The sequence below is a fragment of the Pezoporus flaviventris genome, unplaced genomic scaffold, assembly GCF_033815535.1.
Source record: "Pezoporus flaviventris isolate CSIRO_AGI_PZ_B2104156 unplaced genomic scaffold, CSIRO_AGI_Pfla_v1 ptg000023l, whole genome shotgun sequence".
NCBI lineage: Eukaryota > Metazoa > Chordata > Aves > Psittaciformes > Psittacidae > Pezoporus > Pezoporus flaviventris.
The window spans coordinates 1,652,998-2,635,009 of record NW_026892571.1 but is presented as its reverse complement, the minus strand read 5'-3'; the positions used below and the strand labels follow the sequence as shown (position 1 = coordinate 2,635,009).

Sequence of the window (982,012 nt, the reverse complement as noted above, 5' to 3'; positions counted from 1 at the left end):
TCTGCAGGTCCTGAAGGAGCTGGCAAATGAAGTTGCTAAGCCACTGTCCATCATATTTGAGAACTCATGGCAGTCAGGTGAAGTTCCCGATGACTGGAAAAAGGGAAATATAACCTCCATTTTCAAGAAGGGGAAAATGGATGACCCGGGGAATTACAGAGCAGTCACTCTCACCTCTGTGCCTGGCAACATCTTGGAGCAGATTCTCCTGGAAGGCATGCTAAGGCACATGAAAATCAACAAGGTGCTTGGTGACAGCCAGCATGGCTTCACTGAGGGGAAATCCTGCCTGACCAATTTGGTGGCCTTCTATGATGGGGCTACAGAACTGATGGACAGGGGTAGAGCAGTTGATGTCATCTACCTGGACCTGTGCAAAGCGTTCGACACTGTCCCACACGACATCCTTGTCTCTAAATTGGAGCGACATCAATTTGATGGATGGAGCACTGGGTGGATAAAGAACTGGCTGGATGGCCACACACAAAGAGTTGTGGTCAATGGCTCAATGTCCGGCTGGAGACCAGTAACGAGTGGTGTCCCTCAGGGATTTTTGTTGGGACCGATCTTGTTCAACATGTTCATCGGTGACATGGACAGTGGGATTGAGCGCGCCCTCAGCAAGTTTGCAATGACACCAAGCTGTGTGGTTCGGTTGATACCCTGGAGGGAAGGAATGCCATCCAGAGGGACCTCGACACGCTTGTGAGGTGGGCTGATGCCAAACTCATGGAGTTTAACCATGCCAAGTGCAAGGTCCTGCACCTGGGTGGGAGCAATCCCAGGCACAGCTACAGGTTGGGCAGAGAAGAGATTCAGAGCAGCCCAAGGAGAAGGACTTGGGGGTGTTGGTTGATGAGAAAATGAACATGAGCCGGCTTCAATGTGCGCTCGCAGCCCAGAAACCAACCGTGTCCTGGGCTGCATCAAAAGGAGCGTGGCCAGCAGGTCCAAGGAGGTGATCCTGCCCCTCTACTCTGCCCTTGTGAGACCTCACCTGGAGCATTGTGTGGCGTTCTGGTGTCCTCAACATAAAAAGGACATGGAACTGTTGGAACAAGTCCAGAGGAGGCCACGAGGATGATCAGGGACTGGAGCACCTCCTGTATGAAAACAGGCTGAGAAAGTTGGGGCTGTTCCACCTGGAGAAGAGAAGGCTGCGTGGAGACCTCATAGCAGCCTTCCAGTATCTGAAAGGGGGCCTATAGGGATGCTGGGGAGGGACTCTTCATTAGGGACTGTAGTGACAGGACAAGGGGTAACGGGTTAAAACTTAAACAGGGGAAGTTTAGATTGGATATAAGGAGGAAATTCTTTCCTGTTAGGGTGGTGAGGCACTGGAATGGGTTGCCCAGGGAGGTTGTGAATGCTCCATCCCTGGCAGTGTTCAAGGCCAGGCTGGACAAGGCCTTGGGTGATATGGTTTAGTGTGAGGTGTCCCTGCCCATGGCAGGGTATTTGGAACTTGATGATCTTAAGGTCCTTTCCAACCCTAACTGTTCTATGATTCTATGATTGCTGGAAAGGGAGAATTATCATTTCTGTAGTGAAAGGCTGGGTCAGGACGTTTCCTGCTGCTTTCAAGACAGCAGGAATTGGACAGCTGTCAGGCTGGATACTGAGTTTGTCTTGGGTGTCGGAGTTGCATGTATGTGTTTATGACCAGCACTGCCCAGGGATGGTATTTCATTTCCCCTGGAGTTAGGAGGTGTGCAGGAAACAGAGCCAGAGTGCAGGCACTGGAAAAAATGCCTGAGGACGAAGGTCCTGAAAACCTCCTGCAGGTCCGTTCATGCCAACCCCACCAGAGACGTCTGGCAGCACTGGATAGCTCATTTTACAGCGAACATTCCACACTGCAGAGCTGGGTGACGGGCAGGAAATGAAAGACTTTATTTTACAGTCACGGTGTATATTTATTTATGAACAGGCACAAGTTAACTTCCAGGTAGCAGCTGAATTCTGGTATCCTCTAACATGCATGTAAATGCTTGTTTAAAATTTCAATAGTGAACTACATTGCAGTGAAAAACCACAAAGCCACAGCAAAATTTCCTCTCCTTAAGAAAAACACACGGGTATTTCCACAGTTACATGCAGCTCACAGGAAGAGAGAGGTTCTGCAGCCTTGTTAATACATTCTTCCTTTAAAGGACAAGAAGTAATCCTTGAGAAGACTTCAGAGTAAGCTTTCCAAATACAGATGCTTCAGGAAGGAAAGGTGATAAACCAGAGATGGTATCCACATGAGAATTTTTGTGTAAGGTTCTGGATGAAAAGTAAAAAGAAATCCTTTTATGACTGGTTTCAGAATGACACCCAACAAAACACTGCTCCAGGCAGATGCAGAACCCCACAGTGGGGCAGCTGGGCTCCCTCATCCTGCACGAGGGGGACAGCATGGGGAGCAAAGCTCTGCTGGACCTCCTGAGCAGGGACTGAGGACAGGGCAAAGCAAGGGTCTCTTGGTATGGGGTGAAGGTGTTTGTGGTACGTGTTTTGGGGCAGGGGGGAACAGGCGATGAAGAGACAGCGGTTCCTGTTTCTGTGCAATGGGTTGGTGAATAAACCACCGGTTGAGGGTTTAGACTTCTGTTGAGTTGTGAAGGGTGGCTTCAACGGAGACTGCTGCTGAAGCACAGCTCCACACACTTCCAGGACAGAGCTGACGCCTAAATCCTGCTTCTGGACCACAGCTTGGGATGGATCAAACACCCCAGATCGCTGTGATTGATCTACAGTTACACTTTATCAGCCAGAAGGAAGGGTGGATGGATGGCTGCTCCATCACAAGCGGGCTCCCCCGGCTGCCCACAGAGCTCCACAACCCTCATAGCATAGCATTAAGTGCCAGCCTGTGATTGCACTGATGAGGAAACGCTTCCCGAGGACTGAGGTTAGCTGTGGAGTTACTAGAGTCCCGGCACCGGCAAATAAGAGGCTCCATTTCCTAAACTTGTGGTGCGCAGTGACGAGAGCAGCTCAGGGGAAACGGCGGACAACCTGCCGCTGCCGGCCCTGTCACTCACACCGCACCCTGTGGTGCCCGTACCCGCGCAGCCGCCCACGGGGCGAGCTCCGTGGCGGCACTGCCCGGGCACCGCGGGGCCGCCCAGCCCCGTCCCGGCCCTGGGTCCCCCTGCGGGCCCCGCTGCAGGCGCTGCCGGGCACTGACGGAGCAACGGCCCCGCGGCCGCCTCACGGCTGCCTCTGCCCGCCCGCGCGCAGCGGGGACGCGCCCCGATTGGCTGGCGGGGCCGTGGGGTGACGCGCGGGCGGGGCCGCCGCGTTGCACGCCGGGAGCTGTAGGCGGGGCGCGGCGGGCTCGGACTGCGGCTCCCGGCGGGCTTTGCGCCGCCCCGTGACGGGCTGGGGCTGGGGGTGGTGTCCGCGCTGCTGCGGCGCGGAGCGGGCGCCGCCGCGGCCCCATTGTGTGGCGCGGCCGCGGCTGCCCGGAGCCCGCCGCCATCTTGTGCCGTAGCGGTGAGCGCCGCGTCCGGGCCTCCGCCGGGGGCCCGAGCCGCCCTCCGCGCCCAGGCCCCGAACCGGGCCGCGCTCCCCCGGCTGCCGCCGTGCCCCGAGGCGGCGGGCAGGGCTCCTGGCGCGGCGCGGCGACCCCGGGGCTGATGCCCGGCACCTCGCCGCCAGGCCAGGCGTGAGGGCCGCCGCCGGTCCGCGGCGCCTCCCGGCCCTTTTGCCCTCCCAGGCCCTTGTCCCCTCCCCGGCCCTTTAGCCGATGCCGCCGCTGGACGAGCCCTTGCCCAGGCCGCGGGCGTAGCGGTGGGGGCTGCCCACGCCGCTCTTGAGGAGGCGGGCGCCCGCCGCCCCTCGGCCGCGGATCAGGAGAGCGAGGCCCGGCCCCGAGGAGCGGCCGCCGCTTCCCGCCCCATCAGGCGAGGGGCAGGACACCCACCCCCGAGCCCCTCCCGCCCCAGCCGGCCGGCGAACCGTGCCGCCGCCGCACCGCCATGAAGATCAAGGACGCCAAGAAGCCGTGTAAGGCCGCGGGCTGTGGCGGGGCGGGGGGCGGTGTGTGTGTGTGTGTGTGTGTGTGTGTGTGTGTGTGTGTGTGTGTGTGTGTGTGTGTGTGTTTGTAACCGGGTGCGGGGCCGGCTGGGCGGCTGGCTCCCGGCCGTGGGCTCGAAAGCTGTCGCCTAGGCGCTTCCCGCCCCTGTGCGTCCCTTTCTAGTGGGGCCTCGCAGCGGTTCGGCGCTGTTCAGCGCTGGCGTTGGAGGAACAGAAAGTCACACAACCTGTTCTGGGGATGGGTGCTGCCTTTGATGGAGAGGGCGCTTGGTCAGCTCCCTGAGCACCTGCACTGGCGGCTGGAGCTGCCGCAGGTTGTTCTAAGGGCTAGTGAAAACCAAATATTAGGAATAATTGTGAATAACCGGGTACGAGTTTTTCATTAAAATACCCTGAATTCGCCCGTTTAACAAGCACAACTGTAACCCTATTGCTTACTGTTTATGATTTTGGAATACCCTGTTTGTTTTGGCAGGCACACACGTGGTTCAGACTCAGGTGAATGCAAACAGAATGTCTAATACTACTGGTACGGTTCTGTGGGGAGGGAGAATTGGATTGAGTAAAGTTAGCCTACGTACAAACTGTTTTCCCAGTGTAACAGATACACAGCAGCGCAAGTCAACACAGCTGTCAAGCTTACTCAAGTGTAACTAGCAGAAAGGGATGCTCCACTGAGTTAGGCCATCTTTATTTTGTCATCATACTTAAAGGCTTATTTTCAGGGTGAGTTACCATATGGAAAAGATGGCTAGTCCGGAAGAGCTGGGCCTGCTGTTATTCTCAGTCATCTGACATGCCTGACTTATGAAGAGCATATTGAAAGTGTAGATATTAAATACATTGTTTGAGCAGCACAAGAACAAAATCCCCAAGTGTGTCTAAGACAGGAAGTATTAGTGTAGCTCTAGAACTAGCTATAAACATTTGTTTCTTGTGGTATGTTAAAGAAACCCTAAATGTGCAGCTTCTAGCATGCAATTAGCCATCGCCTCTTATTAGTGCAGGTGTGTGGAAATTCCCAAGTTGACTGTAATCATGATTATGAAGAGGACAGTTCAGACAGTTTTGTTTCTCTGGTATAACACTTAACGAATTATATCAAGACTCTGAAGTAATCAAGTGGCTATAAGACATTATAGTGTTTGGTAATTCAGAATGGTAAGAGTATGGCTGTTTCTACTGTACAACCTGCTCAAGTTCAGAAGAGGCTTTGCTGGGCCTTAGAGGCTGTTTTCTGGAGTGGTGGATTTAAATAGCAGTGCCAAATGCTATCAAGAAGTTTCATCTGCTTAAATATGCTAAATTTGTAGTTGTACTCTTCCAGTTCTTGAACTTGGACTTTGCTATTGGCTTAATGATGGGAATCGGAAACAACTTGAACTGCGGAAGCAGTGAGGGGAAGGTTACGGTGTCAAACTGTGGTGTTTATTCCATCTTGACTCTTCAACATATTTTGAAGCCAGTGGCATTTTTGAAGGTAAGAGCACTTAGTACCTTAGACAATAAACCTTAAAGCCATTCTGCAGATCACTGCTCCTGGTTAGTTACACTGAAGTGGGAGAGCAGCTCAATGTTTTAAGAGGAACAGATCCACAAGAGCACTAAAAAGTCTGTGGATGTTCAGGGCCTTTGGTGCCTGAGTACTGCTGTCAATTTGGTTTATGTGCTCAAGTTGATCTAAAAGCTGAGTTGGGCTTTCAATACCACTTCTAGACTGTTTAGATATAAATTATTTAGTTTAAGACAGTTGTAGATACTTTTCAGTAAAATTGCTGAGTGGATATACATTTCTTATGTGAAGCCAGTATTTAATTCTCTGTGCTGGAGCCACATTTGATGCAGGAGAAGAAGGGTTAATCATTATTTAACAGGCAGTCTTTAGTCTGTTGTAAGAGCCTGCAAAGTGGAGTTTAGAATATAGCTTTAGCCTACATGTACTTGTATCTGTGATGCGATTTCTCGTGAAAGAAAGCATGATTGCACTGACAAAGTATCTTGTCTGTCATGAGAGAGGTGAGGGTAAAATGGAGACACCTCCACATTCAGAACTTCTGCTGTGGATACACTGCCCAGGCATGCTTGTGTGCTCCTCCCTTCCAGTCTTCACCTGGCTGATGCTGTGCCTACTTTGTTGTTGTAAAAACTGTGAGAAATGCAGCTGAATTTACGGCACAGGGCAGCTGGGGTTGCCTGTCTGAAAGAGGCTGTTTAAATTCCCTTTGCAGGTGTACTTGGTACTTAGTGTAGCAGTGGAAGCTGTAGAGGTTGTGAAGTGTCCATCTTTAGAGGATCCTTGAAAAACTTCAGAGGCCTTCAGGTATAGGCTGGACAAATCTGTAGTTGATCTCATCTCGTGTTGGCAGTTTTCCTGCTGGTGTGACAGAAGTTGGACGAGATGACCTCCAGAGGACCCTTCCAGCCAGTATTTGTGTGATAGCTCTTCTGAGGAAACAGGGAAGAATGGCTGGCAATTTTAAGAGAAACTTCCAAAGGTTACTTGGGGGTGGAGATGATAAATGTGAGAGCAGAGTGCCTTGCAGAGCTGCTGCTGCGTGGGATCTGTCTAAAGGGAAGAACAGAGCCACTTATTCAGACAGCTCTTGGTACTGGTGGGGCAGGCAAGGCACTGCTAGGAGGAGAGTGCCAGCATGCTGTGCTCCTCTGGTGAGCCCTGCAGCTTGGCTCTGGAATGGACTGCTGAGGCACAGCAGGCACTTCTCATGTTTACTGTGCCGTGTATGTTACTCTTAGTCTGGTGCTTCTAATTGTTTATTAAAGATAATTTGAGAACTAATGCAGGCCTTTCCCCTGTGGCAAATGGAGATACCTTCGTGTGTGAAAGTGTGTAAGTAGAGATTTGCGAAATGCTGTAGCAGTATAGAGAAAAGATGAAAACCTAAAGTTTATTTTCTCTAATGCGGTTTTACAGACGTATGTAGTTTTAGTGGACACACTGGTCTCATGCAGTAAAATTGGTGAAAAATATATTTAGGTTGCTGGGGAATAGCTTTTAAATTGATATTCCTGTTCACAGGACTTGCTGCTAAGTCTTGTGGTATCCTGCCATTTTCTTATTAGTCCTTGAAAGCTGAGTATTAGCCCACAGCAGATGTTCCAGGCTCTCATTTCACTGCAATTGAAAAATGTATTTCTAATAACGAGTTAATCCTGGCAGGCACAGTGTTTGAATGTGTTAGTGTTAGAGTATGCCTCTAAGCATGCTGTATCTCACTAGAATCAAAACACCTCTCCCCGAAGAGCCTCCTGCTGAATGTCGACAAAATTATCAGAATGAGCAAGGAGGGAGAAGCTGGTTTGTCTTGTGTTAGCTTTCCATGGCATCCACTTGTAGATGTGATAAACCTAATGAAGAGCAGTTACAGTAATTGCCAGTTAACACCTGACCTCCCACTGGCAGATGTGGCCCTTCTGTGGCGTGATGAGAGGTGGCCGAGTGGGCAAGTGAAGAGTTTACAGAGCTTGATGGAGAAGTCCTCCTATGGGAGGACTGGGAGCATGTAATAGTGCATGTCAGGTAGAATTAACACCCAACTTTAATGTATCCAGCCCAAATCTATTTTGAGCAGGACTTGGGATATTTGAACCAAAAGCCTGTGACAAGACTAGTAAAGCAGAGACCCTCTCCAGTGAGCTGAGGGCTGAGGACACTTGATGTGCACCTTTGCTCTGTTGAGGCTCACAGGCACACATCCGTGTAATACGGGCGCAGCAAAGGCCACTTGCTACCTGACCACAGGGTGAACCCCACTTGATGAAGCAGTTCAACATCCTTTGATGTGTTTTTACGTGGACCATCACATATGGTAGCTGCCTTAGACTGCTCACTGATTTAGGTGCTAGTTTATCGTTAAGTTTTACCCTGCTGTGTGCAGATGTTTCAGGGAATTAGCGGAAGCGTAAGGGTATGTGCGTGTACATAGAAAAGAACTCATTTGGAGAAACGGCAAGGTACATGTAGTTCATGTTTATAAACACTGTGTAAGTTATACAGTGTTCAGTATAACTTTTTTATAGTTAACTTGTTTGGTTTGTCAGTAATCAGATAAGAATGGGATCAAGGTTGTTTTGCTATCAAAGGCTACGTACCAAGCTGAATTAGAAGATAAGTTTTGTACATCAGAACTGATAATAATACATACTTTCATACAGTGATGCTGTGCTGCAGAAGTGAACTTTTATTGTCATTTTATTATTATTTTCCTTTCTTGTATTTTAAGCCAATATAGAATCATGAACTGCAGCATGCTTTGACAGTTGTTCCCAAGCTGTGTTTGTACTTCAAGTGCAACAGTCTGGAGGCTTAATAATACATAAGTATTCTTACAAAGATGACACAGAACCTGGTAGCTGATTCTCTGCTGTTACTGACAGTTCTGAGATAATACTTTTATGTTGCAAAGCTCCCTGCTTGAATTAGCAATCAGTTACTCTTCTTCAAAGGTTAGCTCTTGATAATCTGATGCAGGGTTGACCCAGACTGTTATATTATCTTACAGTAAAAGGAGGTATTTTAAAGGTGTTTGTGGTTACATTCATAGGAAAGCGTCCACTAGAAACTGTTTCTCAGTCTTTAGAAGCTAAATACAAATTGTGTTAAATGGAAGAATCTTATGCTTGACTGAAAAAGGGAAGTAGTTAAGTCTGAGTGTGTACTTCAGGCAGCCTTGGATCCAAACGGGTGTACAAAGTCAAAATACTTGTATTTGGGCTGGGTGGAGAACTTCAAAGGTCCTCTGCTCTGCTGAAGCAGAACCCATAGGAAAGGAAACCACTTCAACGTTTGTGCTTGTATTGTCACAAGAAAGACTTTTTACTGTAATTATTTCCTTTTGGCATATAAAGACCTTGTATGATAAGATAAAAGTGACCTTAAGGTTGCTGCCAGAAACTACATATGCAAAGAACTTGAGAAGTGCATACGCAAGAGAAGAAGGCCTCCCTGTGTAGCTCTAACAAGTAATTTTAACAACAACCAAGAGCCATCAGCATGGGATTTCTTCCTAGGCAGAACTGCTACATGACCACAGCACGATGTGACAGTACTCTTCCCTGCAGAAAGCACTTTTCCATGTACAGAAAGCAGTTCTAGGGAATCCTCTTAAACATCCTTATTGTTTTACCTCTGAGCAGATTGCCTCTCAAAGCCGTCTTCAGGGCATGTACAGAACAATCCGTTGCTTTATAGCAAAGATTCCTGGTTAGACTGTGTCTAATTATGGACCACAGGGGCTGGTGGCAGAGCTGGGGAGTGATGGAAAAGCTGGATTTGGAATTAAGGAGGTTGGGTATTGTGATACTTGTTTTGCTTTCCTGTTGGAGACAGTTTGATGTGTGTGAAGTATCACATTAAACCATATGGATTTTGAATCCCCAGTTTATGTTCTACTTTACGTATTTGTCTCTTCTCAGTTATGTATCCTTAAAGAGAGCCTGGTGTGACTTCCTAAAAGCAGAAAGCATGTTTTTGCAGCAGTTTTACGTAGCCTATCCAAGGCAATTTGGTTTGTTGAGTAAAAAAACTCAATTCCTGCGTATCTTCTTTCAAATTGCAGCTGACCTCTGCGGAGAGGAGCTGATCTTCGGAAAGACAGGGCACTGCATTTGTTGTGTCAAGAGCAGTTAAATTCTCAGCAAGGAATACTTCTGAGCTGTGCATCACCTGTTGTAGTGTGTTATTCCTAGGAATAACAACAGTTATAAAGAGGGAGAGCTGAGAAAAGTCTTTTAATGACCAAATTCCTTTGGAGCTCTGGGAAAGGCCCAGTTTAATGAAGGTGGATTGACTCTCCTTATGAACTGAAGCTGTGGAATGGTGGTTACCGTTGCGCAAGTCCTCAGACCTGGTGTCTGCAGAGCTATAAGCTTGGGACAAAGGTTCTGCACTTGGTTTTGGTCTCATGCAGGCATGTTTCTTTAACTGGGACTGCCATAAGCATCAAGCTGAAGTCTGGGGATGTTTTTTTCCAAAAGGTTGTGCTGCTGTCATTCTGCTAAATCTCTCACTCGGTGAAGCATGACCCACAGATATAAGTGTAAAATACTTTTAGTAGAATTATTTAGGTATTCTCAGCCCAAGGTACACGCCATGCTATTTTTGTCTTCCTCCAAGGCAGCTTTCAAATACAAAATTGCCTCAGAATTAATTTTTTCATGGATTCGAGAGACTGTACCAGCTACAGATGCTGCAGATATCATGTGTAAAAGTGAAAACTCTTGTGCTTTGAACATGCCGTAAAAAGTAGCAACATCACCTTAAGCACACACCCCCTGTCACAGCACTTCACACTAGAACATGTCACCCAAGGCTCTGGCCAACCTGGTATTGAACATTGCCAGGGATGGAGCATTTACCACTTCTCTGGGCAACCTGTGCCAGTGCCTCACCACCCTCACAGTAAACCTTATCTCTTAACCTGAACTTCCTTTGATTTAGTTTGAACCTGTCACCCCGTCTCCTAATGCTACAGTCCCTGATGAAGAGTCTCTCTCCAGCATCTTTATAGCCCCCCTTCAGACACTGGAAGCTGCTCTGAGGTTTCCATACAGCATCTCTTCTCCAGGCTGAACAGCCCCAACTTTCTCAGCCTGCCTTTGTGTGGGAGGTGCTCCAGCCCCTGATCATCCTCGTGGCCTCCTCGGGAAGTGCACACAGAGTATTCCAAGTGGGGTCTCACCAGAGCAGAGTAGAACTGGATGATCTTAAGGTCCTTTCCAACCCTAACCATTCTATGATTCTATAAGCAGTGTGCTCATATATGTGTTGTAAAGCGATGCACCGGTTCCTTGGATGTATGGCATGACTTAAAGTGGGTGTGTCGTCTTCAGCCAAGCTGCTGGAGGGGAGGACTCGTAGGAGACTCGGGCGTGCTCTCAGTATATTTTCTGAGTAGTCCTCTGTCCTCAGTCTGTCAGGGGCCTTATTTTAACCCTGCAAATGAAATCACTTTCAGTAACTGGAAGAGGAGCTGATGTTTTCGCATGGGTTCCTGTTTTCTCCGTTCCCCCTTGCATCCAGATGGGGTGGATCCTGAGCCAAGATCCACCCAAAGGCTGCAGCAGTAGTAGGAGAGTTCACAAGTTTTCCATGTTGCGTCCACATACAATTACATTCTAGCTCTCTAGAATCAGTGTATTTCTAGTATTTAAAGTAAGTGGAGCATGGATACATCTTCTATCCCTGTAGTACCGAAATTGTAGCCACTGTTCAAGTGATTATGTACTTACCATCTCAATGTATGTGTATCCCCTTCTCTGTCTGGAAAACAAAGTGGTTTTATTTTTTCTGGCTGTATCTGTATACAAATCAGTCAGGAGTGGCTTATGTACACAGGAATCCTTATAGAATATCTTCCTCTGGGTTGCCTATATAAGGAGTAAGTCGGTAGTCTGTGTGCCCAGAACTCCTCCACTTTGCAAATGAAAGTTGAGCAATGTACTTACCAGCCAAGTCTTGACAGATTTTCAGTAGAAAAATGGGAAACTTCTTGGGGTTTGGCACAGAGGTGAAAACTGACCTATTTCTTCTGTTTCAAAATCCTTAAACTGCTGTTAAGAACATTCAGTTATCACAGCAAACTGGTATTGTACAGGATCCATTTTCAGCATAAAACATGTTCTCATTTGAGTAAAGGAATAAAGTTCCTTACAGTTCAACTGTTCTTGTTTTTTACTTTCAATACAAGATTTATAAACCTGAAGGTTTTCAGAGATGTGACTAATGCTACATTTGCAAACCCTTTTGGATCATTTCACATGGAATGCAGTGGATCGTCTGACAAGCAGGCATGATTTGCACCATGTCTTCTTTAAGCTCATCACTTCAACTTTGAGCTGCTTTTTCCTTCCTCCTTGTTGTGGAAGACCAGATCCTAGTTACTCAGTATGCCCACTAAGCAGGAAGAATCCCAAGTATTTTAGGTAATTCTTGCCTTGCTGTGTCCTAGTTAGATTCTGACTGACTCCTACAGACACTTTCTGTTCTGCTGGATGAATCAGCTTCTCTTCTTCTGTTTTGGTCTTGTGACATTGCTTATGACAAGGGGCTGAAACTTGGTGAGATGGCTTCATAAATTACCAGTTAGTTGTGGTTAGACAGTGAGATGACAGATGTTCTGATGGGCACAGTCCTGGTGCAGAGGAGTCGGTTTGCCGCTGTTAATTCATGTGTGACTTCATGCTTAGTCTGACACTATATAGAACCGTTTGCTTTAACTTTTGCACTCCTGTTGTAAATGAACACAGCCAGACTTGACTCAACATGTTAAAGCATTTTGGTAGGCCCTTCTTCTCAAGGATAGGTCCCACTGGTAATGTAAATCCAACAGTTACATCTTTTTCATGATGACTATGTTAATATCTTTTTGATTTTGTTCCTGAGCTTCATGCTTCTATAGTATATGAATTGCATATGAAAAAAATAAATTGGAATTCTGCAACCAAAAAAAAATAAATTGAAATTCTGCAACCAACCAAACCACCCAGCAAGTTATAGTAGCAATTAGGAAATAAAAACACAAGCTTCCCAGGTGGATGCTCAGGATCTTATTTAAACTCACAAATTCAGTTTTAAACCCTCTTTCTGGGAGCTGACAGTGGGGAAACTCTCAGATGAAAATGGTGTCTGAGTCTCTGTTTCACCATACATAATAAGAAGATTTATTGATACAGGCATATTCAGATCATGGTCCTAGATGACATAACCCATATAAACCCTGTTAAGAATTGCATTCATCCCACAAAACTGACAAAGTACTTGTGGCTTTGTGTTGGTTTGTAGTACAAAAATTCTGCCTTCCTATCCAAGCTACAAAAAAAGAAAATTGGACCCTAGATTCATTAATCCTGATTTTCTGTGTGCTACCAGCTGTGTGTAACCTGCTTTCTCTCCAGTATGCATTGCAAGTCTTTGTGCTAAACTGTGTCAAAACTTATTTGAGGAGTGAAGGTTATTGTAATCCTTTATTCTCTGTTTGTATGAAAGATATGGGGTACTTTGGGGAGCTTTTAGTTGGGCTTTCTGAGTACATGTGACAGCATTTCAGTGTTGCTCATTTTTCCGTTTTTACCTGCAGCCGTTGGGAATTTCAGTCATGTAGTGGAAATAGAACTAATTCTGTGTTCCTGTGGAGGTTTGTTGTTAATGTCTTTGTTGAAAAGTGTAGCATTGGTTTAGTCTTAAGTTAGGTGCTTTTGCTCTTTAGCAGAGCTAATCGACCCATTCTTGTATCTTCACAGCTTTCCCATGGTTTGGCATGGACATTGGGGGAACTTTGGTGAAACTTGCGTATTTTGAACCTATTGATATCACTGCAGAGGAGGAGCAGGAGGAAGTTGAAAGCTTGAAGAGCATCCGCAAATACCTGACTTCCAACGTAGCCTATGGATCCACCGGCATTCGAGATGTCCACCTTGAGCTGAAAGACTTAACGATTTTTGCTCGAAGAGGAAATTTGCACTTTATTAGATTCCCAACTCAAGATTTGCCTACTTTTATCCAAATGGGAAGAAATAAGAACTTTTCCACACTACACACGGTGCTGTGTGCCACCGGTGGTGGCGCTTACAAGTTTGAGGAAGACTTTCGCACAGTAGGTAGCCTGTCTTTCCTTTTCCTGAAGCTGCTGCTGAAAGCACTGCTGGGCATGGTTAAAATAAGCAGTATGCTGAAAAAATGGAATGCTCAAATATTATTAGTTACTCATTTGTTTTCCAGTCTGAAGTATGATAATCTAGAAATATGCTTTCTGACCATAATAAACACAAAGATCTGATGCTAACAGTCTATTAGAAACTTCCACGAATGCAGTGAAATGCAGGATCCTCTGGAAGTTAACTGGGATTTTTGATGGGAAATGGGCTTAGACTGGTGAGGTGCTTGGCTCACTGTGGATTTTCTTTCCTAAGCAGTCTTTGCTGATAGGTTTTCAGTGTTTGTGGGTGGGATTATCCTCATTAATTTAGACCAGTGCAGTTTTCAGAGGTCTGGGACAAAATGCCTGTCTCAAAGACAGTCTTTTTTCAGCTGCAGAGTGGTTTGGGGTTTTCCTGAGGTGATTTGACTTCTCTTGATGATCATAAGTGATCATTTGGTTAGATGCAGTTTCTAGGCGAAGATAGTTGTTACCAAGACTCTTACCACAGTATGCAGTGAGCCCATGCCCTGGTTTTAAAGTGGCTGCAGAAGTCTTGTGCTTTCAGAGACAAGACAAATCAGTAGCACAAAATGTTTGGTTTCAAAAAAATCTGCTGCTATTTCTGTTCCTGTACCAGTCTTGCATTGAGGTGGTACAACTGTTTGTAGGTAGGGTCACAATTTGTACAGAACTAATTCATTATAAGTCCCCACAGAAATATTTGATGTTCAGTTCCCTGATCTGCTCAGCTGTGAGGCTTCTCAGTCGTGTCATGGCAAGAAGGGCTGAAGCACCCTGGGGGATGAGGCGAGGACTGACAGTGCTGTGGCCTGGTACTGATGTCAGTCAGCAATGTGCAGTCCAGTCTGATTGTGCAATTCCTAATCTAGCAGCTGTGGGCTGCTCTCTAAATGTGAGCTCACCTGACTCACAGAGAGACTGGGTGCTTCCCCTTAGATTAGCTGCCTAATTGCACTCTTAACTGTTGGAACTCTGTGCTGCGGTAAGGGAGAAAGTGTGAGCGCTCTCTGAAAGCTCAAGAGTTCAGCTGGTTTAAGTATCATGTGAAATTACAGCCTTCCTGGAGTCCACATCACCTGTTAAGTTGTCTTTATGCTTTAGGAGAGATCAGCAGTTTAAATATCACATGCAAAACTGAGGGGGAACCACAATGAGCCTGAAGTCCCATAGAATTTCTGCCCTGTGGTTTTCTTACCATCTTGGAGTCTTAGTGAAGTTGTAAGAATATTTAGTATGATGCCATTGAGAGTTTTGTCCGCTGACATCTTAGAAATGACTGTTTGACATCTAAGGAAACCTTGAAAAGCTGTGCAGGTGTGTGAGTTTCATCATAAGATGACACTTGGTGGGGCTTCTCGGGTGTTTGGTGACTTATTTTTATTTAGATTGACGAAAAATGTGAATTTTTCAATGGCTTAGTGTCAGAGTATCTCAGAAGTTATCTCTGGACTTACCAAAGCAGATATTTATTCTGCCTGTCTGTTATTGATTGGAGTCTCAGATCTAGATTTATAGTCAGAGTCATTTGCTAACTGATATATTCAGAATTCACCTCTGCATTTTTTGTTGGCTTTATAGTGGGATTGAAGCTCCTGAGCAGCTTCTTAAAGTTAGGCAGTACAAGTACACTCACAAATCTGTAGCATGTTTAAGCAATGTTAGAACATGTTGACACTGTCTCTTTTCTCTTTTACCACAGATTGGAAACCTCCAGCTGCACAAACTGGACGAGCTTGACTGCCTTGTAAAAGGCTTATTGTATATAGATTCTGTCAGCTTCAATGGGCAGGCAGAGTGCTATTATTTTGAAAATGCCTCAGATCCTGAGAGATGCCAAAAGATGCCTTTTAACCTGGATGATCCATACCCATTGCTGGTTGTTAACATTGGTTCAGGAGTCAGTATTTTATCGGTCCATTCCAAAGACAACTATAAAAGAGTAACTGGAACAAGGTAACTTAATGACCTAAGTTGGAGTTGTTACTCTACAGAGCAATCAGCCTTCTGTTTTCAAAGTGGTTTCTGTCCCTGGCTCCCCACACCTATCCCTTCTCTGACTCTGTAGCATGGAAAAGTATTTATCTTCAGTTTACAGCTGCATTCAGTGAAGTCAGAAGCCCATTCCCATAGTTCTGTTATTGAAGAGATTTGGCAAGTATCTTGTCAGATGATGAGTGTTGGACATGCTCTGTAGTGAGAGCTTTACAGGTTTTCTCCCAGGTTTTGAGAATGTACCTGGTGAACCTGTCTTTCTCTTGCTTCATAAGAATAAATATGTCTACACGTGTTTTACAGTTAATGATCAAGGATCGGTCAGCGTCAAGATGTTGGTATTTAGGGAATTTATCTCTAATTAAGTCTTCCAGCATACAGATTGAGAGTTTAACTATTTGTTAGCTCTTATTGTATAGTTAGCTTCTTGTAACTAACTTACATGAATGTTATAGGATCATAGAATAGTTAGGGTTGGAAAGGACCTTAAGATCATCAAGTTCCAACCCCCCTGCCATGGGCAGGGACACCTCACACTAAACCATATCACCCAAGGCCTCGTCCAACCTAGTCTTGAACACTGCCAGGGATGGAGCATTCACAACCTCCCTGGGCAACCCATTCCAGTGCCTCAGCACCCTAACAGGAAAGAATTTCCTCCTTATATCCAATCTAAACTTCCCCTGTTTAAGTTTTAACCCATTACCCCTTGTCCTATCACTACAGTCCCTAATGAAGAGTCCCTCCCCAGCATCCCTATAGGCCCCCTTCAGATACTGGAAGGCTGCTATGAGGTCTCCATGCAGCCTTCTCTTCTCCAGGCTGATCAGCCCCAACTTCCTCAGCCTATCGTCATACGGGAATTGATTGAGAGCTGTTAGTGTGGTGAACCTTAAGCAAGAAAGCAGAAAGCTTGGTATGGAAGTTGGAGGGCTTTATCTGTTTTGTTAGCTGGATGGAAATAGTATTTCGTCTTTGATATGAGGAAGTAACTGTTGTTTTTTCTTCTCAGTCTAGGTGGAGGGACCTTTCTTGGTCTGTGCAGTTTGTTGACAGGCTGTGAAAGTTTTGAAGAAGCTCTGGAAATGGCCTCCAAAGGAGACAGCACACATGCTGACAAACTTGTTCGAGATATTTATGGAGGAGACTATGAAAGATTTGGCTTGCCAGGGTGGGCTGTAGCATCCAGGTAAGCAAGAGACTTTTTTGTTGCTTCTTTTGCTGGTCTATGGGAGGCTTCAAAACCAAGACTTTAACTGTTAATACAAAGAAAATTGCTTTCAGCAAACCTCTCCTGTAGTTAAGCTAAATGTAGTTATCCTAAATGTATGTATCCTCAGTTTTCCACAAGATTTAAAGCCACGTGCAACCTGCTAGGTAGGTACTGAAGAAAGTGTATGAAGAGTGGATGTCATATACAGCTTCACATGAGTGAGAATGTGAAGTGATCACATATACAGCTTCATGTGAGAGAGAGTGTGAGGTGATCACAGGAGTGGCAAGACCAGACTGCAGAGGTGCCGTGGTTTAACCCAGCAGGGAGCTAAACAGTACATAGCCCCTTGCTCACCCCACCATCAACAGCAGGATGGGGGGAGAGTTGGGAGGGACATGGGTTGAGGTTTACAGGGCAGAAACAGAAGGGAAAATAATAGTAATGGTAATGATGAAAGAATTAGAACATACAAACGAAGTGATGCGCAATGCACTTGTTGACTACTCAAGATTTTTTTCCATGGGGGAAGGTTATTGGTGATGTTACAGCTTCTCTACCCTCAAGAAATGTAAGAAGAATAAACTTTGGGAGTGAAACTAATATATGCATAAGAGAGTTCATTAAATTTTTGCTTTTATTCAGTAATAAGAGGTCTTAATTCCCAGTAACTTAATTCTCCCTCTCCAGCCAGCTGAATCCAGGCCTGTTGAGAGAGCATATGATAAGAGGTCTTAATATATGCAGACTTCACACTTCTAGTCAGTACATCTTAACTTGCTCTGTATATAGGTACTTGTTATTCTTGTTTACTTTTAAAGACTCTTAAGATCTTTAATGACTTTTTGAGTTTTAGAATAGTCTGAATTCTAGTTCTCTGAACTGACTTAGGTATGGCACAGAGTCCTTAGTGGTAAAATACCAGGCATAGCTATGGATTCTTGTCATTATTGCTATATGTAAGAAATGATCTACCGAGTATAGTAATGAAAATTCCTTTCTCATCCAGAACTCTTCATTTGTACAACCGAAATTGCAGTCTGTCAGCTGTTTTATTTTCTGTTTGAGGTTTGTTTTTCTATCAATAGATATTGGATAGATACTGTGAGGAAGCAAGCATGAGGAGTTGGTTTCACCAGTTAGACTTAGACATTGACTTAATTTACAGGAACTAGATTTGGAGAGTAGTCTTGCTTAAGAATAAGACTGCCTTTGCTGTAGATGGCTCTTCGTGGAAGCAAAACAATCTAAACAGACATATTTTGTCAGGGGTCGTTATTGTAATAAGATTAACTGTTTCCTGTGAAGGAATAAACACGCATGTTGTAGTGGCATTTGTCAGATTGCTATATTTAATACAGGCTTAAAAAAGGAGCTACTTAAGAACAAACATGAGGCTTAAGTTCTGATATAGCATAAAAATTATACTCTGAACAAAGGCACATGAATCACTTTGTGCTTAATAGAAATTTTTCCTGTTCTAGTTTTGGGAATATGATCTACAAAGAGAAGAGAGAGTCTGTCAGCAAAGAAGATCTTGCAAGAGCCATACTGGTCACCATCACCAATAACATTGGGTCTATTGCCCGGATGTGTGCAGTAAATGAGGTAAAGCCTGACAAGGAAATGATCTGTCTATAGGTCTATTATTTGGTTTCAGATTAAGTTCCTTCTAAAATAATGTATCAAAGAACAAGGAATTGGTTCAGAATATTTTGATTGTCTTTGGAGAAGTGGAACAAGGATATCTAGGGGAAGCTGATAAGGAGGCCTTCAGATGAGCTTTGTTGGGAAATGGAGCCCGCAGCCTGCACATAAATGAGGGAGCAGGGGAGCACAGGGTATTGTGATGAAAGGCCTTGAAGTCTCCTTGCAAAAGCAGGATGATTATGGGCCCAGCTTACGTCTTTGTACACTGACATACGCAGCATGGGATACAGGAGGACCTCTAAGTCCTGGTTCTTATGAGGGACTATCAGGACTTCTACTGGAAGGTAATATGGCAGATCACAAGCAAGCCATACTTCTAGGTGTGCTGGGGATGCTTTTCTGACAGTGCTAGGCACACTGACCAGGCAAGCATGGTGCTGGACCTGCTGTTTGTGAGTGAAGAACTGGTCAAGGGTTTCAGTTACAGCCTTAAAATAGTGAGAGTTTAAAGTCTTGGGAAAAGTAAAGAAGACGAGCAGCAGAATGGAGACTCTAGATGGACTTGAGTAGAACAGGATGCTAGTTCTGGGGGAATTTTGGAAGCAAGATGTTGTGGGAGGTTTTCCTAATGTCATAAATTGCCCAGAATATCTCACTGATCTTCCAGGGTAGCATCCTCATAGCAAAAAGTGGTATACAGACTGGCTAGGGAGTAGTACTACAGAAGAGAGGAGTGTGCTGGCAGTTGAACTGGACATGAATCAGCATGGTGAAGGCTGACCTTTTACTGAGGTGCAAGGACATAGCCAGCAGGTCAGAGGAGGTGATACTTTGGGCATGACCTCTTTCTTTAGGAATACTCCTCTTTCTTTAGGAATAGAAGATATGGGTGTCTGAGCACCAGGGGTTTCCTCATTTGTTATCAAGAAACTGGATAAAGTGAGGCGTAGTAACAGCTTTCTTAGAGGAGACTGAGAGTAGCTGTACCTAGAGCTTTGCTTAAAACCTATGGACATGATAGTCTTGGAAATACCAGCTTGTCACCTGCAGTGACCCTCCTGTTGCTTAGGAGCAGACAAACTAATATCTTTTTCTGGATATACCATATACCCGTTCTCCCTCAGTTCCCTTCTCTGTCTTTCTCTCATGTTGGTCTTGGAGTATAAAGTTAATTTTGTGGTTTTTAAGTTAATTTTGGCTTTTTGGTTTATGGCAAATTTGATAACAATAGTTAAAATGAGGATGAAGTTGAAAGTACATACTAATAATCTGAGTCTGAAGCAAATGTAAGCAATGTATATTTAAGGGTGGGGGTAAAGCAGTACAAATCAGAACTCAAAAACTGCACAAAGCAGCTTATTTCAAGTTTTTTGGTCTAATTCCAACTATGTCACATAACTGCAGGGATACATAAACTTGTAGCTTGAACTGATGTATAAAGATAAAAAGCAATGAATTATTTCGGGTTCCTCCTGTAGAGCAGAATTATGTTTGGGTGCCTTAACAGTGTGTTTGCTTTGTCTTCACTGTGGACTATTGAAGATGGGGAAATACAAGTGCATGTTAGTCATTTGACTGCAGGCCTGCTAGTTTTTGTAACTTGGATATGAGCATTCATCTAACATTACTAAGTGCTTATTGAAGCACTAATACAATTAAATGTTTTGGTTCTTGCTCTCATAGCATTCAACCACTGTTTAATGTTGTTTCCACTTAATGTTGGATTTCTTTCTGTCAATGGGGAAAATTAAAAGTTTTTCATGTTTTTACATTTCACTTGATTGCAATTCACAGCTCACTTCTAGTGTTTAAGTCTTGGTCTAATGTTATGCTGAGGTAGATTGAGGTCTGAAGATGAAAGAAACATCTGTTATGTCTTACTGTCTTCGGCTTCTTTACAGTGCTGCCTTGTTGCATAAGGATCAAGCAGCATTGTACAGGGCTATGAAGGCATTGAGTCTCCTCTACTAAATACAAGTGCTTTTCATTCAATTTTACTTTTAGCTAGGCTGTTTCTTTGGCTTGATTACTGCAAATGCTCACGTAATTTGAAACACAAATGCTACTTCTCTGTAAACTAGGTCCTTCAGTTCTTGAGGGTTCCATGGTTTTTCGTTTTCCCCAAGTAATGGTGTGTTGTAAAGTCTGGAACTTTAATTGTGGGTTGTTTGGGTTTTTTATTTCCTTGCTGGAGACAGCCTGTTCTTTTGTAGCTTAGTTTTTCAAAGCTGTGTTAAACAGTGAAAAGACTTAATCCTTTGCTGTTACTCTTTTCAGAAAATCAACAGAGTTGTGTTTGTTGGCAATTTCTTACGTGTGAATACTTTGTCAATGAAGCTTCTTGCATATGCACTGGATTACTGGTCAAAAGGGCAGCTGAAGGCCTTGTTCCTAGAACATGAGGTAAGCTTTGGTTCATATATCTCCATGTATTGTGTCACCCAAAATGCATGTATTGAGTAGCTCTCATGACTGTAATGTCCTGACACACCAAGTTCTCAGTAAACACTGAAAGTCAGAGGAGGTTGCTCACGCTGTGCTGGTTCTGTGGGGACAGCGTGCTCTGCTAGAGAAGTACTCAAGTTGCTTTGTGGTATCTTGGTTCACACTATATATCTTCAGAGAAGGACAAGAAAATGCTGAGGTCTGTGTCAAGGTTCAACAGTCTTTCTTTGGTTTTGGGTTTTTATTTTCACATTGGAGAGAGATCTAAAACACGGGCCTTTTGAAATACTTCCATTGTTCTAAACTGAGCTTGAGCAACATCCCAAAAGTCAAGACTGCTTTTAACAAGGACTGCTTTCATACTGTCACTGATACACCTTGAAGTTGTTGTGATTTTAGGTTCTGAGAATAACCTGCTTTTGGGCATGTTAGTCTAGATCTAGTATCCGTATATAATGCATCTAGATCAGTATGTAATGCTGAGAGACTTGGCCTGTTTTGGTGAAAATATAGGGAACCAGCATTAATTGCAGGTGCAACAGTTGGGAGACTTGTAGTTTCTTGGCAGTGGGGTGGCAGGTTTTGTCCTCAGTTTGATGGTTTGCAAATATAACAGCAGTACATCTATTCCCCTTCAGTGGATTCTCACAACTGTTTTCCTTTCCTGCTTATTCTGAGGCTGAACAGTAATCTGTCTTGGCACTAGTGGCTGCAGTAATAGCTGAATAGTGCCTTGGTAGTTCTACCCCTTCAGATTTGTTTTGGGTAAATTTTAAATTCCTGCATTTGGTCAAGTGTAGATTCCAGACACCTAGGTATTTCATAGTTACAGAGACAGGAAACATCCTGCTTCCCAAGAGGGGGAAAGTAATTCCACAGGAGAACACGGTTCTTTATATGCAGGTTAAGCATACACCCCAAAAATAGTGCTGCAGTGTGGATGTAATACTTTACAAAAGACTTGCAGTGAAAGAAACATTTGACTTCTACCTTAGGAATAGTGCTGCTCCTGGGTATTGAAGATCCTTTGGCAACCAGAATAGGCACCTTCTCTAGGAAAACCAAACCAAAGTTTGTTTCTGTGCTTTAGGAGTCACTCATACATGTCTTAGAAGTTCTGCAGTGTATGGGGAGGCTTGGGGTAAAATCTTCTGAAGTTAAGCTAGAAAGGAAGGGTAAAATGTTCCACAAAGGTCTGCAAAATTGTTACGAAAGATAGCTGTTAAAAGTGTGTGGTGGCTTCCTGTAGCATTGGTCCATTGGCTGCTCTGTTGTCACTGAAGTGTGATTAGTGCAGAATTTACTTTAACCTGAAACCTTCTTCTGTTTGTTTTGAACAGGGATACTTCGGAGCTGTGGGTGCTCTTCTTGGGCTGCCAAATTTCAGTTGAGATACCAGATGTCACTACACTGAACTATTTTCCACCTGAATGGCACGTGTTTATGGCAATGGGAACTAAATCTGGGGAGGGGGGAATTAACTAGCAGATTTTCTGTAACTGCTTTTACGAAGTGATTAGCTACTGAATATTGCTATTATGAGGAAGAGGGTTTCACTCTGTTGGGCATTGAAAAGTGAATTGTTTGAGGATATCGTTTATGTTCTTTGGTACATGTAGCCAGTATTGAACTTTTAATATGCAATACATACTCTGAAAGCAAGCTTCCAGAAGAAGGAATGCCAAACCTTAAAGTGCTCAGCATGAAAATGTTGCAAGTTTACTCCTGAGGCTTTAGGCCCAACAGTTCTGTATATATTTTCTTTAGTTATACTATATTATGAGCACAATTTTCCATATGTACTTGCAGACAAAAGCCTTTAAAAACAATAAGGTACCATCCACAGGATGAGGAAGACATAGACAACTGCTTCCCCCAGTAAGAATAGTTATTTTTATGTGTAATGGGAATAATGGTTTCATTTCAGTGGGAAGAATGGAAACACAAAAAATCAGCCAAAGCAGCAGATTAAGCAGTTGATGTTTTGAAGGTTTTGTGAAGGTACTCGCTTGCCCTCTTCATTTCTTTGAAGATACAGCTGGTGTTTTGGGAAGATGCCCTCTGTCTGTGGTGTGATTTAGTCAAGAGTTTAATGATTAATGATGGCAGGTTTTGGGGTTGAGTTCTGAGTTTGGTTTTCTGGTTTTGGTGGGGCTTTTATGAGGACATGACTTGTAAAATGCCTTCTGGTGGGGTTTTTGGGTGTCTCATCAATTCTGACATCATGCATCATTATTTGTAAAGGTACCACAAAGCCTGAGAGAACTGGAGAAACCCATATAAAATAGACTACGTATGGGACCTTCTCATCCTGATGCTTTGGCTCATTTCTGTGGAGGTTTGGGAAATTTCTGCCCCATCCTACTAATTTGAAAATATTGTTTCTCCTTAATTTTAATCTAACCAGATACTGAAAATGAAAGGGTGTTAGCTTGCTTTTGGAGTTGGAAGGTTGGTTTTGATGGTGGAGAACAACATCAGAGTTTGTATTGCAGCACCAAACGGACCAATATTTAGTGCACTTGCGGTATGGAGCCATTCATCAAATTGTGGCCTTGGGATAAAATCTGTTCTCTGGAACTGATCTTTGGGGTTTTCTCTATACTTTTCCAGTTGTGATTATTGTGATAAGTTTAGTCCTGGAGCCAGGGCATGAGATCTGACACTTATAAGGATATTCTACAGTCATTAACTACATGACTCTGTGGACTGAAGAGCTCCCCAGTTTTTATGGTACCATTTTAATGTTGAATGTTTCCTCTAGGTGCATGAGGAGCAGTCATACTAGAACACATTCTTACCTTGAGGTTTAAGGTATTTTTAAAGCTGATTGCTCCAGTATTCCACAGCATGGCTGTGTTGTATTCACAGACCATCTACTTAGTGTGCTAGAAATCTCTTGTGTGCTGTTTTCAGTCTTCTCTTCCTTTGCTTAAAATTCAAAGCCCCATAACTAACAAGTTTATTATTTTTAGTTCTTTTCTGTGGTGCTTTAAGAGTACAGTAACTTAGGGTAGCCAGCTCATGAAACCCAATGCCAGTTGCAGATGCAGTTCCATTCAATGTTGCTTTTCCTTGTACTCATTCTACCTTTCCATTGTGCTTGCTTTTATGTTTCATTTTAGACTTTTAAAAACCAAATCACACTCACAGTTAAACTGGTCTAAAGCTGAATCAGAGCACTTCAAACAAGAAGCTAATATGGTTCTTATAGACGGTCTCTACATCTGCCATATACTGATCCTTTTAAGTTCCGATTGACTTTGGAAAGTCACCTGTATTTGGTTAGAAAATGCTGTAAAAACTTCATTTCCTGGGTGTTTTGACAGCTGCCTGAACATTTTGCAAACCACTTGCGTATTTTTTTTTTGCTAAGTGAGATACTTTCAGACACTACAGCTTGATTAGAAACAGTTCCTTCAGCCCATACTTATCACTACTTCTTGTTTTGTGATGCTGAAAGAGCTGCTCTTGAAGCAGTAGTTGAGCTTACTTGCATATTTAACCCGAAGCACATGCAGAAGATGGTAACATAGTGACCATGGTTAATTTAAACCATTTGAAGTTGATGTGGCCTAAGATACATTTTTTAAGTGAATTGTACAGAGTTAACAGAACAAATTAATGGAGTAATCCTTAAATAGCTGTACCATACAGAAACTACTGTGAGAATCAGAAAGCATGCCCTACCTCTGTTACTTCCCTTGAGCTTCTAAAAAAATTGGCTTGCTTTTACTAGTTTCATCATCACAATGGTTACTTCATCACAAGAGCAACCAGAGAAGTTGTCAAATCCTACTGTGAAGCCCAGGGTCCTGTATTTAAGCCACATCTTTGGATTTAATTTTCTCCTGATGTAGAGCTTGTTACTAGTGTCTCTAAAGATTGACTGTACCACCAGTAGAAATGCTAGGCATCACAGAGAGTTGCAAGACAAGCCTTAAAGTCTTTTTGTCTAAATTTTCTTCTAATAGATTGAAAAGGTTTGTTTCTTTTATACAAATCACTCAAGGAACTGGCTTTTTCCTGATCTCTGTTTTTACTTTCACCCTTGCCATTTCTTTTCCTCAAAGCTAACTGGTTGGAGCAGCTTTAGAGTGAATTGACTGAATGCGACGGGCTATAGTAGTGACCAGTTGAGGTTTTCTCAGGGCTACTGTTGTCTTTTCAAGTGGAACCACTTCTCTGGAGGAAAGTTGTGTGGTATTTCTTCCCAAGTACAACGTAAGGCTCACTGTGAATGCGTAATCCTTTTCAGCTCCATCAGTCATGTGAGTGCCTTTTCTTTTTCTAATGCAATGCCAATTTTGCTGGTACTAGTACTTTATTCATGAGCTTTCCTAACCAGTGTTGCTCACCAGAGAAATGGCAGGTGTTTGTTGGCCCTGGATGTGATCTCTTCAATCCAGTGTAGCTAGAGATGCCGGAAAAGCAGCATCAGCTTTCTACTTCCAGTCCCTGGAGCCCTTATCTTGGGTAATGCTTTTGCATTCTTTGGTTTCCCCACTCCAATTTGGTCTGTGTAAGTATTACACACAGGTTTATTGTATCAGTTTCTCCCTAAAACTGATGCAGGCTTTTAGTCAGGTAAATACAGATTATTTCTGGCCAAAGAAGTTCCATTTTAGATGAAGCTATTCCAAGTTGGTATGATTGTTAATCACTTGCACCTTTCTAGATCTCCTTGGGGTAACTGCAATTTGAACAAGAAGAGAACTTCTGCAGTACATTTTGAATACTTAGCAAGCTGGAATTCAGCATATCCTCAGCATTCTTTATTGAAGCTAGCAGAGGTTTTAGTCTAAACACTTCTTCATTCTTTTCAGTAAAACCTCAATAGATTTTACAGTTTGGAGAGAAGCAGTGCTTGATAAACTTTCTTCATCTCAGAGTTTGGTCAAGATTTTCAAGGGATATTCAGATGTGACCTGCCTTTTGAAGACCTTTCCCCTCTCCCTAGCGTTCTGCAAGCAAGCCCCTGTGGGATTCTGCCAACACCTCCATTCATGGTTTGAGAGTTAGAGCATGGAAAGTGTATGAGACCATGCTGTCCCACTTAGTTGCAGCCTGTACATTAAGAACAGAAGTTCTCTTCTGGCTTCTCATAATGGGTTAAATATTTCTTCAGTAGTACTGTGAGATTCCTACTTGTATTTGCGTTGTTGATAGTATATATGCAAGGTGATTATATTGCCTTTAAGGGTTGTAATGCTGACTCTTTGTCTATCCAGTATAGGTCTTCAGGAAACGCCTACTTCCAGAGAAGTTGCAATAACTTCTCATTTCTAAATGTTGCAGAATAACAGTCCAATTTTAACATTTGGAACTAACAGAAGTGTCTTTTATCTAGAGCAAATCTGTGCTTCTTAAAGACTAGATGGTATCTTTGGCATTCAGTTACTAACTTAGGTTAATGCCTGAATTTGCAGTCAACCTATTTTGAAATGTCCCTTTTGCTATTCACATGCTGGAAACTAGATAGTTATAGTCCTGAGGAAACAGGTTAGCAGAGGTGAAGGTCAGTGCAGTTCTGTTGAGCTGGTTGAAGTTGACTTTTTATCCTCAGTCCATTTACACACACAAGACTAGCTCTTAGTGTTTTCCTAGCAACAGGACTGTCTACATCCTTTATTTGGATTGTGTAGGCTTAAAACCCACGTAATATGTAAAAGTGAACAAAAATCTGTGGGTCAGATGAGAAGTCTTTGGCCAAGACCTGTAGGTCACATTGCAGAGCTGCGAACACACTTGCCACATCCAGTTCCTGATTTGGTTGTATTAACTTTTCCATTTCCCATTAACACACAGTGAGGGGGGCAGACTTAACACTTGTTGTGGATGAAATGGGTGATTAAGTCCTCAGACATGACCATGGGAGATCGAAAATATGCTTTAGCACAGTATAGAGGGAGAATTCCCTGCTTACATTCTTTAAGTTTTACTAATATAGTCCAAAATACATCACCAGTATTCTGTCATCTGTGATAAGATTACTAATTCTGGAAGTCTGCAATTAATTTGCTTAGTTTTTACTTCACACATGTAAAGCATATTAAATATTCTTAAAACCCCACTTTCTGAAAACATCTCAAAAGATGCTGTAATGTATTTGTAATTATTAATGGGCTAATGGAATATGTTTGAGTAGTATAGGTTTGCATAACTGAGTGCCAAATCCTGCTCACTTCAGTTACTTGGGTAGATGATTCTCTTCAGTGGGGACCGTTTTAAAATGATGAGCAGGATTTGGCCTCGAGTTCTTATGCCTGGGGAACACAGTCGTGCTACTTTGCATATTCCTGCTGGTGCTAAATCTTCTGTTAAAAATAAAAATTCTAAATAGAATTTGTAAATAAAATATTTATGGCCTGGTCGTTTTGACAGACTGAAATTTTATCATTTGCAAATACTTTCTTGGCCTTATTTCAAGTTTCCCTTTTGTCTTTTTATTTAGACTATATGGACTGTGTTTGTTAGTGTGGCAAGTCATTGGGAAGGTTGGCTTCCCATGCTGCTTTCTGTAACGTTCCCCTTGTGCATTAGGATACAGATGACTTTTCATTGCCAGATTACAGTGTTACCCTTCATCTTGGTTTGGTTTGGTAGCTGGTTGGACAAGTAGTGTCAAGTAGAACATGACTGGCATTTGTTCCCTGCTAAAACTTCCAAGTAAATCAGTCATTACTGGGGGAGGTTGTTAAAAATGCAAAAATACACATTGAAGATGATGTTTAAAGCTAGATGTGTTCATTAGTCTTGCCTGTAAAGCTGGAATATGGTGTGTCAGTTGCTGATCTTTGCTATGAATTGCATTTCACCATTCTTCTAGCATCAATTTAAGAACATTGTAAATAGAAGCTTTGGGAGGAGTTATTTTAGATTCAGATTGTGCATTGCAAAAGAATTGAGCTAAAAGCCTAGTGAATTAGAAATTTGAGACGTGAAATTGCCACATCTAGAAGATGAAAATTAGTGTGTTGGTGTGATAAGATTTATAGGGCTTTGATAATCCTCACTTTTTTACATTCCTGAGTTTTGGCATTAAACAAAGGAGTATTTAATTTTCCATCTGCTGTCTTGTCATATTCAGGCCTTGTCATCACCAGCTGATATCTTCAAATACTTTAGTGAGTTAGCAAAACGAAATGGGTAAGTTTAGAAATTGGAAACCCTGGTAGGATAAAGTTCTCTGAAGAGCCATTTGCTTAAGTTGCCTTATTCTATTACATTGCACTCATGTTATGTCTCCGCTTTCTTGTTTACTGTTCAGACACTGAAGATGTGATGTACAAATACTGTGCTACAAATTTGTATTCATAAATTACTGCTCAATACCGTTGTGTCACCTGTTAATACAGCTCTTGTAAATGATCCCTTTCTGCCATCTCGAATACAGCTCTTGTAAATGGTTTAAATTATTTTTCTTTTCTAGATTCTCATTACTGAATGTACAGATCAGATCCCTTTAATAATGTCACTGAGGAATTTGATTGGGGCCCAAATATGGCCAATGCTGTAATTCATCCCATCAAAACTGTAAATAATTCTTTACTGCTTGTTTGCATGGATGAAGTTTGGATTTCCTTTACTTTGTGATAACCCAACTCCTCTGTGATGGGCCTACTTTTTACTGTTTCTTTTTCTGGGTTTATTACCATTTGTTCTGTGTGAATGTTGAAAAGTACTTTTGTCTTTTCCTAATAAATAATTTGAGATTCTTCATTGTTTGCCTACATTCCTGGGGTGCAGGGCAGGGATTTCTGAGTGTGGTTTTCCTTTAGCATGATAAATTTCTGTGATACTTGATACTGGGAGTTATCCTGTGTAGTGGTTTGAACCCAGTCAGGCAACTCGTTCACTCACTCCCCTCCTTTCTTTCCCTCCCCCCTACTCCCGGAGGGATGGAGAGGAGAATCAAAAGAATGCAAATCCCACGGGCTGAGATAAGAACAGTTTAGTAACTAAGGTATAACACAAATCACTACTGCTACCACCAATAATAATAATGATAAAGGAAATAACAAGGGAAGAGAATACAACACCTCAGCACCAGCCAACCAATAACTTGCCCTACCCCACCGGACCAAGCACCGATCAATACCTCCTCCAACCCCGCACTCCACCAGCCCTTCTGGGTAACTCTCCGTTACATCCTGGGCATGACGTGCTGTGGTATGGAATACCTCTTTGGTCAGTTTGGGTCAGGTGTCCTGTCTCTGCTTCCTCCCAGCTTCCCCTCCTCCCTGGCAGAGCATGAGGCTCACAAAGTCCTTGGCCAAACCAAAACATCGCTATCAGCTCTGTTCCCAGGCCAGAAGTCAAAACACAGCACTGCACCAGCTACCAAGAAGGAGAAAAATGACTGCTACTGCTGAACCCAGGACATCCTGTAACATCTTACACTAAGGAAACATAACCGGTATAGTTTTCATGCAGTTTTCTTCCTCTCCTTTAGTAAAAGCCTGTACTTCATAGTTCTTAAATTGAAGCCCTGTTTTAAAAAACATCTGATACCCCAAGAAACAAGAGCATTGCAGTCTTGAAGAAGAAAGCATGCCATAAGCTTTTGCCTTCAAGTTACCTGGAGAGAAGTGCCAGTTCGTGCACACAGGTGGCAGTGATGGTTTCCTGTTGAATAAAGTACTTCATGTATCAGCTACATGTTATAGCTAAGCTGCAAGTACTCTTGTACTTGTTGGAATTGTACTTTGCTTATGTCTTGGAAAAGCCAAATTACATATTCCTGAAGTAGTTCTGACTGGATACCTAACGGGCAGGAAGTTGTCAGGAGTGAAGTCTGTGCCACAGCAGCGTGCTGGCGGTGCCGCTTGTGACACGCCTGCTGTGTGGGAGGCTGTTCTTCAGGGTTCACTCTACAGGTACTTTAGCCATCCAAACTAGATATTTGCTTTAAACTGCCACAAATGAACCTCTGGAAGTTCCATTCTGTGCTGTGAAGAAGAGCTCTGCACTGCAGTGAAATACAAGCTCCTTTACCAGTTTATGGCGTGTAGCTGGTTTGCATTTCAGCTGGGGTCCTTGCTGCTTCCTGGTGCAGCCTGTGCGCAAGCTCAGGGTCAGGGTAAGCTGTGTGAGCTTCACCGAGTTCTGTTTTGTCTGTGGGTCTGATTTTTAAAAGGAGTTTTTATGAAGTGACTTTCTCTTACTGCTAAGACAATTGAGCCAGCTGTATTTGAAGTGATACTGGGCTCAGAAACGCAAACCTCCAATAATCCTTGTCACTTCCCTCTTCTTACAACTGTAGATTAAAATGAAGTTTGGCTTTTGTCCCCTTGCTCTAAAGGCATTTCTGTCCATCAAGAGGTGTTCAGTAAGTACATCTACCTTCTGCCATTGCGGGCTGCAGCACGAAGGAGCAGGAGTGGTCACCATGTGCACAGCACGTGTGAGGTGGTGGCCTGCCTGCCCAGTCTGGAGGAGCAGAGCGGGCACCACTGCTGGGGACTCAGGAGCTCCCTGCTCTGTGTCCTCACACAGGATGGGGGAGATCTTCTATGCAACCTGTAAATACGTAGTTGAGAGAGTTACTTGGCGTCGGTGGCTCCTCATAACCTTGCAGGGGCAAATTCCCTCCGGGAGCCTGCAGTAACCCTGCAGCTAGCCCAAGGTCCTGGTGTGGGGCTGGAAGCTGGATGCACAAAGGGAAGTGGTGAGAGGAGCTCTGTTACAGCAGGATCGTAAGCACTTACAGAAGAAGCAACATCAGCTTCCTGTAGGTAAGAATTCCCAAGGACACAACGAAGCTCTTTGGTTCCTGAAAGTGCCATCCCAGGGAAGGACATGCAACTTGCATGTGGAAAGGAAGTGTGTGCACTGAGGTGTTTGAGGTCTCAGGAACATGCTTGAGTTGAGGAACTTGGCAGATTCCTCTCTGTGTGCACACTTTATCCTTTAAATCCTTTAGATCCTGGCTAAGCAGTGTTGACTGAGAGAAGCCTTTGGCCAGGGCTTGTTGAAGCATCGTGCATTGTTTAGGTAATTATAAAAGAGATTTACATACCTTTTTTTTTTCCCCTAAAGCAGCTTACATATTAGGCAATGATGAGGGGAAGTGTTTAGCAGTTTTGCATAATGAAAGCTAGGAAAAGAGATCCAAAATGACAGTGTATTTCAAGCAGTTGATGAAATACATTCCATCAGCTGAGGGGGAAGAGTGTGAGGATTGTTAGCCAAACTCCAGACCCTGCAAGCCTTGAAAGGTAAAGGGCCTGCAGCCTGTGTGATATTGAAGCAGAGTAATCACATAAGAAATTACTTGTGAATTGAATCTTGAGTTGTTTCTGTGATGCTTGTCACAGCCCTCTCAGTTTGGTTGTGCAGGTGATTTTCCATCTATGCTCTTGTCTACCTATTCACCTTTTGTCACCGATTTGACATCATCTCACAGTTAACGTTGAGCCAAAGGCCTTGCTTAAAGTCAGGATATAACATCTGCTGCTCCTCCATTAGCTACAGAGCCAGTCATCACAGAGGTGCTGGGTCTATCAGGCAGGATTTGCCCTTGGTAAAGCCATGCTGCTCTGTGTGCCTGGACGTGTCTCCCAGTAAGACTTGCTCTGGGCACTGGGGTGAGGCTGGCCAGCCCATAGGGTCCCACATACACCTTCCTGAGGATGAGCGTGGCATTTGCCTTTCTCCTGTCATTGGGAACCTTCCTTGGTGGTCATGACCTGCCAGTGCTTGGCTCCGTCCTTGCCCTCAGACAGAACCTTGCCTGGTCCCATGGCATCAGATGTGCTCAGCCACCCCCAATGCTAGCTGTCAGCTCCAGAACTGATGTCATCTGCAGCATTTGGCTGGTTTCAGTTTAAAGTCCCTTACCCCGTGTCTGTTGCGATTACTTTATTACAGCTAAGCACTTCACTTGAATTCCCCAGCAAGGTCCTGCCAGAGGCCACATGTCCCTAGCAGCGAGCTCAGGACACCAGGAACCATTCTGTGTTCTCATGGTGGGTAGGTAGGCCTCTTCCCAGCACAATCCCCAGCAGTCCTGTCACCTGCCTGTCTGAAACTTTTCTTATCATAAAGAACATTTTGTTTCATCATCTCAGTGCTGGTACACTGGAAAAGTGTAACATCTTCTAGGGGAAGATGAGAGGCTTTGCTCAGTTCTATGTTTCATTTTCATGCAGCTACAGTTCACGTAAGGAACACCCTGCAAGGGATGAATCTGATTTAAAATCTTAACCAAGACCTACAGGTTTATGGCTGGTTATTAGCCAGGAGATGAGGCTGCAGGCTGTGAGCAATACAGTGTTCTGAGGGACTGTACTGAGGGTGTGGAAGGTTGTGAGTCTTTCACAGCCCAGATGTGTCCAGAAATGCAAATTCTCGAGCTGTCCCTGATGTCATCTGCTCCTGCGCTTTTTATATCCCAGGCTTTGCTGCTGTTTGCTGTCTGTGGAAAGTTACTGACATCACTGGGTGGTCAACAATGCCGCTTCCCAGGAAATGTGTAGGATGTACAAGGGTTTACGTCAGCCATTTAAAACTGGGAGGAAAAGGCATTACTGCTGGAGGAAGACTTTCAGGTCACCACTGGAGAGCTGCAAGCGGGGCGTGAGGAATGTGAATTGTTCTGGAGCCAGCTCTAGGCTGGGGCTAACACCACCGACCTCCTCATGGATGCTCTGTTGCTACTTTCTACCAAGACCATTGCTGTTACTCATTTGTCGGCTGGTTAAGCAGAGACTCTGGTAAAGGATTTGCCTTTCACAGGAAGGCACGTTGCTGAGCTAATGATGTGCACAAACACCGCATGTGCTCTGACTGGAAAGGACAAGGGAGGGAAAGCCACAACCCAAGGAAAAAAAATTAAGTCACAAGAATCACAGAATGGCTGGAGATGGGAGAGCCCTCTGGAGATCAGCCGGTTCAACCCCTGCCAGGGCAGGGCACACAGGAACGTGTCCAGATGGGTTTGGGATGTCTCCATAGAGGGAGACTCCACAACGCCCCTGGGCAGCCTGTGCCAGGGCTCTGCCACCCTCAGTGGAAAGAAGTTCTTGCTCATGTTGAGGCGAAACTGGTTGTGGTTTAGTTCATAGCCACTGCTCTTCCTGTTGGCACTGGGCACCAATGAAGAGAGTCTGGCACCATCCTCCTGGCACCTGCCTTTGAGATACTGATCCCATTGATGGGATCCCCTCTCAGTCTGCTCTTCTGCAGACTGAACAGGCCCAGCTCCCACAGTCCCTCCTCATGAGATGCTCCAGACCCTTGATCAGCCTCATGGCTTCCACTGCCCCTCTCCAGTAGGTCCTTGTCTCTCTTGTGCTGAGGAGCCCAGCACTGGACACAGTGCCCCGATGTGACCTCACCAGGGTCGAGTGGAGGGGGACAATCACCCCCCTTGACCTGCTGCCACACTGCTCCCCATGCAGCCCAGGTCACTTCTCCCTCCTGGCTCAAGGGCACACTGCCAGCTCATGGTCGACTTATCCACCAATAGTAGATGGTCACTAAGGCTCTGTACTTTCTAAGTTGGCATCAGGCTAATTGCAAGTGTTCAACATCCAATAAGCTGGTCTCTTTTCTGGCCATTAAATGTATTTATTTTAAATTTGCAATTGATTAATCTGTCAGTTTGGGATATTTAATGGCAGGCAGGTTTTAGGAGAGCCCCTGTTCACCATCCTCTGGAAACCGGTCTGCCTGACATGACCTGCCTGCCCTCCCAGATCCATTCTCTCATGAATGGCCAGAGGTCCTGCACTGGGCTGAGGCTTAGCATCAGTTTCTGATCTGCTGGGGAAGGTGATGAATTTCAGTAGCATGAGACCTTTTGCATATGAACTTATGCCTTCCTCAGTTCAGAAGCCTTCCAGCCTCTCTAGCCCTCATTTGCACAAGATGTGGAGCTGGCAGTGGAGGCTGTAGCTCTTTCAGCTCTTGTCAGTTAATCCATTACTAGCTCTGAGTTAACACCCCAGCTCTCTCTGGCATTTTATGGGTATTTATTTGCCAGCTCAAATTGAGACCTACACGAGACACTGAATGAAAACACTTCAGTCCTGCAGTTCTCATGTCCTTTGAGGATTGGGGTCTGATTCTGCTACCACAGGAAAACTGTCAACACGGAGAAGGATGGAGTGAAAGAGCCCTCAGTCAAATAGACATTAAATTCTGCTATGGGCCTGTTTCAAAACGCCAGCTCCTGCTTCCACCAGGAATTGCTGTAGGTTTTACAAGCGCCTTTCACACCAAATGCTGCCACTCTGTGCTCTGATGGAGTGAGAACGGGACCTCTGGGGTCTCATAAAAGGTGTGATTTCAAGTTCTCCACTTCCAGCTGCTCTTCCTCGTACTGGGCCCGTGCCCAGGGAAAGGGGCAGAGCGTTGCCAATGCAAACAGCTCCACTGCCAGACTCAGAGAGGAGCTGTGGGCAAGCACTGCACTATGTGGAAGGCTTCCTTAGCACACAGATACGGCTACAAAACACTCCAGAGCACGTTCCAGCCTGGGCAATTGCTGCAGTATTCATTTGGAGCTGTTTGGTGACAGTTTGCTAGCTGTGGCTGCCCTGCAGCTCTGCTTTCATTTCCTCTGCATCAACCAACAAACCCCAGATCAACCCTGATGCAGAAATAACAGCTCATTTCCCACCCATGGCTCGAGAGGCGCTGCCTCAGCGTGGTGACTTCACCTCCTGCAGCTGGATTCAGCTGATCAGGAGGGGTGGGAGTTCCCCCCCTCCTTGCCTGTAGCCCATGACAGTGACACTAGGTGCTTGCTCCATGTGTATCACATAATGTGACCCTTAGGGACATGGGTTAGTGGTGGCCTTGGCAGTGCTGGGAGAATGGTTGGACTGGGTGATCTTAAAGGTCTTTTCCAACCCAAGTGATCCTGTGATTCTATGTTTTCCTTTAACTTGTCCAGCTCTTGTGAAATCTGGAAGTGAAGTCTCTTCTGTTGAGTTTTCCCTGTGTTCTCAGTGTGTATTTCCCAGTTTTCCGGAATTGACAGCAGTTTGGATGCGGGGGAAAAGTTTCTGAATCTTCACTCCCAAAAAAGAATTTTTCTAATTTTTTGCTGTTAGAAATGGATCTTAACTCAGACTGTGATGTGCTGCTGCCATGGCAGTGGATGCAATGCAGCAGCATGTTCTCACATACATGAATGCAATCTCCTGACTTGCTTTGATATCAGCAGAGACTTGGGCATCTTTTCTGTACAGCAGGGACAATAAGCCCTGGATTCCAGGTGTGGCCTGGCAAGCGCTGAGTGGGACAATGACATCTTGATATCTGCTGGTGCTGCTCTTGTTGGTGTGATCCAGCATCCTGTTGGCTGCAGTTGCATGCTGTTCATTCACCTTGAGCCTTGGTTCCCCAGGATCCCAGGTCCCTTTCCACAGAGCTGCTCCCAGACAGCAGATCCAAGCCTGTGCTGCCCTCCTGGATTGTGTTTTCCCAGGTGCCAAGACCTTACGCTTGTCCTTGTTGAAGTGCATACAGTTCTTGTCAGCCCTTGACAGAGCCTGTCCAGGTCACCCTGCAGGGTGGCTCTCCATTCCAAAGTGCTCACTCACCCACTAAGGTTGGTTCCATTGGCAAACTTCATCAGGGTACACTTGATCCCATCACCCAGGTCACTTATGATGACATTGACCAGTGTTGGGCCCCATACTGATCCTTGAGGACCCCACTGGTGACCCCAGCTGAAGGAGCTGTTCACCACCACCACAGGGCGCAGCCGGTCAGCCAGCTCCCCCGCAATTGCACAGAGCCCTCAGGACCATAACGTGTCCATTTCTCCGTACTCTAGGGAACACAGCTTAGAACTAAGGCCACTTTCAAATGTAATTCCTAAGTTTTGTTGAGCTTTGTTTTAAGCAGCCTAGATGGTTCTCTGGGACACGTGCTCCATCTGGGAGAGGTCCCATGGGCAATGGGGCTTGGGCATCACTGGGATGTGCACCCACCACTGCTGGCCCCAGAGAACCTCTAGTCACAGGGAGAGCAGCAACAGTCACAGGCAGCACGTGGGCACTAATAATCCTGTTGAAGAGCAGCATCTGAAACCTGAAGTGACTTGAAATGTGTTTAACACCCCTAGAGCAGTCTGCTGCTGCTGCTGCTGCAGGACGTGTAAGCAAGCGTGGTGTGCAGAGCTGCTCATGGTCCTGCTGTCAGCATGCTCCATGCGACTGGAGTGCAAACCAGAGGGGCAGCTCTGGAGGACAGCATGAGCCTTTGCTCCTTGGAGGGTGAAACACTGGCACAGAGATCACTGTTCCTGAGCAGATGTGGTGCTGAAAGCGAAGCTGGGGTTTGTTCTTTGTTGACTCTCATGTTTGGGACGTGCAGTTTAACAGAAGAAACATGTTACGATGTGATTTGATGGCATAACAAGGCTTCTGGTCACTCCAGGAAGTATTAACACATTGCTTGTTTCTCATCACTTTGGTTTGCAGGATTTGGAACAGCTTTTTCCAAATCAGAGGGTGTCAACAAGATCCTAAAAGCAATGTCACACTTGAGAGCCTCCTGCCCAGCCACTGCAGCTCCTGCTGGCAGGAAGTGTTGCTGGAGCAAAGAAATCCCAGCTCTTTGAGAGACTGAACAGCTCTTTCAACAGCCCCCAAGCAAGGCGTGTTGAAACAGCACTTGTCACTTACATGTTTATTTGAAATGCAGCTCTAGTTTATAGCATCATTCATGATGTTATCCAAGCGCCTGTGTTCTCTGCAGAAACACCAGACTGCTGTCCTGCGCGCTCCTACTCCCACACATACAACAATATTGTTTTACTCCAAGGAGTATCCTTTTCAGGCTCTCAAAACGTGCTTGTTAGCTCTTCATTCTCTGTCTCCAGAGACATGGTGATCCTCTGGCGCTGTCAGTTTTTAACCTGGTACAGGCTTATAAATGTACCATTCTGAGGCTATGAAAACTAAAGCACACCACTGTCCTCTCAGCATTCCCTGGGAAACTGGGAGCATCTTATTTAAAAAATGCACCATAGAAATCCTTTCTCCAGCTCTGGAGCCTGCTTTCCCTGTTCCCTGGCTGCGGACAGCCCTGGGGTGGACGGCTGGAAAACGTGCCTTCCGTTTCCAAACGTTACTTTCCATTCCCTATGTTTTAAGCAGGGTGTTGGGCCGTGTTTGCCGGCCGCTTGCCACCCGTCCGCCTGCAGCGCTGCGGGTGTGTGTCCTGTGAGCTCCCCGTGACCGGTGTAGGTGCTCCTGGGAGCCTGCAGAGGCGGGTGCCTGCAGCGCTGCACCCTGCAGCCCGGCTGCGGCAGCGCACACAGCCCGCTGCTCCTCAGGCCCGTCAGCATCAGCTCAGAGCTTGTGACAGCATCGACAGTGACAGCCAAGCCGGGCTGCAGCCGAGCCCGGGGCGGGCTGAGCCGGTCCAGCCAGGGCTAAATAAACTCCCTTTGGTGCCCATGTGCTGTTCCTATCACATGGAAGTGAATTGCTTGTCCAGCAGTGCCAGTAGCAGTACTCGCAAGCCTGATGTGCTGTATGTGAACAGGTTGCAGGAGCAGAGGGCTTGCAGATGTGCAACCCTGGGCAATACGCACCACTCCTGTCCCCAGACCCAGCCCTTGGGAGGGTGATGGAGTGAAGCTGCTCAAACAAGTTTTTTGTAATGATTTAGGCTTAATAAAATCTTCCTTAAGCCTCTAAATGGTTTCAGCAAAACTTGGAGTTGGGCCTTCTAAGTCATCTCTCATCACCTCCAGCCCTGGTGCTGCTCTGGAGGCAGGCCTGTGTTCCCTCACTGTAACAGCACCCTGGCTGCAGCTAATTCCTTTCCTTCTAAGGCAGCACCTCCTGGGTTTTGCCTTCACGCACATCCAGTGGTTCTGGTTCACACCCAGTTAATGCCTGGTGGCAGCAGCAGAGGAAATGCCTCCAGCTGGTGCTTACGTTTCGGTGTTTGCATGAACGTGTTCCCACCAGCTGAGCAGCAGGATCCTGAGCTCAGTGCACCCTCACTGCTCGATGTTTTCATTGTTTAAGGCTCGAAGCAACTTGGAAATGCTTAAAATAGAGTGAAAATCCCTGTGCTGGCACAGGCTCCCAGGCGTGCTGGGAGGCTGCTGGGCTCCTGGTGGAGCAGTTTCATATGTTCCACAGAGCAGCTATGGTAGAGCAGAATTTTAACTACCCAAACCTGTATGACAGATTCTCATTTAAGATGAAATCCACGACTTAGGGGTGGCAGAATAACAAGTTGATTGAGAAGTAAGAACTGATGAGCACCATCGTGAGACTACCCTGGCTTCAATGGACTCTGTTACAGGAGTTCCATTGATTTCCACAATTTCCTACAAGGTGTTACATGCAATTTGGGTTGTATAAATTACAAATAACTAAGCCATTTCCAAGCCCTGTGTGTTGGGAATGTACTGTGTAACAAACAGCTCTGGGTGAAGGAAGGAGGGAGTGGGGGGAAGGCTTATGGGAAGCAGATGAGTGCTCTGTTGGCAGCTCAGCTGTGGGAGCAGCAGCTTGTCCAGGTGCAGAAACGAGCCTTTGTCTTTGCCAAACCTCTGACAGTTTGGCAAAGGCCTTGGCAGGTCTTTTCACACGGACGGGCTGAGCCCATGACTCATTTCAGCAGCTCTGGCCCTGGCCCTTCTCAGGACTCTGATTTTCCAGCCATGGAAGCTCCAGGCTATGTGCTCCCTGGGGTTAAGCTAATGCAGGTCTGCCCTTTTCCGACTGGGTAACATCTTGCCCATGCTGAGGTACCAGACCTGGGAGGGTTGTGGCTGCTGTGGTTGGTGACTTGGTTCTTGCTCATTGCTCCCTGAAGGTCTCTTGCCAACAGGGAATGCCTGTGTTTTCTTTAGGAGAAAAGGGATGTTAGACTATGTGTGGCCATTTGCCTGTTTCTGTCCTACCTGTAACTCTGACATTAGGTCCTATAGCTCTCCACAGGCTCTCTGCTGCTGCCCACCATGCCCTCTGCTACGGCATGCAGGTGACAGCTTGTGCTGGTTGTGTTTTTGGAAGTAATGAATCCAAAATAGGAGACACTGACCTGTGCAATCGGATGGGTGCAGCACCCCAGCCTTCTCCCACTGCTGGAGGGTGGCAAGTACCAGGGTCAGCAAAATCCAGTCTCACCAGTGACTGTAAGACAGCTGGTGCTGGGCTGAACGGGGCCATCCCAGTGTGCTCCTTGTTCCTGCCTTGCATAAGTAACCCTAAAACCTTGGCTGAACACTCCTCTTGAGGAAGAAAGAAGCCACCACCATGGCGCTGTTTGTAACAGAGGAATATGGCTGTGGGTGAGGGATACAGGCTGCTCTTATCACCAGAGTATTGGCAATTAATGTTAAGGATAACAGAGTTTGCTCTTTGCTTGGAGCGTGAATATTAACTAGGGATGTCTGATCTAGTTATTGCCTCCCTCTGCCAGGGAAGCCTCTCCCTTGGCATGGTCTGTTTTAGCTGTTGGACTGGAGATGGGAAGGAAATCTCTTATGCTGGCTGAGATGGCTGAATTTTGCATGTAAAGAAAAGCCCAGCATCCCTCTTACTCGAGACTTATCAGCACGCTTTGGAGGCAATGCTCAGCTCTGCCACTCGTTGCCTGCCCGCTGCAGACAGACATAGGACACTTCTTGGCTCGTCAAATGCTGTAAGGGCCCTTTGGCTATGGGAGAAGCCACTTGTCTTCAAACTGTGTGACTTCATTTAACTGTGAATAAATACCCCCCTGTGCTGGCGAGTAACGCTGTCTCCTCGGGCACCAGAATGAGGCAAGTTTAGCTGTTAAGTCATTAATTATCTTTTTTAACAGCATGCACATGCTCACACAGCCCTCAAGTACTTCTGAGAGTGGCAGCATCCAAACACATCGTCACCATCTGCAGCCAGCTCAGGCTAAAACATCACCCCATGGCCTCATTCGGGTGCAGATGAAATCCAGATGCACAAATACTTGAGTCCTCTACAAGGGAGGTGCTGAATGATGCATAAAACCAGTTGTATCTTGGCCTTTCATACTGTGGACAGGTTCAGGTTATTTTTGCAGCCACTCCAATGACTGGTTGTTGGGGTGGTTTTGTTCCTATCTGTTGTTTTATCATTGTGGATCATTTAAAAATGCTAATATTTCCCAAGCATGTCTGCTGAGTGAGGATGTTTGCTTCATCTCGAAATGGCTTGGTATCTAGGGAAGTGCTTTGGCCCTTGCAGGAGTCCCAAGGCAGAGATGTGAATGTGAGAAGCTTGGAGGAATGTGGAGTGAATTTGCTGCTTTTTCCTAGCCACAGCTTTATTTTTAGCATGCTTCATGCTCCAGGGTCACGTCTGGGAACCAACAGGAGGTTCTTTAGAGCAGCCTGATTCCTCTTTCGGGACTTTGGATTTCTGACAGGTTTTCTTCTTTCCAGCTGCGGTATCTCCATGAGGTTGTAGGTGACTGCCCCAGGCCCTTTAGGCACGGGGTTAGAAATGAAGCAAAGCGCAAGGAGCCTGTGCTTGACGCCAGGAGCACGGCAGCGCTGCTGGGCTTGCTTAGAGGCACCGAGCCGGAAGGTGGCTCTGCTCTCTGGGCAGGAGCACGGCTGTCCCCACGCAGGACGGTGTCAGCCCGGCACAGGAGACACGGAGCAGAGCACAGCCCTTGGTGCGGGCAGCGGAGGGGCCGCTCGTGGCACGTCAGTGATGCTCAGTGCTCCTCCCATGCCCTGTTCCGGACCGTTTAAAACTCACATCACTTTTCTCAGCAGCAGAAAGAAAACTCCACTGCCCTGGGATGAGGCTTGAAGCAGAGCTCTGCAGGTGGCACAAAAGGCATTTAACAGCTTTTTACTATTAAAAAGCTCTAAGTTGGGTTAGAGGCATTGTCGGCATAACTGCAGTGGGAGGTGACGTGAGATGTACTGAGCAAACCGAAATGGGCATCACTTTTTAACTTCTCTGTCTCTGTCCCACTGCCTGCAATGCTTTTCCCCCTTCTGAGCAACAGCTGTGTTAAGCTGCATGGCCTGGCAGCAGGAGCTCTGCTTTGCCCTCACAAGGCTCAGAGGGTCTCTGTGTCCCCCACAGCTCACAGGCACCAGGACTGAAACCAGCCTCTAGCAGGAGTTCCAGTAAGAGCGTGCCATCACTCTTCAGGTGGCTGCTGATGCTGCTTTTAAACCCGAACACCTTCACCATGTTAAATGTTACCTTTGTGAAAGGGTATCCTGAAGGCAGCCAGGGAGGTGTCTGCAAACCATCCTGTGCAGGGTGAGCTGCTGCTCCGAGCCTTTCCCTGGCAGGGAAGAGTGGGGAATGGAAGCTTGTGTGGCCCTGATACCCCTGCAATTATAGCTGGGATGCATTTGCCCAAACCCAAAGCATTTGTTGAAATGGGAGCATACACACAGTGCTTTTCTCTGCACCATGATTCCTACTCCAAGAAATACAAGCCAAAGGATCAGCTGTGAATGTAAATTTGTACCTAGTGCTTTACCTGTGGCTCAGAACTATCCTGTCCGCTCTGCAACTCTGGGGAGGGGATGCTTCATGCAATGTTTCACAGCTCAGAGCAGCCACTATGCCTCTCATCAGCTGTGTCTCCAGCCCTCACATTTCCTTCAGCCAGGGGACATTAATTAAGTTGTCTTAATCAGGATGCAGGCTCACAGCATCAATCCCCAACATAAGGAATCAGCTTTAAAGACTCTCAGGGTGCTCTCAGCCCTCCCTTGGCTGCAGTTCTGTGCTCAGTGAGGAGCATCCAGCTGTGGGGCTGCATGATTTATCAGCTGAGGTGTCAGTGAGGAGTGCGCTGGAGCAGCCTGGTAAATGCTGCCGTGTGCTGGGCTCACTTCAACAAACACCACTGCAAGTCATTCCAGGGAGATGTCAGACCCAAACCTGCTGCCAACATTGGAGGTGGTGGATGTGGGAAGCCTGTATGTGACACCAGCAGGCATTCACAACCATTTTCCATTCAAGTTATAGCCCCATTAATTTCTTTTCCAGGACTGATTTTCCAAAGAGCTGCATTGGTGCTGAGCTACGTGTCAGGTATATGGTTTTGTACATATGCAGCAGCTTCCTTTGCAAAGCTATTTCATTCTCATGTCCACAATGGGGAGGAAACCTAAATTTAATGATTGGATGTGTCTCTAATTCTTTTAGCTCTTGTAAGAACATCCTTCTGTGGGCCCTATTTCCAGGCATGTAAGTAAATGCATATGTAGTAGAGGATTCTTGTATGTCCCTGTTGCTGCATAGAGAGTGGATAGCACAGGAGAAAAGTGCTTTTGGAGCAGTATTTTTCTGAGGACAGTTCTCAGGTGACTGATTAATCTGTGTCCTGGAGACCTTTCCTGCTTGCATGCACAAAACCTTTGCTTAGGTTAATCACAGAATCCCAAACTGGGTTGTGTTGGAAGGGACCTTAAAGCTCATCCAGTTCCAACCCTGTCACAGGCAGGGACACCTTCCACTAGAGCAGCTTGCTTCAAGCTCGTGTCCAACCTGGCCTTGAGCACTGCCAGGGATGGGGCAGCCACAGCTTCTCTGGGCACCCTGTGCCAGGGCCTCAGCACCCTCACAGGGAAGAGCTTCTGCCTTATCTCTGACCTGAACTTCCCCTGTCTCAGTTTGAACCCGTTACCCCTTGTCCTATCACTACAGTCCCTAATGAAGAGCTCCTCTCCATCATCCCTATAGGCCCCCTCCAGATACTGGAAGGCTGCTATGAGGTCTCCACGCAGCCTTCTCTTCTCCAGGCTAAACAGCCCCAACTTTCTCAGCCTGTCTTCATACGGGAGGTGCTCCAGTCCCTGATCATCCTCCTGGCCCTCCCCTGGACTTGTTCCAACAGTTCCATGTCCTTTTTATGTTGAGGACACCAGAACTGCACACAATGCTCCAGGTGAGGTTTCACAAGAGCAGAGTAGAGGGGCAGGATCACCTCCTTTGACCTGCTGGTCACGCTCCTTTTGATGCAGCCCAGGATACGGTTGGTTTCTGGGCTGCAAGCGCACACTGAAGCCGGCTCATGTTCATTTTCTCATCAACCAACACCCCCAAGTCCTTCTCCTTGGGCTGCTCTGAATCTCTTCTCTGCCCAACCTGTAGCTGTGCCTGGGATTGCTCTGACCCAGGCTGGGGCAATAACCCACCACAGAGCAGAAACATCCTGCTGCACTTCTAGATCGGGCTGCTCTATTCAAAACAAATTACCATCAAAAATCGAAGCCCATGCCCTGCAGTGAGCGCACACCAGCGCAGGGGGTGGCAGGCTGTGACCCACCACACAGCGAGCAGGAGTTAGGAAGCTCGGAGAGGCGGGGAAAGCCGTTACACAGAGGGTTAGTGCTGCGCAACGGGAATGCGAAGGTGCCGCGCTTCCAGAGCCGCGGAGCCTCGCTCCTTATTTATGGCCCTGTGGAGCAGGGCCCGGCTGTGTTTACTGTGAGAGCTTCGCCTCGGGGCTGGGTGTGCTCCGGAGGCCGCTGCCCGGGGCGCTGCTTCCCCGCCTGCCCTGGGGTGTCCGTGAGCCACCTGCACACTAGCCCCGTGCAGCAGCGTCTCCAGGGCAGCCCAGGAGGCAGGAGCTGGGGCCCGGGTTCGCTGTGGCCCTGACGTGCTGCGGTCCCTGCAGGAGCCCGGCTCTGTGCGGGTGAGGATGGAGGCGATGGGGAAGCCCCGGCTGAGGCGGTGCCTCAGTGACCACCCCGGGGGCTCCGCCAGCAGGGCCTGGGATGGCTTCTGGAAGAGCGCGAGGGAAAAGCGCCTCACAGGTCAGTGCAGAGACAGGTCTGACCCCGCACGGGTGGGGATCGAGCTCTGAGCAAGGAATGGAAGTGCCTCTGCTTGTTTGTGTGCCTGGCTGAACGCTGGGTGTAGTGCCGGCGTGTCGTACCGGAGCACTCATCCTGCCTCTGTCGCTTGTGGGACCGAGCGGGTGTTTTGCACTGATGGCTTGCTATAGAGCTGTGAATATCCACATTTAGCTAGGATTTGATTTCCAGCTCTCAATAGTTCTGTTTTTCCTCTGGATGGAGTTTTGCAGACATTTTCAAATAGGAAGCTGTCGGCCCAGCAGTCTCTTCTTGAGGCACACGTGTAAGTTTTTAAGCTGTATGGACACAGGCAGTTGTGAGGACAAGCCCAGGAATAAGCCTAAGGGAGTAAACAAAGGAATATTCCCTTGGATGCCAGCTTGTAGCTAACGATACATAAAGAACTTGGGACAATATAGCAAAATACTCACGTTCTGAGAAACCAGCTGTTAGTGCACAGACTAACACGGTGCTGGCCTGTTGCCTGGGGAGGGAAGTGCGAGTGTTGCACGGCAGGATAAAATCACTGCTTATGAAATGCATGCTAAGTAAAACATCCTTCCAGAGCAGTGAGGTGGCTGGAAGGACCTTCGGGGCCTTTAAGCCTGGTATGTTGTGGTAAAAATACACATGCTGTGAGGAATACCAGGTGTGTGAAGACAAGGAGCTTCTTGACTGATTTGAGACCTGGCAGATTTTCGGAGTGAAGTTGATACAAAGTTTTGGGTAAACCCAAAGGAGCTAAACCTTCTGAGAGCATCTCTGAGTGTGCCAAGTATTGCTGTGTCCTGCTGACAGCCCTTGCAGGCAGCCTGGCTCTGGAAGGCAGTGCTGAGGTTGTTTTTAAGTTGAATTCCAAGGTTTTTAGTGGACAGGGGCTAAAAAAGCCCCAAAGCATTGCTCAGCTTTTGCCTGCACAGACAGCAGGAGGAGCCGATTTGAAGTAAGGCCAAGTAGGGAACTCCTGCTCTGGTTCATATTTTCTTCCTGCTGCTGTTTGTTGCTGTTATGCTCTTCTTGGGTGTTGCTGATGTTCACAAGGACTGTAGAGAGCAACGTGGGCAAAAATAAGAGAGCAGATAGTCTGTTGTAGCTTGACTAAAACACATAAAACATGAAATCCCCAATTTGACTCTTTCAAGTCTGGAAACACATGTGCGTCAGAGCAATGCGGGTTAAAGACTGATACCTAAAGGGGGTATGGAGGAGTAGGTGATTCTGAGCCTGGGGCTGGTGAGAAAGCAGAGCAAAGCTCTAGCCAGACTCATTCTGCTGGTGTCCACAACAAATATTACTGGCTCTGTAGCAGCCGTGAGGCTAAACCAAAGCCTGGGTCAAGCCAACCCTTAGCAGGGAGCTTAAGAAAGGTCAGCTTTTGAGTTCAGGTGTCAGCTTCCCAATAGTTCTGTGTATCTGCACAAAATCTGCTGCTGCTTCAATCATGCTATGAAGAGCACAGATCAAGAGCTAACTGTTGTCATCCTGGGGTTGCACCATTTCAGGCCTGCTGGAGCTGGCTGGATGCAGAGGCGGAGGGTGGGCTGCATGTGCAGGGGGAGCAGTGCCCGGCCCTGCTTGACTAGCACTGCCGGGTTTGGTGCCAAGCATCCCCCAGGATCACACGTGGTTCCGGCCCCGAGAGGCTTGGCTGGTGCATGTGCTTTGGAGCAAGGTTTCTGGTACTCTGCATAGTGAAATCTTATGGAAACAGCTACTTACAACTGCTGGACAAAAATATACACACAATGTTTTTTTTGGCTGGAACTGAGAACTTCTTGATCTTGACAAATGCAAATGCATGGCAAGACCCCTTAGAACTAGTTTGCTTCTCTGGCTAAATACACATTTTTACCCTCAAGTTTTCTTGGTTTTTAAGACAACCAAATAAACAACCTCACCAGAGTTCTCTATTTTACCTTAACAATGGCTTGTCTTTAAAAAGTTAAAATAACAAAACTAGATCAGTTCAGGATGGTGTCTGCAATCTGAGAACCTGACCCCACCTTAGGGTACTCCAGTTTTCCCATTTCATTTCCTAGCGTCAGCATCTCCAGTGTTTTCTTGGTGTTTCTCGATGTGTAATGGGTATCTATAAGAGCAAGCACGACTGAAAGCTCTTAAGAATGACTGCCCCAAAGCCCATTTCCTAAAGGTTTCTTTTCTTCTTCCTGATGCTGGGAAATCTGGGGCTGGTGTGGTTTGTACCACGTGGGATTTTGGGCAGCTCCTGCTCAGGGAATCAGCCCAAGCTGCAAGGGTCAGATTTGGGCCCCTCTTCATTTTTAGATGTTTGATGTGACCTTGAACGCACATGGTTTTTCAGGAAGCCTTCCTAGGATGTCAGACGTGCCCTGTCCCACCCATCACAGGTGTTCTCCCAGCTCTCAGGCTCTGTGTTACCAGGTACACATGTCAACAGAGCAGACCCTCAGGCAGCCGGTGCCAGCTGGGGGGTGCCGGGCTTGGGGCTGCACTGGGGCCCTGCACCACGTAGCACAGAGGTGAACACTGGGCTTGCAGTTGGGATGTTGTTCCCCTCTCAGGCACATGGTCCCTGTCCTCAGCACCCCAGACAGGCCAAGAGTAATAAATGTTCTAGGGGCTGAAAATGGCTTTCTAGATTGTTTTGAAAGAGCTCAGTTGCTGGGTAAAGCTCTTTCCACCCCTGGCTTACATTCATCTTGTAGAAACAGGAGATTTTGTAGCTATTTCCACCAGCAACCCACCTGTCTCTTGCCAGCAAGACTTCCCCATTCCAGCCCTGAGACAGTGATCAAAATAAGTCAAAGCTGCAACCACAAAACTGAGGGATTTCTTCCCCCCCCCCCCCCGAACCTACAGGCACTTACACTCTTTCTAAGCAGACCTTTCAGAGGTGCCAAGGGGCTTGACTGTTATTGCAAACATCCCTGTTCCACTTTCAAAATGAAGCAAGTTACACTTTGTCCTGAGGTTGTGTTTCAGTTTGCAAGTTTATTGATGCTACAAGGCATGATACACCCCTCCTGTAGGACGGAGCAAAGGGGCTGTCAGATTAACTGGGGACTTTCAGTGGAGGAATAGGACATTGGGAATTGTATCTCTATGTGAGATCTATGATTTGGAGGTCTCCAAGGTCCTCAAACTGATTTGAAAACCCTCACTTTAATTTGTAGGGGCTGGTCATGGCCATAGGAACACAAGGGTGTTTTAGCTGGACTGAATGGTGGCACCAAACCCACGGTTGTGGAGCCACCACCCCAGACTGGAACTGTGGTCCATTGGAAGTGGTTTCTCATGTGTAGATACAAGATGTGCTGTTCAGCAGGAATGCCGAGCATGAGTGTTACTGAGGAGCAGAAGGAATTCTGTCGGGTGGATGGTTTGTTTCTTCTGTAAAACAACAGCCAGAACTTACATTACAAGTCTCCCAGATGAGATGAATAACGCTCAGCATGCTCAGGAATCCTTTCGAAGTGCTCATTGTTCAAGCATTTGCTGTCTCTCAGTAAGGTTTGTGTTATCCCTCTGTTCTCAGTGTTGGAAAAGCACAAGCTCCCACTTCTGGTGCAGGAGCATATCACAAAGGTCAGACTTCAGGACCACAGATTATTGCAGTTCTGGGTTTCCCAGAAAAAAAAAAAAGTTTTAAATTAATAGCCCTGTTAATAATTGGAAAATATATTCCAGCCCAGCCTCCAGAGAAATGGCATTTCAAAGTATTTGTGCTTTAGGAAAGAGCACTTCCAAAACAGAAACTCTCAGTAGTTTCCTGTGAAAAGGTGCATCCTTCTGATTGAGCTCAGCCTACCCCTTCCCAGAGTGGCACAGCTGAGGTGGTACTTGGAAACCAGGCTATGGCTATCTTAAAACCCCACAGAGATCATCTCTCACTCCAACCTTTGGACTTCTGGCATTCTGGACCTCTGATTTTTAGGGTATTTAAATTATATTGAGCCTTTTACAAAGCTGTTCCCTCCTGCCATTTCACGTGCCCCATAATCATGGGCTTTGCCTTGAGGGCTGTGCTGATACATGTGCTGTTGTCGGTGATAGGGGTTAGAGTTGAGGCTTCTGTAGATACTAGATGTGGTCTGTTTGTTATTTGTCAGAGGAGGAAAAAGTATTTTTAATCTATTGTGTTTGCTAGCCTTACATTACAGAAAGATGGGTGAGAATTAGGCATGACAAACTCCTTGCTGTGTCAAAGTAATTCTTCAGCGTCTAATTGTATTGTTTTCTGCACAATAACAAAAGGCAGTATAAGTTATTGTGACTGAGTTCAATCATGCCTGAGATGATATTAGCTCTTCTACTTAATGGTATTAAAACCAAAGCTAACATCAAGAAAGCAACAGTATTCAGTAGAGCAAAAGCTGCATTTTCTTCTGTCTAATATTATTGCATCTGCTCTGCTCTAAAATCAATGTTGTGATAAGGCTTTCCAAAGGAGGAATTAGGCAGCTCCTCAGTGCTCGTGTGTTTCTGAGTCAATGCCGAGGAGAAGAAGAAAATAAAGCCCCACAAATGGCATCCGACCTGCTCCTGGCTGTTTCCTGGGCCGGCCCTTCCCAGCACTGCATCCCGCAGCACCCGCGGGCTTGGCGCTGAGGGCGCTACAGCAGCACGGCCATGGGGATCCTTCAGCAGGATGCCAAACACTGAGTGACAGCTCATCCAGAGCCGGGTCCGATCCCGGGCCCCTCCGGTGCACCTTGAGGTCTGGGCTGCGTTTGGAAAGGGAAGAAACCCGTGCAGTGAGCGGCACTTCAGCCGCTTGTTTCTATTTTGGGATACAATATAAACCACACCGAGAGCTTTGGAGGGGAGGCAGCCTTGGAGGGGGGGCTTTGAAAATCGATGGCTGCGCGGCAGTCCAAGTGCTGCAGAGCAGGAAGGGCTGGGCAGCAAAGCCGCAGCAGCGAGGCTGGCGCTGCCTGCTCGCCTTTTCCCGGGGTGGCAGAGAGTGCTCTGTGGTTTCCCAGGCGGCTCCCCTGGGATCGCGGGAGCAGAGGGACCAAGACGCCGTCTGCAGTGCTAGGAGAGGGGTCCAGGCGCTCCCCTGGCCTCTCCTCCCTGCTCTGTCCGCGTTCTTATCCAGGGCACCGGTTGCCTCGACAGCTGTTTTGCAGCGTTGTCGCAGGCACCCAGGGAGCCCGGAGGCCGGCGGAGCTGTGCTGATCCTCACAAAACAAAGCACGCCACGGCCTGTGCTGCATCCCTCTGTGCCTGGGGGGCACTGCAGGATGGAGCGAGGGCTGCCGCCAGCCCACACCTCCCTTTCCTCCAGTGGTGCCTGGCCCAGGTCCCCGGCCAGTGCAGCCAGAGATGCTTGTCCCTGGCCTCTGCTGCCCCGCACAGCTCCCCTGCAGCACTGAACTCACCAGCTCCTCCCCTGGGCTGGGACAGCTCCAGATGTGGGGAGATCCCCCATGGGCATCGCCAGGGTTGCTTCATCTTCAAGGGAGGTCACCGCAGGCTCTACATGCATCTTGTACCCTGATGCTGTCTCTGCCTGCCGTGTCTGCACACGGTGGATGAGCAGGCCTGGGTGGGAGCAGTGGGTTTTGCCATGCCAGCAGCAGTGCTCATTGTGGAGCCCAGTGTGGAGCCACTGGTGAGACCTGGCTGGGCTGGAGGTGCTCAGGGTGCTGCGGGAGGCAGCCGGCCATGCCCAGGGATGTACAAGGAAGTCCCCTGTTCACCCAGGTCACTGCCTCCTCTCCCAGCACGCTGTCCTGCTGAGGCTGCTCCTGGGCTCCCGCTGAGCAGGGCAGAGCTCTGCTGTGGGTGCTGAGCAAGGGGAGCAGTGTTCCCCCCAGGCTCAGCCTGCGCTGCCCCTCCACACCTTGGCACATCACCAACCACCCCGGCCTGCCCAGCTCCCCCTGCAAGAGCATTAAGACCAAACCCTCCAAATATTTTCGGGGGAGTACAGAGTGGTTTGGCTCTGTAGGGGTTGACATTTCCCCAGCTTTCTAGTTTTGCAGTCACCATCAGAGACTTGTGTTGGTTCAAGCCTTATAAGACATCCTTTCCTTGCCCATATATATTGGCCACCCATAGCCTGGCTCTGCTGGGCTTGTGTCTGAGCACACAGCTCGGCCGAGCCGTGCTTTGAGATGAAACATCTTGTGTTGACTCACTGTGACTTGGGTGACCTTTCAGAACAGACAGATGCACACGAGTCATGCTGGGCTGTGAGAAAGCAGCATGGACATGTTTTCCCTAAATATAAGGGACAGAGACATGGTTAGTGTTTTCCTACCCTGCACCAGATGCCAGAGCTCTAACACGGCTGCTTCCTGCTTGCCCTTGGCTCTGTAAAGAAGAACAAAGATGCTGACTGAGCTGAGCCTCCTCCTGGCTGCAGAGCACACCAGGTCTGGTGTGTACCTGCCTGGAAGCCTGGAGCACCCTTCATTCACCTTAAGGAGAGGTTTGGGCTCTGAACCAGGGGCAGCAGGGAAGCATGATGGACATCAGCCCCATCCCTTGTGACATGGGACTGAAGCGGCGTTTAGGAAAGGATCCGTAATATCGATCCCAAAACCTGCTGACTGGAACAAATCTCACCAGTTTGTAAGTGTTGGAAGGGCAAATAACATTGACTGCTGTTACTGCATAATCTTTAGGGCATTCATACTGAACCGGAGCCATCTACCTGGTGTCCTCTGGAATGATCTGCACAGAAAGGGGAAGAAGATGCCCTGCTCTGCTTATGACAGGATGGCTAAAACACTAATGTGACTTGTGCACACGAATTCCAGGTGACTTCAGCTTGGAGCTGAAGAAGGCTGGTCACTTTTCTGACAATTATTGCCACTGCTCCTGGGCTGCCATGCTTAGCACAAGCATCGCAGTTCAAGACAGACACTGGTGAGGCGGATAATGCTCTCACTGGAGGCCATGCAAAAGATCCATACACCAGGTCCCTGAAGTTTCTTCTGGCCTCATGGTCTTCAGCAGTGTTGGAGGGGAGCAGCAGGAGCCTGTGGAACCCCCACACTGCTGCTCCTGCAGAGCTGGGTCCCCAGTGAGGTGAGGCTCAGAAGGAGAAAAGCTCATTACAGGAAGGGCAAGATGGTGATGTTCTGGTGTTGGTTCTGGTTTGCTTTCCTTCTTTAACGTCAGCACCTATCCTGGAAAACCACCTCCACATTGCTGCCCACTGGCTTTCAGCTGCCCACTGACTGCCCACTGACTGCACCGCTTGTGCTGGCCTGAGCTCTGCTCCGGCTTTGTAAACAGGCTAAAAATACCATGGGACTGCTCCTCGGGGAGCTCAGCGGGGCCGGGAGGCAGCGAGGGCAGCAGTGTCACCCGGGGCACGGGGCCGCCCTCCAGCCCTGCAGCAGCGGCGCTGACTGAGCCCCGCCTGGGGTCCTGGGGATGCCTCTGCTCAGGGAGTGCAGATCCTGCAGGAGATGTGGCCCGGGGAGCCCTGGGGCTGTGTGCGCCTCGTGAAGAGCAATGACTGCATCACTGCCTGTGTTGGGTTCTCTGCATCACTGCCTGCATTGGGTTCTCTGCATCACTGCCTGCATTGGGTTCTTGGCATCACTGCCTGCATTGGGTTCTCTGCATCACTGCCTGCGTTGGGTTCTCTGCATCACTGCCTGCATTGGGTTCTCTGCATCACTGCATGCATTGGGTTCTCTGCATCACTGCACGCATTGGGTTCTCTGCATCACTGCCTGCGTTGGGTTCTCTGCATCACTACATGCACTGGGTTCTCTGCATCACTGCATGCATTGGGTTCAGGGTGCAGGTACCAATGTGCTGCAGAGTGCTGCCTGCCCCAGGCAGGGCCACCCTGGAACCCAGATGTGTTCTGGGCCCTTTTCTGAAGGGTGCCCTGTGTGGGGCTTATGTCTCCATTTCCTCTGATTTCTGGAGTCAGAAAACATTATTCTTTCAGACATCCTATTTCAGAAGCAAGCAAAAGCTAATTTCTGTTCTCATCACACTGGTGTGGCTTATATGTGGCTGTCCTAACCACTCCTGGTCAGGATAACTGGGACCTGAGTGTGGATGTCTCCCTCCACAAATGCTACAGGAGCATGTTCCAAGTAGGAGCCTCATGAGGAGTTGTTTCAGTTTGCTATATATGTCTGGCAGCCACAAGGACCCTGTTTTGGGATTTTCCTTCATTAGTGCTTAACCTTGTTACCTAGTGTGAGACTGTGGCACAGAGGTAACCAGTAGTGAGTGCCAGTGCCCTGTCAGGCATCTGCTGTGTGCAGTGAGCAGCTGGAAATGAAGGCTGGGAGCAGCTCTGGTCTCCTGGCAATGCTGCAGCGAGCTCTGCTGTGCACACTGTCTGGCTTCTCCATCTCACTGCAGTGGCAGGTTGGGATGTCCCCAAGGTGAGCAGTGGCAGCGGGAGCAGGGCCTGTGCAAGCTGCCTGTTGCTGGGCAGGTCAGCCTCAAACAAAGAGGGAACAGGTCCAAAACTGAACAAATGTGTGTGGTAGGCAATAAACACATTAATGTCCAAACATGCTACTGGCATCCTCTGGTCTCCACCTGCCAGAAAGCCCAAGGGAAGCCTAAACCAGCCAGCACCCGGGTGGGTTGTGTGTGTTTTTTGTAGCCCATCTTGTTGGGAGCCTGCTGCCTGTGTGCACCCATGCTCCCTGTAAGGACCATTCACTGTGGAGCAAGGTCAAACCGTGCTCAGCTGCCTCTGGTCGAGTCAGAATGAACGTGAGAGAGAGGTGGGTTTAAGGAAAATGTCCTTTGCTGGGTATGAGTTCCGATGCAAAAGCACAAGTTTTAGCAGGCTTTTCCCATTGCCTCTGGCAAAACTAGAGCTGTGCCAGGGGTGGTGTCCTCATTATAGTGCTGGGCAGCGTGCTCTGCACTGAGCTTGAGCATCTGGGCTGTGCTCCAGTTATCGAGGATTTCTCACTGTCAGAACCAGTGTTTTCAGCACCTCTGCGTGTACTCAGCTCCATCCTAATTCAAACTACGTGTACCCTGCATTTGTGTCCTGACAGATTCCTTGCTGGTGCCCATGCCACCCACACCTTTGGCACTGTCACACTCAATCCCTGTTGTGAACTCGGTTGTAGATGCTGATGTGAGACGGCAGCCGAAGGGCCTGCTGCTGAATACCAAGGGAAAGAGAAAGGAAACGGCATGTCAAAGCCCTGCCAAGATGTGCAGAGCGGCTGGAGGGAGCTGTGACCGAGCTGCTCTTTCCCAGGGAGGATTCTCCACCCCGTCCTGGGTGGGATCTCAGCGGTCCTGCTTAAAGCCGAGCAGATGGGCTTGGAGTTCAGTTGCCCCGGGCAGGACTGCTTGCAGGGACACGGGAATAGCTTCTGCCCAGGACAGTGACACGCTGCAGTTCACCCTCCCCATGGAAGGTAGGAGGAGGTTTATTGTTTTGCCTTGATTATTCTATTTCTTTAATTTTATTACCAGAAAATTGGGCATGAGCTGTTTTGGGAGAAGGAACAGCAAAAGGTGTGGCAGTTCCCACCTGAGATGTGCAGCTTGTGTTTGGGCTTGGTTAGGCAGAAACCAAGAAGGTTTACAGTGATTTTGTTTGGGATTTAGAGAAAAAAAATGTAGCTATTGGAAATGTTGAAGTCTGATGCTTTAGCATCTGTCACACGGGGGGCATTGAATCAGCAAAGCCTGATCTGTGAAGGAACGTGAGGGCTCTGTGCTCGGCACAGGTTTCTCCTCTAGATGGTAGCAGGTACCTATGACAGGCTCCAGTCGCCCCCGCTCTCCACAGCCACTGGGATTCGCTGGGAGGGGAAGGAGTCCTTTGGGAGTATATACACGGGTGCATGAAGACACGTCCATGTGCGCGGTGTGCTATGTGCCTCTCACACGTTATTAGCCATGAAATTCCACATCCTGGCCAAGAAACAGGGCTCGGTTTGTTCGATGAGGAATCCTGTGTCTCAGCACAAGTGACAGCGCAGAGCAGGCAAGGAGCAGGGGAGAGCACCGGGGGTTCCTCACAGGGCCACCAGGAAGCACCCTTAGTGCTCACCGCTGAAGCCTCGTCCCTGCCTGCGTGTATGGCCGGGCGGGGGGAAGCTGTCCCGCCTGGCACCGGTGGGCAGCGCAGGAGCTGGGAAGCAGCAGCGGTGCTGCTGGTGGGGAAAGCATGGGAAAGCCCTTGGGAAACCATCAGCAACGGAGAAGTGACCCTGAGCTCGGTGTCTCCCCCTGAGAGCCGATGGTAAAAGAGACGTGTTTGCAGCAGTGAGAGGGGACCCGTGGGGCAGGCACCTGTGCCAGCAGCAGTGGGGAGGCACGGGCAGCGGCTGGAGGGGGCAGTGGGTGCCGCTTCATGCTGTGCTCCCAGACCCTGCCTGTCCTCCCCAGAGCAGGAGGAGGGGTTGGGGTGCAGGTCGGGTGTGTTTGCTGTCTCAGCTCTCCTGCCTTGTGCTCAGGTACCTCCAGCAGGGCCAGAGCCCCCGTGCTGGCTCAATCCTGGCATTGCTCTGGCCACCAGCTGGGCCAACTTCAGCTGCCACCTTTGCCACAGGCTTGTTTTGTAACGCTGAAAGGATCCCACAGGAACCCTGACAGATTTGCAGGAGGGTATTAAGTGTCTGCACGTCAGACAGTGCCTTTCATTCCACTGCTCGTGTAAAACACTTTGTATTCTCAGGGCAGGAGGTGGAAGTGTTACAGTGAATTAGTGTCATGTCCCTTCCCAGCGATGCTCTCCTGACAGCCAGCCACAGGGCTGCTCATCCTCGCCTGCAGCGCTGCTCTCGTGTGGGCTTTGAGGACTGTTTGCCAGGACCACGACTGGGAACAACACTGCATTTCTTGTCCTTTGCCTCTCTATAAAATAAATCACGCCGAGCTTTCAGCCCTGTGTTTGCTGATGCTCTCTGGCCAAGTTCTGAGTCAATTTATTTCTCATTGCTTTGCGTCACCCTGGCAATGTGCCGAGCACAAGAGCTGAGAAGAAACACAATTAGCTTGCTGCATTTGAGGCCAGGGCTGAGCATCCATCCATTGCTACACACACGTCTTCCGGGCAGGCGAAAAGGGCTCTTTTAAGGTAGAATATGAGTTGTCTTTTAGAAATGAATTAACTGCTGATGTCAGAAGATGGGAATGTTTTTTTTTTTTTTGCCAGTTATTCACTCACTTGGGGTGTGTGGCAGTGGAGAAACCTGCTGGGGTGCTGAAAAGGCCCCGTGATGCCCCTTACCAGCTGTGAGTGGGGTATCCCCTGTCCCCAGCACTCACCCTGTGGTCAGAGAGCTGTGAAGAGATGAGAAGGCCATTCTGGAAGCATCTTTATGTGCATTGCTGCTCTTGATATAACGTGCCATTCAAGCTTTTGAGTCCACCGTTCAGGAGCACTTCCAGGGTCAGCATTACCCAGCACCGGCCAAAAACCTGGCCCTCGTGGTCAGGCAGGACAGGGCTGAGCGCACACACTGCCCACTCTACCGGCTCCTCCACTGCCTCTTCAAGCATGCTTGTGTAGGAAAGGAACTTCTCTGGTGAATAAGTTATATAAATAAGTAGCTGGTTTATGCATTGAAACAAAGCTTTCTGAAAGGCAAAGCACAAAGGAAAGGCCCTGCTGACAGCTTGGCAGGCTTTGGTTGTGATGCCTGATGTCTTCTGGCTGCTGGAGCCTCGGGACCACATGTGGGTCTCAGCTGTGTTCACGAAAGTACATAAACACCTGAAGTAGGATTGGTGCTGAGCACCATGGTTTCAGCCCTGCAGGGCTGTGCACTGCAGACCTCACTGCTGCTCCCATCACCTTCCAGAAGCAGGGCAGGATCAGTGTGTTTGTATGGGTGCAGACGGTGGTTCTGAGAAGAGCTCAGCCCTCGTGTGCTGAGCAGCAACTTCCCCAGTTCCTTCCAGCTCCCAGTTCTCACACAACAACGAGGATTCTCTTGAAATTTGACAGCTTTTCTCAGTTTTAATCCTCAGATTTGGTCATTGTTCCTTCCTTCTTTCCCAAAGCAGCACAGTAAGCGGATGATGTCCCTGATTCATGCTACCCCACCCTTGCATGATGGGCCTAGGCAAAGCCTATTGGTTTGATTTCTGTATTCAGGCTAAGATGGAATATGTCACTGATGACAATGCATGAAATCAAACAGTGTCCGAAAATAAGGGTGAAATATTAAATAAACCTTGCTATAGGATAGTAAGGAGGTGAATGTGCAATAGGGGTACACAGTGCCGGGTCTGCTGCTCCACCTCTCTGGTTACATGCAGGCTGTTCCCAGTGCTTTGGCTTCTGGAAGCGTTGGCAGAGCCACTGAGCTGGTCAAACACCAGCACTAGTTGCTGCTGCAGGATGTGGATGACAAATAGTGAATGGCCAGGCTCATATCCAACCCCATCTAACTCCTGTGCCTTGGCGCCACTGCAGCCGTGGCTCTGGAGCTGATGCCAGCAGATGCTGGCTACCTGGGGTGGGAGAAGGACAGGACCTTTTCCACCTAGAGCAGGGAAGAGCTGTCTGTTGAGGTGGATATACCGTCCCTTTCTGTGGACACTTTACTATGCCCCAGCACATCTTGGCCTAAGTAGAAATAGCCATTGTGCTCGCTGTTACACACGGATGGGTAATTCTGCATCCGAGGAGTGTGCGATACAGCAGACACGCCTGGGGCTGGCTGCCCCGGCACTTGTCAAACAAACAGCTTTCCCTGGGCTTCCCGGGTAACTTGCCACTAGATGTCACAGCGTGCTTGTGTTTGTGGAGGACCCGGGGTGCCGCTGACACTGGGGAGCCGCACCCAAGCCACCGCCAAAGTCCCTCTGTCGGACTGAAGCCCATAAATCGCATCTTGATGCCTGTTCTTTTCTTTTAGAGCGGTTTGGAAGCAGGTTTAGATTTCGTCTGTTATTCAGCAGAGAGGCCAACGAGGGGTCCATCTGCTGCCAGCCTGCAGGGTGATCCCCGTGGGACCCTCCCTGCAGGTATCCAGTGCCCTTCTCCCGCTGCAGGAGCACAACCTCTCCATTGCTTCAGCTCATCCCGCAGGAGTACACTGTGTGTGTTTGAAAAGCTCTTGCTCCAAGGGGAACGTGTCTTGCCATCGGTCCCACTCCCTCCAGCATGAGGCAAATGGGAGCCAGAGCTCGTGCAGCTGCCTGGTGCTGACCTCTGCCTAAACCATATCCAACAGCTATTTATAGGCACAGGAAACCATGCTGGACCTTGTGCTTCCTTTCTCATCCCAGCTGCATCTTTAATCAGCTCAGCAGTGCAGGGAACATTGATTTTGTGTGCTTTTTCAGTGAACTTTGTGCTGAGCAGGGGTAGAATGTGTACACAGTCAGGTTTGGGCAGGCTGGTGATGAGATAGGCAAGTCATCTTCTGAACTTCTCACGGCTTTATGAAGAAATGGGTATATTGTTAAAAGTCTAGAAGTAGATTCGAGTGTGCTGCATTTGCTGAATAAATAAGTAGTAAAATCATGGGATGGTTTGGGTTGGAAGGGACTGTAAAGATCATGTAGTTCCATCCAACTCTTTTCTTCTCCACATATCAAGAAACCAAAGCTGTTCCCATGCTGGCTCTACCTGCTATGTCAACATGTGAAGATGCTCTCATAAGGTGTAAGGGTTTTATGAAAGGGTCTAGGACTTAATGAAAACATTCCTAAAAAGCGTGTGGTTTTCAAAAGTTACCTAGGAAGAAAACTCCTTTTGAACCCTAACGCCCTTCAATCCATGGCAGATCCACTCTGGCAGTCACCACTGAAGCTGTGGACCCAGCGGGTCTCATCAGAGAGGGCTTTCTATGTTCCACGCTTCAACTGGTTTAGGCTAATAGTGACAGAAGATAGACAGCTGTTTAAAGAAGCTGGCAGGAGAAGTCACCAGGATTTTCCTTGAACTGCTTCCAAACTAGGACGTCAAACAAAGAAGAACTTGGAGAAACTGAAATGACACCTTGTGACCTGAATGTCAGGCATCGTGCTGCACGCACAGGGAGGAGATGTTCTCTGCCACAGAGAGGATGGATGGAGAACAGCTGCTGATCACTCACTACTGTTCATTTTCACCACATTATCATTTTGCTTCATCTGGGATTGTCCCCCCATCCATATCACCAGTCCAGAGTACATACAAATCTCCTTTAGCCACAGTTAGTGACTGTGCCTTAATACTAGGAGCCTCCCAAAATACTTACCGTGCTGCTTTCTCCTTAGAGAATGAGCCCTGAGCCACCCTAGGAACCTGCAGGAGCTACCACAGCCAAAGGTGCTTTGAGCAGAGCAGGTTGCTTCTCTGGAGAAGAAGGGCTTATTGGTTAGGGATCACCCTCTGGAGCTGGGAGGTTGGAGTCCAGTTCAGCTCTAGGGAATGGTGTATCTTCACCGCATCACTCCCCTGTTTTGGTGGGGGTGGAATGCTCAGGATATCGGCAGAGAAGAGAAAAGGTGAGATACATATAAACACCAAGAACAGCAGCAAAAGCTTTTCCGGCCTCAGTGTCCTAAGGCCTGGTTTTGGAGGCAGTCGTGCATCGTCTGTGGGCTGGTAGCAGTTCCTAAGGGATGGCTGGGGCTGTGTTCCCTTGCCCAGTCTGGTGAACACAGCATCTCTGCAGCAGGCAGGAGCAGCCCAGCACTGGCTCCACATGCCCACCCTGGTCCAGGGGATGGGCAGAGGTGGGAGCTGGGGATTGGCATCACCCTGGCTCCAGCTCCGAGCAGCCAGCGCCTGCAGGGACCATCAGCCCAAGCCTCAGCTAGTGCCAGAGTGCAGGCAGGAAGCCTTCTCCTGCCTGGAGATACAGGTGGCACGGGAGGGCGGTGTTGTCTCCCAGATTTCCTTCTGTAGGATGAGGCTGGGGCTTAGAACAGCAACAAAATCCCAACACTTAAAAAATTAACATAAATCTCATTTTCTGCAGGTATCACCAATCTCAGATTAATTCTGCAGTATGGCCATGCTGCTGCAAGGCTCTCACACTGCTGTGCTTAATATATACCAGTGCATGTATTAAATGTATTTCTGGATTCATTAGGGCTTCTCAAGGAGAATGCAGACAATGTGCAGGCTGGCAGGCGGCTGGCGCAGGGCTCTGAGGGAGGAACCTGTGGGCACGCAAACGTGCAGGGCCTCAGGATCCCTTCCACTTTCTTTTTTGTACTGTTCTGTCACCCTCGCATGTGTCAGTGTTTTATTTGCACCAGTGGAAGAGCCTGGAGCCAGGCGATTGAAACTCCCTGAGGAAAGCCCTGGGTACTCTGAGGGGGACATGGTCAGCAGGGCTCTGAGGAGCAACTTCCCTAAGGCTGTGTGAGTGCTCCTGGCAGAGAAGTGCATCAGCTTCTCCCCCTCCTGAACTCAAAACCTGGCTTTTGCCCACTTACCCTTCTGGATTCATACATTCAGGCTGGTTTCCCTGCGGCTGAGCACAGTGCCCCTGGAGCTGTGACCTGCTGGTGCCAGGAGAGTCTGCACTTACTAGTTTAGAAGGAAGCTGCCTCTTCAGTTTGCTTCTGGGCTCCACATTCCGAGCTGCTTCCTGCTCCTGAGGGGCAGAGCTTGTCCATCTCTGGGAAAGGGAAATTCATCCCTGGGGCCTTTACAGGAAGCAGATGGATGGCGGAAATGGGGGTGGATGGGTGGATGGTTCTGCTCCAGCGGCCATGCCTCTCCACATGAGAAGGCAGTGATGATGCCCCACAGCCAGCAAAGTCTCCATGTGGAAACCCCCAAACCCATCCTGTGCCCAGAGAAAGTGCACAGGAGAGGAGCTGCCCAGTATCTGCCTGACTCAAGTCTCTGGCCCAGCATCAGCCCGGTTGACTCAGTGGGCATTTTCCCTTTGGCTTCAGAGCTGTGGGATTGTTCCTGCATGACCTGCTGCCCAGAGCCCAGGATCTGCCTGTGCGGTCAGGCGCAGCAATGACCTAGAATGCGGGGAGCCTGCTGGGGGTGAATGGGAAAGACTTGGACTGAAATCCCAAGGCTGCTGAGCATCTCCAGAGCCTCCAGCAGAGCCCACGTGCAGCCCCAAGTGTGGCATCCCTGCGGTCACGGCAGCAGCTGGCACAGGCGGGATGTGCTGCTGCCAGGAGACAGGGCAGGCTATGTGCAGGAGGAGAGGTCGCGCCTCCTCCTGTTCAGATGCTTGCAAAAAATGCATGAGCATTTTAATGGAAAACTGACTGAGGGACCCATGTGACTGAGGACACAGGGAATACGGCACCAGCACAAACACGGTTCTGACAGCTGAGAGCTTTGTGGTCAGGTAGGGCTGGTAAGCATGCTGCTTGCCAGCAGCTCGTTCTGAAGCTCAGCAGCCAACAGGCACGTTCTCAGTGCCATACACAGGGACGTGCCTACTCCAAAGCTGTTGCCAGTGTTATGCCAGCAAAGATGTCAGAGCCAAGTCACTGGGTGTCTTTGATCTTGGGTTCTCCCAACATAGTGCCAATAGGCAATAAGCTGTGTCCTTCAAGTGGGGGAAGCAGCATTTCCAGCAGTGGATGCTGAAAACTATGACACTAAAATCAGGAGATTTTTTTGAGTATTAATAGTAGCAGACTGCCCAGTGCTGGGTTACCTATGCAGTGAAATTAGCTATTCATATCTAATGTCAGCCCTGCTCTTGACTCTTTCTCCCCTTTAGCGAATCACGGATGCTCCCCAAGCTGCTTTCTAGCCATATGTTAAGTTGATATAATGCTGCTTTTAAGTCTGTGCAATTACTCAATTACTTCTGCATCTGATTGTAAGTAATATGCCTTTAGGGCTTCCATTCAGTTTTGCCCATTGATTTGCTGTGTGACCTTGAGCACAACATCAAACATACTTTTAATATTCAAAGGAATTATGCTCATTTATGCTCATGCTCTCCCCAACTTCTCAAGCAGAGTCTGCTTGTTATTTACTGCAGAATGTAAAGACAGAAGGTAACCTCTTCTCAAACACAAAAGAGACACGGGAGCCTAATTCCATTCAAATTCACCTCCAGTGATTTTCAAAGGAGCTTGAAGAGCCTAAGAGATACTAGTGAAAATGTCACCCTAGCTGTACCTCCAGGGCCTGGCATTACAGACACCTGGATTACTGAGACAAGCTCCCTTTTCGATCCACCCTGATTGCTGCAGAGCTTGCAAAGCATTAAGCATGCACATACTTAATGTCTGCTAGTGCTGGAGGGGGAGGAAGCCTCAAAGTGAAAACCTTTGTGCATTTGAAAGTGTTCTTAAGAACTTAGATGGCTCAGCGAAGCCCAAGGCTGAGCAATAACAGCTTCCCCCAGCTCCTGGGGAGACATTCTGGAGGGGGCTCTCTTCCTTGCAGTCACCTGCATGTTCCGTGCACTGCAGAGAGGAGCTTCTGAATCAAGGCATGGTGTCTGTCTGAAGAGAGGTCTTCTGGAAGAATGAGTGGTCAAGGGAGAAGTGTGACTCGAGCTTGCCCTGTCACTAGGGTTAGCCCCTGACTGTGATGATCCATGGCTTTTAAAATCACAGAATGGCTTGGATAGGAAGGGACCTTAAAGCTCATCCAGTTCCAACCCCTGCCACGGGCAGGGACCCCTTCCACTAGAGCAGCTTGCTCCAAGCCCCTGTGTCCAACCTGGCCTTGAGCACTGCCAGGGATGGGGCAGCCACAGCTTCTCTGGGCACCCTGTGCCAGCGCCTCAGCACCCTCACAGGGAAGAGCTTCTGCCTAAGATCTAACCTGAGCTTCCTCTGTTTCAGTCTGAACCCATCACCCCTTGTCCTATCACTACAGTCCCTAATGAAAAGCCCCTCCCCAGCATCCCTATAGGCCCCCTTCAGATACTGGAAGCTGCTCTGAGGTCTCCACACAGCTTCTCTTCTCCAGGCTGAACAGCCCCAGCTTTCTCAGCCTGTCTCCACACAGGAGGTGCTCCAGCCCCTGATCATCCTCATGGCCTCCTCTGGACTTGCTCCAACAGTTCCATGTCCTTCTTATATTGAGGACACCAGAAGTGCCCACAGTGCTGCAGTGGGGTCTCACCAGGGCAGAGGGGCATGCTACACACTTCTGAGCATTTTCCCTTGTGCATGTTTGTGTAAGGAGAAACTGTTTTTTTCTTTAACTTCATTGGAAGATCACTGGGAATAACACGGGCAGGAAGCAAACCTGTTTTCTGAGTACCTGAAGAACTTGTACCTCAGTTTCTGTGTATGTTAACTGACAGTAAGCGAGGCTTGGGAAAGCATCCAGTCTGGGTTTGACCTGGGAACCATTCTGTGAATAAGCAAATGCAAACAACCTTTCCTAAACATGTTCTTTGCAAGCCCACCCTTAGAAGACACCTCTGTAACGGTGTCAGTCTGGACAGCACTGGCAGTTCTCTCCTTTGTACTCAGCAGTTACTCTTAGGGTACAAATAGCTTCCTGGGGCCAGGGGGCGAATTGCTGGGGAGCCACATAGCACATAGAGTGAGGACATCTGTAAATAGGAGCTGTGCCATGCAAGCTGGTTCTTTGAAAGTGCTGCATGCTCCTTGCCTGTGGAACAGCACTGGGATAGATGCGATGTGTAATTCCTACAGCTACTCCAGCTTCTACACAGCAAGCCCTCAAACCACTGAGTTATCCAATATCAGTGAAGGGCAGTGAAAGCCTTGAGTGGTTTAAATAAGTAAAGCTAGCAAACCTCAGCTGTCTTCTGATTATTTTCTTTGAATCTGCTTCCTTTTCATTGCTTTTTTTATCCTGAGACATAAATAATGTGAAATTCCAGATCACCCATGGGTCCGAAATGTAGCTGCAACAGGGACTTCTGCCAACTTTTACAAAAGGATTTTGCTAGCATGAAAGAAAAATAGCTCATGCATAATAAACACTCCTCCTGCCCCATGTTATCCTTCTGCATTTAAGGTCAAACATCTCTGAAAAGAGAAAAGATAAAGGAGATGCAGAGAGTCAGCTGAAACAACAAACCAAACCTCTGTGTGAAGAGCCTCCCATCAGGGTTTGGGGGTTTAAACTCTTTGCAGCTACCACTACATCTCCCTTGCCTGAATAATGCTGGGCAGTGCTTTCCTTTATACTGGTGTAAATCTAGCTCAAGCCTTGCCCCTGCCCACACTTTGTCCCTGGGTGCCCAGCAGGGCAGCCTGTGCTATCAAATTCATCACGTGTGTAAATCTATGCAGGACTTCTGCCCAGTTCTGTCAATTTGACTTCAGATGCCCTCAGAGCAGCTCCTCTGGACTCTAGCTGGTGCAATGCAGGCTGAATCTGGCTTAGTACATGCTGCTGTACCCTCCATGGAGGCTCCAGCCAAGAGCTGGTAATAAACTGATGGTTTTGAAATCCTTCCAGTTTTCTTTTTCTTAGTGATAAGATTTCTCTCTGTCCTGCCAGAGAAAATACCTGCAGGTTTCATTATCAGCTTCTGCTGCTGAACTGATTATGCATTTAGAATGGCTAAAGTAGGGCTTCTTCTTTATAGATAATGAGTAGAATACTTATCTCCTCCTTATATTAACTTCTTTCTCCAAGCCCATGCCCTCCTGATTCAAGGAAGACTGGTGAATATTTAAGATGTGGTGGGAGCATGCCGGAGATGAGGTATTCATATGGTGGCCAATTTCAAATTCTACTGGTGTTTAAGTGAAGATGCTAAAATGCACTTGAAAGCGGACTGGCGGCAGGAAAGAGCTTGTGGGCAGTCAGGGGCTGCTTGAGCTCCATGTGCTGGGTCAAAGCACAGCTACCTTCTTCCTGCCAGCCTGTGAGCTGCATGGCATGCACGACATGAGGTGGTCTTGGGGGATTCTGGTATTTTGGAACCCTCCAGGCTTTCCCCTAGGTGCAGTCAGAGAAAACATCAATTTTCAGGGATATTTCTGATCCAACACACTCTCTTTTGATCATTTTCTAGAGTCTGGGCAATCCTGACTACTTGTAAAGTTATCTCTTCAGCTTGTTTTGATACCAGAAGTTATAAGCAAAATAGTTCAGCCCCACTGACTCCTGTCTGCTGGCACCACCTGGACCTAGAAACCCCAGCTTACAAATAGTGGCTGCTCAAGTGTGCAGAGCACTGGGGGAGGCTGTACTCGTGTGAATGCCTACACGTGAGCTGTGGCACTCCCTAACACTGGTCTGCACATGGAGGCTTCTTTACCTTTCTGACTCTGCAAACTCCATTCTGTGGATTTTCCCCACCTGCCCCCTGGCAAGGGGCTCTGCTTTCACAGGGGAGCACGGCCCCCTTTGATGCTCACTGCTGTGTTGAGAAAAGGGCTGAATTCCTCTTGTTGCTTGAAATAAACCTGCAAACCCCTTGACCTTCCTGAGCTGGAGGGATGTGTTTACAGATTGCTTAATTCCATTGTCTTTCTGAGCATGTGAGAGAGATGGCACTGGGATGAAGGGAAAGGGAGCCAGAGAGCTTGTGACCAGCCCATTTCAGTATCAGAGGTAAGACACCTATGAATCCCATCCACTTTGCAATGTGCAGCCATTCCCATTAATTTTTGGAGGGTCAAGGAAAGGAATTATTTAATGGAGCCTATACAAAGGTCATAACTCAGCCGTATGCCAGAAAATAATCATCTGTTTTTCAGATGCGTTTCATTGTGTTTCATCTCTTTTTGCAACATCTTCCGGTGCTTGTAGACTTCTAGAAAAATACCAGGATATCATTCTGCGGCACCACTGCCACTGTTACACATCTTTACACTTCGATCCCTATCTCAAGTCTGGGTAGCCAGAAGAAACAAAGCTTGTCAGAGGATGAAAGAGGCAAAACACATGGGGGGTGAGATTACTATACCTAAATTAAAGTGTATAGCTTTCTTTAAAGGCCTTAGCAGATGGAAGAAACTCTACGGCAGAAACCATCTTCACTCTGAGGCTGTAGCACAGGCAGGTCCCGTGGGTATCATCACCAGGTACTTGTAATAATGTCACCATTTCCAGGACTCTTAGCATGAGCAGCATGGCAGGCGAGGAATTGCTAAGGGTAGCTGACTGAGGATAATGGATAGTAGGATGAAATTGAGAGGAAAAACTTAATTGGAATTAACTAGCTGAGAAAAGCCTCTTGATCTGTCAGTGAAATTGCTTCCCAAGAGCAATGGTGTAGTCCCAACCACGTGGGCATTTAAAGCCAGTCTAATGCCTGTGATTCCCTCAGTTAAGTGGAGTATCCCAATAATTGGAAGTGACACAAAGATTTATCTTCTTTGATTGACTCACTTTCAGAGAGGCTCATCTCTTTGTGGTGCTGCAGAGAGCTTTTGGGGCAGCTGTTTGCACTCAAACTGCCAGGAGCTGACAGTGTGTATCCATTGCAGCTCTTCAGATGTGTTCTTTGAAAAAACACCTAAATCACCAGAGTAGACAGTACTAATCAGTTTGCAGGAAAATGGAGCATCCTTACCTGGGGCAACCTGCTATCAATCTTGCCGTGCCAAAGCTCCGTTATCATACAGAAGTAGAGAGCCATTTAGGTGCATTACTGCCAAATGCCCAATCAGCCTGAAAAATTGGGCTGATTTTAGCCAAGACAATAAAAGGAAAACGTGTTTTGCCAAATGTATAAAAACAAATGGATGGTATTTCAGCAGAAGCTTCCATTTACGATAGAGTAGGATTAATCACAGCAAGATGATGGGAGTGGCATCCCACTGTGATAGCAGAAAAGCCAACGCGCAGCACCAAGCTGGCCCTGGAAGGTGTGTTTGTACTCACACTGCCCATTCACCTGCTGGGTGAGCGTGTACAACACCAGTATATCTCCTCTCTTGCTCTGCCTCCTCTGATTCAGCACACCTCTTCAGCACACCTTCCCCCTGTGTTTTGGTTCTTTCTAGACAGTGTAGATATGGCCTGGGAACTGGGGTGCCACTTTCGCTGTGGTGAAGCACAGCACTTGGGAAATCAGAATTTATGGCAATATTATCTCTCAAGATGATTAGGGCATGGGATTTATTAGATAGGCCTAAATGCTTCAGGTTGGAAGAAGGCAGGAATTCGCTGTTGTGAGCAAATACGAAGTCTGCTTGGCACGTTTGATGATTGCAGCACCCGGACAAGCTTCTGGTAGTATCTGGTGGTTGTTACTTCATGCTTGCACGGCTGCGGGAGGACTGACTCACAGCCTGGCTGCTGAGGCAGCCTCCCAGCAGCACAGCAGCCTGTGGGCACACATTTGTGTGGAGGAGACACCAGGGAGAGGAGCCAGAGCAGCGCTGCTGGCTCTCACCGGTTTCCTTTGTGCAAGCCTTCCCCCCTGGCTGTTTGCTCAGACGTGTCCGCTTGCAGCCCAAAGGAGCAGCTTCCCTCTGCTTCCAGCCTCTGCCCACCTGGAAAAACCTCGGAGGGCTCCTCTGACGCTTCAGGCTGGATGGAGACTTGCTCCTCCTTACAGCTCTAGGGTCACGAATGGGCAGCGTGCTCTCGCTCCGCACCGGCCCCTGCCTGCCTGCAGGCTGACACGGGAGGTGTGGGGTGCGCGGCCTTTCCTCTGCTCAGGATGGGTGTGTGTGAGCAGTCCGTGTTCTTGCCCGCTCTCCCTACTGCTGCTTGGCCCCGCATGGGGAGAAAAAGGAAGCGAGAGAGCAAAGCAGATGGGAAAATCGGAAGACTGCTCCCCAGGGACACAGCCACAGCCCGTGATGGGGCTTGGGCACCACGGGGGGGTTGCACACTTGGGAGGTGGGGCAATTTGGCACTGCCCAGCTCTATTTTGAAGCCATTCAAGGTTTCAAGGTCTTCAAGTGTGCAGAGACAGGTTTGCCTTTTGCATGATCAGTTGCACTGTTATGCCTCTGCTGTTCAGTGCCTAAATGAGACCTAGTTAGGGAAATGAATGTAAATGAGAGATGCTAATGTTTTGCCTGGAATGTTGTCAGGTATAGCACTCGAAGGAGAATATTCTGATTTACTTTTGAAGAGTAAATGGTTATAAAGGAGTTAGTTTGCATCTCACTGAAGCATTTGTTTTCAAACTGCTCTTTTTTCTGCTGTGAGAAGGTTAGGTTAAATATATCTATATAGAGACAGGTGGTTATATAGATACAGATGATGATATAGATGATATAGATAGATACAGATATAGATCTATATATAGATATATTCTATATTAATCTATATCTATATATATCTATATTCTAATCTATATCTATATTATATAGATATAGATAGATATAGGTATAGATGATATAAATATAGATATAGATACAGATATAGATATAGATATATAATAGACCCAGTGAGAAAATGCTGAAAATTTAAGGTTACCATTAAGGAGAGAGTTGATAGAAGATGGTTATTTAAAGATTTAGAAAGACAGCAAGCAATTTAGGCTTTGGGTGAGATCTGCAAAGCTAGAGCCAATAGGTACCCCAAGGAATTTTATTACACAGATGTATATTCCTTACAATACTCTCTTCTGTTAAGTTTTTTTTTTCATTCCTTCTACCATTTGTAAAGTCCTCTCCGTAGATCCTATGTTCTGTTTAGCCTGACTGTCTCTGTATATGGGCCCTTGGGTTACCAAGTAAATCCTTTTCTCATAATGAAACAGCCATTCAGCCCGGAATGTCCCAGTGAATCATGTGGACATGGGCTGGGCTAATGGAGAGCCCTTTAGCTGAGGGACATGGGCCAAATCCAGCCGGTGATGGCCACCAAAGCTGCCCAGGAAAGGCACCTGCTGTAGAAGGCTCTGCTCTGGCTCAGACACCCGCAGCGGAACCGCAAGCACCCCCTCTATCTGTGCTCCACTTGGCTGCTCTGCATTTTGCTCTGCCCCACCACTCCCAGGCTGCTTTCCCACAGCTCTTCTCCTTCTGAAGGTTCTGAAGAGTGCTGGCCTGGAGCTGCCAGCTCCTGTGACAAGCCACAGGTCCTGCTGCTCCCCATGATGGGCAAGGGTGCAAGTAAACAAACACTGTTGTAGAAGGATTCAGTCTTTACGAAACCCAGCTTTATGAAACCTACACTGCCTGGCTTTTAACAGCAGCAGCCCTGAGTTACATGGCTGGACAAGACACAGTGCAGAGATGAATTTCCTTTAATTTGTTCCACAGTAACTCACCATTTAATTTAACTGAGCCGTCCCTTGTTCTCCTGTGCTGGAATGATGGATTGTGAAATGCACTCCTTTAAATTAATCCAGACGCTTGATTTCTGTCAGCAGAGTAATCTCCCTCAGTGGTATGCTAAGTATGCTTTTAAAAGGTATGGTGAATATGAATGATATGCACTTGGTTGGTGATTTAAGTGTTTACACTTTCTAAACAGCACAGAAAAAACAAATATGGCTCAGTTGCATGTTTTTATAACCTCTCTGAAGTGATCACTCAAATAACATCAAAAGGACTCAAATGGATTTCTAAATTTGACGGCTCAAGTGAGGGCAACTCCCCTCTCATCAGAGAGCCATCAATCTGAAATGGGGCTGAGCAAAGCTCACAATATTTCTGATTGCAGGGCTTCCATAGATCATCCAGAAAGGTTTCTACTGGAGCCATTAATGGTAAAATATTTCATGTGGATGCCGTGGCTATTTGATGTTGCAAAGGATCAGTGCTCTTTTTTTTTTTTATCTCCCTATCTTTTTCTTTTGCTGTTTTTACTTCTTTAAGATGAAGTGGGCATTTCTGGAGAGGAGAATAAGAGGGAGTATGTGAGCACTTTGTATTTCTATGCTATCTCCTTTACAAGAGCTGCTAAAATTTATAGTGAAGTTGAGTAAGTGATACTGATGTAAACCAACCCATCATGTCCTACCAGCCCAGACACGCTCCCACTCTGTGTTATCAGGGGTAACAGCTATCTGACTGGCACAGTTAGACACTGCACAGCATTCCCTGTGTCCAGCTGGAACCTGACAGCAGTAGTTATTCTTAAATGTGGGAAGACAAGAGCAATCCTCCTGTTACTGAAATATGTGGCAATGCTTTTCAAGCAAAGGTAAATGTCCCTCAACTTTTAGCAACACAAGCTGTAGTACACACTTGCCTACCCAGTCATTCTTGGCAGGTTTACACCTACAGACAATGGCACATCTAACAGCTGACATTGACTGAAATCTGGGTTCCTGTGTTGTATGTAGGGGCAATGTGCTGGAAAGGGCACCTGGAGTCAGGCAGCCTGAAGCCTTTTATTTCACTGCCGGTGGCACAGGCAGAAGTGGTATTTTCTCTGCCAAACAGATTTAGATCATACTGAGAAATATGTAAAAGGCTTGTATTATCTGAAATAATAGGTCAAGATGTTTTGTGGAAAGTGAGGGCACAGATTACGAGGTGATTGCATGTGCTGACAGGATAATGTACTTTTTTCTTGACCCTTCTAAAGCCTTTACATATGGAATGCACATTTGACTTGTTATCTTGCCTAGGCAGGTAACATGTACTTTATACCTTCCAAATCTAACTCTACACCAGCCTGTGACATCTGACTCAGGAATCCCATGGACATTTGGCAAGCAGAGGAAATGGTGTGTGCATTTTCTACTATTCTGGCTTAGCCACCTTTATCTGCTCAAAAAAGAAAGTGAAGAGTTGAAGTCTGCTTCATACTTCTTGCCAGCCCTCTCTCAGGATAGCACAAACTGATGTGATCTGCCAATTCCATGTCCTGTAATAGCCAAGACATCTAAGGAAAAACTGTTTGGCTTAATAAGGCAGAAATTATGTGATGCCTCCATAGAAACAAGAACGTACGCACCCTCCCATCATGTGCATGCTGGCACCAAGCTTTACTTCAGTCCTAAGCAAGGACTGGGTACTGCTGACATCTGCAATGGGCTAAAGCAAATCAACGTCTTTTGATCTGAAGTGCGTTTATTAATGGGTTTAGTGGTTCAGGTTGTTTAGTGTCAGTATTTCTTTTTTTAATATCTTAACAGCAATCTTCAAATTCAACAAGCATAAAATGCTCTTAGGTTTTGAAAGTCTGTTATAGCAAAGCAGCTCAAGAACCAGCCCAAAGGCTTTAATGTCTTAAAGGCAAGCTTTACAGGCCTTGCTGTGTTCCCAAATCAGAAACTGATTATAAAACTGTTTTGCAGGAGTGCCTGGATGGTAGATGTCTTTTACGCCCATCACCTGGCAGTGGAGACCTTGTGGTCAACTAGAGGTGTTATGGAAGGTGCAGTCATGTATCTTAAATGTCTATTGAATGAAAATTCAAACCTAGCTGGGCTTTTGTCCTCACGCAGCTGTGTGACTGCACCATTGGCTCAGTTAGTCTGCAGACCCAGGCTTACAGCCTCTCTTGGAACAAGTGCTTGTTAGCCAGAATGGGTGCTAAGAGAGGCTGAAGGACCTAACAGAGATCACAGAACCAAAACTGGGTGTTGATGCCTTTGGTAGTGACTTTGGGTTGTTTGTTAGCTCCTAAACTGCAAATCACAACCAAACCATGGCTGAGGCTCGGTCTCTCAGACACTGTGAGTACCTGGCTTGTCTCACAAAGGACTTTTTGTTGGGCTCTGAGGTGCTTGCATGAGTTGGTGTGAGCCTCAGGCCACTCGGCGTGCTGCTACAGTGCTGTGGGCCAACCAGCTCGGGTACTCTTGACGTTTCTGGATGTCTTCTAAGCATGTAATGCTGATAGAAACGTTGTTTAAATATTTGTGAGTTATTTAAAAATAGTGCGTCAAATAAGCAGCCTTGTGACGCCCGACAGATATGTGGCTCAGCAAGTGCTTTGGTCGAGAAGGAAGAGGTCAGCATGAGTTATGTACACAACTTCAGCTCTGATGAGAGACATGCTGGACCCATAAAACGCAGAGCTGGATCCATAAACCACATAAAACTGGTGTCCCCCCCATACACAGGGGGCTGAGGTGAGGGGTTTCGGTGGTGCTGAGCAGCCAGAGTTGAAGGAATGCTCAATCCACAGCAGGTCCCATGGCAAAATGGACAGGGGGATTGAGTGCGCCCTCAGCAAGTTTGCCGATGACACCGAGCTGTGTGGTTCGGTTGATACCCTGGAGGGAAGGAATGCCATCCAGAGGAACCTGGACGCGCTGGTGAGGTGGGGCAGGAGGAGGCTGCCCAGGGCTCTGTGTGCACCAGTGCTTGGTAGCTGGGGAGCTCAGGCAGACAGGCAGAGACAGGCAAGCTGTGCTGGAGCTCCAGGCGCCTCTGCCCCTTCTGAGCTATTCAGGCTCTCTGAATATTCCCCTGCTTGGTGCCCATCTGCAGTTTTAGGCAACTAAATATCAGGAAGCTCAAGGGAATGAATTTGCAATCCACGATTCAAGCCTTTCAGCAGTTTCTCCTCAGTATTACATAGACCATTTTTTTGTCAGGCCGGGTGGGAGCTGGACAGAGGGGAAATGGCGTTCCTGTGATAGATGTAAAAACTGGACATTATTAATTATATTAAATACTTATTTGATGAACTTTAAGATAGCCATTAAGTGTTTAAACGTTGTTTTCCTCTGTGCAGTGCATTCTCTTCTTTCACTAAACAGGTATTTGTAGAGATTAAAATAAGCCACCAGGCATTGCTGAGTCCTGTCGTAGTCTATTAAGGAGGCTGAGCCTGCTGTAACGTTTGAATCTGGTTTAATGTTGCCTTTAAATCTATTTGACACAAATTCCAGACCTGTTGTAAAAATAAGGCCCATGATTAAAGCACCACTGTCGTTCTTTCCAAGGCTTTTTCACTTTCTAGAATTGCTGCAAAGGAAATGATTTTTAAAGCATTCACAATATTGACCTGTTTCTTGGCTCTTGTCACAATCCATATAATGGCTGCAATGGGAGATCCTCTGTAGTTACTTCTCTAGCTGGCACATTTTGCACATTTGGAAAATGGCTTTACAAGTGACTACTGCAATTTCACACTTTGCCTCACAGATTCTGACCTGAAATCCCCTTTCTTTTCTTCCTTTTTCCTATTTTTTAACTCATTGGTTGTTTTATTTTGGTTCTCTTTGATATTTTCTTCCCCTTTAAAGTGCCAAAGTGAGAAGCCAAAATGAGTCTCAGCTTCTCTGAGATCCAGACACAAGCTGTTCTGCTTTTCAGATGAAAATGCTACATCTACTTATGGAATTCATTGAGGCTATTTTTTGAAGTCTTTTGGATATTGTTTCTCTGAAATGGCAATTGCATTTTCAGGAGTTTTCTCTAGGCCTAACATTAATAATTGAAATGAAAAGTTTAGCCATATGTCATAGAAGAAAACCACAAACGCAGAAAAAAAATTGTGTTTTCTGGAAAGGTCTCAAAGATTTCAGTGAATTATCTGCTGATAAACTCGAGCTGGAAAAATAGAAATGACATCAGTTGTATCGGTCCATAATCTCTAATGATAGATTTGGCTCCAACACCACCCTTTTTTCCTTCTCTCTGGTTTACACATTCCTGGGAACATGTTGGTAAACACTCATCAAATATCTCTGGAAATAGTTTCAGCCTGTGGGGGGATGAAAAGCAATCAGAATCACTGTGATGTGAGTTGTTCATAGCAAACAGCAGTTTGTAGCTGTAGGCGAGATCTTTTGGTCCCCAGGTATTCATCTGAACAAGAAGATGGCCACAAATGCTTGCAAATAATAAAGCAAGGATGTGAACATGGCCAGGCTGTTGTCAAGAATTCAGGCAAGTAATTGTTAAGCCTGTTTAATCAGTGTTCTACCAAAACCTCATCACCTTTCAGATTTTACTATTCTAATTCGCAGTCTCATCAATACATTATCAAGATTTCCTAATTTTATACATTCTAGTGCTTCTTATTCATGTGAACTGTTGTACCTGGCTCTCCTGTAATAAAATACTACATGTTCCTCTGCATCACATTGTTCACATCGCTCACATTGATGGCAATACCACATTGATGGTAACAACAACAGACCACCAGTTCCTAAACACTGAAATTCAGATGCTTTCAATTCTGTGTCACTTATTTAGCTCAAAAGCAAAAATTTCTTGGAAAAACTCACAAGGAAACCTGTTCTCAGGAGATTTCCACCCAAGCAGATCTGACTGTGTGCATAGATAAGCTTGGGATAGTCTTTGATCTAATATGACACTTGCCTGTTGCTGCTTCCTGAGCTGTTAAGATATATTGTTCGAAATAGCAACTGTCTTTTCATGTATAAAACTGGTCTGTTAAAATCAGGAGATGCTGGCTTTGGGTGACTGGCAGAAAATTGACCTGTCCAGCTGCATTGATTGGTTTTTTGAACAGGCATCCACTGTATCTTTGAGCAATCATCTGTCCATCCACTTTCTTCAACAGCTGAGATATAATACAAGTAGGAAGAAAAATAAGCACAAGGTCCTCTTGTGCTTTTCTGGTTAAGGAAGAAGCAGCTGTTTTTGGGGAATGATGACTGAAAGAGGATCCAGTTCGGACAGATCATGTTTAACTTGGTCTTGGTTCACAGCAGTATCACAGCAATGTCTGAACGCCAGAAAGAAAGATTGCAGCTCCTGTGGCCGCTGGCTTCGGAAAAGAGCAGATCAGAATGGATACCATCTGAACAACTTCACACCTTCAGGCCTGGTCTGTGTGTCAGAGGGACACAGCAGTATGGAAGTGATTCTTGTTATTTTACACACCACCTTTTATTTCCCAAGCATGCAAGGGTCATTTCTAGAACAGGTCATCCATTTATGCTCAAGTGTCAGCCATTTTGGAGACATATTGGTAAGACAGAGTGGGCAGTCTGGTTTTATGCATTTAAATGGCTGGAAATATCCTGGTAACTTTGTTCTCTTTCTGTGCTGCTGAAGTGCTGTCTGCTGGACTCCAATTCATAACCAGCACAGACCTTTTCACAAGTAGTACCATTTTCATGATACTGAAACGCTGAGCAGTGATGCCAGGGAAGCACAGCAACACCCATCTCTGTTCAGAACTGGCATGCCAGGTATCTGGCAAACCTCTCACCACCACTTCCACTTCAGAGCCCTATTAGGCTGAGCTGCCAGAAGCAGATGCTGTATCCAAGGAGGGAGGTAGCAGTGAGCAAAGGGGTTGTGAAACAAGGCTTTGTGAATCAAAGCTAATTACAATCTCTTGGTTTCTTATGTGGGAAGAGCTGAAAGGAAATACTTTTCCATGCAATTCCAAGAGTATTATGTAGAGCATTTCTTGACATTCTGCCTCCTCCTTGCAATCGTCTGGCTCTCCCATTGTACGTGATGTCTTTGGCAATGGTCACCACTGCCCAAAGCAGGACACTGTGTTCACTGGTGCTGGAACAGGACCTGGCACACGTTGCCAAGGCCATGTTGTGCCTTGCTCTTTTGGATTTGTTTCTGAAACCCTTGTTGGGTTCCCTTCTAAGGAACATGTCATGGCTGCAGAAATTTACTCTGGAGAGCAGCAGATCCCAGCCAGATTGTTTTGCTGGGAAAAGCACTTGGTCATTCGTGACATAATGTTACTTTGAATAAAAAGCATGCAATAATGACAGTGAATCTGTAAAGGCCCAGGTGTGGTGCTGTGATTTTGCTCTGGGTACCCTGTTCTCTGCACTTGGCAGTTAAACTCTTCTGTGCACTGTTCCCATGCAGGAAGGTTTGACAAGGATATTACAGCCTCTGAAGGGGAGACTCCTCATGGAGCTCCATCCACCCACTACATTTCTCCCAAGCTTTTCCAAGTTAAATGTTCTTGGTGAATTATGAAACGAGATGTTATCTTCTTTGCTACTACATTCTCTCACGCGTATTTTAGGAACTTCACTTTAGGAGGATGGTGCCAGACTCTTTTCAGTGGTGCCCAGTGCCAGGACAAGGAGCAATGGCCGTGAACTAAAAACACAACCAGTTTCACCTCAACATAAGGAAAACTTCTTTCCATTGAGGGTGGCAGAGCCCTGGCACAGGCTGCCCATGGGGGCTGTGGTGTCTCCCTCTCTGGAGACACCCCAAACCCACCTGGGCACGCTCCTGTGTGCCCTGCTCTGGGTGACCTGCCCTGGCAGGGGTTGCACTGGGTGATCTCCAGAGGGCCCTTCCAACCCTGATGATTCTGTGAGTCTGTGATAATGTGATTCTGGAAGAATTCTTCAATTTGTTTAGTCTAAGCATAAAAATTCCCTGAGAAAATTCCTGGGATTTGTTGTGATAGCAGTGTTTTCCTCATTAAAAAATGCTTGACTTCTAACAACAAAAGACCGAAGCTGTGTTTCAGCTTGAAATTTGACCTGCTCTAATGAGATGCAGATCGCACAACTTTAATGGAAATGTGTGCATGGGGATTTAAAGGCGTGAAGATTAAACCAAGCCATTATCACGTGTTGGACAATGGCTGTTTTCCAGGATCAGCAATTCCACAATATTTCCTGTCATAACAACATAGAGTAGTTGTGGTTATTGTAACAGTAAGTAAACAGCCATATAAAAAGGACAACTTCTTCTAAGCAGTACAGGAACCACAAGGATGCTTTAGCTTTCCCTTAGAAAAAAAGGCGATGTGTTTTATTCTGTCTTACCTGTGGTATCTGGTATTAGAAGGGGAATTCTCTCTTGTCTTTATTCCCCTCTAGAAGAGGGAAGGAGGAAATTCCCTGCCATTATGGGTTGTCGTGACCTGATTGTTGAAGGCTGAGTTTGGAAAGGAAGACACAAAAGTGAGAATTCGTGATTACCTGACATTACCTGGATTTCAGGTCTGCGTTTCTTAGGTGAGCTTGGAAACATGAGAGCTTTGTCTGCAGGTTTCATTGGAAGGTCCCAATGAAAGCAGCCAAGCAAAGTTCATTGGGAGATGGAGTAAATACTATGAAAACTATTTAAAAGCTTTTATGATGTTTCAAGATTCTGATGATGAAGACTGTACAAGCCAGCTGTGAGTGGGTTTGAATGACTACAGGCCGGGCGAACCACGAGGACACGTTTCCTGTAATCCAGCAGCTTTTTGACTGATTTGAGACCACACCATTTTATCTTGATTTTCAGGGGAAAGATCTGCTGTTATATGGGGGGCTATGAATGTGCTTATTTTCTCATACTTCTGCTCTCACGCAGCTGCTTTCTGACAAGAGACCAGAACGACGACTAGATGCTGCTTCTGCGACACGATGGGTTAATGGTTTTTGTCTTCGCCTCAACATTACTTCAGTGTATCCAAGAATGTATTTTTAACAATATCGTTTTCCTCTTTTTAAGCAAGGTTAAGGGCTTTATTCAGCTTACTCTTGTCACAAGAGAAGAAAGATAGTCACGCAGCCCAGGTTTTCGCTCATACATCTTGCTCCCTGAAATACATATCCTGGCAGTTCTTCTCCTCCGCCTTGCGTCATAGGTGATAAAGCGCCAGTCTTTGTCCTTGGGAAAATACCTTTCAATGAATGGATTTCCTTGTCAGGAAGTTTTTGGTTTTGTTAGCCTGTGTTGGGTTGGGTTTTTTTCCCTTAATTTTTCTCATTATTTCCTATTTAAATACTTTTCTATTGGGTTTATTAATTTTCTTCTTTGTAAGTGGTGATTTTTTCCCAGTACCTTCAATATTAATCTATTTTAACTCTGTCTTAATGCATTGACTGTATTTTGTTCTGCATTTTTCCTCCCACTTGGTCTAACTCCTTAATTAATCATGCAGCTTTTCTCTGAACAACTTGTTTCCATAGAAATATCTTTCTTGATGCCTACTAGTATAGTCACAGCTGACGTAAGACTTCTTGATATAGAACTCAAGATCATCAGCCATGAAAATGGAAAACAGTTACTTTGGGATCTTACTAAGAGAAAGTCAGAAATGAAATTCCATTCAGTTTCGATTCCTAAAAAGTGTTTGTTGTGGGAGGCACTGAAAGGGAACCATAGGAAAAAGGAGTGAGGTGATCTCTGATAAATGTATTTACATGGCAAATATTCCAGTGACATCAGAATTCAAACATGCAAGAAGCTTGGCTTTAATGACCCTGCTTCTCGGCACAGCGCCTGTCTGAAATCACTGCAAGAACTTGGGGCTTTTGTACAGTTTTGGTTAAGTATGAGTAAGGGATTTGGGAGCATCAGGCTCATTTAGAAACATGATTTATTGTGTTCATGCAGTATTTCTTGAAGTTGTTTCAAAATGACCCGCTCTGGGATTGTCTTTCACCATATTTGAGCAAGGTGGAATGTGACTGGTTTGGAGACAGCGTGTACAGAGTCCCCATGTGTGCTGACCTACAGTAGGCTAATGGTTGGGTTCTTCACTCAGGTTAAGTCAGCTTGGAATTCAGCCTGGGTCTGGAGAGCCTTCAGCAAAGGTGAGTGGTTTCAGAAAAGAGGAAATCAAGCTCTAATGACCATTTGGGGAAAACATCCCATTTTTTCAGGCTTCATTCCCAAATAACAGGATAAGCTTTAGGGCTTTACTAATGTAAATGGGTGGTCCTTGACGGCTGAAGAGCTGGAAATGGGAAAGCCCAGGTGAGCATGAAATGGATTTTCTTGTCTTCTCTACTTCTGGCACAGGAGCCTCTTCAGCAGCCTCAGAGCTTGTGGCCCCACAGCTGGTGTGGAGGGTTTGAGATGCTGAGGAGATACCCAAATGCCTCTTCTGAAACTGAGACATCGTTATTCCAGACATCCTTGGGAAAACAGCAGTTCCTGCTTCAGATATAGATGCTGAGGATCAGATTCTGTAGGGTGTAACTTACTGTGTGTGGGCAGAACCTCCTCCAGTCAGAGACTGATGTGAGCATCCCCAGGTTTATTGTTGGTAAAGTATTGGGTGAGGAGAAGCTCCCCATGACCTGGCTTCAGTGTGCGTTTGAGCCCAGAACCCCCCCGTGTGCTGGGCTGCATCCCCAGAGCGTGAGCAGCAGCTCAGGGAGGGGATCCTGCCCCTCTGCTGTGCTTGGGGGAGACCCCCCTGCAGTCCTGATCCAGCTCTGGGGCAGCAGCACAAGAGGGACGTGGAGCTGCTGGAGTGAGTCCAGAGGAGGCCACGGAGATGCTGCGAGGGCTGGAGCAGCTCTGCTCTGGAGCCAGGCTGAGAGAGCTGGGCTGGGGCAGCCTGGAGAAGAGAAGGCTCCTGAAGGGGAGACCTGAGAGCAGCTCCAGTGCCTAAGGGGCTACAGGAAACCTGGAGAGGGGCTTGGGACAAGGGATGTAGGGACAGGCCAAGGGGAATGGCTTTAACCTGCCAGAGGGGAGACTGAGATGAGCTCTTAGGCAGAAGCTCTTCCCTGTGAGGGTGCTGAGGCGCTGGCACAGGGTGCCCAGAGAAGCTGTGGCTGCCCCATCCCTGGCAGTGTTCAAGGCCAGGTTGGACACAGGGGCTTGGAGCAAGCTGCTCTAGTGGAAGGGGTCCCTGCCCATGGCAGGGGTTGGAACTGGATGAGCTTTAAGGTCCCTTCCAACCCAAACCAGTCTGGGATTCTATGATTTTAGGGCTATGCATTGTCATCTCATGGCAAATACCCAAATGAACATGAGTGGAAAAGAGAAACTGCATGGTCTGGATGGAGCGTTTCTATCATATGAAGCAGTGTGCTGATGTTGTGCCCAGATTTAAATTATACATTCTGTCTCCCTAACCCAAGCACATAGCTGAGAATTTAATCAGTGCAGGGTGTGTACTTTTTATATTGCTTTGGGTGGGTCTGGCAAAAAGCATTTTCTTAGCTAATCACAGCTTGATGCCATATATCACACATATATCACGCATATATCACACCACCTTAATACCTTCTGTATTGTGTAGCCCAATGCGAGTATCAAATACATTTTATATTGTGCCATATGAATTATCAGTTTAGGAACCAACTGCATGAAAAATAGACCACAAGTCTGCAAATTTTGCATTTGGTTGTTATACAGAGAATAAATCTAATGATAATGAAACAGGAGGGTATAATGATCCTAAATGAGATGGGGTAAATGAAATTAACAGAAGAATTCATTACTTCTTCAATTCTGAAATCTTCATTTAGAAAGAAAAGAGCCATATCCAGAAGAATTCTTGTTTAAAATAGAATTAATGGATTTTATTTTTTCTTATCCATTGCTTTCAATCATCTCCTTCTTTTTTTCTACTGTGTTGTAAGCTCCGAAGTGTAAGAGCCTGAACAGCACAAGATGTCGTCCTACAGAAATTTAGAGCCTGGTCTGGTTACCTGGAGTGGTTCATAGAGTCTGAATTATCTTTGGGCCTGTCTAATTTAACACAGTATCCCACCCTTACGCCTGCCCTATAAAGAAGTAATGCCCAACAGCCCAGCAGAGACAAAGTTATTAATGACTTAAGTCAACTAATAAGACTTAACTTCCAGGGAAATAACTTTAAATGTATTAATAGTTCTGAAACGTTCTTCTGAGAGCAGCCTACAGGACACCCGGCACTGTGCTGAGCATCCTGCACAAGGGTTGTTCAGGCTGTGAAGCCTCATCATGTATTTTTGTTAGAAATCTACAGTTTTGTATTGCTCAGTCGAGTTAAAAATCAGAGCAGAAGTTTTTAAATAAACTTTATGTGACAAAACAGCAAATCTACATTGAGAGCTTGGGGCTGGGGTTTATATTAGTGTAGTCAGTGAACCAGTGTCATTACAGGCGGAAAATCACAGCAGTAGCGAACTCCAGCATATGTGAGGAAGTGGAGTCAGTTGCAAGGGTCCCAAAGCATCATGTTTTCAGCACACAGATACATTGCTCAAATGCATATGAATTTTTCAGACCACAAACTATATTTTGTCTAGACTAAGTCTATATAAGCAAAATGAAAGCTCTGGCTCTGTCTGGTCCATGAAAACCATTGCACCAAGAGACACAACTGCACTGCAGCCACTGTGCAGAATGGCTGGGGCTGGACCTCGAGTTTCCACATGGATCTAGCTCCTGCTCCATCCCCAGCTGAAGGTCTGTTGCCAAGTGCAGCATCATTTGGCTGGGTGCAATGTCAGGCTGAAATGTCAGTGTGCTGGGGGCTTGTGAGGAAGGAGAAAATGGGACAAAGGGTAATTTGGTAAAAAACATGAAAAATCCCTCAAAATGACATCGGTGAGATGGAGAAGAGAAGGCTCCTGAAGGGGAGATGTTAGAGCAGCTCCAGTGCCTAAAGAGGCTACAGGAAACCTGGAGAAGGGCTTGGGACAAGTCACAGAGTGGCTGTGGCTGCCCCATCCCTGGCAGTGCTCAAGGCCAGGTTGGACACAGGGGTTTGGAACAAGCTGCTCCTTCTGTGTGGAAGGGGTCCCTGCCCGTGGCAGGGCTTGGAGCTGGAGGAGCTTTGAGGTCGGTCCCAGCACAACCCGCTCCCTGCTCTGCGACCCCCGTGCCCGGTTCCGCTCCCGCACACGCAGCGCTGCCGCGGCGGGGCGGGGCCGGGGGGCGGGAGCGGGGCCGTCGGCGGGGCCGGGCGGTCGCACGGGCTCGGTGCGCTGCGGGCGGTGGATGCTGACCCCGGTGCGGATGCAGGTGGGTGCTGCAGGAACCTTCCTCCCGCTCAGTGCCTTCCGGGCTGCTCACCCTCCAGGTCAGGCTCCTCTCGTACCTGTTGCTTCTGCTCATAGCTGGGCGCGTTTCGGGAACGCTTTGTAGACCATAGAGTCGTTATTGGCATGTTGCAGAATTAAGGGAACCTTAGTGCCGCACGATGAAAGAGCACGGACAGGACTGGTTTGCTTTTTCTTACTTCTGTGCTGTAGTTTTGCTGACGCTGGCTCTGTTGTAGCAAGCAGTTACCCTTCCCTTACAGCTCCTCCCGGGAATCTTACATCAGCTATTTCTCAGTATTTCTCTACAAGGGTCCCGTAAAAAAATCCAGCCATCAGGAGCTTCTGCACCAGAGGAATGGTGCATCTGCTCCTGCTTCAAAGCCAGAAGGGCCAAAGCACAGGGAAACAGTATAGCTGGGATTAGACTGCAGGGACATAAATCCCCTCTCTATTGCCACCACTTTTACTTGGAATTTACAAGTATGGATTTGGAATTTAGAAAGGTACACTCTCATTTCTCCTGAAGTCAGTCTGAGTTAGATACCTAATTCCCTCAAGCCCTTTGAAATTCCTGCAGAGCAAACACTCCCTTCTCTATCTTACATAGAAGCAATTAAAAGATCAGCCAACACTGACAAGTGTGGTCTTTTTTTAGTGTGGTCTGCAAAGAAAATGCCTTTAAAATTGCCTAGATCCCAGTAACCAACATGAGAAGCTAATGGCAAGGACCTGGCTAAAGATCCTAGTGTCAGTTTGGCACTCCTGGTAATCAGCTTGGGAAGCTCATGCCAAGGTACTGGAATATATGGCAGTTCCCAGCTGTGATAACTGAAGAGCTGGCTCCGGTTCCAAAACACCAGTATGTTAGTAAAGGAAGAATGAAGGAACAAATATGTCAGCCTTTTCCTTTTCCAGATATTTGTATGCACTATCAGTACGGAGTCTGGATTATCCTGGCAAAGTTCCAAGCAATAATCCCCTTCTTAAGTGGGTTTCAAGTACAAGTAGACTTTGCTATTTTGCATTGCACAAGGGACAGTAGAAAAACATTATTTATGATCCATCTCAGCATTTGGAGAGTTTCAGTTTTACAAGCCCCTGTCTGCTTATCCTGGGCAGTGTAAACACCCTGCTTTGAAAGCATTGCGTGTGAACCTTCAGCAGTGAGTAGACAGCATGTTCAGACTCTCTCTTGAAGTAAAAGGAGGTAACAAGAAAAAACAGTTCTTGCAAAACCCATCACAGGAATAATGCAGTCCTGAACAACCACAGGAAATCATAGTTCTAGCGCAGTGAATACATCTTTCGCTGAGTGTGTATAGAATGAAATAACTTATTAGCAGCTGTAAGTCATAGGGCAGTAATACAAATGTTTACACACCCAGGAAGATACACAGACCAGAAAGATGCAATGGGAAAATCAACACTTTATCTTCAAATGGACCCTGAAAGAGCCTTGTTGCTTCCGCTGCCGCCAGCACAACCAGTACTGGCAGGATGTATCACTGCTGCGGGACCTGCCAGCTCACCAGCAGCAGGGGAATGCATGGCAGGGTCTGATGTGTGGCTGCCAAGCACACCCAGTGCTGTTGATCCAGCGCTGAGGAGGGGAGCGGGACAATGACTGGGGACTGGTGGTGATGGGAGGACACGGCAGCATCTCACTGTGCTCGCACTTGGTTGTGCTGTGCCAAATCCAGCAGGTTTCAAGGTGGGGCTTTGGTGTCTGCTTGTCTGTTGCTGTGGTGGGAGGGTTAGTGCCATGTGGAGAGGAAAAACAAGCCTTCCAGTGTAACGACAGAGATTGGGAAAGAACAAAACTCTTTGGCTATTCTGTTTCCTTCCAGATTGGTGTAATATGCAGTCAAAGTCACGAGGCAGTCCTGCCTTGCCTGTTCTCCTGCCTGTACTCGCATGGCACAGGGAGGAGAGGCTGGATGAGTGCCTCCCAGCAAGGCATGTTTCTGCTCCTTTCTGCATAGCAGCAAGTAGGGTCCTGGAGTAACTAATACAGAGGTGCTGCAAACAGCAAGAAAACCTCTCAAACTGCCCACTGGCACAGCATTGAAAGTTGTTCAGACTTAAACACAAATCCCTTTAATTAATGAAGACCTGATCGCCACGTGATTCTGACCTGTCCAAACTGGAAAACTGGTTTAGCTGAGGATAGAAATAAAAGTAATGCACCTACCACGTATTCAAAAAACAGTCTAAAAGACGATGATGGAGGAGAGCTCCAGTGAGATGTCTGTGAAAGACAAGACAGTGAGGCTCAGGTTTCCTACAGCTGAGCTGCCCTAAGGGCTGCCAGCAACCGTGTGTCCCCTGCATGTGCTCACCACGGCCGTTATCTTACCACTGGTGCCCACTGGGGCATGTGGCAGCTGGTTCAGAAAGCCAAAGCATCACATACCTGACCTTGCCAAGAAACATGAGCCATTTCCTGATCCATTGGCTGGCCAGGATTGCTTTAAACACGGCAAGTACAATCTGACGCTCTTCTTCAGTTGAAGCTCATTATTATCTTGTAAGACTGACTGGCCTGTTTCCTATTCAGCTTTTTGCTGGTTTCAGTTGCTGCCTCTCTTCCCTTGGTGTTAGCAAAGTGCTGCTCTTGTGAGGAGAACATCTCAGGGAGAATGCCTAAATCTCAGCACAGATGTCTTTTTATTATTGCAAGCATTGCTGGCAACATTGATGTTCATTCTGATAGGGATTTAATACACGCTGTAGCATCTGGTTCCTAAGTACCTGATGAATCTGGGTTTGCTCTCCAGTCTGCAAACAGGATAATGCGCACATGGGGAAACACTGTTTCTCAGGTCTTAAGTCCAAGTTGATGAAGGAGAGGAGGTGTCAGCCAAGCTGATGTGGATGTTGGGACTCTGGAGGAAAGGAGCCAGTGGGGCACGGAATGGCACCACCATGGAGGAAATGGGGCAGTGGCCCTGGAGGGCTCCTGGGGTCATTGGAACAATTGTCAAGGCTGTTTTCAGTGGGGCTGGACTGAGCCATCTTCAGCACAGAACCTGGGTAACCCACAGCCAGAAGATGGCACAGGCCATGTGTACTAATTCTCATGAACATCGGGTAGCCACCCATTGCCCATAGCACGGCTGGTGTGGCTAGGAAATACTGCTGCAGCCTCTAATCTGAGACAGAATGTTGAGCTCTGCAGAAAAATGATTTCTTTTGCATTTGCTTACTTGTGAAATCAGTTGAGGAGGAGGTGACCTGTTGAGGTTCCTCTGCTGTTTCAGTGGTGCAGATAGCGCCCAAGAGGTCTGTTAAAAAGTTGTTGTCCTCTTTCATGCCATGTAGCTCTCAGGCAGATACGCTGCAATTGCAATAGTATTTTGCGGTGCTGTTCTATACTGGCTTTCTGAAGGCTCTCCTAGTTCCAGTTGCTATTCAGGAAGACCTAACTTCTCTGCAACAAGCATCTGAGCAGCTATTCTAATATCAGCCTGAATCCCCCAGGCAGGTATGTTAGTGTTAGCCATTAATGCTACTTACAATTATTGCTCTTTTTTTACTGCTCTGACTTCTTATTTGCAGAGCTTTAGAAACCTGTGGGGTCCCTGGTGGAGAGCACTGCTGGGGTGCTTCATCTGTATCCTGCCAGTACTATCTAGTCATCTCATGCCATAAAAGCAGAGCAGTCTTGCACATCAGCTCTGAGTGCAGCCCTATGGAGATTGGTTATTTCCTTTCCAGCAATTACGTCCTATTTCTTTTTTATTTCCTCCTCTCATATTGATCATTCTCACAGTAATACGGGCTGGTCTGGGAATTCCCTTTCATCAGAGTAAAATTCCCAGCCAGCCATTACGTCTTCAGGATTTCAATTTCCAGTAGCACTGGGGAGAGGCAGCAGAGACCCTTTCAATTGTTATTTTAGCAGTGAAATAATCACAGCAAATCAAATGGCAAATAAAAGTAGACATGCCAAGAACTTATTAATGCTTCATGTGTTGTCTCCTAACGCAGCAGTGACACTGCAACATGGGACTGTGCAGAGCTCTGAGAAAAGGCCTGAGGATTTACATTAGCAAAGAAAATTCCCTCAGCTCCTGTGTCCTTGTCCTGTGGAAGAGGCCACCTCGAAGTATTGAATGTCACTGTGTGTTCATGGAAGTGTCATTACTGGCTGCAAAATACTTTCTAGCCTGTTCTTATTTACATCACTGTTCATGGCTTTGTTTGCTCTAAAACTAGAGCTGTACTTCTAATGTGTTGGGAATGGGGAAGCTTCAACCCCTGCTCAGTAGCTCTCCTGTCTGCACTCAGAAAAGCTGTGCATAGGCTCAAGCTGTCTAGTTCAGAGTGAGATGTGGAATAAGGACAGGTTTAGCTCCTCCATGGCTGAGCTGGTTGAGTCTACTGGGTTTTTCTAAGTGAAAATCACTTAGTCTTTGTGAAGCTTGTCGGTGTTAGGCTGGTCATCCATCCTCCTGGCTCTACAGATTCTTTTCCTTTCCTCTTTTGCTCTGCAAGTACAATGCTGGTGTTTTATCAGTCCCCTGTCTTGGCAGTCAGTAAATGCTGTGTTATGATTAAGATCACGATAAACTCTGGCACTAAGTATAGTAATAAATGTAGGCACAGTGTATATAGGCTATTGTGGAAGAAATTAGTTTCTGTACTGCTGTTTGGGAAAGAAAAAAAAAAGGAGTAAAGGAGTCATGCATCTGTTTTATGTAGAAACATTCTTATCATCCTGTGGTATCGCTTTATTCTCAGATGAAAAGCCATGGGTTTGTGCAGAAAAGCCTTTGTTACAGATGGCATTGTCCAAGTTAATCAAGTGATAATGGAAATAATTTCAAGTTTAGAAGTAGAATAATAAAACCATGGAAGATCTGTAAGTGTTTTGATGAGTTTCTTCAGTCTGTTGCACTGATAACTTACAACTGAGAAGCTGGAGCAAAGCAAGCAGTGATTTTGAATAGGTATGTCTGTGAAGTGAGTTGGAATCCAAATCTTTGGGTGTATATGTAAAGAAAATGTTTTTAAGAAGCAGGTATGTTCCTCCAGCCTAGCATGCTGCATTTTAAGGAGCTTTAAAAACATTTCTCTCTACTGATCATGCTTGATTTTAAGGTAGTTTTAAAATGTTTCTTTCAAATGAGACTTTGCCTTTGGGTGGTGTCTGTTGTAAGGTGTGCTGGAGCACAAAAAGTGTAGCATGGGAAACCTCTCGTCTTCAGTAGATCCAGCAGCTTCTAGCATTTGCAAAGGTTCGAGCCTGTACTCATGCTGAGTATGTTTATGTTTCTGAGGAATCTGGTGAGTGTTCTGTGATTCTGTGAAGTGATATTCTGCTCCTGCTCCTGTGGGAATGTTCCAGGATTGGCCATGGGGCTTTCTGAATTGTCACAAAACAAGCTGCTCATTCTTGACATCTGCTTGTGCTGAAGTGGCTGCCAAGTTGCTTTGGTAGTTGGCAAGGAAATAGACATTGATAGACCCTAGCAACAGGTACTCTTGAGAACTCTTATTCTGGGAATACTTACCCTGTGTCCAGTGCTATTAATGTTGTGGTAGCATTTTGAGTTTATTTATAGGATTTGTTTGTGTCTTATCACCATCTCTTCAAACTGGAATGCAGAATGGGCTCTGCTCTGCAGGAGCACAGACGTGCATCATACACCCTTCTCTCATGACTCATTTTGACATATAACAGGCACTTCCCTGTCCAAATCTCAGCGGTAGTTGATGTAGATCCATGTATGACATCTCAAGTATGTGCTCACATTTGCTCTCTATCCTGTGTTGGAATGACTACTCCAGAGCAATGGACATGTATGAGAACATCAGGCACAAGAATTTATTTCTTTTTAGTAATACACTAACAAAACTGTCATATTCGTCTGAGAATCCACCAAATAAAACTAACTTGCTTATATTGTGAAAGCACAACCCCTGTGAGCTCTGCAAATGAACAACTTTATGTTCTCATGGCAGAAATTGAAGCCAGAGAAGCCTGCGACTGGCTGAGAGCTGCCGGGTTCCCCCAGTATGCACAGCTGTTTGAAGGTAGGTATGAACCCAAAGACTTGTTGAGCAACTGGCACCGAGTTCAAGTGGTATTGTTTGCGTAAAGAATACTTCAGAACCTGACACTTTTGATGGAAGAACTGCCAAATGCTGTGGTATCTTCATGCAAACCTGCAGACAAACAGTAAACTGGAGCGTAGTCTCTCAGCAGTGACAGGTTAGCATGGAGTCAGTAGAATTCTGGAGAATTCTACTTTCCTGGTTATTGTTAGGCTATAACTCCATCAAATTTCTGCTATTGTGATTTTTAGAAGCTTCTAATTTTCTCAGGCTCTTTTCCTTTGAGTGCTGGGTGTTTTTGCCAACTCCTTGATTGCAGCCAAACCTCATCTCAGACTCTGTAGCCTTTGGTCTTGAGCAAGCTTGTTTTACTGGTGTTTTGACAGACAGTGTTGGAAAAATCGTCTTGCAATCCCAAGCTTTTAAAGCAGAACTCAGAAGCAGCCAACCATTCAAACAATGCCGTTTCAGCATGTTTTCATGTTATTAAAGCTACAAGGAGTGTTTATTACTTGTGGGGGAGATACGGGTTTGTCGAGAGCCTGTGTAATATTCAGGCAGCACTTGTGCTTATACCCTGAAACTGTTCTTCTTTAAAATGTGTTTATTGTTATAAACATTGAGTGCAACAAAAGCTAATCTACTTTTAAGAGCAATTTTATCAAAGAACAGCAGTTAGAGGACCAACAGTAACTCTGCCTGCTCTCCTTCCCTCCTCCCCCGTGCACTGCAAAATTAAAACCTGGAAGTCAAGTAATAGAGCCAAATTTGAAAGCTGTATCCTATGAAACATGGTGCATCATGGAAATTATTGCTGTCTGACTACAGCAGGTTTCATTTATGGAAGCTGTCAATCTTACAGATTGGAAATGTACATTGTCATGATTCTGAAAAATGGCTCCTCTGTTATCTTGCTGCTTATGCAGTGTCCTGACCTGACCAGGTAAAATAAGCTTAAAAAGTAACCCAAGAAAATATTGATGGATCTCCCTGGCTCCCTCATCTGCAAGGCTAAATCTCTCCAGCTGGTGTATTGATTAGCTTCAAGCACAGCATGGTTTGTCAGGCTCGCTACAGCTCAAAGGGCATGTGTCATGTGCTGCGTTGTACCTTGCCATCAGCAAAAGCTCATGTAAAATGCTCCTAGTTTTGTACTGTACTGGAAAGCAGAAGGTGCAGAGAACCTTCGCCAAAGCAAAGAAATACTTCTGTATTTCTTGACTATAGTACTTAGTCACTGGAAGCTCCTGGGACTGCAGCAAATGCTTGTCTAGCTGTAATTAAGAACAGCAAGCAGATACCTGCGGTTACTCTGCCACTTGTAAGGAGCTGATCCTCACTTGAACGACCTTTGTCTGGATATATAGTTGTAGAAATGGATTTATATGTATTTCACCTGTGATAGATATGTCACACAGTTCAAAGTCTGTGCAATTACAACTCGGATTTCAGCTTCACCTTCTTTGTTTACAGATATGCAGTTTCCTATTGATGTAAGAACTGTAAGGAAAGATCATGAATTTTTAGATGGAGATGCCATTGACTCACTATTCAGGTAAACAGTAATTACAAACCATCTTTAACACCTCCAGGCTCCATAGTTACTTGTCATTCATCTTTTCATGCCTTAGTTTTTGTCAGACTAACAAGGTCACCAATGCTGCAACTGAAGGAAATCCCTTAAGCACATACTTTAGTGCCACTGAAGTTGGTTGTTTTCAGAGTTGAAAGGTAAAGGAAGCACGTGTCTGCATGTCTGCTTCAGCCAAGGTCGTAGTGACATTATACAAAGTATTAAATCATTAAAGCTCATCATGTGGTTTTTAATTAACTAGTTAATTATGGTCCTCCAATTTTAAGATGGCAGAACTGGAACTGTGAACATCATGGGACTATACTGTGTTTGGCAAAATGTATGGACAACCTCTATCAGAATGTCAGTCTTTGACAGCGGGAATGGAGACTCTGCGGTAGAAGTTCACAGCATGTTTGGTGCAGGTCTGTTTTCAAGAAATGAAATGGTTTCAATTCAAAATGTCTCTCTTATATCCTAGGCGGCTTAACACACTGAACAAATGTGCATCACTGAAAGTGGAGATAAGCCGTCAGAGGAAACAGGTATGTTTGTATCATCCAGTTCACTTTCTCATTAAAAATGTGGTTAGCATTGTGTCAAAAACCTGGTTTAGAAGGTGTATGAAAGATTCGCAGTTTCTGAACTTTTCTTTCTGTTCTCATACATCCCACAAAGCATTTGCATTTTCTGCTGAAAAGCATAGTGATGGAGATTGAAATGGTGGTCATGGGTCATGGGTAACTTTGTAAGGGAGGTTAGGTGTGGGGTTTGAAGCAGTCTTTAAAAACAATTTGAAACATATTACTGTCTGATAGTTGCACCAAGGCCCCACCTCAGCATGTCTTTTATTGCTTTCCTAAGCAGTTTCACATCATATTTAAGGCCTGGAAGTGAAATTTCACTCTTACTGACTAAACAAATAAGAAATGAAAATGGAGAATCCAAATAGTGTCAGCCAATGTCAAATGTCCAGCCAAAAGGTGTGAGAAAGGTTTTAGCTGTGCTGGCTTTGCCCTCTCTTGCAAGTACTATAGCTAAAACAGTTAGAGCCACATCTTGGCTGGTTAATGCCAGGATTGGAAAGCCTCTTAGATCCCATGGGTTTTACTGCAGGACCAGCAAGAAAATAATGTCTTCTTTGGGAAAAATGTCCATTTTTGGGGAAAGTTTCATTCTGCCATCAGGGAAGAATGGGACAGGAGAGGGTCCGCAGAGGAGACACAGGTCATTCCCATCTCTCTAAAGTCACTTGGAATGGGGACAGCACATGGAGCACGTGGGGCAAGTGGCCAGTGGGGCTGAGGATGCGTCAGCTATCAATGCACCACTCCAGGAGGGCGTGCCAGCTATCAATGCTGCCACAGCCCCACAGCCAAAGGCTTCTTTACTCGAAAACTGGATGAGTTTTAGTCACAGAAGCATGAAAGAGTGTTCGATTTGTATGGCTTTAGGAAAGGTAATGTAAACCCAATACAATGATCTTTCAAAACCTTTGGATTTGACACAAAACAGGATTTGTCATCCTCAAATCAATCTTGTCATCTTTTCCTGGGGTGAATTTATCAGATTGGTCAGCATGCTTGGGAGTGATTTATCAGCATGTTTTTCGACTAACAGCACAAAGCTCAGGGCAGACCCTCAGTATCTGAATGGTGACATTTCCATATGCTGCTCTTGGGGTTTTGGAGGCAGGCAGAAAATGTAAATCCCTTTTTTGCTATGATTTTTTGGTAATTTAAAGTTTGCCAAACTTTGCCCTTGAACTCTACTTTCTTTTTTTCTTTTCCTTCTAAGAGTGACGACTCTGACGACGACGAACCTTGTGCAATAAGTAACAAATGGGCTTATGAGAGGTGCAGTCAAAGATGGTCTCGTATCGAGAGCACAGAAGGTTTTCCAGGAGAGGAAGGTGCTGGTGCACCAGTCCCAGGCAGTCCAATACCAAAGAGCACCAGCAATGAGGATGCAACCTTTCTGGGTCCTGGCGAGAAACATGATGTGTCCTCAGTTCACAGTGCTAGCAGTGGTGACAGTGACACTGTTAGCTGCCCAAAACCTTTTGAAGATGCGGAAACCAGCGCAAGTTCTTCAAGATGCTCCTCAGTTAAGGTGGCTTCACTGGACTCTAGTTTTAGTTGTTCCCTTCCCCCCAGTGAATTTTTAAGTACCACCAGTGAGGAGAAGCTTTTGGATAAGTCACCCTATAAAAAAAGGAAGAGCCTTCTAAAGAAAATGGAGAAGTTGCATTTAAGGAGCTGCAACTTAAGGAGTGGTCAGTCAAAGGCCAAACCTATGATAAGTGAACCTGTTCTTCTGGAAGGACTTAATGAAGAGAAGATGAAGATGCTGAACTGTGTAAATATTTCTGACCTCTCTGGCTTCCAAATAAAGAATAATCCTTCTTTTTCTCCCCACAGTTTCAATAGCAGCAATCAGTCTGAAAACAGCAGCACTGTGAGTGCTCCAAGTCCTGCTATAAACCCACACAGCCACTGTGAAGGAAGGGGGGTATATGCAGAGGACTTGGATTCCAGCAAACTCTTTCTGTGGAATGATCTATCTCAGCAAAACCTCAAAAATGACATGAAGTTGCAAATGAACCAGATGTTTCAAATACCACAAGGCCATAAACCTGGCACCTTCCCCATAGCACTTACAAGTAGCTCTCTGGCTCCAGCAGACAACTCTTCTGTCAACTGGAGAACTGGGAGTTTTCATGGGTGCAGAAGGAACCAGATCAGAAGCAGTTCCAAGGACTCCAAAGTCCCCAGGAGTCACCTTTCATGTGCAGATAACAGGATGAGCATATATGACAACATGCCTAACACAGAACTTGATAATTTGGAAGCAGCACAAGCTGGTGATGATGATGTATTTTCAGAACTGAACAGTGTTATAGAAGATGTCAATGGTCTCAAACAATTGGTTGCTCAGTGGACAGAGGAATTCTCAGATGATGGGGATTCAGATTTTGCCAGTGACTCGACCTCTTTGTTTCCATCCTCACCTAAAGGAATCTGCCATGAAACACACGGCTCAGAAGATAAGAGAGCAGGACTCCCCGCCACTGTGGGAGAGAGCTGCTGCGAACCGGACAAAGAGGCCAGTTCTGCAGGCCTGGCATACGTGGCAGAGTCTAGAAAGACCAGCAGGTCAGCCCTCCTTGGGTTTCCCTAGCAGACTGCCCCTTTGATTCTCTCCGCTCAAAATGTGATTGCTTTTCCAGAACAAAGTATTCCCAAGGAAGTCTGTTCTGCATAGCAGGGTCTGCAGTGCTGGTACCAGGGACCACCTGTACTGCAGGTACCAGGTCTGCAGGCACCCTGGTGTCTACATCTGCTCTGACCTCTGCTGAAAGGAGGGTGCTCATAATCTGTGTGAGCGCTTACCCATTTCAGTTCAGACTTTATGGCTGTCTTGCTGCATTTCTTATTGAAGCACTTTGTACCTCCCAGATGAAAAGCTGTTAAATGCACTCACCATAAAGTCTTTGGGAACTGCAGGTCATTTAGAGTTAGGTGCTTCACAGATGCAGGCAGAAAACTAACAGGGACAGTGGGAATAGTCCTAAGTTTAAACATTATTTATCCTGCAGGCATGGGAAGCAACACTGGTCTGTGGAAGAGCGTGTGAACCTGGGAATCCTTTCCCTGCAGACTGAGGACCAGTCAGCAGCCCAGCTAGCCCGGACACAAAAACTGGCTTTGCTGAAACTCACCACTTTGATGGACAGATACTCCCCTTCCAGTAAGCAAGGCTGGAACTGGTAAGTTGTCTAATACCTGTGTGGGAAAGAGAGGATTTGATGCAAGCAAGTGGATTTCCGTGTCTGCTTAGATTACATGTGCTCAACAGGAGAAACTTTATCCTGTTAAATCACTGGCAGTTCCAGGGTTGCTTCAATGGCTCCAGGGTTTCCTCTGCTATGGACTGCACTTTTGCTTCTCCCTGGTGGTCATGCTGTTACTGACTTTAAAGCACTTCACAGTTTCTCTCTAAACTTTGAGCCCTGTTTGCAGAGATCCCTCACAGAGATTGCAGGACCTGAGGTGAGAGTGGCCTGGGCTGAGTATCCATTTCCTCAGCATCAAGTCCTTGTTTGAACTAAAACAATGACAAAGTCATTCAGAGGACTTAGAAATACCACTTAGCATCTTGTGATAGGGATCTGGTACTTGAATATAGAAAGAAGTGAAGAAGCCTGCAGTTGTCCTAGAGGGGTGGAACGTATTTCACATGAGGATGCTTTATTAAAGCTGATTTCAGTTTTGAAGGAAGTCATTCCTGTAATGGCCCTTAATGATTTTCTCTTATGATGTGATGTGTACAGTTAAGTATGGAGCAGAAGTTGAGGTTGAAAACCTTTCCCATGCACATAACTGGAGTAGCAGGTATAACTGTGCTGGAAAGTTGATGAGTTGCTTGCACTGGTTGTTATTTTCAGGACTATACCAAGGTTCATCAAAAAAATAAAAGCCTCTGACTACAAGGACAAGAATGTGTTTGGGGTTCCTTTACTCCTGAACGTCCAGAGAACAAGCCACCCACTCCCTAATGGCATACTCCAAGCACTGGACTACCTAAGAAGCCACTTCCTTGACCAGGTATGAACCTGAGGCAGCCCAGAGCAGCTCTGTTCCATAAATGAATCCTGCTCCAGGAGCCATTCTCTGTTCCCAGCTTTTGTGAAGGACTTTCTTGCCTCCCAAGGCTCTGAACAGGCAAAAAGGTGTAGGCCTGAGCAGGCAGCCTGTGAGGAAATGCCGGTGCTGTTTCCTTCTGGGAATACCTTCAGTCCTGTATCGTTTTGTGTGCATGGCAATGGAAGTGTGTGCTGCAGATGCTGTTTCCATAGCAGAGCTGCAGGAATGGGAGTTTCTTTGCTCCAGCATCGGCATCATGTACGTTTTCTGTTGGATGAACACACACTGGTGCATCAGAAACACACAGTTCTCATGTGACAGTAGCCTGCTCAGGCATACAAATAGGTGCCAATAGCGAGGATTTTAAAAGAAGTCAAGAAGAGTAATTTTGATTTAAACAAAAAGGCAGCAGACATGACAACTGGTGTGTCTTTTACAGCTGGTTCTGTGGGCATCAGTCATTGTTTGCCATGTGCTGTTTCTAATGGGACAAAACTATTTCGGTGCTAGATCCCACTACCACAGGGTCTTACATATTGAAAGTGAAGGATCAATTGTTTGTCAGAGGTTTGATTCTTGATGCCTCCTCTCTTCATCTGAAATAGTTCCTTTCACCTGCAGGTTGGTCTGTTCCGAAAATCCGGTGTTAAATCCAGGATTCTGTCTTTAAGAGAAATGAATGAAACCAGCCCAAACAACGTGTGCTATGAAGGGCAGTCAGCATTTGATGTGGCAGATATGGTGAAGCAGTATTTCCGAGACCTTCCCGAGCCCATCTTCACTAGCAGACTCTGTGAATCCTTCCTCCACATCTACCAATGTAGGTAACAAAAGCTGGGGTTTTCCAATTCTTTCAATACCTTAATATTCAGCTGTACAAGGCTGCAGTCAGAGGAGGATTAGTGCCATGTCCCCTGTGGCATTGGAGACAAGTCAGGCAGGATGGTTCTGAGGGGAGTTCATTATGGCTCTGGGCTGAAGAGCTGCACATCTGCATCCTATGGGCCAGCTGTTTACTAACACTGTCTTTTCTGTGCTTTGAAGGATGAGTGTGACACCCTATGTCACAGCAGCCTCCTAAACTGTGCTTTAAAATGGCTGTTTCCTCATGCAAACTCAAGAAAGAACCTAGTCCCCTTATGCATGGTATGAAGTGTCTGCTTCTGCAAGGAGTCATGTTATATTGACAAAATTCCCTTATTAAGGTTGCTGTGAAACAGCCCTTTTCCCTGGACATGCCAGCACCTTTCTGCCCATGCTCCCACTGTTACTGTCCTTGAGATTCAGCCTGTCAAAGAAGGAAAAATGAAGCTGAAATCTGGCTTTGAGCATAAACAGGTTCAGCCTCCAGTACGTTGTCCTCAAGGAATTCACTTTCCAGAAGCAGCTGGGTTGGGGAAGGAAATTGCTCTGGGGGCTCATGATGATGTTGTTACAGCAAGTTTTGAGGAAAGCTTTTGAAAGCCCAAGTGTGAGCTTTCTGTGATCAATGTGAGTAAATGAGTTGCTGCTGTCCTGGGTATGATGTGTGTCCAGGAAGGCTGGGTTTGGGTTTCATTTTTTAACCTGTCAGGCTTTTAGAATTTTGTCTAAAAATGTTGTTTGTTTGAAACAAGTTTTCTTTTTGCATTCACAAATCCTTTTTGTAAAGGAGTCCTCAATTCCTCTGTCCAATGGATGTGGAACTGTTTAATTCCATTTATTATAACCTGGCCACTGTCCACCTCCTGTCTCTTGTTCTGGGCTAGAAACAGCAAGTGTCTGAATTCTGCTCTCCCATCTTCTGCCACATCTGGTTTTTGGAGATAAAAAATGTGCTGCTTTCACCAAGAAGAGTATTTTGTGTGTTCTATGCACATGCTTCTACTTGAAGGGAAAGAGAAGTGATCTTCTTCCCTTTGTAGTGGTGTAAGTTGGAGACACCCTCATGATAGGGGGATGCATGACAGGATGAGCCATTCCTGACCTTCTGCAGGAGCTATTTGGGCACACAGTCCCACTGTGGTTCAGTGTTAATTGAAATCTGTTGGCAAACATAGTTCTGTGAATTGAGTTATCTGAGAGCATCTGTTCTCTTCATGCCTGAAGCTGAAAGGAAAAGACAGTGGAGTACCTATACCCTCCAAAGTAACATTCCAGAGTCATATTTTATAGGGAGACAGGCTCTTATTTGGATAATAATCAGAGCCAGTTCAGGATAAATCCATTATTGTGGTGTTCAAGATAGATAAACTGCAAGTCACGCACCAGCATCACTGGGTATGAATGTGCACCTTGACAGGGAGCAGGTGAAAACTGTATTTGTGTGATGTGACAGTGGTAACAGCCTTTGCCTTGTCTGTGGTGCACTGTAGTGACAGTGAAATGGATGGACCTACTGTTCCAATGTCCTGCTTGGGGCTGTGTTGATGGATGCATCCTCTGCAAGTCATGTGTGATGTTCATCATTCTTTCCTGTCTTCAGACGTGCCAAAGGATCAGCAGTTCCAGGCTGTCCAGGCTGCAATCGTCCTTCTCCCAAAGGAAAACCGAGAAGCTTTGAAAATCCTCCTGTTCTTCCTGCGAGATGTGGTTGCTTTTGTGGAGGAAAACCAGATGACCCCAACCAACATTGCTGTCTGTCTTGCACCGTCTTTATTTCACCTCAACACCCTGAGGAGGGACAGTACCTCCTCCTCCACTAGGTATTAGCATCTTAATGCTTGTATTGCTGCTCTCTATAGTGTTCTTAGCTGGAACAATGCTGGCTTAAGGTCACTGTCTTCTTTGAAGAGGGAAATAGTGCATGTCTTGGTGTTTGTTTCAGCTATGTTCAGGGGCAGCAGGAGCTGACCGCAGTGCATGGGGTGATCCAGTGGCTGCTTGTCCCGTGTAGGGCAGAGTGGTAAGAAGTCACAGTGCTATGCTCCTGCCTGGTCTGTGTGTGAGCCAGCCTGCCTCCCTCCCCACTGGTGTGCTCTTCGCAGCTGCCCCAGGTCCAGCTGCCCAGGAATGCATCAGTCTCCAGCTTAAAGAGGGGAAATTGAGATGAGCTCTTAGGCAGAAGCTCTTCCCTGTGAGGGTGCTGAGGCGCTGGCACAGGGTGCCCAGAGAAGCTGTGGCTGCCCCATCCCTGGCAGTGTTCAAGGCCAGGTTGGACACAGGGGCTTGGAGCAAGCTGCTCTAGTGGAAGGTGTCCCTGCCCGTGGCAGGGGTTGGAACTGGATGGGCTTTAAGGTCCCTTCCAACCCGAACCATTCTGTGATTCTATGATTCTGTTTCCCACTGGCTGCATTGGACTAGTGCTGGCTGTTGGAAATGTGACTCCTATGCTGGCAGCCTAAGCTCAGGTGGAGCTTTAAGGCCCTGCAGGTATCTGGCAGGCTGCAGCAGCTGCTGGCACCAGTTCTGCTGGGTTATCACCAGGGGATCATTCCTGCCAAACCCAGCCACCAGGATGCTGTCAATTTATCTTAATAAGTAAAAGTCTCTGGGCTGCATCAGATCCAGTTTGTACGTGCAGGGAGAAAGGTGCCCTTGGGCCAAAGCAGATAAATAATCTCTGGAAGCATTCATGCCTTATCTGGTCTCCTGAGGCAGGGCTGTTTGCTCCGTGCTCCTGCGTACGGACATCTGTCAGGGTAGAGGACGGCTGCCTGGTGGATGGAACCTGTGCACCCATCGGAGCAGCAGTTCGTGGCCTTGCTGCGGGGAGCTGAAGATGAGGATGAGCTCTGAAGCAGACGCTGTCAGTTGTGCTGCTGGTGTCTTCCAGGCTGATGGCGTAGGCACTGGAGGGGGGAAGAAAACACTGGGGGCTTTTCTTGTGAGTGGCACAGAAGATGTGAAGCTGCCCAAGCACACCCAGAGCCCAGGGCTGAGCCAGCACACGGCCTGGAGCCAGTGTGGTGGAGCTTTGGTGGCAGCCCATCCTGCCAGGCTTGTGCTGTGTTTGAGCCCCTGGGAGCCACACTTTGAGGCTGTACCTCTCTGGCTTACATGACCATTGCTCTGAAATACTGGGACCAAAAAATAGAGTTTTCTCTTTGTTGTCACTGTTCAGAAGCCAGGATGCTTTGAAGCTTCAGCTTCTTTGTAACTGGGCATTAATGCCGCAGTGTAGGCTTCTGACTTCAAAGGGCAGGAGCTGACAGGTCTGACTTTGAGGAGCAGCGCTAAGGACTCTTATCTTCAACCCAATTTTCAAGCCATTTGGCAGGAATGCATGTAGATGAAAGTATCAGAAGCCAGGATTAATGATGTCATGTAGTGATTATGAATTACAAGAGGGGACTGTTTTTGAAACATGGTTGGTGCGGTTTGGGCTAAAAGATTTAGAAGGTTCTGTGTGGGCTTTGCAGGGTTATCCAAGGAGTTTGGTAGCACACACACATCAGTTTGGGGTCATTGCTGCCTTTGGCCACTTGTGTTGATGTGCTTGGGGAATAACAAGCCTTGACTTGTCTTTCTTGGGCACAGTGGTCAGTGCTGCCCCGGGCACTCCTGGCGTGCTGGAGGCAGTGCTGGCTGTGGACCTTGCGGTAGCGACAGAGCAGGCGCCCCTGCAGGGCAGAGCGGGTCCGTCAGTGCAGTGCTTTCACTGGGCGCTGGTTCCCCGCCTCAGGCAGAGCAGCGGAGCGGGCACCCTGCGCTGTGGGGCACAGCTGCCTGCTCACAGCCTGCCCTTACCGACCCTCTCCCCAGATCCAGCCAGAGGAAGTGCAGCCTGGGGAAGCCGGACCAGCGGGAGCTGAGTGAGAACCTGGCAGCGACGCAGGGCTTGGCGCACATGATCATGGAGTGCAACAGACTCTTCCAGGTACCACCCTGCTGCCGCCTGCTCCGAGCAGCGCGTTGGGGCAGAGCCCGGGGCCCGGCTGCTCCCCAGCGGGCCGGTGCCCGCAGCAGGGGGAAGCTCAGCCTCAGGGTGGGGTTTATGGATCAATCACAACTGTTCGCAGTCTGGGAGCGTTCCTCCGGCTTGGGGCCAAGGGAGGGCACCCGTGGGGCACCCGTGGGGCAGTGGCTGGTGCCGGGAGGGACGCCTCGGCTGGGGCTGACTTGACCGGCCCTTGCGGGACGGGTTGGAGTGGAGGTTTTGCTGCCGGGGCGGCGGCAGAGCAAGGGCCGTGCCCGAGCCTGGTCACCTGGTAACCTGCGGGCCTTGACCCACAGACTGACTTCCCGGCGTGACCTCGGCCTCTGCTGCTCTCCGCGGGCTCGCCTGGCGATCAGAGTGCCCTGACCCTGGCTGCTGTCACCGCCCCTCGCTCGCTGGCTCACCCCCTGGCTCCACCTTGGACCTCACCGCCATGATGCGTCTGATGATCTGGATTCTGGGCTGTCCCTGCCGGCCGCCTCTGCCCGGCTCAGGTCCTGCGGGACCAGCGGCTGCCCTGCCAGCCCTGTTATCACACTGACTCCTGGCTCCGTTCCCTCAGGGTGCCCCCAGCCCTTGGTGCACCCAACAGTCAGCTTGGACCTTCTGCGGCCCTGCAGCCCCGCGGCTGGGCAGGGGCTCCCCTGGGCTGACACTGCCCTGCCCCGGAGCCCCCAGCACTGACCCCTCAGCCAGCCCCGGCCTCTGTGTGACACTGACCCCCCCAGCCCAGCCTGGGGCTGCATCCCCCCCCCCCCCGGAATAGCCCCACAGGGACTCTGAGCCACCCTTGGACCTGCAGATCCTGCACCTCCTGCTACCACCGGGCCACTTCCCACAGGTGCCACGGTGAGCTGCGGGGCTGCCCTCTCCAAGGGGTGCCCCCTGCCCTGCCCTGCCCTGCCGAGGGTTCAGTGCTGACACTCGGGGCTGCTGTGCCCTTCTGCTGGTGACCATGAGGAGCAGCCCGTGCCTGGACCCCAGCCCAGGCCCTGGCACTGTCCCTGCCTGGGCCCGTGCCCACCGCTGGACCGCGCCTGGTGCCGGTACCACAGGGCCTGACCCTGCCCGGTCACCCCCGCCCGCTGCGGCGCCACAACCGGGACACCCGGGCGGCCCCGCTGCCGCTCCGTGCCCGCGCTGCCCATGCTCAGGTACTCGGGATGGGAGCGGGGAGGGCCGGGCGGTGGTGCGGGCCCGGGGCGGACCCCCCCTGGCTCGGGCTGTGGGTGCTGGCGCTGGGGTGTTGGTGGCCACGTCGAGCAGCCGTGAGGAGACCGTGTGTGCACAGCATGTGCGCTGGGTGCGCTGGGGGCTGCCACAGCTGAGCCCTCCCCAGCCACTGCCTATGGGACATCGGGTAAAAATACCCCTATCTTTTGTATCTGTGTGTATCTATACAGAAATCTGCACGCACACGTGCATATAGACACACTGATGCATGGCAGCAAGCACCTCAACCCAGAGCAACACCTACTCGGACAGGAGCAAAGCTGTTTCTGTGCTGCTTTACTTCGCACAGCAGCTGCCCCCACCCCTCAAAGCAAAGGAACGAGCCACGGCCCACTGCCTTGTAGCTGACGGTGTTTCCTCGAGGTTTCCCCTGCAAACGCAGCAGAGGTTTGCGAGCTCTGCAGGGATTCAGAACATCGCTGCTCTGGGGAACGGCGTTTCCCTCGTGTTTTCCAGCGGGAATGGAATTAATCGCTCTGCTCCTCCCCTGGTGAGCCTCCTGCCTGCTGCTGGCGGCGCTGCTGCCCTGAGGCGCGCAGGGAGCACCCCTCTTGTGCAGGCTGGTCCAGGCACCGTGCACAGCGCAGTGCTGTGGATGCAGGTGGTGCAGCCCACTGCCTGTGCTCCGGTGTTGTGGGAAGCGTGTGGTTTCATATCCCACACGTGTGTTCAAGTTCAGGTCTCAAGTGTGATGTCCCATCTGTCACAGGTACCCGACTTGCCTTGGTCAGCTCATGAGCACCTTCCATGAGACAAGCATTCAGGGCTGGCACTGCTGGGCTGGGATGAGGCTGCCTGGCTCCCAAGAGCTCTGTGCTCGGCTGAGGGATGCCAGAGATGACAGCAGAAACTGGGGACCTGCTCCCACTTGGCAATAAGGTAAAGAGGGTGGTGAGCACCATCAAAGCAAGGTTCCTCCAGCAGCATGGGTGACTGCACTGTGGTTAGAGGATTTCCTGGAGGTGCTCTTGGGCATTCTGAGTTCTCAGTCCTTAAACTGCAGCCTGAGGGAGAGGTGTGCTGTGTATGGGTCTGGGGGTTTGGTTCCTGCAGAGAATTGCTCTGGGCTGTGCCTGTGGCCACTCATCTGCCTCTGTACCTGCAGGTTCTGCTCCTGTGCTCTCCCTTCCTTACTCCCACCCCCTTCCCTTCTTGCCTTCTTACTTCCCCCGACTTTTATTCCCTCTTTTTAATCCTAAGGGAGTGCTGCTCCCCCAGAGCATCTTTCCTACCACAACCCCACCCCAAAAGACACAGACACTTCCAGTTGTTGAGTCCCTTTATTGTCACCCTACAGGAAACAGCTACATCCTCTGCACAGGCTTAATCCCCAGGATGTCGAATCCTTTGGCCATGACGGTGGCAGTGGCTTCGCATAGCAGCAGCCTCCACATGTTCACCTTCACGATCTGGCCTGCAAAACATCACCATGGGAGTTGGAACAGGACAACCAATGCTGCCTTCCCCAGGGGAACCCCCTCTGCCCACAGCCTGGCCCTGGCTGAGCGCCCTGCCGCCCTCCAAAGCCAGGAAGACTGACGAGCCCTGCATTTCCATGTGCCTGGCTGCTCACAGCTCTCTACTCCACCTGCTCACACAGGCCAGTGACCACACAAGCTGTGCCAGCCACCTTCAGTTCTCCCACATGAATAACACTGGTTCTGCATCAGCAAGCCCCATGGCCAGCACTCACCACTCTGCCTGTCCTTCTCAACACAATAGCAGTTGTCGTAGAACTCAGTGAAGGTGGTGGCCAGCTCATAAAGGTAGTCACAGAGCGTGTGCAATAACAAGTCCTCCAGGATCTTCTGCAGGATCTCGGGGAACCTCAGGATGCACTTGCCCAGTTTCCACTCCTTCTCATGGTCCAGAACAAGCACCTCTTCCCTGGCTGCCTTCCGCAGCATCTGCTCGTCAATGTTGGCCAGGCGGGCAATGGCCCTGCAATGACCCAAACCACAGTCTGCTTGTGAGGGTCCCACCTCTTCACTGCCCAGGGCCAGCACTGGCCACCCGCTGGCCTCCTCACTTGCCCAGTCCGGTTACCAGGCCAGAAGAGAGCAGTCAGCCCCGGAATGCACTGCAGAGGAACAGGGAGGGACATGCTCTGGGCACAAGTGTCAGGAAGGACAGCTGATGCTGCCACACAAACCAGAGCTCGGGGTGCCAGAAAGCCTGCATGGGGCATGGCAATAAACTGATGTGAGGAGGTGCTGGAACAGAGGCTCACCCCTTCCCAAACACCCAATACCTCTGATGGAATTACTGAAACTCCCACAGTTCCTCCCAGCCAGCTAAAGGCCTGGGACACACGGTGCACAGAGGAGCCCTGCTGCAGACAGCAGATGACACCATTCCCAATGACAAATAAAACCTTTCCTATGGTGCATACTGGTGTAGCTGGCTTCTCTTACTAACCACCCTTAGCAGCACTGATGCAATAATTCACCCCTTTCCCCACATCTCCCTTTGCAAGAGAATCAGAGATCAAATCCAAACAACTCTCAACATACCTGATGCGGGTGAAGGCGTACAGCAAGTAAGCAGCTGTGTTCCCCCGGTCGTCCAGCATCTTGTCAAAGGAGAACACGTAATCATTTAGTCTGTTGTGGGAGAGATCTGCATATTTAATACATCCAAAAGCGACTGACGTCTGGGCAGCTTTCAGCTCTTCTGCCGTGAGGACCTGTTGCAATTCCAGAACAGATAAGTCATGAGGAAGGAGGTTATGTTGGTACCACTAGCCACAACATTCAGCCCTAGCCACTTGGCATGGCTCTAGCCCTCACTTCCCCTGCAATCCAATGGCCCTGCAGCCCTGCCAGGTTAAGGCTGACTCCCTTTGCTTGTAAAGGCCCATCAGACCTCTGGCCCCATGATGAACTGTCTGCCACAAAGGTTTGGTGCTGATAAGGTGCTCCTGCTTCTTACAAACTGCATGTGCACATAAACACGCAGCCCTCCTACCTTTATAGAGGATTTTGGACACAAAACCCCTCTCTGGTGGAACCTTGCCCTGTCAGCAAGGCAAAGCGCTTTTGTGTTAGGCTCAAGTGAACCCTTGTGAGATTTTCAAGGTGGTTTTTAATGTGCTTCCTTGTGCTCCTTTTTAAAAAGGGATCTTTCACTTTCACCCTACACTGCACAGCAATAAGGAGCTGTGCTTCCCAATTCCAGACTCACACAGTGAGTAGACAGTGTGGTCCTTCTGTTCCATTCCATGTCCCACACTGTTCAGTTCTCTCCAGGCTACCAAGATGCAGGACAGAAATGTCATTAAAGACATTGCAAAGCAAAGGGCTTTCAGCAAACTTAGCCACAGCACCCAAGGGAAAGGGTGAAGCCAAAGTCCCCAGCAGATCCCTGGCCACCCACTACCACAACTCACTGCAGACAAGCAGGCCAAGGTTGCAACGTTCCATTCTGCCCCACCTCCTGCACCTTGGGGCAGTCACAGCTGTGGCCATAGCAACGTGGAGGCCTCACAGCACCAGCAAGGCCAGCTGTCTTGCCAGGCCCTCCTCTCCTGAGGGAGCTCTGCAGTACCAGAGGCCAGTGTGCTGCCTGCAGCTCAGATCTCCCCGCTGCCATGTGTTCAGGGATGCTCTTCTTTCCCTTGACAGCACCTTGCCTGACCTGCCTACCAAGTAATCACACTCAGCTCACATCCACAATGTGGAAACCATAAGTTAGTGAAAAAATCTGGGAAGTTCTCAGGAAAGATAAGCAATTTGTCACAAGTACCTTGTCCCGCTCCTTGTCCTTCAGCTTGTCCATAGCTCGTTTCAGCCCTTCCTCCAGCAGGTCTATAAGACGCACTGTATCCCCTGAACGAGTTTTGAACTTCTTCCTGAGAACACAGAGCCAAAATGACCACCTGCATAAGAGGCCAAACCACTTCCACACTCTGCCCAGGGTCAGCATGTGCCCAGGCAGATCACAATATGCATCAGAACTTCTTGCAGGCATTTCCACCTTAAATTTTGTAACAACCCTCCAAACCCAGCCCATCTGCAATGGCAGGTGACTGTCAGAGCACACTGCTTCAACCACCACCTTCAGAGACACTAGAACAGCTCTGGAGCACAAGGGCCTGCCTGCAGACGTGGACACAAGAGGTTCTTTTCCCAGCTTTTTTTCATCGACCATGAGGCAGGTAGCAAGGAATGGCCATCACGGCCATTACCACTGCTATCTCCCTGTATTCCTATCAGCTTCCTCTGCACTTCCACCAGCCATTCCCAGTGCGCCTCCACCAACAGCAGGCAGAAGAAGTCAGGCAACCTGACCACAGCACCAGTGACTAGGTGGCTCAAGGACCGTGACACAATGAAATGACATGGTTACAAATAACAGCATGGGATGCACTGCATGGGTTTTTTTTAGCATGCCACGTACATACTTGTCGTCAAACAAGAGCAAGTCTTCTGCATTCACTCACACAGCCTCTTCAGAGCACATACAGAGGAAGAAATCCACACTTACTTGTCCTCTCCCAGCACCACTCCGAACGCGGCATGTGCCACTCTGGTTACTTTAGGATCGTACCAGCCAATCATCTGCCCAGCTGCAAACACTGTCTGCAAATGCCCCGACTGCAAGGAACAAATGCCAACAACTGGTTCTCAACCCACTCCTCCAAGGACACTTTTCTTCTCAGCTTTCTCTCCTTCACAATGCTGTTTTCACAATGAGACTTGAAATGTTTCTAGCTCCACAGACAAATGCCACTTCAGAATGCTCAATGTTTCCAGGAGTTTTCCTGGCTTACAGAAGCAGTAACTGGCAAATTCCCATCACTGCTCATATATGGAGCTGACAACCCTGCATCTCTTCAGGTAAGGAGCAACCACAGTGTAAGCAACAGAAATCTCATTCCAGACTCATCTATTGAGATTTAGGCTTCACCCACTTCCAGTGGTAAACTGGGTCTCTCCCTAATCAACTGCTTCATGGGGCTATACATGGAGACCACCAAACTTGATTCACCATTATACCAGTGAGGACAAGAGTAAATATACACACTAAAACTCTACAGACTTCTGCCTACATGAGCGTTGCACCTGTCATGTAACACCCTTTCTGATGCTTTGTACCAGCAGTGACAGAGGGTGACGCACTCACCTGGCCACTATCAACAACATAGATAATGATATCAGCCTTCTCTTCACACAGCCTGTGCTTAAGAGCAGCTAAGTCAGATGTGTCATAGGTGTAACCTCCATCTGATTTCATGATCGTCAACGGGATAGGGAAACCTGGGACAAACACGATCTTCCGGCCATCATCAACCTGGACAAATCCTAGAAAAGCAATGGAAAATATCCTGTGTTGTATTGCAGAGGGAGCTTTGTGGGCCAGCACGTGCAGAAACACCCCTTCCTGGATGCTACCAGAGAGAAAAGGCCATGCACCCATACTATGAAATCATTAATGGCTCAAAATATGAATACACCTACATGGACTCCCTCACCAACCATGTCACAGCAAGAATTCAAGGCTATGCACATGGAAGTGGATCTGTACAGATCTGGCATTTACCAGAAGAGACCTAATTGGATTTGAGAACTCCTGTCCCTGGCACCCAGATCTACCTTTAACAAAACCAGCATCACAAAGTGTGGCACTGAAGGCAGTGATGCAGTTAAGGACTTAGCACAAACACTTCAGATGGCAAGACTCAAGAACTGCCAAATCCAGACAGGAACACATAAACCCAGACTTTTTATGCTCCATTTGGCTTCTGGCCAGTCCCAAAGTCAGCATAATCAAAACATACCACTGTCTTCTCAAAGATCTCTCCAAGTTCCCATTCAGTCACAACACCAACTGTGGGCAGTCTGCCATATATTGCTCCTTGACTATTTACTAAGGATACGATGAATTCCAGTAGTACCTCACACTATCACCTACAAATATCACAAACTGCTTCTGGTGTCAGCAAGAATGATTCAAGATTTCTGGAATGAAGCATGCAAGAATCACTTCTGCCAATGCTTCCCTGGGAGGAAAAGCCACAAAAGACCCACTGAGGAAATGTGGCTGTGAAAAAGAGCAAGGCTGGGGAACATGGAATTTCACAAACATCAGTTCTAAGCCTCACTGCACAGGACTGCGGTTACCTCAAGGTTACTTTGACTCTGAGACCAAAAGCCTCACCTTTATCTTCAAATTCTTTTACGATGTCTTTCATCATGTCGTGGTAGAACGATTCTCCTCTCTCTGTGAGCGTAATGTCCAAGCAGTTGTAGATTTTCTGGAACTCTTGAGGAGGGAAACAGAACAAAATGCTTCCATTAAATGCACACAGTAGGAATTAGTGGCATATGTTTAACAGGGGGCACAGCAAGTCCCCAAAGGCATTTTCCATCTCCCGGTCAAGCCATCAGACCAAGACTGAAGAGACAATGCTCCACAGACAGCCCAGTTCTTTGGTTGTGTTGGCTTTTATCTTTAAGCTTCTCCCAGCAGCATGGCAGTGATTTTCAAAGGAAAACCAGAGCATGGGCTCAGACACAGAGGTGAGGAAAGGCACAGTTCTGCTGCTGGGACATGCTCCTGAACGTGGCAGTCACCTTTCCGTGACACGTCGCAGATGAGCTCCCAGGCTTTGATGAAGTCGGGGGTTTTGCTCTGCAGCAGCACCACACATTGGTAGGCACGTTTCTTGAACTCCTCCTCTGTGTCAAACCGCCTCTTGGACTCCTACAGGGAAACACACCACATGAAAAGCACTGATCTCTTCCCTGATACAAGCTAACAGGCGTAACAGGCTCTCCAAGCACACTCATCTCAAAAGACAGAGGCAGCATGCTTACAAAGTCCTCTGATGGTGCCCCATACAGACAACTCAATGCCAGATACCACAATTCATCACCCAGTGACAGGTTATTGCACTAACCCATTAATAGTGATCACTTCTTTTGTTTCTCAAAAGCTATGCTGCAGTTTGTAAAGCCCCTCAATATGCTTTTCCAATGTTGATGTAAACTTCACACTTATTTGCTACAAGTACCTTGTAAAAAGCTTGGAGATCCCCAATGGGAGGAGAAACTGTTAAGTAATCCGGAAATTTGTCTTGGAGGTGAGCAATGAGCATTCCAAACTGGGTGCCCCAGTCTCCTAAATGGTTTAACCTTAAAGCAATTGAAAAGCACAGTGACTTTGCAAAAGTATGCTTTAAAACACATGCATTTCAGAAACATATATCCTAAAAGAAGAAACTGACATAACAGCACCAAAACCAGGCCAACACCCACAGTTTCACTGCATGAAGGTTCTTCCCATCTTCATTCCCAACCTACTACATTCCATCAGCTTAGTATTTTATCACATGAAAAGGATTATATGTGTGCTTATAAACAGACAGCACAGACCAAAGCCCTGGGATACTGTATACACTCACCCAAGCAAGCCCAGCACACCCCAAATGGACTCTCACCTCAAAACATCATAGCCAGCAAATTCAAACAGCCGGCACATGCTTTCTCCAATGATAGTGGACCGCAGGTGGCCAACGTGCATCTCCTTTGCAATGTTAGGGGATGAGAAATCCACGACCACCTTACACACAGCACCAGAGGACAAACAAAGAGCAGCAGTCATTACCACACTGTGTGTTTGACCTGGGCTTTGCTGGAGGAACGAGGCTGACCCTCACACCCATTGCCGCCAACAGCACACAGCAGCAGAGGAGGCCCTCGGGGGACATGAGAACAGTCTTCCAGCCTGGGGCTCTGCTGCACCCACCAGAATGAGCTTGGCACAACACTCCCCACCCCGGGAGCCCTGTCCCTTACCCACCAGAGATTGCACCAGGTAGGCACAGCCCACCCTACAGCCCCAGTCCCTAAATCACACCCCATTTGCTGCTGTAACAAGCAGCTGACATGGACATCTGCTCAACAAACCACCTCAGGGAGAACTGCAGAGCTACCCACAGCCCAGCACAGCTCATCCCTATGGGAGCAGGATGCCTGTGTGCTTACTGCTGTACCTTTCTCCTTTTGCCAATAGCCGGTGGCTGAACTCCATTCACCAATAAACTGCTCAGCTGCTTCGACACAAAATCCCTTCTCAAGTGGACATTGATAAAACCTGGAGAGGAGAAAAACAGCAATGAGTGCTACGGCTGCAGAAGTGCCTCAAAGCACTTTTTGTTTCCTCACATCAAGGACAAGAGCACGGGAACCTTGGTTTGACAAACCAAAATCAATTTTTAGCAACAGGGCAACAAAGCTGTCACTAGAGGACAAATTCTGCTCCCAGTTTCAAGAGTCTGTTTCACAGCACTACAGCCTGTCTTACAGGAGATAGATGCTGCAAGTTAACCCACTGACATCACTCCTTTCTGCACAGGGTCATTCAAATGTGAATTTAAGAACATTTTTAATGAGAAAATAACCTTGCCAAGGTTTGCAGAATGCAAAACCAGATCCTGCTTTGTCTCCTTTCTTTAACTTAATACCCTAAACCACACCATTTCACCTGGGATAATCCACACTTGTGGGACAACACTAACTTCAGCTTCACAAAGCTAAGGAATGAGCTTCTACCCAAGCACACGAAGGGCTGCGCCATGTGAATTCTGTGTTTATGCTGAAGCTCAGAGGAATGCAAGTCCTCGTATTTCTTCCTGGGTCACAGGGCAGATGCAGGAATTCATAACCTCCATGCTACTGCAGCATCTCAGTGCTAAGAGGCCAAGATCTCCGCCTCATGCCAGCAGCAGTGAGAAGGGCATGTGGATTTTTGCTGTGATTTCGTGATGCAGCCTGATACCCATCACCACCAACAAAGGAGAAAAGCTGGTCCCTTAAGGATCAGTGGAAAACTTACTAATTAAAGGGCTTAGCATGGCAACTGCCAATTCTAATACAGATGCAGTTTTGCTGCTCTACACAGGTCTGAGGGCTACAAAGCTCTCCAACACCGAAGCAGCTAATTCACCCTGTAACTGCAGTTTTCAATTGTGGAACAGTTAAACAAAGTTTCCCTGATCACCATCCAGTATAAAATTGCCCTATCAGCTTTAAAGCACAAAGTGTGTAACATGGAACTCCCTTACCAGGCCCAGCGATTTCAACCTTCTCAATGCATTCATTAGCAGGAATATGTTTTGTTATTTTCTCGGCGATTTCTCTTGGGCTGACCTTCTGTTCCTTGGTTTTGAGCAGGATCTGAAACACAACAAGAGCAGGTAAGATTCACTCCTCCGTAACGTTGTACAGAGGGAAACAGAAAGCACAGGTAGAGCAGCACTGAGAGATCCTCAGGATTGTTTAGCTTCCTAATGTATAGACATAAACATCTCCAGCAAATATGTCAGGTTAGATCAGTCCCTCTCTAGAGCAGAAGTGTAACCAGACCCACCATGTCCACTCCCTTCTGTTAAGGACAAATAAAGAGCAGTTCCTATGTCAGAAGAAAAGCTTCCAGGGTATTTTTGAAACATTGTTAAGAGGTTTGGCAAATTCCCATCTCTCTAAACTAGGAAAAGGGACAAACAAAGCTGGCATAGTCCTTCGCACTGCTTCAAAACCCTGTTCCTCAGTCTCACAGGTACCCTCAGCTCTGCCAGCATTCATATTCGAAGTTCTGAGCTGTGCCTGCAGTAGATGCCGAGTGTGGTTTCGGAGCAAGCTGCTAATTTATGATTAAAAGCAAGCAAAGCTTGCTTCTACCTTCAGCCCTACCTGAGACTGAATAATAAAGTGACTAAATAAACAAAATCCCACAAGCCAAGCAACCAAACCTAATTCTAACACTGACAAATTCTCTTCAAAAGGCATCAGAGAATCTGCTGGTAAAGGAGCTCTCCTTTTGTCTCCAGCTATTAATGGCCCACTTGGAGGAACTCAAAGAACATGATGCAAGTTCACATCCAATAATAGCATCAGAACAGTTTGGTTTGGAAGGGACCTTCTGAGATCATCTAGTCCAACTCCACAAGTTCTGTGTCCATTCCCAAGGTACTTTCTCACATAGCTTTACAATCTCACAGAAACATTCCTCAGGAGGGCCCTCTGAGACAGCCCAAACTGTTCCTGCGAATCACTGCATCACACTGCATGCACCCACCACAACTATTTGTTTCTGAGTACATGATTTTCCGTTCTTATTGTGATGTGTTTGAAAAGAATCTATCCCCTCATTCCCATCAAGGACAAACAGCATGTACCTCTCTGTCAATTCAGAACTGACTCACTACTGCTTGTATTTGCTAACTTGCAGTCTGTGCAAAATGTGACTTCTACTTCAGTTTCAGCTTCCTATTTAACCTGTCATACAGCTGATAATAACAGGATCCTTACAAGTTGAAAAAAGCTTTGGCAGGGGCAAGAAAAGAAAACCTCTGTTGCCTGTAATGCTACTCGAAGTGCAAACTACAGGAAAAAGAAATGTAAACCCAGATTATGGGCATGTTATACCAGATGACAGGCGTGTTATCTGAATCCCTCCAGAAACAGCCACCCTACTCCTATTACTGTAAGGAGCAAACACTGCTCCTGGCTCAACCCTCAGCATTCACACGCTAACGAGCTCCCAGTAAAACAATGTGCGCTTGTGAGGGCTGTTTCCACATGGGCGCACCAGAGGGAGAGGATGCTGCAGGGCACGTACCAAGCAGGGCAGGTCCTGCTCCTCTGGCAGTCGTGGTGAGTGGTGTTTCAGCTCTGTGCAGGGGACGCTGGGGGAGTGAGGCTATGGAAGACCTGCCCCACAGTCAAACCCTAAAACTCAGGCTGATGGGAAGTACAGAACCTGCTGCTCTCAGAGGGAAATGGCTGCACTGCGTCCCCTGGCTCTGCTGTGCTGACGCGCCCTAACTGTGCTGCATGCGTGAGTATCACCCAGCTCGTACACAGTGCTCTTCCACAGCAAGCCCAGCACTAGGAACTGTTACTCCTCAGCACAGCTGACAATATGGGACTTGACACCCTGGCCTGAAGGGGACCGTCCAGACGCCGAGTTATGCGAACAATGTGGACATGGGAAGCCAGGACTGCTCGAGAATCCCAACAGCCACTTAATTGGGGTAAAGCAGCGGTCAGAAAGCTGGCAAAGCTCTGCAAGGCCCCGTCAGTGCATTCACCCAGTACTGCCCTGGCTGCAGCCCAGGCCCAGCATGATGCTCATGAGACCAAGGGAAGATGGCACCTATTTGTGAGGGCTGGTTCCAGAAGCCTGCCGGCTAGCACGTATGGATGCTGCCGGGTGTCAGTCTCACTGAGGCAGAACAGACACAGTGGCTGCAGGGTGACAACCTGGGTAGAATTCCACGTGTGTCAGTTCCATGTCAAAGTTATCAGCCCAATAGACTGATAGTGGTGAACTGACTACAGAACACTTAAAAAAGTTTTTTCTAATTGCAAAATGAAAGACCTGCAATTACGAGAGTCTAAGCAGTCAATCAAAGGCACCAAAGCATTCAGTTGGTGTGTTTTAGCACCTACTTTCTCTACGACCTCCTGGTTTTACTTCAGCACAGTCCCAGCCCACTGAGGCAACTCCTGAAGTGTCTCTTATTCTGCTTGGGTCCGTTTTGGTCAAATACCTTCCAGAAAGCAGCAATGTCATAACATTCAAAGTAACCACTGATACAAACCAGGTTAAGAAAACCCACTCCTTCCCCTGCATGCACCTAAGAGATGTTCTGTAAATTGGAACCACCCTTACAGCTGCCTGAAAACTTCCAAGATCAGAACAATATCAAATCATAGAATGGTCTGGGTTGTAAAGGACCTTAAAGCTCATCCAGTTCCAACCTCCTGCCACGGGCAGGGACCCCTTCCACTAGAGCAGCTTGCTCCAAGCCCCTGTGTCCAACCTGGCCTTGAACACTGCCAGGGACGGGGCAGCCACAGCTTCTCTGGGCACCCTGTGCCAGCGCCTCAGCACCCTCACAGTAAAATCGTAACAAACACCCCCCACGTTTCCTGCTTTTTGCTCATTTAAAAGAAAATATAGATGCCACCAACCATAGATGTGAGGAAGATCACACAGCCTCCCCTCAGCAGATGCTCGGATAACAGCCAGTAAGATACAAACAAGAGCACAAAGTGTGCATGGAACAGTGCACTCAGGTCCACCTCAAAGAGCATTTGTCACAAAACTGAAAACGCTTCCAGGAATGCACCAAAAATCAGCCAAATTCAGCTCTAACCAGGGAATTAATAAGAGGTGTTTGAAATAAAGCAGTCAGAGGAGTATGCAGCACAGTGCCTGAGTAGCAGCCTATACCTGGCTGGACACTGTGAGGAGATGCTGCGCACACCACAGCCCCTGCACAGAACAATGACCCATGTCACCAGATCCAAGAGCAGAGCAGTTCAGGATGCAGCATGCAGGGACCTGAACCCTACCCAGGCACACAGCGTGCACCCAGGCCCCTCTCACTGACGTGTCAGTGGGCAGTAGAAACCTGCAGCACCCACACCAAGAGGAGATGTGTGCCCTGAAACGGGGTGGCGTTTGTAGCTCTCCTTTCCTGTGAGAAGGGGGTGTGTGCACACAACTCTGTGGATGTGGGGACACTGCACGTCCCCCACACTACACAAGAGCATTCTGAGATTTGTAGTGTTTGTAACATTTGTAACTGTCCAGACTTGGGATTTATTGTTTTCCTGATACCAGTTCCAAACTCAAATACAGCTCACTACTTGGTAGTTAACTGCACAGTTAGTAAATCAATGCAGCACTTCAGTCCCAGTTTGATTTAGATCCCACAAACTGAGCAGCTGTTCTGCGTGACACACATGTAACTCTCTTACTGTCTAACCAGAGGCTTAAAGAACTACTCTGTGAAGGCCAATGCTTCCCCTAAAATGCCATTAGATGCTCACTGAATTCTCAGCCCAGAGGTCTGCAGCAAGCTTGAAACAGGTCCACAACTGCAACTCTCCCTGTGTTACCACACAGCTTCCAAAAGAAGCATCCCAAGGTTTAGTTCTCTTTGTAAGACTGGTCAGATTTACCTGTGTGATGCCCATGGCGCTGTTACACTGGTAATCTCCAAATTTGGGCTGCTGACTTGGTGTCACCACTAGTGGAGGGTTTTCTAGCTCTGGGTAGGCAGCCTGAATAGCAGCTCCAAAGATCTCCTGAAGGCAGCTGTTGATATTAGTCATGCTTTTCTCTGGTTTACTTCTTTCCTCCTGAAGGCTCTGAAAAAACAAACCCCAGAAGGCTAAATTCACAACATCTGGCAGCTGTTACACACTTCTTTTTTCCCTGGCTGCCTGGCAAAGCGGCTCACAGATGTGGCTGACACCTCTAGGCACGGGAACAACGAATATGAAAAATGCCATGATTGAGGGGCTGCTGCTCCCATTGAGCCTCCCAGCACGAACACTTCCCTGAGTGCAGGGCTGCACCTTGCCAGTGATCTGGCAGAGATGTTGGCTGAGCTGCCCGTTCCATGACCAGCCAAGACGTGATACTGTGGCCTTATAAACCTACTGACATCTGTCATAAAGTAGGCTCCTGTTTAAGGAACAAGGAAATATCTGATGTGCCACCAACAATGAAGTGCTGGGATGCAGTGAGAGCACACTGGCACACAGCACTAGCTCTGACAACTGACAGCACTTATTTAGCTTGTCTTAACAAGAACCAGCCCTATGTGCTGCAGCATTCATTCTTCCTCCCTTACCTTCCGAAGGAAGTTCAAGCGATACTTGAGCTTCGCGTTCTCGTCCCGCAGCCCTTCCAAACTTGGGGACACTCCCAAGCACCCGGAGTTCTTCAGATGCTCGATCTCTGCAGTTAACAACCTGATCTCGTTCTCCTGAAAAGCAAATGGAATTGTCACACAGGCATCCCTGGAGGCGGGGGCACACCAAGGTGAGGAGCTGCAAGATCTCAGGCAGTTCTAGTTCTGTCTCACAAAGGTTAACAGCAAAAGCAAGAGCGGAGCAGTGACATGGGGAACTCATCCCCCAACCCTCAAATGTGAAAGCGCAAAGGTATCTTCTCCTTTTAACATCACATCATTCTGTGTCCCCCCAAATGATTCATTTTTTAAGTTGTTTCTATTTCTGTCAAACCCAGGGATTCAGAGACATTCCTTAAAACCTCAATGAGAACAATCTCACAGATATCAAGACAGATGCGCAAGACAGACAACAGGTTGTGCTAATAGAACATGTTCCCAAAACAAGCCCTTTCTCCAGCTTTTTGAATTTAATAAAGATGCTTCAAAAACTCCCTAAAGCCTCTTCAGGCAGTTTCATCATCTCACAGGCCACAGTTTCTCCTCCAGAGGGTGAAACCACAACCACTCATACAACCCCAGCAACCCAGACAAGAAGTGCAGCGTGCCACTGCAGAGGGGGATCACAGGGGAATCCATAGGGCCATTTCTGCAGCCTGCATTCACATCCACCTTGCTGCACAACCTTTCCTCCATGGCTTCTCCCTTAAAACTGACATCCGGCATTCAGCAGCAATCAGGAATTTCAGGTGGACCTCTATACCCAAATCACAGAGTAGTCTGCGTTGGAAGGGACTTTCAAAGCTCCTCTAGTTTAACCACCTGCAATGGGCAGTGACATCTTCAACTAGAGCAGGTTGCCCAGAACCACATCCAGCCTGGCGGTGAATGTCTCCAGGGACGGTGCATCCACCACCTCTCTGGGCAACCTGTGAGGCTCCTCATTGTAAAGAATCTTTCCTCACACCAGCCTGAATGTCCCTTTTAGTTTAAAACCACCACCCCTTGTCTTGTCGCACCCGGCCCTGCTAAAAAGCCTCTCCCCATCTTTCTTACAGGCCCTTTTTAAGAACAGGAAGGCCGCAGTAAGGTCTCCTCAGAGCCTTTTCTTCTCCAGGCTGAACAACCCCAACTCTCTCAGCATTCCCTCACAGCAGAGGTGCTCCATCCATCTGAAAATTTCCGTGGCCCTTCTCTGGACCCTCTTCAACAGGTCCATGTCTTTCCTGTACTTGACTCCAGAACTGGATGCAGGACTGCAGGTGCGGTCTCACCAGAGAAGAGCAGAGGGACAGAATCACCTCCCTTGACCTCCTGGCCACACTCCCCTGCATGCAGCCCATGACACCACAACAGGCCTCTGTTCTGCAAGTGCACATTGCCTGCTCACATCCAGTCTTCCACCCACCAGTACCCCCAAGTCCTTCTCCTCAGGGCGGCTCCGAACCCTTCCATCCCCCAGCTTGTGTTGATACCAGGGGTTGCCCCGACCCATGTGCAGGACCCTGCACTTGGCCCCACTGAACCTCAGGAGGTTCACATGGGCCCCTCTTGAACCTGCCCCAGTCCCTTTGGATGGCATCCCATAAACAAACTGCCCTGTGCTCCTTAGACCTCACAGCTGGGTCACTGGCAAATGCTTCAGCCAGCAGCCTCAGCCCAGTGGTGGGAACTGCTGTAAGGAGCAGTCATGCTCCCAGCCCCAGAGACACCAAGCACCTGAAACTTCATTGCTGGTGGCCACCTCTTGTCCTCCCCCATCACAGGCTTTGTGCCCATCAGCCACAAACCTGGCTCACCAACACAACGCTGGAGGCTGCTGAAGGTGCAGGTGACTCAGTGCTGCTGTGACGGGTGCAGGCAGCAGGGGCAGTGAGAAAGCCCCTCAGGCTCTCCTCCACCAGAACCCCACAGCAGGAAGCAGCTCAGGCTACTCCTGCAGGGAAATAGGTCACCAAACCTCACCAAAAAGGGCTCATTTGCTCTGGTGCTTGAAAACAATCAGAATATTTAATTAAGGAAAAAACTGGGCCATGAAATCTTGTCTTACATATCCCCCTGAGCAACAGCTCCCACAGACACCACTGTAACTGCAGATGCTCAAAACCCCTGAACTGAGCCAAATCATGTTAAGATTGGCTACTTATGAAGCAAGCTGAAAATCAGCACTTTTGAGGTCATTCTGCATTTGTGCTTCAGCTTCCAGCACACTTCTCTGCCAGCCTCTCTCCTGTACTACAGGAGAACAGGATGTCCTGCAGGTTCAGATGTGAACAAACAGGACTTTGGGGAATAAAACCTGTTATCAAAATCGCTGGTTTGGCATTTTGGCAGCTGAAAGCATTGAACAGCACAGCTGTAGCTCAAAACACCTCACTTCAAACAGCTTATTGCAGCCTTTCCCCTTGCAGCCTATTACTTCTTTTTTTGGAATCCAAAGCAGCCCTCCCCCAAATCATACTGTTGTTCTCTCACACGCACACAAACACTTTCTGACATATAACAAGCAGAAAACATGTATGTTTTTATGTTTTACTTTACTCACAGGCCTGACCATGCAGGATTTCAGGTGACTTGCAGACTAATTTGAAAGATTGTCAGACTGAACTTCAAGTTTCAAACAGCACAGAATGATTTCACTGCAACATTTTACAGGTTCCCTGTAGGTAGTATGTAGTCATCATTATTGCTCCAAACTGAGCTAAAGGAACATCAGAGCAGAGCCATGAGTAACTCATCCCTCCAGTCCTAGAATGTGCTTTAAGGAAAGCAGAAAGCTATCCCCTCCTCTTCAGGTCGCATTCATCTGTAGGATCTGTGTCCACCCATTATTACCTTCTCTCGAGCAAAGCCACCAGCTTCAGGACAGGTTAGCAAGACCTGGAGGAGAGTTTTGCATTGAGGACAAACACTTGCATTCTGCCTTTGAAATTAAAACCACAGAATCACAGAATCGTTTGGGTTGGAAAGGACCTTAAGATCAGTTCTAATCCCCTGCCACGGGTAGGGACATACCCAGTAAATGTGACCCAACCAGCTCACATTTATTCCTCCTCCCCCAGAACTATAACTACCGAGGTATTTCAGTACCATTGGCAAACTTTTCACGACAGCAACGTGATTTAATGTTCCTCCACAATCACAAACGCCTCTGGCCACACAAGTTCAGACTCGCAAGAGCTGAGATGACCAGCATCTTACTGGAGCTTCTTCCCACACTGTTAAGACTACAAGAGAGGATGAGGAAAGAGGTTTATTCACACGCACAGCCAGGACCCAGAACAAGGGTTCTCGGGAATCAGCATCCACTGGGGCAGACATCTACCCCAAACAGCTTTTCCACACAAATACAGGGTGACAATTGGTATCCTAGTCACTTGGATTTGGCCAGGAGGTACAAAGCTCTAAACCCATGCCACAGGTCAGTAAGTCTCATCTACTTGTCTCCCATGACTGCCCCAAAGCAGCAAACCCACACCTGCAGACAGGAGGCATTCAGACCAGCCACATGTCAAATGTGACCAGCCCAAGGTGTCACCTCAGACCGGCACATTGTTCTATCATGTTCTGTGCTCCTCTTCAGAAACTTTCAGTACTAGTCCTTATGTTACTTGAGGATGAACCGAAAACAAAATGCTTCCCTGTGGCAACCTCGCTGCCTACCCTGACACTGCTGCTGCCATTTCAGTCTCCCTTTTTGAGCTCATCAAATGCTAATACAGGTGATGAAATAAACTCTTAATTCCAAACCACAGCAGAAATGCCTGGACTCAGCACTGGCTACACTGAGCTGCAGAATGGATGGGGTTAAGATCAGCACAGAGCCAAAACAGGCAGTGAGGGCTGTGGTTCATGGGCCAGTCAGGAGGGTGCTAGGTCCCTGGAAGAGGCTCCCTAGGGAGGAGCCTGCCAGGAGTCGAGGAGGATCCAGACAATGCTCTCAGTCACGTGGTTTAGTGTTGGGCATTCCTGTGAGGAGCAGGGAGTTGGACTCAATGATCCTTACGGGTCCCTTCCAACTTGAGACATGATTCTATGATTGAGGAATGATTCCATGACCCCACACCCACAGCCATGAGCTAAGCTTACCTCAGAAAAGCTCTTTAAATGGTTGCATGCTACAAATACCTCTTCTGACAGCAGCTGTGGTACAGCTCATAACCCTCTAGAAAATCATCTGTGAACACCGGGTGTTATTAAAGGGATGCTCCAGATTCTACATTCTTCCTGAAGAACCACTACATTAAACTACAGATACCCCCTGTAACTCCTCTCTCACAGCACCACCAAGCGAGGAAAGGAGACAACACCAACACACCTCTGAGCCACAGCATGTGTAACAGAAAAGCTGCTGTTCAGGACAAAGTGTTACCCTGGGATTATTCTACCTGCACAGCCCCGGGCATGTCACAACTTGCCAGTAAAGGGTCATACCTGATGACCACCTCATGAGAAGCTGCAGGAACTACATGAGGCCATGCTGACATCTCCAAGGGCTCTTTGGTCAGCTGAGAACTAGAAATCTTCCCCTCACCTGTGAACACAAAAAAACTATAGCTTTTTCAATAGGACCAAAAGCATCCCTACGTTTTCCCTTAACATCAGAGTGTCTTCCAAAGACCCCACTGAATTAACACGAACCTTGCTTAGACTTCTGTCTCTGGACTTTAATGTGACAGAGCTTTTCTCCATCACATTAAAACAAAAACCAGAGAGGAACTGGCCTGAGAAAGCACGGCAAAGGGAGCAGAGCACCCCTCTTCCTTCCCTTCCAGCTCGCCTTCTGACCAGCTGTATCTCTGCTCCTTCTCTGCCACGCCTTTGCTGAGCCGGCTCAGTGCAGTAACTCAGCACATACACTGCTCCTTGCTGGGCTGTTCTCCCAGGGCACTCATGATTCCTGCCAGCCGGTTCACCATGGGCTCTTGCTGGAGCTGGCATAGGGAGGATGTGGCTGGGAGTGAGGTGAAAGGTAGATTCAGGCTCAGTAATTCCACGTGGCCTCTTTCAGCCTCCTGGAGTTACAGAGCTGAACACTCTCCTCTTCCTTGGAAATCTGTTTATGGACTAAAGAGCAGATCCCAGTGACAGCAAGGAGGGAACACCCAGGATGCTCTCCTCTCCCAGCAGCTACAGAGGGAAAATGTGAAAACAAAGGCAAAAAAAGAGTTGCAAAGATTCAACAGCCAGCTCTGAGTATTTCATGGCAGTGCTTATCCTATGACTGAATTGGGAATAGAAAATTTACTGGAAAGTGACTTTAGAACCCATGTGTACGGTAGACAAAGACCCACAAGGCAAACGTCCACTGAGTTACCTGCTCTTGGGGCAACACAAAAGTTCACCTGTAGGACTCCACGCTGTCCTGTACTCTTCTGTCAGTACCAGTCACTGACTGGGACAGACCTGGCAGTCTGATCTGGTTTTACACACAGCCACCGAAGAGACAGTGCTGTCAGCACCTTTCCTCCCAGCCCTGAGCACCTCACGGCTGCAACAGCCCGCCCGAGGAAGCCAGGCCCGCCCTCAGCACGGCCGCCTCCAGCGCAGCCCCTGGGCGCACCTCCCGGGTTGCTCCACAGGGCCCCGCACCCGGCGCTGCCGCTCCCGGGGCCGGGCACCCCCGAGGCCCGGCACGCACCGGCTCGGCTGGCGGCAGGGCCGCAGCGCAGCCCGCGTCTGACACTTGCCGATGCGGCCGGGGGACTCTTCCCACAGAGCTCCACGCGGGCCCCGCCCGGACCCGTCCCCAGCCCCAGCCCCATGGCCGCGAGGCTCCAATGCACCCAGCGCTCCCCTCCCCGGACATGAAGGCAGCAAAGAGCTCCCGCCCCTGCCGCTCGCTGCCCCCCGCCCGGCCCGCACCTGCCGCGCCAGCCGAGCTGCGCACTGCGACACGCGCGCCTCCATGCTCCCGCGCCCGGAACCGGACGTGGCGCGGCAGGAGCGGAAAGCGCTGAGCGCGCATGTGCACAGGGACAGGCTGCAACAGGAGGGCAGCGCCCCCGCCCGGCGGGGAGGACCCTGGCAGCGCGCCGCGACTGCCCCCAGCCCTGGCGGGAGCGGCGGGGCCCGGTGCCTGCCTGCGGCAGCTCCAGCAGCTCCGGCCTCCAGGAGCTGCGGCTGCCCCATCCCTGGCAGTGCTCGAGGCCAGGCTGGACACAGGGGCTCCAGTGGAGGGTGTCCCTGCCCGCGGCAGGGGGTGGAACTGGGTGAGCTTTAAGGCTCCTTCCAACCCAAACCGGGCCGATTCCATGATGTAGATTTGCACCTCATCACAGTCCTTCGGAAGGCAGGGACAGTCCCAGACGCCCCCATCAAACCAAACCCGGCTTTAGGGGTGACCAAGGAGTACTTTCCATCAGTGATTCACAGACCGGTTTGGGTTGGAAAGGCAGCTTGTGAGTTACAGCTCCAGCACCTCCAGTAACCCCTGCGTTTAGAGCAAAATGGGGAAGCGCAGGGGCACCCAAGTCACTCTGGAGCACATCCACCAGCTACCCCTCCAGGACGCCTGCTGGGAAGGGCGTGCAGAACAAGACCCACTAAAGCTGTGCACTTCCACCTAGTGACACCCCCCCAACAACGCAGGAGGCAGCTGCTGAGAAGATGCACATGAGACAAAACCAAGGTGTCCAGAAAGGTCACTTTATTGGAAAACCCGAGAATGGACATAAAACCTGCAGCCCTCCTCCCACAGCGTGGTTTCAATGGGCTCCCCACATCCCCCTCCAGACCCGTTACAGACCGGAGCTGCAGTACAAGCGGTAAAAGTGCAAGTATTCTCAACTTCACACCTACTTTTATGACCTGGCAGGAAACAAAAACGCTTCACAGCTCACAGAGAACTCGTTCACAGCACTGGGGAGTCCAAACCGGCTCCCTGCATTCCCCACAGGGTACAAAACACATCACTCAGCGGAGAGTCCGATGCAGGACATGATAGAAGGCAGGGGTGAGGTTCCTTCAAAGGTATTTATTGCAGTAAAACCTCTAAAAGGTAGAGCTGTACAAAAAGTCTAAACAGCATTATTTAACAGCACCTCACGCTGCGTTTGTTCTTATTTAAAATTCTATTTCCCAAAAATACATTCCTAAATATACAAACTATACAATCTTGTCACTTTAATGCTGGTTTCTGTGATGATAGAACTTTAACCTAAAACTCTTTAAAACATCCACACACTGACAAAAGCTCTAATATACAAACGCCTCAGTACCTTCATAATACCACATAAATAACTTCAAACCCCAAACAGCATGTGTCCAACTGTCCAGAAAGCAAATACTTCATGGTGATCACACATCATCGGCACAGAGCGTCGGGATGTTTATCCTCGGCCGGGTGAAAAAGGCCATCTTCTCTCTAAAGAGAATGATGGGTTGTTAATTCCACACAAGTCTTGCTAGAAACATCCATCATGCATTCCGATTCATCTCTCCAACTGTCGCCACGAGGAGCAGCAGCACATCCTCTCATGACCTACACCTCATATCAGACAGGAGGCATCCTTACAGCTAGACTCACCACGCTGCCAAAAAGCCATTTCAGAAAGGCTTTCGTTGGGTTTTTTGCTTTCAAGGTATGTTTCTTAAGGAAGCAATGGGCTGCTGCTGGATTAAACAAAGGATTTGTGAATTTAGTGCCAGATGGGGAGTGATTTGGAGCACTGCTGGTTGCTTTGTGATCATGTGCAGTGCTGCAGCTTATTTCCCTGACTCTTAGAGCTTATACTTTCATATAAAGATACACAAGTTTTTGTTTAAACAGGACACTTAAGCACTTCTGCAAGGACCAGCCTTCCTCATCAGCATCTTAATCACCCACAGGAAACCATGGTAACAGTCCCCTTTTCCTGCCCTTTCCCCATGACCTGGGATTACCTGAATGACTGCACCTCCAGAGGCTCTTTCCAACTCTGCCCTCGCAGCCTGTGCACATCCTTGGCAGCAGCCCTCATCATTTTATCAGCCTTCAGCTCACACTGGTGTTCTGCTTTCTCCACCTAAACAAACAGTGGGAGAGTTGTTTGTGTTTTCAAGCACAGCCTGGACCCAAGGACTGCAGCCTTCACCATCAAATGCTTGCTTGATGGAGCTCTAAGTGGAGGACACTTCATTTCCTGAGCATCCCAAGCCCCTTGTTTCTAAGACGCAGTGACTACAACCCAGAGGCAGTTACTACTCACTCGCTTTTCCACCAGCCTTAGCAGCAGTCGAAACCTCTCATCATCCTTCACCCACTGCGGCAACTCCTTTTCACCCTGGCTTTGAGCTCGTTCCAGCTGCTCCTTCAGCTCCCTCAGCACTGAGATCTCCTGCACCAGCCGATCGTGCCAGGTTTTTGAAGCCTGCAGGTCCAGCTCCAGGTCTAGCGAGGTGCGCATCAGGCGCTCTGAGCCCACGGACTTCACTGAAGGCTGGAAAAGAAGGGCTGCATGAACACAGGTATAAGAACTGTCCCAACCACCCCCCCGTGACAGGGCAAATGCATCATGAGATCCTACTTTCCAACACTTCTCTTGGCACAAAGCATCGCTATGGACCCTGCTTTCCAATCCATCTCAAGACAGCACAAACTCAAGCAAGTTTCATAGACAAGCATTTTGATTTTGGTGCTTCTACTAAATCTCTTCCTTGGCAGCTTTTCCAAATCAAACAAACCTTGCTTGCACACCTTGCTCCTGAGTTTAATGTCTCATTGCCAGATGAATCCACAATGCAACAGAAGAACCCTGTTTTTTTCCAGTAACATATTATGTTACCTTCTTTCTGCTAGCTTCAAACACAAGCTGCCCCAAGAAAACCATCTCCTTGCGAGCTCAGCATCAGCATCCCAGGGGAATTTCAGTGACTGCATTCCAATGGGCACAGGGGCTCACTGTGTGCCAGTCACTACAACAGGGTCACCTGAGCACCCCTGACATCGCTTTCCTCACCAACTCCTCATATTTATTGGAAGTACTTAAGAATCTCACAGCAGTAAACACAGCCAAACTGCTTGTGCTGCTTCTGCTCTGACAGGGTGGAAAATACTAGGAACCATCTTAAATGTATTGGTTTAAATGAGTTCCATCTCAAACATTCCTGCCTTATTGTGATATATAAAAGTAGCCTTGAGAGACTTGTCACACCCAAAGGCTGTGAATGAAAGCAGGTGGCAACTGATTCATGTTTGCAAATTCTTCTTTTCAAGCAGTTATCCATTGGTTGCAAGTGTATGTGCTGGAGCAAGGACAAGGTGCCGTTGTTGTTACCCGCTTCACTCGGACGCTTCGTCTCTCCAGTGCATTCCGAACGAAGGGTGGCTTTTTGGACAGTGTTGAACTGTCACTGTCACTGCGGTTCAGCTGCAAAGGAAAGGGAAGAGCCCATGAAAGAAGTACAAGCAGTGCATACACACATCATTGGCAAGAACAGGGGCTTCTCCGAGTGATTTTAAGCAGGGATACAAGCAGAACTAGGAAGTTTTGTGGAGAGCTGCTACCCTAATCTGCATTAACATGCAATCCATCTGACACAAACAGATCCTGCCCCAAGCCTTGAACTCCATCACTGTCTGAGAATAGGCTGCATGGGAAGAGAGACACTAGTTTAAGGAGTAATATGGGACTCTACCCCACTGCCCTTCTCCTGGGCAAGTAACTAGGCTGAGCAAAACAGCCCAGAAAAATAAGCTCTAAGTTACAAGTTACTCTTTTCTAGCACCTGTAAAACATGAGGCTATTTTATTAGAGATTTCTTTTTTTTTCTCTCCAATCACCTGTGTTTTAAGCTAGTGGTGCAAGAGGTAGGTTTACCTGTAAGCTATCCTCCTGAGTTTTCCAACTTGGTTGTCACATTACACTCATACAGCTGCAGCCTTTTGTGATTGTCTCTAGACCCTTAAAAAGAGCTCAACTGAAGCAGTGTTTAATTCTCATCTTCCTTCTCAAAGCTGGGGGAACAGGTGCGTGGGATCTGCATGTGCTGGGACACAGAACCACCCAAGCACTGGCCACCCCTGCAGATTAAATCCATTTTGTTTCTATGCAAGCACCTGCTTCTGCGTGGGAGAAAACTTGCACATCAAACCCAGCTCAGCTGCATTAGGAGCATGCCCACTGTGCACAGGTCATGCATGATAAACACAGTGCTTGCTTGTTTGCCAATTCAATTTACAAGATGAGTTATTTAGAGTTTAGGCTGACCCTCAATCCAGGAAATAATTGTGAACAAACACTTCAAAGCAGTGGCAGTGACATCCTGACCCAGCCCCCTTCAGACAAGGCACGCGCAAGAAAGCTTCCACAGTGTTTTTGCTGACATTACCAAGTCCTTACCTTTCCATTTCTCTGAAGCCTTCATGTTCACCTCATCTAAAGCCAGGTGGACTCAGTGAACCCAGTTCAAGTTAGCACAGAACAGTCTTAAAGCAGCAGGAAAGGGGTTGATATGCAGCTTATTCATAGAATCACAGAATCAACCAGGTTGGAAAAGACCTTTAGGATCATCCAGTCCAACCCTTACCCCAGCACTGCCAAGGCCACCACTAACCCATGGCACTGAGGGACTCGTCTACACGGTTTGGGAATACTTCCAGGGACAGTGACTCCTGAGCAGCCTTTTCCAATGCTTGATCAAATACCTCAGTATGTATTGATCATCACTGTCTTACAGCAGCCCTACCAGGTTAGTTTGGTCGTTTCACCATGCTGCATGTACCAGACACATATGTGCACATACACGCTTTATACATTTGTGCTTCATGCTATTAGTTCCAAGGAAAGGAATCATTCAGGAGGTGAGGACAGAGCAACTTCTGAAGTCAAAGGAGAAAAGAAGAAAGCAGTGTCAAGTCTCTGTCAAAAATCCAGCCTAAGTGAACACTGCTGACATACTTTCACTAGTGAAAAGCAGCATTCAGAACCCCACGAGTGCATTTTCCTTACCCGACACACATACTGACTTTGTGGTCCTGGTGAAAACGTTTTGGAGCGGATGATAGTGCTACCTCTGACAAACGGAGCTTGTGGTGGGTTTGCTGCTCTCTTGTCTTTGGGACGAACCACAGTACAAGCCTGTGCAAGGCTCTCTGTGTTTGTCTCTTTATCCACCTAAAAGACAGATAAAACAGTGTGAATGGCAGCTTATGGACCACACACACACAGAGCTGTCTGACAGCCACCTCTGAGGGATCTCCGCTGCTGGTCCCAGAGGCACCGTGTTCAGAACCAGATGTTCTTTAGCCCCTTCAAGCAGGTGTCCTGCCATACCACTCTTTGAACTCAGAGGCTGCTACGTTAAGTCTCTAAGGGCTCTGCATCCATCAATCGCTGTACAACACAGCTGACTGCAGTGAGCTTTGCCTGTTGATCCAGTACATCAGTGTGAGCTGGCAGCCTCACACAAAACAGAGGTATGGTTTTAAGGACCACTCCCTCTGGATCTTTGCTGCAGATGCACAACTACTGTATGTGCATGCAGAGAGCATGTGTACAGCACATGCTTGTTAGACTACAGCTACACATTAATGAAAACAGTTTTCATGAGCAGCCTCAAGGAAGGCATGAAACAGTGCTGCATTAATTGTTGGTCATGTAGAGCTGTTTAAAATAGTTCAGGTAGATAAACATGTAAACACCAGTGGTGAACCTCCAAATAACTGCTGTAGCCTTGTGCAGCTCAACATAACCCCATCAGCTGAGAAATAGGAAGCTTAACTCATGTTTCAGTTCAAAAGGCCCTTGACTCTACCTTCTCTGCTACCTCCATGTGCAGCTGGGAATTCAGACCCTCCTCTGTTTCCCACAGCGATTTTCCAGCACAGAATTCTTCCTCCTCCTCTGCTTCATCTTCACTGCTCTCGTCCTGCTCTTCCTGATCAGGAACCTCTTCGTCTTGCCTATTGAGAACAGATTTGTTACTGAACTGGCCTATTGTGGACAATGCTCTGATGCTGCAGCAGGAGTTTGCTCCTGCTAGCTGCTGGGCATGTCCCCAAGGCAGCCAGCTCTACCTGAGGTTACACAAACTCAGGCTTATAAGGGAATAATTAAACTGGAGAGAGGCTGCACCAGAAGGCAACCGCTACAGCTCAAAACACCATACTGATCTGGCTTCAAAAGAAGGAAGCCATCTAGTCCGAGCTTAATGCTGAGTGCATCTTAAGAGGAGCTCTCAGGATAACATTAATTTTAGTTTAAGAAGTGATGCTGGACAAAACTGAAGCATTGTTTTGACATCCTTTTCAGCTCCTCTGAATGCAGAACTGGCTTTTCTATCAAACCCACTGGGGTCAGGCTTGTTTTTAGTTCAAATGTTGGGCTTCATTAATAAAATTGGAATCTGAACCATGTAAACAACAGCCAAAATTAATATTCAAGCAAAGCCTTGCACCATACAGTGCAACTTTCATGGACCTCCATAGAACGTTGTACAAATAACAAAATTAGCATAGTGCTATTGACTATTCTCAACGTTTATCAGCTTTGCTCCCATTTCCCAAGCACAACCTCCAGAACAGAAGCAGCAGGATTTTTCATCAAGACAGAAAGAGATACAAGCAGCCTCCCACAGCTCTTTATCATCTGCTTTTCTATGCACATGAATGCTCAAATGTTCTGATCATCCTACAGCACTAAGATGGTGGGATGCTACCTACCAGCTCTCTCCACTAGTTAAAGTGCTTCTGCTTTCCTCCAGTTTCTTCTCCACAGCTTCCAGTTCAACAGCTGTCTGCTCCAGGAGTGCTGAGACAGAATCCTGAGGAGAGCAAGAGGCTTCTTGTGAAGATGTAACTCTCACAAACTGCAAAGGGCCCATCCTTCCTGGTCAGGACAGCCCCATCATATGCGCATGTGCAGCTGCAGGCTGAGTGTAGTGTGTGCCATGCATGTGCAAAGGGAGTGATGGATCTTGACCTGTTCAGCAAGTTCACTGCAGCGAGGTGAGCTGTCTAGTATGAAGAAAGGCAAGAGCTCACACATCACTTACAACGGACCACATCCCACAGCCCTCGGCTTTATGAGGAGCAGATTTGAGTATCTAGCCCAGGACAAGGGCATATCTGTAATCAACATGCTCATTATGTTGTTGCACATAATGACATTTTCAAGTTCTAAATATAAACACACCATCTTTCACTACTTGACTATTGTAACAGTTCTTCAGACACACAATCGCTGTCATTAGTACTGCCTGGAAGAGATCTGTTTGATTTAAGCAGTTGTTCTTACTGTTTTCTCAGTGCAGGGTACTTCAGAGTGGATGTTTCCTTGTTTACTCCTCCTGGCTTGCTTCTGCCCATACTTATAACTGAGGAGGTTGTACCAACGGGTCGATTTCTCTCCAGACCTACATATTTCAGCAAGGCTAATCTGTGCTCCACCCTAGGGACAGCAATACACCATTAGTGTGGCACACTCAAGTGAACGCCTACTACACCAGTAAGAATGAGAGTGCAACTCCAGGACTTGTCCACTTTGGCAAGTTTGACAAAAAGAAACATTGCCTCATTTATCCCTGTTTCAACAGCTTTGCTGATGCTTTCCGTTTCATTGTGTTTAACATTGCCTTGTTCTTCCAGTTCAAGTAGCAGGTGTTTCACTACCACTCCTACGTACAAAAAACAGAGGTACGAACAGTGCTGCTGCAGTCAGGATAAACTACAGCCAGAGCTCCAAATTAAACCAGAGAGGAACAGGAGATGAAGGCTCCCCTTCAAGAAATTTGCAGGGCTGTCAAAAATCACTGCCTCAGACAGAGATGCTTCAGCTTTGTATATTCCATTCCTCTTCATCTGCCCTGTCATTTTTCACTGCATTACATTTAGTACACATTCTGATCAATTCAGAAGCACAGTAAAATTGATTCATAGTTTATTTAATCCATGCCTGAGTGGACTCCACTGCTGCAGCCCAGTTCAGCAGACATGCTGAGCATGCCTCCTGCAAGCTGCTCTGCTCCCAGCTGGAGCACAGCTACAGCCATGCTGTCAAAAGACAAAAACCCCACGTGGAAAACAGTTGCTTTCCTCTACCAAAGGTGTTTTGCAAAGCAAGCGAAGGAAGAAATGCAGAAGCACCATAAAACATATACCTCTCCAGCCAAAGGAGAGGTTATGGAACATGTGCTGGACAGAGCATCAACTTTCCTGTAACTTAATGGCTATGTCCCAGCCTAACACATGCTGCTCATACAATACTCCAGGAATAGTTAATACTGAGCAACAACAAAAAGCTCTTCTAACTATAGTGGGCAGCTGCCTATGGCAATACTAGTACATGAAAAACTATATTCATGTAGACTTCAATAGTGCAGATTAACAGCAGGTTTGAAAAAATAAATCCTTTAGGGGTCTTTAATATTCTACAGTGGCTTCCAAGCTCCTGGCAGTCCATTCTCAACCACATTACAACAAATGTTTCCACCAAAAGGAAGAGAAATTCCACCAAAAGGAAGAGAAAGGTAGAGTTTCACATTAAATTGCAAAAGAAAGGAAACAGAGTAGTTTGACAAAGTCATCAGTAGGTCTGCATCAACATATTTCTCTAATAGATTGATTTTGTTTTCCTGATCAGAATTGTTATTGCAAAGAACATGATCTGGGAGAGATCAGATAGCTGAGGGTTATCAAGAACACTTGCACACTTCAGGGTTGAAAATGCTGTCTAATTAAAAAAGGAAACGCACAAAGGTATTAAAACAGAGACTAATACTAACCAAACATTCTTCAAGGTGAGACTTATCTACAGTGCAAACATCAACTCTTAAAGTCTTCTGGCGTAAAGCTGGGTAAGAGATAGAAACCCAGAATACTTCATTGTACACAAGATTGTCTGAAGCTTCCACCACTCTTGTGCGGAACAAGCAGCTTGTGCTCTCCGAGCAGGGCAGGACAGCCACGCGGATGTTCCTATTGAAGAAAGCATCGCAGTCAGCACTACTACCCAGGAACAGATCTGCAGCTCCCTGCACTGCACCAGCTCCATAGCTCTGCAAGTGAAATCCATCCTAAGCACAGGGGATATTATCATGCTGCCCTATTTCTTCTGGATATCAGTCAACTGAGCAAAAAAAGAACATCTTGGCACAACATCAGAGGCATGAAGTAGCAAGAGCTGCCATAGACTTCATCCTCCTGAAACTTGTAATCAAACATCATAGGTCTTTTCCAACCTAGTTGATTCTATGATTATGGGATTATGTTTAACACGGTCATTTATGCTGGTGCAACCTGTCACACTGCCAACATGCCCTTTTGTAGGTAGGAACAGCCACACCAAAATGAAGCAAATCTCTGTCAGCTTACTCAGCACACAGCTGAATCTAAAGAAGCCTTTTGCCTGGAAGGAGGCTGGTAGCAGCTGTCCATTGCACCTTGCAAGGATGTCCTATGGCAGAACTCCACTCAATGCAGTGCTCTGGGCACTGCTAATTCCAGGCAAGTCTTTCATCAACAGCTACTGATGTTTGAGGAAAAAAATGCATCTTGTTTCCTGTTTGCAAGTTTGTCAGTTTGTAAATGCTGCTCCACAGAACAGTGCAGAAGTATTTCAGAAAGGGTTATTTTGAAGAGTGTGGAAAAAAAAAATAAAACAAACCCAAAACCCAACATCTGTTTAATTTCCACTGAGATCTAATGCAAATACTTCAAAAGTGTGCTTATTTCACCCACTTACACTTTCTGATCTTGCTGGGACAGCAGTGCTGGGACATTACTCAGCTGGATGACCAGTATGGCAAATTGTTTATTTTTGTCATCATATCTGAATTAGAAAGAAACAAGAAAGCATTCTTTTTAGAGAAGTCAGCCTTGGACTCCATGAGTGGAAATTCCACTTGTTTCATTAACACAACCAACATTAACATTTACAAACAAGACAAAACTATAATGGGACCATGGCTTGCCTATAATTTCAAACAAAACCAGTTTCACATTCCATGACACTTTGCTACCAGAACATCCAGAACTTCAGAATCCAGGTGCAACGGATCTGACCTAACACACATTGCTTTTTCTAGGGTCTAGCTCAATTGCTGTAAGTAAAATCTTTTGAAAGGCCTTACAAAATGACTGCAGTATAAAAGACTTACAAGTAGCAATATGTGAAGTACAGCAGTGAGAATGTTAGGGGTAACCACTGGCTTGCTGTGTATGGCCATGACAAGAGAGTTTTGTGCTATTTATTTTTCCACCAGTCCTAAATAACCTCCACTAAACCATTTAAGGAAGATGCCTACTATGCTTGACCCACCGCTGAGGGACGCTGAGGGGTCAATGATTACAACTGCATTTACTGCCAGAGCTCCCACTTTTGGTTTGCATCCTCCAATCACACCATCACCAGCTCATTTCCACTGACATGAAAGAGGGTAACTGGGCCAAAGACCTCCTGGAGTCAAGTGTAATTCTCAGTTACACCTCACAGAGGACATCCGTTAGTTAATACTAATAGGACAGGATAAACAGGAGAAGCAAACAAAACAGAAAGCACTGTCTTTTAAATCCCATACGTAATTCTTTCCATGCGTATTGTTTACCTCATTGCAATCTGCACTTTAGCTGTCCCAACTGCTTCTGTATCATCACTGTCAAACACCATCACTTCTGACACACATGGTCTGAAAGAAAGCAAAGACAATTAAGGACTTGATTTCCCTCCTATTGAAGTGATAGCATTCAGGTGATACAAGATTTCTTCCCTTCCATTCAGGGCTTCAGTATATGGATTCTGCAAAATTAGCAGAAAAGAAAGCCCATTTGAGAAGTAAGTGCAGTCATCCTTACAGGTATGTGTTGTGGTGCTTATCAGCAGAAAGTCATATGCCTTCACTCTTCACTGCCAAAAAAAGCCACATAAAAGACTACAAAAATAAGGCTGTGAGGGATTTTAAAGGGTTCCCTTGACTGGATTTCATTAAAGACAGCTGACTGGCCAGCAACAGAAATAAGACTTAACAACTGCAATCCTGCCTGCACCATGACAGCAAAACTTCTCAAGTTTGATTAGATTTAAATCATTCCTTTGTTTCTTTAAGTAATCAATTTCCCTAAGCACATTACAAGTGACAGAGTACACTGACTGGTCCACCCTGAAACAACCACTTGCATCACTGCCCTCCCAGTGTAGCTCTCTTCCAAAGTTGAAAGTCCCCAAAACTACACTCATTGTCTACTTGGCTAAGAGGCTATGCTGAGCACATGAAAACAGAATTAGCATTCTGCCAAGTGTTTTCCATATTCCTTAGCACTCTCTTACGTTACATTACATTTCAGCTAGAGGACAAACCTATTGCTCATCCTACCCTCACCATTTATTATAGGCATCAAAATGATGCTGCAGTCATTATAAAGGTTGGTAAGTCAACAACCCAAACTACTAAGAACATCAGGTACACAAGTGTCTGTGTGGTTTTCTGTAACTGTCACATGATCCCTCCTCCCCTTCCCACAGAATTCCCTGTCCTGTTGAGGGGACACAGGACCCAACTGCCTGACTGTGCTTGGCTTGAGCCCATGAGGTCCGATTTGCACAAGTGTTGCACTTCTTGTCAAAGTAAATTGTGCTGTACACAAAAAATGGCTCAATTATCTAGAGAATTAATGAAGGTGATGAATGAATGAATGAATGGGAGGGAGGGAAATGAGTAATTTTGACCTCTACAGCTGTATTGTGCAACAAATGATCCAATGATTTATATAAATGCCAGTAAAACCAGTAGGAAAACCCATGTTAGATGCAGCCAAACCAGGTTATCAGTAAGATCAGTACCTTCCAGTGAATGTTTCGTCAAACCATCTCAGAGAGCAAGCAGTAAGGGAAGTGCAGAAACCCAGCAAGAGCAGGGACATCCAGCTCTGGCTATGAGCTATGCCCTTAGGGGAAAAGTCCTGCAGAAATCACATCCTGCATCCAAGTACTTGGGAACTGCATCCCGGCATGCACACACATGGCAGCTCAGGGTGCTTCTGCTCTCTTCCTTAAACATCCCCAAGTGCTCTCCCACTGAGGGCTGTCATTGACACCACAAGGGCTGACAGGAGGGGAACTTGACACTGCCTGATGGCTCTGCTACCCCACCAAGGCAGCACCTTCACCAACAGACCAGCTGTTCAACAGCTCTCTGTCAGCGTGCTTCCAACTACTTCTGCTACTGGAAGCATGGCTCATTTTGATAATCAAACTCAACCTGCTCATCTTTTTGTTCAGAATTATGAAGAAATGTGAGACTGAGACGTTTAGTCACCAAAAAGGATCATAACCAGCAGTACTCCAGCTGACTCCTGTGTGCAAAGCTGAGTATTTGGCTTCTTCCTAGAGAGAGGTCTGGTGTCTACCTTTGTACAGACGCCTCATACACCCCGCTATCTCCAGCAACAGATTCATCAGACACTGCAGCTGACACACACGCCACCTTCAGTGCCGTCCCTCCTGCTGCATTTATACCTATCAAAAAAGCACAGAGGAAAATCAAAAACATGTGTTAATGCAAATGAACAGTCTGCATCAGGAGCATCCTCAGCCTCCTCTTAAATCGCATCTTTTCTCCACCCAAGTTTTGTTCAGCAACATCATGTTTCTGAAGGCAGAGAGGGTACAGGGAGGGCAGGCTCTGCTCAACATCACATTAAGTTAGTGCTTCAGGAATGCACCCAACTGTCCTGGAGCACCAGCAGATCCTGGAAAACCAGAGGAACAGCCTATGTGGTGGAGGTGACAGCAGGGCTTCATTGCACAGTCAGTGCCCATTTAATACGTGGGTCCTGCAGGACTGCACCTGCAGGCTGAGGTTACACACTGGTGTGCTGAGTGCATTACAGCTGGCTACCTTGGGCACCCCCATGGGTGCAGGTCCTTGCAGGCAATGCCAGGAGGGCTTTCAAAGCATTGGAAAGAGATGGCTGGTGGAAGTGTTCAAGGCCAGGCTGGACAGGGCTTGGAGCAAGCTTCTCTAGTGGAAGGTGTCTCTGCCTGTGGCAGGGGGTTGGAACCGGGTAAGATTTAAGGTCCCTCCCAGCCCAAACCAGTCTGTGGTTCTATGTACCCATGCAAGACAGGCAAATGTGCAGAAAAAGCAGAACTTCTAAATTCCAGTGAAGTTGTAACTATGGACCTACTGCAAGTCACTCTTAATGAGCAGGTGGTAGGCCCTCTGGTCCCAGCTACCCAGAGAGCAGCACTGGGCAAATGCCACTGACCAAGCTCTGGCCAAGTATTGTTGACAGGGAGGGCTGTACCCTGTCTGGAGATTATGCCAAAGCTAGTTTCCAAGAGGGGGAAGAGCAGAAAACCATCTCTCACCTACCCCCAAACTCCAAAGGTTAGCCTATACAAGACAGAAGCTAGGTCCAGATAGGCCAGTAACTATATTTAATATGGAGAGAGATTCTAGAACTTAAAGTAGCAGCCACATGCAGGAACGCAGGGAAAAGGAGATAGAGAAACTAAACAAGCTGAAGCAAGGGTTTTGCACAAGTGTTAGCTCAGAGTTTTCTTGTGCTACAAAACCTTGGAAACTTCTGCACATTCTGTACCTTTCCACATGAACCATCCCACTTCTGCAGAAATGCTTCAGCCCAGGACACACCTCTCAGCTCTGTCAGAGCTCCAGGAGACCTGCTCCAAGGGTGAGGGAGCTGTGAATGTCGTCCCACTGGGAGCAGCTGTAGCCCCATAGCAGGAGTGCAGCAAAGCCACTTATAAACAGCTCTGGAAAAACACTGGTGCAAAACGTGTGCAAGTTCAACATGGGGTTAGGGAGTGATCCAAGGACTTGTTCTACAATCAACAGTAGAGGGTGCTACAGGTAACCCCAGTACATGGAGCGTACATGCACCATTTGGGCCCATTTATCCGTGTATTTTTTGACACCACCACAGAATGTTTGTTTTCATCTTGGTATTACCATAGATAGAAAGAAATTTCCAGCCCTTTTCTCCATGAATAAAAGTATCTGTAACACAACATATCACTCATTAACTGAAACAAATGGATCCATTTAATCCTGGCATTCCCAGTTCAATCCATGCTCCCTCCTGTTGTGTGCCTGGCCCCAGCGGTACTCTTGATGAGAGGCTGTGCTGGAGGTATGCGGGTAGGGTCAAGACTGTGCTTGTCTTTCCTCAATGCTGCTTTGTACCTCCTGTTCCATGGTTTTAATAGGAAAATGATTCCTTGCTCACTGGCTAGCTTCCTAGATGAATGTGTTTGAGTTCTACACACCACTCCCATAAATGCTGCTCCAGGAATCCCCTTTGCATGAGGCTTGTTCACTGGGAAGGACACTTCAGGTTCATCTCACCATGCTTAATCTCTTTTTCTGCCTCAGTTACCAATGGTGTCCAGTCATTCCCATCAGAGAGCCTTCATTTCTGACCACTCAAGCCCCTTTAGGTACAAACCCCCTGCAATGAAGTGGCTGGTATGTGCTTGTGCAGCGGAACGCTAAAGTGTAAACCTGAATGAAGATGAATGGTTCCCTGTGAAGGATTCATCATGCAGCCATCCTGTTCCTCACTGGTTTTGCAAAGGACTTGGAAGCCCTGCAAATCTTACCCACATACTGAACCTGTGTTTTCATGTGGCCGAGTAACACAAACCTTATTTCAGCCTCGGAGGTTCTGCAAAACTCCTAATCAAAAAGCAAATCCCTCAGATACATGCTACTCAGCTCTACTTACAGGAACATGTGAGCATGCTTTGCCCATGAGGCCAAGTGCTGAGCACCCCAGATCCAGTCAGTGTGTTTCAGGTGCTATACTGACCCTCCCAAAATGCCTGAGGAATAAAACCTCATCTCCTTATTGCCCTGAAATAAACTACTTATGGTGATTATTTTGTCTGCTGACTGGCTAACAGCAATAATCACTTAATCTGCTTAACACCTGAGCTTTTGCTTTGACAGCCTTGACAAAGCTCAGAGCTAAAAAGGTTAAAACTAATCAGTGGCCAGTTCTAATAAGAATAATTAGTGTTTCCTACTCAAATGCATAACACCTCTTCCTTGTAGGGAAATGGGAGCGCAAAGGGGAAGATCTGCACTTGTGTCATTTATTGTGTTTTAAACAGTGTCAGCCTTCTTCTTGCAGAAGGCAGTGATGACAGGGTGCTAGTTCCCTTGATTCACATGGGCTCATTTATAATCTTACGAAAACCAAGAACAAAACCCACCACTGGTTTCTACAACTACGGCTTGCAAGTTTGTATTGCCCTTTTAAGCTTTTCTTCACTGCAGTTCCAAATCCAGCCATTTCCTCATCTCCATGGGATTTAACCCACCTAGAGAGTCAAGGGCTCCACACAGGCCTCACCACAGTGCCCTGATTGCTGTCTCCTGCTTTCCATTCACTCCAGCCCAGCCATCCTTCTAAAAAGGGATGAGCCCTTCCCACCCCCAGCAAGCCATATGCATGCATGAGAACAGCCACTATCTCTGAATGTCTTATCATGCTCACGATCCAAACATGTTTTTGTTGCTAAGAGACCATCCCCCTCAAAGCAGCAGAAATTCAGGCACAGCCTTGACAAGTCTGCTCAGCTGAAGTTAATAAACCCATTGCCACTGATGTACTGGGAACCAGAGCAGGAGTTGTGCATGCTGAGGTGGTGGTGGAGGATTTCTATTATCATTTGTTAATTATTAAGCTAAGTGGCTTTCCCAGCCTTCCTCACAACTTGGCCAGAAAGTTTATGTCAGTGTGGCATTCTGTGCCTCCAAGACCCAAAACACTAGATGACCTTCCTAAAAGCTTAGTGCCAAACTACACCAGGAATCCCACCACAACCATTCATATTTGCACATGAAATCCCTGTGATTTCTGTAGACGTGCATATAAGTACACTAAAAACATACCTGGATGCAGTGTTCTGCAAGACTCATCAGACCATCAGCATTTTTCATGTACAAATTAAACCACCAACCCTTGCTCCCGGGAAGGATAGAACACTCAGTTGAATATACTTTTCAACACAAAGATATCAAGATGACAGACAGTTTTTGAAATACTCGCTTCTCAGTGCTTTATAAACTACATTAAAAATGAATGCATGCATGTGCATGCAAACAGTTTGTTAGCATACCTTGACCTAGATGTTTATCTCCTGCTCTAGGCTCTTCCAGTCTACAGTTGCCACTCCCAGTGTTTAGGGTGAGTTCTGAGAGATCTGTACTTATCTCTGCGTCATCAAAATCCATATGGCTTGAAAAGGCATCGCCAGCTAGGAACGGGTCTATCACCAGCGGAGAGCAAGGTGGAGATGGAGAAGAGAGAGAGGACCTTGGAGATAATGAAGACATGGATTTTGGAGTACCAGACAGTGACCTCAGGGCCTGTACACGGCTGGTGGTATCTGCTGCGTGAGTTTTTGCTACTTCGTTCTCATGAATAGTGGTGATGCAGCCTGATGGTCTGAATCCAGTGGCTCCTTCTAAGAGCAAGTCAAGCTTGCTTTGATATTCTGAGTCTAACTGCTCCAACTGCTCCAGGTGCTCGTAGTAGAGATCAGTGAAGCTGGCTGAGGTGGATGAATCCTGGCTGGAGGTGGCAAGAGATCCTCTGCTGGATGTGAGAGAGCCAGGGCTGCTGCTCGAGGAGAGGGAAAGCATGCTGGCGGAGAGACTGAGGGGAAGAGGTCAGAAAAGCAATCTCTGTATCTCTGATTCCTCAGGAAAACACTACAATGTCACCAAAAATCTAAGCCCATGTGGTACATTTCGCTTTGTTAGCTCAGGCCACACACATTAGTCCCCACAACAACCCCGAACCACAGTCTACCCAGCAGAAAAGCTGGGTCACTTTTCAATATAGTTCATGCACATTTTTTACTCACCACATCGACCTCATGAGAGGCCTTGTTTAGCCAAAACAACTCTAATGAAGAGTTTCAGATCAATTAAAATTAGTGCCAACATTCTCCTCCCACATCTGCCTGGAGAAAAAACCCAACAAACTCTGGTTCCCGTTAATCTCCAAAACAGACCACAAAACCCAGCAAGGCCCATGCAAGAAGATGAAGTTATTGCAACAAGCTGTCTGAACATAGGGAAATGTTCTTCCATTTGCCTCAGTCTTGGAGGCACAGCCAAGAGGCAGTATCACAGCTACCTAGAACTGGCCCTCAGAGATCACAGCAGCCAGTGGTTACCACGGAACTGGCAGGATTTACCTACGGGAAAGGCTGCTACATGGAATCCAGGGCCAGGAGAGTGAGAGAAATAGTTGGGACTGGGCAATTAGTCCACACAAGTGATTTATCCCTAGAGATCTTGGTTGAGAAAAGAACTGACAGCAAAGGTCATTTTCAGCAGGTGCTGAAGAGAAGTGTGCTCAGACGGGAAAGCCCAGACACCACAGCACACAGTCTGCTGCTCAACAAATCCTCTGGTACTCACTACAACATATGCCTTCCCTAGAAATCCCATGTAAACTAACACTCCTGCTCCAGACTTTAAATACCTGGCTCATTACTGACTGTTTAAAGGCCCTTAACCCTCACTTCAGATAGGCATTAGCTGTTGAAAAAATCTCTGCATACACCTAGGTGGCTTCAGCTGCCCTGCTGAAAACCAGAGGGTATGTTCAACCTAATAATCCCTTACTCATTATTTCTGGGGTAAAAACTGAAAGCTGCATTTGTATACATATGCCATTGGCCTTATGAGAAAAAGGCAAGTATGCAGAATTTAGTTTAATTTTGACACAAAATGTCTTCTGCTTTTGTATGACAGATGTGCACTGCATCATGTTTGTTCAAAAGTTTTGGTTGAAACATAACTGAAACGTGAAGGATGTGTTTGCATTTTGGCAGTATATATAGCTCTGGAAGGACTAATGAATTTACAGCTTTTCAGTGTGTTTCAGCATGAAAAAGGAGGGATTTTTAATTAATCCTTTCCCTATCAACAACTGGGCTCAACTTCATTTTGTGCATACCTTTGAATGCCAGACATTTTGCATTATGGGGTTAATAACAAATGCTTATTCTTGTACAGGAGCATGCCAAGAACATTGTGCGCATAGTCAGGAAGAAATTAGTTTAACATGCTTCTTGGTCACCTCAAAAGATCCCTAATCAGCTAGATGAAATAAAAACATGATGCATTTCCACTGCATAAGAGCATCACAGATAGCTATTCTCCATGGTGGCTTATTTACATGTCAGTCTTGCACTATGATTTCTTTCCAGTCTTTTCGGTGTCATCTTCACAAAATGAAACAGAATCCAAGTGGAGCAGAAGCTACAAACAGAGTAAATTCAGTACATGCTGACAGGAAAAACCTCAACCAAACAAAACCCCCACCAAACTCTCTTCCTAATCAAAAAGATAGAACCAGTTTTAGTTAATGCTGATTTGGCCTTACTGCCTGCAGTCATTCATTTGTCTGTAATGCATGTAATCCTATGCTCTTCCAAAACCACAGCCGGAACAACCAGACCACATTATGACTGCAGAAACATTTCTATATACCATATGAACCACAACAGATTCAGGAATCTCTCAATACACTGCCTACATTGCAAGCAACAGCACACTTGGAATTAATGTAGGGAAATATTATCGTGACATTCATACATGACATGTAGTTGCATTACTGAGATCCACTTCACTTACTGTGTGTCAAGATAACACACTTTATTAATGTAATACTTGAGTAATTCAAACATTAGTAATAAACATCTCAACTATCCTGAGTCACCTAACTGTTACATGTCCAAAACAGAAGCAAACTCCTCCTATTGTCAGAGGCACCACCACAAGGTTATTTACTCCATTCTAAAGCATTCATCTAAACTGAGTGGCGTATAACTCACTTCTCTTTCCACTGACTACACAGGGGCCTTGAGACACTACTGTTACTGAAAGGCCTTTCAGACCTCTGAGCTGGGAGATGAAAGCACAGAAAGGCAGCTACACCATGTGCAGATAAAGCACCTACAACTTCCGTAAAAGGTTACATACCTTTTCAGCTGGGTGTGCAACATGGCAACTAATCGCGTTGTGTCTTCCAGTTCTCGGACAAGCTGATTTCTTTTGCTGCTCAACTTCAACCTAAGAGAAGACAGAAGAAAGAGATGGGCTAAAGCAGCATTTACTACTTAAAATGAGGAGTAAAGCAAGATTCTATTTTTGCTATGAAATCTTACAAAAGTTAGTAAGAATACACAGTGTAATGCGGGACAGAACTTGGTCAGGATGTGTAGGCATTTACCAACTTCCAATATCCTCAAAATGTGGAACTCAATCCTGCAAACATTCTTAACACAGAAAATAATTACAGCTAGTACTATGTAAGTCAGTATTTCTAGGATCAGGCAGATTTTGTTTGCTCTACACTACTGCATTTTTATACTTCCTGTGCTAATAAAGGTGTAAATGCTTTCATTTGCTTTCAGTAAGGTCTATGGATGACTAAGATTTACATGACTTAATTTGTGTAAAGCCATAATGAGTCAGTTAATAACTATGGGCTTCAGCAACATCTCAGTTTTATTTCACACCTGAACTGGTTTGAGACACACACACACGCAGTTGGGTGTTCATATCCTAATTTAACAGGCCTCTGGTCAAGAAATCCTTCTTCAGAAAAGTACCATTCCTTTGGCACACTAAAAGAGAACCATACTCCTAAAATTCATCTTATGGAAAGGCCAGGAGCATTTGTTGAACCACAGGTACTTCAGGCTGGTAAAAGTCCTGCAGCTGAATCATCTGAGATGTCTACAATTTTCTACCACAATAAAACCATGTAAGAGTATGAAGAAAATTGGTGGCCTGGACACTGAGCATGTAAAAGAAATGAAAATACAAGGCCACAGAAAGAGTGAGTGCAACGTGCTACTCCATATATATTCAAAAGAATGCAGCTAGAAGTATTGCCATAGCCACCCACATTAATACACCCAGGTTGTAAAGCTCTAGTGTGCAATGCCTAATGCAGTATTCACCCTCCCTGTACATTCCCAAGAGATCTCCACTCGCAACACAAGTAAAATTAGGGAAGATAGCTGGCATTTTTTCCAGCTAGTTTAGATTCACAGGATACTCCATGCAGCTCCCACAGCCCTGTCAAATACCAGTTCCTACAGGAATCACATACAGAGATGCTCAGAACAAACAACACATTTTAGAAATGTACAATTCCATCTGTTGACATTTGCCTGTCTCCAGACTGCAGGAGCTGCTGCGAGGTGCTGCCTGCACACAGAAACATTAGAGTACACTGACATTACACTGGACTATTTTGAGCACTTCTTCCAAACTCTCAGAGGATCCATTTGTAGGAACCACCACCCTTCCCCACTTGGGGAGTAGAAGACTTGCGAGCAGTTCCTTCTGGGAGATGATTTCAGGTCCTTGTAAGTAGAAACTGTCTCCTGGAAAGCTGAGGACACGCTGCTGTCAGCATGTGTGCCCTCATACTGCTGTCATCATGCACCCAGAGGATATTTGCTGCTGCTTGCTCTCCATTACCCCTTGGCCAACAAGGCAAACACTGTCCTATGCCCTGTAGCCTACCTCTCAGTTAGAGCTTTGCTCTGCGTGTCTCTAGCAGCCTGAAGGTCTTCCTCCAGGCGCCTTCTCTCTGTTTCCAGCCTCTCCACCTCTCCTCGAGTCCATTTTCTGGGGCTGATAATCCGCATTTCTTTTAAGAGCTCCTCCTTCTCATTGATGAGTATGAGGCGGTCTCGCTCCGAGTCCAGCACGCCAGGCCAGGCCTCGCTGTCCAGCTTTGCCAACTGGATTTTCAAGTTTGCTATTCTGCAGCACAAAAACCAATCAGTTATTTATATATATGACTCTGTGTGTGTGTGTGTGCATATGTGTGAGAAGTGCCTGAGCTACTGCTCCAGACACACAAAGGTGCACCACAGCCAACCACATCTTCCACTGCTCCCGAAGAAGACTCTTAGCTCACAGACAACTAAAATTATCTGATCTTTGATCAGGCTTATGGAAAAGAACTGGATCCTCTCTGTGTATGCCTTGGACAGGCTGATAAAGATCAGTGGTTACTTAAAAGTTTAGAAACTATTTTTGTCTTTACAATAAGGAAGTTAATCATATGCATGCTGCTACTGGAAGAATCTAACTATTAGCACAACAGGAAGCATTCTGGGCACATTAAAAGAGCTATGCTACTTATGGTGCAGTGTGCACCTGAGGACATGAAGAGTGATCCTACCTAAATCCAGAGCTACTTACCTGCATGAAATTAAAGTCCATTTGTATTAGAGGTATCATTCCAGATTTCAGTTTCAAGGCAGCATCACTAATCCCTCAGCACCATACTGCATTATCTCAGGCAGGAATATGACTACTAAAAGCAACTGCAATACAGATCAAGAATTCAGCCAAAGCTTTGACTGGCAGCAGAGGAGAGCACAACTTTTGGCAGGTGAGGAGGCTGCTCACACCAACTATCCCAATGTCCCAAGTATCTGAACTGCTCAGTTAGCTCCACAAATGGTCAGCTTTGAAATGCAACACAGAGGGAAGCAAAAACCCAGCAGCAGGTCAGGATACAGAACCAAGGGCAGCAACATCAGTCTTCCCAAAGGAAGCTGTCTCCTTTGGACTCACTGACCTACAACTCTTCATGACCTGACAGGGCGATAGTGGTAGTCTGGTGAGAAAAAAACCACTACAGATAAAGTTGAATAAGAGCTACCAAGGACTTGCATTTCTGGAACTTGCACAATCCAAAATGATCGAGTGTGGAGCAGGGAATGGGGAGGGCAGAATGGGCTGGGTGGAGAAATTACAAAAGCTGAGAAGGCAAACAAGGAGAAGAAGTATCCTGCAGTATAAGACAAGGTACCTGCAAAAATAATTCACCTGACTGACTAAAGACAAGAGTGTCAAGGCATACACTCCCCCTCCCACCATTAGCTCAGGGTAATCTCTCACTCAGGCTTAGTAAATACATAAGAAATGGAAGTGAAATACTGTGTGTGTCCAATGAAATGCCAATATTCATCTCCCTTTGATAAGGGCTTTGGGATCTGATGGCAGAATTACTGGGCACAACAAATAGCTGCGGCTGCTAATCTGGATTCAACCCTTCCTAGAACCTGGTTTATGCTACAGAAGCACACAGGATGGTGCGTGCTTCCTGCACCAACCAGCGCACACGCAGACATAGAGCAAATTCAATGCCAACTAGCCAAATCCAAGTGTGGAGTAAGTAATAAGATGCAGATCTAGGCAGCAGCAGCTACACAACTGCTGAATGGCCTTGAAGAATAAAGCTTTGTTTTCCAAGCTCTGGAGGCCAAGAGGAACTCGAGCCCTGAGAGGGCCTGTGAAGGATTAGGCTCACACAGATCGACCTGCCTGCTCCGGCACAGCAGACAGACTAGAGATCACCTTTCTGAAGAGAAGCCTCACTTTCTGTAAACCCATTTCCCACAGCAAGTTGCTAACTCTAATTAAAGTTCCATACCTGATATTCAGCTCAACTATTTTTAGGTCTTCTGAGGAGCTGTTTTGTTTTTGAGTGCCTGATAAAGTGCAATACTGTGCTCCAACAAAGAACTAACAGTGGCATTAAGTCGTAATCCAAGAATTCCTCTGTGCATTTTGAAGGGATATGAGTTTAAGAGGATTGGTTGGCATTAATCTGATCACTTTTGGCATACATTTGCATGGATATGGCTTTTTCCACTGGAATTTGTTCTCTATGCATTTCTGAGTCTAACAGCTTTGTTAAAGTAACCTCAAGTTTTACGTTTGTAAATGATCATTCTTTTTCCCCTTCTCAGTTACAAGGAGGTTTATTCTTCTATTTTTTTCCAGTAAACCAGCATCATTACAGAAGAAGTGCTCTGCAGACTGCCTGGCATTTGGCTGAGAATTCCAGCCCTTCAGCATCACCGACCAAGTCTGAACTCCATTCCTGCCCAGCTACCCTGTGTCTGCACTGCAAAGAAACCAGCACCTCTGGACTCAGCTCATCCCATCTTTCTGAATGGCCACTTGCAGGACTGAACAAGATACAGAACAGGAGGTCCAAGTTTTATTTACCTGTTTTCCTTTTACCTAGAACAGGTACCTAGATGGTTTATTCATTGTCGTATCTTGTTTTTACTGGGGAAAGCTGGTACCTACAGCATAACATATAACATTTTTAGTCTCTAGAGCTTGTTCAGAGCACATGCAACTCCACAGAAGTGTACACTGAGATGTGTATCCACAAGCAGTAATCAGCAATCCTATATTAGATCAGCCTTCAGAAAAACATAAAATCCAAGTGGGAGGTATGGTCTAAAACTGACCAGTCAAATACCCACCGCTTGCAATGCTGATGAATGTGACATTAAAATAGTCCATTCTAGGAGACTATAAAGCCTAGTTTTAAACCCCTGCATTACCACCAGTCACACAAAACCCAAGCTGAAAGTTTAGCTGTTGAAGGAACTAAAACAGTGCTCAGAATGCAAGTGCTACACCACTGAGTTACTACTGTATGTCTGAAATTGTACAACATAGTTTAGTTGCATCTCTGATTACATTTATGCTGCAGTAGCTATCTCCGTGTTGCAGTGGAGCACTGGCATCTCTTTTGACGTGATACCCATTATCAGCTTCCAGTGCAATTAAGCAAAAGGTTTGCCACTGCTTTTGCCCTTTGTTCCCTTTTGCAGGTTTAACATTATGGGCTCTCGTTGTCTCACTGAGCTATGAAGGGAGAGGACTCAGTTGTGGGTAAGGGAACATGAAGAACTGTACGCTGGTAGCTCTGGTGTTAATGAAGTTCAGCAAGATATTCGCCTGCCTCTATCCTTTAGTCTGGCTCACAACAACGGTGCAAACAGTGTCTGCTACAGTCCACCTTTAAAATCATCAGCCCCTTACAGATCTCCTAATCTAGTTAATACGGGATCATCATAACACCACAGGAGCAGAAGGCTCCTCATAAGTCATTGTATCCATAGTACGTATGCTGCTTAAAACCAGTCAAGATATCTGTTTCTGCAGCTCCTATTAAAGATCATGCCAAAACAACAGTTCTCCAACAGCTTTTCATTTTAGCATCAAATATTCATCCCATTCAGACCCATGTTTCCTCATGCTAATGTTTTTTTTAAACTCTGAGAAATCTATAGATAATCTCAGATAGACACAAGGTATCATAAAATCCCAGACTGGTTTGGGTTGGAAAGGACCTTAAGATCATCCAGGTCCAACCCCCTGCCATGGGCAGGGACACCTCACACTAAATCATATCACCCAAGGCTCTGCCTAACCTGGCCCTGAACACTGCCAGGGATGGAGCATTTACCACTTCTCTGGGCACCCTCTGCCAGTTCCTCACCACCCTCACAGTAAAGAACTTCTTCCTTAATTCTAACCTGAACTTCCCCTGTTTCAGTTTGAACCCATCACCCCTTGTCCTATTGCTACAGTCCCTGATGAAGAGCCCCTCTTCAGCATCCTTGTAGCCCCCTTCAGATCCTGAAAGCTGCTCCGAGGTCTCCATGCAGCCTTCTCCAGGCTGAACAGCTCCAACTTTTTCAGCCTGTCTTCATCGAACCTTCTTTAAGTGCAAGACTGTGTTCTGTGCCCTTTGTAATTACTTCCAATGAATTACTTGCTGCCTTTGCAAAGTTCTGTCTCTTCCTAATGAGCATATTAATTATCTTCTCAGGTTTGCCATTATTCACTCATCCCTCCTTGAAAAAGATACACGCAAAGTAAGAGTGCTCCACTGCAATGTGGAGATGGAAAGTCAGTATGAATTAAATGGTAATCTTCAGCAAAGCTTAGAAGTAAAAAGCAATTTTAACACTGAAAAATTAGCCACTGCATCTGGAGGATTCATAATTGTAATGTTGTTTTAAGAAGTCACAGAACAATTTGAATGTCAAGGCATTCATGTCAAGGTTGGCAGACCTTGGAATGCCAAAATAGAAGTTTTGATAAAATTGCTCCATCTAAGAAGTAAGGAGTAAGTTCATGTCCAAAGCTGCTGGGCACAGTCAGCCTTTGACAACTGCCACAGATAGAGATCAGAGAAACGCAGCCTATTGACCATCACAATACACTAAAATGAGAACACTGTGAGTAACCCCAGCCTTAAAGCTCTTATCCCTAAGCAGAGACCAGAGAAAAATCCTTCTTTTCGCGCATATCCGAAGTACTCATTATACCATGCAAGTGAAGTTTTTTTACTCTGGAATTGCAAAGTCCCTTTAGAGGAGTTACAATTGAAGACACCACTACTACTGGGTACGTGGCTGGACAAGGACCAGGCCAGTCAAAGTCTAAATCATAATGCTGGGTAGGTTTTCTGTTGAACTGAATAGCTGTGTTAGCTATTAGCTATTAAAAAAGTAAGTCCCAGAAAACATTTGCTTAAATTGGCTTGTTAAGTAGAGATGACATTTTAAATCTGCTCTCCATCTCAGATAAGAGGGTAAGGGTAAAAAACTTACCTTCTTGCAGATAAGCTCTGCAATTGTAGCCACTGCTCATAGTCTGATATGTTAGGTGTTAACACAATATACATTTCTCCTTATCAGACTTAAAGCCATGCAAACATTCATTTCATTCTGAATAAAGCAGGGAGATGCCTTGCAGTACAGTCTCCTTATTAGGAATGGGGAAGCATTAGCAACTGGTAGCAAAACCACTTATGTCCCCACAGGTGTGGGCAGACTGAATTCTTCACGTATTAGTCATTCCTAAGTAATTTCTAGGATGGTTATCTATTTCTTGAATGGTAATACTGGCCTAGAAAGCCTACTGCCTCACTGGCTCCAAAGCTACACACACTATGTGTGTTTAGCAGTTAACACCGGGTTTCAAGCTGAGTGGCACCCTTTCTAGTGAAACATCTTCAGAATAAGCTGTGCGACAGCCAAAAATTACAACAGTCCAAAGAATTACCTTCTCTTTGCTTCTTCATACTGAAGGCGTAATCTCACTTTCTCAGCCAACTGGTTATTGCTGTTTGTAGTAAACTGAGACACAAAATACAAAATCAGCAACATAACCACTCCTCGTTGGATATTCCCTATTGAAATTGTTCATGTTACAAGTTACGCTTGCTCTTGTCACACTCATTTATTAGTTAAACCAAGCACAGAATAGGAAAATACTGCCTTTAAAATTTTCATGATTCCTTCAACTAATTAAAACCCCACAAGATTCAGAGACTCTTTTTAGACTTGTTTATCAGAAAAACAAAATCTACCACACAGAATCACAAGTTGGTTTGGGAGCGACCTTAAAAAGCTCATCCAATTCCAATCCCCTGCCATGGGCAGGGACATCTTCCACTAGAGCAGCTTGCTCAAAGCCCTGTCCAAGCTGGCCTTGGCCACATCTTGGGTTTCTATTCTCATGCCCATGTAAGAGCTTTGTAATCTTTCTTCTTAAATGCTGTTTGCAATCTTTAAGTGCTGTGTTGTATTTTGTTTTGGATGGCATCTTGCTTTGGTTGTAAAGTCTTACAGACATGGGACATCCATCCCATCATGCCCATATCTGCAGACCTGTAGTGCCATGTGTGGCCCTCACTGAAAGCGGCTGCAAACCTATAATTGAAGGTTCACAAGAGTGGCCTCTGTGACGAGCTGTGAGACATACCATGTACCCACAGTGCCGACTGAGTCCTTGCTGAGGCTGCCACCAACCTGACACTTATAATATTGTTGCACAAGTGGGACTGAAGGTTTATGAATATTAAACATGTTTGATGGCATTACAATATCTGCACATATGCCATCATTCCCACTTGTAACACACTAAAAGCCAAACACTCTTAAGGGAAGAGTCCACATTAGAGCTTAGCCCATATATAGCTGCTGGATGTTTCTAGTGCGGTAGTATACCACTGCTATAAAGGGTGAAGGGAATATTTGTGTTACAAGAACCTACACCTACATGCAAAATAAAACCTACTTCCCCTTTATTCCCACCTGTGCTATTCTAACAGACTGTGTGGGCAAACAGTAGGCTCCCTTTGGAGATACAATAACATTGCACACAAAAATGAAGGTCACACTGAAGTTCAAACTAGAAGAATTTCACAGATGCTTGTACAAAGGCAGTACTACATGTGGTCCAGAGGAATGCCTCCACATGCACTTGGCTTCCCATAAATTACTCACGCTTCCTGAAACGTCTGTCTGGGAGCTGACATCCAGGTACTGGCGGGGTGACAAAGGGCCGGAGCTTTCCATGGACATGCTGCTGCCCCACAGGTCTGGTTGGGATCCTCTGTCATTCACAAAGCTGTCTTTTAGCCTGGCTAAGCTCTAAAACCATAGAAAGTCATGAGGTGAGCTCACTTCTGCTTGAAGTACCTCAGCAGTCCCATAGCTTTAGCCTAACCTACACGATTAAGGTCTGACCACACTTACTGTGTGCACTCAGACTCTGCACGTGTGAGGTCAGCTGGACTCCATCTCCCACAGCAGCAAGTAGCCCACAGGCAGCAGCACACCATTGTGCTGGGCAGGCAGGCTCTGCTGGAGATGGCAGACCAAGTGGGCCACAGTGTTTTCAAGGCTTCTTCAGGTCTGCACTTTGACAGCAATACAGTTACTCTGGTTTATTCTAGACCTCGAGACAAACGCTCATCTCTAAGCAAGTGCTTACTACTGTTAGTTTTATTTTATACTTATTCTTTCCAGGATCTGGAGAACAAAAAGGCTGCAGTCCAACCACAATACAGAACTGATTTATGTTAATAAAAACCTCCATTACATATCCAAAATACTTCTCAGAAACTCAAGCTGATGGCAATGGTGACACAAAATACTATAAAGTCATTCTGTTTCAGTACCTGAATGAGATCTTGTTTTTCCTTCTCCCCTGATGTGATGGCCTTCTTGAGAGCTTTCATTTCACTTAAAATGGCTTGTGCCTCATCAAGTTTGTAGCCACCTTGAGTATCAGACATTTTCATGTCAATTCTGCATGGAAATGTTGAAAAAATATACAGTAAGCTGATACTTTCTAAAGTCCAGTTAATGTAATTATCCAAGATACATGCATCTTGACATTTGTTTTTAAGGAAAACACACTCCTAAGTATAACAAAGACAACAGAAAGAACAAGGAATCACATCATCACCACCTAAATTACTCCACTTGCAAGTACTTCAGAACTTTTGGCCGTATCATCTCTTTGCGTTCTTAGGGAGAACAAAGATATACACTACCCCCCCCCCCCCAACAGTATTCTTTTGGCAGGTTGCTGTTGGTTTCCTTGTTTCTAACCTAGAGAGGTTCAACTCAGCCATCGATGAGAATTACCTTGTTTTCAGTCAGGATTTCAAACCCAAGCCCAGGCCTCCCATGCACAGCTATATTTGCTTTCATAGCCTAAGTACAAGCTGCCACATCTTTCCCTTTTCTCAAGGGAGTCCTGCCCCAGCTGACATGTATAATAAATAAGGTATTAACCAGTGATATAATTTAAAACACAGCAGATGTCTCGTCATAAAAACGTTAAGTAAACACCTGAAACTTTTCCTCCTCTTCCCCTCCACCCCAAATTCTTCCTCAGTGCCTTAACCCAATGGTTCTTATAATAAAGATAATGGGCTGTACTGTCATCTGTATTGAGCAATGCTGAGTAAAATAGAATACCATTTAACTGATGAGATCCTGGTTCAAATTCTTTTTGTCATGAAGTCAGTTCTGATGCAGTCAATCACATAAAAGCATTTATTTGATGCCCCAGGGCTGTGTACTGCTTTCAGTTGCATATGCCTAAAGATATCAGCAGCAACATGTTTCAGCTGACTTTATTTAGACAGCTATTTATAAATGTAGAGGGGGATGCATTACAAGCCTGAGATGTTCTACACTGAAAATAAGATCTTGAGAACAAACTTACTTCTTCAGTGTTTGAAATCCATGCTCTTTGTACTGGAGCTCTTGCTTCATGTGAGCTACTTCTCTCTTGAGTTTATTAACCTGCAGCAACGTGTGACAGTTTTAGAATGGTATTTTATGAGAATTTAGGTGCAGCACTATACATTCAATTCAAACCTTATTCACTATAGACAGCATTCAAAGTTAACAGAAAGCCAGCTCATCTCAACAGCAGCTAACAGCCCTGACTGCATCCTCATCAGGACATTATACTGGGTAGGGCTTTATCCAGCACCCAGATATCACATCACTTAATACGGGGCTCAAGGGAATTTTCAACCTTATAAGCAGAACAGTTGGAAAAATTCAGGACAGAGGAATGAAACATGTTGATTTTACATGGAAACATTTAAACCCGTCTCAGGCATTAAAAACCATTCAGCATCAGGATGGGAGTTACACTGCAGTGATAGAAGCCATCCTCCAAGATGCATAACTAAAAGCCCCACTGCATGAGTAACACAGCAGGACGATAACACATATTTGTAAACCCACTGACCCTACAGCTTGCTGGTTTATATTCCTGCACGGAGGCCACACTGACCTACTTTACTTTGGTCCTTTCTTTTTCCCAAAGTGAGCTCTGCATGGGAGCACGCACTGCCACTGCTAACAGCCCGCACTGAGAAAGGACACACCAGCTGCCAGGCTCTGAAGAGAGCTCCCAGACTGCAGCACGGAGGAGCCAGCACAGCTCAGCACCCCACAGCGTGTCCTACACAGTGGGCGCTACAGCTTCTAAGGGAGTCCAACAGGAAAAAAGTGCTTCCAATTCCTAGAACGGCTATGTTTAAAGATTCTGATAGATTATCTCCCAGATTCAGAACTGCTGTATTAGCTCTTTTGACTGCTTTGGCATCTCCTTTTAGTATTTGCCAGGAGGTCTGGAAATAGCTGAAGCTACTTGTGGCAACCTGAGGTCCATTCATACCACTTACCCTGGATTTTGTAGTAGCAATCTCCGCTTTGAGGATCTCTGGGTCATACTTGGAACTTGACGATGAGCTGGAGATTACTAGAACAAATACAACACCCAGTTTAGCAGCTCTGCCTTCCACACATGAAGACCTTCCCCCACTGCTGCACACCCAGATCTCCACACATTGCTGGTGCAGGCCTTTAGGCATTTTCCAGGTCTCTTGGAAAGGCAGGGAAAGGCAATAGTGCACTGAAGTGCTCCACAAAAAGCGTATACTAAGGAGGCCAAAGCATGTCCTACATCTCCAAGGACTGGATTTGTTCCAGGTTAAGACACTTAACTCAGACTCCCAAACTTGTTCACACCGTTCAGTAGTGTGGCTTCCTGCATTTCCACAGGCACTGAACAGAACTGAAGGGATAGGCATAAAGATTTACTCTATTTTTACTTGTAGACTTTCTCACTGAGTAAACAACCCACTGAATGTTTAGAAACAGAGGAAAACACAGAATGAGAAGAAACTGAAAAATGCAACGCAAGCCTTTCACAACCTTGAGGACACAGCAATCATACAGCATGTCACACTGGATTAAATCTATGTCCCACTAAAAGCAGAATTTTCTTCTCAGCAGCAGTTAAAACCCTTCTGCTTCAGAAGTTACAGGAGCTCTCTGCTGTGCAGTGTACTCAAAGGCAGCTGTAGGCAAGAGAGGTATTTTGATCCTTGCATTCATCAGTTCATGCCCTGTAAACATGGAAAAGCATTTCTAGTTCTTTCTGGCTGCATTTTCAAGATAGATCACATCACACCAGTGTAACTCATGTTCACAGTGTTCTGAATGGGCTGGTCTGGAACACCAGCACTTGGGTAGTGTGCTCACAGGCAAAGACCAAAACTGTACTTCAGAGGTGATGGATGGGACCCTGCTCAAATAAGACTCCTTCAGCTGACAGAAAACTACTTAAGCATTTTCTAACTCGAGGCACAGGATTAGCCAGCAGAACTCGTGGAGTGGGGGGGAGATCAGCCCACTGATGTGGCTGGCAAGAACATAAGAATTCTTCAACACTAAGGATTATAAAAACAATTCTTACTGGCAATAAATCCTCCTGTGGGCATTTTGCAGCTCCTAACTAGGAACAAAAAGGAGGATATCTGTCCTACTATAAACCTTTCTGCACCAACTCTTGAAGCACCAGGTATTGTGTTTCCCGTGTGACAGAGAATAGGGAGTACAAAACAACGTTCCTCATAGGCAGAGAGGTAATCCACCCATGTTATTTTCTACATGGCCTAACATACAGACCCTTAGCTCCCCGAGACTGTCACTCAGCTATCTGCAGTGTTAAAATCCAAAAGGGCCTGGGAGCAATACCCAAGGATGAGCCTCTTCGCTTTGTTTCTATGCCCCAAACAAGAGATCATGGAATACCATGGAACCTCATTTTTCTGCACTGAACCAGTCCCACATTCTTTCACATTTGGGGAAGCCCATACTGAAAACCTGCATACTGCCTGCAGTGACTGAGCCAACTGCACTAGTGCTCTGTAGCAGTTCTCCTTTACCACACAGGTGCCAGGCAGCTATTGCTTTTGAGACAACCTGAGCAAAACATGGAGAGTGACACAGCCTAACACATCCCAGTGCTCCATCAGAGGACCAGCTTCAAGCATTTTCCTGTCCTAGTGGGTTCATGAGTGAGAAAGGCACTGGATAAGAGGTCAAAACTACTCACAGCTGGTCTGAGAGCCAAGTTTGTGCTCCCAAACATCATGCAGCTGCCGATATTCCTGCTGGGCCAATTCCAGCCTCTGCTGTTTCACTTGGTAGATCTCCTTCTGTGCAGCAATTGCTTCCTGGGCCAGGACAAGGTAGTCCTTCAGCATATGTTCCTGCTCCCGCCGCCACTGCACACGAGGGTCTTCTATCTGTGTAGTTTCTTAGAGAGAAAACAGAAAAAGGCAAGATCAGTGGAATGCTGCTTGGAGCTGCTCCACCAGCTATGGCAACATTTTAAATAGCCCCCATCCCCATCCCATAGCAAAATCAGTGGAATAAAGACATTTTCCCTTTTCTCCTAGGAGCTGACCGTTGCTCCACAATAAACACCACCAACTGAGTCACTGTACAGAACAGTTCCTGATGAAATCACCACACAACTCTCCAGCTCGGCTGCTGAAGCCACCCTGGTTCTGCCTCTTACACCACCCACACAGGCACATGCACACTCAGTTCTGAGATACTGACAGTGACTGTTAGACTCATTTTTATTGCAACTGCATTAGAACATGGCTAATAAAATACCTCTGCTATTCACTGATAAAAACACTTCAGAAAATACCACTGCCACATGGCTGCCTTATGCTGCACCTGACAGCATGAAAGCAGTTTCAATTCTGCCCAGCCTCTTTGGCTGCCAAGTGACTTGAATTACAAAGGGGAAAGAAACCCTTCTCGCTCAGATTCTGTAAGCAAGCAAAAATTATTTAAAACCTCATTAAATCAAAGAATGTATTCATGAAAGCCTCTCAAATGCCATTTCACACAGAGCAGCTCAGGAGGGGGGGGAGGAAACATTTCCCTCCCTGAAAGCAGGTACAACATGAAATCACCGTAAATGCAAGAGGTGGAGTTGAAGAAGAGTAGGTTTTGGTGACCCAGGCAATGCAGTCATGAATGGCCACATCACTTCATCTCTATCAGCCCAACACAACCAGTACACTGCTTTTCAGGTTCCTAATCATGAAAGAGGCATAAGGTCACAGCCATGTAGCCAGTCCTGATCCTAGTGAGACAAATTCAGTGCCAGTATTTGACTTGGGTTTGTGAAGAAGTGTTCAAAATATTTTCATTTCTCTTTCAAGGCTCTGTTCTTGCTTGGAAGAGGTTCCAATAGGCAGTGGACTAAGTGCTTTGCAGTGGCCAAATTCCCATGTTGAAGAAGGATGCCTGGTTAGTACGTACTGAATCATTAATAAAGAGGAGCCGCTTGAAACAATCCCCAGGAATCTAATCTGCATCTCTTCAGAGCCTCTTGAAATATTTAGTGAAAACTGCCACAGTGGAAGCAGCTCTTAAGCAACTCAAGCGTAAGACTAACACCACAACACACAGGAGGCAGGGAAGAGTTTGACAATAATCCTAGGAGCAGAGCTAGAAATAAAAGCTTTTACCCGAGGGATGGACACTCAACCACTTTCACAAGCTGCTCATGATAATGCTGATGAGAAAATTCACAGGATACTCCAACAATAACTTGCCTTAACAGTACCTCAAGATCCAGAAGAGCACATGGCATTACAAGTTACATAGGAAATCTTAGAGAAGCTGCAAAACCTTTTTAGGACACCAACAGTATAACTTGTAGAAGCATTTCAACAGGAAGTCCTGTACAGGTCCTGCAGAAACAGCATTTCAGCTGATGTAGTACTAAAGCTAAGCCTAGAACTGAAAAGCTGCCCCAAAATAACCTGAGTAAAATGCAGCTACATGTGCCAACTGCAGGTGCTGGTGTCTCCCCAGACAGCACCACGGTCTCTCTTAGATGGAGGAAATAGTCAGGAAGATAAAGCAGCATATCAATTGTAACAGCTTGAAAACCCAGGCTCCTGTCTCTGTTCTTGCCCCCAAATCCCATTCCCAGATAACCACTACCCAGTAAGTAGATACCTTCAGTCCACAGTGGAGCCAAAAGTCAACTGCAAGCCTCCCAGAGAGCTACCCCCATATTCCCAGGCACGCAGCTTCCCCAGGCCAGACTGCAGGAACTGGGGCAGTACACAAGACTCTTGAAGCCTAATTCAAGACACTGGATCATAAGTTTACCTGTACCTATGGCTTCTTCAAGCACAGACAGCTCCAGTTTCCCCTTCAGCTACCACCCATTCTTCCTATAATCATACAAGGATGGTGGAAGCTGCTGCAGGGAAATCCATCCATTATAACAATAAGGAGAAAGACTACAATCTACAATCCTGAATAGCTCCATTTGATGGTGAAGCACTGATGCTTTCCCCTAGCACACACACCACCTCAGGGAACAAACACTTGCCAGGTCATGGAGAGCATGGACAATGCACTTATAGGATTATGGAATCAACCAGGTTGGAAAAGACCTTTCAGATCACCAAGCCCAATCTTTATCCCAGCACTGCCAAGGCCACCACTAACCCATGGCACTAATGCACTGAAACCGCTTTGTTCCCAATTTTTCTAAGCATTCATCTCACCCTCTTAAGTAAGCACAGCACTAACTGTACCCCTTGCTTGCAGCTTTGACTTTCAAATGTGGATAACAACCTATGAAACTGTTGGCCAAGGGCTTTCCATATGCCCCAGCTCCTGCGAAATACAAAGGACATTCAGCAGTCAGGTGAAGGGACTACAGAAATGCAGCTCTTACATTAGTTGGTGTCTTGTGAATTTTTCATTTAATGTTAAGCTTGTCATAAAGAAACCTGGTTGCTCCATGGCTGAGGAATGCAGTCTTACCTTGCCTGCATCAGCATCATTCTCTGCGCAAATCGAATTCCAAAGCAGCTTCCCCAGACAGACATACTCAGGGCTATGCATTAATACTGCATTAGAAGTATTCTAGGTACTCTCTTCAATTTAATTGTATTTATTTTGCCTCAGAGAGGAGCAGAAGTGTTCTTCAGCTCATTTTTTTTAATGGCTCCTGGCTTTAGATTTAATTTGGGTCTGTCCTTGGGCTTGTTTCTGATAATTACTCTCAAATACTTCAAGTGTGCAGCAAGAACCAACCTGCCTCCATACCCTTCATACCCTCTGATGATGGCTCCTTCCTGCACAGGGCAGAGACCTTGCACCTGCAAGAGACCTTGGAGAGGAAGAAGGTTTTGGACGATTTCCAGAGGATACTTCAACATAAACCACAAGGATGAGCCTCTTGATTAACTGAAAGTAAGTGGCTGTGGTTTGCTTTATTGTGAGTTCTTGGATTAGAGCTGGCAGAAGAAAGAGTGTCATGATTTTGTTTCTCTTCTTTTTAACATCTGATTGAAATTCCAGGTCAAGCCTTGCAGCCTCTGGCCTCATGTAGAAGTGAAACATTTTGAGAGCAACTGCTATGAAGCAGGTACCAGCATGGTTTGGAACCTCCGCTGCACACTCCTGAAACTTGTGATGCTTTTGAGTGCTGTGGGCTCAGACCTGCCACCAGAGCTCTGCACAATCACCCTGCGGCCAACCCAAGCGGACAACTAAGATCCCGTCTGCTTTGTCCCACCTACATGCTGCAGTTTCTGCTAACACTCATGAGGCTGACAAGCATTTGTGTCCCTCAACAGGCTTCCTGTACCTGAACCTGTCCCCCAGGAGCACAGCTAGCCATCCTCACTTAGGTAAATGCCGCTGGAGTACACTGTGCCCCAGTTTTAGCTAGGATAGGCCACAGTGACAACAAGAACTTGGCATCCTCCAGTATGGATAGGAGAGGAAGACAAGTGAGAAGACAAAAACACATCTCAAATTGAAGAGAAAGTTCAGAGGAGACAAGAAAGAGACTCTTGGAAACATCCCTCATTTTACTTGAGCCAAGTTCTTCCTGTGCTCAGAGGTGACCCTGATGTTCACTTCAGAAGGTGGCTGAAGATTATTTCTTTGTGGGACAATGCCTGCTCCCAGAGCTCCTGCAGAGGCGTACATCTACAGCAACAGCCCATGTCACTGCTTGATAAACTTGAAAAGGGCACTCATCCAAGGGAAAAACCACCAAGCCCCAGAGAAGTTTCACTGAGAAGGGACAGGGAACAAACAACTTCCCCGAAGCACTGTACAGGTCAAACTGAACTGGCAGGAACCTCTTAATCCAACACTGCTGCTTAATACAGCAAAGCCCTTCGGAGTCACTGAAGGTGGCATGGCCCTGTCTGGGGGCTGCACTTACCCTGAGCACCCTGGTCAGCACCTCCTACATCCCACACCTGATACAGCAAACCCCCAACCAGCAGAGACAGGAAGAGAAGTCCAACCACATTTCTGACTCCTCTGGAGAGCCTGACCAGGCTCTTCTCAATTCCTGCCTGCACACAGCTATAAAAACATTAAATCATGGAGAAGGAGGAAAAAAGAACTCTTAACACAACTTCTAAACTCAGCTCTTACTCCTTTCCTAAGTGTGGTCAGCACAGGGATAACCCAAACCCAAGTGAGACTGAAAAGGCAGGAAGATTCAGTCTGTCTTTAAAAAGCAACCTCATATTTAACTCTCCAGAGTGCTCTGGAAGTAGAAGTGAAATGGACTCATGCTTTTACAGACCTAGAGGAGACCCCAGTTTGCATCTTACAATTTAGCACCTTCTCAAGCAGAGTCTGTCCAGTCCTCCCCTCTGCAGACCTCCTCCGTGGGATCCTGTAGGCTTGTCCATCCCTTCTTCCACACTACCCACTTCCAATAAGAGGTAAAACCAGCTTCCCCTGCCTCACAAAAATAATGAGGATAAAGCCACTCAAAGCTATGTAAATACTGTGACACTGGGGTGAAAAACTCTCAGTAAAAGTGTTTGTGTCACCTTCACATCTGGAGACATCTGATCTTTGCCCTGCAGGGAGCAGCTGGTGCTTTCTGAGAACAGGCTGCTTTCATTTTGCATTTGTAACACCCAAGGGAAGTTGCTAAACCCTAGAAGGTGCAGTCTTACAAGTAAAAATGGGTATTTTTGTGGGAAAGGGAAGGTGTGAAGATAGCTAAGGAAAAGCAGACTGCCACATTTGTATTTAAACAAAGATTTCTACCTCCTGAAAGCAACTGCTGGAGCTCTCAGCTAAGCACAAGAAGCAGATTAAACACAACCCCAACCAGAAAAACAATTTGGAGGCACTTTTGTCTTTTAAAGAGTTTTTCTCTTTGTCCAAGTTACAGGCACCCCCAATGAGCCTGGGCCTGGTTCTGCTGTGAACTTCTGGCTGCAGTTGGAGCTGTTCTGTAAAGAGAACCAAAGCCACTGACTCGTTCTGTTTGTTACTTTTTACAGGGGATCTGTTCTAGCACAACCCAGTAAGGAACTCCTAATCGTGTCTGGAACGACAGGTCCGATTTTGCATTTCCTTATAACTCAAATGAGTTTATAAAGCTTCACACTTCTGGTCTATCAAGCAATCTGACACAGTAAGCACATGCTTAGTTTGAGGACACAGAATAAAAATGCCACAAGCCTGAACATAACTCTTGCAGCCTGCACACCTCTCAAGTATCCGAGGCCTTCCCGAGTTTCCTCTCCAGTAAAGGCAGTGTGAACTGCAGCAAAGGGAGGTCATGCTGGCATTCAGTTTATCCCTGCCAGCAGAGGCAACACCAGACCTTTGCACTGTTTCAAACGGCCTGGTCACAAGGACAAATTCCAGGCTAAGAACAAACTCCAGCTCATTGCTCCCAAGTTGGACTCCCCAGCAGAGCCAAATCTTAGAGGTGTGTCCAGGGTATTAGCTTGAATGTGGCTCCTGATTTGAAGACTGCAAACCAAAAAGTCTCAAATTCCTGTGAGAGGGAAGTAACTTGTATGATGGGGAAGGACAGGATTTGATTTCACGAGTGCAGGTCTCATGTACCCTAAAACATGCTGTCAGCAATTCTGTGGCTTTGTGTTCAGTACATGTTAACACAGGCACACAACAATCACTCTGCAAAAACACAAGAACACATCACTTACTGGTGTTGTGGTCTATGTAATAAACTCCAACCTGAGGGTCATAAGCTTCTTCCCATCCTAATGGCAACTCATCACTAATGCAGTCTGCAAAGGTGAGGGGTTTAGTGTACCTGAAATGCAAAGTAATAGTGAGGATGAATAAAAGAACACTCCCACATGTCTATTCCAAACAACTGTCCAGAAAACAAGTACCTCAAGAGCTTCAGTATAGAAAACAAAGTTGAAAACTATTTGAAAGCTTTTGTTCTTCTCAAATACCCCACAAACTCTTCCCTTTCCTCATCTAAGTTGCAGCCAGACGAATTCATACTGACCGAGCTCCCGAGCTCTGCCCAGCTCAGTCGGAGCTCACTCCACAAAGGAACATAAGAACTTTGCCAGAAACAACCCCAGTCTCTCAAGTGAAAGAACCAGCCTGTTTGCAGGCAAGTCCTGTATCAAAAATATGTAGACAAGAAAGAGCAAGATGAGAAATGCAATTTGCATAGCATGAATAATTAAGACTGCACAATCAATAGCAACTGCTGAGGACTGTGGGACCACTTGTCATGCAACTCCACTCATTTGCATTGCAATATGTTCTGTTTCATTAATGACAAACCAGATTAGTTTCCCAGTATCCTAAAATGTGTAACCTGCTCTGTCCAAATGAGGAAGTATTTCCACAATACCGCTCTGATGAGCTTTGCTTTTGGAGACCACATCCAGCAGCAGTCTGAAGGCTTGTGTGGCTAAAAACACAGCTTACAGTACCCACTCCTTGAGTGACCCCATGGGCTGGAGTCACTGAAACCAGCCCCTTTCCTGCCCTTGAGTCTGAGCTACTAAGGTTCACACTGCACCAACAAAACTAACCATACCTATCACTGCATGAGGCACGAGCTTGCATGTATCTCATACCCAGCTGCCAAGAGCACAGGGTGCCACAGGCCCAGAGGTCCATCACACAACCTCATGCACTGCAGGTGGCACATCTGGGAGGAATGGAGCTTTGTGTTGGGCCTGTGAGTGAGCTGGCAGAGGACCCTTGGGGCAGAAAGCACAGGACACACTGAGAACACCAAAGCCCCTCTCTAGCAGTTACGCTGCACATAGTAAGAACAAGCAGGTCAAGCAGCAGCCGTGGAGCTGTACCAAACCATGCCATGTGCATGCAGTGTACCACAGCAACATAAGGTGGTTACAGAATAAGTTCCCAACCCACTGTAAGAGACTGAAGAGGCCTGCAGATAGTTTTTCATATTTCAAAATAATTCAGCAGGCCAGTTAGAGAACATTTTAATGAGTTCTGAGCACATCTACGCTTCATCTGGCTGCACTGAGCAACCAGCTGGTAGCCCCACAGTAACATCTTACACTCAGTGTAAAGGAGACTTTTAGGAAAAAGCCTCCATCTACAAGATGTTCAATGCAAGAAATCAACATTTAATGAGTAACATAATTCCCCCCAAAACATGACCTAGAGTCTGGTACATGGTGGGAACACTTCAGTAAAAGCTACGTAATGCACTAAGGTCCCCACCTGAAACACGGCTGCATTTCACTTTCAGCACATTGCCTTTGCCACCTGGAGCAGTGCTGGGATCACTGTTTCCTCAGAAGACTTCAATTTAAAGCTCTGCAGTGCTTCTCAAGAGCTTCACAGTGTAACTGTGACAGTTTACTGAGAAAGTTTCACTGACAGGTTTATTTTTACTGTTCTTAATCTACAGTGGACCAAAAGCATGTTTGTACAGAAAATAGAGATTACCTGAAAATAAACTAGAATCTCAATCCTTCTGATTGCTATCCTTATCCCATGGTTTTTCCCTGTGAATCAAGATGTTTCCTTAGCCTCAGTACCCACTATGTGCTGCTCTGAGTTTATTAAGAGTCAAAGATGCACAAGGGTAAAAATGCAGAGCAAGATCACGTACAAGCAACTCCCTGAAGGTAACAGATGAAAGTGCTGTTGCCAACGTGTTTTAACTCCAGCGCTAGAGTTAGTGCTTCCACCTCTGAAAGTGGCACCTGCTTTTATGTGATGTTGGTTTAGTGGTTCACATGGAAGCAGGGCAGGCAAAGAAGAGGGAAGAAAAAGCCAGGCAGGATCAGCATACTAGAGCAATGACACAAGCCAGCTGGAGACCTGCCAGGTACTAGGGCTCAGAAAGAGACAATTTCACCTTTAGATTCATGTTTTCAGCGTGTCTCCCAAGAAGCGCCCACCACGGAGCACATACCAGTGCTGTCCTCCCTGGCTGACTACAAACCATTTGTACAGAGCAGGAAGTGTTCATTAAAGGAGAAGCTGTCATTCAACTAGCAAGCAGAAAAGTCATTAGGTTTAGAATTAAGAGAGTAACTCCGTTTGTTACGGACAACACATGCTACACAGCTATTTCCCCAAATAGCTGCAGTTTCATAACCAAATTACTAACTCATCTCAACTCCTTTCCCTTGCTGTTATGGGGAAAAGGGGTACAAATTGAAGCAGCAATGCTACAATTAGAGATGAAAGATATGCAATATGTTTTGTAATCAGACTATGAATAAAGCATAAGGAAAAAAAAGGAGATTATTTCCTTGTTTTAAGATATTATTTTCGGGGTTGTTATGAAGACTGAAATAAACCTCTTTTCCAGAATGGGTCCAAAATCAAGCATCTCCCTAACCACACTCACAGGGTAGCCTGATACATTAAATGAACAAAAGGTGAAGTTTCTTTCTTATAGCTTGACATGATTCAGTTAGTGTATTATTTCTGCTTAAATCAGGACTGTGCCTGCATTTGGGAAGTTAGAACCTAGGGCCCATCTGCAGAACTGCTGCTTTTGAAACATCTCCTCTGCAATTCACAGAGATTCCTTGGAGAGAATTTCCCCAACTCGGTCAAACCCCTTACCATACAGCAGGTTCTCTCTGCAGCCAGGCTCAAACCAGCAATCTAGAACATGGACCCTTTCACCCACTGTGCTTATAACTAAGGAAGGAAACCTACAACTGGTTTATGCATCCCTTACTCTCCTCTGCTAGGGAAACCTCTGGATACTTCCATCCAGCTTTCAAAAGATGCGATCACCCCAAAGTTCAGACAATCCTGATACTGACTCTTGATGTCCATTCATGGAGAGGAAAGCAAGTGTGGCAACCAAGCCTGCAGGTGCAGCAGTTTTTATTCAACCCCCACTGGCTGAGTTGACACAAGACCTGCAGACACGAGTCAGCATCTTCCAGCCATGCTTGCTTTGTTCTAACACCCTCGAGAGCACCAGTTAGACCAGGACTACTGAGGCATTTCATCTGCTTCTAAGCTGGAGGCTAAACTTGATGTGGAGCTCCTACAAGAGAACACAGCCTGAGCTAAAGATGTCTGTAGATCACAGCTTAACTCTAGTCTTCTAGCTCACCAAAAAGTCACGCACATATTCATATCAACTCACCTGGATCTCATGTTCCTCCTACCTTTGACTGCCTTTCCTCCATTAGCCAAGTTTTACTCAGGATCATTTTTAGGAGCATTTAGTATTTTGAAAAAGACACCTCAACCCAGATTTACCCATTTCCATTACATTTTCCTAGTTTTCAACATGACCTTTTTGCATTTGATTTCATTCAAGAAATTCAAATCTATGTGAGCAAGTGAAATGGCTCATCAGGGCCCCTGGAAATCAGGTTCCCTCAGCAGCCACTACACACAGCAAGCCAAGAACCCCACCAAAGAAACTGAACCTAGTAACAGAGGTAAGAGATAACAGCATCACCATGATGGTCTTCAGGCATAGGAAAACCACTGCCCACTCACAGACCAGTGAATCTATGAGAAACTTCCAGCTTTGTGGAATGTTGTCCCCAATAGCTCAAGTATTTGTAGAGCAAATGACAAATCCTGCTCCCAGGGTAGGCAGTAGGGAGTTAGCTTCCTAATAAACTAGCTCTAGTTTACAAGTCACAACAGCTTTAAATAAAGGTTAATGTATTTCTTATTTTGATTGTCATCTTCAGCTTTTTCCACAGATAAAACTGGAAACCAGTGTTGTAACGTGGAAACTTCCTAATCTCAGATTCACAAAGCCTTTCTGTAGTCTCTAACTCCACTGTTGTCAAGCAAAACCCTCATTACACAGGAAACCAAAGGCAAACAATTCTTGTGTAAGAAGCTTCTGATTGACAGAAGGTTTGTTAAACACGGCTGCAGGGAGGCTCCTGATGGGAGCAGGAGATGGGGGATCTGCACCACTTACAAACCTGGAGTAAATACTACAAAGGTAACAGAAGTAAGTCCTCAACTTCTTAAACTAGGAAATGTTGGGTTTGTAATTACTGGATTTCAGTGCACATGGTGGCCTGCAGCAACCCAGCAAACCCAGTACACGCAGCTTTTCAGCTGGGCTCATGGTTGTGAGTACATATGTGCACGTACATACGTGTGTGCTTGTGTCACCAAGACGTAAAGCATTTGTTAACCAACAGTGGATCACCAAGTGTGCTCCAGCATACGTAAACCCACTTAATCCCCGTGTTTGCAGGGCTCCCCAAACCCAGAACACATAAAGCCAGTTAAACAAGAGAGCCTTATGTTAGTGAGTTCAGTGCAGATCACACAGCCTCAGTGTAGGTGAAACAGCAGCCCAGGGGATTTCCTGCAGCTCACTGCACTGATAGCAATGGCTCACTGTGGAAGGGACAAAGGGAGCACCTGCATCACCAGCACCTTCACATCAGCTCCTCCTACAGCTACAGCTTCAGCCACCAACCCCTAACAGCTTAACAGCTCTCTCCCCTTCCGCACACGCAGGTACACAGCGAGTGTTTCATGGGCACATGGGTTTCATGAGCAAGGAGTCAAGCAAGATAAAATTATAAGCTCTGGCAGATCCTTCCACTCATCTCTCTTACAAAACCAAACAGGCTTTAAAGCCAGCATTTTGTGGCAGACTGCTGGAGTCAGGTTTTATTTTCAATGGCTTCTACTCCAATTATTTATTTATTTTTACACAGAATTTCTGCATGTGAATAGGACTCATCACTGCTTATGACGTGCCAGAACAGAGGACAGGCTGAAAGCACCTCAGTTCCTGCTGTACACAGGATCCTCGTGGGTCTGAGGAACGTGCCCACGGGCAGAGCTGCTGGCTGCTGCAGGAGCTCCTCACGATGACATCCCAGCTTCTTTGTCTTCAATGAGGTCACCCCATCCTCAGCACTGTGATTATTTTTACACTTCAGCACAGAAACCCGTATCCCTTTGCAGACCAATTTTCCAGCACTACAGCAATCTCCTCCTCACAAAAGCTTTACAAATAGACTCCCACACGTTTATTACTCAACTTGGTGCTCCAGCCTCAAACACACCAGGGCTGTGCGTCACTATAGTAACTGTTTTCCCCAGGAACATCTCTCTCTGTGGGGAGGGCTGCCTCTGCAGGCTGGAAGTGTGGCAGCACAGAGCCCTGGTTATGAGCTGGCTGGCAGAGCCTTCCTCACCCATCCCCACACACCCGGGCACAAAGCATTGATCCCTCGGATTCTCACTCCAACTGCCAGGGAGGGATGAGGTGATGTGAAGAGCTCACCTGCAACAGCCAGTACCCTCAGCAGTGACACAACTGCACCAAAACCTCAGCAACTGTTATGGAGGAGACCTCCTCACCCAGGGGAGCAGAAAGGAGGTGTTCAGAGCAATCATGAGATCTATGAAGGGAAAAGTGCTTCCCAGATAACAAGGAGAAGCCTTTAAGAAGTGATCATAAATTTGAGAAGCTTCTTAACTATGCTCCAGGGAGTCTGATGAGAGATCAAATGTGAAAAGATTTTGGAAGCCAGACATTACTCCAAGACACACACAAAGGCACAGTCACCCTAAACTTCTATTACCTCAAGCAGATGCAATTCAATGACTGTCAGTGTGTGCAGCATTACAGCCTGGTCCTGGTCTTGCTGTGGTAAAGGATAACTAGGAACAGAATTACACCCATGATAGTAAAAATGGGGTCAAGTCTGAGAAAAAAAAGCTTGTTTGAAATTGTTACTGTAAACCAATTTGCTTGAACTACAACATAAACATTGCCAATAGCAATGCCCTTAAAAACCAACACATCATCTCAAGCAACTCAGGCTGCAGACCTCTTTCTTCTCGGTAGTGGTCTCCTTTGTTGCCATGGGTATTGAGCATCTTCTCAGCCCCCCAGAGATCCTTCGTCTCTTCATGGAACCTCCATGCACTGGGTCACCTCTTAGTTAAGTAAGCTCTGAGGATGGATGTTGGGCTTATCTTCCAAGCTACTGTCATTTTAAACAGTTTGATTATCATGGACTCAGTGATGTCCTCTACTGCTCTTTGCCCAGGACATGAGAATGAGCCCTACACCTCATCAGTGTAGCCTTGAGTTGGGTGTAACATGCCACTGTAGGCCCTTTGCATGAGCAGGTAACATCCAAATCCTGCCTTTTCTACAGAAATCAGTCACATGCTGTCCAAGTAGATTCTCCACAAAGCAGGTCAGGACACATAGGGGATGCCTGAAGTCAGACAGCAGCCTGCATTTCAAGCATTCCATATACAAATATGTATACCTTTAATAGTAATACATTTCTATTACTCAGATTCATGCAAGCATTGAGCTATATAATACCCAATTTACCACTCCACCAGCTACAAGAAGCACATTGAGCATGAATCAGTCTAACAGCTTGCTTGCTGTATCCACCTCTGCAAAGGCTTGCATGTTTACAAGCTTGGCTTTGCACAGTGACACTTTGCCCATGCATTTCTTTTCAGTACAGATCATTTACCCCTGGAAGCAAAGAACTACCAAGTTATTTGTGAGAAGACTATCAAAAACCACTTAGAGATTTGAGCTCATTCCCAGAGATTAACAAACTGGTTCTGCTAGCAGGAGAGAGGCAGGAGGTCACTCATACCTTCTGAATCACTCAAATGCAAAATTCCTGGGATAGTTCAAGGTTAAAGAGTCAGGAAATGGGAGCTGAGGTTTCTCACAACATTAACTTGCCTGCCAGCCTGTATATCCTGCATGCTTTCCTGACCTGATTAAGCAGAAAACATATAAAAGAGTAAGGTATAACTTGATGAGAATGGTGCAACACGACTAAACTAAAGGCATGCAAGGGTTGGAATTTAACCACACAAGTAATGTGAATGGCTTTAGTTTTCAGTAGTGGAGGTTGGGTTTTAAGCTTGCCTTCAGCTGTAGGATGAGAAGCAGCCTGGCCACCTCCACAGCCTCAATAGATTAATTAGGGCCAAGGCAGCTCTCTCCACTCAGAGGTTCAACTGCTCTTGAAGAAGGGGACTGATCACAGTGAGGGGTAAACTGTCTACCAAACATCCAGACAGAGTAGTCAGACTCGTTTCTTGACATATTTGGGAGATTATGAACTGGAAGGTTTGCCTCTGTGCTTACAGTCTGCTCTCCTATCCCTCTGAAAGGCTGCCTGCAGTGTGGGTGGCAGCAGTTTACATTGGCAAGATGCCTCAAGATAAAAGAGGCGGGTAGGACAGGCTCCCCCCCCAACATAGCTCCTATAGCAGGGAACCTGGAACTACTGTCAGGAAAAGATAAATATTTGAGATCTCAGCAATGAGGTGGGTATTGGACAATTGCTGTACCTCAGTGTTCAGGAACACATTATCCCAAGGATGGCAGCAGAGCAAGCACTGGGCTGACTTCGGGTGCTTGACCTCACAACCAGTCTCCAGCCAGCAATGAGTTGTCACTCACTTCATCTGTGGTGATTAAAACCTTTGACTCTTCCAGAAACAATGCATGTTGCTCTATTTCTTACTATCATGTGCCATCTCTACTGTCAAAAAGAGCAGTATGACAGGAAATACCTCCTGCAACACTACCAGCTCCTTGTACCCCTTATTTGAAGTGGGAAAACAGACAACTCTAGGATGGCATCACTAGAATAGGGTCCCTAGTCTACCCAGCGCAGAACCCAACATTGCTAGCATGGAAGCACATTTAGAAAGAGGCAAGGAAACCATAGGAGGCTGGGTTTAAAGGCATGCTGCTCCCTCGTTCACCTCCTACTAGCACTGGGCTAATTGCTAACTCCATGTGCAGCTTTAGTAGCACTGCCTGCCTGCTCTTTCTGCATTATAAACCTTCTTACTGAGTTATATTGCTATTTGATGCTCCTGATCCCAAACAGTAACATCAGCGGGCTCTTTGTTCTGCATCACTTACAGAACAGACTAGGCAAGCAGCAGGGCATCACAACAGCCTCTTCTGCTCTTTGCCCTAAGACAGATCAGCTACAGTCACTTAGCTGTTGTGCAATGCCTACATCACTTCTCAGAATCAGACTGATTTGGGTTGGGAAGGACCTTAAGACCATTCAGTTCCAACCCCCTGCCACTGGCAGGGACACCTCACACTAAACCATAGCACCCAAGGCTCTGCCCAATCTGGCCCTGAACTGTCAGGGATGGAGCATTTACCACTTTGGGCAACCTGTGCCAGTGCCTCACCACCCTCACAGTAAAGAACTTCTTCCTTATCTCCAACCTGACCTTCCCCTTTTTTAGTTTGAACCCATCACCCCTTGTCCTATCACTACAGTCCCTGATGAAGAGTCTCTCTCCAGCATCCTTGTAGGTTCCTTTCAGATACTGGAAAGCTGCTTCTTGAAGCTTTACTTCACTGCTCTGACCTTGCAGCAGCCTGGCAGCTGGGAAGTCCTGTCAGGCAGAGCAGAATGCAGCCACACACAGGAAGACACTAAGTCAAGTAAAGCCCAAAGATGTCTAAGCACAGCCACAGGAGGACATGGGTGCCTTCTGTACCATTCTAAACTCAGCGGTACCAGGTATGAACAGGACTATTTCTGGCTGGCTGTAACAATCAGACAAGATGCTTGGTTAAGGTGATCTTGGAGCAGTGAAGAACACAGAAGAACAGAAATCTTTCTAGTTGCAAAGCAGTCGGGAATTCAAGATACAGAACACTTCCTCAAGCATGAGCATTGCCCTGAACACTGTAATTCCTGCCATATCCTTCCAAAGGGGCAAACCACAATCATTTCAACAGACTCAGCCTTGCAGGTTGGCACTGAAAACAGCCAAAGAGGAGGAAGCCCAGGGTATACAGCACTCAGCTCATGGATGCAGCAACTGCAAAAGCACACAAGCAGCTGGAATTCACAGTATCAGATATACTGATATGATACAGATTTTTGCCTTCTCAGCTCCTAAGAAGTCGTACCATATCAAAACTAACAAGTGTCAGAACAGGAACAGAGATCCAGAACAACCTTGGGAGAGTAAAGCTTAAGGAGATTTAAAGTGTTAGAAGCAGAAGAGTATAAAGCTAATAGATTTAGTACCTTTATCATCCAGTGTAACAAAGCCTTGATTACTGGATTACTGAGAGGGTGGTGAGGTGCTGGCACAGGCTGCCCAAAGAAGTTGGGAATCCTCCATCCCTGGCAGTGTTCAAGGCCAGGATGGACAGAGCCGTGGGTGACATGATCTAGGGTGAGGTGTCCCTGCCTATGGCAGGGGGTTAGAACTGGATGATCTTAAGGTCCTTTCCAACCCAAGCCAGTCTGGGATTTTATGATTATGGAGTTAAGTAACAAATTACTCCAAACTGCATAGACAGACCCATAAAAAGCACAAAACACAGCTCAGAACTTCACACACTGCAAGGGAGTCAATACAAATCAACAACTATTGAAGACTGCTCACTCATTTGCGGGCAGCAACAATGAGATCTGCATCACCAAGTAAGTTTAATGGATTTACTCTTACAAACAGCACTTATTTTGAGTGATCCACTATCAATATATTTTGCCAACAGATTCAATTTGTGTTAACACAGTTCTAATGCCACTTGCTCTTTGCATCCCCTTCCCCATCTACCTCTCACACAGCTTGAAGCCCACTTGCAGGCCTTCTGCCAGCTCCCCAGTGGCACAAGCAGCTGAAGATCTGCATGCCCAGCACTTGGCTCAGAAAGAACAGAGCCCATCTGCAGAGAGAACAGGCCAGAGGCTCAGGGACCACAGCTCAGATCACACAGGGGAAGGACTATGGTGTTGGTACTGCCTGTTTTTTGTCTACTTTCCAGACTGGAACAGTGCCACTAAGGTGGAAAGCTGCCTTCAGGTTCAGGACAAACAAGCATTTCTTCATAGGCAAAGCCAAACATGATATCCTGAAACAGGGATACTGCTGGTAGCAGCCCCTTGCAATTCCCAGCTGCCAGGCTTGGGGATGGTGCACAGGGATTCTCTTCAGCTACAGCATGTGTGACAGACCAAAACAGCTGCCTGTTCCCTCCCAAAACACCAGCTCCTCCAGGGACACTGTGCTCCTGGGGGACCCTTTCCCTCTTCTTTGCACGGGATTTACACAACCACAGGAAAAATAACTTGAGTTTTCCTGAAGCATTCTAGATGGGTGAATGAGACTGAGAAAGGGGACAGGGCTCTGGAATGCAGCACAAGTTGCCTTGTCTCCTGACAGGAGCAGCAGTTTAGTCTTACTCAGAATTTAAAGAACTTGAAGCAAACCCCAAAGCAACGTGTCATTTTTCAGAATTCAAGGGAAAACTCCTTAGAAACAATTCATTCCCCAAGTCTGTTTACAACTCAAATGTTCCTGCAGGGAGTATTATCAGAGGATGTCTGTGAATACACGCTCATGGGTGCAATCGGCAGCACTTGCTCAAAGAGGATGCAAGGATGCTCAGCCATTAAGTACAAACAATGAACAACACTCTGGTCCCAAACTGTAACTGGCTGCCAGAAAGCAAGGTGGCATTTCTAAATGTGAGCATGTGTGAAAGCCATCTCTTACCATGGGGTAACTGACAGGTACTTTGCTGTAATGGCCTTGCAGAGACACTGCTGCCTGCTTTGGCCTGAAGCAGTTAACCAAGTTTCTAATTCAGTGTATCATGCTTTTAGTGTCCAACAGACCTCTACAGAGGTACCAAAAGCTTGTCACTGTAGTGATTCCTCAGTTCAAAATGCACATGTGGAAGCAAAGACTCAGCACATGTACTACTTCATCACTGCTGCTCACACTTCATGATCTAGGTATGTATCGCAGACACACCTTACATAGTCTTACTATTAGTATTTAGCTACTATTTAACTTCGGTGTATGAGAAGAGGGCACAGGAACCTCCTTCCAAAGCAACAATCTTCCTTTTTCCAATATGCTCTGCTAAAGGTCACTAAGAACACTTTAGATATGGCTGTGTTCCTACTTCTCCCACCCCAACTTCTCCCTCATATAACAGATGTCCAAAGCTCATTTGAGCCTTGAAAGATTACTGGCTGCTGACAGCAAAGTTAGCTGCTCTAAATCCCTTTAGAAGCAATAAAACATACTTTGAAATCTTTCACATAAAAGAACTATTCCAGACAAAAGAAATCAAGACTGCAACCTCTACAGAACAAACTAAAAATGAGAGTAGCCCCTGAAGATGAATGCTGGGTTTGGTGATGGCATCATAAGCTTACTGGCACCCATGTACAGGAAAGAGTTCCAGCTCAAAGTACTGACCACTCGCCACTGGCGTTACAGAGCTGATGGAACATACAAGACCTCCTACACCCGTGTGAAGTGCCTGAGATACTGGTCCTTGTGAGAAGACAACCAGCACTCTGCCAAGCCAAGCTGAGAGCAAGCTGGCGGTGCTGCAGGCAGCTCCCTGCCCAGAAACCCAGGTCACAAGCTCTGCACTGCAAAGATGCAGGCACATGAGCATTTAACAGCCCATACCCCTCAGTTTTCCTTGTAACTGCCTGAGGGTTATTGCTTCATTACCAGCGGTTTCAAGGTTTATAGTAACAGCCTGCCTAAAAAGTTACCTTCATGTCTCTGAAGAGACCCCAGCTTCAGTACCACCAGAGCAATTGATCCATTTGAAGCAGCACAGAAAGTGAATCACAATGAACACCCTGCATTTCAACCTGGCCTTACAAGCTGAAAAACTTCAAAGATAAAAACCCAAAGATGTCGTATTCATCTTGATCAAAACCAAGCAGCTGGGGTTACAGCACTGAGCTCAGGCTCACAAAGCAGCTGCTACAGCAAGTGCACCAGCTTTGGGAGCAGTGGTGTGCTCACAGCATCCCCTGCTGTGCCCGGGAGCAGGCCCTGGACACACAGCACCACCTCTGTAACCCATCTGGATTCAGCACATGACAGCCTATGAATTCTGACAACTCCACCACCCACAGGATCAAATGCTGCTTCCACAGAGCACAAGACTACCCACTGCATGTCCCAGGGAAGCCAGTTCAGCTCATTCAAGTGGGAGACAAGTCTTCACACTGCAGCTAATAGCCTGCCCCAGCCACAGGAGTGAGCAGAGGCCACACCATTCCACAGCACCTAAACCCAGACTTCCAAGACCATCAGCACACAGCCACATTCCCAGCACACCCCCAAGCCCCCCAGAACTGAGAAGGATCAGAAGTTGATCAGCGAGACAAGGCTTTTGCAAAAATGCTCTACGCTAGGAATTTAGAAAGGAATTATCTGAGAGAGACTGGAAACACCCAAATTACTCTAACAAAAGCAGCACAAAGAGTAAGTTCACAGAGCCATGGGGAAAGAGATAGGGTTTATTCTATCCTTGTCAAGACATAAAAACTATGTATTTAAGTGTCTGCTCCCAGAGTTGTAGGACAGTGTCAGCAACAGAAGTGCCCCAGTCACAGTCGAGCTCCAGTGATACTTGGATTTCTTCAGGAACACAGCATCTATCATCTCAAAGCACATTCATAGTCAGAGCAGTAAGTGTTGGTTTATTTTTTTCACTACAAGGGTTGCTTTATCTGTACCATGCGATGTGCTTCAGGATTAAATGCACTCAAAAAGCATTTTAAAAGAGGATCCGTTTCTAGGCAATGCAGTTTCTTAACCTGAATCAGCACAACTGCACAAGGACATGTGCTAGTGCTGGGGAGAGAGGGAGAATTGTGTCAGATCCACAGCACAGACATCAGCAACTGAGCCAGGCTAATGGCTTGTCACTCCCATTAAACCCATCATTCACACCTCCCATCCCACGCACCCTTTCCTTGCTCCTCTTCCAGTCAAGCAGCTCTGCTCTCCCAAATGCACCCTCCAGGCCCTCCCACAAGCTGCTTCCATTCAGGAACACACCAGAGGAGCAGGCAGGCTCTCCTGTGCATGAATTCACAGGAGACAGGCAGGACGCGGCAGGCAGCACAGTGCCAGCAACGGGGGAGTGTCAGGAACAGGAGCAGCACTAGGGGAAACCACAACGCCCTGGCTGGTTCTGTTGAGCTGTCTGGCTGCTCACCACGTTTCTGGGTACCAAACTGGTTGATGAGCTTCATCTGCCATGGAATCATAATTAAAACTGGTCCTCTCCAGTGGCGTGTGTTCTTCAGCTGCCAGACTCTGCCCTGCTGCTGCCTTCACGCTCATTACTGCTTATAACTGAACAACTTTAGAAGCTGGTCCCTTAGCTTTACACACCCCCTTAGACCACACCAGCCCTGCTGGGGAGCAGCAAACACCCTTCCACTGCCCGCTGCAGCCATCCCCTGCCGCCAGCACAAGGAGCTGTTTGTTGCTGCTGTCAGCCGGGCGGGCAGCGCTGCGCTGCGCAGGAATGTGCTCGCTGACTGCACCTTTTCATCTCGATAAGGATTTTCAAGGTCATGTTCTCTTCCCTGCCGGCTCCTCCCCGGCTCCAGTGCAATCCCAAGCACGCAGCCCTGGACCCTGCTGCGTGTTCCCACCCCACCGGCACAACCTGTCGCATTCCTCTGCACCAGCAATCCCTGCTGCTCGCAGGCAGCTCCCGGGGTCAGCAACACCTCTGCCAGGAGACAGCAGGCACAGCACTGCAGCAGCTTCGCCAGGAGCCCCGGCCGTGCCTGTGCTGCAGGGGCAGGGCAACCCTGCAGTGAGGCTCCAGGGTGAACGCTTCTGAATTAAATATTTCATAGGAAAACAGGCTGCAGCCTGGGCCAAAGCCCCGTCGCACTCACGTGCACACATGCTTCACATGGCTGGTGAGCCCAAGGCACAGCACGGAGGCTGCCTCTGGGGACAGCCCCTGCCGCCCTGGCCCCACACACCACAGCAGCAGCCACCAAAGCAGCCCAGCACCAGCAGCCGACGGGGAAGAGCTGGTGCCGGCCCAGGGCTCAGGGGGAAGGCAGAGATGATGGTGCTGAGCCTGAGAAGCCCCTCTCCTATTGCGGGCACAGGAGGGCAGCCCACATGGATACAAGAAGCTTTCTGGACCTGCAGACACTCCCCACACCACGCAAGATTTCTAGATAACTACCGAGGAATCATACATGCTGCCTGCTTACAAAGCCAGCTAATTATACAATCTGTTAAGCATGTATGTGCACACAACGGTGCTTTGAGTCATTAGAGGACGGGATTTATACTTCATTGCACGCATCTTGCTCTTTGTGAGTGCGTGCCTGGATACAGCCAAAATGAACACAAGTATCTGGAATGTCTGCAGCTCGCAGGCCAGCGCATCTGAATACAAAGCTGAGCCCTGGAGAGCCTGACTGGCTGCATGTGAGCCCCCACTGCACAGATACTCCCCCCACATCTAAATTCCCTATTCCCTCTTTTACCACTCCAAGCATCCAAAAGCAGAGCACAGCATAATATTTAAGCCATATTCTGTAAGAGTGATGTTAGCACGGAAAAAGCAGCAGTGCAGGTGAAGGGCTGTGAAGACAAAGAGCTCGGCAGCTCTGCCACAGTGTGGCTGTCCCAGGTCCAATGCCAGCAGCAGGGCCCTGGCACTCTGGCAGGACCTCAGCTCTATGGCAGCAGCCGCTCCTCACCACCAAGCCCCCCGCCAGATGGACATCCCTGTCCTTGTGCTGGCCAGGCAGATAATACCATGGCACATCACAGATGCTGTCTCTCCCCTTCAGCCACTTTGTCTTCATTTACTATTGCCCGACTTGCTCTCACTGATGCCAGGCAGTGCCACAGGAGCTTTGTGCAGCAAAGGGCTGCAGCACACAGTGGGGCAGATCCAGTGCCACAGGACTTTGTGCAGAGCACCAGGGGATGCCCAGCAGCATAGGGTTGCAGCACAGCAGGGCTCTCTCCACGCTGCAGCAGCAGCAAAGGCTCATGGCAAGTGGCACAGAACAAACCACAGGGCTGCCTGCACCTACCTGTGCGCAGCACCTCAGCTGGCTGCTCTCATCCCTGTACTCATCACCAAAGCATCTGGGTGCTGCTGATGTAAAACCAGAGAGCTATAGCTATGTTTTTCATGGATGTTTCTGATAATTGTTAAAAGAATTTCTTCTGCTGATGATTTCCCTTCAGCCTCCCAAATATGCAACCTTACCCGCAGGTGAGCTCTTACCCCCTTAATTCAGTTGGCTTCATAGCCATAGCATGCCCCATCCTATGGAAAGCCCTATCCTAAGGAATCATATACCTATACGGTACGCTATGCTTTCAAAGGGATGCACTTGATTTCCTATTCTTTACCTTCAATGCACTGCTATTTAGCCCAGTAATTTAACTTTAGTTCTAAAATAGAGAAGGATTTTAAGCATTTGTGCGTAAGTACAAGGTATTATTTAGGGGCTTCATAATGAATCAAGCCAAACCACCTCCATTTTCACACATTTCTCTTCCCTGCACGTCAGGGGAAGCAGCATAAGGCACCAATTCTAAGATCAGGATTGGCTTGGAAAACATGAGCTGGTCAAAATAAGCTCTTAAAACCTCATAGACCACAACAGACCTAGCAAGGTACAGCAGCAAATCATACCTTTATCCCATCTCAACCCCAGCACCTGCTTGTCTGGAGCAGGGTATCTGTGCTCCCTGTTTTCAACGCAGGGTGTGCAACCGTGAGAAGCAGATGGTGCAGATACCCTGATGCTGTCCTGGTACAGCAACCTCACAGCATCTGCAGGGGCTTTAAGGCACAAGACATTTAACTCCTGAGATGATCTTGTGGGGTATTAAATGCCCCTGTGTCACCTGGGCCACCAGCCTGAGCACACCTTGCCTTTCCCCGAGGAATAGGACAAGAGGCAACACTACTTCCCCAAAAGCCATGCTTAAGAGCCAAGCACCTCAGTTGCGTTCAGCTCTTTCATACACCCACCTTGCTCACATGAGGAAGTGCTTGCAAATTTGAGTACTGAAATCAGCACCACGGGATTTTCAAGGTAACACCTCCACAAGGAGGTGTCAGGATATGTCAAACTCCAGAGCAGGATGTCTTCCTGTACATGTGCGTTGTGCCCATCTCCAGTTAGCTTACAGGACCTTGCCTTGAAACTCGGAGAGCAAGCCTCTGAAACAAATTGCTTCAAAACCAGTCTTCTCTATACACAACCCAAACCCTATAATAGCTGGCTAACACTGTTAGAAAGGGTTTGCAGCCTTAAGAGCTGCCAAAGGATAAGCAGCAGCTGAATCAGTAAAATCTCATTTTAAGTCTTCCCCAGGAAAACGAGTATTTGTAGCAAGATCCCTGAGGTGATGCTAAAGCAGGCAAGAGGTGGGAAGTGCTGTGGAAACCAGAGCACTGCGGGTGCACACACCATGTGTGCTGCTCTCCAACCAAATGGTGCCAAGCACTCTGCAAGTCACCAGTTGCCTCCTCTAGTCTCACTGTAGCTTGTTTGTAACCCACTGAAGCTCACATGATACAACCATCACTGTTGCTCAAAGCATTACCTAAAGTATCTCAGCTATTCTTTTCCACCCCTCTTTTTCAAAGGTGTGTTTAATGCAGCTGACATTGTGCTTTACAGCACCATGCATGAGGTCTTAAGCAAGCCATCACAAGAGACTACAGGTTTGAAGTTTGCTGCTTAACTGAATACCACTTCACCAGCAGCACCTGACTGAACTGCCAGTCAGTTTCACTGTATTATCCATTTTCTTCATTTCTACCCAAACCCTGATCTATAGCATCAATGCAGACTTCTCAGCATGCACATTAACTTACTGCATCAGCTCAGCCAAATAAATCATTCACAGTTCAGCTTATCTGCAAAGCCCAACCTGAATTCTCTGGCAAAGAACATCCTCCTGTTGCCCTTGTCTCTAAGCTAACTTCCAGGCTGACCCAGAGAACCAACGTGCTATCAGGTTCCAAAATCGGTGATGAATCTGCAGAACTATTAAAACCACCAGACCTAACTGCCAGAAGCCTTCAAACACTTTCCATTCATAATGTCCTTTATCAATGTCCTTCTAATAACTGCCAAATCAATGGCATAAACAGATGGTTCTACTGTTCCAGACCAGAGAAGACAGAGGAGAGCAATACTGCAGAAACTGCAGTGCTTGGGATGAATGGAACATGACATTGAAATTCTAACAGCATTTCAGAGAAAGATGCTGAGTGCTTTGCTCTGCTCTGAGCAGCCACATGCTGAGCAAGGCCAACAGGCAGGGAAAACCATGCCTCCAGCTGTGCATGCAGAAGGTACAGAGAGGACACACAGAAAGAAGCACATACCTTTTTAGGTGTCACCTTCACAGCGTTGTAGCAGATGAAATTACAGCCCACAGCACTGAGAAAGCATCAGTCTGATATTTAAGCTGTCCGCTTTGAAAGGCACACTCCAAAGGAGAGGGCTGCCTCAGCACTTGCAGTGCCAGGCACAGCACCACTGCATCCACTGCTGCTCAGGTGCAAGCCAGGGCTTCCAGGGAAGCCTAGTTAGCAGGAAGGTCACTGCCATGCAACAGGTCCCTGCTGCAGTCCTTGGACGACTTCAACTTAACTGCAGCAGCAGGAAGTGTGCCAGGAAAGCAGGGAGCAGTTTTCTGTGTGCCAGCCAGTTCAGTGAGGAGAGAAATGTGCACCAGGGCTGAGAACACCCACCTCCATAGCAGGGAGGTCAGCTGCTTCTCAGCCTGCTGCAGCCCACCGCCACGACAGGGCAGGGTTAAATGGTGCACTTCAACCACAACCAAGCTCTAGGGCAAAGCCTTTTTCATCAGCAAATGTACCAGTGGTGGCAATACTGCAAGCAGTGTTTCACTGCGCTCTTTTGAGAGGGATCCAGAGGCAAATACTTCTGGTTAGTAAAATGCAGGGTGAAAAGAATGAAATTCACACCCCATCCAGCCTCCCCCGAGCAGTGCTCATTTAATAAGACAACTTTGTTAAGAAATTGATCTCTTATATTTTCCCGCATTAATATATAATACAAGATGTTGGCATAAAACCAGCTCATACAGCCTCGCAATAATCAGAAACATCAGGTCTCACACACCAGCCATTGCCCTGTCTGCATCTCAACCGCTTTATGGGGAAACTGTTACAGAATCACAGAAGAGTTAGGGTTAGAAGATCACCCAGTTCCAGCCCCCTGCCATGGGCAGGGGCATCTCACACTAAACCATGTCACCCAAGGCTCTGCCCAACCTGGCCTTGAACTTCCAGGGATGGAGCATTTACCACTTCTTTGAGCAACCTGTGCCAGTGCCTCACCACCCTCACAGAGAAGAACTTCTTCCTCATATCCAACCTGAACTTCCCGTTTCACTTTGAACCCATCACCCCTCATCCTAGCACTACAGTCCCTGATGAAGGGTGTCTCTCCAGCATCCTTGCAGGTTCCCTTCAGATACTGGAAGGCTGCTACAAGGGTGGTAGTGTCCATCATATAAAGCCAAGAAGTCACCCACTCAGGGGTCGGTTTAAGACACACTGGGTTTGTTTACCCCTATTTTGTCTTTTCTAAACCAATTCATATTCTTCAGGTACCCAGTACTGCTTCTCATCCCTTCCTGTTACTAGCCACAGCTCAGGCACACTGTGCTCTGACATGGCAGACAACAACAAACTCTCAGTGCTCATTGTAAAAGCAACTTTTCACAGTTACCTGGAAACATGATTTCAGATCGACTGAGCTCAGCTTTGTACAGCAGAGCCCCCAGGCACCAAAGGGACATCACCTTTGCTACATGCCCCCCCTGATCACCACATGAGACAGCAACAGGCAATGCAGAGCTCTGATCACAGAGGAGCACAACCTACCTGTGACCAAATGAGAACAACAAGGAAGCAGGACTGAAAGGGCAATTTGTTACAGCCACAAAAATGCATACCCAGTCCTTAGTGTATAGAGTGCACTGCCCTGTTCTCTTGTTCAGTTCAATCAAGCATCCCAGCAGTGGGCTGTTACAAAACAGGAGCAGGAAAACTAAATCAGACCACACAGCTTTCAAAGAAGGACTAACCTCAGTGGGGAAGAAAGAACACGAGAACTTTGCTGGCTTTCCCCATCCAGCACGGATGTAGTTTATATTCTTCCCTACACGGAACTGCTGTGCAAAGCAGGAATAGCTCATAAAGCTCAATTGCTCAAAAAGGAGCAATTCCAAAATGACCCATCAGGAACAACAGAAGAACGAAGAACGCAGTAACACTTTGTGATGGTCCAAATGAAAGAATAAACTACAGCTTTCTCAAAGAGAAATTCCCAGATAGGGAATTTACGCTGATGCAACTGAACATGCTTAGGCCTAGTTTTAAAAACTGAGCAGAACTTTAACCCCCCCAAAAAATGGTTCTTCAGTAACCGGCATAGCAATATAGCAACATCCAGCTCACAGAGGGCAGTGCTACCTGGCCACAGTCCACTGCACAGGCAGAGGCCTGTGAACCTGCTAATTCCAGCTGTGAAAGGATCCGAGGAAGTTGGGGGCAGGCATGGAGCATTTTAAGTTCCAACCTCATCTTAACACGGTGGCACTGGAGGCATACACTGAACTCAGTTGTCACCCTACTGCAGAGGCTCATTCAGTCACTGATCTAAGGGCATCACCTCACCGTGCCCAGAAACACTGCACTGCTACAGAGCACTCACCACACAGCCACCCAAGTGGCAGGAACAGTTCTTCTTATAGGAGTGTCCTCCCCATTGCTGTCATTAGAAGGTGTATACTTTGTCTGTAACACTTTAAAGCTTTCGAAAACCAAAAGCATCAGCAACAGTGCATTCACATTCATTTTTTACTGTTACATGAAGAGCTGAGGCTGCATCCTTTGAAGGCAATTCACTTCACTTGTACAAAGGCTACTTTCAGGCATCAGCACTCCAAGCTTTTCTTATCCATCTGCCTCCTTCCTTACCTACAGGATATGAAAGCTTAGACAAAGGTGTCTGACATTCAAATCAGTTGAAAAAAAAAACAAGCTTCCAAGCCTATTTGCTTCTTTTAGCATGGTAAGAGTTACAGTACTTCTTGCAAGTCTCCACATGTTTTGTTCAAGACTTACTGATCATCCTAATAAAATAATGCCCAAAGCACACCAAAAACCTATTAACAGACTGAAAATGAGAGTATCAGATCTATTACACCAGCCAGCCCTTCCTTTCCACTGGAGAAGCATTAGAGCCTTTGGACATCCCATTTCAACAAGAACGTTATTTAGTTGTAGTTTGGAGTAAAGTATTTAATCGCTAAAGGATTTGCAAATGACACATGAATATGCATGTACCACTTCTCTCCATGACATAAATCCTATTGTGTATTTATGAATGGATTGCTTTGCCTCCAGCTTCTACGTGTATATAAACACAGGTTTTAATCTGCAATTCCTTCCTCCCTCCCTCCTTTTTAAAGAGTTGCTTAAACAAATTTGCATTTTTGGAATCCATTATCCACAGTGTATTTCTAAACTCTAAAAACCTCTAAACCTCTTTCTCTCATCAGGCAAAAAGCTTACTTTATGAAAGGCTTTGCAGAGCCTGCAAGCACGGCCATAAGGGAACTCAGCAGCAGTGTTACACAGCTTGAGAGAGAGAAAGGAGAAGCAACAATCACTGGAAAAGAAGAATGCTCTGAGCATCAGAGCTGGGAACACAAAGGCAGGGAATGACAGGTCAACAGCCTGCCTTCAACTGCAAAAACCACCAGCTAAGTGGAAGTAAACCCTCCATAAGCACCTAGGAAGCAACAGAAACAGTAAGACTTACTATAAATTCCTTAATTGGTCCATTACTCCCTACAGCTTTCTTCAGGTATCCAGGCCAAGAACGAGGCAGCTGGAGCAAAGCATCATTTCAGCCCATCTTCAATACTTCCAGTAAGAGACGCTACTGTCATTCCAAGGTGTTGCACATACCTGCCTAGCTGTTCCCAGGAAGTCATTCAAACAATGATGCCTTTAAAGGTCATTGTTAAAATGATTTAGTTTGCAAATCTATTCTGTAATCAATGTGATTGCAAAGAACCACCACCATGCAGCACTCCATCAGAAGCAAGTGTCCCAAGCAGACTTCTTAGCAGAAGGATTATGGGTATGAGTTACCACTTGGTTTGTTACTCCATAGCAAACCCCTCAACCCCAGGGAGCTGCCTGCACCAGCTGCCTCCCTTTTCCAAGGACCCGGTGTCACTTGGCTCTGTTCAGAGCATGGGAGCAGCTGTCATGCCCCAGCTCCATCTTGCTGCCTTGTGGTTGAGAGCACAAGGGCTCTAGCAGCAGCCACGAGACACAACGGGACATGGCCTGACACAAGACCAACCCCTCCCACCCCCAAGTAGTCTCTGTGTCACAGGTCTAAACCAGGCTGTGAACTCAGCATGTTCATCTGCAGTCATGTCATCTTCCAGTAATCAAGGGATCTGTTCCTTATGGGAAGGAACAACCACCACAGCACTGGGCTCAAAACCCTTAGTGACCACACGTGAAGGGACCACCAGCCCATCGGACCTACTGAAGATGCAACACAACTTTCAGAACTGTATCCAGGAAGCAGACAGAAAATAAAACAGGAAGCACTATGGATATTAGCTAAAGACTGCTGCACACATGGAGAACGAAGATGAGAAAACTCAACACAGGACATTTGCTATAGGGAAAAGTGTGGCATTTACAAAGGCTTGGTGAAAACAAGCCTGAGTAGAGGACTTTGACAGTTCAGTTGCAAATTTGGCTCCTCAAACTGAGATTTTTATCCATGCAACTCTTTTGCAGGTGGCCAAGCCAGGTTCCTCTGCCCCACACCCCTCCCCTTGCCCCCATACATTCTTTTCCTTTAGAAGAAATCCTCAGAAGGAAGAGTAGTGCCCAAGGGGCAGAAAACCTCAGGCAAGCAAGTAACATGTGCTTTAAGTATTTACATTCAGGTTATGCCTCCCTTAGCATCAAGCACAGACCACAGCAGTGTTCAAAGCCAGGTTAGATGGCACTTGGAGCAACCTGGGCTAGTGGAAGGTGTCCCTGCCTGTGGCAGGGGGTTGGAACTGGATGACCTTTAAGGTCCCTTCCAACCCAAACCATTATATGGTTATATGATGGCAGATACCTTCTAAACTGAACTAGTAGTGAGCCAGCTGCATAAGAAACTAGCAATGCCATACAATAGTCTATGAAAAATGAACAGATGACATATGACAATGGAACTACCTTTATTCAGAACTACAGGCCATGTCAACTGAAAAGATACCACTGCTATTTGACAGCCTAGACTGAAGTTAAATCTGGAAGCTTCTACATTCAAATTGAAAAAGCAAACAAAGCAAAAGGTTAGAAGTGCCACATAAAGCCAGGGGCCATGGCAGCAGCCCTCACATTTCACCCTTCTGCACATACAGATTAAAATAAGACAGAATAATACCCACTGAGGCCTGTAAAGAAGCCTCTTCACCAGGCAAATCTGCCTATCTCTAGATTACTGGAAAGCTTACTTTTGAAGAATTAGCTGTTAAATAGCCCAAAGCCTCATGTGTGTGTGCAGGTAAGAACTGAGTAGTCAGTGACCCACCAAGGCAAAGACTGTTGAACTTTGATGCTTAGCTCTTGTGGCGTGAAATACTTACTAGTGACATAAGACAAACTGCAAGCCTGGCTTGCTGACAGTCTCTTTAGGTTAGCTGCATGTGGAGATAACCTCAAGGAACTCCAGAAAAACCCCATCAACTGGGTGAACTGACAACTGGACAGAGATCAGATGGTGAGAAATGTTCACTGAGGTACTCAACAGGGGAGTTTAGCTTCCTTGTTCTCTGCAGGATGAACACACACCACTAATCCAAGAAACGAGCATCACCACATACATGCTCCAACAAAACAGTCTGTTCAAAGTGCTGATTTGATTTCCCCATGCCAAAAACGGCAACACAAAAATGGTTTTCATATGAAGGATTTTTTTTTTAATTACTATTTTGTTAAAACAAATTCAATCTGAAAAGCTCATCTGGAATGCTATACACATAACAGGTCATCCTGATTTAGATAAGCCTTACCATTTTCCCTTAAAATACTTCCTTTTCATAGGAAGTTCTCCCTTGAGAAAAGTTTCTATCCCTGCTAGACAGGAATTAATTCAGAGCTGCAGCAGCAAATGAAGCTGCATCATTAGCATCACTCCACTAGTCACAGAGAACATCTAGAGGAATCCTAGGAAGAACACAGACGCTGCAGCAGAGACCTTTCGAAGAAGGGTACCAGAGTCCCTCTCTTCCCATCCAAACAGCAGGAAGCAGAGGGCTGAATCAAAGTCACATCAGATGGCTGAGGAGCCAGGGGCTGCTCAGCAGAAGCCTGTCTAAAGAGCACTGCCACAATCTGACAGTTAGAAACCAGAGCAGCATCACTACCTGAGCATGGACCTTCCCCTGTGTGCACAACTGTCACATCCGCATCAGTGATGTGAGATGCAGGGCACAGAGTGCCTCAGCAATCCTCATCAGCCCCTGTGCACCAGGCAGCACACACAGGCTGAGCATCTCAGGGCCAGCAGCATCAGGGCAAGCATTACCCAGGAGCACTGCTGCAATGCCCTGCCAGCACAGGACAGCCACTGCCCCACTCCCACCCCATTCCTGGGGTGCTGCCCCACTCGCAATGCCATACCACATCTTCTCCCCGGCATTTCAGCAGCTCCCAGCAAGGCTACCACATGAGTATGATAAACTCCACTTCCCAAAGGGAGTTACCATGAGCTTCTCAGCAGCCTGGATCAGGCTGACTGCCCCAGCACCACCCAAGACAGGCCACCAAGCCCAGATACTTCACAGGAAACAGACTGGATAATTTGCAGATCTGCATCACATGTGACAGTCAAATACTTTCCATTATCATCCCCACCCAAATTCCCTTTGAGATAATGTGAATAAGCAGCTCCAAAACGTAATCTTTCAAACAGTCCAACTATGAGAACTTCAGGCATCCAGGATGAAGCTGTCAGCAGGAGGACTCTTCCCATTCACTCCCAGGCCAGTGCCATGGTTGCCATGGTCTAACAGATTGCAAGGGCCAAGCTGCCCAGCCTCTGGCAGGACATGCCACAGGGCTCATGGCCTGGGTGGCCTGGGGGCTGCATGGCCAGGGACAGCCCGTTCAGTGGGGCACCAGCCTGTCTGCTGGCAGCTGCAGAGGTCAGCTGTCACATGAGATCACAACTTCTGCCTGGCAATAACAAAATCCCCTTCAAGTTACCCACCAGCACAGCATCACAGAGCAGTTTCTGAGGCTCCCTATGTCTTCATGGGCAGCTGTAAGGGTCCAGAAGATTGTTCTGGCCACTGCTGCGCCTCTGCAGGCCATCCTGTAGTAGGGCTGTGAGGGATGAAACACGAGAGTCCTCTCCTTGGCAGGGGGCTACCCTTGCTCTGAGTACAAGGCTATTAAGGCAGTTGCAAGCCACATAGGAGAAATTTACTAGTTGTTTCAGGGTCACAGTTCAAAACAGTTGTGTGGGGACAGTAACTTTCACTACCACCTTCCATCTCAGTTCTGCATGGATCAGATATGAATGGCTGCCTCTTGCAAATCAATGCTGTTTATTGCATGCTTTAAATCAATAAAGCTTTCCTCCACTGAGTAAATTCTTCTACAAGAGTGATTAGGCATTTGTGGAGAACTAAAGAGTTCCACTGAACAATACCATTAGTCCTGAAACATCAGCTTGACATCCCAGCCAGAAAGCACTTTGTCAGAACTAATTAATCCCCACAGCACCTCAGTAAGACTGAGAACGCAATTCATCTGCTTTCTAAATGTGGTGGGTACTTCTGTTGCAGAACATTGTGGCTGGGGTGGAAGCCATGAGTACCAGCACAAACAGAGCACAAGCCAAGGCAGCAGAACCCATCCAAAAGCATGAAGACTCAGAGAACACTGACAGCTGTAGGATTTGGCTTCTCTGCATCTTCCTGTTACACACCAAACCTCCTGTGACTACCCAGAGAGTCTTCCAGATGTCACTTGACTGGATGAGTGGCAGTGAAAAGCAGTTATTATTCTATTGGGAGCAGTTTTGTCTGCTGTTTGTTCAGCCAATTATAAATGCATGTAGCTTAAAAAGGAGGGGGGAACAGTAACCTTAGGCTCTGGGAACAAGAACTCTGGGGTTTTTTTGAGCAGTTGAAGCTAAGTCCTCATTACCATAAGGCAAGCACGTCACCTTACTGAACAGGTCTCAGGAATGGCAGTCAGCCAGCATAAGAAGTATTTCTCTCCAAGGAAGTGGTCAATCTACATAGCTCTCATACATGTGTGTGCATCAGCAGGGGTGTACACACCTCCGCCTGACTCTGCCTAGCTGCCGCCACTCTCCTTCATTCATTCAGCTAGCACTTGTCCTGCTGGTGGGGCACAAAGGCCAGCAGGTTCAGGCAGCAGCCCCTGCACAGAAGGAACATCAGCCAGGCTGTCCCAAGCCAGTTCTCCCCCTTAAAGAGATACTTGAAGTTCTCTCTAGTTTGACATAACCGAGCCCAGCACATTCCAGTGCTGGCAGGCCAGCAGGACCTACTGCAAGGCGAGCAGGAACATGCTGTGGGGTGGTGACACTCCTCAGCACTCCAAGAGTGGAAGCCTGGCCCTGGCAGCATGCAGCCACCTTCAGGAGCACAGAATGTGGATCACTCAGTTACTAATAGATTTCTCCAGTAACTGAGGTAAGAGGACAGTTTTTTTGCCAGTTTTTTGGACAAGTCTTCCGATGTCTTTCAGCAAGTTTTCTGGCACAAACTAGAGGACTTAAAATCAGATTCAGACATGGAAAAGCTTGTTGCAAACTCATCTTCCCATAACTGTGCTAGCTATGAGGACACCAGTGCAAATTGTACATTTAGGAAACGCCCTACCCTGCTGCTGGCCACACCTGGGCTCCAAGGGGGTGAAAATCCAGTCAGGAATCACAAGGCAAAGCTACACACCTCCAGCTCTGGAACACCTCAGCCGGGCTGGCACAGCCTGACCAGGTCCAGTGCCTGGGGGCAGCTTCCCAAGCGCACCCTCAGCAGCATTCCCGGGTTGCCATCAGAGCCAGTTCCATTCCCACACCTCCCGCTCAGCCTGGCTGTGCCCACACAGGATTCTGCACAACAGACACAGCCTTAGAACAAGACAGCAAAATAGCAGTTTTCATGCAGAGCAGCTCCTGGACCGTGCTCCCTGCACTGACACAGGATTTTACTGTGGCTGCAGCAGCAGCTCAAGGTACCCCATCAGCAACACCACTGGGCACCCACCCCAGGTCACCAACACAGCAGCCACCCCTCACCAGCCATACCCACATCTTCTGGGATTTACCAGCCAGTTTCCTGCCATTCCACTGGATGGAGATGAAGACAACTGCTTCTATATGAAAATACATGGCCTATATAGGGATGAAATCGCTGATGCCCTTGCCAAATGAATTTCCAGTCCATAGAAGTGTCACTGACTTCACAAGCCATCAGTTTTTGAGCCAAAATGAAAGGTCTGCTCTTCTGAGCAAGATGACCTTGCCAGAGCAGAAGATGGAGCTTAACCTACATACTTCTAAATAATATGACTTACTGAGATTTCTTCAAAAGCAATTCTGATCTTTTAAGACTCGGAATTCCCCAAGACACATTAAAAAGCTGCTGAGCTTTAAAGGGCTTCACAGGTTTTTTTTCATGTTCCATAGGGAAGCAAGATAAAATAGTGCTTTCAGGAGTTCTGAAAGCACTGCCAACGACCTCTGTCACTACACACATGTGTACCACACCTTTAGCATCCATGGCCTTGTTACAAAGCCACCCTCCACCGTTGTTGTTTCTAGCCACCCTCCCCAGCTGGAAGCCAGTTTACCCAAGGAAGGAAGCACACTGGCTCTGAAGCACACCTGCAGGCTCCAAAGACATCAATACACCCTACCACCAGCCTCAGGAGCAAAGGTACAGTCACAGAGGAGTGCCCAGAGAAGGGTAACAGAGCTGGACAAGAGGAAACGGCCTCAAGCTGCACCATGGGGAGGTTCAGATGGAGATGAGGAACAATACCTTCCCCAGAGGGTGCTCATGCATTGGAACAGGCTGCCCAGGGCAGGGCTGGAGTCACCATCCCTGCAACTGTTCACACACCGTGGAGACGAGGCCTCAGTGCTATGGGTTAGTGGTGGCCTTGGCACTGCTGGGGGACGGGTGGACGAGATGAGCTTAAAGGTCTTTTCCAACCTGGCTGATTCTGTGATTCTATGAAAACCCAATGATTTCTCATAACTGAAGAGGTCTGACCGATTTCAGCTCCAGTCACTTTTTTCCAGCTCCAGGGGCAACCTGTGTTAATGCATCTTGGAAGACTCTTGATATTACTAAATTAAATAAAATGCAAATGTCACCAGAATCTTACTCGCTGTCCTTGTCTCACTGTACATGAGCACTTAGATAAACCAGTTCATTTTCATTTACTGTGAAATAAAACTAACAACAGCTCAAGTCCTACACACGAAGAAATCCTGTCCAGAGATGGCACTGAGGTGACTGTAATGACTGAGTTTCTGTCATGCTTCTGTGCTCATTGAAGACGGTTCTCACCAGCTTCTGTGGGCACACACTGAACTGCCTGTGCTTTAGGAAATAGCTATTTTGGGGAATGTAAAGATGAGAAAGCAGTTCACACACATATGACAGCGTGTTTGGCTAGCTATCAGTAAGAAAAGGCAACAGCAGGCATCAAACTCACAGCCTTCAGCTGCATGACCTACACTGCTGCTGGTGATAAAAGAAAATCTAGGGAAGAGAAATGTTCCATCTCCGAGAACTCCCCTCTCTTCTCCTGCTTACTGATTTTCATCTTCAGAAAAGCACAGCTCCTTTTATTCCTGCAGCTTTTCATCACCCTCTCTTCTTCTAGCCCTTCTATTCTGGAGAACTCCCACACTGAAGTTAGCTATGTTTAGCTTTATTCCAGTGATGAGAGCTGTGCTGTAGGCAAATAATCCACGTAGTGGACAGTTACACAGGAAATTTTAGCCTGATGCTCACATTTCTAAATCTTGAACACAGGAAGCTTGGAGGCAAAGTGTATGGAGCAGAGTGGGGACAAACCTTCAGGATCAGAACACTGCAGAGGAGACTAAATACTCGGAGTATTTCACATCAAGTCCAGAAGGCAGACCCAGAGGGGCATGGCTACATTCTTATGCTCACTGTATGACATGCCAAGCTCTTCTCCATCAAGATTCTCAGGCTTGGCAAACCTGAACCTTCCTGAGTAAATAGATGGCTCTATTTTAAATGGACAATGTCTTCTACATGTGACAGTACATAAACTGGCACATAATGGCCCTGAACGTTGGCAAATCTCTTCCCTAATTCTCTTTACCAAAGCTCTACTTTGGAGGTTCACACTGGAAAAACCTCCATAAGCAGTAGGAAGGAATTTCAGGGAGCACCTGCAGAATCTGGGATTTTGTGTAAGAAACATCTCCTATCCTTTACACCAGGAACAGCATTCAAGAAATGAAGGGCATCAACTGAGGCACTTCTGCCTCCCAAACCTGAAAAGATCTGTTTCTGTTCAGTAGCTTCACCAAACTTGGAACAAGGAGTGCTCCTATTTCACTACCTTTCACCCCCAACGGGAGGCCAGTGAATGGGGTAAAATGAGAAGTTCAGTTAGCTCCATCTAAAATAACCTAGAAACAACTCCTTACGCCACCATGGCGGTAGGAAAAGAACAAGAACACAAACAGTGGAGAGTGGGACACGTTTCCAGGCGTCTCCAGACCTCCAGTGCAACCAGGAAGCTTCTGGGATGAAAGTCAAGGAGCAGTGAAAAAACCTATCCTCTTCCAGGATGGTTTGAAGGAGAGTAACGTAAAGAACCCAAGGAGAGTGCACCCACCAGAACCCACCTCTAACCCTCATGTCTGCTGAAAGCAGGAATCTCTTGTGGTGTACTCTGTTGTTTCAGTGTTGCTCATGCTGATGTTTAAGCAGTAGCAGCAGCTGGTGCTAACCTTTAGAGATACCTTCCTTACATCCTGTTTGGCCATCAGCACAGCAGTTATGGTGCAGTCACACCCTCCGTGCTAAGAAAGCCAATGGGACATCTCTGTGGCATGTTTTACCAGAAGGTATGTACTGGTGCATACCTCAAAGATCATGCTTGCTTTTAACACAAGGAATGACAAACTTCTTCCCCTAGCTCAGTAAGGTTTAATTTCTGATTACATTAACAAATCTACAAAGAAGTCAGCTACACCAGCTTTCTTTTACACAAAGCAAACCACAGCAGGGCTGTTTTGTTTTCCCATCTCACCACTAGAACTGCCTTACAGCTTTTTAACCTGAACTACTTTGCAAGGTAACACAATTCTTTTTTCTTACACCATCCCACAGGAACAGTAACAGTGAAGTCACAAAATTCTTCAAATGATTTAATTTTAGATGATTGTCCCAAATGCTTTAGTTCCACAGGTTTCCAGCACTGCCCTGAAGGCTACTATACCCTTAAGCATTACGAGGTAAAAGTGCTCTGACATGCAGCAGCTCCAGTCAAGGCTTCAGGCATGTGAACATCACTCAAGTCAGCTTTACAGGAAAGTGAGATGCCACCACATGGCAGTGACTTCCTACTGGCAAAGTCTAATGGCCCCTCTTACCGACAGCCCACCTGCAGGATTGGTATTGTGTGCTACATCAAGGCTGGAAATCCACCAGCCCAGCTTTTGATTCCACAGTCCAAGACCACCTCACTCCCTACATCCCTTTCCCTGCTGCAGTTTCCCCTGTATGTCTGCAGCCAGGCTTCCCAGCAGCCCATGAACCCAGCCTCAGCACAACCACAAACCTAACACCAACTGCTGTTGCAAGAACAACAGGCAAGCCCATGCCCTGAAGCTAGAGCGTATCCCAGCTCATGTTTATTTCCACTAAATTAACCTGGAATGAAAGATTTAGGGAAGGTTTAAAACCTGTGTGTCCTATCTTTAGCTACCAGTTGTTGTTCCCTGAATAAACTGATCAGGTATTACAAAGGTACAGTCCCACTGACAAGCAGCTGGGTTCAGAGCAAGCCCTAGCCCATACATCTTCCTCCACATCCCTCTTGCAGATTAACAGCCACATTTCCTAATATTTATTACTTTTCACAGAGTAAAAGACAGGATGTGTAAGCACAGCACACAGAAAGCACTGTAGCAAACACACAGACTAACCTCTCCACTGCAGCAGTTTTAACGCCGAGTTGTAAAACACAAGGCTTACAAGTATTTAAAACACACTGAAAGTTCAACAATCACTGTGCAAACCCAAGCTCACTACTGCAGGCAGCAGTCATTTCATGACTTAAGCTGATCAGAAGCTCCCCATTAGCTGGTTTTCTTAGACAGCAGGCATTAGGTGCAAGAGAAACTTCTTTCCTGTCTGTCAGAGCAGGGTTTCAACTCATACAAGCACACAGTCCCCCAGGTGATGGGCAAGTGCCGTATCACATCGTAGTGTGGGACCAACACTCACTTCAAAGCCTTGAGGAGTTTCAGGGGAATGTCCAACCCAGCTTGTTTTCTTGGTACCTCCACTGGAAGGTGACTCAGAAGCAAAGCTCTCAGGGCCACATGTGTTCAAGGTGTATTTCTATGTGTACAACAAACAGTACGGGTTTGAATGCTCTCCCTTACCCGTGATGAGTGGTAATGGTTCTGTGACAGCTCAGCACATGCGTAAATAAGGCACTATTGAGTAATTTCTGTCCTTTCTGAATCACGAACCAAGGACACACACGAGAATTTTTATAAACCAGTATTAGGCCTATTAGATTTGTCACTTGTCTTCATTCTCTGTAACAAAACCAAGATGCCAGGAAAGCATGCCTGATTTCAGCCTGTATTGACTTTCAGGAAGGTTACAAAACACACCTTGAAACAACTATTTTACCAGCCCTTCTCAATCACATTCCTGAAACAAACGCCCCAAAACGAGTTCCAAGCCCCTGGCCAGCAGCAGGTTACATTTGTGTACAGTACACACAAGGATTATTCCTGGAATGCAGAACCTCATTGACATTTGTAAAACTGGACAATCATTCACTTCCCTGCTTAACGAAAACACATCCAAGTAGAACTGCAGAGAAGCAAAGTACTGACACCCCGTGAAGCATAGAAGTCCCTTTGAGGGACTGCTGGAAGAAAGGAAACCAAACTCGGGAATCACAGTAGCTGCCCTGTACAAGGGGAACACTCACTGTCACATAGGCGAAGGTGTAAAATTCATCACCAATCAACTGCATATTCTGATAGCTGGAATTTCCAGCTCATCAAGACAGATTTTTGAGTTGCTGCGGCTGGGAACATCAACTAACAGAGACCTAAATGTGAAATTTAGAAACTTGTGATTTCAACAGTGATCCAGTAACTGAGCTTCCAGCATGCTCTAGCTATGGTACGCTAGCTTATCTTAACTGCCTGCAGCATAGAACCAGAGCATGCTAGTACAGAGTATGTCTGGAAAAGCGACCTGGATCTTGAACAGTAGACAGTTTTCTGTTTCTCTTACTCTTTAGACAGCAAAATAGTGAAAGAGCTCCTCGGAGCAAGGGGTAACTGCTGAGAAGCAGGAGGCAGGCAGGGGCGATCACAAACACACCCTGCAGCCCACGACCTCCGTATTCATCATGCTCACCGGCAGCTGCCTGCAGAGGTGGGCCACGATGCAGGCTACAACCCAGGACACCCCCTGACCGCGCCTTGTCAGTCCCTCCCCACCCAGCGCTACTCTCGTGGGGTGCCCCGGGAGGGCTCCCCACCCCGCACGGCTCCGGCAGCAGCACTGCCGCTGCCCGCAGCGTTACACTCGCGCTGCTGGCACCGCGCGGGGCAGAGCCGCAACGCGTGAGCAGAGCAGAGACGGGAGAGAAGGCGGGGAGCAGGTGAACAACAACCGGAAAACTCTCCGAGCTCCCTCCATCCCTCCCCGCCCGAGCAGCAGGCAGGTGCCCAGCGCGCTGCCAGGACCGCGGGTACCCACACAGCGCAGCCCTGCCCGCCGCTCCCGCGGAGCCAGGCTGGGGCCGAGGCACGGCAGCAGTAACTGGCCGGGCAACCTGGGAGCGAGGGAGGTTCGCGCTGAGCAGCCGCGGGCACCCTTCTGACCGGCCCCCGGCCCCGGGAGCGGGAGAGGAGGGCCCCAAACGTCCCCGCCCGCCGCCGCCCACCTGTCGCGGGGGTCCACCCAGCTGGTGGTGCGGCTGCCGTGGTCGATGTAGTACACTTTCCCGTCGTAGTCCCGCGCCTCCTCCCAGCCCTCGGGCAGCGGCAGCTCCTTCCGCGGCATCGTCCCCACCGCCGGCCGCGCTGCCCCATCCACCGCTCCGCTCCAGGGCGGAGGCCGGCCGCAGGGCAGGGCCGGGCCGGGCCTCACCTCCTGCGGGCAGCGAGGAACTGTGCGGGGCCCGCGCCGGCCCAGCCGCGCAGGGAGCCACCGCCGCCGGGCAGCCTCACATGCCGGGCCCGCGGCAGGGCGAGGCGAGGCGGGGCTGGGCTGAGGCGGGCCGGACTCAGTGGGGCCGAGCTGAGGCGTGGCCGGGCTGAGGAGGGGCCCGGTGCGCGCTGCCGCGGGTGAGCCCGGCCCGCCCGGCCCCTCACGCCTCCATTTCCTGCTGCCTCCGCGAGCCCCGCGCCGGCCCCGCCCCACACCGCCGGCTCCTGGAGGCTCCGCCCAACTGCTCGTGTCCGAGCGCGCCCCCTGGCGGCGGGGAGGGTGGTGCAGCTGCGGGCGTTCACAGGGCCTGGGTGACCCGCGGGTTCCGAGCGGCAGCTGCGGCCCCCGGTACAGGACATAACCCGGCGGCTCGGGGTGGTGCCTGCGCTGCACAGGGCCCTGGCCAGAGCGGGGGCTGCCCCTGGTACCTCAGCGCGGCTGTGGCGCAGCCGGGTGCCGTGCGGAAGGAGCTGTGAGGACGTGCCCACGCCGGCCTTCCGTCCCCGGCTTTCATAGTCACGGAATCAACCGGGTTGGAAAAGAGCCTCAGGCTCATCCAGTCCAACAGCACTGCCAAGGCCACCACTAACCCACGGCACTGAGGCCTCGTCTCCACGCTGTGTGAACACTTGCAGGGACGGTGACTGCAGCCCTGCCCTGGGCAGCCTGTTCCAATGCCTGAGCACCCTCTGGGGCAGGAATTGTTCCTCAGCTCCATCCAAACCTGCCCTGGTGCAGCTTGAGGCCGGTTCCTCTTGTCCCATCCCTTGTTCCTTGGGAGCAGAGCCCAGCCCCTCCTGGCTCCATCCTCCTGCCAGGCACTTGTAGGCAGCGATCAGGTCCCCCCTGAGCCTTCTCTTCTCCACACTGAACCCGCCAGGTCCCTCAGCCCTTCCCCATCACACTTGTGCTCCAGGCCCTGCACCAGCTCCATTGCCCTTCGCCAGCTTTGTTGCCCAGTAATTTAGCCTTGGTTTATTTCTGTCATGGAGGCGTGAACAGACTGCCTGTGAGGAGATGGCAGCACACAAGCTCCCGCCATGGCCGGGCCACGCGCTAACGCGGGCAATGAGGGGAGCTTTACGTGAGGTAGTGTTTCCCTGGGGAGCACCATCCAGCGTCAGGCACCGGCTGACCAGGGCGGGGGAACGGCAAGAAGCGCGGTAGAGCTCCAGCTATTGAAACAGCAGAATGGAGCGGGGATCCCTGCCAAGCACAGGGGGGGAAAGGGAAACTGGAGGATGGGAAGAGGGGAGCCCCGAAGGGCTGGAGAGGAAAAGTAAAAGCGAGAAAGACAATTAGAAATAACATCTCATTTTTTGTGCCAGATTTTGAGGGTAAGATAACTTCTTTCATGCTTTCTGACAACCTGCTGGGAGTCAGAACTGCTAAATCTCCAGAGGCCAAAGCAGAATGCAGTAGCAGTTGGCTGATGAAGTGGTTGAGCAGGGAAGAAAATGAAGACAAGTAAAACTGAAAGTGAGGCATTGGAAAGTAGCCCAATTTAACCCCATTTTATCTAAAGCCAGGCTTGGAGGGAGGCACTAAATGTGTTGCTTTTGTAACAGGACCACATGGAAGCATTTTGAATTAATAAAAAAGCAGGAATAAGGGAATAACTAGTGTATCTGCCACAGCTCTAAATGAAGCTTGGGTTTCTTTTGGAAGCAAAGGCCGGGAGCACTGGGAGCAGTGCCGCTCCAGCGAGCAGACACCAGCACCGCCGGGAGCCTGGGCCGGCGCCAGTGGTGTGCAATGGATTTCTGTGGGGCGCTGGGCTACTCCCTGCGGCCATCATTTTCTCCTTACTGCTTCTAATCTCGTGGATAATGGGGGTTCTCTCTTTGTAAAGCACTCAGCAAAGAACTGAAGACATTTAAAAGGGGGGTCTGTAAGAACAGAAAAAAATCAGCAACAACAAATAGTTTAAAATATTACAGGAGACCAAGTGAATTACGAAGGGGTAACAAACAAATGTGGGTTTTTTAGTGTTACTGTATTTGTGCTCCTATGTTTGAGCATAGAGATAGTTCCAAAAGGCATGTTTAATTGTAAGGCGCTTTTTCATGTTTTCAGAACGTGCATAGATTGTACAGAGAAAGGTTGTGAAGAAGCTGACCAAATACTTCCCTTTTCCAGGTGTCATCCACTGTGTTTAGGAACAAAAGTCATTGTGTAATATGTTTAAAGAGAATTGCTTATGAAATAAATACCTTGGAAAGTATTTACAGGTAGTTCTGACTCAGGTCAAAAGATCTTGGTTTTAAACTCCTCTTTGTTTTTAACTCGGTATAAAAAGCCGTCTTGTTGAACCATATGAATTTATGAATGTAATCAGGAATGTGCGTGTGGTAACTTACTCCCTTTTACCACTTAGACTCACAACAAAAGAATTCAGTGTTATCAGCGTCTGTTTGAACTGTAAAGCAATAAACAAACAGGTGATTGTTTTCTCATGAGCAAAGAAAGGGAAGGTTTGGTTCCAAGGTGAGCTCTTACCGCTGCAAAAAGCAAGAACAGAGCAGAGAGCAAAGTCTGTAGAAACCTCTTTTTTCTCTTTGCCTGGGGTCAACATCTCCAGCACAACCTCATGTGCTGCACATCTCAAAGCCCATCCAGCTCTGTGGAGCCCATGGCAGGCCAGGTGTTGCATTATCCGGGAACAAGAGCAGCCATTTTCTGCTGGTGATTTCTTTCAGAGAAGCTGCTTGCTTGCTTCTTGGGGTTTTTTCCTAATGCATTCAAAAGTCTTTATTTTTATAGCTAAACTATTCCTAACAGACTATTCTTAGTAGAATATTCTTAATAGCTCTATTCTTAATAGACTGTAAACAAAACCACAAATGTCAAAAGCTTCTAAAGCACAATATTGCTCTCCTACCCAATATCTTCAGGTGTTTAAACTGAAATGGGAGGACAAATGGGTTTAAATTCAATTGCCAGGGAACAATTACATTTACCTGAAATTCCACATTTTGGCTAAAACTTCCAGCACTGTTCAGCTTGAAGCAATCATATTGTTTCTGTGGTGGGTTACCTTATCTTTCTTTCCAGAAAGCCTCTTCCCTCCCTGCCCATCCCCAAACAGTATGTGCATGTTTTGTTCAGTTTCCAAAAGGCATTTTAGTTATTTAAGAAAGAGTCAAACCACGTGTAGAAAGATGGAACATTGCGGTTTGGAGGTAACCCAAAGCCTTCCTACTTCCCAAAGCTGTTTCCAGCCCAGCGGGAAGAGCAGAGGCACTCAGGCAGCAGGGAGGAGTGCACACAATGTGCTGTACTTTCTAGTCCCAACATGAAAGGTTCTTTCTGTGGACTTTAGCAAAGCCATTTCATTGTTTTCTTTCAAACTGCTCCTTAAAAGCCCCATTTCTGGAGGCTGGAGCCTTCTCTGGCAGGTATTGAGGTATTGGCAGGTATTGCCTGCATCTTGCCCAGTGTCCCACAGCTCCTGGCACCCCTTGTTCCAGCCGAAGCATCTGTGTCTTTGTCCTGCAGGCACCAGTGTTTGGTACAGTGCATGCTCACACACAGTGTCATGTAGGCAAGGGCAGATGTGAGGAGGGCTGAGAGTTTCAGGTTCGCCTAGCAAGGTCTCTGCTAAATAGCCTGGGTTTCACCCCTACCCCAGGAAATCTGCTGGCTGGATTTCTGCTGTGTTTTGGCCTCTCACAAGAGGGTTGTGCGAGGTCCCCGCCTAGTCTGTGAAAGAAGAGGCTATAGAATCATAGAATTGTTTAGGTTGGAAAAGCCCATTAAGATCATCAAGTCCAGCCATTAAGCCAGCCATGACAAGCCACTACCATGTCCCTAGTTAACTATGCCCCAACTGGGCACTGTTTGGAGCAATTTCACAATGGGACTTGCACCTTAGGAAATGTGCTGATCACTCTCACAAAGTGCATCCACACAAGCAGATGCTCTTCGGTCAGGTTTGCTATATGGGCGCATCTTTAGTGATCCAACATGCCTGCTTATCTCTTTCACTTTGTTGTGCAGAAAACAAAGCTCTGGGGTATTTTGTCCCTTTAGGCTACAGTTTAGGTTGTGCTTTCTGGCAGTTTTATTTTTCCTCCTGTTTCCCACCACACATTACTGAGGAGCAGAGCTGGAGCACCTGTCAAAGCCCAGGGGACTTCAGCAGTGCCCCAGAGTGTACTGGGAGAGCTACAATCGTCCTGCTGGGCTACAGACAAACACACATTTTAGTTTCTGTTATGTTTTCTGTTTATAGCTTCATACATTCTTAGGTGTCTAAGCAGGAAATAAGATGTTGAAGTAGTTGTTAGCAAATATTCTTGATCATACCTGAGGTCCTGTAGTGTAAAAAAACCTCTTGTATCTGACTCCCAAGCTCACTGTAGAAGCAGAAACATAAAATGTAGCACCAGGAGCCAGGAAAGCAGGCTCAGAAAGCTTCCTGGGTCCTAAGTGAGGAGGTCACAGTCCTGTTGGTGGCTGGCTTTGGTGGCAGCACCTTAACAAAGCGCTGGGAAGCTCCTGTCCCTACAGTTCTCACCCTTACTGACAGTTCTGGCCACTTAAACACAGGCGTGCATAGGCAATACTGCCACTTCCCCAGACAAACCACCCAGTCTCTGATCAATCCATTAGGATGTGCTTATTTTTGCTTTTATCCCATCATCCTGGGTTGCAGCATGACCCACCACCACCTGCACTTGCACAGTGAAGCAAACAACAAACTGACTGAAACCACCCAGGCTTCTGCATGGGCTGTGTCAAAGGCAGCAGAGAGTAGAAGAGAAAGCCATCGAGAAAGAAATGTTAAACTAAATACAATGAAAAGGGCAGCTGGGATATCAGTGTGGGGAGGTTGGAGACCTGCTGTTCATAAGCCAATCAAACTAAATAAAGGTTTCTGACAAAGGGGAAAGTTTAATTCATCCTTCTTTTATGAAAGCCTCAGGCAGTGGATGCTGGATTTCTAATGTTAAATTTCAAGCTGTCTTCGCCACGGTGCTTATCATGAGCAGCATTAGCAAACACAAGGCAGTTCTTTATGCTGCCCTAAGCACTGAAAACATTAAGAATCCCCCATATTGTTTTTATTAAGTAGTAAATATATGACTTGCTTTTCTAAGTACATAGGATAAAATTACGTATGTGAGGGAAAAGTCAAGAATATGGCATATGGCGGCTAAAACATGATTGAAAAGTCAGTGCAAGAGACCTGGGTTGGAAGAAGCTACCGTCTTGGGAAGCCTCACCCACTGCGAACCTCATGGGCATAGAAGAGGACATGCAGCAGCAAGTCTGTAGGACTATCCACATCCATCCCTTCTCAGCCGCTAGGCATGGACTACCTTGAGGGCACAGGAGGACGCAGGTCTGAAGCTTTCCCTGACCAGGTGCTCTTTGAACTACAACTGCATCAGCGAGCACTTGAACAACAACCTGCCAGGACTGAGAGATTTCCACCTCCCTCCCCCCCATCCATCCTTTGCTGTACAGTTTTGGGCTATTCTGTTCAGAAGCAGTGTGCTGTAAGCAGGAGCTGGCAGTGAGTGTGTGGCAGGGCCGTTGAGCAGGGCTGTTTGTGGAACAGCCCCCAGCCACTGCTGAACCAGGGTTTGCCAAGCCACAGGTCAATATTTGCACCAGGACCAATGTTCAGGCCATCCACTGCCACAGGTGAGGCTGACTCTAACATAGCAGCAGCAGTAACCCCAAAGGCAGGGAAGCCCTCCCTAGCTGAGCTCTGCCTCGGAAGAACAGGATGTGTCACAGGGCTCTGGTGACAGGGACAGTTTGTGACTCCGAGGGCTGTCAGGGCTGCCACGAGCATGTCACTTAGACACAGGTTTATTCTGTGCTGCCTTCACGATCCTTGGCACTTTGTACACCTGCACCGAAGATCTTTATCTTTCAGCAAACAAGCTGCAGTGAGGGAATAAATTCCTAACTATGACCTTTGGGTGCTTTGACGTTTTTTCCCCTACAAACAAAACAGGGGTTTGTTGTGGGCTTTTTTTTTTTTCCTGGCTTGTGTGTTTTTCCCCCAAACAACCCTTATCTCTTGTTTTATGAGACCCTTGTGTGCCTGCTGGAAGCACTGCACTGCAGTCTTCCCTTGACATTGCTGGAAGATCAGGCCCCTGCCGTCCCCAGCTGTGTGGACATCCCTTGCAACAAACACCAGGAGCCAGATGTGCGTTTTCTCCCCTGCAATAATTAGGAGCTGCTTAACCCAAATGGAGGAGCACCTGAGCACAGCTGGAGCTGCTCTCATGGTGTGAGCCCCTGTGACAGTGCCCTGGTGTTTGGCTGTCCCCACGGGGCATTGGCAGCTCTTGCCAGTGGTGCCTCCCAGGTGCCTGGTGCCCAATGCCATGGCACTGGTGCTGAGCGCTCAGCTGCGGCAGGGGCAGGCCTGTCCTCAGCAGCCAGCCTGGCCCTGCTGCTGTGAATGTGTAAAGGGCCAAACAGGCTCAGTTATGAAAAACTCAAGTTTTAACACTTTACACGCTGAGAAAGTTGGGGCTGTTCAGCCTGGAGAAGGGAAGCTGGGTGGAGACCTCAGAGCAGCTTCCAGTATCTGAAGGGCGCTACAAGGATGCTGAAGAGGGACTTTTTCATCAGGGACTGTAGCAACAGGACAAGGGGTGATGTGTTCAAACTGAAACGGGGGCAGTTCAGGTTAGATCCAAGGCAGATGTTCTTTCCTGTGAGGGTGCTGAGGCTCTGGCACAGGGTGCCCAGAGAAGTGGTAAATGCTCCATCCCTGGCAGTGTTCAAGGCCAGGTCAGACAGAGCCTTGGACAACACTGTCTAATGTGAGGCATCCCTGCCCATGGCGGTGTGTTGGAACTGGATCTTAAGTCCTTTCCAACCCAAACCGTTCTATGATTCCATCGACCTGTCATGGAGAGCACATAAGACAGCAAAATTTATTGGTTTGGTATCAACTGCTTTTCTTTGTCCCATTATTTGTTCAGAAGTTAGGAAGACCTTGTCCCGTAAGCAGCTTCTTCCTGATCACTTGCCAGCTCACCAGCTCCAGAGCCGCCCCAGCACTCCACCTTCCTGACCTAAAGTATGAACTTTCACATTCCTGCCAGCGTGGCTTGTGCCTCCCAAAGCCAGAGTCACTTCCAGCCCGTGCTGTGAGGCGACGAGACACAGCACAGCCAGAGCTCGTCCTTATCAAGTGTGACAAGGGCCTTTTGCTGCGGGAACAGCTTGCACGTGTGCAGGCTTGTAAAAGGATATGTGTCCATGTGCACTGATACCAGCAATCCTCTGGAGCTGTAAAAACACCGCAGTGCCATCAGCACGCCACATCAAACGAGGAGGCCGAGCCCCGCTGCGACCGGAGCTGCACAGGCACCACCATGGTGGCAGTGTGTGCCTGGCCCAGGGCAAGCAGAGTGGCATTGACTTTTGCTGACATGCATTATGTTACTAACCCTTTGGATGTGGTTTTTCCTTTGTAAAATGACACTGGATAGCAAAACCAGGGCACTGCGAGCGGATTTCTCCTGCCGCTGCCTCCCACCAGCGTTAATGGACAGTTTCAGTGGGGCAGCAGCTGGTGAAGGGCAGGTGCCGTGGTCTCTCCCAGCAGGAAGCAGGCTGGTGAGGATGCCAAGGCTGCTCTTGTGAGGTGGCTGCTCTCAGCACGGCAGCTGTGGGACGGGAGCCAGGACCTGGGCAGTCTGTTCTGCGGCACGTCTGCTGCTGCCAAGTGCCAGAGCAGCGCAGGGCCGTGCCCACCACGAGCTGCCACTGCTGTCTGTGGCACCGCAGGTCCCAAAGGGGACAATACAACTTGTACCAGTGAAGGGCAAAGTGCTGCAAAGGCAGAAACAAGTTCTCCGAGGCTTTCCCTTCCCACCTCTCATCTCACTTGCTCAGCAGCAGGCTGTTTCAGTCAGATACGATCTTGCATTGGGCACGCAGAGGCTGGTGAGGTGGTGCTGATATCACTGAGCAGCAGGGATTTGTCCCCTGTGCTACACAGGGAGAGTAGTGGAAGGGCTGCGGGGCAGCTGACAGCCCTGTAGAGTCAGAGCCCTGCTCCTGACCAGCACACAGCACCTCATGGCTGCAGCCCCAGAGAGAGAGACAGAGAAAAAACCCCACCAAGTTACTTTATTACATAAATCAGGGACAGTAAAGAAACAACTGTCCATTTAAGCAGCTTAGTTTCACTTGGAAAATACTTTACATGTGGCTTGGTCTCTAAGGACCACTCATTCTATGCTTTAGTAATCCGAATGCTGCTTTACAGATGCTGCTCATCCCCATCTGACTGGTAACGCAGCACTGAGCTTTACTGGTGGTATGGCTATCGATCCACCTCACCTCTCAAGGTCCCCCGCATCACTGAACTCCGCGTGAAGCCGGGTGAGCCTGTGAGCAGGGGGACAGCAGTGTGACAGGTACCTGTCACACCTCAGACCGGGAGCTGGCGGCTGAGCCGAGGTGGATGCAACAGCCAGAGATCTACCTGGCTGCTCCTGTCGGGAGCTGCTGGGGCTGGGGCAGGAGGGGAGGTGGACACGGTCAGTGGGGCTGGCGGGAGCACAAACTACAAACCTGGCACCTCCCCCGGCAAACAGCACACGGTTTAAACTGCGGTGGGTGTTGCAGTTCCATTAACTGTGTCCTGCTGCCAGGCAGTGCCCCTGTGCAGGGCTGGGAGAGAGTGGCTGTGCAGCCTAGCAGTGCCCAGCAGTGCCAAGTGGTGCCCAGTGGTGCCCAGTGGTGTCCAGCAGTGCCCAGCGGTGCCCAGAGGTGCCCAGTGGTGCCCAGTGGTGCCCAGTGATGCCCAGTGGTGCCCAGCAGTGTCCGGCAGTGCCCAGTGGTGCCCAGCAGTGCCCAGTGGTGCCCAGTGGTACCCAGTGGTGCCCAGTGATGCCCAGCAGTGCCCTGTAGTGCCAAGCAGTGTCCAGCAGTGCCCAGTGGTGCCCAGTGATGCCCAGCAGTGCTGTGTGGTGCCCAACAGTGTCTGGCAGTGTCCAGTGGTGCCCAGCAGTGTCTGGCAGTGCCCAGAGGTGCCCAGCAGTGCCCAGTGGTGCCCAGCAGTGCCCAGTGGTACCCAGTGGTGCCCAGTGATGACCAGCGGTGCCCAGTGTTGCCCAGTGATGCCCAGCAGTGTCCAGCAGTGCCCAGCAGTGCCCGGCGGTGCCCAGCAGTGCCCAGTGGTGCCCAGTGGTACCTAGTGGTGCCCAGTGATGCCCAGCAGTGCCCTGTAGTGCCAAGCAGTGTCTGGCAGTGCCCAGTGGTGCCCAGTGATGCCCAGCAGTGCCCTGTGGTGCCAAGCAGTGTCCGGCAGTGCCCAGTGGTGCCCAGTGATGCCCAGCAGTGCTGTGTGGTGCCCAACAGTGTCTGGCAGTGTCCAGGGGTGCCCAACAGTGTCTGACAGTGCCCAGCAGTGTCTGACAGTGCCCTGTGGTGCCCAGCAGTGCTGCTCAGCAGTGGGGCTGGGTGCAAGGGAGCAGAGCCTGTGTTTCTGTAAGGATCAGCACGTCAGTGCGAGCTCTCTGCCAGCTGTGGTGGGGGACTTGGTGACACAGAGGAGGCTGAGACACTCAATGCCTCCATGGCCTCTGGCTTTTCCTGGTATGATCTAGACTCAGCTTGCCCAGGGAGAAGCTCTGGAGCAAGGATGAGGTAAGGGAGCAACAAATGGGACATGGGCAAGTCCCTGGGACTTGCTGGGATGCACCCAGGAGCACTGAGGCAGCTGGGAGGATCATGGCAACCGGGGGAGGTTCTGGGCAGAGAAGCTGGCAAACCAGAGGATCTTGTGCCATCCAGCGGGACAGGCTGGAGAAAGGGACCAACAGGAACCAACATGAAGCATGGCAAAGGGAAACACAGGGTCCTGCCCCGCAGGAGGAACAACCCCAAGCACCAGAACAAGCTGGGGGCCACCCAGCTGGAAAGCAGCTTTCCAGGGAAGGACCTGGGGGATAACAGGGTGACCATGAGCCAGTCATTATAGCAAAGCAGGCCAGCAACAGCTTGTCTTGCATTAGGCAGAAGGTGACAGCATTGGAACAGGTTACCCAGAGAGGTTGTGGTCTCGCCCTTGGAGGTATTCACAAATCCATGTGGACCTGGTTCTGAGCCCCTGCTCTTCACAGCGGTGAGCATCACTGGACCCGTGACTGTGAAACCTAGAGAAAGGAGCTGGGCTCCCGCACCCGCCTCAGCCTCCACCATCCCCTTCATTTTACTAAGGGCCCTCTGCTGCGTCAGGTGTGGGAGCTCTCCTCCCAAGGGCTTTGTCATGGCCTTTTGATGGCTTCCTCCCTCCCCTTCTGGGCAGAGACCAGGCATTAAGGTGTGTATTCAGAAGTGTCACTGCAGTGCACAGAGGCAAACATGAATCTGGTTTGTAGCTCTAGGAGGAACCTTTGACAGATGAAAAACTCTGGTTTATCAGGAACCATAGGATCCCAGACTGGTTTGGGCTGGAAAGGACCTTAATATCATCCATTTCCAACCCCCTGCCATGGGCAGGGACACCTCACATCAGACCGTGTCGCTCAAGGCTTTGTCCAGCCTGGCCTTGGACACTGCCAGGGAGAAGAGCCTATTGAGTCCCTGACTATTGCTGATCACTGGCAATGGATTACTCATTTATAGCACTGAGTAGTGTTTCGGATGTTTTACTCTCATCTGCATGATGGCTTCATTCATGAAGTCTGGGGGGGAGAGGTATCTGAAACAGGCACAGGCGTGGGCTTTAGCAGCACAGGCAGCTGCTAAAGCAGAGCCAACACAATCCTGCTGGCAGATTTGCCTTTTATATGCAAGCACAAAATCAGACTCAAGCTGCCAGGAGCTGTTATCTACAGATGTAAAACTTCTGTAAATATCATTTCTCTGGTAGCAGTGCTGCTGAGGTGCTGTAACGCAGCACGGACAGCGTTACAGCATACTGCCTGCCACCCTCTGCACTCATGATGGCTTAACTGCCACTTCCATTGTAAATCCTGTTTGTTAAGGATTTATAAATTGGCTGCATTCACTCACTCCTCTCTGGAAGCTGGCACATGGCTCTCTCCCATGGTGCTTTTACCACATTTTACTTTACTACTTGGCTTTTTTTTTAACTCCTTGGCTCAGAATCATCACAGAAGGAGCCTGACTCTAATCCCAGAACCCTAAAATCCTCGATGGAGGCTAAGGTGTTACAGAAATATTGTAATGAATAAGGAAATAAGGGGAAGCCTGACCTGTTACATTAGATGTGTATCCCAAAGAGCTCCTGCAGGACTTCTGAAAGAGGAACACCCATCTCCTGATGCAGAAGGACTGGGAAGCCTGGGCCCTGCTGGTGGCATCTGCTGAGCTGCACACGGGTGGGTGCAAGGCACCTGCTGGGCACTGACTCTTGCCTTGGTGCAAACCCCACATTCCCAGTTCCACAGTGACCCTGGGGCTGTGGCTGCAGGGGTTGCCTGACCTGCAGCGTGCAGGGTGCTTGCAGCCACTCAAACAAAGCATGGGAGAGGTGGCAGGGTCGAGGCCCTGCCTTCCTGCCAGGCTGCTCTCTAGGCTGCTCACCTGGCTGGGTGCCTGATGTGGTACCTGAGCACACCCCACCGGTGCTCCCGCCTCGGGTTTCACTTGGTTTTGGTGGTGTCTGTGCCACATAGAGAGTTCTTGGTCAGCTGAGATTGAAATGACCAACTCAGCCCTCCAGTGTGATGGGTCCAGCTGTGAGGGTGCTGCAGCATGCAGAGATGACTGCTGTGTGACCCAGGACCGGCTGCCGGTCAAATACCACTTGCTCTTCCCAGTCACTCATGCTACTACATCACCTGTCAGATGTAGCTGTAGACACACAGCTCATGATTGTGATTCTAGATCTGCCCAGCACTGCTGCCTTGGGTTGGACAGAAGCAGAAAAGGCTTTACCAGCACAGGGCAGTTTGTGCTTCAACACTGGCAATAGTATTTGTCTTTCTAGAGCTCTTGGTCATGTTTAAGCATTGCATAAAACTGTGTTTGTTAGGGAGATGACAGACATACATGGCAAAGGGGGAGAATTTTTGGCCATGATGGACCTAAACAAGCATTTACAGTGTACAGTATATGAATAATGGTACCTACCAGCACCATCAGCCTCCTGTGACAGCTTCTGCCCAATGGAGCCATCTGCTACAGCCAGCAATCCTTCACTATTTTCCATGGTGTCCTGGTTTCAGCTGGAATAGAATTAACTTCCTTCCTAGTAGCTGGTGCAGTGCTGCACTTTTTGGATTTAGCCTGGGAACAGCGCTGATAACACCGATGTTTCAGTTGTTGCTCAGCAATGCTTACTCTAATCAAGGACTTTCCAGCCTCATGCTCTGCCAGGGAGGAGGGGCACGGGAAGCCGGGAGGAAGCAGAAACAGAACACCTGACCCAAACCAGCCAAACGGATATTCCATACCGCAGCATGTCATGCCCACTATATAAACTGGGGGAAGCCACCCTGAAGGGCAGATTGCTGCTCAGGTCGGGCTGGGTATCGGTCAGTGGGTGGTGAGCAATTGGCATCACTTGTGTTTATTGGGTTTTATTCCTCTCTCTCTTTTAGTTACCTCCCTTTTAATAACAGTCCTTATTATATTTTATTTCATTTACTAAGCCGTTCTCAACCCAAACCTGTGGGTTCAGAACAGCTTTTCTTTGGTTCTTCTCCCCATCCCACTGGGGCAAGGGGAGGGGTAAGCAAGTGGCTGTGTGGTGCTGTTGCTGGCTGGGGTTAGACAATGACACATGGGCTGACAGACTGTGAGGCTGTAGGTCTTCTTTGCTGAATAAGAGATCTGGCAAGTAAAATGTCTTTTGCAGCTGCCTCAGCCACTGCACTGTGGCAAGTGATGCCCTGTCTTAAACTCACATGAGCAGTTGGTGCCACTGAGGTGGAGAAGTGAGTTTGACTCCAGAGTGGCAGATTTTTGCAATGAGTATGATTGAAACTAAGTAATCCTTGTAAACCTTTTTGCTGCAGAATGCACCTGAAGAGGTTGGGGAGGAACTTTCCTTGTTGGCAGAAAAGCTCAAAGGCAGAGATACCCTGGTACCTCTTTATTACCCCACTTAGCTAGAGCCAGTGAGCCTGTTACACTACATCTGAGTAGTGGAGCCCCATTCCCACATTCAGAATTGCCCAGGGACATCTACTTTTAGCTCCTCTTTGGAGAAAATACTGCTGTAGAAAGTCTTGCCTTCTAGATAGAATCTGCATTTCCTGAGGTTAAGAGCCTTGTGCTTAATATTTGGCTGGTGTAGGACTTGTGAGGCCATCCCATCTTAGTTGTAAGGTAAGATCTCACCTTTGAACACATGCACAGTTAAAATAAAGGCCTCCTGAGTATAAGTCAGATCTCATCAAGTGGCTCTCATGCAAGACGAACAGAGGACAGTATCACAGGGTGACAAAAACTTCACCTTTTGGGTTTCCTAGGGCTGTAGCCTCAGAGCTGAATGTCGAACATGTTCCCATGTTTGATCATCGCCAAGTGCTTTCGAAGAGCTTGCAAGACTTGTCAGCAAAAGCTTCAACCTGACAGAAAAGTCAGCATGAAGCAGTTAATACAAGTTACTCAACAGCACTCAGTTCTGATGCAGTTTTCTTGAATTCCTGGGGAAGGCTGATACTTGTTTGCACAGGAAATTATTGACCAACAACCATGGGAGAGCTTAGGAGGAGGTGCTACGGTCATGTCCAGGACAGAGGAGGGATATCTAGCTTTTTCCTCTTACAGCAATGATGAGCCTGGGCTACATGAAGATCAGGGGCTTACAGGGTGATGTTACAGAGGCAGGATGCTGTTGGCACAGTCATTTCTGTCAGGAAACCTCTTAGGGGCTACATTACCCCAGGGGTGGGAGGTGAAAGCTAACAATGCCAAAGCCAGTGCCTGTGCACGTTTCAGACTGCGCATTCCCAGAGCCCAGTGTGTGTGTGTGTGTGTGTGAGTCTTTGCACTCCAGGTAGCAAAGGAAAGACAAATAAGGTCTAAATGCTTCCTTCCCCATGCGTGTTCCCATGAGAGTATTGTGGATCCATTGGTCTGGCCCAGCTTTAAGGGGAGCTTCTGTTGGTGCCTTTATCTGGGACACCCCAAGGCCACTCAGGAAGGCTGACAAGGCACTGCTGGGGACTGGTGTGGGCAAGGCAGTGCAAGGAGGCAAAGGCTGGTACCCCCGAGTGTCTCCTGGGCAGAACTGCCATCATGCGGCCAAAGTGCTGTGGAGTGCAGCCTTGAGAGGGAACACCAGTGGTGGCGAGGAGCAGGATGTGCAGTCACAGCCTACACTGACAAGCACGTCCCAGGCTTTGGGCTAAGTCAGGAAATGCAAGGTTCTAAATACCAAATCCCTTCAGTTACAGCAATCTAATAGGAAAAAAGGAAACACGCTCTAATGCTGATCCTGCATCTGGTTTTAGCTTCAAACAGGAGCCTGTTCCCAGGTTTGCGTCACTCTGCAGACACCTCAGCTGATGCTCAAGGGAGTTAGAAGGACAAACCCACACCTGTGGCTCAGGCACCATGCCTTCCCACAGCAAGGACAGCTTCTCAGGCCAGGTCCTTGCATGGCTGCTCTTGGCCTGTCCTGGTCACAGCACTGGTGGGGACACAGCCACAGCATCACTGTTAAAGGCACCTCTCTCCCATAAGCAGGATCCCAGTTCATGCCTCCTTTGTGTTGCTTTAGGTTAATCGCCTATTCCACATGGAAAAGTGTAGCAAGGAGGAGAGAGGAAGAGCTTTGAGAGGAGCAGGAGATACCGATTTGAGGGGAATTAGGAAAGGGAGGGTTGTAGAAAGGAAAAAGGAGAAAAGGATACTTCAAGAAAGAGAGGAAACTCGGATGGGCCCACAGGAGAGGAGGTAGGAAGAGGCTGACCATGGCCACATCAATACAGCTATCTCCCCCATTCATTAAGTGAAAAGCTCTTTAGTAAGGCCTCTAACGGTCAGCTGTTTTTTACAGACATGAGAGCATCTAGCTCTTTGTCATACTGACAAAGCACAGTAACTCTTCCAATCTCTTTGATGCACCACACAAGGCTTTCTACATCACTGGACATACTACAGTTACTTGCCCAAAGGACAGGCAGGGAGCTTTGCCCATGCAGATATACTGCTCATGCAAACATGACTGAACCACCCCCAAATGTGCTTAAGAACATCCCGATGATGCAAAGGAGCCACGCAGGGAGTGCCTCTCCTGCAAACCTGTTACATCTCCTCCCACAGTAATTCATATTAAAAAGGTACTTCTTTTAGTTTCACTGCATTTCCCTTTGAAGTTGCAGAATCTCTAATTCTGAAGAGTTTCAGTTTTAGGAGAATGGTAACAGAATAAAGGACACCAGGGACTGTGCAACAGGTTCTGGTTTCAACCCTCTCAACAGCGAGAAACACTTCATTCCAAAAAATGACCCAAGAAGCTTACCAGTACAGGCCAAGGGTAACCCAGAAAAGCTGTGGCAATGAAGTGTCTGCACCTCGGTATGTCGTGGTTTATGCCTCCATTAAAAAAAATCACAATACATCATTAAGAGTTTTCACTGGTAAAGAACAGCGTGATAGCATAATGGCACTTCAAGTCCATCAGCACAGAAAAACATCTGCAGTGATGGGCACAAAGGGCTTCATCTGAAAGTGTACCCGGAATCAGCCTTCAGAGGGTAAGTAAGTGAGCTCAGGGTTCCCCTGCCCTGCACATGGGTGCAAGGGTTCATCACAATGGAGATTAGATGCACTTTGTGAGTGCTGTAGGTGTTCCAGAACACAGCCACTGAACTGCTCTGCTTTAAAAGTGACCTGGAGTGAATTAATACCCACAATCAACTCGAGCATCTCTGTCTATACCATGAATAATTAAAAAACTCATTTGCAACCCCAAAAGCAAAATTGTTCTCAAAATTAAGTAGAGCTCCCTAGCTACATACTGAAATGAGATAAAAGCAGCAGGGCTCTAGTTGATGGATGGTTCCCTTTCAACATCACCAGGAGTGACTGTTTGCTTAGGAGAGGGTCTTTGAGCTTACCTCCAGTTTTTAATGAATGGCAGAAATAAGCAATCTCCCAAAGAAGACAGATTTCATGGAGACTTCCTGGCTCACAGCACTGCCTTCCACATTCCATTTAGTAGCATGTTGCTGCAGTTTCAGACTGTTTGGAGGACACTTTAGTGCAATTAAACTGATTCCAGGATTGAAACATGGCAGTTTGAGGGTTTCTGGTTGGGAGGTGCACGGGGGAACTTCAACAACAGGTACCAGTTTTCTGCTGTGTCCTAAGTGGAGGTTTGGGTGAGGTGTTGCTTACCCGGAGGTCAAAGGACCAGCCCTCTGCAGAATCCATGGTCCAACAGCACGTCATTGTGCCCCATGAGATGCTGTGTGCATTAGGTGGCAGCAAGACACTGACTTTTTCATTTTGAAAAGATTTCACAATGGAAGACAAGTAATTCACAGGAGTTTTAGAGACTTTATTTATGTATAAACAATTTAAACACTTTGCCATAAATTATCTTTGCCTGTCTCTAGTCTTTGCTTAGCAGCAAATTAAAATTAATATAAAAACTCAATGAACAATTCATACATGTATATTACAAAAAAGTTCTTGTACCAAAGTTCTTATTAGACTTTTTTTTTTCTCTTTTTTTTTTTTTTCTTTTCTGTGGTGACTGTAATGTGATTGTCTCAGTTTCTCGACCAAACAAACACACTAATAATTTTTAAATCTGAAACAGTGATTGTGCCTTCTGGCTGATGTATGTACAGGGTGATCTGACGTGGTGCCCATTTGCAATAGTGTTAACACAATGCCCACAGCTCTACTGGAACTGATACCAACAAACTACTGAATCTAAACAGACTACACCCTGTAACTGTGTTATACTGTCCACAATGGAAATCTTCAAAGACAAACAGAGTATGAAATTTATTTGTAGTGATTTATAGCCACCATTTTGAATGTAACTTTACACTCTGCCCTCTTTGAGTAAGTTAAGCTTCAGGCCAGACCAGGGGAGGGTCAGAGTGCAAGTGTGGTTTTGTTACTTTTAAATATATTTTGCTTTCCTATTTCCAGTGTGCTCTCACTTGCATTCTCATTGTCCTCCAGTTGCTACACACAAATCACCCCAAAGTCATGTTTTAAATGCACCTGTATTTTGCTTTAAATGAAAACCTCTTGGATATTTATCAAACAAGCAGTCTGAATCATCTGTGTTTCATCAGCTGGTTAGTGAAAGTGGCCCACTTGGATTTCTTAGTTTGCTCACATGTGAATGGAGTGAGGTAATACAATACGAGGCCTTCTTTTTGTTTTCCTTTAGACCCAGAACAAGTGGGTAATATTTCAGGGGTACTTTTTAATTTGTATGGTTAGAGTTTTCAGTCTGGCTTTAGTCCACTTCAGGATGTGGGTTTTAATCACTTGAACAGTGGCATTTAACTCAAAAAATATGAGCTTTTTGCCACTTACTATCCCAGAGTAGCTCAGCCTAGTGCCCCCATTTAGGTCTTCATCTCCTTAGGAGAGGAGATAACAGTTATGACTACTGATTCATCCAGCAAAGGATGACAGCAGATTAATTTGTTACCTCTTTCCCATTTCATTCTGTCTTAAAAACTGGATGTTGCTGCTACTGTCTGCTAGCTCTGGGTACTGCTCCACGGGCAGGACATAATATCCCTCGTAACCTTGCACCCTTCCCGTGTTCAGAAGCTGCTGCTTCTCTCCATCTGTCCATACGCGGCTGCCCTCGCGGCCGTCCCGTGCCTTCTGCTGCTCCTTGGCCCAGGCTGCTCCCAGCGCTCGCTGCCGAGCCTGGTCGAGCACTCGGGCCTTCTCGTCGTCCAGCGTGTCGGGGGTCAGTCCGTAGCGGATGTTGATGAGCAGGGTGCAGTACTGGAACTCGATGTTGGTAAACCTTCGAGTCCTCCCGCTGACGAGCAGGCTGGGCTGGGACACCGTGACGTTGACTCCGCTGTCCAGCACCTTCCTCCCGCTGGTCATGGCGAGGGTGACGAGGTCGCTGTCAGCCGAGCCGATCTTCACGAAGTAATGGGTGTCCTTCCCCTCGATGCTGTAGTGCATTTTCTCCAGGTAGTGAGCACTGTTCAGGACAGAGGCAATCTTCCTGCTGTCATCTGTGGCTATGCTGGAAACGCCAGTGGTTACACGGCCTTCCTTCACAGCAAACATGATTCCTTTCCCAATGATAGGCGTGGTTGTGGCAAACCAGCGACCTGCTTTTTCTCTAATATTGGCATGTAATCTCTTAGATATGACCTGGCCCTCAAGAGCCATGAAAGCCTGGTTGTGTCTTTCTGTCGTCTGCTGAACTCCTGTAATTAGCTGGGGAAAGCAAAAGAAGGCACAAAACCACCAAAGAAGATATAGATCTCAAAATACTCATTTCAGAGACCAACACTAACCTTTGCTTTGGCTTTTTAAAGGAGATCTATGCAGTGAGAAATTCTGTGCTATGGGAAGACCACCCTCCACTACCCGTATATCCTTCAGAATCAGAGAAGTACTCATTTGGCAAATTATTTTGCTATTAGCAATACCAGATTCAATATTTCTCATTAATCACTCTCTGCAGCACACATGTACCACAGATCTCAATTTTGGCAAATTACAGAATGTCCATTACAAGAAATAGTAAAATCCAAGACTAGAACAATTTTAATCTGAGCTGAAACCAAACAGACTCAATCTAGTAAAAGACAGCACAGCACTTCTGGGATTTCAACCAGCATAGATGACTAAAAGACTTTGGAATGCAAGCCTCTGAAACTAGGTAAAAGTTGGGCTCCAAAATAACAAAGCAGTTCCCAAAGAAGGGATTTAAACTCTCAAATGACTTAGAAGTCTGTAAAGTGGTATGCTTAGGTTTATACAATCCTTTCTGTTGTATTACCACAGATGTGAAGTAAAAACAAAGATTAAGTTCGGAGTTGGCCTAGTACTCTAAGTTTATTAACGGGTTGGGATTTATTATAAAGCTATACTTATTTATTATATACCATTTTCCATCCTTAACCTGACAAGTGTGAATGCTGTAACTGAATTTAACTGTAGTAATTAGAGTAGCAAACCAAAGCCTCTAACTAGGAAAAACATAGACAAAAAATGGTGAGAAATCCTGTTCCGGGGGAGAAGAAGAATCTTTCCTTAGCAAATACCAACCTAAGTTTATTGCAACACATGTTATTAGGATGGTTTTTCCAAAGGTACAACAGATGATGAATTGCCCTGACAAAGTCTCCCTTTGTCATTGCTAATCAAGTTAATCGAGTTACAACTTGTTAATCAAGGAAGAACTCAATAAAAGACAAACTAATGACACTGCAATTATGATAACAATGAAGGCTGGCAAGAAAGGCATATGTTCATTAGGATAAAATCTAGCTATACTCCCTTAGTTTTACCCAGAAATAAATACTTGGCCTTCTACTGTAACTACACGAGAGCCAGCACTTCTATTCATAGAAATAACTTCATATTTCTGCCTACCTGTCCGTTTTCACATGCTTGACTCTCAGACAACTCGTATGGTGGTGACACAAAGTACATTTTTGCTCTAGGGAAACCAGGAATAATGTTGCTAAGTTGAAATCCGAACATCACCAACCAGCTTTTGACATCTAGAAATCAAAAGGAAGCAGGCAAGTGAGAAATGAATGTGTGTAATAAAGGTAAGAAATCAAAAAATTTAAGAAACCCATCCTTGACCTCCTTGATTTCAAGCAGCTGTGGAACACATCATTTATATTACAGCACGGCACTTGATAGACCTGTAGTAATCCACCATGAGCAGGCACAGGAAATATTGCTTTACATGTTCCCTAAATAGTTCAACAGGGATATAGGACCTTGCTCATCCTTATTCCATTAGAGCACATGGATTATCCAAACATTTCACTGTATGCAATACTTGTTCCATCTCTGACACCTTCTGATGTGGCTCCTGTAACCTACAAACTCTATTGTTAAATGATGTTTTATTAGGTTAGTACTCCTAGAAACATCTGCAAAGTCCTTGGGGAAAATACATGGCTTGCCTTCTGCGTCCTACTTCTATTAGCTGTCACCGGGTCTCTGGAGGCTCCATTAAATGCAGTGAGGAGCTAGACTTGTAATTCAGAGGGCTAAATTTAGACACCATGAATATCCTCACCTTTCCTTCAGGCCCAGTATGGAAAAGCAGGAGCTGCTTGGGAGGGTCAGAGCTCAGCTCTGCAGTGAGCTTTCGGAATTTCCAGCTCTGGGTTCAATCAGTAAAACTCTGTCCTCATATCTTGTTGAAAAACCCAAGTCACTAAATAACAGTAACTCTCACTCACCACATGTTAAGAACTTATGATGTATTTTAGTCATCAAGGGACATTTTTAACAACAATGGAAAAGCCCATACCCTGGTTTACATTTGTTTCCTGCTTCTCTTTTCTACCAGCCACAGGGATGAGCAGCAAGTGTGGGAGCACAGGCACTTCTCATTTGATTTGGACCTATATTCATGACCATTTCTGTTTAAAAATCCCATCCTTTCCAGTGGCGTTCTCTCCTCACTGGCCTACAACAGCTCCTGATGGTGCTATTGCTGCTTGCGTGTGTGAGCCAAACCCCGTGTCTGAAGAGATGTGACTGTGAAGGGCACTCCTGCTGCAAGGGTCTCTGCATTTTCAGCACCCTAGGCACGGTACACAGCAGCTCCGCTTGCTGCCACAGGCACATGGGGTGCCAGCAGAGCACCCACCCTGCACACAGACCTTGGGGACACTCTCAGACACAGCACGGAGCCTGCTTGCTGTTGCAAAGCCTGTTTTCCCAACATATTACACCATAAAAAGTGCAGTACTCCCTGGCTGGGGACTCTTCCTTTCGTTAGCCATTCTGACACTAAAATTAGTAGTAAGATCCTCTGTTTCTGTAAAGACCTTTGTATATATCTCCCATCACACAGTGACTACCGTATTTTTCCTGTAGCTTTGGACAGCACAGGGTCACTGCTCCTTTTTAAGGCTGCAGTTTATTTTATGGTATAATGGTATCTCCTGAACAATTCACTTCAGCTGCCCTATTTCCACAAAAAAAGAGGAAGACCTATATGCAAATTAGTTACCGTTCTGCTTTGCAGCACTGCATTTGGTACAGGAATTCCTTTCCATCAAAACCTATGAATAAAGCAGTGTCAGGGGTTAACAGTAAGAATGGATTGGGGTGGGGAAGTAGCTCTTTTATTTTCTGTTTGGGTTGCTTTTTAAGCTATGACAACCCAGGACCACCATAATCCCTTCTTGTGCAAGAGAATCTCTTTAGTCCATACAGCAACAAATATTTTCATCACCAATGAAGTATTTTTACAGACTGCAAGGTGTGTGTGGACCAAATGCAATAGATCTTCCCAGACTTCATCCAGTGGGTGAATAAATTAAATGAATGAAATTTCAGAACATAGCAAAATATCGTAAGATGACACTGAAAAACTAAACCAGTGATTTAGATCTCATAATTTTCATCCACTGTTGGATGAAAATAGGACTTGAATTTAGGACAACAGAATTTGATCCCAAGGTCATTTTAGTCACTAGTATTTTCACACTATCAGATACAAGTTGCACTATCTCTAAATTGGAAAGTAGCTCCAATAGAACCTCTGGGATGTTACACACATGATTACGCCCCAATGTACCAATGAAACTTGCTGCGATTTTCTCTGAAGGAAATGCACTTTTCTTGAAATTCAAATTACTGCTAAAATTAAGATAGCTCCTTTTTATAAATGATACCACTGCTCTAATTACTGGATACTGCATATTCAGTGCTGAGAAAAGGTTTTCCTGAAGACACACTAATTACCTTTCTTTTTAGAAGTTGCCAGCAGCAGGCTTGAGCACTGTGTGATCTCACTAAGTGAAAAATTACTACTAATTAAGAAGAGGTTACAAGTTTTACCCAGTTCTAACATCTGCAATCAAAACTACTTTATTGTTTCTCTTCCTCAGCTCTACACATTCCATCACATTTCTTACACTTGCAAGGGGTAAGAATATTTCTAAAAATCAATATTTTGGCTTTAAAGATTGAAAACTGCTTGTGTATTAAAAGTTAAACGGGAAAAGAGGTTTAATTAAATCAGTTCTTGGCACTAATTCATAATGCGCCCATGGGCTCAGTCAGCAGTTCATTTTGAGAGTTAATTTATTTTTTTCCCCTCCATAAATTCCCTATGGCTTCTTATTTAGTGCCCTTCATTTGGGCAGGGGCAGCATCAAAGAATCAGGACTAGCCAGCCCTTATCATAGCACAAAAAGGAAAATGGCCCAACCTGGACAGGAAGATTCAGAAAATGGCTAAGAAGCCTGATTTCCTTCCCAGATCAACTTCCAAACCATAGTGTTGTTAATAAGGAATGTAACAAAGTCTCACCTGTTACATAGTTCTTCAGATCCAGTTCATTGCTTAGAGGGTTGTTACTCTTGAACATGTACAGATTGAAAGGAGCAGGTTCTTTACCAATGTTTTTCCACATGGTGTAATCAGGAGATGTCCAGCGTCCAGCCAGGACATCATAGTCCCTCTGGGTAAAATGGACAAGTTTGGTTAAAGGATCATACAGCCCCCCATGGAACCCAATAACCAGCTGGAAATCAGGATTAGAGTCATAGTAAATCTCCCCATATGCTGTGTACTGAAGCTGTTTGATCATGAGGCCATTGATGCTGAACACGGCTAATGGAGTGCCTGTGTTATCAGAGGCGACATAATATTCTTCCCCGCTGCTACTCTCCATTGCAAAGAGGTGGCCTTGCAGATCGTAGTATAAAGAGGTAATTTCTGAATTGGAATGATTGTAGACATGAGTGACCCTTGTTGGATTGTGAAGATCAGCATAAAAGTACTGTAGGTGGTGCCCCAGGTTAGTCTTACAGGAAGCCCTTCGGCCGAGTCCATCATAACGGTACTGAACACTCCACCCATTGGCTTTGTTGTAAGCTCTTGTCAAGAGTCCTTTGGAGTTGTACTCAAATACGTCTGAGCCTCGCTGACACAGGAATCCATCCTCATCAATTTTGTAGGGTATGTCACCTAAGCGTGTAATCCTGTCTCTCAGGTCATAGCGCAGAGGCATCAGTCTGACACTATTTCCAGGATTCAGTAGATGAAGGTTTCCATTCAGATCATAACTGTAACGCCAGGTTGGCCTGTCATTTACTGCTACACTTTGCAGTTGCCCATCTCCATCATAGTCATAGGTATACTTGGTGGTGTTGGCATATGGACCAAGTTTCAGTTCTCTCTTAGTTACCCTTCCCATGCTGTCATATTGGACAGTCATCCAGTACATAAGAGATCGGAACATTTCATACTGAACTTCCTTAATGCGCCCATGGGTATCAAAGTGCTTACTCAGTGTCATAACTGCTGTAGTAATAATTTGATTTATATCATAATAAATAACTCCAAACTTGCCAAAATGCTCTACTTTGCCAGAAATCTCATCGTAACGGTAAAGATCAACTGGAAGAGGCGTCTCGCTTATTATAGGCTTGATGCTTGCGATTCGAAAGCTATTATCGTGATAGGTATAATCAAACCTTGCATTGACCATACCCTCTTCAGAGAACCTGTAGATCTGTTTGTCAACGAGAGGACCAATTTTACGATAACGGATTGTACAAGAAAATCCTCCACTTTGCAGATTCACCATTTTTAGGACACCTGTAGTTTCATCATACCCAAAAGTAACTGCAGTGCTGTCATAAACAATTTCAGATAACTTGGATAGCTTTCCATACTTGTAGAAGACTTGTCGCCCAGTGCCTAAAAATGATGTTTTCAGAATCCTCCCATCATCACTGTAATCAAAAATCACTGATGCATTGCTTTCAGGAGGGTTATAAATGTTTCTAATGTAGCCAATGGAGGTGTGAGTTGACATGCTGTGCCGAGCAACGCTGGGCATGGTGACAGCATGAAGGCGGTCTGAAGAATCATACTCAAAGATGTACTGGCGTTGACTCTGAAGCAGTAGTACCATCGACTGTAGGGAGAAAATTAATACACAGTAACCAGCTTTCAGCATGTGACCTCTCAGGGCAGTAAAGGAAAGTTTACTGAGAAGGCACTAGTGTTAAATCAATCAAAAGAGAATGACATGCATCAGTTAGGGGCATAAAGCTGTGCAAGAATATTGTCAGATTGCTAGATGGCAGGATGTGCTACTTGGAAATCAACATGCTGACACTCCAGGAAAGTGCAGGTTAGAAATCTATTAGCTGCCCTCCCACTAGTAGGACCTTTTTGTTTTCATTTTTTCTGAGGGATGCAGAGGTGTTAGATAAATTACTTGATTTACTTTGCCACTAGCAGTTGTAATTCACAACTATTACTGTGAAATATGTGTGACAAAAAGCAGAGAATATTTGCTCTGGTTTGCTTAAAACAACAGGTTCAAAGAAGGGAATGAATACGCAATTTTGAAGTATTTAAGGCACTTATGATTGAAGTGTCTTAGTTGGGCTAAGTAAAAATGCTTTACCATATTTTCATTTAAAAAATAATTACAGATGAATTACCTGTTTCTACCTGAACCTTTTGTCAGGTTTAGTGATGTGTTTTTGGTCTTCATTAAGGGCAATTCAGTGTGTTCAGTTTATGCTATTATATGGCAGCCAGCTGCTTCCAGGAACATATCAAAAGACACAATCCATGAACAATGTATTTACCATTAAACATTAGTCAAATTAGTTGACTAATTGAAAAATATGGAATTTTGAGACCAGGTATAGAGGGATTCTTTACAGCTAGAACATGTCAAATTGTAGATAATCTGTGTGTGTGTGTGTGTGTGTGTGTGTGTATATTACATACAGGACTTAAAATGAAGCCGAGTAGCACTTTGTCTCTTTGTAGCTGCTGTCAGCAGGTCAAACAACATCACTTACTTTTTCTAGATAGGTGTAGCTCCAAACCTTCCCATCGGCAAACATGCGCGATACGATCCTGCCTTGCTTATCCAGGTCTGTTCTCTCGCTCATGGCTCCACGCTGCAGCCCAGCCAGGCGCCCATTGAAGAAGTAGGAGACATTGACAGCAGCCAGGCCGCTGCTGGGCAGCCAGAGGAACGGGCGCCCGAGCTGGTCATAGATGATCCGCAGGGTGAACTTCCGGTGATCATCATAGATTTTCTCTGTGCGTATGTTTCGGTCGTAGTCAATGGACAGCAAATTCCTTCCGTGCACCTATGGAGGGAACGGAGGCTGCGTTCAGTCAGCAGTGCCACTAGCCCCTATGGATGCAAATGGCATGCACACTAGAGACCTCAGTTTCCCCACAGTTTAGAGAAGTGTAGCATCTCTTCCTATTAACTGGCTTCTGCTTTCAAGTTCTTGGATATTCAAATATATAAGTTCAGGTGTTTCACTGGGATATTCTCCATCTCCCTGCAACATGGGAGCTGTCATCTTACAGCAAGGGGCTTCTCTTGTTGTCAAAACAGAGAGACATACTGCACACCTGGGTCCCAAAGTGCAGTGCTAGCACTCGGCAGAGAAACAACTTCTTTTACATAGAAGCAGCTTTTCTATTTCTGCCATCAGTGGATCTTAACCTCTTTCCCTACTATGACTCCAAGAACAGAAGAAATTATGATTTCATGTCTTCACTGAGGTTTAGCCATGTAGGCTCTGTAGCTGCAACACAGCTGCTTATGAATTCATTCATTTACTGTTTTCTTCATTTGCTTTCCGAATAGTCCATAGACCCCTCATCAATCCAGTCACTTGGGATGGGTTTCATTTCTTCTGATTAAAGATTCTGCTCATACAGGCTGGGAAAGATGGACTTAGTTTTGGGAAACAAACTAAATAATTAGGTTAAATGCTTTTTTTTCTTTTTCATTTTTTTTTCAGTTACAATTTTCAAATTGAAGTATAATACGAAGTGTTTTGGGCCCAGATTTTTTTGGGTTTGGTTTTTAATAGAGCAAAACAGAAACAAAGGAGCACAAGAATGCCAAATGGAGAGGCTGCTAGTGAGAGTGCTGTAAGAGGTACATAAATATATTCACTGCAGACTACGCCACAGAATTCAGGCTAATGCTGTAATCTGATAAAGTCTTTTTAAGTAATTTAATTGTAGATGCATCATTAATAAAGTAGAAGTCTTTAAATTAGATATAATTTGAGAGCAACGACTATTTAAAAAGTATTCATCAGTTTGTGGGAATTTGTTCTTTGCAGCAGCTTTGATTAGGCCACGTTTTCTCTTAGCCAGAATTAAACTGCACATCAAACAATATGTAAATTAACCCTGGGCCTTTCTCGAGGACATAAAAGTTATTCTGAGAGATTTTCCCTGCCAGGGGTGAACCCAATTCCCATCTCACCCAACTCTGCAGGAATTCACTTACACAGAAAGCAAATTTAAAAGGAATACAATTTTGTGTTTGTAAAGAAATAATTATTTCAAATTATTACTCATTATCCTAATTTTTCCCATTAATAAGACTTAGCTCTAACAGTTTATGTCTACTCCATGGGCAATTATTAGAAAAAGCTCTTTCCTGTAGGTTTTCCCAAAGGTTATCCCAGCAAAAATTTCTCCTGTAATTCAAAGAAAAGAGAGGGCATTTCTTATAAAACATCTTGGCCAAATAAACCTTATTCTGCTCTCCCACTGTAATGGAAACAAACCCAGGGAAGCCAAACTGAATAGCAGAACTTTCTCAACTGGTTACACTAGTTCTATAAGTGTAGGATTAATCCTGATGACAGAGCCATATGAAAACCCTTTCCTTCACAGAGCTCAAGGCCTTCCAAAAAGATTAGGAACTGAATTTTAGCTTTTATGTTTTTATTTGGTTTTGTTTTGTGATTTCTGGGGTTTCTTCCCTCCATTACAGTAACTGCAACTGTAATCTGTATGGAGGAAAGTCTGACTCCAGGTATCCTCCCTTTTCTCAACAACATTATAAAAGTTATTAATTTTTTTGCCATAGAAAACTGGAGTACTAGGTTTTTTTTTAATGGTTACCCAGACAAGAGCTATACACACAAACATCACTTGGAGAATAAAGCAGCACCTGCTTGAATAATTCAGCAACTTCATTTTAATTTGTTAGAATAGGTAAAACCAGAGAGTGTAATTGTAATGTCATATTAATTATATAGTAACCCAAATTGAATGAATAACTCCCATGACTGAAGATCACCTAACAAGTTCTGTTTCTTTTGTTCCACTACCTACGTGCACATCTGGTTTCTCCCTTGGCTGCTGCTGAACAAGTGGCCATAGGGATGAGCCCTTTGTGCCTTGGGTAAAGGTCTGGCAACAAAAATCACTTATGTGAAGCTGCACTGTAAGAAAAACTCTTCAGAAGGGAATCTTCAATACTTTATCTGAAACTACTGCAACACACTGGACGTGTGGTGCATAGGAGAGTAGTGGACAGTAAGAGAGAGAACTCAGAGGTGAAGGGCAGGTCTTCCTTTCCTGGCTTAATGAAGCCGGCCCAGCGTGTCTCAGAGGCCAACATGTACAGCTGGGATGTGCCTACAGCACGATGAGCACAGCTGGGGGCACAGGAGGCAGCTCTACCTGGAGAATCACAGAATCATTGACTAGTTTGGGTTGGAAGGGACCTTTAAAGGTCATCTAGTCCAACCCATGGCCCTGCAATGAGCAGAGACACCTTCCCCTAGACCAAGTTGCTTCAAGCCCCATCCAACCTGGCCTTGAACACTGCGAGGGATGGGGCAGCCACAGCTTCTCTGGGCACCCTGTGCCAGTGTTTCACCAACCTCATTGTAAAAAAAATTCTTCATTACATCTGGTCTATATCTCTTTTAATTTAAATCTCTTTTAGTTTAAAGCCATTACCCCTTGTCCTACTGCCCTACTAAAAAGTCTGACACCCTCTTACTTATAGATCCCCTTTAAGTATTGAAAGAAAGCGGTATTGGCTCTACCGAGAGGCGACTCCCATGTCAGAAAAATCCCTTTCAGCAATAGCTGATTCTGCACTGGGGATTCAAGATTTGGGTCCACACACTCCCTGCCTGGTCATTCCTGTGTTAGTCCTGCAGTGGCCCATCCTGTACCACTATATGCCACATCTGTCCCAGCTGCCACAGCCAACCCTGCTGCCACCTGCTCCCCCAGTGATCACACACACGTGCTCCATTTCATTCAATAAACAATTTACAAAGATGAATTAGAGTAAATGAGATGCAAATAAATTCTGTGCTTTCCCCCTCATTTTCAAATTTCATTTTCCGTCCACTCAACCTGTTATAATCTCATCGTGATTTTCATTTAAAAGAGCTAAATGGGTATGTGATTATTGTTGCAGGAACTAAACCCAGACAATTAAATGTTGAGGTGTTGCTAGATAAAGCAGTGTTTTGATTTGCATAAACATGATGCAAGAAACCCCATCTCCGGCAAGGTTTCAGCTCTAAGATGTGTTCAACTTCAGCTGATTACCACAGTTATTACATTTCTAGCATTGAGAGTTAGGATTACCACAATTTTGTTTTGAACACCTAGTCAAAATGCAGTGCTCATCTGGTTTCTACTTCTAATCAACTTCTGCAGGTCAACACATCACAATCAATTACATAGCCATGAAATTTAGTCATTAAGGATTAGCTGCTAATCTCATTCCTTTTTTGTCTAACCTTCCCCCCTCTCCCCAGTAGGTGCATTCTGAGCATTTACAAGAAAAGAAAAGTCTTGTTAATTCAACACTGGGAATTAGATGTTAAGCAACAGAAAAATACCAAAATGTAACATCTGATTCATAATAGTTTTTGTGAATTGCTACATAATTGTTTACAGAAATTGCATTTAGTACATCATCTTGAACACACAGAACTGTATCTCTGAAAAGAACCAGGGCTTGATTAGCACTGCACTTGTTCGCTGCCCAAGTATCTCAAAGCCCTACCAAAGCTGTCTATACTGAAGCAGCCAGTGAAAGTTTAGGTACTCAAGGGGTGAAAACCAGGCCAGCTAAGCACAGAATGGGATTAACCCAGCTGCAGCACATTTTTAATTTGGCAGGGGATGGATTACATGACCTGAGTGTCTTTCTCATCCTATGCTTATGACTTCATAATTATGGCAATTATTTTCCAATCATGCCATTTGGGAAGGGGAATAAACACAATATGCCTGTCTCAATGAATCTGCAGGCAGATTCTACACAAGCAGAATGTAACTGCTCATGCTGCAATTGTGCTTCCTGCCCAGGACTAGCTGTGGTGAGTGTGCTGTAGCAGTTTTACAAATGCTGAGTGGTTGGATTGGTTTTTTCCCCCACCTTCAGAAGCAGAGTGCCTTGCACCAATGTTCTGGATATCTTTACCAACCTCTTTTAGAATACTTTTAGTAATGAAGCTTCTACAGCTGATTGTAGCACACAGTCCCAAGCAGTTAACTGACCTCTCCAATACAGAAAATATTGCCATATTAAAAAAATCCTAGAGTTGTGGATTTTAAACAAGTAAAAATAGGAAAGATGTCCTTCAAAAAGAAAATTAATGTTCTGCCCACAGAGGAAAAGATCATTATTGTAATGACAGATTCTACTTACCCTGAGCTTTCTTCCAAACACAGTCACTTTGCCTTTAATCTGTTCCTTCCTCAGACGCCATTCAATTGAGTTTAAACCATTTTCCATTGGTAGAGAAATATTACATCGTCCTATGGTGGGAGTCACAGTCCCAGCCAGGACATGAGGTTCGCTGTGAAAGCTAATGCTCATGCCATTGGCATACATCACTCTCAAAGTACCATTATTACAGAGCTGGTAGCTGTTCCTCACTTGATCTACAGCAATAATGAAAAGAAAATAATTTAGCTACTCCAGTCATAAAGAAAACATATAGCTTAATTTGATTGGGTTTTTATTGCACTCCTGTTGATGTTAAATGAAGTCAGCCTGCAATTACCATTTACGTGGTACTATGGTGGAAATTACAGATGTTACTGATTCATGTAAAGAACAGTAGTGCAACAGTGAGCCTGCAGAGAGATACTGTGTTTATTTCATTAGGTTTTCCCTGTAGTTTTAATTGTGAATCAAAATGCACAGTGATATGCTTTCAACAACGTAATTTATTTCTAATATGAACAAAAACTCCCGAAAACTGAACTGGTGGATGAATAACAAACCATCAAACTCCAGGACAGAAAGGGGTAAAAGAAGAAGACTGCTGGACTCTAGGAGTGGGAAGAAGTAAGTGACTCTTGTTTTTCTTTCCCTCTGCTTAAAAATTGTCTCCAAGGAAGGACTTTTACAGTGTTTGACTTTAAATCCTCCAGGTGTGAGGCTCCAGCAATGCAAGCTGGGAGTCCCTTCCCTGCCTGCTGTCCTGCCACCCTACCAGCAGCACAACCGGCCTTTTGGCCCCATACTGCTCTGGCCATGCAGTTCTCCAGCTCTTTGACACAGCCAAGTCCATTCTCCGCCAGGACGGAGCGCTACGGTGTGCAACTGTCACCACAGCACCAACGTTTGTCTGACAGAAGGACAACATCTACATAATTAATCATCTGGTATAAGAGAAATAGTCTTTGTAACTAGGCATGTGACGGTATAATAGTCTATAACTGCTGACATTTATGTCAGGAGAAGACTACTGCTCGACGATGATACTCTCATTCCAGTGACATTATATCTTACTTAGAAACACCCATCACCCACCAAACTCCTCTCAGTCTTTGATAACTGACTGTTTTCACTTCATGGGAACCAATGCTGGGGCGGTGCTGGAAAGCGTTAAGCAAGCATTCACCACTTTGTTGCTGCTCTCTCCTGCCACACTTGGGCTGTAACACTGTTCTCAGAAGTGCTAACCATGGGTCAAGAGCATCCACCACCCTGATTGTTTTGAATTTTCTTTAATGGTAGTTTATAAATTTGGCAGGTTCCATGTCTAATAGTAGGAGGCCACCGGAGCCTGTCTCTCCACAAGGATCTCTCCCCAGGCAGCTGACACTCGGCAGTCACCGTGCATCTCTGTGGCACCAAAGTCAGAACCAATTTTGCAGTGAAATACAAAGAAATATCTGAGTGGGTAAAGTGATCCTAACCCAAGAGGCAATAGCAGGCCTGACACCAGCAGATAACAACCAGACATAGTTGACACAAAGCATGATTGTGAAATGTCTCTTACCTGTCCTGCAGACCTGCTATTTTAGGAATGAGCTTTAGGGGAGTTTTTCTTGCAAACTTGTTACATTTTTCCCCTGCTCATAACTGTCCTAATGACACAAATATTTTGCAAATTGCTTTCTCAAGTGGTGTGTGTGGTTAGGAGATGTGCTGAGAAGTGTGCTTTGGTACCTTGAACAACTGTATAGGAAGCCTCCACAGAGGAGAGATTTGTGATGACCGTGACATCGTCATCCCGATTAGAATTCTCAATGTCGATGGTAATAGACTTTTCCATCTCTCGATGAAGGCTAGTTACCACTCCAGTGGGACGTGTTACATTGGTCAGACGCCCTTCATGATCATAGCTAATAGAAAAGTTAGTGAGAGCAAAAAGCGTGAGGATATATGTTCATTTCAATACCCAATGTATTACTAATGCACCACATTTGTGCAAAAAACCCCAGAATGAAACAGGTTTTCAAGAACATCCTGGCCATACCTATTGCTCTGTTCTTGAAAGAGTCTAAAATGATTAAATAATAATTTTTAGTGATACTGATCTCAACTACACAAATGTCATAATTAAATTATTACGATATATAGAGCGATATTCAGCTCAAACAATTCTAATGAGTAAATTCATTTGAATTTTAATGGTAGCATTTCACTCTAAGGAAGTGGGCTTACGATGGATACTACAATATACAATTGCATTGACTGCATGTTTGCAATTGAATATTTAGTGGAAACTACTATGTGAGGTCTTAACTGACATATCAAGGAATAAACTTGTTAAAAGAGATTAAAAAGGACATCAGCTTGAGAACGTAAGGGTTTAATTTAGATCTTATCTGTGGTATTGAACAGCATTTTGGGGTCAGTATTTTGGCTCATAATGATGGATGATGAGACGTTAAAGCACAGGATAAGGTGGAGTTGCACAAAGGGCAGCAGTCAGCACTCAGAATATACCTGAGAAGATGAGTTAAGTGCTCCAGAGGCATAGAGATAAAAAAAAAAATACAAGAAAAAGGGCTCTCCATGAGATCATTGAGTTAAATTTATTTAGAGGTATAAAACCTGAGGAGGGGGAAAGAAAGAATGCTGCCTGAAATCGAATGGTATGTTTCTCCCTTTCCCTTAGAATGCTGTATTTGTGTGCTAAAGAAGCAATCCCTTGGATCTTAAGGGCAAGAAATAGGGACCTGAAACAAAATCAGTATTGCAGTCTGACACTCTGCTTGATGCAATCTCTACTTGTGCAAGAGTCTCTCACCCAGCTGCTACCAAAGTGCACATACTTCTGAGAAGCAGAAAGGCAAGAAAAAATGTCCTGTGTAGTTAAAGGGAAAAGTTTAGGTAGAGATTGAAACCAACTGGTCATCCTTGGAACGTAGAAATCCAGGGTGCGAGGAGCCTGGAAGAGAACTGGTAAATCCATTGCACTGCCTGAGAGTAACAGAAGAGAAGAGGAGCACATTTAGTACCATGGAGCTAGCTGAGTTCTTTGTACGTCGTGGTTAGCTGTAAAGATGAAGAAGAATCAGTGCTTTCAACATGACTTTACAATGACATCATTCAGAAACCTCAAAGTATCTCAAAATGAATACCCAAATTGGCTTCTCAGTTAATACCCATATCAAGTATGCCTTTCAAATCCATTGCAAATGGTTGCACCCATGCAACTGAATATTGAGGAGGAAGGAAAAAAATCACCTGTGGAGCAACAAGCCTTACCAGAACCCCTGGAAGTGTTAGGCAAAGAAGTAAATCAATAAAACAAAGCATCATGCAACCTAAAAGGGAACAATAATATATTGTGTTTAATTAAGCAGTTCAGGATCAAATAAAAGATTAAGCAGCATGACTTTTCTTAATAAAAGTCACAAGTTTATATCCACATATATGTATATATATGTATTTATATAGTTGGTATTATTTACCATATAGACAACATACTAGATAAGAGATAAAATGTTGAGAAAATCTAGGAAGGGCGTTTGGTTAAGTTTGTGTAAGAGTCTTTATCAAAAACTGCTGAAAGCACTTGTAAAATAAGGACTAGGGAAGAATTTGATCCAGTCTAGCAAGGAAAACCAAAAAGGACAAAAATTGGAGAGTTTCAAAAATGGGATATACCATAATAGTCTGTATATGGATACTTGGATATGCTTAGTGCTTAGCAGAGTGGTGAAGAGAATACTTAGATGTCAAATACTACAGAAGAGACAATGTTATTTAGGAAAAACTAGCAAAGGGCCGTGAGTGCTTCAGCGTGACTATGCAGAGCTTGGTGAACATCCACCAAAATGGAGGCTGAAATTCCCCATCAGCAAATATATTTTAGGCAATGCAAATGAGACCTTCATTTAAACTCCTCATTCACATTGCTGGGTTTTTAATTAACCCAGGAAAACTTCCTGGGGATTGCTGTGGGCTACTCACTGGAAATCTCTGTTCAAAGTGCAAGGGCAGTCTAGAAAGTAAATATGGATGAGGATGTGCAGAGCCTGAAACAGGAACATTGCAATATTCTGATGCTGCTTCCAGAAGTCAGTGGTTTGCCCCCACCATGGGGCATGTTCCCCAGGGCTGGGCATAATATTTGAATTCCACAATGGCAGAGATTAAAAGGTTTATAAGCAAGTGCTGGACCCGCTTAAACAAGTGCTCTCTAGGAAGGTCTGCAGACCACTTGGCTTAATAGCAGATATATTCACTACTTAAATGATATATTAAGCGATTTAGACATAATCCACTACTTAAAACTCTATATACACACTGCAATAACAATGTATAATGAAGGCTTTTTTACTTTATCCATGGCATCAATAAAATCCTGCTTAAAAAACATAAGTTTAAGGTAAAAACTTTAAAATGAATGAAACCAAAACCTTTTCTGTACCACAAAATTTAAAGTGACATATTACTGAGGCTTTCTTTTAATTTATGTATTTTGTGAGAGCAAGTGCTTAGTAGAACCCAACACCCAGACGTTTAACTGAATAATGAGAATAAAGCTATATGGGAATTTAATGGCTATAAACCATATATGATATGTATGCATTTCTTTATGACATGAACCTGGGTCTAATGAAGTAAACAAAAAAAAATTGCAATGGAAAATATACTAATGGACCTGGGGCTTCTGGTATCTTCTTCAGAAGCAGCCACTACATGTCAAAGTGTATGACACAGCATCAGGCTAGCTGAATCAGATCTGGTAAGGTGACCTTTATATTTTCAGATGAGGTGGGTTCTGGATACACTGAAATTCCTGAGCTTCAGTTAGAGGAAGGTTTCATCCTGAGTTTTTCTACTAATAAAATCACAAGGGGACAGATCCTTTCTTAAGCCCAGTATCTTCAAAGATCTCCCCCGTGCCCACCACTAACCTGCCAACACTTTGCTAACTGCAACCAAGTCTGCCCAAGCAGGCCAAGGTTTCCAGGACCATGGCTGCCAGGGCAGCTCTGGGTGACACCAGCCACTGGCACCCGGGCAGACACGGGAGCTGTTGGCTGATGGTGCCTGCAGCCCGGAGACAGTGCCTGGGAGCCCGGCGGCTCGGAGCCAGCTTCAGCAGCCGCTGTGTGCCAGGCCACCAGGCACGGCTACAGGTCAACCGCAAGACACGCTGAGCACTTATGCATCACCTCCTCACAGAGCTACAGATACCCGACCCGCACATCCCTCAGCAGGTTTGTGACAGTGCACCCAAGGCCAGTATTATGGCACCTCTGTATCTTAGGCAATTTTTACTGTTGGCAACCTTTGAGGTCTGGGATGTGTACAGCTGGACAGCTTGTAGGTGGGAGTAGCCAGGACAGTGCTTTATACAGTACTGCAGAAAGGAGTAACAGCAGTTTTGACTTAACATAGAGCAGGCCAAGGTGCGGATCACATGCATTTACATACATCCCTATTTTCTCTCCCTTATAAACCCCAAGCTGACTCAAGAAGAAAACTGCAGCACTCTCTTAGGATGTTCCCAAAACTAAGTGGAATACCACTGAGAATCACTTCAAATATATGTGCTTCATGCCCAAAATCAAGCTTAAATTACCCTATGTGAGCCTGCTGATAGCTGTTACATTATTTAACAGCCTTGCCTGTTCCTACTGCAGATGAACTGCGTGCATATACACATGCACTATATGTATAATACATGCATGAGTGTGTATGCACATATATAAAACCAGTTAGTGTATGCATTTCTCCACATATTCAATGCATACCTGGATATACTCCATGAATTCAATTATGTGAGCATTTTCAGGGTACAGCTTCAGATTAAAAAAAGAAAGAACCCAATAAGATAGCACAGCACTTCAGTGTCTGGTTGATATAAATACACCAAAGTACATTTTTCATAAGAACTTTCATTTATGTGGTATTTTAGTATTCAAAAAACATTTATTCTTTTCCAGTTCTTTGGCTGTATCTGGGGTATTGATTATCTCTGTATGAATGCATGAATGCAATGGCACAGAAAACTATTTTGTTGTCCTTATAAACTCTCAACTGGCCAAGTATTTCTTTCATCTTCTATTGATAGTAACTTATACCTACCAAAATAAATTGCATAGTGATGAACATAGAATTTTCCCCTTGGAGCTACTTTGATGAAAAAACAGAAACCAGAATTAAGTGGCTGTGGACTGTGACTATTTAGATTTTTTAATTTGATTTAAATAATTCTCATAATTTTATTAATAAACCCCTCAACTGTGGGGGTACATGACATATGACATATGACAGAATTACTCTAAGTCAGCTGCTTAGGATCAGCCTGAAGGACATGCCTCTGTTTTTCTGTAATGAGTATCTCCAGTGCATATAGCTAACTTCTTGTCCTTGCATAGGGTTTTCCATTCACATACAGAGATACATATCTACTTTTAACAGGTTCATGAATGGCATATTATGTCTTTTCTTCTTTTAATGCACAAAGGATTCTACTATCCTCTCATCTATGGGCTCTATGCTTATGAGAATATATGTACAAATCTGGCAGAAAGGAAGTTATTTCCACTGCCACATCAATGCCAGTCATCACCTAAGGCAGTACCTCAGGTGTATCCCTTAGACCCAAGTATGGTGCTTAACTTTCTCTGACCTAGGCAAGGGTCAAACATCTTTTCTTACTTGATCTTGGAAAAGAATCTAGTCAACATGTCAGCACTATAAACACATTAAATTATATTTTCAGCTGTACTTCAGTAAGACATCAAAGCACCCACCTTCTACACTTCCTTAGCGATCAGAGCACAATTCTTCTAATAAATCATGCTAGCTTAGTACTTCGTGTAATTCTCAGCCACCAGTTACACCAGTTTGGTAACTTGTAACCTTCTGATGGTGTTTTTTAATGTTTCATTGTTTTCAGATAGAGTTTGAAGATACACTGCCATTTCCTTTGCTACAATTAATTACTGGTATTTTGAGAAATAGCTAGTCTATGTGACTTCTGATCTGACACTTGGCCTAGCTACTGAAGAAAAAGCAACAACAAAAATCCCACCTAGAAGGGCATCAACATCTCATCAGCAATGATGTGAGATTTTTCCATGGTCCAGTACAGAGAGGTTTTTCCTGATCTTGCAATCAGCAGCTAAATCCTTTCTGTGTTCACATTTCTGGGTTATTTTTCTAATTGAGGTGTGGTAAAGAAATACTCTATACACAATATTAAGGAGAAAAACCCTCCACGTATCTACTCAGCGACGGAAAAATCAGTGCTTGAAATTCCAGGGCCGCATCAGGAGGGGACCACGAGAGGGCACTGCTTTCCTTTCTACGGGAACAAAACGCGCTGGACACAACACTGATGTACCGCGCTGATTTAGATACATTCTGAGGTTCTTTTTATTCCTGCATTACTTACGTTTCCTCTAAAAAAAGATGAATCCATTAGTAAACTAAACTACGTGTGCGTCAGTGCTGGTCTGTAGCCTTAAAAATGAGCTTCCAATTTAAAATTAAATATAAAGCCCTATTCATGCTTTCTACCCACTAATTTGAGCAATGGTATTTAGCAATGGTTAATTAACTATGGCATCGGACTCGATGTACTTAAAGATTATATATATATTTTCAATATATGGTTTTGTTTCTATTTTTAAAGTTGTTTTGATCAATACACGGCAATAGGACTAGTAAGAACAGGGTAACTATTAATAAATGTGACTGTTTTTTCTAGATTTTTAATATACTCTTGAACTTGATCTCTGATGAATTGCATTTAAAGAGGAAGTTCTGTTTTCTAATCCATATGGTCACCAACACCAGTGTGCTTCCAGGCTATCTACAAAGTTACACTGGGGTTCTGGCAGCTAGCTGGGGATCTAATCTCCGCGCTTGCCTCAAGAATGAACAATCACTGAAGTTAATCAACATTTTAACAACCACGAGTAATATATGAGTCTGAACAGCAGGTATCTAGCTTGAGCTCCAAAAGAACCTGCAGCATTAGGGTTCCTAGGAGCAGTAGGAGCTGTGGGTTGCTGGGGGCTGGTCTGAGTGCCAGTTATCTACAGCCTTGATAATGACTAAGAGCAGGGGCCCAGTCTCGTAAATCAAACATGGGTTTCTGAAGGTGGCACACAGTCCTTTGTGCTGGAAGTGGGTGAGAGTCCCCACAAGCCTCATACTGCAGGTCTGGTACCCACCCAAGGGACCTGACAAAAACTGATGAAATCAAGAAGCCACTTAATCATTTTCAGCATCAAACTAGATTGAGTCATCATGGCCTTATTCAGCATCAGTGAAAAGCCTACAACAGATTTCTGTAGGGTCAGTTCAGGGCCTACTCGCTACCATTTGAAAAATAAATGTACGCTTAATAGAGCCAAAAACATTCTTACTCATAAAATGTTGTCCATCCTGTTTCATCACTCTTCGTTGCTAAGAGACCACTGTTTCCGTTATATGTCATTAATCCGAGCTCCAGGGTCTGTGTTGAGACTAGCTTGAGTCCACCATTAGTGCCAACAGCCAGCGTGACAATCTGATTATCCGGCATCAGTAAATGGCGGGGCATCCCACTGGCATCCCGACGGACCTTCAGGGAGTTGCCATTGTTGTCCATCACCTCCGTGACATCGTTATCGCTGCTATAGGTGAAATTGTACAAGTACTCCCCGGTAACAAGGCTGAGAGTGTACTGGTGAATCCCATCAGCATTGAAGACATACAGCTCCTGTTCTCCTGGAGATGCAGCTTCATATTGGTTAAAAGAATTAAGAATGGGCCTGTTTTTACTGACAGCCCTAATGCGGATGTTTCCAAGATCAGCTATGTAGATGGTACCATCTGGGGCCACAGCTAAGGAAGATGGTGAATTTAAGATGGCATCAGTGGCATACCCATCATCCCCAGAATAGCAATTACAGTTGACATCATTTTTGCAATCACAGTCTGAAGCTGCCCCTGCAAGAAGGCATATTTCTCCATTGGTAGTTACCTGGCGTAGCCGATTAATTTTTTTTTCGTCTGTCTCACTGATGTAAAGAACTCCTGTGTGTGAGATGGCAATGGCACTGGCTGATTCAAGTGCAGAGTGAATAGCCAGTTTGCTAAGAGAGTAGTCTATACCAGGAACCTGGCAGTGCATGGGGCGTCCAGCAATAATGCTAACTTGATGATTTTCTGTGATCCGTAAAATAACATTGTTCTCTAAGACATAAAGTGAGTTGTCCATGGGATTGACAGCGAGATCAGTAGGCCACTCCAGCCGTACCTATGAGTTGCACAAATTATTACTGTAAAACTCATAACTGAAAAGTACACTTCTAGTGTTTAAAATTCCATGTGTAACAACAGCAAATTAGTGAGGGGTTTATCAGCGTAATCATGAAACCAAGTCATGAACGGCAACTATTTCAAACAATGCTTTTGTTTTTCAGCAATATTAAAGCTACGTGCAGTGGTAACTTTGGCTAATTGTGTTTCTGTGCAAAGAATGAATGCTACATTGTGGAAGCTCTACAATAATTACAGAAAAACAGGCAATTAAGACAATAACTCCCATTATCTCAACCTTATCTCACTACAGTTGCATAAATAACCTGTGTTAGCCACAGTAAAAGGATGGTTCACTCATTTCAGTAATGAATCAAAAATACTACCATCTTGTGCTGCATAATGTATTTCTTAAGTGGCCAGGCAGTCATCCAAAATAGATGCCCATCTCTTCTAAGGCAGAGAAGAAAATAAATGCACTAAGATACCTGGGAGACATCCATGCTGGAATCACAGCTGAGTGGTCGAACAGCAGTTAGGTCATTGGAGCCCAGCAGGGTTGATATAATTCCATTCTGATCCACTTTTCTAATCATAGTGGCATCAACAAAATACATGAGACCATATTTATCCACTGCAATTCCTGAAATATAAAAACCAGGCATCAGTGAGGCTCCTGGCTTCAAGGCAGGCTTCATCTTGTTGGCAGCTTTACAAAATGGTGACAGTTGTTTGCTTCCCCTGTTCTTTCCTCCTTTCCAACCTGAGCACAGGTCCTGGATCCCTCCAAGTACCTGTAGTTCTGGTGAATAAATGGCATCAAGCAGGTTGCTCCCTTGGGGCTTTAAAGAAAACCAAACCACAGGAATCCCCACAACATGTCAAAGAGCCAGTGGAATGTAACCTCTTCCTTCTAAATTCAAACTCTGTATGATGCACTGTGTGAACCCTATGAAAGCCAACAAACCCTCAGTTTTAATCTCAGAAATTTGAGGTGTTGCTTCTTCATCTGAAGGATCTGGGAATTTTTAGAAATCTTTTTAAATTTCTTTAAGATTTAGAAAAATGAAGAGGACACTACAGTCTTTCAGGATTGTTTTTTAATTCTTTGACCTGTTGCAGCAAGGAATATGGGAAGAATATCTGGTGTTTCCAGATGAAGACACAGGGGTTTCCAGCCTAGGAAAAAAGGAAAGGTTCAATGGCTGTCACACTGGGAGTCCTTAGAAAGGAAAGGCACAGAATGAAAGGTGCTCCCTTGGAGGAACAGAAGGATGCTGCTGCCTGTGGTAAGGAGGGCAAGCTTTTTCTCTCTTGCCTTTCCTGCTTTGATTTGGTGCGCTGCCTTGTCCGTTTTGTGGGCTGAAAATAAAATATTGATCTAAAAATTCTGTCTTCAAATGGTTGCAGTGCTCATCCTGTTGGGCAGTGAGAGCAGGTACAGCTTTATCTTCTCAACTTCTACATAGAGGCTTACCTTCAAACATGGAAACAGCTCTGTCCTGTTAATACGCTCTGTATGTATTAACTGAAACTATTACCTCTACAAAGAAATAGGACCTTTCATTCTTATTTGCTTTTACAATCATCTATTTTCAACCATTGAAATAAAACCCAAAGAAGTTTGTAGCACCTGGCAGTACACCTGATCAATTCATCCTTACAATGAACATGAAACAATGGGAAGAAAAAAATCCTAGCAACAAATCCCCAAATCTCTGTCATCTTGAAAACATTCTCTCAAAAATTAGAAACTGGAAAGGGCAAAAATCCTTTTATTTTTTCTCTGCCTCTGAAGAAAAAGGGAATGCACAGGCTAGAAACTCAGATGAAAAGCCGTAGCAGGCAGTTTTTCTCCCCAAAGACTATCTCAAGCAGTGATTTGTTCCCCAGTTTACATGCTTGCTTCTTGGAGTGAGCGGTACCCTGCTAATTTGTGTTCTGTTCTCCTTTCGCAGTGTTCACTGTTGGGGTAATAAAGTTTGCTTTAACTAAACAAAGCATGAACACTTGCCAATCCACTGTAATTAAAGCCCAGAATAAAAACTACTGAGCAAGGAGTGATTTAATTGCCAGATAATTATTTCCACACCCAGCCCAGCCTCACGCAGTCATTTTCTCCAGCTTCTTTTCCTACTTTACCTCGAGGGCTCATGAGGGTTGCGTCCACTGCCTTCCCTCCATCCCCACATCTGGCTTCGTCAAAGGGCAGGCATTGCTCTCCTGTCCCTGCCACCACTTCAGAGTTACCAGCTAGGTCTTTCATGCCAGAGAGGGACTTGACTCTGTATATCCGTCGACTGTTGGTGTCCGATACATACAGTGAGCCTGAAACAGGGTCCACGGCCAGATAGTATTTATGAGCAGGATTGTTGCTTTAGAGAAAAAGAAAGCATAGAACAGAAAGAGCTGAGCAGTCTAGAAACTTCACAGGCTTCAGAACTTGGATACTCATCAGGCACAGAGAGATCTGGAAAGAAAGTCTGACACCTTCACACCGAGGTGGGGTCTGAGGGATTACCATCTGCAGCTCTAATGTGATTAGAGCCTGGTCAGTGTTGCTAAAGAATTGCCGTTTCAAATCTCATTTATCCTCCTACACCAAACCTTGCACAGCAGAGCCCAATAAGCCAAAGCTGCACAGCAGACTTGCCTCTTGATCTCTTCTGTCCTTTTGGTCTGCTCCAGGTGAATTCTCTTTAGCTTACCTCTACCTGCTGCCCTCCTCCCAGCCACCTTGTTTAACTTCTCTTGAAAGCAGAAGTCATGGGAGCAAGATCATAAAATCAGCTTCTGAGTCACTTATATTATGCCACAAGATTTGTGAGGTCTTGTATAAATAGGAGGCAGAGGCATAACAAATTTATTCCTAAAGCAAATTTGTTCTCATTCATTCTTATCAAGAATCTCATTTACGGCAGATGAAGTTGATTATATAGCTCAAACCAGAGACCCCAAGTGTCTGACTTTAACTCCAAACCTTCTGTTATTGAAAAACTGGTCCTCAGTTTGTGATTAGAATGGGCGCTCATATGGAAACCTACTTCTCTTCTGAAATATATGGGGTTTTGACAGTTCGTCACGTTTTGGAACTACTTTAGCAAATCTTCTGCAAATTGAGAAATGTCAATCTTTGCCATATATGTACATTCACACACACACAACTGCAGTGCAGAAATATTTTCAGTCTTGCCTGGCTAGTTTAACTCAATTTAGTTGGATTTTAAGCATGATGTGAATTTTGCAGCCTTTGGAGCCTATGGATGAGTGTAAATAAGATCAATGGCGGTTTCAAAGCATAGAAGACAAATGAAGACAAGAAGAAAAAAAAAATGAAGGTTACTTACCAGTAACCAGAGATATTTGCCTCCAAATATCCACACTCCTAGCTTCATGTGGCAAAAGTGCCCATCTCCAAGAGTGAGGATACACAGAGGTAAGTTACGACGGACATAAGCCATTTCAAGGTCACACTGGCTGGAAATATCATAAGGCCACTTTTGGCAGATGGATTTATCAGCACCACAAAGAAAACTGCTTTCATGTGGTCATGACCAGATCAGGAGGAATGAGGAGGTCCAGCAATATCAGTTTCTACAGTTATTTTCCTCTATGCCAGTCTTTGGCATGGCATGATTTTAGGTCAGTAACAGCTGTAAAGCTGTAGGAAGGAGGAAGGAGTTTGGTTTGACCAGCATTCAGTTGGCAGAGGTAGTACCATCTGCTGAAGTCTAGGAGTGTAGAAATTAGAGATGAAAAAATACAACAAACAAAAAAATACTTGGCAGGTTCATTTCATGCATGGATCTCAAAGTACTTGAAAAAGATGGGTATTACACCCATTTTACAGAGGAGGAAACTGAGGCACAGAGAGGTTAAGTGGTGTAGACAAAGTTATGCAGGGAGACTAGTGACATGCTTGCGATTAGAGCACAATCTCTTTATTCCCCAAGTTCCTCTGCTTATCTTCAGCAGCAGACTGCACCTCTTCACTAGGCCCTTACTATATCCTTCTTCTCCCTCCCAAACAAAGCTCAGTCTTCTTTGTCACCTAACAAGATATTTCTTTCCACTCACAAGGTTTCTGCAGTCTCTCAAGTACCTGTGCCATTCAAACACCTGCACATTGGTCCTTGAACAGAAATTCTTCTTCAACATGCTCTCTCCTTACACTGAACAAACCCTGCTAGGACACTGGTGTTGTGCAGCACTTCACAAATGCACCCAAGCTCAGCTTGAGGCTTTGCAACAGCAGCAGATGAGCCAAGAAGGGACAGCTGTACCTGCAGGCTCTGGGCTCTGGCCCTGAGTGCCCTTTGCCTGGCCCTGCTGAAACACAGGCACCCACCCTGGCTGGGTGGGGAGTCCCGGGGCAGGTATGAACTAGGTGCAGACACCGCTGCCGGTCCCATAGGTGGGAGCTGTGCCAGCAGTGCCTGCAGGAGCCGCGCTGCTCCTGACATGAGCCACACTGGAAGCGTCTCTTCTCTTCAGACATGATTTTGCCAGCCTGTGCTGCCTTCCTGAGTGAGCATGCCCTGCTTCCCTGTGCCCACAGCTAGCCTCAGGCATGGCCCGCTACTACCAGGATGGGGTAAGGTGTAAGTCAGGGTAAAGAGCGATGGCAGAACACTGGGTTACGTCCCTCTCCTCTTTCAGTCATTGGTGTGTCTGTGGAGCTCACCCTGCCTTCTCCCCTGGAACCTCCCTCAGGGAGTCAGTCCAGACCAGGGAGCAACTCTCTGGAGCTGCAGATCTGCTGCATACCCCTTTGCTCTTTCCTGGGCTCGGTAAGGGAACAGATAGCGGCAGAATGCTTCATCCCTGGCTTGGGGCAACCTGGTCGAGTGGAAGGTGTCCCTGCCTGTGGCAGGGGGTTGGAACTGAATGATCTTAAGGTCCCTTCCAACACAAACCACTCTGGGATTCTATGACTCTCCACATAAAATATTTGAGGGACTTTAGCAGAAAACAACTGGCGGAAGGTGACGTGCACTCACCATGTCCCCAAAGAAACTGGGAGATTATTACCTCAAAGAGCAATACATTTTAAATGAGAAGTAAACATTTATCAAACCAGCATCTGAGCAACCACAGACCTCTGCCTCTCTTCTCTCCGTGCCACTGGAATCTTTTATTCAGATTACAGGAAGCCAATGAAGGTACCTGGTTTTAAAAGATTTCCCATAACCTTCAGTATTGCTCAGAGGTTTCTGCCAATAATGGCTCTGCCTCTTGCCCTCCACAGTGACTACAGCAGATACCACTGGGCAGCCTTGCTCTGTTCCGGGAGGGAGCCCAGTGCTTGACAGCATGTGGTACAGGCAGGATCAGCTTGTCCTCCCTTTTCTTCTCAAATGTGCATCAAATTCACAACCTAACGACAGCTTTTCTTTCAATCCAACCAAAAAGAGAAGTGCCCAGAGCAAATCCCTAAGCATCTAAAAAAAAAAAATAACTAAGCTGAGTTAGTGCAAACGAGGAGCCTCAGCATCACCAAAAACCATCAGCAAATTATGAATTAATTCATCCAGAGAGGAAAATTTAGTGAAAATGTATACTTGCTATACCAAAATATATTGTAAAGGGGAAATTATACTGTTTAATCTGGGCCATCCTTTGTATCTAATTGTGTCACAGAAATGGAAAATATGGTTTTAAAAGGGTGATGCACAGGACACTATGGAATACTTTCTTGTTCTTGCCTTTGATAGTCTCCAGGGTGAACATCCTCCCTGTCCCGGAAGATGAACAAGCGTTTCCTATGCTGCTGCCATCAGAAGCCCTAGTGCTCAGGTGAGACAATGAAAATCTCCTCTCCTAATGTCCAGGCAGGTTCTGCCTCCTTCCTGCATCTTACAGCAACTGCATCTAGTGGTTGCATACAACCAGCCCCACAGGTTGACTGACTGTTAAATGTATTTGATGAAAGAAAATAGAAACTAAATTATGAGAAAGGACAGAGGGTTCAGAAAATCATTAATGACCAGAAAATGAGTTTTTGACCTATCTGCAGTCATTAGTGCTTTTGTGAACCTTTCTGGCATTTGTAAAAATGCTCTGGTAGTTTGCCTCAACCATTTAGACCAATTACAGACAGCAGGGAGAAGTGCTTATAGAGAAGTTATCTTGGGGTTCATTATACTGGCATTCTACTAGAAATTTCTAATTACTGTCAGAACTTATTTGGTTGCTTTTTGACTGCATTTCATAATTGCTAACGCTTATCATATTCATAACACACAATTACCACATAAAAATGTTTCTATATATGGTACATGAAGAACATAACATTACACAAGAAGCACAACACAAAAAGCAAACACAATGAAGCAAACAAACCATATCAAATTATATGGGAAAGAGCTCGTGTCTTACCTATGTTTAAACTCTTTATTTCTTTATAGAAAGGGAACAGAAGAAAAAAGAACAAACAGTTAGCTGAAGAATAGATGGTAAAGCAAACATAGTATTTGTTTTATTTTACAAAAGGACACAGGAGAAGATATCTCTTTTCAGCACTAGCCTTTGCTTGGGTTACGGATGAAAAGCGACTGGGAGTGATAGAGTTGCAAGCTGGTTCTCTGCCCCCAACCTCCACCCCCCGTATATTTTACAGGACACTTTCTAGACCCCTGAAAGAGTTCCTCACATGGAAATATGAGTATCCTGTGGGCTAGGAGCTAGAAAAACTGGCAGTTTTCTGAATACAGAATGGGGGAGGGAGAAGCACTGGGCTCAGGATATCACCTGCCATCACCTGCCAGTTGGAGGCAACCTCTTTAATCAAAATAGTTTTCCAACAGGCTACTTCTAAACAAATTTCTGCTACAGAATATACTTTCCTCTCCTCCCAGTCCCTAGAATAATTGCTTAAAGCAAGTTTGGATGCTACTCGGTATCTATTTAAGCCTATCAAGCAAACCTGAGGGTAAAAAAAACCAACCCTTCTAAGTGAGCAGTAAGATACTGTACAATGGGCGATAAATAGCATTAAAGGATCTGTACCATCTAGACACGAAGTCAAAGGAAAAGTGTCTTTTACTTCCCGGAAGTAAATTAATACATTCCCCACACCACAGTGTTTCACTGTGTTTAAGTCATTTCCATTTAGGAACATCCAAGGAATGAAACAAAGAGGTGCATGAAAACTCCCGAGCTGCAGCACTCAATGCACAGCTCCAAACTTGCAATACCAGCGTGAAGCATGACATGCAACACTCCTGAGTCAAAATTCCTATTAGCTACTCAGAGCAGGCATCTTCATAAACGACAGTGCGAAGCAAATACGCACACTGGGATGTTCTGACTTACAAAGTTACTCAAGATTTATACTGGCTTATGTAAAACCAAAATTACACCCGTTGGGAAATCTAAATAGTGATGTATTTGGTACACCCGTTGGGAAATCTAAATAGTGATGTATTTGGTATTTAATACTTATGAACATATTATTTGCAACGTTATTCAAGCTACTTGATACTAGCTGAAGACTGGTCTCATTCTTACTTATTTAGCTCAAATTGTCAACCTCTTACGCATGTAACTTATATAGATTTTAAGTTTACTTCTGAATCATGACTGCTGCTATAGATGATGTTTGCTGGAAGGGACCTTAATTCCCTTTAGAGGATCAGGGGACAAAAGATACCACTGCAAATGCTAAAAATCTGTGTGTCAAGCTATTTGCAGCTGTCCAATAGCACTCAAAACGCAATGGCTTTATTGTTCATTACTAATAGCTGCAACAGAAGCTAAAGAAATTATGCTATGGAAAGCAGACCTTCCTAAAAGTAGAGAGAAAGTGGACAAAAGCGGATTAAGAAGTCCATCTTCTGTTTCTTTACAGATGTTCTGATTTTCCCTCACACATGCTGAAAAGCCCAAGTTCTTGAAAAGCCCAACAAACACTTTACTGTTTGTTGTAAACTTGGAGACAACATTTCCAAGTATCAGGTGGCCTGGGAAACTCTCTGGCTGATATTAGCAAGTGAGGTGCATGTAAAAGCCTTACATTAATTATCCAAATTTGAAACTGTTTCTCTTCACCTATAAAGCTGTGATCCTATTTACTGGAAAGCTAAAATGAACTGAACAAATTAGAAACAAAAAAAATCAGCATTATATACCTTATAATGCACAGCTACAGTGTACGTTGAAATAAATATTTATAACTGGTCGCACATCCATACCAGCTCCCTCCTGTGGTTTATACTGAGCTGCCAGCAGAAAGCACGCCATGATCTATGACTTTTTGGAGTTTCAAATCTAATGAGGCAGCCTGATGGTATATGAGGTAGGTGTCAGAGAGTGATTTCAGGGTAGAATTGGCCTGAATTGGAACTCTTTTGTTGTATAAAATCAGAATTCACAATAGTGACATCAACAGAATGACATGAATGGAAGAGAGGTGTAGAATAGAGCTAGGCCTCCTATTCTCTCACTGTCCAATCATTTTGCACTTTCTCCCACTAATTAAAAACTAAAAGTACAGTGGAAGAGAGGAACTGGTTATGGCCATATCATTAGAAAAAGGCTAATGACCTAAATTTACTCTATGGACTTTGCAGCTGTATCCAATTTACAAGAGAATTAACTGTATTGCCTGAGTGGGCTGCAGAAGTATCAGGAAACAGCCAGTATAAGCTATTTTTTTCTCATTTTTCTGCAAATACTCAATAGTGCTGTAACTATAAGGTCCAGTTACATGAGTTACAGTTTGAAGCAGTAGCTCTTGCCTCTCCTGTAAGAATGAAGAAAGGAGATGGAACAGAAATGGGTGAAGTGGTACACTCTATGCTCATGCCTTCCCTATTAAGTGACCAAATCTGAATGCTGGGGAGGGGGCGCAGGATGGGGGGACAGAGGTTCAATCTTAAAAGGAGTTCTGATGATGAAAGTGACTCTGTATGTCAATCTTAACTGCACTAGGCAATGTACAGAAATAGACTCACAAGCATGGGAAAGCAGTGGGAAAGTGGCTGTCAAAACCATTGACAAGAAAACCTTCCTGCTAACCTTGTAAATCTGTTTGAATTTGCTTATCTCTGTGGCTCAATACCTAAGGGCAGTCATTTCTGCAGTTTTCAAACAAAACTAAATGATGCATAGTACTGAGGGGAGATTGTTATCAAACGATCACCAACAAGAAAGAAGAACATGGTTTGTTCTTTTTGTACAAGCCTGTTTGTCCTTTCCTCTAACTTCTCTATAGTTATTGCTCTGATAAACTACAGACTTTGAACTATGCATTTCTGTGCCCCATTTCTCCACTGGAATTTAAATAGGTTGAAAGTGACAATGTTTTACAAAATTATAAAAAGTAATGGCAAAGGCTGGTTTGAGCACAGGCTACAGAAATGAAGCAATAAGGTTAACACCTTACCTCAGCTCCAATATACTAGTAACATTCCTGGATGGGAAGATACGCCGAATATAGTTAAAATCTCCAACAAAGAGACTTCCATCAATACCCACTGCCAGTGCTACAGGGGCCAAAAGCTTATTTCCTTCTGCTAGACCATTGCAGCTGGGACAGGATATGCTTCTTCGGCGCCCATTCCCCATAATGCTGGTTATCACAGCTGGCTGCTGAGTTAGAAACTGATTTTCTCCATTGCCTTTGTGCAATATACCTAATAACAAAGAGGAGAAGAAGTGGTTATTACTGTCATTCACTGCAGGGGACTTCAGGTAGTTCTGTTTTCAATAGCTGCTGTTAAGGACTGTACACTGAAATGACTGCAGCATTTGCTTCTTCAATGGTGCAAAAAGAGTGGAAGGGGTTTCTGATAGTAAAAATAAAGGTTTAATGAAGATGCTAAAACCCACACATGTACACAACCACAGCCCCAGACATAAACCCACAGTCCTTTGGTATTCATTATGAAAGAAAACACTGCCATACAATTCTCTGGCCTGTCACAATGGTTTAGATTGTTTTATTAACTGGGAAGTGAGAAGGCAAACAGTGGATGTGTTCCTTATTTGTGTCCCTGGATTCTCTCACTCCACTTTCCTTTGTTACATTCTGTCTGGAATTTCATGCCAACCTTACTGTTCCCTTTCCACTTCTCACTCTTTCACACTTTTTTCATGGCAAATGAGAAGTGAGAAATGGAGGCACGGAAGAAAATGAAAGCACAGCAAATGGAAAGAGAGGAGAAAGATGAAACTCCTGGAAGGGCTGCTAAGGATCAACAAGGGAAGCTAGTGGTAAGGATCTTTAGTAGGCTGGAAGAAGCGCTTAAAGATGGGTTTTCTTCTCAAAATATTAGTTCAAAAAGCAGTCCCCTGCTCCCAGAGGAGAGTGGATCCTCTGCAGTGACCATTTTCCATGCCATCAAAGACTGTAGAAACCTAACCAAAAAATTTTAGCCTCCGGTTCTCTTGGAAATCATAGCATCATAGCATAAACCAGGTTGGAAAAGACCTTTAAGATCATCAAGTCCAACCCAGGACTGCCAAGCCCACCACAAAACCATGTCACTGAGGGAATAAGATGCTTTAATGTTTTCTACATTAACCTGGCATTCTGAAATCACCGTTCTTTGGATTTCTTCTGTTGCGTGCCTCAAAGTCTCGTCAATTTAGTTGTGTGATGTGGGGTTGTAAGCAATTGTAACAAGTTTCACTCTCTGCAACTTCATTCTGAAGTTGTGCTGCCAGAGGCAGTTGTATGCAGTTGTATGATGCTAATGTAACTGGGACCCTGCTGGTGACAACAGTGAATATCATGTACTATCCAAATGATTATCATCTCTACAGCATCTGACTGCTGCACAACACCTGAAGTGTGTGCAAAATCTTGCCTATTCTGAATACTACTTTATGCCTATTCTGAATACTACTTTAGGTTACTTGAGTAACAATATCCTTTGCAATTGGTTAATGCTGGGATCAGCAGGAAGGCTGTAGAAAACACTTCACAGGATCAAATGAAATGCATGCTAAGCATTCAGCTCCCTAAGGTATTTCAAGTAAAATATGAAGACCAGGAACATTCAGCTTAGGATATGTAAAGACAAAGAAAAGGGAGGAAAAACCAAACAGGTGACAAAGGAGAAGGACAAATGAGACTCAGTATCTCATCACAGACTCGTACTCCCTGTAAGCCCCATCTCAGATTAGAGGGAAAAAGGTCAAATGGAACCAGAATGGGTATGGTTGTTATCAGAAAAACAGGGAAGGAAGACAGAAGGACATTACGAGGGAATACATGAACAATAGAATAGAGGATAAAGGACTTGCTGTGCAGAACAGTAAAACATTTGTTGAAAGTCTACAAAAACTTTCTGACAACTGAAACGTGTGCATGCTTTCCTGAGCCAAAGGTGGAACAAAACCACTGGAGAAATTGCTTTTTCAAGTGTAAATATAAAGCAAATAAAAAGGGTTCACAAAACTCCATACAGCACAGAAAACACGGAATTAACTAACTCACCACTCTTGACATTAAGTACATGATGTTTATCCAAAGACCATCCTCCTAAATTTGAAGGATCTAGTTCAAAGCCTTGCAGCAGTGCTGTCCTCTTCTCCCATAAAATGAGACTGGGGCAAGTCTCATATTCAAACCCCACAGAAACTGAAATAAAATAAAAACTAATATACTTGCTGAACAAACACTGAATTAAATGTCCAGAGCACATTCAAATCATTCAGCATTCCAGCTCCCCAGCCCCTCAAGATGGAGTGATTATATTCCTCTCTTTTATTCTACAATATTAAATTCAGATCTTTGACTAGACACAAATTTGAAACTTCATTCATATGTACTCTGCAGGGATCTGATCACTTCTCTTTGAATAGCTGGCGGTGAGAAGTGAGAGTTTGGTGAGAGTGAGAAATACGGGGTTTAAAATATCATAAAATTATTCTATCAGATCACAGATGAGATCAAAGTCTTCATTTGCCATGTGTTCACAGGATTTATTTAGTGCGTTCACCTTACAGACCATATACCAAGGAGCAGTGAAAAGTTTGGGTGCTTTTAAGCACATAGGCACTGCAAGCATTACTCAGGAAAGCAATATCCTATGCAACAATGTAAGAAAAGCTACAGCAAAGACGATTTTAGAAAATATAGAAAAGAAATCAGAGTTTGAAATCGGTTTTTCTTTTCACACTGGCACAGCTCTGATGCCTCTTTTTAGCACTGCTGTATCAAAAGGGTTCTGATATGAAAATGAAAACTTAAAATATGATGATCACTCTCCCTCCCCCCCCCACTAGAACCAAGTGAACTAAAGCCAGCTATAGAATTACAAGACTGAGCAGCACTAGAAAAGGACCGTTTTCATTTCAAATGTATTGCACCACAAGAGGCTATAATAACAGCATGCATAAAAACCCAAATGCACTGAAGAATGCCAGACAGCCCAGCAGGATGTTCATTTGTTAACTGAAAGAAAATAAACACGTAGTGATGGACTAGGTTTCACCTAAGTTCCTGTGGCCAGTTTTTCCCATGTCTGGCTTAAACCTTGTAAGTCAGCTACCGATCAGGAAACACAGGCATGTTGATGGAGTTTAGACCCTCTGAATGTGATCTTTAATGTGTAAAAGAAACATAATACAAAGATAGATTGTGTCAGGAAGACAAGAAATGTCTTTGCTGTATTTGCTTCCCCATAAGAAATCTCTGCAGTTTTCTTACTGAGAATTACAGGTCTTACTTGAAAAGTTTTGGAGCTTGTATATGCTGACTTACCTACAGCATCTGACAACCCATAAACCTTCTGACCATACGCGTCTGTTTTGTCCCAGATAAATGTATATGCCAAGTTGGGAGACGCCTGAAATGATTTTTGAAACAAATGCCCTTCTACTGCTACCATCAAATGAACTTTGATTAGATTCAGTGGCACAAGTGACTGAGTCATGGTGATCTTAAGTAAGGATTTGTATCCAGCAGTACGGGAACTCAGGTAGCTGAGCTTTATGCTAGAGCCAGGGATCTCAATTTCTTCATGAAGAACCTGAACAGGAAAGAGATCAAACATTTCACATTAGCGCTTTGTTATTTTTTTTAATAATGTCCCCTTGCCTATTCTTATGGACTTACAGCTTTCTGATATTGGGAATTGCTGTCCTCAACTGACATTTCTGGAGAAGTAACTCTTTGGTATCTGTGTACACTTTCTAAGAGCCCAGTGCTGGCACAAGCGCAAATAAGTACAAGTACTTTTACTGCAAGTTGTATTTAAGGGGAACATAAGAAATAGTCACAGGAAGCAGCAGCTTTCACTAACAGCATAAAGTAAAGACTAACTAAAGTAGTGAAACGATAGCATTGGTAGAGTTTTCCTTTGCCCTAAACAGCCTGTAGTTAGCACCACACACTTTACATAATTCTCTTGAAACACCTAAGCTGTCAACTGAAATACAGAGATGCACCTGATATATTGTTTGATAATGAGAAGGTGCATGGTAGTCAAAGATAAACGTGTCTGGGTGACATAAACTTAGGAAATCTCCTGCAGACCTCATTGGAAAACCCGGTATCTGTCAAAATGAAAGCAGCTCACAATTCCAGGGGAAAAATGGTGCCTCTGCAGCAAGTGCTCAGTTCAGTACTAGCACCTCACCACTGATTTCCACATTCTTTTCACTCACACTGTTCTTACCTGGGTTTCTGGTACAATGGGATTCCGGCCTGGAGCATCACTGAAGAAAGTTGAAAGTGGTGATGAAATGATGAGTGGGTCAGGACGGACAAAACCACTTAGATCACAGCTGGGAATGGAGTTCTCCTCTGTCTTCATGGCAAGCGTGTCCATGGCATAGAAGCTATTCCATGGCAACCATACTGTCCTTTCCTGACTCATAAATGGAGCCCGTTCAAAGTGCAAGGTTAGGGATGCTCCACCATTTGCCACCAAGTCAAACCTAGAAAAATGTGGGCTTTAGAAGTGACAAGACTGAGTAATTCCAGTAACAGATTTCCTGGCTAATGAAATAGGTATATCAGTATACCTACAGCAATAGGTTTATGTCCTGGCTTTGGCTGGGATAGAGTTTGTTTTATCCCTAGTGGCTGGTATAGTGCTGTGTTTTTGCTTTAGGACAAGTTGATCATAAGGGGATGTTTTAGTTGTTGCTGAGCACTGCTTACACTAAGAAGGACTCTTCAGCTTCTTGTAGTGACCTGCCAGCAAGGATGCCGAGGGCGCATGGAGGGGACACAGCTGGGACAGCTGACCCAAGGGATGTCCTGTGCCATAGGACATCCTGCTCAGCAGATAAACTGCAGGGAAGGCTTGGCCAGGCCACTGCCTGGGCATCGATCGGCGTGGGGTCGGCAGCTGCTTTGCACTTGCATCACTTGGGTTTTAGTTATCTCTTTTTATTTTGTTATTTTCCTTTCATTACAATTATTAGCACTATTATGTTACTGTTATTATTAGATTTTATTTCAATTATTAAACTGTTCTTATCTCAATCCATGAGTTTTCTTGCTTTTACCCTTCTGATTCTCTCCCCTGTCCCACCAGGGTGGCTGCATGGGGCTGAGCTGGTGGCTGGGCTTAAACCACAACCGCATTTTTTCAGTATTATGCTTCAAATGACCAGTAATGGCATGTGAACCTCTGGCCACTGAACAACTGAAATCCAGCCAAAACAAGCAATGATTTGAAGTTACCTGGACAACCCTTGTCCCTATGTATTATAAACTCTACATTAAATATATAAAAAATACCCAACAAACAAATCACCCCATTTATTACCACAAGTCACCTTTATTTATAGAATCAGCAGAGAAGCCAAGTTCATATGGCACTGGGCACTGAATTAGCCCTTTTCTAAGAGATGCTGTCCATTAAGTACAGAACGGGACATGTGGCATTAAGAGAATAGTAATGAAAAGCTTTGCTGTTTGTATTCTACAAATCAGGTAACAATTCCTGTGCCCAGGACAATTGATCTCAGTTTTCAGAGAGATGAGGTATTTACACCCACCCCTACATAACCAGAGCAGTAATATGTAGCTGCGCAGGCATTTTGAAATCTGGCCTGAGTAAAATACTTCCAGGTTGTTCTGACAACAGAAGTAGATATCAGTCGTTTCATGGCAACATGACAAATGACTCCATGATTTATATAACCTATTCAGATTTAAATACAGTTCAGTTCAGCATTTACTGTAGCATGAAACCACTGAAGTCAAGCACAGTATGCTTTTATTATAACAGAATAATATTCTGGGAAATATGGAAATTAAACACTCCCTATAGTTCATTTGACTCAATTATTTCAATTCAATTGTTTGCATGCAAGATGAAGATAAAATGGCAAATGTTTACAATGCACGTGTCACAGAGAAACTGGTTTAGTTACCATAGCCAGGAAACTAGATAAACCCCGACACTCTGATTTGTGTTTATCTGAATTTGTGTGCATTTCAAATCAGCTGATACAAGGGGGAAAAAGCACTTTTTTGCACAGCAGGAAATTGTCTAAATATATTCAATTAGAATCTTTTGATTACATTCTACCCTGAAGAAGCTCAAAAGATAGTGGATCTTCAAAAGGGAAGAGAGTCAGAAGGGAACTCTTAACAAAATATACTCTTCTATAATGATACTTTTTTTTCCCTAGCAGGGTTTGCCTGCCTTGCATTTTAAAATGCAGTATTTCTGGTCTCAGCTGGATATTACTGTAGTCCACAAATGTTTTCATGGATACAAAGCAATTTATTGGAAAGGAGTGTGCCTGCTAAGACGTCATTATCAGAAGTCAGCCCTTGCATATCTACTCGCAGTTAGCATTCAAAGTGCCATGTGAAAAATTACTTTTGTGTTTACTTAATAGTTCTTTGCCCTGGGAGGAATGCGATGCATGGTACCACATGGTTCCATTAGATCATACCATCTGTTAATCAGCAAAGACACTATCTGAAATAGAGACACAATGAAGCAAGCAAACTCACGTGCCATCCTGACGAGTGATGGTATAGCCATACTTTGGATACTTGACAAATGACACGTTGACCCCAACTAGAGGCGTTCCATCTGTAGTCACCACTTGGCCTCTTATGAGAGACACGAGACTGAAGAAGAAAGATAATTAAAGGTATTAAAGTTAGTTACGAAAGTTACGTGGCTTATAAACTGAGTAGTGGAACATTTGTGCCTCATTTACTCTAAATCCGAAGATTTTTAGAAGATACTGAAGATGTTGGCCCAGTGTCATCTATATACTTATATTTATACTGCTGACCTATGCAGTGAGGTCTGTGTATACAGAATGGGAGTTGGTGCCTTGTCTAACAAGGCTTTGTTTCACTGTCTAAGGAGGCTTTGCAGAGTAGAAAGCTGTCTCATATTCAGCAATGTCAGAACTGTGACCTTGAAGTCCCACTGAAACAATACTTGGGCACTTCTCAAAAACCTCCCTGGGTACAACAGAGTGTCTGTGGATGCCTCATACACTAGGCGAATACAGTGTAATGTCATACCTCTTTTATACAACCAGTTTTCCAAACCGAGGTTCATATTCCTTCATCTTAGGGTGTGACTGATGTTTGTACACTGCATTTGGTCCTGATCTGCAACCTTTACTTTTCAACTTTGTCAGCAGGTGAAAGGACTTTAAGGCCAGAGTTTTCTTAGCCAACAGGTTAAGCAGCTTTGCTTAACCTAATGGAGAAGAAGAGGGGTCATTCACATGTGAGCCACAGTCAGTCTGTTCTCTTTTGAGAGTACTCTGCTGCATCTAAGAACAGTGGGCAGAAATCGCTGCTGCCCACCTGGTTGCCTCCTCAGCCTCCGAGCACTGGAAACAGCAAGTCCCACTGCTCCCTGCTGCACTGCTCTCCTGCATGGCCAGTCTGTTCCTGCCCCTCTCCTCTCCCAGCTGGAGAGGAGTCTCCATGCCCCAGCTCATTTCCCTTCCACATTCCCTGTACCCTGGGAGAAGCAGATTGGTGAGTGGGGAAAGCTGCATGGTCAAAGGGAGATGGAAAAGACATCCTTGTAGATGTACGTCTCCTCTAGATGGTTTCCTTTTCTATATGGAAAACATGAAAAAAGGAGAAAGCAATCTGGGGAAACAGGGAGAGAGTTAAATCCTGCTGTAATCCATAATCTATAGGATCAAAAATGAGGCAGAAAAGCCCCATTTTTGAACAGACTGTGCTGGAGGGACTGGAGCTGCCCCTAAGTCTTTGCAGCTCCATGCACACCAACAGGCATAGCACCCTGACACCCAGCATCCTGATACCCAGCATCCTGACACCCAATCTGAGCTGCAGGACATGGGGATCAAACTGAGCTGCTTGCCTGAAACCTGGCACAATGCAGTTCAATTCCGGCATGGCTCTAAGCAGATGGCATCAGAGCACATCTATTTGCACTAGTTTAAACATGCCAAGTGCAAGGTCCTACACCTGGGTGGGAGCAATCCCAGGCACAGCTACAGGTTGGGCAGAGAAGAGATTCAGAGCAGCCCTGCAGAGAAGGACTTGGGGGTGTTGGTTGATGAGAAAATGAACATGAGCCGGCTTCAGTGTGCGCTTGCAGCCCAGAAACCAACCGTATCCTGGGCTGCATCAAAAGGAGCGTGACCAGCAGGTCCAAAGAGGTGATCCTGCCCCTCTACTCTGCTCTTGTGAGACCTCACCTGGAGCATTGTGTGCAGTTCTGGTGTCCTCAACATAAAAAGGACATGGAACTGTTGGAACAAGTCCAGGGGAGGGCCATGAGGATGATCAGGGACTGGAGCACCTCCTGTATGAAGACAGGCTGAGAAAGTTGGGGCTGTTCAGCCTGGAGAAGAGAAGGCTGCGTGGAGACCTCAGAGCAGCCTTCCAGTATCTGAAGGGGGCCTATAGGGATGCTGGGGAGGGACTCTTCATTAGGGACTGTAGTGATAGGACAAGGGGTAATGGATTAAAACTTAAACAGGGGAAGTTTAGATTGGATCTAAGGAGGAAATTCTTTACTGTAAGGGTAGTGAGGCACTGGAATGGGTTGCCCAGGGAGGTTGTGAATGCTCCATCCCTGGCAGTGTTCAAGGCCAGGTTGGACGAGGCCTTGGGTGACGTGGTTTAGTGTGAGGTGTCCCTGCCCATGTCAGGGGGTTGGAACTTAATGATCTTAAGGTCCTTTCCAACCCTAACTATTCTATGATTCTATGAATATCAGGGATTGTTTTCAGGTCTTTTCTATTAACTCTGAGATGTTCAAGGTACTTGATGTAAATTTCTAACTGTATTAACTGCCAATTCAACCACTACTTCCTTCCATTTTTATTCCAAACAAGGTATAATATGTTCTTCAATATTACATAAAAGAAATTAATGAAAATTAACCATTTCTGTTACTTTGGTTTCAGAACTTTCAATCATTACTTGACCCTTCAGGTCAAATTCTAATTGCAAAATCAACATTTCATAACAGAATATGGAATTTAATGGAAGCTGCCCAAGATGGCATTATTGTTCTTGCTGGAATTATTTTGTGTTACAAACATACAGAAATAGCTGTAGGAAGATAGTCACTCAAGCTTCTATAGGGGAACAGTACAGAAAGCAGATAAAGGAAGAAATCATCATATGGTAGAAGAAAACTAATAATGTTCATGACTTAATTTTTTCTACCTTCAGTTTTAATACTTCAGGAAATAATTTGAATAAGAACATTGTGGCTAATACTTTTCATTTCTAAAACACCAACATATGGGACACAATAGAGATGAAAATTTGTAGCTTAAATCTGGATTTATAAGAAGTACTATGTTGACTGATAGTCACAGAGAGGACAACTTTCATTTTGCAATCTTTCAAATATCTTTAAAATTGACAAAATAGGTGATTCTTGCAATCAACGCATTTTGTTATTTACTGCTTTAGCAGAGTAGGAAATAACTTTCTTTTTCTTATGCTAGTACTGGAAAAAATCATAACCACTATTTTGTCCCGGTTTGAATGAGAGGTTGAGCTAAGAAAAGAGAGAAGGCATTATCTGTCCTGTTAGCTATTCTTGAGACTGTGGCAGCTTCAATAAATGTGAAACTTGGAATCTAACCCTGTGGCACTTTTACAAAGTCAAAAATCTTAGTTTTAAAACCTTCAGTTTGACACTTTGTATTAGATTTGCCTAAAATTGGTACCAAAAATAACAGCTGAGCTGTAGATTTCTCAAAAGCACCTTCACGACTTAGAGGTTAAGGCCAATTTAAAAATGTCATTAATATGCCATTTGCAAAGATGTGTTAAAACACACGACACACTTCAGATGAATAAAACAGAACTAAAACTCCTGCCACCAGCAACCCTAGAAAAGATACTTAACATAAAGCTAAAATTTAGAATGAGATTTTTTCAAAGAGCCTCAGGATTGAAGTCCCCAGCACCCATTTAGTCTAGGGCTCTAATTCATACTGTTTAGAAGACTCCAACCTCTACCCATGCCTACACAGCTTGATTATTTCTAATACAGTTTCTAGTATTTCTTGGGTGGCATAAGAACATCCGCATGTCACGATACTCCTCTAGAAATCTGGAAGGATAATCACCTGCTTTTGTACAATACTTCAAGCTGTAGGAATGAAGCGCTGGATCATGTTAGCAACACAACTAAACATTCTAGATGATAGCGCAATACAGATACAGGGAATACTCATTTTCATTCTGGGTGGCTTAATGAGACAGCGGCTCAAGCACTCATTACATACAGTATGGCACAGGAAACTGCCTGCTCCTCTTAACTCCAGGAAATTTTGGTGATCATAACACATAGAGAGCAGCAGGCACCAACCAGCCTATGGACTGGATGTCTTTTATGCTGTAGCCTGGATTCCTTTTTGAACAATTGCTCAGCCCATGAATGAGTAAGCTTCACTCTCGCCTTGCTTTCTTTCTCATGTAACACTGCAAAATATTGCAGCAATTCCCTCATCTTATTTTTACAGAGCTGATGAGAAAAAAAAAAAAATCACAACAAATTAGATGAAACCAGAGCAATTTAACAATTTCCTATTATTTTGCCAAACTCCATGTGTGCATGGAGTATTTTATAGAATAGAATAAAGTCTATATTACATAAAGTAGGATCCAACAGGGATTTTCTGACAGAATATGGAAATCATTTGAACATACAATGGGGACCTGCCTGGTGCATCCAGAAATGTTATGATCCTCATTTTACAGACAAATATTTAGTGGCTTGCTCTGCCTCACCCAGTGAGCCTATAATGAAATCCTGACTGAAAAAAGAGTTTCCTGTAATGAAGTCCAATATTTTGGGCACTATCTCAAATGAAGTTATTTCTCCAGTTTTAACCTTGGCAATATGAACATAATTAACATATTCATCAACTTCTTAGCATCTTTCCATGGAGATATATTTAAATAATATTGACAAATAGTAACACCCCTTTTCTTGAAGCATACAATGGCATCAAACATCAATTAATGATGTGCTGGCTTTTACAATCATTATAAACATACAATTAATAATAAGAACAAACACAGGAAAAGAAAACAAAGAATAAAATGAAAACCTAGTGAGATGCATTGATGATGCAAGTAAAACAGATTTATATACGGAATACATAATCAAATCCCCCCTAAGTTAATGTATCTTTAGAATAATTTGAAATGTTATTCCATTATTGAAACTTGTGTTAAGGGCAGTAAATAAAATGCAATCTCTAATTGGAAACTAGTTTACATTTTCCCTTGTTCTAGATTGCAGGCTTCATAAAATATTAAACTCAGAAGCTCCTGCCTAGTGGAAGGAATCTTTTTCTAGGGGTTTCCAATATGTTAAAATGCTAATAAAACTCAGTGCTATAAAATAAAGGTCACACCACAAATTGCAAGACCGTGCCCTCAGTGGGAATGATGCGTCAGATGCAAACACATGAAGCATCTGAAAGCAACATCTCATGTTTAAATATGAATAAAGTGTCTGGGAGGAATTTTTCCAAACAATGCAACTGCACAGACACAGCATCATATTTTATAGCTGCTACCTGCTGTTGAAGGGATTTTCTCCTGGGATGATGTGAGTGCTGTCCTTCCCCACTAAAAGCTTGATCCGATCGTAGAATGACTTCACAGCTGGGGAACCTGAATGGCTCTGTTGTATGATGTCAAGGGGATCACGTGAACCACGGCACAGCAGGCTATTTTGACAAGTAGACTGGAGGCAGCAATCTGGGTCCAGGCAGTCAACCAAGCCATCTGAAAGGTAAGAGTCATCTGGAGTCAGCCAGCTGCACTGTGCTATCAAGTAATAGCATCTAATGGACATCTTAAGGAACTGGAAAAACCTTAATGCTTACACTCCATAACATCCCTATGCCATAAAACTGGTGATTGAACCAACGAGGATGAGGCTGTCCCAAGAACACTGGTTAAACACCATTACTGCGACAACTAATTCAAACCAGTGTTAGGTGAGAATTAATCCCAAAGAAATCTCTTAAGAGTTGAAACTGGGAAAAAAAGAATAGTGGCAGAAGTTCAGGAATTTTTTGGTTATTTTTTTATTTGTTTGGTTGTATTTGTTCTGTTTTTTTAAAGCTTTCCAACTGTTTGTTTTACAAAGGTTTTAGATTTCCTTACTGCACTTTAAGATTCTTGAGAATTATGTTGTTTAATTTCATTTGCTCAGTCTGGGGAGATAAGGGAAGGAGACAGGAGTGAGAGAGTAAGTTGTCATTACCCAAGTAAGATACAAACTACATTGTACCCATTTGGGCAATAGAGAAGTGCTGCTGGAACTCCCACCTCCCACAGATATCTGATTCAGAACTTGTTTGCATGCTTTAGTCAGGAAGGATCACTCACAGAGCTGGTGGGTTCAGTCATCACATTACATGTTAGGTTGTCCATCAAGAATATGTCTTAGGAAGTATTTTTAAGAAAAATTAGAATTTAAACGCCAGAAATTAAAATGGAATCCTCATCAGGGAGATTGATCTGTACACTGAGATAAATCACAACTGACTATTTTTAGCGCATACCGTAACCACTTCTAGCATCATACTTTCCACTGGCATTATCATTTAACTGAAATATGTTCTCTCAATGGAGCTCTACTGTAATTTAGAGATTAATAGCCATTTACTTTAAAATATTACCCTCTAACAATTCAGAAACATTTATTCATCTACTCTGGCAAGAATCAGGCATCCAATCTGCAATCTACTTAGGTCTGTAAACTTTCAGACTCCCCAGGACATATTAATCTGATTTTTGAGTACAAATACGGCCTGGGCACCTACTGAAGACCATGCACAAGAGAGAACATTCCAGCAGGTTAGCTGACAAAATTACTCCAGAGTACGATCATGATTCATGTATTCTAAAGCTTTTCAAATGCACAACAGACCAGCACTACCCTACACAGTGGTAACTGGAAAAACAACAGCAAAAGAAAAACCCAAACCTATAAAAAGGTTTCTTATTTTACAATCAGCCTGGTATTTCCAATGGCCCATGTGTGCCTGAAATGACTGTTTCTGATTTAAAACCAAAATTGCCAAGGTTTCCTGACAATGTTTCATTCAGCCCTCTAAGGAAATTTAAGTTAGACAAACTACCTTGTTGCAAGAGCTATACCTTGCTGTAAGGTCAGTCGCCGGCTCACATTAAAAGCTGCATTCATCTTGAAATCCTTTCCAGTGTGGTGGTAGGAATTTTCGTTCTTGCTACAGTCCTCTTCCCACCCGCTTTATATAATCATTCTAAGGGCACCATTAGCTTCAGATTATAACTCAAGGCAGTTTTCCTATTAAGCTCTGAGAACTTTTGCTCCGCATCCTGCTTTCTCTCTCAGTTTGTGACACCTCCACAGCCATGAACTTTAAGCTGACCACTGTTCAGTCTGCTCAGTTCTTTCATTCATATGACCACCAGTCAACAGAATCCTACCAACACATCAGAAATAACAGAAGCAAAACACAGCATATAAATTACTGCCTTTGATAAATTTACATTTACCTGTTCAAGCTGCACCATATTTTTGCTATACCTGTTATTAGAGGTGAGCATATGTTATGTCTGTAATGACCTCATCAGGCAGCAGATTATGGGATGCTGCAACTGAGCACTTCTGATGGCACCATGAACTTTCAATTGGCATATCAATCTCTCAGCGTCCTGTCAGTCATGCGAATCACATCTTGATGCTCGCAAGCCCCTTTGGATATAGTCTGACATTGCAATCTTCAGTAAATTACCCTGTCACTGCCAATCTCACCGTTATCTCACAAACAATCAAGCAGGCAATCAAACTGCTCTGAATTGCTAGTTCAGGACCTGGGAGGCTAGAAACATCTCCATTCAATACCAGGGAGAAACCTGTGTATGATTCCTTTCATGTAGGAAGGGTTTTATGCAGTATGTGCATTCAGACTTGCACACTTTCAGATGCTCACAAGAATATTTTGAAAAGACAGGAATATACCTTAACATAAATATGCACCATTCACTTGTTGGAAACATTATTACTTATATGGCTATTTTCTCCTGTACTAATTTATTCCCAGATGGCAGGATTCAGCGTTAGGATATTTTTACCTTATGCCAACCAGCTGATCCAGCTTGTTGCAACAACAGACCCGATGTATGGATCTGTTCAGCACAGGCAGCCACAACCTGGGCACTGCTGTTGAGTGTCACAGGCTTACACACTGCTACTCTATTTGCATTCAGAGTTGCACTGCTGCTATTACTTACTTCGTTGCTCCAAAAGCTCTGACTCTATGTATGAAAGAGTATTGATTGCTGTCAGAATGTATTTGTTTCTAGGTCATCTTTGCCTAATTTGCTATCCAGAGGCATTATCTCAGAATGGCTGAGGTTGGCAGGAACCTCTGGAGCTTTTGTGGTCCAACCATCCTGCTCAAGCCAGGCTATCAAAAGCTGACTGTTGAAAACTATGCTTGGACAGTTTTTGAATATCTCAAGGATGGAGACTCCACACCTCTCTGGGCACCCAGCTCCAGTGCTCAGTATTCCTAAGGATAAAGAAGCATTTCTCAGCATACACTTGTGCCAGGCATTGTTCCTCCCCAGGTGCAGGGCTTTACATTTCACGAGATTCCTAACAGCTCATTTCTGCAGCTGTATAGCACCATTACATATGAAGCAAATTCTTACAGAATCATTTAGTTGCATTAGAATCAGTTGATTAAAACCAGGGCTAGAAAAAAAAATCCCTACCTTCTGTAAGAGAAAACTGCATGGATTTTAATTAGAATTCAGTACTTTGTTTTTTAATACATACTTCAGAGCTTGTCATCTTCCAGATCTCCTCAGGTACACTGAATTATTTATCTGGCTAATTCAATGACAAAACCCTCACCATTAGCCTCACTGAGATATTGCTCCTTTACACAGCATACTCATCCGAGTTTTAAGTGGCCAGTTAGTAGCTTTCTAAACCTCTCTATACTAAAGGAAATAGACTGTAGGAGGAATTAAGGTGATGCTCAACCTCCTTCAACAATCTGAAACCAGAGGAAGTCCTGACTTGGCTTTAACTGAGAAGAAAAAACAGGAACTTTTGATCTGATTTCAACTCGCAGCACAGGATCAGCTCTCCGCTGCTGCTTGTGGTTTCCTGAATTCCCAAATCTTTTCAGGAACAAAGCAAGTGACATGGTATTCCTCTTGAAGACATCACTTCTGCTAGTGGGTGCATATATTTCCTCCTTTTCTGAGAACTGAACAAGCATTTTCGCAGACTTACTTTACAGCAAGAAGAAAATTTTCAACTATTATATTTAAGTAGAATAATGTACTCATGTATGCCGTATTTCACAAGGGCCTTAAACTGTGTTCGTCCTGAACATCATGACAATGCCTAAAAAACTCTGAGCAGAAACAGAGATGTATTTTTTGCTAATGTATTTAGAACCTCTCATCATCAGTTGTCTTTCACCACTGGATAGATTTCTTGTCACATTCAGGGGACTGGATTCCAGGATAGTCTGGGTTCGAAGGGACCTTAAAGAACACCTAGTTCCAGCCCCGCCTTGTTCCTAGAAGAAAGCTCCGGAGCCCCTGCTCAGCAGAGGGCATCCTTACACTTCACCAGCTTCAGGAGCAGGGGACTCGCAGAGTGTAATTCCTGGAAATTTTTCTTTTTCCAGTAAACATTTCAGACTGATGATTAAAATGGAGGGGGGGAAGAGCAGCTATTACAAACCCTGAGGGCAAAAGGCCCTTTGATCACTCTCAGGGCAAATTAGTTAATTTATCATGATCCAATTTTAATTATGTGTAGTATTAATATACCCAAGGTGAAAGAATTTGAGATGCTCTATCAGATTATCAAAAGAGTAGGCTTTCTCTGTGCCAACACAGAAAGATTTTAATAGAACTCTAGAGCTGCACGCAGAACTGTTTCCACAGACAGGCTATTCCACAGCCCAAGATATCTTATTACCAGGAAGTTTTACCTAATATTTAACCTGAATTTTCACTTTTGTAACCTGATCTAATAGTTCCTCAATGAGCCAGACTGGGAAGCCTCTCTGTGAACTGTCAGGATATCCAAATTATACCACTGGCTCTTAAAATGAGCTGTGAGCACAGCAGAGTATTTCTGGAACCATTAAACCTAAACCAAAGCTGCCTTTCAGGAAAGGCTGGATTGTAAATCCAGAACTGTGGTTAAATAGGATAAACCTGGCTTACGTGTAACCTGAGTGTGCCTCTGAATGCCCCCAAAACTCCCCAGTGAGGTTTTAAAGTACCCTGGCACATGACATTGGTAAGCAACAGCTTCATTTCCCTTGCCCACTCAGGATCCCTGTGCTGCCCTCAGCTCTGGCAGTTGGGAAACCCCTCATCCCTAAGAGCACCAGCTGGAAATGACTACTGCAGGTGTAGCCCCAGCTACACGCTCAGAGTGGTGGTACACAGCTTGTGAATACTAGCGGACAACTGATGTTGGACAGAGCCTTGGCGACATGATCCAGGGTGAGGCATCCATGCCCATGGCAGTGAGGTTGGAACTGGATGATCTTAAGGTCCTTTCCAACCCAAACCATTCCACAATTCTATGCTCCACATATGGCTTAGAGCAGAGCTGACCTGGAGGGCTCCACGACGAGAACAATCATGACAAAACTCTTTGTTCAGTTCTAGTGCACCCACAGACACTTACCCAGTGACAGGGGGCTTTTAAAACCATGGAATTTGCAGTCACTGAATTTCTTGCTTTCAGTTCTCCATGGGGTTATAAGAGTATGTTATTGTAGTAACATATCCCGGGAGGGACAGTGTAAGGATAAGCTGGCTAATGTGTGTAAAGGCGATTAGAGGCTGACATGAGTTTTAGCAAAATCACAGACAAGCACGCTCATTAGCTCTTGTCAAACTTACATAATGTCTAGTTTTGATACAGATTTTCTACTCAAGCCTACACGACTCACTCTGGCCCCCATCCACAATAGATTTCAAGTACTCATTACATTTAATGTTCTAAAACTGACTATTGTACAGGCTCTGGGAAGGTGTTTTCTGTGCCAAGAGTATTCTGGGTATTTATATTGAGAACTTCATAAAATCTTTTGTCTGTGCTGAATTAGAGACCCCTGCTGAGGCAATGCTTGTTGAGGCAAGCTAAATTACATGATTTGCCTTTGTGCTGTGAAATACTTGTATTATCTTAAATGTCACAAGCCTGATGCAGTATCAAGTCACAGGATTTGTAATTTTCTAAGAGCAATTTTTTTCTAAATGTTTATTGCAGAAAGACACTTCTCTTTTCTTTCTATTTTCTTTCTGTCTAATTTCAGAGATGAGTTTTCCAAGACAACTCAAATAAACAGCCTTTCAATCAGCCGAGTGCACTGTCCTGACGGTGAACTTCTCTAAAAATGTGTTTTTCTCCTGAATTGAAGGGAATTCATACTGGAGCAGAGAGCTGCTTTCCCTCATTCATTATCTTTAATGTATTGTGCCAAACAGAATTACTGCCAACTGTACTTCTTGGTGGGGTTACAGCTATATAGTAACAAACTACAGGGCAAAATTTCCTTTCGGAGATAGGCACAGCTCACTTTGGAAAGCCAAGTGGAAATAAATTAAAATGTGTTTTGAAAAGAATGTCCCACTTTGCATAACAAACAAGGAGTTCCTCATTCCATTTAGTTTAGCATTCTATACTGCCATGGGTAGCTTCTTTCTCTTCACCACCCAATTTTAGTCCAGATAATTACATTTTGAGGAGAAATGTGATCTGTGGCATGATATAAGCATTTTTCTTTTTCTTTTTACCCTGCCTGTACCTGTCCTCTCCATCCTGATCAAATCAGAAACAAACCCATTTAGCAAAACCTGGGTTAGTTTCTGTTCATCTTTCTCTGAGATTACCTAATTTTTACTGTCTGGCTAACAAAGATCATAAACATGAGTAATTCTAAATGGATACAAAAGGTGGGAGAAAGGAGAAAGAAGGAAAAGAAAAGCCTAGAAGGAGCAACCCCAGAGGGCAGTATGGGCTCCTGCCAGGGCTGCCTGGGAAGAGGACAGAGTTCTTAAGTAGCTGTCCCAAATTATCCCACTAAATTCAGAACAAAGGCCCCTCAAACATGAGCTCCTGGTATCATCTGCATTCAACATCTAGTGAAACTGTTCTTTAGAAAATAAGTATTTTTTTGCTATACATTCCATTGTCCATTTTACTTGGAGGCACTGGAAGGTCTAAAATGAAATCTAGTTAAAAATGCACAATTTATACAGGCTGTTATGAGATACCAGAAACCTTTTTCAATTTAGGAACAAGCAATTTATTATAAAATAGTTATTGTAAAAAGATGTGTATAAATATTGGTTTCCTTATGAATATATCAAAAGAAATGACTTAAAAAGCAATGTACCTTCTCCCATTCCTCACAATATCATTTCCAATCCCTTAATTTCCTAAAATAAATCCACAATGATTTAAATGGGTTATACATGTCTATTGGGGGGATTATACACTGTAATCACAATTACAGGTCTTAAAATAAAGCTATTTCTAATCCCTCCAAAAGATGCTTAATAACTATTAGATTACTGAGGGACTGATTAAGGAAAGGATTAGATTTAGAAGTGGCCACAGTGAGTAAATTGTGTAATACAAACGTGATTTGGAAAACAGAAACATTTTCCAAGTTCGAAAGATTTTAAAAGTGAGTCAGTGCCAGAACCCCCTTACTTTTCAGTTCAGCTTCCCCCTTAAAGATACATAAATAGACAACAGATGGATAAATAAGGGACTTTCAAGCTTTTTCAGCAAAGTACCCTACACACCATAGTTACCCTGAATAGGTTCATAATGAAGGCCCAGTTAAGCCCATCTCTAGATTTGACATAGGATGGCAAGGACAAATACAAGTGAATTTCCCAGTGCTACCTTGGATCATGCACAGTTCTACTTGAACAGCCCGAGGAGGAGAGAACAGCTTTGGACGCTCTTCTCTGGAAACCCATTTTATTTATCTGAGTAATGCACATTGACATCCCATTTAAAATGAAGATTTGTATGTCTCAGCAAGACAGGGACACATCTGCCTCTTCTAGGAATAAGCCAACTAAAGGGCATTAATCTAAAATGGAAGAAAAATATTAAGTATAATCTTTCATTTTTCTCCTTCTGAACTATGGTATAGAGTTCGCATTGTGGCAGATAATGAGACAAAACAGGACAAATGGGAATCCCTTTGGAGTCAGTGGCAATGCTCTTCTTGACATCCATGAAATGAAGACTTGGCCCAAGGCCTTTGAATCTGATTGTGAGATACAATTGCAGTAAGAATGGCTGAACAGTGAAAATGCTCCAAAATATGTTAAATCTGTTGCTGCATGGGGAAGAATGGAAGGCAGTAAATGATCCAAGTGACTTGCTGAGGCAACTTACTTTAACAACATGAATAGAGGGACAGAAAGAAAGGAAGTTCAGCTGTCCAGATAAGGATCTCATTTAGGCAAAACCTGTATTTTTAGATACCTTACTGCCTTTTGAAAGAACAGCTTGCATCTTCACTACTACTCCACTTAACATAACTTGCTTATGTTAGCAGAGCAATGCTGGTAATGGAGCAGCAGGCGTGTTCAACATTTTGCTGCAAATAAACTTGGTTGAGTTGCAAATGAAAGAGTGACTGGGAGGAGAGGAAATTTGTTTAACTTTCAATAATCTTGCACTTTATATAAAACTTTGGGTTCTGGTAACTAGCTGAATCTTTAACATTGGTTCCCATGGTACAGCTTCCAGCTTTGTCTAACGGGAAAACTTAATTTTATCTGCTCCTTTATATGCTCAGTCACAATTATACAAAGGTGCAGCTGGAAGCACAGAGTACATATTCCTTCCTTCCTACCTTCCTTCCTCCCTCCCCATTCCTGCACACTCCTGTGCTCTCCCCTGTGTTAGCACTGATAAATGTATAGGTCACAGGATGTGTCCCTGGCCAGATATGTAGTGAACCAGGCACGTAAAGACTAGCAAGGCAAAGGCAGAACTGCACTCTAAGATAGCAAGTATTAAGTAATTAATGTTATATCCAGTTTTGAGTTTTGATGTCACTCTTATGACTGATGATTTGCCAAACAGATGGGAATGACAAAGACTCTGTCCTTACAGCACATATTGGAAAGAACCCCATGCCATTTCAAAGAAATCAGAAATTCAAAATACAATAAAGCAAACTGAAACAGCAAAAATCACCAAGGCATGAGAGAGACAGCAGAGTTCTGCAGTGCCATGCAGCCTGTGCCACCTGAGCTGTGCACACAACATGGCGTGGCTGATATAAAGCATTTGTCTGTTCATGTTTTCAGGTACAGCTTACAAGTGTATGTAAAAGAGCAGCTGAGCACGTGCTGGACATCTCCTGATCTCCCCTGCAGAAAGACTACAGAAACTTAATGAGGATGAGGCTGTTGGAGAGTAGTAATGACCATTGGGTTGAACTCCTGAGCTAAGGGTCAGAAAACAAAGGATTCATTTCTGCCTTTATCATAAAATCCCCATGTGAAACGTGTGGGTCAAATGGACTTTTGAGGTTGTTTGGACCTTGGAACAGGCATAGACTACCAAACCATCTACACTCTGACATGGAACAATGAGCAGCAACCACTCCAGCCTCTGGAAAAACATGACTTCAACCTGCAAGCAACCTTCAACGACCCAAGTGTTCTCCCCTCAATCTTTCTAGCCTTCAGCTAGACCAAACAGTTTTCTTTGAGGTGCAATTAGGGCAAACCAGAAACCACGCACCTTCCACATTAATGCTGATTAATATTACACATCTGTTGTAGGCATATTTATTCTATGTATTCTTTGATTTTGACAGACTTTTAGAATTCTGCAATTTGAAATTGGGATGAAGAGCTGAATGCTCCCCCTGGTCATTTTTTCCCATTTGCCTGTTTCACAAGTGCAGAATATGGTCTTGGATAGGTAAACAAATGTCTTATACAAGTACTTCTGATAATGTTTCCCATATTCATTCTTTACTTTGATGAGAATCTGATGACATATCCATTTTCAAATTTTCCTCCATAATCTTCAAAGCCTGTCAAATCTGCAAACCTGAGCAGTTCAGCTTTTAGTTTCTTACACTGGATATTAACACAAGTTTAGTGGGTTTTGTTGTAGAGTTAAAAGGCAACTAATGTAATCTGGAAGTTAGATTCTGGTCTTAATTCAGTCACAGAGATAAAGCAAGTTCCAGTTTTCTGAAATTGAATCAGCTCTAGAACTTTTCAAGTATTTCTGTAGCACTGATCACATGTGAAACCTAGGAACTAATGGGAGTTACAGGTTAAGCTAGCGGGTGATACTCAGATGTGGTTATTATCATGCGATCAAACCCAAATATACCTGTTCCTCAGTTTGGGACTTATGAACAATTTCCACACCCTAAAATCTTCCATAGAATTAAAGCACTAACCTTAATGACAATTTTACTCTTGAAGCAGCCATTCAAATAAGCCAAATATTTCCTTGCAGTTTTAGGAAATACCACAGAACATACACCACGGAAAGCTTTGCAAAATGAGATATGCTACAGCTGTTTTTGACAGTAAGCAGAGCCTTACCTCATGTGACTGCTCAGCTCACCTCGCTCAGCCCTTCAAAGTCTGGCACATGAACATGACAGCAAGTACAGCCACATACACAGGCTGTGTACACGACAGCGTGACCCTGGCCTCCAGCACAGAGCAGGAAAAGCACTGCTAAATGTCCGGGCCAGCCAGCCACGATGCCTGTGCACACCAGCAGCTGCCTTGCCATTCACCTGCCCCCACAGCCACAGGAAAAGCTCTGTCCAGGGCCATGCTCTGCACCCAGGCTCAGTGGGTTGGGGTGGGACTGCACCTGCCTGTGAGCTCCTGACCTGTGCTGTGGGTCATCACATCCCTGCAGGTCACCATGTCCCTGCGGGTCACCACGTCCCTGTGGGTCACCATGACCCTGCAGGTCACCACGTCCCTGCGGGTCACCATGTCCCTGCACAAGGCCACAGCTCACTTGGTCTCATTTGTTTCAAAAGAAATGTAACAACCAGTTTCACCTGAACATGAGCAAGAACTTCATTCCGTTGAGGGTGGCAGAGCCCTCTCTGGAGACACCCCAAACCCACCTGGACACGTTCCTGTGTGCCCTGCTCTGGGTGCCCTGCCCTGGCAGGGGTTGCACTGGGTGATCTCCAGAGGGCCCTTCAGCCCCGGTGACGGTGTGAGCAGCATTTGACAGCAACAACAGCCCAGGTCCTTCTGAAAGGAAATGACTCGCGAGGGCAGCGGTGGAACGCGCCGCTGCGTGGGGACCGGGGCCGCAGGGCTGTGCTCACCTCCCTCGTTGTCCTTGCTGTCCGCGCAGGCCGTCTCCATCGCGACGTTGCAGCCGGGCCCCCTCCATCCAGGCTGGCAGACGCACTGCCAGCTGTTCTGGCCCAGCGTGCACCTCCCATTGCCGTTGCACAGGTCGGGGCACCCATCTGGTTGAAGAAATGGAGAAGGTGAGGACAAGGTCCCGGCGCACGCTGCCGCTCAGACCGGTCACAACATCACTGTGCACACAAAAGAGCTGGTTCTGTTGGCGGGACAAGCACTCGCCTGGCCCAGAGCCATAGAATACCTCAGAGCAATGGGGGTTTGACTCAAGCCAGAAGGCAGGAGCACTCCTGCCATCAGACCTAACGTGTACCCTGGGGACCCAGTAAAGGTTAAGACCTTGCGTTGGTAGAAATTACAGTCTGCTGACAGAAGATCACAGCCTCTTATTTTTCCCAATGTACGTGTGTGGATACACGTACGTGAGGGAGAACGTCTTCTTCAACAAGCCTGTCAATGTTCAGAGTGCCTTTTGTATTGTGCAGTGCAGAATTCTCCAGAGCTTCCCTAAACACAGTTTAAATAAATAGCTATAAAAGTATTTTTAGCAGCCATCTAAAAAGACCTACTTATTTTACACTAAGTGTACTCATGACAACATTCCATGCTTTCCAAAAGGCACGTTGAAGAGAGATCCCCCAAAAGATGCCTGTTCTGAATTGACTATGGATATCACATGACATTGTATAGCATGAGCTGAATTAAAATCAAAAATATTCATTAGCTAAGGTGCTTATATGTTCTACCAGAATGTCCATAGGTAACAGAATACTTTGACTGCTTTTTCCTGAAACTAAGTCTCTTACTGACTATTCACTATAAAAAAAAGGGTAAGAAAACCAATTTCCAGCCTTCATATCTACAATCAAATGCGTCAACACCCAATCCACACAAGCATGTCTGTTTGTCTGAGGTGATAGAAGGTTTATGACTCCTGCAGCAGACCTCTCATCACACCTTTTCATGTTGCCTTACTGACAATAGATGTTGGGTCCCAGTCATTCAAAGACTCCCTTGTTTGGGTCGGAAGTAGATAATCCTGCCATCTCTACCACCACCAGAGGACATGGAATAATAAATCTCACTGCTGATGGTTTTGGGCAGAAAATTAATCTCCAAACAGCTCAGACAGCTTCATGCTCTCTCATCTTCCCCTGCACCAGCAGTGATGAGTCACTGTTGGCATCAAGGTCTGCAGGGACCTGCTGCAGCCCTCTCAGGTCTCACTGACTGGCTGGGTTAGTCCTTTGCATTTGCCACCATAATCCCAAGGGGTGACTATTAAGTAAGCACTCCACTTCCCCAGGCATTTTAAGAGTACCAAAGAGCTAATGGGCACCCCACCAGAGTGTGGATACTCTTTGCAGCAGCTGTGAAGGAGGAAATATCCTGAAAGCAAATACATCTGTTTTGTTAGAGCAGCACCACTTCAGATGTGCATCACTGGAGAAAGACTAAGATGACAGTTGCCTTTGTGCCCCTTTGCCTCCGCAGGTGACCGGGAACAGGAGCAACTGTCAAACCAGCACAGCTTTCCTAGCAGTGCTACAGGTTGAGCAGCCTTCCAGAGATCACCAGATTGTCTCTGTGTTTCCTCAAACCTGTTCAGAAAGCCACAGCTCTGAGTTTGTGTCTTTCTGCTCCTCCCAGCTGCCTTTGCTGTAGCCAGGTGATGGAGGGAAGCTCCTCCTATCCCGTACTGGTTTTCACACTGCTTCAAGAGTTTGTGTGGGAGCAGTGAGCTGCCTTGTATCCCTGGTACTCACACGACTCTATCATACTATGTAAGGATCTGCTTTTACTTTTCCTCACTGCATTGTTACCTGAGACATTTATAGTGATTAAGGAGTCTACAGCCACATTAATTTTTGATATGATTAGGAAAGTTTCTCATATTCCTTAAAAAAAACCAAAAATAAACGAATGTTGGGCCTGATGAAGGTGCTGGGCTGAGACCTCTGAGACCCCAGCTGTCCCACAGAAAAGGCTCTTTATTCATAACAGCAACCAAAGTTCCTGTGCATGCTCCTACCCAGGTGCCGGATACTGCATCATTTCTAGCACTGGCAGAGCAGCTTCATCTCCACCAAAGCTCTGTGGAGTAAAACACCAGGCCTCTGCCAGACCATTCAGTATATTTTACGCAGAAAGCTATCAGCAGCTAAAAACAAGTCCTAGAAATTTTATTTCAGGGCTTTTGCACATAAAAAAAATACAGCCCCCTTTCACTTAACTGTAAGGTTACTTTGGCATTACATAGCTTAGCTATAAAAAAATTGCACTTATTTTGCAGCACAGGTAATATATTTTCAAGGCATTTTTTCCTCTCTTTCATTTGTCAGGTTGTTTGAATGACCAGAATAATAATGTTTGAGAGGAGGCATCATACTGTAGGACAAATTATTTGTTTTAAATGAAAACCAAAGAGTAACTGTGAATATACACACAGGATGAGGCACCGAGGAGAATTAAATCACTGAAGCAGTTTGCTTTGCATCATATGAGCAAGATGAAAACATGAACAGTGGGGAGCTAGCAGAAGCTCTGAAAGTTTTACGTGCAGCTGGGACATGACTTTGCGTTTAGTCTAAAGAGAGAAGCAAGCATCACTGGGTTAGACATGGTGTTGCTAGGTAACACTATGCTACCTTTATGGTGTCTGTTTAAACTCTGGCCTTCCAAAGACAGACTTGGTGCTTCAGTAACACAAATATCAGAAGGAAGGGTTAAAAACCAGCAGTTGACTATAATAAGATCCAAGTACTTTGACAATAATGTCTCCCTTAAAAGATCTGTTAACTGAATGCTGTATTAATTTTCAAAAGAGTTCTAAGTAATGGACAACTCTTTAGACATCTGGCATGGTTACGTGTGTTCCCATATATGCATGTGTGCATATATGCATTTCTGTTTATAACTTTGTTTCTTCAAGCAAATATTTACATAGTATTATAGTTTGTTAGACCAAAACTTGCTCTAACAGCCTGTTGACGTATTGGCAGCTCTGCTGACAACAGAGCTCCACTATGATCTATTAATAACAAGTTTTCTTCTAAAAAGAGTTTATATTTGGGCAGTGCACTGAATAGCACACTCGATTTAAATCTTTCTATATGTGCATGTGCGCAGTGATTAGTACTGATGAACATTCTGGTCACACACAGCACCTGCATGTGGCTAATGGGTCTTGATACCCTCCAGCAGGTTTTGACACTGGGCAAGGTCACAAAATGTCTAACTGAGGAGCCTCCAGAGCCTCAGGAAGTGCTTGGTTCTCCCAGCTGGACATACAATACAGTCTTTGCTGGACATGCACACTGTACGAAGCATATCCTAACACCAAGTGCTCTGTTCCAGCTTGCTTTCGTGCTGCACTCCCAGCTCACACAGAACACTGCATTGCCTCCTGGCTGTCTTATGAATTCACTCACAGAACAAGGCAGTTAGAGAGAAGGGCTATCAACATCTAACCTTAAGAAATAATCTGCCATAGTATGAAGCTCTCAGTCACGGCACAGAAAAGAGCCCTTCGTGCTAAGCAGACAGGTTGCTATTCCTGGTGTGTAGAGAAATTCTACTCATCTTTTCTATTATTGTATACTTAATGGAAAAATGTCAAAAAGCTAGGTAAAAAAAAAAAGAAGAAAGTGCTTGTTTAAAGTGCTAGATTGACACTACTGCAACCTGTGACTTGCCTGGGGGACTGCTAACTGAAGCTTTAATACAGGGATATACCTATTTACAAGTAAAACAGCACTTACATTTCTTCAGCTTATCCATTCCCATGCACATATGGTGACAGAGAGAGGAGCTTTGGTGATACATAGCACAAATACTTGATAACAACATGTGAAAGCTATGGCTTAAGGAAAAGTGTGGTAACTTTGCCATAAAATAGTTGAATTCCTTTGTCTAGGAATCAATTAGATTTCTGTCTCTTGACTGTGCCTATTACCAAGAGGAACAGGATCTACCAAGGATGGTAAGTAAATAATGTATTATCAGAAAAATAGGACACTACTTACCAAAGTACTATGAAAAATGAGAACATGTCAATAGGATGAGGAATATTTAGTCAACTACAACTCTATGTTTACAGTTACTACATTGATCCTTTTTCACATTCTTGGTATCAATGGAGAAAAAGGATCAAAAAGGATGGAGACCTTTGCTTAGACAAATTAGGAAAAGAAAGCTCCTGTATGGAAGCACTTAGATTTTGTTACTTGTTTGTAGCTCCACAATGCCACAGTCCATGAGAGGCCTAGAAGATGCTATAACAATACAAATTAAAGTGTTTCTCATAGCCACAACAGAAAAACAAATAGTGAATCTAGAAAACAACCGCCACAGGGATGCTCAGGGGTCTGGAGCATCTCCCTTATGAGGAGAGATTGTGGGAGCTGGGCCTGTTCAGTCCACAGAAGAGCAGACAGAGGGGATTCCATCAGTGCAGATCAGTGTCTCAGAGGCAGGTGCCAGGAGGATGGTGCCAGCCCCTTTTCAGTGGTGCTCAGTGCCAGGATGAGGAGCAATGGCCGTGAACTAAGCCACAACCAGTTTCACCTCAACATGAGCAAGAACTTCTTTACATTGCAGGTGGCAGAGCCCTGGCACAGGCTGCCCAGGGGTGTTGTGGAGTCTCCCTCCCTGGAGACATCCCAAACCCACCTGGACACGTTCCTGTGTGCCCTGCTCTGGGTGTCCTGTCCTGGCAGGGGTTGCACTGGGTGATCTCCAGAGGTCTGGATATATTTATGAGAGAATACTCATAGGTTTCATCTACAGTAAAATTATTCTGAGGCTAAATATGAGGTGATTGATTGATTCATTTTTTGACTCAGCAAATAAATTTCTAGAAGGTAGACAGTACCTCATAGACTCTATCCACTTTGGGGTAAATTTTACATGGAGTTTCTTTTCACTGTACCTTTTTAGTACCTTGTACTGAAAATTGTACCTTCAATTTCATTTTTACCTTTCATTCAATTTCAAATTTGAAAAATTCAAATGAAATTCAATTTTCAAGTTTGAATTTTTACCTTTCATTCAATTTCATTGTACCTTTTCATTGTTTCCTTTTCAGTACCTTTTCCATTGGTACTCAGAAGCTCCAGGTATATAAATACATGTGTACCCAGCTACTGAGGCATATATAGATTTTCCTTTGCATAAACTACTTTAAAACTCCAAAATAAACATTTCAAGTAAATCAAAATATAAAGACTGTCTGAATAATTTGTAGTTTCAGTCTAAACCTCAATAATCATCAGAACTTCCATGTATGCTGGGGCAAATCATTCCAGAAAATGAATGAAGGGAAAGGGCAGACAGGGAAGGAGAAATTAGAGAAATCTTCTTCTTTTTAATGCTTTCAATCTTTGAAGGAATAGGTAGCCTCTCTGTACAATTAAAGTAAAAAAGTTAATAGGAGATATGGAGGAAAGAAAAAGTAGAATCACTCTAGGTGATATGTTATAACCACTTAGAGAAATGGACAGTGTTTTTAGCCTTTACTCAGTTTGTACATGGAAACCCAGACATAAATCAAGAGGTTACACCTGCTGCATCCTTCTGATCCAAAGCTGCACCGTATGTGTAGTGCAGCTGTAGTCTGGAACACACTATCTCTTGTTTGTCTTTCCAGCTAACCTCATTTCACATGTCCGTACCGAAAGCCCACTGGCAGTCAGTGAAGTCTTTCCATTGACCTGAACTGATGCTGGACCAGGTGGTCCTATGAGTAAAGATACCCAGCAGTAGAGAGTATGTATGTTGTACAGCACAGAGTTTTCTTGCTCACAAGATACATGTGAGTTTCAAGGGCAACATTTAAATTACATTTAAATCACATTTAAATCCTATTCTCATTACAGCTGTTAACTACAGAACTGTAACAAATAAAAGTAGTCTGATGATGGTACCTACAGAATACAGAGAAATTACAGAAAAGCAGCAGTGACAATAGCCTGTTTAATTTGGATTTTAGAGGATAATCACTGTTTTCATATTTTCCATTCACTCCTTCAGTGAGTTGCTGGTATGCCTACAGCTATCTCGCAAATAATAAATGAGGTACATGGAACGAGGTACCTAGCAACACTGAAAATAAAATTATGCTTTTTATTTGCTATTGTTATTTTTTAATCCTTCAATTCCAAAGCCTGCAGGGCTTAGTTAACGCCAAAGAAAGGGTATACAAATAAAATGACGCACAGTGTTATGCTAGGCACACAGGAGCTATTTTCTACAGAGTAACGTTTTGACAAAAATAAACTCTAACCAAAACCATGTAACTAAACCTATGTTAATGCAAAATAGTATGGGTTGAGAGGTGAGGCCCCTTTGAGTGCGTCTGGACAGCTCTGCATGGCCAGAGAGCCACGCAGAAGCACTAGCTCAGGTCTTCAAAGCAGGAGAGTCACAGAAATTGAAAATGGTCAAGAGTGAACCAGACCTTTCAGTGCAGCACAAACCTGGTGTCACTGCTCAAGTACCACAGCGGCGCAGCTGGCGTTTCAGAGCGCACGCACACAGAGGGGAAGCTTTGTGGCACTGAAGCATTTCTCACCAAGATGCTGTGACTGGCTTCCTTGCTGCTGCTTTTTTTTACCTTTTTATATTCTAGAGAAAACATGTTTCAAAATTACCCAACACCCCCCATATTTCTTTAAGATAGATATCGAACAAAGGAATGTATGGAATAACTATTCACAGATGTGCTGGGAGAGAGGAATACATGCTGAGTTGAGAGAATGGGCCAGCTAGACTTTTATTTATTGAAGAGGCTGAAAAGATGGGGAAGCTGAGAACTGAAAACTCCTGAATCCCTCCACTCAAATACTTTCTGTGGAGGCAGACAACTACAAATGTTAAGTAAGGCTTCTTAAATTGCCTGGGATACGTATGTCATAACAGAATTTCTTTCTAAATTCTGTCTGCTACGTATCTATGCAATTTCTGTCTTTCACATGTAAAGGTAAGAACTCGGAGAACATCAGCTTTCCCAAAGAAATAGAAAAATGTGGGAACACCATGTGTGACTGTTCAGAAGAAGAGAAGTAAACCTCACACAAAGGGGATCTGCTGGTATTAAAAAGGGAGTCTCAAGAGAAGTCATCACTTGCATCTTTCCGAAGAACAAGAACTATAGAAAAAATACAGAAAAACACCCTCAAAACCCCTGAAACAGGGAGGAAAGCTCACATTGCAATATAGGTCACAAAAGTCTGAGACTGAATAAAGCCCCCACGGGTGTCAGAGCATCTCGCCTTGTTGACAAGGGATTGTTCCCAGCAGTACATTCCACTCTATCCAACTTCATTTTAAGTGACTTAAGCAGATGGGCTCCCATTACTTTCTTAGGGGGAGACACCCTTGAGGTTTCCCTCTTGTGCACAACCAATAGAATTCTCTAACTACCAGCAGCTTTTGGTGTTACACCCACCACCACCGCTCCCCCCACCTTCAAGCTGCCAGCAGCTGAGCAGGGAAGAGAGGGTGAGTTTGTGCTACCCTATCCTGAGACTTGAGGAAACCAAACAGATTAATAGTCAAAAAATCCATGACTGCTCAGAAGGTTGAGCATACACAAAAAGATTCAGCTGAGCCCAGTTGGGCTATTTATGTATATAAGAAAGACAGATTCAAGAAGGCTGTTCAGCCTGGAGAAGAGAAGCTGTGTGGAGACCTCAGAGCAGCTTCCAGTGTCTGAAGGCGGCTAAAAGGATGCTGGAGAGGGACTCTTCATTAGGGACTGCAGCGATAGTACAAGGGGTGGTGGGTTCAAACTGAAACAGGGGAAGCTCAGGTTAGTGATAAGGAAGGAGCTCTTCCCTGTGAGGGTGCTGAGGCCCTGGCACAGGGTGCCCAGAGAAGCTGTGGCTGCCCCATCCCTGGCAGTGTTCAAGGCCAGGTTGGACACAGGGGCTTGGAGCAAGCTGCTCTAGAGGAAGGTGTCCCTGCCCATGGCAGGGAGTTGGAACTGGATGATCTTAAGGTGCTTTCCAACCCAAACCAGTCTGGGATTCTACAATTCTATGAAGGAAGGAAGACTGCATTTATGGCAAGGTTTTTTTGATGGGGGTTGGAACTAGAAGTAGGGCTAAGACCTTCAAAGTCCCTTCCAACCCAAACCATTCTATGATTCTTTGAAGTTTAGTCATACGACTGGGAAGCTTCTGCAATGCTGAAAGACCAAGTGTTCTGCTGCAGCCAGGAGGCCAGATCTATTCCTGCAGATGTGGGACGTTCATGATATCTTGTCACCACACAACCCCACATCACTCACCAACTGCAGTGGGTGGCCAGGGGTAAGGGATGGTCTGAGCATGGTGTGCAGGCAGCATGCTGACTGCATACTGCTAACCTTAACATGGAAACACATCATATCCTTCACAGAAACCTACTCTGTGCACAATAGCTGAGTCAGTGATCAGGCAGTGAGTTTCAGATGTGTACCAGCATTAGCAAAGTAGTTACATAAAACACATGGACAGAAGACGTTGCTGCAGCCCAGCATAGCTATGCAGTTTCTTCTACAGGCTGAGCAGATTATTTGCTGAGATTCTGAGCACAAGCTAAAATTTGACCCTAGCAGCACATTCAAGTCACGCAGTGTATTTTCAAACAAGACTCTCATTCAACTCCTATTCATATGCCCAATAAAAAGGTACATAAAAGATGCAGTAAAATTTGTGTTTAAGATAGCTGGCTCTTTCAAATTAATCTTACTGTAACAAAATCCATTTAGAATATAATTCTGGGTAAAAATGCATTCATAAAACCAGTACCATAACCATAATCTTTTACTGTATTAATGTTTCTGATATCGGATACAGGGACTGGCACCATCCTTTGTAATATGTAATATCATTTCTGAGAAAGAAGCCTTCTCAAGTTGGATTTATCTCTAAAATAACATCTCTATAAATAGTTTCGTAGCAGGGTAATAATAAAGTGACCTATCAGACAGGATGTGCGAATTCAGTCAATCGAAGAGTAACAAGCAAAACATTGACCTCATATTTAAAATAATATACAACATAGATACAAAGTAACAACTCAAATTCCTACATTAATCACAGTGTTATGGCAGGCAGTTTTAGTCATTCATTCATAAAAATTAGGCTTCACACAGTTAATTGCTCCCCAACCTCCCTGCACACAATGCAATTTGCTTTATTGCCATTTGAAATGTGTGGCAGTCACAGCTTTTCAAAAACACACATCTGAAGGTTTCTGAATAAATGTCTTGGTAAAGTGCTGGTATACTTTTAGATACACTTGTTAACTAAAAAGATTCAAGAATCCCATATATACTGACACACAGAATTGTGTCACATTTCTATACTCCTTACCCACTCTACCCTCTCCATGTCATAGGGAGAGATAAACAGGAAAAAATACAAAAACCTCTTATGTTAAGTGATATCTGTACCTGGCAAAAGGATATTTGATATTGTGCTGTCAAATCCTAGACACTAGATTGATTTCAAATGCTCAGTTTCATTTGGCTAACAGAAATTTATAAAATTCAACATAAGGAACCCAATTTTTCCTTGTTTCAGATAGAAAACAACGCAACACCCTAGTTTGACTTTTATTAACAGCTAGGATGATTTATGAACTCAGAACCATACCCAGCTTACTGAAGTACCTGTAGTATTCTATTCTAACTTTGGAGGAAAGCATGAAGTCAGGTGATTTTAAAGCTATTTCTGGCTTCATGTTCCTTTATGTAGTTTTCATACAGAGCCGAGATACCAGAGGATGCTGCTACTCTATTCCGTGCTTCCAGAATGGCTGATGGAGATGGCATGGGGCCATGCTTATCCAAAGTTGAACACAATGTAATGATATTGTGAATGCAGTGTATAAAATGAGAAGTAAGCCCAACCCTTCACCTGCTCAGATCTGAACTCCTTAAATCCTTTTTTACATGCAGATGCCACAAAGGTAGGCCCAAATTCCATAGATTTACAATCTAAGACTGATATAAAAAGTACAAGATCAGGCTTGAAAAGGGCAGAATTGCTTGTTGCCACAAAGCCTTTGTCTGGCAGTATAGAGTATTCCCAGATCTCTTGTTGGACTGAAAACCCTCCAGTGAGGCAGATGTTCTTTTTCCCTATAAATGCCCTGATGGGTCAGCAGAGAAGACTACACTGTCACTGGCTAGCTTGTCTCCAGACACAAATGCCACCCAGTGCTTTTTTATTCTACTTTAAATTTTCAAGGAAAAACACAATCACTGGCTTTACTGCTCAGAAGGTATTTCTGAGCAACATTATTTGTTACAACAAAGTTTCAGTGCAGAGGCAGAGAAGGTCAACACCAAGTCAAGTCAAATCAGACATTTTCTGTTAAGTTCAGTGTATAGATACAGTAAATATAACTGCATTTATGTAGAGCTAAACCTACCCTGCCAACAAGGTATTTGTAATTAAGCGTTGTCTTCCACTGTGTTTGCACATTCACATCAACATCTAGGTCTCTCAATTAGATATGGAAACAATAAAGTTGTTTCTAGCATTCTGGAAATGATGGCCTAACACAGAATGATCATATGGGAACCCAGGTCTCCACAGGAGCATCACCCACACAGAAACAGGGATAACAACCCAACCGCTAACAGGTATGCCGTGCAGAACACAAAAGCTGACACTACAGACAAGGCCTTGGCATTAGCCTTGTCAAACACAAGGTATACTAAAAATCCTGCAAACTCATCTGTCTGAGAAAAACTGACACACTGTAATGTAAAATTAACTGTTAAATCTGAAGTGCCTAGACCTCTTGGGATCACGTCCTCCTTCACTGCCCAGACCGGTTTTTCATGCTTCTCACCTGAGGGCCAGGACACAAGCTGGTCCACACCGGCAAAATTCAGCCAAATTCAACAGAACTACATGGGTTTCAATCAGCTTCAAGGTTCATGGCACTTTGCTGTACCTGAGCCTTTCATATAATAGTTAAATTAACATTGTGGTTGTTCTTCAGAAAAGCATGGGTTTTCACTGGTTTCTATGCATTAAGCGACTACCACGCATGGTGAAAACCCCTGGATTACAAACTGCTGCTGGTAGTTTTACAGCCCTTCCTGCCTCTTATAAGGGTCATGGCTGACTAGCCCTTCTGTCTGAAAGGCAGTGAATAACTTGGGAACAGAATGCTCCTTTCAGGCAGGTGCCTGACCATTCCACAGAGAAGCAACCCTTGGATGTACCCATTCTAGCCAAATATCACTAACAACAAGTTTTTAATTTCCAAATGTTTTTATAAAGTCCTACTAAAACTAAACTAATATCCCAGATCTAAAGCAGTTTGGGATTCTGGGGGAAGACACACTCCTCACTTCAGTCACTGACTTCAGAATACCTTTATTCTCAAATCCTCCACACAGGGCATACAAGAGGAATTAATTCTTTCACCCTGTAAGTAAGAACTTACATATATATATATAAATAAAAATCACCTATTACCAACTTCTGCTCTAAATACAAACTGCATTTCTTTGACCATAACTCCTTTAATACATAAATACCTTTACAAAACAGAGTTAAGTCAACCAAAATGCCCTACTAAACTAAGCCAGCATTTACAGTGACCAAACTGCTTCCCTTACACCAGTACTACTTAACAGTTGTTTACACCAGCATTTATAATCCTGTCCACATTCAGGGCTGTGAGGAAATGGGATGTGTGCCCACACACATACATGCACAAGTAGGGCAGTGTAGTGAGAACAAGCAGATGTTACACACTACTCATGTTGCTCAATAAACTATAGAGGATACCTAGCTAGAGCACTGAGTGGTAAGTAACAGCCTACCCAAGGTGCAATACAGAGGACTGTAGGAAGTCTGCCCCAAAAACTATGGGCCCAAGTCTAATATCTGACCTCATAACTACCCCTGCTTTGAGGAAGAGGCTGCACTAGATGACCCCCTGACATCCCTTTCAAAGACAATTATCTGCAATCCCTTTAGTTTTAGAGCTGTATAATTCATACTCCTCAGGGCAGGGAATCCCAGTTTTCTCCTGTATCATCAAAATATAATTACTTGCTGTTCATCAGATATTAATGCCTGCACAGAATTTATAATTTAGCAATTACATTTCAGGTATGCAAATGCAGATCCTGTATAAATGTGCAGGTTATCCCTAGCAGAAGAATAAATATGAGCCTTAACTTTTAAGTTCTCATTTTCCTCCCTTACCGTGTAACAGATTAATACGTTCTATGAGCATCTATCCCTTAAATATGGTACAGAACTTTGGAATCCCTTCAGGATGAAAAGTACTATATAGACAGATGTATTTTGCAGCTGTTCTTTTAAAGTATTAATTATATGTATTCAAATAAATGGCTGCACACTGTAGGGTTTCAGACTACGGAGTCCAAACATTTCAGCGGTTCCAAAGGAAAATCAAAAGAAAGCACAGAAGAAAATCAAGAAGTTTTTAAGAAGCACTGTGGGGTAGTTTGGAATGAAAAAAGCCTTGATAACATACACTAAATGCTGCTTGAACCCCTTCTGGTTTGCAGGAATACTAAAACTTGTGACACTAAAACATGGTTAGAAGTGACAAAAAATAATGGACATTTGAACATTAGCATAAATATATCTCATATATATTAAAGCTAGAATTTATGGACTTTAAATAGGTACCAATGTAAAGGATGAAATACTGCCCACGACATAGCAGCAGTATTCTGCCACATAGGCAATGCATGTAAAAGAAATTAAAATACATAAACAATGCATTCTGAGCTCTGTATTTGCGTATGCTGGGGTGTTTGGCAGTTGTAGGATAGAAGATGAAAATTTCACTACATAAAATACATTTTATAAATAAGCCTTTAATTCTAAAGTGCTCTGCATCCATTCTGTGTCTCTTTTCAATATACATAAGCCTCGTGTATATCATGCAATTTTCCAACTTTGTATCTACCAGCTGCACAAATAACTAATAAAAGCTACAGAAATAATAAAGTTGTTTTCACAAATGAACTGTTTTCAACCCTGCATGCTCAGACAAAGCACAGGCAGCTCTCTTTTTGTTCCTTCTTTTTCTGCCTAAGTGCTGAAGGAACAAAACTCATAATCCTCCAAACACAGCCAGTTGCCTTGATATTTAAATTCTAAATAAATCTGGGGAACTGATTTTGATGTACTAGGGAGGTAACCTTCACCATTTCACCCCCGAGAAAGGCAAGAGGTTTTAACGTGCTCTTGGAAGAAATCTGAAAGAGGGAGGACTCTTTAAGCTCTGCTTGCTTTACATTAAAAATATTCACTATCATGCAAGTGACAGCTCTGCTCCTGGCCTCGCCTCACTACACATGGCCTTACTTCTCTGAAAGAAAGACTTCAGTTGTTCTGCTTATAGACAGAGTATTTCTTTTCCATTCCACTGAAGCCATCAGAAGGACCAACTAGGTTTTGACTTGGTTGCCTTGCATCTGTATTTGGCAGTTTAAGCCATGCTGAGACAGAAAGGATGTTATTACTTCGAGTGGGACTGTTTGCTGGGAGCACTTCCCTCGGGAAGAGAAATGTGATTCCTAAGTGAGTTGAAGATGTAGACAAGAAATCTGGAGATTGCTCCGCCTTGAGTGAGAGGATTCTATGATCCTTCACTGCCTGCTTCATGTAGGTGAAAAGGTGCACAACTATGGATTGTCATGATATTTGGCTTAGTTTAAAACACAACAGGCAAAAGCAGACTTAGCACTATTAGTAACAAACACCAGTCAAAAGGAATTTCCAACAACAAACTAAAACCAACCCAAAACCAGACACTACCCCCTCCCCCCCAGAACGAAAACAATCAAACACCACTTCCTGCCTTTAGCTTTTCTGTTCTCTATCAAGGTTATTAGTTGTCTTAGAAAAGTTCAAAGGAAAATTTGCAGAAGGTGAGAGCACTCTGCAGACCAGCATTCGCCTCAGTGCTCAAATGAAATGATAGCTTGGGTTACCATACTCTGCCCATTGCCCATAATTTCAATGGGGTATAGTATAATTTTTCATAGACATAGTTGAACTGTTTCAACATTCCAAAGAACATGCTAGAAACACACATTAATTAGTCTTTCCTTTAGACAGTAATGGTTTGAACAAGGCTGGGAAACCAAGCAGTATATAGCAGCCTTTTCCCACTGCATAGCAGTGTTTCACCACTTCAGAGAAGTACTGTCCTGACTCACACTGCAAGAGGAAATCCACAGCCCCAACTCGAGATTCCTTGCCTAGTTAACAAAGGGACACTTTGCAACCTCAGGTCTCTCACCTGAGGACTGATGCCATTTGACTCTACTAGGTTCAGGAGATCTCCACAGGTCTTAATCAAGCAAAATGAACTTTGGAGCAGCTTTAGGTTTCAGAGTAAATACATATGTGAGAATATGTTTAATCAGGCATAGCACATATCCAATTTGCTATAACAACTTCTGTAAGTGGTTAGGAAGTTTTTGCAGAAAATCCTTTTTAACTGGGTTTCACTCACTAGAAAAACTATCTGCAGTTTAATGCCATAGCCCTTCTCCTCACGGTACAACTCAGTAAACTTCAGACTCCTAAAGTGCATTTCCCAGCTTGCATACCTGATCCTCATTTTGAATGAAACAGCTTACTAATCTTAGTTATTTCTTCAGCTGGAATGAAGTTACCTGATTTAAGTCAGTAGCCGTAGCCCTGTGAAAGTTTGTATTTAATAAAACTGTAATTTTTTTGTCACAGGACAAAAACCAGAAGCAAGACTGAAAAGAGCAGACATCTTCATTTGCGGCCGTTACCTCACATTTGAATGACATCTCTCCTCACATTTTGTAACATCTTCATCTAAAGCAATAAAATGTGTAAGATAAAAGAAATAATTAAGATCCAGGGGCATATTCTGCAAATAACTTTTGAGAAAGCTCCCATTTGATATCGATTGGAACATCCACCTTAAGAAATCAGGTTCGTTATATACATCTTGCTGGAAATTGTTTTCAAATACAGTATTTGTCTCAGAAATGCTGACAAAAATCCTTAGTGTGGTAGGGGAAACTGTAACTATAAAGGCTGAATAAAGAGGCACAGTCTGAAATGGGAGGCAAATATGTTAAATTACCCCAATTCTGCTGAATAAATACTTCCCTTTTCAAAGTATCTCATATTTAAAACTTTCCATGCAGTAACACTTTTAAATTAGGTACTAGGGATATTAGGAATTTCATGCTAACTAGAAATACACATACTGGTCAAGGAAGAAAGACTCACTGAATTCTGTGTATGGGAGATGGAAAACTTAAAGGAAATAATTTGGTTTTAACAACATTTAATGTGAAATGAAAATATTTTAACAACATTTTATGTGAAATGAAAATATTAACAACTTCAGGAGAGACTTCAGTGTATCCATAGAGGTTGCTGAGTGATTTTTAATGTAATTAAGTATTTATTTAAAGTATTATGAACTACTGCTTTAAATTACAGGGTAGGGAGGGGCTGAGCAATTTTCATTCACTTTTTTCTTCGACCTATACGCAAACAAAATTGTTACAGAGCATATAAAAATAGATTCCAACGGGAAAGTATCAAACTGACAACATTTACAGGCCCCTCTGGATCTGAATTAAGGAAAGCTGCAACTGCAAGATAATGCTTAGGCTTCTATATAGATTTTTACATTTTGCCTTCAGCCTTCTAGTCAGACACCCAAGAGTAACACAGCTATATGTTTCTGAGGCGTCTGGTTCATAACCAGCTCTGTAGCGGAATAATGCAGAAGCAATGAGTGCAGAGCTATTTACATAAGCTTAACATTTTCTGTAGTGTAACACTGACCTAGTATCTCCTTCAAGAAACTACTGCCCTCTCAGCCTTCACACACAGAGTGACCTTGACTCTAATAACCTGTTCTCAAACATGGAAAGCTTCCTCCATTCTAAATCAATATTTCTGACTTATTTGGAGGGAAAAGAGGATTCAAATATTCCCAGGACACAATGAAGATATGTATGGACGGGCTTCATGATAAAGAATCAATTAATAACAATCCAAGGGAGACCGTAACAAAAGGCAATTTTACTCCTAGTTTCCAAAGAAGACAACAAAAAGATGGATTGGATCTAAAAATGTGTGTCACTGTACTTCCCTCCCCCCCCCCCCCCCAATCAACTGTCTATTAACAATGCTGCATGGTGAGCAATGCCAACCCTCATTTCATATTCCTAACAAACTCCTATGCAGTGATTTTCTGTCTTAAGCCTAAACCATCTTTTTTCTTTTTTTGCCTATTTGAAACCAGAAAAGGCACATTGCTATTACCTTTCCTGTACTGTAACAAATTAGCCTGGAAAAAAAATGTAAGGAGTAAAAGAAATCAGAATCTGTTAACATTTAACAAATTCATGTTGTGCTTCCACTTTCCAGCAGTAAATAATGATCCACGGCTTTCTGCTTTCAGTAATATTTTTGTTGTTCAAATGCAGGGGATTCTGCAATTTAAAACTTAGAGAATATAGGGAAGATACACCCAGCTTCTCTAAGTGCTTCATTCTAGGCACACTATCTTCCATTGTAAACCTGTATGTTATAATGCTAATTCCTCTACTAATTTCAGAGAGAGGTGATCTGTAACCCAGCACGTACACATTTTGCCCAGCTTTATTAACTGGAAAGCAAATAAGTCAGAAGAGTTTATGTTTAAAATGTACTGCAAAGTGGATGGCATTAGGAACCGAGTTCTACTGTGTGGTAATCCCAGTGGTTAAAACAAGAAGTCAATTCTCTCATCTGTACTAATGTGTCTCTGGTTTTAAGAGAATCAGCATCTTCTGGGACATTCAGGGGTTTGTGTTTGTGCACACTGGATTTACAAAAATATCTTCAGAGGTATTTGTGAGTAACTCATTCCAAGAGAAGCTCAGCAATCCCTTTTGATTCCAACAATTGGAAAATTACAGTGTTTGAAGCAGGAATACTTTTAAGATCAATAAATCGCAATGTTCTACCAGGTAAACATTCTATTCCTAAACTGATTGTTTTCCTGGTTTTTGTTTTTAATTTGTTCTTTTGGGTAATTGTCTTCTAAGTGTTGTTTCTAGCCTAAAATCATAACCTAGCAAGATTTTCACTATAAACTGATTTAGTTTTTAATTAAAAATAATGGCTTTTAATCATGACTACACTATTAGATTTTTTTCTTAGATAACAAGGCTATTATCACTACTATTTCCTTCACAACAGGGACTGCATCTTGATGCACTGTGGTTCCTAAGCTCAGTGTTTCAATGCTCTGAAAAACTGACTGTTTGAAGGCAAATTAAGGCATATTTGGCCTAGATGCATTATGAAACTTACTCATCTGTCACACTCATCAGTAACTTTACTCTTTGAACATCTACCTAAAAAATTCTCACCTGCAACTGTATAATTAACTGGAATGAATACAGAAGAGAATCATCTTTACTTTCTCTGGGTTTCTGTAAAAAATATATTAAGATGTTAAAAGTGTATATACTTTTTAATTATATGAAAGTTTCACTATCAGCTCATGTAGTTCAGTCTACCCTAATAATTCCAGAACATTTAGGAAGAAATACTTAAACCTTTCCTTGCAGCTGTTGTGTATGGTATCTTATTTTACAGCATTTTAAAAACAGGCCATAGTCTCTTGATGCCAAGTGGATCAACCTGCCCCGTGCTGGACTGTAAAAAACTGTGAATAGAAACTAAAACCACAATGGGATTAGGAAAAAGCAGTAAGCCCTGACATTGACTGGAAGTTTGACAAAATTATGGTTCCCCACTTACAGAGTGCAGGAAACACACAGCCTTTTAAAAGGCATTGTACAGCGGAGAAAATACAAATGAGTTGGGTAGGACTCAGGTGCCATTATGCAAACCATGTTTGAGAGAATGCAGAAACTCTTTTACACTTGAACATCTGGGACTCACTGCATGGCTCCCAATAACCAATGAGACAGCACAGGAAAAGGCAACGAATGCCAGATGTTAGATATCAGTTATGGGCCATAGAACAGCCTCATTACAGTAAGGCAGGAGTAAAAGTATCTTTGTAGTAGAATAGGAGGGAGCAGAGCTTTACATAAGCAGACAGACATGTCATCTCTGCCTAAATTTTCATTAGGGATGACGTTATGATCCATGTCGCACTGAAGTCTTTGTGAAGGCAAAAGTTGCTACTTTTCCAGGAAATCTGCTTAAGTGTTTACAAGAGGTACTCGCTTGTTGTGAAACATTCAAGCGTGTAACACCCAGTGCTAAGGGTCATCTCTCAGATTTTAAAATCTTCAAGGAATAGCTGGACCATGAATATCCTTTCTGCTCTACTCCTGTAACTGACTGAAGAGAAAACAAGGATAAATACACTACCTTAATTTCTCATGTCCCACTTTTCCTTTGGCTTTTAGTTCTATGACTGCGAACTGCTGGTAGACCCCAGTACTCCTTTGTCTCTGTCCCAGCATGGGTGTGACAGAATGAGATGGGCAATTATATGTCAATCAATCCTGTATCACTGAAAACACTACAGTAGTATGTGCTGGATACCGTAGAGATCTACACACCTAGTTACAATTTTCATGGCAGCTATAAATCAGGTAATAATGACTCAGGCATTACTCCAACTACCTGCACTTTCAACATCCAGAGATGAACACGGACCATGCCCTCACACCTGAATGCTTTCAAGAACATGTAAGTTTGTATTTAGCTCTTACATTGCAGTTACCTAAATAGTGTTTGTAATTTCTTTGGGCAAATGAGATGTATATGAGATATATAATCTACATTACATGATAAAAAAAAAAAGTTTGCTTCTTTTTATATATATAAATAAACTATATCTAAAATGGAACAGACTGAGGCTGCCTACAAGAATAATCTCCAGAAGCGAGATTATCCTAATAAGCATTTCCTAAGCAGGTCAGAATAGGGATGGAAAGAAAGAACAAGAGAAAAGAGCCGAATAACATATATTTCATAAAACCTTTGTTCAATGAGAATGGCTCAGAATACCTCATAGCTGGTACCTGAACATGGCCCTGTATTCCATTCTTAAGATCTTTTTCAAAATTGCCTGAGTAGGGCTTTTAGTGAAAGAAGGATGTATCAATATTCAACATCAGTGTATTTCATCCTCAGCGAGTAGCTGCTGCATAGAAGATAACTGACAGTTTAAAGAGAAAGCTTTCAACAGTTTCATTTTTTCCCCAAAGCCCCAAGTAGATCACACAGCAAAATCCTGCACTGACACTTCAGAGATGCTACTGACACTATTATTTCCTTTTTCTTTCTGGCATTAATATTTTTAATACAACATTAAACTAAGAAAATATTAAGTAGAGAATTTCAAAAGCATCAAGTATCTTAGGAAGACAAGCTTCTAACTTCTAATGCATCCTACTGTTAATTTGATACTAAATGACAGGAAGCTGAAAAGGTAAAGCCTTGCATCTGAATTGTTATTCCATAGAGTTTGCAGCAGTCAGACGAAACACATTTGGCTTTATTTGCATCTTCAAGCATGAAATATTACGTGAAACTGAAACTGAAGTTATAAGAATTATACCTTGAGAATGTATAAGCAAGAATGAAAGCAATTAAGGGAAAGATATCTTTAACAAGAACACTATCAGCAGGCCTCAAAAGGATGGGAAGACATTGTTCTCTTTTGTATTTGTTTCTGAGGAAGTCTAAATATTATCTATATGTATATACATATATATTTCTCAAGATCAGGCACTACCTTCTATCTCTATACAATCCATGTCGCTGACCTCTCACAAGCATTCCCATGTCTGCTGTTTTGTATCCAGCAACACCATGTAATTCACTCACTTGCTGAAGCTGTGCTTGACACCACAGGGTACAAAATAACACAGAAAACATTATCTGTGGAAGAAGAGAAGATTGCCTGATGCTGGGAATACTCCTATGAACAGCAAAATCAGCTTTGCCCTTTCAAAAGTTAGATCAGCTGCCTGATTGATTGCCTTCCCCCTCTTTCTGTGGTCTTTTAAGAGTTCAAGAATTGGCTGGAAAATCAATATAACTCATGGTGAAGCCCCTCCAAAAGGAGAAAGAAAAGAAATCTGATTTTAGTTTAGGAAACTATTCACCAGTATCTGCTGGGTGCATCTTTTAAGTACCAGACAAAATGCAGGAAGCCTTGCTGAAAAAATGCTCATTAAATTTTTGGGGCTAGAAAGGGAAGAAGTAAGGTCATGTTCTGCAAATATCCTATACAAAGAGAAAGAAAAAAGCCACTCAAGTGTTTTGACGCTGCACTGTGACATATTTCAATCATTTACAGGAAACCTTCAGCAATGAATGCAAACAGGAAAGTTCTTCCTCATGAATAAGCTTGCCTTTTAGCCAAAAAAAGATCCCCAGCTGCCCTGTGTAAATTCTGCAAAGGAATTCTGTTTCTGAATTCCCTGAAAGTCAAACCACTCTCACTCTACACAAATCTCTACCTAGAATATTTCCCTCCAAATATATATTGTTGGCTATCTTGCTCAGCTATGATAAAGTTAAGAGGATGCATATGGTAGTTTTGGATTCCTTAGTGCTACAGAAATTGTTCAGGAAGTGTACTTATCCTTTATAAACAAAATTAACGTGTGTTTTAGTTATTGGGATAGGAATTTACAAAGTTACAAATCCAAAACAAAAATCCAAACCAAGAGCTATTTACACTGTGTGTAATCTGGCAACTCTACAGATTCCATCTCCAAATGCAGAATTTTGGGGGTGAAATAAAAGATAACATGTTCACAAAACAACAAAGAACCCCAATAGCAAATGTAGCTGGAAAGGACCAAAAGCATCATCTTCCCAGGAAGAAATGCCTAATTGCTTCTTTATCAGAACCTGCATCTCTACTGAAGCACGGTGATGTTGGACTAGATGACCACTTGTCTAACTGACCAGTACATTTCCTTGGGTTTAGTTACACAATGTAATATGATACAACATACATGACCAAAGTGTCTCTTTGGTCATGTAAGGAAAACTTCAGGTAAGGAAAACCACCTGATGAGCCTCTTTCTGCTTGCATGAAGGAAATGTAAATTGCATGCAGAGAATGACAGAAATCGTTGAGAATCTCTCAGATTACTTTATGAGGCATCTGCTATTCTCCTGCTTTGGTGGAGACACACATGGGGGAAATCATCACATGAAAGCTGGACACCACATACCTGAAAAACTGCATCACAGATGTGCTTATCATGAAACCTGCTACCAGGTGCAAAGACAAGTGCATAACTGTACTGTTCAGGTGATGAACCTGAATCTGCAGGTACAGCCAATGTCTCTAACATTTTTGGACGTATCATATGTATTACCAACATATTCCTATATCATCAGCAATCAAAAGTGGTCATGACTCAAATATTCTATGCATTTTTCAAATGAAATGAAAAGATGTATTCCTCCCTCTCCAGAGAATGCAATCTAAATTTCTATCAGTGTCATTAGAGGGGTTTTTATGCCTTGATAGGTTATAAACTGTTACAGATTAATTTTAAGCTAGAAGTGCATCAGAGAAGTCTAATATATCCAGCTCCTTCTAAATTGCTCCTTGTCAGATCCGATGGCTTTCCTCTGTCTCCTCCCACACACTTTCCATCTCTCCTGAAAATTGCCTCATCTTTGAATCATTACTGTTGTAATTACAACAAGAAAAATCAGTAGTAGAAGAAAAAAATCTTTTACACAGAGAGCATTATCCTGGACAAAAATATCCTGCTGTATCCAAAGATAACACAATGGCGCATTATTAATGTTTCTATTGATTACTGACTTCATGCTAAGATGAAAATCTAAACCTTTGCACTTTGTATGTGGTATTCCTTCCAGCTGACAAAAAAAATAGAAACATGACCGAAAGCTGGAAAGGGCAAAGCCATCCCAAAACACTCGGGGAGGAGGGGGTGTGTGTGGATTTTAGTAAACATTTGGTTTAGTAAAACCAGAGGTGGAATAGCATCCCCCCAGTGTGCAGTTAGGCAAGTCTTGGTGCTTTGAAGGGTGAAAATCTGAGGTATTTATCTACTGGGTGTAATATTTGCTCTTTGGATGTTTCAGAATGGCTCGATATATACATTGACAACCCATTGTTCTGCAAATACAGAACACACAGATTAGTCTCCTTGTTTGGATAAATGTTTGATTTACTTCTAAGAAAGAGCAGTGTTAGATTCTTGAAGGGGATGACAGTACAAATCTTACCATAGGCCATTATAAAATAAAGTACTTGGAATGAATGCTTCCTCGTCACTTCAAAGCAGACTGGAAGCAAGCTCATACAGTTCAATGACTTTCTAGTCAGCACAGGAGGATGAATTACCTCTGCTGTTCCTGGCAGAGCTTTGTCTAATTTGTATTTAAAAGCTCCGTTGATGAGGATTCCACAACTTGCTGTTTTTCAGTTACCTTACAAGGTTTTTCCTAACACATAACCCAAATCTCCCATACCGAAACTTGAACTTCTTATAGCAGTCATCCTGGACAGGGTGTCCTCTCTGTTTTCCCACATGTTCTTATGTGTCTGAAAATTTTAGGTAATTTTCCAAAGGATCCTGGATCTTTAAAATCTTGCTTCTTTATTCAAGGCCCTGGGAACATAGAAGGTAAGGCATAGGGCTAACAGAGATTTCCAGATCCTTTTTTTACTAAGGAACATGTCCTACCATTTGACATTTTCAGCAGAGAGGCCAAGGACTCAGGGCAGGACAGAGAGTGGCAGATCCCCACCTCTGGAGTTAGATTCAAGAAAGCAGCAGCAAGGCCAAAGCAGTGTTGGGTTTATGGTTGGACTCAATGATCTTGAGGGCCTTTTCTGACCTAATCAATTCTAAGCAGAGTCTGCAGAGATGTACACATCACCCTGCCTGTGTTTTGCCCAGGAGGCAGATAGCTGCAGGCTCAGCTTCTATTGCTGTCAAGGCAGGGATAGCTCATTTGCTATTAAATAGCCTTGACTACAACCTTTTGCCACTTACTATCTGGAAGCAGGAATGCTTAACTGACATCTAATGTAGTATGTGAGCAGATAAGAGTAAAGCTTTGGGAATATGACAGATACCACCAAGAAAACCTCATGTATCTCCTTCAGGTGAAAGCTCACTTTATAAGATATGTTTGCAGACGTCCACATTTCACTCTTAAATATTTAGAATTAAACCCTTATTTCACTGGTCTCACAGCAAGATTTTTACCAGTGACTTAAGAGTTGTATTTCATGCTGCAGCAATATGAATAACAGAGGGTGTTAAACTTTTAAAATGGTATTTTTTGATGTTTCAAAAGATCTCTGTATATATCACACTTTTCTTAGTGTACTATCCTGACAGCATATATGGAGAAGATTCTCAACAATACTTTAAAAACAACAATTTGAAACATCTAAATATTATTTTCAGTGACAGTAACAGATCTGTTTTGTAACAGCTTTAACAACACTCAGATAATTCAAGCAAGAGCTAAATCCTCCATCATAAAATTCCAGCATGAAATCAGTTCAAGATTTAGCAAGTGCTATACCTTAGTCATTTGCTTTGTTATTAGTTTTCCAATATTTTTTTCCTTCTCTACATTACCCTCTATTATTTAGTTATAACTTCCTCCATAATTGCAATCAATGAATACTAATCACTTAATAAACATATCCTGACAGGTCTATTTTTGCACTGGGAAAAGATTCATTTTCTTTATCATCACTCCAGTAAGCAATCTTTCTTCTTTACCTGAAGTAGCAAAGTGAAATATAGTGCCTGGTGTAAAGTTCTGCTCTGCTGCATACAGCATCTGAGCAAGAGCAGACACCACTCCTTGCATTTTTCAATTATCTGGATAGAGATTTATCAAAATCTGTGCAACGTGGAATTTGCATTCTCTGATACTTATATGTAATTCTGTTGGTACACGTGGGTAAAACCTGCTTTGCCCAAACAGCTTGTGAACACTCAGCTAACAGTGGCATTCAGGGAGACTGTTCACAATATTTTTCTTAAAATGCAAGTATTGCAGAGAGAAACTGCATTTTTGTTACATGTTTTGAGCTTAGATACTCAACACTGACACACCAAAGAGTGTGCAATCTGTCATGTCTCTATACAAAGGCCTAATTTGATATGGAGTAAAATATCCTGAGTGAAGTTGGATACCTGCAGGTCACTATAATGATTTCTTTTCTACTGACTTAATATACCACATGAAACTGGTAAAGAAAGACAAAGAAAAGAGAAGTATTTTTGTTTGTATATAGAAACCTGTTTTTTTCCTCACAAATTAGATAATCTTGTTTTCAGTGGGCTTTGCCTGAAGCCACTGAAATCAAAGCAAGTTTTTCTACTGATTGCAGATTTGCATTTCTCATGTTATCTTTTTAGGTGGATACTCCTTAGTGAGTAATTCTGACATTAAATGGTCTGCCAACCTTTCAGCTGAAAGGAAAACCACTGAGGGAAATTTCTACATTAAAATGAGTTTCCATAAACTTTAAGTCCCCTTTAGCTCTTCACACTAAGATTTAAAACATCTTGAGCAATGCATCCTTGCTTCTGATTCACTGTAAGGACAAATTTTCCAGTGGTATCTCCTAGCATTTTTTGTACAAATACTGACCAAAATTACTTTTACCAGCCTTATCCTCCAAACTCTCTCTCTTTCAGCCCCACATAACAGAAACTGGTGGGATCAAACTGAGCTGTCCCTCTGAACTGAACTCCATTTCTGGCATCATGCTCTGTGCTTCTGTAAATGGCCTCACAATCAGGCCTCACGAGATGAGCGTATGGAAATTCCTACCAATTTTTCTGCAGACCCACATTCAGTTTCAAGGAAATCTTTCTAATACATACTAAACAAAAAAAGGCTATGCATATTTTAACCATTTTAGCAGTGTCGCCCTTCCTCTGAAAAGAAGAACTGATAATATGTAACAGTAATGGGGAAAATACTGCTTTCACAGCTCTAAAATTAGACTAAAAATCTCACTTGAGAGTTCACTAGTTGAGCTTGTAATTTTCAGCATTCTTTCAAGGTATCAGTACAAGAACACTTTTTGTGTGCACAGTAATGAAGACTTTAAATGTACTAATTACTTCTAAACATAGGCATATTACTAGGAGATGATAAATCAAAACAAATTTTGTGCAAAGCAGCAACTTTTAAAATAAGCAATTATTACACAACTTAATGCAAAGAAAAATTTATATTCTAGGCATTTTGTGAGGATCAGGGAAGCACTTAACATGAAAACAAAATGCCTGGATTAATCTAGCAGAGATATGTTGATATGATGAAAGTCAGAAAGCAATTGTGAAAAAACACTGCATCTCTGCTGGTCACAAAGTGTTCAGTCATAAAAGCTTTGATTTAAAGCATATTAGCAGAGTGTGGTGGAAGCATGCAGCACCACAGCATCAAAGGATACGCCCCCAAATGATGTACATTTTGGTTTTAATTCTTTCCAATAAAAGCATACTTTTAGTTTCCAACTCATGTGTATTAGAAATGGTTTGTATATCCAGGAAATCAGAGGGGAATGACAAACAAAGACAGTTTGAGGGATGCAGGAATCTCATCATACTTTTAAGCAAAGAAATAACAATTCACTTGTAATAGGACTGTCCCATTAAGGTCCCTGATTGCCATGAAAATCTCAATTGACCTATTCCTTTGTTAAACTTACCACTTTAAGATAGCTAAAACAATATGACCTTGTCTTTGGAGTTACTAGGGTTTTTTTAAGGTATACCTTAATCCTCCAAAAATTCCTTGGAGAAAAATACATTGCGTGAATCTCACATTGTCTCAGGAGCTGGATACTCTTGTTCCAGGTAATTTTGCTCAGACTTCTCAGAAGAAAAGTGATCACTCAGAATTTCCCATTTTTTATTACAGCATAGGGAAAATAACAATGCTCTCCTTTGTTGTCAGTAACTTTACAAAATCATCCAAATACACTACCTGACTGCTTGTAGAGACAAAATGAAGAACTCCATTTAGGAACAGTTAATTCCTCTTCAGAATAGATCTTCAAGCATGGTAATTGAGAGGATAGACCATTGTTGCTTTGTGTAAGTATAACCTTTTTGAACTTCCCAGGCTGACACATCACAGCTGAGCTGCAGCCGTGTTAGTCACGGCACTCTGCGTGAGGCCAGTGCTGTACTGAGCAGCACGCCATTAGGAAAGGGTACAGCAGCATGCTGCCCTACCGACAGGCCCTCTCATGCTGGGACTGTCTATATGCAAACACCATGCCCACTGCCACAGCACAGCACAGGAGAAGGCGAGGGAGCTATTTTTGTTACACCAGGAACACTTATTCCTCCCCAAGTTGACCCCTGCTCTGTGTGGTGATGGTGGTTATGTGTTTTAAATGTGATGTATAATAGCAGGAGAGCACTGATGCATCAGCCCAGGAAATTAAAAAAGATGCCATTCACACAAAGGAATGTTTAGTTAAGTTTGAAAATCTTGGCTCAGATGATACTGTGATGGACCATTTGTTACATCTTTACTTACTAACATTCATTTACTGTGGAATTTGTTCTTGGGTTTTTTTTCTCTGCAAATCAATTTGTTGCTGATTTTAAATGATTCCAAGAGCTTTCTTAATTTCACCCAACACATTTTGAGTCAAAGATGATATTTGAAAGCACTAGGGTCCTTAAAGGAACAGCCTATTACAATACACAACAGTAACTATGTCTCTACGATTTATGAAAAGAAAGCAATATGTGCCTGTTTCGGTGCCTGTCGTTTGCCTACCAATGGTGCAGTGTTCCCCATTCCAGCCCTCTCTGCATTCACATTTCCCATCTTTACAAGTTCCGTGCTCTGTACAACGGGGATGACACACACGCTGGTCACACGCCTCTCCTGTCCACCCTTCTTCACAGCGACATGCTCCACCAATGCATACCCCGTGGGTGCCACAGTCCACGGAGCACACTTCTGGGGGGAGAAAAGAATAAAGGTTACATGGCAATGGGGCAGAAGCAGCAACCTAGTCAAGAAGGAAAAAGAGAACAAGACAGGTATGCTTTTGCTGAAAACCATATGCTGTCAAAAGCTGACTGTTCACATTCTGATTGAAACTGGCATTTAACTTCTGCTTAAAACCAAACTGAATGGTACGAAAAAGTTGTTGCTGGACAGACTGCCGTAAAGCTACATCCCCCATTCAAATGCAAACCTCAAATTCCTCAACACCTGCAGCAGTGAAAAAGGGGAGAACACAGCTCTATTTTACCCAGACCTAGACCTCTGGTAATCTTGACACAGACGCTGATTTGCAAAGAATGAGAGTGAAACTCACCTAAAACTCACTCAGCAGAGAACAGTGACAATTCAGGGTCACCTGGACTCTAGGAGTGACTAGTAAGACACTTTCAAGAAGTGATTTTTGGAATCCTATTGCTAAGAGTCAGATACTCAGTGTCTCACTCCAAAAATTCTTCTACTGCTCTGCCAGCTGAAGTTGTAGAAAAGTAGAGGGGTCTTTTGCCTCATGCATCATCAAAGACATTGACAGTGAAACTCTCATTCATGAATTTTTCTGGCTCCTGATGCAGGAGCCGGAAAAAAACACATCTTGATATTCACTTCACTGGTGGGGTATTCTAAGTTATTAAACTTAAGAAATAACTGAAAAAGTGTGAAAACTGTAAATATTATTTTGAGATACTTGCTTATGCCCTACAGCTCTGTCTCAAGGTTCAGCTTATGATATAAATGGAAAATTCCCAGCAATTTTTTCCCCACAAATAGAACATTCGCTGTCTTGTCAAAACTGTTGGGTATTGGATTATTTTTTTTTCTCTTTAGCTCCTTCTGTCAGAATAATCAAGTTTTACAACTGTAGGTCTGGAGAGGATGAAATTTTTTAGCCTACACTTTTGTGCCTTTTAGAGTCTCTTGCTCTCATATTATTTTCTTAAATAATACATGTACAACTGGGAAGGGAGAAGTATCTCATAGTTGAAAAGAGATTTTTCTGCTTTGTGATGTTTTTCATCAATGAATAGCATTCTGATGCACAGTAAAGCACCCCCAAAAACATACTCAGTTGTAGTGTTATAATGTTATAAACATACTTATAAATTATGGAAGTTTTCTTTACATATAAATATGTAAAATATAAATTACAGAAGTTTTTTCTTTTACAGTTGGGTAAGAGAAGTGAAGCACTTAAGTAGCTTTTTCAGACCTAACGAGAGTCAGTATTAGAATGAAATACAAACTCCTAACCTGCATCCTGCTTGCCCCCCAGCTGGCAGCACCAAATCAAGAGTGTCACAAAAAATAGCATCTAAGATATATACACACTTCTTCCCAACACACTAAACATGACCAAACATGTTCCAAAGACTATGATCTAAATCATGTGCATTTCAAACTCACCACAAATTTTAACAAAATAGGAATATTATTGAAAGGCTGGAGAAGAGAAGGTTTTGGGGAGACCTTATAACAGTCTTACAATACCTAACGGGGGCTACAAGAAAACTGGAGAGGGATATTTTACACGGGCCTGTAGGGACAGAACAGGGGGAATGGCTTTAACCTGCCAGAGAGGAGATTGAGATGAGCTCTTAGGCAGAAGCTCTTCCCTGTGAGGGTGCTGAGGCGCTGGCACAGGGTGCCCAGAGAAGCTGTGGCTGCCCCATCCCTGGCAGTGTTCAAGGCCAGGTTGGACACAGGGGCTTGGAGCAAGCTGCTCTAGTGGAAGGGGTCCCTGCCCATGGCAGGGGTTGGAACTGGGTGAGCTTTAAGGTCCATTCCAATCCAAACCAGGCTGGGATTCTATGAAATCAGGAAAAAATATTGTTCTTACCAACGGAGCAGTCAGGACCCATCCAGTTGGGATCACAGCTACACAGACCTGTGTCAGACAGGTAGGAACCGTGCCCACTGCACTGGTCTGGACACTGGGCTCTGGGAAGCTCGCAATTTATTCCACCCCAGCCTGGGCTGCAGAGACATTCTCCATTCACGCAGACTCCATGGCTGGAGCACGTTGGATCTAAGCAATCAACTACAGAAAAAAACAAAACCAATGTAGGCAAAGGTCAGTTCACACAATATGATGCTTAGAAAACATGTAGATGAATGCTCTGAAAAGTTTATATCCCTGTCATAAATCAAGCAAATTGAGGTAGTTCTTCAAGTCATATTAACACCTGGTCTGAGAATGGGAAAGCACAAAATAGTTTGTGTTTTACATTGGCTCCAGATAAAACAGGGTGTGACTGAACAATGAGACCGTACTTCAGGATTGCTGTAGGGAAGAAGCACAAAGATTTAAAAATAACACTAATATATATATATATATATAATAAGAGTTCCATACATCAGCCTTCACCTGGGGACATTTCTTCTGAAATACACTGACGTTTCAATGACTCATGTACTGTAGCTGAATAACAAAATAAAAACCCCTAAGTGAAGAAATTGCACTTCTTAAAGGATTTGTTTTTGGAGTACCTTCATCAATACTGCTAGCACTACTACTGAAACGCTGGAGCACTGTGAGAATAACATCATGATGTTCACTTTCAGTAGCTAGAAGTCAAAATATCACTGCCTTTCACTTGCATTCAGACTCCTAAATTATTCAGGCACTTCTGCACCTTTGATTCGTGGTCCATTAGTAGCTCAGCTGTGAAACTCAGAGTCCTAGTTACTTCAACCCATATTTTAACCAGCAGCTAATTCCTCTTGAAGAAAAAAAGAAAAACACATATAGATATGGATTTCATCTTTTCTCAGTCCAGAAACAACAGACTAAGAAGGGAATAAATATAGTTATGCTGGAAAATCCTCGAATGAAGTTTCAGTTGCTCCTTTAATCCTGGTAAATAAAGGAATGTTATGAGTTCCACATAAACTTTATCAGTAATGTCATGGTTTTCCAATCTTTTATCTTATATAATAAATTTGTATAAGCATACTATGCTCTACCACAAATACCAACAGAGAGGCTTCAACCAACTGCCTTTTGCTGTGGAATTGAGGGCCAAGGTCAAATTCATGTCCTGAATAAAATGAATTCATCTCATGACTGGTACATATTAGCTCACAACAGAAGGACCAGGAATGATTGGCATGCTCTCTTGCAGCTCCAGGAAGATCTGAGTTTATAATGAAAATGATTTATCTCTCATCTTTTCCAAATTGATCCTTCTAAATTAAGGCAGAGACATTTTCACTCTACCTTATGTGAACAATGCTTGATCTTTCAAATCTCAACTTTTCTATAAACACAGTGTTGTCAAATTATTTTATGTAGTTGCAGAACATTTAAAGTAAGTATATAGATTAGATACACACAGAGGATTGAGGCAAGCACATTTACAGATACAATAACATGAGTTATCAGAATAGTTTTGACTTTAATTCAGACTACACTAGCACAGGAATAAATTACTATAAAATTTTTAGTAAGAGTATCATTTTAATGACCACACTGCCTATAGGATTTTGTTTGATTGGGTTCTTTTTAAGATTTAATGCTTAGTTAATTGGAAATGAAAACATTATAATGCAATTTCATATTTATAGGTAAACCAAGATTGTTTTGTTCTTCAGCCCAGATAACAACTGATAAATTCATAAACTGTTTTAGATTTTTTGGTTTATGATATTTTAAGGGAAAATGTAAAAGGTGAGATACGCATAGCATTGCATGTGGCAGGACAGCTAACTTTAGGAGATACTGATGAGTCCTAATGTACTCTCCATTTCAGAAATGTATTGTCTTCCCAAATGAAAGTACTAATAAAAGCTATGTGGAGAGTATGACAAATACCACCTTCTCCTATGTAAATTAACTGCCTTGCCCCTATCCTGAATTAGCTGTTCCTGCAAAAAAGATTTATTTCCAAAGCCTATCAATACCCCTAAGACCCCAATCTCCCTTGTTTTATAGAATAACATACTACCTAACTTTGTTCTTTGTTCTAGACAAATACGCTTTATGGCTGCTTTATTCTATCATATGGGTAAGTAATAGCTTTCAAAGTTTAAATTGAAGAGAGTTTTTACTTTGAACTCAAATCTTATTCTATTTTAATACATGCTCATAGAGCTATCATCTTGGGCCAGATCCTCAGCTGTTAAAATTAGCATAACGTGATTACCTGCAACAGAACTACACTGCCTTATGCTGCAGAAGTTCTGGCCCTGAGTCTTTAGAAGGGTTTATAATGGTATGTAATAAGGATTTATAAATGGAGCTTCTTTGGTGTTTAAACAAAGGAGAACACGCCTTAGCAAGTAAGTACATTAGACTTAGAACTCATAGCCCCTTGGCAGCTTGGATCATTAGAGCTCATTTAGCATTGGGCTCTCTGTAGGTTTGACAAAAATGGTACTGAAAGCAATTTATATCCCTAAGGACAAAAAAGGAGGTCAAGGAGTTTTCTGAACAATATGTATCATAAAGCCCCCAAAGAGCCATGAATTACACCTACAAAGTTAAATGTCATTGAAAAATGACTTGACCATGAAACTCAGAAGAGAACCACCCTTAACTTCACCTCATTTGGCAATTTCACTTGCCTTCCCCCAAAACAGATTGAATGAAACCTGATAAATACGCCACTTCATCTTGTTTGCAAATTTGTTAATAGAACAACAGTGTTTATGCTGCAAAAATTGTGCATCACAAATATTGACTGTGGTGCCATTTTCATTTCAGGTAAATTGTTTGAACGATATGACCATGATGAATATCAGAAATGAAAAGCTAACGGGAAGAAAAAACATGCTGACCCATTTGTTCTAATTCAATATCCTAGTAGGAAAATGGTGAATAAATCAACTTCTTCAATTCCTTTCGGAAGTTCAAAACAGTAGAGGAGATTTCATATATAATATATATAAATACAGCTATATTTATTTGTATCATTCTGCCATTAGAATGATAGAATTTTAATTTATGCAAAAACTTTTCATAAAGTCCTGGAACTAGAGAGACACCACTTAATGCTATACTTTTTTTCATGTAGCTCTGGAATTAATGTGAGAAATATGTACAGAAGAAATGGAATTTTAGAGTTGATACATGATGGATGTTTTTTGATTTATTTGTAAATTAATGTATTGATTTATGTATTGCCCAATGCTGTATGCAAAAGGTTACTTTAACCTTTCTTTTAATGCTATTGGCCCCTTCTAAGTTTGCAGTCAATCACTCCTGCCTTTGTCATCCTCTTATCTTTTTTTAAAAAACCTCATACTTTCAAGTACAGTGTTGATTAAATAATGTATACCTTTTCACCTCAGATAGCAATTCACCTCTTTCACTGCAAGAGCCTATTTCTCTTACAGGAGTGCTAGAGGATTCAAGATGTCTAGCCCAGATATACCACAGCCATTCTAAACAACTGAAAGCAGAGAGAACTAAAAGTTCCATGCAAGTAGCTGGGAATTAAAATCAAGATGAGGGAGGAATTGCTGACGAGGTAAAATGTACAGAATCAAATGAAAGAAAGACCATTTTAGGCTATCTGCCATAGTCTTTCTAATAATACAAGCATTGATATGACAACACAAAACATGATAAAGTTTATATAATTTAATTAGACTAAGCAAACAATTGCATTTAGTAACAGAAAGAGCTTTTAGGTTCCTTGGGCATAGAGAGTCTTTTCCAACTTAGATTTCAATGAGAATACTAGCTATAGCAAGGCATTTCAGATAATTTTTAGCTATTTCCTATAATCACACACTCAGGGTGAACTGAGAACTCTCAATTCTATCAGGCAAAAGGACATTACAGTATTTTCTGGATACAGCTATAAACGTAACCTATTAAAAACAACAGGAAAACTCTACTGACTTCAACTGAGTTTTGGATTAGGGCTTTAAGAGCCAGTGTTGTGAAGCTTTCCTGGAAGGAGATGACAAGAATGAACCGAAAAACCAGTTGCAGTGTTGGCAACTAGATCCACTAGTGAGGATCCCTGCTTTTTTTTTTTTCCTTTTAGAAAATCAAGTTCACTGAGACTAACGCAAGATCTTGTCCTGCAGTTGATGACTGCAGTCCACACCCAGAGAATACAATCCCTAGTGGTTTAGGTCCCTCTAGTTTTCTTCCCTTTGTTTTCTGATGGGAGAAACAGCTGTTTACTATAGGATAGGATGAAAATTGATACACACGGTGCACAGCTCTGCATCCCACTCAGAATACTCCAGAGAGACTCTTTAGTCCTAAAACAGTGCAGTCCTCAAGCTATCACTTCGAGCTATAAAGTCCTATCACTTTAGTCCTCAAGCTGCTCTGTCTTTTGGAGAATTAATAAGCTCTGGAATGTCATCATAAAGCAGCCTGAACTATTCCTGCTCTGAGGATGTTCCAAGGTATGCTGAACTGTCTATTTAACAATTGGCTGGGGAGTTAAATTCCCCTTTAAAACCATAGTAATATATTTTTAAAAGAAAAGCAATCCAATTTATGTTGCGCATTTTAACACAAACCACTGTGAATAAAAACAATATTGAGCTTAATCTACAACCACATTTGCATGGGTTATTTTGTTAAATTTGCTCATTCTACATACACAAGGAATTGGACACTTTCAGCATGAAGAGCTTTTCTGCATTTAAAGGACACATTGGTTTTGTGCACAATCTCCCTTTCTTTAATCCCATATGACTACAGCTAACAGGAGTAATTTGCCCTACACTAAGTCTAAGTAACATGAATACTTAAGTCTTTGAAATTTGTTTCATCAACTTCTGCATTAATAGTGACTGATACGTTTGTGTGGAGCTGCAGCTATACATTCTGTCTATCACTGCTATTTATTCCTCTGCATTTCACTTCTAGATTGTTCAATAAATATAATCCATAAGAAAAGATTTATCTTCACTCTTCAGCAAAGGGATTATTCAGGTTTACTTGTGGCAGACATTCTTAATACTGCAAAACAATGTATACAGAAGGCCAGAAGTGTTGTCTGAGCTTTGATCAGTAAAATTGTGAAGGACTTCAATTTTACCCTCTTATACAGTAATCTCCTACACTACTTTTACATTAAAATTTTTATTCTGTTCTTTGATTTTTTATACCCATTAAACAACTCCAAAGCCTACAAAACAAACTCAGAGCAAGGGAAGAAAATGCCCTACCTTCTTCACAGTTTTCTCCTTTATAGCCAACTGAACAGACACAGTTCCCATCGATGCAGGAACCATGACCTCCACATGAGGGATCAATACATTGGCTGATGGGTACATCACATTCTGGACCTTTCCAGCCACTGTAGCATAGGCAGGTGCCTTTAGAGTACTGACCATTGCCACTGCACAGAACTGGGCAAGCAGCTGGAAAGAAAGGAAAGAAAAACAGCATACAGGGTCATACATGTACTCACGTAAATGTACACTAGAAATCCACTATCAAATACTTATACAGATATTTAAATATATTCATTTATGGGGGGGGAGGGGGGGGGAATCTAGGCTAAGTTGTGGTAGTTCAGTTCTTCATTTCCCAAAGGAATTATTGATTAGTATTTAATAAAACACACATTGGGCATCCTGAGAATAAAATTACTATTCTTCATAGACTAGTGATGATGTTTGGGATAAATAATGAGAGAATGTGAACAGACTTAAGTCTGACATTACTCTGCGTTGTTCCACTAGATAACATCCAATTTTCACAGAAAGCAGAACACAAAGCATTCAGCCCCCAAAACATTTGATAATGTACCATCTTTCTCCTTCCATAACACTTTTTTAATGTAATGTTCCCAAAATTTTTTAGACCCTTTGACATGTTATTTTTCAGTGTAAGGGTCTTGAGCACAGGAATAACACAAGCGTTCATCTACAGCAAATGCACCTTGCCACTAATATCCCTGCTGAATCTTGTTTTCCCAAATCCCAGGGTGACTGCTTTTACCCTGTGTGTACTGGCAAAAAAGCACCATTAACCCTTATCACTCCCTCTTGTATTATTAAGGGGGCAAGACACATTCTGAGCAAATATTCATTTATGCAAATGAAGTAAAGACTATGAATACTAAAGGTAGTCACAGGTCTTGGTGCCAGGAATCATGTTGTAAATATGCAGAGTAATGGAACGAAACAAGTGGTTTATTAAAAGTCAGTTGCACGTAAATGTTACGCTAAGGCATATTCACACTCCCAAATGCCCATGTCTCCCACGTGAACAAGGCAACCTGTGAATTTATATGCCTGCCAAAGACTGAATGTGTGGTTATAAGTCAGAGAAATGAAAAAAAAACACAACAGAGGAATAACAGAAAATGGGAGCAATGAAGTGAATCTTTGAGAAAAGGTACGCTTTTGTGCTCTTCTCTCTGATGCAGTTTGATAAAGATAGTATTTCCCTGTATTTTCACCCTCCATAGTAATCAGAAACTAACACCAAGTTTTACAATGCCAAAAATACACTCAAAAGCTACTATCAATCATTGAAAGGTCCTAATGTCTTCTTGCTTCTATTATCCCTTTAACCTGAATGATCAAGAAGAACCCGAGTAATGGATTTCCTACAAGAAAATGTGTAATTGTCCAGTTATACAACTTCTCCACTTTTCAGTTCTGTAACTCTCATTAATCTTCGCTGTCCCACTGATCTGCTGCAAAAACACATTTCAGAATAGAGTTTTCCAAGATTTTTCTTATTTGAAATGGGAAAAAAAAGATCAGAAAAAAGTAAGCTCAGACTTGAAACCTGAATTAAAATTTAGAGTGCTGAGAATTATTTCGGTTAAGACTACAGGTTGATGGGATAGATGTCGCATGCATAACCTTTTTTGGCCTACTTTTTACAGTAGAATAATAACAAAATCAGTGTGCTAATATCTGGGGTTTAGTTGCTACCCTCATCTCTCTTAGGGACATATTATCCATCCTTTGGTAGGATGGATATAATATATAGTCCCCAATAGGACTTCATTCTTCTTCATTCCTGTCGTCCTCTCTTACTGTAAGCCTTGTTCAGTCTTTTTATTCCTCACTCAAAAAATGAATACAAACCTGAATAAAATATAATTTCCAACAGCAGTGTTGTGACTTCAGCTGTGACATATGTTCACAAGTGCTTTATTGAATTCAGCGAAAAATTTATGCTAAAGTTCTACCAGTTTGGCTTCTTGCAGCTGGTTCACGTCATCACCAAACACCCTTTCATGACATACAACATGATGAACTAGTAGCAGCTCAAATGCCATGTGACTAACTATTCCTTCTGTCTAAACGCATTACATCATGGAGACTATCCTGCACTGCTTTTCACTGCCTAGATATGTTGACTGCTGCTACTGTCGGTCATATAGTTGAGCCATAAAGGGATCAAACCTTCAAGTATGAAGACCTGGTGGCACAAACAATTCCTTTGTCCCTATTCTCCATTTCACTGCAATTAGAAGTCTTGCTTGGGCTGAAATTGATACATTTTCCCAAAGCACTGTAAGAAAGGTAATCACTTCAGTCCCACTCTCTTTACGTGCCATGGTGTAGACGACCTGGAGGTGAGTGATCGGAAGGCAGCTTCTCCTGGAGACCTGCAGCAGTCATGAGTGGCAAGTTTCTTGATGCCACCTTCCATGCCCTGACACACTGTAGAGACACTGTCCCTTTATCTGGGTCTCATCTCGATACAAAATTATCTCTCTCTAGAATAAGGCACCTCCCAGCTTCTGTATGTGGTGGTCAAGCTTGCAGTCCCTTTGTTCAAAGGGTCCCATGGAAGGAAGTAATGTTCTTAGATGCAAATTCTCTACATGCTTCCAAACCGTTGCAGAGACTCAATGTTATCCTTTTTAATGGTTGCTCAGTGTGGATTCTCCGAGTGCACCGGGACAAGCCAGCATATGACTTGCTTTTGCCTATAAACTTCCTCACCATACTGTCATAAAGCTGCATAGAAAGAGAAGGTCCCAAGAAAGCTAACTGAATCAGTAGACTGTAGACTGTTTCTTCAAACAACATTTGTTCAAGTAGCTATAAAGACAAAAAGCTAGAGTTCACTCACAAGCTGGATACAAATGAGAAATAGCTTTTTTTGCTTTGTTGCTTTACAGGTCAATATGGCACTCAACTCCTGAAAGAACCCCTGTTCTGCAAACCTCTCCTCTGGAGTTAAAACTCAGACAAAAGCAGTAACTCTATTTGAACATCACAGCCCCCTGAAAGAGGGACTGAGCAGAAATAAATCCATTATTAAAATAAATATAAAACCAAAAGCAAAAAAGCCCAAGCAACTTTGACACGACCAGCCTAGACCTAGCTAGATAATACAGTGCCAACCACCTGCTGTAAGATAGCTGCTCTCCTTGCCTTGCCCCTAAGTCTCATTAAGCAGTCAGCAATTGTGGTCCAGCTAACAGATATGTATGTTTGTTATCTGGAACTTGTCTATAGGATAGCCATTCTTAGCTCCCACTTTTGATCTGCATTTGCTGGGTTCAGTTTCTGGAACACCAGAGACTGGCACAGCAGAAGGATTTACTAGATGGTGCTGGCTCTTGGGCTAAACAGCTCCCACAGTAGTTTTTTTCAGTGTTCCTTTACTCTGCTACAGTGCTTTAGGAATTTAAGTAAAGCTGGAAGCCATGTTCATTCCTCTCTTCATGCTTCTCCCAGGTCAGAGGTCTTGCTATGGTTCATAAATCTGTTCAGTCCTTGTGAAGCTTGTATGTAGGTTGAACAGTAATCTGCTGCCTTCAGTAGTCTGCCACTGCAGTATGCATTGCCAATATATGACACCAGAACTGACTTTGGACAAATGAAAGAACCTGTCATTTAACCTCTGGGATGAAATGAACGCAGTAAATGTTAACACACTTGCAACCTAAAGCCACAAAGTTTAATCTACAATCCTCTACCGGGGTTATTCTACAAGCTACATAACAGCAATACCACTTTTAGAATAAGAAAAATGACAGAGGTTCTCAGTCAGATTTTGGTATTTCCAAGACTATCACTAGGACTGCAGAAGAAACATAGAAGCAAGAACGCAAGCAAGTGTAGCTTAAAAGAAGCTGGCAAGCTACTGCTGTAATAAATTGTTCTTCATTAATCTTTCTGCTATGGGTTTATAGGCTGTCTTCAGTGAGTAACAGAATCAAGCTGCTCTTCCATAGAAAACAGAGCAGCTCATCTAAAAGAGGTCTGCTATGCTTATTCATCAGACCTTATTGCTGCAGGGTGAGACACAAACCAGCCCACTCTAATTTTGTATCCAGGTGGTTTCAGTTAATGTGCAAACAACTGAGTCATCTGGGGTTCCTGACTGCTTATTTTCCCTGTGTTAAGCAGATGGCCCCTACTCCAGGACAGAACTGACTGTTAAAAGTCTGTAGAAGGAATGAAGAAAGATCGCTTGAAGTAATGGAACAATCAAGCTCCATCTCATTTCTGTGGGTAGAGAGGTTGCACAAAGACAACCGTGTATCACACACCAGCACTGCCAAAAAGTGGATAGATGTCTTCAGGAGTAGTTATGGCAACACTAAAGCAAGTTAAGAACAAGTGTGTATCTCCTGGGTGAAGTCTGAATAAGCAAAAACCCTAAATGTGGTTTTGGTGATGTGATTCTGCCCTTACTGATACTTGAACAAAACAGACAATGTTCTTAACACAGGTCTCAGCTGACCAGTGAATACTACAGACCTTTAAGACCTGTAGGCTGCACACATGTAGGAGCATGAATTAAGTGGGAAAGATCACCCAAACATCCCTCTAAAAGTTGTCTGTCTGTCTTTGGATAGTTATTTCAGAGTAACGTTAATATTCCCTGATGCATGAGAAAAGGTGATTTGATAACAGCCTGTTACACATGGACTAGGAGGGGAAATGGTAAGGGATAATGCCCAAATGGTCTGGCATCAAAAGCCACCATTTGCCCAGTGATGCTCGACACATAGGTATCCCAGCTGCAGTCTGTGTACACACTCCTTTCACCCACCCTTACGGTTTTCACACGTACATACTCACCAGAGGTGTTCTTCTAGAGCATGGCAAGAAACCAGTAAAGGATATCTGAGGAGTCAAACTCTTGGAGGCGGTTGCAGAACTTGGTTTAGTTACACAGCTGCTTGGTTGAGAGACCTTCCCCTGCTACTTGAAGTTCCAAACAGGATTTGAAGACAGACTTCAGGCTTGGTTCCTCTTGCTGTAGAGCAAACATTACCCTGGTGCAGAGAGAGTCCTGCACTACTAGGATCTAGGCTGTCGGTTCTCTACTGCAAACTTTTTTCAGTTCCTCTTCATAAAATAGACAAACTGGTATACTTCTCTTGAAAGTTATTTGAGTTTCTGGGCACAAAAATATGCAGATTTGAAAGGTTTCTGAACTTGCATCTGCAATGCCTGCCTGTCCTGGACCAGGTCACAATGCTTATATTGCTCTTATTTTGCAAGCAGCTCAATTTTACCTCCAAATGTAAATTTTCAAATGGGGCATAAGAAGGTTAGCTTCCTTTGTGCTATCTACAGGCTTATTCAGAGCCCACACAGACTGTCAGGAGTCACCCCATATCAAGGCAAAACTTTACAACATCTGTACCACAGAATATTGTGGTGAGATGCTCATGGCAGGTTGGTGAGGGGAGTCACTGAACTGAATGGACAAAATTGCTTCAAGCCTGCTGGGGTACTGTTTGAGTAAGGACCAGAATGGCTGTGTCCATAATGCTTGTAAACCCTCATCTTTCTTATAAACCAGATTCTTCTTACCGCAAGTTAGTGTGCATAAAAGATGACTTTGTCTGCCTATTCACAATGTAAACAGTAAAGAAAATTAGGACTGAGTGTTGAAGTGCAGGTTTAAGGCTCTACTAACAGAGCATTTAGACACCATCTAAAGTGGTCAAGCAGGTAATCCTGGTTGCCCTTTAAGTATTGTTAACTGTTCCATCAATCAATTTTAACAAGATCATTGGAAAAGTTAAAACCCATGGAAGAACATTCCCTGACTAAACACGTAATTAGACAAATTTGGGGAATCTACAAAGTCTACTATAACAAGAGACATCATCTACAGCAGGGAGTCCTAACATAAGTTATGTCTAGAATCAAAGACTTTACTGGAGAAGCATCAAAGATGGGTACAAGTTTTACTTTTCCTCACTATCTGCTGCATGCCACCACCAGGGCTGAAATCCTGGAATGGAACGGAATGGAATCTGGGTCTGAGCCATTACAGCTTTATTTCTGTAATATCACCTCTGTACAAACACAAATATTCAGAAAAAACAAAACCATTAAAACGTTCTGAAAAGACACTATTTATACTCCCATGTAAGATATGTTCAATGCTTGTGGATCTGTACAGAACTTTGTCAGATCTAAGAGAAACAAAGACAATTTTTATCTGTAGATGGTCCTGTTTAGGAGGAAGAAGTGAGTTTCGGTCTTGAAGCTTTTGCTTAAGAACACAGATTAAAAGGAATGTGCCTGGCAGCACACACACCTACACAACTGCATAAGTATCACTGTTCTGTATGTGAGGTCACATGCTTGTATGTCTAATTGGTCTATTGCAACTACTACGATCCAGTAGCAGAGAATATGCACTGATAATATCATGCATAGCACTTGTTGAGGTTTATACAAAGTTTCCTTGGAGTCACACAAAACCTTAGTTCTGCTTCCAAACACATGGACACATTTTGAGTCTTTTCATCAAGAATGATTTCCAAATTTTTTGAATCTGGTTTTGCCCAAACAATTCTTCCCTAACCTCATTATTGCAAGTCAGCCCTAGTGTGGGGGATGTCACCAAACAGACTAAATGTTTTTCAAGTCTTTAATACAACCATATTAACACTTAACAGTTGTGTCTCACAAATTCTCTGGACCTACAGATTGGGCAGTTTTGACAAACTCTCTGGAGAGAGTTGCACAAATTCCCAGTTATATTAAAAAAAAATGAAAACAACACTATCATCAAGTTGTTGTTTCACTGACACCACAAATTGTACTGAAGACAGATGTAGGTCAAACTTCTTACCAATGAACCTTAGTAGTTACCAGTGAACCTTCTGGGTGCAGTTCCTCTAGGGGATCATTAATTCAGACTCTGTAGTAGCCCACACTTGGACTTCCTTTTAGCAGAGATTAAGTTGCTACTGCTGAGAGATTATGCTTGATTTTGCCAGTATATAAAGATGATGGAATACTGTTTATGACAGTCTATCCTGAAACCAATAAATGCATTCCAGGTCAGCTCCAAACTGGAATAGAGACACAGGAATGATCCAAACCCAATGTCACCTACAATTGCCTTCTTCCAAATACCTAAAAAAATATAAGTAGGTTCACACTGTTCTGGCGTTTTTCTGTTTGGTCTTTATCTCGGTGATGCATATGTAATGTTTAGCCTACAAATAGTAATTTCTCTTTAATGGAGAAATTAGATGAAGATGTAAGCAAGTGAAGACATATTTTACTGATGCTAGTGCTGAATCCTACTATAGTAGTATACCAAAGCCCTGGCTGACTAGACTGCCTGCTCTTCAGAGACCACTAACTTTGGCCAGGCTGAAATCTCCTTATGAACAGAAGGATCTAGAACATCTGTTAGGTTGCTCTAAGAGCTTGTGCTCTTCCAAGTCACCTTGCAGAAGTTCACCCCGAAGCAGAAGAATGAACAGCTATGAGTAACTGTCACTGACATATGCTTTGTCACCCCATGAAACTGTTTACTTTGACTACGCAAATAATTTGACTTATTTACCAGTAGTGTTACTTTACTCTTGTAGGCATCAGGCCAGTATTTAGACATGTACAGCCTTTCACAGCAGTCACGCCCTGCAATCCTTCCTTCAGTAGCCCACACGTGCTCCTTACCAGGCTCCCTTGTCTAGCTCTGTCGAACTGCATATTAGTAAGCAAGAAAGAGATTCACAGAAGAATTTCCAGAAGGACAAAAAACCCATCAGGTGTGTCAAATCTCTGACATTCAGAAACCATTTGGGGAAAGCAGCACACGCTGACTTAAGCACTAAAGTATGGATGCTTTAATTAATCCAGGGTGAATTTAATTGCTTTAGTTAAGTGGAAATCGGGTTAAAAATGATGCAGAGCATGCTGGGGTGTGTTAAAAACATGACATATGAGTTGGATGAATCGATAAATTAAAAGCGCACAGATGTTTTAATTAAACCCAGGAAAGTTAACGAAGATCACTAGAGACTTTTAAGCCTATGATTAATTCAATTCATTTACAATACCTGTAGAGATATGGGGATGTCTCCATTTGGGGTGTTACTGAAGTTCTCAATCGATAAGTACTTAAGCAGTTCTCCAAAAATAACAGCAAGATTTCTCATAGAAGTGAGTGCACAGCATTAATTGCACACTGAATATTTACATTCTTCTGAAGAGTCAGCAAACTTTTGCTTTGGCCAAAATTTATCAAAAGGATCATAGTTTTTCTCATTGCCCCCAGTGTAACCTTATCTGTCAAAAAGACACTTGCTATTTCCTCCTCTACCATTCTGCAAAGGATCTATTTCTATTAGATAACTGCTTTGCTTATGGCTGTTACCAAAAAATCTATGTAAGAAATATGAATATGTCTTCCCACACAATCTATCTAGCAGCAATTTACAGAACCACAGCAAATTCTTAAAATGATCTCCTTGGGGTTGGTCACTTGTACAAGAAAATTTCGCTTCACAAATAGACCGTTATTTTCAATAACAATAATAATGCAGTCTGCAAGAATAGGGAAAATAAAAATTAAGCAAATGTCAAGACATATTAGAACTGATTTAGTGGTGGACTGAAAGGGCTGAAGCTCTATTATTGCCAGTGTGAAGATGAGTTCAGACAATCTAGCTAACCATCAACAACGATCTGAATATTGGTTCTCTAAACACATTGGAGTCCTCAGGGGAAGAGGAAGAAGCCACTGTACTGTCTTGCCGGAAGACCCACAGCTGAACATAAAGAAAGTGGTATAAACCAAACTACATTTTGGAGACAGAGAGGAAAGTGGACATCTGAGCTCAGCTAGACACTTGAAAAAACAGCTAGCAGTGCCAGGCTTCAAACATCTTGAGGACTTTTTCTTACTGGTACATTCAGGACTTGACACTCCATCAGCCCTTTTGCTCCCTCTCTACTATTATAGAAGGTCTGCAACTTTCACTACCTACATTAAAGGAAAGATTGTAGCTCTCCAAACAGTACACTAAGATAATTTGAAATATGGTAGTGTGATTTGCAGGCAATCTGGTTAGGGCCCTCCCTATTGACTACATTGTGAAAGAGCAGCACAGTTCAATTTCTTTTTCATGGGCATCAGTGCATTCAAGGAGATGGAAGTTACCTTGCACCAGTTCTGGTTCACCATAGGAGAATGTGACTGATCAGTTTGCCGTCTAACTTGCGCCTTTGAAAATGAAGACATAAAAAATCAAAAAAAGGGTGGGGGGAATTCTTTTCAACTCTGCATGATACATGGGACTGAAGGGAAATTGTGAAATCCCTGTTTTAGATATAAGCAGTAAGGTTGATACAATTACAAGAACATGCAGAGAAATAAATTTTACTTTCTACCAACAGATGGAAATAAACAGATGTTGAAATCCACTACTGTCATAGACGAGGCTATAGATCTTCATTTGTATGCCTTGATAACTTCATCACTAGAAAAACTGAGGAGAAAGGGAAAACTAGGCTATTTCACAGGTTTCAATAGCTGTCTTGGAGGAAAAAGCCAGTGAGGAATCAAAGAGCTGATGCTTCAAGCTCACAAAAATCAGCAGTAAGGACAAACACCAAATACCAGAATTATCCTTCCAAACATGTGTTGTGATTCACAACATAGAAGCATTAAAAGCATGAAGTTATTTATGCATCCAGAAAAAGAAATGAAAAAATGAAATATGTTTTTGGTAAGATTTTATACTATTCCCAGTGAATGGTATAAAAAAACTATTACTTCTCTGGTAATGGTTTAGTTCTGGCTAAATAACAATGCAGTAGATGTAGAACTGCACTCACAAGCTACAGTATTCAGGGTATTTAGAACTCAGACTACTTAGGTTTCATTTTAGTTACTACTATTTGCTGTATTAAATTTACCAGAAAAGATTTAAATTATAACATGATGAATTGCACAGTTCCACGTTGGCTGCAGATGTTTAAACATTTTTCTACATTTGAATTAGAAATATTTTTTGTTTGTATGAGAAGGCAGCTAACTGAATTTAATCTTACCCAAATAGGGTCTAAGTGTAGGAAAAGATCTAAATTACAGGTTCAAATCTAGATATAATGTAGATATGAAAAAAGTCATGCATGCGGAAATCTGAAGCAGTGATTCAAGGCTGTTTCTATTATTTAGGGATGGCAAATGTCTAAGGATCTCTAACAGCTGTATTTCTATTACGTGATTTACAATACTACTTAATCATAGCTGTTTCAATGAATCACCACAAGGACTCCAAGATGATCCCAAAACAACTGCAAAGACAATCTCTTAGAACTTAATGAAATAAAGAAATACCAGTACAAATCCATGGAGACAGTGCAAACTAAACACAAAATGTAGATTGCAACACAATTAAATGAGCTAACCAATTAAACACAAAAACAAATTACAAAGCACACATCACAGTGAGCACAATTCAGCTCAGCAGACTACAGTCAGAGCAGGGAGATTCTTAGCCACCAATGGAAGTATTATAAGATTGAAAGAAAGATTTTTGGCTTGCCAGAAACTAAGCAGCTCAATGGTTTGTGTCCTGCATGTATTTGCATGCATGTCCACCTCCTTGCTGCACTGGGAACCTTTTGAAATATGCTATTTATTGAAAACCTATTGAAACAGAAAACATTTGTGCAAATAGATGTGCTGTTGCTGCACATGTATAAGAAGGGAAGAAAGATAAAGTGAAATAACATAATAGAGCAGGCTTTGAAAGTAACTTGAGAGATTAAATGAATGCACCCAGCTTTTAATAAGTATGAAAATATTACTATAATTCGATTGAAGAAATATCTATTAATAAGATTTTACTGTGTTTTCACATGCTTTCCAACTTGGACATAAGCAACACAAACTTCCTTATTATACTAAGCCAATATATATTGGTTGCAACCTGTAGGCCTTGGCTACAGTTCTACCTGTGCCTCTGTCTTTGGTTTCTGACCAACAAATTTCTACAAGTTGGGTAATGAATGATCAGCTAAAGATGCACCAGGGTACACTGAAATCAGGGACTTCTTTTCACCTATCATGTTTTGACCAGCAGTAGCATTAGTAATTTTTTCTCAGCTATTTCCTTCCTCCATCATTACTGAATTCACAGAATCATAGAATAGTTAGAGTTGGAGAGGACCTTAAGATCATCCAGTTCCAACCCCCCTGCCATGGGCAGGAACACCTCACACTAAACCATCTCACCCAAGGCTCTGTCCAACCTGGCCTTGAACACTGCCAGGGATGGAGAATTCATAACTTTGTTGGGCAACCCATTCCAGTGCCTCAGCACCCCTACAGTAAAGAATTTCCTCCTTATATCCAATCTAAACTTCCCCTGTTTAAATTTTAACCCATTACCCCTTGTCCTACCACTACAGTCCCTAATGAAGAGTCCCTCCCCAGCATCCCTATAGGCCCCCTTCAGATACTGGAAGGCTGCTATGAGGTCTCCACGCAGCCTTCTCTTCTCCAGGCTGAACAGCCCCAACTTTCTCAGCCTGTCTTCATACAGGAGGTGCTCCAGTCCCTGATCATCCTCGTGGCCTCCTCTGGACTTGTTCCAACAGCTCCATGTCCTTTTTATGTTGAGGACACCAGAACTGCACACAATGCTCCAGGTGAGGTCTCACAAGAGCAGAGTAGAGGGGCAGGATCACCTCCTTCGACCTGCTGGTCACGCTCCTTTGGATGCAGCCCAGGATACGGTTGGTTTCTGGGCTGCGAGCGCACACTGAAGCCGGCTCATGTTCATTTTCTCATCAACCAACACCCCCAAGTCCTTCTCCTTGGGCTGCTCTGAATCTCTTCTCTGCCCAACCTGTAGCTGTGCCTGGGATTGCTCCCACCCAGGTGCAGGACCTTGCACTTGGCATGGTTAAACTCCATGAGGTTGGCATCAGCCCACCTCACAAGCGTGTCGAGGTCCCTCTGGATGGCATTCCTTCCCTCCAGGGTATCAACCGAACCACACAGCTCGGTGTCATCGGCAAACTTGCTGAGGGCGCACTCAATCCCACTGTCCATGTCAGTGACGAAGATGTTAAACAAGACCGGTCCCAACACTGATCCCTGAGGGACACCACTTGTTACTGGTCTCCAGACGGACTTTGAGCCATTGACCACAACTCTTTGTGTGCGGCCATCCAGCCAGTTCTTTATCCACCGAGTGGTCCATCCATCAAATTGATGTCGCTCCAATTTAGAGACAAGGATGTCATGTGGGACAGTGTCGAATGCTTTGCACAAGTCCAGGTAGATGCCATCAACTGCTCTACCCCTGTCCATCAGTTCCATACCCCCATCATAGAAGGCCACAAACTTGGGCAGGATTCCTTGGCATTCCCCATTTTTTTTCTTAATACTTCTAGCTTTTAGCTTTCTCCTACAGAAATAAGTCTACCTTCTCAGCAGAAACACTACCCTGAAAGCTCTTTGAGAAAAGGAGTCATACATAATGTTAAGTTCGTACACTGCAACGTGAATTTAGAAACACATGAAAGGGCAATGCAATCCAGTAGCACAAATGTGGCTGTGTGTTTGCTGGTGTTTTAATATAGAAAACTCATGAAGTTGCTGTGGTAGATACATCTAGTATATTTAACAACATATAATAAATATCTTTAAAAAATTCTAAAACATTTTTGCTGCCTTGTAAGGGCACAACTGTAACAAAGGAAAAGAGGGAAATGCTTCTAAACAACACGAGCAATCCCTACTTGCAGTGATTCAGGACAAGCTTTCTGTAGATAAATTCTTTATAACCCTGAATTCAATTCTGGAATCAACAGAAGCTATACAAGCATTAACAACAATGAGAAGATCATATTTAGCTTGCTGAAATCCGTATTTTTAAAGCCTGTTTTTTTCAAGTATTCACAATGTTAATAGTAGCTCCTTGGTCTTTATTTCAACTTTATAAATATTCCCTTACAAAGAATGCAGAGGATATGAAGCACCCGCGCAGCCAGGCTAGAGAGTGTTCTGAGTACTTTTATGCTACCAGCCTGTTACTAATAGCACGCACCTTGCTAACATCTGCTAAACACGTTTCATCTACAATGTACGTGTTTTTAAAGAGCAACGAAATGTTGGGTGCTGAACGACTTATTGTAACAGAAATTTAACAAGGTGTCTGCTGCAGAATTCTGGAGTCCAGACTCTTCAGTCCCCTGTTTTTATCTCTAATCTCCCACAGTTCATGGGATTGATGAGGAAAGCTGCAGACTAGAAATGATGGTTCCTGTATCCTGTTCCCTGTCGCACTCCTGACTGTGCGCTTGGAGACCCTTTTGGAGCCATCACCACTAACAATCAGAAAGAATTCAGCCTGTGACCCTCTCAGTTCTTGGCTCCTGTTTAAATTGCCAATTAGAGTGGTGGATTTTGTGTTGGCTTTACTTGTCTACCTGACACTGGATCAAAGCTATTATCTCATTTCATGCAGGCAAGCTAGCAGCTGATGGACAACAGTGACTGTCAATCATTGTCAAAACAGGTTACATGTCCATTTATTTATCCTGCAATTATTTTAGGCACACTTGATAGTGCAAAACCTTATTCAGAGTGTACTGCAGTTCCATAAAACTAAGCAAACTGAGGGCAGACAGGCAAACACTGCCCCGTACACAGAACTCAGTGGAAGGCAAGTGAGAACATGATCGGTTTGCCAGAAATGAGAAATGTCTGCTAATACAATATGAGGCTGGGAAAAGAAGAAGAAAATTTGTAACAATGGCATGTTGAGGTACTAAGTCTGAGAGGTGGGGACTGATGGAGAGGAACACTGCCAAAGACAGCCCTGTCTGTTCATGTAGCAAGATGACACTTCTACCCACTGTGAGAGAAGATTTGAGTGACAAGCCAGGGCTGTGCTGCTGCTGCAGCGCATCCATAAGTTGGCACACATACACACATAAACACACCAACCCCAAAACCAAACCCACCCAGAAAGACATACTAAGAGAGAAGCTGAACATGCTGAATTTTGTCAACTGCAAGGAAGTATGTAGCTATGTGTGGGTGACAAGTCATGAATGCAGCATTTCCAAAGAAAAGCACACTTTTAAAATCCTTTTTTGTTTTTGAGTACAGTGTGATGAGACATGCTATGATTATGAACACATGAAGTGCTTGCCGATGAAGTTGTTATTTCTCTTATTTCTGTTTTCCCCCTACCCCACTACTTCTCAGCCCTCCCCTGCATTCTTGCTCTGTCACAATGGTCAATACCATTATTCTACCTATCATTAAGGTTCAAAATCAGGATGTTATTTTTGACTCATCTGTTTCCTCACCTCACATTCAGGCTTTGACAAAGTCTTACAGACTTCTTCTTCATTGCATGTCACAATTATTACTCTAGCTTTCAGGAAATCAAACCTACATTAGATCAGCACCTTTTTCTCCAGCATTGATAAATTCAGCCTTCTTCAATTTTGTCTGTGTGCAACAGTGCTGCAAAAATCATGTTGTTAATCTGTTAATCCATCCATCAAATGGGGCTCTTCTTTCTCAGTCCTGTTTCAGGTCCTTTCCTCTTGTCACATGGAACATGAGCTTCATGCTGTAACTTCATTTACAGAACAGCTTTACCCCAGACTGCTCACTGCTAGAATTATGACTTCAGCCTCTCTGTGATTTACAATGATTTTGAAAGTCAAATTGGAAAAGTGCTTTTTAGAAGAGCACTTTTGTATGCTCTGTCTCCTCTGGAGGCCCCATTTGCCCTCCATCACCCACATGATGTTATCTATCTGCCCCATTATCCCTCTTCAAAACCGCCTTTAATCACAGTGTTCCCCAAAACTGACAACATTCACACTGCTAGTGTGCTTATGACACATTTTTTCCCTTTTATCTCTACAACTGTCAGCTGGCTCCCATTCATTCCCCTTCAGCTTGTATTGACATGGTAAATTCCTGGAGGTAGGCGCTGGCTTTACTTACTTGTTTTGCTTGTGAAGCACTAAGCACGACAGATTAGCTTTAACAAGTACTATTACTCATGACAATCTCTATAATACCATAAAGATGGCATTTTTCCTGTACTATTGTTCCTTTTGTCTGCCAAACCAATCTGCTTGGGGTACTTTAATCCAACATACTTCACTTGTCTCATCTATAATCAGTTATTGCACAAATTTGTAGTGAGTCACCTGAATAGTACAAGACACATTCACCAGTTTGACTGTGTCACAGAAGACCCTAAGTACTGCCTCACCACGGGTCCCATCGCTCCTGTCAGGCTACAAACATGTGCAGGACAGGCAAAGGAGAAAGGCTATTCAGTATCAGCTCTCACCTTTCCCTTCAAACACCAGTGAGCTTCAGTCTGCTTGCACTATTTTCAGTTCTTAAAATTTCCAGCCAAGTTATAAAGGCAAATATTGTCTTCCTTAGTAACAGACAGAGGAAATATTATCTCCTATACATTACCACCATATGTTGGACACCGTTCATTCACATGGACCATACACTCTACAGCAATGAACTGAATACTGAGTCATTTGGCAAGATGCACTCCAAAATTCATATTTTCCCCATTGGAATCACTCCCAGAACATCTTATGCCACTGGGAGCATTCTGGACATGGCACTAAGAGAATAGTTTCAAACAGAATATTCAATGGGCTAAAAACCATTATTTTATGCACCACTGCCCAAGCAATAAGGCTCTGAATAACCTCTGAGCAAGAAGAGTCCCAAACAACTGAAATTTGAATAACAACTGAGAAAAAGCAAGAGTTGCTACTTCTAGCAATTATACCTTACTTACCTAATAATTGTCAGCTTTTTACAGTTTTATGCAGAGATTAACAGCACACACATAACAAAGGAAATGGCAGTGGTAGGAACTCTTATTGTGCTGCGGGCAATCATCAGAAACAGCAAATCCATTAGAATAAATTCAAAAATATATAGACTACACTTTACAGCTTAGTAACTATGTCAAACTAAATAGATGTTGCAAAAGAAAGAAAAAGAAATTTGAAAAAACCTACCCTTCTTTTTATACTTATTAAAGTGGCGCCGTCCTTTGCCAGTAAGCCAAAAACAAACAGAATGAAAATAAAAGAATGAAAAACCCACACAAGGAGAACAGGAAAAGAAACTGCGAATAACATAAATCTGAATAATTAAGAGCTTTAAAAATCAGATTAAAAAGTCAACTGATCAAACATGGCACAAATTTCTGGTTTAAAAAACCCCAAAACCTTCAATCCATTTAGATTCAAATATTAAACATGTTTCTTATTACCTTGCATAATCAACAGAAAGTTATCTGTTAAATGGCAAGTTCGTGGCATCTGACTTGACTCAACTTTTTTCCTTCTGTTACAAATGAGATACCACCTCTTAACAGGCTCTGCTCATCATGTCAATGCAGAAATCCCATGTGATGGTGCATTGCTTCACCTTTTCCGATTAGCTAAATATTCTCATGATGCAAATCCCAGTATTTTAAAATGTGAAATTGAAGGAGGCTCTGAGCACATTTGCAAATCAGTGTCAGACAGTATCTTTGTTAAAGGAGTGGAAGAGTTGCATGCCTTTCAAATACATTATGAGATAGGATGAAATTGTAGCCAACTCTGAGTCACTTCTAGGAATCCAACTCATTGTAACACTGAACCCTACAGATGGGGAAAAGCAGGACATGACAAAGGATGCCTGCTTGCAGATTTACCACAGAACTTGGCAGCTGAAAGACCAAACTATTATTAGACATTAACAGTGGGAACGCTAAGAAGGACATCTTGATATACTTGGGTGGTTATGCCATAGAGGTTGCAGGAAAATAGAGATGAATATAAAAAAGGAACAACACACCAAAATAACATAATCATAGCTGCATGTCTGATTCTTTAGTCGATCCTTGGCCATAGCATCTCTTCTTATCAGTAACTCCTACAGATAATCGTGGACAGGAGGTTACTCATGGTGCAGTTCAATTTACAGCAAATCTTCCACTGGCTTTAACTGTACACTTTTTCTTTATCAGGATACATCTCCACCCACTGCATTATCTTTGGATTATCAGACTTTCTTTTTCTTTATGTGCCATGTTTTATCCACATGAGATTAAAATGTACGATTACCTCTGTGTGTGCACGATGGAATTCTTAATTAGGTTAAACTCCAAATGATTTCACAGGCAATCTTGCCTGAGCAAGGATGGAATAAATCTGTTGATATTGGCTACCTGAGAATAAGCTATTTCCACAGATAAGGGTGAGAAATAAACCCTCCCAGTATTCTGCAAGAGTGTTTGAGAGGGTGAAATTTCTTTCACTTCAATCAGGGTATGAAAACTTATTTCAGCCTGTGGATTGGTCCAAAAGTTCATCTCTAGTAATTTTCATGGTATTTTCCTGGAACTAATGGATCAGAAGTCAAATCTGAGCTGTCTTTTATAGATTTCCTTCATTTTTATCTTTTAGAACTACATGAATGGAGTGGAATAGCAGGGGGAGTACCTGCACACTGTATGCAATAAGCTTGCAGGGAACTTTTTGCAAGATTCATTGCTCCTGATGCCCTCAAGAGCAGCCCTGTAACAGGAGACTCACTGCTATAAAAGATCATGCTTCATACCTATCAAACCTGGGTTTCACCCTATGTGAAGCTCTTGTACTGCTGTGTTACTGCATGAATCAAGTTCTAAAAGCTGTCTGAGGAACTAGGGCACATTTTCTCCACATTAGTCTATTTAAGTCTTGCCTCAAATTATTTTATAGTGGAGAACTGAGACAGTGAAAGATGTGTTGTTAGGGAAATAATAATTAAAAAAAGTCAGATGGAAAGACTTGTGACAGCTTAAATATAACCGTAACATTATGGTAAATGTATATTAAACATGTGTCCATACATAGAGCATTCCGGAAAATATTTAATTCTCTCTCTCATTTTACTGTGTTTTGCTATGCAGCCAATTCCAGTTCTGATTTCTGTCTTCTGAAACTGCTCTCACATATAACCTGCATTCAAATAAGTAGAAAAATCTGTGGACATTAGAAGAGGCCTGACAGTTCTGTGAAATGGGTGAGGCATACAGCCCTGGCACCCAGCTCAGCAGTACCCTTCTGGGTATGTCTCATAGTGTAAGGATGTGTTCCTGTGCAAGCACGTAGCTGCACAAGAGTTCTGTCAACACAGCTTTTTCGTCAGTTTATGTAGCTTTTCAAGCTTCTTTGTTCTTTAGAAATACCATGATGTCTGACAAGAAAACAGTAAAAGAGTTGAAAGAAGCTTCCAAGACACCATTTCTGCTTTTGAGGAGAAAGAGACAACACAGAAAGGACAAGGCAGGAAGCAGAGGGAAAGTACTGAGGGGCAGGAGAAGCCTGGCAGATACAGTCTGACAAGTACCCTACAAAAAAGCTACTTATCTGACACAGCCTGAACAAGTACTTTCTAGCATTAACATAGAATACAGTGTTACATAGGGGTTCAGTACACAGTGCAGGGCTGATCCACACCTCAAAATGCAAATGGCTTGATTTAATGGCCATGGATGTGTGAAGGGTGGCAGTGAAGCACACAGTCACTGCATGCATACTTTCACAGGTTAACACCACAGAAATGCATATAGCTGTCACTGTGTATTTATAGCACACATTATCATACCATTTACTTTGTAATATACAAATATCTCGTCTATAGATTTGCCAAAGTGCTTTAATTTCTCAGGTAATCAAACAACATGCAAGCTAGTTGAAGCCTTCTTTAAAATGAGTAGGGCTAGTACTGAAATAACATCATTAGCTTTCCAAGGCCCTTGGGGTTTTTTCTTCTATTTATATATATACATATATATTGATACTGGGGCACCTTCAAGAGCCAAACATGGAGACACAAAATGGAAATTACTCCCTCCAGTACTACTATAACAGCTATTGAAGGAGTATTCTGTAGACACACATGGGTATGCTGGATGCCACCCTGCTACACCAGTGAAAGAGGTGGGGCACAACAAATTGTCCTCAGGATTGGGTCAGGAATCTAAGAAGAAATGAGCACATTGCTAAGACCCTTCGAGGCCTGTCAAAAACCTTTCAAAGAGCAGGCTTTCCAAACCCTTTGAACACTAACAACCCTATCCCTGTGGAAAATAATTATAAGCTTATGCTACTGATAGTATGCCTAAATCTTACACTAAGAAGGAAGTAAATTGTAAAATGTTCTGACTGCTCAGAAACAGCAGGGAATACAAGTAGTCATTGAATTTAGACAACATATGTGCTACTAGCTGTATAAACTAAAGAAGTCCTCCTTTATGAATCTTTTCCCTGTGACTGCTATCCCAAACTCTCAGAAAAACTTAGTAAATACATACAGCCAATCCATAGATGGCTTTTAGATTTCTGTTTAATCCTTTATAATTATGCGTCTCCTAGGTTTACTTGCTAAAATCTACAATCAACATTTAAGAAAAAGTCTATTTTAAGACTTTATCGGGTCCTACTTCTTTTCCTAAAAAATGTGATCTTCCTTTGGTCAAAGAGTAATTGTATATGCAAGAAAGACGCTATGTATTGGAAGTAAGGCTCAGCCAAGCCAGAAAATACATTACATGCTACCAATGAAGATAATCAAGTCTTCTGTTGCAGAACAGTTAAGGATTATCTGAAAGCATTGATAATTCATCCAGTTTAGCAGAAAATAAATCTTTTCTGCCATTTCTGTCTACTACCTTTGACACAAAAAGATCTGTAGCTGTGGAACCTCAGTGGCAATGTAGCAATACTACCACTGAATCATATTTAACTAAGAGATCTAAGGAAAAAAATGCATATTGATCTATTTGAATCTAGCTTGGACCCATGCTAACTAGCAGCCACTGAAGATCCATACATCACAGACACACACTGTGGTTATTTGTAAACACAGGGACAATGATACCTTTAGCACAATCTGCTCCATGAAATCCTGGAAAGCAGTGACAGACACCTGATACACACTCGCCATTCCCATGACAGTGACGTGGGCAGTCTTGCACTGAATCTGAAATACAAGCATCACAGGCACATTAGCTGGTTCCCATTTAGGCTACAGATTCTTCACTTGATTTTTCTTTAGTTTATTTTGTCTTCAATACTTAGGAGAAGAACTGTAACAATATTAACACCACAAAGTTCAGATGCGGCAGAAAGGTATTAAGTTTTATGGCAGCATGAGTAAGCGCAGAGGTCTAATGATACACTAGTCATATATGAAGTCGAAGTAGTCTAATAATGCTCAAGTCCTCTGTTCCAACAGGTAGACAAGATTGGCTCTTAAAACCTTTACAGCTATGTCTGAATTCATGTTATCTAGCAAACATAATGCTTCATCAGGAAAATCGACAATCTCCCTTTTGCAACTAGACTTGGAACTTGCGCAACCACTCTTCCATGTGAAACTGATTATCCCAAGGAGTATATCTCTTCCCTTCCTTCTACAGACATTTAAAGCCTCATTAATTAAGCTGACAGAAATATATACTGAACATGACAAACAGGAGCTCTTTTGCTCCAGAAAATATTCTTTATCCTTAAAAAAATGAATAAAAAAGGTGCAAGTTGCCATCCAACAGGATGAAGAAAAGGTCTGTAAAAACATCAGACAAGGTTTAACACCAGAGTTGAAGTGAGTGACTGAAGTGTTGATGACTTCAATAATCTGAGAAATCAGCATACCAGCTGTACCAAAATACTTCTTCTCCACAATTTCTGTTGTTATTTGGATAGTACACACACTACTTCACATCACAGAAACCTAGAAATAAAATTCCAATTTTCAAATTAATTTTTAAAATCCCTTTCATTTGAAAGCTGTTGGGTTTCAATGCAGCTTATTTTCAACACTGAATTATTGGAACAAAACTCTAACTAGAATGGTGTTATTCTTCACTCTTACTCCCTGTTGTTGTGGGACCTGTGGTCCCAAACTAAATGGCTCTGTCAGTTCCAGACACTAAACAAATGGCAGCTGCACAACACAGAAAATGAATTTTGGATTTGGAACTAACAGAACCACACAAAGTATTTTTCTGTCAAATTAAACTGAAAAGAGGAGAAAGATTCAAGCACAGTTTTAATTCTAGTTTCACAGTTGCAGGACACTAAGTAAAACCACTGCAAAGTAAATGTTCAGAGAAGTCATTTACTTGGCCACTTGAAACAATTTATGTAAACAATGGAAAAAAACCCTGAAATGTAATGCTCAAAGATATCAACTTGTCTCATCAAGACGCTTGTCTATAGATTATTTTCATTATTTTGCTTCATGGCACAGAAAAGCATTTTCTGTGTATTCAAAATAATGGTAAATTTAGTATTCCCTGGGTGTTAACACCATTTCTGTTATTCTTTCTCCTCTTCCACATCAGAGAAACTTGCAGGTGTCTCAGATCCTTTGATAATGAAATGTCTGATACTAGGTGTGCGCAGGAGAACCTCTGAACTGGATAAACCACTATACTTTTCTCTACATTTCAGCCCAATTACTATTATTGCACTATCAAGTAGTCTACCTGACTATTAGACCTTTGATGCTCTCAAAAGCTGTAGCCTAGGCCAGGCAACTCTTTTAAGGACAGCTTATCATATGTGAAGGTTTTCTAAGCACAATAGGTGTGTAACAGGATACAAGCACAAATGTTCTTGTTGGTTTTGAAGAAGCAGACAAAGTCTTGTATAGGCAAATATGCAGATATATATATATCCACATGCATAGCACCTACTAGCTCTTACATAACCAGATGTAAGCTATGGAAGAATGTTTTCACCTCAACTGAGGTTAACAGAAAAAATTAGATTCATGCTTAATGACAGAGTATTGGCTGTCCTCCAGTACCCTTTGGGTCTTAAGCCAACAAACTGAATTTTATACTAATGTAAAAGAAAAAAATATAAGCTTCGTATCGTTACTCAGGTAAGACTGCAAAAGACCTCCAACCTTTTCCCACCAAGCTTAAAAAACTCACTTGGACTCTTCCCCTAAACTAACAGGTATTACAATTTTAGACAATCTAGTGCCATTTAACACTTCACCAGCCAGGACAGAATAACACAGAGACTATGACAGAATTTTTATGCCACTGTGACAAGATATTCAGCAAAGTTCATTAAGTGCTTCAAAGTTCAATAAACCTTCTAAGAAACCTGGAAGAACTTAGACTTGGTTTGATTTTCAGCTAAATGTAACCCTACTTTTTTAACAAACTGCAGGTCATAGGCTAGATCATAGGCTAGATGTTCTTCTGCTCTTGATTCTACCATGTTGAGGATATGACCTACTATTTGGTAGGTAGTGAGTAGTAAGCTGTAAATCAGCATACAGCTAACTGACATTCTCAATTAATCTCTGCAAACAATAACCTCATTCGCAGGTGTCAGTTTGTTGTGCTTTCTACTATGATTAAACAGCTCTCCTGATAGATCCTCTTCCATAATAAAGAATACTCTTTATTCCAGATAAAGAAGCTTCTCCAGAGAAGCAAACAGGAAGTATAACATAGATAAAGGAGAAGAATATTAACTGGGGAATGCTTCAACTCAGACTGAACTTAGATGTGAGCCTTGCTTTCCACAACTTAAGATCTATGGGAATGCTAAAATCTTAAAAGAGAAATAAGCAAATTCAGATCAGCACCACACTGCAGACCTTTTGACATAGTATTGAGGAAAAAAACCCAAACAACCCCATAACATAAGGATAAACAGGACTAATACTGAAGACCACAACAAAGTATTACGGCTTTAATTAAGGCAAAGTATAAACAGAGAGGAACAATGTTCAGATTGTGGAGACACCTACCCAAAATAACTGTACTGAAAGAGACCACTTCTTTGTCCTTGCCATCATTGTAAAATGCCAGGTGCCACAAACCCACATCCAAGTATTGAACAAACACAGCCTCATTCTGAACAAGGGTCTGAATACTTCGACGTTCCCGTGGGGACTCCACCACACTCCATTTCTCTTTCCCATCCAAGCGTTCCATGAAATCGTACTGCAGCAGGAAAAAACAGGGGGGTGGGGGAAAGAAAAAGAACAAACAAACAAACCCCCAAACAAACAGACCTGTCAGCTCAACATCTCACACCATATTTCCTCTTCTACCTGGTCAGAAAGTGGTATTTCTAGAAGATACGTCAACACGAAACTAATATTTACTAGTCAACTTTGGCACACACAGAGATTCTGTGACTCTTGTCTTTCTTAAACAGTGCCATAGAGTCATGCATCTTTGCTCTGCATACGTGATCAAAATCTGTACAAATGGTATTTCTTGACAGGTTGGGTTTTGAAAAAGAAATGGAAATCAGTGATATGATCCATCAAATTTTAGGTTCCTACACAGCTTTCAACGCTGAAAACCTTCACCCTATGAGATACACATTTTTCTAAGCAATTGCTACAATAAATTCTTGCTGCAAGAGGAATAGAATTCTTGGATGTAGCTCCAGACATATAATTGCATGGAAGCCCCCAGAACGTCAAAACAAACAGCAACACCCCAAACAAGAAATGTGTTTGTCTAATGTTAGCACCTGATTAAAAGACACTGTACAAGCTTACATCACAGAGTAGGAGCTGCTTACCTGAGTTTGTATGTGGAACAAGTAGGATACAAAAACCAGAGGGAGCATGGAAAGGAATAACACAAATCAAGTGGCTGAAAGAATTGAACTTATATTAAGGAAAATTGAGAAGTTCTGGTTGGATGGCTTCCAAGTAAGGTAGAACATTACATTAATCTTTGGAAAAGGGATCAAGCAGAGTAAGTGATTATTTAGAACATAAGAGGAATGGCACCATTAATGGCATGAAACTAAAAAAAGAAAGAAAGAAATTTAAGATGAATGTCAGATAAGCGTCCCATCTATTAAGCTCAGTAAATAGCCTCCCAGCGGAGATGCCACCGCACCACACAATTAAACAGGACTGGAAGAAATATTGGTTAATCTACAACAGGCAATAACTGCATAACAAAGCAGCTGGACTAGCTGTCCTAATAGGCTTTTTGTCTGCTTTTGATGTCTGTGATCCTGAAGCCCTCAAGCTGATGCTAATGCTCGACTTACTAGCTCTCATAGTCCCTATCTAAGGGAAGCCCTTAAGGAAACAACAAAAACGATATATCTAATTTTTTGATAGTTGTATAACAAGTCCCCCATGAAAACACATCTTGTTTTAGACACATTTATCTATGTAGGAGTAGATAGAGAGAGATAGACATGTCTAAAGAAAGATGTATGTGTTCAATAAAATACAGTAATAGCATGTGCTTGCTTGCTTGCCAGTAGTTTCATTGCATTTCCCTCTAGCACATACAGTCTGTACTTGCGACAGCTATGGGAAAACATACACCTTCACTTGCTTTCAGTTGAAATAGAAAACTGTAATCTTGCATCCTAAACAGACTAAACATCCACAGAGGGCTGTTCCGTGCACTGCATTCTACTCATTAACAGTGAGTTCTAGTAAATAACATACAATATGCAATAAAATAGTGAAGATTCTCCCTTCTAGTAGAAGAGACAGGCAAATGAACTGATTTAACACTAAGTGCCATGCTACACATCTCTCCAAAACTGGGTATGAAAGCTGACCTTTCTACTTGAAAATCTGTAGCAGTTATATACGAGCAGTGTAGAGTCCTTGATACACTCAGCCTTACAACAAAGGGAAAAGTATGGAAGTACCGTTACCTTCCAGTTAAACATGTGGAACTGACACCAATATGCAACCACAAAGGAAATCCATGGCAGGGTAGAATTTGAGCCCAGGTCTACTAATATTGAAAGCTATTGTGAGAGCATTATCCACAATTTCCTTTGCCTTTAATTGTGGGAGAGAGTAGGAGAGGTGGAATAGAAACTGTCACTGAACTGTTAATATCAGATTGCCATCCACCTGAGCCCTTTCTTTTTCCCCCCAAAGGATTATTTCAGGAGAAGGTAAATCAGGTAAGTTAGTACATTTAAGCCAATGTAGACCAGAGATTTAGAGAATTCTGGCATGTCAGTCACTTTCAGAGTATCAGAGGTGCCAAACACACACACATCTATATCTCTTAAATCAATGACATCTGGAAATATTGCTAAAACCCATCGTCTAACAGTCAGAGGTTAAGGACAGACTCATCACCTCCTTGGGAAATGTTATTACTCGGGCAACATCTTGGGAAAAAGAAATCTTGCTCTTCGGAACAATTGTTCACAAAGGGTCAACTAAGGAAGTAGCAATAAAAGCTGACATTTCTCACTGGCAACATGCTGTTCGTCTCTGCTTGTGCTGGCAGGTTCCTCTGCCTCCCCTCTGTTTGATGCTGATTCTAACTCATATAGTAGAGAAAGCTCAGCAGTTGGCAAGATCGAAGGGGAAGAGTATTCAGGCTGAAACAGTTTGAAGTAGTTTTAGCTACAGAATCTCTTTTCACAATGATGGGGTGTGACCTAGTGAGAGCAGGTCCCTTGGCATGACCTCCCATAAGGCTACAATTTTAACTTTGGTAAAGTTATGACTGCTTTTGCCCCTCTTTAATTCAACTATGAAGAACTATTTCAAGCTCAGGCAAAGGCAAAATGACTAAACCTGAATAACTTTATGAACGGTAAAGTACTGGTGCAAACTGATACAGGACATAACAATACATTTTTATCCCTCTTTGGATTCCTCAGTGCTGAGGAAAAAGAAGGAAGAGAATGTATCTGCTGGTGGTTTCCTGGGTGTACAAATCTTAATGTGTCGGCAAGTACCAGGTACTCCAAAATCTGAATGCCCTGACTAAAGGGTCACCAAGATGGTGCTGTGAATTCATAACTGGGTAAGATTTCTTCACATGGTTCTCTAGATCATTAATTTTCTGATTTACCAGCTGCATGATTAACCTCAGACTATAATGTTGTGCTGAAGATATCACTCTTGCTTTAAAGCTACTTGTTGACAATTATGCATAGAAGAACTATCTGGGAAAAGAATGAAAGCACTTTCATGATCATTAGGAAGCAACTGTAGAGTTTTTAATCTAACACAACTGCTAAGGAAGAGACTACTAAGTCACATGAATTGGGGAATGGATCTGTCAAACCCAACTGAACCTCTGAAGTAATTCTGAACTTTCACTGACTTTTTTTCTTTTAATGATCCTTTATATTTCAGGGCTTCATGCCAAAAGTCACACAAAAATGCCAAAAGCTGCTCAGAAACAAAATGCACCAGAAATTCCAAATGACTACATCTTCAGAGATCAGTTTTGCAGTGGGGAATATTTACTATGATTAAAGCTCCATAGAAGCAGTGACTTGCCAGCCTGTATTTCTAATGAAATTTCAACTCACATTCTCAATAAGTTGGTTTATTTTTAATACACAGCATACCAAAACCCTACTGCATACCTTTATTTACAAACCTAAATCTCATACTAAGTTCTTTCTGGGCAATTTGTTTTTATCATTTCTCCATTTGGTGCTTTCTATCCTCCTAAGCATTTTATTCACAGGCTAATAAGGACTTTTTTTTCCGGTAATCATGGGGAGTCAGCAAAACAGCTTTGGAATTTTACATATACCAAAGTGACTACACTGCTCAATGCTATCCATATAGCACCCAAGCCCCGTCCAGCCTAGCTTTGAACACTGCCAGGGATGGGGCAGCCACAGCCCTTGGCAATCTATGCCAGTGCCTCACCACCGTCACAGGGAAGAGCCATTATCTCTAACCTGAACTTCCCCTGGTTTCAGTTTGGACCCATTACCCCTTGTCCTATCACTACAGTCCCTGATGAAGTTCACTCTCCAGCATCCTTGTAGCCTCCTTCAGATATCTTTGATTTTTCTTAGACTTGAAGCTATTATTTGCATGCCTCCACAAAATCTCCAACGGTGTTTGAAATTAGGAATTGAAAAGAAAGAATTTTTTAGTGCTCTTAATGGATGCATATTCAAATAGTGGGGGAGGAGGGAGGAAGAAAAAACATGTTTGGAGTTGTGGCTAGCATTTGTCTTTATGCCAAAGCCCTGTAAGACCTAAGTGGCCAAGAAAACATATGTCAGGGAAACTCGCTTGCAAAGTGCGTTAGAATTAGTTCTTCATAAAATCCAGTTGGTAATTATTCATTAAAATACACCCATGAAACATCTGATACCCACAGTGACAGCCAACCAATTTGTTTCAACATTTGAATATGACACCACTCAACCAGTCCAGTGCTGCTGCACAGCATTCAGTAATAACAGCTCAGCTGTCATAAGGTGGCCAGAGCACCTAAGTGTGTTTGAGCACTGGCTAAAAACAAGGTAACACTAAGGCTCTCTGGCTATTTAAGTTGTTTCAAATAAAGCCATTTCCTGCTATAAATGAAAACAATTTTCATTTTGACATTGAAAATTTATAAGTATACGACACTGCTGGAAATGAAAACCTTACCACTTCATGCACTACCTTCTCCAGACATTATAATGATGCTTCTATCTAAGGTTACCTTATTCCATGTGTCATTTTAAATGTTCTACCAATGTGTAGCATTATCATAATTGCTGTAATCTCTGTAAAGCCATTCATGTATTATTTGACATCTACAGTTCATTTTCTATACATTATCAAGTTTATTAATATGACTACCTTCTCCTTCTTTCCTATTGATCATTCAAGCCTGCAATGTGCGTTTTGTTATTTCTACGTATTACTAAACAAGTTGGAAGAATCTTGCTTGAAAGCAATGCATTCCTGTTTGTAGTCTGCTTGCCACTCAAAACTGCATTTTCACTTTTCCCCCCAGAGCTCCATTCCCTATGCACATGGCACACAAGACTGCTTCTAGACAAGTTTACAGCTACATCAGTTTGACTGACTAAACCAGGCATTTGGAATATTTGCTAAACAGTAATACTGAGAAGGTTAAATCTCAGCAGGGCTCTCAGACAGGAACTGCATCTTGTTGTCTCAGGTTAATCATGTACCTAATTTGCTGATTATTGACTTGCTCCCACAAAGGATTTTACTTGGCTTGACATATCAACACTGATCAGTGATGAACTGTCAAGTGTAGTTGTTCACTGCTTTACAGCTCATGTTCCTAACCTGCAGAAACAAGGATTTTAAATTTCAATTTTAAAATATCGTCTGGTGTCAACTTCAGACTATTTTCATTAATAGAAGCCCATTCTCCTCCTTTCTGTCAGACAAGGCTTCTTTTCACTAACTCAGGTCTGTAATAGGTTGCCTTTCTTTCTCTAAAATTATTTCTCTTGGTAGCAGCTTGGCTGAATTTTGATTGTTGGGCAAAAATGCTAAGCAATCTTCTGCTGTACCACCCTGTTGACAAGCAGTAAGACCCAGCATGAACATGGGAAAGTAATTCTGTAGATTATACTGGTGGATTTCATGAACTGCTTTTACGGAAAAGGGTTGGAATTGCTTCCTCTAAAGCCTAGAAAACAGGTTCTCTAAGGAGTTATCCAGCCCAGTAGGAAACACAGTTGATATTTCTCATTATTTAATAGAACAGAAAGGTCACAAAATTTATATCCAATCCACATAAGGTGGAGAGAAAGAAAGGAAACTTCACCTGTTCATAGTCTTCTGAGATGAGAACATCATAATGAAAACTAGAACAAATATATTTGATCACAGTGCAATAGAAATTAAAGTTCATCTTGAATTAAAAAAAAAAAGTTATACAACCAGTTAAATCCAACTGGATTTCTTGTGAAACATACAGGCAACCCTTCATCATGTCTTAGACAATTATAATTAACTTGTATTTATAGCTAAACTTGATGACTGCTTAGGGGCTTTGGTTGCCTTAAGTCATTTTCACGTCCTGATTTATACATTTATTTGCCTTCCTCAACTAAATTGCTGTTTTTTCCAAAGGTGGATTGATAGAGGAAGTGAGAACCAAAATTCAGAATTAAATGAGACATGGTCAATATATTATGTCATTCCTTCACTGAAACAGTTAAATACATAATTTTACTCTCAAAACAACATATTTGAAGCATTACATCCAAAATTAAAACATTTTTAGGGTTCCTACCCTGGAATATATTCTCAGAGGATAACTTCTGTGTTGCACGGATGTCTGGGAATGGCTGAAATTTAGTCAATAGCCCACTACAATTTCCACAGTGTATCTAGTCTTTGTATGGAACCTCAGGATGCTGTATGATAACCTCTAGCTATACAGAAATCTATCCACTTACCCTCCCTTCCTGGGGTTGTGGACTGCTGATCCTTATTTCTAAACAGGTAGATACATCAATTCAAGAACTCACATTTTTAAACAGCATATTAGAGGGGTCTGATGGAATTTGGATAGTCAAAGCTCCTTGTTCACAAATTCTTAGAGAGGTCATGAAGCCATGTAAACCTCTCCTTTTCTCCCAACTCTCTTTACAGATTTTGGTTTACAATTCAGATTATAGGCAAGAATAAATACCAAGGAACAAGCAGCAATGCAGAATAGTTCCTTAAATTTACCTCACATTGGGAAGCAGCTCCAAACATCAGTTAATGTGTGTTTTCCCCAAAAAATTAATTGGTTCACTGTTTGTACCATGAGTTTGTGCATTCACATGGACACAGGTCACTTAGGGCAATATGAACAGCCTTCCCCTATATGGCAACATGTTGCAATGCAATTATATTAAAGCCTCTGGGCTTTTAGCTTCAATCATGCATTTTAACCATCTAGGTAGCTGCAGTTTTCTGCAGCAGCAGCTCTTTGTAAATCAGGGCAAGTCATCTAGAAATGTTAAATGAGCCTTTCCCAAAAGGAATTGTGCAGTTCTACATTTGCTTTTTGGAAATTCCATACTCAATAAAGCATTTTAAGTTTAGGTAATAATTTCAGAATGAAGAACTGATTTTTACCAGCAAGGATATGCATGAAGGAAGGGATCCTTTTCAAAAGCTGGTTGCTATTTCTGCTTCCCTTGCACTCTAAAGAATGGAGGCTCTTTCTTTTTAGTATGTGTAACTGCAAATATCACAGTATCACAGTATCACAGTATGTTAGAGATTGGAAGGGACCTCGAAAGATCATCTAGTCCAATCCCCCTGCCGGAGCAGGAACACCTAGATAATGTTACACAGGAATGCGTCCAGGCGGGTTTTGAATGTCTCCAGGGAAGGAGACTCCACAACCTCCCTGGGCAGCCTGTTCCAGTGTTCCGTCACCCTCACTGAGAAGAAGTTTCTTCTCAAGTTTAAGTGGAACCTCTTGTGTTCCAGTTTGTACCCATTACCCCTTGTCCTATCATTGTTTGCCACTGAGTAGAGCCTGGCTCCGTCCTCGTGACACTCCCCCTTTATGTATTTATAGACACTGATAAGGTCACCCCTCAGTCTCCTCGTCTCCAAACTATAGAGACCCAGCTCCCTCAGTCTTTCCTCATAAGGGAGATGTTCCACTCCCTTAATCATCTTAGTTGCCCTGCGCTGGACTCTCTCCAGCAGCTCCCTGTCCTTCTTGAACTGAGGGGCCCAGAACTGGACACAATACTCCAGATGCGGTCTCACCAGGGCAGAGTAGAGGGGAAGGAGGACCTCTCTCGACCTACTAACCACCGCCCTTCTAATACACCCCAGGATGCCATTGGCCTTCTTAGCCACAAGGGCACAGTGTTGGCTCATGGTCATCCTGTTGTCCACTAGGACCCCCAGGTCCCTCTCCCCTACACTGCTCTCTAACAGGTCGTTCCCCAACCTATACTGGAACCTGGGGTTGTTCCTGCCCAGATGCAGGACTCTACACTTTCCCTTGTTATATTTCATCAAGTTACTCCCTGCCCAACTCTCCAGCCTATCCAGGTCTCGCTGGATGGCAGCACAGCCTTCTGGCGTATCAGCCACTCCTCCCAGCTTAGTGTCATCAGCAAACTTGCTGATAGTACACTCAATTCCCTCATCTAAATCATTGATGAATATATTAAATAATACCGGTCCCAGTACTGACCCTTGAGGCACTCCACTAGTTACAGGCCTCCAACTAGACTCAGCCCCATAGACTACAACTCTCTGGCTTCTCTCCTTCAGCCAGTTCGCAGTCCACCTCACTACCTGATCATCCAGTCCACACTTCCTCATTTTAGCCGCGAGGATGCTGTGGGAGACTGTGTCAAATGCTTTGCTGAGGTCAAGGTAGACCACATCCACCGCTCTGCCATCATCCATCCACCGTGTTATTTCCTCATAAAAGGCTAAGAGATTGGTCAAACATGATTTCCCCCTGGTGAAGCCATGTTGACTGCCCCTCATAACCTTCTTATCCTTGATATGCCTTAAGATGGTACCAAGGATAAGGTGTTCCATCACTTTCCCAGGGATGGAGGTGAGGCTGACCGGTCTATAGTTACCCGGGTCCTCCTTCTTGCCCTTTTTGAAGACTGGAGTGACATTTGCTTTCCTCCAGTCCTCAGGCACCTCTCCCGTTTCCCAAGACTTGGTAAAGATGATGGAGAGTGGTCTAGCAATGACTTCCGCCAGTTCCCTCAGCACCCGCGGGTGCATCCCATCTGGACCCATGGATTTATGGATGTCCAGATTGCTCAACTGGTCTCTAACCCATTCCTCATCGACTAAGGCAAACTGCTCCGTCGACCTGACTTCATCTAAGGTCTCAGGGGTACAGGGCTCTTCAGGACTGCCTGCAGCAGAGTAGACAGAGACAAAGAAGGCATTCAGTAACTCTGCCATCTCTTTATCTTCTGTCACCAGGGCACCCATCTCGTTCATCAGTGGGCCTACATTGCCTCTGGTGTTAGTTTTGTCTGCCATGTATTTAAAAAAGCTCTTTTTGCTGTCCTTGACCCTTCTTGCCAGGTTTAATTCTAAGGATGCCTTAGTCCTCCTAGCTGCCTTCCTACATCCTCTAGCAGCAGCCTTATATTCCTCCCAAGTGGCCAGCCCCTCCTTCCATGACCTGTAAACTCTCCTCTTCCACTTGAGCATACCCAGCAATTCCCTATTTAGCCACGCAGGTCTCTTGGCCCTCTTCCTTGACTTCCTACGTGTCGGGATGTTCCAATCTTGAGCACGGAAAAAGCAGTCCTTGAATGTCAACCAACTATCTTGGGCCCCTTTACCTTCAAGCAGCCCTGCCCATGGGATTTCCCCTAGCAATTGCTTGAAAAGGCCAAAGTTTGCCCTGCTAAAGTCCAGGGTTGCAATTCTACTTGGTATTCTACTAGTCCTGCCACACAAGATCCTGAACTCCACCATCTCGTGGTTGCTGCAACCAAGGCAGCCCTCAACCCTTACTGCTTCGACCAGATCCTCCTTGTTAGTGAGGATGAGATCCAGCAGCGCTCCTCTCCTGGTCGGCTCATCCACCATTTGCAGGAGGAAGTTATCATTCATACACTGGAGGAACCTCCTGGACTGTGGCTGGGTTGCCGAGTGGTCCTTCCAGCAAACATCAGGGAAGTTAAAATCCCCCACGACGACCACGGCCTGTGACTGTGAGGCCGCTCTCAGCTGCCTGTAGAAGGCCTCGTCAACTTCCTCACCCTGATCCGGTGGTCTGTAACAGACACCTACAACAGTATCCCCCCTGCCAGCCTGCCCCTTAATTCTCACCCACAGACTCTCAACTCGCTCATCATCTGTCCCTGGACAGAACTCGGTGCACTGTAGTTCCTCCCGCACATAAAGAGCAACCCCACCAATATATTATTTCTCATTACAGTTCTAATCTAAGTAAATGGGAAGCCTTACATTCACATTAAGGAGTCTTCAATATAATAACAGAATTTCTCTATGTAACAGAAAATACAGCTATATCTTCTCCCAGCAATTAAAACACCCACTGCACAACAAAAAAGGAAATGATAGTTCAGTTTGGTCTCACTAACTTTACAGCTATCTTTACCTACGGCTCTTAGACATGCACTACAGGGTCACCATAAAGATGCAGCGTTAACTGAGTTTTCATTTTGAGGCTGGTTAGAAATCAAGTTTTCCAGTGGCAAGACTTGCCCCATGTCTGAGTCAGATGTTAGACCTAAATACCATCCTTGAGGGGAATGCAGGAAAACTAGAGCTCTCAAACACACAAACACATGGCCACTGCATTATGTTGTCCAATATGGCTGGGCAGCATGATGCCAGTCTGTTGCATATCCCAGCAATGACATTCCAACAGCCTGTGGACATTAAAACTTCTAGGAAGACAGAAAATGATGTAAACACATCTAGCTGTGCATGCACTCCAACTATATGTAGTGCTTTGATACTGTGAGTCTCACCAACACTACTTATCATTTCTGACTGGTGTATAACTGGATAGGTTTATCCCAGTTGGTGCCAAGACTTTGTCACAGATTTAAAACCTTGAGTGACAAACTGTAAGTTATCTTAAAAACCTGGATGGCTAGAACATCATTTACTTCTTTTATCAATATACTGTTATGTAATAACCTAGAAATAATATCAGGGTGTTCAGTCAAATATCACAAAATAAGTAATTCCCAGGAAACCCTAAACTTGAGCTCCATAAGCTACAACACAAATCTAACACAAATGCTCTAAACTTTTGCATTTTGACATTTAAAGCCAACAAACACATTGACAAAGTACCTGGGCATGTGATGGTGGGAGTCCTCTTCTTATATAAACACCAAAAAGAGCATCCTTCCCTAAGGATATGTTGAACTTCAGGAACTGTGGCTGGGTGATATGGATCTGAGACCGCCAGAAAACCCCAGGGGGCACTTCCTGGGTGACCCTGCGGCCAACTTCTGTTTCTCCGCTATCTATGCTGCTATTCCTAGAGACCCATGGGCCTATAAAATGAAAGCAAATAAAAATCAAATGAGATAACTGCTTTTAATACAAGTATTTTTATTTTAGATGAACATCTGTGGCAATGCTACCTTTTAAATCAAACTGTAACTTTCCTTTCTTACTCTGAAGCAATCTCCCCACTGTTTCGATCTATATGTAAGAATTTGGCCCCTATATTTGAAAAAGACCTTTTTCTGTGGAGCATCTGCAGTCTTCTTCTCCATCCAACCCTTTAATTCTATGATTGCTCTTTACTGATCAAACACAGTAGCATTAGAGAATCAATAAAGCACATGCGAGTCTCCCTGAGCTCTTTTCAGTTGCACCATGTACGCAACCACGGTATAAAAAATTATCAGAAAGGTGAACTTTAGGGGTAACTTCAGTCTAAATGAACTGATTGCACATTTTTATTACCACTGTTTTATATAGTAAAGTAGTCTGATAAACTGCAGGCCATAGACAAGAGAGCTGACAGAAGAAATGCACAGAAAGGATTTAGAGGACAGTTTCTGTACTCTAATGTGCATCTCCCCTTCTTTAAAGAAAGTTAGTACAACTCAATGCATTGCCTTTTAAGTTCTCTCTGCCTGAAGCAGGGACAATCTACAAGTCTTTCTCCCTTGTGCTGTGGTTAGTTAAAATCCATCATTTGATGGTTCTTCAACATGCATTATTGAAGACAAGGTACAAGACCTTTCTGGTCGAGTGCTCTGGCTTCCAGCCCATGAAATAGTCAGCCTTTAAAACATGGTGCAAACCTCTTTTGTTCTCAGCTGAGCAGGATGGTTCTGAGGCTGCACGTATTTTAAACATGGAGTACATGAAGAGTTAGCAGTGCTTTCAAGCTGCAGGATGTAGCTACATTTGATTTGTGATCCATATTCCCAAACAACATGGTGAGAAATCATTTTTAGAACTATTACAACAGAAACTACAAAGATCAAAAACCCACAGAAAATACGTTAACAATCACAGAAATGTAGCAGTACCATCAATATCACTATTACTACACACAAGACAGTAGTGACACCTCTAATACAACCTGACAGTATTAGTGCAATCGCAATGTTTACTCCACGTTTTTTTTCATGGTGTAATGCTGTTTTCAATAAATGGCAAGTTACTTTTGAAATATATTCCAGCACTGCCTGAATGTAACAGGATAGCACAGAATGACATATAATTCCAGCAGGTAAGTACATAACAGCTTTTCTGTCTTGACTATCTTTAATTGAGAGAGCTGCAATAGCACAGTTTCAATTACAGATTCCAAATTATCTATGTTAGCAGCACGTACACTTGTACATAATGAAACAGATATTATGTTGGCACTGTTTTGAAATGGTAAAAGAATGCTCTGAATACCAGCTGCTATGCAGGTTTTGGCAACTTTTTTGTTTTTTCATTTTCTGTGTTAATGGGTCTATGATAAGATCTGTCCTGGGTTCAGCAGTAGCAGTCATTTTTCTCCTTCTTGGTAGCGGGTGCAGTGCTGTGTTTTGACTTTCGGCCTGGGAACAGAGCTGATAACACCGATGTTTTGGTTTGGCCAAGGACTTTGTGAGCCTCATGCTCTGCCAGGGAGGAGGGGAAGCCAGGAGGAAGCAGAGACAGGACACCTGACCCAAGCTAGCCAAAGACGTATTCCATACCACAGCACATCATGCCCAGGAGGTAACGGAGAGTTACCTGGAAGGGCAGACAGACTGCAGGGTTGGAGGAGGTATCGGCTGGTGCTTGGTCGGGCTGGGGGGGGGGCAAGTTATCAGTCGGCTGGTGTGAGGTGTTGTATTCTCTTCCCTTGTTGTTTCCTTTATCATTATTATTATTGGTGGTAGCAGCAGTGATCTGTGTTATACCTTAGTTACTAAACTGTTCTTATCTCAACCCGTGGGAGTTGCATTCTTTTCGATTCTCCTCTCTGTCCCTCCAGGAGCAGGGGGAGGGCAAGAAGGGGGGGAAGTGTGTGAACGAGCTGTCTGACTGGTTTTAAACCATGACAACATCCCAGCACTAACACAAACCAAAGACAAAAAGAAAGCAGAAGCTGCTGCAAGGACAGGCTGCAAAGAAAGGAAAACTGGCTGAAAATGTCAAGCAATGTGCCTTCAGAGCCACCCAAGATCACCGGCGTCAACCAGACTCAAACATGTAATGTTGCATAAAAACTGTATTTAATTTGTAATGGATTACAGCAACAGCAGCTATCTCAAAGTTCCTATCACAGTGAAGTGAGGCACCATCTTACCAGAATTTAAACTAGTCCTTACACACCTGTATAGGAAAACCAGGTACAGAGCACAAAACATCACCTGTTGAATGTCATACTGGAATCACTGGCAGAGCTGGGAAATCAGCGTAAAAGTGAAGACTCCTTCCTCTCCTTTGTGTGCAGTGTTACACTTCCTTCACTTCACAATTCCAAGTTATGGTAATAAATGATGATTTTTTTTTCAACATATTTAAGAAGTGTGCTGTTAATGATTTCTTTGAAAGTAGATTGTGCATACTTAAACAGCAGTATCCAACCTGAGAAGAGACTCCTTGACACATTCTAAAGAGCCCTGCTCTTCAGGATCACTATATCCATTGTCAAAGTGAAAGAGTCAAAGAAAAAGCTATTTCCAGGAAGTATCAGAGTGGGCATTATTATTGTGATAAAAGGAATACAGGTGGGAAGATTAACAGACATTGTCTCACGAAAATCTTGAAGTTGTTAGCTTAAAAACTGGTAAAAACTGCAGGTCAGAATTGAATTTGTATGTCTTTGGAAACACCCCCCCATAGATGATCTTTTTCTGCTCTGCAACAAAAATGACCTGGTTTTCTAGCTGTCCAACTGGGAGATTTCAGTGTCCCAGGAAAATCTACATAGGAAGAGAACTGTGACAGCTGTGGGCATTCAAAACAACAGAGGAGTTTAACAGGAAGTTAGATGAGTGGCTATCACAAGTGGTCAAGATCTACTTAACTTACAACAACGAATGGAACAGATAGATGCCCCCTGTGTTCCAGTCTGTATTTCTGTTGTATGGCATGCAGCTATAGGCAGCATGTGCCACGTCTGTGAGAAACAGCTGCTGCCTCACCTCTGACATACTGAAAGGGATCCTTCTGTTTGCTTCTAAGAATTTAATAGATGACATCCTGGTTTTATGGTTCCACATTACAAAGCTGAAATAACACAATTGAGAAATGCTTGAAGTTTTATATAAGTTCTATATTTGCAAGTTTAACCAACAACTTATCAAGTTTTAAGTCCATCAGAGCTCTAAAGATAATGCATTACTGAATCATACTCGCATAAATTCTTGCAGAGTTACTCTTATTGGTATAAACCAAAAAACTAGTGACAGCATCTTGGTTCTGCTCCTTGCTTTGACACAGCACCTGTGTTGATCATGATCTCGATGTTCTCAGATGACTACTTGTAAAAACAGAAATATTAACAATGATCTGAAGATGAGTAATGCAGAGCAGTCACATTAAAATACTACAGGAGGCATCTCAGCCCTGGCCGCTTCATGTTCCTTCCGTCCCAAGTTAGAAACCCAGAAATGAAATGCAAAGTACATATGACCACTAAATCCCTTTTCTTAATTAACAGGCTTAAGTTTATTTGTTTAAACTTGAAGAGCAGAACACGACCCTCACTTTATATTTGCAGTGCCTTTTTCTGCACCAACAGCTTCACTTTCAGAGTCTCTAGGGGAAGAGTTTGTAAGTAAACTTTTTTTATAGCTCCCTTCAGTCTTCATCTCCTCCTGCAGAGAACACATCTCCCCACCTGACTCACTCCCCACCAGCTGTTTTTAGAAGGTTTTCCATTTTGATGGACCACTGCAGATCACACTCAAACAACATCAACTGCGTGTAAGTGAAGGTACAGATGTGACAAAGTGACAAATCAAGAAGAAAGACTAACCCAAACAACTCATACTACTGTGAACAAATAAATCCCAACATCATTATCTCAGCTGTGGATGACTGTTTAAGGGTTTCGTCTGTTTACCTCATAACCCCATGGATACTTGATTTTTTTTCTGTCATTTCTCCTCTATAAACATCTACAACAGAGAGTTTTGAAAGCATACTTCTTCATTTTACCCAGGGGAGCCATTTCAATCTTTCAGTCAAACATATATTTATCACCTAAATAACACTTATTCATTTAAGCTGCTGTGTTATTTACCCAGTTGAATTACTGTTTTGGCATATACATTTGAAAAGACAGTTTTAGCACTCGAGTATATTTGCCTCTGAAGCTCTCAAATAGGCAACACATGACAACAGGGATGCAAACTCCCCCTGCTCAGCTGTCAGCAGACCTCATCTTGAAGCTGGAGGTCAGTTTCAAGGTGGCAGCTGATAGGACATGCCCGGTCAACCTTTAATTTAACTGATGTCAAGCAGTGTCAGCTATGGGGGTAGAACTGTATCTACACTCAGATATGCTCGAGTCTTTATTACAGGCTCCTCTCCTCTCCCATACTGGAGTTAAAATTTAAATGAAATCTGGCTACCAGCCATGTCAAGATCCAGACATCACACTGAGACAGCAATTAACTCCAGAGCTTTGCTGCATGCCTTTAGAAAAGTGATGACTACAAACAGTGCCTTGATAGCACTCTTCAAAAATGTCTAGCAGAATAACTATTCCATGGGATCCATAATGGACTACCAAGATTATCTAGACAATTTCAGATTACATACAAGAATAAATATCACCAATGTTGGTTAAAGAGAAATGGTTTTCACTTCTCTTCCTGTATATCTGCATTTCTTACAAATCACTGCCGTAGGCATAGCTTTCCTTATCTTTTTATCTAACTTATTTCATGTTGTCCTTTGTTATACAGCTAGGGATTTTCACAGATAACTCTGAATTCCAAAGAAATTTATGGTACAGCGGTGTAAAGGAAACCACTCAATATAAAAATACACTCCACTGACCTTTTGCCAAAAAAGAATGCATGGGAATTATTACGGTTTTCAATGACAGCTTGAATTTTTTCCTGAGACAAATTTGCTGCTTATGTGACCAGACATTTTTTATTGTTTCAGAAAGGCAAACAAAAAAAAAGCAGAAGATGTCTCTTCTATATAAATTTCTTCAGTAGAAAAATCGGTGCTATGCACTATTACCACACTGATCACTCCTATATGAACTTATGCTTCAGAATATCTATTGCTAATACCTAAGTGCCCTAGGACCCAAACGAAAACAGATTCTTCTTGAAATGTGTACAACAGATTGACTGTTGATGTAAAATAAATTCCCACAGCTACAGTAAAGTAAAAAGCCAGGAAATGAGAGTTTGTCTGGAGAAGCTGCTATGACACATCTTGAACTTCAGTTATGCTGAAGATGCTGAGGTACTAATGAGCTCTATTTGTGAAGTGAGGAGGAAGGAAGCTTCTGAATTTGTATGAGCTTCCCGGAGTCCAGTAAAACAGCTTTTGAAACAAAATCAAAACCTCAGGTTTTCTGGTCAGTGACCCTTATTTCTACTGTGGCAAAAGGAAAGAAATTCTGTAAAGACAGCGTCTGCTTAAGACCACTGCTGGGGCTCAGCTGCACTCAAACAGTCTGCCCCTGCAGGTGGAATTAAGAAACATGCTTTAATACCCTGAGACACTGACAAATTTAGGTACATTCTCACATTCATGTGGGCATGGCTTCATAAGATTCATTGTTTTCAGAATAAAGCAAATGATAGCTGAAATAAAATAAAGATCTGTTAATTCTCTGCGTTTCAAAAGAACTAATATATACTAGCATGCATTTCTACATGAACATAACAATCATCTCCGATGGGATATAATACACTTCATCACCTAACTTTAACCACAGCAACTCATACTATCACCAACACAATCACAAAAATAAGATTCCTCTTCTGTTCTGTTGAGCTTAGTCAAATACTTTGCTTTTGCCAAGACATCCCTAGAGCCTGGTCTATTTTCAGAAGACCACATCTGCAAGCCTTCATAGCGTCCATATAAATACTTCTGCTTGCTAATGTGTTAATTAAGATCTACATTACATTAGCCACATAACTACTTAATTAGATTAATCCACCTGGAAAATGATGGCATGTCTTGATTAAATTGAATGAAGGTAACAGAAGTGACATTTAAAATACATTGATTGTTATTACATTTTGATCATCTGTCTCAAAGTGTCTGGAAGGAAACAGTAGAAACCAAAAGACTCATGTTGCTCACATTGTTGATGAGGTACGAGTTTTTCATCTTTTTATCCTTTGTAACATGACAAAGAGTTCTCTCCAGTTGCTCCCAAATCCTTACACTTGTCTGATAACCAGGATTAGGTTTCAGCAAGAACACAGCTGGGGGTGGCACCAGTGTCTCAGGCAGTCAAATCAGGGCCTGTTCTATTTGCACCTGAACTCCAACTCATCAATACATAAAGGTGGCAAACCTTCCCATTTAATCATTTTGTTATTTCTTTAGCATTGCCTATCTGCTGCATTGCTAATGAAATAACTATTAGAAAATCATCACTTCTGTGTGCAAACCAAAAGGTGACCCTGAGCTGCAAGTATCTGGCAGAGGTCACAGAATCATTTGGAGAGAGCTGAAGACAAACTAGCCAGCTTCACAATGACAGCCCAGTTTAGCTTTCCATATCTATTCAAGGCAAATTTCCCCTCTCTCATCTCAAGCAAGTAAGATAACTAAGTAAGCTAAATTTAACAGCAAATATAACTTTCTTCGTTTCCTTATTGCTATTGTATTTACAATGCTGAATTTGATAACTGGAAACAAGCTTATTTTGTTAACTGGAAACAAGTATTTTTTTATGACACTTCAATACTTTACCATTTAATTAAGTCTGTCGTTTTGCAATGCACACGCTGTGGCAGACGCAGGGAAATGTCTCCTAAGCAGAGTGCGAACCTGGCTCAAGCTGGCTGGTCCAAAGAGACACAGACCCTGGCTTATGTGAGTATCAGAACACAAATTCAAATCTACCTTTTCCAATTAGTCGTTACATTCATGGTAACTGAAGTGATCTTTCAGGCCCGCAATAATTTTTGGTATCTTTTAAAATGTGGATTTCTAGGATCAGAAACCAAAATCTCTTACTGCTCTATAGACTCTTATTATAGCAAATAATCAAGAGAAAAAATAGTAAGTAAATTTTGAATTATTAGGAAATCTGTTAGATTTGTGAGCACACCAAGGACAATATGTCATAAAGAAAAAAACTACACCAAAGCATTCTTTACTTGCAAATGCAGCTGGAGTTAGTTTGAATATTTCTACATAAATGGTAGTTTATCCTGGGTGTCCTCTGAGATGATTAAAACTGACTTTTGTAGTATATGCTGTCAATTAGAAAGGAAACAGCAAATAAATAGTCACATATTTTATGGAAATGTGGTCTGCCTACTACATAACTTTAAATGTAAATACATTTTTGGCATAGATTAAAAGAATTTAGGTATAGAAAATTCCCATAAGGTCATCTAATTCACTTCCTTGTGAAGCAGCAGTTATTCCCAAACATGCCTTTTTTTTTCTAGTTCTTCCTATACCTTCTCCTAATTTAGATTTATTACACAAAAATTCTAACATTATGTCTGTAGCAGACAAATGGGCTTCACTCTCAAAGTTTTTTAAACGTCATATCTATCTATCTATCTATCTATCTATCTATCTATCTATCTATCTATCTATCTATCTATCTATCTATCTATCTATCTATCTAATGCCTGTAGCGATTCCACAATTCCATGGCAGTGGCAGCTTTTTGCTTTTATGTACTAGGAAGGGAAACTGCTTTGTCATTTGCACTAAGAAAGGAATTTTTCTTTAGTTCTGTCTCTTAATGTAAATCCCTAGCTCAGCACAACTTCCAGAGCATGGGGGACTTCACTTGCAGTTTTACAGCAGCACTGAGGATGTTTTTACCCACTGCACTTGCCTGCTCTTTTCAGACATCCCCAGTATTAGCGAGATGGAGTGTGTAATTACAAAAGCCCTGCGACTGTGTTATCTCAACAGTGAATTTTGTTTTCATTCAGATAGGAAAATGCAGTAATAAAGTAATTTACATTCCTCTTAAATTGCAGTTTTCTTATTTCATACTAGAATGTAGTCTCCTAATAAGGAACAAACAGATCAAATTGAAATATCTGCTTTCCCCCCAACCCCCCCTTTCAAACTGCTCTGCTTTAAAATACCTTGCTTGCTTGCTGAGTAGGCACAGCTTGTGTTTAAGTGGCCGTTCTCAGTCTAGGGGTTAAAGGTTTCTTTGGGAGACCCATGTTTTGAAAAGAATGGCTTCATCCTGAGTTGTGTCAATTATAGAAAGGTCATTCTGCACAGCCAGAGCCCTGAGCCCTGAAATGCTTGTTGTGTTAAAAGCTGTCAGAGGCTTTCCTAAAAACTGCTGGGATAGCAATATTAACTCGGACATAATAAAAGGAAAGGTGAGGTAGAAAAACTTTTCACCCTTCCCTGCTATGAGAATTTGTCTTTCAGATATTCCTTGAGTTCATCCAAACCTATCAGTCATATTATTCCACTGTGGAAGATTCCTTGCCTAAATATTATTCTCCCTCCTTCCCCCAGATTATCAACATTTCAGCAACCTTCTATAAAATGTCAGAAGAACAAGCACACTTTTCCAGCATGCTCATAGAAAAGCTGGCTACAGCAACCGCAGACAGAACTACCAGTTCTGTTTCCTTGTCTCCTCTACAGGAGGTTACCACTCCCCAAAACAGCCTGCATCTTGGCCTCTTCAAATGTGCAAAGCTCATTAGAGTGGGCCTGGGATGAGCTGCCAGGATTTGCACTGAAGTGCCCCAGGCAGATGAGCACATTCCAATTCAACAATCCTGCTGCCCTATATTTGCACAGAGATGGCAACAAAAAGCTGCAGGGGAGGGAATTTGGAAACGTGTTAAGCACTGCAGTTGTCTGCTAAGTGACCATAATTGCAGACCTGAGCTCTTCAGGTTCCTGCCTAAAACCATAGGGTCTCTCACCTGTGCTCGATCTGGAAGTTCGGCAGTGATATAAGCATTCTACCTTGTACTTGGGACTGGGCTGTTCGTCCAGTTTGACCTACAGTCAGACAGCGAGGAAAGCCAAGCCAAGGAACATCTGTCTGAAACGCTATGCGGTTTTGCCACCACTAGGATGCAGGATTGCATGAAAAGAGGGAAGCCAGAATTAGCCCCCCCCCCCCCCCCCCGGAAAATGTAAAGAAGCTGAGGTGCAGCGGCATCATTTATTAAAAACACAAGCAAACCCATAAAATGACTGGGCATACCAAAGAACAAGCCAGCTTCCTTCCCCAGCTCTGCTTTAACTGTTTTTTTTCCCAATACATCCAATGCAAGTATCCTGTGTCAGAATTTGTTTCTAATGTTTGCTACAGCAATCAGCAGTTGAACACCAGCCACAGGTCCTGAGAGCCAGACAATGCTCAGCTCTGCACAAAACTCTTCTGTTGACCAGTAGCAAGTGCTCTTGTTTCTTCTGTTCCAGTCACCCTGTCCCACCTTCACAGTGCACTAGGACCTGTGAGGTGCTTTGATTAATTAAAAAGTTCTGGTCTGTCTTATCATAATTTGTGTAATAACCAGGGAAAGCCTTATCGTGATGCAGGAAAGAAACCCCTGAACCTCACAAGTCACAAGCATTCAATTTAAATGATTAAAATCCTTCTCATGATATGCATTTTCTCTCTATGTTTAATACATGCTCTCTCAATTTAAGAAATCATTGATGTTTCTAGAGTTACCCCTCATTCTTCTCATTTCCCTGTCTCCGCCATCCTCCACAGGAACACAGTTTTTCTTTAGGAGAAAAAGAAACCATTTGTTGCCAACATTGCATACACTAAAGCAGATTATTCACTATGGGTGAAATTATTCTGTCCTTGATCCTTGATGCTTTCTGTTAGAATTACATCTGAGAACGAAGAAAAACCAGGAATTTGGTCCTGGCTGGAAGCAGTACAATGTACCCCTCCTACTGAGTCAAGCTTTTTCTCTGAGCTCTCTAAGCTATACCTGGAAAGAGGACATACAGCCAGTAAAACATATGGGTTTGGACTGATCACTTCATTGAAGTGTCTGAGGGAGCTCATCTGCATTAGTAGATGAGGATCTAGGAACTGAGTGATTTTCATAGAGTCCCAGACTAGTTTGTGTTGGGAGGGAGCTTAAAGCTCATCCAGCTCCCTTGCCATAGGTAGGGACCCCTTCCACTGGAGCAGCTTGCTCCAAGCCCCTGTGTCCAACCTGGCCTTGAACACTGCCAGGGATGGGGCAGCCACAGCTTCTCTGGGCACCCTGTGCCAGGGCCTCAGCACCCTCCCAGGGAAGAGCTTCTGCCTAAGAGCTCATCTCAGTCTCCCCTCTGGCAGGTTAAAGCCATTCCCCTTGGCCTGTCCCTATAGGCCCTTGTCCAAAGCCCCTCTCCGGGTTTCCTGAAGCCCCTTCAGGTACTGGAGCAGCTCTAAGGCCTCCCTGGAGCCCTCTCTTCGGCAGGCGGGACGATTTTGCGCACTAGCGCAGCGGGCGGGAGCAGGAACAGCCGTGCGCGGGGAGCGCTCCGGCCCCGAGCGCAGGGAGCACCAGCAGTGGCCGAAGCCGGCGCTGACCCCGCACCCGCGGGTGCCGCCCACTGCGGGGCCGGGCGCGGGAGCCGCAGCCTCACCTCTGCCTCCAGGTGGCGCCGCCGCCCCGTCCTCGGCGCCCGCGCGGCCGGGCCGCCGCCCGTTGCTGAGGGTGGGTCCGTCCGCCGGGCGCAGCCGCCAGTTGAGCCCCAGGAGGTGCATGGCTGCGGGGACAAACCGACAGTCAGTGCGAGAGCAGCGCAGAGCAGCGCGGCGGCGGGGGCTGCCCCCTGCACCGCTCCGGACCGCGCCGTCGGGCAGCAGCCCCGTAGGAGCGTGAAGGAGGCGACACCCCCCGCCCCACGCGAGCCCCGCTGGCTCGCACACATCTGCTTTCTGTTCACTTCAGTTCTCGATCTTTAAAACTGCTGAGACACAAAGGGACAGCGCGCACGGCCGCGTGTAAACTGAGCAGAGCGTTCTGCTCAGAGCACAGCATCCCGCACAACCGTCCCGGCTCACACGCTCCAGGGGGACGCGTTCCTGGAAACAAAGCACCACTGCAAATACCAGTTCGAGTTGAAATTACAGGCGATAATTTATACGTTGATTATAAAATTAGCTTTAGCCCGATGTATGCTAATGACATTGTAATGCAATTACTTTGTGTTTATTACAACTTATTTAAATCAACAGATTTAACAGCCTCTGTCTTCATTCTGCAGATTAAGCTTTCCCAACAAGCCCAGGCCTTTGCCAATCCTTTGACCTCACGGGTTGTTCTAACCCCGTGTATGCCCAGCCAGGAGGTTTCCCAGCTCACAGAGCTGGCTGGTGTAGCACTGTGCCATGGGCCCCAGGCACACCTAAGAGATGGAGCAGGAGAAAGGCCATGGCACCACTGCCACCAGCGCGTGAGTGATGGGTGCTGTGGTAGGGGCTAATTGAATAAGTCCTGTGCATAATGCATGAGACTCGACAGGTCTGAATCATTCAGCTAGAGGATTTATGCGCATCTTCACCCTGTATAAACAGAAGCTACCGGAATACATCTCCATACTTTCATCATATTATCCCTATGGCATCCTCTCAATCTAGAGGGATAGAAAAGCCTACCAAGCTGCTTTTATTGACTTTCTTTTTATGTCCCCCTGTTTACATAGCATGTATGTAAAACCACACACCACAGAGAAGAGCGTGCTCACTTTTATACTAAACTGGTGTTTGAGGGGATTCACTATCAAATGAGGGGCAGAAAATATAGGTGCTTATGGGCACCATTATAATTGTTCAACTCTGCAGCGTGAGGTCCATGTAAGATTAGCAGATACTTTACATCTAATTACAAGCAATTGTAGAAGAGCTGGTGTGGTCACAAAGGACCAGCAGAGCCACATAGCCCAAGTGTTCAGAGATTAAAGGGTTGGGATAGGTGAGGCAAAAGAGACTTCTCACAGGAACTAGCAAGCCCAGTGCTTGAAACAGATAATCTCTGAATACAGGGAATGCATTTAGACCTGACGGATTCCTATACATATTCCTAAAACCAGACAAAGCACCTCCCACCCCCAAAATCCATCTCTCCCAACTCCTGGGAATCTCTCAACACACAATCTATGCAGTGTAACCATCCTATTCTTGGCAAAAGCAGCCAAGAAGAAAGACAGCTTTCAGAACATCACCTTCCCCCAGATATACCTATGGACTAAGGAGATGTCTAAGAAGAACAACTAAAATCAGGAGACATCCCGTGGGGAGAGGGTAGTCACCAGACTTTGCATTCATGGTAAATTTACAAAATAATTTTTTTCATCACGAAAAAAGCCTGAAAATACAATAAAGCATGTAGTATTTTAAAAATGCCAAGGATGAACCTGAAAAGGATGTTTTGCTGAGAAACTAATCCAAATTTGTTTCTACGTTTAAGAATTACTGGAAAATAGACAAAATTTTATGTGGGATCAAATGTTTTCTTCAATTACCATCTTTTTGTTTTGCCAAATCAAACATTTTCAAAGGTTTTTCAGTCTCATCTCAACCAGCTACTTTTCAGGATGGCAACGAAACTGAAAAATAAAGCTCCAACAGCAAACAAGTCTGTAGCTCATACAGACCCTCCCCACTGTGTGAGCGAGCATCTAGAGGGGAAGGGCTGGGGACAGCAGGCAGCAGAGCAGCTCCTGGCCTGTTTGTGCTGCCCACAATTCCCATGCCATGTGCACAACCTGGGACTAGTTTGGCTGCACCACTCCCCTAAGCAAAGAGTGCATAAAGATGAAGTGGATTTTAGAGCCCCAAAGCGACAGCAAGTCACAGAGGGGAATTAGACTTCTGTGTTTTATAATCTCAGTGTTTCTATTCCAAGTTGCAATTCTTGTATATTTTACTGCAAGCTTAACCATAAATGTAGGTCACTTGCAGAGATGAAAGTCTCTGCTTCAAGTGTGAAACACTCCTTACAACAAAGAGATAAGGAACTCAGAACCAACAGTCTGTCCCAGAGAATTACAGTTGCTAACTGATAATTACCAGGTAAATTCAGACAAGGAATTATAAAAGATCTTATTAACATGGTATTAAGGAAAACTGTGATCCATCTGCTTCCAAGCACACCATGATTTCATTAATAACTCCACTGCTCTGTTTTTTAATCATAGATGCACATTAGGTAAGAGCAATTACAGCTCCTTCCTAACGGGGCACGTCTGCTGTATTCCCTTGCAGAGACAAAGATGACAATCTCCTGCACAGCTCACGTATCCATTACGTGATCTACAAACTTCCACTAAGACAGCTGAAGTCACAAACAGGAGGAACGTTCACCTTCTACTGAGAATACATCACGAAAAGTATGTCACAAGGGCCTGAGGGGAAAGCTCAGTGTTTGCATTGCACAGAGCAAGCCTGACTGGCAGCCGAGAGGGAGAACAAGGAGCTACCTACTCTCTCCTGCTTCAGAGAGCTATGAGATGGCAAATTTATATGATTAACCTTTTGTTCTGTTAATCAAACAAAAATGCCTCCAGCAAAGGAATAAGTAGGAGCCTGCTTAATTAGAAATACAGGGAACTACTCAGAAGTCGAGTGCCAATGTGTCAGAAGAGAAATTCTGGGCTAGTGAATTTGTGCCTGTTTCCTGTGTTTTCTATTGGTGGTATTAGTATTAGTATTACTATTGTTGTTGTTGTTATTTTAAACTACAACTAAATTATCTGTGTTGCTCTGGCTTTGCCTTCTTCCCCAGAGACACACTTTCACCAGCTATTACAGTACTGGCACGTTTTCTGCAAAGGATATTCACCAGACATCTGGGTTGGGATACTCAGCTTGATCCAAAGCTGATCATCAAGATGAGCACTCATTTTCCAAAACAACCCATTTACTTGAACACATTTCCTGTGCTCCTGTGCTTCATATTTGGTTACAAATTAACCTTCAGGGATAAACACACCCAAGAAGAGTTAAAACACAAAAAAAGCATCATTTTATCTGTTATATGTATGGGGCATTCATAAATTACACTTTACAGAGGGCTCACACATGTTTTGTAGGTATTATTTGGGTATGTTTGCTTTTTCCCCTTCAACATTTAAGCCTGTTTTTTAAGGTCTGTGATACTGGGCTTGTCAGAATTTATCTGCTTCATTTAACACTAACATCTAGTAACTCAGAATAGTGAATTGTGTATTTATATTCTCTAAAAATAAGACTACAGAAACAATAAACTTTCAAGTAAAGCCTTTGGGGTTAGGTAAAAAGTAATAATCAACCTCTCCCTCCCTCCCCAGCAATGCACACAGAGAGCGAAAACACCTGAACCTGCATACCCATGAAGAACAAAAGCAGAGAACTAGTTCAACACTCCAGGTGGTAGAACTGTCAAGGATCAATCTAAGACTTACATAAGATAGAGGTTGCTAGAGTGAATCACAAATTATTTTAAGAAATCCCAAAAGGCATACAAATCCACAGAAAAATGACTAAACTTACATGCAAAACTTTCTTGAATGTTCTCTAAGACTCAGTAGTGTCCCCACATTACTTTCTCATTCAGTCTTCTCTCATTCTAGCCATAAACCCAGTGCTCACTCCAGAGTTCAGTCTAATGGACACTGGTTTGCAAGCTCAGAAAGCTCTGTCTTCCCTTTGTGCTCTCCTGTCACTCAACCATGTGTTTTTAAAATGAGAGACCTCTAGTGTCTTCATGTGCTAGAGATCTCCCTGCTGTACAACTCAGTGCCTGCCAGTAAGCAGGGCAGAATCAGGTTTTGCACTTTGCCCTTTTATCTGTGGTATTCCTTCTTAAAGGAGAAATATGGAGATTAGCAAACTACCATTCTCCCCATTCCTATTGCATCTTCCCAGTTGAGGTCTGGAAGATACACACCACTTGCATGTTAGAAAGTTCGGTATTCCCTTAGCAATGCTAAAAGATGGGAAGATTATAAAAGTTGTCAGAATTCAAAATGTTTCCATATATTAATTTTCCAAGTTGTCATACTTAGTAAACCCTAAGTGATTGTCATCCAAAATGAACCGATCAAACTATCATATCACTTTGTTAGGATATATCAAGTCATATTACGTTTAACTGTAGCCTCTTTTCATTTTACACGTGAAAAGTGGTTAGCCTCTTTTCCTGTGTAAAAGAAATTGGTCCATTATATCATGAACAGTATTAACAAATAAACAGTAAAAGGACATTTGCTTTTTGTAGACTATTATAGTGTAGTGGAAACACTAGAAGTTTCCATCCACTCATGAGGTGAGCAATGATGTAACTCTTATTATTCCATATACTTAGTCTTGAACAACATCGGTATGAGTTCTAAATCAGGCCTAATGAATCATAGACATGATGAAACAGAAGGTACCTACCTAGCAGCATGTGATTTCAGAGTATATATATTCAAAGAACTATCTGCACATCTGTTTCTTGTTTCATATGAACTGTATATTATTTCAATGCATCACAATTATTTGTATGAAGCAAAAGTAGTGTTTTATACATCTAGGTGCATATAGATGGGTAATCCAGATTACTTGAAAAGAATAAATGTATCCCCCAAAATTAAAAAACATCATAAAACATTATTGCACGCTTACGTTGCATTAAAAGTTATTCAGCTGAGATTCATGGTTTTTTACTCATTACTACTTCTTGATCATGCAACAGAACTCCAGGAATACCAGAAATACTGATCATAATTATAATTCATAAAATAACCGTTACTTAAAAGACTAGAAACGTAGTAGTTTAATGCTCTACTGCTATTTCTCTGGAGAAATAAGTTCAACCCAAGTCACAAGTAAAATGAGTGCATTAGGCCTATTCCCTAGTGATTACTTGCCCCCATTACAAAATGAATGCACAATTCATGACAACTGACAACCTCTCCTCAAGAGATGCCTGAGACAGAAATAGTAGGGGTCTGAAAGTCAGAAAAGAGCAATGGAAGAACTGCAGGGGAAAAGCTTGCATCGTGCCTGAAAATACTACACTTGATTCTAACCAGTGCTTTAGGTCTCTGTCTGAGGAGCACAGATTACTAGGTAGCTATAACATGCAAAGTAAGAAGCATTCCCTAGATCCTCTTACATCTGAAGAGCTAACAAGACAGTTCACAAGCATACACACCCTGCATCAGAATTTGCTGAAGCAGGTCTCAGTTGAGATCCATATTTTGCTAACATGTTTTAGGATTAACAGAAGCTGAACACAGAAAGCTAGGCATTGTTGAAAAGGCAATTCTGCAAGCGTTATTTATGTATCAGGTACCTCAGCATTGTGAGCAACCAGGAAAAGTCCTCTCCCACAGAATTGGCAACAAATATGCCTGACAAAGTCAGATCTCAATAAATTGCGAATGGTTTACAGTGGCTGACACCATCCTCTGCTCGATAATTTAGTTGGCCAACCTTCAGCTGTGTTTGCAGCAGGAGGAATACAAGCACTGTCAGTATGCAGCTAGAATGGAATATATGACTCCTTGACAATGGCTGAGGACTTGTACAAGTACACTTGCATACTCTCATACCAGCAGAAAGGGACAGCGTCTCAAGGAAGTTCTAATCTGTGATTCTTCCAGTTTAACATATATTTAAGTACTTGGAAAATCATTACCAAAAATATGAGTCTTTGTTACTTAAAAGAAGCAGTCTTAAACACTGTGATCACATAGCAGCTTTCCTTGCTAAAGAAACAATGACATCTCTCCTAAAATTCAGGACTAACTGCCAGAACTTTCTATTGTTCCTTGAATACCTAATGTGACTGTGACAAAGATGCCAGAGTTCCCCTGAGGGTATCCAGGAGATCTCACAAAAAAAGTCATCACATTCCCAGGCCTCTTCCTAAAAGCAAAACAAAAGCCACACGGCTTGCTAGGTGAACAGCTGCCATTTTTGATATACTATCTACAGGGAAGTTTAAAGTACTATTTAAAAAAGAATCCAAACCTATTATATATATATATATAATAGGATTCCTTATGGAAAACAGGCTGCACAGGGTGGTGGCACAGCCTGCTGCTGATACTGCTATTTAAGGAAAGGGCTGACTGAGAACTATGTAAGGACGTAACACAACTGAGCAACTGGGCCATAAAATAGACAAAATTCAAACCCATTAAGATAAAATAACATACACTGGAGAGGAGTCATCTTAATTCCACATATAAAATAATGAGCTCTGAGCTGACTGTTATCAAACTAAAGGGAAATCTGGGGCTTAATGATGAAGTGCCCTAAAAGTTTTAAGTCAGTCAGACATTGAATCATTATGGGAAGAGAAAACAAAGCAAGGAATATTGCGGCACCTCCCCTCATCTCAGAAAAGACCTAGAAGAACCAAAGGTTGGAAGATCAGTAGAGAAGAGTACATGTAAGATTTGCCCGTTCTTACAAGACAACTGCTTTTGGATGCTGGAGGTAAATTAATGGATTATTTGATTTTTATCTGATGCAACACAGCTGCTCCTACACATATACAACACCCCTTGGTGTAGCTACTTCAAGCTCAGTGTTGCTTGGAGTATTTGATGCTTTTTTATGTACTGTACCACAGCATGCCCCTACTCATTCACCAGCCCAGACAACCCAAGGAACGCTTAGATCAACATATCGTGGGCAAACCATTGAATTTTTATGCCATAAAGCATTTCCTAGAAGCATTTCCTTTTAGGTACCTTAGGGCTTTAGTACATCCAAATGAGCTGAGAATACAGTATATAAAATAGCAATTGCTGACATGCCACAAAGTTTGTGCAGGTTTCTCAACCGAGTGTAATTATTCACTAGCACAATGGTAAATACTCTATTTAATTAATAGCAAAACAGAGTCAATTGCAATCAGAAGAGACAAAATATCTTGTTGGAGATCTCAGGGACACAGGAGGCAGGAATTTGACTTTTACATTTGATACCACAGATCAGGTAAAAAAAAATAAATCTCTGGAGTACAAGTACCCAGGGAATTTATGAACTTGTGTTGTAATATTAATGACTACGAATCCTACAGATGTCATGTAAAGCATTTGGATGAACTCCTGATCATACTGTCTCCTCTACTTGTGAGCATTCAACTGTTTGCAGGAAAGGTTAAAGTAGTATTTCAAAACCAGATCATTTGAACTACATTTAATACTACTGTTGTACAACACCTGCAAAAAGTACTGCTTATTGACTGGGATCACTGAAGCTCAACAACAAATAGATGCCTTACTTTCAAGGTCATTCACTCTCAGTAAATCATCTTAATAATCAGTAAGCTATTTGGTATGCACTATGTTTCCTTAATAAATTTATATGGGGGGACCTCCATTTAAAGCACTATCAACTACACAACTTGAAGACTTAACAGATCACGCTATTTTCATTAAAGCAATAGTTTTGCCTGTGTTACGGCTAGAGACCACAATAAAGAACCTTTTTTTTTTTTTTGTCTTATTTATCCTACCCATAACATTGAACTTCTCAGAGTGACTTTTTTCGTTTACAGCACTGAAAATCCAGAATTGCACTAACTACAATGGCACTGCTGCATATTTGTATAGCTTGTAACATGTTTTTTTCCATTTCTCCATTGAGTTAAGTTGATATTGTTATCCACATACAAGGTTCTTTATGTAACCCATCTATGAATTTATGCTTGTTAACTGTGCCTGAGCTTTGCAATAGTTTTACTTAAAATAACAACTCCTTGAAACTTTCCAAAGAGAATGACTACATGAGGAAAGCCATGAGGACTGATTTCCCAGTCAGCTTAAGAAGCAATGAATGTAATAAATGCCATGCTACCATTTCTGCCTCTTTACAGCTGCAGAGAGAATACAGCTCTGAGCTTCTCTAATCCAAGAGTGATCCTATGAACAGTCACAGTTAAACTTGAATTTCAGCACCTCGTATTCTTGGACATAAGCTGAGGGAGGCAGAGGCAGACCCTTTGCTCCTGTGCTCCGTGTAAGGGGAGTGCTTGGTGCCTCCTCGGCACAGCAGAAATGTCAGGCATGCTCCTTCCGCTCACCAGGGAGACATGGGAGATACTGTGCCTTTTTGAGAACACAATGGAAAGGAAAGTTGGCTTTGCACAATCTAAAACATAAGAAAGTAATCCTTAGGCATAATTTCACCCTCAGCATGTAAACTCTTTTAGACAATAAACTGTTTAGAACAGGGCTTTTGCTTTAAAGCATCCAGCCCAAGAAGCATTTTATAGAAATCCCATAAAGGATCTCTGAATAAGTGTATTGTTATCATCAGCAGCAAAACTTCTGCTGGGAATTATTAATTGCTTTCTTTTCAATAAATGTTATTAAAGATGAAAAGGAAGATGGAAGGAGGGCTATAAGATGGTTCATTGTCACTGCATTCATACGGAAGAAATAGGGGACCCAAAAAAAGCAGCATTTTTTTTTCTAAATTGGTCACCCCCCCTCCAAGTTGACTGATTTCTTTCCTCATGTGCGTCAGTAAACTGAATGGAATGAATTTTCAAAGCACAGCATGAAAGATATACCCACAAATCCTATTAGTAGTAATGTGATTTGTGTGCTTATCTGCCATGCAGTGCTTTGAAAGTTCATTCCTCTATGTTCAACTTCAGTCTTTCTACTTCCAAAAACACTTGAAAAGCTTACCCACACTTGCAGTTACTTTGGGAGTGGGGAAAATTGGAGGATGTGGAAAGCTGCCTCCCAGTTCCAAGGATAACAACAAGCAAGCAAAACTACAGCCTGCAGAACAAGAGTTGTACCTTATGTGGTTGTTACCTCCCCAGTCACCATTCTGAGACACAATGCCTGGTTTGCACTATTCAACTTTCTCACTTCAGTCCTCTTTACTGAAATGCTTTGATTTTATGCCACTTTGAGCAATCTTTTTGTCACAAGAAGGGTAACAACATTGCTTGCTACCTTCAGAACCTGGAATCTCCCTACAAAGACCTTAAAAGAGAGGCAGAGTACAGTGCACTATTCATTTATTCTTGTGACAGGCCTTAAATTGTACAGAGTGTAGAAAACTGGCAGAAGATTAATCAGTTCCTGAGACTATATAAAATGAACTCATGCTAATTTTAGGAGTCAAGACTGCAATCTTTTGGGGTTTTGCATCTGAACTAGGTGGTTGCAACTAATAAGAAAAGTGTTTATATTTTTATTTATCTATCTAAACCAGCATCTTTCAGCCTGGAAGATCCCAAATCAAATTTTACAATATCCACTTTCCCAGCCTTGCCAAAATACTGCCGCTTTTGAAATAGGCTTAGAATAGCAGAAAGGGATGCTCTTGCCTAAACAGAATGGAAAACCTCATTTTTCTGGAGCAACTGTGAGCATTTAATGTTAATGCAAAACAAATTCAATCTAATTTTAATTTCACACCTAAAAGACACCATTATCATGAACAAAGTACCCAGCTCATCTTTATTCTGTTTCCAAGAGGAGAAAGAACCTAGCTGAGACTTGGAACTGGTGTTTCAAGGAATATAGACGCAGATATACCCTCCAAAATCACTGATGCCTGAGCTTACAAGAATTACAATAACTGCTTTACTTTGTAACCCTAAAGGATATCATGTCAAACATTTATTTGACTATGTTCATCTTCTGAAACTGTAACTGCCCTAACTTGTACAAACATGCTGAACAAGATTTTCTTAATCTAACTGTTCCAAAGCATTCAGACCTTGACTCAACCTCTGGTTGCTAGCCATAGTGATAAGAAAATAGTTTTAACCTTTATTACTCCTTTATGTACACCAAATGCAGTGGAACTGCATGATTATGAATGCCCAAATATACCTCCACAGTGCAATGGAAGTCACAGAATCACAGAACGGTTTGGGTTAGAAAGGACCTTAAGATCATCTAGTTCCAACCCCCTGCCATGGGCAGGGAGGTCTCACACTAGACCATGCAATTTCTGATCACAGAATATTTTCTTCCCTTAGTAGAAATTCTACAGAATAGCTTAATTTAATCACCTGACTGGAAAACCTTGCATGAATGACAAAATTTAAGTTTTTACTCTCTACATAAAGTAATTATTGAAGTTAAAAGTTCGTAACAAAGAGGAAATAAATCTGAAGATGAAAAGCAAATATGATCTCACAAAGCTCCTCATTCATTTTCAACACTATGAGCTCTTTATACTGCTCTCACAATATGCTTCAGAAGGTAGATAGATAGAAACATAGCCTAAATTGTCTTGACATTGAGATACAGGCACAGATTTTATTTAGCATCTAGGCAGATTCAAACCTTATGTATGCCACATTATTTATGTGTTGTGAACTAGATGTCCTACTGATCCAGAAAAGAAAAACCTATGAAAATCAAATATACAGCTTTTATTTCATAAATATATTATACAGTCAGTTACAGCCTTGTACCTCAGATTCAGCATTTCCCACCTTATATGATTTCTATCCAGCATTTCCCATAATGGGTTAACCATAACTGGGATATATCCTATTTTTAATCTTGTACCTGCCTCATTCTTGCCAGGTTTCCAAGTCTGAAGTCTGCTTATTTTGCCTTCACAGGAAAAAAATCTTTTCCATTAAAGCAGAGACTGAAAGCTTGCCCTTCTGCATCCTTGCCTTCCCAGCTTCCTATCTAGAACTCTAGAGCAGGTAAGGAAGTGCAGGCTGCAATGAGGACAGGATTTCAGTGTGATCATGCCAATCTGGAAGTACAATAGGAAACAGAGAAATCAAGGACGTGTTTATATGGTGCTAGGATTTTAGTGTCTGATCACTGCTTTCTTTGGAAGTGACAGACTGCAGCAAGTTACATTTAACAGGAATTTCTGCCTGTGTATGTTCATTTGTTATTGTCGGTTGCATCACCAACACATCCTGTGATACAATTTCATGAGCGATTGTAGGAATGAAGAAAAGTTTGCATATGCTTTTTAAGTCCCAAGAAACATCATGACAGCACACCAGTTTACATAAACCCACTTTGAGCAGCCTGGGCTAGCAGAAGGTGTCCCTGCCTGTGGCAGGGAGTTGGAAGTGGGTGAACTTTAGGGTTCCTTCCAACCCAGACCACTCTGTGATTCTATGATTTCAAACACTCTGCATTATGCATGATGGAAGACAATTATATTTCATTTGGACACCTACATCCCACTTTATTTAAGGAAAATTATCATAACATACACTTAATTAAGTATTAATATTATTATTACTTTTTATCTATTATGTCTTTAATTGCCTTTTATAATGCAGGTTTTTTAGACTAGCTCCATTTGATCTCTTATTGATATAACAGAATTCACAGCAGAGCTAGTAGAATTCACTGTTACAGACAGAGCTGCTGTCCACAACAGAAAAGTGAAGCCTGCTTATTGTACAGAGCATCTGATAGCTGATCATTTTAATAAAGCCTTCCGTCTTGCATACAAAGTGGTGCAGAAGCCAATTCCACTGTCTGAGGTCAGCAATGCAGAATGCTCATCATCAGTCAGTTTAGAGCTGTTTAAAATCAAGGCCCATTGTAATCAAGGTCAAAATTGTCATGAACTTCAGGGGAGAGAGCTTTACTTCAGAACTCCTCTATTTATTTTAAGTATCTGAGGCCATGAATATCGTAAGAATGCTTGAAAAAATCGTATTTTCTACAAGCAACAGCAATGAGACCCATAAAAAAACTTTACCCTCCAAAGTCAGCAACATAAATTGCAGGGTGAATTGGACATGAGTGATAATGCATTAGCATATGCATCTCTGTATACAATTAATTAATGAATCATCGAATAAAATAGGAGCTAGATTACATATCCTCAAAACCCTTTGGCTTCAATTACACATAGTTTGTAAAGCATAATAGAATTATGTTAAATGGTAAGACAGTAAATTTTAATGTATGTGACCATATTACTTAATAACACCAGTAAAATAACCAGAAATTATCCTTGAAAGAGAAGACAACTTATACTACAAGGGGCAAAAGCAATATGTAGGAGCTACAGAACTACACATTAGGACCTTGTAGCTAACTCTCAAGTTCTGCTTCTTCATGTCTGTAACACCCAGTTGGCCAGCAACCAAAGCAGGATTATACACCTTTTTTTTCTTTGATGGATGAAACAGTAAATCCTATCTTTAAAAAGAACCCCAAACCCTAAACTAGATTGAAATCCCATCTAGCATTTCAGCTTCACTCTTCCCTCTGAAATTCATTTCCCTTTTTCTTTCCTTTCAAGAATTTGCTTCATCTTGGAAGCAGGTATCAAAGCTGCTCCTCCATAACTTAAAAGGAAAATGACTAGAAACTCCTCAGTGTCACTGTATCTGACAAGTTTCTGCAATGTATTTACCTCCTTCTTTCACAACGTTATTAACATTTAAGTATCCAGAAAGTGCTACAGCTGAGATTTTTTTCCATCCATTTCAATTTCAAAATGATGCATTTGATTTTATGGTCTAATAGAGAAAACCTGCTTCTGTCTCCTGGAAGTGGCTGTCCATACTAATTAGTGAGGAACACAATGCACACAACCTTTATTTTTCTAGGATCTGAACAGAAATCTCAATGAAGACTACCAAACCTATTCATAAATCTTTACAAATTTCACCTTTTAGGACAGGTTTAAAAAAAAAAAACAACAATCCTGTGATAACACCTACAGTTATTTCACCAATTTTTCCATTTAAATGGGATTTTGACAATTTAATGACTGCATTCTTTCAAAAATAACAATGGTATTATACGACTGTCATGTAAATGTAACTCAGGATTGCTATCAGTTCATAAAATTATTCCAGAAATCTGTTCACATGCCGTGTTTTTGCAGAGTTTACATAAACGGCAGCTCTCACTTTGTTGTTCAAAAGTATTTTAACATTTGCATTCAAGTCCTCAGAGGTAAATGTTCAGTTCAGATGCAGGATTAATAAAATTCCATCCCTATATAACAGTATGGCATTTTATGCAAAAGCAGTTCTCAAAGAGCCCAGTCCTTTGGGACGAACCAGGCTCCAGGGCACCGCGTTGTTAGCACTCAGGTTGCCAAAAGCACCATGAGAAAACCTGCTTTCACACTGGGCTTTCTAAAATATAATATCACCCAATGCAATAAGTAATGAAGCTGAAATGATTCCATATTGTTCTGAACAATATATCTGACTGCACACTACCAGTGAGGTCTGAGGAAGGAACGCGTTATATTCTGCTGTATATTTCTGAGTCGGACCTGTGAAGTTCTTTGAGCCTTTACTGAACCAATTCTGTATTTGAAATATTTTCAGGACTTATCTTTTCCATTTTAGCAAGCCAGACACAACATACTCCCTGCCTCCTGTCAGGGAATAATGGGAGGGACTGAGCATGCAGTGGCTAAGCACTCTCATTGAAAAAAACTGGGGATGCTGCAATAATTGTCCTGAGAGGCTAGAAAGGAAACAAGACTCTATGCTGACAGCTTAGCTCAGCATGAACTCTCATTTTTCACATGGAGCTAATTAAAAACTGAAATTAGTTAAATATGGAAATGACACTTGCAAGCACTTTAGCTGAGTTCTGGCAAAATCCCTCTAGAGTGCTGCGATGCTACCTGCTGCTTCAAAACTCCCCAACTGAATTTCACAGTTAAAAGGCTGAGCAAAGGGAAAGTTATTACAGAGATTTCCAATTCAAAATGTGTCTGTAAAATTCTAAATTAAATTTCATGGTAGCCCTTTCAGTAACTAGAGACATACTGTGCAGCGCAACGATACGGTGCTCAAATAACGTCCCTGCATGTATTCTCTGATTATCTCACCTTTAGGCACTGTGCTGGTGGTGCCAGCACTGTGAAGCCCATAAGGATACCAGCACTACAGTGCTACAAAGATAAGCTGTGTACTGCTACTGAAGTAGTCATTTGGAAAGCATGGACGCACAGCGCACGGCAGAATTATTCCGAAGCTTAACAGTAAAAACCTCAGAATATCAGACCCAATGACCAAAATATCTTATGCCTCCTGATTTACCATATATTTGTAAGTGCTGAATACATATGCAGAGAAGGGTCTATACTGCAATAAATTATATTGCCTATATATACCTATATCTCAGTGATTTACAGGCAAGATAATAATAAAAAGCACTTCTGCCTATTTAAATGGGCATAAAGAACCAAGGGACTGGATATGCATAAAATGTAAGGTGACTGACATCAGCTTTTTGACTAAAGCACCATGTGAATTCCATTTTGGTGCACATGACTTGCCTGGTATGCATAAAAGCAAGGGTATTTGCCCAAGGGCAAGTATGATTTCTGAATGCAATTTAACAAAACCCGCCCATGGAGCAGATCATTTTGGATCCATACCAAGGCATTCAGGATAGCCAATCACTTTCAAAACAACTGGAGCATTTTGATTTTATTGTTTTTCCTACATTCCATCCCTCTACCCTTGAGGCAATCTCCTCCCACTGGCCTGCTGCCACTATTGCATCAACAAATTTCTCTCTAGGAAAGCCAGCAAAAGATGCCACATAGCATGAAAGCCACTGTTACTCCCAAGTCTGCTGGCAGGGGGGACTGCTGCACCCAGCCTGCCAAAACCTCTTCCCTGGCAGCTATGTGTATAATCTGTATATCATACCCAGGCTTTGCTAGTCCAGGGCCTTGAAATATCTCAGCTTACCCAGCTGGAGGGGATATGCTGCAGCTGCACCATCAGACCCTCTTATTTTATTGAATTTTGAATTGCAGTTTCAAAGCAATTCAAATGAATTTGCCCAAGGCCTCAGATCAGTAAAACTACTGATACCACCTGCATCAGGCTTCCTAAATTTGAAGCATTTAAAAGCAGGTGACAGGATAGGAGCTTTCAATGTAAGGACTAACACTCATGAAAACCCTGCTAAACAAACTTGGTCATGCCCCTTTTTGGCAAGGAAGGAACTGTATGGCTTTCAGCCCAATTCTCACAATAGTACTGGTAATAACGGGAAATTCCATTTTAAATTATGTTTTAAATCATGTATATTTTTCCAGGTTAAAAAGGAGATATTTATTTGATCACTAAGTTCTATCTATTTTAAAGCATTTATACGAGTGGAGATAAAGAGCAGACTATGATGAACATGAACTCTTAACAGGAGGGTGTATTAAGAAATCCATGAACCAACATCCAGTGGGCTGAGGCTTCTTTCAAGTTTATGAAACTCCACTGAGATCATTGCAACATGGGTTGCCCTCAGGGAAGAAATCCAAAAGCCATCCATGACCATAACACCGTCCTCTTCAAGTAATATTATTAATAATTCCCATTGCTTAATCATATTCAATACCCTTAAACATCCAAGATGGTGTTGAAATATAAGTATATACAACATCATTTAAGTCCTGCAGGGACACAGAGGCTAATGGCAAGACTATAGTAAACAGGTAATACATTTTGACCAAGGTCCTTTGTTTAGAACTTTACTTTTACAAAACAGCAGAAGTGTGAATATCTAGAAAGGGCAGAACAATAATTAAAACAAAACAAACAAACAAAAACCCCTTGATGACCAGGATCATATGTAGTTACACTCAGCTGAGTCTCCTACAGATTCTGCACTGCTAACATAGCCCAGATCTGTAAGCGAGGAAACCACTCATGTTTCCCCACTCATAATGCCATCCAATTCTTCCAGCAACCAGAGGCAAAAGATTAAACTCCTTATCTAGCAACTGACCATGACCATGGTCCATCTAGAATGTGCTTGACTGACAGGTACAGGTTTAAAAACTACTGAGACACATACCTGCCTGGCTATGGCTGCCTATCTAACCAGGAGCCAGAGCCTCAGCCAGAGGTAGCAGAGCATGTCAGCCAAAGTCCTTTGCAAGAACAAGGTGGTTGTGGTCCCAGCCTGGCACCTTGCTCTTACTCACTTCATATTGAGCAGGGATTCAGTGAGCTAAATATTGGTTCCTCTTGTTTCACTGCCCTCACTGTGCCTGTATGTACAACCCTGTCCAGAGCAATGATGTAACTAGAAGGAGGTAACTAGTACCTACTTCTCTTGTCGGTGGGTTTTAACAGCACCCATATTAACTCTATGAGTAACTACCATATTTGGGGATCAGTATTGCTAAGGAGAGAAATTATTTATATCTTCTTCTCTTCCTCTTCTGTCATCCTACTTGAGTATACTCACAGGAAAATACCGCTTGGTGAGGGAGCTAGAGGCAGAAACAGGGAATCTGGGGAAGGGTACTGTCAGATACAATCAGGCAGCTTACTTGAATGGCAATCACAAGGCAACAACTTATGCCTTTTAAAAGATCCCTAAAGAATAAACTATAAGGAACTTGCTAGAAAGAACAACGTATATTCCAATCAACTCATGATTGTACTTCAGATCTGCAATGAACATTCTCTCTCCAAAGTGCTTTCTGCTATGCTCAGTACATGATGCACATCTGGGTAAGCACCACTGGGATAAAGCCTAAAGACATGCTTACAAGGGGACATCCACACAGAGAACTGCTTTTGTCCCTAATGATTCTGGGCAAGTATTTACTCAAGAAGAAAATGAATAGTGGCTTAAAGGTGAGAAATTAAGATTTTCATCTTCAGGCACTTAAAAATGTTTAATCATTCTCTTGGATTTTTCCTCCTCTTACACTCAGAAATATTCAATAAAGTTTAAAAACTTGAATCAAGGAAAAAACCTGAGCCTGCAGCCTCATTTCAGGGAGGAAGAAGAGAAGAAGGAGCAAAAGTGGGCTGACAGACAGAAATACATTATTCATTCTTTCCATAACCAACATAGCATAGCAGTGTGAGCCAGGGAATTGCACCCACCAAACACACACACTACAGCCATCTTTGCCCTTGTAGGAATCATTTCAGTGCTCAGAAGATGCAGCATGCACAACCCAGCAATGTCATCCCTGTGACATAAACCAGCCTCCATATGCAGACAGCAATGGAGCGAAGATTATTCCCAAAGCTGGGGCCAAGAAAGGGCTACTGGTTCCAGGAGACTGGCGAGCCAGGTACCTCCAGAGAGTATACAAGCTGTTTTTTTGAGCCATAGGCGAGAACAACACTCGTAAGATTGTTCAGCCTCACTCTGAACTGCTGCCTCATAGCGACTTTCTCTGTAAACAGAGCCTAAAATCATCCCATAAGAGGCAGAAGGAGTAACTTTCTGTCTTTGCCAGATACAGGCTTCTCAGTGGGAGCTACTCAGGTTTTGCTCTGTAAAGTGATTCTGGCATCCTAGATAGTCAATTGATGAATTCTTTAAATTGTAAAACTTTAGTCAAGGTCATTTGCAAATGCGAACCTTGAATTCTATTACGTTTTACCAGTGGATGACACAATTACAAGAACAAACCTGTTTTTATAACTCAACCATCTTTTCCCCTTGGTTATCAATTTTTAAATACAGGGCAAAAAAAAGTGTGCTTTTGAGAAAATTCTGAACACATAAACGTTTCAGATCAGTTCTACTACACAGAAGAAAATGTTTCTTTTAATAGTGTGATTTGATGTAATTTGCCTTATGATTTTTCTTAAGGTACAGCAAATGCTGAACAGAAAATGGCACATATTTCATTTCAAGATACAGAGCCAAATTCATCCCTGCATCTTTTTCATGCCCCGTTGGTCTAAGCCAATTATTTTCAATGTAGCTATATCACTGTGAAAAAGGAATAATGCAATCATGAATCAAGTCTATACTATTTTTCATGACAATTCCACTTCAGCAAGGCCTTAGATATAACCTAGTGAACCACAGATCACAGTAACATTTTATAAAATTTATTCAACAAAATGTATTAAACAAACTTACCTTTCTGTCTGTATCTTAGTAACTTAGCAACCCTTAAAATATCTGAACAAGCTTCCTAAATCTTACCTACAAATGCAGACTTTACTTTTGAGTATTCTCTGTGCCAGCATTGATGGCCATAATTGCAAGAATAAATTTTGCAGAATGGGGCTGTAACGCACACATTTTACCCGTATCTTCACAAAGTCCTTAAGGTACCTCTTAATTAATGGTATCATTTTCTAGGCTATTCAGTAGATCTGTCATGTAAATTCAATGGCAGGGGTATTAAGGCTTCATTACAGGAGATACCATAATAAAAGTATACCTAAATAGCTTAAGCGTTCCACAGCCACTTGTTGCATGTTTTATGGTTTCTACTGATTTCAGTCAGAGCACCCAAAGTGAGCTGGAGGAAAGAACCTGCCCTACAGTACTGCATCTTGGGCTCGAGCATCCTTCACAGCACCAGTCTGATGCTCCATGACCAACAGTGGCAAATGAAGTACCACAGGTGCGCTATACCTTAGTATGAGCCCACTGCCAGAGAGCCAAGAACAGGGCTAACTGAAGTTCAATTCTGCATGCAGAACAGGGAAATGAAACTTAATTCCTCATGGAAAAATGCAGTGGGACTGTATGAAAACTGCAGGAGCTGGTGAATACCAATTTTAGTCATATCTTTAAGTAGATGGCAATAAACCCTTATTATTTGCAAGGAAAACTCATTTACACTAAAGCAACCTGCAGTTTTCCCTTGCCAGAGCCAAGCAACAGCTTAACTCTGCACACAGAGGGTACAACCACTGTCAGCTTTGTGAAATGAGGGAGGATGCAGTGTCAACGGGACCATGTCTAAGTGATAATTAGACCCAAGTAAGAAATCTGGGGTTAAAACCTGTAATCTTAACTCAAGATTGCTCCCTCAGTACCTTTTCATCATCTTGTTCATGATTTAGAGTTTAAATTAAAGCTTCTAACCCTGAGCACTGTATTGCAGAAAGAAAAACACTTCAGGAAAGCCTGGGTCTTCAGTCAGCTACTGAAAGGGCCACATCCTCTCTGCTTGAGCTTCTGGGACTCCTTATCTGGTGCGGGGAAAACAGATGTTTTGTGAGCTGGGAAACACTTTCCTGTCTTTGCCAGCGCCAGGCTGCCACTGTGGATGTCACTGGTCACCCCTCGCTCCTCGCACCCCTCATGGCTTCCCGCCGCCCCGGGAGGCCCCCTGCAGCCTGCGGCCAGGCCAGGAAATGGCCCTCATGGCTGCTTCTGCTTGTGCCCTGCCAGCTCCCCCGCCACCGCCAGCCCGCTCTCGGCACTGCACAGGCTGCCCCGGCTGCCGCGAGCAGCGCCAAAGCTCTGTGTTCCTCGAGAGCAGCGGGAGATGCCGCTCCTGCCCCTTCAGCAACGCTGTAACCAAACCGCGTAGATGAATCACAGACACAGAATCAGCCGGCTTGGAAAGGAGCCTCAGGCGCATCCAGTCCAACCATTCGCCACCCCTAACCCACGGCACTGAGGCCTCGTCTCCACGCTGTGTGAACACTTGCAGGGACGGTGCCTGCAGCCCTGCCCTGGGCAGCCTGTTCCAATGCCTGAGCACCCTCTGGGGCAGGAATTGTTCCTCAGCTCCATCTAAACCTGCCCTGGTGCAGCTTGAGGCCGGTTCCTCTTGTCCCATCCCTTGTTCCTTGGGAGCAGAGCCCAGCCCCTCCTGGCTCCATCCTCCTGTCAGGCACTTGTAGGCAGTGATCAGGTCCCCCCTGAGCCTTCTCTTCTCCAGACTGAACCTGCACCAGCTCCATTGCCCTTCTCTGGCCCCACTCCAGCACCTCAATGTCTCTCTTGTAGTGAGGGCCCCAGAACTGAACACAGGATTCGAGGTGCAGCCTCACCATTGGCCGGTATAGGGGTTGATCACTGCCTTGGCCCTGCTGACAGCACCAGTGCTGATATATAAATGAGTGCAATTGACTCAGTAAATGTAAATATCGATACGCTGGACATGTAAGAAACTACTTCAGCAACATCCCCTTTAAATATCCTCCCGTGGGGTTTGTCAGCATTACTGTCAAGTGCTGTAACTAAAAAGTGAACAGTTCTCCAGCACCACAGCAGTATTACTCTGGTGTACCTAAGGCACTGGCATCCTTGAGACCGAGTTGGCACAAAGTGAGATAAAGCACAGTACTGCTGGGTTTCCTCCTCTTTTTTTCCAAAAAGACAAATATAAATTTATCATTACTAAAATGTTTTCTTGACACAAGCACTGCAAAGGACAACGGGCTGCGACAGGGACGCAAACCCGCCTGGCTGTGAACGCCTGCCCGGGAGCTGCCGGAGGGCGGCCGGGCGGGAGGCGTGATCCTGCCCCAGTGCCTGTGACTAACCCCAACGCAGGGCCAGGCTGCGCTGTCACCCCGCACTGACACCCTCCAGCTGCCAGCCACGGCGTGCTGCTTAGCTTAGTTTACCTTAACATTTCCTCGTGGGTGCCTGCACTATGAATTCGTGTAGGCTGATGATTTAGTGGTTGCCCGCTGATATCAGAGAGAGAAACATTTTTCCCTCAGTGTCTGCTTTGTAAATCAATCGCTAAATTATGTGCTACTTCATTCACAATTTTTTGGGCCTCTATCTGCCCTAAGCCACCTGCTGTGGCGATAACTGACAAAATATATGGAACCTGGGGAGAGGATGAGGAAAGACAGGAAGGAGGAGGGATGCAACTATCTTTGTACATGCGACCTCTTGGCAGAAATGCTCAGGCAGTGGCATACAAATGCTGTAGATTGAAGCTATTGAATTTTTCAGTAGCACAATACACTGCATAGCACTGCTCTTTAAGTGCTTGTATTCTGGTGCAACAGCAATCTTCAAAGCAGTAAAATAAGATGTACCCAGCTGTGTTTCAATTCATATACATCAAGAAGAAAACTTGTACTTTTCTATACTAATTTCACAGAGAAATCAAAGAACAAAAAGCTGAAAAAAATCTACAGAGTCAGACTTTAACAATCAAGAAAATAAATCTAGTTTTATTTACCTGTATCATGGAAACAAAAGCTATTTAAAGCACCTTTGCAACATGCCTCCTTATTAATCTGTATCAGGTTGTCTGGATGGAATCACAATCTTACTGTCAAGATCAAAATATTCACTGTCTCCTGCACAAACCAACAATTAAAATCTTTAAAAGCAGTTTGAGAATGTTGGCAGGCACAGCTATCCACATTACAAACAAACAGGTACTGTTAACATTCACATCTTACAGTTATCTTTCTTTTGCAAGGCTTTATTTTTCCTTGGAAATGAATGACTTTCCTTGGAATCAGACTCAAGATCCCTGCAGATTCTTAAATGAGAAAACATGTTACCACCCCTAACAGTAACACAAGCAAACCAGAACTACTACTATATGTAATAGCATTGAAAGGAGGCGTGTGTAGTATCAGCATTAGAAGATGGATGAGGAAACCAGAGATGGGAAAAGACAGATTACTGTGCGAGCAGAGTAATTTTGAAAGCTTCACTAGGGGGCTGGGATCTGCTCCCTCCAAAAGAAAAATCAGGCAGAAAACATAAATAGTAAACTGCTCTTTTTCCTGGTTCTATAAAGTTCTTCCGAGTTGTGTGGGAAAGAGAATGAAACTTGTCTTCTTCCCTTCAGAACAGAGCATTACTGTAAAATATTTAATTATTATTGTTACAGCTTCTGCCACATCAGATTGTACTTTAACTAATTTTATTTTTTAAGGTGAATGTCCTGCTAATAAAAGACCCTGGGACTCACAGTCCCAGAACCCAGTATTTGTCATTTATTCTCAGAATAGGACTAGCACTGAAAGATTCCCCAAGTGGTCAGCTTCACTCCTGCTCTGAAGAAATTGCTCCTTTATCATTGTCTATTCCAGAAGAATAATAGATGTCAGCTAAAATAATGGTAACACGTGATTTAACACTGTGTGTGGGCAGGGGGTATCCTACCCGACATCCCAGCAACAACCAGTGAATTCTCTTGATGTCACAGGAGGGGAAAGAAATGCAAAAATAGTGTCACTTCTCCCCACGGAGCAATGTTTCCCCAGCAAACAACCTGAAAAGCAGTACTTTGCCCCCCCAGGGCCAGTAATTTGGGGTCCTGAAATCAAAATGGGTAGATAAGGTTGTGCTGGGTGAGCAAGTCCTGCATTCTGAAAGATGAGAGGAAGATTTTAATTACCGTGGCAGCACCCATGGCTACAGCCCTCTCCCTGTATACCTGGGAAAATCAAACTAGCTGGGGCAAAAGCTGGTTAGGTGGAGCAGGACAGGGAGAAAAACATGGACACGCAGACCCCCAGCACTCAGCTGGCCCTGATACAAAGTTTTAACAGAATATCAGAACTCAAAAAGCATAGCGACATTCTTCACTAAAGTAACTTACAAAACGTCAGTAATTCACAAATAAAGGTGGCGAGACATTAGGTAGAACAAACTATTGTGCCTACTGTAAGGGAAAACAATGTTAAGCATTGCTCCAAATGTGATGTGAATGACTAGGATCCTTTGGAGTGTGAGGGCAGTGAATCTGGTGTTATCATTGAAGATCATATCACTCGATGAAGAAGTTCCTTCATTATCAACAGACACAAACATTCACACACAGATCTCTCCCCCAGAACTACCTGAAAATAGGTGTGAATTGTCAAACATACTTTACCACCTTGTGCTATGATTTCTTTCTGAAACCCAGTGATCTTCATTAGATCTAGTTATTACATTAGCTTTAAATACCAGGATATAGACCATGATACTATTCAAAACGGACTCTCAAAACCAGCAGACCTAAGCTCCATTTTTTTACAGTAATGTAAAATATATACATTACTGAAACTCAATTTAGTCATCTGGAATGTGGGAATAATAACATTTACTTTCCTCACAGTGAAGTGCTTATAAGCTAAATTAGCATTTACTATAATTCATCTCAATTCTAGAAAACAGTGAATCATAGTCTTATTTTTTAAAAATGAATAAGCAATTTCATTGAGCAGGGAATAAACTTTTGTCTTGGTGTTGGGTTTCTTTTTTGTTTTTCAATTCCTCCAACTATCATTATTTACCAGAAGCTTAATTTAGCCTATTTACAGAAAAATCAAGTCCTTTTTTTGGCTCCTCTGTGCTAGAATTAATCAGAAGCTGCATGATTCCATGTTTAATTTCAATCACAGCAGCTATTGTTTTACAAATAAATAATACTTACATGATTTTTATTACTCCTAAAGAAGACACTCACTTTTTCTTAAGGAAAATAAAAAGTAGAATAATGGCTTCTACAGTTTTGTTTAATTATGAGAATACCTCAGGATATGTGTTTTCCCTTAATAAAATCCAAGTGCATAATTAAATCTGCATTTTCTTGAAAGACATCAGCAATACCTGGCTTACCTGGAAGGTGTCCAGACTGGCAAGAATTAAAATGCTCATGAGAAAATAGAATTGGGGAAGGGGGTCAGTGGGAAAACAGGTTATGGGTCAATGCAATCTATCAAGTTCAACCACAGAGGCAAGTGCTACACAGTGGTACATGGAATTCCTTTTGTAGACCTGGGGTGTAGTTATTCAAGTTGAAAAAGCTGGTTGTCAATTTTATAGCTAGATTTGCTAAAAGGATAGCAGAATTTAGCCCCATCTGTTAGTCCTTGGCTAGGACACTGGTGCTATTTGTTTTCTTAGCATGGCATCCCAGTCCATTTCTCACTTGCAAGCTCATACAACAGATTGATGGTGCCAGAGAGACACTGTGAAGTGGTGCCTGCACCACTGCCAAGGGCAGGGAAGAGCGGATGGTCAAATCCAGATGATTTCACGTTAAGAGAGGATGAAGTGAAAGATCTGCACTGTCCTCCGCCCCACCCCTCCATGCTCACAGGGGACTGCATCTAACCTTCAGTCAGCAAAACTGAAAGAGAAAAAACTTTGCTTTGAGACGTTAGAGGTGCTTAAGAATACTTTCAGTTCAAGTTTTGCCCAGCCATGGGCTGGTTTTAAAGCCATACCGTCAAAATAAGAGTTACGGGGATTTTCCCCAGTTTCATAACTGGGACAGAATGCTTTGCCCTAAATAGCTTTTGCCTGAAGACTCTCTTCTAGTGCCCTCTTTCACAAAAACATACAGAGGGAATGGCAGTTTTCTGCAGACCCAGCTGATCTGTAAATCTGCTTGGAGACTGCAGATTTAGTGCGCAGTGAACCTTACGTATGCCATATTAAAGTTTATACAAAACATTGCACTGAAACAACGGGTAACCCTGTAGCACCGATGGGTCTACGTCACGTTGCTCACTATAAGAGAGTACAATTTTATACTTCATTATCAGTTACTACTGGTGGCAAATATGTGCTAGATTACTCCAAAATATTAAACATTTCAAGATGCTGTGAATTTCAGGGAAGAAAATAAAGGTGTTTTCAGTTACTAACTTAGCTATTTTTGTAAACTTCTCCCCTGCTGCAGAAAAGCCTGCTCCAACTCCGATTCATTTTCACATTCCTGACTTTACTTCCGTGGGCATTCCCAACAGACTTCAGAAAGGTACACATGGAGCAATTTCAAGAATGGGCCTAGGGTAAAATTCTGTCGAATACATAAAATAAGTAAACTAGAAAGTAGGGGAAATATTTTCATAATTTCTGTCAATTTATAGTAATATTAATAATTTTTAGCTCACCACAAAATATTATCTACATGTGGCTTAAGTTCATCTAGGAGCACAATAAAGAAAAAACAGGTGAAAGAAATGAGAGAAATATATATCTATAAATCAATTTAATTTGTAGGTATCTTTGCACATAAGCACAAACAATAAGCAGAGACATGTATAATATAATTCTGTCTACTACAAATTTGGCCTTTTCATATTCTGCAGCTCAAACTCTATTATAAGCTTGCCATTTCAATCCAGACCTTTGACTTCCAAGAAAAGGCTTTAGGGAAAAACTCTGTTTATATTTAGGCAAGGCTTTAAAAGGTAAAACCATCATAGAATAATATTATCTTTATCTTACCAGACTAGTCAGAGAGTTCAAACTGAAATGGCATTTTTTACAAGCAATAATGTCTCAATTTGTAAATGGCATGCAGGCCATGTATATTACTGCAAACCAGGGATAACAATTGCAGGATTTCCACTTTCTGAGTTGCCAAAGGGGATATTTTCATGACGGTGACACACATGGGTTTCCAAGTCCGCAGCTGGCACTGACAAGTGCCATGAGTTACTAAAGATTGAACACACGTTGCACAGTGTGCAAGCATGTTGATGGAAAATATATTTAATGTAAGATATCCAAGTAAAAGAGGACAGAAGAAGGAAGAAGCCCCACAGCCCTAGCCCCTTCTCCTCACTTCAAGTGAGGAGAAAACATCTAGGATTTTGTATTTTCCTTCAAACAAGGAAGGACATGATTGTGTTTACATTTCCAGCCAAGGAAAGCAAAGCTTCAGTTACCTTCAATACAATTGTATGACTTCATTTTTACCTCTGAGTACCCATGTGCTGACCCACTGTGACTGAGATGAGCTAAGCAGTGTTTAAAAGAATCAACTTACTTCCAAAGCCCTTCTCCTGCCCACTGATCAAATCAGTAGATCTTTCACCTGAAGATCTTCTTGGGCAACATTACTGAGCAAACTAAAAGACAGAAATACTGCCACCTACAAACCCCTGTATCTGACCCTTGGTATTTGAGGCCTGTTTTGCCTAGCGAGAAATACAAACGTCTTTTGTCTCTGAAACCACAAAGATGTGGGTTCAAACATTAAAACTGTGTGAGAAAACTTGCAAAGTTTGGCTAAAAGCAGCCCCACAGAAACTTACAGTTGATTTTCTGTGTTCAGTCATGTAACTGTGTATCAACCCTCTGAATACTGAACTTGGGAAACTGCTCTGTACAGCTATAAAAAAATAGATACGATTCCAGAGTCACGACTATACTAAAGGAAAAGCAAGGTACGCAGTATATGCAACCACTGCCTCTTTTGCAAACCGCTCTGGGATTGTCAGAGTGCTGTGGTTTAAACCCAGCATGAGACTGGAAAGTCCTTGATCAGGGTAAGCACCACTCAGCAACAATGAAAACATCCACGTGTTATCAGCATTATTCTCAGACTTAAGCCAAAGCAAGCACTGTGCCAGCTGCTAGGAAGAAAACTAACTCTATCCCAGCCGAAATCAGGACGCAAAGTATACAAGTTACAGCATGCAGCAGAAGCTGTTAATGGAAAGCATTTGAAACAAAATCTACTGGAAGTATGTAGAGGACAGCTGACAGCTGAAAAAAAACCCCATGTTAATCTATGTGTTAAAAGAACCAGAATTCTTAAATTCTCTGGGCCCTAAACTTTGGTTTGGACCTTCCTATTCAGAAAAGATCTGGGCTCAGGGTAAGGCTCCGTACGCTAAAGATAACAAATAGGATGGATTTTATGCGTTCAGCCCAAGGTCATGTGCTGCCCCTTCCCTGAGAAGTGACTGAGCAAACACTGGTCACAGGTACAGGACAAAGGCATCCTCCATGTGAAATGACCAAGTCCAAGGTCTTAGGCATAGAGCTGTCTGTCCTTGTCAGCGGAGGATTTGTAGCACAATCCCCAACCCACACTTCACTCTTCTCCTGGGTCTCTGGGCCCCTTGAAAAGGGCAGTGCCAGGAGAAGCCCAGGAGCTGTCTGGGTTGTTCTAGCAGGCTACACCTGCCCGCTGCCTGAACCCCTCAGCTATGCTGTACTGAGGGCTACTCATCAGCACACCACCATACTACTACAAGTAGCTACTAAAAGGTCTCCTACTCTAGACTTGGGTTGGAATGCAGGTTGGGATGTGAATAGCTTTGAAACCATTATCCAGGAATTCTGAAAGCATGAATTCCATACTAAGTACCTGTTCCTCAAATCATGGAAACCAGTCAAAAGTGTACATTTTAAAATGCACACACAGTCGAAGCAAAGCAAATTCCCACTCCTTCAGTTTACCGGTTGTGTATCTAGCATTCCAGGAGTTAAGCAGTGTTAAGCAAGTTTCATGGTCTTTAAAAGCCCTTTTCTATTCTACCAGTTTACAGCTTTCTACTGGTAAATATGGAGAAAAGATGAGTGATTTATGAACACTCACTTTAAAAAGTCAAACAACATATTAAAGCAATGCTTCATAGTACGGTGAAATAGAGTTAAGCAGACCATTTTCACAGTGATTTTTATAGAAAGAACATGCATAGATTTTTGACAGGAAAAAAAAATAAATCTAAAGATGAACAGAACCGCATGTATTAGATGTTGTTAAACATTTATTTGTCCTAAAGCAAAAGATAAAACTCGTTCCATCAGAGATCTATATAAAATCTAAACAGAGAGATGAAAATCACAGCTTTTCAACCTCAGTAATTTCCCCTTACAAATATTCTAAGATGAGATTGAGTGAAACCTTTCACCAAACTACATCCTGAAAACCAATACTACTTCCAGTCTCGCTGCTAATGTGAGAGTGGGTAATGCTGATCAAATGACAGAAAACCAATCAAGTAGCAAGACATATCTTGCTGTTTTCTTGAATGTCTATAAATTCACTGCTTTTAGTAGCAGTCACACACTTCCTTAGCTACAGGCCTAATTGGCGTCACTTGCCCGTGGCTGCTTAGGCAATTGCAATGACCCAGGTTGTGCAAGCAGATAACGAGTCCCTGAATTGACTAAGGAGTGTCAGAACGACAGAAGGAAAAATTGGCTAAGGGAGCCCATCAGCAGCTGTATGTGCACCCTCAGGTGGTGCTCAAGGAGAACCTATATTTTAATTTGGAGTCCATTTGCTGCAAAAAGATAGAAGTTTAAGGTCTGCCATGGAGTACAATATGGCAATCCAAGCAAAGGAAAGGAAAACAACTTTTCTGTATTTCTGAGAACAAATAGCTGTCTCTACCATCACATCATTGTTTTACTATTACCAGTTAATACAACAGCAGACAGAAAGTGCAGCTGCGGTCCACAGAATATTTGGCATTTCTGGCCCAAGCATAATCCCTCATGTAATGAAAAACTTATTTCTATTTCTGCATCCTCGCTACTCTTCATACTGAAGAGGCTTGCGTCTGTCTCCCATTTATTGAAGCTTATTCTTCATCTAGACAGCCAGGACTGGTTTGTATTAGAAATTAGGTTTTAAATCACTATTTTTCTATTATTTATTTTAGGATTTTCAGGAAGCCTCCAGAAGTGCAGAAAAATTATTCTTGTTGAAAAAGACCCTAATGCTCTTAATGAACCAAGCCCCAATGACCCATGTTAAAAAACTTTGATGTTTTTGAGGTTCAAAATAAACTCTGTCCATAAAGACAATAACATTATTTTAAGAGTTAAAATGACATTAAAATATTAATAAAGAAAGAAAAAGTTCAAAACATGCAAGAGCCATGCTCACATCCCTGAGCTTTTCTTAATGAGCAGGCTCCATTATGGGCCTCTCTCTTTTCTCATGCCGCTGGAGTTTTGCATTTCAGTGATTAATGGAGTTGCAGCTGTGGAATGGGATATATATGAAAAAGAAAGAAGGTGAAATAAACTTTTGCCTCAATAAATCTTATGGGCCTAAATTGCATCTGTTTTCTCTTTATGTTCTCTGCTGCCTTGTGGCCACTTTTAACATGATTCTCTATTTTTAGGTCCCAGCTCTGCACCACATTCTTATAAATGAGCACAGTTCTCTCCTTGGAAAAGACCTTAGATGTTACAGGCATACTAACCCAGTACTGCAAGCTAAATGGGACTATGATGCTGCATTGCCTTTCTCTGGAAAATGTTAGTGTGCCTGCTGCGAAATTGTTTAATTTCTGTTTCACTTTAAAGTATTCTGCATTTACCACAGACCAGCAAAGATGTTGTAAGTTCTTATCCATCCTTATATTACCTTGGGATGCTTGCTACATACTCCTGATATGTTTCCAACATCTATTAATTTCTCAGCATATCAAGCACTACTTTCCACTCTTTAAAAGACTTCTAATAACTGAGCACAGAAATCCTCTAGCAACAGAAAAAGTATCTCCTTTCTTCTGCAAAAGAAAACATTACCCTCACAACTCCAATTCAGTTAAGAGAGATTCCAGCTGTCAGGAGCAAAACCTGAGTTTGCTGCTAAACCACGCGCCTTGCATCCAACTAGCTTCCCTAGAATTACACTCTGGGGTTTCATGGTTCCCATAGTTAGGAGGTCCAGCTATAGCATCAAGTTCCTGATTTATAAGTTAAAGTTGTAAAGTTGTTCTTCTGACTACACAGAATTATTTCATTCACATTGGCAAACCTTTTAACAGTAGCAGGTTGGCTTTGTACTTCTTATTGGTACAACTGCACTAAAGTTGGTTTATGCAGCCAAATTAGGATACTGAGAACCAGCAGTTCATGCCCTGCTTCATGCTGAAGTAGACATGGATAGGGGCTTCCAATAATCTCCTGCCTTCGTCTTGTAATTCTTCAGTCTCTCAATACTACATCAGCTATACAGAGTCTTCTGCACCTTACAGAAAGCAGGCAGTGTCTTGCAGGATAAACCAGTAAATTGAAAGAAGATGCAAATACACAGAACATATACTGCAAGACTAGTGCAGTGCACTTGGATTTAAACAGAACGATGTTAACATACATGTACAAGCAGCGCGTTATTGATTGACTGACCTTTCAGAGAATCTTGTCTAATCCAGGTCAATACCTGCAAGACAAATCAAGTGCTGCAGAAAGAGAGTTTAAAAACTTCTCATCCAGCAAATGGGGAACCCAGTCCACCACACTGGCATTAGTATGTGAAGACTGCTTCTATTCTATGGCTTTCCTCAGAAAGTATTTAGTAAGAAAAATGTTGGAAGAAATCAGATGATCAACCAACCAGCAAATTAAAAAAAAAAAAAGTTTAAAATTAACTGCAGCAATATTATGCATTATGCATATTACCTTTTAAAAATTAAACATGACAGAAGGGGATAATTATGGATATCCCAGAGAAGAAAACAAACTAAACTCAGAGAATATTTAAGGTTTTAGGTAAGGTTCTGCAAGATCAACATAAGAGAACACAATTCCTTCCATTCAGGAACTGTATTAATACAAATGCTTGTCTTTTCTAGTAATTATTTAGTAATAGCCAAGGCAAAGACATTAATAGTGTCTAATAATCACACAGTGGGGCTCAACAGTGATTCTCTCATTATCAAATCTGCTCAAGATACAAGTCAAAACATGATTTTTCTAACCAAATACATTCTTCATTTTGGCATTGTAATTCAAGCTTCTGATGTCAGAAAAGATTATGAGAAAAGAAGTAGGACAGAATTTCCTGAATATTCATAAAATATATGTGCATCAGTCAAAAAGGGAGCCTCTCCTTCCTACGCCCCTCAATCTACTAAATAAAATAGGCTTTGGCTCACTTACACCCATCATGGTCAAATTCTGTTGTGGAAAACAAATATTCATGCTCAGTGAAAGGACTCCATGTCTTGGAGTATAGCACTCACCATTATTCAGGCAAAAATGCCTCAAATCATTAGAAATGGGAGTAATTCCTTGCAATGGTACAAACCAGGGATTGACGGCCTGGGGAGCAGCTCCACATGAAAAGAACTGCTCCTGTTATCCCAGTGGACAGAGCACTAAACATGAGCCAGCACCATGCCCTGGCAACAAAGGTGGACAGCAATATCCTAGGCTGCAGGAACAGAAGCATGGCCAGGAAACTGTGGGAGGTAAGTATCCCCATCAGCTCTGCACTCAGTAGTATGCTTCTAGGGATATCTGCATCCAGTTTCAGGCCTTTCAATACAAGAAAGACATCAATAATCTGGAGCAAATCCAGGGAACACCAACAGGATGGTTGGGGCTGGAACACATGCTGTGGTAGGAGAGGCTGAGGGAGCTGGGTTAATCTAGCCTGGGGAAGATTAGCTACTCTAGCCTGGGCACTTAAAAGTAGCCTGCTGGTACCTACAGGTCATCAAGAAGATAAATCCAGGCTCTTCACATTGGAACATGGCAAGAGGATGAGAAACGAAGGGTATACATTAAAGCAAGGTGGAGGCCGCATATAAGGATATCCTTCCCCATGCGGGCAGTCAAGCAGTGGAACAGGTTGCCCAGGAAGGTGATGCACTCTCTGTCCTTGGAGATCCTCAGGACCAGACTGGACTTCAGATATGACCCAGGTTTTAGCAGATGACTGGACTAGAGACCTCCAAAGGTCCTTTTCAACCTGAATTATTCTACAACCTTCTAAATATAAACCTGGAGCACAAAATTTGTCCCAGGCATTAGATAGGTTTTCACAGAAGATGCTATTTTTCCCAATTATAACTACAAGACTATCATAAAAAGAATTTACAAGGCACAACATAACATGAATATGGAGTGCTAGGTATTCAAACCCCCTGACCTTGGCAAGTTGAAGATTTTGTATCTGGGTAGCAACATAAGCAGGCAGCTCAAAGTATGATGCAGCAAGACTACAGAGAATCAAAGCCTGAATAAGCATAAACTGAAATGAACCTGAAAGCTGTTTCTTAAATAGTTTCTTAAATTACTTACAAGAGGTAATGTCACCACATTATACTATATGGCGAGTAGAGTTTTCTGTCATTTCACAGTGATGTGTCATTTCTCTTCCCACTGTTCAACTTCTTTTGCTCCGTAATTTCTGTCGTGTGTTACCCTGTCTTATTATTTTCACAACTGGAATTTAATTTCTATTGTTATCTTTTGTCTTCCTGCCAGTTCCTTGAACATTCTCTTGTCTCTTTGGTACACTTAAGTATTTTTTATTTGTGTTTCCTTTTTCATGGCTTTCATAAGTGTTGTAAAAACTATGTTATCCACCCTTATAAAAGCTATGTCGCACTTTTCAGTCTGATATTACCCCATTGAGCAATAGTCCTTTTCCAAAAGGCAAACATGCACTTCTACATTTAAATGAACAAAATGCACAAATGTGCTAAGTGCAAAACAACACAATGAGTTATTAAAGAAGCGGAGCAACAAATAATAGCAATAAACCAATAAATGATCACCTGGTGGTATCAATATAAATAGCTGCTAAAACAGCAATGTTTACCTAGGGATATTTTACACTAATACTGAGCACTGACTTTTCAGAGAGAATGATCACAGGTTTATTTGACAGGTATCTCTGACTTGGCAAAATATAATCTTCACTATTCCTTATGTTCACCCTTCCCCTGAAAACTGCTCTCCTCTCAGTCTGTGGGGTGGCTTATAATGCATGTCTCGCTAAAGCATCTCAAAACTTTTCCATCATTTTTCCCCCTTGACTTCCTGCAAGAGCTGTTTTACATCCAATTATCTCTGCTATCTCTTTGCCCTGACAAGACTTGATACCTATGATTCTGGGATTAAATCCTAGACTTCTAAACAAATTCAAAATACTCAGTATTTGCACTAAGAAAAGTGAGAATAGCCTCTGTTATGGAGCTATTACAAAATCCAGGCTATTTTCTAGTTTGTGGATGGTAGGGCAACGACAGTGCATGTGAAGCACAGCATGTGCTTTGCAACTCAGAAGGAGAAAAAGGAAAAAAACACATTTTCAGCTTAGCCAATGCTATCCTATCCTATCCTATCCTATCCTATCCTATCCTATCCTATCCTATCCTATCCTATCCTATCATCATATCATATCCTATCACATTGCTCATTTTTGTGATACTAACCTCTCCCACGCCACATGTTTTGAGCAGTACAGCATCAGCTAGGCAGTTCCATTACTTAAGTGCACAGTAATATATTTTAACAGCTTCTGGGGATCGCTACCAGCATTTGTCAAAAATGTTTTCTCAGACCCATCCTAGATTGTGTTGTGCAATATATATTAGAAACCAAGCAGAAACATGCCCCCGAAACCAGAACCCCAATATCACAGAAAAGAAAAAAACCTCTTGGCCTGCTGGTTCTTGCCAAGGTTTTGGAGTCCATTCATTCAAATCAGTAGCTAAGCAGGAAGGGTTTTCAATTTCAAGTGCTAAGCATGTGATAGCAGTTTGTGAGTTATGGAAACATTAGTCTCACTCTGGTTTCAAGTGCTGAGGTTCACTGAATGAAAATCCTCAACAAAGTCAAAGAGAATTGCACAGGGTGATAAGGCTGCTCCTTCACACTGAAAGGCACCTGCTTCCGTTATCTCAGATCTCTGCTAGGCAAAACAATAGGTACACTGGGTTGGTTTTTTTTTGGGGAACAAACTTGTAAATCAAGCTTTTATGATTGAGTCAGGAAAAGCACAAGCAAACTACACCCAAGTAATTTCACATGAAGGTCCTCCTTTGTGTTATTATGCATATACAGCAAATAGAGCATTTTGACTGTAGGAAAACTGTCTCCTTCACGTAATGAATCTCTCGCACTTTTGGACTGTGGAATAGGAAACTTGCTAGGCTAAAAAGCCACATCTAAACTTCCTGGAGCCGAGTGCCATGATTCCCAGCATTAGTGCCTACTTTTCTTATGGAATGGGGGCAGATGATTTTCCCTGAAAGGCTCAAAGCCTCTCTTCTCAGTGGTAGCATCAGACAAGCTTACTGAGCTACTGCTACTCTTTTCTGTCCCAGATTGACTGATACCAGTCAATAAGAATCACTGTACATGTGACATTTAGAATATGACAGGCATATTCTAAAATTTAATTATTGCTCCTTCACTGACACCTATTTTTAATGCAAATTTAAGAACAGACCCTTCTGTCATCAGCTAATCCTGCAAGATGCAGAGCTCCCTCAGTTTACATTGATTTCAAGTGAATCTGATAGCAGTGATTGGCAGCCAGATGACCTCTGTCTCTCAGAGGTTCCATCTTTGCATGATTTTCCCTTTTTCCAATCTCAGTTTCCAAAATGTCTAGCATTTTGATTTCAGTGAAGTCTGGACAAAACAAAGTCAGCGGTTTTCTGTCTCTACAAGTAAAAACAAAAAATGCAAGATAAGAAATCAGATGAAATTTTAAGTTGCCATTCGTCAAAAAAAAACTGGAGAAAGAGAAACAAAAATCAATTGGTACACCAGCTAGCCACTTGAGCACAGTGTTTTGATTAATCCTGATCTGTGGAATGAGGGTCAAAAAGACAACTGGACTTATGACTGGACTAAATTACAAATATGAATGAACAAGAAACTTAACACAAGCACCTACATTAGCAAATATCTGACTCATTTCTGGAAGAAAATAATTCAAGTTGATCTCAACACCAGAAGGACACAATTTTATGCAAATTGTGGCACCTACATATCTTTGATGCAGGGTGAAGACATGATTTATTTCCAAGTCTATTTCTTTCAGAAACCCCATCAATTTTGTTTTCTGTCACAGAAATGAATGAAAACTTTTGTGGCTACAAGCGGGATAGCCAAATGAACTAACAGTTATTTGCCTATACGTCTCGTGTTCTGTATGCAGCTATTTTTCAGGCTTTAATTTTAAATATATACAGGGAATAATAAGAAGAAAAGGATATTTTCATTTGCTTAATTAACTGCCAGACCCTTTGGCAATTCAGCCCTCTCTATAGCACAGAAGTGAATATATTATTTTAAGTTTATGATACATGTGCACTGAAGATGTAGTGCATCACATGTAGAAGCATGTGATTGTTGTAATTTCTGTAATTTTCCTTTTATTTTCCCTATATCTTCTTGCACATATGTCCTGGGTTCAGCAGTAGCAGTCATGTTTCTCCTCCTTGGTAGCTGGTGCAGTGCAGTGTTTTGACTTTCGGCTCGGGAACAGAGCTGATAGAGATGTTTTGGTTTGGCCAAGGACTTTGTGAGCCTCATGCTCTGCCAGGGAGGAGGGGAAGCCGGGAGGAAGCAGAGACAGGACACCTGACCCAAACTGACCAAAGAGGTATTCCATACCACAGCACATCATGCCCAGGATGTAACTGGGAGTTAGCCGGAAGGGCTGGGAGACTGCAGGGTTGGAGGAGGTATCGGTCGGAGCTTGGTCGGGCTTGGGGGGCGAGTTATCGGTCAGCTGGTGCTGAGGTGTTGTATTCTCTTCCCTTGTTATTTCCTTTATCATTATTATCATTGGTGGCAGCAGTAGTGATTTGTGTTATACCTTAGTTACTAAACTGTTCTTATCTCAACCCGTGGGAGTTGCATTCTTTTGATTCTCCTCTCCGTCCCTCCGAGAGCAGGGGGAGGGCAAGAAAGGGGGGGAAGTGAGCAAACGAATTACCTGACTGGGTTTAAACCACGACAACATAGTAGGAGTAGATAAAATCCATCAATACCCTAAAAGTTATCAGTCTGAGTCTCCAGATACTATCTTCAAGTGGGGCATCTTTAAACCTTACAGCTTTTAGTTTCCACAGGACATAACAGTTTGGTGGGGTTGGTTTGTTTGTTTTTCTCAAAGCAAGTCTAAATACTTCAAATTACCACGTTTTTAATATACTGACATGTTGCTGGTCTGATGTGCTTTGATGCTCAAAGTTAGATTGGCAGAAATCAGAGAGAGCAGCACAAGGGCTTACAGAAATGTGATATTCACGCTTGGAAGCAATTACTCTGTGAAAAGCACAAGGTGACTTTGCTTTTTCCTCTCCTTCCTTCTTTTATTTTTCATATTTTTTCCCCTCCAACTTTGGCATGAATCTAAAGAACGAAAAACTAATTTAACATGACAAATGCTTTCATCACTCCCCTAACCTCCGAAGTGAACGCTCTGACAAAGACAATATGTGTGCTATATGCTTTCCTTTCGACACTTTATAAATTACTTTCTTGTAACTGGGTTTTACCACCAGCCCAATATCTTCAGAATGTCCTAATTTGAATGGCTGGTTCTACATTCTTCATATGTCACCCCTGGATAATAGAAATAACTCCTGGCCTTTGTGAAATGACGTATGCCTCAAATGGGATTGTAGGACAATTTTATTTACACACTGCATGTTGGAGTTTACCAAAATGTACAACGCTACCAACTTATACTCTGCATTTCAGTTACATCTGCCTGCTGAAGAAACAGGGAGAAGTTATAAATCTGGCTTTAACTCATCAGACAACATTTTGTATACTGTGTAAGGAAAAAGTTAACTGAGATGATTTTTTTCCTGTACTCTGCTATTAAAACCAGTGTAACAGTCAGACATAGAAACATCTTAAAATGCTCTTTTTAGTGGAAATGATCCTCAGAGGAAGATTTAGGAGAATTTAGATACTGACTGGCCCATAAAGGAACAGTCTATTTAAAAACACAAACTTCAATAGTAGGAACCACCAATCCATATGTATCTTAAAAAAGAAACCCCAATGTTGTGTTTTAAAAAGACATATTGTCATTATTTTGACAAATGTTTCACTTCTTAAGATCTCAGTAGTATCTTTATTTAACATCACTAATGTACTGTGGCAAAAGATTCCAAAGGTTATTATGCACTTATTACTATGAAATTATTTTAATGCTTTAACCATACTGTCTTTTCATTTCACTGTTTTTATTTGCATGTTATCAGAAAGGCAATAGGAATGCCTGAACAATTTAAAAAATATGTATTCTTTTTTCTCTGTTATGATACTTTTTTGCTTGTCTCTTTATTTGATATTTTTTTCATGCCACCCATAATCTTCGGCATGTTCTCTGAAAGTCCCACATTTAAATGTGGACTATATTTTCAGTGACCTATCTGTATCAATTCCCCCATCTCTTTTATTATAAGAAAATACATTTAAAAATCCTGAAGTCTAAGAGAACTTCTAAGTATTCTTTCAATGTAATTTACCTCGTATTTGCCAGCACTGCTTTTTTCATTTAGTCCTGCAATAGTCTTGATTAGCATTGATGTGATCATCTTCACACAGACTAGATATATTGACAAGCCTAAGTAGCATAACAGAATTATTCACAGGATTAATTGCAGCTATTTTCTGGCTTTGATGTATACTCATTCTTTACTGTGTATGGAACGAAGCTTGTCAGGTAACTTCTCATTATTTAATCCTTGAGCCAACACTCTTGTTCTAAAACCTGCTTTCTTGTGTTTACTAACCAACTCTATTGCACTCATCATTCTTTAGTCAGCGAAGACAACTTCAAAAACTTCTGTCAAAATGGATCACTTATGTCATTACTTGAAACGATAGATCATTCATCAATTATTAAGAGTCAATGCATTATCTTACATTCCCTCTTGTCTTAGTATATGAAAGTGTATAAAACAGTAGACATGTTGCAAAGCTTTGCTTTAGATTACAGTAACCTAAATACCAAGGAAAAATATGTTTCATAATCCATCACTTCAAAGTTATGCACATGATTAAAAAACTCAACTTGCGGTATATCATTCCCCATGTGCATAATCACTCAAACAGAAAGCTGTTGTATGATAAGTGTCATGGTCAATAAATCATGTGCTTTCCAATCTTTTTATTTATATATCAAACTAAGCCTGCTATTCGTCTGTTAGCTCTGTAGTATCGAGTATAGCGGGATATAGGCCTGGCCTAAAGAGGCAACAGCAATAAAACAGCCAGTCAGCTCTCTCTTACTGCTGTATATATTAATTACATATGGAAGCTCATTAGTATGAAAAAGAGGTTTTCCTTAGAAAACAGTGTCTATGCTGTTGAGTGAGAATAGGGAGTAAATTCAGTACATCTTTATAGGTCTTTTGAGCACTAAATAAGAAATTAGATTCAGAGACGAGCTAAACCCCTCACAGAATAGGTCTGGAAAGTATCAAGCTACTGTAGCTCCAAAATACTCATTGAAGCTAGAGAGTTTGTGCAGCATCTCATTGTCAGCAACGTTTTGTCAAAGGTACTGTGAAAGGTATAAAATACACAGCTAGTAGACACTTAGATAAACCTCCAGAACAACAGACAAGGAGAGGGGTGCCTGGGGGAGTGGGTGCCAAAAAATAATTGCATTAAGAAACACAAAATAACAGAAACACATTAAAAAAAAATCTCAAAAGACCACAGAAAAAATGAAGACACGGTGCGGTCAGTGTTCATACACTGATCCTGGGAAATAAGCACAACATTTAGAGTTTCCTTTCTATATTTTTGCTGACAAAATACTAAAGAAGTGTGGAATACCAAAAATAACAGTGCATAGAACTGAACTACCTATTTAGATCTGACACCACCGGAATTTATTCACGAAGATACAGAGTGAGACTTATTAAATGCCAGGAGCTTCTGTTACTTACAGGGAGTCACCCACCAGCACAAAAATCACAATTTTTTCCAAATATTTTTTTTAACATATGGTAGTACAACAAAAAATCATTGTATCACCCACTGGTTGGGCCATCCATGAGAGATGTGTATACAACACCTGAAGTTAACACTGCACTGAGAATCCTGAATCGATTTCTTTCTTCCTTTGCTCTTATGACAGAGAACAAGAGGTGAATGTTTTATTTTACCTCAGTCGTCAGTATAAGGAATAATAATTTTCTTTGCTCATTACAAACACAAATCTGGGTGACACACTGACCATCCTAATACCTGCTGAATTTTCACTTGCTCACATAGCTGTGTGATTTGATAGGGAAAACACAGCCTTACCTATGAAATATGCCAGCAGGATGGCAAGCAGGACTGCAGCAGCAATTGCAGATAAAGCGGCACATTTCCAGCTACAATACTTGGAGGGTTTCTTCAGCTTGAACGCGTTCCTGGAGAATGTATTTCTAGGTAACAGTCTGGGAGGTGGAGTATAAACTGTTCCTGAGGTCAACGGGTAACCAGGGGAAGAACTACTGAACAGTGGAGTAGTTCCAGAAGATGTCTTGAACAAGAAATGCCTGAAAAACATAAAATGGTACATAGTGTTGTAGTTAAGAAAGAATACCTTCTATCCTGATTCCATCCCAGCTATGATAATGTGTTAAATTCAACTAAAAAGGATATTGTATGAAGAAATAAGGAGATGAAAATTCCCAGTCTTTTTCCTATCAGAGCTTAAGGACTGTCACTAAACCACAGTGTTAGGATATCTGCTTAATCCTTTCAGTACTTAGATGTAACTTGACCAGATAAAACACCAGCATGACTGATGAGGTGCCACTGAGTACCAGTTGAGATTGCACCTGTAATACATGTGAGCAGTCTAGTAACAAAGCTCATATTCAGAAAGGATGTGACTGTCAGTTCCTTTTGGTCAGTGTTCGATTAGGACAAAGCAGAAAAGAAAAAAAAGGACTTCAACTGCCCACACATTTATTAAGAAGAAAATAAAGTACAAAATACACTGCCTAACAAAACCTAAGAAAAGGAAATGCTGCCAACACATTCCGGACAGAGGAAATGGAAAACACAAGATAGAAGACTGGCTTCTCTAGGTTAACTTCTCCCAGTCAGGAAGAACTAACTACAGGTATGTTCCCAATACATGATAAAAAAGGGAGAAGCACAGAATAAAGGCAGTGGTTTTCAAGGCCACTTTTTTTCAGAGCAGAGAGCTCTGAAGATCCATTCCTTCTTAGCTCTGAAAAATAAATGCTTCTTGGAGCAAATGAGAATGAAGATCCTCAGTATTCTCCAAAACCAAACCCCAAGTCTTACTTCAAATGTAGAAAATGTTTAACAGTTTTATTCAGATCAGAATCATGTATGTCACTCTCAAATCACCTGTTAGGACTCCAAAACCAATTTCAATCAGTTTATTACAACAATGATTTGGATGTTTGAAACTGAAATGTGTTTCCTAAGTATGTTTTCCAACCCATCATCATACATGTGCATACTTCCAAGCACAGGATTTACTGCCTACTGATTATACAGAATAACGAAGATGATTTTAAAGGTCACTAAAGCATTTGTTTTGAAGTGAAACCCAGAGCATAATAAATTGCACAGAATTTGCATACAGGTAGAAGACAGTAAAAGGAAGGCTGGCTAAGTTTCTCAGTTGTATGATTGACTGGTCACATTTGAAGGCAGTCTCTAAAATATGGTCTTGTCTTTAATGCAGTTATTAATAAACTCTATTAATAACCATGATAAATCCCTTACTTTGACACTACCTTTGTTATTGTGTGTTTTTTTTAACCCCCAGATGACCTCGGACATCGCTTACAACAGTGATCAAGATTTAGTTTTTTCAGAAAGTATTTCAGTCGCTTAAGATATTGCTGGTCTTCACTGCCATAAGTGCGTATTTGTGCTTTGGAGACACTGTAGATACACAAGTACACAATCAGAAATGGCTTCCAAAGCCTCACTAGTTCAAGATTAATTCTGTATTTTGTTTTTGTTTTATAAATGCAGTTTTTGGAAAGCAAAGAAGCAGAATTAAAAGGGAATATTCAAGCTAGAAACATTCTGCCATTTTGTTTCTCAAATAAAGTTGCCCTTTCTTTTTTCCTTATCAGTGAGGCTCATTAGACATTAGAATTGATTCTTTTCCACACACTGTATACAATCTATGAGAAAACACAGTAAAGGCAAATGCTAAAAGGTTTCCCCCCCCGAATTACCTACCTAGCCTTTTAAACTAAAAAAGACCCTTTTGAGTTACAAGAAAAGAAGAAATACTGGCAGTCTGATTTCATGAACACTTAATTCTAACTCTTCACTTTGCAGCAGCTGAATTAAAATAATTGTTGGGAAAATGCTGCTATTGGGCTGGTTGGGTTATACTAGATCTAGTGATGCTTATGTTCCTTTTGTCTGGTTAAACCCTGATCAACTCTTGTTAGCAGAAGCAGTTTTAGTCCTTTCTACTTTGTCTGTGGCACTGGCAACACTATTCCACTTCTGTAATAGGAACTAGGGATTGAAGTGCCACGAAACATGAGGAACGAAAGAAGGAAGGACAGAAGGAAGAGAGATCTGGTAAGATAAAGTCAGGTAGGAAGGCCCAGAATCTGAATGAGATTCTGCATCTGCCTGAGCCCAGGACTGCCTTCTCCTCCTAAATCCTCATGGCATGAGCAGCCCTTTTGGGTTTGGACTCACGGGTCTACAACAGAAAGTTCTTACAGTTCTTTCCTTGTTCTAGCCCCAAAGCAGATCTCACATAATCAAATTGGAAATTGCAGTCCTTGGCACTGCCTTTATCTGCAAAGTCAAGGTTTTTAAACCCAGGAATTTTTTGTCCTCTTTAGCTGAGAAGGCAGATACAGTACCAACAGAATTTTTAATTTAAAGCATTGTTAAAGTAAACTCAGATACATAATGAAACTCTACTCCCATTAAAATTGAATTAATGAATATCTAGATATAGTTTAATAGAACATGTCAATCATATACTGTTTCATGTGAGAAGAAAAAAAGTAGAAGAAAAAATTAGTTCCACTGTGATCCACATTGAGATACGTAAAGAATATAAAGAAAACCACATACTTATCCATGCAAACATAATCTCTGTTATAGTGGTAAAACTGATCCAAACTTGATAGAAGCAAGAAAAGCCGAATTAAATGGATATGAGGAATGGTGTCACTCATAAAGCAAAACCAGAAAAAATATCATTGGATAAGCTCTGAATTTTGTCATACCTGCAACTCCTACCCATGTATTTTGAAAGCTGGAAGTTTCATGCCTCTATAAGATTTCTAGCAAAGTGATCATGAGAAGGTACTGCACCATCTTAAAGGGCAGAAAATCTACCTTCAGGAGCTTGAAAAAGACATTTCACTAAAAATATGTCCCGTATCCGCCAAGTCATTGTGGAAAACTGTTGCTGCGTTCAGAAGCTGGAGACCAGAGTAGCAGAAATAGCTTAAGTTACAGCAAAGCACACCAGAAAGACTTGAGAACATAATGGACGAAACACTTGGACCCCCAGAGTTTTAAGTATAGATTCAGCTACTAATAGAAATAAATTGACTTGTCTCAAGTCTATCCCTAAAACCAATGATCTATAGCTATATTTTCATGTAGGATTCGACATGCTCTGATACAACCAATTGTCTGTGGGCCCATGCTGCACAGAGAGAACATGAGCATTTATCAACATTAATTACAGTCTCACAGCAGTAACACTGGGAGGTACAGTACAATGACTGCTTATGAAAAGAAACGATCTTATTTGTACTCATTCACTTGATTTGAAATACATTCCATATTAGAATTAAAACCCCTGTATATTCTCTGTCTTACCTGTTCACCTATCAAACACTATTAAGAAAACCACATTTTCTACCTCACAATTAGCATTAACAATTTGATGTAGATTGGGACTAGATTTCTATTTTGAAAACATGGGAGTAAATTTGCTGATGTTTAGCCCAGTCTTCCCAGTTCCTGTGCATCATGAAGACATTCCTATGCTGGAAAATAACAAGAGATGACTGTCAGTATACAGTGATTCAGTAACGTATGCACCCATGAAAGGATGGAAGGAGCCTGCATGCTGCTCAGAGGGAAGAAGGGAACCTTGTAGCTTGCTCAGTGCTCTCCTCTGCTGCTCTGCAGCCTCCTGGGCAGTAAAACGCACCCCCTGGTTTTAGAGCAGCGCGTGTTGCTGATGCGCGGGACCACCGATGCCAGGAGAAAGGTGACATCTCTGAACGCTGGGCTTGCACGGGGACATTTGTCCACAGTGCTGGGGACTAATGATAAATGGAAAAAGCTTTATTTTGCTTTCTTCATTAAGTCAGAGCTCTCTACAGCATTTATTTTCCCACAGGTCAAAAGGAGCTCTGGTGTTCAGGGAATAGTGGTCTGACTGAGACTGTATTAACTTCCACATTCTTTCAGAGAACAATCTCTGTTTTTTATTCCTCCTTTCTGGCCAGATTGTCTTGGCAGCACACTGCAAGAATGAGTTGAGAAAAAAAATGGTTTTGCAGTGAAAAAATGTAATAGAAAGGAAGAACAAGATAACTTTCTAACATAAATTGCTTCTTTCCCTCCACATGCTATACTAAGCTTATTCTGCAAGAACAAAATACAGAAATCTGTAATGCTTAAATTGTCTTTCTTTTTTTCATATTTCTTTTCATAGGTTTTTAGTAGTAATGAATAAATAGAAATAAAATGGTAACAGCTTGATTTAATGGTTTTAGGCCTTATCTTCAAGCTGTGGTAAAATCACATCTGTATAATTTCACTGGACATTTACTCTTAGCAGAAAAAAACCCAATGAATTATAGAACTTATGTTCTATTCAAGCTGGTTTTCATTGGGAGAAAAAATAATCTTCTGTAGTCTTCTAACTCCCCTAAAAAGTAGCCATGAGTCATTTTATGTCAGCGATAGAATCAAAGTGGCTGCCAAATTCAGACAGTGAGGTTTTATGGCAGTTTTCTAACTTACATACAGAAAACACCCAAGATGGAAGAAAACTACAAGCTGTTCCTATGCCTTTTTTGCTGAAATGTCCTCTGAGTGTTAGACTGGTGCAAGGTTTGGTCACCTGTTTAAGGGCCTCTCAGTCTTACCCCAAATGAGATTTAACTGAATGTTTTTGTTCTCAGGTTCTCGCAGCAAAACACAGAGTTATCAGCCAGGCGTACACAGCTGAGGCTTCGCTGGTGTGATAAAATTGCACAGGTTTGACCCTCTCTAGCATCTACAGCACAGGGACCGGGGTATCCCCCACCTGCACTAAACTTAGCAATAAAGATTTAAAATGTGTAGTTAAAAGAAATTGTCTAATCTCATCAAATCTCCAGACTAAACTCAGTAAAATAGATTTTTCAGTGGAAATCCAAACTGTATAAATGAACCGGCCATTGTACACAAGGGTGTCTGTGCGCACCCTCACACCCAAATGCCTGTTGCAAACATAGCACAGCCCTCATCACAAGGTGCTATTTCAGTGCTTTTCAGCCTCCTGCAGACAATCCATTTGTAACTCACTGTGCATGGTGCAGGAACCAAGGACACTCTATTAGGCATGGAAACAGTAATTCATAATGAACCCATCAATACCAGTGGGACACTTCTATTGACTGTAATGTGACTCTGAACCTCGCAGCTGCCACCCAGCCTCCAGCGAAGGTCTAACACCAGTTCCTCAGCTCTCGAAAGGATCACGATTCCTTAAAGGCTGGGGTTTCCAAATCCCCAGGCAAAGTCTTCAGGAAAATGCAGGCTGTAAAGCAGAGTGCCATGGATAAGTACCACACCTGCTTGTCACCATCATCTCTGCACTCTTATAAAGGCACAGCTGGACACACAAAAGCACAGTAATTGAAAGCTGCCTGACAGGGTGGTAGGATGTTTTACAAAGAGGCAGGTGCCTGCCTTTGGGCACCCTGATCTGTTATATTATTAAACAAAAACAAATAGGCAATGTTCACAAAGCTGCAATTGAAAAGAGAGAATAGGTAAAACCCAGGTAAAACATGTATTGTCCTGCAGCTGCACTGTTGGCTCTGTTCTGGGTACCTTTTTATAGGAGAACCTGCTTTCATCTGGAATTTGTTAACTGAGATACTGTTGGATAAAGTTTTTATAACCTCTCTCACCCCTACTGTGAGCTCCATGCTGGAGCACTCTTGGCGGCGTTGCCAGCCTGGCTCTGGTACATCCCAATGGCACAGCCTTGGGATGTACCAGCTCAGAGAGCTGCTCAGCTGGGACAAAGAGCTGCAAGAGAGTCTGTGGAAAGATGAGGTGAAAAACATGGAGAGAGGAGGGATTGCTGAGATGGGGGTCATTAGTAGCGTAACAACTTGAAAGGGAGCACTCCCGCATGGAAAGGCATAAAATCTGTCAGGGGAGACCTGGGAAGGCAAGCAAGGATGCATTAGGTTGAATGGCTGGTGTCGGTGGAGCTCGTGGCACACAGCAGCCTGGAGACCCTGAGGAGCTACAGGGGCCACCCCTTACCTTACTGACTGATGACTGTGAGGCCAAAAAGATTCTGGGTGCCCTGCAAGAAGGTGGTGAGCACACTCACCCAGCCTGCCAGCTGGAATCCAGTGAGCTTTTGTGTGAGTTAGCCAGCAAAGAATTGCTTTGCCCTTTAAATTTATGTTAATCTTTCTTCACAGTTGTTTGCTCTCCAGGAATGGATCAATGAAACAGCTAGTTAATGCCTAGTGAAGAGTAACAGGAACAGCGACATACATAAACACAAAACAGCGGTTACTTTGCATATGTTCTTCCATTAAATGGGAGCAGGATCAAGAATGCAGATATCTCAAGATTTAGGCAGCCTGAGTCAGCTCAAATTATAGGACTTTTCCTTTTTTAAGTGGAAAACCTTCGTTTTTTTTCTAGTGTAAAGTTCTGAGTAGTAGTTGCATAGTGCAGTCAAAGGGATAAAATCCAATAATGCACCTCGTTTGTTATTCCGGTAATTATAAGAATGACAACAGTATTTTGCATTTCAATAGGCCTGTTCATTTTTAGCTTTCTACATCAGTTCATAGAATCATGGAATGGTTTGGGTTGGAAAGGACCTTAAAGCTCATCCAGTTCCAAACCCCTGTCATGGGCAGGGACATTTTCCACTAGACCAGGTTGCTCCAAGCCTTGTCTGACCTGTTGTTGAATAATGCCAGGACTGGAGCATTCACAACTTCCTTGGGCAGCTTCAGCTCCAGTGCCTCACTACTCTCACAGTAAAGAACTTCTTCCTTACATCTAAGCTAAATCTGTCCTCTCTAAGTTTGAGCCCATCACCTCTTGTCCTATCACTACAGTCCCTAATGAAGAGTCCCTCCCCAGCACCCCTGTAGGCTCCCTTCAGATACTGGAAGCTGCTATGAGGTCTCCACGCAGCCTTCTCTTCTCCAGGCTGAACAGCCCCAACTTTCTCAGCCTGTCTTCATACAGGAGGTGCTCCAGTCCCTGATCATCCTCGTGGCCTCCTCTGGACTTGTTCCAACAGTTCCATGTCCTTTTTATGTTGAGGACACCAGAACTGCACACAATGCTGCAGGTGAGGTCTCACGAGAGCAGAGTAGAGGGGCAGGATCACCTCCTTCGCCCTGCTGGTCACGCTCCTTTTGATGCAGCCCAGGATATGGTTGGTTTCTGGGCTGCGAGCGCACACTGAAGCCGGCTCATGTTCATTTTCTCATCAACCAACACCCCCAAGTCCTTCTCCACAGGGCTGCTCTGAATTCTTTGCCCAGCCTGTAGCTGTGCCTGGGATTGCCCTGACCCAGGTGTAAATTAATAAACATCATTTCAAACTGCTTCTGATTTAAAAGGCATTCATACATGTAAGCTCTTCACTGCCTCTTAATTCAACTACTCAATAACAAAAAAAGAAAAAAGCACTAACACCAATGGTATTTCAAGTCTATAAATAATAGGCTGTGAATAATAGAATAGAATAATAAACCCAAATATCTAAAATAATTTTGTTACAGTTTTGCTATGTCTACACGTAGACTTAAAGCCCAGGAACCTAAATCACAGCATTTGAGATATTTTTTTTTTAATATAAAGTAAAAACCCTAAATGTACCTGGTGTTCACTGTTGCGAGCTGCCTGTTCACTGCACAACCCAAAACTTAAAAACCCAAACCAACACGACTGTGAAACATGCAATTATCTGCAATCTGTGAGAACTTCTTTGAGCTTATCTGCATGTGAGTGGGAGTACACCTAGATCGATCTTCTGAACCGTTATTATGTATTCTGCTTTTGTAGTGTTTTCCTTCACCCTTTTTCTCTCCTATCACAGTTGACATTTGTTATGAAAACAATGCTCCAGTGGCCTGCTAAAAATGACCTTTCTACAACATTTTTGGAATTCCTCCAAGTACATGGCCCAAGTGTGCCTGAAGTCCTTGAGGATGCTTTTGACTGTGCTTTACTTGACTCTTCAAAATGCTTTTGATTTTTAGGTGCAGAATCTATCTGTTCAGAGCCCATTTATTTGGAAAGTCCACACACAACCTTCCAGCAACCTTCACATGTGGTAACAAAGAATGAAGGAGTCAGGTCTCATCCTAGCCCTCAGACTCAGAGGACTAAACTGCTGTAGCATATGTGTCTGTAGCTGAATAGTTTAGCTAAATGGCAAGAGAAAGCCAGATAAAACAAAGCAAAATTAGTGAGGAGTTATCTGGCTGTTCCAAGTACTTGTTTGTTATGCCAAATATATCCTAGAAATTTGCATTAACAAAAGGAAAAGAAATTTTGTTTCACTATTCTGCTCCAGAACATTTTGCATCATGTATAAAGAGATCAAAATATTGAGACATCACTGAAAATAGGCAGGCAGTTGAGGAGAAGGGCTGTAACTTGGAACTTCTGCACATTCAGAAGCTTCAAGTTTAGGTATTCGGTTCAGAAGGCCTGCAGTTGATGTGGACACCCAAGCAGGGAACAGCATCTGAATCCAGCTTTAACAACACATATTTAATTTCTTTCTTAAAAATAAAACAATAATACACACACAGAGCACTAACTGCCACTCTGTATTCTTGGCTTTTTTTTTGCCACGGCTGCTGCAGCCACAAAGATGCTGTGTGCAGATGTTACCCTGCTATGATGCCCCATAGGTTTGAGTTCATGCACTGCATTGGTTCAGACTGGCCTACAGCTCAGGCTGCTGCTCCATCCATTAATCTCTCATTTCTGCCATAGCTCCCTCTCCTCAGCTCACCCAAAGTGAGTGTGTTGGAATCAGACTGGCAAAGTAAGAAACACAGCTCGAACCCAGGAGCTGGCAAATATTGTGAAGAACATCATAGGAGGTCTTTCAGTGCTAATGTTCAGATTATTCAGTCATTAAACTGAACTTTGCTTGCATGACCCCAGATCTGGGCCATTGCCCTTACGCTACAGCCCACAAGATCTAAAGAACCTGATTTTGTAATCACAAGAGTGACCATCATCCATTCTCCTGAAATACAGGAAAAACATTTCTAGCTACAATCTTCCGTGAAGCTTAGCAACAGATCCTTGTGAGCAAGCTCAAAGAAATTATAGACATACATGCAATTACAAGTGAAAGATTTGAACTGAAAATATTTGAAAGTATGAGACTAATTATAACACTAAGGAAATAAGACTAATTTCTATTTAATTTTGTCTTTTTCTCCTGGATTAAGTATTATTAATTATAATAGTACCAGCTAAATTAATATCAATATAAAGTACTGGAACAGGCATTAATACATTAGGCAATCTCAGTCAAACATCCATCCACAAAAGCTCTTCTGTTATCCTCACTTATGACTCACGTGGTGTTCCTCAGGGGTTGGTACTGTTCACCACCTTTGTTGGTGACATGTACAGCGGGATCGAGCACCCTCAGCAAGTTTGCTGATGACACCGAGCTGTGTGGTGTGGTCAACACACTGGAGGGAAGGGATGGGATCCAGAGGGACCTGAGAGATGGCCAGTGCTAACCTCATGAAGTTCAACAAAGGTCCTGCACGTGGGTCAGTGCAATCCCAAGCACAAACGCAGACTGGGAGAGACTGGGTGGAGCAGCTCTGAGGAGAAGGACTTGGGGGTGCTGTTTGACAGAAAGCCAACCGTTTGCTGGACTGCATAAAAAGGAGTGTGAGCAGCAGGTGACTGCCCCTCTGCTCTTGTGAGACCCCGCCTGGAGTCCTGCGTCCACCTCTGGAGCCCTCAACACAAGAGGGACGTGGAGCTGTTGGAGTGAGCCCAGAGGAGGCCACGGAGATGCTGCGAGGGCTGGAGCAGCTCTGCTCTGGAGCCAGGCTGAGAGAGCTGGGCTGGGGCAGCCTGGACAAGAGAAGGCTCCTGAAGGGGAGACCTGAGAGCAGCTCCAGTGCCTGAAGGGGCTGCGGGAAACCTGGAGAGGGGCTTGGGACAAGGGATGTAGGGACAGGCCAAGGGGAATGGCTTTAACCTGCCAGAGGGGAGACTGAGATGAGCTCTTAGGCAGAAGCTCTTCCCTGTGAGGGTGCTGAGGCGCTGGCACAGGGTGCCCAGAGAAGCTGTGGCTGCCCCATCCCTGGCAGTGTTCAAGGGCAGGCTGGACACAGGGGCTTGGAGCAAGCTGCTCTAGTGGAAGGTGTCCCTGCCCATGGCAGGGGCTGGAACTGGATGAGCTTTAAGGTCCCTTCCAACCCAAACCAGTCTGTGATTCTGTTTTTGATTGGCACTTGCAGATGGCCCTCTGTGAGGTTCTCAAACCAGACAGGTTCCTTGCAAAGCCATACTTTTCTCCCTGTTCTCTCAAAGCATTTTAAGCTTTAAAGTAGACCACTGCCTCTCTAGCTGCCTGGAAGTAATAAGACCCAAACTGGGACATTCAAAGGTGGTATTTTCATCATACAACCATCTTTCAAACCAGTGATTAAAGCAATAAAGGAACACCTCTTAACTGGAAAAGATAGAAACCAGCACTTTGGAAAGGAGGAGGAGGAGATGGTTTGAAAGAGGCTACAAGAGGACAATAAAAGTTAAAGAGCATTGAACAGCAGCTCCGAGCTTAAAGGTAAAGCTGATAAGTACTGCAGAAATGAACCATAAAAATAGCACCATAAAAATGCTATGATGATGCATTACTGCATCCTTAGTTAAAGATATTTCAACTTTTCCATTATGGACCCTTATGTCAAAGAAAACAGAACGATTGCAAAGCCAGCCTGGGGGGCTGCTGCAGCCAGAAAGAAGCAGCAGACCAGGGAAGATACACTTTGTATTTGTTTGCCTTGAACCAGAAACAAGCACAGTAAAATCAACACACATCCCTCGCAGTGTCCAAGGCCAGGTTGGACAGGGCTTGGAGCAACGTGCTCTAGTGGAAGGTGTCCCTGCCCACGGCAGTGGTGTTAGACAAGATGATCTTTAAAGTTCCCTTTTAACACAAAGTATTCTCTGATTCTAAAAAAGCAGTTAGTGACTCTGTATTAATATTGTAACTCCACTAAAAGCCATAAGCTACTAAAATACAGCTAAGCATAACGAAGTAAAAAATACAGAACCACAAAGCATACAAGGATTCTTGAGTACATGAAAGAAGAGGGTTGCCTGAAGAGGGTACATGAAAGCATGTACAAGCAGTAAAAGCTTACTTGACATTACTATAAAGGTGATTAACTCTCCCACCAATATTGGAAAACAGGTGGAGAAAAGACATATCTGGAAAGAATGTGCTGTCTCCACACAGCCTGAATTTAGCCCCAAGTGCCTGAGGTAGCAAAGGAAAGAAAGGAAGAGAAAAATATTTGTACCAGAAAAAAATCCACCACCATGCAGACACATGTTGTATTACTCAATAATTCCAGTTTTCAGTGCTGCGCGATAAAGAGACGTCTGGAATTGTGATCTGGGTTTTGTAGAGCTGACGTGAACCATTCACACAGCTCAGGTTCTGTGTTTTGTTTCACCATCGGTAATGTGACCACTTGCACATCGCTTCCAGTCAAAAGCAGAATCGACTGGAGGTAACTGAAAGGTGAAAACTAAAAGTTGTGAAACTCTGTGCTGATAAAGATGGTGCTGTCAGTGCTGGCTTTGCCTCCTGAGCACTCGACTACCCGCATTAATAAGCTGACAACAAGAGAAAAAATGACAGAGTGAAGAGGCAGCATAGAAGGGATCAGTGTCCCACCACAAGGTAAAGCTATAAAGCAGAGGATAAACTAAAAAGTTAATAGTTACCAAAAAGATGTCTTTTTATTGTTTTTTTTTTTGCTGCTGGTATAAATGTAGGTGAAGGACCAGTTTTAAAGTGAAAGTGTCCAATGATTCTGCAGGTACCAACTTCAGCACAACTCACTGCAAACCAGAAAAAAAGAATCCATCACCGTCTGAGTTAATACTCTTGTGATGAAATTTGTCATCAGGTGCTGTCAGGTGTGTGGTTTCACAGAAGAAAAATCGATCCTGAAGCAACACTGGAATGGTCTTAGAACACAGAAATACTGTCAGGATGTTTTCTAATATCTTAATGCTTGCCTAGGACAAACCCAGCTATGGGAAAGCTCCAATTAGCTGCTGGGCATCTCCAAAACCCCCAGTATTCACAAAGTAACCTTTTGTCATCAACACCAAGATACCGATATTCCCAGAGGTTTTAGGATAACAAAAAAAAAAGAAAAGGAAAGGAACCAAAGTTAGTAACAGAATTGAAAGTCTTCACTGACAGGGGACAGACAAAATCAGGCAGTGAAGGAAAAACAGCCAGCAAAATGCCCACTTTTCAGGGTGCCATTACTATGCCAAAGAATCTCTTTTGTGAATATCTCAAGGAATTACCTCCCTATACAGTGTTCGATAAATTGTGACAATCCTAAGCCATCAGAAATAACATATTTCAGGTACTGTTGTACCCAAGAACAATTTCATATGAAAACAAATGGACAAGGAACTGCAGGGAGTCACTCTACACTAAAAGTAAAGATACGTTATAATCCTGGGCAGTGAACTGCACAGCAACAACTGGCCCAGGATGAACAGCACCAACAGTCTATCTTGCAGTTCTTAGCAATAAATACCAAATTCTGGATTCCCAAATTAAGCTCTAAAGAGGAGCAGGTGCTCTCACAGAAGCAGCAGTTCAGAGCCGAGCTTCACTCCTAATTTATTTTTTGGCCAAAGTTAGCTCCAAACTTCAATAAATGAGAATCCCTTTCCTGTCTTTTTTTGGACAGGCTTTGGATAACTTTCAGTTGCTTCTCAGGCCCCCACTTCTTCATGGCACCCTCGTTACCATTTTAGCAAAGTAGGGCAACGCGAATGAAGCCCCTGATGAGGTTTCCAAAGCAGCACAGGAACATAGACTGGGCACAGACTCCCTGCTCTAGTCAGCCTCATTTGCTCCCCATGGTGCTACAACCACTGATTAACCGCAGAGCAACAACAGCCTGGGTGTTGTAAGCTTCAATCCAACTCTACCAACTCCTCCCAGAGCTCCAAACCAGAAGGCAATCGTTAATCGAATTCGGGAAGGGAGTGGCCTGATGCTGTAGTTACACTACTGCACGGTGTTGTACCTACACCACACCTAACTGCTGAGTGTGACCCAGCACAGTGCTGTAACTACACCACACCTAACTGCTGTGTGTGACCCAGCACAGTGGTGTAACTACACCACACCTACCCTCTGAGTGTGATCCAGCACAGTGCTGGAACTACACCACACCTAACTGCTGAGTGTGACCCAGCACAGTGCTGTAACTACACCACACCTAGCTGCTGTGTGTGACCCAGCACAGTGGTGTAACTACACCACACCTAACTGCTGAGTGTGACCCAGCACAGTGCTGTAACTACACCACACCTAACTGCTGTGTGTGACCCAGCACAGTGGTGTAACTACACCACACCTACCCTCTGAGTGTGATCCAGCACAGTGCTGGAACTACACCACACCTACCCGCTGAGTGTGATCCAGCACAGTGCTGGAACTACACCACACCTAGCTGCTGAGTGTGACCCAGCACAGTGCTGTAACTACACCACACCTAGCTACTGAGTGTGACCCAGCACAGTGGTGTAACTACACCACACCTAGCTGCTGAGTGTGATCCAGCACAGTGCTGTAACGTCACCACACCTAGCTGCTGTGACCCAGCACAGTGGTGTAACCACACCACACCTAGCTACTGAGTGTGATCCAGCAAAGTGCTGTAACTACACCACACTGAGTGTGATCCAGCACAGTGGTGTAACTACACCACACCTAGCTTCTGAATGTGATCCAGCACAGTGCTGTAACTACACCACACCTAGCTGCTGAGTGTGATCCAGCACAGTGCTGTAACTACACCACACCTAGCTGCTGAGTGTGACCCAGGACAGTGCTGTAACTACACCACACCTAGCTGCTGAGTGTGATCCAGCACAGCGGTGTAACTACACCACACCTAGCTGCTGAGTGTGATCTAGCACAGCGGTGTAAATACACCACACCTAGCTGCTGAGTGTGATCCAGCACAGTGCTGTAACTACACCACACCTAGCTGCTGAGTGTGATCCAGCACAGTGCTGTAACTACACCACATCTAGCTGCTGAGTGTGATCCAGCACAGTGGTGTAACTACACCACACCTAGCTACTGAGTGTGATCCAGCACAGTGCTGTAACTACACCACACCTAGCTACTGAGTGTGATCCAGCAAAGTGCTGTAACTACACCATACTGAGTGTGATCCAGCACAGTGCTGTAACTACACCAAACCTAGCTACTGAGTGTGACCCAGCACATTGCTGTAACTACACCACAAAGAGCTACTGAGTGTGATCCAGCACAGTGCTGTAACTACACCTCACCTAGCTACTGAGTGTGACCCAGCACAGTGGTGTCACTACACCACACCTAACTGCTGAGTGTGACCCAGCACAGTGCTGTAACTAACCACACCTACCCTCTGAGTGTGATCCAGCACAGTGCAGTAACTACACCACACCTAGCTTCTGAATGTGATCCAGCACAGTGCTGCAACTACACCACACCTAGCTGCTGTGTGTGACCCAGCACAGTGCTGTAACTACACCACACCTAGCTGCTGAGTGTGATCCAGCACAGTGGTGTAACTACACCAAACCTACCCGCTGAGTGTGATCCAGCACAGCGGTGTAACTACACCACACCTACCTGCTGAGTGTGATCCAGCACAGTGCAGTAACTACACCACAAAGAGCTACTGAGTGTGATCCAGCACAGTGCTGTAACTACACCACACCTACCCTCTGAGTGTGATCCAGCACAGTGCTGTAACTACACCACACCTAACTGCTGAGTGTGATCCAGCACAGTGGTGTAACTACACCACACCTAGCTACTGAGTGTGATCCAGCACAGTGCTGTAACTACATCACACCTAGCTACTGAGTGTGAGCCAGCACAGTGCTGTAACTACACCACACCTACCCGCTGAGTGTGATCCAGCACAGCGGTGTAACTACACCACACCTAGCTGCTGAGTGTGATCCAGCACAGTGCTGTAACTACACCACACCTAGCTACTGAGTGTGATCCAGCACAGTGCTGTAACTACACCACACCTAGCTATTCTGAGTAAATATAACAGAAGCTGTGTGAATGAAGCAGCTGAAGCCCTGGTATGAGCCAGCATTCCAGGTAGTCCAGCTCCCGTACCTGTAGGTGTGCTCCTCTCTCTCTGGGCAAGCAGGAGCACCCTCCTCTCCCAGTCCCTTTTTTCAGCACCACAATGGCTTATTTTAAATTCTGGCAGACCAGCTCCAGTATTTAAAACGCAAGTTAAATGTGTTTGACATTCCATACCCAGCTGACAACAAACCAGAATATTTAGAACAGCAGCATGTCAGGCCTTTATTTATTTATTTCTCTGGCAGGCCTAAGTGCTGCACCTTTTCATTTATATGCAACTGTTTGCCCCATGGGCATCAAGCTGTTAACACGTACAGAAGAGATTAAAACGAGCTTGCATGGTGGATGAAATATAAATTAAAATTATAGTAATGCCAGTCCTGGATCCGGGATTGTTTCTCAAGGTCTCCCAAAATGCATAATTTCAAATGAGCCTCTGTTACTTCAGGAAACGCAAAAATGTGTATTTTTTCAGCAACACAGCCAAGATGAATTTTAAGTGGTCCCTGAGCCTGTGAGTAGAATATGCTGCGCTAACATGGTGAGTTGTGTAAGCAGGGATGGTGCAAATGAATAAAAGCCTTTAACATGGGACATGCACATGTTCACCTCCCCACATTCCAGTGCTAAGCAAACCCGAGGCCGGGGGTATTCTCCCGTCACCAACTCCCAGTGCTGTGCCCTCCAAACCCACTCCTGACACAAGCTGAGCGACCCCCATCTCCTGACGAGCCAAAGGGGATCTGTGTGCACTAGAGAGCGCGGAGCAGGGCGCGCACCCGTGGCCCACCTGGTCTCCAGCGGGACGTTGCTGTTGAGCACCCAGCTGTCCTGCAGCTGCACGGACTCGGGGGTGGTGGCCAGGTCGTTGGGTGCCGGCGCGGGCGCGTGGATCTGGTTCCGGCGGTTTGTGAGCGAGTTCCTGTTGAGGGAGTTGGCAGAGGAGTGGTGGTGGGACAGGGAATGGTTGTGAGGAGGAGGCAGCGGCGGCCTCAGCGTAGACTGGCTGTGGTGGTTTGAAGGGCCTGGAAGACAGGAGAAAAACACATCACCAATGTGCATCCATGTGCTGCTCTCCTTGACACTGTGAAAGGACCACTGCCTGGAAAAAAAGCCAAGCTCCACAAAGAGATAACTAAGCCTACGTTCCTTTTGGACCTGTAGACGTTAAAATACGGTTAAATCACAGCAGTGACTATTAGAGATCAGAGACACAAAAGTGTTGTGAGGCTGCACAGTTGGGATGTGCGGTCTCCGTATTTGTACAGAGGTGTAAATCTGCATTTAGATTTAGAAATACTTCTTTATAGATTCTTCCTGAGAAAGGATCCTCTGTTGAGGAGCAGGACAGCAGCCCAGCCTGGCCACTCTGTACATCCACCCAGAGGAATGTTTTCCTCCCTGTTTCTCTCAGGGTCTTTAAGGAGATGAACCTTAATGGATTAAACCCAGCTTTTGAAAATACGGTCTTTAGGCTCCTATAAAACTTACTCAGAGATCTCAATCTGCTTTCACTCGCTGCTGTTATACCAATCAGCATCAAACGAACATTATTTGTTCCAGTGAAAGAAGATTAAACTTCAAACATGAAAAGGGAGCAACAATGCAATGATGGTATCTTTCATGTTCTGTGTGATCAGGATTTGGCCTTTATTTTTCTATTTAGCAATGCCACAAACACACACCAAGATCTGAGAATTATGCTCCCCTTTCAGCCTCTTTGATTGAAAATAGCAGATGACTTTCAGTGATAAAGAAGGATAGGCACTTTTCTCATTCTTTGGGTTCTGACATATTTGGAGATAATGAAAATGATTTTTTGTAATCAATAAGGCGAGTGGATTAAAATAAAAAGCACATGAGAAGAAAACAGAAGAAGCAGGTGTTATTTGAGCATAGTCACTTTTCCAAACGTAAATGCAGAACAGTAAACAAGTTTAAGTGCAATTCCATGTTACAGCTACTTACTTCTAATAGATATAGCAAAAGAGATTACAGAAAACAAACTGTGTTATGAACCGCATGCTTTAGTCATTATATTGAGTTATAGTTTTCTAGTGAACAATAATCAGAAAAAGTTATATTAGCGAAATGATAATTATAATGATGTATGTTTGTTTTTAGAAACCGAAGCACATTCTGTACTTAATGAATCAAACAGTAAAAGAACACATCACAAGGGGAAACCATTTGCAGTGAGACTGATCTGTTTTGATATGAAACAACGAAGTTTCAGAAAAACTGCTGAACTGATTAATTAACTCTACATTGAGACCAATACTAAAAAAAAAATAAAATAAAAAAAGCCCAAAAATCCCCCCAATCCCCCCCAAACCATTCAAGGGGGAACTCAGAATCAGGCTGCACAGCCAGGAACTGAAATCAGTGCATCATTTCAGGCTTTTGAATGCTAAAGCTCTGATCAAAACACCCCCTGTAATCAGGGATATGTTTTAGACTCCCACAAGACAGAAGTGTCTTTTCTTTTGCGTAGGGAAAAGCACACGATACTGGGGCTCAAGCGCTGGTAGTCAGAGGGGCAAACTGGCACAGCACCCAGAGCCATGACAGTGACCTGGTCCCAGGCGCTCAGCCAGGCTCTACCAACACATGGAGTTGTGGCACACAGGGACATGGGTTAGTGGTGGACTTGGCAGTGGCAGGACTTGATCTTAAAGGTCTTTTCCAACCTAAACAACTCTATGATTCTGTGCAACACCTCTGGGACCAGTTCCTCACCTAACACTGCTCTGCTGACTGCCCACCTGGGGAAAAGCAGTGAGAACACACATTCCTAAGAGCAGCACAACTGATGAATAGAAAGGGAACAGAGATTTTTGGAGAGATCATTCATTTTCCTACACATACCTGTGGACCTGGGGAAGCACAAGCTGATGAAGAAGACAGGTTTACAAAGTCACCTTTTATGAACGCATCCTAATTTTAGGACTATCACACGTGCTCATCTCCTCAATATCCTTCACTTGGTTATTTCTTACTTAAGTTTGAAAGAGTCTGTTTAGCCCCAAAATCTTTATGTTTAAACCCCCCATTTGCACCTCCTAGAACAACCAAATGTCTGATCTACACTAGATCCTGTGCCATTTCCCAGCAGCATGTGGAGTAAGACACAGCAGGGAGAAAATGTGTTTGGACAATATCCACATGCATAGAAGCTTAAGTGGAATTACTCTCCCAGTCTGTGTTCCGACTTTAAATAAAGCATGTTTGGATTTCAATGAGTGGATATTTATGAGTGATAAAATACAAACTTGTGCCCTTGTATTAAAAATTACTTCAGAAGATTCATGAGCTTCATATTTTCTCAGCTTCCTTTGGATGCAGCTTTTCCTTTTGGAGGATAAATATGGGAAAGTCATACCCACATAAACAAAAAACTTTTCCTCCGAGAGACACAGTAGCACCAGCTAAATAAAGACTGAATCTTGCAACCACAAATCATAGAGGCTGTTCTTAAAAGTGAGCCAACTGCACATCAATAAGAATGAACAGAATTTCTGTAAGATTAAGGAAGCAAGAACTGCATTCAAGTTACCACAAATTAATTTAGTCTTCCTCAAGACTCAGTTCCCACACAGTAAATAAAAGGTACTGCGCAACATAAGCTGTGCAGAAGTAACTGAATATACACTACTGGAGCTGCAGAACCTCAGAGATCTGGCATAAGATGAATGTAGCACTTAATACAGAATAATAAACCAAACACCAATATCAACATTACATAGATGTATTCAGTTTATATTAAAACATATAAAAGCTTATATATATATATATAAAAGTACTAACTAGGGAGCATGCACACACACTCGTGTATATAGGAGAGAGATAAAAGCTTAATATGCTGCTTCTTCATAAACCTGTTTAAATGAATCAAAAGCAGAAGATGAACACTATTGAACTTGCCAGGGATATAAAATTGGATTCACATCGGAACATCTGAGCACTTCTTTATGAGCATCTTTGCCTAAATTAAAACTTCAACAGCACTACCTGCAAATCTGCTGAGCTCTGAAGTTCAGAAAAGTAAATCACTTGCCCCATAATGAAAGATCAGCAGCCTTAAGGACTCGCACAACGGATCTTAGGACACGACAAGCTCTGCGGTCTCTCACAAATTGCTTTATTATTTGGAAGCTTAAACACACTGTGTCTAGATGGAATACATCTGGCTTTTTACATCAGGAAAGAGATTTTATTTTTGAGGTAGCAGTTGCCAGTATTGGTTTGGGGAAAAATACTGAGGAAATTTTGCCTTTTCTCAATTATTACATGAAGTGCTGATTTCACCAGCGTACACTTAGGATTTAAGGCGAAGTCTCTTGAAATGCAATGGAAAACACAGGACTGGAAATCTGACATACTGGTCCTCTCCACATTTTGGCTTTTTTATTTTTTTATTTTGTAATTTCTGATTTAATTCACAAATAGACAAACACACCTAATTCTAATGAACTTTAGCACACATTCATTGTGCTGAGCACTTCTGAAAAATCAGGGCTTGATGACCAGATAATCAACACGCGATTCTTCAAGAGATCTTACTGCAGTCAAGAATATCAGCAATGCTCATTTCAAATTAGAAGCTGAGTGTGGATAAATTGTGTTCTAATTAAGTGATCTGAGAATACAAAGTCTGAGCTACATATCTTTGAAGCAATCATAAGCTATCCAGCCCTTAGGTGAGTTTAATCAAAACCAAAATGCTAAAAAAGAAAATAAAGTTGTTTTTTTTTCCCCGTTCATTCTTTTACTCAGTGAAACCATTAAAGAAGTCAGGCTGGAACAGAGTTAAAACGTCAATTAAAACAAGATGCAGAACAGCACTTGCCCCTTAGAAACAAAAAACCCACCAAACCCAACCAACCCTGAGCAAAACTGTCACTGGGATCTTCCCTTTTTCTGCACACACAGGGACAGTCAAAGATGCGCAGCCCAAAGTAAAATCCCGAGGCTACCGCCCTGCTGGGCACATCGCAAGGGTACCACGGGAAGCGCTGTGTGATGGGCAGCTGCCACACGTCCTCCGGGAGCCTGTGCTGCTGCATCACAACACGAGCCGGCAACTTCGGGGATGAGGGAAAGTGTGGGATGTCACGGTGTTACAGGTACAATGGCGATGGCTGTTTGCTCCCGAGCACACACTTCCAAACATCACTTCTCACCTATTTTTGCCATCCAAACGTTGTCTAAAACGCAATTCGAAACTCCAGATCCTCTTCAACATGGGGAAATTACTTTCCAAAGTTTTTCCAAGCCTTGGTACACTCAGTTAACACGTGCTAAATCCCAGCAACACAATGATCTGAGAACAACTTAATCTCCAACCTCAGAGATTAAATTCAAAGCAGAATCAGCTGCATCCCTAATCTAAGCAAAGCAGTTCTTTGTCAATACTACCTCAAAAAAGTAACTGTAGATTGTTATCTTAGTTGTGCTGAATTATCCTCTGTGCCATGATTAAGTGTTAAAAGACACAGAAACACCTCCTCATCAATCCTTTTCACCAAAGAACCAAAAGAAAAACAACAAACATACATTATTTTTCTGAAATGAGCAATGATGCAGCTATTTCCTTACACTTCTAAACAATACAAGTTCTGAATGCAAAAAGATAACAAAGCTGATGCACTGAAAGAAAAAAATAAGCAACTCCACAGAAAATGCTTGTTAGCCAGCATTAAAAACCCAGTTTTCAGTATTTCTAGCTCTTTATGCAAACAACTCGACCACAAGGAAACCACATCATCTGCTATCACGAGTAACAGGTTTTTCACAGAACCACAGGGCCACCTTCCAAGCTAAATTCATCTTCAAAGGCAGATCCCATTACTCAGTCAGGAAGAAAAGAAACCACTGAAACACCAGGAACACAATACAGTATCACAGGGAGCTGCTGTCTCCACAGCCAGCTTTCACCTGGGATTTCAGCCCTCACTGGACTTTGGCAGAGTGGGACCAGGGCTCCTTCCCGGCAATACAGACTTGGTTTAATGCTATGTCTGCTTTAGTTCTTTTGCTTGGTTGCTTTAATTCTCTACAGTATATTGTGCATGGCCACAGTTAAATGGAATCTAAATGTTGGGAAAATGTTTTCAGTGTATGCTGTAAAGAAGCAAGTTATCTCACTCCTAACCATGGATATCATTAACTCTCTCTTGTTGTTGTTGTAAAACCAAAACATTTGCCAGGTGTTCCTTCTTTTGTCTGCACGTTTTTACAGTGTTTGAGGCAAGAACAGGTTGAATGACTGGCTGTCATCCCAGACTGTACATTTCAAACTGAAAATTCAGGAAACGTGCGGTATAAAATTGTAAGTCACTTATCAGTCTCTACCAGTGCACTGCAGCCACCTCCTCAGCGCGGTGATAGAGTAGAAAATAAAATGTTGCTGTGGCAAAAAAAGAAGCAACAAAACCAAACAAAAAATACTCCATTACGTACCCACAATATCCAGATAATCACAGAGAAGGGGAAAGGTGGTTTAACGGATAAAGTCTAGGACTTTGTCATAGTTTCTGTATCCTGCTCTGACTGAGCCAACCTCTGAGCGATTGTGGACGAATCACTTGTTATCTATAAGCGTCTTTATCCGTATCCTTTGCAGGAGTGCTGAAGGTAAATTACCTTACCACTTACAAGGCAATCAGATACTAACGCAGTAGGAGCCAGTAAAGTGCTTTCTGTCTGCGGCTCCCAGCTGCGGGGCATGAGTTCATCGCACGGGAGGCAGAACCAGCAGCCACCAAATTAACTCTGCCTGCCCTGAGCTGCGGCTGCGTATGCAGACTGCGGTGGGCACTCCAGAGAGTTCCCAGAACCAGAGGTGGTGGGATGCTCTGCGCAGGCATCCAAGTGCATCTAAACAGAACTGCCCTGCTTGGAGCAGGATTAGCTGCTATTGTAAGCACAGAATCATAGAACAGACCTTCAAGCTCATCCAGTCCAACCTTTACCCCAGCACTGCCAAGGCCACCACTAACCCATGGCACTGAGGGCCTCAGCTACATGTCTTCTGAACGCTTCCAGGGACGGTGGCTCCAGCGCTGCCCTGGGCAGCCTGTTCCAATGCCTCAGCACCCTTTGGGGTAGAAACTGTTCCCAATATCAAGCCTAAACCTCTTCTGGTGCAGCTTGAGGCCATTTCCTCTTGTCCCATCCCCTGTTCCTTGGGAGCAGAGCCCAGCCCCTCCTGGCTCCATCCTCCTCTCAGGCAGTTGCAGGGAGCCATGAGGTCTCCCCTGAGCCTTCTCTTCTCCAGACTGAACCCCCCAGGTCCCTCAGCCCTTCCCCATCACACTTGTGCTCCAGGTCCCGCTCCAGCACCTCAGTGTCTCTCCTGTAGTGAGGGGCCCAGAACTGAAGACTTTGCTGAATGTAAAAAGTGGCAGACTTGGTCTTTGTGCTACATGAGGGGATTGGTTGTGAAAAAGTGGTGTGCATACTCATCAAGCAAAGGGAAAGAGGTAGGAGCCTTCACCAGGAGTCTAATCTGAGGGGTTACAGTCAGATAACCAATGTTCTCAAGTGAGGGTCACCTATAAAAAGGTTAAAGCCCACTGTCCTACAAAATAGTATTATCTGAGATACAATAGACTAATTATATTTGATTAAATGCATCACTTAAATATTCACTATCACACTGCATGAGGTGCACTAGCTGCAGAAAATAATGGCTAGTCAATGGCAACATGCAGCACTTTAATAATGCTTTATGTGGACTCAGTGTCCTATGGTACTTTATGTATGTATATACATGTGCATCTATTTTGTGGTAGGCATACTTCTGTTTTTACATATCATACAAATGAATCACAGAGAGGTTAAAGAAAAGAGTCTTCTTTCCAGCTGAAAAAGAGTCCACGTATTTCACATCTTTTTCAATCAACCTTTTCATTTAGTTTTCCAATAATGAAATAAATATAAAACATATTCCAGAGAGACTAGGGGTGTATTTATCTTCTTTAGCTTAAATATATGACTTTGCCTGAGAAGGCACTGATGTAAGAGGAACTATAAAGAAAAACATACAGATATATTTCTAAGCAATGAAGTTCATTATTACTGTCATCATTACCATAGAATAGCTTAGTGCAAAATGCTCAGTGTTACTCTATAGACTTGATTCTGCAGAATGGGAAGGAGTTGAACCCTGTCTAGACACTTACACAAATCCTCTCCAAAGCTTACAGTCTGATACACTGAGAAGCCCATCCAAGGGGAAGTGAAGACCTACGTTTTTCTGAACAATCTACACACTCGTGAACAGAAACATTTAGGCCAGCAGCGTTAAGCCTGGTGTGTTTCAGAGCTTTAAAACTGCTGTTTCCCTGGATGGTCCAAGAGGGAGCCTGAAAAATTTCACAGTGACATAAAAGTAATTGTAATGCAATTTCCAGTTCATTGTGATTCTGGAGTCAGGTGCAATAGAAAGTCATCTCCGAAGCTATTAGAGCAGTACTTTGGATTTTACATAACGCCATCAGCTAGCACACAGAGCTGTTTTCCAAGGGGACAAAGAAATGCCAGTCACAGGTGTTTTAATGCAATGCATTACCTTGATTATTTCAGAAACGTCACACAATGTATTACACATTGTCCAAAATGATATTTTTGTTAAACCTGACCTCATGAAAATCTTACACAAGAAAGAGTGCCTCAAAATACATTAATGAAAGTAACTCTGTCAGAGAGAAGATCCAAGAGGAGACTGAGATCTCGGCAATTCCTAGGTGAGCTTTTTAATAAATCAGCCTTCCAGGTACTGCAGCTGCTTTAAGAAAGGAAAGTTTATCGGCAGGGTCACAGTTTGGAATCTTCTGTTGTTCTAAGAGTCTGCAATGACAAGTTTCACCACTGAGAACTTGGCAGCTGAATTATTAATGAAACTAAATTTTCATTAATGAAAAAGTTTCATTAATGAACATGACTTTCAGAATCAAGTAGTTCCTCTGTTTCTCAGGCAGTATTTTCATCACTTCCCAGCAGCATTAACTTCTGCCAACTGCTGACTTTTTCTGTTATTCCATCTCATAGTGCTGCCTTGGGTTGATTCACCATAATGCATAATTCACACCAAACTAGAATGTTTTCAGTTCAACAGCACTATCAACAAAACCACACTAGTTTTCTTGTTTAAAGAAGAAGTTCCATCTTGCCGTCTGGGTTTTGGCTGTAGTGAAGCTACAACGCGTACTACAATGCTCTTCCATGGGTTTTTAGGGTTAGAAGTGTTTCAGCAATATTTCCAATATTACCCCTCCAGCCCAAAGAAAGCAAGAAAATTATAATGAAATACAGATTTTCCTTTAGGCTGAACCATCTGATAATCAAATGGTGGAAATAAACACTGATATATATATAAGAACTGTTAACATGAAGACTTACTGGCATACACCAGTAAATACAAGGTTCCTGGAGGAGCTTCCCGGGACAATTCAATTTCACAGCTCCTGGGAAGCCACTTATTTACTACCTGGACCATCTATTTCCCAACATGTAGAACAGGAAAATATCATTTGTGTAATGGAAAAAGTAAGAGGAATGTTGCACAATGCTATAGTAAAGAAAAGCAGATACAATGCAATGAATATGTTGCATCGAATCAGACTTTTCAACAGGTTATTTCTCTTTCTATAAGCAACCAAGATACAAATAAATACAAGACAGAAACAAGGAGTTGTCAGCCTCCAGGGTACTGCAAGCTGCGATACTACATCACTAGCATTTCTTCCGTAGGCAGAGGAATTTGGTTTGAATTCTTTATTGGTTGGTATTGAACAAAAAAGAAAGGCACAAATGATTCAAACAAGCAGAGTCCTGTCAAAGATGCCTGATTTTTCAAGGTTTATCATAAGTTAATTTCAGCTGCCACAAACTACAGGTTCTGTTATTCAGAAGATGAAACCATAGGTTAATGAGTAAAAATAGGGGGTATCATAAGGGGTGTATGAAAGCCCTCACACAGTCTACCACTTGGCAGTAAATGAGCCAACGTTAAGCCAGCAGTTCTATTAGAAGTTTTTAATTAGCTATTTTAGTGTGTGCAAAGAAAGGAAAACCAAACTAAAACCCAGCCTTAGCCCTGGAGTCACAGACAATAAACCAGAAAACTAATAAGGGACAATTTCAGCCATGGAAATGATCAGTCTTTGTCACTGGGTGCTGCAGCTGGGCTGAACGTCTCAAAATACGGTGTCTGATGTGCCCAGCTTCAGGGGCTGATCCAAGTCCCCATCACCCTCAGCACAGGTACCCAGCAAACTCCTGCCCTTAGCCCTCAGCATGGCAGAGCTGAGGGAAACCCAAACCCCAGTAGATGCCAGCAGGCACTGCCCAGGGATCAAAGGACTCTGAGCACAGAGCAGCAGCAGTGCCAAGGCCAGCCCAGAGTGCAGAATGTCAGTGCTGGTCTGGGAACCAGCTCCCCACGTGGACCCCACGCTGTGTCCCTGCTGCTGCCTGAGGGGCTGCTTTGGGCACAGCTCCATGCCAGCACCATAACAGCTTTCAGACTGCAGCTGGCTCTCAGTCAGCTTGGAGACCAGGAAAGTAACTGCCTAACAGCGCTGTGATGAGGTACCCACTGAGTTTATGCTGTCCAGCAATAGTACTGGATCAAATACTTAACTAGTGCTGCATTTACCAAAAACAGGTTTACTGCAAGCTGGAAAAATACTCCCTGGCAAAGAGGAGAGGAAGTAGCTCACCAAAAACCTTGATTGGCTGGAGAAGAGCAAGTGTTGTACTACCTAAATAGCATTACCAAGTTCCTGCAGAAACTTAATCCTCATCAAGATGTTAAACCTCAGTTCAGTTCTCTATTATGAGTCTGAAGAGGCTCTCAGAACAAGGCTATGGGTCTTTTTTAATTAAAATACACCTGTGTAATCACTTACAATCAGTGCGAAAGAAAACAGAGTCACTCTTCATCCCCCGGGACTGTGCTGCTCACTTATCCTCTGCCCAGTTTACCCAGCCTGCCCCGACACCATAATTACAATGCAACTATAAGCTTTGGGCTGCCACTTTAAATATGCACTGTTCTTACTTCTCCAGCATGGAGAAGACAATCGAATTTACAACCTGAAGAGACTGTGTAATCTTACTGGCAGACACCAAGCACTGAAGTGCTCCCACATTATCAGAGCAAACAGAAAACAGAGAACTGTAATGTTTTTTGTCAATGCTTCTTGTTCCTGGTGTCAAGGGTAGAGTCAGTAGCACAATCCTGCCCAATATCTATCTGGCATACAGTTTTGAATACACAATTTCGCCCCAGGTACTCAGATCAACATCATCTTTACCTGCCCTTCTTTGTCTCAAGGCCATGACTTTTATTTTTCTGAGAAGACCAGCAATGCAAAGAGATTCAAGTAAAGAGCCATATGAAATATGGTATTCATTAAGCAATGAGGGAACAGATTCTATTTTCTATTTAAGGTATAAAAGTAGCTATGATGGAATTATATAATGTCTGAGTCCACCAAAGTACTAAGTGGAGTTTAGCACCAGGAAAAGAGAGAAAACAGCTCTCAGGTGCAATTCTGCATTCAGAATAATGATAGTAGCAACATTAAAGATGAATTTAAAAATGGGAAAAGATGATGACCTCAATATGCTATTCATTAACGTCATAGGATAGTAGAAAGTAGTTAAATACCAAGATTGCAGTTTGGCTAAAACCTCTGGATAAACATAGGCCACCTTGCAAAAATTGCTAACAGCTTCTTCTAATGATGAGAAATAATCGAAACCTATGGCTGAAATCTCTGCTTTAAAATGTGTATGGATTACTGGAATCCCTTGGACAGGAAGGGTTCACGGCAGTTAAAGCCATAAAGTGATAGATAAATTTCAGAAACCCCACAGACCAAGGGGCAAAACTTTTTGACGCTGAAGCTGACTTGTGAAATCATGACAGAGAAGAAAAGGAGATAAGGAGGATGCTGAAGTCAGTCAAAGAGTTCTGCTTCTTTGAGACGCAGGGGCAAGGAAAAAGTCAGAAGGGAAAAAGCCTCTAAACAGATATCTCCTATGAACACTTAAAGTAGTCATCTACATAGAAAGGAAGCTTCTTGTATCTGTGCTACATGTATAAGTTATACGCAGATCAGCAGGTAATTTGGCACAATCAACAGATGAGAGTAGAAGGTCCTAGACCCCCCTCTTACACACTATATGCTGTTTGGATAGTGTAGGGTGGTAAATTTGGACTACATTTAGTTTGATACACTGGGACCAAGAGTCCTCACCATCCATGTGCTTTGAAGCAGTCTCATGCCCCGGTCACTGTTTCCACCTCTCATGTCCTCCCTCAGAGAGGGAGCGCATTTGCATCAATTTGGAAGGATGTTAAGAATTTAATAGATATTAAGTTGCAAGTTTGTATTTAAACAACCCAGTCAGATTAGTTTGGTTTGATACCACAACTATGGCACAGAATGACAGCACACAATCTTCCCATTTCTAAATAAATATGCAGGAAATACCTGTGCTAAGTCTTCACAGCTCTCTAGAGAGATGTGCTCAACACGTCAAGGCTTTTCTGAAAAGGCCTTTTATCAACTGCGTTTTCCAAGGAACGTTCAGAAGCAACGAAGCTTAAATTCTGAAGTCAAGAGGAGAGTTTGTTTCCCCCTAAACATCTCTAGCATTTTAAGTTAAAGTTATTTTAATTAGATTACTCCCAGTTATTTACAACTATCTGTAGTTTTAGGCAGTGGGATACTTATTATGTGTCCCTGCTTAACATGGAATGAACCAAAACCTTAAAAAATAAACCTTATCTAGCTAAATTGTTGCTGTGCCTTTCCATGCCAATAGCTGTTATTTTACAAAATAAAAAATAATAAAATAAAATAATTACATAAATGTGTTAATTTTTTAGTAATTTTCTTGCTACTGGTAAGTGTTAAACATATTAATTTACACTCAGTTTTCACCTCAGGCAACTCTGCTAATGGGGAGATTTATTCTGATAACAAAGAGAGGCTGCACCTTCAGAGGGGTGTCACAGGTGGGTACATGCATGTGAGACCTGCATCAGGAACAAGTATGATCATTTTATCAAACAGAGCTCTCAGAAATGACAGTTATCTGACACAGTCACAACGGCGTGTGGCTGCCCCAGTAGCAAAGATTTTGTTTTAAATGAGTGGTTTTTGAAAGAAATATTCACAAACACGGGAAGGTGGAAGAGATGTTAAACTGAACAGTAAACATGGTATAGGAAGAGATCATTAAAATCCAGTAACCTTGTACTCTGGGAACGTCAGTTATGAAGTTTTACCTGTCAAAACTGCTTGCACTCAATGTTACATACACTTGATCAATACCAACAACCACCACCTAATAATAATGACAAGACTTGGTGTTCTCTAAAATATCCACGTTGTGTTCTTTTTAAGGTGCTTCATAAACAAGGCCTCATGAGATAAGGATGTTACCAGTATTGAGTCGTGTGACCTAGTCCCTTGGTTTTACCCTGGTCCTTGTATTCATACAACAGGCCTTGCTCATCTGGCACATACATTTCTCCAGTCACAACAAATATAGCCACATGAAAACTAACTCCACTGGGTGCCAATACAGAAAGTAACCCATGTTTAAATTTAACTATTTTTTTTTCATGCAGAATATCTGAATAATGTGTTTCAGGAAGCAGAAACAAATGGGGCAACTTCTACATGGGATAAAGTTCTAGAAATGCTATGTTGTTCTGCATGACCTTTTAGCTAGCTGTTAAAAAACAAACCCCCAAAAACCTGAATGAAATGCCAACAGCTGATCATAGATTTTCCAAATGCTACATAAACCAAGTGCCACCCATTGCAGAGGATTGTGTTTTTAAGCTAATGTGTGATTAGTACATTTTGACAGAAACTAAAAAGCAAAAGCTACCCTCTCCAGGGCATGCAAGTCGATCACTGTTAAAGCTTAAAGACTGTTCCATGCATATTTTCTTCATCATAAAAAAGTAGTCTGGAATAAAACCCAAACTACACATCTGTGTAGGACGCTGACAGACATCTTGATATGGTTTCACGATTTCAATTTACTTGCATATTGTTTGATACAAGCTCAGGGAAATACAGCAAGCAGTGCCAGGAATGGAGGGAAAAAGAATGAATTCTCTGTTGCTGTATGTTCTTTTTTTTATTAACTGAGACTCCCCAAAACTCTAAATTTATGAAATACTCACGAAAAAGCATTAAATTATTCATCAGTGATAAGACAATTAAGAAGCAAAGTAAGGAGCAAGTGGAAGCTTGGTCCTGAGGGAGAACAGCTGGTCCTCTCATTTAGAGTATGTTTTGGCAGCAAAATACCCTCCAAACATAGGGAACCTGCTGCTAAAGAAGCCTCAGAGTCAAACTGAGGAGCAAGTGACAGATTCACGTGAGGAGTAAGGTGGGTATACTCCAGGTAGCACTGTGGCTGGTGCAAGCTGCATACCTCCTGCTTTTGGCAAAAAAGTGTCATGACTTTATTGCACTCGGGAGCCACAACAGATGTCAGCCACCTCAGCCACTGGGCAACTGCTCTGCCAAACTACAGTGAAATTAGCTCAGAACTCAAGGACAGATGCTATTCGTACCGAACAAGCCCTTAGCTGGGCATGGAACCTAGTGGTAAGGATGATATGCAGGTCACTGAACCAGCCTGCACCCCTACCTCAGATTCCTAGTGTATCAAATAGAAAAGCACACTGCAGCCCCTGAAGGGCATTGGGTTGGTAATACAGGAGAGTTCCACGAGCAGCCTGAGATCTTTTCAGGAGCAGGTACCGTGGATGTGCTGAAGAAGAGCACTGTCCATCTGCACAGTGGACAGCCACCCATGGTCAGGAAGGGAGATTTCCCCTTGGTGGCTGACATGGTGCAGGTGCTACTGGAAAGAAAAAGGAACTGTACAATGTTAGTGACACGGAAAGCCTTTCAGAGGTGGAAAAGAGAAGGAAAAGAGAAATCAACACTTTGGTGCAAGGCCTTTTATGAAGCAAAACAGCACATGCAAATACAGCACCACCCTCCTCTCACAGACTGATTGATAGTGCCAGAGCTCTGAGGGTGTCTGAAAGACCTATCATTAGTTACCATTGCTGCATTCCTTCTCTTCCCTCTCTTTCTGCTACCTACTTATCGTTAGGTTGTGGGGTTTTTCATACTTTCCTTTGTGTAGTTTTTATTTCTTTTCCTGTCCTGCCATCTCTGCAGCAGTTCGGATTTATCCCTTAGCTCATCATCTCTTACAGTCTATCCTCCACAGCAATCCATCTTAAACTCCTAGTAAAAAATACCCCAAACAACAAACCATCTCTCACTTGCAGCATCACACAAAGGAGTTATTATAATTCCATTGCTGAAATATGCAATTAATGACAAGTACGATTTGTGTTCTTCAAAGATAGTATCCTTAAGTCCACAGCAACAAAGCCCCTCTGTAGCATCTGCTGAAACATGAAATCCCCACTCACTGTCACACCTGGTTATATACAGCTGAATTTTTTTTTTCAAATAACATAAAAGTCCTTATTTTCTTTTTTGTGACATAGAAATGCAAAATCAGATGCTTCATCTTCACTTTGTACCATCTTACTTCCTAATTAAAGACTGCTAAGACTTTGCCTTCCTAAATGCCATCCTCTTCTTTCCCATATTTCACCATGTGTGTGGAGAATCTGTACAGCCCAAAGCAGAAAGACACAAAAGTGGTTTTTTTTCCTAATCAAATAATTGTGTTTAAAATTGTTATTTCAATTCTTGTATAAGACTCAAACATCTTGCATAACTGGCAGGAATTCTGACAACTCTGCAAAGCACCAAATTAGTCTGAGCCTGTTTCAAAACCTGATTCATCATATAAAATACAACAATTCCCATTCCAATCTTTCTGTACCCATTTGTTCACTTAGGTCAGCTGGCAAAATAAACATTTCAGCCTTTCTTACTGCTCCAGATATGTCATGCCAAAGCGGGTTTTGCATAAGAAGAAATGACATGCTACTATCTTTGTAACATTTTCAGAGCCTTAGTTATAAATACTTCAGATGATGCTTTAGACAGGGACTCAAGTGATGCAGATTTCAGCTCCTCACATGAACAGCAGGGAGAGTTTCAGATTCAGTTTGAAGCAGCCCTATACTAATTTACCCGAGATGGCCAACAAAAAAGGAAGCATAGAGCAGAATTTCTCAAATAATGGAATTTACACCTGTCACTAACAATTTATCAGGTACACACAGTTATCTGAGCATATGCAGGTACTGGCTGTTCAGGAATACATGGGACAACAACCCGGTTTACAAAAATGATCCTTGATATAGAAAACTAATCCCTAGCTGGTCAGGAACAAACAGTGAGCAGGTGAAGCACAGAAATCCTGCTGGAGAGCTATCAAGGATGGGACAAGGGAACTGCAGAGGCAGGAGGAATGAAGTACTGAACAGGGTAAACTCTGCTACACACTTTGGGCATATCTATAGAGCTAGATCATGTACAGCTAGATCACTTACTGCAGACATACCTACCCGTAATTACTTATAATACACACCCACCTTTTTGGATTAGCCCTACAAATGTGCAGTGGTTTGTGTAATGTACAGCTTTTCCCTTAGTCTTAGTTATATACTACCTTGTTTCCAAATTCAGAGGCATTACTGGGAAGTCCTAAGACATATGCTTCTTGAACCTCAGTACTATTTCAGAGGGATTTAAAAATAGGGAGCCAATAGCTATACAGCCATGGAACAGTAAATTGAAAAGATACTTTCATGGACTCACCATTATTCTTTCAAGCCTGGAGTTTTTGCAAAACTGAATTGTTTTTCTTTCTCAAGATGGAACAGCTTTTGCCAAAATCCCTTCTGCTAAGGACCAGAAAGCCCCAGTGATCTTAAGCCATGTTAAAGGAATTATTTTAATCCTGCCACTTAGACATACAGTTTGAAGGGCCAACCTCACTCAGAGCAAAGACTGATAAAGGAACTGTTTTAACCCCAATGCTTCAAGATAGCATCTTTGGAGTCAATCCTATTCAAAGCAAGCAATGACAAGACAAAATTGATACTACAGCCTTAAAAAAAAATATTTCCTAAGATAAAACAAACAGATCTGCCTCCTCTTTATGCGTTAACAATTAATATGGATGCTGCTTATAGACATCTGTAATGCTTTGGGCTGTATTTATGGTGTGATAACTGTGTCGTTTTGAGACACCGTGCACCAACATGATAGAAAGACATAGCCGAACTGTTTCACTCATGCTCCTACCTAAGGGACAACACTATTATCTTGTTACAAAATACTGCCCCCAGCAATGAAAAGTTTCATAAATCTTTTTCTACCACTGCTGTCAGCTTCTATTTTTGCCTGTGGCTGAATGTGATTCTAATCTGTTTTCACCGTACAAGAAAATAAAGTGATCTAGAATATAATGACTGGGGAACATTTTGGAGCCCTCCTGAGCTGCAGGATATTTCCAGCTGCTAGCATAGCTGATAACGGACTTAATAGAGCTAATGATTTCTAATACCACTAACACAAGACTATTTTCACAGTGGGTAAATAATGACTCTTTTGTTTTGGAAATAGTTAAGGACTCATGTAGATGTTTGATAAGTACATGATACAGTATAAATGCAGCAATATTTGGGTAACAAATGGTAGATTACACAATAGCTAGAAGATAATATACTTTTCTGTTTCCGTTTAAGATCTTAAAAGTTTATAACCCTGTTAACACCACTGTGACAGCAAGGAGATTTCACTGTAAACAGTTACAAGTAATGTTTTAATCTAAGCATAAAAAAAGCATCCATTTGTTTCAGTGCACTGCATCTTTGTTTTTATGTTGGCAATTAATATTACAAATCTTCACTAGAAATATAATAAAAACTAATTGGATAGTAAAAGAAATTTTCTTGAGGGCTGAATGCAAAATCTACATCGATGGGGCAAACTATGAATACCATGTAAGCCCTGCAGTTATTTTACTTCATCATGACTGTGAGTTTCTGATGAGGATTAACGACATTTACTTGGTTTCCTCCTTTGCTGATGTGTTGTAATCTGTACTCCCCATTCAAAGGCATGTGTTGCCACCAGGGAGAACACTCTGTGGGCTGGAAGATTCCTCCCAGTTCTTTGTTTGTATGGTAATTAACCAAACAAAAAGAAGTAATTCCTAGGCAAAGATGTATTCTCCTTCCCTCTTCTCTCCAGCAGTTATGTACCTATGTATGTTACACATATGAATCTTCTATTTTTCCTTAAAAGCCATTTGAACACTATTTCACATTAAGTTCACGGTAGTCCTAAGTCATTTGGGACTTGTGCTCACTGCAGTATTCTGTATACCTGGCGTTTCATGCTCCCCTCCCCTAGCCTTAACTCTTTCTCTTCCAGCATTCCCTGCCCTGTGCTTGCTTCTCTGCTTGGGTCCTCCAGCTTTTCTCTGGCCCTGTCAGTGCTGAGTGGGGACGGGGTCAGGCCTCATCACAGGGAATTGCAGGCAGCAGGCAGGAATGGCCCGAAAGGGGCCTCCCCATGTCACGATGGGGCCTGAGACCTCTGTGCTCTGTGAAGGGGGCACGGTGCAAGGGGCGGGCAGGAGCACTGGTTTGAAAGCAAAGCTTACTGAGAAACTGTGCAGTGCTGGAAGCGTGGCCGTTAGCACACAGCTTTACTGCTCTTTGGGTTTCTGAGCTCTATTCAATAACAAAGTGTGCTCCCCGACTAGGACCGTGTTTCAGCACGTTCCTGTGTCACCCAAAGTGGATCGTATCAAGCTGCTTACAACCCGAACTTCTCAATGAGAAGAAAGAAGCTGAAGTATAATTCTGATGTAAGAAACAAAGTGTGGTTTAAATAAAATAAATTAAGCTAGGCAGAGCTCCTAAAGTCAAAATTAAAGATTTATGGCATGAACAGAGGACAACAACTGGTGGAACACAAGAAAGCAATATCTACCCATTATAAACTTCATAGCTTTTAGGAAAGTATATGATAACCCCCATTGTGATTCATTTTCACATATCTTGAAATATTACAGGAAGCAAGCCAAAATAATTAAGTTTACCAAACTGTATTTCAAGGCACGGCTTCTTCAGTTAAACGAAATGCAAACTTAAGCAAAGAGCCTAATACAGCTGCTGGCGTCAAGCTGAGAATGCAATCTCTTCTCTTGTTTGTCACTGCCATTGTTTCATTATGAGAAGAAATTGTAGACTGGAACAATAGAAATGTTTCATGGTCTAAGAGTTAATCACAGATTTCATTTGTGCTGGTGATACAGCAGTTCTAAATGACAGGTCAAACATGCAAGGAACACCATGAGATTGTTCCACATCACAAATAAATCAGGTTAAATATTATGAAAAATAAATCTAGCAGGTTCCAAATCAGGTTTTGTATTAGAAGGCCAAAAAAGACAGGGTTTGTAAATTCATAGACTTGACAGACACCTGCAATCCAATGGTTATCATCATAAGGAAACAATGCCATGATCAAGTAATGCGACAGCTACATTCACTGACTTCAATGACTTGCTCAAATGTTACTTCTCCTTTAACATACAGATAGGGAAATAAAAAAGTCACTAGATGCACTTATTTATGTATTCTAAATGATAATGTTTTCAGAAAATATTAGATATTAATTTAATTCCTAAATACTAAGATTCAGAATTCAACAGTTTTTAGGTTTTTTTTTAAGTAGCACTCAATATAAGACAAAAATTTAAGATACGTTAACTACTAAGGTAGAGCCCACGACATAGCTGGCATACCACTGATGATGTGAGAAGCATGTCAAAGGGCCTACCCACTCTTAACACTGAGAATAGTGAGCAACTTTGAGAACAAGATGGCCAAGCTGGATTGGATAATTAAAATCAGCTATAATATCACAGGGCAGAGATATATTACATGCATCAGCATATAAAAAATGAAAATTTGGGAATTTTGGAGATCAAGGAGCTCTTCTGTATCAATACAGAAGTTGCAATGCCAACTAAAATTAGATTTAAGCACATACAGCAGGAATTTATGATAGGAATAGATGGTTGTGAAAGAAAAAGGTAATAATCAGAGAGTGAATTAAATATTTTCATTATTAGGAAAATGTTTACAGAATGGAAAATGTCTAGTAGAGAGCACTTAAAGATCTTGAAAACTGAGAAGATACACAAGGAGCAAATGTTGCTAGGTCTAGAATTTACTCTATTTTGTTAGAAAGAATTAAAATACAATATACTAGGCAGTCCTTCCAAAGGAAGCAAAGCTATGTAATAGGTGGTGGGATAGGAGATGCAATTCAGTGTTGACAAATTAATGTGATATTCTTCTATTAACTATTGATTATAAACTACCAACCCAAATTCAAAGAAGAAAAAGGAGTGGAGGGATGACTTTTTGTAAACAAACCAATGAAAATAACTGTAATATAGTAGATATTCCAGGATAACATTCTGAATGCATAACAACAGAAGAAAATAACAATGCAGCATATCTGCTAAGCTCTGACCTCAAGTGATTGCATGCTGCACCCTTATTACAGAAGTGAAAGACAATCACTGGCTGACTTAGGACGTACCTTGCATTAACATGCGCCAACGTGCTGAGGTAGGAAATACAGCATCATTCACTCAGACTGCTTGGAAGATGTTTTGTGTTATCCTACATCTATCCTGCTTCAGTCATGCATAGAAGTGTGAAAAAAGCAAAAAGATTCAAAACATCTATTTAACACAACTGTTCTCTGTAAACGTAGATTAGTATTTAGGGTGTGAGCCTCGCAGTGTCCTCTGCTGCAGACAGAGCTGGTCTTTGGCCCCCAGAGCGGAGGAAACTCACAACTACTGAGGACATTAATGCAGCCACTTGCTGGCACACAGGCTAAGGGTATCTAGGGGCAAGGCACCAAATGTGTTCCCAAAAATCTCCTAGAGCTCTCTGCATTTGCATCTGTGTCTGACTGAGCAAACTCACCACTCCTTCATTGAAAGTTTATTCTTTCTATGTGTATAATGTGGACTTAGGTAGGAAATGCTACAGATTCTGTTAAAGAACTAAGAACTGGAGGATTTGGCTTGCTGAAGTGCTATGTTGACTTGACTAATAAAGGAAAGAAACATACACAAAGGCTCAGGTAGCTAAAAGGTGGCTTATGGCTGACTCCCTGAATACTGCAGGAAGCCACAAATACAATCATCTGGCTTCAGACCTGACAATCAGTTACACTGCTGGTGCTTAGGACAGGCGTTCTTTTAGGAGTCATGACCCAACATTTCTGTTGTGAGATCAGCTACACTGCCAAAGCAGACACAGGAACGTATTTCTGTGCTGGCACAGAGCAACCAGTTATGTGGGAAACCCAAATACCAGGTTACAGTACCAGTTAGGTCTGAGCAAGCCCAACGTGCCCTGCAGGGCAGTCAGAGGCCAGGCTGGGGCACTCCAAGCTCTATAAGCAAAGACATCTGGTAGTTCTGTGTTCCTCCAGTTCACCCAAAGAGATCCCTAACTTGTCAAAGGGACACTAAGGTATCCCCAACTCCAAATGGAGGAGTCTGTGCCCATATTATAAACACATTGTATGGCTGGACATAAAGTGCATAAATGAAGTTAGATCTTCCAGTTCAATACAACTACTTTGCATTGTATATATTATTCTTTTGACTTGTTAGTCAAGCCACTTATTGCTATATGCTGCTCAAATGAACTGCAGCATCAACAGAGCAAAACAAAGCCAAAAACATTGCTTAGGCACAGCCTAAGTACTTATATTACTGTCATAAATGATACACAATAATACATTATCTTCAATTTTCTAACACTTCATAATTTTTCAGTGAAAGAGGCAATACTCTTCTGCTCTCATTTCTTGGCAATTCTTAAGACTGATATTAACCAGTTCACCCCCAACTGTAACACATTTGTTCTTCAGCTACTGTGAGTTTAAACATCTGATTTTCTAACTCCAAGTAAATAGAAGCCCAGTACAACTGCAAACAAAGCTCCTGGTCAAGGAGACGTAGCATCGTGAAAACAGAATAAGGCTTCTCTAGATCATTAATTAAAGAGCTGCAGTGCCACAGGCGTTTATTCACATTTGATAAGGCTGCAAGAAACAGGCCTGCTGTCTGCCTCGGTTTTTAGAGGGGATGTGGAGAAAAGAAAACAAGAATCTTGCGATTCATAAAAGCTAGAAATAGCTTATCGCTTATTAGTGGTCCCTGAATTATCTCTCTGGCACCATCACTGTCAGGCTTGCGCAGGCATACTGCTGGGCTGCTTTCACTCCCATCCCACAGAGCAGGAGACCTCTGAAACAGGAAAATCTATTTCGTTTTTATTTTTCTTTCTAAACATCATGTACTCTCCAAAACTGTATTTATTTTCCTGAGGTAAAAGCAACAATAACCATTACATGAGCAAAGAAAAAAGGGTAGGAAATAGAAGGGGGAAATGCTGTCACTGGCAAGGACACTGCTGGAGAAAACGCACAAAATCCATTCACTTTGATGTGTCACGAAGGTAGAGCTTTCAGACTTGAACAAGGCAGGTAAATGTTATCTTTGTTTGGCTTTATATATATATATATATATAAGTAGATACATATATATTGCTGCTATTACCATGTAACTCAATAAACAGTTTAAATGAACACTGCACTTCCTTATGACTTTTCTTGTATTTCTCCATCAATTTCTGACACAGATTTTCTCTCCTAAATATATCCATCAGCACTCTTTCCTACCAAGTTGGTGACTGTCAGCTGAGTTGGTGACAAATCAGTTGGTATTTATCCCAGGATGTACATGAATGCAAACAACCTTTTCCTTCCACACGATGTTTTTCCTTACAGTGCAGCATGCCACCATCATAGTTTGCAACAAATGGTGAACCCATGGTGCATGAAATTTACCCCAAGCAAAACAGAAGGGTCACTGAGGCACTTGAAGGCTGCGGAACAGGTCATAGGCATTGGTCTACAAACAGGAAAAAGGAGCAGGCAGGGGCCCTGGCTATTCTGCTTTGCTATCCCTGTCACCTCTGATTATTTTATTAGGTTCTCATTATCAGCCTTCATACCTAAATTGTCCTGTGGAGTATTGCAGAACCCTTTTCCACGCCTGCTCTCTGCAAGGCTATTCTGCTTGCTCTCATTATTCCTTCTTTCCAACAGAGAGATACTCATTACTCAGTATGTAAATCTGACTCATTTCAACCCTTTGCTTATAGTTCCAAACCTATCACTACACACAGATTATGCTAGTATTTCTTACCTACTAAACTATTTCAGATCAGAGCTTTTAACTGAACAGATTTAGGGAAGGAATTGAGTGAGTGCAAACTGTTAAACTGATTATTAGAAAGCAAAAAAATCCGCAGGAAGCAGAAGGGGTTCCTGAGGCCTCTGGGTATTCAAACGTTTCTTGCTTAGTTCTCGTTCATAACTCTAAGTTTTCAAGCTATTCATTTGAGAAAGTTAAAACAAAAACTAGTGTTTACAAAGCCAATCCCACCTGTAAAGCAGCATGTGCTCTACAGCACTCTGGACTTTACTCGGCTCTCTGCTAAGAATAACATCTTTAAACAACCATGTGCTTCCATTCTGTGAGTTCCTTTCTACTGCCACAGTATTTCTCTATGTAAATAGGATTTATCTATTCATAGGCATTGGCATACCATTACTTTTGTCAAAGCTGGTCTCGCACATACTGTTGTCTCTGCATTCTTATAAACGAACTGCAAAAGCAATTAAGATTCCCTGGCATTTCGGAGAGGGGAGGGGGCAGCCACCGCACTGTTGCTAACACAATCTCCGTAGGCGTACGCTAGTGCAAAATGACTGCATCTCTGTGTAGAGGGAGATAAGAGAAGTGACATAGATTAAAATAAATTGTTGATCCATACCAGAGAGGAGCTAGGCAAACAATAGCAGTAAAAGCATAAATGTCAATTTGGGATGATAAAGGATACAATCTAAATGTAATATGAGAGGCCTCCAGACAAAAGGCAGAAATAGAAATTACACATTACTGAAGTACCAGATGCAATAAACAAACAAATGTGTAAACACACACATGAATATGCATATGGAAAAATTCAGATCACAGGGTCGATTGCTCAAGAAACTGGATTTCAAAGTAAAATACGGAACAATTTCAAAAAGTTTGAATGCAGATTTGACAGAAAATCTTGTTTATACTCTTGGCACTTTTGTTTTAATTTTGAATAATCCACAAGTATCTCCACATGCCTTTCCCTAAATCCGGCATTTGCATATTCATGCCAGAACTGTCCACAAGACACTGCAACCCATGCCAGGAGATCTTTCCTTGCAAGAAGCTGGCTTTTTATCTGCTGAAAAGAGCTGTCAAAAGGTTTCTCTAATTGCTTTCAGAATTTCCTTGCCTCTTCCACTTAATGCTTTCTAATACACTCGAGCAGTTTGCCAGATGAATTAAGGCTTCAAAGCTCATTTAAATAATCTTATACCTATTCTAGCTTTGGCGAAGAAATCAGGTAGTTTCATCCAAACTATGAGCTAATAACTATCACACAGATCTGTTAAAAGACCTACCAAAAAATCACTTATCACAGCCATCCTTGGTAATAATATTGCTACTTTCTACCTGATACCATGGAATGATCCAAAACTTCATTTTGTCATGAGACCATAAGACCAGTAGGTTAAACTTAACCAGTAGGTTAAATTCAACTTACTACAAAAAAGTTCGCAAATACAAAAGAAATTATCAAAAGCTACACATTAGTAATCAATTTCTATAGCACTACAACAAAAAATTCCACAGTACCATGAAACTGGGAGAGATCTCATTTATGATTTTGACCTGTATTTGGGGCTGTCCAGACACACATCACCCTGTCAAGAACAATTTTTTGATGTGAACAAAACACAACACAAAGCCAAATTAACCAAATAATATGCATATATAGACATACATAGCTACCCACACACATTCACTTCGTGTAATTACACATGGTATCTAGAACAGAACTGGTGCTGTATCAAGTTCTGCATTTAAATAATCATCTCTCCCAGGTATGTGCAGCTAGTTCCGTGCTACAGACCACAGTGATAGCGGTGGGCACCTTGACAGCTCCTTCTTGACTCAACTCTTTCCTTAGTTTAACATTTCAAACTCTTACCTTCAAATACATAAAGGTGAGAAAAGGTGGGAAAGAATGAGAACAGGCAAACATTTTATTACTCCAAGCCTGAAATGCAGCTCCTCCTAAAATACTCTAAATACCAAGTGAAAAAACTGTAGAATAACGTATTATTCAGCACTAGTGCTGTTGCTTTTAAACCTTTCTGAATGCTCTCTAAAACTGGTGGAAGTTACTGTTTCAAAATTCTGCTATTAGGCAATAATATTGCCTATCATCTAACATACTGCAAACCAAATTCACTTCCAGTTATTAAGAATTAGCTGTGTTTACCTCATTATGAAAGACAGAATAGTGTTCTTCAAAGTGTTCTTTTAGAAGTGTGAGCTTCTGAATCTGCCTAATAGTGCAAGCTTTCCATTCACAACTGTTCCCTATTCTAAACTCCTTTTTTTGTTCACAACCAAACAGCATCTCTACTTTGTATTTTCAGTATTTTAGGTTTTGCTTGTATCCTAGAGATACATTAAAAGGAAATCTCAATATGCAACACAGCAGCATCCATTCATCCTTATTCCAAGCAAAAATGTGTATATATTGCAAACATGCTATTATTTTCTGCATTGTAATTTTCTAATATTGTTCTTATTCTTAAAGGGGTAAATAAATATTAATCTCTTCATCAGGGATTGTAGTGATACAACAAGGAGCAATAGGTTCAAGCTTAAAGAGGGGAGATTTAGGTTGAATATAAGAAAGAAATGTGAGGGTGCTGAGGCGCTGGCACAGGGTGCCCAGAGAAGCTGTGGCTTCCCTATCCCCAGCAGTGCTCAAGGCCAGGTTGGACACAGGGGCTTGGAGCAAGCTGCTCTAGTGGAAGGGGTCCCTGCCTGTGGCAGGGGGTTGGAACTGCATGAGCTTTAAGGTCCCTTCCAACACAAACCAGACTGGGATTCTGTGATTCTACGACTAATTTCAGTGTAGCTGCTCCTACACCATTTTTCTAAAGATTAATAAAATTGATGAAAGAATTTGAACAGAAAAAGAAATACGTAAAATTACACGCCCACAAGATTTCTGACAATTTTCCATCTGTACATACATCCCATGCACTACAAACTCCACCAATTATTAATCTTGTCCTGTATTGCCTACTCAAATATTCTGCTTTTCTGTCTTAGAACACCCCCAAACTGCCTGGTCATCATTCTACAAAAATCATACCAGCCTGCTCTTGTTCTGGAGAACACCAGGTGAAAGGCTTACACTTTTTCTGGAAGAGAGCAGGAATATTTTGCCTTTATCAACAGGCAAAGAAAACAGAGGAACACCTTGCTTGAACAGCTAGAACACCCTGTGCTCCAGAGCGGAGATGAGGCATGTGGAAGGGCAGTGACTGTACCAGGGAATTGCTTCTTGCCATCCCCGTGTCCGTGCACACAACAGCTTTAGTTTGCTTTGAAAATTCCACATTTTCAAAGACTGTCTGCAGCTGGACGCTTGCCTGGATCAAAAAAGGGCTTTCCTCTTCCCCCTGCAACTGGGGCTCCAGGCTACTATAAACCATAAGTTTATGACATACAGTACTACAGTACCACACCAGTACCACATTTTTCAATGTGCACGATGACAAATACTAACAAAATTATTAGGAACTGGTAGTAGTAGCCTCATACTCTGCACTGTCTTGACTTCCAGTGTCTGTGCTCACATGGAGTGGTGATGAAATCACCAGCAAATCATCTCTGCAGCAGTGGTGGCTTAGATAGGAAAGACTACAAGTGCCTAATATTTCGCTACCACCTGCTCAAAGAGCAGCACTCCTTTTTCTCCAGCCACCAATTGCAGCAGGTAGGGGCACCGGTATGTGTGGAATCCACAGACTCTGAGGGTCATGGACAGAGTGATGCTAGGGTAGAATAGGGTCATCTACCAGAGAGGTGACATTAGTGCATCCCATTTCCATCTTACACTGCAATCTCTGCCTTGAAGTCCTCTGTATTCAAGTTCTGCTACAGAAGAAGTCGGGAGGACCAGGGATTATGTGAAGGAGACTAAAAGTTAGAGAAGAGCATTTCCACTCACAATGAGCTGTTGTCCAAGAAGTCACGAGTAGTATCGAGACCTGGTGGTAATGCAAAACTTTACCTGATGTCAGTGCTGCGGAAGACACTGCTGCACGCTGTGCACCTCCCAAGCATTTCATGCTGGGCGGAGACAAAGGCTCCTACTGTGCAATGCAATACAGAGATGAGACAGACCTGCAGAAGAAGCAGCACAGACTGACCACTTCAACTAGACTGAACAGGGGCTGGGATTTGTCTCTGATTAACCAGAAAATAGGAAGCTTAGGACTGAGGGCTAGAAAATATTGAGGTGGGACAGGGAGCTCTCGGGGCGATGGAGGCAAGGCGCTGAGAGAAATAAGACAGAAAGACAGACCTAACAAAGACAGTGGAAAAAGAGAGACACATTTGAAGATCCCAGCAAAGTAAAGAGGGACTGAAAACTATTGAGAAAGGAGGGAAAAAACAAAGCAACAATGAATTCCCCACACAGAGCCAGACAAAGTGAAGAGTGGAAGTCAGTTCATAAGAAACACTAGAAGATGAGTAAGGAAAATGGGAATTAGAACTGGATAGCAAGCAGATTGCATACTGAATAAACAGGAAAGTTGGGAAAAGCTCAGCATGAGGATGGTGGGAAGAGAGCTCTGCTACAATGAGGGGGGCATGCTGGGGCTGGCCCCACAGCTGCTGGGGCTGAAGGGACCAGAGTAATGCTCCAGCTTTCTTTCTGTACACTGCATCGCAGTGTAAACCACTGGGTGAATTCAGATTGCATAGACAGCCTTATTTCTGACATCAGGCTTCTACATGTTTGACGTTGCAACTTTAAGATTTTTTAAGTGTGGTTTAATTGTTTTTGGCCGCTTGTGTTGTAAAACAGAGCACTACAGCTTCCGCTCGTGAGCAGGAGCTGTGGCTGCTACCATACACACAGCTATTAATTTACCTGAGGGTGATCCTTATTATTTTTCATGACAATAATATGAAATGAGCTATGTACACAGACTGATGGAAAACAGACTTTACAGTTTCTGTCAGCAGTGCTGTATTTCTTATAAGTTTGATTTTTTATTTGAAGTTTCCTGACCTCTTTTGTTAGCTAGTGAGTTGATCTCAATTTTACATTAACACTAAAGCAGAGCACATTAACTTGGAAACGATACCCAAAGCTTGAAGTGCTGCTGGATCATTTGCCCTTATTGAATGAAGGCAGATTTCTGCATTATATTACATATTGCTACTGGTGCCACAGTTTTAAATATTGTTCTTTTCATCACTCTTTGTCAATTATCCTACATTCAGAGGGTTTTTTAACGAAATAAATATTCCTGCATGGTGAATGCCAGAATTAGGAGAAAAGTCCTGAAAAGCCAGCTTATAAATGAAATTCTGATTTCAGTAAATTCATTCTTCTCAGATAGCTACATTTCCAGAATAAATTATCATCTCTAATATCATTACCTGAATATAACAAACCTGTATTGTAAAGGGTCTTGGCACTGAATGATGATAGGCATCAGAGGCTTAATGTTTAATTACTGAACAGAGTTTTCTGGAGAGTTAAGAGCTAATATCATTCACTTGGTGCTGCTGGCGATGTGGCAGAATATTGTGGCTGTTACGATCTGTCAAGGAGAAGTGATTCATAAACTTTGCTTGTGCTACTCAAACCACAGCTGGTGGGGATAAAAAATGGACAGCTATTTATGGCAGTAAACCCCATCAGGAAATATCTGACATTGAGCATACGTGAAGAGCAAGTAGAAAGTCTTAATGAGAAGAGGAACATACACTCCCTATACATGGTAGGGCACAGAAATCCCTGAATCACAAGTATTACTATGAGTAAACTAATTCTCATGCTAATTAATGAAGGTACCATCACTGCTCAGCAAAGAGAGCAAAGGAAGCTGGCCTTGGCACCTTATTTTAATACCCTCTCAATGTCAACTAGGCAGCAAAGGGACAAAAGAAGGGGGAGAGTGAAGAGGATTCCAATGTCTATTTTTTGGCTTACTACAGATAGTAGAGACACATCTGTAATTCCTCAGGGAACTGAAAACAAGGATATCCCCAGCGACCATATAAAGGTTTCGTGGGGAACAGCAGGTGTGTGTGACTGACTCAGATCTAATGTGATTTTTTCCCTTCCAGCTAGTTCTTTTGTTCCAAACCATTGAGCAAGCTGAAATATAGGGAGTTAAAATCCACAACCTGCCCCAACATATCAAGAATAAAATATACATCTGAGCATTTTGTTCACTTTGTCCAGAAATGCTACCAATAGAGAATGCAGGAAGGTGGCGACAATGCTGTGAGCATTCCTGTCAGCACTGCATCCATCAAGGTTATGCACCCACCAAAGCAATCTTCTTGCAAATACAAGCTCTTAGCACCACAATTGATAAAAGTTCACTTTCAAAGACGATTTCAAGGGAAAGAACACGCAAGTCGCATACCTAGATATGCTGAACAGCTGTAAGAACAAATGTTTGCCGTGGTGGTAATAAGGCCCAATTTCTATGCTAGATACAATCTATTTAAAATGATATCTACACATTTCAGTATTGACATGCTTCTTTGTATGCGTGAGTATCTGCATCCATGTTTAAGAGTCAAGAAAACCAGAAAGAAATCCTTTTTCATATAGGAGCCTAAATGGAGATTAATTTCTGAAAATCTAAAGCTTGATTTGGATATTGAATACATATTTAAATTTGCAGAGCTCTGTTCTCCACTCTCATCTGTTTCAATCTAGCTGATGAAATAATGTTTTATATAATAAATAACATGGGAATTAAGCCAAGGAGTTAACAGTAAGCATTAAATAATGAATCAATGCAAGTCTTGCAAAACACATAGCTTAAAGTTGTTTTCAGAAGAACAGATACATTAGATTTGATCTTAAAAAATGAATCAGAAGCCTAAGTTGCTTGGGAAAGGTGATCGCTCCCATTTGGTACCTGCTATCATCTACATGGATCAGCCATTTCTTTGGAGTTCCAGTGGTGATACATGGTGGGGATGGCAAGAGGAATCCACAGCCCATGGGCAAGCTCGTACTGTCAGACCACATCTGTACGCTCTATCAAAGTCAGAGGCAATGGAATAAGGAGTTCTTAGGTCACATGGAGGTGCATGGAAAAATACATAGCATGAGAGATCATGTATAACTCATTACATGTACTGTTATTTCATCTTGCTCTATTAAGTACCATTTACAGAACACCTAGGCTTTTAAGAAAATCATTAACAAAACCAAATGTTTCCTGCAGCTCTCCAAAGAACATTTGAAGGCATCTTAATCCTAGATTTAAGGAAGAGAAAGAAGAAAAAAATATTCTAATAAAAATCATAGTAAATGAATTTAACACATTTTGAAGGACAAACACTTTTGTCAGTGGTCATATGACTGAAAGCTTACATATTTTTCAAGTCCATTGACTTAAGGCATTTTTGCAATTGGACAAAAAATTACTGGCACAATGGTATATTCAGACACAAGCATGTATACACACAGTTGAAGTGTTCTATAATTCTACTAGTTCCTGAATAGTCTGGTTTGTTAAAATAGGCAATATTTAAATTCTAAATTAATATTAGAGAGTATTTCTCTGTCTATATGAGTCCCTATTTAATAATAGGATATTGACAATTAAGATTTATGGCATCTGTAAAGTACCTATTTTAGTAGTAAGAGTTGGATAATAATGTGTATTTTTATAAGACACTAATCTAAGACCAAAAAAGCCTTTGTACTTGAAATCTTTCCCAGTTGGCTACAGCAATCTCTTTAAGTCACTGTAAAGACTCTCTCCATTTACCAAACATGATACTCGGCTAATGTTGTACTGCACTTTGGCAGGAGATACACGCAGGTTGCACTTACAATACCAGGAAGCTGTACATCACTTTTATGAAAACGAGGCACTTCAGAAACATTAATGCATTTCAAGCAAAAGGTGTCAGTGTTCTGTAGAAGTGACCTCAGCCAGCCCTCTTCCTAGAGGGATGGGGATGTTCAGCTGCGGCTGCTCACAGCGGCTCACTTTGAGCCAAGACAGAGCTGACTTGTGCTGCCAAATGAAGGCAATATTTTGCCCGTAAGTCTCAGCACTGGTGAATAATCAAAAGAAAAGGCTCTCAAATGTAGGCATCATTACTGAGACACTGAGAAGCAGAGGCCTTTTGGAAAAACCTGGATCTGAGGCTTGCTGCTTGTCAGCACCTAGAAAGGCTTGTCAGCACCAGTGATTAACCTGAACGCATCTCCATGCTGCGCTCTCCCAGCTCCGGGTCAGGTAGGAGCAGGGGCGGAGCAGGAACTGTGCCAACCTGCCCTTTGAATCGGGTTTGTCTTTCTGCATGCTGAGGGGAATAGCATAAGGGTCATGTTAATAAAATGAACCGGGATAGATCCAACTAAATGAGGAAATAAAGCTATCCAGCCCTACACATTACAGCTCACATTCTTCATTTCAGACAATGTAAGCATTCAAATTTAAGTGTTAAAACTTAGTTTCTTTAAGCAAAATACTGAACAGTCTGTAATCTGTTCTCTTTATGTAAGTGTAATGGATGTGAGAACACAATATGATTCCTGCTATCATCTAACTTGATTTTCTGTGTGCTGGTCATGGGGCTGGAGTGTTGCATCACACATTCCCGCATCTTGCTTGGATCTTGCCCCCCTCAGTTCAATGGCTCTGAAGTGCTGCTTCCTAACTGGAAGTGTTCTTGTAAGATCTGATAACCTACGTAATATATATACACCAAACGGCTGTTCAGCAACATCTGCACAGGTTTCAAATGACTGTCACACTTCAAAACATAAGTGAAGAACTCATGAAAGGTTATATAAAGGGATTTCCATGTCCACAGTTTAACAGAACTTAAAAAACCCACCTCACTTTTGCAGAATAGAAATTCACTGAAAGTGGGGTTAGGCCGAATAAATGGATCAGTTTACCTTTTGAAAGAAAGAACAGGTTCCTGTTCTTCCTACTTGCTTTCAAATGGTTGACTTCCATAATGCACACTGTACATATGATTTGGATTTCCATACCTTAACATCCTTCCTCAGATTTAAACATTACCTCCTCAGATACAAGCTCTGCCCTGGGCTTGAATTAAATTAGAATTACTTTTGAGGCAGAAAACCAAGGAACTTTCTTAAAAGTTTCTTAAATTGTCCTAGCAGCAATGTTAGAGCTTTTGCTGCTGCCAGAGAGACACTGGATAGATTAAAAATCACAGGAATTAAACTGAAAACATGACATTTTCAGAAATTACATTTCCAAAAGTTAGCATAAGATGCCCTTCTTTTCCTGAGATGATTCCAGGGGAAAATGAGTTGCATTAGCTAATCCAAAATCTTATCTAATGCACAACAGCAATTCCTTCCAAAATAAATGTTACACATCTGCAATTACAGCGAACAGGGATGATAAAAAGTAGCCTCAGTGATTAATGGCAATTTAAGACCAAGCAATGTAAGTGATTTTTAAAACTATACCCTGTAATGATACTTGAACAATGCTATTCCTCTGTATACTTATGTTTGGATCTAGCCTATGCCAAAACACATTTCAGGAATTTTGAAGTACAGCAAAACCAGAAAAACATTAGTTTCTACCTGCAAAAATTACCCAAACCCACAGGAAGATCTCTTAGCTGTTTCTTACTGAAAAATTGATCTTCCAGAACATCAGCACTGCTTCTTGCAGCCCGGATCCTATCCCCAGCTCTGCAGGCACAGAAACATTTCCAGTATGCAAGTGGTGTGATGTACTGCTTTCCTTTCCTTCAAAGAAATGAATTCTAATCATGCGGGTGAGCTTCCACGCTCTGTGTGAAAGCCGGGATTTGCTCTCTAAAGCAGATAGATAGTACGTTTTCTCAGAGCATGGGGCTGGTGTGCAAGGAATGCTTTGTTTGAAGTGCTGCATTACAGCACCTTTGTGTGCCTTTGCAGAAACTCCTTGAAACGTGGTGCAATTTGAGCAGTGCAGCACGACTGACCCCTTCAAACCGACTGCCCAGCCAATGACTGCAAAACCCTCCCAACCAACCCACACCTCCATCTTACCCAGTGCTGTCTCCCAGGAAATGGTGACAGATTCTGCACGAAGCCTGGGACCTGTGCACATCAGAAATCCCTTCCTGCAGGGTTAGCAGGTGTGGGCTATGTCAAATAAATTTATTGCAGTCTGCACTAATAACGGAAATTATAGCAAACCTCGCTGAAAGTGCTCTGCATCCAGCTAATTTGAAGCTACCTTATGAGACAATAACAAGCTTCTAACAGTTTTTCCCTTTTTTAAAATACACTAATTATGCTTAATGTTCCCTGTCGCATTAGCTTTCATGGTAATTATATTTCAAAACTTTTGCAATTAGGGTACAGTTAATATTGTGGAATATTGCAATTATTTTTCATTGTGACACCTCTATTGAAAACTGGTGGCATAATGATCACATTGTTCAGCTAAATCAGAACTGTAGAAATATGGCAAATGAACCAATTATACATTATTATTTCTAATTACAGATAATGCCCTTTTCCTTGCTTTCGTCCAGAAGAATTTCTCAAATACCCAGACTCTTCCTAATTTAAAAAAAAACCGAAGTAACTGATTTCTCCACTTTCATTTTCTTTCATACAGATAGTAATGTGTATGCACAGCATGCACATTATATAACACATACGTGTATGGGGACATGAACGCATACAGAGATAACCTACAGTTGATACAAGTTCAGTCAATGCTAGCTATAAATGTAAATGCTACTATGTTGTACTCACTCTGTGTAAGGATTTTACTCAGATTGATCGTTGGAGGTAACTTCCAATGCTTTACAAATGCACCCTCCACACCTTTTATAATTCAGCCCTATATTCCCCCCCTAAAATTTCTAAGAACTAATTGTTACAAATTGAGGTTCACTCCTGGGTTTTGAAGAGGCTGCTTGCAACTAAGCCATTCTATCATGCGGTAAACCACAACGTTATTACACAGGAGTACACTCTGAGAAACACAGTGGAGGAGTCTGAAAGGAACTGCTAAAACAAAGCAGCCAGACAGGTAGGAGACATTCTAAGCATTTGCAATACTTTAGCAATTCAGAGAGTAATTACCATTTACCAACGTTTACATTATTCGTATGGAATTTTAATCAAAGCTCACCTAATTAAGTTTTCATTTAAACCACAGTGAACCAGTGATAAATAAATCAACTATCAAATCAGTGACTTCAAACAGAGAAGACCTTTACCAAAAACGCTGGCTTGCCAAACCCTACCATCTGTACGCTTCCCAGCTACCACACTAATGAATTTCAAGGTTATATTAGCAAATGTAAGATATAATTTCTAGCCAACATCAGATAACAGAAACAAAACATCCAGAAGATGTCACACAATTTCTGGCACAAAAATATCTGATACATGACTCCTTCCTCCCCTCAATAAGGAACAAAATAAGATTAAAGCAGAACTCCTCCAAAGATTATTTCAGGCAGAAATCTGAAAATTACAAATCTCAGCTTATTCAATAGCATTGAGTAATGTTTTTTAAGAGTAAAGCCTCATTTGGTAACCTAACAATGAGCATGTTTTCAAGATGAACTGTAACTATCTCCTCTGACCCTCTTGAAACTCTAAAAGCTGATTTAAGTGATTAAATGACAGCTGCAAGTCCTGAGAAATCTGACACAAAATATAATCCTTAAGAATGCCCCGAAGTCCTGCTATCGCTAATGTCTCACTCAGCACCCACGTTTCCATCATTTCTTGGCTTGTATTAATGGATTTGTGTGTGTGTGTGTGTGTGTGTGTATATTTAGTTTATGTGACTTTATTTTTTTGGACATAGTATTTTTCATCCAATTTTTGTTTCCATTAATTTAGACATTCAGTCTTCACCATCTGCTGAGCACTGACAAAATACAGGACAAGTAAACTGCACAGCAGAGCATTTTACTCCCCCTCTGGGTATCACCAGTGAATACCGTAGAGGTACAGGTATACCAAATGGGAAGGAAAGCATGTCTCACAGGGATTATGTGCATGTTCCATATGAAAATCACCTATAAACTACATAGGTCTCCAGGGTGGATATGGGCAATAACCAAACACATCTAGCAACATAAATACCTATTATATAATAACTACTGAAATATTAATAATAGCAAAATATTACAATAACCTTGAAATAGTTTATCAAAGGTGTTATAAATAGTGGCTAGTGGTTTAAAAACAGAGATTGAATTATTTTCCTCATGAAAAACAAGCAGTAAATATTCAAAATAAATAGCTTTCTTTTCCTAAGCTCATGCCCACATGTGAGATCATATTTGAGAATCAACTCATCTTCACACATACTCTTAAATGGCAAATTCAACAGTGAGATCATTTTAACACAGTAACCATTCTACAGGATGCGCTTCACATTTTTTGTTTTCTATGGAATAATTCTGTCCAACTCTTTCAAATTTTTCTGTGACATTGCTGGTCAAAGTCTTAAGGTAATGATCACCTTAAAAAGGGCTGTAAGCTTTTGAAGATCTATGGAATAAAGACAGTATTTCTGTGTACCTATTAATTGCTAACTCATTCCCTCCACATGTAGCATGTCTATTGGATCAGTTTTCTGAAGCAGGGAAACATGTAACCATAAGGTATTGATTACCCTGTTCTTCACAATGATCATTCTCTGCATTGCACAGTAATATTTGCTTTACTGACAGCTGTCACAGTATTCCATTAAGATCCCCAGGGGATACAAAATATACACTTCATTGTGTGACAGGCTGGGTAATGTAATGTTGGAACGCAGAGATGCCCTTCCAAAACGTGTGAGTAATTTTCACATGTGAAATTCCATTGCTCTCACAAAAGAAACTTGGATATTCCAAGTTTAATTAGGAATCCACTGCTATTTTAATTTGCTTCATTACACAATGTTCTTTTTTTTGTTTGTTTTAATCAGATGTGTGTTGTGTTCGCAAGTGGAAAAGCAGTTTTATTGCCTGAAATCTTTACTAGGCAGTTTTAATTCCATACAAATTCCTCATGAATTGGTTAGCCCAGTAATGCCTATGTGAGGCATAACAATTTTCTACAGTGACACAGCAGAGCTATATGTTGCTTTGAGCCACTGATATTTAAATCCTCATAAAGCGAGTAGCAATGGTATTTTTGGAGCTCTTCTAGTACTCAGAAAAAGCAACCTACCTTTATTATCATTGAAAGCAACAGCATTATATTTCTTTTACTTGTCTCATCTTTGTGAAATTAATTTTTTTTCCTGGTGATTTAATTTTTATCAATATTGAATCTCGAATGTCTCACGAAAAGGATTCAGCTGAGATAAATGGAATTGCAGGAACCTCAAGTTTGATTCTAAATTCAGAAACTTCTTCACACTACTGTCTCTATCTCTTGACTGAATATATAATGTTTGCAGTGGACCAGCCAATAAATCACTTCTATTTTAAGCTTGATTATCTACTCTTTCTTAAACCCTGTAAGTAAGATTTTAACACTTTCAGCTAAAGAACTGTGGCATAAATATTTCTGCAAAAATCCTAAGGTTTACATCCAGACAACATGAAAACTATCCATATTCTGATATGGATCACTTGTAAAGTAGAAGTGGGTTTAATATCCTTACTTCAAGTTGCTTAGCAGTGAAAATTCTGCTACAGAGCACTGTCTTTTGCTGGTTTACATTCTGTAGTTGTGAAATGGAGATCACCACAGGAAAAAGTGCCAAAAGTAGCATTAGGCATTGAGTTAGTGGCTCAAACAACATTTAAGAACAAATAAGAGCAGGAGAACGGTTTCGTTATCTGAATTTTGATGAATAGGGTACAAATAAGGAATCCTTAGAGAGCCTTTAACTATCATCCAATAATACAGATTAATACAAAGCAGCTAGGGGAGCAGTAAGAAAATACCTTGGGTTTAGTTTTATGAAGCCTGTTAAAGCAGGCAGATTTGTGTCACAGGTTGTTCTGGGTTTAAGCAGTTTGCTGTATGTCTGCTCCAAACATTCTCCATTGCTGTGATTTTACTCATGGGAATACTTAGCAGTGTTCACATATTGCTATTATACTATTAAATTAACCATGTCTCATGTCTTCAGTAGGTTTCAAAGTGCAACTTGAAGGTGGAGAAAGCAACAACTCTTACGAAAATACATCTGTACTTTCAGAACTTGGCAATTTCTGTAAGTACTTGGTGGCCTGGCAAGCTGAGAATCCCGCTCTCATGGTTGTGTTGCCTTGGAAGTACTAACTGCTTCCCATCTATGGCACTTGCCCTCTATTTGCTTGTCTAACAGTTGCTTGGATGGAAGACTAACAGGAGAGATACAGAGAGGTTCTGGTGTTGGGAAAAGCGGCGTTTAGAAAAACTGTACAATAGAAAACGCTCTTTTTTTCTCTTTATTTCCATTTTATTTTTCTGTTCTTTAATAACACTCTGCCTAAACCAAACTGAAATGATACATTTTCTCTACAGTCTTCTCAAACTTTTTAGCTGCTTTCTCGTAAAACCACCTGAGAGCACTTTCTGGGAATTAGGAATAATTAAACTGCAGAGTTTTTGCATAGAGTGAAACCTAATGGTAATAGTTCTGTAGATCCTTTTAATATAATTCAGCATGATAGAGCATTAATCCCTGAAAAGAACCAACGACAATGTACTTTTTTGTTAATCAAATGAACCTAATGAATTGGTTATTAAAAAAAAGCTCCAAATTAAGATTCCCAGAAAGACAATAAAGTATTTCATGTATATATTTAAGCAAATGAATAAAACCCACAACATAACCCCAAACCACATGCATCCTCCCCTCACCCTCAAAACCTAGCAAAGCCCAACCACCTAAAGGAATAAATGTCAGACCAGCTATCCAGAAACTGAATCTGGGCCTGCAAACCCCTTGGGAATTTGGAAATTTAAATTGAATCTGACTATCATACGAAGGAAATACTATTCTACAAACTGACTACTACTATCCTATGAAGAAACTACTGAGTGCAAAGGCTGCTTATCGAGCAGGATCCACCAGTACCAACTTTCTCAGAGAAATTTAAGCATTAAAAAGCTGCCATCATTTGAACCAAACTTGACTGAACAGTGTAACTTCTGTATTACCCAGAAAAGTCCACGACTGTTGGGGTTCTAGGTCTCAATGAGCAATGGCTGTAGCTTCCCAGAATAAAGCTGCCATGATAAAGAGCTGTAAAACTGTACCAGTAGCTTTATGACAACAGGATATTAATGGAAATTGCTCCAAAAAAAAGAAAACGAAACAAGACTTTCTAATGCATGTTTCTGGCATGGCCTCAGAGGAACTGAAGAATCTAGAATGTGGAATCAAGAACGTGGAATCTTTCCAACTGTCGACAATAAAAAAGAAAAGAAAAATTCAGAAGAACTGGTCTGTGGCTGGAAAACAAGGGAAGAAGTAAATTTGGTGGCCATCTACGTGCTTCTGATGACAGCTTCTAGTGGTCTGTATTATGCAATGTTTTTCTGTAGATGATTTGGCAGAAGTGGCTGTGCTACCTGTGCAGATGGACTGGGCTTTAGCTGCTGACAGAACACTTATGAAATTGTGGTTTCTAGCCAGTCTCTTGAGATGTTTCCTCAGATTAGTTTTATAAGTACAGTCCCTCACCAGCCATTCTGCATTACCAGAACCACCAATTCTCAGCCTTACACACATCAGTATCCATAATCTCATCATGCTTTGAAGTCAGTCTCAGATCAGAAGCTCAGCCTTGGAAATTCCTCCTTTCCTTCAGGCAGTCTGGTTTTCTCCGGGACCTCTTCTTCAGCTGCACAGGGCTCTCACAAGTATAACTGACCAGCTTTACCATGCCTTGATTTTAGAATAAATAGCTATTCTTTAACTGGTTTCTGCCTAGTGCCTGCTTCAGACCACAAAGAGATAAACTATTCATGAATATCTAATTAAATTATGCTACACTTTATCTGAAAAAGATAGAGGAGAAAGGGGAAGAGATTTGGAAAATGCAGAAACAATAATTATTTCATTTCTGAAATGCTGAACCATTTCAGCTGGAAGATTTTTAAGCAAATATTTCCATGTTTCATTTTAAGGATTTGGATCTTTTTTTTTTTTCTTTTGCCAACATTGAAAGAGAAAAGGTAGATAAGCAAAAAGGCTGAAACTTAGAATGGGAAAAACCTCCAACAAGCCACATTTTGCGTCAGAATGTAGTAGTCTAACCAAGTTTGCAAATGGAAGAAGTCCAAATTTCTTCTTTCATTCCACACAAGCCTTACCAACTACCTTTTCTTGGGGAGTTTGACTTCACGTTACTCCCTTTTGCTTTCATGGCAACGTTTCAGCTACACTGGAAATGAAGGTGCCAGGGGTTGATGAAACCTGTACTGAAGGGTCACTAAGGATTTATAGGTACTTTCAAACTATCCCAGTCCCAATCCTCATTCTCAGCGCTTGATGGAATTATTCAAAGCTATCATTTACCACTTGAGCTCTAACTCCCCAAACTCCCTTCTCTTGACTTCATAAATTATGTTTCAGAAACTTGGAGCTCACAAACTTACAAAGATTTTACACCTTTTCATGTTTGTTAGTCCCTAGAATTGACAGATTTGTGTCAAGTGAAACACTTATCCACCTGTTTGTGAGAACAAATATTAACAAAGATGCTCAAACACTGTTTCATTAGGCAGAACATTTCATGCTTCGTTACATAGCTAAGGAGCTAGCCTGGTGTCTGGTGTGCAAAATTCCTACTGATTCCAGTAGAAAAAGTGATTTGTAAACCCCAAAATAATTACCATGGCCTATATGTGACAGATTCAACCAATTCAGTGTGCAGTATTAAAGTCTGCATTTCTGAGATCTCCCCAAATCATGTGAAATTTGCAGTTGGGACTTCCCATTTTAATATATACTAACAACTGTCCCCCAGGTTTGGAGATTCAACACCAAGAAGGATCTTTCAAAATAGCAAGGTCATAAATCTTTTTCTTAGGGAGTCCTGAGACGTTACTGAACTTTTCTGTTATTACAAATGGAATTCCTAGGGCATTGCAGCTGACGGTAAGCCAGTGCCCCTCTGGCACGTTTTGAAAGATCTAGCAGGACAGTAAGAGTACCTGGCTTTTAGGGTTTTGGTATATACAGGCTTCTAAACCTACACATTGCTTTTTATCATTTATAAAAGGTCATTCTTATTTTCTAGAGATTTCTAGTTATTGCTCCTGAATTAACAGAGCACCAAGGACAAGGAGTCTGCTCCAAATAATACAACTTCCCCACTAAGTTATCATTTTGATGATAACTATTTCCTTTTGATTTACTAGGGTTTTGGTTTTGGTTGTTTGTTTTTTTTTTAGATCCAGATAAGTACCAGCTATCACTGCAATCATAAAGATACTGTTATGTTTCTGCTTCTATGTAAGCATTTATTTATTTATTTCACAAATCATTAGACCTGACCTGAATAAAAGGAGAGGAAAAGCTCAATTACTGAAAATCACACTGTAACAGGCCTATGATAGCCAACATAAATGCATTAAATTGAAAGGAACTATTGTAAAGGAGTGACATGTAAGGCAATACCTTGGTGGGGTGAGGCAGGGACTGAAGAGGAGCTGAATGACAAATAGCACCCTACGCAGATAGAAAAGGTCACTGCAATAAAAGCAACCTAGGGAACTGGCTGCAAGTGCAGCAGTGCTACAGACTGGAAGAAAACACAGAGTCCAAACAAACGGAACAGAGCAAGAGATGAAATTTCATTCAGGTGTGAATGCCACATATTGAGCTGCGGAAACATTTGGAGAGCTGACAAAAGGGAACAGGATTCCCTCTATGCCTTGATGCCAAGTTATCAGAAAAAGTAAGCATTTACTCAGGCCAGTAATTAACTTTTACAAACAGTCAAAGACCTCGCCTTTTCTGTGTAAGAATCTATCAGGAAAATAAATGACATGTATTTGTAATGTAATAAAAGGCAATAGTTTGTTTGATTAGCTTATATGAGAAAAAAATAACCCCTCATTTGGAGCTTTAGTATGTAGTTGTTATAAACAACATAGGAATTACAACCAACAAACTGGAACTGATCAGTTCAAGACTTGCAAACTCCTTTGGTTCCTGAATCTTTAGAGTCGCATAGTGTCAGCTATATACACAGGCAACATTAGGACAGACGTGATGAAAGTAAAATGCACCGCCCCAGACAGAAGCTGAAATAGAATCATAGAATCATAGAATAGTTAGGGTTGGAAAGGACCTTAAGATCATCAAGTTCCAAGCCCCCTGCCATAGGCAGGGACACCTCACACTAAGTCATGTCACCCAAGGCTTCGTCCAACCTGGCCTTGAACACTGCCAGGGATGGAGCAGTCACAACTTCCCTGGGCAACCCATTCCAGTGCCTCATACTTCCATTACATTTCCACTGCAACTGTGGCTGTACAAGGTTGATAAAGTTGAAATTGTAAGAAAAACAAAGTCCTGGTCTACAAAAGCACGCATCAGCAAAACCCAGCAAAAGATGCAGTGATGCAAGCAAAGGAGTCATTTTTACAATATGGTTTAATGCACTTGAGGAGCTGGATTAGGAAGTAACAGGACAGCGTATTTTGCTTGGATGAGCTGTACTTTCAGCGGATGCTATATGTGCAAACCCTTTTAGTGTACATACTCCCAGAGGGCAACAGGGCTGCTTCAGGTACACAGAAAGAGAAAAATATTCGGAGTAAAATGACAGAGTTCAGATTTCTTTCTGTTTAGAAGGGATATGAAAGACATGCATGGGAGAACTGTCAGGCAAAGAGTCATGAGACCATGAGAATAATTAATAACCACTGAGTTATAACCACAATAGTTTCTCCAGCGATGCGGTGAGCTCCCCATGTCCTGTAGCTTTTAGGATATGACTGAACATCTTCTAAAGGAAAAAAATAATCTTGACTTCTATTTATTGAATCGTGCTTTGAATGAAGATAAACTCAGTTTCTAGAGATGTTAATGTGATTAACAGATGACATATTTACAGATTTGGCTGATAAGATGCTAATATTTGTAAGCATATTAGAAATAGGTATTCTATAACTGTAAATCTAGTCAAGTAATTCTGTAACTAGGAATAATAATTAAGCATTAGATAAATGCATGATTTATCATTTAAATACAGCAGAAATGTTTGGCTTTGTTTTGTCAAAATCAGGAAATCCGTAAGACGAAATATACTGACTCAGACGAAAGGTGTCTGCTCACCTTCGAGTGCTTGTAACAGCACTCACTTGGATTTATAGGGAGAAAGAAAGAAGTTCTGACACTTTTTGTTACTACAAACCCACAGAACTTCCTGTGTTTAAATACTGCAAATAATTCTGAAAAAAAATATATCCTACATTTTAGGTTCCCAATTTTTTATGGCTCACGTATGCTTGACTCTTCACTTTGAATCAGCTACCAATTCCTGTTGAAATCCCAAATCCCAGTTAAAAACAGGAAATGTTTCCTAACTGTTGCTTTTCCATATAAACAGCAGCTGAATCTCCTACAGAATTTGTTAGGATTATGTCATTGCCAATGAAAACAGAGATTAAAAACTGTACCAAAAGACAAAACTATTAGAAAGCCTGAGAAATTCTTTCCACACTTTCAGCACGACCTGAAGCAGCGAGCATTAGCAAGAACAGGTTTAGAGCTTTTCTGCTTATAATCATTACATCCCCAGCACCTTCCAGTTTTCCAGCAAGGTACCAAGTCTGGACACCCATTTCTTGACACAACATCTAATAGGGCAATAGCATCCAATCTTTAAGTCTCCAAAGTATGACATTTGTTAGTGATCTACAACTAGCTGCTAGGAGACAAAGTAAGGATTGGGAATAAGAAATAGCAGGGCCTGATTGGCTGTAGTAACTAAGCGGTTTCCCAACCATTATGGTAGATATCAGAACGCAGCAGAGTAACAGCTGGAGATACAGACCTATGGAAAGTTAATACTGCAGCTACTTTGCTGAGCTGCTGTTATTGCTACAGAAGCTTCCAGTTCAGTATATTTCCAAGCCTTAAACTAAAATGATGTAAAAGCAGCTAAGAAAAAACTCTCCAGCTCTCAAAACCATGCTGAGCTTAAGAAAAATACAGAAATAACTGAACTTGAATCTGTTCTCAATTTTATAGCTTTTTGTAATGCATTACCATTCTTGTTACCAAGGAACCTTCTGTTTGAGATTTGTTTGTCTGTTACAATTATGAATTCATGAATTAATAAATACAACATTTCTGCAATATCTTAATATCTAGAATCATGTCTTCTGGCTGAAATTCAGACATCTGTTGGCATCATCAACATAAGCTACAGAGACTAACAGCAATATATCAAATAATACCAGTAATAGTTGCAGCAACATGGAGCTAATGCTTTGAAAAAGTACACCCTTCAGTTTCAGTGGGAAAACATAGCTTGTGCTGTTCCCTCCATTTCTAATTCCAGTCCAAAGCTCTAAAATTAGACCTAGTGCTCAAGAGATACAACAGAATTAGAATGTGACTGGCCATTAAGGATTCAGAGAATTTAAGTATTAAAAACAAATTGGGGAAAAAATACTCTATTTAAAGACCTTGCTGCTAAATACATGCACTGTTTAAAACAGTATGTTTAGAGAGAGACTATTGCTTAAAACCTCAAAGTCTTGATACCATAAGCACTAAAACCCTGTGGGTTTTAGTTTCTATCCAGTCTTATCTACTGTAACAGAGGAATCTTTATCAGCCATTGTCACCTGCTGAAGAGAAGTCTTGCAGAAATATAGGGTGGTTTATGCTCTTCAGCTACATTAAGCATTAAGGATAGAAGCCTTCAAACTAGTTTTGCTTTCTTCTGCTTCTGGGTCAGTGCATAATAGCCATGGGTGCCAAGGTAGGAAAAAAAAAAGCCTACAGCACTGAGATACTCAGTAAGAACAACAGCGATGGTCCCAGAAACAAACATACCTAATCTACTCTTAATTTGGAAATAGAAATCCAAAAAACCAATCTGCAACTCTCTTTTGCATTGTTGCAAAATGTCATGGGAAAAAAGAAGCTTCTGCTATTTCCCTCTGAACATATTGAACAGAAAACACTGTTCCTCAACATAACTGTATACAAAGGGCTGCCTTTCAGAGGCAGATATTAGAAGATTAATAGATATTAGAAAGTATATAAAATAATTTAGAAAAACCAACCCCGGAACCTTAACTGATTTCAACTGTTGCTGAGCCAAGCGCAACTTAGCAAAGTCTGAAATGAAATATTCTGAAAGAGGTTTCAGAAAGAGAGGCTGCTGAAATCCTAACAAATGCATACAGCAGTCAGGACCAAAAGCGAAGGCGGAGAACACCAAAACTTTTCCTTCTGTTACTGTTCCTCCCTACATGACCTCAGAAGTCATGGACAGGGACCACAATAAACAAACACCAAAGTAAAACAACAGCCCTTCTCCCACCGGAAATGTAATGCGGACAAGGAGAGGAAGATTTCAATTCCAATTAAACAGTTTAGAACCAGGACTTCCAAGAGAAAAAAAAAAAATCAAAATCAAAGAAACAACAAACCCAAACCCCAAATTTCTGCAAAATTCAAAATACATATTGATCAACCATCCTATGCTAATTTTCTGTGCGAGTGGGGGGGCAAGACTTCTACTACCTGCAATGAAGCATATGAGCAAGACAAGTTTGATGGCACCATACTGACTGGATTGAGAACGAATGCCCATGGACTTGGAATCACCATGGGAAAGCGTTCCCTTCACTGCCAGTAAGTGCTCGGGAAAAAAATCAAAGCAAGCCCTGTCTTCTAAGCAGTGTCCAAACTACCCTGTGGGCAAATACTGTTACACTGAAGCAGAGCTTTGGATTATTGTCTCTGAGCCAAAAAGACATGTTAACACTGAAAAACTAGGCATGATCCCCCTTCCAGTTAAACTCCAGTAACTTCTTGGGCATCATGACAATATCTAACCTGCAGTTTAGAATTTTCCCAAAATATAAATACTCCAAAGATCATTCTGCATCTACTTTTTAAGTTTTTAGAATGGTTGAAGGTGAGGAATGCATCCAGTTACGGTTCTATTATATCGCAAACTATTGTGCAAGTAGATTTATCCTAGGTGTTCTACTCAGGTTGGAAAACAGTTTTTCTGTTAAGATTCCAAAATCTGGTTTAATAGGAATAAATCTTATATAAAAAAGTAAAGGCAAAGGTGCTGGCAACGACACTCCTTATCTTTTTTTCCCCTATGTAAGACTGAAAAACAGCCCATTGTATTATGACCGAAACCATTAAAATGGCATTCCAACAAGATGAGTCACCTTATATTGCCAGGAAGAAAACACAGGAAGAAGAAACAAACCTATTCCTCCTTCTAGCTGTAAGAAACCATCCTAGAAAATGGTGTGACAGGAACTGACCTTTTAGAAGGGAAAAATATAATCCACTAGCTTCTCATGGATGAAAGTCTCATTTCCTTCTATAATATTTGTGTTTTTCAAAACACTATCAGCAGGTGCACCAGATTTCAAAAACCTCTTGTCCTTCATCACATATAATTGTGCTGCATATTATATTAAGAAATACAAGCAGAGGAATGTAAGTGATGTGAGTTCAATTAAAACCAGCATAATATCTGTTGCATAGAAAATGATTCTGCAACTGAAATCAGGTTCTAATGAGAGAAAAAAAGGAATACATTTTCACGTATTTTTAATTACACAGACTTTCCTCAAACATGATTTTTGATAATATATTCCATTAGGTTAACATCATATTTAAAGAAAGTGCATTTTCTGATTTCATTTTAAGTCTGATTTTGAGCAATTATTGTGTCATTGTTCTGCAGTAGAAAGGTTGAATTCATTTACTGTGTGGTTATGCTAGTTATGATTGATGTCGCTTCTCCAAATGATAAACCAATCACCCCAATGATGTAATGTCATTTTAAGAGTGCTATAATCACATTTCTCTCAAAGTGGAAGCTCTGATGAGTTCTAACAAAGATTTATTGTAGATTAAAGGCCTTCATAATATCAACAATAGATTGCTCATTTGATGGAAGATTTGATTAGGTAATTTTTTTAGGCAAATGAGTTTTCCAGATATACCAAGAATGGCTCTTGTGAAGGGCACAGGGCAGTACATGTGGATGGATGACTATCACCTCATATCCAAGAAGACTCATCTTCAAGCTGTTGTGGAGCTATCCTATAATTGTTGAGGTTGAAGCAAGCTTAAGTGTACAATCAGACAAATAAGAGGACACTTATATAATGTAATCAGTATGAGACTTCTGCAAATATTTAACCCTCAGCATCTACTTTGGAGACTGTGATAGATTCGTTTAGAGAATCTAGAATCTTAAATCTAAGTATCTTCAAATCTTCCTTTTCAACCCAAGACCAAGCGCAAAATATTTAAATGTATTTACTGTCTCCCAGATGCCTGGATCTACGGTGCTAAGTTTCCACATGAATGAACCACATAAAAAGGTTAGTTTTTCCAAGTCAAGGTATATGGCACTATCTGTGGTGTTTTCTTATAAGCTCTCGAAAGGAAACATTAGAGAACTACATGAGAACACGTGAGAACTACAGAAAAGAATGACATCATTAGAAACCACTTATTACTTTCCACAGGATATATTAAGTCTAGAAGAACCTGTGCTATAGAACACTCTCAGTGGTGAGCAAGCAATTAAGCATGTGCCTACGGTCAAAAAATAAGAACCCAAACCAAAAACAACAACAAAAATCCCCTGACACCCCACGGCTGTTTCTTACAGCCTGAAAAGTCACTTATTATGACTGTTCATTAATGAAGAAAATGAGACATTTGGGGGAGAAAAATGCTAAAACATAGAATGAACAAATCAGCCATTCATATACAAATCAAAGCATATCTGAGCCTATCGAAAAGATTCATTGGATCAAGTCCACTGCAACAGGTCCAAAACAGAAAGCTTTTGAGGCTATAAAGAAACAATGACTATTTTTAAAATGAAACCTAAAGAGCTCTTCCATCAGATTTGCAGTATTGTTTTACTGTGACTTGCTTTATTTGGCTTCATGAGAAAAGCAATGCTGGTTCACCCAGCCTCCAATGGCAGCTATTAACACCAAGTACCAAGTATTCAAGTATCCTCCAAGTCTCCTTTTTAGTCCATATTCCTTGACCTTGATTTTTTTCTACTTCATAACCCTTATTGCATCTCTCCCCCATTCACTTTTCGCTTTCCCCTTTAAACCCTTATACACTGTTTGATCCACCACATCTTCTATGCAATGTTATTTCTTTTGTTCTTTATTCCTTTCTTGTCAGCATTCACCTGTTCTGAGCTCTGAGATGAAGCATGCACATCCCCAGAAACTCACTCCTGATTAGCAGTAGCCCATCACCATTACCAGTAGTGAACCAGAGTTGCTTTTTCTGTGAATATCACTTTACATTTCTCTGCCCTGAATTTCCTCTGCCACTTTATTGCCCTGTTACTTGGTCTCAAAAGGTCCTCTTGTAATTCTTTATAGTCTGATCTCATCCTTACCATACTGCCATCAGGTACTTTTCTTACCCCACCATCTTCTCCAAGTATCTTCATGTCCCATGAAAAGTCATTGGGGAGCTCCAGCTTCTACTCACTGTCTTTCAAACTGCTTATTGTGAAGGGGTCTTTCCTCTTTCCCTTTTTTCCCTTAAAGGTGTTGAGCAGCAGATTTTGTTGAGACCCATTTGAAAATACAGACCCTTTATTAACTAGATCACCCCCATTCAGGAATGGCTGACTCCTTCAAAGAACTCTTAAATGGCTAAGCTTTACAGAAGCTATACTGTCTCATCAAAGAGAGATCACATTCACTTCCCTCCCCCCACGCAATGGTTTCTACTGAGTTGCTTATTACAGATTTTGAGGTCTGCTACTCCCAAGATCCCCCTGAACCTCTTAAAAAAAAAACCCTCAAAACTGGAATCGTATTTTCCACCTTCTACGCTGTAGTAGCAAAGAAGCATGCTCAATCCCTGAATTATTATTTCTTTGTGTAATTATATTTTAACACACCTGAATGGCTGATCAGGTTAAAGGCTAATTCAGGATGGAAGGAACCCCAGGAGGTCCCTACTCCAGCCACCTGCCAAGCCAAGGGCAGCTCTGAGGTCAGATCAACTAGCTCAGGATTTTAACCAATCTGCTCATGAAAGCCTCTGAGGACAGAGCCTGCAGAGGCTCTCTGAGCAACCCGTTCCAACCCAATCCTTAGGGAAAAGGTTTTACCTTATATCCACTCTGAATCTTATGTTTCAACTTCTGCTCATTGTCTCACCCTCCCACCACGAGCGCATTTAAAGGGCACTATATGAGTGTACTGTATGCACCCACAGAGGCCAAAAGTTCCACACCACATAGTACCTCCAGAACTGTGACCTTGAGCAGATCAGGAAGTGCATATAAAATATAAACTTACAGTGTTTAGTTAAATAGACAGGAGCTGCACAACAGACATCTATGTTAAAAAAACCCAAACAACAAAAAAGGCAAAACCAGAAGGAGCTATAATGGCCTTCCTTTGTTTTGCCTGTATTTCTAAAAAGGGATTGCATCTTCATTCCTTGATTTTTGGCTGTCAAAAAGAAAAGTCAGCATCTGTTAATACTAACAAAAAAAAAAAGGAATAAAGAAAACCCTGAAAACTGCAGATGACTGAAAGCAGAGCTGCAAATGTTTTAAAATAGTGGCCTGAAAGACAAGAAGTAATTTGCAGAAAAATAGCAGTATTTTAGTTAAATGTGACATTGGGAGTACAAAATCAGACAGATTCTCAAACAAGAACAGACACAGAATGGCAGAAGCAGCACACATTTTTAGATATAGAACCTCATCACCTACAAGAGCCTATGCAGAACAAAGAACCATTCTGTGTAAACCTCACTTTTAGAAGACGCATCAAGGAGCTGGAAACTTACTTTGAAAAATAAATCCCTCTGATGAGACAAGAATACAGTAATATTTTTTATGCTGCTTGTAACACTCCGAAAACTAAGAAGCTCTCTTCAGTAAAATGAAGGAAAAACATAAATGATGTATGGTGTTTCCAAAAAATGTTCACTGCAATAAAACTGTAAGTTTTTGTTTGCCCTTTTCCATAGATGTTCTCAATTTTGTGCTGATGCAAGAACACATTTGCAATAAGGCATAAAACTGGCACAAACATGTCACAGACAAACTCCATATGTTTGCAATTTTCTTACCACTGCTGGAGGCCTGCTGTGGCCCTGAACACGCTCTTAGCAGATATGAATTAGGAGAGAACTCCTCATCAGGATTGGTGTCCATGATTTGATGGGACGTATTGCTGTCTAGCAATGGCATCTGGCAGCTAACTGGTGGAGGATTATGAGAACTGGGCAGCTGAGCAGATGGGAGAAGGCTAGACGAGGATGTAGGTGGAATGGGACGACCTGGGAAAGAGGACACAGGGATCAAAGATCAGCAATGAATGCAATGAAAAAAACCCCAAACAGCCAAGTAATTGCACTGTAACTGTCCATCGTTACACACGATTACTGCTGTGCAGAGCCACATCATCTCTTCACTGGTACAAACTTGTCCCTTTGTATCATATTCAAGGCATTGTGAGCAGCTTGGCTGCGAACTCATTCCAAAAATCTCTCCATAGCATCGGCTTGCAACCCATCAGGTGAGCAGATGCTGATGAACTGAGAGCAGCTGCAGACCACTGGATCGGGAGCACCTCTTCTGCACGGGTGCCAACACACAGAGCACCCAAATGCCCAAAGGCCCCACGCTGCATCCTCAGGTGCTGCAAAATGCAAGGGCATCAGCTACAGATTTTACCAGAAGAATTTTCACAGAAATAGGGTGGGTTTTTTTGGCTAAATCAGACCAATGGGAAAGGTGACTATAATGTGCTGATTCCTGGAATTACAGCACATGTCTGTAATCGTCTCTTAAAATAATGGTGCTGTTCTGGTTTCTTTTTTTTTTTAGTTTTTACCAGGGAAATTGCTCCAGTACAGGAATCGATCAGAGGCATGTAACAAGAACCATATGAAGGCTATCTCCAAGATAAGGATCCTCTGTACTATTGTAGATCTTTCCAAAACCCACTGACGGATGTGATAGGAAGCATAGCGGACAGCAGGACTGAAAGGGAATTATCCCATTTGAAGAAACGGGCTAAGCTGGAATATGGACTGGAAATTCTGAAGTGTTTTACTGTCATTTCTTTCTGCACTGGTGCTGTAGGGGCAGAATTTCTTGCCTCACCCACCAGACAGTTTAATTTCAGCTCTGAAACCCAGTCCTTAATGTGTACAACATACCTCAGCCCACTGTAACAACACGTTTGTGGTCAAATAAGCAAGTGGCATCCAGTCAGCAACAAAAATGTTCATACTTATTTATTCTTTACTTTTGTGGACTTCCCTCTAATGACTTTATATTAATTATAACTTTGTACCAATCTATTCCATCAAATGCACACAGATCAATACAGGTTTTGAGGGTTTTTTTGCACTGCCTATTAGAATATGACTGATTATAGAGATGAGAGGAAGAAGAGAAACATGAATTCTGATCTCTGCAAGTTTATCTAGTGCACTGGAGAAATTGTTCATGAATAATTTATACACAGGAAAATATGACCTCTGTGATACTGCTGAAGTCTGTGAGGCAGAGAGATCTGCTGCATGCTAGCGACTGATGTTAAAATGCAGCAAAACTACATAAAATGGTGCAACCTTATTTCCATCAGTCTTAAAGAAACAGTAGCAGAGCAAATACACACTGGCTTCCTCACTAGTTACATTTTCTTTTTGGGAAAGGCGAATGATTTTTTTTTAACAGGAATTTTATATGAATTGCACTAAGGTTTATACCATCAGTATGAGGCACACATCAAATTCCAAAGGACAGAAAAAAGTAAAGGAAAATTAAATAAAAAGTTCCATTCATCACACAGAAATTATACCTGGGAGCAGCACTCAACCAAAGAAGCCCAGAGAAATTAAAAACCCAGCTCCTTTCTCTGCATGGTACTAGCAAATAGCATGAACTACTTTTTTACCTTCAAAAAGTTTGAAACAAAATAAATACCTGGAGATAGACAAGGGACTATTCTGCTTATTTTATCATCATGTTTTTAGCACTGCATAGATAGATAATGTGGCATTTTAACCTCAGCTGGTAACTAAGCACCAAGCAGCCACTCACTCACTCACCCCAACAGGATGAGGGAAAGAACTGGAAAAGTGAGAAAACTTGTGGGTTGAGATAAAGACAGTTCAATAGGGAAAGCAAAACCCACACACACAAGCAAGGCAAAACAAGGAATTCACTCCTCGCTTCCCATGTTCAGCCAAAACCCCAGCCAAAACCAGCACAGATGCTAAGACTAAATGACCAAGTTACCACATAACAAAAATGGGCTTAAGCTACTTTACGGTAGTCCTCATCTACTGTCTTTTATGGTAGAGAAAATTCAATATAGATTGAATATTTCACTGTGGACTTGCGTTTACGAGGAAATAATTCTAATATTGACGATAGGAATAATTACTGTTATGATTCATGATTATGCTATTGTTACAAAATACTACAGTAAATATCCTAAATATTAAAGGAAAGTGATTGAGCAAACCCCGTTACTAATTATTCTTCTGCAATGTGTTAGAAACAAGGAAAGAGGCTGAGGTTTGAGACAACTCACACAGGAATACGACACTGCGACTATTGCATGCATTTAATTTTCAGATATTCTGGTTCTGCTTCAACATTATGAAGCTAAAAGAAGAAGATTTATAATTCACAATCTGCATTTGCTGTATCATATGGAAATATATTACTGTATCATAAAAATGTTGGACGTGAGGTTATGAGATGAAGGGAGAAAGATTTTTTCTTCTGTGCAATGTACCTATGGTATTTCAGGGAAACTTAGGAACAATTTTGCAGAATACTTCAAGAGAAATGAAAAAAGCCAAGAATTCTTTTGCCAGGAAGGCTAATCACATTGATACCTTCATGAAACAATACAGCCCAAATCCCTGAAGACAAGGTAAAACATCTAATTGCTATAGGTCTGTTCGTAGCTTAGAGGAAACAGAAGGTAACAAGTTGTTAAAACATTGCATTCTTTTGGTGGGAAGTTGGCTCCTGAGGAAGATGTGTCCATAAGCACATGTTAATCAACAACTGTAGATGTCTGCGAGTCACAAACCCTATTGCTGATCTGTCCTGTGCTTGGATTTCCTAATAACCTGCTAAATCTGATTAAAACTTTTCTTGCGGTTGGGGAACTCCTGATCTTTCTGTCAAGATGATTTTTGACACCTTGTAAACATTAAACTCCCACGACAGCCTTTTCCTGTACTGTAGCGGGGCTCCAGACAGAGCTGCTCTCTGTACGGCTTTCCACCCCAGCCCCTGAAACACATGGAATGGCTGAAGACAAGCAACCTTTTGTAAAACCTGTTGGGGAGCCAGCTGAAAAATTACCAGCGAGGAACAGAGAGAGACACTTTAGCTCTGTTGCCTTAGGAAATGAATCCAAAGGGTAACTATCCGCAGTACCACAGTCAAGAGAATGGCTGTGAAAGTACCAAAGAGAATTGAATGGACTGCAGTTAGGCTATAAAAAGCATGATAAATGCAATTTATTTGTTACTATATACTCTTAAATTAGAAATAATGGGTTCAATTTGTAGTGTTGAATACTAATATCTTGGTCACACAAATTCAATGTGCCATTTAAAATAACAGACTAAGCTTTCCAGGTTTCAGAAACCTGAGCTTCCTGCCAGACCCTTTAATGTATATGTAGATACTTTAACAGTCGTCGTATTGTGACACCTCCCATCTCTTGAAATGATTCTAAATTTCCATCACTTCACAATGGGACTTGCAATCCCTGCAGTATTATAGAACATACTGTCAATTCTACTACACTGCTGGTTTTGAAAGTTAAATCCATAATGCAAATAGGAGTATATACAATTTTTGTCTGCTTTTCTTCAAACATGACTTTTGTCTAGCTGTGCATTGACAGAAACCCTGTGTAGTGGTATTTATTTCCACTGACAGCAACAATGTAAATGTGTAATATACCCACAGAAATTTAACCACATACACATGCTATAAAGGAAAACCAAAGTCTTCAAGCTGATATATTACAATTCAGTAGTAAAAGTTAATACTAGTTCTTCCTTCCAGTATCTGTTCATAGGCATGTTCATACTGCATATGCTCATGCATGGCAATAAATTGTACAGATACTGAATAAAATACTTGTAGGGCAGTCTAGAACAACAAAAGCTTTTCCTTTTCTTCCTGCCTCCTTCATGGCTTTCTCCTGACATATAATTTATCTTACTACTTAGAGTGAAGGAAGAAACTTGGTAACTCTCCTTCAGGAGGGCATTCTGATCCGAGATAGCTTTGGGCAACCATGCCACACAGCATCTCAGTCTGCAAGGGTCTTTCTTATGATCTTATCACTTATATTCCATTTCCCCCCTAAGATTTTGTAGCAGACAGCATCGACTTACTAGTTCAGCTTGTATTTTTTTTTGTTTTTACCAAAGTCACATCTTTTTTCATCAGCCCAGGAGCCTTTATGAAACCATTCCTCAATTACTGCTACACTCCCAAGTCCCTAAGGCTTAAAATCTGCTGTAGAATTGACATTTAAAAATCAAGCCAGGCTTGTAGCTGGTAATGATGCCACAGCTCTGCCACCATCTTCAGGAGGACACCCACAAAAGCTGAGGATGCAGATCATACATCGGTGTGAGAAATTCCTATAATCTCCTTGTTAAGGGCAGCTTCATAACCAGGCAGAGGTACAACAAGGAACAAGCTTACCAGCGGAGCCTGCCATGTGTGGTCATGGAATAACGTGGCAATGGGGTGACAGAGAAGAAGGTGTCAAGCCCAGACACTTGTGAAACAGCTAAGAAGAGCTCTGTTCACCTTAATCACAATAACACATTTGGAAAGAGATGCTCCAGTTGCTGTTAGCCTGAAAGACCCCAACTCATCACAGGAAAAAAAAAAAAGCAATAAAAAAAGGACTGTCTGCAATCACTGCTAGCATTAATATACATAAATAAGAGACACAATCAAAGAAGAGAAGCAAGCTGCTTATCAGTTCCTGAAGGATTCTTGAGACACACCTTCCATACCCTTTCCCTTCCTGTTCCTGCAAAGGACCTATGGAGTTCTGTGGGTGAATAAAGCCCCTGTGCGTGTGAAACCCTGGCCTCTATACTCCACCATGGTGCACGACAGGAAGCAGGGAACAAACGTGACAAAACCACCCGGAATTTAAGAGTTTTGATGTATGAGCAGTCCCTGTGTAAATATGCATTACAAAACTGTATCTTGAAGAGCTGCTAAGTAACCTTTCAGCTAAGTGTAATATAGTATAGTATTGCTACCTAGCAACAACACATAAGAAATATAATTGTATATGTTTATATGAATATTCATATATTTCAATATATTTGCCCACACACATTTAAACAGATATACAAAATATCCAAAAAAGAACATTATTTTAAGCATTCTGAAGGACCAATCCAGACACCTCAAATAGCCATTTTGCCATTAACTTTGGTAGGGGGAAGATCACAACATGTATGTCGCCAGCCCACCCTCCTAAGTTAACCATTTCTATGTAAAAACTTCCATCATTAGAAAACACCTGAAACCTAGAGGTTGTAAATACAGATTCCAAAGCTTATTGTACCTGCAATGGAATTCTCCAGGTTTTTTGCAGCAGGAGAATCTCACTTCTAAGGTTAGCACGTGTAGCGATTATTTGTGTAGATTGTTCAACCCCACACATCTTCAGTATGTCTCACTGAGTTCATCTACCAAACCAGCATATCTTCATTGATAAATTGCAGTTATGAAGGCATCTTCCTATGTGTAGAGGCTTTTATAAGCAAATCAAGTTTCAAGAGCTTTAAACAGCTGGTAATCTTCATAATCAAGAGGATAGAACTATTTTGTACTTCTCTAAGTTAGGACACCTACTATTCATATAGAAAATCAACATAAATAATCTCATAGCAGCCTTCCAATATCTGAAGGGGGCTTACAAGGATGCCAGAGAGGACAAGGGGTGATGGGTTCAAACTGAAACAGGGGAAGCTCAGGTTAGATCTAAGGCAGAAGCTCTTCCCTGTGAGGGTGCTGAGGCGCTGGCACAGGGTGCCCAGAGAAGCTGTGGCTGCCCCATCCCTGGCAGTGTTCAAGGCCAGGTTGGACACAGGGGCTTGGAGTAAGCTGCTCTAGTGGAAGGTGTCCCTGCCCATGGCAGGGGTTGGAACTGGATGAGCTTAAGGTCCTTTCCAACCCAAACCATTCTATGACCTGGAATACCTACAGTTAGCCACATGTATCGCTATCAGTAAAATCACTTATGCCTGTTCTATAGCTTTGGTCAAGAGGACCAGGAGTCAAACAAGATAAACACAAGCCAAAACCTCAGTGTGCAATCCCCAACACATCAGACTGCAGAAAGAAGGGAAACTTTAAAATAACTTTTTCTTGGTGTGTTGTTTTTTTTTAATAGCTGTTTGGAAGCTGGAGTAGCATTCAAGGATTAGTGCAGGAAGCTGGGACGTAAAAAGTGAAAGGAGATGAGATGTAACTGATGCCATCAGGACAGAAACTGTAAAGCACTTAATTGGCGATTAAGATTTTGACATTTACTGATTGAAACTGATACTCATGTTACACCAATACAAAGTATAGAACCGTGTAGAAAGGAGTCCCATAAAATTATGTTAGTGACTTAAACGATGGGCATCACCATTAACAGCAGTTGCTGTGTTGCTCATATTACTAAAATTACAGAAGGAAAGCTAAGTAATGGCACTGGGTGGACATTAACTAGAGATGATAAAAGAGAAGGATCAGATATCCTCCTCCTCTGCTCCCTGACTTCAGGAAACAGCTGGAAAGCTAAATGGAATCAGTACAGGAAGACAGGCGGGACCCTGCTGTCAGGGGTAGTGCACACTGCCCTCCTCCCACAGCACACAACACATTCTCACCACATTTCCAAGTCAGCCCAGCTGAAGCACCTACACTGTCAGCAATGTGAAGTTCACTTAAGGAGTGAGAAGTGTTGGTAAATGTGTCAGGAAACAACTAATAACGTAAGATGCATGTTTTTGCAGTGCAAAGCACTACAAATTAACTAGGCAGCTGATGAAGGTGAAACTTTACTGAGGTATAGCACATTCAGCAGGCTCTCCTATTCCTCCCCAGAATAATTGCTTTCTATCAGAAAAAACCCTGCTTTCAATCAAATATGTGTGCAAAGCACATTTTGCCAATGGGCTGGGTACTCCCAAGCAGCCATATTTAATAAATAGGTATTGTCATAACTAGAAAAAGGAATATAAATATTTTGTACCTGATGAAATTACTGCCGTTAACTGACAACAGGAAAAATCACCCATTTCCCACAGAGTAACAGCATCTATTATTTATGTAGCTAAAATGGCATTTGTACATCAGCACACTGGAGGCCAGCATGGAGCCCAGGCAAAGCTTCTCCCAGGGGAGAAAGTCCTTTCCCCACTGCTAAGCAGCCTGTACTGCCAGCCCCCAGGAGAGAGACAAGACACACCAACAGTCACCTCATCCAGCAAGCAGCAGTGCTAGCCTCTCTGTAAAGAGGACTCTGTTAACCCTGTATTTATCAGGCTGTATTTCAAGTTGAAAATACTAACCAAAAGCCAAAAATGATGCTTGTTAAGAAGAGGGAATGAAATCTAACAATTGGTGATCATTTTCTTCAGCACCAAGTTGTTTTATGTTGCTTAAACTGTTTTTTCTCTAAGGCAAAAAAGCTTCAAAACAGCAAAAAAGAAAGGTAGGAATCAGGATTTGGATGACAGAGTTACCATAGAAGAAAGGTACTTCCAGGGTTTCTGAAGTTCCTACCTCTCTGAAAACAACAAATAAACAAAACCAGCCAAGCTAAGAAAAAGGTTTTCACAAAGTCAAAGGAGAAAATAAAGTCTTCCTAAAAGCATGGGGCTGATATTCCTGCACAGACCTGTTTATTGATGTCTTTTGGGTATCTCTCTTCATCAAAACAGATAGTAAGGGCAACTAAGGATGAAGTTGATGCCATCCTATCATACCAGGAAAAGACAGAAGCTGGCTTTGAAACAATGAAAAGAGAATGCCAAAAAAGATGTAGATACAGTAAGTCATCCCTGTGATTTACATAACAATGAACCAGCAAAGAGGAGTCAGTACTATGGTTTGTATCCTTCCCGTTTAACAAAATGAACAACATCTGACATGGCCTGCTAAGTTTTCTCAAACTTTTTGTTATGCATAAAAAGCACAAATGAGAGCATGAACCCAGTGCAGGTAACAATAATAATATCAATAATAACAATAACAACTACGGTATAGGCAAGAATATGCCCCAAAAGGCAATTTCTATCAATGTACAAAGATTGTATCTTTGGTCAGTAGCTCCTCAGAAACCAGAGCCCAGCAGGGCACACAGAGAGCCGAGTTATGCTGTTTCCACTGACACCCTGTGTATCCTGCTCTCAGTAAGAGACAGTGGAGATGCTTGGGCAGGCGATAGCTATGCCTGCAACTATGTCTTTGCGGACTGCAGGGATGACAGGTTGGCTACTGCCTGCTGTGCTCCTGGCTGCTGTGTTCCTTCAGAAGACTTCACTGGAGCCCCTGAAGCCCTGAGGCCTTTCTTCATTTATTTTTGGAGGGTGTTTTCATTTCAAGGTCGCTGAAACATTGAAAGGCTGATGTCGGAGTCCCCCAGAGCAGCAGCATTGCTGAGGCACAGCTCCATCACATCAGCGGCACATGAACTCCCACAGCATTTAGGGTGAGGGAAAGCATTTTTGTTGGCAAGATCTCCAAAGACAATACTGAAGACAAACTTGGCGCAAGCAACATCCATTCCCTCCCTTCTCAAGCAGGCAATGGAACTACCTCTTCTCTTAAACACATCCAGGTTTCTGTGAAACGTCAAAATGCAAAATCATCTCTAAGGGGACCAAATCCCTCAGGAAAAGGGCACTCAAGAAATTAACACATGCCTGCCAAAATCTCTACCTCCTTTATGAAAATTTGAAAGACAGTAACATAGGATGATCTGAGAAAGCATAAAATACAGTTTTGAAAGAGTCTTAAATTCACATTGTACAAGCCAATAGAGCATTTGTTTAAAAAACAGGATCCTAGGAATCGTGATCTTACCTGTGTGGGTATAACAAGTTTATACTCAGTAAGTTTAAATGTTGCTTAAATAAAACTACTTTGGTACATGTTATAATTTATATTCTCATTTCCAAGCAATTTTACAGGATATGGGGGGTAGGAGGGTGTGGTGGTAGAGATAAATCAAGAAAACCCCAGACAAACCAAAATAATCCTAGATTCTTCATGACAGTAATGCATGAAGTCTCAAGTGCTTTAGTGTTGTTGTAGTTCTAGTTAGATTTTGCGAGCAGGACAAGAAATTGTTTATAAGGTGTTACGTGTGATTGGAAAAAAACCAGAAAATTTAAATGGCAACCAGTTTCTGTATAAAAAAAAAAAATAAAAAATCCAGTATTAAAATATACTCATACTTAACATATTCCTCTTCCCTGTCCTGTGAAATAGAACCAGTTACCTGCACACCTAGGAATGCAATTTGAGAGCTTTAGATAATAGAAAAGGGTTGAGTGAAGAAGAATCAGCCAGTCCTGGTCTCTGTGTTTTATTATCAATCCATTCGACAGGCTTGTTCAAGTTTTGTATCTTCCTTAAACCATTTCACCTCTGTATGTGGTTAATATTTCCTGAAGTACTGCCCATGTGCAATGCTTGAATATGAAAATCACTGTACCAATGCAAGGTACTATTATTACTAAAATCTATGCATTAGAATAAGGCTAACTTGGAAAGCAATCACTTCTCTTCTGACTTTCAGTGTTAAAGTTAATTAATTTTCCTAAGCAATACACCTACCAAATATATCAGTTTTACAGAATTCATACCGTACATGACTTAAAAATTATCTAAACCAATTCAGAATGTAAAAGAATAATTTGCTGCTGTCAAAAGCTAATGTCACTTAATTCTTGTCTTGTTAAATCATCTGATGGCCCTTTCTTTTTTAGTTAAACAAAGATAAATAATAAAAACAATTTACAGCTAGAAGATGTGAGGGGTTTGCAGCTGTTCAATGTCTTTTGGGCAGATTAGATTCTGTAATGAGAAGTTATAAGCCTCATTTTATAAAAGCTGTTGCTGTCTTGGGAAAAAACATCAGTGAATACGATTAGAAAACTCTTTTCCTTCATGAACCTATTACACTAGCAAGCTGATTACTCTGCAGATGTTTGATACCTTCATGGCTGGAAAACAGTAATTTGTTTCAATGATTTTTTTCCTCATCACTCATAAAGTCAAAATGTCTTCTCTAATATTACCATACCTCTGAGTTAGCCAGTAAAGTCAGAGCAAGAAGGAACAGAAAAACCCACATGAGCATAACTCACATGAGCTTGCATCAATTCAACTTCCCTAAAAAAGGTTCTACTGAACTAACTATAACTAACATTAAATTATAACAACTCATCAACCGCCTGCTCCTTGGAGGACAAAAATAACAATCTAAGATTAGGAATGTATTTAGAAGAAGCTTATTGGGAGACTCACAGCCATCATCATGTATGACCAAATTTTCACCTTTATAGAAACATAGTGATATGTGCAGCTTAAAAAAAAAATGGGAAGAAATAGAATTTCCTATTTATCAATCTTATAGCTAAGCATTCATGCCAGGGAATTCCACTAATGGAAGGGTTGTAATGAGGCCCTAGGTAGGTAGTTACCAGGCACCCTGTGAACTCTACCTCCTTAGATCAATCTACAAGTACTTGTTTTGATCTTTATTCTAGTGACACAGAGTTTATATCGTGCTGTGCTACAAACTTGTTTCTACCTTCCAAACACCTCCTGTTTACCTTCACCTTATTTTATTGAAATTCTAAATACTGTTCAACAACCACGCATACCATCTCCACTCCAAATCCTCCTGAATGATGTTGTCTTTATTTCTGTTAGGGGAATTTATTTCCAGGAACGTTGCAACACTTAGTGACTCAAGTGCCTAGAGTCACTAATAGGTGGGAAAAATAACACTGCCTTGTACAAACATGAGAAAACTCCAACCTGTAATTATTCAACAAACTCTGTGAAAAATCATATATAGATAGTACTAACTGGTGGGAGTTGGATAATGATTAGAGAGTTTGTGTTAACTCTTTGCAACCTACTAAAACAGCAGCTTTAATTTCTGGTGAACAAATATTAAACAAAGACAAGGTTTCACGTGATCAGTATTAGGTATACAGCTAAATTTAAACACTATACATAAAACCTGCTGTACCATACAGTGCAGTGGCAGTGCCATATTCTGGCTAATTCTGCTTCAGCTTATTAAAGTCTACTTGTTAGTTACACCTACAGTTTGAATACAGTGTTCTTATTTGCTTTCTAAATATGCTTCTGAATTAGTGCTGAGCAGCTGCTGTGATACACTCTAAACATGCTTGTATTTTAGGGCTGGGAGATACTAAGGTGCAGTAAGAAAAGTATCACTATGATGGGAATTAATCTTCCATTACTCTTGATACCAATACTTACATTTACATGATATTATCTTGATATTTACATTTTTCTTCATCTAGTTTCTTCTTTTGAGATCTTCACATTTCTTACACAAGCTGTATGGAAAACTGTAGAAGTTGTGGATGCATAAGGAAACTAAAGGCTTGACTTTTCAGTCATGTATGATACTGGCGTGATTTTCCAATGCACAAAAGCACGTAAGCATTTAACTTCCCTGTGTCTAACTGCATCTTCAGGCAGCTAAACATCTTTTCTTTTTTTTTCTTAAAGACTTATCAGATGCTACAAATGTTTAAGACTCTTATGATATTTTACTCTGAATATCTGTGCTCCCTGACAAGAAGTTACCAGGCCCTGTAACGGATCCTGCTTCAAGAATGAATATCCCACCATTAAATAGCAAACCTCAGTGAAATCTCAGCTCCATAAAAGTCAATACAAATCTTATTTTTGCCTTCAACACAGCCAGGATTTCATCCTAGAGCCCTAAAAAGCTTTGCACAGAGAGATGCTCCCCCAACAGCAGTCTTTTCTGTACTGGAATACCAGGCCGTTGCTGTTCATTTAATTCTGGATGGTCCGCTGTGCTCGGGTCTTAGGAATGCAGCTTGGAGCTAAATTGAAGTTCAAAATCAAAAGGGGAAGTGAAATCCCATCACTCATAAGGAGCCAGGTCTATTTAGCCCTTTAAAATCTCTCTGATGTCTTCTGGTAGAGCTGACTAGTCCCTGAAGAAGACACGGAATACAGAAAATATCCAAATACAGAATTATGGACAACCTACAAAACCACTTCCAAATGAGTAGCTTAAGGGCAGATAAAACTTTGTTTGCTCCCAGTATTGAATAAGGATTGAGAGATTTCCACCTTTCTAAAGGTGATTTCCAGTTCAAAATTTGAGAAGCAGACTCAAATAACGAAAGAGAATATAAATTATGGGAGAAAATAACATTTATTGTTTGTGGGCCACACCTTAAATGAATACAGGAATCTGTTCATTTTGCTTATATGAAAGCTGAAAAATGTTGATTTCTTAAGTGAGAATGTTTATGGCAAATTTCACTTTATATGAGAAGATTTAGCCAAAATAAGACCTTTCTGAGCAGAGACTGCAACCCAGGAGCTATCAGCCCGTTAACTCTTTTACTATTGCTGTGTATTGCTGTAATTAATGGCACTCTGAGAGTGCAGGAAATTAAAAAGATAAAATTTCCTTTTAATGAAAAGAAATTGCAGACATGAAAGACTACTATGTGGAAAAGGGAGCTTTGCTCTGCAGTACTAAGAAAATCTGTAACATGATTAAAACACATTTGCAAGCACAAAATTAGATAACTTGAAAAGGTAAGAAAACTTTTCATTATAGTTACACTTAAAGTTGTGAAAACTGAAGGAATAAAAATACATGTTCTTCCCTTAAAACAAATGGGCTCTGTTCCATGCCTTTTGGTAAAGCAAAAACCCCACCAAAAATCAAACAGGCTACAGAATAGCTGGAATGTACTATGCTGTATTTCAGCATAAACTGTATCTTTCAAATAATGACAGTTTCTCTCATTTTTTTCAATCTTAAAGCACTTTATAACTACAGCTCAGAAATACATGGACAGAGAAGAATTAAAACAACTGAAGCTGAAATATGCTACTTAGGAATCCAAAGTTTGTTTACACCATTAGAAGGCACTCAAATATATATCCCTATAAATGACAAGGTCCCAGCAGCAAATTAACAGGAACAATTTTCCCATCTCAGGAGCTGTCAAGATGGGCTCTGTTAGCCAATTTATCTTACTCTAGCACATCTCTGGTGCTTGTCAATCAGTATGTGAAACATTTGGTGCTGATTGCCATTTTTCTATCCACTTCCTTTTGCCTCTCGTACCAGGCAATTTACTGCAAGTCAATCAAGGTTGCAGCAGACCTTGTTTAAATAAAACACTGTTGAGTTCTTTTCACACCAACAATTTCAAAAACAGAATGAGCTGTAGCTTTTCACATTTACATTTATACTACTTTTCCTGGTTTTCCCAAATGCCATGCCCAAGCTAGAAGTCGTATCTAAACTCAGCCGGAAGCTTATTAAGAAAACAGGGAAGATGAACGAAACAAAACTGTATATCCTTTCATTGTCAAAAACGCTGTCTATCAATGGAGACAGAGAACATCAAAAAGTAGTTAAGTAATCTGAGATTATTACTTCTTCAGCCTTGCTTGCAGGCAGGTGTCCACACCACTACAGCAACTTCTAAATTGTCTGAACTTCACTGATGGTTATTTCAGCTAATTCATTTACACTGTGATTTTAAGGTAAGAAGGAAACCAACTTCTGTATTAATAACTGCATGTCACACATGAAAGTATTAGGAAAACCAATTCTCCCAACTAAAAACTTTGTCCTGTGCTCCATACAGACAGCTTCCCTCTCACATCCAGATGAAACAATCCCACAGCAACCCCAGGTCTCATCATGCCTAACTCTGGCACGACCTTTGCACCATCTGTAAGCAGTGAGGTAGAGAAAAAAGGTGGGAACAATTTCCTTTGCAATATATACCTGAAGTACAACTGAAACAACGTACATTAATAGCGCATAACACTTAGCAAACAAAAATAATTGAAAACTTTGACTTGTTTCTGCACAGTAAGACCTGGCTTTACAAACAAGGCCTGTGTAACTTTGCTACTGTACACAATGCCATTCCAGTGCTTAGGTTCACCATGGACTGCAAAATAAGCTACATGATCATCCACAACAATGGAGCATAAAACTATTGTCTTCTGAGCTGGAACAACAATTAAATGCCTGTAGCATGCATTTATGTGCTACAACTATACAGACTGATGACAGTTTAGTCAGTTTAATCTGTTATTTATTAGATCCATATACACTAAATCCAATGATGTACAACAGCAACAAAAGAAAATGCAAGTCATATCAACCCCTAAGATGGCACAAGTAATAATCTCAGATGAGCAACAGAGGACATATTCCTTTAATAACAAAGAGATAAAGAAGGTGGCTACGTTACTGTTCTTATTAGTAAAATTATTCATTCCTCCCCTTTTTAATTATAAATGATGCAAAAGTGTCAGACATTCAATCCCCCACAATCTCAATGGCGTATACATATGTTAGCATATACAATATATACATATTACTTCATACTTATTTTTATATAGTATTTTCTAGCACATATATATACATGATAGAAAATAAACTGCTATACACATATCTAGAAAAGGAATGGATTTTGAAAGAGAAAAAAAATCAGTTCCTTCTCTGGTCAACAATTTACAGCTATTTTAAAAGTATGAAAAGAGCTTAGATTGCTAAAGAGGATGCCTGAGGCAAGAGTCTCAAATTTGCCTGTGGTTAACAACTTAAAACACGCCATGACCGGAACATCCATGCTCATTTGCTAGTGCTTTAATATGAGACCTAATATCTTCTCAATCTATAGCTCATATGATAAAACACACAGATCACCTATAACGGAGTCATAGTCTGATGGAACATTAAAGCAACTGTATCATAAGGTGTACATAATCACCAGTCCTACCCTTCGCAGTATTTAAAAATCCTTACATTATGCCAACATAATGCAGGATACAACTATAATGCACTATATTTCACTATCTTTTGGATAAGGAATTATAGCTTATCTTTTGGATAAGCACTTGTTTAATTATAAAGGAAGAAGCGATAAACATTTTAGAACATTAGTCTCCTAAGAAGCAGAAACCTCTTGCTGTTTCTCCTCACCAGGGGGGTTACCACAGGTAATCCTTCTGAGGCAGTCCCCAGTTCATGCATCTTCCTTTACACTCATGCAAGTAATAGGGCAACAAAAAAATCCACATAACATGAGAGATAGATGTATACCACAGATGTGGATTTTCTATGAACACACACAGATATATACCTCCACACACAAGGATATGTTTAGGCATACTAGATATGTGGTGCCCTAAACTTAACCCTACCAAGAGTTGACCTTTGAATTATTTCCAGAAAAAGATTCTCATTACTCATGAGAAGGATGATACGTGTTTGACTTTATATTGATGTAACTAAAACCCCCCCAAATCCAAAGCAAACAACAAACCAGCAAGCTGTAGGTAAAAATGTATTTCCTGCAAGGCAAAATCAGATAGCCTGACTCATGCCAATATGATTCAAGTATATGTTTCAGTAACAATAGCCAGTATCCCACAGTAAAATGGTCATGAAAGTAGTATAACAATTTCAGATTCCTAGTTTAAATTTAATTAATGACAACAGATAATGATTTTCTTGCTTAGTCTTCAAAAAGATGCCTCCTACACTAAAGCATGAAGATCCAGACTTATGTAATATTTATTTTATCATTCTCAATGATAGGAGAACACTTACATATTAAGAAATTTTCCATTCATTCCACCTCATATACCTAAAACATCCTGGAAAAAAACAAAATGCCATTCTAATGCTCAGAAAGCTGTGGGCTTATTCAAATATAAACCTCGCCACTGGCAAGGCATGCCTGGGAGTTTTACAGTTCTCAGCTCTATGGAAGAAGTTCCTCAGAGCTTGCAGACAGCTCATGTCTGGACCACAGGTCTACAGCTGGGCTCCTTCAATTTAGTGGGGAGACATCTTTTCCAAGATAAAAGCAACCACAACAAACCCCAAAGCCCCTACACTTGATTCTGAACTGTTTCTCTTTGCTCATAGTAATGATTGCCTTTCCATAACATCATTTTTCCCAACAGTTACACCAATTTATTGGTTTCTGATTATGTGATGTAAAATGTTTCTGCCATAGAAAGAAGCAATAAATGAGGAATGAAGTTATTTGATAGCTAAATGCTCTAAATAAGCAATTGGCTTAAGTGAAACTGCCTGTAAGACTGCCCCCTTTCTGCCTGCCCCCACCCCCAGACCCTCTGTCCTCCCAATCTCAGACTTTCTGTTAGGGTCCTACACAGACTGAACACAACATTTGATGGATTTTATGGAAATGTAGATGAAGTCAGTAGGGTGGAGAGGATCGATACAGAGAGAAGCAGCATGCACAGCCTGACATATCACCTGCCAGGGGCTTACAAAGGAAGAGTAAGTTACAATTCTCTCGGAAAAGTCGATCACATTTTTCACCATCCTTACCATTAACCACAAGTCCAGGATTTTTATATGTTCCTGTCCTTTCTTCCCCCTCCCAATACCTGATTGCTTAAAACCTTAATTTTAACCTGAACCTGCAATTTTAGCTGCTAAGAGAATTGCACTTTCTTGTCTCTCTACAGCCCCAGGGACTAATTGAGAAGATTACCTGAAGGCTTGAGGTTTAAACACCCGAGGAAGGAAAACCTGCATAAAATGATTTCTACAAAGAGGAATGACTGAAAAAGGAACAACTAGGAGATCTTTTTGTCACTGGATGCTTTTATATTACAAATGATGGAATGCTGTTTGTGATCATCTGCTGGGAAAACCAGCAATAACACAATGAGTTTCACTGATTTCTGTTATTGCAGTACATAGAAGTAAATGATAGACAAGGAGTTTGTTTTCACTAAAATCACAGAACTAAAAAGAAGTCTTGATCTAAAAATATTATAATCTAAGCGGGGGTCAAGTTTCTTTTGTCTTTGCTAACTTGCCACTGTGAACAGATGAAAACTGTTAAATCTGTAAGACTGAAATCATGGTGCTTCTCTCCAGCTATCCTGGAGACCATGCTAAAAGTGGTATTGAGGCCTAAATGGAGTAGATATGTAAGAAGGAGTAAAAGACAGTTTTAAAAGATGCCATTTTGCCTACACTTAATGAAATGAAAACTAGAAAATCCACACTCCTACCAGAAGTCATGACCCCATCAAAAACTGATGTATAAAACTGTTCCAGCAAGGTCAGTTAATAGCAATAATACACCACTATCCAGTCCATTTGGGGCTTTTGTTCTTAAACACTTCAGTAAATGGGACTGTTTGTTAACTCCAACAGATAATTATGAACTGCAATAAAAAATTCAAATTATGTTAATAGGCCAGAGAACAACAGCTGTTTCTGGAATCAGTGGCAATTACTAGACATAATGGTTCTCAATTAAGCTGGAGGGTATTTTCAATTGTTCATAATTCACTATTTTAAAAGTATCATAAAAATATATGAGTGTGAGCTGTTAATAAAACTTTCAGAAGAACAATGTAGTTGTTTGTCACAGAAAGTAAGACCTATCTTATTTATAGTGTTTTTTCTCTTGTGAATGTGCAGTTATTGTTAGTGAAAAGAAGGGAACTACATGAGGTTTATTTCTCATAGTGCTCCTAAGTGGAAGAGGAGCTAAATTCCTTTCTTAAGTAACTTCAGTTTCCCTTAGGAATACAGTCAGCAATCATGCACATCTTCACCAACCCTATTTTTAGATACTGCAGCTCACTATATAAAATGTAATGCATATATGGATGTGAACCAGGGGACTTGCTGCTTGTCCACTTTCAGATTCCTACTGACATTTTTCGAGGGAATAAAATTGACCAATAGAAAAAAATGGAACAAGTAAGGACCAAATAAGACTGAGAAATCCTAAGGATCATCCTTCAATCATAAACTTGATGCACCGTAGATTTCCACCAAACCAAATAAAACAAACACTTTCAATAAATTAAGCCATTAAGGAAAGATCAATAGGCAATAATTACTACCCTCACTTCCACTAAAACTAGCACTTACTTATCCACCACATGTGCAACCTTGCATTAGGAAAATGGCACATTTAGCAGTTGCTAAATCCTCATTATAACTTTACTACATATGATTAATAATCATTTTACTGGAGACATGCCTGAATACCCTGAGTAGATTTAAACACACATGTGCGCACATGCATTTTATTTATTTATTCCAAAATAGCACTTTAAAAACATTTTCTCTAACACGACCACTTCCATATTCCTCTTGCCAAGAGGCAAAACTTCCTCCATTTTTATTCAAATCCATTTGTTCACGTTTATCCTGAGAAAGAGTAAATTGTTCGAGAATAGTTCCTAACTATTTTCCTAACTATATTTTCATATTTAAACAGCAACTCAAAGACTTGAGCACAACACTGTGAATAAGCAGTGGAAGACAGTGATCCATCATCCAGACCTTAGGATCTATTGAGAGTCTTTATTGCTATGACCTCATTAAACCACTGCAAGCCATGAGCTAACATAAATCTGCCTCTCTAAATACTTTCCCCTTTAATTTTTTAATAGTTCCAAACAAAAGGAAAGGTTAAAGCCAATTAAAAGAGACACAAACACCATTATTATTGCCCTGACAAACTGTTAGTTATTGGATTTGATCATTTCACTTTAGGAAACCATTACTCCCATTTCTGAATGAATTAGAAATTACACTCTTTATTGACTGCCTTGAGGGGCTCTGGGTTTGCTGGGGGGAGGGGATGTGTGTGTGTGTGTGCACTGTGGTTTGTTGGTTTTTTTTCAATCCCTCCATTTTTATTCCATTTACTCTTTCACTGCTTTAAGTCCGAAACTTAAAGTAAATCTCAAGTGTTACAGCTGGGCAAGGATATCGCCATAAAGATTAAATCTTAATTCTAACTTCATTCCAAATGGGACAAAAAGATTCTGAATTCACTCCTATGCACTAAAATCTTGGTTGTTTATCTCATTAAGATCACCATACAATACCAACAGATGCTTACAAGCATGTAGGGCTGAAAGAACTGTTGAGAAAATCGAAACAAAAGTACTAATGGATGCTAATCTAATCATACCATAAAGGTTTTGCTTCCCTGTACCATGTCTAGCAAAACACACATATCTCAACACCCCCCTCCCCCCAAACTCAAAAAAACCCCTCATTAAATAGGTAGCATTTTAATGTCACTTCATACTGTTTGGCACTGTGAGCAGCAGACAGCATTTTCCTTAAAAAATTAAAGAAAAAAAAAAGGAAAAGGTAGGGGTTAAAGTCTCCCAGAATTCCCAATGACCTTGGTAGCTGCTCTTCACACAGAACTGCGAACAGAATATTACCATTAACGTTATAATCATAGTAAACAAGCATCTGGCTGTCATTTAAAATACAGCTTTTCTCTACTGATAATAAGAAGCATTTTCTGCTAATTTCTGTTATCTGTAAATCTCTCTTGGCATTCCAACTCTGCACTTAATGTGCTGTACACGCTTCACTGTATGCACAATGAACACTTGCATCAAATGTCAGCATGTCTTCTTGTTATCTTAAAGATAGGCAGGGATTCATTCAGTAAAACATCTAAAGAATAAGAATATAAGGAATAAGGAGATATTTAGTTATTATGTCACAGATATTCACTGGAATTATACATTTATTTCTTTTCTTTTACATTTGGAAAATAATCTTAACTTTTTTTTTTGCAAAAAAGCACTTTCATTTTGTGGCTAGCTCTGTGAATGGGAGCTGAAGCCAAGTCCCAATCACCTATTTATCCACGTACTGCCTCTCTAAATGAGCAAAGTACTACAGCCCATCAGCCCCAAGTTAATCACATCTGCTCATTTGGAGGTACCAGGGATTTGCTCGCTGCTAGTCTATCCCTATAGGATAGCTGCATAGATGCAAAGCAGAAACTAAGCTGCAATCAGCTCCCATATTTTGATTTTCATATTTTCCATTTGGTTCTGTTAGACTACTGGAAAATTAATCTGCAAGTGACCCTTAAAAACATACAAGCCCAGTGCACAGGTAAAAAGCAGTAGCCTTGAAAAATTAAACTTGCGTAACAAATTTCTCTCCTCCTTGACTTAATGGTGCAAATGACAAGCAACCCAGTTGACTGATTTCACTAATATGAAGTCAGTACAAGGAATGTCACAATTCTGTCTCAGGTTCTGAACTTTAAATGCACAAAGTATTTCATACACATCAGAAACAGTAATATACTTGTTAAAGAAAATTTTTAAAATCTAAATCGAGTTCAAATTGAGTGCCTATCTTAAATTTTTATTAAACTTTGTTTCTCATTCTCCCTCTCATTTAGATGCTTGCAAAATAAATATAATTATATCCAACTTTAATAACTTTGGTACCTTGAGCTGCAGGTGCTAGTATGCTGTATCTATTACCATATTTTAAGCACTTTTAAGAAGATTGCATTAATTTCTATGATAATTTAGAGCCCATAATGCATTCCAAGATGCGAATAGATGTTAATCACTACAGAATGATTTTCCTGTATACTAACGAAGTCACGCTGTAACCAGTAACTACTAACTTTTAATATTCAACACTGCCTCTGAAAGACTTGATTAAAAATTTGTTAGAGTAACGATACCTTTGAGAACAGTTTAAAGACCCCAAACTAATCAACAAGTACATGAACTGCTATATCCTTCCTAAAGAAACTTTTAGGACTGAAAACGTTTATAGTATCCATTCCATTCTTTGGCCAGTACTAAAAGACGCTATCTATGCATATCTATCTTTTGGTAGCACTAGAGACCTAGTATAGCAGCTAGCTCAAAGACAGTAGGCAGAATAGAGTCAGCATTATTAAAGTGATATTATGTTCAATATTACAGGTACATCACTGAGAAAAAACTGACGACATCAGTGATTGCATAACTATTCTGATATTAGAATATTTAGATTGATAAAATAAGGCAAGAGTTTGCTTTATGACTGATGTCAAACCTCAGTTTGTTTCATCAAACAACCTCTAACAGAGCAACATTGAAATTTAAATATCTATACGAAGAAGTGAAAATTGGCAACATTTTTCTGGAACAAAGCCATTTACAGCTTTTCTGCAGCCTAAAAGTAACTAAGGGATGCCTTTTCTGCATTAGCCTGTTCATTGTTGTTGCTTCATGACAGCTATTTAAAACACTATGCACTAAAGGTACATGTTTTGTCATTATCAGAAAGGTGACCCACAATGAAGGGATCCTACTGCCTGTTTCAAAGATGTTGCTAGGTGACCCAATACACAATCTGAGAAAAGCTTTCAGCTTTGCAACAGTTTGCCCCCTGGACACACAGGGACATCTGGATATGTTTCATTGCTGTGTCGATGTGCATGGTACTGACTATATTAAACCTTCAATCTTCCTTCAATAACCAAGGAAGAAACAGCTGTAATAGAAATCACAGCTGTGCTCACAAATTAAACAGTTTCACTTAACATTGTATGGTTTCTGCCACATTATTGCATATAAAGATTACAGTTCCACCTTCCCAGACCTAGAGTACCAACTTCTTGAAGACCATGGTCAGAGAACAAGCTTTTAGGGACTTTACCACAAAGCATTGGTTTAAGAGTGAGAACAGAATAGACTATTTCAGGTGGAAGAGACTTACAATATCCATCTTCTATCTAGTCCAACAGCCGGAGCAACCCAGGGCTGGCCCAGCTGAAGCTTGCTGTTAAGGGCTTTGTGCAAACGTCCCTTGAACACTGACAGGCTTAGGGCGATGACCACCTCTCCAGGAGGCCTGTTCCAGAGCCTCACCATCCTCTTGGGAAAGAATGCATTTACAACATCTTAGCATCTGCCCACGTCCCAGGTGATCTAAACAACACAATCGAGTTGACACTTCAAACTTTCTATGTGGTTAAAATTTATACATTGAGTTCTCATAAAAGAAAATTACTGGTTTAACATTTTTTTGACTGTAGACAACAAGCAGGTTCAGGCGAGCGGCGGAAAGCCATTATGACACTGTGATAATTCAAATTGTTGCTCCCTCTATCAACAATTAACCTCCATGCAGAGGTTTAACTGGGTGCTGTGATTCAGCAGTGTGAAGAGGACTGTATGTATTGTGTTCCTATTATAATGAGTATTTTTCTCCAAAGTCTCTTCTCACTTCTTTGCCGATTTAAAAACTAGCAATCACTGCAGTGACATGCTCTAAGGTGGGTTTCAGTTTCTGGGGTCTCTATGATGCTGTCAGCACAATCCCTGAAATACATAATGATGTGCTAGAAGAAAATCAGCTCCTATAAGAAATATGCCTCAGAAAAAAATAAGAACTGGGGGGGGGGGGGGGGGGGGGGGGGGGGGGGCTTCCAGATTCAATTCTATTATGATCACTTAAAAGACTTTGCACTCTTTCTGGCATCAATCTTGACAGTGTTGAACACTTCCAAATTCCACTGCCCTCAACAGAAGTTCATTATGCCTTTCCAAAATGTGTCAAACGGTAGAAGTTTTAAAAGACAGCTTAAAAGGTCCAGAATCTTCGGAAATCCCCAAATGTAACATTAGTATTTCAGATGGAATTTCAATTTTGAAAGATAGATTTAGGGATTCTGTAAGAAGAATAGTTTATTTACTCTTCTTTTACATTTAAGCAGCTCACTTTACAAGATTAAGATCTAATTGAGAAATTAAGCCTTTAAAGCTGGTTTGCTTTTATTCCTTAGTAACAATTTGGGATTTTTTCATGGTTGTGTATTTCTGTAGCAGCAGTCAATGCCATTTAAGCAGTGACAGGATTTAAGCTGCCACCAATACAAATTAAATCATTAACTGCTGTGTGTATAAAAATTCAGAATCTTGAATTTAAGTCTCAACAGACAAGCTGAGGAAGAATTTATTCTCACACATTTTATATAAATAATCACTTAAATCTGTACATGTTAAGTACAAAATATGTGTTAGCATAACAAAGTATCCGGTTCATACAAATGGGATTCTTGCCTTCCATGTGTGTGTATATATATATATATATATATATGTATATATAAATAGTAGCATAAAACAAAGGAATGACTTGAGGACTTAAATAACTGAACAAACAAGTGCAGTATGGCTACAGTATACCTAGAAGCCCTACAGAATTTTAGTAACAGAGAAGAAAATTTAATACACCTAAGCAATGGGGTCCTCTGGAGAAGCCTCAGATGAAAGAAGATGAAGGACCCCCCACTTCAGCTCTGTAACTCTCCAATTCCTTGTCTTTTCCTCAGCAGCACTGCATTCTTAAGTGGTTCCAGAAAACCTGAGGCCAACGAGGGCTCACTAGCACCCCTTTGTTTCTGCCCTTGTCTCCCCTGTGCTAGGCACCACCTCTTCCTCCCTGCAGCTGCATCCCTATGCTGACACCCTGTAGGTGTGAGAAAGGACTGAGCAGCCAAGGCTTGGAGGGGAGAGTGACAGAGAGCCAAGGTTTCACCTTCCCTGGTCACAGACCATTTCAGATCACAGCTCTTGAGACCTCTTTTACCTTGAATTATAAATCTTTCCTTGGGGATGGAGGGTGGGAGCAGCACTGGGTGGGATGTGTGTGAAGGACTTGCAAATGCAATGGTGAAGTTGAAAAGGACAGAACAAAGCATGGAGCTGCAAAATCACTGAAAACCCATGACTCTCTACTGTAATAGAATTTAGACATTCTAACAGCATAACCCTAAGAACACACAAAGTATGTTTCCAAGCTTACACAACAAAATCCCTGGACAAGACAGTATTTCATTTGCTATAAGTCCACTGATTCAATATGATTAAACTCAATACATAGTACAGAGATGAAGATAAAAACAGGCCTACCCACGTACTGGAGTAGGAGAGAGAAAAACAGTAGAAGTTAACAGAGACAAGTGTGACTACAGAAAAAGGATAAATGCTATACTCCATCAGAAATCTTTCCTCCTCGTCAAGGACTTACACAGTTAAGAAATACAAACCAAAAATGCCTGAACAAGCAATAAGCATTATGAATGCCTCTGGAGCTCTAGGGTCTCTAAAGGACCAAGAGGCCACAATAAACTAACACCATGTAGAGGAAGCGAGCAGAGGACCAGGCAGAGCAGGAAACAGAAATATCTACCATCATCAAGTACACACAGGGACTCCTATTTTGGTTCACAAATTCTCTTTCCTGGTATCAAGTCACAAATTGCACAGCTCAAAACCAAGATAACATAAAATACAAACTGAAATGTAAAAAAATAGAAACAGCTGAATAACACTGACTTGTTTGCTTTGTTTTGTAAGCATGGAACTCCTGAAACGTCAGTGATGGTTCTAAGGACGATAGAGCCAGACATTTAAAAACTGTTAAGCCCTTGAGCAAAAGGTACACAATAAACTTCAGTGCTTAAAAAAAATAATTGGAATAGAAACCATGACAGCTTTTTTTTTCAAAATATTTTACTTTAACTGTAAAGCTGAAGAGGAATTTTCTATCATATAATTTATGATGTCACTCAACCTACAAAAAACCTAAGCTAGAGTTAGGAAGAACATTCCCATTTACAGCACCACATTACAATACGTGTACACTATCGATATTTTATGACTTATAATAGAGCACTTGCCCTTTGTCACTGTCAAAAATAAGACAATTACTGTAGCTATGCCTTCAGCCTGTTGTGCTGTTGTCTGCTACATCTCTGGAGATGAAAAATATTTTTACAAATGTTTTTAACTTGAAATGCACAATGGATGCACCTCAAAAGACTACTCTGTGTGCCTCTGTGAAGGTGTTCCCAGTTTCTAAGAATAAAAGATGAAGAGTTATATATTTACGTGTGATAAAAGCTTAAGACTTGTTTAAAAATTAAACAGTGGGGATGGATAGAAAATGCCAACCAAACACTTCATCAGCATTATTCTTTAAGATACCTGGTTCTTCTTTTAAGTAACACTTTTTTTTAGTTTCTTTTTCAATTTAACAATTTCCTTAAAACTTCTTTCCCCGTTTAGGCTGTACTACCTAACAAATGGCTTCAGTGTCCTTTTCCTCCCTTCAATGGCCATGCATATTTTGCCAGAAACATGAAAAGTAGGAATGCAATTGCATTTGTGCTGATGCTAAATGTTAATAGATTTGCCTAAATGTCTGCTAATAGCACCCCTAGAATTAGCTAGACTAGTAGTGCATGCCTAATGTGCTGTTTTTGTTGTTGCTGCCTTAGCTGTTTTCCTCTCTTTTTCCTCGGCAACAAAAGGAAAGGCATTTTTAGTAAAATGTTGCTATACATCTGCAGCCTGTAGAGCAGGCACGCCACCAACATCGTGTAGTTCTGACATAGCATCATTAGGATTATAAATCCCAACATGCTACTGTTTCCTTAAATTAAACATGAAAAGTTTAATGTTCTTTTAAATTAAACATGAAGCGCTGACTTTGCCAGCCAAAATATGTCCTTCTGTCACCTCTTCCAATTCCTCCAGGTCCCTTCTTTTGTTACAGAACTTAGCTCCATGCAGTGAGAAGGTGATGCTCTTTTACTGGCATGTACTTTCAGAATGTCGTGGGTGAACGAAGCCTGTGACAAACGTTCTACAGGCCAAAACATTGAGTAAGTATGTGTTACACCTCCAGAGCTCCAATTTGCTTCAAATCATAAAGCAATATACAATTATAACTGCATTTTTAAAATCTTTTATAAGTGGCTCATTTGAACAATCACATTTTTAAAACCGAGTCATCTGTGAAAATTGGGTAACACTGTATGATGAAGAATGTATTTTCCCAATTTGTGTTTGCAGTAGCTGTACAAATGCAGTGTATTATCAAAGTCTTCTACTATTTCAAAATATAATAAATGTATCTTGGAAAACAACACCTTTCTTTCTCATAAGGAGTGCTAATTTATAGCTATCAGTTGACTGAGCCACCTTTAAATACTTTATGATGAGTGTAGTGCAGGACAGATAGTTAACTAACTAACTTTCAAATATCTGATTAGAAATTCTGTTCCTGACTGTAACTACAGCAGTAGATCAAAAAAAAAAACAAAACCCAACACCCCACACCCTTCCCCCCAAAAATAACTTAACCCCAACCCACACACATACAAGTCCTTTGTGTCCAAAGAAGGACAGTGAAGCTGGTGAAGGATCTAGTGCAGAAGTTCTATGAGCTCCTGAGGGAGCTGGGTTTGTTCAGACTGGAGAAAAGGAGGCTCAGAGGAGACCTTATCACACCCTACAAACTACCCAAAAAGAGGCTGTAGTAAGGTGAGGTTGGTCTCTGCTCCCAAGGAACAAGGGATGGGACAAGAGGAAACGGCCTCAAGCTGCACCAGGGGAGGTTTGGATGGAGCTGAGGAACAATTCCTTCCCCAAAGGGTGCTCAGGCATTGGAAAAGGCTGCCCAGGGCAGGGCTGCAGGCACCGTCCCTGGAGGTATCTAAAAGAAATGTAGATGTGGCATTTAGTGACAAGGTCTAGTGGTGAACTTGGCAGTACCGTGGTAATGGTTGGACCAGATGATCTTAAAGGTCTTTTCAAACCTAAATGATTCTGTGATTCTAAGTGTCTTCATCTACACTAATGCAAACATACCAATGTAAAGGGTATGAAAAATAAGAATCAAGTCTCTGATTATATTACCTTTCAGAAAATTTGCTAGCATGTTATTAGCAAAATGTTTATTTGTTAATTATAGTTTTAATTAAGATACAACAATAAATTATCTTTGCAACATTTCTGCAGCTATTTACAACCCTTGAGACTTAGGTATCTCATTCTATATCTGTAAGCCTGACTGAAGTAAATTAAAGTTATACCATGATGACTGAACTTTGCTCACCCCAAATTCCTCCTGAAATTTGAAAGGAGGAACACAGTGTTCCTCCAGCTGCCTCTGCAAACCAGAACAGCACAAACATAACAACCACTATTCATACAGAATATGTCAAACCTGGTTTTCAAGAAGGAAAATCCTGGGGGTTTCATTACTTTTTTCTCTAATGATTGTTACACTGCCTGCATAATCTAGAATCTTGCTAATGCCAGTCAAAATTAAAGAGACATCCATGACTGGGAAGGAAAAGTCTGTATGCAATAGATCCATTTGCTACCTTACTGTGGAGACACCTGTTTCCCACATCTTAGTAATTTCAGATTATTCTTTACAATAAGCTTCTATTAGAGGATATCATGTGTGGCTTTTCTGCACAATAAAGCATATTCTGCCTAGGCAAATAGGGCAGGAATGCCTAAAAAGTCTAGCTGTAGGAAAACTCTTCCAAGGTGGACTGTGATGAAACATCTATGAGCCATACACATATGGCCTAACTTCTGACTTAAGTTTGGCAGCACTTCCTTCATGACCTGTCACAGAAAAATGCATGTATTTTGATTTCAAGTTAATTTAGACAATACCAGAACCCTGATAGAAGAGGCTGGGAAAAGGAGCACATCAGATAGATAGAAAATACACCCCAAATGTCAACACATTCTGTGTTCAGCAAGAGATGCAAGAGCCACTGGCTCCAAGTCTCAGCAGTGCCAATTTTCAGAACTCTGCAGTATTTTTCCAATTACAGTTATCAGGCAAAAAACCTCTCTCCAATATCCACATTGCCTTGATTGGGAAAGGAAGATCTGCCAGGTTCAAAAGCAGTAGGTTTTCCTCCTGAAAGCAGCTGAGCTCAATATGCCTTTTGAAGAAGTATGTACATCAAATTTTATCTTTCAATGACAAGTACATACAGGAGGAACAAATTGATGATGCTTCCTACCTGAAATGGTTCCCTCCTCACCCCAAGTCCCACTCGGAGTAGTTCTATCATCCTATAAACATGTTGCTTGAGTTGAAAGAAGAATCATGAGTTACTTCCACAGGTATTCCACTGTGACTGTAACATGAAAACAGCTCTATTCATACATCTCTTCTTTTTTCTGTCTGCCCCCACCCCATCTTTATTGAAAGGAAAGAGCAGCCACATGGAAACCTTTCCATATCACATCTTTACATACCACCTTCTTTTCCATGAGTCAGAAAGCACAAAGAAATGCAAAACTAAAATATGAATATTTGAAAGGTATTTGTTGGATGATGAAAGCTATGTGGCAATTCAAAGTCAAACACGTTAAGATCTGTTTTCTGTAGTTGTCCTGGGTTCAGCAGTAGCAGTCATTTTTCCCCCTTCTTAGTAGCAGGTGCAGTGCTGTGTTTTGACTTTCGGCCTGGGAACAGAGCTGATAACAATGATGCTTTGGTTTGACCAAGGACTTTGTGAGCCTCATGCTCTGCCAGGGAGGAGGGGAAGCCGGGAGGAAGCAGAGACAGGACACCTGACCCGAACTGACCAAAGAGGTATTCCATACCACAGCACGTCATGCCTGCGATGCAACTGAGAGTTACCCAGAAGGGCTGGTGGAGTGCAGGGTTGGAGGAGGTATCAGTGGGTGCTTGGTCAGGCTGGGGGGGTGAGTTATCGGTCAGCTGGTGCTGAGGTGTTGTATTCTCTTCCCTTGTTATTTCCTTTATCATTATTATCATTGGTGGTAGCAGTAGTGATTTGTGTTATACCTTAGTTACTAAACTGTTCTTATCTCAGCCCGGGGAGTTGCATTCTTTCGATTCTCCTCTCCGTCCCCCCGGAAGTAGGGGGAGGGCAAGAAGGGGGGGAGTGAGTGAATGAGCTGTCTGGCTGGGTTTAAACCACGACAGTAGTTCTGATCTGTGGTTCAAGGACACAGCAATACAACAACACTAACACAGCCATATCACAATAGTTGCTTTTGGGGGGTTGGTTTTTTTCCTTTGTGTAACTTGTGCCTTTCTTATTACCTACCGATTATCTGTATTTTTATGGTCAAAATGTGACAAGGGATATATGTATCTGCCAAAAACCCTGCAAACAGAAAGAGGTTTTATAAACAAACCCAACAACCATTCAATTTCATATCACTGGTGAGGTTGCTGCTCTGCAGACGTAAGCAGTACTTTCTCATGCTGTACATCAGCAGTCCTGAAAAAAATTACTAAGGGATATGTGTGTCTGTGTAAAATAAAAATTAAACTCTTTCGACTGTATTTGCTCAGTATTTCTGCACAATTACTAACAATTAGTTAGTACTAGATAGAAGTACAAAGTTTGTTCTTTAGTAGCTCTTGGGAATACATGTGAATAAAGAAATTGTACAGTATTATTCAAAAGCATAAATTGCATCTAACTGATGAGGTTTCATAATTTCCAAACCAACTCTACAGAGAAAGGAGAACTGCTCTTCTACCTCCCTTTAAAGAAGAATGTTTTTCCTCTCCTTCCACCAAACAATTGAGATAGAATGGTACTTTAAAGGCACTGATGCCATTTTTTGCTCTTAAAAGTCTTTCAAGTGCTGCTGTTTCTGTATCCCTTTGGTAAGTATATTTTGCTGCTTTAGTTTTGCATAAAAAGGAACAAGACTAGGTCATGGATGCAAAGAAACCCTGTGGCATAATAAAGAGAAGACCTGACCACTTTTATCTCCCTAATTAGTTTGTTATTAATGTCATACTGCAGTTCATAATGACAACTTTTGCTTCATAAATATATCTACACACACTAGAAAAACACAACTGAAAAATAACCTTGAAGAAATGTGGGTTCCTACACCAATAACAAATGACAGCAAATAACTGCTACCCTGTTACCTTACATTTTCAACAGATGCATTTAACATCACTATTTCTGCAGCCATGTTATTTGATATCCTTATGCAGCTGAGTAAAATCTTGCATTTGCAGTGTCTTACACTCAAAAAGTGACTCTTAGCTGGTAAAAGGTATACTAAACCCAAGCATGTTCAAAGCTGTAAATCAGGGAAAGATATGGTCACAAAGACATGAAGCTTACACTGGAAAGAACCAGGTATTGCACTAGATATACTCTAAAGTGTCACAGCCTTAGTGTGACTCCTTATTTTGCCCATATTAAGGAGTAGCACAAGAGGTGAGACTACTTGATTTGAATATTAGCTGTATTGCATAATTCGCATATATGGCAAGGATTTGTGAGAAGCATAAAAAAAAGTCAGTAAACTGATACTGGAAAGTGTCCCCCCGGGAAGAAAGTCCCTTTTAAAATCCTAAATCTAATATTTTCATTAGGAGATGTTTTAATGATAAAATGCTATTAGTGTCACAGCTAAAAAAGCACATGAAAATTTATTTATTTGAGAAGCAGAGAAACATGTTTTGATTTGGATTAGATGGTTTAAATCATCAAAGTTCAACCTTTTGACAGAGAGCTGTTTGACAAGCCCTACTTAGCACTTGCAGTCACTTGAAGCCTATACTATAGAAAGACATTTCTAGTAGAAAGACAGGAAGGTAACAGAAAGCAGTTACTCAAAGATCCTGGCACAAAGTCCTAAATAAAAACACAGGGCCTACTTCTCCCTAAAAGGCTTTATACTGAAATGTGATAATCAGAAATACGACCATATTTTACCCTCCTCTCCTCAGAAAAATTGTTCACAATCACAGCCAATTTATTTAGTGGTTCTGTCAATACAGCTATGAGGAAGTACAAAAGATTTGCTGTACTTAGAACGTACCACCTTCACTTCTTAAGTTTCAATTCCTTTAGCTCATGGAGTAGCTGGTGATAGGTGGAATACAGTTAGTCTTCTTACGAAGTCTTCTAGGCCATCTACTCCCTACCCAACTACTGCTAGTAACGCCTCACCCTGCCTTCCCTTTACCCATCAATCAGCAAATGATTCTCCAAACCAAGGCACTTAAACCTTTGAGAGATTGTAAAACTGTTCTGGAAACATATAAAACCATCATGATATAAAGAGAGCTTAAGCAAGTTACTGTCACCATTATAGAAAGCTTCTACATCTTGAGGCAGTTCAGATGCAATTCAAAGCTAAAGCAGAAGCAGTAATCTGTGGCATCTAAAAATGCAGTCTTGGTATCATTTGAGACTTAAGCTACAGTGTGTGTTACAAGCCATCATTACAGTCTCTGATCTATCTTGACATTTAGTAGTCAACTCTCATTTCAAAGAATTTCTAGCCACAAAGATTCAATGACACAAACTGGACTTCTTTACTTGGTTACATGCTTTGCTTGCCTCACAGTGCTTTACAGAGCAGCTCTCCCTTTTGTATGATACGTTCTTATTATTCTGTTTATTCCCTGACCTTGCAATGTATTATAGAATAGTTAGGGTTGGAAAGGACCTTAAGATCATCCAGTTCCAACCCCCCTGCCATGGGCAGGGACACCTCACACTAAACCATATCACCCAAGGCCTCGTCCAACCTGGCCTTGAACATTGCCAGGGAAGGAGCATTCACAATCTCCCTGAGCAACCCATTCCAGTGTCTGACCACCCTAACAGGAAAGAATTTCCTCCTTATATCCAATCTAAACTTCCCCTGTTTTAGTTTTAACCCAATTGCCAATTACTTTCCTCCCACCAAGTTTCCAAGGCACCTATTGACAATGACAAGCAAAAGGATGATGCTAGGACCACTGCTTTTGATTTGGATTACAATTTTTAAGCATAAACTGATTCCAGTATTGGAAATACCAAAACACTGGAAATCAGTCAGAGGCTGGATTCCAGTTCTTTTAATAAGTCATGGGCTAGATTAGGTAGGAGATTCAGGTTCATTAACACCTTAACTACCATGCCTTATCATATTCAGGCTTTATGTCTAGTAGCATGTTTCTCATTTTCTTCTCAAAACTAGATCTTGAATGTGATTGTGCTGTATGGTGATGCTGAAGAAAGATTTGTATAGATAAATATACTACGATGAAACCATGATAAAGATCAAAATAACCTCTTGGCTGTCAAAGCCCTATCATGACCTGAAACTGTAAGTTAGAAAATAGCATCTCCGTTAGCAGGCTCAACATCCCTAACTTTCCTTTCAGAGGCACGCTTACTGTTTGCTGGGATCCAGAAGACACCAGCCACATTCTTCTTGAGCCTTTTAGGTCCTTCCAACCACAGTGTGCACAGGTGGTCCTTTCCAAGTCTGCCCTATTCCTTGCCTTGACATCAAGCCCATTTCTGTATCTATTTACAAAGAGGCTGATACTGTCATTTCAAAAAGTGTCCTAAGTGTTCTCAGCGTAGGCCTCTAAGATTTACACAGAAATACTTACACCCTTCCAGCTGATCTCACTATTAACGTGTATGTGCCTTTGTAATCTGAGCTTCATTTGTTTTGCTTATCCATGCCATTTCCTGTCTTCCTGTTCTCAACTTATGTTTCATTCTTTTAATAGAAAACATCTTATGACTGAATGCCTAGAGGAATGAATCCTGAATGATGTGTGCTTTTGCACTTGTCAATCTTTTCCAGTCTTTAGCTTAAGATCTTCTGATAATCTTTGTATTTTAAATGCCAGCAGCATGCAGTTAGTACTATTTTGGTTTAGATGAACAATAGTGTTTAGAGAAGAATGAGAGAGAGAATTACCGGTTCCTGAGAGCTGCTGTCTATGAGAGATCTGACCTGCATGCGTACATCTACTGCTCACAATACGCAAGAGAGAACTTGTAAATGTGCCACCATATATTAATGGGCTAAATCCCAGCCTTTCTGAATCTGCATTTTATTTTGCTTCTAGGAACCTATTTTCTTCTTTCATCTTTCTTTTCATCTTTCTCAGCTCATGCCCAACAACGTTTACTGCCTCCATACTGCAATGACTCTCTACCAATTCAAAATTTAGCCTCAAAATCTTCCTTGCACATTTGGGTTCATATGAACTATAAATTTCTAGCTCAAGTAGAGGGTTCCTAACCTAGTTATGATTTTGTTTCTCTTATAGGACTAACATCACCTTCTCTGAACAGTTCACAGCTTGCTTCTGTATGTGTATACCTTTGAGCACAACACCATAGCCTATGACTATGGTGTTATGACTAGTATGTCATAGTGCGTGACTTAGACATACTAATCTATACTAGTGTCTTGCAGCCCTGGGAATGTACAGAACATCTGTAGTGCTATGCTTGCAGTGGACTGTACTCCTGTATTTTAAATATAGTGATTAATTTAATTTCTGATTTGACCATTAATGAAACACAGTTTGATGTTCTAGGCTTAAAATGTAACAATTAGAATTTAGTTTTATTTTAGTACTAATGAAATCTTATTTGGGACTTATTACCAGTAGCAAATGCTAAACTGAATTAATCTGCCTCTGTCTAAACCGAGAAAGCATAATGACAGCTTTGAATCACTCTGACACAAGAAGTTCTAATATTAAGTTTTGGAACTAGTTCCCAGTTAGAATTAAACTTGGCTAGGGATGTTCTAAGGCCCAGTTAGAATTAAACTTTGCTAGGGATGTTAAGGATAACAGGACGGGATTCTATAATTACACTGGAAATAAAAGACAGACTAGGGACAACGTGGGCCCTCTCCGGAAGCTCTCAGGAGAACTGGCTACCCTGGATTTGGAGAAGGCTGAGGTTCTCAATGACTTCTTTGCCTCAGTCTTCACTGGCAAAGGCTCTGACCACACCACCCAAGTCTTGGAAGGCAGATGCAGGGACTGTGAGAATGAAGACCTTGGGCCTGTTCTAGGAGAGGATTTGGTCTGAGACCATCTTAAGAACCTGAACATGCACAACTCCATGGGACCTGATGAAATCCATCTGCAGGTCCTGAAGGAGCTGGCAAATGAAGTTGCAAAGCCACTGTCCATCATATTTGAGAAATCATGGCAGTCAGGTGAAGCTCCCGATGACTGGAAAAAGGGAAATATAACCCCCATTTTCAAGAAGGGGAAAATGGATGACCCGGGGAATTACAGACCAGTCACTCTCACCTCTGTGCCTGGCAACATCTTGGAGCAGATTCTCCTGGAAGGCATGCTAAGGCACACGAAAATCAACAAGGTGCTTGGTGACAGCCAGCATGGCTTCACTAAGGGGAAATCCTGCCTGACCAATTTGGTGGCCTTCTATGATGGGGCTACAGAACTGATGGACAGGGGTAGAGCAGTTGATGGCATCTACCTGGACTTGTGCAAAGCGTTCGACACTGTCCCACACGACATCCTTGTCTCTAAATTGGAGAGACATCAATTTGATGGATGGAGCACTCAGTGGATAAAGAGTTGGATGGATGGTTGCACACAAAGAGTTGTGGTCAATGGCTCAGTGTCCGGCTGGAGACCAGTAACGAGTGGTGTCCCTCAGGGATCAGTGTTGGGACCGGTCTTGTTTAACACCTTTGTCACTGCCATGGACAGTGGGATTGAGTGCGCCCTCAGCAAGTTTGCCGATGACACCAAGCTGTGTGGTTCGGTTGATACCCTGGAGGGAAGGAATGCCATCCAGAGGGACCTCGACACGCTTGTGAGGTTAAACTCCATGCCAAACTCATGGAGTTTAACCATGCCAAGTGCAAGGTCCTACGCCTGGGTGGGAGCAATCCCAGGCACAGCTACAGGTTGGGCAGAGAAGAGATTTAGAGCAGCCTTGAGGAGAAGGACTTGGGGGTGCTGGTGGATGAGAAAAATGAACATGAGCTGGCTTCAGTGTGCGCTCGCAGCCCAGAAACCAACCATATCCTGGGCTGCATCAAAAGGAGCGTGACCAGCAAGCTGAAGGAGGTGATCCTGCCCCTCTGCTCTGCTCTTGTGAGACCTCACCTGGAGCACTGTGTGCAGTTCTGGTGTCCTCAACATAAAAAGGACATGGAGCTGTTGGAACAAGGCCAGAGGAGGCCACGAGGATGATCAGGGACTGGAGCACCTCCTGTATGAAGACAGGCTGAGAAAGTTGGGGCTGTTCAGCCTGGAGAAGAGAAGGCTGCATAGAGACTTCAGAGCAGCCTTCCAGTATCTGAAGGGGACCTATAGGGGTGCTGGGGAGGGACTCTTCATTAGGGACTGTAGTGATAGGACAAGGGGTAACGGGTTAAAACTGAAACAGGGGAAGTTTAGATTGGATATAAGGAAGAAGTTCTTTCCTGTGAGGGTGGTGAGGCACTGGAATGGGTTGTTCAGGGAAGCTGTGAATGCTCCATCCCTGGCAGTGTTCAAGGCCAGGTTGGACAGAGCCTTGGGTAACATGGTTTTGTGGGAAGTGTCCCTGCCCACGGGAGGGGGGTTAGAACTTGATGATCTTAAGGTCCTTTCCAACCCTAACTATTCTATGATTCTAACTATTTTAATAGTTATAAGAATGTTTCAAATGAGGAATATAACTCCATGTTCTTTGTCAATGTTGTAACTGCAGTTCAAGTTTAAGAAATTGGAATTATTCTCATAAAAAGCAACACAGAGAAAGCAGAATTACTTAATAACTTCTTTGCCTCAGTCTTTACTGCTAAGAATGGCTCTCAGGAGTCCCAGACTTCAGAGATAAGAAAAGAAGGCCAGAGAAAACACTTCCCCCTGGTCATAGCCGGTTGGGTTAGGGACAGGCTAGATAGACTTACCCATAAATCCATGGGCCCTGCTGGGATGCACCCATGGGTACTGAGGGAACTGGCAGATATTGCTGTCCTGCCATTCTGCATCATCTTTGAAAAATCATGGAGAATGGGTGAGGTGCCTGATGACCAATATCACTCCATCTACAAAAAGGGCAAGAAGAAGGATGGGGGAACTACCAGCCCGTCAGCCTCACCTCCATCCCTGGGGATGCCGAAAATAGAACAGTAATTTCTTCCACTGGGTCTTAATCAGCAACAGCTTTTTCTTTCTTTTTTTTTTTTTTTTTTGACAATCCTGTACTCTGTTCTTCCATTTCCCTTCTTTTCCCACAAAAAAACAAGTTATTCCTCGTGCTTGGAATGTCATCTTGTTTGCACTGTTCAGACATTTACCTGTTTGGTAGGTGCAAAGTGAGACTGTCTAGTTTGCACAGGCTTTAGTATGCAGAGCTCATGTTGTACACTGCTGAACAGCATGGAGGTAAAAACCCTGCATACTATTCCAGAGGAAAATATTTTCTCTTAAACCTTCGTGACTGACTTCTATTTCCAGACACTAACACAACTGTGCCCAAAACCGCCCATCAAAACCAAAGAAAAAGAGAAACAACTCCTTTGAACATTCTGCCATGACACTGAAAATCAATTATATCTGCTCCTAGGTAGCTTGGGACCATATCCTCCTCTTTGCTGTCCCTCTGTCTAAAATAGCCCACAAGCTCATCAGAGCAGGGATCAGCCACTGAAAAGCACTTAATACTGTACAAATAATGCAACAACTGTCAAGGACATAAGGTGAAAACAAGAGAGCTGGGAACATTGATATGAACTGGTACCTTAGCTGCCTTTATGAAGTAGAGCTGATGAAAAGACAGCATGCCAAGATGGGAGCTGTGTGAGCACTGACACCTTTCAGGAGTAATGTGTTAAAAAAAAAAAAGAAAAGAAAGAAAAAATATTCACACTAATTCTTACCCTTTAGCTCCTGAATAAGGAATTGTAGTGTGGTTCCATGATTCACTTAGGCCTTTCTGAGCTACTTCACAAATACACCTTACTCCCTGACTGGTTTTTCCTTCAAGTAAGTGCCTATCCTCATAATATATTTCTCAGCATAATTGGATGCCGTTCTCCACAGCAGGCATCAGCACTTAACTGGATCAACAAGTAAAGCAACACACTTGTTCACACATACTCAGTTCAGGTAGGTTGAAAATGCTCTTCAGAACCAGGGGAAGTAAGATTCCTGGACCTCTTTTGCACGTGCTATCACACATGTAAGACTGTCGACGTACTTTAGAGAGGTAAGTGGGATTTTCCATTAGCATTCTACCATTTGGAAGTTCAATTGTTTGAAGGTGCAAGAAAAAGAAGGAGAAGCAGAAAGAAATCAACTGATATTGTGAACTGACCTACAGTATACGATTTAGATAATCCAAGCCCAAATCTTAAGTCACAGAGTGACTTTAAGCATTATAAATGTTAGTCATTATGCATTGCTTCAAGTTTTCTCTTGTAGAAATGATAAAAACTTACAATGTATTTGAAAGCTACTACTTACTTCTCATGTGGGGTGACAGGCAAGCACCTTGCTCACAAACTACTGGTGATAGAACACACTAATGCTTATTCAGAGAGGTCCAAGCTACTACCAAGTTCATGGGCAATACAGAGGAGATTCTCTGGCTGACTGGAGCATGGACATCGCTTTATTGAATCCCATTAAAGCAAATGCTACCCACTTAAAATCAGTAGGTCATATTTAAGTATTAGTACCATTATGGGCCAACACAGAGGTAAGTTTAAACTGACCAAAGCAAAAAGAAAACATGCCTTTGTTATGACAAGAGGTCTTTTTTGACTATATTTATAAGGTTTCTGTAACACAAAGTTGAAAGCATACAGTGGAGATGCTCTCTTTTGCTAAACATTTACGAAGACCATGAATAAAAACCAGAAGCAATCTAGAAAACATGAGAAAAATGAAAGAAGTGACTGAAGATAAATGGGGCTTAAAATGCAAGTAAGACCTGACAGCAACAAGAAGAGGTAACACCACTGCTCTGCTGGTCAGAGTCGTTTATACAGGTTTTTAGGAAAGCTCACAGTGAACCAGTCTGTTGGGGGCTGAACTTGTTCTCACTGGTGAACTGGGCATGCTGGAGCATCAGTTCAAGTATCCAGCAAATGTATTTTGCAAGTAACGTCCTGCTATTCCACAACTGTATGTTAGAATTTAAACAGGCTGCAAAAGCTGCTGCGAAATTATTTTTCATCTATTGAGTACATTCTATTACAAAGATTCAGCAATGCACTCGAGAAATCAACCATTTCTTAAAATGTGTTTAAATACAATCAATAAGAAAAATATTTTACAAATCATAATTTGGCATGGATTAATCAATAAATAAGATGATCAAGTAAAACATGTTTCAGATACAAGTGCAGAGACCAGAAAACAACTGGAAAGCCCTTGTGACAGAATTCAGAGTATTCTTAATACTCTCCATCAGTTCTGACAGAGAGCTGACTGGTTTGTCTGTAATGTAGGAAAGATCACTGCTTTTCTCTTAATGAAGTACTTTATTAAAAATGTGAACACAGTCTTCCTCCCCTGATTCAGAAGAAGAAAGTCTCAAGTAAATGTAATCCTACAACCTGTACCTAAGGTGTGGTTTAACCTTGCAGGCAGCTAAACACCGCCCAGCTGCTGGCTCACTGTCCTTCCCCAGTGGGATGGGGGAGAGGATTAGGGAAAAAAGATTCATGGGTTGAGATAAAGACAGTTTGATGGACAGAAAGGGAAGGGAAAATAATAATGATTAAAAAAAAAAAAGAATATATAAAACAAGTGATGCACAGAGCAGTTACTCACCACCCACTGACTGATGCCCTGCCAGTGCCAGATGTGAACTGAAATCCTGTGTCACAGGATATGCTTTGCACTGTAATTTTTTACCAAGTAATTTTTACTTGGTAAAATTTTACCAAGAGTAATTTTTACCAAGCTGATCAACTACTAAATTACTGAACTACACTTTATCAATTTCAGCTCTCAGTTTAACAAACTCATTTTTTCCTGTTTCTTTTATAGGAGCAGTCCATTTTGATGACATGGCTTCAGTTCTATTTCATGGGAACAGCATCAAAACCCAGCAATACCAAGGTAATCAGAACCATCTGATGTTCACTCTGAGACTAAATAATCTCAGATTAACATATTCATGCTAAAGAGGCATCCACATATTTTAAAACCCTTTTTTTTTTTTTTTTTAAACACAACTAGTACCAAAGTGTTTTAAATGATCCTGGGGCACCAACAATTTGCAGTTTATCTGCTGGCTTCCAGCGACTACATAATGGGTAATTAGATGCTGAAACTTCCAGGGACTTAGAAAAATAGTCTACATGTTAATTGCTTTTATGAGTCCTTTAATGTGATTCGGGGACAGAAAGAATTTTGGATTGTCTCTGAATAATAACATTACCAGCAGCAAGCTTAATTTCTTTCTCTTTTGCTCCCAGACATTTCTTAGAGGCTTCCCTCCTCCCTGCACACTGTGTGTATATATATATAGATAGATGTATATCTATGTGTGTCTATATATATATAGACCACTAGATTTTCACCCCTCCCCATGAAGAGACAAATATTTTCCATCAATTATTTGTTTGTAGGAAAAAAAAATTGTCTCTTCTTTCTTGTTTAGCATCTTTTGTTGTTTGGGTCTTTTTTTTTTTTTGAGAAATTATAATTGAAAAGGACCTTTGCTTTCTTTCTCCTTCCAAATCTTCCCATAGATACCTCTCCCAAAGACCTTTGACTTTCCCATAAATGGGGAACCCTGAGACATCTCATCTTGATCTCAATAGACTGACAGTGCTGAATCTTCTGGCAACAAAGCTACTACTGCTAAAACACAGACTGCTAAAAGCTTGGCATTGAATGCTGCCTATAAACTCCTCAAGAAGTGAGGTGAATGTTCTAGTGTTGGACTGTTAAAAGTTGAATGTTTGTGTGATTTAGTTGAGAAAACTTTGATTGAATTTGAGAAAGTGGAAAACCAGACAAAAAAAGAAATGAAAAAAATAAGAAAAAAAAAAAAAGGCATCCAGAATATTCAAAATTAGCAGGGAAATACAGAAACACAAGAACTTCCAGAACATTACATCAACACTGTATCTTGTCCTTACCAGCAACAAGCATGTCTAGGGAAAAGTATATCAATGGGGCAAGTATATACTTAGCTTTTCCTTCAAAATTGCTATAGTCTACAGCAATTTAAGCTTCTTGAAAAAATACCACACAGAATTTTGTAGTCAGAAGGGGAAAAAAGCATAGCAAGACAAAGAACTTAGACAAGGAAATAAATCACATGGCTTCGGGAAAAAAAGTAAATCATGGAAATGTATATACATGCTGCTAACCTTTGTGTGATGCTCTCCACTTTGACCCCCCCAGATAAAAATTTTGCACTGGAATTCTTCTGTTTCTCTCAATCATTCACACGTATTGACTACAGCAGAATCCAGAAAGTTGACAAGTTCCCATAAACTTACGAACTTCCCTAACTGCCAACTGTAATACTGATGCAAGTCAACAGCAGGAGAGGGAGGTACAAGCAAGAGAAGTTTCAGAGCATCATCACTGAAACTCATCAGCACAAAATGGAAGAAAAGCCCCCATTAGCAAAAAGATTTTTCTCTGTTTTGTTACACTTTGGGGGATGTAACACGGAGCATAAGTAACACAATTTTTCTGAAAGCTTTGCGTGATGAAGTTACTCAGGTATAGATTCCCCTCTTTGAAAGCCCTATGTAAATCTGAGCATATTAAGTGCCATACTTATCAAGTCTTCCCAAACAATTATCTTTAATCACAGAATTGTTGAAGGGAAGAAGAACTACCAAGAAGCAGTCTATGCTATTGTGAATAACAGGCTTCTGGGCTGTTAAAGTCTTAGCTCTCAGAAAAACCTATAAAATCAGAAACTGCTTCCAGCACATACATAAAGAGCCCAGTTGAAAGTGGTAGATGGATTCTCTTCAGAGAATGTTCAGAACGGAGGGGAAAGGAGGAGGGCTGATGCATGATACCTGACTCGAGTCCAGCACTTACTGGAATGACAAAACTTCAGTATTGTAACTTGTGCCAAAATGGTTTGACTGAAAGCACGGGGTAACCCCTACCAAATGTGTCATGAAGAGTAGAATTACTAGCCTCAGGACTACGTAGAAACTTGTGGAAATGAGTGCTTTGCTTGGAGACTGTAGAGGGGAATGATTAATCAACACAGCTCTTTGTTATAAGAGGAGATGCAGGAAGGCAGATGCTGATTGCCACTAGGATGGAGAACACTTTTGCCCTCAGGAACTCTACAGACGGAAGAGGCAGCCTGAACTCTGGTTCCTGCCCCTATGGTTCCACATGATCAGTTGCCATGACAGTCCTCTTGCTTTTTAAAATTCAATTTAGTCCCACTTTCTCAAGAATTCCTGCTCATGATCCTACTACCACTTAGGTACAACTCTGATTTAGTAAAACGGCATTGTTATTACAGAGATATTTAAGTAACAATAAGACAACCAGAAAGAGCAGATTACCAACATATGTAATTGTCCAAAGCAGCCAGACAGATCTTTTTGCAAAAGCGGTTATCAAAATTTAGAGTACAATATATTATTGTATTACATCGACTACTGGTGAGCTGCAATCAGGCTGTGTGCAAGTTAGTAAAAATCAGAACAAGAAAGATTTATAATTAAACTAATCAAAATCTTACAGGCAGTATAAGTGCTTCTGAATTTTTGATGTGGCATGCTGATTCCTAAATTTTGAGAACTACTGCTCTACGTGACACAAGTACCCTGGTGGGTTCCATCAAATAAAAGTATATATCTTAGAAAGCTCAATTCCTTAACACAAATCTAGATGCCAGATTATAGAGGCCAATGTGTACAGCTAAATGAAAAAGGAACCTTTGTGAAAAGAATTTTAGGGCTCTAAGACTGTATCATGTTGTGTAGTCTTTTGAAATTACAATAATCCACGTGCTTAAGAACACTTTTTTGCTAAACATACAAAGAAAAACCCTCCACACCCAAGAGAGAAAAGGGTTCCCTCAGAATTTCTGTCAAAATAATTTCTTAAACAACAACAAACCTACAAACTTTTCTTTCTGTAGCTTCCTAATAGGATGTCACATCAGTCTGTTTATTCTGACAGGGTCAAGTATTCATTCCATAACCTGCCAACACAAATGAAATAATTTGATATTGCTACATACCAAATTTTAGCATTTTGTTCTAAAATTTTGACTTCATTTGGTGGAAGTAAGATGCTCTAACCATTTAAATGTGTACCTGATCTCAGAGTTGGGCACATAAATAATGGTAGTTAGTATTACCTTCAGAAACACTCAGTACACTCTCTGGCATACATAGAATTCAACTACATATATAAAAAAAAAAAAAAACTTTTCTATAAATACTTCTGCAGTATTTTTAATTACCTTAGATCTAAAAGCTACACTCCCTCTTCACACAGAAGCGTCACTGACTTTGCTTTATCAAACAAGCCTGGAAATAGATTGGGAAAAGCAGCTGTGCCAACTCTATTGAGGTCAAGTGGATTGAAGTCTGCTTGTGCTATCTGAATCATACATTGGCAGATGAAAAGACATGCCTTTTACCATCTGCAAATTTTAATGTGCCAGATTTTGGCTGCCATGCAACCTGAAGTATTTACTTCCCTGAGGTACACAGAAAGAAGAAAGGACAGAAGTTTTTATCTAGATTTGAGCCACAGCATGAGATAAAATCAGTTTATGCCACAGTTTAAACTTAAGCAGTGAAGTAATTTTCTCATCCATATAGAAATGTTCTGATGAAAAAGAAAACCCACCCATTGTCTCTTGCTGTCTCTGTGGTTTCCTTTCTGCATTTTAGAAGAAAACAAATATGTGGATTTTTACAATGGCCTTGAAAATGCCATTTCACTAAAACTGAAGGTACATACAAATGTCTGATCCTTTCAGGGCTTGTAGTCTCAAAAGACCATTGCAAATGCAAATAGCTATAGTTGTTACTGAGGAAACAGAAACAATGAGAAGAATAAGAATGGCAGTGGCAGTGAGGACAAGAAACAAGATACGTGACAGAAATGATTTGCCTTGCAACGGGAAAGCTTGAATCTACATCTGTTTTGCAATAAGTCATATGGTAGACTATGGATAACTTCAATCAGCTCTATAAACCTCATTGTCTATTTGAAATTACCATGATTTATACTCTGCCCAGAAATAGTACACAGTGGTGCAGCAATACCTTTGGCATATTAATATATTTGTCCCATTGCTCCCCCTGTTAGTTTTTAATCCCCTTCATATTACACCCTTATTTCTTCAAAATCTATACTGAATAAACTGTTATGTTTTCTCAGTATCTGTCTGATTTTTAAGGAAAAATATTTCTTTCTTGGTTAATCAGATGCCTACTAAAACCAGAATGGTACAAACAGCATTTACCTGGCACTAGCACAGATGAGGAGAAGTTTAAAATTGTAAGTTGAAAAAACCCAACAAATCCACCACAAAACATGAGTTAAAAAGTACACAAAAGGCAGCTGTGGAGACATGTTTCTCTTGTTCTCATTTCAGCTTGATTTCTCTTTTGTAATTTTACCTTGTTTTCCTATGTTGAGCTTCAAGAGCCACAAACTTCTATCTGAAGAGCTAAGTTGGATGGAGAATGTCAAATTTTAGTGAAATGTAAGAGAATTAGAGAAATTCTGGAGATTAGCTGCAATTTTGATCAAATAAATTGTAAAATGGAAGAAATTCTTTCATAGATTTGTAAGAAGCAAACCCCACCATTTCTGGAACAGAAGGAGGAAAAGCAACAAAGCATGCCACAGAGATAGTTATTGCAGAAAAGCCTTTAAGCAAATGCAAATCTGGCAGAATGAAACTATATGAATATAGGGAAGAAAGAACGAAACATGAGTTCACAGATAAGATTTAAAATCATGCTTTTCATCTAGCTAAAGTCACTGATACTTACTGAGAACAAAAGAGATGCTGAACTGCAAGGACTTTTCTTCATTCTGTTCTCAGAGCATCTGGTGCTGTAAGCAGCATCAAAAATACTGAATATCTAGAAACTTTAAGAAATTCCAGTATCTTCCAAAACTAGGAAGATTTGAACTGTGAGACTGTGGCTACTGAAAAGCCCAAGACCCCTTCCCTCAAGAGCATCCCCACTGAACAACATTAAATTTTCTCTTCCAAAAGTGCTTCAGTGCTGCAATATATCTTTACATCAGTGCAAACTGCCTTCAGAGCCTTGGCTGCAGCTCTCCTGGACCAGGTTCACCACTCAGACCTACTCTCTTCTGTTCTTACCAGGGACAACGACAAGAAAGCAGAATTGTCATACATGCACAGAGCTTGCAAATTACTTACATATGTTAGAGGTGCAAATATTTTACAGGATAGACACGTAAAGGTACCACACATGCATATGCATTATCTTGCTGTACTGCATGCAAGTCAATCTGTTTGCAGATCTTCCCTAGCAGTAACCATTACAATGCACACTAACAGACATCAGTCCACTACGGTAGAGGGAATGGATTAAACACCCCAGTTCTGATTTCTATTCTTTTCAGTTAAACTCCCCTTTCTGCTGGACCATGGATCACCTGCTCCACCATGCACACTTCTCCATTATTAATTTGTTAGCTTGCTTGAATCACAGTTGAAAACCTTTCAGCCTTGGTTTGCAGCAATAAATTCAACTGACAGCTGAAATTTGGAACGCTCACTTAATATTGATTCTGAATGTAATAACAAGCGACATGACCTTTTGGAGGATGTAAAATATGGCTGCCACAACATCTGTGCCACATTTCTTGCTGTGTAGTAATATGCTGTAACAGCATGGAGCTGGCATTGAAGTTAAGCTTTATTATCAAGTAGATCACTCCATCTCACTGGCTTCACCAAACCTCCCCCCCGACCAAATCTTACTCCTCACCCTACCCCCAAAATGCTTCCCACATGTAGAACTTCTGTGTATATCACTTGAAGACCTAATTTATCCTGCAGTAAGAAAAGAGATACTGGATTATGAAAAGAGCCCCCCTCTCTGTAAGACATGGCAATTCCAGCACACTGAAAGTCTGAATGTCTCTAGTCAGGGAGGAGAAGGGATTTTACATCAAGTATCCTAAACAAATATCTACCAAGTCATACTGTTTACAGTTATCTTCCTACATATGAGAAAATACCTTTACATCTTTCCTTCCATTCTGACAAATAACGCATCAATACCATTTTTGTGTGCTCTGACACCATGGACACCATTTTCATTTAGCATTACCCCAGGATACCCTGAACTAATCTTGCTAGGCTGGATGCAGGTTGGTTCCTTTCAGTCATTTCCTTTGAAGTGCTGGCATCTTTAAAACATAGTCCAAGTAGGCAGAATACCGATTTCTCTATTTTTAAAAATCCAATTTAAATAACTTCAAATTATCCAAGCAATCTAACCAAGTTCAAAACCCAGAACTCTGCTACAGAAAACACCCTCCCCACACATTATACAGAATGTCTTACGTATCTCCTGACTTCTTCCATAAACTGAAACATCTAATCCCTTTATCCTTATGAACAAAACCTCTTTTATCTCTTAATGAAAAGTAAACATAATGAAGCAGATCTTTACCATGACATTTTCAGTTTGTATTTTGTCATTTGAGTTTCTACACTGCCAAATACTTGGTAGCAGCTAAAATTTTAAATGCTTTGAAATTTACTATTGAAGAAAAATGGAAAACCTTCCTAGTTTACACTTAAGTAAAGGTTATACAGGAAATAACTCCTGGCACTCTCAAAAATTAGGTATAATATAAACAATATGAAAATATTTGCTTTTTAAAAATCTTAGTAGACCATCCAGTGCAAGCTTTGTTAGGTCTATATACCTGTAGCAGCCCTGTGGCCAGTAGAGGTGTAACCTGCATCAACCAGGGAGCTCTTCTGCGAGTAAATGTTTTATAAAAAGTTACAAAGACAAAACACTGACATTTATATAAAAATATGCAAAATATATTAAAATATTTCTTGGCTGTAACCGTGGGGTAGTGGGAACAGATTCCCAGGATGTAAGTTTCAGAAGGCATTAAACGTCCTCGTATACATGTACTGACACATACTATTCCCACATATTACATTTAAGAAATACATGTATAGTTGAAACCTGCACACTTCAACTGCATGGCAGATGTTCTCGAGGGGCAGTATTTAGAAGACCTGGATGATGGAATCAGTTGAAGTATGAGAGAGTGCCATACATTCACAACTTTGGGAAAGATTTCTCGCTATGGAACTGTATTAGACTTGACAGTTGAACTGCACAACGAGGCTTTGGAGTTTTAAGTAGTATATACCAGAACAGCTGTGCCTAGTCTCAATAGCTTCAAACATGTCTTCCTTAGAAGCTTAAAATCTACTGCTTCTCTGCACCACAAGCCTAGCTGCCCTCTTTACCAAGCTGCTGATGTGGCCTTGCTTGCTTGCACCCTTTGCGGCATCACAAAAAGCAGAGGTAAACAACCACCAACTGGATTACTCCTACCTTCTCAGCTAAGACAGAATTCAAAACTAATCTGATTATATGTAGATTATGAGCCACTAAGAATCTTTTTGCAGCAATTACCAAGCTTCCACACATAAAAAAAGGGCATTTTATTTAGCACTGGGCTAATCTATCAAGTGGTAAGCTTCAAAGAGAATGTTGGGGGGGGGGGGACGACACAAACAAAACCCCATAAAGTAAGTTTATAAAGCAGGGATATTTCTATTTTTATTGAACTGTGAAGAATTATTTCAGACTTTAAGACGCAGTGAAGATCTTTGAAATAAAATACAATTTCCCCTTTGGACTTTCAAAGCTTAATTCCCAGTGATTCAACTTCTGTAAGTTCTAAAAGGCTCCAGAGCAGCAGTGGGAAGTGCTGTCACTGTTTTGGATACACATCTCAAAACCGAGGGCTCTGGCTGGTGAGGCTGGAGGGAAGACAGGCTAACTAGGAGTGGCTGACACCTGCCTTAAAAATTCATAGCCAAGATGATGGGACAATTACATTTATGCTTTTCAAATGGCAACTGAATTTGTGAGGCAAACAAATATGAGCTCTATGTTTAGAGATAAAACAAGGGTGAAAATGAAAACCGGAAGTAATACAGTATAATGCAATGCATGCGTATTTGCTCATGCACATCTGTAAAACTAGATTTTAGTGAAAGCTGTCAGTGAATATATTAACATAGCTGTAGGAGAACAAGCATGCAATGCGGAGTGAAACTCAAAAGTAAGAAGAGGGCTGCAAGAGGGGAAAGCACAAGAGGTACTTTGCATGTTCCTGCTTAGAAACAAGGGCATTTAAGTGTCTGAACACTGGTGCTGAGTTAGGGCAACAATCAGGAAAAAATTGAAGTTACTCAGAAATGTGTGATATGATTCCAGAGAGGGACTCTTCATCAGAGTCTGCAGCGATAGGACAAGGGGTGATGGGTTCAAACTGAAACAGGGGAAGTTCAGGTTAGAGATAAGGATGAAATTCTTTACTGTGAGGGTGGCACAGAGCGCCCAGCGAAGTGGTGAATGCTCCATCCCCAGCAGTGTTCAAGGCCAGGTTGGAGGGGGCTTGATCAACAGTGTCTAGTGTGAGGCATCCCTGCCCATGGCAGGGGGATTGGAACTGGATGATGTTAAGGTCCTTTCCAATCCAAAACATTCTGTGATTCTGTGATCTTGGGTTGCCAAGAGTACTGAAAAAATTAGGGATAAGGAGACATTATGCCATAAGGAGACATTCACCTGTGAAAAATCACTGCCATGGGGGCAAGTCCTTGCTAATGTGTTATGCTCATCTAAGAAAGGCCAGAAAGAGAACCTAAGGAACAATAGACTCACCTAGTCAGTCTCACCTAGAATGATGCCCAGAAAGAATTTCAACTACTTCTCTTTGGAAGCCTTTTCCAAGAATATCAATGACAAGAAGATAATCAGGAATAGTTAACCTGAATTTACCAGAGGGCAAATCATGCTTGACCAAAATGATTACATTCTATGATGAAATGACCGGCTATGGAAACGAGGGGAAAGCAATCAATGTTGCACTTATTTTTTAGTGAACCTTTTGACACTGTCTTCCACAGTATTCTCAACTTCAAGCGGCAGAAATATTGTTTGGACAAATGGAATTTTGGTGAACCAAAAACTGGCTGAATTGCTGGGCTCAAAGAGCAGGAATTAATAATTCAGTGTTCTGCTGACACCAAACAGCAATCAAAATACTGCAGAAGTACTACAGTCTCTACTACCCAGTATCTTCATCAGCCACATGTACAATGAGACAGATTACACTGTCAGCATCTTCTTGGATAGTGTTAAATTGCGGGAGTGGCTGACATAACTAATCACAGCATTTCAATCCAGAGGAACCTTTAAAGTCCAGGAACAGCCCTCTGAGGCCTCATGATGTTTTGCAGAGAAACAAATTGTTCTCCAAAGGTGGTGGAATAATCCCAAGCACCAGCCCAAGCTAGGAAGTGACCAGCTGAGTGAGAGAGCTACTAAAGTCTCCTTTCTTTAGTTCTACTCTCTGACCTGAGCCTTTGCAGCCAAGTGAGAATGCTCTTTGTTGCTCTCGGTAAGCAAGTGAAAAATAAATGAACTACAGTTTTCAACTGTCATATTAGGAATACAATGGTGTGCAGGTTGGTTTGGGAAAAAAAATCATGAATCCCATTTAATTCTTGCCCTTTATAACAATCAATCAGTAAATACCAGTTTCAGCAATACCCAGCAGTCAGAATTCTTATGTTTATTCCAAATACCCACCAATTGCCTTGGTAGCTATTTAGTACTAGATGCAATAAAAGGCACAAGGACTTGCAGTTAAGCACCACAGCACTTGTTTCCAGTCAGGCAGCTGTGACTCTCCATAGATAATATGGTAAGAATTAGAAAACTGAGAAGCATAAGTAGAAACAGCATCCTTGAGTAGGCCAACAGGAGGCATGCAGCATGTGAAAGCATCCAAATCCCACCCTAGCTCTCCTTCTCCTGAAAGCCCAGGTACACAAGTCAGTGTCACAGGATGCACCCTGGTTCATCTCGGATGCAGACTTTTGAATGTTTAAATTTACAAGCCTGGAATATTTAATCCAAAACCCTACCTACAAAAATGGAATGTTTTTGAAAACAAAATAAAAAGTGCAAATAGGCAGTTAAAATATAATTGTAAATAAAATGCACTAATAACCACGAGATATAAGACTACATGTATTTTATACAAATCAAGTAACCCTGGCCCTAAAGAATTATCTTTACATTTTCATCAAAACATAAGTGTAGGTGAATCTAAAATTAACTATACATAACATCAATTTAAAACTAAATTCCATGGATGCCATCCATTCAAAATCATCATCCATAGGACTACTTAGCTACAGGAAGTTTTAAATTCATCATAAAATGGGAGTAAATTTAAAGTAGTGTAAGTGCCACTAATACAGAAAGCAGTAGTGGTACCCACCAAGCAATACGCTTCCTAACACAATACTAAGGGTGCTGTGCCATAGGCATTAGAACGCATGATGTCTAAACCCTATTCCAGCATGTACCTAGGACCAACAGACATTTCCTTCAAGTACTGTATTCCCCAACCTGACAGCTGTTTTACCAAGATGTCAGGTACAGACTCTGTCACGAGGCTTTCTTAAGGGACACAGAAAATCAACAAGTTCAAACAATATGTAATACAAGTTCATAACTACAGTTTGTCTTCCAGACCCAAAGGTAAACATCTGAAACCCAAACCAAAACCAAGCCACTGAAAATACTTCTTCAAAGAATTCACAGCTAAACTGCAGGAGAGTCACCTTCAGAAAAGCTCAAGAATGTTTATTTGCCTCTGTGCTGTCTTCAAGCTGCAAGAAATTCCCCCAGAAGAACTTACATCTTACATGCATTAGCTTCAATGCTGGTTGCAGAAGCATAACTGTGCGATGTATCCCAGCACAGCACTACTTCAAGTACTACAAGGACACCGTATCTATGGTCAAGATTTGTTTCAAAATAATCTTTAATTGATAACCGCAATAAATGCTCTTATACATTATTAAAATACTTCTGGACATCAACTCCTCAATTTTATAACTCCATTTCCAGGTTAGTAATGCTGTTGCTTTAGAAATTGTTTATTTGCCATTGTTAAACCTATCTAACATAAAAGCTAAGTCAAGGGAAGATTACAAATAGGGTTAAAGTTTCTTGCTCAGTTTCTTGAGCATGTCTGCAAGCTGAGGCAAGTCTTGGGAATATCCAAACCTGGGCTATGTGTCCAAAGAGCCTGTGACAGCAGCTAAAAATTAAGTGCTCTGGTCTCCCAGTGCCCTCCATTGGAGAAGCAGGAGGCAGCAGGACAATGGATGTCAAAGGACAGAGCAGAGCAATTAACTACTGAAAAAACTTCAAATTAAATATACTCTCCTATTTTCAAAGTTCTGGATGGGCTTCAACTAATTCTAACAATTTAAAACTAGCTATCGAAACACAACTAGTCAAGTAGTTACCTCTGCAGTTAATGAACAGATACACACATCACAATTAGGGAAATTTCTCCCATGCCATCCTAAGATGAAGAATGCAGGAGGCATCACTCTGTAAGTGCCTGTCTTATTTTACCGATGATTAACTTTGATTAATAGCATATCTTTTATATTAGCACAAATTAGACAAGATGAATTCTATCTTCATTGTCTCATTTTCAAGTAGCAAGAATCTTAAGCCCTCAGGCCAGAGGTTATTTGGAGCCTACAGAATGGTAGAACAGTGTAATTTGCCTGAGCATGTCACTTGTGCCACCTCCTTTTAATTTCTAACATATTAGCATATACTACTCTCTAGTACCCTGTTGAATTTGGTGCTACTTAAGCCTACTGAGTCACATATGTTTTGTTCTGTTAATGTGACTAACCTCCTTATTTGTTTTTTTATACTTCAAGCTGCCACTCCTAGAAGGAGCTGATTGTCTGAAAGTCCCAGTGTTACAATCCTCCTAGCTTCAGGAAAAGAAAGGATGCAGGTGTAGCATAAGGATTTAAAATCAAAAGGCCTCTAAAAATAATCCATTTACAGAAAACAAGCCCATGATATTATCAGACACAGCCTATAACCTGCACTTCAGAATTCTACTTATTTTTAGACCCATTATTTAACTATACATATTTTCAACCTTGTTGATGGAAAGAAAGCTGACAGCCACAGAAACATCTAGACCAAACACAACATCTACGTTGCATGTTTACTGGTATCATATACTGAAAAATGAGGGCTGCTTCCCCTCAGTAATTCCCCTGCTAGTAAAATATTATACTAATGACTTCTCTGTATCTTTTTAGGCCATTCTTTCATTTAACTTCTTTCCTGTGTGGGGAAGCTTCTAATAGGCACAGTTCCATCCACTTGCCTAACTCTACTGCAGTACTGGACGCATATTTATGGTACGCAAAGGCTGATCTGCCCAGCTCCTCCCATCATCACCTTTAGAGTCTGGGCATACACACAACAAGTGCTAAGATGTTCATCTCAGGCTGTGGGCAAAATTTATCTCCCAATGCTTTATCATTCTATGTCTGCACTAGATAAACCTCACTGTGGATGTTTACTGTGAGAGCTGGAGAGTTCATCTCCATATCTATTTGCATGCGCATATCAGTTGCAGAAAAAATAGAAGACAATAGGATTGGTAGAGCTCTCCATTGACACACTGAGCATGAATGTTTATCCAGCAATCATAAATATGTATTCTGACAACATTCTCCCATCCCAGTATGCAAGTGCAGACGAGAATAGCAAAGAGTAGTGAAACATACCCTCAGAAACCCACGGTTTCCAAGTATTTTCCAGGAATATGAACTCACTAAGAACAGACAAACGCAGGACATTCTCTGGAACCACAGGGCTTTTTTTGTATAAGTGAAAACATATTCACACTGTGAAGTAGAAAAATATTCCAAGCAGCTTATTAATCAGAAATACAGAACAAACATATCAGTGCAACTGAAAATCATCAATGCTAATGCAGAAGGAATCTCTGATTAGAAAATGCTCAAAAATGATTATACAGATGAGCAAGCCTGATTTTTGGGATCATCTTCTTTCTGCATCTGACATGTAAATGTAACTATTCTGATAAATCAGAGTATGAAGAAGCAGAGTTTAATACTGAAAGTTGTATTTTAGCTTAAATTGATCTGACCAACTTTTTAGTAAGAAAGCTGTGATTAACTGTATGTTTCTGTCACTTTGTAGACAGGTAGCAAAGTGGAGATGCGAAACGTGCAAGCCATATTTTGCAGAACAGGTCAAACCTTTTCTCTTTATACTAAAGCTTCCGAGGACTGGTATGTTTGTGACCTTGGGAAAGCAAAATTATGAACAGAATTTGAAAGAGAAAGAAGAATCAAGAGAGCCAGGGGACAGGAAAAGGAGCTAAATCTTGAAACAAGTCTAGAAAAAAAACAGAATAATTTGCACTAATTCAAATAACATTACACATCAAGAGTAGTAAGTGCTACCCCTTTCTTGTCCCTCTTTCTCTGTTGAGTTATAATTATGTCACACTTCACAGAACTGGAGAGTAGGCTGACCGACAGGACACATCTCTTGCGCAGAGCTGATGGGACTGTGCTTGCCATCTCCTTGCTGGAATACAAAAGTATCACTACATTCCATAATGTGCTGCTCGACAGTTGGCCTGTCAAATTACCACACACAGATTGGCAAGAGGGAGAAAATACGGCCCAAGTAGCACGTGATACTTCTCAGCCCAGCAGAGAAGAGGAAGCAGCCATCACTAAGATGAAGGAGTAAAGAAATGCAGGAGAAGAGGGAAAAGCAGGGGACCACGGGTGGCACCTTGTGCTGATAATGTAGAGCCTGCAGTATGCCCCTGCTCTTTCTGAATGATGCATGCACCTCAGCCCTCTCAGCTTTAGGATATGTTTTCCTGAAATGTTTTCCCGAAATGTTTTCCCAGGTATAAGGTAAGATAGCTCCTAGAAGAAACAATATTTTATTCATGCTAACTGTTCCTAGGGTGATTGTATGAGCATTAGCAGGGTCTCCACCTGCCCAAGGTAAGAAGGGCACAGATAAGTACATCGACAACAAAATGTCCTCCATGATGCAGCCGTTTCCACGAGTCCCCAGTGCTTGTGCACTGGCGCTTTCTATTTCGACCTCTCAGGAATCAATTAAAAAGGGTCACATTCAGAATGAAGCACTTCAATAGCTCTGCTGGCAGCAACACTTTGAGTTGTTTGACATTTACTGATCATCTGGTAAGCTGAACACTACAAATTCTAAGTTGCAGAAAGACAAAGCTAAGGAAGGAAAAGCAAATACCAGCACCATGAGGCTGGAGGAACAAAGAAGCCTGCCTAGTGTTCTATGGAGTAACTCGAGACAACTCTACACTTAAGCACGAGAAAGTGAACGATTGAGCACTAGGGATAAGTTGCACTCAGTGAAGTTCTTTACTCTTAAATGGCAATGTTTCCTACTAAAAGAAGCCCTCCATGAAATCCCCAGTGTAAACAATAATTCTCTCTCTCTGTTTTTAATTAGGCCTCTCTTCCTGCCTCACTTAAGAGTAAGTTATCAGGCTTTTAACACAATGCCATTAATAAAACATTGTCTGAAAATCAGGATTAAAATAATTAGAGCACCATGGAACCGCATCTTCAAATCCCATTAACGCTGACTCAGACTATCATTCAGAAACAGTTACAGAAAGCTTCATGAAAATGACACTACTTTTAAACATTAAAGGATTCAAAATACTTTTCTATTTGTTCCTTCACTGGTGCTCAGTTTCCATTACTAGAATGTAGCCACAGGTGCATTTCAGATACATTAGTATGGGAGTTAAACAAAATGAAAATATCTCAGCTTTGGGACTAACATTTTAATAAACCAGGAAGAAACCTAAAGTGAAAGTAGATATTTCTTAAGACAAGAGATCTTAATTTCTTGTAAATGGAAAACGAATAGAACATATATGGGAAATAGAACATATGAGGAAAGACTGAGGGAGCTGGGTCTCTACAGTGTGGAGAAGAGGAGACTGAGGGGTGACCTTATAAGTGTCTATAAATATATGAAGGGGGAGTGTCACGAGGATGGAGCCAGGCTCTACTCAGTGGCAAACAATGATAGGACAAGGGGTAATGGGTACAAACTGGAACACAAGAGGTTCCACTTAAACTTGAGAAGAAACTTCTTCTCAGTGAGGGTGACGGAACACTGGAACAGGCTGCCCAGGGAGGTTGTGGAGTCTCCTTCCCTGGAGACATTCCTGTGTAACATTATCTAGGTGTTCCTGCTCCGGCAGGGGGATTGGACTAGGTGATCTTTTGAGGTCCCTTCCAATCTCTAGCATACTGTGATACTGTGATATAACAACCTGAGCTTTTGTCATACTGAGTTTTGACCAGAAGTTGTGACATTCCATAACTTTGTCCATGTATGCCAATGGTTCTCTAAGGAGAATGATAAGGGCTTCACAGTAGCTCAGTAAAACACTTGGCAGTGAATATGAAAATGTGGACAGCAGTGTAGTACCATTGATGCTTTATTAACTACCATTACTGGATATTTTAAACTTTGGTCAAAGTGAAAACTTAATGAAGGTATCTCTGGAACCACAGAAGCATAAAGATCCATCAGGAATGCTGAACTATTTTTGATGAGGAAAATACAAAGAGAATAAAGGAAGTGGAGGACTTCTTTTTTTAAATCATCCACTACTTGGGATTATGGGATAAATGTGCCTACAAGCTGGTGCAGGCTTTTGCCTCCAAATGGAGTACTAGATAGTTTCCTCAAAAACAAGTAAGCAAACAAACTAGAACCAAATACTGAAAAAGTCTAATCCTACACATTACCATTTGTTTCTTAATACAGCTCTGAGCATATTTACACATCGGAACAAATATTAAGATTCCAATGAAAATTTCAACACCAAGAGAAAAAAAAAAGGGTGAAAGGCTCTAGAGGAGTTACTGAAATTCTCCACAAGCACCCCAAAATTATCAAATTCTCTTCCTTATTTATGACAGGGAAGAATAAAGACTTTTCTTTATCCAGAAGTTTAAATGGTCAAAATGACTTTCGTCTCCCAACCCAACAGAGTGGGAATCAAAGTATGGTTCAGAGGAACAGGAAGGTCCTCAGGCTAGCCCCAAGCACACTGAACAACTACAGCTGTTGAATTTTCTTCCTTGCTAAGCACACTAGTTACAGTTGTGCTCAGGTTTCATTTGAGAAAGACTAGAAAGTGAAGTAAAATTGTGCTGTTTCAGGGGGTTTTAATAATAAAAATGTGATTCCATTAAGCTACAATTTTAGAAATAAAATGCCAGTACTACATCTTTCCTCCAAATCCTCCCATATACCATTGCATTCCTTCTCTGCTCAGATGCAGTGAAAAAGTCAGCAGTCAGAATCTTCAGCTTTACATTTAATTAAATGTTTAAACAATTGAGGTTGAATCATACAACATCTTTATGTAACAAAAGAATGAGAGGTATTCATAATTATTACTGTTTGCCATATAAGAAAAATTAAGAATAAGCCCAAGGATATTTGTGATTTTTTTCAAGCTATTTTTCTAATTAATTTAATTCTATTCCTCTGGAAAGCAACAAATAATTATTGCATTATACAGAAACTGTGGTTTGTTTTCAGTTTATAACACAGATGTTAAAAGTCATTTTCCTATTAAAAAAAAAAAAGGTTATTTTTTCCTCCAAGTTGAGGGAGAGCATTTAGTCCTTACAGACCAAAAATCCCCTGTGTCTCTCTGATAGGAAATGGACAGTAGCACTTCACCATCATCTAACGTTGGGGTTTATGATCAGCTATTTTACTGTCCTGCACTTCTCTTTGCTCAGTGCCACACAATGCATAACGGTACAGAACTCCTAGTTGGTCAGAGATCTATGACCACCACATACTAGATAAGAATTAAGTCTGTCATCATTTGAGCCACCTTTGTCTCAGAAGGTTAGTCCCTCTGCAGCCACTTCTGTACACAAATGGTACCAAGAACAGAGTGACAAATCTAGGAAGACTTGCTGCCCAGGCTGTACAAAACACAACATCCTAGGAAGGAGGCATTTGATGCGTGAAGCTGACATGCACTGGTCTCAAACAGTGGAATGACTGAGTGGGTTTCACAGGGAGAAGCTGATACAGCAGCTCAATAAACCAACACAGCCCGTGTTATTTTCCACATATGCTGGTGTAGCATATCCTTCTTGACAATAATATATAGTCCACCAAGTTAAGTAACTTTGAGTATATGCTTGGGAAACCTCTGAAAAAAGGCTTTTATTCCCCATCTACTAATGAACTATTTCACAAGATTGAAAGAAAAGCTTTACTATCTCCTATTTGTTTTCCCTATGTAGCTAACGTGAAGGACACAAACACACTCCTGCTGCATAGCATTTAAAGTCAAATAATGATTAATGTTAGAGATAAAGTTTGGTTCATCATTTGCATCTATTTGCTGTCAGTGAAGCTGCAATGCACAGTAATCAGAATTTTGGCCTAATACTGAAAAAAAAATTATAATGGAACAGCTGTCCATGAGGAAAAACCTCACATCGTTAAATAGAAATTTAAGCTTTTTAACAGACTTTTGAAAGAAATTTAAGGTTCCAGAAATAATTTTTCCCATTTTCCTTTTTATCTAAATAAACTTTTTATTAGGTGGAACAAAGTCTTTTCATTTTCAATTTTTTTGAAAATTTCAGTTTTCTTTTTCATTTTTTACCTTTCCATTTCTGTACTCTCTGGTTTCATAACAAGATGCACTTGATTACTGCAGCTTGTTCACATAAGAAAAACAGTTTACTGGCACAGGAAAACATTGTCTTAATGACAGCAAAATTAGTAACAGAACACATCTTGCCAGCTTGAAAAAGACACTTTTCCAACTCTAAAGACTATATAACTTTTGTTCATGCAGGGTAAAATTTAAAATCATACCTGCCTGAACCAAAGGCACACTTAAAGTTTTTCTTAACATACACTAGGGTCTGGTTTTCACTGCATTTTGACCATATAATAAAAAAGGCACCTCTGTTAATGGTAATCGAGACAATATCAAATCACCATAATAAAGATGAAAATATTGCAAAAAAAGGCAGTAAGAAGAGCAAACTATCTCCTAAGAATCTGTTTTTCCACTCAGTGTTGCTCCTATATTTAATAGTACTGTTACATTTTGGGTGATACTGATTCTAATGTTTAGCATTTATAGTCTAAAAGAGGTTCAAAATCATAACTCTTTACATGTATGGTGTATCTAAGAAGCTCACTATGGGAAATAATGATGTATAAACTTAAATTATATGCACTACATTCTTTGTATTCATGAATATATTTATTTAATTGGAAGAGATTTGGTTATGAGTTTATATATACTTAAAATTCCATTTCCCTATTATGTTCTTAAGCCTACTATACCAAATAACGTCAAATTAAACATCTATAGCTGAAACAAACAACTGTAGCATCACGTATAGTACTGCTGGGATAGCACACATTACAAAAGCCAACTTTTCCATTAAATTCAATAGGACAACAAACAGTGGGTTTTATTGTCTGGCAGAACTGAGAGGAGAGGAGGGAAAGTAACTACAATGGCTAAACCAGGGAATCAATTCCCCTCCACAGCACTTGCCCCTTATGTCTGAAAAGAGAACTCAATAAAAGAATGTGACACAGGTTCACCCACAACAGTCAATAAATCAGCAGCAGATAATAATTATTAAACACATCTGATTTACAAGAGAAGATATTTTAACCAATTTCATATGTAGCATACCAGTATTGCCCATTGATACCCTTGAGACTAGTGAGCTGCCCAATTTGGTTTTTTGCATACACCACAGATTTTATTCCAACTCAGAAATATATCATACAGCATGATTGACACAACTCATAGTTTTCTCTTAGGGAGAAAAAAAGCCTGTAATACACCTCCACAAAATAAACAATATATGCTTCTACCTCTAGCCCTTCTTCCTCCCTGCAGACAGACTCAGCGTGTGGTTCCTGAGGAATTAGTTGTAGAAGAACTCCCCTGCTGACAGCAAAATGCCAAATGCACGTCCTGCACATGTAATGTGTCTGACATTTCCACATCTCACCAGGTTAACGTTTCTGACAAGTGCTTAAAAATATATGTCTTTTAAAACGTGCTGCCTTCCTATCTCCACTTTATAATGTTTTAAAATGTTATTTTACTCATGAAACCAACTCCACATTTGTCATTTGATTGAAGTAGAAGTAATTGCTTTTTGAGGGTCAAATACCTTTTTGGAATCAATGGGTATATTTCAGTTGATGGACGCTGTAAAATGTGCAAATATTATCTTCTTCATATACAACAGAACTGTTAAAACTGAAGAGAATCAACATGATTGACAGATTTAACAGGGGCAGCACTGAAAATGTTTTAACATCCTACCTTATTTACTGTTATTATTCTTTGCAGTGGGAGACCTAGGGAAAATCTGCAAAATTTTCAAGTGTTAAAGCAATTTATTCCCTACTTCTATTTTTTCCCACGCAAGTACAAGTTCTCAGTTGGGACCTTTTACAAGGCAAAGAGGGATCTGGCAGAGACACAGGATTGGTGCATCAACTATTGTTGCAGTTGAGTCATTACAATGATTTTTCTTCGGGAGTAGCATATGATATTTGCAGAAGCACAGCACTAAAATGTACAGAACAGATTCTGTGCACACCTCCTGAGAAGTCTTGTGGCATTACACACAATACACGTTATATTCATTTCTTCTCAGAACTTCAAAATGCTTCTAAAGAGTCAGCCTTCAGCTTTAAAACATGAATCATGGGAAGTGATTTGATCTAATGCACCCAAAGAGACCCTTGCTTGTACATATGGCTTCATATAAAATAATTCTATATATACATATCTACAGCTACCTATGTTTCATATATGCTTTTGAATACTGGAAATATTTTTTCCTCATTACATATATGCTTTTTCCTTCAGTACTAATAGTATTGCCAATGAGAGTAACAGTCACTGATGCTGATTAAATTTTATGTTTTTACAGTGGTATTCATAAATCACTATAATTTCTTTTAGAAATATAATTGAATAATTAAGCATTCCTCAGTAACATGCTGCACATTATGAAGCCCCCCAAACCAGGCATTTTAAACTCTGCTATAGAATATCCGCACCATTCAGTAGAGGCGTTTTTTCCTTTCTGGACTGTCAGCCTTGTACTTTTTAACTGTGCCCACCCTGATCATGATAAAAATAGATTTCAAGGAAAATTAAAGGTTTTTGAACTTCCTTGGTATTCAGTCAGAGAGATCATTCCTGTTTTGAAGGAAGACAGACCTCATTGGATGCAACACAGGGAAAACTCTTGAGTTCTCTATAAAATTCTATCTGATCCAGCCACTACCCATTTTCCCTTCTCACGCACAATATATACTGACAATTGTCATCCAGATATTTTTTACTTGAACTGAAATAACAATATTTCAAAATATTTCTCATGAATCAACAAAGGAAATGAAGCTTATCATTCTACTTAGCAGAGGATAATCAAGCTCAATGCCCTTATCTAGAAAAGACTCTACTTCTGGCACATGAGAACGCCTGCAGGAGCACAGTAAATGCGGGGAAAAGAGCTACGACATATTTAGATGCAAGATAGCCATGTGATATAATTTGCTGAAGTACATTAAAAACAATAGAGTACTATAACTTCTGCACTACAGATTATATTATTTTACTCTGGTTTCATCTGAGTTCACCTCATCAAACATGTATAGAGATAAATTTGCAGTATTCATTCATTTCCTTAGTGTCCCACACCTGCTGTAGCAGTGGACTCCTGACATGGGATAAGGTACAACTGAAGCCACACCGTCTTAAACTGCTCCAACCCAACTGACAAACAGGTATCGATTCCCTAAATCTGCCATCCAGTGCTTCCCTTGCTTCCCGGCATCTTCCTGCAGTCCTCTGCATAACCTTGGAAAGACACAATTCTATAGCAATCCACTAGAAAGGAATCCTAGACCAGCTCTTTTTATTTTCCCAGACATACTAGGCACATGTAGTGGCGAAGGCAGTATCAGTGAAGACAGAGTATCTTCAGACTGGGCTCCTGCTCATGACCAAGACAGCATTACACTGGTAACATACACTTCAACGGTTGAACTCCTTTTTATTCCAGTCAGGATCAAATACTTGGTGCCCTGTTTTGAACCGTGAACTTTCCAGACTACCAGTCAAATTCACAAGCTAAACATCATTTACTCCTGGTTACAGATAGGACATGACCTATTACGGCTATATTCTGTTCCTGCTTTCTTTCACCAGATTCTGGATTAACCTATTTTAGAAGTTTTCCAAAAGTTGCAATTTTTAACAACATTTTACTAACTGATGATTGACTCCAGGCTCTCTTCCTCAACAGGGACTGTGAATGCTCCTGACTCTGGGACAAGGTTAAAATGTTTATTTATGAAAGTAAATAAACTTTACATTTGGCTCCGTCTTGTCAATCTGCTCATGTGCTAGGGGCAATATAACCCTCTAATTCTTAAGATATCAAACCCATTCTACGATTCTATAAGGAAGAAGCTCTTTACAGTGAGGGTGGTGAGGCCCTGACACAGTGCCTCAAAGAAGGGGTGAATGCTCCATCCCTGGCAGTTCAAGGCCAGGTTGGACAGAGCCTTGGGTGACATGGTTTAGTGTGAAGTGTCCCTGCCCATGGCAGGGGGCTGGAACTGGATGATCTTAAGGTCCTTTCCAACCCAAACTGTTCTATGATTCTTGACACATACTTACGACATTCACATGCTATCATTATGCGAACTATAATCCATACTTGCAGAAGATGTAAAGTAAAGTTACAGACTTTTTCTGACAAAATTTTACTTCATTAGTTTCCTACTGTGCTTAATAATCTCAGGCCAGGTAGTAGAACCTGGAATAATCACCTATGCTATAAATATTTAAGTACAAGTGTCAATTTTGCCTTATTTTGTACAGTCCTTTTTTACTTCATGCAGCATAATACTGCAGCACCTGGTAGTATAGTATTGCAACAAGTATCACAGCTACAGTAAAGTGATTTTGCACATCACAGTGTTTTCAGGAGCTAAAAGAACACATTTCTCTTCCCCCATTCCCCTTTTCTTTTTAATGTTAAGGCAACATATTACAAGGCTTAGATGTAACTCTGGTTTTCTGCAATTTGTTTTATCTTTGGGTCCTTTAAATTACCATCTCAGTTTGAGTAATATCTTTCCTCAGCATACAATGGCATTTATTATTAAAACATGACTGTAAATATTATCCTGTATTGTGAACTGTTTATTAAATTGCTTTCTTTTGTTACAAAGATCTTAGAGACTAAAAAAATTCTTAAACTCTTATCTAGCTAACAGATTGAATCGTGATTGTGTAACAGATTGAAATCTCCATAATGGGAGATCATATCAAAATTCCTCTGGAAGTCTGTTACTTCTTACATGAACTATTTAAGATGCAGGGGAATACAACTGTGGGGGAGCAGGAGAGAAAGAAATGAACTAGTGCATTCAACAAAAGAAAGAAACACGGTGCATAAAATAACCAGACTTGTTGACAAGAGAGCTCAAAAGTACAGTGAAGAAAAACCTGTGACTAATTAATTTCTCTTAACCAGAGGATGATAAAGAGTACCTGTCTGCTTGAGTTAGGGATCAACGTGAGAAACACAAGCCTACCTGTCTGAGAAATCCTGTCTTACATCAGACACAGCAAACCTGTCTTGCCTGTGCCCCTACAAATATCTAACAGCATTCACAGACCTGTCTCAACAAGCACAGCTGATACGTTACGATGTACAGGTTACCAACATCTCCAAGCTATAGTAACTGAAAAGCAGAGCAAGACAGGCAAATGCCTGTGGTTCATCAATTAAAACCTAGGTGTTCAGCTTGAGGAAACGGGAGCAAAGATTATATAAATGTTTTAGCAACCAACATGTTTAAAAAAGGAGAAGCAAATTTGTGAGAGGAGTAAAAGAAACACTAGATTCAATGCTGAGGGTTTACCCTGGACATTCTGTGTGACAGCACTGCCTGCAGAACAACAGACACTGCCCAAACTGCACAGAATCAGCGTACTAAACTGGAAACAGCTTTCTACCAGTGAAGCACTAAAGAACAAACAAACAAAACTTTATTATGCCTGTAACAGATTTCTTTTTTTTTCTTCTTTTCCACACAGAGCAAGACCGACTATTGTACTCTCTGTCTTTGTCTGAACTGCACCAGTGTGATAATGTGATGTTGCTCTAATTTAACCCCATTATTCTTTTGTCTTTCCCAAAGTTAAATGCCACTTCTCTTCCTCCCTTTGAGGCTCATCTCAAACAACTGTCTTTGTTCTTAGTGAGCACAATCCATATGTTTGCTCCTGCATATTGTGTTCAGTTAATGGGAAGATTTTCTAACACTATAAATACATTCTATTATTTGATCCAGTCAGCTTTGTGTTCATTTCAATAGCTGTTGTAATGGTTACCTTTGACAAAATGTCCCTCATCCAACATGTTCTACTTCTGAATAGTCATCCCTCACGTGAACTCATGCTTATTTGTGTCCCTTCAGCAGATGTATACCACCTTCCCTCAATTTCTTCCTCATTGTATTGAGTGTGCCTAAAAACACAAAACCCAGAATGTAGAGCGAAGGCATTGATCAGGCAGCCCACAGTAAAGCACTGCACATGAACTCATGCATCACAACTGTAATTTAGGTTATTTGTCAACAATTATACTTTAAAATTATTTCCTTTGCTGATTACCAATAATTCCAACAAACAGCCATGATCAGAAAGCAGCAAGTCAATCTTGTTTACTTTTGCTGAGTTTTAGCTACTACTCAATGAACAAGAATAGTTCGTGTATGTAATTTCACTTGGATGATGTTTTTTTTCAATGAAAATCAGGAATATGTATAAAATGATATAAAAATAACTAGATTAGTGAGAGTTTTGTATGAGTGCACATGCACAGTGTGAAAATATTATGAAATACACTGAAATTACTAGCTTCTCCTCTAATGTGAAACAGCTTAATGACTTTCTTGATTTAAATTTAGACTCCTGCGGCTCAAACAAGTTGCTCTGGCAGGCAGACATTACCATAATAGTGTCAAGCCTCAGATAAACCCTGTTTCCACACCATGCCACCTTCCGACAGATGCAACAGCAGCACAGAACGATGTGGCACACAATGGTAGTCTCACACTCGCCATGAGAGAACATGACTAATCCTGGACCATACCCAGGCACACCATACGGATGCTGGATGTTTGCTGCTGCTTTGCTCACAAAGCAACGCTGAGGAGCCCTAGTGCTTTAAGCAATATTCTCAGTTTTCTTTTTAAATAGATCTCATGGGTCTGTAAACAAAATACAAGACAGGACTCAGGAACTCACACAATTAATTCCAAACCCTTTGAATCTAGTATGCGCAACAGTTGTTTTACTTTAGACTGCAGTGACCATGAGTCCAACAATTTACATCCAATTTTTTCTTGGGGAATACCTAGTAAACTTATCCAGCTCTGAGAAATGTCTCATGGATATTGTTCAGTTTTCTCTTACATCCCTTCCCCATCAGATGCTGAGCTCTTCCAAACGTGATGGCCGGCTGCAGTCTACCCACTACAGCATTTATCTTGAACAAGTGTTCAATTTTTCATAGTAATCTGCAACTATGACAGGATTTACTAAAACAGTTTCTCTCTCCCCATCCTATTCCCCTGACAAAATAATACATGCTTCTTCTCAAAAGGCTTAACATCATTATTCACATATTACCTTTTACCGAGTTCCTTTGTTTCAGGCTTAGAACTTCAGTGATCAGATTTTATTTTCTGAAGAAATAAGAGATAGGGCTGAAAGCTCAAGAATTCCTACTATGGTCTGAAAACATGCACCGTGCAACAATTAAAGCCTCTCACACCCTCACTGCATGGGACTGCAGTAACCATAGCTACTTGTTTCTATGAAAAGGAAAAGAAATTGCAATGAGTAACAATGAAACCATAAAATACATTATGAAGAGCCACACCAGACCCTGAAAGCTAAAAAAAACCCTGCCTTAATGTAAAGGTGAAGGACATGTGCAAAACAGCCAGCCTTTTGGTTTGATTTCAGATGGACATATTTCTCTCTTCTGTAACACATTGCATAGGCGCTCAGTTCAACACTTCTGGACAGGAAACAGAATTTACCAGCTGTATGTCCTTATCTGATAAATATCGAGAAACGTGCACTTTTTATCATAATCCTACTACATTCAGGTACGTAAAGTAATATCTCCAGTAGAGAACTTAATGTGAAGAGAATAAAGGAAACGGTTTGTTACAGTCCTGTGAAACCCAGCACAGCGCCAGACTCTCCACTGCAAATTTACACAACACATTCGGAGACTAAATTCTGATCTAGCGCAGGCAGACTGCCAATTTGTAAATCAATTGTAACTGCTGACCTTCCCTTGCACCATGTAGATTTACTAAATACATGCCGTGCACTAAAAGCTCAGCCAATTCTCCCAAATACAACAAGGGAGGTTCAGGAGGATTTAGATCTTCTTAATTACTTACATAGCAAATAATTTCTAGTATTTTAATTCTTATTTATGCATGGAACCAACATCATGTTATGAGGCAATCAACCTTTTGTTACAACTAGCAATAGGGCATGACTTTACAGTCTGTGGGTGTAGGAGAAAGCAATTGTTTATCATCATTATCATCAGTGCATTTTGATGTGTATCTAGTGCATAAGTTGAAGTACTGCTGTCTCATGTGCAGCAGAGAACTTTCTGATCAGGTAAAACTTTTTAGATTACATTTTATACAATCAATTCTGTGAAAAACTGGAAATTTGGGATGCACGTATCATTTTTATTTCAGAACAATGGGTCTCTGCTCCTTTGCTTTTCATGCTACTGGCATAACCTGTGGCAATACAGCAATGACCTGGGTTCTGAATAGATGGGAAGTTCCAAAAACTCTAGCAAAAGGCTCAGTAACATAAATGTCTATACTTAGGTCAAAATTATCATGATTTCAGGAGAAAAACTGCAGGGCTCACAAATCGATTATCTCCTTTCTATGCCACAAAGATCTATAAGGAGATAGCAACACAGACTTAAAGAACAACTAAAGTTAAAAGGGACCTCCTGAGGTCACCCAGTCCAACAAACCAACCTCAGGGCCAGGCTCAAAGTTAGATAAGTTTAACTTCTTACTCATTATCATTCTTGATAGGAATACACACATTTTGGGACTTCAGATACCTATTTTTGGTGCCTCAAACAGAAGTTGAAAGAGGAAGAAATGAGCTTAAAGCCCTTAACCTTTGCTGCTGTCTACATAAGGGATCTGAATTTTGTTGGCACAAGCATATCAGATCTTGTCACACATGCAGACTTAAACAATAAGCGCTCTTCCTATTCCTTGTGTATGCTGTATTTCTAATTTAGAGAAATTATGCAGTGTGCTCTTACAGCAATATTGGAAATTATTTCTAGAACTTAAAAATCTATTATTTACTAAAAGCTACATGAAATAGATGACAGCAAGACACAATGTTCAAGGGACTCCAGTGTCAGAGCTTCAGGCATTAGAATAAATGTTTCTCTTTGTCAAATCTGGCATATTCATAACTTATTTGTAAATTGGAAAGACTGTTTCAAAGCTCCCCCATTCAATGATGAAATCTCATTTTCCTGGTAACCCCAAGCATGTCATTTATCTCTGTCAGAAGAAAGTCTTCAATAAACAATAAAGCAAGTGTCACCACTTTTCATTAACAGGAAATCTGCTAGTAACCCTGACTCTCCCAATCTACATCTGATATGAATGGGAAGATATGGGGGAAGAAATGTGAACATACATGAATATGTGCATATATACTAAGAATATATATTCCTATTAATAATATATATTCATATTAATATACATTAACATATTAATATGAATATTAAAGAAATGGCTATCATTTTCATATAAAACTTCAAAACCTGTTATTTAAAAAAACACCACCCCAAAAAAAAACCAACAAAAAACCCTGCCCTACCATTTCTTTTTATGCTTTTAGCACCTCTTGTATGTTAGCTAATTTTCTGACTTCAATGTTTTATTCGCATCTAAATGCGAATCCTGCATTTTTTTCCAGATGAGTTATGAATAACAAGTTACATTCACCAGAAATACCCACATTTCCTTGAGGTCAGATTTTTTTTTCCTTTAGAAAGAAATGATGCAACAATAAGAAAGCAATCTGCCACATCACTTGACTGAAATATGCGCCACTTACACCAACACTGCTCAGCAGGTGCACTGCTGCGTGAAGTGCTCCCTCCTGCTAGCACTTGCAAGGTAAAATGTATACTACATCAAGATGAAAATTAAAAGTGGGATTGAACAACCTCACCAAGCTACGGAACTCCAGGGTTGCAGATGTTTAAGTACAGACAAATTTAGAAGAAAGATCATTAAAGCTGCATTTATACAAAACATCTTAATCTGCCAAAAGCCAACTGATGGAACCTCATGGGAATATTTTAAATAGCAGCATCCTAGAAAAAAGTTATTCAAAACACTACCTAGGATATGTAAAAAGCTCAAAGTATTGTACACAAAGTCACCAACATAAGTGAGTGCGTATGAATACCTCAGTGCTACACAGCAAATCCTACTTGGGGGCAAACCAACAATTTGAAGAAGTATACATTAATGTCTGAGCTGAACAAAGGAAAAGATCTGAGATTAAAACTCTAAACTCAAATATAATCAGTATCACCTTATGCATATATACAAAATCATCTTTATTGAAAGTTCAGTAGCATTAATTTCGTATGTATAAGAAAACTGAAGGTCACACTGTAGGTAAAATAGTACTTTAATCCAAGGACTAAATTATAGAACTTTTACACCCACACAAATAAGAGCAAGTTCAAAATCACCACTAATTCTTATTCTGTATGTACCTGATATGACACAAATATCTGAATGGCAAATGCCTCCTTCAGCTTTAAAAACAACTGAGATCTCTCTACATATGAGATCTAGATTGAGAGAGTCAGGGTTACTAACAAGAGGTTACTATGCTGCTGACTGGGTTTCACCTTCTTGAGGAAAAAGGGAAAAATAAAATAACAGACAGAAAATTAAAATAAACCAACACAAAATGTAGCTACAGAATAAATCGTTACCATCAGGAAATGCAGGACTGCAATTCAGAGTTTTGCTTTTGAGCAAGTAAATATGACATCCTCTGTCTTTACCATATAAACCAGAATAAGATATTCTGATTTTAATTAGGTACCTTTTAGATGTTAACTATGTGTCAAACAGCTTCCACACCTTATGAGGATACACTTAAAATTATTTCAAAGATATCTCTAGCTGTCAATGCTCAACTGGCATATGAAATAGACTATAATAATAAAACCAAAACTGCAAAGGAAACCCATACCCTGACCCAGCTACAGAAACAAGACACCTTGGGATAAGTTAAGATGCAGCAGATAGTTGCATCTTAGTTAAGACTCATGGGAACCAAACATCACACGCTTCAGAGGCTTCTAGAACACTGGAAAAACAAACAGAACTATATTAGGCTGCATTACTCAGAAAGGGCAGATGCTGTCCTTAAATGCATCCAGGAGAATTCTGCTGATTTATGTGCTTTGCTTTAGCACTGGGCTAAAAGAACCATGCATATTATATTCCCAGCTAAAAAAAAAACCCAACCAACAACCACCAACCAACCAAAACAAAACCAAAACAAAACTAAGTACTGTTTCCATCAATGCATAAACTGTTTTCTTTCAACACAGTTCTGTTAGCTTTTGATTAATTTTCACCTCTAGTGTACAAATTGTTGGGTCCCTTAACTGGAGAATGCAATCTGGACTCCTTTTCAACAAATTCTTCAGCTTACTGAAACAAAAATTATGTTGAAACAGATGCTAGAGTTTGTTTAGCATTCAGTTTACTTCTTATCTACATCTTGTGCATGTTTAGCATAGATTAATATACACTATGCCTCTTAGCATGGTCAAGCAGGAAAGCACAACTTGTGTTGCAGTCCAGATTTACAGTCCTTTGTCTTCACCTCCACCTGCATTTTGGAACAATAAACATCTGCTCATGCTACCACTCATGAACTTGTGAATAGTATGAACCATACTAGGCAACGACAATGACAAGACCCTACGAAGGCAGTGGATTTTGTGAGATATACATAAACAATTCATAAAGTACATGCACGTCTATTATTTTAAAATGTAAATTCACTAGAAACACAACTTAGTTTTTCTTTCATGGAATTTATTTTTTATGTCAGGGTGCTTGCAACCTGTTGGATCCTAACTATCTATCTCAACTACTTCACCTTAAGGAAGCGTACTTGGCTTGTATCATTGCTTCTCTAGGGGCTCAGCAGCCCAACTCTCCATCAGCATCTGTCAGTATACAGAAGATGTAGATAAACACATAAAGTGTGTCTAGCTATCCTATTCTGTAGCTATCCTATTCTAACACTCTTCAGTGTATTTCCCCCCCAGTTTCCAGGCATGCAACTTTTTTCCATAATAGAAAAAAACCCTTTGGTTTTGTACCTCTTAACTTATAAGGAAGCAACAGTTTAAAACCAGTATAATTTTACTACCTCTTTAATCAAACCTACTGATGTAATATGCTTAAGAAGTGATTTACCTTTAAGCTGGTAAGTTCAAACATTCCTTCAACAAATTCATTATTAAGAATTAAAGGTGCGGTGAACCCCAGCCATGTGTTTGCTGACACTAGGAAGTGTTTGCTTGCGAGATGCATTGCCTGGAGAGGGGGCACAGCTGACCTTTGCAAAAGAACACCCAGCTGTAAGATGACAAAGGGGAATCTAAAAATGCAAGGTGAAATAGGGAAAAATAAGGCTGACTTTTGACACCTGGAGCTTACCAAGATATGATTATGAAATCAAATTGGTTTTTATTTTTAGCCAATATCCCTCAAAATTAAATGTAACTTAATGACCTTATGTCACAGACAGTAATAGATGCCACGCATGAGATACAGAAGAAAAGGTGACATGCAGTTACTTAAGAGCAAAAAGAAAAAACTGACAGTGATTAAGTTAAAAAGTTACCATTATTTTGGGAATTCAGAAAGCCAAATTCTGTATATTCTCCTATCAGAAAAAAAAAAACCCAATAATGGAACTCACTGCATAAGTATCTATAACATAGGGATTATATTACACATTCCCCTCCAACTAAAGTAATCAGTCATCTGTCACTCTTCTATTAAGTAATACCACTTCAAGAGTAGAACCTGATTTTTCTACTATAAACAGGTAAGGCCAGGAGAGTTGTTTTAGCCACAGACTGAATACTGAACAGACTAGGATTTAAAACCAGAACCACAACTTGTGTTACGCTATTTGTACAATCTGACTTTTCTGTGAAAGTAAAGATGGCTCAGAAAGAGCTACACCACAGTGCAACAGATGATAGATGGATTTCAAGACAAGGATGTAAGGCTATTCAGGTCCTGATCTCACAGTTTCAGAATGCAGTACATTACTTAGAGCCGGTATTTGCTGTGTTGGTGTTTATCAAGTGTGGGGCTTGGGCTAAGGTTCTTGTCTCACTGTGCTTTATGGCAATGGCTTGTAACACGGGCGGGCTCCAGCAGCAGGGCGGGATGGACGTGGCTGTGCACTTGTACCTGCCCATCCGGCTGCTCTTCACCGTCCTGGCCCTCGCCCTCGCCTCAGTCTTGGTGAGGCCGCGGGGAGCCGAGTGCACCTCCAGTGCTTTGGAAGCATCGGAGATGGAAGGCAGCTGTATGGAGTCCCCAGCAACAAGCTGCAGAAACTGCTGAAGGGGACAGTGAATTATTTTGAGCCTGGTGGGCCCATGGCACTTCAGGCCATCAGAGCAGAGATGCAACAGAGATGGACTCATGATCGAGGGGTGGACTTAGCAACGGACTCTATTGCCTAGGTGATTCACGAGTGTGAACACTGCACACGGCCTCTCCTGCTCTAAAAGACTGTTACAAGAGATGGAGCCTGACATCATGGACCAAATGGACTCAACAGGTTTACAGGGACTGGTCCATGTACTAAGATGAGAGTGCACTGAGATAAGAGTGATGGTATATTGAAAATATGGGATTTGAGCATGATGTGAATGGTATGGAATAAGGGGTGGATACTGTCCTGCGTTCAGCAGTAGCATTTTTCTCCTTGGTAGCAGGTGCAGTGCTGTGTTTTTGACTTTCGGCCTGGGAACAGAGCTGATAACGCTTAAATGTTTGGTCTGACCAAGGACTTTGTGAGGCTCATGCTCTGCCAGGGAGGAGGGGAAGCCAGGAGGAAGCAGAGACAGGACACCTGACCCAAACTGACCAAAGAGGTATTCCATACCACAGCACGTCATGCCCAGGATGTAACTGGGAGTTACCCAGAAGGGCTGGTGAAGTGCGGGGTTGGAGGAGGTATTGATCGGTGCTTGGTCCGGTGGGGTGGGGAGAGTTATTGGTTGGCTGGTGCTGAGGTGTTGTATTCTCTCCCCTTGTTATTTCCTTTATCATTATTATCATTGGTGGTAGCAGTAGTGATTTGTGTTATACCTTAGTTACTAAACTGTTCTTATCTCAGCCTGGGGAGTTGCATTCTTTTCGATTCTCCTCTCCATCCCTCTGGGAGTAGGGGGAGGGCAAGAAGGGGGGGAGTGAGTGAACGAGCTGTCTGGCTGGGTTTAAACCACGACAAAAAGTTATCCAGACTCAACTTCTCCCGTATTTTTGTATTAATTTTAAGTAGTGCAAACCCTGTAGAAAATTGTTTATTTGGGGTTTTCTGGTTTAAAGACAACATTAATAGCTAACTAAAATCAAGTACAAGAGCAGCTTTTAGGAAACACTCATACGTAAACCCTTGAAGAAAGTGAATTAGGTATTTTAATAAACTGTGGGATTTCCAGATTAATTTTAGAAATCTCCTGTCTTTAAAGAGATCAGGTAAATGTCACTCTTTTTAATTTTCTGAAATGGATACACAAAGTCGGGGCAACATCTACAACTAATCCTCAGAATCACCAAGTATCCTTTGAGTGTAAAGAGGAGGAAGGGCAACAGTACAATTTGGCCTAGGAATGAATACGTTACAATGCTCAAAGCAGGCTGAAGGTTTTGCAAGTTAGATAGGTAACAGATGGAAATTCCTGTTATCTAAAGAGAACAAGCTACTGATTCTTTTTTCCTTAGTTGCAGACCATTTAGTTTTCCAAAAAGCACTCACTTTCCCACTTCCACATGCTACTTAATCCAATAAAATCATGCTTTAGTTAAAAAAGAAAGCTTATGTCAGTATGTTTCAGTAAGGCCTTTTGGAGGCCTCCCGGCATTAACACCACATTCGATATTTCCATTAATAAGGACCAGGTAGTTGAAGCTCATGGCATTTGAGTGCAGTATCTTCCTACCCCAGGCTTTGAAGAAACTACATTTTCATTCTAAATAAAAGAAATAAACCAAGTACAATCAAGTATGGGCAGACTCGGAGCATTCAAACTACAAAAAAACCCCTGTCTCTGAAGCACATTCAATTTACTGAACCATTACTCAAAATCTAAACAATTACTTTGGGATCAAACACTAACTCCTAACGATCCTGTTTAAGGAAATAATTTTTGAAGAAGCATGAGAATATATAACCAGATGTGTCTGTGAGTCTTACTGGCAGGAGAAATACTGTGAAGTTTGTTGAAAATACTGAACTCATTTGTCCCAGTAAGGAAATGGATAACAAGAAATGTGCTATTTAAGTCTCAGCTTTTCACCTCTGCTTATTACCCCAAACAGATTTAATTCTTTAGATACAAAAAGCCCATCCACTATCTACAGTTCTAACAGAATGCTTGGCCTTCCACTGACAACTTCTGAATGTAGCTATGCACCGACAATGTAAAAATCTTTACTATGAGGAAGAGTTCACAAGTAACAGCTTTAAATAATTCACTGTCATCATTTTCTCACAGCTTCTCCATAGTAAGACATACAATGTAATGTATAATGCAATCAATTAGAGACTACAAAAATTTTGCCCCAGATGCAGATCCAGTTTGGAATAAAGCACATTATATTTCCAGTTCAGAATCCACACAAAAGGAAGTGCTTATAAAAGCAAGCTAAAGAAATTCACAAAGAAAGCACTGGTCAGACTCCCTCCACTTGTACCTAAGCACTGGATGTAAATAAACCTAAAGTAAGGAATTATGGCACTAGTATAAAAAATATGTATGCAATTTATTTTTTAAAAAATCACTTTTTCTTGTCTCCTTCCTTATTCAAGTTTCACAGCATACATATGGGTATGAATAAGTAAGGGATTCTTAACCCTAACTTCATGCACAGCAGCTTGAGAAATGTTTCAGATTAACATAGATGATAATACACATGCATAAGGCTGTCTTTCAAAGAGCTTTGATAATTCGTAAATGTAATGTTTACACAGATCGGGTCAAGTCAAAAGGTTTGTAAAAGAAGTATTTAACTTATGTAAATCTGTTTATCACTGCTAATGAACATGGGATGCCTTCGACTGCTCACTGTCTACTGTACACAGTACACATGTCATGCAACTCACATGAATTCTCATTCCAATTCTTAATTACTATGCAGTCTGTAAAGACAAAAGTCCACTAAGTCAAGACTGCTCTTTCTAACAGATAATTAACATTAGTAGCCCATTACTTCACAGGCAGTGCTTCTCTACACATTCATCACTGAAATAATGAATTGAAGTTTGAATGAAAGCATTAAAATAATTGCAAGTACAGATGTTTAGCCTTTTAAACATATTTCCATCAATACTTCCTTAGCCACTGTTCATAAGGAGGTAAAGCAGTGCTTTGTTTATACTCACTATGTGGCTCAGGACTCCCAACAACAAAAGAAGCAACAATTCCTGTTAAAATTGCTAATATTACGTTTTTTCCAGACATGATTTCCTATATACAGTTTTACTGCATAAGTTGTCAAAATGCTTTTTGAGACCATAGCAGGAGGACAAGGATTTAATTCCATTAAGCAGACCTTAGTGGTAGTAAGAGAAGACACCAAATTTAGGTTTTTTTATTGAGATTTGTAAAGTTCTAGACAAGGTCTGAATTCGTATCTCTGGAGTCCATCGTGTTCTTAAACCTACTAGAGAATAAAGTTGCCAAAGGGGTTTTTCTAAGTTTTCTGATCTATGGCTTTGATTTCTATCAAAATCTTAAAATTAAATATCCACCCATCCATATGGAGATCCAGCCATTTAGTTTTTTGGATTTATTAAAATCTACTTATAATGATAACAGCATAGGGACTTACTATTTGGCACGGTAAACACAGGTTTAACAGCCTAATTGCTTGGATTTTGTATAGTAGATCATTATGTTAATGTCTCTGCAATAAAGTGCTAAAGAGGAATTCCCACAACAAAGATTTCTCATTGCTGAATGAGAAGGAAAAGGTAGAACTTACTGGGGTAATTTGGGAAGAGACTGCTTTGTAGGGACACAGGAGAAGAGTCTTCAAGCCAACAGGACTACCAAGCTCTACCAGAGGGAAGAAAACATGCCACAGCACAAACCACCACAAATTATGTCTTTGTCTGAATAACCCAGGGACACCAGATGATTACACCTTGTCTAACAACCTTGCTTGGGAGGAAAGATAGCTTCACAGAGCTTCACAGGATAAAGACGTACTCTATAATAAGAATAAACAACCCTGCATGTATGTAGAATTTCGTATTGTACAGCATTCAAGTGGATCTTGAGGTAAACCTCACTGTTTTGTTGTGCAGCTGCAATGATGGCACTGTACATTATGCTCCCTCAAGTCTGATACTGATCCCACATGACACCTGAACCTGCTCTGTCTTCCCAGCACCAGATCCACAGATGTGCTAAAGAAGTGGGCTTGCTTAAAAGACTAAGACTAATAAATTGGATCAAAATAAAAAATAAAAGGCATCAACTTCTCTAAAAGTCAGGAAATCCTGACTGACCAATTTGGTGGCCTTCTATGATGGGGCTACAGAACTGATGGACAGGGGTAGAGCAGTTGATGTCATCTACCTGGACTTGTGCAAAGCGTTTGACACTGTCCCACACGACATCCTTGTCTCTAAATTGGAGAGACATCAATTTGATGGATGGAGCACTGGGTGGATAAAGAACTGCCTGGATGGCTGCACACAAAGAGTTGTGGTCAATGGCTCAGTCTCTGGCTGGAGACCAGTAACGAGTGGTGTCCCTCAGGGATCGGTGTTGGGACCGGTCTTGTTCAACATCTTCGTAGCTGACATGGACAGTGGGATTGAGTGCACCCTCAGCAAGTTTGCCGATGACACCAAGCTGTGTGGTTCGGTTGATACCCTGGAGGGAAGGAATGCCATCCAGAGGGACCTCGACACGCTTGTGAGGTGGGCTGATGCCAACCTCATGAAGTTTAACCATGACAAGTGCAAGGTCCTGCACCTGGGTGGGAGCAATCCCAGGCACAGCTACAGGTTGGGCAGAGAAGAGATTCAGAGCAGCCCTGAGGAGAAGGACTTGGGGGTGCTGGTCAATGAGAAAATGAACATGAGCCAGCTTCAGCGTGCGCTCGCAGCCCAGAAACCAACCGTATCCACGAGGATGATCAGGGACTGGAGCACCTCCTGTATGAAGACAGGCTGAGAAAGTTGGGGCTGTTCAGCCTGGAGAAGAGAAGGCTGCATAGAGACTTCAGAGCAGCCTTCCAGTATCTGAAGGGGACCTATAGGGATGCTGGAGAGGGACTCTTCATTAGGGACTGTAGTGATAGGACAAGGGGTGACGGGTTAAAACTTAAACAGGGGAAGTTTAGATTGAATATAAGAAGGAAATTCTTTCCTGTTAGGGTGCTGAGGCACTGGAATGGGTTGCCCAGGGAGGTTGTGAATGCTCCATCCCTGGCAGTGTTCAAGACCAGGTTGGACGAGGCCTTGGGTGATATGGTTTAGTGTAAGGTGTCCCTGCCCATGGCAGGGGAGTTGGAACTTGATGATCTTAAGGTCCTTTCCAACCCTAACTATTCTATGATTCTATGATTCTATATATTTTGTGAGTTCCTTTTATTAGTTTAATACATCCTTCACTTTCCCAAAGAATTTTCAGTGTTGTTTTCCCTAAACTTATGTCCACATTTAATCACTGAAAATGCACCTCAACCACACAGCAGATGTGTCATTAACTATTGCTGAAAAAAAGTGAAATAAAATCACCCAGCATGAGAATACTATGGAATAAGCACTAGCAGATGGTGTTTATTTTGTCACTGCTTGTGTTAAAAATTACCACCTATTTCATCAGCTTCTTTAAGGTAGAAGCTTCATGTAAAAAGCTATTTTTTATAAGCTGTCAGAGAACTCCTTAGAATATAAGTTCTTGTTTTCATGGCTTCCAGTTTTCTAGGACATGGCGCGTTACACAGGAGATCAGTTTGTATAAATCTGACATGATCGAGTATTTTGCTCGCAGCTTCGTCTTTCAACACGCAATCTGGTTTGTTTCTCGAGCAAATTTGCAAATCCTTTAGTTCAAATACCGGTGTTTTCAAGACAAATCCTGTAACAAGTGTTAAGTCTGCTCCGAGGAGGGGCACCTGGTAGAACTGTCAGCTTGTTTTCTTCTAGAACCGAAGATGCAAGAGAGTTTTCCTTCCCCCTCAGAGTTTCCTACATTCTCGTTTGATTTTATCGCACACTTTTGGCTTTGCGGTTTACATTCTCTGGTTGATTGTTTCTTATCAAAACAGTATGTTGCATGAAGAGCAATGGTACAACCTGGACTTGGTTACTTAAAGAAATCACTGCTAAAGTTCTGTGACAAAACCAGGTTTTGTTCATGTATTTTTGGAAGGATTTCCATTAAAATGGAAACCCAAAGCCTTCCCAGAAATGTAAACCCACATAATCCTCAGTAAGGCAAACCATGCTGAAAGCCACAAGGTGATCTAAATGCCTCACTACTGTGATTTAAACAGAATTATTACAAACAGTATCCACAGTATCCATACACAATATTGAAATAAAATTTTCAAAGAACTTATTTCTATCTGAAGGCCCCTGGACATCAGTCTCCCATTCTCACTGATGATTCTGATGTCGTGATACCAAATTAAATTAGTATTTCACTGAATATAGAGACTTAGGGCTACAAGGATTCTTAAACTAGATTTTTACTGTGCATAAAGGCTATAGAGATAGAGACTGTGTATAGAGGATATAAAGATAAGGAAGGCAAGCAACAAGAGAACCAGATGTCTTATCTCAAACCAATGTGGGCCTTCCTCTTTCTGATAGGCCAGAGAAAGAAAATAACCTGGGGAGCCCTTTAGGATCAAAAATTAGCCTGAACAAGAACAAGTAGTTAACTGGAAAGACTAAGCAAGCATTCCAATGTCCTTAACTAATGGATTTCCATAACAGGGTAAACTGAGAAGGGGTATTTCTCCCCAGACAACCACTAGGACCCCCAGGCACCACTCCTTAAAATTCACAGTGCCCGCACAGTGGCCTTATCTGCCCAAATTCCCATATGCCTGAGAAACAAGAATTGGGTGGGCATTTCATGGAATTATAATGAGTATGTATATAATGAAGATACATAAGTTGTGAACTGTCTCTTCTCAGTGTGCATGACAGGCACAGAAATCCTCCATGCACCGGTACCATAATAAAGTCATATTGGTTTCTATCCTCTCATTCTGGTTAGAGAGTTTATTTCCTGGATTTCGGTGACAATAACATGGAGAAATCATCCTCCTAAATCAAGTCTCCATACACACAACCAGCTGCATTTTGTATCTAAACATCATAAGCACAGGATAAAATTCAACCTGTTTTCTTCCCCTGGAACAGGCATAATCCCCATCTTCATTAAATTACAGTTCAATTGATAATGTCCCCAAATTACTTAAAGAATTTCCTTGCCCATCACAGATTACCACAGGTCTTTGAGATGTATGCTTTCTGCAACAACATATCAAATACATAGCTTAGTAACTATAGTCATTCAAACCTCCTTTGGCATTGGCAGGCTTATACATGAATTCAGAGACTATGGACTCCACACCAATGTCCAGATTTGTATGTTTACAATTTACTCATCATGTTGAAACAAACAGCAAAGATGCTTAAACCACATGATAATGGTTGCAAAGTGAACCAGAAGTTAGGAAATGGTACAAAAAAGGCTGCCTGGATAACCACTGTTAGGGCACTGCAGTATGTTTCTTAATTATGTGACTCCTTTCTCCCTCCATGCTAAGCCTTCCATTGCACTTACTGGTCAGGTAGTTTGCACGCACTGTAAGAGGAGCTGATCCTTTCATCTTTATTATTCAATGAGAAGTGCAGGCCTCTCAGTGTCCTATTTAAGTCATACTCTAAGCTACATGCTATCAGATTTTTTCTTTTATATATTGCTCAACATTACACTATCTGAATGCTTTAAAAGCTTTATGTTTCTGTTAAGTCTCTGAGCTTTAGCTACATTATTTTACAGCTAGAAAGCAAGCCAGGGTGGTTTTGTTCTCTTGTTGGTTTTGTTTTTAATTTCTGGGCGTTTAGTATGAGATAGATTAGAAGTATTTTTTTTTTGTTTGCGTGTTTGGGGATTTTTTAAATTATTAAGAATTCTCCCAGAAAGGGAGAAGTCAGAAAAGGTGAAATTTAGGTAGGTCTACACCAAAGAGAAGGAAGGGAAGGTATTTTCCCTACAGGATGCCTTTATCGGTTTTCATTCCAAAGTCTGAACAAGGATCTGGCAACAATCATTCTGCTTGTATTTCTGAAGCACTGACCATTATAACATCCCTCTTCAGCACTTAACATCCTTTTACCCATTACCTGTTAGGCTGCACCAGCAGATTCTTTCTCTTTAGCAAAATAAAGGCTCAGTAGATCAAGAAACCTAACATTTCATTAGAACACAACAAAGCAATCCACCCACTAAATGAGCACACTCAATAACTGGTTACCTTTAAAATGAAAAGTCTGAGGGCTCCACTTATGGGGATAAAAAGAGTCCTCTTTTGTTGACACAACATGCAAGCCAAAAGCTTTGCAACAGTGTTTGGATGCATTCACAGCCAGCTGAGGCTTTAAACCAAGGTTACTGCCATCTGTCTGGTTTTGGCAGCATTCAGACTGATGCAAAGAATCCTACGGCACATTTTAAAAGGAACACAGTTAAAGCTTGGTTTTGGTCAATTCCCTTGAACTACCACCATAGCCGATTTGGCTGGCATCAACGCTAGTCAGCACACCTGGATCTATAAGCTCACTGTTACTTTCTTACCACATTTAGAGCATGCAATGAACTATTTTACTATTAATATCAGATTTCATATGTCCAAGTAATTAGACTCATTAAAGTCACAAAAAGTACCAAGTTTTTCTATTGCTGTCACAGTTCAATTTTCTAAAATACGTTATTGTCAAGTCAGAGGTGAAAATTAATACTATCGTTAAGTATTTTTGAGTTGCTATGTAGTTATTAATACCTTCTCATGTTTGTCTTAATTTCTAGAGCCCTGAATGATACAATGCCAAAAGTTAAAATCAATATATAAATCAAATTTGTTTGAAATTTAATTTTCCTACTATATGCTGTGGCTCCCACTCTTTTAAGAAGCATGGAAATACATAAAACGGTCCATATCTCCAGTTTGAAAACACACTAAGCATTCTTCGGCTGCAATAGGTTTAAGATGGTCACAGATCTCAGTACTTTCCAGAATCTGATGTAAGAAACTGCCCAGTATTTGCTCAGACACTTTGATTTTCAAAGCATAATGCCATTCACCATTTTTCAGCAACAATCCAGCAATTATGGAAAGAAGTATAACAGAAAATCAAATTGGGGGTGACAAGAAAACATTGGTTTAGGTCTCATTTAAATATTAAACAAGCAGAATATTATTCCTGGTTAGGAATAATTTTGCAAACCATTTGCTTAAGTGCTTAAGTGACAAGCCCAAATGGAAAGGGATCTTTCATGTAGGTAGCAGGTCATTGTTGCAATGGAAGAATATAATGAAATACAAGAATATATCTTTCATCTCGTCAAATACAAGGCAAAATTTGTAGTGTCGAGGACAAAAGATTTAACAGTAATAGCCCCTGATAAACTGGTAAGGGCACACACTAATATAGTTAGTGTAAGCATGCACATCTGATGAACGAAAAACCACATTTTGAACTCAAGACACATGATGAAGATGTCACTAAAATGCCTTAAGATGCCACTGGATTTATATTACCACAGCTTGCTTTTTCTTTTGCTAAAAAGTATATTGCCATTTTTTTTCCAAGCATCCTCATCCTCTCAAAGGCATCTTGCTGTGTAGTGGTGTAGTGGGGGAAGGTAGGGAAAGGGGAGTAAAAACAATAAATTAGGTGATTCCCTACAAAACAGAGACAATAAATACACCCACCTCTCCCCGACTGTTTTGCACAGCCCCTAAGAAGCAAACCTTCAGTGTCACACCAAGTGTCACTGGCTGAATCTGAAACTCTTAGAAAAAAAAAAACAACAACAAAATCAAAGCTACAGGTAAACAGAGTTATCACTAAATCTGTCATGGGAAAGTCAGATGTAAGAGATATATATCTCCTACAAGCATCACAAGGGATAAAGCGTGCAATTTCTTTGGTGAAAATACTGCTAGATACGTGCACCACAGTTTTACAGTTAGGCCTGTGTGTACCCAGACTCCTCAAGTCCTAGCTCTCTTTCTTTCCACGTAAAGAGCCCCATCCTGTGAAGCACCATCAGCTGCTTCACCACCTGGTGAACGCTCCCAACAAAAACCAAAAGCCCCACCCTGAGTTCAGTCAAATCAGGAAGGTAACTCAACAATGCAATAGAAGTAAGTAGTAAAGAGAGATCAGGTTTATTCAACAGAATATAAACACCCAGGAGGAAACACACAAACAAAATCCCCAAATACATAATAAGCAGAACATAAACAGAACTAGATTAATTGTTGCAAACCCCACAAATTCTAAACTAGGTTCTACATTTACAAGGAACACAGTTTAAGCAAGATAAAAACCTTACGTATTAGAGAGTTCTTTGTCTCAGCCAGCTGCTGCCAGCTTGTCTGTCTGTCTTTCAATTTCTCAGAAAGGTGTGTGTGAAAATCTAAATGAAATAAAACAAATGCAGTTTAGAGATGGCTCTTCTCATCCTTTTACATTCTATTCACCTTTGGTGACACACACTCAATAGAATGTTTCACCTCCTCCCACCCAAAACATTCCTGAATAATAAAAGAAATATTACTCATTATTATCTGGAGAACAAGAATACTTTTAAGTTGTTATCAATGGCATACAAAAAAGAGTATTGAGCAGCAGTAGTACTGATGAAATCTTGCTTTGCAGGAGGTACATACACTGTCAGTTTCATTAACCACAAAAAGGACAGAGTACATTAAAAACTGGCTACAATACATGCATTAGAATTTAACCTGAAGTTCTACACATGCTGAACAGTAGGTATTTAAGATCATACTAGCTTATTTTGAGTGTATTATCTATTAGTCCTATAGCCAAGTAGGTATTATTGCGCTCTTCGAAAGGGTAACTTTTATCATCTAAACCAGACTCTTAAAATACATTTGGAAAATGGACACTTTCAGCTGTAATATATAGATTTCTATATGTTTATCGCAGCAGCATAATGAGTTTTACATTGACCATCAACATAATCAGGCTCAGTCTGCTGCACCTCAACTAACACAAACCAGTGAAGCTGCACTGTAGCAAGAATGCCATTGTTTTCTTTTTTGTCTTATAAAAGCTTATAAAAGCTTCAGGAAGACAAATTTCATTAAGGGTTTTAGTTTTAATCTTGTCCTTTTTTATGTAAAAATGGGACCAAATTCTTCAATACAGTGTTATTCTTCTGTGCTACTCACAATTGAATGAAATCATTTTAGCAGTCTGCAATTTTATAGTTTTTGTTACATCCTATAACATGCAAGCGTTTGACATCTTTATTGCCTCTTATTTTCATATTTTACTTTTCGTAGAAGTTTTGCTTTCATTTCCCTTTCTAGCCAAAAAAACAGAATTAATCCACCAACAGCTCACCTACTGACATTTTGTCACATTAAGCTTTAAGTGTGTGTTACTGTCATCTCGTTTTTACCTGTGTCCACCTTGGGATATTTGATCCTTGCAATTACAAAGGGTATGGATGAGAACAACAAACTGTTCCCACAAGGAAGCTGAGACATCCCTCTTTTTGATGTGAAACCTCTAAACCTAATGGCTAAAACCTAAGTTTCCAAACTATGTTTCTCTAAGAATTAAAGTTTGTTACCAGTGCCCAAAGGAAAGAATAATTTAAATGTTGAGACACTTTCAGAATAGCGTCATCTAAAGGGAAGTCTCCATGGGTATTACCTTCCTTTGACACTCACAGGGAGTTAAACCTAATTGCATTTAGGGTTATCTGTAGCAGCTACACTCAGAATCAAACATCCTCATGAGGACTATTTTTCTAACTAATCTACTTATTAGGCTTTTATTCAGATTTAGTACAGCCTTTTATAAAAAACCATCTCCAAGGGACAATAATGGATTTTGCAATTATCTTACAGTAAAGAATAGACTATGACCTACAATCTTTGGCCTTGCCAAAAATTAGGAAAAAAACCTTTTTGTAAGTAAATCTTTAGATGATTAAGCTAATTTTAGCCCTTATCAGACACCACACTTTATATCTGGGAAAAGTAAATCTTGCGTGTATTTACTATGCTTGCCTCGTACACATTCCTCTAAAACACAACCCCACAATGTCCACAGGTCCATTTGCTCCTACAGTAACCATCAGAGAGAAAGAAATCTGCTTTTGGTATATTATGTTCAAAGATAAATGAGTAGCAGCTTCAAGCTTGCTGCGTCAAGCCCCAGTTTAACTTAAAAATCAACGCTGATACAGCTAATTTTAAATAATAGCATAAATACTAGCAGCCGATTTTGAAAATGGACAAAACAAATACTGCAATTTTAAGCCACTCTCCTGTGAGGCACACAGTATCCAGATTAGCTGCTGGTCTTCTGCACATTATTCAGCAAACTCATTTTCCTTTCCTTTCTCACAGCAGCCTCTTCAGAGACTGACACTGCTTCTGCTCTTCCATTATGTTTTAACATTTATCTAAGTTCCCTCACAGCCCAGGAGTCTCCCACAAGGCCTGGTGCGAGACCAACACAACGTCCTCTTGCTGTCCAAGAAGGCGAGGTTGTAAGTACTCCCTCATTTTCATTCCCTATCACTATGCTGTGTAACCAGCAATCAGGAGGCACCTCTGCACACCCCGCAGTCAGAAGTCCCACTGCTCAGCATCCCACCACAAAGCATTGTTGGCCCCCACAGGACACGTCTATCTCACAGCAAAGAGGCTGCTCACCAACTATCGTGTTATGGTCCCCCTTTCAAGCTGGCCTGAGAATGCTTCGTAACTGTTACCTTTCCAGGAGCAAGTATCACTCCTATCTCTTCTTATCCACTCCCCCCCCTCCCCCAATCCCCAGTTGTTTTCTTTCCCTTCACAGTCCTGCTTGAATGGACGCTTCCAACTATGCACTATGAATTTTCAACCTAATTTAGTCAGGCGTTCTAGAATTCCACTGTTCAGCATTTCCCAGCAGGCACAGATAAAAGCTTGGCTAACAGACAGTATATGCTTAACCCTTTAAGATGAGAGCACGTTGTTTATATATATATATATATTTTTTTTACAGTATGAAAACTTTTTGTATCTTATAAGGCTTGGTTCCTCCACCTATAGTAGTGCCTCTCCATCAATGTTCATCCAGAAGATAACTATGGAACTTTAAATATGACCGGAGCATAAATATCCTCCTAAGCTCTGTTCTCATTTTCCCTCTTCTCCTTATCAAAGCGGTAAACCCCAACTTTTACTAGTAATAAACAATAAAAGGATGGTTTATTTTTTTGAAACTAGCACTTCAGAAGTATTAAAAAATGTCTTACAAATAAATGCCCTGAATTTCTCCAGCTGCTTCCCCTCCCTCCTAATATTCACACAAAAACACCCAGTAATGAACCCTCACTCCATTTCTGTCATATGCACATGGCTGAGGCTTGTCCCAGCTGTGTCTGATGTCCTCCCTATTGAACCCTTTCAGTGAGCAGGGGCTGCTCCTCTGTTAGTACCTTCGTACATTTTCACTGTTATTTGCTCAACATTTATTACTATCATTTATCACTGATTATGTTCCTCGAGGAATAGGACAAACCCCGTAAGAACTGACACACCACTCTCAGGACTGGGCAGGTCAAAGCTCTACATTTTACTCAAATAACCTTTCTTGGTTTTGCATTTTCATCACATTCTACCCTAACATTTTGGACCGAGAATACTGGACAGACATAACAAACATGGTACTCTTAACCTATTTGCAAACAATGGTTTATGAAGAAATTAGAAAAAAGTCAGTAATAAAATCATGTAGGAAAATATGGGAATATGAACTGTTCTGTAATAACAGGAATACACAATTTTTCCTTTCCTACATTGTCTTGAGAGAATTACTCTGCTGTTTTACTCCATTACGCTCTATCGCACATTTTATACCCACTGTTTTGTTTGATCTTTTACAGAAGTCATATTCATTTTTCTTTTCTCTGAAGCACATTCACCAAGCCAGTTAAACTGAAACAGCTTCACCTGAACTGTACACTGCAGGTCTCAAGCAGAAGCATTCTCCAATAAAAAATATTCACAAGACATGTTTTATTTTTGAAAGTACACATTTAAATGTGCACATCCCAAATTCTCATGCAAGAATGACAAACACCACAAAGGAAAATGCTCTTAGTTCAAGTAGGTTTCAAAGAATATTATAGTTCAGTGAACTCAACAGGAAATACATCACTTTCTCTCTCCACAGTCGACCAGAGGTAATGCTACAAAATGGGAGGCAGAAGAATTTTTTAATCACATTTGTATTTGTGACACTCTAAATATTACCAAACATGACCAGCAGTAGATCTACTGCACCAGGACCTGGATTTTCCAATCACATTGTCCATGTCTTTTACAGAGAATCAACTAAGCAATTAGCTACATCAGAGACATCAGTACAGGACTTCAAATGACAGATACCTTAATTTTGCACTTTCATTTCCTCTGAACTAATTAAAGCATTAGGATGTACTAGTACCGTAGCAATCACAGCGACATGCATCACATCAGCACGTAGCAGAGTGCATAGGTGTGTCTATTTCTTTGTGCAGAAATCTGTCTACACTTAAGAACTTACAGTGAACTGAAATTAAATTTCAAATGGATTTATTTCAGTCAAATTATATGGTTTCTATGTGTCTTATTTCCAAAAAGAATTAAATATAGGCCCTCTTAAGTTTAATGGATGTCTATATAGGAATTTCAATCAATTTCACAATACCACTTTAAGATCATGCTACTAAATCACTGGCAACTTGGATGAGTCTTCTCATATGCCCCCGAACAGTCAAGCTCTTACATCTAAAGTGTTTATAATTGCCTCTTAATTCAACATGGTCACTGACTTGTATGAAAAGAAAAACTCAGAGTGAAACTTCATAACATTTTTGCTCTTTTCCACACTGTTTCCTTTTAGTTTTGTTCTGCTTTGCTTTTAAAGTAAGGGTCAATGCAACAACTATTACTTCATGCTCGTAGGAAAGGCTTAGTATCCCAGTACAGGTCAATGATTCAGCTATCGGTCAGTATCTCCATAATTTATAAAACCATAAGACACAATAAACTAAGAAAAGCTTCAATCTCAAGTGGCAACTACAGATATTCTAAAGTTTATTGCTCTTTCTTTAATACCTGTTCCATTCAAGTCTTTCTCTCAACACTTTATTAGTTCAGTCTCTCTGTTTTTGATCAAAAAATTAATTCCTGGAAAGACCAGCATCTGACTTACTAAGTTAGTGGGACAATTTAAAATGCTGAAGTACAAACTAAACAGTTCCTGCTGAAAGTGTAACTTTTTCAACCCTATTTGGAAAAAAAAAAAACCAAACACTTAAAAATCACTAAATCCTGGATCCTTACAGAAATATGGTGACAAAATTCACATGAATCAAGTTATACAACAAAAGTGGTCAAGCACAAAGCTGGAATTGAGAGGGGACTATATGCATTGTACTACAACCAATCAACACTTGGATTAAAGCACCCACTGCTGTTCTTTGTCACTTTTGGCAGCGCACAGGATGTTGTAAATAGAAACTGCTTAGAGAAGGCTAAAAATAATTTGAATTCTAAAAAGAATTCCCTAAAAAGAATTCTTCTCTTTATTGCAGGATACTGATATCCTGTACTTCTTCAGCTTGGAGGTGGAGAGAAAGAATAAGCCAACCAAAATACTACATTAAAAATTATCTTCCACATACTAAAAATTATCTCCCCATACCATTTTGCTGCTTCTTTTGTGAGCAAGGGAATAAACCAGGGTTAGCTGTTCTTGGTAAGACTGCACTTGTTTTAATTTATCAAATGTCAGCAGAATGGAGCACTATGACAGCTGTGAAACAAACATTGAGGGATTCATAAAACAATGGTAAAAAGGTTTTCCATGCAATTCTAATAGCACTAAATTCTTGTAACCACATGTTGGGTGTTGTCACCCTGCCCCTTCTCCAAAACAAACAGAAGTAGGAAACAACTAAAACATGATTTAATCTGTCAAAAGAACAATGTAAAGCCAAGACATATGGACAAAAAAGGTATGAAAGACCAAATGGCTACCATGTCAGTCCTACTGACACACTGGGCATTCTTTCAATGACCTGAATATTCATAGGCCCTACAACATGCTTCTAACAGTGCAGTTCATTGCTCACTTAAGATAAGTCAAGCCCCTAAAAATACAAAGAAACACCAAAGGGAGATCAATGGCCCAAACCAATGTTCTAGCAATAATAATGCCTTACAAAACAAAACAAAGAAGCTCTTAAACTAATAACTTCAGCAGCTGACTTCCTATTATACAGCTAAGTTCTTCAGTGTTAAAAATCATTCTTTGCTTTGTTACAGCAAGTTAAGTAATTGATGAGTCTCAACCACCTTTAGACCCACTTTCACTTACTCATCTCTTTCTATGGCAAGTTGTATTAGTGGGGAAAAAAAAAAAATTACAGTTTTCAAGTAATTTAGTTGGCAAAATCTAATTTGGCAGCTATGCCTGTAAACAGTTTTGAAGAACTAAGAACTGACACACAATTCACAAACAGACAAGCAGACAAACTTACTGTCTTACCATGTTATTTGTTGGTGAAAAAATTACAAAGGACAAGATTTCAATCTCAAATTTTACCACCTCTCTCTTCAGCCTCTATAATGAGATCACCTGTAGCTTCAAAACAAAATCATTCTCACTCTGCTCTGACAAAGAATGTAACTATAACCTGTAGCAAGTCAGATCTTCTATCACATCTCTAGCCTAAGGAAAAGTATAAAACTAGAGTAAACCCATGAAGAGAACCCTTCAGAATAGCCTCTCAACCTCCAGGAGTTTGTCTCTCGGATTTCCTAAAACTTTTATTCAACACCCCTCGTTGGATTTTTCTTCCATTGATTTCACATCTGGTTTTGAACCAGTGTAAATTGTTACTAATTACAAAGTCCAGGGACAAGTAGTCCAACAGCTTCCCTGAATGTTGTATGAAGTAGTGATATGACAAGAGGCAATGGCTTTACACTGAAAGAGAGCAGATTTAAATATAAGGAAGAAGTTCTTCCCTGTGAGGGTGCTGAGGTTCTGGCACAGGGTGCCCAGAGAAGCTGTGGCTGCCCCATCCCTGGCAGTGTTCGAGGACGGGTTGGACACAGGGGCTTGGAGCAACCTGCTCTAATGGAACGTGTCCCTGTGTATGGCAGGGAGTTGGAACTAGGTGAGCTTTAAGGTCCTTTCCAATCCAAACCAGTCCAAGGTTGTATGATTCTATGAAGTAGGTTTTTGTTCATTTTGGATCTGCTGTTACTGATTTGATGCTGTAGATTTCCTATATGGGGAAAAAGCAATGAACAATCATTCACATTTTCTATGTTACCACCACTGTGCAGACTCAATTCATGTCACTAGTTGCTGCTTGGGTTTTCGGGTTTGTTTTGGTTTCTTTTTTCTTTTTTTTTTTTTACACTAAATAATATTAAGTGACTCTTCTCAAGGAAGCTCTGCCTTGTTACGTTGGGTAACCCATCTCACTGGCTCTTTTGCGGTTCTACTACAGAATTCTTTAAATGGAAGAATGAGAACTCAACATATTGTTTACGGGATGGACATTGCACACCTCTGTTGAACGGCAGCGATAATATTTTGTGTTTTGTTCTTTACAGAAACTTTCAGGTAGGTTTTTTTCTGTATGAAGGCGGTCGCATTACTGCCATATCCAGTCACAGGATTGCCCACTCTCGCACTAATGTAACTTTCCTGAATAATAACAGACAATCCAGGGTTCGTGGTATTTCCTCAACAATTCCCTATTTCCCCTGCTGTATTTTTCTCCCACCCATTCAGCATTTTAAGACTCTTCAGGAAATTTTTCACTGCTTTGTCTCCACCACCCTGGATAACAGTGGGCACACAGAAAATTAGCACCTCATTCCGGATCTGTTTTCCCAGCTCTTTTCTAACAAAAAAAAAAACCAAACACTAAAATTAAGCTTGTCCTATGAATGGAACAACGAAGTGCAGGAAGAGGCACAAAATCCACCACACATTCACCTCTCATATACTGTACATTTACCTTACACATCATGGTAGCTGCTTCCCTTTGCATACAACATAGGCTAGTAGTAATTCTATTAATGTGTTTCCTGACAGATAGATTCTAGCCTCTGCCCAGTTTCCACAAGCCAAACAGTTTATAGAAGAGCCAGAAGAATTGCCTGGACAAGACAGGCACACATAAACATATTACAAGTTCATGCTGTGCACTGTTAGAGAGAGAGCATTAGACACAATGACTCAAAAGGGATAACATTTTAGAGCAAATAGACATACACAATACATCCTACATGTACCAGGAGGATATTTATGATGTGAAAAACACTGCAATATATTCTATCTAAACTACAAATACTGAGTCATGTGGTGAGCAACCTAGTTTCCTCTTCATTTTAAGTGTATTTGTAGTTATTCCCTATTGATTTATATTTTCATTAAAACCTCAGGGATATGTGCTTTTGAAGTCTGCTGGAAACTGAATGGACATATGATGCTCTGTAAAGACTACCTAGGCATTTTTTCCCCAATCTTCTCTCTCTCAAAGTCATAAGTCTAATAGGAGCTTAACTAAAGAGCAGATAAGCATAATTTGTTTACCTCTATTTTATCTTTCCTTCACAGGAATTGAAATGCAAATGTGAAATAGAACGAACACCAAAAATGCATCAACTGCTAGTGCAGTCTAATGACTACAAACAACACAGGAAAAGAGAGTACTGTGCTCTCTGCTTACTGCTACAGCATTCTGCACTTGGCAATACTAGCAGTGTTCTGTATAGCTCGGTTTTGCAATTAAATTTATATTGAAATACTCTGAAAATCATCCCAGTATTTATAGAGAAGTGGTGTACTTCACTGCCATAACCTTGTGGGACAGCACATAACATTTTATGTAGACTATCAAAGAGATCGATTTGAAATAGAAAACTCACCTATGAAAAAAGCCCTCTGGGTGCCTTTAATCCTACAGAAGATGCATTAGAAGGGTTTCCTTTTTAGAGAATTCTGAGCTTAATTTGCAATAAGTGGAAACTTCCAATTGTTTTCAAACCAGACCTGTAAAGTCACTGAAATGATATCCACTTTTGTCATTTTTTTTTTTTAATTATTAAAATGGACCATAAAATTTCAAACTTTATGTATGGACTCCAAACGTTCAGGGTGAACTGGAGCTGAATTTTCGGTTTTTCCCCTTCTCTACTACTGAATGAAGTTACAGCATTAGATTTTGCATAACAAACAAGTACAAAATATTGCATAATGACCTAGCTTCAAATGAAGGCTCAATTACACTAATGATCTTGATAATTACATTAGGACAATCTAGGTTTCCTTACAGCTTTCTTCTTCTCAAATTTAAAGAGAGTTATGTGCATGATGACAGCTCTGTGCGCTCATAAGACTCTTCTTACTTTTTCCTGTCTACTTTTGCATGCTCCACAAATTCAGTTTTAAGCTGCAGTTTTCAAGTATTTTGTCAATCACAGTTTATCAAATGCATTCTGCTAAGGCAGCTGTCAGGACAAGATTCAGCAATGACAAGCTGTCTTAGCTCCTGTTCATTCTACCCTTAAGTCACCAACTCTTATTTTTATCTCTGAGGAGGAGAAATACTCTGGCTAGAAAAGGCTCTACCTGTTCACGAAACAGGCAGTTGAGTCACTGTATTGGCAAGGCTCCTGATCAACAGAACTAGGAATACCAATAAATTCTCAGCAGCCCATTTATGCCTACTTTTTCGTTATCGTAAGTGCTATTCTGAAAATACTACTGCCACTCTGCACATAGAAATGATTGAGTAAAAAGATACAGTGCAAGTTGTCAGTTCATCCTGAAATAGCCTCTAGTGGCTAGATAAAAGCCATCTAAACCATAGCAGAATACAGCGCTATTACACAGAGTCACCAAATCTGCCCCAAAACATTCCAGACAAAATTTTGGCCTCTACTACACACGCTCAGAATTATGTCAGTCGACATCACTACTCCTGCATATAGCAAAAGATCAGCGCATACTGAAGTACTTTATTATAAATCCTGGCAATAAAGAACTTCATGGCATCTTACTCTGTATAAATGTTGAATGTGGTATATCCCAAAGGCTAAAACTGGGATTATGCCAAACTTGCCTTTTAGCATTAGTTGTGATATTCAGTGAATTACCCAAAAGAATGGTCACTTATCATGATAAATCATGACTGGGAAAAGTCTGATAAATCTGATGTCCACCCCCGCTACACTTGTTATCATGGAAATGCCATTAGCATAAGATAGTACACAGACAGCTCAGCTTCAAATATTTCAGTTGATCTAAATGAGTGCATTTGAACCTATATATGGTTTGTTGTGGGATGAATAAGGGAGTTTGAAAAGCAGATCCAGTGTTAAATCTACACTGAGTCCTTCTACTTTAAAAGGAACAGAATGAAGAAAGTTTCAGTCTTCATTAAAAAGGAAGCAAGAGAAAAGTGATGTAGCGACTTGAACTTATAGAAGTGCTGAATATTTCCTGGACCAGTTGAGGTTAACAGAAAATAGCGTTTGAAACAGGCTGGCATTTGAAAACAGACCTTATATGAACTTTTGACAACATTTTCAATTGTTATCCATTGTTTAAGTGTCCATTATTGTTCATGCCACACAAACAGGAACAAAAGCAATACCTAGTCTCAAAACTAAAGAGAAAAATCATTAGGATATGAATAGGAGACATCAAACTACTGTAAAAAAAGTCTCATTGCCAACCTTAACAGAAGAGAAGGTTAGAAACAAAGCCAGTGGCGAGAGTAAGCATGCAGGAGAAAGTCAGAGATGGATCACAGCATGCAAACGCATCAGTAAGCAGCTTGGGGATAGCTGGCCTGACGTTGCTTCATAACACGGTAGATTGTGTACTTCTGATTTCAGTTTGGTGTGTCACAAAGACTGTTTCATTCAGCAACACTCCCCAATGCCCTCTAAGTGCAGCTATTTTTGTATTATGATTCTTAAGGTCCCAGATAAAGGAAGACAAAGCAAACGAGAGAATTTCAGTTTTATTTCTACCCTATATCCTCAACTAGCTTGAATAAAAATATTGTAAAAGGTGAGCAGGGGCTTTTTGCTATTTCAAAAGGAATCTGTTCCCCCTAGTAAATGCTGCACTTCATTGTATTACGTAACTGCATCAAAAATGTGTGTATCTGAACATAATGCAGACAATATTCAGATTCCATAACATAACAGGTCATTCTGGCAAACCTTGTTAGTACCACAGAAACTTAGTACTTCGGTTACACTGACTTGCAGAATGTGTAGAACATTAAGAGCACTGAAATAAAAGCATCACCAAAAATATCAAGAACATGTAAATAACAATTTTTATGTTTTTCAGCTTTTTGGAGAAGAACCAGCTGTTTCTAAATGCTTTTCTCTGGTTCATTAGCTTAGCAGTAGCCTTATTTTGTGTAGGCATGTATACAAAAGTGGTTTTTCACTTGAATAAGCTGCTAAATGTCTGCTAAAGACAGAAGGACATGAATTCATGTACTGATTATTCCATGGAACTGTCTTGTTTGCTATCACTGAGGGTACTGTCTGCTCTAAATGGTTCCCATTCATTAGTTTTTGCAGAAACTCAGCATTGACTTTATCATCTCTGACACGTTACAGATAAAAATCCTTAGGCCGTTTTTTTGATATTAGTTTTTACAGATTCACAGGTCTATTTTCAACATGTCTTGTTTTCAATACTAAGCCAAAATTATCTCTTTCTTCTTTTCATTGTTCTAACAGTCTTTGTCTGACATACTTATTTAGAAAATATGATTGTGGCTGTGCTCCAAATTCATTATCTTATCAGTGTCCATATCAGAACAATTTATAGGAAGAGGCAAAGTTGGTAAGTTATCAGGAGAAACACAATTAGACTTCATTAACCCAGAAGAAAACCTATTCCCGGTATCTGCTGGTAAGGGACAAGATTGGAAAGATTACCAAGAGACCTAAAATAGATTAAATAAACATACAGCTATATTTCTGATAAGAATACTTCAAAAGTTAACAGTGATGTTGGACAAACAGCACTGCTGCATTTCTTACTGTAGCTCAAGCAGTACAGAAATATAACTACAGTCAAACAGCTTTCTGAGAGCATAGAAAAAAACCACACCATCTCTGTGCCTGGAATTCCTATTTTTAGGATACCTGTATGAGCTGGAGCTTGGATGGCAGAGGAAATAAGTCAAAAAATGTGATCAGAACGCTACCTCAATTCTGCAATCTGCTGCAACAGCTCTGAGGGTTCAGAGGTAGCAGGATGTAAATAAAAGCTAAGTTGTATAAGCCAGAAGAGGTCCTGGTGGGGGTGTTTGTGTGGGTTTTGTGGTGCTTTTTTTTTTGTCTCTGAAGTTTGCTCATCGAAACCAGAGAACCTATTTCTATCAAACTAACCATTCTTATGATTCTATTTATTTAAGACTCAAACCATTCCCTTAGAGGATGTACTGTTACACTTTTTATAAGTGAGAAAACTGAGGGCACGCAATGTTACTCTGGCTTGATATCCCTGCTTATCCCCACACCAAAGGACAGTCAAATCTGCTGAAACTAATGGTAAATGGTTGCTAGTCTGCCTAGGAGGATAAGGAAAAAGAAGGCCAATTAGATCTTAGGTACACAAGGCAGAGCATGGAGAAAGCAGTAAAGTCCAGTATTGCAGCAAAAGAACTTTTGCCTCTCCAGTACCTTGAGTAGGCACTGAACAGACAGATGAAGTCCAAGTATCTGAAACTAATGCAGAGGCAAAGCTATGCCAGTGGGAACAAAAAATGTGACTGCCAGGAAGTCATTCCAGTGATCAAATGACTCTGCTACTTTCATGTAAATTTGGCTAGTCAATTAAAATGAAAAGATTTCCCCTTTTACCCTCATGACTCACTGAGACCTTGATATCAGTGTGAGACTCATTAATGCAACCATGATATGTTCTATATCTAACTCAGTACTGTGTGTCCGAGAGTTGCCATTCTGGATACCTGAAAAGAATGAAAGAACAAGAAGCATTTTGTGATATTTCCAAGCTATAGCCCTTTTCCCTCTCAACAATACTCCATTATAATATGGATAATTCTCCACAGAATAAAATCAGGATTTCAGGATTTACATCTTTATTATATTGCAAATGGAATAAATGATCTGAGATAAATAAAATTAATATGTAAAATGAAGGGATTAGCCTGACATCTACGGCAGGAACAGATGAAGGCACAGAGTAACACTGCAAGGAAAGTAGTGTTGGATGTATTAGTAAAAGTTTACACATAACACACCACAAGTAAGAAGGATTTGGGTGAAGAATGAGTTATCAAATTTGAAGTTTAATGATGAAGATAATTTAGAAGGTACAGAAGAAAATGACTTGAACATTAAAGTGTTTATAAAATGAGACTTGCAAAAGAGTTTCTTAGTCTGAAGAAGCTAACTGTAGGTTAGAAAAAAAGTTGTATTAGTGATCAGTTACTCTACATTCACACTAACAGTAGGAGAAATAATGACAAATTTGAGCAAGACATTGACACTGAATGCTCTTCTAACCAGGAGGTTATTAACAAACGAAACGCATTGCCAAGAAATTTGTAAAGCCAGTGTTAACTAAATGATTCCACGAATAGGTCAGGGAAATATCTAAGGGATAGCACCTTAAATGGAGGACAGGTGAAAAACCAGGTCACACAGAAATGCATGTCCCACATTTGTTTAGTTCTTGAGTAAGTTCTTGCTCAGTACAGTGACCCTCAAAAACTTTTCATTCACCTGACTTTTGTCTGTCCACTGCACAAGGAATTTAAGCACTCTACTTGAAGGTGCAAATCCTACTCCAGAAGTAAGGAATATTAGAAACAGCACACAGCTCAACACATGCATCCAAGCTAGTTTGTGGAGATGAGCCAGTGAGTCCCTTTCAACTCTATTTCTAGGACTGAATGTAAAACACAGGATTTTGCTTGTTTGTTTCCAAGTGCAACAGTTTAATTCTTTAGCCATCACAGCGACTTGACACAAAGTTCAGAGAATCCTTCAAAGTCAGGTTCTGATCCTTGTTCTCCTTTCTCACTCTCTATATACACCAAATTAATTTAGGTGTTCATCCAAAAAACTGTACCTCATGTTCACAGATAGTTGTCCTGCTGAAAAACTGCTGAACAACCAAATACATGAAAAAGAGCTTCTGCCTGCTCCTTGCACAGTCCATGCTGGCATATAAAGGAATAGAAAACTAAAAAACCTACAGGAAAAGGTGAAGTAAGAGCCAGCATATCTGGAAAGATAACTAAGTAGGTGAGAAAATGTATGCAACGTAATTGGGTAAAATTCTGTTAGATTTAGGAAAAAAAACCCAAACCAACTCACAAGCTTCAAGGACTAAGAATCAGAGAGGACTGTCCTAAAGAAATACTTTCAGACTGCAATAAGCGTAGCTGAGCCCCTTTTTCCTGCAGGGTAAATAAACTTAATACCTCACATAGCCTCACTAGATGAAGGATTAGATACCATCCAAACACGAAGCCTCCAATCAGAATGTGGCAGGGGAGAGGGTTGCCCTTATTTCCTCTCCTTGACACTCCTGGCACAACACTCCAGCTTCTACCCTCTTCTTGTGCTGTGCATGAATACTGATCACCAACGTTCAGTGGATCCAAAGAGCATATTAGGATGGAAAGCATGCTTTATGTATAAAATACTACATGGAACTTCTAGTTCACTGGCTAATGTAAAAATATGCCAAGAGATAAATTTAACGACGTAAAAAAAAGAACTTCCACATGACCACTTTTTTTTTCCAGAATTTCTTTTCAGTACCAGCCATTGACACATTTTGTCATCTTAAAGAAAAGGAAGTTGCTTAAGAAAATACAGTTGCTTTAAAAATAATTTTCCACTTTCACTGTATGTAATATCTCCCAAATAAGAGGACACAGTAGTTCCCCTCAGAAGCAGGCATACTAAAATGCATTGTCTAGATATGGTGCACTAAAAAGAACAAGGGATTTATGTGCACAGTATGACAGAAATCTTTACATAATTGTCAAGAAAGCAGAATGCAAAGATGCAGTAACAGGACTCTTCCAAAGAGAGATGTTACTTAACCACTGATTCCTGCGCAGTTTTGCAAGGAAAGACAAGAGAAAGGTAATGGAAGTGTATTCCAGACTTCCTAGAATGCTACATGGAGACAGAAGAACACAGGCAAGAACACAGCCAAGGAAAACAACTCAAGTGATTGAACAGGTCATTAGAAACCTGTTTTCTCAGCAGCAGACTGTCCCTCAGCCCAGCAGCAATCCTCCAAATGTCTTTTACCACAGTCCCTCTGAGGTGGCTATCTAGGGACTGAGCAGTCATTAAATTGGGATGGCAAATATTTTACCAGTCACTCATGGCCCATGAACTGTACAATGAGTTGGGCTACTGTATGATGCAATAGAGGTATTCAATCATCTGGGAGCAAAGGCATATATTAGAATATAGGATTTAAAACCAAACCTTTAGTCTATTCAATGTTTTTCATTCATAAAGTCTATATAGCTGCTGACCATGTTCCAACACAGAGGAACTTAGAGGTGTAAAACCATCACTCTGAAGTAGGGAACAAAGAGAGTTTGGCAATTATTACAAAGCAGAACCTCTGCTTTATAAGGCAAGTTGCAAATGCTCTAATTCACTTCCGTACATGAGAGCTGTACAAAGCAGCATAGCATGACACAATACATACATTCCTTGAAGCAAACAATGGCACAGAGACATTTCAACTAGTCTTTAACAACTGAAAGGCCTTTTTTGTCTTGCCTTTTTTAGAATTACTCAGTCTTATTATTTCATCACAAGCATTTGCAACTATTTCGCACGTATCAAATTCTATTTTTCATTAATGAGAGACCCTAGATAATTTCCTACATCGAGACCATTAGGAAAATCACACCCTATAATAATGGTACTTCACAAAAGATACAGCTACAAGGTGGAACATATAACTTCTGAAAGGTGCAAGTAAGTGATGTCACAGGTGAAAGCAGCCTTTTGGAAAACAAATACATCAAAGTTTATCTTTATGACCTTTCCTTTCTCAAGCTAACACTGACAAAACCCTTTTAAGCTGTTATTTACTGGCCAACATCCCCAGCATGCATTAAAAATAATTATGGGTAGGATTTTGTTTACCTAGCTTACACACTTAGCCCATGCCTAAATTCTTGACAGTGAAGCCAAACTCCCTATTCTCTACAGTCAGCAGAGAGAAATAAGCGCTCAAGAGCTGTGTTCACAGGGAGATCTTGTCTACCTAACTTGAAGGAGTGAACTCAAGACAGAATGGCCTTCCTCTGGCCAGCATCCAAAAGACCTAACACTCCCTAAATCTGTGAGGAAATCAAGTGCATTAGTTGCAAAACTGCTTCATTAAGCACAAGCTAGGAGCAGAATTATGTGCATTAAACCCATGCTTTGGACACTGTTCGTTTAACCTGCAGAATAGAGCATTAAAAAAAATCCTTGCTAAAAGAAAATAATAAAATGTCCTTGCATGACTGAGTAATGTAAATTGATACAGCAAGGAAAAAATGTTGCATTTAAACGTCACCAAGCATGAACAGCCCTTGGCTATGTTGAGCCATGAGCTGCTCAGCCCAGGCAATGATTCTCTATGAAGAGAACTCGAGGCCCGCGATTGAGCCTACATCTCCACCTACTGTGTTAGAAAATTCTAGAGAGCTGCTTCCACCGACTTCACCAAATCCCTGTTGCTTTGCTCCTGCATTCTGAGCATCCAGGAAAGCCCCCTCACTGCACAGGTGTTCAGGCTCCACAACACGTCAGTGTTTTGAGGTAAGAATCATATAAATGGCCACAAAATTTTAAATTCATACCCAAAAATCGTATCTAATGACTCTTTAAATGGAGAAGTGGAACCTGCTTGATACTGAAGTAACACACTGCCTTTTTGAGTAATTTTGACAACTTACACAAGGGATGTGAAATACATCCCATACTTAGAGAGCATATAGAGGGAGAACACTTACTATTATTTTATGTACTGTAACTGTAGGAAGTAACAGAACATTCACATGCTAGACTACATATAAATACAGATTCAATGCAGTATTATATATTATTGTGTCAGTTCTATTTATTTAGACTGCCCAATTTTATTTGAAGGAATGCACAGGAAGTTTTTCAATATAATTTTGAGGACTTTATTTGTGGATTTCCCTAGAAAATCTACGACGCTCCCCAAGTCTTCACCTAAAAATGAGATTAATGGATCTAAGAGGAAAATCTAGGACAGCAGCTACATTGCATATAGCAAATACAATACATAAATATTCCTGAAGTCTCACTTACATGAAAGTAGGGTAAGAAGGAAGATTATATTAAATGAACTGTGACATACTGAATTAATCTACCTTCAAATATTAAAAATAGTAAATTTTCTGCTCATTTCCAGTGAAGAATCACCTTAAAACTAAGTACTTTAATGTGTCTGTACTAGTTAATGCATTTTTCATGCTACAAGGCTCTTCACAGAACCTTGTGGTTAAAACAGTATGCATACTATGTTTATTCAGTTTCAAATTTTTACTACCTTAGCTTTCAGAAAATGAAAGAATATGTTCTCATTGAATGTCAGTCTAAAAATGATGCAAATGAGGAATGGTAAAGTAGCGCTTGCTTTCTTTTTGTTCAGTTCATCTAAGACTGCTAGATACATAAACCCAGGGTGATTAAAAAGAACACTCAGCACTGGTTATTCAACATACCTTCCAGAGCTGTATAATCAAGATGAATAACATCTGTCCTACAGCAGAAGCATTTCTGCTTTTTAAAATCACCTTTATAATTTAACTAGCCTGAAGACTCTGTTGAATTGCAAGAACGGAAGATAAAGATTTTAGTGTTATTGTGAATCAGTTAATTTCTGGTTTTAATTTTCATCATCAAACAATTATATCTACAACCCTCCATTGTCCCCACACCCCGAATTCTAATCTGTGCTACCTACAAACACAAATCAAAAGATGTGATTTGATGTATTGATAGCTATAGCAGCGTACCTTTCACTGACAGTAACATACTTTACTATTTGCGGTCTAAAAAGAAAAAAAATATTGGTTTTCTACATGAGGATTATTCATTTCTCACATCTCCACAATGCTACTTTACAACTCGGCTGTAAAACGAAAGAAATTACTCTGTTAACATATCGTTAAACTTAGTAAGCACTTTTTATATCCGATTTTTCCACAGTAATTTTGCTCAGGCCCAAACCCCCACATAACCAACCATTTGTACTTTTTTCTCCTTTATGATTTTCATATCAGACAATCATCATCTTCAATTAAATGTAGACATGGACTGTGTAGACAGCTGCTTCAGGTCATGGCAATAGGAAATGGCGAATTCCCAACTCCCCAGCTACACTAAAGGTTTGTAGGAATTTTACTTCTCCGGCAAGTTAACACTTATTTTTTCTTGCTTTGCTTATTTTACAACCAGAAGCTTTTTTTCCCCCCACTGTTAAGAGAACCTTCTTTAATGATATCAATACTATCTAACAATCTATGCAATATTCACTCTTCCGTAGACCTAATGTTTAATTGCTTTTGCATGTCCCTGACCTTACTATTTTGGGAACAGAAATACAGCAAGAAAGGACAAACTGAGGTGATCAGGTAAATGAGTTTCCCAAATCATTAACACCATGAAGAGCAAGGATTCAGTACGTTACTTCAGCTTCATAGGATATAATTACATGTTTTGATTAGCAGATATATTTTCCCAGCCTCAGGTGTCAACAAGGGTTCAAGTGTATAACACGTATAAATGGGTGCTAATTTTACTAGTCATGAAAATGTGTTTCACTAATTACATTTATATCCTCTTAGCCAATTTTCATTTGATATTGCTTCTCTGTAGTACATCTTCCTGTTTATTTCCTTACAATGACATTTGAGCTCTTCCAAAAGACACAGTGATTCTAAAATTCAGTAGGCATGACAAGTTCCTTCACCACTGAACATCTGTCAGTCATGAAAAAGTAACAAGATTTGCAGAAGTCTGTTCAACTCTGTGGTCATTCCTGTACCTCTGTGAATTGTATCCCATTTAGGATGCTATAATCTGGGATTAAAATAAAAAGCAGTGCTCTTCTTTCACGCAGTTGATTCTTGCTAGGAGTGTAAGCATTTCTGAATGCTGACACCAAAAAAATAAGGGAGTAAGCCTTTCTCAGGAGAGTGAAGCCCTTTTCCTTGCCTTGCAGTTTCCTGAAGAAGTCCTTCATGTTTTGCTAACAGAAATGAGATGAGGACTGACAACTGAAAGGACCGCTTTTCAGACAGCAGCACGGTCCAGTGTGAAGCGTCCCTGCTCATAGCAAGGGCTTAGAACTAGATTATCTTGAAGTTGTTTCCAACCCTAACTAATCTAAGATTATAACTAGTCTTAGAATGGGTTGGGTTGGAAGGGACCTTTACAGATTGTCTACTTTCATGTACTAATCAAAACATTATGAAAAATATTTATGGCCTTATGCAGTGTTGTTGGCATGCCTGGGGAAAAACTTTAAACCATGTAAGAAAGAACAATAGGCCAAGAAAAGAAAATTCCACAGTATGGCTCAAGCAGCTGCATGAATAGATATGATAAAATACCAGTTTAATCTACTCAAAAGTCTGCTCTTGCCACTGATACTTCAGAGCCCTTATTATTATAAACATGACTAACTCAAAAAAATAATTAAGGGGAAAATCACACAGAAATTACCATCACATTCAGACAGTGTTAGGTATTGCAGAAGAATGCTAGTGTAGGGACTGGATTTACAAGCTTGCACATGGATTCATATAATTACCAACAACTGTCAGACTTTAAAATCCAGAGTAAGAGTTTAATGTAAACACTTCTATAGGGAACAGCTTTAAAAAACAAACAAACAAACAAAACCCCATGCTGCCAAACCCAGTAAAGGTGATTTAAATTTCCCTTGTAAATATCCTGAAAGATTTTTTAATGGAATAAATACAACAGATACTTTTTGTAAGACCTGGTGACAATTTAGGCTTATTCAGTACATACAAAAATACTGCCTCAAAGCCTAACTGGCACTAATCAAGTACCTGAGCACTGCTGAGAACATTTTAAAGGCTACAGTGCCAGTACCCATACAAAAAAGGTAAAGGAAGATAAAAACTTTCAACTTGTAATAGGTACAGTGTGACAGGTAACTGAACCATGCGATACCTCACTGAAGCTGCATGCAAAGCTTATTACAAACTGTAAGCTTTAAAAACCAGTAAGTAGACATCTGTAAAATATGAACTTAAAACTATTATTGTATAGCTGGCACCACACAAGTGTGATTTTTTTCATTTTTAAAAAATAAAAAAAAATTTTTTTGCATTTTTAACTTCTGCTCTTTTGCATTGTATTACGATTCTTCAGAATTATCTACTTGGATAGACAAATACAATTGAAGTAATCATATCTATGGTTAGAGGCTTCATTTGCTTTATTCTAAAGGCTGGAGATCACTTTGCCTTTGTTTTAATACTTTAAATTTGAAAAATGGGAGCAATAAGAACATAAATTCAAGGATATTGTATGCATGTTCACTTTAACGGAGTCATAAGTACTATTTAGTTACTAGGAAAAAACTCTTTGCTCATATGGCCTTGCCAAAGGTTTTAGAAACCTCATTTCAGAGAATAGTAATATTCACACATGAAGACAGGTGCATGTTTTAATCATCAGGAGATTAAATTTGCATGTTCTGTACTTGGCTAAAAAAATTAAAAATACAGTTTTCTTTCCATTAAAGTTATCCTTACGATATAGAGAGTTTTCAGTGAGGACAAACAAAAGCTCTGTGGATAACACAGGATTTCACGTGTGTGAAGAATGTCCAAAAACTTGTTTTTCATGGTTTTAACTGTATATTCATCAAATCAAGTCAGCAGCCATAACAGAACAATGATACCTTTGCCCTTATGTTACGAACTCTAATATGGGACCCCTTTCCAATCTTGACAACTTATGTATTAATTTGTTCTGGGGTTTTTGGGGGTCTTTTATGCCATTTCTGTTAATAACAGAGTAAGGTTATGCATTGTACTTTTATTCCTGATCATTAGAAACATAAAGCACAACATGAGCCAGAAACTGTAAGGGAGAGGAGAAAAATAAAAATCTTAAACAGGTGGGGGGGAAGAAGCAAAGTTGTCCAAAAACTGCATGAATTAAACATCAATTTTTCATTTATCTTCAGAAAGGCAATTCACTACAGTTAAAACTTTTACAATTTAAAATTGTGGACAAGATTATTAACAAAAAATAAATCAATGGGTTAAAGAGTATTTGGGCATCACAGACATATGCTCATGGAGAGTAACAGAAACCAAGCCCACAGCTTTCAAATCCAATACTTGAGGAAAAATAAAACAGAAGAAATCTCTACCCAATTAGTGATTATCTCAGAACACTCAGAGAGGATGTCCCAGAGGAGCACAAAGCAATATCTGCCTTTACAAAAGGAGGGGTAGGGGAGGAAAAGGAAAATTAATAGACCTGTTGGCTTAACTCTGATATCAAATGACATGGAACCAATTGCTAAGCATGAATTTCTTAAAGATAGGAAATGAAGATAAGGAACAGTCAACATAGATTTGTTATGAGTGAATTAAAAACCAATTCAGATTTGTTTCTTTAGCTAAAAGGGATGTGGTACTCTCAGAAAGGATTTCGACATCGTGTACCAAATGATACGTTTTACAGTGATTTCATCTTCACCATGAAAAGACAATGAAAAGATGCCTAGCCCAAGGCAGGACTAAAAAGTCATTCCTGAAAGATAGCACAGAGCATTTCTATCCTTAAGGACTACAAACTGGAGAGCTAGTTATTGTAAGACACTGTGGTACGGAGATTGTATTTATTTATTGATTGATTTTAAATTGACAACAGGTCTTTCAAAAATCACCCAATAAATCAACATGTAAAGATCTGACCCAACTCTAAGAAGGGAATAAAATACAGGCACACATTTTGATTGTGCATACCACAAACATACACCACATTCAAAAATAATCTATGAATGGTGTATTATGATATAAATATTATTTATGACAGTTGTTACAGTAGAGATTTTCAGGTGAAAAAGAAGTGTTTCAGAAAAACATGAAGAAAAATGGGACTTGCTAGAGAGCCATACAAGGGAAGCAATCCCCACTCTCCTGCATCTGTCAAGCTTCTCTTGAAGGGACAGGGAAACAGATGATGTGCCACAGTTTTTAAATTGTTACCTAACAGACCAAATGAAGAGGAATGCAACCTTCCAAAAGCCACAGACAACAGCCTTTTCAGGAATATGCTAAGAAAAGCTTCCCTTCACATCTGTAAGTACACTCAGAGAACAGTGTTAAGCATTTATTTTGTACTATACTCTTTGTCACAAATTTGGGTAGTCCTTGCTGTGATGGTAAAATAATACCTTTGGCCTGGATGGGAAACCCCAGGTTCTGAACTGTCAGGTGCAGAACTGAGACAGGGATGTTCCATGTGCACTACCTGCTCTGTTTTCTCAGGGAGGGATGAAGGGGTTGCCTGAAGAGTAAGCAGACTCTGAATGTACAAATAAGCAGCACTATGCAATTATTACAAGCCACGCTATCCCAAAGGCTAGCCTAGGTTTAAACACTCAGTGGTATTTACCATATATTGTAACTAACTTGATTCTTTCTTAACACCTTCTGGACATATAAAAATGTGTCAGTCTCCATCTGCAGAGTAGCACTGTGCAAATAACGATGATTTCAGAACACACAGCAAAAAAATAGGTACTTGATTCCACTTACTTTTCACCTATAGAAGCCTAATTTCAAGAGCTGTTTTCAAAAATAAAGACCTGATGCTTTCTCTGAAGGATGAGGACCCCAACTCTACTGCACAGAAAAGTCTGCTAGCAGATGTAAAGCTCCTTTCTCCTACTGTGCTGTACACCCAGTCTGCACATCAGGAGCTCACATAACTCCCGCTGTATAACCTCCTTGCTACTATTTATTTCCCTAATTCACAAATTAAAATATTCAAATAAAATATAAAAACACCATTACTTTGCTAAACCTAAACGCACTTTTGATATACTTTCAAGCTATTATTAGTTCATCTCGTTATTCAGAAACAACAAGACATAAAAAGTAAATTCCTGGGTTATCACAGCATGCCTTTGGGTAGCATTATATAGCCTGGCAAGTGAAATAATCATCATAAAAATACATGGCCTGCCGTGCAGATGTTACTTTAACAAAATGAACTCTGTATTTAAAACTCAGGGAAAACAAAGATGATGAGTATTGCAGTACACACGCAATGACATCACTACCACAGCTTTAACAGCCCTCAAATCTCAAATCTATTTTAATGCTAAATTGGCTCATAAGCCATTTCTATTTTCCTACCGTGAAAATCATTGCCAGCTTTTGTCATGAGTTACGGTGTATTATTAGGACTTTGGTCATGAGAAACATTATTTGCAAACACCCAGGCACTCCTGAGCATGCCTAAAGTAAAACAAAAAAATAACTCCAAATCCAAAACAAACCCCCAAAACAATCAAACAAAACCACTCCTTTAACACTTATATACCTAAACCATGTAACAACTATCTGTGCTGTACATATTTCAAAGGCAAACAGCCTCAAGATTATTTTCTCCTTTTCAAAGAGAAATAAAAAGTATTGAGAGAAATAAAAGGAACAGAAATTATATTATCCCTTTTTCATATACATTTATTTCATAGCAATGGCATGAAATACATATATATATAGATAACACAGAACTCTCTTTACTCCTGTTAGTAGTATTTACACAGGAAGCGTATTGCAGAAGCACAAATATTTTCCATAATTAATTCACAGAGTTATATGTGGTTCGTTGCTTAGTTATCGATGAAAACATTTAATTTAACAGAATTCAGCCTTTTCCTCTGTATTCCCGCTCCTCATTCCATTGTCACTAATTACAGCACCTTCTCTCTCACACACAGGGAAAGCTGCCAAGCAACTCCCCCCGGAGTCAATGTCATGGCTACTTTTCAGATTACTAGGAGGGAGTATGTAAACTGCACTGCCAAGTACCCTTCCCATAGGGATTAAGTGTGTCATTTCAGAATCCAGAATCTCAGATAAGTCAATCTGAAGTCCTCTTGCCCCACTCTGCTACCTCAGTGAAGTCTTCCCAGCTGGCAGGTAGTCACTTTATACTCTACTGTTGTCAGAGTTAAACTGTGAATGCTTATATTTTCAACAAGAGTTCAGAAAAACTGATGTTACGGTAACAAACATCTATCTGTTAGCCAATGACATACACTGCATCTGCAAAAACATCTATCACCCTCTTCCATTAATGCTCATTTAGAGACACACCTGCACTGAGCTATTTCTTTTATGACTTCTTATGTCTCACTAGTTTATCAAATGTTAAAACCAAAGCATTCATTCTAAGTTGTCTTTGGTCATAATTTGCTCATCCAGATACACACAACTCCTTTAACTCATCTGGGATACCTCAGTTAGAATGACATTTGCAATTACATGTAAAGCAGGAGCAATGTATTTTGTTGGCCATTTCCATCCACAGAGCAATCTCCAGAGCAGGTACGTGCAGCACAAGAGCTACAGCAAGCTTTGCAAAAATATAGTATCTTCCTTTATTAAAGACAATCCCTTACAGTGAAAGAATCACAGTCATGACTACATGTTAACAGCAAAGCCACCCTGCAGTGGTTTTGGTACTCCTATGGTACCTGTCCCTTTATTACAGTTCTGCAGAGAAGCTCAGGCATCAGCTCTTGATCGTGTTGCCTTCTGTTTGGCATTGCTCACAAACAGTAACCTCAATTTGTACGGCGCATTTCCAGGCTTTTCCATTACTCCATGTTGCACACCAGCACCCTTCCACTACAGCCACACTTGACCAAATCCAAGCAGCAGCTAAAAGGATTTGCCCAAAAGGAATTCTTTTGAAACACTGGCAAAAAGCACAGACTTCCACCATGATATCCAACCTCACTGAATGAAAAGTTCTTATCTACTGAAGTTTGTCTTTTACTTCAGTGGAAAGATGACTTCACCACCACATTCCCACTGATGCAATACAGACTCAGAAAGCTCTGTAACTACTACTGCTGTGTATCTGTAGCAGAGAGAAATATTATAGGTGCCCTTTTTCTTCCCCATACACTCACAACACAGTCAGGAAAAGAACTAACAAAGAGTAAGGAACAGATGAGAAAAGCAACCAGCATAGAGGTAATTCTGCATCCTTAACAGAATACTACTGTCTTGAGCTAAATACCACATTTTATTTCCTTACTGTTTTCAGAAAAAATAACTGAAATTTGGTGATCTTAGACCCCATTCCAGGATAAATACAGAAGTGTCACAAGTCTCTTTTTTTGTATTATTGTGTGAAACTTGTTTCAGTATATTTTGCATAGAATCTTCTTTATTGTTTCAGTAAAAATTAAGTAATGATAAATGTTAAGGACACAATAGCTGCCAATATATCACCCCAGCAGTGGACATCTTAGCACACTTCCAGACGTCCATCAAAGTTACATCAGAGGAATGATGAGCAAAATAATAATTCTGAATATTTCAGAAGTCAGTATTGGATTGAAATTTAATTTCACTTAGTCAAGAATATTCTCTTTATCTTGGTAAAAGTAGAATCCATAGTTTCTCATGAGGAAAATAAAATAAATGCAAAGATACTGACAAGTGAGCAGCAGTTTCAAAATACAGAGCTAAATAAAAGACAAAACATTCATCACCAAAAGTGATGATTCCCAACTCAAGCTTCTCTCCAGCTGTTCAGATGTGTACATACAGAGAATAAAATAACCGCAAGGCTGTTTTTCCTTCCTTGGGGAATTGCTGTCTTTTCCATCACTGCAAACATTACTTCAAGCAATTGTCACATCTGTAGATCTCTTTGCCTCTCCCTACCCTTTTCTAAACAAAATCTAATTTCAAGCTTGAACTAGAACAGTATAAAATAGAGCAAAATTGTCACCAAATCTTAAATTTGACAGAATTCCTTCATACACACACATTTTAAAATACAGATTTAAAAAAACCCAACACTTATTTTTTACTCCCTTGAAGTAAAATCTTACTATTATCTAATCAGGTAGGCCAACCTGTGCAAGACAAAGAAAACATTATCATCTTCCCTAACTTACCATGTTCATAAAGTATAAACTTACACTATCTAATGTGACTTAAGGACAAATATGTGAATAGTTTAGAGAATATACTTGTTGGTTGGAATGTCTCAAATTTTCTCTATATGGTTTAATAGCCCCTTATGGAATATTGCGAACACAGAATGAAATTTTGTACATAAACAAGCAGGATTTTTCATCAAAACCTTATGAGGAGTTGAACTCCTTCAGTTACAGAGACTATACTCTTGTTCCACTATATTCAGGCAGCCCATTACCAAAAGAGAAGTACAGTAGCAAGGTAAAGGACAAGTGAATGTTCTGAACTAAATAATGCCATCTCCAAGAAAGGAGATGTTTCCTTTCAAGGAAACAACAAAGTGATGTACAAACAGAAGTGTGCAAACTTTTATGATTCTACTAGTGTTTGCTCAAAACATGGCATATTGAAAAAAGGACTTGTCCTCTACAAAATATCGATTTCTAGCAGTGAACTCTGACATATCCAATATCTTCCTGTCTCCTTGAAATTTTAATATAAATAGAAAAGTCTGAACAAGCAGACATATGTATGGATTAAGAGTCAGGAAGATCAGCTAAGGCCTAATTCTCCAGTTTTGACATCTGAATGAATGTAATCTCTCAAGTTTTAGTACACTATGGCTGGTTGTGCCAAAGAGAGGATTTTAATGAAACAACGTATTTATCCACATAAACCATGTGCAAATAGATGATTTTATTTGCATTCTATGCAGAGCATGCAAATCCATGAAGCATAAGCAAAACTGGGAAGTAGTAGCAAGCAACAATACCCTTAAACTACACATAAGATGAAGTACAACCTAACACAAAGGTTTGTACCTGAAAAGATTCCTCCCATTACTGCAGCAGAAAAGGTTTAAGTATCCTACTATTTTACACAGCATTCTCCTCCATCAGTCTCATATGGCCCTACTCCTATTCTGCCATGCAAACACTTGATATTAACAAAACTCCAAGTGTAGACTGTCATCCTGTTTCCTTGCTGCACTAGTGAATTCTAAAAGCCTCTGAAATGGCCTATTGACTACACCCCTCCCTTCTGAACCTTGGAGACATAACGATGCTATAATCTATAAACTTCAGTGCTTCTTTAACAGTCCACAGAATAATCAAGTTAGTTGTTCCTCATATATCCCTGTAATTGTATTCTGATATGCAGTGGAATGCAGTAAAGATATTGTTAAAGGAGTTCACTGGTGAAGATTAGAGTTAGCTGGAAAACCCAGCTGTCAGAGCTCATTATTTTCAACAGATTCCCTGACAGCCTGCCAGAATTTGCCTTATAAATGGTTCCATGCTGTCTTAAGAAAGAAAAACTCCTGAAAATGCCTACAGGTTGCAAACTCCACCTTACGTTGCTAAGGCACCAGCTGATCTGAGAACCTGACAGACTGCTCCAGGTCCATGCTGAACAGTCATGGAACAGTTGGCAATTTCATTTCTTACCCCAACTGGTATGTTTTGGGCAGAGAAATGTTACAGAAATTTCTATTTTCCAGAAAATTTAAAACCAACCTGACTTTTCACACCGTGTTGGAAGAAGATTAAATTCAAAGAGCTAACTGCAGATTTGAATGAGCTCAGTGAACATTGTAAGTCACATGTTCTTGGCTGTGTGCAAATTCTAATAATAAATAACACTTAGAGACATTCTTTATAAAGCTTGGTGAACTAAACATGGCCTGTATTTGTTAATGCAAATACAGATACAACTGGTTACATCTACTCAGAAGAAAAGAAAGCCAAAGAGACTGGCAGAGCACTAAAGCCATGATAATGCAAGCAATACTCATCTCCTCAAGCCACTGGTTTGTCAATGCAAAACCACAGAAAAGGACACTTTCAATCACAGCAGGATATAATAAAGTGAGAATTACATAATATCATTTCACTTAATTTCACAGGTTCAAAATAAACTTCAGTAATCGCATTTCACTGATAAGATCTAATTTTAATGGGATCTTTAAACTAAAATACACACATTGCTTTGGTACAGAATTACTGCCACATGTTTGCAGATGCAAGAAAGGCTTACAACAATGTAATTCAGTGGAATCTCAGCTACTAAAACCAGAGCTAGTGTTACATATTGAAACACACTACAACAGCTTTTAAAGAAAAGATTGTAGTAAACCTGTCTTAATTTCATTATGCCAGTGAAAATAAACATGCTATACTCCCCAAAGTAGGAGGATTATAAAGAAATAAAGCAATGACATGCCCAAGTAACTCACTCACAATCCAGGAGGTGGTTTGGGTTTACTTAGAGATCCCAAAAAGGAATGCTCACATTTCAAACTTATCTCCCCGTTGTTTCAACTTGGTAGGAAATGTTGCACTGCATCAAATGCTCTAAATGTAACTTAAAGTACTGGAAGAAGGGGGAGAGATTTCCCAGTTTATTGTGCAATGTAAGAAACCTATAGTTTCTGTTTAGCAGAAGAGCAGTTTAAGCTCAAAACAGAAAGCATACACAACAATAAACTACGTGTGAATATTCATTCAAAGATTTCAGTTGGCTGGACCACTGTATATAATGATTTCTGTATAGTGAGCTTCTAATCCACAACACAAAGTCAAAAGGAGACCTACAGGAGACCTACTGTCTTTCCCACTTCAGATAAATTTCCTTTTCTCTTTCTCAAAGAATGCAAGCTTAGCCATCCACAAAAAGTCAACCATTACCTAAGAAATTTTCCCCCACAAGATTCTATGTGCAACTGAAAAAAAACAAATGTAGCTTTTTGTGAGCACCTACAGTGCTCAGAATGCACTGCAGTTCAAGTTTACATGCATTCATGTTTACTAAGGTTCATTCCTACCTCTGTTGAAGAAGGATAACTTACTTTTTGAAGAAGACTCAAGGAAAAAAAACAAAGCAGCACAGGCTCATATCTGAAGCTGAATTATGTAAATAAGCATTCAAAACATCTTTCTGGGGAAAATCAGACAAGCACTATAACTAAATGTAGACATTTTTCAATGAAAGAAATCAGTTCCATATTTGCTTCCTCTTTTATGATAACCAAATCTACGTTTTATAATAAAGTTTCTAACTTCCCAATGGTTGGGTGCACATATACAATCCTCAAGAAAGATGGTGAAAGATGCAGGATTAAGTAGTTATGACTGAAAATACCAATCCCTATCCAATCCTTCAGTTACTTATACTTTTGAATGAATTCCTAAAGTTTTTCAAGTAGCATGAAAACCCCAAACCCACCTGAATTAACATGCCAAATAATTTTTACAGTATACATTTCAATTGCCTACTGTATTAAACATCCTATAGAATACTTTCTCTTGAACATGTTTTTCAAACATCCATACCTAAAGTTCATAATTCTTCCTGTTTAATTATCCCACTGCACTCCACAAACAAAGTGTTTTCTCCAAGTACTGTTCTAGCCATTTTGCAAATCTGCTGGCTTGGGCAAGTCAGAACGAAGCAAGCTTTAGTCCATTACTATGACAGGTAGTGCTCTTACTAACAACTGCTTTTTACTCCCTCTGACAAATGTGCTCTGTGCCATGGCTGACGTTTGTGTAGTAATCAGGACTGATGGATAGGGACGCCGGTGCTGCCGAAAGTGCCCCCCATTTTAATGTGAGCGATTTGTCAAATGTGCTGCTATTGCACTGCTGTCAGGCACAGCCAGGAAAGCACTCTGTCATCTCTCCACCAACCAAGGTCACTTTGGCAGGGACAGGAGAACTCTCCAATGAAATTTTCATCTTTACTGGCTGTGTGAATGGCTTGGTCTTCACAGCATTTAGTTTATTTTAAGGAGTCCTTAAAAGTTCTTGCAAAATGTCCTTGCTACCAAATACTGAATTAGACTATAAAAATAAAGACACATTGAAGCAAAAGTGACACAGCTAGCCAACAATATACATTTGGATTTTCAGAAATGCAGACTTACAGAAAACCCCAGCATGTCAGGTCCTCACAGACTTAAATTAAGAATTATTTAACAATCCAAGGACTTTTGCCACCAGAACACCTTAAAATGAAATTAAAACACAGTATGGAATAATGACTGAAAGATTAAGTTGATAAATCTACAAATTATGTCTGTGCATCACTATGTAGTTTTGAGTAAATGGGAATCTCTGAAAAAAAAAGCTTCAGAACCACAGAAAAAAGTAGAACCTTTACTCTCTATGATATAAAGTGCAGAGAACAGGTAACTGTTTCAGCTCAAACTCATCTAGGAGCACATTACAAGCTTTTTTGGCAGTATAGCAGCCTCAAAGTCTTAACCATGCTTTTTTTTTCATCCCTTATTTCATTATTTTTTAATGCCAACACTCAGTATAAGCACACTGATAAGATTTAGATGCTTATGGATTTTACAGAAGTTACCTATATCTTCAGTCACTTACACAAAAATCTGCTCTTCAGTGACTAAGGAATTTAAAGAAATTAGCTTGGTACCTTAACGCAAAATGTGAGAGCAATGTTATACCAAAGGCATTTGTGAAGTAACAACCTACTGAAACAAAAAGTCTTTTACAGAACAACCCAAAATGAATAGGTAGGTCATATTATTCCTATCACTTAAAGAAACATAATGCAAGTTTGTCCATGAAGCAGAATACAAATCAGCACACTTGCCTACAACTCCATCCTAAATCTTGAGTATTTACTGACAGAACCCAAAGCCTGTAAGAAAATTGCCTGTAAAAGGCAGAAAGGAGCTGCAATAACATAAAATGAAATATACCCAACCACGCTCATCTTTTGCTGCTACAAAAACCTGAGTGGTGTGGGCAGCCCTGCATAAAGTTCCACTCACAACTACATTCACCACAATCCTACTGGCAATTTATTTTGTTTTCAAGGACTGCAAAGATGAAATAGTGTAGTTCACAAACATTGATGCTACATCCTTTTAATCTGTACATTCCTCCAGAGCCCCAGTTGAACTGACAACAGCTAAGACCTCTATTACTGCAAAGGCACTCTCAGGGCTCCTACTCTGATCCCAAACTGTGAGCACCACTGAGCTGTTTGATAAAACCTTCACATACTCTAAGTGCATTATCTCTAACTTAGTGGACATTCATTCTATGATTGTAAAGCAAATACATATTTAGCGTTTTAAGGACCACAGAAAAACTACTCTCTCCCTTTTTCTATGGCATATCATCACTTCACACAAAGAGAGACTCAAGGACTAAGGGAAATGGAGGTTGGAAAGTCAAAAAACCAAACCCAGGAGACACCATTTCTATTTTATTTAGAAATAAATGTAGCCCAAGAATGGCTGTATCATATGAAATGCTAAAAGCCCACGAGGACACTCAACTCAGCTCTTTAAAGGTCTCCTGCTTTTCTGCTGACCATATCTTTAATAAAAATTTGGATCAGGTAGTGATCTCAACTTGCTCTGAATAATGTTAACATGCCTTCTATGCCAGAAGATCTTTGGCTGCAAATTGTGGCATGGCATTACTATAAGCATAGAAGGTAAATAATGACTAAATATCTACTTAGTTAAGATTGACAAAACCAATTTATTCTAGGCCAAATTCCTGGGAAGCTTTAGAAAAATGTGATAGCAGCATCCAGGATTACAGTTAAGAGAAAATATGATTTCTTGTGAAGGAAGAACTTGTGCCATTTCTTCCCTTGAAAGCTTAAACACCTCTACGTTAGAAAGATATCCCCAAAGCCTGTGTTCCTTTAGAAATCAGTATTGCCACATCAAAGTTAAACAAATCTTTGTGAAGGTACAGTAACAGTAGACATGGGATAGAAAGGAAGAATATCTGTTCTGCTGTACTTTAAGTTGTGGATGCCCAGAAAATAAAAAATAAGGAAGCAGCTGAGCTTCAATGAAAAGATAGGAGAAGCAGCACAGGAGAAACAAAACAAACCCAACCAAAACTGCAAGAAAACAAAAACACAGACAGGTGGAAACTGCAAGAATCTAACTAATATATATGCAAACCTATCATAGAAATGTTTCCAGTTGATCAATCATGACGATAGAGTTTAATCTGTTCAGATCTCTCCTCATGTGAAAGTAAGGCCATCATAACCAGTTCTCAAACAGAAGGACTCACAGAGATTACATTCAGACAATTGCATACAAACATAGACATTACTAACACGTAAATAAATGCACATGGAAAAAAAAACATGCAGTCAGAATGCTTTGGGAAGGGAGGACCTTGAAGAGGACAGAATAGCAGCAATTCAAGGTCTAGAAGTTAAACTGTTTGAAATTGTACTTGAGAACAATCCTAAAAGAATTTAAGTTTCATGGTTGCATACAACATCAACCAGCAAAATTAATACTTAATCACATTCAGAAGTAATAAAGAATGTGGGAGCTTAAAAAAAATACATATTATCACACAATCAAAAATTACCAAAACAAAAACCCCACAATTTCTGATCTAACAGGTATTAGCAAATATTTGGAAAAACTTCAAACTGAAACAAGAATTCACTTTCTAAAAGAGAAAACCAAACCTAAAAATATTAAGTTGTATCGTCATAGAAAATGGAGAGATGTTTATAGCTTAGTTCAGTCTGTACTTTAGAAGGAACCAGAAAATGACTCAACAGATTAAAAAAAAAAAAAAGCTATTAAGCATGCTAAATAATGGTAAAATGATAATTACACTGGAGATTTGTCTTAATAAATGAGATGTGAAGGGGTCTTTATTATCCACCCATGTGCATGTAGAATTTAATTAGTTATCACCTATAAATGCTAATACCAGAGCTGCCAATCAATCTCCTACACAGTAATTGAGGAAACTCCCCCAAAAATCAGAAGTGAATGCTTGAAGAACTCTTTGGTTAGAAAATAGTTAACCCAACAGCAATATGGAGAGAAGGAATTCCTCCGAGAGCCTAACGAAAGAGATGTTTTCATCTCATTACATCTACCTTCATAATTATAACAAACTCATCAGCCTCGAGATGAATACCATATATAATCATTTTCCTGAATATTTTCCAAAGCAGGAAACTTAACAAGGTATAAATGCTACCGACTAATTTAAGCTATTTGCAGTTCTCATCTCATCTTGAACTGAAGTAAGAAGTATAGTTAAGCTAAAAATAACTAGACAGAGACTTTTCCTTATTTATTTACTGTAATCCTTGCTTACAGCCAGGTAAGTAACAGGTTTATTCTCCTTAATGGAAGGTAATTTTAGAGTATGGTTTGACTCTGGGCTTTAACTAATAAAAAACTAATGCAAATAACTAGACAAGCTGGCATGCTTCTATCTTCCTAAATGGCTGCTTTCATTAAAACATTTAAAAACACATTACAAAAACCCAAACCAAACAATAGGAAAAAAGAATTAAACTAAATTAAAAGAACAAAACAACCAGAAGCCACAAAACAAAACCAAAAAATCTGAAAAGATTACCATGCCAAATATTAATTTCACACTAATATGAAAATAAGAAACAAACTAGAGGACTATACTCAAAACAGAATCAATCACATATGAAGTACAGGCGAATCCTGACCCACCCAGTGCAAGTGGAGCTCTGCCAGAATACATTTCTTGGCAAGGCTCTGTGCCCACTAATTAGAGACTGAACCATTTGGGGAAAGTTACTCTGTGTCCTCAGGAGTTGATAGAGAGCTGTCCAAATCCACCTACCTCTTCAGAAGTGAAACTGTGGTGTTACACATACTGGCACAGAATGGGCTTAGACAACAGCGTCCAACGCGAATCAGGAGGATTACAGATGAACTGGGGGATAAAGGGTGGGTGTATGTACACATGCACAACTCCTGATCTGTATTCCCCCTAGAAAGGCAATATTTTTCTTCATTAGCTGACTGTAGTGGAGAGCATGCAAAGCTGCCAAACGTTTGCTTCCACAGCAGTGATGCAGTTCCATAGCTCCAATATGAAGATCACTGAAGGAAGTAATAGTCTGTCCCCTGAATACAGCTATTTTTGTTGATGCATACAAAACGGGCAACCAGTAAATATCCATGTACCCATTTGAAACACTATTTTTCTGTTTAATAACATATCTTTCTGTTCTGTTTTCTTCACAATCTACCTCACAGTATCAATATGGAACTGCAGGGAGGAGAAACACTAGAGTTATTTCTAACAGTGGTTCCAGAAATGAGCTGCTCAACGCATCTGTTTCCTACTTCACATGCTCAAAAAGGTATTTCCTCCTAGAGAGTCAACGCGCATCACTTGTTAGGATCACCTAAAGTTTTTAAATTCAGTACTATGAAGAATGGCATGCATAGAAGTAAATGCATTTATACATTGCTGAATTCACCAGGGCAGTGGGAGCTCTGCTTCAGCAAGCTTTACAATCTGGCCTGAGAAGGAAATTGTTTTTTAACCTACAAAATAGGCTGAAATCTCTTTCATTACTTAATAAGCATAATGGGGGTCTTTCAGATGTGACATGATTAAGCTACGCACTGAAAGAGAATCCTACTTTCTTATTCTGCTTTGCAACGTAACAAACTTAAATTTTGTATATTACGAAAGGGTTTAAAAATAGCCCCTTCTCCCACAAATCAGAAGCAGTGTTAACAGAGAAGAATCAAGGCTGTTAAAAAGAATTGACACAATCATTTGTATTTCTTGACAAATCATTTGTATTTCTTGACAGAACAGTCAAGAAGTTCAACACAAAACAATTTAAGTTTCATTCTAAATGCTTATTTGCTTGCCAAAAGCATAATTTACACAAATGTTAAAAACAATACACAGCTTTGCAAAAAATAACTACTATGGCTGAAGGGCTAAATCTGACCAGAAATAATGGCTTGAAATCAAGCAAGTACAAAGATTTCTCTCTTTTTCTGTTTGTAAACCCAACCATATTAGCATAGCAGGTGTCTCACCATGCCTCCTGTCAGCACGCTTCACACTGCCTTTGCGCACTGATTGCTGCTCTTGAAAAGGTCGGGAAAGAGAAAGGACACACAGAAAAGCAAAGAAAAAAAGCAGAGGGAATATCTGAAACTATCATAAACCAACCTCAAGTGCTGACTCATGCTGTAACTATACAAAGCTGAAAACTAGGCTGCCGCAGAGAAAGCGATGGAAACTCAGAAATATTCACTGCCTTCAGTAACACATACAATTTGTATTTGATAAAACAGTATACAAAGGAGGAATCCAGCTTTAAAGCAATAGCTTTAATTGGAAAATCTTCTGGAATGTATTCCTGTCCTTAATTCCTGGTGCAGACGAAGCCAAGAGGAGCAGGCGGCAGCCCTCTTGCCTGGCACCCTCCAACAAAGGGGCGTGTTGTGCCCATGCAGCCAGCCACAGCTGCTCCCAGGGCTCTTGTGGGGAAAGCTGCTGAAGATCTCAGTTCAGACTCTGAGCACTGATGGTACATGCAGATACTACCTGCCCCCCCTCCGACCCTTCGTGTCTTTTTAGCTATTATTCTGTACTAATCAAGTGAAGCAGACTAATAACTTTGCTATTCAGACATAATTCATTATCCTTATTTACCCAAGCCGGGAGATTTTAGAAAGGTTCTTCCTTCCAGCCTTTTTTAATTACCAAAATTCTACTCACTTTAAAATACCATAGTCTCCCTTGAGTATTCAGCAGAGCTGAAGATCACCATGGCAATAAGAAAATGGTGCCAATGTTATCTTGGCACTGACTGTCTACAGATCTCAGGAGACTTAGCACAGAAGAAAATTGAGCTCACGTAAAAGCAGGAACTCTCTCTAATGGTTTTAATATACCTTTTATTTTTGCTAATTCAATGTTAAAGAAGTTGCATAAAAACCAAAACACCCCAGAAGCATACACTTTCCTAAACAGACAATCAAAACAGCTAGTAAGTTTACTATTCCAAGGTGAAATCCAGTTTACCTACACAGAAACAAAGCAAGGTCCTATAGTTAATAGCTGGATACATGCGAAATTACTGCCAAAGCACTGGAGGCAAGAAAAACAACCCACATGAAAATGAAGTCTGAGAAAATAATCTGAAGTTCATCAGATCACTTCAGATAACAGATTCAGACATGCCATGAAGCTTTTCTCACAACCACAACATGTAAAAACCTGTAGTTCTGCTGCCCATGTTTGCTTTGCCCCCTTCCTTAAACTGTGTTAGGGAGACAAGGGACACCTTTTATTAGGATTATATCAGCAATCTAACACACAGCATAATTACACAAAACCTGCCAGCAATACAACTGAAATGTACTGCAGTCACTGCAGTACTGCCCTGAACTTCTAAGCTCACCCTTCTGTAGAAAGCCAGCACAGCACAGGAGTGTTTCCTGAAGGCCAAGTGCCACTCAGACAACAGTGACAACATCTACCAGAAGAAAGTACTACTAAACCATGCAAGACAAGATATTAACAAAGAGCACCTTCCCTTCACATTTACTCTAGTGCCAGTTCAACTGCATGTTTTTTTTTCACAGTATCAAAACAGCCACTGATACATTATTGTTCTTCAAAGTCAGCAAACAGTACAAAGGGGGAAAATAAAGTACAGATCATCCCAGTGCCTATGCACACAAAAAGACAAACTAATTCTGTACTAGTTGAAAGACACATTCAAAATTTCAATGAAGAATGAAAAATCTGTATTGCAAACACCAGAAGAAGAATTTAACTTCATACAATGTTCAGTAGGATAATTGCTCTGAATTAGCAGACTTCAATGTGAAAAAACACCAATTCTCTCAATTCCTATTTTATAAACATGGTTTCTAATTTTTTCATATTTTCTAATATGTGTCACTCCATATACACATAGAATAATTTTGTGTTTAAGATAAACTTGTGCTGACATTTTTGTTAAGGAAGTGGAACATACTAGAATATTGGTTTACTATGATTTGTTAGTTGTAGCAGTACATCTGCTTAAGATAATTTTGGGGGGAACAAGAAGAAAATGGTGAGGGAACCACCAGGGTTTCTTCCAGTTCCTGTATTCTGATGGTCAGAACATTGGCATCAAGCATATAAAAGCCATGTGCAGTGCTTGGCTTGTATGAAGTCACGAGTGTCTTGAATATTCAAATCTTCATTTTGAATCAGATACTTACCTCAGACATTGTCACCTGTGACACTCACAAATGCCACAGCTACCAGGGCACAAAGTCATCCACAAATTAAACAATGTTTTAATTAAAAAGCAGACATTCTGATGCAGATAGGCTTTTTGTTAAGGTAGATGAAAGTTCTTTTTTCATCAGAAGGCTGGGAAGGAATAAATATTAAAAACCCTCTACATATGCCACCCCACAGACTTGATATGTGGATAGCTCTGGTTTAATATGCAGGTATTGCAAAGACATTGTACAAACACTGCGGTATAGAACGGGTTTGAAATACAATGACGAGATTGCGTAGAAAGCTGTCCTACTTTGCAAAAAGGATATTGCATTTCACAACGTAAAATTAATTCAGATCATCATGAGTCAGGGCTATGACTTGCACATCCCTGTGATGCTTAGCTGGTCATCAGCACACAAAAAAGTCAAGAACTAATCACTACTTAGTAATAGAATTCTAGATGAATGGGTTATTTTCCACCCTTAAATGTATAATAAGCGTCAAATAAGCATCCCTGGAAGAAGATGTCTCTTGAACTTTTCAGGATGGACTCTTAAACTGAGCAATCCTACATTGCTGTTCTTCCTGTTTAAAACCCAGTGGGGCAAGAGGCAGGAGGACACCTCTCAAACTGTGAGGCCTCCTGACACTTGCTTAGAAGACATTTTCTGAAAAATATCTGCTGGATTGCAGTTAGAACAAAGCTAATCCTGACTCCATGAGCTTCTTGGCTTTCCCCCGCGTGGTATGCCAGTATCAGAAAATTACAAGAAAGAATTAATTAATTTACAATTATTTTTAGATATTAAGCTCAACCTTTGAGGTCACTTGCCTTCTCATAACAAGGCTCTATCCTTCCCAGATTAGCTCTTCTAAGGAAGGTGAACAAGACAAAACCTGTGATCCAACAGGAAGAGATCATCTTGCTTAGCTTAGGGACCCTAGCTATAGGACAAGAGGTAACAGGTTTAAACTCAAATAGGGGAAGTTCAGGTTAGAGATAAGGAAGAAGTACTTTACTGTGAGGGTGGTGAGGAACTGGCACAGGTTGCCCAGAGAAGCTGTGGCTGCCCATCCCTGGCAGTGTTCAAGGCGAGGCTGGACAGAGGCTTGGGCAACATGGTCTAGAGTGAGGTGTCCATGCACATCACAGGGGGGTTAAAACAGGATGATTTGAAGGTCCTTTCCAACCCAAACCAGTCTGTGATTCTATGATTCTGTACAGACAAAAGACTCAGCCAAGTACACACAAAAGGGCATAAATATATATATTTATATATAAATATAAATGGGTGCTGCAGGTAACAGTTTTATTAGTCCAGGGTTTAACTACCGACCACTAAACCTGCATGAAAATTACTCCATTCGTGACTATGCAATTTTTACTTCTATGTGTAGTTACTTGTCCCTTTCCTAAGAGTTTCCCCTAAGCAGTTCATTTTTATTTTACAGATTAAAATGAAAATACTACATGCTTTATTAGGTTCAGATCTCTTATAATTACATTTGGGCTAAGAGACCAATGTTGCTTGTCAATGTAAAACATAGCTCTTTGACACAAACGTTTTATTTGCTTGTTGCTTCCCCCTCCAACTCTCTGGTGTATGTCAAATGTTTAAATAATATAATATTGATGACAGATTAATGTTGGTACTAAATGTACAACGTCAGCTTTCCAATGCAAAAAGCAAGCTGAGAAAATATAATTGTTTTAAGGCTTTTTTAAGAAATTAGTTTAAATTTAATCACAGAGAATTTAACTGAAAATAAACTCACATTTAAAAAGAACACAAACAAAAAACCAAAACAAAACCCCAAAACCATAAATCCATGGCAGCACTTTCCAGTTTATAGCACATTCTAAACCAGCAACTTAAAAGCATGTAAACAAAAAATAAAGCAGGTTTGAAACGGAACAGTTGGAATGATATGCATCCTGTACACTAGGCCATCTAACTAGCTATATCCCTAACAAACTGCAGCACTACAAAACCGAACCCAGTATGAAACATAGGCTTCAAATTAAAAACTGAGTGTATCATAGAAAGTAATAAAAACATATTATTGTACAGTACACGTGAGCTTAGCGCCTGAACCACACTGCTAGATACACAACATAGAACTAAACAAATGGATTAAGGCTAAAGGGTCCAAAGACAAACAGCAGGTACATAATTCATGTATTTAGTGGTCATTGCATTCCTGAAAACAATTTAGTCTTCAAATGGTCACGTTTCACTACACTTATTCTCTTGTGCATGCACTATGCTTTGCACCAGCACAATGCAGAATCAAGTGCTCCTTACTCTTGTGATGGTCATCATGCACATCTTTATTCACACAAAAGTGTGAACAAAAGTCATGTAGCATTGCCCTTTGTTACAACTGGCAATTAAAATGAATTTATTTTTGCAACACATTTATTGCTAAACCTTGTTTATTGACCTCCATTGTTTGTATACTTAAGAGTATACAAATTAATCAGAAATAATACCAGTACTGCTACTGACTGATTTTGTGTTAAACTAAGTATATGTTCTGAAAAGATGTAGCCAAAGTCTGAAATTAATACAAAAGTCAAACGAAGCAGCATCATATATATTCCCTTATTCTATCATTATCATCTAGGTCCTATGCTTAAAGCAAAATTCATTCTTAGATTTATTAGAACAAAGTCATTTTCCAAAGCAAGCACATATCTGCTAGTAGCCTCTTATTCCAAATTTCTCATAAGCAAGAAGAAAAGCCTCAAAATACTCAGATACTACATCATTATCTAAGTAGGCAATAATTAGATTATTAACTCACCAATGCATGGATTGTACCTTCCCAAATATTTGTTCAGTACGTAACACAATTAGACTTTGAGCTACTGAGACATACGGACTCTACTCATTATAAATCAAGGACAGTGTAGCTTCAGCAGGGGAAAGAAGTTTCCTGTCAAATCAGTTGATATAACACTGACCTACTTGTATAACATAATGTAAGGCATTTAAATTTCACTACTTCTTGTAAAAGAGAAGACAACCTATCTATTCCGCAAGGAAGAAACTGGGTTACTGGTTCCTTGTTTTATATTTTAAGTGAGCAGATTATATGGGTGCAATTCTTACAAGCATATGAATTGAAGCTTTCTCCTTCCCACATTCATAGGAAGGATCAGCAATGGTAATATTCTATTCTTGGAAGTAATGAATGCATAAAGACAAAGAGGTACCCGATTCCTTTTCTCGAGGACACAGTATTACCAGTGACAGAAAACAGCTCTAAGTGCCTGTGCACATATGAGCAAGCATGTGTAACAAATGCAAGGTCCCACAAACTTTACCGAGGAAATACTGCAAAGGGGAATTAATATTTATAGAATACTCAATCTCAAGTGCTTCTGTAAAGATATCTCTCTCTTTTGCTTTCTTAGGTTCTGTTATCAAACATGTGGAAGGCATAAATAAACACAGGTAGGACACAAAAAAGCTACTCACATGACTGTTACTGACTGCACTTTTAAGAAAAAATAGTCCATTTGTCTTCTACCAGATCCTTCTCTGCTCCTTACTACTTGTATGTAAGTTCCTAGCTATTCATAACAAAGTGAACCATTGTATTTATAGGTGACCCTACAGCAGACACAACAACAAACTTTGAAGAAAACCAAGAAAACAGTTATGAAAACTCCAATCCTTACAAGTATTTTCTGATTTCTTAAATAAAGGCAAACTAACCACCTTGAATAGCAATCCCTTTTGTCTTTATTTAAAATGAAAAGTATTAGCTAGAAGCCTTTCATGACTCAAACTAATCCCAACTCAATATGGTATGCACATCAGTATATCAGATATTGTTTATCTGAAAAATTACGCTGACAAGTCTCAGCTTCCCTTGCAATATCTGTTTGAAATCTTCCCCTTTTTTATCCTGGTGTGAAATCAGAAGCAAGCTGCTTCCATCATTCAGAATTTAGCTGTCAAGTGAATCTCCATGAAACAAAACGTATCAGGTGCTGAAAACTTTCCATGTTGGCCTCATTCACTACTGAGGGCAGACACAACTTCCACACAGTACTCCACCTGGTAACTATTAATGCTCCATATTCCTTTCTATTGTGAACTTTGAAGAAATCACTCCTATAGCAGGATGTACTATCACTTGAGGTAGTTAATACAGATCAAGTGAAGCAACTGTCATTCTACATGCAAAAGTTTCACTCCTGCCACTTACACCACTTGTTTTGTTATTGTTTGCTTTACGTTTTGGTTCACACTTTTCACATTGTACATTCCTGAGAAAAGGAATAAGGTGATTTCATGGTTTTGGAAACCAAGCCGAATATTAAGGTATCAATGCAATTAAATAATTAAAAATATAATGATCTTGACTGAAGAGGTATTTCAATATACCTCTTGGCATAATGACAGCAATTGAAAATCCTTCTAGACTGCAGCCTACTTGGCACTTATTTATCAACTTATTCATTTCTATTCTGTTTACAAAGTGTAGGTAATGAAGAAAATCTCAAGGGAGTTTTGGTGGGGTTTTTCTGGGGGGAGGGGTAGTTCTGGTTGAAGCCACTCTCCCTGCTCCAAGGAAAAGCTTCCCATTGAATGATAAAAGACTCACTGTTACACTGTTACAGGAGATGAATTGCATTAACCCCTGCCCTTCCCATTGTACTGTTGCCCACTGGAAACAACAACAGAATTACTAAAATCCCACACTCTCTAATGGGATGGTAATAGGATTCAGAGGCCATTAGGGTAAAGGCAATCCATATTTTACAGTTTAATAAGCTTTTGCTGAAGATGCTGGATCCCTCTTCAAAGGCAACAATTACTGATTTAGTATTAACAAATCCACAACAACTGTCAAGGCTGCAGAATGCATTTGAGATGAAGTCAACAGCTTATGGTGACAGACTTTAAAATGTGTGTAGAAAAATGAAACCACTTAAATTGAAATAATTTGTAATTTTACAGTGATACTGGTTATTACTGTCATTTCAGATTTCTTTACATCCAAATGTCATGGTTACTCAAGTTTGCACATAATTCTCTTGTTTCTGTAGTATTTGTTTTAGAAGGTGAGCAATTTCATCCTGTTTTCTAAGCATACGCCTCTTGCCACAGAGAGACAAAACAGTGAGCACAAAGCTATCAGACCAATTGATTCATGAAATTAATTTCTCCTCAATCACAGACAATCATGCAAACGATTTATTAATATTATGATTACCCATAAATGGATTGGCTACCAGGTTGTAGATTCAAAAGAACCCATCACTCCTCAATAGCCTGTCTTGACTGTAGAACACATACTTTGCCCACTATTATCTCAACTGTTTTCTTAAAACACCAGTTTATATATTTTTGAAAGGTGAATGTGCAGATTATTTTCTTAGGTCCTTTTAAGATAGAATCTTGCAATTGTATTTTTGCTGTATCCAGTTATTTCCTGTTCTCACACAGTAAGATGCAATCCACTCCTTACATTCCTGAAACCAAAAATACACCTCACTTAAATACCTACCATAAGCACTGCTGGATCTAAACCCCCACTTTCCACTATTCTTTTGTTTACATTTCTGCTGGGGGGAGGAAAAAAAAACCATTAAAACATATGCACATTTTAAAAGTGATAATTCTGAGACCAAGTTTTGCCCCCACAAGCATTCATACTAGTTTCTTTGTGCTTAAAACAGAAAACAAGCAGGTATTCTGCAAGACAGTGGTTGTCCAGATGTCAGTTGGAGAGTAAGTCCCTCTCTCAGAATCCAGCAGAGTATCCAAGGGAAACTGAGTTTAGTCTAGCTTTCCTTCTAAAATGTCATCTTCTCCCATGCTTCAGTGAGGTACTTGCTTTGAGTGGGAACCCACCAGCTTAATAGCAGCCCCCTCACCAACTCCTTGAACAATAGCAAGGAGGCATGAAAAGGAATGCCAAATGGACTGTATGTTTCTCTGTTATGGATTGAAAACAGGTTTTTGCACAAGACTCCTGCCTTCTCAGCAGCATGTTGCTTGGAACCCAAGCAATGGGGAATGAGAAGCAGGTTGTTTAGCTGTGGACCTAGACCTCTTCCATGCAGACACATAATCTGATCTTCTCTTCTGAGGTGATGTTTTTATATATTCAGATATTGCAACTTCATATACCAGGACCAGGCTGATCTTCAAACTTTTCTGTGCTGTTTATGTGGAGAGCCACCAGGCTTCAATGAAGACCATACATAGTCACTATTTATCATCATCAGAACATAGTCACTATTTATCATCATCAGAACATAATAATGACTGTAAGTACATCTTTCATTACCTCCACAGTTTATGTTTAAAGCATACTTTTAATGAAACTTAGAATTGATAGTGTTTCTGCTCCTCCAAAAGCAGAGCCACTGAAGTCTAAATGTTACTTTCACATCATCTTTGCTTTGTCACATCTAATGCTTAAAAGAAAATTTTCAGTACACTCAAAGAACAGTGGGGAAAGAAAACCAGAGTTTATTTATTTTTTTATTAGTATAGGCAGTGTGGTTAAGCAGCAGCTGCAGGCAGCTTCAAAGATACTAAAAGCCACATTAACCACAGTGATGTTCAGAGACTGCTAAAGCTACATTAGTACATTTTCCCATGCAAGTATGCCTTGACAGGACATGTTGAACAATCATTTGTATGCTATGGATAAATACTAGCCATTTCCACTTTCTGAGAAGTACTGGACTAGAAGTGGAAAATACTTGATCAGTGGTTGTTGAATTAAAGCTTTGTGAGTAGGAGTAAGTTTTAGAAGTCTTTTTTTTTTTCTTTTCAGATGTTCCTCACAAAGATGAGGAAAAACATGATAGGAAACACAAAGAAATAAAATGGCACAATCTACACAGCACGGCATCCAAATAAGCCCACCAGGTTCCATCATCTCTGATGCCTTCACCACCTCTGTGAATCAACACTTAACTAAACTGCTACTAGCAGAATGCCATCAGATTAATAAAGCTTATTATTTCTGTGTCCACTACAGTACACTCAAGATACCAGTGTCTTTTTCTCTTGCCACTGACTAAATATATCAGTTCCATGATGTAATGAACCAGCGTACTATTCTCCTCCAGATAGAATGGAAACATAAACCAATGTACTTGCACATGCTCCAGAATCAGTACACCTATTAAAACATCTGCTTTCTCAGTCATGTGGCTCACATATTTTCATTGCTCAGAAGCTGATTTTTTTCAACATTTGAAATTCTGCACTCACCCCATAATAATTGTGAATCAAACAAATAATAAATACATTAAAAACCTGCACACCCTGCTTGCCTGCTCTACTGCAGATCTCTCTGAAACAATCATCTGTAACACCCTTTCCTACCTTCCTCAACTATTCTTTAGCACAGAATTATAGTTGGTTTAGACTTTTATGTTAGATTTATAAAACACCACTAGAAACACAAAACTTCTCACTTGCAGCATAAATTAGAATTCAAACCAACTCTTTCAGAGATAAAAGCTCTACATTTGCTTAGTTTCCCAGAAAACAAAGTCACGGTATATTAAAAATACCCCTAAACTTGCTGCTTGTAATAAGGAATTATCAAAACAATTTTTAAGAAGAAAGCAGAACCTTCAAGCCCAAGTGTTCAGTCCATGCAGAAGATTTCAATTTAGAAGGTGGTGAACAAGGATAAAACAAATAATTTGCTAAGGCTGGTCGAGGCTGACTGGGTAAACATGGAAAGAAAACGTGTTGCCTGCACTGTAGTCCTGATTTGCTTGGCATTTCACATATGCTGTCTCAAAAGACCATTTTGAGTTTTATTTCAGTCAGTCCAAAACATCATCTAAAAAAAAAAAAAGTTAGTAAGGAGATGCAATATAATGAACTATAATATGATAATCATGGTTTGGATTTCTGTCAAGTTTCTTGGAGTGTAAATGAGCATTTATCACAAATTTGCCCAAAACTAATAATTTACGCTCATTTCCGCAACAAGACAGACAAGACAGACATGATTCTCTTTCATTCAGCTCTTTGTTAACTCTGATTAATTACTTCACTTCCAAATTTCATTAGAAACACATTCATCTTTTCTAGGTAGCAACAACTGATATGCTGCATCTTGAAGTCTCATATTGAAAAACTGAACATCTGCCCATTCCTTACATTCTACTGACCTCTAGAGACTGTATGTATATATGTATAGCACATATACATTATTTATGTGCATGTACACATACTAGAGCAATGTCATACTAGATTGACTTCAGAAAAATCTGTAGGCAGTATTTGATGCTACAGTTTTTATTTAAACCACAAACTGTTCTTAGAAACATTGTCTTTCCTATGTTTTCTAGACATGAAAAACCTCTTGCTATTTTTTCCCCTTTCTTTTCTGTGTCCTTCCAACCCAAACACAGCACAGCCTCCTTTATCTTTAACGTACAGAACTAAGCTACAAGTATGAATGTAAATACTGAGATATTCCAGGTTTCATTTAAGCATGAATGCCTGCCAGGAAGGGAGTGCCACAAACCCAGAAGCTCCCAGCTACTGAAAGATAGGCGTTATTGCATGTAGGGAGAGAAGACAAGTCTCTCACAACTCAGTATCAACAATTCCTCTCCCCACCAAATGAGAACACCTTCCAACAGCCTCCTTGTCTCCATTTTGCTGCCAGGGAAAAAGCTGTACAAAAGCCTGGCTGGGTTTGACATTTAGATCGGACAGAAAGGGCTGAAGGAGTTGAATTTGTCAACTAAACCCTGTTCAAAATAGACATTAATCCAATAATAAAGAGAAATTAGGGGAACAGAAAAGACTATGTGACTCTATAACAATATTAGCATAACTGACATTGTTATGAACCATTACTTGGTAATACTTTGTGGTCAAGTGTAACAAAAAACCGTTACCACAAATACAAAATTAATGTGAAATTTTCACGGCACATTTTCCAACTGAAAATACTTTGTATCCAGTTTCACAGTAAAATGCCCAGAAAAGATGAAGGGGCTTCCTAATACTGCTAATGTTCTATAGAGAAGGACCACTCTTAAGATGCTTTCATGTTTCATATCTTTTCACATTTCTATGATTCTACATGACTTTGTCCTTTAGAATCTCATGGACAAAGGGAAGTTTAGGAAGAATATCTGGTTATTTTGGGGGTAGGGGGTGGGGGAGGAATGACAAAGCTTTTTATGCAACATTTTACACTGTTATAACCACATTGCACATGATAAGAGATATAAACTATTTGTTTGGGCATCAGCTGAGCTACAGGTGGAATTCTATTAAATCAATATAAACTCCCGATAGAAACAGAACTGTGTCTTCCAAAAACTGCATGCATAGATTAAGAACTGCACTAGCTAAATATATTTCACACACTACAGCTAAACCAGAACTTAGGTCCACTACTTTAAGTTACTCAGGAGTTACTTCAACATAAATGAGGGAAAAAATGCATATCCAGGTCTCTTTCTTCAGAAGTAACATCCTTAAGATACCTTCACTGTCAAATCGTATTTCTATTTTCTTTAATTATTTTCATTCACCTTATAGCAAATTTTAATGAAACTATCACAGTGACAGAACAAATTATACAAAGGCATTTGAAAAAAGCTTCCATCATTAAATTACTATTATCTGCACTACACTTTCCTGTGTACAGACCCATGGTTTTATATTTCAGTAAATTACTGCAAACTTCTAGTCATCCATTCTTCCTGTATTCCAATAATGTGAGACTAGGCATGTATTTAAAAATGGGTTTAACTTAAAATACATATTCAGATTTATGTGTTTCTTTATAAATATATAAGCATCCTTAGATAAACCCAGAAATACAATATTGCTGCCACTGGGAAATCTGCCATTAGGCTCAACTGTGGCCAGAATTACTTACCCTATTCAGCTAGTCTGAGCTTTTCCTAGTGTACTCATAAATAGAATTCCACTACACAAGTATGCCTGCTTGTCTTTTCATGACTTTGAGAACTGAGAAATACAAAGATAAAAGTTTATTCCTTAGGGCTATATTGTGTCATAAGCCTTTAAACTGAATTTGCCAATGTTTTCAACAGGGAATTCTCTTTAGAAACTGATGACATATTACGATCTTTTAAACTAAATTATGTACCATTTCATTGAACTGACAAGTCTGAAAGTAAACTGAAATAGGGAAGGTACAAGAACATAATTCTGGTAATATTCTCTCACTGGTAACAGTCAGGCTTATTTTTCTGAATGACACAGAACTGTAAAGACATAAAAGTGCTCATAAACTTCTGGCCATGCCCAGCTGAGATGCCATGTTCAATATTGATTGAAAATTGTCTCTAAAGCCCTAGAACTTCTAAGTTTGAGCATAAAAACACAAAACTGTTCAGTAAATATGTATAAGCATTAGTGTTTCCTAAGCCACACACAGACAGATTTCACTCCTTCCACATACAAAGCATGCGGCCAGTTTTTTGAAGGTTAAAGGAATTGCCTCCGTATGTGAACAGTTGTAGGCATGCAGAAATTCAACAATAAATTAAGGGAGCAGAACATTAAGGAAAACCCCTACTGGCAATAGCACATGTGTGTGAGAAAAAAAAAGCATCAACCTAAAGCTTGTCAGAATAAAGTAAATTTGGTGTTCACACCCTCCAAGCCCCATCAAAATACTAAACCTGAACTGCAATAAATAATCTCCAATGCAGAGGACTTGGGAGATGATTTCAGAGATCTGCCAAATTTTTTCTCTCTGTATTTTCTCCAATTATAAGCTGAAGCTGAATTTTCCTCACACAGGAAGTAGCAAACTGAATAATACCATGATGTATTATATGTATTATATGTATTATAAAAGTCAGTTAAATTTTTAATTACACAACCTGAAATCTCTTCTCATAAACATGTTCAACTAATTCTTGGTTTTCATTTTTTTATTTAAGGTACAAATAGGTACAAACCAGGTGAATGCAGAGAGATCACATTTTTATTACGACCAGCCCAAGTTTTGCATGTTAATCCTACTTGACATGAAAACCTAGGATTAAAAAGCCAACACAACACTCATTACTGGCTTGAATTTGAAATCAGTTCTGGTTGATGATCACCTCCAAAAATAAATATTCCCACAGATAGAGGTCAGTGGTTGCCTGAAATTGCTTCAGTTAGTGCCTGTATACTGGGATCCTCCATCCTTTGGGACTGTTTTATCATTTGACCAGATTAATTAATAAGCCAGTAGTTTTAGCACAGGCCATCTCAGCTTCCTATCCATGCATTTGCCATTAGTTACTCTAGAATTTATTGATCTGAGACTCATCACAGGATTTCTCTCAGAACGTAAGCACAGAAGATGGTAACTCACAATTGTTCATAGCTAAAAAATACAATATAAATAAAAAATATAAAATGCACAAATAAAAAAATGAACATACAAATCAAGAAATAGAATGGATTTTTGCTATTATGTTAGGTGTTCATTTGGTAAGCTCTTACTATTCTCAGAGGAAAGCAGCTTCACTGCATTGGAATTCTAATGTTGATGTTGCATGCATTTCACTTCTTAATTTATAATTAAACATATATATTTTGTGAAGGCACAAAAAAAAAAACCAAACCCAAATAAACCAACAGACTTTCAGGGACACTCTTTCTGCCCTTCCTCTGAGAAGGCATGTATTTGAAACAATCTTAATACTACTGATAGAATATTAAAAGTGGTAAGAGAAAACTAAAAGCCTTAAAAGGCAGTTGTCTCTCCATGTGCCTCATTTCAGTGCATGTATTTCTTCAGATTGAACAGACCTAGGATCACAATGTAAAAAATTATTGCTCTCATATAATTAAACTACCAACAGCCTGTATAACCACTTGCTTTTGAGATTTTTCTTTGGATTTTGTAATCCCACTGCATTTCTTTTCCTCTATGAAGTAATCCTTCCTTTGCTCTTCAGCAACATCTACTGGAACATCAGTAAAATGCTACTATTTCTATTAATCACCCATTTAACATCTAGTAGGGCAGAGTTAGCAAATGCCAAAAGGAAAGATAAACGATCCACAATTGAGAACCTGCAATCTGGGCTCAAAGAGATCAAGTTAGCTTGTCTTTAACCTTCTAGTTTCCTGCCATTTCATAAGAAGCAATTTCTTTGTGACTAATTTATACCAAAAGTCATCTACCATTTACACTTACACATACTTTAAGTCATAAATACCATTTAAAGTACCATATTACATCCAGGACTTCCATTTTTGTCAGGCAAGTTACTCAATTTCATTTTGATCCAACGTGGTTTTAAATAGATCTGAAGCATACAAAGAGCTTGAAAAAATGCATAGGAACCTTTTTGAAGGTGAGAGAGGCACAATGGCAATTCCAATGCCAAATAATAAACAAGTTCAGCAAAACTACAGTTAAAAAGTAAAAATGTCCAATATGAATCAGTGAAACAGTTACAAGTTCTTTTGTCTGATTTTAAGTCCTCAGAAAAAAAACCTGTCCCTTTAGTTGAGGCTTAATATGTACACCACTGAAGGCAAAGGAGTAATGTGCAAAGTCCCTCTGCACCGATGGGAGACAACGCTTCCCAGGGGCTTGATCCCTTTCAGCTGTGTAGTGGCTTCTGCCTATTTTGTAAAATCAGCTACTGCAACTGTACACAAAGCACTGCCACTGGATTCTGCAAGGTACATAGCACCCTGCATCTGTACGTCTACATGCAGGACTCAAGTCATTAGGGTAAACTGGTATAAAGACAAAAGTTCTCAAGCAAACATGATTTCCACCTGCACTACGTTCATTTGTAGGTCTGCAACACTAAAACCTACCCATCACTGTTTACTCTACAACAGCTTATAAAGTTCGCTTTCCACAGCCCTGCTTTCAGAGACTGTTAACTAGTACTCTACTTTTACAAATAACTGATCACTGCAATATTATTTGCTTTCCCTTAAATCCCTAATAATGGTCTAACTATCCTTGACTGCTTGTTCACTTTCCTGTATGACAATGAAATTTAGAACATCACTGCTGCTCAGAAATTTTTCCTACTATTTGGTGTCTCAGTTTGCTCATACGGAGGGCAACTGTAAAATGTAAGAGCAGAAATGTGGGGAGAGAAAAAAAGGCACCAAAGCCAGTGAAGACCACAAACAGAAGTCCCAGCAGCTAAATATTCCAGTTGTGAATAAAAAGCACTTGATGAAATGTAACATTTAAAAAGTAATTAAAATTCTTTTGCTTTGGTAATCCCTATAGAACCTCAATGTATTTTTATAGCGAATAAAAGGGAATGTTTCCCCAAACCACAAACACTTTCAGCTATACAATTTTATGTTATCACAAGACTTAAGTTCATAAGCTTTGCCTGATAAATTAGCTCCTCTCAATAACTGTTAAACAGAAAGCCCTTTATTGTGATCCAAGTGCACTTGTGGACAGCACTTTCAGAGTTAACTCCGTTTGACAACTGACATAAATCCATTATTCTAATTTGGTGATTGTTTTACTAAACACAGATGCATTTTATGAGTTTTAGTCACGTATTTCATTCAGGATGCTACTTAATCTCAATTTACAAAACATAAACACAAAATAGGTTTTACAGTATGTCTGAAAGGGTATAGCCATTCATCCGATGAAATGCCAGGCAAATAAACCATATTCTCCTAGACCCAAACTCAGTGTTAAGATTTTTACCTTAGTCAATAAACAGTAAATAAGTACTATTAATTTTTAGTTCAGCTGTTGCAGCCAAACTGCAGAATGCAAGCTCCCCGAGGCTTGTAAGACTCTAAAGCTTTTCTTTTATTGAGATTTCAGCACTGAATGTACCCTTAAGCAAAGTCCAGCTTTTACAAAAGCTGGTTCTCTGATTTATTTTGATACACAGAGAAAAAGGGAGGGAAAGAATCATTCAGTGTGAATACAGCATCCTCACAACCCCATTTCTAATTCAAATTATAGCACATACTTTACATTTTAAACAAAAGGAATCTGATACAACACGGATGCTGCCTCTTGCTGCAGTTGCTTGCCTCAGTTACAAAATGCTGAAAATCTACCGCTCTGACCAAGCCACTCCATAAAACATTCGGATTCAGGCACTTCTTACCTGCCTCAGTTGAAGGCTTCCTTCCCTTGTTAGCAGTATGAAGCATCCTCTAGCCTTCCCAATCTTCACCACCAGCCTCAAATTGCACAGCTAAGTCCCTTTTTTGCAAGAAAACGCTTATTGAAAGTGATTAGTTTTTGTTGTCCCTTTAAAGTCCCTCCTGCGGGAAAGAGCAGGGGAACGATGTGACGCCACCTTTTAATCTTTTGCAAGAGTGAAAAGGCAGAAAAGGAGCGCTCGATCAAACTGAGCTTCACACATGACTAAAACTCGCCTGAGAGGCTGCAAGCTCTGGCTAAAGCACCACTAGGCGTAAGTGTAAGAACAGAGAAGAGGGGAGAGTCAATGAAATGTGACAACGTATGTGCATCAAAGACAGGAAAAGAGGGAGAGAACAATAAGAGAGAGATCGAGACAGCAATGAGAGAAAGAGAAAGAATGAGAATGTGAGGGAGAATAAGCATGAAGAAAAGACAGGAGAGTTTTGAAGCAAAGAATTCACAGAATAAAGCCAAAGTGTCTGGCAGCTTCTGTTTTTATCTCAGTGAGCATGACATACTGCCTCTCTCATTTAGCAACACACTCTTGTCTCTTCCAGGTTTGAAAACTGAGATAATCACAATGTGTGCCTGGTTTTGCCTGATTGGCATACTTGTGTGCAGTATACCTGAGATTCCCCTCAACCATCTTCGAGAGATGCATTTATGTGCAATGAAGTTCATATATTCATTAGGAAAGACGCCTTCCCCCACCCCCAAACCTCAGGAGCTGCTAATTTCCTCACCAATTTACAATATAGTTTCACTGGCAGATGGAATTCTACTTATAACTACTAACAAACTGCCGCTGATAAACAAATGACTGAACAAATGTTTAATGTTGATAACTGAGTTTTCATAGCAACAAAACATATTAGCATTGATAAATGCATGTTTAAAACAAAAAGGTATTATGGACACTTTCTTCTGTTTGTCTTCTTGTTTCTATATGAAGCTGCACTAAGGAGTAGAAGAAAAAATGCGACCCACAAGTTAGATTTTAAAGGAACCCATGAGAGATCCAATCACATTTCAAATTGTTTAAAAAAAGGCTATTAGGAGCTAAAAACTACATTTAAAATTTTATATTCAATTATGAGTTCCTACTCATTTAGAAAAGGTTCACATGTAACTCCTCAGACAAGTAGGGTTCATTTCCACACAAGATGTGGGGGGTGGTGGTGAGGGAGGGTTGTTTGTATTGGTGATGGGATTTTCTAACAGCATACAGCGTCTGTAACATTAGGACAGCTTCTGTAATTTGCTTTATTTATACATTTTACCTTTTTAAGGTAAAGGCAATCAGACTTTTAGCCAACTGGCAATTGGTCAGCTGGCCAAAAGGCGTAACACTGGTCTGCAGAACCAGTACAAGTCCACAATCAGCCTTGGATATTACATGGAGATAGAAGGTTAAGAGAGCAGCAGGAACATAAACAAATTGGCAAAAAAACATATTTTCTCTCTGCAGCAGCATCCCACTTGGGCCTCCCACTGGATCCCAGCATCTCAACTCTTATTAAGGAAAGCGGAGGACTATGTCAGTGGCATAAGATTCTGGAAATCTGGATCTAGATCTCAACTGTAGAGCATATTGGATAATGCAAATCACACAGGGCTACATTTAGGCATCCATGTTTTACGGTACCCAGCTAGTATATAAAAAAGAAGTTTCAATAGCTCTACATAACTTGGTATCTTTTTCTGTCAGGATTTCCCATTCCAGAGAGGACGTTATGAATACGAGTTCACGAGTGATTATCAGGGAATCAGTGGCCAACTTCAACACTGAGTACCTATATGTGATTGTGCAAGAAATTTCACAAGAATTGATGTTTTTCTGTGAATGTTATCCCCCAGAATGTCCCCACAAACCATCATATTAAGCTCTGAGCAGCTAGAATCTAGTTTTCATATTTGTAAAGTAAAACTTGCAAAACAACTCTAAGCTTGCAAACTCTTTACCCCACACTTACTGCTAAATATGTGCTTGCTTCAGTGTTTCACCTCTTTTTTTTTTGTCCCTTGGGGGTTAGCAATACATTTGCATAAATATGGACCCATTAAAATCAAGATTCTCACTAATCTTCTTGAGCAACCTTCAGTAGATGAGCTAAGAGTAAAATTTACCACAAGGAAAAAAATATTCAAAAGAACACTGAGCTTTTAAACCTCTCTCCGTATGTGTATCAATACAGCATTAGCCTGACCTAGCAACAGAGCATTTTGTGCGACCGTTTACATCAAGTATTTCTCCTTGCTCTGTTGGTGTAAGGAATCTAATCGAAACAGTGTAGCTGCTTTAAAGGCCTCCTGTTATCTCTTCCAGACATGAAGGAAATAAACACCACCTGAAGATTCAAGGGGACAAGAGGAAGAAGGAGAAATAGAGATCCATGTGTTCAGATACTGCAATTTTTTCCAGAGTATGATTAGTAACTGCTGTAATGGAAGTCTCTAGCTACCTTTTAAAAAGAAGAATAAAAGCAAGTTTATAGCATAAGTTGCTAGAAGTTCACTCCATCTATGTGGCGTGCCCATAGGCACATGCCTACGCACACTTAAAAACCAGGAACAGGAACAATGAAGTAAGAGATCTTTCCTGGCTATTTCCCACTTCGTTTTGTGTTTCTCACTCTTATTGGTAAATTGCTTTTCTTGTGGAAGTCCTGATAAGCAGTTTCCTCCTATCTCACAATGTACTAGATTATATTGATGACAACAATTCTCAAAAACCACAAACACATATATGCCTACTTCTAGAAGTATTTATTCAGCCTCACAAGCTTATCTATACATTCACAAGGCAATCAAACCTCTGTATTTACATTCAGGGTCAACAAAACACTTGAAAGCAGGCATGCAGTTTGTTTGTTTTCATGAAGGATACGAGATTGTGTGGCTAAAACTAAGCATAAGCTCAAATACTATACTAAATAAATTCTTTTCTACAAGAATTGACCTTGTGTTTGAACTAAAAAATGTTTGGACACTGAACTGCTTGAGCCCTGACAGCTCCAGTGAGCAAAGCAAGTTATTCTCCTATGGAAGTTAAGTTATTCTATAAACCAGCCACATTTCTCTAAGACAAGCTAGGTCTCTGACAAACAGGAATGCAAAACTGTATTTTACTGCCATTAAATGTGCTTCCACTTCAGCTTGCCCAAGCAATACTCCAGTAGCACACAGGCACCACACCACAGAGCATTATAAAACAGCTACACAATGCAATGTACCAGTAATGACATTGTGTGCAGATATATAAATAACTGATTTCCAGCCCGTTTTTTATACTTGCAATGTTACAGAGAAAACAACTAATCAGAGCTTTCCCTCAATCTTACCCAAGAAAGCCAAGTCAAGTTTAATCACAGAAAACTTCTTGATCCCTTCTCTACTCTACTAGAAGTGTAGATCATTCCTCTGTCTGAGGTCTAGGTTTTCATCAGCCTGCATGCAAATGCGTACTCTATGTCTGGCACTTAAAACTTGCATAGCAATAGATCAGTGACGAACATTCAACACATTGCATTGTTTCACTGATGCTGAATCCCCCTCCCACAGCTCCCTGCTGGGAAAACACAGTGATAGTGTTATCTAGAACATGGAGCATTAGGGCAGCAAAAAATGGGGAAATCATGTGGCAAAAGACTGCAGAAGTACTCGTGCCCATTAACAGGAGTACTGGCTAGAAACACTCATTGCCTACATATCCTTTGGAGCTCAATGAAAGCATCTGGCTAGGCAAAAGAGCTAATGACCACTTCCAATATCCTTCTTTTCTACATCTAGCAAAGACTTTTTCTCTATCTAGTTGAAAAGCACGAAAAAAGAACTAATTTTTCCAACCTTTTGTTTCGGTTTCTTCTTTTTCAGACCTGTAGAAAGACTGCAAGCAGGTTTTTCTTCAGTTATATTGGTTGGTTTAATAAAACATACCACCTTTTCCCCCCACAAACCTTGCTTCAGTAATAACTTTGGATCTTTCTCTTATACCACAATCACTATAAAAGTAGAATGACACTGTGGGGCCTTTCATCCCTCCCCAAGCACCATTCTCTGGACTGCGATCTGTTCACTGCTCAGAGGAAATACAACAGAGTAGCACAAGGGCTAAAACAGAGGCAGAAAGAAAATTCTCTGTGTCTTATATTGTGTATACTTAACTTTCCAGCACTCAATTTGCAACAAGAAATGAAATTGGTACAGTAAAAGAAGTATCACAATCAGACATAATTTTACTGGTGAGAGGCACAAGTTAAAGACCTTGCCACAGGCATAAGCTCCATGTAACATCCTGGCAGAGTGAAGGAATACATGTGATGCTACTGCTGGTATGAATTATAAAACCACTTAAATACTGCTTTTTTGAGCAGAACTGAATACATGTGATAGCTCATTATAAATTAAAATTGTTTATGACCTCCATTTGGTCCAAACACTACAACCTTACTCACTATATGCATGGTTGAACAAATTTATCTGTTTGACTGCTGGTCACAGATAGAAGAAATAGCCAAGTGTCATGCAAGGGAAACAAAGAGAAAACACCAGCAGAAGCAGCTTGTCATTTGGCTCTGAGTCATAGGGATTTCTTAACGGCTACTGAAAATAATCTTTGATTTTTATCACTGTCACCTCAGTAAGTGATAATAACTAACACATCAGCTGGGTTTTGTTTATATAGTTATTTTTTAGTTTTTTCTGTTTCATAGAGTAAGTGTTAATATATTATGAAATCTGTCATTTCATGAATGAATGGAAATAAGTACTTTTGTAAATTTTGCTTGACAGAAGAACTAAATAGGAGATAATCAGTAAGTTCCTGGTTATTTTGGAATACCAACTTCAAAGCACATGCAATTCTCCCCTTTTCCCTTCCCCCATTCTATTTACCACAGAGGAATATGCACTAAAATGACATTTCAAAATTCAGACTTCTGTGGCACCAACTTGTACTAGTGTCTGCTTTGCGTATTTCTGTTTAGAAATCTTGCTCCAACTATAGCTCTGAAGACAGTCACACAAGCTGAGGCCCTTTAAGACTCTCATCCCTACGTCAAACAACTCCTGAAGCATCTCCCACAGAAGGAGTTACATTTGTTACAACAGCAGTAAACAGATTACCTTCATCTCCGCCTAAATGGCAGCCAGTTCACATAAGCCTCCTGTGCCTCACTTAACATTAGGGATGGAAAGAATAATTTACCTTCAAGGTACAGGTCTGCCTGCCATGATTTCTTTCTAACATGGGCAGGGAGCATCTTTACACTGTATAGGTAAATTCTGCTTGCAGAGACAAAGGCCAGCTTCCAGGAAAGAGCTGTATGGCTCATAAAGGATTTTCTCCACTACTAGGTAATTTAAGTTCTCTACATGAAGTACAAATCTACAGAGTCAATAGAGTACATAGCTTCACAGAGCGCACAATTTATCTTAGAGCACTGGGCAACACACTTAAAAACTTGACAAAGCCTAGTTTTACTGCCCAGTCCTCCGAATTAATATGCAACATTCATGCCTTAAGTATACCCTCGAGCATTCAACACTTCTGTGAGCCACAGCTTTGAAGATGTGTTGGTTTCCTATGCACTAACTTGACCTATATTAAGGCTGACTTCTATTCTGAGATTCCTCCTGCTGTGAGTTCAGTTCCAGATGCTATATACATTGCTTTGCTATGCCTATGATACAGATGCCAAAAAGCAGAAGGATATCAACCAATTAAAAGGCCACTGCTGTCATTCCCTAAAACACACGGCTCATCAAGAAACCATGCTTTTTGTGAGCTGATCTTGGCACAAGCATATTTCCTTGATAGTGTGGAAGCACGTAACCCAATCTAGAAACCTCCTTAAATTATTTGTTGTTATGCCAGGGCCCAAAGAGCTTCTGACTGGCCTGGAGCTGCGCTTGAGCTGTGCCATGTGCAAAGGATGCCTAAAATGCTTTCAAATGGGGAAGGTTTCCCTGAGAAGGAAAATAAGCCTGTAAGAGGTGGCAAAAAAAAATTACATGGGGGGCAAGGGAGAGAAAAGAGTTATTAAAGAACAAAGATCCAAAATGAAAACAGAAAAATAGCTCTTCATCTCTAATGCAGGGCATGGGAAAACGGGGATAAAGGTCTTACTTTTTAACACTCGCTCCTTTTTACTCATGTCACAATCACAATTTTTGCACCAAACCTCCAGTTTTCTTATTTATAGTGCAAAGGTCTTACAGGATTAGGTCTTACCCTACTAGTAACGCCTGGCAATTCATTAAATGCTTAAATGCTTCAAACTGCTTCACATAATGCATAATCAGATACTATACATGCACCTACATATGACACCTAAAATTCCACTTATCTCATGAACCAGAATTGTAAAGGCCTCTAAGTCCACTAGGTCAGCTGAAAGCCCCCCTAGAGAATCCTGAGGACTTCCATTTCTGCACATACCTAACAGACCCATACCAAACACTTAACTTTACACCAAGTTACCACAGTAGTAATGATGCAAGCACCACTGGCAAGATTGCTATGCAAGCAGTGCCATAACAATAGCATATAAAAACAGCTGCTCAGTCCCTGCTCGCTGCCTGCATAAATGCAGAGTCCTACTTACAACATGAGTCAAGAGGGGTTTTTATTAAACAGTTTCACACTGTATCTATGCTATAACTCAAGCAAGTGAGCAGCTAGGAGAAAGGGTGGGTAGTTTCAACAAAGTATGGTTTACTCTGGTGTGGTTCAGAAGAGACTAAAATTCCACCAAGGAGGCTTGATATGGCATTTAAAAGCTCTCGTAACACTTCTCTTGGCACGCCATCAGCTCTCAGCAGGCGTAGGATATTGGTTTTGAAGAACCTTTGGTATGAACCAGAACAGCTGCTCCTGTCTTTATCCCTGTCACACCACTAACAGGCAACGCACAGTGAAGCAAAAGGCTGAAAAAAAGCTTTGGTAAATGTAAAGTACTGATGGGAATGTTGAGAACAGCAAGAACTTGACATGATTGATTCTTGAGAACTTTAAGACACAGTCTTTGAAGTAAATTGTTAAAAAGCGACACAGACGTTCAAAAAAGTGTATTTATATTAAAAGTTCTATAAAGAGTGAGGATGACGTTACATTAGGAATGACTAAAAATTAAAAATACAAATGCATATTTAGTTTGGCTTTTAAGACAACTGTTTCACAGTTCCGAAATGCAACCACATCAACATCATGAATAGCGAGATGTGGTTTTTTAAGTATGTTCATTTTCTTAAAAATAGTCATAAGCATCTTGCTGTATTTAAAAAAAAAATCCTAAATTTAAGAACAACATTCAGTATTTTTTTCCTAGATCCACTTTTTCTTTAGAATACACATATTTTGATTCCATGGAAACTCAGTTGAGGCTGTGTCACTTCTTCCACTCAACAGACTAAAAACAATAGTGAACTATCTGGCTCTTATTTGAAATATTCTTCAACTTTATGAAGTCAGAGATATTAGAGCACAAGCTTTCCCATAAACAGCTTCCAACAAGTGACAGAAGTAGCTAAAGAAAGAAGTGTTAACTATTTTTACTCTTAATAGTTTTCAGCCAACCAGTTTATTACAGCCATTGTCATTTTTTTGACATTCTCTCTCCTGTGACAATCACAGAAGCAATTCAAAACTTTTCTTATCAGCCAACTCTCTTTCACAATAACCTGATTCTTACTTGTGAAATCTGGAATAAAATGGTACAATTTCAGATGCTGAATACCTAAAAACCCCTCCAGAAGCTGCTAGGAATAGATATGAACCATATTCTATAGTATGACGGAGTCACCACACGCATTTCCTGGAAAGCTCTCATCTCTATGCACAACACCAAATGCAGGACATTTAAAGGATCCAATATTGGTAAAAAAACCCAGACAGACCATCTTATAGTGCTCAAATTGTTGAATACCTTCAATTTTGTCTATGAGCCTCCTTTTTTAAAGACTTTTAAAAACAGCATGTTTGTGAAGGTACTTTGCAAAACTCTATTGAAGAGATCAAAATCCCTAACCACCCAATAAGAACTTTTTCAGCTTCTCCCCCCCCCCCAAAAAAAAACAAACCAAAAACCAAAACCAAAAAAACCCTCAATTTTCTCTATTAAAACTGCACTTATTGACCTCAGTGGGAAAACGTGTGCATCCCTGATGGAATTTTATATAACCTTAGGACAGATTTTCTGCCAATTAAGGTTTCAAAGTAACTATAATAATGTAAAGCACTACCATGCTGTTGTGACTTTGTTTTTAAAATCATGCAATACATAAGTCATAAAGGATGCTTTAAACATTCTGCTGCCTTGCTCCATCATTATCAGCTAATTTTCATCTCAACTCCAACAGGTTTTCTGTTCACCAAATTCACAGAGCATTGACATCAACCTGTACATGTTCATGACAAAGAAGAAACAACTATGAAGAAATATATAGTACTGTGAATCTCGTTTTTAAAATGCTTCTTGGTTTGATAAGAATTAGCCAACCCCATTCTATCATCATAAGTAATGTCTGATTCAAGGCCTAAGTAGTTACAATACTTTTCCTGGTATTCACCAGAATGGAAACATTTATTCATGCTTGCCAAGAAGCCCTTTAAGAGTAAAGAAAGGGGGTTATTGAAATACTTTTAACATCTGCTGAAGCTTAAAGCTCACAAGACTACCTAACTTTACCATTAGCAGGTAGAAACTGTTAGCGCAGGACACCGAACACGAACACACACACGCATTTCTCCTATACATCCTACTGAAACAACGTCCGCGCCAAGCAGCGCTGCCCTCCGGAGCTGGGAGCCGGCCCGAGGCAGCTCTGAACGCGGCCGATGCAGGGGCCAACCCGGACGGAGGTGGAGCCGATGCAGGGCCCCCAGCGCACGGAGCAGCCCTGATGGGACGGGAGGGCAGGAGGGGCAGCAGCCTCACCTCACCGTGCGGGCTGAGGGGCACCTGCGCGGGAACCGTGAGGAACCCGAGAGCTGCAGCGGCTGCGGGGCCGGGCAGAGCTGCCTCGCACCGAAGTGACCACAGCCACGGCGGGGCCGGTCACACGGCAGGCGGGTCAGGCACTAGGGCCGTACAGCAGTCACACCTGTTGTGGCACCCGGGACTCACTGGAAGGGCAGATGAGGAGTATGGCAGCAGTTAAGTTATCGAGCCACAGCGCTTCACCCCCAAACCCTTCCACCTCAATTTAGGTTTCATATCGCTATATCGGTGGCACCTATGCAGGGGCTGCGGGGTCACTCTCGGTACTTTCGCGCTCACGAGAGCGCCGAAATTCCTTTAAGGAGGAGGCTCTACGGATAAAGGTGCTCGATCCAACACCCCGAACCAGAACTCCCGCTGCTCCCGCCCAACCCGGCTGCGCCGGCCCCCTCAGCACTTGACCACACTCGATGCTGCCGGGAAGAAGGGTGCAGATACCGTGGTTGTTCTTCACTCGGACTCAGAAGCCTCAAGAACAGCCTCGCTCCTGATGCCAATCCCTACCCTTCAGCGAGCAGCGCCCCGGCCCGGCCCGGCCCCTCTCGCACTCACCCTCCCAGAGGGGCGGCCGCACCCCAGCAGCAGCACAGCGGCAAAGCCCCGCGGGCTCCCCGGCACCGTCCTGCTGCGGCCGCGGAACAGCCCCTGTGGAGAGCGCGGCGGCCCTGAGCCGCGCCCGGCCCTTCTACCGCCGGGCGGCCCCACACAAGGCGCAGCACTGACCTGCGGACGGGGAGGGGGCCGGGGCCGTCCCTGTCCCTGCACTGCCTGCCCCGCGGCGGGCAGCGCTGGCCTCGCTCAGCGGCGGCAGGAGGAGCGGGCGCGGTCCTGGTCCTGCTGCGCACCCCTCACGGGCACGGTGAGTCCCGCGCAGGGTCCCTCAGCACAGGCCGAGCCCGCGCCTCGCACGGATGAGGGGAGGCAGCTGACGGCGGGCGGGGGCCTCCACGCACTGCCCAGCCCCGAGCCTGACACCCACCTGAGGCGGGTTTGCAGCACCGGGCTTTCCTTTGGAACAAGGGGAAAAACGCGCGCCCGGTGCCACGAGGAAGAGACCCGCGAACTCGTGCGGGCGCCTGGCCCGCCGCTCGCTGAGGGCAATTCGAGGAGCGCTTGGCCGCCAGCAAACGCGTGGCGCTGGACGTGGTGCACCGCGGGCGTGCGCGCAGCCCCCAGGACGGCGCTGCCGAGGGAGGGCCGCAGGAGGAGAGCGGTGCTTGACATAGAGCAGGACTGACAGTGCCTGGGTGGAGAAGGAGCTTCACAAAGGAGAGAGCAGAGTGCCCTCGGATACCGGTTGCTCTGTGGTGTGCGATGAATACCTGAAGAGCTCGGCAGGGCTTGCTGAGAGATGCCAAAGGGGCTAACACTAATGGCAATTCTGTCTCGCCACAGTCATCAGCGTGACAAGGCCGATGCTGTAGGTGCCTGAAGAAACAGATCTTTTATTTTCTCAGCCAGGTATAGGATGTGGGCTTTGCTCGTGCATAAACCCCAAAATTGGCACAACTGATAGCTGCTAGTAATATGAAGGTGCATAGTTTTCACTTTAGATTAGCAATTTTAAACATGGGATTCCAGTGAATTTTTAACTACATCACTGCTGAATGAAGAGGAAACAAAAAACTTTTTATGAGAGTTGTATAAGAACTGAAGGCTTTAAATGCAGTTAAATAACACCTTATTAAAATCTAGTTGCCCCATTAGCCACTCGATTAAGATTCAGCAAGACTCAAAATCTTTAAAAGCACACTAAAAAAAAAAAAAAGAGTAGGAAATCGAACAACAGAGGGAGACAGGGACATGCAGAATCAGTACACATTCCAAAGAACAATATGCAAACATGGAAATGTTTTTGCTTTGGCTACAAAGACCTCCCTCAACATTTGCCTGTTTCAGCCTTTAAGCAATGCACACACTTGGAATCTTAGCCAGCCCTTATGGCCTCAGAGTGGACTGAGCTGTTTTCCTAAGCTGCATATTTCATGCCTTCATATATGCATATACCAGATCATCATGTGCTGTACCATGTATGCTCATGAGCCTTACACCTTTGGGTGTGCTCGCTGTACCAGTGCAGAGATGCCACTGCATCGCCTACATGTTCCTTGGAAAGGACTGTTACTCTAGGCAGTAGAATAAATAGTAAAAACCCCCAACAAACCAAACAACCCTTCTTGGAAGTGAGGCTGCACTTCTACCTCTGCCTACCTGCACATATGATTGATGTAACCTACTCCCATACCAGCATTCCCTGAGTGGAAAGGCAGGTTGCATCTATTTCGTTTATTAAGTGGATAATGACTCCTGTGCTGTCCTGCAGCCAAACAGCAAATACAAATTATAATGTACAGGCCAAGCAACTTCCTTGGATTCTAGACACATTACTATGCATAATTCTCTTCTTAATGGTTATAAACAGACCAGAGCAAGATACAAAAATAACATTCTACACAGAAGCATGATTATAATCAACTATGTATGACATGTCTGTGCCATTTGGGTTAACTTTCAACAGCATTCTAACAGAGCTTTTCATTTTTCAGGTAATACCTTGCTTCAGTAATTTTATTTCAAAGTGGAACACACCACCTAAGGTCATAACTACTAACACAGCTATAGAAGTCATCCCAAATAAAAAAAAAAAAAAAATAGGTTTTTGTTTGCAGTAGGGACCCCCAAAAAACCACAGGGCTGGTACTGACAACTTATTTCTTGTGCAATGACTGGAAAGTAAACAATATTGGTTTTGTTCAGACAAGTTACATTGAGCTCCTGGGAGTCGGTGTGTTAAGGCACGCAAAATTCATGACTCAAATAGAGCTTTGGAGATGAAATCGCATCTCAGTTTGAGATTCACTGCTGGAACTTGGGAAAGACAATTATCTTTGGTCAATTTTTTTCTATGCATATAATGGTGGTAATGATATCTCATAGGACCCATTTAGGGGTTTAATAACTGATATTTACACAAAATTCTCAAGTTGATAATTATGATTACTTAGCTGTGTTAACCTAATACACATGTAAAAAAACAGTATTAATGTATTCCCAAAGATGCCACATGGCCAAGTGCAGTTGTTCCTCACCCACCAAGGCTTGATGTTCAGATGACATTATGGGTACTGACAGGAAAGGTACGGCACAGTGCCTTAAAACTTATAATGCATGAAACTACACTAGAAAAGGAAATGCTAGAAAGAAAATATGCTGGTACAGTTCTGGAATGCCTTAAGAAAGCCCCATTTAGAGTCAGCCTGAATTGGTTAGAATTAGCATTGTGATTTGCTAGCTCTGTGTTGAGCAGCAGTGGTGCTGGGGGGGGGGTTAAGAAAAAGGCAGCAGGAGTGCCAGCAAGGCAACCAGGAAGCAGCTGCAACATCCTGAGACAGAGGAAGAAGTAAGGAGGTAGCAGGAGTCGTGGTGGGATGGGAGGACACTGAGAAAGATCCAGGGAAAGAAATGTCATTGCCAGTTTTCTCAGGTAATGTTTCACCCCGACAAGACAGGGAATCATTGCACTTGGTACAGTCCTCCTCAAAATAGAGCAAGGTTTTATTCTAGCAAATGTGAATACATTAGGGAAATGAATAATTGTGAAGACTTTAGACGGCTCCAGGAAAAGAAAAATCCTGTAAACAAGACTGAGCAACAAGTCTTTGAAAGAATCCTTTTGTTCCCAGCACAATGCTCCCAAAATCTGCTTCTTCAGAACAGTATTCATTTAAGGAAAAAAAAAAAAAAAAAGGAAGAGCTAGCTAAAGCAAAAGCTGAGAACCCATTTTATGGAAAAAGCACTTTAAAATAATTTTCTTACTCCTCAGATTTTATATATCTGTGCCTGGAAGTACAGTGCCCACACTCTTAAACGCTGGAGGTTCCTGGTCTTTCCTGTTTGTGTGCTTTTTACCCTGCCTGAATGAAACGGCATTCCCTAACAGGTCCAGCACAATTTTGTAGTTAGCAAAAACCATTCCATTTATTGGCACGTCAGTGGCTAATAGACAACACACCTTGTACAGTTTGTGCTGGTGCTTATAGGCAGCCAGCTGGTGAAAATATATACACCTCTTAGGTGCAGCTCACTGCTCAGAACACAGGTAAATACAGCTGTAGGTAACAGTGAATGTTCAGCTGCAGTTAGGAATAATAGGTTCTCAGTTTCAAGTAGGGCAAAGAAACACATGGTCCATTTCCCAGAGGAGTTCTCAGAACAGCCAGCTGTCTGTCTGTAGCTGGTGGTACCTTCTGCTGAGGCTGAAAGGATGTGAAGAAGAAGCTACAGGCTAAGGCTTTTGAGGGCAGGGTAAGAGATGGATGGGATGACAGCACCAGACCAGGACAGGACCATGTGTGGCTCAGCACTGGTGGGCTGGAGACTTTCAGTGATGCTGCACTGTTATGGGGACTGACTGCCAGTGCCTGCATCATGGGATAGGAGGATCAGCTTTCCACTGATCAGATCAGAATGAAGCTTCAACATTTTGAGGATTACCTTAACAAACAAAAAGGGACTGCTATCAGCATATGAAACAAAAGCACAGGTTTCATCTTATTAAGCAGTGTAGGGAAAAAAAAACCCACTAATACCTACACTTCTTGTTCCTCTAGTGGACTTCCAGAATAGCCCTGAGGCTCTGATGATTATTGTCACCTTTGCTAATGATTATAGCCATTCTAACTCTGTCCAGAAAAGGCAAGGCTTATGCTTCAGCTTGTCACAGTCCATTGCACCTAAAAACGTCAACACTTTAAAATTATCATACATTCAAAGTATTCTATGACTCTTGAAGAACAGGGACAATAGCAGTAATAAAGAGGAAAAAGGAAATTCTAGTCTCTATAATGAAGATCAATGGCTCTAGAAATCAAACATTAACATTGGCATGTTTTTACTCTCTCTGTCAGTTCTTCCTTCAAATACTTAGTTAGCTAGGGACATGCAAATCTGCGTGAATCTCAAAGGTCTGAAATTCCTACAAGTTTCACAGAAGATGAGTAAGGAGCCAACAACCAAAGTTGTTGTCCCTGCTGACAGAAGGGTTTTGACACAATCCAAAATATCAGACCTGGCACATTGGTCAACAAGCTTCTAGCAATGTGCACTACTTTACAACTAGTAATGATCTTAAAAGTTCTCATTTTCCTTTCTCTAATACTAGCACCATTTATCTCACTGTCATTAAGTCTTTACTGGGGTAAACTTGTTTCTAAACTCTCTCAAAAACCCTAAAAAAGCCTGTTACAACATATTTCTCAAAGCAAAAATAAAATAACTAGCTTAAAAGAAACAAGCCAAAACAGATTATAATTAATGTGCATGTATTTTGGCTGCAGTCAGTGGAAGGAAATGCGGCTTACTTTAAAGTAAACTACAATTAAACATATTCATGGCATTCAACATGTTAGATGACAAATCTAAGATAAAAGGGACATTTAAGAGAATGATTTCCATAGTCTGTGTTCCAATATGTTCTCCATGTTCAAATGCTGCCCATCTGAAAATACCATACTGACATGGAAGCCCATGGAGATTCCTTCCAGGGCACTTACAAGTTTTCTATTAATAACTACTGAAATACAGTGACTTACTGCAATATTTTTATACAGTGCTCTTCCTGCTTTGAAACTAAGTCCAAAACTGCACCATGAATGAGCAACATAAGATGCTCCCTGAAGGGCTGTAGTGGTGCATGTGACAATCTGGCTTCCCCAGAGGTGAAGTATGTGATATCCTCAGTAATTCCAGTCTCACCCATCTGCAAAGCTAATGCCTGTTCCCAGGGCAAAAAAATCACATATTCACACATGCTTTTTATGTACTATGGGACCAACAAAAGCTAAGCAAGACAAAACCCCATTTTTCAAGCATACATAAATCAAAACCTAAATATAGAAGAAATGTATACAAATAGATTAATCTAAAAAAAAAAACTTAAATGAGTCTAAGACTGAACTTCTAGTATGTCTATTAGAAAATACAGTGAGGCAGACAGTCAAGTTAGGTTTCACTGGCTTAGAGGTAGCAGGCCCATTGACTTTAATGATGCCAGGATTTCAGTAGGAATTTTATTTGGGAAAATCGCAGTTGTGTTTTGGCAGGATAGTGCAGGGCAGACTGCTACATGACTGAAGGGGGCACATAAAAGTGTACAGAATTTGTCACCAAGATACACAAGCCATATCTTGATGAATCTAGCACAATGCAGCACTATATATTGCATTAAAGGCTTTTTTGCTTTGTTCCCCAAGTAACAAGTGATAGGGTGAGAGAAAATGGCTTCAAGTTGTGCCAGGAGAGGTTGTCAAGCATGAGAACAGGCTGCCCAGGGACATGGTGGAGTCACCATCGCTGGAGGTATTTAAAAGATGTGTAGGTGTGGCACTGAGGGACATGGTTTAATGATGTTGGCATTGCTAGTTTAAAAGTTGGACTTGATCTTAAAGACCTTTTCTAACCTAAACAATCCTGTGATTTTATGACCATTAGGATCTACTGTTACAGGGTTTTACTAAAATTATACATAATTGTAATTGACAATGTGTTATTATATTGTCCTTTATGTGAGAATTAATGAATGTCCTAGATTAAGCAAAGAAACAAACTTGCAGGTGAATGCATGCTTCTTCACGCTGTAATTTTTCACAGGGAAGCATTTATCATCCTATGGACTATTTTAAGACAAAAAGGGTGACATTTTCAAAGGTTTTTAACCAAGATTAACATTATAGATTAATTTATGCTTGAGACAAAAATGAGAAAGGAATCCAGTAGGTAAAAAAATATAGGGTTCTATTTTATTTACTTAAACTTTCAAAATTAATCATTTAAGGATGCACATTTTCCAGTAGTTCATAGGCATACAAACCTGGGAAAGCCGCAGCGTAGGTGCAGCTCTCTCAACTGCTTTCCTTAAGTAACCCATTATACAAAAAAATAAATATCTTGTGACAGATTGTTTTGACAGCTAAAAAAGATTTAAATTTTTTGAATGCATTTGACTGAAAGGCAAAAATGTTAGATAGATGTTAATTTAGCAGATGTCTAGTTTTGCATCATCAGCCTGAAACAGGCAATTTCTAGCAAGTCTCCTTGCTGTATCACAACATGAAATCCTATGAATTCCATACGGATATGCCTTTCATAAACTTCAAATGAGCCATTCTCATTGAAACGGAAGTAAAATTGTTGTGAGAAGATGGTACCACCTGGTCGTACTTCTGATCAAGCAAGTAAACACATCCAGGGAAAATAAAACTGATACCTTATCATTTACAGTACAGTCTGGAATAAGAGAACATTATTTGAGACTGTATGTTAAAAGCATTAATTTACATGAGAGATAAATTAGATACTCTAAACCCCATGTAGATTCTTGCAGATTTCATTATCATACAGCTAAGTATGGTCCTAGGATTTTTTTTTTATTGTTTTGCCTGTCTTAAAGTCTTTGTATGTTGAGTATATTGCCACACTCCACGCATATTTGTGCAAAAGTTTAATTCTGGTTTTGTACTGGTTGTAGTAGAAACTGAAATAACTAGAGCTTAACTAAAGCTGTTGTTGCTAGCACAGTTACCTCCAGCCTTCAGAAGCTTTGGGATCCAATCATCATCATCAAAACCATTTTTATGGTTTCAAGACTTCAGTGGGTTATACTGCACAAAAAGCTGAAGGCAGTGAAACGTTTTTTTCCTAAAAGCAGTACAATAGAGTTGGCTATATCCATTTTGCATCTCACAAGTGGCAAAAACTGTTCTGTGCATTCTCATGTGGAATTTGCATAGAGTATTATTGTTCCCATTTTACAGAAGAGGAAACAGAAAATCAAGAGATTAAATTACATGGGAGATCAGGAACTACTTACTACTGATTTAGAGAAGATCCTAACTGACAACTCTGAAAATCTGCTTCTGAAATATAATGTATGTTTGCTAATGCTAACTGATGTCTAAATAATGAGGATCAAGGATATTTATCTACTTAATAGGAATATTATAAGAAAAATCTTAATTCATGAAAGGGTATTTAAAATTACAGTCACTGTTTTATATGCTTATATAAATCATGTTTACCTGTTCTAGTTGTGCTCTGCCTATTGTGGGAAGCCAATGCATTTGTTAAATTGAATCCAGACTTAAAATCTGCAGATCTGAAAATGAAAAAGATGCTTCCCCAGCAACAGCATTCAGCTGCTCCAGATTCTTTATCAAGTTTGCCACCTTTTACTAAGCAGACACCTGTTATTTCATGACCCTGGCTCAGTTTTAATTCTTTTTTAAAGAAGCATGAGGGTTGGATCTTTTCAGTTTTCTGTTAATGGGAAATATGTCCCAATTTTTGGTTAAAAAATAATATGGCAACACATAATTTTACAAGCTGAAAATATTAATGATAACTCAAAGAATTCTAGGAGATATATTAAAATCATAGAATCTTAGAATCATGGAATCGTAGAATAGTTAGGGTTGGAAAGGACCTGAAGATCATCCAGTTCCAAGCCCCCTGCCATGGGCAGGGACACCTCACACTAGACCATGTTACCCAAGGCTCTGTCCAACCTGGCCTTGAACACTGCCAGGGATGGAGCATTCACAGCTTCTCTGGGCGACCTGTTCCAGTGCTTCACCATCCTCACAGTACTTCTTCCTTATCTCTAACCCCTGTTTAAGTTTGAACCCGTTACGTACCCTTGTCCTGTTACTGCAGTCCCTAATGAAGAGCCCCTCTCCAGCATCCTTGTACGCCCCCTGCAGTTTATTTCTAGATTTTTTTTTCTTTTTTTAACAGAAATAGGGTGGAAAAATTTAAGTGCATTCAGATTATTTAAAATCAACTTTCTCAAGAATCAAAACTGAATAGTCAAGTTAAAGGAATGAAGTTTCTTTCCCTGGTGAAGCTGCACACCAAAGTGACTGTAAAAAGGTTTTGAAACGTATGGAAATGCTTTTACAAAATCAGTTTTAACAGCAGAGAAAGGCTAAAAAACACCAGGAGACTATGAGCTAAGAAATAGGAAATATAGTCAATATAAACCCCAAAAGAATGGTTTTGCCTACATATCTTAAATATGTCACTGCATCAAGCACAAAATATGCATATATATATATTTAATATAGAATAGGAAGGAGAAAAATTAAATAAAACGTGGAGATGAAGTTTTCCCACAAGTAGTAAGTCACCATGAGATATTAAGGATCTGCTTAAATACATATTTACGATCTGGTCATTGTTGCTTTATATACACGTCTTTGATTCCTGCCCTTGCTAATCAGGCTGTGTAGAAATGCCATTAAATGTTTGAAATAGATGTCAGACACCTGCAAAGCCTACCATAAATTGATATTTGCAAGCCTAGCTTAACAGAAATCTTACAAATACTGCAAAATATTGCTAATGAAGGTATTCTTTAGTATTATTTTTGGTTTGACTAGTATAATGTTTCAACAATTCTGACTATTTTAATTTTGCTTATTATTCTGCTATGTAAAAGCAATACAGAACAATAAATCTTCATATATGTAGCACATATCATGCTGATCACAAAAATAAAATTGGGTTTAAATTAAAACAGCCCCCCCCCCCTTTCTCCAGGATTGACACAAACTAAAAGATGGCATACGGGAATGGATCTATTGAAAGCAGTTCTAGAGATCCTTTGAAGAGAAGATAACAGCAGTGTCTCACTATCCCTATTACCCGGGGGGGGGGGGGGGTGGTGGTGTTGCTCTTGCATTTTCATTGACATGTCAGTTACTTGGAAGGGGAGCAGGAATAAAGCCTAAGGGTGTTGCATTATAAATTAGGACACTCAAGTTGACAGAGAGATTAGCTCAGTCTTTGAGGAAAGAAGAAAGAACCCTATAGAATACCCACTATCAACTGATTCTTCTTTCACTCCTGAGTGGAAGATAGGCATTGTCCACAAGTACGACAAAATTCTTGTCCCAACAAACATGCCCTACTCTGACAAACGAGGAGTTCCAGGGAAATAAGACTCCCCCCAAGTTGAAGCAAACACAAAAATGAAAACCACAGCCAAACAAAGCAATTATTGTTCAACATAAGAAAACTCTCCTGTGTTGAATTTTTCTACACATCTACTAAACTTAAACTCAACATGTTTATATTAAAAAGTTCAAAATACTAATATGCATTATGTATTCTAGCTATTGTGTAGCAATTCCTGACCAACTACAGCCTTAAACTCAAGGAAAAGCCCATAAAGCAAGATTGTTCACCTAAAACCAGCAGCATACACTTTAATATTTTAGTAAGGTTCAGAAACTTATTTCTGGGACAGACAATGCAGTAGGAGGACAAGTGACTAAAGAAACAAACTGGAGTCTGGAAAAGGAGGTTGTATTCTCAAATTTGCTTCAAGTCATTTGCCTCCCTCTTCCTCACTGTTCTCATCTGTAAATGGAGATAATGACACTAACCTTTTCTATAGAAACGCTTTGCAACTGACTGATTACAAGCTGCATGCAATAGTTAAGTATCATTATTGTAAACAGTAGTTGAAATTAGAGGAGTCAAAATATGTGGAAAACTGCTATTAGGGAAACTATTTGCGCAGCATTTTGATGATGAAAAAGATGTGCTGATATGCCCCTGTAAGTCCTGAGGAACATCATCAGAGCATACCGGCGTAAATCAGTCCATTTCCAATAATGCTGTTAAGCCATGCATGGAAGCCTCCGTAAAACACACTCATTTTCCCATTTTCATGGATTCAGTGCAGAGAAATACCATTTCCTAAATACAGTGCATCTTCCAGAGGTCTCCTTATAAACTTTCTTTTTCCAATATTTTTATTAAGCCCTCATCCAGTCTTTATAATCTAAGCACCATTCACACTTGTGTTTTCATTCACATGTTTAAAAATTCCACTGAGCTGTACCCAGTGTCCCACTGTTTAGGAATCTGCAGTGGTTTTAAGAAGAGGCTAATACAAAAAACAACATTAAAAAAAAAGCTGAAATTAAGAGTTCACTGGGACTGAAGACAGGGAATAAATATTTTCCTCAGCAATGTAATGGGTAAGATTTCTAAAGAGCTGACCATGATCAAAATGGTGATTGGCACCTCTGTTGTATGGTAGGTATTGTTGATGGCTTTATTAATAAACTTAGGGTATAGGTGTAAACCACAGAAAACTAAGTATATCCAGCCTTTATGCTACTTATTTACATCTGTTTTCCATTCAGTTCCTTCAACAAAAGTGACTACTCAATTTCTCTAATATTTAGGAACCAGATTCTGGATAGTTATGACAAGTTGATATTGTCCAAATAGTGCATCATTTGAAGGAAACATTCCGGTGAGGACAGTTGAAACTTCAGTAGAAGCCATTTCCACTGAAATGAAAATCGATTTAGCTGAGATCACAGATGAATTGCTTTTTTCTCTATCAATCTAAAAGCTACATTTTGAACCCACATTAGCTTTAAAATTAAACTGATAGTAAACAGTTATTGAAAAATGTTTATGAATATGAATTAGAAAGGCAACTGGATTCAGTAGAGAGATATTTCATTTTCATAAAGTTGAGCACAAAGGGTTGCATTATTAAACCCAATGGAACCAAAAAAGACTAATTCTTCAGTCCTCCAGCACTTTTTAGTATTTTGTTGCATATTTAAACGCTATACAAGCATAATGTCATTAACATTATTTTCATACCTTTCCTACAGTATGGTTATATTCAAAATCGTGTTCTTGCTCATATTATTTTAGAGTTAACTTAGAAGTATTGCCAAAACAAGGAATGAAAACCAGCAATGAAAAATAGCTGGTTTCATTTCCTCCTTCACATTTGTAATTTTGATGCTGACAAAAGTGCAACACTATATACTGAACACTATCTATGTTTCTAGCTAAAATGTTTTTATCTTCTCAGTGACAAAATTACTAGTAAGGTAGATTTTCTTTATATGGAATTCACATCTCATAAAAGAAAAATGCAAAATAAAACCCACATAACTTAATAATTAACTATCAGAACAAGAAACTTATCAACATAACATACATGAGCTATTAAACTTCAGAATGGTAGAATTCCTACAGCGTTTTGATTATCCTGCTTTTGGCTGTATTATGTGTTCAACTGATTTAGGGTGTATATAGTTACCTATTTTGTAAATAGGAGCGTTATTGCTAGTTTTTCACCTGGAAAGTAAAAACAAATTAATATTACATTCTGTTCTGTCTTGCGAATTCCCCAGCATCTGCAGAAGTTTCAAAATACCTCCATTTTAAGTTTGCTGGATTGTGCCTCACTCTTTATCAATACAGTCATTTTCCCACCCCCAATTATTGGAGCTTAATTTTGCTTTTTATTTTAATTCAATCAGTTCAGAGAAAAAGAAAAGTTAAAGTTACTGTACCTTAACAAATGTACCTAAAGTGGCACTATTTTTGCATGCATGAAAGCTCAAAGCCTCAACAACTCCCATGAGCGATTACTCTTCTAACACTAATTAGATATTTGCTAATTAGTGTCTGATGTGTGAAATGAAAAACATTTTGAAGCTGAAATGGATAGCGTCTATAAAGATAGCAGCACTATCCCAATTCCCTTTTTTCTGTTATCATATTTCATAAATATTAATAAGATCACATGATACTACCCCTTCTATAAAATTATCTTTCTGAAAGAAGCCTATTGTTTGGTATAATAGGGCTGTGTCAATATTTTGCATTTAGTGTAAAGCACTCAATGGAGGGAAGTGTTTTCTCTCAGTGTTAAAGAGATGTCACATTCCATGCATCATTTTTATGCTGCATTAACTGGCCTCTCTTTTTAATAGTTTATCTTTATTGCACTGAAAGAAAGAATGCAAAACAGTATTGAATTATCCTTTACATTTCTGAATAATCTTGCTACATTTATCTCATTTCATATGTATCTGGAATAAAATATAAATGATGAAATAGCATTTTTTCTGAAGCAGAATTTGAGAACACCAAATTAGTGTCTCTGCTGCTCATTTCCAGGAAACGTTTTGGAATATTACAATAGGTAAAATGTGATAGTGTCTTGAAAAGAAACTTATAAGTTTATACTAGAGATGTTTGAACTAGAGATCTTTGATCATGCACAGAAAATTGTTCAAAACTGCCAGGGAGAGTCACCGGTGTCATTTAACGATAGAAAACTATTTATCTATCAGAATATTAACAGTTCGATCCAAGCATGAGTTTCAAAGAAAAAAAAAATCATTAAGGTGACACAGGTGAGTGACTTCAGGTGAGGAAGTTAATTCCAAACTGGGATACTGAAGTGCTGTTTTAGTGTAACTGCTCATCTGTAAATACTGCCCATATCACAAATGATTCCTAATCACAGGATTGATACCAAAATTTTAAATGGTATCTAAGCCTGAATTGACAAAGGTGACATTGAAACATAATAATGACTAGATTATCACTTTCCTCAGGCTGACATTTTGTGATTATAATAATACCGATCAAGATGATTAAAACGATAATAAAAGGCAAGTTCTAAGAACCAGAATAAAACAGACACAGGCAAGATAATATATGGCAAGTGAAGCTACAATTTTGCATTACACTTTTTCAATGAAATTTCTTCATTTCAGCTTGAAGTTAGGCAGCTCCTTAGTCCCAAAGGGGTTTCTGAAATAGATACCGCCTTTTCTACCAATACAATGTGCTTTTCATTTTTCACATATTCAACAGAAGAATAAGTTCGTCAGTACCTATTTATCCTGAGACAGTAATTTATACTTCACATTAGTCTGATACCTTTATCTAACTTTCATAATTAAGGCATCACAATATTATTCACACTGATATTCAGCGACAAATTCTGATTTCACTTGTATTTGTTTGCTTACTGGTGCAAACGTATTAATGGCAACTACAATAGCTATGGTCCCTACCTTTACTTACTGCTCGTTCCTTATCAAATATTATGGGTTATCTTCTAAAACACACTGAAACAGTTTGCCATTTACAACCCCAAAGATCACTTCTATAACAGACAGTGATAGAAATGTGAAGGAAATCAATCCAGTAATGATTAAACCTATATACGAGTGGCCCACTGAGTCGGAGAGGAGTCCCAGAAGGAAGATGGCTGCTTTCTCTGTGATTACACAGGCAAGCAAGAAGCAATTGAGACAGATGTATGTGACATGGGACAGTACATCCATATACATTTTTTTCTTCACATTTTGGTACACCAAACTCAAGAGTTTCAGGGTTCCTATTAATAGTCCCTTATGCATAGCAAACCTTCCTCAGCTTTGCCTTAGGAATCATTCTTCTTTCAAGTCACCAAAGACAACTTCACTACAGTGAAGGGCACCATCTTCTCTCCTTTGCTAATACAATGCCCATGAGTTACTTTATTTCTAGATTCAAGATTTATTTGGCTGGGGAAGACAGGGTTTGCACTCTCAGCTGCCAATTCACATGAGCTAAAATGCTTGCAAATAATTGTTACATTTATGAGTTCTGCACATGTTAGTCTAGTTGTGCTCTGCTGATGTTGTGAAGGAGTGAAAAAAACACTTCTTGTTTGCTTCTTTGATCTGCAAAATAAATGCCTGTTTAGAGCCAAATGTCGTGCAAATACAGTATATACAGTGCATCTATTGAAAAAAAGGCAAGGAAATTTAGATACTTGGACAAAGATTTAAATTGTTGAGGTAAAAAGAGTGTAACAGCCACTCAGCTTTAACAAGTTGCTGTGTTCAGGGAAGTAGAAATTGATACCAAGCACATATAAACCCAGTTTTTCACTGCTCTAGATACAATGAGAATATCTTTTCAACTAAATACAGAAACTGATTTGGTTCAAACACATCACTTCCAAACCTGAAAGGAATCACTGGGCATTTTGAAGTATTACAAGAAGTCTGTGCTAGCATATTTTTGATGAAAGTTTTGCCAATAGATTTGGAGTTCAGCTAGGTTATGCAGCTGCCTCACTCAGAAGTGAAGCTGAGAAAGGGTGCAATGTGAAGCAAGCACAAGTTGCTATTTCTTGTAGAAATCATTACGGCCCTAAAGAGATTGATCATACGCTCATTGCTAAAATTTACCCACTGTGTCATCAGTAAAGCAGTAGCAATGCTGCCATGCAGAAGTCTGTAAGAAACATTTTTACCAGGGATGAATAAGGGACAAACCAGATTTTCCTTCAAGCTACTTTTACTTATGTAAAAATAGCAGAAGTCTTGGAAGGGCAGGAATGTGTCTATTTTCAGAGAACATGTAGCTCAAGCAGCAAGCTCTATTTTTTTTTAATAGGTAACTTCAAAGAAAACCTACATCATTGATGTGTAGAATACTAATAATCTACACCTTTGTGTTCTTCTGGTTTCCGTCAGTCTTACAACCTGTTAGAGATGATACTTCATTAATATATTAAAGATCTTTAATATTCAGTATCTAATTCTTTTAATTTCAACTGCTTTCTTGACACAGCGCAGATGTATGGGATTGCAGTGTAGGGCTAATCAACCTCACTGTATGGCTTTAAAAAAATCCACTAATTAAAACGAATCTTTGCTAACACTTGTTTTGTGAGCCATCATCTTTATGCTGAGGAAAAGGCTTGTCTAGTAACTCACAGCAGCTCACCATTTTCTGTATGCTATTTCTTCCATTTCCTTGCAGAACACGAAATTAACTGAATCTCTAGAAAGGCCAATTTTTTATGGTTCACTTATCTAGCAGGGAAGTTTTTCCTAAAGAAGCCTGAGGAAATCACAGCAGAACAGAAGTCCAGCCTTCACTTAAAATAAAAACCATTTTTTAAAACTGTTTCTGGTATGACCAAGCATTTATTCATTTAAATATCTGAAGAAAGAGTAATAGCCTAAGTTTTACGATAATGAAACTCACTTTCAATGAAAATGAAATGGTGCTATATTGTGTAATAAATGATTGTTTCCACATTTTCTGTTTCACTAACTGAAATTTGACTTTCATTGGCAAAGCTTAATTATTGAACTTTTTATCTAAAGAAAAAATGGTGAAGAATTTTTCAGAAGACTGAGTTTATACAGCTGTCAACGAGTAACAGCAACACATTCGTAATTGGTATTAAAAGTATTTAGTAGCCTTGGATTCATGGAGCTGCAGATCCTTCTACGCCTGCATGGAAGCCTGAAAACCCAATTGCATTTGCATTGTTCTCCTAATGTTTCCTGGCACATGGAGCCTGCTGCTTTTTATCAAATGAATTTTGGTCTTGCACACAATTCTGCTGTACTTCAGAACAGTTCAAATTTCTACATTCTCTTTTTTTTTTTTTTTCCCCAAATATTTCCAAGTGCACGAGCTTTTAATCCAAGGATGAAAGTCTTGCATGGCTGAAACTTAAGGAGCTGAACACTCTGCTTTAATGTTCCTCCTAATGGATCACATGGAGATGGTGTTAAAAAATAAAAGAAACAAAAACCCCCAACAAATAAACAAAAAATCCCCCCCCAACAAGCCCCAGCTAAACGTAAACCCAAAAAGACTCCCAGATGACTGGTAAGAAATTGCAAGCTGTACAGCAGCATCATCACCAAGCCCCACAGAGCCAATATCTTCCTCCACAGGTCCTAAGAAAGTTTGTTGCAAAAGGTTCTGTGCTCAGGAAATTAAACACATTTCTGTATCCCCATTAGGGCCACAAGTGTCTCTAAGACTGATCTCACATAGTTTATATCCATGGGTCTGTGAGACAGTTCGATCCTATTGTACTCATGTGGATGTTTAATGAAGGGTAAATGGCTAGGAACACTTCTGGAGAAGAAGAAACTGAGTAAAAGTCACTTACATTCATATCGTGTAAGTACAGGAGTGTAGAGAGAACAGAAATGATAAAATATTTCCATGTCATTCATTAGATCACAGGTATTGCTGTAAGGAGTTCACAAGTTTTATTACACCGATCCTTGAAATACATATAAGATTTGTGGTTTTCATATTTATTTTCACTTTTCCTGTTCTTTGTTTATCCTTTTATATACAGTAATATTTGCTAGATAATATTAATCTACTGTGGGAGACTGAACTCCTGGGAAGGAGCAGGAGGGGGAGTAGCATGAAACAGTCCTGTACAACCTGCTGCACAGATGTGCTGTCTGTGCCCAAGCAATAGCACCGGCAGTGCCTCCTCGGTAAAAAGGAAACGGGACAGCAAAGGAGAGGGGGAGTTCAGCTTACACAGTGACCCAGCCCAAGAAACTGGGACACTGGAACAAACTGTAATGTAGCAGTTGATCAAATAATGTTAATGTAACATTACCTGGTGGAACTCATCGCCAAGCTATCACTAGGATAAAACACCTGAACATCTGAAGTGGATTGTATTTCCATCCACTTCAGATATAAACACCAAACACAAGCAATTGCCTAATATCACAGAGATTAAAAATGCCAAACTGTATAAATCCTCATGCTACCAAAATAACTTCCTATGTCTTAGATTTTTCCTCCTAATAACTTACACAATTATAGGATTTATATATGCATAAATTTTAGTTTGTTAAATATTCCTATGACATAATTGCTGACGTGACTAGTAGAAAGAGGAGCTTGACCGGTTGTACTGAGCTCCTAATCTAACAGTAGAATTCCCATGGCAATAAATTGCCTCTAGAGCAGTTGCATAGCATGGCTGTAGATATTAGCTACCAATGGAACAAAGGAGTTATGGCAGCCCTAGGAGTATAAAGTACAACCATACTGACTTCATGTTTCACGTAACATGACAGAGTTTCCTTTTGTAACTTCAGTGTAATAGATTTTGAGAGTGCCACTCAGCTGATCAATACCAATTTTTCATAGTATTTTTGCTATTTCAAACTTGTTCCTCCTTTACTGTTTTTACATTCACTACACCCAAAGGATTAACCTCAGTCTCCATTCACAAATTATTTGACTTTAAGAAAACATATACATTCCCTTTCCATCTCTGCAAAAATCTATGAGAAATATTCTTATCACATTGCTGTTATTCATACTACCTTCAATGCTGTCATCGGTATAAATAAATGTGTGTAAGGGAGACAGAAGCAATGGACAACCCTATCAAAATCACACAGCAGAGCTCTTGCTGACTCGTTTAATAGAGTAGTGGTGGATGCCAGCAAAAGGTGCTGCCAGTGCCTGTGGAGGCAGCTGGTTTGATGCTAACCAGCAGCATGGGCCTTGGCTGTTCCTGCTTTTGTCTGGCCTTGTCCTGGCCTCGCTGGAGCTTTGCTGTCAGCTCTAACAATGTATTTTTTTCATAATCAAGTTGTTATTGCCTGATTGGTTTTACGTTTTTGTCGCTGTGTACAGTCACGTGAAATAACCATCATTTTAAAAGAAACTGTCAAGAGCGCTGGATAGTCTGAGCAACATTTACTATTTCTGATGCCAGCGTAACAACACAGCATGCTGCAGCGTGGGCATGACTGCAAAGAGTGGGGCACAGCCTGGAGAAGAGAAGGCTGCGTGGAGACCTCATAGCAGCCTTCCAGTATCTGAAGGGGGGCTATAGGGATGCTGGGGAGGGACTCTTCATTAGAGACTGTAGTGACAGGACAAGGGGTAACGGGTTAAAACTTAAACAGGGGAAGTTTAGATTGGATATAAGGAAGAAGTTCTTTACTGTAAGGGTAGTGAGGCACTGGAATGGGTTGCCCAGGGAGGTTGTGAATGCTCCATCCCTGGCAGTGTTCAAGACCAGGTTGGACGAGGCCTTGGGTGATATGATTTAGCGTAAGGTGTCCCTGCCCATGGCAGGGGGATGGAACTGGATGATCTTAAGGTCCTTTCCAGCCCTAACTATTCTATGATTCTATGACTTGGGAAATCCCAACACTATAAACACCCCAGGGGCCAGTTAAAGAAGTACACACCTGGGAGGTGGGCAAAACTGTTCCTAAGGTGACAAAGAAAACCATGAATAAGTGTATACCCCATGTGAGACACTTGGGGTGTGACAAATTCAGAAGTCACACAGACCTGCAGATCACTGAAGAAGGAGCAAGGGCCAAAAGCATGTCAGAAAATTATCAAGCGTTCCTCAGAGTGAGGAGGATGAAAAATCACGACCAGCAGCATTATGTTCTTCCCAGCCAAAGAGAAGATGACCTCACCAGCAGTGCAACCCCTCCTGCAACATGGGTCACTCACCACAACCTCCTCCCAGGCTGCAGTATGCAGCCTTTGGAGCCAGGGGCGCTGGACGGGTAGCACAACACGAGAAAGGACGAGGCAGATGCGAGGTACTGCGTGCAACAGTTTTAAACAGCATTATTGAGACTTGTATTAACTGGTTTTATAGAGATCTTTCCTGTAATAGCTTTCTCCCCGTTCTCTTTTCTGTTTTTTTTCTGTAACAGCTACATCTGGCCTAACAGTATTTTCTTTTACTAGCCCGTTATCATTTCAATTATATTTACAGTAATTTCTTGACTTTACATACAGTTGTGTTTCTTGCTTTTGTCCATACTGTCCAAAACCTTGGGTGACAAAGATAAGGAGCTAACCTGCAGTTAAGGCTGTTCCCCAGTGGAACTGTGAGCTTGAACAAAACAGAAGATCCAAATCATCTTATGCCTCCATCAGAGGAGACAAAAGCAGCCTGCATTTTTTTAATTATTCATGTTCAAAATCCATATAGATTTTGTTTTGAAAGGCTAACTGTGATTAAAGAACAGAAGGAAAACATATGTCTAAAGAAGCACTGTTAAAAAATACTTTAGAAAGATGTTTCATTGCATAAAAAGATCTCCAACTTCAGAAGCTGTTTAGCTTGATATTTGCGCACAACCAACAGGAAAAAATGACTGAGTCACTCCAAATGAGTGCGAATTGGCAGGTCTGTGGAGCTCAGCACTACCGCTGCTGCCAAGTGTCATGCTTCATACAGAAGACTCACGCATCAGGTGTCCATGTCACACTTTTATTTCACTCTGCATAAATCTCACACAGAGATATCTTGACAAGGTTTGTTTTGTGCCAGCACAAGTACTCCATAAGCATTGCTCTGATGGGAACTGGGAAGACCAAGAGCTGGCAGCTAGATCAGCTTAGGTGAAGTTTTGATTCCTACATCAGATACAGAAGTTACCCGGTGAACTGTTGTGTCAGTGGTTGCTGGAGCCTCAGCAGCTCCCTGGTAACGTGTGTGATGTCCTGAGAGCTTCAGCAGCCGCAGTGGTCACGGCTATGCTCTGCTGCACCAGCAAACCTAATACACGTTGACCTTGGTAATACCTTCACTTTTAGGCTCTGGAGAAAACGTCTTTGTTTTTGTCAAATGAATGATATAATGAAACCTGTCATGTGGCAAGCCACATTCAAACAGATTTCAGAATGTCGTGTAACTAGTATGTTATGTTTTATTCTATTTAGTGTTTTAAGTTTGCTCTTTTATGCAACACTCACGTTTTGTTTAATTCTGTCGATATTTTATTCTATTTTGTCACATCTGATTAACCTTTATTTGAAACTCTTTGCATTAGCACACTGGCTCTATTCATAGCTGGTTTGAGCTACATGGATAAATCATGTGCTTGGAGCACTGCCTCAGTAATCAAATTGTCTGCTGAGAGTGCAGTTCCGTGCTGTAATTTTTGCTGGTGGTGAACCCAGTGTAAACAGATCCTGTCCTCCTCCTCCTGCACCCACTCAGCCCTGCCCGTCCTGCCAGCTCTCCCCCGCTCAGCACGCTCAGCTGTTTATGCTAATGAAAGTGGCAGGAGAAGGGGAGACAACAGCAAATGCATTAGCTGAGGATCTGACATAAACAGAGTAACTGCTCCGGGCCCAAAATAAACCCCAACCCCAACCCAAACCAAAACAACACCCACAAAAACCATCAAAAAACCACCCCAAAGCACCCGCACCTTCCCCTCACCCCAACCCCAGTGTCATTTATAAACTGATCTGGACGTTTCACCTGTGCAATTTGACCTGCACCACTGCAGGATCTGTCACAGGAGGCAGGAGGGAGAAGCCAAGCAGAAACCAGGCGATGGCTCTTGAATCAGCCTTGGTGGCAGAGGTCGTTAGTGCAGATCTCTGCCTTGAGGGCAAGAAGGTGATGGGGCTAACGTGCATCTTAGAAGCAAAAGGTCATGATCCCTTATGTTGCCCCAAAAATATAATTATGCTGAAGAGTTCTTCCTCTATAGGGAGGCAATTTCAACTTTGAGCTCAGTTTCCTTTGTTCACTTTGTTCAGTATATATCACGACAACCATGCATTATTTTACATTGTGTTTGAAGAAATATAAGTATACACACTACAGATTATGGAATGTTTGAAATATTCCATGGTATTTTGCATTTTGATCATGTTTTTTTTCTCTAATGTCCATGAATATCACGCATTTACTTTAAAAATATTTTTTTAGACATATATGCCAGATAGGGAAGACATCTATCTAAGAATTACTGGAACTCCACAGTCATCTAAGAGAATGGTTATTCCATTTATAAAATCCCTGCAGTATCTACTGCGTGACTTAGACCACAGAGCTCAGCTGACACCTGCTTTACTCAGGAACCTTCTGCATTAGGCACCTCCAGGTCTTTTACTTTAATGTGATGCCAGTTCTCCTTTTGCATTTGCTGCCATCCTTGATCCTCCCAGTGCTCTGATGCCACACACAATTTGGCTGCTGTCTTACCAGGAGCAGTTCTTGAAATAAAATGTGCCCTGCAATCATTTCATTCAGTCAGAGGTTTCATCCTGGGAGTAGCAGTTTTCAAAAAGAACAACGTTTAGCAGGCAAAGAAAAAGCTCTATTCCCTTATGGTGTTTTATGAAAATTCCCTCAAAGAGTATATGGGGTAAGCAACTAAAGCAACACTGTCTTCTTAGGCATAGGATTCCTTGGAAATGTGGTTCTCAAACAGACAGAATGTTAAATCTGTCTAGGTTATGCATCTCCTCCACTTGCACATTTATTTCCTTATCTTTTCAACTTACTCCTTTCAAGTACTTTACAACATCCCTGATTCTTGGACCAACTCATACGGTGAACTCCTTTCCCATTAAAAATGCCATGCAACATCCTGCACTTGAAACTTTACTAACCTGTAACAGGGTGAGCTAATTTAATTAGAAAGAAATGCAAGCTTCTTCATTAAGCATAATAATTTCCTTTTTCCTCTTTAGTGACAATTTCTTGACTTTAGTTTCAGCATGCATTCTCTTTCATACGACAGTGGAAAGCTGGAAGAAGGATCGCTGGTACATTACTACAGTTTTGTTTATCACGTGGGTAAAACGTTCTTAGATAACACCTCTATTTGTCAGTGACACAGCAGGGAGTAAATGAAAATGTTTATTCTGACCCCTCAGCAGAAAGAACTCCCTTAATCCACTCACTGATGAGATAACCCTGTAGGATTACAATAATCAACTTGCAGTATGTCCTCTATTAGGGCACTAAAGATACAGCATTTCATATCCACTGGGAAATGATTCTTCACTTACATAACAGTGACAGGCTTTCACCCTTTGAGATAACATTTTTCACCCCATGCTGAGCCCTCAAACTGCTCTGGTATCAAATGGCTAATATCAAGCTAAATGCTACAATTCTAAAAGCCTGCAACTAAAAGAAAAATGATTCGCAATGCCCACTATTGACTTAAGTAATGGAATGATAAAGAGACAGATGTTAACAATATACTTAAGCTTCTAAGCATCCTCATAGGCGTAGTTACAATGAACTGCTTGTGAAGGGCTGTTATTTGAATGGAGATACAAATCGGAATAACTTCCTGCCCTAACAAATTCCAAAATTGCTAATACTGAGGAGTTAAAGTGATTGCTACGTGGATTCCACCACTGTTGAGTCACGACCATTGCCTAATGTCATGCAGGAATTCTCCATTTGCTACAGGATTACTGAGTTTTGTCAAAACTCAAATAATGAAGCCCAGGGAGGAGGGGAGGGAGGACGACTGAATTCAGATAATTCATTCAAACCTGGAGTTTTTCCATACATTTTTTTTTTTCTAAAGGAAAATTTAAGTGTCAAAAAATACATATCTTGTGCTCATTATTAAATGCTAAATACCAGAGTGTTTTGAGTTGCCTTGTGGCCATTGTAAAGAAAACAGGTGTTCTGATAGATTATAAAGTGTGAGTCAGAGGATGTGCGGCACGGAATTTTAATGAGGCTGCGAGCACAGAAGGCTGACTAGCCTTTTGAACATGATGCTAAAACACTGCAAGTACTCTTAGAAGAGACAAATGGCAGGAACACAACTAAAAAATCCTCATTAATGTACACCAAGTGAATGTGATACAGAAAGTCATTAAGTCAGGTTTTGTAAGGCGGTGGTGGAGCTGATTACTGCAAGGGCTGCGGTAGAGGAGTCAGATGCTCCGGACAAGCCCCTCGGAGGTGGGGTTGGCTGGGTCAAAGGGGATTGATTCATCATTTCTGCCTTTGGTCTGTCCTGCTGCTAAAACATGCAGATTTCTTACTGATTCGCTTGGTGATGTAAAGGTCCAGTCTGACGTTACAGCAACAATAGCAGAGAAATCTTTACCAAGCACCTGAGCCAGCCTCAGTCTCCATTTTCTCCTATACTAGCAGCAGATGGCACAGAGCCTCTGTGTGGGCTTGCTGACGCTAGCTCTGAGACCTTCCCAAAACAGGAGCTAAAAGCATCCTTATCACACCAGATAACCGTTCAAATCACTCTTATCATTACATTCACCCAGAGCCTCTCCAACAAGATGATAAACAAAGACAGTCCATGATTGACGTTTAAGAATAAAGGAATTTTTTATAAAATTAAATCATTCTGGCCAGCCTGGTATGTCAGGAAAGTTTGTTCTGACTGATCACAAAATTGCTGGCTGAAAACCAAACACGGGCATTACTAAAAGGAGTGCATCTGGGTGGGTGTGAATGAAGAGGACTGAAAATGGTCTCCAATCTGACACCACACCAATTGCCCTTTAGATAGTTTTATTCATGTGATTAACCCAAAGGAAAAGATGGCAGAAAAGGATTGTGTCTCTGTGTGCAGTTTAAATAAGCACTTGCACATACACTCACTTTTGTGGAAGCATTTGTTTTGATCTCTGGGAGCTTGAAGTGAAGCATGAATGTAAATACAGGACTGGATCTTCTAGTGAAAGAGGACTGCATCAGATATAAATCCATGTGCAAAATATAGAGGAAAAAATATTTTGAGAGAAGATATGACATTTGCTTTATATGAATTAACTATTTTAGTGTAACTCCATTAGACTGTTAATTAACCACACACTTTATTAAGGTTACTCTCTTCCTACAAATTTCTGTCAAACACATACTATCAGTAGCAGTACTGTGTTTCTGCAGCTATCTAGTCCATGCTTTGTGAAGCACACAAGTTGTTAAGTGTATGCATTTTTTGCCTCCCACACACTCTTGGACATATGCTGTTTACTTTTTAAACTCCAAAAAGTGAGCATAGAACATTACTTCTACACAGAGAGGATTGCTTTAGCTCAGCCTTAGAAGCTGAACATCCACTTGGGCTTCTGATGTTGGAAGCTAACGAGAAATGACATGGCATTAACAGCAGAGGGAGGGAGCTAGTCATTACTGCACGCCCCACGTTAAAAAATGCAGGTATAGAAGTCAGAACAAGGAAAAGAGCAGCAGTTTCCCTTCATAAAGTTCATTATAACACCAGTGGACAGTCTCTTTTGATGACACTGGGTACATGATTTGAAACAGAGAATGAGGATCCACAGACGTGAATACAAATGCGGAGCAGCCAGATCAGCTGGGCTGCACTGGTTTTCGGTTGAGAGGGACAAGGTTTTGACTTTCTTCCTGAAGCAGAAAAATGTCCAAGCAGTGGGGATACCCCAAAACAGTATGGAAAGTCCAGGTGAGAACTTCCAGGAAGCCTGGACAAGAGAGACAGTTGGAACACCAGGCTGCCAGCCTGCTGCCAGCTTTACTGGCTGGGCTGGTTGTCACGTTCCACAGGCATAGAAAGTGTAAAACCCCAGAATGCCAGGGCAACGTTTGAAACCCAAAATGGCAAAAGTTGCCTGGTAATGTGGTCACGTTATCTGTGTGTGTGTGGACACACAACACAGCTTTCCTGGTGTCCTTGCAGACATAGTATATATAACAGAAAGAGTGTGTGTGTGTATTTGTACATGTGTGAGAATGTATCTCCCATGGCTATATATAAATGACAGCTTCAGCTTCCCCTCTAGCAAGGGTAAACGTAGAGTGCATCTCTCAACAGCAGAACTTGGAAAACATAGGGTAGGTGCAAACAGAATACTCCTAGGAGTGATTTAATCCTTTCATTAAGCCTTCAGCCTTCACACTGGACGCTGTGTTGTACACAATGTACATTGTACACAATGTTGTACAACTGTTCTGTCAGAGTTGGTTTAGTTCCGCTGTTCTTCTCGATAGATTTACACATTTTTAGAACTATGTCAAATTAAATTTCTCCGTATTTAGATAATCTTATAAAAACTTTAAGGATATTTCCTGTTCACTTTCATTCTTCTTCCTGCTATTCTAGCTTTGAAAAACATAGACGGAGATAAACGTGGTAAGGCCCAATTAAGAAAATCCTGAAGTTGAAACAGTTGCATTAATGAAACTAAACAAGTAATTGGAAGAGATATATGGTGAAATTCCAGCTTGTATCCTAGTACGCAGAGGACTTACAACTAAAATGTATTCACCAATGCCTTAGTAAGTACAAACATAATGAAACTACACCGCCTTACGCTGAAGTGCCAGCCCACACATAAAATGCCTCTATGATTATAGCTTAACGGGCACATGTAGGTGGTGGGAAAGGTGACTGAAAGTTTCATTTTCCTTGGCCATATACTCTGGTCTTTCTTTAAAAGTAAAAAAACACCACAAAAAAAAACCTGGAAAAGCAAGAGTACATTGGGACAAATATGTCAAAATCATTCCACACACCCACCTCTCCCGGTCCCATTCAAAACAATTCATGATGCAGAAAACCTGTGACTTGAACACGCACTAAAAATACAGTTTACATAACTTACTTGCAAAGCTCTTGAACAATACAACACATGCAGTGGGTACATCTGTATCACAAGCCTATAAACCGCCAAGCACCATTAGCTAATTCTTTAGTGCTCCTGATTTCCCCCTTCAGTCAACTGAGGATCAGTGGTGCCAAGGATACTCATTCAGCCATGAATGCAAGATCACCTCTGAGCACTTTGCAGAATCTTTTCTCTTAAGAAGCTTTCTAAAGTATAATTAGGGATTTCTGCACTAAGTGGAAACTTGTTAGCACTTTACAATATAGTGCAAAACATATGTTCTAAAAAGAATAGCTTGAAAGGGTATTTTGGTAATCTCAACAACAGTTCTATCTGGATACTCTTGTGGATACTGGACATTTTCAAGGCCTCTATTTACATATACCCAGCCAGAAAACATGAGCATTAGAATTGGATCTTATTCTTATGAAAATAAAGGAAACTTCCTTGCTTTCTTTTTATCACGAGCTTTGCTGTAACTAGGATTTTTTATTTCAACTTGTAAAATGGATTATAGAAATTGAGATTTTACAAGCTTTTTTTTTTTTTTTTAAGAATAAAAGTCTCAGCTCCTCAACCTGTTTCACCCAACTCCCTGTTCCCTCAAAATCTCTCAAGACATCTGTTAGTATAAGCCAGTTAAAGCTGTGGCCATTGTCATTAAGACTAGATATTATTGTTTCAGTTACCAACAGATAGCTTTCAGGAACACTTTTTTTAAGCCTCACATTCAAATGCAAACCTGCTCTAACAACAACTTCTTCCATGTTTGTGTGTTTTAGAGTCAAGGTAAATCAAACGAAAGGGAGCCTGAGCACCAGCTTAATAGAAAATGCATACTTGATAGTGTTCTCTTACCCATTTCAGCAGCACAAGCTACCAGTAGTAAACCCAGGCTCAGGGCACGTAAATGTTCTAAAGTATTCGTGTGCTATAGATACTGTTTAAGTTGCATTTTTAAATAGCTGTAAATGTTGCAAATTAATCACTTGCCTACAGAGAGTAGGTAGGAGTTTGACAGTGTTGCCAAAGAAATGTCAGTAAGTGAAAACTAAGGTTGGAGAGCAATAACCCTTCTAACTATTGCACATAAGTTACGGCTTTTGTGTGGGAAACACCTAATAATCAGTAGCTTAAAGTTAACCCTTTAGGTTTGAGAACAAAACATTTCAAATATTTTAATGACAATACTAGTGCAATGGCCCTTTAAAATTAAAATGCATGAGCTGTAATAGTTTACACCCTGCCAGTTCCCTAATTCAGTTCAGAATGCTCGCATCCTCAAGGAAATAACCTTGTTATAGCATTTCCGTTTCATTCCATAATGGCTTTCATAGCATGTAAGAGAATAATCAAAGCACAAGGACCATATACATTTGATTTTTAAAAATTCCTTTTAAAGCTGGTTCCTTGGCAATAACCAGTGCTTAAGCAAGTCTATAGATCAACTGCTTCAAAGACTTATTCCAGGCAAGTAACTAAAGGGAAATGTTTAATTATCCCATAGGAATCTTTAGGCTTTTCTCCCTTCCTCGCTATGACAAAACTGAAAACTGCACAAATACACGCCTAATTTCCAGTATCAGATTTATCAGTCTCATAACAAACAATACACCCCAAGCCAGAGAGATCAACTTACAAGTGTCATCAGAACTGTTGTGTCTTTCATTCACCCACACAAAATCATTTCCTGCCAGCCCAGCTCCCATAGCTCCAGGTGGGAGCTGTGCAGCTCAGCTGGGAAATGGGAACCCCACAGATGTGCTCTTGGGCCACAGGGTGGTACAGCCCAGCATCACCATCCACGCAGGGTGTTCAATCTGGATTTCAGTGACTTAGCAAAAAAGCAGCACCTAATGATCCACCAAACTTAGTGCTCAAATGAAGGAAAGCATACACTCAGGTGTTCAGAAGACTTCCATATTTTAAGAACAGCCAAAAATGGGACAGTAGGAAACAGCTGTAACACAGCCAGTTAGATGTATTCATTTGTACTTTCTGAACAGCATTCCAGTGGCACAAATGATATCTCCCACATGCCCTCAGTCTACAAAAATGATGATGGAAGCTTCATAAATTACTGATGCATTGCTTAGACATACTTTATAAAATTAATAAATTCTTCATGAAGCAATGAAGTGACGTGAAAGCTTCCAACAGAGATTGTATGTAGGTCTTCCTTGGGTAGCTGTTAAAAAGAAAAGCCCCTTTAGAATTGAGATTAAGATGGACCAGCTTCATGATTAGACAGAGCACTCACACAGCAATGAAATTAGGAACAACTTCATTATTTTCCAGCACTCTAAAAAGGAGTACACTCATAAGACTAATAGAAGTTACACAGCAAGAATGTAAAAGAAGGAGAATCAAGACCGCAACAGGCAAAGACAGGACTTGGCTGTGAATGTGAGTGTACTGAAGCACAGACTGCTGTGTACAACTAATATCTAGCAAAGACAGGCCTCTCTTCACCTTCTATCATCTCTCCTGGAAAACTGTCAATCGAGAAGGTAACTGACTTTACAGTACATTAATTAGTGCATGCTGTGTATTTAGCAACAAGTTCTCACTCGGGTTACAAAACCCCACAAGGTCTGTAAAGCACATACCAACATGTGCTCTAATCCATTCCCATTGAAGGTACAATTTCTCAGCCCTAGAAAACTCAGAAAAGCAGAACGAGAACATAATAAATAAATACGAAAATGCTTTCAAATTATTTATAGAAAGATCAGCTCTACCTTCTCTCGATGGATGCTAGCATTTAAGTTCATATTTTCTTCTCCTAAATGTCAGATGTTTCCAACTTTGTATTTACATCTAAATATGCTGCAAAACCTAAACCTGCTGCTCAAATAACCCTGCATGGCTAATACACAAAGCAAACTGAAGACAGTATATGCTTTTCTGGAGTGGGTTTAGAAACAATACACCGTTTTCAAATAAAAATCATACGAGACATGGCAAAACAGGGAATGAAATGGTAGCCAAGGTGACTACGTCCAAATACCCATAAACCGTGCCGTGACAGCTGCTGTCCATCAGCCTCAGCATCAGGCAGTCCAGACTGCTGTGCGCTGAAGGCTGTGGGTGAGAGACCACCCCCCAGGATAAATGCAGGGCAGTCTGCAGAGAGACGTGTACCTAGAAAATTCCTTGGGACAGCTGGACTGAAATAGAAAAAGACAGCGATACCGAGCGCTCGCACCCAGCAAGGCGCATGAGGGTGTGCTTAACTTTCCGAGGGTTCACTGGACTACAAAGAGACTGTAGAAATGCTCGGATAAAATAAACGCTTAATTGCTTTGCTAGACTTGAGGCCTGATTATCAAAGCGTCTGGCGACCCCACTGCAAACAAGATTTGTATGTGACTCGATGGAGCTAAGAAAGCCTGCTGAAGAATGTAAATGCTTCCAGGGTAAGGGCCCCTTTGTTTGTCACAGTCTTTCCCTTGCTACTTGCTTAGATTAGCATCAGTCAGGAAATCTTAAAAATCAAACGGAAACACGGTGCTTTGTTTCCAAAAGTATCCTCATACACTTGTCACCATCACTCGTGCTGCAACTGGCCGGTAGCCATGATAGGCTCTATTATTTTTCTTTGCTGCAATTATTGTCATCATTCCTGCAATGCCATAAATAGGCCTTGCACTTAAAATTTTACTTTCTTAGGTTTCTTGGATGACAATTGCAATATTGAGCTGTTTATAGTTACTAGATATACTTACTAGATGCTATGAATTCCTCTGTCATTTCTAGGAACCATTTCTTTTAACTACCTGTCCAGCTCTGCCTTGAAATGAACAGATCTGCATAGGAGATTTTAATTCTTTAAAATATGCAGTTGGTAGCTCAGATTGTTCAGAATATGAGGGAGACTGCATTTGTAAACTTGCCCATAAGCTTGGGATAAATGCATATTTTAAAGAACTACTGAAATTGAAGTACTTTAGATGATGGGATTGAGGAATGAAGACATTGAGGAAAGCAGAGGTGTTTATGATTAGAATCATAGAATAGAATCATAGAATCGTTAGGGTTGGAAAGGACCTTAAGATCATCCAGTTCCAACCCCCCTGCCATGGGCAGGAACACCTCACACTAAACCATATCACCCAAGGCCTCGTCCAACCTGGCCTTGAACACTGCCTGGGATGGAGCATTCACAACCTCCCTGGGCAACCCATTCCAGTGCCTCACCACCCTCACAGGAAAGAATTTCCTCCTTAGATCCAATCTAAACTTCCCCTGTTTAAGTTTTAACCCATTACCCCTTGTCCTATCACTACAGTCCCTAATGAAGAGTCCCTCCCCAGCATCCCTATAGGCCCCCTTCAGATACTGGAAGGCTGCTATGAGGTCTCCATGCAGCTTCTCTTCTCCAGGCTGAACAGCCCCAACTTTCTCAGCCTGTCTTCATACAGGAGGTGCTCCAGTCCCTGATCATCCTCGTGGCCTCCTCTGGACTTGTTCCAACAGTTCCATGTCCTTTTTATGTTGAGGACACCAGAACTGCACACAATGCTCCAGGTGAGGTCTCACAAGAGCAGAGTAGAGGGGCAGGATCACCTCCTTCGACCTGCTGGTCACGCTCCTTTTGATGCAGCCCAGGATACGGTTGGTTTCTGGGCTGCGAGCGCACACTGAAGCTGGCTCATGTTCATTTTCTCATCAACCAACACCCCCAAGTCCTTCTCCGCAAGGCTGCTCTGAATCTCTTCTCTGCCCAACCCGTAGCTGTGCCTGGGACTGCTCCCACCCAGGTGCAGGACCTTGCACTTGGCATGGTTAAACTCCATGAGTTTGGCATCAGCCCACCTCACAAGCGTGTCGAGGTCCCTCTGGATGGCATTCCTTCCCTCCAGGGTATCAACCGAACCACACAGCTTGGTGTCATCGGCAAACTTGCTGAGGGCGCACTCAATCCCACTGTCCATGTCAGTGACAAAGGTGTTAAACAAGACCGGTCCTAACACCGATCCCTGAGGGACACCACTCCACTCGTTACTGGTCTCCAGACCAGTAGGGAAAAAGTTGTTTGAAAGTTTGCAGACGACAAAGCATTAAACCAAACACTTCACAATCAACTGTGCCAGTTTTGGCTGGGGTAGAGTTAATTTTCTTCACAGTCACTACTATGGGGCTGTGTGTTGGATTTCTGCTGGAAGCAGTGTTGATAATTAAAGGATGTTTTAGTTACTGCTGAGCGGTGCTTACACAGAGCCAAAGCTTGTTCTGCTCCTCATCCCACCTGGGAGGAGGTGGGGGGGGGCACAGGGAGCTGCAAGGGGACACAGCCAGGACAGCTGACCCCAACTGACCCAAGGGATATCCCCTGCCATAGGACATCATGCTCAGTATATAAAGCTGGGGGAAGCAGGAGGAAGGGGAGTGTTGGGAGTGATGCCCTGCTGTCCTGGGGATGGCTGAGCACCAAACTGACCATGGGAAGCGGTGAGTGAATTCTTTGTTTTGTTTTGCTTGTGTGTGTGGGTTTTGCTTTCCCTATTGAACTGTCTGCATCTCAACCCACAAGTTTTCTCACCTTTACTTTTGTGATTTTTGCTGCTATCCTGATGTGGGAGGATTGAGTGAGCAGCTGGGTGGTGCTTAGTTGCCGGCTGGGTTAAACCACAACAGTCCTTTTTGACACCCAATATGGGGGTCAAAGGGTTTGAGATAACAACAGATTTGATTGGTATGTGCTAGATCAAATTTATAGCTGCCATTGCTGTTCAGCTATTAATTGGCAGGCTCCCGTGCTTGCCATGGGACTTGCTTGCCTTACTGTAAATTAGAGGCTAGTGCTTGTTAGTGGCTGCTTTTTGCTTTTGCTGCTTGCTGTACCACTGTACTGTTGATATGTGATTCTGCCGTGCTGGGAACATCCTGATAAAAGCAGTGATGATGTGCCTGGGCTGGCAGATAGCCAGGGTACTGCTGCTGTTCCTGGGCTGCTGTAGTGGACAGGATGGAACTCCAGCAGGAACTCGAGCTGAAGGGACTGCGACCTGTGGATGCAGGAGCAGGACACCCCAAAGCATCTGTAGCCATGGGTAAACCCATGGCAGAGCAGGTATATCTCAAAGCTTCTGTGACTATGGTTATGTCTGAGCGGCAGCAGGTACATCTCTGAAGGGATGATGGCCCAAAATAAGTCCATGCTGTAGCAGGTACACCTTGAAGCGTCAGTGGCTGTGCATGAGGTCATGCTGGAGCACCTCAAAGTGTGCGGCCACGGACAAGCCTGTGACAGGGTGTGTAGGGCCATGCTGGAGCAGGTACATCTCTGAAGGCATTGTGGCCCATGGATAAGGCCACGCTGGACAGCTGCACCTCAAAGTGACTATGGCTGTGGGTAAGTCTGTGCTGCAGCAGTATTTTTTATTTATAGAAGTACTGGGAGCTCATTATTTGGAAGTACTTATTTCACAAGTAAATTAATACATCATTCAAGCCCCTATAAATAAAAATCATATGCAGAACATACGCCTGGCATATCAAAGTTATTCGGGAGAGTGACAAATTACAGTTTTTAATTATTGTTGGCATCCTAAAAGTAGAGAAGCCTTGAGCAACTTCCTTTGATCAATATTCTGAGTTGACACAAAGATCAAGGTTAAAATGTGGTCATCATATCTTAATGAAGACCCTGCTTGCAGGGGAACCCGTTATGAACCGATCCCTGATTATAGCCACTTATTATCAACACTTTTCTCTAACAAGAAGGAAATCTGGAGTTCAAATGCCTCTACAGCCACGACAAGGATGTGTACCAGTCTCCAGCAGAAGGAGACTAAAATGGAGTTAATGAAGGAATCAGCTGATGTTTTTGAAGTGATTCTCCACCAACCTTTATGACAAATGCCGGTGAGCTTAATATTTGATGTCAGCAAAGACACAGGTCTGAGAAAGAGAGAAAGGAGGGGAGGAGCACTCTCTGCCCACACAAGTCACAGTGGCACAAGGCTGTGCCAACACCTTGCTTTTCAAAAAAAATGACTAATGTGTGAAATCCCATATCATATCTACAAAGCCAGTACATTTTCCATACACGGCAGGCGACAGCCATCCATGCCATAGTCACACACAGACAAGGATCTCATAATAGTTCTCAAACTACACACTGCAAAAAACTGGCCTCATTGTCCTTTGAGTAAAACTACCCAGAGAGGAGCCTGGGCAGCAGTGACAGACAGATGACTTCTTTAGCCAACTGAAATCAGAGAACAACCTTCCAAGTGCACAGCAGACAATGCTTCCAAGGGTTGTTAGGACTGAGAGTCTCCTTTATTGCTTTGTGCAGAAGGAGCTCTGTAGGTTTTCTAATAGTCACATGCCCTGAGTACTTACAAACTTATACATCCTTAGAGATGTATAATATTCCCCTGGAGCCACCCAGGGGAGGCTGTGCAGTAGCGCTGTATGGCATACACTGATGCCGAAGCCAGCAGCACTCTGTAGCACTTGAATTTAAAAAAAACATATGAAAAAACCTTAGATTGTCCTGGCCAGTCCTGCTGGGCATCAGATTCTAGGGCACATGTCAGAGTTTCATGCTCCTGTGCCACAGAAAGACCTGATGCTGACCAACATGAAGTCTGGAGACATCCCGAATGACTCATTATTTGTGTCAATTCGAGAAGGTCATACCCAGACTCATAAGAAAGCACATAGCACCATTCCATGCAGACAGAAAAAATAAGACAGTTGACAGTTGATTTGAATGTTCCAGTACTTCACATCCTATGGAACACGGAACTCATTTTTCCTGCTGAAAATACGCAATCCAATAGCATGTTTGGTCTAGAGACAAAAAAGCAGAGCCAACAAAATCATCTTTAACTGTTTGACAGGGTTTTTTCCCTTCCAAAAGTCCCAGTTGTGACCATCTATCAAGCCATCATTTCTGATTTAATTGGGTTGTACTTTATACTCACAACCAAACAATAAAGTTAATGAGCTTCAATAAGAGTACTCTAGTAAAGAGTTTAATTTATACAGGTAATGAAAATCACCATCTTACTGTCCTTTCTTTGTTCTTGGTACTGTACTAGAAATGGTAGATAGTGGAATGTTATCACTGCTGATCTTCTTACGGTATTAGAAACTCCTTCAGAGACGAGTAACAATTTTCTTACTTGAAAACAGTATCAGGCTTCACTACGCTGAAATGAAATGAACACATCCCAACTTGTTTTACTTCTTTCATTTTTTAAAGACCCAATAATACCTTCTAAAAGGGCTTATAACAACTGGTTATGTTTTAACAGCATTTTAGTAGTATTAATAATTAAGTAGTGATTTTAAATGTAATAAAAACCATATACATCTTCTGACTGAATGATTAAATAGGTACATGCCCAAACTTCAACAAATTTAACTTGGCATTCCTTATTTTACTTAATTTAGAATCAAGAGCATGAATAACTTTCAAAATGCTAATTAGAAATGTGAAAATACAATCTTCAAATGGTTTCAAAGAGTCACACTTTGCACGATTTCTGAATTAACCTAAGCCAAGCGCTGCTTCCTCCTAAGAATTAAACAAGAATTCAATTAGACAAAACCATTAAACTGGCAGCTTTAAGAGCAACTCTTCTTTTTGCATTTGGATATAAACACTTATCTTAATACCAAGCCAGGCACTGTTAAAGTCCCTTGTATTCAACGGAATCCTTGACTCTTGTTATACGAAGCAATTTTGATATCAGGAAATCAGCTGCTTGATTATTTTTGTTTATTTATTTATTTTCCAAACTAAATTAGTATTTACCAGAACACTTCAGATTAGAAAACAGCTTTTCTCTGGACCTACAGCTAGTTGGTTCACAAATCTTACAGTCCCCGGTTCATGTAAACCATCAGGTTTACACACTCAGAAATAATCTGAGCAAGCAGAACCAGCAGAGGTACCAGTACCTGGACAGAGAATCCAGCTTTATTTCCATGGGATCAGAAATGGCTTTCCAAAATAAAACACTTGCAAAAAACCGCATTCAAGTGAGGACTGGGAAATGCTGACTGCCCATACTACTCTGGGATCCCAGATGGAAAACCTTGTCCCACACTCTCACAAAGCTTTGCATGTATTTCATATTGTCATGTGTAGGAGAGCTGGGGTAGAAAAATGCTAACTGGGATCTGTATGCAGTGTGTGAGAAGGAGAGGAATTACAGGCACTACTCTGCTTTACATGTTGATAAAAATACCAGATAATTGGCACATATCGGTTGCTTCAATTGCTATTCATGTTCATCAGGGTATTTTCTTAGAACCAAGTAACATTAAAACCCACTCACTGTACAAAGTAGAGATGTCTTTAAAATAAAAGGCAAACAACCATCTCTTTCCCCTTCTTTGCTAAGTGACACTCACTTCAGAAGAACACCCAACATTTGTATGTACTGAAAATGAGATGTAAAAGCAGCATTACAAGCAACTGCTGGTACCTCCCTGTACCAGGACACCTAAACGTCCAGCACTGCACTTCTGGAGTCATGTTGCTCCTTGGGGAAGAAGCCCAGCACATGAGAGGAGGAGGAGCAAGGCTCAGCACTGGTCTCCACGCTCCTCTCTGACCTCCTTTTCTGAGAGAGGGCAGAGGTTTATTTAAGAGGGAAATAGCCATAAAAAGTCAAAGGAGAAAAAGCCTGAAAAGTAGCATCATTAATAGGGCAAGGCAAGGCTAGAAGGAAGCCAAGATAACGAGGGCAGGGAAGGAGCCAGCTGGACCTGATAATTAGTTGCAGGGCAGCAAAAGCCCCAGCAAAATCTCAGGAACATTCCTCCAACAGCAAAAGCGGCTGCCTTTGCTGCTGCTCCAACGGCAGGGTTTCCTCATGCTGCATGAGAAATGGAAGCAAGAAGGTGTCACATTGGCCTGGCAGCTCTTCCTTCTAGGAAGGATCTTTGCACACTAATAGGTAATTAATACCCCCTGTTTATTCCCCTCCAGGCAAGGGAAAGCAGTATCTTGCAGATGAGGTGCTCAGTGCTCTTCTCTCCCCTATAAAACTGCAGCTCTTGAACATGACCTCTGATACCAGTCACTCATGAAGAAAAGTAAAAGGCTTCTGCCACCCAATTTTTGCTGCACATGAATGGGCACTGCATTTCCCTGGCTGAGCAAGGGTTTGTTTTTCTCACTCTTGCATTGTTTTGTGCTATACTCTTTTGCTTTTCAATAAGACAAGATACTAGCATTGTTGCAACAGGTTAATCGTATTCTATTTTAATAAGCATCTTAGTTTAACCTCTGCTTGTATGAGATTAAACTCCCAACCTCACCTACACAGGTTGGTTGTTTTTTTTTTTCCAGCAGGGAAATACCAGACTGTCTGTGGTAGTCATCAATTTTCTTAACCTTTCTGATAGTTTTTCCAATACCTCTTTGTTTATTACTATTAGTGCAAGTTTTCTGCATGCAAAATCTGCAACAGTCTTAGTGATTGTGGCCTTAGTGATTATCCCAGCTCTCAAAAGTTTGGTGTGAGGAATTTCCATTGTGCCAGCTGCCAGTCAGAAAAGTGTTCACTGTACAAAGCACGCTGAAGTAACGGGGAGGTGACGGTAAGGTGTGTTGAGATACCAGCATCTCTTAGGGGACCGCTGGTGGACAAGTCACGCTGCTCCGCTGCTCCCTCGTGTTCCTGAGCGCACGTGATGAAGGTGCCACGTTCAGGTTACCGCACTGATGCACTTCTGCCGCATGTGCATTTCTGTGTAAATGAAGAGTCGGTAACAGCCTCTCCTCACTCACCCCAGAGACATTCTCCTCTGGGGATGAGAATGTCAGGGACGGGACATGGGTGGCACCGGTCAGCCCGGAGGCACAGATGCACCTCCTGGCCCAGGGTTTCTTCACCCCTTTTGATTTTGCAAAACCAAGCTATCTTCTTCAACGGAAATGCAGAAAATGAACCAACGGTAAAGGAAGGGTTAAGAAGTTGCTGGGTTTGTCTAAATCATAATTTCAGCTACTCTTAGCAGACGGAGCCAGGCAGAGGTTATTTTAACAAGCAGCTGGTGCCTCCTCTGTCTGTTCAGTGGTAGTTCAGTGTACTCGAGGCAGCCACCAAACTCAGAGGCGGGCACAAGCCTGTCCCTGCCTGCACACCTTCCCCACCACTCTGGGCTAAGCAGGAGGTGAGAAAAACTTGATTGCCTTTTCCTCTTCACTCTTCAACCTCACATGTTCGTATCAGGAGTTCAAGGACTCTTCCCAGTGGCAACTATTGGTCAAATGCCAAGTAAAACACTCCAGCACAGACAGTGCACACTTGTGTTTAAAATCTTCTCTCCATTGTGTGACTTGCTTAGGATGTGCTGGCCCCCACAGCCATAGGGTTCTGTTTACTACTGGAACCACAACCATATGAACATAGAAATGACCATACCGCATCCAACCCCATACTTCAATACACAGTGAGTTTCCCAATATCCGCAGTTGTGGGAAGAAATAAGGAAGTTGAATTCAGTTAAACAAAAACAAGGGGGGAAAGGAAACCAAATGGCAATCCTTTCTCATTAAAAGCATGGGAATGGAAGAAAAAGACAATCTTGATATTAAACAGAGATCGTGTGTGGGTGTTCCCCAGATTTGTCTAACTTCAGTGTTTCTACAATCCTATGCTGTGCCAGAGCCCTCAGTCTGAGCTGCTCACTGGCAGGTTAAAGAAATGTTTTTTCCTGCAGGATGCATGTGATTTCTCATACTATGGCTTTAAGACAAGCTTCAGATTCAGAAAACAAGAAAAGGAAAATTCAATATTGTGTAGTATTTAGAGTCTGCATATCTAAGTAGCCATGATGAATTAACCGCAGCAACAATGAACTGCAGGGGGGAAAAATCAAGAAGTACACTGAAGTTTCAGAATCTACACTGAAGTAAAATGAACCCCTCAAGTCACACAGTACAATTACCCTAACACTGTTTTGGCTGTGCACAGTCAGTTAAATAAGGTTAATTTAGTAAGTTTTAAATATCAATAAGTAATAAACATCTTCATGTGTAGGCCATGCTTGCTCATTCATGTGCTCTGGAGTGTATTAAAAAATGATTTCTTCAATTAGCTAGACATAGTGTCTAACGAAGGACCTACTTCTCATTAAGGATTATTTAATCACATGTGGAGATTGGAAGGCATTTTCATCAGCTATTTTTGAGTTCTTGATTAATTTAAGAGATGCTTAAAATGTTTTTCAAATGTATTTTCACCCAGTAATAATGCCAAAGAATTTGCTCTATCCCAATTCATTTCCCTGCCACCATCAAGCACAGGAAACATGCAAACGTTGTCAGAGATGGGCCAACAGACCTCGCCTCTAGTATTCACTACTCTGAGGCCTGCAACAGGGAAAGGGGAAAAATAACAATCCTTACAAAATTCCAGAAAACCCCCACCAAGACACAATCCTGCTGCACGATTCCTCTTTGTCTTACAGCAGCCCATTTGTTTTTATATAGCTGTAATCCTCCGACAGTAGTATACTTCGTCAGGACTTTGCAACTTAAATCAACACCTTCTAGAAACTACAACAGCAGCAATATTTTGGTTTACTTGCAACTCATTATTACCTTGGTTCCCACCTCTGAAAGGTTGTATTACAGTAGGTAAGCTGATCCTTCTTCAATCATGTGTCCTGAAATCCATACAGAAACACATTACATAACAAAATGGTCTCATTAAATACTGTTTTCACTCTAGACAACACAGACAATGAAGGAGAGATGAAATTTGTAGCTTAAGTACCGGAGTAAAATAAATAAAGCAGTAGAATTCAACATATTAACAACAACTTTATCTCTTGAAAATGGGAGGCAGAAATGAAATCAAGAAAAAATGTTCCTGACAGCTGCAGTTACAGGTGACACACACAAATCTTGTTTATTGTCCTCTTTGCTTGCGAGCTGGTATTTTATGCATCCCACTGCTTGGGAGTTGATTATGAAAGCAAATGGTGGGGTCAAAGATTTCGCTTACAACTCTTCTTCTGTTTTAATTCCCACAAGAACTGCAGAAATAGGTCATACAGCTCTACACCGCTCCGTCTAGTTAATTTAGTTTGCTAACTCTTACTAGCAGTACACTAGATTTGCCTATAATAGATCACGAGCTGCCGGCACTTTCATACATACAAATAATTGCTTTTAAAGAAAGTATTACTTCATCAGTACAAAGTTATGGAGTACTAAGTAATGCATGAGAAGCTCATCTTAGAAGTCTACCACATGGCAGGGTTTCCCATTCATTTAAATAAAAACGGCTGAAAGGAAAAGTATCACACTCTAAGTATTCCTCTTCCCTCTATTATTTCCATATATCATCATGAATACTGAATGAGCTTTAGCAAATACAGAGACTGACAAACAGCATTGCTTTTGGTGAGATAAATCCTTCCTTGAGCAGCCTCATAACCACATTCCTTTTCTGCCTTATCTCCTAGCCCTACTCTGTGCCTGCTGAGACCACTATTTTCTCTGCCAGTCTTCTAAAATCCTTTGCCTTCCTTAACTCATCTTCTTCACTTCCCCTTTACTCCCATTACCACTCCTGCCTGCCTATATTTTAGCTTTAATTGTTAGACAGGCAAGTGTACTACAACACATAAGAAAAGGGTAACTGTTACGAACAAGTGCTAGAACTGAGTATTGTCACGACCCAGTATTGAGCCCAGAACCCCCCCGTGTGCTGGGCTGCATCCCCAGAGCGTGAGCAGCAGCTCAGGGAGGGGATCCTGCCCCTCTGCTGTGCTCGGGGGAGACCCCCCTGCAGTCCTGATCCAGCTCTGGGGCAGCAGCACAAGAGGGACGTGGAGCTGCTGGAGTGAGTCCAGAGGAGGCCATGGAGATGCTGCAAGGGCTGGAGCAGCTCTGCTCTGGAGCCAGGCTGAGAGAGCTGGGCTGGGGCAGCCTGAAGAGAAGGCTCCTGAAGGGGAGACCTGAGAGCAGCTCCAGTGCCTAAGGGGCTACAGGAAAGCTGGAGAGGGGCTTGGGACAAGGGATGTAGGGATAGGACAGGGCAAGGGGAATGGCTTTAACCTGCCAGAGGGGAGACTGAGATGAGCTCTTAGGCAGAAGCTCTTCCCTGGGAGGGTGCTGAGGCGCTGGCACAGGGTGCCCAGAGAAGCTGTGGCTGCCCCATCCCTGGCAGTGCTCAAGGCCAGGTTGGACACAGGGGCTTGGAGCAAGCTGCTCTAGTGGAAGGGGTCCCTGCGTATGGCAGGGAGTTGGAACTAGGTGAGCTTTAAGGTCCTTTCCAATCCAAACCACTCTGTGATGATAAAAAATATACAGTCCCAAATAAAGAAACAACACTGAATCAAACTACTTACTTTGACCGTGCCTCCTTTGACCAGACTCTACAGCTAAGACACATTACATAAGTTTTCATACTTACTGTAACATCAAGAAAGAAGAAACATAAATATTTCATGTATCTCAAACGTAACACGTTGTACAGGTACACAGGATATAGCCATACGTGTGGTACCTCTGTTAAAGGCTAAACATATCAGAATTATCCCACCCTGGCCTGTTTGATTTGTCAGCCCTAAAACTGCAGTAGTGTCATGGTAGCTTTTGCACTTAGTATAGGACATTCTGATTTTGTAAAGCTTTATGTTCCAAGGGAAGTCAAAGCGCTTACTACACTTTACAGATACAGAGCAGCTCCATCCAGGTCTGGGGAAGGAAATTTTAAGAACAGGCCTGATAACACACCTACATTAAATAGAAATCTTCATCCTTCCATGAAGAAGGGAGAGCACTGGTTGTGAAGTGTTTACATGATCTTCAAATCACCATGAAAAACAAGGAAACAGCAGAGCAAGATTCAGTTTCAAGGCCACAGCCATGTCTGTCACGGTGACCAGTATTTTTACCAGGTGGTTACCTTTGATGTGTGTTTGAAAGCACATTGCTTGAAGAATGAAGCAAAACTTAATCCTGGTATTATGTTTCTTATTGAAATCCTAGATGGTTCTGCACTTGTGGATTACTATGATTTTAAGAAGTACAGCTACATTGTAGAGGAAGCTTCACAAACTCCTCAGCAACAAATCCCTGCTTCTAAATATTATACTAACTCCTGCTCAGGAAATGTTATCCCACTGAACCCTGTTTTATTAGAAACTATGATTATCAACATCAGCACAGTTTAAACTGCCTGAATACTTTTCTCACATAAATTTATTAGCTCTATTTTACTGTAGCATACTGCATGGGCTCAGCTTCAAATCCTCCTCATAACAGTTATATTGGCAATTACAAAAATGACACAAAATTGGATTTTTTTTTAACTGCTGGTCTTCCCACCCCCAGCAGAGCACACAGAAACCTTTCCATTACTAAAGCCTTTCAGTATTTCGTATTTTTTAACTTCTCTTATCGAACTCCAGTGGACACAGGATCCTGTATAGCACATTTACTATAGCAAATTAGTGAATCTGTACGAAACTTCTACTAATACTGAAAAGAAATGGTATACATTTAGGTTCAGTCTATCTGCGAATGTGTTACAAGAGAATGATGTATTGAATATGTAATGACATATTTCACTTTGAACATCCGGCTGGTACTGACGAAAGTGTTTTACCATAGATAATCAGTGCCTGAAAGTTTTAGGTCATGGAAGGATGTAATAGCTTAAGATTCCTTGTAAGTATGATTCATGATAAAAAGTTAAAACTTCAGGTTTTCTGCATAGATTAAAATGTAACAAACAATTACTCAAAGATATTGCAATGCCTTTTTCATGAGAACATTTGAGTAATCCTGATTATCTATCATGTACTATCGACTCATGCACTTGTGAATTAGGTTACATTATAAAATCTATATCAAAATGAGAAACCAAAAATAAAATTCACGTTTTACTTTTGAGCGAATTCCATGAAATAGCTTGTCAAAAGTATTCATACCCTGACATTTCTATTTCTGTCTATTTAACAGAAAACTGAGTCATCAAACCTGATGTAAATAGTTCTAATTTTACCTAGCTTTACAGTCTACTTAAAGGGCTATAAAAAGATTAATTGTAAAAAGCAGAGATGATCTAAATATGATCATAGGAAGGGAAGCTGTCTCCTATGCTGGTCATAACCATCCGCAGAACATTTATACAGCGTGGCACCGGCCAGACAGAATCATCCAAGCAGAAACTTGTGCAAAGGAATTTTTCTGTAAAACGAAAGACAGAATCAATGTTTAAGGCTACTTGTTTTAATGAAGTGAAGAGAATTAACAGCTTCTGTCTTTGAATTCTTTGGTGTTTCTAAAAGATATTGACTTGCCTGTTACACAGAGTCACCTTAGGTCAGATTCCCTTGCTGTCCTCCAAACCCAAACACAGTATAGTGCTGGTAGCTCAAGAAAATTAAAAATAAGAAGTGAACCCCAAACTGAGTTTTTCTTAGAAAGGGAATGAAATGCAAAATACAAACAGAAATCGCATACAGAAAAGAAGCAAACTGATCACTTCAGTATCTGAGTATTAATCACAAATAGCTGAATTTGGTTAACAGTGGGTTTTGTGGTGTGGGGTTTTTCCTGCTGAAAAAACCCAAGACAGTGTGAGGTCCTTCAGGAACATCAGCGCTCATAACACTAAGGTCATTTGCTCCACTTGTATAGGCGGCGCATTTTTTCCCCTGCTCCAATAACAGTATAATTATTTGTGGAAACTAATCATTAACTTGTGTAATTGTCACAGCGGGAAGCTGAGGCCATTATTTTTAAGTTTTTTTTTCCACGCTCCCCATGATTTTTGACTGTTTGGAATGAAATGAGTGAGTGGGAGGGTTGAGGTGCACGCGAGCAGCTGCACGGACCTTGCTGAGAGCTTTAAAACACCAGTCCCGCGCAGGGCACATGCAGCTGGCGAGGAGCAAGGCTGCGGAGCTGTGCTGCAAGAGGCAACAGCGTTAACCCAGCAGGCTTGGAAAATGAGCTCCAGCACCTGAGCTGGGCAAAGGTGATCCAAATGAAAGGAAATAAATGTTACGTGTAACCAGTCTTTAAAATCTTCACACTGAGAAGAGTGTTCTGCAAAGAAAGGGATCCAATCTTCCACCTGCCTCTAGAATCTCGGGCATTCCCTTTGTGCTCCTCACCCTCACACCACAGAATACAATACATTCAGATTTCAACATGCCTCCGGCCCCTGAACAACCTTTTTACAGAGATGAGAGACCTAGTGCAGGACCGAGGAGTTAAAGCAGACTCTCAGGGGCAGCACATAAATATGTGCAGGAAGTATGATTTGATCAAAGTGATTATTTTTTAAATCTATTGATTAATGCAATACACAAGACGCACACGTGGAGTTTAATACAAAATCAATGGGACATTTATTATTGTGGCTATTTCCAAAGTTCATTCCATTTGGTTCCTTTGCCTTTATTTATGATTAAGAATCCTACAGTAGTATTTGTGAACAAGAAAAAGACCACAAAAACCTCCTGAAAATGCCTCTTTGAGAAGAAACTGGGGAAACTAAAAAACAAAACCACCTTAGGAAACAAGTATTATATTTATAACATAATGTAAAATCATTATATTAAAGATACACTGGAATGTTGCAAACAACAGTAGCTGAAAGAAAAATAACTGTGAAATTTTTGACCACAGCTACATTTTCCCCAAAATTAAAATCTGATTTATTTTTCGGTAAATCAGAGCTTGTTTTGACATGACAAATATCATAAATAATTTCTAAGTTGTCATGGAACTGAAAGAATATTTAATGTTTGTACTGCATAAACAATAGCTACAAGAATGAATCACTTGTTCACAATCATGAACTGCTAAATAGAACAGCCTGTGAGATATTTGATAAGAGGTTCTCACATACCTATTTGCCAGAGCCAAAAGCAACACTTGCTATAGTTTTTCTGTCTTCATTTGTATGTGTAATTTATTCAAGAGACAAGTAGGTGATAAATTATCCATAAACTTAATTTTAGCAACAGAGCATGGACGGGTTTTGCAGATTACCTGCAGGTGATTTGCTATGGGTAGTTCTCTGTATATCTAACATGCTATCACACGCACTGCTGGCTCATTTCCTTGATGAACAGCGTCAGTGACAAGCAACTAAAATCCACTGACAACATGAACTCAGAAGAATAACCTATTAGTGCCACCCTGTTCTATATACTCATATGTAGAAAAGTGAGACCTTGTAATGCAGCTGAATGATACATCAGTTGTGGGTAACTGCACAACTTCTCCTTTTATTGTATACCACCCTCAGTTTTCTTTTGTGCCTTTGAGCAAGACTGGTCAAAGCTGTGCTGACACAGGCTATGATGACCAGAGTATGTGTGCTATACAAAGCACAAACTGAAGGAGACATTTGAGTGACCTATTGTAATGATGCAGTTAACATTTCATACCTGAGATCCTAATGCTGCATGTGGAATGACACCTGGTCTTCGGTGGGAGACCCTCAAACCCCAGCTGTTGCCATACATGCATTATGCACACTACCTAGGAGCAGGTTGCTAAAAATCGGCAGCTACACTTGAGTCTCTGATCACCAAGCAGATTTGCAGCTCCATGACTTGCATCTAGGTAAAAGTAACACTCCCATGGAGTTCCCGTAATACCTGCCTTTTGTAATTCCTCACTGGTTCAAAAAAAACCCAAACCCCACGATGACTTTAATAAAGATTTTTACTGTAGACGATGGCTTGAATCATCAAACCAGTTCTTTCACTTAGAACTTTTTCAAAACAAGACAATATGTATTGTGAAATCAAAGAAAAACTAAGTTCACTTTAAGAACCAGGGCAATTCAAAGCAGTTGCTTGCTTGTCACTTAGGAAAGTGATATTTAATGGTATTCACATTAAAGTACTTGAAAAAATGTATTTGGTTCTTTTCCTCCCATTGTTCCCATTCTCAAAAGCATACAGAGTCTTACTGACTGCAGAAAAAACTCCCTGAACTTTGATTTACAGACTTTTCCCTACCAGGGAGACTGATGCTGGGTTTGTAACTGTATACATCTGTGGCAAATGCTGCACCTTAGAGCATTACTTTCACAAATATTTTCTCTGCCTATAGCCCTGATAGGTACAATCAAGTAGCTCTAAAGGATTAGCCTTACAAAGCCAGAGCTTTCATCACGGTATGTGTGAAGGTCTGGTACACCAAGAGAAATGGACCAACTCCACTGAGCAAAGTCAGAAATATTACTGCTAGAGCTTGGACTGCATTCACTGCCTTCAGTTTGCATAGACAAAGGAAACAGATAACAATTTAAAATGTAATTTAAATCAAGGAACTTAAATAAATTCTCTGTTTACTTTTTACTGGCCTGGTATTTCTATTCCCACCTGGCTGTGGATAACATGTTGTTGAGGAGGCTTGGCTGGCACCTACTTGAAGCCTCGAGGTCAGCATAAATCATCCTCCTGTTATAAATAAAGTTTACACTTGCCCTACCAGCCTGCCACGTGTCTTCTGGTCATGAACAGCAGCATTCAGGTAGGTGGGACATCTTCTGGGATTAAGGTCAGAAAGGCTCAGTTTTCCTTCTTGAGATTGCTGTATTCACCGAATGGGAACTGAATAAAAACAACCCTGAAAACCTCATACAGCTGCTGGGAAACGCTGTTCCTACAGGGCTGCCAGATATGGTTAATTGCGAGGACTCCTTCACTCATAAAATGAAATGGCTTCATGTCATTTCAACAAGTGTATACCTGGGAACTACAATATGAATTAGTCTGAATTTATCTGCAGTATTGCCTGCATGCTTTATGAAAAGTATATGTGTGTGTATAAACAGGGTAGAAATTAACTTCTGCCTAAGGCTACCACCAAATGTCAATTAAGCTGCCAGACTTGCAGGGGTGGGGATTCTGTCTCTGCCTGGGGGAAGCTTTGTATTCAATTTATTGTTGAATAAGACAACCAGCTTGGCAGGGGAAATAGATTAACAAATTATACAGTAGGTTTTTTTTAAGGTGAACATAACTTACTGAAAACAAATTTAAGGAAGCTTTCTTGTTACTGTTGTAACTATTTTTCAATGTATAAAGCTGGAGAGGGAAAAAAACATTAACTGTCTGTAAGCAGGACCTAATATGAGCAATACAAGTTAAAAATACACTCTTAGCTTTGTTTTATTATTTCGCTACTTTATTAACATATAAATATTGGTGGGAGAAGATGCCATCATGCCCAGCCAGAGGAAGTAAAAACCAGCTGTGTTCTAAACAAGACACTTGTGTTCTAAACAAGATCCTAATTCACTGACTGTTAAAAATGCCTTGCTCTTTCTATTAAACAAACACATAAATTACCCCTGAGTCTGTCTTTCTCTTTGCAAAGAAATACTACTTACCGTTTCAAGCTTAGGTCTGTCTTAATATTGCCATACTATAGCGAAGCTCAAACAGTTAGGTGCCAAACTGTATCCCAGTTCTATCCAAACACAGCCATTCTATCCCAAATTAATTACACTAGAACTCACAGAGTGCTATTGTAGATAGAAGAACTATGTAGGCAGAAGAACCATATCTGCCTCACACGGTGCATACACCAGTTAACTCCAGATGTGGACTTTGTGATTTGAAGGTCCTCCCCCTGCCCCTCAACCCTCCAAACTGAAAAGTTTCTGTGTCAAGCGGAATGTAACGTTTCCAGCATGCTTCCATGCCAGGTTCTCCATGCACTGGTGCTCTTCCTCAAGCTGAGAATTCCCATTAGAACAGCCCATTTTTGACATTGATTCTGCTGAGAGAAGATCCAGTTCCTTTTCTCATATCATTTGTCCTGGGTTCAGCAGTAGCAGTCATTTTTCTCCTTCTTAGTAGCAGATGCAGTGCTGTGTTTTTGACTTTCAGCCTGAGAACAGCGCTGATAACACCGATGGTTTTAGTTGTTGCTCAGTAATGTTTACTCTGACCAAGGACTTTGTGAGCCTCATGCTCTGCCAGGAAGGAGGGGAAGCCAGGAGGAAGCAGAGACAGGACACCTGACCCAAAGTGACCAAAGAGGTATTCCATACCACAGCACGTCATGCCCAGGATGTAGAAGTGGGGGCAGTTACCCAGAAGAGCTAGATCAACTGCTCAGGTCAGGCTGGGTATCGGTCAATGGGTGGTGAGCAACTGTATTCTCTCCCCTTGTTATTTCCCTTATTATTATTATTGGTGGTAGCAGCAGTGGTTTGTGTTATACCTTAGTTACTGGACTGTTCTTATCTCAACCAGTGGGAGTTACATTCTCTCGATTCTCCCCATCCCTCCGGGAGTGGGGAGGAGGAAGGGGGGGAGTGAGAGAGCGAGCTGCGTGGTTGGGCTTAAACCACGACACATTATACATACAAATGAATTCTTCCTCTAGGGTGTAAACTGAACCATTCTGAGACAAAATCTCCACGTGCACCCACATGTATGGAGAAGTCCTATGACCAAAGAGATGCTTTCACCATCAATTTGTTGCTCAATTACATGGCTGGTTGTCAGAAAAGGGAATGTGATCTTTTGCGTTTGGATTTTTTTTTCTTTCTAATTTTGAGTAGAACTCCTCTCTTTACATTGCGATCTAAAGAAAATCAGTGTTTACAGAAATTATTTATAACTACAGGGACAGGAGGACTTCTGTCTCCTCAATGTGTGCTCAGTTTAGTGTTCTTGCGAGGCTGAAAAGAGAGCTATAAAAATCACCATGTAAGTGCACACTTCACTTGTTTGGAGAGCATCACAAGAACAACTTCCCATAACTGCTGGCACATCGTGTACTGTCTTACACCAGAGAAGAACTTAAGCCAGAAGATAGTGTGACCAGTCTGCTGTATCAAGCACATGTCCAGGTACTGCAACAGCAGTGCTCAAGCCATGTGGAACTCTCTTTCATCAGTCTGGCAAACAGGGCAAGAGGCGCAAGGGGGCATTTCTGGTATGAGAGCTGAGTTTCTTCCCCTCACTCCCAGTAACATTTTTCCTGCATTCAACTCTCATTACAACAATAACACAGGGACAAGAAAACGCCATCACTGTAGGTGTCCTGCAGCTCAGATGCTTGGAGCACATGCTTTCACACTTTCTCTCCATACCCCGAGTATACTCAGCTTATGCTTTTCCAGGATCCATTAAAGGTTACCAATATGTCTCATCAGCTCTCAGTGTTTGGAAACAAATATTGGCTCAAGGGTTTTTTGCTTCAACTGAATGGTTTACAAAAAAGTTACCAATTTACAAACACAGAACATCAGAAATAAAAAGGCCTGAGAGACTGCTGTGGCAAACAAGAAAATCCTCACAGATGGAGCAAATACTCTCTCATTTTCTCTCCAGGATTATACTTAGCTGTTTAGATTCTTCCCACATTTAGTTGTACAGTAAAAAATATCTTTTGCTGTCTTTCCTTGAGTCATCGTTTAGTAAAATGTGGAAAGGACTGACACAAAAGTGCAAAAATTACTAAAAAAATAAAATAAAATTCCCTTGCCTGTAATGGCTATTTTAACCATTAGTCTCTTTTTCCACTGATCCCAATAGGCCTTACCCTTCACAATGCTAAGGGTATTAGCATTGTGCAGTTCTGTAGCTGCCCCGTGCCTCACTCTTGGCAGTGAGGCAGCGGTTCCTCCTGCTCCCATGCTGCAGTTCCTGTGCTGTTATTCTCAGGGCTTTTGCAGCTGCAAATCCCAAGGCTGTTGTTGTGTTCCTCGTGGCATGAAGATCACTTCTTTCCTCCCCTTTTTCCTACCCCTTGTTTTGTTGTTTCTCCTTTCTTTAGAGGAAAACAAGACTTACTGAATAATGAGGTAGATAATAGTCATTTCAGTAGGCGAGAAGCACAACCCAGTAATATGCCTGCAGAAAGCAGCCAGAGGGTATGATGTGACACCGCTCTGGTCACATCACCCACTGCAACTAATAAGGTTATTTTTTATTATTTATATTTAAACTATTTATATTCAGATGCCCTAATAAAGACATCTGAAGCAGGAATGAGCACAGGGATGCCTGAGCAGGCCCTGAGGAGAATTATACATTGTCATGGGACAGGGACATGGAAGAGGACTATCTGCAGCAGTTGAGAGAGCACTCTCCTGGGAGAAAATGTCTTTCCTCTGCCCAGCTTTCAGAGCTGACTTATGCCATGAGCATGGCCCCCACAGGTAAATCTTACAGCGTGTAAGCCTGTCTCATCATCCTTTCTGCAGTGCTCTGCAGTTAGGTTCACAAACTATGCCAGACTAAACTTCAAAATAAGTCCTGACACCATTTTCTTATGCTGTGGAAGACAAAGGTAATTTCAACAGGAAACTGAATTATCACATTAGCAAATTTGCTGGATCACTATACTTCAAGATAAAGGGGTAAATAGGGATGTACAGCACAACAATCAAGTTCCAAAGGAATAAAGAAATGCTATCAAGGCGACTGTACTTGCTATCAAAAATTGAACCTTTGATTGTATTTTGATTGCCTTTTTGCTAACTGTTCATTCTTATCTCAGGTTTGGTGGTTTTTGGTTTTTTGGTTTGTTTTTTTTTTTTGTAATTAGGTACAAGTATGCTATTTACCATGGCAGCAGCGCTCAAATCTCATTTATTGAATGGACATCATTAGAGTGAGCAGAGCTCAGAAAGGTTATTAGAGCTTCATCTGAACTACGAAAATGTCAAGTCAAGTGGGAATGGGGAATGGTGATATGGAACTTATTCCAGTTATCTTATGCTAATGAGAAGAAACAATGAAAAGTTCTTAACAAAACCAAACCAAAGCAAAGCAAACAGTAACATGAGATGCATTTATGACTGCAGCAAACAATATATTCGGTTTTATATATTCCCAACTTCATTAAAACATGTCCATCTTACCATTAGTTGATCATCGCTTTTACCTCCACTAGGTCAGCTTTAGCATGCTAGGGGTTACTGCTTACGACACTGACAAAAGCTACCTGTGTATATGGGCAAGTAAAAACCAGCAAAAGCCTCTGTGAAAACAGTGATTTATAATTGCTCTTCTCTCACCAGTAAAATGCATGTGTCACTTCTTTTTCCATAAACTTTTCTTTCCCCAGGACATTTCTCTCAATTTGTTTGATGAAGTCAAAGGTCTGACAAAATTTTAGAAAAAAACACGTACACATTAATTCCAGAAATTTAAAAAAATAGTGCTTATGTTCCAAATCCCTATTTTTCCCTTGTTACACACCTTTACTGATTCAGAATGATGTCTTAATAGGACTTCCAATCAAATGTGTGACCACAAAGATGCACTGTTTACATTAATTTTTGGAATAACATAATCCAAATTAAATTCTCTGGGAACTTCTTTTTTATACAGCATACAACCTTCCTCATTTTCAGATATAGCTTTTATACATGTGGGAAACACACTGACTTGAGTGTTATATGTAAAATACTTGTTGTCAAAAATCCCAAACAGAGCCTTATAAAACCCCTCCACCTCACCATAACAGCTCCCATATCATGCACACACTGTGTGTATTGAGCTTAATGTGCACAAAAATGTTTTTTTTTTCAAGACCACTAAAGCACTAGTATTGGCTATGATCTTTTGTCTTCTTTAATGTACATCTAAGTGTTGTTTTTTTTCACATGCTGTTCTACAAAAGATCTTTAGCACCTATTTTGGCAGAAAACTTCAAATACTAGGGCAATCAGAAAAGAAGTGTAACAGTGACTTCAGAGAAAATTGAAGCTGAGCAACAGAGAGGAAAAAGGACCTTCAATAATCCGTGTAGGGCATCTGCTTGTTGTTTTGCTTAGACCAGTTTGGTTTAAATTAATACCTGAATTTTTTTAAAGACCTCTTCAGTTTTCCCATAGCTGTACACACTAAACCTACCTTCAATCCCTTCAGTGCTCATCCAGGCAAACCAAAAGCTACAGAGCACACAAGACCTGAATGGGAAGACTTGACTCTTGGCTAGAAAAAAATCAAGTATTATTAAAACCATAACAATTAAAAGCTGACACTGTAGCCTTCCAAGATATTTCACACTAAAAACTGAAAAAACAGACAGATTACCTTCAGAAATTAATAGGTAAGAATCAGTACATTATAATAAAAGTTTCACATTCTTATTTTCCTTATTTCTGGTTATTTAAGACCCCATCACATTGATTTGTTGTGTGGTAGGATTCTGGTGTGTCTTTGGTGTGTCTGCAGTAAACTTGAGCCTGCAGAGCAAATTTCCAACCATAAACCTGCGCATGTTTATACACGTGTTGTAGTAAAGTCAGTTGGACTGTTCCTATGCTCACTTTCCTAAACTTGTATTTGAAATAAAAGTTTTTGGAGGCCTGATATGGCCATCACATCACTGTAACAGAAACCTGCAGTACAGAGGGACTTTCAAACTCAGGCCTAAACTGAATGACACCAGGGCCAGTGCAACAGTTCGGGATAAGTGGAGTGAAGGCAGAAAGGAAAAAACCCAAGAGTACAGTAGCAAATAGAACCTGTGCTCCAGGTCTCCTGAAGTCATGGCTCTGTAGTTCATAAGGTTTGAAATCTGAAAGGCTGTGTTGCCTTATTAAGAAATGTTATCTTGATCTATAATTCCATCTGGACCATATAAAATAAGCAATTAATTTTTATCAATACAGATTAATACAATTTATGTATTTAAGATCCAAGGAACTGATCTATGTGTTTGTAATCTTTGCTCGTTTCATTTTGTGAGGCTGCTTATTACTGGCTTATTAAAGCCTCATTATATTATTAAGCCCAAATGTCAATCTTGGTTCCAGTCCAGGCTCTTCTCTCTGTATTTAGTAATTACCAGCAGAAGTAATTTCCAATAGGAATGAGTTTGACACTTGCTGACCAAATACAATGATGTGTACAGTAACATTCTGAGACTGCATTTCTTTAACTAAAAGAGTATGTTTACTCAAGACTAATTTGCAGTATTGGGAAATGTGGAGCAATGAAGATCTTTATATCAGACGAGATATATGCATCTATTATATGCGTCTTTATATGCAGACGACACATATGCATCTATTTTACATGGGGAAAACTCTCAGCAGAGCTACCCATTTTACACAACCATCTGTCTCATCCATGATGAAGTCAAGCCACATATCCTAGTAGACTGTTACAAGTCTATTAGAAATGGACAGTAAAACTGCTCCAGCTCACATCTCCAGTTTTCATGACACTTAGAAGGTAGAAGCAATTACTTGCTTTCTAGCCTAAGTTAAGCTTGTCATCTTTCATGTTATTTGCATAGTCAGGAAAACCTCAGCAACTGTAACTCTAAACCAACTAAGATTATCTCGTTCCTCCAACAGGCAGTATTCTGTTGTGGTTTTAAAGGTATTATGGCCGGAAACGGTAATTAAAACAAACCAGTAATAAAGTGAAAATTGTCTCATAGGATTTCATGAATCAGAGAAATAATGGCTTTATAGGTAACCACCCTGCAGTTAGAAGGACTGCCTAAGAGATCTTATTGTAAGTAATTAGATGTATCACTATGAGCCTAAGAAACATTTAAGAATTACCCCCAATTACACAGGATTATGCATTAAAACCATATTTTTTATATTAAAATAAGACGACCTAATCTACCAGCACCAGCTTCCAGGATTCTGTCTAATGTGTTATCAGCATGTTTCAAATTCAGAAATTTGATTTTAAAAAGCAACAGATTTTATAAAGATTGTTCTCACACTGGCTATATATGATACCCATCTGTGAGTTAAAACAAATATATTTAGGAAGCTATCAAACTGTTCCTTAAAATCAAACATATGGTAAGTGTTCACTGTGTCAGTTGAGCCAATTTCTCCAGTGGCCAGGCCTCTCCACAGCTGACCAATTTCAAGATTTTTTTTGGTTTTTCTTTGTCTTAATCTGTCACAAAGGTTTAACAAATTCAGCAGGAATATGTGTAAAATCTGAAGTACGAAAGTAAGACTTTCATTTCAAATGAAGCTCAGGAAAGTATAGTTTTATTTTTATTTTCAGTTTCAAAAAATAAACACCATACTGATAAAAGGTGGCTTATGATAAGGAGAAAAAGGATGCTTTAAAGGTTTTCTGGAAGAACAGCCAGACTAAAGGAAAAAGCCCCGCTACTCAGCTTGCTCAGTAATATTTTGCTGCGTTATGATCTGAACCAATTTCAAATGATAAATTTAGAACACAGTTAGCAGGAAATAGAAAAGAGGTGTCTCAATCCTTTTGTGAATCTCTCCATAGGCCCTGAGCCCAGCACCTCTGATATCAATGTGGAGGAAAGAAAAAAAACTAGTGGGATATTCCCCCTCTAGAGTATGAAAAATCTAAGGGTTTTAAAAATGAAACTTCGGGCTTTTCAAAAACAATTGGAAAAATACAATGAATAAACCTTTTCAGGAGGTCGATAGAAGAGACAAGGAACAGAAAAGTAAAGTAAAAATATAGTGGACTAGGATGATAAAAATTGAAGAACACAATTTCCAAAGTTGGAAACCTACTTGAACTTGAACCAGAAACTCCCAGCATCATTTCCCTTTCTTGGTTTATGTATCAGGATATTAACTTATATTTAACTGTGTTATTTTAAGGACTCAAACCTGTACTGTCTGAGGACACCTGTTTCTCTTTGAAACAGCTGGGAGACAGATTCTAAGGGTCAAGTGATTTATTCCAGTTGTCAGCTTAGAACAAGAGCTCCAAACACAGATTTTCAGATTTGTCTATGATTTTTTCCTGGTTTTCTAAAATATGCAACAACTTCTTTATTAGTGCTTTTGGCACATTGAGTGGGTGCAAGTTAGCAAACCTATTTGGAAGCTGTGGAGGAGTACAGAGACGATTTCCCAGCAACAGCTGGAGGGGCTCTAACATACAGGACATGAGTTCTGACAGTTGCGAACAGAGCTCTGGACACTTCACTCACTAATGGCTAAAACAGGTTCCTCAAACTGAGGGTTTTGTGCTCCTAAGAACTGAGGCATTTTGTGCTCCTGAATTCCTCAGCCTGTCCTGGGTAGGTTTCTTACTAAAAAAATCAAAAATGAGTTAAAGATGATCCAGTCCTTTATTTTTAGGCAGCTGCCTTTTGAGGCCAGTGGATGACAACAGAATGAAAAATTCCTTTCCCTTCCAGCTCTGCAGGTACACTTGCATCATGAAGGAGCTTCTGAATAAAGCAAATTGTACATATTACTACTGTCTTCAAAATACCTTATGAACTTTTCAGTCCATTGTGATCACAGTTCCCTGTATTAGAAGGGATCCTATGCCCTTAAATCTTAACTCTGTGAACTCTTCCCTTTAAAGTACCCAACATGAGAACTTTTTTCAGGAACAGGAAAGTCTGAACTCTAATGAGATCCTCTCTGACAACTGTAGAATAAAACCTTCTATTATATATACTACAGAGATTGGAAACACATTTGCTATACCTCTCGTTTTTTTTCTTTCATGATCCTCTCAGTCCCTTAACTAGAGTACAATGTCCCTGACTTGAATTTATATCATGCTTTTCAAGATGCAATAAGCAGCAGTTTGCTTATTAAGGGAAGATAACTTCATGGAGAGACAGACTACTGTGAACTAGACTAAACAAAGAAATATATTAATGCCTGCAGTAATAAATATATAAATATGGATCAAGAGACACTTCTTCATACTCTTGCTCCTTTGAAAATCAACCAATTGACTGACTGAGCAGAGAACAAAACAAATTAATTCTGGAGTATCCAGTGTAAGCAGATTTTCTGAAAATGACCGAAGCTTAAATGTAACCCATAAGGTAGGAGCTAGATATCTGAGTATCTGTGTACAGGAGAGAGAGCGAGGGAGGCAATGCATGACGTGACACAAATCTCGGCATCCTGACTTCATATCCTCTGCTATCGGGTGCAATGAATTCAAGTGGAGGGTACAGGGAATAAAACATGGGGCCTAAACTTTGAAGCCTACTTAGGATATCAGCGCAGTTGGGTTCAGGGTTCCAGAGTTTCCCAAACCTCTGCTAAAGCCAGAAAGCAAGTAAAATTGTCACTCCCAAATGAACGGGATATCAACAGTTGCTATTTCAGAACCATGGAAACAGCTTTACTGATTTTCATTTTAAAGTTTAGAAACTGCTGCCTTTATAATCACAAACATTAACTTGAAGTAAAAAACTGGATCAAGACCCTAAGGCAGAGTACAAGCTTGTAACACTTGTTTTCATGCGTGCTGAGGATTGTGGCCAGAAATTAAGACTAAATTTTGGAAGCAAGACAATGCCAGGGTGGTGAGGTCTTTGTTTGTCGGGGCTGTTTGTTTGATTTTTGGGGTTGTGCTCCCAGGAGGGCAAGCTGCTGAAATAAGGATCTCAGCTACGTGTCATGATACTACTCGTTTTCTTCACGGCCATATCAACTCTACTTCTGATTAGATTGAGCTATCTGGACAAGCAACTTGGAACCATATTAAAACTTAATTTCTGCTGAAAGAGGAGCACAGGTAACGTTACTGGTACATGATCAAATGACCCACCTCTTTATCTGGACAGTGCCACCAATGTTTGAACTGAAGATGAAGCGATCTTAACTCCTGACAAAGATGAACTGAAGATTTAGTTACAATACCATAAAGAACTACTACAGGGTTATGAATTGAACTTCAAGCAAATGCTGCTTGAAGCCCTTTAGCTATCACAAGAACATTGTGTAGATACATAGAACACTCCATTGAAGGACACTGAACAAATTTACACACAAATGTCTTACAGCTCAAAGCCTTCTTGTGGTTAGCAGGTATCACTGCTATTACTGCCCTCCTACAATTCAGAGAAGGGAAAGAAAGAAATAAAAAGACTAAAAAACATCCCCAGTGTTGCAACAGTCGCAAAACAAGGAAGAGCACTCAAGTCCTCCTCTTTTCCAGTCCATATCATTTCTTGCACAGCACCCTGTGAGACAATGCATCCTTCTACCCCTTACTACTGCAACATCACTTCAAAAATTTTTCTTTCAGAAGAGAGAATTTGGGTTTCATCATAACATTCTGGTTTGTAATATTAAAAATATATCTCAAAGCAACTGAGTCTTCAGCAGGCTTATCTTAGCCTATCTTGACAGCATTGCATGCTCTACCCAAGGATTTCCAGAATGGCAAAAGATTTCACTATTAGTTAATTTTTAACTTTTTTTTTCCCCTGTTTAATACTACACATCCTCTTAAGCTCGTTGCATACTTTCATTGCAACTGATGTCGTCAGGTTAAGCAGCTGAGTACAAAAGCATGGTGTAACCAAGAGCTGTATTCTCTCAAGATGTTCCTCTAAACAACCAGAGATTTTTACTTAAAAAAACCAATATGCTACCTTCCTTTATTTTTGCTTTTTTTGTAGGGAAAGCCATTTGATGAAGAAGCTTCCTGTGCCATGCCATATCTCCTAAAACTAAATTTTAATGACTGTATTAAGTAATGGCTACAGGCCAACAGGAAAAGGGCTTGCGCGGCAGTTTAATTGACAGAGTATCTGAAGTGCCCTTGAAAATGATTTAAAAGTTTATTACAGTCCTGGAGGTCAAGAAAGAAAGGCTTCAAACAGCAGTTCTGCTGAGGTCCTCCTCTGGCCCAGATGCTGTATCTTTGATGTTCCTCTTAATGCAAAAAAATTAACTTAGCACACAGACACCTTCAAAAACTCTCCTCTTTTGAAAATTTGCAGTCATTCATGTGCCATAGAGCTCAATGGTGCTTGAATCTCTGACTGGAACAGAAATCTGTGATGAAGCATAATTACTTTAAACCAAATAACCTACAAGATGCCACAAGCAAAGCAGAACACACTTTAAATGTCACTAATTTAATATTCAAGATGTAAAGAAGTGAAATATGTTGAAAACAAGTCTGAAATGACATAAGTATTTTATATATTTATGAAATAATTCACAATGTACTTACGGCGTTATCACAATATACTTATGGCATCCTTTTTTCATGAGCATTGTCACTGTGATGAATACTGCATGATGGTATCTGCTAAATAGGTAGTTATTGCTGTACTTAGTAATAAAGTTTGCAAAAAATGAATAACTTGTGAGAAAGGGAGTGTGCTTTCTACACTGGTGTTGCTTCCATCACACATTTTAGTGTGCAATTTATACATTATAAGCATTTAGCATACATATTTGTGCAGAAAATAATAAATGTCTTCATACTGAATGCGAAGCCTAAATTTTCGTTCTGCCAGAGGACAGAGATTACTGTAATGACTGTACCATACACACAAAATTATCAGCATGGCAAGCTGACAAAAAAGAGGTTAACTGACAGATACAATAGCTTCACCTTAACCCAGATGTCAGGAAACATGTCATTATTGATATTCACAGCTGGAACAGAACAGTTAAGAGAGTCACATAAAGCTGAATAGGCAAGTATTCAAAATACCAGACTATACAGGAATTAATTCATTGCTCACCTTGTTAGAAAAAAAATGAGGTTTGTTTTGTTTTGTTTTTATTTCAGTGCTTATCATTCTGTTGAGTATCTTCTCTATATGGCTTTGGACAAGTCTACAATATCCACATGTGGTCTAAGATAAACTGACCAATTTTTCTCAGAGTTGTATGCATTAAATCAACAGAATTTTTCAAAGTCTTAAGAAAACCTGAGCTCAGAATTCAGCCCAACTGACCTCGCTGTTATGTATGAATAAACTCCAATCCAACATGAAGCACAGTTTAATCTTGTTGATGACAGTTGGTCAGAAAATGTACATGGTGAAAAACAAATCTGCATGCTTCTCTTTCTTGACTTTCATGAATACAGAGCATTTAATTCATGCTTTAATTATGACAAAATATGATAAATGATTCAAGGGAAATGAAGGACAACAAACACAAACTCTGGGTTTAATTAATTTCTCCTCTTCCACACACATATCAGGTATTCTTAAAAGGACTTATGAACTGTCAAAATAAGGCTCCTCCTCTTACTACTTTCACAGCACATATCTTTATATCTACATAAAACTCCAGAAAGATACCTGACCACCATTTACGTATTACATATGAGAACTGTAAAGCATGCCATTACAGAGGCTCATGCTATGGATCACAGAACCCGCTCACACACACAGACTATCCATACTACTCTTACTAAATTCAATTAGTTGCTCCCTATTTCCAGCAAAAGTAGAGTTACATGTTAGGAGAATTTATTCTGGAAGACAAGAGTCTCTTGCTAATATCAGTGAAAGGAACATGAAAGGTGAAAGGGTAGCTACTCTTAGTCTGAAAACAGCTATTGGCCATGAAGTCCACATACTGAAATTATGGTAAGAATTGGTATCTTCAAAACATGTTAGAAACTTTTCTTCACTTTCCTTAGAACAGATTTATTCTGGTCTCCTCAGTGGAAGTGAATAATTTACAGTTCCCCACCCCTAACTTGATAATGAAAATGAGTCAAATTTGAACTTTTAGCTCTTTGACATTGGAGAATATGTAATGAAGAATTAGAAGGTAATATGAATGCAGGCTGGATCAACCTATTAATCATTTTGTGAACTTAGTAAAAAAAAACAACCCACAAACCTATTAAGAAAATTGGTCATTCAAATGAATTATTACATTTCAACAAATGTTAACTTTCATATTCCTCATTTGAGAGGAATCCCTGCTTTTACCAGAACTGTTTCTCCAGTCACCTTTTTTTTTTCCAATTTTTTACAATACAGTGCAGATACCCCAAAACAAATTTGTCCCCTCAAACTTAAATAAGAAAGATAATTTTTAACCCAGAAAGAAAAGTCTCAAGCACTTCTCAAAAAAAAAAAAAAAAACAAAAAAAACCCTCAAACCTTCAAATTCTCCTCCATTTTGTGCCCATTTTTGTAGCCATATATATCTTTATTACAACTGCATATCAAACTTTATAGAAGGGTAACAATGCAGTAACGGCAAGTTTATCATAGTTAATACTCATGTAGCACGATGACTTGATACATAAATTAAAATGACAAATTATAATACTTTCATCCCTTGGTAATGACACAGAATGATTTCTGCTGATCATGAAATCCATCACAATCTCCACTACAATTCATAACCCAGTTGAATTTGAATTCATAACAAAAGGGATAAGAAGGTCAATGTACCAAGCTAGACAAAAGAGATGCTGCCTGAACAGACACTGAATATTCTATTTCAAGCATCCATCCTTGACAAGCAAGCTGCAATTAAGATAAGATTTACTTTTATGCATCAAGTCCTTTAGTTTGATCTGTGTAGCTGCACACAGTTTCCCCTATTGTTTGAAGCATCATTTCAGAATATGCAGCACAAAAATACATAAAACACTATCAGAAAGTACAGTTGTTTTATTCTGTCACAGTGCTGGTCTGAGCCAAGGACAGAGAGGATGGGCTGAGCAGCAGTACACTCAGCTAGAACTCAAGACTCCCAGCTTTATTTCCCACCCCAATGACAGCCTTATGCAACTTTGGACAGATCTCTTCCTGTATCTGTCACCCCTCCAGTCTGTAATGCAAGTATTCATAATAATGGCATCAATGACTAAAGGAAGAAAAATTATTCATTAATTTTGATGCTATTTAACTACTATTTAGTACTAACTAGTATGGGGACTATCACTCAACACACGTGAATTTCTTATTTATGCAAAACCTGGTATTCCAGTAGAGCTACTTGGTCAGCAAGTGCTCCATCTCCTTTTTTCCAACCATACTGAGAAACCATTGAATTTGTATTTTATCTGCTCACTGAGCTCTCCTGTGTCATTATAATGGAAGAAAATCATGCAGTATGAGTTCAAATATAAGCTTAAAAAAACCTAACCCAAAGCAGCAAAAGACCACACTGCCTAGTACAAATAAATCTAGACTTTAACCTTTCCCAAATACATGGATACAACAAAGATTCATAGAATCCTGTAGATTGCAAAAGAACTTCAGAGGTCATCTAGTCCAATCTGCTGCTCAAAGCAGGGCCAAATACAGCAGGAAGCTCAGGAGACCATCCAGTGAAGCTCTGAGGTTCTTCAAGGATGGATAATGAGGTGCCTGTTCCAGTACTCGACTATCCTCATGGTAAAAAATTCCCCCCTGTACTGAACGAGAATTTCCCATGTTGCAGTTTGCACCTATTGCCTCTTGTCCTATGGCTGCACACCTCTGAGAAGAGGTTTGTCTTCCTCACTTTTTGATTAGTAGCTGTGAACTACTAAGAAATAAGGTCTCCTGTTAGGGAAGGACAAAACTGCTCCTTGCGGTCTCTCTTCTAGTATCATGTACTCCAGACACGAACTAAAAGGAGCTACTGCCTGCAGACCCCCCTTGGTTTTAGATTGCATCTCAGTTAGATGAACAGTGATCAGATCTGTGAGACTTCTCCAGTTTGTCCTTCATCTTTTGCCTTAAACAGTCTGACTGAAGTTAGAGCTTCAGTTGAACATGTCACTCTGTCATTGAGGCACATTAACTGCTATAAGGCCTGCTAACAAAAAGAATTATGTATCTTTAAAAGGGATGGCTCTTGCTCTCACATTTCTGATGCTAATTTTCTCCTCCATGTGTCAGTTTTGTCAGAGCCATGTGTCAGCTAAGTCTTTGGTTGATGCATTCTCAAATAACCACAAGGTATGATAGTCACTCAACATGGTACAAAAATATATCTTTGTAAAACCAGAAGACGAATTGGCAGAACACGGAAGACTAGGAACAGTTTCTGTGCTACACCACCTGATAACAGGGCAGAAAATAAGGCTCTAAGGCATTATTTGTTCAACTTCTGTAACACAAGAGTATGGCTCAAGGAACAAGTCATGAGACAGAGATAAATATCCAGCAGTCCAACACTATATGTGTGATTGATAATTTCTCTCTTGACAATATTACTGGGACTGAAATCTAGGTCCACCCCCTTCCTCCTCCTTGTTACCTGAATGCTGTGCCATTGGGCTGGTAGCAGCAAACACGTATTCCTTACATGTAAGGAGCCAGAAAGGAGAACAACGGATTCCCCAAAGGGTTCACAGAATAGCAACCAAGTAACAACATAAATGATTAAGAGGATTGCACTGAAAACCGCCACCTAGAAACCTGAAATCTGTGATGCCTGGCAAGTTGTAAGAGAAAAGTATGTCCTCTTTATACGATGCTAACAAACATCAAATACATGTATGAAATAAGCATCAATACTAAAAAGACCTTTTATGGATGATACAGCCAAGAACTTAAAGGATACAACTAGCTAATAATGTTTATGGTTTAAAATAGATATGTTTTCTTTGCTGTCTGAATACCCACTGCTTCCTTTAAGGGGGTATTTGTTTTGTTTGGGGGGTGTGTGTGGTTTTTTCACTCCGGTCGCTACATAAAAGATGCTTTAGCCCACTGCTGCTTAAGTTAGGTAAGAACAAGAGATAGTAATCAGATAAAGATCTAGCACTCTGATTTTTAACAGCCTAGAAATGCTCAGAGACGCCGGATATTTTTACACAGGCCCATTCTCTTTTGTATATTACATTTGAGAGAGCATGAGAGAGAACAACCATTTAGGTCATTAGAGCTACACACCTATCTGTCTTTGGAGCCTAAGTTCCATTGATTTCCCATGGAACTTATCTTCCTCAGTCACTTCAGGGCTTTTGAAGACGTCATCATTAAGCAGTAATTTAATCTTGGTTTTCATCAGTTGCTACCAGCCCTGCCTTGTGGAAGTCAGAACTATCCCACCTGCTGGCTCAAAATAAATACTTGAAAATAAACTGTACGATAAAATTTTGGTTTGCTATAAACAATATTGACAAAAGACCACAAAAGCCCACCTTGGAATGCTGATGGGTCCTGCTCAGTGAAGAGAAACAGATTAAAATAGTCAGAAAGGTGAATCCCCATTTGTCATCCAGCCTGAGAGCCACACATAAAGCTCCATTTTGCCATCCTTTTTTCTTTTAATAAACTACTCCCTTCAAGTATTAAGGTGGTTCAGGACAATTAAACTGCCATCTCAGATAGGCTAACTTGGCACAAAATTTTACTCATGCGGCTACATCTGATCTATCACAGTCTCATGAACGGTGTGTAGTATGACAGTGAGTAAAAATCTCCTCACTATGCTGCTAAAAATACCAGAACCATGTTAGAGATAAGCATTTAAGCCACACAAAGCAACAAAAAGGGAGAAAGTTAATAAAATGTGCATTTCTCTATTTCCTGTGTTTTGGGGAAAATTCGCAGTGGCCTAAATTCTTTTTTTATGTACCTCTCAGGCATTAGAGAATAATTTATTATTTAAAGATGTTCTCTACATTTGAATAAAACCAGCAGACAAATGTGACTGAGAACTCACTCCCAATATAGTCAGCAAGACACAGAAATAAAGACAAATGCCAGAATTTTTCAATACTCAACTCTAATGTTCACCTCCATAAATTGCAGACCAACTCCCTGCTCGCATGGGCTGCTAATGGTTCTCCCTCGGGTTTATTACACACTCACTTAATGCTTCTGATGCCAGACATGCCCTCGCTATTCCTCCTCTTTCATTATTGTCTGCTTTTGGGAAGTGGGAGGTATTCAGTAGGTACCAGCAATATGTTCACCCAGAAACTCTGAAAGGTCTTTCAATCCTGGAGAAACTTTCAGCCCTGTCCATGCTCCTGCATTTTGTGAAAACATTTTTTGTTTAATTTTTGCAATACAGCAATGTTGTTTTTTTTTTCTTAAGTGGACTTGAATTAACACATCCGCAGTGTAGAATGAATTTCAGTGATTATTCCTTGAATATAGTGTTTAAGGTCATCCTACCCCCAAACAGGAGGAAGTGTATGATTACACAGCATAAACGCTGCAATTTCTCAGAGACCTCCGGTTGAAGATAAGCTTATATCTCTTATATTTCTGCAACATATTGCTTCTTGTAGGTCAGTATAAGGGGATAAGGATGTAATTATCCTGTATCCTTTTCACCTGCTTGGTAATAATTTCTTCCCTTTATCCCCTTTCTACACTTGTCAGCATATATAGTGATAGATAAATGGTACATCCTAGTGAGTACTCAATGTTTATTCCTATCTATTTTACAAAAGCGTAAGAACAATATTATGAGGACCATTGCAATGAATATCATTAGGTGGTTTAAGACCTCCACATCTGGCTGGATTACAGCTATGAAATTAATGAAACTGGAGAGTGTCCATTTGACATTTATAGAGAAGCTTTGTGATAAGTCTCAGAAAATCATGCATGTAGAATTACTCCTTCAAATTTGCTTCTGCAAGAAAGTTGTTTGATCTGTATTTCAAGCTGATGAGACCCCAAACCAATGGCCAGTTACTAGTTGAGTTTTGGAGCTTTATTTTAGCTGTGTTAGCTCCTGTTTATTAAATTTAAGATATGTATTTTTTATTTTTAAACAGCACTTTGTAGTTTTCTCCATTGCTGGAAATTAATTTGTTCAGTGAAGAAAAAAAGAATACTTTCATGTATTGCTATGTTTTTTAATTCTGTGCTGATGTGTGATTAAATATTCTCTTTCACTCAGAACAAAGAAAGAGACTTGTTTCTCTGTTATTTTCTTCTCTTTTGTTTTAGGAAGTACAGATGAATTCATTTTATCTCAATTTGATATTTCTAGTAAAAATTAAACTGATGGTTTACTGTATAAAGATTTTTAAAGTGTCATGTTTTTCCCCAAAGTTATAGATAAGTGGAGAATTACATATTTTTATGTAGAACTCTTTTGCCTGATAAATCCTGTGACGGGAAAGTTACTGTAGAAAGTTTAGACATAAGTTTGTTATGAAGGTTCAAGTCTTAAGTCCAAAAGCACTTCGTATTCCCCAAGGACCAACCAGTTCACCCTACATATTTTCACTCTCAACCTTTTCCAGAAGTCAGAACTACTTTACAGAAAGGAAGGAACCACACAGTTAAATGACTTATTTTAACATAGCAGAATAAGAAAAAAGTAGTTGGATCTAGTTTAAATAAGCAAAGATGAAACAGAGTTCTCATTCTGATTCCACATTTCAAGATACGAAAATTCATATAACATTGAAGTTATAGTACCAAAAAATTATAGATGTCAATTTAAGAAACAGGCTGAATAAGTTCAAGGAACTGATTGTTATGAATTGAACTCAAGCAACTAAAAATTCATTACAATAACTGAAGAACAGAAGAAATCAAGACTTAAAAGATGTAGATATCAGGTTATGGTCTGGTCTTGTATTAAAGAGAAAACATACTGCTGCAAGGTTAATAAAATGGCAATCAGATATTGAAAAACTAGATTATTTTTGGCAGCATTAATGTTTACAGTAGACTGCATCCCCAAACCTGTATTTATCCAGGCAATTATGATATTTCACTGCTGTTTGGGTGGAGGGAAGAATTATTTAATGAACAAAGACTTGCTGGGAACAAGAGAACCATTTTATATAGAGTTAAGATGCATATGGCCAAAAAAGGCTAGCTCAAAAATGTTGAACGGTTATTGTTAGACAGGTTATGTATGGCAAACAAATCTTCTAGGACAAGAAGATAAACAAATGCAATAGTGGTAACAGAAAGTATGTGGAGAATAGCTTTGGAACTACTGCAAAACCATGACTGATTCCTATAAAATCCCTACCATACAGTCTAAAATCCTATACCATGCTGGTATAGAGGCAGCAATTAAACAGAGGCAACTTTAAGTGACCAACAAAATTAGTCTGATGAAATACAATCTAATACAGCTTTCTAAAAGCAAATATGTATCACTGGATGCTATTTTTAATAAGCATCAGTATAGCTCATTTTATAAAGCAAAATGCTATAAGATGCTAATACAGGTAGACAAGTAGGGAATTACCTTTTTGGTATTTTTTTTTTAATTAATTTTCTCCAACTGCATGAAGAAAATAAGCTTCAGGTAAAGCAAAATCTAGCAACCTACACATCCAGGCATGGCTTCCGCTCACATCTGCACACCTTCAATTACATTAGATGGTCTCATTTTAAGAAAAGTACTAAATACAGTACAATTCCTACTTTGCTGAATAATTACAAGAATAAATCAGTTGAGTTGCAATTGGAAACCTGGCTGAATTATTCTTCCAGTTTAATAAGCTTTACAAATGAAAATCTATTATGCTTAAACAGCCTGTATAAAGAAAAAAAAAAATATCTGAGGTTATAAGAAAGCATTGCTTCCTTTAAAAGTGTGCTTAAAGGCTTTAGAAAACATTTAATAGTGCTTGATAAACTGATTCATTCTCTCTTCATTCCTCAGCCATTGGCTCCATAATAGAGATGAATCCCTATAGAAGAGATCTGTAAGCTGGGTCTACATACCCGGAATGTCGTTATGTCCCTCTTTGTTGGGCATCCTAGGACAGATGGCTCTGCACACAGTCTCTTTCATAAAATGTATGGCAATGCCAAAAAATCAGTTGCTATGCAACCTCAGTATCCCTTCACACCAACAGAAGTAGGTGATGTATAAGCTTGAAAAAGCTAGTTGTTTAGGGCAAAGAGCCTGCAAAGATGTCACAATTCTAGGCTTTTGAGAAAGTCATCCTCAAAATAACCTGCAGGAGCTGAAATGGACAACTCCAGCAACTTGCTACCACTGCCTGCTGGGGGAACCTAAACCCACTAGGTCAGCTGACAGTCTTGAGAGGCGAGCAGCAAGGAATCCTGCAGCAAGTGGTTGATCAGGGGATCTCCAGGAACTGAAACAATGAGTATCCCTATTTCTCAGAGAAGCACTGGACAGTGAGACATTTTCAACAAGAGGAATAGAGACTATAGTACCTTGCAAAGTGACACAGGTGTCTGCTTCCCTCCCTCCCCCAGGTTGCGGAGGTGGTGAAGAGATGACACTGCTGGAGGTGTAAATGATTTAACTGCTAAGTAATTATATGAAGAAGAGACTACGACCTTTATTTTGCTAACTGTCTATTAGAAGAACTTCTCTAATTTTGACTGGGACAAATTAGACAATTTCCAGAAACAGTTCTTGACCTTCAGCACATAAACCTGGAAGGCAACTATTGTATAGCAAATAATTAACTGATATATTACCAGATCATACTATAGCATCCTTTAACAAGGCGGCATTCTACATATTCAAGCAGTGAATTCCTATTTTCTAAGTCTGAGTTCTGCGCAGATAAAAGTGAACATTAATAAAGGAACAGAAACCAGAGGCTCAAGTATCTGAACCATGAAGAAGAGAATCATTTAAATTGTTTCAATCTTTTGTTTCTGGCACCATGCCGTCTAGTCGTATAAAGCTGTAATTGAAACCATGCGGTGTGTGTAGTGGGTTCATTACTGGCTCCAACTGAGTCGTCTCATGTGCTAACCATGTACTGATTTTTTGCATCCTTAGCATCAAGAACTCTTCACCTATGTATTTGATAGCACGTATGGGGTTTTATTCCTTCTAGAAAATTAAAACTATCTAATATTTAAGAGCCACAAATTGATTTCTGAGTCCAACTCCCCTGTGATACCCAATGGCATGTCTAAGCATCTGTAAAATATATCAGCTGTAAAGATTTATTCATAGACTTAAAATATAACAACGGTTTAAATAATTGATTTGTAATACTTCGCTATATGATACTCAGTTTACTGCAAATCCTTATTTGCTGAGTAATAGCTTTCCACTGCTAAAAAGAATGCAGCCATTTTAGAATTAAGTGTCTTGCCTAGAAATAATTAATATATGATTTTAATATTAAGTATAGTTTTAATTATGTTTGGAGTAATATGCCCTGAAATGAAACCCATATATTTTACAAAACATATAAAGTCTGATAATGCTACTTCTGTAGAATTTAACACAATCATATCTATTTCATTAAACTTTACTCATTATCTTAGAACCGTTATAGAATTAAACTTTCATTCAGGAAATACAGGTGAAAAGTCTCTTAATGTTCAAAATACTCCCTGTCCTCTAAAGTAAGGAACTACCAAGTAAGCTGAAGCAACAGAAAAATGCAAAGATACAGGTCTCTGCAGTGTGAAAAAGGTGTAAATTTTCACCTGAGAACAGTGATAGGTTTTCAGAACAAGCAGTACACTTTCAGACTCAAATTTTGCCTTTTTCAGATGTGTAAATAAAAATATTTCACACAATTGATGCATTTACTACTGCACTTAAACATCAGGCATTTAAACTGACCTTGCTCATAGGACAAATTCTGCTACCTATAGTATAATTTTGTAATGTTTTCTTAAACAAGAGGATTAAGTGAAAACACATCAAAGGTCTGTCCTTATTCCCTTCCTCAAACTTTTTTAATCTCTAACATGAAATGGGCTTGTGTTATCATGAAAATAAACTAAATCCATGGTGAATGTAAGTAGAAAAATCCAAAGAAAATTACAAAGAGCATCACAAGATATTCTGAGGGGGCAGTGGGAAGATCTATAGGGAAAGAATAATTCATAGGTTGCTATTATTCAATCCCGAGCTCAAGATGTCACCTTTCACCTTTTGAACAGTGTTAGCCATTTCATCAGCCTATGAAATCATATGTCTTCCATATTTCAAGCTCTGATAATCCACAACTGCCCTGGGAATTTACGGGGGGAATATGTTAAGCACTTCAGTTTAGGAAGCAAGATTATTAACATGAGGTATGAAAGCTTGTGTTTATTTGTGGGTGTGAACCTGGGCTGTGTTATTTGGGAAACCACTTTATTTAGATACACATGGAAGTAAATGCAATTCTTAAATAAAAATGCATTGTTCTTTTGCACTAGACAGGAGTTGATCATATTCACGTCTGTACATGTCTGACCAAGAAGCTTCTTTGATGAAGAAGCTGATCTAAGCACAGCTGGTTTGCTATTTACAGGAACAAGTATTCTTATAACAAGTAAAGACAGGAATAGTTTAACTAAGATGGTGGCTTTAAAAAAGGCACCCATTTTATTTACACTAAATAAAAGCTAAGCTATAGCATGCGATTAGTGTAACATTTAAATGAGTCTGTGCAAACAGTCAGCAACTTGTAGATTTCCTCGCCGTGATCCGTTCCCTTCTGTAGCTTAGCAACATTAAGACTATAACAAACAAAAATTAATTGTGCCAATGCTAATTTCCATATGTGATGCTCATCCAAGTGCACGGGAACCATTTACATTTTCACCTGCAACATACCCTCCATCACATGCATATAATAATAAAGTATTACAATGCAGCTCAGGGAGGCGTACTGTTGTCGTGTTGCATGTAAGTAGGAATTTCACCGTATCAGTAATGTTGACTGTCAATGGGAGCCAGTGCAGCTGAAGCAGATGTTTCATGTTGATAAGCAGAGACTGGAAAAGAAATTTCTAAGCCACATTTTATTTTTCTTCATTTTCTCTACCATACTTGGCAACAACTGATCTAGTACTGTTGCCATGTGTAGCCACTCTGCTCAGTGTAGACTTCCTCATCTCGTCCATAAATCCAAATTAACATTACTCATGCTAAATCACAAACCTCTTCCTTTCAAAGCTCCTTCTCATGCCTCCAATTGGGAACTCTCTCTTGCTATCACATAGGGGTATTTAACTTTCTTTTGGTTATCCTTTCTCAGGGACTTAAAAGGGGAAGACTCAGCCTATGTCAACACTATTTATCAACACAGCTATAAAAACTCACATACAATGGGAATCTACAGTCAAAGCATGTATTAGCTTATTGCTAAGACATCTGAATTAAAAAATGCAAATTTCAGTACAATTCTATAAAATTGTAATTATACCCTGCGATACTCACAGTATTTTTTAAATCCACCACAACGTGAGTAAACTGAAGACTAATGTTACAAGCCAGAACTAAGGTAATAGAAACCTCATTCTGAAACTAAACAAAACAGGTAGATTGGTACAAAAGCTATCCCAGATTTACAGAATAGTTTATATTGGAAGAGACCTTTAGATGTCATCTAGTTCAACCCCCCAGCAGATACAGTAAGACCTGGCTGCTCAGGACCCTGCCCAGTTGAGTTCTCAGTATCCCCAGGGATGGAGACTCCATATGCTCTCTGGGCCCTTCTTCCGCCACTGGACCATGTTGAACAAAATTTATCCTATATCAATTGTAATGTCTTGTGTTTCAGCCTGTGTCTGTTGTGCCTTGTCCCATAGCTGTTCACCCTGAAGAACAGGCTGGCCTCATCTTCTCCACACGCTTTCCCTTGACAGCTGTGGGCAGCAGCGTATAGCAGAGAGGCATGGGAAGGGTATCCATGCCTGCCCTGGGTGTACATACCTGGTGTTCCATCAGTTGAGAGCAGGAGTGGACAGGAAAAGGTTAATCACTTATCCACCACCATCAATAGTGCAGCCTGTGCTAAACGATCACAGACCGCATGCCTGCTTGTGGGGTTCTATGAAGCAGTAACTTTCCCCAATGCTCTTATGGCATGGCTTTGGATATCCACACAGGTTACAGGTGTCCTGGATAGTGTAGTTTCAACATTTCCCTCCCCTTTTCTCTCACCATTCTTTAGATGTGGGAATAAACTCCTTGCAGGTGACATCCAAAATAACCCTACCTACAGAACAAATTATTTTTTAGTATGTCTGCAGTTTTCCTCTCCTTCCCCACATGGAAGGGCCACATTAGCTGTACATCCCAAACTTTTGGAAGTCAACTGAGCTATACAGAGCTTTAGGAACACTGTATCAGCTTGAATTCCACAGGAAGTCAACCTTTTCCCTTACCAATTAGTTTATAAATTAGAAAACGGCTCATAGAGAACTGTGTTGAAATGCATTCTGAAGATGTGAACATACCACTCAATCTCAATGCAACCTGAATTACAACAACAACAAAAACCTGCACAGAAGTCTTAACAATAAGATAAATTATACCTTCCTCAGTGGTTAAAATACTTGAAGTAGAAAAAGTAATAAAAATCTATAAAACACACTCTGGAATTTATTGCCCTTTAAAAGCTCTATAATATTAGTTGCAATCACATCCCTACAAATTAAATATATATTAGGCTATAGAAATCAATGTAGTTAGAGAAAGTAAATCAAGGGCAGAATGGAGCTTACCGATTACAGAGAAAATAGCTTGCTAAAAATGCGAGGACTCCTAAAGACTGTAAGGCTTTTCAAAGTATTTCCTTATCATTAGGCTCCGAGTTTTGCAAAGCAATAAAATATTTAACATGTATTAAAATCGAGTTGCAGAGAACTGTTACTATGTGAAATTTTATTTTAAGAAGTACAATCTATTTAATGAATTGAATTTCCAGCATCCGAATGATAGAAGTTAGAGGACACCGGGGACAAGATTTTAATACTAACCTAAACACTAGAAATTATTATTTTTGTTTTCTACAAACTATTTGTTTTCTACAAACTATTATCTTCTATAATCCACATTGCCAAAATCTTTCAGAGTAACGCAGGTAAAATACAGCTGTTGTTTAAAATTTCCAGAGGTCTTCATCACAGTCATTGTAACTGTGCAGCCTTTTCTGAGTCACTGATCACTGTAATATCTGCCCACCTTAAAATGGCAATGAGCAAAGACTTGTTAGTCCAGAACTAGCTTAATGAGTTTATCCTACCAGGTTTGCTGGGAAAGCCTTCATGCAACAGCTCTTTCTCTTCCACCAAATCCAATCCAGGCTGTCTGATCCCTAGCTCAGGGGTGATGCCACCAGCGAGGCAAGTCAGGGGCTGTGATGCTTCAGGGGTTCCTGGGGAGTGAGGGCTTACCACGATGCATCGAGCCCTGCCACAGGGTCAGCTGCAGAACCTGTTGTGGTTCTACCTCCTCCACTGGTGAATGAGTGGGACCTGAGTGCATGAGCTCAGGGGAGGAGAAAAGGGGGACGGCTGGCTTTGCCTTGTTGGAGAGCTGGGGAAAAAGGGCAGAGAAGAAGGGCTGCTCGTATATCCAAACTGCTTTGGAGACATGGTTTCAGGGAGTTATTCCCTGTTTATGCTTTGCAGGGAAGAAGGAAGCTTCTCTGTAATAATGGTACTGGACAAGAGATCTTTCTGGAAAAAAAAAGGGATTTCACGCAAATTGATCTATTCAGGCATCTCTTACACATGAGCAGTTAAAGTATGGGAAGAAACAAGGTAAAATTCTCTGAAGCACCTACATGGCTTGGCAATCTTCATTTTGGAAACAGATCCATTTTAGTGGGAGTCTGAAGTCCCTGTCTGCATCTGATGGTATGTGAAAAGCTCACTTAAGTCTTGCGAAAATTTTACTTTGATGTAAAGCACTGAATCTGAACCAGAAGGTGATCTTGATTTCATATCTTCTGGTATGGTATATTTAAAAACATACGTATGTAGCCTACTATGCAAGTAACAAAAAGAACGCAGCTGGGTCTCTTATTTCTAGGATTAAAAACAGTAGCATTATTAAGACACTGTACTAGCTGTTTATCTGTATATATTCTTTGTATTTTAAATGAAAAAATGCAAAATCAAAACAAACAGACCTCTAGCAATGAAAACCACTACGAACATGGTGATGGCAGACCTGTGTCTGCAGGTAGAAATCTCTATGTTACAATAACTTCAAAATCACGCATAAAAAAGAAGTATCTTTCCATCTGCATGTTAATGAATCATTTAAATATCATTAAGAGTCTAAACTTGGTTATTCCTATATATACATAAAGCTTCTAATATCCTTCCCTTTCTTTCTACCCATTCAACCTTTGTGGTATTTATGACTGGTCAAACATTTACGTTTGTTTGAATTAACTAATGGCTCAGGGGTTTGTGAAGGTCATCATCCTGGTTTACACACATGGCTGAATTACACATCTCCAGAGCTAAAAGCATTCGATATTAAATTTTGAGCTAAGCATCCTTTCTAGCAGAGACTGCAAATCACCATCAGCAGCAATGTCTTCCTTCAACCTTGACATTGCCCTAAATGTCATACACCAACACACAGCCATCGAACACGTGCGTCCATCTGAAGGTCACTGCTGTCACACTGTCCAGTTCGAGCTCTGACACCCAGCACAGCTCTCTGGTGCAGCAAACCCCAGTCCCCACCAGCATCCTGTGGTGAGCTGGGCTATACCTGCAGCCCTGCAGCACCGTCACACTTGCTCCAGGCTCCCTCTCCTTCCATGGAATGAGGACCCTTGTGAAGGAAGGAGCCTGCAAAACATACTGATCTGACAGCTCCACAGAAAACTGACAATGTGAAAAAGACCCCGAGAGACCATTAAACCCACAAATATTTCTAACCCTGCAGGTCAGACCTAACATCTGAAACGCCCACTCAGCGTCAAAAGAGAGTACATCAGTATTAACTGTATAATACTCACTAATGGCAGCTTCTGTCTTTCCTCCTAGAGCAATTTTGTTATTGCTATTGCCTCCACAGCACCCTGCCAAAAAGACGAGAGGAGAGAAAGAGAAGGGAAGAGAAAGAAGAGAGAGAAGCAAAAACTTAGCCAAACTTGGTTGGCTTAGATGCTTACAAGAGGAAGCAGCCATCTCCCCGAACTACACTTGACTGCAACCCGTCACAGAAGGAAAACACAACAGGCAAAGAAGCTGCAGCTGTTACTGGGAAAGATATTCGAAGAAATGCTGCCAAATGTATTTCCAAAAGTATCACAAACCTGAACATCCCAGGAACACTGAGTGTCTGCAGTATGGCTGTATGGAAAGGAGAGAAGAAATGCCATTATATATGTTTATCTGCCTGCATGAAATAAAGGAAAGTGTAAATATTCATCCTCTCTTTCACAAAAACTAAACAAACAAAAATCCCACAACTTTTCAGCAACTACTGGGAGGCCAAAGGAAGAAGTAGCATCAGAGCCTGCCTGGGGAGGCTGGTTCTCTTTAGGGAATCTTGCAGGGTGCTAGGAGCTATGCTAACCTTTTATTTCAGAGTTCCTTCCAACGCATTATTTAGGTGTAATGTTCTTAAATGTCTAATAGAAATGCAGAGTCACATAAACATAGGCAAAAAACAACAAAAAATGCATATGTATAAATTGTGTAAGGTAATGCTATTTGAATCACTGCTATTTTAATTATAACTAATACAAATTAAACAGATACAAGTTTCTCACAGCATGGGGTCACTGCTGTACTGTGGGCAGAAGCAGATGCACGCTGCCATGTATCTGAAGATTTAAAAATTTTCCTGCATAATTGTCCTGCAAAATACAAGTTTAAAAAATTCTTTGTGATCCCAACCAGAAGGACTAACCTTTCCCATATTACTCAGATGCAAGAATAGTTTGTTAAATAGAGAGTCACCCAGAATGACAGCACTTAAAGATGTAAGCCCCTGCTGTTCATCACAGCACAGCTGTAAATCTGACCCTTTCAATCATGACAATTTAGCTCTTGGCTTCGTTAGCTGCTTCATATAGCTTCTTAGCTGGTTCAGCGAGCTGATGCTGTACCACTGACCCATCTATCCATGCAGGCAGCTACTGAGGCGACAGCAACACTGAGGCAGGCTCACCCATTTGTGTGAAAAAAGAACAAATTTTAAGTCACATTGCTGTTCTTTCCCTCTTCTGAAAAGAACAATAAGGAGCCTGATGAGTTATTTTACCTGTACCAGAAGCCTTTACAACCCTTTAATGCTGGAAGTGTATCGGCAGTCTGAGAAGCTGAAGAAAAAGAAATGCTCACATTATGCTGAATTCTCAAGAAACAAATGACGATATTAATTTTGAGTCATTATTAACCTAACAGACCATCAAATGCAAATACTCTGAAGTATGATTCCATTAACATTTGAACAATTACAGCTTTTCTTAATAAACACATCCATGCCTTCTACAGTTCATTAGAAAAGAAAAAAAAGGGCAAAAAAAAGCAGCTCTGTTCCATCTTAACAAACCCATTTTTTTTAATACTGTATGATATAACCAAAACAGTATTTCAAATGAGGATGCATTTGCACAAAGAAGCAAAGACACATACTCTGTGCACCCAGGATCATTAACCAGCCTTCCCAAAACTGGTAGAACTTCAGCTCACTCCAGTTTATCATACTTCTTATTAATATCAATCCCCCTCAATACTGAGATGCTGTATTCTTTCATTACATATCAGCTGGCATTGTAGGCTTCACTGCTTCAGGAGGCATGACGGCAAACTTAGTTTTCACTTTGTTAACTGTTACAACTTGCCTGAAGTTGGCAGGTATGCATCTGGGTGGATGTATTACATATGTATGTATGTACGTACCTTCTTTTTTTTCTTTGTTCCCAAAGAGTGACTAGAAATCTGCTCTTGGAAATTCAATAAGTAATCTGAGAAATAAACTAAGATTTATCTGTACTTCTTAAAGAGTTAGTTGCATACAGGCCAATGATGCTAGCAATCGAGGATATACAGCTGAGTGAGGGACAATAAAACCCAAGGGCCAGAATCTCTGAAAAATTCCAGCTCTGTCATTCAGGAGTGTGGCAGATTAAGTGATGATAAACCAACTCCAGAACATTTCAGTTTATGGAAGTCAATTTAAAATCCTAAAATGTATATTTTTGAGCCTTGAGAAACTTTGCTTTGGTTTCAAAAGATTTGGCTTTGATACCAGAGAAAGGTAATATAGTAAATAAATGGAAAAATATGGAGCAATTTTAAGTGCAGCTGCTTCTAGAAGAGGAAATCTTAGCAGAATTGCTATCTCCAGTTGGAAGGCACCAGCCATGGGCTAAGAAGAGAACACTATTTCACAATCAAGACAGGAAAGTCATTGCAAACATACTGGCTTTTCTCACAACACTTATCCTGAACTTAACTTCTAAAATGAATTGACCTCCATTACCCTGCTTTCTGTATGAGAAAACAAAGGGAGGGGGGTGGAAAGGAAAAAAGAAAAAAGCTAGCGGGGTGTTGGAATGAAGCTGTAATACTCAATCGGTATTAAAAGTGAGTTGGGACCCAATCAATACCCAATAAATTCATTTTGGTGACAAACTATTTAAGTTACAGGCTATTAAAGGATTTCTCTCTTCCACCAAATTGATGTCTCACTGCTGTAGAGAATGTCTGCAGTGATTTATTTAAAAACTCAATTAACCCTTTGATGAATGAAACAGTAATCTGTTGTTTTATTCTGACAGGCAAAGGTGTTACAGACTTAACTAACATACATAGTGTTAGTTAATACACCTATTACATACATGTTATAATATATGTTACATAATACATCTATTTTTAAATAAACTTTCCTTTTAATTTTCAGAATTAATCACTTTTTTTTTCCCCATTCTGCCTGACACTGAATCGATGGTGCTGATGAGGTGACCGTACCTTCCCCTACAGTGAATTAATATCCCACAGACCCTTGTAAGACCAGCTGCAGAGACCCGCACTGCTCCATTAGCGTGCTTTGTGTAAGAAATCCCAGTGACACACAGCACAACTTGATGGTCGAGCAAATCTGCAGGATTCAGATTTCTTTCCTTATCCAGAAATCACAAAAACAAGTGCTGTTCTCCAAAATGCACTGATACAACTGTTGTTGGATCTACAGCAAAACACAGAATGCCGTGCAACCATTGAGCAGTACCATCTGCATAATTGTTACTAAAACCTCAGGAGCTTCACCAGATTTTTTATTCAGCAGAGGCACTTTATCCTGTACCACTGTGTTTTTGTTATGATAATTTAAAACTGACAACATTATTCTTCATGACAGAAACAGTTCATGATACCATATGACTATTAACATTGCAATAAAATATCTGCACTTTGACAAGATAAAAACCAAAAGTTATTAAAATAACCTGAATCACATTTTTTTTTGCGCCAAACTACACAGTACAAACTTCCTGATATACTCTATGCTGTTCCTTTAAAATGTTTGTTGGTTTCTTATCTTTCCTTTTCCCATGTCCTGAAAGTTACAACTCTTGCATGTGGGGTTGCATGTGTTTATGAACATCATTGTAAAAGTCAACTGAATCAGAGAGAGAAGAATGTTTGTCACATATAAAAAGCAGCACCAATAATTATTCAATGAATTTAGAAATCAACTCCAGCAGTGAAGTATATGAGATTCCTGCTGATATTGGTCATCTGAGAAATAATGATTTACTATTGTTCAGGGCATGCTTGCTTATGTGGATACAATTTTCCACTAAGAAATGAAAACAGAATAAGAAGCCCAAACACTTGCATGGTTCCTTCAAAGAGACTGAGAAATAAATTGAATACTAATAAGTATGTTTAGCACAGCTGATTTAGTGCATCTCCATGAAGTTTAAAACATGCAAAAACCCCAATGTAGTCAAGTTAACTTCACGAATTTTTTTTATAAATGGGTTATATTTTGAGCAGTTCTCTTCTGCTCAAAATTAGAGGCATGCTCTGTAACAGTCAGCTTTAGACAACACTCTTAATGCTTGCTATTACTTAGTGTAGCATCCATGCACAACTGCATTCATTTCAATGTGGCTACTTTTGATATACAGCAAGGTAATTAGACTCCACAGGTGACATATTAAATCAACTCTAATGGCTTAATGGAGTAGGAGGGACAGGGGAGGGGAAGAAAGAAAATAAGTCAAACTTTCCAATCCAGTCGTTCAGTTTGCTCTTTCGACTATATACATATTTGATGGCTGGATCTGAAGATGGGTATTAGCATATGCATGAGAAGCAGCCAGGTACGAGACTAATACAGAACATAAGAATACGCAGCCCTGTATCCCACAGACTCATTATAAACAGGATTGGGAGACTGGATTACTTAAAGGGGAAGTGGAATGCTCCCCCCCCCCCAACCCCCAAGCTTTAAGTGAGCTCTTTTTTGCAGAGTACCACAAGACCTCCCCTGTCATAGACTTAATTCCAGTTTGTCATCCATTATGTACAGTTCTAAATCATTAGTAGGCTCAGAAATATTTGCAACCAGCACCCTAAAACCCAAGCACCACCCCCCCTAAAACCCCATGTTAATAATAATTGAAGAAAGCCTTTGAGATGCTGAGTGAACATTAAGCCACTTAAAATTAAACGCATTCCTATTGTGAGCAAGTTTTGCAGTGCTATGAGATAAGGGTAAAGCATTGCCACTTATTTCCTGCACCAGTTCTCGGGGGGCTACATCCATGAGGGAGATGTGCAATTCCTGCTGCTTTTTCTACATGTGAGCAATACTATCACCATATCTGGTTCTATTCAGTTGCCCCAAAACATATAACCAGTAACACTAAGGGTCCTGCTTTAACTACAAAATGCACATTTGAATCAATAAAGTAAGGTTTCAAGACAAAAGAAAAGCAATGAGAAGCTGTATAGGTTTTACTCTGTAATGCTACTTCTGTAATTTTATGTGGTTAACCTACATGGTAATAAAATAACCTTAACATTTTTTTTTTTCCTTTGGAGCACATCTGCCTGTTCTTCACTCTGTTTTACAGAAGAAGAAACTCAAAAGCATTGTCTTTATAGGTTGGATTAAAGAGATTTTTTTTTCAATAAACCAAAATCCTCTAAACCTTTGCCTGTGGATGTCATTGAGCATTCACAACGTCAGTGGAGTTAACAATTCCAAAAATGTACAGTAATGCCAGATGCTGCAGCCAGTTGTTGTTGACTATTTAAAAAGAAAAAAAGTAAATTTGAACACATCCTGACAGTATGATGCTCTTTTACAACTCTTCTGTTTCTTAAAGAGTTCCAGCTGGGAAATTATAACTGGAAGACATCTGTCCTTATATCTTATATTCCAAAAATCTGTAAAGGACAAGCTTTTTATCAGAGTGGTGAGAGCTTTTTGTTGAAAATGTAATTTCTCAGATAATCAATTATCTATCCAATTAGATAGCTTTTTGAATAAATCCATCTTTTCAGAAAAGGGAATGACAACTCCTCAGCCTCCCACTAATATCCTACAAATATCCTAATCAGCTTCCTACAGTTATACATGCTCTGTGAAGCAAAAGCCTGATTGGGTCTCCTTGTAATTGTGAGCCTAACTTCATCTAATAGCTCTTGCTAAGTAATAAGCTTACCAGATATCACACGAAAATTATGGCACCGAGTTGAATGCATACTTTGTACTGCTCCTGAATGAATATTAATGCCTGTTTAACTTTACTTAGCACTTGATCCTGATTCCATTCAGCTCACAGAAGAAAAACAGTCCTTGATATTAATGCTGCAGAATCAAGTCGGTAGGCACGTAACCCACTCAATTTCTGCAGAATACTCAGTTAAGAGTATTTAACTCTAGCTAAATAGATGCCCGTGCACTCTTACAATTGGGTTTAAATATTTGAAATTCAAGAGCCAAATATTACATGGTGAAAGATCACTTCCTTCTGATCCAGCTGTCATACAACTGTTGACAGGCTTGAGTCAAGGAAATCAGATCCTTCTCCTTACTGAGGTGTCTAGGACCTGCCTCTGCAGTGACCATGCTAATAACAGCAGACAGTCTGTACAATGCCAGGGAACACACGAATGAGTGAAACAGTGACCTCTAAATGATCTCCAGCTATTCTTTCCAACCTAAAATGTTCTATGGCTCCCTAACACAGGCTTAAGCCCAGGACACAATATTCTCTTTAAATTATAAATAAATGAAAATATCTACATTGCTCCCAGTATGAGCCCACAAAAGAGAACTGGTTGCCCCAGAGAACCTTACAAAGCTAGGCTAGAACTGTGCATTTTGAAATATGATTTGTTTTACGTATGCAGTCTCTCATGAAACTCAATTCTCTCTGAAGTCCCCAGTGCACAATATTTTTACACTTCCAATAGAGATGCGGACAATCAGGAATAGACCTAATTTTGCTCACAGTTGTATCACAGGTTACCTACTGTTTTCCTTCCTTAGTTAAAACTGCATACATATGTAAGAGAAACTGAGAAGTTAAAAGGCTTTTGCTGATCATTTTGCCTTTAAAGAAAAGTAGCTTTTCTTCTGACCCTGCTCAAAATCTTCCAGACATTCTTACTAACTCACAATCTTGCTGAACATCACAGTCAGATGTTAGATACTCGCACTCCATCAGTAATCTCACTTTCAGCGGTCAAACAGCAAAGTCAACCAGTTGCTACTTTTGTTCCACCTCTCAAAACAGATGAAAAAAATGCTGCAGTGGTATGCACAAATAAAGCAGCATTTGCATTTTAACTAGAACTGGTAAGGTCAACACGATCTGTGCTTAGGCAGCCAAGTCTAGTAACATGGGGTATGAAATGACATTGGGTGGGTATTCCAAGAGTTAATGAATACCAAGGGGGACACAAATAAATTTATGTTGGTATTTTGATGGAGAATTTGAAAGAGATTAGGTTCATAGCATGCTCCTGAGGGAACCATGAGTAAGATAAGAAGTATGAGCTATGAGACTTCATTTCTGAGAATTACTTGGAAAATAAATAAATAAGCAGCCACGGAAGTTTTGATGACTGGTGTATGGAGACTTATACCTGGCTGGCAACCCTTGGGGATGAGATAAAAAAGAGAGTCCAGGAAATAATGGATTTCCAAGCAGAAATAAGATATATTGAAAACAGGTGAATAGAAAATACAAAGGGGGAAGGTGAAATGAAAACAAGATGATTCCAGTGAGCTACAGAAAACCAGCAAATTGTTAATAACACATTTAAACCATCATGAATATAGATTCATTGAAGTCCTTGGTATCTAAATGTCATTGTTCTACTTTTAGGTGCCTGGTATTTAACAGAAAATATGACCTGTACTAATTGATATTTAACTACTGTATTCGATTTGTAAACATGATATAAAGGAAAAGACAAGATGAATGCTTTATAGACATTAAGAAGATGGTGTCGGCAAGGACAGTGATGAAAATTGGAAGGGTTTAGTTGGCATCCTCTGAGATAGCATACTGTACACATCCGTCCCTCACTGTCTGCTTCACTAATTTGCATGAGCATTATAATTGACAGCTTGTTAACAGCTTATTAGGGACTCTGAAACCCTGTTACAAACACCACACACAAAACAATAGAGTGGACAGAAACCCTAGTCATAAATTCTGTTTTAACAATCCCAAGTGAACCTGCAGGTTAAAAACTGCATCTTGACTGCATAAGAAATGACTACGATTGGGGAGGGGATATAAAATCTGCAGGTACAGGAATGAAAATATAGGAACAGCCACAGCAGGTGAGACAAATGGCCCATCCAGCCTAGTTTCTTGTCTCCAACAGCAGGAAGCACAGTGATAGCTCCTGCACACTCTCTCAGCCTCAAGCAATCTGCAGCTCTGGGACTGCCTAGCCAGGAGTGCTGTTTCATGTTTAATAGCCACTGATGGATTTTCTTCTGCTACGAATCTCTCTAAATGTATTTTCAACCTCTGTAAAGTTTGAGCACAATTAAATGGTTTAAAATATTGACAGTCTTTGTGTAGATATTATTCTAATGTTCATTTTTCGAGGGTAAAACAAACAAACAAACAAACAAAGATGTAAACTGCAACTCATTTTTTTCTGCATTTCTAAATATAATGTAGTTACAACATGGTGTTACCACAGTCTACGATGGAAAATATCTATTAGTGTGAATTGCAACATATCACATGAAAGACAATAACAGCATCATAACACATAGAGAAAGCTATTTGTATTTTCTGGTGAGGGAGTACAGAGCTCCTGAATGTTTTCCTTACTTATCTTAGGATGAAAGCCTTATTATAAGCTCATTTCAGTTGAACAAATCTCTCTGGGCTCCCTGCTGAGCAAGGCATTTAAACTTTAAAGCTAAAGGCATTCATTTTCCTTTGCTGACAGTGAAAACCTTACTGCACAAGCTCCACGATGCACATGGAAGCTTTTAGATCGCTCAGTGGCAGAATGCATTAAGGCATTTAGCTGCTTACTGCGTTTCTCTGCAGTGAATGGACATCAAAGGCATTCATTTCCACGGGTAGCAAGAGTGGTCTCTTCAGTGCAGCTATCGTTATCCCGCTCAGGTTTAAGTGCTCTTTGGATTCCAAATACAGAATGCAGTGACAAAATATTCTGGGCAATATTTTTCAGATCATTCCAATTTGCTGTTATTTCTGAAGAAAATTTAGCATAGTGGTCCAGGCACTAGAGAGGTGAGGCCCTTCTGTGGGACAAGGCACATAATATCCATCGATACGGAAAAGGTGCATGTAACAGAACCCGAGCTTCCTATCTTTCACTGTCCTTCTTCCTAACAGCTTCTACTAAGAAAGCTTTTTATTTGTTTTCTTTTCAAGCAAAATAATCTTTTGCTTGTTCTAGCCGGTGATCTCTGTCTATGAAAAGTTACTGTCAAACACAAATATTTCAAAGCCTGACTACACACTACAAAACGGACCAAGCACTTTTGTATGCACACTTATAAACAAGATCTTACATGCTTATCTTCTTATGTAACTTAGAGATCAGAGCCAAAGTTTAATCACTCCAGTTCACCCAAGTGTAACATGACCCCAAATCAAACACCCAAGTCATAAAAACCCACATACCAGCAACGCAAATTAAAAATAAAATATTTTAATCTCATATATCTCTTCAAATTTACTTAGCTTAAATGTTGGATCTAGTTCTACACTCATTGAGTAGTCACTGAAATCAGCAGAAGTTTGCTTTATTTCACAAGGGCAGCTTTTGATACCTATTCTCAAGAATGAACTTCTTCTACTGTAATACCCCCCCAAAAATCTTTTTAAATACTGATGCTGTAAATATGGCAAAAAGAACAGCTCGAAACATTTGTTTTGTATGTTGACTCCTATAATTTATGCGTGAGGTGTTTTTTTCTTGTTTGGTTGGTTAGGCTTTTTTTAAACATATTCACAGTTTACTGTTGCAAATAAGCATGAGAGTAACTTAATACTAATTGCTATCAGTACATAGATGAGGAAGATTAGGAAATTACCGTGTGAGTGGCGTGTTCATTACCTAGACTGCACGCAGGTAGCAATACTGAGTTCACAACGCTGCAGGAATAAAACATGAGACCAAGCCAAATCTTCCTGAAGCAGACTGATTGACATCTGAAGAGCTAAACAGATGCAATCATTATGGAAACACTAGGTTACCAGATTATATTTTTTTTAATATATCTATGACAAACACAAAACCAAACCAAGCCACCAGCAACCACCATTATTATTATTAGGTCACAACTTTAAGACAGGGTCTGTACAGGTTAGTCAAAAAACCCAACATGCCCCAAAAGCCCTGAGAATCCAATTTCTTACTTGACAAATACTATATCTTAGTCTAAAATAATATGTATGTATGCTACTAACGTTAAAATGTATGAATATTTGAGCTATTTTACATTTAAGTAAAGGGACTATTTGCTTACACTAAAGAATTGTATAAATAGATTTCTTAATTAACACCCGTACTAACACCAGTATTTAGCACTTTACTAATATTAAGACTTCTACCAGTAAAATAATAAGACTGTTGCCAGCTCATATTAACTGAAAACTGTGGTAGGGAATTATTTTTATGATTACATTATGCTACATCTCTTGCTTAATGTATTACCTCTAAAAAAATAATATATGTGACTCAAACACAAGATTTTAAATGAGCCTAATAATTACCAGAAGACAGAAAATCCAAAGGAGAAGAAACAATCCATTCTTCACTAACACCAAACAACCAAGAGTGCGCTTCAATTTAGTATAAATGAATCAAACTAAAAATTAAGACAAACTTTGAAATGACAACAATAGCAAACGAGAGAAATGGACTAGAAGCGCTTGGGCCTTCCGCATGCATATAAACTGATAAGCCTTGCCTATGCCCTAGGTAATCTGCAGAGGTCTGCTTCAGACTACAGCTATGAAAATGTTTCTCTAATGTTAAAACTAGAATGTGATTATTTTTTATGAAAAAGAAAAATTGTGTTTGTTCTTACAGCTGCCTACCAACACACAGAAGAAAACTGCTGGAGGAGACACAAAGACAAACCCAGTTCTGCTGTCTGGGCGCTAGGTAGCAAAACAGAAGTCTGAAGAATCATCTCCAGTGCCTCTATACCAGGAAGACACCCCACGGGGGATTAAAAATTATGTAGTAGTTACCTATAACAGTAAGAATTCCTTTCACAGCTCATCATATAACTACTAAAAATATAAGAGTATTTCATGCTTTTTCATTTCTTTACAAGAGTTTTAACTGACATAACCAATATTAATGAAAATGACTTAACACCCCACTTTAGGAAGCTCAGCAAGAATTTTAGTCTGGTGCTGGGCAGAGATCATATATTCATAGTACTACTGACATATAATTTATTAGGTTCACAAAAAGAATGAGTTAACTATACAATCTGTTGTCTTTTGGTGTAGTCTGCTTGCTTTTATATACAGGCTCTGTGTGTTACTACTTTGAGAATGTATTTGTAGAATTGGCTTTAATGATTGAGAATATTACAGTGAGAGCCAACCCACAATATTGTAAATGCTAAAGATGTAAATTTAAATTCTAAGCGTCCAGCAACTAAGCAGGGCAAGCTGAAAAGAGTGGGAATTACTACAGCGTTGGCCACGAGTCAATTTTTACATGCTGATTACCTACTGTAACCACCAGCAATTTTGACAGTGTTTGGCAATCTTTATTTTACTTACAGTCTTTATTTTACTTACAAATATTTGCATAAAGGAAAAATAAGACATTTAAAATAGCCTCAAATCAGTTGTAAGAGTAAAAACCAGCTGTATTTGCTGTCCTCCTGAAAGGCCCTGCTGCTGTACCAAAATCTGTGGTGCTCTCTAAGTACTGAAATTGTGATACAAGATTGCATTCACTTTTATCTCACCCTAAGTAACACTATTTTCTGCAACTGTAAAGAAACCACACTAGCATATACTATGCACTATCATATCATAATCCATTTAAAGGAACTGGCACAGCTACAATAAAAGTCATCCTTTTCTGTGGCTTGTTCTTTGCAAATCACCCAAATGCTAGCAGTTGAAGAGAGCCTTTGATTTCTTTTCATGTTGGCACTGTAAACCCCCTCTTGTTCGATGCACACATATCCCTCAACTTCTGTCAAAAGCAAGAACGAATTTCCTAACCAAAACTGAAAAGTCCTTGGCTTTTCAAATGACTATAAATTGCATGGCTAAGTGCATATGGCCACAGGGCTGTCACAGTTACTTTTCCTGACAATTCATCATAGCATACTAATTCTGTAATATCATTACTGTGTCTCTTCTCACTGTACTGATCCAGCCAGTTAATTTAATCAACTAATAATAGATTCAGAAATGGATGCAAAGGGCCCTAGCACTTCAAATTATATTACTAGAGATGCACAGCAGTGAAAGCAATGTATTCTGTACTTGCCATTAAATGTAATCCCAGTAAGTTATATTCTTGAGTAAGTTGGAGATTTTCTTTTAAAAGGAATACAAAATATATTTGTAGAAGTTTAGAAAAGGTCTTTTTCCAACAAGATTAGAAAAGCAGTTTCTATCACACTAAGCATAATTTACAATTACATGGCATTAATTTGAAGAAAAAATTATAACCAACTATTTAATCAATTATCATAATTACTGCAGGTAAATTTCAAGGTAAAAAAAACCACTGTAGGAAAGAAATATATATCTGTAGTAAAGCTAAAGGTGTATGATTAACTGCAAAGTGAGCCATTCAAATGGACAATTAATTTTATTAAATTTTAATCTTCTCTGAAAATGTCAATGATGATTAAAAACATTATTCCCTAACATCTCAGTCCATTTTGCATGGCATAGTGACTAATACTCAAACTTTGTCTGATAAAAAAAAACATGAGCCAAAACACAGAGAACACTGAAATGCCGACTGCATCCTACTTTTGCTTCTAGGCCACTGACAATCACAGTAGCATCCCATGAAACTTTTCAGTAAACAGCACAGGCTCTGATCTTGTATGTGCTCGCTTCAGGTGTGAAATCTACACAATCCAAAGGGCACATCCTGCAAGATGCCACAGACCAAACGTGGGGGTCACCATACTTCATAGAGCAATTCTGAAGTACATAAACGTGTGTGTGGACCCATGTATCTAATGTATCTGTGTATGTTCAAAGCAGCTGCATCCTTCATCACCAACAGATTTTTGCTTTCCTGTTCTCACAAGGTGAGGAGCAGAGTTCTTGCGCATGGTGTGTGGTGGGCAGCCCTACTGGCTCTTCACCGGGCTGGCAGCAACCAGGGACTGCACTCACCTGGAGCCGCTGACTGAGCTGCTCCAAGTCCCATTTGCACCATCAGAGTGTTAAAAAGGACAAGGATGCCTCTGTGGGCACGGTTTACTGCGAGGAAATCATGTGCAACAGACGCGATTTCAATCCCCACGCAGAATTTCCTACTTAAAATTAAAGTTGGATGAATCGCTGAAGTCAATCCAAATAATCTTTAGGGAAACTTAGACTAAAGTCAACAAATCTCCTCACTTGATGAGGCATTTTGTGTATTGGGGCCTAAAACAAGACAAAAGTGTGTTTTCTGATGTAAACAGAGTTAATTTTGGCAAAACTCAGTGAGCAAGGGTGATAGAGATTTATAGACTTACTCTCTGGCCATGATTCAGGAAGGCAAATGTTTAACATTTTAAAAGCAATTAGAGGTCTCCAAAATGCAATTACTCTTCTGTACCTGCCAAAGCAGTCTCCCTGAAATAAGGGTGCCTGAATTCAGACTTACATTAAGGCTAGACTAAATACACATTTCTTAAAGCACATTATGCCAAGATCACCGTGTACTCCCTCTTTAAGGTGTCCGACGTCACTTGTTACTAAGCGCGACTCAAATTATGCCTACCTAGTCTAAAAGCAAAGCATCTGCTTGAGTACCATGATCTAACAAAACAAATAATTTTCCTTTCATCAATATACAACAGCTTTGTTCATTACTGGGAAACGTTAGGTGGTGAAGTATTGAGTGCTATGCATTTTACGCTTAAATCAATGTACTGTCTTGCAGTTATGCCACCTAATGTGTTTTTAAGCCATGCACTACAGAAATCAATGTGGTTCTTATTTGATATTCAGTGTTACGTTCAGCCTCATAAATTTAGAATTGCACTCTGTTATTTTGATGGTTATGTATTAACCATGTCCTGTAAGTTTTATGATTTTATATTCAGACATGCAGTAAATCATGCCAGTTATACCCAAATGGAATATGGTGGCTTTATTTTTACTGTCCATTCTGGAAGAGAAAGACAAGGATGATTCATTTGACCTATCAGGGAAGAAAAATACAGTATATCAGATAAATTTCAGGAGGTGTATCAGTAACAAAATTAGGCTCCATAAAATTTAACTGAGTCTTTTCTGAGACAAACTGATTTGCAGCAGATAAATGTGTTTGATATACTTCATCTTACCAATATTTTACACTGGAACAGGCACACACCACTTGATCATTCTCTGTAACACATTTAGCAGGTGCTATGCTATTGTCTAGAAATCAAATGCTACACTGCAAATATTTTTTTCTAAAAAATTGATATTGGTATATAGAATACAAACCAAGCCCTTTCCCAGCACCTTCACATGTTTTAATAATGGAAAAACTTTTCTTCATTATTTTTTTTTGAAGTATCTAACTAAACTCTCTCTTATACAGAAGCCAGAAAAGCAGTGCTCTGCAAGGTGAGCTTTTATTTGTATGAGGAAATGTTATTTTTCTTCTAATTTGCAATTTAATTGCTTGCCATGAAACAAACCACAGGTTCCTAGACCACATGGTAATATAAAGGTTTTTTGCTAGCTTCATTAAATATGCCTTCTCATCAGCATTTTATACCGTATTTTTCATACAATGGTAATGTCACTGATTATTCAACATATTTCAGAACTATTGTCAACTATAGTTATATTGAGAATTGCTTTTCCCTTCATCACTGTTTTTCTTCACAGTTGCTACCAGGGGGCTGTGGTTTGGATTTATTCTGGAAGCAGTGTTGCTCACACAGGGATGTTTTAGTTACTGCTGAGCAGTGCTTGCACAGAGCCAAGACCTTTTCTGCTCCTCACCCCATGAGCAAGGAGGTTGATGGGGCACAAGGAAGGTACACAGCTGGGACAGCTGACTCCAACTGACCCAAGGGATATCCCATGCCATAGGACATCATGGTCAGTATATAAAACTGGGGAATTGTGTTTGTCTCCCCAAAGATGGAGCCCTGCTGTCCTGGGGATGGCTGAGCACCTGCCTGACCATAGGAAGTAGTGAGTGAATTCCTTCTTTTGCTCTGCTTGTGATTGTGGGTTTTGCTTTCCCTATTGAACTTTCTCAACACACAAATTCTTCACTTTGCCAGTCTTGACTTTCCCCATCCCACCTCAGGGCAGTGAACAAGCAGCTCATTGCCCAGACAGGTGCAACCCCAAACTGACCAGCCCCTCCAGACTTTCCCAGTCTGGTGTATTTCCAGATGAGATGACATGCCTGCAGCCAAACAGCATCATGCCGTTAGTGACAGAGGATGCTATGGTTACACCAGGCTTCCTCTATTTCTTTCTACATCTTCCACTATCTCAGGTGAAATGCTGAAACTAAAATCCTCTTTCTTTTTCCAAAAGCTGTTGAAGACCGAAAAGGCCATTTAAAATAACTGTGTGCAGCACTGTAATCTTTTATTTTTTTTAGTGTCACTATAGCTTAAAAAGTAAATGAATAAGAATCACAGAGAAGACTCTGTCTTTCTACTGATAGAAATTAAATCACAGAAAATAATCTGACCATATCCACAGTGTAATCCACCAGAAAAAACAAGAAAACTTTTCTTTAAAATGAGTAAAGTATACACTAGTCATTTGCAGGGATTCTTATCTAATCATAACTCAACATCTCATTGATATAGCAGAATAAAAAGTATCTAATTTATGTCATCCCAACGGGCTGGAGTGCTTCCCAGCTCTGGGCAGAAGGTGCTGTACTCCTCTGCCCACACTTTACCTGTCAAAGTTTCTTGGAGTTAAGCCCTGCATTTTCTGAATTACATGGTACATCTATATTCCAAGATATGCTGCACTTTACAGTTCAGAATTATCCCCACCCCTACAGTATTAAAACCAAAACATAAATGAACCATGAAATGTATTAAATGAGCATTGCCAAGCAACTGCAGTTGCTTGGTTTTTTGGTTTTGCATTGTCATTTGGTTTTGTATGACTTTGAATAGGAGAGGAAGCTTGGTTTCTCAGGCCTCACTCTTTTTACAGGCTTGGTTTTACTTTTTAACTTACATTCATTCGTTGCTTTTGTTAACAAATACAGAATGACTGCACAGGTTTAATTTGGGTGACAAGAATGACAGATAAAGCCACTTTTATATGGTCTCATTAGAGGAAGATAATGCAGATTTATTCCTCTTTGGCCCATGTAGACTTTGCATATACAACAGGAGAACTACTACATGCAAATCCTGGTCCCATGAATTCTTTTAGTACAGCTTCTATGAACTAGACCTGCAAACGTCCTATGGTAGGAGATTTATTATCAAGGCTATTCAGAATTTATTTTTAAGCTAAAATTCAGTTTATGCTCTGCATTGTTGGAATATGTCATGGCATTTGATTTTTCATGCTTCTATCATCTGGTGCTAGGAATTAAAAACAATTTCTCCTGGGGGCAGGATCTACCTATTCTAGCAGATACATAAGTGCAGAGAACTGAGTAGTTTTGGAGGGCTAAAGGTCATAGAATCATGGACTGGGCTGGGTTAGAAGGGACCTTAAAGCTCATCCAGTTCCAGCCTCCTGCCACGGGCAGGGACACATTTCACTAGAGCAGCTTGCTCATAGCCCATCCAACCTGACCTTCTTTTCCTTTTGGAACAGACATCAAAGACTAACAAGTGCACTGTACACACAAAGAAACAAACCCAACGATTGTTGAGAAATACCAGATGACTGCTAAGAAATATAATCATACACAAATTAGCCATTGCACAGTGCTACTTGTATTCTTTTACAGTATTTTTTTCTAAAACACAAGGACATGCTGGCAAGCAAAATTAGATGCTCTTATCTTCCAATTTTTGCTATAATCCTGAGTCTGATTTTCTCTGCACAAACTACATATAGATTTATATTTTGACAGTGGGAAGTGGGAAATATTTATAGTTAAAGAGAAGGGAAAAGGAGAGAGAGCTACAAAGTATGTTACATAGTAATTATCTCTAAATGAGAAATGTTTTTATTCATTGTATCTGGTAAGCTGAAGCAGTTCACTGCCACAGTAATTTATGGAAAGGATTCCCGAGAACTGAGGAGGCTTCTTGTTTGACTAAAGCCCATAGAACAGCATCATGAGAAACGGGTAACTTTCCTTTGAAGAAAAACTACATTTTATTTTAATGGATAGGTCACTGTCCAGCTAAAAGTCATTTCATAGAGAGACGGAATGAGAGACAGGGCAAGGCGGAGGGGAAGGAGAAAGAGACCATAATATGGAAATGTAACTTCATTAAAAAACATTATCCTAGAGGGTCCATTTCTCCTGGATTCCTTCAGCAAAAAGGTTTCCAGGCAGGTTTCGCTAGCGCACCAACAGCCCATGATTTAACAACCCAAGGGGAGATACAAAGGCAGCAGACCCTTGAAGGAGAAGAAAATCTGTGCAGTATGAAAAAAAGAACCCAAACCACAACAAACAGCAGCAACAGAGAAACCCCTTTCCAAACCACAGACTGAACGACCTAGCCTTTAGCAAACCAAGAAACCAAACTCTCTAGGGAAGGGTAGGGCTAGAAGAGATCAACACAGTGACTTTTCATGGAGCAAGGACACAAAGGTCAGACGGCACAGAGAAGTCAAGAGAAACGGCTCCTGTGCACTCCCAGCCTGGAGCACATCTGGCCAGCGGCTGGCAGCAAGGCCCAGATTTTAAGGAATCATCAGGTGAAAACCTCGTTCCAGGTATTTTCTTACCATTTTCCTTAAGGAGGAAAGAGAAAAATCCCTCCACTACCACCGGGCTCTTCACAACACAGTGGTGCCTCAGTATGAGCACTGGAGTGCAAAGCAGCCCTGTCTTATGCCAGTATTCTTGCCAGCAGAAGAGAATGTCATTTCAATGCTTGGGCACTTGTATATGATGTTCATTTATATATCCAAGGTCATTAAAACTTGCTTCTACTATACATACCAGTGTGTTGCATCCATCTTTTTAATCTCTGCTTCTCACTGGGAGAGCTCTGTGCTTTGAAGTCTGGAATGTATTTTTTATAAAATGTTCTTCTTGCCTACCATGGGAAAAGATTTTCCAGCAGCCATTAGCTACAGCCATTTTTACATCTCATTTTAACAAGCTGTAAAAGCAGAACAACATGCCAATTACATGAAATAAATAAAATGAGTGCGTACAAGATGCCTAAGAAAACCTCTTGCACTGCATATATTTGTTAGAGTGTATTAGGGTTGCACTAATGCATTCATAATCCTGCAGAACAGTCTGGCACATCTGCATCTTCAGTACAACAGAACGGCAAAGATGATACAATCCTCAGAGACGTTCTATTTGAAACAATTTTAGATCTGTTTTATGTATACCAAGGAAGCTGCCAGTCAATCTGATCTTCAAACATGCTGAGCTCCATTGAGGCAACTCAGGTAAACTGCAGACTGTTCACCAAAATCCATTTATTTTAGCAACATGAAAACTAGTTGCTGTATTTGGCTAATAATACATTGCACATTTGGAACTTTGTTAAATACCTAAATTATGTAGCAGAGAATAAGGCAGTTAATTTACACAAAAGGACACAGAGGTGAATTTTATGTCTACATCTCAGAACAAAATAAGTAAATTCACTGAGCATATGGCTTATTAAATTTAATAGTTCCTTTCCAAGATGATTCTGATTGCCATGTTTTGAAAGATAGGATTGAAAAAAAATCTTTTGGATATTTGCCGTTAAACAGATACGCCATCTGTCTCCCCAAAAGAAAAGAAACTCAAGACTTTGATTACTATTTTCCTAACCAAGATTTGGGGTAATCTATTTCTAGTACGCTGATTAACTAGATCTGACATCACATCTTGGACCTGTTTATTATTCTTTCTTGAAGAACTACCCACATACATGCACAAATGTACTACGACAAGAGAACCATAAGGAAGAACCATCACCTCTTGCATCACGTTCAAGCACTGTCGGTGACACCATGTTATTCAAATAGGCATCTTGTATTTTCACTCAAGTTTTAAGGAGACAGATGTCCAAAGTGTAACACTCCAAGCTGGACTTGGAATTTTTGTGATAAAATGCTCACATTAAAAAAAGAAAATAAAAAGGGAAACCACTCATAAATTTCGTTGTAAAAAATATACCTAAGATGCTGAACTGTGCAGATCATACAAATTCTATATGTCAAGGGAAAAAGTGTGAGCCTGACAGAATGCCAGATTCTTGCAATTTGCATATTTTATACTTCAAATCCTCAGAAGTCCAACTCATTTTTCCTGCCTAGTTATTTTCTAGGGAAATCTTTTTTGCTAGTAGCCTTTAAGCCAACAAAGGCAGTACCTCACTTGTGTCTGAACCAAAACAATCCTTCCATTACCACTGATAAATGTATAGTTTACGCATCTACTTCTCAAATCACCAAGTATCTCTTTCAAATCCAGTATGAAATGGGAGAGAAGCCCAGGAACAGCGATCAATGGACTAATGGCCCCTAATCAGTCATAGGGGCCAGTAAGATAACATGGCATCACTACCACAGATATACTGTACAACCTGGTCTTGACTCAGGAGGGTGAATATCACTGTTCGTTTAAATCACATGAAGCTTCAGCTGGGACTCCAGGGCATATCATGTTCAGCACTTTACAACAAAGCTGAACAAAAATAAATCTTATACATAGTCAATGGCATAGCAGAAAACCACAAATGGCAACCCCCACAAATGGCAACCCCTAAAAAACAGGTTTCATCACCTAAGTCCAATGTATACTATGGAACTGATTTATTGTTACAACACTTTTCTGCTGTTTTAATACCTGTATTAACTAAAGTATTAATGAAAGAAGGTTCTGAGCCAGAACTTGACTCCTAATTGATGGCACTTAAGCAGCGCAAGGGTGAAGGGGCACTGCCCTCTGTGCCCTTGGGTACCATCACGTGGTAGGACACTGAAAGGCAGCCGCAGGCAGAAGCAACAGCTCCTTCCCTGTGCCCTATGGACAGAGACCGGTTATATGAAGGCTTCAATAACATAACCCCCCTTATCCCCTAGCCCCTATTTTAAAAGTTGCATTTTAAGCTATTATTCTTTTAATTTTCTTTTGTCCTGGGATAACACAGGTGAAGCAGAGGGTGCTGCACCCCTAAGGCAGGAACCTGCCTTCTGCCTAGGCAGAAGGGCTCTGGATAAAACCTGTACAACCAGCAACAGCATATGAATGTTTTCTAATATTGTAACACTGCAAGAAGCACAACCAGTAACAGCACAGAAGCATTTTCTAACACTGTTAAATTAAGTACATAAATAATACATAACCATACAGGGGCAAAAGGAGAGTTGGGATATAGCTGGACAAAGGGAAACAAGTGTGAGAAGTAAAATCTGCAAGGTAAGAACAAGGCCTGTAGAACAAGCAAGAAAGATGTCCAGAGGAATATCGTCCTGAAAGTAAGATGTACTATGCTAGGAGCAAAAGAGATACTTGCTTTTGTGGGAGAAGGACAAGAAGCATAAAAGCCTTGAGGAAGAGCGAGGTACAGTGGGGAAGATAAAGCTGTTCATTTTGGTCCCAGCTCCTCACTCCTATGACCTCTACAGCTGCCAGCCCTTGGCTAAGTGCCGTGGAGGTCAGCCTCCAGCTCAGCCCTGGTGCTGGACCTGCCCAGATGGCTCAGTGTGTGGCTGGTGAGCACCAGCTCTGCAAGTACCCACTGAATCATCATCAAGAACTGACTGTTTACTGTTAATGAATATTGACCTAGTAGAGTCTGTTTGGAGCTTTCAAACGGGACAGTGTTTCAAACACCCCCCTAACCAGTACATAAACCGACTGCAGCTGACATCCAGCTTGGACACAGATGGCTGCTCATGCCAGGAGTTCAGCTTTTGCAAGTGGGAAGTGATGATGGTCACCACAGGCTAACAGGAGGCAGCTCAGCTCAAACCAGTACAGACTGTGCAGGGTCCTCTCTTCTAACGCGGAACAAGATAAAAAGAGACAAAGTGCAGCACAACACTGGGAGAGCATCAGCCGAGGGGCTATGCAATACCATCGCCCCATCAAAGGGCATCCTTAATCGGGACATGAAAAGCAAGAATGCTTGGAGGCTTACTGGTCATTGCTTTAGGTCTGAATCAAGCACATGGTGTGAAGGCAGATCACTTGCTGCCTGTTACGGTCCATGTGAGACTATGCCTGTGTGACAGATACCAATCCTTACATAACACAATCAGCATGAGACAATTTTTCTTCAAAATATTTGATTTAGAACATGAACCAGTACTAAAGCACGTGTTCAACCTGCAAGGTGATCCTGATACTGCTAAACAAAGGCTATTTGGCAAGGCTTTGTATTAACTCTTTAATAATAGCACCTGAAATTCACCCAATGGGATGGAGCTTTCATCAGAATTCTTGTACAAAATGATCAGAATTCACTTACTGAACTTTATGTTTCAACAGCGTAAGAAAAAGTCGGCAAAAAATGCTACCTCTGTCATTTTAATTCCACAGACGTCTAAAACTCTTTACAAGATGAGCTGAGTATTTTGAAACCATTGGTATACAGAACTGATTTCATTAGGTTTACAACCATTTCCTGCACTGATTAAACCTTCTTTGTGCACAAGTAAATGGAGCATGGACTACACGTTAGTACACTCAGCACTGCTAGAACTGGGCATGTTTATTCTAGGTTCCATATCTGCGATCATCACATTTTTATTACATTGCTATAAATGCACAAATTGTGTGAATGCAACCCAGAACTTTCCTTCATTATTACTGATAAATCATAATAATGAAGTTACCCTCTGATTATTTTTGAAAATCCTTCTTAAACTATTTTTGAACTAAAACTCAAATGGACTTTCAGCCCCAAGCTTTGCTTCTAATTCTTGCAAAATTCCTTTGAATTTTGAGGTTTACTAAGCTTGACTACAACATAGTGTGCTTACATAAATATCATAATAGCTCACAGAGTTATGAAATTTACCTTGCCTTCCAGAAATAATTAAAATAGATCTTGGAAAATTAGATAAAGTGCAGTGAAGACTATAACTTAATGACAGTGTGTCTTTCTTCTGGGGGGATGGGTGGGTAAGTCTTACCTATGAATCTCATCTGGATGGTTCCAACACAAACACTCCTTTCCTGCTGCTGGCTTTTGTTTCAGCTAATCTGTTAGAAAAGGTTTCACTAAATTTGTTGTATTATAATGCAAAAATTATTAACCAAATGATAAATCCATTCATAAATGCATTTTAAGCATGAATGAGTCACATACATGCTCACATAAGAAATGTGAAACATAAATTACTGTAGTATTAGGTGTTTTGGTCCAGTCTTTGGATATATACGTCTCATTGCCATGGAAGTCTGTTGGGCTTTTATTAAATAGCATATTTTTTTCATAATTACAAAGTCTGCTGGTTAAAATTCCTGTCAGAAATATGCAACTTATGCCCATATTGATACATGTTAATGAATTACTTTCAGTTTTATTAATAAATCTTTTTTTTCTTATTCTTTAAAGAAATCAGAAGAAGTTATGATGTTAATCACACTGCCTACTATACAGCTCATACTGCATAGAAGACTTGAGTGACACCAAAGGCTAATGTTGGGCTTCCGAGCAGTCATGACATTACTCCTGATCCTTTTATGTTAGAGCATTCTAGCATCTCCATAAATACATTAAAATATCTCATAAAATAGGGTCTTGTGATCATGAGCACCTCCTGTATGAAGACAGGCTGAGAAAGTTGGGGCTGTTCAGTCTGGAGATGAGGACCTCAGAGCAGCTTCCAGTTATCTGAAGGACTCCTAGAAGTATGCCAGAGAAGGACTCTTCACCAGGGATTGTAGTGACAGGACAAGGGGTGATGGGTTCAAACTGAAACCGGGGAAGTTCAGCTTAGAGATAAGGAAGAAGCTCTTCCCTGTGAGGGTGGTGAGGTGCTGGCACAGGGTGCCCAGAGAAGTGGTAAATGCTCCATCCCTGGCAGTGCTCAAGGCCAGATTGGACAGAGCCTTTGGTAACATGGTCTAAGTGTAAGGCATCCCTGCACATGGGCAGGGGGTTGGAACTGGATGATCTTGAGGTCCTTTCCAACCCAAACCGTTCCATGATTCAATATCAATAGTCTTTCTCATCACACTCACCCTGACACAGGACAGGTTCCAACAGGTGCAAATGCTACAGTGCTTACCTGTTGGTTATAATAAACTTCTGAAAGTATGTCTTCAGGTCTGTGTCTACACTGATTTCAAAGTCACTGGCTACTTCTCTCTCCTTGTGCAAGTTTGTACATCTTTATAATACCTCCTGATTAATTTATCACATAGTAAAGATTTTAAAAAATCATTATCCTTTTGATCTAAAAATCCTTATATTTCATCTTTAATATGTTCTTTTGAGAGAATCTTTCTGGAGAAGTTGCCACGTATGTTCTACTCCTCTGAGACATAACAGCAGAGCTCAAGTAAGACTTGGAGCTTCAAATCACACTTAAAATTGTTTGAAAAGTTTTTGGTTTTTCTTTCATGTCAAGGAAAATGAAACTGCTATTGCAGTACCTATGGCACAAGAAGACTATCAGAAATGAAATACATAAAAACAATATTTGAAAGAGTGTAAAAATTTATCACCACAGAAGTTTGTGAAGGATTTTGTGAACTAGACTCAAATAAGGAAGGACAAAAGTAGAGAAAGGAAAAATATTGATTTGTTCAGATTATTTTTCTAAGACGATCATTATTTCTGCAAAATGATCTGCTCCTCCATTTTTTAAGCCACGCAAAGAATTTATCATACATAAGAAAAAAAATAACCCTCACTTTGCACAGTCATACTGTAATATTCTGCTTTATAAAGAGTGCTTTTAAGCCATCATGTGTCAACTAGAAGATTATCTGGAACCACATTAAAGTCTTAAGCTCAATGCATTATGTTATATTAGAAAAAAAAATGCAGAAAGGAAGAATAAATGGTCTTTTTAGGCAAAGAATAGCAAACACCATATTTTTAGCAAAATGGGAATGATGGAAAAAAGTATGGTGAAAAATGCCAGTAAAAAAAAAAAACAACACCTAAAAAAAAAGAGTTAAAATGAATTGTCAGAGGATTGACCCAACCCATAGGAAGCCAACAGCTACCTGGTTTACCTCCCTTTACACCTCACCTCCCTTTACACTTCACCATGTACAATTATTTTCTTAATGATGCTGACTGTCAGGTCCTCAGAGTCATGTTCGCATCCTCCCCCCACACCCCCAGCCTTCAAGTTAAAGTGCTGCAGTGCTGATTGCTCCCAGAATGTTTTCTCAGGATCTTTAGCAAAACAGCTGGACTGAGGATAAGATAGAAAACACTGATTATTAATGTCAGCCTGATGTGCCTATAAGTCTGTCTTCTAACATTTATCACAGGTCTCGTATTTATCTTTTCCTCTTAAAACAAAGAAAAAAAGTGCCACACAAAATATCTTAGTTGTAATCACACCAAGCTGCCTTCATCTGTCCTGGTATCTATGGAAGTCAAATGTAATGAATTAATTCAAACTACCCCAAAATCTGAAAACAGAGGAGAAATTCTGCTTTTAAATCAATATGCTTTCAATTATAATGCTTTTCATTATAATGCTTTTAAATTAATTGTTAATTTTAAAAGATCAGCTGGCATTCTGTCACCTAAAACAGATGACAGAGTGCTCCGTTATGTACAGAATGTCCTTACCTCTGGGTGAGGCCATTAAGTCCACAAATAAAGAGTCCACAGGGAAGAAAACAAGTTCTGATTGAGACAGAGAGAGGACAGGCTTGGAGTGTGATCCAGTCCCAAAATTTAGAATGAAATTCAATATGGGTAACCATACTGTGGGACTCAATATGGGTACCACATCAGGGACTGCAGTGATAGGACAAGGGGCAATGGGTTCAAACAGAGGAGATTTAGGTTAGATATAAGGAAGACATTTTTCCCTGTGAGGGTGCTGAGGCCCTGGCACAGGGTGCCCAGAGAAGCTGTGGCTGCCCCATCTCTGGCAGTGTTCAAGTCCAGGTTGGAGAGGGCTTGGAGCAGCCTGCTCTAGAGGAATGTGACCCTGCCTGTGGCAGAGGGCTGGAACTGGATGAGCTTTAAGGTCCTTTCCAAACCAAACCATTCTATGATTTGATGATTCTATCTTCAGATACTATTAGGGAAGTCAAATTATAGCTCAAGAAATAAAGTATCTCAAAGAATAAAAACTGGCTAAGGATCACAGTAAAAGTCATCTTGAAGTATGTAGTAATTATCCAGAAATCAAAGCTGGCAAATTGATCTAGAATTAATGTAGACTCAAGGAGCCTTTGAGCAGCTACCCAGGGATGTATCGACACAGCTGGGCAGATAAGGTTTATTATTTCGCTATTTAATACTGAAAATATAGAGAACTCTGCAAAGTAAAGAAAAAACTTGAACTATTTACACATATAATTCACTACAGAAATAACTATGAAAAGCATAAAATGAGAAATAAAATAAATATTTGTATTTGTATCCAATATTTGTATCTCCTTCACAAACATATAACTCAAATATGAGTATTCAATTTCTACCAATCTTGTGGCATCCACTAACACATTAACCCTTCCAGGCCAACAGCTTCGAAGGTTGATATAGTGAAAGAGGTTATTAAAGTGAACATTAGCATTTACATACGGATGTAAACCATCAAAACTCTGTATTGCTGTATTTGAACAGCATACAGACATGGTTAGTAAAACCATTTCTGATGGCAGTTTATTACTTCCCTGCAGAAGTGTGTTGTTTCACTGGATGTCATAAACCAAAGCATCTGATGAGTTCTCTGCAGTCTCCTCGGACATTTTGTTCCTTCACACCTCATGTCCCACAGCTTGCTCTCACCCACTTGTCTCTTTGCACTGCAGGTCACAGTCTTTGGTCTTTGCCTCATCTTTCCCATCCCACCCCTTCTCTCTGCATTGTACAAAACTGTTCAGAAACAACTTTTCAGCACAAGTGTTAGTGATGCTGTGTTTTACATAGCAAAAAGAAGTTTAAAAAGAAAAAAAAACAAACACAACCCAGAGAGCTACAAAAGACAAACTTGGCTCTGTTAAGCAATTATATCCATTCCTTTGTTTTGTCCTTATTCACACTGTGTAATATAGCTTAAAGCTATAACATTATGCAGGAGATACATAAATAGCACAAGACTCCTAAAAATAGCTCCCCTTGTCTGAAAGAAAACTGGAAAGAGGAGTAACTTCACTGTAATTCATCTTATTTCAAGTTTACTAAATAGAAGTGTTCTATGGAAAACTGATAAACACTTTTCTTATCTCATACCACTCGTTTTTTGAAAAATAAAAACATTTTTTCCCCCAGGAATCATGATTACTCATTCTTAAATCTCAGCATCTGAGGAAACAGAAGCTATATTTTCACTCATGAACGCTAATTTGATGTTGAGAAAAGTCCCTTAACCATTTGTGTGAAAAAATCCAACTGCTACCTTTCAATATTTCTGAATGACAGTCATGGCTCTAAGCAAACAAATGATGCTCACATATTGTGCCTTGCCTACAGGCATGTTGCTATAATTGAATGATATTATGCCTTCTTACAAGATGGTATCTCAGTTTCAATAGGGCAAACATGGCAAGGAAGTATCAGTTTCCATAGGCGTCTTGAACTTCCTGGCAAATAGAATTTCATCAGCTGAAGAGTCCTCCTCTCTATCAGCATTGTGCTTCTGGAAAGCCTTAGAATGACTTGAGCAGTCAGAAACTTCCGAGATATTTATAACAACTTCAAAAATCACAAAAGGCATCGTTTCCACCGAATTGTTGCTCAGCTGTAAAACCCATCCTAAAGAGCAGTTATCTGTAGGCCCTCAATAATGCTAGCATGGTTCTTAATAATTGAAAAGTAAAAAACCTTCCAAAACTTCCTCTTCCATCTCAGCCTATCGGAAAAGAAGCTTGATAAGCTTGTATTTTTATTTCATTTATCTGCATAGCTGTGTTGTGTATCTTGGTGCACAGAGAACATACCAAAGGACAGAAGGGATAAAGACGAGTTCATAGTGCATCTAAATACAGCCTGATATATTCTGTGAGTGAGTTGTACTTGTGATATATTCCATGAATCAGCTAAATTTCTTATAGTCCAGCTTGTGTAAATCTCCGCCTCAGACCTTCCACCTGACTGCAGACGGATAACCACCATGCAACCACAGACTAAGGTAAAGAACGGTCCTTCAGGAAAGAGACCTTGAGGAGCTAGCACAGGGTATGTCAGCAGCTTATGGTGTGGTAACTATACCTCTTCTGTGACTTCATTCACAGACGAAACTGCTTCTTGTGCCATCAGCACTGTTCTGCTGCACAGCACTCAGTATCTAGATGCTTGAGGTGATTTTCTGGGTAAGGAATGAGCCATAGAGTTTGTACACAACCACAGAGTAGGTGGGAGTAGTTAAATGTATTTACATGACAGATAAGTGGATAACCAGGAAGCAGCCCATTTCTAGGAGTTGTTTGTTCCAACAACGGCTTGACTTCCTGAAGACGGCAGCACTTGAACCTACCACAGCTCTGTTGCCAGTTGTGCAAATTATTCTCAACAAGGGCTCTTTTCCTCGCCATTGCTTTCCAGCTACAGAAAGAAGTACTGGAGGAAGTACTGTTTAGAAGCAGTACCTCTTCCAAAATTCAGTGGTTCTTAGCACAAGAATGTGGAAGATCACAGCAATGGCACCCTCTGGTGACAAACAGTAACACATTATAATTAGATAAATTATTCAGCCTGGAAAAAAACACTTAAAGCTACTGCTTCATGTAAACTTATCACATGGGAAGCATTCCTCCAGCAAGCTGCAAGATGTAAGTGGTTGTTTTTAAGAACAATGATAACTAGCCTTCAACAGCAGGCAACTGTACTGAAAAGGCAAGTTCTTCAAACTACTTCCATCTCCTCGGTATCATCATAACTTCCTTTCATGGGTTCTAGTCTAATCTGTTGTTCTTTAACCATCATATAGACAAACTACAAATTGGATAATGGTCCTCTTTTAATCACAGCTAATATGTTCAGGTGAAGTTACAGATTTCAGCATGGCTTCTGTAGTGCTACCAACAGCTTTGAGATGTTGAAGAACATCGACAAGTGGTCTGTAAGCTAAATACTTAACAGGCAAGTGGTCTGGAAGTGGACAAAGAGGTGCTCATAAGAAATCTTTCACAGGTTTGAGAAGCAGAACTTTTTTCTGAAGCATTGCAAATCATCCCCATAGCTTCTTAAAGCAAACATGGTCAGCAATTTTAAATGTTACAGAAATGCAAACTAATATATAAAAGTATTTCCCTTATCAATGTCAAGGAAAGACACTGTCATAGAATGTGCAAAAGCTTAAATTAAGCAGAAGGTTGTCTTTAATCCATGTGAAAGATGAAATTAAAAGTAAAGAAAACAGTTGATTTCCAGATTGCTGCTGTAGTATCAGATGGAAGTCCAATTCTGCCAGGAGCTTCTGTAAAAAGCTGAGTCATAAAAAAACTTCATGGGTAAAACCATAAAACTTGGGCTCATGAATTAGATGAACTCTCCTCTGACCTAAGGAACGGAACTTATGGCACATCTTTATAATTTACTCCCTAAGAACTACGGAAAAGTTTTTTAATAAAAGGAAGAAAAGTAATAATAATCTGTCTTGAAACTCAGTAATTACAGGACTAGCTAGTTTTCAGCAATTTCTGGTTATTCTAACGTATACATATTAAAACTTTGTCACTAAAAGAGCTAAGGTGTCATTTCCTATCTATTTCCTAACTGAAGATGAATCCTATTCTCCCTGAATAGAATGTTACATTTCAACATGACGTTAACAATCAGTTCAAATACATTGTCTTCAATAAGCTCCCAGACTACTTGAAAAGAACAGCGTTCAAAGTATAAAAACAAAACATATTGAATGAAATATTTAGAAACTGTAATAAAACTTAAACAGCCGTCTATGTGTGTAGTCCTACATGTATGGCAAATAGGCACTCACTGTACTGTCAAACAGGGTTGGCTGGCCAGACTCAGACCAAGCTTCATAAATGAAGGGTTGACCAGAAAAAACAGTATGTACCTTGACCTAATTATGCACTAATCAGTGAAATATGCAAGTCCTTGCAATTAGGAAGATTATTAACAGTGGGATATGCTACATAAGCAAAGGTGCCAGTACCTGACTTGACAAATTCAGAGGAGGCTTTCAGTAAAAGTTCATGGTCTTTTGAAAGGGAAGATAGAATATAAATTCAGTGTACGGTTTTCTGTGATGTGTGCTTCAGTTCACAAGGGAAATGCAAAATACATGTGGTTTTTGTTTCACCATATTTTGTTATACACCACATACAGGCAAACCTCCCTGTGAAGGTTTTATCACTCATCAGCCACTCACAATGCATTTATTACCAAGCTGAATTAACTTTATCAGATACGCATCTCTGTTATAGAAAAGTATAAAAGGCATTATTCCAACTCAGTTATACTTTGAATAAAGGCACTGGCACTTGCTTACTTAGGTGACCTACATCATCTAAGTTTGCTTTCCTAAAGCTAATAATTGACAAACGGAATAATATGCTGTAATGGAGTTCTTGTTAAACACAGTTTTGTAATTTCTCTCTAGCAGATGGAAAGGCTCATAATTAAAATATTAATTAAAAAACCTCATGGTTATTTTGAGAGTTTTTTTTAAGCACTCCACGTTGTGACCTTGACACAGTGATACAGACATAGCTGTATGCAAAAGCTCTTTCCCTATGAATTCAGGAAAAAGGAAGATCCCAACTAGCCTCAGCAGTTTATGAAACCAGCTGCTGCAGTATTTTTCAGGTAGACTAAATTCTTCATCTTTTATTTCTGTTTTCCTCAGTTTCCTGGCTAGATTCTGGATTTCATTTCCCAGCTCTCAATTCCTGGTTGCCTTGGTTCATACAGTTATATAGGGGACATTCACATAATCCTTGAAAGTCACTAAGAAGATAGAGACTGCAAAACAGGGCACAGCTTCAGCCAGATCCCCGTATGTTACATGGAGAAGCAGCATGATGGTCAAGGACCAGCAGCCAGAGTGTGACATGGACTGGGGCAGAGGTACTGAAATCACTGACACCTCAGAGAAATGACCATTTGCAAATTTTACAGACACTCAAGCCCTGACTCAAAAGAATGGCCAAGAAGATTATCAGACCTCACCACACCATGCATTTGTGGAGTTTTGGTTTTGTTTGGTTTTTTTTTGTGTGTTTTTTTTTTCTTTGTTTGTTTTTTGTTTGTTTTTTTTTTTAATACTCCATCCAGTTCTTCTATAATCATAAGGGTTAGAAATACATATATCTCTGGGAGAATAAAACCTGAGATCCTGGTGCATATCTCTCTGGTCAACACTGAACTGAATGGAAAACCCAATGGCTGCTAAATTGCTGACTGCTAGCTACAAGCAACTGAATATCAAGATGGCATGTATTTTTTACCTTCGTAGGTCACCTAAATAAGAGCTGTCACTCTTGCCACACCTGCATCCTTGATCTCTAGAATATGACCAAACACTATGTTCCGGAGGTGATTTACTTAGCTCTTTCAATATAACTATGTTTAGCACTACTTCCATCATATCATCCTGCCAACTACAGTGTTACTGGGTTATATTAAAATGGTAACAAATGTTTAAAGTTTTATATACTATTATTTCATATTCTTGTCTTCCACAAGGCTTTAAAATGTACCAGTACTACATATGCATTTTTTGTCCTTAACCCCATCGTCTAGCCTCCCCCTGCACTGAATACATAAGCCATTTACCTGGACAAAATTGTAGATGTGTAGTTAAGTCTTTAAAAGTCATTCCTGCTAGTCAATTCCCTCATTAGGAAACCACTTTCTATCAGAAGTGCCCTCAGGTTTGAGAGCACATCAAAATTGGATCCACTTAAGCAACCAAGCTTTGATACTGTGCTTAATGACTTTCCAAGATTGTCATTTACAAAGTACTTTACAAGCCTTCCTAAAGAAGAGATGAAGTATGCCCATGCATGAGCTAACCTCCCTAGCACTTCTCCTTAAGAAATCTAGTGGAGGTATGATGTATGCGATTCCATTTTCTGAGTATATGACATTCCATTTCAGTCTCACCATTTCCCTAGGACAATCTGGGCACTTTCCAGTCTATAAACACATCATGAAACTGTGGCAGATCTTCCTTTCTTCTCCTTCATATCTGTCCCTTCTGCTGTTTCCAAGCTACCTGTTTCAATCTGGGAGGGAAATGGGCACACATTTCCCAGACAGTACTAACAACTGAAATTAGTGATCTGCTATGAAATACACAGTAAGTCTACAACTTCCCTGCTTCTCTTGTACAAAAAACGTAGATATACTATCTCAAAATGTAAGGGCATATTACTTCCCTTCCACCCCCCCCCCCCCCCCCCCCAATCCCCCCCAAATTAAAGACTACACAGATCTACTCAAACTGCTATTGCTACTGTTTAAAGACCCCATTTTAACAAGGAAAGTATTTTCCACAGGCAAAAGTTAATATTTCTTAGAAGGAATAGCTAGGAAGCAAGCTTAATATCCCACTTTTTAAACCTAGACAGAATTCTGTCACTGGGAACATTGAAATATTCTACTTTCAAACTGGTTTTACCACTCAGAGACATTAGCATGCATACAAGAAAACCAAATTCTTCTCAAGAGTGGCATCACAGTTTCACTATAACCTTTTCTGCAAATTATGAAGTGTGAAATAGAAAGCTGAATAAAAATTAGAATAATAAAATATTGAGAACAACATGTCAAAATTAAAACAGTAAAAACAAGAAAATAAACTCACTGTCATCTGATGACTCTGTAAACTTCCTGTTGCAATAACATCTTCTCTATTGTCTGCCTAAGTCTGTTAATCAACAACATCCCTGGAAAAGCCCAGGTTGTACTGCTTATAAAATGGAAGCAACAATAAAATATTAGGTCAGTTTGAATTATGGGGTAACTTCTGTTCATCTGTTTTTTTTTTTAAGATTTACTTTACATAGGCATTTGAGAAATGGCCACTGAAAATTTCATAGTGGGGAAACAAAGAAAGAAAAATGTGATTTCCAGTTTTCTCTTAAGATTCAATAAGGAGTGCAACAGGTAAATATTGTTTCTCATATTTTACCTTACACTTTTACCAACTTCATTTTACTTTACCTGTGGAACTCTTCCCCCCTTCCCCCCCAATAACAAATAATATGCACAAATGCCATTGTCTGGTAGTCAAACTTTCAATTATTAGCACAAAAAACACCACTAAAGTAATGCAGAAAAAATAATAGAATCCGTTGTCAGCAATATGTCTTGATAGAAAATATTGAGGGATATTGAACCTGAAAGACTTGTGAAGCATCCTACAACACCTTTCCATGTGACCTGAATCCTCACATCTGATGGTGGAGACAGGCTGGCTCCAGGGGACTATGGAGTATGTTCTCCAGGAAGAAAAGGAGATGAAGTAAGGAAAGTGCACAGCACTACCAGATTCAGTGTCAGGACTCATGTTCATTCCAATAATACACCACTTTTCCCCATCTCAGAAGGTACACCTGGGTTATTAACACAAATATGCTTCCATACTTGCAAAATTGTTTGCTTTTCATAGCCATTACCTACAAAAAGCTACCAAACTCACAGCATTTTACTGTGGACTTCTGTAAAACATATACACAGATTATCACAGGATGACCTTGAATTATTTTCCTTGTTTTGCTGAAATTTGAGATTGCCTTATTCCTTCCCATTCATTCTTGTCTTGCTGTTCAATGCATATTTGTTGCTAGTAAGATAAAAGCATTCCTTGATCATTATTTTTGGTGTGACATTATTTTAATAACATGGTTTCAGTGCTGGAATCTCTCCTCCTCAAACCAAACACACTTTTTTCTGACACACAAATGTAAACTTCTCGGCTCCTCTATCACTTGAAAAATGTAAAATATGTCAACCTAACCCAGTCTCAAGGGAGGTGTGTTGCCTACTGGAGGCTTGGATCAGGGATGCTGCTGACAGGCTGCCTGGTCTAGTCAGTCCTATTCACTATTACCCACTTCTTGTAGTCCATGTGAGTGCCAGTGATATTGACAGCAGCAGTCTAGAAAGCATTAGGAAGTACTACAGAGTCCTGGGAATGGCTGTCAGGGGCTCTAGGGCTCAGATAGTTTTGTCATCGATCCTGCAGGTCAAAGGCAAGGACCTTGAAAAGGCCAGGTGGATCTGACAGGTTAATAAATGACTAAAGGGGTCATGCCATAGTCAGAGGTTTGGTTACTTAGACCATGGGACTCGATCTGGGAGTCCAGGTCTACTAGACGCTGTTGGGGCCAGTCTAAGGGGAAGACCTGCTTTGGTCAGACTTCCCAGGCTGGTCAAGGCAGGTTTAAACTAGGTTTGTTGGGGGAAGAGGGCACCAATCCTTCCCCACTCCCAGTCAGATGCCATCACCTGTAACAGATGCTTGGAGCAATGCAGAGCTATTTCAGCTGCTCCAGCCAATGAGTCGGCTTCAGCTGGAGCTCGGCTCAGATGCCTCTATACAAATGCCTATAGTGAGGGGAGTAAATGAGGAATTAGAGATGTGTGCACATCTACAGGGTTGTAATATCACTGACATCATGAAAACACGGTGGGGTGGCTACTGTGACTGGGGTGTTGGAATGGAAAGTTACAGGCTCTTTTGGAAAGACAGGCTGGGCAGACAGGAAAGGGGCATAGCTATTTATGTCAGTGATAGGCTGGAGAGCCTGGAACTCTGCCTGGGGATGGGTGATGAGCCAACAGAGAGCTTGAGGGTCAGGGTCAAAGGAAGGAGAACTGCGATGAAGGACATTACTGTGGGGGTCTGCTACAGACTTCCCAGTCAGGAGGTCTCTGAATGAAGTTCACTACAGGTAGACAGAAGCAGCCTCACGCTTGCAGGCCCTTGTCCTCATGGGCTTCAACCACCCTGATATCTGTTGGAGGGACAGTACGGCCCAGCAAAAGCAATCTGGGAGGTTCCTTGACTGTGTAGAGGACAACTTCCTTCTGCAAGTAATAGAGGAGCCCACAAGGAGAGGTGCCATGCTTGCCCTCGTGTTCACCAACAGGGAAGGGCTCATTGGAAATGTGACGCTCCAGGGCAGCCTTGGTTGTAGCGATCATGAGATGGTTGAGTTCGAGATCCTCAGGACACTGAGGAGAGCGTGAAGCAAGCTCACTGCCCTGGACTGCAAGAGAGCAGACTTTGGCCTCTTCAGGAACCTGCTTCGGAAGGTTCCATGGGATACAGCCCTAGAGGGCAGAGGGGCCCAAGACTGTTGGTTGATATTCAAGGATCACCTGCTGCAAGCTCAGGAGTGTTGCGTCCCAGCTAGAAGGAAGTGCAGCAGGAGGGCCAGGAGACCTCCTGGGATGGATAAGGAGCTCCTGAGGAAACTTCTTAGAAAAAAGAAGCTTATAGAAGCTGGTAGGGAAGACTGGCAGCCTAGGCAAAATACAGGGACATTGGGAAACTAGGGATCAAGTCAGGAAAGCTAAGGCCCACTTAGAATTGAGTGTGCAAAGGGATGACAAGGGTAAAAGGAAGGGCTTTTATAAGTATGTTGCAAACAAAAGACAGACTAGGGATAATGTGGGTCCTCTCCTGAAGGAAATTGGAGAACTGGATACCCTGGATTTGGAGAAGGCTGAGGTTCTCAATGACTTCTTTGCCTCGGTCTTCACTGGCAATGCTCTGACCACACCACCCAAGTCTTGGAAGGCAGATGCAGGGACTGTGAGAATGAAGACCTTGGGCCCACTATAGGAGAGGATCTGGTTCAAGACCATCTTAAGAACCTGAATGTGCACAAGTTCAGACCTGATGAAATCCATCCATGGGTCCTGAAGCAGCTGGCAAATGAAGTTGCGAAGCCACTGGCCATCATATTTGAGAAATCATGGCAGTCAGGTGAAGTTCCCAATGACTGGAAAAAGGGAAATATAACCCCCATTTTCAAGAAGGGGAAAATGGATGACCTGGGGACTACAGAGCAGTCACTCTCACCTCTGTGCCTGGCAACATCTTGGAGCAGATTCTCCTGGAAGGCATGCTAAGGCACATGAAAATCAACAAGGTGCTTGGTGACAGCCAGCATGGCTTCACTAAGGGGAAATCCTGCCTGACCAATTTGGTGGCCTTCTCTGATGGGGCTACAGAACTGATGGACAGGGGTAGAGCAGTTAATGTCATCTACCTGGACTTGTGCAAAGTGTTAGACACTGTCCCACACGACTTCCTTGTCTCTAAATTTGTGAGAATAGTGTAATTTTGAACTTAACTTGAAAAAAAAAAAAGAAAAAAAGGAACAGCTGCTCTCCTTTAAAAGAAGAGAAAAATAACCCTGGAAGAGCACTTGGTCGAAGGTCACTACCTAAAGAGAATCAGCACCTAAGCTTTACTCTGGAAATAGGAATACTGGAAGCTTAGGAAGGAACACATGTCAACTGATGATAAACATTACTTTTGAAAAGTATTCCATGATGTTTTGGAATAAACAGTTACAGGATTTAACAGAAGGAAACAAAAAAAGCATTCAGAAACTCCTGTCTATCCCCTATACTGTGTACTTGTGGGTGCCTGTAAGTAATTCCCTCTACAAAGCTGGCAGATGACATCGCAGAAGAGCTGTATTTCTAATTGACTTTTTACATTTGTATGTATCCTGAAAAGATTTATTTACTTAAATCTCACAACTCAATACATCACGTTGAATAACAATTTGATGACAGAGTTGCTGTAACATATTCACGTTGCAATGTCTAAAGAAGAGATGGCCAGAATGAGGCAGTAGTGAAAACTGTGAGGTGTTTCTCATTCTCATTCTCTAAAAATTTAGAGCTTAATCAGAATTGTGAAAATAAAAGCGCTGCTTTTCAAACTGTACCACCAAGAAGGTGTTTTGTTAGGAAGAATTTTCATATACCAAGGAAAACATTGAATTTAAATGAGTTTCCGTTATCTGAATTTATCTATTTCAGACCTGATAATATTTCAAGGTTCACAGAATTCTAATTTATGATAAAATAAAATCACACTAAATCTAGAAGTGAGAAAATGGTCATGAGCTTTGAGAATGGATCTGAAAGGGAACCAAATCACATTGTTAGAGCAATTTTTAGAAATTAAGCCTCCTCTGTGCTACTTAGAGATGCACTAAGAGTGACAAAATACATTTAGTATTACAAGAAAAGCGAGAGGTTTGGGTTTGGTTTTATTACAGTGATATAAATAGTGATAGCACCTCAATATTAAAAAAAATAATCACCTTTTGGAGTTGAACTACTGTTTTGTAACTGTATCAGGGAAAAAAACTTTAACAGTACTTTAAATAAATTCAGTAGTCTGTGCATCATGAGTTCCCTCTAATATTGCTGGGCAGAAATGGATAACATCTTATGCCAAGTAATGTCTTGTTTTATGTAGTATCCTGCAAACCTGAAACCGTATCAGAGAGTGAATTTCTCTTGAAGTATAGATTCTTGTTACTTCTTCTTCAAGATGAATACCTAGCAGGTTATTGATCTGCTTCTGAAGGACACAGTGTTTATTATGTAGGAAACCACTGCTGGCACAAGCGTGAGAAATTAATGATGGTTTTGTAAGTGTCCACACTGCGGTGCTGAACCAGTGGGGCAACTGTCAATCTATATGATAATGCATCCCCAAACTTCATAAAATCAGTGATGTGAAGAAGCATCGATTTTTGAGCTAACCAGGATTTGTGAGAGAGTAAAACTAAAACTCTGTGTATGTAATAGTTGCTTCTTACTTGCATGATGTTTTTTTTTAACCAACCAAACATACAGAAACCGTTACCACAAAATCCTTTCCAAGTAAAAATGAATTGCAGATGCTGGTTTGTTTCTTGCATACTGTTTGATCATGTCATTTTTTCTCTTATTAACATCATTGTTAGAAAAATTACCTATTCAAACTGGACTCACTGCACTGTATTTCCAATTACTTAACAATTCATTTATTACAAGGAGCAAAATTAAATGCAAGCAAGCAGACTCATTCTTTTATCAATCCCTGCAACAGTATGTATGAAAGTAGGTCCTGAGATGAAATTTTCTCAGACAAAAAGTGTAGCACATTGCTACAATCACCTTCAGAGAAGCAAATCCATGTTACGGAATGAATCCCACTCGTTCTATAATGCCAGAACTTCCTTAGACAGGTTTTTTTACTTGAAATTAGGCACAGTAACCTTATCAAAACTACACTAAAAAGTCAATGGAACTTGTTGTATCATCTGTGAATTGTATTCTTATTAAAAAAAAAAAAATCAATTAATCACTGATTCCTTCTAAAATACTGTCTTCCTTGTACAAAACATTATTAGTAATATTTCCTCTTTGGTTTTGATGAAGAAAAATATCCTGCTGTGTCTGCTGAGGGGAGATACTACTTAAAGATTCAATTTAAATCAACAAATAATGACTGCTGTAACAAACAAAATCAATTGTATTTTTCTAAACTTTTTTCTACCAATGTAAAATCTGTACTTCAGTTTGGCCTTGCTTGCTTTGACAAGCAGTTGCTTGTGTTTCTAGTGCCCAGCTCACAGCTTTTGTTGAAACCAAGACAACTATCAGTAAGTGCAGGGAGGAGCCTAAAATAAACGTCTAAAAAAATTCCTCTTCTGAGAGACAGCCAACATGTAACAAATTCCATTTTATCACAAGTAATATGCGTAGAGAGGGCTGCTTTCATTAGCTTGTATCAGCTGCTTGAACAGTTCCTCTGAGGCTATAACATCAGGGAGATTCCTCTTCATCCTCTCAGAATGTCACGTATCAAACCCTTCACTTCATATTTTAACTAAGCCGAGCTGGCATCTTCATCACCCCATAGGATGGAGGTGCAATTCCTGCAAATCCATTTTTACCTTTTTTCCTGTTTAGTTTAATTAAAAAATATGTGAGCACAGAAAATTCCCTGGTAAAAATTTTTAGCTGAGATATTTGAACACCATGGCTGTGGGTTACATACATTTGAAAGGACAGCTGGCTTCATGCAGTCCACTTGGAGAGCCACCTGATGCCTAGGTGTTCTGACACAAGTGATACCTGCACTGTCTAAAGTTTCATTTCTATGAACTTATTAAACTATATGAAACAGAAGTGCTTTGCCTCAGTCTGATGCAGAGATTTGCTTTCTAAATGCCCCACAATACTTACCTATAATCAAACAGCAAGTTAATTTTACTTTTTTAAAAAATTCAGCAGATGAAAAACCACACAAAATTAGCACCACTGTCACAGCTACTGGCATATTGTAGATTAATAGTATTGTAATTACTTCAAGCTGTGTATAAAAATCACATGTGAAACTATTTCTCTTAATAAATTCTTTCTGCTTCTCATTGTTAAGTTTGACTTAGTGTACTCTGAGCACATACATCTGTGAAAGATTACTGCATAGAAAGTAAAGTGCAAGATAAACCACAATGTATATTATATGATATAGAGGTAATAGAGTTTCCTGATATCAATGCTAAAAAACCTCCAACATTAAAAAGCAGCTTTAGTCAAACTCAGAAAAAAAGGGAACAATTGACCTTTAAAAGAATCCTCATACATTATTAAATATTATCACATTCTCATACATGTGCATTAAGTATATATTGAAGGAAAAGGCCTACCGTTCTCCTCATCCGACTTATTTTCATTATCAGAGTCGGTAAGTGTGAGAGCTGAGTTTTCACGACTTGACAGACCGGAACTTCGCCTGGATTTGATCCCTCTTCCCCACAGCCTGATGGCATGCTCTGGAGACATTCCTCCCTCTGTGTCTGAGTCAGCATCAGAGCCTGTGCTCAAGGAATAGCCTTGATGGAGTATTCCTATGTCTGAGCAGTAGCCGCTTCGATGGGGAGAGGGTTCACAGATTCCTAGTTCTGCAAGGGTGAAGTTTGTTCCTAGAAGAGCAAGAAAAAATGCCAACTTAAATGAAATAATTTAAAAGCTAAGGGATTTATTTTAAGTTTGAAAGTAACAGGCCTTTTTAATTTCTCTTAATTATGCTGTACGCCAAGCCTTTGTAATGAATTACAGAGATCTTTGGTGCACGGATTTAAAAGATGGTTAAAATGGATGAAATACACAAAGATACAAAAGATATCCAAATTTTAGATTATTATTTTGGACCCTCAAAATTAATCACTTAGGTATGCAATTACCATGAAACTGGTGACAAGTGCTAATGACTTGACCTGCTTTACGATGTACCTATATTTGTAGGACCAGAGCATGAACTTTGGAGCATTTGATTACTGAAAAAGAATTTTTTCTAACAAAGCTGATTTTCTCCTATAGAGGTCTTTTATAGAGATAGGATTTTTAACTCTAATATTCATATAGTTTCCTTTTTCATAAACCATAAATACTTATTTGGGCAAACAGAATTTACCAGTTTTGCACTTTCATGTTTGGTGAGATTGGTAGTTTAATATCTGCTCTCAAAATCAGATAGACCTTGTCATCACTGTCATTGCTTTTTACCTTTTTTCCCCATATTCCAGAAGAAAGTGTGCATCGATACCGAAATCAGGAGGTCATTTGGCTTGAAGGCAGAACTTTGAGGAACAATGTTAAACCATGTGACCCATAGCAGTTAATAACGACTCAGTGGAAAAAGTCTCATGCATTTTTAAAGCACATGGAGGCCCCCTGGGTTCTCAGAAAGTGCAGACTTGACGGCTGATTTTGGCTTATGTATTTGCTTCCCACAGTAATGAACAGGATGGTAAAAAAAATACACGGAAATTTTACTGGTCTCTAAGGCTTTCGAAGGTTTTGAAAAGCAAAGTGGATTTATCTTCATTACATTGGGCTAAAAATGAAGAACAAAACCAGGCTGAAGTTGCTCGCAGTATAACTGCCAATTATTTATTTTCTTAATTCACGGGGAAACTAGATTTGTGGTCTATGTTTCTTAAACAGTAGTTTTATTTTGTCCAAAAGCAGTTTAGACTTTCTCCCCTTCCTCTGTCTATATATCTATCAGAATGATGCAGAGGAAATTCATACACTAAATAAATAACACACCTAAGTGTCATCAATTAATAAATATGTTAACTGGTTGTTTTGTGTATTTTTAAGTATTACAACTTCAGGCAGGAAAGATCATATGGTATTAAGAGAGTGGCCAAAAACATTAGGTACATAAGTATCACAGATGGAATGCTTCTAAAGAAATGAAGTGTGTAGTGGTAATGTTTAAAAGAATATACAAAGGCTGATATTAAAAAAGTCAGCTCTCTTTCAACATCAAATTAACCCAAACTCTCCTAGCTAGGGGAATACCTTAATCTGCAATCTAATATTTATTCTAGTAATCAGAAACCTTGTAGTTTAGTCAAAAGCAATGAACTGAACAGTCCTAAAAATGAGCTTCTCACGTACACCTCAGTCTACAGATCTTTTGCCTTTTTTTAAGAAAAAAACCCCAACCAAACAAAAAAAGAGTAAAAAGCTCTAGAAGATCTAGCATGACAGATGAAACAAAGTTACTTTTACAGAAAAGGTGAACTCTAATTATGTGCAATTTCAGAAGACGTTTTAAGAAAAGCAGCTCAAATGATTATAGTTTTGTTTTAGCCATATTGGCAAACTAACCCTAGACTCATAAAAAAGGTCAAAATGAACTCAATATAAAAAGTATATTAAAAAATGAACTGAACTGAAGCCTAGTAACCCCACACATTCTGACCTACACTGGTAGATTCCATGCTGACATTAGCATGTAACATTACATGTTACAACTACCAAAGTTATCATGAAAGTGACGTTTTTCAGGTTTTCTTCTTTGATGGTGGCATAGATGTCTACAGATACACACAAATTATAAATACATTAATCAGGGAATCCTAGAATGGTTTGTTTTGGAGAGACCTTAAGGATCACCCACTTACAACCCCTGCCACAGGCAGGGACACCTTCCACTAGAGCAGCTTGCTCCAAGCCCCTGCGTCCAACCTGGCCTTGAACACTGCCAGGGATGGGGCAGCCACAGCTTCTCTGGGCACCCTGTGCCAGCGACTCAGCACCCTCACAGGGAAGAGCTTCTGCCTCATCTCAATCTACCACTGTAAAGCCATTCTCCCTTGCCTGTCCCTATAGGCACCTGTCAAAAGCCCCTCTCTAGGTTTCGTGTTGGCCCCTTCAGGCACTGGAATCTTCCTAAAGAGGTCTTCCTGGAACCTTCTTTTCTCTGTATTGAACAAGCCCAACTGTCTCACCCTGTTTTCATAGGAAAGGTGCTCCAGCCCTCTATATTAGCTTAATTAAGCTGTTTTACATACACAGTAAAACATTTTAATGATATTCTGTGGATTTTAACAGCCATTACAAGCCCAAATGATTTCACTCTGATTAGCATCCTGTATTGACATCAAAACCAGACTATAACACAGAGTGCAAAAGATAATCTTCAGAGAAAGTCTCACTTCATTTGCCTGAGGAAAATGGCAAAGGAAAATGGTAGGAAAATACAGTATTCACAGAAACCATTCACCCAACTGAGTTTCATTATCTGGCAACTTGGCATCTTCCAGAAACATGGAGAAAAAGATTTGAAAACTGACCAAATAAATAAAATTGAGAGGTGGATCAGATCAACTCAAGAACATAATTAGAATCAGGCTCCAAGCCTCTGGGAAAGGATTTTCTATGCTGCTTCTCAGAAATCTCCTTACAGTCTTACCACTGAAAATCTCAAGCATCCTGATGATAGACATGAAATATTTCAGCGATTTCCCTCTCTACCGAAAACATGTTCTTCTCTGGTAGACTCTAAATTAGTTTTATTAGTTTTCAGTATTTGCTTCTGCAAAATATTATCTGAGAGTGTTCTGTAAGACAGCAAGCAATGGTAAAATAAATTGTCCTTGAATACCCATCGATAAACACATAAGAATGCATTTTGGAGATTTTTTTCACATCTGTATACACACATAGATTTTGTATATACATACAAAGAATTTTTCATATATTAGATCTAAATATATAAAATGTATCTAGGAGTGCTATACTTCCTCATACCTTTATAGCCTTTAATTTGATGTAAAATCTGGGGAAAATGAACTCGAATCTTAAAGGTATTTTCCAACCTAAATTATCCTATGAAAAGGAGATAGAAACACTAAAATTACGTTCTATAGATTTCTTGATCTGTATCATGTTCTCCTACATGCCTTGTTTCCCTAAAATGAAACTGTCCACACCTCTCAAATAACATATGAACTTTCACAAATATAATATTATCTTATTTGCTCATCCATTACTGCGTATTACGGTATTAATGGCCACTCTTGTAAATTCAGAGAGAGGATAAATATCGTTCTGGATGCACAGAAATCACTTACCCAACAATTCATAGTGTAATGAATTATTACCTACTATTAACTGGCAAATAAAGCACAGTCTCACAAATAATGAGAAAATATCTAACTTGTTTCATATCCAGTCATACTGACAGCATACACCTTATGGAATCCCAGTGACAGAAAGGTCACAGGAACAAAGCACCCTTCCTTGCTGCCACTGCCAGTAGAAACTACAGCACCTATGAGCTGGAGTGAGTAAACACAGACAAAGCCTGGCCTGGGGTTCAGACTAAGTGTCTCTTTCAGGAACTATCTTCCTTACAGCTCTTTAAGTGATGAGGAAATCAGGCAAATCAAGCCCTCCTAGAAGAAAAGCAAAAGAAGGAGAGCAGCAGAACCTGTTGTTTGCCGTATCCTGGGAATTCAAATTGTACTGCTGTGTATTCAGAAATCTGGTCCCTGAGCTAAACTGCACTACCAGCACTAGCAGTCAAGGCAGATAGATGGCTTCTCACACTGTTGTAAAGCATACTCCCTCTCTAGGGCTTGCACAGATTTGGGAATAATTGCATTCTCTTGATACTCCCCTTGCAAAGCAGGACTGAAATGTGCAGGCAGAATCCATTCTTTCACATGCACAACTTCACGGTGTTTTCTTTCAGATTCTCATAGCATCTACTACATTGCTGGTGACATGAACTGAAAACAGACAAATAACATCAGATCCTTACAGGGGGAAAAAAAAACTCCTTCTCTCAAAGAACACACCACATACACATAAAAAACAGTCACTAGGTTTTCTGCTTTTTCATATGCAAACCAAGCTTACTTGCCTGAATCCCCAGTCCCTTCATCCACACCTGCAGAAATCACTAGCCTGTTTTCATTAAAGAACAGCAGCTAATACCAGCTGCTCCCTTAAGGTGTATGTAATCTCTCATACAAAAATAGACCAGTAGTATACTAGTTTAGAAATGTAATATAATGTTATGTACTTGATCATCATTGCCCATAACCTACATGCTGTGAGTAGTCTCTCAATAGAGTAGAAAAGATGTTTTCCTTTTAATTAGCACATTACTTCTATTATCTTTTGAGCATTATTTAGTATATAAATACTTCCTAAAAGTGTCTTTAATTCAACGATGTACAATTCTACTCATTAGCTAAGACTAGAAAGCATTACCATACAAGCAAAGGTTATTTTCACCTAACCTCTAGGCAGAGGTCTCATTTGGGTAATTACAAATTGCATGACTTGCAAATCTGAAGATTAATCTAATCCAGCTGTGATCGCTACAAGCTGCCTCCGAGGAAGATATCTGAACGACTAATGCACAGATAGGAAATATCTGCCTTCAACACTAGATCAGCAGTTCAAAACTGGACTAAGTCTAAAATCAAAAGGATAAATATCACTTACATTCTTTGCTACTATAATCAATTACAAGAAGTAAAGATAACAAGAATACATTTAAGACATTCCATTCTTGCTCAGAGTTTTGCTACGCTCATAGCTATAATGATTTTTGCTGGCACAAGTACCACAGTTTAGCTCCAATCTGTGGTATATGAAGAGGTCGTTCTTTTTCACAAACTCCAATGCACACTTCATTTTCCTCAATTCTTTATGCATTCATTTAATGACAGGGAGAACAGATGATTAAAATCTCATTTTTTTATCTACTTACCATACTAATTTTTAACATTTACCCTTTTTTTCCTCATCTTTATCCATTAAAACACTGCCATCTTTTTAATCCGTCTCTGTATTTCACCTGTTTCTATATTCTATGCTACTCTTTTCCCATGGTTAAAGATCCTGTTCTACAAAATGTTTTACTCAATTATGTTTCTAGTTCTGCACTATAAGATACTCTGAACTGAGACTCCAAATCTAAGCTGAGGGATACACGACTCCTTCCTGCATTTTTGAAGCTTTTCGACTGTATCATTTATGATTAAAAAAAAAATAAATAATGTAAGCCTTTTCTTTTATAAATGCCCATCCCCCTCCCCCTTGATACATCATTATAAAATACACTGGATCTTTCTGGTGGTTTTAAGTATACTTAAATCAGAAGTATCTTTCCTGTGCAACAGACAGGAATTTTAACCATGTAATCACAATGAATAGCCTCTGTGGCAGATTTAATATTAGCATGAAACATGCCTGGAAAATTCTCTCTTAACATCATTGATATTACAATGACTGCGGTATTCCGTTTCTGAAGAAAGCACAAATTCAGAAAGAAAAGCACAAGGAAAAGGTGAGCTCTCCTTTCACTGTGATCTGTCCGAGCAGAGGCAACAGCCTGTGCTTCAGGAGGCCAGGTAAGCAGGAGGCGATACTGCTGCTCTAGCCATGAGACCCACTGCCCTGCAGAGGTTTATGGGCTAGCTCTTCCTTCCTTTGTAATAGTCACAAATGATATTACATAAACTGAACTATTTACTTGAACTCTCCAACACTCTTATTTACTACCTATCCAGCTTTCCCTAACAGTCCTTTGGTAGCACAGGGAAGGGAAGCATAAGCTCCTGTAGGAACAAGCTCTTCACTGATCAAACACTAAATATAATAAAGATGTATTCCTCAAAAATTAGGAAATAACAGTAATGAACAAGCTATACCTTGCTTTAGGTTTAAAAATCTAGACCTGGAGGTTAACAAGAGCAGAGCCACCTACATGTTTCTGTCACTGCCTAGTAAGAAGATTCACAGATGACATGTTTTCATTTAAGATTATTAAATTCCAGGTATTGCTAGTGAGGAAAGCTACATATTTTATAACTAAGTGAATGTGAACTTTAACAACTTAATGATGATAAATCTTACTTTCATAGAGCATATTTGTGACAAAGGCATCAGGAAATGATTTATAGATGCTCCTCATTCAGTCTTTATATACCAATAGAAAATACAATATTTTTAATTACTTCACATTTTCTGCGGTTGTACTGAACGTAGCCTCTGAGAATATCTCAACACTCTATTTATCTTCACCTCCTTGTGAGGTGAGCTTTTATCATCCCCATTTTATAGCTTTTATAAGGGAAAGGAGAATAGAACAGCCTCCTTCCAGAACACACACTGATTTTGGCAGAACAAGTACCATCTAAAAACTATATTTCTGGCATCACCTTATGGTGATGAACTTCTTTTAATGATATGCTGGTTTAGGACAAAGTATGCATTTGTTGTTTTCTCCTCAAACGCCCATTTTGATTAAGGACAAAATCAGATTTGGGAGGACAAGAGGATGGAGCTAGGTGGCAAGCACGATTATTATTTATTATCTACCCAACAGAATCCAGGTTAAAATGTAACTCTTCAGGCTAACGTTTTACTTTCTTAGGCAGTCTTTACTGTAAGCTTTTCAACTTTTTCAAGCTCTAAGGCATTCTAAAAGGAGAACAGCTTCATTTATTACAAAGAGATGAGCTATTCTTGCAGATCCGTCCATTCTGAAACCTGAAGGAGGCATGAAAAAACACCGTGCAATGCTGAAAGCAAGTGCTCTGCTCTTCTCCACTGCTTCGCACCTCTGCATCCTGCCTGGTGCACTTCTCCTCCTCCTCACTGATTAAGTGCCAGCAGAAAAAGTCAGGGCTGCGACTCTCCTGTTATTCCCAGCATTGATGCTCAGCAGCAGTCCAGGAGGAACAGCTATGGGAGAGTCCTGCTCTGCCCTGGCCCTCAGCACACACACAAACTTCACCGGTTCCATACTCAATCTCCAGTAACACTATTGTATTTCATTTGAGGTATCTGCTGAAATACAGAGAGCAGGGAGTAATTCTCCAAACTTGGAATCTCTTATTTAGAGGATGGAGATACTTCACAGTTTAATCAACGCAATGGCCATGTGATGTTTTCACTGCAGGCAAAATAAGGTTATTTTCTCTCGCATCAGTCACTCACATACTCCCAAATCAACCTGAAGCAGACAGAATTCATGGCAAATTTCAACCTAAACAGTTTGATCTATTGACATTTTGAAGTGATATTATAAGAAATTTATCTAACTCAAGTATACACGACACATTAACATGCAAATAAGATCTTCCTTTCTCAAAGCAACTTTAGGCCTCCCCATGTATCTCCTTATCTCTAATGAAATGCCTCATCTATCATTTAAAAGGCAATGACTGTTTTGCAATCAAACTAAAATTAATAATCAACAGGGTTTTGTGTGCTGCACATGCACAGTGCGTACCTCTTTTTACACCAGCATATCCACCCTCAGTGATCGGCAACCTCCAGCAGAAGGGAAAAAAATCCGCTCTTCTGGGGGCTACTTAGTGTCTAGTGAGGCAATGGGTATGATGGGTAATCGAAACCTACTGTAATCCAATGTTCTGCACTTTCTGTTACAGTGCCAAGAAAGCATGAGAAATGTTTTGTATTTAAACATTTATTTAAACATGTATTTAAAACTACAACAATACACTTTTTTCCTATGTGGACAAGACTGGAAATGCTTCTGCAGACATTCACAAAAGTATAAAGCCTGCTGCTGCTGCACAGCACTGGGGACTAGCAGAAACTAACCTCCACACATGAGAAAGACTGAAAGCAACACATAAAATAGCACAAATTCTGTTCTTTTAATCTGTAGACAGCCACATTGTGGTAAGAAAACTGTCCAAATGATCTAACGTACATCTGCAGTGACAAATGGTGCATTTTGGGGATAAAATCTGTACCAATTCACAGCTATGTCCTGTGATAAGACTCCAAGAAGAATGTGGTTTCCAATGACTAAAATTCAGTTCCTATTACTTCTGCTTTACAAGTAGCAGAGACAGAACAGAACATGAAGCTTCATGGCAAGTAATGATGTTCTTGCTATAAACTTCTCAGCTCCAGTCCAAACACCATCAAGGTAACAGTGGGTTTTGGAGGGGGGCTGGGCTTTTTTGGATGCAATCTTATGAAAAGGAGTTGGAGTCTGCATTTTCTACTCTCAGTCCAAAATGGCTCAAACCGTGAACTAATTTTGTTATATGCCTGTTTCCTTTTTTAGAGATCATGAACTTCTAAATAAAACTCACCACAGACAAGCAGAAAATATTGATTATACTGCACTGATGAACATAAAGTGATAGCTGTCATAAAGAATGCAGAAAGAATTGTTTTCAAATCACTTTTTCAGGTTAAACAATCTGCCCAACACCTGAGAATATCTCCTGTCACACTAGCAGAGTATTTTTCTATGAAGGAATAACAACAGCTCTGTGAAAAAGGCAACCTTCAAAAACTAGTCAGTTTTAAAGATAATATAAGGAGAGAATGAAGTGCTGTCCAAATAGAAGAGAGCATTTAGCATCCGTATTGACTGTCCACATGCACGGTTAGACTCACCTGGCATGAAGCATTGCAAAAATTAGACCATGGTTCCCACTGAATCAGTTTCCACCACTAAAAAAAAATGGCACAAGTAGCTTGCATTCAAGTCCAGCTCACAAAGCTGTTGGTCTTCTGTGGTAAAAGCATTTTAGTTATGTCAGAAAAGGCCAGGGAGCTCTCCATGGTCTTCAGAAGAAAACCAACCACCTCAGCTGATCGCAAATACATGGATATGAGTACTTTGGGATTAAAACACTGTACAGCTACTAATCTTCACTGATACACACATCCGAGTTCAATTATTAAGAAAGATTTCTATGAAAGCCTGTAGAAACTACCAGGGGATAAATTAGCTGGTGATATTTTGCTGAAGTCATGAAAAGCCTTTTCTTACCTTTATACTGTTAAATCTAGATTAAAAAAGCAGTAAAAAGTCACTGTTCATGACTTGATACTTAAACTGTGCTCTCAGGAAACAGGAGAAGTCACAGGTAATAAGCTTTCATACTTTTATAACTGTTTAATTGGGAACTCTTGAAAAGCCTGAATCAGCTGTCATCACAGGCGAAACCTTCATTGTTTTCTTTCATACCTTGCTTCACAAGTTAGGAACATGGATACTCCATATTTTATGAAGGTCCCCAGGCACATGTAAAGATTTCTTAGCAGGAGCAGCTGTCAGCTGTTTAGTCACAAGGTGCTCCTTCACTGTAAACATGTTACCTAGAGATAATGGTAATGGAAATTGTATCCTTTACAGTTGAATAAAAGTCTGTAGAGCATTATTTGGCCCAGATCTTCTGTGTTGGCATTCTAAATGACGTTGTTTCTACCAGGTTTTAGAAAAACTAGGGATGCCAGCCTTTAACTCTGCATTTCTAGGAGGACAGTCAGTAGACCAACACGAATGACTCTGTGGACTGATAAAGGAACTCTTCTAAGACGGAAAGAAGAGCTTCCCCAAAAATTCAAACAACTTAAATGGAGCACAGTGTGAATAAAAAAGTGTATTGAGCAAACCCATATAAGCTTTATGCCAAACTTAAAGAATAATGAAATTTAAATCGTTTGAGCACTATAATTTTGAAGAAAAAGATATATAATCAGGTATTAAGGAAAATAGATTAAGCTCTTTGAGACAGTATAGCTACTAAGAAACAGACACAACCATATTTTCTTTATTCATCTTCCATGTTTATTATATGAAGAGATCAGGAGATGTCTTTATTTATTTGATTGAATTATAAATTGCTTTCAGCTTTTCATTTTTAATCCCAGTAAAATAATCAGTTATTTTCACGGCCGGTCAGTTGTGGTACTACAAATGGAATAGTTGGCACCAATTCAGATTACTATTGGTCCTGAACTTTACTACCGATGAAATACATACCCTTAATACGGGATTTCTTTTATTTACCAATGATTATAATTTGTAGACTGCATATACAATCACGAAGGCAGAAACTTAGTGTATCGTGGCCATTCTGGCATGTACCATAGCTAGAGGCAACGCCACAGCAGATCCACCAAATGCACTGCTGGAACTGACTGGTCTTACCAGGCTTCTACAGAACTGTGGAAGGAAGAAATGCCTCCTTCCATGCACCTCTTTCCCTTCCTTACAGTGGCATTTTCCACATACACAAAACATGTCTCCATTCTGATTTTCTTTTTGCCAGTCACTGTGTACCCAAGTCCAACATCTTCAGTTCAGCCTGTTGCACTTGGACCACTGCTGGCAGGTGCATGCTGTTCCAACATGCTCTTCCTACCTCAGAAGCACAGCTCTGCTTGGGTAATGTAACCTGCTTCTCTAATTTATCTGAACTTCTGTCTGTTCCAGTGTTTTATAAACTATGTCTGGTTTTATAAAACTCCATTTCAACACTTGTTACCCTTCTGTTGTCCTTTCCCTTCCATTTTTGTCTCAGATTTGAAGGACTGCTGGCACTGCCTTTCACTTGCTTAATAACAGAGTAGAGATGCAAATGTGCCAAGCGGTAAATTAAGCTCCAGCCATCACTTCAGCATTGAGTTTAACAGGTAGCAGTGCATGATCCTTTGAAGAGGCAATATCAAGATATCTCAATTAAATTTAAGATTTTGTCAAATCTTTCATGTGTGGGAAAAATGCTGTTCCTGAATTTTAAAAGCTGATTTTAAAAACTGGTTTTCCCCCACTAGGTCAAATATTCTACACAAGAAGAGTTTTAATAAAAAAAACCACATTTTTCTGCCTAACCCTTCCGCATTGCTTAGTTTTGCATTAAAAAAATCCTCAGTCTAAACCCTTCATGAGGTGTTATTATTAGGAGATAACACAGTAAATACTACAAAGAAAGCCAGACCAAAGCTCAGATCATTTGAAAGAGAGTTACCATGTAGGCTGTGTTATCTGACTATTTTTAACACACACATGTCATCTCACTTCGTAAGTGCCTTTACTTGCTTCATAAGTGCCTTGCAGATCAGGTAAAATGATAAATTCGCATCTCACTGATAAAGGTCAAGTATACCTAGGTATCATACGATGCCATTAATTTATTATTAGTAGTAGTATTATATTATTATTATTATTTATTTTGCAGACTCCAATTATAGAATTCTTTGGATTTAATAAGAAGGAGATTAGATCGGAATATTCATTAATCCTCACACTATTTCACACTTTTTACCAACCATTTGCAAAGAAGCATTTTGAGCTAGTTCACATATTTCCTTTTCGGCTATATGGGAGTCACAGGAAGTTTGAAACCCAAAATCAGGTTTGTTTGAAAAGGGCATATGGAGGAGGAAAAGGAGAGCTCTGAAGACTACAGATGGAAAAAGAAACTCCTCTCTCCTACTTACAGGGTACCTTGGATGAGAGTGTGTTCCGGGTCTTGTTTTCCATTATGTGAACAGTGGCAGAAGTTTGTGGCTGTGTGGTGCTGTTGTACATCCCTTGCCTGTGGCCTTTCAGTCACTGTCTTATCTGAACAAATGGTTTTCTTAATTACCGGTGTGACAGAGCACATGAGCTGAGCTGGCCAGTAGTTTCAGATGGCTTAAGCTACCATGACAGGCTCTGGACACTTCACAGATTTATCCACCACTTTCAGACTGATGAACTTCTGATTCAGGTAAGCATATTAAAACTTGCCAGCACATCTATTTAAATTTCAGATTTGTGGTTCTCAAAGGCATCTGGTTGCTCTATTTTCTTCTTTGTCATCTCTTTAATGGCTTCAGAGCGGGAAACAGGCACACATATTGGAAAACTAGCCCTGATTTCAGTTGTCCTACAACTTAGTTTTGTCACAGAAACCAAACACATCATATATTTTATGACTTTTTTTTTTTTATATATCTCGAAAAAACCCAAAACCCTAGGAATTCGGCAGACAATGTGTATGGATCTATAATCACAGAGAAAGCTATTTCACCCTTCAATGAGAAAGCCAAAAGTAAGAACCCTCAACCCGAATGAGTGAACAACCCAAAAGTTTCCAAAGATTTCTGTTCTGGAAAGTCAAAAGTGAAATCTCTAGCGGGATAACCAGAAGCGTCTAATACTGATCAGCTGTGGTCCTCTAACTTATTTTAGAGATAACTTTAAGAAGTTCAAAGTTGGGGACCCACAAATCAAGTCATTCAAAGTCAATTATGTTCACTATAGAAGGGAAAGTATTTTTTTTTGCTAAAGCAAAAATGATCTGCACAAAATCATAAAACAGTATGAAAGCTTGCCTGGTAAAAATCAAGCACTGAACTAACCATATTCCTGCTTATTCCTTTGAAAATTACTAATATGTAAGAATATGCTTGACAATGAGCTCTAAAGTGATGTTACTTTTAAAACTAAATGCAGGGTACCATGCATGGACACCGTGTACCACACACCCTGAAGAGCTACTCGCCCAAGTGAATACTGTGCACTGACCACATGCACATCAGGGTTTTCCAGTGTGGATTTGCCGGCTGGAGCCGGAGTACTCCTGTTAGAACTGCAGTCTCTTATCTCCTTGATCTCACGGGACTGGCTTGACCAGTCACAACCAGCCAGAATTAGTAAAGCTTCACTTTAGAGGGCTGGTAGCAGAACATTGTGAACCGAAAAAACGATCGTCAGGCATATGACCATCCAGCCTACTGGAGCTAGATGAAAATGAGAAACACTGTCATTTTGTTTCCACTTCACTGAAAATACTGCCTTTTTATCTTTGACCTATTTAACAATACCTGCCTCTCCAGCGTTCCTCTGCAGGCACAGCACACAGCAAATAGGGAATGCTGCCCCAAATTGGTCTCCATTGCAGGCTAAGATCACTGCTCTTCTTTTATCAGTTTTTAACACTTCTGTTATGAGCAAATTGCCCTTTTTGGAGGGGGGAAAGAACCCTACAGAAGTCTGCTTTTATGAATGCCTCAAGCCTTCAAAATTAACAGTGAGAATTTCGTGGTCACTGTATACTTCTGTCTTAAGAGCAGCTGTGGCACTGTATAGTTTTGGTATTAAGTACTGCCAAGCTTTCTTTCAAGCAGAGAACTATTTATCTACTTAACACAGAACATAACCAACTTTTGTAAGTTTCATATATTACATTTATTTCAAAATGCTTGGCATTATTAATCCTTTTTATATTGTTAATATAAAGATTCTACTTCAAAACCTCAAAACCCCAGAAAGTTTATTTTTTTCTCTCTTTTTTGCATTGCATGCACTGATGAACTAGCCTGCTCAGCAAGCATTTAACAGATTAGACACTTGAACATGGTTTCAGGCAATGCTCTCTCATGTTTCTGCGTATAGCCTGATAAACACTTCAAAGTAAACCGCTCATAAATATGAAATGAAAAGCCAAGAAGTCGTTATGCACAGCTTTGAGATACAAATCTCTTTATTCCCCTCTGAAGTGGAGTTTGATTGGCATAATGAGTCATAGATCCTGTCCAGGGACACACTGCCTTATCCCCTTTTCCTCAGGAGACAGGGAGTCTTTAAAGAAATCCACTTCAGAACTTTCTGATAGACAGCTACAGAAAAGTTGAGCACTACACAAATGTATTATTTTGTATTAATACCTACTTTATCAACTGTGACGTTCGTCAAAGATTCATTCCAAAGCCATGAACAGGCCCCAGCATCTAGCCCTTTCAAAGGAGCCCAAAGCCAAGGTGTATATTTTGCCTCATTATTGCTGACATGGCAATGCAGACCTTGGATCTGCAAAGGAAGACTCTTGGAGCCAGAGGGGACCCTTGGTGAGCTGGGGACTGTGCCCTGCTGTGGCAGGGATCTCCGTATCCACCCCGCTCCTCTGCCAGCCTGGGGAACAACAGCTCCATTCCCAGCCATTCGGGAACGGCCGCTGCTAACAGAGCTTCACAAAATCAGAGGTGAGCACTTGTGGCTTGGACTAGACCGCCTCACATGTTCCCTCTGGCATGCAATAGCAGCTCCTGACTGCATCACACACATTTGCAGCCCAGACCCCTCCACTGCTAGGCTCTAGCTGATAGACAGGGTGTGCCTCAGGGGAGAGAAGGAGATGGAAGAGGAAAGGGGAGGGGAAAGGTGAGGAGGGAAGGCGAGGCCCAGGGGATGCTATCACCCCAAGGAAGTCCACATCGCTACAACCCTCATTAGAAGGCATATTTATCAGGCACAGACCCCCTATAGACATTTCCTGTACTTCTCAGGTCTGTTCTGTGAACGAGATTAAGATTTCCCCGTGAGTAGGAGCGGTTAAAACTATCCAGCCTGAAAAAGCTCTGAAATGCTAATTTCGATATTGATGTTGAAAAATGATAGCCATACAAAAAGGACAAAAACTATGGCATGTGTAATTGTTGGCCACTGCTATTCCACAAAAAGTTAAGCTTTAAGCCACCACAGTGAAACTGCTAATCAGTAGCGCCATAGACAAAATTATGCTGTAATAAATTGCTACCCTACAATGTTCTATTCACAACCTGCATTTGCAGTATTTGTGGAGGTTTTCAGAATGAATCCAGCAAATACCTGCCCAAATTGAGATGCAACTTCTTGCAATTTATTTGCTAGCCATACTGTATGCATTAAATTTCACATCGTTATCGGCTTTTGTTAGTCCCTACTCCCTATGAAATAACCATATATACAAGATCCACCACCCACAACTTGGCTTTTTTTTGTTAATGGTAGGCTATTCTTAATGTTAGACATGAAGCATTCACATAAGTTATAAATACATCATTAAGATTTAAAAAGCAACAGTAAAAATTATCTTAATTTGTGGTGTTCAAAATGCACTCAAATATTTGTACTTTGCCAACAAAAATGAAAAGGCTAACATCTGCAAAATAGCATACAGTGAAACAATGAAATGGCAAGAAGACTAGATATCAAAAGAACTGAATTATCTTACATTTGAATAATGAAACATTCAAGCCTAGCTTTGCAGCAAAAGGCTGAAAGGGAGATTTAGAAGCTTAAAATGATGAAAAAGCCACAATGTGGTATCGACATGCATCTACAAAGAACATTGCTGCCTCTTCTCAGTCCTCAGTGACTGAGATTACCAAGGCATTATTTCTCCCGATGACAAATTTACTGTTAAACACTTTTAGTGCTGCTACTTCATGTTCACAAATTGCAAACACATTTTGACCCTGCCCTATATAGTGTGAGCACTCTTCCTTCTCCACTGTTTATGATCACTCACATCTTGAAAGTTAGTCATCTTTACTGGCTTTTCTATCACTTGTAAGCAATGTATATTTACATCAAAATACAAATACATGAGCTGAAACACATACTGAGCAAAGAGGGGAATTGCTGAAAAAGTGAAAAAGTAAATCAAAACTTATGACTAAAAACATGCATTCTCCAATTTTGTAATTTTTTATTGTGGATTGTCCTTTCTATGTAAATTAAAAATCTTTGACCCAAATTGCAACATTTGATAACTATTTTGAATATTTGTGACCAACCATTCTCATAGGCACAACTAAGGAATTATGGGCATACATCTTGGCACATACCTGAACAAACTATCGTGCCCTATTATTAATTTTAAAGCAGGTATTATTCCAGTGTACTGTTGATAGATTGCCACACTGAAAAACAAATTAGGCATCTGAAATATTCTGAATTACTGACAGCCTTCACAAGATCCTTTGCAGCACTCACAATTTCTATGTAATTTAATTTAGACATACAAGTAAAATTAGATATTTCAAAAAGAACTAGACTCTGAAATAAACAATCCTTCTTGATGCTAACTATGTTAGAAATAAAGTGTGTTTCCATAAACTAATATTATTTTAAGATATTATACTTCTGTTACTGAGCTTTCATTACAAGATGTGAAATATTTTGATGGGGCTTCAAGAAGCATTAGGTATTCTGATGAGGTCCAAAAAGCACAGCTGTCAGTCATACCCTTGGCTCTGCCAGTCACATCAGCACACTGAAAAGAAGTCTTCTCCAGGATAAGTGCTCCTCAGAGATCTGCAGTTGCTGCTTGACCTACAGCTGAAAGGCAAGTGCTTCGCTCACTAGATCTATTAGCCCTTTGACTTCATTCATTCACCAGCTAATATAAATACATTGCTGAAGTGAGTGATTAATTCAATTTCTTCAGAGAATGTGCTAAATTCTGGAAGCCTTTAGTGAGACTATCCACAAAGGCTCCAAAACATTCATATAATTAGTTATCAATTACAGAATTGCAGTTAGAAGTCTGGTGAGAACCACTACATTTTTAGATTTTTCTTTTCATCTTCCCTCCAAGAATAACCTTTCCTTACTGCCCACAGCTTCATTTAACAGAGACACTAGCTCAGCTTTCATCTACATCTATTTTTATGTAGTTATTTTCTGTGCTGGAAGCCTGTTCAACAAATCACCATTGTCCCATTCCTTGTCCATGCTTTCCTGGTTCGACATCAATGCAACAGCTCAATCAATAGCTAAAGGAACAAGACTTCCATTAAAAACTGCACAAGTTAGACAATTTGAAACAGCAGAAGAAACCGCAGAACACTTATGAACACACTGTTGAATGCCAGCCTTTCCCTCCATTGCTGGAAAGAACCAACAAATATTTAAAATTACTTAAGATACCAACGTGCAGCAGGGACTCTGGAATCTGACCTGACAGTCTATTGCTTTAACATTAAAAATGCCTTTTTTAAAATTCCATATTTAAGATATATCTTGGCAGCCTCCAATGCAAGTATGGTACTGTGATGAAAATACCAGACAATGCAAGTGTTTGGTCTAGAACAGGAAGTTCCCTTCCAAACATGTTAACAATCTTTTTCATTTGTAATCAGATAGAGAATATATAGTCAGTTTTAATTTCATCTTTCAAATTTTGTAATTAAGGCTTATATTAATCAAACAAATTCCACAAAGCTGGACATAATGGGGTAAACAAACCCACACTATCTTCTAGAAGCATTCTAAACAGAATGCTTAAATCTCGCTCTGTGGAGAGAAATGAAAGAATACTTCTGCATGTGTTATGAACAATTCTAGTTTTACCTACTGGAACAGTTATAACTGTAAGAGAGAGGCCGTATCTGCTCTTCCACTCCCTGATTTGCCTTAAGCTTCACCAGTTTTCAAAACCAAAAACCAAACCCATACACAAGAATGCCCTTCCAACCCCACCCTTCCACCCCCCAAAGCCTCCAAAACATGCAAAGACAAGCACTTTGTGTTTAAAGCAGTGGGTAACACAGACATCCCTTTTCAGTATTCACAGAGCAGTTGCAGCTTAGTCCAGAGAAATGAGCGGAAGTATTTGCAACTCCTGCAGTATGCATATATTTACAAAAAATTCTTCACTTGTACGCCATTAGCTAAAAATTATTAAATTAGCTAAAAATTTCTGATAAACAGTCAAACATTCAACAATGGTGTAACCAGAGCTTGTTTGAAAGCTAGCAATCAACTGGAAGAATTAGAAGTCAAACTAAAAAAAGTAAAATATACGTAGCTATATGCAATTTGGTTGCCATTTTCAACAGTGACAACTGGTTCTAGTACCCTCAACTCAGGAAACAAGCATAAATGGATAAAAATAAAAGATAAATGATAAACTGATAAAATAAGGGCTTACTTGGACAACCCGCACTGCACAGTGTCTGTGCAGTGACTAACAATAACCTTAGTTCAACATAACTTGAAGGGATGCCTCAGAAAGAGTGCATTTCGGTGATGGAAAGCATGATCCTTCCTACACAGTATGCACTGCACTATGCATTAAGTCCTTTGAGAGCTTTCAGGATGAAAAGACTATAGTTATTACTACCATCATTATTATTAATGAAAAATACACATGTAAAATTAGGTTTTGAACACAATGTTTTATGGCCCCTATTTGTCTCAGTGGACGTACACCATAATGGCTTTAACAGACCTTTAACACTCACTGACTAATTAATCTTTACACTCTGGACCCAGCACTGAGTTTTATTCAGTATGGAGCAGAAAATAGCATCTGCGGATTGAGCTTGCAATGTCCACTGCATGAATAAATTGTCAGGCTGAAGGAAGAGTCGGTATTAAACAGCTCCTCTCCTCTCCTCAGTACTCCTGTAACAGTCTTCACTAACCACTGAAGCTTCCCCTCGCAAAGTTCTTACATACAATTTATTTCCTAAAGTGACTATTTTCAACCTTACAGAGACTCAGTCTTCCAAACACATTGACACTGACAGAAAAAAATATATTACAGAGACTCGATATCGCTTTCAAATACAACTGCATTTTCAACACAAGCAAATTCTGCTTTCCTATGGAGAGCAAAACCGAACTATACAAATTAATAGACCCCTGCAATTAGTCAGAAAAAACATTAGGCTTCCATTCCAAACTCAAACATGTTCTAAATATGAAAAAGTACAGGGAAAATATTCTGCAAAAAGAAAGCACAAAGAGAAAATGCACCATGCAATTTCTTAATAGAATAAATTCAGTCTTTACTCCTCTTAGAAGAATTGTAAAGGCATTGTAAAACAATGAGCATATAGGGGTAAATTTCTCTCATCTTATTTGCATGAATCAGCTTTAGTCTGTATAGCTTACCTCGAAACTTGCCGTACTTCAACTGTAAAGCCAGGCAATCAGAACTCCATCTTCAAGTATAAAAAACTAAAACATTATGTGTTTACTAGTCAAGCTTCAGCAGTAGAGACTTCATCAGGATGAAATTATTAAGGATTCGAATTGTTTTTTTTCTAGGATAAGTATAGTTAAACCCTGGTAACACTATTCAAGAGCATGACATCTGTTTTATTCCCGTAGCTAACTTCAAGAATAGCTTATTCCATTTCTTTCACAAGTAAAATTATATTAGGAAGGCCTTACGAACTGCAGCACAATAAGCGGTAATGATGATGGCACAGCACTCATTTTGAGAGGCAAAAGTGACCTCCCTAGACTGTTGCTTTAGCAAGGAAGATCAAGAATTAGTCATTGTGTATTTCTTACAACAAAGTATTTCTCTGTATGCCTACAGAAATACTACTTGTCAGATTAGCTCTTTTTCCTTTGGAGTTTTGAACCACTTGTGCAGCCAGTTTGCTTTTCACAGCACAGAGCTATTAATTAAAGTCCAGAAGGACTGAAATCTGCACTTATTAATGGTTGGGTAGCCCCAGCTAAAGACACATATACTACATCTCAGTCTGCTCGCCTTACTCCCCTTGTGTTTCCTCACTTGTTGAAGCACACTTTCATAAATTCCACAAAATCCTCCCTATCAGTGAGCCATATCCTGCTCTCAAGCCCCCTCTAACTGATATCTCAGCCTGAAAAAGGGAAACAGACATGAGTCAACTAGGAAACAAAATCCTCATTGCCATTACAGCTTATGGTTTTATCTCCGAAAAGATTTTCCCATTATAAAGAAAAAAAAGCAAGCTACTAATGCTCTATGCAGGGACTTGGCTTTGTGAATTAGAGTAATGCAAAATTAAAACAAATAATCTAAAAGTTAATTCTATTTAATTTGAATCCCATTTCTGTATGACAGCATCTGCTATGTTAAGAGATCCTGACAGGAACAGTCCAGTCATAATTGCAAACACATGAAGCCGGCAGCTGTCTCTCTTCCCACTTACCTGTAGTCCTCTCAAGTGGGGAGGAATGTTACTAAGCATTGTGTAAACCTTCACTTCTGCTTTAGAATTAAAAGAAACCCTGACATTAAAAAAATAAGGAATCTATTAGATTAGTTTTTACTCAGATTAACCATTTACTCAAAGGCCACATCTAGCCTAACTTCCTAACTGGCTACACACTATGCATGCATTTTAAAAGCAACGTGGTGCAGGAAAGGGTTGTTTTGTGAACAGCTATATCACATTCATCGTTAGGACCAAAATAGCCCTAGCCCTGTCCATCAGAAAACTGTAAGCAAAAGAAAAATTCCAGCAGAAGAAGGACTAGAAAATGCAGCTGCAAAATTCCAGTCTATTGGTCGAGTTCATCAGGAAGCACAAATAATGATCCACAACATGTCACTTACATACAACATGAAGGGTATGGTTCGAAGCAGAAAAGGAAGGGAGGTCAGCATTAAAGCAGAAGCTTAACTTTCGTACCCTACTGCCACAGCCTCATCTTCACCAGCAAGCAATTTCACAGCCAGGAAAGAATAGGCTGCTGGCTGCTGTGAATTTAAAATGCAAGTCAAAACTAATGTAGAACTGGATCGAGGTGGTATCAGATGTGCCTTGATTCCTTCTGCTTCATGTATGTGATTTGAAAAGAGACAGTGACCCTTGGACCTAAATTTGTTAATGGCACCTCCACACTGGAGTAGTAACAAGCTTTTTTTTTTTTTTTTTCCCAGGCTGGAATAGAAACTAATGGAAAATTGCAATGTAAAGGGCAGGACAAAGGACTCTGGTTTGGGTTTTTTGGTTTTGCTACATCTGTTCTGAAAAGAAAATAAAAATCATTGTCAAATGTTTCACAAAACAGGTCAGAGCATATATTCATTATAGAATAGTGCCATTACAGTGCTTATTTATATAGAACATTTAGTTTTACTTGAAACATATCTCATTATTTGGAAGCTCCTGAACAAAATATTGATCAGCAGCTGAATATCATTTGCAGCCATGACTGACGTGGGAACAGGAGCTTGACTTCTGTTGGGACTTCTGCATTGGATTGCTACTCTAAAAACCTTGATAGCCAAAGGCTTCATGAAAACAGAATTATCCATATAAATGTGTCTGGGCGAGAATTTAACCACACAAACACAGAAATCTGAAGGAGAAAATCTAAAGATTAAATGAATAAATATACCTATAAGAACTCTGATTTCTAGAAATGTAACAGCTTTACTTTGATGTAATAGCTTCCAAAAATCAACGAATGAAACTGAAATAAGGTCACTAAAATTCTGAATAAGAGCATCCACAAAGTGAATTAATGCAGTTTAGTTACTATTTTAGACTCCTACGATTATATTTTTCTCAGTGTCTTCATTTAGATACACCTATGGTTAAATTTTCTTGGAGGCACTGATAATTACAAGCATTGTCTCCATAGAAAATGTTTTGACTTTTATGAATGGATTTTTAAATTACTCAAATTATGTATGTATGGGATTGTTTTTGTTTAATCATGCACATTTAAATGGAATTTAAAATATTCCTTGCATCCATTTTTTCTAAAGTTCCATGATTTCTAAAGACTTTATCCTGCACTTTACAGGTACCTGAGGGTAACTCATAGTTTCTTGCTTTCTCAGTATAAATGGGTGGATAATGAAACTCCTATTCTCTATGCAGAGCTGAGGCATACATATAATCTGTACATGTGTATTTAGTACTTCCTATATTTAAGCTACATCACACTTTGCAAATATACTAAAGTATCACACAGGGAAGACACTCATACCATTGTCCTCAATGTTACAGATAAGAGCTCTGCTTTCCTTAACCAAGTGCTCGCCTGAAAGCCTGACTTAGAAGGGTCATTGGTACAACACCAACAACCCAAACCCTGCATTTAACCTTATGTTTTAAGCCTAGGTTGGTTAGATAATTCTCTAAAAGGGGTATCTTTTTTTTTTTTTTTTTGACAGTGGTATGTACCCTGAATTTCAGAGAAACAGAAAATCATCTTGTTTCAGGTCTTTAATGAATGCAATGAAAGAGTTGCACTGCTTAGAAGGCTGGAATAGTCTAAATAAGCCAGTCTGGAAGTCTTAGCTACTTCATTTTTTTGCTAAACAATAAATGTTGCACATGGGACTGCAAACTATACTGGTACAAACAATATAATTTGTCAACACCAGTACTGCAAAGGATTCAGTGACCGCCACTGCATATTTGAAACAGTTTTTATTCTGCACTTCAGCCACAAAAGCACTCATCTGTGAGAATAATGAAAATCCCTTAGACCCCGACCAAGAGGGTGGCTGAAATATTTGTGCTACAGCTTCCAAGTGTGAAAGGGAAACATATCCAGGCCATGTTAAATGTTGTCTTTTTTCTTCCGTTGTGATGCACAGACCCAATGGAAAGCTGATTTACGATTAGCTCTCCTGACACCACAGGACACTAATAAGCAAGAGCATTAATGTAATGAAGACAATAGTAAATTTTCATTTAGAGTACCACTCAGAGAATCAACACACAATCCTATCCCTAGAAAAGATCCTGCAGAGCAAATACTGGTTTAGCCAGAAAAGCAAAAGACTTCTTGAAACATGCTCAGTCAAGAAGTATTAACTTTTTTTTGATGAGTCACCACAGTGAGCAAATGAACCTTGATTCACAATGAAAGGCAAGGTTATCCCTGACTTCTGAGATCTTATTCCTTCTTGTAAGTCAGTTGGATGACTCCTAAAAATTTTGGCAAATTCAGCTCATTTTTTTCTTCTCTTCTTCCTTTAATTTTCCTTTCCTTTCATTTTGCCATTCATCTCTAAGGTGTAAGAGCCCTCACTGAGCCTCCACTACTGTGTCTCTTGAAGCCTGCCTTTCCTATTTCTTTGACTACCTTTTGTTCTCCCAAATCCAACAGTGTCAGACTTCTTTATTAAATAAATTATATTAATAAAGACGTCAAACTGCTTGAGCAGGAGTAATTCCTATGTTAATAAAACCCAGTAAAAGCATGTCTTTGACTTCACCTTCATATTTTTAAATTCTATTTTGTAACGACAAATAGAGCACTTTTAGCTTTATTTTTCTAAATGATTATTACATTTCTATGATGGATAAAGGCAATATGTATTTGCCAGAAACACCAGAAAATTAGATGAAGGCAAGACACATGGAATTAACTGAAGTGAAATTCTCCCTTGTGATGGATGGCTTGAAGTTTCACTAATCAGAGAAGTTTGCTTAGAAACAAAATATTTTTTTATTAGTTAAAAAACCATGCTACATAGACAATAAATAGGAAAAAAACCCAACAGTGAAAATATTAGCTAATATAAATAAAAATGGATTACTAATCTAAGTGCGAAGATTCTTTTTTTTTCCTTTCTCTGCTCACAACTTTATTCCTGCCCCCAAGCAACTCACTTAATCTTTTTTCTTCACGCATTTTGTCTGTAAAATAGGAATAAACCAACATGATTTATCCCAATAGCATAATATGTGAGGTAGAGTAAGACAAAAAATAACAAAATCTAAACATCTCATAATTGTTTAAATATGATTTAGTACACCAGGATGACATATATAATCTTAGCTTTTGTTCTCTTCAGGAAAAAAACCCTATGAATTATTTCAAATGTATACGTTTTTCACTCTTAAGCATTTGACTGAGTCTTCGTCTTCCATCTTATATCATTTTCAGCTACATAAAAGATGAAGCAGATGTATTTCTAGTTGTTATCCTTAGACTTTAACTTTTGGGTAACTCTCATTTACCACCTTTCACCACAAATTAGCATGTACATCAAGACAAGTTCATTATCCTTTAGTGGCCTGTTACAAAGATGAAAAAAGAAATGCACCTAAAGTGCCCTGAATTGTTTACTGGTTAATAAAATCAGTACTGAATAATTTTATAGCTCAGAATAATCAGTTTGCTTTTCTTCCTTTCTAATCAAAAAGCTCTGAAAGTAAAATTTACATTCTAAGCAAATAAATGATTACTGTCAGAAAGTTCCATCATGTTTGTTTTCTGAAGGTAAGAAGGATGTCTATATAAAATAAATAAGAACCACAATTATATAAATAAAGCTATGATATGAGTGCATTCTGGTGTTTCTAAATGCAGTACTTTGAGAAACTGTAGTTGAAAAATTACTCTTAGCATGTAACAATCCCAGCTCAGAGAAAAATGTCATCTACATCTTACAGATTTATAGAAAGGTTCCAGTATTAATACATCTCAAATGTTTGCATACTACCTAGGAGAATAATACATTGCAGTCTTCAGGAACAAATAAAACCAAGCTTTGCATATGATTGTCCTGCTGACATGAAATTTCACTTCACATTAGCAAAGTGACAGTTACGTTATACAGGGCCCCAGCACAGCAGAACTGGAAAGTGAGTAGAGCATTCAAATGCATGGAAAATAGTGGTGGCCACAAAATCATTGTAAATGTTAATAACATCCCATAAAAACTGTAAAAATTAAACCAGCTGCTTGTTACCTGGAACTCGGCTGTAACCTGGGTATTAATTCTTAAGGAGTGGAAAAGAGCAAAAAAGAGAAACAAACACGGCATCATTCTAGCCATGGGCTCTGCAGCAGCGCGGTACTTCAAGCTCTGAAGCAGTCTCACTGAGCTCAGCCACAGACATCACAAATATGGACTGGGAGGGGAAGCTTACATGAGGAAAGAGGAGAGCACAAGAACAATTCCAAAACCCCCAGAGGCCTGTGCAAACACTGCCTGCTGGATTTGGTAGGACCTGAGCTTGAGAAGAGCACCTCATAATGCACCAGACACTAACCCTGCCTCCCATCAGCGCACATACCTCAGCAGTTAGTTTGCTGTCAGTACTGTACGAGTTTAAATCTGCACTGAAATGTTCTCAAAATATCTTTAGACATATTCTTCAGGAAATGCTTTTTTTTTTGGAGGGGGAAAAAAGAGCATTTGTCTACTGAGCAGAACAATCTTCCACTCCCAACAGTGCTCTCATAAAATTATTTTTTATGTTGCTTACCACTATACATGAATTCATGCTGCATTTTTAAATGCACTTAGAAACCTAAACAACAAATAAATCCCCCTAAACTCTGCAAAGGGTGTCAGGTGATCACAAAAATCCTTATGCTGTGGAAGAGCAATGATCATAAAGGGTATTAAACGAGAGTGAACCTTTGAGGTTGATTAAACACAGTGACAAAATATTGATGTAGAAAAGCATTTTTATTGGTCTTTGGATTCTGATTTTTCACTTTATTTGTGCCATTTTTCCATTTCCAGTCTTAAATTTACTTTTAGATCCAATTTCCTTTTGAAAGTCTTTATTATGATTTATTCTGGAAAACAGACCACCCAAAAACTATCTCCAAATAATACAAACATCACAGTGTCTTCACTTGTCAGCAGGATGTGTTGAAACTTGTCTTCAAATTGATGTTCCCTCACTGGGCAACTTCAGCAGATCAACTTGTACATTCAAGCTTATTGTAATATATCGGTACTTTAGTGTGCCACTCAGGAGCCCAGCACTCCTAGCTCTATCTATCCTACAAAATAAACATAATGACCTGGAAAGTAGACTCATCATACCTACTTCATAATATTTTGCTATTTTAATTCCCCAATTTTCCATAATATTAATGCACTGTTGGTTGACAACAACTGGAAAAACACCTAGTACTAGTAAAAGACTTGAGTCTGTTGAGTTGAACATTCCTTCTAAACTCCTATTTAACAACCTGATTAATTCACAGTTAATGGGGAAAGCTTTTATTCTGAACTCCACTTAGGTAGGCAGAACTGCTTTCCAAGATGCCAGCAGCCACTCACCTGTCCCACAGCCCACGCTAAAGTACCCTGCCATTTGCACCTGCAAGCTGGCCTCTGCACACCACTGCGTGGGCTGGGGATCTGGGCAAGCTGCTCACTTGTGCTTTATCCTCCTCTCTCAGATAATGCTTTCCCTAGCTGCCATCTGCTAGAGTACTCCTGCAGTTACAGACAGAGCCTGCTATGTTAAAAAACATGTTTTATTGTGACAATTGTATGTTTAGCATAGGGTTATTTCGAAAACTTGCACATTAGCTATCTACATAGATATGGACTTGACTATCGCTGCACTTCAGGGAGAGTCAGTTACACCACTGATTTTTCCTTCAGCCAGTCTGTGGTTTTGAAACATTAACAATTATATGGCGATATGAATTTAAGGAGCTTTTTCCCTCAAGAGCTTAAGCAGTATTTATGTTTGTAGCCTAAATACTTCTTAAAGGACACATTGAACTCAGGAATTAAACAAAGGCTTTTTACTCAGAATAAAATTTCTTAAGGTTTTAGGAAAGTCATTTTGCACTATTTTTTTTTTTTTCTTTCCCCAAATTAACACAAAAAGACAAATGACAATTTAAGACAGCTGACAGTAAGATAATTTGGAAAAGCTCATTAGCTCTTGTTAAATTAGAAACTCATGAGCTGATGAAGAAAGGAAGGAATGCTAAACACAGTTCAGACACATCACCGTCAGGTAAATAAAGCCAACCACATACATTTCAGCCATCCTTAAAATATCAGTTGTGCTGTACGCACTGAGCAACAAGAGCAGAGAAAGAATTAGAAGGATGCACATCCATTATACTTGCCACCATCACTCACAACCTCTTCTGGGCTTGGTCCATGTGAACATCTGGGAACACACCCTCCCCTTCTGTCCTTCTCCTGACATTGTCAGATAATACTTCCCAGGTTGCAGAATACATGACCTGTTTTCCTGGCTTCCACTTCCCAAAATGGAAACATACTGCAGATAACAGAAGAGGAGGATCCAATAGGAGCGTGAAGGTAAGTGGGGTTACAGCAGCATTTGCCTGTGCTGCCGAAAGTACATATGTTGCTGATGAGCTTGCAGGGTACCGCCTGCATCTACAGCCATGCTCTTGGCTTCCCACAGATCTATTTTATTGTTGCTCCATAGCAATTCCACTATGTAGGCAAGAAGCAGAACCTACTCCTGTACCATTACCACCAGATGATGCTCCCAAGCTATAGAGTAATGCCAACTGATACCATTTTACATGTGCCTTTCCCTTTACCTCCTTCCAGGTTATTTTGCAAAGCCATATCTCTACTTCTCCCCCTGCCTGGGATAGCCACTTTATTGATAAGAATTTCCAGAAAAGAGCTAGCTCCAAAAATTCTGCTAATGCTGTCTCTTCTTTCTGCTCCTCTCTGGAGTTAGCACCCTAAAGCCCATACCGATACCTTTTGCTCTCTATCCCTCTTTCAAGCATTGCTCCTGACTGGCCTTATTAATCTTCTCTTTATCTTGGTAACTGTCTTCCATATCAATCCTCATACCTCAAAATTTACCTTGCCTTTTCAACACTGAAGATACTGTCACTTAATTTAGCTTCATTAGAAACAATCTTTTCAGGGAATTTAAAAGCCTTTAATTTACCAGTATAACTGTGCACACATTAGGAGTACTTAAGAAAGGATGTCCAATGGGAGAAAATCATGCAATCGATTACTGAATGCAGAGAAAAAAAGAAGAAAACAAATGTGTTTAAAATATATTGCCAAGAATCTAAAGAATCTTGCAAAGAATTCCTTGAGAGAAAAAAAGAACTAGAAAATTTGACAGACACACTCTACCACCTGCGTATCCAAAAATATCTACAGATTTCAGCAGAAATATAAAACTTCAAGCATAACAGTCTCCTTGACAGTAAGACAAGAAGCCACTTTCCACAAGTGCCCTCACTCCCCTCATCTGCATTTCAGATTACGCTGTATGTTAATTTACAACCTCGAGTCATCAGAAATTTAAGATAGTCCGTACAAAGACGTTTTTAAGTGGAACAGGAGGGAGATAAATGATAAGGATACACAGTTTGCCCTCTTACACAACAGGGTCTACTTATTACTTTGGCTGCTCAATCTGCTAACAGATTTCCTTTGGGTTTTTTGAAGGAGGTTTGTGACTGCCAAAGATCATATGCAGAATTTAACCACAATACTCTCTTCTTGGAGCTGCTGACAACAGAAAAATATCTTCTAATAAAAAGGCTGTAGGAAGGTAAAGTTTGTGCAGAGATTTAGCTCAACTTCACCCTCTGTCTTGAAAGCTGAAATGAAAAAGGATTTTTAGATATGTCTTCTCTGTAGGGGAGAATTTCTCTTACATGAGCAAACAACAAATTAAATACTTATTTTAAAACATCTCACTACATATGAACAAGATTAATTTAAACCAAACAATTTGGCATCTTTTCAGGCATATTGTATAAACACAACTCTATGTACACTATACTGCTGGACTTAATACAGGCTTTAAACATATTGTGTACAGTTCTTATTTTAAAAAACATACTTGATATTCACTGATGCTACCAATAACTACTAGTCTGTTTCCTTGCTAAATAGTCATATGAACTCCAGAGACACAGATTTTAATTCCTATTCTGAAAACCAGCACCATAAACATGTCCAGGGGCTTAATTTATTCAATCATTTTGTGGAAATCTACTGTGCATTTTGGTAACAGTAATTTGTGATTTGCTACCATATCTTCAGTCTTGCAGAACATTATTTAAGTCACATGAAGAGGATCTAAGGTAAATATCTATCAATTTGAGCCATTTGTTTACTGTGTCCTGGTGCAAGTGAAGAAGGGGATCAGGTTAGGAAAGCTAAAGCCCTGACAGAATTAAATCTGGCCAGGCATGTCAAGGAGAACAAGAAAAGTTTCTTTAGGTACATCAGTAATAAAAGGAAGACTAGGGAAATTGTGAGCCCTCACTGGAAGGATATGGGAGCCCTGGTTACCTGGGACAATGGAGAAGGCTGAGGTACTCAATGACTTTTTTACCTCTGTCTTCAGTGGCAAGTGCTCCAGCCACGCTGCTCAAGTTGCACAAGGCAAAGACAGGGACTGGGCAAATAGGGAACCACCTGCTGTAGGAGAAGATCAGGTTCAAAACCACTCAAGGAACCTTAAAGTGCATAAGTCTATGGGATCTGATCCATGAGTCCTGAGGGAACTGGTGGATGAAGTAGCTAAGCCACTGCTCATCATATTTGAGATGTCATGGCAGTTCAGTGAAGTTCCTGCTGACTGGAAAAGGGGAAATGTAACCCCCAGGATCAAAAAGGGAATAAAGGACAACCCACAGAACTATAGGTTTAATTATTATATTATTATTCTCCAAATTCATTACTCCATAGCTGAGCAAATTGATACTTTGGCTTCAATAACTGAATCAGTGCTAATAAAAGATATTTGTATATTTTACAATTTATTACAACTGTGAAAATCACCCCTTAATTTTGGGTTTCTTTAATCTGCCAAGTCATTCATTCTAAGTTGTTTCTACGCAGATATGCAAGCTCATCTTGTTCTACAAAGAGTCGCCATATTTCAGAATGCCAATGTTTCTGTTTCATAAATACCACATCTGGTAAGAAGATAGGTTGCCATAGTCCTGAAATTTATTTGGTGCAGATTTTCTTAGACTGGAAACCAAGATCCTGAGCAGTAAAAGAGATACTGCATAAAAACTGGATAAATCCTATCCGTTATGGTTTTGCAAGCTGTAGAAATACTGAAGATCTACAGAAAATTGACTCTAAAGAACTACCTCACCGGAATTGTATTAAGGAGAACTGCTCTGCCTAGTGTAGTGATGGCTACAGAAAAAAAGCCACACAGAAAACCCCCTGTGTGGGCCAGGCATACTTGGATCAAGGTATAACATTGTTATGCTGTCAGAAAAATGAAGGGAGAAGATGAATTTAAGAGTCTGAATTTAAGATGGAGGAGTCTGTCATGCAATAACAGCTTATAAGAGTTACAAAGCCGACATATAAACATAAAAAGCAAAGCTGACACATTTGATAACCACAAAGCCTGCTTATTCCAAATATACTCTCAATTACAGTCATTCTGGATTACACAAAGTGAAAATAAAAAAGTTCAGAGAAGTGCAATATTACAGTGCTCCTCTCAGTCTCTACGTGTCAGCCTCTGAATGCTTCGCTACGTGTACTGGAGGCCCAACCTCCTGCCAGGGCAAACACTTGTGGCTACAGAAGGCAGTTTCAGAGCCTCTGACTGTGCAACACCCATCCCACCATGCCACTGACACTCAGGGCAATGCAAGAACATGGCAAACATGTCACAGCAGCTCCTTGTGGTTTGAAGCTGAATGTCATCATGGAGTTAGATGTTTTCTTTAAGGGTAATTTCTGAAACACCAGCTAAGCCTTACCTGTGCAATACCATCTCTCAAAGGCAAACACATGTGGGTAGTAGACTTTTTCAAAACTACCCTAATACATTAAGTCAGGTCCTCATCTGTGTAACTTTGGCACAATTACCCCGGAATAGCCAATGCACAGTAACAAGAGCTTCATTACAGGTTGTTAACAGTAAAAGCAAACACAAAGGTTCATTTTACTTTAGAAACGGTAAAGAAACAGGCAAACACAGATGAGAGATTGTTGCACTGAGTCAACAAGAGAGAATCGGGAAACTGAAGTACTGAAGATATCTAAACCCACAAACTGTTGTGTACACAGTGATTTCAGAGAGCAAATAACATCTCATTTTTCTGTGCTGTGTTCTCGTTGAATTGTCCACATTCAACAATCCTAAATACAAGTACAGGATTTTTGTCCTCTATCAATACTAGATAATATATATTTGCAAGTTCCTCAAATTTAATGTTCTTTCTTCTATTTAGAGTGCTGCTAGGTCTGTAGGCAGTCTTATAAACCACTTTAACCTTATTTTAATTTTTCATTATGAAAATTATAGCTGTTCATTAATTTCGGAAGACACAGTATTACAGCTGTGATATATCATTCCTTATATTATTAACAATCTACTTTACAAATTCAGTGCTTGAAGCAGATATTGTAATAATGTCTTATGAGTTTTATTTCTGTGTTTATAAGAATTTAGAAAATACTAGGAGCACACACACTTAGTTGCCTACCCATACACAAAATTTTATTCACTCTTCTTTTAAAATTAGTGCCAAAATATAATTGCATCAAATTTAATAGACTTGTTAGAAACTAAAATGCAAACCCCCAAAACAAGATACTATGTGACTAATCCCCACCTATCCAGTAAGTTTACTTAAGCAAAAATTATGTCCTGACTACCATTTTTGTGTTATAAAGTTTGAGCATAGTGTGAAGAATTTTCATTGAAGGTAATAGTTTTCCCCAGAGATTCAGCACTATTTTAGCTTAGCTTTAATATTGTTCAGATGTCTGTCTTAGGGATAGAAAAACTTTAAGAGACAACAGGATATCAATATGAAATCAAATGGGATATGACTTCCAGAAAGACTTGTGGTCCTGTAAGTACATCATTTGAAATATTAATATTATTTTAAAAAAAATTAATATGCCATCTTAAACTGCCATCTTCTTTAAAACACAGTATCCTATTGTAAATAATGCAGAAAAGCTGGAATACTGTGCAATAGACTAGTTACCACGGAATAGGCCATTTGCTTCAGGGAATGAAATTTATCCTATTATTTGTTCTACATGATTGTTTCTTCTTTTTTGTGAGGTTTTTTTTTGGTGTTTTGTTTTGAAAATTACCAAACTTTACATTGCCTGTGGTTTCAGTAGCAAAACCTAAAACACTGGTAGCTTTTACTTCCATACTTATACAATATTAATTAATGTATTTGAGAAGACAAAGCTGTAGTGGACTGAGTCATCCTGCAACTCAGAACTTACTATTTCATATAATTAAAATTTAAACTTGTTTCTAGCCAGCAGTCAGCACACAACTTGCTATTTCTAGGTAAAACCTGACCAAATGCTAATCTATTTTTTTCACATGGAATAGTGGGAAAAATCCTATTGGTTGGATATTTATTTAAATTTTCTTAACATTAGATGTTTCCTTACATTATATGATAGCTGGTGGAGCTGCCAAACCAAAAAACCTCAGGTGTAGCTCTCTGTGTAATCCCACCATACATGAACCTTTCCAAGAAGTTTAGGCCACATGTGAACACACTGAAAAGTCACTCTAAGAGAAGAAACACAGTGACAGCAAGTACCAAGATTCAGAGCTTAAGAGTGGATAAACAAGCTGATAAGGAAAGAAGAAACATGACAGTGATGGGCATACAGCTGAGAGATGTTTACCATGCTAGGCGTAGTAAGCATACCTGGGCTGATAACCTGGGCAAAGGAAGCAATGCAAGGAATGGAACAGAATAGTGCGAGGTATCCCTGCCCATGGCATGGGGGCCGGAACTGGATGATCTTAAGGTCCTTTCCAACCCAAACTATTCTATGATTCTATGATATTGGTAAGAACTTCCAAGGAAAATGTTTATTAAGCTGAAGAACAATCACTCATGGTAATTAACAGAAAACCAAGTTTGACTTTCAAAATTACATCGGATAAACTACACAGAAGGGACATTTCAGTGCCAATGATCAAACTCTTTTCTTGTAATCTAACTCAAGCAAGTATCTTTGTGAAAGCAATGATTGTCACAAGAAAAACAGAGCTAACTAGCAGCATCGAAAACAAGTGTAGTTACACAGAGCTCAGAGAACCAAATCATAAGACAACAGGCACTGCTTTTAGTGTTATGTCAAGAACATTTTCAAGCATCAAATTTAGTTTGCAACATCCAGTTTTTGTCTAAGGTTTAGAAAAACTAGTTCTTGAGTTCTGTTTCCTATAACATCATTTTAGATGAGTTAATTCCTCTCTCCATTTTCTGGACTTGATAAAACTCAGCTAAAATGAAGTCTCCTACTTTACCTTTCACTGCATTAAGAAGAAACAGAACAGGGTTTGTGGCGGTTTTTTAGTTTTCTTGTATAAACTTCATGCATCCATTTTAACAAGGTTCTTTCACACACACAAACATCTGAGACCCATTCCACATCACGTATCAGAAGCAGCATTCCTCAGAGAGGTTTTTCTCCAGAGTTTAAAAAGTATCTTTTCATTCTGAGCTAAACAGGATGTAGGGATTGCCACCAGCGGAGGAGTAGGAATCACCAGCAGCTATAACCCAAATATTCTAAGGAAATGTAAGCAAGTAATTACAAATAAAACTGCTTACATTCACGTGACTTGTTTGGCAACAGCAGTATAACATAAGGGAGGCTGCTACAATTCATAACAGTATCTTGTAATAAAACAGCTTTATGCATCCCTCTCAAACTGTTTAGCGCTCAAATCTCATCAGATGGCTGAGTAAGCATTACACTTTGGGACAGTAAATCTCTGTTTCCAATATGGTCTACATTCACAGACATGTACTTTTGCATTCACTGTAAGACACTTCCAGCTGAGCACTCATATAAAAAAATTGCAATACATAAATATATCTGCATGCTATTTTGTCTAGCCAGCTATCCAGGTTCTGAAAGAGTTTAGGAAGCATGATGGACCAACAGCTCAACAGGAACCTACTGCTACCCAGAAGACGCTAATTTGAAGCTTGGATTTATAAACATGGAAGTAGTGTGAAGGGGCTATATGTGTAAAAGTCTCAGTCTCTTCAACAAGTCTTCATCTACCACAGTGAGGCATATACAGCATTGCTATGATACATTTTACTTCCTTTACAGAAAGACTAAAAGATTGGAGAGGGTTTAGAAACAAGCAACAGATCTGAATTCATGACAGAAGATGCTCTACTTGGACAGACAGATAATGGATAGATAAAGCTCACAGAAAAGACAACTGGCTTAACTGAAGAATCTAACTGCGTACATCAAGAAAAACACTGGGCATTATGGGTGCTCCAGTAAAAGAGAAAAGGGCATCACCAGACCTAATGGCTAGCAACTGAAGCCAGTTTCCAGAATCCAAAGAGAAACTGGCATCTGCTCTTCACATGGAGGCTGGCTTCTTACAGATGCTGCTCACCAGTGTAAATGGTGGATTTTCTGTCTGTTGATGTTTTCCGGACTCCAGAATGTGTTTCATTCAAGGACAGATTACTGGGATCAGTGTAGAAACAGAGATGAAAGTTAATGAGCAACTGGATAAGAAGCCAAACAAGAAAACTGGTAGGTCTTCTGATCTTAAATGCTGAATTCAGAGACAAACAATAAAAAAAAAAAAAACGAAAGAAAAATTGCTGGGCCTGCTTACCCAATTATACTTGCTTCTTGTTTTCTTTTTACTAATTTTGATTCCCATTTATAGGCTTTAAGTGAATTGGTTATCAGCACTTTGACCCAACTCCAAAACATCCATGGTTATCTAAGGAAGAACAGGAGGTTTGGGTAGTGGTTTTGTTTGTTTGCTTAAAAGTTTCCTATGTTTTTCTAAGTAAACTGGGTGCATTTGGGTCCAGTCACAATATTTGAAAACCTTCTAAAAATCCCTTAATCTGTTTGAGGTATTAGGAGAACAAACAGGGACAAGAAAACAAACACAAATATAGTAATCATCACCACAGACCAACCAGTTGTCCACCAAGTCTAGAATTTAGTCCTCAACAATGTTATTGAAAAGAACATGGGCAGAAAAAATAAGGTGCAAAAGACAATTACAGAGTAAACATAATAAACACCTAAAGCCTATTCCCAATGCATTTGAACTGAAAATGCACTTGTGCATTGGAGCTGTGAATGCACTCTGGTGCTCATCCCATCTTCCACGCACTCCAAAAAAATACAAATGACTAAGCCTTTCCTTCTTTTCCTGAAGATGTGGACTTTAAAAACATCTGATATCAGACAGCTCAACAATGTATAATCCAAAATAGATGCTTTTGTTGGTTTAAAACTTAGGGATTTCCATTTTCTTTAAATATTTCTTTCTTCCTGTATTATGAGAAGGAGAAGAAGCAAATGGCTTAACTCCTCCTTGCCAGAAACCAAGTTTTACTGGGATCCCAACTTCACAGGAGAAAGAAACAATATTCACTAATGTAAATTCTGGACTATGTGACTTCTGAAGACTAATTTTCTGGTACGAGCGCAGGATGCAGGGACAAAAATGCCCAATTCAAACCCAGATCAAGCGTAAAAGCTTTTTAAATCTGAGATTTGCACGGTAATAGGTGTATTAGAAAAGCATCTGAATCTCTTCTTTTCATCAGTTTGAGAACACTCACAAGTAATCAGCCTCTTTTCCAAACTCTTCTTGCTGGAAAATACACCCTAAAAAATATCTATGTTAAACTGCAGATCTTACTACACACAAGAACCCAGAGAAGATGGAATATCTGCAGAATTTGCACAGGTTAGCTATTTGTGTTAGTAGGATTAATCAAGAAATAAGTATTTTCACTTAAAAATATCTCATTTTAAAAGGAAAGATGTTATTTCATCACCTTGGAGTGCATTATTTCCCTTTATGATGAATTTAATAAGAGAATGAGCATCCACATGGATGTGTCTAAATATTACAAACTTGGAAGAGTGTATGCAGTGTATATGAGAAAATGGAGTAGGATTTATAGGCTCAAACATTTCTACTTTCAGTATACAAAGTTTTAGACTTCTGTTACATATTACAAAGGGATGAGAATTAAAAAAAGTACAGCAAGGTTTCCTTCAACATTCAGTTCAGCCCTAGCATTACAAGGCAAGCAAACACTTTGTTGTTTCAAAGCACAAGACCTTTTTCCCGGATACAAATTTGGAACTATAAAGTACAGGAAGTGCAGTTCCTATTAATTTTGAAGTGCTTTTGAAAATATATTTGCATTAGAATGGTAACTACTAAGCCTATTATAGAGTAGGCCTAAGGTTTTAAAAAAATTTCTTTCATTCACAGCATGTGCTAACTACATGAGTGGATACTGCCTATGTTTTAGAAGATGCCCTTTTCTATCTAGTTTGCATAATGCTCATGTAACTTTGTAAATGGTTAAAAAAATAGAACTGAGTTTAACTTAATCACCAACTAATGAGGAGTCCAGTACAGCAGCAGTAAAATACCCAGAAGCTCTTTTCAAAAGCTAAATAATTCTTTAGAAAAAAAGGAGCATACATCTATATATACTTACATATGAGGGAACTGGGGTTCAGTCTGGAGAAGAGAAGACTCAGGGGGGACCTTATCGCTCCCTACAACCACCTGAAAGGAGGTTGTAGTGAGGTGGAGGTCAGTCTCTTCTCCCAAGGAACAAGGGATGGGACAAGAGGAACCTGCCTCAAGCTGCACCAGGGCAGGTTTAGATGGAGCTGAGGAACAATTCCTGCCCCAGAGGGTGCTCAGGCATTGGAACTGGCTGCCCAGGGCAGGGCTGCAGTCACCGTCCCTGCAAGTGTTCACACAGCGTGGAGACGAGGCCTCGGTGCCGTGGGTTAGGGGTGGCCTTGGCAGTGCTGTTGAGGTATGATTGGGCTGAGTGATCTTAAAGGTCTTTTCCAACCTGGCTGATTGTATGATTCTGTAGATGCCTGGGAAATCCCTGCATGCTGATTCTGCAATGTAAACTGTAAACAAATGCTGATTTTTAATAATGATCACTAGAGAAAAACTGACAGGAATAAAAAATTATTCCCCAACAGAAACCGTGTGTGTACACAGAATTCACATATTATGTCTAGCTGGTTGTTGTTTATTCTACAAATACATATTAATATTAGAACAGTACTGTGCTTTTCAGCACTGGTCATATTAATTATTACTGGCATCCTCTGTCAGCACCATCATTTCTCTATATAAAGTTTCAGGACAGAATATTTCATTCAACTCCATCTTTACTACGTTCACCTAGAACAAGATTCCCGGTAACACTTTAACCAACTACACTGTGCATTTAGCTTGCCAGTTGGTTACATCCTTTCCTTAGCAATGACATTTTAAATACTTCAACATGCTGTACTGCAACGGCCTCCTCTGAACTGCCAGGCTGAAATACATCTCCTGCCATTCAGCAGTATCTGCTCTCTCAGAGGAGCACTCACTGGCCAAGATCACAGACTCACGGAACCACCAGGGCTGAAGGGCCCTCTGGAGATCACCCGGTGCAACCCCTGCCAGGGCAGGGCACCCAGAGCAGTCACACAGGAACGTGTCCAGGTGGGCTTGGGATGTCTCCAGGGAGGGAGACACCACAGCCCTCCCGGGCAGCCTGTGCCAGGGCTCTGCCACCAGCAATGGAAAGTTCCTCCTCATGTTGAGGTGACATTTCTTGTGTTTCAGCTCACGGCCATTGCTCCCTGCCCTGGCACTGGGCGCCACTGAAAAGCGTCTGGCACCATCCTCCTGGCACCCACCTTTGAGATATTGATCTGCCTTGATGAGATCCCCTCTCAGTCTGCTCTTCTCCAGACCCATTGTGGCCTCTGCTGGACCCTATCCAGAGCTCCCTGTCTTATACTGAGCAGCACTGGACACAGTGCTCCAGATGTGGCCTCACCAGGGTTGAGTAGAGAGGAATCACCTCCCTCAACCTGCTGCCACACTGCTCCCCGTGCACCCCAGGACACTCTTTTCCCTGCTGGCCGCAAGGGCCAGCTCCTAGTCAACTTACTATCCCCCGATACTCCTAGGTTCTTCTCAGCTGAACTGCTCTCCAGCAGGTGAGCTCCCAGCCTGTGCTGGTACCTGGGGTTCTTCCTCCCCACGTGCAGTACCAAAGATGCCGATCTAGAAGCTGCTCAGCTAGTCGGATAGGAAAGGGAGCAAGAGTTGAACCTTCATTCAACAAGCCTGTGTTAGACAGGCTGACTACTCAATAATTACTGCCAGTAGGTCTGAGCAACCAGCCACACCCAGCAAATTGACTCACAGCGTATGAAGATAGCAAGTGGTGAAATGCCAAGAACGCCGGATGGCAGAGGAACGGAAGTAGAAAGTAAGAGATTTCCAGAACAACCGATTTAAACTACCATGCACAAATGAGGGAGCTTGCTGCTCAAAAGGAAATAAAAAAATACAAACCAAAACCAAACCAATCAAATAAAACACCCTAACAACAAACAAAACCCACAAAAGAGCAAGAGAAAACAATTCATGCGTCTGCACTTGGAAGTAACCTTGAAGACAGAGTCTATTCCATGACGTTTCCCTGAAAAGCCACTTCCAAGCAGATTTCCTTTTGATTTTGTGTTAATTGTGACTCAGATCTAATACACATAAAGTTTTAGTTTAATTCCTACTTATCAGCAGATCTTAATACCTGCAGCTCAAAAGGCCACCTGACACTAGAGTATAAATGAGAGGAGGCATGTTAGATTTTGGGTTAGACTTTCTTACATTTTCCTTTCCTATATGCACTTTTGAGAAGGATGCTATAAAGTTTTGTACTTTGATTTATTTGCTGTTTTAATAATGCTGCTATATAGCTCCATTATTTACAATATCAGCAAAGAGGAAAGCACAGATGAAAAGTACTTTCATGTTTCTAAATCACTTAACAATAAGAACCATATAAGTTTTTACAATTTGGGAAGGGAGAAGGTAGGGGAGGGAGTTTTCATTCAATGCCTTTGCTTTATTAAATAAGGTATACATATTAAAACATAAATCTTTATTTCTTACTAACGCCATGCTTTCTAGAGTTTTCTCACCTGAATAAATATTTCACACTGGGATCACGTATCTCTTAGGTAACCATTAAAACAATGTAAATCTTGATTCATCAGCAGTGGAAGTTACACATGTACACCAGTTCTAACAGGAAATTTGCCTTGAGGGCTTTTTCACCACACAAACTACCCTGCATCTGATTCCACATTAAGGGCTTCCTATCCAAGCTTCTGCCACCTGCCTCTACCTTGGATTTTCTTTGATTATTTAAGAGTATGGATACACTGAAAAGCAATGTGTTGCAGAATGCCATCCAAACCCAATCAGACAAACTAAGAATGTGCTTCCTCTCTAACCAGCATACAATAAAAAGCTTTCTGTAATGTCTTTAATCCAAATGTACATATTGAGCATCTAATTTGCTAAAGGTCACAGGTTCTGGAAAGAAATATTAAAAGTAGAATGAGTAAGACTCAGTTGGATTTGGAAGGGATATGCAGACTTGAGCCTGAAAGTTGAATATGACTTGTGTCTGATGACAAGATAATCAAAATCTAATTTTGGTGTTACTGGGAATAGAAGCAGCAAGTCAAAGCCTAGTTAGTCTGAGAACCTGTGACAGCAACTAGCCCCACCATACAGCAGCATATCAGTCACTGCCAAACACAGAATACCAGACCACAATAACTTTCAATCTGGACAAGCTTAATCACTCTCATGAAACGTTCCTACTGCAATGTGCTTCTTTGGATGTGTCCCAGTAAATTATTTGGTGAAAGATTTATGATGTGAAGAAGAACGAGAAGTAAAAACAACATTCATTTTTCTCAGCAATCAGAGTTGCCCTAAAGTAGGCTGTAAAAAATAGAAGGCAGATTCATCAGACTGGTTTGGGCTGCTTTGGATTTGGGGTTTTGGTTTTTTTTTATTGATTTTTTTTTTCCTTCAAGAAACCTATTGAATATATATGGAAAAGAGATGCAGTATGAAATACCCAAGAGATTATGAGTAGTATGGCATGGTAACATAACTGCACGTGGAAGAAAACTGAGTGCATTACACTTCCCAAGTGCCCCTCTCTGAGAATTCTACCAATATAACAATTTTCTATTTGATGTTAATAAAAATACTGGACAATCTTAAGGGATGTTATAAGAAACTTATTATAATCATTGTCACTACTAGTTTCTAACTCCTGTTAACATACCTATAGCGTTAGAAAAGATTAGAAAGCATGTTTGTACATATAAAAGAATAAAAAATGGAATTTGAGCTGACATACAGAAAGGAATTGGCTGCTGTTCATTACTGAAATTATCTCACTATACAAAAAGAGATGCAGTCACATACACAAAGCAATTCAACTGTGGTAAAAAAGCCAAAATATGTCAGAAGGCTGTTAGGTCCAGTTTAACATGATTGTCTTTTTTAGACTTCTTTTTACTAACTTCAATCATATACTGTAGTTGTTCTAACGTTTCACAGCAGAGATTTACTGCTAAACTAGGTCTGACCTGAGAATGAGAAAGCAGTCCATTCACTGTAACTATTGGCTAATAAATTTTGCATCAGCTGAAGCCTGGCTCAAGCAGAAACAAAATCCATGAGCTACGAATGCCAAGCAGGGAACTCTGGAAAAGCAAAGTTTTCAATCACCCCTTTGAAGCCCAGTTTAAAACTCTTAACAACTTATTACAGTGTTCTTTTAAGTACAATTTGGTTACAAAGAATACTTGAAGAAAAATTGCCTTTCAAAGCAACCTCTTTAAAGAGCTTTTCTAAAATCCTCATTTTTTTTTGCCTTACAGGAAATCTACCTTCACTGTGCTGTGTCAGCAGATGAAGTAAGAAAGAAGGTATTTTCTTTAAAAAGAAAAAAAAAAGTAAAAAAAAAAAAAAGTTAAAGTTTGATAATTGGTTCTCTTTGCTGGAAAAATACATGGCATAGAGAAAATTCACATATTACCAGAAGATTGTAAAATATTCAAATATTCAGAGGTGGCTGAATCATTGTCAAGCTTTTGACATATCCTAGTAGAAAGTATAAAAGTTTCTATTCATCTTAAAATACAGCATTCAAAAAAGGACTCCTCCACTTTAAATAAATCTTGTGATGTTTGAACGTTCTCTCAGATTCACTGAAGGGCTGCATTTTTGAGATTGATTGACTAATGAATATCCAGTGCAGGTGCTGAATTACGAATACATTTCTATCTATAGTTTACTATATTAGGGAAAATCTAAGACAAATTAATGGCATGGACCTGTCATTTTAGCCAAGAACCTGAACACCTGTTTTGAAGATGGCTGGAAAAAAAGCTCGACACAAAAATACTAAACTTATCCTGGATCACTTTGTACAAATATTATTACCGATACATTAAAAACAACTTTAAAAGTGGGATTCTATTATTTAGAAAAATTACAGGTAAACATCTTAGAAAAGATCACAGTAAAAGTTATGCCAGACTAAGGAGCTTCAGGTAATATACAGTCATGTCATCCATCAATCCTTTATACCAAAACTTCCAAATCCCATGCCAGAAAGCAGCATCTACGCCAAAGAGGAACATACTTCGGTAGGCGCATTGGTCAGCAATTAGTAAATAAGCTTATTTCAAAACATGCAAATGATGACAAGCTTTAAAGTTATATTCTCAGAGCTAAACTTCCAACAACATTTAATTTTCTTATCAAATGCTTTATTCACACTAGCTTCCAGAGGGATTTCTATTTCGGAGATCTACTCTTTCATGAAGACAATCAAGTCAGAACAGAATGACAATAAAATACTAAAGCAAACAAAATGATCTGTTTCAGACTTCTGAGCTCTGAATATAGTTTTTATTATTAGCATTCCACTGTCGAGCCATCATAAACAAAAATGGAAGTAGTACAACTTGGTCTTACGCTTCACAGATTTTCATAACTGAGTAATATATGATCAGGCAGCAGCTAAAACCAACTTCTTTGAGCAGTTCCAGTACCATGGTTAAACCAGATATTTTTTCAGGAAGTCAAATGCATGTAGCTTTGCTAACAGAAGAGACAAAATATTGAAGAAGATATCTACAATTGCTTAAAAATGTCAAGCTTTTTTTATAATAGAAGAATAAAAAATTCTCTAAAGACTATTTATTTTAAGCATGTTTATTTCCTACAGAATTTAATCCCATCAAAACACCCACTCAAATTTAGAATAAATTTACATGTATAAACTCCTAGATGTCTGCAGCTGGAAACTGCATGTGTAAGATGTAATGAACAGGATTTTCTACTGTGTGAACCACATTTTTATCCCTACAACATTAAAGTAGAAAGTGAGAACATGTACTAAGCCTTAACTTAATTTTTGCCAGTTATCTCAGATTTCATGTCAGTAGAGAAACTGTACACCCAGAAATATACCCAAGCTTTCAAATACAAGCAATTGTTATACAGACTTATTTTCTTAAGAAATTTGCTTTCTAAACTTAACAAAAGCAGGAAAAGAAGGACTTACTGCTCATATTCAACAGACATGTAGATGGCACTGAGGGACATGGTTTAGTGGTGGACTTGGCAGTGCTGGGGTAAGGTTTGGACTTCATGACCTTTTCCAGATTTTTTTCCAGCTTAAACAATTTTGTGATTCTATATTATTTAACAAAAACTGACTTTGGCTTTCTAAAATAAATGTTATTCATTGAGACACAACACCACAGACTAACGGAAAGGGGAAAAAAACATAATACGAGTGTTTCAATTCAGTTACCAACAATTTGCAGTCCCCTTCATAAAGAGGGCAGATAAGAACACATTAAGAGCAGGAGGAGGATGAACAGTTGTCAAATCAGTAATCAAGAGAAAAAGAACACCCTCATGAAATGCTGAATAATGACCTGGAAACTAAAATGAGGCACTTGAGCTGAAGCATCAATCATCCAGATAGGGAAAAGTAATACTTAGATGACTCCTGTACACAAAGGCTGAACAAACCACAGTGAAAATGGCTCCGGTAGCTCATATGATGTAGCTGCAGTTTGATGGGTTCTCTCTAGTTAAATACCTATAAGTAAAGACAGACCCTACAAGAACAGAGATTACCTCAGAAAACAGAACTGGATGTTTGATAGATCAAGCACAATGCAAACACCTCCAAATGTCTGTACACAGATGTGAGAGAAACAAGGGATTAGACAAGGGTTTAATTAGAGATGCTAATTAATGGATATTTTGATTTAAAGGTGAAAGCAGACACTGACTGCTGGCAGAATGCATTAACAAGTTGAGTGACATGATATCATATATATATAAAAAAGAGCTTTCATTGAACGATCTCCACAGAGAAGAGTAAGAACTTAGAATTTCTTGAGTCACAGTATCAGAAATATGCAGTAGGGAACTATCACATGGCTTTAACAAGCACATACATAAAGTAGTAGAGTTTCAGCAATTCAGGTTTTACTGGATAATCTGCCTTCCATAGAGGGGGCACAAAGGGCTGTACATTTGTATCTCAAAACTGCCTATACCTTACTTGATATAAAGCATATCTGATTCTTCAACTAAAACTAAACCAGGCCATTTATTTTAAAACCCATATCTAATTGTTGGCTGAATGACAATTTAATAGGTCTATTTGGTCAAGTTAACCAGATGATTGGATACTGTTCCTATGAAGCAATATCTACTAATGGCTTCAACACACGACTTCTGATTGATTCAGATAAGTGAATACCTGAATGAGAGTAAAACATTTAGTTATTGGACATAACACGTATTTAAAGTAAGAAGCCTTTTATAAAAGAAGAGATTGCTTCACCATGCTTACAAGTTCACAAAGGCAGGTTATTTCAAATATTCTAGGATCTCAATGCTGCAATAACATTAGAGCCAGTTATAAATGTAATTAAACAGGTTTTCTCCTTCCAGTTTATATGAGGTGAAGAGTGAGAAGGAGGAGTAAGCAGTGACAAAATGAAAGCAGAGGAAACAACACTCCCATTCCCACACTTAAATTATAACAGTTAGGAGCAGGAAAAGAATTCCAAGGCACCTGATTAATAGTGAATATAAGTTGGCCATATGGGATTTTACCATAACAGTGTTTTATTCTGAGAAAAGTACGTAATTTAACACAAAACAGTTGAAATGGTAAAATGGTATCCATTCTCCTACAGTTCTTTCATTAAACCTCCTTATAACACTGGTTACTTTAACAAGCAACAGAGGTTGTATACTGAGGATTACTGTAAAGAAACCAGTTCTACGTTTAAACAAACCTTGTCTTGGAAATTCATCCGACTCCCTGTGAACAAGGTCAGAAACTCGATTTCCATAGTGCATCCTGGTGTCATGATCATACGCCTTCAGTGTCTCACTTGAGCTGTAAGACTTCTGAGTTGGTACTCTGCAGTCTTCACTATCCAGTGAAGAACTTGTATAGCGACACTCTTTTCCGCACCGGCCCCTGGTCAGAGAACGGTGTCTTCTGTCTTTGATATCCATTATTCTGAGTCAGGTAGGGTGTTTTCAGAAAAGCCACTCTTATATTTGGGGCCAGTCACTGTCACCTAAAGCAGGAAAGGATAACAAAAGAGTGAGTAATGTTGTTACTAGAGTTTGTTTTATTCTAATTCCCTTCAATTATCCTTGAAGAACAAGGTGACACAGATCGAGAAGAAAGAGAAGACCCACATGACGCATCCTTAGAAATTGAAATAATCACCCTGAATGGGTGGGGGAAGAAAATAAAATGCTACAAGAGAATGGCATTGTATCTAAATTATCATCTTGTTGAAGTGTTTAAAAAATAAGGATAAAACAAAACCACTGTTATCTTTTGATTTTTGAATGAGCACTGATAACAGCACACAACTGACAGAATCGTATTTGTTCCTGTCCCTGCAACAGTACAAAGTAAAACAGACTCAAACCAGCTTTAATTCTTTCCATTCTTCCTACAGGAGGGCTTGCAATTAAGAAAGAAGCATGCAGGAGAGTTGCATAGAAGAAAATATTCCTATCCAGCATTGATGCATCACAAAGATGTGTGTTATCCCTGAACAATGTATTCAGAAGCAGCAGCTGATTCTATTGCCCCTGGATAATGTAATCGAAGCCCCTGTTCCAAACAAAAGGTGGACCAGATATCTCAGAGGTCCTTTCCAGCCTTGATGTTTCTGCGTTTTCATTATTCTCTGAAAACACTTTAGGAATTGGCTGCTCTTGGGCACCACAGAACATGACTAGAAGCTCCTCTTCACAATCTCTCAAGAAGACCAGTTTATTCATTTCAGCAGCTGGAGATCTTGAAAATTGTGTAAAAAATATCTTCTTGCTCACTGGAGCAGAAAGAGAGATTCTTACATTCTGCTTAATTAGGACACCCTTACTGTGGCATATATACTTTAATATATGCATAGTTAGCATGCATAAACCACAAAATGAAAGATACTGTTGAAAGCAAGAAATACACTAAGCATAAGCACCCTAACCACTGGGGTACTCATTATTTTGAGTTGGTATTATTTGGGTGTGTGTCTTTCTTTCATGGCATCCCATGCCCAGGTCTGTGTATTTGTCCTGAGAAACCCTCATGACAAAGCTTTTTGTTGGGAAGGAAATCTACCTACACAAAGAATACCCACATTTGCTAACAAGCAAAAATCAGAACTAAACCTCTGCTTTTCTATTCCTGGCTCAGAAGGTGAAGAAATGGTTTTGGCAAATCTAGCTGGGACAGTTGAAGACATTTTCTTTCCCGTTGTCACTACAGGATGCTCAAAAGCACTCCCCACAGAATGGGAGTAGGTCCTGCACACCAGCTGCACCCAGTCTTGGGCCAGAATCAAGAAGCGCTTCAGCAATACTATTGCTTCTGACAAAGCTACCACCAAGGTAACAAACCAGTCGTGGTAAAAACCCCAGAAGGCAGCCCTGTCTCTCACTGTTGTAGTTGTTTGAGCTGATAGGAGAGGAGGTCATAACATTGGTTTAAGTATTGCCTAAATCATGGCTTTTTGGCTGGAATAGCTTTTGTCCCTAAGAGAGAACAAACGTACTTGGCCAGAGGAACTAGTGAACTTGAGAAAAGGTTTATTGGCTTCATTTAGACTCTGACATTTAGACTTGTTGTGGGTTGCTTTTTTTTTGTTTTTGGGGTTGTTTTTTTTTCTTTCTATATTTCAAAGAAGAAAGTTAGGTAACCAGGAGAAACAGCTGCTTTAAGCCACGCACAGATACTCTGCAATCTGTGAGCAACACAAAGTGTAAACATGCTTACTTTTTTCTCCTTTCTCTCTTATTTTTAACCATGATGGTACATTTCAGAGGGGGAGAAAAGGAAAAAAACAACAAGACCACAAAAATCACAAAACAACACATCCAGAAAAGCCAAAACAAAATCAGAAGACATTCAGCCCTTAAAACTGGGAGGGTTAGTTTAGAATTTTAGATTAAAGATAACAGAAGACTCAATATATACTCCCATTTCTCACCTCTCTGACTGTCCAGTGGCTAAGCTGACTTCTCCATATCCAAATTAAGTTCAATTCTTTGATCCTGTAATATTTATTAAACTGTAAAGTATATTAACACTGGTGGCACAAACACTTGCTTGAAGTTTGAGAAGATACATGATCATTATGATTAACAATGCCTGGCTCTCTGATCCCAGTCCAGTGCTATCTCATCAAACTGAAGTATCAATAGATCACAAGTATAAAACACAGAAGCAGGTGAATGCAGCACCATATTGAGCAAAACCTGCCAGTTACTCTCTGGATGTCTTCGTGCTACTGGTCAATGCAAAAGCCTATTGCTCCACATGAAGTCTATCAGATCACAAACAGCTTTTGTTTTTATGATTGCTAAACTTTAAGCTGCCTGGCCTGATTTCTGTTGTTTTGGAAAGAACATTTAATTCCTTGTTACTACAGTTTAAAAGAAGAGTTCTGTCCTGGGTTCAGCAGTAGCAGTCATGTTTCTCCTCCTTGGTGGCTGGTGCAGTGCAGTGTTTTGACTTACGGCTCGGGAACAGAGCTGATAGAGATGTTTTGGTTTGGCCAAGGACTTTGTGAGCCTCATGCTCTGCCAGGGAGGAGGGGAAGCTGGGAGGAAGCAGAGACAGGACACCTGACCCAAACTGACCAAAGAGCTATTCCATACCACAGCACGTCATGCCCAGGATGTAACTGGGAGTTAGCCGGAAGGGCTGGGAGACTGCAGGGTTGGAGGAGGTATCGGTCGGAGCTTGGTCGGGCTTGGGGGGCGAGTTATCGGTCAGCGGGTGGTGAGGTGTTGTATTCTCTTCCCTTGTTATTTCCTTTATCATTATTATCATTGGTGGTAGCAGTAGTGATTTGTGTTATACCTTAGTTACTAAACTGTTCTTATCTCAACCCGTGGGAGTTGCATTCTTTTGATTCTCCTCTCCGTCCCTCCGAGAGCAGGGGGAGGGCAAGAAAGGGGGGGAAGTGAGTGAACGAATTACCTGACTGGGTTTAAACCACGACAAGTTCACAATGACTGAGCCAAACCTTCTGATTCTTTCCATGATATCAGCTTCTTAAAGCATCTTCTTTAAGAAAACAGATATTTTTTAATTTTTCCCTCAATAAATATTATTTTGTTTTGTGCAATTACAACTACAAAAATAAAAGGAAATAGTAAGACAATGCTCTAATGTTGATAATGCCAAGAATATTCCCCAGTAACCCTTATGTGCTGAATATAAGGCATCAACATCTGCATGGTTGGCACCATAAGAAGCACAAGGAAATAAATGTAGAAATATGATAAATCTATTCCAACAGCTTTACTTTGAGCTTTCTCATGGAAAGTCTCATTACAAGAATCAGACACTGATAATTTGGTGAAAGATTTGACCTTTATAACTATTAAAAATTTCTTGAACTTTAGTAAATTTTAAAAGATGCTTAAAAATATTACAGATAAAGTGAAAACATTCTTAGGGGGTTTATTCAATGACATGTTCATATTTATTACAGTACTTCTTAACTTTTTCCTAATTTTTCTGTTAACTTGAGGAGAGATCCCAAGCATCTGAGACTAAATACATATACCTAAATGCAACAAAATATTCTCACAGATTCTCCTCTCATCCTCCTCTCTGTTTTGTTCACAGAAATCCTCAAAGCAGTCAGGCAACAACAGTTCCACAGCATTGGCAACAAACTGCTCTTCAGATTCTGACAACAGTATCACCATACATGGCTTGAAATGTGATGAAATTAAATTGTAACACACTTTAGGAAAACTTGTTTCACATACTTATCTTAAATAGATGAAATACTGTTTCAGTTCTATGCTAAATACCTTCCCTGTTAGAATGTGAAATCTTTATGCAATCTATTCCTGAAAGGTAAAATTTGATAGCTTTGGGTAAGCGAGAATAATGGTTAGATTCAATTTGGGTTTAAAATCCCTGATACTTTTTGACTTGCCTATCTCAAGGGCACTTTATGAATGGTTTATTTTGAGTAATTGACCTAAATAGTAACTGATTTAATAATTTCTTTTGTTTCAAAGGATTTCACTAAGTCTGCTCACATTGACCCACTTATACTACAGAGTAGTACTACCACTAACTGACTTCAACTGTTTTTCTCATCTATCAGTGTCTTAATTCTCTATGAAGCACTAGTAGGACCCCCATCTAACTTTCTGAGTAAGGTATTTATGGCTTGCAAAATTGTTGGTCAAGTTTCAAAGGTGTGTAGTCTCACACTATAGATCTAGACCTTCCACAGACAGGAAATCAAAAGCAATAAATGGGACATGCTCTATTTGCTGCTGACATCTATCTCATGTGCCGCAAGCTGCACACGTCTAATAAACTTTGGACTCACTATTCACCTTCTACAAAACTTTTGTGTTTATGTGAAGCAACTATTTACCTGGACATGAGTACTGCAGTGATCACAAGAGAGTAAGTGGTAACTGTGGGGTAGTTTAAGGATGCTAAAACACTGTGTGTTGAGGAGAGAGGAGAGAACTGAGGAGCTTAGAAGTGGAAAAGAGGGGTTTGTTTCAGGGGCCTAAAAAAAAAAAAATTGACCACTTCTTGTGTTAGCAAAGTCAAATCAATAGGAGGCATGCAGAGAGGACTCAAAATGAATTTTAATGGCTTAGAAAAGCCTACGCTAAAAGTCTCTTTAAATTTGAAGTTGATACTTACACTGATCTTACTTAAGTTACGTGCTTGTTTCTTGTATTTTCTAATGATCCCTTATACTATTAGAGGGTACATGGTCATTAGAACTGCCACTCACAACAGACAGAATGCAGTAATCACTTGGAAGTTCAAGAGAAAACAAAGCACTTCACATTTACTTTGTGCCCCTAAATAACCTAGCACAACTAGATCAAGACATTACAATAGTGCATACAGTATGAGAAATAGGCTTTTTTTCCCTCTCATTTTAAAAAAGAAGTAGTACACCATGTACCAATCTGTTCATTAAAAAACAGGTCTCATAAAAGCCTGTACTCCTTTTCATCAGCAACAATTGGAAATAAGCTTGTGATTTAGAGATTCAAATGCTGTTCATTATTTTATGCAAAGACTATTTTTGAAATGAGAAAATTCAATAATTCAGCTTTGGCATAGTACAAATTTTCAGGGAATAAGTAAAAGGGTTCTTTAACTGATGTATTATTTTCAGATTCTAATACCGGTGAAAAAGTACATCTCTCCTGGATCACCTCTGCCTTTTAAAAAAGGCAATAAATAAAATGTGGGGTTTTTTTTAATGAAATACTACTATAGTCTGTACACTTTGTTACATAAAATAATGTTGATGACAAGTACGCTGTTTTTGATCTGAGCCAAAAAACAAAGCATATTTGGACAGTCTGTTTGGTGTAATAATGCAACCTCCATTTCCACTGGTAAGTCTTCCTTCTGATTTTTTCATACTCTCTTTTTTTTTTTGTCACTCCAAATACTGAATTTTCCTTTCAGTGTAGCTACTCTATGTATTGTGTTGAAAATTAGGCATATTTAGTGTGACATGTGAAATAGCTATTTCAGAGCAGTTTTGATGAATGATTCAAGTTTAAGTAATAGAAGACATACAGTGCTTATAGGCATCCTGTGTTGTGCTGTACTGCAGAGAAAAACTGCTTTTCTTACCATTTTTTTCTGTCAGTAAATAAAAGCTATAGGAAGCATTTTCAGACTAAGGGCAGTCAAAATCGTACACACAACAAAATCAAGCACTGTGCCAAAGCTTTATCTCATGTATGTGTTTTTATCAATGTAAATATACATATTTTTATTTCCAAGCTATCTTCTGAGATTTCTGTACTGCAGGAACTTCTTACAAATCCCAGAACTGTTTAAATCTCTTTTGAAAATAACATCCCATTAAAAAAATAACATGCCATTAAGAACTGATGAAAAGCCCAGGAGCTACTAGACAGACAGCTTTCTAACAGCTTTAGTCTCACATCATGCACAGGCTGCTAAGGCTTAACCCCTTATTTTCCACTGAGTGTGGGGCACAGGGGTTGATACATGTAAGCACATCCTCCTCTCTGTACTGAGAGGCTTCAGAATGAAAGTGACACTGAGGATAAATGGGGAATTTATTTCTAGCAGGTACTTTATGTCAGTTGAAAAAGCAGGTAGACAAACTCAGATACAAATATCTAAATGTTATTAAACGTGGCTTCTGGTTTATGAACCTCATGAGCTGGGATCACCACAGATTTGGAAACCACACCAGTAAAATTTCACTATTAGCCAAACATCTGCTATGAACTGTGTGCTTTTTCCCATCTGAGAACAACATGAGAAATAGCAGGCTTCAAAGTCATGTAATAGGTTCTAGAGTGGGGAGAAAAATACCGGCTTTTAAGCCTCCATCACACAAACCTAATGAAGTGCCTCAGTGAGCCCACACAGCATATTTACATGATTATTCTTGAAAATTTATTTTAAACTCACTAGACTATTATTTTCATCCTACATATTTCAGCAGCTGGTCATCACAAGATTGCGGCAACCACCATGCTGATTCCCACCCTAGGTGTTGCATTGGCCATTAGGAGTAGACCGTGTCCCACTGACTTGGAAAGATGGTCATGTTTTGTGAAACGTGAGACACAAGCAATGAAAGAGTACAGAATGTCCAAATAGCAAAGAGTTTATATCTTTTTTTCAGAGAAGGGCTTATCAGGGCACGCAAATTAGTGCTAAGCAGAGCATGACATATAAATAAGGCTGAAATGACACCTTCTTTTCTTCCTAGATACACGGAGGTAAAACGATAGAGAATTTGAAGAAGTAAAGAAAAGAAAGTAGCAGAATAATCTTTTTCATGTATCCTGGAGTTTCTCAGCTGTGTGAAGTTTCCAAGTTTTGCCCATTGGGGAGTGTTTTTCCCTCTTTTCTGAATGAGGCATTAATATTGCCCCCATTCCAAACACTGCTCAAGTAAGAAATACCGAAAAAAAGAGGGTTGACCCAGGGATAACATATTTCCACTCCTAACTCACAGCTGCTTACAAATATGCATTAAGCTTTAAGATAGCCATAAGAGCTAAATCTGTATTATCTTTATTCTACAGAAAAAAATGAAACACCGAAAGGGAAGAGCCCCCCTGAGGTCATACAATGGGTCTGCTGCACACTGGGAGCCCCAAGTTCCAGTTCTCAGTTTCCTGCTCACAATATAATTGTTATCTAGCACACAATAATTATCTACATACTTCCATCATTCCATACAGTCAGATAAAAAAGAATCAAGTCACCACAGAACAATACAAAAAGTCAGCTCCTTAATTAATATAATTACTTAAAATGACTATAGCTGAACAAGTTCACAGAATGGATTTAAAGATCAAATACAAACTGGCCACTTCAAAAGACTAAGTTTACAAAAATAATTGCCTAAAGAGCATTATTACTCTTCCACTGCCTAGAAAGAACAAACAATACTATTAACTGCTGCTAAAATGCTGTTAATGAAGAAAGGTAGACTAATTTATCATTGCATAATTAACACCATGCAGTTAAGCATGCTTTAACGATTCTGTATAATAGTTTCCTATCACTAGAGAATACTTTTGAATCAGGAAATAATTGTCTAAATAATTTTTGATTAAGTCTTTGATCAAAATGATCAACATTTATAGAAGTGAGAGAGCTCTAAATGCCCATGCAATGAATGACAACTTGCTTTATATAATAATCCATTGATGATCTTATTTTTCTTTCTAATCCTAGGGTAGAATGCTGTCTTTAATTAAGTTAATAGGATTTTTACCCTATCAGTTTTTACCCTTAGCTCCATTATTAGCAATGGAGCCAAGACATCAGGCTCATTTGAGCACAAGCTGTACTCCAGCCATTCCCCTTCTCTTTTGCTTTTACCAACACTTAGTCATTAGTTCGTTTAATTTTTCTGTTCTCTTGGCAGGCTCCTTACTTTTCCCCATAGCTTCAGTTACGGATTTGAATGCTGTTCACTACCACAAGCCTTTTCCTTTATGCCCAGGCTGATCTCTGAGAACTCTTGGGCACTATGCTTCCATATTAAACTCGAGGGGTTTGATTTTAAACATATGACTGTGCTATAAAGGCGGAGAAAGGACATGTACTTTTCTTGAAACCAAGTAGGTCCATGCCAAGAAATTTAAGAGGGTTACTTCCTTCCTTCTCCACTTCCATATGTTAAAACATTCTGTAACTCTACACCTGTTGGGCACCTTCATTCTTGCTGGCACTAGCAGAAGCTGTGCCACTGGGTAAATGATCAGCCAAAAGAAAACCATTGGGAACACACCTTTCATTTCTTCTTAACTCTTAATAGATGAGTACTCTGTTAATGGGGAACTTTTCCAAAATCTGAGATCAAATGAGGCTCCTGTGTACATCTCATCAGAAGATGTTACTATAAGATCATGTTGCTGAAGAGGTTTCTCAGCGATTTTCAAACCTCTACAAGACTGTTCTCAGAACTCATCAAACGAAGTAATCATGCAAACAGTTATGAGTTTAGGTACTTTACTTCTCATTTCAGTTGAGAACACCACCTGCTTTTGACTCTAAATTTACATCACTCCCCTTCTTTCCTTAAAGATTCCATGGAACCTCTCCTGCCTCAATTTGACACTGTTTTCATATACTCATTAACAAGATGCTTTAATATGCTTTCTCCCTGCTAGCAGTGCCAACCTACAAAAATATTCTTTGAAGAAGGCTTTGCTAGTGACCATTTTTAAGGTTGTATAAACTTGTCATGATAATAAAGTGCGACAATATTTTAAAATGCCTATTAGTATTTAGTATTACTTCTATAAATACAGCTATTCCCAACTACACAAGTAAATAACACACTCGGCTGAGCTCTGATACTCCCCTCTGCTGTGGGGGGGAGAGAAAAAAACCAGAAGGAACAAAGAGAGTCCTTTTATTTGTGTAAACTCTCAGCCTTACTTCTTGGGAGTTCTCTGCCTCTGTAAGCGCACAGATTTTATCAGAAATAACAACTTCCTAAAGCAATTCTTTGTTTTAAAGGTTCAAGGGAGGTTAAGAAAAAGTTAAAGGGAAAAAAAGATATATGAATGGAAGACAATGAGACATCCTGCTACAGCACACAAAATAGATGCTATTATATGTCAACAGCTTCCATAAAAGTATTTTCTGAAACATTTTAAATTCTAGATGGTCTCAGACAGTAGACACTTTGCAGAATGAAACAAGAAGGCTGCACTGTAAGATTCCCAGCTAACAACTACACTTCAAGTATTGTTCCATCTTTCAATAAAGCAAAATAAATTGCTTTATAAAAAACAATTAACCCTCGCAGCAGCAGGCAAAATGAACAACAACTGCTCTATGAAATGACCAACTGCAATTCAAAAATCTCCAGGGAATTTCCAGAGTCCACATAGCAAGGCATTGGCAGCGACAGAACTGAGGTCTGTCACTCCAAAAGCTGGTCCACCCAACCCTGCAGTGCAATGTTTGCTTGCATATTATCATAGAAGAAGAGGACAGAAAGGACATTCTTGATTAATGGAAATATTTTTAATAAGAAAAATACACTTCTAGGAAATCAACTGGTCCAATGCCACAAGAACAGCAAATACCTCATAATATTGTACACTCTCTGTTCCATCACCAAACCATGAAGAGAAAGGCCACATCACTCTGGAGGAAAATCACTCTAGAGAAAAGGCCACATACTTTAAGACATGGTAGCTACCTACTCATTTGGGCAGCACATGGAATGCAACATATATATATTTTCCCACTGCAAGTTCCTTCTGCAGACTTTGTGATAGAACCACAATTTTGTTTCCTATCCTCTATCTGTGTGTGTCTCCAAAGAAAGCCTGGCATTCGCTGGTGGTTAAGAGGTTTCCTCTGTGTCACTTTGTCAGCAGTCACTGCTCACGTGGCTGAGTTGTCAGAAGCAAGCCCACCTGGCTCCTCAGCTGCCACAGTTGTCAATGTTCTATGTGAACTTCATCCAACACCTAGCAGAAGGTGCCTGAAGGCACCGGGAGACAGCAAAGTCTGAAGCTGTACCAGCACAGAACATGGAGATCACATATTCTCAGATAAGCTACTGCATGAGAAATGCAAACAACCATCTCCTATTCAGCATGTGTGGCTGATCTTTGGAAAGCAAGAAGAGTCACGAGGAAGTAACCAGTTAAAAAACCTCAAAACTGCAAGGAATCTTTACAAAATCCATTGTGCCCTTTTGTTCCATTGCCATTTCACAGAAAGTACAGTAACAAAACTGCAATGTCTAACTTCTCGAGACTAAGCTCACTGCATTAAAGCCAGCCCCCACGATTTGCCATCTGCTGCCTAGATTGCCATGTATCCAGAATGCAGAGATGTCTACATTCTTCAACTGCCATGGTCAAACTTCCCAGCAAAAGCATCAGCATTTTATAACAAGGATAGAGATCAAACCTAAGGGAATCTGGCCAGAAAGATCTAAACCAAATGTAAACCAAATGTTGTTTCACCTACCACATTCAGCTGAACCACCAAGTCTTGCAAAGTAAAATTTGTAACTTCAGTGAAGACGCTTGGTTCAACCTATTGTATTTGCACAGCTATAAGGACATGCTGTTCTACATCCACAGAATATGGAATTGAAATATTCTAAAAATGTTCTTAAAAATGCTTATGCTCCAAAGACATTGGAATTGGTAAAGTTTATGGCTTTGTTTTTCAGAACAGAAAAGAAGGTAGAGGTCCAAAACTCAGTTGATTCTTCTACTAAGGTTTAGATGCTATGTTCAGAAAATGAAAATAAGGAACGCAGTTTAATAAAAATTACATCATGGAACTAGAGTTCTTTACAGTCATAACCAACTTGTTAGAAGTTAAACACAACAAGCCTTAAATTCCATCTTTGCTCCAATGCTGTATTATCTACCTAGGTAAATGATTTCTTAATACCATTATTTTTAGCAGTACTCTACAGACGGCAACAATATTGCATGGAGTTCTCCCTCCACAAAACAAGAAAGATGTCCATGAACTGGAACAATTCCAGGCAAGGATGTCAGTGTCTCAAGAGACTGGGAAAGTCATTTACATGGAGAAATGAAGGAACTGGGCTGGTTTAACCTGCCAAAGAGATGGCTAAGTGGGACCTAGCAAGGGCTTTCCTATACCTAAGAGGCTACGGAGAAAAGGGAACCAGGGTCTTTAGTGAGGGGAACCAAAGGCAAGTGAAAAAGCATAGGCACAAACTGAAGTACAGGAAGCTTTGATCGAAATAAGTTGGGTGAAAATGCTGTGGGGACAAATATGCACTAGAAGGTATAGCTGCAGAGGCTGGGGAATTTTGCATGTTTTCAAGATTCAATTGCACCAAGCCCTTAGCAACCTGGTCTCAGTTCAGTATTGAAGCTTGGATTACGTGAGCTCCAGAGGCCGTTTCCAGCCTCAATGGTCAGTGACTCTATGATATTCTTCATTCAGGTAAAGTTCCACAACCATTAAAATAGATATAATGCATATATATATATTTAGGAAACAAGCCTGTAAAGTGAACACATGATGAAAGCTTTGAAAGCTAAGCACACAGGCTTACGAAGTCAGAGTTTTTAAAAGCAGAACATTAATCTAATCTTGCAGATTTAAAGCTGAGCTCATAGCTTCAATAGCACAACAAGGCAGAGATCACATTACATCTGCACAAGGGTGCAGAGTGCAGAGGACCAGCAAACATCGCTGCAGTGGGGTCCTTGCTACACCATCATGCTGTGGCAGAACAGAAGGAATCCACACATAAAGGTAAGCCAGAGAGAGCAGAATGGGCTTTGTTGCTTCAGTTTCACAATACAGACCATCTGAGAGAACTGAAAATGCCCAAAATGCAGTTCTAGAGAGCAGAAAATTTACAGGAACTAAAAAGCACAGTTTAACAACAGTAACTCTATCATAATTCCCAAGACACTGCTGTAAGCTCATACACTTCCAAATTTATCATTTGACAGTACTGACTTTGAAATGGTCCCTTAAGAATGCGAGAATAAACCTAAAAGAAATCAACTCCACCATACATTATAATAATACTACTACAAATCTGAAGAAAACAACTCAAGAGAAGGAACTGTAACCTCTAACACCTGAGAGACCACCTCTCCATCAGTCACAGCCATGTTCCCATGTCATGTAAATCAAGGTATTTTGCATTTTCCATTGAGGATTTTGTCTTTTGTTGGCAGCCCGGCAATCATAGGATTCATCTGTGCCTATCCTATAGATAGACTGTTTGTGGAATATTAGGCACAATTCCTGCCAGCAGAAATTGTGAAGATAGGAACACTTTAGGTACATTCCATGAACAAGTGTTGGTATTTCTTGAGATGTGCAGAGTCAATAAAGTGTCCCAATTAACCATCTCGTTTGTAACTTGCCTTTTTGGTAGTTATGTCTGAGTTGCCATCAATCTTAACAGGTCCAGAATTTCAAGCTCTGTATTTCTATGTGTATGAAACTTGATCACCCAGACACACACTTCTGGCTTAATAGTCACACATGCGCCTCGATGCCCTGAACAAAGACTAATGTGAGTAACATCTTTCTACGTCTTTCACAAACAATTTTACTAATGCTCCACCCTTTAAAGCATTTCTCCTCTTCACAGCACTGCAATTGCATATTTTAATACATAAAGTTACTGAGGCAGAGAAGAGCAAAGCCACAGAGCAACCCTGCTATTTAAAGTCTCCCTTAGCTTCAGTAGTTTGTTCTGCCTTACAGGCAGTGGGAAACAGCCTCCTCTCTCTCTACCTCTCAGAGAAGGAAGGAAACTGGAAGCAAACACTATAAATGCTTTATTATCCTGAACTGAAATCAATAAACTATGACCAGTTTTAACCTAATTTACTAGGAAAGAGAATTGGAAAGATATCTGACAAAGCTTTTCATATACATTAAGAGCCATCGTACTGTAAATTTAGGTCAATAGTGAGACACACAATGACCTACAGGTAAAATGATCCATATACCATTACCAATTTCCTCAGTTATCCAAATTACCTCTGTAATTTCTAACTTGCACAAAATCCTTTATGAATTATTAAAATTAAAACTAACAGACAAAAAGTAGATAAAAGGAATCTCATTTTTGATGGCATTTTCAGTGGTAAGCACATGTCACTCTTGAACAGCAAATTCTGCACAAAAACAGTGGCAGAGACCATGACTATCAACTCCCAGAGGCACTGGATGCAGGACCTTGGTCCGTGGCCAGGCAAGGCGATGGTCTTCGGGTACTGATGAGAACTCCAAATACCTCAGAAGTAAAAAGCTTCTTACAAAGCTTAGACATCTCATCTTCTCCAAAACCAGTCTCCTATGCATGTTTGAGAATTTTCTAAGTGGAATAGCCAAAGCCACTGACATCGCTTGCAGCACTGCCGTAAAGATTTCGTGGAAGATAGAAATTACTGAAGGACTCAGGACAACTCTAGTTCTGTCTTTCCAGCAACAGAGAACAGGCAGCACAGGCAACTGCATCTGAATATAGTGCATCAGGCAGCAAAGATACCTCCTTCAGCAGCAATTCATACTGACTTCCTTCTAGCAAAAGCTGCTCCCTGAACCATATAGCCAACTTTCTATGGGCAAGAGTTCTGTGCTAGAAGAGTTCAGGTAACTAGAATTTAAATCAGAAAAAGAAAACAAGTATTTGTTAAATCATATGCGCTTAGACTAAAATCCAAACAACCAAGAATCTGTGAATAAACCACTAAACTGGTTTCAATTCTAACAATATTAAAAACATAATCATTTTTATGTTTTTTTTTTCATTTGAGCTACCGTACGATTTCCATTTAAATCACTCAGTTACTCCCTTCTCATTCTCATTTCCTAAGAGGCAAACTTAAAGAATGACATCCACCAGACTGAGTGAGCACACCAAGAGTTAACAACTGAGCACACAACTGATGGAAATCAAGCTTCATCAATTGAACAAGACTGCCCAACTCCAGGATTTTGATTAAAGAGTAGGCTTTAGCAAGATGTGATGTACATACAGGTACATGCACAACTTAGAGATTTCCTTGCTTGAATTTTTGATTAGGGTATTCTTGCAAATAAATAAACAGGCTTTTTATTTACTTTGGCTGTAAGTGCACTTCCTCATTCTCATAAAAATATTGTCAATGACAAAACAGTCTGAATAAATATTTGCTCCTTTAAAAATCTATATATTCACTGAGTATCTTGATGGAATCATCAGATTTACAGTTGGACTGGCTTAAATTGTCAGAACTAACATTAGTTCTCAGCAGTTCTAGCCTGAACAAGCAAAGTTTCCCTGTTTTGCAGAGGTGAAAAAAGTTAGATGTCTGCCTTTAAGTCATTTAACCATCTGAAATGTTTTATATTCAGTATAAGAAACTTATATGAGGCTACTGGAATACTTTCCAATAATCAAGACTACAGAATTAGGAAATGTCCCATTTAGAAATTGAGTTTTGAGTGATAAGAATGAAATACAAATTGGTCCGTAGTTCCATGACTCCATTTAGGCTGCACTAATATTAGTTGTGATACAGTGCAAGTGCATCACCAGACAGATGGGCAGATCAGTGCTTCAAATGGGTATGATTTAAAAATTGTAACTCAACATAAAATTGTGACATATCAGTTAATTAGATTTTTTAAAATGAAGAGTAAGAATGCTTTTAGAAGTTATTTCTTTATATAGAGGGACTCGTCCATACTTCCTGAGAATTCCAGAAATCAGATAAGTCTAAGGATAACTCTGCTTATCTATGTAGAACTAGGCAAATCCTCACCTTGCTAAGTAACATAGTTTATCAGAAGAAGCAAAAGCTTGTTTCATTATGATTCCCAGTAAGAACTTAACTATGGAAAAGCAAGGTGACATGTCATGAAAATCACCCATAATTTCTACTAAAACACACACACGTATGATTATAAATGCTGTGTTCAAGCTCCGCAGCCAAAACAACCTCTCTGGCTCCTGTCAGAGCCCTGTGCAGTAATAAAAGACAGAGTAACAACAATGGAAAGAGTATTCAAGGTAGCAGAGAATTTTGCTCTAGATCAACCTGTGACAAAAAGCAGAATAAGGAGCATCGAAAGCACCCAAACTGGATTTACAACAAGGCACAAAATTTGTAGAGCAGCAGGTAAAACTAAAAGATTACCAGTAAAGGTCAGAGCTCAGTGCACACATTTCACAGCTGTGTACTGACAGTACTGTAAGATTTTCTTTTTTCCATTCTGAATCAGAACTTTATTAACATTCTTTGGGGTTCAGCTACTTGATTCTGACCCATTTCTGCCTCCCAGCGTTTACAAGCTTCTTAATTTTGTCTGCTCCCCAAACCCATCTGCATTTCTGGAAATCCTGCTCCTTTGTTTCTCTTGATTTCACAAATTCTAGGTGGAGTTGCACTTGCAACAATCTACAATTCTCTTTATAAATTAATCTAGCATGGGGAAACAGCACAGATTTGCAGAATTCAGCTCTTCCTCATGTGCATATCCAAAATTAGTGACAATTAATGAGTTTCTACTGTGTATATTTATATGCAACTCTTTGAAGTAATCATTACTAGCCAGCAAATTCACTTGGAGAAATGGGTTGATAAAAGAAAAGTAACTAATACATTATCCCCGTATCTGCAGTACCATTCAGTAACGCTTTTAACCCTTGTCCTGTATCCAAAGTACACTAATAGACCAAATTCTATATCCCACAAGTAATGCTAACCAAAATTATGAACTTTTAAGTATGCTGAATGTGCCTTAAAAAGTGAAGTCTAAAGACTTTTCCTCCCTGGAAGGTAAGCTTTTCTACCAAGACTCAGTTTCTTCTGGTCCCAAAATAAATAAGATTTCATGCACAATTACCTTTATCTGCCTCAAATCAAGAAAAGCATTAAAATCAATCTTAAAAAAAAAAAGGTATATTTAGCCAATGTGACGATTACTGTAAGTCTTGTAGGAACACAAATGTGCTGAATATGAAACTTACTGGTTGAAAGGTGCTTTAGAAGGTATTGCTAGAATGCTTTCAAAACAGTGCAGCCACTTACAAAGAGTATTCAGGTGCTGTACCCAGCTGCAAAAGAGTGCTCTTTCATGGCATTAGTTTTATAATGAGTCTTTTCAGCCAAATGTCAAAGAATGTATGGTTCACATACTTTAAACTGAATTAACTTATAATTCAGTGTTTGACAGAGCTAATGCTCAATTGTTTCTAAAGGGTCTGCAAAGGAAAATATTTAATTTTTTATTCAGCAAACATTTAACTAAAATTATGGTTTGCTTTGTTTTCATGCTGAGGATTGTATTTGACACTGTAACAGAGAAAAGCAGCCTGTGCTAGTAAACACCATTCTAAATATTGTAGTCACAATTTTCCTTGCTTTATATTAGAAAGAATTTAATAAGACCTAAATTTTGGAATATGGCATTAATGCTGGTAGAAGAGCCTTTCTCCCAGCAAATTCTGTTTCATCATCCAAGCAATTAAAAAACTTCCTGACAGATGAGTTAATGCTCACAGTGTGCAGGTTTGAATCCCAACAGGGACACCGCCACATGTTTTCAAAAGCCTACAAACCCATGGGCATATATACCTACAGCTAGTTTAAGGTATAAGTAATGCTAATGAGAAGGCCGAAGTTACTGTTTCCACTTCAAGTCTTATTAATCTTACATTTTCTTAATAACAGACACCAGAAGTTACTTTCTGTTTAACAGTGCAAGGTTAATAAACACTTTGCAATTAATGTCATAATCTACTGTGTACATCTTCAGAGTCAGTTTTATCTTCTTCACACAAAGATAATGATGGAGATGTATAATGATAATGATAGGAGCACTGCAGCTCCTATAAATCCCTTCACCTCCACTGAGTTGCTGGAGATATGTTGATTTGCATCACCTGAGAATTATGCGAGGTTCTGCCCCCAAGCAGGTTCTGCCCCATCTGTCTGAAAGTTCCTTTTCAGGTGAAATGCAGTTACATACCAGAAACAGTTCTGGTTTTGTCAGAAGTATCTCTGCTTATATGTCAAATATATGTATGTAAAAAATATGCTTATTTATATAAATATAAATGGCACATTTAAATTTAAATGTAAATTTAAATATACCATTTTGGATTTCAGTCAACTGATCACGGGAAGGTATCAGCTGATTCTAGATTTCTGAGCAACACTGGACAATCAAATCTCACTCTCATTGGACACGTATGCCACATTCACATCATATTTGCAAGCTAATTTTAAAATCTAAGAAGTGGAGAGTTATGGAATATTGCCTTACATAATAACCTAAGAAAACTTGTACTTCTCATGAGAGTTCTGTGTCACATTGTCTACAAAAGTGTAAAAGTCCCCTCCATTTCTTAAAGTTCAAATATACAGCAAAATAATGCTGCAATCCCACCAGCAGCAATAGCAAGTTTGCCAAATTCTCTCTCTACAAGAGCACAGAAAATGGAAATTTAAGATTAAAGCAGCTGGTAATTCTACCAAGATGTAAAACCCACAGTCCTCACACATGGGGCCTCCTCCCAGGAAATGCCCAGGGAGGACAGAGGTGTTTCTGTCAATGGGCTCATTCCACCCAGCATAAAGAACTGCTTTCATTTGTTCATTTCAACTTAGCTGGAACCCGTACTTGGTCGTGTGGATGCATACATGAAAATGGGATGGACTTACTCATTTTTAGTAGAAAGTCTTCAAAAAGAAAAGAAGAAAATTGAGAAGTCTTACATATTTGGGGGGGTTGGGCAAGATGACGTCCAGAGATCCCTTTCAACCTCAACCATTCTCTGATTCTCTAGTTGTTATCTCTCAAATAAATGTTCTTTTAAAAGGCCATTATGAAGAATTATCAGCAATTCCCTGTGTACACAGATGATGAAGAGGAAATGCAAAGTAAGATGCAAGATTTGGACCCAGAACTTGCAGTATTTCATTACAAAACTTGAAATCAATTGCTTTAAGGTATTTCCAAGGAGACAAGGACCAGCATGGAGGTAACTTGATGAATATTCCCATGCAAGCTTTAGCTTAGTTTTCTTTCAAATCCAAAGGTTTTTCTCCTCATTTCTCCTTACACATGACGTTCACAAACATTCAAATGCAGAACATGCTATTTTCATATGGACGATAAGAAGATGGAAAATAAATTCTGCTGACAGGGCAGATGGAATGGGAATCTGTATAGTAATTTATAATGGACTAATCAAATAGCATGTCTCTTTTTCACTTCTTTATGTGTACGTTTCGTGTATGTGGATATTTATTTATTTCTACAAGCAAATATTCCAGATAATTTTAGTAAAAAAAAACAAAAAACACTTGAAATTTGTTATTACATGATGGAATTTTAATCTGAGTAGATAGAAAACACTCTCTCCAGATTATTTTCAGAATCTAAGGGAGGCTTAAGAACCTCCCATAGACCTCCAAAGGGAATTATAGCAGAGGAGTTTTTCAGATTTACACCTCACTGAGATGGAAAGGTCTGTGTACATCAAATATTAAAAACAAACTCACTATAAATAACCTCTAACTGAAGCATAGCCCCAGTGACAACTAACATTTTTTTCTTTTTCTCTCATTTTTGCCCTTTGACATAGCAGCGTGAAAACACTAAAAGAAAAGATGGAACATGTATCTATAAAATGATCTAAAATTTTCCAGTTCTCATGATGTTACCAGTGAAGGCAAGGTACAGGGTGTATGTGGTCATATTCCACTGTCATCAACAAATAAAACTGACCAGAAAACAGAGCACAGTGTTAACTACAATATAGTCCTGCTACATAATCTGTAATAAGAGATTTAATTTTTAATACTATAAAAAAGGACTATTCCCTATCTCTCCTAAAATATTTGTAAATTATATCACAAATTAAGAGGTGGCCCTAACTATCTGAGCACCACTTGATATTTGCTTTATGTTAATAGACATTCTCTTGAGTAGCTGTGCTTGAATATGTTATAAAGAATAAAAGGAAACACTATTTAGCAGTGTTTTTAAAACCCTGAATGATTTCCGTAATTTGTGACAGTCGGCAGATTTTGATAGTATCTCGCATTGATTTTTATGTTTCAAGATGACAATCATTACGCTATTATCTGCAGTTTGAGCAGTGGAACCTAACCTCCTAATTAGGATGAAAAATTGCTCCAGTTGCAACCCCAGTAAGTCACAAGTCATCAATTATTTTAATAAGAATTAATTTAAAAAAACCAGCAAGGTTGTATTGGAAGTTATTCTGACATGTGTATTGATTAACACTTGATATTACATCCAATAAAGGACTCATTAAATACAGCATCAATCTAAACATAATATTTGGTATTCCTTTGATTTTTATTTATTTATTATAAAGTAAAATAAAATAGGACAAAGCACTAAAAGATTATTAAGGTAAAGTAGCTGTTTGATTGGATGTGTTAACTTCACACCACACTTGAGAGTAACACAACGGAGGACTTCACACTGTGCTACACTAAAAGGGTATATGGCTAAGGAAGCTGGTATTTCTTTTCTATGTCAGCATGAAATATCTCAACAAATCTCACAATTTTCAAAATATAAAATACCTGCCACATACAGAATCAGTCATGTCTTGATTACTGCGACCTTGTTTATTACCACCCCACAGCCATTTTTCTTTTTAGGAACATGCAAAACCGGGGTATGTGCATTGAAAACACAAGGAGATTTCGTCATTTTCCATTTTCTGCTTGATGTTGGAAGGACATTGAAGGAATTCAAAACGCAACTTCTTTGTTTTTCTGAGATCTGCTAAAGTAGCAATATTTATTAACGTGGCATCTACCAAACAAACTGGGAAACCATTAATATTAACTATCATATAGCTATTTCATAAAAAGGGTTTTTCTACTCCTGTTTCCACTTGTCTGAATTAAAAAGCTTTTCAGATTCATATTTGAGCTTTCCCATGTAAGAAATGTCTTTTTTCAGCATCGACATTTGTACTGTTAAAGCTCATAACACGGTTCAACAGAAAAAGAACTCTGAAGTGAAAGCCCGAAGTGAGAGTTGGAAATCCAGAAACTCACACACCAGCCCTGGAGTCGCTGCTAGGTGGCACTACTGTGTAATTAAACACCCCAGATTTCTTCCCTCCATCTCATTCACTTCAGGCATTTCTCAAAACAACCAACTCAAACGTTTTGAATAATAATTTAAACAACAAACAGATCTTTTATCCTTTTTGTTTCCCCTCCTGAGAACTATGTTCTTTATACATAAAAGGTCGCAAAATTAAATTTTCTATCCATAAACCTGTGCTCTAGCGGAACAGCATTATATGAAACAGCTCACGAAATAGGAGCCAGACTTTGCTTCCATCCTGCAGTGTTACACCCCTGTTCTTCTGTATTACACAAATTCTAACTTCTACATAGGTTCTGACCTTGCTTTTCTCTGCATCTCAGGGACCGAATTACCTAGCGCTTGAGGTATGTACTTTTAAAGCCTGTTTTAGTCTCAAGATGTATTTGATTGGAAAGCTCACTTCTAATAATTTGATCCCTTTAAATGCTACTGTTTTTAACAAGCTACATGTTCACTATAATGTAGTAATAATTATTCGTAGCTACCACAGATGATTTTCCCATGCAGAATTTTGGGAATGTGTCTCACTCCACACAAAGTTTATTTCCGGAAAGAAAACTGGTTCAGTTCACACACGTCAATTACAATTTGAAAAAGCTTTCCCAAGCAAGGTAAGGCAGCCTGTTCGAAAAGCATCAATGGCAAAAGCTGCTAGGAAGTTTCAGCACTGTTATGACTGAAGTAATTACAGTAACATACAATGTCAGTTATATTCAGCTTCTTCAACAGTGAGCACTGCTTATACAATATGCAGCGTAGGTAAATAATACAGTGAGGATTTCTTCATTCAAACACACATCCAAACGGGGATACAGAGGAGCTCTTACTATAATATTAATACAAGAACAACATATTTGTTTTTCTGTGAAACAGACTGTTAAGGACCTGAGAATCATTGGTTAGGTCTGAAGAGGTATCAAACCTCTCTTCCCAGATTTCACTAATGAAGCACATACAGTTACTGTATTCATTCGAGTATGAACTGAGATGCACAGAGTCCTGACTCAAGAGAAAAGCAGAGGAGTCAATTAACAGGCTTCAAAATCACAGCACTGAGACTTAGAGATGAAGGTAGAAGACACGTGGCTGCTCCCACACTATCAGAAGTGAACTTGTCCAAAGTTCTTGAGTCTACTTAATAAACACCTCTGATGTCATTGCTTCCATTGCCCACCCACATAAACAGTCTTCTTGTCTGCCTGACCATAACATTTGTTTCTAGGAGGTTAATTGAATATTCTAGTACTCACACCACATTTCTCTTTCCAGTTTTGATAATCACTTCACATTTTCTTATTCAAAAATTAGAATTACAGAATCAACCAGGCTGGAAAAGACCTTTAAGATCATCAAGTCCAACCATTAACCCAAGAAAATTCTGGGGTTTTTTTGGTGTTTTTCTAGAACAGAACATGGACACTCTGGTGTCCAAATATATCTAATGAATCTTCCACAATCACAAAGCCTGTGTGGTTCAAGTACACCTATCTGTTGTTTCTATATCCTGCAACACGGGGTGAAGAAACTTAATTGTGTCACTGGGACACAGTGCCAGCTACTCACAATGACACTACCTATCTGTGACAACCACATAATCTGCAGAAGTGTTAAATAATGGAGCAGGTGGTTCTATTTTGGTGTCTCGTAGTAACATTTCCAGATAAGAACGCCAATTTCTGCAACTGTGCTTCGCATCTCAGTAACTTCAACGCCTGCCGGAATTCTTCTAGGGCTCATGAGGAAAGTTATTGAGGAATAAAGAAGTTTGTAAACCACCCGCATCTGCTGAAGAGCTGAGTCAGGCCTGCAGTGCCTGGTGCTCTGCCTCCCCGCTGAACCAGTGCTTGAGGAACGAAAATGCAGCTGTGAACATTTTTCTCAAAACTCTCTTTTCCTCTTGCTAGTCAAACAGTAATTGTGGCCCCTGTGGCCCTTCATTTCCATCCAGCATCTCAATCTAAATAATCTTAGAAAGGAAGCAGAACTCAGCTAAGCAACACTGAACTTTCTAACTCCCATGCAAGTGAAAGCAACAGCACTTTCTTCTTCCCCTTTAGCAGCTTTTCTACATCTTTCCCAGTGAATCTTAATCACTTATTTATTTTTTAGTGAAAGGTTAAACCCTTTCTGGAAATGACAGCAAGCCAATGTACCGTGGGTTTTTTCCACAATGCAACAGTTTGTAATTGACTGCTTATGTAGTAATTGCTCTATTTATAGTGATTATTTGCATGAAACAAGTGATTGACATCACCTGGTATTAATGATAGAGAAAGGGTTTATTTCACATTTATGACCTAAAGCTCTTACATAAATTATTTTTCATTTCTAAGTTGCTGATGTCTTACAGCCTTAGGAATGTACCTCTGAAATGAAATGCCAACCTTATCTTACGTACATTAAGTATCTAATAAATACTACTGTTCTTTCAAAGTTACTTTTAAAGTCTTCTCTTCCTGTAACTGTCTAAAAAAAGACTCTTCCTGGTAACTTAGTGCAGCCACCTTCAGCAGCTACGCTCTCTACCTGTTGAGCATCCATGTTTGTAATGCCATTTTTCCTGTAAGAATTCCAGCATTATGTATTGCACATCCTTTAATTCTGATGGACAAGAACTCTGATGTGTTGTCAAGCAGTAGCTTTTGGCTACCACAGAATAAAACGATTGGCAAAGAAATTAGGGATGGAGATAAGATCCTCCTTCTGTCTCTGAGTCAGAACTGGAAAATGTAGCACAAAAAAAAAAAACCAAATCACCTGAGAACATCATTAGAGGAACATGGGTTTGTCCCGCAGGAAAAAAAAAAAGCTGAAAAAATTGATCAAAAAGTATTTCAGATTGTAGCTAATAATCAGATTCACCTCTCATATAATTTCATTGAGGTCAAGTGAGACTAAACAGTCATTGTGCAAGAAGGCAAAATATTCACAGAAGGCTTATAAACTTGCAGTGTAATTCTGTTATTCATTAAAAGGATAATAAAGACCACGGCCTTTCAATTATTATGCATTTATATTTCTTTTCCATGCCTGAGTTCTAGAACTGTAGCTCGTATTTGTACCTTGAATGGTAACGCAAAGCCACTTTTTATAGGAATGACTGAAAATATTGTCTGTCCTGGATTTGCCAAATTAATTTTTAAGAGATGAGAATTTGAATATGATTACAGCTAATCCCTGACAACACCTTCTTCTTACTAGAGCCCAAGCCTATAAATGAAAAGAAATGCTCCTTTTTTATACAGCACATTCGTTCTTGCACATCACAAAAGGCATTTGCATTCCCATTAAATTAATTATTAACAATAAAATCAAAGACAAGGACCTGCACTTGTGTGGCACTATATTCTTAATGTCATCACAAATAAAAACTTTCCATTTTGGGAAGTTATACTGGGATGGTATAGGAGGGATTGATAAGAAGACTTGTACAAAGCTTAACATCTTCATTCAAGGCTTAGCTTCCATTTTACAAGGTACTTAGGAAGTACTAACACCCCTGTTTTTCACAAGGAACCTTTGAAATGTATCAAGGAGATACCCTAAGGGTTAAAGGCAACATGCCTTTTCCCCTTCCGAGAGTTTATTTAGTTTCAGCAGAGCTTTTGCACAGAATTTTGCTTCCCCTCTCCGCCCCTTTCTCTTGGCTACACACAGAAGGTGTCAGTACAATCGGAATAATGACAATTTAGGATGAACTTTCTCAAGACAAATCCCCTTTCTGCCACCCTAATCGAGTCCCTGTGAATGCAGGGGGGGTACAAAGAGATACACAGAGGCAGTAGGAAAAAGCTTCCAGCACAGCTGCCACCTTCTCTAAATGTAAGATATAAGAACTGAACTCAGAGCTTTGCACCAGCCATAGCACTAACTGCCCTTCCCCTGCCAACCCCATACAACAGAGCAGAGTGCCTTCTGAGCTTCAATGAGGGAGCCAAGACCTAGAGAGACCCCTCTGGATAGCCCCCGACCTTGACATCTGCACTCCATTTGCCATCCAGCTTGCTCACCTTCCTTACATGCCAGCTAGTCCAAGCCCAGCTCAACAGCAAAGAAAATCCAGGTTTCAATTTACGATAAGAATCTTGATGGAGTTTATTACAGATGGGCATGATACAGTGCATTATGATTTTTGGAATTTCTTTGAAACCATCTCATAAGCACATTCACACTCCAATTTTCATCGACAGGTAGACATACTCAGTCCTAAGGTACCGATGCAACTCATTAGGGGTTTTTGTGGTGGTTTTAAACATACTGTTAACATCTTTCAAGACTAAACCATAACATTAACACTCTCTAGTTAGTTAAAATTTATTTTCAAAACCCTAAGAATAATGACTAGCTATAAAGCAGAACATCTAAAGAAATGTTTTAACAATTAAATATACCTAAGACAACTGTTCATTCTGTAAAATTACAAACAAAGAATTGTTAAATTCTGTTTGTGACTATTAGCAAGCCATGAAGTACAACCTTTGCTTCCTTCTCCCTCTCCTAATTTTCATCTGTTACTCTGTATGGAAGCAACATCCATTATATGAAAAGACAGACTCCTAATCGAAATGACTTCTTATACAAGTCTATTTAATAAAAATTCATTGTTTTAATCTAGTAAGCATAATATTAATGAAAACTAAATGGTGACTCTTTATTATTCAGTTACTGATGCTCCTCTGCAGTTTATGGAAGTAGTTCTCTTAAAGCTGAATATACTTTAAAACACAATAAAATACTCAATGGCACTTCCTAGCACAACAAAAAATGGTTAGGCCAATACCATCAACAGGATCTAGGCTACGTGCCTTCACACACAACCTACACTCATATAACTAGGATACATAATAGGCATATTATAGTTTAATAAAAATCAATATATCTTGGAAGGAGCAAGCAACTTGTAGTTGCATGTTGGAAGGATGTGCTTTACCTGGCACAGTTTTAGAGAACACTTTACTCAACACGTGTTCTGAAAAGAACTAATGGAACTGGAAATAACCAAGGGCAAAACAGCTGTTGAGATACTGCATAAGGGATGTTTTTTTATTACATAACACTTATAACTATACAATCATGTACTGGTGTGGTTAGCAGGACAGAAGACAGAACAATAGAAGATACAGGTGTACTATTGAAGCATGCATTCATTGCTTGAAAATTATAGCTTTTAATAAATAAAGAGCTGACTGCTCCCACCTGTTAAGATAAATCTGAAAATGCAATCCAATTTTTTTCATACATCAAGAAAAAATTCCACCTGTAATGACTCCCACTGAATAAACAAATTGTCTCTGTGAGTGGGACCTCTAAGTTTCTCTATTGTAGACTTCTCATTCAGACCGACACCCTCATATGGCAGGAGAAGCATGATTTCTTTAATCTCCCATCGGAAATCTGTTCTTCAAATAAAACCCATTTCTTGGAATTCTTCCAGAACACAATCCTACAGATCTCCTAACACTACTCAGACTCCCAGCCCCTCTACTTGCAAATGCATTGAAGCAACAGACCAAACTCCAATTTGCACCTTTAAGAGCTTCCCCATTGGAAGCCTGTGTCCAGCAGCGTATCTGAGTAACTCAAAGCAGATTTCTTCCTAACAAATTTATTTATTCAAACAATCAAACCACAAAGGATTGCTTTCACTCCTACCAGTAGCTCCCAGCAACCACTTAAAGTTAGCTGCTTCTGAAATATGCCATATAGCCTTATTCTCAGCCTCTGCTTGCCCTCATAACTAGGCCATGCTCCCCATTTAGGAAAAAGTTTGTTGCTGCTTAACAAATTTATCCTTATCTCTTGCCCTCAACCTTTGTGTACAAAGTGTGTGACACTGGGACACAGAGGAGAAAGAAGAAACAACTAATTAACGATCCAGTCGTGGCCCTAGATACTCACTTGAAACTATTTATCCTGAGACATGTTATCGCTGGATGCTGTTTCATTCATTACGAGACTAAAAATGAAAGCAATTTATTATGAAGCAGTCATTCAAACACACTTGATAAAAATAGAAGCCCAGGCCTCCCCCACATCTCTCACAACAACTAATGCAAAAACAGTCCTGAGACTCAAGACAGAAAACAACAGGTCTGAGACAAAGGGCAGTGAGCAGCCTGCAAATCCCACCAGCGCTGGGGAAATGCTGATGCATCTGATCCACGCAAGCGTTGCTTTACTTGCTCCTGTAAATAGGAGGTGGCTGAAGTCCTCTTTTAAACATGCTGTTGTAAGGGATTTTCCTATTTCTCTCATCTTTCTCTGACAAGTCACATTTGTGCCAAGTACAGCAGCTGAGGCACGAGAGTAGTGCTGAGACCTTTTGGGAGATGATGCCATGATGTGGCTCAGAGCTCTGCTATACTGTATAAACAGAGTTACAGGAGAACGTTTTCCTTACCCTCTCTGCCAAGTGACATAAAGAAAGTAACAGCGATACCCCTACATAATTCATATCACATACGTTAACCTTCTCCAGGTTATAAACAGCATTTTAGTATTTACATTTATTCAGAAGCCTTTCCTTCCCTAAATCCTTTATTTTTTCAGGTCTGGTGCCATCCCCCATTGCCCATTACCTAAAAAGCCTCAATCAGATTAGGGCAGTACTCTGAAACTTCTTCTAATGCTTAGCCTTAGATTTCTTAAACTCTGCAGAATCAGATGAAGCCACACTCCTTTGGTGGTATTGAATGCAGTGGAGAGAGCTGATTTCGATTCCTTTCACAGAACTCTGGGGGAGAGGAAAGGAGAGTTTATTTTCCCTCTGCAGGGAACTACCATGCTTAATGGCTGACAGAAACGTCTCAGACCTCTTCAGCTGCCTCCCTCACTAATGTACTAAGTTATGGTAGGTAGCTGTGGTGAAGTTGTAATCATCTAAGGATATAAGTAAGACAAGTAACAATAATGGCTATCATTAGACCAAATAATAGGTTAAAAAAAAAAGCTTTACAAAGCAAGTGGTGATTTTGAACAAACGTCTTATTCCTCCTGCAACTAAGAAGCTGTCACTGAAATTTCAGCCCCCTGTCCCACACAGCAATGTCTTTTGCTTCCCACTATCAACTTATGCATATTTTCTTTCATACACAGGCCAAGCCTTGACATTTGTAAGCACTCAGAATTGAGATCTCCTCAAAATCCAATATGAAAAGCATGTATGCCCCTCAAGACAGAGTGCTGGCAGTCAAACATGTGGCTACTGACAGCAACACCATGTGACAGGGTAATAACTACTGTGTATGACTACATACATTACCCACACTAAAGTAATATTATCAATTACAATCAAAATCCATGAAGCTCTACAAAATGCCAGCTCAAGATTATTTAAATGTCATTTTGCATTCTCATATTTACAGGATAATGTTCCACAATATGAAGATGGTATGTTCAGTAGTATTATGTTTACTTCCTGTGGAAGCACTAGCGAAAGCACTCCTGACTTTAATATTAAAGTAATTGTTGAAGGGTGTTGACAGTTTTAAACTACATCCTTTTATTCAGAAAGACTTCTAATCCCGAATCTTGGTCCTTTGTTTTAAATCAGGGATGTATTGATTAACTGTGAGACTGAACGTATCTCAGCAGTGGCTGAGTCAGGTATCCACTATGGAATTAGGACAGTTAAACACTGGAATCGATCCTCTCATTGTAGAGCCACGGCTGCTGTGGCAAGCAGTTTCTCTAAGCTATTAATTTTATTATTAGCACACCTGGAGACATTGTTTCCCTTAGGGAAAAGCAATTCAATTGTGTGTGCTGCAACAACTAGTGGCAGATGATCAATGAGACAGCTGGGACCACAAGCTTTCTCTTGGAGCTTGGGGTAGATATGACAAAGTAGTTTGCAAAACAGTGACGATACAAAGTAATATTGCTTTATGTTTTATGCACCTCATTGTAAGCATATCGAGAGCTTACAGTTTCTGGCACTTTTAAGCCTCTTTGGAGTAATTCACCAGTCAGTGTTTCAAAGATATCTTCCCAACAACATCTGGCATCAATTGATGACCATTCTTTTCCTGACCACTGACTGCTTCCATCATTCCAAGGAGCAGTTGCCACCCTCCCTTAAAAGGCAACACTTCTTTAGTATAGAGGAGAAATCCTAATTGCAAGTTTCTGAACATCTAGTTTTATTTCATAAGCATGTTAACAATAAAAAGACACAAAGCCCCATAGGGCTGCCAGCAAAGCAGCAGGTATAACTGACTTTCTAATGACAACTGATGTGTCTCAAAAACTTTGATCCAGCAATATTTGAAATTTACTCAACATTTAATCACAGGAGGCAGTAGAAACCAGCAGGAAAGGTGGATAAACCAGAGACCACTCAGGTATTACAGGCATATATAAATGATGGACCAACATTCATATATGCACAAAAAAAATACCCCAAAAACCCCAACCCCAAAAAAACCCAAACAAAGACCCCCAACCAACAAACCAAACCTCTCATAAATAGAAGCTGAACATAATGCTGCACTGATGGAAATCACAGAGCTACAGTACCACTTACAAAGCTTTCAGGAGGTTTGGAACGTTACCCTGTTTCCTTCTGAATTGCCAGTGTGGCCGAAACACATTCTCTGTTGTGAAACCTTCTAACAGACACTACCTATGTTGTGAAGACCACAAATTAACAGAAATATTTAGCATTTAAGGGTTCCTGAAATTTATTAGGCCAAGTTGGTCCACAGACCAGTGTCCAGTTTATGCTTATCGACGCAGGGTTTTGTCTTATCATATTACATTTCTGAAGGCAAATACAGTCCCTACAAATCCATCATAAGGTATGCTACATTTTGGGGAGCAGAAGGAGAAATCATGCAAGATCCTACACCTGGGTGGGAGCAATCCCAGGCACAGCTACAGGTTGGGCAGAGAAGAGATTCAGAGCAGCCCTGAGGAGAAGGACTTGGGGTGTTGGTTGATGAGAAAATGAACATGAGCCGGCTTCAGTGTGCGCTCGCAGCCCAGAAACCAACCGTATCCTGGGCTGCATCAAAAGGAGCGTGACCAGCAGGTCCAAGGAGGTGATCCTGCCCCTCTGCTCTGCTCCTGTGAGACCTCACCTGGAGCATTGTGTGCAGTTCTGGTGTCCTCAACATAAAATGGACATGGAGCTGTTGGAACAAGTCCAGAGGAGGCCATGAGGATGCTCAGGGACTGGAGCACCTCCTGTATGAAGACAGGCTGAGAAAGTTGGGGCTGTTCAGCCTGGAGAAGAGAAGGCTGCGTGGAGACCTCAGAGCAGCTTCCAGTATCTGAAGGGGCCCTATAGGGATGCTGGGGAGGGACTCTTCATTAGGGACTGTAGTGATAGGACAAGGGGTAATGGGTTAAAACTTAAACAGGGGAAGTTTAGATTGGATTCTCTCCTGTTAGGGTGGTGAGGCACTGGAACAGGTTGCCCAGGGAGGTTGTGAATGCTCCATCCCTGGCAGTGTTCAAGACCAGGTTGGACGAGGCCTTGGGTGATATGGTTTAGTGTGAGGTGTCCCTGCCCATGGCAGGGGGGCTGGAACTAGATGATCTTAAGGTCCTTTCCAACCCTAACTATTCTATGATTCTCTGATTCTCTGATTCTATAACTTATCCTAGTCCTTACACGATTGCTGAAAAATCATTACTCTCTCAAAATGCCCCTCCTGGTCCTCCTCCCAAATCACAGACCCACCACACTTAATTTCATTCCACAGGCATCAAAACTTAGAAGGTTTGTTAAGTTAAAATAAACCCAACTTTCTATTCTAACTACATGTTCTGAACTAGGATTTTAGTTTTGCTGCACAACCCAGACATATGCAGAAAAATTTGGAACTCCCTCAAACAAATAATCGTTAAGTCTTCAGTTCCATTCCTCCTCCTGTTTAGTGTTAGGCCTAATGCAATCCAAGAGGATGTAGATCCAACTATTGAGTCTCCTGTTTTACTGCTTGCTTGGTTTGGGTTTTGTCCATTTCACTGGCAGTTGGTCATCAGCAGTCATTTGTTAAATACTTTCTGACATGATCTGGGGCCTTTTTCAACATCAGGCTAAATACCGAATATTCAGGATCTGCTTGTATGTACTCCCCATGAGAAGGGAAAGTAAATTTCTCATCTTCACAATTTATATTGCATATCCACCTTGTATATCCAAAGGATTTTTTGTTTTTTTAAAAAAGAGCAAAATGCTCAATCAGCATTAATCATTCTGTTTGCTTTTCTGGAAGGGTGAATTACTTCCTAACTGAAATTGCTGTCGTCATCATCATCTGATATAGGTAAAGCTGTGTAAACTGCATTAGACATGATGAAACCCCACAATTTGTTCCAAATCATCATAAGGCAGAATAGCACAAGGAATAATATAGAGAAAACTGAAGTAAAAGAGAAAATCCCCAAGTGAATCTTTCTGTCTGCATGTCTCCTTCCACAAGCTTTATAATAAGCATGAAGTATTTTACAGACAGAAAAGAAATCTAAAGGTAGGTTTACATATCTTGAGAAAGACCCCTGACAGCAACAGAGCCAACCTAGCCTGACAGACAGGCAAGGCACTGCAACTGCCTTCAGACTGCACAATTACTGACACTCCTTTGTAGGTGGATATCAGTCATTATTAAATCTGAGCTCTTATTAATTCCAAGTGTGACTATGTAAGGTTGAAGGTAAATCAGGCCCCTGGATCAAGCCTGAATGAACACATGACCCATTAGTAGCATACAATGGAGACCTGTGGTGATTGCAAGCCAATCACAGCTGTTATTTGATCATCCTGCCAGCAAAGAAGACAGTTTATGTGTCTGTTTAATTTGCCCAGGGGCTTATTAACTACTCTTTGAGCAGGTAAGAAACAGGAAAAAATGAAAAATAAAATCAGGCAGCTCTGAGGCCAACAGATAAGCAGAAAGTAGAGGTGCTGAGGGGTTGTTTTCACCTAGAACACATATACCACCTGCTGAGTCCCCAAAAGCCTGATGGAAGCTGGTTTGCACTCTGAAATGCACTTTTGTGCAGCTTGTGTGAGCACACTGGAAACACCGTATATTATGACAAGTAACAGGGTAAGGGTTGTTTTGGTTTTTGAATGCAGAAGAGAGATATACACCACCTGTACCCTCTGATCTATAAGCTCCTGTTACACAAGCATGCTGTTTTGCCAAAGCAAAAAGGCACCCATTCCTCCAGAGTCTTTTCCTCCCTCTTAGTGTCCAGCACACAGGAAAATCACAAGATACAGCCATCCCTTCTGCTGTCCACCCATACCTTTTTACCCAAACACAACATAGAGTCATTACTCATCAAATGCAATAGTGCCACTGTTTTAGGTCAATAAAGCATCACAGACTTGGGGAAAAATGTGGAGTGCCTGGTGTGGAGAGCAGCCACTAGCTGCCACCAGTCAACACTAGAGAACAGAGGCAGAATTCTGAAAAGGGTAGCAAGGAGGTAGGAGACAGGGAAGGAGGAAACCTTCGGTAACCAGAAGGAGAAGCAGAAAAAGGGAGATGGTATGCAGCTCCATGCTAATGCACTGCAGTAACCTTTAATGCCACCCATGGCTCTTGAGGTGGGGTTTTACAACTAAATCGTATTCAAAGCCATCCATTCACAGTCCACAAACTTAGCTACAGTCCTACTGCCTGGCAATCAAGGACGACAACACTCTATCCCATGTAATTTCCATTTCAGGTTTTAATGAGAAAACATTGATTGCAAGCATGATGGAATTCCCAGATTTTAATGATTATTTAATATGTTTAAAATTAACCTATCATTATTGCCACTTCTGCGCTAAAATCATTCTGTCGGCCTGCTGTATCCATGTCTAATTCGTGCAATCAAGAAATGAAAAGACTTGGGATTCAACGCGCCTGACAAGCTATTTCAAATTATCTAATCTTTGAGCCATATTTCCAAAATCAGTCCAAGAGTCTCAGTGACTAACCAAGGAAGAACAGGTATCCTAGTCAGCAGATGTTGTGGCAAAACCAAGACATAACCTTTACCCTTCAGCTTCCAATGTTTCTAAGAAGGGAAATGAAGTAACACCTTGAAATTCACTGTATGTATACATAAAAACCTAGGGGGTAGGGGGAAGATCTAGCCAAACTTCTAGTTATTTTACGTACTTGAACTCTGAGATCTCTGCCTCAATGAGAATTCTTCTTACTGAATTATTTCAATGAGATACAAGTACAAGATGTCATCATTTAGTAGACTGGAGACTCAGTTCTACAGTCAAATAACATCTCAAACACCATGCTTCAGCAGCATAGTAAGTACAACCTCCTATATAGGACAAACAAGACCAAATGTTAACTAATTTCATTACTAACAGAAACAAAGGTCTGAGTTTAGAATTATTCTGCCTGTACTGTTTGTCTGATACTTTTTTTACCAGGAGAACATTAAAAGCAGAAATTGCTCACACGGAATACACATTCACAGCACAGTATGCAACTTGGAAGTAATGCAGGCATTGCAGGAACACTAGCATCATTAGCACAGAATATCTTTAATGAGATTACCTGTTTATAGAAAACAGACACTTCCTTTTTCTTAGGCATTCAACCATAGGTCTGCCCAAGAGCTGAATATCAACTGTGTTGAGTCTGTTATACAGCAGAACCACAAGCAGTTTTAGAGTACAAGGAGGAACACAATGCAGACCACCAACTGGATTTGACATATGCAGCTGGAATGTGCACATTGACACAAGAGAATGATTGCAGGAAGGTAAAACAGAAGCTAAATGCCCAGAGATTCAAGCTTACTGAGTAATCAATTCCCTCCCTGAAGACTTTTGTAAGAGCTCTTCCAAGCCATTTACAACTATTATGTTCCTCACTCAAAACAAAATTAAAGAACAAAGTCTCAAAAATTACTTCCTAATATTTTTCCATTAATACTTGATGTACTTAAGGAAAAGGTGTCATAGTATCTCACATAAGTAAGATGTGCTTTAAAACCAAACAAGGGATAAATGAGGCAGCATCAACACCTGGCATCTGCTCACTCAAACCAGGATTAAAGGCAGAAGAATGTAATTTCACAGCTGCCTTTCACAAGACTCATTTTTCCTGCGGCCTAGAAAACTTGTCCATTTTGTCTTCTTGCCCACCAAGGGACAAGCGAGGCACTCAGGTGAGTCTGTTCATAAGGCTTGCCTCTGGTTGCACCTTCCTTCTCTTAATGAGTTCCTTGATTTTCACAAACATGTGTAGCTCTCTGTCCTGGTTTCAGCAGTCATTTTCTCTTTCTCAGTAGCTGGTGCAGTGCTGTGTTTTGACTTTCGGCCTGGGAACTGCGCTGATAACACCGACAGTTTTAGTTGCTGCTCAAATGTTTGGTCTGACGAAGGAATTTGTGAGCCTCATGTTCTGCCAGGGAGGAAGGGAAGCCAGGAGGAAGCAGAGACAGGACACCTGACCCAAACTGGCCAAAGAGGTATTCCATACCACAGCACGTCATGCCCAGTATATAAACTGGGGGCAGTTACCTTGAGGGGTTAGATCACTGCTCAGGTCGGGCTGGGTATCGACTGGTGGGTGGTGAGCAGTTGTATTCTCTTCCCTTGTTATTTCCCTTATCATTATTATTATTGGTGGTAGTAGCAGTGGTTTGTGTTATACCTTAGTTACTGGACTGTTCCTATTCCAACCAGTGGGAGTTACATTCTTTTGATTCTCCTCCCCATCCCTCTGGGAGCAGGGGGAGAAAGAAGGAGAGTGAGAGAGAGACTGCGTGGTTCTGAGTTACAGCTGGGCTCAAACCACGACACACTTCAATACCTACATCATTTTAAAGTGACCATTTACTGCCAAACTATTTTATTGCCAAACTATTTTATTTCTTCCTGAGGATGCTATTACATAAACATCTACATATTTCTTGAAGTGTAACTCAATTAATAGTTCCAAGCTAGCAGGTCTATTCACTATTCTTAAAGCATGTGGTCAATTATTTTCAGAACTAGCTATTAAATTAAATTTATTAACATTTATTAAAATGTCTTTCCATCATTTTGCATTGGAAATACTGGAAATATTATTCCCATATAGTAACACGGCCATTTATCATCTTCATGCATTCACATGATGGAAAAATAGTGAAGACTTTATTATGATGTTTAGGTGAAGGAAGGGTATTTTCACTTTAAATCCAGCTTTCATTAAACATCCAACGTCTCTCCCTGCTTCCCTGTTCATATGTGAAAATCTCTCTACAGCAGTATTTTATTCATAAATTTAAGGAAGGCAATATGATTTCAACTTATAGCTGGTAGATTAGACACATTATAACTTAAATAAGATTGACTTGCTAAACAAAGAAACCCCGGATAGAGTCTGGAATTTTAAATGAAAAAAAAAAAATCAAATCTTCTTCCAACAGATAATTGGGGGGGGGGGGGGAAGCACGTCTCAGGAGACAGTTATTAAAAATCAATCAATCATATCTTCAAATAAAAGTCTCTTTTCTGACAGAGCACCAGAAAAACTCTGTGTGAGCACTCTCAGTTGCCTGGCTGAGGACAACACGATTTACACCAGCAAGAACACAACAGCTCCTGGAAGCACAGAACCAAACCTCCTTTGGTGAATTCTAAACTTTTTGAGCTGCAGACTGAAAGGTAGCACAGCCAGTCGTAGCTGTTGTGAATGATCAGGTGCCTGCGGAAGACAGCTTCTCATTGATTTCAATACCCTACGGCTTCCTAAGCCCTACACTGCATTTGCTGCTTTGCTTACTGAATAGGAAAGGGAATGACTAAGAAAATATTTCATTTTTTTAACAATGGATCACTTTTATATCTAACCAAATAAAGGCATCGTGTCGGAGTTGATCCTATGATCAACTGCAGTTCTCAGAGATCCATTATGATTAATTCCTGACTGGCCAGAGGTTCATAGGCATATATTTCACCTCTCAGAAAAGTAAAATTCACACTGCATTTAGGAGGACCTGGCTGATTGTTTCCTTAGTTTTTCTCTAAGGATACAGGAACCTGGTGGCTGTATAATAAATACAGTAATTACTTCTCACTTTTGCTAGTGAACCAGCTCAGGACCTTTCTTAACATGCCAAGGAAAAAAGGATCCACTGGACATTTTTCTTCCCATCCCCAACTCTCTGACCACTTCCCTATCCCCTGTTTTTTTTTTTTTAATTTAATTAATTGAATTAATTTAAGATTAAAATTGAAAGATAACTCAAACTGCAGTGCAGAAAGTGGCAGGAAAGCTGGCATCCACATAAACCCATGCAAATGCTTTACAGAATTCACTCCATTTGTAACAATATTAATAAAAAGGCACTTGCTAGATTCCTTTCTGTTTGATTCCCATCACCTGTACAATGCTTGACCTAAATTGGTGAGGCATCCTCAAAATCAAGAAAAGGAAACAAGCTCTTATTCCATTGGTTTTCTATTCAAAGAAACTGGTTACCATTCTGCTGAGGTATATCAATATGCAGCAGGTATTACTGCACAATGCATTCATGAGACAAAGTACTAAGTCACATGCTAAAAGACACATGTAAATTGGGCAAATATTTGAGTTACCACAAAAGAGAAAAAGTACTGCAATAAAGATGACTTTTTTTTTCATTTCCTGGGAGGGCTTCAAAATCCTTTAAGAGTTGAATAAGTTGTTGTCATTCTGTTACCTGCCCCGGGGAGACCAAGAGAGAAGTATATGTAAGTGCTGACCCCTGCCAGCACTTAAACACAGACAAAACTCTACCAGCACACAGCTCTCATCATAAATGGCACTTCTCACCATTCAAAATACAAAGCCCTTGTACTGACCTTGACCAGTGGAAGACATGAAATATGTGTAGTTTTATAAAGTATACATCATCAAGGTAGATTTGTTCCACTTGATTACTGTAGTTTTTGAATAATTGCAAATTAACTTAAAAACTTCATAAAATAGAAAAAAAAATGGATTTTTAGAGTTCTCTTAATAATATGAACTTATTTTTACCATGTTATTAAAGTACAAAGAGATGGGGAGAATAATAACATATTGAAGAAACTACATGTTCTTTATAAGGCATGTTTGTAAGCACACCTTCTAAGATTAAAGAAGAAAGATTAAAAAGGAAATACATGAAATTTTGCAAACATGAAACAACAGTTTGGATTCCTGTGAGTATTGCAAAATGACTACTATTAACAACAAATGCTCATATATAATGTTTTACTGATCTATGTGATTCCTTCCTGGTTCTACAGTGTATTCTCACTGGATTTCAAAGCACACTCCAATGTTCCAGAAATACATCTTTGAGGAAAGGACTTAGAAATGTAATTTCTACTGAAATGTTGCACGTGCTGCCCTGAATGCCAAGCTGAGTATGCATAATTCAGAGGCTAGGACTAGTCTAAACTAAAGAGTACTTGGATGGATGTAGGAAATAGGCAGTGTATAAAAATGAGGATATGGTGCTTTTTTAAAATTAAATATCAGGAAATAAGATAAAGACAAACATCTCACATAACTAATGGAAAGAGACCGTCAAACTAGGGAAAGTAAATTCTGCTGTAAACATGCTGCATTAACAGTCTGATATGACTGTGCGACTACTTGTACTCCATGAAGATATAAGGTGGTTTTCCCAGAGGTGACAAAACCATTTGCTGTGGTCCAAGAACATGATTAGTCAGTCACCGCAGAACAGATGACTTGTGAAAACAGCTTGATTTACTCTGCAGTAACCAGATAATGTGCCCGTGCCTGAAATGATAACTGTGGATATGAAATGCAAGGAGATGCTTAAATGCATGGTGCTGGAACATACTTGAAATGAGATAGCACTTTCCTTTGTTTTTTTTATACAAGGAGACACAGTTACGCCACTCCCTGGGTCCTGAACGCAATAATTCTTCTCTTCCACTTGTAAACCATCATCTGCTCATGATATTTCCTATACATCTAAATTATCTGAGATACATAAAAAAAGAACAAGCTGAAATCAAGGTACTTTTATTCCCCTGGAGCCTTAGCAGATGGGAGGGTAAGTCTCCATGTCTTAAATAAGACAGTGTTATCAATATGTGAATGAGAAGACTTACAAAACAACAGCCAGAGAAGTCCTTAGATATTGATGGAAGGTGAATGAATGACTGCAGATGGCACTCGGAGAATTAGCAGTGTCCATATACTGCTAAATGCTGTTGGGCAAGGAGTTGAAAGGAGGGAAAAAGATAACATATGACTGCCTTATTCTGAAGGCTGGAAAGATTCTTCAGTGCCACTGTAATCTATGAGGTTGTTGGAAGACACCAAAGCCAGCTGCTATGCCCTCATGCTCCTTCACAGGGGGAATGCCTACATGACCCCCATGTCTTGGTTAGGTATTGCTGGGTCTCTGAACCCTGTGGTATGCTAAATGAGAAGGAACACAGAAAGAAAATTGACAGAATAAACTGCTGTTAGTACGTAGAGACAAATACGTGTATGAACCAACACATCTTTAATCTCTACAGGTACAGAATTCACACAGGCACCCCTGAGCAGGGATGATGGCTGGTTACAAGCTGCCCGTGGCTCTAGTAGTTCAGTTCTGCTGGCAGATCTGGAAAGCAGTGCAGAATATGAAGTGAACCTGATCAGAAAATGGCTGTGTTCTAGTTACGCTGATCTAGTTACACTGATCTATTTGCACTGATCATTTGTACATTCTATGAGCAGGAAGAGTGTGTTCTGAGAGTGTTATTGCACTATGTGCCACAGACAGGTTCTGCATCAATCCTACCACAGTGTTAGGAGCTGTGGGGTTTAGCTTAAAAATGAAGAGCCAGTAATGAACACAGCAGATACATTTTCGGCAACACAGGAGCAAATTATTGTATGCTAATGCTTCAACACTGCAGTTTCCACTTCAGATTGCTTACAAGATTTTTCTGTATTACTATTAATGTATAACATACAATGTTATAAAACTTTTCCTATTGAGGAAAATCAGACATGCTTAGGATACAAGTGAGCAGCTGTTTAATAACTCAAAGCATTATTATACTGTAGTTAAGAACAAGAAGCAAAGAATTAAACTGGTAGGAAATTGAGACCATATCTAATTTGCAAGTTGGAATTTATCCAAGACACTGCATTTAACACCTTTACTCTTGTGAACGGTGAGCGAGTTCTTTAATGACCACAAGTGGTCAGGACCTCAGTTTTAGATCTCACCTGACAGACAGGCTAATGAGATTTCCACTACTACTAGGTTTTGCTCAGATTGACAGCCAGTACTCCATAATATTTCCACATTTCCAATCCCTAATGGAACCAAATAGCAAAGCTGTGCAAAAAATGATAATACAGAACTTTTTCTTCCCCTCCAAAGCTCAAAAGCATCTTGACTCAGGGTTGGGATGAGCTTCAGGTGTACGCATGCATCAGTTCTTTTACCTTACATGTATTCTGCAGTCCTTGACATACAAAGACATAAACTTGCCTCTCTGAAAGCCACCACACCAGAATGGTGTATGATATATTGATACATATGTACGTATGATTGATGTGTATGTATATATTGGTATATACGTATGATATATATCATGATATATTCTTTCAACATATCATGACTATAATTATTTACAGTAATTTAAAGGATTATTACTGTATCTGTGCCTTTCATACATGAAAGAACAATACATACACAATAGACTGGAATGTCTCAATAGGATGTGCCTTGTGGTAGCTATAAATAATTCAGATAGAAAATAAAAATGGAATTATCCTGAATATCAGAACTGAATAATTATTCAGAATGCTTCTCCGGAACACAAGTGTACCATTTACCCAGTGATTAACACCTCTCAATTTATCAGATAATCACTAATAATTTTAAATGTTAGGAGCATTAATTAAAAATAAAGCCCCAAACCTAAACATAACTCCATGTAAACTACACCACTTCCTGCATACACAGTTGAGGCACTGTCAGCGGCTATGGAAGAACCATTGTAGAGCAGTGCTTAACTTGTAGAACACGTGCTGCCTTCAGACTGCTGGAATTATTCATCTCGGGCTGTGATTCTCACTTGGAAAGCCATTTTTTTAGGACAGAGAAGGTCAGAAGTACAGATTAATGGACTGGCAGCAGTACCTGCCATGTGCAAGTGACATCTTCCACTGCAGCATCTCCCTTACAAATCTGTGAGAGGATGCGATGAGCCTCTAAGAAACAGTGTACCTGTGAACAGAGTGGATAAAGTTCCTGGTGTCAACTACTCACTCCCACAATGCATCTGCATCTGAAGTACACAAGATGTGCACTATTTTCTACATGCACCTGTAAAACACACCAAGTACTTTAAGTTGGACTAATTTACAGCCATGGATTAGTGAAATGGTTCTTCTGTGTGGCTGTCCTTTAACACCATAAAAAAACTAATGGCTGGGTACAAAGCTTCTAAGAGAAGAAGAAAGTAGTGCACATCACTGTGCATTACCAAATGAATATGTAATAGCACCTGAAATCCCGTATTTGAGAAACTGTTCTGTACTACGACTGCTGCACTGAACGACTGTTTTTAATGCAGTGGCATCAATTCAATGATTTTTGTTAAAATTATCATATCATGGGTATTTATCCAAAGCCTCAATGTAGTTTAGTAACTGAAAAGCATGTGGGGTTTTCATTTATTTATTTTTTCTTTGCAGGCACAGTCCTATTGACTGTCTTACCCATAACTTTTAGAAGTAAGAGTAGGAAAGTGCTCCAGCTACAGCTTCCCAATCCAAACTTCCTACCACCTTTTTCTGCTCCTCTGTAAATATTCTTGATTATGTTTCACAGGTAGGCCTGGGTTCATCCCGAGACTTGAATTAATTATGGTAGAATTGATCAGCCCTGCAATCTAGATCATAATAAAGAAGAGCTTTATGAAGGTGCGTATTTTCTTTAACACAGAAATAAAATATTTTTAACATTATTTTCACACTATGCAACAATAATAATAATTAGCTATATACTTCTGTACTGATTTAATGGTTATGTCGTTAGAACCAGAAGCTTCAAAACAATGAAGCACTTCTCTATGTTGCTTCAAGATTGTGCAAAAATTACTTGAGGAAATAAAGCATTCTTCTCTTATTTGTCAGATACTGCATGGCACACACTGCATTTTCTAAGATCCCTGAATGCCATTCATGTGGCATGTGCATACCAGAGAGCTTTTTTTAATCTATTCACTGTCAAAATAATGGAAAACTTTACAATTGCTTGGTTTTTGACCTCAGCAATTGATTTCTATAGGAATTCTGCCTCCCCCCCCCCAAATATACCATATGAAACAATAAAAACAGTGTATGGTCTGAAGTTTGACTTCAGTGACAGCCAATTACCTGTTTACAGTCCTCGTGCTCTCGTTAGGGAAGAGTAATCTATGTAAACAACATATTCAGTGGATCACTGCACTACAGTCAATGTACTTCACTATTTTTATTACATCTAAAATTGAATACAAGGATTTTAAAGTTTATTCACGTTATTCATTATAACAACTTCCAGGCAGAAGAGTCTAAGACTGAACCACCCTGAAAAGCAGAAAAAGAGGGGATTATCTGAGATACTGTTTCCTGAGAGATACTACCCATAACTCCTGTCTAAAGTCAGCTACTGGCTCCTTCCCAGTTCACTGCTGGATTTCTCACCTGGACAAATCAACTGTGGAGCAAGCAGCCTCAATCAGAAAACACAGAACTGACTGAGGTGATCAGAGCACTGACAGGCCCAGGGGAATGGCTTTAACCTGCCAGAGGGGAGACTGAGATGAGCTCTTAGGCAGAAGCTCTTCCCTGTGAGGGTGCTGAGGCGCTGGCACAGGGTGCCCAGAGAAGCTGTGGCTGCCCCATCCCTGGCAGTGTTCAAGGCCAGGTTGGACACAGGGGCTTGGAGCAACCTGCTCCAGTGGAAGGGGTCCCTGCCCGTGGCAGGGGTTGGAACTGGATGAGCTTAAGGCCCTTTCCAACCCAAACCACTCTGTGAGTGCATGAATCTATTTTTAAGTCTGCCATTTCCTGGCAGCTTTTTTATTCTTGTTTCCACAAAATTAACATAGGAAATCTGTAACTTTCTTAAAAAGGAGGTTACACAATGTTTGAGAGTACAAGTGGCAACATTATTGTGGTAAAGAAAGTTGAGAAATGAAGATGTGTTGGTATCTACGATATGAGGTTTGGTGGGGCTTTCTGGTTGTTTTAAGGAGGCATTCGGGTTTTATTTTTCGTCTTGTTTTCTGTTTAAGTTGCTGTTGTTGGATTTGGTGGTTTGGTTTTGTTTGTTTTAAGAACATTCTGTTAAATCAGTCCCTGAAACTAACTCTGAGCTAAACTGAAGTTTAGCACAAGGCACTTAGGCTTGGCTGACAGTTAAGACAAAGCTGTAGAGCTGCTCCTTCCATAGGCATAAAGGAATAGGAAGAAGCTGCAAAGCCAAGCCTATGCACTGCATTCAAGCACAAATGACCTTTGGTTGTAGAGATAAGGCACTTAGGCTGTGGAGGAGAGGACACACCAAAACACCACTGCTAGCACCCGAGCAGAACAGCCTTCCAATTTCATTTGGTTTTTCCTGGCCCAGCTCTGCCTCTAATCTGCTGAAGATAACGCGAAGGCCAGTAAGGCAGAATAACCGGTACCGGCATCCAGTCAGATCTACAGCATGTGACGCTTTTCTGGTGATTTTCAAAGCAGAAATTAAGATCTATCATGTTAATGTACTTCTCGGTAAGTACAGGCCAACGTCTGAAACAAGAATCTGCATTACTAAGCTGAAAGCCCGTCAGTATTCTTCTGAAAGCCTGGGGCACTAATGGTCTAAGTAAGCACTAGTGAAAAATTTCATAAGCATCATTTCCAATTGCTGCAGCAAAGGAATTCTGTATAACAGAAGTCGGAATAATACAAAAAGTATTTATGAAAAGATGTCTGAGAGTCTTTGTTAAATCTTAGACAATCTTTGTTCACTCCTACAGTATGAATCACAAAATAATGACTAAGCAATATATCACAGCATATAGGAAGGAATGGAGATCTGAATTCTCTAAGAAAGCTGTCTGGTCAAAGTTGAAAATAACTTTGCTTTTTACTTTATACTTTATATAAAGTGAAGCTGTTCCTACCGCTTGCATCCACAGGACTTGAAAATAAATAATAATTCCAATAAATGTGAACTTCCATTCTGTGGATTTTTTTATCATGTATATACTAAAATGCCAACAATATGTCACACCTAAGAAGAATTCTTTTATCCTATTTTAAAGCCAGTATTCAACTTAAATGGTAAGGCATATCTCTTGATCTTGTTTTGTAAAGGTTGTACTTGCTACAGGCTTAACACAACTGTGGGAGACGGTGTGGAAAGGATCGATAAAGCAGTATTACCCTTTGTGATAGTGAATCTCTGCAGGACATTCCAGCTTAACTCTCCTGCCTACACTTATGCTTCACACTTTTCCACTGGGAGAATGGTCTAAAACACAGTAATGGACAAACAAGACCAGAAGAGGTGTGTAAAATTTCCCCTCTTCTTCCTGCCCTGCAGTTGCTGCCTTTCTGTAAGAGCCATACAATAAAAAATATAGCCATGCAATAAAAAAATATTCTGTTAAATTACAGGGTTTATTAAGACAAAAACGTACTCACGAGCACTGCTGAACACAGGTCCTGGCTTCATCACACAGTGGGGATGCAATAGGTCAGAATTTTAGTTTTAGCAGCATGATAAAAAAAAAACCCACTAATTTTGTGAATTTTACCATACATCAAATCTCTTTGGTATTACAGAAGCATACAACATAGAGAACCTGAAAGGGTTTCTGTTTCATCCCAAATTGGGCTGTTAGAAATCACGTGCAAGTGATTTTAGTGAGGCCAGCAGGCTGAATTGATGACAAGCTCTCTATGGAAGATTCTGACTTATAAGTAAAGAGAGTTCTTGCTGTCTGAAAAAAGATCTGAAGAGACAGGGGTATTTTGGGCACAAAGCAAAGTAAACAGCTTCAATTATAAGTGGTAGCATAGAACAAGTCACAGGCACTTAAGTGGGTCAGATGCAAGATGAAGACTGGAACAAAGTCAGAAGAGAAGAAAAGAGGAAGATGTTAAAAAGAAAGTTTTAAATACAGTTTAGAAGAAAAGTTTCAGAAATTAGGACAAGTGTTTCAAACTTGAGTCAGACATGAAGGGTCTGACGGGGAGGATACAAAGGTGGAAATGCTATAGCTTGTATAGCAGAAAGGGAACCTTATTTAATATACACACGGATTGCTACAGAATCACATTACAAAGCATTAAAAAACACTGGTACAAGGACTAATGCCAGAGCCAAGAGGCAGTTGTGTAACAGTACTTAATCAAATGCGCTAGAAATATAAATACACACATAAACAAAATCAACTATTGTGCCCTTTAAAATTCATGCACTGTAGAACAGTGAGCCACCTGTACAGTGTGTCCTTGCAAGGTGGCACATAATGTGTGTCTTACATTCTTGCTCAGACCCCTTGGAGTTTGAGCTAAGAAACTTCATCTGAGTAGCTCTAAAATGGTGTAATCTAATAAAGACTGAAATGTAGGAGTGAGGAAGACATGAAGCCACAAGCAGAAGAGTTAAAACCAGGTCATAGCAGCAGGTGGAAAAAGTGATTATGTTTCCATAACTTCACAGCTTTAAAATATGCATACACTAACAATTTCATGAGAGAAACTTCAAATCTAGCTACCGAACGTGAAAGGTTACCTGTGCAAGGACACGGCTGTGGGGACCTCAGGACCGTAACCTTTTTGTGTGCTGTTTCTTTTGTTTGGGAGCAGGCTTTTTAGTTGTTTTGTTGTTTGGTCTTTATTTTCCCTTTTAAACAGCAATTGGCTCTGGGTCTGAGTAGCATGGAAGACAAACCAGCACATTCATTTTTGTCAGGGTAAAGCCTTGATGTTGACTAGCAGAGACAAACCCTTCTCAAAGAATCCTGTGTGATACAGATGTGTCATATTTGTTCACGATATACACAATGTACACAACTTTTGACATGTTCTGAACTATTAGTTGGAATGTATTGCTTTTATTTCAATTCATTATTACAAATATATCCAAATGTATTATTTGTAAAGAAACGCATTTCATTTGTGTCCATTGCTAGTGAAATAGGCACTGGTGTTTACAATGGCTCCACAGAAGTACCACATGAAACCAACAACCAGCCTACAACAACGTCTTTCCCCAGTCTGCACAATAGACAAACTATTGGTCTCCAGACAACAAAACTGACAGACAGATGTTCAAAGACTCAGGAGGCTCCCCCTGGTCCCGAGCATGGGTGATGTCTGAGCACATCCCTGCCCTTTGACTAACCACCCTGCAGGGGGGCCTGATCCAAACCCCTGCAGGAGACTTTCTACTGTCACCAACAGGCTGTGAATCATCCTCCACAGGCTGTCTGTAAGAGGAGAAATTCATCCAGTCCCAGGGGCAGTCAGCCAGGGTTTCTGAATGGTTTCCCGGTGAATCAAAGATGTTCCCAACCTCAGCCCTCCCCACTGTGCCCAGTGGTCCTTGCCAACCACTTTGTCATCCCATAAGCAAAGCATCCTGTAAACATGAGAGAGAAAAAACCCACCTTGTCTTATACTCAGCAACTTTTAAAGATATTTTCGTTATCAGGTGTTTCTGCTCTAAAAATATTGAGAATTTAGTCTTATTAATACAAATTTGTGCTTGCTCCACAAACCAATTGGTGAGTAAAGTAACAAAGAAAACTAATGTAATTACACGTAAAAATAGTACATACTGTTAATTATATATATGCCTTTATTACGCGGGGTTAATAACAAATAGGGTAAGATGATTTTTGTTCATGCTCAGAGTAAATATTCTACTATGAACATCACAATTACTCATTTTCAGTACATACACACCATTGCAACAAACAAAGGCAGAAGTTAGTTTTGAGATCAGCTCTTTTGATGTGTTGTAAACCAGCTACTGGATTCCTTCCCTTGGTGCTTTTAGCTGGGGAAAATATATTTAGACATCGCGCACATGAAACAATTTTGTGCTTTCTAACCTGCCCTTTGGTTTCTTGTATGTGCTGTCAGGTCACTGGAGAATATTTTGTCAGTATTTACTGATAGGCAGAACTCTCGGAGCCAATTATCAAACTTCCCATCCAAATCAGTGCAGGTAGCATGAGCAGCTTTCTGCAGCGCTATTGCAAAATAGCGGGCGTGATAGAGTTTACATATGGAATTGAATGTCATGGTCTTGCTGAAGATGAACTGTGCTGTAGGTACAACTAAGCCAGAAGTACTAGTAAAGCTATGTTCACTGTACCTTGTTACACAGTGGAACCAATTAAAATAACAAAGTTTGCTAAAAATGTGGATGACTAAAATTATTTCACAGTGATGTTAGTTAGCACCCAAGCAATTAGACATCAGAATTAAACTGAAGTTCCCTTATGCTTAACAATGCAGAAATATATAAAAAACTATAGATTGCTGTATCTACTCTTCTGTGTATATTTATATGCAGTACATGTTTATATAAATATAGATGGCTATAAAGCAATGTAAATAAATTAGATCAATTCTACTGTTACTTGAAAAAAGTGATTCTAGTGTCAGTCCCTAATCACTAAAGATTTAAACGAATAATTACTCATTTCCTACAAAGTCCAGATTGATGGAATTTCAGCAAAAAAGTGGTTAAAATTCATCTTCGCTTTTCAATGCAAAATTGGATTCCACTTTATCAGAAAACTTTCAAATGCAACATTACTTTTCATTACATATACAGCCTGCAACTTAGGTAGGGCACTATTTATCATTCAGACAACTTAAGTAAAACACAAAAAATCACCTTGAGACAAATGAGAAATTCTCTCTTGGGAAACCCAAAATTGTATTAATATGATAAGCAGTAGAGCTTCATTTTTCCTTCATTAACTGTAACAGAAATTTCTGATATAACCAAGGAAGAAGTTTTTATTCTGTTTTGTTTAAAAAGGCAGCTTAAAAAATAAAACTGAACACCTTTCCAAGGTTCAAATATCTTTCTGGTCATATCAATCATTTTCAGCTCAACCAACTTTAGTCATTGTCACAAAAGCATTAAAATCAAGATGGAAATCAGCTGAAAAATTCAACTCCCACAGGGAACCTAAAGCTTAGATAATCTAATCCATTTGGGAAACAAAAAGTTCATGTCAGGTGTTTAGTAACCAAAGCAATTATCAGAAGCTATTGGAATTGGGCTGAGTAATATTTCCTCAGATTTCATCAATCCTGTTGGAACAAAGAAAGTTGTGGGGAAAAAAAATCCCAAACATAAAGCAAATCAAACACTCGGTGTTTGTAACATAGTTCAGATAACTAAATTGACAAAACATGCAATTACTGTCCTTATCTTTCTGTTAGTATTTCCTAAATAGATTGTTCAATACATACTAAAGATACTATTTTCAAAGCACTGAAATGTGCAGAGCAGAGCAGCCATTTCAATCCCTGTATCTGCAGTTCAACTTCATTATCCAAAGCCTTACATGCATTGCAAATCTATGTGCACATCTCCGGCTCCTCTGAGTCTCCTCTTAAAAACAGGAGAAAGATCTACCCCTGAGTAAGCGAGATGTTTAACATCCCAGGATAAATAATATTTAGACTCATTAGTTGAGCAGTTTGTAGGAAACCAGCCTGTTTGGGTTTCCAAAGCAGATGTGAACCCACAGCACCTAGCAACGCGCTAGAAGACATGTTTAAAAATGTGCTTTCAGTGAGGATTCTGTAAGTTAGGATTTCTTTAAGTTAGGATTCTGGAAACAGTTAACATTTTACTGAAATAAATTATTAAAAATTACATTTATAAAACTTCACCGAAAAATATTTTCAAGGAAACAATTTTAAAAGTTAAAGTTTTAAATAAACACTCTATCCATGAATATAAACTAGTATCTGTACAAATGGGTTTTATGCCTGCAGAATCTATCATACCAGACATTTCAGTTTAATTAAATGCTTTATGCTCATACTTTAAGGTGGCTTATTTAGTTTAAAATAAAATGCCTCGTCTTCTTAAAAGGTCATCAATTAGGCCTTGACCATACAGACATAATGCAAATGCTGGTTAACAGATTGGCCTCTATGGGTATATGGGCGAGTATGACACACATCTGCTCTGGGAATTTACTGAGTCCTACTGGGAAAACCAGACCAATTTCAACTTAAAAGAAAAATTCTTCGGTGTACTAAGACCCCCTCAACAAATGTGATTTTCACAGCGAGCTGTGTGCTGAGGACCAGTGCTTACTCATTCAGCACCAGCTAAACTCACACCTCTGCCTACTTAAAAGTGAACAGGAAATTCAGAGTCAGAAGTCTGCCATTCATTCCACGGACCACAATTTTGTATCTCAGTACAGCAAAATATCTGAGGCAGCATTATGCCTTTACCTAGCTCATACTTAAGATAATACAGGGGATGATCAAGATGACTGCTTTGCAAAAGGCAGAACCAGTTGGCTGTCAAGATCCGGGAAGAAATGATAAACTAATATTTTTGGAGTGGTATTCACTTGGAGCAGCTCCTGCTAATGAAACAATTAGTGCCCAAGATGCTGGAAATATCGTAGATGAATGCTAAAGAAAAATATAATGGGAAATCATAAAAGCCTCTCATGAAAAAGAGATTCACAGCATGGCCTCTACTGTTTGGTCTGTAAGACCAGTTTGTCTATGAAAACTGTGTTAATGCATAATACAAAAACATTGTACTGGTTTTGTCCCTGAGATGCGTCTTTTAAGCTATGTTCCAAATAAACCCTGCCCTTTTCCTGGAGCCACTAACACAGACAAGAATGGCCTGTGTAATCCTCTGCCTTTGCACCTTTTCTTGGTTCTGAGGGATTCCAGTTTTCAAAGACTTCCCAGTGTTATCTCCACAACAGTTCATCTTTTTAAATAGTTCAGAAATACAGAACTTACTCTAAAGCAAATTAGTTGTACTACTGGTCTTCACATGATGAACGTTTGCAAAGAGGTTTTGTACAAAGCTGTCATAGTTCAGCTGACTCTCTTTCCTTTCCTACTAACCTTCCATGCTAAGTATCAGAGTATTTCCAAGGAAAAAGATAATCACCCTTTGCATAACTAAAATCTTCTTGTAGGCTAATGCTTAAGCCCACAATTCACTATTTCTCTGAAGAAAATACTGAAACAGACCAAATAATAAGAAAACAGTACCAGGATATTCCTGACTTGCTAACAAGCATAGCAGGACGGACGGAAGTAATTTAACTTTGCCCTGCTGAGTCACTCTGCCTGTCCATCCACAGAGTATGCACCTAATTAGCCGGTATCAAAAATGCCACAGCTTGAGCGATGGGAAAAATGTATGAGGGAAATAAAATCAATCAGCATGAGACACCTTCATTTCCATTCACTAAATATTAAGTGCAGTAGTTTGTCCCAAATTAACTAACAGCTCAAACTCAGAATAGAAAAAAGATTTCCGAGTACCCAAGCTTCTCCATCCGTTTCAAATTCTTCCAGAGTACACTATATCACAGAATATTTCAACTTGCATTTGTAACAGAACATTCAACCACAGGACACTGTACTGAAATAACATTAATGGTCTGTCTTAAACAGATAAAAGCAGGGACAAAAATTCGTGCTGACACTTTATTATGGTCTTCTACTGCCATGCAACATAACTCCCCCCTCACCCAGACACAACAGCTCACATTAAAGCAAGAGGGTCTGTCCAACCTCTACCCAAAGCTCTCCTGCTGTACTGCATGGATGCAAGCACCGAGCACCTCACCATTTTCTATAGCTGCCTGTTTGTCTTCCAGGAGCAGATCTGGATTTAAAGATGAGCTGCATAATTTTCTCTTTTTAGCTGTATAACTACCACTTTCACCTAACAGCACAACAGCTAGTAAAAATAAAGACACATTTCAGTTCCTATATATGTATTGTCTCATTGATTAATGTATTCATTCTATTAACGTGAGCATGCTACACAAAATAACAGGATCTATTCAGCACACATTTCATTTCAGTCTCTTCTTCAGCTTTTACACAAGATGTAGCTGACATTTCCACCTAGTCCACACAGCAGTATTCTGACCTTGCTTTCAGAGGCTCTTTAGCATAATATAGTCTTTGTGGTTAGAGCTCACAACTTACGCTGAATTATGGGTACTTTACAGTAAGGAAATAAAAAAGCATAGTCAAATGCTGCCAGTACTCCAATGCTTTTCCCACAAGTCCTCTGAAGAACCAGCCAATTACCCTGCAACTGACACAAGTGACGGAAAAAAGCATCCTCATTTCTAGCATTCGTAAATCTATTTGCAAGTAGCTCATCAAAATTAAATGTATAGTTATTACAGAAACACAAAGACAAATTTAAATCACATTAAAGGGATAATTTTATGTTACTCGCCATTATTTTCCCCAAAACTGATTTTTCTATGCTGTTTGTAGTAATCTTTTGCAAGCTTGAAACTTAAATCTGTTTCTTTACTAAACTGTTTTCTTGCACTGTGTGTGAATGCTGGCTTGCTATAATAGGATTGCTCATGAGCATCAGGCTTCTGGCATTGATCTTTATAACAGAAAAAGGAACACTGAAACATTTGCTCCTGGGGGTGAAAACATACACAGAGAGGACTGCCTGGTGGTTTAGGGAAAATTTACAAAAAAGGAAGTAGATCAAAATTGTGACTAAATCAAAGATGGTTGCATTCCTTTTGCAGTCATCACAAACTGTCAAACACTATTGACATAAAGACTTTCATCCAATAATAAATCATTAAGGTTGGTATTAGGTACCAAACATTCCTGGTAGAGAATGGAAAAAAGGAAGATAAAAGACAATGGGAAGGGAATACTCAAGCACTCATGACTGCCTGATTTTAAGCTTTACTTAGAAGTTTATTCACAATGCCTATCTCTAGTTTATCGGAGTCAAAGGAGCTGGCAAATGAAGTTGCTAAGCCGCTGGCCATCATATTTGAGAAATCATGGCAGTCAGGTGAAGTTCCTGATGACTGGAAAAAGGGAAATATAACCCCCATTTTCAAGAATGGGGAAAAACCCAGGGAATTACAGAGCAGTCAGTCTCACCTCTGTGCCTGGCAAAATCTTGGAGCAGATTCTCCTGGATGGCATGCTAAGGCACGTGAAAATCAACAAGGTGCTTGGTGACAGCCAGCATGGCTTCACTAAGGGGAAATCCTGCCTGACCAATTTGGTGGCCTTCTATGATGGGGCTACAGAACTGATGGACAGGGGTAGAGCAGTTGATGTCATCTACCTGGACTTGTGCAAAGCGTTCGACACTGTCCCACACGACATCCTTGTCTCTAAATTGGAGAGACATCAATTTGATGGATGGACCACTGGGTGGATAAAGAACTGGCTGGATGGCCGCACACAAAGAGTTGTGGTCAATGGCTCCATGTCTGGCTGGAGACCAGTAACGAGTGGTGTCCCTCAGGGATCGGTGTCGGGACTGGTCTTGTTCAACATCTTCGTCACTGACATGGACAGTGGGATTGAGTGCGCCCTCAGCAACTTTGCCGATGACACCAAGCTGTGTGGTTCGGTTGATACCCTGGAGGGAAGGAATGCCATCCAGAGGGACCTCGACACGCTTGTGAGGTGGGCTGATGCCAACCTCATGAAGTTTAACCATGCCAAGTGCAAGGTCCATGTGCAAGGGACTCTTCATTAGGGACTGTAGTGATAGGACAAGGGGTAACTGGTTAAAACTTAAACAGGGGAAGTTTAGATTGGATATCAGGAGGAAATTCTTTCCTGTTATGGTGGTGAGGCACTGGAATGGGTTGCCCAGGGAGGTTGTGAATGCTCCATCCCTGGCAGTGTTCAAGACCAGGTTGGACGAGGCCTTGGGTGATATGGTGTAGTGTGAGGTGTCCCTGCCCATGGCAGGGGGGTTGGAACTAGATGATCTCAAGGTCCTTTCCAACCCTAACTTTCTATGATTCTATGATTCTATATATGTGTATTTATGGACACATAGACACATCTTCTTCCACCCTTTCCTCGCAAATATGAAAGGCTTTTTATTGCTCTAAATAAAAATATGAATTGCCAAATACAAAAATTTGTGGTAGAGAACACCCTGGATAACACAATTTCCATGAGTCTTGCTCCTCTAGTCTGTACTATTACTTCAATTATGAGGGCATTACACTTCTTTTTAGACAGAATGTACCTTACTCTCCAACAAACTGCATTAGGGACTGAAACTGTACTTACATACTTTTTAAAAGCATGTAATGATAAAAAAAAAAAACAAAACATAAGCAAGAGTTAGCATTTAAGTTACAGTATGAAATAGCCTGCTCCATCCTTCAGAAAGAAAACCATATTTAAAAGCCAGGAAACAAATAATTTAGTAAAGGACTATATTTAAATATTCTCCAACAGCCTCATAAAATGTTCCAATGTGTTTATTAAACTTGGCTTTACCTCAGTAGCAACACATAGATTACAGGTATCAGAGTTTTTAAAGCTCCTTTCTAATACAATTATAGCGAATTTCAGGCTTTAACATTCAAGCCAAAACCCAACCCTGTGTTTGGGTTTTCTGCTTTTGTAGCATTAGCAGCTCCTCAGTGCTTACCATAATCCTCATCTTCCAGTTCTCATCCTAATCATCTTCCAGAGAGTTGACATCTCCTTCTGATTAAGGCTACCTTTCATAAGGTCACGTACATCAAAACTGTCCTGAGCACCAATTTAGACTACATCAAATTCTAAACCCTAAGCTTTAGGTATTCTAACACCTAAGCTTTATGGTATATTTCCCAGAAAGTGGTTAATTTGCCCTGATCCACAATAGCCAGCTGCTTCAAAGCTCTTAATTCAAAAGTCGCTGTGTTTGAAAATCTGGACACAAAGTATTCCAAGAGCCCCTTAAAGCAGGGAACAGCAGAAAATACTGTTTTCACAGTTCCTGTGCCCAGGAATGAGCAGGTTCTAGTCCTCATGCAATAGGCTTATTTTTGAACATTTTTCTGTCCTGGCATACTTACTTATGTACTTATTTTTATGTCTCCATCATACAAGAAAAATAATGGAATGATGTTTCATGGTTAAGTACAGAATAATTGTAATCAAGCTTGCAAGCTGTGACATGGCTGAAGTAACTCCTGATTGTTATGGTTTTCTATATATAAACCACCTGAATTTAATTTGGATCTATTCTTTGTGAGTAAATGGTGTGTCTCTCACTTGCAAAGCAAGACTCAAAACCACAGAGAAGCAGCCACAATATGAAGGGCATGTTCCACATGAGATAATATAGCCACTGGAGCTAGTGCAGAAGATTTTCTCCTGCCACAACAGATTGACAAATTACATTGGGGTAATGGTTTCCCGCTTAAGTAACAACTAACTGTTCCTGCACTATTTGCCTCACAGACATTTGCTGCAATGGCAGTGACTTTCAACTGAGGGGAAAAAAACACTCTGAGGAAAAAGTTGTATATTATTGATTCATGCAAAATAAAAGCTTTGTACAGAATGAGAACAGATGACAGAGTTCCGTCCTAAAAGTGAGTGTTTGGTGACATGCATCCCAGCAAGATCTTATGGGGAAATGGAAAAGCATCATCACTAGTCTTTCTTACTGAATCACAGAGGAATTACAATGCTACTTAGCAGTCCACCTTAATCAAAGGTGAAAAGATAAATACCGCCTCTACAAGTCTGGCCTAATTCCTTATCCAAAGACTGATTGCTTGAGATCTACACAGAAAAGAGCAAATTTAATCTTTCATCCAAGTTGTAGCGGCTAGATAAATTACAGAAGCCCACATAAAATTGACCTTCAGCTACCACTTTCTGATAACAGAGAGCAGTTTCTCACCTTTTCGTTTATCAGATCCATCTCAAAATTTCCTATTTCCCTATATTTAGAAACAAATCAGTGGCAGCAGCTGCAAGATTTGCCCTCCAAGCAGTCAAGAAATCCAATGAGGCAGAAATTTGTGACCAGACTTTAGAGGAAACTCTTGGGAATCTACATTTATCTAGAAATTAAGAGGTAAAACCTGGACTCTTGCAAAACACAACACTGAGTTTGTTCTGAGGTTGGGAGTTTTCAGGTAAGATTTCAGAACACCAGTTTGGACACGTGGTATGAACCTACCAGGACTATCAAAAACCACTAAGCAGATAAAGTACTTGATCACAGAACTGCAGAAACAATTGGTACAGCAGGACATCGAGCAGTTCTGAAAGTGTCTTAAAGTATACCCATCTGGATATAAAGTAGTTGAAGCAGCAGCGAATCTACAGTGTTTTATCACAGCAACTCCAGACATTTTGTGTTTTGAAGATTCCAGAACCTGAATTTTACCATGCACATGAATCAGAAAGGGATGTTACTAAAAGAAGATCAAGTAATATTTAATCCATCACGTTTACATCATCTTTTGTTCTTCCTCAGACTGAAACATGGTACAATGGGAAGCATTTCTTCAGAAAACAGAAGTTATGGTACTGCCATAGGAATTTAGAATTGCTCACTTCATCTTAAGCAAAACTCCTGGATTTCAGAATTGCACTCAAGCCAGAGAAAGGGTAAGACCCAATAAGTAGGGTACATCACAGCAGTCAAGTTAAAGATTGACTACATGTTATAGACACTTTCTTATCAGTGCAAAAGCACATATTTATCTTGGTATTTTTCCAGTGACAGCGCAATATAAACTAAGGGCATGCCTATCTCTTGCTCTTTTCACTGCACTAAGCACTTCAGCTTCACTAGCAGCAAGATACAATGTACAGCCTCAAACAAAGGCAATTTGTAGTCACTTGTGTGCTGCACTTGCACCAAGAAAACCCTTAAGAAGTAAAACCTTTCTCAAGATAGATGTGATCATGTTAATGTTAAAACTTGTGTCCTGATTTATTGACATTATCATTCTCAGGGCTCTCTTGCTAAAACCAAGTAGAAATAAAGGTAAAAAACGTCTTCTAATGCATTTCAGAAGAAAACTGTCTTCGAGCTAAATGAGTTAGAAAGTATGCTTCAAGACAGAGAGGGCTATCAGAGAAAAGAGTATGCTACTGTTCCAGAACCTCTACTTGAAATACCATCTTTACAAGACTGCTGTTCTGTTAACATCAGATGTTGTCAGCATTTTGCATAGATTACTTAAAGACGCAACAAATATTTAGTAACTGCAGCATGTGACCTTCTATTGACTTTTTTCAAATTCTAAGATTTTTAATTTCCTACTTCGTACAAAATAGGGCTTTATACAACTATTTTATTTGCAAATTGCCTTAAGGAAGCTTTAATCACAAAAGCCAGGTTAATTCACATGCCTTCTGCACACCAATGTGAATCTATGCTTGCTTTTCATCCATTACCACTTAAGCTTCCAATCACTATTTTGATATTGATAAGATGTATGTGGTTTAGACAGGATAAAATCCAAGCAACTTTAAGAACTAATCACAGTTCATTCTTACTTAGAGTTAGAAATTATAAAAGTTGATTTCTATTGCTTTTGTCTTACACTGAATTTAAGTTTTCCTATTGTCAGAAATGCAGAACTTTTCACAGTCAGAAACATCCACTCAAAAATTAACATTTTTTCAACAGAAACACCTAACAAATCTGCTCTTCACTGCTTCTCTGATGCAAATATCGGACTATGAACTAGAAAGATTAAACTTCTCTAGATACTGTAAAGAGCTATATTTCATCATGGCTTTTTTTTTCATATATATATACTCCTGGATGCATAAGCAAAGTTCCTCACCAACAAGTGGTAAGGGGCTAACAAAACACAGAAAGATGCCATAATTTTCTACTTAAAAAAAAAAATATAATCCGTTAAGCTCATAATTGTCAAGGGTCTTCAAGATTTAATCCATAATCAAGCCTTATAAAGGTTTTAATATCCCTCCCAGTATCTAAGAGAAGAATGGAAATCTCCAGCTCACTGACAAATTCACAAAAAGAATCGTTGTGGACAACTGATGAAGCTTATTTTTATTTGATTTAACTAAAAGGAAACTGTGATCATCTTTTACCTCTACAGAAAAACAGTTGTTTCTACAACTCTACTGCTGTAGTCATATTGCAGATCCTGTTTACATCTATCAATAAAAGTATGTCCTATTCTTAAAACGTATGATATGTGCCAAAATAATATGGTATTTGTCTGTTCTTCCAACTTCAATAAGATATCTTTCCATAGGAAACGTAAGACTGACTACCTCTGATATTTTGGAGATAAAACCTTGAATCATGCTCAATAACTTCAAAAACACAGCTCAGTGTGGAATTGCACTTTTACAGGAAGGAGCCAGAACATTCTGTGATTCTTCTTTTTTGACATGTTAATTGTTCTTCCATGCACAAGGAGAACAAAAGCAGCAGCATGCCATATTTATTCAATGAAAGTTGAGCCACAGGGGTTACGGTACATTCTTTCTCCAACATCAGCCAAATTATCTCAGCACCCAACTTTTAAGGGGCTGCAATAATACTCTATCATTTGAGAATGTTGGTAGGCTTATGCATCATTTTAACAGCATGAAGGCAGATTGAGATCATCTCTCCGTTATAGGAACCTGGAGAAAAGCAGCAGCCCTGGTGAATCATTTTCATACATTCTTACTCTTCACAATAACCTTAAAGAGACACCACCATACTAGTCAGTCTTCATTCAGCATATACAGAAACTTTACATAGGATTGAAAATAAGTTTGTTGTGTCCACAATTATACCTAATATATTTATTTTTTTTAATATACATATTCAGGAGGCTCCAAACTAAGGTAATTCTGTCTACCAAGAGAACTCAAGTTCCCTGAAATCAGTTTTGGGAGGGGGTTGGGGGGGGAGGAGGGGAATAGAAATTATCTTCGTAGATATCAGAAAATGCATGATATCCAAATATTATCTTGAGCACATTTGATTGTAGCACTACAGAAAGAACAAAGGAAATTCCCTTGAACATTTCAATGTAAAGTTATTACTAACAAAATTAGGTGACTACACATACAATGGAACTATGCACACAAACCTTCCCATACACACAGATATTGCATTAATAAGAAGAGAGAATCTGAGACACAACAGAGTCATGACTGATGAAATAAAGGCAATAAATTTAATTTTTAATGAGAAAGCTCACGGCCCTTAGAAAATCAGTTTATTTGAATATTAGATGTTTGCTTAGAAACCTCATCCTTTAAAGCAGACTTTTATTTTTCCTTTTTTTAAAAATAATTTTAAAGAATGGACCAACTCTCCCTTTCAAAGGAAAAAATCCAAGCATTTAAACTCGAGGCCACTGAAACTCAGTTGAAATTTCATTTTCATACTGTAGGAAATTTGGATATTTGTGGATATTTTTAGGAAATAAGTTTGACTTGAAGTAAAATAGAAATAAAATATAGCAACAGAAGGGCTGCCAATTCTTATTAGGTAAGCAATGCTTACACTTTCTGCAGTGTCACAACAGCAAGTAGAACTGTATTTCTAATTATGCCAAAGAGGTTATTCCTTCACTGTTTCTTGCATTAAAAATAAAAATACAATGCATATCATTAAAGTACTTGGAGAAGGCAAGTTGGTCTATCCAAACAGGAGTTTAGGGAAGAATACTATCCTTAGCTTTACAATCCAACGTGCTTTTCCAGAGCGGAGCAATCAACACTACCTTAAGTCTTCTTTGAATTCACACAAGATAGGGTGGAAGGCTGGAAAGAGAAACTGGACCTTGAACACAACTGCTTGATTCAATGAAAAAAGATAAGGACGCCCCTGAGCGAGTGGCGGTTTAGAGAATGGGCATCTCCTAGTTATTAGTGCTTTAGAAAGAAGGTCCATTTTTCTTTGGATGAGCAACATTGTTCCCTAAGCTCTGACAAACACAGCAGCCTATACAGTGCACGGCTGTGGACTTCAAAACACAGTTGTCTAGAGCAAGTGTGGCACGTGGGTGAAGGGAAGGGAGAGCAGGAACAGCGGGCTGGCCAAACTGCGAGCCTCATCCTGTTCCACCACAGCCCAGGAACCAGGCAAAGTGATGCAGCATCCACACTGCAGGGTGTCCAAGCCTGGGACACCCACGGCCCAGAATGAGAAGTGAGAATGGCAAATTGGTTTCAGGTAGTGCCTCAGGCAAAAGCAAAAAAGAGAGTCATAAAGGAAGACTGGAAATTCAGAGACTAGATTTCCAATAACATTCTGGGTTTTCAGTAGTCCTTTGTATTGAAAAGCTCAGATTACTTCAGGCCATTCTGAAATCTACAGTCATATGTTAAAGACTCATTTTTTCACCCAAGTGAGAGACCTACCTCAATACAGAAACTGAGACACAAGGTATCACCTGACCTAGACTACAGGATATCACCGATACACTTTGTTGAGTAAACTTCAATGACTTTGCCCCTCTTGCCATCCAGACATTCCCAGGCTGTAGCTCTAGGTCATATTCTACTATACTACGTTTTATTATAGAAAATAACAGCAGTGGCACCTGGAGAGTGAGATTACAGCAGGTAGCTCATTACCCAACAATATTCTGTTTGCAGGCAAGCAAACCGGCAACTGTCTCTCAACAGTCTTTTAAGATGGGAAGAGATGCAACAAAAGGTTCATTGAGGAAAATACCCAGCAGAAGAACCTATATACTGGGTGACTTCAGACTCAAGCTAAACACCAGGCTAAGTACCTTTTGCTTTCTCTCAGGATAACAGAGATGTTCTTTGGTTCTTGAGTCATGAGGTAAAAGAAGCTTCAAAAGTCATGTTCAAACACCACAGATATTCAGAGCAACTGCCCCAGGTAAATTTTTAATGCTAGCAAGAGACACTTTTGCCAGGGAGAAAGCATGTCACTATATGAGAACGACTTGCACCAGCAGAAAGGAGATGTAGGATCATCTTCGTGGCCCACTTTAAAGACATGTCAGTATGCTCTTCAGATTGTGACAGACAGTAGCATCAAAGGCTTGGCAGGATGTGCCTGAGGGCTTCTACTTGATCTTTCTTTTAAAGAAGTGCCAACAAGCTCAGAATCGTGGAAGGAAGCAGGCATTACAAAATACATACCCTTATCAGAATTCTTCTCCAATCTAGGAACATATATAGTTGGAAGCTTCAGAAAAGGTAGGTTAATTTATGGAGTGACAAGCAGTGCAGTAGTATACGTACTCAAACTAAGAACAGTCAAGTCCCCAGAGGGCCATATGGTCAATGAGGACTTTGCACTTCCCTGGCCGTGATATAACATTCTTGTTTTTGTGCTGTGCATATGCTTCTCCTGGAAAACAGCAGAGCAGATTATCTGTTCTGCTTTCAGAGAGCAGAGTTAGAGATCTGGCATACAGGCTCCTGGGAGTCTATGACCATGCGTGTCAAGCCTTGGAAACTGGGAAACTAATGTCTTCCTGTAAGGTAGAAGAATGTTTTCATCAAAAAAAGAAATATTACTCTAAATCCAGGACTTCATGTCATTTTGTTTCGTGATTCATGAAAATAGTCATTTTGCATGTGCAAATGGTGCAAATGCCTACTGAGAAGAGTAAGGGTGAATTCTATATGCAGAATATAGTCATATGCCAGCAAAATCACAAACAGAATTATGAAGCCACAAGAATTGTTCTGTATGCCAGCAGTATGGTATTTAAACAACAGTACTGAACAATACATTAATTCACAGCTGTTTAGGTATCCACTAATGAAGTAAAAGATCCATTATGTGGCTGGATTCAATAGCAAGTACTGACTGAATACTGCTGTTGGCCATGTCATACTTGGCAGAACTAATTGCAAGGTTGAGCACAATGAACCACATCTATGCCCAGGGCTCAGCAAGCAGCAATGTGAAGCAGACTGGGCAAGCCTGATACAGGGGAAAATATCAAACCACAAGAACAACTAGCCATCAACATGGGTTTGGTGGACAGACTAGCACAGACATCTTCAGGCACTATTTCCCTCCTTCCTTCCTTCTATTCAATTTTGACTGAGTGATTTTGGCATTGCCTGAGACATGGATCATATGGTTAAAATGTCAAACTCCTAACCAGAATATAAGTTATACCCCAAAATATATTATAAAAAAATGTGCCTCTACACATGTAAATCCTTTGATGCATATAGCTTCTTTAAAGTTGCTATTGGCCATTTGGCATAAAATCTATGCTAGGACCTAGCAAATCCTGCTGTGAATACAGAATTCATATTTACAGCCTTCATTCTCTGACTGCTTAGCCCTCACAAGAAGGCTTAGGAAAAATAAGAAAGTATTACATGTCTTAACTCAAAAAAACCTCCAAAATATTTAACTTTAAAAAAATATATAAATTCTTTAGGATTATTTCCTTTGTTGCAACATCCTGCTGAAAACAAAATCAGGGTTTTGCAGAATACAGGCATCACCATCAGGTTAAAAGCACTTACTTCAGTACTCTGCTAAATTCCGGCTACAGCTATAAGATAGGCCACAGTGTTTCATCCACTATTGAAACATGAGAGCCAAAGATAATTACAAATGAAAGAGCTATTTATTTTATATTATTGCTCATCCCTGTGCACTTGGCAACTTGGGTTGAAAACAAGAAGCCTGGAAAAGACAACAGTCGAACTACCATCATCTGTCAAGAGCCCTGATAAAAAGCTTATAAATGTTCAGAGATGTCTTGTCTTTAAAAATACCAAGCCACACCCAAACACAGGAATCAAACCTAGCACATACAAATACAATGTACTGTTTAAAGGACACAGAATAAAAATCCAGTCCAATTTTGTCAGGGTTTTTTAACTATTTTACATGTTGCCAGTGTCCCTTGACAGAGTGACTTAATGACATTTTGATTTTGATAATTTGTTCAATTCAGCTTGATTACAAATCTGCTACTTTGACATTATCTACTTAGAAGGTACTGAACTCATGTTCCGATGTGAGACATTATAGTAGCAAATCACTTCACTGACAGACCCTGGCCAAAAATATAATTAAATCATTATACAGTTAGGTATTCCCAGAAAAACAATCCTGTAAGATATCATTACTGGTCAAGGGAGTGATCAGCTCTGTGAGTCTTGCCCATATTCACAGATGTGCACTAATCAATGAGATCCACAAGCACCCTGTAACAGCTGCAGATTGCATTCATCTTTCACATAAAAAGAGCAACTGTACAAGCGATGAAACTTCTGCTGAATATGTAAGGAGAACTAAATAAATACAAAGACTAAACACGTATTTCAGACACCAGAGTGAAATAAAGCATGCGAGCTAAGGAATATATTCAAATACAGACACTGACACCGTACATGAGATCTGCAAGGAAAAAGCACAGGCACAACAGATGGAGAACATTGCTCTCTCTTACTGTACTGAAGTCCTGCTGCAACAAGCCAAAAGCACAAAAAGAATCTCAAGAACAACAGTACCTTTACCTCAGGTTTTTCTTATCTTTTATCTTCTGACGTTATATTTCAAATGGGAACATTTCTATCAAAGTGTGTAGTTCTAACGAGATAGCTGTATTACAACTGAATCCTCTGCAGTGTAGGAGATCTAAATAAACTACAGTGCAGCTTGATTTCTGTGTTTAAAATTTCTGCACACTCATGGAGGCAACTTTTTTGTTCTTTTTATAATTCTTTTCTGACAGGGAACGGTTAAGAGAAGTAGACTGTTGAGCACAAATGGTGCCGAACACTTCCATAATCACAGATTTTCCTGGATGATAGTCATATTAGACTTGATTCCACTCCAGTTAAGAAAATCTAGGCATTTCCTTTGAGAGGGAAACTTTACAAATGCTCCAACCACAAGGGAAAAAAGAAAAAGGGATAAATAAATAAATAAAATAAAACCCAACAAGACCTTGTAATCCAGGAAAACAGGCTTCATGCCAGGGCTCCTGTGGGTAAGGGATAAGGAAGCACTTCTACCGCAGAATCATACAAAAGAAATACACGCTGAGTGTATAGAGTGCAGAGTGCAGCACAGTCTCAATACTCTTCTTTTTTAGCTGTTGGTACACTTACTTCCAACACCTTAGACTTGCTCTTGGTCCTCAAGTCTCTTTGTGCAGGCACCAAATTGCCTGTGCACACCTGCAGACTACAGGATACAGACCCTGGGCAACCATGACCTCAAACACAGCACTGCCACATGCCCAAACCCTCCACAATAGAAAGGATGCCTTGAAAGATCCACCCAAACAAAATCTGTGTGGAGAAAAAAGGAGAATGTCTAGTAAAGTTCTGATACACTTCCAATTTTCCACCAATGGGCAAAATACTGCCTCAAGCTTATAGGATCTCCTGACCTATATGGCAGAATTTATCTGTCTTTAGGACATTCACTCTTTTGTCAAACCAGGAAGAAGTCAGCCTAAGTTTAAAAGTGAGTGAGGGCAGGAAGGGAGAGGCGGAAGCAGGGAAAACAGGGCTAGACTGACAGCATCATCATGTTAAGACACATTGGATAAACATCCTCAATTAAACACACATCCCTCACCCTCTGCTGTCAAAAGCTCCCCAGCTCCAAGGCTGAGCAAAAGGACTAAGTTTTTCCTAGTGAGTAGATGGTAAATTCATGGTCTTTTCAAGTCATTTCTAATCCTGCCTATGTAATTAGTTATCATTACTTTCAGGAATTCTAGTTTATCAGCTCCCTTCAAAGGCAGTTAACCTGCCTATGGTGTTTTCTACCATATTCACACCATTTTGTTTTTTCTTTTTTCATTCTACTGTTGCAGCTCTGGAAAAGCTGTCATTTTATCTATGGCCTGAATTTTCCAAGCTCCAGGTCCAAAATTTCATGTTCCAACAGGACATTCTATTCTAAATGTAAAAAACCTAACCAAACCCTCCCCCTCCCAGCTATTCTTAGCAGTCTGCTCTGTTATGCCATCACTACCATAATATTTTTGATACCGCTTCTGTACAATCCTCATTATTATGTGCTCTGAAAGCTCTACGTCTCAAACAAATAAAGGAGGAACATATGGGCCATCAAGGTCACTTATTTAGTGAAAAGTCCTGCTACGAGAAGGGACTGCTGCTTTGAGACTGCTGCTGTGAGGAATGACCTTAGAGATGATAAATGCTGCTGTTCTTTACTGTGCATGTCACAGATTAATTCATTTGATCAGATCTGACGGTTCCACAGAGTGCTAACAGGAGCTAAGTGCTACTGGCAATAGGAACTGATTGGTTCAAGAGATGTCATTATCTCTGAAAAAAAATGCACTGATAAAAGAAAATCGTTTCAGACCAAGAGCTGACGTAATTAACTGATATATCACCATAATTTTTTCCTCATTCATGCAATCCCCAATGATGTGCATATTTAAGCATGTGTTTCATCACTTGATTTGCTTCAGTTTTCAAAGAACATCCTCTTTTATTCTTGCATGAGTATTTCTATTAAAATTCATATATATATATATAGTACTCAAGTAAGCACAACGTATTTTATGATAGTAACCTTCTCTTGCACTTTTGCACTTATACAGCTCAGTTAAAGATGCAATATCAAACCCCATGCCCCATAGCGGTCTAAACACAGGAGTTATTAAAACTGACTAACTCTTTCCTGGCATTGTGCAGCAGGAACACTCTCACATAGTTGCCATCACAGAAGCATGGTGGGATGAGTCACACAACGGGAGTGCTGTGATGGATGGCTATAAACTCTTCAGGAGGGATAGGAAAGGAAGGAGAGGCGGTGGGGGAGCCCTGTGTGTTAAGAAGTGTTTGGACTGTCTAGAACTAGTGACAACAGGGTTGAGTGTTTATGGGGAAGAATTAGGGGGAAGGACAACAAGGCAGATGTCACGGTGGGAGTCTGCTATAGACTACCCAACTAGAATGGAGAGGCAGATGAAATATTCTATAAGCAGGCAGGAGAAGTCTGACAATTGCTAGTCCTTGTTCTCGTGGGGACTTCAACTTCCCAGTTATCTGCTGGAAGTAAAATACAGCAGAGAGTAAATAGTCTGGGGCTTCCTGGGGTGTGTGGGAGTGAACTTCCTGACACAGCTGGTGAGAGAGCCAACTATGGAAGGAATCTGCTGGACCTGTTCTTTGTGAACAGGGAAGTCACACGCGTGATAACATGCTAACTATCCTGTCTTAGAAGAGGTAGGTGATGTGCCCCTCAGTTTTGAGCCCCTCACTACAAGACAGACATTGAGGTGCTGGAGCAAGTCCAAGGAAGAGCAGCCTGCCTGCTGAAGGGTCTAGAGCACAAGTCCTATGAGGAGCAGCTGAGTGAACTGGGGGTGTTTGGCCTGGAGAAAAGGAGGTTCAGGGAAGACCTTACCGCTCTCTGCAGCTACCTGAAAGGAGGTTGTTTCAAGGTGGTGACAAAAGGAAATAGCTCCAAGTTGTGCCAGGGGAGGTTTAGATCAAATATTAAGAAAAATGTCTGATCTTTCTCGCAGTAATGTGTAACCATATGAGAGGACACTTACTTACAAACACTTTTGTTTGTAAGTTGGTAGAGGCATCTTGAAGCTTGTCTATAAGCTTTGTTTATTCTGAAATGGGACAAGAGTTGAAGGACATTCCTCTACCCAGCAGTTCTGAAAATGGCAGCTGGCTGAAGAGGCACCAGCTGGCTTCATGCTCAGCACTGACAGGCCCTAGGGGTACTCAGCATCACTTTATCGGTATAAAAGTCCTAGTAATCTAAACTGAAGTATGACAAGCCCACTCTCTATAGTCTTCAACAGTATCTTAATGGTACTTTATCTGCCAGGTGTTTTTACTGACCTAAGAAAACACTTTGCGTTCATATCCTACAAAGAATTCTAGAGACACACTGTGATTACTCCCTATTTACTTCTCAATAATCACAGAACATATGCAAGTCAGCACAGCAGAAACTCACTGATTTATGGATCAGAGTTAGAACTGAAATGAGTCCTCCTAAATATATAAGTAACCTCCCATACTTCTTGTGCACAAACTTCTTTATAAAAACCCTAAAAACAGTAAGGCTTTCTTAATCCAGTTATGAAGTTCTGTGACATAAATAGAAATCTTCAGTAACTTTGCCATCAGAGCAGATTTTCATGATTATCAAATCATTTTTCAAAACAGTGTGTGTATATACGACCTCTATGCTATTTACTCTTTCTCCTGTGAATATGAGGTTGGAGCTTAGCTACTTTATTTCTAGCACATTCTACCTCCATAATGGCCAGTATTGTAACAGATTGTTATCTGTATCACAGCGATGTTTCTTAATTATGCCAATCCTCAATGGAGTGCCCCTAAAAGAACCACTCAAAATCCTCATTTTTCCAAAGCAATACTTAGGAAAAAGTCAGACTGTGATAACATGCTAACTATCCTGCCATAGAAAAACACAGCCCAGCTTTGGTTCCTTGTGGAAACACAGAAACCTTCCATTTCAAGCAAGTAGAATTTGCACTGGGGGGCAAAAAAGAACCCAAACAAACAAACAAACAATTCTAACCACTCAGGAAAAAGGATCATCTTAATGAGCACTACAGCTCTTTTGCATTTTGCCAGCTGTGCACCAATTCTGATGCAGCACAGATTCTTTAGTCCTAAAGTTATGCAAGAGAATACTTCATCCTTATAGTAACTCAAATTACATTTGGGTTTAACTTGAACATTCCTTTAAACTATTCCTTTAAATTCCTTTAAATTATTCCTTTAAATTGTTTTCATTAAAAAGCACAGAAAACGGAAACTTGGTATGATAGAGTAATTTTGTGAACATTTTTAGAATGCATCTTAAATGCATGTTAATAATTAACAAGATCAATAAACAGTTCCTTAGTTACTTGAGTACAATGATTATCACAATTATTACAAGTCATAAATTTATTTCCCCGTACTCTGGGAATCCAGATAGTTTGAGCCTTCACTGATGTTTTTTTCTGATGTTTTCCCTTAGAATTGTGGGAATAAAGTACATTTTAATTGCCCAGGAGAGCAGATTACCAAATTACAAGCATATATTAAACAACTGCAAAAAAAAAAAAAAGCAGTAACTTCCATCTTTTTTCCGCCTTCAATTAGGTAATTTAGAAGTACACCAACAATAATATAAATGAAAGAAAATAACCTGTGAATTTCATTTGTTGTGGTGGGGTTTTTTATGATATATTCCACATGCACAGTGGGATTGATGTAAGAACTTACCTAGAAGTGGAAATTAAATATTGACATTGTTAAATGTGTTAAGTCTATTAATTACTTGCAAATCCAAAATATCTGATGTGAAAAAAACAAACAAAAAAACAAAAAACCCAAAACAAACAGAAACACAGAACAAAGGCACAACAAAAAATTCACAGAATCCAGATGCTTAAACTTCTCAAGAAATTTAGGAATGACATAATGCTTTTATAGAGCTCATTTAAAATAATTAGGATGTAATAACAACCTAGGGCACATGCAAACTCACTGCAAACAAAGGATAATGCCATGTTTTCCTAGCTTCAGTAATTTCCCTCATTTTCCTCCATTGTACATGCTAGACATAATGCTTATAGTCTGAAAAACGACTAGAAAATTGTACCTTTTATCATCTCTTATTGTTTCCCAGTCACTCCGTATTGCATTTGTTTATCAAAGCAACTCTCATACCATCCTCACACAACTCTGGCGTTTCTTTTGTCCCCTTTCAGCCTCATTAGAGGATATTTAACAATATCAACTATCAATTTCCTTGTCAGGTTTAAATTAGGGTAGTTATTACCTGATCAATCAATTACTCATTCACATCAATAACTATTTCACACATCTCCTGCTTTTAAGAGTTCAAGCTACCTTCTCTTCTCTAACACAGGGCAGCTGTTATTTCAGTGCTTCCTTTTACTAGATCAGTATTTCAGATATGTTATGTTCACAAATGCCTTGGTTTAGTTGATTAATTTGTCATCTGCAGCCACAAGCTTAATTATTCATATTATTTGAGCTGGCAAAATTCCTTTTTATATTAGGGATGGAAACGGAGATGCTTCACCTGAACATGTCATCCATGGGACTATGTAGGAGATACATCTGGACTAACATTGACAAAGTTTGCATCTTAAAAAGAATGGACCAGAACTGCAAGTGTTGATATATTTTTATGTCCTTTGGTATGTTTTGATAGGCTGATTATAATCCAACATTTGAAAAATACAAAATGTACTTACTTTATAAAAATGACAATAAAAAATTGCATCTCTGTAACAACAAGAAAAAAGCTTTCTTGAATAATCACATTGAATTACTGCATCACTCATGAGCTTTTACCTTCCTGCTCCCATCCTTGGAAGCAGAACAATTATACAAGAATTTTTAAGTCCATCGTATAGATGAAGAAATCTTTTCTCCTTTGTGATCCAGAGAATAGAGATTTTGATACCATGGATAAAATCTGACCATATTGATGTGCATGAATTAGGCATGACTTTGCTCTGAATTTATCATAAATCCTAGGAATACTTTTAATAACTCTTGCACATAGAACAGAATTCTGCTGTACACTCTGCACTGAAATATTCAGGTTAGGAAGATAAATTCAGAGTTTCACCAGCTTAAGAATAAATTGGTACCGCATACTAACTTGTCCCTGTATTTTAAAAATCCTAGAATGGTTTGGGTTGGAAGGGACCTTAAAGCTCCTCCAGCTCCAACCCCTGCCATGGGCAGGGACCCCTTCCACTAGAGCAGCTTGCTCCAAGCCCCTGTGTCCAATCTGGCCTTGAACACTGCCAGGGATGGGGCAGCCACAGCTTCTCTGGGCAACCTGGGCAAAAATGAACCCCTAAAATGCCTCGCTAAGTTTAACAGCTGGTTTTCTCAAGAATTTAACTGCAGGCCTGCATCAGAGTGCTCGTACATCCTCACATTTAAAGGAATGCAACAGGCAAGGAATCAGGACACAAGGTCAATGAAGCTCCTTCAGATCAGATTTCTTTTAAAAAAAAAGTACTAAACAGTACATAACAATCTCAATAATATCAAACTAATGAGCAGCCTCATGTAAGCTCAGTTAATTCTTGACACTTCTATGCATTTAAGTTCTTCCCTTCTGCTAATCCATTTATTGTTTGGTTGTTTATTTTTACTTGTAAGCTCCCAGACTTAATTTTAAGGTTCTGTTTCAGCTTTTCTGCAATTATATTCATATTGTTGAAAACTGGATGGAGATAATTGGGTCCTTTTTGCAGGTGATATATTAACTCCTAGATGAAGGCTTACATGTTACTCAATTCAAAAAAGCATTCATAATGCTCACTTCAAATAATTTGTCAAAACACATGTTTGCATAAAGCTATTTTACTCTGATAAATTGTACACATTGCTTTTTGAATTCTCTTTAGACAGTTGCTTTTGTTCAACTTATCAATACTGCAATTCTCATTTAGAGCTTAATTTAAAAACTCATACTTTTAATGTCAATTATTTTCTCCCTATAGTTTATTCCTCTGCAAAATTAATTAAATGAGCATTTATTATGACTTTCTGTTGCAAGTTACTCTATGTTACAGATTAAGACTGCAGGTGCCCTTCCCAAGAACTGAACCCTCCCAGCTCTGGCAAGGATCATTTGATTTCCACAAACATTTTCTCAACTTTTAACAAACCATTTCACATTAAGGGCATTTATATAAAAGAAAAAAACAAAACAACAATTGCCTCAGAACATCAGCACTCACATATTGGCTGCCAAGACACATTCTAGGGTTTGTCTTAAGAATGCTGTCATATAATTTTACTCCATTGTAGTCAGAGCCCCATGACTGACAGAAAAGAGTTTTATTTTCAATCTATCTCCATTGTGCTGTCTCTAATTGCAAATAAACCCTGACAATTAATGTTGAGGAATAAGACAAGTCAGGGGAATTCACATACGTGATGTTACAAGGCACAGCTCTCCCTGCCCTTCCCTACACATACTTACAGTCACACAGAACAGAAAAAGATGAGATGGCCGTTTGAAAAAGGCAGCCATGGCAGTACACCATAGCACAGGGCTTTAACTGAAGCATGACATGTACAATACAGAAAGAGAGAATTTTGAAAGGCATGCATTATCACCATGCCAGTTTGATGGCATACAATTCCTGTATCCACAACGGATACTGGAAGCCCATTCAGACAGAGCAGCAAACCAAAGCACTAAGCTTCATCACTTTGAGGACCACTGGTCCCTGACAATTTCTGTGAGCAAAAATGTCACAGTCACAGGGAAGGCTAAATTTTAAGTTCACACAAAAAGTTATAGTATGAGGCACTTTCCATATTATGCAATTATTTGCTCAATACGCAGAGCAAATATGGGCTTGAACCACAAAAGCAGCTTGTCCATGGCAGGACAGTTTACATCTGAAGAAGCTGCAAACCCATCACAGTGAAAAGCTCAGATTAGCGGAGCTGACTAGAGGCTTTAGGAGGAAGCAGTATAATAAAGCACAGAGAAACACTACTCCAACCTGAACCTGACAATTGTTTGACTGACAGAAGTGACTCTGGTACTTCAGGTAATGAAATATGCACTAAAAACATGATAGAAATATGTACATAGTATATTTCACTGATAAAATCCTCCCAGGATCCAATCATAGAATCACAGAATGGTTAGGTTTGGAAAGCACCTTAAATTATCAGTTCCAATCCAAGCCTTTGAGGACAGGCCTTCTTTAAATGCAAAATTTGATACAAGGTCATGTAGAAATATTATTAATAATATAAACAAATTCAGTGACTAATTTCTAATTGAAAATAAGAAACTTCTGCTAATCTGTAAGAAGCAGCTCCGAGGAACACCTTTGTTTGCTCAACAACCCTGGCTTTTCTACAGAACACCAGAAAAATCTGTTTTATCCACAAAGCACTGTTACATGCTTTGCTAGTAACTGAGAAAGTTCATATCTCATTCTTTTCCCATCAGTTAATCTCTGTAAGTGCAATAAATAGCAAGAGACAGATAGAAGCAAACATTTTACATTAGAAATCTATGAACATGAATAATATGCAATTCCAACAATTCCCATAGATCAAGGTGGGGTAAAGAAATCAAGGGAATATTTTTACCCTTTAAATTGACTTGTGCAAAGTTAATCCAGTGCTTGTGCACAAGAAAAATGCAAGCCAAGCATGGATGTCTAATTCCATCCCTTTAGTGTTCCCTGAATATGCTCATCTGAATCTCAGTTGTGTTACTCGCTTACCACATCCTGGAGCCTTTTGAGATGAGAGGCCAACAAACTAATGCAAAAGGACATGCAAAACCTGAACTCCATCAGTGTTATGGTTTAACCCCAGCCAGCAACCCAGCCGCTTGCTCACTTCCCCCAAGTGGGATGGGAGGAAAATTGGAGGAGTAAAGGTGAGAAAACTCGTGGGTTGAGATACAGACAGTTCAATAGGGAAAGCAAAACCCACACACACAAGCAAAGCAAAACAAGGAATTCACTCACCACTTCCCATGGTCAGGCAGGTGCTCAGCCATCCCCAGGACAGCAGGGCTCCAGCATGTGGAACAATGACTAGGGAAGAAAAATGGCATCACTCCCAACGTTCCCCCTTCCTCCTTCTTCCCTCAGCTTTATATACTGAGCATGATGTCCTATGGCACGGGATATCCCTTGGGTCAGTTGGGATCAGCTGTTCTGGCTGGGTCCTCTCCCAATCCTTTGTGCCTTCCCCAGCTTCCTCACTGGTGGAGTGAGAAGCAGAACAGGCCTTAGCATTATGTAAGTACTGCTCAGCAATGACTAAAACATCCCTGTGTGACCAACACTGTTTCCAGCACAAATCTAAACCAGCCTCATAGTAGCAACTGTGAAGAAAATGAACTCTATGCTAGCCAAAACCAGAACAAAAGAGAACAGCAACAGTGCATCTGAACTGAAACTAAATAACAAAAGGGGTTTTGATCCCTAATAAACAAATGCAAGATCCCGGTTCAGCTGGCAACCAGAATTTATGCCAATTTATCCTCTCTTTGCTAGAGATGGCATGAAAAGGTTTTGGACAGGCTGACAATGGACTAGTAGAGCACATGACATGATGCAGGAGGCCAAGACTAAACAACACCAACTGGTTCTCACTTTTTGCTTGCCATCAGCAATGATGCTCAGGAGCTTCAGTTCTTAATACTACAATTCCTGTAGTTGATATTAGTGATCAACAGAAGAAAAGCTAATTATCACTGAGAAATACGCTGGTTCCTCTCCTTCAAAGAAAATACCTTAAATGTAAGAAACAGTGAATCAGCACACTACCACAGAATGACACTGGGCACACACACACACAAAAATGGGTTTATACCACCATAAACCAGATGCTAAAAATCACTACATCCATGTTTCTAAACCTGTTTTAATAATCATTATTTCAAGAATTTAAAAACTTATGCTAAAAGTCGATGCAGGGCATTTTACTCCTGAAGGGTATTAATTTTTCTGTATGTAATGCCACGTTATGAATGTAGCCAAATGAACAAGTACATTTCCCTTCTCCCTGGAAAATGATTAGAGTGCTTAAATGGTAAGAGAAAGTTCTAGCATTTTCTATACTCTGAACACTGGGACCGAAATATCAGTCATTTTTGTCTTCCAATTATTAGGCTTCCTTAAATCTAATTAAACTCAAATATTGTTTTTCTCTAATTGATTTCAGAATATTGGGAAAGAAGAACATTATACATTTTTTCTTCACCTAAGTGCAAATGTATGGCACAGTGTATGAGAAACCACCTCAGAGACTAGAGATGGCCCAGAGTTAGATTACCACCTCACCCAATTTTATCAGGTCCATACACATTTTCACTTGATTTTTCCATGGCTTTTATTAACTTTTCATGAAAACTCAACAAAACCATTTTGAGACATTTTCTATTACAGTTTTTCTAGCAATAAGATATGTAAAACTATTTAAAAAAACCCTATACACATTTTGAAACCCCTGCTGATGAAACCAGCATTGTTGATTTCTTAACAAAAGCTATTAATTCTGTGAGCAGTGGAAGTAATGAAATTCAGTTGCTGATAAGATGTATAAGATATCTGTGTGTGTGGTTGATTGACAACGGTGCCTTACAAGGTGCTTTCCCTGATGGACACTTTTCCACAGCTGAGACATTCTGAAACTTGCTCTCTCTTCCAAGAGCTCCCCATAATAAAGCACTTCAAAGTTCTCTGTCACCTTGCAGGAAATTAGTTACCTCTGAGATCCCTTGGCCTTCAAAGTCAGTGGACATGGTGAAAAAGTTCAAAATTTAGTTTGAAGAAGTTGACAGAGATGCAGAAAACACTATCTCATAAGCCTTGCTTATGAGAAGCACGGAAGCAAAAGATATTTCAAGAGCAACTTCACAGATCTCTGTTAGCACCATCATCTTCCAAATTCCCATTGAAGAGTATGAATCAGGTTATTTAAACTGTAATATATATTAAGTGGGAAGCATAACTCTAATCTAATCACTCAAGAAGTAGCTTTCTGAAATTAGCATTTTTTTCAAAACTGAATGCAAATTCTGCACTCAATAGAATAAAAAGCATAACTATGACTTGTACATGTATACTTCTAGTGGCTTAACGAGCAGGAGTGAGCCTCATTTTTCCTTAATGAGAACTTTCCAAAGGCAAAGTCTAATCATAGAATTGAGTTTTTGTGTCAGTATGAAGGTTTAGCATTAAACTTGAGCAATGGGCTGCAGAAGCCAACTTAGATTATTCCTACTATTCACAGTCACAGAGTGGTTTGGGTTGGAAGGGACCTTTAAAGCTCATCCAGTTCCAGCTTCCTGCCATGGGCAGGGACACCTTCTACTAGAGCAGGTTGCTCCAAGCCCCATCTAACCTGGCCTTAAACACTGCCAGGGATGGGGTTTACTGCTTCACTCAGTTTTAATTCTTTTTTTTTATGGCAGGGAAAACATTTTCCAGCAACTTAAAAAGACTTAACTGTTATCTGTGCATTTCACTTCTTCCTATCTGCAACCAAACTAGCATTCTAAGTATTTTCTGCATGTTAATCACTAGTTTCTTGTTTTTACAGTACCTTCTTATGCCTCACATTTGCACCTCAGATGGTCCTTGTTCTTCTAGAAGTATTTCCCCATATGCACAAGAGGCTCTGAGTTCTGCTACTAAAGTACCTCTAATTCTTTAACATCTCATTCCTGATTTTCAGTCCTTAAGCATCTTCCTTCGTCTACAGAAACAGAAATGAGCTAGAAAGAATATCTATGTCTGCCTCCCCCAAGGATCCTTCCTTCCTTTTCAGAAGCATAAAGCCCTACATAAATAATCTGGGTTTAGATCCATGGGAAGACATAAATGTGAAAATGCAGCATCCGGTTGCATAAGGGCAATTGTAAGAAGTTAGTCTTCAAAGTCCACACAGACACATGCAATAATAGATAGATATTTATTTGACCTATGTCTAAGGAAGTACCTTCAAGGAAAGCAGCAACATGACAGGAACAACCAAGAATTTAAGCAATGAAGGGAAACCATAATAAATAGGCCATTTTTACACTTCAGCTCTGCCACACCTGATGCACTAAAAAACTGAAGCAAAAAGAATGGATTGATGTTCAATAGCTACCTACTAAAAAAAAAACCCAACTATTTTTTAATTAGAATTTCATTAGTTGTGCTACATACAATTATGTAATAAAATATGAAATGATACATAATTCAAAATCATCATTTAAAGATCTATTACATAGTTTCTTCAACAACAGCTATTAATCTTCAGACAGTTCCTATGAAGATTTACTGCATTAAATCACATGAGGAAAGAGGGAGCAATCCTGATTTACATTAAAATAGAAATGAAACAGCTCTGACATTTACCCAAGTACCCTAGTTATCCTCAGGTACTTGGGCTCATCTCTCATTGCAGTGATTAAGTTGTTCCGAGAAAAACAGCTCCTGTACGTCATATACAGATTAGTCTGCTTCTTGTCAAGTGAGCTCTCTGTGAAACCTTTCTGATGTCCCAAGCTAATGTGTATTTTATAATGTATGATTGTTGTGTTAGCTTGGAAACATGGCAGGAAAAGGCACAAGAGAAATATATCCTCCAAATAAAGGTAAAAATATCTGAACAAATATCACATTATTTGAATTACACCTGAATGAAATTATTAATGTTAACAACAGAAGCATACTGGTTTGAGGGAGAAAGGAAGAAGCCATGCAATTCCTGTAACACTGTACAGTGTTACCTATTTGCCCATTTCTACATACACACGCATTTTATAGTTAGAGAGCTTCTAATTTATTGTACATGAGGTAAGATTTTAATAGTAATTTCTACTTCGTTACGTGGGATAAAAATAAATATATTTCTAGACACACAGTTCTTTCAAAAACTGGGAAATTACTTGTATAGAACGGGAGAGAACAAGATGCGCAACGTGTTTTGCACTTGTAGCACTGTGTACTTTTATTTACACAAAATGCAAAGGCCTAGCATTAATTTCTATTTAGCCAAATACAAATTTAAAGAAACGTTGAGATCTGCTAAAAATGAATGTAAGTAATTTTATTCTCACTTAAAATTAACTTTAGAGTAGTGACGTAAGTCTTTTCTGAGCTAAACCCTTTAGGCTTTTTAGACTTTTACTGCTCTTGCAATCAGGAAAGCAAGCAACGACAAGAAAGATCTTGTTAACTTCTTCTGAGTAAAGACAACCTTCAATCACTCTAATTCAGGAGGTACTTCAAAAGTCTCTAATCCAGGTGCTTTCCTTTCACCTTCAGTACTGTACTTCTAAATTACAAGTAAATTTGCACATTCACTTATGGCCACAACTAGTGCTTCTTAAATCAATACAAAGATACTCTCAAAGTAATTTAACTTTTTATTGCTTAACATGAAAATTTAGAGTCCTCATATACAATTTTAACTTGAACAGGAACTGTAAAATAGGAAGCTCTGTAATCCTTTTACTGAACATGTTACGAAACTGAATCCTAGACCCTGTAGTACAAACTTCAGCATATACTAATGTCCAAAAACTTAACAAGAGCTTTGTATTTCTTTACAAAGATTTAAATTTTTGACAACTTTTCCAAAGAAGAATTATACCTTTCTTAACAAATACAGAAGGGCTAAAGCAGCTTTGCTTATATACAATGAAAACACTTTCAAACATTTTAGATCAGTAAGAAATTGCTGTTGAAAATAACGTCACATTTATTGTATCTTTTAACAGCATTACCATAATGAAAAAAATCTCTACTTGCTTAGAAATTGTAGAGCCATTCCTCATCAGACATTGCCCCTTCCAGTCTTCCAAATTCTTACTCAAGATAGGAATCTGGTATGGCTCCATGGAAATCAGGAAAGCCTTGGCTGAAGACCTGTGGCTCTCACATGGATACAGGCAATAAAAGCTATATGACTGACAAAGCGTGAAAATTCAAACAAGAACTGGCATCAGTTACATACTTTGCTTTAGTACAGTGAGCAATCCACAGAAAACATTTGCCACAGGAAAACTAAACACACTCAGCTCACAGCAACAGCCACTGAATTACAAACTGCAGAGGCATTCTTTTAAATGCAGAGTTAGGAAGAGAAGTGAGCCTCTCGCACTCCAAACAGTGCATGTCTGCGGTTTATCATTTCAGCTAAACCAATACCTTTTAAGGTGTCCTATCAAACACTTACCTTCAAATTAAATGTATTTTATCTATATATACTAAAATAAGGTTGATATACAGTGTCTGACAAAAAACACTTTATCTACAGATTCTGATAGACAGCAAGTCAAAATAATTCAAGCAACAAAATGTCCTTCGTGGAAGTAGCTTATTTCACTGTGTAGGCTAAACGTATTCTGAGGAAGGATTACATTTTGTTTGGCAATTTATTTTATTGACAAAGACTATTTCATCAGATATTGCTGCACATTTTGTGGACAAATGCATGTTGTCAAATACCCTATTTCATTTGGTGGAGGAAAAGTATTTTTCCACAGATTCTAAACTTCTCTGGAAAGCACAGTATATCCCACACAACAGCAGGTTCTATGGAGAAGGTGTCTGTACTATAAATTTGCTAGAAATAGTACAAATATTTTAAATAAGTACTCAATATCTGTAGTATACAGTAAAAAATGGCTTTTAGCATTGTTATGTGTGTGTGATCTGTCACAGTAATGAATAATCATTATTGTAAGATTAAAAACCAAAACAAAACAATGCCTGCGCAACTTTGGGTTCTGTAATCCAAATTTACACAGTAGTTTCACTGAAAACTTACCCTCAGCTCAAAATAAGTATGAGGTCTGAGAGTGGTAACTGCCAAAAATTTTAAGACAATTACTTTTCATTTCTTTCCTCCAAAATAGTTTCCTTTTATTCAGAATGAGCACCAATATGTAGGCAACGATTTCCCCAAATCCAGGAAACACTGAGACAGCTAGCAACAAGGGAAATTTTGCCTTTCAGTGAAGGGTAAAGTAGGAAGAAGCAACAAAAAAATCCTTTTCATATTTGAAATGGCTGAATAGTCAGCAGAGGAGACATCAGGTAACTGAAGTTTCTGCTCGTACCTCAAACCAGGTTATTCTTTTTCCACCTTTTAGTCATAAACTTTCAGGCACTCCTACAGAACTAGGACATACTGCAAAGTCCCATATCGATGACTGTATTATTTCTCCAAGTGGCACAGCGTTTCCTCATTGCCTGTTTTGCAGCTACCATGAAAAAATTTCCAACACCCCCTGCTTCCAAGAAAAGGCCTCCTATTCCAACAGTTCAACTAGAAGAGAGTCAGGAGCTAACCTAATGAACTGTACATGCAAGCCAACATAAAATGCATGATCACATATACTCCTAATTATATTTAGAGATGATGACACTGTGTCCTGGGTTTACACTGGCAGTAAGATTTCAAGTATTTATCTACTGTTATGTTATAGGATCAATATTTGTTTCACCTGGAATAAACTCAACACTTTGTAGGAACAACCATACGTTAGCAGCCAGCATCAGGCAGAAGACGCCGCCTACAGAGCAGCAGACATCCATTGTGGCAGCCTGCGATGCCTCCCTGCCTACACAGCAAGACAGCAGGGTTTGGTACTTCTGCAAGGCTCATCCCTGCAACCTGTCAATTTTTGTAATGCTGTCCCTGAGCCCAGCTGGTGAAAGTCTTCCCTACTGAGGTCCTCCTGCAGAAACCTCTCCTCCTGCCCATCCACAAAAGCTACAGCATGAGGAATAGAAAATGGCACTTATCTTCGCTAAAACTTGGCCTCTCCCCTCCCAGCCTTCCCCAATCCATCTTTCTTCACCTGCCTACAGCAGCCTTATCCCCGAGGAGCTCTGTCAACCAGCTCCACCTTCAGCATACAATGTACGCACTTACTAAGTAATCAGGAAAGGTCTCATGTTTATATTTTGGACTACTCTGCACATCTAACTTGAATGCAGATGGCTCCCCTATCACTTCAGCAAAACCTAGAGGGGAAGTACGTCCTGCTGTGTAAAACTCCCAGGGAAATGGCATTTGGGCAGCCTTCCCGTCTGTCTGATGTGCTAGCCAGTTAAAAGGATTACAGTCACAGTTTACTGCTTGCTGCTCCACCCAGCTCATCAGTTCCTTCATGGAGGAAGTTCTCAGTGTTCTTGGCCCTCATACATGCTCCAGATGGTTCTTTGGTAAAGCTTCTCGAAACCATTTTTGCCACCTACATGTGCCAGAAGTAGTCTCATGCAGAATTATTATCTTCAGGATTGGTGCGAGAAAGCATAAGGGGGAGTACAAACAAGATGAAAGGTTGGAGCATTGCAGTAATCTTTTTCCTTCTCTAATTCCAAGTTCTGCTGGTTCTTGGAGTAAAATTCAAGTCAAAGGCTTTATTTTCTTTTTCCTGCTGTACACCTACTATAATCAGAGTGTACTACAAGCAATAACAGAATGTGCCCCCCCCCAAACAAAACAAAGAAAAAAAAAAAGAAAGAAAAAAGCACAAGATATACACTCTCTAAAAGCCTCCAAGACAATTTATTGTATGGCTTCAGTGTACAGAAGCACTCAAATTAAAACTTCATATTGAAATTTGTAAAATGCCTCACATTGCTATTCATTTCACTGTAAAAAGGAAATCAAATTGTCAAGCACTTGTAGCCCTTCAGTCGAACCACACTTACTGATTACCTTCTTAAGCTTGACATGTTTGCAAGTAATTTCACATCTACAATCATGACCTTTCCAGGGACTGAGGTCAGGCTGGCCATCATGTACAAAAAGCATTAAATTAGCCTTTTATCTGTCTGGCTGCACTGCTCCTCAAACTAAGATAGCACACACACGTCTGGAATCAGACTCTGCTTGCGAAGAGCAATGCAAAACTGGCATTGGATAATTCATCTTTCCATAGGGCCATCAAAGTTTTCTCCCCATGGATCTATGAACACCTAGAAATTTCTTTTGTCAATGAATACAGAGTTCTGCAAGACCCCTCCTTTCCTAGCCCTTCCTCGTTTAGCTCCAGGTGAGCTTAAGCCTTCTCAGTTTCACCATGTGAACATCTCCCCCCACCCCAAACACTGTCACTGCCCTCCATGTGATGACCTAACTAGGCAAACATTGGCAAGAAGCAGTTTCCCTTTTCCTGCACTAGTCTTCAGGCACATAGCAGATCCATCCACACACAGTTAGCTCTAAACGGCAGTCACTCAAGACTATGGTAGTAGCAAAGGTCCTTCCCCCTCAACACTACAAAGGGGGGTGTGTTTCTCTTGGCTGAGATCAGTTCACGTACAGATCCAGCAGTCCTCCCTCATTTGTTCCTAAATCACACTTACATGTGTTGATTTCTCATGATTTAGGAATGCACTCTTGGCCATATGGATGAAGATTACAGACCGGTAAGCCCTTTTGAAAACTAATAACAGCTTTAAACTTGGTTATCAATATCTATAGAAAAAAATAGAGTAATTTGAGAAAGAGCCTCACTATAAAACAAAGTCCATATTTTTAATAAATTATGCTGTTCCATACTGTAGATTGACATACAAAAATACATATTTGTAAGGCCATGCATATTTAGTTCTCTGTCTTCAAGGCAAACCTCTTCTCTGACTTGCTTTGAAGTTGCAGATTAATAAAACATAAGGCGCAACAACAATCCACACATTTAAACTAAGTGTCTCCTAAATAAACCACAAATAGTCAAGCTCACTCTTGCCTCTGTCACACAGAAAAATCACACAATGAATGCATTATAAGAGCTGATAGATTATAGCTCACCTAACCAGCACAGGTTAACTAGATAGCTATATTTCAATTAAAGAAAAAAGCCAATTGTTGCATGTCTTATTATCATACTAAAACATCTTGGCAACAATTAATAGCTACCCAATTCATAGAAATTGCTTTCATTATTTTTGAAGCAGCTACTTTCTTTGAATGTAATGACTAAGAGAAAAGAAACAGATGTTTCTGTTGCTAAGGAGATTGGACGAAAAAAGAGATAAAGCAAATATTTAGAATATTTTTTTAAAGGGAAAATTTCTTCCACTTGGATTTAACTACTTGCTTTATAATCAGCAGCGCAGCCAGCTATCACATAACAAAACACCAGTGCGTTTCTTGTTTTGCATTGTGATTGTTCTACTGCAATATATTCTGCATATTTATTCTGGGACAACATAGCATAACAAATGAAGATGCCTAGACACATACACCAGCATCTCTATGACTTGAGTAGCTGCAGATGCTCATTGTCAAAAGGGGATATCTGCATAATAAGCTAGATTTTAGCTCAAATGAGGGAAACTTGAACTGTCCATGAAATTTGTCACAGTTATGACAAAGCTAAAATTAAAAATAACCAGATAGAAGCAATCTTGTAAAATTAAAAATCTCTCTACCAGTGGGCAGATTGTTTTACTGTACATGTCCACATTACTGTAATTAACCTTGTGTGGTACAAGCACAGAGCAGATTGCCAGGGTGTACAGCTAGGTCATAACAAGCTAGGTCAGTGAAGACCTGCATGAAGTAAAGCTGCCTTTGCTGCACATGCTCAAAAAGGCAAGGTTATACCCACCTGCCAGTAACACAGGTGAGCAGGACCTGGGTAAATAAAATAAATAAAAAAAATAAAATAAAATAAGTGAAATGAAATTAAAACAAAATAAATAAAATAATATAAAATCCAGTTTATTGAGTGTATTATACCAAAAATTATTATGCAGAAACACATAAGTTGGAAGTTAGGTGTATTCTGGTTTTCTATAGGAGATCATGGAAGACGATGGTAGTCATACTGTTTTTCCATTTCAGGTCACTGTAAATGGACTAACATTATGAAAAATGTTTATGGAAATGACAAACTTGTATAAGGCACAGTGAAACCGAGAAGAAATAGTAGCTTGAAAACAATAACAAACTGCAACCAGTGCAGCATAATCTTGTCACTCTCCAATGCCCTACTAGTGTGTTTTTCTCCTGCATTATTAGCACCTTTGGAGAACTCCCTATTACACAAAATTGATTTATTATTGCAAGGTATCTTGTTCTAATATCTCCTTTCTTGCAGTCAACAGCAGCCACCTCCAGGATGACATCTGAGCCTGTTTTCAGGTTTATTGTAACTGATTCATGTCCCAGCTTCAGTGACAAATATATATCGCTGTCAGATGGAGTACTGACGGTGGTAGTTCTTCCCAATACCAAAATGCCTGTGAGTGCTGAACAGTTTGATTTCTCATTGTGATTGGACTTTCGTTTTACCTACTTCCATTTTCTTCCTATGAAACCTGATTTTTGAAGATCCTATGCAAGGGGATACAGCTTAGTTGCAAAAGTTAACTTGTGGTTTAATTTCAGACTTATTCAGAACTGGACTCTTATATTTTATAGCAGGCATTCAAAGCCTAATGAACCAGTTTATACCTCCTACTTCTATAAACACAAATGGAATAATGAAAAGTAAAGGAAAATCCTGTAAGAAGGATTCCCTTCTCTTAAAGATTTTTTTTTTTCTTTTCTTTAAATCCACAAAAACGAGCTGCTCATGGGCACAGAGGCACTAGCCTGGACAGGAATGAATGGAACTGAAATGCAGCTTTATCCACTCATTTCTCACCCACGTGCTCCATTCCATCAAAAACATTTATCAGACACCTACACAGCTGCACTACCTCAAACTCCAGTCACAAAGTAATTACAAACAGAGGGCTCCTTCCAAGAAGGATGCTGACTGCAAACCTTTTCCTCTTCACAAGGTAGCTCTGACATAGTTCAGTTCAGGACCCATCAGCAAACATGAAGGGATACATCACCTTCAAGCACACAGGACTTTTGAAATCACACCAGGTTCCCAGTAAGACTTCAGAATCAGTTCTACAAAAGTCTAGAATTGCCAGTGCCAAATTTCCAGTACAGGAAAGAGCGGATAAAGCCATAACTAAAGGACAGAAGCACCCCAGCTAGGATTTTACATTTCCTTCATGTCTGATGCCCTTATTCGGTGCTTAGAGCAGGTTACATATGAGTATTTTATAGAGCATCGTCTCTGATGAATTAGAACTCTTCCTGTTCTTTGGGCTCTCCAAGGCCAGCCACAGGACACCATTTCAGAGTTTCTAGTCAAAATCTGCCCATTTCAGGCTCCCCTTAAGAAGTAGCCAGATAGTTATCCTAACATTTCCTTCAAGCTGGCATTCTAAGTCAGCCTGGGTATCTACAGCATTTCCCTTCACCCTTTCATCCTCCACAGCCCCATATTCCCCAGAAGATAGAAAAAAAGAGAAGAAAAAAACAAGTTTTCTTTTTAAAGTTATAACATATATTAAAATCTGACCTTACAAAAATCAAAGGTCATAGCTCAAATGTGGTTTGCTTTGTTCTTTTCCCCACAGAGCCCTTTTTTTATATCAAAGCTCATATCCCACTGACGTGTATGAAAAAACATATGAATTATACAACTTCATGGCACAGAATGCAGATCATTGTTAGTAAAATCTGTACCTAACGCCACGAGAATCCTTATGAAATACCAAAAACTATCAGCACCTACTTATCAACACTCACCTTTGTATGCTACGTAGTAATTAGTAAAAAATACAGGATTTTAATATATAGTTATCTTTGCCAATACATTCTTACTTGACATTTAGTGATAATCTTGTATCTTTATAGTTATTTTTTCTCATTACAGCCTCTGAGGCTGAATACTCCTATCTGGAGTCCACTAAAAATATTTTAAGATACAGTATTCCTTTTTTTTTTTTAAATCATCCCAGACTTACTGTTCTGCGTGAATTATTCTCATCTTCCATACTCTTCCATTCTCCTCTGAGAGAGGCCTGAATTTACCCCAAATAAGATTCAATTTCTCATCTATTCATGCAGGACTTGAGAAATGACAGTGTTTCATTTATTTCTTCAGATCAAATCTCGGGTCTTAAGAAATGCTGCTAAATAAATTTCTCTCCTGACAAGTATTTTTACAGTGCTGAGGCCAGCGTGTGGGTGAATGTCCTGCAAAATTTAAAGCTGCTCCTAAAACTAAATAGGCTGAACCTCATTAACATTCTACAAAACTCCATAACAAAGCCAGAAATTTAAATAGCGTCTCTTCTTCCTGAAAATATGATTTAGTAAAACAAGTAATTGGTGATACAGAATAATTTGCAAAAGCATGGGTAACATCTTAATTCTACTTCTGCAACCATCATTCATATTACAACAATCCATTTTAATCAGCTCTTTCATCATGCTGAACTATTGCTGATAATTCCAAGAAGCATCCATTTTACTGTATTAATTTAAAAATAATCAAAACCATTTTCAGATGCATTGTTTCTTATTTGGGATACAGATTTCAGGCAAAGGGTGAGAGGAATGCCAGAGCAACACCGTAGCAACACTGATTTATTGGTTAGTTTATAATTTAAAGTAATTTACTAAGGAAGTTTTATGCTTACAAATGGTGGTGTTTTGCCTTTGCTGCCAAAATAGTAACACAGAACAAAATCAATAGCAGAAGTTACACTGGTTTTGTGGTTCCATTTCCAAGTGCAAATATTTTATTTATCAACTACTGATTTTGAGTTTGCTGCTTAGGAAATAAAAAACACAATTATTCAAAAACACAAGTACACAAAAAAAAAAAATCAATGGAAAAGAAATAGTTTGCTTTAGGGAAGGATAAGAGCATACTTAAAATAAATTTTTTACAAGACTACATATTTAGAGAATATAGACTTTTGCCTCACATCTATTGACTACAATCCCAGCAAAATGGTATCTTGCATCTTCAAAAGATACAACAAGGTGTGGATGCAATCTCATGGAAGTGAACCCATTCAATGGAAGCAGAGCTTGGAGGTTTTACAGGAGAGTTATGTTTTAGTGGTTTGGTTTCGCTTTTGGGTTCTGTTTGGGAGAGGGGGAGACTGAGCACAGAGCTATGCTATAAAGGGGAAAGGAGCCAGAAAATTAAACAATTACAAAAAGCAATAAGCACAAGAACACTAGAAACTACTGCTAACTCTCACTGAAAGTACCTCTCAGGAGGTGGCCAAAACATATTACAGGATACAAAGTTGTATGTGACTGGCAGAAGTAGCCCTGGAATTTGGCAGAAACCATGCAAACAAGTGTTTGATCATTAGGCTCAAAACCAGAGCATCAGTATTGGTGATGAATGCTGACACTGAGAAGATCCATGAACAACTCACATTAATTTGTATACTTCTGTTCCCTTTGCAAATCACTGGAAACTAACAAATCAAATATGGTAGAGGCATGCAAGCCCGAGAGTGAAGAGGGCTACTTCAGCAAATTTCTCAAGTAGATTTGATTATTCATACCAGTGCAAGTTTACAGAGGGTTTTCAAACCATACAGAATATGCTCTTTTATGAAGAGAGGCAGCCCTAAAAATACAAAACACTTTGCATCCACCAGACCCAGGACTAAAAGCAGCACCAAAGATGTGATTCAGAGGCTTTTCTTCTTCCCGCTCCCACAGAAGTGAATTTACAGTCAAGATACATAAAAGTTAAGAAGCTGAATCCTTCCTTGAAGATAAGTCCAGGAGGGTTTGGTTCAAGAAGTTGAACTTGATTGTTCTCGAAGGCAGTTACTTCATAAAGGCTTTGATCCACTATGATGGGACAATAGCAGCCTTTGAAAAGAAAACAAATAAAACCTCCAAACAAAAAGCAAACCTAATAAATATGCTGAAACACTAACGTCACAGCAATGGCCTCTGAATAACACTGAAAATGCTGGCGAAGGACACAGTGGAGGGAAATGAGTCTCGCTATTTGTCTGGCTACTGATGGTGAGCCTGTGTCAGCTATATAAAGAACCAACCAAAAGGCAGAAACAGGCAGTGCTCAGAGCCTGGGCAAAAAAGCACAATAGGGAAGTAACTGAGAAGTTACCAGCACCGCCTCATCACACCAGCAAATCCACAGGAACACAAACTAAATGAGGGAAATAAAGAACAGATGGCACTGGTTCAACACTGGAAAGTCAACACCAGAGCCTACGACAGCACCAGGGCCAGACCCAGGACATATTCCCAACCCCAAATATGCATCTAAGAAAAATTCATTGTGCCATGTAAGGACAGAACATCGCCCCACGCAACCCAAATAAAACCCCGTATCAGCAATACACTGTGTGCAATCTTGTGGTACTTATGTTCTTCCATCTTGGGGGTGTGAGGACCCCTCTCTAAGCTGGAGGAACTGGTGGAAATCCTCTTAAGCAACTACTTTAGTGCTAGTGAAGGAAGGCTCTGCTCATCACAACCATCACAGCATTAAGCTCTCTTGTCCTAGCATGTGTCCCAACTCCAACGAAAGCCTAGCAAACTCCCACAGCCATACAATGGGGAGCAGTAGGAAGGAATGTTTTAACTCGGGACGTGAAAATCCTTCTTGGCCTTGGTATTTTCCAGAACAATGTAAAAAACTCAATATGCAAACGCTATTTTGAAAGGTTTAAATGGACATGTTCCCAACCTCAAACTGCTGCAGGAAATTATGAATACAATTTCACATTCAGCTTTGCTCCTGAGCTGCTGCCTGACCTTGGGAGATAGCTCAGAGTTATTCAGGTTTCCTCATGAGCAATGGGCAGCAAAACCGAACAAACCAAGACTACAGCAGGGGATTTTGAGATTGAGCTATCAGATGTGTTGAAATCTTCACTGAGGACCCACTTCTGCAACCTTTTCCTGACAAACTGCAGCTGAGGTACAGAGCAAAAGTGAGAGTTCATGAACTAGTATCTTTTATCACTTAATGTTTGCTCCCCAGGAATTTGGTATGAGAGGTACTTCTTTAACTATTTGAAGACTGTCTATGAAGATCCCTTAAACCAAACATATTCAATTTTACATGGGGTATGCAGATACATTTAGAATAGTAAAATCAATTTTCAGAAATGCCCTATTTCATTTTTCTAATTATACAGAATTGGCAGAAAACCATCCTGAAATTCAGAGTTGTAAATAATAAAAATAAATGAAAAAATAACTTCACAATCCCACCAGACTTTCTTTCCCAATATAAAGAATTACTTACACTGAAGCATTTCTGGATTTCTCATTTTCATTTTCTTACACTACGTACATTTTGAAGTTTGAAACTCAGGCACTTAGAATAATCTTTAAGTAGCGAGCACAAATCTTAATTGTCTAAATGCTCCATTTCTTTCTAAAAGCTGAAGAAAGAGTCATGGAGTCAGAAAATAATTGTTTAGTAGAAAATAAACAGTGACAACCAATTGACCCACAGCAAACAATGCAGAAGAATGTGTTGATGTTTTCAGCATGAGTGAAAGAATTTGCTGGGAATTTGGTGCTTGGCATATCTAAGAAACACATTTCTGCCATGCTCTGAAAGACACATGGTGCAATTGAAAATGTTACATTAAACCAACTCCAGTTAAACAATCTGTTTTACAAGGGGCACAATCAAGAAGTAGTTTCTTCAGAAATATCGCCACTGAAATGAATGGCTTGAGTAAGAATTCTCAGGTGTACCAAAAAAAAATTGTATTTGCTAAAATGAAAATCCCCAGGAGAATAAAAAGCTCAAAATTAGAAAGAAAATAAAACAATGTTTTAAATTTTAATGGGAATTGATCACCTGAAGGTTTTATTTCCTTCACTCTTGAGCTACCCTAAGCAAGATAGCCTATTTCTTTTACTTAGACACACTGGGACAAGTGCGTCACTGCATGTAATTACGTGAGTTCCCACAGTGTATGTACAACATTAATTAAATTATAGGGTGTCTTATGAGCATTCTGTCCAGCAGTTAGGGACACCACAAAAACCCCCAGATACTTTGAAAGGTTCTTTTTGTTTATCTCTTCTTTGCACAGCATAAGTTACAGGATTGGCAAATTTACAACCTCATGATATGCAGCCATTCACATAGACTAAATAGTTTTTGTTGGGTTAAAAATCTGAATAAAAGGGACACTTGAGTGAAGAAAGAATTTTTTTTTTTTTTACGCCAGGAGCATTAAATTCCTAACATCTGCATTTGACCCTGAATTTGTCGGGATGGACAACTCCAGCAAATGAAAATCCAGGCAGGTATGAAAAAAGCTTATTTCTTTCATCAAAGCATTCTGATGTGTTTCAGTTGGGCTGGAAAAGACTGAAGCAGATTCTGCAAAGGAAAGTGCTGAGGCAAATTGCTTTCCTCTACAAAAACACTTTCCTGCAGAGATCTTTCTAGGCATTTCTCAAGCCTAGTTGGAAGCACTTCCGTCAATGATATAAACACACCTCGGAGCAAAACAACACACAAAACTGAAGTTGTGACTACTCACTAAAAGGGGCAGTCCGCAAAGCTCTATTTCGCAGTCATTATGCCTCGTGTCTTCAGCACATCAGGTGAGAGAGAATTCTTAACACGCTGGGGCAATGAAAAGCAAGAAGGATCTGCCAGGAAGAAAAGAAGTATAACTCTCAGGGAAAATAACTACAAAATCAGAAATAATTACAAAATACTGATATTAATAAGCAAAGACTTTTAACAGTATTTTCGTATTGATCTCTCAGTTCTTAACTACCAGAGGGACAACAGGCTCTACTCTCTTAATGATGTAAAAGAAAATAATCCTCTAGATGCATTTTTTGTTTTGCTTCTCATTTTCCCTCCTCCCTGCCCTGAATGTAGGCACTCAAGCAATGAGATTGCTTAGTTATTTAATTTTTACACTGCTCAAACTACCAGCTAGGAATGGACCATGTCTCCTCTACCCAATTCCCAAAGAAAAGACATGCTAATCTTGCACAGTATCCCTCAAAATGTCTTGATCAAGACATTTTTCCTCGAGTTATCTTCATTGTGGAAAGTTTCAAGTACTTTTAGATGTCTCCACTTCACAGGCCACGTGTTGCTTCCTCTGCCAATTTATTCTTTTCTTTCTCAATATGCAATATAAGTACTTTATACTACCTGTCGGCTCCCACAGTTTCCTCAAAATTTTCATTCTCCTCAGAAGTATTTTTGGAAAAATAAAAATTACTTAAATATTCACAGCCTCAGTGACTGATTTATTTTTCACCTGGTCAATGAAACCATCCAGGTAGAGCCACAGACTACTTGCAAGATGACTTGGAAGAAACATAGGTTTCACCTTGCATTATGAAATTGAACAATAACAATGAAGAAGTGGTTGGTCGTGGTGCCAAAGAAATTTGGACAGTTGATACACACCCAGTCACAAATACAGAATCACCACAGGCTGGAGGTACGAACAGACAAAACCATCAACACTGGAGCCAGATATTTCATAAATACATACAAAAATCTATAAAGACAAGCTAATGCTTTTCCACTGTTACACATGCAACTTTTAAGCAATTTTCTATTAACATTGGGAGTATTTAACACTACGGCTTTATCTATTGCTTTCACTGAAATTAAATTAGTGGTATTTATTTTTGGTTAAAAAAGAAGCTTGAAGTACTAGCACTACTTAACTGCTGAGGTCTATCTCCCTGAAAATGAATAGGCATAATTGTATTTCAGGCCAGTGGGTTTCCATAAAGCATCAATTATTTAAATAAGACAAAGAATTCAATACACATTGTACATTAGTATCATCTAAAATCTTTAAGGCCAGAATCATGGCATAAGATCTTCTAAGAATATGAATCAATGTGGAAAAAAACCCCAGTGCTTTTAATTTGCAAATGCAAAAGCCGAAATACAGATAACCTCACTAATTAGGGGTTGGAATGCAGCCTTTACTTTCATAATCCCCTTATTTTCACCATTATGCTTACTTTCTTTTGTGCAATCCTATCAACCTATGCCTCAATGCAAATTACACTTCTATTACATACCTCCCGCCTTGGTAATTTTGTGCCATTTACAGTATTTGCTTATAATTGCTAATTCTTTTATACCTTTCCTGTTTGTATATCACTATTTCAGGAACTGCTGAATTTGGAACAGAAACATTCATAAAAGCATCATCAGGTTACACTGAGACACAAACACTGATAATCTACCAGGAAAATGAGCAGTAAGTAATTTGCGAGAGCTAAAATCCACCTCAAGTCAGACTCATGCGAAGAACAGGAACCGGATGCGTAGGATCATCACTAATCCTCAGGAAAGACCATCTGATAGGGGCTTTTAAACTGACCATGGGCTGCTGCCAGCCAACAGCAACATACACGCAACCCCTCTCAGCGACAGTGGAGTGTTTGAAGGACAGAACAGCCGGGGTGCTCAAAGGAGGAACCCGTCAGCCCTCATGCACTGAGCCGGCGAGGACACGACGGCTCCTCGGAGCTCTGCCAGGCACCCGGGCTCTTGCTTGGCTCTCACTGTGCTGCTGGTATCAGGTCTTCTCATGGAGCAATTTGCAAGGAAGAGATAGTTGTTAGAGGCGCAGGGAAAGGTGGAATGGTAGAGCTATAACTGAGTAAAAGCAAGGAAAAACCCTAAATCCATGTAGTAAGTTAATTAACCAAAATTTCATGTTTCATTATAGGGGTTTTCAGCAAGCTACTTGTTACCAAGACAGGCTGAAAATGCAATCTGACAAGCTAAAATGTCTCTGAATTCTAACAAATCGTTTTTTACCTTGATGTGTCTTTCTGGAAGGGGACAGGTGAGGAATATTTGTATCCATCTAGCAGAATTTACAAATAAACAAAACCGAGCACGAAAAGAAGCAGTAGAGAGAATGGAGTTGCTCCTTTCAGGCCTCTCTTACACTAAATAATATTACAAGATTCTTTAAAAGTTATTCCAGCAGGTACCACACAACCAGCAGAGAAATGGAGTACCCTATTCTCAAAAGAGAAGACACACCCCATGTCCTGGCCTGTCACTGATGCTAAGCATTTCTGAAGTCTGAGAGGCTCCATCTCCCTTCTAGTTCATCAGCATGTAATGAGGAGGTCATTATTTTCTAAGGCAGCAGGAGGAACAGGGGAGCACCTCTCTAGTAGTTGGGAAAGCATCTATTTGCTTCACAGCACTACTGCAAGTTAACAACAGAATTGTCATCACACAGTCAATTAATCAATGAAGAAAGGAAATGGGAATTAAGTTTGCGTTGAAAATAAAGTATAAAAAAGGATAAGTTGCTAATTGCACAGGGTGCCCCCAGTGCCGCTCAGTGCAGGCTGGGGGATGCAGCGCTCCTCGCTGAGGGCAGGCTGGGGCTGGCCGGTGCCAGATGCAGCTCTGCAATGGCCCCACTACAGGACATTCCACAGCACAGAGCCTGGACAGTTCCATAATCCTCTCACCACTAGTGAGAATGAGGCACCCGTGGAGATGTAAACCTTCCAGTGGGCACCTATTTGTACAAATACCGTACATCAGCCACAATCTATGCTGCCATTCAAATCTCAGCTAATACCAACCACAGTAACAGCGCACCTAACATAGAGTACAAAGAAGGTTAATTAAATGTAAAGAATGGTTGTAAATTACTCTGAGTAATTTACTGGAGTAATTGATAAAAATCCATAAATTTACTGTGTGCTGCAGGATCTGCAGATCTGCAAGATTTGCAGTTCTGGTGTCCTCAACATAAAAAGGACATGGAACTGTTGGAACAAGTCCAGAGGAGGCCACGAGGATGATCAGGGGACTGGAGCCCCTCCTGTATGAAGATAGGCTGAGAAAGCTGGGGCTGTTCAACCTGGAGAAGAGAAGGCTGCATAGAGACCTCAGAGCAGCCTTCCAGTATCTGAAGGGGGCCTATAGGGATGCTGGGGAGGGACTCTTCATTAGGGACTGTAGTGATAGGACAAGGGGTGATGGGTTCAAACTGAAATGGGAAGTTCAGGTTAGAGATAAGGAAGAAGTTCTTTACTGTGAGGGTGGTGAGGCACTGGAACAGGTTTCCCAGAGTAGTGGTAAATGCTCCATCCCTGGCAATGTTCAATACCAGGTTGGCCAGAGCCTTGGGTGACATGGTCTACTGTGAAGGGGGTTGGAATTAAATGATTTTAAGTTCCTTTCTAACCCTAACTCTTCTATGATTACATTCTAATAGAAAGATTCTTATGGAGTAATCTGCCAGTACTCCTGTGATTGTATCTACAAGCAGTCAGACAGTTAAAAACTTTGAGAGAGGATTTTGGCACACCTCATGCTGTTGCATGTCTTGCCCTTGTTAATGATTAATTAACAAGTTGTGTTGCTTAGATGAAAGTTATGGATTGCACACACAGTAATGACAGAAATGGAATTTCACAGCTGCAAGCATATAAAGGCTAGGGAACTGCAAAATCTACATAACACAGGCAATTTCTATTTGGTCCTGGTCCATATACACTTCATGTTCTAGTCTAGTATTAATATCTTTGGGTTTTTTCAGTCACTGGGTTATTTAGCACAAGGTACTCACCCCACGAGTGTCCCTAAAACGTTTTCCTGCTCACTCTTGAATCTGCTGTCCCCAGGCCAGGCAGCTCTGCTGACTCAGCACTGCAGCTCCAGCACTCACTGCTTGATGTTCACCGCGCCTGAGAGGCCACTGCTGCCATGGAAGGGGCTGTCCTGGCATGGGAAGATTGAAGCACTGCCCCACTAACAGCACGTGCCAAATTTCCATGGCATATAGCATTATACATCACATTGTGAGCTGCAGGACTGCTCTGGGTGCCTTCAGCTGTAAGCTGAGAATGATTAACATCTTTATACAATAAGGTTTCCCATATAAGAAACAAGTATTTACTGGCTATGTCACAGTCTGTTTAATACAGGTATCTATCACACTGCAGATGTGAATACATCAGTAGCAGTTGTCATCTCTGTGTGCAGGCTAAAAGAGGCAACATTGCTACCAGAGGCAATTCCATCCTTCCTTACCTCAGCAACTGACTTCCTAGTTTTGCAACATCCCCCCCCCCGCTCTGAGCCAGGACTGGAGCCGATTTGGTTAATCAATGAACCTGAGCGGGCACTTTACCAAAATACTTGTTTCTTTTGTCTCCTCCTACCACAGTTTTAATCCCCATCACTTCCTTAATCTGTCTCAGTGTATCGTCATGTATGTGATGACAGCACACAGGGATGGCGGAATGCACAGGCCAGGAATAGGCACATGGGAACGTCCTGGTCAGGTGCTGAAGACTGATGGCAGAACTCCAGTGTAAAAAACACACATGACCACTTACTTAAGATCTTCCCCTCCCGAACTCTGTTTCATTGACTTCACCCCAGCAGCAAAAATCCCCCAAAACCAAACAACAATCCAGTGAACCTGCTACCACCACCATACTTGGCTTCACAAGACTGATTTGTCCTTCGACAACATATGATCAAAATACTGCATAGAGCAGGTGTTCTGAGGAAAAGATAACACCGTGCAACTTCACCCAAAGGCCAGGGCAAATTCAGGTTAGGGGTTTTAGTTTTGTCTATGGAGTCCTTTACACTTCCTCCTCACCCTCCCTTCTTGTTTTTTTTCATTACTTGAATAATTGCATTCTCCTATAACCCATATTTCAATAAAGACAAATGGGTGCTTACAGCGAGTCTACTTGTAAGTAAAGCTCATACATACCATATAAAAAAAAAAAGAAGAAATCTAGTACTTCTATGTCCACTCACTTTGAATGTGTACAATGCAAGCTTCATATTAAATATATAGCCTTATCATACTCCAGAAGCTTATATAAACTAATGCTTTCTAAAAGACCAAATATACCAACAAAGAATATGTAGAATTTGTATACATTTGATACTTAACATACAGGTCAACCACTGAAAATTATATTGATCAAAAATTAACACCCTTGAAATATGAGAGTAAAACTTCAAGATGTGTTTTTCCTCATCCTGAAAATGATACATATAATGAAAACTAGGTTTGTGAGCTTGAGCCCAAACCTGAAAGAAAAAAAATACGATTTCTTCTTCCTATTATCCAGCAAAAGATGTAAGAGTGGTTGATTAGTAAATGAAAATCAACTGAATTTTGGGTGATGCATAATAATAATATTAGTAATAATAATAATAGTAATGAAGCTTTTAACAGCCATGAAATTGTAAACACAAGTTTTTCAATATATTACAGCTGTAGAACAGAAAAAGAAGTTACAAAGAAGAAATTATAGATTTCTCAAGTATGTAAGTTCTGGACTGGTTCATAATTGGTAGAGTTTCAAAATTCTGGCTTAAAAAAGCAATCCTTTTTTTCCTCTAATGAATAGTCGTACCAGTTGAAGTCAGCAGTCTACATTTTTAAGAGACATATTGGCCAAAGTGAACAAGAATGGGAATGCAGTCCTTGACAGTAACAGAAAAGATCACAACAAAAATCTAATTGCACTGCTTGCAAGAGGCAGTGAATGAAAATCACAGCTGAATCAAAGCAGAATACAAACCACAACACACAGGAGAAGTACTTTTGCTTACATGTTCAGAGACACAGCACCCTTCATCCAAATAAGAACGGAACAATGAAAAATAAAGCAGCCTTTGTGACATATCTACTGAGAGATGTATTGAGAAGAGCAGGGAGAAAGAATGCAGAAGCTGAAGTGAACCAATATGGTCATCCAAAACACAAAGGAGACCATGATTGCACAAATAAATTGAAAATGCTAAAATGAAGTAACAGTAAAAGTTGGTGCTTAACAAACAATTGCTGTAGTGCCATCCCTGTGGGAAGAAGCCTCTTGTAGCACAAGAATCAGCAGAGCTGACACTGATAAGCAAAAATATGCCCAGCGAAAAAAAGAAAGTCATTCACCACCACTGCTGGGTGTTTTATCGCTGGTCTATATAGAGCTACAAACCAGTGCTTTAGGTAGACTACAAATCCCTGGACAGCAAACTTCAAAGATTCTATCCTCTTCCTCTTCCCTGCTAAAACTGCAGGGAAAGAACCTGAAAGAGACCCAAAAGTCTAGAGGAGAAAACCAAATATTTTCCTATGAATTTAAAAAGTCAAATCTGAAAGGGAAGTTTATTAAATTTTTCAAGAACAGGTACAGTGTGTATTTAACGTCTACAAATAGTACTTCTTGTTTGCAAATACAACAAAGCAAAGGACTGAAAAGTGTCAGGTAAACAGAAAACATGTATCAATAATTTAGAGAGTGAAGAGCAGGCCAATGGTGAAGAATTCATTAGCTTCTCCAGAGGAAGAAAAAAGGAGCTGGAAGCAGAAACAAAAAGCCTGAGTAAGATTCATGAAAACCACCCTGGTGTTGTGCAGGAGACGGCAAGAAACAAGTTCCTGGCTGTGTCAACCACAGCCAGTGAGGTGTGAAGCCTCAGTCTGTCTGACCAACAAGAAAACCTTCATTTCTTGATATTTAGTTTTGGGTTAGTTTTTCTTTTTTAAGCAGCTCAAGTAAGCAAAACATTAATCAGTGTCACTGTAGAGTACAAACTACAGCATAAACCTGAGCAATTACTAAAAGGTGCAAAGTCTTAATGCATATACATGCACACACAAGCATCACAACCAGCAGTCTTGACTCGACCAAGTCCAAGGGATTCATTAAAATGATATAAACAGCCAAGTAGATAATAACCAGAGCAAATGAATCAGGAGCTTCACTTGTAAGCATGAAAATAAATATGAGACTATAGCGGCAATTGCTTTACACTGAGAGTTTCCAATTAAAAAGGATTAAAAAAGAAATAATGATGGAGAAAAGAATAAAACTTACAATGAAAATGCCAGAATATCACAAACTTCCAGAAGTACTGCAAATCTTCAAAGGTGGTCATGGTGCAAACATCAGGGGAGGGAAGAGGGAACAGCAGAGATGGATAATCCTATTAGGCAAAACACAGCTCACCTAAGGATGAAAGGAACTGGGGCTACAGGAAGCGAAGGGAGCATCAGCAGGGTAGGGAGAAGACCTGTCTTTTTCAGCCATTTAGTGCTGTTAAGAGCAGCAGCTGGCACGCAGTTATGGCTGGTCAACACCTAAAATGGATCTGCAGCCTTGAATCACAACACACCCCACAATTAAAGCCGCAGTTCTTCTATCTTTACACTGCACCTGCTGATAATATAGAGGCACCTGAAGAAGCTTCAAGTGTCGAGAAACATTTTTTCAGTGGGAGGAAGGAAACTCTGCAACCATTCACAGCACCATCACCAGGCACAACTAGAAATATGAGCGCAATTTGGTCTGGATATAATGAAAACTTAACAATCCAATAAATTAAGTACTATTCCAAGAGTATTTTATGAAAAATCAATAGTATTTGCAATTCCAAACACTATCTATGGATAAGAGTTATTTACATGCATACAGAGATAACCAGTATATTGTCTCTTTAAAAGGGATGAATAAAGTAACTCCAGGAGGGTCTCACTCTCTCTCATTCAAGGTGCATGTATAAATATATATGCCATTTTTTCTCAGAGGGATGTGCATACACACACCTCTCTATATGTGACGAGCAGCAAAACTGAGTTGCTAAAGGCACCTGCATTTGAAAGCCTGGTAAGAATGCCTCCGTCGTTTACCTAATCTTGGAGAGGTATGCGTTCCTACAAACTGTCTAGACCCCCACAAGAATAGCAGCATGATTCACAGCTCTTCACATTAAATTGTCAGACTCCCAGTGTGCTTTGATCAGATCAGAAGACAATGAGCAATGCAACAGCGATCATCTTCCCTTCCTGTACCTGGGTGGACAGGAGGAAGGCTTTCCTTTCCCAGAGCCACAGGACAGCACCTCGTCGTCCCACCACATCAACAGCATTGAAAATGGCAATACGACTAACAGTGTGCAGCACATTTAACATATTTCCCTTTGTCGGAATTATACCACTCAGTGGAAAGCACACCACGGAGAAAGCTGTGAGTTATGCTATGCTGACCTTCTGACTCCTTCTGTACAAGAACCAGGGGACATCAGATAGAACCAGCAGTAGTCAGGTTCAAAACATTTATTTATTTATCCTTTCTTTCTTCCCCTATCTTTACAAAAGGTGGCTCTTCACACAGCAAATGCACATTTGCTGGAGAATGCTGAGGAGGCCACAGGTTTACAAGCGTTTAAGCAAAGGCATGAAAGATCCATGGAAGAGAACCCCACTGAGGTTTCCCAGCAGCCAAGACCACATCCAGCTCAGGAAGTCTCAGGACCACAAGGGCTGGAAGACTAGGAAAGAGTAAGTGGCATTTCAATTACAACAGCCTCTTTTACTGTCCCCAGGCATCCACCTATGGCCATCGATCTGAACCCGTATGGCCTATATTCTACTTAGTGTCCTTTCTAGCATCTCTTTACTTCTATACAGAGACAGAAAATAATTATTTGGCTTGATATCTACCAGCTAATTGTGATAATGCCTTTTGAACTGGCAAATGAAGACAAGAAGTTATATTTTCACCTATCCCTGAACTATTAATCCAACCCCAGAATGTCAGCTCAGTGTATTACCTTATTTATTTAGGCCCACAAGTTGGTATGACTTGGAGACACAGCATCAAAATACAGAACAAAGTAAAGAAAAAAGGTGTTATGAGATGTTAACCCCCTTCAGCAAACATCAGATTCAGAAAAACCAGCACAGATCACATGAGATTTTGTCACTTCATGATTTTAGTAGATACTTTTTCTTCAATTACAGAGAGCAGACATTCTGTTTTACAAAGTGTCACAAACACTATTTTCAGGAACTGTTTCACCTCTCAATGTATTCTGTACTGCACACAGTACTAGTCATGTATTAACAGCAATGGCTGTTGGAGAGCAACGTAGCACCTTGATGCTGATACATAGCTGCTAATGAGCATAAACTGCTCTTTGCACTGACTGTATTCTTCCCTGCCCATGGCAGGAGGTTGCAAGTGGATGATCTTAAGGTCCTTTCCAACCTAAACTATTCTATGATTCCATGAAGTGTGGAAAACTAGAAGGATTTTTTCACTCCTCTGTATTTATCCATATTTTATATAGTTAAACATGGCCTGAGATTGCCTTTATTTCCCCCTTTTCCCCAAATACAAGTTGTGTTCTAACAAAGCTACTGCAGTGAAATTTCCCCATCCCGTGGTATAGGAATACTCTAATAAAACAGTGACATAAAACCACATGGTTATTTAATTTGTGCCACAAAATAAAAGGCCAACTGAGTGGCAAGCCAGAACTGCCTTTTGAAATTAGGGCATATGACAACTCTAAAGTGATCTGAAATTCAGATTTATATTAGGCCTCATTAAGCAGTTTAGAAAAATTCACACATCTTTTTATTAGGTCTTTTTCTTTTTTTTCCCCTACCTAATTACCTTTAAAAAATGATGCACACAACTATATAGATAAAAATACAGTATTTCCAAATTGTAAAATATTTTATTACATTTTTTCAACCTCAATCATCTCTGAGGTATGAAAGTAGAAAAGGCAAGAGCCTTCACAGTTCATTAAGAAAGCCCAAACAACAAAACAATGATCAAAAAATCTGGCATATGTGTTGAATGCTGCTTCCAAAATTATTTCAAAGTAAGCAGTACCAAATATTCAGAGAAAGAAGAAACAAGCCGCCCGTTGCCTTTCAGGTAAGGGCTGTATTTATCCTAAGACCAAAGCCAACTTACGTTTACAGATTTTAAAGACAGATTTGCCTTTTTAATGCAAAATTTGTTTATTATTCCTATTCCTTGCCTCTTAAAATACCTGTCCACTCCTTAGCTTAGAGCTTGAGCCAGGACCTGGATACAACACAGCAATAAAACATACATGTCTGTAAATGCTTCTGACTTATCAGTAGTCCCTCATTAACAGAAATTATTTCATTTGTTCATTAGTCCCTAATGAGCCACATATACATTCTTTGCCAGCATAGGATTCACTAACAGTGGTTCATTGGTTTGCAAAACATTTCTGCTCAATATATTTATATACACCAGAACAGTCTAAATAGAAGTTGGGCTCTGGGAGGCTAAGCAAAGAGCCATCTTGCTAAGCACAGTGCAATTCTCCTGCTCCCACTTAATTCCATTAGCAGTGCTCTGTACTGAGCAAATGGGACAGTTTTAACTTTTGCAGATGTTTTCATTAAATACATATTGAATAAACCAATATTGCACATACTTTCATTTTTACAAAACACAGGAAGACTCAATGCAACAAACGAACTTAAAGGCCTCAATTGAGAGTATTGGCATTCAGATACCAAATACTAGATAGCACCTAAGTGAGCATAAACAGACTTAGATAGGATTTTCAAGTATTAAAAGCTAAGACAGTGAATCTATATATAGCCACTGAATAAAGTGAAGCTTAGAAAGACGCTGATTGCCCTGGCTTTGCTAACTTAAAACAGTAATAGGCAAGAAGTTTGAATAGTTTTCCCTCTACAATGAAAATTGTGTTTATATACCTTAAATATCTGTACATACTTGGGCAGGTCAACTTTTAGGTAGTAAACCTCTGGAAAACATCACTAGTATCTAAATTTCAGAGTACAGAATTTAAGAAGATAGTTTGAAAAGTACTTGGATTATAAAAGAATACCAGGAGTTGCACCTTGGTGTTCAGGAATTCAAAACAAATGTTGCTGATGTGAGCAAACCACTCCTAACATAGAGAAATAAAAGGTACCAGCACAGCTCCTTAGGTAGCTATGGCTAACAAATTCTGTCTGAATGTCTGCTGGGGTTATACAATAATGTGTATAATAAAATACAATACTTTCTACATTATCAGGCTACTTGCAAAGAATCCCAAGAAGCCATCTTGAGGACAGACTGTCATCCAGCTTTTGTACTCACATACTGCTGCTCAGCTCTCAGATTTTTACACCTTTTCCTGTTTTTTACCAGCAAAGCAAATGTTCACATGTAGGCTATTATTCAGAACTGTTCTCTCTCAAGTGAGAATCTTTATTCTGTGACATTTGCCTCTGAATACAACGCTGGTCAAATTATGTTCAGGAGACACTTGTACATCACACACGCTTCTGTGTATTACAGTGTGTGATGAGAGGCTGAGAGAGCTGAGACTGCCCAGCCTGTGAAGAGAGGGCTCGGGAGATCTCATCCATGTGCACACTCACCTGAAGGGAGGGTGTAACCAAGAGGACAGGACAAACAGACACACAGGACATTCTGGTGCAACACTACTTCCCAGTGCAGGTGATCAGACACAGGAACAGCTTGCTCAGAGAGGTTGTGGTGTCTCCATCTGTGGAGATGTTCAAAGCCCAACTGGACACAGTCCTGAGCAACCTGCTCTGGTTGACCCCACTTGAGCAGGGAGCCAGGCTAGAACTCCAAAGGGACTCTGTAAGTAGGAGGAACTGGCAGGACTCCAGAAGTTCCTTCCAGCCTTATACATTCCATTATTATTCACACTTCAGTATCTCTTATATGCTGTAATTGTGCAATCTGCTATTTTTTATTTTTTGAAGCTCAAGATTTTGAGTATTCATCTTCCTCTTTTCTTTTTGATATGCTTGAAAGCAATCATTTTCTACTGTCCTCAAGTGCAAGATCTAGAAGTTTATTAATGGAAGTTGCCTAGATGCCCTTAGAAATAATGAGGGGCTAAGCACTCCTTTCCAGATTTGTGCTTGCTTTCTATCCCGTTAAGAATATCACTAAAAGGGTGGTAACTATTGCACTTGATTTTCAAAACAAAGAGAGAAGCCATTTTGCAAAAACAAAGCAAAATTAGTCTAACAAAGTCCTATCACTGGAATGAGGAGGAGGAAATGAAGGCACTTCTCATGTTGATCCATTTCTATGAAATTTAACAGCGGGCAGTTGTCTCGAAGGCATTCAATTCCCCTGAGCTCTGGGGAAATCTGTCAGGCAGTAAAACAAGAGACTCAAATTAGCATCACCTCTGAGATAATAAGAACCTGAGGCTAATAGGTGTTGGGTGGCTGGCCAGCTGCCACTGAGCACCGCAGCCACCCAGGGCCAGGCCCAAGTGTTGCTGAGATTTAGAGGGGACAGGAGGAACCTGTGGAAGGTACAGCAGGAGCTTTAAAGGATGGAGGAAAACAGGAACTGGCATTGCTGTAGGGCAATAAGGACGAGGGGAAGATCATAGAGAATATGAGCAGAGAGAAACTTGTAATTCTTCTGGTGGGAGGGTTGCTGAGGGGCTCAGGGATGAAGGACACAAAGCTGCAGGCAGTGAAGCTTCATTAGTTCCACTAATCACAGCACAATTTGTTTACAGGAAAGTATTGTGGTTTGTTTGTTGTTTCCCTTACAAGGATGAACAGGTGTCTTAATATATTCTGTATGTGGAGTAACAGAGGAACAGCCAATATTGAGAGCGCTGTTCAAGCTCAATTTATAAATGGAAAAGTGATTCTGCATTCAACAGGAAGGATAAAAATGGTATCCTGCTGTTCACAGTGGGAGACAGAATTTAAATATCCTGTAATATAATTTGGTACATCACCACATGTCAGGCTTGACTTTTGCAATTTACACCAGTAAGTTTTACACAAGAATAAATCTTTTCAATTCAAGGCAGTAACTCCGGATTTACACCGGGACACATAGAAGAGCATGAGGCCCTTCTTATCTTAATAAAATTTGTCATCTACTGTTAAATGCATTAATGGCAGATATAATCATGTGTTAGCATTCTAACACAAGATAACTATATGATCACTGGATTGAAAGGGGAAATGGATTACTATTTGGTGTTAAGTCATTTACATCATCATTCACAAAAATCAATTAATAGGTTGCAGCATTCTCCAATTTCAGTTTCTTTTTAATGAAAAGAATAAATCAAATCACAACTGAAAAGATATCAGAAGCACCCACTTTGGGGAAAAATGTTTTCAAGGGTGGCTTTAACAGGAGCTATTATGTTCAATTTTAGATGATGCAAGATCACAACAAAAACATTTGTCTCAGTAAAGTCATACCTTAAACTATAGATGGGGAGCCTTTTCTCCTTCAGTTCCCAAATTCTTCCCTGGAACACTGGTGTTTGGCCACAGACACACAGTTTGATGAAGACAATGCCACCAAAGCACCAATCACAATGCAAACATCCCTTGTCTGAAGGATTCCCATTAACACTTTTGAAACATTCTTCCACTTCTAACAAGGTGAGAGGCACCCCCAGCACCACTCTCTTTACAAGCTGAAATGCTCTCTGCTAGCCCCACTGCCCACCCGGGTGGACAAGGTTCAGCTGCCTTTGCTCATACATTTTGTATTTAACTTCTTTTAAACATGAAAGTTCATTAGAAGAGGGCATACACACACCTACAGACATATAATCCAGTTGTTGAAAACTGTTTTCCTTTTTATGGCAACAAGAATCTGCATTAGGGAAAATAATAGTTTTAAAATTTGCACCAAGAATTGAAACTTTGTTGGCTTTGATCAAGTGCTCCAATTCTCTGTACAGATGACAGGCAGATGAATGACCACAAAAACAAATAGATGGACCAATACTAAGAACACCACGAGAGCAGGTGGGTACAAACACAAAGCAGAATATCAAATGTACCAGAACAGAAAATACAGAAGAGATTCAGCACGGAGATTCAAGAGAAAGAACATAAAATCCATCCATGATGTAAACCATTAACCAGGTACATCTTTCCTCTCCTCTACATTACAAAAGTGTAGTTGCTAAAGGCTTTATGCTGCTTTTGGTTATCATAACATTCAGAATGAGAAAGACAGAGGGGCTAAACACAAATATAGAGGGAAACAGAAGATGTTAAAACAGGTTTTGGAAGAGAAAGTATATCCTGGATCAATGGAGAAAGGGACAAAGAATACAAGTGACCTCAAATTCAGGTCCAAGACACAGCAAGGAGAAAAGAAAGTTAAACATCACTTGCAGACAATTTTTTTTTGCTTGTTTAAATCAATAAAGACTTTCCATTTGGCAAAATTAGATTTCAGCCCTGAACTTAACTAGGATAATGAAGTCAGATTCCTCCACACCATTTCTCCGGACAGGAGATGAGTAGGTCATCCCTCTTTTTTTCCTTCTGAACCTTCTCTAAATCTACAGGTGCCTTTATACTCAAGAGCTGCTTCTTTTGATTCCCTTAAGCTTTGCAGTCATCTAATTCTTCAGAAGCTCAGCAGGGGTAAGAGAAGACTCGTCTATCTTTGAGGAAAGAGGACAGCTTCAGCCAAAGAATATTAGTTATGCAGTAAACTCCTGTGAGATATCTGTCAGGATGTAAGAAAGAACAAATTACTCCCAGGCTACTCCATCTTTTCCTGCTCTTACCTTGCCATTAGAACATTCATGAGGAAAATAATGCATAGAAGACATGTTTTCTTTCCCTTAAAGATCACAAGCCACAAATGTGGATCTTTTTTAAGGTAGAGGACTTCCCTAGTAGAGATAAACAACAGCACGGAGGCAGTAAGAAGGGTCAGTAATGCTAAGAACCACAATTAAAAACTTAAAATTGATCTCAGGCTGCCCCTATAAATCTTTCATTATTCTTACCATTAGCATTAGTTAAACAAGATAAAACAAATACCATCCTTCCAAGGGCAGGTGGAGAAATCAGCTTTCATGCTTGCTAACTGAAAGACCTGAGAAAGGATAGTAAGTATTAAAATGCATCCAGATCACTAAGTCATTGTCTCCAAAGAATTTTCATCATTAGTCGGCTACTTTTCATAGAATTCTTGCATGTATGTTCAGAAATGTTTTATTTTCTTCACATTTAACATAAAACTCAAGCAGAATAAAAAACTAGTGTTTCCCTAAATGTAAACCGGTTTTAAGATTATTAGGGTCAATCTTCTAGTGTATTACATCAACTTGAATGTCATCAATTAAAAGAGGGGGGCAAGAATAGTCAGGCTTAATAAGTTTAGTCAAAATACAGCCACTGGCATTCAACCACATGCCCATAGTTGCAAGCTTTCTGGAACAGAACCTTACCACACTACCTCTGATGCTACTATATGATAAATCCATTTTATATACAATATATAGCCCATTTCATAGCCATAAAATCAACGTCAAACTTAAATCCATGTAGTTAAAATAACCTTGAAATAATTAAAAGATGAACAGGTACTATTCATTTTTCTGCTCAAATTTGACATATACACAAAAAAATACTCGGTTTAGTTCTGCTTTTCTAGCAATAGGTGGCACTATCAAATACTACTTTCATAAGTATCTGTTGTGCACCATTTCGTTCTATATTCAAGTGGAACATCTGCAGGGAAACGTAGATAAAGTTATTTTCCTTCCTGCTTCCCCTAAACAGAGCAGAAATTACATCTTGCAGTTGTTTTGTTCCTGTTTTAAGCTGTAATAACGCTCAAACACATTCTTACAACAGTTAGAAACTCAAGAGAAATATGTTGCTCCTGTTTTGAAGAGTATGATACTTTAGACAAGTGGCAAGCAGATAAACATGCTGCGTGCTCCAGCAGTCTGTATGATAACATTAGTATATTAAAAATAAATAAGATCACAGTTCTAAAACAGGCATTCTTTCAGCACTTTCAGCTACCTTTCTGTGACCTGTTAAAATACATAATATTATTATTTTCCCCTTCAATTTCCATATTTTCCCAGGTTTTCGGACAATATTCATGGCTGGCAAACAACACATCCTCCTAGCTTGCAAAAGAAGCACTTAGCTACTCTCACCCTTCAACCTGTTGATCGCCCTCCTTCTTTCTTCCACACTCACCAGTCTCTTCCTCTGTGCAACGCCCACTCTACGTGCTGGTACCTTTTCTTCTCCCACCAGTGCTGTGCTGGCTCTGCACTCCTCATTTCTGAAAGATGCCTAACAGCTGCAGCACAGAGTCCGAATCCCGAGCTCGCTGTTTACGAGGCTGATCATGTACATAATATTGTTTTTGAGATTTGCCACTTCTCCAGTGTAATTTTTGAAGTCCCAACTCCAATATAACATTCTTCTCACCTAAGCTGTTTACACAAGGGATATGCTTCATAGGAAAAGAAAGCATACCAGACTAAGTCTCTTTTAGATTTTAATTTGGTCTGTTTCAAAATAAAATGCACGCGAAGCCCAGGAAGAACGTCTGTTTGTCTCGAAGCAAAGAAAGAATTAAACACCAAAGCTGTTTTCTTAAGTCTTCTGGTTATTACGGCAAAAGCATTAAATCATTCTAAAAATTGCTACATGCCATTAGGCAACCTTCCACTCTTCCTCCACAGATCAGCCCCAGCCCTGCAATTTCATAGCACTTTCTCATGCAAAGCATGCCCAGACTCCACTGACAGTGCACTGACACGACATGCTTCACTTTCCATTGCCCACTGTCCTTAGCCGTTCATTATCCTGACTGCTGTTCCTACAGAATAATGATACACTTGGCCTCTGCCTGTGACTAACACATTTTGCTACAGGGCTTCTTTTAATTGAAACACATAGCATATACTTTCTGTTTTGGAGCAACAGCCAAACATTTAGTAGAGAACTTATTTTCTTCCCCAGCTGGTAGAAGGCAAAAAGGTAAATATGTTTTTAAGCAAGGGGCATTCAGCCCAAATAAAATGGCACCTCTCTTGCTGTACAAACCTGGGGGATTCTCACTGATCTAAGAAACACTCACACCATGTTCTGCTGTGCTGAAAGATGCCTTCCACCAAGAAATCACCCAAATATAAATAGCTCCAATAATAACAAAACATACACAAAACGCTAGAAAGTTCTCACCTTTTTAAAAAACCTGCTCTATGACTTGGCACCCATTTAATGATTTCAGCTCTAAGTAACCAGAATGGATTCCTTTAACTACAGAATGATTTAGAGCTGAGCTTAGCCAAAAGCCAGCAATCAGCCCATAACTACAGCAGATGTTTCCCCAGCTGAAGTCACTCAGACTAATTCCCTTACCCAAGGACAAGAAACCGGACATCTAAGACTCAGGAACTGACATATTTAGGTTCTCAATGATAAGGAATTACCACTGACACATATTTAAATGAAACAATAACTTTACATAAAAATCTGCCCCCAAAAATGGCAGCAGATTTTGTTTTAAAGGCTTCACTAGAAAAAGTCTGAGCTGCAAAAATACTCAGTTTCATCAACTCCAGCTGAACAAAGGAGAAAAAAAAGAAAAAACATCTCACTATCTGGCTAACAGAGTAGCAGCAGTCAATGCGTGCAGAGAAAAACTCGCAAGAACCCCATGCAGTACCTTGATGCATGGAGCAGAAATTGTTATCTTTAATTAAGATAAAATTACTAGCTTCTGACATTAATCACGTCAAATTTTGTTTCACTGAGTTCACAGTTATGTTGGCCATGTGTCAGTAATAAAGCATACTATTAAATACGCTTACTATTAAAGATCCAGCTTGTATTTTCACGTTACTGTCCTGTATAGAGTTAATCTGCATCTTTGTACCATATTCTAACACATTCTAGTTGCCCTGGCCCCAGACATACCTCAAGATAACTTCATTTAATATCAGAAGTGAAATAAGCAATTAGTGATTGTTCTTCATTGTTATCGGATAGATTGCCTACTAGTTGTATATCAACCACACGCTTGCTTAACTCCTGGAAATTTCCATGGTGCCTCAGTCTCTCAGAAAGCTCCCATCACAGTGGCCACATCTCCTACCTCCCCGATTCCTGGAGCTGTACAGACTCCCTGTGACTCAAACCTCAGAAAGCGAGGTCTCAGGGGAGTGTACTCCCATTTATCATGAGGAACACGGTAGGTCATGATTGAAAGGCAAGTTTCTGCTGTGCAAGAGAACTGTTTACAGGAGATACCAACAAGTGTGCTCTATAATAGCTTTTGAATTCTTGCCTTGATTCATATATGAGTGTGTACAGCATTACATGTCCTGAATGACTACTCGGGTTTACATGTATATCATCATGCTTAGCTGCTAAGGGTAGTAAACATCGCATTGATCATTGCTGCAAAGCCAGCAAATCGGGATATCTCCTTCTCAAAAACCTGTAAACTAAAGAAACATACATTATCTTCATTGAGCAATTAAAATGAAATTTATTTCTGTAAGTTTGGGTTATTCCAATCTGCTTTAAAAATCAACAAGAGTAGACTGCATAAGCAATAGTCTTTTAGAGGACTTTTGAAAACAAGCTACTAGTAAATCTTCCCTGCATGTAGAACAATATTAAATTTCAGCTCTGCCTCTAGCATAATTAAGTACCCACAACAGCATAAAACTTTCATTATATTATGGTGTTTGGAGTGAAATGTAAATTTGTCTTCAGATACGAGGTTGATATTTCAACCCCTTCATAGACTGAATATCATTATGGGGGCCAGTGGGGGGGAAGACACAAAATAAGCAAAACAGTTACTGAGCACTCCTCTTCTCTGGTAGCGCATAATCAGAGATGATAACAATTAAATGCCCATGTGTCTGCCACCTCCCCCCACAGGAGGAAAGAAAATAAAGAAACAAACAAAACCCCTAAGGATATTCTTTAACTGCTACCTCACTAGAAACAATGACTATGTTGTTACTTCCGATGACATTCACATGGAGGTTGTTTGGGTTTCCCCTGCCCCCCAACAGTAGCCCTCTTCATGGGAAACAAAATCAAGACAAAAAAGCTCTTTCCAAAATTAAGAAAAGCCACACAAAGCCTTGATTATGCACCCACTCAACAACTACAGCACTTCAGTCACTGTTGGCAAGAGCATGGACTGGCTGCTAAAAGTAAAGGCCAACAGTGGCTGCAATTCACCAATGGCAACAATTCGTATCACTTCCTCAATCTAACAACCACCCAGGCCATCAGCTGCTCCATGAGGATCCACGTCCTCGATGGAGACCCATCTCTGCAGCCCTCCACAGCCTTGAGCAGATACCCAACTGATGCATGTATTTCTTTAACACTGGGCAATGGCCCTGGCCAGCACATGCCCATGTCTGAAGGCACCACTGAATCTACTTCTGCATCAGGCCATCCATCCATTGAGCAAGACATGGTGTGCTGAACCAAAACACCCAACTTCCTATATGTAACACAAACTTCCCGCCCTGTGGTCACAGTTGGGACCTGATTAAATGCTTATAAATGCATGAGTTTGACATCACATAAAACTACAGGAAACTCAAAACATTGTATCTGATGAATGACCAAGCAAGATAAATTCATTTTTGCTAATGACCAGTCAAAACTAACTGACTAACTAAGAAAGATCAAGCTGGTTTTATCTTGATCCATACTTCAAATAAATTAAGTTGACACTGAATCAGTTTTGTACTGAAATTGTCCTCACTCTTAGATTACATTCAAAACCCCATTTATTTGTATGTGTACCTCCTGACTGTTAGGGAACAATGCAGAACACCTGACATTCAAGTTCATGGTTTTTTTTGGAAGGCCACATACAGAAAGGAGGCACCAACAACCATCAATGATGACATTTTAAACATATACTTGGGAGCACATACTTATTTCTTATCCTCTTTCAAGGACTTTACAAATTAACTTATCTACAGAAACATGAGAGACTAAAATGATTTGTCAATATCCCATTCTTTTTTCAAGACATGAGGACTATACAACGTGCTCCAGGAATACCTATAAATCAGTCTGTTCTTCATGCAAGAAAACACTGTCCCTTTAAATATTAGTCTTTCATAGAGCTAGTAACAATATTAGTGATCCCCCCCTTTATTTTTTTAAAATAAGCAAAAAAAGAAACCAAAACACAACCTGTAGGAGTACCATAGAATTTGGAAAAATACTTGGCAGCTTCTCCTGACGTGAGGAACACCGCACGCTCTCCTTCCTCAGAACACTCAGCGTTGTAACACAAGCCTCAAATTCCCGTTCAGCTTTAATGGCCACAAACTGACCCTGCGTATTTTTCCAGTCTATCAAAACATTTCATTAAAATTTCTACTTAGAGTTGTCTCCTGCAGCAAGCCTGGATTTCTGCAGCAGATGTGGGGTAATAAAGCACTTCACTTCAGAAAACCTAATATAAACATTATTGTAAAACAAGTACTGCCGGGTTTGGAACTTCAAGATTCCATATATTATAGGATATTAGAAAGCTAAGAATATCTATGAATCTACCTTATCAGTTCAGTTACTCACAGTGTAAGTTAGAACACAATTCAGTAGTTTTCTGTTTTTTCTATGTATCATACCATGTTTGAAGCCTCAAAAGACGATTTACAGCAATCAGCATTTTAGGATATAAATCTTCATCTACTGAAATCTAGAAAGTGTGCACATTAAAAGCATGCTTGTACGATTAAGTTGGAATAATAATTACTTTTCTGTTTTTATCTCCTAGTGTTACTACAGCCAAATAAGAAAAAAAGCAAACATTGAAGCACTCCTATACAGACACTATCTTTATAATGAGAACAACAATAAAAGCTATTAGATGGTATATAGCTAAAGGAAAAAGCTTTTCCTTTAGGTCAAATGTATCAGTACTAGCTTGTAATAATCAAACCAGAAAGATTATTCCTTTAAAATCCTTTAATTCTTGATATCCACAGTTCTAATCCTTCAGTCATTGTTGAAGGCCACTTTAATGTTTGTGTTATACTGTTTAAATTTTGGTGTCAAGACATTTTTGCCAATACTAAACTGCTCATGCTTCACTTCTGTAATTCATGTCATTTTAGAAGCCCTTAATTTAATTAAAATCTTGTAAAACCAAGCAGGTCTGACTTAATTTTCTATATGCAAAGGTACAGAAGCACATTACTTGGATATTTTGTTTGAACAGCTCATTTCAAAATTTATTATAAGTTACTATCATACCGAGAATAATAAAGATATATTTTTAATTACTTTTGCTCACAAGAACAGGCTAATACATATTCCATCAATATTATGATCCCCTTGGATGGAGAGAAGCTAAATGCTAACCCAAATAGATTCTAAAGCTATAATTACTTGGTAAACAAGGGAATCATACTAAATAATTATTCATTGAGTTCATATTAAATTAAACTAAAGGAAGTTTTTAAGATCTGCTGTATTGTATTTTTCTCTTTTGCTCCTGCCTACTGCAATGTCATTGAGCATATCATTACCCGGGTGACATTGCTCTCCAAGCCTGCTTCACACAAAGCAGGCAGACTGCGCAGGGTGCACTGTACTGCCTTCCTTCTCTCCCCAGTGATGAAATACAGATAAAGATACAATGCCACTGCACACACACACCATATTAAACAGCAAAATGTTGCTTTGATGATGCAGGGCCCAAGTAAAAAGCAACAAATCAGGAGGTCACCTGGGCAAGGTCATGCAGAAAGATTATTTCTAATCTGCTTTAAAAATATTATTAGGGCTTTTTGTTATGATGTCTGCAGAAAGGCTCTCTGGTTGGCTGAATAATAAACACTGCTATCTGTAACAGGGGAAAAAAAAAAAAGCAACACACACAAAAAGCCAGCTCTTTTGCCCACTCAGCCATTAAAAGCCCCTTTCATTTACAAGGATTGATGACCTCCTCTGCAAAATTCAGTATTTCACTATTAGCAAGAAAAGATGTCCTTAAAAGACCATGCTTGAACAGAGCCCTGCAAACACAACACAACCAGGTTTCTCAGAAGAGTTTTTCAAAGAAAGATACAGGCTGTAAAGAATAATATTTTCACTAGAACACTTCGCTTCTGAGCATTTCTTCCCAAACCCAAAACATCAATAATGAGAGTTGCTAAATCTGCAGGTATTACTGGTAAAAGTCCTGATACATTATGTCCCTGTTCCACAGTGAAATCACTCAGTAACTTCAGTTATTCGCAGGCAGCATTTATCACCTTGCATCGGCAAATCCCAGTTTCCAGAAAAGCAAAACATCAATTTGCTCTGAGCACACAGGAACGTACACCATTAGGGGTTGCGCTTCTAGGACCTGACCCAAAATTTTCCAAGGTATTAAAAGCTTTTCCAACAAGTCCACCATACTCACACGTAAGACTAAGGCAGCAAGGTTACCAGGGAATTGGGCCTGACAAAAGCTTGAGCACTGCAGGCCATACCACGGGGCAGTGCAGGATAATCACAGTCACCCAAACACTTTTAGGGTAAGAACTGGTAACAATGCTTTTTAAGCCGCTACGAAATTATGTAGTTGTAGAATGATGTTACAGTTTTACATGCTGCTGCAGATTTGTAATCTTTAATTAGACTATTAAAAAAAATTAAAAGAAAATTTAAACCTTGTCATTAAGCTCCTTTTGCAAGCTTAGCACACAGGGCATTTTGTGCCAAATGGTTTAATCCATTAAATAGCTCTAAAATAGTTGGTCTGTGTTAAAGAAATCTGAAATCCTGAGTCTAAAGGAGTATGCTTCTCCAGCCCCAGTACCACCATCAAAACTTGTCCCACAGTCTCCTATGACCTCAGGACCAAATCCTGACATGGGCCCAATCTGATCATAACACATGTGGCCAAATCTCTTCCCCAGCCATTAGCTGTATTTGATGATTCCTGCAGTTACAAAGTGCACAACTCCCCTTGCAGCGTTTGCCCAAATGAAACACTTCCAACACAACTCTGCTTCCTTCCCTCTACCTTCTTCAGCACAGCTCTCAGGACACGGCACCAGCCTCCTAAAAGCCTAACTCAGCCGGGGTTCAGGCAGCTCTCGATCCACCTCTAGCTAACAGGCATTTCAGCAAAGTAAGCTTTTCACAAATATAGCTCACCACAGACAGGGATTTGTAACCACAACTGCTGCTAAGGATGCATTTCTTCCAAATGGCCTTTCCTCTCGTAACACCAAACCTGGCACTCTGAAAGGAGCTGGCTTCTCCCAACTTGGTGGGGGACGCAGCTGAAATTGCTTTATGTCAAAACAGTAAGGCCATGCCCATGCACCGCTAACGGGCAGGTACTGCTTCAAGGGAAAGCCAAATTAATAACCTCCATTTATGAGTCAGTTAATGCTTACACAGACTACCTAAAGCTTTTGTTTAACCCTGAAGTAAAGTAGTAGTGAGAAACTAAAGCTTTTAATTCCAAAAAATCTCACAATTTGACCTTCTGGCAACAGAAGGGACAAGCTGACCAAGCTAGTGAAGCAATCTAGCTAGAGAAGTAAGGCGTAAAGGGAAAAAGCTATTTCCAGAATCCTCCAACCCCAGAATACTCTAAGGAATCACAGTCAAGGTACAAGTACACATTGTGTTGAGATCCACAGGGAGATGTGCTGGATCTAGTGTGACAAACACCCTTGACTGAGAAGCTGCAGCAAGGGGCTGGACTAAACGACTTCCCAAGGTCCCTTCCAGACTAAATGATTCTATCATTTTACAGACGAAAAGCTGGAGTATTGAAAACTAGAAACAACACAAAAATGACAAAGTAGAGTGGTACCGGACAGGTTTCAAATTAAAATTCAGCCTGACATATGGGCAAAATGTTATTGAGAAAAAGAACTCACGACAGTGAGAAAAAGGGCAAGATTCTTCCTGTATGCACACAGACGAGAAACAAATAAATCTGCAGTAAAAAAAGCTGTTGGCTGTGGCAGATCACAAGCTTCACATGAATCAACAATATCATGCTGTTCCTGACTCTCTAAATATATATTATGTTTATATTTATATGGGGCTGTATAAACAAGAAAACAGATTGAAATAATCCTTCCAGCTCTGCTCAGAAGCAGTTCTGCACTTAGTTTGAGGCACTGCACTTCAGGAATGAGGAAAGCCAGATGAGGTCCAGAGGAGTGCCACAGGGATAATCAGAGAAAACATGACCTACATAAAACCAGACTGACAAAAATCTAGATTGTTTAGTCTAAAGAGGAGTTGAGATGGTAGAGGAAGGGGATGACACAAGATAACGCACTTTCAACTGCATATAATGCAGAAGTAAAAAGGAAAGGGACTTACTCATGTTAGTAAGTTAGCAATTTAATTCATGTTATTCAGTTAGCAACAGTAAGAAATCTAACTGCACAAACCAAAGTGAAGGTAGAGACAACAAATACTTTTTAATGGTAGAGAATGAATTGAGTAGGTGGGATATTGGTTTCAGAGATTCACCACCACTGGAGGCCTTTAAAAATGACTTAGCCAAGTACCCGAGAGGAACGACTGTATCCTGTCCTCAGGCAAGAAAAAAAACAGAGTCCCTCTTAAAGTCATCTCCAGTGTTATTTTTATATGATCCTATCATTTCTGCTCGGCTGGAGGTTGCAGTGTTATCTAACACTGCATGACTCTGTTCTAACGGCAAACATTATTTGGTTTTGCTTCCAACTTGCTGCCCTTAAAATCCTTACCTCCAACGGTGGGTCTTTGCCTTCCATGTCATTCAAGCATGCCCAGAATCCCAATAAACCAGTGTCAGCCCTCATGCAGGGAGCAGTTAACGGGTAAAGTCCAATATAAAGCCTACTGAAGCCACATCCTAAAACTCAGAGGATGGTGCTGGCTGGTAAAATAGACTATTGTGCAGTTTTGGATCAGCCCCGATGTCTGGAACAGCCAAATGCCCATGTTCAGCATGAGGATTTTATACCATCTCAAAGCGTTGTACAGGTGGGTGTTTTGTAAGGGGCTGGAAGGTTTATCACGCTTAAGTCTCAGTTATAAACAGAATCACACAGAGACCAAATTTTTTACAGTCTTTGTAAAAAAATATTTCAAAAACACCTGAATAGTCTTTTCTCTCTTAATTCCTGCAATGATTTCCATTAAATTGGTGGGGGGCTTGGTTTTGACAAGATTTGTCTTGGACCAAACCACTTCAGTTATAAGCACTCCTGGTTAAGAATTCAGTCTGCTCCAAAGCAGCAGACCACCTCACACAAGGTCTGGTGTTTCACAGAAGTCACATTATTGCTTTATGAAGTCCTTAGGTTAAAAAAGTTACTACATCAATAACATCGACAGATTGCTTCCCACTGACACTAATTAAATATTTCGCTTTAATCAATGGAAAAAATGTATTCTTTATTAATTGTTTTCAAAACCATTATACCTTAACTCAATGGCAGTAATTCAAGGATTCAAGTTACCTTCCCCACACCCTTGATGTGGGACCAGAGGAACATGCAGGCAGCTGCGAGCCTGCAGAGAGCCAGACTCCAACATTCAACCACCTATTTTTGCAACAGTAAATACAACAGCACTGGGTGTGAATCACTCTTCTCTTTGTTTCAGCTTTATTTCTGATTTTCACGTAGTCAGGAGTGAAACACTGTGCTCAGCCTTTCAAACATTATGTAAACTCTGAAATGAGACAGTTCACTGGTCAGGACTGCAGCTTGGAACACGTGCCACATCAGCACAGCTCTTCTGTGCAGGCTCACCTGCTTTCTTTATGTGGGGTCTCCACATGTAAAGTAAAGAGCTTCCTTTTTCTTACTACTCACGCTGTGTGTTTTATTCACAGGTGTTCGGGTGTACTAGACCTTCAAGCCCACAGCTGGAGCATGAATCTCACCAGTTCCTCAGACTGCACTCCAAACACCGCCGTGCTGCTATGTTAGACACAAGCATGCCAAGCAAGAGATTTACTTTATGCTCTTTACTGGAATACCATAAAAAGCCTCTTTTCAAAGACATCATTCCTGGCATCCTATTTCTAAGATTTTCTCTCTTTTTGCCCTAATTCACAGAAAAATAAAAAGAACATCCTTCTGACCTCTCCCACCTAATTCTACATCTTCAACCCATTGTTGATACTTTGTTGTTATCAACTTCCATGTCACCTTAAAAAAAAACTGAAATATTTCTAAATGTCTGGATTAACAGGCCCCACATCATACAGCTACCACGTCAGTCAGCATCATAATCATATATGCCTGGGCCTAAATCTAGATAAAAGCTCTGTAGAGCCTTATTCAACGAGAGCAGAAAATTCCTACTTGGCTCCGCTTTTTCATGGCTGTACTACAATCTCACACTGTGCAACTCCAATTTTCCTGAGGGAATGTATTTTTTTGCTGTTCTTCTGAACATAATACTAATCTCATCATGTACTTGTCATGTCACTCATGGCTTCCAATAGATTTCTGAGCATCTGTGCATTCTATAGAAAACAAAGCACATCTCATTACTGTACACTTCACTTAAAGCCTGCTAAGGTAATGACCTCGCAATATTCCACCTGTGGTTTTCAGCAGCAGGACATCCTACTTCTGCTAATAGCAGCTCAATTCATCATATTTCAATTTACTTTTACCAAAGACTAAAACTAGCTCACAAGTAAAGCAGAACTCATCTCCCTACCCTGCCACTCCCTCTTTCCACAGACACCGCTGCCACACACAAACACTCCCTGAAGAGCTGCTGTGTAACTAAACCTTTCCTTGGAAGGTGATTTCAAAGAACACTGCAATTTAACTTAAAAAGCAAATTAAAATTTTGGCAGGGCTGGAAAACAAAAATCCAGGCCACACTTCAAAAAACCCCACAACAAAACAAAACATGCAGAAAGGTGAATGCAACAGCCCTTTTTTTTTGCTTTATTCAATGACTACAAAAAACTTCAAGTCTGAGATGAGCACATTTTATCTTTGTATCTAAAAATATAACCCCTACTTTAATAGAAGACTTTTTGTACTAGATGAAATGGTAACGCAAGTCTTTGGAGCTTAAAGAAAGACAAGACATAGACACTTAAAACTCCCTGTAAAATTTCTAAGGAATATTTCCTTAACCTACATTCAAGTCTGAATCATTCTTGAAATATTTCCCTGACTGCAGGAGAAAAATGTAACCTCTTAGCAAGGACACTTAAGTTGGCAGCTGCTAATTAAGGGACATGAATGCCCCCCAATACTAGGAATTACTGAGCAACATGAGGGATCATAAGCCTGTAGGACAACAGGAAAAGAGGGGAATGCCTGCAGATCCTCTCTCTGCGCTCTACAAAAAGCAATTCTATGTTTGCAAAGATAGTGAGTGCTGCTCAGGTTATGACTTCCTTGCCTGGGACATGTCAGTCCTTCAGCAGCACTGCTGAGTCCCAAGCACTGTGAAGGGCCAATACAGTGACTGAGCCCCAGAAAGTCCAAGGTAAAGATAAAATACCAAAGCAGCATAGCTGCCACTGCAGAATGTGTTAGAAAAGAGTGGAAAGAGCTTCCACCTTTCCAGTACTGCCACAAGAGAGTTCCAGTCCCTGTGAACATTAACCAGTTCTGTAAGAACATAACCACACAGCACTGTGTCACCCTACTTATAAGTTCATGGGTGATTAGTATAAGCCTAACAACAGGTGTTCAGGTTTCAACTCTAAATCTGCTCTTAAAACCTTGTGAAATAAATATTGCTACTTTCTATGTCTTGAAAGAAGTTCCCTCCCTATGCCAAAAATAAGCTTCATTCTTAGGCTGTAATGTCTTCTTATCACAAGTCACAAAAGCAGTATGAAAAACACATCTCATTCTGGGAAGCCTTTAATTTGTATACACATTTTGCCTCAAACTTAGAAGGAAAAATAAACAGAAGAGAAATCCCCAATATTCTAGACTAGTGTGTTATTGTGCCAGAAAAACTGACAAGTTAATTTGTCTAAAATTAGTATGCGGGAAGAAGCACATTTTAGTGGAGCCTAAAAATATAGCTTCAACATTAAAGGGACAAGGAATTTCCCATAAGAAATAGAACATCTTTCCCAAGGAAGTCAGTCAAACAACTTTGCAAGTCAACTTAGCAATTCTTACAGATACATTCCAAGGTCAAGGGGGTCCTAGTTAATGTAGCCTAACTTCCTGTACACCAACATGCTGTGACACTTAATTTGATTACTTCTGGTTTGAGCCCAATAATCCATGTTGAACTATGGCAGTATTCTTAGTATTGATGTAAAGATTGGGAGAGATGGATTATTCACTTGATCCTAATGTTTGCAGATCAATTACTCACTATTCCCATTGACATAGGTAACACTGTTTGGGCCCTTTCTTGTATTTGCAGAAAAGTAGTACTGATTTGCCCACAGAATCCCAGACTGGTTTGGGTTGGGAGGGGCCTTAAAGCTCATCCAGTTCCAACCCCCTTCCATGGGCAGGGAGGGACACTTTCCACTAGTGCAGCTTGCTTCAAGCCCTGTCCAACCTGGCCTTGAACGCTGCCAGGGATGGGGCAGCCACAGCTTCTCTGGAGTTTCTTATTCTTCGATTCCTTACTAGCTTCACTCAGTATGCCTTTACTTCTTCGCTGTAATGCTTAGCATCTCACTGAATCAGAGTACATTATGTCTGAACACAGGCAGGATCAGTATAGATAATTCTGTGTTACTCCCTGCCCTCATTATTTACCACTTGGGTAATCTTTGTGTCATTTGCAAATTTTACCACAGTTCCATGTACTTCAGATCAATGATGAAACTGCTAAATGGTGTCAAGCACAGCGCTGATCCATATGGAGCTACACTCTATTATTACGATTAATTTTTTAGGTTTGTCAGCTGGCCAGTTCTTAAGCCTTTTAACTTGTGCTTCTTTTATACAGGGCAGTGCTATTTTTCAAACTGGAATGTCATGCAATGCAAAGAACTGTCTTTCTAAAAGGCCTGTTACAGCTACAGGATTCATTTCCTGTAAAGCTACACATACTGAGAATTATATCCCTTATTGCTTATCCCTTTGTAAACCAGGCCTCTGAAAGATTCCCAATATCCTTCTGAGGACCCATGTCTGGATGTTCAACCTGTAGTTATTCCAAGTCTCTCCATGTCTGTCTTCAGAACATAAGATTTCTGGACAGAAACAGACATGGAGAGATTTGGAAGAACTATAAATTGAATATTAGATCCTACCATGTTCTGACCCTGTCCTCTCCTGAACATAGGCATTGTAAGAACAGTCCATGGTAGAAGTGCTGGGGCATTAACACACTTAATGATATGTTTTTTTGGTAAAGTGTTAGGATATTAGGATACAGACAAATGGTTTTCAAATTTATGTCCCCTATAGACAAAACAGGATCCCCTTCTCCTTCTGAAGGAGGCAAATATAGGGCTTTAACATCTTTAAGTTCATTTTCAGAAAGGAGACTGTGGTAACTCAGCAATAAATTCTACAGCAATTTGAATGTTCTTCAGTTTTCTGAACTTCAGATGCTGAATAACACCCAAATACTGCCCTTCAGCATCACTTCCTGTTCAGTCGTTTCTCACCACTGTATTTCATTCTAAACTGCTGTGACAATCCCACTGAAGAGAACCGCCAAGGCGGTTCTCCTTCAATTGACAGTTTCACTGAACACCTTCAATTGTGCTGAAGTCAAGAACTGACAGAAGGCAGGAATGTTGTTGAGAGAAAAGCCACAGATCAAACACATTACCTAGGGGTACTGCCAAAATGCCATCAACATGACTCAAGTGACATTCCACCTAAAACCCCCATTTTATGCCAGCCTGTTTAAGCCCTGCTCCTGATCTCTAATTGTAAGTGGTAGCCAAGGCTAGTGGTGGTTATCCTGATGATGGTACTTGGCTATTCACACCATCAATCTACAAATCAAACTGCTTTTTGACAGAGCTAAGGCTGTTGTCTTTCCACTTCTCCCAGAGAACTACACACACCTCCAGTTTAGTAAGAGACTAGCACGAAGACTTTTCTGTGAAAACATTAATAAGTATGAAACGAAAGAGTACCATGAAGCTATCCATATAATTTGATTGATTCTAATAGTTACAAACAAGTTTTCATTACCCAGTGCTGTTGAATTTTTAAACAAAGACCCCAAAACATGCCATCCCTCTTAATGATGCGTTGCACCTCCCTCCCCTATAATCAATCCTAGAGTAGACTGCAACTCACCGTGAGTGAAGGCAGCAGGCTGAGCTCTATGTAATTACCCATTTGATCCTATTAAGACATAGAATTCTAAAATTACAAGGGTGGTACACTGCTACATGCATAGGTACTCAAGCAACTTCAGCATGAAAAGCTACCTACAGTTAGTAGTTCAACTTCTCTAAAACAAACAGATACGTATTATTTAACATCATGCATTACAATAATAGAACTGTTACGCACAATGGTATTGCTTTTAAAAAGGTTAATGTAGACAACAATACAAAGTAAAACTCTAGGAATGTAAAATATCCAAATGTGTAATTTCTTTTTAATGTCATTAGTGAGCATATTAATGCATAGGTATTAATTTGACAGGAATATATAAAATACATCTGTGAATTAAACCTACTTCTGAGGAGATTCAAGAACTTGATTTTTCATTGTTGAATATCAGAAATCTCTACATAATAATTTATAATGAAAATTATAACAGCATAACCCATGTTACACTATTCAAGCTCAGAGAAAAACATTCAGCACCACAGAAGTGTTCGATAAACTGTCAGACCAAAATCTGGCACATTGTGTTAACAGAAACAGTAAGATTCTTAATTTACAACCCCAAAGAAATCTGGTTATTTATCTCAACTCATCAGGAAAAAAAAAAATTCATTCTGAAAAAAGATGCACGTTGCCACAACTTTCAAATAAACAACTCTATCAATCTTTTTATGCTCATTTATATTATTTGCTTCTTTGCTACATCATTAGTAGATGACAATAAACTTCCACTATTAACATAAAATGCAGAATTATTAATAATAAATAATCTAAATTTAGTTTTTAAATTTTTTTTTCTGCTAACTTCTATATATTTGTGCTAATGCAGTGTTATATTAAGCATAAAAGACAAGCAGCTCAGGGGCATCTAAGAGCCAGAAAACATTTTACACCAGGTCTCCAAAATTTGCAGAGTTCCACCCTCCTCCCCAGTGGATAGAGTTCCCTCAGGAAGGGGAAAGAGCGAGCTTGCAGCAGAACTGAACTTCGAAACTCCTTTCATCAAGAGAGCATAAAGAAGTAGGAGAGGTCAAGGCATTGGGGTGCCTCCAGTTGGAAGTTCTATGAAGAATAACACCTCCATGGCTGGAGAAACACATGAAGATCAAACCATGAGGTAGCTGAGATCCTAACTGCTTACATTAAAGACAGAGCTACTCAAACATCTTATTCTCCTAGATATTCTGAACTGTAATGTCTTATAAAAATATTCTTTATTCTTTGCTGCCTGTAATGGAAATGAAGAATGACCAAGATTTTTTTTATTTTTTTAATTTTTAATTAAAAAAAAATAATCAAACTTTCTTGGTAACTACAAAAAAAAACAAACAAACAAAAAAAAAAAAACCACAACAAAACCAAAAAAAAACCACAACAAAACCAAAACCCAACCAACGAACCAAAATGTTCTCTTGACAACCAGAACTATCGCAGCATCCAGCAAGAGCTCAGAACTGATTCCACTGCTCTGCTCTCTGAGTACCACACAGCAGCTACAGCTTCTTGAATAGGTCTGTAAGAAACACACTTTCATGGGTCGCTTTGATGGGGCTCGTGTCTGAACTATGCAGGGAGAGGTTAATCTTGATTCTAACACTAATTAAATTTGGGGCTTTTCCCCTCAAAAAGTAAAAGTTCATAGTAGTGTAAAGTGAATGAAACTTCAACAACTTCAAACTACATTTTTTGCTTCATTTGGAGGTCACCTCAATCCTTTTACTATTACTAGGAAAATGACATTTGAAATAAAGTAGTAAAACATTTTCATGATAAACCAATTATCTTCTATTAAGCATAGAAATAATATTAAAAAGCCCTTTCTTTCCTCAGAAAGCACTATCCAAATTTATTCAGAAAGGTATCTGAATGGAGGAAGGAAGAGTGCAAATATACTCGTGTTTTAAGAATTGTCACAGTCATAGAATGCCTTGGGTTGGAAAGGACATGAAGATCATCCAGTTCCAACCATCCTGCCACGGGCAGGGATGCCTCACCCTAGACCATATCACCCAAGGCTCTGTCCAACCTGACCTGGCTGCCAGGGATGGAACACCTTTTGTTTCAGTGGTGATAATTAAGTTCTGTGGGTTTCTGGATTCAATGTTAATAATCAGTGAGTAAAGGATTTTTGTGAGTGTTATAGGACTGTCAAATCACAGTTTCCATTATAGATGAAAACATTGGCATCACGGAGTGAGGCAGAAATACTGAACTTTAAAGCCGCCCACATACCAAGCCCCAAGCCCTGTATCATGAGCTGTCCTGGAAACCAGCAGACAGCTTACATCGATGGCAACACACCATCAGATGGCAACGCCACCGCCTCCACAATTAAGCTAATGTCTGAGAAAGCACACACAAGGAGCAATAACATAACACCACCCTGTTGGTGTGGTAAAGGTCTATTCTCAGAATATAACAAAAATGACCTGTCAGAAAAATAGGAGTAAAGAAAATGTTCAGTAGCTTCTACTACAGCTATACTTGTTTCATACACTACCCATCAACAAGGTTACACAGATACACACATAGAAGCTGAAATTACAAGCTTCCTGCTAGTTGACTTCAACTGATTTCCAGTATTTCGTAGTTTCAATGTGTTCATCCCAACTCATCTCAGGAAAGACTTTGAATAGTGACAGTGAATCTGTGCTGCTACTGACTACAACATGATACAACTTTTGCTTATTAACAGCTTTCTGAAATAGAAAATGAGAACTTATACTGGGCTAACCTAACTAGCTTTATATTTATGTAAGTTTGTATATACTGTTACAGGGCTCCTTGAGCAAAGAAAAGATTTATTTAAAATAAATATTAAAAGCTGAAGGTGTAAAATAAAGCAACGTTAAAATATAAACTTCTCAGGTTAGTTAGTTGAAAGACTAACAAACATATAATCACCAAAATTTGAATACAAAGATGTAAATATCAGCTAGCATAGATCACTGCTAACATTTACTGAAGGAATACCCAAATAGTCTAGTATGATACTATACTGTATATGCAGCCTTTGCAAAAGCAAAGTCGTAGAGTTGAGGCAGTGAAGAGGACCATGATGGAATTTAAAAGCTTTGATCTGACAACTAGGCTCAAATTCTAGAAGCTGCAACAGGATTTATGACCCATATAAGACTTCAGCTCTCTTTGTACCAAGAAGAGTATTCATTTTGTTATTAATGAAACAGCAGCACAGTACAATTGACAAGCAGAAAATTATACAGAAAAATATTACTGAGACTGCTAAAAGAAGGAAGAAACTTAGAAAAAGAAAGCTTTATGTATTATTCTAAGCAAGTCCACCATGTAGGACAATGAAGTATGCAAATAACGTCCAGCCCCAATTTATCTCAGAATCTGTCCATTTTTTCAGGTTGGACGGTTAGATATTTGTAATGGACATTTATCCAGGACCAGGAATGCAGGAAATAATTTCATTGGTGTTCGCTTACAGGCAAGTGTAGCTAGTACTAACTTTGAATTTTCTAAACCCAGCATTAGTTGCTTTGGAGCACAGCAACACAGAATCCTCCTCTAAGAAAGGATAGAAACTAATCCTCGAGAAGCTCCATGCTGGCAGACCTCTGCTACGGCAACCACCGCCAGCAGGCACAGATAGCTCTGACATCCACACTAACACAACTGAGTCGATTCTAGCTCTGGTGGTATCAGCCTAGAGCATGTGAAGCAGTCACCTCTCAGAGCACCCACAGCCCCATGCCTAAAGAAGGTGGCACATACACAATCCTATCAAGACCAGGAAAGACAAGTGGGATTGACGGTCAAATCCACAACACACTCACATCTCAAGCTTGTACTTCACATTGCAGTTTTTCAAACGGCAATAATCCCCCAAACACAGATGAATTTTAAATGACCAGAAGCATATTCCTGAGCTGTTAGGTTGGTCTATAAAGTGCAGGACCCCTAAAGATGAGCCTCCACAGAAAGAAACAGAGCTGTGAGCAGTATTGCTCTCTATCTGTGTGCCCTTGCAAATTGTACCATCTGCCCAGCAGCCCCAAGGTGAGCATAGCAGGGATAAGAACTAAATAAAGTGTCACAGGCAAGACAGACACTACAAATAGCAGTGCGGGTTCAGCTAGTAAGCACAGAGCATATGGAATTCGGGAGCACTTTAGCAGGATGCAGTGATCTTACAGGGGCAAATCGAGCATCTAACTGCTGCTTGCACAGTTCTCTCTGCTTTAGCAAAAATGGAAAAGTGCACATAGAATTTCAGCCTGACTGTATGTTTATGCTCTAAAAATGTCTTCAAAATATTAATGTACTCACACATTTTGGATTTTTGATTTTTTTCATTGGTGGTTTGGTTTTTAAAGTAATTCAGACATCTAAATGGAGAATTAGATATTTGGGTACATGCACATTCGAAATACTCTTTGGAGCACCATACATGAACCAGCAGGTGAAACACATCTGCCCCATCTTTGACAGACACAGTAATAGATAATGGTTCATTTATTAAGACAAACATTATTTAACATTATAATAATGCTGTACATTAATCCTATTCTTCATTTAACTGTTTATGATGTTTAAGCCAGAAGAGCCTGAGAGAAAAAAAATAAGAAAGCATTAAAAAAAGAGAGAAGAGAGTAAAGCAATTCCTTCCTCACATCAGAAAATCCTATTACAGGAATTTTTCCAGTGCTCCTATAATTTCACCTCCTTAACATTGCCCACATTGCCTACCTAAAAGTTAAAATAGGGAAAAATAAAGAATATGGTCTCTCTGACCTATAAAACTTCCATCCTGCTACACCCTTACAGCAGAGACTGGGGACGAAGACCAGAGACCAGCAGAATGCAATGAAGTGCTGCTTTCACTAACCGGGTAGAAAAGATCAAGATCTGCCTTAGTTTTTCAATGATGCTTTTCACCATCTGTGCTCATGACAGTTTTATTCTGGGCCAACAAATGGCCTTTTTTGAAATGTAAAATTAATTTGCACTGTGTTGATATAGTAGACTGAGGAACAGATACTTCTTACAAAACACCAACTTACAGTAAGCATTCTTTTCTGGATCATAAATCAATACAGATGGTTATCACAGAAGTAAAGCATCCAGCACTCACAAAAAGACACATAGGTACATCAGTGTGGATAAAGCATTATGTACTTTCTGCCATAAAAATAATTTCTAAAAAAGAAAAGGAAGACATTTGCACTTACATTCACAGAGGGAAACACAGACGTACCGGTTCAGTGCAGGGGAGGAAGTCACTTGTCACATCTCTGTGCTAAAAGATAATATTTTTCTCAACAAACTGAACTTAAACTCTATGTACAGCTCTCCTGAAGATTTCTTTACTTTGCACTCCACAGTATTTTTATTTTTTTAGTAAATGTATTTTGCTCTGTATTTATTGTTTCATTTTTGCAGTTTTCTAATACTAGGAATTGTAATAATTTCCATTTTCAAAATAAACCTCTATGTCACTGCTATGTCACTCTCCAGCACTGATTTATAGCATTTATAACCCAAAATAACTTTCTATTTATAGAAAAATTTTAATATATCCTTATAGAACAAAAATTTAAAACAAACCACATCTATTTCCAATATATTTGAAATATTACTTTTATGCACAGACCTAAGCTTAGAACATTCTATCTCCCTAGCACGAGGAGAGATTATCGCTATTACTGAAATTACAACAAGAAATACTGCTCCAATTCTACTTAGGTGTCAGTGATGTTATCAGCTCCTACAAGAGAAAGAAAATTCCTAGGTAGAGTTTGGCAAGCTTTAAAATAAAGGTTTCTACACTTAAATTTCAGTATAAAGCTTAGAGACTTGATTCAATGCCAATTAATGCAACCAACTGCTTCAACTCTCAGCTACATCACAGCTAAAAGGCAGATGAGCAATGCTTATGTTACAGAATTTCAATTTTTTTGTCCAATAAATAGCTATCAAACATCTTATTTGAGTTCATCTATCAGATACAGGAAATATTTACATGAACATGAACTAACAACATGCAATAGGAAGAAAAACAAGTTGAAGCATAAAATGTTATATTTCTGTAACATATGATTGTATATGCACTATCTTCCAGTAGGTTTATGCCATTAATACAATCTCTTTTTCATCAGAATATGATTTTTTATGATGAAAGTCTTTATATAACACTAATCTTTCTATTATGACCTGAGGGGATATACTGTAATAATATTAGAAATCTTCATTTGTTTCTTCATGCCATGATTCAAAGATGATGTCCTGGTTTAAACAGAATTAAGTGACTAAAATATCACACTTAATGGGCATTATGCCATGCCCTTTTAACTTCCCCTACACAGACCAATAGCACAACTCACTGGAGGAAGCTAATACGCTCCAAAACACATTCTCACAACACTGTGATCATTTACCTGTTATCCTTAGGTCACAACAAAGGTGTTTCACCATGGGAGTTGGTGGGAGCCCCGTGTGGGGGGTGTGGTTCTCTCTACATGCTGGACCACTAGTAAACGACTCAAGGCAATAAAAGAGCCCTTGTACTAGAAACATTTGGTCAAGAATCTGGAGTCAGGATAGAAATCTGTTAAGTAATAGCTACCATAGCAAGGACAGATTTTCAACCTTGTAAAACTCAGTTCTGGCCATGTAAGCACTCTTCCTTCTACTCCCTTCAAGTGAAACACAAAAATGATCCAAAGGCACATGGGAAGATTCATCCACCTACAGAGTCCAGGTGAAGCCCATGGCTCCTGCTTAAGGCCCTTTGGAGAATTAAAGTGATACCAAGTATGAACCTCCCACCCGAATCTTGATAAAAGCAGCAGGGAGGAGGATGCACTCCCTTTATTTCCAACCCATTCAGCATTAACCTGGACTCTGCAAGGATCAGTTAGCCCCACCTGTCCCCTCTCGTGTAGCTTTTAGAGTTTGATATGCCCTGACTGCACAATAAATTAGCAAGCCAGTTTGGCCCTCAAAAGATAAGTATTTGCAAGGGTTAAAAGAAATATAAGGATTTTAAGTCATAATTTCCATTGGCTAATCATTACTCAGCTTGAACTCCTGATGGTGAACTCCTTGACACTAATGAGCCTACATCTGTTCCTCTAACTCAAAATTACTTTGCTCTATGCGCTGCTTTTATTAGCAAACCAATGACCATAATGAATTTTTGACAAGGGACAGCTATTCAGAACAAATCGACTTAAGCAATTCTTCCATCAAGTTTAACTGTGTTGTGTTAGAGGAAGCAACTGACTGCAGCTGCAGGCCTGTAGGCAAGCCAAGCTCTTCTCACCCACCATGGAGGTAACCAAAAGCAAACAAACAGCACTCTGGGCATGGACAGACAGATCTGCCTGTTCTCAAGAGAAAAATTGTGTTGCACAAAGACATAAAAGATTATAAGGCAGATTAATTAAATAAAACAAATATATAAATGCTAAAAGCAACCCTGAACTACCTGAACTAAATGACCGACAGATGTAAAGCTACTACAACAAATTTACTGTAAGTAAAAATGCATATGGGAGTCCAAGTGTTGTTTTTTTCCCCAGAACTGCTGAACTGATTTGGCAGCTGGCTGCAGAGGCTCTATTTCTCCCTCTGTGTGCAGCTTTCAACAGTAGCAATACTGGTATGAACAAAATGGAGAGGCTGGAGCAAAACATTCTGTGCTTAAATGTATTCAGTCAGGACTTGAGAAAGCTGATTAACTTGTATGATCACCGACAAAGCTCCATAGCTGATGTTTTCTCTGGGTTGTTCTGTTCAAGTGACCACAACGACGCTGTTTCTATCACTTTCAAGTAAGTTTTAACCACTTACGTTTACAGATACACTTCTTATGTTTTATATAATTAACAGCAAATGGAGTAATAAATAGGTACAGAAAAAAAAACCCAAGCTGTGTGTGTTGTGGTATATGAAATGCAGTATGCAACGTGCCCTGCCTTCCAAAGGGTTAAAAAAAGCCTCTCTAAATTCACTCGCAGCTTTTAATCTGAAAATAAAACCATCACCTTCTCATCTTAATAATTTTAGACTCCCCTTTACACCCCAGGTGTAAAGCACTGGCTGGTGATGACATTTCAACTCCAAGGTACATACACAAACTCAGATGCAGAACACCAAGTGAAATTTATGGGTCAGATATGTCAAAAATACCTTGCGAAAAGTCATTTCCTCTCACTAACAGTCCCTGAAAGCTCATAGGCACTGTCTGATCTTTTCTAAATTCAAACCACAGTGCTGATCTGGATATTTATTTACATACAAATACATACATACACATTGCATATTATATGTGTGGATGCTGAAATATGTTTGTGTAAAATGCAACCTATAAATCCCGAAGACACAGATACTGCTGATGCCTGACACTTGATAGGGTCTGAAACAGCCGGGATAAAGGATTCCAAATTTTATTTCAAGAGCATTTCCTAAGATGCCTGAATTTTAACAGTCATGGTTACCAAATAGGCAGCTGACAGTTATTCCTTGTGTAATGTATTTCAGAAATAACCTAACACGATCACAGTATCTCCAAACCTTACATTCTCATTAAGAAGTGAGCAGGTGGGTTTCAGAGTACATGAAAGCACCATGCTCCTAGTAGAGGTAACCTTTTTTATCCTCATTAGGATGAGTGATGACAGCAGTGAAAAAAAAAATGAAGCATTTTCTCTTTTTTCCTTCCTTCTCCCAGCATAGTAACAATAACCAGCAGAGAGGATTCTTTGCAGCAGATGAATAGATCCACATTGGTTTCATGGTATAGTTTATTAGACAAGAAGTATCCCAGGTATTTCTATCTTGTGTTTGATGCAAGATGACATAAAAAGAAAATGCTGCTTGCTATTGCAGCATTTGATCCAAAATTCTTCTTTCATCTTAGCCTTATAACTTTGCATTTTGTCTTTCTTTCTATCATTCTTTCCAACATACTGCAGGATACAAATCAAACAGCATACCACCAGAAGGGTAATGACTGCAAGATTAATAGAACACCAACAGTCGTATGGCAAAAGACACCAACTGAACTTAGGGAAGACCATCCTTGTGTAAAACCAGTTGGACACTTAATTCAAAGTGAAATCATAAGAAAAACAGAAAAAAAAGGCAATTAAACCAAAAACTCCTAGAATTTTTAATAATTTTAACCTTTCCCATAAGAACTCGTAAGAAGTAAATACATTTACACACACAAATGCACCCTTCTAATATGTTTATCTTTCTACACTAATCATTACATATAGCTTCACTAGCACTTCTGCTTTCTTATAACATGCAGAAACCAGAAGGCACGTGACCATTGGACCACTGTCAGCCTTACAGGTCATCCTATCCCATGAAAAAAAAATCCCAGAATATTATCTACAAGTCCACATAAGGAGAAAGGAAAATAACTCCATATTGTTTCACCGGTTAAAATGCCACAAGTCATACTTCCTAATTGCACTTTCCTGTTCTGATCAATTCCCTGTACAATTCTTCAGTGCTCACGTAGGCAGACAGAACGTGTGCCAGCTCAGGTCTTGGCATTGACAAAAGCCACAGAATGCTGGCTGCAGCAAGCTCTGCTGATTTGGAAGCAGTAACGAATGCAAGGACAAGGATTGCTTCTAGACCCCTTCAGTGCCAGAAACCAGATGTTGTCATGGCCTGTTCTTCATGGCTTAGGGAAGGAAAATCAAGGGGTTCTCTAGGTTGTTCCAGCCACACGTACAGCAAGGGAAAGGAGGGGAAAGCGTATACAGGAGTCTCACAAATCCTCCATTTAAGAACAGAGAGGATCAGCCCATTGCATTTTCATTCATCGTTACTTAATTCAATCTCCCCTCTACCAGTTTCTCTGCAAAGAGTGAGCTTAAAGGCCATGTAAGATTGCATATGCTGCTGCTAAACTTGCAGAATTAAAGGATCATAGAATCACAGAATAGTTTGGGTTGGAAACGACCTTAAGATCATCTAGTTCCAAACCCCTGCCAAGAGCACTGTCACCTCACACAAGACCACATCACTCAAGGCCCTGTTCAACTTGAACACTGCCAGGGACAGCCAGAATCAAAACAGATGCACTCCAAAACCAGCAAGAACCCAACAATGTTGGAGCCCAATTGCACCTGATCTGTAAATCTAACACTGACAACTGGTTTGTTCAGAAATTGGGTTGGCATTGCACCTTCAAGAGCTCCAAAGGCAGAAAAGCCAGCTCTCCCTCATATGATGTCATCAAAAGTTCTAAGATATGCCCAAAAGACTGAGGCTGTAAGCTCTACCATAGTGAAAGAGAAGCAAAATGGTTCAAGGCCTTAAAACATATAAAGGTTACATTAAATACTCTGCATCATATCCTATGCAAGGAAAGAAAAAAAATACAGTTTAATTTTCTTGAGTTTCTCAAAGCTGAAATACAGTTCAAAAAATCTCCTAAGATTTATTCCTGCTTTGAAAAACAGACATATTTTGTTTTCATTTAAATTTAAAAGCCTTCATTTTGTGTACAAACAGCAGTGACAAAAGCAAATATTTGCAACATAATTGTGTATAAGAAAACAAAATAGGTACTAGCATTAATTCCTACTAATACAGAATGCCAAGTAGGTTGCTTGAAATTAATTTAAAATATTAATTACTTTCAGTCACCATAAAATTAAGCAGTCCAATGTATCAACACTTGAAAAATACACTTGAACTCACTTCCCTAGCGAGCAGTGGTCTAAGCTATCAGCTTCTGTAAAATCCAGCACCTCTAGCCATGGAGTTTTAATGATAGCACTTAACAGTTCAGGGAGTGAACAGTTCCAGCACTGCTTTCCTCAGTCTACGGGCAGTTCAAGTGCTTCTCCCGTGGCTCAGGATACTGATGAATATTAGAATGAAACAACTGGCAAAGACTAGTTTCATAGCTCTTCCTCAGAACATAAGGGAGGCTTTGCAATTTATTTTTAGGTGCTGCAGATACTGCTTCAGAAAGTCATAGGGTTGTACTCAAATTTTTCCTTGAGAGAAGCAAAGCACAGGAGCAAAGGGAATAGCATTTCTATCTTTTCTTGCCCCCACCTACAGGCAGGAGGCTTTGAAGGCGAGGTGAAGACCTAACAGTAGTTTTGCATCCTCATAGATCTTGAGTTCCAGTAGGAAAGGCCAATGTGCTTTCCTTGATCCACCACATTTCTGGAACACCTACCTGCCTGAAGTGCCTATCCAGCATAAGACATGTCCAAGGGTGTGGTACAGTACAAACCCCACAGCAGTTGCTCTTCTGATGGGAAAGGTAAAATTCTTCATAAAGTACTGAACTTACTCGCCATCCACTTTCACCGTTTTCCTTCATTCATCTATTTTTGGCAAAGGATGTCAATTTTCTATCTCAATAAATAAAAGCACCTCATACATTAAGCAGCTACGGGAATTTAGGGTTTAACTAATACCATTTCAGGTCTTGAAAACCCAGTCAAGCTCTCAGTAATCTTTCCTTTTCTATTTACCACATTATATAAAAATTCAGAACGTTGGAACTAAAGCTTCAAGTTCAAGGTTGCAGCCCATCTTTAATCTTCTCTTAATATTACAGGAGAGCAGTTCTGGAACATTATGGTCCTTTAATTATGAAAAATTAGTAATGATTAGCATGGCCATATTTTACAAATAAGACTGTGCTGTTACTCCTGCAAGTGTAATTGATAGTGCTGTAAAATTTGGTTTGCTAAATCCACTGGAGTGAAGGGACTCGATAACTCCCTTTTAAACCCACTTTCACAATTTCCCAGCTGTCTAGTTCTCTACATTTGTCATGACAGACAAAGTTAAATTAAAAATTCTAAACCATCACCCTAGGGCAAAGTTTGATAGAAAAGTGTAGAGCAATACTCTTTAAAACCAGTAACAAAATATATCCCAACACTACAGAGGAAACACACTGTAATTTTTCAGTGTGCATTTACTACCCTAGTCCTTTTTAATAGATGCAATTTTCATGAAATCTAATCACAACGCACAACTCAAATGGGTGTCTCACACTATTCTTTTTTCAAATACTCTAATTCAATTGGGCACAGCAATGGAATCTTGTATTCATGACGGCATGTGTTTAGGCACAGAGGTTAGATGTCACATCTGTGATTGATAATGTTTGTTTTGTGCTCTGCTTTTCAATAACTCTTCACTTTAAGCAGCATTTTGCTTCTAAACAGGAGTGGGTGTAAGGACACTCAGTGTAATGGAATGGGCCAGGTTTAATTCCCTTAATCACTTGGTCAGGGCAACAGAATTAACTGTCCACATCTGTTCCCTCTGAGCACACATGCTTAGTTCTCTCTCTTATGCAATGAAGGGGTGTGGGGTCATGAAGCCCCATCCAGCCTGCCTTTTCCTTTAAACTGAATCCACAAAAGAACCTGTGGACAAACCATGGATCACCACAGACTGATTTTGGAGCACAAAATACTTGTGATGTGGCAAAACCAGCTCAACGTCGAGCCTCAAGAGTAATTTATATAATATGCTAGATGCGTCCAAAGGTAAAAGCAAAGTTGTTGTGCCACTTGTAAACAGACAAACAAAACCCACACTAAAACCCTGACAAAAAAACGGTTGCTCATCTAAGGTGGTTTTGATAGATCACTAAAAGTGGAGTGTAACTCACTCATCGTCAGGGTGATCTGCTCAAATTGGTTCATAAGAACCATTTTAACTACAATGGTAAAGATGATATTCAACATCACTGCTCACTCTGATGGAGTGCTCTGGATAGCTGCTTAACAAAGTCTGTGGAGGGTCTGGTTCAAAAGAACATTTGAAAAGGCACCATTTAAAATGGGGATTAATTCATACCCATTGGTTTCTGCTTCTGGCTCGCCTGTGAAACCCCAGGTTTCTGTACTGCTGGAAGCAAGATGACGGAGGTCAAGTGCTCCAGGCCCCTGGTGTTCACAAAATGATTACCATGGTGCTCAATCTCAATCTGGAGCCAGTAATGAGCCACCTACACTCACCCACTTTTGACATTTGTATCAACTATGCTTGTGTAAGAATGAATAGACACAGAAGTATTAAGTTCAGAAAAAAAACCCAACAGATTTCCTGCTGGGAAACAAACACTGAATCACCAAAAGGGGAAGGGAGGAGTCACCAACAGCCAGGCAAGTACAGGGAACAAACCATGGAGTAACAGACAGGGGTCTTAAAAAAAAGTGACAAAACCCATTAATTTATAGGAACAGCTGCACTATTTTCTGGTATAAGAAATAAATTAGTTTTGGAGAGAAAGAAAACAGCTTTCTCCTCTAAGGCCAAGGACTCACGAAAGGATTGGCAGTAAATGCTGTGTTTCACTAGGAAGTTGTTCTCTGCAACAGGCATCTTAAAACATACTGGATGCAGGAGAAAGACTGCCAGGAAAACCTACAGGTCAGCTGACAACAGAAAGGTAAGGAAAACCTTCCTCAACTTATCTAATTAAAAACTGATTAAGAATCTTTTTCCTTCCTTACACCATTTGTAACAACATTTGTGTTGTTTCATTTGGATGCTGTGACTACTTTCAGTTGGCATTTTGTCCTTTGCCTGACCTGAGCTAAGGGTGATTCCAAGATAGCAGGTTAAACACAAAATAATCCCCTCTCAAGGCTGTGGCAGTCTATGGAACGAGGTAGGAGGTGAAACACCTCTTTAACTCCCTACTACACAACACTCCACAGGGTAATCCATGAAGCCGGCAGCTGAACAAGCCTATGCAGGAGCCCTGCAGGCCCAGAGCGGAACTGTCATCGCAGGGAACAGGAGCGGCCCGTGCAGCCCAAAGAGGAAAGAGTAGGGATGAAGCAGTGCGGCACTGGGGCATCCAGCCAGGTAGCAGGGAGCACACCTGAGCCCCAGAGTCCCTTGGGAGCTTCTCCTATTGGTGCTGAAACCTCACCCTCCTGGTAACTCCCACTAGTTTCTACATATGCAGAACCCAAGACAACAGCAGTTCAAACCTGCCTGTGGACCTCTGATTTTATCACTACAGTAAATAATGCAGAAGTGCAAATGAGGATGATAATATTGCTTGTTTTACATGCAGAAGGTCAGAGAGCATGAATTAGTTACTCTCCTGCGTAGGCCACTGCTGGCTCTCTGATGGGGAAGAACAGACGACAAAAGACACTATTTCCTCACCCGGACTTAAGTAGCGACACACGGTGCTGTGATTGTGCCTCATCTCGTCCATGAGCCCACTAACAGCCAAGGAAAGAGTAGCAGAACATAATCAACTACTGTCTGGAGATAAGCAACATATTATTTCTCCAGGGAGCAAGTGGGGGAACCAAGATGTAACAGCTGTTTTCAGTCACACTATTTCTGCCTTGGACTGCTCCCACTGCATACACTGCCTTACTACGGCTTGAAAGGAATAGCCTATATTTATAAATATAGAGATAAATAGCTATGCCTGGGTGAGTGAGTGCATCTGGTTGTAATGCAAAAGTGAGGAGAAAATATCCCTCCCACACACATTAATGCAAAAGTAAAGAGAAAATATCCTTCCTACATACGTTTATTTTGAAGTGTGTGTCCTAGCATATTTTTATTTTAGAAAACTGATTATTTCATCATTGGATTGTGTCCTTACTGCACTTAGCAGTTTGAAAAAAGAAAAAATGATGAATTCAAATGTAGCTCACAGGACAGACATTTGAATTTTTAAACAGCCTGGCGATTTCTCTTCTCCATTTCCTACTATACTATAAAGCATGTTAAATGGGGAAAAAAGTGTTAGGAATGCAAATCCCCTGTAAGGGAAGGATGTGTATGGAACAGCATTAAGCTATTGAGCCAAAGTTGGAAGTAATTCTTCCACCAACACAAATGAAAAGTAATGTTGTCAAAAACAAACCACGCCTGCAAACCTAGGCATGGGTAGCAAGTCAAACCCTCTGACCTTTGTATTTCTGGAAACTGACCCAGAATCCATCCAGCCAAAAAGACAGTGCTTGAAACAACAACTTGCCATAACTGCAACTTTTAGAAACATTTGCAATGTGTACCTAAAAGAGTGATACGTTTAATAGTATTCAGTCATTGTATAATTACATGCACTGTACACAGCAACAGTTTAACGATGTAGCTGAGCCAATTTAGGACAGTATGCTCATCCACTAAGCTATTACAGCTTAGAATGATGTTCTTATCCACTTTAAAGTTCAACTTAACATTAATTGTTTAACACTAATAGAGTTCCAAATAAATAAAGTCAACAAATTAGAATGCTATAGTTAATTGTAATTAATGTTGCTTTGTGTAAAATCCTACTTTCATAAAGAATCAGATGGCAAAGAAGATTGCTTTGTATTTTGCTAATGAAGTTTGAATTCTTTTACTGCAAAACAACTACTGACTGCTACCATCTTCACGCAAATAAAAAATGGTCAGATAAAAATTAACAACCCACATTTCATAGAAAAGATACTCTTACCATCATTATTGAGTTCATAGCAAGGGCATCTGCATTGTTAACCTTTCCACACATGTAAGTATAGACACCTGCAAATATAGTAAAGGTAACACATCACCTTAAAACCCCAGATTTACACAGTTTCTAACTGCAATTTACTGCCTGTTTTTCCCCAATCTGTGTTCTACTTCTTTCTCTCAAGTTTCTATATTCAACTCAAAACTGTGAGGGAAAAACAAAACAACCCACAATAAAGCAAACTCAAAGCCAAACAATGCAAAGGATTTTCATCTTTATCTATCTGCCTGTATCTCTTGATTATATAATCACAGCTGTAATCTCTAGTAAAGGCAGACTCAATCAGACAGCATAATAATGCTGGGGAAGATCTCTCAAAGCTGTGATGTATTATGGAATCTAAACTGACAGTTAAAGCTTCAAAAAGTTTACATCAAATAACCAGATGGGGATGCAATCCCTCAAATCTTCTACAACAGTAAGTGTAGCAAGACCATGAAACTAGTTTCTCGATCATCTGTCTCAGAAATACTGGCAAGGAAATCCAAAAGAGAAAATGCTTCTCATGTTTCTCCAAAATATGCATGAGAGACTGTCCTGAGATGTATCTTCTTTGGTCAAATAACAAGTACTTGTCTGAGGCAGAACCATTTGCCATATATATAAACGTAACACCAGGTGTTTGAACACCACTTGCTAAGCATTCTGAAGACTCCACGTTAGGCTGCTCATTTCTACTCAGCAGGGCAGGAATCAAAGCCGACTTAAAAATCCAATATAGCTATCATGGCTTTTTTTTAAAGTATTGTGAAATACAGTGTCTTTGAGAATGTATTTTCTGTGAACTTTGAAAGAATGAAAGAAATCCATAGTACTTGCAGTCTGAATCACACATAGAATTCATATTTCTTGCAACTTCTTGTTTCTGGACTTCATCACCTTTAACCAAGGTGATAAACCACCCACTTTTTATGACCAAGCTCCCCTGAAATGATGTGCTTACTATGCAAATTTTAGATGATACTTGCAAGTGGCCAGAATAAAGAAATACCCTATTTTCTTCAGATCTATCAAAAGAGTTAGCTGCAGGTGAAATTAGATTTTTAAGTTCATTCATGGTACTTGCTACACTTAGCACATCCTTTGCGAGTAGGAAATGATGGCTGTTAACAGGCAGCTTGCATTTTCAGTTGTGGCAGGGTATCACAGTACACTATCTGGTCTTCAATATTTCACTTCTAAGAATGTGCAGTAAATGAAAAGCCCTCTCCCAGAGAATACTGCAATGAGAATAATGGAATAAATCTTGCTTCACCTTTCCATACAGCTTGGAAAAGCCCAGAATTCAAAGTGCCGGTAGATTGAGATCAAGTATCAAAGTTCACAAACTGTTCAGGAAGGACCTGTGAACACACTTTGGTTTAAAAACTTTGTCCACAATACTTTGTACCTTTAATCTGGAGATGCACAGGCATATCCATGCATATCTCACCATCACACACGCTATTTCCACACTGGCTGCCGTCATAGCTAAGGTACTCACACCTAGACAGATAGATATGTCTGGAGCAGAAAGGCCATCATGTTTTCTCATGTTCTGTCAGCTTGTCACAGATTACAAAATGAAAAATCTGTTTTCAGGTATTAGGCATCCTCTCTTTAATTTCTCATACAGGGTACTGTACCAATAAAAAGATGATGGACAGCACTACTGCACCAACTAAGAGGGGAAAACAACTCTCCCCAATAACAAATCTAAGAATTTCTACCCTTCTGAATCAGCATAAGTCATTCACTTAGTACTTCATGTCACAGATCCATTGGAGGGCTAGATCCCCAGCTGCAGTGTGGCTCCCATTTCTCTTATGACAGGCATGTGCCATACGGGGAACAGAGACCAAATAAAGTGAATCCTGCTGCCAAACAGAACTGACCCGAGCAGTGCTGACAGCACCCGTGTCCGGCTCATGTGGCACCAGCAAATGGGAAATATCAGATGGTAACACCTTGTTAGGCAATTGGTTTTGGCATGCCTTGGTCATTAGGAATCAGTGTGCACTGCTCAACAAACACAAGTTCTGTAGTTTTCTGCATCACAGAGAAGAAAAATCACAGATACTAGGACCATATTAAGCCCAACATTAGGACAGATATTTGGACCATAACCACCTTGGAGCCAGCAGGACCATTAACTCTGCCCTCTAGCCTGCATTCCTGTCTCTCCGCATGGCCACGAGAATCCAGCATACCTGGCGCCAGCTGGAGTTTGTGACCTTCAGTGCAGCATCTCCACAACATACAAATCTCCTTCCTAACATCTTCCCTCAGAAAGCTCCATAAGCACCACACTGAGCACAGTAACAACACAACAGCTAGTCCTTCTCAAAACAAGGTGCTAGATAACTTCGCCATATTTTGCCCACAACATAACCATGATTGTTTATCATGGTGCAAAAACAATCCTTACGCTGAAGACATATGAGAAAGCTGCTAGGATAGGGTTTGCCCCAAAATTCATATAAACAGAGAAGCAAATTAGAGACAGAAATGTTTCAGAAAATGAGAAATAAATCAATAAAGCTTTAGGAGTATTGTTTTAATTCTCTGACATAGTCAATGTAAGACTTGCAGACTGTATGCATTTATTTGCCTACTTTTGTTAGAGCAGTTAAATGCAACCTCATGAGGTATACACCAATGATGTTTTAACAAAACAAACAAACAAACAAACAAACAAAGAATATTAAAACACTATTACGCCTGTGTAGTACAACCAAGGACTATGTGGTACTCGGTACTATACTGTGTCCTGCTTTAAGATTTTGAAGTAACACATAACCCCTTCTCTAATACACTGAATGGTCAATCATTTTTTTCAGATAGGTCATTAAAAGCTTTCTCTAGCTGATGAAGATTTAGTTTTGTTTTGCTTTATTTTTAAAAGTCAGTATCTGTATTCCTTTCTAATGTTCACAGTCAGATCTTAAACTTGGAAACAATTTATATTTTGGTACAAAAAAGCTCAACAGACATTCTAGGAATAATTTAATTCAATAATAATTTGATAGTCAAATATCTCCTCTTAACAGGAATTAGTTTCAGGCTTCTTTTTCCTTTCTCATGGAACTAGTAATCAGAACCTTACCTCCCCACACTTTCTTTTTTGAAGGAAATTGTGTGTATACATGTATCTCCTTCCAAAAGTTAAACAAATTTACCTCAACACAAGAACAAAATAACAGCCTACAGAGTGTTGTGCTTTCTCTGAATAGATTCTGAGCAGCAAGGATTTTATGAAAGATTGTCTGCCAAGTCTTAACTTGAACTATACTTTTGCAGTATTACCCTCACTTTGAACTACTCATTCACAGCAAAAGGCAGTTTCATCAGTTTTCTTTAAATCCTCAAAGATTTGAGGGTTTTTTAACTTCTATTCCATGTTTACTTTCTATCATTCAGAGAAATAATCACAGTTATCTAATGCTTCATAGATGAATGTTTTGTAGCTAACTTAACTAGGCCATAGTAGGAATCAGTATGCTGACAAAAAAACCCAACTTTGTAGGTAGCTAACGGAAATTCACTTGCTGCAGGAGCATCACTGGCTGCTGACAGATGAATGATTCACAAATGCAAATGAGAGAAATAATATTTTACAGAAAGGAAGCACATTTGATTTTAGCCACAATTTTGAAATGTGTTTACAAGATGTTCTCAGACATGACACATTCCTTCCAATGCCCTTGTAAAAGTCTTACCAAGTAACACAAGAAGCCTCGTCCACTAACCCAAATCAACAAAACCTCCCCTGCACCCTGCAGCCTACAATAGCTAATGATCCAATAAACAAAACCCCTACAAGTTTACAAATAAAAGTTACTGATTTAGTCATCTATGGTGAAGACAGACTAAACACGTTTACTAGTTTCATAGTGATATATTCACCTGCATCATGGCTACGCATGATGCCATGTCATTGGTGATGGCTATTGAATCAGTAAGTAAACCAGCAAAATGAGACTTCACAGGGCCCTGTTTTAACTGTCAGGCTCAACAATGCCAACCCATCTAAAGTGTCTGAAAACCAAACTGGGCTTTGACACCATGCATCAAGCTAAGCAGCATCAATTCTCTTCTTCAAGAGCTTAACAGACTAGGTCTGTTCTTCCAACAAATCTACTCAGCTATCTGTAGTGATCACTGCTCCGTCGCCAAGGGTGAAAAAGCCTGCTTAACAAAACCTCAACAAATGACTGCAAACTTTGACAGGTTTTTAAAACTGACGATTCAGTAGCCATTTGCTATCTGACCTTCATTTGAATTTTTTTTCATTCTCATGTTGCAAAAATCTATTACATTACTGACTGAAGCTATTAGTCACTAGAAAGCCACTACCATGTTCCCCAAACTGGGGAATCATTATCACCATTAATTTCAAAGGATAGCATTAAAAGAGACAATATTCAATACTTTACTCACTAATCCCACTGCAACTTCTACTATAAAAGCAAGCAGGTTATGCCAGCCTGGGTCATTTCTTCTGAACCATTTTATTTCCAGGGAAAACCTCAACAGTATCTAGGGCATCTGGGGATACCTCGATGGAATTCAGAGTTCAAGGATCTGTTCTGTAGTACTGATACAGTGGTAGACACAGAGGGCACCTATTTCCACATTTAAAAAGATCAGTACTGATGCAATACAGGGAAACAAGGAAAGAGGCAGGGCATTCCCTCACAAAGCTGTTATAAATCTTTCATCCTACTCTATTTCATGTGCGTTCTATTATCCTCCCCTCACAATATTTCTGTATGACCTAAAGCATGATCTACTTTTCTATACTTTTATTTCTCTCATGTCAGGTTCATTTACCAAGTAAGGATGCTTTCATTTGCTTTACAAGGTATTTCATAAAACCTCACCAGCTCTTTGGGTGCTATTCTTAGGATATATGATGCCAGATGAATTGCCCGGAATATACAAATACTTATTAGTGCAAAATTTCAGCTGTGCAGAAGGTCGTCACAGCACTTACAGAACAGCTCAGCAAAACAGCTATCTTAGTCCTGATCCTAGCCTCTTTCCACACATTAAGGGCTTGCTTACACAGGAAGCCTTTAAAGGGAAAAACAGTTTAACAGAAACAACACAATATCCCCACCTTGTAGTTACAAGGATTTTTGTATCCCAGTTGCAAACCCTTATGCATGCACGCACAGATACGTATATATATATATATATATACCTATCTAACCTCAAATAGCACTGTTATAATCAACTTTTACCATTTCCAAATTATCGATGTTTTCAGTCATCCTAACTCCTGATTCCAGTTCAGTACCTTGAAGAAAATAGATTAAATTTCTAAGACACATACATGGAAAAAAAGTTGGAGGGTTTTTTTTTTGTAGACATCTGTTTAGGTCCACCTATTTCTATTATAAAGTGCTAGCCCAGCACACTGCAGAAAAGTACAACTGGGAGAAATGTCCACTGCAAGGCTGCCTAAATTGTCCCATAAGTGCAAGACAGCATCAATGGTAATACTATCATCCTAGATGGATGTTTGTCTAGCCTGTACTGTAATATCAGTAACAGTGAGGATTTCACAGCACCCACAGATATACTATCCCAATGCTTTGCTACTGGTATCATTTGAAAGGGGAGTCTGGGTTTTGAGTTTGTTTCTTTTCTCTAATTTGTACCCTCAATCTCTCTCAGTGAAAACAATGCAAGCTTTAAGGAAGTCCTTAGAGTGCAGGGCTGTGCAAAGGGTATATGAAATGAAGGATTGCGGTGACTGTGGAAAAAAAACCCAAAACAAACAAATTGAATTTCTGGCCTGGAATTTCTGCCAGGAGGTGGGAAAACAGAAAACTGAGAAGGTCTGAGGAGAAGTCCTGGGTACCTTGGAACTAAGATTAATAGAACTCAAAGATTGTGGAAGTGGTAGGTAGGAATTGGGGAGCCAAGTTAAGAGTTCCTTTGATGCCATGTTTTTTATGTAGGTAGAATGTCTTTGCCTTTATAAGTCATGGTACTTAAAAAAGAAGGTAATAGTGTCTTGGAAGTGAGCTTTAACAGTGACACACATGATGAGGCGGGGGCAGTCTATCTAATGGAAAAAGAAACTAGTCTCTGCTAATAAAAGTGTACAAATCCATCTCACAAAGCCTTGAATAACAGGGCTTTGTTAATATACATCAGGCTTGGAGACATCTATAAACAGATTGCTGAAGAAAAGCAAGTAGCTCCAAGGTATAACTTACTCTGTTTTCCCACAAACATGCTTCCTATTGAGACAGTGTATTCCATTATCCACAGGGATAATGGTTTAAGTCCTGAGAAGACTGAAACAGTCCTTTCCAGGTACATCCTAGTAGTAAGAGGAGCTCAGCTCTCGTATTCCAGAATTTCAGCTTTTAGTCAACATAGATCCCCAAAGATAGCAAGGAAATGGTGAACAAGGGATTCTAGTGCTGCCACCCAGTTTTCATCTGGCAGAAGCACAGGTGTTCCTGCACTACAGGACATGGCCATGGTCCCCAGGGGAGGGACTTGCTCACCAAAGGACTTGCATCTCACAGAAGTTTAAAGAGAAGCTCTAGGCTGGGCACTCATTATTCTACTGAACCTAAGCCTTGGTAATTTAAAGAAGAATATGGTCCCATAGTGTGTTAAAAGCAATCAGTGAACAGCCCACCTAAGTACCATATATTTCAAACGTAATATAGCCATTTTAGTTACTTTGGAAGACTCTTGTCCATGTTCAGACTAATCGCAAATGGAGAAGATAGCCTCTATAATAAAGCTGTTTATCTGAAATTAAAAATTGGATTAATTTTTCTTTCCCTCCTACACGACTGGAACCTCATCCAACTTCTATCATCTTCCAAAACCATTTCTAATTGACACATTCGCAATTAAAAAAAAAAAAAATCACAATGGCAAAAGGTGCACAATTAGCAAACATAAAGGCATGCACCTCTCCACAAAACTGATACATTCCAGGAAGCAAATCCAGTTCTCAAATGGATCTACTGAGTGAGTGAACTGCCCAGCAGAACTCTTGTCTGCTGTTCAGAGGCAACAGAGGCAACAGATCCATGCCCTTATCTGTGGGACTGCAACAATAATAAATAAACCTGGTTTTCAGTGCATTAGCTTATCCTGCACCACTGCTTCCCTACTAAAGGAAGGACTGTTCTCCATAATACAAAAAGCTAGTACAGATTTACTATGTGAGCAAACTGATATGTTGAATAACTGCTAAGTAGAGAAGATGAATAGCAGCTCTATGGACTTCCAGAGTAATCAAAGTGGAAATAAACATTCATTTATAACATTCAGCATTTATCTATAATCTACTAGTAATAGACACAAATGAGATCTCATACATAACAGAAGAAATAGCACCAAGTATTCACACAACTTCTGGCTATCAGATAATTAGTCAACTACAAAAATGAAATTATACCTGTAAAACCTTCCCCACCAATGTCCTGGCTGAGGGGAGCAGGGTATGGAACGGGGGAGAAGATGAAAGGGAGAAAAAGTACCACCAGCCAACCAAAGAGATTCCTTGTAGCGCCATGGCATAAAAGTGGTAAATTCAGCACCCAACCACCTGACACTGAAAGCATTACTTTAAAGTACACAGTGACATGCACAGAGTGACTTCTGACACGAACAGACCTCTTCATAATAAATCTGCGGAATTATGCTCCAGAATATTCATGAACTGACTGAACCAACTCAAATAACCCTTGGTCATGGAGCTTATGTGTCAGAGCTTAAAATACACCTTTGCAGAGTTAAGTTTAGAGCAGATAAGTGAAGTGAGAAGGAAGACAAGCAATAAAGATTTTAATCCTCATTTTTGCTAGGTCACCACCTGGACCCAGGAAAGAGCACTGCAGCCAGAGTCCTGCAGCTGCCAACTCTCCTTTTGCAAACAAGGTAGGACATGGGTGAAGCAACACATAGCTGCTCTCGAATCACCAGCAGAGGCCCCCGATTTTACTTGTTTGCACCACCTAACTGGAGAGCAATCTTAAACCAAGCATGTCGTCTTTTTTTATTTAACTTCTGTAGCTGTTTGTGAAATAAGTGGTGCCAGGCCCCATCTTTTTTCTTCTCCTTTAAAAGGAAGCACTTAGAAACACAGAAACCTAACCTCCCTACCCTGCTAAAAAAGCAGCATGTATGACCAAAGTTGGATCCAAAGTCACTGCAGTCATTGCAAGGTATCCTTTAACTTGAACTGCCACAAATTCAAGCTCATATATGCTTGTTGCTGCTTGGTTTCAAAATAAAACCTGGTAGCTATAAGGAATAGGTCCTGCTGTAGCAATATTATGGCCTACTAAGTACTAAACAACATTTCATTAGCAAGATAAAAGTGACATCTAACTATCTTTTCAATGTCCTTCCTTCAAATCCATCAGTTAAACTAAACTGCAAATGGATGACAGGGGAAAAACGTGTCCTAGCAAAGCTTGCCTTACACAGGTGATGCTTCTTCACATACACTCATTTGAACAACAGCAAGCCAAGAATGACTATTCACAGGATCAAACCCTAATATTCAAATGTAGGTAATTCAGGCTTAGCTGTTGTTGTATCTAAGCAATGATATGTTGCAAATTTAAAGACATTCCTACTCTACAATTCATATGGAGAGTTAATTTGTTTTCAGGGAAACTGCCTACAGATTTTTGGAATCCTCACCAGGTTTCAGCCTTACTTGCACTAACCCAATATGACTATACATAGGACTTCTAGCACACTGTTCTAGAGGTCAGGAAGATTTCAATAATCAGAGACTATTTGGTATTCAGGGCTAGACGGAAAATCTTTGGCAAATGGAGGTAGTACGAAGCAGCAATCAGAGCAGCTTTTCAAGAGATCTAAACTCCACACCTCATACTGCTTCTTTTCTATAACAGCAAGGGAATTAAAAAGAGTCATGGCTGTCTCCCTTGCACGGCATCCCCAGGAAAGAAGGGAATGACCATCTGTGTTGGGAGTATTAACAGAACCTGAATTCTGATGTTCCCTGAGAAGACTGCTGAGGCAAACAGAATGACACAGCTCTCCCTACCTCAGTACCCAGTGCAAAGCGAAAAGGCCATCTACAAGCTGCCCTTAAACTAACTGGGGTACAATTATAAATCTTAATCTTGTAACACATGCTAAGTTCAAGAGCTGAAGAACTGATAACGTATAAACTCCAATACTTGCAGTCAGAGAAGGTTATGGGCAAAGAGTGACAAGCACTGAAGAAATGCATAAGCTGCTCTGTAAAAGAGCAATCTATCAAGGGCTTATATTTTGGACAGTTTGAGAAACACAGGGGGAAGTGATTACTGCTCCTTTAAAGGAACAATGCAGGAAAAAGAAAGGCAATTTAAGCCTGGAGGAAGCTGATACAGAATGCCAGCTGAACTAGAAAAACTATGGAGGCCCCTGGGATTGCTGGAGAGATGGAAGAAGAGTTTCAGTTAGGTAATTAGAGCTTCAATAGAAGAATAAATACTCCACAGGCAATCCACAGGTTCTTCTCACCTCTCGCCACTTCTTCTCTCCAGCAGTGACAGCTGCTTGTGAAAGCAAAGGGAAAGGTCTCTCTCATTCAACTCATTAGTTAGTAATCCTCACTGGTAATGCAACAAGGAGCACAATACCAGGAGGAGCTGCCAGCCCTTCCCTCCACTGCTCTGAGGCAGAACGCAGGGCTCCAGACCTCACAGGCGCTCACCCTAGTAAAAGCAATGCAGTGATGGAGCCAAAGGCCACGAGTACACTTTGGGAAGAGAAAAGACAGACCCCAGGGCAGGGGAGGAATGTTCACATCACTTTTTTCTGCGTTATTCTCCTGCCCCCCTTCCTGGCCCCAGAGGGGAAGAGACTGCTGCTTGCAGCCAGGCTCCTGGAGCAGGAGGTAGTGCCTTGCTAGGGAATGATCCTAAAGGAGCAGAAGGGAGGCAGCAATGACAGTGATCCACTGAGGATTTGCTACTTCAGCTTCTTTCTGTGACAGTGAGGTCAGTTACCAATGGAAGCATGCTGGGTATCAATGTCGTAAGCTGAAAGAGACTACTTCTCTCCTTTGCCCTGTGATGAGGAAACAAAGTACCATGAAGATACTTCCACCCTCCAGAGGGCCTTTTTCAGAAGGATTACTGAAAGAGCTGTGAGTTTGATTCCCTAGGAAAATGCTGCAGCAAGTGAGTCACTTAGGCATTGGACCTGACCACTGACACGGTCTTCTGAAAAGATATGTTCTGTGCAGCTCCACTCTCATGTCATCTCTCAACCTGAAGTAGGTTCCACAGAAAAAAAGAAGGTGACAATGTTCTGGATTTCAGTCAGCATCCCTTAGCATGTAGGAAAGCTGAAAGACAGTCAGCTGCACAGCTTGCTCTTTATTCCATAGCTGGGGCCATTGGTGTCAGCTAAGATTTGCACTGGAATACCAGGTACTTCAGCACTGGTTAATAAAGCTGTGACCTCCAAACTTCGCATGGCACTAAGAGAATTTTTCTAAAACTGCTCTGTGCCTACAACAAGCAGCTGGAGAGAAAGGAAAAAAAGAGAAGATTTAGTTAGTGTCTGTGCAGGGAGACCACTAAAGCCAGTTCACTTCTCACTAAACGAAAGGTTTAGTTCCTTTTGTGACCAAGCTATACACAAATCTTTGTTGCCATACACTGCTTTTTAGTTTATTAATAATCTACCTGATGGTCTACTTCTCATCGTTCCTGAAAAGACCTAACCACCAAACATACGCATTTGTTTCAAGTGACTTAACTGAAATGCCTAGATGCAGGAGGCTTTCTCAAGGATTTTCCATAGCTACAGATGGAGGATGAAGTCCAGATGTGCACTGAGTAAAGCTAAGAGGAAGTTTTGATCATCTTAAGCGGTACCCATTCATCCCTAAACACTCAACTTTCATTAAAAATCTGTTCTCTATTGCTTCATTTCCAACAGCGATCTGCACACTTGCACTTTCCCTCAGCAGTCTTTGCCAGCGCTCTTTAGCTGATATTTAGGCCACATGTTCCAAAACCAGATCAAAACCATTTGCCATGGACTACCTTCATTGCTAGCAGACCTTCATGTCTCACACAAATGTGTCCATAAATTCAGTCAAGGTTTAGGTAACTGTACACACGTAATAGAGACACTCAGGAAAATCAAACAGTTGCAAGATCATTAAAATTACAAATCACTTTCTTGTTGTGTTTACTTACAGCCATAGTTACAGGTTTCAACTCTACTTATGTTTAAGAAAAAATGATTTCCCCATCCTCTTATGGGTTTTGTGGATGTTCAGATTTGTATGTTCTCATGCAAAACTAGTATACCAGCCATAGCTCACTCTCAAAAACTACAAACAATGATAAAAACATTTTCTCTGTATCAAAACTATGTAGAGAAAAGTTAGAATAAATGCCTGGAGAAGAAAACATGCCTTGAGAGAAAGTTCTGTGTTTCAGACTATACTCTTGCCAAATCCGTGGACTTCTGAGCATCTGTGGTCACAAAACCAAAACCAAATGCACCAACAACCTGCACACAAGCACAGCCAAACCTGAAATCTATGAAATATGAAATACTACAATGAAAAGTAATATTCTTTAAATGTTTAATTCAGCCATAATGGTGAAAGTAAGTATCTACACAGTGACAGCAGAACTAGGCAGTGTGCACCAACAGGCATTTCTAATGTAGACACTTCTAATGAAATTTATTTTTTAATGTATTCTTTAAGTGTATTAAGCTGCATAGGACTTGTTTTAATTCAGCGCAGAAAAGTCATTTAATATTGCAAGTATATAATTAAAAAAATAGATTTTCATATTAAGATTTAAGGGAACACACATAAAACTTCCCAGGAGGCACCCAGATTCTTACACAGCCAACCACAGAACACACACATGGAGACAGCCTCTCTTTGCTCTTGACCATATGCACACAGATGTAAGAAGCTACTCACAACGCTAAGGTGCTGCACTTAAATTTGGCAGACTTGGACTCATATCCACCAGGTTGAACGAGGCTCAGAACAACCTGGTCTACTGGAAGGTGTCCCTGCCCGTGGCAGGGGTTGGAACTGAATGAGCTTTACGGTCCCTTCCAACCCAAGCCAGTCTGGGGTTATATGAAAACCTTCTACGAGTCTCCCAGACTGTAGTTCAATGCCTTTATACTAGCTTGTATCACTGGTCACACAGAAGCCTCCCATAAGTAAGGATAAGCAAGAGAAGGCAGTTTTGTTCCTATCACTTATACTGGGTGCCAGTTCTGCCCCTCCACACACTTCCCACAGTACCTTCCACAAGGACTTTCTCCAGAAGTTATTTCCATACTCCTAAAGTGTCTTAATGATTTCGGTAGGCTTGTGCACCCCTCCAGACAATCCCTGGTGCTTTCCTTGTCTGCATGGGCTAAAAAGCTGCAGATAAATCTGGAGAATTGAGACCAACTGAAAGCTCTAAATCTCCTACTAAAGACATAAAGGCAGCTATGGTGTGCCCCAAATTAGTAAGAAAATCCTTCAAGAGCATCTACTCATGTATTTTATACAATCCTAATGGAGGTTTGTAGTTCCGAAGGGTTACAGTTTACATTTTTGCTAAATGCATGCATTTATGTTGTGAAAAAAGTCCCTTAAGACAAAACTAGAATAAACACTTTATCTAAAACAAAAAAGGGGGCTACTTTGTTTTTTTTTAATTTCTCCATATTAATTGACTGACATCATAGTAAAAAAAATGAACAAAAGAAGCAAACCCCAAACCCCATAACCAACACACACACACAAACCACACAAACCCAAAACAAAAAGAATCCCCAAACCCCAAAGCCAAGCCCCCCCCCTGACCTCAGTGCAATTTTGCTTTCCATTCAGCAGACAGTAAAACGTATTTTCCTCAAAAGCTGGTCCTGAGTTAAAGAAAGAAGCATGACTTAAGATCACTTGTCTCCTGAATTATTCCCCCCGAATGTGTCTGAATATGGCCACTGGTGTAAGGGAGTGTGAGCATCATGGATCCATTCACAACTTGCTCAGCGAAACAGAAGTTTATAATTCAGTGTTGTGCAGCTTGCTGCTGAAAATCTTATAATTACAACCCTATTTGGATGACTACTAGGCTATTAATGTTCAGCAATAACATGAAAGTAGACAATTTATTACTGTTTGGCACTGGACGTCAATCAATTCAACCAAAAAGAATCTATTTAAAAAATAATAAAAAGTGAATACTATCTAAGCTTAGTGCGCTTCCTGCTTATCCAAAGAAGTCTGATAATATTGAGTTAGTCAGCAAGGTGGATTTAAAACAATGTATTTGAACTTCAGCAGCATTATGAGATCCCAATGCAGAGCAATAACTGTGAGACAAAATTCAGCTAACAGAGAATGCCCCAAAGTATCTTTTAAATCTGTATGTGGATTAGGTGAGGCTGTACTGCAGAGCATGTTCTACATCTTCCTGTAGTTGCTCAGCCAAGTGACTCAGAGTAAGAATCAGGACAAGGAGCTCTTTGAGGCTACAGAGATGACCAGGACACAAAGTTGGTCCAGTCTGTGGTTGGAATAGTGTGATGCAGCCAGAGTAATTTCATATCTACCTCCTACATATAAACTAAAGGTACGCTGTACAGGAGCTGTTTTGTGCTGGAAGAAATTAGAAAGATGAGTCACTATCTGTTGGCTCTGGGACATGGCACCTCAGGTCAGAAAGTATGAACCCACTCTGCAGATGTGTAGTATCAGCAAAGCTATCTTTTCTATTATAGCACAGAATTACATAAAGCTATTCTTCCTGATAAAGATCTTGTGAAATTATTAGTTAAAAAGAAAAAAAGCCTGGAAAAAACTTGCCATTTCCATTAAATACTAACGTGAAAAAAACAAGCTAGGACTGAAATATCTCATATCTTAATCAGTTCAGTAGAAAGAATTCTAATTTATATTCTAAGGTTCTATTTCCTGTTACAGGTCCAGGGTGGGGGAGGGCAGACTTTTTAGAACTATCCATTTATATAGAAGAATATTATTATTTAAAGGATCAGTCCAATAATTTTTCGTTTTTTTTATCTTTAAGCACGGACTTCAGAGGTGCTGCTCCTAAATGCGCCTTGTGCCAAAAACATTAAGGATTGAGGGATTAAATTCACAGTAAACTGCAGACAAACATGAAACAGCTTTTCAAACATCGGTATATTGACTTGAGTAGTCTAACAGTGGCCTGAGCTTTGTCTCCATCTAATTTGACCTTCAGTTTATTTTGACCTCTCAGACAAGAAAGTCTAGACATTGACCTTGACTGAACTGAACAAACACTTTCCCTTTTCCATGTTGTTCTAAATAATTTTAAGCACAAGATCACTATCCCATTTTACACCATTACTTACTCTAACAGTAATACTGGCCACCAGAAATTTTCTTTGACTGCAAAGAGAAAAACAACAGTATTTGACAGGAAAATGCCAAAGCCATGACCATAATATGACACAAGTTGATAGATATGTATTGCTGCGTTTCCCAGAAATAAAAACACTCTTTAAAAAGGCAAAGAAATTTAACTGTTAGTCCCCTCAAATCAATGCTCCTGCTCCTGTTAATCACATGTGACCTCTATTTTCTCATGCAGCTCTTTGACTTCTAGTACAAAATATTAAAAATTAAAATACAGTTCAACTTAATTGGAGGATAACATCACTAGTGTGCTCACATGTCGTTTTTTCCCAAGCTACAGTAACACTAGAAAACTAATGACACAGAAACACAATTATTTTATTTTCATTATCCAGATGAAAAATAAGCACATAGAGAATTAAAAGACTACTGGATTCATATGAGCACTGTCTTAAGAGGAAATGTTTAAAGATAACAGAAAAAAAATTCTAAACTATTATTTCGATCAAAGCTTTTGGGTTTTTTATTTTCTTTTCTTTTTTTTTATTATTTTTTTTAAATATGTTGAACATGTGTTAACAACTGTAATAAAAAAAAAATACTTCTGTGAGCACTTGGATGTTGCCAGAACATGAAGAAACCTCAACTAAAAAAGTTTTCCTCTCAAAATGAATTAAAGTTCAGACCTCACAGCTGGCTTTTTGAATACCATACAATCAATAGCAGTGTAATATGGAACAGTTTTTATTTATTACTCAGTTACTACAAAACTCAGCATATGGGTCAAGAAAAATTAATCATCAACCTGGTTACTGATTTGCCAATGAATAGGAAAATTATGCCCAAATACATAGTTTGCATATATTTAGAACCCTGACAGCACAAGAAATGCCACCTATGTCCAGGCTGTCAGCCCCTTGTAAAAAGCCACTTTACCTCGCACTTACATAAGCCCCTTAGGAAAATACCTGTCATCGTTCTGTACGGTGAAGATGCACCAGTTCCTCCAGTCAGTATAATCTGAAGGACAACACAAATATCTTGAAGGAAGAATCACCTCTCTCTAAATTCTTCTGAAGCTTGAAGAAAAACTTTTGAGACTGTACGACCCAGGCTCACTATTAAACTTGCATCAAGTAACCACATTAACAGGTGATTACTCTGTCATTAACTCTGCGCTTAACAAAGAGTACATTTTTTACCTACATCAGATTTTATGCAGCATTCCATAGTGCTCTATGAGGATAGTAGATAGCTGCACATACTTACTGACAGCTTGCACTCTCTATTCTTTCAGTCCAGGCTGATTTTCTTAAATTGCCTCAATACTACTACTTCTACACTTTGCTTTTTTACAACGCATGCATTTGAAATTTCTTTGGTCTTATATAATATTTTAACTATTCAAGTAAACATTTTAAATGAAGTCTCATTTAATTCTGTGTTTCTGCATTTCTGTTCTAATACCTGTTTTCTCCATGTCATACAAGGTTTGGTAAATTTAAATGAGTACGAGGCAAACATTATCCATATAAATACATAACTACTGATGTACACAGATATACACACACACAGACAATACTTGCCATTACATTTTGAGACTTTTAAGAGGACAGAACACTTAAGAATGGAAAAAAATTAAAAAAAGGCACAAAAATCCTGTATTAAGACATCAGTAGTATTAAATCATCCGAAACTGCTACAGACAAACATTTACACTGGCATTTACAAGCATCCTAACAAGAAGTGTTGAAAAGGGAGTCTGGTTCAGAGATAAGAGTTAAGAGCTCAAACCACATCCCTTAAGCCACCTTATTTAAATGTCAGTTTGGGTGTACCCAAGGCACCGAGCAGCATCTTGTCCACTGGCACTCCAAGGAAGGTCTGACAGGACTGGGCTGTGTCAGCGCACGACGCCGGTACATTGTCTCAGCGATGGACGCGCTACGTGCCAGCTTCCTCCACAGCTCTCAATGTATTATTAAGTGCAATTTCGAACCAGCTCAATCGCAGGGCTAGATGTGACACACCAAAGCGCTTCTACGTTTATTATCTTAGCAAACAACACAGTGTTATAGCCCCTTACTGCTTCCTGCAAATCCGCAGCAATGATGCAAAGCAGCATTTGTTTTAATTCCCTTTTGGAATACAAATGCCTGCCTTCGCTCTGCCTGTTCCCAACCAAGACGCACTGTGGACAATAGTTTCTGAATCAGTGACACCTTTTCACACTGTTGGCAAAAACTGGGGAAAAAAAAAATAAAAAAATATTGTACTTCAATCCCAGAAGAAACGGGAAAAAGAAAAGAAAAAACACAAACAAACAAACAAACAAAAACAACAAAACACCCAAACCTCAAAACAAACCAATCAAAAAACAAACAAACAAAAAGGAAAAAGCTTAAAGAACAAAGGCAACATTAAAACACGGTAACAGTAACAGAAATACCAGCGATCGGGGATGAGAATTAATGGGCAGAAAAGCAGCAGCAGCAGCACTTATTGCAGAGGCACAGAGAATCCTCTCCCTGGAACTCACGCAACTGATGACCTCTCCAACTGCTGAATTAAGCGGCTCCGGGAAAGCAAACACTGACTGCCTGGTTTCAAGACACACATCAGAAGTTGTCAACTCCAGTAACACAATTACAGGGGATGCGGGGGGAAGAGGTGGAAAGGAAGGGAGCGACAGAGACAGAAACGCTGCAGCTCCAGGCGCTGCTGCCGAATGGAGAGCGGTGAGGAGAGCCCTGAGCATGTAGGCGAGTAAGAAGTGAAGAGCGTTTACCGGCAGCGGCGGCGGCAGCAGGTTGAGCAGCCCGAGTGCCTCACACCGTCTCTGGGAGATAACTTAGCACCGGTGCGGATTCCTCCACAGGCGAGGGGCCCCCCCTTTCCTTCCCCTCCCGTCCCGTCCCTCCCCCGGGGACCGGAGCTGCGGGAGCGGCCCCGCAGCTTCCCACAGCCCCGGCGGCGGCGCGGAGGGGCCGCGGCTGCGGAGGGAGCGCGGGCCCCGTCCCCTCTCGCGCCAGCCGCGCTCTGGCTGCAGCCCCGCCGGACCCGGCTGCACGCGCCGCGGCCGCCAGCCAATCCCCGCGCTCGGCACCCGGCCGCGCGCGCGCAGGGCCCCCGCGCGCTACCGGGGCCGGGCGGCGGCGCGGTGAGGGGCGGCCGCGGGCGGCGGCGGCGCCTCGGTCCCTCAGCCCCGGCCCAGCGGCGCTCCGCGGGCGCCCTTGCTCCCTGTGCCCGGCCCCGCGCAGAGCGGGGCTCAGCGCATCCCGCCTTTCTCCCGGCGGAGCGCCCGCGCTGCCCCGGCCGAGCGCTGCCGCAGCGGTGCGGGAGCGGGGCCGGCGGGGGGGCGAGCGGGCGGCAGGGCGCCCGTCCCGCCGCTTGAGCGACAGGGAAGGACGGAGGGGAGGCCGCGGCCCCGGCCGGCCCAGTCCCGCCGGAGCCGCGGGGAGGCGGCGGCGCTGAGGCAGCGCGGGCGAAGGCGAGCGCGGCCCCTCCGCGCCCCGCACCTCCGGCCCCCTCCTCAGCCGCGGGTTGCGAGCGGCGAAATCGCATCACGGGGGAAGCCCCGGCCCGTTCGAACATTGCTTCCGTCTGTGTGCCACAAGTTAGAAACACCTCAGCGAACTGCACTGCACCGCTTCGGAGCGGAATTCCTGCAGCTATAACCTTCCCCTTCTGAGTGACCTGCCCACGGGGGAGCCTAGGGCATCCTGTTCTATGCAATGTTCCTTCCAGATACTGCGCAGAACACTTTTTTTCTGTGAAGTGTAACGAAATGTTTGTTGACTGTTATCTAACCTTAAATTTTCCCTCCTCCTTTGCTATAGATCTGTGATGGCACCAATGTTACCCAAAAAAGGAGCACTAAAGCAAAGTAGATCACGAAACAAGTGAAAAACAAACTGCTTGGGCACAAGCTGAAGTCAACCTATACAACTGTGTACAGATTCTTAGCAAGGCCAGGAGGAAAGCAGCAACTTCAATTAATACAGAGGCAGCAGTGAAAAGGAGCCTCGGACATGGGTGATGTGCATCAGCAGGGCTAGCAGTGCTGTTGAAGCATAACGTAATGTCTATATTCCTTAAAACAGAAAATCTGGGTGGAGAAATGGAGTAAACTAGAGCAGAGTGGATTGCCTGTAGCTGGGAAAAGTGTGCTGCAAATGTCTGATTAGAGAGAAACTACAGCAAAGTTAATTTTCCAACTGCAAGTGTAGTTTTGTAACTGTCAACAAAGAGCAGGAGTTTTAAGGGGCAATCCAGAAAGCAGCAGGGAAGTATCTCTCAGCTTTTCAAGGTTAATTGAGAAGAGGGGAGAGCATACTGGTAGAGCTTGGTAAATTGCATGCAATGCTGTAGCTTGAGGACTGCATCTATTCACCAGGGTGAGGAAGATTCACATAGCCCCAGCTTCTCCCTGGCCTCATCTTTTTCTGTGGCATTTCACAGATTTCAAGATGTGTCCTTGTTCTAATGCTGTGGTCTACATTTCAGTGTAATATGCTTGGTGATGTCTTGATTCTGCAGAGAGGCTTCTGTACAGAGATACTGGGATAGTCATTTTACTGGAAATAATCTCTCTGCTTGAAAATAAACTAGATTTGAAAAAATGAATGTTAGAGATGTATTCAAAAGATTGTTGCAGCTAAGTAATGAGCCATCCCTATCAGGAGGAAAGACTGAGAATTACACTCAGAAGGGAAGCAAATCTTGTCAAACTGCACTTTGATGCAATGTAAGTTTTGGTGAGAAAGGCAGTGGAATGTCAGGAATAGCAATTCATGAAGCACCTGATTTGATGCTTATCATGATTAAACAGAGATTCACAAAACCCAAAATATGGTTAGTCCATGTCGTCCAAAGGTATTTATAAATCTTCATCTCACTGGTGTATTTCTAGTAGTGATACACAGACTATCACAAAGCCACTTAATAGAGCAGTGATTTGAGAACAAATGGCTGATTAAACACCACACAATGAAGATCTGTTGCTAGTCAATTATGATGGCTACAGGTGAATGGCACGGACCCATCCATACATCTAGGAAAGGTGGCCTCAGTTGTTCAACAGACCAGTTGACGTCAAGGTGAGGTATCTAGTGATAAGGAACCTGGGTTACATTTCAGGTTGGGGACTGTTTCTGGAAGGCAGTTTACAGTAAATGCTTTAGTTTGTCCTGGTGAAGAAGTGAACTTTGCTGTGGCTGGCATGGGTTAGTGAAGATGAGAGCTGTGAGCGGGTGGGTAGGAGAGAGAGTAGCAAAGCAAAAATACACAGAAGTTACATGTGTAGGTGTCATTAGAAAGACCAATACCAATAATACAAGGTTTGTGTCCATACCTAGGATTAATGATAGCTATGTAAAAATTAGAATATCTGAGAGAGAAATAATGTATATTTTAGAAGGAAAATCATGTCTTCTTCCCAAAGCGAGGGTCCTAACAGAAGACAGGGAACCATGCTCTCTCTTCCTCTTGTTCTCTGTTTAAATTAATCTTGGATTCTTTTAGATGTAGTGACACAGCTTCAATGGAAGAGAGGTTTGTTCCAATCCCTTTAATCTGGTGGTAAGTGTATTCTCCTGGGAATGAGAAGTGAGACTGAATATGCATGAGGCTGTGGAGAATAAACCAAATACTTCCTTTCTTGAGTTAGAGCTCTTTAACTACTGGATCAGTAACTAGATAGTGACTATGGGCTACTGTTCCTCTATCACGATTTAAATCCTTTAGCTCTGTTTAGCCCTTTAGATGAAAGAATGTAATTGCCTACCCTCAAGAAGAAGTTCCAAGCAGTGAATCCCAAATGAATACGAATGTATTTCTAGACATTTTAGCGAAGTGCCTTAGGAATGGGACTGCAGATGTATCCCTATCCTGTTGACTGCATTAGTTACTGCTCCATACCGAAGATCCCTGTGATACACAGCCTAGCACCTACCCTCTTTACTAGCTTCAGTCCCTAACGTCTTTGGAGTCTCTCTCAGTATCACCTTGTCACAGATCTGACTGACAGAAGAAATCATGTCCACTTCCAGAAGGGCCATGGTTCTCTTTCTCACACTACTTTGAAAAATTGACCTTCAGTTTGATTTGAAAGGAAAAAGGAGACAATAAAAAAGATTTGCAGTTTACTGAAGATAAATGCTAGATGCTTGTCCCTTTGCCTTTTAAACACGTGTTTGAATTTTCTAACCTGGAAGTGCTGATTTTTCAATGTGTCTCTATATATCATTATTCCTTTATTAATATTTTACTGCTCCAGCACACACATTGCTATAGCTTGATCAAAACAGGCAGAATTAAAGACATTTTCTGGAAGGTAATGCTAGGTAAACGGATTGTACAATGAAGGTGAAATTTTAATACTGCAGCTAAATAACAACTGGAACATTTTACCTAGGGAATGTGATTTCTGTTGCTTGGAGTTTTTAAATAGAACTGAAAATCTATCTGAAACGTATCTTGCACCTCAAATGTAAGATATGGGATTGCCCGAATGTTGACTTGGGTCCATTTCAGGTGAAGTTCACAGCTGTCATTACACAAGAGGTGACACCAGATGATAAGCACAGGTTTTGCCAACCCTGTAAACTAGAAATCGTAATATGCAATGATCCACCATACCAAGGTAGGACTCAACTCTTCAGAGTAAAGAGAGAGCTTATCTTACTGAACAGTGCCTCTCAAATGCTTTAACACATTGGAAAGAGAATTAATTTAATTGTACAATTTCCCACATTTATTATATACACAGGAATATTCTGATTTCGATGTCTGCTTTTCATCCTTAATCCTATGCCTGCAATTGCATAGTAAGACACATCCTCCAAACAGGTAGTCTGCATTGCAAAAAAGAATAAGAAAAAGTAAATTAAGAACAAAAAACCCCGTGCATGGGGGCATCTGTTCCAAGGAAATACCCAAGCATCATGCAGTCAGCTACCAATTCTGCAAGAGACAGAATTTTAGCACACTGGAATTACCATCTTTGGTAATTCAGTAAATGTGGGGCATGTCTGACATTAAAATAAAGGAGGTTTTGTCACCTCTTGAGTATTGCCAGAAGCTGCCTGTAATTTGTCAAACAAAGAGAAGAGAAAGGTGTTGAAATTGTACTAGTATTTTCAGGTTGTTTCCAGTCCCTCTGGCCTTTTTTTCTCTTCCCTTCTACAGCCAGCCCATCTACCTTGTAAGAATTATAGCCTGTCTTTGAAATGGCTCAAATGGAAGTACCGAGCAGGTAGAAAGCGACTTGCTATGTGCTTGAACGGCTCTGAACAATTCAAAGCCATCAACAAGTTTGCAGTTCTGGAAGAAGAAGAGGAGGAAAAAAGATGGAAAGTCTTTGTAGGCAATACCTGCTCAGTGGAAAGTAAAGAAAATGTGAAGACTTTTGTAGGAACAAAACATTGTACTAAAAGAGGGATCATTTCTCTTTAGATAAATTGCTGTCTGCAGACGAGCCCGTTCAGTACACATAGGCCTAATGAAACCCTCTCCCCCTGCAAAATTGAGTAGGATAGTACCTGTCTGCCATGGTGCCCTTCTGCAGTATGTTTGACACACTTCACACTCTTACATACCTACACCCCTTTTTCCTATAGGATCTTCACTGACCCCAGATATTTCAAAGGAATTCTGAAGAACAGAGCTTCCAATTTATTGTTGAAGTGGATTAGTGCCATCTGTAAGAAAATGATGAGCCTTTGCTTACCTGGCAGATCAAGAGGAGAACTCACTGGGCTCTGAGAAGAATTTTTGTGTACACATTGTCCAGGCCTCAGGTAACACCACCCTGTGGGTGCTGAAATGAGGTATCGCTCTGGAAAACAAGGTGGGATGCACTGTTCCCACTGCAGTGACTGTACTTGTGTGCTAATCCTAAACCACTAGGATGCAGGTCTCTTACCTGCTTCTGGCCCATCCAGTTACTGGAATCATACTGGTTTCTAATACACGTATTAGATTCCAGTTCTGAAATGCTGAAATCTGTATTCTCATTACTGTTGTAACATCAGTGGAAGAGGCAGTTGTTAACTAGTCCTTAGTTTGGTTTTGCAAGCTGCTGACTGTTCTTGGGTGTCACTGCAAGCTATGACAATGTTAATTCTCTTGGCCATTTTAATGACTCTGGCACCACAGAGGATGAAAAGTCTCACTTATCTTCCTGTAGTAATTACTGAGAGGTTGTAACCACTACATTAAAGTATATGCTATACAAATGCCTTTGCAGTTTTGGCCTTGGAGAAAATCCTACAAGGTGATTATGATAAAAACCCTGGAGGTCAGGGAGCATTCTGGTTAGTAACAGTGAGTTCACTGAGAAAGTGAACTAAGGGTGAAATGAGCATTTATTTCTGATACCAGAAGTATTTTTCCTCAGCTCTGCATTAAGCGGTATTGGTGTACATGAGGTACACCACAGATACGTACTTTGCACACAGAGTAATTGAGACTAATTTTGGCTAAGTGGCAGCACACACAGACAGTTCCAGTATCTAGGTTAGGGGACAGGCCAGTTAAATTATTATAGCCACAAGAAGCGGTAAAATAATATATCTGGAAAAATACATAGAGAAAAAAGAGACTGGCAAGGTGTAAAGGACACAGCAGCTCTTCTGCATAATACTGAAATGAATTCAGTCCATACAAGATTTAAAGTCTGACTCAAAATCAACTGTAGGTTAGCAGTCTGCTTCAGCAGGAAGCATGTCAAAAGGTGCAGGCAAAGCATCTGCTGGAAGGTGCATGTGAAAATGCAAAGAATGATCAGCAAAAGAATGCTGAGAACCAAAAAGAAGTAAAAATATAAGTGTACAATATATAAAATAGGGCATGCCATTTGTGACAGTTTACCTTGTAAGTGATACAGTTCTACCCCTTGTCCTGGGTTCAGCAGTAGCAGTCATTTTTCTCCTCCTTGGTAGCTGGTGCAGTGCTGTGTTTTGACGTACGGCCTGGGAACAGAGCTGATAACGCCGATGTTTTAGTCTGACCAAGGACTTTGTGAGCCTCATGCTCTGCCAGGGAGGAGGGGAAGCCGGGAGGAAGCAGAGACAGGACACCTGACCCGAACTGACCAAAGAGGTATTCCATACCACAGCACGTCATGCCCAGGAGGTAACTGAGGGTTACCTGGAAGGGCTGGGAGACTGCAGGGTTGGAGGAGGTATCGGTCAGTGCTTGGTCGGGCTGGGGGGGGCGAGTTACCGGTCAGCTGGTGGTCAGGTGTTATATTCTCTTCCCTTGTTATTTCCTTTATCATTATTATCATTGGTGGTAGCAGCAGTGATCTGTGTTATACCTTAGTTACTAAACTGTTCTTATCTCAGCCCCTGGGAGTTGCATTCTTTTGATTCTCCTCTCCAGGAGCAGGGGGAGGGAAAGAAGAGGAGGAGTGAGTGAATGAGTTGTCTGCTGGGTTTAAACCACAACACCCCTACATAAAATGGCAATGCAAACCTCACTGACAGCATTTGTTCCTTTTAAGTAAGACCTAGGGAGACTAGGGGAAGAATTAGAGGGGGGGGAAAGCTGAATTCATTACCTAAAAATACTATGATATATCAGTGATCCTTTTAACTTTCATAGGCTCACTTGGCATCAGAAAATAGGACCAAACAATATTTTTCATTTTCGTAGTATGTAAGAATTACCAAGAAAATGAGAAATATTAAATAATAATAAACCAACACAAAATTCTCAGGATTGGATACCATTTCCCTAACAGCATAAATTCTGTGTTATTACATTGCATTTTTGGTAAAATAATGAAAGACTAGAAACTACATAACATGTTTAAGTAAGCTATTAAACAAAATTATTTTTTATTTTTACTTAATTTAGCCCCATCTTTCATGAAGAATTTTTATGTTTTGTGCCTTATTCTACCCTCTTTTAATGCAAAATATTTTCCTTGGAAAGAAGTTCCATACAAGCACACAAAAGTATTCACTTGCTTTATTTATCTTCTGACAAAATCCAGCTGCCTTCAGGATCAGGGCCCCATTTTTGCTTCTGGCTAAACAAGAAGACACTGTCCTTTCTTTGGGAAGGTCATGGTTTAAGTGCCTGATTTCCTGAATATCATATGAAGATGATGAACTCAGCCATTATCAGCTACTTTGTGTAACAAGGTGCAAGATAAAGAGGAAGTTTTCATGCCCTATCTCATTACCTGTTGTGTTAAACTGCAGTGAGCAGTCCATGAGTAGCCCAATATTTAATGCATTGGCTATAACAGCACTGGACAATAGATTTGTAAAGTGATACGGTATACACAGTTTATTTGCTGTAAATATGTATAATGCAAAGAAACATGTTAATTTATCACTCCTACCAGTAAGGATTCTTGCATTGCACACAGAAATGAAGGCAGCCATAGAAAAATGTGAAGTTAGAGCAGGAATTACATTTGCAGGGATGGGTAATTTAGAATGTCTTTTAAGATTAAAAAATAATGTATTATAGCAATTACTGACAATAAACCTAGATTCCAAAATGTGTTCTAGTGAACTGCAGAAGAAACAAAGCATGATGGTAAACATAAGGTTTACTTTGTCTATATGTTTTACAAAGTTGAAATTTAAAGTGGTGAAAATAGTAAGAGAAGAGAAGGCAAGTAACCAGGGAACAACGAGAATACCTACTCACTAGAGTAGTTTAATGGATGTTTTATCTTCTGTTGTTTTCTCACTTTATGTATCTCATTTTAAAAAAAATGAAGTCATATTTGCTATATAAAACCTGCCAAATTAGTGAAGTACAATTTCCTTCTCGTTTTAATGCCACTTCATTGTCATCTTTGTGGATTTTCACACAATTGTTTAGTTTGACATGCTCATTAAAGACATGATTTCTGTGCACCTGAAGGAACTTGTAGTTGCTGGTTAACACACTACTGCATCAGGGCTTCTTAAGCAAGTGAGTCTGTTATTTCCATTCTCTTCCAAAGACATATAGGTATACTTCAGTTACTTAAAATAATTGTCCTGGTGTTCTCACACGTTTCAATGTAAAATGTGAGAATGGCAGAACTTCCACACTGATACACGTTTGCAGAATTGACATTTGTGAAACTGTATTTATGTGTTCTCCTCATTCTTCTGTCCCATCAGTGTGAGAAAAGTTTGGGGAATCCTTTGTACTTCTCGTGTCTTAAGCTATTCTCAGGCTGATTTCTGAACTTGAGGAAAAAAAGGTGAAAGCAGAGTCTGTCAGACCTTAAGTGACAGCTTGTAAATCGGCTATAAAGGTGTCTCAAAAAGAGAACTTAAAACTCTCCCGCTGTTTCCTTAGCACTGTGAAACTTAGCTTACTCATATGAAGATTACATTTTTTGTAATTACCGCTATTGAAATAGTAAACTGAAACTCTGAAAGATAAATGTATTAAATATAAAAACATGCACAAAATTAAAAAAATATATAAAATAAAATACATTTTCTCATTGCTAATAAGATTCTGCAAATGAAATTCCCTCATTGAGTTAATCTTACACAATTTATCCTTAGAATGCTGCAGTCTCTCAGGTCTAATGACCTGTTTCACTTAGAGAAAAATTGGATGTTTCCAGCATTCCAAATAAATATGCCTCTAAATATAATTAAGAATATAGGGCTGTTATGTAAGAAGGCACAATTTGCACTAATTCATTAATGCGTTCACATTCAAACTTCAACACATTTCTAACAATGGGGCCGCAAAAAACTTGGTGCCTGTCCATGACACCAATTGTTACTAGTGGTGTAATTAAGCTTGCCTCTTGCAATTAATCACCTTGACTGCCAACAAATAGTATATTTATCTTCATTAGTGTCCTACATGCAAGTCTTTCCTTTCTGCTATCCAGCAGAAGCCGACACCATGTTTGGCTACATGCTGGATGGAAATTCAGCCGTCATGTACGCTGAGGCCCAAGCTGCCCATGCCATCAGTTACTCTGGAAGCAAGCTGAGAGCACAAGCCATAGGTGACACACAATGGTTTGTCACTGCGCCGAGCTGCACAACCGCCACAACACCGGCCATCAAGGGTGAATGAAGTAAAACAGAGCACACACATTTGGGCACGGAACAAAGTGAATTTAAGTGGAACTCTACACTGCGGCCATATGAAACATGAGTATCCTTAAGGCTATGATTTTGTATTTTCAGGTTCCTCATGTATTTTAATTAAAGACAAACAGAATTATGGACAGTACAAATTATTTTTCTCAAATGAGAAACAATAGAGGCGATGCCAGACTAATTTATTTGCTTTTGTTTGCATCTGTTTTTCCATAATTATTTTAACAAATGAGTTTACTAGCAGGAATGTTTGGTAAAATAATGAAGCAAATATTGTTAAATATTGTGATTATTCATAGCAGAACCTATAAGTTATGTTTCTCCAATTGGAAAAGAGAAATGTGTTGTACAACCTACATAGCCATTCAAAAAAAAAAACCTTGAATATTCAAAAAGCTCTGCTTATGAATGAATTACAGACAAAAAATTATGCATAGATATTCTTCAGCAAACAGTTTGAACATATACATCAGAAAAACCAGTTTGTTTGGAAAACTTGCAAACACAAAATGGAGCAAAGAAATTATTCATTATGAATTATTTGCACAGCATCTGTCTTACTTTCTCATGTTAATTGCCTCTGCTAAACCACATTTTCTCCCCCTCAGTATGTAAATTTAAATGATTTTGCATATTCTCTGAATACCCAGTAAATGTAAGTTTCATTACCTTACTGCTTATATCTATTTTGTCAGCCTAATTATACTAGAGTTTATATAATTTTAAAATTTGACCTACCAGCTTCCTGTAGATTGCAACCTCTTCTCCTGGAGTCTGAGTATCACCTAGTATTAAAATAAAAAATAAATATTAATACCATGCACATTAACTACATTTGTGAAAGATCTTGTAAGGGTTAGGTAAATCTCACTGTACTTATATCTATATAAGCATATATATATGTATAACTTTATATATATCTCTAAAAGCTAGGGTTTGGTTTTAGTCACAATACCTTTAATGCAATTATCATAAATCTAGGACCTGACCCACAATTGATTTGAATTACCAGAGAGAATTTTACTGGCTTTTCAGAACCTACACCATCTGTGTCCATACTGCTGTATCTTTCTGTGCTTCCTAGGAGGTACACTCTAGTTGTATATAGTTATTCTTTCTACAGATATAAGCTTATCCATCAGGCAGTTTGACTTCCTCTGAAAAGATATCTTTCTTTCACTGAATTTTCTTTCTGATTCTTTGAGCACTGACTCATGTTGTCTCTTCAAGAAATACCGCAAGAAAATGTACACATTATCTCATGCCCTTCCTTTGCAATAGCTTCTTGCCACCAATAGAAATAAAAGTGTCTTGTCAAAAACTGTGCTCATCTTAGAAACTAAATGCAAGTTTAATCCTTCGGGCCTATTATCAGAAATGCCCCTCCGGCCAAATCTGTCCCACTGGCTCACTGAGAATGTCACCTAAGTAAAGCCTCAGGTTTGGTTCAACATTATCAGCATATACACTTCATTAAACAGAGAGGTCTGCAGAAAACTCTTTTTATAGTGCAATACTTAGAAGTCAAGCACTTTGTGTAGTACAAAGATACACATTTCTAAAGGCATAAAACCTTCTGGTTGTGTACACTGAAGTGCACCACAAAATACATAACCCCCAAAATGTTTTGGGCTTTTATTTTTTATTTATTTTTACCGGGGTTACAAAACAATGTGTTGACATGGTTAGAACAATGGGGGGAAAGTGTGTTTGTTCATTGGTTTCTGCTATGGGCAGAAACCTGGTTGAGTGCTTATAGGAAGAGTTTTACAACAGCCAGTAGGCAGATGTTATTGGCTGCCCATCTCTAGTGAATATTCAAATTTCCTAGCATCTTAATGGATTACTATAGGGGAAGAGGATTCACAATACAGTTTTATGATATAGTAATTTTACGTCAATGTGAAATTTCATTGACTGGTGCTCTCCAGGTGTTCGTGGGTCATAACGCAACTTCTGTCTTAAGAAGCTCCCCAGTGCAGCATGGAATTGCTGAGGTGAGTAGATTGAGAGAGGACGCCTGCAACACCGGAGTGGAGTGGAGAGAGATCAGCGTCCAAGAGCCTCAACTCAGAGCGACAAAAGCCATTGAGGAGGGACCCTCAAGTCCTCAACAGGACTTGCCCAGGAGCCGGCAGCTCAGCTCTCGCGAGCAGCTGACTCACCGGGGGCAGAGCCAGGAGGCTCAGCGGCAGCTGTGAGCTGTTAAAAACCTGCCCAGGGAGCGCGGCGAACAGAGCGGGCAGAGGCGGTTTGAGCGGGCAGGCGAGTGGGGTAACCGCCTGATGAAGAGGACTCGACTGGAGCGCAGGAGGAGGAAGGACTGCTTGCTTGTGCAAAGAGACATAGACGGACCGAGCGACCAGATAGATCATGGTCACCACTCGATCAAAACCTGTAGTTAGGAATAATGTGGGTACCCAGACTGAGCCTTCCTGCAGACATGCTGCCATGCAGGTCTCTGGCTGCAGTGAATGCCTGAGCCTGGCACTTGTATGGGAGAGAGCCAGGGACACCGCTTGTGTGCGGTGTGAGCAAGTACATGACCTGCTAAAGCAGGTGGTTGAACTGAGGGAGGACATAGAAAGTTTGAGAGCTATCAGAGAGTGTGAAAGTGAAATTGATTGGTGGAGCCATACCCTAAGGCAAGGGCAGAGGGAAGTGGTTGAACAAGTGATAGATCCCCTTCCCTCCTACCATCAGACAGAAGGAGTAAACTTAAGGGACAAGGAAGTGTGGAGGGAGGTCCCTCCTCGGAGAGGTATGCGAAAACCCTCGCAATCCCTTCCTTCCTCCCAGTTGCCCTTGAGTAACAGGTATGAGGTCTTGGAACTACAGGGCCAGGTAAATGGTGACGGAGGGGTAGATCCATCTAGTAAGTCACCTAGGGCTTGTCACTCACCCCCAGGCCTTAGAACTTCCTCAACCAAGAAGAAAAGAAGAGTAATTGTGGTGGGTGACTCCCTTCTGAGGGGAACAGAAGGGCCCATTTGTCAACCTGATCCATCCCACAGGGAAGCCTGCTGCCTACCTGGGGCTTGGATTGGTGATGTTAAAAGGATCTGGTGCAGCCTCTGACGACTATCCGCTGCTGGTTTTTCAGGTTGGCAGTGATGAAATTATTACAAGCAGGGCAAGGGCAATGAAGAGAGACTTCAGGGCCCTGGGACAGCTGGTTAGAGGGTCTGGAGCACAAGTGGTGTTTGCCTCCATACCTGTTACAAGCAAAGGTGAAGAGATAAATAGGAAGAGACTGCAGATCAATGTATGGCTACGGGACTGGTGCCAAAGGCAGGGTTTGGGGTTTTTCAATCATAGGCTGCTATATGAGACACCTGGTTTGCTGGTGGCAGGTGGGATACATCAATCCCAGAGGGGGAGAAGTTTTCTGGGGCAGGAGTTAGCAGGGCTCATTGACAGGGCTTTAAACTAGGTAGGAAGGGGAGATAACTGGGCCTGTTGGGGACAAGCCCAAGGGGAACATGCTAGGGCTTGAAGAATGGCAGACTAGGGAGGACTCTCAATCTATTGTTTGAGAGTTCTAGGACTATGTTCTAGTATGAATGAAGACCAGAAGGCCTCCTGCCTTCCAAGGGTGCCACTAGCGTGCTCAGCTCGCTCCCTGTACACCAATGCACGCAGCATGGGGAATAAACAGGAGGAGTTAGAAGTCCGTGTGCGGTCTAAAGGTTATGACCTGGTGGCAATTACAGAGACATGGTGGGACAGCTCACATGACTGGGATATGGTCATGGATGGCTGTGTCCTTTTTAGGAAAGACAGATCAGCAAAACGAGGTGGTAGAGTTGCTCTTTATGTGAAAGAGCTACTAGAATGTATTGAGTTCTGTCCAGGGGCAGATGAGGACCAAGTGGAAAGTCTGTGGGTGCGAATTAAGGGACAGGCTGGTATGGGTGGCACAGTTGTGGGGGTCTATTATAGGCCTCCTGATCAGGATGAAGGAGTTGATGAGGCTTTATACAGGCAACTGAAAGCAGCCTCATGACTACATGCCTTGGTCCTTATGGGGGATTTTAACTACCCCGATATTTGCTGGAAGACTTACACAGCCAGTCATTCACAGTCTAGGAGGTTCCTCCAGTGCATTGATGATAACTTCTTAATGCAAATGGTGGACAAAACAACTAGGAGAGGAGCGCTGCTGGATGTGGTACTCACCAACAAGGAGGGTCTGGTTGAAGTAGTGACGGTCAATGGCAGCCTGGGCTGCAGTGACCATGAGATGGTGGAGTTTAGGATCTTGTGTGGGAGGAATAGAATACCTAGCAAGGCCACATTTCTGGATTTCCGAAGGGCAAACTTTGGCCTCTTCAGTCAATTGCTAAGGGAAGTATCATGGCAAAGGGTACTAGGTGGTAAAGCGGCTCAAGATAGTTGGTCAGCATTCAAGAGCCACTTCTTCAAAGCTCAGGATCAGAGTGTCCCAATGAGTAAGAAGTCAAGTAGGGGAGCCAGGAGACCAGCATGGTTAAACAAGGAACTGCTGGGCAAACTCATGTGGAAAAAGAGAATCTATGGATTATGGAAGGAGGGGCTGGCCACTTGGGAGGAATATAGGACAGCTGTTAGAGGATGTAGGGAAGCAATTAGGACAGCTAAGGCCTCCTTGGAACTTAATCTGACAAGTCGGGTCAAGGACAATAGAAAGGGCTTCTTCAAATACATAGCAAATAAAACTAACACAAGAAGCAGTATAGGCCCACGGCTGAATGAGGTGGGTGCCCTGGAGACAGAGGATATAAAGAAGGCAGAGGTGCTGAATGCCTTCTTTGCCTCTGTCTTTACTCCTGCAGACTCTCCCCAGGGGACCCAGATTCCTATAGCCCCGGAAGGAGTCAGGATAAAGGAGGAGTTTGCTTTGGTAGATGAGGATTGGGTTAGGGATTAGTTAAGTAATCTGGACATCTATAAATCAATGGGTCTGGATGGAATACACCCGCGGGTGCTGAGGGAGCTGGCGGAGGTCATTGCTGAGCCACTCTCCATCATCTTTGGTAAGTCGTGGGAAACAGGTGAGGTGCCTGAGGATTGGAGGATGGCAAATGTCACGCCGGTCTATAAGAAGGGCAAGAAGGAGGACCCGGGTAATTATAGACCAGTCTGCCTTACCTCCATCCCTGGAAAGGTGATGGAACAACTTATTCTTGACACCATCTCTAGGCATATCAAGGATGAGGGGGTCATTAAGAGCAGCCAGCATGGCTTTATGAAGGGGAATCCATGTTTGACCAACCTTATAGCCTTCTATGAGCAAGTAACTAGGTGGGCGGATGATGGTAGAGCGGTAGATGTGGTTTTTCCTGATTTCAGTAAGGCATTTGATACTGTCTCCCACAGCATCCTCATAGATAAGCTAAGGAAGTGTGGGCTTGATGATCAGGTAGTGAGGTGGGTCAAGAACTGGTTAAAAGGAAGAAGGCAGAGAGTTGTGGTCAATGGGGCAGAATCTAGCTGGAGGTCTGTGACTAGTGGAGTCCCTCAGGGGTCGGTGCTGGGACCAGTGCTGTTCAATATTTTCATCAACGACCTGGATGAGGGAACTGAATGTACCCTCAGCAAGTTTGCTGATGATACTAAACTGGGAGGAGTGGCTGACACACCAGAGGGCTGTGTTGCCATCCAGCGAGACCTGGACAGGCTGGAGAGTTGGGCGGAGAGGAACTTGATGAAATTCAACAAGGGCAAGTGTAGAGTCTTGCATCTGGGGAAGAACAACCCCATGTACCAGTACAGGTTGGGAGCTGACCTGCTGGACAGTAGTGAAGGGGAAAGGGACCTGGGGGTCCTGGTGGACAGGAGGATGACCATGAGCCAACAATGTGCCCTTGTGGCCAAGATGGCCAATGGCATCCTAGGGTGCATTAGAAAGGCTGTGGTTAGTAGGTCAAGAGAGGTTCTCCTTCCCCTCTACTCTGCCTTGGTGAGGCCACCTCTGGAATATTGTGTCCAGTTCTGGGCCCCTCAGTTCAGGAAGGACAGGGAATTGCTTGAAAGAGTCCAGCGCAGAGCTACAAAGATGATTAAGGGAATGGAACATCTCCCTTATGAGGAGAGGCTGAGGGAGCTGGGACTCTTTAGCCTGGAGAAGAGGAGACTGAGGGTTGACCTCATCGATGTTTACAAATATGTAAAGGGTGAGTGTCAGGATGATGGAGCTAGGGTTTTTTCAGTGATGTCCAGTGATAGGACAAGGGGCAATGGGTGTCAACTGGAGCATAGGAGGTTCCACGGGAACATCAGGAAAAATTTCTTTACTGTGAGAGTGACAGAGCACTGGAACAGGTTGCCCAGGGGGGTTGTGGAGTCTCCTACGTTGGAGATATTCAAGGCCTGCCTGGACAAGTTCCTGTGTGATGTACTCTAGGTTACCCTGCTCTTGCAGGAGGGTTGGACTAGATGATCTTTTGAGGTCCCTTCCAACCCTTAGGATTCCGTGAAAGCTCAGGACAAGGTTTTGCTCCTGTGCTGTCAGGTGACTTCTGAAATGAATTGCACCAATAAAATTTTGGGCCTTATCTTTAGCAACTCTTTTTTTTTTTTTGTGTGTGATTTTTTTTTTTGTAGTATACCTTTAGGCTACAAAACACATCTATAGGGTTTTCCTCTCTACAGGATGTGTTGTCCCCTATGCTTTAGCAGTTCAGTGAGCTGAGCTGATTCAAATGAGCCTTGAAATGTTAAATACAACTTGTAATATCAAAGGTTCTCATATCAAATAATTTTCTTCCTGTGGATCCTAGGGAGATTAAGGACTCGAGCAGGGTCTATAATGTCCACTACTCACATCAGATATCTCACTGGCTAAACTGTTAACTGTTCATTGAAGGAAAATACAGGCAAAGTAAGAAGTGCTGCGGCTGTAACTGGGTGCAAGGGCATAGTATAAATCCATATGGCAATGAGCGAATGCTAGAAGCTGAGTAATTGTGTGACAGAAGCCTTGGGGCACAATCTTGAGGGGATATTTTCTTTGCAACTGGTGTATTAATTAACTTGGGGGTCAGACAGTAAACTAACTGCAGTATGGCTGCACTTCAGTTTTTCCCCCAGTCTGGTTATCTCAAAGCCCAGAAAAACAAGTGTTGTCTTCTTTGTTGTTTTTTCTGGTTTTGCTGTCATATCTCATAGCAATGTCTGTTCATAGCTTCCTTACCTTTCTTACTGCTGAGATGAATTAAGATGAAGTGTAGTTTGAATCCTCCACAATACCAGCCCCCCAAACACTCTTGTACTTTCTGAATTGATGAACAGGACCTGTCAAGAAATCACCTGCCTCTTTCCTACCATCCTACTATCTTCAAATGCTTTGCAGATGCAGAAGAGATACTTGGAGAAGATTCCTCTTTCAGTTTTACATCTTGTATCTGGTCTATTTATGAGTACAGCTGTGGTATGCTTGCCATTGTATGCAGGACAAGCTTTCCAGTGCCAAGAGGCTGAACTGGATCTACAGTGCTAATTGTGATACATTCTTACTGACATGCATTTTTGTACTATAATTAACTTTAATATTCATATTATAAAGCAGGAATATGACTTCTATCTATGTGCTTCATGATAGTCTTAGAATAAGTAAACATTTTGAAAGGTAATTAGTAAGCAACTCGGTGTGAAAAATAGGGAGATTGTGTTTTCCAGGACTGTATTCTAATTGTAAATGCAGTCACACATGGAATCCAATGTTTCTAAAGATTCTATTTCAATAACTCTGAAAATGAAAACAGAGTATAAGTGGGCATTACTCAATATTGCCAACAATTAAAAGAATTGTATTAGGATTTAGAAAATAACCCCACATTTATTTCAGGATCCTTGTTTAAGGATTAAAATGTGAAGTCTTGATACCACAGTGGAACAACTGCTAACTGTATAATGACAATCACAGTATACAGAAAGGAGTAGGGAGAATTTTAATGGAAAGCATATTGCCATTTTCTTTGCATTAAAAGTCAAAGGCAATTAAAACATAATTTAATTAGAGAATATCTTATCAGCTGTAGAAAGTAAAATTGATTGACATGCAGTGTATGGATAACTTGGCTGCAGCTACTTGTAAAGTGATGGTGAAGCTGACAAATCAGTCTGTTGGTTTTTTATTTGATAATTTCATGTATTTTTATGTTTTCTCTCACCACCGAAGGCATTTTAATTATCTAATGTTTGATTGCTCATTGTTTGAAATGGAAAATATTATAAATGTATTGTGATATGAAGAGTTGTTGGCGTTCAGATTAAGCATCTAGCATGACTATATCCTGCTGTCTCATTACTAAAAATTTTTATCTGGTAATGGAATTTTTCTGGTGATTCTTTCTGTCTATGTTTATGTCCAAGAAGACGTCTTAGTCTCCAGCTTAAATATCACATGCAGCTGGAAACAGGTCAGAGTAGCTCACAGCAGCTACAAATGCCTCATTTGGAAGCACCCATATTAGCAATTGCTTTGTTTGGAAGAACCCATATCGTTTACCCATGGGCTGACTTTGGCCATGCAAGGAATGACTAACCAGAGGTGATGAATACTGACAAAACAGCAAAGGTATTTCTATTTCAAACAATTCCCCAAACCAGGGGCAGCCAAAAAAACTGTAAAACATCACTCTTGCAGTGATTAAACCAGAAATGTGCACTCAATCATTACTTCAGTCAAAATTTGAAAGGTAGCTTGAGATCTTTATAAATATTAACCAAATATCTCGGTATCTATTCTGTTCTGCCCATTTTATTCTTTACAAGTGAAAGAGCTTATGACATGGTTTCATCATTTTGTGGCTATTCCTTTAGTTTTATACTACTATTTCTCTTCTAATGAGAGACTATCAGCAGATGCATGTCTACATGAATTAAAAATTAATGCATTCCTTCCCTCAGAACGAGCACTTCTACAGGAAAGCCCTCGGACACCTTCAAAGGACTCGTAAATAAATTAATTAATAAATAATTTAAATTACATTGGTCTGCAACACTTGACTACAAACCAGATGCCAGTGTTTTAGTGGTAGGACACCTGAAATTTGTAATCCCTCTGTCCACAGAACTTCTGCAGCACTCGGACAGATTGACTGGAAAAAGAAAGAAAGAAAAACCTTTTGCTTGGCTAAAATAATGTATTCAAGGAATTTTGATTTTTTTTTTTATTATTTTATTTTTTTAAGGTTTCTGGCTCTCTTTTCCAGATAAAAATCCATTCTTCTTGGTTCTATCAAAATCTTTTTTAATGTGTCAGCCATGGCTTTTTCTTGTCAGGAAAATCTGCACTTCTATGAAGCCTAGTTTTCTATATGGGCTAACTTTTTTCAAAGCAGAGAATGATAAAAATTGAATATGATTTGTAAGATATATTTCTCTTTGGGTCAAAGAAGAGAGATCTGTGTATATGTACCCTTTTTTCTATTAGAACCAATTTAACAGCATAGTTTTTCATATTAAATAGGAAATTATTAACAACTGTCTCATTTAAAACCAAGAAAATATATGGAATTCTGTTTAAATATTGCAACAGTCTGAGGAGCAGGAAAGAATAATAAAGAATAACTCAGCAAGTCTCTGACTTCACTGTGATGCTTTATTTAAAGAAAAAAAAGCTAAATAATATCAATTACTTGAGTTTTTCAGAGTGTTGGAGATAACTGCCCTCAAGGATATCAGATTATATATATAGTTATTTATGTGTTCTTCAATTCTACAGCAAAAGAGAATGAGTGTTAAACCCTGCATCCTGGATGGGGTGTATAACATCAAGAAGGAAATCTATATGAAAATGACACCACTGTGTGGTAAGATGATAATAGCATAACAAGTAGTATTACAACACTGAGATATGGTCCAGAGATTTTTTTGGGGGGACTTTTTGTTTCTTTTTATTTGTTTTCTTTTTACTGAGTTGTTTGTACACGGCAAAGGCTGGGTTGCAAGGAGGAAGGGAAGGAGAGGGGACAGACAGGACCAGTGCTGCTCTGCAGTTCACAATAGCACCAATGTTTCTGTGGGAAGTGAGTAGTTATTTAGGAGCTGGTTGAAAAAGGTTATTTCGTTTGAAAAGCCACACAAAAAGCTGTAAAAAACTGGCAGCATGTTACTAGAGACTCATAAGTACACTGTTAGGAAAGTATTAACTAATAACTAGTTTGATCTAGTGGAAGGTGAACCTGCTCATTCGAGGGAGGATGGACTAGATGACCTTTCATGGTCCCTTTCAACTCAGAACTGTTCAATGATTCTATGAACTAATACCATGGAGTAATTTATAAGTTCGTGAACAAACCCACTGATAAAGCCTCTAGCTACAACCAAAGGAGATATTTCATGAAAACAGTGCAGTTATTAGGTCAAAAGCTTAAAGAGATAAAATAGCAATTTGTTATTTCACCAATTAAAAGTAATTGGCAAGTGGTAGTTACAGAGCCTAATAAAATATCTCTCATTTTTGCTGCTCATTATAAAAATCTCTGTACTTCAGGTATTTTGTACTGTGAATTTATTAAAACTATCTGAAAGCAGAAGGCTTGCCAAAAAGGTATGATCACCTTGACATAAGTAACAAAATCTGAGAAGTAATGGCAGGCATGAGAAGTGTTCAGGAACTGTCATCTCCCCTACAGTTCGTTTTGCAAGATGGTTAAACCTCATATGCTGACCTATGAAGATAGAACCTTCCTCAGTCTGTGCGAGAAGTTAACGTTGCTTTTCTTATTGCTGTTGAAAATATACAACTGTTCAACTAGGGTATAAGGAATTTAGCTTAAGTGCTAGTTCACAGACATCACATTGTGCTTTCAGTGGAGTTCCTACCCCTGGGTCTGGGTACTGTCACAGTGCTTTCAGAAATGGCCTCAACATGGGTATTTGCACTGTCAAACTTAAATAGGAACATAAGTTACACGGTGAGGAAAAGGATAAGGCTGCTAATTTAAATGATGCAACTGTATTTTTGAGTCTTCACAACCTTTATATGATTCCTCTTAGAACTCTGAGATAGCCAGCAAGATAAAAGCCTCCACTCATCAGTTTCAAGGAGATCTACAGGAGGAGTATCTGTTCTTCACTTTGTTTTTTTGTTTGTTTTTACAAGAAAGATCAGGAATACCTTAAGGACCATATTACAGGAATTAAATTTAAAGGAATATCTTAAAGTAGTTTTAAGTATGGATGATCCAAGATATTTTTTGGTTAGCCTAAAAATTCTCCTAAATAAAAGAAAGAATAATCCATGATGTAAAGCAAAGCATGTCTTTAACTATCTGTTAAAAAAAATAGTTGACTACAAACAGACAATAAATTCTGGGACTGCAAATCTCTAACAGCCTTGAGGAGAAGGATGATTTCAATATAATACCATTATTTCAGTGTGCCAGTTCACATGTGGGAGGTTGAGGAATGCTGGCAATGTCCACCTTGGGAGCAACCACCATAGAGTTCAAACATGTTTTCCCAAATCTCCCTTTCCTGTTTAAAAATCCTTCTGTAATCAGCTGTGCTGCAGTGCTAGCAGGAACATATCAGATGTTACAAATTATATAGGATAAAAAAGGACTGACAGGGTCAGAATGGCATTAGAATTCATTTATAGTTTATAGTGTTTCTTCTGAATATGGCATGAAAGTTGGCTTTTTACTAATGTAACCTGTTTCTTAAAAAATATTAAAACTTTTAAACAAAAATTTATAAATAAGAAAATAGGACAGGCAGAAGTATAATTTTGATGCATATTTCATTGAAAAAAGTCCCAAAGCCCAACACAAACATTACTGATCATGCAAAACTGTAGACTCTAGGGTAATCACTGTCATCTAAAGAAACTTCGCACCATGCTCCCAGTGACAGGTTTCTAATATAGTAAAAGAAATCCTCAGTTGTTCTTTTAGGTGATAGTAGACCTGACAAAAATGGTAATGGATTTTTGGCCAAGAAACTCAATATAAAGGCAAATATAGGAGAGAGGTGCTAGTCAAACAGAAGTTATTGGACTCAGTATAGAGTAAATGGATGAAATTATATGATATGCTATAGAGAAGGTCAGGCTACACAATCTAATGATCCCCTTTGGCCTTAAGGCTGTGATTACGTGAAACCCTACTCCTGCTGGAAGTCTGTAATTCATGTACTACTATTGATTTATTTATAAGAGACCATACACAGTAATAATACCTGTGCGTGATTATTCATGGTATTTGTCCCTGAATCATGTCAGTAAAAGTATGTTTAAGTAGAATTTTGGCTTGCATGTTTTTAATTTCGTGGTGAGATCAAGGCCTAATGAGGAGAACAAGTATATCAATTTCCTAAAGGGGAAGCAGAAAGTGAATTATTTCATTCACTGCTTCCCACCGTTGTTATTACCAGCACAGCTTCTCTGTAGCAACAAAGAAAGCTGGAACAGGCAAAGTCCCAGGTGTTCTCACTGTAACACCCAAAGAAATGTTTTTTTTCTGGAGAATTGCACCCAATACTGGCACTTCTGTATGTGTTAACATTCACAGCATGACTCACTAGAGATGTACTGGTGATATCACTGGGAGTTTTGATAAGACAAAGTCCATTAATGTGCTGACTCGTAATGATTTACAGATGATCTCCATACAAATCAAACAGATTCCACATTTTTTTACAAAGAAATCACACAGTGTAATACAATGTGACCACAATTCTGAGCTCACCCAGGTCTGATTCTGACTCCCGATTCTGTCATATGGACATTTCTTTTGTACTTCAAAAAATGATGTGGCTGGCTTTTTGTTTTCAAAAGTCATTAAGAAAATAAGTAGTAAATTATTACATAAATATTGAGAAGCACTAACCATAAAGTGTAACAGCCTAGTAGAGTCTCTTGTTCTGTGTTTGTGCATTTCATTTTATACATACATATGTAAAACTGGTGCCAGTTTATATATATACATATCTATGTGTCACAAACTTGTAATATCAAATTTTTTTTTTTTAATAAGAACGAAAGGCAATTAAAAATCCATCACAATACATAGCAGGGAAAATCTTGCATTTATATTATGTATATCCTTCTGCTCGCACAAATAATTTGGGTGTTGAATTTTAACAGCTTTTCCTCATTATTAAATTTTCAAAAGAAAATCCTGAAAGATACCTGAAGCTATTCACCAGATCACAATTGTGATTCATATGACATTTCCTACTTTTAAGATTAATCCCAAAATAATGGTATTTGTAGAAAAAAATCCCTTTCAGATACATACCAGAACACATACCACCCACTTACTAAAATAAAATGAAAATTGGTTTTACTTTCTAAATACTTTTTAGCTCCTAAACCAAATTTACATGTTCAATGGTATTAATACCATCTGAGCCATAAATATTCTTTCTTCAGACAATCTGTCCAATAGCTTTTCTTTCCTCCTGTTTGCAACGTCCCATGAAGTGGATTTTGCTTAAAAAAAAGTGTTTTCTATACATATGTTACTGCTACTCTGTCAGTTTGTGGTTTGTTATTCCTTAAATGGTGTTTTCTGTGTTTAGTCCTTGCCTATTTGCTATTCATTAACTCATGTAATAAATTGGAGTCATGTGATAATGTCAGAGGTGGATGACATGATAAATAAAACTATATAAATGGCCACTAAAGCATGAATTTCAAGTAAGTTTCTAACATGAACACGTAGCCAGCATATGAATATGGGTTACATTTGTGTCAAATTACACCAGAGGACGCACACACACGGTGAAATCAAATAAAAACCAGGGATTTAAAAATGTTTACCAATATGTTACCCCAACAAAAGGCACTACTTTAAAACTAGTTATTTTCTGAGTAATGCCATGTTACAGTAAAACTAAATGGACTAAACAGTGTTTCCACAAGATTGGTCAATAGTGTATCCTCCTGTTTAGCTGGCTCTTCTAAAGAAGTGCTCTGATATTTTATTCATATGTGATGAATGGCACAGTTGGGAACCATCTGACTAGATAAAATCCTATAGATAAAACCCATATGGATTAAGCATTGCACGTTTGGTTTCAGAATGTAATACCTCTTTTTAAGTATACTCACTATGAAAACAGGCAAGGTAAGGCCTGTTTCTGAAACAGTATTTTCAAGCATCAGTTGAAAAAGCTGACAAGTGTGTGGATATACAAGTCTCTCTTTCAGATCCTGAACCACCAAAAAGCTAACAATGCTGGTTGGCCTAATAAAGGATATTACCTCTTCTTCCACACAGCAGCCTCTAGCTCATCAAGTGCTCTTGCCATCTATTTCCAAAGGAATTTATGATCAGATCTTCCTTAAAAACAGAGTACAGCTATGTAATAAACCTTCAGACATGTAAAGCAAAAGACTGACCAGCCCAATCTGTAACCATAGCGAGGAGGAAAGTATTTCCTCATCTCTTTGAGGCAGAGGAGCTGCAGTCAGGGAGATTCTAGGAAGCGTTCAAAGTTTCTCACAGCTTCCTGCATTCCTGGTGTTATCAAAAGCAAGACTGTTGAAATGATCTGAGCCAGAATACAAGCACACACTAAAGTACGTGCAAGTGCTTCTTAAAAGTGACTTTGTATTTTTATCCAAGGATAGGTTACGCCTGTGAAATAACATAGACCCAGAATCCCGTCACTTCTGCTGCTCAAGAGAAAATCATAACAGGATAATGCTACTGGACTTTGTTATGGGATAATTGACTTTCACTTCTGAAATCTTACCAGATATTTCTTGTTCTCAGAGATAATTTGTCTAAGTAAATGAAAGGATAGGAACAGCATACCGACTCCAGGAGTAAAGTAAGATGAAGCATTTAAACCATATTAAATCAGATCCAGTATGCAGACCTTATCCTGCTCTCTCATGTACATGTGAACAGTTCAAGGATACCCACAAAATGCCACTAAGTTCCACCCTTGCAGTACCTCTGCTATAGATTTCTAATGGGGCCCGCAAGACTCTTGGTCTTGGTCTTGGTCTTGATCAGTACTTTCTCTCATCACTCCTATAGCTGTGGCTGGATTGTCTGAAAGCATAGCAGAATAACTGGAGGGAAGGGGATAAATGAAAGGAACATCTGATATCCTGAGGCATTGTTCTCTAATGGACTACTAGCACATTGATGTTGGTGGTTTATATCTGCTATTTTTTTTGTTGAAATCTAATGCCAGGAGGATTTCTATTCCAAATCTTTCTGGGAATGTTATTCCAGAGGTGGTAAATTCTTCACCAAATCTCGTATTAATAAGCTATGATGTTAAATAAAGCACCAAAAATCTCAAAGTTACAAGTATCAACAAGAAGTGAAGAAGTAGCTAATGGAAGATTTGCTGCTGAACAAAGTTTTCCATGATTAATTACAGTGCAGTACTTTAGTTTCTCTCTATCTGTAACGTCAAATACCTACACTAATTAGTTGCCAACCTACAACATAATAAATGAGATAATGAAATAGAGATGTTTTAAACACCCCTTTCTATTACATGTACTTTTTGCAGCATGCTACAGACAAGATGAATTCTGATTTTTGTTAAAAAGCTATATTAGCCTATCATTATGTACACGAATGCCAAATAAAAACTTTCTCATAAGAATAATGTTCAACTACAAAATCCACAGGAATCTAGAAATAAAACAAAATACTGTACATTAGGTGAAGGCTGGCATGTGTTAAGCTTATAGCAAAGGCAGAGGCAGCACACCTTTCTCTATCACATTTTCACCTGCTCATGTGGTGCAGGCTTCTGCTTTAATGGAAAATTCCTTTGGGTCTTCTTGGTGTAAAGCTGTTGGTGCTTGCAGCAAAATCTGCAGAGCAAGTGGTGAATAGAGAATGTTTTCATGTGGTTGGTAAGACAGAGAAATACTCATCAAAGGGAGCATCACTTTTCTGTGAGCTTTGTTCAATTTGGGAACAAGTTACACAAACTTTTCCTGTTTTTTTCTTTCATTACTTTGGAAAAAAAATCATTATTCTTCTGAATTCATCTTAGGAAAGTGCAGTCCTCAGATTCCAAGTTAATGCTGAAGAAATCTACTGTATTCCCCATGTAAGCTGCAGGAACTCTTAAGGAGCGTTGCACAGACTGAGGCAGTATTATTCTCCAGGAAGCAGTGATGACAGTCAGAGCACAAGCAGTGCTGCTTGTTTTATGTATCAACCTTGAATGTTTTCCTGTCAGCTTTGCAGTTTGTCACCCACAGCTTAGCCTCCAAATAGCATGAACTTTGAGGACAGCATGCTGGAATGAAAGACCTGCTGCCTTCTACAAAGAAGATACAAGACCAAGAAGGAATGGCAGAATATCTGTTTATTCCACTTTATGTAGCCTAAATTGTGGAAAAATATTCCATTGTTAGTAGAAACATAATGCAATTCTGTTAACGGTTGTATCATTTGTTGTTACTATTTGGAGTGAATATGCGAGGAATCTAGCTAGTATAATAGATGAAATCAGAAAAGAAAATACTAAATGCAAAATCTGATATTCAAAAGCAAAGAATGAGTTGGAGCAGCTGCAATAGCTTATTATAAATACTTGTCAGAACTGTTGGGCTGGAGCAGTGTTTGCCAGCTGGAGTGCAGTCGCTCAGAAAGGGAGGTGAGATATTCCTCCTCTCGGTGTGCAAAAGCAAGGCAGTGAAGGAGTGCTGGGGCACACAGCAGTGTGGTGTTTCATTACTGGAATGATTCCTGGAGGCAGGAACACGTTAGGCAGCTTCATAGCAGTGCTGCCAGCGGAGTGCCCAGTCAGGCCGGAACACCCTGACAGAGTTTAGCGCTCTATCACTGCAATCTTCTAATGACCATTATCAGTTGTTGGGTTTTTTTTGCCCTCTGACAGTCATAGATGTGGTCACTACACTGGGTATAACTGCAGAATTTTCTCCTGGTTCTTCCAGGATTGAGTGGCTGGGAATTGTATGTGTCCTGAGCAGCTACACCGAGGACAATAAACTTTCCATTGCATCACATCTGCAATTTACCTTGTCAGTTTATCTCAGAGAGCGTTAGTCTGTAAGGTGATAAACGTTATTATTGCATGAATGGAAAAAGGAGATTCAAACATCCAAATATTTAAAAGAATTGCAAGAGTCCTTTTTAATTAATTAAAACTGGTCTGCACTGGGTTTACTAGACTGAAGGCATATAGCATGTTGGTCATTATGTTATAATCAGTCTGCATGTGCTAAAAACACAGCATAAAGACAAAGATCACACAGAATTGCTGTTACACTGGTCAAACTGCTCTAATCAAATTGTTTTATTTGAGGTTTGTTCTAAAGCCCAAGAGAGTTTGGCTATTACATTCAGTGGGAATGGAGTTCAACCCGTGATGAAACTGAGCACTTTACCCTGTATAATTCAATTACTTGTCACTTGCTGAATATATTAGTCATTATACAGTTCTTTACATGTAACCACCGATAGGTAGAACATCCAGAAACCTCAAAGCACTTATTTTTGCCGTTTTCCTTTTCAACTCTTTCAAATCGTATTTATTACTGCCTCTTGATTCTGCTATCAGTAGTGTCAGCAAAAAATAGTGTTCATCCTGTAACAAGAAATATTTATGGTATCGTTGTGAAAGGCTTTCACATGCTTTTAGTTACAATACACTGCATCTCTCATGTTCGTTTTAGAAAATTATATTTTAGCATCTGGCGTTTATTATCTGCTACAGTGTGGCTGCACTTTACTGGGAATTGCAGGTACTCAACGTAGTCACACATGCTCACGTAAAGGTGGCATCAGCTCTTTTTATCACATTTGTCCATTCTGGTGAATTTGGCCATCATCACACCCAATCAGCCAGAATAGCAGAGGCTGGCAGGGACGTCTGGAGGTCACCTCATCCGACCTCCCTGCTCAAGCAAAGCCACCTAGAGCTGAAAACAGCCTGGCTGCACCTCCTTCACACCCTTCCTTCAGGTATTTATCCACACTGATGAGATCCCTCCTGAGTATTCTGTTCCCTAGGCTGAACGGGCTGAGCGGTCCTGGGTCTCCCAGCCTTGCCTCATATGTAAGATGCTCCCGTCCATCCTCTCAGTGGCCCTTTCCTGGACTCTCACCAGATCTTTTTCGTACAGGGGAGCCCATAACTGGACTCAGTGCTCCTGATACTGCAAGGATCAAGTCTGGGAAACATTTACTCACAATAATATATAAACTAAAACCTAATGTAAAAGAATTATGAGAACCTACAGTTTAAAAAAATTTAGAGTGGAGTCGGAAGTTCCTACATACAAACATCCCTAACTGAAGGGAATAAGATTTCAGTTTCATAACTGAGCAGATGAATGGAGAGAACTTTTTGCACTCTCTAAATAATAGAACAGTAAGCATGTCTGCTGTGGAGAGGATGAAACATGGCAAATCATCTATTAATAAGTATCTATTTTCCTTGACAAATGCCTAATTATTCATCAGGGTAATTTAATGTTCTGTATTAAACTAAGAGGCACATGGATTAAAATACCCACATCAATGGGCTCTGTTCAGTATTCCCTACTCACTCCCACCAAAACATTCACAAACCTCAGGAGGGAATTTGCCTGAGAAGATCAGCTAATAATGTATTGTACCCTGCAAATGAGCCCTTAAATCTCTAAAGTTGATTTTTGTCAACCAAACCACAAAACTGTCTTTCTCGCCGTCTTCTGTTAAGAATCCTCTCTGCCGATGTACTGTTCCTCCCTATGCATGCCAAGATATAACTCCAGCTATTAAATCTAAAGACTGAAAATATCACAGTTTTGGGTGAAGCAAAAATTTAGTCTTTAATAAAGGGACTCAAATTAAGCCGAGAAGTGCTTGTATTTCAGGTGAAACACAAGACTGAAATTTGGAGGGCTGTGGAAACACTTGAAACGCAATTGGTCACAGACATAAAATGACTAGTAAGAAGTGTTTCCAGGTGAGCAAGCAGCAAGCCTGTAAGGGCAGCAGTGGCTCTACTGGGCCAACAGGAACTGAAAGGAACCACTAAGAGAAAAGCAGCACTGCAGATAGCTGAATAACAAGTCTCTACAGGTTTGCCCCCAGAATATTGGAACACCCCCTCCCCATGTCAAGAGCTAATGGTTACAAACTCTTGCTTGATGCCAACTGTATGAATCAGGATAAAATCAACTAAAGTGACTTAGAATCTTATAATCATGAATGGTTTGGGTTGGAAAGTACCTTAAGATCATCTAATCCTAACCCCCTGCCATGGGCAGGGACGTCTTACACTAGACCATGTTGCCCATGGCTCTGTCCAACCTGGCCTAGAACACTGCTTTGCAATACTGTGACACCAGGGTCAAGGATAAAACATGTCATTACATTATTTTAATGAAAATAAAAATGAGGAATATTCAGCCATACTAGAAGACACCACACTGATAAACAGAAAATGAGTAATTGCAGTAGCTTAGAAGTTACCAGCACTGAGTAATAGAGAACTTAAAAAGTAAGGAGCTGGACTTCTCATAAGGTATGCTATTTATTATTGAAACCCAGGGAGAAATAACAGGTAGAAAAATGTAGCTGTCTTTAAAAGTAAGACAAGCAAAGCTGCATCACTAACAGATAACTGCCTAACAGGCATTGAAGGACGCTGTATTCATCAACACCAAAACAAGTAAGGCATATTAGGGTCAAACATCTTTAATCTCCAATTTACTGTATGAAATGAAGAAGCATTCAATTGGAACAGGCAGAGATCCCATTCCACATACTCTAGCACTTTAAATACCAGTGGAATTAGCTATGAATCTGACCTAGAAAAAAAAATATTGTATGCTTAAAATTAGAGAATATCTACATTTATACCCTAAATCTTGTTTGTTTGTTTCCTCACCTAATATCAAGTTCTGCTTAAGTACGTAGATACTGAATCTTAAAGACTATATGATTTTCACCACAATTGGGATTATTAAGCGATGCCACCCCCAGCATGGGATAAGGAGGATGGAGGGCTATTAAGAGACACATTTTTTTCTTAAACCTCTTTCTGGCTTTAGCCAGTATTTTGTGTGTGTTTATATCAATGTTTTGATGTGTTTACGCCTATCAAAACAATGCATCAATATCACCTTTCAGTTACGCAGTCTATTTCATCTAGGAATACATAAAGCACGTGAAAGTATGTCACATGCTTTAATTCAGACTCTCATCTACAGAAGTGCACACAATAGTGCTTTCTGCCCTAAGGATAGATTTAGTAAGGTACTGACATGCCTAATTTGTAAGGATTTCACTAGACAGGAGGGTAGAGGTCACACTTAGGCCAGGCACGGGCATGAATGTGTTTAGCATGATCCTCAATGTGCTTTTGGCCTAAGGCAGCCAGTCCTCTCCCAGAGCACTCCTGCACAGGGCTGCAGTGGTGGCATTGGCCACCCAGCCTGGTTTGGATATAAGGAAACCTAGCTGTATGCATGAGAATGGTGTCAGGCCAGAGCCTGCTCCATTTTCTTTATTATACAGAACCTCATCCTCATGTAATGCATTTTTAGCCAACAGCCATTTAATGTAAAATACAAACTACTTCTTGTGCCCTTTCTCAGCAGTGAAATAAGGCGCCAGTTCCCTTCTGCATCACAGCAGAACTGGAGTGTGAGAAAAACATGAGAGGGAAATCTCCCATCAAAAAAGATCATGAACCCAGGCCCTCCATTTCCTAGGAGAGAGCCCTCTTTTATAGCAGATAATGCAATGCTATTGTAGTCATGATAATCTAAGGGGACAAGCAAAGTTTGAGGGAAAATTTATTATCTTTCTAAGGCTAAATGATCCAGTGAGACAAAAAAAAAACCCACCCTTTTTCCAGGTCTGGAAATCTGTTGGTGGGCAGGATGAGCATTGGTACTGCTGCCATTGCCTTCCAGTGGGCTATGAATTAATATGGAAGTCTGTCAGAGTATCCATCAAGGACAGGGCTACGAAAAGGGGCAGATATATCCCAAATCATCATTCGTTCCCCCCTTCCAAATGATTATACATCATCATCTCTAATCACCTCTAGGCCAGTGATGAGCATGCATTAAACCCACTTATGCAGACTGTATTAAGTATGATTGCACATTACACTACAAGGTTATATTAGATATATGGATTGATGTATGCCAAGGCTCTAACATTCTTTTCACAGTTGCAAGGATATTTTTTACTTTTTAGATATTTGAGGGAAAGGTAATTTAAATATAATTGCTTAACATCAGGACATGCTATCCTAACAACTGCGGTGGTCTCAAGCCCTGGGAAATGCCATACTCTCCAAGACATTCTTTCCAGCCTATCAAAAGGGTACCATGATACACCTTCACTTAGCTAAAACTTGTCCATATGGAAGCTGGGAAGATGAGTCTACAAGGACGGGGAGTCTCCCACTGTTCAGTGCTCAGGAAACTCCTTAGCTGCCAGCAGGACTGTGAGGAATACACCTGAACACACAGGCTCAGGTAGCTTAGCACTCACCATTGCCACATCTGGGCAGCGTTTGCTGTCATCAGATCAGAGTGGGCTGTCCAGAGACAGTAACCGACACACCAGGGCGAAGGAGGGTAAAAACAACTGACAAAACCTGTCAAGTTTCGTACAGTCTGAGCATGGGTTTTCAGGAAAGCACTTTGTGATTTATATTCCTGTACTGCTCTTAAGTTTGTTACTGGATCTTGAGGCTCGGTTCTATTTTTTGTTACAAATGATAACTTATTTCTTAGCCAGTCTCTCTTGCGCCAGTAACTATTGTCTCTTTTATAAACTGCAGACCCCTTGTTTCCAATAACACGTGTTCTGGGGGAATGATTTAAATGAAAAAAAAATGCTTACTTGTAACATGAAAAGAAATACTACAATATAAGCTAAGTTTTAATAAATGAAGTTATGTTTAATTAAAATTGCTTTCCATTCATGGGCTGGAGTTATATTTAACCAGCTGCCCTATGAAAGTTATTACCTAGAGTTTTCATTTTCCCAGTACACAGCTGCAGAAAAGATTTTATTCGGGTGAGTGAAGGACTGTACATCAGCAAGGACAAAGCTCACTTAAACTAACAATGGAGCCATGGCAAAAGTCATAACCTTCTGCTGTCTTAGGGGAAGCACACTTTCTGAATATAATCTTTCTGATTATGCCTAGTATGCAAAATGCAGTTTTATGTCTGCAGCTCAAATGGATTTCAGTATTACCACTGAATACTAATCACCGATGCAAAAAACGTACAGCTCCCTCAAGGCATTTCAAAAATCTTGATTATTTAATCAGTGCTCTTGATTTATAAGGCGAGCTGGTTGATGACTACCAAAATGTGACACATTGGACACTATCCAGATGGAATGCCAGTTTTCATTTGAGGTTAAAGAGGTAAAACCCTACAAGAGAGGTTTTCCGGTATCCTGGACTAGAGCTAGAGTTATAACAGATGATAAATAAAACCTGGCAGTTTGGTTTGCACATAATATTAAAACAGAAACTTCACTGAACTGTCAGTTGTAAAATGAAGTAATCAACTTTCTTTCTGATTATTCTCCATTGCCACTATGGACTTCTTATTTTTTTCATGTTTTCCATCTTAATGTCCTCTTATCTTCTTAACTAGCACTACTTTACTTTTTTACAAAGACATAAGCAGTGAGTGCTGCCTTTTCATAAGCACTAATTTCCCAACCAGCTGGATGCAAAATTCAGAGTTCCATTTCTTTCCCCTGTAACTACAGATACATATATATATGTATTTGAAAATAATTTTGTGTCTACATCTCCATAAAGGAACATATGCTTAGGTATATATGAAAATCATTTTAATTCCTGCTTTAAAACACAATGGAATTGTCAAAAATTGTTTAAGATACAGATGCATAACTTACATTCATTTTTGAACAGGTTTTACTACTTAAGTTGCTTACACTTTGACAGTCTTATCTCTGTCTTTAATTGCCACCAATGATATTCTGTTAAAGAAAGTTTCCATAGAAAATTTCCAGCGGTTTTCCTATTAAGACTTTAAGAAGCAGACTGACTTCAAACGGAGATAAGAATTAAATTCTTCTTTAGATGCTTTAATTCTAGGTCTGACGCCTACAGGTTAGCGACTGGATCACTTTACATACATGCCTGTATGGGCAGAGAGTCCTCAAGTTTCTAACTAAACCGGCAGGTACGGTCCCTGTTAGAGGCAGTGACTGGCACTTAGTATTCAAAGCCAAGTTACAGCTACAGAGCATTATTTTACCAAGCCAGTCCTTTGTCGGTGTTCATGCTGTGAGTGAGTGGCACACGTGGGGCACCCGGAGGCTCCCGGCGCCGGCGGCTGTGCCAGCACAGCTGGGTTCTGCACTGTGTGCCAGGGGAGCCAGCCAGCACTCTGCACCGCCAGTTATCTCTGAGCTATCAGCAATAAAGCTGATGTATCGATGCAGATAACTGCACCGAGTGGTCAGCGTATCATTTCTGCAGGGGAGATTCAGGTTGGAGATAAGGATGAAGTTCTTCCCTGTGAGGGTGCTGAGGCGCTGGCACAGGGTGCCCAGAGAAGCTGTGGCTGCCCCATCCCTGGCAGTGTTCAAGGCCAGGTTGGACACAGGGGCTTGGAGCAAGCTGCTCTAGTGGAAGGGGTCCCTGCCCATGGCAGGGGTTGGAGCTGGGTGAGCTTTAAGTTCCCTTCCGACTCAAAGCAGTCTGGGATTCCTGTAAGGATGACCCTGTGAACATAAAAGCAATTTGAAGGTTAAAGGAAGCCCTAGAAGGCTGCCTTGGAGGTAAAAGCATCCTCCCAGTGCAATCCTCTCAGGCCTTCTAAAACCAAAATTACAAAAATGATAATAAAACCATGTGAACTTGATGGAAAATTTAGTCATAAATAAGCGTTAACTATTCTATGTTTCTATGATTAAAATATCAAAAGCCACCATACTGACACACTGTGAAGTTACATCTACACCAGAAACAATGACTTTGGTAAAAGACCTGCCATCAGGCATCCTGTGCTGCTCGCAGCCGGGCTGAGGAGCAGGCGTGAGGCTCCCGGCTGCTCCCACCTGCGGTACAGGAAGGAACACACATAGCTTGGCTGGGATCAGCAGCACCCAGCCACCTGGCGTAGGTCAGGGGTGGTGGGTATGGCCCATTGCAGACCCCATGTCCTTGCCCATCAGCTCCCTGCGGGACACACTTCCATGGAGTGTTTCCTTGTACCAGTGCATCCAGTGATCCGCTCTCCATGCACTCTGCAGGGCTGGGCTGTAGCGCTCAGGGTGCACCTGAGCAGCAGCAGTGTGAGCACAGAGGTGTGGAGCTAAACATTAAACTAGCTTGGGTGCAAGCAGCAGTACTGAGCAGCGCAAGAAGAGCAGCAGCATGTGCTGATTTACTACACGGAGCAGCTCTGCTTCTTTAAACCACCTCATGTCTGGCTCCCTTGTTATGTTCTTCCTTCAGCACCGGGGTGACTAATACTCATAAGACACTGTTGTCATCCCTCACTTTAAAAACGTTTGCCAGAAATATCCATAGCCTGTATTCCAATGCTCTACAAAGGAGCACAGGGAAGTGCTCTGAGTGATCGGAGCCCCAGGTGCCCTTCCCACCGTACCGTGCCATCGCAAGCAGTGCTTCGGCAGCTCTGGCCACACCAGTTGGGCACCCAGCAGGCAGCACCCTACACGCCAAACTGCTCCCAGAGTTGCAACAAGTGACACTGTCGCCTCCACAGAGGTCTTGCACCTAGGTTTTGGCAAAACTGCAGATTTGTGTTCCATTACAATGCCAAAAGAGTTTAATAATTGCAAGAGTTGACTTATAAAATCTGTGTTGTTTGGGCTTGTGCCTTTTTTAATTACATCGCTGTATCTTTCTCTGTACATGTAGACTTGTATCATCTGGAGCCTTTGAAAGAATATCTTACTTGACCGGACTTGTGGGTAAAGCCATCGTGGAGCAGTTCAAAGAGCTGCATTATTTCAATTTTCTGTCAGGAAGCCAAAAAATCTGCTTGAAACACAGATGGCTATTTCCTGTCATCATCTAGCGCCTCGGCTGATCTCCTCACCCTTTCAACTTCATTCTCTGCAACAGTTTTCCCTGAGTAGGGAAGCTTTTGCACCTTCCTCTTTAAGGGAACAGAGCCACAAACTGCCAAGTGAGGATTCTTTGGTCATATATGAAAATGTCTTCCTGATTTTCTTACTGCCTCAAGCTCCTGGTATTGTGAAAGTAACAAGTCATAGATATCTATCTATCTCACAGGTACCACCTGGCCTTCTGCCATGAGTACAGCATGACAAACCTAGCTTGTAGGGATTATGTCCCCACATTGCAGTCTTGAATGGCAGCAGCCGTGCAGCAGGGAACACACTGGAGCCAAAGCTTGTCTGTGCAGGGAAAGAAGAATGTCTCCCCTGCAGGTTAGACTGCACTGCACGGGAGGCTGCTGGAGAACCCTGAAAGCGATGGGAACTTCTCCTTGCTCACAGCAACTGACAGCACTGCCCGCATCATCCTACTCTTCCCCAGGTCCCACCTCGCCTTACAGATGTAACCATGTCACAGAGAGCAAAAAGCCACATGATTTCATAAAAGGCTCCATAGTTTTTGAACCTAGAAAAGGCAGTCAAGAATGCTCTTTCAATACTTTGCCGTTCTGTTCCTGCTATTTAAATCGGGTCAAAATGTCAGTTCTCCTTCACTGGACCTCGCTAAGCAAAGTTAAAACCCAGTTCTCCAGATGCATCTGAACAGTTAAGGACTGCCCGAATGGAACAACTCTGCTACAGCTCTGGTATAAAGCCCTGGGACGTTGATTCCTGTCAAATTCTCCACAATCTGGTAAAGACACATGTTGTGTAATCACATATTTAACCATCACTGTGGTCTTAATTCTACTTCCCATTTTGTTCCTATATATATATAGGTCTCCACCTTCTTGAACTATTTTCTCTTTCCTTAATAGAAAGAAAACAAAATAGTATTGGCAAAGCAGAGGAATCATCTTGTGGATGAGGCTTGTGGTTAACAGAACACTGCACAACAGGGATGAGAACGTTGTATGAATAATTTCCTGTACCTGACACCAGCAGCAGGACACAGATGCGTTAGGTCAGGCCACAGAGCTGACATATTTCAGGAAAACGTTTGTACTACTACTTTGAATGTCTCGGCAAGTGTACATGAAAGCTGAAAACGTCATTATTCTTAACTGCTGTTAAACCAATGACGATGCAGAAACCTGTCTGCGTTCAAAGAACTTTTCTCTTTCTTTGCTGCAACCCTGTACTGCTGTACCAGAAACATAATAGGCACCGTGATTTTTCCTCCCTGTCCTCCCCATCCAACCCCCCCCCCCCCGCCCGATGTTGCAGCAATGGGAAGAAAGATCATAGAGACTCTCCATTGATCAGAGAGGCTGGGTTTAAATAAATGTGCAGCATTTCTGACTCTGAAACAAAGGACTTGTTACGGAAGTAGACAGCAAAATCCTAATACTGCCCTGCAAAATTCTGCTTCACAAAATTCACCGTCACTACAGATAAAGGATGTACACCAAACATTACAGGCAGGGAAAATTATCAGGGAAAACAATACTAAATTCCTGTTTTCAACAGTTATGTTGATTCCAGTCTGTGTCCTACACATGCTTTTTATGCTATTTAAATACATGTAGTAGGAAAGCAGACTACTCCTTTTTGGAATTTATGCGTGCATTGTATACCATAAAAAATAGAAAGTAGCAATAAATTGACTTTGTTAGTGGAAAACCTGTAATTTTGTAGATCTATGGAAGGGCAACAACATCTCAGTCGATGGGAAGCTTTCATGTTTCTGAAAACATACTGTAGTATGTGTATTGAATGTAGGAAGAGTTAAGCTATCTGCTTCCAGACAGATTATTCTGATTTGCAAGGACAGAGAACTGAGAGACTTTATTCCTTCAATTTACACACACCTTTGTCAGAACTAATAACCCAGTTCAAAGACAAGAAGTTTCGCAGTATTTAACTATATGGCCTATAACATGTCATGCAGTTTGAATTCATATGATCTTATGTATTTGGGCATCAAAAGCCCTTTATTTTTCTTAATTAGAAACACAGATTCAGTGCAACTTGCCTTGAAAATAAATTCAGTTCATATGCATTACCTCTGAGCAATGAGAAATAGCACTGATTGAACAGGGCTGTTTAAATCTCTGTGGTTGGCAGTGTTCATCAGTGAATTTGTTTACAAAGTGGAAAGAATGAGATGCTGTCAAAGAATGAGAAATAAAAGCTAGATTTCTTAGGAAGGAGACATCCGTCTTTTTCTATTTGTAAATGCTGACGAGCAGGGTTTAAGGAGGGCTAATGTCATCCATTCATCTTAATTAAAGAGTTAATTGCTCGTGTATCCTGATTTGGTTAGCTGATCTTAGAAGCATGAAAAGCGTTTGCTTCTATGTATTTTATTGACCACTATAATGACATCATCAGTAAGACTCGGGATTTATTCATGCCTCAGCCTAAACTCATAACTTTAATAGCTTCCTACATGATAAAACTTTCAAGAGGGAAGGAGTTCTTTAGCATGGTACAGAATACCGAAAGGTCTGTTCAGCCCCTGTTCAGGAGCTGTTAAAATGTCTCAGTTCAGCTGTCACTGAAGTATTACTTCAAAGTCTAGAGTCATGAAGATAAGTAAAAAGTAATTTTAAAGACTAGTTCTCACCAAATATATATATGGAAATAGCATAAAACATCTAAAAATTGCATATCAAATATAAGCAAGAGACATTACTATTCAGTTTCTCACATCTGTAGTCATAGTCAAGTAAGCACTGACACAAAAACAGACAGGTGAGGTTGACAGCATGTTCTGTGGATTAAAGACCAAATTGGTTTAGTCATGTGTCTTACAACACAAAGAGGGGATACTCGGATCTAAGGAAAGACCAGTTGAATAACTCAGAAATCTGTGAGGTTTTCCTGTACTATGCCTTTTAACGTTCACTGCAATTCCTGATGTTATTTCTTAAAGATTCTTCACAAGAATGAAATTCAATTTTACACAAGAGGAAAATGGACAGTACTACTGCTTTTTGATTAATCAGCTGCACGGCACTTCAAAATGAAAGGAATAAATTACAAAACATAATACATGATATTCGCTTATCCTGCTAATGAGTCTTCAGAACTGATCTATTTATGTTATGCTACTTTCATGGGATCAATTTCTATTGCTAATAATGCGCATAACTTACATGAAGGCCTGAACCAGCCTTTAAAATGCACCATGCACCAAACATAACTCAGCCTTACATGCTGTGAGCATGCACTTGGAAACAGTCACAGAATAGCTCCTGTGCACTCTCCTAACATATCCAGAATAGCTAAGAATAATGTGATAGGGTGCTACAGCTCATCCTGTAGCTTTATGGTGGACCTCACTTTGTGGTTTCTTTATGCAGTCTAAGCTTCTCAGCTGACTGGTTCAGAGGCCAGTACTGGCTCCTGTGCTTTCTCTGACAGACTGGAGATTTTCTGTTTAATACTGATCAGGTTTCCATGTTTTCTCAGGAAACTTTATGTAAAATATAATCAAAAATTCTAGGAGCCTCTGTATGATACGAATACATGATTACATCGCCCCTCTCATGGGAAAACAGCAGGCAAGTCCAGGCTTGACTGACTATGGTGCAGTGGACCCTGTTGCCCCAGATCAAAGTAGCCTGCCCCAGAGCAAGAACCAGTTTGCCTGTGTCAGTTTGATGCTGACTTCAATCTAATTAGCCTTGCTGAGAAGCAGCATGTGTGAACATAGGCACAGGACCAGCTGCTTTCCACCTAGGTCTCTAGTATGATGCCGTGTGGCTCAGGAACATGCCTGCAGCCAGCTCACACATACCTGCAACTAAGCAAGAGTGTGCAATGTGTAAAGGGAAGAGCACTGGAAAGCAGGATATTTGTTGGCCATCACCCACTCCAGAACTGCCCAGAGGGGTAACCTTTAACAGGTTGCTTCAGCCCACTCTGTCCCAGTTATCTCCCAAATCACCTTGTTAGAAATCTCTTTTTAGAAATATTTTGGTATTCGTTCCTGGAAAGGTGCTGCTGAGAGTTAAGCAGTATTGTTATTTCTGAATAGTTCACTACTGGAAAAAGCAACATGGTCAGTGTAGAGGGTTTACAATCAGAGAAGAGGACAACAACTGAGGTTGGATGGGACCTCAGGAAGTCATCTGTCCCAACCCTGAGCTTACTACAGGGGTTGTTCAGACTTGAAAAACTCAAGGAGGGAGACTTCAACACCCCTCTGGGCAACCAGGTCCAGTGCTGAACTACCTTCAGGGTGAGAATTTTTTAGGTCAAGGTATATCTATGGCCATGATAACAGAATTCCTCAGTAGGGTATGGATGATACTCATCATCTTTTACAGCTCAGCTCCAGTTAAAAAAACTTTTTAAATTAAAGTTTTTCCAGTTTTTTTGCACTCCAAGCAAACCACCAGTCAACCTTTCTGTCATCTACTCCACTCTGTTTAGTGCAGAATCCTTAAAAAGGCTGACAATATAAAATCTAATCCACTGCTCTGCCATGTGAGCCTCTGTGAAACAGTACCTTACAGACTCTCTTTTACACCAGCAGGGCACAGTGGCACTTAGGCAGTGATATCCACAGGCACCTGTAGCCCTGCCTCATGTGCTCTCACTGACACCCACTGAGTTAGCTCAGAAATCTCTGCACTGCACTGCTCTGACTGACCATGTCTGCACTACAGTGTCATAACCAGGGAACTGCTCAGACCACATCTGAGCCTTCGACCATGCCAATGCCTGCCCTGTCAAGAGCTTAAACACACAAGTCAGTGACCTTGGAAATAGTTTTAAGCAACTGTAGCTTTTCTATTAATTTTAAATCAGTTGTTATCTCCAGTTTCTTTTTTTTTTTTTTTTGCCCTCTCATGCCTGTACTGAAACTACAAAGTTATTTCCTAAACACTTACCAGAAAAACTAAAAAACATTTTTGGATACAGACTAGGAGCAGTGACTGTCACTTTTGAAAGCTGCTTTACATAACATTAAAATAGAATGTCAGTAAAGAAAAAGGCATAACATTTTGTTGTTCAACAGAAACACTTTGGAAAATGCTGAAATAAAATCTCTAGTGGCTTGTGAAGTATTTAGCTCAGTTGTTTAGCAACAACACCTTTTGATCTGCAAAGCTTCTATGGTATCTCAAAATAACCTGAAAAAGAAAGTTCTTAAAGTTTTCTTTAACTAGCTAAAACCACCTGCTGTAGCGTGAGTAGCAAGTAGAAGTTCATAAGCACAACCTTATTTTGAGATAACACTTTTTTGAATTACTATACTGTAATTTTTCTACAGTACATCAGGCAATGGCTAGTGGAACTTCTTACAACATTACTAGCTTACTAATAAACATGTGCATGAAGCGGAACAGCACATACAAGTTATAATTCTTTGGCTGTGCCTACTAACATAAACAGGTCTGATACCATCAGCTGAAGAATTGAGGAATTAAACCGTTGGAAAGACTGATGTAAAGGATTGGACATGCTAAAGGAGATGGTGAAAAGATGCTAAGAAACGGAATGGCATTCAGAAGTGAAGAAATAGACCCACAATAGTTTGAGAATGGAAATAAACACAACTATGCAAAAATGCTTCATCAACATAACAGCGACAACAAAGCTGTGAATCTCAAGATAAGAAAAATTGGTTTTGAAGAAAAAAATAGTGTGCTAGGTAAGACTTCAAAGACTAGAAAAGATCTAATAGACAGAAATGAATAACACAAAAATACAAAAGAAGAGAGACTGAAAAAACAATCCAAAGCACAAGATCAACTTGCTCCATGTCCCCAGTATTACTCTGTTAACCCTTTTGCGCCGACACTGTGGAACTGGTTTAGTGATTATAGGGAATTCATATTTCATCACCCCAGCAGCTGGCTGTCTGCAGTCAGCTCTGCAGTCCCTCCCCGAGCTCTTCACCCTGTGCTTTGCCCCACTCCATATCTCTATCAGCACACCTGCAATTCCTTTCCCCACTGGAGGGCACAGCAGCTGCCGTGCCCAGCTCTTTATCACGCTGCTCCCGTGCCTCCCGGAGAATGCACAACGGCCTTTTCAGTAAGAAGCCACCCAAATCACTGTGCCCTGGGTGGAAAGCCCACCTGATACTGCATTTCTAATCACAGGGAACAGGAGACAATGCATTCAAAAGAAGGACATAGAATAGGCAATTAAACGTCATATTGGTTCGAGAGTAGAAGTTGCTGCTATTACAGTAAATTTGGGTTTGCTAAATTCAGAACCACCCACCAGAAATATTTTAAACTAGATTAAAGGAAAGGCAGGTAAAGCTATGGCTTTATGCAAAACACACTGCAGCATTCTTTGGTCTTGGTTCTGAATCATTGACACAAGGAGGATTTTTGTCACTGGCTTAGCAGAACAGAACTAGCTATTAATGGACTAAAAATTAGCTATTTAGAAAATATTCTCAAAAATGTCAAAATAATTCTGAAACCAGGGAAGATATGTAACACCATTAATCTACAGTCAGATAGAATGGTAGGCAGAAACAGAGTTTAAATGGTGCTGGAAGAAAATGAAAACTCAGTGGTTACCACACAGAAAACAAAATTTAATTGCAAAATCTGTGTCTAACACAAGTTCAATGGTAGATGAAAACAGAAAAGAAAATTTTGTGGAATTTAATTTCCAAAGTTTTCGCACCTTTTTTTTTTTTCCCCTTAGGTTGGTTGGTTGGTTTTCCAGAATTTCAGCCTGACAGTTTACTTCACTTCTCTGAACATGTAAGGACAGGAGCTTTCCACTGAGAAAATCTTGATTTATACACTTCTACACACCTATTTCAATCCCTTTTTCAAGTGATTTTGGAAGCCATTGTGAAAGTGGGTATTGTTTTGCTTCAGTATATAGTATTCCATGAAAATCTGTTTAGCAGGGCCAGATTCCGGATGCTTTGGTTTTAGACAGTAATTTTTGCAGAAAAGGTCCTTTATATGTCATTACTAATGACGTTACTACCTTCTCCCGCTACCCTCTTTTGGAGCAGATAATATTTGACATCTTAGTTTGCAATCTCAGAAAAAGGCAAGAGAACAGAAACTGTCCTATCAGAAGAAAATGGCTTCAGAACCTGGTAAATATATCATGTTTCTATGGTGACGTGTTAAAAATTGGTGTGTTTGAATAAAGAGTGTACCTGCTTTGTGATTAATTGTAGACGTCAATACATAGAGGTACCTGCAAGGCAATTAGCACTGTACTTTCCTAAATGTCACCCCATTGTAAATACAGAATGGAAATAAATAGACAGATTGGCCTAGTGCATGTTGTTTGGATTTGGAACAAGAATCTCAAAAATGTGAATCCTAACCAAGCCTATTTTTTATTATGTACTGCTGATAAGCTACAACAGACTCCTCTCTTTTTTTCTGGTACACTGTGGGGCCAGTGCCACCCATCTCTCAGAAATGCCATGTGGAGGGAGGTCCGTACTAGTCAAAGCCATCATCAGACTGAACCCTAGGAAATCCAGGCCTGTGCAAATTTCTGTGTTTTCTTTGTTACTGGAGCCCAGGTTGCTACATTTTACGGTCGGCTTTACAGCGGCCAGTTAATTTGATAATCCTTTTCTGTCCTGTCTTACCCAATCTTACAGTCTCGTGAACAACTGAGAACTGAAACAAAACTATAGGCTGAGGTAGGGAGGTGACAAATGGAGCCTGATGTCACTGCTGTCTATACAAGGTTGAATATGCATTGCCAGGACATGGATGAAAAGTGACATTTAATAGTTTAACTTCTATAAGGTAAAAAAAAAATTGTCCACACACACACACCCCACACCCCCCCCCCCCCCCATGGGCATTCAATCATGCTTGTCTTCTGGCAAGTAACTATACCCAAAGATGGGGGGGGAGGAGGCTTTCCTATTTCATCAAATAGCCAAGATTTTATTTTTTTCCAGCATTTTTCTCCTTTTATCTATCACATATTAGCTGCTGGTGGCCTTTCGAAAGCTAGCGGATCATATGATGCTGGCTCTCCTTCTTTCCATCTGCTAGCCTGCATAATAAGAAAACTAAAATATATATTAAATATTACTTTTTTATGAAGCTAATTAGTACAGATGCTGCAAGAATCTGACATGATCATAAAAGGTTTTGTGACAGAATTCCTCTGTTAAAGTAAAGCTCATCTAGAAAGTTGGAAATCCTTGTCTTTAAGGGTCTTTCATTAGTAGGACACACTAAACAATGATCACTGCTGTACGATGAGAGACAAATTAATGAATCAAACATTACAGATTTCATCACATTGGCTCATTTGCATTTAAGCTGGTTTCCAGCTCTGTCATGCATTTGCTTTTAAACGAGCCCCTGTGGATAGTGCTGCAATGTTTGATTCATTAATTTGTTTCTCAGTGTACAGCAGTGCTCACTGTTCAGTATACGGTGAAATACTTTGAAAATATTTGTTTTAACAACCTGTCTTTTATTTCAACATGGAAATAATAAAACCCTGAAGAAGAAAATGCTGGCCATTTTGTGACATAGCCTCTGCCAAATCTCCCAGTTGCTGCCCCGGCCCATCGTTATACCACTGTGATATTATCTGGATTAAGTCTTCACAGCTTGCTTTCACATATTCTACAATTTCATAAAGCTCTGAGCCAGCTCTTTGGGTTAGTGTTATGATGCCCAATTCAGCTCCTGGGAAGTTAAAGGTGGCTTTAAGCCTTACTCTCTGATCCTTGGATGAGTCCCAAAGAGTGACTTAGATCAGCCTCCCGGATGCTCGGTGACATTCTGCCACTACTGTGCCTAGTACACCAGTTCCTCTACATTATAACAGAGTGAGTTGCTTGGCAAAGCCATCTCTGCGAGAGCTGCAAAACTTTGGAACTGGTTTTTGGTTTGTAACAGCTTGAATTTGGTGACCTTAGAGTACGTCGAAAGCACCATCTGTTTTAGAAGAAAAGAGAGGCTTTTTCCCTAGCTGGTCAGCGCGTGGAGACAAGTGTTTTGGTAATTAGCTGGGTAGTTGAGTTCTCAAGCCCCTATCCAAACCTCAATTTTTTAAGTTTGTGCACTTGAATACAACACTAATTATACATGTACAGCTTTGTTGTAGGGATCATTGCTCATGTTTAATTCTAAAGAAATAAATACATGTAGCAAATGAGCAAGATGGAAGCTGGTTTAGCAGGCAGTAGGAACTGGAGAGCAAAATGCTTCTTGAGCTAGACTTCCCTCCTCTAACATGACTGTGATGGATTGTAAGGTTATAAAGACAAGCCAAGACAATACATTTGGACTATGGGATTCATGGAAATGAGGAACTAATTAAATGAGTTGTTTTTTTCATGAAACAGGCAGGTTTTTATATACTGAGAATTGGAGTTCAGTAGCATCAGCTTGTTGCATTGCACAGGCGTTTTCCCCCCACTTTGATTTTTTTAAGACTCTCTCTGAGCAGTGTGTTATATGTAAAGAACAGGACAAAAGTAAATGTGATTGATACAAAAAAAAAAGCAAGACATCAAAATAGAAAGACAACATCTTACACCCATGTTTCAGAGATCTTAAAGGGAAATTAATATAGTTCTCATGCTTGCTTACTCCAAATAATCCATAAAATAAACTGTACACTAAAAAAAGCTAAACGAAACAACCCCCCTGCCTCACTGTCAGACATAACCAGCAAAGCTACAGTATGCCAAGTGCAACCAACACAAACCTACCCTACAGCTAGAAGAATACCATACCCAGACAGCCTAAGTGGGCTATGTATGAGACACTGCGCTCCACTGATTAACACACACAGAGAAAGGCTTGTTTCCATCACATCAGAAAGCCCCTGAGAAAGACTATCCATTTTCTGTTCCTGTGTAGAAAGTAGGGATGAAGTTTGTAAGGGACACCCACACCTTTGGAAAGATTGCTGCACATTTGTCCTTTACAACATTTAACGTTTAACATTTGAATGTTTACCTGGTATTTTCTGCAGCAGAAAATGGCTTGGTTTCTCCTTACAAATACAGTAAATGTTGTATTTAACCATAGCCTTAATTCTGCCCACAAGGAATTATATAATGGGAGATTCTAAAAATTGTTTGAAAGGCTGGAGTCATTTGAATGCTTATTATGAAAAATGTACCTCATTGGAAAACAAGGTTTTTGGGTTTTTTTAAAACAATAACCTCTACATTTTTCTTCCTTGAAAGATCATATTTCACAGAGGCAGGTCAAATACTCCCAGAGAAAAGCTAGGCTGTCTTCATATGAACATAAGAATCTATAAAAATTCTTATAGGAGCTTGCACAATCCAATTGCAAGACGATTTTATATTAAATGCCCAATTAGGTCTTGCTCAAGGTAGAAATCACTTGCTTATGCATGTAAATATACTGAATCAAATAAATATGGCAACAAATACTCAAAAAGACTGGCAGTAAGATGAAAATGTGGAACTCGGTGTCAAGAGCATGTTAACTACACAATACTATTGTTTTCTCCCCAGATCTCCCACCATACTCATATGGAGCTACAGCAATAATGATGGAGGAGGAAATAACTCTTTTCATGAGCAAATGTTTGCGCTGTCCTACTATCTTAACATAAGAAACTCCTACCCTGGTCGCTTCTCATAAAATGCTTCCAGTGCACAGCATGGTCTCTTAAAATAGCTGACTTCATAACAGAAAGTACATTATCAGCTTTCACCATATTCTGGTCTGCTTTAAGAAATCAACTATTTAAAAAGCCACCCTGAAACCCTACCCACACTTACAAGTCCATAAACTGGTAACCAAAAAAACCAGTACCCAAACCCTAAACCCCCAAATAACCCGACAGTGATGAAGATTCATGTTAAACATTAGGGAATAATTTTCTGTTGTTTAAATTTTAAAACCAGGATTTTAGCCAATCACAGGTGTCTTCTCAATTTAAGGTGGGTTCAACAACACTTCTGACTCTCCACTCACTGGAATACAAGTCCATTTGTCACCCATATTTTAGATGGCAAAGTGAATTTAGTCTCAACCTAATGAAATCACATAACAACAGATTGCTTAGGATACCTATGAATTTCCATCAGTCTCATTTTTTAATAGAGACAGCAGGTTACTCTCTGTCAGGTATAGCTGAGGCAGAGTTTCATGTTAGGAGCTGCTATCAAAGTTAGCCATCATTCTGGTTAACTCTTCCTCAGATCTTTCCAATATTTCAATCTTCCATTTTGTTTATTCACTAAAGAAAACTGATTCAACAAAAAAGTCAATGTGCAAATAAACTAATTGTCTTAAACTGTGAGCATGAAAGTCCTCCCATACCTCTCACTGATATCCTTTCCATTTACAGAAAACTCACATATCAATTAAACTCACCTGTTAATTAAAAGCTTGTCTGGAAAATTCCTTGCTAGTTGGAGGCAAAAGAAAGTGTAAAACATATCTGAATGCTGAAGCTTTGAATTTTAATTACTTACTCCCAGGTTCGTTTGTGATCCCTCAGGTGTTGGCTGGGCAACAGCAAAGAACTGGAAAAAAGAAACAAAATTATTTTGTAATTCCTGCTGTGGGGAAGAAAATGCACTGAGAAGGTTTCCAATTTTCTCTTCTTATCTTGTTTAGATTTATTCTTTATTAATGTACTTATAAGAAAGTATCTACACACAAAGAAAAAAGATTCTGGAAGATTACAGGCAACTACACCAAGTAATTGCTCTACAAATTTGATTTATTTTTTTTTTTTATTAATATGAGAATTCCTATTATGCATCTCTCACAATAGGGAATATCAGTATAATTATAAAAGAGGAAATAATGCGTAGAAATTTGGTGTAAGGGCCACAGCTTTTATCAGATCACACATTACATGTATATATTAAATTTGATAAGTTGTTTATTTTATATGCATCTAAATAGAAAAGACATTAGCAGATTTAATAAAAATTGTGGAACTCGCAGGAATGGCATCCTCCTTCTCTATCCACCCATATAATAGCTGGGGGGGTTGATCATTTTCTTTCTTTCCTACATTTTCTTAGACAAAATATCTTTTTTATTAACACAGAAGGATCCTTCATCTTAAGAGAGACTGTAAACTAAATACAGAGGCTGTGGATAGTACTGCTTTTCCTCATAATCACCATGTTACTCCAGAAGTCACAATATCGTAATAACCTGAATTTATTTTTTTTTACTGTCATTTACTAAGGATAAATATCTGAGATTCTGGTTTGGATCAGCAATTTTTACAATATGAAAATTCATTTGTGACATTTTACAGAGGAACTTAAAGATTTCATGAGGTTTCTGATGAATCTTTGCCTGTGAAAAATTGGGCCATCTGAATGAGGCAGAGATTTACACATTCAGTTCTCCAAGAAATGGAATGAGGACTTTCTATTTTTTTATGACATACACACAGCATATGTACATCTGTTTAAAAAAGTTCAATTATCAGTTAAACTACTCTAGCAAATTAACTTGCGTGCAAGTAGATGATAATAGCAGATGCACTTGAAAGTAACTGTGTTCACATTATGTAAGTTTTCTTCCTCAAAATGCTTAAGAATGAGTTTTAAATCATAACAACCCCTCAAAAAAACAAGCAAAACCAAGCAAAAAACTCAAAACCCAAACCCAAACGAATATAAACAGTATATTTACTGTGTATGTAAGTCAGACTCAAAATATATTAAGTGAAAACACTAAGCAGAACTGAGCAAGTGTGGCTATTCAATTCTGACACAGATTATGAGACAGTTAAGGAAGCAGATGCTTCTTTAAAGCACGTTTAAAGGACTGGTAATGTTAAACAGCTTAGACCCCACTTGTATTAAATTCATGATGAAGGTTTCCTTATCAGACGCCCAAAACTTTATGAACTGTCCCAACACAAGTATTTCACTATTACTGTCCTTTGAGCACCACTGTTTTATCAGTATATATTTGGTTATATATTCAAGTAGAGTTCTGGTCACCGTATTCAGCAAAAAAATATGAATACTGTGCAATTCAGTCTTTTTTAGGAGCCTTAAATAAATCAAAATACTAAAGCACATTAGGAGCGGATGAAGAATAAACCATAACAAAAAGCAAGTAGGACTCTATCAGCTGTTTTGTTCTGAAGCTCTCTTTCAAATGCAGACAATATCTTGTTTGCTGGGGGATAGGCCTTATAAACAGAATCTTATTTATAATGGAAAATGCATTGCAGCAGAAGTAGCCATGATACATTCAAACACCCAACCTACAATTACTGACTCTGTAATTCACAGAAGAATGTCTTATAAAAATTCAATTCATCAGCAGGTCTTATGTAGATTACTTGTAAATATGACTTTCAAAATTAATACATAATCTTTCTGGAAGAATGAGAATCTTCTCTGAAAAAATGACAATGCCATATGTGGTTGAACTTCAGCATTAGGAGCTGAGGTAGCTAACACAAAGTGTAATTGCAAATGTGTTTATTTAAGAATTTATTAAAATATTATGCCCTCTACAGTTATTTACAAAAGGTCTTCCTTCTCCAGCATGGGATGGACCCATTATATCCACCTCTAGGTGATAAAAATACCTTTTACAATATTTATATTAAAACAAAACATCTATTCCAATTACAGCAGCATGGACTACAGGCACAACAGTATTACAACTGTGTAAGTATCTAAGATAATAAAGGGATGGATAACATCCATCATTCATGAAATCCATCCTTCTCATTCACAAATGGAAAAAACCATGACGTGAAAAGGTAACAGAGGGAAAGTTTGGAATATAACTGAATGCAGACAGCTGGGTTCACTGAGCCTGCCCCAGACCAAGGCGCACCAGGCGAAGCTCACCCAGGACTTGATTTTTTAAAGCATAATGGCATCTGTTGAGCCAGGTTAGGAATGTCTACATTTTACAGGATGTGTAAAGTGCGATATCCTTCTACAAACACAAACAGGTGATTGTGGATATATTAGTCTCAGAAAAAGAGAAATCCTTATGCACCTGACACTTGACAGTCACTGATGCAATGAATAAGTCACTGCGAGTCACAAATGTCTTTTTGTTGCAGGTTATAGAGGCCGCTGGATTCTTTTATTTCCTTAGTTTTATTGATCCTCTGGGAATGAGGGTGAAGGATAGAAATTCTATGAGAATTTTTCCAATGATCAATTTTTCACTTTATCTGAAGTATGAGACAATGCTGTGCATCCTTTTCTGTTTATGACTGAATAATTAAATAAGGAGGAAAAAACAGCGTGTAAATGAATTGCAAGTTTTCCCAATGTTTTGCATTGTGCAGAGCCTTTAATAAAAACACCAGCTGGAAATAATGGTATGTTCCTAGGAGAAACGGTAAATGCTAAAGATCAATCTGATTCTCTTGAGTTCTGTCTTTAGCACATTTTCTACTTTTGTCCTTTTTCCTGTACATGAATTCTTGAATTAGTCTTCTCTTCATACATCTATTCTATCCTTAAAATTCAGACATGTTTAAACAATGACACAAAAGCCTTAACCATTTTGACTGTATCCAGTCAGCATTTGTCAGTACCCCAGTTTGGTTCCAAGTTTCTCTAAAAGTGTTATTTAAAGAGCAATAAGAACTTCTTATTCATACAGTCATGCTTCTTTGTTATTCTTACTTGTTGGCATCCAGCATCCAATATTTTCTGCATATTACTGTTAATTTGTGCTTCATGGGGAGTGACTGTTCTTTTCCTTTATGGCAGCAATCAATGACCACTTCTCAGTAGTTACGAGACAGAATCCTATATAAAAATGGGAAAGCATATTAAGCTTCTATATGATCCTTGATCTTTTGCCAGTGTGTCTGATCCATTTCCAGACTACATGAGTCAGGCTATGTGCCTTGGTTAATAAGTAAACAGTTCCTGTAAAATTTCTCTTTTCTCCTACCATCTTAACCCTCCATGTTGTTTGAAGAAATCCATATTATATTTCAAACAAAATCTCTTTTCTTAAGGAACATCAGTAGTGTCTTAGGTCTGAAACTTCAGAAATGAAGCAAATCTCTTTTTGCTAGTGAAGCTTTTGGCAAAATATTTTCCTGTGTATTACACAGTATGTTATGATCATGATCAGCACAGATTTTGTAAGTCCCAGCAGCCTGGTCTCTTATGACTGAGACATTTTACTTCTCCAAATGAAGTGAAAGGATAATGTATGTGACTTAGAATGAAAATCATTCTCTCCCTGTTGAGCGCTTTTCTGGTTCTATTCTTGGCAAATATGAAAAAATATATCTGTCATGATTAGTAGTATAGGCATGTATCAACTGAGACATGGACTATAGCTCCCAAAACAATTTCAAGTTGCCATTGAACTTTTCAAGTGTTTAAAGTAGAAAATTTTAGCTACTGCCAGTTTGGTCTGCATTTGTCATGACTTCGCTGAGCAATGATTTATCACTTCATTTATCAATTAAAAACTGATTTGGGATTTACTGTTATATTCAATAGTGTAACTCTTAGACATACAAAATGCTGGGTTTATTTCTATACGAAGTGCTTTTCTACATTCCTGTCTTGTGCAGCAGAGGAAGTACAGGGATTCTTCCTCAGGACAGATCTACCTGTGCTGAGCTTAGTGGTAGTTCAGCGCAGGAGGCTCTTACACGGTTAATGCCGGGGAGTTTCAGTCTCTCATATTTCACACTCAGAGGAGTGCAGGGTAGAATCAAAGGCTGCATTCTCCAACACTGTGCAAGACAGCTCTTTCACAAATCTGACTATTTTTCCAATCCTGCCAGTGAAAGGGGAAAACAAGTATAGAGAATGTGAGCCCATACTGTGAGCCTGTACAGAAGGTACTTTGGCTAAGCCTGGGGGCTGGATCACTCTTTTTTCCTACTGGCATCATGACCTTTCAGCAATTTGTTAATGTCCAATTTATTTAAAAATGTTATGGTGATGAGTTTTGCTAATTTCAAGGGTTTACAAATGACTATGGAATACTTTGTCACTAGAAAAGAAAGCGCAGATCAATAGATCAGAGAAGGATCTGAGCAGAGCAACAATCATGCTATAAATGTCAGCGCTGAGCACTTTCCACACAAATAAAACAAAGCTGCCATCGGCAGACACTTTCAGGCTTGAAGCGTCGCGCTGCTGCTGTGTGACTGTGTTACAATCCCAAGGTCACTTACCCGGCGAGCAGGTGGCGTGACACTCGGCAAGCCAATATCGCAGCTCTGCCTTTACACATAGCTACTCCCCAGGAAGACAAAGCTTAACGCTTCAAAGTGACTTCCACACCCCACGCCCCTTTCACAAACGGAAGAGTTCAAGTCAGGAACTGTTCCTTAACAAGAAAATGCAGAGGTTCTTTTTCTTCTGTTTAGTTTGTAACTTAGTCTTTCAAGTAGAGAAAGAGGAAGTAGGGAAGATGCAACATTCATATCTTGTGATTTGCTACAGCCTGTGGTTTCATATCCTCTCATAAGAACATCACAGAGGTCTGACAACTGACCATGGTTTGCCTCCTGATACAGACAACTGATACCTCATGCTGCAAACGTCAGGTTGGGTCTTGCCTGAGAATCTGAGGAGCAAATGTGATTCTCAGTCGTACAATTTGAATGTTGTGCTGCAGGATGAAAGTGAATGTTTTTAAGGTAGGAAAGCTAGCTATCATAACAATGCTGGCTTCCAGCTTTTCACCCCAAAGCTGCTTCTTTTCATGAAAACAACTCTTTAGTAATAAACTTCTGCATCTCGTCTACAACTTAAGATTGACATATCAAAGTCCTATTCACCTCGATATGTCTGGAGTTTCTATATCAACTTACATACCTAGAGGCTGCCCAGTCTAGCCATCTATCCTACTGTTCAGACCGTCCGTACATGTTATATCAAATTAAAGATCCCATTTTGATGGGATCCTGATATTCAGTTAGAGTATCAATCTCTGGGATCTAAATTATTACTCAACATTTTAAAAATGGTATAAAATGTATTAATTTAAAAACCTATGCCCCAGCTAAAGAATGAATATAAGGAAAAAAAATTGTATGTTTGGGGATTTTTTAAGTTTGCTAAGAGCAAATGGGAGATTTTCAGAAGGATTCAGTACTCAAGATTTCCCCTCCTGCCATTTGTATCCTGACATTTGAAAGCAGGTGGTATCTCACATGATGAGAATATCTGAAAGTGTGGCCGTTTCTTTCAGCATCTAAATAATGAACAAACTTTCTGAAAGCAGTGCCTTGCTGTCTCTACCCACAGTGTGCTGGTGCCTTAGGTTAACAATAGTTAGATGTGAAACTTCTGACGCGATAACCTTTCATGGGCCTTACATTTATAAAGACAGTAACCTCCCCTCCTCAATGTATTAATTGTTTTCTGTGTGAAATATTACTATGATTTCAGCTGATCTGTAATTTCCTCCTGACAATGTGCATCCAAGCGTCGTAAGCCTCTACTCTTGTACAGGGTAACCAGGGTTTTTTGACATTTAGAATATCCAGCGGCATGACAAGAATTTGTATTTGCATATACATAAATTGTGCCAGGGAAACTAGATGAGTGACAAACCATCAACAAGCTGCAGCATTGCCCGCAGCTTTCACATCAAGCATGGCTGCATATAAAAATATTACAATGTTTTATATATACTCCTCTGAAAAAGAGAATGTATATTCTAAAAATTACTGTAAAGGAGAAAAACATTTATTATATTTATTTGAAACCTTTTTGTATTGGTAATCCATTGGTGGGGGGGGGGAGAAAAAGAGAAGTTTTCTTTCTGATATGATGCTTGACAACTTCTATGTGAGGATTTTCTTTCTCATCCATCCCTGACTATCAGTAATGGTATCTCCTGAGGTTAAACCAGGCTGCATGATGGCTGTGAAAGGTTTGTTATAGCTTACTATTGCATCCCACCACTGTGTCTTCCTTCCCTCACCTGAAGAAACAGCTGAACCATACAACTAAACCTATGGCTAGTGAGGATTAGTGTCACAGAAAAGTAAAACATGATTTGGTTTTCATGTGACTGATAGTGCATATATTCCTCAGAATCACAGCAGCGTCCAAAGGGACATTTCATGCAGCTGAAACAGGCAGCTCATGCAAACCATCTGCAACTTAAGCACATGACAGACCCAGCGGTGATTTCATAGTTGCCAGTGAAACAAACTCTGACTCTTCCCAGAGAGACAACTGCTGCTGCAAAACAATGCAGAACGTTTCACACCTTGCCAAATGAGTCTTGTGAGAGCTGACCAAAAGGAAAGAATAAAGTAACAAAGAAACTACAGCTAAAAAGGAAACTAAACTGAACTTAAAAAAACCCTAAATCTACAAAGTAATGCACAAAGTAAGAATACTCTTGTTGCATAACATCCTGCTTTGTCTCCAGCTAGTAAGGTTACATATTGCATGAGACAGTGCATTTAAGTGCACAAGTGCCAAATTTAGCATTTCATACCTTCAGCTAAGACATTTGTACAATGCAAGATAAAAATGGAATGTGGAAATAGGTATGAAATTCCTTTGCTGAAGATTTTTTCTTTTTCTAGTGATGTTGAATTCTTTTAGAATGGCTGATGCATCTAAATGGGTATCACAGAGTCATCACAGAAACATTTAGGTTGGAAAAGACCTTTAAGATCATTGAGTTCAAACCTTAACACAGCACTACCAAGCCCACCACTAAAACATGCCCCTCAGTACCACATCTACACACCTATTAAATAGCTCCAGGGACAGTGACTCCACCACTGCCCTGGGCAGCCTGTTTCAATGCCTGAGCACTCTTAGTAAAGAAATGTTTCCCACTGTCAGGTCTAAACCTCCCCTGGCACAGCTAGAGGCCATTCCCTCTTGTTCTAGCACCTCACTACATCCTCCTTTCAGGTAGTGATAAGGTCTCCCCTGAGCATCCTTCACTCCAGGCTGAACAGCCCCAGTTCCCTCTGCTGTTCCTCATAAGACCTTTCGTACGCCACTCCTCATAATGAGCATATAAGGGTCAGAACTGTGAGAGAATCCCAAGTGTCCCTGGTTTTTGGTGAGGGGGAAGTAAGTGCTGTCCTGAAAGTGCTCCGCTCCCATGGACAGGTTTCTCGTTGACCTGTGCATTGCGCTTCTGGCTCACAGACTGCGCCTGCCTGGAACCCCTGCAGACCCATCGTAATTAGATCTGCTGAAATGTAAGTCACTTTGGCAAATTCTCACCTCAGTCAGCTTAGTAGCACTAGGTACCTAGGAGGCCCCAGGGGCACACACTGGGTCAGCGGCAGACACGCTGAACTCAGAGGGAAGGGAGTTTTGCGGTACACCAGTTGCTGAAACCTGGTGTTCGTAAATGAAGAGTACAGATGCATTACTGAGACAGACGACTTGTACTCCTAGCTCTTCCTGAAGCTTATGTTTCAAAAGGAGGCATGTTATTTTATATTGATGCTTGCTAGGTCACAGAACTTCTCTTCAGCTGATTCAACAGACATCTGTTACATATCTATTAATCAATCATCTCTAAGTTGATTTTATGGTTGCAAGTAGCAGAGTCGCATTTCAAGCAATTTCTAAGATTATGAAAGCAGCTAATAGCTCTGTCCTGGGTTTCATTACACAAAAAATTTGTTTGATTCTATAGATAAGAGTGAATAATGGAGCTCCTTTGTCTCTATGTCACTACTTCTAACAAGGTTAAACAAAGGCAGTTTAAGAAAACCGCACCGCTGAGCTGATGGCCATTTCCTCACATCACCTGTTTGTTTGACATGACCTGATCTATGCGTCACAAGATGACTTACCAGTTTAAAAAAAGAAAAAATCCCCGATGGGCTTTATCAGCTTCAGAGACTCGTACATTATACACAAACTTGCTTCTAACCTTTCTGTTAGGAATTACTCTCTGGAAGAGCTTTCAGGCTACATTTTTCTCTTTCTGTAATTTCTTGTGAATAATTACTGCCTCGGGTACCAAACATACTTTGGGTTCTCTCTGCTGTGACATGCTGATGTCCACACTGTGTACAGATCTTAAGAAAGCCAAAACCATCATCATGCCAAACTGCCAGCTACTGAAAAATGATTAACTGTTACACCTGCATGAAATCTTCTCAAACACCCAATGCTTTGGTTATGTTAAGTCTTCAAAAATGCAAACCAGATAACAAGTTTTAGTGACATTTCTATAAAATACAGTCCATTTATTTGTCAATATGCCAAAGAAGGTTGCTCTTATAGTCTGGAATTTGGGCTACATCATCTGTGGAAATGAAAAAATGCATTTATCAAGCACTTGACTGATGGACGGTTCCTCTCCTGGATGGTTATGGAATGGTAGCTAGGAGAAAAATAAATAAAAATCCCTTTACTGGGGTTTCTAGATTTACAAGTTTGGGAAAAAGCTTTCTCTAAACCTTGCAGTTCTAAATGCAGTTGTGTTGTAGCAGCTGACCCCTTTGAGGTACAGGCTGTCATCAAACCCAGGATTCATTTACCAACTTAAACCAGAGAAATACAATGATATAATTACACAGAAAACATACAAGATAATAGGCAATGTTTATTTGCTTTGTTCTTTACTTTGCAAGCTCCTGAAGGTAACAAAAGCTTTGAAGACATGGATTATGACATTACAGCATTGGGTTTAAGTGTTTTCATGGAATAAATTTCCTGTCAAACAAAGGAAGCTCTCTTTCACTACCAAAGCTCTAAGGACAGCAGTCAAAGACCAAAAATCAGCTGCTTCAGTTGTGCTTCATGGCTAAATTGCAACAAGGGGAAGGAGGAATATTTGTACTCGTAGTCTTATTTCCAACAGAAACACCTACATTAAATATAGGGTGTTCTGTGCATTCATAACAGGGTGAAAGAGCCTGGAGAGTAATTTACTTAGACTTCCCTTTCTTTAAAAATTATCTTCCTCTCCTGCCCCTGAGTATACATGCAGCCAAAACCACAAGCTGCCTATCTTGGGAACATCAGTTGAATTCCTAAAATTAGACTATGCCTACCTGCAAAACTCCCATTGTATTAGCTTCCTTCAGCTTTCACAGTAACTCTTGGAAAAGAGTTTAAGACAGTATAGCACTCGTGCAGATGTGATCAGCCATGGGAAGTTTCTTTTAAACAGTAAACACCACATCCATATGCCTTTACTTGGTGAATCTCCTTTTTTTTTTTTTTTTTAAGCCAAGCAGTACAATATATTTTCTTACTTCTTGGAAGTCTCTGTGTTCTCAGTTGCTATTTCAAATTAACCTAGATATGGAGATTAAACAACCATTTGGGGAAAAGCGCTAATCAGAGGGAAATAACATTGCCTAGTGTTCCTCAGCCAGAGTGGCTTTGGTGTGGATTAAGTCTCTAGCACAGAAAACAGAGACGACTCTTAAGAAATGAAACCATCTATTTTCTGTGACCTCCTACAATAAACAAGGCTTGAGAACAGCAGCTGTGAGAATCCCCTGCATATGCTGGCTGATGGCAATCCAGGGCTGACTTGATTTCAGGCCATATCCCTTGTGAATGACTGGAAAGCTGGCAAATTCATTTTGTGGCCTTATTCCAGTTGCTAAGGTTTATCTCCCCAGTCTTGCAATCCTTTGTGCACACAGCTCTCAATAGGAAGTCCTGACTAAAATTCCCTTCATCACCATAAAACTAAATGCTGAGAGTTTACTTTTGCAAACACCATTCTTTTTCCCCCTTTTGGGGCTCACACAGCACAGAGTACTCGTGACAGCTTGCAGAGTCAGGGTGGCTTTCTTCAGGCACAGGTTTAAACGCAGCACTAAGGTGGAGACTTCAGGTGGGCCATGGCATTAAAGGGACTGAGTGTGCATGGAGATGGCTGTATCAGGCTCAAAGTTTGACAAGTCTGTGCTGTTAAAATTGCTTTTACAGTCAAAGGAAATAGACTTTACAGAGAGAGAACAAAAAGTCTTCTGAGGCCCTAGTAGTTGCCCCTACTTCTAGGAAACAAGAGTGATCATAAAGGTCAAGAAGTTGTTTGAATCTGCCATATTGCATGAATCCAGCCACCAGCAAATAACGCAGAGAGGTTGCTCAGCCTCCCTGCAAGGGCTCACGGAGGCTTCCATCTCAGGAAAAAATTCCTGCTTCACTTTAATTGCTTTGGGGAGTCCTAAAGCACCTTACTCATACTTGGATTAACGCCACTGTTCATACAAAGCTCAGCTTACTTAAAAATACCAGCTCACATATTCAGTATGCCAAATGTCTCCTTCCGTGGCTACCTCGATTCCTGTGTTACTTACAAGAAATACTCATAATATTTTAAGTCAATTTATAGAGCTTTTTAGCTTTTGTTTTTTGAAACTGTGTTTTCCAAAAGAGTGCATGAATAATCAAAGCAGAAATAATGAGTCAAATCAGCAAACGCAGTAATTTCTATGTGTAAAATAGTTTCAAATCAGAAATTAAAGTTATATTTATACTAATGACAACCTTAACATCCTAACAGGCTCCAATTTTTGCATAAAAATTATACATTTTAAATATCTAAAAGCTTGATGGGAATTTTATACTCTGTTTATGTTAAACCAAAAAAGTGAACTTAAAGTAATCATGTAAATTGAATGATAATAAGAGTTCTTTTATATTTTTAGACTACTTCAAATGAATAATTTAAAAGGCATCAAGCAAAATATTTTATTAACATAAAGTTAATGGTATATTTTTATAGTATCTGATTTTCAAAAATTTGTACTAAGGCATTACCATAATCAGCTCATGTCTGTAGCATGCAGTTTCACATGCTTTTATTTTTGACTCGGCTTAATGTACTCTGTGGCACAGACGTTGAGCCTAAACCTTATTCCTGAGCTCTCACTACTGGCTTTCTTAAAACACTTGTAATTTGTTACCTTTTACACAATTCTAAAATAAAGAGGACTGTGCTCTGTGAATTGAAATTTCTGCTAGGATGCATTCCAATGACAAAATCAAGGGCACAACACTGGGAAATTCCAGCACTCTCAGACAAAGAGAGAAAATAAAAAGGATCAGCCTACACATGTGCCTCAAAGCAAGTATTATGTTGTGAAACCAAGACAATTATAGAATATTAGAGATTTCCTCTTCATTCTGTGGCTAGAAAAAAAAACACCACCTTACTCAGTGCCAGTTTGAGGACAGGGAAAATAATTCCACATTTGGGTTCTAATTCAAAATGCAAGTTTTTTTAAAAACAGAGATATACTCTTATTACCAGTGGTGAAGAATACTTGAAATGGGATTTTCCTCCCACAGTCAAATATTCATAGTAGTTGCAAGCTGTCTGCAGGATGGCCACAACTTGCTATAGGCTTCTGCCTTCAACAGTGGAGACCATGCAAAAGGAAGTATTTCTCTGGATTGGCATTTTCAGGTTTTGCTAGGAGATGGAGGTCATGACACTTGCTATGGGAGATGTACAGTTTTATAAAGGCCCACAAAACCTACATTTAAACTACAGTAGAATTCACAAAGTCTATATTTATTTTTTAAAAAAGTTATTATTTCATATTGCCCATTAAAATATTTTTCCTGAGAAATAGGGGTGCCCTGTTTATTTCTTGTTCTGTCTTCCCAAATAAAGGGCACATGGAAAACTTGTTCTATCCAGAAAACTCTCGTCAACAATCAATGTAAACCTGACATTTTTTTCTCTGTGATTGCACTTTCTAATGTCCACTGTTTTTTTATCTACTACAAAATAATCATTTATCATTAACCCTGATGATATATATATCACCATTTAGAACTGGGTGGAACACTGCCATTGGCTTTGCTGTAAATAAGTAGAGTGAGCTGAAGTAAGTCATGCAACATAATGAAAGACTAAGCAATTGCAGACTTAGGGCTATGGAAACAAACTTGGCATGTTTAATTACCCTTATCAAAGGACTTGATACTTTGATAATATACTGTGTAAAAATGCTGTAACATTTGAGAATATTTTGAATTAAAAATTCCAATTGATGGTTTGTCAAAATAAAATATGAAAAGGCTATGAGGGTGAATATGTAGCCTCATGAGTCTTCTTCAGTACTTCAGTGTCTTAATAATCACCCAGTAAACATTTGAAGCCCCTAAAAATGTTCAAATGATTAATTTAAGAAAAGAAACAAAGCAGGAAGATTTTTGAATGTGGAGTCTTGTGACAGACTTCAAAGATCCCTTGAAAAGAGAACACTTTGTGATGGAAATATTTTTCCTCAGGGGTTTCCTATCACCATTTGAAATTTTATATGCTTTCCCCATAATGTTTTGCCCATTATATTACCATCTTCTCTACAGCAGCAAGAAAATTATTAGAAGATGAGAAGATGAAGAAAATACACAAAACTGCTCGGTCCCACAAGTTTTGAATTTGTGGAATCCACGATATATTTTCATTCAAATGAAAGAAATTAACAGCCTGTAAGGAAGACCTGGCAAAATTTAAGGCAATCCTGACGCTGTTGTTTGGTTGTTTTATTTTTTCAAATTATGAGTGACACAATAAAGATGTTTTCTTTTATTTATTAAACACTCCTAGACATACACTGGTGTTCCATGTGGAGCACCACATCTCCAGCATTGAAATCTATCCTGTGCAAAGACTTAGTTCAAAACCTAAGCATTACTTGAAATACTTTGCTTAGATTTTGAAATCTTAGAGGACTCTGCTCTGCAGAAATTGCAGTTTCCTAAATATACATCTTGTGTTGCTGTATATGTGCACCCTTGTATGAAAAATATGTCTACATGATTGCAAAAAGCCCCACAGATATTGCTTACTGCTGTCACTTCTATTACAGAGACTAGAAATGAACAAAAATCAAAAACCTAAACCCAGAAATAAAAGAAAAAAGAAAAAAATCCACAACCACCTTGGTCTAATGTTATTTATATAGTAAAGAAAATAGTCACCAGACAATTATTCTTCAAATACTTGTGCTACTAGAACCTATTCCAATTCATATTCAGTTTATCAGCAAATTTCCAGTAACTCATAAATGAAAGGAAAATTAAACACAATGAAATATCTATCATTTCCGAAGCTGAGAATTTTCCTATTATAGTCATGTCAGAATCTTTTTTCCTTTTTCTAATCCAATGACATGTTACATTAACATCAGTTAATCATCGGAAAGTACTACCAAGTGAATTTGTACGTTCTCATTTTCTAAAATCTTTAAACCCAGACTGAATGGATTTCCAAAATAAACTATTAATAAAAAATAAGTAATTCCTCTTATACAGAAGTAATTAGATAAAGACCTATCTCTGTGTACAGATCTACAAATCAGATTACATGACCCTTCCGACAGAAATTCATGGATCTAACGCCATCAAAATGACGAACAAGAAAAGTGGAGCTCAAAGAAAGCCTTGTTTGCCCTCTGCATCCTCCTGGCACGTGGTTGTGAATGTATTGTGAAAGGACTGCTGGGGAAGCACCGCTGAGATGGGGTAAGGCTGGTGAGTACACGAACTTGCTGGAAGTGCTGGTAAACCGCTGAGGAACAAGGGCAAGTCTTTAACATGCTCCAAAGGTGAATAATTGTGAACATTTCCAAGTGATGCAAGTAGAAAAAACAAATAATCTTAGACAAAATTTCTTTTTGTATTAAGAGATGTAAATGTCACAAATCAAAACTGGGCTACAGTGATGCTTGAGACCCATGCTGAGGGGAAACTTTCATCCATTATTACAAAATTGCTGAAAATTAATCTCCATAAAGAAAAATGCCACTTTCATTTTACTGCTGCAAAATGTCAATATTTTTTAAAGTTCAAAAGAGATAGCTTTGCTGTTAGGGCTTGTTGAATAGCCAACCCTCTCCCCCCCTCCCCTTCCCCCAAACCCACAGCTATACACACTATATCCCTACTTCATAAACCTAATAATTATTACAAGCATGGCAACATTTTCAGGCCATTTTATTCTCTTTTTATCTGTTCTATTAACACCATCTTCATGATAAATATTTAAGCCTAATTCCATTAAAGTGTACTCAAATCATCTAACTGAAAATAAACTTCACTAACGTTACATCCAACTACTGACACACTGTCTGGTTATTCACACTTGTTTTATTTTGAGCTAATAGCAACCACCTTCTGGAAATCAAGGATACAGAATATCTCCTTTCAGCCCTACTGACAGTAGGTAGTAACTGTTAGTAGGTATTAATGGTACCCCTTCTTGCTTAACCAGCTGAAGATAATCTAGAAATATCAATTCCTGAAGGAAAAAGAAAAAAGGGTCAAATAAACAATCAAACCTGCCCTTCAGCAGTTTAATATTGTATCCAGTCATTGTCCCCTTGTCCATGAAGGGAGAACAATCAGGGTTAGTATCTCCTCTGGAGAACTGACCAAATCAAAGGCTACTGGGAAATGTTCCTGGAGGTGTTTTAAGACTGGCTCAAGGTTCAGCACCCATGACTGCAATCGCAGCCTTGATGCTCTAGAAGAGAATTATTTTAAAATGATGGTGACCATCTTGTTTATGAAAGGAGACGTTTAAAGCCAGAAACGCTTTCTTTTCTTCTAGCAGGACAAGCCCCTCCCTGGAAGTGACTGTGAAAGACATTCAGTCTGGTTCTGCCTGAGTAATTAGGCAAAATAGTGGTTTTGAGTGTGAAGGTCACCATCCTTTGTAAATGAAGTTGAAGGGCTTATTAGAGAGAGAAAGCTCAATATCAGGTCTCCAGAGGAGATACATGTGCAGGTGGATGGAAATGGTCTGGTGGTCTTAGTTGTATGCTGTTTAATGCAAGTAGTCAGGAAACAAGATCCACAATTTTCTGTGGCCTCCATGCTGTGGTTATTTTCTGCTGAATAGCACAAAAATAAAAGCTTTCATATGTATTTTTGGAAGTGGAATTCTTACAGTGGTAAAATAACAGTAATCAAGAACAAGCTGAACATGGAGTGTAGGAGGATAAGAAAGGTTTTCAAGGCTAGAAGGTCCTGCAAAAGACAAGAAAGTCTTAAGTAAATATATTTTCAATGGAGTTTTAAAAGAAACTTTTAGATTTAAAAAAATCTGGTTTTGGGGTCCATGTGAGAACGTTTCTTGCAAGATGTTTACATGGATATTTTTAGGGGTATTCTCAGCTAGTAGATTTGTACAGCCTTCTATGATTCTCTCATTTGGGTTAGAAAGCCATAAGCAGTCAGGAGAATTCTTCATTGCACTTGCATCTACACAGAGGAATAATTCCTTATTGCATAATGCTAAGATGGAAAAATGTTGGTGGCCCAGATCAAGAAAATGTCATGTACTAGAGGAAGTGATTAAAAAGATAAAAAATAACCAGCAGACAGCCAGTTAGATAGCTAGGATATATCTGAATGCTAAAATCCACATCTGTTTCTTAGTCTCATCCAAATATGATGATCAGATTCAAGATTTTGGCTCAGTCTCATAAATAAAAATGAAATAAAAAGTAAAAATACTGACAGAAATGGAGAGTATATAGGTTTACTATCCAATAGTAGGGTTCATACTATGCCTTTACTCCAGTAAACTGTAAACAACTCTTCAAAAATTCTTTGTCTGCATTGTCAATACAATTTCTCTTTCTGTCACGAACAAGTACACACGTAAATACTCTTTATCTACAGTGTACTTACAGCGCTGTGGATGCACCATCCCTGCTAGGCAGACTTGACATAATCACGCTCAAGCTACCTGCTAAGGATTTTTGTTCTTTGTGTATACATTGTTCTGCAATGACTCAAACAAATTCTTGCCTCCACGTTGTTTCTTTAAACAATGGCTTTTTTGCTTTTTTTGCTTTTTTTTTCACAGATTGAAATACAGTGCTTCAGTCTTATACAAAGAATTAGCTAGGGAATAATAGCAGTGCACATACAAAAAGAGAACAAAGTACTCAGATATTTCCCTGTATGTTTTATTTTCATCCATCCACACAATAGAAGAAAACGCACAACTGTATGCACACACACTCTAGAGCTTATATGGGGAAACTAGTATATAATACAAATGCACTGCATTATTATGTGGGTTTTCTTCACATGTCAGCCATAACTTTTTCTACTTAGCACTTCCCTGAAAGCTGAGAATTTTCATCCGATATTCATCTGGACATCAATAGTAATTTCTCTGTCTTCCCTTATGATATGTTATTATTCAATCCAGCAACTATAATCTATACAGAAATAATGTTTCATCTGTTGATTACAGTCCTAGGAAGAATAGCAACAACAGGGAAAAAAAAAAAAGAAGTAAAAAAGAAACTGTACAACAAGAACAAATGTTGGTGTATTAAAACACTAACACAGAGACATCCATCCACTGCAGGTATAAGAATAACTTTCCATATCTACTGCAGCAGTGTACGCTCAATGGATGTGAAATTAATAGCTGGATGGACCTATTGTTTTGTGTTCAAACTTCCCTTAAACCTTTCACCCTGCCCCGTTTTCACAAATAGAACAACAAATTGCCACTACTTTGGCTGCTGATTACGTTGAGACAGTGCTGATGGATCGTATCTCAAAATCATAGAATGGCTTGGGTTGGAAGGGGCCTTAAAGCTCATACAGTTCCAACCCCCTGCCATGGACAGGGGCACCTTCCACGGGCAGGGGAACCTTCCAGTAGACAAGGCTGCACCAAGCCCCATCCAACCTGGCCTTAGCTTTGTTTCTATATATGGTTTTATAGTTAACCTGTAAGATCTCTGGGACAAGGACAATCTTTTGTTCTTTGTATGTACTGAATAACGTAGGCTCCCAATTTGTGACTGGGCTCCCAAGTGCTGTGATGTAATACAAATAATGAATGAAAGCACTTAATTTTTAATTTAAAATAAGATCGACAAAAACAATTACTAATTTTAGACTTATCAATCAGAAACATCTGGGATCTCATTTTAGGAGATCCCAAGCATCTCCACTCTCAGATAATTCAAGTGCAGCTGGAGTGCTCAGATTGAGCACCCAAAATCCTTAGCCCCCAAATTAATTGAGGATTTCGAAAGTGCTGGCTCAAATAGTAGTACATTCTGTTGATTATCCTTTTGAGGGGCTTGTTTTTCTGTATTCACCATGCAAGGCCCTGTTTTTTTCTGTATTTGCCATGCAAGGTGAAGGGGCCTGTCTTGTCTTCACGTGTTTCATTAATCCCCTTCTTTTTGAAATGACAGGTGCAAATCAAGTCTCTACTCGAGGGTATGCAAAGAATCAAACAACTTATAACTCAAAAGCTAAATGCATTTCTACCTCTGCCTTATTTTCACCCATGTCATTCTCTGCCCACATACTGGGCATCTTCCAAGAATTCCCTCCAGCAAAGAGAGCTGGGACAAATCTGCCTTGGATGCTGCCGGTGTTCTTGGATGGTCAACAAAGGGTGCTAATGGACACGGCAGCTGGCTTTCTCCCCCTTGAGGCTAAACATTTTCCCTGCACTAACTCCACACTTGAATGATCCAAAAGCTGACAGCTGTGAGTTTGTCCTGAAACCATGCTGCAGTAACTGCTGCCATTTCACAATAAAACTCTACTTTCTCATGTGGATTTAGTGCCAAGTACGCAGCAGTTTGTGAGCCACGCAGTACAGAAAAAAGCTGAGAGAAACAAACACATTTCATTTCAGTCTACATTACCAGCACTTTTCCTTCTTTATTCTGAGACCATGAGCTAAGGAAGAGTGAAAAGCAAACCTGAGGCATTTTAAAAGATACACCAGTAAAATCTGCTTTTGCACGAAGGACATGCAGGTAGAATTACAGCGTCTAATAGAGATTTAACTGGATTAGCTGTTAACACTATATTGTATTTTATTAACTTCCGTGAGTACACTTCTAGGAATTTTCATTAGGAATGAGTTGAGAAGAGGTCAGAGATTAAAAAAAAAACACACAGGAAGATGCCTCTGAAATGATGCAGGTGTATGTGATAGCTGGAAGTAATTCAAAATTTAGTGCAGTATTTTGCAACTTTATTATTTAATATAATATTCTTGTTCCCACTACATAAAGCTGGATGCTTTCCTTCCACTTTTCAGACCAATGAACTAAGGAAACCCAAATAACTGAAATATGTAACCTAAGTCAGGAAATTCATAGATAGTAAGCTCAATGTGCAGTATGTGTAGTACAGCAGAGCAACAGCTGTCACCTCACAGCACTCACTTATATTTCTCTATCCATTTGATTTTATTCATGACCAAACAATTAAGAGGAAAAAATAGCAAATCATTAGTGATTCTATTCCATTAAGTTTAGAAAACTGGACAGTCCACCTGAATTTTAGCAGATAAATAACTGTTTCAGAAGGGAAACAGCTATGAGAAACTATTTTGGGTTTCATTTTCATTTCAGAAAAGTCTGTATGTCTCAACTGAGCTACATGTTATTTTCGATAATTAAATCGAAAATGAATATCTTCAAAATCTTAAAACTCAGCCCTGAAGTAATCATCAGAATGAAGCCAGGCCTCATGATCAAAACTGCTAACAAATCTCGGGAATCCCAGCATCTATGGAAGTCCGCCCTTTCCTCACTGCCACACCTGCAGCCAACCCCAAAGGCCCAGGGTAACTGCAGGTGCCTAACCTGACATTTCCAGCGCCTGAGCCCAGCAGCCAATTCATTTTGAAAGCTGAAATTATTTTCTCTCTCTGAAGTTCTGATAATAGCTTATTTGTGAAAAATACCAGTCTGAATCGATTCCTTGCAGCCAAAATTCAGGGATGAAGAAAATACGCAAGCATTTACCACAACAATAAAGCCCTGGAAAAAGCAGTATTGCTGTAACGAATCTGGAACAAACAAGAAGTACTGAAGAGGTGGAAAACAGGCTGCTGCACCAATGCCAGGAAGATTTCATACTCTAAGACAGTGCCGTTTCTATTCTCTCTGCGTTTAGAATAAAAACAAATTTAAATAAGAAGTGTGAACATTCTTGTGCATTTGGTACTTACAGGCCACATTTTTATTTTATTCTAATACTTCACCTTAGGGAAAGGGGAGGGTTTAGGCTACTGAAAGATTCCAGTCACAGTCCCTGATATCCAGATTATCAGCAGAAGAGCTAAAGCTTAGACAGCAGCAATGCTGACTTCTCCACAGTTCTCTCAGCAGAGTGCCTCAGCCGTGAAGATCTCAGATGCAAGAGACACAGGGTTTTACAACCTCCCCAGCTCAGATGGTCTTTGCACCCCCTTCTGAGACTGTCAGAGGCTGTTAATTATATTCGACTGTGGCCTGAGGCTTGGGTTGTGAGCACTTGCCCATTAGGAATGAACTTTCACACTGCTGCAAAACTGTACCAGCTTTAAAACAATAATGAAGTATAAATCCTTAACATTTCTACCTGTCACTTGTCACCAAGGTCTCTAAACATTAGTACTCTAACTTCAGTTTATTTCAGAATAGGATAAGTGTGGGGAGCATCACCATCTATATGGGAAAGATGAAATGAAACACCCTGAGCTGTTCCAGCTGGAGCATCTACGAGGGTGTGCAAGGACTGGACAGCAGAGGCTCATGCCATTCAGCAAAAACCACAGTATTTTCTTAAAATTGCTAAGGCTTATTATATTAAATTGCATATTTAAAGATGTGAAAAGGGCTAAAGAGAACATAGCATGGTTTTCTCTTTTCCTCCTTTCAGTAGGGCAATGAAAGGGAGCACAACCACAGTAAATATCTAGTCCTTCTGACACTTCATTTTTCATAAAGCTGGTTTGCTTGTATGCTTAAAAGGTAGCTAACAGAGATTTACTGTAAAGCTGAATTAGGAAATGGATGCTTTCTAAATGCTGAATAAGGAAATAAGTTAATTCTATCATTTCAGATCAAAATAGGGCAGAGCATAAAGAGCTGGATTTTGAATTGAAAAGTTGTGACTGCAGCTGGTAAAATTATTGAAAATACTGTTTGTTGAGAATGTATTCCTTTTTCTGCTCACAACACATTTGTAAGCAGGATACTTCATATGAATCAGATCACAATTAGTGGACCTTGGGTGAGAACATAGCATCAGAGTTTCTGATGAGTTATTCATTTTACTCTGCATTATTCATGATATGCAATTGGTCAGCTAAAATCGCAGTATCACTTTCATTCCTGGTGTAGACAAAACACTTTTAAATTGAAGAATAGAAAACAGGTCTGCTCATGTATGGATATTTTTTGCATGTAAGAGGTTAGGGCTGGTTTTATATAAAGAACAGTCATTCAACCAACAAACCCAGTTTAAAAAAAAGCCAATAAGGCAAAAAAAAACAGAAAAGCCCTCTCGAATTCAAATAATGTTTGTGATCTTCTTTTCATTATTTGATGAGCCTTGTTTGCAATTTTGCATGTAATTACAAATAACAAGTCATAAAAGAGGGGTAACATCATGTGTATCGGGTTATTAGACGGATAATGTTGCCTCAAAGCCTTGAAAGAATAATTTATACTGCTAACCTTCCTTTTCACATTCATTTTGTTCTTTTGTATTAACTTGAGTTTGATTTTTGAGAACTATGAGTCAGAAGTCCTCTTCCACATAAATATTAGCACATGAGGATTAAGCATGGCTCCACTAGAGTCAGCAGTGATATTGACACTGATCTAGCGAGGCTCTGAAACACATGCGTAATCGCTTTGCTGAAAAGATTACTATTGGCTTCAGTAAAATGCTCTTTTAGCCATACATTAGAACCTAATAATCTTGAAGTGATGGTTACACAAGCTGGAGAGTAATGGGGAGTACCAATGCTCAACAACCCTCAGCTGCGGGGCAAAGGGTGAGAGGTACCAGGCATTGCCCGCAGAGCGGAACAGAGCCTTTAGGCTACTGAGCTGTCAGTGTGGGCACACGGCAGATTTTTTTCCAGTAAGCAAATGTAAGGAAAATAGATATCTCTATGGATTTCCATGTTGTACGTGCAATCCTGGATGAATTTATATACCTTGAGCATAAAACAGGATACATGCACTTCTTATACCTTAAAACCTAGAAACTTAGGAAGTGAGGAATCTTCTGGTAGAAAGCAGAAGATTAAAAATAATAAACAGAGTACAAAAAACCATTACAAAGCCCTTGTATTTCACCTGAGACATAAAAACCCTCATCACTCTCAGACTCACACTTTCCATCATGTTTACATAGTGTGCTCCTTAAACACCATTAGGTATCCAGACCTAGGTTATAGAATGGACAAATAGATCAGGCAAATACAGCACAGAAGCATAGTTCTGCTCCATAGGAAAATGCTAGGGGGGGAAATCACACATAAAAATCTCAAATTCAGAACCAAATGTCAGGCAGAACCAAGAGGTACAGATGTGACTCTCCATACAGTACGGCTTATAAAATATTACAGACAAATGTATGTAACTGATACATCCTTCTCCATATATAGGCAAACAGTGTGTGTACCTTAACATTCAGCTGTATAATAGTTATTCCCTCTTTAGTAAGGACACATGTGTGTACACAGTCTCCACCTACATTTTTGTGGCACTAATTTGTACCATCACAAAACATATCTTGTACTTTGCTTTACTAGTGAAAAATGCCAGTTCAGTACTGAAAAATAAGACAACATTTAAACAGATTCATTTCTTCAGCAGTTACTTCAAAATGGATTTTGGTATATTTACTTCGGACTGTTGAAAACAGCCTTGGTCAATCAAACACAGTTTCCTTGTTGCCGAGTCTTGATTGCTTCCATGACAACAATGCTATTTTATAGCAAGAATATTGTCATCTATAATTAAGATACAGGAAGCTATATGCTTGTTTACATTGAATTTGAAAGATAACTTGAAGAACTCATGTTTCTTCAGTTGTGGTGTCTGAACAGTACTGTTAGTTCATAAATATCAAGAATTTAGGTAACAATCTGCTCTGTAATAGAGCTGTTTGCTTAACTGCTGTTAAGCTCCATTTAAACAGTGTTTAATGTGACTGACACACTTTCTGGAAGCTGCAAGTCATGAAACTCTAACACTATGGTAGGAACCTGGTATTTCCTCAAGCAGTTCAAAATACCTTCAAGCACACAGACACAACACAGCCCACACGTGCTGCATGCAGACTCTGCTGCCAGTGCTGCCGGTAAGTATCTGCAGCAAGATGTGGGCTTCTCCTGAGGCTTCCTGTTGGAAGCTCAGTATCAGTCCTGCTTTCTTTCTAAGCATTTAATTCATACTCAGAGTAATAATTTCTTTTGTACTTCGGTAGTGATGTGATGATACCAAGGACTGTGACAGAAGAATCTGGCGCTCAGAGGCAAAATCATTTAATGAATGCACAGCACATGCCTTAGTCACTATACTGAATCCAGCCCTGGAGCTGGGCAATGCATACACTAATTCTCTATTAGAAATGTGACTCTACGTTCCTCATTTAGAAAATAGCATTAAAAAATCAAGATGTCTGGCTAAAAAAAAGCTTTCATGCCGTTCTGAACTTTCCTAGTATGTTTTTAAAAGCACAAGATAATCCTTTTTCTCAGCTATTGTAGGGTTGCTGGATATAAAACATTGTACCTCCCTTTAAACTTTTCCATATAACTTGATTAGACAGCAGTAATCTCTAATGCTTTCATGTGCAAATTTAGGAATGACCCGGAACAAGAGTTTCCTTCATCGCCATAGCAACCAGGACGATGGAAGAATGCCACTCACCAGGCAATGCAAGGCAAATTTCATCCCTTTGATGTTAATTAACAAATTGCTTTCAGAAAAGTCAATACATTTTTCTTCTTTAAATGTTTGTGATAAATTTTTAATATGTTTGAAAATGAAAGAGAAATACAGAAGCATCAGCTGCTGACAGGTGAAGTGTTGACAGCTACCTTGGCAGATAACCCACACACCAGTGCTACAGCAGCAATGAACCCAAGGAAAGGCTTGCATCAGCTGGCAGCTCTTAAATCACCTTGGGTGAATTTTGGGACTTGGAGTTCAGGCCTGATGCCTCCAGCTACTTCAAACCATTTCTAACGCACACGGTGATGTGGGTCCTGCTATAAGAAAGTGGTTTATCCATTTTGAGTTTCTGTCATGGAAAAATAATAGGATAAGGCACACACAAAATTCATAAGGATAAGGTTATAGGCATATCCTAAGTAATTCTAATATATTTAGCACTGAAACCACTTTACTTATGTACACTTTGTTTGTATAGTTACTCAGATACTTGTTACTCTTCTTCCTCTCTCCCCCATTGTCCTAATGGTTTACAACAGTTATCACTTCTTAGTACAAGTTCCTTTAGGGACTACTGAATTGTTCCTAATTTTGCTGAAAAGAGAAGGCTTGAGAGTTGTCAGGCAGCTGAAAACCACCAAGAAAACCCATCAGAGTTCCTGATATGAAGAACTACTCCAATTCACTGGTCAAGATGCTTAATTCAGACTCTTAACCAGACAATGTGTTTCCCCTTCTGTCCTTGGCTTTTTGGGTCATCCAGGTCTACTCATGTGGCCTACAACTTCACTTACAGGGGTGATCTGAATAACTCCAGAAGAACTAACTTCAAGTGAAACAACCACACCATAAACTAATACTGCACACAAACTGATTTGATTGCCATACAGTATGTTATTAGACTCTTAACTTGATCTGTATCTTCTATTTCCTGATACAATCACTTTCTTTAATAAGGATTGTACTTGCAGAGGAGTTAGAGGTGACACTGTAACTAGATCTAACTTCAGCAAAGAAAGTTCAGACTCTCTTTTATTCCTACTTATTCAACAGGGTAGCAGAACCTTACAGGGTCACGCAATGTTAGGCACTGACCAGGCTGCCCAAAGAGGTTGCACAGTACCTGTCCTTTGAGGTTTTCAAGACCAGACTGGAGAGAACCCTGAGCAACCTCGGCTGAACCTAGAGCTGCCCCTGCTCTAACCAGCAGGTTTGGAATTGAACCCTCCTGAGGTCTCTTCCAGCCTAAAACATCCTATGATGATATTATCTGATGTTGTGAAGATAGACACAAATAAGACCTTCACGATATTATGGCAAAAGGTAAATGAACAAGAAGCAAGTTTAAGAAATCTATGTTTTCTCTGGCACTGACTGCCCCAAGTCACCTATACCTGCAGCTGAACTGAAACAAGGGTCTGACTGGAGACTGAAATGGAAATTTCTAATCCCCAGCAATGATAAATTTATTTATATCAGCAAAAGCTTCACTTCCCTGAAACTTACGGATTCCCCTACTCCAGTGCTATTTTGCACCTCCCCATCAGTTAGGGACTGCGTCCTAAACTTGACGGCGTTGTTCGAAAGAGCATTACTGTGAAAGATTCTCCCTACTCATCAATTAAAAGTGTTACAGAATAATTTCCACTTGTCCTGTATTTCTGAATGATCTTATTTAACAAACTTGCTTTCCAGCACAGCAGGAAAAGTCCATTAGGAGAATAATATGCAGGAATCCCTCCAGAGTATAATGAAGGACTTCACATAAGGTAAAAAGTCACCTCCCTACTGATTTTTAACTATTGAAAATAAAAATACTAAATATAGATCCATGTGGCTGTAATCCAAGAGAAGTAAACCTGGTGGGCTGGCTGGTGACTGACTTAGGAATCACCCTAAGTCACCCTCACAGTAGCTACACTTACTTATATGGAATACAATTTTAGAATCCAAGTCCCTGGTGAATTGCCAGCTATTGGCCCACAATGCTCCTTCGAGCAGGGCAGATGGTAAGAGTGGATGATGACAAGATAAATATCCCACCTTGTACAGGATAATGGACTGAAAAAACCTGGCTATCTGAAGATGCACAATCCTTTTTGCACAATTCAATGGAAAGAAAAATGTCCAAAGTAAAAAGCTGAAGCCAAATTCTAAAATAATTTTCTAAAATGGAAATTTTAAGATATTAGAAATGAGATTCAGTGTAATTATGTATCCTGAAAAACATTTAGATTTTTATTCAGCATCTGAAATCCAAATCCTTATTGTATGTAGTGATATGAAAAGCACTTATTTCGACAAAACTTACATTATATCCTAAAAAGAATAGGCAGTTTCAGAGATTCTAAATGTGTTGATGTCATTTGCTCAAATTTCTCTTTTAGTATTTCCTTTTTTTCTTTAGTTACCTTCTAATGATTTTAATTTTTAGTGTACAACCCTATAACAGAACAACTGTATTTTGACAAGATCTCGTGGTCAATCAGCTTTATCTGTTTTCTACCAGGCAGTTTTTCAGCATTGTCTTTTCATACCCATTTACATATGGGGACCTGTTTTCTAAAAGAGAGGTAGTTTCAGGAAAATATGATTCCATGTGTGAAAGCTGGGGGGGGGTTTAGCTATCTGAGAAGGTGTCACTCTTATCTGTCAATGACAGAGTGGGGCTGGGCCAGAGGAGCAATCATCTTTTCTTGGAAAACTATGAAAATATGCATATGCAATACAGTAAATAAAATTAAAACAAACATGAGATTTTGAATTCTATTTACTGGAAGTGGCTGGCTTAACCGTGCAACTGCTCAGCCATGTATGTGAATCATGCTAATGTATGAATTCATTCAATGCAGTATGATTATTTTGTCAAGCAATGTATTAGAGAACTCTTACCAGAACTTCCCAGAGCACACAGTCATATGAATTCATACTTCAAAATGAAAACAGAAATCAGGCTGTAGCCTAATATGGAGTACATAAGGATCCTTCCCAGTATCCCAAATATAAATTAGTGTATACAATCTTTGTGTGATTACTTTCTGAATTAGCTGACTAAACTAAAATTGCTATTAAAATACACTGGGGAAAATACCTGGACTTTGAGAAAGATACAGCACACTAGATCTCCCCCTGACAATAGAGCTATATGTTTCTTATATATTTTTTGTTACAGGCATGACAAGAAAAATGTTAAATTTTACATATTCTGTATACAATACATTACATTTGCTACAGCAATTACAAGCAGTAAGATATAATACTTTCTAAAGAGTCCACAAGCAATGGAGGTGCTGCTTGACTTGCACATTTGGGGAGATGTAGAGGAATAGAATTAAGTAAAATACTGGAATACTGTTCACGAACAGCACTGTTCAAAGACCCTCTTATTTTCTACAATTCTCTACCTACAAGACATAAATTACCACCAAAGTTGTAGGAAAAAAAATCAAGCACCTGAAAGGACCAGATCATTTGAAGCTGGAGTCATCATTGAAATGAAAAACAAAGCAAATATATTTACTGCATGCTTCAGTTCATGTATGTAAATAATACAAACACATGCCTACCACAGACAGCACCAAATGACCACAAAAGCTAAGAGCAAAATGTTTCAAACTAACAGGAAGGCTTCATATTTATTTAAATTTTCATTCATTGTTACTATGAATGAAACAAAGCACACACACACACAAAAAAAAATCATGCTGGAATATTAATATTTCTGTCTAGTGGTGGTATTTATTATTGCTGGTTTATTATGACTACTGGGCTATGAAAAAGATTAAGACAGTAAGTTTAGTAGTAGTTTACTGTTGTGTGAGGATCTGAGCCAAATTTATGTTGGCAGACAGAATAAATTAGTAGACTTAAAGATTAGTGAAGATATTTCAAGCCTAACAAAGGATGAACTTCCATAGTTATTTTGCAGAAGTATCTGGATTTTGTCATCTTCATGTGGGGGAAAGAAGAGGGAAAAAACCCAACCCAAACCAAAACAACCTCTGTCAAATTTTTTCTCACACTGAGCAGAAACTTTACAGTTAGTAGTGAGAAGGGGAAGATGACAATTCTTGGTGGTGGCATTAAAATTTAGCAAATGGGACTTTAATGCAAAGACTTTCATTTACACAACCACACACATGTCTTGTTAATCACTTCTTTCAGAAGCAGCCCCTCAGCCTGCACTGTGCTTGGGAGCTGCTGTGCAAAGCAGTGCTGTGCACAACCTGACACAGCAGCAGAGCGTCTGCTACAGCAAAAACCCTACAAGAAAGACAAAGGGGGAAATCTTGGTTGTGCACGCACAACTCACTAATAAATCTCCAGCAGCGTGTTTGGAGGAAGGAGATGTGTCCCAAAGATATAAACAGGCCTCTGAGAATCAGGGGAATAATCCTGGCTAACAAAGAAACCCACATAGAGCCAAAAGGAGAGATGCCTTCATTTGCGATGGCAAATGAGCAGTGCAATTTCTTATTTTCCTATTATGTTTCCTATTCAGACTCTCTATATGCTCTCTATAGTTTACAGCAGGCTGAGGGAAGGAGACTCTCTGTTGACAAAAGAGCAAAAAGAGAAGAAAAAAGTTGTAATTTTTCCTGCTTCATAGCTGAGCAATCACCAGGACACCTTTCCCTTATTAAACAACAAAAGGGAAATGTGAATATGTAATGCTTATTGGTATTTTCTGTGCTTGGCAAGAAGTGGTTTGCTTCTGCAACTGTGATGTGAAAAATCTCTTCAATGCTGGATGGCTTTAGTCTATCGGCACCCTGATGAGCACTAAGAAAGAATCACAGAAAGACATGACATCAAATTGGCTGCCAACAACACCCTCACTTTACTACAGCACAAAAAAGAGGAAAACAAGGATATGCATGAACAGTATGGGTTTCTTTTTCTGTGCTTGATACCAAGGAAGTTGCTAATATGTTTGTGATATGAAAACATTTCACACATACATCAGTGCTTCCAAGCACCCAGTTGAGACCATAGCAACAATAGACTTGACTACATTACTGCAGGGAAAGTCTTCCCTCCTTTGCTTGCTCCAAGTCCTTTTTAAAGCAAAATCAGTGACCACTTGTCACACATCAGTGTGCTTGTATTCTCTCCACGCACACCATCAGCCCATTTCAGAAATACAGCAGAACTTGCTTATTTCTGACTACACAAACAGGATATGTAATGTCTTTCTCAGTAATCAATAACGATTCAAACATTTTGTCGTCTTAATTTCATACTCTTCTAATGTCTTTTTTTTCAGCCTGTCATAATGCACAGCATTGTGTCTAATTTACAGCATAGGGTGATATAAAATAAACATTCTGATGAGGAGATGGTGAAATAAAGACAGCTGCTTGTCATGAAAAATAGGGCACAAATATTATTACTTCTCTTACTTTCAGAAAGCATTCCCTACCAGTTTAGCCAGGTAAGTACACTACAGGCTACTTTCACTGCACTAGCTCAAAATGATTCAATAGATAATTGCTTAGTATAACAGTACGAGGAAACATTCATATGCACCTAGAGACAAAGCAGTCGAGAAAAAAAATACTCAACTTATTGACGTAAGGGTTTTGTATTCAAAGCTGCCTTATGATGGCTATTTACGTTCTTATTTTAAGGATTCTCATTTTTTCTGTGAATCTTCTGACTTTATATTCAATATACAGCAAACCATTGTCTATGGAAAAGAAACTTGCATTTGATTCATCAGTAAATTTTTATGTAATAAAAAACTAAGGAACTAACAAGAAACAAAAAATCAAAGTATAACACCAGACCTATGCCCATTAATATATTTTGTCCAATGTTTATTAAATACAATTACGTCCATAAATACACACTTTGGGTCGAAGATGTCCTCTCAGTGAGCTGTGTTTTCATTAAACAAATTTCTAAACATTAAAGTAATTTAAAATATCACAACCACAGTAATCCTAAAATTCCATTTTTTTGTCAGATGTAATTGCCTCATTTTTGCTTATAGCTCTGTTAACATGCTACTGAAAGTAACAGCATGTTAACATCATGCTGTGCTGCAGACAGGATCAGAAAATACCCCAGTTTGCTTTTGGTTTTATTTTCTTTATTTTTCTTTTTTTTTTTTTTTGTTTTTATTTCAAGATTTTACTCTTAATACTTTGACACTTTTGAAATATAGCACATGGACTGTTTCCTTATCAGTGTCACATTGAGGATAAAATGCAATTTTGCATAATCGTCTGTTGAATAATCACAGCAAAATATATTTAAGCACAATAAGTCAAATCATTTCAAATTTACCAAAGAGCTCTTGTCCTCAGGCAGGCTAACACAAAATGTAACTTGTGATAATCTTCCAGGAGCTGAGAAATTACAAGCTGTGTGTACAAAGCACATATCTCTTACAAGCAGTGCTGTCTTATTGTGAAAGTCATGCTTTCCTTCCATGAACTGCATTTCAAACACGTGTATTTCCCAGGTTCTAAATAACTACATGTTTCCATATTGACAATAGGAGTCTAGTAACCATTTTCCAACTTCCACTGAAGAAACTTTTTTCAGAAATAGTGGCATTAGCTCACTGAAGTTAAATTTAAGATACCAAAGAACTGGGTTTTCTTTTTTGTCATAACTTTTTTTTTTTTAAAGAGTCACATTTATCTGGCATACCCTAAGGCTTGTGTGTTTCTAGGTTCCAGTGGATTATCAGCATCAAGTGCTACTTATTCACTGCTAAGCTGGTACACAGTAAGTGAATTTCTTATTTTATATTCTAGTGGCCAGCATGGAAACATCGGAGCACCGAGCATTATGCATGACATTCAGCCAGGCAATCCCTACGCTGTTTGGTAGATTTGATTCTCTTTTCAAAGCAAAGTGAGGCCACAGATGCTTTTTACACCTCTGCTCACTGATGAGTTGTGGCAGTCATAAGTGTCCTTAGGATATCCTCTTTTTACTGTCCAAAACAAAATTAAAAGAAAGAAAAAAAGAGGAAAAAAAAAAAGATTAAACGAGAGTGGTGTCAATGCATTACAGTGTCAAAGTCCTGTTTCATGTTGGTCAAGATGGCTCATCTCACAGGTTTTTCTCACTTTGATGTCGGGGAAGTATGATTGTGCTGTAGCCTCTGAAGTCCTTTCCCTTGTCAAGTATTTTGAATTTTATGATAATAAATTGAGGAGGGAGAGCAATGAGATTCAAAGACCCAAACAGCATAGAGGAATGCTGCTATGAAGCTAAATAGGCTAACTCTAAAGATTATAAGCAGAAAGCTACACAATCAGGAAGGAGTTATCTGACTTAATTGCAAATTATAAATGAAAATTCTCCCTTGGACTTCTAAACAAGACATCTTAAAAGAGAAACATACAACCTAAGCAAACCCCCCCCCCCCCCCCCCAAAAAAAAAACCCCAACCCCCCTGACTCCTTTACATAATCATAGTTTAAAATTACAGAAGTTTCTTTCTCTTTTTCTTTAATGCAACATCCTAGAAGTGATCTGCCCTCACTGTCGTTGTTCACAACCAGACTAGAAAAGTGCAAGCACTGACAGGGATAGTAATTTGTAAAAAGTTTGGTTTAATACAACAAAATCCTTTTAATTCTGCTTTTGAAATAAGGTGGGAAAGCAAAACCACATTGAATGCTCGCTACTAATATTTCATGCCAAGATAGCAGATAGCCCTTCAGGCCATCCTCCCCTCACAGTCACCCAGTCTGTCACCAGAGAAATTTCTATCTATAGTACAACATGCAACTCATATAGAAAATAGCATATATATGTTGCAACTATTTATCAGACCTCTTGCTTTTACGTCCTTAAACCAAAAGTAAGCATTATGATGGTCACTTCCCTAATACTAAACAACATTAGTCAAAAACGGCACAGTGCTGACAGGAAAACTGACAAACACTAAACAGACCAGATTTAGAAACTTCCTGTTCTAGAATCCAACTCCCCTTACACAACACACGTGCCTATCTAAGCAGCAGTAAAAAATCTGAATGTCTACAGCCATGATCTATGGTATCGGCAAACATGAATACTGGATCAATCCAAGGGCAGCAATCTGTGACAGAATATTCCCTGCCCCTGTATTTCAGTGACTGCAGGGGATGGCATTTTCTCCATGTACAGCAGATAGAAAATCACCACAGGCTTCTTCAGTATCTTCAGCATAACCATACAAAGAAACAAGACCACAGGTGGCCTCCTGACACCATCTCGTTGGACCCCACAGCCCAGTGGGGCAACAAGGAACAGATAAGGTGACCTTCTGTGGGGCTGCCCAGTGCCTGCTGAGGAACACATACAGCTCTGGGATTGCTAATGGTCAGTGTGGAAGCTCTTGGGCAAGGGCATAAGGATGGATGCACTCACAAGTTCATACAAGGTGAGAGCTGGGAATCCAGAGAAATGCAGAAAGTCGTAGGAAAATTAAAGTTAGAAGGTTACCTTGACAACATCTACTAAATTTTCCATTTAAAAGAAAGACTAAGTTGTCTCATAGTCAACCTCCTTTCCACTAGGACCACCAGATCTTCCTTGGGAGACCCTCTTCCTTTTCTTTTACCAAGGTGGGTAAAAGCTACTTCCTGCAATGAAGACTCTCCCCCAGTGGCAGCAACCTTTCAAAGACAGTAACTGACAGCCTCACAACGACGTTGGCCAAATCCCTCCACACCTTTGAGTACACACCATCCAATTCCAAGCTGTTGCTGTACAGCTAAAGATCTATTGTGTCGCTTACAGAAATATTGGAACGGATTTGGCACACATATAACTGTGTGTTATGTTAACATAACACTTAATCCCAGATGGGTTCACAAACAGAATGAGAGTCAGACAGAAATGATTGCTGAGAAGAGGACACAAGACTGAGATGTCACTAGAGACAGCCTGGAAGGGTATTTTTTTCCTCCTGTGTTATTTGGAGAGGGAGCATAAGCTCTCCCATATATGAGGAGAATCACAACTATAGGATATGACAATATATGGCCTCCATGGTTGGGTGAGATGAATACAAATAGTCTTAGGCAGAGATTTTGAGGGTTGGAAGGAGGAGAAAAAGTTGCATGTGCAATATAGGTTTTTCAGTAAAAACTAGAAGAGAAGGCATTGATACTGTACCAATATATGGATAAATATGTACAAGTATATATCATATATAAATATATGGTATCTGTGTATGTTATGTACAGGCTGTAAAACCAGGATGTTTACACCATCTGTATAGAAAGAGGGTGAAGCATACTGCATTCGATTCCCCCTGTGCTCTGTTGATCAATGGGGAAATTTGTCCACAGAGCAAAAACAACCCCTGCATGGCAGCTTCCTGCTGGGGCCTCAGGGGCAAGGACTGCCTGGAGAAATTCATTGCTCTCCTGTTCCTGAACATGCTTTTCTATTCTGAGGAGGGCCAGCAACATTTTGGATCTGTTGCTATGCTTCTGCCATTGCTTGATATACAGCTGGTCTAGACTTTGATGGAATACTTTAACAGACACAGCCTAAAGGGTCATAAGAATCACTCACTCGGTTGCATAAGCTTTCCCCAAAGGAGGGCCAGATTTTAATACCTCCTCCACATCAGGAAAAGTGGAAAGGGTGTAAGTAGGTGACTTAACTATCTGGAGGAATTTTCACAGAGCAAGTGACACACAGAATATACTGAAAGGAAAATCCTACCTGCACTCTGCTGCTGTTTGCTTTCCCATTCTAAAATCAGAACCTGAAGTTAACTGAGAATGATTGTTTAACAAAGGAAATGTAGAAACATTCTAGATACAAAAATACGCTGTTTGCAAAGATTTTTTTTTTTAATCTTTTCCTCTGAAAAAGGAAGATAAGAACAGTAAGAATGTGGGGCTATAAGAGTCCATTGAAATTTCTGTTTTATCTGCTCTCTTGTTTGAAAAAAATATGTATTCCCAGCCATGATTTTTTGATGTTTCCCAATAGAAAAGATTATATAATTGTATACATGTTATTATCAATGACACCGCTATGCTATGGAACCACTGACAGTTTAAACTTAATCACAGATGGCAGCTTGTGAAATAATTATAAAGAAAAGATTGGATATCAACCACAGTGATTTCCTGCTTCCTCTTCATGTGTGCTTAGCACAACATTGTTGAGTCCCTCAACTTTAAAAAATAATGTGAGTTATCAATCAGATAGTGCCACTGCAGCCTGGGAGGTTGATTTGCTGCTGTCGGAAGTGATACCCATGTAACCTTTGCCACTCAAAGTCCATGGTTTTGCAGAACACATTCCCACAGCCTGTAAGACTGGCTGTTGGCCATATAATGACCACTGCCAAAATAAGTAGTAATTAGCAAGCCACGTTCACAGGCTGTTCATTCAGGGCCATATACCACATATAACAATGGATTTTCAGAGCAGCAGAATATTCCCTTGGGCCTAAAGATCTGAACTGAAAACGTGGAATTTGCGGATCTTACACCTGCTTGATTTCATTCTATGGCATTCATTTCCAGCCCCAGTGAAATTCCCTCCCCTCCATGAATTAACTAATTAAATTGCCAATGGCTTTGATACTGACGCTACCTCACTCCAGGGAGAATTTTGCCTGGCTCTCCAGAGATTATTTTAATGTGTTCCTTCTTAAATTGCTAGGCACTTTTTAACCTGTTCCTTCCTGATTCCATCTCACCTTTATGTTACTACTATTAGTGCATTAAGCCTGTAACTATTATCTTTTTAGTGAAGGGATAACTCAAAGTAGCTATTAAGCTTTTCAGCTTTCTACATACCTTTTTTTTTCCCCTCCATCCTCTTAAGCAGAGGACCTACAATTCCTTTTGTTATTCCCTGCCTTCTTATGCATTTTAAAAGCGTGCTCTTTCTGCCTTTTACATAGTTTGCTAATGGCACCTCATTTGGAGCCTTTACCTTTCTGACTCTTTCTTCAGATTCATCCTCTCCACCCAATCTTCCCTCATGCAATTTTACTCTCTTCTTGGGTACAGTTTTGTTTTTCCAAAGATGCTGAGAATTTTGATGGGGATTTTGGTGCGGTTTATTTTGTGTTTGTTAGGGTTTGTGGTTGTTTTTTTTTGTTGAAAAGAATAAGGGTGGCAGGTGAGGAGGATTTAAGTAACCCTTATACTAAATACAGCTTCTTTCATTTATTTATTTTTTCACTGGACCTTTTGAAGGTCTTTGTGCTGAAGAGCGTTAATTACAAATATATCCCTCTTTTGTCATGCTCTCATAAATTGCTTATGATTTTCCACACTATAGGATCCTTGCCGGATTGCATGTTTACTTGGTTTAACCACACAATTCAATAATAAACAATCAAAGGTCAAGGCCGTTGTACATTCTCAGTTTAGTAACTATGCTAAAATTTAGGGCATTTTTAGGATCAGAAGGCTTTTCTCATCAAACATGAGGAGTGTTTGGGAACATCTGTACATTAACATCCACACGGTGATATTTTGCAATTTGTATTTCAGACAGAATTTGTAAATTAATCATTAGTTTTTCATTATGTACTCAGCTCTTCATTGGAACGTTGCACCTTAATAATTATGTTGCCTGTAGAATTGGGCAACAGAGGCTGATTAACAAGTCTCTGCATCATATTACCATATAGGATAATTCAGACGGGAAAGAACCTCTGGAAATCACCCAGTCCAGACCCTCACTGGAAGCAGAGCCAGCCTCAAGGTTAAACTCAAGTTCAACAGAAGGTAACTTGATGCTTCAGGACACCAAGGTCGTGTGTGAATGAAACATCCATTCAAACCCTGCCATGCTTTTGAAAAAGGCAACCTGAATAAAGAAATGACTGGCAATGTCTAACACATCACTGATGCATTCCCAATCTTTAAACTCTGTGATATGCTGGACAGCTATTAATGCATACACAGCTGCTTTAGGGTTTCTTTCTAGACCAACATACCATGGCTTTGGAAGGAGAAATTTCCAACACACTTTCTACATGCCTACGATTTCTGAGGCTTTCTGCAATAGCTGAAGATCACACCCACTCCTCTAACTATAAATGTTTTTAGAATAAAACCCACGAGGTGCAGGGGGCATCTGTTGTTTTGTTGTTTGTTTTTTTTTTTCTAGGAAAAATGTGCAATAGTTGTTTACTTATTCATACCCAAATGCAATTTTCACATTTTCCACCAATGACAGACAATTCCATAGAGCTCTCTGTATAATCTGTTCTTGTTTAGAAATCTTTTTGTTTCTGAGAAGTGCAGTTCTACATTTACTTGACAATATTTATTTACATTCTCTATCACCAAGTATATTAGAGCATACCTTTTAGAGTCCAAACTCTACTCTGATGGGTCAGAATGCCAGATGTATAGTGAGAATGAAATACTTCACTCAAGGACTATTAAGTATATATATGTAAAATCTATATATTTAAAATCTAAAGTTACAGAAAACAGAAAAGATTAAGAGAAACATTTTCAAATCGTAAGAAGTCTAAAATATTAAGAAACACCACTGTGTTATGACAGATAATGTAGTTAGTTTATACCCAGTGTGACTGTGATTTGAAAGTTGTGTAGCTTAATATTGAAAATACAAAATATACATTATAGGATGACAAAATACAAAATGAATCACGTACAGTAGTAGTTTTCTGCACTGATTTTCTTCTACATTACAGTCATATAAATCAGAAGCAATTCTGCGAAATCAGTGAAGATACAGTGTGTGTGAGACATGAATCAAGTCCAACGTTTCCCTAATCTACTCAGCATTTCTTTCCCTGCTAGCAGATGTACCCTCCATTCTCCCCAAACAGAAGACACAGCACAGAAAATTATTACCTGTCGGTGATAATGGTGACTAATAGTACCTCCTATCATACTGATTATTTAAAGGGTTTTAATGTGATCCTTCACAAGCATCCTCATAGACAGAGAAAAGAAAAAATACAGACAAAACGCTGAGCAGAAATACATTTGCAGACTCACTGCTGAACTTTTTTGACACAATCTCATACTTCTTGGTAAAAGAAGTAATTCCAGAAAGACTTGGTGAGGAAACTTCTATGAATCCAGGCAAAGTGATTGAGCGATTACTCAAGAATACATCACAAAGAAGAGGAAAACAATAGATTTATGTTCTTAGAATGAAACAAGAATGGATCCAAGAGAATACCTTATAACTAAATCATGTGCTTTTCCCTATATGGGAGATTTGCTGAGCCCTTAGCCTAGTTACAGCCTCCTTAGCCAAGCTTAAGTAAAGTACAACTGGACATACAAGGTGCACTGTTCATAAACCAGTTAGCACATGAAAAACTGCACTTTTTTTTCAATAATAAAAAAATACAAGATTATCTTTTTTCTTTGTGCTGTCATGTCTGCAACATGTCAAACTGGAATCAGAGATACCAATCATGCTTACAGGGCTGTTAAAGAACTGGAATCTTTGGGCTTAAAATATGGAGGCCAATCATTCCATCTTCCCACATACCATTAAGGAAAGCTACAACAGTGCTCTGTGTCAGTTCGCTCCTCAGCTGTGCAGAGCCAGTTACTGCTCTGGCTCACAATGATAATCTGATTTTTCTTGCCTCTGTATTTGCTTTAAACAAAATAACTGTTAGCAGAAGTTGCTGCAGAAATTCAGTGAACAGTGTATTTCTCTTGGAAATAACACTGAACTAATGTCCTAACAGAGTACTGGAGATATTTGTCATTAGAGATTACATCTTGTGTAGGAGCTGTAAAAAGTGGCCACGTTAACATTGATGTAATTACAGAATTCAGCCTCATTTCCTTTGTTTTGCCTCAGAAGACCTAGCCTGCTACTCATAGCATCCAGTTAGATCCTACTCACATAGCCTCCACTTTATTTTACCTTGGAAATTGCCATATACTGACGTTAGATAGTGGACAAGTTGCTTTCTGCCTTTATTTGAACATTCTACAGAGGACAATGGGAAAAGGTAAAATATTAAACCTATATAAATTATTTCTAAAACTTTAATAAATTGCTATTACAGAAATATGTCTTGCGGTTTAAAAGGTTAAAAGTAGTATTTCTATTGCTTTCTGTGGGTGTTTGAAACATTTCTAGAAAACTCTGTCAAATGCTATGTAATTAAGAAATACTAAGGATTGTATCACGAAATTGCAATAAACCCAGCAATGCTGAGGCGATTCCTGCCTGTAGTGACAGTACCTGATCTTGTCTGGCAGACAGGGAAGCTGGAGGACATCCGTAACCTTTTCGGTACATACACACATTCAAGTACCTTCTTTCAGTGAACGGAAATAATGTCTGGGCACAAGCCTGCATTAGTCTGGCACTGGTAATAGTTCTAACTTCTCCAGTCTGGTCTCACATGTGTAGAAACACAACCTTTACACTTCTCAAAGGTGCAGCTGCATTTTGAAGCCCACAGGAGAGTGTTTCAGGCTCAGTAAGCCTCTGCTTAACCTCTGCCAGGGCCACAGGCCAGACTCACAACTGAGATCACGTTGTTCACAAACTGTAGATGCTCCATGGCTGAACATACATTGCATTATTGGGTGCATTCGGGGGGTCACCAATTATCAAATGTCTGACATTACTTCTATTTTTATTCTGAGCTTGCTTTCTTTAAAACAGACACCCTCCCAGCACACAACTTCCAGACCCCTGTCTGAAACAACAGTTTCAGAGTCATTGAAGGAATAAGTTCGACTGCTGGCAACGCATCCCTTAATCAGGCCCTTCCAGCGGCACCTTAACTCACCCTGTGTGCTGCTGACATGGTACTGGTTTGTTGAGTTCAGCTCCTGGGCTGTTTCCAAAACCAAGACCTTGCAGTTGGAGGTGTGATACTTCTATAAACTGGAAACCAGGGCAGAGCAGTTTGAAGTATCCCACTGCTGACAACTATACACATTAAACACACATGCAAAAAGTCTTCTTTGTCTCCTTGGATTGTTTTGAACTCTGCTCTCAGATGTGACAGAAGACGAGTTAATCTCTCTCTTATCTGACTCTGTGCCTGTTTCACTGGCCCGTTCTTACACAGTGAGGTTCAAGAGAAATTGATTCACTGCAATTTTTAAAGGGATATTTCCATTCTCTGTTCATTTTAGTTACTCCACTTGAGAAAGTGGATTATAAAGCTGGACAGGGAAGAGTGGAAATCAAAAAGGAAAAGAGATTAATACAGTGCCTTGCCTCTACAGGAGCTCTGCCTTGAAGGTTGCCACATCCCCATTTCTGGATGTAACATTATAAGATGATTTGACCTAACATATCACATTATTTATAAATTATACTGAATATGCACTATGATACATTTGAAAAGATGCCATTAAAGGAACTCCATGCATGGGGAGGGTGTATAGGCTTTTTGATCAGAAAAAGAGGACATCTGCATTAAAAGACAGAATGCCTCAAATCTTAGCTGGAGATGTCAAAAAAATTAGTTCACTTATTAATAAGAGAAGTTTCATTTTCTTAAGATTCTTCTTCCAGTATCATGAGCACAGTTTTAAAGGTGGCCTGCATGACATCTTCATATAACAGATTAGAACCTGCACTTCTGACAAAGGCAGTTTTCCTTGCGGTCTCTCTGAACTTCTGAATTTTCCACATTTCTGAATATAAATACAGACCCTTAATGCTCTCCATTTCATTTTTCAATGATTTTGAAAACACTTTGCATTATATGATGTTTTTCATTCACTGAATTTTATATTAAAATGAATAAAGCAATAAATGTAAGCATTAAGAGGTTAATGGCGTAATAGCAAAAGGAAAGGGAATTCAATGGTAAAACAATGAAAGCATTTCCATAAAAATAATAAAAATACAAAGCTTACAGTTTTGCAATACACTGGGGGAGGGAGGAAATAAAGCATTGCCAACAAGTCACAGGTATACAATATGACAGAAAGTGAAAATGCTGCCAAGAGGGAGTGATAATGGTTTTGCTTCTATAATTCATTCATCTCGAGGGATGCAAGATTACGTAATGTAGTGGCATTGAGTATCCTGATTCATTAATAAGTCCTACAGCGTATTTTCTGCATTGATAAGTTGGGATGGTGTATGAAATGCACAGCCACTTGGTAAATTACTGACTCACATTTTCCTGACAGTGCTGAATACTCTCATGGTTTGAAGTTCAATCTCATATAGTGGTAAGACAGGGTGAAATTCTGAGTGACAGCTCAATCATCATTGCATGGGCCAATCAGAAAGACTAGAATTAATCACACCAGTGTTGAAAGAAGAAAGAATAAAAGAGCAAATATACTCCCCACTTGATCATTAGTTTGCGGTAACACAAAGGGTGATGGAAGCTTGAAGGAGACACAGATAAAAGTGGCAGTAATAAAAATTGGCACAGCTGAAACATGGGACTCAGAACAGGCAGGTGAGAATTGGAAGAGTTCAGAAGGAACAGCAATTAAACAGTGGGGGGAGAGAGCATGCTTGTGAGCATGAGTATCTTACAGAACACTTGGCATATACACGGCAGATGAAGGGAAAAAAGGTTGGTGAGAAACCAAAAAGAAGGTCAACAAAGAAACAGTGTTGCATTGTAATGGAAGAAGAAGGGAAAAAAAAAACGATTTGGAAAATGACGGATTATTGGAGGAGGGGTTATTGTAGAACAGAGAATGAATCCTAAAATTTTAAACAGGGTAGTTCAGCATATGAATGAGAAAGACGGAGGGGAATGAAGTATGGAATGGCCAGGAGAAGTTACAGCAGTACCTAATCTGAATTGAAACCCATCTTTCATTTCCACTGAGCATAAATTCTTCAAAGATTTCTTTCAACATATAATCTCACATTTTCCAATTAGAGGAGAAGTGCAAATGTAATTCATCATAGAAAACACTGTGACATTCTCTTCCTTCACCTCAACTGTGAGAAAAACCTGTGGGATATCCCTGAGGCTTCCATGACATAGCTATATAATTTTCATGCTGCAACAATAACTCTGAAATGTGTGATCTCTTCTATGGCTTTGAAGGCTGTGTTGTGTCAAGACTGTATTGTACAATCAGGAACAATTCTTGGAACACCTGCTTTTCAGACCCTTGGCTTGGGACTCCAGGGAGAAGGTACGTGCATTGTCCCTCCTTATACTGCCCTTCAGGATAAACTACATTGAGTCAGAGAATATATAATGCTCTTCCTCACTCTGGCATCATGACTTTTCTTTTCACTCAATTTCCATTTCACTGAAACCCACAAGTGCAGTCATGAGGCTCCATGAGAGCACTGATGGAGAAAGTACCAGGGCAGGTGGGCCGATGGCCTGGGAAAGCCTCGAGGGTGGCAGGGAGTCCCATAGAATTGATCAGAGGACACCCACCCTGGGGTGTAACAGCCCTGGTGAAGTAGCTGAGCTTTCATACCAGTCTCAATATTTCTCTGAACTACTTTACATTACAGTGAGGAGAGAGTACACATTTCACAGTAATGTATTTGGAAATTGTCCAAAACAGGGCAATGTTAATATTTTGTTATCTGATGCTTGTCAGCCACTATTTTTGTTAATTTAATTTCTAATAGTGAAAAAAAAGAAAGTTACTTTCTTCAACCTCCGTGTATTTTATAGTAACAAACGCTACTGGAGTGAGTCTGCCTCACACCCACAAATCAGCAGTTAGTGGCTCCTTCCAGGTCTGGGGTAATAAGATATATTCACAAAAATATGTAGTCAGTGCTGTGTAAAATAGCTGGAGGAGGGGCTGTGATGCGAACATCTCATTCTGAATATGTTTTTCTCATCCAAGTATGGCAAGCTATATACATGTACTATAAAATCCAGAATTTGGAAACCAAGCATCTCATGAGATGGAGGACCTGCTACCAGGCGATGAACATCTCCAAACACCACAGAAAGAAAATGCATGCTCAAAGATGTAAAGCAGGCACTCACCTTGCATTGAGACAGGGAAAGGTCTGTGAAAGCTGATTGCTCCTTTGCCTATCGATCTGAAACTCTGCCTTCAAATTGCTTCTAGCTTTTCTTAATTGCCATCTTCCTGTAACCGCCTGACCGTTTGACAGAGACTGCATTTCTGAGTAATTTGTCCCTTTTATTCAGTTAGAATGAGGTATAGGGTGCAATTAATAAAGGGGAACTGGGAAGGAATAATTTGCATTGGAAGATGGGCACACAGCGACACACAAGAGGATTATTATTTAGTACAAATAACTGGCATCAGTTCTTAGTAGTAGGACCTTACAGCTGTGCCCATGAAACTGAAATCCTAAAATTTAACCTCACAGAAAAAGAACCTGGATTTCACAGTGGACTTGAACCGAGTGGAAAGGAAAAAGAGTTTTAAATCTACACCATCATCTTCTGCAGTATCATCAGGGCAACTACAGAAGATAAAAGGGATTAGGAGTCTAAAAGACTGAACTGAAAGCAAGGGATAAAGCACTTGGCTCCGTTCTTTATTTTACTGTGGGGATCTTGTCATCTGATCTGTTGGAGTGGCTCATATCTTATACCAGGCTGGCAATTCCATGCACACCTGTGCCTGTCACTGTGTGCCTGCCATCATCCTGCTGGGTGTCTTAGCCACAGACACTGTAGTATACCCAGGGCTTCTTTGTTTACACTTCATTTGAGCAATGTGCACACCTGGACTGAAAAGTTATGCAGAAATACTGGGCTTAAAGCACAGGATGCTTAGCAGGCATCGCCATTGGAGGTAAAAGACTGCTAACTGAGCACTTCCCAATAACTGATTAAGTCTCCCTAAAGAAGTATGCCAGCAGCAACACTGACAGCTAGGAGGGAAAAACAATAGGTAATGGAGCACCAGTGCTGCGAGAAATAGTAAAGACACAGCTTTTCACAGAGCTGATCTGAATCAAAACTCTGAACAGGATTTGTCCAAATATATATGACAAGAAGACACTTTTAAATTACAACAGGGAGACTCGGATTTTTCAAATTGCTATCATTTGAAATAGTTTGTTCTGTTAAAAGTAAGTAAAGCTCAGAGGAAACCCATTAATAAACTTCCATATATCAAGGTTAATGAAAAGCTCTCATTGAAAACTAAGCTATCAGTTTTCCTTTAGGCAGAGGGCGTTAACATAAGAATGCTTAAAGAGGGTGTTTTCTTTTGGTTAAATATATCCCATTATATAAATGAAAGCTACACAGAACCATTAGCCTGACTGACATATGTATTGGTCAAAAATGAGCACTTCTGGAAAGTCCTGCTTCATACACAGAAATAAATTATTACAGCAAGTTTTGGCTCTTGTAGTGTTGAACTGCTATTAATTTTAAATAAATCTTTGACAACTACTGGAATATTTTCCTGTATTTCCAATATGTGATGAACTAAGGAGCCTGCAGTTTAGACACTTGATGGCTGGTAGTATAAAAATATTGCATACAGGGGACATTGTAGGAGCATAGCCTTCAAGCACTACGCTGGATTTTAGAGCTGACATATCTTTTGCTTTGTACTTGGATCTGTGACTGTGGCATGTTCAAATATGCTCTTTTGTCTCAGATCAAATGTTCTAAATTGCCTTCAATGGAATTACTGGAGAAACTGTCACTGTCGTGTTGGGAACTTTTCCCATCTTGGAAAGAAGGACACTTCTTTAAAGCCACTGCCATTTTAAGTGCTGGGTTGAATTGTTGTTTCCCAGAAATCCCAAAGGATTCTGTTAGGATATTATAAATCTTTACTGTAACTTTTTCTTTTGGAGAGCAACAATTCGTATTTTTTTCCCAGTTCTACTGGGAAAACGACCAAGTATCTAAAGATACTGCTATGAATGTACTGCACACAAAGGCCTATTGGGTTTATCAAGTTAGGGAGATCTTCTTTAAGAGCTGATGCATAGGAAAATACAAATATTGGAAATGTCAAAGGAATCTTTTAGCATCTTTATCAGTAGCAAGAACTACACTATTTTTAAGTGGAAAGACTCAGTCTTGTCAGCCTCTGTGAGTAATCTGGAGATCACAGCACTGCTCAGGGTCTTTTCTGTCTCTATCCTTGCCATGTCTCCTACGCAGGCAATTGCTTTCTCCAAAATGCCCTGTGAGTCAATTAGGAAACTTGGATCAAGTTTATGGCTATAGAGGTCATTTGTTGGTTTCCATTAAGATTGTCTTGACTCAAATAGTAAAGCAAAATAACTGCAATACAATATAATGGTATTTCTGCCCTCTCAGGAAACACTAAAGTCCGAGAGTCCATCAGCTGTAGAACAAAAATTACTAAACATGACTGTCTTTACAGCAAGTCTGTGTTCTAAGATGCTGCATTATATATTCAGTGCAAAGCATATTCATAGTTATCCTGACCATGTGTGTTGGATTACAAAGGATGCACTGTTGCCATGCTTGGATTGCTTCAATTTACCACTGAATTCATGTAATTGAAGCTTTTGAATGTATAACTTGCAAGTATATAACTATAACCTGCTAGAGCAGGCTTCCTGTAGCTGGTCAAGATGACCATTATTCAACAGTTCCAAGTTGTTACTGCACACCACCTTATGCTGTATTACAACCAGATGCTCAGCAACCTGAACCGCAGGTGCCAGGGCAAAGGCACCCTGGAGCTGAGGCTCACGGTGGGGCTGGAGCTGGGACTGAGCAGCTGCTTCTGGATCCTGCTGCAGCCCAGACCCAGCCAAGCTGGGGCTGATACTGATCCACTTACCATCCTAACACTGGGTAAAGCAGCATTGCTTGTCACCTCCTGTTTCTTTATCAGAACAAGTTATGTTTGGGAAAGACACCCATGATCTGGCACACTGCCCTTCAGTGGCTGAAAACCCAGTTTGGCTGCAGTACCTGCCAAGGGCTCCTCAGCAGTTCAGGCAATGAAACGATCGACCTGAAGACCTTATTTACTGGCTCTTTTATCTAATGTGGGTAGCCAGGGTGGAATGCACAGGTGTTCTCGTCTGCTAAATAGTGTGAGATCAAACAGTTTTGTCACAAAAAGCAAAACTTCTTCACTTACGTCTTGGGAACCAGGAAGATAAAGATATTAAGGATCAACATTACAATAACAGCTGGTGATATATTACTTTGTGTTAGTATGAGTTAATAATACTTCAGTAACACATTACTGCTCTTTGTTACTGTACTGGCTCAGTTTTATTGCTGCTCAAAAATCAATTGTAATAAATTTTAAAAGCTTTCCATCTGCTAAGAAGACTTGGCATGGGGATGCGTCTGATTCCAAAATTCCTCATCATCTCCAAATCGTCCCAGCCCTTCACTCCATGCACTTACTGTTATACCACAGAAGTGAAGAAGTGTCAGCACACAGGTCAGGATTTAGCCATCATCTTCCGAGTCACTACCCTGAAGAACACTTTCTTATATGAAAGCCCTGCTGATTCGTGTCATGCACCTGCAGTCCCTCATCTCAGTTCACTGCCACAAAGCCCGCGTGTACAAAGGCAAAGTGAGTTAGCGTTAGGGAAGATCAGTGTCAAGCAAAGCGTGTGGCTTATCACATCCACTTGTGCCAGCCAGCAAAACCAGCAGCAGCAGCAGCAGCAGCTCAGGGTATCATTGATTCATGAGGTTCAGTCCACGCAGGAGGAAGGTGTTTCCTAAGCAGACACCGTTCCTAGGCTCACCAAATGCACTTTTTAGAGATATAGGCAAACACAGACTGTAATTGAACCAGGACTAATGAAGAGAAGATATTAAATGAGGCGCAAGCCTGAAAGAGAATTAAGCAGAGCTGTGAAGAACGCTTGGGACTTCTTCCTTCCACGAAACCCCCACACGTTTATGTCATCTAGGCACTAAGTAGCTTTCTTTGAGAGAAACTGTTACCTTATCTGAGTAAACCTGTCAGTCAAGAACAACAACCAGCAATTTCCAAAGATGATGCTTGATTATTTAACACTGAAAGAGTAAGGCTCCATGGGGAGAAATGTTTTATTTGCATTCTGTGTCTAGAAAAGGTTTGGGCTGAGACGGGGTGACCATAACAAATGCTAAGGGTTTTGTTAATCCAGCAGAACTTGCCAAGCCGAGTATTGCCTTCTTAAATAGGCTTGGCTGTAGTTTCACCACGTGGCTCATTGACACATTCAGAGGATCCACTCTGCGGATCTTCCATGGGATCTTCTAAAGAGCAAGAGGTCTTCTAAAGAGAGGACAGAGATTCCCCCCCTTTTTAAGGGAATAAGGCAAATCCTTAGGGTGAGCTGGGCTCTAGTGTTACAGATGCTTGAGAGCTCCTATTTATTTCACTGTGCTCAGCATATTACCTGATTAGGCTTCGAGTCGTTAAATATAGCTGCACACAAAAAGGAAATGATGGAATTACACGTTGCTCCCCAGTTATTGAGGTTTTCATTACTGCAAACTAATTTTCTCATTGTACTTTCGTGGGGTTTCTCCTAACTTAACATTCTTTTAAGGTAGCCTGTGTTGAGGGAATTATCTTGTTTTTCAAAGCAAATTTCAGCTGATTACTAAGTATTTACATACTGTAATTTGAATGTCTAATTATACAATTAGTGTAAATACATGTAATATGGTTTATTTTTCACAAAAGCTGATAAGGTACATTGCTTTTTGCATTTCTGTGTTAGGAGATTTTCATTGCTTATAATGCACAATCCAAAAACTCACATTGAAAGCTTCCGGTAAAAACTGTTTACTCTCATCAGTTAACACTTTCCAAATGATTTGAAACAGTCTTCCTACCATAAACCAAAAAAAGACATCTGCCTTATTGCTAAAGACTAGAGCTCCCAACAGCGCTTTCCATTCCTAAATTGAAGTCTCTCTCTATTTTTTCCATGCAGGGCTTCATGATAAGCTTCCTTTCACCTTAAACTACCCAACACTGCATGAAAATTGACCTGCTGACTCCATTAATACATCACTGCTAGCCCAACAGAGATATTCATGCAACTTGCATTGACATTTGCGATGATACCCTTGATGAAATAAGGAAAAGAGCACTTGGGAATCTGAATGGAGAATATGCCCCTCAAGTTTCAGAGCTGCTTCTTTTTTAAGCAGCTATAGATAATAACTTCCTAATTAGAGGGCAGGAAAGTGCTTCTTTAGTTTGAGTTGCTGAAGCAATAATACATAGGCACCAAGCTGCAGAAAGCTGCCAGCCACTTTTACTCATCCTCTAAAATGTATAATGTGTTTTTAGAATCAAATTTGAGTAAATCAGAGGCTTCATCTATAATGATATTTCTGCAAGTTTTAGAAAATTTCACATACTAGCAGAGAGAAATTTAAATCAGTGCCTTTGTGAGCAGCAGTTTGCACTGCCATAGGCCTGTCCATTACCTGCCACGAACCTCCAAAGGATGCTCTATGCAAAGAGTGGGGACCAGTGTGATGCACATGGGGACAAATGAGGAGACAGGAGTTACTGTGATGGAGGGCATGGGGAGCCAGAGCAGAAACACAGAAGAAACCCTGCTTCAGTTTCACTGCTCTGGGGCAACCCGTGATCAGGGCTCTTTTTAAAAAACATTTTATTACTCTCCAGAGATGCAGAGATGACAGTGATTGAAACAATTATTTGTACATCAAATATGCAGAACACGGATTAACACCTAAATCTTTTAAATTGCTGTACAGGTTCTGAAAGACTGAAGGTCAGCAGAGAGGCTTCCACAATTTCTGTAAAGCATGAACTGTTGCTTCTGGTAGAACAGAAATTTATGTCAGAGTGTGTTTATTTTTTCAGTTTAAATATGATTTTCCTTCACAAAAACTAGTGTTGAACTCACATGTTCCTTTTTTTTTTTTCCCCAAAGTTAACTTACCTTTATTTTAATTAAACATATAAAAATCTAATTTAAACAATGTGGAAAGATCAATTATGTAAGGGAATGTTTCTGATTTATATGTTATAAAAAGTTTTCTTTATGTATATTTCCTTCACTTAGCATTCATGTCACGGTGGAAAATTGCTTCAGTTGAATATTGGATTTTAGAGCACCTTGGAAAATTGCATCAGCTTTCATAAGAACAAGATGATCTTAAGGTCCTTTCCAGCTCTATTCTATGATTCTATGCTGTCAACCTGAAGCTTTAACCTCAGCAGCTGCTCCCACTCCCCAAATATCTTTTATGGAAATGTCCTTCACAGAAATTAATTTAAAAAGTAAGAAAACCAGAATTAAACCAAGGACCTTGGCACTGGGCACCAGAGCACTAAGAGCTATGAGCCTTGTCTTCAGATAGCCAGTTGGACTAGCCTATACTCCTAATGTACAATAAATGAAACACAGCAAACACATCGTATTTTCCCCAGTGTATACACCAGATTTTGCTCTCCTTGATCACACTGAGAAATATCTTATCCTGAGAATAAGATTAAATTAATATGGTGCTATTAAGAGTAGGTCACCTTTTGACAAGTGAAGATGTCAGATTCTGGCCTAAAGATAGCACTTGTATACATTTAATCCCTATTCTTATCGAAAAACAGGACACTGTCAAACCACAGTCAAAAGACTTTGCAGTATGAAAGAATAAATCAAGCCTGTGAAATGAGTATATCTGAGAAAAAAGAATTAAAAAAAAAGAAGAAGAAAAAGGACATTGACTTTATAAATACACTGCAAATCACTGAAAAAATACATTTCTTACAATTCTGGGCAGAGCAACAGAATATTGTCAAGTCATTAAAAGATGTTGAACATGTACTTAATTTTCAGCTTATTTTTATGCCCCTCTGGCCTCAGTGAGATTTAAATAAGTGTTTAAGTTTTCTATTTAATCAAGGCTTCATTTTATGAGAATAACAATGCATTAACCTCATATATTTTTCTACTGTAAAACGCAACTTACAAACCAAATGTGAGGAATATCATGTTTGGCATCATTCCCTAAGGGAGTCTGGATCTATAAACACGTGGATGCAATGCATTTGCTAATGTAATTCTTCTTCCATTCTCTGACTGTTATAATATAAATATTTTTTGTTTCCTTAGGAAGCAATCCAAATACAATAAAACTAGTACGTTAATATCTGTTAAGGTAATCTTCAACTCTGTAACTGTTCCAGAGCTCCATTTTGTGAGAAGCTATAAGATATTGTACACAGACCTGAGATACCAGCCTTACATCACATTCCACCGCACACACCGCTCCATGGTGGGAGAGCTCTGTAATGCCTTGTGTTACTTTGCTGTGGAAGGCAGACTTACCTCTCTGTCAGTCTATGATAGATACTTGGACATTATGCTTTAACTTTAACTTCTTCTTTATTCTTTCTGCTTACTCAAAGGTCAAACAGCCTTTGTGTAAGCCCTCTGCAAGCTAGGAGTCTCATCTGCACAGATGGGAAGGCAGGATACGGCTCCTGGTCTGTACTCAGAGCCATTCTGCAGGAGAATGTATTTCTGAGAACATGAAAGGGGGCCGTGTCCATCTCAGATATGAAAGTCACATCTGCTTCCATCATCTGCCACCTACAACCACTTCAATCCCATGGAAAATCTAAGGCTATCAGATCTAGTTAAGTGAGACTGGGAAGACCTGTATATAAGCCAGAATGAATTGATTTGGTCTGTATCGAAATGAAATATCTCACAAATAAACACAGTCATACCAGCTACTCATTTATATGTGCTGGACTAATGAGTAGACATTCAAAAGAGAATGACAAAAAAGCCAGAAATCAGCCCGAGTTCAGAAGAACACAAGGAACCCCTAAGATGGCCAGTTAATCAGGAAATACACAGAAGCACAGAATCAACAGATTGGAAAACTCAGAAAAAGATCCAGAAGTTGGAAAAAATGTGGGTTGTGGATATTTTGTTCAAATTAATATTCTGGCAGCTACATTTTGAACAAGCTGTAATTTGTATAAGGCACCTTCTGTTAAATTTGTGGCACAGAATTATAAGGACCAATCCAACTTGAAATCAAACTATGGATCTACATCAGAACATCTATTTACTCTTACTCACCCAGGCCTAAACTACTGAGAATGTGATATTTAAAATAAGAGAATGCAAATAAACACTTCAGAATAATTTTCTTTCAAAAATAAATATGAATTTTATCTGTGCAAGGAAACTAAAAGGACCTGCTTATGTCTTGGACCAATACTCATGCTCTGACAGCCTTTGTTCTATATATTAATTTTGTGCAACACATAAATTCATAGCTAGCAATGGGGTTTTAGGAACAGAATTAAGAAAAGGGCTAATCTATCAGCTATGTTGGCAACACTATATTTAGAGAGCTGAAAGCAGAAGTATTAATCTGTCAAAATCAAAGCCATGGACAATGCTCACTTCTGCAGAGTGGCTCAATCAAAAATTTTCTGCCATGCATTTTATTTTTGAGTGCTCGCTAAAAAGTTAAATCACTTTAAGAGGGGCATGTAGCATAACAGTGACAAAATAATCTGGTAGAGAAATGGAGTTGACAAATTATAACTTAAAGAAAAATGAATGACTGACTGTTCTTGCTAGGATAATATGTAAAATAATGGGAAAAATAAAACAAGCAGCATGAATTTTTAGAACCAAAACACATGGCAACATTATTTTGGCTTTATTGGAACACTTATTCATGCAACAAACATTATTTTAGCACCGATCCAATGATTTACGTATCTCAGTTTTTGCTTCTTATGTTATTACCAGTGATGTCAGCCATACTGGATGTGCTTAATATAAATAATCTATACCCATGAATCTAAACAGGTAATTTTACTTTCCTGTCAATGATCAGATGTTGATTTTTCAGTGATATCCCCAACTATTCTGTGCCGCAAATACTATTTTCTGAATATCAAAAGCCAAGATGGTTATTAAAATCACTGATGTAGAGAATAGTTTTAATGTCAGCCAAGCTTTAGAGGCCGCTCAGAATTAGGTGGATTGTACATGCTCTTCAGAGTGACTGCAGCTATGCTACCACACCATATTATAGGTTGATCATGTGCACAGTTGCCCTTAAGTCATATTTTATGTATTCAGTGAGGCCATACCCTGGCAATTTGATGATATATAGTGGGCATACACCTGATCTATAATTCAAAACAGCAAAGTGTATTTCAGCTTTGATAGAATGTGTGCTATATATCTGATTCTCGCTTCTTTTCATTCAATATAAATGGCTTTAATAATCAGTGTCAAATTATCATGATACAACCATTTCATATTTTAATGATCAAAACACTCTGATTATTATAATCAAATCAGGAAGAAAATGTATCCAGGTCACTGCATACAGTTGATGTGGACAATCCTAAAGACACTCCTTAAAATTATACGGAAAGGGTATCGTAGTCTGTGGTTTATTAACCTCGTGAAGAGTGCACTTGAAACCAGCATCATCCAGGCTCTGG

The 982,012-nt window shown here is 40.8% G+C and overlaps 5 protein-coding genes and 1 long non-coding RNA gene across 18 annotated transcripts; 2 read left to right on the top strand and 4 right to left on the bottom strand.

Moving 5' to 3' along the window:
- Nucleotides 1–3,386: 3,386 nt before the first annotated feature.
- Nucleotides 3,387–28,723, top strand: PANK3 (pantothenate kinase 3). 2 transcript variants are annotated; one of them, XM_061456400.1, is made up of 8 exons: nt 3,387–3,671; nt 3,707–3,996; nt 13,285–13,637; nt 15,403–15,656; nt 16,708–16,884; nt 18,393–18,516; nt 20,836–20,961; nt 22,344–28,723. In XM_061456400.1, exons 2-8 carry the CDS (start codon nt 3,969–3,971, stop codon nt 22,392–22,394), a joined length of 1,113 nt encoding a protein of 370 aa, XP_061312384.1. In that variant the 5' UTR covers nt 3,387–3,671; nt 3,707–3,968; the 3' UTR covers nt 22,395–28,723. The 2 variants fall into 2 exon arrangements, with proteins under 2 accessions (XP_061312384.1, XP_061312385.1); XM_061456401.1 differs by lacking the exons at nt 3,387–3,671; nt 3,707–3,996 and having other exon boundaries at nt 13,502–13,641.
- A 22,814-nt stretch (nt 28,724–51,537) lies between these two features.
- Nucleotides 51,538–97,665, top strand: LOC133270840 (rho GTPase-activating protein 7-like). 3 transcript variants are annotated; one of them, XM_061456386.1, is made up of 11 exons: nt 51,538–53,139; nt 86,071–86,142; nt 87,637–87,718; nt 88,218–88,281; nt 89,534–90,891; nt 91,335–91,505; nt 92,184–92,343; nt 93,004–93,202; nt 94,847–95,066; nt 97,066–97,180; nt 97,537–97,665. In XM_061456386.1, exons 1-11 carry the CDS (start codon nt 52,785–52,787, stop codon nt 97,552–97,554), a joined length of 2,814 nt encoding a protein of 937 aa, XP_061312370.1. In that variant the 5' UTR covers nt 51,538–52,784; the 3' UTR covers nt 97,555–97,665. The 3 variants fall into 3 exon arrangements, with proteins under 3 accessions (XP_061312370.1, XP_061312372.1, XP_061312373.1); XM_061456388.1 differs by lacking the exon at nt 51,538–53,139 and adding an exon at nt 85,376–85,584; XM_061456389.1 differs by lacking the exon at nt 51,538–53,139 and adding an exon at nt 85,880–85,908.
- Nucleotides 97,666–99,734: 2,069 nt separating this feature from the next.
- RARS1 (arginyl-tRNA synthetase 1) lies at nt 99,735–118,116 on the bottom strand. 4 transcript variants are annotated; one of them, XM_061456383.1, is made up of 16 exons: nt 118,053–118,113; nt 116,622–116,721; nt 112,128–112,262; nt 111,451–111,639; nt 107,541–107,652; nt 106,470–106,570; nt 105,915–106,036; nt 105,489–105,609; nt 105,049–105,178; nt 104,633–104,737; nt 103,598–103,776; nt 102,959–103,068; nt 102,218–102,323; nt 100,987–101,159; nt 100,167–100,414; nt 99,735–99,887 (listed from the first exon to the last, which is right to left on the bottom strand). In XM_061456383.1, exons 4-16 carry the CDS (start codon nt 111,601–111,603, stop codon nt 99,778–99,780), a joined length of 1,770 nt encoding a protein of 589 aa, XP_061312367.1. In that variant the 5' UTR covers nt 111,604–111,639; nt 112,128–112,262; nt 116,622–116,721; nt 118,053–118,113; the 3' UTR covers nt 99,735–99,777. The 4 variants fall into 4 exon arrangements, with proteins under 4 accessions (XP_061312367.1, XP_061312368.1, XP_061312366.1 ...); XM_061456384.1 differs by lacking the exon at nt 118,053–118,113 and adding an exon at nt 116,976–117,315; XM_061456382.1 differs by lacking the exon at nt 116,622–116,721 and having other exon boundaries at nt 118,053–118,116.
- A 703-nt stretch (nt 118,117–118,819) lies between these two features.
- On the bottom strand, nt 118,820–188,366 carry WWC1 (WW and C2 domain containing 1). Of its 2 annotated transcripts, XM_061456380.1 has the most exons (23): nt 188,049–188,362; nt 155,653–155,762; nt 149,718–149,921; nt 148,000–148,076; nt 147,024–147,103; nt 145,966–146,095; nt 145,289–145,435; nt 144,063–144,136; nt 138,690–138,932; nt 137,133–137,222; nt 134,252–134,790; nt 130,510–130,618; nt 128,712–128,792; nt 127,850–127,936; nt 126,891–127,083; nt 125,405–125,557; nt 124,831–124,931; nt 123,924–124,071; nt 123,119–123,283; nt 121,445–121,537; nt 120,377–120,607; nt 120,072–120,193; nt 118,820–119,553 (listed from the first exon to the last, which is right to left on the bottom strand). In XM_061456380.1, the coding sequence occupies exons 1-23, from the start codon at nt 188,165–188,167 to the stop codon at nt 119,487–119,489; spliced, it is 3,363 nt and encodes a 1,120-aa protein (XP_061312364.1). In that variant the 5' UTR covers nt 188,168–188,362; the 3' UTR covers nt 118,820–119,486. The 2 variants fall into 2 exon arrangements, with proteins under 2 accessions (XP_061312364.1, XP_061312365.1); XM_061456381.1 differs by lacking the exon at nt 155,653–155,762 and having other exon boundaries at nt 188,049–188,366.
- A 16,401-nt stretch (nt 188,367–204,767) lies between these two features.
- Nucleotides 204,768–885,856, bottom strand: TENM2 (teneurin transmembrane protein 2). 6 transcript variants are annotated; one of them, XM_061456391.1, is made up of 33 exons: nt 885,741–885,856; nt 822,694–822,805; nt 736,456–736,746; nt 692,548–692,823; nt 521,419–521,502; nt 441,469–441,678; nt 392,718–392,952; nt 376,576–376,814; nt 337,801–337,923; nt 326,887–327,092; nt 316,117–316,312; nt 313,219–313,320; nt 309,318–309,350; nt 293,253–293,447; nt 287,953–288,153; nt 285,885–286,070; nt 259,035–259,181; nt 248,205–248,415; nt 243,157–243,276; nt 240,854–241,115; nt 239,938–240,205; nt 238,669–238,812; nt 236,611–236,860; nt 233,604–233,624; nt 229,368–229,600; nt 227,714–227,868; nt 226,349–227,223; nt 219,672–219,847; nt 217,917–218,152; nt 213,265–213,561; nt 210,746–212,360; nt 207,830–207,960; nt 204,768–206,665 (listed from the first exon to the last, which is right to left on the bottom strand). In XM_061456391.1, the coding sequence occupies exons 3-33, from the start codon at nt 736,679–736,681 to the stop codon at nt 205,904–205,906; spliced, it is 8,415 nt and encodes a 2,804-aa protein (XP_061312375.1). In that variant the 5' UTR covers nt 736,682–736,746; nt 822,694–822,805; nt 885,741–885,856; the 3' UTR covers nt 204,768–205,903. The 6 variants fall into 6 exon arrangements, with proteins under 6 accessions (XP_061312375.1, XP_061312374.1, XP_061312376.1 ...); XM_061456390.1 differs by lacking the exon at nt 822,694–822,805 and having other exon boundaries at nt 285,858–286,070; nt 885,741–885,838; XM_061456392.1 differs by lacking the exons at nt 692,548–692,823; nt 736,456–736,746; nt 822,694–822,805; nt 885,741–885,856 and adding an exon at nt 572,584–573,143 and having other exon boundaries at nt 285,858–286,070.
- Nucleotides 831,253–840,112, bottom strand: LOC133271273 (uncharacterized). The gene is made up of 3 exons (XR_009744046.1): nt 839,986–840,112; nt 834,382–834,608; nt 831,253–831,482 (listed from the first exon to the last, which is right to left on the bottom strand). It is a non-coding gene; the product is annotated as an uncharacterized LOC133271273 (long non-coding RNA).
- Nucleotides 885,857–982,012: the final 96,156 nt, after the last annotated feature.

Excerpts from the sequence above, each read along its gene's own strand:
- PANK3 (XM_061456400.1), top strand. The coding sequence starts at position 3,969 with ATGAAGATCAAGGACGCCAAGAAGCCGT. Across the intron at positions 16,885-18,392 it reads GGGTGGGCTGTAGCATCCAG|TTTTGGGAATATGATCTACA; the intron begins GTAAGCAAGAGA and ends TTCCTGTTCTAG. Across the intron at positions 18,517-20,835 it reads GGATGTGTGCAGTAAATGAG|AAAATCAACAGAGTTGTGTT; the intron begins GTAAAGCCTGAC and ends TACTCTTTTCAG.
- LOC133270840 (XM_061456386.1), top strand. The coding sequence starts at position 52,785 with ATGCCACCCACACCTTTGGCACTGTCACACTCAATCCCTGTTGTGAAC. Across the intron at positions 90,892-91,334 it reads GAGTCTAGAAAGACCAGCAG|GCATGGGAAGCAACACTGGT; the intron begins GTCAGCCCTCCT and ends TTTATCCTGCAG. Across the intron at positions 92,344-93,003 it reads GAAGCCACTTCCTTGACCAG|GTTGGTCTGTTCCGAAAATC; the intron begins GTATGAACCTGA and ends TTTCACCTGCAG.
- RARS1 (XM_061456382.1), bottom strand. The coding sequence starts at position 118,097 with ATGGAGGCGCGCGTGTCGCAGTGCGCAGCTCGGCTGGCGCGGCAG. Across the intron at positions 106,037-106,469 it reads CTATTGGCAAAAGGAGAAAG|GTGGTCGTGGATTTCTCATC; the intron begins GTACAGCAGTAA and ends GCTGTGTGTAAG. Across the intron at positions 101,160-102,217 it reads AGGACAAGGAGCGGGACAAG|GTCCTCACGGCAGAAGAGCT; the intron begins GTACTTGTGACA and ends GAATTGCAACAG.
- WWC1 (XM_061456380.1), bottom strand. The coding sequence starts at position 188,167 with ATGCCGCGGAAGGAGCTGCCGCTGCCCGAGGGCTGGGAGGAGGCGCGG. Across the intron at positions 148,077-149,717 it reads ACTTGGCTCTCAGACCAGCT|TAATCTCCAGCTCATCGTCA; the intron begins GTGAGTAGTTTT and ends TATTTGTTCTAG. Across the intron at positions 146,096-147,023 it reads GGATTTCAAACACTGAAGAA|AATTGACATGAAAATGTCTG; the intron begins GTAAGTTTGTTC and ends ATTTCCATGCAG.
- TENM2 (XM_061456390.1), bottom strand. The coding sequence starts at position 736,681 with ATGGATATCAAAGACAGAAGACACCGTTCTCTGACCAGGGGCCGGTGC. Across the intron at positions 243,277-248,204 it reads GAAAATCCCTTCAACAGCAG|TCTCGTGTCTCTCATAAGAG; the intron begins GTAGCAGCTATA and ends TTTCTTCTTCAG. Across the intron at positions 219,848-226,348 it reads GGATGGACAACATTTTATGA|CTATGATCATGAAGGGCGTC; the intron begins GTAAGAATGTTT and ends CTTTTCTATTAG.